General features: G+C 40.2%; 3 protein-coding genes across 3 annotated transcripts; 2 read left to right on the top strand and 1 right to left on the bottom strand.

Moving 5' to 3' along the window:
- Positions 1-112299: 112299 nt before the first annotated feature.
- LOC136863100 (neurogenic differentiation factor 4) lies at positions 112300-149866 on the top strand. The gene is made up of 4 exons (XM_067139435.2): positions 112300-112391; positions 133492-133684; positions 145849-146089; positions 149526-149866. Exons 2-4 carry the CDS (start codon positions 133515-133517, stop codon positions 149754-149756), a joined length of 642 nt encoding a protein of 213 aa, XP_066995536.2. The 5' UTR covers positions 112300-112391; positions 133492-133514; the 3' UTR covers positions 149757-149866.
- A 5187-nt stretch (positions 149867-155053) lies between these two features.
- Positions 155054-216604, top strand: LOC136863681 (uncharacterized). The gene is made up of 9 exons (XM_067140042.2): positions 155054-155144; positions 180997-181146; positions 192036-192149; positions 192250-192415; positions 204815-205020; positions 210920-211112; positions 211857-211980; positions 212503-212670; positions 216305-216604. Exons 1-9 carry the CDS (start codon positions 155054-155056, stop codon positions 216464-216466), a joined length of 1374 nt encoding a protein of 457 aa, XP_066996143.2. The 3' UTR covers positions 216467-216604.
- Positions 216605-269234: 52630 nt separating this feature from the next.
- On the bottom strand, positions 269235-980715 carry LOC136864437 (forkhead box protein P1). The gene is made up of 15 exons (XM_067141428.2): positions 980608-980715; positions 800891-801010; positions 502690-503187; positions 491236-491295; positions 484331-484622; positions 478695-478799; positions 470602-470776; positions 469090-469273; positions 463880-464096; positions 453582-453658; positions 444449-444550; positions 419044-419219; positions 384630-384705; positions 287977-288077; positions 269235-274615 (listed from the first exon to the last, which is right to left on the bottom strand). The coding sequence occupies exons 2-15, from the start codon at positions 800999-801001 to the stop codon at positions 274333-274335; spliced, it is 2457 nt and encodes an 818-aa protein (XP_066997529.2). The 5' UTR covers positions 801002-801010; positions 980608-980715; the 3' UTR covers positions 269235-274332.
- Positions 980716-1153433: the final 172718 nt, after the last annotated feature.

The raw sequence follows: 1153433 nt of genomic DNA, 5'->3' as shown, positions 1-1153433 counted from the left end.
TGGGTGGAAAGAGTGAAGAAGGTGTTAAATTCTTTTTATGTTTGTTATTTGTTAATAACGTTCCAACAGATTAACTGTTAAAATTTGTTTTACATCGCACCAACACAGATAGGTCTTATGGCGACGATGGTATAGGAGAGTGCTAGGAGTGGGAAGGTATCGGCTGTGTCCGTAGTTAGGTACAGCCCCGCATTTGCCTGGTGTAAAAATGGGAAACCACGGAAAACCATCTTCAGGGCTGCTTACATTGGTGTTCGAACCCGCTATCTCCCGGACGCAAGCTCACAGCTGCTCGGCCCTAACCGCATGGCCAACTCGCCCAGTATTCTTTTTATGAGGATACTTAAATATCAAATACTGAAGGTGTTGCAGACATGAACATTTGTATTTGGAATCTCCTTTAAAAATAAAGAAACATGTATTTTTTTGTTTTCAGAAAATTCAGTTGGGGGGGGGGGTAAATGAATTGAAAAATGTGTTGAATTCTTTGTATGAGGATACTCATCTCAAGAATGAAGGATGTTACAGATGTGAAAATTGGTATTTGAGAAATCTTTTAAAAATAAAGAAACATGGATTGTGTGTGGGGGTGGAATCAACTTAATGGGGAGTGTAAAAGGATTTGAGTTTTTTTTATTAGGATACAAATAAGAAGGGGACTTAATACAATACATCCTTAAGGGGTTTTGACTGGGGGGGGGGGGGTGAGGAATGATGACAAAAATATGCATTTATATAAAAACATTTGAATTACAAAGTTAAAATTTCAAATGATACCCTAGGTGTTATGTAACAGAAGGTTTGAAATAAATTTTACCCCTCTGAAAGTTAAATGGGGGTTATGATCTGAAAACAAATACATTCATTCCTTCCTCCTAAACAGTTTAACATATGAAGAAAAAAATTCCTAATAGCAGTGTATATTTTAAATCCTAGGGTTGAAATAGAAAATACTTTTAAGCGCTCCACCCCTAAAGTGTTAAATGAGGTTAGCTTCATAAACAAAATTATTCATCCCTCAAAAACCGCTTGACGTACAAAGTTGTAATTTTACAAGAGGGGTCTTTTTTTATTTCCTAGGTGTGAAGTATTGTATACTTCAAAATATTTCTCCCCTAAGGCTAGTTGACTCTCAGAAACAGAATATCCATTCTTCTGAATCCGTTTCAGGCACGAACTTAATTTATTTTTTCTCTCTGTCATGCCTGAAACAGATTCAGAAGAATGGATATTCTGTCCAAGATGTTAATAAATATTTAAAAACATTCACCCCTTTAAAAAAGTATTCATTTCTCCGTTACTGTTCGATGCCCAAAGTCAAAATTACACAGGTTGGTCATTTTTACATCCTAGATGTTAAATAAGATAGCATTTAAAACATTCAAATTCTTATGTATGGGGTGCGAATGACTCTTAGATCAGAAAATAAATATTTATTTCCCCAAAACCGTTTGACTTACGAATTAAGGGCGTATTTTACAGGCTCAGCTGACAGATAAATATAGGAAGAGAGAATAGCTGGAATGAGGGATAAGGACAAGCATGAAAACACCAAAGATCAGGAACAATCTCTACATCCTCATACACTGCCATTGTCATGTAGATAGTCTGTCTCAAATGGGAAGCATTTTGGTTTTGAGAGGATATTCAGAATTGTCCAACCAAGCAGTTGCAGTGTTGTCTTGTTATCCCACCGACTCAGTACTCTACCTTCTGCAAAAAATGTCTGTGCGTTAAATGTCGCTTCCACCAGACCAGATTAATTTTACTTTAAAAATTACCGCAAAGGAAATACATTTGACACAGACTAGAAATTCAAAGCCAGTAATAGCAAATAGATGTTTATTTTTTCTTGCACTTAAAAATATTTCAAGGTGCGATTATGGGTACAGGTAACATTTCTGTGAGAAAATGCTAAGTATACTTCCCCAAAGACTGAAAATGCCAGTGGGCTGATGACCTAGATGTTAGGCCCTTTTTAACAACAAGTATGATCAAGAAAATGCCAGTGGATAGAAGCTATGCACACTAATTTTGAAGTCCCTTGGCTTGTAATTATTTGATTCCAAGTTATTTCATGTTGTTTATAGAGGAAACTTTTTCTCATTTGCTCTCAGATGTTAATTGTGTTTCATAAATACTTGTTTTTTGCAGTGGTTCTGTAGAAATGCTGTGACAGTAATTTTAAATAGCATCTACTTTAATGGGGAGGAAATGCTGAATCCTGTGAAGAACATCCAGGTGTAAATTGAGAAAAGGCTCCTTACTGTTTGTTGTCAGCATTGCCAGAGCAAATTGATTCTTCATTTTGCAATAATCTTCATTTTCTACATATTTCATCTTCCTGAAAAGGAAGAAAATTCTTTCCCTTGGTTAAATATGGTGTAAAAGTAATACATATAATCCAGTCAGGCAGGAAGTACTGTTTGTAACTGTGCCTTCATCTTTGTTTATTTGTTGTTAGAAAGAAGTCCTGCTTATGAGTTACCTTCTCATAACTGGTTTAAGTTCTTCCCCTGTACCTTCCAGGTATGGCCTATGGGAATGAACCCAAAACAGAGAGAAAGGAAAAAAATGATGCTCGAACTTCACCTGTACTTCAGTTGAGTTTCATCCCAGTGAAATTATACTGTATATATTTCAGGAAATATGACAAGATAACCTGTTGCTTCCAGTTGAGAGAATGTTGTATGTAGCAATAAGTTATGTAAAATGTTATTTACAAAATTTTGTACATTATTTGTACACACACAAATATGTATATCTACTTAAAAATTGCTAGCATTTATATTAAACATTTTTATAAGAAATGTGTGTGCCTGTTTGTTTATTGTCAAATAAATATTTGTTATTCTATGTATGACTTTCCTTCCTAATACCTTTTTATATCTGGTATGAAAGTTGAGACAGTGGCATTAGTAGAGCCTACCTAGCAAGAATTGAAATATCATATACCCTCTTGTCTTATAATTCAATTGATTTTAATTAAATAAGCAAAATTCTAAGTATATAAGCTCTCCTAAGCCTTCATTGAGAGAAATTGTATTGATCTAACTAGATTTTGAATTTGACATGATAGCAGATGACCAAACAGGAAGACAAAACAATTTTCACTCTAGTGTACTAGTGTTGTTTTTTTCTTTTCCTGAGAGAGTAATTTTTAAAAAGTTTGCATACAAACATGCAAACATTGCTAATAAGTAATTGAAAAAAGTAAGTCTCCTCCCCTACCAACACTCTAGCTTTCACTATATAAAGTAAAAGATACCTAAACACTATAAAATGCAACCTTAAGGATCCTGTAACTTGTCAATATCAAAAGATACACATTAGAATGGAATCCTTTTTTAACACCAGATCGCCAACATAACCGAGTAGTTCCTTGTTGCCAACAACTCGTAAATATTACGCCCATTTGGAATGTTTGTGGAGATTTAAAGGAAATGTCTTTCTTTTCACTCAATATTTTTATTTGTTGTTTATGTGTTTATTTGCACATCTAAAATTAGCATAGTAGGAAATAAGTTTCCATCAATTTTTACAAAAGGTATATCAGTTTTGAAGCATGTGCTAAAACATGTATCCTACTAAGAAAATATTTGCTTCACTGGCTCTGTAGAAACAATAGTAAGCAATACAGTATAACTTATAACTATTTGAGTGTCACTTTAAGTGTTTAGACCACAAGAAATTAGTTTAAAATGATGCTGAAGAAGGCCAACACAAAGTTCACTATGCTTTCTACAAATGCCAACAACACATAAAGTTTACATAGCAGCTTACCTTTCAAAGATTACTTTGGCATGAAGAGCAGTACTGGAGAACTTTCACGCAGGAAGTCAAACTCAATACTTAGATGGTGACACATACATGGTGGGAAGGATCGCTTTGTCCTTTGGGTTAAGAGCAGTTATCTTTTTAGAGCGCTTATGTCACTTTTATGCCTTGTTGGTGTTTCAGCGTTAAAATAACGTATGCTAAAGGAGAGAAGTTCAAACACTTTTTCAGCATAGAGACACACTGTAAATATTGGCTTCACTTCTCATTTTCTGCATTTCTTCTTTGTGTTTCTCATTATCATTCACCTAGGAAGATGCTGACTCATTGGAGATTATAACATTTCTACAGATACAATCTTTATTGTCCTTGACAATTATTAGTTGATAGGGCCAATGTTTATTGAAGAGCTTATCCTTCATGGCTGTGCCTCATTGCACTTCAGCAGTTCATAGGTAACAGAGCAGACCTCTGTGCCAAGTCTTTGAAATTGAATGTACCCATACAGACCGACTATATTCAGTTGCTCTGGGCTGAGTAGCTCGGACTTCAAGAGTGCAAGTCAGCAGTTTAGATCCTGGCTCAGTCCAGTGGTATTTGAAGGTACTGAAATAAGCCAGCTGTATGTTGGTAGATTTCATGGCATATAAAAGAACTCCTGTGAGACTACAATACTAGGCTACACCTCTGCATTCAAAAGTAGCTAGTAGGATGTAAAGCCAATATCATCATCATCATTACTATTATTATATTAATTTTCATGGAAGTTGTTCATATGCGCAGTTAACCCAATCACATCACATGACGACCCTAGCTTGCAAAAGTTATTCACACTAGGCAAATGCCGGGGCTGTACTTTAATTAAGGCCACGGCCACTTCTTTCTCATTCGTAGCCCTTTCCTGTTACATCGTCGCCATGAGACCTCTCTGTGTTGGTGTGACGTGAAGCAAATAGCAAAAAAAAAGTTATTCATGGCATATGAATCCAATGACAAGCTGAGCTCGCGGCGATGCACTGCTGTATATCAATATGTGTAGTTCAGTTACTAACTCATAGATGCCACTTGCATGCATTCTGAGCTGAAGTTTAGACATGTGGCTTTGGTTATTTCCCACGTTCCAAGTTATCACACACTTCTGGAACAAGAGATAAAAGAATCTTTGTTCATATTATTTCGCTCACGTCATTGCAATCATGGCGTCAAGCAGATGTGTTGGTGTTGAAGATGGAATACGAAAGCTAACAGATAGTGTTTTAGAGAGTGATTATGAAGACAGTGATGTTTGTGATGACGAAATAGACCCCGGAGGTCTTAGTTCGAGTGATGCGTGTAGTAGTGCTGATGACACGGAAAGTTATACAAATGACGACGGTGGGCAAGTCTACGGCGAGACAACGTAACCTCCAGAGAGGCTGTAACCTCCAGAGAGGCTGTAGTTTTGTGTAGGCTGTGGATATGTCATTGAAGATCTACGTGCCTTTAACTCAATGTGTTTTTGTGGTGCCGACTTCACCGTGGCCCACATCCTCAGAGTGTGTGCCGTAGTGCGGGATTTAAATGTGTTTTCTCAGTGAACTGCTACGGTATTTAAATAGTATGGGAATGGGTTAATCATGGTGGTTTCTTAACATTAAGTAAGTCGCAAGTGAATGATGTTCATAATGAAGAGGAATTACAAAACAGTGACCCTGATTCTGACAAGATTGTAGCCAGCCCACAGACATTTTATAAGAAAAATTCAAAATCACTCAACAATCAATGTCAGAAAATGGTGTGTAATTTATATGACTATGTTTTGCAGCAGAAACTAGAAAATGGTTCATAAGTAAAGAAGCTACCTTTCTGATATTAAACTAGCCAACAGTGAGGAAAAAAAGTTATTTAGAGAGAGCCAGTTGCATCCAAAAAAGTAGGCCATAAGAGAACAGCAGTGGGAAAAACTGATAAGTGTTATTGTTAATGCCAACACTTCAAGAACTGTCATCATAGAATAGAATAGAACAAAATAAAATGGAGTACTTCCATCCCCTAGTTCCGGATTGCCCGAATCTAGGAAGTGAGCACTCTTTTATTGCAATTCATTCAAGTTTGATACATGCATTACATTTTTCTCTTATAATTATTTGACTATTACTACACTAAATATATTTTGTCCTAGCTGTTAACAAGCTATATTGTCTAGGACAACATGTATCTTTCCTTAGGTTATTTAATGCTTACTCTTGTGTCACAAGTCTTTTTGGAGTATCCTACCATTAACAACATACCTTACTTAATGGCTGGGTTATGAATAGAATATAATGACACGACAATACAACAATTTATATACCGTATTAACTACATTTGAAATTATTTTTAACCTACTGGTAATTCTACTGGTATTCTAGGATACACAGGCCTCTTATCCATCTTATCCTTATCCTTCATTACTCTCATTTGTATTTGTTTTGATGTTTTTAATTTCCTTTTACCATATACTTTTTAAAATGCAAAAAAGTTGCTATTCTTCGCAGTGTAATCCACTCTTTATTTAATATTTTAACAATTGTATAGAATTCTCTCTCTTTCTTTTTTTGTTTTATATTCACGTCCCAGATATTTTACTCTCAGTGCTTCGGTTGCCCTACGAACTGTTGATAGATGCGTTTCTTCCATTTCTTCTCCACAGAGTAGACACTGATTTTTGTTAGTTCTCTCTCTCTCTCTCTCTCTCTGATCCTTATTTTTATAAATTCCCATTAGCAAACTGTCATCATTTTACTACATCTAAAAAAATGTTTCCTAATTTCCTTAATAGGAAAATCTTCCTTATAGCATAGTGTAAGAAAACTTGGATTTGTTTTCCTGCCCTGAACAAAAGGCGAACCTTGTAGAACTGATTTTGGCAAGATAAGTGTATCAGGCAGTGGCGTATACTGAGGACTACCAAGGCTATCAGTTAAGCCCAAAACTCAAGTTTTTTTTTTTTTTTTTGCTAGGGGCTTTACGTCGCACCGACACAGATAGGTCTTATGGCGACGAAGGGACAGGAAAGGCCTAGGAGTTGGAAGGAAGCGGCCGTGGCCTTAATTAAGGTACAGCCCCAGCATTTGCCTGGTGTGAAAATGGGAAACCACGGAAAACCATTTTCAGGGCTGCCGATAGTGGGATTCGAACCTACTATCTCCCGGATGCAAGCTCACAGCCGCACGCCTCTACGCGCACGGCCATCTCGCCCGGTCAAAACTCAAGTGAGAATGATGGAGGTCTAAAGCACATCAAAATATAAGCATCTGACACATTGTTCCATTTACAAAACATGAAAGCAGTGAGAAAAAACATTGCACGTATTTCTGAGAGCAAGGCTTCGGACACTGACATTGCAGCCCAGGCTCTCGTCCCTTTCCCCTCGACTCACCTGACACGTCTCGTTGCTGTATATCAGATAGGAGTGGGTGTGCTAGGCTTCGGTCTGTCAGATCCCCACTGCTAACTATAAATCATGCGTTATTCATCATATATACTTCCTCACCTCATACTTCTGACTTAATTATATAGATAACACAGTGCTGGTATTTCACTCCCGTTTGCTACTACTTCCTTGTAGGAAGACACTGCAGGGCTGCTATTATAAGAGCAATATAGTTTTCTTTTTATTGGTAGATCTGCTAAAATGAAATGTAATCCTTCAGGTTTAGCGTTCTCCTTTGTTGGTTGGAATCGAACCCGTGATCATGGGTCGGACACCACCACTGATCTCCCGAGGAAGCTAATTAACCAGTTAACGATGGGTACAACTGCTGTAAAATTCAACATTTTTATTGAAATTTTATGGACACATTATCAGAATGAACAGTAACAGACTAACTAAAAGAATTCTCAACCTGACTCTTTCATCTAAAAACAAGAACAGCTGGCTTCATGAAATTAAAGCAGATCTCCAGGAAATCAACATCTCGGAAGACATTGTAAAGGACAGATGTAAATTCAGAACCAAAATCGACAATCACCAGTTTGAAGACAAACCCAAAACCAGAGCCACTAAGAAGAAGCTCAGCGAGAGGATGGAGAGATTTGGGGAGGAGAAGAAGGCCAACACATCAGCTAAGTTGGTTTAATCGAGCTCCTAAGTAGGAATTAACGATGTAAAAAAAGTAATGGTGCATGCCATCTGTATAGGCTTGGTGGTGACCTAATGAGGATAAAATGAATGGCGAAGACGTCATAAACACCCAGTCCCCAAGCCAGCGGATTTAACAGTATGAGGGTTTGATTCTGAAAATTGAACCACGGAAATCGGAACAAAGGCATGCATTCTGTCCATTTAGTCACAAAGCCGGACTTTAATTTGCTAAACCTTAGGCTACCATCTCCACTGATCAGGGGTTGAACATTGGCAGTAGCAGAGGCCAGGGCAGCCTTGACAACACAGTAGACTTCCCCATTGGCTATTGGCTGCAGCTCAAAATGTTGAAGGCTTCACGTTCACTGAACCAACCATCGTAAAGGGGTAACCTAAGTCTAGTGGTAGCCCACGTCTTGATCCCAGCATACGCCACTGGTATCAGGAAATGCAATGTGACGCAACATTAAGTATAAATGTTTGCAAGGCTTCATATGAATATGTAATACTTGAAGAAATGTCAACAGTTTGTGAGTATTGTTTAATTAATAATTATTACTCTTGATTTGTTGTGCCCAGCTAAAGAACACGTTTGAACTTATTTAGTATAATGTTTCCTTTCTTCCCAGTATATCTTCATTCATTCACTGAGTGCCTTTCTGCATTCTTATGTCCATCCTGTATATTTTCTTGTAGGTTTCTGTCCAAATTTATGTTTGCTTGCTAAGCATCTAAATTTTGTTCTGTCTTAAATGGTTTCCTCGGTAATACCAATTTCTTCTAGATCTTTATTTCCTCTAAACAATTGTTGTGGTTTATTTTAGACATTTCCTTGTCAGCGTATTGTTACCCATTCTGTGTAGGTGTCCGTAGAATTTTAATCAACATTTTTTAATTGTATCTGTGACTTGATAAATTTCCTGTTGTTTCTTTTTCATCCAAATGCTTTTTTCGTAATGTGGTCCTGCAATGTTTACGAGAATTTTCCTCTTGTTTTTCGATGTTTTTATCTGTGACCTGCCGCCAGTTATCAGGGTTTCGGATGCGCAGTGTCTCTGATTTGATGGTTGTGTTGTAGTGTTGCAGTTTTGCATCTTTTTAAATGTAATTATTCTGTTGTTTATGTTTCAGGTGGTTTTATAAGCTCTTTGCTGTTTAGCCACCCTTTCTTATGTGCTTCCTGATTTATCCCTGCTGGTTGAAGAATTAGATACCGGTACTTGAATGTTTGTACTTGGCGGATTTTTTCTAAATTTTGTCATTATTGGTTGATAGTAAAATCTTGATTTAGTTCCTTCCATATACCGGTAGTGTATCTTCTCAAATGAAATTTGAAGTCCAGTTTTGGCTGCTGTTTCATGAAGTTTTTCTATGAACTGGATTGCTTCTTGTCTGCTGTTGAAAAGAATTGCAAAATCTTCTGCAAAACCTGAGCAATCAAGGTGAATTTTTATTTTAAGAAGTCTGCCCGTGTTTATTCCTTTAGTTCCTTTTTTCTATTCCTCTAGTGTGTTGATCAGTGTCTATATATCTCTGGAGTCATACTTCGTCTTGAATTCATGCCGATTTTATTGCCACTTTAAACATCTATTATTATTATTATTATTATTATTATTATTATTATTATTATTATTATTATTATTGGTGGTGGTACACAGGGGATGGGGAAGGAAACGACAGAACCATAGGTCTGAACAAATAAATGACCGCATATGGGAAAAGAACAATATATTTTCTCACTCTTTCTTGTTATCTTTCTGTTCTTGTTTCTTTTCTCATTAACAAGAAACCGTAGGGGCAAAAGATCCACATGGGTTGACACCCCGAACAAATAGCATTTGTCTAATAATATCATTCCACGCCATCTCTCCACTGACACCTCGGAATATACCATTTAGTCGAGCATATCGTCTCTATATTCCCAAGTCTTCCCAGCCCTTACAGAAGTCTGAAATTCTCCTGGGTAACCTATTTTCCTCCATTTACCTCACGTGTCCCCATCACCAAAGCCGACTCATGGGTACAGCTTCATCTGTCAACTTTATTCCTAATATAGTCTTTATCTCGTCATTCTGCCATGGTTCCCACCTATTTGTAGCAGCAATTATTATCGCTACTTTCATGTCTGCTACTTCCAACTAATGAAAAAAGAATGAGAACCTAGTACTGTATTGCATTTAATATTTTATCCGACTTGATCTTATCAAAATATAATTCACCTCCCATGCAGATAGAAACCATATTGATACACACAACAAACATTATAACTATAGGTTTAATTGTTTCTGAAAGAAGTGTACCTGCGAGGAGATGATACTGCCCCCATTATTGCTGAGCTAAGCCCAGACAGTGAGCGAGAGATCCCGGGGTGGACCGTTCGTTCCTGGCTTTCCGTTTTTAGAGGCATTTAAGGGAAAAAGGGGTGACTACCAAGCAAGAAAATAAATTTTAAAAACAACACTCCTACATTTATTAACATAAGCATCAATAACACAAAATATCCTTGCTGGGATTTAATTACAATGATCTTTCATAATGTCTGGTCTTCCTGTAGCAATTAACAACCAATTAAACATCACCCTCGTCCTCCAGTTTTATGGTCATGTTCTGAAATAAAATTAACAAAAGATTAGGCCTTCACTGCCTTCAAAAATTAAAATATTTAAATGAAAGTATCCAGAGACTTCAATGAGAATTTACACAAAATTAGTAGGCAGCTATCTTGCTTATTATTCCACAATAAAATTAACTTAAGGTTTCATTAATTTATTGCAATCTCAACACGTGGTCATTGTCGAATTCTGATGAATTTCAATAACTAAAGTGTGTAATGTCCGTTAATAACACAAATAGAAATGCTGATGGAAAATCAAAATTAATTCCAAAATTGCAATTGTTTATTATTATTATTATTATTATTATTATTATTATTATTAATCTCCAATGTTAGATGTGTAGCATTTACTTTTATCATCACACGATCGTGTTTATAAATTAGTGTATCTCACTAAATAATTCTCACTGTAATTATAATACACATTTTCCTAATTAGTCATCCAATTAATTATTATTATTATTATCATTGCTCATTATCACCTAAATTCAGGCTAATTATGCCGTTTATGGACATTAGATTTGCTTGCATGACCTTTGAAGTTTCAAGTCAGTTCGAAAATATTTTGGAAATTTAATATAAATGCATTGAAAATTTTTTCTCATATCCACGTGTGAGTTAGTTAAAGATTAATTTATAAATCGCTTGCCTTGACTGGAAATGAACTCGACGATCTTTCATCTAAATCTTTGGTAAGTGCAAATTAAATCCTAGCCTGGTCTTACTCGACATTATTCTCAGCAAATTGTTCCTTAAGATATGCTAAACAAGTCATCATGGTGGCAAACAACGTTGAAAATAATCTATGCCGTTGCGATAAATGCACGACCAGATTAAATTACACTAAACAATCGAAAACATGGAAAATATTCATAATTACAACACACTCACACACCACATTCACACAAGGTAACACGTATTTTTATATACACAATATTTACAACGAATCCTGCCATTATAATTTAATTCATTATTTTTAGCATGGTCGCGTCAATAATATCCGGAGGATGAATTCGTGTCTTGAAATATTCTCATTCCAATAGTGGCTAGTGATCGAAATTCGTGGTATCAGCAACGGAGATCCATCTAAATTTCTGAAATCAATTTGAAGATCCTAATAGAATTCCATAATCATCACCATCACATGGGTTATAAGTCGCAAATGTAGCGTTCGTGAGCCTTAATCACATTATTATTACTCTCTATTCATGAAATGTATTCAGCGTGTGCTCCACTTATAATAAATCACATTGTGCTCCCAAAGACACAAGCAACAAGTCATTCACTAATAAATTATTCAATCAATATCCCGTAGGACTGCCTTATTCCAGGCGCATCATGAACTGAGCACATTAAATCTCACATATAAGGAATCTAAGATAATTTATAACCCACGACCGTTTAATTCCATTCTTAACCCGATCTTTACTTAAATTTATTATTATTTTAAGTAATTATTAGATCTATCAGCCCTCTTGAAATGTCGTGAAATTAGATGACTCGATCCTAAAGAATGCAAGTGAACTTGAAATGACACTAGATTCGACCCTATCTCACAAATTTTACACGTAACTCCACTCCAGATTATCTCCAATATCACAGGTAAACAAATGAGGTTTATCGCGTGGTCAGTGATTTTTAAATCTGTCTAAATCCTACGTATGAGAACTCATTCAAAGACAGACTACACAGCTAATCTAATAGATTTCAAATTTCAAGTCACACACTCGTAACTCAACTACCATGACACCTCAAGAAATGAAAATGAAATAACTCAATCTAAAACAAGAAGTAAAAAGCTACGATTTAGAGATGAAAGATCCTCTAGTTTTACAAAGATGAGAAAGAAAATAAACAGTTAAAATGGTAGGCTACTCAAGTTTAGCTGAGGTTCGATTCCAGGTTGAAGTACGTCATTCCGGCATTTTCCCGTCAGTCACCTTCTCCAACCAGAAGTGCCTTCCGTGTTTAGAAGATCATGGAGACACGGCAGTAGACGTCCCACGATGAAATTAGGTTGCACATTGCAGAGGAAGAATCCATCTTGATGTACACGGCGATTCACTGGGATGAATTTCGCCACGTTCCAGAAGTGTAAGCTGTAACTAATGCAACAGATATTAGAAAGTGTACACACACGCTGGAATACTTAATGTTAAATAAACTGAACTTGGATCACTAATGTTGAGGTTCACTCCATAAGATTTTATAGTAAAACTGCACTAATTTTAGCAGACCGGATGTCTGCTTGCACGGCTTAATTTCTCGCACGTGGTTCCGATGAAAGAGTAGCGTAGACCAGAATAGATTAGAGCAGAGCAGAGAGTGATTTATTGCGAACATGACGTTTTTTAGTCTTCGCTCGGGAGGTGTGCGCTTTTTAGAGACGATCATTGGTTCACGGGGTGTCTTGTAATTGGTCGTGACTGTTTCTAGAAGCTTGCCTGCTTGCAGCGCAGGTCGTCGTGCGCGTGGCTCGCTTGGGAACACTGGCTTGTAGCGCTGTTAACGGAGCGGTTGTTTACGGAGCGGAGGCTCCGGGCGCTTTCAATCGTTTGCCTCCGGAGAACCTCCGATTGAATTGCAAGCGCGTAGTTTGAACTGGGCACGGGAGAAATGAACGAGCATTTGTACAGGAATTTATAACTTGTCGCTATTAATGTGCAAAACTACGCCCCTCCGTTAATACTTCAGTTATTTGGCGATATTACAAATAGGCCTAGCATTCTTACGTACAGACATAATAATTATGTAACAGAACCTCCGATTGAATGACAAGCGCGTAGTGTGAACTTGATACGGGAGAAATGGAAGAGCATTTTCTCACGAATTTAAAACTTGTCGCTACTATTGTGCGAAACTAGGCCCCTCAGTTAATACCTTAACTATTTATCGATATTACACATAGCATTCTTACGTACAAACATAATTATGTATTTTCTTAAATATAAACATGTTATAATTTAGGCCTTGTCCGTGACTGTAAATTACTTCGTTATGAAATAATTAATACTATTATCATTGCATGCCGGGCTGAGTGGCTCGGACGTTTGAGGCATTGGCTTTCTGACCCCAACTTCGCAGGTTCGATTCTGGCTCAGTCCGGTGATATTTGAAGATGCTCAAATTCGTCTGCCTCGTGTTGGTAGATTTAATTACACGTAAAAGAACTCCTGCGTAACCAAATTCTGGCATCACGGCGTCCCCGAAAACCTTATAAGTAGTTAGTGGGACGTAAAGCCATTATTATTATTATTATTATTATTATTATTATTATTATTATTATTATTATTATTATTATTATTATTATTACTAGCTGATGTACCCGTGCTTCGCTACGGGATTCTCAGAAAGACTGACTTGGTGGTTTTCCTAACTGAATTCAACATAGGTCATTACAAAAACGTTAGTAGGAATGTAGCGATTGAAAGCAATGTTATCATATAAAATACTCGATCAAATGAAAAACCGCACACTTTCTCACTTTCAACGAACAGTACTACGGTGCCGATCTAAGAGTCCAAAGTTCCAGAACTGGAATAACCAGGTCGCAGACTGCCGTGACCACTCCTCTGTCATTATTTCGTTAAATATGCACACTACTCATTCCAATCAGTGGCTCAGAGTAGGGATTTTATAGCTCGAATACAATGATGAACCAGTGTGTTACGTACCAGATATATCAGAAAATGTATGAACCAGAGGAATGGCATGCTAAAGAAGAAAGTCATCTTACACCCCAGCTACTTCCCACCAATATACAGGCAGGCTGTTACAGTCGGTACGACCAAGCGAGTTGGCCGTGTGGTTAGGGGCGCGCAGCTGTGAGATTGCATCCGGGAGATAGTGGATTCGAACCCCATTGCCGGCAACCCTGAAGATGGTATTCGGGAGATGATGGGTTCGAGCCCCACTGTCGGCAGCCCTGACGAGGGTCTCCGTGGTTTCCCATTTTCACTCCAGGCAAATGCCGGGACTGTACCTTAATTAAAGCCACGGCCGCTTCCTTCCACTTCCTAGACCTTTCCTATCCCATCGTCGCATAAGACCTATCTGTGTCGGTGCGACGTAAAACAACTAGCAAAGAAAAAAAAACATTGAATGACAAGCGCGTAGTGTGAACTTCATACGGGAGGAATGAACGAGCATTTTCACAGGAATTTATGACGTCGCTGTTTTTGCACGAAACTACACTCCTTCTTTAACTTTTTTTAATGCTATTTGTTCGGGGCGTCGACCTATGAAGATCCTTTGCCCCTGTTTGCACCATATATGAGGAAACCTGCGTGTATTATGTAAATGGCGGTAGGGTAATGTGTTGAATGCGAGGAAAGGAACGTTAAGGATGACACGAACACCCAGTCCCCAGGCCAGGGATATTAATAATTTACAATTAAAAAACTGACCTGGCCGGGAATCGAACCCGTGGCCGCCGGGTGACATGCGGAGTCATTTGTGCCATGTTTCATAGCGCAGCATTTACAGATTTGAACCGCTTGAACTCCTCCCTGCGCTCGTAAATAATCATCCCTTACTTCTGCCACGTCTTTCACGTGTTTTACATATGTCCAGAAATTAAAAACGAATTCAAATTTAACTTGAAATTACTGTATTCTAGCGCCAATATAATGGGAATATTTCCATAATAATGATAATAATAATGAACGAACCACTGTGTAAGTTCTGCACAGGTAGGGCCTGTACTTTCCTGAGGAACAACTGAACCTATTAAGATATATTGTTTGTTGTATCTACAGGGTTTATACCTACAGGTATATGGGGTATGTATTATATGTCGATATAATTGCATTTTCTTGATAACAAATGAGAGGATGCATTAATTATTCTGAATGACTATACGTTCTTTGTTAAGGGGTATTGTATGGAATATCGGTGATATAGATCAATTTTTGTTTATGTAGGTAATGATTTTTATAGGGCGCCTACATTCATGAACCTAAGTTTGAAATTACAGCCCACTAAGTCCTTACACTCGGAGCTACTGTTGCGAATAGAGCTGGGAACGGAGCAGTTGCTCCTATGATTGCAATCGGTAGTGCGAGTGAGCGCTCCCTCCGGTATTCTCCGGTAGTAAACTGTTGCTGGGAAACCAATCGGTGCTTCGGCACGCGAGCGGAGGGCGAGCGGAGGACGGAGCAACAGTACAGAATGTGTGCCTCGCTTGCCGTTCCATCCGTGGTGCGCAACGGATGTGCTAGCGACATAGTAAATACTGCTTTATAAGTATGACGAAGGAGAATATAGGAAATATATACATTCTCATTTATCGTTCGTGTTTCATTTGTCGATTACTTTTGTAAAAATTTGCTTTACGTCATGCCGTCTTATGACGACGATGTGATAGGAACGGCTAAGGAGAGTAATTTCTAGGCGTGAAAATGGAAAACGACGTAAAACCATCTTCAGAACTGCCGACAGTGGGGTTCGAACCCACTTTCATCCGGAAGATAGCGGGATCGAATCCCACTGTCGGCAGCCTTGAAGATGGTTTTCTGTGGTTTCCCACTTCTCCTCCAGGAAAATGCCGGGATGGTACCTAACTGAAGGTCACGGCCGCTTCGTTCCCACTCCCAAACCTTCCCTATCCCATCGTCGCCATAAGACTTATCTGTGTCGGTGCGACATGAAACAAAACCCAAAGTCTCACGCTCCAGGACACTGTCCTTGAGGCGGTATAGGTGGGATCCCTCTCTGCGTCCGAGGGAACACCCAACCCTGGAGGGTAAATTGATGGAAGGATTATTATTATTATTATTAGTATTATTATTATTGTTGTACTCCCATAACCACTTCTGTGGTTTTCTGTGACGTTAAGGTGCCGACATTTTGTCCCACAGGAGTTCTTTCATGTGCCGGTACAGTAGCGGCGATTAGGGGGGCGAGAGGGGACAGTCGCCCCCTACTTTGTGGAGAAAACTTTGCATTTGTATTCCATTTTAGCTGGATGAAACAAGGTATTATAGGAATTATTAAAACAAGCAATTTGTACAAGCCCTGTTGTCTTATCAGCTAATTATTTGCTTTAATTAATAACGAAATTATTAGCGGAAATACGCAACAAAGTCGTTCACGCGGTTAACCGATTTGTATAGCGCCACAGCGAGTACTGTAGTGGAGACTTTGTATGTGCTGTGAAGAAGGGTACGCGTGTATTCGTTAGTCTGGCAGTCTATTTAGTGTCAGTTAGGTTTTTTTTTTTAGTTTGTAGTCAAATACTAAATGATTTTAATTATATAATCACGCCGTACGTCTATTTAATTGTAATATATGTGTAATATTGTTCCTCTCGTGAAAGTTTTATTGTATAGTATTGAATCAAAATCTCAAATAAATATTATCAACACAGGTAAGTTGGTAGGCTGAGAATCTTTACCTCTCTGTCGAAATTCCATTTAGTAGCTTTTTTTTTAGTTTTAATGTATAACGTATATACCCCCACCCCGCTATATCCCACAAACTGGGGTACTTTGTTGTCTTTACATTTTTCCCCCCTACTTCTAATTCCCAATCGCCGCTACTGCCGGTACACCTGACCACCTTCAGGTACCGCCGAGCAAAGTCGGAATTGAAACCGCAAGCTTGAGCTCAGAAGGCCAGCGCTCTACCGTCTGAACTACTCAGCCCGGTACAGCATATAACCAGTTTCAATCAGTTCGTACTCTTCAGTAAAAATTGAAATGGCGTATGACTTTTAGTGCCGAGTGTCTGAGGACAAGTTCGGCTCACTAGATGCAGGTCCTTTGATTTGACGTCTTTAGGCGATCTGCGCGTTGTGATGTGGATGAAATGATGATGAAGACGACACATACACCCAGTTCCAGCGCCAGCAAAATTAGCCAATTAAGGTCAAAATTCCCGAACCTGCCGGGAATCGAACCCGGGACCCCTGTGACCAAAGGCCAGCACGCTAACCATTTAGCCATGGAGCCGGATGTACTGTTCCGTAATAAATGAGCTACGAGTATAATTAATGTAAGAACATCGTATATAATACATGTTTACATGCAATGGAATATAATTACCACTTAAACTATTTTACTACCAGTATTAATAATATTGTTAACGCATTTGCAACAGTATAATATATGCCAATATTCAATCTACAGTATTCTATCCACCTGCACCTATTGCAAACTGAACGTCAGCAGATCAAAATCTGTTATTCATAACGTAACAAATAATGCGGCGATCTTGAAACGACTACATCATTTGAATGACAAACGTAGGGGAACACATGCATCTGTGGAAATAGTACTGAAATCTAAATTGTAATTCCTCCTAAGATCACCGTTGCAACATTGCCCACATCAAAGCATTTGAATTTTCCGCCAGTGAATTCAATCGGAGGACTACCGGAGGTCTCCGGAGGAGCGCTGTAATCGTATTATCCGATTCAATCAACAGGAGGTCCGCCTCCTCTTCACAGCGCTACTGGCTTGTCAAGTGATCTACCCTCACTCAGTCGAACACGGATCAATCCATTGTCCCTCGAACGACAGAAAAAACCAGTTTGGTGCTCACACACAGCTTTCCAAATGATGAATACAACTCCCGGTGAACAATAAAACTTTTAATGTCGGCTTGTCGTAAATAATCTTATGATAGCCAAATTTGAAGGGGGCAATACAATATGCGCTCTTTTTCCTGAGAGACTGTACAATTCCCGACGTAACATTTGAGCGTCCTCTAAAGCCTAGGCAGCATGTTTCGTTGCGTAACACAGTCCATGTGAACCACAGCAGAAAAGTGATATTTTCACAATTTCGCTTTACTTCTATACGGTCATTCGGTCAGACCGTTTCAGCCAGGGGCGTCTCGTGTTAAGGATCACACAAGCACGTGAACACCCTGGTAATCCCAAATCTCTTGAAATTTACACGATATTGTATGATGAGAATAAGATTTCTGTGCGTTGAGAATGTATTCACGAAGTTTTAAGTGCCGATTCACTTTCCGTTCCCATTTGCCACGCTTGCCCATCACAACCTCATTTTGAACTACAAACTTCGGTGTATTGCATAGCTAGAACTTGATGGGGCAACGCTGAGGGTATGGCGAATATGATCAGAGTTTACTGTGTGATCACGGCACTGCCTGCTCGATATGTATCCGATGGCTGCTTCATATCGAGCAGGCAGTGGATTCCGGACCGATGACCCAATTCCAATGCCTTCTCTAAAAGTTATTTTCAAAACCCAAACATGGCAGCACGTATCGCGTAATCCGTGGCAGTTCTTAATGCACAGAGCTGTTATTTGAGAGGTTAATTGAGTAACCGCATGGCGGTGTTCACAATCGCACGTGTAACATAGTATTGCTTAATGAACTATATAGGCGACACAATATAGGCTGAGCTCCTGTTAATGTATTGACCGACTGAGGAGCAACTTAGGCCTATACATAGGATTGTTTTTTATTTACTACCAGCTCTGTGTGAACACCCAAAATTTTTAAGCACACGACGCCACTGGTGTCAGTGGAAAGAATACATTGACATTTCAGCACTTAACATACATTTAATCTCTTTAGTGGTGATATATTTTTAAAATTATTTCTTATTTAACATATAAAACAGAGGCGGGCACAATTCGGCTCAATGAGCAGCGCTCCAGCTCAGGCACAAAAAAAGTGCAGAGTATGCGCGCTGACGGAAGTTAACCTTGTAGCTGCTTGCACAGCTTGCCGTTGCAACTGGGGAAGAGCCACGTAACAAAACATTGAAATTTTTGACTTTTTGTTGTGTCTAATGTCTCGTTCTATTTAGTTCATTAGATTATGATGCTAAGTAAATACGTTTTAATTATATTCCTTTCATTAGGTTGTGCGTAGGAAAAAAAATTACTTAGACATCTGATACCGGAACTAAATACTCCTTCGACTCCTACCTATAGTCCTCAAAATACAATACGCCAACATAAAAACTTGTTTAGAAGGATGGAAAATTCTTTCATAAGACTCATGAGTACTTGAAAATGTCTGAAATTGATCTTGAGTTGAAATGGATTTTCGCATTGACAATTTAGGAAAGTGGGATAACTCACTTTTCAACATCTGACGCTGGTGAAACTCCAACATTTGCTTTAAAACAATAATACTGTTTACAAAATGAATAATAAGTACCGTACTGTATGTTGCTTCCCTGCAACGTTAGATTGAGTTTATTCATGTGGGACGTTGGTGAGAAGTTAATCTCATTAATCCATTTAGGATCAGTGAATTTATGAACGGGACGCTCCTTCATTTCCATGAATAAAACAATTTCGTCCAACAAATCAGAAAAGCGTTTGAACATATTACCTCTACTGAGACATCGAACTTCACAAAAGTTAGCAATATCACCAAATTCACAATCAATATCCTTCAGTAGAGCTTTAAATCGTTTATGGTTCAGTCCATGACTCGTAATAAAATGAACTGTTCTCACTACTATTGTTATCACATTTGCCATGTTAACAACGGACTTAACATCGGCAGTCTAGATAAGTACGTAAGTTTTCATTATATTAATACTTGTATATATTTTTATTTTGGCATTACTGTGTCATGTTATCACTAAACTCTCTATCATTGACTAGTTTACGCTACGTAAACAATACCGTACATATATAAGATTGTTTTTAAAGTGATTTGATAGAATCTGAGGATTTTCTTGTATAACGAAACATGTCATTCTTTGTATGTTAGGGTGTTTTTTTTCAGGTATGTTTATAGTGTTATAATTTGCATTGTATGTGCTGTGTGTTTGACAGACTGAAAAGCCTTTGTTACATTTACAGTCCAATTGACCTCCTGTATCCAGGATATCTGCTATATCTTGCTGGAATCCTACAAGTTGGGCTTCAGTGGAATAACCTTTCCTAAACCCAAACTGCCTTCTATCAAACCAGTTATTAATTTCGCAAACATGTCTTATATACTCAGAAAGAATGCTTTCCCAGAGCTTACATACAATACATGTCAAACTGACTGGCCTGTTTCAGCTTTATGTCTATCACCCTTTCCTTTATATACAGGGGCTACTATAGCAACTCTCCATTCATTTGGTAAAGTTCCCTCATGCAAACAATAATCAAACAAGTACTTCAGATATGGTACTATATCCCAACCCATTGTCTTTAGTATATCCCCCGAAACCTTATCAATTCCAACTGCTTTTCTAGTTTTCAGCTTTTGTATCTTACTGTAAGTGTCCTTGTTATCATAGGTAAATTTTAATCCTTTTTTAGTATTAGTCACCTCCTCTATCTGGACATTATCCTTGTAACCAACAGTATGTACATACTGCTGACTGAATACTTTTGCCTTTTCAAGATCCTTGCATACACACTCCCTTTGTTCATTAATGATTCCTGGGATGTCCTTCTTGGAACCTGTTTTTGCCTTAAAGTACACATACATACTCTTCCATTTTTCACTAAAATTTGTATGGCCACCAATTAGGCTTGCCATCATGTTATCCTTAGCTGACTTCTTTGCTAGATTGAATGTCCTAGTAAATTCCTGCAATTTCTCCTTATTTCCACAGCCATTTCTAACTCTATTTCTTTCCAACCTGCACCTCCTTCTTAGGCTGTTTACTTCTCTGTTTACAATATAGTGGATCTATACCATTTCTTACCACCTTTAAAGGTACAAACCTGTTTTCACATTCCTCAACAATTGCTTTAAACCCATCCCAGAGTCTGTATACATTTTTATTTACCGTTTTCCACTGATCATAGTTACTTTTTAGAAACTGCCTCATGCCTGCTTTATCAGCCATATGGTACTGCCTAATAGTCCTAATTTTAATACCTTCCTTTCTTTCACATTTATTTTGAACTACGACAAAAACAGCTTCGTGATCGCTAATACCATCTATTACTTCGGTTTTTTTCTATAGAGCTCATCTGGTTTTACCAGCACCACATCTAGAATATTCTTCCCTCTGGTTGGTTCCATCACTTTGTAAATCAGGTACCCTTCCCATATTAACTTATTTGCCATTTGTTGGTCATGCTTCCTGTAGTAGTATAGCTGCACACTTGCATTCAGGAGATGATAGACTCGAAACTAGCCGTTCGTAGCCCTGAAGATGGTTCTCCATTATTTCCTATTTTAACACCAGGAAAATGATGGAGCTGTACCTCAATAAAGGCCACGGTCGATTCCTTCCCTGTCTTAGCCACAACCTCTCCCCATCGTCGCCATAAGACCTCTCTGAGTTGATGTGACGTGAAACAAACAGCAACAAAGTAAAAAAAAATAAGCAACCATTCAGAGCCGGCTTTATAACCATATTTTTAATGCAGCTTCTTTTCTCTCCATGAGGGAGGAAGTACATCAAAGGGCATGTCCCCTCTCAACCAGTTCGCGATCTAACTTACCTGGTTTAAATCACATTAAACGAGTGAATTTACTGTTTGAAGTAACCATTACGTTTACTAGACATGGGCTGCACACGTTTACAATACTAGCTCCACTACGCTATTCATTATAAGAGGTTAGTTCACTTTAAACACAATAACACATCCATTTATATTTGTAGGCAAGTGCTCTAAAGCCAAGGTTAATGTCAACTAAATTTATCGTATTATATTTTATGACGATATGGAGAAGTAAGGGGGAAATATTTGCAGTTCAGAAACTTATTGAGCCTCCTGTGGGTGGGGGAGGCAGACGAAGAATACACCCACGGTATCCCTTGCCTGTCGTAAGAGGCGACTAAAAGGGACGACCTAGGCGCGGACATGGATTACGGTTTGGTATAATGCGTTTTACCCCTGTGGATGGGAGGGGCTGAATACATTCACAGTTAATTCCTGTCTGTCGTAGAATGCGACTAAAAGGGTTGTGTGACCATGGTCCCCTCTTTATTTTGTATTTCTTTTGACGGTTAGTTGTAGACCGATTCAAAATTCTCGATGTGCGTGCTTCTCGGAGATGGGCCTCCTAGGTGTGCGATTACGCTCGAAAGCCCGCGCAGTGACCACCCAGGGATTGGCGGGTGGGAGCATCATGTACCCTTACAGTAGTATCCGCCTGACAACACAGGTCCCCGCACAGCCGAATGCCAGAAGGACATATTATTATTAATTGTTTTTTTTATTTTTTCTCTATATTAAGTGCTCTGTATTTGCTATGGGGTACATGCTATTGCGGGTGATTGGAGGAAGAGAGTCCTATTGCCCATTGCGTCAGTCATCCCGTATTAGACATCATCCAACATCGGACCCCGGGCAATACTGGCTACGACCAGGTGGGTATTGCCCTGGCTGCTTAGTTCGGCTACAGAGACCCCTGATCGGAGTGGATGGCATTCGGAGAGGATGATTTCGGTCATGGCGTCGAAACCGCTTCTGCCAGCCTCCTCGGGTAGTTCACTACCAAAGTCTTTAACACTTGATTCCCTAAGGGGGGCAACCCTTAGGGAACAAGCGCAGCGTATTAGTCTGGGTTCCACCTTCCCTAGGTTCCTGGTTGCTACCAGAACCGATTGGCAAGATTTCAAGCTGGTCAAATCGACTCTTTTCAGTCGACACATCGAATGTGTGTACGGTGAACTTGAGGATCTTAAGAAAATGCGCAATGGTGGTTTGCTTCTTAAGACGAGCACTGCACTCCAAGCGGATCGGTTGCTTAAGTGTGACCACTTTGGCGAAATCCCCGCCAAAGTGGAAGAGCACAAAACCTTGAATCTGGTTCGTGGAGTCATTTTCCACCGTGATCTCGTTCTGAACACTGACGATGAATTGATGGAAGACATGAAGCATCGTGGCGTGACGCACGTCCGGCGCATCACGCGCAAAGCCAATGGTGAAGACGTTGCCACGGATGCGTTCATAGTCTCCTTCAAACTGTCAGTGTTGCCAGAGAAAGTCAGAATAATAACCTATCGTTGCGATGTGAGGCCGTACATCCCGCCTCCTATGTGATACTATCAATGTCAGAGATTCGGACACATGGTATCTCGTTGTTCGAATCCATCTATGGGTGATACGTGTGGAAGAGAAACTCATGGTACGGTAGAGTGCACAACTCCATATGGGTGCGCTAACTGCCCTGGTATTCGTTCTCCTCGAGATGGGAACTGTCCGGTATACCTGAGTGAGAATAAGATCCAGGAGATTAAGGCCCTGGATAGTCTTTCCTACCAGGGAGCACGCAGTAAGTTTAATTCTCTGAATGCACCGGCCAAGACACTAGACTTCTCTCCCTGGTTCGTCATTTACAACTGGAACACCTTCCCAGAAGATCGCTGCGCCCAAGGCGGCAGTTGCTCCTCTGATCAACGCCGCAAACAGAAAGAGCTCGAAGGCGGGTTAATCCCAGCCTTCGACCACAAACAAGCCTGTGCCGGCTAAGAAACATACGCCAGCACAGCAGAGGAAGAAGACAAAGTCTCCTTCACTCACGAGGTCGGCGAAAGCCGCGCCTAAGCCGGCGGAGGCGGCATCGTCGACCAGGGCTGGGAAATTACCTCCCAGCCCGTCTAAACAAGAATCGACGGTGGAAAAGAAGAGCGCCCTTACAAGGCGTTCTTCCACCTCTCCTACGAATGGGGTCACACGCCCTCCACCCGGAGGGTCTGAGTCTGCACCAGCGAGTTATCCTCCCGGAAAATCTGCGCACTCCCCTCGTAGGAAGAAACCCGGCCCCCGGACTACGTCGAAGAAATTCAAGGCATGGAGCATTTATCTCCATCTTCGGATGGGATGTGAGTGTAGGTTAGGCAGCATCCCGCTGCTTTTAACCTAAACCTCAGAAGTCCACCCCCACACTATGGCACTGTTACAATGGAATTGTAACGGTTATGATAGGCATCTTGCTGAGCTGCGCCAGCTAATTAGCGAGTATTCGGCGAGTATAGTCTGTATTCAGGAAACAAATTTCAGACCAGGTCATCATGCGATCTTCAGAAATTTTCGACTATACTCGACAGAACGACATTATGCTGACCGGGCTTCCGGTGGCGTTCGCATATTTATCCGTACTGATACCTACAGTGAAGAGATTCCACTAAGAACCCCGCTGGAGGCTGTAGCAGTTCGCGTTCCGATGCCTGTCATAGCAACAGTGTGTAATGTTTATTTTCCACCAGGCCAACCTTTTAATATAAATGATGTCACTGATCTTATGGATCCGGTTCCACCTCCTTTCCTCTTATTGGGAGATTTCAACACCCATCATCCTATATGGAGCTCTGAAGCGCCTCGCCCCAGGGAAAGGGAGTTGAAAACATTAGTAAGAGAGCTGGATTTATGTATTTTTAACACAGGAGAACCAACTCATTTGGGTGTACGTTACGGCACATACTCTCGCATAGACGTCAGTCTATGCAGCCGAACGCTGGTTCCCCTGTTTCGGTGGATTACACACGATGATCTCGGTGACAGTGACCATTTTCTCATTGTTCTTACTTTGTTGAAACAGAAATTCGTCGAGGCCCCTCTTCGATGGATTCTTAAACATGCTGATTGGCCAAAGTTCACATCACTAGCTGTTTATAACCACGTGACCAGGCGGAGCGTAGAAGGCGATATCAATTACATAACACAAGTTATTCTTGCTGCTGCTGAGGAGTCTATTCCCTCTTTTTCAGGGACTCCTCGCCGAAAACTCGTTCCTTGGTGGAACGAAGCAATTGAGCAGCTATCAAAGAACGCCGTCGCGCTCATAAACGTTATCGTAGGCAGCCTACTGTGGCCAATTTGGTAACATTTAAAAAACTCCGCGCTAAGGCGTGAGTTCTTATTCGCCAAAGTAAGAAAGCTTCGTGGGAGAGATTTGTGTCATCTATGACGTCACATACTTCATCATCTGAAGTGTGGACTGAACTTCGACGTATTTCAGGTATCCAAGGATCATCTTCTGTACCGGGAATTTCCATTGCAGGCAGTATCGTCACTGAACAACTCTCGATTCCTAACCATCTAGCTAGTCATTTCGCAGGTGTGTCTGGCTCCGGGAATTACCATCGTGATTTCCTCGCTCTGATGCGGGACGCAGAACGTCATTACCTTAGTTTTGCCACTCAAGCTTCAGAGAACTATAACGTGCCCATTACGGAGTGGGAACTTCGCAGCGCCTTGGCGCTTTGCAAGGACACGTCTCCTGGGCCAGACAATGTCCATAACCAGATGTGGAAACACCTTAGTGAGGATAGTCTATTATACCTCCTTCGATTGTTCAAAAGAATCTGGATAGATGAGTTTCCGTTTCAGTGGCGAGAGGGCATATTCATTCCTGTCCTCAAGCCTGAAAAAATCCCAAGTATGCAGGAAGCTATAGACCTATTTGTCTTACTAATTGTTTGTGTAAGCTATTTGAGAGTATCGTAAATCGCCGACTTGTGTGGTGTCTGGGGAAACAAGGACTTTTGTCCGAGTACCAATGTGGTTTTCAAGCCGCTCGCTCGACCACTGACCACTTGGTACACCTGGAGAGTTCTATCCAGGATGCATTTCTCCGCAAACAGCATTTGGTGGCTGCTTTCTTTGACCTAGAAAAGGCCTACGACACAACATGGCGATATGGTATCCTTTCAGTTCTGCATCAATGGAGATTCTGAGGTAAATTGCTGGTATTTATTCCACATTTTTATCCCTCCGTCTATTCCGTGTCCAAGTTGTGAGGGCATATTCGCAATACCACAGGGATCGGTTCTTAGTGTCACTCTGTTCGCGATTGCCATAAACGGTATTGTCGCTGCTGCTGGTTCAGCAGGAATACCGTCGCTATATGTGGACGATTTTGCTCTGTGTTATAGCTCACCGGATATGGCAGCCACAGAGCGACAATTATGGCAACCTATAAGGGGAGCGGAACAGTGGACTTTAGAAAATGGCTTTCGGTTTTCAACCAGAAAGATCTCTGTTGAATACTTTTGCCGGAAGCGCACTCTTCATGCGGATCCTAAGCTTTCCTTAGGGAATGTTACTCTCCCTGTAGTTGACACTTACCAATTTCTTGGGCTCCTTTTCGATAGAAAATTTTCGTGGAAGCCACATGTACGGCAGTTAAAAGTGCAATGCACCAAGAAGTTGAATATCTTGAAGTTTCTAAGCAGCACTAATAGGAGGGCTGACCGCATGGTGCTCCCACGACTTTATAGGGCACACATGTTATCCAGGTTAGACTACGGCAGTGCAGCACATGGATCAGCAAGGCAAAACGTCCTTGCGAAACTGAAGGGCATCCACCACGGCGGGGTTAGGTTGGCGACGGGGGCTTTTTTTACAAGCCCCATTGCTAGCCTGCTCACTGATTCTGGTGTGCCGCCTTTACACCTGAGGTGCCAGCAAATGCTTCTGTTCTATGCTGCAAATTTTCGACAGATGCCACTTCACCAAAGCTATCCTTGCGTATTCTACAATGGAAACCGACAGCTGTACGATGCTTATCCTCGAGCAACGCGGCCGGTTGGAATACGCTTGGTGAGCAGTCACAGATTGTTTGATGTACCTTCGGTCCTCTGCCTTGTCAGACAACCAAGTGGGGTACCTGTTGTATGTCCTCCGCTCTCTTCGCTCAGCGCCAGCCAGCCGCACGCACGCAAGCGTGGATCATTCGAGACTCGACGCGCAGTCTTCAGTGCGCGTGTCTGTTACGTCGTGTGCAGTATATAAGGAACTCCCTGTCTGTCATTCATCAGGATTCTCTCCAGTGTCCTGCTCCAGAATACACTGAACGTCGAACACGGAGGCTACTCCTCTTAAAAATGTGTCTCGACCAGGTGGACGGAATTCTGGTTGTATGAGGTTTCACCTCAGGTCACTACTCCACTTTCCCGTTCCTTCATCCATGTCGAGCCCCGATGTTGTATGCCACACATCCCCAAGCTCACTCAAGCTCCGACACACACATTAGATTCTCTAATTTTGAACATAGCTTTCATTTAATACAAGCCTATGAACTCAGACACTTCAAGTTAGAAGGAACTCTCTTAGCTAATCTATGCTAGTGCAAATGATAGTTTTCAACTATCACGAACTATATCTTTCCCAAGAACTATCTTTTCAAGATAGCAGTGTGTGTAAATACATTCAGAGTATACATAGTGTATAGAAACAGATACTCTCTCAAGATTAATCATCTACTTTGCTTCAAGACAATTTTATGTTTTATTCCTGTACATACTGTAGAATTCTATGTGAAGCAAATAAATAAGTTGTGTTCTTGTAAACCTTATCTTGTTTACAACAGTACCTCCGTGGATAATACGACGACCTGAAATAATCCTGGATCTGCACACTGGCCCGAAGGAAAACACGGACACTTCCATTTATCGGAGGCTTTTCCTGTCCGTCGTTGGCCGGAATCCAGGTTCAGTCGTCGTTTACACGGATGGTTCGAGGGCAGAAACGAAGGTGGGCTGTGCGTTCGTTGTCGACAATGATAGGTTTCCTTTTGCTCTCCCGAAAACATGTAGGCTAGTGTGTACACAGCAGAGCTCTATGCTATCTGTGAAGCTATGCGGTACGCACTGTCCGATGAGTGCCGACACTTTCTTCTGTTTACTGACTCCTTGAGCTCGCTACAGTCTATTGATACCTGTTTCTCTCGGCACCCTCTGGTGCAGGGGATCCAGGACCTACCGGTCGGGTGTTTGGATGCCGGTACTCGAATCATGTTTATATGGCTCCCAAGCCACATGGGTGCAGAGGGAAACGAGTTAGCAGATAAGGCTGCCAAGGAGGCAGTAACACTACCCCCGTTGCCTTACAAGTTCCAGCAATTGATATTCGCTCTCAGCTGAGGCATTTGGTTATGTTCCACTGGGAGATGGAGTGGCAGCAAATAAGCTGAGAGCGATTAAAGGTATGACGAAGGTATGGAGCACTTCCCTTCGTGGAGGGAAGCAGTGGTATTATGTCGTATTTAGATCGGCCACGGTATAGTCACGCACTCCTATTTACTGAAAGGAGAACCCCCTCCGGTGTGTACTTGCGGCGATCATCTTACTGTGGTACTCATCCTTGCGGAGTGCGTGGACCTGGTCGATCTGCGTCGTAGACTTAAACTCCCGAGTACAATCTCCCTCATCCTGCGAGGTGACGAACAGTCAGCAGACCTCGTCATCCGTTTTATAACGGGTAGTGGTCTTTTTTTATCCTGTGTAGTATTATTTTTTGTCTTAGTGTATTTGTGTCAACTGCGCTTTGATCCTATTGACTCTATTTTACAGTAGTTCGTGTCTGGGTATTTTAATGTGTTACTTTAACTTCTAACTTGAATTATATACCAGGTGGCGCAAGAACGCCGCACTTTCTACTTACAAATGTCCCGCATGCACAAATGATGAATGGGATGTCTACCAACTGATTTTCACAGGGGCACTACTGTCAGCGGGTAGGTTACGTCAGAATATAAAGAGATAAGAACCAGCCTGTCGCTTGCAGCATGTTACTCAGAGTTACAAGTCTAATGCACCTCTTGCAATAGTTAAACATCGTTTTCCACCACATATTTCTAGGATGGTGTGTGGTACAGCCGCACTATATTTGCTGTCAGCATATCGGCAATGGATAGCGTGTTCAGCAGCGACAAATACACAGACATTATTTTAATATGGACAACCTGCTCGGAATGCACCCGAAGTTCCAAACAGACGTAGGCCATTGCCCCCTACACACGTATTTCACCGAACAGTATTACTTTTTGTTTCATACAAGCAACTCTATTATCGAGTGGAATGTCTACACGTGTATAAATTAATAAGCTATTACATTTCCTTTTCTCTATCTTTGGCGTGTTTACAAACAGTAGCGGTGATTCGAGGGTGGGGCGAGGAGGGGCTGTGGCACCCTCCCCCAACTTTTTGGAGTAAACATTACATGTTTTTCCACTTTAGCCAGCTGGAACTAGGAATTATTTTAAAAAAATGATATTTATACAAGCCTTGTTGTCTTATCTGCTATTTATTTCCTTTATTTTTTTATTATTAACATAATTATTGGTGGAAATACGCACAAAATGCCGTTCGTCGTGGCTAAACGATTTGTATAGCGCTACGACAGGTAGTGGAGACTTTGCATGTGCTGTGAGGAAAGGTAGTAGGGATACATATTTTTTGACAAGGTCGTGGACACTGAGTTATAATTCACCCGCTTGCCGGGGGCATCCATCAGTCTGGCACTCTCTTTTAGTGCCAATTAGTTTTTTAGTGTGTATTCAAATACTAAATGATTTTAATTGCATAATCATGCCGTACTTCTATTTAATTGCACCGGGCGAGCAGGCCGTGGGGTTAGGGGTGTGCAGCTGTGAGCTTGCACGCGGGAGATAGTGGTTTCGAATCCTACTGTCGGCAGGCCTGAAGATGGATTTCCGCGGTCTCCCATTTTCACACCAGGCAAGTGCTAGGGCCGTACATTAATTAAGGCCATGGCCTCTTCCTTTCCACGCGTAGCCCTTTCCTGTCTCATCGTCGCCATAAGTCCTATCTGTGTCGGTGCGACGGAAGGCCAATTCTTCTTCTTCTTAATCTGCTTACCCTCCAGGGTTGATTTTTCCTCGGACTCAGCGAGGGATCCCACCTCTACTGCCTCAAGGTCAGAGTCCTGTAGGGTGAGGCATTGGGTCGGTATACAACTGGGGAGGATGACCAGTACCTCGTCCAGGCTGCATCTCCTGCTATGCTGAACAGGTGCCTTGATGGGGGATGGGAAGTTTGGAAGGGTTAGACAACTAAGAGGGAAGAAAGCGGCCGTGGCCTTAAGTTAGGGACCATCCCGGCGTTCGCCTGGAAGAGAAGTGGGGAAACCACGGAAAACCATTTCGTGGAGGGCTGAGGTGGCAATCGAACCCACCTCTACCCAGTCGACCTCCCGAGGCTGGGTAGACCCCGTTCCAGCCCTCGAAACACTTTTCAAACATTGTGGCAGAGCCGGGAATCGAACCCTGGCCTCCGGAGGTGGCAGCTAATCACACTAACCACTACACCACAGAGGCGGACGTAAAGCCAATTGTAAAATAAATTCAATTGTAATTGTCATTTCAACGGGAGATAATACCAACGTTCCTTTCACTGGGCTAATTTATTTGTTTTATGTTATGTTATTTATTAAGTAAATCTATTTAACCTGCCCCGTGGTTTGTTTGTGAGACCTGGTGAAAATTTTAGTATAAAGCATTTAATCACAATCTCAAAAGCGTATTATTACAAATAAACCACGGGGCAGGTTAATTACATTTACGTAATAAATAACATAACACAAAACGAAAGAATTTAGTCCGGTGAAAGTAAAGTTGGTATTATCTCCCGTTGAAATTACAATTAAATATTTTTTTTTCAATTGACTTTACGTCGCAGCGACACAGATAGGACTTACGGCGACGATGAAACAGGAAAGGGCTAAGCGTGGAAAGGAAGAGGCCGTGGCCTTAATTAAGGTACAGCTCCAGCACTTGCCTGGTGTGAAAATGGGAGACCGCGGAAATCCATCTTCAGAGCTGCCGGCAGTGGGATTCGAAACCACTATCTCCCGGGTGCATGTTCACATTTGCGCGCTCCTAACCACACGGCTAGCTCGCCCGGTACAATTAAATAGAAGTACGGCACGATTATGCAATTAAAAATCATTTAGTATTTGAATACACACTAAGAAACTAATTAGCACTAAAAGAGAGTGCCTGACTGATGGATGCGCGCGGCAAGCGGGTGAATTATAACTCAGTGTCCACGACCTTGCCGAAAAAATATGTACCCCTACTACCCTTCCTCACAGCACATGCAAAGTCTCCACTACCTGTCGTAGCGCTATACAAATCGTTTAGCCGCGACGAGCGGCATTTTGTGCGTATTTCTGCCAATAATTTTAATAATTAAAAAATAAAGGAAATAATTAGCAGATAAGACAACAAGGCTTGTACAAATATCTTGTTTAAATAGTTCCTAGTTCCAGCTGGCTAAAGTGGAAAAACATGTAATGTTTACTCCAAAAAGTTGGGGGAGGGTGCCACTCTCCCTCCTCGCCCCACCCTCGAATCACCTCTACTGTTTGTAAACACGCCAAAGATGCAGAAAAGGAAATTTAATAGCTTATTAATTTATACACGTGTAGACATTCCATTCGATAATAGAGTTGCTTGTATGAAACAAAAAGTAATACTGTTCGGTGAAATACGTGTGTAGGGGGCAATGGCCTACGTCTGTTTGGAACTTCGGGTGCATTCCGAGCAGGTTGTCCATATTAAAATAATGTCTGTGTATTTGTCGCTGCTGAACTCGCTATCCATTGCCGATATGCTGACAGCAAATATAGTGCGGCTGTACCATACACCATCCTAGAAATATGTGGTGGAAAACGATGTTTACTATTGCAAAAGGTGTATTAGACTTGTAACTCTGAGTAACATGCTGCAAGCGACAGGCTGGTTCTTATCTCTTTATATTCTGACGTAACCTACCCGCTGACAGTAGTGCCCCTGTGAAAATCAGTTGGTAGACATCCCATTCATCATTTGGGCATGCGGGACATTTGTAAGTAGAAAGTGCGGCGTTCTTGCGCCACCTGGTATATATCCGTACTTCCAGGCAATGACTTATTCTATTGTCCCCTGTATTTTCTATAATTTTATTAGAAAATAAGGCATTGCGAATTAGATCCACTGATTGTTTTAATCTCATAATCATTTTTCATCACCATTTATTTTAAACTCTAGTCAGTGGAAACATTTCAAAATTTTAAAATTGTAATTATCATATCATGTCGTCCATCTCGTACCATTAGGGGCCGATGGCCTTAGATGTTACTCCCCTTTAACCCTTTATAGGGCAAAACCACGGGGAACAAAATATATGACTTATTTGATTAAATACCATGTCATTGGGGTCTACTGTTTAGGTTTTTACCAAAATCTGAGTCAATACATTGTTTGATTATGCGATATGGGGTGGTAAGTATTTTTACAGAGAGCATTTAGGATTTTTTTCCCACTTTGCTTATATGACTACTTTCCACTGTGTTTTGCAAATAATAGGTGCAAAATGCAGATGGAAAGCATGGAACAAGTAGTACATATAATTATAAATGCCACACTGGCTCTGAAAACTGCACTAGAAACATGGGATCATGGGGTCTGTGATGAAATTGTTGATAGCCTCTTCTGAGAGGCCTTTGTTCGTAAAAGATATTGCTGGAACAATATCACAGATATAGAACTAAAGCACATAGTTTTCCTTACAAACTATACGATTCAAAACAAGCCATTGTCTAAAATTAATTTCTAAGGACGTATAAGAATATCTTACAAAATAGCGTAAATATGCATTCAGGCAGGGTAGTGCCTAGGGGAGCGAGGGGAATTTTGTGATATATCCCCCCCAATATATGTCCTTGTGGGAAGCCGTGATGCCAGCCACTACATGAGGCAGTCTATTCTTACATCCGTAATTACCCTGAAAATGTGTTTATTATTATTATTATTATTATTATTATTATTATTATTATTATTATTATTATTATTATTATTATTATTATTATTATTATTATTATTATTATTATTATTATTATTATTTTCTGAACTCAGAGGAACTGAATGCTATACCGATGGACTAAATATATGTTTTTCCGAAATACACTTGAAGTATTGTTTGAATATACATCCATTTTTCATGATTTGGGAAGCTAATACATCTTGTGACTGAAAAAACGTACGTCCATTACATTACATTCTTGCTGCATGTTTTCATATTAGTGAATATAACATGTTGGCCAGAATATTATAGGAAAGGGCAAATGTAAAACATGTAACTAGAAGCTCTGAAGTTTAGTTTCCGATATTTATATTAGAATACTATTTGCACTGAAAATGAGTACATTATCAATATTCAAAACGGGCACACTATTTCGCCTTTCTTGGTACTTTATGTGTAGGCCAATGACAATTTGGATAAAATCTTTCAAAGTTAACCACAAAATATGCAATCTATGTCACAAAATAATAAAAAAATATTTAAAAATATATATTGTTGCCTTATATAAATCATGGAAATCCAGTATCTCGCTTAAAATGAGGTGTATTTTACGGTCAACACAATGCTTACACGAGTGAAGTTCAAGTGGCGCTCTCTGGTAAACATATGTACCACTTCCCGAAGTGGAACGATTCAAATAGCCGTGAAGCGCGAGTTTCGGAAAAGGTGGTAAATATTCTTACCAGAGAGCGTTACTAGACTAGAAAGCAGACAGTTACGGCTACTTAGGGTATTACCATTTGAACAGTTTCTATGGAAACCCAAGTGGTAAATATATTTACCAGCAACCTATAAAGGGTTAAACAACAAACATTATCATCATCATCATCATCATCATCATCATCATCATCATCATCATCATCATCATCATCATCATCATCATCATCATCATCATCAGAAACTTACTGAAGTAGGTGTTGCCAGTCCGTGTCCTTAGAATGAATGGTAAAGCTATTAAGAAATTGAGCAGCAGTAGAAATATGTTCGCTGCATTAATTTGAAAAGTAAATACCTTTGAATACATTTCTGAGCTGAAGAAAACTATTTTATACACAAACACACACCTTGCTCCCGCTGCCACCGAGCTCGATAGCTGCAGTCGCTTAAGTGCGGCCAGTATCCAGTATTCGGGAGATAGTAGGTTCGAATCCCACTGTCGGCAGCCCTGAAAATGGTTTTCCGTGGTTTCTCATTTTCACACCAGGCAAATGTTGGGGCTGTACCTTAATTAAGGCCACGGCCGCTTCCTTCCCACTCCTAACCCCTTTCTGTCCCATCGTCGCCATAAGACATATCTGTGTCGGTGCGACGTAAAGCAACTAGCAAAAAAAAAAAAAAAAAAAAAAAAAAAGCTCTCGCTATCAAACTTTTCAGTCACGCTACACTACCGTTAACCTTCTCCATCTTAGCTTGGATTACAGGATTGGAGTTTCAAATAATTTAGCGACCTCTAGCGCTTATTGTATGGGTCAGCCACTCACCTGCTGGGGTTTCAAACAGTTTTCTATATACAGTATCATGTATGGTAGAACTGTAAAGAGGTCACAATATTTAATATTTCTCTTAGTAATAATTCAGTGGTCCCAGATAAGGCTTCAATATTCTGCAATGAGGACAAGCTTCAGGTCTGATCAAAAGAATTTGTAACTGAGAAATTTTATTTTTTTCTCAAAACATGCAAATATTATTGAATAATTTCAAGTACAACTTGTTAATGAGTTGCAAGGATTCTCTATAGCGAGTTTCAATGATTACTGATTCTATGATTATTGTACAAGAGTTGAACACATCAATGGTAATAAACTGAAAGATTCAATCAGAGAGTCTCTTGGGAAGTACTGAGATAATCACGCAACACATTGAACATTATATTGTTCCGAATTTACCGTCCAAAATTAGTATCATTAATGCTCTATTAAAGGTACAAACAATGTTTGCAAGTCAGGTCGCTGAGTTGAGTATGTAATGAGTTCACTGGCTAAGTGACAACAGTTTTCTTTCAACTTTCTGGGACAACATAAATATGATCTGATTGTTCAAGGAAACGAATATCTTCTTCAAATTCTGTCAAAACGTTCTCCATTAGTATCCGTCGCTGTAGTTTAGGTAAGGTGTCGTTCAAGAATGGGAGCTTCTGGTATTTATTCTGCAGAATGGTCCAATTTTCACGATACTCCTGAAAGAGAAAGAAATAATTGTACCGTCAGCTAACTCGGATTTACATACTTTAACACGTAAGATTGCAGCACCATGTTGATGACTTAGTGTACTAAGAATGAAAAGCAGCATGCATTCTTCATTCAGTCTTTGGTTAACAACTTCAGCTTGATTAGCAGACTATGGCCTTTTTTAAGCATATTTTAATATTGAGTATATTCTAGGCGTCGTATAATTATGTCTGTGCGTTAACTGAAGTGAAAGTAAGCAATACTACTGAGAAAAATCTTTCTGTGTTTTTCTGTATTTGTGCATTTCAAACCTATGCAACGAACAATTAAATTCTCATATGAGAACATCTTTCGGAAAAATTCGTTGTATGTTAATGAACTGTTCCCTATTTCATGAATCCTTTTTATTTCTGGCATGTTCTTCAAAGTAATCATGTTAAATATGACTCACAAGTCAGAAATGTGTTTAAAAATTAGGGGAGCTAATTAAAGCGAGGCTTGAATTTCCCATTATGGCTTATGTTTTACGGTTAAAGAACCTACTTGCGTCAGTTTAATGTAGTGAATATATTTTCTATGGATCGGGAATTACTTTTTAAATTCATTTACCAGATCTTATGAGAAATGTATTAAACACGCCTGGTACTACTAGATTTGTGTGAGTTATCTACGAATGAATGCCAGTAAGCAATATTATTCATAGTGGGGAGCCGATGACCTAGATGTTAGGCCCCTTTAAACCACAAACATAATCATTATTCATAGTGAATTGCCACGTTTTACTAGTTATATCTAGATATGTTGTTGGAATGAAATACTCGTATAATGTATCGCTCTTAAAGCGTCAACTATTGAAGAAGTTTACCATGTGGAAAGAACTGAAGAAAGTAAGTTCTTATATTTCAAGCAGTACGGATATAGTAATATTAGGAAAATGCACTTACAATATCTCTTGTTAAGCACCTTTAAAACAATGCATTGATTTTGCAAACCTATTGAAGGACAGGCGTGGATCGTGAGATAGTGTCGTTGTGCCATGGCACTACCAATCTAATAAAGAATATGATATTTTCCCTCTTAAGAACAGTTTATATTCAATATACATTTCAAGGGAATGTATCCATATCTTATTCTGCCTTTATTAGAACGAGCGTGCAAATCAACATGCACTCTGAATTGTAGAGTCAGATCTCACGGGCACTGCTTCCGAACATAAGACACTGTACAAAAGACTGTTTGGCTTGAGTTTGTATGTATTTTTAAGTGCTGAGGGAATGCCAATGGTTGCGTGACTCAACGTTTCAATTTCATCCACTAGAGTACAGCGTGTAACAAGCACAAGCATGGGCAGACTAAGCAAAAGTCAAAACTGCTTTATATTTCAACAACTAGAGTACAGCATGTGGCAAGCACAACGTAGGGAACAACCTACGTTACCAATAAAGCGATTTTACCACTGTATCAGACGACTTTTAACGGCAAGATATTCTTCGTTCTCTCGTGTTTCTAAACAGTTTTTAAACTCACATTAGTATCAGAAAAATCATTCCCTATTTGTAATAGGAATTTTGCTATTAATTTTGTTCTCTTTCATTAATGTACAGTAAGTTGTAAACACAGTTACCTTATCCTACTAGAACTCAAACATACAATATCAAAATTGCTAATTTTTCTGGTGTTTACTTTATGCGTTTATGAATGGCGTCACTAAATTATTTGTATGTGTGTGTAATCATATAGGGTGCAGCGGACATCCCTGCCAAATTTCTATATGTGTGTAAAGTAGCCTTGAAGTGGAAGGTAAGGCATTTTGTAAATTTCAGTTCCGTGGCATCTGAAATTGTAACCAAGTGTTTGTACGACGCGTAAGTTAGCAAGCAAGTGTTACTTTCTGTACCGTTCTTATTAGTTAATTTGATGGTGTCATTCGAGGTTTGGGAACAAAAATACTTTTAGTGAGCAGGTCCTACATATTTGTTTCCTTCATCATTATTTTTTTTCTTAGAGGTTGTTAATTTGTTCAATAATTTTGTTAAAATTTGAGTTTTATGAAAATGCATATGGATTAAAGTAAGTACTTATATTACTTCTCACTTTATACATTCCTTTAATGTTATTTGCTTTACGTTCCACTAACCACTTTTACGGTTTTCAGAGATAAATTCCTTTCAATTGATACTTCATTAAAAGAACGGTCTTGTACAGTAGCACAGTTAAATAATGTGATTTCATGTAACTTATAGCATAGGTAAATATGCACTGTTTGTAATTGCAACTTCCAAACACTTGTTTACACATTTTGAATTTGCTGGCACAACGAACAGAACAATCACCAGCCATCACTGATAAAGGAGAAATGATTGAAATAGAATAATAGACAGGACCACTGTGTGAAATATAATACCCAATGATGAAACTTAGTTTCAGTAACGCTGTTACGTTCCTTAACCCTACTTCTAAAACAAGTTTTCCACTGATAATTTAGGAAATGACAAATTTCAAAAATGTAAGTTTATCTCTTAACAGAAAGACAATATAGAATCTGAGAATTGGGGAGCCAAGAAGAATCAATGATGCCCTTAAGTACGTTATGATAACTGTACAACTCTCTACCAGCGGCGTTTTAAGAGTTAACTACTACCGTACTACACCTACTACTAACTACTACTGATACCACTATGCTGGTATGGTGTTAACGTACCTTGATCATTCTCTCCTTTTCCTCTTTACTAATATATCGAAGTGGAAACTCAACAGCAATGGGAACAGCGGCTTGTTCCAGTGCTTTTTCTTCTTGCTTTCTCTCTGCTTGTATACAGTAGCGCGGGATTTTTCCATACCCCTGAAATAAACATTCACAATTAATTTTATAAATGACCAAATAAATATGTTTACTTCAAATTTTCATCGCCCAGCTTTTGTCCCAAGGTATGACTTTGACTCCTCTTATCGAACACCTCTCAAATTTACAAAGGAGACTTTGTATGGCTTAAATACACTCATGCTCAGAAATTAAGGATAATGCTGATACATGGTGAAACAACGCTATGGTGGGCGGTTTGCGGTTTTAAATAACCTCAGGGTATGACCATGTGGTGCATTTGACCTGCAGTCGTCGCACGGTGGCGCTGGCAGCAGTCCAAATACGCAGAGGTGTGTTGGTGCATGTCAGAGTACGGTGCAGCGAGTAAGTGTGCAGATGTTTTCAGACGTGCTAATGGTGATTGTGTGGTGAACATGGCTCAACGAACACATATTGATGACGTTATGAGGGGTAGAATAACAGGGCGACTGGAGGCTGGTCAAACACAGCAGGTTGTAGCACGGGCCCTCCGTGTTCCACAAAGTGTGATCTCAAGATTATGGCAACGATTCCAGCAGACAGAGAACGTGTCCAGACGCTACAATACGGGACGTCAGCAGTGTACAGCACCACAAGAAGACCGATATCTCACCATCAGTGCCCTCAGACGGCCACGGAGTACTGCAGGTAGCCTTGCTCGGGACCTTGCCACAGCCACTGGAACACTTGTCTCCAGACACACAGTCTACGGACGACTGAACAGACATGGTATATTCGCCCGGAGACCTGCAAGGTGCATTCCACTGACCCCTGTTCACAGGAGAACCTGTAAAGCCCGATGTCAAGAACATGGAACAGTGGTCCCAGGCTATGTTCACGGACGAGTCCAGGTACAGTCTGAACAGTAATTCTCGCCGGGTTCTCATCTTGCGTGAATCAGGAACCAGAAGTAGACTAAGAAGGGGGTGCAGGTTGGAATGAAATAGAGTTATAAATGGTTATGGAAGTAACGAGAAATTGAAGGAATTTACTAGGAAATTGAATCTAGCAAAGAAGTCAGCTAAGGATAACATGATGGCAAGCATAATTGGTGGTCATACAAATTTTAGTGAAAAATGGAAGGGTATGTATAGGTACTTTAAGGCAGAAACAGGTTCAAAGAAGGACATTCCAGGAATCATTAATGAGCAAGGGGAGTGTGTATGCGAGGACCTTCAAAAGGCAGAAGTATTCAGTCAGCAGTATGTAAAGATTGTTGGTTACAAGGATAATGTCCAGATAGGGGATGTGAGTAATACTAAAGAAGTATTAAAATTTACCTATGATAACAATGACATTTACAGTAAGATACAAAAGCTGAAAACTAGAAAAGCAGCTGGAATTGATAAGATTTCTGTGGATATACTAAAAGCAATGGGTTGGGATATAATACCATATCTGAAATACTTATTTGATTATTGTTTGGCTGAAGGGGCTATACCAAATGAATGGAGAGTTGCTATAGTACCCCCTGTATATAAAGGAAAGGGTGATAGACATAAAGCTGAACATTTCAGGCCAGTCACTTTGACATGCATTGCATGTAAGCTTTGGGAAAGCATTCTTTCTGATTATATTAGACATGTTTGCAAAATTAATAACTGGTTTGACAAAAGGCAGTTTGGGTTTAGGAAAGGTTATTCCACTGAAGCTCAGCTTGTAGGATTTCAGCAAGATATAGCAGATATCCTGGATTCAGGAGGCCAAATGGACTGTGTTGCGATTGACCTATCTGAGGCATTTGATAGGATAGATCATGGAAGACTACTGGCAAAAATGAGTGCTATTGGAATAGGAAAAAGAGTGACAATGGGTGACTATATTTCTAGAAAGTAGAAATCAGAGAATTAGAGTAGGCGAAGCTTTATCTGACCCTGTAATAATTAAGAGGGGAATTCCTCAAGGCAGTATTATTGGACCTATATGTTTTCTTATATATATCAATGGTATGTCTAAAGAAGTGGAATCAGAGATAAGGCTGTTTGCAGATGATGTTATTTTGTACAGAGTAATAAATAAGTTACAAGATTGTGAGCGGCTGCAGGGTGACCTCGATAGTGTTGTGTGGTGGACGGTGGGTAATGGTATGATGATAAACGGGGTTAAAAGTCAGGTTGTGAATTTCACAAACAGGAAGAGTCCTCTCAGTTTTAATTACTGTGTTGATGGGGTGAAGTTCCTTTTGGGGATCATTGTAAGTACCTAGGTGTTAATATAAGAAAAGACCTTCATTGGGGTAATCACATAAATATGATTGTAAATAAAGGGTACAGATCTCTGCACATGGTTATGAGGGTATTTAGGGGTAGTAGTAAGGATGTAAAGGAGAGGGCATATATAAGTCTCTGGTAAGACCCCAGGTAGAGTTTGGTTCTAGTGTATGGGACCCTCACCAGGATTACTTGATTCAAGAACTGGAAAAAATCCAAAGAAAAGCAGCGCGATTTGTTCTGGGTGATTTCCGACAAAAGAGTAGCGTTACAAAAATGTTGCAAAGTTTGGGCTGGGAAGACTTGGAAGAAAGGAGACGAGCAGCTCGATTAAGTGGTATGTTCCGAGCTGTCAGTAGAGATGGCGTAGGAGGACATCAGTAGACGATTAAGTTTGAATGGTGTCTTTAAAAGTAGGAAATATCATAATATGAAGAGAAAGTTGGAATTCAAGAGGACAAATTGGGGCAAATATTCGTTTATAGGAAGGGCAGTTAAGGATTGGAATAACTTACCAAGTTCAATAAATTTCCAATTTCTTTGCGATCATTTAATAAAAGGCTAGGAAAACAACAGATAGGGAATCTGCACCTGGGCGACTGCCCTAAATGAAGATCAGTAGTGATTGGACCATTTGTTAACAAGGAGATTCACACAGGGGTATATGAATATATTTTTTCTATCATTAAAGCAAAAGGAGGTAACAATGTAACCACAGATGCAACAAAATTTCGCAGAGTCATAAGAGGTGTAATGGTAAATCAATTGCTCTGTGCTTCTGATTATAGTAACTGTGAATCTGATGTTGCAAACTTTCTGTTGACTCAAGATGATGTGATGAAATGCAATTTTGAGCCTAATGTCACTAAGCAATGTGAGTTAAGTGATCAGATAAAATATTCTAACTATGATGTAATACAGGAAAATGCGGACCATTATATCATGGGCTGGGCATGTAGCAAGTTTCCCCATGCTGAGTGTAAGGATGTACTCTCGTCATCTTATGATAATGATTATACATTACTGCGCAAAATTTAAGGACAGAAGTAACTTTCGCATTGTGTCACTGCCAAGTAACATACCTCGATAAAACTTGAACCATCCATAGGAAGAACTACTACAGTATAGTACGGTAGGCAACTGAAAGGAATAAGCGATGATACGAGCAGAAATGACAATTTTATGCCAAGACAATAAATTACACGTAAGTCACTGCGACTCATGATGGTCCCGTGGACATCACAAAAGAAGAGACATAGTTCTTAAAAGAGTGTGTGATCATCACTGACAGTGGACAAGATTCGTAAGGAGTTCTTGTGTTTAGGCGTTCCATTCCTCCACGAGCGCGGTTGGTACCTGCTGGATGGTAGTTGGTGCATGTTTTCGTGCTGCAATACGTCTGCCCAACATGTCCCACACGTGCTCGATGGGATTTAAGTCGGGGGCACGGGCAGGCCGGTCCATTCGCCGAATATCCTCTTGTTCCAAGAGCTCCTCCACCTCCGCTGTTCGATGCGGTCGTGCATTTTCATTCATAAATATGAAGGCAGGGCCGAATGCACCCCTGAAAAGACGCACATGGGGAAGGAGTACTCTGTCACAATAACGTTGACCGGTGAATGTACCCCGTTCAAAGATTTGGAGGTCGGTACGCCCACGTAACATTATGCCTCCCCGCACCATAACACTTGGACCACCAAAATTATCATGTTAGACAATGTTCGCGGGTGCATTATGTGTTCCCAACTCTCACCAGGTACATCTACAGTAGAATCACTACTCAGAATCTGCTGTCATCTGAGAAGAGCACACGACCCCTCTCCTCGTCGGCCCAGACCTGATCCTCTTGGTACCATCGCAAACGGTGCCGCCGATGCATCGCGATGTGCAGGTGTCAACGGAACACAAAGAAATGGTCGTCGGGCAAACAGTTCACCTCAGTGCAGTCGCCGTGCCATTGTGGAGCATGAGATTGGGTGCCTTGCAGTCCTGTTAAATGTGGTTGCAATTGCACCCGCAGTTTCACGCGAGTCTCTTTTTGTCTGTTGCACAATGTAACGGTCATCTGCTGCTGTAGCTGACCGTGGTCGTCCCCCTCCTCTCCTTCGGGCAGCAGTGCCTGTCGTTTGGAATGCTCTCCATGCACGTGAAAGAATGCTGTGAGGAATACCAAACTCCTGAGCTACACTCGTCATACTTCGTCCTTCTTCCAGTTTCCCGATGATTCTTCCCCGTGTGAAGTCATCCAGATGTTATCTTCGGGCCATGTTGTAATGAATAACACCACCACAGTGCACCGTAACAGCTCGCTGATTGACTCAAACAGTCTAATCCCGTTGCTTCAAATGCCTAGTTTTGTGAGGCCAGACCAATTTGGCGCTATGATCGCGCTGACCTCACGCCAGGTTTCTATGCACGTGTGGTCACCTCTGGCAACATGTCACCGCACTTTCGTTCATTTAAACCGCTTAGTTGATATGTTATGTTGTTGTATCTATCTCGTCTTTAAGTTTTGAACAATGTAGCATGGGAAATTTGCACACAGAAATGAAGAAGAATGATAATTCTAAAATGATGTTTCCAAATATGTGCGGGAGAAAGTTGTCTGCCAAAATATCAGGAACGTTTGAAAATAGTTTTTTGTTGGAAAGCACACATGGAATTAGAAGCAAATTAACTGGCAGTTTTTTATCAATGAATGAATGTAGTGAAGGTATATGTCACAGCTGTATAAAATTACTGACTGACAAGTATTTCAAAGTCCTTAATAAGGCGTATGTGAATAGAACCAATGATTCGATAGAAAAAGGTAGTGCATGTGTGATTTGCTCTTGGTGTATTAACATATGGTGCTGAGACCTGGACACTCTCAAAATCTGATGAAAGACAGCTCGGTATATTTGAAAGAAGGATTGCGAGGCAAATTTTTGGGCCAGTGGAAGAAAATGGTGTCTGGAGAATAAGATATAATGATGAATTGTATAATTTATATAACGAACCAAACATTGCTAACTGCATAAAGATCGGAAGGTTGGAGTGGGCAGGACATGTGCTGCGTGCTAATGACAGAATGATACAGAAGATATTTAATGCAGTGCCGGAAGGAATCAGGAAAGTTGGCAGACCAAAGTTAAGGTGGGAAGAAGGGGTGAGAGAGGATGTAAAGATAATTGGAGGAGCTCTGCACTTAACAGGAAAGAATGGGGGAAAACTTATTCAGAAGTCCAAGGCCCACAAAGGGCTGTCGCGCCAGTGATGATGATGTTGATGATGATGATTTGCTCTTGGAGATGTTAGATCGAATATTTTAACTGAATAATACATTTGTTTCATTCTTCTCACTGGTTCTTTCAGATCAACATCTACCTTCTTCCTTCCCTACATTTTTAAAATACAGGTAATAGTTTCGTGTGGCTATTTCTAGCCGAGTGCAGCCCTTGTAAGGCAGACCATCCGATGAGGGTGGATGGCATCTGCCATGTGTAGGTAACTGCGTGTTATTGTGGGGGGGGGATAGTGTTATGTGTAGTGTGCGAGTTGCAGGGATGTTGGGGACAGCACGAACACCCAGCCCCCGGGCCTATGGAACTAACCAATGAAGGTTAAAATCCCCGACCCGTCCGAGAATCGAACTCGGGACCGTCTGAACCGAAGGACAGTACACTGACCATTCAGCCAACGAGTCGGACTATATTAGATTACAAGAACGACACAAACGTTCATTCAATTGATTAAAAAACTGCCAGTTAATATTCTTCTAATTCCATGTTTACTTTCCAACAAAAAGCTATTTTCAAACTTCCTGATATTTGGTTCGGTTTTCGAAGTAGAAATATGTACTGTTTATAATAGCTCGTTGTGTTAGTGTTCTCCTCGGGCCGCTGGATGGCAGCACTACGCGCTTTCGCCGCTACTCTTCGTGGTGAGGAGAATTTCCACTATGAGACAGTACTAGCGTGGGTAAAGATGTGTCGGTCGTGGCAGTGTGATACAACATGGACCACAGCGTCCTAATTTTATATATTTTGTACAGTGTCTTCTTCCTCTTAATCTGGTTACCCTCCAAGGTTCGTTTCTCCCTCGGACTCAGCGAGGGATCCCACCTCTACAGCCTCAAGGGCAGTGTTCTGGAGCTTGAGACTTTTGGTCGGGATACAACTGGGTAGGAGGACCAGTACATCGTCCAAGCGGGCTCACCTGCTGTGCTGAACAGGAGCCTTGTGGTGGGGATAGGAATATTGGAAGGGATAGACAAGGAAGAGGGAAGGAAGTGGCCGGGCCTTAAGTTAGGTACCATCCCGGTATTTGCCTGGAGGAGAAGTGGGAACCACGGAAAACCTCTTCGAGGATAGCTGAGGTGGGAATCGAACCCACGTCTACTCAGTTGACCTCCCGAGGCTGAGTGGACCCCGTTCCAGCCCTGATACCACTTTTCAAATTTCGTGGCAGAGCCGGGAATCGAACCCGGGCCTCCGGGGGTGGCAGCTAATCACGCTAACCAATACACCACAGAGGGACTTTGTAGAGTGTAATTAGTGTAATTAATAAATTAGTTGTCCGCCTCTGTGGTGTAGTAGTTAGTGTGATTAAGTGCCACCCCCGGAGGCACGGGTTCGATTCCCGGCTCTGCCACGAAAATTCGAAAAGTGGTACGAGGGCTGGAACGGGGTCCACTCAGCCTCGGGAGGTCAACTGAGTAGAGGGGGATTCGATTCCGTCCTCAACCATCCTCGAAGTGGTTTTTCATGGTTTCCCACTTCTCCTCCAGGCAAATGCCAGAATGGTTCCTAACTTAAGGCCACGGCCGCTTCCTTCCCTCTTCCTTGTCTATCCCTTACAATCTTCCCATCCCCCGACAAGTCCCCTGTTCAGCATAGCGGGTGAGGCCGCCTTGGCGAGATACTGGTCATCCTCCCCAGTTGTATCCCCGACCCAAAGTCTCACACTCCAGGACTCTGCCCTTGAGGCGGTAGGGGTGGGATCCCTCGCTGAGTCCGAGGGATAAACCAACCCTGGAGGGTAAACCGATTAAAGAAAGAAAGAAGAATAAATTATGTAGTTGTGAAATGTACAATCAATTGGCATTCCCTTTGCACTTAGGGCCTGTACTACGACAGCCAGATAAAAGTGCAGCTTAAATTTATGTGTCAGTTTGCACATTTATCTGGAAGTTCGATTGAAGTCGCTTACTGCGACTTTCGTTTATGTGCAATGAGGAAGAATGTTCTCGATGTTGGAGAGGCAGTTAACGTTATCTGGGACTTTGCTCCTATCGCGGACGCTAATTTAAGAATCAAGATGGCTACACATCAAGATAAATCTATATCTGCATGATGCTATACGAAAAATAAGTTATTATTGTGTAATCTATGTATATAGTGATAGTCCGCCTCTGTGGTGTAGTGGTTAGTGTGATTAGCTGCCACCCCCGGAGGCCCGGATTCGATTCCCGGCTCTGCCACGAAACTTGAAACGTGGTACGAGGGCTGGAACGGAGTCCACTCGGCCTCGAGAGGTCACTGAGTAAAGGTGGGTTCGATTCCCATCTCAGCCATCCTGGAAGTGGTTTTCCATGGTTTCCCACTTCTCCTCCAGGCAAATGCCAGGATGGTACCTAACTAAAGGCCACGGCCGCTTCCTTCCCTCTTCCGTGTCTGTCACTTCCAATCTTCCCATCCCTCCACAAGGCTCCTGTTCAGCATAGTAGGTGAGGCCGCCCGGGCGAGGTACTGGTCATCCTCCTCAGTTGTATCCCCGACCCAGAGTCTGAAGCACCAGGACACCGCCTTTAAGGTGGTAGAGGTGGGGTCTGATATTGTACTCTAGTAATGCAATTTCAAAAGTAATAGCGCTAAACAAACGGAAACTCCAGGGAACACGTATACAGTCGTAGTACAGGCCCTTAATGAAGTACCGTTTTGTGAATTATGGGAAGAGCTAGGCCTCGTGCGACATGTTTAATCAACTCGAATACGAGACCGAGCACAGCTATTCATGAATTTAGACTTTTATTGCTTAGTTTAGGTCAACGCCTAGCCACGAGAAAATGGGGGAACAGAATTTAATGAAAATCTGTATGCAAATTCTGGGAATAATGCACTACAGTCTAGCCTATAAATAATAATATTCACTTCGGGTAACATGGTACGGTACTGGTAGTTTAAGGCAAGGCCTATAAAGTAATTCTCAAATATCTGTTATTAGTGGCCCTATCGATAAATACTACATAATAAAAATTACACAGAATAAAATTTCCGATCATTTATGTCCTGTACACTTTTCCGAACCGACCATGATAAGAGAATTTAAGAATTCAGACTTTTGTTATTTAGTCCATACCAACGCCAAGCATCCCATAGTGTTAACTGGCGATAGTGGTGGTTTTTGTCGTGCTTGTCTTAAGGTGAAAAATTGCGTGGTCATCAGCCTATACTGACAAGGAAAACTGTGAAGATGATTATCAAAATTAGAAAGAAGTAGTAAAGGAACGATCGCTCGAAGAATAAGGCAAGAGGGAGTCGTGAGATGAGGAAAAAGGACTTCCTTCCCATTAGATGCTCTAATATCACAGAGTCGGAAGAAAACTAAATATGAAGGCCTACAATATCAAAAGCCCATAAAATGGATCGACAAATACATCACATTGACTACTGTTTGTCGTGATGTACTTTGTCTCTTCTGCTGCCACTCATCTCCGATAGATGCGTCCCGAGTAGAAGAGCCTGCCTGAATATTGTCGGGAAGTAGCTGGACAGTCAGATAACTTCCTTTTTAGCATGTCATTACTCTGGTTAATACATGCTCTGATAACGTGACACATTGGCTCATCGTAGTATTCCAGCTATTCGGTCCCTGCTGTGAGGCGCTAATACGAATGAGGAGTGTGCGCTCTTAATGGAAAACGGCAGAGCAGTGTTCACCACTGTCTGTAGTCGGGTCATCGCAGCTCTAGAACTTGGCACTGTTAGAACTCCAGCGTACTACTGTGAGTGAGAAGTTAAAAACTGTGCCGTTTTACATCTGATCGAGCATTTCATATGATAGCATTGATTTTAACAGCGACATTTCAGTCGGTTAATATTGTATTCTGACAAGAATACTGACGTCGTTGCAGTGACTTATGTCGAGTTCAGTTTAATATTTGTCTGTCTGTCCCAGCATCGCGAGAAAATGGAAGAGTGGATTTTAATAAAACTTGGTATTTAAGTTTAGAATAAAGTCTATTAGGATTTTAGCTATGAGTTGTCCAAAAATTTCACCAGGAGGGGATGTTTCAGAGGGGCCCTAAAGCATCTTCAGTCACTACTGAACTGCATTTAGGGCAGTCGTCCAGGTGGCTGAATCCCTATCTGTTGTTTTCCTAGCTTTTTCTTAAATGATTGCAAATAAATAGGAAATTTATTGAACATCTCCCTTGGTAAGTTATTCTAATCGCTAACTCCTCTTCCTACAAATGAATATTTGCCCCAGTTTGTCCTCTTGAATTCCAACTTTATCTTCATATTGTGATCTTTCCTAGTTTTAAAGATACCACTTATTCGTTTACTAATGTCATTCCACGCCATCTCTCTACTGACAGCTCAGAACGTACCACTTAGTCGAGCAGCTCTTCTCCTTTCTGCCAAGTCTTCCCAGCCCAAACTTTGCAACATTTTGATAACGCTACTCTTTTGTTGGACCGGGCGAGTTGGCCGCGCAGCTCTGAGCTCGCATCCGGGAGATAGTGGGTTCGAACCCCAATGTCGGCAGCCCTGAAGATGGTTTTTCGTGGTTTCCCATTTTCAAACCAGGCAAATGCTGGGGCTGTACCTTAATTACGGCCACGGCCACTTCCTTCCCATTGCTAGGCCTTTCCCGCCCCATCGTCACCATAAGAACTATCTGTGTCGGTGCGACGTAAAGCAAATAGCTTTCGTCGGAAAGCACTCAGTTTTATAATAAAATAGCTCATGGCGAATTTTTATTCTGTACCTTTTTCTGATAAAGTGAAAAATAGGGGAAATGTCAGTGACAGTCATGTGAGAATGAAAGTCCAAGAGCCGGTAAATAGCTCTAGAGACTGTAAAGAGAGTTGCTATGGAGATCGTTCCGGCGACGTTTTAAAGGCTTTGTACACGTGTCAGTATTTCTTTATTATTAAACCGGTATTTGGTTTTCTTTTATACCGGTAGGAAGAGATCGAACCAAGACCAGCAATAATGTAAATAAAATGAAACTGTAAAGGGCACAATTGGCAAGGAAGCGAGTTCGTCACGACAAGCCGCTGACAGAGGAGGCTTGCCTTCTTAGGTGCCTCAGAAGATGGGGAACAATAGGAGAGGTGGACAAAAATGTCATCGTACACATGCTAAGTGATTGTCTTATGCTACAGCTAGTGTAAAATATAGTCTATATCTATTGGATATCTAGCTTAATTTTTCTCACCGCAAACCATTAAATGATAACATCCTTTGAAATACAATCTGAAAAAACAGTCTATCAGGAAAACAAGAAACTGAAATAAAACAGCACAATGTTTCATCATCATACAAGAAAGAAAAATACGGGAAACAGAAGACCCCTTTTTCTACAGCATCTTTTACCTTGAGAGTGATTGAGAACTATGAGAATTACCGGAGAAATTTGCAAGGGGCTACAGTAGTTTACATAACTAGAACCCTTCAAAACTAAGTCAATAACAGTCTGGTACTAGAAATATTTTCAATGTATTCAGCAGTATCCGACGAAATGAATTATGGATACCGGCGTCACCAACAGTACTTTTTATCCTTTTCAATCTGATTTATAAATTTCAGTTTCTATTTTGCTACAGTTCCTACACGTGCCATAAAAAAACAACGTAATAAAATGGTTCATTTCTTACGCAGTGCATTTACTCACCTTTTTGAAAACATAGACTGGAACAAGACCAGAGGAATAAACTGGATGATGTTCTCCCCGTTTGGTGTCCACGAATTTTGGGGATGGCTGACGAGTTTTGGATCGTGCTGCCTTAAGTATGTTCCTAACTACAAAATTTTTCCCATTTTTCTTAGTGTCGACTATTGCACTCTTTGGTAATTTCTCCAGTTTACCTTCCTTTGCACTACTTTCCACTTCTAATACGTTCTTGGGACATGGACACCTAGTACCTTTGCCTTCCTTCCACTCTTCTTCCCAGATGCCTCCTCTCAAGTCAAAAGTATTTCTCTTCACTTTTTTCCCGGTATCTCGTCTTCCTTCGCCAAATAGTGGAATTGGAGGTTTGCTCCCAGATAGGCACCTTGGTTCATCTTGAAGAATAAAGCAATGAATACAAATAATATACAAGATATTCCATGTTAATTACTAGATGAAGAATGTATTCTATTGATAACACATTACGTAGGAAAGAACAAATAATTACCAGGGGAGACTGTTGCATCTGGAGAAGAGTGTACCTTGGAATGCATTTACGATTCATAGTAGCTATCCAAGTTTATGGGATATCGCGGAAATTTGGACAAGACCATGCTGTCAAACTTTTTGAACTGTGCAAACAGTTTTAAACTGGCCTTCGGTTCAGAGGGTCCCGGGTTCGATTTCCGGCCGGGTCTGGGACTGTAACCTTAATTGGTTAATTCCAATGGCACGGGGGCTGGGTGTATGTGTTGTCTTCATCACCATTTCATCCTCATCACGACGCGCAGGTCGCCTACGGGAGTCAAATAGAAAGACCTGCACCTGGCGAGCCGAACCCGTCCTGGGATATCCCGGCACTAAAAGTCATACGACATTTCATTTCAACAGTTTTAAATTGAAGTTCTGCTTGAGAACCCATGTGCCTTGATTGTTCAAAACTTATTAAACAAATATTAATCAAAGAAGCTAATCAGAACGTATAGTTGATGTAACGACGGCCATTCCAATGCAGCGTTTGAGGGCTAGGGATTCCTGTCGCTCCCCTGTGTCTGTTAACGTACAGTTGATGTAACGACGGCCATTCCAATGCAGCGTTTGAGGGCTAGGGATTCCTGTCGCTGCCCCGTGTCTGTTAACGTACAGTTGATGTAACGACGGCCATTCCAATGCAGCGTTTGAGGGCTAGGGATTCCTGTCGCTCCCCTGTGTCTGTTAACGTACAGTTGATGTAACGACGGCCATTCCAATGCAGCGTTTGAGGGCTAGGGATTCCTGTCGCTGCCCCGTGTCTGTTAACGTACAGTTGATGTAACGATGGCCATTCCAATGCAGCGTTTGAGGGCTAGGGATTCCTGTCGCTGCCCCGTGTCTGTTAACGTACAGTTGATGTAACGACGGCCATTCCAATGCAGCGTTTGAGGGCTAGGGATTCCTGTCGCTTCCCTGTGTCTGTTAACGTACAGTTGATGTAACGACGGCCATTCCAATGCAGCGTTTGAGGGCTAGGGATTCCTGTCGCTGCCCCGTGTCTGTTAACGTACAGTTGATGTAACGACGGCCATTCCAATGCAGCGTTTGAGGGCTAGGGATTCCTGTCGCTGCCCCGTGTCTGTGAAGTGCTGACCTCCCAACTACACTAGCTCGCTGTGGGAGTGGTGATGTAAGAACGCACGCGCTAGGTTGCTGACCTTGTGCTTTCAGCCGACATTACAGACCATTTGAGTGATTTAAATGCTTCTTTGTAAGGCAAAAATGTGTTGACTAATGTCAAATGAGACAGAATTCGTGCTTTTAAGATAGAACTTTCATTGTTCGAAAAACAATAAACAGGAAGATCTTGAAGAATTCTGATCTTTAAAACCATGCGACTTGACCGATTATAAGACTCAGAGTTACTGAGAAGCCTTTAAACAATTCGACAATGGTTTAGAACTATTAAAGAATTGTCGCCTGAATTAAATATTTTTATTACGTCCTTTTCCGTAAATTTTGAGCGGGCTGCAGTCACATTTCAAAGAGAACTGATAAGGCTTCAGTTTAAAACAATTTTGAAATATGAGTATTACAATATTCCAGGAGGTCTTTTTGCAATGGTTAAGAACTTGTAACAAAAATAGTGTCCACGTATCCACGAACTGGCATACAAATTAATTGATTTGTTTAGCAATAGGTTACATATCTTTGTGAACACATATTCTCAGTCATGAACCTGTATGAGAGCAAATATAAGTCAAATTTATCCCATGATGTATTGGAAGCAGAGTTTCGCATTCAACCTCCTCAAACAATTTTGCCTGATACCACTAAGTTGGTGAAATCAAAGAAATTTCAGATGTCCTAAATGCAGAATAAAATACGGTGTTATTTGGTTAGTTTTTAAAGGCTGAATTTTGTAATTCTTGAATTATTTCTATGACTCATAAAATGCGCCGTCCATACATCTCACTCACCTATTTCTCCTTCCCTCTCACTCGCCATCTCTCTCCTTCGGGGCTCGCTGTCAGGGCTCGGGGCTCGGGACCGCCCAGTTGGAATGGTGTGTCTTACGAGGAATCTGTCTATTGCGAAGTCGGGAACGCACCATATTGTCGACATCTTTGAAATAGCCAGCCAACGTCCAGTTTACATGTACATTACTAGCTGCTAATAGAAAAACCTTATCCACGGGGAACGATACAAGTTTTACACTCAGGTGGTGGAAAATCATATCTGCCTTTGAATAGGAAGGTGATTTATAAGCTATAGAAGATACGATTCACAAAGTGGACATGACTCTGACGTCAGTGATGAAGATCCTTCTTTTGCTATTATGTCGACGAGTTTCCCACAAGTGAAATCGACGTCAACGAAATAGATCAGGAACATTTTAAATCGCATAGTTTACGAGTAATGATGTATATTAAATTCAACTCGAGCAAAATAGCCAATCTTGGGATAGCTGAGAACTCTTCTCAGAGAACAGAAATCTTTGTTCAACGAGAAAGGAGTCATATTTCCCTACCAAATTCAACTATTTTTAGGGGTTAGTTATAAAACAGCTGTGAGGAGAAAGAGAAATGTATTGGAACAATCAGTGGCGAGAAGAAAGCTGAAAGACTGTTCTGTAATTTTAAATATCAACTATAAGAAGAAGACAGAACAAAAATAGCGCACTCTTTCTCATACTCCGTTTTGGGACGAATCGATGGTAGGAAATTGGTCAGAAACTTTTCTAATTGTCTTCGGTATGTTTCTTTCCTTTTTAGCCCTCATCCGCTCCTCTTAATTTCTTATATGTTCATTTTACTTTACAGCACATCCTTTACTACAGCCACATCTCAAAAGATACTTTCTTGGCCAGAGAGAAGGCGTTACCTTCTAGGTGGCCCGCTCCACCCCTTCAGGGTGGGGAATGAAAACTTTAGTAGATAGATAGATACTTCTTCTCATTTCTTGAGATCTATTTGGTCACCCTGAATTAAACCACGTAAAACATTCTTAAAATAATTTCATTAACATTAAGTTGATATTCCTCACCTTTAAAGATCCACTAAAATGCAACATTTCCTTTGCTTTTATCTCTTCTATTTTGACGTTCTTCCAGTACTGAAATTACAACAGTTGTTCCAATTTGATCATTCTCTCTCAACATGAATTTTTAGAATGCTCGGCTAATTAGTGTTAATCATGTCTTATTACTCTACTCACTCTTTTCCTGTGCACTTTCAATCATGTCCTGAAATTTCTCTTTACTTTTTGCAATTACTACTTGATCGTCAATACTTCCACAATAAAAAGCTTCTTCTGTCATTCTTAACCTACAATCATTAAACAATCTTTAAGACGAAAACACTCTGGAATCAACCACCCTTCTGTATTATTTTGTCACTTTAGTTTCCATCTTCTTAATTAGATACACACCCGTGATCGCAAACGGTCGTGGATGGTCGCTGTGCAGTCTACTATGGCCTCTCGTACGATACGGCATCTTGTCGAAATTATCTATGAAACTGCTCCCCGAAAACAGGCACAGGGGTTTGTACACCGTCCTCTATCCAACTCTCTGTTATATTACCATCGAGCTTCATGGAGTCCCATAATCATTCCACCGGGCGAGTTGGCCGTGCGCGTAGAGGCGTGCGGCTGTGAGCTTGTATCCGGGAGATAGTAGGTTCGAATCCCACTATCGGCAGCCCTGAAGATGGTTTTCCGTGGTTTCCCATTTTCACACCAGGCAAATGCTGGGGCTGTACCTTAATTAAGGCCACGGCCGCTTCCTTCCAACTCCTAGGCCTTTCCCATCCCATCGTCGCCATAAGACCTATCTGTGTCGGTGCGACGTAAAGCCTCTAGCAAAAAAAAAAAGCAGCATAATCATTCCTAGATGAGATGGCATTATTTGTACAAACGGTGCGCATCCACGTAGTTCTGGGAGCCTACAACGATTAAAATAGCTTCTAAGCACTGAAAACTACAGGCTTCTCATTCTGTATGTGCACAACTGGTTGAGAGGCGATACCAACAGTCATTTGAAACTACAAGATTGCTTGCTTGACTTATTTTTTCACAACTGTTGGTACACGACGGAGGATATTAGAAACCTTATTCTTCCACAGTGCCCTGGTCTCGATAAGATTATGCAGGCTGACCAAATTTTTGTTTTTTTGTTTAAAGGGGGGTATCGGCAATCTCTAAAAAAAGACATGTGACTCATGTACTGCAGTAATATAATTAAATTCACTAAAAATTACAATTCAACTCTGCCGTATGTATAAGATCCTTCCAATTCGTATTATATAAATCGAAACTCTAATAGCCTACATTAATACATACTTCTCGGAAGAATGTATTTCCTTAAGGATCTATTCCTTTCTCTGCACAGCTTCAGACTAAGATCTTCAGATGAGATATTAAAGGTTGTTTTTTTACTAGTAACGAAGCATTGACTGTTTCAACTTTTATTCTCGATTTTTCATCAGTCCAGATTGAATTCATTATGGAGAAAAGTCGTTCAACAGTAGAACCACTTCCTGAAAAATGCGTGACTAATGACACTATTTTAAGTAGATATTGGAATCTTATGGAATTGTCCGACTCGTTGTCTGAATGGTCAGCGTACTGGCCGTCGGTTCAGAGGGTCCCGGGTTCGATTCCCGGCCGGACCGAGGATTTTAATCGCTTCTGATTAATGCTTCTGGCTCGGAGACTGTCTGTATGTGTCCGTCCCAACACTCTCCTCATTATATTGAGACATCACACTACACTATCAACCACCACAGAAACACGCAATAGTGATTACATTCCTCCATAGAGGGTTGGCGTCAGGAAGGGCATCCGGCTGTAAAACAGGGCCAAATCCATATGTGCGACGCAATTCGCAGCCGCAACCCCACAGGTGTGGGAAAAAGTGGTAGCAAAAGAAAAAGAAGATTGGAATGTTATGGAATTATTTCTGAAATATTGAAATACCAGTTGGTTTGTTACAAAATTCCTCAGTCCTTGAACTACTAAGAATCATTCGTAGATGTGTTATCTCACCAAAACTTTTGATGTCAAGTATAAGACTACGGCGCTATCTTGAGGAAATTCTACGGCCATTTCAGTTTCATTCATCACTAGTAACTGTTTGAGGAGTAGACATTTACAGGGTCTCAGATCATCAATGTTCTTGCACCAAGCATTCAAATAGCAAACTGCTGAGTTGAAGAAATCGACGGATATCATCAAGAATTTACTCTTAATTATGATTCCTTCCTCTTGATCTTGGCTTAACATGGGCTTGCCTGCAGCAGACTCAAACCTCTCCTCTTTACAACTCTGACGTTTAATTCTAAGATCATTCATAATATGTCCTGATTCAGCTAAATTATGCTCGTCAACCTCCAACGTCTTTATACTGTCATGGAATATAATTATGTTCCTGTGGACAAATTGTAGCCACAGATCGGTGCATGGGTCTCAAAAAATTTTTCCGGTCACTGGGCAACTCTGCTCAGATAGGAAAATGTTTTAGAGCGGAGAAGCTCGTTAGTATTTTATCAATTGCAGGCACGAGAGTCAGCCACCTGACAGAAATATATCCTAGAATCTTAGAATAGTCCTGACCCTCAAAGCTGCAACATTCCTTTAGTCTACTCTCCACCGAAGTTGTCCCGCGAAGCCACATCTTGAAATTGTACACTGGGTCCGCAGCTTAGGCTGTAATTTGTAGCAACACCAGGCAAGGCCTTCCTCACCGCCGAGCAGAGATAGTCGCCAAGAAGACTTCCCTTAACTGAGCGAGCTGGCTCCTTCACACCAAGCAAATGCTATCCCGTCGTCGCCATAAGACCTGTCTGCGTCTTACTTTACTTCTACGCATAGGCGTTACATGCATTTTTTTCCTTCGGCAGAGCAGTAGGAAGAGATTTTCAAATGTTCAAAGTTAAGTGCCATAGACGTGAGGGAAATTTACCTAAATGCAACATATTGATTTTGATGGAAATCAGATTACAATTCTGAACGAGATATGTATTTAGAATCTGTTTGATATTGTTTATATTTAGGTCTACATTCAATAAAATATCTAGCGAGTGTGTTTTTATAGTTCACTGTTCTGACATGTTTCGGAGTTAAATTCTTGGAAAATTATGTATTTTCTTGCTTCAAAACATGTGGTGTTATATGACATACTGTACATAATGTTTATTATACTGCTGAATTATTTTCCGGACGCTTATTACAGTTGGTATTGTGTAGGAAACATTGGAGTCATTGTCCAGTATACAACAGTCTTCCCATTCATTTATTAAATACGCCCTCTTCTCATTAAAACGTTAGTACAACTCAGCCATATTTCAGCGGAAAAAAGGCGTAATTCGATACACTGATACTCTCTTTCTTTTCCATCATTCTTATATGAACATTACCGTTATTTTTGTAGTTGTTAGTATTTTAGGCTTTGATCACTTTTACAGTATTAATATGTAAAAATATGTTAATGTGGTCAAGTGTAAGAGAGTGCCAGGAGCCCTAAATTCATAAGGGAAAACTATGCACCTACATCGTAGCGATTTGAAAATTGTTGAACAGTTCGTGCAGTACAAGCCAAAACGAATTTAAGTCTTCTAATTTACAGCGTTATGCATATCAACATACAAGGTTTCCAAATGAATTATACAGCAGACTGGTAAGTTAGAACACTGACAATAAGCCACGCAATGAAAGTAATGAATTCTAAGGAGTGTTGATGTACAGTGGAACAAAATACAGAATGTTTCTATGATCGATAGTAAACTCATTTATTGCAAATGCTATTAATAATTACAATTCGATAGGAATGTTGTAGAGTGTTGTGTTGTGATGAACAACTTGCAAAGTGTATAAATCTAATGTGAGTTGTAGAGGTCTCAGTTCGTCTCAGAAGATTCTAAGTGATAAGGATTTCACATGATTTTTTAAAAAAAGCTCATGTTGATCCCCTTACAAATATTGTACAATGTGCCTTAAGGATCTGGCCCAGAGCAGTAAATGTAACTTACCGAACGGGTGGGGAATAAGCGTCTACTGTCGGATTTTTTATTATGGACGCTCAAGTTTAGCCTTTAATTAAAAACGAACCTATGTGTCTATTGCAAAGTGAGTTATAGGCCTACCAGTACTTTCATTGTTTAATTCTGCACTAAGGTGTATACGACACATTGTTTCTGAAGTTCATTAATTATGTTTTATTTACGGTTGTAGTAAATATATGGTTCATGGTGTGAGTTACTGTAGCCACGTCCTAGTTCGTGAACCGTGGGCAACGACTGAGTGGCCTAGTAAGTGATCCTGAGAATCGGAATACCAGTTGCTACGGAATGGGAGTGGGCATCTCGGACATATTGTGAGTCATGGCCCTCCTTGTGCTCAGGCGGCTAGGCCTATTCAATCCACCGTGGTCCCTAATTCGTTAGAGGAGAGATCCTTACTTGGACTATGTGTAAGTAGGGTAGCATACTGCTTCAGGAATTTACCGAACTCAGAACATTTTAAGAAAGCCTCGGACATATGGGAGTAAAGGAGTCCCACTCCCATTTGACAGGCGAACGACTCCTCGGAAACAACTTGGCAAACGAAAAGGAATTCGATGGGGAGCTATCTTTATTACTGTTGCTTATGGAAGAAAGAAAGTAGAACTGGCTGAATCAGAAAAGAGGATGCATCTGGATGTACTAGGAGAAAATGTTACTCGGGTAAGGGGAGATAATGAAGAAGAGATAGGAGATTATAAACTGTACTTGACGGCTGTTAAAAATGAAAGAACAGAGTGTGGAGTAGGGCTGTTCAGCAGGAATACTATTGCTGGCAACATAGTTTCTGTTAGGCATGTAAATGAGCGAATGATGTGAGTGGATTTGTCAGTAGGAGGAATTAGGACGAGAATTGTCTCAGTGTATTCACCATGTGACTGTGCAGATGAGGATGAAGTTGACAAGTTTTATGAGGCATTGAATTACATCGTCGTCAGGGTCAACAACAAGGATAGGATAGTGCTAATGGGCGATTTCAATGCCAGAGTTGGAAATAGAACTGAAGGATACAAAAGGGTGATTGTAAATGTGGGGAAGATATTGAAGCTAATAGGAATGGGAAGCGTTTGCTGGACTTCTGGGCTAGCAAGGGTTTAGCAGTTACGAATACATTCTTCAACCATAAGGCTATTCACCGCTACACATGGCAGGTTAGGGGTACCAGATCCATAATAGACTATATCTTAACTGTCTTCGAATTCAGGAAATCTGTTAGGAATATACGGGTTTTCCGGAATTTTTCGATGATACAGACCACCATCTAATCTGTAGTGAACCAAGTACCTCTAGGCCTAGGATAAAGCAAGTGAAATCTGTCTGTAAACTAATAAGGGAAGAAAATCTCCAGGACGAGGAAGTTAGACAGAAATCCATGGATATGATTAGTGAGAAGTTCGAACAGTGGACAGTAATTAGGTTCAGGATATAGAAAGAGACTGGGTGGTATAGAGTGATGCTGCAGTAAAAACAGAAAGAGAATGCCTAGGAACAACTGTGTGTAAAGACGGGAAAAAGCGAACATCATGGTGGAATGATTTAGTGAGAGCAGTTTGTAAACGTAAAAAGAAGGCTTATCAGAAATTGCTCCAAACAAGGTCTGATGAAGAAACAGAGCGAAACAAATAGTTGTTGAATCCAAAAACAAGTCGTGGGAAGATTTTTGCAATAACCAGGAAAGGCTAGGTCAGGCAGCAGGGAAACATTTCTGGTCAGTAATACAGAAAGGAAGGGAGGGTAAAAGGAAATGAACAGTGTTTTGGGTAATTCAGGTGAGCTCATAATAGATCCCAGGGAACCTCTGGACAGGTGGGGAGAATACTTTGAAAATCTTCTCAATGTAAAAGGAAATCTTCCTGGTTGTGTCGCGAACAACCGAATTCATGGGGTGGAGGAAAATGATGTTGGTGAAATTCCGATTGAGGATGTGGAAGAGGTGGTAAATAAACTCCATTGTCATAAATCAGCAGGAATAGATGAAATTAGACCTACAATGGTGAAGTATAGTGGGAAGGCAGGGATGAAGTGGCTTCATAGAGTAATAAGATTAGCATGGCGTTTTGGTAAGGTACCTTCAGATTGGACAAAAGCAGCAATTGCACCTATCTATAAGCAAGGGAACAGAATGGATTGCATCAACTATCGAGGTATCTCATTGGTTAGTATAACAGGCAAAGTATTCACTGGCATCTTGGAAGGGAGGGTGCGATCAGTAGTTGAGAGGAAGTTGGATGAAAGCCAGTGTAGTTTCAGACCACAGAGGGGCTGTCAGGATCAGATATTTAATATGCGTCAAGTAATTGAAAATGCTACGAGAGGAATCGACAGTTGTGTTTATGTTTCGTAGATCTAGAGAAAGCATATGACAGGGTACTGAGGGAAAAGATGTTCGCCATACTGGGGAACTATGGAATTAAGTGTAGATTATTAAAATCAATCAGAGGCATTTACAGTATGCTGACAATTGGGCTGCAGTGAGAGTTGATGGTGGAAAGAGTTCTTTGTTCAGGGTACTTACAGGGGGTTAGATAAGGCTGTAATCTTTCACCTTTGTTGTTCGTAGTTTACCTGGATCATCTGCTGAAAGGTATAAAGTGGCAGGGAGGGATTCTGTTAGGTGGAAAATATAGTAGGCAGTCTGGCCTATGCTGACGACTTGGTCTTAATGGCAGATTGTGCTGAAAGCCTGCAGTCTAATATCTTGGAACGTGAAAATATGTGCAATGAGTATGGTATGAAAATTAGCCTTTCGAAGGCTAAATTGATGTCAGCAGGAAAGAAATCCAAGAGAAATGAATGACAGATTGGTGATACGAAGCTGGAACAGGTAGATAATTTCAAGTATTTAGGATGTGTGTTCTCCCAGGTTGGCAATATAGTAAGAGAGATTGAGTCAAGGTGCAGTAAAGCTAATGCAGTAAGGTCGCAGTTGCGATCAACAGTATTCTGTAAGAAGGAAGTCAGCTCCCGGACGAAACTATATTTACATCGGTCTGTTTTCAGACCAAATTTGATTTACGGGAGTGAAAGCTGGGTGGATTCAGGTTATGTTATTCCTAAGTTAGAAGTAACAGACATGAATATAGCGAGAATAATTGCTGGTAAAACAGGTGGGAACCATGGCAGGAGTGTATTCGGAATGGGGAGATAAAGGCTAAGTTAGGCATGAACACGATGGATGAAGCTGTACGCATAAACCGGCTCTGGTGGTAGAGGCATGTGAGGCGAATGGAGGAGGATAGGTTACCTAGAAGAATTGTGGACTCTGTTATGGTGGGTAAGAGAAGTAGAGGGAGACCAAGACGACGATGATTAGACTCAGTTTCTAACGATTTAAAGATAAGAGGTATAGAACTAAATTAGGCCATAGAACTAGTTGCGCCGGGCTGAGTGGCTCAGACGGTTAAGGCGCTGACCTTCCAACCCCAACTTGGCGGGTTCGATCCTGGCTCAGTCCGGTGGTATTTGAAGGTGTTCAAATACGACAGCCCCGTGTCGGTAGATTTACTGGCTCGTAAAAGAACTCCCGCGGGACTAAATTCCGGCACCTCGGCGTCTCCGAAGACCTTAGAAAAGTAGTTGGTGGGTCGTAAAACAAATAACATTATTATTATTAGAACTAGTTGCAAATAGAGAATTGTGGCGACGTTTAGTAAATTCACAGAGGCTTGCAGACTGAACACTGAATGGTATAACGGTCTATAATGACGATGTATGTATGTATTTATGTAGTAAATATTGTCTGGGGTTTTGGCTTCTTCTCTAGGAAGTGCTCGCTTAGAAATATATGCAGGGAAAACTACTTGTCTGGTGGTAATGACATTTTTATATGTTATAACCACATGCATTTTAGTGGAATACTCATGTTGTACTTTTTAAACCACCCCAAGAAACGTTCTTATTATTTTTCTAAAGCATCTCTCAGCTCAGGATAAACACACAACAAGAAACTTGGTCTTGTCTTGAAGCACTCAGTCATGGCTATCAGAAACTACAACCACTATAATCATATAGTGCGATACTGAATTTATGAAGGGTAATATTGAAAGGATATGTTGTGTACGCCGGACCGTTTGATTAACAGCAGGTGGGGTGGTGAAAACGGGCGCAGTGTTGCCGCGTTCAGGAGTCATCACGAGCGCAACCAACACAGATTTTCGTTTTCTTTCAACCTTTAATTTTATTTCCTCTTACAAATTCCACTTTCCATCACCTTTTCTCATAAGGGCTTTGGACCCTCAATGGCAGGTTTAAAAATGTTTGGCTTCCTAATTTAGAAATATCACACAGTACGATTTTTACAAGGATTATACATTATTATTTATGCGTATTTACAGTATTTAATTGTTAATTTTCTTCGTCTGAAAAATCATTGTGTTCCGATGAATGGGTGCTGCTGTCATTCATGCTGATTATGACTGACTCGAAATAAGGGACATTTTCAGACAGTCCATCTTTCACCCAGTAGTGCTCTTCAATTTTCTTAACGTGTTTAGTACATTCAGGTGTCATGGAACGTACGGCTTCTGGACTTAAAGCGTTAAATGCCTCCATACCTCTACCATTTTTAATGTCTTTTCCATGCTTGTTTTTGCTATTTTCTCTACGTAAGCCCAAATGAGCTCGATTGGATTAAGCTCGCAATGGGTCACTGGTAACCAAACAAGCTGTACATTTGATTGAAATCGTTTAGTCAGTTGTTCCAGCTCCTTTACCGGTGTTTGAAAATAAGGTCTGGCAAGGACTATAAGCTCTGATTTAAATAATTTGTTATAATCGTCAACTCCAGGTGGTAGTGAAATATTCTTTGATGTTATCCAATTTAAACATTTCAGGTTTCAGCCATGATATGTTCGGGTTTTTATTTCAAGGATCGACCATCATATAATATGGAGCTTGATCTATAACGACAGCCGACCTTTGAGGCAATAAAATCAGGACTTTCGTGAGCCATTCTTCATAATGAGTCGAGTTCATCTCATTGTGGTAATCTTCACTTCCTTTCTTGCCAATAAAACAAAGTTCTGCTCCGTCAAGAAATGCTTCTTCACTTCCGATGTGTAAAATTGAATCCTTTATGCCATCCACAAATTTACTGAATGTACCCTTTGTACAGATTATAGTTGCCAACGTTGGTTTCTAAAGCATCAACCACGTTTTCTTGCCACCCATATTTCATCGTATGGTTCTCTCCGCACCAGGTCTCGTCCGTAAAGAAGTTCTTGTAGCCCTGTGCTCTTAAGTCTCTAATTCGTCTAAGGTAGGTATGACGGGATGCAGCAACTGTCACAGATTCCATTAGCACTGGTTTTCTGTTTAGTTCAGGTCACCTACGTGCGTCATATCAAAAGACCTGCACCTGGCGAGCCGAACATGTCCTCGGACACTCCCGGCACCAAAAGCCATGCGCCATTTCATTTCTGTTTAGTTGTTTGAATCAGAATCTCAAGCTTTTAACTACCTTCAAAAGCGTAGAAATTGACATATCAGGAAAATTCACCATATTTTCTAACAGTTTCATGCGGAGGCCGTTAATTGTGGGGAATACCTTCTTCATATAAAAATCATTGAGTTGAATTTTCGGAAGCCCAGGTCTCACACACTGCTTCTTTCTTGACCTGGATTGTATATTTCCATCATTCTCCTTAGAAGCGGTTTCTACTCTCTTCACTGACGACAGCGATAAACCAAGACAATCTGCCACAAATAGCACTCACAATCATTGCAGGTTCACCCTCTGATGCGGCGGTCTCGGCGACATCTTGAAGTGACGTGGCCAACATGCAGAACATAGGACAACTGAAAATAGTTTGCGGACAAACCAAGGTCACGGGCATTCCGTTTCACAACTGCCCGAGGCGAGAATACACGGCAACAATGTGCCCGATTTCTCCACCCCGTCTGCTGTTAATCGCACGGACCGGCGTACACAAAATCTCCCTAAAGTATTACTCTTCATAAATTCGGTACCACACTGTATGGTTACAGTGGTTGTAGTTTCTGATAACCATGACTGAGTGCTTCAAAACAAGCCCAAGTTCCTTGTTTATCCTAGGCTGAGAGAGAGTTGCTTTACAAAAATTATAATAACTTTTTTGGGGGTGGTTGAAAAAATTGTAACTTGAGTACCGGTATTACACAACAAATGCATGTGGCTATAACATATAAAAATTCCATTACCATTAGACAAGTAGTTTTCCCTGCGTATATTCATGAGGGAGCGCTTCCAATACAAGAAGCCAAAAACCCGGACAATATTTAATACAACCGCAAATTTTAAAAAAAATATTTAATTGACTTCAAAGACAGTGTGTCTTATATACCCTAAAGCAGAATTAAACAAGGAATATATTGGTATAACTCACTTTGCAATAGGTATATTGGTTCGTTTGTAATTAAAACCTAAACTCGAGTGTCAATAATAAAATAATCCGACAGGATCATCCTTATTGAGTTGAGGGCACTAGCGGCCCTCAGACATGTGACCAGTAGACTTCACAGGGTTGCCGTTCTTCCTGTATGCTGCGTGTTGGTAACCTAGAGCGTGGTACTGTCACACCGGTCACGCACGCGCGTAGAAAACTTATCAACTTCGATGAGTGGATAATTAAACTGAAAAAGAATAAAACTGCATGGGTTGAAAATGCTCTCCCTCTGCCTGTAAACAAGCGTTGTAGGCTAGAGTGTGATGATATTCAGGTTCACTTTCTGCAATTATTCAGCCTCATGCATCTTCAACATTTCTGTGCGAATAGGATTTAAAAATCTACAGCACATGAAAATACGCTCTTCAACGCAGTTCAAAAGGCATGAAACGCACTAAGCCGATCAATTACTGCTGTATAAGAAGCAATCACGCGGTACACTGTACGGAAGGTTATCGAAGACAAGCTGAGACCAAGACATCACTGGCGAGTTATATGGGTCAGGCAGCTATTGCAACATCCACCCGCCCAGACACGGTACAGGGAATAACCAGCAACTCGACTGATGCCGGTACCCTACTTATTGAAGAAAATAATACTTCCAATGAAAGGTCCAGAGTGAATTAATTTTCATAATCCGATTCAAATTGATTACTTTAGCATAACTCTCAGGCTGGACAGGCATGAATATATGTTTTGAATCCGTCGGAGTTACTTAACGACCTCATACGGGACCAGTATTTCTTTTTCACTGAAAGTAATCATATTTTAATCAGTAGTTGATGATGAACGTTAAAGAATTCTTCATTATCTTCTTAATGTGTTCGCACTTTATTCATGGTAAAAGGTGAATCATGAAGGGCTTCGGCATTAACCTTCGTCAGATGATGTGAAATTGTTGACTGTATCTTGCACCTATTCTGGAAATAAATAACCATTATTGATCGGTTACTGACTGAATGAGCAGAGTTGAGGCCTCTTGTTAAGAGGGTCCTGGGTTCGATTCCCGGTCGGGTCGGGGATTTTAATCGAGTCTGATTATTTCCTCTGATTCGGGCACTGGGTGTTTGAGTTTGTCCCTACACACTCCTCTTCATATTCCCACAATACACCACACTACCACGGAAACGCACATTAGTGAATACCTCCCTCCACATAAGGAAGGGCATTCGGCCATAAAACAAGACCAAATCCACATGTCCGACACAGTTCACACCCGCGACCCAGCGAGGAAGTGGGAAAAGGTTGCAGAAGAAGAATTTTGCTCGATTATTTAGTGCCACTGGTCTCATTAAATATTATTTTCTCGGTAGCTCCAGAATATCATGTGAGACTCGAAATTATTTGGATTTTCTTCATGCATCATGCATAATGTAGTATTTAACGTATCCTGCTCCTTGGTTGAATGGTCAACGTATTCGTCTTCGGTTCAGAGGCCTCCGGATTCGATTCCCGGCCGGGCCGGGGATTTTAATCTTAAATGATTAATTCCCTTGGCTCAGGGACTGTGTTCTTGTGATGTTCCCAATATCGCTGTAACTCATACACCACACACAACACTATATTCTACCACAATAACATGCCGCTGCCCATACATGGCAGATGCCGCCCACCCTCGTATCAGGGTTTGCCTTAAAATGGTTGCATGAGGCTATAATAGCCACACGAAATTATTATTATTATTATTATTATTATTATTATTATTATTATTATTATTTTACTATTTTTATTTAACGTAATATTATACACTGCAATACATGCTAATACAATATTCTTGACGTTTATTTTCAATTGAACTTGCTAATATAAAAAAATATTCTTTAAAACGTGGCAGATGAAAATGAATTATTAGTTTTGAACTCTGTTAAACTGTTAGAGATATAATGTAATAGCCCGATGCATTATGGAGATGAAAACTGCGGTTGTTATGACAATACACAGCTATTTTATGAATTGGTAGCAGATGGGATGATCTTGAATAAAATCAGGTTGTCAGTTGGATCATGTTATCTTCGCTAATCTTGTTGTTTCTATGGTTTATATTACAGCTCATGCTGTGTTATTCTGTCAGAGTTTTTTTGTTGGTTGATTACATGATTTTTTCGATAATGCATAAGCCTGTGTATAATTCTGGCCTGTCTGATAAGCATCATTTGTTTGCTTTTTATTTAAGATCTTTGTAACAGAAAAGGAGAAAGCGTCATTTTAAAATATAGCCCAAACATGAAGTACCTGAAGTAGTGATATATAATTGAATAAAATTGAGATTGTCTGTTTTGAATATAGAGACCTTAATTGCACTGCAGGACTCTTTGGTAGAATAAGGATTTCGAGGTGCTGGAAGTCAAGAGTCCATCACATAAATATGCTACTATCCTTTATAGCGATGTAAACTAATTTTACGATGCTTCACATGTGTCCAGCTCCTTTAAGCAAATCCAATGAATACGCTGCATAATGAGACCACTAGCTTCAGTAGTGAATCATGAACTTATAAGTACAATTACTGCCTTTGCTGGCGGGACCTAGTGTTTACACTGCACTAAGTCTTCTGGTATGAGCTAGAGCAATTTTGTTACTTTCATTGATCTGTCTCTGTCTTATCTTTGGCTTTGACAATATGAAAGTGACTGAGGTATGAGCGATGCTGGTAATGCCATTCCTTACGCAGCCAGTCCCTGCTATGACTGGTGTGAAACTGTTGCTCATAGGGTCGGTTGGTGCATGCATTTCAGTGGGCTTGGCAGACTGATATGTAATAGCAACTTCTGGCCCAGTGAGGAAAGCAACGGGAAACTACCTCACTCCTCATTTTCCTAGTACGCCTTTTCAGGGATGCCTAGGCCATCTATGACAGCTCATGGCAGAACAGTTGAGGATCCAACCAGCCTTCGGGCTGATGACTAAACATACATACAAGTACAATTAAGTTCTATTCACATAGAAGCTACGAATTTTCACGTTGTTGGCATTCGTCTCCTTGAGAGTTATAGGCGATTATTTGGATGCTGATTTTCTTAGTGTTTCAGATAGCATAAACTCATATTCTTATAAATTGACCATCTCAATTAATTTTAAGCAAACCACCCGGGGTGGGGTGGGGGTTCATTTCACGTACGTAGACAGGAAAGAAATTGTTTATGAAGGCACTTAGTGCCTACCTTTTGAGATCATCTTAAAGTTGAGATATTTTATAAATTATATGTTCTTTGTTATATATAATATCAATAAAACCTCATAGGTACCTCACACACTTCCTTAAGATTTTTCACGTAAAACGTTTTTGGAATAGCTATATCGTCACTCTTTAATGATCGCATCTTTCAAACTGGATAACATTCTTTGGCCACAAAACATGCACGAAGGACTTCGAGTGATAGAAAAATTAATTTTCTTTCCTAGTTAATCACACAATTAGGTACCGTACAGCAGAGTAGACTAGAGTATTTTTAATTCAATATTGACATGTGCTTCCCATATTCGTGATAACGATTTGTTATTGGTTATCGGTAACTTGATTGTCTCTCCCAGTTCTATAATGCTCATATTTCAAGAAAATATGATATTCTTTCTCAATCCAGTGAAACAGTATTTGTCGTCAGTATTACCAATACTCTTTACTCGCCCAAAACTTCACTCCGCAGACCACGACAGAATTATTAGATCTTGTAACATTGTGTTTATACCTTGCAGACCAAAGAAGAATTGGCTACACAAAGTCATTAATAGTTCATTAATAGTTCTTTCAGCCCGTCATCCCAGTCCTCGTCAGTGGAATGTTTAGCAATACACCTTTCAAACGTGCTCGCACACAAATACTACGAACATTTGGATGGATCATCTGTTAGTTGTGATCAAATATCACCTTTCACATGCCTGCTCTATCTCCTTCTCTTCCTTCCTCGTTGTCTCATCCATTTTCTTCCCCGTCTTCTACATCGCTCCCTTCTTTATCTTCCTCCATCCTAGACCTATATTGCAGATGATATTTCGTTATCTAGAACAAGATTGTACTTTAAAATTATTTTAATTACTACATTAAGTTTATTAGAATTAGATTACATGACTTTCACGCTTACTAATACTGATATTACCAACCTAGTTTGGTAGTTTTATGTGCAATACATTTATATTGGCAATATCTCTAGGTTATATTATTATTATTATTATTATTATTATTATTATTATTATTATTATTATTATTATACCGAGCAAGTGGCCATGCGGGTTTGCGTCGCGCAGCTGTGAGCTCGCATTGGAGAGATAGTGGGTTCGAGCCCCACTGTCGGCAGTCCTGAAGGTGGTTTTGCGTAGTTTCTCATTTTCACACCAGGCAAGTGCTGAAGCTGTATCTTAATTAAATCCACGGCCACTTCCTTCCACTCCTAACCCTTTCCTATCCCATCGTCGTCATAAGATCTATCTGTGTCGGAGCGACGTAAAGTAAATTGCAAAAACAAAACAAAAATATTGTTAATAATAATAATAATAATAATAATAATAATAATAATAATAATAATAATAATAGAAACATCTTGGACCCTATCAGAGTCAACGGTGAATACAGAAGATGGCATAACCACGATTTGTGCACACACGTAGAAAAGATAACCGGCTCAATCCGGGAAAGAAGGATAAGATACCTAGGAATGAGAGCCGCTTTAGGAAAATACTTCAGGCATGCCAAGGTTTTTCATGAAATACCGAAGTTGAAAGCAAGAAAGACGTGGGCTACGGAGAGAAAGGAACAACACTGAGCAAGAATATAGGAGTACTGCACAAAAGTTAAAGCCCGAGGAAGGTGAAAGTTGAAATGACGTGGTCCATAGTCTTCCGAAATGAGTGGATTATTATTATTATTATTATTATTATTATTATTATTATTATTATTATTATTATTATTATTATTATTATTATTATTATTATTATTATTATTGGAAATCAAGAAGTAATGATGAAATATACGGGAACATAGAACACATAACAGAAACAATGTGGAAGAGGCGATTGTTATTTTTTAGGACATTGATACAGAAATGGTTCATGTTTGTGGGTTACAGTAGTCACGTCCTAGTTCGTGAACCATGGGCAACGGCTGAATGGCCTAGTAAGTGGTCCTGAGAGTCGGGATACCAGTTGCTATGGAATGGGATTGGGCATCTCGGACATATTCTGAGTCGTGGTCCTCCTTGTGCTCAGGCGGCTAGGACTATACAATCCACCGGTGGTCCATAACCCGTTAGAGGAGAGATCCTCACTTGGACTATGTGCAAGTAGGGCAGCATCCTGCTTCATGAATCGACCGAGCTCAGAACTTTTTAAGCAAGCCTCGGACCTATGGGAGTAACGGAGTCCCACTCCCATTTGACAGGCGAGGGACTCCTTGGAAACAACTTGGCGAACGAAATGGAATTCGATGGGGAGCTGTCAATATTAATGGGGCTTATGGAAGAAAGAAAGTAGAACTGGCTGAGTCAGCAAAGAGGATGCATCTGGATGTGCTAGGAGTAAGTGCTATTCGGGTAAGGGGAGATAACGAGGAAGAGATAGGAGACTATTAAGTGTACTTGACGGGTGTTAGAAAGGGAAGGGCAGAGTCTGGGGTAGGGCTCTTTATCAGGAATACCATTGCACGGAACATAGTTTCTGTTAGGCACGTAAATGAGCGAATGATGTGGGTGGATTTGTCAGTTGGAGGAATTAGGACTAGAATTGTGTCCGTGTATTCACCATGTGAGGGTGCAGATGAGGATGAAGTTGACAAGTTTTATGAAGCATTGAGTGACATCGTAGTCAGGGTAAACAGCAAGGATAGAATAGTGCTAATGGCCGATTTCAATGCGAGAGTTGGGAATAGAACTGAAGGATACGAAAAGGTGATTGGTAAATGTGGGGAAGATATGGAAGCTAATGGGAATGGGAAGCGTTTGCTGGACTTCTGTGCTAGTATGGGTTTAGCTGTTACAAATACATTCTTCAAGCATAAGGCTATTCACCGCTACACGTGGGAGGCTAGGGGTACCAGATCCATAATAGACTATATCTTAACAGACTTCGAATTCAGGAAATCTGTTAGGAATGTACGAGTTTTCCGGGGATTTTTCGATGATACGGACCACTATCTGATCTGTAGTGAACTAAGTATCTCTAGGCCTAAGGTAGAGAAAGTGAAATCTGTCTGCAAACGAATAAGGGTAGAAAATCTCCAGGACGAGGAAATTAGACGGAAGTACATGGATATGATTAGCGAGAAGTTTCGAACAGTAGACATTAAGCAGGTTCAGGATATAGAAAGTGAATGGGTGGCATGTAGGGATGCTGTAGTAGAAACAGCCAGGGAATGCCTTGGAACATCTGTGTGTAAAGACGGGAAAAGGCGAACATCTTGGTGGAATGATGAAGTGAGAGCAGCTTGTAAACGTAAAAAGAAGGCTTCTAAGAAATGGCTCCAAACAAGGGCCGAGGCAGATAGGGAGTTGTATGTAGATGAAAGAAACAGAGCGAAACAAATAATTGTTGAATCCAAAAAGAAGTCATGGGAAGATTTTGGTAACAACCTGGAAAGGCTAGGTCAAGCAGCAGGGAAACCTTTCTGGACAGTAATAAAGAATCTTAGGAAGGGAGGGAAAAAGGACATGAACAGTGTTTTGAGTAATTCAGGTGAACTCATAATAGATCCCAGGGAATCACTGGAGAGGTGGAGGGAATATTTTGAACATCTTCTCAATGTAAAAGGAAATCATCCTGGTGGCGTTGTGAACAGCGAAGCTCAAGGGGAGGAGGAAAATGATGTTGGTGAAATTATGCTTGAGGAAGTGGAAAGGATGGTAAATAAACTCCATTGCCATAAAGCAGCAGGAATAGATGAAATTAGACCTGAAATGGTGAAGTATAGTGGGAAGGCAGGGATGAAATGGCTTCATAGAGTAGTAAAATTAGCGTGGAGTGTTGGTAAGGTACCTTCAGATTGGGCAAAAGCAGTAATTGCCCCTATCTATAAGCAAGGGAACAGGAAGGATTGCAACAACTATCGAGGTATCTCACTGATTAGTATACCAGGCAAAGTATTCACTGGCATCTTGGAAGGGAGGGTGCGATCAGTCGTTGAAAGGAAGTTGGATGAAAACCAGTGTGGTTTCAGACCACAGAGAGGCTGTCAGGATCAGATTTTCAGTATGCGCCAGGTAATTGAAAAATGCTACGAGAGGAATAGGCTGTTGTGTTTATGTTTCGTAGATCTAGAGAAAGCATATGACAGGGTACCGAGGGAAAAAATGTTCGCCATACTGGGGGACTATGGAATTAAAGGCAGATTATTAAAAGCAATCAAAGGCATTTATGTTGACAATTGGGCTTCAGTGAGAATTGATGGCAGAATGAGTTCTTGGTCCAGGGTACTTACAGGGGTTAGACAAGGCTGTAATCTTTCACCTTTGCTGTTTGTAGTTTACATGGATCATCTGCTGAAAGGTATAAAATGGCAGGGAGGGATTCAATTAGGTGGAAATGTAGTAAGCAGTCTGGCCTATGCTGACGACTTGGTCTTAATGGCAGATTGTGCCGAAAGCCTACAGTCTAATATCGTGGAACTTGAAAATAGGTGCAATGAGTATGGTATGAAAATTAGCCTCTCGAAGACTAAATTGATGTCAGTAGGTAAGAAATTCAACAGAATTGAATGTCAGATTGGTGATACAAAGCTAGAACAGGTCGATAATTTCAAGTATTTAGGTTGTGTGTTCTCCCAGGATGGTAATATAGTAAGTGAGATTGAATAAAGGTGCCGTAAAGCTAATGCAGTGAGCTCGCAGCTGCGATCGACCGTATTCTGTAAGAAGGAAGTCAGCTCCCAGACGAAACTATCTTTACATCGGTCTGTTTTCAGACCAACTTTGCTTTACGGGAGCGAAAGCTGGGTGGTCTCAGGATATCTTATTCATAAGTTAGAAGTAACAGACGTGAAAGTAGCAAGAATGATTGCTGGTACAAACAGGTGGGAACAATGGCAGGAGGGCACTCGGAATGAAGAAATAAAGGCTAATTTAGGAATGAACTCGATGGATGAAGCTGTACGCATAAACCGGCTTCGGTGGTGGGGTCATGTGAGGCGAATGGAGGAGGATAGGTTACCTAGGAGAATAATGGACTCTGCTATGGAGGGTAAGAGAAGTAGAGGTCGACCAAGACGACGATGGTTAGACTCGGTTTCTAACGATTTAAAGATAAGAGGTATAGAACTAAATGAGGCCACAACACTAGTTGCAAATCGAGGATTGTGGCGACGTTTAGTAAATTCACAGAGGCTTGCAGACTGAACGCTGAAAGACATAACAGTCTATAATGATAATGTATGTATGTATGTATGTATGTATGTATGTATTGATACAGAATGAATGACAACAGGTTAACCAAACAGATCTTCAAATATCTTTGGAACAAGAAGTCAACAACAACTTGGATTCATGAAGTCAAGAAATATTTGGAAAGAAACAACATAAGAGAAGAAGCAGCAACAGAGAGAGAGATTTTTAGAAATAAAGTGTTAAAAATGGAAGGATTCGAAAATCGGGAGGGAAGGAAAACAGACTCAATATTGTCCGAGGAGGGGATTAGGAGACAATCATAGTGAACACATGAAGGAGTATTGGAGGAAGAAGAAGGAATAACAAAATTGTCACGTCTTCCCTAGAAGATCCTAACGAATAATAATAATAATAATAATAATAATAATAATAATAATAATAATAATAATAATAATAATAATAATAATAGTTGTTGTTTTTTTCTTATTGGGCAAAGGCAAGTTATTATCAGTTAATAATGACATTGTATGTCCTTGTCTCTTGAATGCAATCATTTTGATTTGACGCCACGTCAATTCTGACTGTGGTGAACGCAAGTTATACCTTGTGCGAGTAATCACTTTCCAGCAGAAGAAAGAGAGTGTTTTGTTCGATGTTGTTATGTAGTTTCCTGGGTTGTAGTTTTGAATATTGTGTTGAATTGTATGAATAAAATTGTGATTGAATTGAAGTAAATTATTTGTTATTGTATTGAATCATTTGGCGACCTTGACAGGATTACAGGCAATTTCAACCTCAATATAAATTAGAAGAATGATGGCCGAACGACAAGTATTACACAGCGTGTTTACTCTCGAAGTGAATAAGCTTGACGAACTACTGAATCTTGCCAATTGTGACCACGTGGAAATTCGTAGCAGGTATGCTTCACTTGTGGAGAGATACGAGAAGTTAAGACGTATTGATGATGAAGTCTACAATGAACTGCTGCAAAGACAAAACCTAGGAGATATCCTGCTCGAAACAGAGATCGACAACTGCAGTGAGTACGAACTGAATTTTTTGAGGTTAGAGAAGAGGTGCAGGCCTTACAAGTTGTAGATCAAGCTGTTGCTGAAGTCAATAATAACTGTTCACATTCTTCCAATCACAGATTATTAAGACTACCAAAACTAGAGCTCAAAAGGTTTGATGGGAATGTGAAAGGTTGGATTGGGTTTTGGGTGCAATTTACTGAAATACAATTAAGATGGCAGCCTTAAAGATGAAGACAAATTTGTTTTATTAGATTCAGAGTATGGAACCTGGTTCACCTGCTCATAAACTGGTAGAAAATTTTCCTCCTTAAAAGGTAAACTATAAAAAGGCTATAGAATTGTTGAAGTCTAGGTGTGAGAAGGATGAGTTACTTATTGAATACTATGTTATGGAACTTTTATCCTTGGTGTTAAAAGAAAGACAATCCAGCAGATAGTGGGTTCGAATCCCACTGTCGGCAGCCCTGAAGATGGTTTTCCGTGCTTTCCCATTTTCACACCAGACAAATGCTGGAGCTGTACCTTAATTAAGGCCACGGCCGCTTCCTTCCAACTCTTAGGCCTTTCCTATCCCATCGTCGCCACAAGACCTATCTGTGTCGGTGTGACGAAAAGCCACTAGCAAAAAAAAAAAGGAAGACACTTTAAGAGCCATAGCACAACTGTATGACAGTCTGGAAGGACAGTTGAGAGTGCTTGATTCATCAGGAGTGACAAAGGAGAAATATGCGGCATTGTCATTTCCCCTTGTGAAGAGTGTCTTACCAGAGGTTATGTTTAAACCTTGGGGAAGGTACCGTGTATCGAAAGAAACGTCTACAGAGGTACCTGACTGTTGCTTGACAGAACTGTTAGCCGCCTTAAAGACTGAGGTTGAAGGGGAAGAATGACTTAAGCTAAGGCAAGGTTCTTTTGAAGCTAATGAGAGGGTAAATCAAGCCAAGCAAGACGATAAAATCAAAATTAAGAAGAGGGAAGTACCTTCGCCAGCTGCTTTAATTTCAGTAGAGGATGTTTCTGTTTGTAATGGAAACAGGAACAACAGAGATATAGCGTGCGTGTTTTGTAACAGAACCACACCTCCTTCTTAAGACTGTGCCGTACCTATTGATTGTTCTCTAGAAGAACGCCAAGGGACATTAAAGAAAAAGGGAGCTTGTTTCAGGTGTCTACGACAGGGTCATGTCAGTGCTAAGTGTAAGATGTTTGTGAAGTGTCCTTTTTGCAGAGGGGAACATTACGCTCTGATGTGTGTGAAGACAGCCTCAGGTGAACCTAAAGATGATTCAGTTTCAAATACAGTTAGCATGATAGCAGGTAGTAACGAAAGACAAGTGACCTATCTGCAGACTTTAGTTGCTAAGGTAGTTGTTGGTGGATCCGCGCACAGAGTGAGAGTTCTTTGTGACAGTGGATCGCAGAAAAGCTACATAAAGAAGTCTTGTGCTAGGAAATTAGAGTAGGAACAAACAGGAAAGGTAACCCTAAGTCAAGAATTATTTTTAGGTAGGAAAAGAGCACTTGTTTGCTTCGAGTCCTATCAAATAACTCTGTTGGGTATGAACGAGGAAAAGAGATGTGATGTTACAGTGTTAGGCTCTGATTGTATATGTGGTAGTGCTCCCCTAGTTGATGCTGACTTGTTCAATTTACTGAAAGGTAAGGGAGTTGGACTTACTGATGTTAGACAATGTGATGATAACAGTGCTAGTGACTTACAGGTATTGTCAGAAGCTTATGTCTGGGCTCAGATAATCACGCCAGACTTTGTACATGTATACAAGAATCTGGTAGCTGTAAGAACTTGTTTTGGATGGACACTTATGGGTGCTTCTAAGATCACCTCATCAAAAGCCTCGTTTTACACTCTACTTACATTGACTCAATCAACAAGAGTAGCGGGGAAATTGAAGCTATGGGTATAAAAGGTCCTGGTGAACAGATCTAAAAGGAAGAGAGGGAACAACAGGTCAAGATGTTCTTCGATAAGACTGTGAAGAGAGAAGAAGCATCTGGACGCTACATTGTTAAACTACCTTGGAATGACGGTTGTACTTCTGTGGAATCAAATCGCGAAGTTACTGAGAATCGATTGTTGAGCACTTCAAGAAAGTTACGAGGAATGCTGAAATTTCAGAATTATGACGGAGTCTTTCAAGAATGGGTAAACAAGGGGATCGTTGAAGGCGTTGCAAGAAAACTTTTGGATGGATCTACGCATTATCTGACTCACCGAGCCGTGCTGATAAACAGTGGCACTACAAAAATTAGGCCAGTGTTTGATGCTTCCAACACGGACAGAAATGGCAATTCCTTAAATAAGTGCCTCGAACCTGGATCAATCCTCTTTGACCTTGTTCGATCTGTACTCACCAATTTCCGATCCTACCCTATAGGTCTAATTGCTGATATAGAGAATTATAATATTCAGATTATAATTGATCCTGATGATAGAGATATGCTTCGTTTTCTTTGGTGGGATAAGAGAAAGGTCACCAATTGTAGACATTGCAGGGTGGTTTTGGTGCCTGTTCCAGTCGCTTCTTATTACTTTCAGTACTGAACCACCTTCTGGATGGTGTTCCAACTCATTTGAAAGAAGTAGCTAATAAAATGAAACATGCATTTTATGTGGACAATTGTCTTACTGGACTTTTTCAAAAGAAGAGATTGGGCTATTTATTTTAAAGGCTCAAGAGTTGATGTCCTCTACAGGTTTCAATTTGAGGTGATGGGTGAATTCCTCAGATTATAATGTTAGCAAAACTGAAAATGTCTCAGGACTTCGATGGTATTGTGACGCAGATGAATTTGGATGCAACTTCAACTCAACTACGAGTTTGGTAACCGGAAGAGTGGTACTCTCCAGCGTGCAGAAAATATTTGATCCGGTTGGATTTTCGGCCCCAGTAACCCTTATTCCCAAATTCTTTCTACAAAAGACGTGGCAAAGGAAGATAGGATGGGATGAGGTTTTAAGGTTTCACCAGGAGATATTTGTGAAGAATTCCATCGATGGAGCCAGCAGCTACAATACCTACATGACCGCCGGATACCTAGAAGAATTTTTCTGAATGACGACAGCTCGTTGCATGTATTTGTCGACGCCGGCAAAAAGGCGTTTGATTGTTGTATATTGCTGAGGATAGAAGATGAAAATGAAATCAAACTGAGCCTTCTGATGGCTAAATCTAGAGTGGCACCTCTCAAGGAACTAACACTATCTAGTCTTGAACTGACGGGTGCGCCTGCAGGATGTCTCGGTTGAGCCTGCGATGTTTACATCGAAATAATATAAGCACAGTTTTTGGGTCCGATTCAACAGCAGTCTTATCCTAGATAGAAATCAAAGGACATTGGTCTGTGTTCGTAGAGAATCTGGTAAAGGAGATTCACGAGTACAGTAAGGCTGATTCACGGAGGCACATTTCGGGCAGTCTCAACCCAGCAGACCTGCTGTCTAGAGAATATTCACCAGCATATTTTCGGAGATCGCGATGGTGGGAGGGCCTCTCTTGACTTGAAAGTAAAGAAGTTTGGGTCTCTAACCGTCCTGAACCAGTATTGAAAGAAGTCAACAGGGAAAGAAGGAAAACAATTGTAACTGCCAAGATCACTGTTGTGAAGACGATCTTATTGCAGCTAAGCTCACGATTCTCTGGATACACTAAAATCATTAGGACTATTGCCTGGATTTTGAGATTCAGACAATGTAATCACAGGAATTGTGTATGTACAGAAATAGGTATCGAAGGATTTCTCTATGCTGAAAAGAAGCTGTTCTTCCTTATCCAGAGTGAAACTCCTTATGACGAAGAAAGAAAGGAGCAAGTGAAGAATCATCAGGTGTTCACAGATAACGAAGGAATTCTTCGCATGAAATCAAGAGTTTTTGATTCTGACGACTCTCTAGAATATACCTATCCAATTGTACTTCCATCAAGACATGTAATGGTTGAAAGGATGATTGAACAATTTCATTACTTTCATAATCACGCTGGGACACACACGCTACTTCTTTCGTTGCTGCAACGGGTTTGGATTCTTAGAGGAAGAAGAACGGTGGAAGAAGTTGTTCGGAGATGTGTGATCTGTCGTCGTAACTCTGCTAAAGCTTTGAAAATACCTTTCTCTCCATTACCACAGGATCGTATCAAGGCATCGAGTATTTCCAGATCACTGGTACAGACCTAGCAGGCCTTGTATTTCTACGAGGTGCAGAAAAGGGATGAATTGTTGTTTTCACGTGTGCAGTTTATCGGGCTGTGCATCTGGAGTTGATCACTTCACTTAGTACGGCAGCTAATGTCCAAGATCTACGCAGATTTGTAGCAAGAAGAGGAAGAGTGAATACCATTTACTCTGACAATGGGACGAATTTCACAGGACATCTTTGAACCCTGTAACAATTGGATTGGACTGAAACAGAGAAGACATTCAGTTTATTGAAAATTACCTGGAAGCTGACCCTTCCCACGGCAGCCTGGTTGGGAAGATTCTGGGAAATTCTAATTCGGATTTTAAAGGATTTTCTACGTCGTAATCTGGGCAAAGCTTGTCTAAATTATGAACTCTTGTGTGCTATTGTGAGAATCTGATGAACAATCGACTTCTAACTTATGTTTCTGAAGAAGATGAACTGTGAGAATCTGAAGAGCAACCGACCTCTAACTTATGTTTCTGAAGAACATGAACTGAAGCCACTACGCCCCTCCATGTTCCTACAGAATCTAGAGGGTAATGATGTAACCAACTTTGACCAAGTTCAATCCTCCAGTTTGAACGACAGATGGCGTTATCTTCAAGCTGTTCGAGACAGCCTTAGAAATCGCTTAAAACAAGAATACTTGGGATTTCTCCGATCACGGAGCCAAAAGAAACGGGGATCCCTCCAGGTTGAATACATCGTATTGGTGGAGAGCGATGGCAAGAAACGAATCAACTGGTCGGAGCTCTTACCTGTAAGAGACAACGTGACTCGTCTGGTTAGGATTAAGACAGCAAGTAGTGTCTTGCTTCGTCCAGTACAACGGATTTATCCTCTAGAGATAAACTGTATTGAGAAGAAGGATTTTACTAATGCTTCACAACACCGACGAGGAGAGGCAACAGTCAACAAAGATATTCCCAGTAGTGACTCTGGAATGAAAAAAAAGAGTGGCTTCAAGACTCACTGTGGTTCTCCAGGTGAGGCAGTAATCAATGAATATGTTACCAGTAGTAACTCTGGAACTGGAAACAGGAGTGAATTCAAGACTCGATGAGGTAGACCTGTTCGACCACTCAAAGAACTAGATTTATAGTGGCTCACATCTATGAGTGCAGTGTAAGGCTATACTGTAATTTTCAGAATGTTCATTTCATTTTGTGGATGTGTTGCAAAACTGCCTTTTGCAAGATGGGAGAATGTGGAAGACGCAAGTTATACCTTGTGCGAGTAATCGATTTCCAGCAGAAGAAACACAGTGTTAGTTCTATGTTGTTTCGTGTGTTGTAGTTTTGAAGATGGTGTTGAGTTGTATGATAAAATTGCGATTGTGTTAACGTAAATGATTTGGTAATATATTGAAACACCGACGTTCCGTTCTTCCTGGCAAGTCGCTCAATTGTAATCTATGTTTAACTCAGTGTTCCTAGCAGCGAAACTGAGAACTGTGAGTCGAGAATTAGAATACTACAAGTCTGAATTTCGCATGGTGGTCAGCGAGTGTGTACACCAGAGTTTTTCGTATATCCCCGTATGGCGAGTTTTGGATATTCCCATCTTAAAAATTCCACGCTCTTTGTAACAATTACCAATTTATTTCCTTTTCATTTATAACTTCTCTTGTGTGGTATCCCGTGTTCCAATTCTGAGTTGCAAAGTATCTATAACAATCCTAGTTAAAAACTCCTAATTAATATAGCAGACTGTATGTAGGGCCTATTGCATATAGAAGCGTTAATTGTTTGACGTGTTCTGCCTATTAATGGTCTTAAGATGTACTTATTGCATATATTACAGCTAGTATCGTACTATGCTATATTTTTAACGGTAATTAATAAGTACAGTGGGCTATTTAAGTGAAGACATCTATGTTTCAGTGAAAATTAGGTTATGATTCTAAGACTAGAAAGCTGAAAATATGACCTCTGTCGGCCTCGAATCCGAACTGGTGTGTTAACCAACTTTGGCGGTCATATTTTTAGCTCTTGTATCCTAGAATCACGACCACTCTCTGATAAGCTCTGAATCTATTTCTAATTTTCAAGATAAATTAAACTATACTTACTTGATTTTGGACGACGGTAAACAACACCACAGTGCTTCTTCAGGAATTCATTTGGTTTCCGAAGTGTTACTTCGGGAACACCTAGTGATTTATGATCTTGTTTGCCTCTATCTTCTTCTTCCTTAAGCACAGCCTTCTTATGGACTGAAACATATCTGGAACAGTACAATTATTTGAAAAATGTGTAGAATAGATTACCATTCCCATAGTTGGCTTGTTGACTGAAATACTATTCCTATTGGTAGCTTGTAGATTGATGACCTGAAAGTGTGAGGGTGTGCAGTGTCACCAACGTCATTTACGAATGTGTGTACAAGGAAACTGATAACTTGTGTTATTGTGTCCTTTATAGTCGTGTCTGAGATTTAATAAGCTGATTGGATGCACGTGGTAGGGCAGCCAGTTCCAGTCCAACAATCTACTACCCTGTATATCAGTGTCTAGCTCCGGGTAGCTACCTAGCTCTTACATGGAAGTGGTAGTTTACATCCCGTGTAGCTGCCATCCAGTTTATCAGAAGATGGTTGAACAGGCCCTTCTTCCACATTATTTGACTGATTCCCAATTAACCTCACGTGACTTAACAAATCCATAGCAGACCATAAGAAGACCAATAAATTATTAGCAGAGCCTCAAATTGAACCTTTTTTTTCGGCTAGTAGGATATTACTGAAACAAATATACCAGAAAGTTTATGATGTTTCGTTGATGAGATATGTATAGTTTCAAATTGTTGAATAGTTTACGATACTGAGTAAATACTCCTACTCCTATTACTACTGTACTACTACTACTACTACTACTACTAATACACCAAACCAGACCTCATGCCACTACTGCCTTAACGGGCCTTGGCCTACCAAGCGACCGCTGCTCAGCCAGAAGTCCTGCAGATCATGAGGTGGTGCATGGTCAGTGCCACGAATCCTCTCGGTCGTTCTTGATTTTCTTGACCGGAATAATAATAATAATAAATCCACAGCAGACCATAAAAAGAAATCGAATGAAACCTAATTTTGAAGACTGCACAGACACCCAGTCACCGAGTCTGTGGAATTAACCAATGAAGTGAAAATCACCGACCGGGCCGGGAATCGAATTCCGGCCCTGTGGACCAAAACTGTTCGCCGTGGAAACGAATGATGATGATGATGATGATGATGATGATATCTAGACACCTTGAATGTTAGTTTCGACGTTTCGTTTTCACCAGTAGGTCGCGCCACACTATAAAATACGCAACTTGGTAAAATGCGCTTGTACACTTCCTCGTTTTGATTTCCGTACAATATTACGAGAGGGCAAAGTCCATTTCACGTAAAACGTCCGCATACTTCAGCGCTCAGAAATCCGGCTCGTTGGCTGAATGATCAGTGTACTGGCCTTCGGTTCAGAGGGTCCCGGGTTCGATTCCCGGCCGGGTCCGGGATTTTAACCTTCATTGGTTCTACCCGGTGGCTCGGGGGCTGGGGTTTGCTCTCTCCCCAACATCCCTGTAACTCACACACCATACATAACACTGTCCTCCACCACTATGACACGCAGTTACCTATACATGGCTGATGCCGCCCACCCTCATCGGAGGGTCTGCCTTCCAAGGGCTGCACCCGACTAGAAAGAGCCACACCAAATTAATTAAATTAAGCGCTCAGAAAAAGTTTTGCATATTACGATTTTATGCGGTATATATGTCACAGTATCTCAAACATATTTCCTGTGTACACTGTAGGCCAGTGTCTGAGACACACAGTGAGGCTCAACCCAGATCAAGTTCGATATTTTGTCCAAGAGGAGGCATTTCCCATGTCGGTCAGCTCAGCAGCATCACTTGTAAGTAGTGATGGATTGCGACTGGAATCGCGAAGACTGGATGCCAAATGCCTGGGGAATCGAGTACCCGATTCCGGAATCGATTCCGCGGAATTTGTAGCAGTTTACATACCTAACAGAAACTAACGTATGCTCCTTGCAACAGTATTCCATAAGCAACAATAATACTGATAGCTCCCCATCGAATGATGCAGATATGTAAACATGTACAGAACGAACGTGTTGTGTAATGTGAGTTCGTTTCACTATACAAGCCTTGCCTGCTCTCATTATAGTTATATACTCTAATAAGACTAATTTGATCAGAATATGTGATTCTCTGTTTAAAATTAATCCAATTATACGTATTGTCAATAAATCAAAAGTTGTACAAGGATGATGACATAATATAATACTACTTACATATATACATACATCATCATTATAAACCGCTATGCCGTTCAGCGTTCAGTCTGCAAGCCTCTGTGAATGTACTAAATGTCGCCACAATACTCTATTTGTAATTAGTGCCGTGGCTTCATTTATTTCTATACCTCTTATCTTTAATTCGTTCGAAAATGAGTCTAACCATCGTCATCTTGTTCTCCCTCTACTTATCTTACCCTCCATAACAGAGTCCATTATTCTCCTAGGTAACATATCCTCCTCCATTCGACACAAGACCTAATCACCGAAGTCGGTTTATGCGAACAGCTTCATCCATCGAATTTATTACTAACATAGCCTTCCTCGCCTCATTTCTAGTACCCTCCTGCAATTGTTCCCACCTATTTGTACCAGCAATCATTCTCGCTACTTTCATGTATGTTACTTATAACTTATGAATAAGACATCCTGACTCCATCCAGCTTCCGCTGCCGTAAAGCAAATTTGGTCTGAAAACAGACCGATGTAAAGATGGTTTCGTCCGGGAGCTGACTTCCTTCTTACACAATACTGTTGATCGCAACTTCGAGCTCACTGCAATAGCTTTACTGCACCTTGATTCAATCTCACTTACTATATTACCATCCTGGGAGAACGCACATCCTAAATACTTGAAATGATCTACCTGTTCCAGCTTTGTATCACCAATCTGATATTCAGTTCTGTTGAATTTCTTACCTACTGACATCATTTTAGTCTTCGAAAGGCTAATTTTCATACCATACTCATTGCACCTATTTTCAAGTTACAGCAAAATGTAAAACCTGCTTACTGTCCACTGTTCGGAACTTCTCACTAATTATTTTATTATTCTGCAGGCGTTCGGTATAATCTGCCATTAAGACCAAGTCGTCAGCATAGGCCAGGCTGCTTACTATATTTATGACATATCCCTCCCTGTCATTTTGTAACGTTCAGCAGATGATCTATGTAAACGACGAACAACAAAGGTGAAAGATTACAGTCTTATATATCCCCTGCAAGTACCCTTAACCAAGAACTACTTCTACCATCAATTCTCACTGCAGCCCAATTGTAAACATAAATGCCTTTCAGTGATTTAAATAATCTAACCTTGACCTTATAGTCTCCCAGTATGGTGAATATCTTTTCCCTCTGTACCCTGTCATATGCTTTCTTTATATCTACGAAAGATAAACACAACTGTCTATTCCTCTCGTAGCATTTTTCAATTACCTGGCGCATACTGAAAATCTGATCCTGAGAGCCCCTCTGTGGTCTGAAACCACACTGGTTTTCATCCAACTTCCTCTCAACCACTGGTCGCACCCTCCCTTCCAAGATGCCAGTGAATACTTTGCCTGGTATACTAATCAATGAGATACCTCGATAGTTGTTGCAATCCTTCCTGCCCCCTTTCTTATAGATAGGTGCAGTTACTGCTTTTGTACAATCTGAAGGTACCTTACGGACACTCCATGCTAATATTATTATTCTATGAAGCCATTTCATCCCTGCCTTCCAACTATACTTCACAATTTCAGGTCTAATTTAATCTATTCCTGCTGCTTTATGACAATGGAGTTTATTTACCATTCTTTCCACATCCTCAGGCGTAATTTCACCATAATTTTCCTCCTCTCCATGAACTCCATTTTTCGCTACACCACCATGAAGATTTATTTTTAGGTTGAGAAGATTTTCAAAATATTCTCTCCACCTGTCCAGAAATTCCCTGAAATCTATTATGAGTTCACCTGAATTACCCAAAACACTGTTCATTTCCATTTTCCATCCCTTCCTAAGATTCTTTATTACTGTCCAGAAAGTTTTCCTTGCAGCTTGACCTAGCCTTTCTAGGTTATTACCAAAATCTTCCCACGACTTGTTTTTGGATACAACAACTAATTGTTTCACTCTGTCTCTGCATCACCCCTTGTTTGGAGCCATTTGTGATAAGCTTTCTTTTTACGTTCACAAGCTGTTCTCATTTCATCATTCCACCATGATGTTCGCTTTTTCCGTCCGACTCGTTGGCTGAACGGTCAGCGTACTGGCCTTCGGTTCAGAGGGTCCCGGGTTCGATTCCCGGCCGGGTCGGCGATTTTAACCTTAATTGGTTAATTCCAACGGCACGGGGGCTGGGTGTATGCGTTGTCTTCATCATCATTTCATCCTCATCACGACGCGCAGGTCGCCTACGGGTGTCAAATAGAAAGACCTGCACCTGGCGAGCCGAACCTGTCCTGGGATATCCCGGCACTAAAAGCCATACGACATTTCATTTCATTTCATTTCATTTCGCTTTTTCCCATCTTTACACACAGTTCTTGCTAGGCATTCCCTTGCTGTTGCTACTACAGCATCCCTGTATTCCACCCATTCTGTTTCTATATCCTGAACCTGCTTACTGTCCACTGTTCGGAACTTCTCACCAATTACATCCGTGTTTTTCTGTCTAAATTCCTCGTCCTGGAAATTTTCTACACTTATTCGATTGCAGACAGATTTCCCTTTCTCTAGCCTAGGCCTAGATATACATAGTTCACTACAGATCAGATAGTGGTCTGTTTCATCGAAAAATCCCCGAAAAACCTGTACATTCCTAACAGATTTCCTGAATTCGTATTCGGTTAAGATATAGTCTATTATGGATCTCGTAACCCTAGCCTCCCATGTGTAGCGGTGAATAGCCTTATGCTTGAAGAATGTATTCATAATTGCTAAACCCACACTTGCACAGAAGTCCAGCAGACGTTTCTCTTTCCTTTCCGCTTCCTTATCTTCCCCACATTTACCAGTCATCCTTTAGTGTCCTTCGATATGGTGAATACACTGAGACAATTCTCGTCCTAATTCCTCCAACTGCCAAATCTACCCACATCATTCGCACGTTTACATACCTAACAGAAACTAATGTATGTTCCTTGCAACAGTATTCCTGATGAACAGCCCTACCCCACACTCTGCCTTCCCTTTTTAACAGACGTCAAGTACACTTTATAATCTCTTCCTCGTTATCCTCCCTTACCCGAATATCACTTACTTCTAGCACATTCAGATGCAACCTCTTTGCTGATTCAGCCAGTTCTACTTTCTTCCTTCCATCATCATCATCATCTGTTTACCCTCCAGGTTCGGTTTTTCCCTCGGACTCAGCGAGGGATCCCACCTCTACCGCCTCAAGGGCAGTGTCCTGGAGCTTCAGACTCTTGGTCGGGGGATACAACTGGGGAGAATGACCAGTACCTCGCCCAGGCGGCCTCACCTGCTATGTTGAACAGGGGCCTTGTGGAGGGATGGGAAGATTGGATGGGGCAGGCAAGGAAGAGGGAAGGAAGCGGCCGTGGCCTTAAGTTAGGTACCATCCCGGCATTTGCCTGGAGGGGAAGTGGGAAACCACGGAAAACCACTTCCAGGATGGTTGAGGTGGGAATCGAACCCACCTCTACTCAGTTGACCTCCCGAGACTGAGTGGACCCCGTTCCAGCCCTCGTACCACTTTTCAAATTTCGTGGCAGAGCCGGGAATCGAACCCGGACCTCCGGGGGTGGCAGCTAATCACGCTAACCACTACACCACAGAGGTTCTTCCTTCCATAAGCAACAATAATAATGATAGCTCCCCATCGAATTCCATTTCGATCGCCAAGTTGTTTTCAAGGAGTCCCTCGCCTGTCAAATGGGAGTGGGACTCCGTACTACTACTACAACTTCAGCAATATACAATTGTGGTAAAGAGACAACCTTAAGTAGTGTAAAGCAGTGATAAAAGCAAAAGTAGTAACTCTATCTTTCTCATAATACTTATAACTATTATGAAATGTTCAATGCAAATTAAGTGTAATGGAAAACAGGTACACTATAAAACAAGTTGTGTACTTACTAAAATTGTGACTTAATTCCACGGGCATTGTACGTATATACTAACGATATTTGAAAACTACATTAGAAGCAGAATACAGTATAAGCATAAATAGCAACGTCGATTACTACACCCAGTGTTGAAATGTGTAATGTTATTTCCAGACTACCAGGTTAAGTTGTTATTTCATTATTATGTGGTATAATTCATTCATAGCAACCAAAAAGGCATTTAATTTAAATGGATGTTATAACATACTATACTGTATACAAAGAAAATAGTAAAAATTGCACGTTCGAATTTGCCGCACTTATACACGGACGACTTCAGCACACTGTTGACGTCATCGTAGAACCGATTCCTCGCATGCGAGTGTGGCTTCGGAGTCGTAGGAACCAATTTTCGCGATTCCAGGCGTCATTCGCGCACGCCACTACTTGTAAAGTCCGTGTTGTATAAAGGGCACGTGTACGTCTGAGATAAACACGGCAAGAGTACCCATTTCTGCTACTGGCAGATTTCGAATTGTGACATTGCTGCAAAAAGGTTGGCGGCAAGTGAATGTCGTCGTTAGTGTTAGTGTGAGTGTGAGTCATAGTGATATCTCCAGAGGTTGGAGAAAGTTCAGAGAGACATACGCGGTTGATGATTAACAACGGACGGGACGTCTACCCAAACTAACTCGCAGGAAGAATCGGTATTTGTTGGTTTCAGGACGTCCTAAGCCGACTGTCACAGCCACCTCGTTCCGCCAGGATTTTCGGAAGTCCAGCGGAATGAATTTGTCAGAACAGACAGTGCGAAATCGGCTGCACTATGGAGGATTGATATTAAGAAGGCCTGAGCGAAAACCTCCTCTTAAACCATGCCGTGGGGCAGCTCGTGTGAGGTAGGTAACAACTCGTAGCCCATGGCATCAGGAGAAAAGGGAGCGTTCGCTCTTTCCTGATTTTCTTTTTTATTGCTTTTTTCCCGTCGCACCGACACAGATCGATCTTACGGCGACGATGATATAGAAAATGGCTAGAAGTGGGAAGGAAGCGACCGTGGCTTTAATTAAGATACAGCCCCAGCCTTGTGTGAAAATGGGAAACCTTAGAAAACCATTATCAGAGCTGCCGACAGTGGGGTTCGAACCCATTATCTCCCAAATGCAAGCTGATAGCTACGTGACTCAAACCACACAGCTACTTGCTCGGTGCTTTTTCTTTTTAGCCATGGCTTTTAGTGCCGTGAGTGTGCGAGGACGTGATCGGTTCTCCAGTTCTGTAGCTGCTTTTCCCAGTACACCTCATGTGGGTAAGCTACATTTACCGCTGTGTGAGGGTGTTGTCTATGGGTGTAGGCGTAGGAATGGGAAGGAGCATTCTAGTAGAGACGATCCTGTGAGAGACGGAGAAAGCCCTTCATTTTGGAGCGCCATCGTTAGCAAGTGAGCTTCGTCACATTTTGTTGTTGGAGCATGTTTGATCGACGTACTTTTCTCATTCCTATCTAGGATAACATGACTGGTCTGGTAAGGAGAGGCAACATATTCTAACCTGTAGTTGCAGGATTTGCTACCACTGTGCCCACCGAGCCGGGGTGGTCAATCAGTTCCCAGAGACGCATTGCATGCAGCGAATGGTGTGTCCGGTGGCATATTCTGCGGACACGAACTTTGTTGAACATGCATGGCATGAACTGAAGATAAAGAGTGCGGTTGATCACCGTCCTAATCCTACAGTAGACATTCAGCAAGTGATTGAAGCTGCTATCCAAGAGTGGGATAACCTGCTCTCAAAACCAGTTCAATTCTTGGTGCTGAGTAAGCCACGCCGTGTTCATGCATGCCTCAGGGTCGGAGATGGCTGTACACGGTAGCCTACTGGTCTGCCACACAATAACGATAATTTTGTGTTCAAAATCGCACATTGCCGTAGCAACTTTGTGTTTATGTTGCATTTCTGTTGAGTTTGCATAGCTGAGTGCATGCTGTTTTTATTTGTGCATATCCCTCGTAAGTAAATTACGTACATGAACATAGCAAAATAAAAGTTTTCTGTTTTGTCTGTATAATCATCTTCCTCCAGCGGCGTCAATCATTCACAGAATAGTTTATTAATGCGTGATTATGATCACGTTATCAACAGTCACGTAAAACTACAAGATAGCTTGCTTGCGTGGTTTATTACCAGGTATTTGAGAACAGAATCCTATTTTTCTTAACTCCCGATGCACAATCGTGGCTGGACAATTAATACCTCTGCGGAACTAACAAGCGAATATTTCCACCGTTGTCTGACAATTTTCGCGAACTACCTTCTTCAGCTCTCAGGGAACGCAGGGTAATATTACATGCAAGCCTATCCGGCTGCGGATTTTTTTTTTTTTGGTTGTGCCTTCACGTCGCCACTTCAAAATGTCTTTGCCCATAGCAGGCCTGGACTTGTCTGATTCGACTACATGTGTTGTTTCATTATTGAATACAGAACTCCGAGTTATTTGCACAACCTTAGGTTTAATCGTGGTATTAATTTTACGCCCCACTAACTACTTTTACGATTTTCGGAGACGTTGAGGTTCTGGAAAATTTCCCTCGAAGAAGTTCTGCCATCTGAATCCGTAAATCTTTGGTTCAATGTGTACAATAACCCAGCATTGTCAAAAACGATCACTGATGGCTATCGCTCTTTTTTTGCCACGAGTCTGTGCCTCGAACCAGAAGGTCGGTCATCCCGCCGTGCCAATGAGTGGAGGTTGACACTGCGTGAGTTTTGACTGTGTGCTTCAGCTTTCGTTCTTTATCTCGTTATCCTATGATCGTACGTATTGAATAAAACAACTTCGAAGAGAGTAAAGTTTTACATTCGGTTTCTCTGCTATGCTTTGTTGCTACTCACTGAACGTATTGTTGTTGTGTTATCTGCACTGTACGTTCATGTTTGCACTCAGTGTATAGCACACATGGTCATGGCCCTCTCAGAAACCTATCTTAACGAGACAATCTCAACACATACCTGTACACGGGGCCTATGACCAAAAATGTGTCCAGTACTTTCGTAAAATTTCTTTATACTAGATTTCTATCTATATATACCTTACCTTACCTATGGCGCGACAGCCCGTTTTCGGGTCATGGCCTCTCCAGTTGCTCTCCACCAAACTTGTCGATCTCGCGCAGCAGCTCTCCACTTCCGGATCTTGAGGATGTGTGCTGCGACCTGATGTACACCATCTTCCTATCTGTTACATGGCCTTCCCACAGGCCTTCCTCACCCAAATTCTCCTAAGAATACCTTCTTTGGGATTCGGTGTTCTTCTGTCCTAATTAGACGATCTGCCCATTTAAGTCTCTTAATTCGAATGGCATGCGACAGCGGTTTCTCACCATACAGGGAATATAGTTCATTCTTATATCTAATTCTCCATTCCCCTTGTAAGCATATGTGTCCATAAATTCTCATCAGGATTTTCCTTTCCTTGTCAACGGCTTTCTTTGGGAGGGTCCACGTATCACTTCCATACATCACTACACTACGAATGAGGGTTTTGTATAGCATAACTTTTAGGCTCTGGTTTATATCTCACCGAGCTCGATAGCTGCAGTCGCTTAAGTGCGGCCAGTATCCAGTAATCGGGAGGTAGTGGGTTCGAGTCCCATTGTCGGCAGCCTTGAAGATGGTTTTCCGTGGTTTCCCATTTTCACACCAGGAGAATGCCGGGGCTGTACCATAATTAAGGCCACGGCCGCTTCCTTCCAACTCTTAGGCCTTTCCTATCCCATCGTCGCCATAAGACCTATCTGTGTCAGTGCGACGTAAAGCAAATAGCAAAAAAAAAAAGAAGTTTATATCTCTACTTCTGAAAAGAGGTAGTACTTCGAAGTATGCTCTGTTGGCAGCTTGAATTCTTGTCTGTATTTCTACCATTTCCTCATTATTAATGGTTGGATGTACGCCAAGATATTTAAACTCATCCATCACCTCCACTTTGGATCCTTCAGGGACAAGTTGGTCATCTGTATACTTCCTTCTCCGAGCCTGCACCATTACCTTCGTCTTATGTTCATTAATCTTAAGTCCAGTCTCTTCGCCTTCTCTACTCAAGTCTTTAAATGATTCTTTAACTGTCCTTGTTGTTCTTCCCATCAAATTAATGTCATCAGCATATCCAACTAGTTGAGCTGATTTGTATACAAGTGTTCCCCTGGTGTCCACCCTTAACTTTCTAATCACTGATTCTAGTGCCAGGTTAAATATAATTAGCTGTCTATATATACATAAAACTATCAAGATACCCGTGCTCACAAATTGGAGAGTCCACTGTCAGATGAGCGTGTAAGATACGCCCTCAGTTCGTACGTCAAACCATTTTGGATATTTTCTGATCAAACACTCATTTGAACCTCATACGGAAGAATTTGAATGTTTTAAACCCTATCATATTTAACATCTAGGATGTAAAAGCGACCAACCTGTGTAATTTTGATTTTGTATGTCGAACAGGAATTGAGCTTTAAGGGGTGAATGTTTTTAAATATTTATTAACATCTAGGATATAGAAGACCACCCTTCATGAAAAAATGAAGTTCGCGTCTGAAACGGTTTCGGAAGAATGGATATTGTGTTTTTGAGAGTCAACCACTATCTAAAACCCTTAGAGGAGAAATATTTTGAAGTATATGATATTTCATACCTAAGACACGGAAGATCCTTCTCGTAAAATTACAACTTTGTACGTCTAACGGTTTTGAAGGGATGAATAATTTCGATTACGGAGCTAAACTCATTTAACACTTTAGGGGGTGGAACGTTAACAAATATTTCCTATTCGACACCTAGGATTTAAAATATATACCGCTATTTGGAATTTTGCCTTCGTACGTTAAACCGTTTCGGGGGAAGGAATGAATATGTTTGTTTTCGCATCTTAACCCCCATTGAACCCCGGTTAAATTTGTTTCAAACCTTCTGTTATTTATCATCTAGGATAACATTTGAAATTTTAACGTCATAATTCAAACGGTTTTATATAAATGCATATTTTTGTCACTATTCCTCACCCCCCGCCCCCAGTCAAAACTCCTTTAGGAGTGTATTGTTTCAAGTCCACTACTTATTTGTGTCCTCATAAAAAAGAATTCAACTCCCTTTACACCTCTTAAATTGATTCCACCCACCTCCCCGGCCACAAAATACGTGTGTCTTTATTTTTGATAAAGCAGATTCCAAATACCAATTCTCTCGTCCGTAACATCTTTCTTTTCGAGATATAAGTATCCTCAAGCAAATAATTCAACTCATTTTCAAATCATTTACCCCCCTTAATTGGATTTTTCGAAAACGTGTTTCTTTATTTTTAAAGGAGATTCCAAATGCAAATTTCCAAGTCTGTAACATCTTCAGTTTTTGAGATATAAGTATCCCCATAAAAAATTATTCAACCAATTTTTCAGTCCTTGTTTCACCCCCTAAAGTGAATTTTCCGAAAACAAAAAATATGTTTCCTTTATTTTTAAAGGAGATTCCAAGTATCAGTTTTCACGTCTGTAATATCTTCAGTTTTGGAGATACCAGTATCCTAATGAAATAAGTCAACGCCCTTTTTCATTCATTTTTCCTCAGCCCCACCCTAAGTGCTTTTACAAAACGAAAAAAGGCGTGTTACTTTATTTTTAAAATAGATTTAAAATACCAATTTTCACGTCTGCAGTACATGAAGTTTTGCGATATACTGTAAATATGCTCATTTAAAGAATTCACCCCCCCCCCCCTTTAACAGTTCCCCTTAGGTGGGTTTTCAGAAAACAAATTATGCGTGTTCCTTTAGATTTACGGGAGATTTCAAATAGCAATTTTAACGTCTGTAACTTGTTCCGTTTTTGAAATATAGTGTAGACATACTCATTTTGAGAATTCACCCCCTTTGTCACTCATCTTTACTCCCTAAGTACTTTAGATCTCCAAAAACAAAAATAAGTGTTTCTTTATTTTAAGGGAAGTTCCAGATACCAATTTTCATGACTGTTTCATATTCAGCTTTTGAGATATAAGTATCCTGATGAAAAGTATTCAACCATTTTCAACCTTTTTTCACCCTTCATAAGAGGATTTTCCGAAAACAAAAGTACGTGTTCCCTTATTTTTAAAGGAGATACTAAATACCAATTTTCACGTCTTTAAACCGTCAAGTTTTTGATATATATGCACTCATTTTAAAAATTCAACCCCCTTGTCATCCCTCTTAGCGACGGAATATCCAAAAATACTTCCTTAGCGAGCACCTACATTGTAATATAAATGTATCCTCAAAATTTCATTTCTTTATGTCCAGTCATCGCCGAGCCAAAACTACTGGACATAAAGAAATGAAATTTTGAGGATGCATTCATATTACAATGTAGGTGCTTGCTAAGGGAAGATTTTTGGACATCATTTCGCTAAGGGGGTGAAATGGGAGGTGCATTTTTAAAATGAGTATATCTATATCTCGAAAACTGAACAGTTTAAAGACGTGAGCATTGCTATTTGGAATCTCCTTTAAAAGTAAAGGAACAGGTACTTTTTGTTTTCGGAAAATCCTGTTAGGGGGTGTGTGAAAAAAGCTGATAAACGGGTTGAATGCCTTATATCTCAGAAACTGAAGATGTTACAGTCGTGAAAAATTGGAAAACCCCTTTTTTTTTGGACAATCTAGTTAAGGGGTGGTGAACAGGATTGACAAAGGGGGTGAACATTTAGAATGAGTATATCCGAAGAACATAGCATGTTACAAATGTGAAAATTGGTATTTGGAATCTCCTGTAAAAGTAAAGGAACACGCATAATTTAATTTCTGAAACTACAGTTATGGGGAAGTGTTAATGGAGGTAAATTTTTAAAATGAGCATATATACACTACTGTATATACAAAAAATCCTAACACGTTACAGACGTGAAAATTAGTATTTTTAATCTCTTTTAAAGATACAATAACACGTATTTGTTTGTTTAAAAAAACAATTCAGTGCAGTGGGGGGCGGGTAAGAAGGACTAAAAGAGGGGTTGAATTATTTTTATGTGTATACTTATATCTCACAAACTGAAGATGTTACAGACATAAAAATAAAGAAACACTTTTTAAAAAAAATCTACTTTAGGGGTGGTGAACAGGAATGACAAAGGGGGTGAATTTTTAAAATGAGTATATCTAGAAAACATAAGATGTTACAGACGTGAAAATTGGTATTTGGAATCTCCTGTGAAAGTAAAGGAACACGCATACTTTGGTTTTTGAAAATCCATTTAAAAAGAAGTGTTAAAGGGGTGCATTTTTAAAATGAGCATATATACATTACATGTCAAAAACTTAACACGTTACAGACGTGGAAAGTGGTACTTCTAATCTATTTTAAAAATAAAAGTAACCCGTATTTGTTTGTTTCTAAAAAAACACTTCAGTTGGGGGGGGGGTATAAAAAGGACTGAAAAAGTGGTTGAATTATTTTTATGTGGCTACTTAAATCTCAAAAACTGAAGATGTTACGGACAAGAAAATGGGTATTTGGAATCTCCTTTAAAAATAAACACGTATTTTTTGTTTTCGGAAAAATCCTCTTAAGGGGGTGAAAAAATATGAGAAAGTGGTTGAATACCTTTATGAGGATAGGTATATCTCTAAAACTGAAAATGTTACAGCCATGAACATTTTTAATTGGATTCTCCTTTAAAAATAAAGAAACACGTATTTGTTTTTGGAAAATCTGCTTGGGAAGGGGGGAGGTGAACAGGACTGTCAAAGTGTGTGAATTTTTTAAATGCGTTTATCTCAAACACATAACATGTTACAGACGTGAAAATTGGTATTTTAAATCTGTTTTAAATATAAAGTAACACATACTCTTTTGTTTACGGACAAATCAATTGGGGGTGGGGTAAAAAGCCTGAAAGGGGGTTTGAATTACTTTTATTCCGATATTGGTGTCTCGAAGTCTGAAGATATTACAGACGTGAAAATTGTTATTTGAAATCTCCTTTAAAAATAAAGAAACACGAATTTCTTTAGGTTTTCGTAAAATCCACTTAAAGGGGGTGTAAAAATGACTGGAAACGGGTTGAATTCTTTTGATGAAGATACTTACAGTATATCTCAAAAACTGAAGATGTTACAGATATGAACCTTTGTATTTGGAACCTTCCTTAAAAATAAAGAAACACGCATTCTTTTCTTTTCGGAAAATCCAATTAAGATAGGCAAATGAATTGAAAAATTAGTTCAATTCTTTGTATGAGGATACATATATCACAAAAATTAAGGATGTTACGGACGTGAAAATTTTTATTTGGAATCTCCTTTAAAAATAAAGGAACACACATTTTGTGTGTTGTGAAAGGAGTTGAATTATTTTTATGAGGATACAAATAAGAAGTGGATTTAAAACAGTACACCCCTAAGGGGTTTTGACAGGGGGATGAGGAATGATGACAAAAGTATACGTTTAAATGAAACCTTTTGAATTACGAAGTTGAAGTGTTAAATAACAGAAAGTTTGAAACAAATTTAACCCCTCAGAGAGTTAAATGAGGGTTAAGATCCGAAAATAAATATATTAATTCCTTCCTCTGAAATGGTTTAACCTACGAAGACAAAATTCCAAATAGCGGTATATATTTTAAATCGTAGGTGTTAAATAGGAAATATTTTTACACATTCCACCGCTAAAGCGTCAAATGAGGTTAGCTCCGTAAACTAAATTATTCATCCCTCCAAAACTGTTTGGCATACAAAGTTGTAATTTTACGAGAAGGGTCTTCTTTTATGTCCTAGGTGTAAAATACCGTATACTTGAAAACATTTCTCCCGTGAGAGGTTGAGATGGTAGTTGACTCTCAAAAACACAATATCCATTCTTCCGAAATCGCTTCGGACACGAACATAACATTTTTTATGAAGGGTTGTCTTTTATATCCTAGATATTAAGAAATATTTCAAGACATTCACTCCTTAAAAAAGTATTCATTCCTCCATTACTGTTCGACGTACAAAATCAAAATTTCACAGGTTGGTCGCTTTTACGTTCTAGATGTTCAATCAGATATGGTTTAAAACATTCAAATTCTTCCGTACGGGGCTCAAGTGAGTAGTAGATTATAAAATTAATAAGCATTCACCCAAAACGGTTTGATGTACGAACTGAGGACTATTTTACAGGCTCAGCTGACAGTGGACTCTTCAAAATGTAAAACTTTGAATAATAACTTTCATTTTAAAGCCGTAGCCAAGCACGGGTATCTTGTAAGTTGAAAATGTGATGCTAACGAATCATTTGAACACTAAGTCTGCATTTTTTCCACCCGTTATATCTCACTAACGATCACGTTTGCCACAATGCCTGTAATATTTACCAAAATCTCATACTGATTGCTGAGCCCTCTCAATATTTTCTTTGGACTTCGAGCCAAACATGTCCTTGGACACTTCTAGCACTAAGAGCCATTAGATAAATCAAATAATTAATCTAGTAGTAAATTACACTCCCACTCCCATTCTATTCATTAAGCCACTGATCAGGTGTTCATGGTTAACGTGCTGTAACGTGACTAAAAATCTCTACAACACAAGCCGCGCGATATTAAATCAAAGTATAATAGATTTCTACCTGAAGACGTCTTCTCGCTGGTTTTTAAATTTCAAGAAAAATTCCGTAAAATTAAAAATAATAGAGCAACACTTTTTTAAATCTTAAACTGAGAAGAAAGTGGTAGGCCTTATTGAGAGCTGCAACTAGTAAGTTGCAGTAACGTCAGTGTTGTTGTTCTTTAGTGTTAAAAAGTTGGTATCGCGATATATACAATATGTATATCCACTTGTGAAACTGAATTTAGTTCTTTCGCGAAGAGATATTGTGTCGCTGATTGCCTTTATTTTCAATAAACATATCTCACACGTCTAACAAGCTACTTTCTTCCTGACAAGTGTTATAAACGATTAAAAATCAAATCCACTCATTCCATGCTTCTCAACATAAATTGAGAAAAAATCAGAAACATCCATGAGTTCGCCAAAAAGCATTCTGCAAATCGAAAAAAAAATCCAAAGAAAAGCAGCTCGATTTGTTCTGAGTGATTTCCGACAAAAGAGTAGCGTTACAGAAATGTTGCAATGTTTGGGTTGGGAAGAATTGAGAGAAAGAAGAAGAGCTGCTCGACTAAGTGGTATGTTCCGAGCTGTCAGCGGAGAGATGGCGTGGAATGACATTAGTAGACGAATAAGTTTGAATGGCGTTTATAAAAGTAGGAAAGATCACAATATGAAGATAAAGTTGGAATTCAAGAGGACAAACTGGGGCAAATATTCATTTATAGGAAGAGGAGTTAGGGATTGGAATAACTTACCAAGGGAGATGTTCAATAAATTTCCAATTTCTTTGAAATCATTTCGGAAAAGGCTAGGAAAGCAACAGATAGGGAATCTGCCACCTGGGCGACTGTCCTAAATGCAGATGTATTGATTGATTGATTGATTGATTGATTGATTGATTGATTGATTGATTGATTGATTAATTGATTGATTGATTGATTGATTGATTGATTGATTGATTGATTGATTGATTGATTGATTGATTGATTGATTGATTGATTGATTGATTGATTGATTGATTGATATTGAAAGAGATTACATTTTATTTTTCTTTGACCTACAGAGTTCATGAGTGTTTGGCTAGTCAAAAGTAAAATATCTTAAATGTGATGAAGTAATGGAGACGTGAATAATTCCAGTGGCTTGCTTAAAGGATTCAGGACAACGTGGTCAGCAGAACGATGTACTTTATACTAGTGAACTCATTCTGATAAGACCTTGTTGCTACGGTATGCGGGTATTTGTAATGAACATGGGTTAGAATTAAACAGAACGTGACTATGGTCCATGTATGTTAGAAACCATAATGGCAGTAATCTGGTGTTAAAGTAGGAAGTCACTGTGTTTCGTAGGTTGCGGTACAGGCCCTACAAACAATTAAACATACCCTATGGCACTAGCACCCTAATAAGCCTTGGCCTACGAAGCAACCGTTGCTCAGCCCAAATGCCTCCAGATTACGAGGTAGTGCATATTCAGGGTAATGAATCCTATCGGCCTTAGTTCTTTGATTTCTAGACCGAGGTAGCTATTTCACCGTCAGATAGCTCCTTAATTGTTCTCCTGTATGCTGAGTGGACCTCGGTGAAAATCGAACCGGGGTCCTCTCGGTGAGAGACAGGCTAGCTACCGTAGACCACGGGGTCGGTACGGGCCCTACAGCTAGTTTTAAATTTACTGCAGAGTCAGGAATCCAAATCTTATTCATTTCTTTGTCTTGATAATGATAATCATCCGGCTCCTTTGTTGGTCAGCGTACTGACATTTCTTTGGTTCATAGGGCCTAGGTTCGACTCACGGCCGGGCCGGAAACTTGCTCTACGTTCCTAAACAAAACATAATTCACCATCAGTGAAGTAATATTCGTTTTTGTACACAGTGAAGTTTGACACTGGACACTGAATTTTCTTTAAAAAAATAGATTGTCCGTTATGTCTTACCTGACATTCCCAGTCTTGCCCTGACGTAAGGTGTCGTCCTAAACTACACGTTCCTGTTTATGTTGTTGTGTCTCGACCCTTCTACGGGTTACGTCACATTGAATCACCATGTATGTGAAATTGATCTGAGATGCAATTGAGGGGCTTCCCCTTTAAACAAAGCGCTGGATGCCAGTCTTGGTTCATTAAATGTATTTCAGCAACATTCGGGATATAATGAGCAGTTTATCTCAGAGTTCCTCCCTTATTTTCCAATAATAGTAATAATAATTTCGTGTGGCTATTTCTAGCCGAGTGCAGCCCTTGTAAGGCAGACCCTCCGATGAGGGTGGGCGGCATCTGCCATGTGCAGGTTAACTGCGTGTTATTGTAGTGGAGGATAGTGTTATGTGTGGTGTGTGAGTTGTAGGGATGTTGGGGACGGCACAAACACCAAGCCCCCGGGCCATTGGAATTAACCAATGTAGGTTAAAATCCCCGACCCGGCCGGGAATCGAACCCGTGACCCTCTGAGCAGAAGGCCAGTACGCTGACCATTCAGCCAACGAGTCGGACATTTTCCAGTTTCATTCTTATATCGCTCCTTAATTGTGACAATTCTAGGCTGTCGATAAGGATCTCGTACCTCAGCCTTTCATGACCTTACTAGATATAGCTTGAGAATAACTGAAGCAAGTAATATTATCTTCAACATCCACTTGAAGAGCTCAGCTGGTAGACAACCCACTGAACTGAAAAGCTATGTGAGGTTCATTTCAGTGTTCGAAACCTAAGCTCAGAAAAACAGTCATTCTAACTGGAGTTTCAATTAATTGCTCCTTATAGACGTCTGAATAGTATTTTGACCATAACCTCACGAACTGCACAAACACAAACTCTCCAGGATAAAACCCAAGACATTTCTATGTACGATAGCTAATTGATTATGTGAATATGACCGTCCCTTTTAATTATTAGACTATTATTATTTAAAGATTGCAAGGATGTATAAAAATATGAAACAACTTCACCGGCAGATAAGAATATTAAGTGCTTTGGAGGTGTAAACAATTGCAAAAACAAGATATAATCACCTACTACACATTTGTAAATATATTTTTATACAAGTTATAAATAAATAAATAAATAAATAAATAAATAAATAAATAAATAAATAAATAAATTATTATTATTATTATTATTATTATTATTATTATTATTATTATTATTATTATTATTATTATTATTATTATTATTAGTATTATTATTATTATTATTACTGCCGGCCCTACGATGTAGGGGTGGCGTGTCTGCCTCTTATATCCGGAGGCCCCGTGTTCGATTTCAGGCCAGGTAAGGGATTTTTACCAGCATCTGAGGGCTGGTTCGGAGTCCACTCAGCGACGTAAAGCAACTAGCACAAAAAAAAAGTCCACTCAGCCTAAGTGATTAAAATTCAGAAGCTATCTGACGATGAGAAGGCGACCCCGGTCTAGAAAGCCAAGAATAACGGCCGAGAGGATCCGTCGTGCTGACCACACGACACCTCGTAATCTGCAGGCCTTCGGGCTGAGCAGCGGTCGCTTGGTAGGCGATGGCCCTTCGGGACTGTTGCGCCATGGGGTTTGATTTGGTTTGGTTTTATATTATTATTATTATTATTATTATTATTATTATTATTATTATTATTATTATTATTATTATTATCAATGATGAAAGATATTTCTGTAGTAAAAGTGAGTGATCATATAGTCATTATCATCGTAAGAAGTACAATATTAATTAAATGAATAATTTCATATTTGTTCTATTTTCATGCGCTTTTCTTCAAGGACAGGAATAATTATAGCTCACGGAGGATTTCATTAAAACGTAGGCCTATAACAAATTAATGTATCCATTTACAGAACTTACCTCGGTGGTTTCGAACGCGTGGGTGGTGCTGATTCTACGATTCTACAAATATGTTCGTCGTGGTCGTATATATGCACAAGAGACATGTTCAATGAAACGTTAAGTAACCAGTAAGTTAGCTTTTAAAATGCAGGAAGAATTTTAAGAAATGTTTTTCAGTCACTGGATACGAAATGACTTTGTTTCTGCCAACGCCACAGACGTGCACTAAATCGATGGACGTTGTTTGGTTGTTGCTATGCAACATCTTTGAAGCACTCACTGGTCACAATCCCCTGTCTCGTTTAAGCCTACGATATATTCTTTTCTTTCAGGGAACAAAGTGGTGTGATAGCCAAGTGACATTATCACTGACTTTTGCTTATGTGCCCGAGGTTCGCATCCACATAATGATGAGAGATTTTTAAAAATAAATGTTACGTACGAGTGTTTCGGACTGTACCTTAAATCACAGATCCCGCGGCTGTGATCACCATCAACAGTCACGTAAAGCTAGCCTCTCTTGACAGCAACTTTTTCTGCTATATCCATAGCATCAGGCCGTAATTCCATGGACAATTTTAATTATATTACGGTCTCAGAAACAGTTCAAGCTTCAATCCTAACACGCATATGTTTCTGTTTGTCTTTTGTTAGTAGTTTGACGCCACACTAACACATGGAAGGTTTTCAGCGACCGCTCTCGTGTCCTGTTGAACAAGTACAAGTACAACAAGTAAATGATTAGTTAAATGGTATTAGCAGGGGTGGGTTTTTCGTCCACTCCTTTGTCGCTGGTAGGGGGCGGGGTTGAATTGGATCGTCTCTTTTATGGCTGTGTTGCCTTCGTCGTGTTGTATTTCTTCCCTAAATCCTCCCTCGCTTGGCTAAATCTGCAACATGGTAATAACATAATCTAGGACAAGGATGTAGGTAGTAAACAAGCATGTACATATATACAGGTGTTGTGGTGTGTGTGCGTAATGTTAGGAGGTGCGGTGTAGTGAGTTGGTGTCAGCTTAAGAGGGAGGGCGGTTTTGGGCCCCCGGCCTCCTAGCCCTGTGGCTGAACAGAATGTGTTTGGGTGTGGGGTATTTGGTGTATAGGTCGACGTCATAGCGTCCTATTCCACTGACTAGTGGGTTGACCTTACTACCCCATGACTTCGTGTACATTCGGAGTGTTTGTTTTCTTATATGTTGCCTTATCGAGCTGACTTTCGCAATTGCGCGTAGGTGGCGTATTGGTGTGTCATACGGGAGTCTAGCCGCTGCTCGAATGCATTTGTTTTGTATTAGTTCCAGCTTATCCAGGTTCGTCATAGCAGTGTAGCCCCAGGCGGGGGCTGCGTACGTTAGTATTGGCCTAATTAGGGCCTTGTACATGTTGATTGCTACTCTCTTGTTAATACTGGATCTTTTATTCAGTATGGGATAGAGCTGTGACAGTCGTGCGTGTGTTTTTCGCTGGATCTCTTTAATGTGATATAGCATGGTTAGTTTTCTATCTAGGACTACTCCTAGATATTTAACCTTGTCGTGCCATGCTATATCTTGATTAAATAGTTTGAGCGGTTTTATGTTGGCTGGCCTATGTGTGCGTCTGTTCTTCCTAGTGAACATCACAGCTTGGCATTTGTCAACGTTGACCTTGATACGCCATTTGGTTAGCCAGGGCTCGATGGTTCTTAGTGCTACTTGTAGTCTCTTTCGGGTGCATGCTAGCTGAGGGTGTTGTACTGTGATAGCAGTGTCATCCGGTGTCAGGCGGTGGAGAGGCGAGAAACGTTGCTCCTTTTATAGCGCTGGCTGACGTCACCGACGATCACGTCAGCGCACTGCAGTCTGCCTCGTGGTCTCTGGAAACATCTATGTTCGGCGAGCTGCGGAGCTTGTAGGCGCGGAGGACACACACAACATTTTCCAACGGGATAATGCACGCCCCATGCCACTGTTGTAACCCAACGTGCTCTACAAAGTGTTGACATGTTGCCTTGGTCTGCTTGATCCCCGATCTGTCCCCAAACGTGCACGTATGAGACATCATTGGACGACAACTCCAGCGTCATCCACAACCGGCATTACCCATCCCTTTATTAACCGACCAAGTGCAACAGGCATGGAACACCATCCCACAAGCTGGCATTCGGCACCTGTACGACACAATGCATGCCTGCATTCAACAGTCAGGTAATTACATCGGTTATTAATGGACCAACATGACACATTTGCGATGGCTTTTCTCGCGCGTAGTCTCGTACCTTTAATCAATTAAATATGCTACCTCGACAAATATATTGCCAAAAATTCCTTATTTTATGGTGTTTGGATATTTTTTCCCGCCAGTGTAATTGGCAAACGCTAGGAATTTGATTATGATTTGCATGATACAAATTCCTAAGTAACAACACATCTAGAATTCTGCATACCACATCCTTGCATGTCCTACATAGAATTTGCCAGGTTTGGTCTGTAAGCATCATTTTCTTTCTGCATATGCAGTTTTCTCCTGGCTCTTATTACCAACCTCCATTAGCACGAAACCTAATACCAAATTTGTCTGGTAGCATGTATGACATGGGGACAAGCACGGTACTTCCCTTAGTATTACTACTTCCCAACCATATCCTCTGTCTCTTTCTCTTCTCAGAATTAACAGCATACCGGAGGAGATGATACCTGTGTTGATCGCAGGAGAGCTGGTATATGGCTAACATGGTACATGCAGCTCACCTCCAATGGCGGTGTGCAGAGAAGAGCTGCACCACATCTGGACGATGACACGAGTTTGTGTGCCACCTTGGCTGAATTGAGGGTTCTGGGTTCGAGTCAGGTCAGGGATTTTAATCTTAAGTGATTAATTCCCTTGGTCCTGGGACTGGGTGTTCGTGATGTACACTACACACAACGCTATCCCACAATAACACGTAATTTTCTATACACGACAGACGCCACCCATCCTCGTCGGAGGGTCTTCCTTAGAAGAGCTGCACCACGCTAGAAATAGGCACACGAAATTATTATTATTATTATTATTATTATTATTATTATTATTATTATTATTATTATTATTATTACAGTATTATTATGAACAGCAGCCTCCGTGGCTCAGACGGCAGCGCGTCGGCCTCTCACCACTGGATACCGTGGTTCAAATCCCTGTCACTCCGTGTGATATTTGTGCTGGACAAAGCGGAGGCGGGACAGGTTTTTCTCCGGGTACTCCGGTTTTCCCTGTCATCTTTCACTCCAGCAACACTCTCCATTCTCATTTCATAGCATCTACCAGTCATTAATAAATCACTTTGGGAGTGGCGACCCCATCGTACTAATAGCCTATATCTGCTTCATTCATTCCATCCCTGACCCGGTCAATAACTGGAAAACAGGTTGTAGGTTTTCATTTTCATATTATGAACAGAAATCTTTTGGAAGTTCCAAATTATCATGTAAATCTGCAACAAGTATAAGCAAGTTGATTTACGTCGCACCGACACAGATAGGTCATAGTCTATGGCGACGATGGGACAGGAAAGGTCTAGAAGTAGGAAGGAAGCGGTCATGGTCTTATTTAAGTTACAGTCCCAGCATTTTCCATGTGTGAAAATGGTAAACCACGGAAAACCATCTTCAGGGCTGCCGACAGTGGGGTTCGAACTCACTATCTCCCAAATACTGGATACTGCCCGCACTTAAGCGACTGCAGCTATCGAGCTCGGTAGTACGTAAAACTCACTTAGTGATTATGGCCACTTAATACTGAGAATAAGAAAAGAAACAAAGAAAACAGAAAATGTTTTCCTTGCAAACTTTGGCGATAAGAAATCAGGGATTTCATTTAGACTGGCGTTCTGTGAAGAAGTTGTAATTGTAATTGTAATTTTCCTGCTTACTTTTGAAAAAGTAATTTGTAATTGCTACTGACAGGGACAGGTTTTTCTCCGGGTACTCTGGTTTCCCCTGTCATCTTTCATTCCAGCAACACTCTCCACTATCATTTCATCTGTCAGTCATTAATCATTGCCCTAAAGGAGTGCGCAGGCTTCGGCAGCCGGCACAATTCATATCCTCACCGCAAGTTGCGGGCTTCATTCATCCCATCCCTGACCCGGTCATTAACTGGAGAACAGGTTATAGGTTTTCAACTGAATAAAACACTTCTCAACTACAGTAACTGTAATTCACCCCAATTACTTTTTCCTTGTTCTTTCCCCATCAGTGTTTATAAGTAGGGTCAAGTTGTCAAATAATACCAGTTCGATACCATTTAGAGTAGTGAATGGTACAGAGAGATTTCTCTGCAGTACGGTACCTTTAGAGGAACACGATACCTCTGTTTCATATGTGCTACTCGCGTTATCTTCGAATTGTTGTGATACTCAATGAGAGCATCGATTTTTGATAAGACGCTTGATTCTTGTGGACGACATATGGTGGGCATAATCAGAGTGACACGCGCCTGTGTTGTGACATAGGGGAAGTCACAGGCAATGCTACACGATGTTATCTGTTGAGAGTTAGAAGAATAATGATGCTGAAGGTCCTGAATATGGCAAGTTCGGTCCTTTCAAACAAATGCGTGTAGACCTGACGGACTTCAAACTCACACGCAGAGTACACGCGAATTACAGCCGTCCTCAACAGTGCCCCTTAGGTTGTGATGAATACATTACCCAACCAGAATGTTGGGCGTTGAGTCCTTTGGATCTTTATAGTCTTCTTCTTTATCTTCGCCTTTTCCAAATTACTTAGTGTCGGCACTACACCTGACTGAAGCCGAGTTTCGCGACTAGATGCCTTTCCTGACACCAATATTATATGGAGCAATGTAGGGTGTTGTTTGTAATGAAAGGTCCCGAACCAGAAACATTAGTCAGAGATGGCTTAAGTCCCCATCCCGGCCAGAAATCGAACCCAGGGCTCTCTAAACCGAAGGGCATTACACAGACCATTCAGCCATGGAGCTGGAATGCGTCTCTGTAGTATGAGCTGATTTATGATCGATGTTACGCAAGATTTATGAAGAACATGACCTATCCAGGGCAGAATTTTCAACTGTTGCTAACGAGGGAGGAGTCGAAAATTATCGTGTCGAGACCCGCCGATCGTTTTAACATGTTCCTTTTCTCTGATATTGCAGGTGTGGCAATAATATTATCAGCTTTAAATATATATTCAAAATTAAAGGGTCAAAGCTTCCTGCAGGCTCCTACAACACAATAAATATTTTTGGCAACAGGTTACCGCCCATGCTGATCGTAGGCATTTTATAGTATATGAATGAGTTAGTATAGCAACAGATTGTGCTACAGTGTGCGCGTATCTTTCACCAACAATATATATTGTCCGTTTAGACCGCGTTTTTCACTGAGATCTGGTCCGCGTTGTAATTTGCGGAAGGGTATAATTAATAAATCGCCCTATGGCTGTCTTCAGAAATCCCTCCGCAGATTTGTCAATTTCTGTATCATCATACACATGGGATCGTGAGAAAGATGTAGGCCTTAATTCCGTACTCTTAATTCAGTGTTCTTTCCCTCGAATCGATCAATCCATGCATAAGATGCGCAGAAATAGTCCTTTATATGCGGAAGTCCTTGGGAAATCATTTCCAGAGCCCACAGTCGCAAGCTTTCATGACTAACATTTCTCTTTCGCTTTGCCTACTGAAAACGAGAATAAACCTTATCATATATATATAAAATACTTTTTCTTCCAATTCGATTTTCCGCCTGCTTCCTCCGTATGTAAGTAGACATTGCGATGTAACCAAACAAAAGTGTCCGCTGCTTCTTACCACCTACGTTAATTCAGAACTTCTCAGCTGTTTTCCTTACAAATATTGCTGATAATGGCCTGTTTAGCTTTCCTTTTCGGACTAGGAATATAGCTGGAACTTACTTAGGCTACATGGGGACAAACTTGTTGCATCACTAAATTTCGGGGATTCATGTTGGAGTCTCGAACTCTGTTCTTCATCATCGCTTGTGGTATATTCATAGTTTGTGTACATTATATATTTATGGATTTATCTTATATATTTATCCACATTTAGATTCCACATGGTGTAAGAAGACCGCATGTCAGAAATGAGCTTCTTCTTTCCACTGCAGTATCCCAAAATCGAAATTGTAATCCTTGATGTTACCCAAGCATTGCAGCGCGACTGGACATCCTTACGGGAGAGCCATGCGAATGCATTTTCATATAATTTCAATATATAAAAGAACTCATCAATTTCAAAGTGTTTCTCCACTAAGTACTGTAAAAGGGATGCATGAGTAACCACTTCTTAAGCTTATTTCTGAATATACGGAATGGTAGTACTTTCAGATCTGATGACTGTTTATTTAATATATTTAACTGAACAATAAAATGGCTTGTATCCCTCTTTTGCAGCCCACAACGAGATACATGGACTTGGCTAAATATCCTGATTTTATGTTTATGTACATTACTACTGGGATTGATTTTATCGGTTTCTGCTCATACCTTAACAAGTGTATTTGAAATGTACACTGTTCAAAATAAGGAATTTTCTCATTTCTTTATATGTTCATACCTCCATCATACGCATATGTACGCTAATTGATTTACGTCGCACCGACACAGATAGGTCTTATGGCGACGATGGGACAGGGAAGGGCTAGGAGTGGGAAGGAAGCGGCCGTGGCCTTAATTAAGGTACAGCCCCAGCATTTGCCTGGTGTGAAAATGGGAAACCACGGAAAACCATTTTCAGGGCTGCCGACAGTGGGGTTCGAACCTACTATCTCCCGAATACTGGATACTGGCCGCAATTAAGCGACTGCAGCTATCGAGCTCGGTCGCGCATATGTACACACTGAAATGTAAACATACACGCAATGAAAATAAACCTTCTTCCTTACTGCAATTAAGAACTGAAATGAAAAACATTATTTGGACATCGACGTCTTTGCTCATTCTGTCATAAACAAAGGGTTGCAAAATGAATACATGGTAATTAAGCGTCTTAATAAATAGTGTACCGGGCGGTACACCTCCACGCCGCGAATTCAAATATTGCGCCAGTTGAAATCCCTCTACAGGAGGAAGGCTGAACTTTAACAATCTGTATTAAATCAAAAGTTTCTCGGAAGATGTCTCTACTGTAAATTTTGAAGTGTTCTCAACTATGTCTGTTTCGATTTGTATTTGTTTGCTCTGTAGTAAGAAGTGTGAACATTCTGTTCTAGATGGCACTACTTAAGAACTACAATTGTGCACCCTAGTGCGAAGTGAAGGACTTTTTTTTTGAAGAAATTTGGTATTCATAAGTTTGTTCTTTGTTAAATTTCTTTCAGTCATTGTTTGGGTTGGCAGTATAACCCTTCTCTTTCCGCCAGTTTTGAATTTGACCAATGGTTAATTTCTGTGATTAATTTTCCTCCAATCATAGCTTTCTTCCTCAGGTTTCCATGTGTAATTCCTTGTCTACCAATAAAGTTGAAGGGGTGTGTCTTTTTCATTCTTGAAAGGTCTCGAATTTTCCACGAGGGTATAAAAACTGCTGATTTTTTGGTCTCGAGGCCACTTCAGTAACATCTTTCGCAGTGTGTGAACATATATAGCAGGGGGCGGGAAGCGCCTCTTTCTCCAAGCAGCGGTTCATCTACAAGGTAATGGCCTGTTAACATCTTTATGTCTTGCTAGCTCAGCAGTTTTAACCCGCGGGGGAAGGTTCGAATCCTTTTTAATGTAAACCTTACTGCATTCATGTAAATTAGCCGCAAGTTGGGATAGAGAGTGCTTAACCCTCTCGAACTCCCCTTCATTTTGAATTTGAGGTGACTATGTTTTCGTAACCATTTTTCTCTTCCTTCTTAAAGTCTTAAACTTATTTGCCAACTAGTCACCTCCCTAGTATGGGATTAGCCCCTGTATAACTGACCGAGTGCCACCTAGGTTTTAAGAAGTTTCATGTAGGAGTGCAAGCTACGCCTCCAGTCAATTTGTTTTTTGGGCCATTTAATTAACCCAGTGTTTGTTTTCTTCATGTGAAGGCCCTGTAGATTGGGTACAAGATACCCCTGTTTCACGGTATGCGTGCCTTAAGGGCAGTTAGGAATAAAGGTTGTTTTAGCCTTTGACAGGCTGGTAAAATTGAGAGCGGGTCTGCTCTTTTCATCTTAACATTGTAATTAGGAGCAAGTGCTCCTTGTACGTAGGGGTTTTCTGCCCTGTAACTATTGTGGTGGTGAGCTGAGAGCTCATAAATTAATCTTGGGACTCTGTAAATTCTTAAATTGTTAACTTGCTACTTGGTACCTGTTACATCTTTGTTATTTGTTGTCAGTTGTTGATTTTGAAAAGAAAATATAACCTTTGTTAATGTTTTAAATTTAATTTCGTAAGTTGAGACCTATTCCCGCCCGCACCTTCTTTCACCACTAACTACCACGGATAACTCCGTAACAAATAGTATTGCAACCCCTCGCATCTATAACAGCCTCACGTCTTCTCATGCTTCTGACAAGGCGTCCAGTTGAGGCAGACATCCTCACTTTTCCAAAAGGGCGTCTTCAAGGGCTTATTGTGTTTGGGGTGGTGAATTTCTTCTTCGGATGTGTTGTTCCAGTTGAGACTCGTTCGACTGGATACAAGTAAGGACTTAAGACTGGCCAGTCCATTCGTTGCACGTGTTGCTCTTGCTGGATTCCCCGAACGATGTTAGAATAACGCGTTCTAACATTATCATACCTAAATACCGCGTTTCTCCAAGTTGCCTAACGTGAGGAATTACATGTTGCAGTGTGATCCCGTCAATGTACAATCGAGAAGTTAAGGATCCATTGAGAATGATCAAGATATCGGTTTTCATGTCGCAAGTTACACCTATTCCCACCTTAACAGATCCACTTCCATAAGCAACGGTAGATTGTACAGCAGTCGAGTGTAATCGCTCCCCACGTCTCCTCAAGACTCGCGGACGACCATCTAGACAATATAACAAAAAGCGGGCTTCATCTGAGAACAGCACAAGACGCCAGGCAATAAATAAATAAATAAATAAATAAATAAATAAATAAATAAATAAATAAATAAATAAATAAATAAATAAATAAATAAATAAATAAATAAATAAATAAATAAATCAGTGTTCTCCCTAGAACCTTTTTAATGACCCAGCCGTTTTTACAGACCGCCCGGGTAACCTAACCTAGATATGTGCTAGTTACATAATATTAATACATATCTGAGGCATTAGGTGCTCCGAATTAAGACGTAACTACTGTAAAACAGTTCATTTGAACAATAAGCCTTTATTATTGTCAGCATAATTGCATCAGAGTTTAAACGTTTAGCTTGGCTGTCACTTAGTGTCGTGCGCGAGCGGTGTCGGGATTAGCGTGGAATCGCATGCAATCACTCGATTGCGTGGAATGTCACAAACTCATTAGCATTTACCCCTGTGGGTGGGTGCGGTAGAATACCGACGAGGTTTCCCCAGCCTGTCATAAGAGGTGACTGAAAAGGGCCCCAGGGGCTCTTAACTTGGGAGCGTGGATTGTCGACGACGGGGCCCTTAACTGAGTCCTAGTATTGCTTCTACTTATTTGTGCCAGGCTCCTCACTTTCATATATCCTATCCGACCTTCCTCGTTCAACTCTTGTTCTTTTCAGATCACAACGGTATTAGGTCACGAGGCCTAGGGAGTCTTTCACTTTCACGCCCTGTGTGGCCCTCGTCTTTCTTTGGCCGATACCTTCATTTTAGGAATAGCCGTACGCCTTCCATCTTGTTCACTCTGATTAATGTTAATAGAGTGTGGTCGCCTACTTGTACTTCCTTTTTAAACAATAACCACCACCACCACCACCACCACCACCACCACCACCACCACCACCACACTCCAAAGCAAACGAATGGTAAGCCCCAGAGTTACAAGATTATGAACGAGCAGTAGAACTCTAGAAGTTCAAAATACTCTGTTATGTCTTGTTCGTTATAACGCTAAAATAGTTCAATTTTGCAGTCAATATTTACCTCCCCGATATTATTGTTAATGCCGTGAAGGGAAAACATTGGAATTTTATCATATTCATTTTTTACGTATTCCCCGCCCGGCTACTCGCTTCTGCCATCCGGATGGCTAACATTTCTGGGGAGAACACTGTGAAATGAAAAACCACACCCTGTTTCCAGTCATTCGACCGGGTCAGGAATGGAATGAATGAAGCCCCCATCTAGCGGCGAAGATATGAAATGTGCCGGCTGGCGAAGCCTGTCGCACCCCTCTGGGGCAATGATAAATGGCTGACAGATGAAATAAAATGTTAATGGAGAGTGTTGCTGGAATGAAAAATGACAGGAAAAAATGGAGTGCCCGGAGAAAAACCTGTCCCACCTCCACTTTGTCCAGCACAAATCTCACATGGAGTGACAGGGATTTTAACGACGGTATCCAGCGGTGAGAGGCCGGAGCGCTGCCACCTGAGCCACGGAGGCTACGGGGAGAACACTGTACATAAATAAATAAATAAATAAATAAATAAATAAATAAATAAATAAATAAATAAATAAATAAATAAATAAATAAATAAATAAACAAATAAATAAATAAATAAATAAATCATCATTGATCTGAATTTAGGACTGTCACTCAGGTGGCAGTCTCACCGCTGGATACCGTGGTTCAAATCCCGGTCACTCCACGTGAGATTTGTGCTGGAAAAAGCGGAGGCGGGAGAGGTTTTTTTCTCCGGGTACTCCGGTTTTCCCTGTCATCTTTCATTCCAGTAACACTCTCCATTATCATTTCATAGCATTTATCACTCAGTAATAAATCACCTTGGGGAGTGGAGACCCCATTGTAATAACAGCCTATATATGTTTCATTCATTACATCCCTGACCCGGTCAATGACTGGAAAACAGGTTGTAGGTTATCATGTTATCACTCAGGTGGCAGATTCCCAATCAGTTGTTTATCTATTATTTTCTTAAATGATTTCAAAAAATTTGAAATTTATGAAATATTTCCCCTCATTAATTATTCCAGTCCTTATTTCTCTTAATATAAATGTTTGCCCCAATCTGTCCTTTTGAATTCCTATTTTATCTTCATATTATGATCTTCCCTACGTTCAAAAGCTCGACTCAGGATTATTTGACTACTAATGTCATTCCACACCATATTTCCATCAGAACATACCGCTTAGTCGAGCAGCTCGTCTCCTTGCTCCCAAGTCTTCCAAAGTTTGCAGCATTTTTGTGACACTAATCTTTTGTCGGAAATCACTGAGAACAAATCGTGCTGCTTTCCTTTGAGCCTTTTCCAGTTCTCGTATCAAACAATCCTGGTGTGGGTCCCGTACGCCGGAAACACACTCAAATTGGGCCCTTTACAAGAGACTTTTACGTCCTTGCCTTTACCACGGACACTTCCAAATATCCTGATGACAATGGAGCCTTACAGTGTACTTAAGAACATCTGAAGTCAATAGTAAATGTATTTTTTGTCAGCGTATATATTCACTGGAGTCTGACAGGGAGCTTAATAAAAAGTGCCCTGCAGTACACAGTCATAGACGAAATCGATACAATATGTAATGCCCTTTTCTGGATAAGTAATTCTTCAGAAATCTGGCTGAAGCTTCCCACAGTAGAATCCTATTTTGAAGAATACTATGAAAGAATGAAAAATAGGCACTTAAAAATATGTATTGGGAACTTTATCTCGGATAGCTCCAAAGAGATACACTGCCCCGTAATAGTACACTTGAAATAAAATCCGTATGAGAATTCTAGTTCAAGTTTCGATCCAAATGTATTCATAATTATTTCACTGGTTTATTATCATGATTTAATTGATTTTTATTTAAATGAAATACCATGACTGAGTCTTTTTATCATCTACCGGGAGCTAATTTGCAGAGAACCATTTAACTGACATGTTTCCCTGCTTAGTACACTGAGCTCTTCGATTATTTTGGCCTCATTTAACTTTCTTACAATTTTTTTACATCGCACAGACACAGATAGGTCTTATGGCGACGATGGGATAGGAAAGGACTAGGAGTGGCAAGGAAGCGACCGTAGCCTTAATTAAGGTACATCCCCAGCATTTGCCTGGTGTAAAAATGGGAAAATGGGAAACACCGGGCGAGTTGGCCGTGCGCGTAGAGGCGCGCGGCTGTGAGCTTGCATCCGGGAGATAGTAGGTTCGAATCCCACTATCGGCAGCCCTGAAGATGGTTTTCCGTGGTTTCCCATTTTCACACCAGGCAAATGCTGGGGCTGTACCTTAATTAAGGCCACGGCCGCTTCCTTCCAACTCCTAGGCCTTTCCTGTCCCATCGTCGCCATAAGACCTATCTGTGTCGGTGCGACGTAAAGCAAATAGCAAAAAAAATAATGGGAAACAACGGAAAATCTTCAGGGCTGCTGGCAGTGGGGATCGAACCCACTATCCAAACCAGGCAGCCACAATTTCGACGGCCTCATTTCAAAACGTAGTATCATCTACATATATAACTCAACAGATATGAGGCCCTATGCTATAACGTAAGTCATGTAATTGTACAAAATAGAAAAGGGCATAAGACAGAGCCTTGTGGAACTCCATGTTGGATGCAAAATCGATCGAACTCTTCCCCCTTCAGTCGCGTGCTTCCGATTACACAGGTAGGAAAATATAGTGTTAAGATATCCATTCTTAACACCATGGTTATTCAATTTTGAAAATAACACTGAAAAGGACAGGCAACCAATTCTTTGCTAAAATCCCCTGAGCAACTATCTTATTTTCTAAAGCTGCAAGAGGGATCCCATTGCTTCAACAGATTATTCACCTTCGCGATATCCAAATTCGTTCTTGCGCAGAAGGCGATTAGATTCTAGTTGTGTCTTAAAATCCCGTACTCTAGAATCTTACCAAATATAGGAATAACTGAAACTACGCGGTAACTACGGAGATCATTTATAAGACCCCTTTTGAAAACAGGAGATACATTAGCATATATTTGGATACAGGGGGAAAACCCCAGTCTATAAACAGTAATTAATACTACGAGTGAGAGTTTTGCAAATATATGGAATTAGTCTTGAGGATATTATTTGACATACCTTTACTACAAGAATGGTTAAAATTGCTCACTATACACTTACCGTCGTTTTCTGTCACTATGCGCCATATAGTGCCCTCCTCAGGGACAAACATTTTGATGAGGTAGCTCAATGCAGCCTTTTCGGTTGATGGAATATTGTCGCAATTAATTGTTACAGATTGAATAAAGTAGTTATTGAATTCACCGGTTGTAATCTCATCTTCGAGCCTGCTACACTAAACACTCCCATTGCTCTCTTTGTCAGTTACGAGGTGGTTGGTTACCATGCTGCTTTTCTTTTACAACCTGCATTTTCAATGTAACATTTTATCATAGAAGTATGAAAACCTGCAACCTGTTGCCCAGTCATTGACCGGGCCAGGGTTGGAATGAATGAAGCCCCCATCTTGCGGCGAGGATAGGAATTGTGCCGGCTGCCGAGGCCCGTCGTACTCCTCTGGGGGCAATGGTTAATGACTGACAGATGAAATGAAATGATAATGGAGAGTGTTGCTGGAATGAAAGATGCCAGGGAAAACCGGAGTACTCGGAGAAAAACCTGTCCCGCCGCCGCTTTGTCCAGCACAAATCTCACATGGAGTGAGTGGGATTTAAACCATAGAACCCAGCGGTGAGAGGCCAAGGGGCTGCCGCCTGAGCCACGGAAACTTTTATCCTAGAAGTAAACCCTATAATTACTGTTGTGAGACTTAAGTAAATTCGGCAGACTATTTACTTTCTTTGTCCTATGGCTCACATCATGATTAATATTTTCACAAATACATATTTAAGGCCAGGGCGATTATTATTATTATTATTATTATTATTATTATTATTATTATTATTATTATTATTATTATTATTATTATTATTTAAGATGTGCATGTATCGATGCCAAATAAGGATCTAAAACGTATTATAATATTTCTCAAATAATTTTACACAGTTACGATCGATTTTCTATCAGAAAGGAAGTTTGGAGAGGGGGCGGGAGGCCAATGCCTTTAGAGCAAATTCTGGCAAGGAATTTATGTGCATATATATGGTCGCATCACTGAAACAAACACAATTAACATGAAGTGCGTTAGTAAACAGCGTCTGCGATAAGGGTGACAGTGATGTGGAAGAAGAGGGAGTCCGTTCCAATCAGACACAGGTACTGGGAGTGACATTACAGTCCCTGCAGTCCGGTGAGTAATAAATTACTTACATTCATACAATTACTTACACTTTTGATATAGGAACCCTAAGATACCGAAATATAATTCTAACCTTTGATGTGGATTCGAACAATTTGTTTCATTCAAATATCTCAAATGTATACAGTATATTCTGGTGGATTAAGATTTTTAAAATATATAGGACTTCACTGTTGCGCTTTTCGTTCTAATTTTGGTAAGTACATGTAAAATGTGTTACATGTCACCAGACCTCCAAGGTCCCCGATCGAAGGACGACAATTCTTGTCGCTTTGCCATGACTAGCACGGAAGGTGTTTACACTCACTCTCGAGATGTTAGATCACACCTGGTACAAGTCTGAGCATTTCCAAGACGTCATGGTACAGTGGCGCCACCGACTATTAACTTTAAAAACTTCTATACCCTGACTTTTCCATGTCATTGTATGTTAATACGGTCTGATAATTTGTGTTATTATAATGCCAGAAGTGTAACTCCAATTTCTTGGCAGTGAGATTAGGAAATATGCTGTGGAACTTGAAATATCTACTGCTTTAGCAGTTATCTTAAGAAAACTCTGGTGATAGTCACACAAGGATTCAGGACTTGAGAGAAACTATTTCCAAAACGTACGTGAGGAGGCATTTAAAATCTGTACCCTCTTGGACACCTTTCATACTAGTGGTATTGCGTGAAAATTTGTTCTGATTTAATTTGATTTGTTTATTTAACATCAACAGAGTTATTACTTCTCCAATTACAGGTGATACAATAAATTGAAATAATAGCAATACTAACAGCACTTAACACTACTGATAATAATAACTAAGTAATGTATACATAAGTGCATGTGTCTGGAACGCGTACTGTAGAATACGAATATCGACTTTTCTATTGTGTAATAACTGTGTTTGATTATTTACTCTAACATTGTGAAGTATTTAAAATTGGTGTAAACTATGCAGTTGCGATAAAATAGTCTGGTTCTGCGGAACGTTAACAATACACAAGGTGGAGACTTGAGGAACCAACAAATGAGTTTTCTTGTTTCATATTTCTTGGAGAATTCTTTCAACTTTTATTTTCATTTAGATCTGGAGGGAGGTTTAACCATTTATCGTTCCACATGCTGTTGACACGTGTTTAGTTCGACTCATTGGCTGAATGGTCAGCGTTGAGGGTCCCGGGTTCGATTCCCGGCCGGGTCGGGGATTTTAATCGCCTCTGATTAATTCTTCTAGCTCGGGGACTGGGTATTTGTGTTTGTCCCAACACTTTCCTCTTCATATTCACACAACTCACTACACTACCAACCACCACAGAAACACGCAATAGTGATTACATCCCTCCATATAGGGTTGGCGTCAGGAAGGGAATCCGGCCGTAAAACAGAGCCAAATCCACATGTGCTATAAAGTTCGCATCCGCGACCCCACAGGTGTGGTAAAAGCGATCGACAAAGAAGAAGACTGTTGACACGTGTTGCTCAAGATGTCCTCACCCACACTTCCTGATGAAAATGAAAATACACAGCCTGTTTCCAGTCATTTGACCCAGTCAGAAATGAATGAAACCCCCATCTAGCGGAGAGGATAGGAACTGTGTCGGCTGCTGAAGCCTGTCGCGCTCCTCTGGGGCAATGATTAATGACTGACAGATGGAATGAAATGAAATGATAGTGGAGAGTGTTGCTGGAATGAAAGATGACAGGAAAAACTTGAGTGCCCGAAAAAAAAAAAAACATGTCGCGCCTCCGCTTTGCCCAGCATAATCCTCACGTGGAGTGACCGGGATTTGAACCACGGAATCCAGCTGTGAGACGCCGGTGTGCTGCCGCTTGAGCCAGGGAGGCTTCCAGCTTCCTGATCATTTTCATAAAAATTTACCAACGATCTGTATTTAGGGCTGTCACCCAGGTGACAGATTCCCTATCAATCGTTTACCTAGTCTTATTTAAGCAATGTCCGGCTCCATGGCTAAATGGTTAGCGTGCTGGTCTTTGGTCACGGGGGGTCCCTGGTTCGATTTCCGGCAGGGTCGGGAATTTTAACCATCATTGGTTAATTTCGCTGGCACGGGGGCTGGGTGTATGTGTTGTCTTCATCATCATTTCATCCTCATCACGACGCGCAGGTCGCCTACGGAAGTCAAATCAAAAGACCTGCACCTGGCGAGCCGAACATGTCCTCGGACACTCCCGGCACTAAAAGCCATACGCCATTTCATTTCATTTAAGCAATTTCAAAGAATTTGGAAGAAAATGAACGTATCCTTTGGCAAATCACTTCAATCCTTATTTCGACACTCACTGCCATGAAAACAGTAACGTCACTCCGATATTCAGCTCCAGAGTGTTTAAGATAAAGTAAAGCAAATTATATTTTTCACGACTTACTGATAACCGATTGATTTTACATCTCCGAGTGAGAAGGTTTTTGAATCTCTCTATAAGGGAACAGCTGGTTTTTGTTGTTGTTGTTGTTGTTGTTGTTGTTGTATTTGAAAAGACTAACGGTTCTATAACTAACTGACACGGCTTTGGAGGTTTAATCAAAATGATTTAGCTACATTAATATCAATGCGCTGCTAGAGGAAAGGAAAATATACAATTATGTTTTCCGATGTATGCAGTTCTCTCTGAATTATTATATTAAGTACATTCTGATGACAAACTCCCCAAGATAAAATGTTCTGGTAGTAAACAAGTCAGGAAATCATAAGAATGATTGCACGAATAGGTTTGAAATTTGAGAAGTGTGTCACTGATCAGAAAATCTGAAGTGGTGATAATTGTTAAAAGGTAAAACCAATGGAATTATATGACCCAGTCTGAAGGAGACGTGATTTTGCTAAAATTAGATATGGTTAGTAGTGTGAATGAAACAGCCTCCGTGGCTCAGGCGGCAGCGCGTTGGCCACTCACCGCTGGATACCTTGATTCAAATCACGGTCACACCATGTGAGATTTGTGCTGGAGAAAGCGGAGGCGGGACAGGTTTTTCTCCGGGTACTCCGGTTTTCTCTGTCATCTTTCATTCCAGCAACACTTTCCACTATCATTTCATTTCATCTGTCAGTCATTAATCATTGCCCCAGAGGAGTGCGACAGGCCTCGCCAGCCGGCACAATTCCTATCCTCGCCGCAAGTTGGGGGCTTCATTCATCCCATCCCTGACTCGGTCATTGACTGGACAACAGGTTGTAGGTTTTCAGTATGAAAGAAGTGGGTTGGTGGCAAGAATAGAATTCATTGTCAAGTGACTACAGAATTATTAACATGAAATAAAGTAGGATGAATGTAGCCTAAAACCAAATAACTCCACGGCGTAAGAGTCCCCAAGGGCCACGGCCTACCAAGCGATTGCTGCTCAGCCCGAAGACCTATGGATTACGAGGTGTCGTGTGGTCAGCACAACGAATCCTCTCGGCCGTTATTCTTGGCTTTCTAGACCGGAACCGCAATATCACCGTCGGATAGCTCCTCAATTGTAATAACGTAGGCTAAGTGGACCTCGTATCAGCCCTCCGATCCGGGTAAAAATCCCTGACCTGGCCGGGAATCGAACCCGGGGCGTAAGAGTAAGAGGTAGGCACGCTACTCCTACACAATGGGGCCGACTGACTGACTGACTGACTCACTGACTGACTGACTGATTCATCATCGCCGAGCCAAAACTACTAGACATAATGAAATGAAATTTTGGGGATACATTTATATTAATATGTATGTGCTCGCTAAGGGAGGATTTTTCGATATTCCGTCGCTGTGAGGTTTAAAAGGGGGGTGAATTTTTAAAATGAGTGCTATATCTCAAAACTTTTAAAGTTTACAGATGTAAAAATTGGCATTTAGAATCTCCTTTAAAATTTAAGAAACACATATTTTTTTTTGTTTTCGGAAAATCCCAATAGAAGGGGTGAAAAGGGGTGAAAAATGGGTTGAATGCATTTAATGAGGTTACTTATATTTCAGAAACTGAAGATATTACAGACCTGAAAATTGGTATTGGGGATCTCCTTTAAAAATAAAGAAACACGTATTTTTTTGTTTTCGGAAAATCCAATTAATGGGATGGTGAAAATGGTAGTGAATTTTTTAAATGAGTTGTATCTATATCTGAAAACTTTAAACGTTTACAGAAGTAAAAATTGGCTTTTAGAATCTCCTTTAAAAATAAAGAATACGTATTTTTTTGTCTTCCGAAACTCCCAATAGGAGGGATGAAAAGGGGTGAAAAAGTGGTTGAATGCCTTTAATGAGGCTAATTACATTTCAGAAACTGAAGATATTACACAGCTGAAAATTGGTATTTGAGATCTCCTTTAAAAATAAAGAAGCAAGTATTTTTTGGTTTTTTTTTTGGAAAATCCAATTAATGTGGGTTAAACAGGAGTGACAAATTGCGGTTAATTTTTAGAACGATAATATCTACAGTATATCTCAGAAACGTAAAATGTTACAGACGTAAAAACTGATATTTGGAACATCCTGTAAAACTGGAGACTCCACTTAAGGGGAACTGAAAAGGGGGTGAAAATTTAAAATGAAAATTTTACAGTATATCTCAAAAACGTAACGTTTCAGAAGTAAAAATTGGTATTTTTTATCTCTATTAAAATAAAGAAACGTGCATTTTTAGTTTTCGGAAAACTACTTGGGTGGAGGGGTAAAATTACTGTACTGAAAATGGTGTTGAATTCTTTTAATTAGGACACTGATATCTCAAAACTGAAGATGTTACAGACGTGAAATTTGGTATTTGGAATCTGCTTTAAAAGTAAAGAAACACGTATTCTCGAAAATTCCAATGAAGGGGGGGATTTGAAAGATTTGAAAAATTAATTGAACTAATTTTATGCGGATACTTACATCTAATAAAAACTAAAGTTGTTACAGACATGAAAATTGGTATTTGGATCTCCTTTAAAGACAAAGAAAAACGCGCTTTGTGGGGGGGGGGCAACATCTTGGGGGCCGGGAATGAAAGGGAGTTGAATTCTTTTCATGAGGACACATATCTCAAAAACTGAAGATGTCAGAGTCGTGATAATTGGTATTTAGAAGATACTTTACTATTAAATAGACAAGTATTTTTTGCTGGAAAATTCAGTTAAGGGGAGGGGACGTGTAAAAGGAAATGAAAAAAGTTAATTATGTTTATGGGTATATTTATATCCCAAAACTGAAGGTAACAGACGTGAACATTGGTATTTGGAATCTCCTTTAAACATAAAGAAACACGCCTTCTTCTTTTTCAGGGTGGAGGGAGGGGGGGGGGGGTAAATCAACTTAACGGTGGGGTGAAAAAGGAAGTGAGGCCAATTGATTTTACTGTTCATAATGTACTTACAAGGAGCCTCCATGGCTCAGGCGGCAGCGCGCCGGCCTCTCACCGCTGGGTTCCGTGGTTCAAATCCCGGTCACTCCATGTGAGATTTGTGCTGGACAAAGCGGAGGCGGGACAGGTTTTTCTCCGGGTACTCCGGTTTTCCCTGTCATCATTCATTCCAGCAACACTCTCCAATATCATTTCATTCCATTTGTCATTAATCAATCATTTCCCCAGAAGAGTGCGACAGGCTTCGCCAGCCGGCACGATTCCTATCGTCGCCGCTACATGGGGGCTTCATTCATTCCATTCCTGACCAGGTCGAATGACTGGAAACAGGCTGTGGATTTTCAATGTACTTATTCTGATCATAAACCAATCATTTTTAATCTTTCCTGGGTTCGCTTTAAAGAGCCATCTTTTCCCTTGGACCACTTTCTTAGATTACAGTAGATTCTCCTGGCATATAAATAAAAATTTAAACACATTTGAAATGAACGATAGGAATGAGATTTTCCTTGCAATTGTTCACCTCTATAGTAAGGTCAGTAATGCACGGACGTATGTCATTCGTATCACCAGAAATCCCGCGCACTTGCCTGCGCGCGACAATGGTGCTGGTCACATTGTCAGCAATGACAATGGCAACAGATGTAATTTACCGACAAGTAGCGGTCTTGCATCTTGCTGTGCGGTCCATAATAACATTAATATTAATAATAATAAAAATAACAATAATAACGATAATAGTAATAATAATAATAATAATAGGCCTAATAATGTTTTGGACCGTCGTCAAAATGTGCGGACCGCGCTGGAAACGTGTCTTGGACGGGTAATGACTACGAATGCAGTCCGGACGCGGAATCAGTACCGCCAAGGCACCCAAGAAGACACCTCGCTGGATCTCCTTAATGATTTGATCCATATTAAAAATGCTTATAGGAAAAGATGGCAAGGATTTAGGGACCCAACTCACCGGGTGGAATACTTGGACCTAGCCCGGGAAGTACGAAATCGATTTCTGGAAAGAAAGATTTGAAAATGGGAGGAACGTTGCCGTAATTTCTCAGAAAACGGGTCAGATTGCGAATTTTGGCGCATTCTCTCACAAAACGAGTTTGATCACGAATTTTGGGGGATTATATTTAAAGTGTTAAGCATTCAATTATAAATTTCAGTATAATACCGTAGCGAAGGACGGGTATCTTGCTAGTAGTACATATGTTTCAACAAGTGCAACGGCAAGCAAAATATAAGACATTTAAGACATTTATTTATTTATTTATTTATTTATTTATTTATTTATTTATTTATTTATTTATTTATTTATTTATTTATTTATTTATTTATTTATTTATTTATTCAAGATCAGCAACAGCATAACGCCGAATTACAAAGATCCTAGCTATGTACAATAGATATGAATCTAAAATAAAAGATATATAAACATTTACAAAAGATACAAATGTACACAGTAAAAACTGTACAATCATATATAATACATATTTACATAAACAACGACATTAACGAAGAAAAATACATTTACAGTAAATACAGGAGCAGAACAGGAAAGAACAAGAAGGAAAATTAAGTTATATGAGAAATATCATGACAGAAGGAAGGAAACGTTACGAAGATGTCTAGGTTGTTGTTGATAGATAATGTATTAAACATTGCTGGAATACGTACATAAAGGGACCTTTGGATGAGAGAAACCCGGGAGTAAGGAATATGGAATAGGGTCTTAATTCTGGTACTACGGGATGGGACATGGAGGGGCAATAAGGAAGCTAAATCTGGAGACCTAAATAGACCATTAGCTGCTTTGTAAAGCAGCTTTAAGTCGGCTACTTTCCTCCGAGTAGAAAGAGTCTTGGGTTTCAGTTTCCCAAGCACTTGGATAGTGCTTAGGTTGCGAGATGCAGTGACCCTGGCTCTGACGATAGCACAGGAAAAAGATTGTACACGGTCAAGGTGGCTGAGGTTTGAAGAAGCAGAAATGGACCAAACTGGAGAGGCGTATTCAACAATAGGTAAGACTAGCGAATGTACCCGTGCTTCGCTACGGTATTCTACATTCTATTCGAATATCGAAGTAAATAGTGTACATGCAGTAAATAAGATTGTTTTAAAATTGCATGTCTCTTAGCGTTATCCGAGAAAGAGCATGGGGAGGTCCCCGTACGTTGTTTCCAATGTAAAGTGTTTTTTTTTTTTTGCTAGGGGCTTTACGTCGCACCGACACAGATAGGTCTTTTGGCGACGATGGGATAGGAAAGGCCTAGGAGTTGGAAGGAAGCGGCCGTGGCCTTGATTAAGGTACAGCCCCAGCATTTGCCTGGTGTGAAAATGGGAAACCACGGAAAACCATTTTCAGGGCTGCCGATAGTGGGATTCGAACCTACTATCTCCCGGATGCAAGCTCACAGCCGCGCGCCTCTACGCGCACGGCCAACTCACCCGGTGTAAAGTGTTTGTTACGGAATTGTGATATAACGGCAGGCTCACTTGCCTACTGCCATTCACAATCGAGTTGAGAAGTTTATATTATAATTGCAGGCCCCATTGCCTACTACGCGGACAGAATCGATTTGGGGAGTTTTCGTTAAAATGGCAGCCCCTTTCCTACTTCCAGACAGATTACAGTTGAGGAGTTTCTATTATAATGGTAAGCAATTACCCTACTATCACTCGAAATTGAGTTGTGCAGTTATCATTATAATGCCAGGCCCATTTTCCTACTGCCAGCCAGCTTACTGCCAGTCACACCAAGTTGGTGAGTTTCCATCAATATAGCAGGCCACTATGCCTAATGCCAGTCACATTTTAGATGAGGACATTTGTTTCTAATTGCGGGCACCCTTGCCTACTGCCAAACACAATCGGGTAGGGGAGTTTTAAACAAAACTGCATGCTCACTTGCCTTCTTCAAGTCAAATCGAGAAGGGAACTATTCATTACAATTGTAGGCGTTCCTTACTAATGACAGTTACACAGGAGTTGGAGAAGGAACCCTTTCCTACTGCCAGTCATTGTCGGTGTGGGGAGTACTGATTACAATATCAGACCCACCCTTTCTCGATCGCTAAAAATCGACATCAGTGAATATATATAGATCGACATACAAAAGTATATGCGTGTTTACAATATTGAAGACCTTCATTTACAGATAAACTGCTACTAAACGTACGTCATATCGAGAAAAGATCATACCATAAGACACGCCGGATTTAGTGGCCTAAATGGCTGGTCCTATGATATGTCATCTATCCTTGGGTCAGATTGAGTTAGAAACGTGGAACAGGGTAAAGGTTTTGTAAGATTATCTCACATTACATTACTTTTCGGATAATTATGTGACAGCTACATACATAGCATTTGGCTCACATATGCCTACTGGGTGGGACAATTTTCGTGAAGAGTATGATGATTCTGTATTTCATATAAGTAATTGAAAGTATGAATTATGCATGTGAAAATTCCAAATTGACTTAACATCGATTAATAGAGAAAAATCAAACGTAAAAGGGATACAGATACGGCAAAAAGTCATAAGACCAAGGTTGTAGATCATTCCAAATTGAACGGAGATTGTGTAATCCGTTATGTGATAGGAATTTCCGAAGGTGTTCACCATCATTAAAATTGCCTGCATATTTCGATATTCTTCGGGGATAAAAAGTTAAAAATTTAATGATCTAGGTTGTTTTCCGTTCGTTACAGGCTAAAACGTATAATTTTGTCAAATTTCAATTATCTTCTTTTTCTTCTGGCAGATTATGCCGCAATCTGGATTTTGGGCGAGGCGGGTAAAAATTAGGACTTTCTGGAAACTAAACCAAAAATTATGGACATGGTCATTATTACCCCTTAAACGGAAAGCTGTACGAAAATACCGCCAAAATAGTCAGTGTAGAGGCACACAGTCGTTACGATTTCATTTATATAGTTAAGGAATCTGCTCCATGTAAACCACCTTTTGGGCTATGTCCGCTGGACTTAACCTGCAAAACTGACCATTCATGTTATCTCCCTTATTAATCCTCCTGACGAAAAAATGCACATGAAAAGAAAGGTTTAGAGGTGGAATTCCATCACGTTTGTTCGATTTCCAGTCAGGTTGGTCTTGTTCTGTATATACTGTGGAAGAGTAAAATCACCATTTGTGTTCCCTATAAACCGCCAGTCGATTCCGGAACATGAAATGTTATTTACGTGTAAAACCTACCTTTGGACAGGTGGATGCTAAATATAAATTTTGGTTCGAATGTCTTCAGTAGTTTTCAAGTTGTAAGGAATACGCTTTACACGCACCCGCTCGTGAGTCAAGTCCGATGGGACCTGTACAGAAAAACGGTCCGTTAATTATATCTCCCTTATTAATCCTCGTATCGAAATGATGCACATGAGAAAAAAGATTTAGAAATTAATTTCTACCAAGGTAGGTAGATTTCCATTAAGTTTGGTTGTGTATATTTTGTGGAAGTGCAAAATCACTGTTTCGGTTTCGTATAAACCCCTAGTCAGTTCAGGGATTTAGAAACAATATTTGCCCTAAAACCTATCAAGGACAGGTGTATTCTAAATATGAGTCTTGGTGGAAATACATCCAGTAGTTTGTAGCACTCGCGTACATACGGCGTAATTAAGGAAGAAAATAATGCAGTTAAGAAAGTTGAAAGTAATAGAAAATGGGTTATAACTGAGGACAGCCGGATAACGACAAATATGTAAATGCCAAGTGAATATATTGGAATATCAAATGCCTCTCAATAAATTATGCTAGTGCGAGTTATGGATATAATAAAGCGGTAACAGAGAAGAAATTTAGGTCCAGTGATTCTTAGGTAAACAAATAATAAGAAGATGACTAATGGTGTTATTACTTAATCTATTCGAGGGCGGTTATAACATCCAACGATATTCCGCCAATATCCCGCAGATGGGCCGATTGACGCCTCTCTTGCCACCTACCCAAGGAACAGCCAGGAATTTAAAAGCATGATGAGGAAAATGGCAATACGTTACTTCCCTACTGGCATGCAGTCAGAGACGTTGCCATGGTAACCTGTAGGTTCGTTGTCAGTCTGTCGGTCACTAAATGGAGAGCATGATACCAGCAGAAAATTGTAAATTTTTCCGTCATGTGTAGAGTAAAGCAAATTATGAACATAACGAAAGTTATTTATAATGCAGAGACGTTTCACGTACGGTAAACGAAGTTTACAGAAAATCAATAGTATAAGAGAAAATGGAGGAAAACCATCCTGGTTTTCCTATAAACACCCCGTGTATTCAATGATTTTAAAATGATATGCATATCGATACCTTCCCGGGATGAGTATACTCTAAATATGAAGTTTGGCTGATATCTATCCAGCCGTTTCGACGTGATGGTGGAAAAATCATTCTGGTTTTCCTATAAACCCCCCGTCTATTCAAAGATTTTAAAATGATATGCATATCGAAACCTTCCTCGGGATGAGTATACTCTACATATGAAGTTTGGCTGAGATCTATCCCGCCGTTTCGACGTGATGGTTGAAAAACCATTATGGTTTTCCTATAAATCCCCCGTCTATTCAAAGATTTTAAAATGATATGCATATCGAAACCTTCCGCGGGATGAGTATACTCTAAATATGAAGTTTGGTTGAGATCTATCCAGCCGTTTCGATGTGATGGTGGAAAAACCATTCTGGTTTTCCTATAACACCCCATGTATTCAAAGATTTTAAAATGATATGCATATAGAAACCTTCCCCGGGATGAGTATACCCTAAATATGAAGTTTGGTTGAGATCTATCCAGCCGTTTCGACGTGATTGTGGAACAGACAAACAGACAAACAGACAGACAAACAGACAAACAGACAAACAAACAGACACGAAACGTAAAAAACACCGATTCGGTCTTGAGTTGACCTAAAACGGATAAATATCAGAAAAATTGGCAAAACAAAAGAAATTACAGACAGCGGACCCCCTACAATTTTATTTATATAGACTAGCGAATGTACCCGTGCTTCGCTACGGTATTCTACATTGTATTCGAATATGGACGTAAATAGTGTACTTGCAGTAAGTAATATTGTTTTAAAATTGCATGTCTCTTAGCGTTATCCGAGAAAGAGCATGGGGAGGTCCCCGTACGTTGTTTCCAATGTAAAAAGTTTGTTATGTATTTGTGATATAACGGCAGGCTCACTTGTCTACTGCCATTCACAATCGAGTTGGGAAGTTTACATTATAATTGCAGGCCCCATTGCCAACTACGCGGACAGAATCGATTTGGGGAGTATCGTTAAAATGGCAGCCCCCTTTCCTACTTCCAGACAGATTACAGTTGAGGAGTTTTTATTATAATGGCAGGCAATTACCCTACTATCACTCGAAGTTGAGTTGTGCAGTTATCATTATAATGCCAGGTCCATTTTCCTACTTCCAGCTACCTTACTGCCAGTCACACCAAGTTGGTGAGTTTCCATCAAAATAGCGGGCCACTATGCCTAATGCCAGTCACATTTTAGATGAGGACATTGCTTTATAATGGCGGGCACCCTTGCCTACTGCCAAACACAATCGGGTAGGGGAGTTATAAACAAAACTGCATGCTCACTTGCCTTCTGCAAGTCAAATCGAGAAGGGAACTATTCATTACAATTGTAGGCCTTCCGTACTAATGGCAGTTACACATGAGTTGGAGAAGGAACCCTTTCCTACTGCCAGTCAAAGTCGGTGTGGGGAGTACTGATTACAATATCAGACCCACCCTTTCTCGATAGCTAAAAATCGACATCAGTGAATATATATAGATCGACATACGAAAGTATATGCGTGTTTACAATATTGAAGACCTTCATTTACAGATTAACTGCTACTAAACGTACGTCATATCGACAAAGGATTATACCATAAGACACGCCGGATTTAGTGGCCTAAATGGCTGGTCCTATGATATGTCATCTATTCTTGGGTCAGATTGAGTTAGAAACATGGAACAGGGTATAGGTTTGGTAAGATTATCTCACATTAAATTACCTTTCGGATAATTATGTGACAGCTACATACATAGCATTTGGCTCACATATGCCTACTGGGTGGGCCAATTTTCGTGAAGAGTATGATGATTCTGTATTTCATATATGTAACTGAAAGTATGAATTATGCATGTGAAAATTCCAAATTGACTTAACATCGATTAATAGAGAAAAATCAAACGTAAATGGGATACAGATACGGCAAAAGTCAAAAACCAAGGTTGTAGATCATTCCAAATTGAACGGAGATTGTGCAATCCGTTATGTGATAGGAATTTCCGAAGATCTGCACCATCATTAAAATTGCCTGCATATTTCGATATTCTTCGGGGATAAAAAGTGAAAAATGTAATGATCTGGGATGTATTCCGTTCGTTACAGGCGAAAACGTATAATTTTGTCAAATTTCAATTATCTTCTTTTTCTTCTGGCAGATTATGCCGCAATCTGGATTTTGGGCGAGGCGGATAAAAATTAGGACTTTCAGGAAACTAAACCAAAAACTATGGAGATGATCATTATTACCCCTTATAACGGAATGCTGTACGAAAATTTCGCCAAAATAGTCAGTGTAGAGGCACACAGTCGTTACGATTTGATTTATATAGATAAGGAATCTGCTCCATCTAAAACACCTTTTGGGCTATGTCCGCTGGACTTAACCTGCAAAAGTGACCATTTATGAAAAATGCACATGAAGAAAAAGGTTTAGAGGTGGAATTCCATCACGTTTGGTCGATTTCCAGTTAGGTTGGTCTTGTTCTGTATATATTGTGGAAGAGTAAAATCACCATTTCGGTTCCCTATAAACCGCCAGTCCATTCCGGAACATGAAATGTTATTTACGTTTAAAACCTACCTTTGGACAGGTGGATGCTAAATATAAATTTTGGTTCGAATGTCTTCAGTAGTTTTCAAGTTGTAAGGAATACGCTTTACACGCACCCGCTCGTGGGTTAAGTCCGATGGGACTTATACAGAAAAACGGTCCGTTAATGATATCTCCCTTATTAATCCTCGTATCGAAATGATGCACATGAGAAAAAAGGTTTATAAATTAATTTCTACCAAGACAGGTAGATTTAAATTAACGTTGGTTGTGTATATTTTGTGGAAGTGCAAAATTACTGTTTCGGTTTCGTATAAACCCCCAGTCAGTTCAGGGATTTTGAAACAATATTTTCCCTAAAACCTATCAAGGACAGGTGTATTCTAAATATGAGTCTTGGTGGAAATACATCCAGTAGTTTGTAGCACTCGCGTACATACGGAAGAAAATAATACAGTTAAGAAAGTTGAAAGTAGTAGAAAATGGATTATAACTGAGGACAGCAGGATAACGACAAATATGTAAATGCCAAGTTAACGTATTGGAAAATCAAATCCCCTCAATAAATTATGCTAGTGTGTGTTATGGATATAATAAAGCGGTAACAGAGGAGAAATTTAGATCCAGTGATTCCTAGGTAAACAAATAATAAGAAGATGACTAATGGTGTTATTACCTAATCTCTTCGAGGGCGGTTATAACATCCAACGATATTCCACCAATATCCCGCAGATAGGCCGATTGACGCCTCTCTTGCCTTCTACCCGAGGAACAACCACGAATTTAAAAGCATGATGAGGAAAATGGTAATACGTTACTTCCCTGCTGGCATGCAGTCAGAGACGTTGCCATGGTAACCTGTAGGTTCGTTGTCAGTCTGTCGGTCACTCAATGCAGAGCATGATACCAGCGGAAAATTGTAAATTAAGGTAAATTATGAACATAACGAAAGTTGTTTATAATGAAGAGACGTTTCACGTACGGTAAACTAAGTTTACATAAAATCAATAGCATAAGAGAAAATGGAGGAAAACCATTCTGTTTTCCTGTAAACCCCCCGTCTATTCAAATATTTTAAAATAATATGCATACAGAAACCTTCCCCGGGAGGAGTATACTCTAAATATGAAGTTTAGTTGAGATCTATCCAGCCGTTTCGAAATGATGGTGGAAAAACCATTCAGGTTTTCCTATAAACTCCCCGTCTATTCAAAGATTTTAAAATGATATGCATATCAAATCCTTCCGCGGGATGAGTGTACTCTAAATATGATGTTTGGTTGTGATCTATCAAGCCGTTTCGACGTGATGGTGGAGAAACCATTCTGGTTTTCCTATAAACCCCCCGTGTATTCAAAGATTTTAAAATGATATGCATATCGAAACCTTCCCTGGGATGAGTATACTCTAAATATGTAATTTGGTTGAGATCTATCCAGCCGTTTCGACGTGATGGTGGAAAAACCATTCTGGTTTTCCTATAAACCCCCCGTGTAATCAAAGATTTTAAAACAATATGCATATCGAAACCTTCCCCGGGATGAGTATACTCTAAATGTGAAGTTTGGTTGAGATCTATCCAGCCGTTTCGACGTGATGGTGGAACAGATAAACAGACAAACAGACAGACAGACAAACAGACAAACAGACAAACAAACGGACACGAAACGTAAAAACCACCGATTCGGTCTTGAGTTGACCTAAAACGGATAAATATCTGAAAAATTGGCAAAACAAAAGAAATTACAGACAGCGGACCCCCTACAATTTTATTTATATAGATACAGGAAACGTACAATGCTCTGAGTGCGTTTACATCTGTGCTGTCAGAAAACCTGTAAATTAAACCAAGGAGTGACATAGCACGTGAGGTAACCCTGTTTATGTGCGAGTCAAACAACAATTTACTGTCAAATTGCACTCCTAAGTCTTTTTGATTGTCAACAAGAGCAATCGGTTGGTTCAGTAGGTGATATTCTTGTAGAAGAGGGTATTTACGAAGTGTGAACGAAATGGTGGAACACTTGGCGGGATGAGGTTTAAGACGCCATGTAGTACACCAACCTGACAGTGAATCAAGTGCATTTTGCAATTGGATTTTATCTGTAGGAGAATCGATCTGCTTGAAGATTTTACAATCATCTGCAAAGAGAAGAATTTCACATGAATGGTGGGAAACAGTATCGATAAGGTCATCAATAAACATGGCAAAAAAAAGTGGACTTACGACACTGCCCTGTGGGACACCAGAGAGGGTGGTGGTGGGAGAAGAACTGCATCCATCAAGGACCACGCGCTGTAGTCTTTCGCTCAGAAAGCTATTAATTAGAGCTAGAAATCTCCCATGCACGTTAAACCGTACAGAAAGTTTGTGTGCAAGAAGCGTGTGATCCATGGTATCGAAGGCCTTCGCGATGTCGATATAGCATACATCAAGTTGAGAGCCCGCGTGGATGGCAGATGTGGCATGATGGAGGAGGATAGCCAAGTTAGTTATGCAGGAACTTCCAGGAAGGAAACCATGCTGCTGAGGGGATATATATGGAATTGTAAACGCAAGCAAATGCTGGTGGATGATCCTTTCACAAATGATTGATAAAACAGGTAATATAGAGACCGGGCGATAATTTGCGATATCCGACCTCTGTCCATCTTTAAGAACGGGTGTGATATAAGCAAGTTTCCAGAAGCTCGGAAAGTAGCCGACTGAGAAGCACCGATTGAATATCATGCTAATAGGGTATGAAAGAATTGCTGCTGCATTCTTAAGGAAGATAGGACTGAGACCATCAGGACCAGTGGGTTTATTTTCTGACAAAGACGAAAGTAGGGAGTACACTTCAGATTCAGTGGTAGAAATATTACTGAGGCTATGGGAAGTAACAGGTTTGATTTTAGGATTTTAGGAAAAGCATACTGAATTGAACAAGCAGAAGGAACACAATTTACTATTTTATTTCATTGCTCACACTTCTAATTCTTATATATTTTATCCAAATGTATAGTTCAAAATGATAATTATGTTTAATTTTCATTGATTCAGTGCCTGTAATACGCCGCTTCCTTGTCTATCCCTTCCAGTCTTCCCCCCCCCCCCCCACAAGGCCTCCATTCAGCATAGCAGGTGAGGCCGCCTTGGCGTGGTCCTGGACCTCTTCCCTAGTTGTATTCACCCGGACCAAAGTCTTACGCTCCAGGACACTGTCCTTGAGGTGATAGAGGTGGAATACTCCGCTGTGTTCGAGGGCAAAACCAACCCTGGAGGGTAAAACGATTAAGAAATTCAGAAAGAAAGAAAAAAAGAAAAACAGGACAAACGTAAATATTATGCCATTATTTTGTGGCTGTCTAATAATATTTCAAATGATTGCCCGTTGTTTCCTGCGATTGTCCTTCTCGCGAGCATAGTTCGCTCGTCAACATAGTTGCAAGCGCTCTCCGCTCGGGGGAAACCCGATCGAGTCCAGGACCTTGGAACGAATACGAGCAAGTGAAAACCATACATTGCAGTGCTCTAGTGAGCGAATTAATGAATATATTACCGACAAAAAGATATAAATGAACTCAGTGTCGACCACAATCATTTAGGTGTACTTCAACATACGATGTTAAGACTGAAATAACATATAATCCAGTAAATCAAAGGAGCTCAAGTAGTGGGTAATCGGAGCTTTTGAAACTAAAAATTACTGTTGCCATTGATGCTTTCACGGCCCGTACTTATAGACATGATACTGTATAGGCTTTTGGGCTTACGCCGTGTCAAGAAAATACGGCGGAATTCTTCACCTTTCGCAGAGAACTGTGCTCTGCGTCATCAGAAGAAAATATCGACTGTTCACAAGAAAGGCTTCTTAAACAATTACTTTTTGAAATTTAGACGATACAATAGAAGTGGAAATGGTACGTTCATTCATCACCAGATGGCTCCCCGGACGTGGCATAGCGCTAGCGTTCGAAGCGGAAGCTGACCGAACCATCAGAATCAGTCTAAGAGGGTCAGATAACATGTGTACGTAACATTGTGACATTGACAGGTGTATGACATTGACACAAGGCTGGAATAAAACATCTGGCGGTGAGGAACGTACGAATTTGGCAAACACCAAGACGAAATAACAATAGTGAAGGGACAAGGAAGGGAACTACCTACGTAAATCCTTAATGGCTGGCAACCAGGTATTAATTGATAGCCAGTGTCCCTGTGGAAATTGTTAGGATTTCTACGTACTTCAACAGCTTCCCGTATAATCCTGGACCTGTAGTGTCTACTGTAGGTAAGAACTCGAGCATCTTGGAACATGACATCATAACCCGACGATAGAGCGTGCTCAGCTATTGCTGATTGGTCTGGTTGGTTGAGACGAATATTACGTTCATGTTCCTTGATACGGGTACCAATGGACCGGCATGTTTGGCCGATGTATACCTTACCGCAACTACAGGGAATTTCGTATCCCCCAGGATGTAAACGTGGGGACAATTTGTCCTTGGTTTTACTCAGACTCTGAGCAATTTTAGTGGCGGTGCCAAACACAATATAAAAACTGTGTTCTATAGAAGAGATAGCGCAAGCCTGGACGGGTGTACATAACACGTTCATAACTACAGTACTCTGTACAACACATCCAGTTGTAACAGGCGGGACCAGAGCGCACGAAAAGCAAAATTCACTGAAGAAATCCTACTTATGGCCGTCGATTGAGCGAAATTTTGTGACAACCAGGGTGTGTATACTGTACAGCTTGGCGGTCGGGAAGAAGAGTTATTCAATAAGCTACTACTGAAAGTTGGAAATGGAACATTATAGAACTCTGGTGATAATATTACCATTCCTACATCACTAGCTTACATTGTCCAGCCGCAGGATAACTTAACTGACGGTGTTCTTCAAAAACGTTCACAATAGTCATGATGCTTGAAATATATGGCTTTGCGAGCGATCAATTTCGACTCCAAAACGTGAAGAGGTTGCAAAAATAAATGGGAAAACTTTGGCGAGAATTCCGGACGAAGAAAGAAAATACATGTCAGTTAACTCGGTCGTAAAGAACGCAGGAGCGGTGCGTGGTATTGTTGCAGGGTTGCACAACTCCCGATCATTTTTCACTTCATTTGTCGTCTTTTTTCTAATGTTTTAGTTTAATAAACCTAACATGAATTCAAAAATATGTTACAATAACCATCTTCGGTGGTTCGCTGTAATAACGTTTCATAACGGACCAACAAACGCTGCTGGCTTCTAATCAATCTCAGGGGGTTTACTTTTCTACGGCAACTCCCAAGTGGACAGCGCTAGGCAATGTAGCTCAGCAGGGACGAGCATCAGGTAGCATGCTCGCCAGTATCGGTCTCAGGGAGTTGCTGGAGACCAGCAAGTCCCCTGCCGAGAAATAGCTCCAAATGTCCCCGTTAGATTGCGCCACTTTGCGGAGATTACTTCATTCCTACTTTCTCTCCTCTCGCAAAAGGTAATTCGTTTCCATTTTTGAAATTTACAAATTTCATTTACGTTGCACCAACGCAGATAAGTTTTTCGGCGACGATGGGATAAGAAAGGGGTAGGAGTTGCAAGGAAGCGACCGTGGCTTTAATTAAGGCACAGCCACAGCATTTGCCTGGTGTAAAAATGGGAAACCGCGGAAAACCCGAATGCAAGCTTACAGCTACGCGACCCTAACCGCACGGCCAACTTGCTGGGTAATTTCTGTTCCACGCCATACCAGACCACCCACAATATTACCAACATCTTGCTTCCATGAAAAACAGGATGTTCAATTTTCAATTCAAGTGAGGCAAAAGTAACTGTGCCAGGCTGAGTGGCTCAGTCGATTGAGGCGCTGGCCTTCTGACCCCGACGTGGCAGTTTCGATCCTGACTCAGTCCAGTGGTATTTGAAGGTGCTCAAATACGTCAGCCTCGTGTCGGTAGATTTACTGGTATGTAAAGAATTCCGGCACCTCGGCGTCTCCGTAAACCGTAAAAAGTCGTTAGTGGGACGTAAAACCAATCACATTATTATTAACAGTAACTGTAGTTACAGTGTATATTTAGCCTCTTATTTCCTGGGTTGCAATTGCCAGATATATTGCAGGAATGTAGTTCATTACTTAACGATAATAGAGTTTTTGTTATTTCTGTAAGCTATAAAAATGTGACACTGAAAATTTTGGTGCAACACCCAGCTTCAGATACCACCAGCCGCTACTGAAAGAACGACAATATAGTTCGTCATCTAGTGGGGTTCCTCGATTCTCTTTCTGCATCTGACCTGGGAGCACATTAAACTACATTAAAAACAAGAGTACCGGTAATGCTTTCGAGGGACCTAAAAGCACCGGAATTGTGAACGGTACTCGCCTAAGAACAAGGACATTACAAAGGAATGTCATTGAGGCTGGTATCCTAACTGGTACTGGAAGGGGTGGATCTGTATTTTTCTTCGTTGCTTTCTCTCGAGTCAAATCTCCTGATTCATTTTTTTTATGAATGTACCAGGTGGTAGGAGACTCAAAATATGGTTTATACTGAGACTTTCCTGTAGGAGGATATGACTTCCACTAACAGAACGCTATTGTATTCCACATCTCCTACTACTCTCACGTCTAGGTAAACAGTTTACTTGCCAAGGAGGCTGTCCTTTTACACGCAAACCGTCATATGCATGATCTACTTTCTCTCAATTCGCGAATCATTGTTTTTCTCTATTTACCAGAAACACCTATGTGACCGATCTGTCGAAGACAGGTACAATAGTTAGTATACAGGGTCTCTCATATAAACTAAGACCGAACGCACGCTGTTTGTACTCTGCGCTACGGCAGCTGCATCAGCGGAACTTAAGTCGCGCGCGGCCGCCCTGCTTTAAGAGTGTATATAATCTTATATGACATCTTACCTTATAAAGATGCTGGAAGTGCCGTCCTTCCTGAGTTATACAGGCATTACATCTGGGAACCACATTCTAGCTGACGCAAGTGAGTTCTGCCACTGTAATGTTTCTGATTTCATTCTCAATGTTTTCTTCCAATTCCTCCAATGTGTGAGAATTTGTTCGATACAGTTTTTCTTTCATTTTACCCGACATGTAAAAATCACACATTTTTAGATCTGGAGAACGAGGGGGAAATAGATCAGCACTGATCACTTTGTCTGCAAACACTTCCGAGATTGTAAGAAGGGAATATTCTGCTGTATGAGTAGGGGTTGAATCTTATCGAAACAACGCACGCGTGTTTTCTTCTTCCGTTAACTGATGGAATAAAGGCCTCAAAATGTCATCTTATCACTTCTCTGCATTTATTGTCGTCTCGAAAAAATAGCCCAGTTATTCGTCTTACACTAACAGCACACCAAACACCAACCTTCCTGTCATAATGAGGAACTTGATAAACACCATTAGCATTTTCTGCACACCAATAGCGAGAGTTATTAAGATGACACCAGGCCTTAAAATAACTTTTACATACGAAAATACGGTGTTGCAATGATAACTGCCACATCATGTCAACAGCTGAGATTCAGACTTTCGACTGATGCTTGCCAGGTCGAATACGGGGAGGCTGCTTACAAGGTCAAGAACTAAGCACGCGCCTCCCGTACTATAGCTTACGTATCGGAGATTAAAAGCGCCTCTTCGACGGTCTTAGTTTATATGAGCGACCCTGCATACATAACAGACAAATGTTTTAATATGTTTTAATGTTTTAATATTTGAAAGATAAGGATAAGGTTGCCATATGTCAAGATTGAAACTTCAGAACTGATGATCATATTACAATTATTGATAGCTGTTCAGATCACAGTAACTCTAAATTAACCATAGATTAAGAAAAGGTAAGAACTAAAACGGGATGTTAATTACGGTTGAAGGCTCTGGCATTGAACGTAAGGTATTTTTCTTTCTAGTTTTCAGAAATTCCATTATCCTCATGCACTCTCATCAAGCTCTCACTTCAGGTAGTGAAATGGAGGATGACAAACTGAGTAAATCGTGTACACGGATGAGAGGGTACAAGATGAGGGCGCGCAGACATAAGGCTAACGCTCGAGAACGTCACCGTATGCATGGATTGAATGCTGCACTGGATCGACTGCGAAGGTATGTATCGATATGTTAAAACAAGAACCTTTCCTAGTTCACCGTACTTCTATTTAATTCGTAGAACTACGGTAGAAGTACTCCAGTGAGGAATAAAAATGAGTAGTGAAGTGTGCAACTTTACCATCACTGTCAGCCTCGTGGTGTGGAGATAGCGTCTGGGTCTCTGGACCCAGGAATCGTACCGGGGGCCTCCAAGAACGACAGCTAATAACGCTAACCGTTCCACTATGAAGGTGGACACTATACAAATATATATGGAATAATTTTGAAATCTGTCCTTTCTTGAAACTTATCGTTCAGCAGTATCAATCAATCAATCAATCAATCAATCAATCAATCAATCAATCAATCAATCAATCAATCAATCAATCAATCAATCAATCAATCAATCAATCAATTAATTAACACTGATCTGAAATTAGGGCAGTCGCCCATGTGGCAGATTCTCAATCAGTTGCCTACCTAGCTTTTCTTAATTAATTTCAAAGAATCTGGAAATTTATCGAACATCACCCTTGGAAATTATTCCAATTCCTAAGTCCTCTTCCTATAAACGAATATTTGCCTCAGTGTGTCCTCTTGAATTCCAACTTCATCTTCATATTGTGTTCTTTACTACTTTTGAAAACACCACTCAAAATTATTCGTGTACTAATATCATTGAACGCCATCTCCCCACTGACAGCTCGGGACATATCACCTGGTCAGTCAGCTCGTCTACCAAGTCTTCCAAACCTAAACTTTGCTACATTTTTTGTAACGCTACTCTTTTATCGGAAATCACCCAGAGCAAATGGAGCTGCTTTTCTTTGGATTTTTTGAGCTCTCGAATCAAGTAATCCTGGTGAAGATCCCATACACTGGAACCATACTCTAATTATTGTCTTACCAGAGACTTACATACGCTCTCTCCGTTACATCCTTGCTACAGCTAGAGCCCTGCGCGGATATACAAAATATTGTCCGCATCCATTCCGCATCCACACTTCCTTCATCCGCGTCCGAATCCGCATCCGCATCCACGAATGGTTATCCGCATCCGCAAATGGTTATCCGCGGATATTGTAAATATTTAGCTACAGTATACTACACCCAATGTATTGAAACGGGTAGATCTGTTAACATAATACAATAGGCCTGATGCCGGGCACCAGACCCCTACCGTCACAGGTTTATTAGGGATATTCTCTTGCGACGACTACCATTCCATTATTTGCAGGCAGTTAGGCTTGGATCAGATTTACGGCTTTATGGTCTCGAGGCTCTTTATTATATCAACATTTTCCCACGCCACTATCAAGGGTCGCCTAACCACAAGCAAAAATGACCGTATACCTGAGTGAAAATCAATAAACTTCGTTATTTATAAATTATCAGCAAAATTACCTGCTCTGTCATACAGTTTTCATCCGCCAAGACACTAACTTCGCGGATATCCGCGGATAAATCTGCGGATATCCTCATCCGTACAGGGCTCTAACTACAGTATAACCCCTAAATACCCTCATAACCATGGGGTACACATTATTTACAATCCCGTTTTTGCGATTACCTGAATGAAGTATTTCCTTATAAGTTATTAACACCTAAATACTTACAATAATTCCCATAAAGAATTTCCACCCTATCAACGCAATAAGTAAAACTGAGAGGGATTTTCCTCTTTGTGAAATTCACAACCTGACTTTTACGCCGTTTATCATCATATCATTGCCGGATGTTTATCTCACAACATTGTAGAAGTCCTTTTGGAGTCGCTCACAAACTTGTGACTTTCTTTTTCTCTATACATTATAGGCCTACAGTATGTCCCTTTAGGTTTCTGAATGGTGAGATTTGTCCTTGTCGGTCCTAATATCACATTATTAACAATAATAACTGAATAACTTAAAAGTAACATTTTAGAACTGGTATCACTAACGTTTCATTACTATTTTGTCGGGCTGAGTGGCTCAAACGGTTAAGGCGCTGGCTTTCTAAGCCCAAGTTGGCAGGTTCGATCCTGCCTCAGTCCAGTGGTATTTGAAGGCGCTCAAATATGTCAGCTCCTTGTCGGTAGATTCACCGGCACATAAAATAACTCCCGCGGGGAAAAAATTCCGGCCTCCGAAAACCGTGAAAGTAGTTAGTGGAACGTAAAGCCAGTAACATTATTGTTGCTGTTATTATTCATGACTATTTTCGATCTATTTTCTCTCATTATAACTCAAGTAATTTCAATGCCAGTACTGTTTCATACTTCATCTCTAAACACTGTGACAGTGAAGCCACTAGCATTAAAAGCCTTGGTCTGCCAAGACGTCTGCTGCATAATCAGATGGCTTGCAGCTATTGGAGTGTCGATTAACTTTCTTGACCGACTCCACTGCCTCTCGTACGGACGGCTCTTCAGTGGGTCTTTAAAACCTGAGTGAGACACGGCAGGGGCAGAGGGTCCACAAACACACACACACACACACACACACACACACACACACACACACACACAACACGGGGCTGGCAGTACACGTCACTATTCTTCTCTTTTCCTTTCCTCGATGGAGTGCGTCTACCGTAGTTGTGTGAATTAAATAGAACTAGTACAGCGACTAGGAGGGGTTCGGCCGTATTACTTAGCTTTCGTGTGAGGCAGAGCGAAGCGAAACCAATTTCAGATTTTAGTCCAGAATTTAAATCCTTGGGCGAACCTGGAATCGAACCCAGGGTCTCCAGTTAAGAAAATATCACGTAAGGGCACCCATTCTTTTCCTTTGAGGACATTGGTATCAATATGTTTATGGAAACATGTTAACATTTATATAAAAAATAGTCAAAAAGATGCTCTAATGAAGATTGTAGTAACGTTTTATAAGCGAACTATTTAACAATTGTGAGTTCAGAAGGTTTACCATAAATAATTTCCGAAAGTTACATCTTGTGGATAAGGTTGAAGAGTTTACTTGAACACAATATTCAAAATAAATTGCGCTATTGCTAGAAAAAAGTATTTCGAACACTCTGAAGGAACCACGATATGTCTGAGTTTCATAGTACACATTTGCAGTTCATAACTAATCTCGTGAATACCATTGCATTTCCATTGGTTCGGATACAGTTCTTTGCTTCTCTCCTTACTTCTTGCCTGTTTTCCTCTTCTTCTATAAACATTTATATATATATAAAATCACATGTACTGACTGACTGACTGACTGACTGACTGATTCATCATCGCCGAGCCAAAACTACTTGGTTCTGCCTCATGTCCCCGCTCAACGACTGCTCCAGAGCCTTTTTTTTTTTTGATTCGGGGGGCCCCCCGAAGCCCCCTCCCCCCGCGTGACCAACGACTCAATCTACATGGCCTCCGACATGCTATTATTTCTAAGAAGAAGAAAGAGATAGCAGGGAAGAGTGGGAAGTGATACAAGGAGTATCTGCCTGTTTCCATGTCAGACACGCTACCAGGCGATATTGTATTAGGTATATGGTGTTGAAGTTTGGTATTGAAGGGTCAGGGAAAAACCACATAGGCTGAAAGAAGAAAGAGCCTACATGTAAAACCTGACATCTTTTGATAGCACATGCAAGGATGTGGGCTGGAAAAAGACCAGAGGTTATGTTAGTTAGGAACAGGTAACATGCACAAGACATATACCAATTCCTCGCCATTCCATCGTCTGGGGATCAGTCCGTCTGGGCACTGCTGTGACTAGCACGGTCCTTGCCGGCTGCGGAGGCATGCGTCGAGTACCACTAGGGCCTGTTGCACGACTCCACCTCCTTGGGGTACCTCGTACCCAGTCTCCGATCCCGGAGAGTGAGGCCAAGCCCGCCGAGGCGAGGGCCTCCTGGAAGGGGGTGGGTCATGGCGCCGGGCCTCCTTCCTCTCTGCCCGCGCCATGGCCCGGTAGACAGGGCAACTGCGATGGGAGGCCGGGTGGCCCCCCGAGCAGTTGGCGCACACCGGCGCGTCTCTAAGTGCTGCGCAGGCCGTGTAGTGGTGATCACCACCACAACGGTTGCACCTCACCTCGAGCCCACAGCTGACCTGACGGTGGCCCCACCTCAGGCAGCGGAAACACTGCAAGAGCTGCTGAGGGGGACGTTTTACTCTCACCTGACTGCCGCTATCCGCTGAGGTCCTCTCCTGATTGGCTCCTCGGTTGACTGCTGTCCTGGGAGCAGTCCTGGGTTGCGGCTTGGCGGTCCTCTCCTGGTGAGCCAGCGACGCCTTCTGCTTCCTGGTGCGGCGTCGTCTTCTTCTTCTTCCCCCCGGGGGTTGCTTCTCGGCGGGGGGCGAGGCCTCGTCCTGGTGGCCCTCCTCCCGGCCTGGTGACCCCGGGGTAGCTGGTGGCTCCGCTGCGTCGCCGTCTTCTTCCTTCTCCTGGCTGGCGGCGGCGGCGGCGTCGGTCGGTCCCGGGGGTTGCTTCTCGGCGGGGGAAGAGGCCTCGTCCTGGTGGCCCTCCTCCCGGCCTGGTGACCCCAGGGTAGCTGATGGCTCCGCTGCGTCGCCGTCTTCTTCCTTCTCCTGGCTGGCGGCGGCGGCGGCGTCGGTCGGTGCTAACGCCTGAGTGCATTCTCTGTCCTGTGGGGCGCACATCGAGGTCTGCAGCTCGACAGACGTGCTGTCAGGCTGGGCCTGGACAGCAGCCTCAGAACGCCAGGGGGCGTCCTCCTCCACTGAAGTCGCACAGTTGCAGCGCCAGGGGGCGTCATGCCCACCTCCGTGATGGCGTCGCTGGTCGCCGGCTGGGTGGCCAGGACTAGGTCGGTATTAACCGCCCTATTCCTTAGCCTCCTCGGCGTCTCCCTGGTCTCCGTCGCGGCCCTGACTGCGCCGGTGTTCATCCCTGGCACGCCGTCCCTCCCTGGTAGACGGATGACCTGGAACAGAGTAGAAAGCTCCTTCTCTGCGTCGCGCATCCGCTCCTGGTCGTGATGCCTGATAATGAGGCCTCCTGGTAGGAAGCTCTCGATGGCCATGGTTGTCGAGATGATCCTGCCTCCTCGGCGAGGGCGCCGCATTCTGTCCAGGACGAGGCCCCGTTCAGAAGTTACAGGGCGCCCCGGCCTGTAGTATACGAGCAGCGCCTCGTACTCCGGATCGGTGTGGCTTTCGGAGAAGAAAAAGCCATCAGGGAGGTCGCACCCGTCCCTGTACGGCTCCGTCTCCACCTCGATATCCGGCTCCCCCTGCTGCGGCTCCGGCTCGGGTGCAGGCGACTCAAAGTTCTCCGCTGCCCAGCAGTAGTCCGACGATCGCCACACGTCCGTCTTCTTCATCCTGGTTCTCAGCTGCCTGGTTAGCACTTGAAAGTACTGAGCGCCTGGCTTGCTCCAGAGCCAACTCGCCCCTCGCTTTTATAGCCGCTTGGCGCGGTGCGTGTAGGGGGAGTTAGCACTGGCGCAACCGTGCCGGGACAAGAGGCTAGAACCGGGAGGTCTCCGTGAAGGGGATGGCCCCACCCATGCTTTATTCTAAATTTAATTACACAGTAGAGTGACTACAATTTAAATACACAAAAATTACAAAGGCAGCAAAGGAAATCAGAGACATGAGTAAAATGCAAATGTATACACAAATAGTTACTGAAACTTGTCCGGAGGCTTCTTTCGACGTGGACTGCGGCGGATCGGGACCCTGATCATCCTGCGCAGCTTCTTTACCGGGTGTAGGCGGTCGTCGTCCGTCGGTTGGGGCAGTGGGCTCCGAGCTCCCCGAGGGAGTGGAGAGCTGGAGACAGGCGTCGTAGTCACCACTACTGTTGAGCTGCTGCTCCTTGGCCTTTTCCCCGGCGTGTGCCGCGCCCTCTCCCTCTGGTAGCTGAGGGGCGGCTTTCTGTGATTTCGTCTCCGGTGGCCTGATCCACTTGGATAGCCGAGTTCCAGCCCCGTGATAGGGCAATATACAGAAGATTCGCCCTGTTGAATGCGTACTTCTCCTGGGCTGCGTCCAGAGAGTACCATGCTGAGAGGAACCACAAAGTTGTCGCCACGTCGTGGTGGTCTCTGCCCGCTGGGAGGGAGTGCAACATGCCCTCGAGTGTGGTGGGGATCTGATATACGCTCTGGTCGGACGGCGTTTCCAAGCCCTTGCTGTAGGTGGCAAGACGGAGGGCTCGAAAAGGCAAAGGCTGTTCGGGATCTTCCAGGTCCCCTCCAGTATCGTCGAGCTCCTGTTCGGCTTCTAAAAAATGGTCCGTGAGGGTGCGCATGTTCTGGACGAGTTGATTAACCACCAGTGTTAAGTCTTGGAGAGTAGGTGGACGTGGCTGCTCGGCTGGTTGTTGAAGTGGAGGCTGCTGAGGTTGCTGCTGAGGTGCTTCCGGTTGCTGTGCTAGTGGAGCCTGGTTACGATCGGCTGACATGGTGCGTCGTACAATTATAGGCGTGACGGTCGGTGGCACAGAAGCCTGACTCCGTGTAGTAGGAGGCTTGGCACGTTGAATTCGGCGTACTACTTGGTAGGATAATGTCGCCTGTCTGGAGTGGCGGCCGTTGGACATCCTCCGATGATCCGGCGGGGTGCGGTGTGGGCGTGGCCATTCCACTGTCCACCAACTAACCCGCCTAACGGAGGAAATCACCAAAAACTTTAATCATCGTCGACACACCGGAGTCTGTTTTCTAGATATTTCCCGTGCGTTTGATAAAGTTTGGCACGATGGACTCATCTACAAATTAAGGACATTAGGTTCCCCCCCCCTACGTTCTACGATTACTGACGAGCTACCTAGCTGACCGAAAATTTCAGGTCCAGGTCGGCGCTGCGCTGTCGAGCCCCCGCCCCATTGAGGCGGGAGTTCCGCAGGGCAGCGTGATCTCACCAGTGATTTTCAACCTTTTTATGACTGACATGCCCAAACCTACGCACGGGAAATTATACCTGTATGCTGACGGCACAGCAATCTCCTCTGTCTCGTGACAGACATCTAAAGTTAAAGATTATCTTCAAGACGCGCTCTCCACTCTAGAGCCCTGGCTCGAAAAGTGGAGAATCAAAATTAATGTAGACAAAAGCAGTGCTACACTCTTCACCAAACGCCGTCCCGACCCCCCACAGCCCCTGATGTTTTTTGGCGAAGTCATCAGGTGGACTAACAAAACCAAATACCTAGGTGTCACCCTAGACAGAGGACTTACTTTCGCAAACCACATTAAATCTATTGTAGCGCAAGCCAAAGAGCGCCTTTTTCAAATTATTCCTATGATAAAAGCCGATAATGGGCTTACACTAGAAAACCGGCTCCTGTTATATAAGTCGATGGTTAGGCCCATCTTAGAGTGTGCCAGCCCTATTTGGGGGGGGGGGGCGCAGCCAAGACACACCTGGAAGCAGTGCAGCGTGCCCTGCGCTCCTTATCAGGTGCCCAGTGGTTTGAGAGGAATATTGATCTGCATGATCGGTACCAACTAACCACCATCCACAGTAGGATCCATCATGCAGCCACCAAATTCTACAATAAACTCCATCTGAGCACCAACCCCCTCATCTCCAGTCTGGGAAATTATGACACCAAGGGACTGCGCTACCGCAGACCCAAGGACATCCTAAGCAGACCAACCTAGGGTCTTCGTTAACTCAGTCCCTCGGACCACACAATTGATGTAATCTAACACCATCCCACCCCTTTTTGGGGTACAGGTCACATCCTGACCAATTTGATCCCACACACAAACAGTCCACAAACTAACACAACAATGCAGTCATTAGTTAAAATTCATTAAGAAATAGCACTCAAGGCCTTTATAGGTCGATGGGCTAGAATCACTCATCGGTCCCCCGGGACTAATGAGAATGTGGCCACTAAGGGAGGATTTTTGGATATTCCGGCGCTGTTTTCAGAAAATCCCATTAAGGGGGGGGGTTGAAAAAAGGTGAAAAACGGGCTGAATACCTTTTATGATGATACTTATGTCTCAAAAACTGAAGATGTTACAGATATGAAAATTGGTATTTGGAATCCCCTTATAAATAAAGCAACACGCATTTTTGGAGGGAATCAACTTGCGGGGTGAAAAAGAAGTTGAATTCTTTATGAGGATGCATTTATCTAAAAAATTGAAGGTGTTACAGCCGTGATGATTGGTATTTGGAAGCTCCTTTAGAAACAAAGAAACACGTATTTTTTTGTTTTCGGAAAATTCAGTTAAGGGGAGAGGGTGAAAGGAATTGAAAAAATTGAATTTTTTATGGGGATAGACATATCTCAAAACCTGAACGTTGCATACGTGAAAATTGGAGTTTGGAATCGTCTTTCAAAGTAATGAAACACACAATATTATTTTGTTTTCGGAAAATCCATTTAACGAGGCAGTGATTAAATTGAAAATTAGATGAATTCATTATAATATACTTATATCTCAAAAACTAAAGATGTTAAAGACGTGAAAATTGGTATTTGGAATCTCCTATAAAATAAAGAAACAAATCTTTTGTTTTCATTAAATCCACTTTAGGGGAACTGAAAAAGTGGGAGAATTATTAATATGAGTATATCTTACAGTATATCTCAAAATCTTAACATGTTACAAACGTGAAAATTGGTATTTTTACTATTTGAAAAGTACAGAGAAATGTTTTATGTTTTCGCAAAAAACGCCTAAGTGGGGGGTAAAAAGGACTGAAAAGCGGTAGATTTCTTCTTATTACTATACTGATATCTCAAAAACTGAAGATGTTACGGGCGCGAAAATTGGTTACAGCTTTAAAAATAAAGAACACATATTCTTTTGTTTTCGGAGAATCGACTTAAGGGGAGCGGGCAGTGAAAATAAGTAAATGAGTTAAATTCTGTTCACGAGGTTACTTCTATCTCAACAACTGAAGATGTTACAGACGTGAAAGTTGGTATTTTGTATCACCTTTAAAAATAAAGAGCTGGCAGCCCTGAAAATGGTTTTACGTGGTTTCTTATTTTCACACCAGGCAAATGCTGCAGCTGTTCCTTCTGTTAAGGCCACGGCCACTTCCTTCCCACTCCCAGACCTTTCATAACCCATCGTCGCCATAAGACCTATCTGTGTCGGTGCGACGTAAGGCAAGTTGTAAAAAAACACGTATTTTCTGTTTTTGGAAAAATCCACTTAAGGGGCTGAAAAGAATTGAAAAAGCGGGTGAATATTTTTAAATGAGTAACAGTATATCTACAGTATATGTCAGAAACTTAACATGTTACAGACAAGAATGTTAGTATTTGGAAAATCCTTTAGAAATACAGGAACATGTACTTTTTTTTCGGATAAGGTGCTCAACGGGGTTAAAAGAAGTGGTAAAAAGGTATGAATTATTTTGTTTGAGGGTACTTATATCTCAAAAATGGAAGATATTACAAACATGAAAATTGGTATTTGGAATCTCCTTAATAATAAAGAAACCTGTATTTTTGTTTTTGGAAAATCTATTTAGGTAAAAATAAAGAAAAATATATTTTTTGTTTACGACTCTAGAGAAGACTGTTTCTCTTTCTATGTTGCATGGTCATCTTAGCCCCGAAAGGCAATACCACAAACGTGGTTTACAAAGAGTTTCTGGGGTAAATGAAACTCAATTTTTAGGTGAGTTTTTATACTTTAGGGATTTTGAGATAATGTCTTAGTACAGTACCGAGGAGCGATTACTATTATCAACTTACGAAATCCACGCGAGCGAAACCGCGGGTAACTGCTAGTTCAGTAATATGGACCCCAATTTAAGACGTTCGATCGCCTCGAATTTACAATGGTATATACTCATTTTAAAAGTGGAACGTTTGGATATCTCCAAGAGAAAATAAATTTAGCAGTGCGCACGAATTGACTGGGATTCTTGGTGTAGAACACTTCGTTGCTGAGCGCACATTGTGTATATCGGAGGTGCTTACGCGGGCGCACAGCACTGTGAGCGGGCGGGCAGGCAGATGATCAGCGTATGCTATTCAGACACAGTGACGTTGTGGTTACGTCACAGACCGTGAAGGATGAGCACTGCGGCGATACCAGAGTTTAAAATGGAGGCAGAAAGTAATGAAAGAGGGCAGAAATCCACATAATTTTCAATTTACGTTGTAAGAAGTAAGTTGTTTATGTTCATTGCAATTTGTGTATTTTGGCCGGATACAATAAAGAGTTCGATCAACAACGTCAAATATTTTTGTACTGTACGTAGTAAATTACAGTTTTCAATATTATAGTTTAAGAGGTGTGGCTATTTCTAGCCGAGTGCAGCCCTTGTAAGGCAGACCCTCCGACGAGGGTGGGCGTCATCTGACATGTGTAGGTAACTGCGTGTTATTGTGTGGTGTGTGAGTTGCAGGGATGTTGGGGACGGCACAAACACCCAGCCCCCGGGCCATTGGAATTAAGCAATGAAGATTAAAATCCGCGATTCGGCCGGGAATCGAACCCGGGACCCTCTGAACCGAAGTCCAGTTCGCTGACCATTCAGCCAACGAGTCGGACAGTTTAGGAGGTGCTTTAGAAACATGTATAATAAGCTGTGACTTGTGGTTGTTTGGGTTTAAACTATCGTATAAACCGGGAATAACATCAGTTAGGTTGTTTATTTGAAGGCGTATCTCTTTGATAGATGCCTTTACATTGTTGTTGTTGTTGTTGTTGTTGTTGTTGTTGTTGTTGTTGTTGTTGTTGTTGTTGTTGTTGTTGTTGTTGTACTTTAATCTTGGATAGTAAATATCTATGTCGACACTCGTGATGAAACTCTCTCGCCTTTTAGAGACTAGCTATTATGATCGAACGCCTGATTTTAAATACTAATTTCATAAATGCAGTGAACAGGGAAAGTCACATTACGCTACAACGCTGTGCAAAATCAAGCATTAAAGTTGTTGAATTATGTAAATATATTACGTTTTGCTGAATTAATAGCAGAAATTTTACTTTTTCAATGGAAATACTGTCATTCCCATCCAAGGAATTGTAAATAGTAGCTTGTACGCCTAAACCCTGTATCTTTGTAAATTGTAATACAAAAATTATAACGTGTCAGTTTTCTTCTAATGTATAAATATAAGAAAATGAAACTGACTGGTTATATCAAGCGCAGTATAAATTAAACCGGAATACGTTGAAAAGGTCGGTTTTCTTGCGATTATAGATGGGTTTTTTTAAAATACTGTACCCGAATCAACATTTCACTGAGTACTGGAGGAGAGCTTCGTAGTCACAATCGAACGTCACTGCTCCACTTCCCTGCCAAGTGTGTTCGCTCTCTCGCTCCACCATGACGTATGCATGCTATACACGTACCGTAAGCTACGTCAGGCCAACCCGGCCGCACTGGGCTAGCCTCAACGGGCGCCCAGCTGAGCACCTCTGGTGTACGCCAACACCATTCCATTCCCAAGAGGAACCTTGTAAAGTATTCCGTATTCCTTACGAGGTAATCCACATAAGTTACATCCACTCGGTACGTAGGACTTTGTCTTATCTCACTCTTGAAGAGTTTAAGTTGGGGTATATGTATGGTTAAACCGTGCGAGCTGCATAGCGTAGTTAGTTAGACACAACGTAGCAAGATCGAATTCAAGCACACCGGATGGGCATTTACGAGTATTTTAATGGAAGAAGCCGGCCCCGCAGTGTAGGTGCAGCGAGCCTGCCTCTTAACCGGAGACCTCAGGTTCGATTCCCGGCAAGGTCAGGGACTTTTACCTGGCCTGGATCTGAGGGCTGGATCGAGGTCCGCTCAGCCTACGTGATTACAGTTGAGGAGCTTTCTGACGGTGAGATGGCAGCCCCGATCTAGGAAACCAAGAACGACGGCCGAGAGGATTCGTAGTGCTGACCACATGACACCTCATAATCTGCAGGCCTTCGAGCTGAGCAGTGGTAGCATGGTAGGCCATAGCCCTGTTGGGCTGTTGTGCCATGGGGTTTGATTTGGTTTTTAATTGAGAGAAACCTGTAGCAACTGATTTATTGACACGTTAAAGGTCCACTTTTGAGGACAAAATTCTGGTACTCTGACGTCCTCTGAAATGGACCTGACTGAAGGGACATTAGACATAAGCATTATTATATGTAGTAAATATAGCACATAATAATTATTTATTGAGCTAATGTGAAGTTCATGGACATTATTAATTGAGTAGGGCAGTTGTAAATCTTATCGTCTGAGTACTTAGATATATTGGTTTTAGCTTTTGATTTGTTATTGATTGTCCCTTACATTCTACCCACAGATGTCTCCCAGTTCAACAAGGTCGAAGCAGTACACAGCAGAAACTCTCCAAAATCGAAACCTTACGCCTCGCTCGGAACTACATAATAGCCCTGAAGCAGATGCTAGTTGAAGGAGAAAACATGGAAGAACAGAGGCTAGTTCATATCTTAGCTCAGGGCCTTAGCCAGGCCACTGCAAATTTGTTAGCTGGATCTTTAGGTCTGGGACTCAGCATGATGTCAGCCTACAACCGCTATCACGTAAGTGCAGTTTAAAGCAGTCACAACTATGTTGATAAGATGAAAAGTAGCACTTATTCTCCTGATGAGTGATGTATGTGACCGGAATACCAAATAGGACTGACGTGTCGTGGGTAGGAAAAAATGGAAATGGCAAAGCCCATTACGGTCTGCAAGAGTAGAAAAGGGAATTTTTCAAACTTTAGAACATATCTGCGTAAAGACTATTAAGAACACAAATCAATACTGTATACACACGTACGTTTCTTCTTTTTCTTCTACTTCTTCTTGAATTCTCTAATACCTTCAAGCTATCTATTTCCTCCACTCAGATATACTCTCGCACAATCTCTCCATTTCTACCACTGTTTTCGCATATTTCTGTCCTGTTCTCTCAATCCTGTCATCCCGTGAAATGCGAGATCTTCCTCGTCCAGCTCTTCTTTCTACTCACATTTCAAAGACCTGCTTCGCTTTTCTTTCCTCTTCCATGCTCCTAACATGCACATACTTCTTCTGACGTTCCTCGACCATCACACTCATCGCTTTCGCTTGTCCAGTCTCTTCCCGCAAACCTAAATTTCGGACTCTATTTCTCCTTGTTTCTCCTATTTATCGCCGTAAAGACTTCATTTCAATTGCAGTAATCTTATTCAAATGTTTGTCTTGTACTTTCTGTACCACACAGTACAGCGTGATTTTGCTGTAGATCTGCATTTTAGTCTTGACGTTTATGCGTGTCTTCCCTATTGTAGTATTGTTCACCACTGAATTAGTTCTATATATCATCTCTCATTCTTTTTCAGTCACTACTTAGTATAGTACCTTCCTAGATTTTATAGACTTTCTACTTTCTAGTCTTCTATCATAGACTACATTAAGCTGTTCTTCCCTGTCTGTCCTGTTTTGGAACCCAAATTACTTTGATTCACGTACTTTATATGAGAAAATATCCGTTGAGTAGATTTACTGTGATACCAGAATCACATGCTAATATTTTCTGATGTAGAACAAGCAATGTTGACACATTTATACACGGAACTTTAACTTTATTCGTAATACTCCTGATGTTGTCTAGGTTAACAGTCTTTATGTAGGGAAGGCTATTTCAAATTATTTCCATAGTGTATAAGGTAATTTCGGAGAAGAAGACATTCTTTTAGTACCTTTCTTTAGAATTTGTTTTACGTCGCACCGACACAGATAGGTCTTATGGCGACGAATGGATGGGAAAGGGCTAGGATTGGAAAGGAATCGGCCATGGCCTTAATTAAGATAAAGCTGCAGCATTTGTCTAGTGTAAAAATGGGAAACCACGGAACACCATCTTCAGGGATGCCGACAGTAGGGTTTGAACTCACTATCTCCCGGATGCACCTGCGCGCCTCTAACCGCACGGCCAACTCACCCGGTCTTTAAGTACCGGTAGGAAATAAATGTTAATATAGATGCGGAGTAAACTGTTTCATTCTAATTTCTTGTTATCAGTTCAGAATATCTCTCAGGCCGAATATAGGTATCGGTATCAGTAATCTTCAATTTCAAAACGTCCACTGAGACACATTTCAATTAAGAGATACAACTTTATAAAACAAAGCGGGGTCACGCTCTCTTGAAAAATAAAGTGAGATTTTTTGGATCCATTTCAAGAATTGAACGCAATTGCCTTATACCTGGTGATTAATAAATTGTATTTTGCGAATGTATTCAGTCCAGGTGCTCATTGTAAAATAAGAAAGAAGATACAATGGAAGACTTAAGTTTAGTCAACGGTGTATTAACACTGCATTCTTACAGAGCCCCGCTGATTTCCTAGAAAATGTCTACTTGGAAATAGAAACTGATGACAGTGAAGATGAGTATAAGCAATCTTGCTAGAAATTTACATGAATAAGTAAGGATATATTGACATTTCTTTTTTCTCAGTATATATATTCCGTAAGTAAGTTGATGACAACCGAGAAGATGATATATATTTTGATCTATTAAGTCCAACTTTTGAAGGAAATACCCACACTTAGGTACAGCATAATCGAGGCAGAAGGTCCATTTCAGTTTCATAATGGTCAAGTTTCAAAACTGGATGGCACCTATGAAAAATTAGTCCAACTTCAGCCAGAAGTCTGCCTCTGAAATCTGCTTCTTATCACTCTCATTTCAAATTATGTTCAGTCATTGGTTGATATTATCTTTATTTACTACAATACCTATATCCTGTTGAATAAATTGAATTGCCTTAACAGCTGCGTAATTCACATTAGTTCTATTACAAATTATTGCAGTCCATCTTCTCGTCCATTGCAACATTTCACACTCAGTTGTCCAATGTATTGTTGTTCCCCTAAAAGATCTATATGTAGGTTTTCCATGACCAGTTAAATTCTACAGTATCTGTAGTTGATTATTAAATGTTCCTAGAGAAATTCGCTGCAAACTTTTTCAGCAAGTATTCATCTGATAAACTGTATTGCCGATCTCTCTGTAGCCTATTACCATACAGAGGGCATCCCTGCATTTAAATGAGAAGAAAGAAACGAGTAGGCATATTATGTTCTTTCTTAGACGAACTAGCGTTGGTCAGTGTAACGATTACCTTTCGGGTTGGTAGGCATGTGGCTGCGAATCACGTCATTGGTTATCCTTGAATTGGTCATATTCTGTGTAGTTCCCTGAGGAATATGGATCCTACCTACCCAATTTTAAGTCCAATTAATTCCAAATGGAATACTTGGATAAATAACATACAACATGTATACCCTGCGAATTCGCGAGACTGTAGATTCACAAGCTACAAGCCTCTAAATGAAATAATAATTTATTCTCATGTGTCAAATCTAGAAGAGCGTAATGAGTTGACAGGCTTCTCCTTAGAGAAGCCTTACCATATTACATTACATATTATAGCAATAATGGCAGGTACTGTAAGCTACATATGTGTCTGAATATGTCTTCGACCCTTCCTTTTTGTCGTACATTGGTGATTTTGCTGGGTGAAATAGTTGCCTAGTAAACAACTTAAACATAACTAATTTGTGAACCGACTTCACAAAAGGAGACATGAAGTATACCTTATAAACCTCGTACACCCCTTATTTGGGCGTAATACGAGCAGTGGGGGATGGCGAATTGTCACTAGCTTCTCCTTAAGACGGTCGTGGTTCGAATCCAGAACAGTTTAATTCAGGTTTTAGAAACGGAAAAACGTGTCCCAGTAATTCAAATTCTACTAAAAACTGCAGGTCCTATGGCTTGTGGCCGAAGGTTTGTAGTTACGTAAAAATACGAATTTGAAAAATTCACCTCATTTGGTATCACTGTTAAGTACATATTCCCAGTCAGTTCTGGTGTAAATACTTTATTGCTAATCTGAAGCATTATTACAGGCCTATGTAGCAATTTATCTGAATTTATTATTTACAACAATGTTAATAAACAAGTTACTTATACTTTCTTCCAGAATCCAATGCAAGTTTCAAACTGGACGTTTCCTGATACCAGAAACAAGCTGCTACCTCAGGACAGTGGGACGTACAATTCAGAGCCTACTAGTTCCATGTACCAAGGCTATCAGTTCTGGGAGGACAACGACAGCTCGTCAGCCAGCATCGTAACGTCTTCAACACAAGACATAGGGCCCTGTCACGACCACATCAGCACGTTTCACCACATTGGGAGCTGGGGGCTCTAAAATCAAATAGCGCAACTTTAATGACTAGTTTTAATGAGAGCATAGAGTCTGCTATACACTCATATAATCAGAGCTGGTACTAAATCTTTTGATGAGTGAGAGTGTGAGAGCTCCTGGAAATACAAATTAACGAACGTAAACAGATATCAGTGTTCAAACTTTATTTATTCCTTTCCAATGTGCCATATTTAATATTTTAATATTGCACGAGCAGGAAATTTCAGAACTGTCTACACAAGGACAAGAGCTACGTAACCGAGGCGGTAAGGGTGTCCTTAGTTCGCTCGGAAGTACGTGGGTTCGATTCCCTAACAGTAAGTCCAAAAATGTAGAAAAACGACAATTCGGGAAATGTTGGATTAGAATCCCGCCGTTGGCAGCCCCAAAGATGGGTTTCCGTGCTTTCCCATTTTCACACCAGGCAAATGCTGGGGCTGCAGCTTACTTTAATTAAGGCTATGACCACTTCCTTCCCATTCCTTTCGTCGCCGAATACTCGATGTGTTAGAGCGACGTTAAACCACTAGCAAGAAGGAAAACAACCCAAGATTTCCACTTCTGGAGTGGCACATGGCCCTGAGGTTCACTCAGCCTATACCAAACTTGAGTACCAGGTTAATTCCTGGGGGCAAATGTGGCCGGGCATAGAGCTAACCACTCTATCCCACTAAGTGCCGAGGTTACGAATAGTGGAAGCTTTACATTCCACTCCTCCAAGGGCTTTCATGGCTCTTAAGGAGGTGGCTTTGCTCTGCCTTGCTTTGCTTTGCTTTGATTTGATACACAATGATACTCCGTAGTGCTGAAGTTTCACTTTAAGTAGCCTGTACACACTGGTAGTATGAGTGGGACAAGGAGTATTTTGAGGGAAAATAAAATTGACCTTTCCTTCCAGTAAATGGTCGAAGAAAATTTTATGTACAAACTGTTTACTGTCATAGAACTCATCAGTGTAAACAAACAAAAGAGAGAATATGAAAAATAAAGATATCAGTTGAAGCTTCCAAACACACGTTAGTTCAGGCCTTTGAAGGGAAACTCTAAATTGTTGGTGTAACATAATAATCGATATAAATCTACTCAGTTAAAGTTGAGCATTTAGAATGTTTTGAACTTCCTATTTTCTTCACTAAAAAATCTGATCATAGCGCTGTTATCAGCTCTTTTAAATGTATATTGGAGGTATAAAGTCCGGTGAAGTTAAAATTCTGTTCTCTTCACGAGATGGATGATGACCCCTGGTTTAAACACTGTACGTTTTTTTCCCAAGGTTCTAGTTCATTACATGTTGTCTTGTAAAAAACCCACACATGAAACTAATATCAAATTTGAGGTGTCAATGTATTTCGATGAGGTGCTATCGAAACCACAAAATACACCTCATATGGCGGTGAAGGTCTAACAATTGTATGAGCCTTCTTGACGCCTTCTACAATGTGTAGTTTACAGTGTTCTTCAGATTTGTGTACGAGATCAGAGTCACGTTTTGAATCACAAAAATTGTGTCCTGAGATGAGAAATGTCGTTAGCCACCAGATACATATAAATTAGTTAAAGTATCCTAGGTATCACGTTTTGTTTTACAGTTAGGGTCGTATTTCCATTGCTTCTAGCTTCACTTTACACTATTGTACGTTACTTAACAAGTTTTTCACTACTTTGGAGAATTCTCTCACTCACGTTAATATCTAACGAAAAACAAATATTCACTACCGTGTACTAAACTGCAAAGCATTCAACACACGCAGCCATCTATAACTGCGAGTTGCAACTATGGCGTGCGTGGCATAGGGTATAGATCATTTAAAGATGCAAGGTGATCGTGGACATAGTGCCATTGTCATTATTTTGGCGATGCGTTTTAAGAGTAGAAGAAGATTGCGTCTGGATGCACATCATTAAAAACAGCACTGCAGTTAGCACGAAAGTAGACTTCGGAAGAAAAAGCTACATTTGACATATTTTGGCACTTTGCTCCGCCACTCTTCGCACTATATTCCAATACTGGCCATTAGACGAAGTGAAATTAAAATGATGCATTACATTAGCAAGGAACATTATTTACGGCCATTTCACCCAGAGAAAATTGCTACGATGGAATAATAATAATAATAATAATAATAATAATAATAATAATAATAATAATAATAATAATAATAATAATAATAATAATAATAATTAATAATAATAATAATAATAATAATAATAATAATAATAATAATAATAATAATAATAATAATAATAATAATAATAATAAATGAAAACCTACAACCTGTTTTCCAGTCAGTGACCGGGTCAGGGATGGACTGAATAGGATATGAATTGCGCTGGCTGCCGAAGCCTGTCGCACTCCTCTGGGGCAATGATTAATGAATGAAAGATGAAATGAAATGATATTGGAGAGTGTTGCTAGAATGAAATATGATAGGGAAAACCGGAGTGCCCGGAGGAAAACCTGTCCCGCCTCCACTTTGTCCAGCACAAATCTCACATGGAGTGACTGTGATTTGAACCACGGTATCCAGCGGTGAGAGGCCGGCGTGCTGCCGCCTGAGCCAGGGAGGCTCTAATAATAATAATAATAATAATAATAATAATAATAATAATAATAATAATAATAATAAAAACCTACAACCTGTTTTCCAGTCAGTGACCGGGTCAGGGATCCTGAATAGGATATGAATTGCGCTGGCTGCCGAAGCCTGTCGCACTCCTCTGGAGCAATGATTAATGAATGAAAGATGAAATGAAATTATTTTGGAAGAGTGTTGCTGGAATGAAAGATGACAGGGAAAACCGGAGTACCCGCAGAAAAACCTGCCCCGCCTCCGCTTTGTCCAGCACAAACCTCACATGGAGTGACCGGGATTTTAACCACCGAACCCAACGGTGAGGGGCCGAAGCGCTGCCGCCTGAGCCACGGAGGCTTCAATAATAATAATAATAATAATAATAATAATAATAATAAAGTGCCGGGTTGAGTAGCTCGGACAGTAGAGCGCTGGTCTTCTGAACCCAGCTTGGCAGGTTCGATCCTGGCCCAGTCCGGTGGTATTTGAAAGTACTCAAGTACGTCAGCCTCGTATCTCCAGATTTACTGGCACGTTAAAGAACTCCTACACCGGGCAAGTTGGCCGTGCGGTTAGGTCCGCGCAGCTGTGAGCTTGCATCCGGGAGATGGTGGGTTCGAACTCTACTGTAGGCAGCCCTGAAGATGGATTTCCGTGGTTTCCCCATTTTCACACCAGGCAAATGCTGGGGCTGTACCTTAATTAAGGCCACGTTCGCTTCCTTCCCACTCCTAGATCTTTCCTATCCCATCGTCGCCATAAAACCTATCTGTGTCGGTGCGACGTAAAACAATTGTAAAAAAAAGAACTCCTACGGGGCGAAATTCCGGCACCTTTGGTTCTCCTAAAATCAGGAATGGAATGAATGAAGCCCCCATCTAGCGGCGAGGATAGGAATTTTGCCGGCTGCCGAAGCCTGTCGCACTCCTCTGGGGCAATGATTAATGAATGAAAGATGAAATGAAATGATTTTGGAACGTGTTGCTGGAATGAAATATGATACGGAAAACCGGAGTACCCGGAGAAAAACCTGTCCCGCCTCCACTTTGTCCAGCACAAATCTCACATGGAGTGACCGTGATTTGAACCACGGTATCCAGCGGTGAGAGGCCGGCGTGCTGCCGCCTGAGCCAGGGAGGCTCTAATAATAATAATAATAATAATAATAATAATAATAATAATAATAATAATAATAATAATAATCAAGTGGCCTCAGCTACCGCCAGCAGTCATTTTAATTTGACGCCATCTAGACTACCTGCGCGTCAATTTCGACGTTCCATATTACTTTACCAGATGGCAGAGCAAGCCAGATCTTCTTAAGCAATTCAGCCTGAGTTTTCATTGAATTTGTTGGCCAAACGCCAAGTGTACTACCTGAGATCTTTATTATTATTATTATTATTATTATTATTATTATTATTATTATTATTATTATTATTATTATTATTATTATTATTAAACCAAGGTCCATCTGCGGTGAGATGCAGTGTTTACAGTACTCTATGTCTTCTCGTGTAGTAGTTTGTTACTTTCATTAACCTGTGTCTATCTCAATCTTGCCCCAACAATACGAAAGTGAAGTATGAGCTATACTAATACCATCATCTCTTATACAACCAGTTTCAGCGATAAAGGTACGAAAGTGTGGATTATAGAGTCCATTGGATCGGATGGAATTCGTATACAGCATCTTCTGACTTAATGAAGAAACCAGTGGAAAACTATATTTCAATCCTCATTTCCCTACTAGCCTATACCTCTTCACTCACACCTGATGACGAAACTGTCGAGGATCCAATTGGCCTACACACTGAAAGCTCATCATACATACATACATACATACATACATACATACATGCATACATACATACATACATACACATATCTCTTTTATAGATTGTTAAGCCTTTCAGCATTCAGTCTGAAAACCTGTGTGGATGAACTATGCGACTCCACAATTTCCTACTTGCAGCTATTTCTGTAGCCTCGTTCATTTCTACATCTCTTATCTTTCAATGATTGAGAATCAACTTTATTCATCATCGTCTCGGTCTCCTTGTGTTCCTCCATGTTCGAGTTCATTAATCTCCTATATATCTCATGTTCTCCATCCTTTCACATGACCCCACCATCGAAGTCGGTTTATACACACAGCTACATCCACTAAATTAATTTCTAACTTAAAACTTATCTCTTCATTTTGAGCATCCTCTTGCCATTCTTCCCACATCTTGGTACTAGCAATCATTCTTCGTACCTTCATATTATTATTATTATTATTATTATTATTATTATTATTATTATTATTATTATTATTATTATTATTATTATTATTATCACCATGAAAGATACGTGACGAGTTTCTCATCCGAGGAATAGCGGATATAGCCCCGGTCCTTTTCAAGCTATTTGGCATGAAGCTTCGTGCTGAATTTGTTGGACAAAATCTTGCTTAATATTTAAGAATGAGAAAAGATGGCTAGCGAAACGGATGCCGTTGCAGGAAGTTTGAAGACGTAGTAACGTAAGCCAAAGGAGAACTTAACCGTTAATATTATATCCTCGCGTATTGTTTAACAACATGAAATGTATCCTTGTCGAGGACACTCGAGCACATCTTTGTGCTGGGTACGGCTCGCGGAGCGTGGCAAAGGGGTAGAGTTTCCCTCGTGCAGGGTCTCCGATGTCTTAGTTGAAGAAGAGTGAAACAGTCACCGCAGCACCATGGCGATGTACGGACAGGCTATCAACAAGAGACAGAAGACCGCAGCTCGGGAAGTTCCACGAAATTTTGATGCCAATGAATTCTTTCCTGGTAAGATCATTATGTTTTTGTTTCCACTTCTGTTGCTGAAAGATTGTCATGAAGGAACGAACGTGACTGTATTAGAAGTCCAACAATACATTGATAAACTTGTCTACAAATGAGAAAAAGTATTGTTATTTTCCTTCAAGTTGTGCACAGTTTGACTACGATTCAGTCTGGAAATACAATAAATTCGTAAGAAAGATGGGAAAAGTCTATAAGTATCCTCACCATTCTTCAGTTCGGTGTAATGCATAGAAATTCAACTGACTGTCTTGTAGATTAATGCATGAAATTACCTTACGTTACACACCATTGCAATGCTTTGTTAATCGTTATGAATAAAATATATAATTCATTCAGGTCTTGGTAGTTTTATATAGGGATAGAGATATCAAAGTAAAATGGGGGCTGTAGGACAGAGATATGAACCTCAAAACGTGTCAATGTCTTATCGGGTAGGCCATTTTATCTCTGCTCTCTCCAGTATCCGAGTATATTACGAAGGGATCCAATAGTTAAACGAAGCTTCCTTTGATCTGAGTTTGTATTTATTTATTTATTTTTACTTTTAAACAAAATGTCTCCCGCCGCGAAACAAAACTGATGTTTCACGTAACTCTTGTCCGACTCGTTGGCTGAATGGTCAGCGTATTGGCCTTCGGTTCAGAGGGTCCCGGGTTCGATTCCCGGCTGGGTCGGGGATTTTAACCTAAATTGGTTAATTCCAATGGCCCGGGGGCTGGGTGTTTGTGCTGTCCTCAACATCCCTGCAACTCACACACCACATATAACACTATCCTCCACCACAATGACACGCAGTTTCCTACACATGGCAGATGCCGCCCACCCTCATCGGCGGGTCTGCCTTACAAGGGCTGCACCCGGCTAGAAATAGCCACACGAAATTAATTACGTAACTCTTGTGAACGTAAGCCATACGTTCAAGAGCTGAACCACAGAAACGTGATTTCTTATTTTTAAAGAGAAATTGCACACCAGTACAATGTTTTGATTACCATTGTGAATGAAACTTACAGTATTGCTTTTTCTGCTTGTAAAGGATAAATGATAAGTGATATCATATTAAACTTTCATCTGGGCGTGTATGTCACCAATATATGGTCTAAGTGTATTTTTCCATGGCATGGGAGTCCAACCGGATTCAACTGAAGAGCAATCTGAAACAGGCTGTGAAACCTACAGTATATTTACGACGGCGATAATCGCATAAAATCGAAAGGAGGAATAGCTTTGTTACTGGGACAGAACTCGCGAGATTGTATTAATATCTGTGTCATGGTTACATCTAACTTATTCTGTTTTGTTTGTTAAAGGTTGGAACATGTTATCTCCTTCCATTCTTTCAGATCTTTGAAACTGAGTTCTGTGATGTTTCGAAAGGTGATAGAGCGGAACTAACTAACACGTTGCGTGTCTGATTGGCGATTCATTATTTCTTGACTCTTGACGTGGTGTTGGAACAGAAAGTGAATGACTTATCAAATATGGTGAATGGGGTAAATAAACCCTGAAAACTTGTATCTTTGGCAATAGGCTGCTGATAGAATGAGGAAAGTGGCCTTCTCAGGCATTTTAAAACCCCTCTAGAAATGCTGGCAGCCTTATGTCAGCAGATAATTTAAGAAATATGCACCAATAGTTTCAAAGTGAGATAATTCATTGTATTTAACGTATGCTGCATGTTATATTGCCGGCCCCGTGGTGTAGGGGTAGCGTGCCTGCCTCTTACCCGGAGGACCCGGGCTAGTTTCCCGGCCAGGTCAGAGATTTTACTTGGATCTGAGGGCTGGTTCGAGGTCCACTCAGCTTACGTAATTAGAATTGAGGAGTTATCTGACGGTGAGATAGCGGTCCCGGTCTAGAAAACCAAGATTAACGGCCGAGAGGATTCGCCGTGCTGACCACACGACACCTCGTAATCTGCCGGCCTTTGGGCTGAGCAGCGGACGCTTGTAAGGTTAAGGCCCTTGGTGTTAGTGTATGTTATATTATAGTCCAGCCCTCTTGGCACCTAAAGATTCGCTTCATGTAAGAACCACCAAAAATATTTATTATTATTATTATTATTATTATTATTATTGCTAGTGTTTTCTTTTAGAATTTCCTTTAAGTCGCACAGACACAGATAGGTCTTATTGCGACTATGGGATAGGAAAGGAAGCGGCCGTGGCCTTAATTAAGGTACAGCCACGTGTGAAAATGGGAAACCACGGAAAACCATCTTCAAGCCTGCCGACAGTGGAGTTCGAACCCACTATCTCCCGGATGCAAGCTCACAGCCGCGCGCCCCTAACCGCTCGGCCAACTCGTCGGGTTCTAGTGGTTTAATATCGTACTCACTCAGATAGGCTTTTGACGGCAATGGGATAGGAAGGTGCTCATTTTCTTAATTAAGGTACATCCCCAGAATTGTTCAGGTGTGCAAATGAGGAAACCACGGAAAACCATATTCAGGGCTAACGATAGTGAGGTTTGAACCCAACACCTCCTGAATGCAAGCTTACAGTTACGCGGCCCAGCCAGCTTGCTCTGTGTTAATTTATTCAATGTTATCTTGAAATTGGCTTAGATTTCAAGAGACCCTGAAGTGTCGGATTTTTGAACCACAAGAATATTTTAACGTTTCGGAAACCAAACGCACGAAATTATTGCATTCAGACAACCTCAGGAAAAACACTGACCTCGGCCAGGGGAGAACCTGCTGAATATAAGAAATATTTTCCCAACCAAAGTATTCTATTTATTACACACGAATATAAGAGCATTTTGATTGTGCTGATTTTATCGAATATAAAGTAATGATAACTCCGTGACATCGACGTTTGGTTCCCACTGAACCAATGGAGGTTTGAATATTCGTCAATAAAAGTAAACATTCTATATAAAACGTTACATTACTGTGGTTTGGTTGTGGAGTACGCCATTGAACGAGTAGCTTGTGATCACAACATTTAAAGTAGCACGAGACTGTAACTTCGTATGTTTTCTTGTTCATTATAAGCACTGCTCATGAGAACAAACGCGATATATTCTAATATTGCTGGTATATAACGTTTCGTGCCCTCCATAATTCTTAATAAAAGATGACATACTAAAGATACAGATGTGTAAAATCATTTCTATCAGCACATCTCCTCTTTACAGTCCGGCTCCATGGCTAAATGGTTAGCTCGCTGGCCTTTGGCCACAGGGGTCCCGGGTTCGATTCCCGGCAGGGTCGGGAATTTTAACCTTAATTGGTTAATTTCGCTGACACGGGGGCTCGGTGTATGTGTCGTCTTCATCATCATATCATCTTCATCATGACGCACAGTTCGCCTACGGGAGTCAAATCAAAAGACCTGCATCTGGTGAGCCGAACTTGTCCTCGGACACTCCCGGCACTAAAAGCCCTACGCCATTTCATTTTTTCCTCTTCACATAGGACAATAAAGTATGCCGCACTAAGGACTTGAAATCATGTACTTGGTGTCCCTTTCCTGCAGTAACTTCTCATTGCTTTTGATTTGTTTTCACATCCGAAAGATGAAATTGAATGGTTTGATTTAACCACAACAATGGACTTCATCGCCGCCTGTGGTCTTTATCCAGGCATTTTCACATTGCATCAAAGAACAAACTGATAATGACACTTTATTTCATGCCTCTTTCTCATGCCTCTTTCTCATATTAATTGCAAATTAAAAGCATCGATACGGACACCGCAGTTGTACAAATATCCCACACACGATCCAAAAATGCAGTGAATAAATCCTAAATGTGGTAACACCAATAATATACAACCAAACAGACATTAGGCCTATTTCATTTGCACAAATGAAACTGAAAAGTCGTAATTACTAACATGGTGCCTTTTCTTTCATAAATAATGACTAGCGGATTCAACGAAAATGTATCAATGGTCTTGAATCCCTAAATTCCACAATTTCGAAGAACTTAATGAAAAAATAAAGAGAGAAAATACAGTGAACAATCACAATATCGGATTTCACTAATACGGAATTCACGATAATTCGGACTACATTTCATCAAGCAACAAAACACCACAATACTCTACCGGGCTTCGTGTTCGCACGAAGGTGGAAGGAGGAAATCAATGATAACTGTGATGATAATAATAAAGCAAATTTTAAACTGCCAAATTTAAGGGAAATTTTGCACCTTCCTATTCATTTTATTGACATTTATCTGGATTACCAAAAGTTTTACCTTACACTAAAAGAGAGTGATAGAAGTAATAAAGAAGAACAGTGCAGAAAGGAGTCTCAACTGACAATAAGTTTCCTCTTTAAGCCATTATCAACAGATGTTGGTGATAACAACACTACCATGGCTGCGACATCAGGCATGACACCTCTTTGGCTGCTGTGGGCCATAGCGATGTACTGTAGATTCAGATGACAGCAGCAAGTACCATTCTAAATGTAGCCCATTTTACCTTTGATTATCATAACTTTAACTTGTTAAATCTTACTGTATTGTGATAACATTAGTTTCTTTGTTTAGTATTTCAGACATTTTCAGACATTTTCAGATATTCAGATATTTTCTTGTAGAAAACGTTAGTCGTTTTCCCTCAAGTAGTCAACACGAAAAGATTTCATTTTCATGTAGCATGTGGAACGGCCATTTAAAGGTGTCCATGAGAAAAGCATTTTCCGCTGAGAAATGCCTGACCCTGTTCTTTGCTTACTATCATGTCAAAGCAGACTCTTACCGGGAATTGGACTTGTTTGAAATCAAAAGACAGATCTGAAGGTATCATTGGGACTTTCGGTATTAAAACTGTTTCTCTTGTGCCACAAACAGTTAAAATAGTAGCTTCTGCCAACCAGTTTTTCGAAGTTTTTCGAAGTTTTTCGCTACTAATTGCGGCTGGCGATTACATAACAATATATTGGGCACCCCCACTTTCAAAGTTAGCTTGTTTGGTGGCATACCGCAAGGAAGTAAAGATTTTTTTTTCTTTTGATAGTAGTTTAACGTCGCACTAACACATCAAAGGTTTTCGGCGGTAGCGGCGTGGCCTTAATTAAGATACAGCCCCACCATTTGCCTGGCGTGAAACTGGGAAACAACGGAAAACCATCCTCAGGTCTGCCGACGGTGGGATTCGAACCCACTAATGCAAGCTCACAGTAGCACGACCCTAACCGCATGGCTAACTTGCTCGGTGTAGAGAATTTAGAAATTATGCAGATTAAATGCACCCGCTTGACAATACCGGCTGGTTGAAGTTTGCTGAGCAGGGTATACTTACATCTCAAAGTCTGTTTGATGAAGTTTATTTTACGGTGAAAATATGGATGCAAATTAAAAAAATTAAATAAAATAAGCTACCAAATAAGTTTAATAATACTAAGTTATTTTAAAGAATCTGTTACCATTGGTCATGGGTGTTGCTGAACTCATAACCTCTCATATGAAACATTAATAAAAGCAACAACAAAACATAATTTGAACAAATAAACTACAACACTGCATTAATCTAGTAACACAATTCTACCTCCTGCTTGATGTTGTATTTTCTGGTTCTGGCAGCTTTGTTAAGCCTTTAATATGGTAAAGTGCTATGGCCTAAAGTGAACTTAATTAATGTATCTAATTATTCAAAAATTCACAAAGTCATCTTCTTCCCCAGGACAATAACCTCAATTTCATCATGCATAACGATCCACTCAAACACAACAAAGATTTAAAAATGATGATAGCACTTTCTAACTCATGAAATTTAAACGTAAGGAAAGAACATGGTGAAAAAATTTCTAAGCTCTTCCAAGCTTGACTTGATGCTGTTAAAATATTGGGATTATACATGTGTATTTCATAACTGTAGATGGCACAGAAGCATCTCGACGGCCTAGTCCTAATACGACGTATCTGACAATCCTCTTCCTATCCATTAATTTCCTTAAGACAGGTCACGCCTCCCAGCCACGTATGGATATGCAGTCCACCAGAACTATTTGTGTTGTGTTCACATTCCTATTGGAATGTAAATAAACTAGCGACAATATTGATAGAACGCAATATTTAATGAATTAACAAATGAAATTGCATTACAATCCTTCAATGCAGTCACCCGCAAAGTTTTTTGCCTTTAGCCAAAAGTCGGGAAGCCTTAGGGGATCGTTGGCAAGGCATCCTCTGTTGATGCCAGCGACGGAGAGCCTTACTGCGCGGAGTACAGATGCCACGTCAGGAAATCGGCGGCCTCGGAGAGGTTCCTTCAACTTCGGAAACAGGTCGAAGTTACAAGGACTCATGTCTGGTGAGTACGGAGGATGCTCCAAGACCTCCCAATGTCATCGTTGCAATAAGAGCTTGACATTGTTTGCGACATGACGACGTGAGATGTCATGCAACACGATAGGGTGATCGTCTCTCAATACACGTGGACGTTTGCGCAGCATAGCCGGACACAGATGTCGCTCCAAAAATCAGCAATGATAGTCACTGTTGATGATTTGTCCCTCAGGAACATCATGCGTAGGAATAATACCCTCGTAGACGTATGCCACAATCAACATAAGCTTCACCTGACTGGGTTAGACGTAATGAACCTGGGTGACGCCATTCATTCGACTGGCGCTTTAATTCAGGCTCGCAGGCTCGTGCCCATGTCTTATCAATGGCGACTGTTCGCTGCAGAAATGCGTCTCCTTCGTTGCGGCATCTGTCCAGGTGGATGCCGGCCGGTGCATACCGATGCCATTTCTGTACGTCGGTGAGTTGATATGGAACACAACGGGATGAAATTGTCCTCATGTTAAGACATTTCGTCAGTATGTGCCACACGGTTTCATGACTGACACCAGCCTCTACGGATAATTCCCGGACAGTCCATCGTTGGCCTATGGTAACGAGGCCACTCATGATGTCAATCTGATCTTGATGAATGGACGGCCGACCTGTGCGGTGCATATCCGCAGTCTCAATCAGACTCGCACGAAACGCAACCGCCCTATACGGTAATATATTCTCGCCACAGGCTTTACGTAATCCTCGATAACATTCTGATGTATTTTTGCCACGACCCAACTCGATTTTAATCCACGAACGCTGATCAACGTTTGAAAACCTGCTATAGAGTGGTGAAATCGACACTCTTCGCTTCAACGCCACACAGCAACGACACTCCCAACCCGTCGAATGCACGCTACACATCGACAACATCACCACCTGGCCGCTCCCACATCCTATTTACCCATACCCGATCTCCTGCGAGTGCCTGGACTACGTTGCCACTACTTTACTTACAGCCCTCGTATGTCTGCATTACGTATTTACGTACTCTTACAGAATCATGTATTCAAGGTTCAGTTTGCTTTGCACTTTAGCATAGGAAAGTGAGCACAACGAAAATTGTTCTGATGGACTGGATATTCATACATGGCTAGGATGCGTGGCTAGTCTTAAGGAAAGTAATGGATAGGATCAGCATTGTCACACACTTGTTATTAGAACTAGGCCGTCGAAATTGCACTGCTGTGCTTCGCCATTTGAAAATGAACCACTTAATTAATTCAGCATAAATGAATTACAACATTACACATTACACTATTAACACTAACCAATAGTAACATCCCTGAGACGGGCAATGGTAAGCGCACGGCAACCATATTCCTCTCCAAATGAAGCATATAATCACTAAATGTTCACTATTATTATTATTATTATTATTATTATTATTATTATTATTGCTATTTTGCTTTACATCGCACCGACACAGATAGGTCTTATGGCGACGGTGGGATAGGAAAGGCCTAGGAGTTGGAAGGAAGCGGCCGTGGCCTTAATTAAGGTACAGGCATTTGCCTGGTGTGAAGATGGGAAACCACGGAAAAACATCTTCAGGGCTGCTGACAGTAGGATTCGAACCCACTATCTCCCGGATTCAAGCTCACAGCTACGCGCTCCTAACCGCACGGCCAACTCGCCAGGTATTATTATTATTTTCTTGATTCGTTGTGCCCAACTGTGGAGCGCGTTTGAACTTATTTTGCACAATGTTTCTTCTTCTTTTCTTCCCAATATCTCTTCATTTTGTCACTGTGTTCCTTTCTGCGTGTCTCTGTCCAGCCTGTATTTTTTCTTGTTGGTTTCTCCGCAAATTTATATTTGTTTACTAACCTTCTAAATTTCATTCTATCTTGAATGGTTTCGTCCTCAATACCCATTTCTTGTAGATCTTCATGAATTTCTGCTAACCAATTGTTGCGGATTTTCAGGGTTAGAGCTAGATTTAGAATTTCCTTTGTCAGCCTGTTGTTATCCATTCTGTGTAGGTGTCCGTAGAATTTTAGTCGTCTCTTTCTGATGGTATCTGTGATTTTTTCTGTGAATTGAAAAATTTCATGTGGTTTCTTTTTCATCCAAATTCCATTATGAACTTTGGTCCTAGGATTTTTCTGAAAATTTTCCTCTCTTGTTTCTCAATGCTTTCCATTTGTGACCTGCCGCCAATGATCAGTGTTTCAGATACATAAAGTGCCTCTGGTTTGATGACTGTATTGTAGTATCGTAATTTTGCATTTGTTGATATATATCTTTTGTTGTATCTGTTCCATGTGATTTTGTAATCCCTTTGCAGTTTAGTAGTTCTTTCTTTGTTAACTTCCTGATTTAACCCTGCTGGCTGAATAATTTCACCTAGATACTTGAGTTTGTCTACTTGGGAAATTATTATTATTATTATTATTATTATTATTATTATTATTATTATTATTATTATTATTATTATTATACCATGAATAGTTATCAGCCTAGTTCAGATACCGCATATGATCATGTGACCGAACCTTGCCACTCATGCAATTAAGTAACCGACCTGTCCTGGTACTCAATATAAACTAAAATCGAGCAGATTAGTAATGTGACATATACATTCTGCCAACAACAAAAGGACGTAAATAACGTACTCACAACTAACACTTATTTTACTTACATGCATAACATACTGGAAAACCTCTCGATAACCTAACATGGCAAGTGGTTGAACCTGGCTCCGACAAAACATTATACTGACCTAATATTAAGCATAGTTAGAGACGTGTGCAGCTCACTGAGCAGAAATAAACTTTCAGTACAGCTCAAAATGACTTCCTAATCAAAAAACACCCGAAAGTTCATAGACTTTTTTTAAAATTACATGGGAAATGGCTGTCAAGATCTCACTGAGTTAAATACTGCATTAGGTTTGAATTCTGAACTGCATGACACATGAAATAGAACACAAGGATCTGGAGATATGCCAACAATTTTTATCCTAAATATTAAAAGTATTTAAAGGTAGGGCTATCTTATCATGGCAAACTGCTTTCACAAGAAAACTTGGGGCAATAATTAAGTCAGAGGGTGCAAAATGAGCTATTTCTTCACTGTCGACTACCATGTCTACAGAATAACAAACTTCAGCCTGGGCACTGTTCGTTTTTCGACGATATGTTGTTCTTTCTTTAAATAATAAAAGTGTTGTTAGATAGGTCGTGGATTTCAGGATACACGCTATCAATCAATTCTTGAATGTTGCTTACTAGGTTAAAACATATACATCGTGATTCAGAGTAATTTTTTTTTCAATCGTCGATAATTTTCCATTTCCGACTTTAATTAAAATATCAGCAAACAGACTATTATCTTCTGAAAATAAGAGTACTATCGTGTTCGTTTTGAGTGCCAATTTTGTTATCTCCGGCCAAATATAATATCTTTTGAAAGAATGGTTCACTCCATCACCTCTCGCTCCTCTCGTAATAACTGGTACGATTTGACGAAAATCAACCAAAGTGTTGTTGGACATTGTACACTGAACAATTTCGGTTTAAATCGGCAGTGCTACTTTCCCTTGAAATATACATAAGCTTGCATAATTGCTGTTAAGAGGAGGTCTAAATGTTGCATGTGCCGTTCTTCCCCCTTCCAAAAGAGTAGCTGAAATCCCATATAATGCGACGCAAAGAACCAGATTACCACCAGACCTAACTTTGGTGAGAAACAAATTTATCAATTATATTTTGCATGTGCCTCCAGGGGCATATAGGAAAAATATCTTACCTTCATTCTTTGTTGTGCTAGATATTACGGTGTCATAAGCTTTTATCTCATCGGGGTTCAGATGGTGCTATCTTGAGCAATGGTTTTCAGGACCCGAAAATCATGATTTGATATCTCCCTGAAGTGATCATTACTCTTCAGCGGTAAGTTATTGTTATCTGGTAAAGGAATGACAAGTTCTGTGATAGATTTGCTTGCAAGCGATTCTACTATTCTGTTCACTTCAGTCAGCCCTTTATCAAACATGTTTTGGTCATACTTTAATATTCTTCTAATGCTAATTGTCTCCATTTTCGTTTCAATATATCTTCTGACGTGTACTCTCGGTACTTATTCGAAAGATCCAATACATTGGGAACTTGGCAAGAAACAAACATGATGGGAAACAAACAACGCTTGCCGACTAAACATATTGCAGTTTCTGATAATGTGTCTTCCCAGTGAGAACCATCCTCTAGCATTCTCTTGACTCTGCATGCCGATTGAAATTGTCGTAAGTTCTTCCTTCCACAGTTCTTAAATATGGAAAACAAATAGACAAGAAGTAACATACTTAGAAGAAAACGTTGAAAATAACATTTGAAATACTGTATATACACAATAATTTTAATCGATTTGCGAAGCAGTATCGATATTATACGACTTATCTACGATAGCTCACTACATCTACAACTGACTGTCAACACAGCATTCCTACTAAACCACGATTGATCTGTGGACGCAGTATCAACAACACAGCTCCATAACAACTCACTGCCGATCAGCTACCGCGGTATAAAAACAGCTTAATTACGATAACAACACTAACTTCCCATCTGTCTACAACTCTTTTATATATGTACTGGCTAGGATTCTAGATAATTTTGCTTTCTTACAATATAGCATTACTACAAGATGCCCGAAAGATTCTGTAGCAACATCGAAATCTTGGCGACTACTAGTTCCAGAACTGTCTTGAAAGAAGTTCGTCACTATGACACATAACCTAAATATATATACAAACATATAGAATATTGTACATGTCCTTGGTACATGAAGACTCCAGAGCTCACTGACATTAAAAACACACTGGGGGTCATCCTGAGCAACTTGGGATACACGGGGTGTTATTTACAAGTGATAAGCGTAATGTAAACTTAACCTAACATCGCTTCAGTAATACACATATAACCAGAAGTATCCTGAATGACTGAATATATTAAGGATTATTTACAACCAATAAATTCAACCTAACCTATAATAGATGAGCTATATACACACTTTAAACCTATATACTAACCTAGCCTATAATACATGAAAAATAGTTTTCAGTCATACAAATAACATTACTTGCGTCAAACTGCGTGACTCAAACCACGCAGCCACTCGCTCGGTACGAATATCACTAGCATTATTTTTAGTGAAATAGATGAGTTGCTTATTTTCCTAAAGGGACCGCAAGGTCAATGGTTTTAGGTGCTCGTTCATATACACTGAACGATAAAATACTCTGCAATGCCTCCGAGCTGCAAATATATATTCTAGATTGATATTAATGAAACTGACTTGCAGACTGAATAAGAAAATAACCTGATCATAGCTTTTAAATATGTACTGATGGACACATTTAATAGATTTGACGAAACTACATAACTGAACGTTGATGCGCGCTTCAAATATTTTAAGGAGAACCGCATTTTAGGATACCATCCATCAGTTGTTTCTGAGAGTTGCAGTTTCTACGCCGCCAACAGATGGCAATCTGCTGTATTTGGGATGCTCATCATCACAAGTAGATGTGCAGTTCTAGAAATGTTTTGTATACATTTTAGTGAAAACTCCTTCACGCATGCAAGGTGTAGTAGCGATTAAAACACCACATGGGCCATGAATCGCGTGCACACAATATCATGAAATGTTGGATCTGTCTGTTTATTTTGTAACACTGGTGAAATAACACTATTTGTCTGGTCTGGCCTAATCTTATTATGCAACCATAGTAGAAGATGGGTGCGATGCAATCCAAGTTTCTGCCATTCGACAGTATACACGTGCCAGCGCGTTGGGCCAAATAGTTTCGCTTTATTAATTAAGAACATTAATTTTTGAATTTAAAAATGAAATATTCTGTCTTCTATGTCGTATCATTTTTGGTGATGTATTTTAGGGGAAATTTTCTTTAACTTCAGTCCATTTAGAATTACAGGTAAATGTAATAAACAAATCAGGTTTGCCGTATTCCCTGACATTAAGTCAGCGCATCTTGTTTTCTTCTATGGAGATAACTAGGCCCTCCTGTAAATGATAATGACAATTTGATTAACTGGCCAATATTTCCAATATGTTCATTTCCCCTCAAAGCACCTTGCAAACGGGTGAAATTTTCCGCTCGTAGTTTTGTCTTATTAATTTTGATGTTGGCTAAACGTTCCGATTTTATTTTGGCATACTGGTCTACCAAATACTGGCTTAGTACCATTCCAAATCCAAGTACTGCATTTAAAATAATGAGTCTTGTTATTATTCGGTAACGGTAATAATTCATGCCTGACACCGTTTTACGTAGCGGTTCCACAGTGATGGAGACATACTGAGAAATACTGATCGAATAACCGTCTTCGCCTCTTCATAATACAAAAGGTTATTGCTAATTATTATAAGATCTGTTAATTTTCGGAATTTTTTTTGAAGATTGTTATCTCAACTACACAATACTGTCTCCCTTGTGTCAAACTGTTGCCGAGCTATTTTGACAGCTGCTTTACTCGTAGCATTGCAGTATATCGGTCGTGATGTTTACCAACAGACATTTTTTTCAAGTTGATTTACGTCACACCGACACAGATAGGTCTCATGGTGACGAAAGGATAGGAAAGGGCTGGGGGTGGGAAGGAAGTGGCCGTGGCCTTAATTAAGGTACAACCTGGTGTGAAAATGGAAAACCACGGAAAACCATCTTCAGGCTTCCGACAGTGGGGTTCAAACCCACTATATCCCGAAGACAGGCATCTTATCGGCGAGAATAACAATATTTAAATCCGATGCGTTTTATGGGACACTGTCAATGGCAGTTTTGAAAGACAATGTAATTATTATGTACCAAGGAATTATCAAAGGCTTGTCGAGTGATGTTAAATAGTGTTGAGCCTTGTGTTTCAAGATCCGCAATGAAATAAATCTGTAGGAATTTGTGATCATTAAGGTCAAAAGAATACAGACTGCCGGCCAAATTGTATACTTGTCTTAAAGGATGTCGGCATAAAGCCACGTTCGATTACTTGTGTACTCATAAATGAGATCATTTAAAATGCGTTATTATAATGGCGTATGTGTTTCATAAATCCTTTACTGTTTGGATGATAACCTATAAGAAGCGAATGCAATGGTTCAGGAGGGAGAAGGATACTTTCTAGTTTAACTCTTCCCAGCAAGCAACATATAGGCAAAATTTGATTCGTCTTTACATTTACGATGGACTCAACATCTTCCCGGTATTGAAGTAATTTCTGCACTCCACAAATGGAGAATTACCACAAGAAGTTTAACATGTCATCATTGAACATCTTAATGATTTAGCGACTGGCTTCAAAAATTCCTTTCATCCATTAGTTTCTGAAAATTCGTTGAATTAGAAGCCCTTTCGAGTATAGTGTGGTACAATCAAAATCTTTGTCTGATGAGAAACAACTTGTTAGTGATACTTGTAATGGTTCATTTAAATTTTTTTCAAAGAATGTACACTTGATCAGCTTTGGATGAAAATATATTCTGAGTGTAAGAAAGGAAATGTAAAGGATTTAAAACACCCCTTTCCATTCTGCAGCACATAATTTTGTGACAAACATTTTCATTTTTTGTCTCCTGAAAAATAAACAAAGACATGGCCTCGAAGTTGAACCTGATTCATAGCTAAAAATAGCAAATATTGCACCAGCTGTGAAAAGAACTGCCCTAAACAAAAGGAGGTGCAATTTGTCACGAAACATCTAGATTCCGGCACATGCCGTACGTCGTATGCAAATAACACAAATAAAGGTCGCTAATTTAATTGTTCACGATATTGCTACGTACCTCTCAACTGCAACTTCAAGACGGAAGACAAAATTTAAACGTGAGGCGCCCGTGCCTTGCCTTAACAATACGAAGATGATCCGCAACTCTGAAGGAATTGGGAGCCACTGCTATATTTTATCCCTTATACTGTAGTAGCGTTAGGGAACTATTTCAGAAAACGTTTATGTAAATCGGGTTTTCACTCATTCGGGCCACGTCTCGTCTCCAATAGTCCGAAATAGTAAGAATTTACTGTAACACTAAACAAAGTTGTGATGGAATCCAAGAGAATGTGACAAGTATACGATTTAAATTCGAGCATTTATCGACTGTGCATACGTTATGTATGTATGTATGTATGTATGTATGTATGTATGTATGTATGTATGTATGTATGTATGTATGTATGTATGAAGAATTTTTTTACAAGCTGCCTTACGTCGCACCGACACAGATAGTTCTTATGGCGACGATGGGATAGGGAAGGGCTAGGAGTGGGAAGGAAGCGGCCGGTCCTTAATTAAGGTACAGCCCCAGCATTTGCCTGGTGTGAAAATGGGAAACCACTCAAAACCACTTTCAGGGCTACCGATAGTGGGGTTCGAACTCACTATCTCCCGGATGCAAGCTCACAGCTGCGCGCCCCTAACCGCATGGCGAACTGGCCCGGTCAGATTATTATTATTATTATTATTATTATTATTATTATTATTATTATTATTTATTATTATTACAAGAATATCGTGGATCACAGAGGTGAAAGAAGGTGCCGGGGTGAATGGGCAGACAAAGGGAATGACCAGAGCATAAGTTAAAGCACTAAATTTTGAAATTTTATTTCTTTCCTCTCTTTTCTCGTCAGTTCTGATAACAACAGCGGACTATACGCCCAAAAATCAGGTACAAGAACAAGAGGAAATTATCCACTGGATAATCTACAAGGGATGAGCAATATAGCTCTACACAGGTACAAGTTTATAAGAACATGTTTGCTCCACTAATTTACAGTCTAGGAGACTGAACTCCAAAAGTCATTGTAGTCCAGCCTCTCAGAGGCACAAGCTTCTTACTAGGTTATGTTTGACAAACTTCAAATAATGTACTTGCAGTCACTTCTGCTCAAGAGTTTGTTACACACTGGTCTATAAACCATTACAAATAAACAGGCGCAATGAGTGTCATTCTAAATGGCCTTAATGTAAAACGGAAAGGTTTAATATGATCGGTCATGAACAAAAGGCTAGGATGCGAAACACTTGCACTCCTTTTTGAAAAACTCCTAAAACCGTAAGTGGGCTTATGGTCCGAAGTTGCAGAGGCTAAGCCTATTCTACAGAGGGGGTGACTAAACGAGAAATATTAAATCCCCAAAGTGTCTTAACAATTTAGAGGTTTAGAAGTTTTAGTCACTTTATACCAAGTTGAATGGCACTCAACAGAGGGTGATCACTCTTTGTTCCCTTAGTTTACATATTTCCCAGCAGGGATTAGAACAAAGTTCTCAGACGTGCTGAAAATCTACATTTAAACGATAAATTAGGACTTTGCATAAAATAAAAGAAGTTTGAAACCTTCCCCTCAAACTACCTGCCGGAGCTATCACATATTAGGAAAACTGTGCCATTACCTTGCTTTCTGGGCGTTCCGAACGCCGATCTACGGCCCCTGCCTCCTTAATACACACCGCACACGATCAACCGGAGCGATGAAGATGACAGTACGGCCTTAAAGCGCCCAGCTTTTATAGCGCTTCGAGGGGTAAGTTTCCAGAACTCTTTACAGATAGGATGGATGGCTGTACACACCTCCAATTTTAATTGGCTAGAGGAAATATTCCAAAAATTACTGATTGGTTAATAACTAAAGAAGAAGGAAGCAGTAAGAGTGTTGACAACTTTGATACATGAAAAAACAATCTTCACAAACTAAGGTTATCCAACGTTAAAAAATTAACTTTCCCTTAAAAATTAATTATCCTTAATCCCGCCAGAGGGAGCCCATAAGCCGATGGTAGAGACATCTAATGGTTAAAAAACCAAGTTTCTTGCATTAAATTAGTTCAAGTTCCATGACACAGATGGCCTTATAGTAGGCGGGCAGTTTAACAGGACGGAGAAGGTGTACACCCGGTACAAACCTCCACCCCCTAAGGTTTTACCACGGTCTGAACAGTTTTGAAGTATTGAATCTTGGAACACAGAAATTTGAAATATATATACATAGGTTTGAAGATATCTTCTTCGTCGCCATAAGACCTATCTGTGTCGGTGCGACGTAAAGCCCCTAGCAAAAAAAATATCTTCATACAGAATAAGTTCTCATTGTTTCTTCAAGTAAGGTAATATTGATGGTGTTTACGAAGTATTAGAAGTCCGGTCAGTTGCGCCCAAGGGTGACGGTAAGAGCGGCCGCCACTGCCGATATCAGGATGGGGTCCCCTGGACCCCCAAGGTTCCCTGAGATACCATCCTTCCGTATATTGAGAGGAACAACCAAGGCGATGGTCACCAAGGACCAAGTAGCATTGTTCGGCCCGAGGATAGAGCGGGCGGTTGGAGTTCAGCTTCTGAGCTACTTCCAATGATAACAGTCCCCAAGTCGGCCGTATAGAAGGAGACTTGGCCGGAACAAGGCGGGCCCATACCCCGCGCCGGCATTCCTCGCCAGTTGACACGAAGTGTCCTCAGGTGGAAGAAGGGCACTGTAACGTCGAATTTTGGGGCCACAGTAACAAATTCATAGACAGTGTTACATGGGGTGCAAGGAAAGTTGGTGGTTTAGAGGACGACTGCACGAAGTTTCCGGCACAGGTTAGGAGGCAGGGGGCGGTAATGGCAGAATTGTGATGAATTTATTGAAGGGAAGATTTTCACAAAAGGATTTAAACAAACTTTACCTTAGGATATAACTTAAATACCTACAGCTTTTCACAACCCACGGAGGAAGAAGGCCTTATTGAAACTTGTTTACCAAAAACTTAAACTAATAAGATACTTAAGGAAAGAATAATTAAATCGGCAACGCCGTAACTTGGTGGCCTATAATGAAAATAAGTGTTCACACAGGTTTTACTTGAGACAGGGTTACTCACCGAGAGGATGACAGGAGTAACGAAATAAAGTATTATGCAAGGTCCATGAAATCTGGGGTCAAGCTTGCCTGCTGGAACAAAATTTGTAACCATGACCTCATCCCCAACTTTTAAATTGATGGGTTTCCGACCACGATCATACCTCATTTTTACTCTCTGATGAGAGGCTTCAAGAATACGTTTTGCTTTTCTCCACAGATGCCGGATATTCTCTGGATCTATTGTCTCTGGTAAAAGCTCATCAGTTGACCACAAATTGGACAAGGGAGTGTTGGGAACAAACTTAAACATGGGAGATGTGGGAGAAAACTTGTGTGACTCATGAAAGGCCGAGTTAAAGGCTAATGAAAACCCGTGTAAGGAAGTGTCCCAACAAGAATGATCTTCGTGGGGGAAAGCAATCAGTGTAGATCGGAGATTACGATTAACCCGCTCAGCTAGAGATGGCTGTGGGCGGATATTATGCAGACGTCGTGACATGTGAGATAGAGAGATCGAAACAGAACTTACGAAATAAATTAGAGGTGAACGCCTTAGCGTTATCATAAACAATATATTGACAGGGATCAAAACATGCAAAAATTATATTGAGACAAGAAATAGTGGACTGAGCAGTGGCAAGCATACAGTAGTCGGAAACAGCCAACAGAACAGTGTGAAACCATCCATACACACAAACCCCCCAAAACCCATGGTGCAACGACCCTGAAGGATCATGACCTACCAAGCGACCGCTGCTCAGCCCGAAGGCCTGCAGATTATGAGGAGTCGTGTGGTCAGCACGATGAACCCTCTCGGCCGTTATTATTGGCTTTCTAGACCGGGGCCGCCATCTCACCGTCAGAAGGCTTCTAAAGTGTAATCACGCAAGCTGAGTGGACCTCGAACCAGCCCTCAGGTCGAGGTAAAAATCCCTGATCAGGTCGAGAATCGAACCCGGGGTAAGAGGCAAGGACGCTACCCCTACACCGCGGGGCTGGCATCCACACACACACAATAATGATTGTATTACCATTCCCTTTAGATTGAGGGAAGGGTCTGACTTAATCTATATACAATCGATCCATAGGGCGAGATGCTTGGTCTACCTTAGTAGACAACGTGGATTACTAATCAAGCAAGACTTACATGCTTTAACCCATTTCCCTAATCTCGCCGTCCATGCTCTTCCAGATAAACGTTTCCCTTATCTTCTCTCTAGCTTTGAAGATGCCCAGATGTCCCCCATTGGGGTCTCATGGTGATACTTGAAAATCATAGGCACTAGAACAGCTGGAACCGCAATTTTCATCTTCTGATCGCGCCTCAAAGGGCAACACAGAACCCCATTCCTCAAAACATAAGGGACAACATGTTCCCCGGAAGAAAGGGTTTCCATAATAGGAGCCAGCACCGGATCATCACGTTGGTATTTTGCTATATCATGAAACAGCACAGGGGAATCAGTCAAAATTGCACTTATATTAGGAGGTATGGAAATAGAAGGTGAACGACTTTCTCCCGGGTCAACAGAATCAAAATCGCCAGAAAACATTCGGCTTACTCCATCGGTGACCCTATTCTCAGATCCCCGAATGTGCCGCACATCAAACTGAAACGCTGAAATTCGAATTGCCCAACGGAAGATTCGCCCAGTACAACGGGGCCCAGCCAAAACCCAGCTCAGAGCCTGATTGCCGGTCTCTAATTCAAATTTAAAATGCTCAAGGTAAAGACGGAATTTTTCTAAAGCAAATAGGATGGCCAGACCTTTTAACTCGTATAAAGAGTACTCGGCTTCTTGAGATGACAACGTTCTAGACGCATAGGCAATTGGCCGCCTACCGAGTTCAGATTCCTGAAGAAGAACCGCAGCGACCGCAGATGACGAGGCGTCTGTCTTTACAACAATCTTCTTGGAGAAATCAGGCATAGCCAAGACCGGGGCGTTACAGAGAGCTAATTTCAGATCCTCGAAGGCCCCATTCAAACCTGACACCATCCCTACGGAGGAGATTTATGAGTGCCGCTCTACTAGTGGAGTTGGGGATGAATTTTCTAAAGAAATATCATGAAATAGCATAGGGACATCAGTCAAAATTGCACATATACTAGGAGGTATGGTATTTCGTAAAGAAATTCACCACCCCGATGAATCTAGCAACCTCTTTAACATCTTTGGAAGGTTTGAAGTTACAGATTGCATGCGTTCTGGAATGATCGACTGAAACTCCATCAGAAAACAATATGCCCCAATAAGGACATAGATGGTTTAGCAAAATATATCTTTGACAACTTGACCGTCAATCCAGCTTTACGAAGGCGTTTTAGAGCTTCCTGAAGATGAGCTAAGTGTTCTTCAAAGGTCTCAGAGAAAGTAACATCATCTAGGTAATGGTATAGATATTCAAATTGAATATGAATGTCAGAGAAGACCCTACCTAGCAGCCTAGTCAAAACTGCCGCGCCCGTGGAGAGCACGAAAGGCACGCGGTTGTATTCATACAAATTCCAGTCGGTGGCGAAAGCAGTCGGATGTTTCGATTCTTCCGCCAGGGGTATCTGGGTATAGACTTCAAGATCTAAGATGGTGAAGAACTTAGCCTTACGAAACCAAGAAAAACATGAATGCAAGTTGGGAAGGGGTATTGCTTGAAGAACAATCATACGATTTAATGCCCTGTAATCAATTACTGGCCTGAAACCGCCTTGAGGTTTCGGCACCAGAAAAGAATGGGTGAAGAATACGCCGACTCGGAGGGTCGAATGATACCATCCCTCGGTATTTGGCCTATGATTTCCTTGAGGGCTTTCATATTAGGTGGAGATAGCCTGTATGGAGGAAATCTTCCCCGAACCGAACCCGTAACCTCGATCCTCTATTCAATTAAGTCAGTCATACCAAGATTTTCCGAAAACCGTCGAAAAATGACTGACATAATTTACGAATGCAATTAGACTGATCGTCAGGTAGATGGCTAAGGTGTAACGACATCTCACTCTGGGTAGGCGAAATCATAGAAGACGATACAGAATTACATTTTAAAAGAGGTATATGGAAATTACTCTCAAAATTGAACGAGCAGGATTTACTTTGAAGATCGAGCACGATACCGGAATGTGGCACGAAATCTACCCCTAATATCACAGGGCATGACAATGTTTTGCGACAAATAACTTAAACTTCCATGTAAATTTAGACATGCGAATTTTTGCCTGGAATATCCTAAAATTTCTAGAGGAGAAGAATGAACTGAAACACATTTTGCAGAAGAAGAAATATATTCAGGAAATTTACAACAAAACTTTGATTTGGAATACCATTTTTCCGAGGTAATAGAGCCAACTCTTCCTGAATCTAAAAGGGCCGTGACCGGTTCGTTATTTATTTCAATTTTGAGGAAGGGCACGAATCCTGGAGTATCGGAGGCAATTTTGAGGCATTCTTCATGACCTTCAAAAGATGTTTTAGAGGGTCTTCCCTCGTCAGAGAATACGATGCCAGAGTTAAATTGGGCTGAGCCTTGAGAAGCTGATAGTGGCGAGGACTCAGCCGGGCCACGCTAGTCATTTCTTATTGCCTTGGTTAACAGAGGTAGAACCAGTAGTAGAGCAAGAAGGTGTACTATGTGATGAGTTACAGTTTTTAGCGAGGTGCACGAATTACCCACATTTGAAACATCCTTGAGAAGACAACTGTCCATTTTAGGTCCAATAATTTTTAATAGAGAACACTTAATTCTCAGATGGTCCACCGAACCACAAGCATAACATTTGCGGGGAGACAAGATTCGGCGAGGTTGTGGCCGAGAAATATTAGAAGAAGGTGGTGGTTGCCGAGCGACTCACAGAGTACCTGCATATCTCAATCCTTCCGCGGACACGGACATAGCATCAAGTTAAACAAACGTTTGCGGACGGGAAGCAAAACATAAATATGATCTATAAGATGGCGACATCCCTTCAATGATAGTCTGTACTATTTGACATTCGGAATAATGCAAGGCAAAAACTCTGGTGTAAAATTTAATGTCCTGTACAAAGTCCACTAGATTTTCATCTAGCCTTTGGACTCGGAAGTAATATTTCTGGATCAGAGATGATAGAGCTCCCGCAGGAATGAAATTTGTCAAAAAATTAACATGAAAAGTTTCAGTTGAACTTCTTTCCGATAGGGCTTTGACAATCTTATCTGAGAAGACATCAGCAGAGTAGAGGTAAATAATCTGTAAGATTTGTAAGTGCGACAGAGCAAACACCAAAACATGGTCTTGGAATTCTACAAGAAATCTTAGGAAGGTTATGACGTCACTTGTTGAATTTGAGGACAATTTCGAAATTCCCTTAAGCAACATGGCTAAAGGGTGGGGTAAGCTGCCAAAGCCCGGTGATATGAGCGGAGGGGGCGCCGGAGGTTCAGGAGAGTCGAAAACTGCACTACAAATGAAAGAAAGGAGGAAGACGTGGATCACCAACGGGGTTTACAACTTGTTCGGATGTGGCAGAAGCTTGTTGTTGCTCAACTGATTCCCCACTATCAGATGACTTATTAAGGCCCTCTTCTGTATGGAAAATTAATGGGGCAGCATAGTCACTCTTCCCACTCGCAGACCCGGACAAAAATTGATTAACTTTATTAGATAGCTCGGAAATATTTTCAGCCAGGACGTTAGCCATACTAGAATGTTCATCACTGAGTTTCAGAGAAAATAGATCCCACATTCTATTGTAAAAGTGAAACAGCCTAGCTTGAACACGTTTAAGTTGGTTACCGGAGGGTTCACCTCCTTCAGAAAAGCTCAGAACAGAATCAAGTTCAGCAATGTCAGTGGTGATCGTGGATGAAGCGTCACCAGCTTCCTTCTCTCCATACACAGGAATACTAACTAGCAACTCCAAATAATCTTTGAGTCTAGATGCATCTGTTGCAACTGTGCGACCAGACTGGACCATTCTAATAGCTAGTTCATAAATGAGTTCTTCCTTGCGCAAATACCAAGGGGCAGGAGCCTCTCTAGGAACAGACATAATGAACGAAAATTTTCACAAAATTCAGAAAAATCGGAAAACAGAAAAATTTCTAGTGTTTAATTTCAAATTTTAAAGAAAGCCGTCAAAAGGGGCTTTGTCCAGGCCCATTCAACCACGCTCTGCTACCACTTATTACGGGAATATCGTGGATCACAGAGGTGTAAGAAGGTGCCGGGGTGAATGAGTGGGCAAGGAAATGGTCAGAGTATAAGTTAAAGCACTAAATTTTGAAATTTTATTTCTTTCTTCTCCGATCCACGCAATTTCGGTAATAATAATAGTAATATGTGCTCAATGTCCTGGTTTAGTTGATTTCTTCGACTATTTTTTGTAAGGAATTTATTAACTTGCACTCTTAAAGGTCACCCCTTTAAGGCAAGGTTTGGTCCATAATCTTGAGCACAGGAGGAGAGCATCTTATATGGCACTTAGCCATGCCGAAAACTGCTGCTTGTTAGCTTCCAGTGCACTATAATCCGGCTCGGTCACCAGGTACAGTAGCACGTTAAATCTATGACTCTTCAGTCATATTATTATTATTATTATTATTATTATTATTATTATTATTATTACGGGAATGTCATGGATCACAGAGGAAAAAAATACAATTTCAAAATTTAGTGCTTTAACTCATGCTCCGGTCATTTTCCTGTCCGCCCATTCACCCCGGCACCTTCTTTCACCTCTGTGATCCACGATATTCCCGTAACATGTGGTAGCAGAGCGTGGTTGAGTGGGCCTGGACAAAGCCCCTTTTGAAGGCTTTCTTTAAAATTTGAAATTGAACACTAGAAATGTTTATGTTTTCTGATTTTCCTGAATTTTGTGAAAATTTTCGTTCATTATGTTGGTGAAAAATTGGTTCCATTCGCTATAATGACCTGTCGATTTATGCTTATTGAATTGTTCGATTGTTCATTTTAGGTAGTGTGTGTGTCTTAATCTAGCGTCTAATATACTTGGAGACAAAACATGACGGTCTCACTTCCTGTAAGCATTCAATCACACCCTGCACCCTGCTGAGTTAACGAGTTCTAAGCAAATACAGTAGAGATAATGCGCGACACCGAGCGAGATATCGAGGGAGAGCTACTGGAGCTCACTCTAGCGGATAGACCTGAACAGTACTGATTCTCTCATAAGACCACGTGTATTTTTGTGTGAAGTTTTTGGTGTTATTTATGCGTTTTCAGTGAGTTGACATAAATAAATAGTAGTGTGTGTCATTCCTTGATATCTCCTCTCAACATGAGGGGAAAGATATGTACTGTGTTTGGCTGCAGTAATTATGAAGTAGAGAAAAATGGGCGGTCGTTCTGCAGATTCCCTCGTGACAAGAACATGTAAGTAATATTGTGTTTGCATATATATTCTTCCAGTGACAGAGATTTTTATAGTACTTCATAATCCTTTGACCTGCTCGACCCATATTTTAACTGGCATAAAAAGTAATACGCATATTTTATTGTATAGTGCAGCAGTTAACCTTCAATACCGAGGTGTTGTTGTAGGTGTGATCTGTGGGTTTTGAAATGTCACAGAAGCGATTTGGATAAGGTGTACAAGAAAGACCGGTCTAGAAAGCCAAGAATAACGGCCGAGAGGATTCGTCGTGCTGACCACACGACCCCTCGTAATCTGCAGGCCTTCGGGCTGAGCAGCGGTCGCTTGGTAGGCCAAGGCCCTTCAAGGGCTGTAGTGCCATGGGGTTTGGTTTGGTTTTGGTACAAGAAAGAAGGGACGTTACGCTTATATAAGAATTATAAGATCTGTTCAGATCATTTCCAGGCCAGCGACTTTAGAAATCCTCGACAATACAGCCAAGGGTATGTTACATTTTTGCTCTAATTGTACGTAAATATTCCTTAAAGCATTACTATCGACAACATTTTCATACTTTTGTTTCTTTATCCCTCTTCTCAGATTAAAGCCGGGATTTTATAGATTATCTTTCTGTTAGTAGGCTTCATGTTAGGAGGAAAATTGTCCAGCTATTAAATGTTAATTCGCCGGGCTGAGTGGCTCAGATGGTTAAGGCGCTGGCCTTCTGACCCCAACTTGGCAGGTTCGATCCTGGCTCAGTCCGGTGGTATTTGAAGGTGCTCAAATACGTCAGCCTCGTGTCGGTAGATTTATTGGTACGTAAAAGAACTCCTGTGGGACTAAATTCCGGCACCTCGGCGTCTCTGAAAACCGTAAAAGAGTAGTTAGTGGGACGTAAAACAAAAAACATTATTATTATTATTAAATGTTAATTCATTGCATCATATGTGTAAGGAATATCTTTCTGTTAGTAGGCTTCATGTTAAGAGGAAAATTGTCCAGCTATTAAATGTTAATTCATTGCATCATATGTGTAAGGAATGTGCCGATATTTTTATTGACAAGTGCCTTAATGTGATGATACAATGTTTTCAAATGAGAAAAAAGACAAATCCAACCGTATGAGTTCAGGCAGGAATGCTAAAACTAAAAAAGTAATGCATAAATGAAAGATCAAGCCATTTCACACCAGTCCATTTCACTTCTTGTTTATATGTCTAATTTCAGTCTTTGAATAATAACCTTTTAAATAATTCTTCATTCATTTATCCAGAATTGCTTTAGCAACTTCGAAGTTAATATCTCAATAACACTTTCTTTCTAGACGTAATTTATTTATCCATTTCCGTATATACATTTCCATTGATATTTGAATTTAGCGCGATTTGTTCAGGTCAAGTCACTAGGAGCGCCACCGTCGAATTGTCTCCCATTTTAGCAAGGCGAAATCCGTAAGTGTCGCATATTATCTGTACTGTATTTGTTCTAAGTGACCCTTGTTTGGTGTGGAGAGGTTGCCAAACCACTTTCTTTTACACTATCATCAGTTTTTACCCTTTCTTCGTGTCGAGTGCAGTATATGATTTGGCAACTCTGACTACAGTTGACGTAGTAAATTCTTTAAGCCGCTAATAGACACCGGGCTGCCGCTGGAGAGTAGTGGTGTGAGGCGAGGTCGTCATGTTTTGTCCCCAAGTATATACACACATAGACATGTGGGGCTGATGAGTATCATATGTCTTACTCATTCAGATAAAATATTAAAAGGAAACTAATAATTCTCAAGGTTATTACAGCCCTCAACACTGTATGTTTAATCAATAATTACAGGAATATTCGCACATAAAGTTCGGAGGAATATAATACATTCTAATAACAATTTAATTGCTAAACAAGGTAAAACCTCTGCACTTATCTGAGGAGAGCCTATGGCGCAATTCATATTTTAGGAACGTCCTCTGTTTTGTGCTACATGTAGTATTTATGGGTTTTTAGGTATAATGACACTGTGTACATCAAATTCGTGCATGTATATTTTGTTTAATAACCTGAATTGTTGTTATGTTTTTAGAATTCTGTGTAATTGTAATTAGAGCATTGTGACCCAGGACTTATAGATAAGAACTCACCGAACATTTTACTGGAATTAATGTAAAATACCCAGTATTCACCTAACTCTGGGCCGAGGTACTAAAATAATTTTCTTAATCCCATTTTTGGACGTGTCGTAACTCTGGTAAATAACATGCTAGAAGTATCGAAAAACACGGTGCTAATATATATATCAGGAGAATACTAATGGATACTTTGATATATCTGTTCCAGGAATTACGAAGGTTGAGTACAAGCCAGATGCTTCTCCAGAAGATACTCTCTGTTTCCGGTATTACAATTCTAACGAACGTATTCATGGAAGAGCAATAGAAGAATGGCTGCGTCCTGCAGTTTCCTTTTGGCACGCGTTTCGCTACTCAGGTAAATTCTTTCTACATGAATAAAACTCACAAAGAAGTAAAAAATATCATCAAATACAATGTACATCAAATTAATAACGGAAAACAATTAATATTACTTGGGGAAATTCATCATTTCTTTGTGTTAATGTTATTATTGTGTCCCATTACTGACAGCGATTTCTCACCATGTTACAACATTTTTCAAACAACTAGTGTGTCTGTCACAAAAGAAATAGACTATTTATTTGTAGATTAAAAGACCCCATGATAATGAAAACGCAATATTAATTATACGTAGGCTATAGTGAATAACTTTATACCAACCAGTGCAACAAGTTTACCGGTGGTCAATGGCATGAGGGTAGTAAATCAACTATGTGCTGGATCTTGACTAAATAATATATCGATGCGTTGAGTGGAAGTAGAGGTAAGGCTTTTTGCGGATGATGTTATTCTCTATAGAGTAATAAATAAGTTACAAGATTGTGAGCAACTGCAACGTGACCTCCAAAATGTTGTCAGATGGACAGCAGGCAATGGTATGTTGATAAACGGGGTTAAAAGTCAGGTTGTGAGATTCATAAATAGGAAAAGTCCTCTCAGTTTTAATTACTGCGTTGATGGGGTGAAAGTTCCTTTTGGGGATCATTGTAGGTATCTAGGTGTTAATATAAGGAAAGATCTTCATTGGGGTAATCACATAAATGGGATTGTAAATAAAGGGTACAGATCTCTGCACATGGTTATGGGGGTGTTTAGGGGTTGTAGTAAGGATGTAAAGGAGAGGGCATATATAAGTCTGTGGTAAGAGCCCAACTAGAGTATAGTTCCAGTGTATGGGACCCTCACCAGAATTACCTGATTCAAGAACTGGAAAAAATCCAATTAAAAGCAGCTCGATTTGTTCTGGGTGATTTCCGACAAAAGAGTAACGTTACAAAAATGTTGCAGAGTTTGGGCTGGGAAGAATTGAGAGAAAGAAGGAGAACTGCTCGACTAAGTGGTATGTTCCGAGCTGTCAGCGGAGAGATGGCGTGGAATGACATTAGTAGACAAATAAGTTTGAGTGGCGTTTATAAAAGTAGGAAAGATCACAATATGAAGATAAAGTTGGAATTCAAGAGGACAAACTAGGGCAAATATTCATTTATAGGAAGGGGAGTTAGGGATTGGAATAACTTACCAAGGGAGATGTTCAATAAATTTCCAGTTTCCTTGAAATCATTTAGGAAAAGGCTAGGAAAACAACAGATAAGGAATCTGCCAGCTGGGCGACTGCCCTAAATGCAGATCAGTATTGACTGATTTATATTGATAACTGAGGAGGAAACTAATTATTCATTGTCAGTACCATCACGAATCTTTCTTAACCAGACCGTATGTTTGTTTACTCCTTAGACCTGTTTCTTGATACGGGGTCGGGGATGAGGCCAACATCATGTTGAGGAGCCAATGAAGATAAAATGAATGATGGTGAATGAAACTGAGCAAAGAGTTGGAAGGAATCGGCTGTGGCCTACGGATGGGAACTCTCCCGGCATTTCCCTGAAAGTTAAAATGTGAAACCTCAGCAAACCATTCTCAGGGCAGCTGACGGTGGGTTTCGAAACCGAACGCAGAGCTCCGTAGCTGTAGTGCGTTAAGAAGCGCGGCCATTCCGCTCGGTTCTTACCCAGACAGTAAAACCTCAGTTATATCAATTATCCTTGTAATTGACTGGTTGAATACTTTTATTTCAGACGTGAGCAAATTTTATTCTGAAGCACTGACGCTGTGAATAATACCCTATTGAATTCCATGAATGTATCTTAAAACTCAATCTCTATCAGATACTGAACTACGGAAAGGGCTAAGAGGTACATCGTTAAGGCATACTGATAGTTCAGTCATATTAAATATATCGAGATTGTGACTGTGATCTCTTAGAAGCTTGCACGAAGGGTTACTCCTTTTCGAAGATTTTTCTTTCTACTGGGTGCCATAAAGACGGTAAATATGTGTAACAAATTGTTCCTGTACATAATACCGTAATACTTCGAGTATACATTATCCGTCTTTTGTTTGACTAGCCATTCACTGTGCCTCGTCCACTGGTCCACTGAAACTTTTTATAATTATTTTTTGTTAGTGGTTTAACGTCGCACTAACACATTCAGGACTTCGGTGACGAGGAAATGGGGAAAGACTAGGCGTGTATAGATAGTGGGCATGGCCTTGGTTAAGATAAGGGACATACCACGTAAAATCGGACAGAAAAAAATGGGTGTCTTTTTTGTTTTTAGCACTATCTTAGGAAAGTGGTGTACTTAGAGAGTGTTTCTACACAATATCAGCTTCTCTGCGAGTGAGTTGGCCGTGCGGTTAGGGCCGCGCAGCTGTGAACTTGCATTTTTAATTGTTATTTTTTATTTACCGGTACTTGGCCTGCCTTTTTATTTTCTAACCATTTAGCCATGGAGCCGGACAAGCATTCGGGAGATACTGGGTTCGAACTCCCCCACTGTCGGCAGTTCTGAAGATTGTTCCCCGTGGTTTCCCATTTGCACACCAGGAAAATGCTGGAGCTGTACCTTAATCATGGCCACGACCACTTCCTTCCCACTCCTAGCCCTTTCCTATTCCATCGTCGCCATTTGACATAGTCTATCTGTGTCGATGCGACGTAAAGCCAAGTGTAACTCACAAAAAAATGAAATGTCAGCAGTCCCCATTATATTAGATGTTGAATGCAGTATATTTTTCCGACAGTCAACTTTTTACTGGTATATTAAGAACATACTATTACAGATAGGACCTTCGTTTCTTTACAGTGGTAAAAGTACAGAAAACAATAATAACTGTCTTAATAATTTATTTATTTACGGACATATTCTGGAAATATATTTATTAAATTTTACCTATTTACCCACTTTAAATAAACATTTTGAAAGTTAACAAGGTTTCCTCTTCAAAGCGGGAGGCTGACTGCTTTTACAAAACTTTGGCGGTCTTCCCGTAATTGTATAATATTTATTTGTTCAATTTTTGAAAATCGCACCTTAACTTTAAGCGACCTAACCAAAGAGAATATAATAGGATAGAGATGAAAGTCAATAATAAATTTCGGTTCCGAGATAGATGGTCCCTTGTAGTTTCGGTGCGCAATCATAGATTGCGCCACAATGCTCTTTGTGTGCAATACCTTAGTATTATTATCAAGAGATAGCGCAGAGAAATGACGTCTGCCGTAGTGACGCACATCCGGTTATGTTCACTAGAACCCCTCCCTTCCTCCCTCCACCTTCTATCCTATTTCTCCTTCCTTCACCACACCCCCTCACCTACTATGACGATTATGATGCAGTTCTACTATTTCCATTCCCATTAGATTATAATTCATATATTTTTATTTTCAAGTACTTCGTATGTCTTAAATAATGATAATGATCTGATACCCCTAGTTCGTACGGCATACTATGTTACTGAGAGCATAACCTCACACAACAAAGTAACTTTACCTTGAAATGGGTGATTGATACATTATCACAAAGCTGATATTATGACAAATAATACATTCCTTCCAAAACAAAACAGCAGAGCATAGCATACGCAAGATATGGGTATCACATCAGTATCCAAGTACAAAATAAAAATAACAGAATTAAATGTATTGAGACAGGAAATATATATAAATACTTTAACATAACCATTCAGCTTCCAGCCCCTGAGGTGTATTTAAACAGGAAATACAGGATTTCAGGAGTACTGGCGAAGATATATTTCTAATAAACAAGCACAAGAAACAATGATTTACAGGACAGGCTTATGGGCACTTGGTATTCATACAACACAAACACTGTAATATCATGGGAACTATCGCTTAAAATCGATATTAATTCGAACAAGGTTAATTGATTGGACAAAGTCGGATTCAATGCAATCCAGCAATATTATCTCCACAATACTTGATGTTATACGACTGATTCCTTGTCAGAAGGGTCCACTGATTGATGTTAGACTTGAAATACTTCACTTCGAGGCAAACAACCTTTAAGTACAAAAATCGCTTTTTTCATGCCCACTTGCCTGCCATCTACAGAACCTTCCTACAACTATCTACACGTTGTGAATGACCTCAAATCAAATCAAAATCTCTTTATTTGCAAATGAGGTGTCTACCTCGGTGGCAAATGGTACACTAAAATACATTATTGTCAAGCACTAAATTTTAAATTACCAGGAGACGAAGAAAATTTTCCTAGAATACAATATTATACAATTTACGCTAATAATTTTTTCTATTAAACATACACATCATCCTTAAAAAAATTTATATTGTTTACAAAATTCTACTTATAATATCTTACAAACATAGTTAACTCATATACAGTACGGTATGTGAAATTACTTCTAATAATACTATACAACTGGTATAAGATTAAAATTAACATTGAATTTATTTACATATTTATATTTTACCCATTTTGGAACCTAAGTAGCATAACGACCTGCTGCGTCTTAACCAGAGCCCCTTTTGCCACCACTTTTCAGAGTTCCTGAAGGGCCTTCACAGCTACCGTAGCGGTCCCAGGGCCCTCGAAGTCCCCACTGTACTTCACCCCTACAGGCAGTCCCCTACTTGGGCTGTCCAAACACCTTAGACCAGGGGATGGAATTAATTTAATCACACACATTTATTATTTACAATATCCTGCACTGGTCGAATGCCCTCTAACATTTAATTTATTATCTCTGTTGTTGTTTATTCTCTTCTTGAATATCTGTACAGATTTTGGAAAAGGATCAAACACTACCCCTGGTAAACTGTTCCACTCCTTCACGCCCTTCCCAATGAAAGAAAATTTACCCCAATCGCTTCTGCTAAAATTCCTTCTAATTTTGTACTTGTGGTCAGTTCTACCAATATAATTATTTTCCAACCAAAGCCTCTCACGGATATCTCCCCATGCTTCTTCTCCTGTATAGGCTCTATATAATCCTATAAGTCTACTTTTCTCCCTTCTCTTACTTAAAGTTTCCCACCCAAGTTCCTTTAACATTTCTGATACACTACTCTTTCTCCTGAAATCCCCTGTTACAAACCTTGCTGCTTTCCTCTGCACACCATCTAGTTCTTTTATTAGGTATTCTTGGTGAGGATCCCAAACACTGTTTGCATATTCCAATAATGGACGAACCATACTTAAGTAACTTTTTTCTTTTAATTCTTTGTTGCATCCTTTAAGTAGCCTCATTATGACATGTAACGATCTGTATGCTTTCCCAACAACGTCATCAACATGACCCTTCCAGTGCAAATTACTTTCAAATCTCACACCTAAGTATTTGCACTTGCCATCTTTTGGGATAACTACCTCATCCAAAGTATATTCAAATTCAGTTTTAAAGCTCCTATTTGTAAATGTTGTAACAGTTGATTTGCCTCCATTAATCTTCATATTATTTTCTTCAACCCATTCCTGGATACTGTCAAGGTCCCTTTGTAATTCTGAACAATCCCCAATGTTATTTATTTCCCTATAAACAATTATATCATCTGCATACAATCTTATTTTCGATGTTATATTGTTCCCTAAGTCATTTGCGTATATTAAGAAAAGTAACGGACCGATTATACTACCCTGTGCAATTCCCTTCCAGACTTTCTCTTCCTGTGATATATTATTTCCTACTTTAACTTTCTGAACCCTTGAATTTAGAAATGTTCTTATCCAACGTATAACCCTTACGTCCAATCCTATTCCCTCCAATTTCTTTAATAATATTCCATGTTCCACTCTATCAAAGGCTTTGGAAAGATCTATGGCTATGCAATCTAACTGACCTCCTGAATCTAACTGATCTGATATGTCCTGCTGAAATCCCACCAGTTGTGCCTCGCAAGAAAATTTCTTTCTAAATCCGTACTGGCTCCTCATGAACCAATTTTTATCATCACATATCCCTCTGATGTACTTTGATATTAAACTCTCCAGTATTTTACAAACTATACTGGTCAGGCTGATTGGTCTGTAGTTCTCTGGTTTCCTTTTATCACCCTTTCCTTTATAAATTGGTATTATTATAGATTCCTTCCATTCCTTTGGTATCACACTATTATTTATGACATAGTCAAAGAGAAATTTTAAATAAGGCACTATATACCACCCCATTGTCTTTAATACCTCCCCAGTAATTTGATCACTTCCTGCTGCTTTTCCTTGCTGAAGCAGTTGGATTTCTCTGAAAATATCTTCATTTGTGAATGAGAAGCTTCTTGTTTCCCTCTGTGTCTCTCCCTCTCTATCTTCTGTTACGGTTTCCAAGTCCTGACAATCTTCTACTGAATCTTGGAATTCCCTACTAAAGAGGTTTGCTTTCTCAGTATCTGTTAAATAGTGTTCACCCCCTTCTCCCACCATTGTAGGAATTTGGATTCCTTTTCCTTTTTGATTCCTGATATATGAATACAGCTTTTTCCATTTCCCTTTGTGGTCATTACCCTCTTGAAGAATGCCATTCATATAATTCTCTTTTGCTTCTTTTTTCACTCTATTCAGTTCCCTCCAGTGCTATCTAAAAATTAGGACTGGTACTACCTGAAGCTAGCTACAGATTGGAACCATAAGCCCCCTAACACCTACTGCAACCGGCAGGAGATTGTAATCTCTGCTCACTTCACTTAAACACGGACTATTTTTCTACTTGCTTGTTGAATGGGCACTGTCAGTTGCTGGGTTATGCAGCCGTGTTAGATAGATCATTACATTACCCTCAGGGAAAGAGGGGCAGTATACCTGCTTGCGTCAACATGCCTATGCTCAGTTCGCAAGGCATCGTGTTGGGATGTGGTCAGGTATACGGTATGTTGCTTGTGAAGATTTGGGCAATGTTTTCCGTTTGGGCAGTACTACGTTGTCACCATAGCATGTCGCGTGCTAGTCACCAGCTGTTTACCTTTCTGTCCGGGCAAAAACTCCAGCTACTAACAATGCGTGCTTCTTGTAAGAACTTATTGGCACCACAGAAATTATTGTAATATACTAAACACAATTGATTCCTAGATACTCCAGACCTATTTAAGTGAGTGAACACAATTAATACAAAATATATATTACAATATTATTTATTAATATTTTATTGGCATAACATTCACGACCCCATAAATTTGACAACGCAGATTTATTCAACTGCTGAAATGGAAAGCATGGATGTATTCAGATACTTTTGCTCCGTTTTGGAATAATATAAAATAAATTTTTCAATTAACTAAATAATACTGTGAACAAGCCACGTAATTTGCATATCATTAAACGCCAATACTTTATGTGTGAAAATAAAACCCTCGTTAAGTTTTTCCTCCGTAAGGAAAACTGAAATATGAGCCTCGGAAATTACAAAAAATAATAGTATACGATAATTTTAAAGATTATTATGTGAGCGCTATTACAGTTAGGAAAAATGTCGATTTTTGGCGCTTTTCTACATCTATCTTACAATATTAAAAAGCCCGAAGTTCATATTTTAAAGATTTTTGTCCAACTTGATGTGGTATGTCCCATACAGTCCTATTATTTGCATGTTGTGAAAATGAGAAATCACAGAAAATAATCTCCAGGACGGCCAATGCTGGAGTTTGAACCCATCACCTTCCGAATACAAATACATGACTTACATGACCTGCACTTCGTTGTCATCTCACTTGGTGGATAATCTTCTTCCATTTTTTCCCAACATTTTTCCAGTTACCTTGGGTCGACACTTTGTATGGATTCAGCCTAGTTTTACGGTCAGAAGCCTTTCTGATGCCAACTCTATGTGGAGCGATATATTCACTATTACGTATTCGTGTGGTGGTTTGTCGTGTGATGTGTTGTATGTAATGAAGACGTGTATTAAGACGTATGTTAAGAATAACACAAACACTCAGCCCCCGAGCTGTAAGAATTAATCACACTCGTTTTGAGTCCCAACTCGGCCGGGAATCGAACCCAGGGCCCTCTGACCCGAAGACCAGTACGCTACCTGTTGAGCCAAGATTAGCAGACGGCTGAACTTAAGCCATTCGAATATGAAAATATCAATTTTTTGTGGTTGGCACACATTCTTGAGAATTTTGGTTCAGATTGTGATGTTTAGGAGACTGATGTGTACAAAGAAGGATCAGTGTCATCGATATTCGGTCCGTTAATATAGCAAATTTCTATTTTTTAAGTTTACTACTATGGATTACATGCTAAAAAGATGTTTTGTACTCTTACACTTCTAATTTTATTCTTAGAACGTTGTTGGCTACGTTGTCTACGGAGAAGAATCTTCAGCTCTTTATTTAAAAATGCTTTCTTATTCTCAGAACTTAAAATACATTAACTATGGCATTCGGGCAAAGGTACAAAAGTTCAATTTTACTCATTTTAAGTTTAATGTGGAGAGTAAGGGAGACCGATCTCTAGGGATCCTCCAGGTTTAAGTAGTCACCTGTACTTTTCTTGCCATGTGGTGCTGCCATCTGCGTGTAGAGTTTCATACTTCTTCCTCTCTGGCCTGCATTTACTTGACTATTTGCAGAAGTGATGGGGCGTGTTTAGAGACAAGATAAATATAAAATTCAATTTTGTTGAAGATTTTATATAAGATTAGCTTCCTTCTTCATTTCACGGTATTGTGCTCGTTTGGCAATAGGAAAATGAGACTCCTCGGGGGTTGACCGTACATATTACTATTACCTGACGGACGGGGTAAGGAAAATATTGGAATGGCATGTACTTATTTCGCAGGGTCGGTAGATGCAGAGTGGGTTGTTGTCCCATATGCTCTGTACTCTGAGGAAACCGAGCAGAGGAAAGTTGGCCACGGCTCTCCCGTGGCTCTACGCCTCTGCATTCGGGAGACGGGCCTGGGGCACAGTGCCGGACTTCAAGCCTGGTCCCACCCGTCGGCTGTCCTGAGAATGGTTTTCCGTGGTTTACCATTCCCTTGCACTAAGGCGAATGCCAGGACAGTTCGTAGTATAGGCCACGGCCGCCTACCCCCTCACCTCCTCCGCACATCTTCACCGTAACAAATCTCCCGGCCTGAGAGACGGCGTCACCATCTAAGAGGCCCGCCTCCCCCTTCAGGGGAGGAGTGAAAACGTTTAGTAGTTCTTTCGAACATGTTGTATAGAACTCTTTTGCTTACCAGGTGTATTCATAAGTCTTTTCCGGTTTCACTAAGAGATGGCGCCAACGAGCAGTGCGTAGGTATGAATTTGACACATACCTCAATTTGTTTGTCTGAAATTAACCTACCATCACACACAAGTTGAGTACGCCAAACGCTAGCGTCTGTGTTGTATCGTTCAGTGATCATGTCAACGTTTGTGCCTGAAAAAGTACATTTGCGGCACGCATTGTTGTTCTCATTTAATCAAAACAAAAGGGCTGAGAAAGTCATCGCTTGCTGGTAGAAACATATGGTGAACACGCTCCATCGATTAGAACATGTGAGACATAGTTTCGATAATTTAAACGTGTAAAACGAAATGTCGTATGGCTTTTAGTGCCGGGATATCCCAGGACGGGTTCGGCTCGCCAGGTAGAGGTCTTGACACCCGTAGGCGACCTGCGTGTCGTGATGAGGATGAAATGATGATGAAGACAACACATACACCCAGCCCCCTTGGCGTAGGAATTAACCAATTAAGGTTAAAATCCACGACCCAGCCGGGAATCGAACCAGGGACCCTCTGAACCGAAGGCCAGTACGCTGACCGTTCAGCCAACGAGTCGAACTTTAAACGTGGTGATTTCGATGTGGTGGGACCAGAGCGTTATTGTGTATTATGACCTCTTGAAGCCCGGCGAAACCGTTAATGCACGCCGCTATCGCCAACAAATTATTCATTTAAATCACGCATTGATCGAAAGACGACCGGAATGGGACAGAAGACATGGCAAAGTGATTTTGTTACACGGCAGTGCGCCGTCTCACCCAGCAAATTCAGTGAAAGACACTTTGAAATCGCTTGGATGGGACATCCTTCCGCACCCGCCGTACTCTCCCGACCGGGCGCCATCTGACTAACACCTCTTTGCATCAATGGGGCACGCGCTCGCAAAGGATCACTTCAGCAATTTCGAGGAAGTTGGAAAATGGCTCGACGAATAGTTTGTCGCAAAAGAAAAGCATTTTTTCTGGCATTTTATTCACAACTTACCTGAAAGATGGGCAAAGTGTGTAGAAGCAGAAGCCCAGTCCGGCCCCGCGGTGTAGGGGGCAACGCGTCCGCCTGTCACCCGGCGGCCCCGACTTCGATTCCCGGCCGGGTCAGGGGTTTTTAATTTAAATGATTAATATCCCTGTTTGTGTCGTCCTTAACGTTCCTTAACTTCCGCAATTTCCAAATACACGCAGGTTCATAACATATGGTGCAACTAGGGGCAAAAGATCTTTCTAGGTCGATGCCCCGAACAAATAGCATTTTTAAAAAAAGGAGAGGCCCAGGCAGAGTGATGCTCAGAGTAGATCAAGATGGAGATGAAAAAACAAAAAAGATTGGAATTGGAAGGGTCTACGTAAAGGATGCTGCATGCCACCATTAATCTTCAATGTATATCTGGTGAAGTTGATAGAAAAAGCCCTAGAGAAGCAAGAAATTAGTAGATTACGTTGTTAATATAAGAAGAAAAATATAAAATGTCTTAGGAAATCAATTAATAAGTACATCAAATGATATAAAATATAAAACATTGATTTCATACCTTCGGTGAAGTAAGATATTCTCTGTTTATTGAACGATTGCTTGTGCATTAATGCTGTGAGCAGTTTTTATGCAGTGAGCTGTTTTCTATTATATATAAAAATTCGTCTTTTAAAAATGTGAAAATATTGCTCCTTACTACATTTTTTACACATCCGTTGAAACTATACGTTCCCACATATTTATAGGAGCAGATCTGTGGGGCCAAGCAACACTTCAGCGTCCATGGGATGATGGAACAAATTCACTTGAAAATTACAAGCGGAGACTACGAGCAGCTTTTGAATTTTATTCGAAAATCGGTAAGTAGTAACTGAAATCCCCGTTCCAGACTAACTAGTGCACTGGTAGTAAAATGTAAGTTACATCCTCATGATTTTCTTCGGTGCACAATAATTACAGGTGTCAAGTACTGGACATTCTACGACCGTGACATTTCACCAGAGGGAGAAACTATGGAGGAAACTAATCATAATTTGGACGAAATTATTGACCTCATCTTGGAGCTTCAGCAGCGTACTGGCGTGAAACCACTGTGGGTGGCTGCAGACCTCCATTCCCACAGCAGGTAACAATTAGAACCCCTTGTATTTTCTCACAGACGAATTCTTACTAAGATGGAGACCACTGTAGCTCCTTATCTCGAAGTATGGCCCTATAACATTCTAAGAACCAAATACTGTATATACTGTAGGGCGAAATGGGATCGATAATAATAATGCTATTGCTTTTTTCGTTCCACTAGCTACTCTTGATAGTTTTTGGAGATGCCAAGCTGCCGAAATTTTTCCCCGCAAAAGTTCTTTTACGTGCCAGTAAATCTACTGACACAAGGTTGACATATCTGAGTACCTTCAAATACCACCGGACTGAGCCAGGATCGAACCTGCCAAGTTGGGGTCTGAGCCACTCAGCTCGGCACGGTGACATCATAAATCGAGAAGATATTAAATTATTTGTCTTAAATAGCTACTGTAGAAATAACATGGGAAGGAAATGATGATGTCAACATAAAGACACCTCTTCCCATTCGTTTTAAAGGAAAGTTGTCTGCATACGATGCAATATGAAGGAAGTTACGTACCTGTCCATACACAAGTTACCGTAGTTCATACTTAAGTATACTATTAGAATGGAGCACCTCCGATGAGTTTCGAACTCTGCCCGGTTATCGAAGCCTCACCTTCCCCTACTAGAAAGATTCACTAGCTGAGTCGGTATTGCATAAAGGTCTGACTAGTGCGTTCGATGGGGCTATAATTTTCTAATTATCTCTATCGTAGGGGAATATTAATTATGAGAGGAACACTATTTCATTACTAATGAGAAGAGAAACAATATCTGGTATAACACCTTTACTATACTAGTGAAACACATGTTATTCACATGGATATGCCATACAAACACATTACATATGATATTGAAGGTTATCTTGACGTTTACATGTTCGGTAGTCTTTCTCTACACTTCATTATACGTTCAATTATTCAAACTTAAGAGGCGTTCCCTCTTGAACTATTTACACTATCTCAGACTTAAAGAGGCGTTTCCTATCGAATTATTTCACTCTACACTTACACTTATCACTTTACACACATATTTAATCAGTATGGCCATACCCTACTGTAATTCTGTTTACCTGTTGAGAATTAATGTATTCAAATTATGTCAAGTTACGATATCCTATGGTCGGATGAACTGAAGTAGGGGTATATTACTTATGTGTGCATCCCCAAATCCTTGAAAGTCGTATCACAACACTTCCCTAGATTAATCATAACTGAATATGCAATATAATACACACGCTCGTTTCATTAGGATTTTTATCAATACCTCGCCCAGGCGGCCTCACCTGCTATGTTGAACAGGGGCCTTGCGGGGGGATGGGATTATTGGAAGGGAGTGACAAGGATAAGGGAAGGAAGCGCCCGTGGCCTTAAGTTGGGTACCACCCCGGCATTTGCTTGGAGGATAAGTGGGAACCACGGAAAACCACTTCCAGGATGGCTGAGGTGGGAATCGAACCCACCCCTACTCAGTTGACCTCCCGAGGCTGAGTGGACCCCGTTCCAGCCTTCGTACCACTTTTCAAATTTCGTGGCAGAACCGGGAATCGAACCCGGGCCTCCGGGGGTGGCAGCTAACGCTAACCACTACACCACAGTGGCGGACTCTGAAAATAATACGTGTTAAAATTTTGCAGGCGTGGAATACTAAACTAATGGTGCAGTAGTTTTCACACTTGTCAGCACCGGATTTCTTGGTGATAGTTATAACGCCGGGCTGAGTGGCTTAAACGGTTAAAGCGCTGGCCTTCTGACCCCAACGTAGCAGGTTCGATCCCGGCTCAATCCAGTGGTATTTGAAGGTGCTCAAATACGTCAGCCTCGTGTCGGTAGATTTACTGGCACGTAAAAGAACTCCCGCGGGACTAAATTCCGGCACCTCGGGGTCTCTGAAGACCGAATAAGTAGTTAGTGGGAAGTAAAGCAAATAACATTATTATTATTATTATTATTATTATTATTATTATTATTATTATTATTATTATTATTATTATTATTTTTATTATTATTATTATTATTATTATTATTATTATTATTATTATTATTATTATTATTGATAGTTATAACAACATTCTACCGGAAATCGAATGGCACTTCTCCTTTATTATACATCTTACACACTAAACAGAATAACCTCGCCAAGCTGATTTTTCCTGAGGCAGTCAGTAATTCAGATGGATTGTCATCAATTCCAAGTGCCTTCCTCCTATTTAAGTCACTCAAAACTCTGTCGAATTCTGACCACAAAGTTGGGTCTCCCATTTCATCAGCATCAAGAGACTCTACTAGTTCAAGAATCATTTCACCTTCGTCTTTAACTGTTACAACTGTTGGATATGTTCCTGCCGTGTTTCTGTCTTGTCTTCTTTCCCTAGACGTGGTTTTTCATCTGAGCTCTTAATATGTATACAACTAAGTGTTCCTATTCCCAAAGGATTCCTTGATTTTCCTCTAGGCAGCATGTACCTTTCCTAGGACCGTACAGCCTTCAACATCCTTGCACTTCTCTTTCAGCCATTCTTCCTTAACTGTGCTGCACTTACCGTATAAGTAAATAAGTTCAATACTTCCTCACTAATGAACAGGACAATAAGTAAAATGCAATAGTGTGTGGCATTTTAAAACGATCACCGGTTTTTATGGTCCTATTTGTTCGGGGCGTTGACCTACTTGCACCATATTGTACACGCCCCCTACCCAGAAAAGGCTCCGGTATGAGATCTACAGGGCGTTAACGGGTGGAAAATATAATAAAATAGGCGCTTATCTAACATTACCTTAATGGCATACTGGGTAGGAGAAACGGGGCATACTTAACTACAATAAGAACACATTCAAATTAAAGTTAAAATTAATACAAGCGGTTTATTAGACCTTGATGACGATGGGAATGATGCATCCATATTCACAAACGAATTACATTAATTATTAACAATTGTTATGGATTATTATCGACTTGTAGTCGTGTGTGATGGATCCGAGTATTGTTTATCGCAAAGCGATTTGCCGTGACGTGATACGAACGGAAACATTTACCATAAACACTGAGGCTATATGACATTATTGACAAATGAAATTAGCATTCATGCAACAAGTCTGAGCGATCCCTATACTAAAACACACAATTATTTCCCAACGAAATACCATTAAAGAAACTATACAAATGTGGAACAAGTACCCGGGTTTGAACCGACCCTCAGTTGAATGCAAATTCGCCGCGCCGATGGATTAGAACCATCGCCGACGCTAATTATAGTCACAACATGTTACATAAACAACATAGAGAATCACATATTATATACACTGAACACGCGAGGAACCCCATTCTTCATTTCAACTTTGTGGAATACTAATGCCGGCGTATGGAACTGAACTGACAACCCCTTGGGATGAAAGTAGGACACTGAAATCCCTAGCTAAATTATACTCAAATGAGTAACAACAGTAATCTAACAAATACTAGTACCAATCACCGTGTCATTTATTAGCGAATACTTCATTCTGGCGTGTTGTGTATTTCCCATTATTAGTCGATCCATACAGGGCTTCCTTTCTTAGCTCAGGTCCCCTTTCTACCGAGGCGGACTCACACAAAAAAGAACACTTTTGTTAGCAAGGTCAGACGTATCCACCCCCTACCGCGGCGGTCAATAGCCTTGGTTTTCACAGGCATAACAAGCCCTTTCCTTAACGAAATCGTCTCATCCCGAGGTACGTTCACAATAAACCGAGGTCTATTCCTCATTAAGCAAATTGCATCGACTTCCAATAAATCACTTCGATTCAACACATTTTTTTTTCATGACCCAATCATGGCTTCAAAACACGACACTGGTTTTTATGATACCAATATTCGTACGACTACTGTCACTACAATTTTTATTATTATTACTATTATTATTGCTGGATTCATCATTGCACTATCTTCTTACGTGATTTACCTGGTAATTAAATCATACTGAGCCATCCTACCGAAACTTCCTCGTAATTACGATGTAATTAAATAACCCAACGGCAATTAATTCATAATTGAACCTTGATCAACTTATCGTAATCGTAATCTTTATTTTTCTACCAGATCTACAACAATGAAGCCTTATTGATCCTTTAAGGAAGAAAAATAATAATGCCTAGCCTAGTCTGCTTAAGTTGCTGTACACATATCATAAAGCTCGTATAGTAAAAATAACTAACACCAAACAAAGAAAGAAAAGAAAAAAACAAAACAAAGTTACTCGAAATGATAATAATCAATTGTCAATAAGTCACTGTTGTCTTTTCATATATAAACCAAACCTCAAAAAATCTCAATATTGCTGTTAAGAACAGGGATAAAACGAAAACTGATAGTATTGAAAATAATAATAATCAAATGTCAATGCATCACTGATGTCTTTTCAGATATCAACGATCTCAATATTGCTATTAAGAAAAAGGGATAAAAACGAAAACTAATATAACTACTGCCATAAGGTAATTCCATCTATTTGACAATATGGCAATACTAGTAATGGGAAACTAAAACTGGCAACATATAACTGGGCAGAGTACAATGCTGTGTCGGGCTGAATCAGCACTTAGGCCACAGAGTATATCGCTTCCGGCCGGGATCTCATTCAGCGCATTCTCTCTTGAACACTGACCTTTCTTATATTCTACTTATGTTGCACACCTAACTACGTGTTACCTCCACTGTACTGCCTGAGTGCCATTTACTACACCTTAAGATTCTCTACTGGTAATCACACTTCAGCATCTAGTATTTCACTATATTTGTTACCTTTAAAGCCCAAGCAATTCGTCAACTAAGATGAAACCATATTGACTCACATATCACTAGGCTAACTAGAGCCCCAGCTCATATTCCAACCATCTCCATATATTCACTTTCTCCTTAGCACCTGTCCTAGTTACACACACTCTCTTCCTCATTCACTACACACTTCACCATCTGGTATCATGCCTCTTCAGACCCACTTGTCATTTAACCGCTCTTGTCATGGCTATGTATAACATGCACACACTCCACTATTCTCCAGTACGCAGCAATTTACTTCCAACTACAGATTACCTTTTTTGCTTCTTGTCACTATGCCTTCGTCTTCTCTGTTCTTTTTGCCCCATATCTCTCTTAGGCTCAAACTTCTCCCTTTCACTAGGGCACCTCTTGCTTCTTCTTCCTGACTCCCAGTCGTATTTTCGCTTCGTTTGCGTGCTCTTGTTACATCCTGCGTTTCTACTCCCACAATCGCTCCCTGTTTTCTTCTTTCTTCTTTCCCACTGGCCTCCGTTATGGACTCCTTCAATATTGCCCTGGTCTCCCTTATTTCCCTCCTCATCTCTGCTAATACCTCCCTGTTCGCTACTTCGAATGCTTCAGCTATCGCATCCATCCCTTTCTTTCTTTCTTGCTGCGAGCTTGGATCCGGTGCTATATTGTCCTTGGTTCTTTCTTTACCTCCATGTCCGTCTTCGTCCACTTTACTGTCTCTGGCCGTCTTACTTCCACACTTTTCCCCACTACCATTTCGTCTTTGCTGTCATTTTCCATCTCTCGTAATTTCTTCGCAGTCCACACTCTGGTCCATATACCGTTAGTCACAACTAATTTTTGACCCTTAATATAGGCTCTCAACCCTTGTAATTTAGCCCTGGCCAAATGTTTCTTCAGTGTGTTAATGTTCTTTACCCCTTCTCTACCAATGTCTTCTTTAATCCAAATTTTTGTGCTACGTATGTTGTCTGCACCTTTTAACACTGCTTCCGCCATCAAGGTGGAAAACAGCTTCAGTTTTATCGGTCTGTCGCCCCTTTTTTTGCCTATCCTTTCCACATCATCAATGTCAACTTCGCTAAAGTTAATTCTCATCATTTTCTGGATAATCTCCACTACTTTGTAGGTTGTCAGTACTTTATCTTCTGCTTTATCTTCCGGTACTCCATATATAAATAGGTGTTTCTTCCTCCGTTCTCGGTTACAGTCTTCAATTTCCGATCGCAGCTTCACCACCTCTCCTTCCATCTCCCTTATTCTTGTCTTGAGTGTTATAATCTCTCTCTCGTTGGATTCCACTTTGCTCATTATCTCGTCTGTTTTTCCCTGTATCCACCGTCGTATATGCTCAAATTCCTTCATTTGCTCCTTCATCATATTCTTAATCTGCTCAAACGGGCATACTTCTTCCACCACTTCTTTCACCACTTTTTTATGACCTCCACGTCTTCCCAGTTCATGTTGCCACTAGAAGTCGGGCCGGGGTTTACCTCTACACCTCCTATAGCTAGTAGTACCATAATCACCGCTGCCGCTAATATCATCTCGTCCATCATTCTTGCTTCCATTATACCTCCTTTAATTCTAGCTATCTCCTTTCCCCCTTTCCTCTGCCAACTCCCAATAGCTGCACGATATTGATCCACTCCAATCATCTTCCTCTTCCCACTCGAATTACTTTACCACACACCGTTCACATTTCACGCTGACTCTCCTGGCACCTCCACACAATACGTCCGTCACCGAACGCTGACTAGGTTAGACTGTGATCAACTTATGATTAACACATAATTAATTTCTGATTAAATCGTCACACGGTAATACAATAATGAGTTAAATATTCACACGCTAATCAGCTCAATCAAATACTTACACTGTAATTAACTGTAATTAACTTCTAATTAAATATCCACACAGTGCTTAACCCAATTAAATATTCACACGGTAATTAACTCAATCAAATATTCACACGATAATTCAATTAATTATTCACACGGTAATTAACTCAATTAAAATTGTAAGTAAATTATGATAAACTCGATCAAATAATCCAGCTTAAATTGTAACACTCCCTAGCTAAATATTTCAAAGGAGGGCTGGGGCATCAGTTCCATATTCATTTTTCGTGACTCCGGGACCTCACGTTGTATACTTATTATTTATCAGTCATGCATTTATTGATACAGGATCAACTACAGCCTAGCTTAAATTACCCTGAATTTACTAAAATACTAGTCTCCTGACGCCTTACTGAACACAAGTCTCCCAAAATAAACTAAGTAAATCTTCTACTGCATGCAAACCTATTAGATTATTGTCACGATTATCTAGAGATAAATCACTCAGACCTGTTATTAATTAAATAAAATAAGAAATATAAGCTACGTGCCCCATTTCGGCACTTCAACATTTAAATTAAGTTATCCTTAACATGATAGCGTCAGCTTATGATAAATAATTCCCGTCCCCTCTAATCAGGCCATATAATATGAAAAATACTCATCTCCATCACATGATGACACGTTGTCAGCTCGGGAAATCCATTTCAGGTTTTAGTGTTGACCTATTGGCACCAAAGCAATTACTGGTGACACCATTCTTCCTTCAGGATGGAAGTCCATAGTTCCTGGTTGATGAAGCCGCTGGCAGTAATCCTAGGCACACAACACGTCACTATTTATTTCAAATCTATTTAATTGCGTTCAGCGTGAACATGCGGCCACGATTTCGGATATTACTTCGTAATCCGCTGTTCAGTATCGGATTCCGGGTACCTCTCAGCCACTCTACCTTTGATACTGCTCGACACAGTAGTGCCGTACTAATAATAGTAATAATAATAATAATAATAATAATAATAATAATAATAATAATAATAATAATACGATTCGCGCTGGAAGTTCGCGACACGTCACAGTTTCAAAGTTTAATCACTGGCGTCATGTACACAAATCTATACAATCTTTATATGAATTACACTATTTCACTTGAAATTTAAGTTTAAAGTCACTTAAACAATGGATCAGTTGGGAGCTTAACTAAACATAGCTCCGCCCTCGGTAATCTGAGATTCCCGAATGACGCGCTTTCCTCTCGGCAGTGCTTTTTACAAGGAGGCAATTTCCCCTTCGCTAAATCTGCATACAGCCTATCCACGGCTCACTACAGGTTTAATAGTACGACTATCAGGTGACCAGTATTCACCTGATGTGATTGAGACATATCCGTACGATTATTCTTCGTAGGATCTCCTGTAATTAATTACTGTCCGGCTTCCCGTTCCACGCGAGGGTGAACTCCCGTGTCAAGGAGGCGTGATGACACTAAACAGATGGCCCCGTTACTTTTCCACACAGAAACAACACATTATTCTTTCTTCATCTGAAAGTTATGGAGTAAGAGGACATTAGACACTCTAAATAGATGTCCCAGTGACAGTTATCTCTTTTAAATCGGGAGACGACTCCAGAATTCGGATTTCATTAATTTTTACATCGTAGATAATTAAGTTGGCTAGTCTGAATTCAAGATGGTTTCCATATTTCGTTTCGAAAAAGTTTACTTCCCCTCATTCTCCTAGTCGTGGGGAAGGAATGTCTTCTCTCGAGTTACGTCATGGTGAATCCCCGATTGCAGCCCCGCCCGAGTCTAGGTGGGCGTGACATCTGCCGCGGGTTCCTGCTACGCAAAGGAAGATATTGCGCAATAGATCGCAAATAATGAAATCCCGTAGAATAAATTTAAAAGGCTCATTTTACCTGCCTAAATGATATGAATATTAATTAGTTTTGGTTTTATTCCCTCAAAGATCATTGAGTCTGTAATTTCAAAGAGCAGTATTGACCAGGGGTTCTTGGATCATGCCCCTGTCGGGTGCAATATGTTATGAAGCTGCGTGTATTTGGATATTGTGGAAGTGTAAAGTGTTGAACGTGAGGAAAGGAACGTTAAGGACGACACAAAAACCCAGTCCCCAAGCCAGGGTTATTAATCATTTACAAGTAAAAACCACAGACCCGGCCGGAAATCGAACTCGGGGCCACTGGGTGTCAGGCGGACGCGTTGCCCCCTACAGCGCGGGGCCGGACACGATCACCGGTACTTGGCAATTACTAAAATTAGTCATCTGAAAGAAATAATATCAACTGTGTTGATATTTCTTAAGAGTTCTAATTTGTGATCCGCGGCTGCCTAGCCGAGGTGGTAAGGACGTGCTCTTTTCACCCAGAAGCAGTTGAGTTCGATTCCCCAACAGGAAGTCGAAAACTTTGGAAACGAGATTTCATTTCTAGGGAGGTACATGGCCCTCATGTTCACTCAGCCTACAGTAAAAATGAGTACGAGTTTAATTCCCGGGGAATAACCACTCTGTGTCACTAGAACCGAGGTTACAGATAGCGTACACATTCCACGTCACACTACCAACCAATACAGAAACACGCAATAGGGTTGGCGTCAGGAAAGACACCCCGCAGTAAAACTGGATCAAATATTCCTGAAGTAGCTACACCAATATTGGTAAAATGGCCAGGAAGGAGAAGAAGAAAAGAAGCCAGTTGGAAATCTTGCAATCGAAGCGAAGCGGGCATGTGTGTATGTATGCGCGCGCGTGTGTAAGCAAAATGGGAATAGCGCTTGAACTCTATAGGGCGGTCATCGGCCGATGAAATAACCGCTTAAAATACCGGGTATGTGGAAGGAGAAATTTTATAATAACCTCGAAATGGTGTTAGAGATAGTGATTGCGGTGCTATTAGTGATAGCGTATGGCTTTTAGTGCCGGAAGTGTCCGAGGACAAGTTCGGCTCGCCAGATGCAGATCTTTTGATTTGACTCCCGTAGGCGACCTGCGCGTCGTGATGAAGATGAAATTATGATGAAGACGTCACATACACCCAGTCCCAGCGAAATTAACCAATTATGGTTAAAATTCCTGACCTTGCCGGGAATCGAACCCGGGACCCTTGTGACCAAAGGCCCGGCACGCCAACCATTTAGCCATAGAGTCGGACGCTATTAGTAATTGGAAGTTTGGAATTAATCCTGGGCTCCTGTGTTGGGAAGATAATGAAAAATTTAAGGATGTGGTAAACGAGATTAGCCAATCCGACATGACAAGAGAGTTGACAATGGATCAGAATAATGATATCCAGGACCTGAAAAATAGCCTGGAAGGTGAAATGGCAGGGATTGGAGCAGGCCTAGAAAAATACCAAGAGAAAATGGACTTGTTAAAGTGACATCAAATGGTGTTGGAACAGCTCACACGAGAACTAGGAAGACAGGCCCGAAAAACAGCATTTGAACAACATAACAGATGCCTCATCATATATGGCATTAAAGAGAAAAGGTTGAGACTAAACTATCGTTATTAAAATCTGTGTGGAAGTGATACCGGCAGGAGTGTGAGTGTACCGCACTGAATCTGATATCGATGACGTACAGAGAAAAGGAAGAATGCAAGGGAATAATGTTGCAACTGGTATCTGGTATGAAAGCTTACCAGATTCTACTTAACGCCAAGAATTTAAAGAGGATGGAGGTATGGATCAACAGAGACTGGATCTGAAGAGGGAAAGGAAATTAAAGTTCTTCGATTCCCCCTGGGCGAAGCCAAAAAGGAGGATCTCACAGCTTTCACAAGGGGCAAGAGGTTGGTCGTCATGGGGAATGGTTGGAGAAAAATTTGTATTAGCACAGTTGGAGGGAGACAGTGCAGTGTGACACCGTCACAAGCTGGAATGAGGATTACTGACGCGCAAGAAGCCGAAGTGCAGCACGTGCCTGTGGTTCTTCTGACAGCTACGTAGACCGAAGACACTGCTACAAGCGACGACGAGCAACCCGGAGTTTGGAAAGGAGGCTGGGACCAGTTTAACACCGGCACCACAATAACACGCAGTTTAATATATACGGTAGGTGCTGATCTCCCTAATTCGTGGGCCAGCCTTACAAGGCTGCACCAGACATGAATATTTCTTTATCTCACCCATTTTAATTTTACTAGATTTCTCGGAAAACCTTTATGTTAAAACTTCAAAACTTCTAAAGGTGTTACCTGAGGGTGGACTTTTATTTGAGATATTTATTCAAAAAAGTAGTCTACCTACTTCACTGTGTCATCTTTTACTAAATTGTTAATATTTTATTAAATCGTTTATTATATTAACATCTTTGTATCCTTTTGAACATAACGACCTGTTGGTTATCAACCCTTTACACGTTCAACCGCCCATGAATGCAGGAATATATCACAGGCACGACAAAACATTTGATTATTCTATGGTTAATTGCCTCCGAAAAATATTTAACTGTCTAACAAAATGTCCTTAAGAGAGAAAAATCGCAGATCAGGTTTTTAATACATAAGAACTGATCCCACAAAATGACTTGCTCCGAAAGGACGTGAGTTCGATTTCCCGTCAGAAAATCGAATAATTCGGAAACTAGGTTTCTAGTTCTGGAGAGCTACACTAGTCTGCGATTCACTCAGGCTACACTAGAAATGATACATGTTCCTCATCGCCTCCTTTTTCACATCTCTCTTATTCTTTCTGGGTTTCTTATTTATTGAAAGTAGCTCCTGTACTTTATAGTTCATCCATTCGTTGCGAGAAATGAATCATGCTGGCCCAAGGTTCTTTCCCTGATCTTCTTACTACTGCCATTTTTCTCTTATATCTGTCATTAATTCACCCTTGCCAATTCCATCATAACAAATTACTGTAGTATTTTCATACCCGGAAATAGTACAATTCTTCCCCTTTACGCTTCAAACTAAATTCTTTGGTTAAAGCATTTTGATTGAGCTTAACGGAGAAAATATCAACAAAGGAACTGGAAATTATACAGTCAAAGAAGTAAACGAATACTTTATCCAGGAAGGCAACCTAAAATTCTGAAATAGTCATCTACAAAAAAAGCACTGGGTAACAATTAAAATGACATTGATGGGGTAAGTATATTAATACAGATATTTAGATGACAGTTAAAGTGCTTAACGACGTCTGTCAGATAAAAACCAAGCATGGGCAAGATCATACCTACCAATTTTCAGGAAAGACAGAAAATCGAATGTTTGACACAAAAATTTGAAACAACTTAAGGTCTTGTCATATATATCGTATATCGTCGCTGCTGGTAATGTCTCCCAGCCACATATTGATATGCAGTCCGTCAGAATAATTATCGTCGAGTTCATTTTCCTATGCGCGTGTGTACAGAAAAATAAACCTTACTGTACCGCAGGAATGTGTGTTTGTATGACATATTTACCCGCTCTTAGAGTATAATTTATTGACGGTTAATTTTCCTTTACACTCTAGCACAGGAAAATTAACAAACGAAAATGTTCTGATGGGCTGCATATCAATATGTGGCTGGGAGGCGTGACCAGTCTTAAGGGAAATGACGGATAAGAAGGGCATTGTCAGATTCGCGGTTTTGGACCGTAGTGACGATATCTCATATAACTACAGCTAAGGTACAGAGAGAAACGGTGAGCTAACTTACTAACATCGGTATGATATAGCATTCTCTAATGGCCCATGCTGAATTGATACTTCTGTTATTTCGTCTCTTGTTATCATAATTCTTGGAACATAATTTATTGTTCCTCGTTTTTCAGATACATCAATGGAAGTCTTACTAGTCCAGATGCCCAGGTAGTGGTATTTGCAGCAGCTCAGTTGAAGAAGTCTCTTGAAATGGCCCATAAACTGGGAGCAGAATGCTTCTTGTTCCGGGATGTCCGGGAAGGCTATGGCACCATACTGAACACCGATGTTCCTCGTGAGATGCGTCACTATTCACGTCTCCTCAAAATGACTGCTGGTAACTGTACAATACTTCTGTCGCTTGAAGCATTACTTTAAAAGGAAACCATATGTCGCAATACATATTAATGTTCACCATTCATAGTCAATGTACATTGTTTTTAACAAGTAAGTTGTTCATATTTCACTTTGTCCAGGGACATTATGATAATCAATTTCATATTAGGAGTATGTGTAAACTGTTAACTTTAAGCTATTTTGGTATTTGTGTGTGTGTGCGTGAGTGGGCGTGATAGCTGACTGGCTTTGCCACCAGCTTATTGCCAAAGTTGCCAATGTTCGAAATGAAAAGCCACGTCACGTTCCTGTGGTTCGTATTACACGCAAACCTGTGTGTCCCGTGGCTTACGACTTAAGATATTTTTTTACAATTTGCTCCACGTCGCACCGACACAGATAGGTCTTACGGCGACCATGAGATAGGAAAGGACTAAGACTGGGAAGAAAGCGACCGTGAACTTTAGTAAGGTACAGCCGCAGCATTTGCCTTGTGTAAAATGGGAAACCACAGAAAGCTATCTTCAGGGCTGCCGACAGTGAGGGTTCAAACCTCATATCTCCCGAATGCAAGTTGAGAGCTACGTGACCGAAACCGTGCAGCCACTCTCTCAGTGATAATATTTAATTAAACATACTTATTTGCTATTTTGCTTTACGTCGCACCGACACATATAGGACTTATATTAAACATTCTAAGCTTGTACATTTTTGTTTACATGTGAATCTGTATTTAAGTTTGACTACGATTGGGAAAGTGAGCCCTTCAAATGAAATACTGTCTCCATTTTCCAAAATCTCGAAACTCCCAATTACCACATTTTACAAGAAGATGAAATTATAACTTTATTTCCATAATCAGCTGTTTTGAGAGAATTACGTTTTAACGTTTAAAATCTAACAGCATTCTAACAATGTTTTCTGTTGTTACTGTTTTTTTCTTCTTTATGCTACCGGTATTAGAAAATATTTCAAGCATAAAATATAAGATGTTTAATGGAATTTGTTTATTTTCTCAAACGAAGCACAAAAAATACTAGCAAAATATGGCGATGTCCATAAAATCTTCAGGAAACGTCATTTTTGTGCAAAAGAATAAAACACATTTAATAGGTCGATTAACAGAGTACGTGAATGGCAGAGTGAACATGATTAGTGGAAGCTCCACTGTGACAATGGAAAATATTTCATGCAAAAAATGTAAGAAGTACTATACAATTTCGAGAAAAATTCATAAGTTACCGACAAAAAGAGAAAAGATGATCTCAAGAAAAACTGCGTCTAAAAATCTCATCTCGGCATCTTTGTCCAAAAGAAAACATAGTTAAACATAAGTCTGTCAACATAATACCTGAATGGTAGAGTGATTAGTGCAAAGTACACTGAACAAGTCATGACCACGTGGATCATGCAGATGTGAGGGGAGATGGAAATATCTTAAGAATGAGGAATCCGTTCAAAAAATTGCTGGGTTTATGGGCTGCAAAATCTCTTTAAAAGCATCAAGTCATCGTATATTGCATTTGAAATAGGCATGTTATTGGAATATGCCCTTCCAGTAAGCTCGAATTCCCTTTGCCTGAAAATCAAAGATAGATTAGAGTTCATCTTCTTTTTATAGCGGGAACTGGAGCACTTAAAATAACATCCATTATATGTAGTACGATAAAAGACGTAAGTGCAGGATTTTGGCTCTGAAACTACAATTCCCTGTTATACATCGGGAATAAACACTTATTTTTTCACGTGCTTGCCTATTAATTGTGTTACTCGCAACACTTGAAAAGGATCTCTGTGTTGTATTTTTATCGTCTTATTAATGTAATCTCATCAGTGTATTTGAAAATTCGTAAAAACCATGCTGTAAGGGGGATAAAACAAATTTCATCTTAGATCGGTTAACAGGTTAGCTATTTTTAAAGCTTTGTACATTGATGTATCAGAGTCACTTTTGTAACCATTAAGATAAAAGCCATAATAAGCCTAACGCTGGGGCTGTACCTTAATTAAGTCCACGGCCGCTTCCTCCTCATTGCTGGGCCTTTCCTATCCAGTCGTCGCCATAAGACGTATCTGTGTCGGTGCGACGTAAAGCAAATTGTACAATACATAATAAGCCTAAAACAGTCATGAATTTATATTAATGCAATGAAAAAGTGTAGTGAAGTAAGATGGCGGCGGCCGAAATCTTCTGGCTTCAGCACTAACAGTCTGTTTACTATATGTCTGTGCATGAACTCCAAGGGGTTATGTAGTTCCTTCCAAATTTGAATACAGCGTTAAGGTATTCGGACCATCTTTCTGTGACTTCGTCCCTCACTGCTTTCGGACACTTCTAAGCTGACTCTCCACGTATCAGAGTACTTTTTGCACTGTGGGTCTAGGAGGGCACCCCTAGTTACTGAGCGGCTTTCATAAGGGAATAGCCTCTTGAAACTGTCATCTAAAATGAGCCGTGAAAACTCTAGTTCTAAAGCTAAGCAAGTCTGTTTCAATAGGTTGCTCTCAAAAACAAAAGCAAGCTTATAGTTTTACACGACTGTTGATAACGTGATCATAGCCACGGGACCTCCAGTTTTACATGAAATCCGAACCAGAGAGAGGTGACTTTTAAATTCAAGAATCCCATATGCATTGGCCGAGATTTGAACCACTGCAACCTTGTTGAAAATCCAGTGGCGATGTCACTCGGCTACCACACTCCCTAATGTTGTTCTTATTGCTTCATTTTAGTGACTTTCATATAGTGGGCAAGAGGTTGTTTCTATTTTTTTATACGTCGCACCGACTCGAAGAAGTCTTATGGCCACGATGGGATAAATCAAGGCTAGGATTGGTAAGGAAGCGACCGTGATCTCTTTGTATAAATAAATAAATAAATAAATAAATAAATAAATAAATAAATAAATAAATAAATAAATAAATAAATAAATAAATAAATAAATAAGCAATACACATTGAGTTGGCTGAGCAGTCCGCGTCACGTAGCTGTGAGCTTTCATTCGGGAGATAGGACTGTTTATTGGAAACCCTCCATCGGCAGCCCTGAAGATGCTTTTTCGTGGTTTTCCATGTTCACGCCATGCAAACGCTGTACCAGTACATTAATTAAGCCCACGCTCGCTTTCTTTTCAGTCCTAGCACTGTCCTATCCCATCAAGGCCATAAGACAATAATAATAATAATAATAATAATAATAATAATAATAATAATAATAATAATAATAATAATAATAATAATAATAATAATAATCACCATCATCATCTTTCTGGCCTTTTCCCATTCTCTTGGGTTCGGCACTTGGTATGGATTTAGCTTACTTTTACGGCCGGATGCCTTTCCTGACGCCAACTATATGTGGAGGGATATATTCAGTATCGCGTGTTTCTGTGGTGGGTTTTTGTGTGACGACCGTATACAAATAAAGATGTGTATTAAGACGAACACATACACCCAGCCATCGAGCTAGAGGAATTAATTAGACGTGGTTAAAATTCCCGAACCCGCCAGGAATCGAACCCGTGACACTCTGATCCAAAGACCACCACGCTGACCATTCTGCCAAGGAACCGGACAATGGTACTACTACAACCACCACCACTACTATTACCACTACTACTACTACTGCTACTACTAATAATAATAATCCCAGCAAGTGGCTGCGCGGTTTGGGTCACACCAGCTTATATTCGGGAGATAGTGGGTTCGAACCCCACTGCTGGCAGCCCTGGAAATGGTTTTCCATGATTTTCCGTGTTCATACCAGGCAAATGCTGGCTGGGGCTGTATCTTCATTAAGTCTATGGTCTCTTCCTTACAACTCCTATCCCTTCCCTATCCCATCGTCGCCATAAGACCTATCTGTGTAGGTGCGACGTAAAGCAAAGATAATAATAATAATAATAATAATAATAATAATAATAATAATAATAATAATAATACAATCACCACGTTCGTCGAAAGTAAACGGAAATGATGACGGACATTTTTCTACTGCTATACCTACTTCAGTGACAGCATCATTAATTTTCCATTAATGTAAGTGATTTGAATCTCCTTCAGAACATGTGATACTTTCGAAATTGTAAGTCATAACCCTGTTATTTGGAACATAAATATAGAGTGCGGGATTCATGGGTTATAATTAGAGCCCTGCACGGATATACAAAATAATATCCGTATCCGCACCGCATCTACACTTCCTTCATCCGCACCCGCATCCGCATCCGCAAATGGTTATTCACAGATATTATAAATATTTAACTACAGTATACTACACCCAAGATATTGAAACGGAGAGATCTGTTAACATAATCCAATGGGCTTTATACCTGGCACCAAAACCCCTACAGTTACAGATTTATGAGGGATTTTCTATTCCGACAACTACCGACGTATTGACCTTTGTTCCTTTCTTCCACTAATTGCGGGCTGAAACTAGTTAGGCTTGGGTCAGATTTACGGCTTTATGGTCTCAAGGTTCTATATATCATCATTTTCCCATTCCAATGTCAAGGGTCGCCTAACCAAAAGCAAAAGTAGGAGTTTACCTGAGTTAAAATCAATAAACATCATTATTTAGAAATGATCAGCAAAATTATCCGCACTGCCATCAGTGGCGGTGGGCTCTCAGGAGCACATGAGCACGTGAACACCCAGATGTAATGCATATTCACGCATTCATGGATACCGGCAATTCAAAATTGTTTACTTTTTTCGACCTGATTTGCAAATCGATCGAAAGCATTCGACTTATATCGAAGCTCTGTTACACTGAGAGCTGTTCGTTTCGACTGACAATGTCAGGGAGCACACTGGAGATTTTGCTACGAACCTTCTTTTTTTTGCTAGGGGCTTTACGTCGCACCGACACAGATAGGTCTTATGGCGACGATGGGATAGGAAAGGCCTAGGAGTTGGAAGGAAGCGGCCGTGGCCTTAATTAAGGTACAGCCCCAGCATTCGCCTGGTGTGAAAATGGGAAACCACGGAAAACCATCTTCAGGGCTGCCGATAGTGGGATTCGAACCTACTATCTCCCGGATGCAAGCTCACAGCCGCGCGCCTCTACGCGCACGGCCAACTCGCCCGGTGCTACGAACCTTAAGACTATACGCATGCGCATGGAGATGACGTCATGGTTTATGCACAGATATATCCTTAAGCGAAGAGCACGGTAAGGAATGTGCCTTTCCGTCTATAACCACCCTCAAACCAGAAATAGTATTACAGTTGACCACAAGGGCCCGCCACCTCCCCTGTTACTGTTGGCCACAGCTCCCAGAAGTTACTATTGCATTACATCGCCGGAATATTTCGCTAGTAGCTAATTCTGAACAGGTTTTCGTAATCACGGGATCAGAAAGCCAGAGCCTTAGCCAAAGCCTGAGTGACTCAGCCCGGCAGTCGTAATTTTACTTTCCTTGTACACTTACAGATTAGTCTCGGGAAAATGCATCCTCGGTTATAAGGGTTCTACCATATTACGAGTAGAGAAGCAACTGTACAGGGAACTTCTAGTGAAATGATTTAAGTAAGTGATTTTGTACTTATTTGCATTCTACTTTGGTATATTTCAGACGTGAACACAAATTTTGTTGTGAAACCCCTGAAAATTTGGTAACGAGCCGCCGCTGACTGCTATACAGTTTGCAACCGCCAAAACACTAACTTCGCGGATATCCGCATCCGTGCAGGACTCTAGTTATAATGGCAAGATTAATAGTCGCATTAAATATCAAGATTATATTCTTTAATTTGTTATTACAACAACAACGCTGACGACGACAGCAAACTCATTTTCGATATTACAACTTACTTCATAACACAAATTGTATTCAATGTACTTCACTGTTTGGTATGTGTGTGCACAACTCTAATAGAACTGTATGTGTTGTTAGATTACAAGGAGAGACTGGGATACCGCGGGCAACTCTTACTGGAGTGTCAACAGGACCGTCATAGCGAAGGATACTCCAGGGAGAGCTACCTCAAAGACGCGACAAGTATGATGTGTTTCCTCAAACATTATTCGCTCGATCGCCATTATAAACTCAGTGTCGTTCCTGGGAATCAATTCTTCTTGGCCACGGCGTAAGTATTGTCTTATTTAACAATTCATTCATTTTCAATTGAAATATTAAATTGTTACCACGTCAATGTTTGAACCCGAAGAACAATAATTAGGTGCCTCGTAAAATATTAGTGTAATCAGATTCTCTCTTGTGGAAATATTCCGACCTGTTCTCTAATTCGAATTTGAAGTAATCTTCTTCATTCTCTTAGTGAAGGTCTATATGAATCATAAACACGTTACATTCATCTTGATAGTGTACTTTCATTAAACGTTCAGACAGACATTTACTACAGCAAGCACAGGATAATCAAACGAAGTGGAAATGCAAGATTCTAATAAACACAAATGAGGTCAGCTTTTGATATAATGTTTCGATTCTGCATATGCGTTTAATTGCATCTAAACTGCTGTGATTTGTAGTAAACCTGTCAATACGTATTGATTTCTTGTATGTCTAGCGTGATGGACTGATTTGTTGTAAAACCTGGAAGCACAAATTGACTTGCTGTAAACCATCGAAGATGAATTGGCGAAGAATGCCTCAACATTTAACAAATAATTGCAATTTGTTGAGAATTAATAATTGTAATTCATGTACTATCAACATTTCTGAACTAAATACTATATGTGAAATAAAGCTTTCAAATGATAACGATATAAGAACCTTGTGAGATATTTAAATTCTATGCATGAATGCGATATTCACAAATAATGAATTAACTGCATGTTTTATATCTATCAATCTTGATTCACATTTTCAGGTATGGGATGTATGGTTCAATAGACGCCACTCGTGGAATGTGCACTTCGGTAGATATGAAGCAAGGAGCTTCATATCCGAGTCTATACAACACAACTCTCCTAATGAAGGCAGTCATTGAGCAGGTATTAAATTGACTGTGTGCTTTTCAACTAAGTAAGAGCTAACAAATAAGTGTGTACCTCCTGATACAAAAGCTGACTGGACTCTTGTACAGAAGAATAAATGTCAAATTTTATCCCATGCTATGACCCCTTCTAATAAAATATATCTTGTTTTACCCTCTGATATATTGTACATTCGTCCAATATACATACTTTGTGAATACACTTGTACTTTTCTAGTGTTTTAGAAAAGCGACAAGCAGCAATTACGACAATTTGTAGAGAATGTTAGGAATTAAACTCGTGCTAAAATATAGAAGTGTACTATTCTCTTCGAAAAGCATAAATAAAATCTCTGTGAAAATGTGTTCTTTCTTTTCGTTGTCCTTGTACTTTGGGACTTAGAGTTTTTAGTAAATTGCTTTTTGTGTCAGGAAGTGTACAAACGAAAACTGGTTTATCTTCCGTAGCATTCATTTCTCTAAAATCAGATCTAGTCTAGTTTAAGCTTATACTTACTAATGCAATGTTTTATTCTAACAGGGAGGTCTTCAACCAGGTGGTCTCAACATCGGTGTTCTTCCATGCAGAGAATCTGTTGATTTGAAAGATATGTTCACTATGTATGTTGGTTGCTTGGATTTATACGCAAGGGGCCTTCGTAACGCAGTTAAGATCACGGCAGAGAGTATCTTCACGAAAAACCTTCAGGTACTGTAATGTCGGTTTTTAAAATACCAAACAACATTTATTCATTTTAAAAGATAGCGATAAAGAACTTTAATACCTTTATGAAATATACTGTACTTTGTATGGAGTGGAGTGGCTACGCGTGTTAACGCGCTACGGCTATGGATCCAAACTATGCATTCGGGAAACGCATGGGTTCGAACCCTACCTTCGCTGTTTTCTGTTGTTTCCTATTTTCACTTCCAGGAAAATGCCGGGACAGTCCCAGTTCATAGGCCACAGCCGAATCCTTCCACCTCCTTACCCAATTTTGTTCACCATCATTCATTTCATTTTCATCACCCCCTCGACTGAGGTTGGCATCAGGAAGGGCATCCGGCAATATAAAAAGAGCATGCCATCAATCAGTCATCAACGATGTGAATTTACGGTTTTTGCCCAGATGGCAGCTTCCTTATCAATTGTTTACAGAGTATTTACTTAAGTGTTTTCAAAGAACTTGGAAAATTATCGAACATTTCCCTTCATAAATTATCCCAGTTTCTTATCCCTCGTCCTATAAATGATTATCTGTCTCAAATAGTCCCCCCCTGAATTCCAAATTTCCTACCCTTCCTATCGTCTACCTTCCTATTTTTCCTGCCTTTATATGCTCCACTCTACCCAATCTCTCAAGTGACAGCTCGGAACATACCACTTAGTCGAGCAGCTTGTCTCCTTACTCCGAAATCTTCCCAGCCCAAAGTTTGCAACATTTTCGTAGCTTACTCTTTTGTCGGAAATCACTCCCAACAAATCGTGCTGCTTTCCTTTGGAACATTTCCAGTTCTCGTTTCAAGTAATCCTGGTGTGGGTCCCATACACTGGAACCATACTCTGATCGGGGTCTTACCAGACACTTATATGCCTTCTCATTTACATCCTTACTAGTTACTACAGCCCTGAAATACCTCCACAACCATGTTAAGAGATCTGTAACCTTTCTCTGCAACCTCGTTAATGTGATGACCTTCATGATGATCAATCATTATATCAACACCGAGGTACTTACAGTGATTCCAATGAGGTACTATAACACCCCATCAACACAGTAATTATAACTGAGAAGAGTTTTCCTCTTGTGAAACTTACAACATGACTTTTCATTCCGTTTACCATCATACCATTGTCTTCTGTCCATCTCACAACATTGTCTAGGTCTTTTTGTATGCGCTCACAATCCTGTAAATTATTTACTTCTTTAAACTGTATAACATCATCCGCAAAAAGCCTTATCTCTGATTTAATATTGCTTACACATATAATTTATTATGTAAGAAACATAAAAGTCTAACAATACTTCCCTGTGGGACCTGACTTAATCATTACGCGATCAAATAATACTTCACTTACTCTAATTTTCTGGCGTCTGTTTTCTAGAAATTTAACCACCCAGTCAACCACTCTTTTGTATAGTCCAACAGCCTCCATTTTCGTCTGAACTGACTTCTATCAAACTAGTTAGTAATTTTGCATACTTGTCTAGTATAATCACAAATGTTTTCCCATAGCTTACAAACAACACTTGTCAAACCAACTGGCCTCTAATTATCTGTTTTATGTTCATCACCATTTCCTTTGTATACTGGGGCTACTAAAGCAGCACTCTATTCATTTGGCATCACTCCTTCTTGCAAATAGTATCAAATAGTTTAGATATCGCAGTATATATCAAGCTATTACCTTTAGTATATATATCCGCAGAGATCTTATCGATCCCAGTTGCTTTCCTAGCTTTCAAGTTTCGTATCATTTTGTATATGTCGTTATTTTCATAGGTAAAATCAGTAATTCTGCCTTCTCTATATGGGCATTATCCTTAAAACCAACTACCTTTCCATACTGCTAACTGAATACTTCTGCCTTCTGCGAGTCCTCACATATACACTCCCCTTGTTCATTAATGATCCCTGGAATGTCCTTCCTGGAACCTGTTTCTGTCTTAAAGGTGTCTATACATCACTCAGGTTACGCAGTGAGCTTGTCAACAAAAGTGCATTCCTGTTGTTGTGTAATTACTTGGTGATGTGGAACGGGTAGTATGGTAATGACTTGACTAAAATGACTGAATTACTAGAAATAGGCAGTTAATAGGCATAAAAATGCAACAATGTGTAATATATTTAAAACTAATTTTAAAAAAATGTAATTTCGTCACGAGTCAAATCACAACCATTTTCAAATTGTGTAGCGTGCGCCTACCTCGCACGAAGAAGATGAACGACAAGGTAAATTCAGAGGATTTTTTCCATTGTGAATATTATGTGGGTTTCGTCTTAATACAAATGCAACTAGATGTTATTTCTTTTCTCTTTTTTTCGTAGCCAAACAGCTCAAGCGAAGTAAGATCAACTAATCGAGTCTCTGTTGTGTCACAGGACAAAATGCATGGTACTCTTTGTTTTCCGTCCTTTTAGACCCATATCCCTGTTTCATTTTCGCTCCTTCTCTGATGGCGTAGTTTCACCATTTTTAAGTTAATTGCATTCTTCATTTCTTTCACCCACGTCTTTTCTAATTGCGGAAGTGAAAGGTAGCCTGTCAATGAGAATTATCGCTCGTCCAGGTACCCCACCTAACTGGCTGCCCGCTATGAGGAGGAGAGAGAGACTTTGTAAATAGACGGCAATTGGTGCTGCCTGCTCATTCATGGTTGGATAGAATTCTGTGTATTAATTTAGGCCAATCTAGAATTTAATTAGTGCGATAAAATAAACAGTGCTTAATCATAATAAGAGATTAGAGGATATACACTGCAAACATTCGTTAAAGAAGGCTATATGTTTCAATTGTTAAGCAATCGCCTACAGGGCTAGGGAAATTAATTTTAGTACTAGTCATAAAATAACTCGAAAATTGTTATTACAAATACTTAGAGAATGTTTAGGAATGGAGTTAGTCTTGCGTCGATTTTAAGCACTTCGACGGGAGTTTTAGTTCCAGGAATGCTTTTGTTTGGACAACTGCCTTACTGAGAATTTTTGGAATAGCCACAACATTTTTCGAATTTCCTTTCCTAAAAGGGAATGTGCCTTAGAATACATCGCTCCCCTTGACCGTATCAGCATGAGAGATTTTGGGCATTGGCTGCTCATTTCCATGAAAAACGTTTTTATAAACTGAGGTAAAATATCCATTTGTTGTACATCTATGTCTGTGAATGAACCTTTAGATGATGATGCTTGTTGTTTTAAGGGGCATAACATCGCAGGTTCATCGGCCCAATGAACCTTTAGATTACCGAGAGAGTGTATTGAAGCAGTGCGGATAGTGTAGCTACATTGTATAAGCATGCACTCTGTAAATGGTGAGTTCCAACTTCACCATTGGCTTCTTTGAAGATAGCATTCTGTGGTTTCCCATTTTAATACTTGATAAATGCCAGAGAACTAAATCTCTATCTCTGCATCATCAAAACATAATTGTGTCTACATGACGATAAACAACTACTCTTGGCTGCTTCCCAATAGTTACTTACGAATTTTATTGACAGTGCTCAGAGCTTATTGTAATTACACTTAAATGTTTTCACTCTACTTCTTTCAGGAATTCAAATACTGTAAACCTCTCCATAAGTTTTAAATGATGTCACACACTTGTGTAATTTTCTTTTCAGCAACGATACTTAAGTTTCCACACGGGGTTTGGTAGTCGACTGGCAAATGGGGAAGTGAACCTTGAAGACTGTGAGGACCAAGCTCGTAAGCATCATGGTGACTTCACTGCTTCTTCGGGACGCACTGAACACTGGGAAATGGCTTTCATGCGTTACATGTGAATTTAGATACAGGAATCTCATGTGTGGCGATATTCTATGAAATGGTGATGGTTGTTGGGAATGTAGATGTAACTAGAAATATTGTTTTATCATAAACCGTCCATCAATATGTATCATTATAAATGATCAATAAACCACTATTTTTATACCTTAATACAACGTAATCCTTCATCCCATTGACAATTTCCCAGTAGTATAGCTAGTGTGATGTTCAAGGTTATCGAAGCCTATTGGCCAAATTAGATTACGTTGCACCTGAAATAAAGGTCTTCAATCCTGGTATGAGGAGTGTGATGTAACTGTGATTCAAATTAGCTCTGACTTGAAATAAATAAATTTTTAAAAATGTCCTTAATTTGGGCTCCAAAATGGATTTCTCAAATGTAAGAATGAGCATGATTATTTTCTCTTCTCTCCCAGGGTGCGTACATGGAGCTGCGTACTGGTAGATCAGCTACGGGCCTTACCTAGTCCTCTGATAACAATTAGATGAGCGGAAACTGCACCTAGGTTCTCCGATAACTTCTCCACTAATTTAAAATGAACTATACGTATTCAATAAACATCAATAACGCTGGAAGATTCTCCATATACACAACACAATGGTCCTGTAGCAAAGTATTTGGGAAATACAGTGAGAAGTAAGTTACCATTTGTAACAATACAATGACATGAAAAATTACAATACACAACATATAGCGCCATTTCAATTGATTTGTGTATCACCTGAAATACCTTGTATCCTTAAATAATATACAATATATCTGAATATTTCATTTTTCCTTAACTCCGTGCTGCTCCGGTACCATAGTTGAAAAAATGCATCGTGGATGCGGTACCAACGAAATACATTTTAATGTCGTGTGTCCTCCGAAGAACCATCGGAATTAACCAATGAAGGTTAAAACCCCGACCCGTCTTGGAATCGAATCCGGGAACCTTGGGACCAAAGGCGGACACACTAAGGAGCCGAACACTGAAATAAATTTATTTCTCTTATTAGCACTGTATATATTGAACCTTTTAAGTCCTTACTAGGATACCTACCTTCCTTACCTATCAGCAAATCGGCATATCTTTCTCTTGGGTTCTTTGTCACTTGCTTAGGTAAGAGGTGGGTTTCAGTAACTTAAACTAATGCCCACAATGAGGGGAGTCGAGTCAACAGAAATGGATGTTTATTGACCATATGTGATGAAATCGAAGAAACTTGTGTTATTACACAACCTCTAATCAACGAACTCAGTCTTGTCCGAAAAAAAATATAATAACAATAACGATGATGAGAGAACTTAACTCAATTGCCTGAGGGGCATCCTTACTAGAAACCACCGTCTTAATTTAAGAGTGAAATAAAGAAAGTCTGGAGATCCCTAAGATCGGTTTCCATGTGAGACTGCTTGTACCACCATAATGATTCGTGATCATCCAGCCCCCGTAACACGAGCTCTGGACTCTTGGTATAATAAAGACAGTCCAGTCGGTATGTGCCACACAGTGGTTGTACGGCATGAACCCTTAATTAAATCGATGTGACCTGCGACTATGTCATGGACCGACATTTCACTTTGTGATTTACGTTAAAGTCATTGTGGATGATGAGCGCAAGAAAAATGATGCTATACTGGTAGATGATCCTAATCTACTGCAAGTCACTGAGGTTGATGACACCATGACAATTCAAACTTCTAAGCTGAAGGCTGAACACGAAAGTTACAGTATTTAATGACGAAAGTTTCTACATTAATAAATCCCCAGCACATCTGATGCTCAACAAATCAAAATCAAAATAACAACGACAACAAACGCTCACAACACTTGTGGCGGTAAAGTCCCTTGCCATCGGACATGTCCCCTTAATCTTTACGTTAATTAGTTGAAATTTCCCAGCAAATAAAACCTAAGATTTCCAGAATACATTTTCAAGTTAGTCACTTGGTTTTCAGCTAATTCTCAAAATACGGCTCCACTGAAGTTAATAAATCAATAAATGAAGTAATCTCATAATCCTAATTAACAACAAATTTTATCTATCCCGGACGAAATGGTTTATTTAAACTCCCTAACTGTTAATTACATTTTCGTTATCACTCGGATTTGTTTACCAAAAACATCCTTTGACGAAAAATATTGATCTGCTATTGTTTATACTCAAAGATTTCTTCAGCTGGAAAGTGAAATATTGTCGTAACTACCAGTACCATTCGTTTAATTCATGACGTCACTCAACAAGTTTGCATTATAACACTAATAATTATTAAGAAACTAGCATGGATAACCCTAACCTTAAATTTTACAATCTGCACAACTTTATACACAACTCAAAATAAAACCACGCTTGTCAATCGCTTATAACGCCTGCGGTTATCCCTTGGACTAAATTCCGTCACCTCCTTCGATATGATTTCAGGCCGATAAGACTCAAGTGTCGTAATGCACCTCACCCAACTCTAGGGTGGATGGACTACTGCACCCCCTATGCTCCACAAGCATGACCTTATATCACATGAACCGACATTTGTGCCTTGGAAACCAACAACAACAATACAATCATCCATCACGAACTCTATGGATTGACAGCTATCGTGGCGTTCAAATAAAATAATCGCAAAACTTTGGACAATCCTCAACAGCACGAAACAACATCACTACAGATTCTCAAATTTTGACATCCCTGAAAATGGTTATTTCCAACAAAACATACCATCGTATCATTTCCGTCGCTTCGATAATGAATCTCAAGTCTCTACTAAACGATTCTCTTATAAAATAATGAAAACTAATTCCAAACATTTACTCCAAATGACAAAATCTCAATACAGTGCCCTTCTAACATAAACTGGCTCGACCGCCCAACAGCTGGCTTACTACCGGGAACACGACTCTCTTCGCTATCTCTTAAAAAAACATACGTTATCTTGACCTGTATCAAATGAAAACCTCACCTCGCTGACAATATACTATCGTAAAGCGGGGTAACTTCGGCCATACAGGGTAACTTCGGCCACTGACGAATAGCAACACTTATTTTCTCCTGCCTCCTAAACTGAAAAAGATAAACCACTCGCAACAACTGAAATGCACGTACGATAGAATGCTCTATCAACACTCGGTAGTCCAAAGAACATTGGTGGGCTCATTTTTGAGTCAATCCATTTTTCTCGCAGCCCCGACTATTGTCTTGTCTGGTAACAGCAGAAAACAAACTGTTCTCTAGCCCCAGCATTCGATTCTCCATTCCAGTGGTTTATGGGGTCCAAATGTAAGTACGTCTGGTAACTGATCAACCTAATTTGATGCATTTTATTCAAATAGGTTCTTCAGGGAATAGTTTTGTGATGAAAGTTGTCCACTTCCGGGGTAACTTCGGCCATGCCAAGAACGTACAGGAAAACATTACGCGGCCGCGGGTTTTGTAATTACGAGCCTGTTTACTTCAATAATGCTTTAGAAGAGATTAATAAAGCCCAAATAACAATAAAAGGAGAAGTTTATCGCGACAGGAAGGAGAAAGACGATTCCTGTTTTCAATGATAAATAGACGGAAATCAGTCGACATGGACGAGGCGCAATTAAGAACTTGATTTACGACCCAGATATTTTCTAATTTAGAAGACAGTGTATTATGAGAACAGTCTATAAGATTGCTTCTTTTCCGATCCCCTTTTCCGTCCATACTATTGAGCTTTGTGATTTTCGTACTTTTTATTTATTATCTTTTGTACCATTACGAATAATTACGCAATGCAACACGTAGTTTGTAATATCATACAATGCTTGTATGCTTAGGCTAAATAAAATAGTTTCTTCTTTGTGAAAAAAGTGAATTTGATCACTATACTTCTGTTTCACCACAAATCATTTTAATTTGTTTGTTATTGTTGACACTGGGCTTTTTGCACGTTTTTAAAAAACAATCACAATGGCCGAAGTAACACTACATCGAAGAAAACTTCGTTTTAAGAGATATTTTTATGGCGGCCGAAGTTACCCCAAAACATGGGGTAACTCCGGCCACTCTTTCGATAATTATAATTCATTACTGAATAACAATTTGAATTATGTTCATATTTAGAAATGAAGAACAAACATGGCAGAACTTATATTCTATTTTTCAGAAAATTAGAGGGAATATTTCACATTTTAATTAAAAAAATATACGAGAAAGTGGCCGAAGTTACCCCGTTTTACGGTATGCGAAGAAATTTAATTTAAAACATCACTTGAAATAATCTAATCCATCACGATCCTACAGGTTTCGCGTGGAATCCTAAGTGTGGAATGGCCCAATTTCCATATCATGAAATTACACAAAATAAATCCTCAGGATCCCTACAATGAAAATCGCGGCACAAAGACACTTCAACACTACAGAATTTCAACAACTTGATCCAATCTCCTTCCCATTTTTGCAAGACTTGCACCACTTGCTACCACAACTTCTTTACACGATAATAATATGAAATATCTCTATTACGTGATCCACTATGTTGTTACATAAAATACTCTGTGACAAACTAACCATCTCTCCTCGCATATCTGAATTTGACAACACAATATTTCCGAAACCGAAACTCACAACTTACAAAAATTTAACCGTTATTTTCCTCTCATCAGTTCTACATAGATTTTAACTGATCTTTTGGAATAGCACGCCCCTTTCTCAAATCACACACCGGTCTCGCCTCGTAACCTTCCTTGACAAATTTACAGCGCCGAACACATGATGGTGTGCTAAACGCAACAGCTGACATTCTATTATTATCGCGCACTCGCTCTAAACGGTAAATCACGGATTACACTTACAGGAATTTCATCTTTACACTGAACATAATTTTATGATAAATTAATGCTTTAACTTTGGCAAACAACAAATATAGTAAATAAACGTACGGGAATGATACTTTGCTCTAGACATCATATTCGTTTTACAGCCATCAAATCTACTACTATACAACGTTTCACACGCTAGTTTCGCGACTTTCCGATTATCCAAGAAACATAAAAAATGATATCTTATCGTATACTTCTGACATTTTTACGAAATAAAAGGGTGACCAAAATGCGTCACAGATACACAAATAAAATAGTGACATCCTGAAATAAATCCAATGCACTTTATGAGAAGGTAGTCTACATACCTGTAGTCGTACATGGTCTCACATCTCAACAGGCCCATCAGCCTCTCTCATTCTTTGTCTAGCCATTTCGACAGATAGTGACTTTACAAAACATATCCTTCCCATCTTTATTTTGAGATCATTCACCTGAAAATTATGACATAAACCAAAAAATGCCCTTTACACGTACTCTTCCTCGCGAACCGAACACGTTCGTCAATTCATCGATCCGCACAAGCAATAAAGTAAAACAATGTTATTAGCTAATTTAACTCCAGGACTTCGGCATTATAATGTCAGTCTGTTGCCCTGATGTGATTATATATGACAGCCCCACAAGGGAGTACCGTTAATTTGACTGATAATCTCTCTCGACTTGGAGATAATGTTAAATAGCCACCTTTGGCCAAACTGCTTTCCTTTCTGGGGACTTATTTACTCTGCACAACCGATTTTTAATGTTAGTCTGAATGACGTGCGGTCGCCTCAAGTTCACGGAAAACAGTGCGAGATTGCAAATGGCGCGGCGTTCTTTTATAAAATTTTCTCCCACTGTCATGCCATCCGCCATTACCGCCAAAAGTTACATACACTTTTCTCACCCCACAGAAATGTAGTTATGGCGGATTACGACATAACACATAGTTGCATAGTTTAGTAGCAGTTTCGATGATAAGCATTAAAGGTTTCTTTTAACCAACTGAATCGTTAAATTAACTCATTAGCTAGGCACTATATTTGGTCGATGTAACAGAGAACAGGCGCGTCTTTCGACAATTATCCTTCTGGAGCTCTTTAGCAGTCTAAAGTCTTTACCACTAATAATCAAATTGTTTCACTTACGATTTCCTGACGATTACTGCGACAGTTTCGTCACCAATTCTTCCCTAAATGCACTTTTACTAAAAAATAGTTCCACCAAATTTCCTCGTATCCCTGCACATTCTACACGTGTGGGTGACGTAATTTCTGTAGCGTTAGAATGAGAATCACCACCTGTTCTCCATGTGCCGTCTCTGGACAGAGTTAAAAATGCAGCTAGGGCTCCTCATGACCTGTAATTTATATGGGGCATCATGTAATGAATTGAGGACTCTGGCTCCTTATGACTCAAAGGTCATTGGTTCAATATATATAAGAAAAAAATTCGTACGTTTAAAAGTTCACGGATGCAGTCATATACGGTTTTAATGAGGTCGAATACAGCCATTTCTCATAACTAGCAGCGTTAGGATCTCTGCTTGGCAAACTTGCTCGAATTATTCCTGTACTGAAAAGATGTGGAAAGAATAATCTTACGTTTACGCCTTAAAATGTAATCTCCTTTAGAGGTCAAAGTACTGTCGACAACGTTGATTTTCACCCCATGCAAAATTATATACCTATATTATTTATTCTAAGCCTACCGAATGCCAAGATCACTCATTTAGTATCACTTGCAGGTCTGTTAACAAAGGCGAACTTCACTGCGACTGAAGAACGACAGCGAACGAGTGGAGCAGTTGGGATTTGTTTACACTATCTATTTATAACAAATTTCTGGCGAAGACTTAAAAAGTCATGCATCCAACATTCCTTGTACTGTCAAGAACGTGAGTACAACTTTTGACCAAGTCAAGAAGTCGAAATTTCTTTTACAATTTGATTTACGTCGCACAGACACCGACAGGTCTTATGGCGACGATGAGATAGGAGAGGCCCAGGAGTGGGAAGGAAGCGGCCGTGGCCCTGATTAAGGTAGGCTACAGCCCCAGAATTTGCATGGCGTGAAAATGGGAAACCACTGAAAACCATCTTCAGGGCTGCCGACAGCGGGATTCGAACACACTATCACCCGGATGCAAGCTCACAGCTGCGTGGCCCTAACCGCACACATTATTTGCCCGGTATTAAGAAGTCGAAAAATGAATTTCGTACAGGTAGATCAGGAAGACTGCGAATTGTGCGACGTTCAGAAGCGTCGGTGTCGAGTCCGGTCCTCGCGTCTATGGCCTTCGTGACTGCCGAAAGGCACGAATTCCGATCCAAATGATTCGTATTTCCACTTCACGGTGGTCCGGCGATGATACATCGAATTGTACATGGAAACAGTGTTCCATGATGACTTCGCAAAGAAGTAACAGAACTAGGTATGACAAACTTTGCCACTCACAGGTAGTGTGTTTTCCTGCTTAATAATATTCATGCTAACCGAATAAAGAGGTAGAACATGATAAGATAAATGAATCGAATGAGAAGAAGAGGTAACTATCAGTTGGCAAATTGCTGTTGACGGGAAATCTCGTGTACAGAATGGTGAATCAACGGTATCTAAACGTTATGAAGAAGAAAACAGCAGTTGTAAAAGCAGCGAGGCGAGCTATTCGAAGAAATTACAATCCTCGGCTAGCCATCACCAAAGCTCCACGCGCAGCAAGAGGAAGAATTTCTCCTAGGAGTAAAGCAATGTTTGGCAAACTTGCTCGAATTATTCCTGTACTGAAAAGATGTGGACGCCTTCCAGCGCTGTTTGCAGGACTAGCAGCGTTAGGATCTCTTCTCGGTGGGGCCAGTACTCTAGCAAGAACTTTCAAGGCTGTAGAGGAGGCAAAATAACAGCTGAAAAGTGTAAACGTCATAAAGAGGCAATGAAAGCAATTGCAATGCGCGTTAAAGGTGTGCAGATTAAACTAGCGCCATACAAGAAGGGGTTCGGTATCTGCACGTCGCTTAAATACGTCTACTGAATACACTGCCACATCGAGCTCTAACCCACGAAGAAGTTGCTACGTTTGCCAAACAAGAGGAAATTTACGATTTTCGCGGTGTTTCTATGAGAGGTAGGCTATCAGCATACTCAATATAGACGACAGTCGTGAACCTGGAACTCATTAGGTTACCTACTTAAAACGTAAATATAAGGCATGGTATTTCGATAATTTGAAGAATTGCCCCCTGCCTCAGAGCTCATACGCTATTTCGTATCCATTGTTTACGATAAAAATAGTGTACAAGACTGAATACATGCATGTGCGGTCGATTATGTCTGACGTTCCTATATGAATCCCAGACTGCAAATAAAGAGCATCACTGTGCACGTCATGTCTGCAAGAACGTTCACCGTGCGCGGAAAAGGACCTGAAATAACTGTTTACTTTAATTCAACGATCGAAATAAATCATCAGAGTCATAGTCTTGGACTAATATCGTTTAAAAGTTACATCAAAATACACGTGAACGATCACTTATTCTGCTCTAACAAGTCTCAACCTATCAAAAAAAAGCCACTCTATCACGTGCTGTATGTGCACCTGTCAAATTCAAAACGTGCGGTTTCACTCCAAAACATATAGCCATTTTATACACTGTCAGACATCTAAAGCTCTTGTGAATGTACTCGTGGTTTTGACAGCTGTCAATATTCACAACACGCACTCACCGTTTCAGAACATATGTTCACATCGCCATCTTTGAACCGAACTGCGTTCCCTCAGCTTTCTAAGTCTGCGTTTATAGTGGAGCGGCAAGGAGTGAGAAGAGGAGAGTACTTAGTGTGCATAGTACAGCGGTGCTGTGCACAACTGCACAGATGAGAAGGGACTGTCCAATTTTATAATCAGAGTTTACTGAACCTAATCACAGCTTCTGTAGTGTTTTGTCAAGATGTCTCTGTCGAAGTATCGTAAATGGACATGTCTTGAAAGTAGTGAAAACCTACAACCTGTTTTCCAGTCATTGACCGGGTCAGGGATGTAATGAATGAATCATATATAGGCTATTATTACGATGGGGTCGCCACTCCCAAAGTGATAGATATTAATGACTGATAGATGGTACGAAATGAGAATGGAGAGTGTTGCTGGAATGAAAGATGACAGGGAAAACCGGAGTACCCGGAGAAAAACCTGTCCCGCCTCCGCTTTGTCCAGCACAAATCTCACGTGGAATGACCGGGATTTGAACCACGGTATCCAGCGGTGAGAGGCCGACGCGCTGCCGTCTGAGCCACGGAGGCTCTTCTTGAAAGTAGTAATGAGGCTAAATGTTATTATATATACCGGGCGAGTTGGCCGTGCGCGTAGAGGCGCGCGGCTGTGAGCTTGCATCCGGGAGATAGTAGGTTCGAATCCCACTATCGGCAGCCCTGAAGATGGTTTTCCGTGGTTTCCCATTTTCACACCAGGCAAATGCTGGGGCTGTACCTTAATTAAGGCCACGGCCGCTTCCTTCCAACTCCTAGGCCTTTCCTATCCCATCGTCGCCATAAGACCTATCTGTGTCGGTGCGACGTAAAGCCCCTAGCAAAAAAAATGTTATTATACTCTTATATTCAGACAGAAATCCAAGGCGACGGAATGTTCATCGTATTAATACGGTAGGCCAGAAAATGGGGAATTCAGTGATTTATTACAGAAATTGTTTTTCATTCAAATAAATTTCGGCAGCATTTTAGGATGTCTATTCCAACATTCGATTATATCTTGCAGTTTGTCTGTCAGAGATCCCTGTACTCTGCAACTCAGATGCCACCTGGTCCCAAAGCTTGTCCAAAATATGTCTGTTGTGGTGTTCCTTGTCCCTTTGGTCCCATAATGGCCGACGTATAAAAATTGCACTTAGTAATTGCTCAGATGTAAAATACATTTTAAGAAGTGAACAAACACACGTTGTCTACATTATACTCAAAGCTATACCCTGAGGAAGGAAACCGCGTATCCAACGAAAACGAAAATGACCGAGGGTTGCCGAACTTACCCGACAGCGCTGGTCACCGCTAAGTGAAGCAAATAATTTTCAGCTATTATAAACATCCTTCCTCGCAGCATTCCTCTCCTCTCCACTATAATTCTACATATGCTGTTACATTATTTTGATTCCCCTGCTCTCATGCTCTCCACTCTCCTCGCTCCTCGCCGCTCCAGTATACTCTGAGCACACATCTGTAAGTCATATAATAAAAACGCTAGAGTATTACAATAGGAGATAATTTAAACTTTAATTAAAGGTCTCACCACTCAAAAACAAATGTGCACGGCAACATATCGAGGAAAATATAACTAGTTATAGATCTGCACATTTAATAGCTACGAAAGAGAATTCGTGAAGAACTCTGTGCTTTCTGTAATGGAAGAAATGTGTTCTGAAGTGGGCGAAATATCAAAATCATTAGAGTGATTTTCATTGGCTTTGTGTAAGAGTAATGGCGTCCAGTTCTAGTTCTTCTAGTTTTTATTCGTGGCGATGACAAAGCGTGGGAAATAACTTAAGAGTTGGCATCCTTACGAGCATCCATGAAACTACAAGAGGTGAGGATTTCTTTCTCCAACTGAGTTTAACATAGGATCTCGGCTTGGAATGGGATAGATTGGCATCTATATTAAGACATGGAGCAAGGAATATGTTTGGTACAAAACCGGATTAATTGGAAGAATAAAAAACGAACTTACTCCTCAATAAATACTGTGTGGAAAAATATTGAATTTACAACATGTGATTAACATAGTGACATTTACAGCCAATTATATTCCTCACATGGCCGCAACTATCGGTAGTTCCAGTCCCTTCTAGACGAAATTGATTCTGAATATCATTATCAGCTGTTTCTAAAGGCAATGCCTTGTCTATGCAACTTTTGTTCTCTGTCCTTGGGTCCTCGTTTCATTTCATAGTACGGATCATAATGAAGATTCTGTGCCAGTCTTGAAGAATTTTTACTCCGTCGCCCTCGGCCTTTCTTCCCCGTGATTATCTCTTCCAGCATGTTGGTTAGAAAGGTATTATGTCACAAGATGTGGCCAGTGAATTTAGCTCTTCTTCTCTATGTAGTTAGAATCAGTTCTCTCTTCCCCTGAATTTCTTGTACGATGCTTTTATTTGCTCTCCTTCCAATCCATTTGACCCATAGCATTCTTCTCCAGACCTACATCTCAATCATTTAAGTCGTTTGGAATTCTGATCTCTGATTTTCCGAGAATAAAATCTATACAATAGCACACTCCATCCGAAAGACGTAACAAATTTGTTTCTAGTTCCAAAATCTAAACTTTCACTGATCAAAAGATTTCTCTTATTGCTATACATCTGATGTCAAACGCTATTCGCCTTCTGGTCTCTATGCTGCACCTGTTTCTTTCTACTGGTGATCAGACTTCCTAGATAAGGGAAACTTGTGACTTGTTCCACTACCTTGTCAGTAAGCTTGAAAATGGAGTAAATTTCTTGGCCTTCTTAAGAATAATGTTTTAGCGTGATTCTGACAATACTGAGGGCGACACATTCGGCATTTTGGAATATGAACATGGCGACGCACTGTATCATAGCGAGGTACGCTGGTTTAGTCGTGATAGTATTTTGTAACGCTCCTTGCAACTTCGTGAAGAAATAAGAACATTCTTCCCATTTGGTCAAAAACAATTTACCTAGCGAGATGGCTGTGCCGTTAGGGGCGCGCAGCTGTGACCTTGCAATCAGGAGATAATGGGTTCGAAGCCCACTGTCGGCAACCCTGAAGATGATTTTCCGCGGTTTCCCATTTTCACACCTGGCAAATGCTGAGGCTGAACCTTAATTAAGGTCACGGCCAATTCCTTTTCACTCCGAGTCCTTTCCTATCCTATCGTCGCAATAATACTTAATGTGCCGGTGCGACATAAAGCAGACTGTAAAATGCATGTAATACACTGCCAGAAATAAATGTCAACACCCTAGGTTTGAGGTCCATTTGAACGTAGGTACAAAAATTGTTTGCTGGAGGATTGTAATTAAACCGATGGATATTTCAAGAACGTCGGCCAACAGATGGTGTGGTACCATTCGTTTCGTTGCACCGCATACAGCCATGCACCAGACAGTATCGTGTGCACCTGGAAGGTTGAATATCGTTTACGTTTGTAGCAGTCAAGCTATAGCCATGTCTCGAAGACGGTTACGTGCCCCCGTTGCACAGTTACAACCGTGTGGATGGTATTCCATGGTGGGACTTCGTGAGACGAGATGGGCATATTGTTGGATTGATTAACACGTTGATCATGATGCATCCGTAGTGTGACGATGTTTTCAACTGTGGTCAGTTGCACAGGACCACGCTTGTAGACCAGATTCGGGACAGCCACGTAGTACAGATATGCATCAAGATCGGTGTATTGTTAGGGCATCACTGGCAGGCTTTAACAAACCCGCAGCAGAAATCCGAGCGAATGTTTCACCAGGTGTGTGGCACCATGATGCGGGGCATAAGAAGTCACAATTCCCTTTTAGCTTTGGTGTTTGTGAGGGAGCTGTGAAACAGTACCCACTACACCTAGGACATTGCTGGACCCGTCCTGTTGCCGTTCCTTCAACAAGAAGGTGTTTCAGAAGGATAATACTCGTCCACATATTTCCACTACTACACGACGTGCTCTTCGTAGTGTTCGACAACTGCCCTGGCCAGCACGATCCCCAGACCTCTCTCCATCATTTAACATGTCTGGGAAGATGGGACGACGTTTGACCCAGTCTGTACGGCCAGCTACTAAAAATGAGCAGTTGTGACAAGAGGCACAAGAGTCTTGGAACACTACACCACAGAATCATATTCGTCACCCGTACCGTTTTCTACATGCGATAATACAAACCTGAGTAGCTGCCCGAGTGATGTAGTGCTAAGCACCTTCAGTGCTGGGTGTCTACGTCTTGGTTTGGTCTGTATTATTGATCACGTACTGCCATAAAACTAACTTATATTACCTCTTGGCTGCATTATGAATGAAGTGGCATGCATAATCACGGTGTTGCAATTTGTTCCGCCATTGTATAAAGGAAGACATGAGGCAAATGACATTTTTAAACACAGGACGATGTATTTCATCCAATCAAGACGGCAACCTCAAATTGCTCAAATCAAAATTGAAATGTAAATCCCGTTGGAAAAGTATGTACGAGTGCAGATGTATTTACGAATTGTTAACACGTTAATATGCTGGAGAAAAACAAGTTAAATTACTGTAATAACTTAATAAGCGTGTTACTGCGTGATGTAGGTTGTTGGGATATGTGCTACATGAGGCATGACGAGAGGACACAACAAATACTGAAGAGTAATTATCCGAACAACCTATAGCACACACTAGCATATTCGGTAACTTACAATATTACATTATCTGTTTTCTTCACCAGCCTCTTAACAAGCTTTCAGTTCGTAAACACAAATGTGTAACTAATATTCTACAGCATGTTTTGAAAGAAGGTTTCAATTTTTAGAGATGATGTAGTACTGAACCGTATCACCTGTTCACGGTCCAGTAATCATCATATTTATTAATGACATAATAATTCTTCATCTTATTAGTTGTGGCATGGTAATTTTTCATCATCTTTTTAGCCTGAATATTTTAAATACAGCTCCAACTGGATCCCGAACTCCGCGTTTTAGGAGGAGTCATCCCCAGAGCCAGTACAGGACCGTTGGAGTATTCGTATAGACCCCAGCCGCAAACGAACGTTTAGTTCAAATTTATTTGAAGCCAGCCACTGAGAGAGAGAAAGCAGTTGTGGGAGTGCAACAGAAAACTTTTAATTTGTCACGTAGAGCTGAGTGTGCCATTTCCACGCAGACAAATACGAGCATTCCAGTTTGGGCAGATCGTCACTTGTTATAGATATTTCTACGTAAGCGCCAATCATTGCGGCAAGATCCAGGCAGATTTGATATTTATGTGTTCAAATTCAAATATCGTTGAAGAGCAACTGCCACTTCACGAAGAGCGGTTGGAGATAGTCCGGGGATTCACCGACCGTAACGGACAATGCCTACCCCTATAAAGCGAGCTCAGTCTTATTCATTCGTAATATTTTCTTGAGGGCTGTTGTCCATCCGTGATTGGCAGTGCGCCGTGCATAACGCTTGCTTTCAACTGTAAGACTGCATACCTTTGTCTAACTGGTGGAACTATGTAAACTTCAAATTGCTACAGAAAGTAATTACCGGTAGCTCATAGGAATTTGAATGTGATCATAAACAGTATATTCAGATGTAAATAGCAAATCCGAGCTCAGATTGTGTATTTGTATAATATAAAGATAATCGAGTTCACGGATATTTTGAGTGCGTGTCGCGCTAATAGTATGCCTTATGAACTTGTCTGTGACTGGTTTTTCAACCGTAATAGGCGCTGCTATTAACGAACTAAATTAAGAGTAGTGAGATCTGTCCATTGGTCTCGCCTAAGTCACAGCACCGCACGTGATTATGACAAGACAAATAACAAGAAGAGTGTTATGTCTGCAGCAACCAATTCCAGAAAACATTTGCTCAAGCAAGAAGCAGATGACTACGCAGATAGCAGTCCAGGGGATCGATTGCCGGTGTTCCAGGATCTACGTCCAAGCCAATATGATGGCTTAAGCCAACCACGAGTTCCAACTGGGAGCTAGAGGAGATGACGGGTGACAATCAGATGAGTTAATCTATATGTTTAAGCATGATATACAATAGAGACACGCGATGCCCTGTTCTTTTCATTGTAAGTAATTTTGTACATATTTTCATTAGCTATATGCCTTAATCGTAGTGATGTTCTCATTTTATTTAAAGTAGGCCTAATTCAACTTGGGGCTGACGACACGCGTGTGTTTTATATTTAGACTAGGTGATGTACCCGTGCTTCGCTACAGGATTCTCAGAAAGACTTTTTTTCCTTGCTATTGGCTTTACGTCGCACCGACACAGATATGTCTTATGGCGACAATGGGACAGGAACGAGCTAGGACTGGGAAGGAAGCGGCCGTGGCCTTAATTAAGGTACAGCCCCAGCATTTGCCCGGTGTGAAAATGGGAAAGCACAGAAAACCATCTTCAGGGCTGCCGACAGTGGGGTTCGAACCTACTATCTCCCGAATACTGGATACTGGCCGCACTTAAGCGACTGCAGCTATCGAGCTCGGACTCAGAAAGACTGACTTTGTGGTTTTCCTAACTGAAGTAAACAAAGGCCATTACAAAAAAAACATCAGTAGGGAAGTAGCGGTTAAAAGCAATATTATCATATAAAATACTCAATCAAATAAAAAACGCTTATTTTCTCACTTTAGACGAACAGTACTACGGTACCGATCTAACATTCCAAAGGTCCAGAGCTGGAATGGCCAGGCCGCAGACAGCCGTAAACACTCCTCTGCCATATTTCCCTTAAATATGCACACTGCTCATTCTAATCAGTGCCTCAGAGTAGGGATTGAACAGCTTGCATGCTATGATGAACCAGTGTGTAACGTACCAGTAGTATGAGAAAATTTATTAACCAGAGGAATGGCATGCCAAAGAAGAAAGTTATCTAACTCCCCATCTACTTCCCGCCAATATTCAAGCAGGCTGTTACACTCGGTACGACCGGGCGAGTTGGCCGTGTGGTTAGGGGCGCGCAGCTGTGAGCTTGCATCCAGTGGATTCGAACCCCACTGTCGGCAAACCTGAAGATGGTATACCGTGGTTTCCCATTTTCACACCAGGAAAATTCTGGGACTGTATCTTAATTAAGGCCAAGGCCGCTTCGTTCACAATCCTAGCCCTTTCCTATCCCATCGTCGCCATAAGACCTATCTGTGTCGGTGCGACGTAAGGTAAATTAAAAAACTCGGTGCAGAGCAGTAATATTATCTATCATGGATGAGTGGCGACAGAAGACACAAAGCCCACCACAACAAACAATGGTCAATGTAATGTTATTGTTGATCAATTTTAGGAGCTATATTGTGGGCCTTCACATTTAGTTTTCTTTCGACTCTGTGATATTATGGCGTTTTATAAAATTATTTATAGCGTAGACTGTAGTTCCTTATTCTCCGACTTCACATACTGATTTCATTAAGTTCTGTTTACCCATATTCTCGAGACTTGGCGCTTATATGGACATAGTAACAAAAATCCAAATTAATAAATATCTCTATACTCACTGTAACAGTGCATAAGATATAAATGATCGGAAATTTAAAACTGTATAACTTTAGTTATGTAGTATTTATCGATACGACCACTAATAATATAAGTATTTGAGAATTATATTTTAGGCCTTCCCCTAAACTTCCATTTCACTCAGCGTGAATAAAATTAGTTATGGCCTAGATTATAGCGACTTATTTCCCGAGTTTGCATACCGATTTTCATTAAGATAGGACCACTAATAACAATTATTTGAGAATTAAATTTTAGGCTTTCCCCTAAACTACCATTTTTTCAGTGTGATTACAATTATTTATGACCTGCATTGTAGCGACGTATCTTCCGTCTACAGATTTTCGTTAAGATACGACCACTAATAATATAAATATTTGAGAAGTAAATTTTAGGCCTCCCCCTAAACTACCATTTCACTCAGCGTGAATACAATTATTTATAGCATAGATTATAGCGACTTATTTCTCGACGTTACGTACCGATTTTCATTAAGACACAACCACTAATAACATAAATATTTGAGAATTAAATGTTTGGCATTCCCTAAACTACTATTTCACTCAGCGTGAAAAAATTATTTATGGCCTAGATTGTAGCGACTTATTCCCTGACCTTGCATACCGATTTTCATTAAATTATATTCAGCCGTTTTCTCGTGATGCGTGTACATACATACATATAGACAGAAATTACGGAAAATTAAAAAGTGCATTTCCTTGTTGCTGTGGACACGGCTGATACAGAAATACCATCCTTTTTTAAATTCTGAGCAATGTACAGACAAAAACTCTTATTATATATATAGATTTGATTAGAAGGTTTGTGCGAATTGTAGTTTAATGATTATGTGTTTGATTTATCTTCGTTTCGGGAGCACCTTTTGTTTGGTGCACTTTATAATGTAGGAAATTATATATCACAGGAAGAGACAGTTTGGAAGGGAATTGCACAGGGTAGTATAATCGGTCCGTTACTTTTCTTAATATACGCAAATGATTTAGGGAACAATATAACATCGAAAATAAGATTGTATGCAGATGACATAATTGTTTATAGGGAAATAAATAACATTGAGGATTGCTCAGAATTACAAAGGGACCTTGAGAGTATCCAAGAATGGGTTGAAGAAAATAATATGAAGATTAATGGAGGCAAATCAACTGTTACAACATTTACAAACAGGAGCTTTAAAACTGAATTTGAATATACTTTGGATGAGGTAGTTATCCCTAAAGACTGCAAGTGCAAATACTTAGGTGTGAGATTTGAAAGTAATTTGCACTGGAAGGGTCATGTTGATGACATTGTTGGGAAAGCATACAGATCGTTACATGTCATAATGAGGCTACTTAAAGGATGCAACAAAGAATTAAAAGAAAAAAGTTATTTAAGTATGGTTCGTCCATTATTGGAATATGCAAACAGTGTTTGGGATCCTCACCAAGAATACCTAATAAAAGAACTAGATGGTGTGCAGAGGAAAGCAGCAAGGTTTGTAACAGGGGATTTCAGGAGAAAGAGTAGTGTATCAGAAATGCTAAAGGAACTTGGTTGGGAACCTTTAAGTAAGAGAAGGGAGAAAACTAGACTTGTAGGATTATATAGAGCCTATACAGGAGAAGAAGCATGGAGAGATATCCGTGAGAGGCTTCAGTTGGAAAATAATTATATTGGTAGAACTGACCACAAGTACAAAATTAGAAGGAATTTTAGCAGAAGCGATTGGGGTAAATTTTCATTCATTGGGAAGGGCGTGAAGGAGTGGAACAGTTTACCAGGGGTAGTGTTTGATCCTTTTCCAAAATCTGTACAGATATTCAAGAAGAGAATAAACAACAAAAGAGAAAATAAATGAAATGTTAGAGGGCATTCGACCAGTGCAGGATATTGTAAATAAAAATGTGTGTGATTAAATTAATTCCATCCCCTGGTCTATGGAGTTTGGACAGCCCAAGTAGGGGACTGCCTGTAGGGGTGAAGTACAGTGGGGACTTCGAGGGCCCTGGGACCGCTACGGTAGCTGTGAAGGCCCTTCAGGAACTCTGAAAAGTGGTGGCAAAAGGGGCTCTGGTTAAGACGCAGCAGGTCGTTATGCTACTTATGTTCCAAAATGGGTAAAATATAAATATGTAAATAAATTCAATGTTAATTTTAATCTTATACCAGTTGTATATTATTATTAGAAGTAATTTCACATACTGTATATGAGTTGACTATGTTTGTAAGATATTATAAGTAGAATCTTGTAAACAATATAAATTTATTAAGGATGATGTATGTGTTTAATAGAACAAATTATTAGCGCAAATTGTATAATATTGTATTCTAGGAAAATTTTCTTCGTCTCTTGTTAATTTAAAATTTAGTGCTTGACAATAATGTATTTTAGTGTACAATTTGCCACCGAGGTAGACACCTCATTTGCAAATAAAGAGATTTTGATTTTTGATTTGATGTCATTGTCTTTATTTAATTACGAGGTAAAGTCACCTTTAGTGTTTATGCGGGAATTTGGGACAGGTTATCTGTAGTTAAGGCTAGGTTGTGCACGATGCATGCTATTTTCAGCTTGGGGCCATACCTGCAGTTATATAAAAAAAATTATATCGTTCTGATCAATGTCCTTTCAAATTAATAAAGCTACGGACCGAACCGTAGTCGTGATGAGATGAGAATTTAGATGGGACAGAGTATGAGGCCGGATTATGCCTATAAATTAGAGTATGATAGCTGATATAGATGAGATTTAGTCGCGAGACGACTGTATTGTGGGGCTGAGAATAAGCCGAGATAAGAACCTGCGTTACTCTAGATATGAGAAACCATTAGTGCCGATGTATTGATTTGTGTGATATATGGCTTGTTATTTCGCTCTTGGATGGCGATATTATTGACGCAGATGTTGAATGCAAGGAATGATCATTTAAGTTTTGTTTCCCTACCTGTTGTGCAGTTGAAACGTATTTGTGCGAGCCACTGGGGCAAATGTATTGTGTCAAGAGCAGGTACTCAAAGTGTCGGCGACCAGAAGGATCCCCGGGGTGCTTACGGAATTTCCCGTTATCATAGTAAGCTAGATTCGGTCGGCCCGTCTGCAGTGAAAGTTTGTTTATGTCCATTGCTCATTCACTGCATTCTCCGCTCAGCTGTAACCTTCGCCATTGACGTCCTAGGACTCGCGCACTTTTGGGGTGGACACGAGTGATGATGTCTTGTGAGTGCAGACAGGATATCAGGATGTGATACCAAGGGTATTTACATGTTTTTCTTTTTACAGGAGGTGTTCTCAGTGTGTTATATTTGTTTGTGTATATTTTTTCTTGTTTATTTGGTTGTCTTATTTTGCATATGTGTATGCGACGTTGTTTAAGTGTGTCACAGCATGCGCTGTGTTATGGTCGCAGGTTCTAACCTGTCCAATTGTATCCGGGCGGGCCCACTTAGTAGAATCAGTGCATTTTGGGGGATAGTGTGTCAGTTTCAAGACTGTGTGTGTTTTTTCATGTATGTGCTACCGGCCAGCTCGGGATTCACTTGTAAATATTTGGGCGAGACGCGAGTCTTTTTATTGTGTATCAATGCAATGTATAGATAACTCATGGCTGTATGCCACTCATAGATAGCTCATTTGATTAATTCCGCGAAACACGTATTGACCTTCGTTACTCACCACTTACAACTTTGTTTTGAAAGGGTTCGTGACCCTCATGACGACTCACTCCTGTGAAATCGAGATTTGTATTTTGTTTTGTAAATTTGTAAACTTGTTTTATAGTTTCGTTTTGTTATCGTATTCACTCATGCGCTTTATTCGGTAATTTTTGTTCCAACCTTTATTTCAGTGACTTCTCATTTACTAAAATATGTAGTCTTGAACCTGTCCTATTTTGTTTTAAGTTATTTCGAAATAGATTTTAACCCAGTTTTATTCAGACGATGCATGCAGCTTCTCCGCTGAGCTAGGGCAAAGGCATAAGGGCAGGGTAAGGTACAGTATGCATCAAAACAAAGAAATAAAAGTCTTACGAACATGAAGCCTAAAATGAATATCTTCTGAGAAATGTTTACCAACACCGTAAGAGCAGCATATCTTCTACTGTGAGCTCTTAGGCAAGAAATAAAATAATGAGAAAACAGAATGCAGCCGTTTATCGCCACATATTATTCTGCATGCCTTCGTTTGTGTTTGTATAGAGATGATGCTTAAGCTGACCGCAATACACAGAGTTCGTAACACATAACCAAATCCCATACAGCATTATACTGTACCAGTTGGGTATAGCAACTGTGTACTGTTTTTTGTTGTTCGTATACTTTAAAGCCAGAAACAATTAAACAAAGAAAAGACGCAACTGGTACAACAAATCAACAGATACGATTCAACAGACAGGCCTACCTACGAAAATAACTTATTCGACTGGTACGGTAGGCTACATTAATACTATTTTTAGGCCCTATAGAAAAAGTTTACGTGGTACAAACTCTTCATATTGCCGTCTGCTTAAGCGATCTCTTGATACTATCATAATCAAAGATAGCGACAAAAAGCTGCGTTCTGTTTCTTCATTTCTTTCGTGACAAAAGGTTGTAGAAGCCATACTGCTCTTACAGTGATGATAAATATTTGTTCATATCTCAAGAGATATTAATATTTCCAGTGTGGTTTCCTATTCTAATTGCGATTTCAGCAACCCAAAGATGTTTACTTGACTGAGCATGTCGAGAAACGTCTATTCTTTTACGTTGTAAATGGTGTTCGACTGACTGAAAAGTATTTTTACGTTTACTATATTGGTAAATTTGGCACTGAAAGACATGGTTTCTAACCATTAAGACCAAATAGCAATAACTTATTACTAACTTGTCTATAAATGTAAAGAAGGAAGAACATTATAGATCTGTTCTAAAATAAATTTAATTGTGTCGTAGAGCCCGCGATCCAGGTTGATTACTATTTGCTGTTTCAAGAGGATATAGGTCTATAACTGGGTAACCATCCGCGGTCTAGGGGTGGCGGAACCTGCTTTTTACCATGATTACCCTGGTTCGGTTCCTGGCCTGGTCAGGGATTTCACGTAGATCTGAGGGCTGGTTCGAAGTCCACTCAGCCTACCTGAGAACAAGTGGGGAGTTGTCTGTCGGTGAAATAGCGTCCCCGATTTAGAAAGCCAAGAATAACGTCGACATAATTCGTTGCGCTGATTACTCGTCACTTCGTAATCTGCAGGCCTTCGGAATAATCAGCGGTTACTTGGCAGACCAAGGATTGTAGTGTCAGGCTTTATTTGCTTATTTAATATTGACTTTCCACCTTTCCTAGTTTGACTGACATTTCTTCTACGAGGGTTTTGTTGATTCTAGATTAAGTTGCTAAAATTTGTCCCTGGAGTTTCGCACATTTCTATCAGGACCAGCAATTTTATGCTGTATTAGGTTTAAAATTCAAACAAGAATCGAGGTTGTGCAGGGAGAGTTGCATAAATAACAGGTGCAACAATACGTCATATCTAAGTAAATTTCGTAGCAAACCTGTTCGTGCGAGTAAGAGGATACTTGCTACTCGTTTTCATTCTAATCTACTGTACTACTGCATCCCTAATGACTATATATACATTCCCATTAATATTCATCACGAATAAAATACTCCTTTTTAAAGACCACAATGTTTGAATTTAATGTGTCAACAAGTAAGTAATCGAGCAGAATTATTTACGTCTCCTTCTATGAACTTTCCTGGACGAGTATGTATTAATGGTTTCCATTTCCTATTCCACTCGTTCAATAGTCTACATACTTCTGTAAGGAACACCTTTTGTCTAAAGTATGTTATTGTTGCTTCTTTTAAGGGAGTCGAAACATTATGTAAAGTTCCGTCTGGTAAACTATGTCGATATGATGTCTGCCTTGTAGTGTGAATTAGTAATTACCTGAGACTAGGGTTAGAAAGAATGAACTACAGTATTCACCTGGCATTAACATCCTCAGACCCATGACTAGATGAAGTTAAATTAATCATTTTATTTCCTTCATTAACACATAATGGGTTATATAACTCAGATGTAGCATTAGAGATTATTTTCATTCCACAAAACAGTTTATCATGTAACGCCTATCACTACCAGAATATTAACACTGAATGTTAATACGTAGAGATTTTTATTGATACAACTGAGAAATGAATGCAGCCATCAAGCAGGAACCAAAAAGCGCTGAAATATAAACCCGCTAGCAAGCTCTTGTATCTGTCCACCATTTAGATTTTACCAAATATTTCCATCCAGCATTGTCTTACTCTGATATAATCAGCCACTCTAGTGCATTTTATAGACTCAGGAGTTTACAAATGCGTTCTTATAGTCACATTTTGCGTAACATAACCAGCTTCTGACAAAATAGCTCAGAAGTAGAGATCCATATTTGTGTACTCCTGGTGAGTAGAGCGTAAAGGGAGATGTCACTGAAAACCATTCTAGGATAGCCGAGAGCTGAATTTTAATCCACTTCTCAACTCAATTGTACAGGGTCCGGCAATACGATCTGACGTTTTTAGACTCCTTGGATCTTTGGCTAAGAAAACCGCGCGCAGACGGGAAAGGAGGGGTTGAACTCCACCTCCATGCCATTTTGTATGTGATGGTGCTGTGGAATGCTACTCATCGGGCCAGTAGCGGCGATTGGGAATTAAAAGTGCGGGGGCAAAAAAAAAAAAAATATACAGACAACAAGTAGTACCCGAGTTTGAGGGATATAGTGGATGAGGTGGGGGGCGGGGTGCGGGGGTTATACATCAAAACTGAAGCCGGGCTGAGTGTCTCAGACGGTTGAGGCACTGGCCTTCTGACTTCAACTTGGCAGGTTTGATCCTGGCTCAGTCCGGTGGTATTTGAAGGTGCTCAAATACGTCAGCCTATTGTCGGTAGATTTACTGGCACGTAAAAGAACTCCTGCGGGACTAAATTACGCCACCTCGGCATCTCCGAAAACCGTAAGAGCAGTTAGTGGGACGTAAAGCCAATTACATTATTATAATTCGAAACTGAAGAAGAAACCTACAAAATGGTAAATTTCTTATGCTCTCTGAACGAATTTTGACAGAGAAGAAAAGGTTTACAGTTTACCAATTTAAGTACGGTAATAATATTTTTTTGAGATTTTGATTCAATCACCACCACCACCACCATCATCATCATCATCATCTGTTTACCCTCCAGGGTCAGCTTTTCCCTCGGACTCAGCGAGGGATCCCACCTCTACCGCCCCAAGGGCAGTGTCCTGGAGCTTCAGACTCTGGGTCGGGGATACCACTGGGGAGAATGACAAGTACCTCGCCCAGGTGGCCTCACTTGCTATGTTGAACAGGGGCCTAGTGGAGGGACGGGAAGATTTGAAGGGAGGGAAGTGGCCGTGGCCTTAAGTTAGGTACCATCCCGACATTCGCCTGGAGGAGAAGTGGGAAACCACGGAAAACCACTTCCAGGATGGCTAAGGTGGGAATCGAACCCACTTCTACTCAGTTGACCTCCCGAGGCTGAATGGACCCCGTTCCAGCCCTCGTACCACTTTTCAAATTTCGTCGCAAAGCCGGGAATCGAACCCGGGCCTCCGGGGATGGCAGCTAATCACGCTAACCACTACACCACAGAGGCGGACGATTTTATAAAATAAAAGTGATTTATTAATAAATGATAGATGCTATGAAATGAGAATGGAGAGTGTTGCTGGAATGAAAGATGACAGGGAAAACCGGAGTACCCGGAGAAAAACCTGTCCCGCCACCGCTTTGTCCAGCACAAATCTCACATGGAGTGACCGGGATTTGAACCACCGTATCGAGCGGTGAGAGGCCGACGCGCTGCCGTCTGAGCCACGGAGGCTCCTACGGCGAGATTATACAATTAAAAATAATTTAGTATTTCACTACACACTAAGAAACTAACAGACACTACAGAAAGTGCCAGACTGAATAATACGCGCGGGAAGCGGGTGAATTAGACCTCAATGTCCATGACCTTAGCAAAAAAAGTATACCCCTTCTTCCCTTCCTCACAGCACATGCAAAGCCTCCACTACTTGCCGTGGCGCTATACAAATCGGTTAGACGGGTCGAACGATATTTTTTGCGTATTTCCGCTAGTAATTTTGTTAATGATTAAAGAAAATAAAGGAAAGAATTACCTGATAAGACGTCCGGCTCCGTGGCTAAATGGTCAGCTTGCTGGCCTTTGGTCACAGGGGTCCCGGGTTCGATTCCCGGCAGGGTCGGGAATTTTAACCATCATTGGTTAATTCCGCTGGCACGGGGGTTGGGAGTATGTGTCATCTACATCATCATTTCATCCTTATCAAGACGCGCAGGTCGCCTACGGGAATTAAATCAAAAGACCTGCACCTGGCGAGCCGAACATGTCCTCGGACGCTCCAGGCACTAAAGGCCATACGCCATTTCATTTCATTTTCAGCTGATGAGACAATAGGGCTTGTACAAATTGCTTTGTTTAATAATTCCTATAATGTATAGTTTCAATCGGCTAAAATGGAATAAAAACATAACATTTTCTCCAAAAAGTGGGGGGGGGGCGCCTAATCGCCGCTACTGCATCGAGCATTTGCTGTGGAGACAATTGTTTATACCAGGTGATTGCTACGCAGCGAACATTCCGACATTTCGACGTGGGTCGACATGTTCGCAGCCGCAACACGATGTTACTGTCGGTTAACAATTTCAGAACAACTGTATCGGCATAAGGCCAAATCCCGAACAACGAATGATCTCAAGGAAGCAGTTCGTCAAGAAATTTGGCGATACCGGAAGATATGATAGAAGATATGGTACAGTACTTCAGAAGCAGGCTAGAGAAGTGCCTGAGAAACAATGGACATCATTTGGACGGTGTTATTCTCTAAACTTAATTTTTGTTCCAAGGGATTTCTTCCTGATCATTATTAAATGGCTACAATGTTTCTTTTCAATGAACGAATAAATATCAACATACCGTACATCTTATTTTTCAATTTCGAAAACCATCGGATCTTTTTGCCGGACCCCGTATTACCTGACGTTGAGTGCACTGCACTCCAGTTCCTTAAACATGCCTTAAATTACTGTCAGAGCAGGATTTTTTTTTCTTTCATTCCCACCCTGAAGGGGTGGGGCGGGCCACCTAGAGGGTTAAGCTGGAATTCTAACCCAGATCAGTTCAATCAATCACCGCTGATCTGCTTTTATGGCAGTCGTCCGGGAGGCACATTCCCTATCCTGGTTTACCTAGCTTTTTCTCAAATAATTTCGAAGAAGTCGAAATTTATCGAGCCTCCCCCTTCGTAAATTATTCCATTCCCTAACTCTTCTTCCTATAAATGAATAGCCTATTTGTCCGCTCGAATTCCAACTTTATCCTCATATTATCATCTTTCCTATTTTTAAAAGCACTACTAATGTCATTACACGCTATCTCTCCACCGACATCTCAGAACATCCCGCTTAGTCCAGCAGCTCGTCTATTTACTCCCAAGTCTTCCCAGCCCGATGTTTACAACATACTTGTAACCATAATCCTTTGTCGGAAATCACGTACAAGAAGTCCGACTCGTTGGCTGAATGGTCAGCGTACTGGCCTTCGGTTCAGAGGGTCCCGGATTCGATTCCCGGCCGGGTCGGGGATTTTAACCTTAATTGGTTAATTCCAATGGCTCGGGACTGGGTGTGTGTGGCGTACTCAACATTAGAAATCATCCTAGGTAGGGCTCTCATCTTCACAGTCATGCAGGTCGCCTAATAGGCCGTCTACTAGAAAAAGACCTGCACCAGGCCTCTCCGGAGGCCATACGCCATAAAACAAATCCACAAGAAATCGTACTGATTTATATTTGGATTCTTTTCCTGTTCTCGAATCAGGTAATGTTGGTGAGGTTACCATACACTGGAACCATACTCTAATTGTCGTCTTACCAGTGACTTATATGCACTCCCCATTACTTCCTTACTACAATTCTTAAATACCGGTACCCTAATAACCATATGAAGATATCTGTGATAATTATCTATACGTAATCCCGTTTATGTGATTACCCCGATGAAGACATTTCCTTATATTAACAACTAGGTACGGTACTTACAGTGAAACCCCATGAGGTACTTTAACCTCATCAACACAGTAATTTAAACTGATACGACCTTTTTACTTGGTTAAACTCACAACCTGACTTTTCACCCCATTTACCGTAATACCATACGCAACTGTCCAGCTCCATGGCTAAATGGTTAACGTGCTGGCCTTTAGTCACAGGGGTCCCGGGCTCGATTCCCGGGAGGGTCGGGAATTTTAACCATCATTGGTTAATTTCTCTTGCACGCCATACGCCATTTCATTTCACCTCGCAACTTCAATTAATATATTTTTCAGTCGCTCACAATCCTGTACCTTACTTGTTACTCTAAACAGTATAACATCATCTCTGATTTCAGTTCTTTACTCATATCAATTACATTTATAAGACAACATAAAAGACCAATAATACTGCCTTGAAGAACTCTAATTCTCTGAGTTCTATTTTCTAGAAATGTAGCCACCCATTCAATCGCCCTTTTGACTATGCCAGTAGCCTCCCATGATCTACCCTATCCAAAACCTTGGATGCCGGGCTGAGTAGCTCAGACGGTAGTCTGCCCAACTGGGCAGGTTCGATCCTGGCTCAGTTTGGTGATATTTGAAGGTGTTCAAATACGTCAGCCCCGTGTCTGTAGATTGACTGACACGTAAAAGAACTTCTGCGTGACAAAATTTCGGCACCTCGGCGTCTCTGAAAACCGCCGAAGTAGTTCGTGAGACGTACGATTCACTCGCTTGCCACGCGCAATCGTCAGTCCGGCTGTCTCTTTAGTGTCTGTTAGTTTCTTAGTGTGCAGTCAAATAATAAATTATATTTAATTGTATAATCGCGCCGTACTTCTATTTCATTGTAATATATGAGTAATTATTGTTCCTTTGGTGAAAGTTTAATTGTATAGTACTATTATTACCGCACTAAAGTTGGCATTTGATCACACCGGGCAAGTTGGCCCTGCAGTTGGGGGCGCCCAGCTGTGAGCTTGCATCCGGGAGATAGTGGGCAGCCCTGAAGATGGTTTTCCGTGCTTTCCCATTTTGACAACAGGCAAATGCTGGGGCTGTACCTTAATTAAGGCCACGGCCGCTTCCTTCCCACTCCTAGACCTTTCCTATCCCATCGTCGCCATAAGACTCATCTGTGTCGGTGCGACATAAAACAAATTGTAAAAAAAATGTGCTCAGAGAGCATTGAAGAACTCAGCACTTTGTAGTTTTTTCAATTTTGATGTTGTCCTTCTCTCCCCTCCCCGTCCTCCCCCCTATAGCTCTCATACCCGGGTACATTTTGTTCTATAGAAAATTTTGTGCGCCCCTCCCCCCCCCCTCACTCCAACTCCCAATCACCGCTACTGATCGCAAGCTATGTGGTTCCCTGCATAATGATTCCAACACACAGGCAGCATTATATTCTCGTAATTATTGTACTCAACCCTTTACCGTATTTTCCTTCAGTCGCTCCTTGCTCGACACCATGAGAGACGGGCTGAAACACGATTAGGTCGGAGTGGAAATTTACCTAGCGGTAACTGTGGTGGTATCCCAGCTTCATGCGAACGATTGTGAATGGATTTAATCAACACACTTGGTACGACAATACATGCAATATCTTCCTCGGCCATTGTGCGGTCCGTTGTAGCCGCTTGTATGATGTGATGGTCTTGAACAAAAATCAAAACGAAAGGTACTGAGGCAAAACTGACAATAAAGAATAAACTAAATGAACATTCAGAAACATAATTGTACAACCAACAGATCTGTTATAACGAATGTTATACGGGACCACCTGCAAAAATTAAACTCCATGGCGCAACAACCCCGAAGAGCCATGGCCTACCAAGCGATCGCAAACCTATGAATAACTAATACAAATAGAGCCCTGCGCGGATATACAAAATAATATCCGCATCCGATCCGCACATCCTACATCCGCCCCCGCATCCGCCCCCGCATCCGCCCCCGCATCCGCGGATATTGTAAATATTTAACTACAGTGCATTACACTCAAGGTATTGAAACTGACAAATCTATTAACATAATACAACAGGCCTGACAGCTGGCACCAGAATCCCCACAGTCGAGGGATTTTCTCGTGTGACAACTACCGACTTACTGACCTTTGTTCATTCCTTCCTTCCATTAATTGCGGGCAGGAGCCAGGTAGGCTCAGGTGAGATTTACGGCTTCATGGTCTCAATAGGCTCTTTATATATCACCATTCCCCCATACCACCGTCAAGGGTCACCTAATCACCAGGAAAAATAAGAGTATACCTGAGTGAAAATCAATAAAAGTTATTATTTAGAAATTATCAGCAAAATTATCCGCACTGCCATACAGTTTGTATCCGCCAAGACACTAACTTCGCGGATACACGCCGATATCCGCATCCGTGCAGGGCTCTGAATACAAATTCAATCACAGCATGAAGAAGTAATGCAATATAATGTCAATTTATGTAAACAACGGGATTAGCCATTATTGTAACATTTCAAAGAAAAATATTTAATGGGTCTTATAATCGCATCCGAGGTTAGAGTTGATGCCGTACTGGTAGGAACATCCAAATGTTGTCATCAACTCATGAATTACATCACAGGGAAATTAAATTAAAATTACCAACCTCCATTCCCTGACAGGCTTACAGAACGTATGGGCGTGGGGCGATCGGTCTCTGATAAGCCTTCCAAAAATAATATGAACTCATGCTCCGTATGTGTGAATGAGTCATGCACTCAATTGCTATTACTTAGGAAATGCATAGATTAATATATAGCATATAGCATATAGGAGACGAGCTGCTCGACTAAGTGGTATGTTCCGAGCTGTCAGTGGAGAGATGGCGTGGGAGGACATCAGTAGACGAATAAGTTTGGGTGGTGTCTTTAAAAGTAGGAAAGATCACAATATGAAGATAAAGTTGGAATTCAAGAGGACAAATTGGGGAAAATATTCGTTTATAGGAAGGGGAGTTAGGGATTGGAATAACTTACCAAGGGAGATGTTCAATAAATTTCCAATTTCTTTGCAATCATTTAAGAAAAGGCTAGGAAAACAACAGATAGGGAATATGCCACCTGGGCTACTGCCCAAAATGCAGATCAGTAGTGATTGATTGATTGATTGATTGATTGATTGATTGATTGATTGATTGATTGATTGATTGATTGATTGATTGATTGATTGATTGATTGATTGATCACGCGCCCACACAATAACGCAAAGCGCAATGCTAATGTTTACTTGCCTCGCCTAATTTATTAACTCTTAAATTAAAATCCACCAGAATTATATATTATTTTTCAAGGAGTCTGTGGGGCACCATAAAGGCCCGGGCCCGCCTGCATTCCAGGCCCTGCAGGCCCTAACGTTACGCCCCTGCTAAAAAGCGTCAAAAATTGGATTTTAAATTGTAAACTGAACATACCATTCACTATAAAACTGTTGATATCGATCATATTGTACTTGTCCTGTGCTTTAATGTAAGATTTTTTAATCTACTACAATCTCAATACCAGCATAATTCAGTTGTATCAGTGTTCTTTTAATGACAAGTCTTGTATGCACACGCGTATAAGCACCTTCATTGTGTTAACTTCATCATTTTGTAACTATACCCCAGGGCCTCTCAAACGCCCAAACTCTCACGCGTGCAGAGCGAGGTGCATAGGCTCTGTGCACTGTGCATCGGTACGCTTCGCCTCAACTCGGCTTGACTCGGATGGTGTAGTGTGCTGAGAGCGACGAAGCGTTTGGTGGTAGACGACGTGTTTATCAGTGAAATAGACAAGCGCACGACAACAACATAATAATGGAGCAACCTGTTTCGAAGAAAGCAAAGACTTCCGTAAGTCCATTTCAATCGAACTGGGAACTTTCGTATTTTTTTTTTGTTTGTTTGTCGTGACGATAACGCCAAATGCTTAATCTGTGGGACGATAATTACGTGCGTAAAATCATCTATTGAAAGACACTACAACAGACTACATTCGGAAAATTATTGTGAAATCATAGGAGACGTCAGAGAGAAAGAATTAAGGAAGTTGAAACAGCTTGAAGAAGAGCATTCTATATCCACAAATGAGTTTTGTTCCAGTAATGTAGCATTTTCATTTTGGTTACGGGTTCTGCATTTTTAAAATTATGTTTACATTCCTCTCAAACATGTATGTGTATTTCTAATTCACTTTTTTAATTTTTTTAATAACACTGGTAACCTTGTCCCATACAACTGTGCGTCTCCGCTCACCACACGTAAACATTTCGCAGTGGGGGAGAAACAGCAGTGAAGGTGAGGAACGCGGAGACAGGCCGAACGGGGAGACAGGTGTAGGGAGAGAGGAGTGGGGGGTCTGCACTCTGGTCAACCAAGCGAAGTCGTCTTTTGCACCGTGCACAGTGCATGCACCACGTGCATGCACCCTGAGAGGCCCTGCTATACCCTCCTCCATCGGCCGATCCTGGCTACGCTACTGGTTCAAATAAAAGTATAATTAAGGATTAAATGAAGACTGGAAATTCCAAAGGTCCATATAGGTAGTAAGTATTGCAGACAACAAAAGGCTCATGTTATATTTCATACGGTTATTCAAAAGTGGCGTTGGTGCTATATCGTACGGGTCTGGAATGTCTAAATGTGCAATATACAGCTGTTATAACTAAGTTATCATTTGTTATCCAAGACACCCTACCTCATGATCCTGTGTATTGTAATAAAGAAGCAGTGGAGAGAAAACGTGAAGCGACTGTAACAGAATCTCTCAGGACACAGCGTGTCTAGTTTAGCATACAAGACAAAAGGATACAAAATTCCTCTCAAGTTACAATAGAGCATCCAGGTAATATCAGGTTATTTGAGATTATGCATGCATACCGTTAAACAGCATGTACACAGCATTAACGTTTTAAATATCACTTCAACAAATTATGGTCTAAAGTGGTCAGAACTCTTTTGAAATCTGAAATTTGATGGTAATGTGTGATTTTGTGAAACACTTTGCTAAATATGTTGTTATTTATTTATTTATTTATTTATTGGATACCCTATTTTACACGAGTATATTAGGGTTACAGTTTTGATTGATTGATTGATTGATTGATTGATTGATTGATTGATTGATTGATTGATTGATTGATTGATTGATTGATTGATTGATTGATTGATTGATTGATTGATTGATTGATTGATTGATTGATTGATTGATTGATTATTCGTCCTTGACACAAAATTAGGGAACTAAATTATTGAATATGTTGTGAATGATAAGGAAATGTTTGTAGCAGTAGGATTTTCTAAACAGATGATATAATGGCTTTGAGGGTTCCGCGTGACAATTGTTTAGGGGACACTTAAGATCGATTCTTGTCCTTCCAAACATGGCACAGTTGAACAGTAAATTATGCACTGTTTGAGAAGATCCACAATAAAAATCCACAAATATTCATCTCCAATATTAATTTTAAAGCATTCAAAGTAGCACTTAAACATTCTATGGCCGGAGAGATTTATTTATTTATTTATTTATCGTATGGCATATATACATATATACAGAAACAAGAAAGCAAGTACATTATATTTTAATGTCCAAAGATGTTATCCATTCTAGAGACTCTGTATTGGCCTCTAGAAAATCAAACCAATCTCCAGGGTAGGCTCTTCTGCTACACTCCTTTACAATGTGTTCGATGGTTTGAAAAGGAGTACCACAGTCACACTCGGGGGATTGTACCTTTCCCCATGTATACAGGGACGCAGCACAGACACCATGACCACATCGAATCCTATTAAGGATGGTCCAAGTTCTTCTTGGGAGATCAGACCTCGAATTAGGTGGGAAGAAACGCCAGAGATGTTCACCTGTTTTTGAGATCCAATCTTCCTTCCATTGGGCATAGAGGTCGAAATTGTCTTCTGTGAGCTTCTGAGCGAACTTAACTGGCGGATGTCTAGATTTCAACCGGTTCCTCTTAAGGTCAGGAATATCGGAGTGGATGGGCAAGTCAGGGTTCTCATTTATCTTGGAGTATTCTCTCAACAGTGCTTGTGCTCTACGGAATGAAGGAGGCATGATGTTGCTCAAGACAGGAAGCCAGTGGGTAGGAGTTGATCTTATTACACCTGAAATAATCCTCATTGTGTTGTTGAGTTGAGTGTCCACAAGTTTCACATGGCAGCTGTTGATCCACACAGGAGCACAATATTCTGCCGCAGAGAAAACTAAACCAAGGGCAGAACATCTCAAGGTAGTTGCAGAAGCACCCCAGGTTGTACCACACAACTTCTGCAGAATGTTGTTACGACTCATAATCTTTGCTGCTGTATTTACTAGATGTTGCCTGAAGGAGAGTGTCCGATCTAATGTTATACCTAAGTACTTTGGGTAATTATTGTGTCTGAGGACCTGACCGTTAAAAGACACTTGGAGAGTACAGTTTGCCATTTTGTTATTTAGATGAAAGCAGGACACCTCAGTTTTGCTGGTATTTGGTTGGAGTCTCCATTTCCGAAAATAGTCACTAAGAATGGAAAGGTCATCAGTTAAAATGTTCTCCGTTTCTTTCAGGTTACTATGACTTGTACCTAAAGCTATATCATCAGCATAGCAAAATTTTCTAGATTTCGTTGGTGGCAAATCTGATATATACAGATTGAACAGGAGAGGAGCCAAGACTGATCCTTGAGACCACCATTGTTCAATCTTCTCAGCTTGCTAGTCCTATTCCCTAGAACAACCTGAAAGAGTCTATTATTCAGCATGTTTCCAATTAATTGTACCGTGGTTTTGCATGGTAATACCTGAAGAAGTTTATACAGCAGCCCTTCTCTCCAAACCGTGTCATAAGCAGCAGAAAGATCCAGAAAAACAGCAGAGGTTTTCAACTGTTGCTGAAATCCTGCTTCAATGCATGTTGTGAGTGCAAGGACTTGGTCACAACAGCTACGATTCTGCCTAAAACCAGCTTGGTCAATAGGAATATGTTGATTAATTACAATGCTAATTCTGTTGTATAGTAGTCTTTCAAGGAGTTTATAGCAACAACTGAGGAGAGCGATTGGTCTGTAGCTTTGTGGTATATCTTTTGGTTTGCCAGGTTTCAATATGGCAAGGATTTTAGTCATCTTAAACTCCTTAGGAAGAACACCTATCTGAAGTATGTGGGTAGAGAAGCACGTCAACCACCTTCTCGCATTCCGTCCCATATTTACGATAAATTCAGGATGTATTCCATCAAAACATGGTGCCTTACCAACTTTCATGTCCTTTAATGCTGTATCAACCTCATCAATAGCGAAGGCTTCAGAGTACTCGGAAGAGGTTGGAGAGGTACATTTAAGTATCCTTAGGTTCTTTTTCACCGTTTTTGTATGTTTTTTTATCTTTAGTAACCCTTGAAGTTAAAACTATATGGGAGGCTATTTTGTTTGGTGAGATAGTTGACTTCTCTCTACCTCCTGTTGAGCTTCCTCCAAGTTTTCTCAGTAGGCTCCAGGCTTCTCTACTGGAATGAGAGAAATCCAAGTTACTAACTGTTTCTGTCCATTTCTGTCTACGATTTTCATCCAGACTCCGCAATAGCTGCTCACCAGCCGTATGTGCACCTGTTTCAAGAAAATCTTTGTATAGGGCATCGCTCTGTTCACTCCATCCAGGAACGTATTCTTTCCTGTAGCCTCTTGGGATGTGCTTTTTGGCTACAGATTTCACAGGCCCTACAAATCTCTGATAATTATCGCTGGTTACCGGAATCCATCTGATGTATTTATCCAGCTCTTCAGAGAATTTCGTCCAGTTTGCCTTTTTAAAGTTCCAGCGTGGGCGTGGGAAAGATCTAATTAAGGGAAGAGAGATGCCCATCTCAAGGAAGATTGGTCTGTGTTGACTATTTGGGAAGTCCCCCAAAACTTCTCTCATCATGGGTAGAGGGTTGCCAACAGAGTCACATGTGACGAAACAGAGGTCTGGGTTGGACTCTCGCTTCCAAGCAGCAGATCTAAACGTGCCTTTGTCTTTTGCATCAAATATAAGATGTACATTTTGGTCTTCTGACCATTCTACTAAAGCTATGCCGCAATCATCGTTTCTTACATATTTCCAAGTTTCCTGATGGCTGTTAAAGTCGCCAGCATAGATAGTTGGATGACTTGCATCTGGAAGAGCTGGGGTTGGCCAGCAGATGGCTGGAGGTTTGTAGATATTTACGATGGTTACATCTTGCAGTTTTATTGTTACAGTATGAATATTATTAATTGTACTAGATGATATGAATTCAACCTGCTCCAAGTTGTTACGGGCATATGTAGCAATACCATATACATTGTCAAAGGTAGCACCAATAATACTATAACCATAAATCTTCCCTCTTTTGCTTACCTCATCTCCTGTAGCAGCATGTGTTTCTTGAATGAGTACCAGATCAATGTAATTATTACGACCGGAGAGAAACTGAGTGAGAATGAATTCGGGCACTAATTTTTAGCACTGGTGTCGGCTATATATGTCGGGGAAAAATGCTTCTCTTGTGACTAACCCCTTTGTACTTGATGTCCAGGGGTTGTCCTACTGACTTATTAGATATATTTTGATTTTTGGTTTTTCGTAGCTTGGAGGTGGTTTATTGTACGTACGGTAGGTAATTTACATATTGGATGAGGAGGCTGCTTTTGCGAGGATGTCTGCCTTTTAATTTCCGGGAGAACCGGTGTGTCCTCGAATCCAGGAAAGACAGACGTGGGGGGCTCTGCTGTGCTGTAGATCTTATTGTAGCAGCTATTGGGTTGACATTATGTTTGTAGTTGATTGTGTTCAATGCAGCCAGCGAGTCGCTTAGTATCCGAGCACTACTGAATATGTTACCGGTACCAGCTACTGCAGTTAGTTGCTGTTTGTACCCACAGAACACAGGGAGTTATGCACTCATATTTGTGACTGAACATTAAGTATTCTAATTCAATATCATGTTTGTTAAGGGCAAGTGATCTTGTAGCTTTACGTGAATGTTGATATGGGGATCAAGGCATGGGACCTCCAATTTTAAGTGGAATCTGAACCACAGGGATATGATATTTCATATGAATGCATTGGCCAGGTTTCGAATCGCTTTCGCCTTAGTGTAATCAGAATGATTATTGTACATTGTTTTCTTTTATATTTACTTAAATATTTATTTATTTATTTATTTATTTATTTATTTATTTATTTATTTATTTATTTATTTATTTATTTATTTATTTATTTATTTATTTATTTATTTATTTATTTATATCACCAAAGGTAAAATGATTAATCACATGGGCTTTGGTTTGCTCATTTCCAAATTCACATAATTTATTATTACGTAGCGTGCGTGTCCTATGAAATTATGTGAGTTGTAAAACACATTCACTAGTTTTGCAGATTGAGGAAATGAGACAATCTGCTGTATTCATGCATTGTGGAACAAATACATTTGTCTTGCGTTAATATCACAAAATGTTGATTTTTGCACTTCCAGTCTTCAGAGCACCTAGCTAATACGTAACAAAATGTCTGATTTTAAATATTTTATGGTTAAAGTATTAAGAAAATTGAGCTTCAGTATTGAAGATATACAACTTGCTATACAACACAGTAACATAAATTGTACAACATTTTTGAGTGCGTCAGATAATTTCCAGTCTTCAAAAATACGTTTTCAGCTAATTCTGTCTATGGAAATGACTGCATTTTGGAAAAAGGCATGCAATTATTATATGTCTGTACTTCGTGAACAAAATAAATATTAACACTAAGTTTCATTAAATGTTTTGGTATCGAGCACAGATATTCCGATATTATTTAACTTCTTTAATATGGGTTAATATGATTCATATAATCAAGGTCACCTTTCAAAGCAAAAAGTAAAATTCAAATTGTCATAAGCGAACGTCGTTAATATTTGGAAGTGTGTATGAAATGGATGATCCAACACCAAAAAGAACCGACTGAAATTAACGTGATTTCAAGAAAAACTGAGAACATTTTGGTGGATTCCTACAACTTATCCACTTACAAAACGAACCCACTGCATATCTGTAATTGTAGAAAAAGGATTTACGTACCTTTTATACACAACAGAACTTGTAGAGCATCTTGCTAATACCTAACAAAATATTTGATTTTAAATATTTTATGATTAACGTATTAATGAAATCGGACTTCAGTGTTTCACACTTACAACGTATTATACAATAACGGTACAGTACCGGTAACATAAATTGTACAACACTTTTGAGTTCGGTAGATAATGCGCATTAAAATCTCCATATTTAACACTATTGAAAGCGTTACATATTAGTGTTGTACTTCTACGAATGCAAAGGATAATACAAATGATTACTGATCAAACTAAGCAAAAATGAAACAATTCCTAGCATTACTGAGTAATGTTTGTAATATCACTGAACATTGTAAGATAAATGTTCTTCCATCACTGAACCTTAGGTTAATCAGCACTGGCACGTTCATCATTTCCTGCCTGTAATTTACTTCCCTCTGTTGGAGTACAAATACAGCATGGTTCTCCCTGACATAAGAAAGAGCTTTCATTTAGTGGCATTAATTCATTTTCTTAAAACCCCTATTTTTCTTTAACTGGAACTTAGATAACTCTGCAGAATATGAATTTCTATTACAAAGTATGCCATTTACAAGGAAATCTACAAGAAATAAAGGTTATACTTACTTAAAAATTCAAAGGAGTGGGAGGACTCTTAATTCAGGGTTATGACATCAAAAGTACAGATGGTATTAAAAAATAATTCTTTTATGTAATGAACCTATCTTCATTTATTGACCACTTTCATATTCTGGCATTATTCTCTGTCAGTGTCTCATAAGACTAGCATTCATGGAAGTTTACTTCGTTTTACCAGATTATTCCAGTGAAAAACTCCACAAACTCACAGCAGACTGTTAACTGCTATTGTCTATATTTCAGATATGCATATTCATGGCAGAAATAACAAGAACTAAGATTTCTTATAGAAACCATACTGAAACCAATATCTGCAACAACATAACTTATGTGGTAACCAGAAGTGAACATCTATAACTTGAAATACACATAATCCTTTTCTTCCTGCCTCAGACTTCATTACACTTTAGTTAATTTAGAAATGAATGAATGCTGTAAACTAAACTTAATCATTAGACTGCATGGCACTATGTCTTATAGGAACTTTACACTATGAAATAAAATTATACAACTTACTTTAACATCAAATAAATTACACATCCATTGTCAAGGGTAAACAGAAATGAAGACTAAAATACCTTACATTTCACGTAGAAATGTACGATTTATTTACATGAACCACAAAAATAAAATATTGATTCACCTAAGTGAAAAAGTCAAGTTTGAAATAAATCTTATATATTCAGTACTGGTATAGCTAAAAAAAAATTGACCACCTTTGCTTAAAATGTTCAATCCTCATGTTTGATCAGAATGATTTACCAGTTTTGACCAATCACATATTCACCACGATGGATAAAATATAAGGTCATGTATGATGATGAGGATTATGATTATAGTAAAATTGCAGTTACTGTACTAATTAGCAGTAAAACTGCATTCTTAAGAAAAATCATTAACCAGGATAGACTGATATGAACGGAAGATATTTAGTAATATAACAAAGGTAATAGCTCAGACTTAATTCAAACTAGAAGAGATTGCAATTTCTGATGCTCAATAACTATATGCCACTTGAATAAATTAGCCAGGAAAGCAAAGTTAACTGTACATACAGGGCAATGGGGAATTTTCCCTTCTTTCTCTTTTTTCTTGGATATAAACTAAAATTATAATCAGTAAATATTCAATTATAAGTAGAATAGGAATTAAACAGACATATAGTAGCAGTAATTAGCCTCAAAAATCCTGTTCTATGTGATTATAATAGTTGTAAAATACCTCATTAGCTAGTATTTAACTGTTAACCACTGTCAAAGAAAAGGGTTATGAGACATCCAGGAACTTATTGAGGTTAACCTTTACAGTAATAGGTAGAAATTGTAACTGGAAGTTAATAGGTACAGCAGTGCAGCTAAGAAGTGCACAAGGAAACCAGTATATACCCACACTGTATCAATGATTTCTGAAGCAAAGTAATCTATAAACCTTGTCTTGTATAAATGTTCTACTCAAGTTTCTCTGCGCTCATTCTGCAACAGTTATCTAAAGCCTATAGCAGATGTATTATTATTCGTGTAATTTTGTACAAGTTGCGTAAATACTCTGAACAAGCAACATCAAAATCTCATAACAATTTCACCAAAACGTTGTTAATGTTGCTTCTGTAAGGAGTTCAAATAAAGTGGTCAGAAAATGTTTATCGGTATTGTTATACCCTTAATGAAGAGATTGGGAGCATAAAACCATACCTTAATTACAATATTTTTTAAATGTTGTGGAGTAGGCACATTATTAATCATGTGAAAACTTAACATGTCATATCCACTCATGATAATCAACAAATCATCTATTCAGATGAAATTGACGAAGTTTTAATACTTCTCAGTTTAAAGAAATCAAATGTTTCAACCCAGTGTGCTAGTGGGCTCATCAGTTGGAATGGCACGCCTTCCTAAGATGATGAGCAATATACCATTGAGTTACTACTGCAAGTTCAGTGCTGTGGAAGTTTACTAGAGGAGGTAGAATATTCACTTGTAGATGTGCTTGTCTATATATTTGAAAAATCAAGTTCCCATGAGGAAACCAACATTTCTTTTTCAACAATTTCATAAAAAAACTAGGCAATTCTACAAGTCATTATGGTGTTTTCAGCCTGGGCTAAGATATGTAGTATAGTTTTATAACTAACAGGTTACCAACACTGGCAACAGTAGTCTACAATTAGAACTGTGCTGTTTATTATCTGAGTGATTTTAGATTTGATTGGAGCTCAGCTTTAAAGATTATACATTGGTTAAGAGAGATGAGAAATTGACTGACTCAGCACCATGAGGAAAACTGACAGGTTATTTGATATAATGGGTAGAAACCTTGAGAATTAAATATGAAGTAAATCCTCATTAAAATTTGTTGATACTATATACTGGAGATCTCAACTACCAACAGTTTCTTATAATTTCCAATAATTATTTTTTAAATTTTCTAGTAAGGAAGACAATTTTTGATCATTATCTTGATCCCATAAAAAAGAGTGATATCGTACTCATTATAACAATTATATAAAGGCATCTCTACATAATTGGTCCTGGCATTCAAGCAACAATAAACTTCTTATTTAACGATGATGTTTCAATGAACTGAAAATGTACTTTGAGCTTCAAGTGGATACCAGATTTGGTAGCAATGGACAATGGATCCCACAATATTTGTATACTTACTACATTAATGTCTGTTCCTGTCACCGAGCGAGTTGGCTGTGTGGTTAGGGGTGCGCAGCTGTGAGCTTGCATTCGAGAGATAATGGATTCAAACCCCACTGTCGGCAGCCCTGAAGATGGTTTTCTGCGGTTTCCCATTTTCACACCAGGCAAATGCTGGGTCTGTACCTTAATTAAGGCCATAGCTGCTTCCTTCCCAATCCTAGCACTTTCCTCTCCCATCATTGCCATAAGACCTACCTGTGTCAGTGCGACATAAAGCAAATTAAAAAAAAATCTGTACCTGTCTCTATATTTGAGATCCTATTTTCACAGATTACATCTTCAATATACTTATAATACATTATTTACACTGACTCTAAAGCACTTACCAATATCACCCTGAACTTCAGTCAATTTGTGACAATAAACTTCAACTGTGTGGCAAAAAGGAACTGAATGTTCTTTGACACTCTGCTTACACTGAGAAGCTATTCTATGAATTAAAATATATGATGAAGGTAATCAACTTGCAAGGAACATTAATTCTTTATGGGGCTAAAACCAAAACAAAGAATAATTTGCCACATTGTATTTACAGATTACATGCCATGCTACCATCTTAAATGCCCCAGGTTCAATTCTTGATTCTGTCAAAGAATTTTCCATTACCAAGGCGGTATTAAATGGAGCTGAATAATAAATGTTGAGAACAAATATTAAACAATTAGGGACACCCATTATGAAAACTAGGTGGTTGAATTTGTAAAGTTGGCCATGTGATAACTATTAGTGTCCATTAGAAGGCAGCTGTTCATCAGCAGTAGGGCTATCAACCTAGTTGAAGAGAAAAAGCAAGTGACGTATAAAATATCTACAGGTAAAGAACTTGGCGGAGGTATTGTACTGGCTGTCAGCAACAAATATAAGGCCTCACAGGTTGACATAGATGTTTCGGCTGAGCATGTATGTGTTAAACTTCTGAGAGAAAATCTTGATAGTATCTTTATTTGTGTGGTATACTTTCCGCCTAGTACTAAACTGGCTGCATATAATGAATTGTACGAAGGTATTGAAGCCAGTCCTATTTTAAATAGTAAACAGTTAGTAATATTAGGAGACTTTAATTTACCACAAATTATTGAAGAAAACGATATAACGTGTACATCCGTACGCATGAATAATTTCTTACAATTCATGGGATTAAGAAATGTTAACGGCGTTGTTAACAACAATGGCAGAATGCTTGACCTAGTATTGTCGAATATCACTCACATTACTGTCGACCAAAACTTTCATCCTCTCGTACCAGAGGACAAACACCATCCGGCCTTAAACATTACTTTTTGTTACCAAAAAAAGGGAGAAAAATGTAATGATGCGGGAAATAAAATTGTATACAATTATAACAAGGCAGATTTTGAATTGTTATACAGAGGACTTTCACACATAGATTGGAGCTTTCTGGAAAATTACACTGATGTTAACCAGGCACTAGATATATTTTATTCTAAATTTTATTCTGTTTTAAATGTCTGTGCTCCGGCAACCGTCAGGAAAAAGAAACGATACCCTTGTTGGTTTACGCAAGAGATAATAAGAAATATTGGGCGGAAAGCATACCATCACAGGAAAATGCGCGAAGGGCAGAAAAATCAGACTTCCCATTTCTTGAAATTCAAAGAATTGAGAAGAAGTGTTAAGAAAGATATAAGCATCGCGTATAAAGCCTATATCGGGCAGGTAGAGCACGAAATAGGCGTAGATACTAAGAACTTTTGGGCATTCGTTAAAAGTAAGCAAAGGAACCCCTATGTCAGTGTAATGAAATACAGTGGAAAAGAACTAATAAGCGATAAATCTGTTGCTGACAGTTTTGCAGGCTATTTCTCATCTGTATACTCAGAGAAACGGGTGCGGTATGATTTACCGAAATATGAGAATACGGAAATAGATCCATTGATGAATGTACTAAATGTTAGTGAAATTAGTACTACCGAAATTCAAAACGCAATACGCAAGATTAAACCTAAAAAAAGCCGCAGGCCCAGATCTAATCCCTCCGTATGTAATTAAAGGCTGTGGAGATATTTGATTACACCCTCTCTCAATTATTTTTAACATTTCGCTAAAAACTGGAACTTTTCCTACAAAGTGGAAGACAACGCGAGTTAGTCCGCTTCGCAAATCCGGGGATAGGTCAGTAACTAATAACTACAGACCGTTGCAATTTCTTCCGCATTAGCAAAAGTCTACGAACAAACCCTATATCGGCATCTGTTCGAACATGTAGAAATTATCATCAGTGACTCCCAACATGGCTTCAGACCGGGGAAATCGACAACGACAAATTTGTTGGAGTTCACTGATGAAGTGTCGGCAGCCATGGATACAGGAGGCCAAGTGGATGTAGTTTTCACAGATTTTAGAAAAGCATTCGATAAAGTTGATCACGATGTACTTTTAAATAAATTAGCTTATTATGGACTCTCTCACACCTTAATAAAATTATTTGCATCATATCTCTCTGATAGACAACAATTTGTGTCTTATAAAGGATTTGAATCTGAGTATTACAATACTCGATCTGGTGTCCCACAGGGCTCAAATCTTGGACCATTACTCTTCTTACTACTTATTAATGATCTTCCTAAATGCGTACAGTATTCAAACATATTGCTATTCGCAGACGATGTAAAAATTTTCAAAACCATTCGTTCACAGGCGGACTGTAGATTTCTTCAGAAAGACCTCAATAGCATATCACATTGGAGCGTTATTAACAAGTTAGATTTTAACATTAACAAGTGTCATGTAATGGTATTTTCCAGGAATAAAAATAAAATTAGTCACTCGTATAATATTTTGAATACTAATCTGTCATGAGTGAATTTTATCAAGGATCTTGGCGTGCATTTTGACGCTAAATTGACGTTCTCTCTGCACATAAACGAAGTAGTTGCAGATGCTTACAGAATATTAGGATTTATTAAGAGATGCACACGTGACTTCACAAATCCCGAGGCAATAAAGCTATTATACAACTCCTTTGTAAGAAGTCGGCTAGAATATGCACCAACCATTTGGAATCCCACTTTTAAACTATATGAAAACAAAGTTGAAATGGTGCAAAACAAATTTCTTAGATACCTTACGTACAAAATAACTAATAATTATCCTAAATTTGATTCGTATGATGACTTAATGAAACAACTTGGCTATAAGTCCTTAGCAAAAAGACGAGTAATTGCAGTTCTTCTATTTGTCTACAAATTATTTAACAATCTTATTGGTAGCTCTAACTTGCTTTCTCTGTTCAACTTGTCTGTCCCTAATCCATCTACACGCCCAAAATATGTTACTTTCTACTGCTCTAGATCAAGAACCCAACAACATAGTAATTCACCAGTGTTAAACTCAATGAAAATATTTAATAAATATAGCAATGAGTATAGAATAGATATATTTGCAACTACATACACATCCATAGTAAAACAATGTAAACAAATGGCTTAATTGTTTTCTGTTCTAAGTTAAAATCCCACTTTGCTGATTCTTATTGTTAACCTCATAACTTTAGTTAATATTCTAGTTTCTAGTTATACCATCTAGCTCATCATCATTATTATCTTCGATAACATCACTACCATCATGTATAATTACAGTACTAATGCAGCTTTAAAGCAGTTCGTAAATCATTTTAATTGTAATATTTTAAATACCTTGTTATAATATGTGCATATGTAACTGAATATTTGTAATACTATGTTACTGATGAAAAGTGTATTTTTTTATTTCATTTATGACATTATTTTACAAGGACTTTCATAAGAGGTATTACAATTTTAATTTAATATTTGTTTTTATCTAATGTAATAGTATATGTATATGTGTTTCACATCATTAGGTTTGTACCTGTCTGAAGCACAATAAATAAATAAATAAATAAATAAATAAATAAATAAATAAATAAATAAATAAATAAATAAATAAATAAATAAATAAATAAATAAATAAATAAATAAATAAATAAATAAATAAATAAATAAATAAATAAATAAATAAATAAATAAATAAATAAATAAATAAATAAATAAATAAATAAATAAATAAATAAATAAATAAATAAATAAATAAATAAATAAATAAATAAATAAATAAATAAATAAATAAATAAATAAATAAATAAATAAATAAATAAATAAATAAATAAATAAATAAATAAATAAATAAATAAATAAATAAATAAATAAATAAATAAATAAATAAATAAATAAATAAATAAATAAATAAATAAATAAATAAATAAATAAATAAATAAATAAATAAATAAATAAATAAATAAATAAATTTCTAGGGCTGTTTGAAATAAAACAGAAGGTAAATAAACACAAGGGGATACTCCTTCTAGCTCTTTAAATCTACCAACACTTTAACAACACATGGAATTACATTTTAAGAGCCCTTATTAGTGTCCTCCTCCATAGCGTAACGTTTAGTGTTATTAGCTGCTGTCCTCAGAGGCCCGGGTTCGATTCCTTGTACTGTCAGAAATTTAAAAATGACAGGAGGGCTGGTATGTGGTTTAAATGGTACAAGCAGCTCACCTCCATTGCGGGTGTGCCTGAAAATTGCTGCATCACTTCGGGACAAGGACACAAGTTTACCCCTATCAGAATTTGCTAGTTAGCAATTTAACGAGATATATGATGTTGATTTGATAATTTTCTATTCATTCTACTTAGGTAAGGGACATACTGTTGTCAGTTTTGTTTTATGCTTACTGATTTTGTAACACAACTTTTTCTTATAAATTTATTGAGCTATTGGAATGCAGGGTTTTGGTGAATTCTACCATTTGCCCATAGCTGGGATATTATTATAAAACTGACAATAACAATAAATCATTTTGTCATCAAAACTAAATGCAACAAATTTTTCTTTGTTCATATCCTTCATTTTCATTAAAATTTCTTGAATATTTGACACCTACTGAATATCACTTCTTTGTAGCACATGAGCACACTGTCATTTACCAATATCAATATACAGTGTGCACACATTTCAATCAGGCCTGGGTCTATAAATAATGACACATCATAATGCCATACCATCCATACTGGTGTGATACCGAGCTTTCTTGCTGGAAACAATCAATGAATTTGACTAATTTATGGGGATTGTTTGCATGTAGGATTGATAATATTCAAAGGACAAGTTCATGACAATTCTGTGAACACACTTTACATTCCAAAAAGAATTTGTCTTGTAAATAGTTTGACAGCATTTATTTTTCAAGTTATATTGTACCTTTCATTAAAGAGATTACAGCATGTTAGTGGTAGGTGTCACTATAGTACTGACCAAATTCCCCCCCCCCCCACACACACACACACAGAGCTTAGTAGGAGTGGTGCTCTAGTGTGAGTAAAATATTTTGATTCGATGCATGCAATATTTATATAATGTAAATGTTATGACAAGTTATTATCACAGTTTAATTCACCACTGAGCAAAGAGTATTTATTAATAATTGAGTCATATCCTTTAAAGAAGATACTGTACAAAAAATTGGCAAAACTTTCTTCAAATTTATTGGTTAAGAACAATTTGTATACAAAAGGTGGATTGTGTACAGTTAATTGCAAGGGAATTTATTTTCTCCTTTCTTTATACTATAATTTGGATATTTTATTCAAGTGTAATAAGGGATGGGTCATAGACAAAATATGGTTGTGTAAGTAAAGAAAGACCGAGCTCGATAGCTGCAGTCGCTTAAGTGCGGCCAGTATCCAGTATTCGGGAGATAATAGGTTCGAACCCCACTGTCGGCAACCTTGAAAATGGTTTTCCGTGGTTTCCCATTTTCACACCAGGCAAATGCTGGGGCTGTACCTTAATTAAGGCCACGGCCACTTCCTTCCCAGTCCTAGCCCTTTCCTGTCCCATCGTCGCCGTAAGACCTATCTGTCGGTGCGACGTAAAACAACTACAAAAAAAAAAAAAAAAGTAGAGAAAGATAAATAAAACAGGTTTCAAGTAAGCCCCATGAATGTTTCATACACCAAGCACAGGTATGTGGTATATGTGTGGTATATGACAAAGCTCATTATTAATACAACTTAAAATCATCAAACTTCTCCCTTACAGAGTATCAGTAGTGTACAAGCTAAATGTGATGGATCTTCTCCCCTGAGCTAAATTATGTTGTTGGATGCTATAAGCTCCGTAGATACTTCTCTTCAAATCATAAGTGACAAAGCTTGGTTTCATCTTAGTAGACACATACCGGTAAGGCCTAGATTAACAAAACATTTGCCATTGGGGTGATGACAATCCACAGGTAGTACACCAGGTGCCCAGTATTCTAGTTCTGCAAATCATACACCATAAACTCTTGCTGGGAAGCTATTGCATTTCAAAGATATTACTAGTAACAGAACTGTAGAGAAAATGTACCTTAATATGTTAAAAGCACTTCAAAATGATTGGTTAAAAATGATTTGTATATGAGAGGAGGACTGTGTACAGTTAATTGCAAGGGAATTTATTTTCTCCTTTCTTTACTATAATTTGGATATAAACAAACTATAACTTATAGTAAACTGTCATTTACAACACATTCAAATTGTAAATATACTCTACATTTATGTGATGAATAAAATGTTTAATAGAATCTTGCTTTATAATAAATAGGACCATGTTATGTATGAAGTTTCTTCCAGTGCATTTTATTCATTTTGACATTTTACAGACTATACACAACTAAATTTTCCTAAATATGATCTAAATATATTTCTCAATATTATGATCCTTCATCATATGTTTCAAATCTGATATTTGTTTCCCTTTGTGCACCACTGAGAGCTTTGCTCAAAAGAAGTAGCCTACTAGTTTTGTTTCTGAATAAATATTTTGCCTATCTACTGCCCATGCAGTTTCATTCCAAGGAAGCTTCTAAGCATGATTTTGAATATTGCAGGGAAAGACAGTCATTTTCTATATTCCTTATTTGTTTGCTTAGTTGAATTGTCTTCTATTCGCTCTTTGGGAAAATTTATAATTGTAAGATGGTACACATAGCTGAGGTACTTTCCCGTTGCTTTTTACCATAATGTTCATTTATTTCATCCACTAAGGCTGTTTGACATCACTGAATGTTCTAGCGGTCATAGCCAACATTATTCATAAACAGTAACTTTCTCACCAACAGGGGCCTTAGAGGGAATATTTATTACATTTCTGTTTACCTTCTCTCTGTTATTGATTATATCATAGGGAAGTCTTTATTCCACATATACCCTACATTTCCAGTTTATTTCCTAATTCTTCCCCTAAACATTGCATATATGATATATGACAGCTTTGTGGCTTTCTTCTTTCTCGTTTGGGGTCACATTTGAATGACATTCTTCTGCTCATAGTTACTCAACTACATAAGTTCACAGCTGCATCCCCAATATTCCCCATTTCTGAACACTACTGTTGTAAGATCTTCTTTTGCATCTTTTATGTAGCATTTCATCACTGTTAAGAACATCCAAAAGAATTTTCTATCATCACAAACTATATACATCAGTGTATTTCTACAATATTTTTGTACCGTTGTCAACCATGACATGTAAAGAAAAGGAATTAAAGTAATTAAACATTTTATCAATACTCTTCATTTTGACTGGATTTATGCAAGGAAGACTAGTGACCAACAATGTTTTTGTTTCTAACATGAAAAATCACTGCAGTATATTAAAGAAAGCCTTCAGTGATGTCTCATTTCATATCATGATATATTAATTCAAAAAGGTAAAATATGTAATTTAATCTGACAGTAAAATATGCAATTTAATCTGGCACTAAAATATGCTTCCCATGAGATACAGAATAATATACAAATGCTTTGCATGCATTTACAATAAAGTTTAGAGCCATAGATTCTTAGCCAAATTTCAAGTGCTGTGATATCTGTACAGATTATTTCTGACGATTGCTACTGAAAAGTTTATTACAGTTGTTGCAATCTGATCTTGAATTTGTTTTTCCAATTTATATATTTTCTTCCACTTTACAACTACTTTGAGAATTGTTCCTCTGGTTCCAAAGAATAGCCCTTATATGATGATTCCATCTATGTTACATGTTCTTTAAAAGAAGGGAATTGCTGGATCTATTGATCGTCTGGTTCAAAATTGTGACACTCAGTTTTGAATCATTTATATCATTCTCCTCCATTTTTCATACTCTCTCTCTCTGGTTGAGTAGTGTAATAAGTCATACTACTAATCAAAATCATAACTAGCTTTTTTTTTTAGATGTCTTACTTTTGAACCTGATGATCAATGTATATTTTTCTTTTCTCTGTTGACCTCCTCAGGTTGTGAAATAGAGTCCTCAAATCAAATAGTGGGATCTTTTATTTCAGCTGAACATTCATTGTGGTTAATGATGATTATGTTTATGCAATGATTGCTATCACCATTTGCTTCACAATGGACTTCCTCATAGACATCATAGATCATCATTGTGTAAATTGAAGTAATGACGTACCATATTCTAAATAAGAAGGGAGGCACTTCACCTACAATCTTGCTTCTACAAACACCATGAATCTCCCTAAGTTCCCTATTTTTGTCTGACACCCATAGGAGACAACTACACACTGAGTGAATTTTTTTTAACGGAGATCTTTATCTTGTAGCTGTTACATTTTTAAATGATCAACAGCAAAATATCCTCTCGTATATTCAGATAAGAAGAATATATTTCAGTAAATGTTCATGAAACTCTTCTTACTGTCTTATATTTTTTCAGTACTTCCATAATCGTAGCTACCAGTACCCTTACAGTTGTGAAAAGGACAAACTCACTGTTCTCAAATTTTTAATAATTAGTAAAAGTAGAGAAGGATGTCATACCTAAAGAATTAATCTGATATAGATATTACCGGTTGTACATGAATTATTCCATTCAAAATTCATCAACGTCTAATCTCATCATCAGGTAACATTACTCCACTGTATATCACCAGTCATCTAATAATAATCTATCTCTTTAACATTTCATTAATTTCCAAGTACTTTTGCATAAATTTGTAAATACAATAGCTCCTAGATGAATCAATATATATCATAGAAGTACCTCAATATTTCAAGCTTAGAGAGATTTTACTGCTGGATAATGCAGATATTTTCTCTACCCAGCAATTACAACAGTCAATGATATTCATTTTGTTATTTTTGGCCGTATAATTTTTCAAGCTACTCTTCTTGAATATTGGTCTAGGCTGCAGGGTTTTTCTTTGAGATATCTCAGCCCTAGGAAACACTTAAGATGTCACCTTCCTTTGGATTAGAATTTGAATAAGGGAGATGCTGGGAAAAGAAAGAGTAACGGTCTAAAAAACAGGATATTTATCCCATATAAATTTGAAAGTAAGACATCAGATTACTATACTATAATTCTGGTGTTGCTTTGACTTTTATAAATTTTTAAGAGTATACCTTGTAAATAAGAAGTCATTGCTCTTTTGTATAATCTCACTAAGACATATTTCTGTTACCTCCTTCATCTTCCACTTGTGTCATTTTTACTATGATATTAACTGGTAACCTATGTGTCATGACAAAAATTTCATCACAATACCTTTATTGTTTCCCAAACTTGAACAGAGAATGATGCATAACTAAACCAAAAATCAAAGAAAGCTTTCCTATCTCAGTTGCTGAATATCCTGTTTGCATGCCCTCATCCAAGTGTGTCTGTAATATCTGGTGTTATATGCACACACACACACACACACACACACACACACACACACACACACACACACACACACACATGCATTTTTTTGCAAAAGGAAATTGCTCACCATGAACGAATTATTCAAGTACTTACATCGAAGGTTACCGCACAATATCATCTTAGGCTGAATGCCCCCATTCATGTTTAATGGTGACTGCTTATGCAGAATTGCCACTAGGGGTTGTATATGTTGCTCCCTCATTCATAGGTGCAAAGCACCAAATAAGGCCTTAGTAGCAATCGGAGCATTGTGAGCAACAGAGCCAAATTGAGTGAACATGCAGCACGCCCCAACAATGTATTCAACAAGCCCTTGATCAGATGGATGAATTTAAGAAAGGCCATCATCTGACTAAGAGAGGCAGGTTGAATGTGTCATCACATTACTTGTCACTTGAACCATTCTGCCTACACTGTGCATCTGTGTTGTCACAGTAGGAACATGAAGGTATACACGCATGCATTCAGAAGGCTTGGATTGACCCCAGTCAGCCACCAGCAGGGAGGATGATTTCACTGTAGTGAAAGCGTTGCTCCACCTCATCCAGAGGCATGAAACAGCAGCTGGGGATATGTCTGCATCCACCAGCAACATATCTAAGCAGCTAGCTGAGCAGGACCTATTGTCATGGTGTCCCTTATGATGGCCACCGTTACATCCTGAGCATCGCCGAGCATGTTTGAACTTCTGCTAAAAATGGCAGCATAGTAGCTTGCGTATTGGTGATAAGTGGTGTTTAGTGACAGATCGCAGTAGATACAGACAACCACCAAATTTGATTCTGGAGATGTCCTGCCAGCATAGTGATCCATGCTTCATTGCAGAGGAGAACACTGCCCCAGCTAGTGATGTCATTGTGTGGGATGCCTTTCCCTATGATTCCTGCTCCATTGGGTGGTGACTGAAGCAAACATGACAGTGCAGCAATACATCAAGGAAATTCTTTGAACTTGTGTGCTTCCCTTCCTGGTGCAGCTCGACAACCCCAATTTCCAACAGGATAATGCCCGGCGTTGGACAATACGGCTACCTCTGGCCTGCCTTCATGATGTCAACATGCTTTCTTGACCACCAAGATCCCCAGACCTCTCACATATCAAGAATATTAGGGATCAGATTGGATGGAAACTTTGGCCAACGGAGGGTCACTTGCATCAACTGTGGCAGTTTCTTTGTCAGGAGTAGGCCTATATACGATGTATGTATACCTCTATGCTTGACTCTGTAACAGCCTGTCTCCAAGCTACAGGTGGACCACCACCATACTGACTGCATTCTGGAAGTGTTTATTACCCTGAAAAATATGCTTAATGTGGTTCAATATTGCAACTTTATTGCATGGCTTTGATTTTCAATTTTTTTACTGTAAAATATTGAATATAATTTTGAAATATGTTTGTTGCCTGGAACAGAAACAACACATTATCCTGGTAATTTTTCAAGGTGTGAGAATGTTGAAATTTATTTAACTCTAAGCTGACGAACATTATTTCTCCAAATATTGTATTTTGGACATATCTCCTTAGTTTCTACTTCAAGTACTTGCATCTTATCTACATAATTTGAAGTTTGGTTATTTGTAGAGCTATGTGTACTAAAGATACTTTTTGGTAAGTTAGTTGTAACTCTACCTAGACATATATTTCCTGGTTCTGTGGGAATTTGGAACATTCATTCTTTTTCATCCCTGAGAACTGTTATTGTAAGATTTTGCCTCAATACCCAAGCAGCAAATAAGTTTACCATTCTCACACCTTGAAAAATTACTGGGATAATGTGTTGTTTCTGTTCCAGCCAACATATTTCAAAATTAAATCTACAATTTTACAGTTGCATTCACTTTTCACAGGCATTGAAATTATATATTGTCAGAAACTAATATACGGGACAAATAACTTATATGTACAGTATCTAGCCTTTAAATGAAGCAAAATTATTTTGGCATGTGTACAACTGGTCAGTAGTACCTATTTTGCTTTAAACTTCCAAGGCTAATTACTGCTCCTGTCTTGCTTTCCATTTGTAACTGTGAATAATTCTTATATTAAACAAGATCCAGACCACTATATAAAAATAGATTTTACTGCAACATGTGAGGTTTAGGATTTCTCTAGGATGCATTACTGCATGGTTTGAATCACAAAAATTAATATGTAGACTACCCACATCACTTTATAAACTTCACAGTGATTAGGCATGAGAGCAAATATAATACATCTCATATACTGGGCTAATCATAAAGAAACCAAGATGATTGGTAATGTAGGAAGCCTATATTAAGAAAATTATACTGTGTTCATGAAGATTTGCCTTAAATTGAAACTTAATATTAGATGGCACCATTGCAGTTATGAGAATATTAAAACCTACTTGTAAATTTGAGAATTCAACAAGTTGTCCTGAATCTGAAGATTTTTTAGCTCAGCTATACGGAGTACAGTACTTGATGGCAGAGAGGATGCAAGAATTATATAAAATAACAGTTAGGAAGTAACAGTTCAGTATAGCTCAATCATTTCTATGCTGGAAATTCACTTCTAGAACATAATATTACTCATGACATAATAAAATTTTAAAAAATAAATGAAATTCAGTTTCTTCTTAAATATTCTTCAGCAAAATATTTTGTAATGCAGACTCTGTTATATGTTATCCAGAATTTGAATGCAGAAATCTTTCATTGCACATCCAAGAATATGTCTCAAATTTAAGTGAAGTAGAAAAGTAGTAATAATAAATCCAGAAGCATAAAGCACTCATCAGAGAATCAAAATGATTTCATTACTCACATACTTCCCATTAGGGTTTCTTTTAAAATCCCATCAGGATTAAGAGTTATTTTGCTTAAGAGTACCAGACTCTAGTTCGAATGGTCCCCCTTTCATTCCATAAATTTTCTGATCAGAAGACTGAATAACACAATAATTAAGTTTGTTTATTCAGAATGATCTTATTTGAAATTAAAACAAATGAAGCCTTGTCAAATTCATTTCAGAATTCTTATAAACCAACTCCCATTTATGAATTAATTTTTAAAAACTTCTCAAAATCTTAACCAACACTACATAGTACCACAGTACACATGTAATGATTTTCAAACCCATAAACTGACTTATGTGGGTAATAAAATATTCCGTAGAGTGTATTGCTATTGAAAGAATACACACAGTTAGATCAGAAAATCTAACATTATCAGTATTAAATAAAGAAACACATTCTTGGCCTTCCTAATGCAAATAAAAATGGATTCACTCATAAAGTCAAAGATGGCCAATGTCCAATTAATTAAACAATAATATGCAGATTATGCATTAAAAAATGAGAGATTTGAATGTTCAAAAGTTCTGATCATGTTACAGAAAATAATTTCTTATTATAAATGAAATATTTCTTCCCTAAGATGAGAGTATGAAGGAGGACAACTGAGACAACTTAATCACAGGTAATGCATGTTTTTAGACACAAAGTCACTGGTTTATTTTTAATATTGAAAAGAAATAACAAGAGGATGCAGGGTTTTACCAGCATTAGCACAAGTAAGAATACTGCTCCACTGATATATCAAGGAAGAATATTCTAAGTAATGATATAACAACATTGCTTATGTATATTCACATACAGTACGGTACTAACAGATTACTCACAAAACTTTCCTGGCACATTAAAACAATGAACATCATGACTGGGAGGAGTAAAAGTAAAACATTCATTAATTCAGAAAGGAAAATTGAATCAATAGAACAACTGGAATCATAAATGTGGAATTGTGGATATAAATTTTAACAACCTCCTAAAGCAAGAAACAACAGTACAAGCAATAAATGTTTCATACAATTTTGTTAGTGAGTGTGGAACAAAATTTTAACAATAAATAGTAAGTGGTATATAAACAAAACTCAAAATTATAACAATAAATAGTACATAGTAAGAAACTAAAACTCATCGTAATAATCTCTGTTCAGTGTGGTGAAGGATCTTATATCTACAGCAGATACAGTTTCTTTACTTACTGAGCTCATATTTTGTGAAAAGTAGGGCACTTGCTTTGCTTTTGTAGCAACTGATCGTTTAAACTGACAAGAGGTAACCAAATTTGCTTTTGATTAATTTTAAACACTACAGTTATACTTGGTCATTAGCCTCGTATATTTGTGTAGGCCTATAGCAGGTGGTGGAGTGTTATTGGGGGGGGGTTAGGTGTGTTGACTGGTGGAGTTCATTAAACCTGTCTGATAACTTCACTTAGGTAGGCCTACTGTTGAAATGACTTAAGAGGTGATTTACTTTGGGACTTAATGTAAGATAAGAAATCTCATAATTACAGATTATGTAAACTCCCAGCACTCTCATGCAATGGCTGCAGGGTGAAAAATACCAACAAAAATATACTCTTGATAGCAGCAAAGACTTACCATAGTATAAGAGCATATCTCTTAAACTTGCCTTCCCCATTCAAGTGTAGAGCATGGTTTGCATGTTCAGTTATGAAAGTAGGCCTAAATACTACTAACTTTCTAATTTAGGGAAAGTTATAAATAAACTGATTAACATTTTTGAAATGTTCAAACTGTACAAAGATACGATACACCGGTAGTAAAGCAGATCTTAGGTGCCCTTTTACACAAGCTTAGCAAAGAAAGAAAGAAAGAAAGAAAGAAAGAAAGTTTCTCTCATTGATTCTATAATACTGAATTGTGATCCATCATAAGCCTGAACATTTAGCAATTTGTCCTAATGTAAAACAGGGTGTCATCGAATACTGTTTTTAGATGTACATTTATGATTCCATACTGTAATTATAGAGAATTAATAATGGATGTTTCACTCCTTAAAAGCTCTGCTTAAGTTAAACAGAGTACCACAAAATAAAGAAATGTTGGTCATATTTTGAAAGGACTGAAGTTTGTTACTTTGTTGTAATATCCCACCACAGTATTTTCTTTCCAAACTATCATTTCTCTTTTCAGAACATTAATGTGTTTTTTCATAATTATAACCAGTGGTGTATACTGAGGAATACCAAGGTTATTGATGCAGCCCAAACCTCAATTTAGAATGATAGAAATCTAAATCACAGTATAAGTGTCTGACACATCGTTGCATTTACAAAACATGAAAGCAATGAGAAAAAACGTCACTTGTATTTCTGAGAGCAAGGCATCGGAGACTGATATCGCAGTCCAGGCACTGCACCCCCCTCTCTCCTCGACACATGTTGTGCAGTGTGCTGCCAAACGTCGGATAGGTGCGGGGACCGGTGGGGGGGAGAGGTTGGCAAGGCTTCGGTCCTTCAGATTGCCACTCGCCCTGCCACTGCTACAGAGGGAGAGAGCTCAATGACTCAAAGTTCTCCAGAAGACTCCAAAAAGACATGATTGACTCATGTACTATGATGTCACCTGTTTGCTGTTGCATGTACAAAACATATTACTGATTGTTTGTAGTTGAGAAAATTATTTGTGTATTTCAGTAGTATTACTGTTCTCGGAACAATTTTAGATTATTTGAAGTTAGAGTATATAACGTGACTGACCGTATGGCGTTATTGTAATATGGCTGAAACATATAAAAGAGCTACCGGTACTGGATAAACCATTCCCGCAACTGAACTATGCAGAAAAATTGCAGATAGTTAAAATGGTTAGCCTAGCCCACATCTTTCTCAGAATCAACCTCCTCATACTCTTAATTTCCCTGACTTGGGAAGGCTTGGTGGTGGCCCAATGAGGATGAAATGAATGGCAAATACGTCATGAATACTAAATCCCCAAATCAGGGGAATTAAGAGTACGAGGAGGTTGATCCCAAGAATTGAACCAGGGCCACCGGACCAAAGGCAAGCATTCTATCCATCTACCCACAAAGCCAAGCTTTAATTTGCTTAACACTAGGCTATCATTTCTACTGATTAGGTGTTGAGTATTGGCAGTGGCAGAGGCCAGGGCAGTAGCTTGTGAAATAGCCTTTACAATACAGTAAGCTACTCCGGTGGCTCAAAACGCTTAAGACTTGATGTTCACTAAATCAGCTGTCGAAAACGGGGGGGGGGGGGACTTAAGTGTATGGAGCCCATGTCTTAATCCCAGCATACGCCACTGATTATACCTTAAGAGTCCAACAGTAAGACCTGCATACCTAACACATATCAAGCTAATAATTTAATATTTACAAGAAAAGTAAACAAATAAAGCTTCATACTGATAATCATCAGATTGTGACTCACCCTACTAACAGATCAAAAATAAAATATACATTGCCAATATATACAGTACTATACTATCCTCAAAATAATAATCACCTTAACACAGTTAAGTTTAAAGGATATTTAGTACCACATTTTACTGAAAGTCCTCCCAGATTGGACATTTAGTTAATTGCCACAGGGTTAAAAATGTTATATTTACCGTTTTCAGTTATAATTCAAAGGAAAAATAACATCATACCTACGTGCATAAAAAGATGTATGCTGTTCCAAGTTATACAGAATGCTTCATTGTGTAATGTTTAGAAGTTGGAGAACTAAATCATTACTCAAGATTTTTCCTTACAACTAAGATAAATTTTCAGTTTTACAATGTACGAGTAATATGTATCTAAAAATATCAGTATACAGAATAACCGCATTAAAATTGACAGCATACCTTGGAATGCACTGTTCTTTACATGCATAAAAGAATTCACAATAAAACTTGTAAAAACCAGTTCTGCAAAATTCTCAAAAATTTCAAGCATGAGGATAACATGGGCCTAAAAAAATAATTGCCAAAGGCATTTCACAAGTACATATTTCTTTACACAGAAACTTCATGGTTTATTAAATAACAAAAAGAAGAGAAAGCTCTTATCTTTAATAGTTACAGTGATTGTGAATAAGCTCACCTTCATAGTATTTTAAGAAATATATTACTATGAACAAAAATAAACAGTATTACTGTATTTACTAAACTAGACATAAATAAGGAATCAGAATAAATAACAGAGAAATACCATTAATACTTTTCAAACATTTTCATGTACATCAACATAAAATCTTTACTAAAAGTTTACCTTAGTTTTACACAGAAAGATTCAGCCTAATATGATAGGGTTACTAGTCACAATCACAATTTCTGTGAGCTAACTTCGAGACATGATAGTGAGATTTTCTGGGTAAATACTTTGAAATAATGGCATTGATATTACAGCCTCAAAATAGTAACCTCCGGCAACAAATGAAACAGACTGAGCATGAGGATTGAATGAAACAGAAGCACCATTAAGAGGTGGACATTTTAAACACATTGCCATCTTTGCCTTTTCTCTTAGAAATTGGTCTTAGGGCCTTAAAGCAAATTAAGTAATTGTCTACTCAGAAAACAAGAAAAAGCCTGAGATGTATGCAGCCATCTTTTATGAGCAGTGATTTCTATTCACTACAACTTCAAAAGAAGCTGATCAGAGAAAAGTTCTATGAATTTCATTCTTGATATAAGTACCTAGGAGTACAGAACCCTTAATTTAGAGAGTGATGTAAATGTAATAATTGAACATATATTACACTTGCATAACAAGACTTAGATTAAATTTGAACTCAAATTTGTTTAACACAATAAAATTAATAATAGACTACAAAATCGGAACGTATGTGACAATTTTTTTTGAAACAGCATTCTGCACAAGAGGAGTTATTTAGTAAAACACACTAATTGTAATAGCACTTAATAGAATTCTGGAGCTACACAAAATGCTGTTAAAATAACAGGACACATTGCCTTACACACTGTAGCATTGTTTGTGGAAGTCACGGTCTTAACAGTCAATTTTCAAAATTTTAGTGTGGAGTTAGGTGTATAATGTTCTAAAAATTGAAGTTTATTTCTGGTTGAACATCAAGGGGGACAGAAGTGGTACAAAATATAACTAAGAGACACTGATATTCTGCAGAACTACAGACATCCAGACTAGGTGTACAAGGCGTTACATTTTTAAGGACAAGTATGCGAATAGACATACTTAGGTGTAGATTGCTAGCATTTGCTAGTGTTAGCTTTCAGTCGGGTGTATGTTCTCACAGTCAATTGCTCAACAGTATAGTTTATCTCTTTACAAATTGATACTATTAACAATACAAGATCTGACAGTGAACAAACGTACTATCTACCATTTATAAGCAACACTGTTATATTCATCTTAGAATCACGCATTCATGCTGTCTTCATCTTCAATTAATATTCAATATTTCTAGTTTCCATTTAATCACATTCAATTCGAACTTTCACTCACACAGCCTGCATTGCAGATAACTTTTTGCTGACTGTTGTACATTCAGCTCATTTCTGAAATATACAACAGTAAACATTCGAGTATGTATATATGTATAGTATGCACATATATATATATTTATATTTATCTGATCAAAGGTACGTAATCGTTGTTTGCAATGTTTTCCAGAAGGATATGGATTAACGTATGCACCATTTCATTCATAAAGTATTTTGATGTGAAAACAATCACCATCCTATACATCATTTCTGTTTCTTTGAAACATTAAACACTAGATATGGATAACACTCAACCTCAATGGCACTCGTCATACTATGCCTCAAGCACTTCTTCGGAGACATCTGGTACCATCGTTAGATCCTCTGCCATCTCATCTCCCTCTTCTGATTCAGGTCCTTGTTCCATAGGCATTCCAACTGTAGACCCAGTGACAAAATCTCGCTCCTCACCAAGTTCCTCAATTTCTTCTCCTTCTATTCCTTGTTCAATGATTTCTCGCTTTATCATGTGAACAAGACCTTCATTCTCAGCTGACGCTGAAGATGGTGGATGACTCTCTTGCTTAATATGCATTATGGAAGCTTCCAGGGATGGTCTGGAAAGAAATATAAAATTAGCAAGTAATTCTGTACTCTACTAATCTGTTTTCAAGTGTTTTTTTGCAACATTTCTTATTTTAACAATTTTCATTACTTAAGAGCATAAGAGAACATGAGAATGTAATTTGTGATTAACTAATGGGCCCATGATTCCTTAACACTATATGCATACTGATAAGACACATTTATCTATAATACCAATTGAAAGTAATTTCATTTGGACATATTATGCCATTTAAAAGCAGAGCAGTCATTTATACTGTTCATTAGTACACAAACTAAAAATGAATGAGATTTTTATGACCACTTGTAAAACATATGGTAGTATCACAAAAAGCAAACACAAATCTTCCATACAATATTGCATCAGCTACCATTGCAATATTAGAGTTGCTTCCAAGAAAATAAACTTGAAATTCCTTTGCTTACATTCCTGAAACCACACATTAAATATCATGGAAACACATATACTAGTACTCAGTCTAATTATTACAAAGGTTATATATATAAAACAGTCACAAAAATCTCTGAAGTAACACCAGTATGTATTGAAATTCTGTCGGTCAACATTTACGTATTTTCCAAAAGGGTAAATTCAAGCAGAATATAACTTTGGAACCTACCTTGTCTTATCCTGATATGACAAATCTATTATAAGGAATTATACTAAATTCACATCTAACATGAATATCATTATGCTTTTGTCATACCAGTTACAGTATCACTGCATATAATATTTTTTTAATTTTACTTGTTCTCACCTATTCCTTCAGGAGTTTTATTCATATACCGTAACTCAGAAATTTAATACTCAAATACTAAGTATTCTTTAAACTTGAAGCATGTCTAAGAAATCAGGCACATTTTACAAAAAGTAGCCTACGTACCAGTAACTTACCTATGTTATTTGTAAAACTGAAATACAAAGACACAACGTACTGTACATAAAATGAGAAACCTTTATCTACTAATGTTTCCTTGTCTACTCAGGACTCAGTAGCATTACGAACTTTCCATTCACCATCCATTAGGTTTTTCCATGCTTTTCTGCAACATGTTCGGGGAAGCAGGGTGAGACACATCTGACTCCACGAAGAGATTTGAGTTCATTCTTTTGTTTGGAATAATACTGTTTATGAATAGTCCCAAACTTTTTGATTTCCTAACTTCAGTGCTTTAGGACAATTTTTTGTCTTCTTGAAAGGAAATAAATCATGACTTTAAGATAATAACACATTGCAATATTAGGCCATTTTAGGTTACATTCTGGTTATGCTTTGACGTGTATAGCAAATTGCTTAACAAAAGCATATAAAAGCACTGTGTGAAATTTTAAAAAAATGAATGTCCTGAAAGACAAATTTTAAAGCATTATTTGTTTTTTGAAACAGGGTAAACCAAAAGAAAACCTTTATGTATATGGCATATATTGGGGGTATATTTGTGTAAATGTTTTGTCAGTGCATTCGTAGGATTATTACAAACAAAGGCCTTTCTCATAAAAATAATTTTAGGAATGACTTACAACATTTAAATGGCAGGTTGTCTCACTGCTATCTGATATTGGCTTTTTTAAGTAAGTGACTTGGTATTAGACAAATTATAGCACTGAAATGGGACCGAAAAACAAACAAATGGTATAGCAATTAAAAGTCAGTTTTATTTATATATATATTTATATTAACCATATTTATACTTGCATATTTATATAGACAATGATTAGTCTCTCATACAGTAAAATATTCTTTCATAATTTAAAAAATCATTCTTTAGAAAGATCACAAAACAGTGCTGAGTCAACTTGATTTATCAAGGCAACTGATGTACCTCAACTCAATCCGAGTCAATCGACAATTTCAGCAGTTGTGGAGAAAACGTGATGAACCAGGCAGTTTAGGGAAATGGGTGACTTAACTCATTGCAGTGGCTCAAATTATGGAGGGTATAGCTCTGGGAAAAACAGAAACGTTTGATCACAGAGTCCCGTTTAAACCTTTTAGAAATGTCGTGCAGGTAGCCGGGCTGAATGTTTTTCTTGTAGCCCTAGACTGTCAATTGATGACTAAATGAGGCAGGTTTGAAACCCTAGCATGCAGCATGATACCAAGGCTCACTAGTGGGTGCAGAATGTATCGACATGAGTTTGCCGAGGACAACATACATTATGTCAGTTGTGGTTTCATATCTGGAGGTCCCAGGTTCGATTTCCATCTCAACCACGGAGTTCAATCCTGGACTGAGCACTGGAACTAGATATAATTAGCCTTGAAAGTCTGAGGATATGTCTGATATGAGAGGTCAAGAAAGCCAATATTGATTAGGAAATCATTACGCTGACCACACGACACTTCGCTCTACAAGTCGTCTGGCTAGGAAGGTGGCTACTTGGAGCCACTGGCAGTGCCAATGCACTATGAGAGACTTTGTCTCATTATCAAATTTGATGCCTGCCTGGCCATCAGATCACATAGATGTATTTCAGGTTCCCTACGGGAGTCAAAATCTATGTAAGTCTTTCTTGTCGAGCTCAAACCCAAACATATCGTTGTATAGTCCTGCATGTGAACACGAAGCGGAGTGGCCACGTGTGTTAATGCACTACGGCTATGGAGCACCCAAAAACTCCTGTAAATGATAACGAAATATAATAAAGTTAGTCGTTAGCGAAGAGACCAAACCCCACTCCTATCTCCTTTTCCTTCACATCCTTTACCCACCTCCTTCCTTCATCACACCTCCCCAACCCGCCCGCATCTCTTGGCCAGAGAGAGGGTGTTACTCTCTAGGTAAGCATTTGATGATGATGATGAATTTTTTTCACATTCTTCGTCGACTGCAGTGACAGTTTATACCACTGCATAAGTCTTCACGTCCATCGACATCCGCTCACCAAACTCTAACATGACGATTTATGGTCGCTTTGGGGTTTCACCTCAGGACTGGTATTCTTAGTTCAGGGACACTAATTTCCTGCTCCCCGCTCACCAAGAGGAGAGTCTACGTTTCTGCCTTCTCCACCGAATATTGCAGACCAGCGAACTGGATAGTCATGTATCGTTACACCGTCACCACCACCAGCGAGGCCTGTACCACCACTACATAGACGACTTCTGTTGCATCAGCCACCCTCGACTACGCCACCGTAGCTTACCACGCCACCATCATGTCCTCCTTCGCTGATCCCAACTACCAGGCGAGATTTCTACCACAAGTTCCATCTCCAACGTGGTACACCAACAGCCGCAATATAAAAGGTCCGCCCCACCCACCCCTCCCGAAGATGCACAACCAACCCGACGCTTGGCAGTCAACATGCCAGATACTCGTCAGGACAATCTAGATCAATCTCCAAGTATTCCTACGAAAACTGCATCTAAACCTCCTCTTCCTCCCACCAGCGACTCCCTTCCAGTCTCAGGAGCCCACTCTCCTCTCAACAATTCACGCTCTCTTCAGACCCCACCTACTACCCACGTCCATCTCCTTGAAAATCCAACTCAGCAATTCCGATCCCCACGCAACACCCTTTTCACCCTCCTTAAGTTTAATATGCGCCGTGAAGAGATTGCAGACATACGGCCAACAACCAATGGCGTTATCATCAAATTGAATGGAGACCTTGCCGCCCAAAAACTCACTCTGTCCATTGGAGCAGGTCAACTTGGTTCCACCGCTCCCTTCAAGCTTCTGTCACAACCAGCGCTCAAGTCACCACCTCCGCCTCACAGACATAGCCTCTTCAGCTGTGTGGTTCGTGGTATATATCCAACTATCACCAAGCAGGAAATCGTCACCGAATTGAACTTCGAAGGTATTCCAGCTCGTAAAGCCTACCGAATCCGGAATGCAACAGGCCCAACGTACATGGTGAGAATTCTACTGCCTACCCCCGCAGATCTCGACAGGGTGCTGGCTTCAGGTGTGTCCATCTGCCGACGCCACTAAAATGTTGAATCTTCACGAGCACCGCAACCGCAATCTACTCACTGCGAAAGATGTCTGATACACACCTCACACACGACCAACAAGTGTCGAGCTCCGAACCCTAATTGTGGGCATTGTTCACAAGCACATCCAACGTACAAGTGCCCTAACACTGCGCAACCTCCTGTCTGCAATTCCTGTGGAGAAGCACATCCGACCTATGCCCGCAGATGTAAAGTTCGCTCTGCCCCTCCTTCTGATAACCCCGAACTCGTTGCACCTATTCGCACAGTCGATCCATCTACCAGTCCCAGCCGCTCTCTTTTCCCATCTCCTACCGTGGAGGATTTAATTCAATTCGTCACCATAGCCCTCTACATTATTCATCCGTACCCTTGTCCTCTCGTCCTGACACACCACAAACCAAACCCTCAATGTCCACTTTCAAACCTCATATTCCGGCCTAAATACTCACTTCCATTTCACTCCATTAGAAACACTTGTCTGAACCCTGTCCCTCATTCCGCCCCCACCTCTAACTCTTCTCTTCAGTGCACACTGCAGCATTCAGTCAGCAAATAGAACAATCATGGGGGAAGAATGCTCCAGCACCACATCAGCGACAAACTCCCATCGCTCTTCCAGTTCCAGAAGGATCATCGGTCAATTTTTTCCTACTTTGTATTATTTAATTATTTTATCCAGTCATGTAATTCTTTATTTTTACTTTATTCGGAGAACAGAATATAAATATTTTTCTGTAACAACACTCATTCTCCAGAGCTAAAAAGAAAGCAAGCACCCAAAAACTCCTGTAACTAATAACGAAATTAAATAAAGTTAGTCGTTAGCGAAGAGACCAAACCCCCTCCTATGTCATTTTTCTTCTCATCCTTTAGCCACCTCCTTCTCCATCACACCACCCCAACCCGCCTGCATTTCTTGGCCAGAGAGGGGCGTTACCCTCTAGGTGTCCCACCCCACCCCTTCAGGGTGGGGAATGAAAGCATTTGATGATGATGATGATGCCTCCACGGTATATACTAGCCATGCATCTTGGTGGGTGTGCTATTTACCAACTGATGAGCCCAACTTAGCACACTGGGGCAAAACGCTAGCAACCAGGAATGAGTTAGCTGGAAAATTTATAATGTCCAATAACGAACCATTTATATATATTGCTAGTGGCTTTACGTCGTGCCGACACAGATAGGTCTTATAGCAATGATGGGATAGGAAAGGCCTAGGAGTTGGAAGGAAGCGGCCGTGGTCTTAATTAAGGTACAGCCCCAGCATTTGCCTGGTGTGAAAATGGGAATCAACGGAAAACCATTTTCAGGGCTGTCGAACCCACTATCTCCTGGATGCAAGCTTAGATCTGTGTGCCTCTAACTGCACAGCCAACTCGCCCGGTACCACGTGCGTCACGATGATTTTTCATGTGTATGTGTAAAAAATTAATGTATAATATTATACAGTATATAGCATGTACCCTCCTACCCTCCTAACTAGCGGAAAGAGATAAACATATCAGCTCCTGGGGCAATGTGCAGGTTTTACTTTGGTGGCAGTGAACATTTTATGAGGTGTTTGCAAGCTGAGTATACATGCAAGTAAACTGAGGAGGGTATGACTTATCTTGCTGCTTAATGTCATACTAACAAAGGAAGGTATTCGTTGAAGCTGTCTCAATCAAGGTGCAACCCCAAACAAACTTGTAATTTTTCATGACCTTTGATATCATAATCACACCCACAGGACCTACGGTTTTGCATGGATTTCAACAGAAACGTCACTTTCAATTTCAAAAATTCTCCCATGCACTGGCTGGGATTCAAACCGTGGCCTTCTTGGTGGGAAACCAGTCACAATGCCACAGGCATTTGTCTGGTGTGAAAATGGTAAACAATGGAAAATCATCTTCAGTGCTGTCATCTCTCGAAAGAAAATTTACAATGTACCGCGTGGCCAGCGTATAATTAAATGCTGTTATTAAAATAGTATGGCTGCTACAGTTCAAAGAATCTTGGAGATAGTCACAGCATGTTTAAACAGCTGCTGATTGTCTAAATCAAGCATCAATCAATGCTTATCTATATAAATCCAAAGAAGAGTTTTGTGCATACTGAGAATTTTAAAAAGTGGTATGTGTGTGTCAATCATGTCCAGAATAAGACTGCAACTTTCCATCACACCTATCTCTTTTTATATATGTACACGCACTGTGAGAAAATTGTTAAACAGAATCCCCACTAACACTAGATTATCATTTTTAGAATTTTGATATACTGGTTGCATATACCGATTCTGAAGATTTTTGGGATACGTATATCAAACACAGGACAGAAATGAAGGTAGGTCTCCCTCAAACAATGCACAGGGTATGATAGGTAGACAAGAGGAAGGGGAAGGATGGTGACGACAGTGGGCTAATGTTTCAAGGGGAAGGAGACTAAGCGCTAAGAGAGTTCAGGACAAGTATCGGCACGAGTCACTGCTGAAAGAAAGGGGAGATGGGGAACAGGGAAGTGTTACAGAGGAGGAGGGAGGTAAGGTGAAAGTGAATAGTAGGAAAGGGAAACATAGAATATAGGAAGAAAGAGGTGAAAAAGTGTCATCAGACAGAGAGAAGGGAGGGGTAAGTAAGTACTGAAGATGTCAGGGAAAATAAGGGAGACCAGGAGGGGAAGGGATCTAATGAGGTTGGTGTATTCGAGGCTCTGATCATGGGGACTCCATTGTTAGGCATGTGGGGAATGTGTGTGGAGGAAAGGGAACCAGAATAGAGTGTTATTCAGGAATTAGATTAAGACAGATCTTGAGGAAAGTAGAAGTTACCAACTTGGTACCAACAACGTAAGGTAAGCAGGATTAAGTACCAACAGAGTTGGGGAGTATAAGATCTAGTTAAAGCAGAGTGGGAAAGGTATAAGGTAGCAAAGATTGTTATCAGGAGGATATTGCGTAGAATGGATAATGACTGGAGGACTATCAAGGATTTTAATGACACTATCGAGTGGATATGTCGAAAGTGGGAGTGAGACTTATACATCCAAATGGTTGGGTAAGAGATAGAGATCTGCGCTCAGCTGGTCATCACTTGAACCACACAGATACATGTAAGTTAGGAAGTGTGTTTAGTGAGCTTATAGTTAAGTACATTCAGGGAAAGGGGATGGACTAGGGAGCGGTGAGCTGGAAGTAAAGTAAGGATGACATAAGTTCTTAGTGTTAAACTGTAGATGTATTATAAGGAAAGGAGTGGAATTAAGAAATTGAATAGGCATATATTTACCAGATATTGCAATAGGCGTTGAATCATGGCTGAGAAGTGGTATTATGGATGAGGAAATTTTCTCCTGGAAATGGAGTGTTTGTTGTAGTAAAGACATGATAGAATCCAAAGAAGGGGGAGTAATCAAGCTGGTGAAAGAATAATTTGTAAGCTAGAAAAACATGAAATTCTAGCTAAAGATAACAGGCAACTTAAAATTTTTGGTATGTACACACCTGGAAGGGGTGATGCTGACGTGGCAATTATTTGATGAGATAATCAGCTGTGTGGAAAACAACATAGAGAAGAATGTGATTGTAGCGGGTAACCTCAATTTACCAAATGTTGACTGGGAAGGTAATACAAATGACAGAAAGCATGTCCAACAAATGTCATTTTCTGCGTGGAACTAGGCTTTAACCTGTGTTCTCCAATTAATGGGGATGGAGCGGGAAAAAAGCATTGGTAGGTTGTCATGGCAACCCCTGAATATGGCTGATCACATGCGACTGAACACAGAAGTGTGCGGGCGAGAGAAAAGAATAGAAGAGAGGGGAATTTTGAGTCCATCTTGCTGTTCTCCGAACACGTGCGCCAAGATATTACTAGCTTTCACCAGCAGTGTTCAGTGTACTGCCAGCTTCTTAACAGTGAAGGTGCCCCCTATGCGCAACAGCTCGGAAGCGACCACTGCTCAGCCTGAAGGCCTGCAGATTATGAAGTGTCGTGTGGTCAGAACGATGAATCCTCTCAGTCGTTATTTTTGGTTTCTAGACTGGGGCCGCCAACTCACTGTCAGATAGCTCCTGATTTATAATCACGTAGACTGAGTGGAACTCGAACCAGCCCTCAGATCCAGGTAAAAATCCCTGACCTGGCCGAGAATCGAACCCGTGGCCTCCGGGTAAGAGGAAAGCACGCTACCTGTACACCGAGGGGCTGGTAATAGTGAAGGTTACTTTGTGTCAGTATGTGTGTGTCTACATGCATAATAGTAGTTGTTTCATTTCTAATAGTTACTGTTATTCATACACAGTTTGCCTAAAGGTAGATGTGCGTGCGTGCGTGCGTGCGTGCGTGCGTGCGTGCGTGCGTGCATGCGTGCGTGCATGCGTGCATGCGTGCATGCGTGTGCGTGCGTGTGTGTGTGTGTAATAATATCATTATAGTTGTATGATTAGATTGTTTTGTATATATGCCTATATTTTAATTTTAATTCAATGGAGGAAAGTGACGAGAGAAAACGTTTTGGCAAAAGGATTCCAATACAGGGTCTAACGCAGGACGTTACTTGCTATGTCCGAGAGTTCTTTGAACGGGAAAAGGTAATAATGGTACTCTCATTTCTGTAAATAAAGTGCTACATAAACCTGTAACTGTAATTAGGGTAGGCAAAAAACTGTGCCGTAGTTAAAATAGGAAAAGTCAAGTGTGACTGAGAATTAGCCCAGCCAGGAACGCCAGGTTTAGGAACACCAGGAAAGAAATGCAGAATAGAGACTGGGCGAGTTGGCCATGTGTTTAGGGGCACACAGCTGTGAGCTTACATTTGGGAGATAGTGGGTTTGAACCCCACTGTCCGCAGCCCTGAAGATGGTTTTCCGTGGCTTCCCAGTTTCACACCAGGCAAATGATTGGGCGGTACCTTAATAAGGCCACGGCCGATTCCTTCCCACTCCTAGGCCATTCCTATCTCATCGTGACCATAAGACCTATCTGTGTTGGTGCAACGTAAAGCAATAATAATAATAATAATAATAATAATAATAATAATAATAATAGAACCGGGCCTCTGAGGGTAGCAGTTAATCACACTAACCACTACCCCACAGAGGCGGACATTGTATTTTTGAACTTTTTATTTGACATAGAACGAGCCGTGCTGAGCAACTGCCCTAAATGCAGGTCAGTAGCGATTGACAATTCTTTTTATCTTACCATTCGTCTCGATAATACGTATTTTGGTAACTACCAGTAATTGACACACTGGTTCATCATACTGTTCGAGCTATTCGATCCGTCATACGGAGGTGCTGATAGAAATGGGGAGTTTAAACACTGAGAGGAACAAAGCACCACTGTCTGTGGCCAGGTCATGGGAATATGTGCCTCTTTATATTTCTTGAACATTTCAAATGATAGCACATCAACATTTGGCCATGCTTTCACTCCAGCCCTGAATCAGAATGTTTTCTCCCTTTACTTTGACCACCTACATAGCCAACTGGACAGGGACAATAGGTAGATTTCTCATAAAACAAGAGAAAGCAGTTCCACCATCATTTGCTATAGGAGTATTCTGATATTTGAAATAATGTATAAAACTTTTTTAATTTCTTGGAATTTCCTCAGCAGTGAAGACTATTTGTTTTGTGTGTCCCCAAGTTCATTGTACCCTTGTATATTAATTCTTCTTCTTGCACTTCTCAAGTCAACATGAACACTCGTCGCCCCACAAAATCGAAAAATAGAAATACAATGCTAAATACAAAGCTTATTTATGATGCCCACATATTAACAGATTCCACTAGAAAAGTAATTTGGAGATTTAGTGATAAATTCCCCAGTATTAGGTCTCTTTTTCATCAAACTCTCTATGCCGCAAACAGTAAGTTTAGGAGTGAGCGGAGGAGTGTTACACTGGCAGAAAATGAAATCCCAACACCAAGAAAAAATTAGTTTAGAGGAATGCAATTTAGGCTAAGCAATTTTCTAGGTAACCTATTTACTTGATGAAAGTTTCCAGGCCACTGGTTCAAGCATACCCAAGAAGACATGTGACATGCTGGAAGATTAATAACTGCTGTAGTCGCCAACATTTTAAATGCAAGCATGCAAAAGTGCATGCACTGTCATCCAGGTGCCGTATGTCATTTTGTGGTATGCCTGTTGCACTTGGTCAGTCAAATCAGCAACTGGATGCTGGTATTGGGTGACGTTGAATTTGTCTTCCCATAATGCTCCATACGTGCTCAATGGGCCAAAGGTCCGGTGATCTCACTGGAAAAGGCAACTGATTGACACTCGGTAGAACACGTTGGGTGACAGTAGCATTATGAGGACGAGAGTTGGAAAACAACCCGCTTGAATACAGCCAATGAATGGCAACACAACCAGTTCAATCACCAGTCTGGCATGTAAATAAGCTGTCAGTATTCTCGTGATAACAATGAGAGCCCCCCTGCTGTCAAAGGAAATCGCTCCCTACACCATAACTCGTGGTGTAGGTCCAGTGTGTCTACACCGGAGACAACTTGGTTCCAAGCGCTAACCTGGCCTCCTTCTCACCAACCTACAACCAACACTGGCACCAAGACAGAAATGGCTCTCATCTGAGTACACAAGGTATCTCTACTCTGCCCTACAATTAGCTCTAGCGTGGCACTACTGAAGTTGAAGATGACAATGATTCCAAATTAGTGACATGAATGGTACAGGACATCTGGCTCAGAGCTGTCTCTCAAGTAATTGATTTGTTAAAGTTCGCTGTGTCACTCTAGTCCCAACATAAGCTCTAATGGCTGCTACAGATGCAGTTCAATCCACCACAGCCTTGTGGCAAATACGGCGATCTTCCCTCTCCTTAGTGCCCCGTGTCTTCTTGAGACAGTACCTTCTCGTGACCATTTTTATCCAACACCGATGCACTGTAGATACATCCCTGCCAAGTCTTTATGCAATATCACAGAAAGAACATTCACTTTCATGTAACCCTATTACACAGCCTCATTCAAACTCAGTAATCTGGTGATACCGCCTTCTTCATCTCCTAGTTTGTACCCCACTGTCGGCAGCCCTGAAGGGCTGTACCTTAATTAAGGCCACGGCTGCTTCCTTCCCATTCCTGGGCCTTTCCCATCCCACCGTCACCATAAGACCTATCTGTGTCAGTATGACATAAAACAAATTGTAAAAAAAAAAGTCTTCATCTCCTCAAAGGCATGTTTGACTCACACCTATCTCACAATGTTCACATCGGACGATGAGTAATGCTCACGAAGTGTACAGTGCTTATTTAAAGCAAACTTGCTTTGTTACAAGGTCATAGTGGTGCTATTAGCACCATTCTTCATTGCGTAGCATGCAAATTTGAATAGGCATCATCTTTCAGATGTGCGAACATGCCTCCCGAAATCCTTCATCAAGTACAACTTCTTCTTGGTGTTTCATTTTCTGCCAGTGTATTTCAGAACAAAAAGTGTACAAAAACTTTGTAAGACTTCCGAATTTTCTATGAAAGTCACTTACAAGTGTAAAAAAGACAAAACAGGATTTTCAGGAAAGTGTTTAAAATGTAATTTATGTAAATTAGTCTTTCATTACAGCCAAATTACGATTGAAAGGAGAAGTAAAATGAGTATGAATGAGGGAGTAGGGGGGAGATGTCTTACGAACTTGAAGAGGAAGACATTTGGAAGTGTAATGTCGCCATAAGGCTTATCTAGTTATCTGTGTCGGTGCGAGGTGAAGCAAATTGTAAAATAAAAAGGAAACATACATTCAGCCGATTATTCACTCTCCTATTTACATTATAACTGTAATTGAAGAAATTTTGGTACACCTGCACATACAATTACTAATACACAACTTTGTTTATTCATCATCATCATTTCTTCACTCCAGCAAGCCATGTACGGTTGTGTTCAAGCCTCCTCCAGTTTGTCCTGTCAGTCCACAAATGATGTTCATATTTGCAATGCCAGTTTACATCTCTGATTTCAACATCCTTGCAAATCTGCTTCTCCCAAACAACGCAAGGTCTTGCTCTTGGTCTCTTTCCAGGAACACTGCGGTCAATGTATGCTAGAGGAGTTTAATGGTAATCCATTCTTTTCATGTGACCATACCATAGCAATCTCTTCCCTTCAAGGCTCTCCAGCAACCTGTTTTCCCATCCAAGCTCTTGTTAGATATCCACATTCCTTATTTTATCCATTTTTGTTTCTTGTAGACAAGAACGGAGGAACTTCATTTCTGTTGCCTGAAGATGACTCTTTGTTGTTCCAGTAAGTATTGCTGCTTCCAGACCATATGTCAATATAGGTACCAGATATACTGTACTTTGTACAAGCTTATCTTGGAAATTAACGGGAATGTTTCATCCCAATGTATTTGACGTACAGTGTGATAGAATGTAGAAACTTTCTGTATTGTGTTGCTAATCTCCTGATGTATGATATTATCTGAGGACAGGACACTACATAAGTACTGGAAGTTGTCTACAATATCCATCTCCTTATCTCCAATTCTTAGATGAATAGTTGGAGAATTTCTACTCATCACCAAGCCAACTGTCTTGGTTTTGCTGACTTTAAGACCTAAGGTTGTAAAAGCTTCATGCCAACAACTTTGTTTATTAATATTTCGGTTTTTTATTTATTTATTTATTTATTTATTTATTTATTTATTTATTTATTTATTTATTTATTTATTTGTTTGTTTGTTTGTTTGTTTGTTTGTTTGTTTGTTTGTTGTATGTTTTGTTTTATTGAGTCATCTTTAATTGGAAAAATAACCTGTTTATGATAAATTTATCTATCTATCTATCTACCCATCTATCTATATTAGCAATCAACCACCTTGTGCACGTGTGCTCAACAAAAAATGTCATTTTAATTTTTTAATGTTTATGTTTGATGAAACGTAAAGGCTAAGTGTAAGGATAATTTTATGTCTATTTTATACGCCTCATTATAGCTCCATCATTGGTTTTTATGGTTTCGTTAAAACTGCATAACCTTCGGTGATGCTCTTTGTGGATCCAACTAGTGTACAGGCCGATAACTTGTCAGACGTTATATACTGATTGTATTGATCTTATATTTTACGACTACACTATGCTTTTACGATAAGAAAAAAGCATTATTTTCTTCTTTATTCACATGCATAATAAAGGTATATTCATTAATGCATAATCAGTGGAAAAGTATAGCCTATATCGTATACATTGGATTCGGTACAAGGAGAAGTCATTTACTTGAGAATCGTATTCAGTACTGGTGATTCCATTTAAACAGGTCTTTATGTATTATATCTTGGTGAATAAAAATCACAAATAGAACATAATGACATATAGTATTCAGTTTATGCTGTTAATAATGCCGATAGTAATAAACCATGCTAAATATGCCAACTATATTAACTTCATTTTCAGCTTACCTATGCTCAACTGACGGCGATGATATTTTATCAGGACTTGTAGCTGTGGATGTGCTCATAGAGCTGTTGTGGAATCCCATATTGCTGTCTCCAAGGGCAGCCTGGAAGCAAATCAGATTCTGAGTTCATTAAATAAGAAGTTCACTTCAGTTTCCATACATACAGTTTACATATCCTCTTAAAAGTAGAACCACTACAATCTAATACAAGTTTTATAGAAGAAAATTTATTTCTAGTACCCATTTACCCAAAGATACAAGAAAAAATAGTCTAGTAATTCAGCATCACAAGTTCAGTGAAAGATATGGATAACTTCCGAACGTGAAATATTAAAAATAATTCTGAAATTGGAGATCTGTAGATTTCCGTTCTAAATTAATTATTCTAATGGGAACTTCACAGTGTATTCCCTTAAACCTGTCAGTTCAATGACTTATAGTCATTTTCGTCACATATTTATTAAAAAGAGAGAACTCTTGTGGCGTAACTACAAAATGATATGATTTTTTCAAGTCATATCACTCTTGTGAGATCTAATGAACACAATTCCATATCTTAATCAATAAACTTTTTACAATGCTAGAATAGATAAGCAGATTTAATGAGTTATAATGCATGTCATCTCATCATGTCCCAGCCGGCACAACCATTTTCCACCACATAATACTAGTATGTATTCTTCCAAAGTTACTTTTCTTTATTTTTTGATGTGATTTGATGAATCTGATGATATTCACTTGCTTGGCCAAACATATCGTTTTATTTTTATTAATACATTTATTTCAACACCGATGTCTTAACATATAGTTTAAATCATAAATTCTGTTCAACTTTCAGAATAGCGTTCTTTTACTTTCCCACTGATATCTAAGATGTTAAAAGTACTAATGTGCAGTTATGTTGTACTGAAGTAAATACTCAAGTTTAATCATAATATCACTTTGTGTCTCATGAATGCAACAACAAAGTTAAAAAGGAAAATATAGGAAAGGTAGAAAAGAATCAAGGCTTAACAGCTTTGATGTGAATGAGTAGTTTCCCTCCCATACTTGGTATTTAAAGAATGAAAATTCAGTCGCCACCACTCATTTAAATAAAATATCTTGACATATATTGTTTGTAAGTTCAGGGAAAGCATTCATTCTGATTATGTTAGGCACGTTTGCTAAATTACAAACTGATTTGATAGACGGTTTAGGAAAGGTAATTCCATTGAAGCTAAGCTTGTAGGATTACAGCAAAATACAGCAGATATCTTAGATTCAAGAGGTCAAATGGACTCTATTGCTATTGACCTATCCAAGCCTTTAGATAGGGTAGATCATGAGAGATTACTGACAAAAATGAGGGCTATTTGACTAGACAAAAGAGTGGTTGAATGGGTGGCTAAATTTCTAGAAAATAGAACTCAGGGAATTAGAGGAGGTGAAATGTTATCTGAATCCATAAAGATTAAGTGGGGTCCTGGAGGACAATATTATTCTTATATATATAAATGATATTAAAGAACTGCAATCACAGAGAAGGCTATTTTTGGATGATGTTATTCTGTATAGAGTTGTCTAGTAATGAGTTGCAGGATTGTGAGCGGCTGCAGGGGAACCTAGACAATGTTTTGAGATGGACGACGGATAATTGTATGACGGTAAGTAGGATGAAATGTGAAGTTGTAAGTTTCAACCAGAAAGAAAAGTCCTCTCAGTTTTAATTACTGTGTTGATGGGATTATAGTACCTCATGGGGAACACTGTAAGTACCTAGGTGTTAATATAAGGAATGATCTTCATTGGTACTGAGCGATTTGGTCGTGCGCTTGGGGCTGCGCAGCTGTGAGCTTGCATTCGGGAGATAGTGAGTTTGAACCCCACTGTCGGCAGCCCAGAAGATGGTTTTCCATGGTTTTGCATTTTCACACCAGGCAAAATGCTGGGGTTGTATCTTAATTAAGGCTACAGCTGCTTCCTTCCCACTCCTAGCACCTTCTTACACCATCATCGCCATTAAGACCTATCTGTGTCGGTGGGTCATAATGCAACTTGTAAAAAGAAAGGAAATATCTTCATTGGTGTAATCATATTAACAAGGTTGTTAAGAAAGGCTAGAAATCTCTTCACATGGTTTTGAGAGTATTTATGGGTTGTAGTAAGGATGTAAAAGAGAGGGTGTATAAGTCTCTGGTAAGACCCCAGTCAGAGCATGGTTCCAGTGTATCGGACCTGCATCAGGACTACTTGATACGAGAACTGGAAAAAATTCACAGGAAAGGAGCATGATTTCTTCTGGGTGATTTCAGGCAAAGGAGTAGTGTTAAAAAGATGTTGAAAACTTTGGGCTGGGAAACCTTTGGAGTAGGGAGACGATATGCTGGACAATGTGGTCTGTTTCGAGCTGTCAGAGGAGAAGGCATGGAATGACATTAATAGACAAATGAGCTTGAGCGGGGCTTTTAAAAGTAGGAAGAAAATTAAGGCCGAAGAGTAAGGGATTGGCATACATTATCAAGGGAAATGTTCAATAAATTTCTAAGTTCTTTGAAAACGTTTAAGAAAAAGCTAGGTAAACAACTGACAGGGAATCTGCCACCTGGGCGTAGTCCTAAATCCCGATCATTGATGACTGATGATTGAGCGTAAAAAATAGGGCGTCTGCCTCTACCGCCTCAAGGGCAGTGTCCTGGAGCATGAGACTTTGGGTCGGGGATAAAACTGGGGAACTGGACCAGTACCTCGTCCAGGCGTCCTTACCTGCTATGCTGAACAGGGACCTTGTGGGTGGGAGGGGGGATGGAAAGATTGGAAGGGATAGACAAGGAAGAGGGAAAGGGAGCGGCCATGGCCTTAAATTAGGTACCATCTGGGCATTTGCCTGGAGGAGAAGAGGGAAACAATGGGAAACCACTTTGAGGGAGGCTGAGGCAGGAATTGAACCCCCTCTTTCATCCAGGAGATAGTAAGTTCAAACCCCACTGTCGGCACACCAGGAAAATTCTCGGGCTGTACCTTATTTAATGCCACAGCCGCTTCCTTCCCACTCTTAGGCCACTACTATCTCATCGTCGCCATAAGACCTATCTGTGTCGGTGCGATGTAAAGCAAAACAACAACAACAACAACAACAATAATAATAATAATAATAATAATAATAATAATAGTAATAATAATAATAATGATAATGATAATAATAAAAGAACCTGGCCTCCGGGGCTGGCAAGTTAATCACACTAACCACTACACCACAGAGGCGGACAATGTATTGTTTTGATCTTTTTATTTGACATAGAACGAGCTGTGCTCAGCGGCTCACATGGTTACGGCGCTGACTTTCTGAGCCTAAGTTGACAGGTTCAAACCTGGGACAGTCCGGTGGTAATTGAAGGTGCTCAAATATGTCAGCCCTGTGACAGTAGATTTCCGGTACATAAAAGAACTCCTGTGGGACAAAATTCCGGCACCTCGGCGTCTCCAAAAACCGTCAAAGGAGTTAGTGGTGGCAAGTAAAGCCATTAACATTAATAAAACATAGTTCATATTTCAGAGTTATCTCATTGCCTGTGAAAGTACAAATGTTTACAGTAAAATATTATTGTACCAAAAAGAAGGAAACTATATCTACTATAGATCCCTAAGATGTATGCTTCTCGTTGAATGGTCACTTATAATATGTAATATTCATCATCTGTACAGCAGATGCACAGAGAAAACAGCTAGAACGATAATAGACTTTGGGAGTAAACTATGGTAACAATAATGTTGTATGCCATCTTCCCACCTAATCTGGAAACTGAAGTTCCTTGCACCAAAAGGACTTTCTGTTCGTAAAAACTGCCCTCTTCAAGTTGTCCTCTATGACAACAGAACACTGCAACGATCTGATTAAGGAGAATTCCTTAGCTTATGTGGGAGCAGATTTTGACTTAGACCCTGTATTAGTGACCATGAATGGGAGATGCTACCCTTGTTCAAGTTTGACAGTGCAATATATCCAAGTGCTGGTAATAAATTAAATGGCAGTATGTAACAGCTTCCTACAAATAACAAAGACCTCATGAAGGTCAAAGTGGAATGTAGATATTAACCAATAATACAATATTTCACAAGGCTGTAACTCATGATCACCGAAGAGATGTCCCATAAATGGCTGAAGATGTAAATTTCCAATTAGTTAATAATAATTTGCTATACATCAATAAACATTCAGTAGATTTACTACTGCTCAGAGGTGTACCAACATTATACACTGACTCTTAGTGGCACAACTGGATATCAGCAACTTAGCAAGCATTGCAATAGATCCATCTATATGAATATGTTACGTACTTTCCCAATAAATCAAAATCTATTGCAAGTTTTTGCATGAACACAGTGAATAATACTGATATCTGTTACAAAAGGAAAGCAGACCAACTACCAGAAACTGGTTTGACTGTTGTGCAAATTTTTTTCTCTGACATGGCTTGTCAGAAGAAGTTCAAGGAATATTTTCCATGCAGTAATGTTCTTCCATGTAATGTCCATGTTCTAGGAAGCAATAACACCAAATATTCAAAGATTAAAAATCCACTTACATGTTATGAGTTCACGGTTCGAACTCTATTCTACATAGATATTTTTGAAATTTAAGCTTTAATTTACCTATACGTGGCAATTTCTCCTTTGAAATGTTAACACAATGGTTTATTAAGCCTGCATGCTGCCTGAATGTGAAATAAATCACAGCACAAAGGTTGTTCATTCACTTGTCCAATGTAATGAGCGTAATAATAGGTTCCGGAGCCTTCAATGATGTTCGCGTGCAACTAGGGTACTTGGATATAAAACTTGTAATAGAAAAGCTCTTATAACACCTGGTCAAAATGGAGATATTGCCTTCAATGCTGTCTGGAATGCCCTGACATTGGCACACAAGCCCTTGTACAGCAGACTAACATCAGTCAGTCATCTGTTATTACTTAACAATAAATTTCACCTGTTCCATTGGCAATTGCATAAGAGCTCCATGATCTAACTTCAACTTTCTGGGAGTATTTTGTCAATGAACATTCAACAAAGTGGTCAATGATTAACCCCTTTTATCAATAGTTTTCTTTTCAGTTGAATCACAATTTCACAACAGTGCTGCATAATTTACGATACAAATGGACCTTTGAGGACTACATGAAGAAAAATCTTGAGGAATGGGTAGGAATGTGTAAGTGTAATTGTATGTGTAAGTGTTCTGCACTAACCAATTGAGAAATATCTAATGGCCAACCGCTGTGAAATGCTGTATTCTATAGGCAGCATTCACAACGTTTGTGTCATGTGACCTTGACCGGTTAAAGAATATTCGCATTGGTTAGTGCAAATTTCTAAGGCATGAAGTAAAGCGAAATGTGAGAGTGTATTTCTGTATTTGTTTCATATAATATATACACTGATGAGCCAATGCATCACGACCACCCCGAACATTTAGAAGGAATACTTAGCACGCCTGGAGCAGGGAGAGTAACGTGTGACATGCTGATAGCATGGTTTGTATAGGGCAGGTCTACGGGCTTTCTATCAGTAATGTCTCTGGTGTCAGATTGGGAAAGCAACGGATCTCTCTGCGTTTGATAAAGGGCACATTAAGATGGCATGGTGCCTTGGTAGTAGCATCTGTGAAAATGTGCGGTTTGTTGGCTGCTCATGTGCCGCTGTTGTGAGCACGAATCTAAAGTGACGCAACGATGGACGATGCGTCGTCTAGCCCTGTGCCGACAGGGGCTCACTGATGCCAGAGACCAGCGAAGGCTGTCGCGCATTGTCCGGAACGACAGCGAGGACACAGTTCGAGAAATTGCCAATAGGTACAACGGTGATGACCTGGCCAATGTTACCCAACACATGGTTTATGGAACATGGCTGGGCATGGGGCTGCGGAGTCAATGACTCAGTCGTACCCTAATGCTGACTGCACTCCAACAAAAGCAGCGCACGAAATGAGCACAAAATTATCGCCATTGGACAGCGGATGATTGGAAAAAGGTCACCTAGTCCGACGAATCTAGATTCCTGGTTCATCACATCAACGGCCTAGCATGTAAACGCCAATTTCCACAGGAGGCTATGGCAGGTGTGGTTGCACGGGCGGGTGGAAAAAGGCTGATAGAGGAGGAGTGTTGGTCTGGACAATAATTTTATGGGACATTCTGGGGCCCTTCATCCAGTACACAAATCCCTAACAGGTATCAAGTATCTGGACATTATTGGGAACCAAGACTATCCATTAATTTTAACAGAGTTTCCAATGGGACAATGCACCATGTCGTACTGCCAGGATTGTGAGAGACTAGTTGAAGGTACATGCTTTAATGCCGTGGCCTCAAACAGCCCCAATATGAACCCCATTGAACATTTTTAGTTCGACTTCGAGAACCACCGCCCAGCAGTGTACGCCGAATGGAGGACCTGCTATTGCATTTGTGGTGCCAGATACTAGAGGACACTTTCCGCCACATCTTGAATCGACGCCTCAGCAAGTGGCAGCATTTCTGCTGTCAAAAGATGACCCTTTATTGTATTACGTAGGTGGTCATAATGCAAGCACTCATCGGGTTACATAACCTACTTCGAAAGTCTAAACGTGAACTTTCTCGTAGCATTGCCCAATTTTATAAAGGGTTGAGGTGTTCATGCACCAGTTGATATCCTATGCAACTCACAGGACATCAGGGATAACCGTTGGTGATTCGAATATTTGGCCAGATCTATGATCTTGCTGGTTACTCCTTGATCTATCAAACATACACTGGTTTTATGGTCTATTTGGCAGCCATGTAGTATGTACCATATCCACAGTAATGGACGTAACAATAAAGTACATCCTGGGATTTGTACCTATCTCTGTGTAGCGTGGGTTCATGATATTAATGGTGCACATTTTTGCCGCCTTAGCTAGTGCGAGGCCTGGCACATAGTAGTAAGTTCGTAGCCTATATGGCATCTGTTCATAGGCTTAATGTCCATGTCCTATCCTAACGTGAGTGTTATTCACAGCTGTGAACGTCTCATGCCTGCATTACAGTTTTTAGTCTTGAGTTACCATTGGCACTTAAGTCTTTGTTATACCAATGTAGTTGGTCCGTTATTGGACATTATAAATTTTCCAGCTAACGTATTCCTGGTTGCCAGCGTTTCGCCCCAGTGTGCTAAATTGGGCTCATCAGTTGGTAAATGGCACACCCACCAAGACGCATGGTTAATGCATACCGTGGAGGCCACTGCGTAGGCTACTTGAAGCCACCGGCAGTGCCAATGCACTATGAGAGACTTCGTCTCATTTCCAAAAATTGATGCCTGCCTGGTCATCAGATGACATAGATGTATTTCAGTTGCCCTACGGGAGTCAACATCTATGTAAGTATTTGTTGTCGAGCTCAAACCCAAACATATCGTTGTATAGTCCTGCATGTGAACACCAAGCGGAGTGGCCGCGTGTGTTAATGCACTACGGCTATGGAGCCAAGCTCTGCATTTGTGAGACGCATGGGTTCAAACCCCACCGCCAGCTGTCTTGAGAATAGTTTTTCCCAATTTTACTTCCAGTTAAATGCCGGGACAGTTCCATTTCATGGGCCACAGCCTCTTCCTTCCACCTCCTAACCTAATTTCCTTCACCATCAAACATGTCATTTTCATTAGCTCCTCAAACTGAGGTTGGCAGCAAGAAGGGCATCCGTCCATAAAAACATGCCATATACTGTAAGTTCATCTCACCTCATACCTGATCCCGTATCAAGAAACGGGACTAAGGGGTAAACAAATAGTCCTGTATACAAACAAGAAATTCCATTTTTAGGTAGTCTACGAACTACAGATTGCATATGAATAAATGTACATCCACTCATACTCAATAAATTTAGAAAAAATGATAATGTTGGATGCCCTTTAAAGGGGATGGTAAACCCCTGTGTATAAGCACACCAATTACTCACAAGACAAGCACAGAGATATGCCAAGTGCACATAGCACAAATGTGTTGGTATTACTGTAAACACAATTCTACCTTGTGATAACAGCTCAAATTTTGTTTCACATCTTTCACTATTTCAGAAGCACCTGTTCACCGCCAAGTAGTCGTCTGACACAAATTGACATTTGGTGCTTCTGGTTACAATTCAAATACTAGTAGTGTAGCATACAAAGAAATTGTACCTCTATTCATCCTCAATAACTTTAGAAACAATTGATAATTTTGGATGCCCTCGAAACTAGAATGCAAAGCCTCTCAAATTCCAAGCAGGCTAGAAAACAGACAATGTGGAAGATCCTCAGATGCTGAACCAAATCGCGTCGGCAATGATATAAGAATTCTAGGAATGGTTTTGTGATTTATGAAACTAGGTGTCCTTGTCATGGCTGTGGTAGGCTGGAAATATTAAGGTCTTTAACGTTTTTCTGAAGTATGACTGACGGTTGGAACATTTCCATAGTGATGATTTAATTTTCAGTGTGTGATACATTGTTCAACTTCATAAATACTGCATGTGCATTCAGAACATATCTCCTTAGCTGTGGTTACTAACAGATTCAGTACCATATTCATATAATAACAGTTTAGTAGTTACTTTCTGTGTTTGGAGAAACACACTGCTTATTTAAATGTTATTGTGGGAGCAACTGCTCATTGTTAATTGAAGACTTATTCTGATACAGGGGCGGATCCACGGGGGAGGGGGTATTTCCCAAATCATCAGATAAAAACCAAAAAATGTATAACAATTTTAAATTTATAAACATTTTAAAACATAAAAGTGATGGTTTTTTTTTTTTTTGCTAGTTGTTTTACGTCGCACCGACACAGATAGGTCTTACGGCGATGATGGGACAGGAAAGGGCTAGGAGTGGGAAGGAAGCGGCCGTGGCCTTAATTAAGGTACAGCCCCAGCATTTGCCTGGTGTGAAAATGGGAAACCACGGAAAACCATTTTCAGGGCTGCCGACAGTGGGATTCGAACCTACTATCTCCCGAATACTGGATACTGGCCGCACTTAAGCGACTGCAGCTATCGAGCTCGGTACATAAAAGTGAGCATCAGTGTCTAGGGTGATACGATGATATACATGTGATCAATGTGAACTTTAATGAATACAGGCCTACAATTTTCTTACTAGAGAACACAGATTGAGGTGTTATAAAATGAAATGACAATAGGTAGTCCTGTCGCCAGTTCAGCATGAATGGTGAGAGGTACACTCTTCTGTTAACAGCACCGACAAATTGAGAGTGAAACATAAATGTTCAAAGGCCCAATCCCTGGTGTCAAAGGTCAAAGTAATCTTATGATCGTGAACAGGCTTGAGTTCTCAAAAATATCTGTTGTGAGGCCCTCTTAATCCCTAAACATATTTCTAAAATGCCGCCCCTCTCATAACACAAAAAGCCCTAGCTCGTAGCATCTCCCTGCTCATCCTTCCCTTCCGATGGCCCTATGGTATTTCCTATTTCTAGTGAGGGAAAGCTTATTCCTAGTGTACTGAGTTCTTATCAAAGTGACCACAGGTTGCAGTACATGTGAGGTTATTTTTGCTACGTGTTTAACGTGGCACTAACAACTGAGCTTTCATCAACAATGGGACAGGAGAGGGACAGTACTGGGAAGGTAGTGACAATGGCCTTAATTAAGATATACGGTGTGAGTATGGGAAACGATTGAAAAGCATTTTAAGAGTGTTGACGGTGAGTCTTGAACCCATCTTCTCCTGAAAGCAGGAGCATGTGAGTTTTTCGAAATGGACAATCGTGTCTCTTTGCTTCGGATTTTACATAAAACTATTGGTACAGTGACTTACGATCACAAGATTTAGAATCATAAAACTGCAAGCTCACCTGCTTTCATTATTATTATTTCCATTATGATTTTATATTTTTTATCCTTTTACGCTCGAGATGCTAAATGGCTAATACGGTTCGAGATTTATTATGTAACTAGCAGTTACCTGCGGCTTCGCTCGCATGCATTTCCTAATTTGATAAAGGTAATTGTTCCTCGGTACTGTACTAAGACATTATCTAAAAACCTTAAGTATAAAAACTCACTGAAAAATTGAGTTTCATTTACCCCAGAAAGTCCTTGTAAACCACATTTGTGGTATTGCCTTTTGGGACTAAGATGCGACATAGAACTGTACATGTGATAAACAGTCTTCTCACAAGCCGAATTTTTAAAAGAGATTACAAATACTTATTTCCACGTCTGTAACATCTTCAGTTTGTACATATAAATATCCCCATAAAAAATAATTCAACCCCTTTATCAGTTCTTCCCCCACCCCGCCCCCACCTAAGTGGATTTCCAGAAAGCAAAAAAATATATGTTTCTTTATTTTTAAAGTAGATCTCAAACACCAATTTTCATGTCTGTAACATCTTCAGTTTTTGAGATGTACTTCGTAAGTATCCTCGAAAAAAGTATTTCAACTCTTTTTTCACTTCTTTTCATCCCTGCTAAATGTATTTTCCAAAAACATAAAGAAAATACTTTTTTGTATTTTTAAAGAACTTTCCAAAAACCAAGTTTCATGTCTGTAACATGTTATGTTTTTACATATTCTGTAGATTTACGGTACTCATTTTAAAAATTCACTCGTTTTTCAATTCTTTTCAGCCCCTTAAGTGGATTTTCCTAAAACAAAAGAATACGGTATGTGTTTCTTTACTTTGAAAGAAGATTCCAAATACAAATTTCTATAACATCTTCAGTTTTTCAGATATAATTATTCTCATAAAAAGAATTCAACTCCTTTTTTCACCCCCCCCCCCCCCCAAATATGTGTTTCTTTACTTTTAAAGGAGATTCTAAATACCAGTTTTCACATCTGCAACATCTTCTGTTTTTGAGATATAAGTATCCTCATAAAAAGAATTCAACTTCCTTTTCAGCACACCTCCACCCCATTAAGCTGATTTCCACATCAAAAAGTGTGCATTTCTGTATTTTTAAAGGAGATTCCAAATACCAATTTTCACAACAGTAACCTTTAGTTTTTGAGATATAAGAATCCCCATAAAAAGAATTCAAATAATTTTACTTCCTTTCACCCTCCCCCTTAAGTGAATTTTACGAAAAAAGTACGTGTTTCTTTATTTTTAAAGGAGATTCCAAATACCAATTTTCATGTCTGCAACATCTTTCGTTTCTGCAATATAAGTATCCTCATAGAAAGAATTCAACTAATGTTTCAATTCCTTCACTCCCCTTAAGCGGATTTTCCGAAAACATAAAGATACGCATTTCTTTAGTTTAAAGGGAGACTCCAAATACTAATTTTCACTTCTGTAACATCTTCAGTTTTTTGGATACCAGTATCCTAATAAAAATCATTCAACTCCCTTTTCAGTCCTTTTTATACCCCCTGAAAGTTTTTTACCAAAAACAAAAAATTAATGTTTATTTATTTTTTAAAGAGATTAAAAATACTAATTTTTATGTCTGTGACATGTTAAGTTTTTGAGATGTACCGTGTATATGCTTTTTTTTAATGCACCTCACCGGGCGAGTTGGCAGTGCGCGTAGAGGCGCGCGGCTGTGAGCTTGCATCCGGGAGATCGTGGGTTCGAATCCCACTGTCGGCAGCCCTGAAGATGGTTTTCCGTGGTTTCCCATTCTCACACCAGGTAAATGCTAGGGCTGTACCTTAATTAAGGCCACGGCTGTTTCCTTCCAACTCCTAGGCCTTTCCTATCCCATCGTCGACATAAGACCAATCTGTATCGGTGCGACGTAAAGCCCGTAGCAAAAGATAAAGAAATAAAAAAAATGCACCACCTTTTTCAGTTCCACTTAAGTGGATTCTTCTAAAACAAATTATCTATGTTTCTTTACTTTTATAGGAGATTCCAAATACCAATTTTCACGTCTTTAACATGTTAAATTTCTGAGATATACAAAGGGCACTAGGAAAGTTTTGCAATGCACTTCTCAATACGTTGAAACCAGTCACTGAACCAACTCTGCCACTTTTCTTCAGTTACATTTTCACACTCTTCATCCCATGCTGCCAGAAGCTCCTCGTCTGATGCAAAACGCCGCCCTTTCAGCTTCATCTTCACTTCTGGGAAGAGTGCGAAGTCACATGGGGCAAGATCAGGACTGTATGGAAGGTGATCAAGCACAGTCAACCCTGATCTGGCAAGAAAATCCATTGTTACATTAGCACGATGTGCTGGAGCATTGTCGTGATGCAAGAGCTGCTTGAGATCCTGGATGACCTGATGCAGACAAGTCTCACTGTACCACTTCGCAGTAACTGTCCTTTGTGTTTCTAGCACAACCCGAGTCAGGATGCCCCGTTTATTGAAGAATACTGCAATCATCCTTTTCTTCACTGTCCTTGACTTTCGCACAGTCACAGGAGTATCCTCATCTTCAAACAGCCACACCTTGTTCTGGGATTTTGTTGGGACATCGTAATAATAAAGCCAAGTTTCGTCACCTGTAACGATGATACTGACATTACGCGAAGTCCCATTTTCAAATTGTTTTAGCATTTTTCGGCGCCATTTCACTCGATGTGCCCTTTGTTCCTCTAAAAGTGAATGGGGCACCCAAAGGGAACAAACCTTTCTAACAAGGAGGTGGCCGTGTAGAACTGAATGAATAGCTGGTGCAACGATGTGGAGGGTCTCTTCTACCTGCTGATATGTCAACCGCCTCTCTTGCTGCAACATTTCCCTCACAGCTTCAATGTTTTCCTCAATCACTGATTCAGACGGTCGCCCAGAAGGGGGATCGTCTTCAGCCTCAAAATTCCCCCTATGGAACTCTTTGTACTAGCGGAAAATTGTTGTCCGATGTGGACAGCACAGGAGTCATTTCCTGCAGGCATTGGTCAACAGTTAATCCACGAGGAAAACTGTAGCGAATAATTGCGCGACATTCACCTTTAGACCACACTGACATCTTAACTTGCTTTCAGTCCCACTGCATGGTAACAAGTGGTGTGAAGGTCGCGCCTTGCTGTCTTCTAGACTAGTTTTCACCCCTCTTTTCATCCCTCACCATAACAGGGGTGTCCAGCCAACCGTTTTCGCGTATAGCAAAACTTTCCCAGTGCCCTTTGTACTGTAGATAAAGTCCTTTTTTTTATTCATCCCATTTGTCACTCCTGTTCATCCCACATTATTTGGATTTTCCAAAAGCAAGAAATACATGTTTCTTTATTTTTAAAGGAGATTCCAAACACCGATTGTCATATCTGTAACATCTTTAGCGTTTGAGATATAAGTATCCTCATAAAAGGTATTCATCCCCCTTAAGAGGAATATCCGGAAACACAGAGTTATATGTTTTCTGATTTTTAAAGGAAATTCCAAATACCAATTTTCACGGCTTTAAACTGTTACGTTTTTGATATACAGATACACTCGCTTTAAAAATTCACCCCCTCTTTTAACCCCCTTATCGATATAATATTCAGAAATCCGTCCTTAGTGAGCACCTGTAATATAAATGTATCCACAAAATTTCATTACTTTATGTCCTGTAGGTATCCCAACGAACGTCACTGAGGTGATGGTCGATTTTCCTTTGCCGTACACCAAGCTACAGTCACCTTTATAACACGTACTGTGTGATAAATGCACGACTTTTGCAAAAGCATGTATGCGACAGGTATTTACACAATACATCAAACTGCCATACGGTTATGTAAAATGTAAGTGCCAATTATAAGCTTTCGATTGGTTGTGAAATTATCGCTAAAAGCGATGGCATAGTGATAGAAAACGTGTGTGAGTTTGTGAAGCGGGACGTAGTTTTACACCAAGTAAGCTTTCTGATAAATTGGAGATAACAGTCACCGTGGCGAAGTGAAGTAACCACAGACGTCTTGATGCATGTTGCGTTGGTAGGTGGGTTTGAATCCCACGAGCGATATATATTTTTCGTCACATTTTAAACTTTGAGGATGAAATAAGGGGCCATTCGTGCCACATTCGACCAATAGCATGCATGATGAATGTGTAGTGGCCTGACACTTCGTGTAGCCTAGCAGTCCTGGTCATTCCCTCGCTATGTATTCAGCAGATGAGTATGTTGACATGCTCCTCACCTATGGCGAAGCAAGACAGAACGCACAGGAAGCACAGGGCCTCTACCAGGAAAGACTTCCACATAGACAACAACCAAACGCAAATACGTTTAGGTGGGTGGAGCGACGTTTGCGTATAACTTCGTCACTTTAGGGAGGCACCAGTTACGTCCGGTGAAACTGCTGAGATGGTTTTGGACACTTTCCGGGAGAATCCTCACACGAATACCCGGGCAGTAGCACAACAGGTCAACATCAGCCAGTCGTCTGTTGTAAGGATATTGCATTCCAGTTTTTTCATCCGTATCACCTGCAACTACATCAAGAACTCCACGGACGAGATTTCGAAACTCGTGTTGATTTCTGTGCGGTGATACTGACGCAAGTGGCAAATGATCCAGCGTTTTATCTCACATTTTATTTTTGGACGATACATGATTTCATAATACTGGCTCTGTGAATCGTCATAATATGCACTACTGGAATGTTGAACATCCCCACTGATTAAGGCAGGTAGCATTTCAGGCACGATGGAGAGTAAATGTCTGGTGTGGTATACTGGGTGTTCACCTAACTGGACCATATTTCTTTGAGGACCATTTGACACGCGCCCGGTACCTACAGTTTCTTCAAGACCAACTACCATTGCTGCTAGAAGATGTGCCCCTGGGTGAGCGTGTAACCACGTGGTATCAACACGACGGTGTTCCCCCTCACATGTCAGCAAATGTTCGCAGCTACCTGAATGTTACACATCCCGGTCGATGGATCACCTGGCCTGCCAGATCACCCGATTTGACGCCACTGGACTTCTTCCCATGGGGCTATTTGAAGGATGTAGTGCACGCTCAGCAGCCGGAAAATCCTGAAAGCCTTCGAAACCTTATTACAGAACCATGTGAATCCGTAACACCTACAATGCTACAAAGAGCCCGAATGGCAGTTCAACGGCGTGCTGAAACGTGCATTACTGCAGAAGGCCATCTATTCAAACACTAACAGGCAGTTGTTCAGTCAAGCAGATTCAAACCCCCAACCATTCTATCCTCGTCCAGCCCTGCTTTATAAAACATCCACATAAGCAGCCCTAATGGCCTAGAACAGTGCCAGAATAAATAAATAAATAAATAAATAAATAAATAAATAAAATATCCCACGACGTGAGGACATTCGGATACATTGGCTGTGTGGATGATTCTTGAAGTATAAAATCCGAATAAAATTTAAAGGCTCAAGGGAGATTCGAACTCACCTACCAAACACAGCGGTATTAACTGCACCGCACTTAACCAATAACACCACGGTTTCCAGAAAGACTACTAGATGGACTACTACTTCCGCTTCACAAATGCACACACATTTTCTATCAGTATGCCATCGCTTTTAGCGTTCATTTCATATCCTACTGAAAGCTCCTAATTGGCACGTACTTTTTCCATAACCATATGACAGTTTGATGCATTGTGTATATGCATGTCGCATACGGTACATGTTTTTGCAAAAGTAATGGTGCAGTGAGTAATTAAAGGCGATTGTTGCTTGGCATATGGCAAAGGAGAATAGACAATAACGACACAATCACGTCCGGTGGGATGCCTAACAGCACAAAACGTCAAGCGCGGCTGACTCACCTGGTATTCTACTAGCAAGATACTCATTTTCATAACCGTAGCACCTTCAGTTTTTGAGATATAAATATCCTCATAAAAGGTATTCAACCCCCTTTTCACATTTTTCTACCCCCCTTAAGAGGATTTTCCAAAAACAAAAAATATGTTTTTCCTATTTTTAGAGAAGATTCCAAATACCAATTTTCACGTCTTCAAACTGTTAAGTGTTTGAAATATAGATACACTCATTTTGAAAATTCACCCCCTTAGCGATGGAATATCCAAAAGTCCTCCCTTGGTGAGCACCTACATTGTCATATAAATAAAAACCAAACCCCATGGCACTACAGCCCTTGAAGGGCCTTGGCCTACCAAGCGACCGCTGCTCATCCCAAAGGCCTGCAGATTACTTTCATATAAATGCATCATCAATATTTTATTTCTTTATGTCCAGTAGTTTTGGCTTGGCGATGATGAGTCAGTCAGTCAGTCAGTCAGTCAGTCAGTCAGTCAGGACATGTTATTTTATATATATATAGACTAGCAATTACCCGCGGCTTCGCGGCTTCGTAATTTGATCAAAGTAATCGTTCCTCGGCATTGTACTAAGACATTATCTGAAAATTCCTAAAGTACAAAAACTCGCCCAAAAATTGAGTTTTAATTACCCCAGAAATTCTTTGTAAACCATGTTTGTGGTATTACCTTTCGGGGCTAAGACGACCATGCGACATAGAAATGTACATGTGAGAAACACTCTTCTCTCAAGTCGAAAACATAAATACTGTACAAGTTTACTTATTTTTAAAGGAGATTCCAAATACCTATTCCCACATCTGTAATATCTTCAGTTTATGAGATATACATAAGTGTCCCCATAAAAAGAATTCAACCGCATGATCAGTCCTTCCCCCACCCCTACATAAGTGTATTTTCCGAAAACAAAAAAATACTTGTTTCATTATTTTTGAAGGGGATTCCAAATACCAGTTTTCCTGTCTGTATGTCTGTAACACCTTCAGTTTTTGAAATAAATGTATATACATAAGAATAATTCAACTTCTTCTTCTTCTTCTTCTTCTTCTTCTTGACTTCTTTCCACCCCTCTCCCGCCTTAACACTTATCTAGTTACTAGTCGCGCACGGAGGTAACCTCTGGTGTGAAAAATGCGCGTCATTTTTGTCCTTTGAGAAGTTGTTTTGATATGTTCGTTTGCAGTATTCTTCGGTACAATTAAAAGAAACCGTTTTACAGTAAGTACTTGTAGGTTATTTTTACACAGTTTGTTTGATCTAAAAGCAGAATACTGTATACCTTAAATATGTTGAATGATCTTATGATATTAAATTCGTGAGTCGCCATTACCTACGACAAAATATGAAATAATATTTTTCTAAAATAAGTTCAGGAGAACAAAACAACAACATCATCGACCTCCAAAATCAAAAATTATGCACTAAAATATAAGGTAATTTACTTAATCGCTCACGGAGGAAACGACCAGGCATTGTCACTTGTCAAAACAATGATCCCACACTCGCACACAGGGTGCACGATCGCGCCGAAATGCTGACACGACGAGTTCAAATAAACAAGGAGAAAGGTATAGGGATGGGGAGACCCACAGTTCAACTGGGAAGTTCAGTACCGTACAAAATGTAATCGGCCCGGAGGAAATCTCCGTGAGCGACTAATTAAGGGATAAGTGGACTTTCCGAAAACAAAAAAAAAAAAAAAGTGTTTCTTTACTTTCAAGGGAAATTCAAAATGCTAACTTTCACGTCTGTAACAGCTTCATATTTCAAGATAAAGTATCCTCATAAATGTATTTCAACTCCTTATTTACTTTTTTCAACCCCACACCCCTTACGTCGATTTTCCGAAAAAAACAAATGCGTGTTTCTTTATTTTTAAAGGAGAATCCAAATACTAATTTTCACGTTTGTAACATCTTCGGTTTTTGAGATATAAGTATCTTCATAAAAGTAATTCAAATCCTTATTCCTTCCTACCTGTTAAGTTTATTCACCCCTCCCTAAAAGTGGGTGTTTCTTTATTTTTAAAGGAGATACCAAATAATAGTTTTCATGTCTTTAACATCTTTAGTTCTTGATATAATTATCCTCATACAAATAATTAAACTAATTTTTCAATTCATTCACCCCCTTTAAGTGGATTTTCCGAAGACAAAAGAACATAATTGTGTTTCTTCACTTTGAAAGAAGATTCCAAATACAAATGTTCATGCCTCTAACATCCTCAGTTTTTGATATATAAGTATCTTCATATAAAAACTCCGAATCCTTTTTCACCCCAGCCCGTTTACTTCATTCCCCCCTCCAAACAATGCGTGTTTCTTTATATTTAAAGGAGATTCCAAATAAAAATGTTTACGTGTGTAACCTTAAATTTTTGAGATGTAAGTTTCTCTATAAAAATATTAATATTCTTTCACCCTCCTCCCTTAAGAGAACTTTCCGAAAACCAAAAAAACTTGTTTCTTTATTTGTAAAGGAGCTTCCAAATGCCAATTATCACGACTGTAACATCTTCAGTTCTGAGATACATTAAAAGGAATTAAACTCTTTTTTCACCAACCCCGCCACCAAGTTGATTTCCCCCCAAAAATACGTGTTTTTTATTTGCAAAGGAGATTCCAAATAATAATTTTCACGTCAGTAACATCTTTAGTTTTTGAGATATAAGTATCCTCATACAAAGAATTCAAGTAATTTGTCAATAATTCACCCCCCTTAAGTGGATTTTCCAAAGACAAAAGATTACGTGTTTCTTTACTTTGAAAGAAAATTCCAAACACATATTTTCAGGTCTGCAACATCCTCAGTTTTTGAGATACAAGTATCACATCAAAAAATTCAACCCCTTTTTCACTCTATCCCCACCCGCTAAGTTGGTTTCCCCCACCCAAAAATGCGTGTTTCTTTATTTTTAAAGGAGATCCAAATACCAATTTCCAAGTCTGTAACCTTCAGTTTTGAGATATAAGTTTCTCCAAAAAAAAAAAAAAAAAAAGAATTCATGTTTTTACTTCCTTTCACACTCCCCACTCAAGTGAATTTTCCAAAAACAAACAGTGCCCGTTTCTTTAAAAGAGGTTCCAAATACCAATTATCACGACTGTAACATCTTCACGTTTTGAGATGTATGTATCCTCGTAAAAGGAATTCATCTCCGTTTCATCCCCCACTACCAACTTGATCCCCTCCGCCAAAAAAATGCGTGTTTATTTTTAAAGGAGATTCTAAATATCATTTTTCACGTTTGTAACATCTGTAATTTTTTGGTATATATAGATATATATACTTATTTTTAAAGGAGATTCCAAATACCTATAATCAAGCCTGCAACATGTTAAGTTTTTGAGATACACTGTAGATATGCTAATTTTAAATATTCGCCCCTTTTTCAGTTCCCCTTAAGTGGCTTTTCCGAAAAATTTATTTATGTTTCTTTATTTTTACAGGAAATTCCAAGTACCAGTTTTCAAATCTATAATGTGTTACGTGTCTGAGATAATTTGCAAACATAGTCCTTTTAAAAATTCACCCCGTTTGTCACTCCCGTTCACCCCCTATTCATCGGATTATCTAAAACACAAAAATACGTGTTTCTTTATTTTCAAAGGAGATTCCAAATACCAATTTTATTTTCATGTCTGTAACATCTTCAGCTTTTGAGATATAAGTCTCCTCATAAAAGGTGTTCAAACCCCTTCCCCCTTTTTAACCCCATTTAAAGTGATTTTCCAAAAATAAAAATTACGTGTTTGTTTATTTTTAAAGGAGATTTCAAATACCAATGTTTACGTCTGTAAACGTTTAAGTTTTTGTGACATAGATATCCTCATTTTAAAAATTCAATCCCCTTTTCACACCCTTAGCGACGTAATATCCAAAAATACTCCCTTAGTGAGCACCTACACCCTAATATAAATGTATCCCCAAAATTTCATTTCTTTATGTCCAGTAGTTTTGGCTCGGCAATGATGTATCGGTCGGTCGGTCGGTCGGTCAGTCAGTCAGTCAGTCAGTCAGGACATGTTATTTCATAATACATATAATTGCACTTCAATACGGAACAAAAATGAAATTTATAGCTTATAAAAAGCTATCGATTTACTATTTTCGAATTATTAATCAGTATGACCATTGTTTCCGACCACACTGTATATAACACATGATTTAGTAATATTTCAAATAATTGAAAAATTCCCTGCTTTTATATTTATACATTTTACTGTGTATTAATACGATGTCCACACACAAGTTATATCTGCAGAAATAAATACTTAAAGAGTACATTTTCAGCACACCATTTTTCATGCACATAATGCAGCAGCGATTCTCAACCCAGGGATATAATGCTAGGGTTTGCTGAAAGCTGAAAAATGTGTAGTAGCAATATGACGAAATTTATGGAAATTATACTTAAATCTCGAATAGAACTTTCTGAATATACAACTCTGTAGGCTGCAATAGGATTTGGCGAGTGATCTTTCGTATTCCCTATAGGATTTGGACGCCATATTACCAGCTGGGCTTAGGTAGGGTCTTAGCCTTTTTTTGTATGGCCGGAGTGACCTTCGTGCGGCCACATCATAGTCCCACTTAAAATCTCATCTGAACTCGCCGGGATTCGGTTTCAGAACACTCATACTGGAAACCGCCACCGTATTCCAGTAACCTTTTTAAACTACCACATTAATTTAAAATAGTATTCAAACTTACTTTAAATTCCATCATTAACTTCCAGTAATTAATTCACCCTTTTCAAAGTTGTTCTTTAAACATAAACCAGCAATATAATCCAATAGTAAAAACAGTTCTATCTATGTAGGCTATTTGAAGAAATTGTTTTTCAAGGAAATGTCAACCCTTCAGGGTGAACTGGCACAGTGGTAGTAAAATCTCGACTCCAAACGCGACTACAAATCTCGGCGACTTCGGGTGGAATTTTCACTAGGATGAGTGCGAGACGAACGAGAAGTTTTCTGTTCTTGAAACCTCAGACTAATCCTCAGTTGAGCCTAAGTACTTGGCAGATCCCACATGGCGTTAAAAAAATCAATGTCGAACCTTCTAATTTTATACATATATCCACGAAATTTCAAGGTTTATCAAGCCATCTAAGGGAGGGAAATGTGGTCAAGTTATGGTTACTTATCATTGTATTATTTATGTACAGATAACTTTCAATGGTAATATTTTGTTGAGCTCAGTGTTGTCACAGTCTCAGGATTTAAAAATAATTATGGAACATAACTTCAGCTATAGTTAAATTTGGACCATAATCTACAGCATGTTATGTCATTAACTGTTATCCCCTTTCTGTTTCTAAGTAGTTTGCAATTCTATAAACTGATTAATAAATAAAATTTACTTTACCTCCGTGTAGTTCTCACAGTGGATATTCTTGAAACATAAAACATAAATCATATGTAGTTCATAAGCTACATTAAAATCAATAGCTCAAGATATGTTGCTCTTTCTACAGCATTTTCCCACATCGTGAATAGTAAGTAGTGTTCATTAATTTATCTAGCCATATAATCATTGTCATAATTAACTTATTCATTGATTCATTCAATCACTCATTTACGTAATTATTCGCTTCATCAGCCAATTAATAAATCGTTCTCCTTTTCTCTGTATTCTGCCCAACGTATCTCAAAAACAATTCATGCAATATAATTTGTGATATCTTAATGAAAAGTCGCAGTGAGACTAATCAACATCGCAGGCAGAAACGATGTCTCGCAAACTCAGAAGAATGCTGAGAAGAGCATCATAATCTATAGTGTTAGTAAAGAAGTGTCAAAAGTATGCCAGAGTAGAAGCATTTACTAGAAACATTTCCTAAATTTTACACAAAAGACAAGAGTGGCTAATGATATTGCCATGGTGAAGGTTTTTACAATTTACTGGTTGGGGAAAAGAGTTTAAGGGGTGATCGTACAGATGCCGGCGTATCTGTAAGGACAACTACTGCATTAATGAGTTATTATACAGTTTCTTTGTCACATAGCAGTCTGGTTAGAATGCCTCTCTATGTACCTTTATCAAATATATATCATTCATGGCTACAGAAACGATGTATCTTAAAATCCTTATACATTCAGAATAATCTCACGTTTCTCAGATGCAAATCAAAACACCTGACTTGTCCGAAGTATCTCTTCATGAAGCTCATATCAAAATACCCAGACATATCCTCACACATACAAAAGTAATGTTCGCTGAAAAATTTGTTTCAGCCACACTGAAGTGTATACATAATACATAAGTGTATACATAAAATATGTGTACTCGTGTACAAAGTGTTTGGGAGATAAGAAAAAATAACCTTACGGAAGGTAGAGATGAATGTCCGTAGTTCGTAAAATATGACTTTTTTTAATATTGGGAATGGAAATTTAAGTAGGCGGCGAAGCTTTTGACTGCATCTGCCCCTTTGCTTATATGACCTGCCGAACCATGCTTCAGGCACTATGCGTGCGCTATGTGTAAGAAGCAATTCTAGTTACTTTCTATATCATTGCACTGCAGCTCCAGCTAGTATGCATGTGTAGGTTATATGAAAATTTTCTACATACAAGAAGTGAATATTTTCACACTGGCAAATATTGCAAGGTATTAATTTATGTCAGCAAAACTCTAAGTGTCCATCATTAAATACTACCTGACTTACAAACATCAAATTTTCAATTTCTTTTTTTAAATTTTTTAAATATGACATTATTTTGACACCATAAACTATGTACTCGGGGCCCTATCAATAACCAGCTGAAAAAATATTTGTACTTGTCTTTCACATAATCTGTATATACCTTTTCATAAATTTCAATCAATGTACATGAAGTCAGTCCTACATTCCTTTCGACTATCACCTCAAAGAATATTGTCTTCTTTCACAACACAAATCAGTACTTCCAGATCAACTGAATATTCTACAGCACCTACCAGTCCGTCAGATACAGAAGACATGCATGTACAGGAGTTAATTATATCACGCAAAATATAACCATTCCATACCAAATATTAAGTAATAAATTTTGTTAGAATAGCAAAATGAAAAGAGCTTCAAATCAAAAAGTATTCAAAGTGCCAAAAGAAGTGTCCCTCTGAACTAACCTAATTATATTAATACATTCTGTTTAGCATGTGTGAAAAATTGCTTCTCAATATCTACATACCCCCTTGCCCCCTACCCCCCCCCCCCCTGTCGTCGGTTTTAATCTCTGCAAACAATTTAATACTCATTTACTGATAGAGTAGGCCTATCTGCTGAATGTGCTATAATGTCTTCCAATTTCACATTCTGAATCTCCTATACAAAGTAAAATACATTCAGGAAGACCACATTATTATTCTTTCCAATGAGGGTTAAAGTAATAGAGTCATTTTAAAGAAAAGAGCCGGGTTCCAGTATTTAAAAATAAGTTCTGAAGTGTTATGAGAAGAGAAAACTCAGAATGGGTCAAAATACAGAGGCTAAAAACCAGGATCATCAATATTCGCACACACCATCCATCTATGAATACTATAATTACCAATGATTAACTAGTGTATCTGATTTAAGTATACGTGCTCGGCCGTCGATGTGATGAACGAAGAATATGGGTTCAACAAATCAGGCGACCTATCTCCCATCATTCACAGTCTAGTAGTGATGATTTTGTGCCCACGTGATGTGCTGCTCTTAGTGGAGTGCAGTCAGCATTGATGTACAACTGAGTCGTGGAATCGACAGTCCCATGAGCAGCAGTGTTCGATGAACCATGAGCTGGTAAACATTAGCCTGGTCATTACCATTGTACCAGGTGGCTAATTGTTGAACTGTGAGCCTGCGGTCGCTACGAACAATGCACGACAGCGCTAGATATTCCCGTGTCGTGGTGGTCATAATGCAATGGCTCATCAGTGTAAAAATGTAACAGTCCTCGGAATGATTTAGATATCCAGTTGTTCTTATTCATCCAAAAAGCAACTTCGTATCATATTTACAATTTATTGTTTTGCAACTGTAAGCATACACAAAGCTACTTAGAGGTTGTTCAGACATCCCTAGAGATGCCATGGACTAAAATTCACCACTATCTGAAGCTCTTCGCCCTACCCAAGCTGAATACATCCGGCAATGCAATTAAAGACCCTGGGTGCAGTAACGATTACCAGGATTTATATCAAAGAGTCCAGACGTTCTGTGCAATAAATTAGGAGACATTAAGGAAAAATGTGTAGATCTAATTTTATTTTCTGTATTATACGCGGTCTATGGTGCTCACAGTTCCCGTTAAAGTAAGATATCCAAACAACCGACCTTTAAATACTTCCATAGTGGTTTGACTGATAAAACCGTCCTTTTTCATCACAACTTCTAACTATACAGCCAATATCATACGATAATAATTTCAAGACACGATCATATCTAAGTAAGTCAGCAGAGTCCCAGATTTAGAATGAACACCAAAACTTCGGTCCTCTCTCTCTATTGGAAAAAACCAAATAAGTATTACGGCAAATGAATATTTAAAAATGATTCAAGAAGACATTTCATTTTGCAAATAACAGTAAATCCTGGTTTATATCAATTTCATGTGCAGATATACTATTCAGATATATTCGTATTTACATATTTACAGAAAGTGTAAAGCCAAAATAACATCTGAAACAGCAAGCCCCTCCTCAAAAATTAACAGAAAATTTTAAAGTCCTAAGAAATATTGAAAGAAAACAAAGAACGACCAGTATAACTTAGATATTCATTGGTCAAGAGTTAACTCTGCGAATAAACGCACAGTGGGATACGGTTATTACATGACTTAGAGGAGTACAGCAGCTTACAGAGTAGCCATTTTACCATCGAGGATCTCAGAAATTTATGCACAACTAGATCATGTGTTCATGTATGTTGTCCAGTTGTTCTATTGTATTTTCTCCTTGCTACGCCGTTCTTCAGAGAAAATATGATAAATCCCACCAAACATACCCATACATCAAAGTAACAATACATTCCAGGTATACCGCATTTTGGAATGTTCAGTTTTTCATAGTTCAGGAAGAGAAAACAATGCACGTAAACTATGTAAATTATTGTACATCAGAAACAACTCACTGGATTTCTCTGGCTATATCTAATTTAGTTGAGGCGTTAGTAGTATACATAGATCTTCAGCTCCTCTGGTTCTTAGTCAAGTGTGGCACATGACAAAAAACGTTAAGCGAAATGTGTAAGTACCTAGGTGTTAATAAAGAAATAATATTCATTGGGGTAATCATATTAACGAGGTTATTACATGGACATGGATCTGGAAACACTTTATTTCCATGTTAAAATTCATTCTCCACAACTGTACATCAATTAATCATCAATAATCTGCATTTACATTGAGGACTATCGTCCAAATGGCAGGTTTCCTATCAATTGTTTGCTAGCTTTTTCTTAAACTTTTCAAAGAGCTTGGAAATTTTTTGAACCTATCCCTTGATAATGTATTCCTATTCCTTACTCCTTGTCCTATAAATTAATATTTGCCCTAATTTTTCCTCTTGAATTCCAACTTGATCGTCATTTTCTTCCTACTTTTAAAAGCTCCGCTCAAGCTTATTCGTCTACTAATGTCATTCCACGCCATCTCTCCACTGACAAACCCAAACATACCACACAGTTGAGCTTCTCGTCTGCTTACTCCCAAGTCTTCCCAGGGCAAAGCATTCATTATTTTTGTAACATTACTCCTTTGTCAGAAATCTCTCAGAACAAATCGTGTTGCTTTCCTTTGGATCTTTTCCAGTTCTCATATCAAGTATTCCTGGTGTGGGTGCCATACACTGGAACCATACTATAATTGGAGTCTTACCAGAAACTTACTGTATAAGCCCTCTCTTTTACATTCTTATTACAAACACTAAGTACTCACATAAACATGTAAAGGGATCTGTAACCTTTTTTAACAACCTCGTTGATATGATTACCCCAATGAAGACCATTCCTGATATTAACACCTAGGTACTTACAGTGTTCCCAATTAGGTACTATCACAGTATTTAAAGCTTGGAGGACATTGGGTATGTCAGGATACTTCTGCTGTATATTTACTAATACAACTTTATTTAATGTAAGAACACGTAATTAATAGTACTGTATGTAATTTATTATTATCTGTAAATATGATGTACAAATCCGATGTAATATTATGCAACACAGATTAAGAGTCTAGAACAACGCACCTTTGTCCTGATGACACTCGAGTTTTACAGAATGTTCTATACATTTGTATATAGATTATTGGAGACTCGAGAAGATACGAGAAAGCATGTTTTGTCATACTTTTCTGGAAGCCTGGCCAGGCAAGGTACCGGTATATATAAGAACAGTCTTGGGTTGCTGAGGCGAGTTGTTGGTGAGAGTCGTTAGTCGAGTTAAGTATGTGAACTCATGTTGTGATTTTGCCGTTGAAGTGGTTATGTTGTGTTGTTACCACATCTGATCTTGTCAAGTGTTCTGTAGTTCGTTTCCGTAGGTGGTTGACATGCTAATGTGGCAGTCGATTGAGTTCAAGGTGGTGATTCTTTTGCATTGCAGCTATTAATGTGTAACTTATATAATTTGTAAATAAAACAGTGTACACAATTGACAGCATCTCGTGTGTGCGTCTTTGTGAATACGATAAGTGGCGACCGTGACAGGATGTGAGAATAATTTTCGGTAGTGAATAAGAGTGTACGTGGAAATCAGAATAAAATGAAAGTGATACTGGAAAATAAGTCTGTAAAACAAGTTCAAGGCGAACTCGGAAAGCGAAATATTCCGACGAATGGCAGTAAGAGATAATTGAAGACACGGCTACGGTAAGACCTCATTAAAAACATCCCGAAAGGTTTTTAATCGAGGTGGACGAACAACCCGACTCGTTATCGGAAAGTGAGTTAAATATGACCACAATGTGTTCCAACTGAGCATGGTACAGACATTCAATACCAAGATCTCCGAAGGTAATTCCACCATAACAGAACAAATTTCACAAGTTAATTCCGCATTGACGGGACAGATTTCCGACAACATTTCGAAAGTAAATGACAAAATTTCAGACGAAGTTTCTCAAGCTAATACAGTTTTAACCGGACAAATATCTCAAGTATACACGCAGGTTTACAAAGTAGAACAGTGCTTAGAATTCAAATCTTCAACCGCAGATGATAAAATTTCGCTGATCAATTCCCAAATTAGCGACGTCACCAACCAATTAACGCAGCAGATATCGGACATCAGATCGAAACTGGGGCAGGTTGAGCAGATCGATAGTAGGGTAAGCCAGCTGGAAGAGGACATCTCTAACCTCAAGGAGGAGGTGGAAATCCAGGCTTCCGACATCAAACAACAAGTTGAGGGGAAAATTTCTGCCGTCGAGGGAAATTTTGGAAGCCGTATCTCTTCCGTTGCGGGAAATTTTGGGAGCCGTATTTCCGCCATTGAAGGAACGTTAGGAAACCGGATTTCTGCCATCAAGGGAGATGTTCAGAATATGAGAGAGACCATCCTTCACGTGGTAGAAGATAGATTAATTCAAACAGGACCTATCACCACACTTTCAAACCTCTCAAACCTAACCGGCAATACAGGACACCTACACCGGAAGATGATTAAAGAGAGTCTTCCAGAATTCCACGGGAGGCTGGAAGAGAACCCGACTAGTTTCATCAAGGGATCAGTCAGTCTACTAGAAAGGACTAATCTACTTGAGGACATCTTCGTTCAACTCAACTCGTCATACCGCAGTTAAGGAGACAAGCCTTTATTTGGTGGAATAACTTGAAGAGCTTGAACTTAAACCGGACTGAGGGAATTCCTTGCTAGGTTTAATTCCGAAGGGGTGAGAAGCTGTGTGAAAAGAAAGCTACTGACAGAGGCAAAACCCACCGCCATGAGAGCTAGCGCATTCGTACTCCAGAAGTACCAGCTCTTCAAGCGGCTGCATCCTGCAGGAAACGAGAACAAGATCCTAACAGATATCGTAGAGCTACTAGACGACAAGATTAGACCCCTAGTGAAGGTATCGCAACCGAGGTCCTTTGATGATCTCCGTAGAATCATGGTCTAGTTGTAAGTAGAGCACAAGAGCACAATAGTAAAGCCACGGAAGAAATCATCTCAGTTAGGAAATGCTACCAGTGTGGAAGAACGGGATACGTAAAGAACAAATGCCTAAATTTGGCGTCGGAAAAACTAGGTCCGGCCGATTCTGGATTGAGGGGGGATGGGTCCGGGAACAGGAGATCGCCTCAAGACCCGAAAAACAAGCAACCCTGGACAAGGCAATCATACTCGACAGACAAGCAAGCCACTCATTCGTAAATGGGACTGTTGCCAGATCACTACCGTCTATGAAATGTTACCATCTCGGAAGGGAAGTGGGAGCAGCGGACGGGGTAACCTATTCCATCCAAGGACAGACTATCCTAACCGCTAAATGCATCGACCTGCCTATTGTAGTTAACGTTGCAGTGATTCGGAACCTAATACCTGACATTATATTAGGTCATGACATTTTTGTAGAATGCAAGGTGATACTATACTATGCAGCTCATGAAATATTTTTGATAAAAGACGGATGTCTGAGGGTCACCTGGCACGATGAAAACCTCCGGACTCGCAATGATGTGGAAGTCGACATAGACCTGGGAGATATCCAGTTAACGCATCTTCAACCAAATGAAGAAGAGGAGCTGAGACACGCCTAAAAGGACTTTCCAGAGGTCATCACCAATAACATGGGAGCACATAGTTTACCTAGGCACCCAGTGATGGTACCCGAAGCTAGGAGCACCAATGAAGAGAGGGAGTTCCAAAAAAAACACCAAGGCAAACCCAATGAACCTGTCCGTATGATCATACAGAAGGAACTTGATCTGGGAGTAATGAAGCAATGGCAAGAACAAGACAAGCCATGTAGAACCATGATGCAGTAGTTTAGGAGACAGAACACCGATAGTCGACTCGTCCCGAAGAAATTCAAGATGTGCTACAAGAACTTCAGGGTTGACGGAGGACTCTTAATGTACAGATCTCAACTCTCTGACATGCCTGCAGTAGTGGTGATCCCTAGAGTGCACACGACGTATATCCCCGAGAAGTTCTACGACAGAACTGAAGCCAGACATCCAGGAGGTGAAGATACTTATCAGTCTTTCCGACAAAGATTCTTCCGGGTCAACATGTGGAAAGGGATCTTTGACTATGTGAATGGGTGCTACATCTGCGCCTGCAGTAAGGCGAGCAACACGAAGGCAGATTCCAGTCAGCGAGGAAGACGGCCGCAACGCCCTTGGGAGGTCATAGCCCCAGACTTGATGGGTCCTTACCCTAGAACACCGAGGAGTAAACAGGACTCCTAGTAATCACCGACTTCTTCACAAGATGAACTGAAGCCATTCCGATAACAGAAGCCACATAAGTTTTGAGTTTCGTTATGGTCCGTATTGACAACAGATTACTATCAAAGGGTAGAGAAGGGTCCACCTATTCAATAACATAAGTTTGTATATTGTCTTACCAGCAATTACCCGCGGCTTCGCTCGCATGGATTTCGTAATTTGATCAAAGTAATCGTTCCTGGGCATTGTACTAAGACATTATCTGAAAATTCATAAGTATAAACATTCACCCAAAAATTGAGTTTTATTTACCCCAGAAATTCTTTGTAAACGATGTTTGTGGTATTATCTTTAGCGGCTAAGACGACCATGCGACATAGGACTGTAGCCTACATGTGAGAAATAGTCTTCTCTCAAGTCGAAAAAATAAATACATGTATCTTTATTTTTAAAGGAGATTCCAAATACCTATTCCCACATCTGTAACATATTCAGTTTTTGAGATATACTTAAGTATCCCCATAAAAATAATTCAACCCCTTGGTCAGACCTTCCCACGCCCCTTCCGAAAACAAAAATACATGTTTCTTTATTTTTAAAGGAGATTCCAAATACCAATTTTCACGTCTGTAACATCTTCAGATTTAAGATATAAGTATCCTCATAAAAAATAATTCAGCTATTTTACACTCTTTTCACCCCCGTTAAGTGCCTTCTCCGAAAACAAAAAGGTACATGTTCCTGTTTTTTTTGCTAGTGGCTTTACGTCGCACCGACACAGATAGGTCTTATGACGACGATGGGATAGGAAATTCCTAAAAGTTGGAAGGAAGCGGCCGTGGCCTTAATTAAGGTACAGACCCAGAATTTGCCTGGTGTAAAAATGGGAAACCACGGAAAACCATCCTCAGGGCTGCCGACAGTGGAATTCGAACCCACTATCTCCCGGATGCAAGTTCATAGCCGCGCGCCTCTAACCGCACGGCCAACTCGCCCGGTCCTGTATTTTTAATGGACTTTAGAAATACCAAGATTCTTGTCTCTAACAAGTTAATATTTTGACATATAATGTAGATATACCGGTACTCATTTTAAACATTCACCCGCTTTTCCAATTCCTTTCAGCCCCTTAACTAGATTTTCCGGAAACAAAAAACGAGTTTCATTATTTTTAAAGGAGATTCCAAATATCAGTTTTCATGCTTGTAACACCTTTAGATTTTTTTAGGTACATAGTATGTTCTTACAAATATTTCAAAGAATTTTTAATTTTATCAACCCTCACCCCAGTGAAGGGTTTTTCCGAAAATAAAACAATGCGTGCTTCCTTTTTTGAGAGGAGATTCCAAATGCCAACTTTCACGTCTGCAACAAGTTACGTTTTTAAGATATAATGTAGATATGCTACTTTAAAAAATTCACCCCCTTTTTCAGTTCCCCTTAAGTGGATTTTCCGCAATAAATTATGTTGCTTTACAGGAAATTCCAAATACCAGTTTTCAAGTCTGTAATACGTTACCTGTCTGAGATAATTTGCAATTATAGCCTTTTTACAAATTCACCCTTTTTCTCACTCCTGTTCACCTACTATTCATTGGATTATCCAAAAACACAAAAAATACGTTTTACTTTATTTTCAAAGGAGATTTCAAATACCAATTTTCAAGTCTGTAAAATCTTCAGTTTTTGAGATATAAGTCTCCTCATAAAGAGTGTTCAACCCTCTTTCACCCCCCCCCCCCCCCCCGCTTAATGGGATATTCCGAAAACAATGAAATTCGTGTTTCTTTATTTTTAATGGAGATTCCAAATACCAATTCTTACGTCTGTAAACTCGTAAGTTTTATAGATACAGATATCCTCATTTTTAAAATTCATCCTCCTTTTCAACCCCTTAGCGCGGGAATATAAAAGAATCCCCCTTTAGTGAGCACCTACACCCAAATATAAATGTATCCCCTAAATTTGATTTCTTTATGTAAAGTAGTTTTGGCAGGGCGATGATGAAGCAGTCAGTCAGTCAGTCAGTCAGTCAGTCAGTCAGTCAGTCAGGACAAGTTATTTTATATATATAGACTAGCAATTACCCGCCGCTTCACTCGCGTGGATTTCGTAATTTGATCAAAGTAATCGTTCCTCGCCATTGTACTAAAACATTATCTGAAAATTCCTAAAGTATAAAAACTCACCCAAAAATTGAGTTTCATTTACCCAAGAAATTCTTTGTAAATCTTGTTTGTGGTGTTACCTTTCGGGGCTAAGACGTCCATGCGACACAGAACTGTACATGAGAGAAACAGTCTTCTCTCAAGTCGAAAAAATACATACATGTTTCTTTATTTTTAAAGGAGATTCCAAATATCTAATCCCACATCTGTAACATCTTCAATTATTGAGATATACATAATTATCCCCATAAAAAAATCAACCATTTGATCAGTCCTTACATCACTCCCACCCCCATCTAAGTGTATTATCCGAAAAAAACAAAAATACGTGTTCCTTCATTTTTAAATGAGATTCCAAATACCAATTTTCACGCCTGTAACATCTTCAGTTTTTAAGATATACGTAACCTCATAAAAACAATTCAACTATTTTTCACTTTATTTCACCCCCTGTTAAGTGCTTTCTCCGGAAATAAAAAGGTATTTTAAAGGACTTTCCAAATACCAAGTTTCTTGTCTCTAACATGTTAAGTTTTTGACATATAATATATAGATATACCGGTACTCATTTAAAAAATTCACCCGCTTTTCCAATTCTTTACAGCCCCTTGATTGGATTTTCCGAAAACAGAAAAGTACGTGTTTAATTATTTTTAAAGGAGATTCCAAATACCAGTTTTTATGTCTGTACGTCTCTAATACCTTCAGTTTTTGAGATAAATGTACAGTCATGGGAATAATTCAACTTCTTCTTCTTCAATACTTTCAACCCCTCTCATGCCTTAAGTGGACTTTCCGAAAATAAAAAGATACGTGTTTCTTTATATTGAAAGGAAATTCAAGATGCCAACTTTCACGTCTGTAACAGCTTCAGTTTTTAAGATAAAGTATCTTCATAAACGTATTTCAACTCCTTATTTACTTATTTTCAACACCACACCAGTTACGTCGAAATCCGAAGAAAACAAATAATGCTTGTTTCTTTATTTTTAAAAGAGATTCCAAATACTAATTTTCACGTCTGTAATACCTTCATTTTTTGAGATATAAGTATCCTCATAAACGTAATTCAACACTTTTTTAACCCCTTCCCGCCCTTCCTACCGCCAACGGCCGTAGCCGTGTTGAAACACCCGTGAGATCTCTGAAGTTAAGCAACATTGGGCGTGGTCAGGAGTTGGATGGGTTGCCACGCGCTGTTGGTGGGGGTAAGGGAATGGAGGAGCGGAAAGGAACTGGCCACCCTACCGCACGAAACTCCGGCTAAGGAACACCTCTGCGGAGGTTCGGACCTGCCTTCGGGCAGAATAACCCTTACCTTACCTACCTTCCTACCCGTTAAGTTTACTCCCCCTGCCCCAAAAGTGCGTGTTTCTTTATTTTTAAAGAAGATTCCAAATACCAATTTTCACGTCTTTAAAATCTTTAGTTTTGACTTATAAGTATCTTCATACAAAGAATTCAACTAATTTTTCAACTCATTCACCCCCATTAGTTGGATTTTCCGAAGACAAAAGAGCACGTGTTTCTTTACTTTGAAAGAAGATTACAAATACAAATGTTCATGCCTCCGACATCTTCAGTTCCTAAGATATAAGTATCCTCATAAAAAGAATTCAAATTCCTTTTCAGCCCCGCCCGTTAAGTTGATCCCCCCGCCCGTTAAGTTGATCCCCCCTCCAAAAAATGCGTGATTTTATTTTTAAAGGAAATTCCAAATAATTTTCACGTGTGCAACATCTTTAGTTTTTGAGATATAAGTATCCTCATACAAAGTTCCCAACTGATTTTTCAATTCATCCACCCCCTTAAGTATATTTTCCACTGACAAAAGATTACGTTTTTCTTTACTTCGAAAGAAAATTCCAAATACAAATTTTCATGTGTGTAACATCTTTAGTTTTTGAGATATAAGTATCCTCATGAAGAGAATTCAACTCCTTTTTCACTCCAGCCCCGGCCGTTAAGGTGGTTTCACCCCACCCAAAAAATGCATGTTTCTTGCTTTTCAAGGAGATTCCAAATATCAATTTCCACGTCTGTACCCTTCAGTTTTGAGATATAATTTTCTCCAGAAAAGGAATTCAATATTTTCACTTCCTTTCACACTCCCCACTTAAGTGAATTTCCAAAAATAAGCAGTACCGGTTTCCTTAAAAGAGCTTTCAAATACGAATTATCACGACTGTAACATCTTCAGTTTTTGAGATATATGTATCCTCGTAAAAGGAATTCATCTCCGTTTTTATCCCCCCTTACCAAGTTGTTTCTCCCCGCCAAATGCATATTTTCTTTATTCTTAAAGGAGATTCCAAATATCAGTTTTCAAGTTTGTAACATCTTCAGATTTTTGGTATATATATTCATACAAATAATTCAACTAATTTTGAATTCTTTCACCCCACCCCACGTTAAGGGTTTTACCGAAAACAAAAGAATACGTGTTTCCTTATTTTTAAACGAGATTTCAAATACCAATTTTCACGTCTCCAAGATGTTAAGTTTGAGATATACTGTAAATATGCTTATTTTAAAATTTCACCCCCTTTTTAGTTTCCCTTAAGTGGATTTTCCGAAAAAAATAGTTATGTTTCTTTACAGGAAATTCCAAATACCAGTTTTCAAATCTGTAATATGCTACCTGCCTGAGATAATTTGCAGATATAGTCTTTTTAAAAATTCACCCCGCTTGTCACGCCTGTTCACCCCTTATTCATCCGATTTTCCAAAAAATACAAATATACGCGTTTCTTTATTTTCAAAGGAGATTCCAAATACCAATTTTCATGTCTGTAACATCTTCAGTGTTTGAGTTATAAGTCTCCTCATAAAAGGTGTTCAACCGCTTTTCCCCCATTTTTCAGCCCCCCTTAATGGGATTTTCCGAAAACAAAAATTACGTGGTTCTTTATTTTTAAAGGAGATTCCAAATACCAATGTTCATGTCTTTAAACTGTTTAGTTTTCGGGACACAGACACACTCATTTTAAAAATTCACCCCCTTTTCACCCCCTTAGCGACGGAATATCCAAAAAATCCTTCCTTAGTAAGCACCTGCATTGTAATATGAATGTATCCCCAAAATTTCATTTCTTTATGTCCAGTAGTTTTGGTTCGACGATGATGAATCTGTCAGTCAGTCAGTCAGGACAAGTTACTTTATATATTATAGATAAAACTGGGACTAGTTTTGACCCCATATATATTGCGTCATCTGCAGCCATGCTACGATTGGAAGACATATGCACACATATAACCAATAATAAATTAAACACTTCGGTATGGAAAAATTTACTATCTTAATTTAAAACATTGACGAAGTCCGAACAACACATCCAAACTTGAAACTAAATTAAACATCGTAACTGCTGTGGTTGATACCGAACTATGTCGTCACTCCTACAGCACTCAAATGTTCCCGAGTTGAACTGGGAGTTGGCATTATTGTGTATATAATTTGTAAATAAAACAGCGTACACAATTGACAGCATCTCGTGTGGGCGTATTTGTGAATACAATAATTTCAAACTATTGAGGGTCAAATTCTCCAGTTTCTTTGTAATTCTTGTGTGTGAAAGCTGGCTGATATGTTAGCGGTCTCGACCATGACTTCATTATCAAATGACATCACGCTCTACCACTGTAAGGAAGAATGACCCTTATTTTCGTCAATATAGGACCTATTAAATTGCTCTACATTAAGAACTTTGCAAGCACTGTCAGATGAAGAATTGATATATTGTAACCGTTCATCACAATGCCAAAAGCATGTTAGGATGTTTGCCGTTTTCTGTAACATTCTGCGACATATAATGTAATTAGCAGTTTACGTGCCAAGCCGGGATATGAGTTGCGATACGCAGGCCTGAAGGGAGCAGTTTTCTTCGCTGTATCGAGAAAAGGATAGCGTATTACCACGGAACCTTGAAATCGCGCTCTCACTCGGTGCGAGAGAGGAGAGATGACGCTACGCGTGGGAATATATGTTGTCAGAAAGTGGGGTGAATTAAGGTGTGTTAACCCCCAAGAAATAAAAATCCTTACTGATTCAACACCGCATTCATTGGTGCCAATTCACCATATTTAACTAGAAAGAAGGTAAAGAAGAACACCTTTGTCTGAGATAATATATGGAAATTTATGAGTCAGGTCTCATTCGAACCGACGTATTTAATGCAAATTGTTGATGCATATAAATGCAATACTTTATTGGTGGATCGGTAATGACGCATGTCATATAGTGGTGCGCAGACTGAAGCTGAGTGCTAAGATCTGGCAACGTGAGGAAAAAATGGGAGTACTTACGAGATGAACCATGACGCGTGAATTTATGAAAGGACGCGTTTGAGATTGTGAACGACCCGCTGATCAGGTGGATTTAAAATCGGATCAGTATAAAACAGGGGTCACGAGCTATAATTTGATTACTTTCACGTCGCTGAAAGATTCCGTTTACCGGAGGCAAATCTCGACTAGGGGCGTGGTTTACCACCTCTCCGACAACTCAGCCCAAACACTATAAATAAAACCCGGACCTAGATGCAGTATCCCATTGTATTGTGTGCAGCCGCAGTATTTACGTGTCAGTAATGAACTATGTATGAAGTGCTGTGTCGAGGAAAAACATATCAGGGCGGAATAAATATCGCGAAATAAGCCGTGTGGTACGAGATAAAGTACAGTAGTGATTAACAGAGGTGTTATTTCAGCATTTAATCCTTTAAATATTAGTGTCTTCAGTGTCGGCTTGTGATGCAATCATCAGAGAACGGGTTAACGCATCAGATTGTTTAGAAGTAGTGAGACAGCCGACTACATTCAGTAATTAATAGTGGCCGATTTAAAAGCAGTGAGTGACGCTCAGTAAAATTAAAAGAACGGTATTCGTGATAAGAAGAACGTTTGCATATTCCATGGACACTCGTGGTAACAATTAGTCAGACTGTGTGATTAAAGAGGAAATGAATAGTGATTTATACAAACTTACCACTAATTGGGTTAACCCATTTGAATTTATAAGTGGATCTAATCACCGGTAGGTTCTGTGAAAACACATAAACAGTGTTCATTAACTAATTTTCCCATTTTTGCCTGTATGTTCGTGAGTGATCGTCGAACCCCAGAATTGGAATCATGGAACGTCTAGAGATTCCAACAACAGAAGACCACAATTCGGGACATGGACGATATAAGGAGGAAGAGGAACCAAGGACTATTTAAGAGTGGAGCTGTCGTCATGAAGGTCTAAAATTCCAGATGTGCCATCGAGATGGCAGCAAACCACATGCAGTATTTGATAAGTACATTTTTTGAATATATTAAACCACGAGAGTTGCATGCTAGTATCAACTTTTATTTGTAAATACAAATGTTGTAATTAATAATATTAAATGTAGGGAACACTATACGCGTGTGACTGGGAAAGATTGGTTTATTCATTTAATTAGGATTTCTTATGTGATTGAAGGATAATCACTAATATTTGAGCGGGCTTATTTGCATGAATTAGTACATAGATCCCACAAATTTTTAGTGCGTGTGAAGCACATATTTTAAGGGAGAATGGCACTTCAGCTAAATTTATAATTTCTTCCTAATGTTACTAACTGGTAAGGATCTTCATAATAATTTGAATATACATTATGTGTTCGCTTCACAGGGTGATTCAGGTATTTTATAAATCCCATATAATAAATATATGATCATTGAAGGTGTTCAAGCCGAGGTGTAATAATTGAATAGATACGCGAGTGAAATAGAATTAGTTAAATGACTTGTGAGAATAGAGTCTTCTAAATAAATGAATAAAATGGATTCGAGATGCAGTAGCGTGACAATGGGGAATATGAAACTTGTGAAATGTTTGAGATGATGGAATGACAATGAATTAGAACAATGATGGCTGTTGCGATGTATTGAATTAGGCTGTATATGGCCGGAATAATAAGAATTGGCGGCCCTTAAATAAATTTGTACTTGGAAACTAGCCAAGATGAGAAGAAAGAAAAAGAAAGAAAGAAAGAAAGAGATAGAAAGTGTCTCTGTGGGCGCAAGATAGGACACTGGCCATTACCAGAGAAAGACAGATTTACGATGTAATGGTTTGTCTGGTCCGGGGAGGAACGAATCGTCTCCAAGAGTCTCAAACATTTGCCGTGGAAGCTTTTTTCCATTTACCACTGCAATATCAATCCCATGCTAATGATACATTATGAGTAGCGTTGATAATTTTACGATCCTGCGAAGGACGTGTTCCTCCCCATTTTTATGTATCAAATTAGCTCGTGATAAGAGTTTCAGATTTTTTACCTCGGAAGCTGGAGAACGTGGGTTCGACCCGCGTCAGAACGATGGATTTAACCTGATACTATATGGCTTGACTAGGCCATATGTTCAAGATGTATTGTTTGGTATAGGTTTAATATTTCTCTATGTGATGTATTTATGTATTTCATCATTCTCAAGTGTTTATGGTGATGGGTACAATACCAACGATGTGTTAATTCACTTTGAAAATAGCAGGGTCAGGTAAACCCAGGATACGAGTATGTGTTCAGTATAATATGTAATTGTTGTGGTCAAATAGACCATGTGTTTGATATACGGTGATGCAATCTCGTGCGTGAAAAAATGTATTAATAAGATGCATAAATTCCACAACCATGACGGCTAACTAATAACATGATTTAATGAGAGAGTGCCATCCTAACTTCTGGTCAGTCCATTCAAATAATAGATACCATCGAGTATAATTGCTTCGAGATAAATAAATTTGCGTACGTAAATTGTGTGTATAGTATTAGTGCGCGTTAATAAAGTGATTTAAAGTATGCCAAGCGATAACCACAACAGTGTACGAACTGACAAAGACGTTGAGGCATACTGTATACAAATGATTGCTTTACTATTGATTTTTTGTTTATGTGTAATAACATGGCATTATCTCATGTATTTATCGTGTGGTTCTATCAGTTTAATAAACATGTTTAGTAAATATTGGGAACAAAACTCTTCTCATTTAATAATATTAATGTATTCCTCTTACATTATAGAGAACCCTACTTTCGTTATATTTAATGTAGTGCCCATTTTTCTTTTACGAACATTCCATTATCCGTATGCTTCTGAGCTTTAGCTGTTGACGCAATGAAAGTAGGGAGGATGGGACTTCGAGCCCCGGGAAGTGATTTCCGAAGGTTCTCATCCAGTAATTCCATTTATATATTTGTTTGTGAAGCCGAATTGTGTAATTGTTTCCCTGATATGCCCGGGATGGGTACAATATTTTGCAGTAAAATATGTACAGATATCAAATTTTCATGTAAGAAATTAAGAACCTACTGAGACGATTTATGTTTCATTTAAAGACATACCGGTACTCTTTTAATGAAATAGCATACCATGCTTTCTCTTAATATCATTATGGGAAATGGGAGATAAATAATATGGGATAAAATTATGTATGAAAATAGAAGACAGAGACAATGTTTACATTTAAAAGACATGTAAATGAAGAATATTATTCACAATAAAAAGTAATAATAGGTGATTTGATTTAAATAAAAATAAGATATTCTCATAATATCACAGTAAAATGTCTTAAAGAAACAAAGAAGTGCATTTGTAAACAAAAAATGTAAATAAATAAAATGAACGCTTCTTGCACACGAAAATAATTGTACTCGTATTTGTATATTGCCGAAAATACATTACAAGTCCATACGTTATTCACAGGAGAAAACGTGCTAAGTTACGGGGTGTAAAAATGATGGAAAAAGGGGGTCGAATTATTTTTATTTGGATACTGGTATCTGCAAAAATGAAGATATTACAGACGTGAAAATTGGTTTTTGAATCTCCTTTAAAAATAAAGAAATTATTTTTTGTAGTAAGAACTGAAAAATGAGTTGAACTTTTTATGAGGATACTTATATCTCAAAAACTGAAGATGTTACAGAACTGAGAATTTGAATTTGGAATCTTCTTTACAAATAAATAAAAAGAAAGTGATGAAATTTTTGAAGATACTTATATATCAAACACTGAAGATGTTACAGACGAGAAAATTGGTATTTGGTATATCCTGTAAAAGTAAAGGAACACGCATAATTTGTTTTCTGAAAATCCACTTAAGGGGGTGAATTTTTAAAATGAGTATATCTCAAAAACGTAACATATTACAGACGTGAAAACTGGTATTTTTAATCTCCTTACAAATGAAGTATCACATATTTATTGTCCCAGAAGAAACACTAAGTGTTGGGGGTCGTAAAAAGGATTGAAAAGGGGGTTGAATTCTTTTTATGAAGATACTAATATTTCAAAACCCGATCATGTTACAGACATGAAAATTTGTATTTGGAATCTCCTTTTAAAATAAAGATACACGCATTTTTTGTTTTCAGAAAATCCAATTAAAGGGGGGATAAATGAATTGAAAATGAGTTGAATTCTTTGTTGGAGGATACTTATATCTCGGAAACGAAGGATGTTACGCACGAAAAGATTGGTATTTGGAATCTCCTTTAAAAATAAAGACTCGCGTATTTTGTGGCAGGGGAGCGAGTGTTATTGAATAATAACTTTCAGTGTAAAACCGTAGCGAAGCACGGGTATCTTGCTAGTTATTAATAATTATTATAATATATTTTATCCTCAACAACCAAAGTAAAAATAACCTTCTTTTATGTCCTGGGTGTAAAATATCGTATACTTCAAAATATTTCTCCCCTAAAGAGATTGTGGTTGACTCTCAAAGACACAATATACATTCTTTCGAAACCATTTCGGGCATGAACTTATTTTTTTTTATGAAGGGCGGTCTACTGTATCCTAGATGTTAACAAATATTTAAAAACATTCACCCCATAAAAAAGTATTCAATCCTCCATTACTGTTTGACATACAAGATCAAAATTTCATAGTTTGGTCGCTTTTACATACTAGATGTTAAATAAGATCGGGTTTTAAACATTCAAATTCTTCCATATTGGATTCAAATGAGTGTTAGATGAGAAAATAAATAATCACTTCCCCAAAACCGTTTTACGTACAAACTGAGGGCGTATTTTACAGGCTCGGCTGACAGTGGACTCTCCAAAATGTAAAACATTGGATAATAACTTTCAGTGTAAAACCGTAGCGAAGCACGGGTATCTTGCTAGTTATTAATAACTATTATAATATATTTTATCCTCAACAACCAAAGTAAAAATAACCTGACATTGAATAAATATGATCATCAGCGATGCAAGGGTGTTTGGAAAACCATTCCTATGGAGTTATTGTCATTGCTGATCAAACACTTAACACGTATTTGGGCAGGATTAAATCGTGCACATTTCTTCACAATTGAATTACAGTTAATTGTTTTCCTTGATGAGGAGAAGCCAGTATAACCAGAATTTTTAACCATAGAAACATCTTAATCAGTTTCCGAGTAAATGATGTTGGGAGTAACCTCTGAGTCCATAACATCACAGGCCACACCTCCTGGAAGACGAATACATGTTACGTTGCCTAGCTTACTTCCCCTTCATCCTTAGATTTGGCTAAAATCTACGCCCAAATTTACCTGTTTTCCTTTCCACCTGGAATTCTTGTGATCACGAGTGTACAAGACACAAGAGTGTTTCTAGACCCACGTCCATATAAGATATTTTCTTTTTCTACGTGTGATGAATGTGTCGTGGAAGTATGGTCTACCTTACTGTTACGTGCTGTAGCCTATAGCTTCTTGTTTGAAAGTAGAAACTTAAGTGTTATGACTACTTTAAGTCCTTTATAACAAAAATATCTGCAGGCAAAGGAAAATATCAGAATGATTAACATCCTCTGGGCCAATACACTCATTTTTCATCATCTATGTAGGGATTGCAGACATCCCGTTTTACCTGGACTTAGGAGTTTTGTCCCAGTATCAAAAGAAGGTGTAACTTGAACATAAAATGTATCGTTTTTCAGGAAAGGACACTCATCAATGGAGACAACCTTTTTGATGACTTCACCACAATGGAAGTGTCTGTAATGGAGGAAAAAATCAAAGAGTAGGAAAGAGCAACTAAACGTTACAGCAAAATGGCAAGGGACTTCTGAAGTGTTGTTAGCCTGCTCTAGCTAGCTTGGTTTAAAAGTTCTCATTCAAAGGATTTTCTCACAGATGAACTGTTTCTAGAATGAAGAGAAAAACAGACTTCCAAGTAGAGACTGTTCGCTTAGCAGGGGTTGGGTGGAGGTTTGGGCGATATATTTCCAAGAAAACTATTCTTACTAGTAGTTACAAGATGGCTCTCCTGTGGTGTAAATTTTTGTTTACTCGTGAAAACCGAATATGTCTGCAACAGTAACAGCCTATCACGATGGAAACAGGATTAGTGTTCTCTAGAAACACAAATGTTAAGTCTTCCACTAGAGAAATAACTAGAAATCAAGACCTCTGGAATGCTGCTTCTGCTTGTGAACACTTCACAGAACCGATCTTGTAGATATACATTATTCAGTCCTCAACTTCATTTTTGCTACAAACTTTCAGCAGAAACACCAATAACTTCCAATTATTTTTGCCTTAGGTAGGTGTTTACCTTATTCTCATGGCCTGATTTCATATTTATTTTATCTGAAGTTAATATCCATGGAGAAATGCTACATTAATGTCTTACATCTTTGAAATTACTCTGCAAATAACCTCAGCCTTTGTAGGTGGTCTTCACTTCCAATAAGTAACCAGGGGAACCTGACCCCTACAGAGCGCGTCCCCATGTGGCGGCTAGGGGTTCCCTACAGTACGTAGGGCTGGTTGAAATACCCAATACAACCCGCGGACCAACAGGTAGCCCAATTCCTGGAGGCTTTAAAATACTACGCTACCCTCTCTCCAGGGGTCATAAATACGGATGGCCCTTACCCTGGGTTATGGGTGAAAACCTCAACGGCATCTACGACGGAGAAGATGGACTACGGTACAGTGGAGATGGTGGAAGGGGCAAACCCGTAGCGTCTGTACTCCAGAGGAGCGGTTACAAAAGGCGTCTGACTCCATGTTAGGGGCGGCCTAATTTGAACCTGGCAGAAGGTAATAAAATGCCTTTGGGAGTGGCGAACCCATCATACAAACAGCCTAAAAATGAGTGTGAGTGAATTGTGGCCTCGGAAAATGTTAGGGCGTCACCCTGAAGTGACGCACAGTTCCTGGTGCTCTGGGGGAACTGTGAGAAGTGGGCTACAAGACATCACAAGAATCGGTATCATCAATGTCATGACTTTGAATGGCAAGGTAGAAGAACTGATAGAGTATATGGAGAAGAAAGACATAGCAATGATGGGAATGAGTGAGACAAAATGGAAGGGGAAAGGTCAAAAAGAATTGAAGAAAGGGTATAGATTATATTGGAGTGGAGGAAAGATGGCAAGAAATGGTGTTGGTGTTATATTCAGAGAAGACCTAACGCAATATGTGGACAAAAGTGACCAGATTAGTGACAGGATAATTAAAGTTAGACTTGAACTTGAGAGTGGAATCAAGGATTTTATACAGGTTTATGCACCCCAATCGGGGAATGCAAATGAATGTTTAGAAGAGTTTCTGGAAGAACTGGAAAGTTGTATTGAAGACAAAAAGCTTATAATAATGGGAGACATGAATGCACATGTTGGAACAAACACAGGGAAAAAAAGAGATAATTGGCCCCTATAGTTATGGGAACCTGGATGAAGAAGGAGATTTGGTAATAAGATTTTTGCAGAAGGAGTGGATTAATTGTTGGCAATACGTGGTTCAGAAAAAAGAACTCACAAAAAATAACTAGATACGGTTGGGGAGATAGAAAGACAATGATTGACCTTATTCTGGTGGAGAAGGAGATACGTAGACAACTGGAAGATGTGACAACAATGCCAAGAGCAGATTTCAAAGGAGACCATAAAGTGGTGGTAGGCAAATTAAGACTTGCTAAAATAATGTTAATAGAAAAAAGGGAAAGAAAAATGAAGGGATGGAATGTAAAAGATAAAGAAATAAGGGAAAAGTTTCAAGAGGATCTGAAGAAAGAATTCCCAGGGATGACGTGAACAGTGTGGAAGTGGAATGGACATGTTTCAGAAATGGTTTTGTAAAGTGTGCAGTAAACACCTGTGGAAGACTATCAGGGAGGAAAAAGGAAAAGGAGAGTCCTTGGTGGAACAGCCGGGTAAAGGAAGCAGTTAAAGGGAAACAAATGGCTTGGATGAAGTGGATAGGCAGCAATAGTACAGAGAATTGGCAGAAATATAAAGAAGCCAAACAGGTATGTAAGAATATAGTACAAGAAGAGAAACAGAAGAGCTAGGAAAGTTTCACAGAAACTTCACAGTAGGATATGAAGGGAAGTAAAAAGGTTTTGTAGGGAAGATACAAAATTTGTAAAAACTGAAACAGGGCAGATATTAATGCAAAGAGATGGGAAGAATACTTCTCAGAATTGCTAAATATTAAATACAGTGAACTGGTAAATGAGAAGGAGCAAGAAGAAACAATGGGGAAGAAGGTGATGCAATTTCCATTTGTTTGGACTGCTTAAAGAAGCTCCAGGAGGGCAACGATTTGAAGATGACGAGACTGTACGCAACTGGCTGGTGACACGACCCTGTTCTTTTTATGATGAGGGCATCAAAAAGCTGCCCATACGCTGGGACAAATGCATTTCCAAAGTAGGAAACTATGTGGAAAAATAAATTGTAATTTCTTTGTGTTTTTCAATAAATTAATTTAAATAAAAAATAAAATCCCGTTTATATTTGATCCCACCCTCATAATTGATCTTCCAATGCATAACTCATTCATTTTGGAATCAGTTCCATATAACTAACCAGCTTCTCGATTAACTTGATGAAATTTTCAATAAATGAGAGTTATCTCACTGCAAAACCGTCAGAAATTGCAGCCACTTTATAACCCCAATATCAATAACCTCTCTGATTGAGTTTGTAATAAAGGTACATTCACAGTCTAACTTGGCATCTAGTTGGTCTAGTAAAAGATACGGTTTTATATTCCTCTTCTTCTCCTTAATCATTTCACCTTCCAGGGTTGGTTTATCCCTTGGACTCAAGAGAGGAATCCCACCTCTACTGCCTCAAGGGCAGTGTCCTGGAGTGTGATACTTTGGGTCGGGGGATACAACTAAGGAGGAAGAACAGTACTTTCGCTCAGGTGGCCTCACCTGCTATGTTGAACAGGGACCTTGTGGGGGGATGGAAACATCAGAAGGCATAGACATGGAAGAGGGGAGGAAGTGGCCGTGGCCTTAAGCTGGGTATCATCCCGGCATTTGCCTGGAGGGGATGTAGGAAACCATGGAAAACTACTTTGAGTATGGCTGAGGTGGGAATCGAACTCCTCTCTACTCAGTTGACCTCCCGAGGCTGAGTGGACGCTGTTTCAGCCCTCGTACCGAGCGTCCAGGGGTGGCAGCTAATCACACTAACCACTACACCACAGAGGCGGACTATGGATTTGTATTATCAACTCAAACTTCAGATTCAAATCAAGTCCTTTGTATTCTCCTATGTTATAATAATAATAATAATAATAATAATAATAATAATAATAATAATAATAATAATAATAATAATAATAATGTTATTGGTTTTTACATCCTACTAACTGCTTTTACAGTTTTTGGAGATACCGAGGTGCCAGAATTTTGTCCTGCAGGAGTTCTTTTATGCGCCAGTAAATCTACCAACACGAGGCTGACCTACTTGAGCACCTTAAAGTACCACCAGACTGAGCCGGGATCGAACCCCTATTTAATAATACAAATCCTCTAATATCAAAATTGTTCTATCATAAATGTAGAGAGTGGCATATGAAACATTGATGACCTTGTACAGTACTAGGGATGTTGACCGCAGTCAGTTTAAGTCGATTGAGATACCGCGGCCTGGCAAATTCATTTTCTATAAAACACGCGCCTGACCCCAACAAATGTAATTGTAAATATACTTCCATTTCTAAAAAGTTCATATATTCTAATTATTAACAAGTATAATTTTTTAATTGGCTTGCAAGCAATATTTATGATGGTCATAAACACTGGTGAACCCTTTCCAGAATGTTAACAGATTACCGTGTCTGAAAATTCCCCGATCATTCAAAATTAAGTGGCTTAGTCACTGACATTTGCTACACAGATGTTATTTAGTTAGATTATACAGTTTAGAGACGACTTAGGTCTACGCTTTACAGCACTGTCACGAAAATTATTTTCCCAAGAATATTTCTATTATAAAACATTCATGTATTGTGCTTAACCAAACCCCATGGCACAACAGCCCCTAAGGGCCATGGCCTACCAAGTGACTGCTGCTCAGCCCACTCCAAAGGGCCATGGCCTACCAAGTGACTGCTGCTCGGTCCAAAGTCTTGCAGGTTACGAATGTGCCGTGTGGTCGCCACGACAAATCCTCTCGACCTATATTCTTGGCTTTCTAGACCAGGCCCACTATCTCTCCGTCAGATTACTCCTCAATCGTAATCACGTAGGCTGAACAGACCTCGAGCTAGCACATAGATCCAGGGGGAAAATCCAGGCCTGGCCAAGAATCGAGCCTAGGGCATCCAGGTATGAGGCAGGCCAGATACCCTACACTGCAGGGTTGCAATGTAACATGGTTAGAAAAGTTAAATGACAAATTCCAGAGAATATCTCGTGGCCTGGTAGTTGAGAATCACTGTGCTAGAGGATCAGTAACCTGGAATGGTCAGCATTGTATCGACTAAGGATAGGTAATATAACCAGAGCTCCAGAAATTATCTAGAGAGACTATGGAGCTGAATTTTTATTTATTGTGACTATTTAGCAGAAAACTGCAATAAGAAACAACAACTAATAATATAAGTGCACAATAATGAAATAAATCAAATATGTAGGTATTCATAATCTATAGCGGAGAGAGGGGCAAACGAGTCACCTTAAGGCAAAATATGTCATAATAACTGGAATAATTAGTTGAAATTAATCACAAATACAACAAACTTAGCTCAAGACCTTCTGAACCACATGTAGCAATCAAAAGAAGTAAATAAAACATAGGCATGCTTGAAATAATAAAATCAAACACATTAAGCACATGGACTCATTTGCTCCTACTAGTGGAACAAAGGTGTCCACTATTTATTATTGATCAGAATAATCCACTTCATTTTGGGGTTACATAAAACAAAACTAAAAATCTATAAAATTTTAAATAACAATATAAATACAGAGATTAATAAAAAGGTTCCTCCAGCCTATTATGTTATCGAACAGAAGGGTTATTCTTATAATCTCTCGTAAGAATTACCATGTCTTGTAGCTGACCCACTTGGTTCATTCGAAGATCACCCTGCCTTTGCAGCAGAGGCAGATCTGTATCACCCCCCAACTGTCAAATGAAAATAGAAACATTTTAACTTTACATAACTTTTTAAAAATAAAAGAGAGCATCAGTGTCTCTGGTGGTATGATAATATACAAGTGATCACTGTGAATTGTAATGAATGTACAATTTACTTACTACACGACAGAGAATGCGACATTACCAAATGAAATGACAATAGGTGGGCCTGTCACCGGTTCAGCACGAATGGCAAGAGTTACCCTCTTATGTTAACACTAGCACCTACAAATTGACCTAGAGGAGGAGGGAAGAGAGAGAGAGAGAGAGAGAGAGAGAGAGAGAGAGAGAGAGAGAGAAGTAAATATTCAAAGACCCAAATCCTGGTGTCAATTTAATTTTATGACGACAAATAGGCTTGAGTTTTAGAAAATATCTGTTGTGAGGCCCTCTTTATGCCTAAACAGATTTTCAAAAAACTGCCCTTCTCATAACACAAAAGGTCCTAGCTCGTAGCATCTCCCTGCTCACCCTTCCCTTTCGACAGTCCTATGGTATTTCTTGAGGGACAGCTTATTCCTAGAATGCTGACTTCTTACCAAAGTGACCACGGATTGCATGGCATGCAAGATTATTTTGCTTTGTGTTTAACGTTGCACTTATATCTGCAGTTTTTATCGACAGTGGGACAGGAGAGGGCCAGTACTGGGAAGGTAGTGACAATGGCCTCAATTAAGATATACAGTGTGAATATGGGAAACGATGGGAAAACCTTTTACAAGTGCTGACGATGAGCCTCAAACCCACTTTCTCTGAAAGCAGGAGCATGTGAGTTTTTGAAATGGACAATCGCATCTCTGGTCTGAATTTCACATAAAACTATTGGTCCTATGGCTTATGATCACAAGATTTAAAATCATGTAAAACTGCAAACTCATCTGCTTTCATTATTTGTTTCCATTATGATTTTAGATTTCTTATTTTCTTATGCTTGAGATGCCAAATGGCTAATACGGCTCAGATATAGTATAGAATATAGATTAAAATTTAAATAATTCTTCTTTCTGTAAATGCAAAAGTTTTACACGTGCTGTCAAAAATTGTTTAAACTATTTGAAAGAAACTAAAACATTTTCATATGTCATCATCAAATTGAAAGGAAATTCTTATTAATCTTTGAATATATTATTAGACTTGTAACAGAGGACAGGAATGAAGATAGGTCTCCCTCAGGTTACGGTATGTAAGCAAGAAGGGGAGGAAGGAAGGGGAGAATTTGTGGAAGACAGGTGGGCAAATGTCTTAAGGTCAAGGTAAACAAGCAATAAGAGTTTTCCTCAAGCAGTGGGCTCCGGAGAGGTATCGATGAGGAATTTGTATCAGTCACTGCAGGTAGATCAGCAGAGGAAAGATGGAGATCAGGGAAGTGTTGCAGAGGAGGAGCGGGGCAAGAGGAAAGAGAAATATAGAGTAGAGGATATAAAGAGGCGGGTGGAACAGGAGAATGAGAGGGAGAAAAGGGAGGAGGAAGTGGGTTCTGCAGGCGTCATGGAAGTTAAAGGAGATCACAAGAGGAGGAAATCAAATGAGAAAGGTGGGGTTGAGGCTCTGGGCATGAGTGACTCAATTGTCTGGCATGTAAGGAAAGTGTGTGGAGGAAAGGGAACAAGGGTAGAGTGTTATTAAGGAATCAGGTTAAGGCAGATGTTGAGGAAAACAGAAGTGAGGGAGGATAGTAAGAAGGTAGTAAATTTCCACATTGGTACAAAAAATGTAGGGCAAGCAGGAATAAATACTAACATAACTCAGGATGTGTGGGATCTCGTTACAGCAGCATGGAAGTAGTTTAAGGAAGCAGAGATCATTATCAGTGGGATAATATGTATGAGGGATACTGACTGGAGGGTAACTGGGGATTTAAATGAGAGTATGGAATGGATATGTGGGAAATTGGGAGTGAGATTTTTAGATTCTAATGGGTGGGTAGGAGATGGGGATCTGCGCTCGGATTGCCTTCACTGAACCGCAGAGGTACATATAAGTCAGCAAGTTTGTTTATGGAGGTACATTCAGGGAAATGAGATGGACTAAGAAGCAGTGATACCGAGCTCGATAGCTGCAGTCGCTTAAGTGCGGCCAGTGTCCAGTATTCGGGAGATAGTAGGTTCGAACCCCACTGTCGGCAGCCCTGAAAATGGTTTTCCGTGGTTTCCCATTTTCACACCAGGCAAATGCTGGGGCTGTACCTTAATTAAGGCCACGGCCGCTTCCTTCCCACTCCTAGCCCTCTCCTGTCCCATCGTTGCCATAAGACCTATCTCTGTCGGTGCGACGTAAAGCAACTAGCAAAAAAAAAAAAAAGAAGCAGTGATAAGGCTACAAGGATCTGAAAATCAAGTAGAGGTGACATAGAAATGTTAGTGTTGAACTGTAAAATTATTGTAAAGAAAGAGATAGATATAAGTAAGTTTTTTTTTTTTTTTTTTTTTTTTTTTTTTTTTTTTTTTTGCTAGTTGCTTTACGTCGCACCGACACAGATAGGTCTTATGGCGACGATGGGACAGGAAAGGGCTAGGAGTGGGAAGGAAGCGGCCGTGGCCTTAATTAAGGTACAGCCCCAGCATTTGCCTGGTGTGAAAATGGGAAACCACGGAAAACCATTGTCAGGGCTGCCGACAGTGGGGTTCAAACCTACTATCTCCCGAATACCGCATTTAAGCGACTGCAGCTATCGAGCTCGATAAAATTAAGTAATTTAATAGATATACTATATACTTACAATATGTTGTAATAGGAGTTAAATCATGGCAGAGAAATCATATAATGTATGAAGAAATGTTCTCACAGAACTGGAGTGTTTATCATATAGACAGGATAGGAATGGTAGGAGGGGGAACATTCATTCAGGTGAAAGAAGAATTTGTAAGCTAAGGAAAAGTTAAAGATGACAAACATGAAAGTCTAGGTATAAGGCTCAAATCAAAAGATAATAGACATCTTGATGTTTTTGGATGGTACAGACCTGGAAAGGGTGACTCATATGCTGATTCAGAATTATTTTATAATGTAATCAGCTATCTGGGAAACGATATGGAAAGGAACGCGATTGTAGCAGGTGATCTCTATTTACCAAATGTCACTTGGGAAGGTAATACAAATGACAGGAGGCATGACCAACAAATGGCAAATAAGAGAAGGAAATAAGAAATAAAATGTTTCTTTGTGTCTAAATTTACACTTACTATGTCATTTAGTAAACTCTTTAAAATAGAATAATTTTCAATTAATAAAATAAATAAAAACCTATTAAGTTAGTCGCTACACATTGAATTTAAAATATTTTCTGCTCTCTTCTGGAAATGTATTCCTTCCTTAAGTCTGCTATATTTCTGAGACCTTTCACATAAATCAGGAATTCCTCCTCTTAATCCCTCCAACCATGCGAACCATTTTAACCGTCAAATTCTTCAGTTTCAGCTGTTACCAAATTTATCCAAAAAATTAAAATAACATAACACTAGTCAGAACCAAACATGTCCTTGCGCCTTTATTTTAGGTGTAAATAAGGACTTAAATTCCAAGATCAAAGCTGATTTTTAATTTTAGTATATAGTGACTAATTTAGTAGGTTTTATTCATTTTTTCATTTGAAATTATTCTATTTTAAAGTCTTTACTAAATGACATAGTAAGTAAGTAAACAGTTGAAACGCAAAGAAATATTTCAACAATTTCAAGATTTATACATAATTGTTCTGTTGACAACTGTATCTGTACAAATATATCAAGTCCAAAGATTTAGTTTGATGTTTTGGCACCGCTGAAGAAGAGAGTATTTAGCTCTCGAAACATGTATGGTAATTAAGTATAACAAAATGATAAAGTATTGACAAGGCAGAAAAGTGTTTTATAGAAACTGAATATAAGACAATATCAAAAGGACTAACCAACATGGTTAAAATAATCAACAAAAAGGAATGTCGTAAAATTAGGGCTATTAGGCCTGATAAGATAGGCATGAGGGAGTTTTTAAAAAGTAATTATGATCATTGGAAAATGATAAATAAAAATGTAAACAGACTGTGGGATGGGTTTAAAGCTATTATTGAGGAATGTGAAAACAGGTATGGTGGTAAAGAATGGTAAAGTCCCACTACATTATTACAGAGAAGTAAAGAGACTAAGAAGGATGTGCAGGTTAGAAAGAAATAGAGTCAGAAATGGTAGTGGAAGTGAGAAAAAATTGAAGAAAATTATTAGGAAATTGAATCCAGCAAAGAAATCTGCTAAGGATAACATGATGGCAAGCATAATTGGCAGTCATACAAATTTTAGTAAAAAATGAAAGGCTATGTGTAGGTACTTTAAGACAGAAAAAAAGTTCCATGAAGGACTCTCCAGGAATCATTAATGAATAAGGGGACTGTGTATGTGAAGATCTTCAAAACACAGAAGTATTCAGTCAGCAGCATGTAAAGATTGTTGCTTACAAGAATAATGTCCAGATAGAAGAGGTGACTAATACTAACAAAATATTGAAATTTACCTACGATAACAAAGAACTTTACAACAAGATACAAAAGTTGAAAAATAGAAAAGCAGCTGGTATTGATAAGATTTCAGGGGATATACTAAAGACAATGTTTTGGGATATAGTACAATATCTGAAGAATTTATTTACTTATTGTTTGCATGAAGGAGCACTTAATGAATGGAGAGTTTCTATAGTACCCCTGCTTACACAGAAACGGGTGATAAACATAAAGCCAAAAATTATAAGCCAGTCAGTTCGTCAAATGTTGCATACAAGCTTTGGGAAAGCATTAATTATGATTATGTTAGAAATATTTGCAAAATTATTAACTGGTTCGATAGAAGGCAGTTTGGGTTTAGGAAAGCTGAACTTAAAGGATTCGAACAAGATACAGCAGATATATTATATTCATTAGGTCAAATGGACTGTATTGTGATATACCTATCTAACACATTCAAGAGGGTAGATCATGGGAGACTACTGGCAAAAATGAGTTTAACTGCACTAGACAAAAGAGTAACTGAATGGGTGGCATTATTTCTAGAAAAGAGAACTCAGAGAATTAGAGTAGGTAAAGCATTATCTGATCCTGTAATCATTAAGAGGCAGATTCCTCAAGGCAATATTATTGGACCTATATGTTTTCTTATATACAATATATATATATATATGGGCCTTTGCTGGCAAGATATAGTGTTTACAGTGCACTATGTCTTCTGGTTTGGGTTAGAATAAATTTGTTACTTTCACTGACCTGTCTCAGTCTCATCCTTGGCTTTGACAATATGAAAGTGACCAAGGTATGAGTGATGCTAGTAATATCATAGTAATACCATTCCTTATGCAGTCAGTCCCTGTTATGAATGGAGTGAAATTATCACTCATAAGGTCAGTTGGTGCATGCATTTCAGTGGGCTTGACAGACTGATATGTAATAGCAACTCTGGCTCAGTGAGGAGCGCAACGGGAAACTACCTCATTCCTCATTTCCCTAGTATGCCTCTTCAGTGACGCCTAGGCTATCTATGACAGCTGTTGGTGGAACTGTGGAGGATCAAACCAGCCTTCAGGCTGAATACTCAACATACACAACATACATACATACATACATATATATATGCTATGAATAAAGGAAATGGAATGAGAGATAAGGCTTTTTCTGGATGATGTTATACTGTATAGAGTAATAAATAAGTTACAAGACTGCAAGTAACTGCAAAAAGACCTCGACAATGTTGTGAGTGGACAGCAGGCAATAGTATGATGATAAACGGGGTTAAAAGTCAGGTTGTGAGTTTCACTAATAGGTAAAGTCCTCTCAGGTTTAATGATTGCGTTGATGGGGGTGAAAGATCCTTATGGGGATCACTGTAAGTACCTAGGTGTTAATATAAGGAAAGATCTATATTGGGGTGATAACATAAAGAGGATTGCAAATAAAGGTTACAGATCTCTGCACACGGTTATGAGGGTATTTAGGGATTGTAGTAAAGATGTAAAGAAGAGGGCATATAAGTTGCTGGTATGAACCCAACTAGAGTATGGTTCCAGTGTATGGGACCCTCACTAGGATAACATGATTCAAGAACTGGAAAATACCCAAAGAAAAGCAGCTCGATTTGTTCTGGGTGTTTTAAGACAAAAGAGTAGCATTATGAACATAAGTTTGGGCTGGAAAGACTTGGGAGAAAGGAGACGAGCTGCTCGACTAAGTGGCAGGTCCCGAGCTGTCAGTGGAGAGATGGCTGGAATGACATTAGTAGATGAATAAGTTTGAGTGGTATTTTTAAGAGTACGAAAGATCACAATATGAACATAAATTTGGAATTCAAGAGGAACAATTGGGGCAAATATTCATTATAGGAAGAGGAGTTAGAGATTGGGATAATTTACTAAGGGAAATGTTCAATAAATTTCCAAATTCTTTGCAATTATTTGAGAAAAGGCTAGGAAAACAACAGATAAGGATTCTGGCACTTGGGCGACTGCCTTAAATGCAGACCAATGATGATTGAGCTGGGTGACTATGCTGGCCAGTTTATATTTTAAGACTCACTAACATTAGCAATTCCGCTTGATAGTACTGAAGAAGTTCAACTAGGTTTACTATGTATCACCTAAGTAAGGTATTAATTAATTTAATTATGAGATGCGATTTGATTGTTCAAATTTTACTATTTATTTTCATTACACTCTTGTGGCCCCTTCGTGTCTAAAATGATAATATATTGGTATTTAACGCAGGTCCATGGTTCAACCCTGGTGACGGCATGTAAAATTTGTGCTGGATAAAGTGGAGATCAATCCATATATAGAAAGGAACATAACCCGGGCCAAGAACTTGCTGTATGCATGTAAAAGAGCTGTTGGGAAGACATGGGGCCTAAGACCATCAATGGTAATTTGGATATACACAATGATCATTACACCGTTGATGGCCTATGCTGCAATCATCTGATGGCAGAAAGTAAGTCAAGGAAAAGTCGGCAGTAGATTGGATAGCCTACAGAGAATGGCATGCATGGCCATAACTGGGGCTATGAGAACTACGCGACAAAAGCCTCGAATACTTTAGTAGACCTCCCATCACTATGCAATTTCATAAAAGGACAGGCTAAAATGAGTTCACATAGATTGGCACAATCAGAGTGCTGGAATGCACAAAGACCCAATCTAGGACACTGTAAAATTAACAGAGTAATAACACAGGAAGTTCTACACATGCCTTCTGATCATATGATACCAAAGTACAACTTTGAAAAACCGTTTGAGACCCAGATACCGGTAATAAAAAAAGAAGACTGGGATATCAGCAAATGGAATACTGAAAAAGAAGATATAGTGTGGTGGACTGATGGCTCAAAGACTGTGGATGGCACAGGAGGAGGGATCAACGGGGGAAGATCTGAGAGATCAATCCAGATGAGGCTGGGCAGACAAACTACAGTCTTTCAAGCTGAAATGATAGCTATCACAACATGTCTTGATGAAAATCCAAAAATGAACTATAGGAATAAGAAAATTTTCATTTTTATGGACAGCCAAGTGCACTAGAGGCAGTCCAGATAATATCCAGAATTGTCTGGTATTGCCACTCACTTCTCCTAAAGCTCTCAAAATACAACATATCAAAATAATATGGGTAACAGGGCATGCAGGTATAGAAGGAAATGAAAAGGCAGACAAACTGGCCAGGAAAGGGGCAGAAGCACATTTTGTAGGCCCAGAACCTGTATGCGGGATATCCTATGGACAAGTCCGATACTACATAGGAAAATAATAATAATAATAATGTTATTTGTTTTACGTCCCACTAACTACTTTTTAAGGTCTTCGGAGACGCCGAGGTGCCGGAATTTAGTCCCGCAGGAGTTCTTTTACGTGCCAGTAAATCTACCGACACGGGGCTGTCATATTTGAGCACCTTCAATTACCACCGGACTAAGCCAGGATCGAACCTGCCAAGTTGGGGTTAGAAGGCCAGCGCCTTAACCGTCTGAGCCACTCAGCCCGGCTACATAGGAAAATGAGTACAAAAGAAACAAATGGAAAACTGGAAAAATACTCCAGGATGCAAGCTTGCAAAGGAACTGATAAAAGGACCAAACAAAAAGCATACTAAAGAACTGTTGAAACTCAGCAGAGAAAATAGAAGATGGTTAGTAGGACTGTTGACAGGACACTGCCATATGAAAAAACACCTACACAGAATTGGAGTAATAAGAGACAACATATGTAGGAAATGTAATGAAGCAGAAGAATCAGCTGAACACATACTTTTCGAATATGAGGCGCTGGCTAGAATCAGACTCTCCACGTTAGGACTACCAGGTGAAGAGAGAGAAAAAAATCCAAGAAGACCCAATAAGAACAACCTGCAGCTTTGTGAAGGGAGCAGGTATATCCAGGTGGGAATGAAGGAAAATCATGGTAGCAAAAGATCTTAGAGGTTGACGCTAATTAGCAACTAATATTTAGAGGCCCCATGAAGAAAAGAAGAAGAAGAAGAAGTGGAGATCAGATGGGCTTTCACTGGAGTCTCCGGGTTTTTCCTTATTTTTTAAATTTTAGTGATGCTCTGTTTATTCATTAATAATCCCCTCGGAGGTGTATGACAAGCCAACGTAGGCGGCACGTTCCTCTTCCTCGATGTTAGTTGAGACCCCCTCACCCAACTCGGTACTTCATTAGATTAGTGGTAGAGTGTCCACCAGTCCACCACTGGATCCTAAGATCGTGGGTTCTAAACTGTCAGAAGTAATCGATTTATCGTCTTCTTCATTTTCTTCCTGGTATTCTTCCCATCTTAAGTGGGGTCTTCCTCCTTGCATTTCGCCCTCCATTTTGCCTGGACTTCAGCGTACGCACTGTCAACATCTGCGGGTCTTTTGTCTCCCATCAGACAGTCAATCCACCGCTTTACAGGTCGGCATTGAGGCCGTTGTCTGTCTGGGCTGAGCATAAGTGCTCGCTTCGTGATAGATTCTGTGTCAGCTCTGGCCAAGTGACCATACCACCTCAATTTTACCTCTCTCATTTTGTCGGAGATCGGGGCAACTGTAAGAGTGTTCCTGACCCCTTATTTCTTTGTGTGGTCTAATTGCATGTCTCCCAGCTTCCATCTAAGCATGCGCATCACTGTTACGTGCAGCAGGCAAATATTCTACCCCATACAGTATCACTGGGCAATGACTGTATGGTTTATCTTCGATTTGAGACACAGGGGAATCTTGCAGTCACAAAGGACATTGCCCATGATGTGGCACCACTTCAACCAGGCGGCTTTAACTCATGCTCGAGTGCCTACTAGTGTGTCACCGTCAGCTGTCATGCAGGAGCCAAGCTAACGAAACGCAGAAGTCTTCGGTAATGGAATGTCGTTTACCAATATTGTCCCATTTGCCCAGGTACTCTGTTTTGCAAGATTTAGCCACAATCCACATGTTTCCAGCCTTGTTTTCAATGTGGTAACCAATTTATTCAACCTCTTTCGTGGCTTGCTAGCCGGAATAATGTCATATGTATAGAGATTGTTCGACTGATGGGGTGTTTGTATGGCTGAGGTTACTGTGTTCATGCACAGGATGAAAGGAGAGGTGACAGGGTGGATACTTGATGAACACACACTCGAATGTCAGATGATGCTGTGATGACAGCTGCACAGCGGACAAAAGCGTATAGAGTTGAGGTAGACAAGCTGAACCAATAGACATATTATTTCTCTGGTACACCACGGGTACGGAACAAATACCAGATATGTGCATTGGGGACGAGGTCCACATACTGTACCTTTTCAAAATCTAAAAAGGCCATACGGACCGTAGTTTCCTTCCCTCTGTGCCTCTCTGCCAGCAACCAGATGGCATGGATAGCATCTCTTGTTCTTCAACAAAGCCACATTAGTTTGATGAGGCAGTACTGATGCATGCATCAATCATCCGCTCCAAGATTTTCATGGTGTGGCAGAGGAGAGGAGATGGATTGGGCAGTAGTTGTCACAAATAGTAACATTACCCTTACTTTCCAGATTGGCATGATGAAACTGGTCTTCCAGGTTGATGATATGTTATTGTCTTCAATGCATTAGTTGAAGAATTTTGCTAGGGACACGGTTCCACATTACCCATCTCATTCCAAACTTCAACAGGAATGTCATCAGGTCCAGTTGCTTTACTGTTTATCATTACTCAGATAGAAGTTGCAACCTCGGCAGGTGTGGTGGTTGGAACTACACTCAGCACTGGGTATTCTATTGCTATAGCTGAATGTGGTAATTCCTTGTTACAAATTACAATAAAGTGTTCACTCCAGTCTCTAAGTATATTGGCTGAGCTTCAAAGGGGCTGTCCATGTTTGTCCTTGATGTGAATGACAGATCAATATTTTCAGTGACATGATGATGAGATATGGTGATCCTATAGACAGCAATGGCACATCCAGATTAATGTAATTGATCACAGGAGTCATGAAATAATTGTCCTTTGCAGTTGCTACTGTTTGTTTGGTGACAGACTTGATTTCCCTATAGCGGGCCATATTGGTTGGCGATCTTCTTGGACTTCACTGCATGCTGGACCTCGTCATTCCACAACCAAACTTGTTTTTCCATGAAATGCTTTCCTGGTTTTATCAGTCCTACTATTTTATTCACACTCGATCAAATTTGTGCAGCAATCACACCCCATGTATCCTTCACAAGGCAGTCAGTAATCAGGTGAAGAAAAATGATGTCCATTAGCACTGTTGCTTTGACATGAAGCTTACACCATCTGTTGTGGTGACAGGTCAGATGGGTGGGTGAAGGTGAAGCTGAAATTTAAGAACCAGGAGTCTATGCTGGGGAGCAATGTTGTCTGATGTTTAAGTTTACAGTCCATTATTAGCATCGGATCCTTCCCCTTCGATATCTAGTAATCGATTTGTGATTTGCGAAGTCCATTGCTATATCCCTTTCAGACCGTGTACGCACAATTGTGCGGGTTCGTATTTTATTTATGTCTGAGCTTATTTGACATTTTCTTGGCGCTAGACCGGACTGCAGTGCTTGTGCGGGACACGTAGCATGTACTTCAGCTGTTTTTATTTAGTACTTGACCACCAGGGGGAAGGAAGAAGAGTTTAAAAATACAGTTCATTAGCAATATGGCGGGAAGCAGTAATGCCTAAAGTAAGTATTTATTTATTGCATTCATATTAATCTAGAAGCTTTACTGAATATCAGAATATAATCTATGAAGTGTGTAGATTGTGTAGCAAACAAAAATTGTGAACTTTCAACATCGTACGTAATACCATGAGGTTTTGAATGTTGATACGCACAAATGTGCGGGCTAGGTTTCCTTACAGCCAATGCATGCAGGAGTGCTGGGTGCTGTCGCAAAAAGGACTGAGAAAGAAATCTCGTACTCTACATGAGAAATGTAATGTATAAGATTTTAACTGTTTAAAATCGTTCCACACTGTAAAATAGAACATTTGATCATGTATATGTGCATATTCACATGTACTGAGATGAATTTTTTTAATTTTTTATTTTTTGCAAGTAGTGAATGAAGTCCTGACACGCACAATTGTGTGGGTTCTGTTTTTCAGCCGATAGTTCTTATTTTGTAAAATAAACTGTAAAAACATGTATTTGAGAGCATTTTAGTAAGTTTTTGACGTTTTGACACCTCCAGATTTCATTCAGGTCTGACGACAAGCTGCTGCTGCCAAAAGGGCAGTAATGTCAAAACTCCTCCTCAATGTAGAAAATGTAACGTTTACTTGTGTTTGAACGAAGATTTAATTGTTTAAAATTATTTCCCACTGGAAAATAGAACATTTGATCATGTACATATGTATATTCACATGCTTTGAGGTAATTTTTCTTTTTTGTAAGTAGTGAAGTAAGTCCTGACACGCACAATTGTGCGGGTGCTTTTTTTCAGATGTTAATTTTTATTTTGTAAAATAAACTAAAAATATATGTATTTAAGAGCATTTTAGTCAGTTTTTGACATACAAACAAAAATTCACACCGCCAGTTTTCTTTCAGGTCTGAAAGGGCTATGTGATAATGTGGGACTAGCTTTTATTGAAGAACATACTTACTTTTGCCAAATCGCATTTGAAAGCACATTCAAAAGCTTCGTTACATATGTCAAACAAAATTCCACCATGCACCCATTCAAAACCACCCTTTCAATAGCCAACATAGCTGTTGAGCTCTCCACCGATTAACAGATATTTGCTGGTGTCAAAAGAGTGGATGTATAACTCTAGTTCTGTTCAAAATCCATGTTGTTCCTCTAATGGGCATCCTCCAAGTGGTGGATAACATGAGAAGATGTGTACTATTGTTGACCCATTGATGACTTGAATGTCAATCAAGTGATCGTATATACAGTTTGCGTAGGCGATGTTATTTCATCATTTCTCGGAGACGGCAATTGCAACGCCATTTCGGCAGGATGCATTGCCATATATATGCTTCACCTATATCACAGGTTTTCACACCTTTCCATTTTGTCTACTGGATACAGGCAATGTCTACCCATTGTAGCTAGAATGGTTCTGCCAACTCGCAGCTGCATCCAGTCATTGTCCCACTGTTGATCATCACTAATTTGGTAATTTGGTCGCACTTCTTTAATTTGCTCCGGTCTTGGGCATGTAGCCCTCACACATTTCTCACACCGGTCGAGTGGCATTGGATTGCCAATGGCTACAAAATTAATTAAAAACTCAGCCATAGGTCACCCAATATGGTTTTGGTTCACTATTGCAATCAGAGTGTAAAGGGATGTCAAACTTTACACGCTGGCAGTCAAGATGGCATCACCACAATATGCCAGCACCTCGTGCCTGGGGCCTTTCTGTTATTATCAACTTTAAATTTGACACTAGGGCTACTAACTCTATTTGTGAATAAAGCATAATGATTGATTAATTAATTGATTTACTTTCTGGTGTCTAGAAGCATCTTCACTTTTAAAGTTTAAGGTAAATTAAATTTAGGGATTGCTCTGAATGCCTCCTCTGCCAAATATTCATACCCACTAGGGCTGACAGTCGAATCCCCTGCCCACCCTAACTGCTCCCTAGATCCACCTCTGCTTTGCAGGAATGCTTGCCGCCAGTCTTTTCCTGCCATCTTGCTGTTATGAATAAGTGCACATCTTAGTGAACTTGTTTACTGAAAGAATGTTAAATATTGGAAGGTTTAAACTAGTTTTCTCTTTAAGGATGGAGGAGTTGAGAAATAGTCTGATTTCTGTATAAAACTTTTATATAGATGTCACCGTTTGATCTAAGGAAGCTTCAGCTAATGTCAGATGTCCCCTTCAAAAGTGGAAATAATTTATTAAGGGAGAATGATTTATTTCATCAGTGAGTTGAAACATTATTTCGATCGCCAGGAGGGTGAGATTTTACACTCCCGTGCTAACGTGAACAAGCCGCCTGCGAACCGGTTTTCCCAACCTACCAAGAGAACGAGGAAGCAGGGTGAAATTCCTGTTAGGTGTCCTTCAGACACATGTGTGTGTGTGCCACGTGATCGGGCGGGCAGCGTGATTATAATCGATCAATAATTGCAAGGTCGTGTGACGTGAAACTAGGGCAGCCAATAAAAAAATGACAACCTTCACAGGAATGCAACAGATCCACCAATCAGATATAATCAAGAGGCACACCTCCGTCTTAAGACAGTGAATTTATGGTAATTCCAAAGGAAATTTTATAGAGGGTTTTTACTTCTAAACACTTGATTTGAGCGTTTCTCTGAATGCAGCTACGGTCGAGACTGGACGTCGTTTGCTTTACTGGGAGACTTTGCATTAGAGAAGGCACTGAGGACTGAATAAACTGCAATTCAGGCATTTGAAAAACGTCCCTACGATTTATTTATGACTGTCATAAGATAAGTGTCCATCTCCAAATTATTAAACATTGCGTGTGTATCCTGGACTATTGCTAAGACTTTTATTAGTTTCAGCTTTTCTACGAGAACTCAGAAGAAGGAAGGTCGTTGGTTCAAGCTCGCTTCAAGATGGCTATCCCTTTCCGAGATGAATCCTACTGTTTCCTGTGCACCTTCATCTCCTCCATGAGTCACTAATTATGTAAGGCGTCGGACATGGGCAAGACTTTGTTCGATGGAAGGTGATGTGACCACGTACTAGGTCATCAGCCAGAATCCAGTTAACACCAGCCACATGAGTATTCTTTAAGAATTCATCTTTCTATCTTTCTGTAAAATGTCTTTAAAACGTAGCCTTACCTTATTCATTTAGATTTTCTATTAGTTTAGCAGTAGTTTGACTTTTCATTCTTCTTTCCTCGGTGGGAGGTAGTTTGTGCTCTGGAATGAATGTGTATTCGGTTCTATTAGTTAGAGATAAGAGTGAATGTCATCGAGAGAGACCTCAACTGTCCTAAAAATTTAAGACGGCAGGAGAAAGAAAAGTAAATGACCTCCGCGTTAATCTTGAATGATTTTGAAATAGTTTGAAAATTAATTGAGACAGATTAGGACAGTGTTCTAGTGTTTTTCTAAGTGTCAAATTTCATTCTACGATTATACGACATTTCTGTGGACTTTAGTTCGTTTAGAGTCATCTGAATAATTTCGTACGATAACTTTGCAACTGTGATTAGGCAGGTCAATAAATATAATAATAATAATAATAATAATAATAATAATAATAATAATAATAATAATAATGAGTAAAAATAATTAAACCTAATTACGGGCTAAAATTTGAATAAGGTCATGGGTTTAATGTTGGGTTGTTCTTGGAAAGAATGATCGTGTGCTCACTTTATGTAAAGTAGGCCTGGAACATGGCATGCTCCGGACGGAGTAATGATGAATTATACGTATATTTTACTGTGCTATTAATTTGATTATGACTTGCAGATGGACATTATATATTGTGTGATAATTTATGCATCCATTAGAGTCATTTTTAGAAGAAATGTGTCACTGGACATGATTTCTTCGAGCTTGAGTGCAGATTAATCGAGAGCCACGATATAGTAGGAGAATAAGAATAAATGCCGCAACTCATGTACCGTAAGCGCGTATTCTAATATTTTGACCTGTGCTGTAGGTATTTTACTTGCTTATTTTGAATGATTTCTGTTTAAAGGATTCCCTTGAACATCGTTGTATAATTAATTTCTGCATAAAAGTGATAACCTCAACTCTATCTATCACGTTCTAGATCGATACCTGGAATATACATCATATTGTCATCTAGAGAATGATTTCCCTAATTTGGAATAAATCCAAAATTTAACATTAATGGGTTAGTGTTCGTGTAAATAATATTGTAATATTGTCGTGTACCTATGTGTGAATGTGTGATGTGTGATTTGATTATATTCTGTGTTTTGTGAATTTTCTTGAATGGTTTTATGATGATGTTCTCCACTGCGCGCGTCAAATTTTGACCGATTTACGTTATTTTCACGTGTCCGTGATTTGATGAATTATGAATCTTTAGAAGATTTTATTATAATTTAAGGTAGATTAGGATCTAATTCACTAAAATAAATTGAATAAGAGAAGGCACCGCCCGTGGATTGATGTCACGAGGCTGAATTTTTAGTTATTGTACAGTCACTTATTGCATAACAACGAGTAACGTTTAGGTTGATATCAGATCAAATAAGAATTAATTATGAGACGTTCAGTCACTTAATAATTATAAAAATGAATTGATTGATGAAGGGAAAGTCTAAGGAAGACTTATTAACCACAATTTCTTGAATTAAACATTTTTCAATAATTTTAATAAGGGAAAGAAAATGATCATTTTCTTATAGAATTAAGTGAGATCCAGAAGGAATATTTTAATTTAAGCAATTTGATTATCATTATTGGAGATAGTGATACCAGATAGTATTTTGATTTTCAATCCAGTTTATAGTAAATTAATGATCCCTATTATTATTATTACAGACAAGAACATTCGTTGAGCTTTAATTTGATCAAGATTCCTTATAGACGATAGCACGAGGAGAAGAGATTTTCAAGAATTAGTCCCAGATTTTGTAAATTTAATTGTTTATTGGAAGAGTGATAGTTTTTAATAAATGTATAAACCTATTTTAGTTTCTTTTCATTTGTCGCTAGTCCTTCATCTATTCCTGCCTTTAAAATTTTCTGCACAGCCGATAAGCGAACGGTCTACCTCTGAGACCCTCGCTCACCGGCGAGCTGAGCCCGGCATGATGGGGGCACAGAGAATGCCTTGATTAATAAAATTCTGGAAACTAATGTTGTTAGTGGTATAATATGTTTAATACCATCATTTATCATGGATAGACTCCCTGTTTTTATATCCTTCCAAGCATTTTACAAACCATCTTCAGTCCATGCCACTCCCCTGTCCATCTTCGTGATGTAATTTCTGAACACTATTAAACAAGAAGGTAAAGGAATGAATAAAATTGCCCAAGCATTATAATTCAGATATAAGTATATCATTTCAAAGTTTTAGTTAGTTCAGACATCAGTCCAGAGGAATGTTGAAGTGGACTCGCTTGCCCCACACAACAATTTCAGATAAATTAGCTCTTATCATAGAGACTATTCAGTGAATGTTGCTACCAAGCCACCGTAAGAGACCTAATATAATGTGTTAACGATATGCTGTCTTAAAATTAGCTCCACATTTTAATGAATCTTCCCGAAGAGTAATAAATAAATGGCATTTCTTAGAGAAAAAGACGAAAATAAACGGTGGTAACTAAGAAATATTTCCAAGCGGAACGTTTTATAACTAAACATGCACAACTCACAAGTCATGTTCACAACATGTAACCTTGCACAGGGTTCAAAATCCTACAGTTTTGAAAAATAGAACGGGTGGACTCATATGCCCCGAATGACTCGCTTGCCACAACCTCCCCTCCAGAGAATAAAACTTCCAGCACAGTAATAATTTATACTGTTTTATCCGACTGCTTGGCTGAATGTACAGCATTGAGGCCTTTGGTTCAGAAGACCCCGTGTTCGATCCCCAGCTGGGTCGGGGATTTTAATCGCGTTCGATTAATTCTTCTGGCTCGGGAACTGGTGTTTGTATTTATCTCAACACTATTCACACAACACAACACACAACATTACCAGCCAGGACAGAAACACACAATAGTGATTACATCCCTCCATGTAGGGTTGGCGTCATGAAGGGCATCAGGCTGTAAAATTGGGCAGAGTCCACATGCGTGATATAGTTCGCACCCACGACCCCACAGGTTTGGGAAGGTGGTTGAAGAAGAAGAAGAACTTATAATGTTTTATTTAAACACTTTGGGTGGCAGTCAACTATATTGGCTGTCGGATTTACCAGAATAACACAGTTACTTAAACGTAGTAATGAAGACAACTGAAGAACAATATTACAGCACAGTAGGTATATACAAAATCAATCAATCAATCAATCAATCAATCAATCAATCAATCAATCAATCAATCAATCAATCAATCAAATAACAAACAAATAATAACTACTGATCTGCATTTAGGACAGTCGTCCAGATGACAGATCCTTATAAGCTGTTTATCTAGTCTCTTCTTAAATAATTTCAAAGAAATTGGTAATTTTTTTTAATATCTCCCTTGGTAAATATCCCAAACCTCAACTTAATATTATTTTAAAATCATATTACAATAAAATAACTTATAACATTATTCAACTGATGGCTAATTTAAAGCCTACACTTCTTTACAACTCCTATAATAATTATACGTTCTATTCTAAAGCTTATCCCTTAAAATATTATACTCAATTAACAGTTAATCTCAACTCCTCTTTCCATAAACAATTATTTGTCGCAGGTTATTATCTTGAATATATTCTGACTTTATCTTCATATTGTGATCTTTCCTAACATAAAAATACCACTCAACCGTATTCTTCTACAAATGTCATTCCACACCATCACTCCACTGACAATCAATCAATCAATCAATCAATCAATCAATCAATCAATCAATCAATCAATCAATCAATCAATCAATCAATCAATCAATGCAGATAGAATAACATGAAAGTCAATTTTGTTTCACGACTTCGAACAGTCACCACTGATCTGCATTTAGGGCAGTCGCCCGGGTGGCAGATTACCTATCTGTTGTTTTCCTAGACTTTTCTTAAAAAATTCCAAAGAAATTGGTTATTTATTGATCATCTCCCTTGGTAAGTTATTCCTATCCCTAACTCCCCTTCCTGTAAATGAATATTTGCCCCAATTTGTCCTCTTGAATTCCAACGTTATCTTCATATTGTGATCTTTCCTACTTTTAAAGACACCACTTAAACTTATTCGTCTACTAATGTCATTCCACGCCATCTCTCCACTGACCATTTGGAACATACCACTCAGTCGAGCAGCTCGCCTTCTTTTTCCCAAGTCTTCCCAGCCCAAACATTCCAACATTTTTTCAAAGCTACTCTTTTATCGAAAATCACCCAGAACAAATCGAGCTGCTTTTCTTTGGACTGGTTCCAGTTCTTGAATCAAGTAATCCTGATGAGGGTCCCATACATTGGAACCATACTCTCGTTGGGGTCTTACCTGACACTTATATCCCCCCTCCTTTACATCCTTGCTGCGACCCCCAAATATCCTCATAACCATTTGCAGAAATCTGTACGCTTTATATACAATCTCATTTATGTGTAAAGAGTCAATTCTTAAAGCGTGTATTGAGAATGGGAAAATTAGCACCGACAAGGCTGGTTAATGAACTAGCTAAAGAATCCTTCTATGTAGAAGATCTGAGGTTACAATTATCACTGCCATCCACAAGAAGCTATACCGAGCATGTAGAATGAAGAACAACCAAGAGGAGAAAAATCGATTTAGATTTCTACACCAGAGATGCCATTCTCAACAGGAACTGGACCACAGAAAACCAAGAGCACAGACATGTTATAACACGACCTCCCATTCATGGCTTTCACCATAAGATTTGTGACACAAATCTTATCACGATCCTAATGAAAGTTGTGTGTGTATTCCGCGCAGTATTATGTGTGATAGATATCATATAACTGTGCGCCGAGCGATAAAAAAGTAGTTGGGTGACTATTGTAAAACCTAGTTTATAATCTAATGGCCCATTTGGGCGAACTTTTTCTCAACAATTTATGTGATTACCCCAATGAAGATCTTTCCTTATATTAACATCTAGGTAATTACAGTGATCACTTATAAGGATCATTCACCTCATCAGTGCAGTAATTAAAACTAAGAGGACATTTCATATTTGTGAAACACACAAGCTGAATTTTAACCCTGATTATCATCATACCATTGCCTGCTGTCCGTCTCATAACATTATCGAGGTCATTTTGAAGTTGCTCACAATATTGTAACTTTTTTATTACTGTAAACTGAATGACATCATCCACAAAAAGAATTGTCTCTGATTTCACTTCTTTACTCATCTATATATATAAAACTAGCAATTACCCGTGGCTTCGCTCGCGTGGATTGGATAATTTGATAAAAAGTAATTGTTCCTCGCCATTGTACTAAGACATTATCTGAAAATTCCTACAGTATAAAAACTCACCCAAAAATTGAGTTTCATTTACCCCAGAAATTCCTTGTAAACCATGTTTGGGGTATTACTTTTTGGGACTAAGACATCCATGCAACATAGAACTCTACATGTGAAAAACAGTCTTCTCTTAAGTTGAAAAAAAATACATGTTTCCTTATTTTTAAATTAGATTCCAAATATCTATTCCTACATTTGTAACATCTTCAGTTTTTGAGATATATATAAGTATCCCCATAAACAGAATTCAACCACTCGATCAGTTCTACCCCCATCCACACCCCCTATAAGTTTATTTTCAGAAAACACAAATACACGTTTCTTTATTTTTAAATGAGATTCCCAATACCAATTTTCCCGTCTTAACATCTTCAGTTTTTATAAAAAAGTAATTCAACTGCTTTCCACTTCTTTTCACCTCCAGTTAAGTGTCTCCTCCGAAAACAAAAAGACACATGTTTCTGTATTATTAAATGACTTTACAAATACAAAGTTTCATGTCTCTAACATGTTAACTTTTTGACATATAATGTAGATATAGGGGTACTCATTTTAAAAATTCACCCGCTTTCCCAATTCCTTTCAGCCCCTTAACTGGATTTTCCAAAAACAAAACAAATGCGTATTATTTATTTTGAAAGGAGATTCCGAATATGTACCAGTTTTCATGTCTGTACGTCTGTAACACCTTCAGTTTCTGAGATAAATGTATATTCATACAAATAATTCAACTTCTTCTTCACTTCTTTCCATCCATCTCCCGCCTTAAGTGGACTTCCAAAAAACAACAAAAAAAAACTGCTTCTTTATTTTGAAAGGAAATTGAAAATACCTACTTTCACGTCTGTAACAGCTTTAGTATTTAAGATAAAGTATCCTCATAAACATATTTCAACTCCTTATTTACTTATTTTCAACCCCACACCAATTAAATTGATTTTCCGAAAAAAACAAATGCGTGTTCCTTATATTTAAAGGAGATTCCAAATACAAATATTCATGCCAATAACATCTTCAGTTTTTGATATATAAGTATCCTCTTAAAAAAATTCAAATCCTTTTTCACCCCAGCCCATTAAGTTGATTCCCCCTCCAAAAAGTGCATGTTTCCTTCTTTTAAAGGAGATTCCAAACACCAATTTTCACGGGTATAACATCTTTAGTTTTTGAGATATAAGTATCCTCATACAAAGAATTCAAGTAATTTTTCAATTAATTCACCCTCCTTAAGTGGATTTTCCAAAGACAAAGGATTACGTGTTTCTTTAGTTTGAAAGTAAATTCCAAATACAAATGTTCATGTCTGTAACATCTTCAGTTTTTGAGATATAAGTATCCTCATGAAGAGAATTCAACTCATTTTTAATTCCACCCCCGCCCATTAAGTTTGTTTTACCCCACCCAATAAATGCGCGTTTCTTTATTTTTTAAGGTGATTCCAAATACCAATTTTGATGTCTGTAAATTTCACTTTTGAGATATAAGTTTCTCCTGAAAAAGAATTAATTTTTTCACTTCCTTTCACACTTCCCACTTAAGTGAATTTTCAAAAATAAACAGTATCCGTTTCTTTAAAAGAGCTTCCAAATACGAATTATCACGACTGTAACATCTTCAGTTTTTGAGATATACGGTATGTATTCTCGTAAAGGGATTTGATATCCGTTTTCATCCCCCCCCTACCAAGTTGATTTCCCCCAAAATGAGTGTTTCTTTATTTTTAAAGGAGATTCCAAATACCAGATTTCACGTTTGTAACATCTTTAGATTCTTTGGTATATATAGTGATACAAATAATTTAACTAATTTTAAAATTCTTTCACCCCCTCCCCCAATAAGTTTTTTCCAAAAACAAAAGAGTACATGTTTCTATACTTTTAAAGTGGATTCCAAATACCAATTTTCAAGTCTGCAACCCCCTTTTTTCCCTGTAGGTGGATTTTCCGAAAAAATATTTGTTTCTTTACTTTTACAGGAAATTCCAAATACCAGTTTTCAAATCAGTACTATGTTACGTGTCTGAGATAATTTGCAGATATAATCTTTTTTTAAATTCACCCCCGTTTGTCACTACTGTTCACCCCCTATTCATCGGATTGTCCAAAAGCACAAAAGTACATGTTTCATTATTTTCAAAGGAGATTCCAAATACCAATTATCATGCCTGTAATATCTTCAGTTTTTGAGATATAAGTCTCCTCATAAAAGGGGTTCAACCACTTTCCCCCCATTTTCCACCCCCTTTAATGGGAGTTTCCAAAAACAAAAAAATACGTGTTTATTTATTTTTAAGGGAGATTACAAATACCAATTTTTGTGTCTGCAAACTTTTAAGATTTTGAGATATTGATACCCTCATTTTAAAAATTCACCCCCTTAGCGACGGAATATCCAAAATTCCCCCATTATTTTGCACCTACACCCTAATATAAATGTATCCCCAGAATTTCATTTCTTCATTTCCATATCCTGACTGACTGACTGACTGACTGACTGACTGACTGACTGACTGACTGACTGACTGACTGACCGACTGACTGATTCATCATCGCCGAGCCAAAACTACTGGACATAAAGAAATGAAATTTTGGGGATACATTTATATTAGGGTGTAGGTGCTCACTAAGGGAGGATTTTTGGGTATTCTATCACTAAGGGGATGAAAGGGGGTGAATTTTTAAAATGAGGTTTTCTATATCTCAAAAACTTAAAAGTTTACAGACGTAAAAATTGGTATTTAGAATCTCCTTTAAAAATAAAAACACGTATTTTTTTGTTTTCGGAAAAACCCATTAAGGGAGGGGGTGAAAAAGGGGGGGAAAGGGGTTGAACACCTTTTATAAGGAGACTTATATCTCAAAAACTGAAGAGTTACAGGCATGAAAATTGTTATTTGGAATCTCCTTTGAATATAAAGTAACACGTATTTTTGTGTTATTGGATAATTCGATGAATAGGGCGTGAACACGAGTGACAAGCGGGGTGAATGTTTAAGAAGACACTACCTGCAAATTATCTCAGGTACGTAACATATTACAGATTTGTAAACTGACATTTGGAATTTTCTGTAAAAGTAAACAAACATAATTATCGTGTTTTGGAAAATCCTCTTAAAGGGAACTGAAAAAGGGGGTGAATTTTTAAAATTAGCACATCCACATTATATCTCAAAAACTTTATATGTTGCAGACGTGAAAAATGGTATTTGGAATCGCCTTTAAAAATAAGGAACCCCGTATTCTTTTGTTTTCGGGAAAACCCCTCAACGGGGCAGAGGGGGTGCAAGGATAGAAAAATTAGTTGAATTATTTTTATAAGAATATATATATATATATATACCAAATAAATCCAAATATGTTATAATATGGAAACTGGTATTTGGACTATCCTTTAAAAATAAAGAAACACGCATTTTGGGGGGAATCAACTTGATATGGAGGGATGAAAACGGAGATGAATTCCTTAGACGAGGGTACATACTTTGTGTATCTCAAAAACTGAAGATGTTTCAGTCGCGATAATTCGTACTTGGAAGCTCTTTTAAAGAAACGGGTGCTGTTTGTTTTTGGAAAATTCACTTAAGTGGGGCGTGAAAAAGGAAGTGAAATAAAATAATTGTTTTTCTGGAGAAACTTATAAGGCTACATACGTGGAAATTGGTATTTGGAATCTCCTATAAAAATAAAGAAAGACGGATTTTTATGGTGGGGGAAACCAACTTAACGGGCGGGTGAAAACTGGTATTTTGGATTTCCTGTAAAAGTAAAGAAACATAAAAATCCTTTTCGGAAAATCCAATTAAGGGGAACTGAAAAAGGGGGTGAATGATTAAAATTAGCATATCTACAGTATATCTCAAAAAACTTCACATGTTGCAAGCGTAAAAATTGGTATTTGGAATCTCCTTTGAAAACAAGGAAACGCGTATTCTTTTGTTTTCGGAAAAAAACACTTAGCAGGGAGGTGAGGGTGAAAGAATTGAAAACTTAGTTGAATTATTTGTATGAGAATTTATGTACCAAAGAATCTAAAGATGCTACAAACGTGAAAACTGGCATTTGGATTCTCATTTAAAAATAAAGAAACACGCATTTTGGGGGAATCAACTTGGTAGGTGGAGGGATGAGAACGTAAATTAATTCCTTTTACGAGTACACATATATCTCAAAAACTGAAGATGTTACAGTCGTGATAATTAGTATTTGGAAGCTCTTTTAAAGAAACGGGTACTGTTTGTTTATGGAAAATTCACTTGAGTGGGGATTGTGAAACGAAGGGAAAAAATCAATTTTTTTTTCTGGAGAAACTTATGTCTCAAAACTGAAGGTTACAGACGTGGAAATTGGTATTTGGAATCACCTTTAAAAATGATGAAGCACGCATTTTTGGTGTGGGGAAACCAACATAAAAGGCGGGGATGGTGTGGAAAAAGGATTTGAATTATTTTCATGAAGATACCTATATCTCAAAAACTGAAGATTTTACAAACATGAAAATTACATTTGGAATTTTCTTTCAAAGTAAAGAAATGTGTAATCGTTTGTCTTTGGAAAATCCACTTAAGGGGATTGAATGAATTGAAAAATTAGTTGAATTCTTTGTGTGAGGACACTTATATCTCAAAAGCTAAAGATGTTATAGATGTGAAAATTGGTACTTGGAATCTCCTTTAAAAATAAAGAAACACGCACTTTCGGGGAGGGGGGAATCAACGGGTAGGAAAGGCGTGTGTGTGAAAAAGGAGTTGAATTACTTTTATGAGGATACTTATATCTCAAAAACTGAAGATGTTACAGACGTGAAAATAATATTTGGAATCTCCTTTAAAAATAAAAACCACGCATTTGGTTGTTTTTTTAAAAGAAATTCGACGTAAGCGTTGTGGGGTTGAAAATAAGTAAATAAGGAATTGAAATATGTATATGAGGACACTTATCTTAAAAACTTAAGCTGTTACAGATGTGAAAGTTGATATTTTGAATTTTCTTTCAAATTAAAGAAACACGTACCATATAATGGGGTGAGAATGTGACAGCATTTGTAGTTTTTTAACAACATAATTCTCAAAATTAAAGCAAATGCACTAAAAATTTAATCGACGGAAGCTACACTGTCGTCATTTGACGTACGGGGTTCAATTTTGTATTTCCTTCACAAGGGAGTGATTGGGGGGGGGGCACTTTTTCTTGGCATATTCTCACCCCACAATATGGGGTGAGAATGTGACATGGCTTTCCTTCGCTTGAATTCCCTAGGAAACGGCCTGTGGCACATTCTCACACCGCTTTTCATGCAATCAGCAATTTAAAAGTGGTTTTAATAATGAAATAGCTTGTAATTTATCTTAATGTACCATTTCATTAATTGTTCATCTTCATGATCATCAACATTCATATCCTCTCGTCCATTCGTATCTTCATCGTCTGAATGATTTACCCACGAACCCAAACTGTCTTCATTTTCCGCATAAACTACTGTCTCTTCTTCAAATCAAATCAAAATCTCTTTATTTGCAAATGAGGTGTCTACCTCGGTGGCAAATGGTACACTAAAATACATTATTGTCAAGCACTAAATTTTAAATTAACAAGAGAAGAAAAAAACTTTTCTAGAATACAATAATATACAATTTATGCTAACAATTTTTTTCTATTAAACAAACAGATCATGCTTAATAAGTTTATATTGTTTACAAAATTCTACTTATAATATCTCCTATACTTACAAACATAGTCAACTCATATACAGTATGTGGAATCACTTCAAATAATACTATGCAACTGGTATAAGATTAAAATTTACATCGCATTTATTTACCTTTTTTTTTTTACCCATTTTGGAACCTAAGTGGCATAATGACCTGCTGCGTCTTAACCAGAGCCCGCTTTTGCCACCACTTTTCAGAATTCCTGAAGGGCCTTCACAGCTACCGTAGTGGTCCCAGGGCCCTCGAAGTCCCCACTGTACTTCACCCCTACAGGCAGTCCCCTACTTTGGCTGTCCAAACTCCATGGACCAGGGGATGGAATTAATTTTTTTTAACACACATTTTTTATTTACAATAGCCTGCACTGGTCGAATGCCCTCTAACATTTCATTTATTTTCCCTGTTGCTGTTTATTCTCTTCTTGAATACCTGTACAGATTTTGGAAAAGGATCAAACACTACCCCTGGTAAACTGTTCCACTACGTCACGCCCTTCCCAATGAATGAAAATTTACCCCAGTCGCTTCTGCCAAAATTCCTTCTAATTTTATACTTGTGGTCAGTTCTATCAATATAATTATTTTCCAACTGAAGCCTCTCACGGACTTCTCCCCATGCTTCTTCTCCTGTATAGGCTCTATATTATCCTATAAGTCTAGTTTTCTCTCTTCTGTTACTTAAAGTTTCCCACCCAAGGTCCTCTAACATTTCTGATACACTACTCTTTCTCCTGAAATCCCCTGTTACAAATCTTGCTGCTTTCCTCTGCACACTATCTATTTCTTTTATTAGGTATTCTTGGTGACGATCCCAAACACTGTTTGCATATTCCAATTATGGACAAACCATACTTAAGTAACTTTTTTCTTTTAATTCTTTGTTGCATCCTTTAAGTAGCCTCATTATGACATGTAACGATCTGCATGCTTTCCCAACGTCATCAACATGACCCTTCCAGTGAAAATTACTTTCAAATCTCACACCTAAGTATTTGCACTTGCCATCTTTTGGGATAACTACCTCATCCAAAGTATATTCAAATTCAGTTTTAAAGCTCCTGTTTGTAAATGTTGTAACAGTTGAGTTGCCTCCATTAACCTTCATATTATTTTCTTCAACCCACTGTTGGATACTTTCAAGGTCCTTTTGTAATTCTGACCAATCCTCAATGTTATTTATTTCCCTATAAACAATTATGTCATGTGCATACAATCTTATTTTTGATGTTATATTGTTCCCTATATCATTTGTGTATATTAATTAAAGTAACGGACCGATTATACTACCCTGTGTGATTCCCTTCCAAACTTTCTCTTCCTGTGATATATTATTTCCTACTTTGACTTTCTGAAACCTTGAATTTAGAAATGTTCTTATCCACGTATAACCCTTACGTCCAATCCTATTCCCTCCAATTTCTTTAATAATATTCCATGTTCCGCTCTATCAAAGGCTTTGGAAAGATCTATGGCTATGCAATCTAACTGGCCTCCTGAATCCAACTGATCTGGTATGTCCTGCTGAAATCCCACCAGTTGTGCCTCACAAGAAAATTTCTTTCTAAATCCATACTGGCTCCTCATGAACCAATTTTTATCATCACATATCCCTCTGATGTACTTTGCTATTAAACTCTCCAGTATTTTACAAACTATACTGGTCAGGCTGATTGGTCTGTAGTTCTCTGGTTTCCTTTTATCACCCTTTTCTTTATAAATTGGTATTATTATAGATTCCTTCCATTCTTTTGGTATTACACTATTATTTATAACATAGTCAAAGAGAAATTTTAAATAAGGCACTATGTACCACCCCATTGTCTTTAATACCTCCCCAGTAATTTGATCACTTCCTGCTGCTTTTCCTTGCTGAAGCAGTTGGATTTCTCTGAAAATATCTTCATTTGTGAATGAGAAGCTTCTTGTTTCCCTATGTGTCTCTCACTCTCTAACTTCTGTTACTGTTTCCAACTCCTGACAATCTTCTACTGAATCTCTGAATTCCCTACTAAATAGAGTTGCTTTCTCAGTATCTGTTGAATAGTGTTCACCCCCTTCTCCTACCATTGTAGGAATTTGGATTCCTTTTCCTTTTTGATTCCTAATATATGAATACATCTTTTTCCATTTCCCTTTGTGGTCATTACCCTCTTGAAGTATGCCATTCATATATTTCTCTTTTGCTTCCTTTTTCACTCTATTCAGTTCCCTCATTAGCTGTTTTCTAGTTTCTCTATTCTCCCTACCCTCTTTGATTCTCCTGTTTACTATTCTACATTTTCTTTTTAATTTCCTTATTTCTCTTGTATAATAAACAAGGTCTGAGGTCATTTTACCCTTCTTAACAGGTACAAATCTCTTCTCTCCTTCCCAAATGATTCCTTTAAATTTAGCTCAAAGTGTATCCACATTACTCCCTTCACTTATCCAACAACTGAATTGTGATTTAAGGTAAGTCCCAAATTCATCAACTATAGTTTCTCTGTATAATTTCTTGTCTTGTGTGACGCTCTTATTAAGCATTTTTGGTACAAGTCCTACATCCATTATTACAGCCTTATGGTCACCTATTCCTTCAATTACCTCAGTTTTATCAACAATTTCCCATGCTTTAACCAAGAATACATCTAGCAAGTTGTTGAGATGAGTTGGTTCTTGTACTACTTGTGTAAATCCTCCCTCCCAAATTAACTTTTTTGTCAGTTTCTGTTCATGGGCTTCACTTGCAGCTCCATTCCATTCAACTTCAGGCAAGTTTAGATCTCCCCCAATTATTACCATATCATTATTATTGTTTTTATGAGTATAATCTATTATTTTCTCAAATATTTCCATGTCTCTTTCCTCTCTTCCAGGCCTATATGTTCCTATAATTCCCACCTCCTCCATATTATCACAAACTAATTTTATCCCTAATATTTCATCCCTTTCATCGGTAAACCATTCATGTGAACAATAAGTTTCCTTCACCAGAATAAACACCCCCACCCCCCACCCTTTTTATCTCCTCGGTCTCTACGATAGACTGTATACCCTTCTGGAAATACTTCTCTATTACCCAGCCCTTCTCTCAACCATGATTCTACTCCTATCACCACATCAGTCTCATAAGATTCCATCAATGTACTGAATTTTATTTGTTTATTTACTACACTCTGACAGTTTACCAAGAGCAATCTCAGACCCCCTTCCTCCCTAAAACTTGACTCTTGTAATTGGGTAACATTTGACTCATGAGTTGAGAACGTCCCTAGAACCCAGATCTTTGTACATAGATCTTGATTTAAGGATCTGGGTTTTCTGGCAAGTTTCCCTGTATATGCCAGTTTAGTGGTATGGGTTTCCTTAAGTGCATATTAGTTTGCAAATCTCTGTTGATAATTGTAGCAATTTGTCTACAGAGAGTTGCTTTCCCATTACCATTCAGATGGAACCCATGCCTTGTGAACATTTGCCTGCCAAGACCTAAAGTATCTACTACACAGACATTTCTAAAACTCTTACTTAATCTCTTGATTTTTATATTTACATCATGTACAGCTTTGTTCACACACGAGTCTTCTATAAGGTCATACCTGGGTGGCACATTAACTACAATTACTTTTGAGTCAGGTAGTTTCGAAATCTTAGCTCTGAGGGTCGTAATTAGTTCCTCACCTTCATTTGCAGCAATGTCATTTGTACCACTCACAGTCACCACGTAGTTGTCCTTCTCTAACACAGGATCACAACTTGAAAGGACGTCTTCAGTTTTGGGACCTGAATTTATTAGTCCTAAAACCTCAGTTTCTGGATTATGCAGCTCATTCTTGATGCCTTCTGCCATATCCCGCCCTTGACTGTCTGGGTAGAGATTAATTTTTGGCGATCTTGACTTCCGGTTGGTTTTCTTCTTCTGTAGGTTACCACCACTGGATTTAAAATTACCGTATTCGGAAAACTTGATGTGTCTTCTTCTGGAACTTGTTGCTATGACTGAAATCTATTTTGGCACTGCAAAGAGTTTTTTCCCGGTTTTAAGTTGTACGTACAGTAGTTTCTCCCATATGTTTAACATTAGCCCTAAAATGGCTACGCGTCACTTCCGTCCATGGCGATCTTTCTTCTTCACTGTCTTCTTTATCTTCCAGTTTCTTTATGCTGTCCTTTAAGCTTTCATTTTCAAGTTTCAGAGCGCATAAGTCTTCTTGTAGCACTCCTAAAATCTTAAGCATAGATTCGTAAATCTCTCTTTCTTGTTCTACCTCACTATCAGTTTGTTTACACTCGGGACACAGCCACACACTTTCTTCAATATCAGACCTATTTACAATATTTGCACAACGAAAATGGTACCATTCATCACACTTACGACACAGAATCCCATTTTTAACTACTCTTCTGCATTTGCCACATTTTTCACTGCATCTTACACCATTATCCACCACGGATATCACAGACTCACACACAGTAGTCGCCATCTTGAATAATGACATGATACCGTATTTCTGATGATATTTCGTCTTCACAGGACAACACTGTGTGACCGCCTGACTTACTGGCAAGTTCTTCGTGCGTTTTTTTTCAAAACGTGTTCGCATGGATTTCATATTTCTCCGCAACTTGACGAATTGAAGCTTTTTTGGCCATCAATTTCATTCAGTGCTGCTTCTAACTGACCATCTGCCCAGTTTCTGTAATTTCGTTCACCAATATTCCTCTTATAAATCCGTCACATTAAACATAGCCTGTAATAAATTTGAAAGAAAAGCAATGTCACATTTTCACCCCACAATCTTCTCATCTTAGATCAAATCATTTGCATTTCATGAAAAAACTATGACAACAACATGTATGGAACTGAGATATGGCCTAAAAAGTCAAAGGATTCAAAATATCTATTTACCTTTTGCCTACAATTCACGGCGGAAGCGGCACATACATAACAGATAATGCAAATTTATAATAGAGCGGGAATGACGAGTAATATATAAACGAACTGCTCGCGACAAGATTAAAGAATAAATGCAGGAAGAACGTCATGGCTGCCAACCTTTGACTATAAACAAAGCATTAGTGCGGGCCTCATCCTCATATTTGACACCAGGTGGCACTGGGAGGGGCAGACACATGAAATGACGTCACTGTCATATTCTCACACCACCAGTCACATTCTCACCCCGTTTTACGGTATTTTTTTGTTTTTGGAAAGTCCACTTAATACGCGAGAGTGGAAAGAAGTCAAGAAGAAGAAGTTGAATTATTCTTATGAGTATACTGGTACATGTATCTCGAAAACTGAAGGGGTTATAGACGTACAGACATGAAAACTGGTACCGGTATATGGAATCTCCTTTAAAAATAATGAAAACTGTATTTTTTTCGGAAAATCCATTTAAGAGGCTGAAAAGAATTGGAAAAGCAGGTGAATTTTTCAAATGAGTACCGGTATATCTACATTATATGTCAAAAAGTTAACATGGTATGAGACAAGAAACTTGGTATTTGGAAAATCCTTAAAAAATACAGGAACATGTACATTTTTGTTTTCGGAGGAGGCACTTGACGGGGGGTGAAAAGAAGTGAAAAGTAGTTCAATTAATTTTTGAGGATACTTATACCTTAAAAACTGAAGATGTTACAGGCGTGAAAATTGGTATTTGGAATCTCCTTTAAAAATTCTGGAACATGTATTTTTGTTTTCGGAAATCCACATAGATGGGTGTGGGGTTGGGGAAGGACTAATCAAGGGGTTGAATAATTTTTATGGGGTTACTTATGTATATCTCAAAAACTGAAGATGTTACAGATGTGGGAATAGGTATTTGGAATCTCTTTTAAAAATTAAAAGAAACATGTATTTATTTTTTCGACTTGAGAGAAGACTGTTTTTCACATGTACAGTTCTATGTTGCATGGTCGTCTTAGCCCCATACGGTAATACCACAAACATGGTGCACAAAGAATTTCTGGGGTAAATTAAACTCAGTTTTGGGGTGAGTTTTTATACTTTAGGAATTTTCAGATAATGTCTTAGTACAATGCCGAGGAATGATTACTTTGATCAAATTTCGAAATCCACGCGAGCGAAGCCGCGGGCAATTGCTAGTCATCATATATATATATAAAGGAACATGTCCTGACTGACTGACTCATCATCGCCAAGCCAAAACTACTGGACATAAAGAAATGAAATTTTTAGGATAGATTCATACTAGGGTGTAGGTGCTCACCAAGGGAGGATTTTTGGATATTCCATCGTTAAGAGGGTGAAAAGGGGGGTGAATTTTTAAAATGAGGATATCTAAATCTCAAAAAATTAAAAGTTTCCAGACGTAAAAATTTGTATTTGGAATCTCCTTTATTAATTAAAAAACACGTTTTTTTTTAGAAAATCCCATAAAGGGGGGTGAAGAAAGGGGGAAAAGGGGTTGAACACCTTTTACGAGGAGATTTATATCTCAAAACTGAAGATGTTACACACATGAAAATTTGTATTTGGAATCTCCTTGAAAATTGGTATTTGGAGTCTCCTTGAAAATAAAGAAACACTATTTTTGTGTTTTTGGATAATCCGATGAACAGGGCGTGAACAGGAGTGACAAGCGGGGTGAATGTTTAAAAAACTATATCTGCAATTTATCTCAGACACGTAACATATTACAGATTTGAGAACTGGTATTTGGAATTTCTTCTAAAATTAAACAAGCACAGTATTTTTTTTGGAAAATCCACTTAAGGGGAACTGAAAAAGGGGGTGATTTTTTTAAATTAGCACATCTACAGTATATCTCAAAAACGTAACATGTTGCAGAGAGGGAGAGGTGGTGAAAGGATTAAAATATTCCTTGAATTTTTTTATCAGAATATATATACACACCAAAAACCTAAAGATATTATAACGTGTAAACTGGTATTTGGAATCTCACTTAAAAATTAAGAACACGCATTTTGAGGGGGATCAACTGGGCAAGGGGGGGATTAAAACGGAGATGAATTCGTTTTACGAGGATACATATATCTCAAAAACTGAAGATGTTACAGTCGTGATAATTCGTATTTGTAAGCTGTATTAAAGAAACGGGTACTGTCTGTTTATGGAAAATTCACTTGAGTGGGGAGTGAGAAAGGAAGTGAAAAAATTTGAATTCTTTTTCTGAAGAAATTTATATCTCAAAACTGAAGGCTACACATGTGGAAATTGGTATTTGGAATCTCCTTTAAAAATAAAGAAACTCGCTTTTTTTGGGGGGGGGGGATCAGCTTAACAGGCTGGGGTGATAAAGAGGATGAATTCTTTTTATGAAAATACTTATATCTCAAAACTGAAGATGTTAGAGGTATGAACATTTGTATTTGTAATCTTCTTTCAAAGTAAAGAAAGACGTGTTATTTTGTCTTCGGAAAATCCACTTAAGGGGGGTGAATGAATTGAAAAATGAGTTGAATTCTTTGTATGAGGATACCGATATCTCAAAAACTAAAGATGTTAAAGACGTGAAAATTGTATTTGGAATCTTTTTTAAAAATAAGGAAACATGCATTTTTTGGTGGGGGTCAACTTAATGGTCTGGGGTGAAAAAGGAATTGAATTACTTTAATGAGGATACTTGTATATCAAAAACCTGAAGATGTTACAGTCGTGAAAATTAGTGTTTGCCATCTCCTTTAAAAATAAAGAAACACGCAATTTTTTTTTTGATAAATCGACGTAAGGGGTGTGGAGTTGAAAATAAGTAAATAAGGAGATGAAATATGTTTAAGAGGATACTTTACATTAAAAACTGAAGCTGAAAGTTGGTATTTTGATTTTCCTTTCATAGTAAAGAAATATGTATTTTTTGTTTTCGGAAAGTCCACTTAAGGCGGGAGAGGGGTGGAAAGAAGTGAAGAAGAAGAAGAAGTTGAATATTCTTATGAGTATACATTCATCTCAAAAACTGAAGGTGTTACAGACATACAAACATGAAAACTTATACTTGGAATTTTCTTTAAAAATAATGAAACATGTTTTTTTTTTGGAAAATCCAGTTAAGGGGCTAAAAAGAATAGGAAAAGCAGGGGAATTTTTAAAATGAGTACCGGTATATCTGCACTATATGTCAAAAACATAACGTATTAAAGACAAGAAACTTGGTATTTGGAAAGTCCTTTAAAAATACAGGAATATGTACCTTTTTGTTTTCGGAGAAGGCATTTAACGAGGAGTGAAAAGAAGTGAAAAATAGTTGAATTATTTTTAATCAGGATGCTTATATCTTAAAAACTCAAGGTGTTACAGACGTGTAAATTGGTATTTGGAATCCCCTTTAAAAATAAAGAAACATGTATTTTTGTTTCCGGAAAATACACTTAGATGGGGTTGAGGGAAGGACTGATCAAGGGGTTGTTGAATTATTTTTATGGGGATACTCATGTATATCTGAAAAACTGAGTATGTTACAGATGTGGGAATAGGTATTAGGAATCTCCTTTAAAAATAAAGAAACATGTATTTATTTTTTGACTTGAGAGAAGACTGTTTCTTAGATGTATAGTTCTGTGTCGCATGGTTGTTTTAGCCCCAAAAGGTAATACCACAAACATGGTTTACAAAGAATTTCTGAGGTAAATGAAACTCAATTTTTGGACAAGTTTTTATACTTAAGGAATTTTCAGATAATGTCAAATGATCAAATTACGAAATTCACACGAGCGAAGCCACGGATAATTGCTAGTCTTATATAGTCAGAAAGAATGCTTTCCCAAAGCTTACATGCAATGCATGTCAAACTGACTGGGCAGTAGTTTTCAGTTTTATGTTTATCACCCTTCCCTTTATACACAGGGGCTACTATAGCAACTCTCCTTTATTTCGTGCAGCTCCTTCATGCAAACAAAAATCAACTAAGTACTTCAGATATGGTACTATATCCCAGCATATATTCAACATATCCCCCAAAATCTTACCAATACCAGCCGGTTTTCTAGTTATCAACATTTGTATCAAATTGTAAATGTCATTGTTACCGCAGGTAAATTTTAATACTTCTTTAGCGTTAGTCACCGCCTCTATCTGGACATTATCCTTGTAACCAACAATCTTTACATACTGCTCACTGAATACTTCTGCCTTTTGAAGATCCTCACATACACACTCCCCTTGTTCATTAATGGTTCCTGGAATGGCCTTCCTGGAACCTGTTTCTGCCTTAAAGTGCCTATACATACCCTTCCATTTCTCACTTTAATTTGTATGACCGCCAGTTATGCTTGCCATCATGTTATCCTTAGCTGACTTCTTTGCTAGATTCAATTTTCTAGTACGTATCAGCTTGTATCATACCCCTTAGTCGAAAAGCTTGTCTCCTTACTCCCAAGTTTTCCCAGCCCTTAGTTTGCAATAGTTTGTAACACTACTCCTTTGTTGAAAATCACCCAGAACAAATCATGCTGCTCTTCTTTGGATTGTTTCCTTTTCTCATATCAAGTAATCCTGGTGAATGTCCAGTACACTGAAATAAATGAACCATACTCTATTGTGGTCTGTTCAGTCCAGCAGAGAATGGGTGGTGTGTATTTGCTTTGCAACCAAACAACAGATTGCATGCTCCACTCATTTCTCGTGCATCTCACGTGCATCTCACTAGTCGGGCACCACCCGTGTAGTAAAGTTCTGTCCGGAAAAACAGGTTTGCAGTGATTCGCAATCCTTGTGGGTAACAGTGAGGAGTGTGTGGTGTTGCTGTCATTTTAATTAAACTGGGACTCAAGTAGTGCATTTTCACAATGAATTTGGTGCTCAATTTGTTGATAAAAACCTTCAGCTTGCATTCAGCAGAAGAGAAGTTAGAAATTAAAATTTTAGGATATCTCACATTAGTACTAAACATAAAGAAGACCATAAAAAGTAAAAGCAGAGAATTGTTATATAAGTTTGAGTTCATTTCGTCTGTTTGTGATAAACATAATTGGATTTGTGGCTGTGTAAATAATTAATTTACAGTTTTCCTTGCTTGTTGTTTGGCAGGGAAGATAAATGGGCCAAATTAGGAATGACAGTACAGCGGTACATTATTTTTTATTTGGTATTTTAAATTTTTATGTCTTCTACAACTGATCCTGTAGAGTGTTGTTTTTAATCACAATTTTATTGTAAAGAGAAACTTCCTTTAATTATTTTCAGAATTATACATTTGAAACAAACTTCAACCACCTACAAATTACAACATGGACTGCCACTGATAGAGGATGTAATTGAAACAAGGTACATCATTTGAACTGGTGGTGGAAGTTAGTATTCTAAGCAAGTATCTTCAAATATTTTACTCCTATCTTAATTAGTGTACAAGAAAATAAATTGTTAAACTTCAGTCAATTTTTTGAGAAGTCAATAGGTACTGGCTACTCTCCTCTACTAAACAGAACGTCAACAAAGCTGTGATTTCTCTAGGTCTCCCTCCCCTCCAAGGCTGCGCAGTATTCTTTGTCAATGTGTCTTTTGGTCAATGCACTGTGACCTACAGATGGATACGAGCTCTGAGAATATGCAAAATGGCTTTATAAAATCCTGAAATTTGTGATATGATTTAAATGTTTGGTGAGGATAGATGTAATAGAGCAAGGGTAGGACAACTGTATTGGGAACGACTTCCTACCCGAGGACACCCAAGTGATCGGGTTTTTGTCAACGTTCTTCAGAGACTTTGAGACAACGGACAACCACAGCCTATATTTGAGGGAAAGGGTAGTAAACTGCAACAACATGTATTAATGGCAGAGGAAGATAGTTTAGACTTGTCGGAAAAGGACCCGGGGAAAAGCAATAGAGAAATAGTTGGCGAGATCGGCGTGTCTCACAATGTTGGTCATCGAACACTTAGGGAACAGCTCTTGTATCCATACCATGTATAAAGTGTTTAGCACTGTAGAGAAACAGATTTTACCTCCAAGGAGCAATTCTGTTAGCGGTTTCTGAGTAAGAAATGGCAAGAGCCAGATTTCCTTACTGGAATATATATCACTGATGAATCTTGTTTAACAGAGATGGAGTTCAGGATTTTCATAACACTCATATCTGGAGTATAGAAAACCCCACCATGGTATCCATAAACACTTTCAAGAAGAATTGTAGGGGATATAATTATTGGTCCTTTTAAACTCCTTCCCTGTTTGACAGGAGAACACTATTGCAGTTACCAGAAGCTATGGATGAAATTCCTTTGAACATACATAGAGGTATGTGATTCTTACATGATAGTGCACTCCTTCATATATCTTGACCTGTATGCGAGTTTTTAGACAACCCATTTCTGGACCACAGGATTGATTGAAATGGGCTTGGGCAGTGGCCAGCTCAAAGTCCCAATTTAAAACACTCAGATTTTTATCTCTGGGGTCATACGATGCTATTAGTTTACAGAAGTGAGTGTACAAGACTGTGACAACCTCCAATGGCGTGTATCTGATGCAACAACCGCGATAAAAAATTACCCACGGACGTATAAATGTGTGCGAGCAAGTTGGCTTAGATATTTTCTTTTCTTTTATTTCCTCCCATAACTCTGGATGGACCAAGGGAGGTTAAAAAAATGTCCATGTTTTTCTAATATTCTTGGAATTTTCATGATATTGTAACCAAAGATCTGCAATCTCTGTTTTGTGTATTTAAATTAGTGTATTTTGTTATTTAGTTAGAAACATGCCCTGATGTGTCACAGAAAAACAAATATTCATCTCAGAATCGTAATGGACATAAAATAGCACCCCCCACCCCCGGACTTTAGAATGACCCACAATTTTATCAGGGTATTCAGTTATTTCAAGTATTGGCTTGACTCATTGTGTGTATAACATCCGGTACTGTTCATAGCAAATTTAGCAAATATGAGAATGGTTGGTATATCAACAATGCAGAGTTAGTACACATGCATATCTTGTATGTATTTGTAATTTTCCATACAAAATGAATGACATGCTTCCCCAGGGCATATTGTTATATACGGAAGTCATTCACTGTTGAATACATTAAGGCTAATTGTTTATGTACCTTAAAATACATTATATACAACAACAGCAAGTTTAAATCTTAAACAATTCCTTCCCTTATGTTCATCTATAGTGGACATTTTTTGACCCCTCCCCTCTCCTCTCAGCCCATGATGTTACAGATTCTGGCTTGATCCTGCAAGGGTTAATTCTCAGCATAGTGAGGGGCTAAATTTTATTTTATTTCTTACCTTAACCCTCAGCTGAATGAAGAGTTTCATTTTATTTTATTTCATCCCTTACCCTTTACGTAGTGAAGAGCATTCTATCTTTGTTTCTATCCATTCTCCATTAAACCCTGCATTCAATCTCATTAGGACCATGTGACGTTTATGTAGGACTGTGCTTGACGGACATGCATTACCATATATTTTCAAAAATACTTCCACCCTGGGGATGATTATTGAAATTAGTTTGTCTTTTAAAAAATCAATGAATGAATGTATGAATGAATGAATATGTCAATCAATCAATCAATCAATCAATCAATCAATCAACCAATCAATCAATCAATCAATCAAACAAACAAACAAACAAACAATGACTTCCACACTTACTAGATAGGCTTCACAGTCCTACTTGTCCAAACATCCCAATCATTTTTGTGATGTTGCAACAACAACAGCAGTGTTTTTATGCAGGGATTTTACAGGACAAGTGCCACTATTGTCTTATCAGTTGACTCCCTCCCCTTCCCACTCCTGCCAAGTAGCAAAGTCATATTTTCATTATACAACAACTTCACATCACTGAACTTTCCTGGATCCAACCCCCTCTAGACTTAGTTTGCCACTGCTACCTAAAGAGTTAATGAAAATCTAAAATAGTGACTTTTTAATATTTAATTTTAAATTAAAGATAGCTTACAATTCTTCCACATAGGTTGCTTGTATCCTCTATCACCTGTTATATGCACATACCTTATTTCAATTACATCATGTATATAAATTCCTTTATGATATTCCCAATAGTCTAAGCAGAATATGTTCGTCATTCCCAATGTATAAAAATAAAACTTCAGTTTAGCTGGTATATCTACCATAACTTTGCCAAAAGTTATCAATAGTGGATGATCTATATTAGATAAAATAATTCCATATTTCAAAGGTGCCAAGGGAAGAAACTCAAGTATCAACACTCAACATCTTTTGTATTCATGGAGATTACAATTCTGGCATTTGTAGTAAAAGGAGCCCACTCTCCTTTTTAAACAAAAGTAAGTCCTTTAACAGCATGCAATATAATTTACAGGAGAATTCAAACATAAAAATTGAATCTTTCAGCTCATATATGTGCCACAAGAAAACATAGACTGCTGTTGGTTAAAGTGCCAATTTTACGTGGATTTTTGAAGCCTTTCACCTTTAAATACCATAAGCTGAAGTAGAACGTGAACAAATTCAGGGAATTGCTTTGAGAATGTCTTGGAATTTTCCCTTCTACAAGAAAACAATGTCTCATTTTGAATAACTGTGGAAGTTCAGTTAATCATGACAAGGAGGATTGAATCCCAACTCAGTTGATTAATACTGAAGAGTAGGCCTACTTAGATAAAGGAAACTCAAATAACCAGATATAGTATATTGAAAAATTAAAGAACCCCATTCATGACAACATTTTGGCACTCGTGTGATGCTCAGATTTGTAGGGATATTAAGGACACATCAATAAATTACAAAGGAAATAGAACAGTAAAGTATGAAAAATAATAATAACGTACGGCCTCCAAAAAGCCCTGGTGCAGGTTTTATAAATTGACACCCATGGGTGACTTCCACATCTGTGAGGGATAAAATCTGTTGTTGAAGACTGCACCCACATCCACTCCCTGAGCCAATGAAGATTAAAATCTCTTACATGACTGGAAATTAAATGCAAGACCCCTTGGACCAAAAGCCAACATGCTAATCCATCAGCTATGCAGCCAGTATAGTAGGGCCTATACCTACAAGTTCTTTAAATGAAATAAGGTATTGGAGTTAAATACCAAGGCTGGGGACTGATAACAATCTGAACTGGAAAAAGCATCAAGCACAAACTTTTATTCTTCACCTTCTGTACGAATTCCGGAGAAAAGTTACCTTATCTCTGAAATATATTAAAGTAATATCTGCTACTCACTCACTCACTCACTCACTCACTACTAGTACTCAGATATTATTAGGTCTTGCTAAAATAAACTTATAGACATCTTAATAGCAATTCAGAATATAGCAGTCACAAACATGTATATCTTTCTGATAAAATCCTAGGGATTGATAACCTCATTGCTTTGCTCTTTAAGACGAGAATCACCACATTATTACCAGGAGTATGCATGAGTTTTTTCCATTTTTTGTGGTAAATAAAACATGTAATTTAATAGGGAAATTCGTTTTTTTGTTTATTCAAAATATTGGCCATCGGCTTCTACATACTTCATAATACCAATATAATTGGTCCGTTATTGGACATTATAAATTTTCCAGCTAACTCATTCTTGGTTGCCAGCGTTTCGCCCTCGTGTGCTAGGGTGGGCTCATCAGTTGGTACCTAGCACACCTACCAATACGCTGGCTAGTGCATACCATGGAGGCCACTGCGTAGGCTAACTGGAGCCACCGGCAGTGCCAATGCACTAAGAGACTTTGTCTCATCACTAAAAATTGATGCCTGCTTGGCCATCAGATGATATAGATGTTGATTCCCATAGGGAATCTGAAATATTTGTCCTGAATGAGTAAATTTATAATACCAATATAATTGGTCCGTTATTGGACATTATAAATTTTCAGCTAACTCATTCTTGGTTGCCAGCGTTTCGCCCTCGTGTGCTAGGGTGGGCTCATCAGTTGGTACCTAGCACACCTACCAATACGCTGGCTAGTGCATACCATGGAGGCCACTGCGTAGGCTAACTGGAGCCACCGGCAGTGCCAATGCACTAAGAGACTTTGTCTCATCACTAAAAATTGATGCCTGCTTGGCCATCAGATGATATAGATGTTGATTCCCATAGGGAATCTGAAATATTTGTCCTGAATGAGTAAATTTATAATACCGGACCAATTATATTGGTATTATAAATTTACTCATTCAGGACAAATATTTCAGATTCCCTATGGGAATCAACATCTATATCATCTGATGGCCAAGCAGGCATCAATTTTTAGTGATGAGACAAAGTCTCTTAGTGCATTGGCACTGCCGGTGGCTCCAGTTAGCCTACGCAGTGGCCTCCATGGTATGCACTAGCCAGCGTATTGGTAGGTGTGCTAGGTACCAACTGATGAGCCCACCCTAGCACACGAGGGCGAAACGCTGGCAACCAAGAATGAGTTAGCTGAAAATTTATAATGTCCAATAACGGACCAATTATATTGGTATTATAAATTTACTCATTCAGGACAAATATTTCAGATTCCCTATGGGAATCAACATCTATATCATCTGATGGCCAAGCAGGCATCAATTTTTAGTGATGAGACAAAGTCTCTTAGTGCATTGGCACTGCCGGTGGCTCCAGTTAGCCTACGCAGTGGCCTCCATGGTATGCACTAGCCAGCGTATTGGTAGGTGTGCTAGGTACCAACTGATGAGCCCACCCTAGCACACGAGGGCGAAACGCTGGCAACCAAGAATGAGTTAGCTGGAAAATTTATAATGTCCAATAACGGACCAATTATATTGGTATTATAAATTTACTCATTCAGGACAAATATTTCAGATTCCCTATGGGAATCAACATCTATATCATTCTACATACTTCACCCATCGTTTAGGTAAGTTATGAATATCATACCAGAAAAACTTTTTCAGAAAACCATTCATCGAGCTATTTTCCAACTTTCTCGAAATTGCTGAAGTGCTGCTCTGTGAGCAGATGGCGCCAGATCGGTGGAGTGTGATGGATGTGGAAGGATATCCCATCCAAGCTATTTCAAGGTGATTTCACTGGTTTTGCTGTGCGTGACAGCACATTATCGTGTAACAAAATCACTTTGCCATGTCTTCTGGCCCATTCTGGTTGTGTTTCGATCAATGCGTGATTTAAATGGATCATTTGTTGGCGATAGCATTGTGCATTAACGGTTTCGCTGGGCTTCAAGAGTTCATAATACACAATACCACTCTGGTCCCACCAGACACAAAGCACTGTCTTCTTGCCAAAGCAATTTGGCCTTGGTGTTGAAGAACCGACTTCGCCAGGTGACAGCCATGATTTTCTCTGCTTCCGCTTTTCAAAATAAATCCATTTTTCATCACCCGTAACAATTCAGTATAGAAATTATTTTCTTTCATAGCATTGAAGCAGCATTTCACAAGTGACTCCATGATTTTCCATTTGCCGTTCATTCAAATTGTGTGGGACCCATTTACAGAGTTTACTGATCTTCCCCATTGCTCGTAAACATCTGATGATTTGTTTCTTGTGACACAATTAATTCTTGTGCCAATTGCTGTTTGAGTTTAAGTTGAGTCATCATTCAGTAACGCCTGCAATTGCTTGTCTTCGAACTTTTGTGGTCTACCAGAGCGCGCACTGTCTTTCACATTGAAATTACCATGTTCAAGTTGTCAAAACCATTTTTCACATATTCTAATAAATGGGGCATGTTCACCATATATCTCTACCAGCAAACGATGACTTTCCACAGCCTTTTTCTTTTGATTAGATAAGAAAAACAATGCGTGCTGAAAATGTTATTTTTTTAGGCACAAACATCAACATGATCACTGAACGATACAACACAGATGCTAGTGTTTGGTGGACTCAACTTGTGTGTGTTGGTAGGTTAATGTCAGACGAACAAATTGACGTATGATTGTGTCAAATTCATACACTGCGTACTGTTTGCTGGCACCATCTCTTAGTGAAACCCGAAAAGACTTATGCATACACCCGGTATTCATCAATGGAACGTCTAACTAGAGATATTTGTTGTTGTTTGAGTCATCAGTCTATATACTGGTTTGATGCAGCCGTCCATGCCACCCTATCCTGTGCTAACCTTTTCATTTCTACGTAACAATTGCATCCTACATCTGCTCTAATCTGCTTGTCATATTCATACCTTGGTCTACCCCTACCGTTCTTACCACCTACACTTCCTTCAAAAACCAACTGAACAAGTCCTGGGTGTCTTAAGATATGTCCTATCATTCTATCTCTTCTTCTCGTCAAATTTAGCCAAATCGATCTCCTCTCGCCAATTCGATTCAGTATCTCTTCATTCGTGATTTGATCTATCCATCGCACCTTCAGCATTCTTCTGTAACACCACATTTCAAAAGCTTCTATTCTCTTCCTTTCTGAGTTAGTTATCGTCCGTGTTTCACTTCCATACAATGCCACGCTCCACATGAAAGTCTTCAAAAACATCTTTCTAATTCCTATATCAATGTTTAAAGTGAGCAAATTTCTTTCCTTAAGAAAGCTCTTCCTTGCTTTTGCTAATCTGCATTTTATGCCCTCCTTACTTCTGCCATCGTTAGTTATTTTACCACCCAAATAACAATATTCATCTACTTCCTTTAAGACTTCATTTCCTAATTTAATATTTCCTGCATCACCTGCCTTCATTCGACTGCACTCCATTACTTTTGTTTTGGACTTAGTTATTTTCATCTTGTACTCCTTACCCAAGACTTCGTCCATACCTTTCAGCAACTTCTCGAGATCTTCTGCAGTCTCAGATAAAATAACAATATCATCGGCAAATCTCAAGGTTTTGATTTCCTCTCCTTGGATTGTAATTCCCTTTCCATATTCCTCTTTGATTTCCTTTACTGCCTGTTCTATGTAAACATTGAAAAGGAGGGGGGGGGGGACAAACTGCAGCCTTGCCTCACTCCTTTCTGGATTGCTGCTTCTTTTTCAAAGCCCTCGATTCTTATCACTGCAGACTGATTTTTATACAGATTGTAGATAATCGTCGTTCTCGGTATCTGATCCCAATCACCTTCAGAATCTTAAATAGCTTGGTCCAATCAACATTATCGAATGCCTTTTCTAGATCTACAAACACCATGTATGTGGGCTTGTCCCTCTTGATTTGATCCTCTATGATCAGACATAAAGTCAGGATTGCTTCACGTGTTCCTACATTTCTTCTGAAGCCAAACTGATCTTCTCCCAACTCAGCTTCAACTTGTTTTTCCAACCCTCTGTAAATAATAAGTGTTAAAATTTTTCAGGCATGAGATACTAAACTAATGGTGCGGTAGTTTTCACACCTGTCAGCACCAGCTTTCTTCGGAATAGGTATAACATTCTGCCAAAAATCGGATGGGACTTCTCCTGTCTCATACATCTTACACACTAAATGCAATAACCTTGCCATGCTGGTTTCTCCTAAGGCAGTCAGTAATTCAGAGGGAATGTCATCAATTCCAGGTGCCTTGTTCCTATTTAGGTCGCTCACAGCTCTGTCAAAATTGGGTCTCCCATTTCATCAGCATCAACAGCCTCTTCTTGTTCCAGAACCAAATTATCTAACTTCTTCACCTTGATACAACTGTTGGATATGTTCCTACCATCTCTCTGCTTTGTCTTCTTTCTCTTTGTCTTTCCTCTTCAGCCAGTCTTCCTTAGCTACCTTGCACTTTCTATCCACTTCATTCTTTAATTGCCTGAATCCTTTTCTGCCCTCTTCATTTCTAGCATTCTTGTATTTTCATCTTTCATCAATCAGGTCTAGTATCTCCTGAGTTATCCACTGATTCTTAGTTGATCTTTTCTCCTTTCCTAACATTTCTTCAGCAGCCCTACTGACTTCATTTTTCATGACTGTCCACTCTTCCCCTATTGTGTTTCCTTCAGCCTTTTCATTTAGTCCTTGTGCAACATGTTCCTTGAAAGAATCCCTCACACTCTTTTCTTTCAACTTGTCTAGATCCCATCTCTTTGCATTCTTTCCTTTCTTCAATTTCTTCAGCTTCATATGGCATTTCATAACTAACAAGTTGTGGTCAGAGTCCACGTCTGCTCCTGGGAAAGTTTTGTAATCCAATACCTGGTTTCTAAATCTCTGCCTAATCATAATGAAGTCTATTTGATACCTTCCAGTGTCTCCAGGTCTCATCCATGTATAAAGCCGTCATTTGTGGTGTTTGAACCAAGTATTGGCAAGGACTAAATTATGATCAGTGCAGAATTCAACCAGCCGACTTCCTCTTTCGTTCCTTTGTCCCAATCCGAATTCTCCTACTGTATTACCTTCTCTTCCTTGGCCTACCACTGCATTCCAGTCTCCCATCACAATTAGGTTCTCGTCACCTTCTACATATTGTATTAAATCTCCTATTTGTTAAGAATGAAGCCATGTTTTCCAGTTTTGACTTAGTTAAATGTAACAAAGGCTTTTCAGTCTGTCAAACACACAGCAAATACAATGTAAATTATAACACTTACAGGTATGTTTATAGTGTTACAATTTATATTGTATTTGCTGTGTGTTTGACAGACTAAAAAGCCTTTGTTACATTAAATCTTCTATCCCTTCATATATTCTTTCGATTTCCTCATCATCCGCTGAGCTAGTAGGCATATAGACCTGCATGGTTTGGTGTCTATCTTAACGACTATAATTCTTTCACTATGCCGGTCGTAGTAGAGAGAGTAATATCACTTAATATGAATATAGAAATCAGATCATCCATGAATTTCTCAGGGATTGAATAAAACACAAAGCATAGATATAGGCCCTACTGTAATGGTTGCATGGCTGACTGGTTAGCATGCTGGCCTTTGGTCCAAGGGGTTATGGGTTTAATTCCCAGCCATATATGAGATTTTAACCTTCAAAAGTTCTGACAAACATTCATGTGTACCCTGCAATGCCATTGAATTGATCATGTCCAGCATTTTATCTTCAAAATGTAGCTAGAACATTTCTAAATTATATGCAATCCTACCACTAGATACATTCCTTGCTGATATAACAGCAAAATTACGTACCTTAACTTCACCAGTATGTCAAGAAGGAATACGTTGGATAGTATGTAAAAAAATGTTGGTGTATTTTTAAGCTACTATGTACCCCCTCTTGTTCTGTAGGACCACGTATTATTCTGTTGGAAAATGACTCGCGGAAATCCTGCCATGAGGAGCAACACAAGCGGCTGCAGCATGTCCTGCATTTATCACTGTGCTGTCAAAGTACCGTGCAACACTTCTAGGAGTGCCCGACTGTCGTATGTGATGGTCCCTCAGATAAGCACACCAGCAATGGGGATAGTGTGACATGCCATAGCATGAGGTGCTCACCATGAAGGTTCCAGACACAAACACGACCATCATCAGTGCACAAAGATAATCTGGATTAGTCATTAAAGATAAACCAGTTCCAATCTGTACAAGTGCAGGTTTGTTGTTCACAACACCACTGTAAATTGAGACAATGGTGGGTTGGTGTCAAAGGCAGGGCATGGCAAGTAATGGGCATCGTGAGACTAAATTTCCTTCAACCAAGCACCTATACTGCTGGCCCAAAAGTTTCCAAGCAAGCATTGAATTGTTAAAGAATGGACTGAGATTAAAAGAAAACAATATACCTATGCAAGGAATTGACAAATATATATCATAAAATAATGTTTCACAATAAAACTATGTTTACATTACATCAGAGCAAGAAATGGACAATATGTACACATTTATTCTCACAGATCACCAGAACACATCAAACTCTCTTCTCATCAAAGAAACCCTACTTTGCTGCAAGTACACTTTTAACTATTCTCGGCATTTTCAGAACAAGTTTTCCTAATACTGATGCAAGTATACTTTGTCAGGCATTCTGTAAGAGACCCACAGTTTTTCCGATGAAGAAGGACACTCCTTTCTGGACTTGCCGATCCAACTCCTCCCACAGCAGCAGTCCGGGGATTGGCAGGGGAGAGGGGCACCATTCTATTAAAAACAATTCCCCAAAGTTTCATTTGTGTTGCATATAATCCATGCAATAGGAAGGCATGTGCCTGGGGTCATTGATTTATTGGAGGACAAACCCACGTTGCTGTCCAGACAGAAGAGCATAATGAGATAGGATGGAATGGTAGCCATTTTTGTCCAGTGTTCCTTGAATTCGGTTCAGTCTACCAACTTCACTGAATGTGAAACAACCCCAAAACATCTCAGAGGCCCTCCATGTTTCACTGTAGATGTTATTCAGCAGGATGCATTTCTTCCGATGCTGAACGTCGAACATAAACTCATCCCCGTTGCACGAAAACCTCTGAAACTTGGTTACATTAATATATTCTCTCATTAAACAATCATTAAACATATTCGTGTGGGTACATATGTTTTGTCTGGAAACTTTTGGCCGGCAGTGTAGTAACATTTCAAGCAGGCACAGAGCCCTGTAATGATGGTGCTATATTTGCCTGATTGGCAGACACCATAACAGTTGATCTGCTCGTGCTTGTTGAAGGAACTGATGATCCACTATTCCAGTGGTCAGTCAAGGGCATCCTGAGCCCAGCTGCCATGTGTGTATGCCCTTATGCATCCATTGGTTCCAACATGCCCTAACAGTCTCATCAGAATGACTGAGAATTATTTAGCTTGTAAGCTCATATTTCTGCTGTGGATGTAGATAGATAACTCAAAATACCTCCTGCGAAGAAAATAGCTTTTCAGAGAGACTGAAATATACTACTCCAGAATCAATGAATTATTGTGAAATTTATTTTTTCCTCTATTTATAACCAACTAGCTTATGTACCCGTGCTTCACTACGGGATTCTCAGAAAGACTGACTTTGTGGTTTTCCTAACTGAAGTCAGTATAGATCATTACAAAAATGTCAGTAGGAATGTAGCAATTAAAAGCAATGTTATCATATAAAATATTCGATTAAATGAAAAATTGCACATTTTCTCACTTTTAACGAACAATACTATGGTTACAAGTACTACGGTGCCGATCTAACAGTCCAAAGTTCCAGAACTGGAATGACCAGGCCGCAGACAGCTGTGAACACTCCTCTGCCATTATTCTGTTAAATATGCACACCGCTCATTCCAATCAGTGCCTCAGAGTAGGGATTGAATAGCTCGACTGCTATGATGAACCAGTGTGTTACGTACCAGTAGTATTGGAAAATGTATGAAACAGAGGAATGGCATGCTAGAGAAGAAAGTTGCCTAACTCCCCAGCTACTTCATGCCAATATTTAGGCAGACTGTTACACTCGTACGACTGGGCGAGTTGGCCATGTGGTTAAGGGCGCGCAGCTGTGAGATTGCATCCGGGAGATAGTGGAGTCGAATCCCACTGTTGGTAGCCTTGAGGATGTTATTCCTTCATACTCATAGCCCTTTCCTATCCCATCATCGCCATAAGACCTAACTGTGTCAGTGCGACGTATTGCAAATTTTTAAAAAATACTCGGTACGCAGCGGTAATCCTATCTATCAGAGATGAGTGGCAACAGCAAGACAAAGCACATCACAACAAACAATGGTCAATGTAATGTTATTGTTGATCACTTTTATAAGCTTTCTATATTGTAAGCCTTCACATTTAGTTTTCTTTCGACTCTGTGATCTTAGGGCGTCTTATAAAATTATTTATAGCGTAGACTGTGGTTCCTTATTCTCCGACTTTACATACTGATTTTCATTAAATTCTGTCTACCCATTTTCTCGTGACTCGGCGTGATAAGGACTTAGTAACAAAAATCCAAATTCATGAATATCTCTGATCATAGCCAGTATGGTAACAATGTATAAGACATAAATGATCGGAAATATAATACTATATAGCGCCTTATTCCTCGACTTCCCCTAATGATTTTCGTTAAGATACGACCATTAATAACAAATATTTGAGAATTAAATTTTAGGCCTTCCCCTAAACTACCATTTCACTCAGCGTGAGTAAAATTATTTATGGCCTAGATTATAGTGACTTATTTCTCGACTTTGTATACCGATTTTCATTAAGACATGACCACTAATAACATAAATATTTGAGAATTAAATTTTAGGCCTTCCCCTAAACTACCATTTCAGTCAGCGTGAATAAAATTATTTATAGCCTAGATTGTAGCGACTTATTACCCGACTTTGTATACCGATTTTCATTAAATTCTCTTCAGGAGTTTTCTAGTGATGCGTGTACATACATACAGACAGACAGACAGACAGAAATTACGGAAAAGTAGAAAGGGCATTTCTTTGTTACTATGGGCACGACTGATACAAAAATACCATCCTTTTTAAATTCTGAGCAAAATACAGACAAAACTCTTATTTTATATATATAGATAGTACACTGGCTGCATCATTACAACCTCACTGTACTGTAATATCATTAAACTGAAATATCAGTACCTATTATGTATATTGTGTTCCTTGATAAATAACATCCTAAATTTTTATATATAATCTTCACTGTACTCTAATGGGAACTATTACAGTTTACATTACATAAACACACTATGTGAAAGTATCCCTCCAGAGAACAAACCAGATGTTTCACAGAAACTGAAATATACGAAACTATAATCAGTGAATGATTGTGAAATTTATTTTCCTCTTTAGTTTTGACCAATAGTATACTGGCTGTATACCAGTATTTCATCCTTAGAGCCTTATCATTGGATTATCAGTTCACTCTTCCATCTCCAGCCAGCATTTTATTTACTTAAATGAGAGTGCTGAACTACAATATCTTCAGTTCAAGTCAATACAATACACTTTAAACCACAAATAGATACTGAAGTCCAAAAATCCCCAGTACAACTAAGAAATTCACTGTTACATTTCATGTAATAATTTCAAACTTATAACATTATTTAACTTAACAATAGCCTTGGTACTGGTACAGTATCTCTATATGGGAGACTGTAAGTTTTCAAATCAAGAATTCAAGCACTTTTAGTGTTGATGCTTCGAGAGAAGTTACATTTTCACTATAGGCTTACACATTTGTGTACAAATTTTAGCCTACAGTACAGTACAGTACATACTTCATTCAATCTTCTTAATCAAAATTAGGTGCTAAATAAATATTTGATCCTCTCAGATCAATATGCTTGACAATTTTACTGTTTTGGAATGAGTAATCTGATCTTAAAATGGAAAGAGATTTTAATACCAAAATAATTTAGATCATTGTACGACAGAAGTGCAAAAGAGAAACAAAAGTGAAACTGAAATTAGAAGGTCAAGATCCTTAAAGATTTATTTTGTTTACAGTCATGTCTACTCCCATAGTTTATAAGAGAAATATTACATGTGCATGAACTGCAAACTAGTTGTAAATTTTTAAATGTATATCAGTTCTTAAAATTCAGAAATACTGACAAATGAAAAGTAAAAATGTCAATGGAAATATGTGTGAAAATAATAAAAATTCTGAAGAAAGAAAAAGCTATCCTAACCAACTATAAAAATTCTTAACATAAAACTAGTACACGGTTGCCATTTGTCAGAAAAGTTTGTAACTAAAGATATAAGGTTGTAATATTCAGTTTCATTAACTAGCATATCTTCAGTAAAAATAACATATTATTATAGTTTATAAGATGCACTGATAAATACTGATAACTTCAGCTCATAATCCACGATTTATTGTTATGTTGTTTTGTTTCTAAACATGTATTTTTGTAATGGTAATATATGATAGAATGTATGCACTTGAAAGACGTCACAACACAAATCATTAAAATTTCCATAAAAATATCATATGAATGGAGAAGAAGAATATAAGACTGACATAGAATATACCTAAATACAAATACAGTCTATAATATATAAAGGAAAGAAATGGAACAGTTACCTGCAAGCTGGCATTCAGTGCATCTCCATACAACGTTGGACTGTGGATCAAGGTGGGACTTTTAGACTGCACACCCCTAATAATTCAACAAAGATATTGTTATTTAAACATTTTGCTGTTAATCTGATATGGAATAACAACAGTATACAAGAAAACGTTCAAAGAACCATATGACTCTGAAAATGTAACAAGAGATAAAAAAGAGTATGAATATAAAAGAGAAATATAAAAGAGATAAAAAACATGTAAAATGTAGTATAAAAACATCAAGAGAAAAAAGAGAATGATGAAAAGTTAATTGTCACTCACCACAGTACTCAAACTCCATCCTACAAGAAATTTACGAGCGACCATAAAATATAAAAAGGGAATAATATTAAAAATACTCTTGTTTCAAAGCATATGATTCTAGTTTCCATATCACTGTTAACATGAAAAATTTTCCTAAGTTTGTGATAAGTTATATCACCAACTCAGTAAAATTAAGATCAGCAGCACTCTTAAATACATTTGAAACAAGAGTGACTGCATGTTTTCATGTGATCAACTACCTGTTTCTCGATGCTGGTTAGAGTTTATGAGCTCAAGATCTAACTACAGTGATAAAATATATAAAAAAAGAATATAAAAAGGTGATCACATGTAAAACATTAGCAGTCAATCAATACAATAAAAAAGAGATGAAGAAAATATGAAAAATGTAAGAAAATAGAAAGGTGAATATAAAAAGTATGTTGAAAAAAGAGAAAAAGGAAGAAAAAAACTATTATTGTATAATAGAAAGAAGGCTGTACATTATACCTCATTTCAGGAGGAACATGATCCATAAACCTGCAGGAAGAGGAGTCCAGACATGTGCTAAACTATATTACTGTTCAGAAGGGACTAGCTACCTACTCTCTCACAACACCTGCATGGCACAAACAAAAGCCACAGCTGAACACCCAGAGTGCGGGGAAACAGAGACTGAAATTAAAACAAGAGTAGTCATGGGTTCCGTGCAGGATGTCATGCTTAATACTTCATGGGACAATTTATTTAACTGATCTGTATTTTCATCTCAAAACATATGCTTCAGCTTCATCCTATGAGACCAATTTCATCATTAACGTTATGATGAATTTTAAAAATTAGAAAATTGCAAATAACTTCAAGTCAAGAAAGATCATTTTTAAAGCAACAGAATAGAAATTCATTTTTGGTGTAATTCTGATCTCAATCATTCTAAGCAATGGAGAACCACAGTTTGTATTGCTAGATTAAAGATTAAATGTGAATCATATATCAGGAGCATATCTGGGGGATAGGGACCCAGCATTATCTGAAATCTTTTATTCATATATTTAATTTATAATATCAAGAATTAGTGGCAGTTTGCATAAATGTACAAAACTAGAAGGTTTGCTTTCTGAAGCATCAATGCTTGAGGAGACAAAAGATGTACAACCCAGACAGTTTTCTAAACCCAGGTTGAAGCAAGAGGTACAAGAACCTAAAGCTGGATTGGCCCTTGCCACAAACAGAAAGAACTAATTGGAAATATAGAAATCTGAGCTAAAAGTTGTTATTATTTATAATGAATTTCTAGAATCTGTTGTTTTACTTAAAGGCGTATTAGCTGGGATTTAATTAATCAACTTACAGAAAGGGCAAATTATCAACTGCAGTCTTTTGCAATTTCAAATTTTAAGTTACAGTGTGCAATCAGAAATGTGTGCCACAGAGATGAAAATGCTGTGGTAGTCTGAGGACTGGGGCATTACTCTGACTGACTAACTGTGCGATGAGCATGCATAAGAAACGTTCCCGACTGAGAACTGAAGTACAGGCCCATCAAATTATGTGCTGTATGATCGCTGTATGATCATCCTGCACTGTCCAGCTCCATGGCTAAATGGTTAGTGAGCTGGCCTTTGGTCCAGGAGGTCCCAGGTTCAATTCCCGGTTGGGTCGGAGACTTTAAATTTACATTATTATTTCCCTTGGCTGGGGGACTGGGTGTTTGTTCTGTCCCCAACATTCCTGCAACTCACACACCACACATAACACTACCCTCCACCACAATAACACGCAGTTACCTACACACGGCAGATGCCACCCACACTCATCGGAGGGTCTGCCTTACAAGGGCTGCACTTGGCTAGAAATAGCCACACAAAAATTAATTAATTAATTAATTATTCATCCTGTTCTGAAAGCTCTTGCCATAGCAGAACCAAGGAGAGGCTGAGGATGCCAAAGAACAGTGTGGAGGCAAACACCGTGAGGAAGAAAGACATGGTGGTGACCTAAATACAGAAGCACAGAAGATCAGAAGAGCTGAGCCTGAGTGATGCTCAGAAGTGCCACTCTGTGGGCTCATTTATGGTGAAGGATGAGAGAGAAGAATAAGAACAAGTGATTATTAGGGTCTTATAACTTGTTAGGGTATCTATAGAGAGGATTCTATACCTACTTTGTTTATGATATCTATCAGATAACTGAATTTATACTGACACTACAAACTGTTCAAAAATACATTTGAATCCAGATGGAAAGATGCTTGTTAGACATCTAAAGAAATTACTTTAGAGCTGACTGCTGAAAAAGATGATCCCAAGTATTTATCGAGTTAAAGAACACATGCAAAATACCATATTTCTTTCAAATAACTGAGTTGTACTGAAAATATAGGGTTCCCAGTTCTCATATATACAATGTGTTGTCTTCAATAATTAACATCTCATCATTAACGGGAAATATAAACTACTCTACAACTGCATGTATTTATGTTGTATTTATGTTGTATTTATGTACTGAAATAACAGATGTTTCAAATTGTAGTTGGGGAATATAAGTACAGATTTACTGCTTATAGGACTTGCACTCCTTTCTAGTCTCAGAGATATGTCAGTTAGTAGAGAAAATGGTATCAGATAAGTTTACTGACAGTGCAAAGTCAAGGAAATTTAATTATATTCTCTAGTTCAAATTCAACTGATGTATGTTATTAATTAAATAAAATTAATTGCTTATTAAGTGTTAATTAGAATTATTAATGCTACAGTATCAACTCCTGCAATGCATGGACAATAATGCACTGCTAACTTAGATGTGAAGCATCCACAGTCTGTTAAATTACTATTAAGTTCTTTCCCTGGGTTGAAACATGTTGTTGATTTTATGACCCTTATATACAGGTTGCTGACTTTCCAAATACATTATAGTACTCTCTACCAAGGCAAATTATGTACCCCTACTTGATGCGAGATAATCCTTCTTCCCAGGCAGCTAAAATATACTATAAAGTTGGTCACTGTGCTTTGCTTAGATAGTATTTTCCCAGTGGGGGGCACCTTGAAACATCCTGAACACAGCTCTTGCTCGATGGTCAGCTGGGAGTTTCCAGTGCAGTTATGTAACTTCAGGGTTCATCCAGTATTTTTATGCTGTATATATTATTTGGTGGTTTCCAGTGCAGTTATGTAACTTCAGGGTTCATCCAGTATTTTTATGCTGTACATATTATTTGCACCTATTTACACAAATTACCCATCTGCAGGTCAGACCAGTGGGGGTGGAAGGGTGTAGTGGGTGGGTGGGTGTGGGTGTGTGGGTTATTTTTAAGTGAGCTCCAGAATCTTCATATATCAAGTTTGTATAATATTCTAGATGTTTGCAGATATCTTCACGTTATGTGCCATAATTACAAACTGGTTTCAAGACAATTCTAGAACAGGTGTACTCACCAAGGCCTTCCAATGTTATTTTAGAATCATCCAGGTATCTTGTTGTAATACTATGTTGTAAGAAATCAGAATTATCTAGAACCATAGCCAGTATATACATGAAGATTTGCTGGAGGAGAGTTTTGGAACTGTGTTGTCGATACTGCTATGGAAGATCAATTGTGGTTTATTATAGTGATGTGTTGACAGTAAGTGGATTGCTGCTGTTGTACTGATAATATGACTTTGGGTCTACTGCGTACTCTGTACACTACTGTGTACTTTGTATGTAATTAATTCAGTGAACGAGTTATAGTCCAGGCAGTCAATTTATGTAGTGAGGTGTCGTAAATCAGTTGTACTGCATCGTGGATAAATTATACATTATTATGTATATATTTCAAGTGTTATTGTATTTGTTTTGAATGAAAATATACTTATATAAGTGTAGTCAATGATAGTACGTCAGAATACGGCTATGTATTCAAAATGTTGGTTACTTGTACGTAAAGCACATAAAACAACAACATGGTTTGAGGCGATAGAGAAAGAACTTAATAGTCTTAAAAGTCTTAGTTATGAACAAAATATGATTTTATATTCAATAATTAGGTAACAATAATTTATAAGAAATGAACAACGTAATTAATTATAATGTGTAATAGCATCGGTCTGCCTCTGTGGTGTAGTTGTTAGTGTGATTAGCTAGCACCCCCAGAGGTCCGGGTTCAATTCCCGGCTTTGCCACGAAATTTGAAAAGTGGTGCGAGGGCTGGAACAGGGTCCACTCAGCCTCGGGAAGTCAAGTGAGTAGAGGTGAGTTCGATTCCCACCTCAGCCATCCTGGAAGTGGTTTTCCGTGGTTTCCCACTTCTCCTCCAGGCAAATGTCAGGATGGTACCTAACTTAAGGACACGGCCACTTCCTTCCCTCTTCCTTGTCTATCCCTTCCAATCTTCCCATCCCCCCACAAGGCCCCTGTTCAGCATAGCAGGTGAGGCCGCCTAGACGAGGCACTGGTCCTTCTCCCCAGTTGTATCTCCCAACCCAATGTCTCACGCTCCAGGACATTGCCCTTGAGGCGATAGAGGTGGGATCCCTCACTGAGTCTGAGGGAAAAACCAACCCTGGAGGGTAAACAGATCAAGAAGAAGAAGAATAGCATCCAAAGGAAGCTTTTTTTCATGAGTATGTCCAATTTGTACTATCAAACTTTTGTACATTTTAAATCTCAACTATTATGTACAGGTGCTAACTGCACATTATTAATCACAAAACAGTTTTACTGTCATTGTGTAATTCCATTATAATGATTTGTCAAGACCTAATACTTCGTACTGATGCCGTTATCTTGCGTAGTCATAGCCCCTCCCCTAAAAAAAAGAAACATGATGAATATGCCCCTATCATACATATGTATGATATGAATACTTGCAAAACAATGTTTTCATCTACTTAGAAAGATGGCATCTAAAATTTGCTACTTTAGTCAGAAGTGTATTTCTGCCCCATTCTAAACTTCTCATTAAAATAAATCATTTTTAAATTTATATACACCACATTAAATATGCACCTTAATTTTTATATAATGATCTTACAGCAAAACAATTTCAATCCACAGTTTTGAAGCTGAAGCATGCAATACCTACTGCCTTAAATTCATACCAAATACTAAATTTACCTACACTGTCCCCATTTAATTTCAGGTAAAGCCAGTTATTGGCTATATCTTCTGTATCTTCAAAAGAGCATACCTTACTGAATTCATACACACTCTAGCACTCATACACATACAGTGAGATACACACATTCACGCATGAAGTAGAGTTTGCTGCTTTGAAGCAGCTGCAAAAAATAAGTGATACCGGTATAGGGCCTATGTTAAATGGACTCATATAGAAATTAGGATACAAGACATGGTGGAATGAATTGGATGAATAAGTATAGCCTATTTAATGAGAGGAGCTTGATTAGCTTTTAGTTTGAATAAGTGTGCATAGGGTTAATTTTTCTTAATGTTGTTGAAATACTGAGTGTGTATTAAGTAAGCATTACTGCAAAACTCTAACAACTGCAGCTATAGCTCATTCCATGTTAAGAAAACAGTACGGCTCTTATGGACCGACAAGGAGTGAACACACCCCCTCTCAGACACCCATAATTCCTTGTGATTAAGGGATATTATACTGCACTTTGCAATGTATCATGAAAAATAGATAAAACGGATGAGGCATATTTGCTCATGAGTTATTAAAATAACTACACAACATTTTCTTTTTCATAAATACATTTGTAGGGTGGAAGCACAATGGTGGGAACAGCCATAGCTTCGTTGCCTTCATTCATTTTCCTTCTTCTGTTTGCTCTGGTACAAGCCTCGTGTAAGTCCCTCACCCTGTGAACCATCGGCAGCTCACTTCTGTAGTAAAATCGTCTGCAGTATTCATTTGTGCGTGCATGTTTTTAGGCTTTAAATCAGTAGATAATTGTCTTGTGTTGAGTGAGAGTTCTGCGATATGCCTACATGTGTGATTTTTCCTTTAACATTAATACTGTGATCTTTTGCAGTCATCTAGAGTATTTATGTGTTGCATCTGTTTTCTAGCCTTTATTGCCTTGAGAATTTTATTAAATGCATCCCTCATCCCTCGAGCCTAAAAATTATTTGTTTTTTTCCTCCCCAATTTGCCTTGCACTTCAAAGATGAGGTTTCTTATGTGCTGTAGTTTACCTCTGATTCTGTACAAAATTAAAATAGCCCCTGTAAACCCCCCATCCCCTATAGTTCAAAAAAATAACTTGTAGCTTAGTTACTTCCGCTTTTGGTCTTGAACTTAAATACTGAATTTCACAAATGTATGTGCCACCATTTTCCCGTAATGATGGTGTTGAGTAGAGCCGTTCGATATGGCAACCATGTTGTCATAAGAGCAATACTGTTTTCTTAACATGGAATAAGCTATAGTATACTGATTTTAATATAATACTCACAATATCCAAATACCGAGAATACCTTTGCATAAAATCATTGCCTTCATTACCATTTTATGACCAACAATTCTGTTACAATCTGAGTTCTGCTCTACTTTCATCTTTACCATCATTAGGCCTATTCTTGATTACAATTGTCAGTTAGATATCTTAAAATGGAATAATTGTCATCATCAATCCTGAACTTAAAAGTACATTTCTTGATCAAAATTATATTAATTCTATAGACACTGAAATATTATGATTTTATCTTATTCTGACTGAAATGATATGAAAGAATATCTTGCACCAATGCTCTTGCTACACCAAATAACTGCAGACTTTTAGAGCTTTATAATTAATAATCATAAGCTTTTGATGCTGGTTTTTGTAAAGAATTATAGGAGGCAATCAGCTTACCCTGCCTTGGTTTTGGAACTTCTTAGCACCAATTTTTAAGAAAGGAATAAAAATCTCCCGTTCTCTTTAAAGTTGAAATTATACCACAATCTTATAAATGAACCATTCACCATGCTATACATTAATAAGATGCAAGAATTCTGTATATAACTTTCTAGGTTCTAATGATAAGGATTAAGTATCTTGATGTACCTTTTAAATGAATAATCACCATCAGCACAATTGTCTTATAATCATAATTATTTTCAGACAGTCTTGACATCAGCATATTATTTTTTGTTTACTCTGATTACCACAAGGAAATACATCAATTGCAAAAGGCAAAAGAAACAATGGTCAACTTAGAAGCTTCTAATTTGGTATTTCATGCAAAGTAGCATACATAGTCTTGCCAAAAATTTTGTCAGAGTATTTTACTGTCTTAATATCACTTCAGATTATCATTACAGTTTTACAATACAAGCCACAAAGATTTTGAGCCTCTTAGTGGTCTTACAGAGTGTGTATGAATCCCCACTTGGGGAGTTCATGGAAATGTTATTACTAATATTATTCTTGCTCATTTTAAGGATTATAAATGAAACAGTTCCTCACATTTCTTTGGATAAATGGTATGTAACAGCCTGTATGCTTATGATAGTAGTGCTAGTATACTGATAAGCAATTGTTTTGGCTTAGAAGTGGGAAGCATGCCTTGAGATTAGAAATATAATATGTATGGCTAAAGCAAATGTGAAAAATCCTGAAGGAGAGGTGAAATCACGATTGCTATTATCAGCAGTGAAAATTAGACCTCAGACTTTAAGGGACATAACTTACCAAGAAATTGCTGCTCATCCCCAAGGCATGCAGATTACAAGGTATCATGTGGTCGGTACAACAAAACATCTCGGGTGTTATTCTTGGTTTCAATTGTCAATTATCATCACGTAGGTTGAATGGACCTCGAACCAGCCCTCAGATCCAGGTAAAAATCCCTAACCTGGCTGAGAATTGAACCAGGAGCCTCTAGGCCATCTGGGGCCAGATACACTCGATATGAATACTGAAATTCATCCTCAAGTACATCCACATCTTGTCATGGAGAACCTCTAGTATGAGCATCAAATTCAAGTGAGTGTTTGCCCAACAATATGTCCTATCTTAATGCTCTCAAACATGTGAGAAACATGTTTGACACATGGTTACCAGACATTATAAATTAAGGTGACATAGGCCAAGACAGTCCTGTGAGCAGATTATTATATCAAACACAACCAGCCTTGTTGAACAAATGAACATCATTTGGAACACAGTTTTTTACAGAACTGTGATCATGTAGTTCTGATATACACATAAATAGAGTCAAAATTTTTGTTGAGTCTGTGTGTTATCTTTCATTATATTGCAGGTACAACCAGCAATTTTGGCAGTAAATTATTAATCTAAGGAATTTGGCACAGGTTTAGAAAATACAGTAGGTAACAATTACATTGTAACTTTATAGTAGGCTTAAAGTCCAGCTCCATGGCTAAATGTTTAGTGTGCTGGCCTTTGGCCCAAGGGGCTCAGGGTTCGATTCCCAGATGGATTGGGAATTTTAACCTTCAAGGTTAATTCCAATGGTTTAGGGTTGGGTATGTGTGCCATTTTCATCATTAGAATTCATCACAAATAGGGCCTAATTTCCACATATGTGCAAGTCGCCTATCAGGCCTAAACTTGAAAGACCTGCACCAGGCCACTCTGGATGCCATATGCCATTAATGAATTAAGTAGATGAAAAGTACTTTTTAAAATACATAGATGTAAAAATATAATCTTTTAATCTGGAAGAAGTCCCTTCGATTAACTCTAACTGCACCTCACATTCTAGGAATCACATGCTGGTCAAAATGTGCTAGACAGAGATTTGCTGTAAAGTAATAACACTGAAAAATATGGAGAGCCAGTAGATTCCAAAAATAAATATAAAGGAGCCTAATGATTATTGGCCAACATTTCTCTGTTCCTCCACTGTAAATATGTTTTGCATATACTTGTTTCTTCTCTCCCCCATTTTGCCTCTTAGAGTGATGATTGCCAACATGATCCTTTGAAATGGTATTTGACATTTCACGTATGACTTGTTAGCTGAATGGTCAGCATACTGGCCTTTGGTTCAGAGGGTCCCGGGTTCGATTCCCGGCCAGGACGGGGATTTTAATCTTACTTTCAATGGCTCAGGGGCTAGGTGTGCGTGGCGTATTCAGCATTAGAAATCACACTAGGTAGGGCTCTCGTCTTCATAGACATGCAAGTTACGTATAATAGGCTGTCTATGAGAAAAAGACCTGCACTAGGCCTCTCCAGAGGCCATACGCCATTATTATTATTGATATTTCACCTTCTGAAACAGAGGATTACATTTTTTCTAAGCTTTTACTCTGCCTACATACTCTTTTAACTTTCCTTTTTCTATGGAATATTGAACTATAAATTCCAAACAAGTCATCCTTCTCATTCTGAGGAAAGATGCCTGTAGAAACTGTCAAATGTAGTATTATACCAATGTTTTTCTCTGTCAACATGCACCATATTATTTAGCAGTGGTACATTTATACTGTTTAGTTACACATGTGAGCATTTTCCGGAATAACTGAACACAGGTAAGTTGATACAGTGACAGCAGCTGAATGCCACTCACAGAGAGAGATCACTGCCATCAAAGATATTTTATTATTTATTTATCACCAGAAGAAATAAAATTCTAGATCACTTGGTGAAAATTATATTAGTCAGGTAAGTAAGATATTTCACTTTAAGCCATGGTAGATATTTTTAAACTTTCAGAAACATGCCAGTCATAATAAACAGTCATTTTCATTATAGCATTGATAAAATACCTTTGATGCCTACTTGCCAGCCAGGCTGAGTTGCTCAGATTGTAGAGCGCTGGCCTTCAGACTCCAAATTGGCGAGTTTGATTCTGACTCTCTCTGATGGTATTTGAAGGTGCTCAAATATGCCAGCCTCATGTCCATAGATTTACAAGAATATAAAAAATCCTGTGGAACAAAATTCTGGCATTTTGGCAAAAAACCATAAAAGCAGTTAATCGAATATGAAACAATAACATTACAAAATACTGCTTTCTTTCTTAATCCATTTACCGTCCAGAGTTGGCTTTTTCCTTGGACGTGGAGAGGGATCCCACCTCTACCACCTCAAGGACTGTGTCCTGGAGTGTGAGACTTTGGGTCATGGATACAAATGGGAAGGAGGACCAATATGTCACCCAGGAGGCCTCACATGCTATGCTGAACAGGGGTCTTGTGTCGGGGATGGGAAGATTGGAAAGGATAGAAAGTAAGGAAGAGGGAACAAAGCAGTCAGGAACAAAGCGGCCATGGCCTTAAGTTAGGTACCATCTCAACATCTGCCTGCAGGAGAAGTGGGAAACCACGGAGAACCAAGATTTGCAAAATTACTTACTGGTTTGACAGAAGATAGTTCAGGTTTAGGAAAGTTTATTCTAGAGAGGCTGAACTTGTAGGATTCCATCCAGCAAAGTATAGCAGATATTTCAGATTCAGGAAGTCAAATGAACTGCATTGCTATTGACCTATCCAAGGTTTTTGATAATTATTTATTATAGAGTGGTAAATAAGTTGCAGTATTTTGAGTGACTTTAAAAAGTCCTCAACAAAGTTGTGAGGTGGAGAGCAGACATTGGTATGGTGGTAAACGGGATGAAAAGTCAGACTCTAAGTTTCACCGACAGGAAAGGTCTTTCCAGTTTTAAATACTGTGTTGATGAAGTGAAAGTGTCTCATGCAGATCACTGTAAATACTTTTGTGTTATCATAAGAAATGATTCTTATTAGGGTAATCACATTAACAAGGTTACAAATAAAGGTTACAGATATCTCATATGTATATGATATTGTACAGGAGTAAGAGCTCAATAAGAGTATGATTCCAATGTGAGAGGCCCTTTTTATTTGAGAACTGGAAAAGATACAAAGGAAAGCAGCATGATTTGTTCTTGTTATTTCCAAGAAAAGAGTGAAGTTACAAAAAGGTTGCCAAGTATGAGCTAGGAAGATCTGGGAGCAAGGAGATGAGCAGCTTGTCTAAGCAGTAACGGTACCATATGTTTTGATGTGTCTGTGGAGATATTGCAGACAAAAAAGCTTCAATGGAGTCTTCAAAAGTAGGGAAGATCATAAAATGAAGATAACATTGGAATTTAAGAGGATGAATTGAAGCAAATATTAATTTACAGGAAGAGGAATTAAGGATTGGAATAATTTACCAAGGTAGATGTTCGACAGATTTCTGACTTCTTTAAAATCAATCAAATTAAGACTGGGTAAACAACAGATAGAGAATCCGCCATACGAACTAAATATTTTAAATCTGCACTTTCTTTTTGAATAACCCTGTTCATTGTTCTAGTGGTACTTTATGTTTTCTTTTTTTATATTTTCATACATTGTCAAGTTATCATTATTTGCCTCCTTGCTATTAGTGTTGATCTTAATGTTTTACTTGTGGTAGTAGTTAATTTTCAGTTAAAAGCTGCATTTTTGACACTTCCTGATTGAGTTGCTCAATTGATTTCAGAACAGTATAATAATTACATATTTACTGATGTTTGTCAGCATATTCATTAAAACTATCTTCCCTTTACTCATCGTTCTCACACCAGTATATGTATGCACTTTGGTCTGTAAAGTATGAATTCCACTGTTACAGCTCACAATATTACATTAGAAGAAAAGGAAATTATATACAATAGTTTGTGATATCATTCTGTATTTCTTTACGATAGAGTTGTATGAATATTCAGATATACTGAACATTTTCAATGAAGTACTAGCCCGTAAATATTATGCATGAGCTGAACCTGTGGTCACCCTCATTGATAATAGACAGTGGCAGTTCTAGGCTTAGCAGCCTGGCTGCCATGTCCCAACTTCCAAAATTAACAATATGTTTACATTGATAATGTTGATCTTAAAATCATAAACATAAATCCTACATGCTTTATGCTCTTTTTTTTTCCCACAACATAATCTACTTTAATATTAAACTGAAAACATTCACTGAAGATATCAGTTTATTTTGTAAGAAAGTTCACTGAAACTATTTCTACACCAGAGTTAAACTGGTCACCTTGAAAGAAATAGTTTTTATTTACCCACCATGAATATTTTAAGAACAATATATTTGTTGTGAATTCAACTGATAGAAATACGAGCAAATAAAACACAATTCCTTAAAAGAATTGATAATTTCCTTTTTTTTAATTTTTACACTTACAAGAAACATTGAGAGAATAATAGTAAATGTTTTATAATAAATTTACTCTCCACTCTTGAGTCTATGTTAACCATTCCTGAAATATTGGCCAATGTGGTTTACTTTGTGTAGTTTAGTAATGAAGGCAATGACATTTATGATTCCATGCTGTAGTTGTCAATCTATCATGCAATGCAGGAAATCTGATAGATCATTCTACTATTTACCAAAGATACAGATCAGTTAGAGCGTTATATCCACATGAGTTTCTTAACCCAGTCCTTGAAAGAAACCCATATCAATCAATACCTTCACAACAATTGTGGGATAGGGTAAGGCATATTGAACACATAATCAAGACTAGGTGGTGGCAGGTGGGGGAGTGATCTCAAGAAATGTGTGCATGTAGGAGACAGAAGTGGATGGTTAAAATCTTTTCAAAAATATACTATCCATCTTTGATGAAATAAATTACAAAATTTCTCAGTACAACACTTCATTTGTAACCCCCATAACATAAATAATCAACCGAGTTGTATTCTTTGTACACACTGGAAGACACCAAAGCACTGTTGAATTTCAATTATAAGATAGTAGCTCATGTGAAAATCATGAGCAATAATTTACTTGAATTAACCAAGAATCCAAGGTATAACTACAACAATAAATAGAATTTACTGTTCAAGGGAATAAGCGAAAGTGTGCAATAATTTGAGTTACGTTGATGGACCTAGGGCATGTCTCACATAAATAGTAGTACAAATTAAACTGAAATACATACATCTGCTGTTGTTTTCCTTTAGAGGCTTGAAATACCAGGGTTATCAGCCCTGAATGTATAATAACAGTCGAACTTTGATATTTCATAGTGCTTGTGGAGGCTGGAAACACTCTGAGTTATCGAATGTTCAAGGTACAGAATAACATGCATACTACTTCAGCACCATTATATTTTCTCTACATCCACAAGTTGGTGTTTTAAAACCAGCTTTATTGTGCCTTAACAGAGAACATTCCCATTTTGGATACTTACAATTTTGTATTGAAGAGAAGTCCATAATTTTCCTTGGCCGTTTTCTTTGTAACACTGTGCTCTCCACAAATTTCTCTTGCATATTGACAGCACCAAACATGTCCTCACAAACTGACAATGATCCGCAAAATAAAAATCTGGCCAGGCTTGACTTAGCGGGCCATAACTCCTAACTTACACTCCACCCTGTACTGTCAATAGCTTGATGAGTGTTGCAAAGTAGCCTATGGTATGCAGATACTCAGGGTTGTGATGTGCAGTACTGGTAAGTTGATATTGCATGCAGCTAGTCAAACAATACACTATGACTAAAATTTAGAGGTTGCTTATACTTATATAAAGAGACGACTTAAGTTAAGGTTTCTTCTAGAAGAAATCGTTTTTCATGTGGAAGTGATGTACGCTTAAACGTAATGTTCTGCATAATTTTGAGTTACAGAAACACATTTTACATCTGGGCTTTGAAATATTCTTTGAGGTATCAAAAAATGTTATTAATAGAACCTCAAGTTATACAGAAAATATAACACATGAAAAACTAAATAATTCCATTGGGAAACAAATATCCCTTCAAGGAATCAAAAATTTGAGTTTTAGAAGTTAGACTCTATCTCTATGATGGCAGCTTCTCTAATCACATTTCATAACATGTAGTGTAAAGACAAGAAATAAGCCTATGTGAAGAAGTCAAAATTATTCATGTAAGAACTAATAAATGTAATTTTCCTATTTCAGAGAAGAAGGGAAAAAGAAAGTCATCTAACAGCAACCAACACCGACAATAATAATTCATAGAATCCAAAGTAGTTATCTGAAGAAAGAGGAAATAAATTATATTTCTTAATGCTGTTTTCATTTTCAGACCTAAACGACTTTTCAAGATCACTAAAGAATATTACTAACTAGCAAGATACCCGTGCTTCGCTACGGTATTATACTGAAATTTATAATTGAATGCTTATTGTTTTAGATATATAATCCGCCGAAATTTGTGATCTGACTCGTTTTTGGCGAGAATCCACCAAAATTCCCGATCTGACTCGTTTTCTATTAGATTACGGCGTGTCTCCTCCCATTTTTCAATCTTCCTTTCCAGCAATCGATTTTGTACTTCCCGGGCTAGGCTCAGGTATTCCTCCCGGTCAGTTGGGTCCGTAAATCTTTGCCATCTTTTCCTATAATCATTTTTAATATGGATAAAATCCTTCAGAAGATACGGCGTGGTGTCATATTGGGTGCCTTGGCGGCACTGAACACGCGGCCGGACTGCATTCTTAGTCATTAGCTGTCCAGGAGCCGTTTCCAGCGCGTCAGCACATTTGACGACGGTCCGGAACATTATTATTATTATTATTATTATTATTATTATTATTATTATTATTTTTTTTTTTTTTTTTTTTTTGCTAGTTGTTTTACGTCGCACCGACTCAGATAGGTCTTATGGCGACGATGGGACAGGATAGGGCTAGGAGTGGGAAGGAATCGGCCGTGGCCTTAATTAAGGTACAGCCCCAGCATTTGCCTGGTGTGAAAATGGGAAACCACGGAAAACCATTTTCAGGGCTGCCGATAGTGGGGTTCGAACCTACTATCTCCCGAATACTGGATACTGGCCGCAATTAAGCGACTGCAGCTATCGAGCTCGGTATTATTATTATTATTATTATTATTATTACTATTATTATTATTATTATTATTATTAATATTATTATTATTATTATTACTATTATGTGTAGCTGGAATGGTTGATGACAGGGAAAACCGGAGTATCCGGAGAAAAACCTGTCCCGCCTCCGTTTTGTCCAGCACGAATGTCACATGGAGTGACCGGGATTTGAACCACGGAACCCAGCTGTGAGAGGCCGGCGCACTGCCGCCTGAGCCACGGAGGATCCTTATAAGTACATTACTAACAGTAAAATCAATTGGTCTCACCTCCTTCTACACCCCACCGCCGTTAAGTTTATTTACCGCACCCCCCCCCCCCCAAAAAATTAAAAGAAGGCTTGTTTCTTTATGTTTAAGTAATATTCCAAACACCAATGTTCACGTCTATTACCTTTAGTTTTGAGGTATAAGTATCCCCATAAAAGTAATTTACTTTTTTCATTTCATTTCACACTACTCCCCCCCCCCCCACCTAAGTGAACTTTCCCGCAAAAATACTTGTTTCTTTAATAGTAAAGGATCTTCTAAATACCAATTATCACGACTCTAAATTCCTCAGTTTTTTATTTATGTGTCCTCATGAAAGGAAATCGACTCCTTTACACTCCCGCCCTCCAAGATGGTTTCCCGCCCAAAACGCGTTTTTCTTTGTTTTTAAAGGAAATCCAAATACGAATTTTCACGTCTGTAACAACTTTAGTTTTTATTAGATGTATGTATTCTCATACAATTAAGCCAATTAATTTTTCAATTCTTTCATTCCCCCCCCCCCCCCCTTCTTCATTGGATTTTAAGAGAATACGTGTTTCATTACCTTTAAAGCAGATTGAAAATATCAAATTTCACGTCTGTAACATCTTCATTTTTGATATATCAGTAGCCTAAATAAAAGAATTCAACACCATTTTCAGTCACTTTTACCGCCCCCCCCCCCCCCTCCGCCAAAGTGATATTTCCGAAAACTAAAAATACACGTTTCTTTATGTTTAATAGAGATAAAAAATACCATTTTTCACTTCTGTAACATGTTAAGTTTTTTTTTTAGATATACTGTAAAAATTCTCATTTTAAAATTTCACCCCTTTTGAGTTCCCTTAAGTGGAGTTTCCAAAAACAAATCACCTATGTTTCTTTACATTTACAGGAGATTCCAAACACCCACTTTTTACGTCTGTAACATTTTACGTTTCCAAGATATTCTGTAGATATAGTCTTTCAAAAAATTCACCCCAATTTGTCACTCCTGTTTAACCGCCATTAATTGGATTTTCCAAAAACTAAAAAATACGTGTTTCTTTATTTTTAAAGGAGATCCCATATACAAATTTTCAGTTCTGTAATATCTTTCGTTTCTGACATATATGTATCCTCATTAAAGGCATTCAACCCATTTTCACCCTTTTACACCCCTCCTATTGGGATTTACAGGAAACAAAAAAAATACGTGTTCCTTTATTTTTAGAGGAGATTCCAACTACCAATTTTTACATCTGTAAATTTTAAAGTTTTAAGATGTAGACACACTCATTTTAAAAAATTCACCCCCCCTTTTCACCCCCCAATACTTGGATTTTCCAAAAACGAAAAAATACGTGTTTCTTTACTTTTAAAGTAGATTACAAATACCAATTTCAAGGTCTGTAATATCTTCAGGTTCTGAAATATAAGTAGCCTCGTTAAAGGCATTCAACCCATTATTCACCCTTTTACACCCTTCTTATTGGGATTTTCCGAAAACAAAAGAATACATGTTTCTTTATTTTTAAAGGAGATTCTAAATACCAATTTTTACATCTATAAACTTTAAATGTTTTGAGATATAGATACACAAATTTTTAAAAATCACCCCCTTTTCACCCCCCCCCCCCCAATTAATTGGATTTTCCAAAAACAAAAAATACGTGTTTCTTTTTAAAGGAGATCCCAAACACCAATTTTCATGTCTGTAATATCTTCAGGTTCTGAAATATAAGTAGACTCATGAAAGGCATTCGACCCCTTCTTCAACCTTTTCCACCCTTCCTATTAGGATTTTCCGAAAACAAAATATACGTGTTTCTTTATTTTTAAAGGAGATTCTAAATACCAATTTTCACATCTATAACGTTTAAAAGTTTTGAGATATAGATACACTCATTTTAAAATATTACCCCCTTTTCCCCCCTCCCTTAATTGGATTTTCCAGAAACAAAAAAATACGTGTTTCTTTATTTTTAAAGGAGATCCCAAACACCGATTTTCAGGTCTGTAATATCTTCAGTTTCTGAGATATAAGTAGCCTCATTAAAGGCATTCAACCCTTTTTCCACCCCTTTTCACTCCTCCTATTGCGATTTTCCGAAAACAAAAAAATACGTGTTTCTTTATTTTTAATGAAGATTCTAAATACCAGTTTTTACATCTGCAAACTTTAAAAGTTTGGAGATATAGATTCACTCATTTTAAAAATTCACCCCCTTTTCACCCTCCCATTAATTGGCTTTTGCAAAAACAAAAAAATACGTGTTCCTTTATTTTTAAAAGAGATCAAAAGTACCAATTTTCAGGTCTGTAATTTCTTCAGTTTCTGAGATATAAGTACCGGTATCCTGATTAAAGGCATTCAACCCCTTTTTCACCCCTTTTCACCGCTCCTATTGGGATTTTCTGAAATCTAAAAAATACGTGTTTCCTTATTTTCAAAGAAGATTCTAAATACCAATTTTTACATTTGTAAACTTTTAAAGTTTTGAGATATAGGTGCACTCATTTTAAAACTTCACCCCCCCTTTTCACCCCCTTGGCAACGGAATATCCAAAAATCCTCTCTTAGCGAGCACCTACATCTTAATATGAATGTATCCCCAAAATTTCATTTCATTATGTCCAGTAGTTTTGGCTCGGCGATGATGAATCAGTCAGTCAGTCAGGACAAGCTATTTTATATATATATAGATATTAGCTTGGACTTTTGTAAAGTTGACTAAATGGGATATTGAGAATGTTTACATTTGAATAAGCATGCTACAAATGATGGTGAACAGACATATGGGTCCATTATAGAATGTCCACTCTACAAAAATGCCCACACCTCATTGTCCAGCATGATATTGTCCATAATGTCCACAAGATAAAAATGAATACACAGCAACGCAATTCCAGTATGATACTCTGTTCAACGATACTGCTGCAATAATACACGATAATGAGATGCAAAGAGTAATTAAAACAGCATAAACCAAATTTTCAGTCATGGCTCAGGTTATAACAGCACAAGAGGGGGCAAAATTTCTCATGAAAGATAGTCATATGCACCATTTTCACTCAATGAATAAAATGAAGAGAGGTTTTACCATCTATGTCCTGAAAGACAAACATGCAGTGCTTGCTGCATGACAAATAATGACATTGAAAATATTGTCATCAGGGGACATCCCACACACGGTATAAATGTACCTGAAGTGCAGGTAAAAATGACCCTGAATATGATTAAAAATGCTGCTAGCCCACAATGCACCAATTAGAATAATTTGTGATATAATCCAGCCCGTTCAATGTGGAGAATTTGTTACTGATTTACTGGATAGAAATAATGTAATCAGAATGGTGAATAGACAGCAGAACCAGATGCAACCTCAAAATGTTCTGAGCTTTAGGAAATTGTAAATAGTTGCACCATATGAAGATACAATAATTGCATAATTATCTTTTCTGTGGTCAGTAACATTTTTCAGCTTTGCCAATCAGAATACGTGTTTATTGATGGAACTTATAAAGTGGTGCAACTTCAGTTTCTACAATTGTTCCCAATGCATAGGATAGTCAATAATAACATGTGGCTTTTTATCTATTGCCCTATGGCAAAAAAGTCACCTGAGTCCTACAACCGAGTGTATCCCAACCTTAAAATGCTTGCATAACAATGAAGTCAGCCATTGCTGACAGTAGCAATAGGTAGGACTATAAACTTTGAAATAGCTACATTATATTAGTGCTGCCAAGGAGCAGTTTCCTAATGTAAATATTAAAAGACGCTTGTTTCATTCCATCCGGTCTATCAAAATGAAGATAATAGGCTTAGGGCTTCATGAGGTGCACATCAGCATGGAAGAAAATCTTCTCAGACAGCATTGCAGAAACTATTAACTATGCTGTTAATTCCTCTTCAAGACATACAAGCCACGTTTGACATGCTGTATAAGGACATCCACGAGGATCTTCTCGAACTTGCAGATTACAAGAAACATGTAAGGCATGGACGAGTCGAAGGGAGACAAAGAGGTTTCGCTGATAGATTTTCACCAGAGGAGTTTATGAGTCAACACATCATGGCCACCACTGGACAAACACCATAGTTGAAGGGTTCCATTTGAGGTTCCAGAGTATAGTATTTTTTCCATCATGTTACTACTTGGGGATTTTTTTGACATTGCATGACCAGAGCAAAATGAAGCAGAAAATCAGAGACTGCAAATACATGTGAATGTGAAAGTTAGATGCCCTACATAAAAAATGAATAAGAGTGCAACAAATAGCACAGTTTTACCAGTAATATAATGACGAGGGAAATGTGAAACTATATCTTAGAACAATCCCATCTTTTCGTTTGGGTCATTAATCTTGTGATGCATCTCTCCCTGCCATCCTATCTTGTGCTAGAGTTTTCAGTTCTGCTTAGCTACAACACCCTACATCCTACATATACTCTACTCTAATCTGTTTGTCACATTCATACCTTGGTATACTCCTGTCATTTTTACAGCCTACACTTCCCTCAAAAACTAACTGAACAAGACCTGCGTGTCTTAAGATGTGCCCTATCATTCTCTCTCTCTTCTTCTGGTCAAATTTTACCAAATCGTTCTCCTCTCACCAATTTGATTCAGTATCTCTTCATTTGTGATTCGATCTACCCATTTCACCTTCAGCATTCTTCTGTAACACCACATTTCAAAAGCTTCTATTCTCTTTCTTTCTGAGCTAGTTATTGCCAATGATTCACTTCCATACAATGCCATACAACTCCATACAATTTTATACCAACTGAAAATAAATCCTTTGCCCACTGAAAGCTTGGTCTTGAGCACAAATAATGCCATTTTCTTAACTGGAATCGGATCATGTATATTCTGTGACTCCTCTCTTACTTGTACACATTTAGTACCAGTAACTATGTTCATTCAGTCACAACTGCTCTTAAAATAGTTCTATTTTTGAATAATTTAATGCTGATATTTATTTGGCCCCACAGATAGACGTTAATGCAAGGACGTCTAATAGATGTCTAACAGATTTACCATTACTGTGAGTGGATTTCTTATTGAAAGCGACTGTTTGTCAGACTGGTTTGAAACAAAGAGAGGAGTGCAGCAGGGCAGCTTATTGTCACCACTTCTATTTACTATTGTAATGGATGTAGTAATGAAATCTATTAAAAGGAAAGAACATGGAGATATCAAAGCCTTCACATTTGCAGATGATGTTGCAATATGGAGTGACTCAGAAGAGGAATTGGGAGAGAGAATGCAAAGCTGGAATGAGGAGTTTAAGAAATATGGTTTAAACATCAGCAAGACCAAAACGGTGGTAATGAAAGTGTACGGGGAAGGAGCAGAACCAATAGTCATGCTAAATGAAGCCCAACTCGACAGCGTTCCAGTTTTCAAATACTTGGGTAGCGTTATATCAAATGACAACCTAGCAAAACATGAGGTCAACAATCGAATCAATAAGGCAACACAATTTTACCACCACGTAAGACACCTGCTGTGGGATGAGCAAATACCCATGAAAACAAAAATGACATTGTACAAGTCCTATTATACACTAATTCTTACATACAGTCTCGAAACCACAACACTGACCAATAGAGATAATTCCAAACTTCAGGCAGCTGAAATGAAATTCCTATGCACTATGATCCAGAAAACCAGGAAAGACAAGATTAGGAATGAGAAAATTAGAGAAGAAGTAGGAATAGATGATTCTCTCCTCAATAAGAATCAGATACCACGACTGAAGTGGTTTGGTCACATGAAGAGGATGCCAGTAAACAGAACTGCAAGGAAGGAATTTGACAGAAAAGTAGAAGGAAGATGACCCGTGGGAAGACCACGAAGGAAATGGATAGATTTAGTTAAGAACGATGTACTGCAGAGAGGTCATAATTGGGACAAGTTGGTGGAGGAAGAATGGTACAAGGACAGGATGAGATGGAGGAGGCTCATATACCACACCCAGGAAACTGGAGATGGTTTAGGATGATGATGATGCGAGTGGATGTATAAATAGAGTTGACATTTTTGACATTGGACCTAATACCAATTGAACATTCTTGTAATGGACCTTCTGAGATGGACATTATGACCTGCAAGCCAAATTTGTTTATATCTTTTACAAATCAAATGTATGAGTATAATTCATACAAAACTAATGGAGAAGCTTGGCAGAAATTAGATGATAAACTGGAGTGGGAGTGGTATGTGATGAACAATATGAAGTAACCTTGATCATTACTGCAGTTTTATACATTGATAGTAATTCTGCACTATTTGTAGGGAAAAATTACTGGAGAATCATTCATCAACTTAGAAGAAATGCCAGTATTAAAAGCAGGATGACACTTTGAAGGAGAAACAATCTGAAGTTCTCATGTTCTTATATACTGACTCAGAAAAAGGTCTTACCTGAGAGAATTCTTTTGAAACTTTTTCACATATTTTTCCAAAACTATACAAATATTATGGCAATTTAAAACATTTAAATTAAGAAATATATGAATAAGTTGCCCTCCACTGACTGGGTTCTTAGAGATAAGTACCTCATTAAGTCCAACATTAAAATAATCTTCATCAGCATATGTGAAATGCCGAACATATAAAGTAATGATAAAAGAGTGTGAAAAGTTAATACTTTAAGGTTTTACTTCAGAGAACTTGGAAAAATGTCTTATTCTTTTGTGTCAAATTATCTGAAGTGTATCGTTACATGCAACTTTTTTGGGCACTCTCATTGTTACTGAAAACATGGTCTGTAATATTCCATTTCTTAAATAACTGTAGGTCCTACAGATCTTCATTAGCAAAGTGGTCTCTCTACAGAACTGTATTTTGTGCACAATTTTCTCCTTAAGAGATATTATACATCTTGATCAGCAACTCTGGGTATTTAGTACCGTACAAGGGCGCCCATACCCGGGGGCAAGGTGGGATTGCGCCCCCCCCCCCCCCCCCACTAGCTCTCAGGGAAAGGCAACAATCTAGTCTAGTCAGATGTTTTCCTTTCAAGAAAATGATTTAAAAGTCAGTATTACGTAGAAGCGGTAGTACCGTTCCCCCCAACAGGCAGGGAACACCGTGGGTTATTCTACCACAGAATACAAGTCGGCATTTATCTTCCAAAATATTAAAAATACTTCGTACCCCCAGGTCTGCCCCCCCCCCCCTCCCCTACAAACTGTCATATGGGCGCACTGATGTTACTGTAAGCATAAAGTCAGTCTGATAACACATGTGGATATGAAGTGTGTAATGGTAATTAACTGAAAGAGACTGTGACTCTGTGACCAATATTTTCCAGCATTCATACTGTATAGTGGTGAATTGGAAAATCATGGATAAAAGTTATATCATGGACCAAACTGGGATTTTAACCCACTTATGTTCTGAATTACATTATTCGAGGCTGTATTCACCCTATTTCAGTTCTCAAACTAGTCTAAATTAAATTTATTACAGAGTTAGGAATCAAAGCCAAGCAACTGGAAAAGAAGCTACATAGCTGTAGAGTGTAGTGTACTGGCATATTAACATATCTAAGTTTTCCACAGGGCAATTAGTGCAGAGCAGGGGTCGCTAAATTCTGCATGGTGAAGAGCTACTTCTCAGATTTGAAAATAGGTGGTGATCTACCAAGAATATTTCACAAAAACTAATTAAGATGAAATACATTTAATTTTCTTACAACACACAGCATAGGTAGTTTAGAAACACACAATAGTAGTTACATCCCTCCACATAGTGTTGGCATCAGGAAGGGCATCCAGCCATAAAACAGTGCCAAATCTACATGTGCAACACAGTTCGCACCCGCGACCCCACAGGTATGAGAAGAGCAGTAGAAGTAGATATAGGGTAGGTAGTTTTATTATAAATATAACAATGTAAATGTTAAACATTTAATTGAAATAATGTACAACCACAATCACATTGACACTGTTCTTCAGTGAAATGGATGACACTCATTTTCAGCTGCAATTTTCTTTTTACAGCCATTTGAATGCAACTGTCCAAATGCCCAGTTGTATGCCTAGTTCCGATTTTGTTCTTTATCACTTTCTTACATGAAAACGAAGCCTATCACATGAAAGTACAATAGAACAATGCCTTACTCTTAGTGCAACACAAATCAGAATAAGGTACTTTTCTTTGGACACAACTGGCCATATAAATCCTGAGTCTGAGGCAATGGACTTCAGTGACAAACCTTTGTTGAAATGCTAGAGTTCTATTTCTGTTGCAGAGCCATTATCTTGGAATTATTGATTATCACAGGCAAGAAATTCCTCAATGTCAATATTTAAAGAACATGAGGCAATGAACAGCACTCATCACTCCATTTTCTTAAAATCGTAGAGTAATTTCTCATACTGCACTCTCATGCTTGAATTTCAACATGGTTTCTTGCTGGAACAGTAATGCAATATACGGTACCTTGTTTTCACATGTTCTTTTTTTCAAATAAGGAAGTGTTTCCATGTTACCTCAGCTGAAATTCTTCACCCAAAATTCAAGTTTTTTTATTAGTTACAGCATCATCTGTTTGAAGTTCTTATCCTTACACTGGAGCTGGAAACTGAGTAGGCCTACATTTTTCTGTTTTGTCTAATAGGAATGCTAAATCATTCAGCCAGATGCTATCTTCAAGTTTCGAATAGGACTCACCATGCACTATGAGAAGCTTTACAACAACAAACAGCCAACGGTTCGTTGATATGCTGTTGAACTCATCGTCTACTCAGCTACCATACTTTATAGTAAAGCAGCAGGTCTGCATAATGGCATCTCCATTCATCAGTTAGTTTTTTGAACAAACAAGAAGGTTTGCCACAGTTTATTAAGGACTTATCGACCAAAATACATCAGTGGCATCCTTATCACACAAGATGAATCTCATCGTGAGTTTTGTATGTCAACGCTGCTAGATTATTATGGTTGATACATTTGTCCCTGGCCATGATCAGTGCAAACATGATGGATGGCTTAGAGCTCTTCTAGACAGACAGAAGTCAGCAGTCTCAGGCATAAATGCATCTTTTCAGTTAAACGGGTCAAGTTCATGGTAAGCAATAAACCAAATATTTTCTGAAAACCTAGGATTTTCTCAATATATGTAGAATATTAACCATTTTCCAGCACTGAATAGTAGGAGGTTTTATATATTCTGACTACATCGTATCCTCGGGCACCTTATTTAATTGAGAGTTGGTCTAGTTTTCTCATTAATTGTAAGTAACTGCCATTTGAGAAGCATTATATTCAAAAGGGTATCATGTCCATAACAGCTAATTATATAGAAAGAATGAATCAGCACTAAAATATTATTTGGACTTGTAATTAATTAATTTTCTTGAATCATGAATTTGATTTTTTTTAAACAAACTATTTGTGAAGAAATAATTTATTCACAAAAGTCTTGAGAAATATCTAAGTGTTTTGTATTTTGATATACTCCAACAGTGCATATATCCAAAGAAGCACAAGCAGGGAAGAATAGTCAGTAGTCACTTAATTATTTCATTTTTTAAATAATCCAAAACTGCAACCTTGAAATTTGTGAGACTATTTACTTAAGAGTCAGGTAACTGAAGAACGAAATATGATGTTATCTTAATATCAATTTCTTATGATTAAAAGTTTAAATTCTAAATCAATCAATTACAAATCATACTTATAACATTAGAAAGTGCATGAAAATTAATCAAATTATTTTTAGATCCTATAAAAGCGAAATTTTTGCCTTAAAATTTGTGCAATATTGTTAAATTAAGTTTTGGGGGTTCTTAGTGCTTTTAAGTTATATGCAGTCACCATCTTCAGAATATTTCTCTGATAAATTTGTGGTAGGTTCACTTAAAGTCCCTTAATGCTATAGGACTAAATATTGATAATGGCTGCTATTTTGAATTCACAAAGCTGCCCTTTAAACAACAAGTATCACCATCAAGAATGCCTTGAAATCCAGCAACTGATTCAAGAAGGTTGGCCACAGTTTATTAAGGACTTATTGACCAAAATATGCCAGTGTCATCCTTATCGCACATTTGTGCAACATTGTTAAATTAAATTTTTGAGGTATTCTACGTTTAAATTACACTTTTGCCAGTTTTCATGGTTATCAGTTGAATACAGCTAACAATTCTGAAGTTATTTCCTACTCTAACATATATACTTCTATCATAGAACAAGCTTTTTTCTTTTTTTCTTTTATGCTATTTGTTCGAGGCGTCGACCTATAGAGATCTTTTGCGCTTATAGAATAAGCTACTTTATTTTTGTTGATATTCCCATATTATTTCACATGCCTTTGAAGAGAGAAAATAATGGCTGAGGGAGGTACGTGTAGGGACTGTGGGTATAGTGGAAATTAAGGAAGATGAGGGGAGAGATAGCAAATTTGAGGGAGATAATTAGACTTGTAATGGAGGACAGGAATGAAGATAGGTCTCCCTTAATCAATGTACAGGATACAGTAGCTAGGCAAGAGGAGGATTACGAAGGTGCCAAACTTAGTGATAACTTAGATTAATTAAAGGTGCTTTACCAGAAATGCTTTTGTTATGTACAAGCAGGGGATGGAAGATCAGATTGGTTTGAAACCAAGAGAGGAGTCCAGCAGGGAAGTGCCTTGTCAGAACTCCTATTCATCATCATCATGGATCAGATCGTAAAATCCATAAAAGAACATTAAAAAGAGCCTAACACTCTAATATTTACAAATGGAGTTCCCATTTTGGAGAAACTAAAGCAGAAGAGCAAGAGAAACTAAATCTTTGGAGTGACAAGTTCAAAGAATATGGACTAAACATTAATAAAACAAAATGTATTGAAATTAATGTCAACAGGAAAGGCACAAATTCAAACATTTTTCTGGAGGGAACTCAGTGACAATCTGTGTCTCACTGCAATTATCTTGGAAGTATCATTTCAAAAGATAACACAATAAAGCAAAAAATACATAATAGAACTCTAAAAGCTTCTCAGTTTTATATTTAAGTGAAGAATCTTTGTGGGAAGAAAACATACCACAGAAAGCAAAAGTGACCCTGTTTTATTCCTACTTCATTCCAGTTCTCACCTTGAATGTACTTGAAGCATGTACCCTAAACAACAAGGCTAAGAGTAAAATCCATTCGAAAGAAATGAACTTGATCAGAACAATGAATCAAAAGATCAGGAAAGACAAGATTAGAAATGAAACAAACAGGAAGGAGGCTGGCATCAAAGTACCTCTTATCAAGCTTTTAGGAAGATGCAGGCTACATTGGTTTAGACATGTAATGGGGATCAAAAGAAGGAGAGCAGCAAGGAATTACTTTGATAGAGAAGTGAAAGGGAAAGATGCAGGCTACAATGGTTTAGACATGTAATGGGGATCAACAGAAGGAGAGCAGCAAGGAATTATTTTGATAGAGAAGTGAAAGGGAAAAGACCAATAGGAAGGCCAAGGAATCTATGGATATATACAGTGAAATTAGAGGTCAGTAAGAGGAATGTCAAGTGGGAGGACATAAAGGAACAGAAACTATATTCTGATAGGAAGAAGTGGCATGCGCTTGTACACCACACAGGGGAAACTGGAGCTCGAAATGATGATGTTGATGACGATAATGATGATGATGATGATGATGATGATGATGATGGGGAGGAGGAGGAGGACAAATTGGGGCAGATGTTCATTTATAAAATGAGGAGTAAGTGACTGTAATAATTTATCAAGTGAAATATCCAACAAATTTCCAAGTTCTTTGAAAACATTTAAGAAAACGCTAGCCAAACAACTGATAGGTAATCTGCCACCTGAACAACAATCCTAAATGTAGATCGTTGATGACTGATAATACATATGGCTGCCATCTTTAGTAATTATTTTAATGAATATATAATCCACATGACTACATATTGCTTTCTAGAAGTAACTACCACCTCCTTTCACAAAGTCAGCAAATTATGCTAAGGGAAATGCACAACAAGAGGATACATGTTTCTTCCACAGACTTCACTAGTTGGCACAATCAATGATATATTATAAATTATGTATAATGCATATAATGAGGAAGGAACAAATTAACACTAATGAATAATAGCATAGGACTCAATATTGTAACAGTGAAGGAATTATTTCCTCTGATCCTATGATGTTATAGTAGCAATTATATAGTTGTTCCCTCAATTTTATACTTTCTATATTATTTATGTATTTTATTGTCATATCCACAACACTTTCATTAGTTGTGGTGCAGATTTTTCTTTAAATGGTCAGGAATTTCACCTTTATGCCACATCATAAGCAAATAAGAAAACAAAGTTCTCATGATCTTACTAAGTTATACAGTAGCCTACACTGCAATGATACGGTAATAATTGGGGGAGATCTAAACTTGCCTGAAGTTGAATGGAATGGAGCTGCAAGTGAAGCCCATGAACAGAAACTGACAAATAAGTTAATTTGGGAGGGAGGATTTACACAAGTAGTACAAGAACCAACTCGTCTCAATAACTTGCTAGATGTATTCTTGGTTAAACCATGGGAAATTGTTGATAAAACTGAGGTAATTGAAGGAATAGGTGACCATAAGGCTGTAATAATGGATGTAGGACTCGTACCAAAAATGCTTAATAAGAGGGTCTCAAAAGACAAGAAATTATACAGAAAAACTAAAGTTGATGAATTTGGGACTTACCTTAAATCACAATTCAGTTGTTGGATAAGTGAAGGGAATAATGTGGATACACTTTGGGCTAAATTTAAAGGAATCATATGGGAAGGAGAGAAGAGATTTGTACCTGTTAAGAAGGGTAAAATGACCTCAGACCCTGTTTATTACACAAGGGAAATAAGAAAATTAAAAAGAAAATGTAGAATAGTAAACAGGAAAATCAAAGAAGGTAGGGAGAATAGAGAAACTAGAAAACAGCTAATGAGGGAACTGAATAGAGTGAAAAAGGAAGCAAAAGAGAAATATATGAATGGCATTCTTCAAGAGGGTAATGACCACAAAGGGAAATGGAAAAAGCTGTATTCATATATTAGGAATCAAAAAGGAAAAGGAATCCAAATTCCTACAATGGTGGGAGAAGGGGGTGAACACTATTTAACAGATACTGAGAAAGCAAACCTCTTTAGTAGGGAATTCCGAGATTCAGTAGGAGATTGTCAGGACTTGGAAACCGAAACAGAAGATAGAGAGGGAGAGACACAGAGGGAAACAAGAAGCTTCTCATTCACAAATGAAGATATTTTCAGAGAAATCCAACTGCTTCAGCAAGGAAAAGCAGCAGGAAGTGATCAAATTACTGGGGAGGTATTAAAAACAATGGGGTGGTATATAGTGCCTTATTTAAAATTTCTCTTTGACTATGTCATAAATAATAGTGTGATACCAAAGGAATGGAAGGAATCTATAATAATACCAATTTATAAAGGAAAGGGTGATAAAAGGAAACCAGAGAACTACAGACCAATCAGCCTGACCAGTATAGTTTGTAAAATACTGGAGAGTTTAATAGCAAAGTACATCAGAGGGATATGTGATGATAAAAATTGGTTCATGAGGAGCCAGTATGGATTTAGAAAGAAATTTTCTTGCGAGGCACAACTGGTGGGATTTCAGCAGGACATATCAGATCAGTTAGATTCAGGAGGCCAGTTAGATTGCATAGCCATAGATCTTTCCAAAGCCTTTGATAGAGTGGAACATGGAATATTATTAAAGAAATTGAAGGGAATAGGATTGGACGTAAGGGTTATACGTTGGATAAGAACATTTCTAAATTCAAGGGTTCAGAAAGTCAAAGTAGGAAATAATATATCACAGGAAGAGAAAGTATGGAAGGGAATTGCACAGGGTAGTATAATCGGTCCGTTACATTTCTTAATATACGCAAATGATCTAGGGAACAATATAACATCGAAAATAAGATTGTATGCAGATGACATAATTGTTTATAGGGAAATAAATAACATTGAGGATTGTTCAGAATTACAAAGGGACCTTGACAGTATCCAAGAATGGGTTGAAGAAAATAATATGAAGTTTAATGGAGGCAAATCAACTGTTACAACATTTACAAACAGGAGCTTTAAAACTGAATTTGAATATACTTTGGATGAGGTAGTTATCCCAAAAGATGGCAAGTGCAAATACTTAGGTGTGAGATTAGAAAGTAATTTGCATTGGAAGGGTCATGTTGATGACATTGTTGGGAAAGCATACAGATTGTTACATGTCATAATGAGGCTACTTAAAGGATGCAACAAAGAATTAAAAGAAAAAAGTTACTTAAGTATGGTTCGTCCATTATTGGAATATGCAAACAGTGTTTGGGATCCTCACCAAGAATACCTAATAAAAGAACTAGATGGTGTGCAGAGGAAAGCAGCAAGGTTTGTAACAGGGGATTTCAGGAGAAAGAGTAGTATCAGAAATGTTAAAGGAACTTGGGTGGGAAACTTTAAGTAAGAGAAGGGAGAAAACAAGACTTATAGGATTATATAGAGCCTATACAGGAGAAGAAGCATGGGGAGATATCCGTGAGAGGCTTCGGTTGGAAAATAATTATACTGGTAGAACTGACCACAAGTACAAAATTAGAAGGAATTTTAGCAGAAACGATTGGAGTAAATTTTCTTTCATTGGGAAGGGCGTGAAGGAGTGGAATAGTTTACCAGGGGTAGTGTTTGATCCTTTTCCAAAATCTGTACAGATATTCAAGAAGAGAATAAACAACAACAGAGATAATAAATTAAATGTTAGAGGGCATTCGACCAGTGCAGGATATTGTAAATAATAAATGTGTGTGATTAAATTAATTCCATCCCCTGGTCTAAGGAGTTTGGACAGCCCAAGTAGGGGACTGCCTGTAGGGGTGAAGTACAGTGGGGACTTCGAGGGCCCTGGGACCGCTACGGTAGCTGTGAAGGCCCTTCAGGAACTCTGAAAAGTGGTGGCAAAAGCGGGCTCTGGTTAAGACGCAGCAGGTCGTTATGCTACTTAGGTTCCAAAATGGGTAAAATATAAATATGTAAATAAATTCAATGTTAATTTTACTCTTATACCAGTTGTATAGTATTATTAGAAGTAATTTCACATAGCGTACTGTATATGAGTTGACTATGTTTGTAAGATATTATAAGTAGAATTTTGTAAACAATATAAATTTATTAAGGATGATGTGTGTGTTTAATAGAAAAAATTATTAGTGTAAATTGTATAATATTGTATTCTAGGAAAATTTTCTTTGTCTCCTGTTAATTTAAAATGTAGTGCTTGACAATAATGTATTTTAGTGTACCATTTGCCACCGAGGTAGACACCTCATTTGCAAATAAAGAGATTTTTGATTTTGATTTAGGTTTGATATGGAGAAATTTGCATATTTGTGTCCTGTCCTACTAAGTGGTTGGCAAATGCAGACTCTGGATTATATTTGAATAGTCTGTGAAATTTTGTCCTCTGCGGAATATGGGGCACTCAAAGCATTTAAGTTTGTAAACACTATGTAAGTTACAAATATGAGTACTTGTGAGTGAATGTGTAAGTGACTGACATCTCTTTGTTCTGGTCTTTAGGATATGTTACCCTTTTTTTTTTAAATGTAGAAAGCCATCAAGGGAAGTGTAGTTATAAACATTGACAACTGTCAGGTACTTTATGGTGTGTAATTCTTCCATTGTTATCCTCTATGGAGAGATGTATGTTGTCATGTCTGTGTAACATAAATTTTGATGTGGAGTGCTTGGGTTATGGTGGTGGTGGTTTGAAATCATTTGAAGTGTCTTTGTTTATTCTCTCTTCAAAAACCATGTCCTTTTCCATTTTGGTCTGTTTGAGGATATACAATTTGTCTGAGTCTACAGGTATTCCTGTCAGCCTAAATAGTGAAAAGAAATGCTAATTAAAGTAGGTAATGAGATAGAACTTCTCAGAAAATACAGTATACATACCATTATGATTATCACAGAAAAACATATGATCAATAGCAAGTGTTCCTTGAATGAAAAGTATCAAAGCAATGACATATGAATAAATAAAACTCAGTTTGTATAGTGCCTGCAATAGGTAGATTTTCCAAATATCTCAGTCCATCTACTTGTATACTTACTTCTATTTATCTTCAGTCCTTAGTGTTTTGGTACATTATGGTACTTCCACATTAACTTCATGCAAGTTTTAGTAACATATCAGATATCATTGTCTAGATTATAATACAGCCTAAGTGCAAATCTAGGCAGAAATTAATTCAGCTCTTTCAAGAGAAATCATTTGAGTGACTATGAAAATCAATTTTGAAAAAGATTTATGATAGAAATATTACCTACACAAGGAGATCTCCATTGTACTAGCCATAGTAGGCTTGCTATAAAGTTTCTATTATTATAGTTTTTACTTGCTCATTCCACCTCTGTAATTGTAATGTCTGATCCTTCTCTGTTACTTCTTCTATTCCTACTGCCTGGATACCTCCACAGGTCTGGTTCCTCCATTCCTGGAGAAATGAACTATTTCTCATTAAAAGTTTTCACATCCATCACCACAGAAGGCCAATATCCTACTTTATTTTTGTTTTGCTGAAAAGGACCAATTTCTCAATCACATGTTCACTTCCAGGATATAATTTCTGATGTATCGATATTTTAAATAGAGCATTTCTAAATTTAGGAAACTACTGCCAAGGAAATGAGCAGCATAAAATCAATAAAAGACAATGAAATCATGCCTAAGGTATGCAAGAACCAAAAAATGAATTAACTGCCTGAAAAACATGAAGAATTATGAAAGATGGCAGTCATGTAAAATTAAGAAGCACTGTTTGTCAAAGTCTTATACGGTAGTTGTTTTCATATAATGATCACAGGGATAAAATTAATTTTCCTTCCAGACACATTTTTCAGAAGAGGGGGCATTATTAGCTCAGTGACTTAGTTGCTGGTTTCCCATCCAGAAGGCTGAGGTTTGAATTTCAACTAATCCTGGGTTGAGATTTTCAACTCAAATTCATGTGGTGTCAGGAAGGGCATCCGGCCTTAAAACATCGGCCAAAACCAAACTGAGTCTTGGTGGCTCCAATGATCCCAGAAATAGCAGGGATAAGCTGAAGATAAGGTCACATTTCTCAGAATGTCCTATGATTTAAGAACATTATACCACTTCCCTATGAAATGATGGAATGGAAAAAGAAATTTAGTAATAGTTACAAATGTCTTCCAAAGCAAGAGAAGCAAATTAGAAGGCTCATAAACATTCTCCAGGTTATATAAGGACAGACTGAAAATCATGGCTTCAGATTGGAATCACCTCTTAAAAGAAATTAATTCTACTTTATGTTTAACTTTCTCTATGACAATTTCCCATGCCAACAACCAGTGCTATATGTTACTTAAAAATCAGGAAATTAGAAGAATTAAAGCACAAGATTAAGCTAATACAAGGTAAAAGGGAACGATTCTTAATAACGGGATTGATTCCAATTACTACTCATTATGATTATTTTGCCAACTCTGCAGCCATGTTGAAACACTCCATCCATGAGATCTATGGAGTTAAGTAACATTAGGTATGATCACTATTTGGATGGGTAGACCACAGAGAGGGAGCAGAGAGGAACTTGTCATAGTAACAACACAGTTACTTTCTTCTTTTCTTTTTAGACTCCCAATAAAAAATTTTAAAAAATTAACAAGCCACATTGGCAGACTCAAGAGTATACATCCGTACTGCACTCCAATTGCAGTCGAGAGGAGTTTCCCCAGCAAGGTTAAAACCCAAAACCACAACGAGACTGCTTACTGAAGATTTTTAACCACAAATCAATAATTTAAGGCAATAAAATACTACAAGAAAATTTTGATATGACCATGTGGTATTTAACGAGAAGAAGAAGAAGACAGCATAGTAATGCAAAAATGTTTTAAGAACTTTTTAAAATGTTATCCACTTTATATTTTAAACTTGTCTAATGTTTTTCTAGGTATAATTTTTATTCCAGGCTGAAGATGTCCTCAAAGAGGGACAAAAAATGTAGCTGACTAATTAAGAGGCTTTTATTGATAAGGCAAAAAAGAATAATTGTACCTAGGTATTGAAAAGTCAGAACTCCCTCAATTATAATCAAGTCCTGACAGTCGAAAAAAAATTTTAAAAGCCATCCGAATGCTGGTTGGCAGAGTAGAAGAGTGGGGGTATACAATTTCTAATCACTGGATTTGGGGCCAAAAACCTGGATTCAATTGGTAGTACGGTATTCATATGGAGTGAGGACATATGATGCTGCTGATGGTGATTCGTTCATCAGATGATTATTCATATTTTTAAGTATTCCACATGTTCCTAAGCTTCTGTCCTTCCAGAGAAATTCCCCTTTCAGCACTCGGACTGTATTATAATTAAGCAATGATATGCTATAGGATTGGGGTGATTGGGCACAGAATGATATATGGTAAAATCAGACTTATTCTTATCAGATATGGTATACTACATACAGTATTTGATCATCTTTCTAGATTGTTTCACGATTTACAACAACTTACCTTAAATCACCCCTTTAAAGGGAAGCTTAAAATATTTGAAGCATGATATCAGTTTATATTTCTTAATATCGAAAGGTCTCTAAAAAACTTTATAAACTCCGGTCAAAAAAATATTGATATGACAGTGACACGTTTGATTTGAAATACTTTCCATCTTCTGAACATGCCTTTACTTAAATGTTTTGTAATACATCTAAGTAAATATTAAATAAATATATGATGAATTGCATTATTATTCATAACCTCTATGCTATTTAATGTCATAAAAATGTCCAAAGGAATGTAATTTATCTGTGCAATACAATGTGCATTATCAAGTTAATCAGATGAGAAGTGTCTTGCTTCAAATTCCATGTTTAAAAGCATTTTGGGATAAAGTTAGTATGATGATCTATTGAGACATGCCCTAGGTAATACCGATATTGAAGTGTGAAACTCTAAAGTAACTGCACCCACTCCTGTCCTGAAAATGCCTGGCTCACAAACAGCAATCACTAAAGCAATGCTCTAACAGCAGTAGCAATGGCAGAGCCAGCAGCAAAGTTTCCAAAAAGTCAGTGCTTACTGTGCGGAGAGGTGGGGTGGAGTGGGTGATGGGGTGGGGTCATATTTCCGGGGACGACCACGAGAAAGATGGCGTCGCTTGACAAACTCTGCATCATCCACCATCCAGAAGGAGCCAAAGTCGTCTTCATAGCGCACAAAACACTTGTGCAGTGACAGATTGGTGCGGATCGCGTTCTGTATACACAGACCACCAAGAAAGAGAAAAGAGAGTAAAAGACAAAGTTAAAGAGAAAAAAAGTAGAGAAAATGGTAAAGTCTCACTTCTAGCTGCCTTCTTAGCAAGACATGTTCGATTTGAAATACCTTCCATCGCCTGTCCACCCTGCTCGCCTCACACAAAGTTGTTAGTTCCCATTAATGCTTCCTCATGCTGATTAGGCACACACAGAAACAAGCAAAAAAGAGAGAGAGAAAGAATGGAGAAAAACACATGAAAACACATATAAATGGAATAAGACAAGAATGGAAAAATAGTAGGAAAAAAATTAAATTCAAATCCAAATGTTTGCTAGAAGGAGCTAGAGACTAGAGTAGTCCGAGACCAACTTGCGTGTCTGCCTCAGCTCTGGTGTGACATACCCAGTGGTGCATCGCTGGGGTCGTCGCTTGTAAAATTCCACTTCATCCACTGTCCAAACGGCGCCTTTCACGTTCTCCACCCTCATGAAACATTTGTGGAGAGACAGGTTGTGTCGCACTGCATTCTATATAAAATAATACACATACAAGTAAGCAACGCAAACCAAAAAAAGAGGACAGAATAAAAAGGAAGACAACAAAAGCATTCAAAATTGAAGCCAAAATCAGTGCTGCCACTGTGTATTTCAAGTGCTCAACACTAGGCATTGATTTTAAAACAAAATTAAAGCTTACAGCATGCATAGGAAGTGATTCTACAACTTACTTAAAATCTACTAAAAATAAGCATTGCAGAGAAGAAAAATATATCCTGCATTCACACAGCCAAACTACACACTACATGAAATAATGAAGTATGCTATGTAAAACTACAAAAAGGAAATGTGAGAGTCAGTTTACACTCCATAAACCTTAGGATTATTTCATCCTCACTGCAGTGTAAGGCAGGAAATAAAAACATTTCTCTGGCAGTGTTGAGGGTGGAGTTGAAATGATTTTAAAGTCAATGAAAATATAACAAGTCACATGGGTAGTAAAACTGACAACGCTGCCATAATAATGCCATATATATATGCGATTCTTCTGAACAATAAAAATTACATCATTTGTTATGCAAACGCTTTCATTGTCATGCATATTTTCATACCATGGATAACAATGAAGAACTCCTTGAAAAATTTCCCTCTGTATGAGAACCTGCAAAATATTTCTTATCTTTGAAAGGAAGCAACCTGAAATCTAGAAATTGCTTCATAGACAAGCCTACATTATCATGAATATAGTAGGTACATACTGCTTTCAAATTATTAAAGCAACACAAGCTGTAACCCTTTCATTTTTCATTTAAAACTTGGTATAATTTATTGATAAGGATGAAGAAGAAAAACTGTTTAAGTTACAATTTTGTCATGCTCAGTTTATCAGTATAATGAGACATTATCTTTCATAACATCAAGCTGTTGTTGACACAACTGAGGGGCTTGAAACATCTTTCTTATCAACACCGCAGCATAAAGCCCACATAGATGAGCACTCTTTTATCCAGATTAAGTGATGGAGATCTTGTAGCAGGAGAATAACTCTGTGGTAGTTAAGCAGAACCCAGTATGTCAACAAAATAGAATTTCCAGTTTTAAAGCCAGTATGGTAGATTTTGGGACAAAGATTTTGATGGCAAAACCAGGTATGGATCAGTGGCAGAATCCAAATAAGTTGAACATATCACGTTCTGGCATCTTTTCACAACAGCCGAGCAATGGGAAGATTCTGATATGTCTGACTTATTGGGATATGAAAGATCCCAACCAGTCATGCTATTTGCTTTATGTCGCACCGACCCAGATAGGTCTTATGGCAACAATGGGATAGGAAAGGCCTAGGAATGGGAAGGAAGCGGCCGTGGCCTTAATTAAGGTACAGCCCCAGAATTTGCCTGGTGTGAAAATGGGAAACCACGGAAAACCATCTTCAGGGCTGCTGACAGTGGGATTCGAACCCATTATCTCCCGATTACTGGATACCGCCCACACTTAAGCTACTGCAGCTATCGAGCTCGGTCCAACCAGTCATAACCAGCAAATCACTGTTGAATATTATTTGAAATTAGATGAGATTATTAAATTGGTCCATAAAAACCTGTTCCAATCAAGTGAAGGACTAATGAAATTCAAAGTAGATTATTTAGTGGAAATGTTGAAATGTTCTTCTGTGCGAATTGCTTCACTTGAGGATCAAAGAGGTCAGAATAAACCTGTAAACAAGACGATAGAAGAGTGGAAGGCTATGTTGTAGCACACAGAGAAGTACCCCAATTATGAACGTCACTAGTTACAAAGTGACTTGCATAGAAAGTATCTGAGAAGCAACCTAAACATAAAAGCGCTGCATAATGAATACAAAACAGAAAATCAAAATGCTGGCTTGTATGAATTATCTTGAGAGGTACTTAAGTCACCAGGTTACTCATTAAAATAACTGCATGTTGATACAGGAAAGTTATTTGAAAATCAAGCAAAGCAATGATCTGAATGAAAAGAACCAGTTGACCATGGAATATAATCAACACAAGTAAAAGATAGATTTAGACTACAAATTAAAAGTTATTGACAAAAATAAGGCAAAAGGAAACCCAACCATATGTGTCTTAATATTTGACTTGCAGCATGTTTTGAACATCCCTCCACTGACGCCACTATGTCTTTTTATTAACGCCTACTTCCATCATACAACTTGACTATCTAGATGGAGGCACAATGCGGCTCAAAGTAATCAGACACAGAGGCTCTGAAGAGATTGCGTTCTATTGTTTTAGGAAGCTTGAAAACCAACCTGAGTGTTACCCATGTTGTAACCTAATTAGATATATGCAGGAGTCAAAATAGAAATACGGTATTAACTTGGCCTGCATCTCCTCACTATTTGTCAGCATGAGCCACCACATTGATCATGTGGATCAGAAATTTCTGTTGTGCAGAATGTGATGCAGGCCATGCTCACATTGAAAGAGGGAAAAAAAAAAAAGAAAAAAGCTGAAATCCCAATCAAGGTACTCTGAGACTGGTTCCAATTCATCTGAACTGTGAGGAGCAAAAGAGATATTTCAAGTTCATGAAATGAGTCAAAAAGATTTCAAATCTTTACAAAACTTGTTTGAGAACAACTGATATGAAGGACTACTGATATGGGGAGTAAGAAAATGAAGTGGCCAAAAATTAAATGCAACAGGTTTGAGAAAATTTCTGGGATAATACTGTCTCAACAAGGCAAACAGCCTATGCCCAAGCTGACAAAATGTTACGATGGGCCACTGCCCATCAATCCTCTTAAGAAGAAGGATCTACTAAGTCTTCTTACATTAATTCACAGGGAGTGCCACAATTTTTAAATAAATCTGGAAATGAGTGGCAGAGTATTAGAGGATACTGAGAATAATATATTGAAGCAACCAACTGATTTGTTCCCTGAACTTGCTGAATAAATATGAATAAAACTTGTTCCTTCTCTATATTACATTTACAAATGTATGCCACTTCAATTCAGAGGTTACTGAAATACAATTTGAATTTCAGCAATCTTGCAAACTGTTGAAAGTGTCTGCTGAAAACTCAAGTTCTTTGATATATTGGGTTCTGCCTTAGCACCACAGAACTAGTATACTGAAGGAACAGGTGTGAGACAATATTCTGCCATTTCCAATGTAAAATTCAGTTACTGTGTCATAATGAAAGAAAGTAAAGAGTATGATATTTGTGCATCCCAGGAGATATAGTATATAATAAATAACACTGAGCAAGTAAAATAGGTCTAATACCAGAAGATCCATGGTCATCCTCCAGCCATTCTACAACAGTGATGAGGGTGGTCAGGACAGACGTTGGTGGGACGTGAACCCATAACCTTCGGCTTTCTAACTCTAAAAGAATTCCTACAGAACAAAATTTCTGGAATCTTAGCTCTTTTGAAAATGCTAAAAGTAGTTCATGGGAAATAAAACCGATAATATTATTATTCTCTTCAAATTCCAAGATGAGGCAATCTTTGCAACTTCAACCATTATAAGTAGATCATCATTAATATGCCATTCTGCTAAGACTTCCACCTAATTGAATACCATTCTGAGATTGTATCCTTCACTGAATGATCCAAAGTACACTATGAACAGTATGGGTGAATGATCATAGTCTTGCCTGATCCCCATAATTCTCACTGCAATTCACCATTTACCGTTACCCATCACCAAGAACTATTACTGCCATAAATTTTCACTGCAGCCTGACTGCCAACAAAAATGCCTTCAATTGACTACATATTGTCTCTGATGCCATAATCTCCCAGTATGATTGATATTTCTTACATTAATACTCTAAAATAAACATTCTCTAAAGTTACAGATCATAAGCATCAGCCACCTTTTCTGCTTGTGACATTTATCATTTATTTGATGCATACCAAAAAAATATATTCCCAAAATCCATTTTTGGGTTCAAAACTGCATTGGTTCTCATTCACCTCAGCCATCATCAATGACCACCGTTTACTGCAATGGCTGCAAAAAAATTTCTGGAGTCAATGCTCTTGAAGTTTAGTTCTTAAAAAAACTGTGATTATTATCACCGCTTTGGAGGCCACACACCATCATCATCATCATCATCATCATCATCATCATCATCATCATCATCATCATCATCATCATCATCATCATCATCATCCACCATGAAACTTTCCTAGAACAGTAACCAAGAAATACCATAATGGTTATAATTATTTCTGTTCCTCTCCTTCAATATTCACATAATTACTGCATTCAACCAATGGATTTAGACCTCATAGATCAACTATAGACCTCATTTTTGCCACCAGAATTCTCTATGAGAAGTATTGGGAGAAAGGTAAAACACTCATTACTGTTTTTCTGGACATCGAGAAAGCATATGACCATGTACCACGCAGGAATATATGGGAATGGTTGAGACATAAGAAAGTGCCTGATGACATCATAGCACGAGTACAATGATTATATGATGAAACCAACTGTTGTGTCCAGGTCCAGGTTGGAAGGTCAGGTTGGTTTGAAACGAAGAGTGGAGTCCAGCAAGGAAGTTGTCTTTCACCACTTCTCTTCATAATCATAATGGCTGAAGTTTTAGAAGCGGTTAAGAGAAAGGATCCAACAACTAATGCCCTGGTTTTTGCTGATGATGTAATGGTATGGGGTGAGACATAAGTGGAAGTACAAACTAGACTAGATCTCTGGCCTGAAGCTTTTACAACCTTAGGTCTCGAAATCAGCAAAACGAAGACAGTTGGCTTGGTGATGAGTAGAAACTCTCCAACTGTTAACCTAAGAATTGGAGATGAGGAGATGGATATTGTAGACAAATTCCAGTATTTGGGTAGTGTTCTGTCATCAGACAATACCATACATCAAGAGATTAGTAACAGAATACAGAAAGTTTCCAAAATTCTATCATGCTGTACGTCAAATACTTTGGGATGAAACATTTCCGTTAGTTTCCAAGATCAGCTTGTACAAAATATATCTAGTACCTATATTGATTTATGGCCTGGAAGCAGCAACACTTACTGGACCAACAAAGAGTCGTCTTCAGGCAATAGAAATAAGTTCCCCCATTCTTGTCTACAAAATACAAAAATGGATAAAATAAGGAATGTGGATATCCGACAACAGCTTGGATTGGAAAGAAGCTTGCTGGAGACTCTAGAAGTGATGAGATTGCAATGGTACGGTCACATGAAAAGAATGAACCTTCACAGGACTCCTCGAACATACTTTGACCACAATGTTCCTGGGAAGAGACCAAGAGGAAGAACTCGTGATGTTTGGGAAAAATAGATAATGGAGGACTTTGAAATTAGAGATGTGAACTGGTGTCGCATATATGAGCAGCATCTGTGGATGGATAGAACAAACTGGAGGAGGCTCGTACACAACCGCACCCGGCTTGCTGGAGCGAAGAAATGATGATGATGATGATGATTCAACCAATAAGAAGAAGAACTTTAAGGTACCTTACCCAAATTTCATTCCAATCTGTACTTCTTTTGGAAGTCATTTCATTCCTGCTGTGCCCCCATATTTCACCATTTGTGGGCTAATTTAATCCACTACTGCTACCTAATGACACTGTTGTATATTTGCTCTTCTTCATATTTCCTGAATAGTAATTCTACCTCCATTTTTGTTCTCATCCTCTTGAATTCTGTCATTCAAAACTTTGCTACAAATGCTATCTTCAGAGCAAGAAGGTTTTCAAAATATACTAAAGGCCACCCACATGATCTCCTTTTGAAGTCTAGATTTATTTGTCTCACTCAAGTTCTTCATTCTCTGTTATGCTCATTATACATAGCACTGATTGTCAAAAGTCATTTTGTATAGCTCTTTTTCATATTTACATGCTGTTTTATCCATTCCATTTAATCACTATGTATGTTTCTGTATTTTTTTTTATCATTTTCATATCCTTTCATAGAGTGCCTATTTTGATTGGAGCAAAAGAGTGCATATTATCTATCCATGAGACTGGTGCTCTTCTCTGCCTTGGAACTGCTGTCTGATAAGGTCTTGTTCTAGTATGTCATCCTTATTTTCTTATTCAGAACCTTTTTTATCCTTAGCTCTCTACTAACCGATCTCACTTTCTATACTTCAAGTCAGACAGTATTCAGTTCACAGTAGATCAGTATCACCAAAGAATTACCTGAATACCCACACACATCTGACAGACATTCTGAATTCATAGTTAGTTATGATATTATCTTGCAATGATCTGATACTTCTTACAATGCATGTCATTAACATATTATGTCCTTTGTGACTGTCATATATAATTTTATTTTATTTTTTATCTAGGAGCAACAGGTTGCTTCAGATATTGGTTTAGCACTAAAACATGAGTGTAGAATATACAAAGGAATTACTGGCCAATTCACTAATTCTATTGTCTCTTCTAGTGATCATATTTAATTACATGGAATATCTTTTTCAGTTTTTTGGAAGGAACATTCCTTGAGTACTTGATTATACCAATGACTCTGCAATTGTGAGGCTTCAAGTTCTGTGGATCAAATGTGCCGGTCAAAAAAGCAAATCAAAATAAAGTTTGAAATACACTACTGGTAATTTCATGATGCTACACTAGGGAGGACAAATTCAATCTACTCAGCATGTGTAGAAGGCACAAAACATGGCATCCTGCCATAATGACATGGTTAGCAGTGCACCAAAGGGACCAGTAGTGCCATCTACTTTTCAGGTGCGCGGAGTACCTGAGCACTTAGTTTTAGTTTAAATGAATGGTAACAGAATTGGTGCACAATACGCATGTCCCTCTCTTCAGCACTTGATGGGCACTGCCCAAAACTATCCAGTATGTCAATTGCCTGGCAATGTTACAAGGAATATAATGAGGTTTGTATTCCAAAACTCACCATTGTATGAAAGTACAAGCTGTAATGAAATCATTAGGAAAAAAATACTGTCTGTTTTATTGATCTAATTTAATTCTAGGATGTTCCAATTAGCACACACATACATACGAAATGATATTCAACCATGAATGACCACACTCTGCTCTCTATTTACAAGTCTCTCACAGCAGGACTCCAGCTGGGCAGTCTTTACCTGGTATAGGCTATAATCCTTATCGACATGCTCCACCTTTCACTTTCGCTCTGCATGCTCAAGTTGTCTCAATCAACAGCTGCACGTAGACAGGTTTGAACGCACAACTGATGACCACCAAAACACATGACTCTTCTTTGGCTGAATTCCAGAAAAAGTCCACCACTCACACAATCAACACAGTCAATTCCTGTGGTCGCTCCTCACAATGAATTACTCAACCGTGACAGCTAATAACAGTGGTCACATAACAAGCAACAACTCAACAGGCAATACAAAATATATCAAGGATAAGTTAAATGTAAGCATCATAAACTTCTAGAAGTTTAGCATTTAGTGTGCTGTTTACGCTGTTACACATTATGTCACCATAGTCAAAGTCCTCATATTTAATGGAAAGGGACGAATACAGTACCTCGTAACCAATTATGGGAATGCAGGTTTTGTAGCAGAGAAGAAATATTTCATGATAAGGAAACTATTGGGAAGATATGAAGTATATTTGTCATTTAATTAATGACATAGAAGTGTTATATTTCAAATTATTTGAATTTCTGCAACATGATCATACTCACACCTAACCTAGTGCAAAAATAGCACAACAAAAATGAAAAGTCAAATACATTAGTATGAGACAAAAACATAGGCATGCTATTCATACTGGGAGGAACCAATTTCTTTTCTAATGAGCTGCCACTGGGGAACAGCATGAGAGGAAAAGAGAGAGAGTTTTTTGCTAATGATTTAACATCACACTAACACATCGAAGGTTTTCGACAATGCAAGTATAGGAAAAGGCTAGGAATGGGAAGGTAATGGCCATGGCCTTAATTAAGATGCAGACCCAATATTTACCTGGTGAGAAAATGGAAAAACATTGAAAACCATGGAAAACCATATTCAGGGCTGCTGATGGTAGGGATTCAACCCACCATTTCCGCAATGCAAGTTCACAGCTACACGACCCTAACTGCACAGCCAACTTATTCAGTGAGAGGGAGAGAGAGCAAATAGTACATAGCAAAAGTGTGCTTGCTTGACATTTATATGCACAGATGGTTTATATATCCCTTGTCAAAAATTATAACAGCCATGCAAGCAGATAACCAATTTTGATCATGGGAGAAGTATGCCAATAATGAGAGTGCAATTATTCCTCCAATATGTCGGTGCCCATGTTGAGTGGAATGACATCACAATGATTCAGATATGAATGTGATATAGTTATGTCAAGGAAGGACAGGCTCGCTAATGAGAAGGATGCCAATGGCCCCATCATGCTACCGAACTGAGTGTAGATTTCTTGTGTATGTGGCTATTATAAATCCTACAGCCACATTACAAATACTTACACAATAACCATCCTCAACACATAAAATTTGACAGCATCTGCTGAACTGGCATATTATTATCAAGGTACCCATTGTTTTTAATTACCTCTAGCTGAATACCACAGACTCAAAAGGCATGACATCATCTTTTCTACCAAATTTCTCCTCTATTTGTAGCACCATCAGTGGTGATATCCAGCCAGTTCCCTCCAGCTTTGCTGAACTGGTAATTAAACCTGTTACAAGTTGTTCATAGTTGGTAACTGAAACCAAAGTTCATATCTAAGTTTTGGCAGTAAGGACAATAGTCAACTGTTATGATTTGATTGCTCTGGGGTTGATAGAATATTGAACTATTTTTCCATAATGTTTACCACAGATTCCGAAGTCATCTATGTTACAGAACTGTTGTTAAATTGTTTGAAAATCACCACTGAGTGTCATGATGCTCACATCCATTTCAAGCAATACCATGGCACCAGACTGAATGAATTCAGCACTGTCCTTCATAACACTGGTCGGGAACATAGCAGTATGATATGGAGTGTCATTGGATTCCGGTACTAACTCGCACCAAGATGCATTATCAGTAGATTCACCAACTATCACTGCATCTCTGGGGTGTAGTTTTCCATTCTCTTCCACTAAGGCGAATGCTGGGACAGTTCCTAGTATAGGCCACAGTCACCAACCCTCTCACCTTCTTTGCACATCTCCTTCACCGTAGCACATCTCCCTAGCCTGAGAGATGGCGTTACCATCTCGGAGGCCCACCATCCTTTCAGGGATTGAATGAAAATGTTTTAGTAGTAGCAGCCTCTAGAATGTTGGAGCCACTTTTTGACACTTTTTTTGACACTTACATCCAAAGCCTGGGAATTAAACCACAACTACCTTGGTGAAAAGCTAGCGACAATGTCACTGCTGTAACACCCCTTTTCATGATCATATCCAAAGCACTTCATATAAAGTAGTGGTAAAGAAAGACATTGTGAGATACTCAGCATTCACTATAAAATCTGCAAAGCATATCAGTGTAGATCCAGGGAGTGTACCCATGTGTAAAATGTCATAAAATAGTTACCCTATTTGAAGGGTACATACTTTGTTGATTCTCATTATTATACTGTAACTTTAAGAATGTTAAACATGTTGCCAAATGAAAACTTGAACACAACACAGTAAGAAGTCTGGATTTTCACATGACTGTGAGCAAATGTGAGAAATTATATAGGCTAAAGTGTTACTGGTACTCTATATGATGATGTCATAGGAATGTGTTAATTTTTTTTTTTTTTTTTTTTGCTAGGGGCTTCACGTCGCACGGACACAGACAGGTCTTATGGTGACAATGGGATAGGAAAGGCTTAGGAGTTGGAAGGAATCGGCCGTGGCCCTAATTAAGGTACAGCCCCAGCATTTGCCTGGTGTGAAAATGGGAAACCACGGAAAACCATCTTCAGGGCTGCCGATAGTGGGATTCGAACCTACTATTTCCCGGATGCAAGCTCACAGCCGCACGCCTCTACGTGCACGGCCAACTCGCCCGATAATGTGTTAATTTATTGGAGTAAGTAGACTGATTCTTTATATTGTAATTTAATGAAGTGAAAACACAAAATTACAGGGTAGGTCAAATTATTTCAACTGATCAATATATAGGCCTATTTAAAAGTACCATGCAATCATGCAGCCAACAAAGCCACACTGTAGGAAATTAAGGAAAGGACAATACCACATGCACTAGCAATATATTTCTGTACAAATGAGTTTTCAAGAGTTCCATCCAATTTCTTCCTTTAAAAATATTGATTATTTAAGTCAGATTTTTTAATATAAAGAGAATAATGTTAAAGATTATGAGAAAAGTTCTGAGATTAACCTTGTATTATGCTGAGAAATTTAAAAAATATGTTAATTATCATATTGTATTTTAAGAATTCAAAAATGCAGTTCTTTGGGAAATAAGGAAGATATACAGTATTTTGGGCAGATTATTATTATTATTATTATTATTATTATTATTATTATTATTATTATTATTATTATTATTATTATTATTATTATTATTCAGCCATTGTTTTTCAGGCAAATACATTTTTAAGAAAGTGTCCATCACAGAGTGTAGACCTAATATGAAAATCCACAGCCTGTTTCCAGTCATTCGACCAGGTCAGGGATGAAATGACTGAAGTCCACCCTCCAGCGGCGAGGATAGGAATTGTGCGGGTACGGAAGCCTGTCACAGTCCCCTGGGGCAATGATTAATGACTGACAGTGAAATGACATTATATTGGAGAGTGTTGCTGGAATGAAAGACAACAAGAAAAACCAGAGTACCTGGAGAAAAACATGTACCGCCTCCGCTTTGTCTGGCACAAATCCCATATGGGGTGACCGGGATATGAACCATGGAACTCAGCGGTGAGAGGCCAACATGTTGCCGTCTGAGCCATGGAGGCTCTTAGACCTACTATATAAGAATATTCACGGCCTCTGGGTAACGATTAATGACTGACAGATGAAATGAAATTATATTAAAGAGTGTTGCTGAAATGAACGATGACAGGGAAAACCAAAGTACACAGAGAAAATCCTGTCCTGCCTGTGCTTTGTCTAGCACAAATCTTACATGGAGTGACTGGGACTTGAACCACGGAACCCAGCGGTGAGAGGCTGGCGCACTGGCCCCTGAGCCACGGAGGCTATATATAAGAATATTAAGGTTTTAAATAACAGATTATCATTAGTTATCAAAAAATTATTATGGATTATGAAGTCATCTATTAAGATATACGAAGAGTTTTGCTGAACCTACAAAATAATACAGTAAAACAATCCATGTATCAAACATACACAACATAAATATGAAAGGATTACAACAAATAATGTACCATACTGTAATATCCCTCTTGGAAAGAAGAATATTCTATAGTCCATATCTCTAAAAGGACAGACTACATCAGAAGCCAAAACAAATTAATAACAAAAAATCAGTCACAAATAGTAATGCAACATGCAAGCCACAGATCAACATTTAAAACTGACATGGATCCTTTCTAGATGACTGGGCCTATCTGGACAAATAACATAGTTTAAACAAAGATGACTTAAAATTATATGAAGAACAAATAACCAAGTGAAATAGCATCAGCAGGAGCTGCAATCAATCCCTTCTAGTTCTACAGAATTGCTGTGTCTGGAAAATACAATGTAATGAATTTAGACAGAATTCTTTATTTTGGTGAGGCTTAAAAGCAAACTAACCACTTATGTATATATCACTAGATGTCATCAAGAAGTCAGCTGTTGGTAAGTCAAAACAGTATGCTCTGGTAAGATGTATAAACACATACAGTATACAAACCAAAAGCAAACTATAACTTCGCACCTAGATAGGACAGAATAACTATAGCATATATGTATGTATACAATCTAAAGTTTGACCTATTTTCTCTCAAACAGAATATCAGCATCATATTGTACATAATATTAAAAACACATGTTCAATTAACCAAGTAGGCTACCCATAAGTAAACCTGTCATCTGGAATACAACAGCTTTCCTAAATATTATTTATGATACCTGTTTGAATATGTAGGTGTTATTCAAGCCAGTATTTTAATTTCCTATTGCACATCTCATATTCCTAATGGTATAATTCATAGTAATATTTTAAGTGTGTAGAAATAAAGTAATGTATAGTACTTTTTTTTTTACCCTATAAAATCTTATCATTACTTCCCAGCCATTTAAATAAAAATTGATTGGTTGACCAGCATTGTTTTTCGAGATAATTGAGTTAATATATATTCAGCTTTGTTCCATTTAGTCCTCGTAAAATTACCCCTGACAGAGAATTCTGCTGTCTGTTCAAGACAAGAGTGTACAGCCTACTATGGCCTTGACCTTAATATCAGACCACATCAGTAATGTTCCCAGAAAGATCATTCAGAAATCAAATTGTGCGACAAAAAGAAAGGAAAATTATAGTTTAAATGATGATTGGTACATCTCCAAAGCAGTACCATATTAAGAAATAATACAAAACAAGAGAAAGAAATTATTCATGACTTTCATTTTTGATTCAGGTTGGTCAGTAACTAAAATCAAAGGTATAAGCGTAAACTGAGGGTCAATATAATAATTTAAAACTTGTAATAACCAAGCGAGTGGCTACACAGTTTGGGTAGATGGTGGGTTCGAACTGCAGTGTCGGCAGTCCTGAAAGTGGTTTTCTGTGGTTTCCCATTGTCATACCAAGCTATATCTTAATTAAGGCCACGATTACTTTCTCCCCATTCCTAACCTTTTCCTATCCCATCATTGATGTAAGACGTATCTATAATGGTGCGAAGTAAAAAAATTATTTTAAAAAGTTTGATTTATATTATTATTTAAATTGTATTGTTGGAATATTTAAAAATCTCCTTTCAGAGCCATGGTCAAGTTAGCATTTCGTTAACCCTTCAGGTACCTATCCGAATGTGTATCAAACATGCTATAGTATCTCAGATACTCTTTGAGATAAAATATACTAATGAACTTAGTTATTACTACAAGTGAACCCTAGCAATTGGATATTTGATGACTTTAAAGATCATATAATGTACTCCCTCAAAGTAGTACTCCTTTAAATGGACAGAAAACCATATCTGTGAAGATAGAATGTTTCTTGATATTCTGAATATAAACTTTTTGATTTACATTATGAACCAGCAACTTGAAATTTGGATATCTGTTATCCTACTATGAAGGAAGGGAGATAAGGATTGTATTGAAAAATGTCTGTAAATAAATTTATTTTCCTCTAACATATTTAAATTTTGAAAAATCTTAGCACATGTGTTAAAAATAAATACCATAAAAGACTTAATTAAAAGGTAAGTTAGATTTGAAATATACACTATTTGTTAAAGTAAAATGTTGTACCAGTACTATACTACATACTGGTGCCCTATAAATGCCTACCTACTTAAGACATACCATAATTAATGTATTTAATTCCACACTGCAGGAGGATGTGATGTTCCCACAATTTACAGAAGCGAATACAAAACACATCACATCACTGTGATCATCATCATCATCATCATCATCACTTTTCCCAGAAATTCTTATTCATTTCCATCATTTCCTTCTAACAAAGCAGTAGTTTTCCCTCCTAATTGTCTAATATTGCAATCTGCCCGCCTGGTGGCCATGATCATTAAGCCATCAAGTCGAAGGGAGTGGTAATAAGGGAATGGGGAACTGGAAATCAAGTAGGGATGACAAAAAAATGTTAGTGCTCAACTGTAGAAGTATTGTAAAGAAAAGAATGGAAATAATTTAATAGATATATACTTACCAGATATTGTAATAGGAGTTGAATCATGGCTGAGAAATCATATAACGGATGCAAAAATGTTCTCACGGATCTGGAGTGTGTATCATAGAGATACGATAGGAATGGTAGGAGGGGTGGTATTCATTCAGGTGAAAGAAGAATTTGTAAGCTACAAAAAAGTTAGATGATAAACATGAAATTCTAGGTGTAAGGTTCATCTCTAAAGATAAAAGGCAACTTGACATCTTTGGAGTGTACAGACCGGGAAAGGGTAGCGCGGACGCTGATTCAGAATTGTTTGATAAGATAAACAGCTATGTGGGAAACGATAAGGAAGGGAACGTGATTGTAGCGGGTGAACTCAATTTACTAAATGTCAGTTGGGAAGGTAATGCGAACGACAGGAAGCGTGATCAACAAATGGCAAATAAGTTAATATGGGAAGCGCATCTGATTCAGAAAGTGATGGAACCAACTAGAGGGAAGAATATTCTGAATGTGGTGCTGATAAAACCAGATGAGCTCTATAGAGAAACCGAAGTAATAGATGGTATTAGTGATCACGAGGCTGTTTTTGTGGTAGTTAAAAATAAATGTGAAAGAAAGGAAGATATTAAAAATAGAACTATTAGGCAGTACCATATGGCTGATAAAACAGGCATGAGGTAGTTTTAAAAAAGTAACTATGAAAATGGTAAATAAAAATGTAAACAGACTCTGGGATGGGTTTAAAGCAATTGTTGAGGATTGTGAAATAGGTTTGTACATTTAAAGGTGGTAAGGAAAGGTAAAGATCCATATATTATAACAGAGAAGTAAAAAGACTAAGAAGGAGGTGCAGGAGGAGGTGGGAGGACATCAATAGATGAATAAGTTTGAGTGGTGTATTTAAAAGTAGGGAAGATTACAATATGAAGATAAAGTTGGAATTCAAGAGGACAAATTGGGGCAAATATTCATTTATAGGAAGAGGAGTTAGGGATTGGAATAACATACCAAGGGAGATGTTCAATAAATTTCCAATTTCTTTCCAATCATTTAAGAGAAGGCTAGGAAAACAACAGATAGGGAATCTGCCACCTGGGCGACTGCCCTAAATGCAGATCAGAATTGATTGATTGATTGATTGATTGATTGATTGATTGATTGATTGATTGATTGATTGATTGATTGATTGATTGATTGATTGATTGATTGATTGATTGATTGATTGATTGATTGATTGATTGATTGATTGATTGATTGATTGATTGATTGATTGATTGATTGATTGATTGATTGATTGATTGATTGATTGATTGATTGATTGATTGATTGATTGATTGATTGATTGATTGATTGATTGATTGATTGATTGATTGATTGATTGATTGATTGATTGATTGATTGATTGATTGATTGATTGATTGATTGATTGATTGATTGATTGATTGATTGATTGATTGATTGATTGATTGATTGATTGATTGATTGATTGATTGATTGATTGATTGATTGATTGATTGATTGATTGATTGATTGATTGATTGATTGATTGATTGATTGATTGATTGATTGATTGATTGATTGATTGATTGATTGATTGATTGATTGATTGATTGATTGATTGATTGATTGATTGATTGATTGATTGATTGATTGATTGATTGATTGAACACCATAGTTAGTTGGTTCGAGTCCCATTGGTCTAAAAAATTTCACCATCAGAATGTTGGCTGGCTGGGTAGGAGAGATGGTGCTATACAATTCCTAATCACTAGATTGCATGCCAAAAGCCTGGATTCAATTCCAAACCTCCCCACAGTGTTCATTTGGAGTGAGGGCATATGACGCTGTTGATAGTGATTCATCTGACGGATGGAGATGTAAAGCTTTGAGCAGATCCCTAAATATTATTCGACAGGATTACGCTACATGCCGACACTGGGTTTCACTCTCTCCCTACATCATTATCATCATCACAATCATTCAGATGTGCAGGTCACCCATGGACGTCAAATAGAAAGATCTGCACTAGGCAAGCTGAACATATCCTCAGACACTCCCGGCATTAAAAGCCATATGATATGTAAGTAATATTGCACTATCATAGATAGATTTTTGGCAATGCTAGCCTAGGTACAAACTATGATCTGTATCAATGTACAGCCTCATTTGCCTGGTGAAAAAATGGGAAATCACAGAAATCATCTTCAGTGCTGCTAACAATGGGGTTCAAACCAACCATCTCCTGAATACAACTTTACAGCTACAAAATTTGTACCATGTAAAGAACTTCCTAGGTGACCAAAAAAAAATTAAAACACTGGTATTATGTTATATTTCAAGCCTGTATGTTCAAGAGTTGTCACTACAAGCTGTAATGTAGCTCTGTAAACACAGTCAGAGGAATCAACGGGTAATGCATCATTGCCAGAAGAAGAACCTACAGCTTAGTTTTTACATTTATGATGTGAAAGTGGCATACATTCAAGTACTATTGCTCAAAGACCCCATATCAGTAAATTTTATGTTTTGAAGATTTGTTAGGTGGCTTGAATCTGGTCAAACTCAGATGGTCATATCGTATTTCCTGCCTATTTTATACAGTGTTAATTCTGATAGGTTACAAAAGCCAGTTGATTCTTCAATTATGGACATTCAGGAAGTACACTGGCTTAACACCGGACAATGCAGCTGTGAGGATGAAATTCTGATGGTTTAAAATTCACCAACACCAGCACAAGACAATGGTATCATACGACTGGAGACCTAGGAGGTGCTTTCCATTAACCAGCCCAAGAAATCACTGATGCCTGGTGCTGAGGACATTGAGTTTGACCCAAGAACAATGGTCCTGAGGAATGCTCGTTTAAGAGTCATAGTTTAGTCTGTGAAATAATTCCTGGCGTGTTGATATATTACAGCAATAGATACAGTCTGGCCATAAGAAGAGGACGATTAATGGATGTGGCAGTATAATGCTTGGTTCACGTGCAGGACTTCATAACAGGCTATACAGAAGTCATCCTCCAGAATTATGTCAGGTATTTCAGAAGAGTAAAACATGTTCAATTTCCTTCTATGGTTAAAATACATGGTGAATAGTTAGCTGGAAACTGAAGAGTATCATTGGACTGACTGTGCTGCTTACCTGTTCTTGACCTTATTGTGTTTGCTTAGGGCACAATCAGGAATCGAACTGGTGGACATCAAGTACCTCCATGAATCGTTGAGAAACAATGGGTGATTTAGGTGTACAAGTGAGGTTATTTAACTGCAGCAGAACAACATTTTTCTCAACACAAGAGCCCATATTAAAACAGACAGAGGTGGTCATCACTGGTCCACTACCTTGCCTGCAGTGTGTTGGATAGAGAGTGTAGAAGAAGGAGAAGAAGGAGTAAAAACCCGTACTACTAAATGTATTGCTGTCCAGGGTAGCCAAACATTGCACTGAATTTTTTACCATACCATCCTACTTCTGTGGAATGGTACTGGTTGTGTAGGACATCACATGGTCTGCATACACTAGATGAACAATTGGACAAATTTCTGAGTGTCGTTGGAAATGCTACGTTAAACTGATGCTCCTCATCAATGGAAATGCACTCATCCTCAAATTTTGCACATGAGTATATTTCAAGATAGTTCACACTCTTTGTTAATCATAGAAGTAACACGGTATTCCTTAAAACAGTGTTGAATCAACCTTGAATGTTTGAATCCCTAGTCAAGATTCTGTGCTGTAATTGCATCCAGATTCCCTCAAACCTCTTTGCATCTGATGATAGAATAATGCAAAACTGTAATTTATTGAGCCAGTATAGTTCCCAGAAGAAAAAAAAACAGTTGTACCATAGCACACTGAGTTATTCTCTCTAAGTGGATGGTTTAACTATTGTAAGGTGTACCACTTAAGAAAATGGAAATTTCCATATTGTGGGAAAACTTTCATATTAATATGATCATTCCCAGAACACCATTCTGTGGCACACTTTAATTGAAGTTGTTCTAATTTTCCACACTTTGGAGACTTCTAACAACCATTTTGCATAAGGTTAATCCCATTTGCTGATAAATCAAGTTTTCATGACGTCAAGGAGGAAATGAGATAGTATGCCCACAATAGATCTAACTTGTGAAAGGCAGAGTTTTTAAAAAATGCAAGAAATGAACATTGTCTAAGAGTACAAGCAAATGAAGACTAAGGTAAATAAAAAGTGCAGCAAGAGGGATGGTGAAAAGAGAAGTGTGAAGATACTGAAGATTGAACGGTGCCAGAAAGATTGGTGCCGTACACAGGAAATTCAAAGGTACTCTCAAAGAAATAAAAGTAGTTGCATGAATATTTAGAAACATAGATGGAAAACCTCTTCTACGAAAAGAAAACTAGACAGAAAAATGGCACGAGAATACTGAGCAAAACTAAATGTACTGGAAAGAGGAGAGTCTGTTACTGAAGGCGAGAAGGCAGGTACATGGCATCTGGGACTGATTATATACCTACAGAGTTATTGTCTGTATTGGAATTGTGATTCATATTATATTCATTTTTATATCAGTTTTAAGACATTGTCAATGTATTACCAAAGGTTTTATTGGTAAAACGCTAACATGTAGTATTGCAACAAGATGCAAAGACTTTTTATGTAATGGTTCAGTTATGTCCTTACTATATTTTTAATGGTTCTTATTTGTGACTGAAGATGTCTCGAAAGTGGGACGAAAAATATCTCATTAATATATTTTAATGTAGTCTTAACAATAAAGATGATTCGCTGTACTGTAGAGGTGGAACATTTGATGTAAGGAGAGGCCTGGTGCAAGTCTTTTTCTAGTAGACGGCCAATTAGGTGACCTGTATGTCTGTGAAGATGAGGGCCCTACCTAGGATGATTTCTAATGTTGAATACGCCACACACGCCCAGCCCCCGAGCCATTGGAATGAACCAATTAAGGTTAAAATCCCCGACCCGGCCAGGAATCGAACCCGGGACCCTCTGAACCGAAGGCCAGTATGCTGACCATTCAGCCAACAAGTCAGACGGTACCTAAGAATGCAAATGCTGACAAGTATGAACACTACTACACAATTAGTTTAGTATTTCACACATTTAAAACTATAAATTATTTTCAGAAGAATGGAAAGGCAAAGTGGAAGGAAGCTGGAAAAATATTAGTTTGGCATAGGAATATGGGATAATTTATCTAACCATTAAAATAATAGTGAAGTTGGTATCATTGTTTGCTAATTTTTATCATCACTTCCAGTATGTATAGGATGTCAGCACTCAGGCAATAGTGACCTTGCAGTATAATAATGAAAGTACAGAGAGGGAAGAAATAGAATCAAACAAGTAGTCCTAATTACAATTTTAAAAAATGGAAATCATAAAAGAACTTCTGAAATAACCCAGAAAGGCTATGCTGGAATGAGGCAACAGAGAAATTTTATAGGGTGTATTAACAACTCTTAGAACAGGAAAGTAAAGGGAAATTAATATAACCTTGAATAAATCAGGTGAACATATTATTTGATCCTAGGGAATCACTGGATAGAAGGAAGGAATATTTTTGAAAATCCAGTGAACATAGAAATAAATTCTTTGATTAAGTTTTGAACAACATAATTCCACAAAATTCAAATGATGATGTCTATGAAGTCACACTTGAAAAAGTGGGGAGAATGGTAAATAAACTGCCATATAGCAGTAGGACTGGACAAATTTTAACCCAAAGTAATGAAATATTGTAACAAAAAAAAAGGAAAGTGGCTTCAAGGAGTACCAGTAATTCAATTTGCATGAGGTTTGAGGACAGCAGTCCCAATATGGTGATTTTACCAATCCATAAGCAAGAGAACACAATGGATTGCCACAACTATCAAAGTATTTCTTTGATCTGTCTACCACATAAAGTACTTACACGTATTTTAGAGAGGGAGCAACCAATGATGGAGAATAATGTGATTGAAAATAAGTAAGGTTTCAGACCATAGAGGGGCTGTCAAGGTCAGATTTTAAGTAAGCACTAGATAATTGACGATTTTAGAGAAGGAATATGGTTTGTAGATCTACAGACGGAATATGAATGAACTGAGTTATTGTGGAATCAAAGTTAGGTTACTGCAGGAAAATGAGGCGTTTATGATGCCCAATCAGGCTTCAGGGAGTGTTGATGGTAGGGCCAGTTCCTGATTCAGTGTAGTTACAGAGGTGGGACAAAGCTGTATTCTTTTCCCCTTGAAGTTCATAATGTAAGTGGATCATTTACTAAAAGTTCTAAAATGGCAGAAGAAGATTCTGTTTGATGAAAATATGTAGGTGAACAGTTTGGCTTATGTTGATGACTTGATCTCAACTGCAGACTGTGTTGAAAACCTGTAATTTACTATCCTGAAATTTGGGAAGAATGTAGCGAATATGATATGAAAGTATGCATTTCCTACACTTAAGTGATGTCAATTGGACAGAAGCCAAAGAGGGCAGAATGTCAAATACAGTTTATGAAATTGGGCAGTCAAATTATTTCAAGTAGGTAATTAAGATGTGTTTTCTCCCAGTACAAAAGTTTACTAAGTGAAATTGAATGAAGCCCAAGGAAAGTGAGATCTAAGCTGTGATTAACTGTACACTGTAAGAGAAAGTGTGTTTGCTGATTAAATGGCTAAACTATTCTTACACGGCTCAGTTTCAGGTTAACATTGCTGTATGGGTTTGAAAACTGGGTAGATGTAGAAGATAATCTTTTTAACTGTCAGTTCCACCTCTTTCATAACTTCTCCTACAGTAATAGATGAATATCTTCCTCAGATTTATTACTAAATGCTATTACATTTAAATCATCGGAAGATGCAGAGTGGGTCTCAGCCCATAAGTGGCCACGGCTGGTCTGTAGTTCAAAAGCTCTGCACTCTGACCGGCCAACCAAGCAGAGGAGGGGTGGCCACGGCTCTACCGTATCTCTACATTTCCGCATTCGGGAGATGGGACACGGCTGGCCACAACCGTCGGCTGTCCTGAGAATGGTTTTCCGTGGTTTTACATTCTCCTGCACTAAGGCGAATGCCGAGACAGTTCCTAGTATAGGCCACGGTTACCAACCAACCTTCACCGAAATAAATCTCCCAGCCTGAGAGACAGCGCCACCGTCTAAGAGGCCTCCTCCCCCTTCAGGGAAGGAATGAAAACATTTTAGTAGTAGTACATTTAAAGAGTCATGATAATATTCCTCTCCTCTGTTTTATATTCCTGCCAGTGTTGTCAAAATTATTCCTTTTTTTTGTCCTTTACACATATTGTTTTACATTTTACTGTTGTTTATGATTATAATAGTTTCTTCCCACGGTTTAGATAATCTCTTATTTCCAGAATAAACAGTTCTCAGCTTTTCGTCAGCACCCTCTTTCTTACATTACCTCACTTCCTACATATACTCCTCATTATTTATAAAATAGTATTACGTGTTCATAATACAACTGCATTTAGCCATGCCAGGAACTACTGCTTATTTATGTCTTATGCTCTGTTATCCAGCTCTGTCACCAGGTATAGCAGCATGCTAGACTGCTCAGCCTGTCAGTTGGACAGTCTTTGGTGATACAGTGCTTCTTTTTGCTCTGAACAATCAACATATATTCCATTGTTGATTTGCACTATTGCTTTTACACTTTAAACCGTCTTGTCCTGCCGGCAATGCAAGACTTTCATGATAACTGTATTTGGCCCACTGATGTGCCCGCTGCTTGCCCCTCTGTCGTGTATCAACTATATTGACAAATACTAGCAACCCATTGTCCAAGAGCAATTGTATTTTGATTATACACATAGTTTTCTTCAAACAGAAAAATAATTTTCATTCAATTATAGCATCACAGGTCTTCAATTTAATTTGACAGGTTATGTTTTCAGAAACATCTTAGCACTCTTAATGAACTTCAATTCTCTTCTTTGGCTGATGAAAATATTTATATGGACTTAGAGGCTTGGCTCATACATTCTAATGTTAGGCCTTATCCTACACTTCCCAGATCAAGATTGAAGATCTGTTGAAATGGTCCCTCTGTAAATGTTGAAGCCTAAACACTGACCTGCCATTACATGTTCTCATTTATGTTCCTATCTGTCCATACGTGGATGTGGTTTGTCACTTTTGTTTTCCTTTCCATTATCGATATGTGGAAATAATTTATAGTGGACCTGTATTTAACAATGTTACCGATAGTTAATGGGTGGAAGGAAGAATGACGTACTGGTAGGTAATTACAAAAGATATAGTAAAGTTCAGAATTACTGTTAATGGCACTTGTTACCATGAAAAACAATCCAATAATGCAAAAATACTTCAGAATTATACTTTTCCACAGCTCAATAATGTATTGCTCTAAGATAGTGCAAATGTTCATGCATCTCTAGAACATTCTTAAAATTCAGAAGATGACTTTTCTATTGTACATGATCAGTCTGCACGTATACCCTATTAGCAGATCTGCAACAGGACAGAAGCAAACGGCTCACTAACACATTACACAGAATTAGAATACAATTACACCTGAGAGGGAATGACCAGGTAATCGCATAAAATACTCTCATGTGAATGGCTTGAATATGCTTTTCAGAATGGTAAATTTGGTAAAATATTGCAATTTAAAAAAAGGAAAGTTTAATGTAAATAATTCGTAATGATTTTAGAGATAACTTTTGATCTATTATGTGCATGTGATCTTTTTGATAAAAGTTTAACTGAATCTCATAAGAGAAATGGCTAAATACATATAGGTACAAAATCCAAAATTTATTGTAAACCTAACATGAATCAAATTAAAAAGGAGCACACTATTTTCCTTTCTACTAATTTATGATGGCTGCATTATTTTATTTTGCAAATATTGGGGGATAACTCATAGCAACTAACTTTTTCCTCACATTTGCCCGGTGCTACCATACAGTCTCATATGTCCTGGAAAGCATGACATCGCAGTACATGGACACAGCATGAGATGGCGGTGCACTGCACAGATATCACGCAGAGGGTGGAATACCAGCGTGTACACCAAACTGGTCATTTGCCAGGGTCACAATCCCAAAAAATGTCATAGAGAGCTTCTGAAATCTGTGGAGTAAAATGCTCTTCTGTACCAAACTGTTGCAAGACGGGTAGCAGCGTTTCAGCACGGACTTGAAACAAGCAGCAATGTACAACACTCCAGGAGACCTATTAGTGTCCAAACTGTTGAGTCACCTGCAGTAATTACCCAGTGCATGGACATGGACAGAAGATGGACACTACTTGAGTAACAAGCCAAAACAAGCATTGTAAAATAAACCATTCACAGAAATTTATGAGAAGATATACATGTAAAATTGCATCACGGTGGGTGCTATGTGCACTCACTGATGTGCAAAAGTGAACGCAATATGCCATAAGCTCTGACCACTTAGTACGCTACTGGTAGGAAAGTGAGAAAATGCTGGAGAGAATGGTGAGAACAGTGGCCGTGGATGAACTTTGGGCCAGAGCATATGAAACAGAGCTCAAACGCCCTTCTGCAGAATGGCGACATGCAGGATCACCATGAAGACAGAAGGTGCAGCAAAAACCTCCGACCGTGAAGCTGATGGTCACTGTAGCATACGGTATCAGAGGCGTGATTGCGTATCCACATGGAATGACGGTAACATATAGGTACTACAGAACCTTCTTTCAGGGACCGTTACATTGTGCCATTTGGGACAAACGCCTGGATCTTCTCAACAACATCATTCTTCTCCATGATAACACCACACTGCATGCAGGAGAGGCTGTACAGAGGTAACTTCAGCACTGGGGGTGTGGGAAGTACTGGAACACTTGCCATACTAACTGGACCTGTCTCCATGCGATTTTGACCTCATCCCTAAAGTGAAAGGACCATTGTGTGGGAGACTGTTTGGGACAATGGAGGACATTCCAAATGCTGTAAAACATGAGAGTGCAAAGTTCACACATGGTGAAGCATCTGGTATCAAAAATTTCCCACAACATTGGCAACGTGTTGTGGACAATCTAGGAGACTACTTCAATGGTTTACTATAAACGTTACTCTACCTGCTCTCTGAGAATAAACATTAGGTAGCACAAGGACTTCATGGCTGACAGTTTCGTTGCTTTATATCCTACACCTGGCAAATCTACTTGGCATTATTCATACACGCCTTACATTTCCCACTCTTATCTGCAGATTTCCATTCATCTGGTAGATCCCAAATTTGTGCAAAAAAAAAGTTTCCATGACTTTTACCCTAACACTCGTATTTCTTGCTATTCTCATCAGGAAATACTTTCCATAAATAAATCTTAGAATTGTTTATGCATGTCAGCAATACCATTGGAAAGAGGTTCAGACAGTTGGCAGAAGTACACAAAACATCTTCCTTTTCCAGTCACTCAGAGTAATTTAAGGAAAACATGTTCTTTCAATATCAATCAGAAAAATAAAGAAAATGTCAACTAGCATAGTTTTAAGCACAAGCCTATGTGTCAGAAAAAGACATTTCATATACCTTCAGTGATAAAGGGCAGTTTCAGTATGTACTGAAATAATGAGGCTGTAAAATTTGTATAATGTGATCTAATATGCATGAATGCCACTGATACATAAGATTTATAATAAAGAATGGTAACTTGCTACAGCATACCCTAAGATCTTACCTTCAAGAAATATTGCAAATTATTCTCCAGATCTTGCCTGATTTACATTTTAACAGTTGATTTTTCTAACAAACGCTTTTTCATTTCATAAAAATCTTTTGAATTGTAAATTCTTTTAAAGAGCAAAGGCTGAACATGAAATAGGAAGAAAAAAAGACAAATACATTATATACAATATCAGTCACATATTGTCATTTTTTCACAATTAAATACATAGGTAAGAACTTTGTTGGTGTCGATCATGTGATAGAAATAGCAGCATCTGTTTAGGATGCATAAACTACTGTACCTTCCACGTCGCTGCGTTACGCCGGAAGTAACAGAATGTATTTTGGAACCAGTTGTAAATTTCGTTTAGCGTCAGTTGTTTGTCGGGGGACTCGATGATGGACTGAAAAAAACGAGAAAAAAAGAGGAATTTATAATCGTAGTTAGTAGGAATAAGATAAGTACAGTAGTTTCAGATTTATAAGATTTCAATATATTAAGTAACAGTATTAAATAATAATTGATAGAAAACTTTGAATCCTCAAAATACACGTCACTGTACTAATGCATATATGATGAAACAAGATGATGTACCGGTACCTGATGATTGTAGTAGATACATGCTTCCATTCATACATCCATCCAATCATCCCTATTCATAAAGATTCATTTCTAAAAAGAACAGGAAATTATCTAACAATCCAAATAGGATAGACTGTTAAGTTCACACAATACCATGTTTATTTTGTTCCCATGATGCATGTTTACATTAATATGATTTATTCAAAAGAGTTCCTTTATGTTTTGATACAAAAACACTAACCCATTTCCATGAGCATAACTTCTGTTGATATTAACTAGAGGCATCCATTGATCCTGAAATGAGTCTTAAAGTGATTGCCTAGTTGCGGCTCATACACAGCTCTGCCTCATTCCTCACTGAGAAAGCTCACAGAAGCCCTCAAGCTCTCAAAGAATGCCCAGAGGTTTATCCCAATATTTCAGAAGACATTTGACAGTTAGACTTACTGAACTGTTCTTTGGTACTTCATTTCCCAATAATAATAATAATAATAATAATAATAATAATAATAATAATAATAATAATAATAATAATAATAATAATAATAATAATAATAATAATAATAATAATAATAATAATAATAATAATAATAATAATAATAATAATAATAATAATAATAATAATAATAATAATAATAATAATAATAATAATAATAATAATAATAATAATAATAATAATAATAATAATAATAATAATAATAATAATAATAATAATAATAATAATAATAATAATAATAATAATAATAATAATAATAATAATAATAATAATAATAATAATAATAATAATAATAATAATAATAATAATAATAATAATAATAATAATAATAATAATAATAATAATAATAATAATAATAATAATAATAATAATAATAATAATAATTGTACCAGGAGGTACACCCCAACGCTGCGCATTCAAATTCAGCACCTAAATGAACTCCTCTATTGGTGAAACAGTGAAACTGAAACTACACCAACTTAGAACTTTAATCAGATGTCACCAACTAAATATTGAGTAATTTTGTTATTGTACAATTTCCTATCCTGAGTGAATTTCTACTTGTTTTGTTTGACATTCATCAAGAAGTTTGGACATTCTTCCACAGATGACACTACTAAAAACTATGATCATGCACCTTGGTGCGAAGTGAAAGAACTTATGATTTAAAGAAGTTTTGTCTTTCTAGGTTTTTGTAACTGAATGATGTTCATTTATTTTTGGGTTGACAATTCTTCCTTTTATTTCCACCAGTTTTGAATCTAGCCAATCCCTAATTTTTGTAATTAATTTCCAACCAATCCCGTATTTCTTCTTCAACTTGTGTTTAACCAATAAAATCAAGAGGGCGTGTCGTGATTCATCTTGAATGATCTCGAACCTTCCCTGAGGGTTTATAAGCTGCGGCTTTTCTCACCTCTTGGCCAGTTTAACTAAGTGTATGTGTCAAAGCAGGAGGCGGGCAGCCTCTTTCATCGGTCAGCAGTACATCTACAAGGTAATGGCCATATAACATCTTTCTTTCTTGCTAACTCCGCAGTTTAACCCAAGGGAAAGGTCCGAATCGTTAACTATGTAACCTACTTTTCTAAAAATGTAACTTTCTGCCGGCTAATGTAAAAACTTAATAAAATCTTTAACTGTAAATCGGGGATAGAGAGTGAATTACCCTCTCGAGCTCCCCTTCATCTTGGTTTGAGGTGACTACATTTTTCTCTAACTGTTTTTCCTACTGTAATGTGTTAATGTAATTTCTATACGAGTCACCTCAGTATTTTGGGAATAGTCCCTGTTTCATCGGCCTAGAGCCCCTTAGTTTTTGTGTTCATATCTAGTAGTGCAAGTATACGCCTCCGTTCATTTTTGTTTGGGCCATTAATTTAACCTGTTATTCTTATTCCACGAAGGCCCAGTAGGTTGAGTATTTAATACCCCTGTAAAAGTAAGTTCAATTTTTTAAATGGTGGTTCGAGAGACCAGAGAGTGATGTAATGTTGCCTTGAGTAGGTAGTAAGAAATTGAGAGCCTGTTAGCTCTTTTTCAAATTTTGTGATTGTAACGAGTGCCTATGGAAGGCTAGATATTGTATTTTGGGACCAAGTGCTCCATGAATTAGGGGATTTCGGCCCTTGAATAAATTTGTGCTCTTTGTAAATTTGAGCTTGTAGCTCAGGAAATGTAAAGCTAGGGGCTTAAAGCCCAAAGTGTTAAGGTTCTGAATCTTGGAGTTTTCCCAATCTGGTTTAATGATTGCTACTTGTACCTGTAATATTGGCATGAAAAAATTGTTAAGTTTAAAGTTCTGAAAATATAACCTTCAGTTTAAGTTTTAAATTATATTCTTGACATTGTAGTTAGACCCATTCACCCCGGCACCTTCTTTCACCTCTGCGTTCCATGGGAAACCCCGTAAGAATAATAATAATAATAATAATAATAATAATAATAATAATAATAATAATAATAATAATAATAATAATAATAATAATAATAATAATAATAATAGAAGAAGAAGAAGAAGAAGAAGAAGAAGAAGAAGAAGAAGAAGAAGAAGAAGAAGAAGAAGAAGAAGAAGAAGAAGTTGCATGTTTAACTGGTTTTTGAATGCAAATCTGATTATACTGTACAAGTGAATTCTGAATGTCATATAAACACCTATTTTGTTCTTATTCCCACATTTGGTCACATTATGAGCATTCTTGGCAAAGGGGTCAAATGTTATAATATTTATAGCAGTAAGTAGGAAAAGGGAAAACCATGTTATTGAACCGTTTGCTTACACACAAGTAGGCATCATTTAACATTCTTTTAGATATACCAACCCAAAAAAACTGTAGTTTGTTTATTCATGATACGACTAAGGTAATATATTTCAAAGAGAGGATTTTCAAACAGAAGAAAAGAGTGCAAGCTTAGATATCAGTTAGAGATTCATTTGTTGTCTAGAGAGAAACTGAATGTCAAAATGTAGTGAAAAATATTCATGCCCAGTATTTGGGATATCATACAGCATCCAGTACCTATTTGCAGAAACTGTACATTACCTCGATGTACTATCAGCATTTTAACAGGATTCAACGGCTATAGAGTGAAGGTCACATAACAGTAAGGACCTAATTATTTCCTCCTGTTGCAGTAAGAAGTCATATCGCCACCTGCTTTACTTGTAGAATTCGGTTCTGAAAGGAATGTCGATTTTTCCGTATTGCACTCTTTATCTCTGGAGCTCTACCATCGGGTAAGGGGCTAAATTCCCTACAGTACGTGCCATGAAAATAGTCACCCTTTATTGGTTGATGGCTACTGTAGTGCTCAGTAGCTCAGTATATTAGGGTTGGGGCATAACTCACAGCAACTACACTGCCAGAAAAAAGAACATGCAACATCCTCAAGGAGAAGGTCATTTTATTCACAAGTGATGCGACAGGTAGTTCATCATTGCAGGAGTACATGATTACAATAATAATAATGTTATTGGCTTTACATCCCACTAACTATTTTTTTAATGGTTTTTGGAGATGCGGAGGTGCTGGAATTTAGTCCCGCAGGAGTTCTTTAACATGCCAGTAAATCTATCAACAAGAGGCTGTCACATTTGAGCACCTCCAAATACCACCGGACTGAGACAGGCTCAAACCTGCCAAGTTGGGGTCAGAAGGCCACAGCCTTAACCATCTGAGGCACTCAGCTCGCCTATATGATAACAAATTCAGACCAAATAAAACACAGGTCACAGTAAGGGGTGCCCAAACAGTCGCATCAATACACAGTGTACCCCCACCTGGCAGCAATGTAGGCATGTATTCATACATGCAAACAATCGTAAAGGTGCAGAATGGCATCCTGCAATAGATTGCCCCAAGTATATTGCACCTTTTGTGCAATTTGTCAATGGTTCTTGCAGGCTATGGAGAATGCGTATGTTCCCACTTCATCATGTCCCATACGTGTTCAATTGGATGCCGTTATGCATCACTAGACCAAGCGCCAAAAGTTGGTTGCGAGATAATCGCGTTTAAATTTGGTTCTATGTGTAAATTCGAGCGAACATAATTTTGCTAAATACGATATTACTGGTGTTGTAGGATAATAGATTGTACCTTCTCACCAAATTTCAACATTTTTATACTCGCACTGCATAGATTTTCTTGAAGAAATGGCGCTTAGTCTACTGATGCAATTTAAGGTCTTTCTCAAGTACGAAAAATGCATCACGATGCTACACCGATAACCCCTTACTGTTGAGTATCTACAGAGTAAAACTTCAAAAAACATGACGTGGCGGCAGCCATGATTAAAACCTTAATCTCCTACTGTCTGGAAAGGCCCGCTAAGTGCTTGATCCACTGCGAGCCGCGCCACAACTCCGGTACATTATTCAAGTTTTAGATGGAGAAATTCTAGATGGGAAGCTATTCTCTAAACTCGTTGCTATAACGACTTACTGATTTGAGGAATTTCAACTTATCTGAGTCAAATACATTGGTAAGACATGAGCCATTGTAGTCTGTACAATTTTTGAATGGATTTTCCTTCACGATAGGCCTATTAGGCCTATATTCTGAGAGTAGGCCTACAGTATTGACGTGATACTTTTAAGCCTGTGGGTAAGTTTTGTTCTGCTTGAAACAGAAAATGTGATTCCAGATATTTTCTCCCATAAATACACACAAATCACTGGACAGGTAATAAGATTGTTGCACTCTGTTCATTCAAACCTGAAATCAGGATCTCCATTAAATCCATGTACGTCATCCATGATGTCAGAATCTGCTTGAAGATTCTGGTAAAATTGTTTGGCATCTGCAGGTATTAGGTGCATCAGCAAACAAAAGTATCTTAGTTTGGCTTCAGAGATAGGTTTCCCCCTTTTGGCCACAGAGGTATTAATGCCTGGTGAAAGGGAACTCTACTTTTCCGTGATCATCCCTGTCTTGACTTATTAAGATTTACTTCCTGAGATTCACCATCAAATTCTAGAGAATGATTTTCAGACGCAACCTTCTTAGCAAGCTGCATTAATAGCATTGTCCTTCTCCTTACTTTTGGAACTTCGTCACTTGATAAACCACTCAATGTATCACCACGTAAAAATGTCAGCACTATCAAAAACGCGGGCTCCCTCGCTGTCAACCGTGCGCAATGTGAGGAATGTGGCGCTTGGTCTAATGATGCAAACAGGAACATCGCATAGTCTACTGATGCAATTTACATTTCTACTGATTCCCGCTTTGTCGCTTAGGTTTTCTGTTTACTAACAACTAACAGCCTCTTGTAATGCATTGGGGAATTTTTTATAAATAGTTCAAGCCTTCCTCTACAAGATGGGGCTAAAATCTCAATTTTCGTCAAATGGCGCTTAGTCTACTGATGCATAACAGCATCCAATTGGTGAGAGATCTGGTGATCTTGCTGGCCAGGGCAGTTTTTGTACACCCCATAGAGCACATGAAGCATGGGGTGGGACCCGGGTGTCGTGGGTGAATGTGCTCTGGAATAGGCCACTCACCAGATCTATGCCGTACACATATACGTCCATCGCTTGCATACAGACAGAACCTAATCTTGTCAATGAAGACAACAGAGCGCCATTCTCCTCTCCAGTCGACTCTTTCACAACACCAGAGTAGCCGTGCTTCATAGTGTCATGGTGTCAGTGGTAGACACCATCAAACCTCAGTTACTACTGCAGAAACTTCGACAACTAAATTTTAATAGAGTATCACGTAATTTTTTTCTTCTTACCTTGAAACATGTGACAGTTGGAAATGTGAGTTCAGGATGGCAAAGTAAGACCCTAGTATCATTGGGGGTTGGTCCTTGGATCACTGTTATTTATCAACCAGATTAATGATATATCAAAAGCTCTTAGATTCTCCAAATTGCAAGTGTATGCAGATGATGTAGAGATTTACTATGATTCAAAACTGAGTGATATAGATACTGCAATTATTAAAATAAATCCTGACCTACAACATCCTAGTAACTTCACAAATAAAAAGAGCTTATTAATAAACCCAAATAAAACTTGAGTTACTATTAACAGTACCAGTAAAAACCTACATTCCCTCAAGCAATGAGACATCTCACCATCAATTTTAAACAATGAAATCATACTGCAGTGACTAACTTATGAATTATTATGACTGAGATCCTAAATTGGATTCAGCAGGAGATCATCACATGTTATAAGGTACTGAAGGCTTATATCCATTGAAACAGTTCAGTAGTGTATTCTTGGTTTAACTTAAAGTAGAACTAATTCACTCATGGATACTACCTATATTTGACCATTGTGAAACTGCGTTGACTGAAATAACCTGCGACAGTAACAAGAAACTGGACCAGAACCTGAACAGCCATGTAAGATATATCTTTAATCTCTGATATGATGCTCATATATTACCTTCTTATAAGGAGCTGTCATGGGTTCGAGTACACCAGTGCTGTGAACTTCGCATGTTACCACATCTGCACAAAACACTTTCCACTAATACACTGACTGACAGAGCAAATGCAACACCAAGAAGGAGTGGTTCGAAAGGGATGAAAGTTGGGGAAAAAACAGAGACGGCACGGACGAATAATTGATGTTTATTTCAAACCGATATGCAGGTTACACAATGCGCACGGCATCGACTCAGTAGGATGTAGGACCACCGCGAGCGGCGATGCACGCAGAAACACGTCGAGGTACAGAGTCAATAAGAGTGCGGATGGTGTCCTGAGGGATGGTTCTCCATTCTCTGTCAACCATTTGCCACAGTTGGTCGTCCGTACGAGGCTGGGGCAGAGTTTGCAAATGGCGTCCAATGAGATCCCACACGTGTTCGATTGGTGAGAGATCCGGAGAGTACGCTGGCCACGGAAGCATCTGTACACCTCGTAGAGCCTGTTGGGAGATGCGAGCAGTGTGTGGGCGGGCATTATCCTGCTGAAACAGAGCATTGGGCAGCCCCTGAAGGTACGGGAATGCCACCGGCCGCAGCACATGCTGCACGTAGCGGTGGGCATTTAACGTGCCTTGAATACGCACTAGATGTGACGTGGAATCATGCGCAATAGCGCCCCAAACCATGATGCTGCGTTGTCTAGCGGTAGGGCGCTCCACAGTTACTGCCGGATTTGACCTTTCTCCACGCCGACGCCACACTCGTCTGCGGTGACTATCACTGACAGAACAGAAGCGTGACTCATCGGAGAACACGACGTTCCGCCATTCCCTCATCCAAGTTGCTCTAGCCCGGCACCATGCCAGGCGTGCACGTCTATGCTGTGGAGTCAATGGTAGTCTTCTGAGCGGACGCCGGGAGTGCAGGCCTCCTTCAACCAATCGACGGGAAATTGTTCTGGTCGATATTGGAACAGCCAGGGTGTCTTGCACATGCTGAAGAATGGCGGTTGACGTGGCGTGCGGGGCTGCCACCGCTTGGTGGCGGATGCGCCGATCCTCGCGTGCTGACGTCACTCGGGCTGCGCCTGGACCCCTCGCGCGTGCTACATGTCCCTGCGCCAACCATCTTCGCCACAGGCGCTGCACCGTGGACACATCCCTATGGGTATCGGCTGCGATTTGACGAAGCGACCAACCTGCCCTTCTCAGCCCGATCACCATACCCCTCGTAAAGTCATCTGTCTGCTGGAAATGCCTCCGTTGACGGCGGCCTGGCATTCTTAGCTATACACGTGTCCTGTGGCACACGACAACACGTTCTACAATGACTGTCGGCTGAGAAATCACGGTACGAAGTGGGCCATTCGCCAACGCCGTGTCCCATTTATCGTTCGCTACGTGCGCAGCACAGCGGCGCATTTCACATCATGAGCATACCTCAGTGACGTCAGTCTACCCTGCAATTGGCATAAAGTTCTGACCACTCCTTCTTGGTGTTGCATTTGCTCTGTCAGTCAGTGTACTTCCAACTACCTTTCTTCATCTTTTTCTTCCCTCTCATCCTATCATGACAACAATAAAAGATCTGGCTCTTCTCTTGCCATACCTGTAAACTGCACTGCTGTTTACACTTCATAATCTCTGCGTTCAGGTCATGGAATTCGCTACCTGTGAACATTAAGGACATTCCCTCTCATCGAAAATTTAAAGTTGCTTGCCGTGAGTATTTGCTGAGTTGATCCCGCTGACTTCCTGGATAATTGTTGAAGGAATGAATAAGATAACTGAATAGATTACTGTAGTCATACCATTTAAGTGTACTTTATTTTGTGTATTTTGAAATGAAGGAGTCTATTATTATTAATATTATTATAATTGTTATTGGTACGGTATTAATATTCTTTGTGTTATTTGTATTTGTAATGATAAGTTATATTGGTGTATACTCTTATAGTGGTTATGTGTAAGAGAAGGCCTTTGAGCCACCACCCATAAAAGCATTATCTATACATCTACAATTTTATGTACATATTTTGCACTTGATTTTACATAAAATCTGGGCCCTAGTCATGAGTCATATTTTGTCATTTTTAAGGTCATATTTGCTTGCATATTTGGATGATGTACCCTCACGATGATGATGATGATGATGATGATGATGATGATGATGATATGATTAGTCCCCATACAAACTGCTTCAAAGATATCTGTTCAGCAGCTCATATATTTTGTTACAAATTTACTGATATAAAACTATCACACTACAATACCATCTTCAATATCAGTGACTTTCAGCCAGTTGTCCTTGGGGTGATAGTTGTCAGATGACAGAGTTTAGCAGCTTAACATTTTACAATTAAAGTATTATTAATAAGCTTCTCAAGGATATCAGATAAACATGTACATTTCATAAAGCGTGGTATAATGATATCAATATAAAATTAATCTTATCCATACAATTACCTGGCGGATCAAGGAAGCATATGTGAATGGCGGCCGTACATCAGCATTTTTGTAGAATTCTCGATTTCTTTGTATTTCTGAAAAGTAATACAGCATTAGTATCACAACTTTTACATTCATGAAACTTTCCAGAAAGACAATATACTGCTTTTGAAACCATACAGAACATTTTCAAACACTTTACTATAACTTAATTTTTATTACGGTATCATAATGTTTCTGTACATAGTCTAAAGTTATAAAGTAAATGCAGGAGAGCTCCAAATAATAATAATAATAATAATAATAATAATAATAATAATAATAATAATAATAATAATAATAATAATAATAATAAATATAATAATATATAATATATTAATATATTAATATATATAATATAATATATTAATATATAATATATTAATATAATAATATATAATATATTATTATTATTATTATTATTATTATTATTATTATTATTATTATTATTATTATTATTATTATTATTATTATTATTATTATTATTATTATTATTATTATTTTAAAAAGAGATCTATATTTTGAATCAGTATTTCTTGATTACCTCAGGAATAACTGAAGACAAATTAATGCAATGCTAACTAATTAAAATACCATATCAAATTAGGATGCCTCAATATATGAAAATTAATATTTATAAACTTGGTGTAATAAAGATAACAGAACTAATAGCATTGGCTCCCAGTTAGAATTTTATATAAAAATTTTCAACAGAATTGTTTATGAACAAGTGGATTTTGTACAATACAGGAAATCTACCTTTGAATTCAAATTCTTGAAAAATTTATATTTAGTGGTCATCACTCATTGTACAATGAGTATGCATATACATGTAATAAAATATAAAGGTAAGTCTTACTGTTGGTGGATATTTTGAAATGATTTTAAAAATAGGAAAGTGACTTGCAGAAGTTCATAGAAAGAAAGAAACCACTGAATTACTGCATCTTAAGTTTTATACATTTCCAATTCTGCACTGAGCAATAGTTGACAGTGAAAAGAGGGATTTTAATTAAGGTCAACACCTTAGTTGCAGTACCAGTATGATGGTGAATATTTATTGATTTAATGTTGAAAGGACAATATAAATTGAAAACTAACACATTAATAAAATCATATTAAGCTGTGGAGTTCATAAATAATAATATGTACATCATATTCAAAACAGTTGAAAAAGTGATAAGCAGGTTAGAATTTAGAGTAAAGTACCAGTAGTCTACATGATATACACATCTTCTTTCTCTTTCATTTTTCTCACATTATGATTGGGTTTCAGGTATAATCTCTCTATCACACATGCATACACAAACACAAAACCCAAGGAACTGACCCAGTTTTATGGCTGAATGCCCTTACCAATGCCAACTTCATATGCAGTGATATAGATGTACTCTACTATCTTTTTCTCCCGTGCTAGTTAGTAGTGTGGTTTATTGTGTGTAAATGAACATATGTGTAGGATATTCCCAGACACCAGTCTGCAAGCCAAAGGATTTAATCAGGCGCAGCAAAAATTCCCATCCCTGCGAGCAATCGAACCTGGGACTCTATGAATCAAAGCCAGTCATGCTGACCAATCAGCTGAGATAACAGCAATTTTGCTAGATCTTTATCAAAATTTGGAAAACATCATAAAACAAGTCTTGAGGCTTTTGGATTCTCCCCAGTTCAGAAAGAGAATTCATATCAGTCATTCATTTTACAAATTAATGCTGCATATGTACATATTTTGTAATTAACTATATGCAACGTTGGTCAATGCTATGAAAGCATACGGTACTGTTATGTCATCTTTGTTAATAATAACTATAATCGTGCAGCACTTTTATTAACATACATCATATAAGAAAACAAGTGCTGAAATATTAATGGAGAGTTCCAAAGAAGTAACAGAACCATACAAGGGGCATGTGTTCACTTTCAATCCAAGGACCATCTTGAAGCTAGGAAGTTTGAGGTAACTTATTTCGAGGTAATTTTCAGACAAGAAACTCAATGTTACTGCGCAAATCTATGACATGTTATAGGAGATAACACATAGTTCTTTGAGTTATTCCTCTACTACAGTTCATTACAATGCATAATATAATGTCAAGTAAGTTAAATTATGAAAATCTACTAAAAAACCTTCAGAATTCAAGTATTTTTGTTTTTGCAGAATATGTCAGAAGGGTTGTTTTGTACAACTTCATAACTTTCAATTAAAAAGGATATATTATAAAACATCCAAAGCCAAAGTCAATTATTACATCAACATCACTTTTCACATTATTATTATTATTATTATTATTATTATTATTATTATTATTATTATTATTATTATTATTATTATTATTATTATTATTATTATTAAGTTTTTTCACACACTCTTCTAATTTTACTTACAGTATATTCCACATATCTTGGAATATTTTTGTCAGGAGGAGAATAAGAAGGGCAGTTTTCCATTTTAAAAATGGCAAGAATTTTTCTTGTACTCACAATGAAATATGTAGACTAAAGAAATCATGATCTGGTCAATGTAAATCAACACAGATATGAAGCATGATATCATACAGATCTTATATTCATTTCAACTTTTAAGTTTCTCTGAGTAATTCTGTTTAAAGTAAACTAAAATTTATATGTTTGTGTGAGGAAATTTGTATTTGCCAATGTGCCTGCTCAATCTAACTCTCTGTGGAATAACAATGATGACATATCATACAAAGGTTCCAACATCTGTATTAAGTAGAATGGGGCAAAAGTCCATGTGGGGCAAGAGCCTATGTTTAAGTTTTGAAAATATATTGCTGAAAATACAACACCTGATACTGCCATTTTGTGTATCTTGTTATGTTAGAGGACTGTAGAAGACATTGCTGGACTGTGCTGAATTCTGTTGGAAATATAAGGTAAATTTCCATTTTTGTTTCTTTGATAAAATATTTACATCTCTGTATTAAAGGATTTTGTGATAGAGATCATCAGTTTGGCATAATCACAATTCTACATACAAAATTGAAAAATTATGGATAGTTAATAATATTGATTAACTTAGGCCTGCCTTTAATAGCATTATTATTACACACTAACAGGTTGCATTGTTCTCTGTAAATGCATATGATCATTGCTTCACTATTGGGAGAGCTATTAAAGGATTCAAAGCCTGTGGCATATGGCCAATTGAACATGATGTACTTACAGAAGAGGATTTCCTGCCATTAAAGGTGACAAACATTCCGGAATATGAGGTCAATCAGGAATAAGTGGACGACATCAGTTTAACAACAACCATACAGTCTGAACTACTATGCTGCACGAAGGAATTATGCTCTATTTATGATTCCACAACTGAACCCATGATTAGTGGAAATGATCAACAGCCGTGTTGCTCGAAGGATGTAAATCCTGTAAGTGAACACTGTAGTCGACCAATACCTTCACTAAAGTCATCTACTTCACCGATAGAAATTCTTCCTCTTCCGAGGAGATCAGAGAAACAAAAGAGAATGTCTAAAGGGAAGAAATCTGAGATTTTATAAAAATAGTTTGCAAAAGGAGAAAGAAGAAAAGGAAATCCAGTCTACCCATCAAAAGTCCGTGAAACAGAATCTATTTCGAGTAAAGTATATACAGGGGAATTAAAAAACAAGTAAGTCTCTAGATGTCATGTGTTCAGTTTGTTAGGAACAGTATGAGGATCCTCCATACGAAGACTGGATTAAATGCAATAAATGTAAGGAATGGTGGCATGAAACATGCACAGTGTAGGAAGGTGATGGTCGATTTGTATGTGAAATGTGCAAAGTGCAGATTCTTATCCCATCCCAAAAGGACTTTTACCCCACATGTGGGGCAAGCATCCCATTTTACAACATTTATATTTTACTACTGTTGTAATCCAGGAAGTAATTTTTCCTTTTTATGTAATATTTTTAACAATGTCATAGTTAGCTCTCTCTTAGGAATTCTGTGACTGATCATATGAATTGAACACCCCTAGCCTGTTGCAAGCCCTCAATCCTTAAGTGTGTACACTTGCTCCACTTTACTTAACCTCTTCAGTTTTAATACTTCTTAACTGTTGAGATGAGTGATCCATTACACAGGGTTATTGGCTGTGACAAGAATAAGAGTGTTTTCTTTAAGAGTTTGAAACCTTAGTTCACTACATGTGAAAATTCAGATTTTTGGATATTTCCTAGAAGCAGGATTTCAGAGCACTGAAATTTTCCCAAGTTTGAGAAAACCACTCGTTGATCAAACATTGTTGGCAAGACAGTAAAAAAAAAAAAAAACACAATATAACTTTCTAATTAATAATTTAGAATTTTTGAAGACTTTGAGAATAAAATAGAAAGGTTAGGTATGGCAGTAGAAAAATAATTCTGGAAGTAATAAAGGATCTTTGAATAGAGGAAAAAGTGAACTGAACAGTATTCTGAGTAAGACAGGTGAATTCATAGCATTGGACAGAAAGAAAGAATATTTGAATATCTGTTCAATGGAAAAGAATATAAGAATAGAATAGTTTTACTAGATTAGGATTAACATAGGACTGTGCCCTAAGGTGAAGTACCGGTACTCAGATCACTTCTGCACTTATTACATACTAATGATCTCATACCTAATAAACAGAACAAACTCATCCTGTATGCTGATGATACCACTACAATAATAAGGGATAACAATTTAAGAAGCCTAGGAAATAAGAAAGAATACATATCGAATAACATAAAGAATTAGTTTGAGGCTAATGGGCTAAAATTAAATACCAGTACAGTGAAAACAGAATTAATACAATTTATGACACACACACTAGGCAAAAAATCTTTGTTACCGGTACAGTCACCAGAATACCTAAATGTTTTTAATGTTCAGAAAAGTATTTTAGGACTTAAATAAGCTCTCATTTTGCTTCCTGAAGGTACTGACACTACTTTTACTTTACTTCCATGAACTTCTGAACCACCTTTACCAGAATATTGAATACTATTGAAGCATGCATGTAAATCATAATTATAATACCAGAAATAAACAAATCATCACCATAATTCCCACTTATATTTACTTCATAAATGTCCTTATTATAAGGGTATCAAAGTTTGCAATAGATTATTAGGTATAATAGGAGAATTAAAGAACAAGGTAACATTTAGAAGAACTGTAATATTTAAAAAAAGGATACTTTTGGAGAACATATATTATTCCATAAATGTGTGTATGGAAGACAAATTAAACTACCGGTAATGCAGTTCTGCCACCAAACTTTTCATTATTCTTCCTCAGTCAAAAGATATACATTTACTATCATATTATATACCTACATATTTAAATACCTTTAGTATTTGTATCTTATATATTTAATTCATAAGTTGATGAATCACCAGTTTACCAGCCAGGCTGGCTACAAAAATGATTATGAAACAATAAAGAAGATAACTAAGGAATCTATAAACTAGATGAAAACAGTAATTGCATCTGCCTACAAGTAAAAGAATAGGAATGAGTGTAACAATGATCAAGGAATTCTTTTAACCACTATTCCAGATAACATGTACACAGTTATTGTAGAAAGAAAAATGTAATGATTTGGTGAGAATAAGACAAAATGAAAACAGTTGAGTTTTGAAGAACAGAGGGGTTGTCAGGGACTGATTTTCAGTACTATACCAGTATGCATCAAGTAATTGGGAAACGTTATGAGAGGAATAGGCAGGTATTCTTATGTTCTGTGATTTTAGAGAAGATATTTGACAATGTTACAAGGCTTGCAATGCAGGTATGATATGTGATTATTAGCAGCAATAAAAGGTAATGATGAGCTGTACTGAGAGAAGACAGTAGAATGAGTTCTTTGTTCCAGAAGTCACAAAGGGTGGGCTAGGGTGTAATCCTATACTCTTACAACTGTTAGTTGTCCACCTCTGTACCGTAACTGTTAGCGCTATTAGGGGCCAGGGTTTGATTCCCCATACTGCCATAGATTTAAAAATGGCAGGAGGGCTGGTATGTGGTTGAAATGGCACATGCAGCTCACCTCCTTTCAGGGTGTGCCTGAAAAGAGCTGCACTACCTTGGGATGGGGACAAGAGTTTACTTTCACTACTGTTAGATTATACAGATTATTTATCAAAAGGAATAAATTGCCTGGATGAGACTTACTTTGGTAGAATTCTTGTAAACAGTTTAGCTTACTTACATGAACTAGTTCTAAAGATGAACACTGTTGAAAACTTGTAAGTTAATATCTTCAAAATTAATGAGAATTTCACTGAGAATGGTAAACTAAAATTAACAGGGAAGGGATATTTGAGGATGACAAGTCAGAAATTCAACATTATAGACTACCAGGTATAGTAGGAGAATTAAAGCACAGGGTAACATTTTGTCAGATGACAAATTTAAATAAGTTTTAGTTCTGATCAAGTTCCCAAACATGCACAAGCTAATCTGACTAATATGTTTGGGTATATTAAAACATAAATTAAAGCAGAAAATTCAAACCATTCCCTCTAAACAATTTTCATTGACTTGATTATAAACAGTGTATTCAAGTCTCAACTTAGCATATATTTATGTTGCATTACACAGCACAATCAAATAGAATTTATCTCCCACAGTAAATATGGCATCAAGTTGTAAGGAAAGATACTATTTTATCAGAATTTATTGACTCTACTAACTAAAAGTAACATTTGAATTGCTTTTATGTTTGTTTGGCTAGTATCATCCCTTGCTTGCAAATCTACTGATAGCTGTTGTATCTACGTATAAGATATAAGATGCCTATCAGTCTGGTCAGTGGTATAGGCGACAAAGTAATAGCAATATAGAATGTTGAGTTTAAATAACTCCACCATACTCTTTACCATCAAATGGAGGAATATTGTGCACATATACACATATATTTCCTCAATTTGAAGATGAAAAGTTTCAACAGACAAGTGGGGCTTTTAACTTATCGCAAAATGAAAGATTGTTAATTTCGTGGCATTTAAAGTTGTGACTTCATTTGAGCTCATAAGAATCATGTTTCTAGATAAGAATGAGTACTAAATGTTTATACAAAATCTCAGTCCTCCCAGTCTTTAGATGGAGGTGATAAACATTTTTTCTAGACTGGACTATGCATGAGAGCTGTACACTTTAAATTTATAGGTATAGTAGAAGTATCATCAATGTATTCCTGATATAAATATGATTACAACTGCAATGGGTAGCACCTTCATTAGCCTCTTTCAAAGTACACTGGCGGACAATAAAAAGGGAGTGTAAAGAATGATGCATTGGCTGGTGAACCTTTATTGAAGTAGTGGTACAGATGAGAAATACACATGATCACAGAAACACAGCAACGAGAGAGTTACATTTACATATGGATTTGTGGTATGCAGTTTGGTCATCTTCAATAGTGTATCGCACCCCTCACACTCTGATGCATGCTATGAGACGGTCTGGCATGGAGTCTACCAGACACCAAATGTCATCCTGAGACAGGGAGACCCACAATTGTTGGATGGTGTTATCTGATACCTGGATGCTGTGACACGGCAGCTGGAGTTTCAACTTCTCCCATACATACTCAACTGGAGACAGGTCAGGAGAGTGGGAAGGCTATGGTAGTGTGCAGACATGAGAGAAGCAGTCCTGGGTGACCTGTGCATTTGTGTGGTTGGATATTATTCTGCTGACATAATGGACCAGGAATCCCAGACAGAAATTGAAGCAGGTGAGGAAGAAACATCTCATTCACATACCATAGAGCTGTCAATGTTCCATGTAAAACTACAAAAGCAGGCTGACTATGATGTCTGCTGTGAGGGAAGTGTGCTGCTCATCAGTGGGGTTAGAATTGTAGCATTCACCAAGGGACCTCCACACCCGGGCGCAATAATCATCAGTCTCCATAACGAAGCAGCACTCATCACTAAATACCACACATCACCAGTCTATGGTGTTCCATGTTGCTCTGGTGTGGCCCTATTGCAAAAGGAACGGCTGCTGTTCCAGTGTTAATGGCAGCAGATGTAATGAGTGCTGGGATTGCAGATTTGCCTCCACAAGGCAGCTGGAAATGATTCACAGATACACTGGCAGGTACTATGGACTGGACTGCTATACCATCCCTCCAAGCCACGCCACTAATTCGCCCATCCTCTAGATTAGTGGTCACCCTCATCCGTCCTGAGCTGATTCTCTGTCCTTCACATATCCACTGCTCCCAGCAGCATCAGAAAGTATGGTCCAAATGATCCACATGGTGGGCTACATGGCGATACAACCACCCAACGTTTTTCAGCCCGATTATGAGTCCGTCAGTTGCATAACGCAATGTCTGTGCATCTTCTCAATGTTCACCTCACACCGAATGCTTGGTTGGTATTGTTTGGTGTTTCTCGCCTTAAAGAGGTGTCAACTACACACCAATTTATAAAACTGCTGGTCGGTGTTTAAAGCACTACAAGCAAGTGTGCGGTCAAATGCAAATACACCAAAATAAAATACTGTGCATACCAGCACGCACTCTCACTAACTACTATGTTTCATAGCCATTGCTTGGTTTCTTTGTGATGCTCTATTTTCATTTTCCAGCAGTGTACTTTTTTTTTCCAGGTTTATTCTATTTCTGTCAGATCTACATACATATGTTTATATCAGTTCACATTTCATTAATTTATTTCATCCAGAGAGGAAATTTGATTAATTTATTCATATTCATGCAACTGATCACATAAAATATTTTATATAGGCCTACAGTGAACAATGACAAAAATAATGTAACAATTTCTACCTTTTCTTTACTTTTACATGAACCTCAGTGCTTTTAAAACACACTTTGCTGGGTATAGGGAGTAGTAAACACTGGATTTCTTATGAATTACACATCTGCTAGTTCAACTCATTTCAAATTTAATAGTTTTCTAATAAATGCTAAGTACACTCTTTGTATACATTATTGGTTCATATAAGAATCAAATCTTCTATCAGAAGGAGAAATTTTTAATAATAACTACCCAGATTAAATAGTAAAATTACACCAAATCAACCATTGATGCAGAAGAAATACAGGGTGGTGGTCAGAAAAACATGAAATGGATATATGAGTGTTAGAGGGTTGGTCATACCAATAAATAATTTGAAAAAAATAATTCAATATCTGGCACCGTTATCATTTTATCAGCTGCTAAAGTTAGCCTATCAGATCACTTTGCGGGTGAATTAGAATGGGCTTTGCGAGGCAGCGTTGCTAAATCTGCATGTAGCTTAAGACCGGCTTGAGAGCACCTACCGAAGAAAAGGATTTCGCCATGAGACTGATTTGAACACGGACATCTGAAATGACAGAATCGTGCCATAGCAAGCACGCTACTGTGACACTGGCTGAAACCCATGGTGTGTTCCTGTTTGATGCTGATTTTTCCACATGGCTCTCAAGCTGGTCATAAGCTACATGCATATTTATCAACATCGCCTTGCAAAGCCCATTTGAAATCACCCATGAAGCGATCAGATAAGCTAACTTCAGCAGCTGATAAAATGAAATATGCGCAAGATATCAAATTATTTTCTTCAAATTATTTATCAGTTTGACCAGCCCTCTAACACTCATTTATCTGGTTCATGTTGTTTCCGACCACCCAGTAGAATGGAATGACTCTGAATCTTATGTAAATGTGCTAAAAAAAATAAGGTGTGTTTCCCAAGATCTCCTTTTTCCAAAAAGAAAAGATGAGTGGAAATTACCTTGCTGCACGTCCAGCCCAGCCCTCTCCAGCATATAGGGCAGGCCTATAGTTATGATGGCAGCCAGGAGAAAAGAGGCACAGAAAGAAAGAAGAGAGGATGATATCAGAAAGCAATTCCAAACAAGATGACAATAGATGCCATGGCACACTACACACAGTCATTACCTTCAGAGATATCTAATGCTGCTCTGTCTGCCACTCTGCGCCTGAGAAGAAGTTCTTCAAATGTGCCTACAGGGAGAGGGAAGAGCTATTGATCCTTGGGTCCTTTCCCCATCAAGTCTTAACTAATGGCCATTAATACTGGTCTTTATATGTTCATTCATAATATATACTATAAGGCAGAGGAGCAATAGGAAGAAACGGGAGATATTCAAGTTAATTTTTTTTAGTCCATCATATTACTTGATCTCAATCAAATACAAAACAAAATTCTAAATGATATATGATGGATATACAATGCATTAGAAGTGCAATGCTAATGTTTTGAAATAATTATTCTTCATTAGTCAAAATATATCAAGTCCATGAAAAGTTGACACTCACCTCCTGATAAAGAGAGAGCAGATTTATCACTGATTCGCCTCCGTATAGGACCACCCATATTGGGAGTGGGAGGCTGCAGGACCGGTGACCTTACAGCTGACACCAAGGCAGACATAGAAACAGGAGCCACTTGACCTACACCTGATGCACCCAAGCCGGGTGTGGGTTGACTCAGTAGAACCGATGATAAACCTAGTTTCGTCTGGAAGAGATCAGACTGTTTCCCACATACATAAGTTATTAACATCTCAATCACCCATCTTTCTAACTGCAACAATATTAAAAGTTGAAGACTTCTATCTACACAATAATTTGCAAATATTCTGAGCACACAATTAGGATACAACCCCATTCTTTTTACTGAAATTCTTCATCATGTAAAAGGCAATAATAGTTCAATATTAATACACTGATACTACACATAAAAACTTGAATAATAAAAATTATTATTATTATTATTATTATTATTATTATTATTATTATTATTATTATTATTATTATTATTATTATTATTATTATTCCTCTCTAAAGAACAAGAGAAACTGGCAAATACATTTTGGTCCCAGTTTCAATGACGGTGAAATCCTGACATTCACCTCCCCGTGGTAGAGAGGGGGCAACGGTTTTGTATATATGTTATATACAGATGGCTAACGAATGCAGGGACTGAGTATCTCCCGGTACAAGGAGATCACCTTCTACAAAATGCCAACTGCCTCCTAGGAGGACAGATGAATGGTTAGAAGGAAAGGCACTCTCTTGCCCTTGGAGTGAGAAACTGCTCCAAAAGACAGAAGAGCCACTAGATGGCCAACGGCATAGGATGGGGAAGGGAATGGGAAACCACCCCATTAAAGACCTGAATGGGTATCCCAAGCATCGGCTGGTTGAGAACCTTGGGGTGTGTACCCATGTTGAGTAAGTGTACCTGCTAAAACTCAAGAAATATTTGGCTGACAGACCACCTGCTATACATTATAACGAGCAAATCCTATTCTAATAGAAGGGGTGAGGGCGAGTATCTGGTGCCTTAAAACTGGTACTACTCGGCTAAGGTATGGCAACCCTGACAGAAAAGTCTCTGGCCCTCCAGGTTGGGGGTTGAACATAGGGTTAACGCCCCTATTGCGTAAAAAATAAAAGGTTGTTACGAATATCTCGCATTTGCCTTGGATGAATAAGAATGGATATCAAAATATGATGACCCTGCAATGGAAATCAGCTTTATGAATAGGAACTTGGAATGTAAGAACCTTGTATAAACCTGGATCCTTCAAAATCCTTAGTCAACAGTTGGAGAAATACAGAGTGGGAATTACTGCAATTCAAGAGACTAGATTATTAGGTAATGGTATACAGAACATGGAGAAGTAAACACTTTTTAAGAGTGGTAAAGAAACTGGACCCCATGAATTTGGTACTGCATTTTGTGTCCAAAATTCACTAGTATCATCAGTGCTGTCCTTTGAACATGTGAATGAAGGACTATACTATTTGAGAATCCATTCTAAATGGTTTAACATATCACTGATGAACTGCCATGCCCCCAAAAACAATAAGGATGATCACATTAAAGACTCCTTTTATGAGGATTTGTTAGAACTGTGGAATAAATTATCCAAACATGATGTCAAAATGATTTTGGGTGATTTCAATGCAAATGTTGGAAAGGAAGTATTTTTTGTGCCAACGATACGAAGGGAAAGTCTGCATGACGAAAGCAATGATAATGCCATTAGACTAATCAATTTCACTACATCCACAAACACGAATGTGCGGAGTACCACCTTTCCACATAAACAAATACATAAGGAAACATGGTATTAGTGTGATGGTAAGACTGCCAATCACATAGATCACGTACAAATTGATAACAGACATAGAAGCTCCATAACTGATATCAGATCTTACAGAGGAGCTGAGAGAGGATCTGATCACAATATGATAATTGCTTCTGTTAAAATTAAATTGAAAACCTCTTGTAAGTCACAAACTGAGGAAAGATGCAAAGTTGACACTGAGAAACTGAAGCAGGAGGATGAAAGATTAAAGTATAATGTGGAAATTACAAACAGATTCGATATTCTGGGAAAAGATCCTATAGAAGACATTGATGAAACAAATGACAAAGTTTGTGAACAAATGAGGAATAACGCAAAACAAATCATGACAACAGTAGCAATGAAAGTGATACCAAACTGTGTTAGCAGGAAAAAGAAATGGTTCGTCATGCTGAGGAACTATACAGAGAGAAACAGAAAGGATGTAGTAAATTAATTCATAGAAAGAAAGTCTATCTGAGACAACAAATATAATAAATTCAAGGTGACTACAGAAACAAGATGTATGGAACTGTCAACACAATTAAAAAAGGATTTCAACCAAGATCGAGTGTTATGAGAGATAAGTCTGGAAATGTAATTGCTGATCAGGACAAATTATTGAATTACTGTAAGCAATACTTCGATTCCTTGCTGAATTGTGCTGATCCAGAAACCTGTATTGGTAAACCATCTAGTTTCCCATCAGAAGAACAAATACCAGAGCCATCATAACAAGAGGTATTACAAAGTACAGTATTATATGTTTTAAAAACAATAAAGCTTCAGATAGTGACAACTTTCCTGCTGAGCTTATTAAACATGGTGGAGAAAGGTTACATAAATCCATATATTATATCATTCTAAGGATATGGCACAATGAAATTATTCCAAAAGAATGGCAGGAATCACTTATTGTCTCTATTCATAAAGGAGGGGATAAGGAAGAACTTCAAAATTATCATGGCATATCTCTTGTAAACATGGCCTACAAAATTCTGTCTTTTATTCTTTTACAGCATTTAAAACCATTTGCTGCAAATGTTATTGGGGACTATCAGAACAGTTTTCGTAGTAACAAATCTACTACAGACAACATATTTGCAATTAAGACTATTAATGATAAGGTGTGAGAACACAAGGAGTCGGTTCATTATCTCCTTATAGATTTCTTCAAGGCATAGGATTCAATTCATAGAGAAGGGCTGTGGAACATCATGATGGAGTCTGGCTGTCCCATAAAATTAATGAACATGTGCAAACTGTGTATGGATGGTAATGTTAGCTGTGTTTTGCTCAAGGGCAGAAAATCAAGTTCCTTCCAAAATAAAACTGGTCTGAGACAAGGGGATGCACTATCTCCTCTTCTATTCAACATTGCACTGGAGAAGATTCTCTTGTACCTGCTGGCATCATACTGGGAAGACAACATAAAGTCCTTGCATATGCAGATGATATTGGCCGCAATAAATTAGAAATTAGGCAGTTATTTGTGGAACTAGAGGAAATGGCAGCAAAAATTGGCTTACGGGTAAATGATAAAAAGACACATTACATGGTAGTACAGAGACTGAATCATGAGGAGGTTGAGAGATTGCCTTTAAAGATTGGAAAATATATATTTAAAAGAGTAGAGGAGTTTAAATTCCTTGGGGTATTAATCGATGAGCAAAACCGAAGGCAACAGGAACACCAAGCTAGAATTAAGAATGCAAATAAGGCATTTTACTCTATGAGCTCTATATTAGGCTCCAATTTTTTAACAAGGAATGCAGAAATTATTATCTACAATACAATCATTCGACCAGTACTTCCGTATGGTTCCGAGACATGGAGTATAACGAAGAAAGAGCAGCAGCAGTTGCAAGTCTTTGAGAATAAAGTTTATAGAAAAATAGTTGGCCCATGGTTTGATCCTATGTCTCACAGCTGGCAGAAAAGATCTAATTATGAGATTTACACCCTCTCTCAACAACACACTATAATGGGTGTGATAGAATCCCACAGACTGCGCTGGGCTGGAGGTACTGAGGATGCAGGATATCAGAGCACCAGTAGATCTATACAAGGGATCTCTTAATGGGAAAAACCATCAGGAAGACCCCGAAGCACCTGGAAGAAGGAGATCAACATGGTATGCCGGACCCTCCAAATTGATAACTGGAAAGAGCAGGCTCAAGACTGAAAAGGATGGAAGAGGATTGTGAGATTGGCACGGGAACTTCACATCCCTCAGAAGCCTATGGAGTGAGTGAGTGAGTGATTATTATTATTATTATTATTATTATTATTATTATTATTATTATTATTATTATTATTATTATTATTATTATTATTATTATTATTATTATTATTATTATTATTATTATTTATTGCAATACACCCTCAGTAATTCCCATTTTAAATCACCCTTGTAAAATATCATAACGGTTCTTAGACAGTATTGGTACAAGGTCTAATATCAAATGACTGAAGATCACGTGAAGAAATCAGTATGATCAGAATCATGTTCCACTGTCAAATTGATTTCCCAGTATTTCACAGCTAATTATACCTGCTAAGATAACTTAGACAATTCCGGGTGTAGGTACAATATTGCTGAAAATCATTCTGGTAAAGATTTCCATCTCAGTTAAATGTGTCCTCAGACATAATATATATGAATATATTCCAGGCACTATTCTTACTAAGTTCCTCGCAAATCTTTATGAACCCAAAATTTTCTCTCTAACCAGGAAGTAACGAATTAAGTACGTTTATAGATATTTGTACAAATATTTCCTCAAAGTTCCTTCTTTTAAGTTCTATTAATGATAATGTTCCTATGAGGTTATAGTGATTATAAGGAATTTGTTACATATTTTTGTGTTAATGAATGTAATAAATAAAAGTCCCCTTGCTGCTGCTGTAAATGTTTAACAGCAGAATGCCTTTAGCAATATTCCAATCCAAACGAATGTCAATCAATGTTATAGTGGGTACAGGAATGAACATATTCTGAAGTAGACTACCACCTCATGTTAACAGACAGCCAGTTTACCTTTTCACAAGCAAATTATGAGAATAAGGACAATAGATGCACTGGTAAGGGAAATAATTACTGACACCTTTCTAGAAGTAGTGATAGATATTTCATGCTTTCAAGCTACTTATATGTGTATTTGAAATTATTTTTTAGATTTTCAAACATGACAAGATGTCAGAAAATAGTTCTCCAAATCAGTTCACTCAATACACATCAGAAGAGCAATGACATAAATAATTCAATAAATAATATAGAACCATGTATATACTGTATTAAATTACTGTATGTTACACACACTTAAGCCTTAATGCTACAGCCACACAATATGAAATAAATATGATGTCAATTAAAAAGATATATCTTACTGAGGGTTCAGACTTCGGAGTTTCTGGGGACGTCTGTTGCTTTGTCATGTGAAGGTGATGCATCATGGCTTGTAACCTATCTCGTTCCTTCTGTAACTGCAACTCCAACTGGGAAACAACCTGCATTTGCACTCGCGCTTGTGCTGTCGACCGATCGTCTAAGGTGTGCTCTGTGTTGAGGTGCCTAACAAAACGTTCTCATTATTACAGAAACTAATACATACTTATACAATTTCTTTACTATCTATCAGAAACATGGCATTTTAAGAACAGTGTACATATCTTAAACTTGAATTAAAATGCAATGTCAAAATCACTTTCATATACACTATGTGGACATTCACTAATTAAAAGCACAATACACTGCAATTAAAACGTTCATATCTGTGCAGTATATTTCTGAACACTCTCATATATAAATTGTACACTTCTTATAATTAAACTTGAATCATTACAAAAGACAAGAAATATAAAAATCATAATTATTATACACAGAACAAATTGCCCGAAGCTTGTTTCGGTAAGTGGAACATACAAAAATGAATATCTCACAAGCACAGAATTGAGGGGAAAAGGTGCTGAATGTATATCAGGGCTTTGTCGGTTCACACAGTTTTGAATTGTTGCTGAAGTTCATTAGTTATAGCTGCCCTATATGGCGTCAACTCAAATGACCTCCACAAGGCCTCTTCAGAGGCCACACGCCATTATTAGTTATAGCAGTGGGTGTTCTGTATTGTGCCATGACCCACAGTGCCCTCTCAGTAAGAGGCCTCAAGCCAAGTCCAAAAATTCATCTCAGAAATGGTTTTACACACTGGGAAAGCTTACTGGGTTTGAGCAGGACTGTAATTCAATCACACACAAATTTATTCCTCTAGGTGTTGGGACAGTATACAAGTATGCACGACTTATGCAGTCTGTCTCTGAAGTACCACCAAGCATGGATGTGAATGTCATGGTGTTGCAAGCTGAAATGGAATTTGTCAGGAATACCTATTCAGAAAGGGCCGATGACCTTAAATGTTAGGCCCCTTCAAACAAGAAGAAACCTATTCATAAACTTAACTATGAAACACTCATCAAAGACAACAACAGAGAAGCACATGTACATGAGAGTGGAGAAGCAGTTGCTGTGTTCATTGCGGATGCTTCTCTGGTAACTCATCTGAATGAACAGGAATGTGGATGTGAGTCTCATATCCAATATAGAAGGCAGGATCCTAGCTATATAACTTGCCTTTGCTGTCTCATTTTCCTTGTCCAGCTTGATTATGTTCTCTGCATAATGCCTCAGTAAATTACTATCCTAGATACTATTCATTAACATTTTAAACCATGTACCTTTATGTACAAGCCCTCGGATCGTACTCATAACTGGGAACCAACAGTTTCAGTATCTTTTTCTGTACACTACAATGCTGAGTAATCACTTCATACAAGGGATAACCAACAGAACAGGGTTCATGATCTTTGTATCACCATGTATACTTCATTTGGTTTTATGCTTACTTGAGGAATGCCTGGAAGTCATCACAAATTACTTCACAGCCTGGCCATTTACACACTCCATGACCATAAAGCGGATGCATCTTATCACCACAGCTGTCCATCATCTTGTCATCAGGCAGCCCTGTAACTCCGTTAAGGCTATCTCTCCGACATAAACCCATTGAGCTCAGTAATCCTGAAATGCAATACATATTATCATAGAACACACTAACTCCTCACATATATATCCCACCATCAATTCAGTCAAGTTAGTGAAGAAACAAATAGAGTGAGAGAGCAATATACTAAGGTAAGGCCATGAAAGATATTCATGCCATACACGCACACATTTTTGCAAGGGTCAGCTATGTTAATAGTATGCAATTTAGAGGGGCTATTAAGTTCAATTGTACATTTTATGCTAGAAGTTCACTTTAAGTGACATCAAACTTACCATTGTTCCATGATATTATGGCTATCAGTTTCAAATAATACAAGTAGGTAAGAAGATTTGACAGTTAACCCTTGACTTTTAAGCAGTTGATTAAATTTTAACCAAGCTTCTTATAGCAGAAATTATCCTACAAATTACTGTTCCTCTCATAGTAGGAGCTGGAGAAACTCTTGTTTTGGGTTTGAGTCCAAAACAGGAAATTTGGAATTTTTTTTTTTGCTAGTTTCGTTACGTCGCACCGACACAGATAGGTCTTATGGCGATGATGGGATAGGAAAGATCTAGAAGTGGGAAGGAAGCAGTTGTAGCCTTAATTAAGGTACAGCCCCAGCATTTACCTGGTGTGAAAATGGGAAACTACAGAAAACCTTCTTCAGGGCTGCCGACAGTGGGATTCGAACCCACTGTCTCCCAGATGCAAGCTCACAGTTGCGCGCCCCTAACCGCATGGCCAACTCGCCTGGTAATTTGGAAATAACTCTTGTACTTGTAGAGAGGCAAATGGCCCCAGGGTCCACTCAGCCTACTGCAGAAATGAATATCAGGTTAGTTCCCATGCAGAAAGGTAGCCAGGCATTGAGTTCACCACACTATCTCACTTAGTACTGAGGTTAAAAATAGTGAAAGCATTTTCCGTCCACTTCTCCATAGGTCTTCAAGACTTGTAGGCTACAGAGCAGCTTTGTGTTTTCTTACCTTCTGTACTTCTCCTCAGTAAACAAAGAATAGCATAAATTACTTTGTTCCAGGTGTCATTGTCTTTAGACTTTCACAATTTTCTAATTACAGCACTTAAAATGACAACAGTGAGACAATAATTGACAATATAACTGTCAAGTCACAAATAAACTAAGAACATTCTTTTTCCTCGGTGCAGCAAATATGGGTGGGTTTTGGCTTCCTTCAAAGGTCGTGTCCCATACGGTACTCTCTCTTCTTCACTTTTCTCCTGACTATCTCCGTTCCTTCATCCTGTTACACCCTTGTTCCATATCCTCATTGGTCTTTCTCCTTTTCCCTTTCTTTCTTTTTTATACCAATAATTTTTCCAAGCATTTCCTTTTCCAAATGAAATTTTACAAATCTTATGATGAATGGTAATGATTAGCACTATTAGCTGCCTTTCTCAGAGGATGTGATTTGATTCCCAATACTGCCAGAAATTTAAGACTGGCAGGAGGGCTAGTATGTGGTTAAAATGGTACATGCAGCTTACTTCCATTAGGGGTGTGCCTGGGAAGAGCTGCAGCACATCAGGATGAGGACATGAGTTTACATTGAAAGTGACATCTTACTAAGAAAAAGTATTCACAGCGAGTTCAGTCTGCTTATATAAAATATTACATGGGCATATTCTTGAGTTGATAGTTGACAATTATGAAAGTACCGTAATACAGGCAGCATACTTCAAATGAATCCACAGAACAATCAAGCAACAGATTATATTGCTCTATATTTCAATTATCCTGTATTAAAGTGGTCATTCTGAGTTTTTTGATGTCCCTTCAAGTGCCATAGAATTATAGAGAATGGAAAGCCTGAATTTTATCCAAAATATGTCCTTCTCTTCCTCAGAACATCCTGACTGATGAGCATATACACTCAAAACTGACACTCTGGTAAAACCCCAAATAGAGTATGGTTCCAGTGTATGGGACCCTCACCAGGATTACTTGATTCAAGAACTGGAAAAAAATCCAAAGAAAACCAGCCCGATTTGTTCTGAGTGATTTCCGACAAAAGAGTAGCGTTACAAAAATGTTGCAAAGTTTGGGCTGGGAAGACTTGGGAGAAAGAAGGCGAGCTGCTCAACTAAGTGGTATGTTCCAAGCTGTCTGTGGAGAGATGGCGTGGAATGACATTGGTAGACGAATAAGTCTGAGTGGTGTCTTCAAAAGTAGGAAAGATAAAGTTGGAATTCAAGAGGACAAATTGGGGCAAATATTCATTTATAGGAAGGGGAGTTAGGCATTGGAATAACTTTCCAATTTCTTTGAAATCATTTAAGAAAAGGGTACGGAAACATCAGATAGGGTATCTGTCACCTGGGTAACTGCCCTATATGCAGATCCGTAGTGAATGATTGATACGAGTTTTGGTAGTGTTATTATACTTCAGGTCAAGTTCTTAGACATAACCTGTCGCAACTATGAAAGCCTTGTTCCAAACATTACTGTTGATGTTAAAGAAACTAATAGTGAGTTCTCCCTTCACATTTCTCTTTCAAAATTTTGCCGCGAGAAGTTAGGATGCGGATTTATTTTTCATCAAGGTTGGCGCCGTGTTCCGAACCTGAATCTCGATATTCCGCTACAGGCGAAAGCGTGTCATGCACTTGGAGTGCGTCAACGGTCATAGCCAAGCGTCTGTTTTAGTACTTTCCTTGGTTAGAGTGAGTAGAAAGTTACAGATGACTGAAAGAAGTCGTTGTCATTGAACTTTCATGGAAGAATTTTGTATTACAGATGTAACTTATGTGTTATGGATGGGGAAATATTTAGGGTGACCAACCGTCCGGCATTTGCCGGACATGTCCTCCATTTTGCATGCTTGTCCTCTGTCCGGCAGACATTTATTATTTGCTATTAAATGTCTGGCTTTCTGCACGTTGTATTCTTAGTCATTCAGCTTCCTACTGTTTTCTCTGTTGCAAAGCTATTTTTGTTGCACTTCCTCTATCTCAGTCCATATTCTGGATACCCCTATCAGACTACGTCATTTACTCACTTAATAATAAATCATATCTCAAGTTAGAGCTGTCTGAAGGGCCTGTCACCAGAGTGGTGACACCGCCCGACGTGATCTGAACGTGCTCGGCCGGGGCCGGGGAATTCTCGGGGGGGATTCACCAGTCAAGTAATGCTGGCTGCGGTATTACGTAGTTTTGTTTTTGTGCTAGTTGGATTCGGACCTTCTGAGTGCGTGGAGTGTTCGTGATTTTATTATGAAATTTGAATAATATCAGTATGTCATCACTCAAAAGTGGCGAGGCACAAAAGAGGAAATGTAAGTTCTCAGAGAAACTGAAACAGAAGTATTATCGGCACACTTTATCTTGGTGCATTTACACCATAGTACTGAATCGGCCGACCTCGGCAATATTCGAGATACGTACTGGCAACCTTTGAAACACAAACTATAAATCGCTTAAGCATCGTTGTGTGACATCTGGCGTACAATTTACGTACTAGTACTGTTGTTGTTTACACAGCAAAGCCAAACTATAGAATTCATGCTAGGAACAGGATTCGCATCGAGAAATGTTATATAATGTTATATAATGTTATATAATGTGTATGTGACACAGTTGTTGGCTGAAGATAATAACAGTTTAGAAACTTCATATCGATCGATCATATTCTCGATTCAATTCAGATTTCATTTTCATTCAGTTGGCAGCACTACCGGAACCCTCCTTACTCCTCACCCCCGTACACAAATGCACCAAGATAAAGTGTGCCGATAATACCCGTGTTTTAGAGAGGCGAAATGTTATATTTGTGACTGTTATGTAACTGTTGGAAACAAAGGTGCAGGTGATCTCGAGAGACATATTGCTAGTCAAAAGCATAGAAAAACAATTAGATGCAGTTCTTTTAGCAGTAATATTGATTCATTTTCCCGATTAAACATTCCCCACTAGACAGGAAAGTTCGGGCAACAGAGGCAACATTTGTATATCACACTGTTTCTCACCATCAGTCGTATACGTCTATGGACTACATATCGAAGTTGGATAAAGTGCTTTTGCAGATTCTGAGATTGCTAACAAAATATAATGCGCTAGAACCAAAACTGAAGCTATCATAAATAATGTAATCACCCCTAATTCCACTGACATTATCGCTAAAACATTGAATAATAGTATTCCTTTATTCGGAGCGGGTAATGCTAGCAACCATGGGGCTTTGAAACTTTTTCTTATTGTTATACAATATTTCAACTATAAAGAAAATGGTATTCAAATTAAAGTCTTAGACTTCAAACATGTCCTAATGAAACTTCAGAGACAATATCCAATTATGTTTCCGAGACTTTAAAGAAGCATAATATTTCTGCTAAATGCGTTGCTTTTAGTGGAGACAATGCAAATGTAAATTTTGGAGCGGTTAATCGTAAAGAAGGCAAAAACTTCTTTTCAGCACTTAAAAGTAAATTAAATGAACATATAATCGGGGTTGGATGCCCAGCACATGTACTGCATAATTGTTTGCAACAAGGTGCTGATATACTGCCAGTTGATGTAGAGAGTATAATTTTAAAAGTCTTCAATTATTTCCTTATCTATACAATTCGCACTGAACAACTCAAAGAATTCTGCGAGTTTGTTGAAATAAATTATGAACAGCTTTTGTCTCACAGCCAGTGGCGGCTCGTGCTGAATAATGTTGGTGGTTCTGCTCTGTGACGCCCAGTCTATTGCAGTAAGTGTAATAGACAAATCTAAATCCGTATTGCATACGGAAAGTGTCAGCTGAGCTCGTGTGAATCCGTCCTCCCACCCCGCGGAAACGCTTTACTCCATGTCCTATCAGTGTGAAGTTCTCGAAAATGTACCAAAATAAATACAGGTAGACGATCATCTCAATTTGTAAGACCCCGATTTCGAGAGACATCAACAATATAAATAACTGACTTGTAAAAAAAAACATTAAAAAGTTACAAAAAATAAAGCCCCTCAAACATAGTCATGATTACTTGTAGGCCTAAGAACTCGCTCATTTGCTTAGTACGAGAGAGAATGTTTTCGGTCGTTGGATAGAATTTTGCTGAAGTCCTGGTCATTTACACCAAAGATAGAAAAATATACATACCCCCAATCATAAGGTACGTTGTTTGAAGACTTAAGATTGACAGTACCGGGCGAGTTGGCCGTGCGCGTAGAGGCGCGCGGCTGTGAGCTTGCATCCGGGAGATAGTAGGTTCGAATCCCACTATCGGCAGCCCTGAAAATGGTTTTCCGTGGTTTCCCATTTTCACACCAGGCAAATGCTGGGGCTGTACCTTAATTAAGGCCACGGCCGCTTTCTTTCAACTCCTAGGCCTTTCCTATCCCATCGTCGAAGTAAGACCTATCTGTGTCGGCGCGACGTAAAGCCCCTAGCAAAAAAAAAAAAAAAAGATTGACAGTAAATTGATTTTGTTATTTAATCACAACCATCCACTTTTATCACGCATTTATCCTGTATTTAAGCTATTTGGGCTTTCTTTCTACTGAACAGAAGCATCACAAATATACTGCATTATCTGAGAATGTTGACATGTAAGAATTTTAAACCATATCAATATCCACACAGTTTTATAAGTTCTCTATTTACACTGATGAGTACAATGGAGGGAGCTTTTCCCAAACAGATGAGATTTCAACATGCTCGCTCGCTGCAGCGATTCTCTCACGGACGGTGGCGCTGTCTAGTGTATTATTTACTAACTCTATGGTCATGGGAATAGGTCAGACGTACTGCAAGGCGTGCAGTTCATACAGAACCTTATGGGCGACCCTTAGCCACCTATCGGAAGAAAGCTGTAGTTAAGTGTGCTCTCCTAATGTTCTGTCGTTCACAGATCTAAACAGGGTTGCCAGATCACCAGCAGCTGTATGGGTATCGATCTTTGGCTCGATATAAACACTCAATATGAAGAATGGGATCGCTAATCGCTATATGTTACGGTATATCTTCCATTGTGGTGGTTCTGCAGCTCTGCAGATCGTATTATGGAGCCACGCCTGCTCACAGCAAAACGAGGTGGTTAAGTGTGTTTCCTGCAGTAGAAAGAATGCTAAAACTGTTTGCAGTTCTAAAGCCGTACTTTTTTTCTCAGCCTTCAAATTCTGTTCCTGCTATAATTAGGTCTTTTTTTGAAAACGAGTTTTCTGAGCTTTTTCTCTGGTTTGTTCATTCACTATGCAGATTTTTCACAACAAAATTTCATACATTGAAAAAGAAACGCTCTCTGTAGCAGAAGTTTGTGATATATTAGGTTCAACTCTGGCCACACTGAATGATAGGATGGAAGATAAATTCATATCTTTTAAAGTTAAAAAGTTTCTGAAATCCCTCACTGAAAATGGCTTCAAAAGAGACTGCATTGCATTTGTAGAACATGTTGTTGGTTTTCATGCAACGTGCATTCAATACCTGTTAATGTGGTGTAACCCTATGGTGGAAGAATTTAAGTGTTTCCAATGGATGAAGCTTCATAGTATGAAAGACATTAAGTTCGAAGATGTTCTTCCTTGTCTCGAGTATTTGCAATCTAAAGGTGTGTAGATAGACGATTCTAAACTTTTTGACCAATTTTGCAATGTTCAGAATTACACTAGGAGTTCCGAAATTGATAAACATACAACATTTGATAAGCAGTGGGTGTGAGTTTTTCAAATATAGCCCTGACATTGAAACATTTAGTGAGCTGCTTAAAATTTGTCAGTTTTATTTCGCTATTCCAGGTTGCAATGCAACCGTTGAAAGAGTGTTTTCCCTGATTAATACACAGTGGTCAGAAGAAAGAAACGGTATGCTGACCGAGTCGGTTAAGGGTATTATAATACTGAAGTACAACTTTAAAAACATGTCATGTGGAGAGTTTTACAATTATTTATTACACGAAAATAATTCATCTTTGCTGTCGAAAGTGGGTGCAGTCGATAAGTATCAGCATAAAATAGCTACAACTTCAGCATCTTCATCAACATAACAGTTATAAGGTATGTAATACTAAATTGTGTATGTAAATTAAAAAATTCCATTTGTCCTCCATTTTTAGAACATTTTTATGAAAAGTCCTCCTTTTATTAAGAGTCTGTCCTCCATTTGTAAATTTAGAGTTGGTCACCCTAGGAAATATGACGCGGAGGAAAGTTGTATTCTAGATAGATTCTAGTCATCAGAGTAACCATCTAGGCGTTAGAAGTGGATTTTTCGCACGATTCGCAGAAAAAGTAGCATCTCGCAGTGGATTTTCAGCAATTCCAGCCAACTGGAGATTAATATCCTTCCATTTGCACTTGATTAGCACAAGAAGAATTCACATTTTCGGTCGCAAATTGGCACCAGTGAGTAAATACAGGTGCAGGGGTATTTTGAAATATGTTCGACCAGGTCATACTGGTAAACAAAAAGGAAGAATTAAGTGCTCCTATAGAACTGGTGGCACTTAGGATCAAATGTGTATAGCTGCAGATTATATTTCTTCATTGTGCATAACATAGGAAGAATTTTTTGTAGGAATAACAAATACTGCAACTTACACGATGTAGGCATATTAATTACTTTTATAAACATAAATAGATGTGACAAAGCGAAGAATAATATTTTCTATTCCTAAAATAAGAGAATGGTGATTATTCATGTACATACCATTGACTAAATCAAAGGGAAAATTAAACTTGTAGATCCTGTTTCTACAAAAATGACACAGCTAAAGGAGGTTGAAAATTGCATGAAGTACACCTGGACATGAACAGGGCGACAGCCCTAAATGCAGATCAGTGGTAACTGATGAACAAGGTTAGTCGCCTGATAACAGATATACATTTACTAACATTATCACTTTCATGCTATGTTTCAGGTGGCAAGGGATTTACAGAAGGGTGAACTTTAGAGCAATTTACGACATACACACGGAATGTCTGTAATTTCTACTTCTTGGCACTCACCGTTAAGCCCTGGTATGCCTTTATGAATTGATGGGTTATGATGGGGATCGTGACCTTCGTTGATGGATTCTTTCCAAGGACTAGGAACATCTCCTCCAGCTAAACCTGAGAAGAATCACATCAAAACAAGCTAAATATAATATGTACCTGTATGGATTCTTCCAGCAGACAAATACGAGATAATAATTTTAACAAATTATATCAAAAGAATGCCTTAAATTTGTTATTCCAATACTATCATAAGATTTAATGTTTTTTCTGTCAATTACTATGAGGCTCATGGGAACTCCGCACTGTAGTGGGTGTCCGTCTTACACTTCCCAATATTCAGACTTTAAAACTTCATAGTTCAAATTTTCTTTCATTTTCTTTATTTATTTTACTTTTTACAAGCTCTGGGGGATGTTGGGCTCATCAATGAATAGATATACCTGCTGGAAAAATAATTTCCATAAGTTAGTGATACATTGTCTGGTTTGGTAATCACTAATGTATTAAACTCCACCCCTCCACAGATGATGGACTGTCATAGTAATTATAACATCTCACTTATTTATCTTCTTCTTGACTGTTGAAGTTCCAGTCCAAAGCTGGTTTTCAGGTTCATTGCATGTTGCAGCCCTGGCCAATGAGGCAAATGCTTTTTTCCTGACAGACACCCATGGAGTGCGGACTTCCAAGGAGACCCAACTGGTCGAGATCCTCTACTAGCTTCAGGTAAGTAGCCCTTCAATGGAGCTGAAAATATGCAGAATGAACAACTTGAAAAACGTACCTTTAACATATTTTTCCACTTCAAATGCCTCTTTGCCCAGAGCTGTGCATGTTTATTTCAATGAACTTTCTTATAAAGATGTTCTGCCACTTGAATTAGAACAATTTCAGTGCCATATCTGAGCATTTCTTCACTGGAGACCTCTTTTCTATACAGCATACAGTAAGCCAGTTAACATAATAACAAATTTTATTAAAGATGAAGCAAGTCCCTTGCATTTGAACTGCGAAACATTTTTGTTATGTTTTGTTCTGGAAGTGTGAATTTTGAGATTTTCCTGCAAGTTGCAACCATAAAATCAGACTTCCATTTTTCATTTATTACAGCATCTCTGTACCGTACCAACAAATGTAATAGTGTACTCTTCACCATATTTTATAATTAAGAAATTAATTAATTCATCATTCACCTCCAGGACCTCCTCTTTTTACATTGAGCAATGTAGAATATATACATCACACTCTGAAGTGATCAGTCTCAATGATTTTATATATTTTGTAAAATGGCATTACAAACTATTTAGTTGTGGGCCTCTGAAATTTTAATTTTTGGTACAAAATTATAATATTACAGTTGTGCTGTAGTATCCAAATACACCAATTAAAATATTTTGCTTTCGTATTCAGATCATCATCAAATAAGACTTCATTTATAATATAATTCTTATAACAATATAATGGATGTCAACAGAAGAATTCAAAATTTCATTTTTTTCTCCAAAATAAATTCTTGAAGTGAGTGAAAACATTGAAATAGTCACCATAACTGAAGGGCCCAACAAAAGCCATACTACTTCAGCATTAATTACTTATATGTCCTATGCAAGTGTTCATCTTCCTACTTTTCTCTTCAGAATTATTCTACCAGTTCAGTGGTTTATGTGTCTGGCTCCATAGCTAAATGGTTAGCGTGCTGGACTTTGGTCCAGAGCGTCCCGGGTTCGATTCCCGGCCGGGTCGGAGATTCTAACCTTAATTGGTTAATTCCAATGGCTCGGGGGCTGGGTGCATCTGGCGTATTCAGCATTAGAAATCATCCTAGGTATGGCCCTCATCTTCACAGACATGCAGGTCACCTAATAGGCTGTCTACAAGAAAAAGACCCGTACCAGGCCTCTCCAGAGGCCATACGCCATTATTAGTGGTTTATGTCGTTTTCATAAAATGTTTGCTGATCTTTTTGTAAGGACTTACTATCTGAGTTGTGAATATTTTTGCCGCAATTAAAACATTTGTTGGTTTAATTTACAACACTAAACATCTTAAAATTATACTTATTCTTTGATTTCTGACCATGACTTGAAAATATCACATTTTCTGTACTGTATTAAATTAGGACCTTTCAATTTTGAACGTTCACTTTCTTTTTTCCTTGTAGTATTAAAACATACGAAGACTGTTAATAAGCTTTATATCTACCAATGAAATATTCTTCTAATTTCATTGCAACTCAGTTAAGGAAGTCTAAATTTTGATATAACTATAAAAGTATTTTACAGCTCACATGAGGTTATGACTATAACACATTTGTAATACTTGATAATAGCCAATCGCTAGATAACTTGATATTCTTCGTGCTTTTCTTCTTGCCATATTCTCTGTAGTTATTTACCAACAACAGATGGTTACACTCCATTATCTTCATAGTATTTATAAACCAAATTCTCTAAAACACACAGAGATTTGCCAGTTCCAGAGAAGAGTTTAGAAATTCAGGTTGTTCAAAACTGAAGAAAGTATGAGCATTCTACACGCCAGGATTCTCCAGACTGTCTTAGAATTAGATCATACTTTATTATAAAGTTAGTTAAAGGAAATTCCAAGACTTACAGTCAGATTTTCTTCATCGCCAATTCCTATATGTAGACGCCAGTTACATTCTAGCTGAATCTTCAATATCCTAGACTTACAGTCAAATTTTCTTCGTCGCCAATTTCTATTTGTAGAGACGCTAGTTATATTCTAGCCGAATCTTCAATATATTTAATCATTAATAAGTATAAATCTCACCTATCAATAATTATTCCAAATTTTGTTGAGCAAAATATTTTATCTACTTTATTAGATGAATAATTAAGTAATGACTGGGATATTCCAACATCAATGGATAAATAAACATTAGTATTCACACCAACCAGGACAGTTGACGAAATAAAGTCCAAGCATACTTTTCATTCTGGGGCACTGCTTGTATAATATTGAACTTATCTTACATAATTTTTGGCTCTTGTATTCCTTCAGCATCCTCCATAATTTGAACCAGAATGCATCGTTGTGAATTATTAGCGACATCTGTGGACTCAGTAAAGGGTACATATTGATATACTTTCTGACTGCCAATATGATGTAAAATGTTTCATTTTGAAGGTCTTCACGGCCTGAATAATTGAATGAAGAACATGTACGAACCAACTGTGAGAAATAATGATGTGTTGTAATAGCAGGAATAATTTGTGACGAGCTTCCTTTTGCAGCTATATTCAATCATCTGTCTTGCTTATATTGATTTGCTTTACATTATTTAAAAGGCACTTGTTTAAAAATGTGTAGCCTCCGTGGCTCAGGCAGCAGCGCGCTGGCCTTTCAGCACTGGATACTGTGGTTCAAATCCCGATCACTCCATGTGAGATTTGTGCTGGACAAAGCGGAGGCGGGACAGGTTTTTCTCCGGGTACTCCAGTTTTCCCTGTCATCTTTCATTCCAGCAACACTCTCCACTATCATTTCATTTCATCTGTCAGTCAGCAATCATTGCCCCAGAGGAGTGCGACAAGCCTCGGCAGCCGGCACAATTCCTATCCTCGCTGCAAGTTGGGGGCTTCATTCATCCCATCCCTGACCCGGTCATTGACTGGAAAAAAGGTTGTAGGTTTTCATATTTTCATTGTTAAAAATGTATTATAGTGTCCAATACGAGGAATAATTCAACAAATATTCCTTGTATACATGAATTCTTCACACCAATAAGATAAGCCATGCAGTATTCCTCATTACACAAATGTTCAATGGCTAGTGACAAATTGATAAATATGTTATATATGCAATAATAATAATATGCTCGTAAAATGGCAGTTCTTCACACTAATTAAGTGTTAAATGAACTTGTACAAACTTTAGAAACGCAAATTGATTTATAATTTCATTCTGAATACCTTCTGTCCTGTTTAAGTTGATAGGTATTGGATACTCTTCTCTCAAAATCTCGTACATCTTCTCATTTCCTCCTCCATAATTATTCCATAACATAAATACACTATTAATTAGAAGATAACACTCAGCTTGAATTATTATAGTGAGTGAATTGCCTCAATTTAGTAAAAAAAGTGCATGTACTGCAAATAGTTGTAAATGAAGGAAATATTTCAATTATGTCACTGTTGTTGACAGGCAAATGTATGCTTGAATATAACAAATTTCCAATTCCTTTACCAGTTAGAACCTGGGAAAATCATAAAATTTCATCAGATTTCACTGAAAAATATGTGTATTTGAGGCACTTTTAGTCAACTTCATTTAAATTTTCTAATGATTTGGAAGTAATAACTGGAAATTCACATTCTTGAAACAGGTGTATTATGCTAATCTTCATATCCTCCTTGATAATGAATTGACTTGATAAATATTAAAACATGCATTTGAACACTCGTCTTTGAAGTCATTACAAGCCTTCGTTGATATATGTATAATGCATCAATTGTCATTCCATTTCAGACAATTGTTTAAAAAATGTATGTACCAGTTGACATGAATATTTGGGTTGATTTATTCTTGAGAAATGAGAAAGACTAATATTAATTTGAAACAATATTATAGAGTAATGAATCACATTTCCTGTGACTTATTATTACTATGCGTATTTGAGTAACAGTATTTATCCACTGTATTTAAACAGAAATCACAGCTGGTATCACTACACAGATAATAGTATGAGTCATTTTTTCTGTATATAAGTATTCTCCTTGGTATTGCACTTCTCAATTCGAGAAAAATCTAACTTTGCATCTAAACCCAATGATCATGATTATTACTGTTGTAGCACGGAACACATTAGGTAATAACTAAAAAGAAGTTTCTGTCATGTGATTCTATCCATTAAACACCCATGATCTTCTCATTTAGTTATATTCATTGTCTTCTTTCATGTATTTCTTCTGTTCCTTATATTTCTTATTGATGTCACTGATAATGCTGTGACCCTCCAAACTCAAGCGTCAAGCCTGGCTCAGTTCAATAACCTTAAGGGTATTGAAGTAAAACAGTTATGTGTCCATATATTTACAGACTCATTAAGAAACTATTTCAGAAATAACGTTTAATCCTCGTGAATATCTGAACACTGGAATCATTAATGAGACATTGCAACACTCATCAATCTTCTTGTTTCAGCATGCAGCAAAGGTGATCCCAAAAGTGTTGACATCTTAGCATAGGAAAATAAATCAGTGCTGAAGGTTTCTTCTTTATTTGGAAGCATAAACAAAGCCAAGACTATGTTTTAAAGGATAACTTTGCAATGCATAATGAAATTCACTAGAACATATTGAAAGTTATTTATTCTTGTAATACCGATAACTGAATGGTTGTGACTATTCTCACTTATGCTCCACACTGATACATTTATGTCATGACAATTATTATATTTCACCATTATTACATTCCATGAACATCACCTGCATTAAACTGTTGCAGGTAACAGCTATAAAAATTTACAGCACAATATGCTTGGTTAATCTTTGAACTTGAATCTCCTACCCCAGCATGGCCTCATTTTCAAGGATCGTGTGGAGGGGTAAAGAGAACTCTAAACCACTCATTCATTTGCCCACCATCCCGACCAGAGCTGGCATTGGCCTTGGTCCTACCTGCGCCTTGTGCCTGAGCTTGCGCCTGTGCTTGTGCCTGAGCTTGAGCCAAAACCATTGGCTGGATGCCAATACCCTGTTGAAGCAAATACTGCCTCTGAGTAATCTGCAGCTGCTGCATTAACTGTTGTTGCTGCAAGGCAAGCTGTTGTAAAGGACCAGATGCTTTCTTTTTGTCGCCTGACTGCAGCAGGTGCGTCTGCTGAATGAGATTGAGCTGCAGTTGTTCTTGAAGTTGTTGCATCGCTTGCTCTAACTGCTTTCTGCCTAATTCAGCCAACTGTTGCTGTTGCTGCAAAACAGAGGACAATAATAACACTCCTGGAAACATAATTATGAACATCGTGAATTTGAACTGCACTCATACATCAACAAGCAATATTACTTAATTGTGCTAACTTCATTCTCTCAATCATAAGTGTACCTTCAACAGATACATGCATGCTTGTAAATAAGGTACATAAAATTATAATTACATCTGAAGTATGGAAGAGCTGAGGTGAACAACGATCCTGTTGGTTTTCAATGTGTTTGATAACTGAGCATCATTATTTCAAAAGTATACCTCTAGCAGTTATGGGTCCAGGACCATATGTAAGGGTTTATATAATAAATCCTCCTGAACATAAGATAGGCAAGAGTCAAAGCAGGTCAAAATTGCCTGTTCTTCATCCTAATAAATGATATCCAACGTGTTGAGATCATTTACTAAGGTCCTCAGTTATTACTCATGGTTAAAAATCTACAATATGGAGAAGAATTCACACTACAAACCACAAAAGATTCAAATAAAGGCACGTATTTAGGTTGTGGAAGCAACTGCTGAGAGATACAGGAATGTTAGAATATTTTATTCTCAGGAGGATCTTGTATTCCTTCCACCATACAACCACCATTATCTCTGACAAGTAAAAATTTGTGAGTTTCAGAGAGGCAATAGGAGAAAATTTCATATATCTATATAACTATATCTAATCATTTTAAACTATATTCTATATCTGAAACTTGAAGTTTCTCAACCGGTCCTAGAAATGATAAAGACATGTGGATCATGACGAATAAAATGATTTCATATGGAGGCATTTCGGATGCTAGAAATGTATTGGGATCCATCAGTAGATGCACTGAGCATTTAAGAATACCTGTAGGTTAAAATTTCATGTTATCAGCAGGCTCACTTTAGAATTCAGTAAAAATAAGTTAGAAGGAAGGTAGTGGTAAAGAAAAAGAAAGTGGAGTAGTCTTCACTTCAACAAGCCTCTAACAATGTATTTGTGCGGTTGTCCACAGAATGAAATCTACAATGAAGAAATTAAGTCGCAAAAACGAGAGAATACTTTCACATAAATCCGTGTACATGAGTGCTTATGTGATGACACTGTACAATATTAATGTATGATGGAAAATTGCCAAATTGAGTAACTGATTCAACAGTGAGGATGTGAGAAATAGGCGAATACTGAAAGACAATGAAAATACGTAGTGCCCCAAGATTTTATAGAAAAGGGGAAAGAGGTTTATTAGGGCACACAGGATATGCAAACTTCGCACAGACATACACATCTACACAATAATATTTAATAGATATACCGTAAGTAATCGTGTTTCATACTAGTTTTGTTTTGGGTCTTTTGCTAGCAATTAAACTCGTCACACAATAACAGAGAGGATTTCGATGACGTTGGGTCAGGAAAGGGTTAGAATGGTGAATAAAGTGGCAATGGCATTAATTAAGGTAGTCTACAATTCCAGGATTTGTCTGGTGTAGAAATGTGAAACCACGGATATTTATATTCAGGGAATTCAACGATAGGGTTTGAACCCAAAATCCTCCAAATTAAAGTTTACAGCTACATGGCCCGTAGCGCGTTGCCAACTTTCTTAACACGTAGGCCCTATGTATGTATGTTAGTTGTCGATATGCAAATAGTTTGAATAATCAACATTCCTTCTACAAGGAGAGGTATTGTATGATATATTGATTTACTTCAAGATATTCATTGCAGCACAGAAGCTCTGGAGTAACATAAGGCCTGCACAACTTGCTTGAAGATTAATTCTTATTGGGAAAGGTAACAACATTTAAATATAACATATCAAGCACCAAACGTATCATCATAATTTTTCGCCATATTTATTTTATTTGAACAGTCTGAATGGATTCAACATGATTAGCGATAAAAGTACAAAACACCAACAGTTACTATGGGAGTAGTAATAAATAGCGTTAAAATTAATCTTTATATATAGGCCTAAGTCTAGAAATGGTCACTCAGAAATGTCGTTCCAACTTCACACTTAAACAGCATGATAAAAACATTCTCATTTATTGCTGTATGAAGGAATTATATCTATAATGGCTCACATTACATCATTTAAACTTGTGCTTACAAGGAAACGCCTGAGGTGAGAAATCGCTTCAAGTCAAACACCACTTTCTCAAGCTATAGAAACAATATTCTATTCTGGGTATGAACATTTGAAAAAAAAAGCGAGTAAGGATACTTCTGAAGTCGTGTGCGATATTAATTTTGCTCCACGAAAATGAATGGTGACGGAAAGAATGTCATCTTATCCTTCATCTACAGCTGCACTACTGAAAGAGAATTAGATTAAGAACTTGCAATGATAAAGTTTGGAGACTGTTAATATCTAAATAAGACATAAGTCAAGTTTTTAGGGCATAGTAATTTTAAAAAATTAATCTGAAAACTTTACAAAAATAAAGAGTAAAATTTAATTTAACTGTCTATATATCTAAAGATATCAAATTCAGAGATATACTGATTTTCAAATACAAGATATATTTGGAAAATAGGTTACCTAATCTACTTGAAGGGTAAGAAGGAAACAACATTATGTTAATAGCTCCTACAAATTCATAACATCATATTGCCCAAAATTTCTTAAAAATAAGCTTCAAATGTTGAAATAAAAAACGCAGCAAACCACTTTCTAAATCACAAAAACATGATATTAGTCAAGGTAAAGGGAAATGTAAAATGAAAATTGCTTTTAGATATGAATTTCAGCGATTATAAATTTCATTATCATCACAGCAATATGACTGCGCAAATTGTACCCTTATCGTATCCTAATATACACAAATATTTTTCAATGTTGTACAGTTGGGCTCTCCAAAAATTATTTGAGAAACGAATCCATTTATTAAAAACACATACGTATGTGAACTTCTAAGTAAGAGGAGAAAAACTCTGCATGAAATTACTAACACATTCAAAGTTCATATCCTTTACAAATTAGCAGAATTCAGTCACACATACTAATCACTGAACGGATGGCAGAAGGTATCCAGAAGGACTTAATGACACAAACTAGCAAAAGAGATGCCAGTTTTGAGTTTAATTAGAGAATTTTTATGTGGGTAAACTGTAAGCAACTATGAGAGCAATTACAATAAAAACTTAACAAATTCCTTAGAAACAATGACCAAGAAATTCTTTAACAAAGTGAATAAATATGGGTACGTAATTCGATGTCAACTGCGTACAGTGCACTCAATTTCAAATTAGTATGATACCCAAAATAGCCAGCAGACATTCCTCAAGAAGCACTCTGTTGATCCATGTCACTTATTTCCTATAATTGTATAATATTATATTCGGGTTTTGAAGCTCGATCCCTCCTTACTCCGAAAAGTTGTTGTTTCTCAGCAAAATAAAGATCGCAGGAAGAAAAGGGAAAATACTGAATATCTGCAATATTCGTGCAGCAAAAAAAAAAATCTTACATTATTGCATCAATGAAGTGCGTAATAGGCTGTTCGTACCCCGAAAACGATACCAAGCCTCTCATCTGCGACTGGTAAATGAAACAAGTCGGAATGCAAGAAATTTGTCTGCTATTTGACGACAGACTTCTGTTTGTTGTTGTCTCGTCATGGATTAATGTTGAGACATCTAGTGAAGAGTCCTATGTAATCTGTGCGTGTCTGAAGTTTTTCTGATCCTCTCTGTTACTGCGAAGTGCGTGTACTTATAATTACCGGGGAAAGAAGTGAGCCTTAAGCCTGTATTATGTATCACCCCAGAATTTGTGTTGAAGCATCGATGAATCTACCCGATTCACCACTTTCCTGCCACACTTAATACAATTCTAACCGTTTACAACAACTTCCATCCGTATCCGTAAATAACTTGTCTAACATAATAACAGTACCTTCCTCAGAATAAACAAAAATTACATCGCATTTTCTGTATCAGAAGACGCCCTTTTTAGTCCACTGTTTATTAGGTGCTGAGGACTAATTAGTTCACTTGAAGAGGAGTTCTCATTTACTACAAATTGCTTCGTAGTTAGAAATGGGGTAATCATGGGAAACCACTTGTACGATTTATGTTGGGTGTTCAGCCCGAAGGCTGGTTTGATCCTCCACAGCTATACCAACAGATGTCATAGATGGTCTAATCATCACTGAAGAGGCGTACTAGGGAAATGAGGAGTGAGGTAGTTTACCGTTATTTTCTTCACTTGTACGATGGCCTAGAATAAGATTTTGACCGATCAACTCGGCTGGTGCCTTTGCTGGCAGGACCTAGTGTTTACAGTGCACTATGTCTTCTGGTATGGGCTAGAGCAATTTTGTTACTTTCATTGATCTGTCTCAGCTTTATCCTTAGCTTTGACAAAATGAAAGTGACTGAGGTATGAGTAATGCTAGTAATGCCATTCCTTCTGCAGCCAGTCCCTGCTATGAATGGTGTGAAAATATTGCTCATAGGGCCAGTTGGTGCATGCATTTCAGTGGGCTTGGCAGACTGATGTGTAATAGCAACTTCTGGCTCGGTGAGGAAAGCAACGGGAAACTACCTCACTCCTCATTTCCCTAGTACGCCTCTTCAGTGATGTCTAGGCCATCTATGACAGCTGATGGCGGAACTGTTGAGGATCCAACCAGCCTTCGGGCTGAGGACTAAACATACATACATACATACAACTCGGCTGAGGCTGAGTGTACCCCTTTCCATTTCCTCAAATCCGTCTTAAATTTGTGGCAGAAACAAAAATTGAAATTGAACCAAGCGAACGGTAACTCACTATGTCAATACCAGAGCATGGTGGCACACGTTGATGTATTTCAAATTCCACATTAATATTTTATTTAATGTAATGTGAGACGGAAAGGGACTATCTGCCGCACGCTGCAGGGTATGTTAGTCCCGCATGTGTTGACATACTGTTAGTGAGCCTCGAAGCAAGGATCAGACTAGTTCCTCATACAGTCGACTTCATCACAGTTCTTTTAGTCCTAAACATACGTGATCTTCTTATTCTTCTACTGTCATTACTAATTACTACCACTAGTACTACTACTACTTCCTCCTCCACTTTTTTCGCACTGTAGTAAGGTTTCGGGTGCGAACTGTGTCCCACATGTAAACTTGGCCCTGTTTTACAACCAAATGTCCTTCCTGAGTCCAACTTCATGAGGAGGGATATATTCACTTCTGACGTTCATGCAGTGGTTCGGACCGGGAGAGTTGGCCGTGCGGTTAGGGGCGCAGAGCTGTGAGCTTTCATCCGGGAGATAGTGGGTTCGAACCCGACTGTCGGCAGCCCCGAAGATGGTTTTCTGTGGTGTTCCATTTTCACGCCAGGCAAATCCTGGGACTATACCTTAATTAAGGCCACGGCCGCTTCGTTCCCACTAATAGTCTGTTTCTATCACATCGTCGCCAAAAGACCTATCTGTGTCGATACGAAGTAAAAGCAGCTTGCAGTGGTTGGTAGTGTAGTGTGTCGTGTGTATATGAAGGGTGTATACTGAGGCATACAGAAACACCCAATTATAACCAGATGCGGCTACAAAATCGCGATCCGACAGGAAATCGAAACCGGGACCGTCTGAACCGATGGCCGCGATGCTGACCATTGAGCCCAGGGAACAGACAGTCCTAAAAATAAGTATAATACATATTATTCGCAAAACAAGATACTAATATCACACCAAAGAACTTCTCAAACCCCAGGTCCCATCAATTTCCTTCTTGTCTCAGAAGGCCATTCTTCATCATTGATGCAATAACGTTACATGAACTAAACAATATCTACTGGATGGCAGTGAAGATGATAATAATACGTAGATCTACTAAGGTGCATCCACGATGCATCAGATCAACCTATCTGTAACCTGATCGGCCTGTGAAAACAGAATGTTATGTCAAGTGCGCGTATCAAAAATGATACAATGATCGGATCGGGATTGTTCCACCCAGATTCGGTCTTTTACCGTCACATCAAAGGAAATATACGTGATACAGATATGGATAGTGTGGATAGCTTGCCCATACACTTGCATAGACTTCGTTCGGTTTGCAGTCAAAGTTTGTATGAAAACTTCTTTCGATTTCACTAAAATGGTTTCAGAATGGTCCAAAGAAAATTTTAATGCCGTTGTCATTCTTTGAAATGTACCTTCAAGATAAGGTTGATAGATATTAGGTTGTTATACGGATCGACTAACTTACTAGAATTGCAAATCTCGCAATAAACTTGAACCCTCATTACCGTGGGCTTCTCGGTTTAATTTAAAAAACACAAGAAATGAAAATGAGCAAGGAACAGCCAATTGGAGTTTGAGAAATATTGCCTCTGTATTCAACTGATACAAGTCTGCTTCATGGAAAATTAAAAATGATACACATGGCGTTGCCTGATACATGATACGGGTACATAATGGAAACCAGGCCTCGTATCACGTATCATCATATCAACGTATCATGTTACAGATGCGGTAATCGGTGATTAGTTACAAGTGTGGGCGCAACTTCACCTACTTACCTGTGACATGGGGAAAAAAATCTGTTTTCATATATGCACTTTTCATGCTTAATATGGAGACTGAAGTAACTGCATTATATACTCAGTTGAATCCATTAACTTACCACTGATTTCAATGTTAGGTAGCCAAACCGATCCACTGTGGCATGGTCACCCGCTGAGTCCTAGAGAAAATAAATAAGAGAGAAAATGTGTTCATTTTTCTGTGTTCATACATCTCAGGATAGCGGGAAGAAAGGAATGGGTTTGAGGTAGCGTTTGTCAATACAAAGCCTTCATTACTTCAAACAACATATATTTACTTGTCTAATCACAATTAAAGAGTAACTTTTGTATTGAGAATAGATACAGGAGGCAAAAAAAGAAGATATAACAAAATGCCTCTTTTATTGCTACTACCCTGTACTAACCGTACTGAGCAACTCACAACCGCGGGGTTAGCAGGAGAAGCTAATTTAACACAATTATTTTGACATGAAAACATCGTCACATACTCGTATGTACAGGTTTTTAGTTAGAAGTAACACTTTCTATGATATTTGGTAGTTTGTGAAAAATATAATCGCAGATATGAAACACAAAGGATCGGAATTTATATTTTGCACCACGTTTATAACGCACAGCTTTCCGATGCAACATTTATTGTGTAGGCTCAAAAATTTCGTTCGCTGGTATCTACTGGAGGTGTGCATTGTTCGAACGTAAGACGGGTAACCAAGACGGAGCAAGATGTGCCTGGCTTTATATGCAACCAACATCACGCATGAGTGGAGCAAGTATATCTAAAATGCCCGAATTTACTCAAGTTCGTTCGAAAGGGCGTGCTCGAAGCGAAATTTGCTGATTAGGGAGGATGACCTTGCTTGCTTTACTGACGTTGCAAGCAATGTGGTTCATCCAGAGATGAGCAAGTCCTTGTTTACAAAGAACAAAAGCCAGGAATTCGGAGGTATAAACAGATTATGGAATGGTTGAAATAACCATTAATTTTGAGTTCAACATGCCATGTGCATCATAGTACAGCGTTATGGATAAAATTCACAACAGTGGATATAAACTAATCAAGACAGATGAGCTCAGTTATGATGATTGGAAGAAGTTCCTGCTTGTGGTAACCGCAGATAGGGTATGTCTCCTGTGATACGTGCAGTGCAATGTTACCATATACACTGACTGACAGAGCAAATGCAACACCAAGAAGGAGTGGTCAGAACTTTATGCCAATTGCAGGGTAGACTGACGTCACTGAGGTATGCTCATGATGTGAAATGCGCCGCTGTGCTGCGCACGTAGCGAACGATAAATGGGACACGGCGTTGGCGAATGGCCTACTTCGTACCGTGATTTCTCAGCCGACAGTCATTGTAGAACGTGTTGTCGTGTGCCACAGGACACGTGTATAGCTAAGAATGCCAGACCGCCGTCAACGGAGGCATTTCCAGCAGACAGACGACTTTACGAGGGGTATGGTGATCGGGCTGAGAAGGGCAGGTTGGTCGCTTCGTCAAATCGCAGCCGATACCCATAGGGATGTGTCCACGATGCAGCGCCTGTGGCGAAGATGGTTGGCGCAGGGACATGTGGCACGTGCGAGGGGTCCAGGCGCAGCCCGAGTGACGTCAGCACGCGAGGATCGGCGCATCCGCCGCCAAGCGGTGGCAGCCCCGCACGCCACGTCAACCGCCATTCTTCAGCATGTGCAAGACACCCTGGCTGTTCCAATATCGACCAGAACAATTTCCCGTCGATTGGTTGAAGGAGGCCTGCACTCCCGGCGTCCGCTCAGAAGACTACCATTGACTCCACAGCATAGACGTGCACGCCTGGCATGGTGCCGGGCTAGAGCGACTTGGATGAGGGAATGGCGGAACGTCGTGTTCTCCGATGAGTCACGCTTCTGTTCTGTCAGTGATAGTCACCGCAGACGAGTGTGGCGTCGGCGTGGAGAAAGGTCAAATCCGGCAGTAACTGTGGAGCGCCCTACCGCTAGACAACGCGGCATCATGGTTTGGGGCGCTATTGCGTATGATTCCACGTCACCTCTAGTGCGTATTCAAGGCACGTTAAATGCCCACCGCTACGTGCAGCATGTGCTGCGGCCGGTGGCACTCCCGTACCTTCAGGGGCTGCCCAATGCTCTGTTTCAGCAGGATAATGCCCGCCCACACACTGCTCGCATCTCCCAACAGGCTCTACGAGGTGTACAGATGCTTCTGTGGCCAGCGTACTCTCCGGATCTCTCACCAATCGAACACGTGTGGGATCTCATTGGACGCCGTTTGCAAACTCTCCCCCAGCCTCGTACGGACGACCAACTGTGGCAAATGGTTGACGGAGAATGGAGAACCATCCCTCAGGACACCATCCGCACTCTTATTGACTCTGTACCTCGACGTGTTTCTGCGTGCATCGCCGCTCGCGGTGGTCCTACATCCTACTGAGTCGATGCCGTGCGCATTGTGTAACCTGCATATCGGTTTGAAATAAACATCAATTATTCATCCGTGCCGTCTCTGTTTTTTCCCCAACTTTCATCCCTTTCGAACCACTCCTCCTTGGTGTTGCATTGTCACTGTCAGTCAGTGTAAATCCGGTACAACCCATTATAGAAAAACACGTTTGCAACTTTAATTCTAGCCCTTCTCGCCAAGCATTGCCCGGCACCACAAAGCAAACCATAACTAGCGTGTGTCTTCATGTGTGCCAAAGATTTCCGACCATTGAACACTGTTGCCGGAGAAGGCTTTATGAACAACGGGTAGGACTGATTAATTTCGGTGTTAATTTTTGCAAAGTAGATATTGTTGATGTGTTTCCACATCCTTCCACCTTTAGTAGAAACCATGACGCAGGGAGGTGTGTACTTGTACCTGTGAGCGTGAAGGAACAAGTATCAAGGGGCAAGGTCGAACGAACATAGCTCGCTTCGCCTTTTAGAAGCAACTTCGGTCATGGTGATACTCGACAAAACTGAGCATAAAGTGTGTTTTGCATAACAATAGTGTCTAACAAGCTGCGCTACACAGCAGGCTAAGAATTGAGAGATTCTGAAGCTAAGTGTGCCTGATTCGAAGTTCTATTACATTCAGCAACCTCTTTGACGTAGTAGTCACCTCTCAAAGTTAAAATGTAGGTTGGTCGTAAGTTAAAGTCTACACAAGTTAAAGGTATCCACCATCAATCACTGATCAGCTTTGCTCAGGGTAAGTACTCAAAGACTAGGAAGATAGGTTGGTTTGAACACCACCTCATGCATACTTGAAATAGTTTCCCCGGTGCCTTGTTTTAACACCAGCCAAGCACTGTGATAGTAAGCTTGTTCAGAACACAGATACTTCCTTTCCACCCCTAGTCCAATAATCTCACTAGAATACCGCAGGATGAAAAGGTTGTCGGATATAGTTTATACACCCAGGAATTATACAGGACTGATGGCTACAATGTCTCAGGCTCTTTGAAGAAAATAATAATAATAATAATAAAAAACTTGTACCCTATATGATTATATGTAGTTAATGAAAAAGGAACCGTAGGTTGGATATTGTCGTTGTGCTTTGAAATACCGTTATGCGACAGTGTTGAAGGGAGAAATAATGACTCGCAGCACATGTATCGCTTAGAACGAAAATTCGTTGATACAGTTCATGCAATACTGAACCTTAGATGACCGAACCTTTCTGGTCAGAGTTCTAAATTGAAACAAGGGGGCTACCTAGCCGAGGTGGTAAAAGCGAGCTCGGTTCATCCGGAAGGACGTGGGTTCTATCCCCGCCAGGAAGTTGAAAGGTTAAAGAACGAGCTTTCCACTTCTGGGGCGGCACATGGCCCAGAGGTTCACTCAGTCTGCATGAGGCTTCATGACCTGTACGGGGATAGATTTGTTTTGATTCAAGTTACAAGCTCAAGAATATAATGAATGGAATATTGGAATATGCAATATTGCAGCCAATAACCTAACTACTGAACATAGACAGTGTCATTTTAACAATATAATTGGACTGATTTCATGCTGTCTCTGGATTTTTTTAAATTCTGCGTATGAAATGTTTGATAAGCTGTACAATTGTGGATAACATTAGTAACAGCAATTATTTTGACTTTCTTACCCACACACCTGTATAAAGAATAGTTCTAATTTATCTGAATTGTCTGTATAGTTGAGAATATGCGAGGATTTGCACTTCAGTAGATTATATATATTTACCAGCACAAATTCAACTAATAAGTTCATTTTTCAGCAGTCATGGACATTTCAAGGCAGTGCCAAGTGGCATTAAGGTAGGCTATCTGCCAAACACCTGCAATGTGTGCGTTGTACTGTAAAGCCGATAGTAGTACCAAGCTGCTTCCGGAACGGACCGTCATCACACGCATACAAGAACCAGAACAGCTTTGAATAATGGATCGAAGGTAAATGTGTTAAAATATATAGGACAAAAATTGTGCGTACTTATCTCGCTTTACGTAAAGAAACGTAATGAGCTCCGACTGTACATAAACAACGATAATAAATTTACTGAGGTATCCTACAAATCCCCCACAGCTATTCACTTTCCCTTTAATAATAAGGAATTCATTCTAAAATCTTTAACTAGGAAAGGTATATATATATATCTTTACAAAATGCGCTGTTTTTAAACACATTCGTCACAATCATTTAACTTTTCGAGCCATCCAAAGTTAGATATGTGATGAAACTTTTAGGGTTAAATGTTACATAAGTGAAACAAATTACGGTAAAAATTCGTTTTTAAATCGGGGAATTGATGCCCGCAGTAGTCTTTGAGCCTTTTCCAAAAAGTGCAAGAAGATTCAAGAAATGACTGCAATATCCAGTAAATGTTGTGTAAATTTCTATGTGGTGGAGTTGTACGTACAATGTAAACCGATTTAGAGAAAGCTTCCGATTCGGTGAGTGGCCGGGCTGTCATCTATAAGTTGAGGCAGGTTGCAATATAAACTCAGATGGTAAGAGCAATCGAAAACACACATTCGGAATTTAAGTTCTGTCAAAGGGGAAGGATGGGTAATAATGTGGGGAATATTTTTAGAACTGAGTATCAAAAGTCTTGTAAACTGTCCCTAATATTATTATTTTGAGAAAAGAACTTTTCCATGTCTAGAGAGCAAAGATATTCCAGGTCTGATCTTCGCGGGCGATGTACTTCTACCCACATTAACACCCACCAAGATTCAAAATGGTAGCATTGAGTTAGAAAATTGTTGTAAAGCGTGGAATCTAAAAATGAATTAACAATTGTATATAAAAGGGGAGTGACAAACTCTCACAGAGTAAATAGTGGTGATGGACAAGAAGTTGTTAAAGCAATTTAATACCTAGAGACGACAGTAACAATGGCAGATGGGTAAAGGGAGCAGATAAAGGGAAAAATATTGAGTAGGTTTTGGTTAGTATAACATGATTCGGTGGAAAGTGGCCAAATTTTGAACATAAAGTTCAGTAAAAACATATTTAATTCAGGAGTTAAAGGAAAGTTACTATATGATGCAGAAACTTGGGGAGTGGTTGGTGGAATTGTGGAGTTGGCTGTAGTCGTAAGTTAATTTGAAAAATAATAATTTTATTGCCAATCTGTACCGGAAATAGTGGAGTGAGAATGATGTGCGAAGGGATGAGTATACGAACAGATATTGTTTAACGAATAGTTGCGCAGCGGTATTTTTTGAGACTAAAAATAGAAGCAGGAGGGGAAATTATATGCATAGCACATCAGCACCGAACGAAACATCAAAATAAGGGCTGCCAGGTGTATGATGTTAACAAGAGCAATCGAAAATACACATTCGGAATATAAATTCTATCATAGGGTAAGATTGGGTAGTAGTGGGGGAAATATTGTCATAACTGAGTATCAAAAGTCTTGTAAACTGTCTCTAATGTTATTATTTATTAATTATAATGTCTAATCGAATGTAAGGACTAAAATATAAACACGAAGGGAAATGAGCGCGAGTATTTGGTGATTCGTGGGAGTATATAAGAATAAAACCACAAGACGAGAAATAAGGAAAATCAATGTACTTTTTATGCAGTAAAGACATGGAAGTGGCATACGTACTAAAAGACTGCAATAAAACAAGAAAAATCAGAGCAAGTTATATAGATGGGAAACAGACAGGTAAAGTTGAAAATGAATCTGAAATTAACAATCAAATTAAACATAAAATGGAGAAACTAGGAAGAACAGCAAAACTATGTAAGATTATAAGAAGAAAGTGGGAAGAGAAATATAAAGAACGTGAAAACAGAAAACATGGATTAAGCTAAGTAGCATGGATATGCATAAGGAAGTATCCTAGACTCTACGACTTAAAAGATTAAAGCCGGGCTGAGTGGCTCAGACGGTTAAGGCGCTGGCCTTCTAACCCCAATTTGGGAGGTTCGATCCTGGCTCAGTCCGGTTGTATTTGAAGGTGCTCAAATACGACAGCCCCGTGTCGGTAGATTTACTGGCACATAAAAGAACTCCTGCGGGACGAAATTCCGGCACCTCGGCGTCTCCGAAGACCTTGAAAAGTTGTTAGTGGGACGTAAAACAAATAACATGATTATTATTATTATTATTATTATTATTATTATTATTATTATTATTATTATTATTATTATTATTATTATTATTAAAAGATTAAGTTTGTCTCACTATTAAAAATACGCCCAAGAAGTATTTATAGGGTATAATATTAGTAAATCGTATTTTATTTTTTGTAATATTTTGTTAGTTAGAATATATTTCGTATTTTGCATTATAAAAATCAACTGCGTGTATTAGTTTTGCTTAAAATAAGCGAGTTCACTCTTACCAGTGATGGTTATCCGTGACTAGAAGAGAAGAGTATCCCATTCATTCTGTTTACAATTTTAAGCTAGTAGTAAATCATTGTACCGGTCAATCTACTTTAAATCACAGTGTGAAGGTTTTGGGAATTGCCTTGTAACTATGATTGCCTTGTAACTATTACACTAGACTATTAGTTATGAAATATTGTCAGTTATAGTTAGTAAACTTGCAGTGAATTTCTGAGTGAATGCTTTTTAATTATATTACTCTGCTTGTAAGGAAATATTTTAAGGTGATTTCAGTAAATGTCGCATAAATAATAATAATAATAATAATAATAATAATAATAATAATAATAATAATAATAATAATAATAATACTCGTCCTGTCAGGAAACATAGAGACAGCTGTGGAACAAATAAACATGGTGAAAGAGCAGGCAGAGAAAGCTGTCCTCCAAATTTCCTTCGAGAAAACAAAATACATAACCAATATCCAAACAGCACCTCAGCACCTAACAACAAAGTATGTTAAAACAGAAGAAGTGAACGATTTCAGATATCTTGGTGAGATAGTGCAGATAAAAACTAGTGAGAAAGAAGTTAACAACAGCAGGTGAGAGAAAAAGGCCGCAGATTTTCGTCGGATGCATATCCTTTACAAGAAAAAAGGCAATCTCGAGGAAAGCTAAACTCAGGCACTGTAACACAGTGATCAAACCCGAGTGTCTGTACGCAAGTGAGTGCCTCAGAATGACAGGAAAGGCTGGACTGAGAGAATCAGAGAAGTATGAGCGCAAGATCCTTCCCAAATTATGGGTCCTAGGATAACAGATGGACAGTACAGACTCCAAGGAAGAGACGAGCTGTACAGCGGTAATGAACGGCTGATGGAGTCAATAAGGAAACGACGATTGAAGTTCTACAGAGAGGATGGATGCAACCCGACTAACGAGGCAGATTTTTAATGTGTTGAACAACAGACCTAACGTCTGGGATAAATCGTTCAAGGAAGTAAGGAAGGACCTCAGCAGCATGGGAGGACATCTCTAATCGATCAAAATAGAGATCAGTGATCAACAACTTTAATGGCTTCCACGATGAGCAAAAGCAGAACAGCGGTTGGACTGAAGAGAGAATACAGGCGGCCAGAGAAAGAATGCAACGTTTTAGGGCTGCAAAAAGGCTTCCAGAAATGTCTTCTAGTTTCATGACGTGGTCTCTAATGGCGCAAATCAGAATAATAATAAAACTCGTCCCAAGTATGAGAACTTATCTTTGATTTTATTAAATTTATGTGCGGAGCACATTATTCACAAATATACCAGAATGTCACATGCTCGAAGACAGGGAGAGACAACATTTCTCCTTGGGGATATACTCACCCGTTCCACAGGGTGTAATCCAATACGTTCGGCGGGCAGCCTATATTGCTGTTACTCGGTGTTGGCCTCAGTGTTTCTCAACCACGAAACCGCGGCCCGTTACCGGACCGACGTATCAATTATACCGGGTCGCGAGATATTCTCCTGGAATTTGTTAATTTACTTTCTTTTAGCATTTTCCACGAATAAGTATTTTATAGTGGAAATATTTCATGAAAATAATTGTCGTCAGACTCACTACCTATCTAACTTAAACTAATCGCCAGATATTCTTGACATCGCCCTAATCCAAAATTCCTCACTCCCAATTTACACGAGATCTATAGCCGAAACTGACTCAAGTACTGTCCCGTAATTAAGTCATTTTCCGCTGAAACTTTCGAATAGAAGCCCCGTTCTGCCATACAAGGCTATGTCAATTGGGACCTCCACCAACCACAGCTCGATTATCATCTGCAGTCATATATGTCGCTAAAAACCAGAGTAGATATTGATACTGCTATTTAGAACTTCACCACCGCCATATGTACAGTACCTCACTTAAAGCAGTCACAGCATCCCAAAGGTGACAATAAACTACAATTATTCATTCCGTTTTTCGTCTCAAAATCATAAGACTCCCGAAGGCGAAACCTAAAATGTGGCGTAAGGCAGTCTGAGCGTCTACCTTGGCAATAACACAGATTAAACCAGCTCATGAGATTAATAAGCACAACTTTATGCAACCACCGTTTTACATCGTACCAGAATCCCGTCTCCCGATGATTTTACGCTCTGGAAGGTAACCAAACGAGAATTACATGAATCAAGCATTATTTCTTCTTTGAAAGTGGTTGACGAGCGACACCGAAGAATGTGATATTCTCGCAGATGTCTTTGAAGGTGCCTTCACACCAAATCCACCAATAAACCACGAGCACAACAGAATAGTCGAAGAAGTTCCAACATTCTACCCGGAAAGATTCAAATATCAAATTTACGTCACCGAGAGAAACCCAAAATCTGATAAAGAAACTGCCCATCAAGAAATCTGCTGGACGTTATCTCATCCCTAACATAAACACGAAGCACCTCATCCACAAAGCACACTCATTCCTTGCATCTATATTCAGTTCACTTCTTCATCTAGGGTACTTTCCCGATGCATGGAAACACGCAGATATAAACGCAATCCACAAAGCAGGAGAACCTTCATCATTACCGACGAACTACCGACCAATCAGTTTATTAACAACATTATTCAAATAATTTAGATTAGGTTAGCTAAATGTATGTAAAATTTAAAAAGTTTGGAAACGCATTTACGGGTAAATTTCTTGAGACCAGGTCTAGCTTGCCAAAGGTTGAGAACCGCTGATCTAAACTGGTGTGTTCATACCTGATTTAGAGATCAGAGTGCATTATCACGAGAATACTTCATGTACGGACAATACTTCATGACCGAGTTTACATTCATAGCTGCTAATTGCATCTTATTGTACAAGTTGCACTTCCATTTATAAGTCAAACGTAGTGTTTACTACTTTTAAAAATGCAAGCCACATCGTTTTGGTTATTAATCATATTTAAAGGCAACCTACAATCACAATGGCGAAAACAGGTATCCTTCCCGTTTTTTAATTAGAAATTATTCCCAAAAAAAGCACGTCATCTAATCAAGGCAAAATGCATTAGACTGTATTGAAGAGAATCATTAAACGTGAAAATGGAGTCATAAAGCTATATGGAAGAAGTAATCACTAATATCCAAAAAGTGTGATTTTGCTGTATCCTTTTATTATTCACAAATTAATTTAGGGAAAGAAATAATTCAGCATCGAAGCAGAGCCCAAGTGAGTAGGGGTATAGATCACATCGTCGGTATCGTCTGTCTGTCGTAAAATGTGGCGAAAAGGGATGGCAATTCAGAAACTCTGATCATAGGAGTGTGCGTTAGAGACCATGGTAGACCGAGCTGAGTTTTGCATAGCTTCGAATTACTTGTGTCAAGTGTCCGGCTGAATGGTCAGCGTAGTCGCGTTCAGTTCAGAGGGACGAAGGTTCGATTCCCGGCCGGGTCGGGGATTTTAACCTTAAATGGTTATTTCCCCTGGCTCGGGAACTGGGTATTTGTACGGTCCCAACATTCCTGCAATCACACAACACAATTCTCCACTATAAAAGGAGCACACAGTTCCTATACAAGGCAGACTTCGCCCGCCTTACAAGGGCTACGCCAGGCGAGCCGAAAATGTCCTTGGATACACTTGGCACTAAAAGTCATCCAATAAATACATACTTACATTAATCGTCCCTATATAACCTTCCTTGGTCATCTCTTGCTCTTTTCAGACCCCAGTGGTTAAGATTGCGAGGTCTAGGGAGTTTTCTTTTTCACGCCTATAGTGACCCTTCCCTTTTCCTCGCCGTTACCTTCATTCTTCGAAGCGTCCGGCATTTTCTCACGTATTTCCCTTCCAATTATTATTAAGAAGGGATAGTTGTACTTCACCTTAAAACAATAATCACCATCATTACTACCACCAGACAGAAACAAATGTGTAGCGAGGAAAGAAGAAACTCTGACAGAAAAGGAAAGAAAGGCGTCCAGGGCTGCAGTAAGAAATCCCATAGGTTATGCTTGTGAAATGCCTACGTCGTGATGAGCTGTTGTCAACCAATAATAACCAGTGGTACATCGAGCAGGGAATTTTGATGGAATGTTTAATGGAGGTCATAAAACTATGGTAGTGATTATCCCCCTCCTGCAAAAAACAAGAACATGCCACAGTGGCTAAGTGGACTCGAATGACGTCCAATGTATGGTGGAAACTACAAACTGTAACTTTCCTGTGCTACTTAAATATTTCTCCAGGAACTACGTGGAAAAGGGAATAGAATAATAAAGTATCAGGAGAAATTTTTCAACTTCCCCTTGTTGATGTTTCGCAAGTAGTAAGGAATTGCAACTATGTTAGACAAGCCTCTGAACTACTTCCTCCGGCCAGGTTTCCAGTGCATTCTAAACAGTTGGAAATGGGAAAAATCTTTAGTTATGGTTGGAACTTCTGTTGCACACTTAAAGTAGTGTTGCTTCATGTTGAAAACTAAGGAGTTAAAGTGAATCTATTGGCTCATTCATGGACTGTAATTCAAACTATCACCCTCTGCCTAGCTGCTGTTCTTTCCTCAGTCTTCTTATCACCTCTTCATTGCTTCATCTCCATTGTCGATAAATTAGCTTCCCATGTGCTCTAAAAGTCACTCCATATTCCCTATGTTGGTCGAGTCTGTCCTAGCTACAATATCCGTGAGGACATCGCATACGCAAGAAATTGTGCAAAAACTTGTAAGCACCTTTATATCCGCGTGAATAACACAAATGATCTTTATACCTGTTGGTGATGTTGCTGTTGTTGTTGTTGCTGCTGCTGTTGCTGCTGTTGTTGCAGAAAAAGCGAATGTTGCTGCATCAAAGACTGCAGCTGCGCAGGACTGAGAATCTGCTGTTGCAGTAGTTGCTGCATCTGATGGAGACCTGATGCTGGTGACAGCATCATCTGCTGCTGCTGTTGTTGCTGTTGCTGCTGCTGTTGCTGCTGCTGTTGCTGATGCTGTTGTTGTTGCTGCTGCTGATGCTGTTGTTGTTGCTGTTGTTGACTTTGTTGCGGTTGGGGTTGTGGTGTTTGTTGCTGAGGTGGTTGCTGAGGAGGTGGGATCGGAAGTGGGGGTTGTTGCGACGACGGGGGAGCTGGGAGAGACTGTGGTGGTGACCGACTACTACTAACGGGCACCTGGAGGTTCGGGCTCGACTTCCCATTGCCCAGTGGCTCAGCTTCCCTGTCGCGGTCTCGGTCCCGCTGCTGCTTCACCGCTTTGGTTATTGAAGACGCCTGGAAATAAGAAAAAATGAATTTCATTGACGATTAAAACTTGTTAATTACTTCTGCAAAAATAATTGCTTAACATTAAAGGGAATAGAATGTTTAGAGTTAGTACTGAGATATAGAATAGGGAATAAAACCGAAAGCTATATTGTAGAAAGGCATTCAATACTATAATTGCAATTACATTTTCTTTTCCATCAAGTGTACCCACTGAGATAATGTTCTCTGAAATGTTTATTTAAGATGGGGATGAAAGAAATGCGAACTCACTCAATCCCATAAATAACCGGGATCGATAGCTTCAGTCGCTTAAGTGCGGCCAGTATCCAGTATTCGGGAAATAGTGGGTTCAAACCCCACTGTCGGCAGCCCTGAAGATGGTTTTCCGTGGTTTCCCATTTTCACAACAGGAAAATGCTGGGGCTGTACCTTAATTAAGACCACGGACACTTCCTTCCATCCCTCTCCTGTCCCATCGTTGCCATAAGACCTATCTGTGTCTGTGCGACGTAAAGCAACTTGTAAAGGGCTCATAAATATAAAATGTATGCATACATCTATGTTAATAGTACTTAAAGCCGATCCGAATTTTGCAAGAACGTATTACAAGAAAGAAAGACAGACAACCTAACATGTTATTCAAATGGAAAGTCACTCCTCGGCACGGAAGTTACTTTTTGAATGTGTTTCTCAGCATGCAAAATCGCGGGGCGGGAGAATTTTACTCCCAGCCACGAATTTATATCAAAGGGTCCTACCCACTAAAATTGCCTTTTGGGGGGGATTCTTTCATAAAATAATGAAGAAAATGTAGAACACATATATTACTGAAATTAATGTTTATTACTGTGCATATTTTCATAAAAACATAAGCAATAATAGGCGCCGAGTTCGAAATGCCTACTGGTTACTAATATTTGTATTGAACTGTATAGTGACTAACGAAAAAAATATATAATTGCCTACAAGGAATAACTTTCCAAATTTTATCGTTCTTATTATAAGAACATAATTCCAAAAAAGAGTTAAAATTTACAATTTTGGGGGAGGGGTAATTTACTTACAGGGAAATTATATACCCCCTCCCCCGCCGGGTACTGCCTGAGATAAACACTAGTAGTTAAGTCCTATGATCCTCCTCCCCACCCCCACCCCCGAGACATTTCTTTCTGATTTCGCACCCTGATGTTGCTTAAGAGACACATTGTTACCTTAACACTCAACTTCCAAAGTACAATTACTTTCATATGGTCAGTCAACGCTACAAATCTAAGTGATTCAGTTTGACCTAAACAAGATTGATTATTGTAGGTCGTAGTCTTCAAGTTCAATAATAATGTTTTATTTAAAGTCTATTCTAATTGCTAATAGTCCTAGCAGACACTTGCGTGTCGTAATATGTCCCGCAGGAACTCCTTAACGTTTAGGATGCCAACTGTACGGAACTGACGCATTTGAACACCCTCCAGTGCCACCGACCTCAGATGGGATCGAACCAGCCCACTTTGAGAACAGACGACTAACCAAATGTGCTACTGATGCCGACTCAAAAAGTCCATACTTAAATGTCAGTATTCTAAAAATGTAACGTAGCGACAGTGAAGATTTTTTTAATTTTCCAGAATACTTAGCTCTCTCATTATACAACGTTTGTTACATGTTTGATTAGCAATGATATTTCATTCGAGAGGTCTGGAGAGGGAGAGTGAAACTACTTAAAAGTGTATATATAGCATTCAACTATCACACACGGCTTAGTCGTAATCGAATGTACTAGTTATAAGAGGAAAGGGGAAAAAATGAAATGAAATGGCGTGTGGCCTTTAGTGCCGGGAGTGTCCGAGGACAAGTTGGGCTCGCCAGATGCAGGTCTTTTGATTTGACCCCTGTAGGTGACTTGTCCGTCGTGATGAGGGTGAAATGAGGACGAAGACGACACATACTGTACATTCTGCCCTTGTGCCAGCGAAATTAACCAATTACGGTTAAAATTCCTGACTATGCCGGGAAACGAACTCGGACCCTTGTGACCAAAGGCCAGAACGCTAACCATTTAGCCATGGAGCCGGATGATGGAAGGAAAAATGAAGATACATAGCAACGTATTAAAAAAAATTGAAAAAGCAAAGTCATCTCCGTACAGGCCATGAAGGCCCTTGGAGGGGTGGAAGGTAAAGGCTTCAACTATCCTTAAGCTCGGCACTTGACGGGGTAGAGTGGTTGGCTCTATTCCAGGCCGCGTTTGCCCCCAGGAATTAACCTAGTACTCATTTTTGGTGTAGGATGAGTGAACCTCAGGGCCATGTGCACCTCTGTTAAAAATAAATAGATTCAAGAAATAAGTAGACTGTTATATAACATGTCAAGTAATCTCATACGTCTATTTTCTCGTATTTTCAAACTTTAGGAAATAATCTAATACGCAGGTAGGCTCCGCTCATGTAGGTGTCGCCTACACCACCGGCAGGAAGCACGTCGCCTTCAGCACCACTTGTTCCACAATAACCACGGATATGAGGTTAGAAACTCAACCAGGCTTGAATTTGGTTCCCCTCTTATGGCCATGCACGCACCTTCCGGTTAAACACTTGCATATTTGCAATACTGTCACTAGGGCGACTGTTCAGAATTCTTGAGTGAGCACCCAGCCTCCCCCACACCCTTTCTCCTCCCTTCCTCCGTAGAAGAACACGTCAATGCCACTTTTTTATGTAACCTAAATGATATTTATGCAAGACATCCTGCGTTTTCTAACTTCATCAGCCCCCTCCTTGTCTGTGTAAATCAAATCTATTACCGTAACGAAGTTTGCAATGTCTGCCTTGTGCACGTTCCTGTTTTTCTTACAGCGTCTCCTCTCTCTCCTTCCTCCGTTAGCTCTGTGTTGTTTCCAGAAAATGAGGTCAAACAAGCATTGATACTGTTACAAGGCTGTTTTGTTAGGCTTAATAATTTAGTATCAATTAGTGCAGCTTTGAATTATACAGTTCTTTAGCTTCTATTTGCCCCTTCTTCCCCATCCTGCCTTTTCGGCGGAAGACAACCTGACCTGTTAGTGGAAAACACAGACCAAACTCTCAGCAGCGTGGCACGCACACTTACTTAATGATATAAAAAAGAAGAAAACAAGAAAATTATAGCATATGCTTGAGCAAGAGAGATTACATATATTGAAACAAAACATGTCCGAATAGAGTTAAGAAAATAATCATCATTACCTGCACTGATAACTGGTTTAATGAGTTAGACTGCATCTATTGTAAAGCCCACGCTCGGTGAGTCCATTTCTACGGAGGACTGCGAAGTCGCAGTTCAAAGGTTCGATTCCAAGTCGCGACGACTTTCAGCGGAAATGACTAAGTGAAATATTTGCCCTACGTCTGTCAACACAATATTTAGTTGAGAAAAATAGTATCAAGAATCTTATCCTAAAACATTTATAATTATACTTCTACAACCTACAAACACAACAGCATTTGCTGTAATCATAGGATTGACACATTTATTGGACTGATTAGATTGTTTCTTAGCATAGCCAAGCGTGTTAAAACAGAGACTGTGAAGCCAAAGTTTAGAGTATGATAACTCTTTGATTTCTTTCTTCAATGTGTTCTCGTTTTTTGGCGGTTTAATAATAATATTCCTTCTACGTCCCATAGAATATTTTTGCGGTTTTCACCAGAAAGCTTATCCAAAGCTGAATGTATAACACTGTACATATAGCTTATAATGATACAGTACATTTTATGGCACATTTGTGTGGACTTTTGAAATGACAAGTCAATATAATTTGGAGTAATAAGGTTTCATGTCCTAAAACCAATTTCTCCGCCTTACCATTTACAATGCTCGTATTGGGAAGGAGTTTAGACAGTTAGTGCATATAACCTTGAAGTGTTTATATTCATATTCAGCACAGCTACCATTTCCGCCTAAAAAATCCGTGTATTTTCAGTCTATGATTTTTATTGTTTAGAGATTTTCGCGAATTTCCAGGTCAACAAGATAGCAGGAACTTCCCATATTTTAATTTTAAACAAGTCTTAAATGTACCAACATATTGCAACATTTCAACATATGTAAATAGAATTGGGCTTTCATAATATAATATGTTTGCCCTAAAGAATGGTACGTTATTCCTTTTATCGCACTACCTTAAAGATATCTAGATTCCCAGGTGTAAAATTTAAATTCAAGGAAAATCAGTGACAGCACTGAGTCTCGGTAGCAGACTGACTCACTGCCAGTATTCGTAATAACTTAAGAAGAATTTCATCCACACGAACTTATGAGCCACTTTAGTGACGTTAAGCAGACGAACTTAATTGACTTGGAATTTCACTTAAAGTAAAGGAAATATCATTCCATTCATAAAAACTCCGTAACTATGTAAATGGTTTTTTTTACATTTTTAAAATGTATACGAAGATCACGTACTGACTTGCTTCATCAATTCAGTGCTAGAATTTTATTAATAAAAACGCAATGACCTTCTTGTATTACAGTTGAATGAAGAGAAAATATGCTATTCAAACATAGAGTAAAGATTTAGATTTCATTCCGCATTCTCCTTGTTTAAAATTATAGAATCTTGATTTTTGTTGTGTAAACTTCTGTTAACCTGCGCTAATCCACCACTGTACACTTGTGAGGATTTGGTTGGATTTCAAGTAAGGTACTTTCACACTATGCTCACCAATAATCTGTTTTCTATAAAGAATGGCACGGGACAGCTAGCGGAAACAACCGGTACCCTAGATGGTTTCGTAGTAGGAGTGATGTAGCTGTAAGCTTGTATTTGGGAGAAGGTGCTTTCGAACCCCACCGTCGGCAACACTGAAGATTTTCCGTTGTTTCATATTTCCTCAATAGGAAAATGCTGGGCTATAACTTAATTAAGTCCTAAGAGTTTCCCACCCAATCGCCAACGTTTGTTATTGTGACGTTAAACCATTAGCACCCGGCCTGAGTGGCCCAGACGGCGGAGCGCTGATTTCTGAGTCCAAGCTGGCGGCTTTGATCCCGGCGTGTATTTCGCAGAACAGTCGTCAAGTTCAAAACTATCGCAATAATACTGAGAAAATAAACATTAAACCTAACATTTCAACACAGGAAAGCTTGACAATATCAGAGCATTAATTTGCAAAACTATTCTAGTGACACCGAGTAAGTGGCTACGCGGTTTCGGTCACTAAGTTGTCACCTCGCATTCGGGAGGTGGTAGATTCGAATCCCAATGTCGGCAGCCCCGAAATTTGTTTTCCGTGGTTACCCCATTTGCACACAACGCTGTATCTTAATTGAGGCCACGGTCGCTTCCTTCCCACTCCTAGCCCTTTCCTATCCCATCATCAGCGTAAGACCTATCTATGTCAGTGCAAGGTAAAACAAAATGTAATATATATTCTAGTGATCCCGGGGTGAGTATAGTAGTTCAGACGGTAAGGCGCTGGTTTTCTGAGCTCAAACTGGTGGGCTTCATTCCGGATGAGTCCAGTGATATTTGAAGCTTCTCAAATACGTCAGCCTTTTTTCAGTAGATTTAACGATACGTTAAATAACTCCTGCGGGACAAAATTCTAGCTCCTCGTCATCTCCGAAAACCGTAAAAGTAGTTAGTGGGACGTAAGACCATTATTATTATTATTATTATTATTATTATTATTATTATTATTATTATTATTAACGCTCAGATTTGTGTCATATATCCTCGATTTCTGTTTCTTAAAAGGCGTGTGTAGTCCATTTTGACGATCGTGTTCGACCCGAATGCGTGCTGTTGCATTATTTTGTCATCACAACTCTGAGGTCAAGAGCTGGACAAAATAAAAGGCTGTCGCTGTGGCTTACCTCGTTTAAGATTGGTTTGTGTATATATGTATAGCCATCACACATACGAATCTGAACATGAAAATGGCATAATTTTCTTAGTTGAAAGAATCAAATGTAAAACATAACAAATGTGTTATGAATTTGTTTTGTGTTTCTACCGAGTTTGTATATACCATGGTATATATCTGTAGATAACGTTAAAAGTTATAAAGTGGAGCTTGTCAGACTACTGGTATGTTTTGTTTACAATGTCGAAAGTAATGTCTAGAATACAGATTGTTACGATATGCTTAGTCTCTACATTAATTATACTGTATCCCTCACTGTGGGAAGCTACCACTTCAGGCCAAAGAAAAGGTCCCTTAGATGCAGTGAGACGTAGACCAGCAATCGGTTACTCATGCAGGAGCATACACAAGTCTCCGAATAAATACACCGCAGAAAGTTCAGTTTACATCACTGAGTGTGTGGCTGAGCCACGCAACTGAATCGTTAAATCTTCTTGATTTCGGTAGCAGTATTTGGGTGTACTCCTTCTAGTTGGCTTGCCATTGTCACCCTCAGACATTTACATATTTCAAATTCCATTACCTTAGACTTCATCACTAGCATGTTACGTCTCTGTTATGGAATACAAAATCTGCAGGGGCTCTTAGTTCCAAGGCATGCACAGTGTTGCCCTCAGCATATACTGGCCTATTTCCTTTTGTCCTTCTGCCGGTTAATCGACTATGAATAAACTACCTCCCTACCATTAGGTCCTAAGGGTAGATAGAATTTCCTCTTTCGTCAATGTTAAAACTGGCAAATTTATTTCCCTCATACCTCTGAAATTTCTGCAGCTACTACTTTTAATGTTTCAAAAATATTTAGGCTATGACTAGCTGCCGTACCCGTCGTTGACGTGTTAGTACTGTCATCTAGGGAGTTGAGTGGCAACAGTAGGGTGGAATACTCCTGTCCTCCATTTAAGGATAACTAGAAACTGAGGAGAGAATATTAGTTTATTGGCAATTAGGCATATACCAATTACAGGCGAAACTAACAAACAAACACAATTTAAAATAAATACACTACAGAGTACATACATATCAATGAACAGATATACTACTAACAAGATACGGTTAATATATTTTAAAAACCTACAAAAACTGAAGAAATATGAAGACAGAACCAGATAAAAGTAAAAAATATTATCGACCAAAACCATTTCTGACTAAGGTGTTCGTCGCTGGCTCTACACTGTTACATATTTTTGTGGCAGAATTTTGTGTTGAGTACATGCATGATTACGAAACCCCATATTTATTCGTACTTCTTCATACAAATGTGATACTTAAAAAAGTGGTAAATTTACGTATATTATTTTCAACTCAAATTTGGCCAATTCTTAGTTTCCAATTTTCCTATACAAATTCCGGGAGCTACATCCTACTTATGTACATGGTCTCTATATTCTCAACACTAGGATTTCCCTATTCTGGGGTCGCAGAAAACCTACCTGTGTTAGTATGATGCTGAACAACTAGCAAAAATGAACTTAGCGAAACAACAGAATGGTTGACGTGTCAGTGTGAATCTCGTCTAAGCATCTGCAATCGAGACGTTCGAAGACTTCTGTTCGTCTGTGGGATGGTTTGAGACATAATAGATGACGGAAATGAAAATTAGTTGTGTCGGCTTTGGCGTGAAGCCACCAATCTCCGCCACTTTGTATAAGAACATGTTTTTGTATAATGGAAGTTGTTCTCTCGTCCGTCCATTCGCCTGTGCTGTGAATTTAGACAGCAATAATGAAGTGGAGACGGGAGGCCCGCGCACTCCTAAGTTATGCATACACCGGTGCAGCCCACCTCGCTACGAAGACACAATGGACTTGTTAACGCAATTACTCTCCCCTCCATCTCACCCACCGGATCTAAGGAAAGCAGGACGTCAAGATTAAATTCATGTCCTGCCTGACGGCCGCCCAGATTAACTCATTTTTCAAGCACACATTAGAATCTTGGAGTGTTTGCAATTTGGATGGCAAGCTCGTTTCATCTTCTCTACCCATTACTTACATTTTAATGAATTTTTACATGTAAATAACATTACATCTGTTGTGCAGCCGACGGATAAGAGGTTGATAAAGAAAACTTTCTTATTCAATAGAAGGTTCATGAAAATTCAAACTGAAATTAGGAGAAGAGTGAAGTGAAACAATCCCAGGAAACAAGACGAACAGCGAAGACTAAACTACCACTCTAGGCATTAATTTGAACCGAATCTTCATAAACTCTAAGAATTGTATCCGATTTCAATCTCAACAAATATAATTTTTGAAATAAGTAGAAATCATGGGGCCAGGATGAAAGCCCTTTAACCCCCAAAACTGTACCATATGTATATATCTCTTTTTCTAGTTGCTTTACGTCGCACCGACACAGAGAGGTCTTATGGCGACGAAGAGAGAGGAAAGGGCTAGGAGTGGGAAGGAAGCGGCTGTGGCCTTAGTTAAGGTACAGCCCCAGCATTTGCCTGGTGTGAAAATGGGAAACCACGGAAAACCATTTTCAGGGCTGCCGACAGTGGGGTTCGAACCTACTATCTCCCGAATACTGGATACTGGCCGCACTTAAGCGACTGCAGCTATCGAGCTCGGTGTATATATCTTAACGTTAAGTATTTTTAGTATAGTGGCATTCACTAGGATGTTTTTCAACATTGATATAGACTGAGAATAAGCTATGTATCTGTAAACAGGTCGCTGAACCTCTTATTCTAATGAATACGACGTCCCCGCATATTTGCTGCCCGACAATAGCCTACACCTTGAAACATCTCATAAAACCGTTGGACATAGTATTTGCATTTAACATAGATATTCGAACTTGACACCAGAATGTCAGTGAATCTTGATAAACTCTTAGAATTGTATCACACCTCAGCAAATATAATTTTTGAAATATGTAGAAATCATGGCGCTAGGGAAAATGTCCTCTAACCCTCAAAACTGTACCATATGTATATATCTTAACCTTAAATAGTTTTAGAATAGTGGCATTCATGTTTATTTTAAGGCATTCTTGTTTAATTTTAATTTTAGTAGTATTTATTCTGTACAGTCGCTATTAAACAGGGTCTTCAACAGCTGAAAATGACCTATTTACAGGTCGAAACCGGTACTGTCCTTCTATGTCAATAATATTGACACCATATAAAATAAAGTATTGATTAGGTGGAGAACTCACCCTTCTTATTTGTGCGTTTGAACTATCAATACGGACTATGAAGCTAATAGATTATAATGTCGAATCTATCTTCTCAAAATTCAATAACGTTGACTAGTTTGAACTTTTCTCGAAGGCTTGGATAAAGTAAAGCCATTTCACTTTAATTTAATATGAAATTTGTATCCTTTATTTGTTACAATAAGTATTCTCTTGTTTGATATTCCGATAAAGGAGTATTAGGTTGAAGTTGTTTTGTAGTTTTCTTTTGCGGGATAGGATCATTTTTTACAAATTTTCAAAATGAATGGGTGATAATCTTTGTTATGTTAATGTAACTATTTACATTGATTTACAGTATGTCTGAGACAGACAGTTCAAGGATTCGCATCGTTGCTGCGCCTGCGAAAATAAGGTATGTGATAATATTTTTGGTGGAAATACTGACCTGCAGCACATATATTACGAAGAGCGAGTATTCCTTGACAATGTTCGCATAATATTGAACGTTAGGTACTGATATACTGATACTTTATTATTTTTCTCTAGATCTACAGTAACAATTACCCATTTGATCCGTTAAATGAGAAAAATAACAATGTCCAGCCTATGCCAATATTCACTCTTTCAAACTCCACATATTGTACATAAAAGGGAAAGAAAAATAATAATAATAATAATAATAATAATAATAATAATAATAAAAATAATAATAAGAATAATCAAACGTACCCCTTGGGCATGCCATGAAACTCCTCGGATACTCCGGAAACGTAACCCCCAAAGTGAGGGTTACCACGGCAGTCATCCTCGGCCCTTTCGTGCCAATTGAACGTTAGGTGAGAGAACCTTAGCGACCAAAGGCGCAACGAAGAGATAAAATACTTTATCACCATTTTCTAGAGACTAATGTGAGAAATACTCCTGGGAATTCTACAATGATTACAGCTGGCGAAATTCTCTGGGAGCTGGTATCAAACCACTCAATATATTTCTAGAACGGAAGAACTGAATATGTGACTGCTCTGAAGATTCCCTCTCTCTGGATTGATACAGTAACCGTTTTCATTAGGGCTGTCAACACATGAGATGATGTTGAACTATCTATTTTAGAGGCATATGCAGGGTACGGGCTCAATTACTAAGCGGGACCAAGTGAAACACGCCCGGGCCCCAATGCTTACTACACTGAGCGCGCATCAGCGACCTGTCTTAGCAGAGGGAAAAGAGGCAACCATACACCAACGTTCTCCGACAGGAGTAGGCAGTTGACGTGTATCGTTTGGCTGTGTAGATAGTGAGCAAATACGGCGGCGATTCGGAACCCGTAAAAAGAGTATCAGCGCGTTGGAATACAATTCTTGACTGCAGTAGGTTGTCAGACGTGTGAAATTCATTAATGAGTCTTATACACGAACGTGAGAAATGTGTGTCGAAGACGATAATGAACCATTTTGTATGCATGTTCCGGGTATGATGTCAAAAAACTACTGACCTTCACCTGTTATCTTGTGATTACAGTTTGTCATGGTTTCTCAAGAAATTTCTGCAGAGCGATCGCTCTCGCAACGGTGACGAACTGAAGGCTACTGTTCTAGGATAGTTTGAGCAGCAACCAAGATCCTTCTTCTCGGACAATATCTGGCGCTTGGTAAAGCATTGGGATGCGTGCCTGAATACACGAGTGACATTTTGTCCTAAAATGGCATTATATGTTTATTATTTATATATTACTAGCAGTTACCCGCGACTTTGCCCGCGTGGATTTCGTAATTTGATAATAGTAATCGTTCCTTCGGTACTGTACTAACGCATTATCTGAAAATCTCTGAAGTACAAAAGTTCACCGAAAAATTGAGTTTCATTTACCCCAGAAACTCTTTTCTAAATAACGTGTGTGGTATTGCCTTTTGGGGCTAAGACGACCAAGTGACATAGAACTGTACATGTGAGAAAAAGTCTCTTCTCAAGTCGGAAAAATCAAACATATTTCTTTATTTTTAAAGGAGATTAGATGTACCAATATTCACGTCTGTAATATCTCCAGTTTTTTGAGATATAAGCATCCTCATAAAAAGTTATTCAATTCTCAACCTTTTAAGGAAAACAAAAAATACGTGTTCCTGTATTCTCCGTGCGGTTAGGGGCGCGCAGCTGTGAGCTTGCATCCGGGAGATAGTGAGTTCGAACCCCACTGTCGGCGGCCTTGAAGATGGTTTTCCGTGGTTTCCCATTTTCACACAAGGCAAATACTGGAACTTTACCTTAATTAAGGCCACGGTCGCTTCCTTACCACTCTTATTCCTTTCTTGTCCCATCGTCGCCGTAAGACATATCTTATCGGAGCGACGTAAAGCAAATTGTAAAAAAGGGAAAAAAAGAATACGTGTTTCTTTACTTTGAAAGAAGATTCCAAATACAACTTTTCATGTTTGTAACAGCTTCAGTTTTTGAGATATATGTATCCTCATTAAAATAATTCAACTCATTTTTCACCACACCCCGTGGTTAAGGTGACTCCTTCACCCCTCAGAAAAGAAGGCATGTTTCTTTATATTTAAATGAGATTCCAAATAGGCCTACCAATTTTCACGTCTGTAACCTTCAGTTTATGAGACATAAGTATCCGCATAAAAAGAATTCACTTTTTCACTTCCTTTCACACTCCCCCACCCTGAATGAATTTTCTGAAAACAACAAAATACGTGTTTCTTTATTAATAAATGAGCTTCCAAATACCAATTATCACGACTGTAACATCTTTAATTTTTGAGATATAAGTGTCCTCTTAAAATGAATTCAACCCTTTTCACACACACACCCTCCCCTCTCCCCTGTTGATTTTCCAGCAAAATGCGTGTTTCTCTACTTTTAAAGAAGATTCCAAATACAAATGTTCACGTCTGTAACAACTTTATTTTTTAATAGATATAAGTATCCTCATAGGAGCCTCCGTGGCTCAGACGGCAGCGCGTCGGCCTCTCACCGCTGGATACCGTGGTTCAAATCCCGGTCACTCCATGTGAGATTTGTGCTGGACAATGCGAAGGCGGGACAGGTTTTTCTCCGGATACTCCGGTTTTCCCTGTCATCTTTCATTCCAGCAACACTCTCCATTCTCATTTCATAGCATTTATCAGTCATTAATAAATCACTTTGGGTGTGGCGACCCCATCCTACTAATAGCCTGTATCTGCTTCATTCATCACATCCCTAACCCGGTCAATGACTGGAAAACAGGTTGTAGGTCGTCGTTATAAGTATCCTCATACAAATAATTCAATTAATTTTTCAATTCTTTCACCCCAAGTGGTTTTTCCAAAAACAAAAATTACGTGTTTCTTTATTTTACATAGAGATTAAAAATGCCGATTTCCACTTCTGTAACATGTTAAGTTTTTGAGATAGTGTAGATATGACCATTTTAAAATTTCACCCCCTTTTTTGTTCCCTTTGAGCAGATTTTCCAAAAAAAATTCACCTATGTTTCTTTACTTTTCTAAATAAATTAATTAAATAAATAAATAAATAAATTAGCCCTGTGAATCCCCGAAGGGCTATGGTCTCTTGCAATGCAGGGACAGTGCTCAGTTTCACTCATCGGGTGAGCAGGACCTGAAGAGCATTATTATACTGGTTAATCTCTAGTTTGTTTCATGACGATAAGTAAACGAAAAGCATTTATCGTTTACTTTTATAGGAGATTCCAAATACCAGTTTTCACGTATGTAACATGTTACGTTCCTGAGATACCCTGTAGATATAGTATTTCTAAAAATTCACCCAATTTAACATTCCTTTTTACCCCCAATTAATTGGATTTTCCAAAAACAAAAATACGTGTTCCTTTATTTTTAAAGGAGATTCCAAATACCAATTTTCATATCTGTATCTATAATATCTTCAGTTTTTGAGATAAAAGTATTCTCATGAAAGGCACTCAACCCCTTTATCACCCCCTCTTAATGGAATTTTCCGAAAACAAAAAATACGTGGGTTTTTTCACTTTTAAAGGAGATCCTAAATACTACTTTTCACATCCGTAAACTTTTAAGTTTTCAAGATATAAATTCACTCATTTTAAAAATTCACCCCCTTTTTCACCCCCTTATGGACGGAATATCCAAAAATCCTCCCTTAGTGGGCACCTACATTGTAATATAAATGTATCCCCAAAATTTCATTTCTTTGTGTGATGGTGATGAATTAGTCAGTCAGTACATGTTATTTTATATATAGTCTGTAGATTGGTTTTATTAGTATACTTCGTAATTTCATTGCAGTAGTTTGTATTAAAATCTTGTCCAGGTATGGTTTTAGTTGATCACGCCTTGTACTTTGAATCCACTTGGTGATAGACCAGCTCGCGTTTTCAGGTACGTCGAGAAACGACTAAGAGTTTTGAAACTTAAATATGGTTTGAGCTCCTTTTCAGTCTTAGATGCCGGTGGCCCATGAGCGTGTCTTGTCCCGTGTTCAGTTAAATCAGAGATAAACTACGCGAATAGAATTTTTCAATTCTATGAACTTCCATGCAAACACCTGAAATACGTAATCTGGACTAGTAAAATGGTCAGCATGAATTCCTGAACAAACACAAGACAACAAAGTGAAAATCAGATATTAAAGTTACGATATAATGAAATATATTAACAATGACGTAATGAAATACATTAATTAAATCTGCCGTTACCCGGCACGTCTTGAACAATTTTATTCCAAACATTTAACTTGGTAATTGTTAGCAGTCGTAGAATTTTGTAGTTCAACGAATAAGCCATCGACTAACGAGCCGCGTAAGCCCCCGAAAATGTTTCTTGAAGAAGATACCGGTACAAATGGACCAGTCAGCTTTAGCTAGGAACAATCCTTCGAACAATGTTGCTGAAGAACTATAACATCCAGCATGAATGTCTGATTTTCAGTGGCGGTAAGAGCAATAATGTATCTGACCATATAATCTCTTCCTTAAGATTCCCACTTAAACCTTAATGCCAAATTATCTCTATTTTAAGTTATTTCTATCAGATACACTTCTGATAAGATGATTCTCAAATCAATATCACAGAAATATTTTGAAAACATCAACCAGTAAGTACGTCAAAGAAATTACTGGCTAACTCATCCCTTCGGTCTGGAGATATATTTCATATTTATGTTCTCTAGTCATTTTATATGAAACAAGCAGTTACCCGCGGCTTCGCTGGCGTGGATTTCGTAATTTGATAAAAGTAATCGTTCCTCCGTACCGTACTAACAAATTATGTGAAAATACCTAAAGTATAAAAACTCACCGAAAAATTGAGTTCCATTTACCCCAGAAACTCTTTGTAAGCAACGTTTCTAGTATTGCCTTTTGGGACTAAGGTAGCCAAGCGACATACAACATGTTAGAAAAAGTCTCCTCTCAAGTCGGAAAAAAGACATGTTTCTTTATTTTTAAAGGAGATTCCAAATACCGATTTTCATGTCTGTAACATCCTCGGTTTTTGAGATATAAGCATCCTCATAGAAATTATTAACTTTTTCACTTATTTTCACCCCCGTTAAGTGCCTTTTCCGAAAACAAAAAATGCGTGTTCCTGTATTTTTAAAGGACTTTCCAAATACCAAGTTTCATGTCTGTAACATGTTAAGTTTTTGACATATACTGTAGATATACCAGTACTCATTCTAAAAATTCACCCTGTTTCTCAACTATTTTCAGCCCCTTAAGTGGATTTTCCGAAAAGAACAAAATATGTGCTTCTTTATTTTTAAAGGAGATTCTAAATACCAACTTTCACGTTTGTAACATCGGTTTTGGGATATATGTATCCTCATTAAAAGAATTGAACATAATCTTCACTTCTTTCCACACCCTCCCCGTTAAGTCGACTTTCCGTAAACAAGAAATACGCGTTTCTCTATTTTTAAAGGAGATTCAAAATACCAACTTTCACGTCTGTAACATATTCCTTTTTTGAGATATAAGTATCCTCTTAAACAGAATTCAACTTCTTCTTTACTTATTTTCAGCCCCCCCCCCTAAGTCAATTTTCCAAAAACAAATCAATACTTGTTTATTTTTAAAGGAGATTTCAAATACGAATGTTAACGTCTGTGGCATCTTTAGCTTTTGAAATACAAGTATACTGATACAAATAATTCAATAAATTTTTCAATTTTTTTCACCCCTTAAGTGGATTTTTCGAAAACAAAAAAGACATGTTTCTTTACTTTTAAAGGGGATTCCAAATACCAATTTTCACGTCTGTAACATCTTTAATTTCTGAGATATAAGTATCCTCATACAAAGAATCCAATTAATTTTTCAATTCATTCACCCCTCCCCACTTAAATGGATTTTCCGAAAACAAAACAATACATGTCCTTTACTCTGAAAGAAGATTCAAAATTCAACTTTTCATGTTTGTAACATCTTCACTTTTTGATATATAAGTATCTTCATAAAATATTTCAACTCCTTTTTCACCGCTCGCCCGTTAAGTTGATCTCCCCTCCCGCTCCGTTGCGGGCATAAACAAAGGCGGCACTGCCACTGGTATCCTGTGCCTTCTCCGTAGAGAAGGCGCCGCATTCTGTTCAGGACTAGGCCCCGTTCAGAAGGTACAGGGCGCTCCGGCCTGTAGTAGACGAGCAGTGCCTCTTACTCCGGTTCCGTGTAGCCCTCCGAGAAGAAAAAGCCGTTAGGGGGGTCACACCCGTCCCTGTACGGCTCCGTCTCCACTTCGATCTCCGGTGCCTCCTGCTCCAGCTCCGGCTCTGGTGCCGGCGTCTCCGGCTCCGTATTGTCCTCCGGCGCTGGTGGCACTCGGCTGAAGAGACTTCGGACTAAGCGCCCGAACTCCATCGCACGTTCTTCGGGCGTCTTTGTCTTCATCTGGCTGCCCTCGCCGTTGTCCTCCTGAAATAAATCTGCTGAAAGAGGAGGCGAGCACTGAGAAGTGCTTCTGCTCAGACAAAAGCTCTTTCGAAAGTGTACCAACAAGTACAGCTGCCTGACTAGTTCTGGGAAGTACAGATCGCCTGGCGAGGAGAGATGAGTCAGCGGGAAGCACATACGTCCTCTCGCTTAGACTGTCAAGCTCGTCTTACCGCTTGAAGTGTAGCATCTCGTGTATGGGGAAAGCTTCCTTCTGAGTGATTCATTTAGTTAGGGAACAGATCGAAGTCACAGGGACTCACGTCCGGTACATAGGGCAGGTGTTCCAGGACCTCTCAGCCCCATCATGACAATGATCCCTACGGCAGACCAACCGGAGAAGTTTTAGGGTAAGCTTACATGTCGATGGAATTAGTGGGTATACTATTTCAATCACACGTGCACATAGATTTGTAGTTTACAATAATCCCACTGGTTTCCTTTCTTAAGTGTAAAGTCTTCCACATGAAATCAAGTACATCCTCAAGGAAAAGAGATAAAACAATTTCTCATTTTATAATCTTTTTTGTGGGACAGCCATACAAAGAGATATAACTCCTAGAACATTTCGAATTATATTTCCTAGCGAGCATTGTCCTGCATTGTCGTGCATTGAAGATCTGTAGAGGAATGGTGGTTCTACAATGATTGCTTTTGTATGCATGCAAACGTTGCCACTACTTTTCTTCCAGCCTTCGTATTATTATTATTATTATTATTATTATTATTATTATTATTATTATTATTATTATTATCATCATCATCATCATCATAAGTGTAACAAAGGACAACAAATATTGTTCTGCCTTAAACGAATGTCTCATACAGGTGTGTGCTCGTTATTTGATGTTACTTATTTAAGCTGTGCTTATCCCCTGGTGGAAGAAATTCGAGAGAGCTTCACTCTAGGAGTGATAGAGGATTGATATTCATAATATTCATCAAGGAAGGAGAGACAAACTATGCAAGAATCCTCCCGAGAATAGTTGAATTCTCTGGATCTCCAGCATATGAATATTAAGTTTACAAATCGTTCAGCTATCAGTCCCATTCAATAAAATTAAATGTATGCGTAAAATAAATGCGTCTTATGCCTGTGTTGCATATTAAACATCAACTTAAGGACAACTTCCCTCGGTCTGAGTAAAGAAAGTCTGCAACCCTTTACACTATGAGGAAAGATGGGGCGAGAGAGTGAAAAGCTTGAAAGCCGCTGTAGAGCGTCCTCTTTTAATATAGCCCTCCCTTGCTCAGGAGAAGTAATATCGAAATGACAGCAATGTTAAAACGATTACCTTGTTTAATATTCATTTGATCCGAAGTCTTGAATATTAAGGCTTTGGAAACCTCTCCGCAACCAAAAAAGTAATTTTGGAGCCCCCAATCCCCACTACCATCGCACAGTGTATCAAGTACGCCGTAATCCCTGACGTAAGCAGCCTGTACTACAAGACACAGTTCTTCCATTTCCTTTGTCACAATGCATCACGCTGGTACACCAACTATTTTACGATCCTGTTCCTGTTAGCCTATAAGTAGAGGCTGGTATTCTGCATATTTGCATCTTTTGTTCCTTAAGAGAGACACGTATGCATTAGAAGGTAACATTTTCACGCTATGTTAGACCAACTGGAGAAGTTTTAGGGTAGGCCTACATGTCTATGGAATGAATTAGTGGGTATTTCAATCATACGTACGTATAGATTTGTAGTTTACAATAGTCCCGCTGGTTTCTTTTTTTAAGTGTAAGGCCTTCCACATGAAATCAAGTACATCCTCAAGGGAAAGGGATAAAGCAGTTTCTCATTTTATAGCTTTGTTTAGTGGGACAGCCATACAAAGAGATATCACACCCAGAACATTTCGAATTATATTTCATTTTTAACTGTATCAAAAACAGTGAACGAACTTGAAATAGAAAATAATTCTTCTCCTTTTCTTGCCGCTTTAGCAGCATCCAAATAGGGTTGCGAGTGCAGACTGCACGGCACATTTGGATTTAGCCCTTCCTCACTCCATCCCTATGTGGACGGATGTATTCACTATTACGTGTTTCTTTGGTGGTTGGTAGTGTGGTGCATTGTGTTTATATGGAGAGGTGTGTATGCAGAGAAACACCCAGCACCCGAGTCAGAGGAATTTACCAGACGGCCAAAATCCTCGAAGGCTGACAATAATTATAAAGACGAAAAGAAGACATTATTCTCGTTACTACAACATCTCATTGGGTTAGACCTGACTGACTGCAATGGAACTTCGTAGGATGCTCAATTAGGACACCATAAACGTAATGCACGAACAGAACTTCAAGCTATACACTTTACTAACACGTACGGTATATGAATATTAGGGTTTTAATACTTCTGTAACGTTTATAGTGGAAGCTAGAGTATTATGCAGTATGACATCTTGGTCATCTATGTATAATCGTACGTGTTATTGACATGCACATTTATTAACTTAAACGGGAACTGTCAGGTTCCCGTTCATAATAACTCATTCTGTCATACCGTAGATAGCCTGTGTAACAACGGTACGTGGCCAGGTATATTCTGATGTTTAAATCGATCATCCTACCAAATTTTATAAAATCAATGCCTTCGATATTCCACGTTCCGTTTAAAACTGCAGCTAATTTTTAAACAAATTTTTAAGTATGTGTCCTAAATATTATTTCACAGTAGAATAACAATTACCATAATCTGATTTTCGGAACAAAGTGCTTTATGTAAAACTTTGTTCGACCATGCAATAATACGCTAAATACATGTGACGTAACAGTATAATGGCATATATTTAAGTACTGTAATTCATTAATGCTTTGTTGTTATTCCAACTATTGATTTATAACTTGATTAATATTGATATTAATTATTAATTATTAATTATCAATATTAATATTGATTAATATCGTAGGCATACATATAGTATACATAAAGTTTTCATTCTTTACCTTGAAGGGGTAAGGCTGGCCACTTGGAGGGTTACGCGCTCTCTCTGGTTAAGTGATGTGCGTTTGGTTACAGTGATGTGGGGATTATAGGAAGGTGGTTGAGAATGTAAGTCAATATAGAAGAAGGGCTCGTGATGTATAAATCGTAAGCTCTGTAGGATGAAGAACCGATCGTACGTGGAGCGGAAAAATCCTCAAGCCTTTGAAAGCAGGAATCAAAAATGGAAAGCGCGAATGTTGAAAGTGACCCTGATTTTGAATCACCGGAAAATGCGGCAGAAGCGCTGAATGTTACTAACAATTTACTGTCGCAGAAGTCAAAGAATATGTACAAAAATTTATATGCGGAGTTCATGGACTGGATAAATATTGGGTTAATTTCCTTTGTTTAATGTATCTTGCTTTGAGAATCCATGCAGGTTATCTGTTGAACTAGTCGGGAACACTCATGGTCATATATCATCCAGGCTATCTGTCGCAATTGTCGAATACTTTCGAGTGTGGATGAATCTGTATATTCTTCAAATGATATTCCACTACGCTGGATCATTTAGTAATTTACGATGAAACCATTAAAGGTGTTTCAAGAATCACAAATATTTTCCTCTGAGTAATGTACATCTTGTTACGAGGTATTTCTTGTAAAGATAAATGTAACCAAAGTACCTGTAGATGGTATATACATGGTGCTGCACTTAATGACACGAGCAGAGTAAGCTCCGGCTTAACAGCGGCTAGCCCGGCATTCTACATTCGGGAAGTAGAGGGGCTAGTCCCCACCATCGGTTCCCCTGAGAATGGTTTTCCGTGGTTTTTCATTCTCCTCACTAAGGCGAATACCCGGAGAGTTCCTTTAGGCCACGGCCACACCCTCCCCCTCTCCCTTCTCCGTATCACAAATCACCGCAACACATCTCAATGCCTGAGAGAGGGTGTTACCCTCTTTTTTCTTTTTTTTATTTTGCTAGCGGCTTTACGTCGCACCGACACAGATAGGTCTTATGGCGACGACGGGATAGGAAAGGCCTAGGAGTTGGAAGGAAGCGGCCGTGGCCTTAATTAAGGTACAGCCCCAGCATTTGCCTGGTGTGAAAATGGGAAACCACGGAAAACCATCTTCAGGGCTGCCGATAGTGGGATTCGGACCTACTATCTCCCGGATGCAAGCTCCCAGCCGCGCGCCTCTACGCGCACGGCCAACTCGCCCGGTAAGTGTTACCCTCTAGGAGACCCGCCGCACCCCACCAGAGTACGAGATGAAAGCTTAAACATAAATTAGAGGCACACCGAGCAGTGTAGCTTGAGAGAGAGAGCTGCATTCGGGAGGCGAGTGGGCTGACCCCACCGTAGGCTGCCTTCAAAATGGTTTTCTGTGGTTTCTCCTTCTCACTTTCAGAGAAATGCCGGGAGAATTCGTATTCTAGGTCACAGCCAATTCCTTATCACCTTCACCGCACCTCAAATCAACATCACACATCTCCTGGCCAGAGAGAGGGCATTACTCTCTAAAGTTACCCGTATTATTATTATTATTATTATTATTATTATTATTATTATTATTATTATTATTATTATTATTATTATTATTATTATTATTATTATTATTATTATTTGCTAGGGGCTTTACGTCGCACCGACACAGATAGGTCTTACGGCGACGATGAGACAGGAAAGGCCTAGGAGTTGGAAGGAAGCGGCCGTGGCCTTGATTAATGTACAGCCCCAGCATTTGCCTGATGTGAAAATGGGAAACCACGGAAAACCATCTTCAGGGCTGCCGACAGTGGGATTCGAACCCACTATCTCCCGGACGCAAGCTCACAGCATGACCAACTTTAACCTTAATTAAGGCCACAGCCTCTTCCTTCCCATTCCTAGGCCTTTCCTTTCCCATCGTTGCCAGAAGACCTATCTGTGTCGGTGCGACGTAAAGCAAAAAAAACATGAGAGGCAGTGGACTCGGTGAAGAAAACAAAGCAATATAGTTCAGGCTGTCGTCACACCGAAAACTTTCTTTTCAATCTGTATTACGTCGCACCAAGCATAGTGTTAATAAATAATATACTAGAGGTAGCAGCGGCACCACAGTCTGCAAGAGAATCACTGTAGCGAGTGGAGAATGTTGAAATGGCAGCTGTTTGGCAACAAGCTCGCTCCACTATACTCATCAATGTGAATAGGGGACTTTTAAAACTGGGTGGATATTGATATGGTTTAAAATTCTTACATGGAAAAAATATCAGAGACTACAGTATGGTTGTGATTCTTCTGCAGTAGAAAAAATAAAAGCCAGAAAAGCATAAACACAGGAGAAATGCGTGATAAAATGGACGGCGTTCAGTTGCGATCAAGTAACATAAAATCAATTTACTGTTCATTTTAAATCTTCAATCAACATACTTCAAGATTGGGGGTATGTAAATTTGACTGTCTTTTGTGTAAATGGGCAGCTTTTGCTAAACAGCGCGCTCGCTCAAATTCGAATGCGACTACAACGCCAGTGCTACCTCTAGTGTATACTTTACTAACTCTATGGCACCAACAAAGATATGTGTTCTGGCGAAGATGGGAGGAAAAGGCTAGGAGTGAGAAGGAAGCGGCCATAAAACTGGGCTTAATCCACATCTAGTCCAACCCCTGACAACTGAGAAAAGGCCACGAAACAAAAAAAAAAAATGTAGCTGCAATTATTCCTTAGGTTCGATTGCAGAATACAACTTTGATAATTATCTTGAATGTGTTTTCCATCAAGGATAGTGCACAAATCCCCATTGATTGAATACATTCCATTATAAGCAGTACAATAAATAAAATCTCTAGTTGTTAATTGTATATCAGCTAAAGGTGCTGATATCAGTGTGTACTTCATTACTAATACCAAGACTGAACGACTCGAATTATGAAGAAGGATAGAGCCAAGACTAAAATGGGTCACGATGTCTCGTCCTAACAATTTGTTTCCATACAGCTGGGAAGAAGGGGAAGACATCAGGGGGAAAAGCGAGGTCGTCGGAGCTTCTGGCGAGTGGCGAACATCAAAGAGTTCAGAACGTGACATTTTCTTCTAATAAATCGATAGATTATCGCTTTGATGTTCATTTTCAGTTTTCTGTGGTCCAAACCAAGCACAATTCTTTCGGCAGAGTTCGTGTTATCGAGTTCATTCCATCAGTTGATGATTCAGATTCTTATGTACTGTTGTATTTTCTCACACACACACAATCAATTCTTCGTCCTCTTCTAACCGCTTTTCCCACACCTGTGGGGTCGCGGGTACGAACTGAGTCGCACATGTGGATTTGTCCCTGTTTTACGGTCGGATGCCCTTCCTGACGCCAACCTTATATGGAAGGATGTAATCACTATTGCGTGTTTCTACGGTGCTTGGTAGTGCATTGTGTTGTCTGAATATGAAGAGGAAAGCTCACACACAATCAATAATAATACTAATAAATAATAATACTATTAATAATGATAATACAGTAATAAGACCGCCTCTGTTGTGTAGTGGTTAGTGTGATTAGCTGCCACCCCCGGGGACCCGGGTTCGATTCCTAGTTCTGCCACGAAATTTGAAACGTGCTACGAGGGCTGGAACGGGGTTCACTCAGCCTTGGGGGGGTCAACTGAGTAGAGGTGGGTTCCATTCCCACCTCAGCCATCCTCGAAGTGGTTTTCCGTGGTTTCCCACTTCTCCTCCAGGCAAATGCCAGGATGGTACCTAACTTAAGGCCACGGCCGCTTCCTTCCCTCTTTTTTGCCTGTCCCTTCCAATCTTCGCATCCCTTCACAAGGCCCCTGTTCAGCATAGCAGGTGAGGCTTCCTGGGCGAGGTACTGGTCATCCCCCAGTTGTATCCCCCGACTGCCCTTGAGGCGGTTGAGGTGGGATCCCTCGCATAGTCCGACGGAAAAGCCGACCATGGACTGTAAACATATTAAGACGGAAACAATAATAATAATAATAATAATCATAATAATAATAATAATAATAATAATAATAATAATAATAATAATATAGCTCCATAGCTGCAATGCGCACACCACACACAACACTATCCTCCACCACACAAGTACGCAGTTTCCCATACAGAGAAGACGCCGCCCAACTTCGTGAAAGCACACGACTACATCAAGCTAAGAATAGCCACACGAAATTAAAAGCTAATAATATTTTCAAAAGCAATGAATTAGTAAGATGTCAAATTTATACGGGTCATAAATATGAAGAAAATATTATATATGTACTATTGATATAAATATCGAGGTGTGATTTCATGGAGCTTGGTATAAACAATAAATACCCACTATAGAAGCATTTGATGATCAGCAGGCAAAACATACTTCAGCGTATCTCTCTACTCAGCTAGACTTCCTGGATTCGCTGTTAGGAGCCAGTAGAAACTGGGACGATGTATACAAAGTTGGTCGCACATTGTTCCATACCAGATTCTGCTGAGATTTTGTCTCAGGAATTGTAGACTGAGAAATGAGTATTGCTTAAAGCGACTAGAGAACATGTTCCCTCAGTTACCCCTGAGTTCACTGCCACCTTCACTTCAGTATTACCCCACCAGTAATTTCTTATCACTTCTGTGTATCTAAAGTGAATTAAATTTAGTAGAGTATATCTATTAAATCTCAAGAACAAGTGGTATGAATCTTACTTTTGTTGAGCAGGGAGGTCATTTTGGATGGGATAAATGCTCACATACTTCAATAGATATAACATTTTCATTCACATATAATATATATATATAAACCCTATTCTGTCATTCACAGTCATATTGAGGAAACGGGAATGTATCAAGAGCTGAAAGTGGTACCAGTTATACGTTGTAATGTCTTCTTTACAAGCAAAACAGAATGAACCTCTCACGGCTACGACTTTTATACTGTTTTAAAGAAAAATACGTTTTTATCAGCGAATTTATTGTCACACTAGCAAATGTACCCGTGCTTCGCTACAGTATTCTACCTTGTAAGAAATGAAGTCTTCCCACAACACATATATCCTTGGGAGGATCGAACAAATATGTAGGTTGGTGATCGAGAAAGGAAGGAATTACGTAGGAACAGAAGAGAGGTACAATAGAAGGTTGTCGGTAAGCTGCTTGCTCACACACAAATCATTCCTACAATGACTGAAAAAATTATATTTAATGAAAACTCTTTACTTGATTAAATTTGATCAAATGATTATGCTGATGGTGCTGTCGTCGTTTCAGCATTTTTTGATGATGAAAATAATAATAATAATAATAATAATAATAATAATAATAATAATAATAATAATAATAATAATAATAATGTCATGTGTAATACGTTATTTCAATTTCTCTCGGTCCTAAAAACGCAGGCACCCGCTATTTTTTCGTGCCAATAAATATAGGACTACTGACACAATATTTCGTATCTAGGCACTCCTGAACGCCGACCAACTGTAGTGGGATTCGACCCCACAACCTTGGGCATAGGAAGCAATAAATCATAGCTACGGTACTGTTATTATTATTATTATTATTATTATTATTATTATTATTATTATTGTCCAACTCCATGGTTAAATGGTTAGCGTGGTGGCCTTTGGTAACAGGGATCCTGGGTTCGATTCCCGGCAGGGTCGGGAATTTTAACCATAATTGGTTAATTCCTCTGGCACAGGGGCTGGGTGTATGTGTCGTCTTCATCATAATTTTATCCTCATCACGACGCGAAGGTCGTCTACGGGCGTTAAATCAAAAGACCTGCATCTGGCGAGCCGAATTTGTCCTCGGACGCTCCCTGCACTAAAAGCCATACGCCATTTCATTATTATTATTATTATTATTATTATTATTATTATTATTATTATTATTATTATTATTATTATTATTATCTGCCCCGTGGTGTTGGGGTAGCGTACCTGTCCGCTTCCGCTAACCGGATGCCTAGCGTTCGATTCCCAGCCTCTCCAAGAATTGTGATTCTGGACTTGGTGTTAGAAAAGGGTTCACTAAGTCTCGTGAAACCAACTGAGGAGCTGTGTGATACGAGAGTCAGAGGACTATGACGTGAAAGCCAAGCATTATGACTGAGGATGTTATCACGCTGACCTCATGGCACTCTATTTTCTGATGGCCATATGGGTGGGCAGCAGTCGTCTTGGCCGGGAAAGTGCTTAATGGGCTGTTCTGCCAAGGGTTTATGTGATGACGGGGTTGATGACGATGATGCCCATTATTATTTCATTTAACGGCTTACAATATCGACACTTTGTACTTGCAGTAAGTTGTATGTGACTGTGAAGTTCACTTGGTTTATTAAATTTTCGGTACAATACTTGTGAGTGAGAAGCCTGCTTTGGTGGTGATGATGATGATGATGATGATGATGATGTTGTTTGTTGTTTCAAGGGGCCCAACAGCTGGGTCATCGGCCCCTGAAGCCTGTTTTAAAGTGATGTCTGTAATAATGTGCATTACTATTAATAGTCGTCTATTGTTGTGGAATTGTGTCCCGACATTTGGAACAAAATATACTACCAACATTCTTCTGATGCGGCTGTTTTCATTTTTATTTATTTATTTATTTATTTATTTATTTATTTATTTATTTATTTATTTATTTATTTATTTATTTATTTATTTATTTATTTATTTATTTATTTATTTATTTATTTATTTATTTATTTATTTATTTATTTATTTATTTATTTATTTATTTATTTATTTATTTATTTATTTATTTATTTATTTATTTATTTATTTATTTATTTATTTATTTATTTATTTATTTATTTATTTATTTATTTATTTATTTATTTATTTATTTATTTATTTATTTATTTATTTATTTATTTATTTATTTATTTATTTATTTATTTATTTATTTATTTATTTATTTATTTATTTATTTATTTATTTATTTATTTATTTATTTATTTATTTATTTATTTATTTATTTATTTATTTATTTATTTATTTATTTATTTATTTATTTATTTATTTATTTATTTATTTATTTATTTATTTATTTATTTATTTATTTATTTATTTATTTATTTATTTATTTATTTATTTATTTATTTATTTATTTATTTATTTATTTATTTATTTATTTATTTATTGCCAACGGCCGTAGCCGTGTGGAAACACCGGATCCCCTGAGATCTCCGAAGTTAAGCAACACTGGGCGTGGTCAAGATTTGGATGGGTTGCCACGCGCTGTTGGTGGGGGTAAGGAAATGGAGGAGCGGAAAGGAACAGGCTACCCTACCGTACGTAAAATCCGGCTCAGACACATCTCTGGGGAGGTTCGGAACTGCCTTCGGGCAGAATACACCCTTACCTTTATTTATTTATTTATTTATTTATTTATTTATTTATTTATTTATTTATTTATTTATTTATCGTATGGTTTTGAGTCCCGGGAATATCCGACGACATGTTCGGCTCGCCTGGTGCAGCCCTCCAATCCAACGAGTGTGGACGGCATCTGTAGTGTTTGGGATCTGCTTGCGTTCTTTTTTGTATGTGTGTGGTGTGTGTGTGAGTTAGAGGAATTGTGGGGACAATAAAAACCCAGTCCCCGAGACAGGAGAAATTACCATTTCAGGTTAAAATCTCCGACCCGGCCTGCAATCGAACCCGGGGCCCTCTGAAACGAAGGCAACTACGCTGACCATTCAGTCAAGGAACCGGACGGTGCAACATGATGAAAATGTAATAAAACAAGGTCACCGAGTCCTGAGATCGAACCGCGGAATTTTAACACTCCGTTACCATCATGGAGTGTATCTCAAAACACTCGGCTATGGAGGAGGGTGGAGGTAGTTGGGCAACTGACGTGCGAAGTTATATTCACTGCCACAAACGTCGCGAACATGTTCGTTCGGGACACTGACTCATCCACCAGGAAGATGGTAAGAAATGAAATATTTAGGCAACCCTACAACTTGAAACGGAGCTTTGTGCGCTTCCCTGGAAGTGTAAGAGGCGTGACATTAAATTCACCCCTGGAAAATTACGCCCAACTCAATATGACATAAATGGTTTTAAATCAACAGCAAATTCCGATTACGAAATGAAACTTTCATTGATTTTTCTTCCCCCTTACGCATTAGCTACACACCTTCGTAGAAAGCGCGCTAAGACACGCTGCACACTAGGACTTGGATGCTATGCCACGAAAGAATAATGTGATCCTGAGCCATAACAAGGTTCGGCGCCTGCCCTAATACAGAGGTCCCCGAGCAAAAGCACGACCACAAGGATGGTGCACATCACCATACGGACTTCTTGGATGGGGATTTACCTACACTGCCAATAAAGGGATGCACTTAAATGTATTTATTCTTTTTACAACGAGTTTTAATTATAACACTTGCTAACGATAACGTTCGATTCACCCGGAAGACTGAAAAATTTAGAAACGAAATTTCCACTTCTGGAAAGGCACATGACCCTGGAGTTCACTCAGCATGCACAAAAATTGATTACCAGGCTAATTCCTCGGGACAGAGTCCATCAGTGTACAGCTGACCACTTTATCCTACTTAGTGTGTTGGTTACGGGCAGAAGCCTTTGCTTTCATTGCTCCAGAGGACTTCGTGGCTCCTTACGGAGATGACCAGGTTTGCCATAACAATCCCAAGTGCAAATAATCTAGTAGTAGTAGTAATAAGAATAAACAGGATGATGATGATAATAGTTATCTTGTTTAAATAATAATAAGATAAGAATAATAGAAATGCGTCATGCATTACGATCAAATTCGTAAGCCTGCATTAACATATCCCAATAGAAGTAAATTTCGCAGTTAAAAGAACACTACAATATGAACTACTAGAAGTTCCCGAAATATCTCCTTCAATTTAGTCGTAGAGGTAAATGAAGGGAAGGACGAAGTAAAAGAAAAAGAATTCAGGTATGGAGAGGGAACTGACGAACAGGAGGAGATGATTCATTCACGTTTTCCTAGCATTTCTACACAAGTAACTTTAAAAGTAGAATTGCTAGATATGCCTCTGACGCCCACTAATAGAAAATTCAGGATGTTAAGATGCACAAGACTGAGGGTCAACAAAGCCAACATTAAAAATGAGAATACGTTTACAATACGCTAATTTCATCGGGGCCGGGCTGAGTGGCTCAGACGGTTAAGGCGCTGGCCTTCTAACCCCAACTTGGCAGGTTCGATCCTGGCTCAGTCCGGTGGTATTTGAAGGTGCTCAAATACGACAGCCCCGTGTCGGTAGATTTACTGGCACGTAAAAGAACTCCTGCGGGACTAAATTCCGGCACCTCGGCGTCTCCGAAGACCTTAAAAAGTAGTTAGTGGGACGTAAAGCAAATAACATTAATTTCATCGGGGCTGAAAGAGATCCAGAGCCGATGAAGTAAGATCGGGCAGAGAAGCTGATAAATGGTGTCCAATAACAAATAGAAGCAATGATAGATTCATCTATGGCTCTGTGGTTACCACACATACCTGAGCCTCTAGGAGATGAATGCATTTGATGGGCCTGTCATTATTAATTTCTCTACTGAGTTCCTTTCTCATCCCAGCCTTAAAAGCTGAACAGAAAGGGGAGAATGTTTCTTCAGTTGGCGACGGTAAATGAAAGAACAATCTGAAACCTCAAAGACTAATTTTAAAATAACATAGTATAATTATTGCAAAACATTTCGTTAGCTCCCTTCACATTTCTTTACGAGACATACAAAAGAAGCATAATACTGCCTCGCTTTCTGCACTCCATCAGCTTCAGCAGACAACGTTCATTATTATTATTATTATTATTATATTATTATTATTATTATTATTATTATTATTATTAAAAATATGCAACAACTTCACCGGCAGATAAGCACATGAAGTGCTTTGTAGGTGTAAATAAGTCAAAGATAATGTATAATATCCTACTAAACATTTGCACATGTATTGTAGATAAGTTATAAATAAACAAAATAATTTATATTATTTATTTATTTATTTATTTATTTATTTATTTATTTATTTATTTATTTATTTAATTTTACGTCAGTTATTATCAATCTACAGAGAAATCAGAGTGCTGGATATTTGTAGTGAATAAGATTTTTAACGTACAACTAAATGATGACACAGCTAACCGATGGGGCCCGAATTCGATTCTGTAACCTGAATAACAAAATACCGCACTACATAACATTGAATAGAGCTGGAATTGGTTTCCATGGAAACCTCTTCGAAAATAAAGGATGGTAGGACTCATCTATGAAGAGTCAGGGATGGTCAGGGATTATATCTCCAGCTCCTCATAACAAGGATATTTCTTACACAAAATCGGGAATCAAACCCAAATAGCATTCAGCAGCGTTATACAGAACACGGGGTGACAGTGGCTGTTTAACCAATCAATCATTAACAATGAATGAAAATTTCACTAGTCAGTTGCTGAAGACGGTCTATCAAATTCGATCGAAAGCCTTCCAAAGAGATAATTTGTATAGGCTACAATCAAAAGCAAGCATGAAGTCGACATCATTCACTTGCTGAGGACGACTAATCAAAATAGGTTCAAAGTGCTCCACATGGGTATTTTTTACCATAAAATAGCAATAGTGAAATCGATACCATTACTTGTTAATTTGCTGATGACAGCCGATCAAAATAGGTTGAAAGCCCTAAGTGAGCAATAGTTAAGTTGACATCATTCATTGTTAATTTGCTGAAGATGATCTATCAAAAGCGGGTGGAAGCCCTCCAAAGAGATCATTTAATATCAAAAGCAGTAATGAAATCAATATTATTCATTGTTAATTGGCTGGAGACGACCTGTCAAAATCGGCTGAAAATCCTCGAAAGCGGTCATTGGTTTACCAGCAAAAAGAACTAAGGAAATCGATATCCTTCATCGTTAATTTACTAAGGACGACCTATCAAACATGTTGAATGCCCTCAATAGATAATCATTTACTATCAACCAGCAGGAATGAAGTAATTCTTGTCATTACTACGTAGTAAGGGACTTCATAAATTACTTCCAAACTCTTTAATCCTGTAAGGTTGTTTTTATGCAGTTATTTTTAATTCTGTGCCCTTGAGTTTCTTAACGAATGTTTGTTTATATGACCAATTGATAGAAATTCAATTAGCTATTGGAAATGTAATTGAAACAACTGCATTAGTGTGGTCTCGGTGGCCAGATGGTCAAGAGCAGACTGCCAGGCACCAAGTCACTGTAATCAAGGAGGTACATCTAGCATCTAAATGAAACTGGCAGTGTTGATAAAAGCACTCGTAGACCCACACTTGCGCCTCCCTTCTCGATAAGGTAACATGGCTTTGTCATTCCCGTGCCGGCAGAGCCAGGACAGGGCAGGAGAGAGAGAGGGTGGAGGGAGGAAGGATTCCGGGGAGCGGTAACGATTCCTCCGAAATTTGAATGCATGAAGACCAACTCAACTCAACAGCGGCAGGCCCTGATGGCGCGCCACCGAATAAAGGCCAAGGAATGGTTAAATCATTCTTGCATCCTCCACCGACAAGGGCGGCCGGGCGCGCTTTGTTTTCTCGTTAATTTTCCCCAAAATTGCGTTCCCGGCTCATACCTAGGCCATTGGTATTCACTGCGAACCGCGGGCAAAAACTTAAAAACTCGCCCTGGCGTTTCATCCCTTGTGGAAGAAAAGATCCCTTATAACATATTTCATATGCAGAAGGCTGGTTTGCTTGCCTGGAGCAATATTATTTCCATATTTTTCACATAATGCGCCTCTGTGTATGGCTTTTATTTCATGTGACATCATGGTAATGCATTTTAACGTCTTATCATTCATTGCGGCATCTCCACAACTCCATGCAAAGAACCCCACCCAAGTAAATATTTGTTCAAGATGGGCCATAGCTTGTGCACGGCCTGATGGACGACCGCGGCGCGGTGCGGGCTGCTCCAGTGTACCAGCCACTAGAGAAACAAACAACACCACCTAACTTCCCTCAGATGGCAGATTTCCGGAAATTATGGGCCATAAAGAAGCAAGGCTGTCTCGTATACAGCCACAAGCAATGAGGGGCCCTCTCGTCCACCTAACACATTGACTGTTAGTTAGCATGGAGTGGGGGTTTAGTTATTTCTCCTTCACAATGTTTGACCACGCAGAAAGCCTCCCCAAGCGATATGGATAAGGGTTCGAACACTCGTACATCTGCATTCAAGGCTAAGACGTTGTTACTGCTCTTAGATATCGAACTTGAGAGAATGTTAGAATTACATATTTAAAGTCATGAAATTCACAGGGAATAAAATACACACACAAGTAATCCAACTAGGCAGCAGACGTCTTGGCACCCAAGGCTCGTAACGAGCCGTGTGTCCCACAGGATTTGGTTTTGGTAATTCTTCTTAATTCTTAATACTTCTGGCTCGGGGACTGGGTGTTTGTGTCTGTCCTAACATTCTTCTCTTCATACTCAGACAACACACCAAACTACCAACCACCACAGAGACACGCAATAGTGATTACATCCCTCCATAGAGGGTTGGCGTCAGGAAGGTCATCTGGCCGTGAAACAGGGCCAAACCCACATGTGTGACGCACTTCGCACCCGCGACCCCACAGATATGGCAAAAGCGGTATAATAATAATAATAATAATAATAATAATAATAATAATAATAATAATAATACATAATTATTTAATTAATAAAAGTTCTGTGAGTACTAGGGTCAGTTTAGTTGTTTTTCTTTTTTTATCAATTTGTTTTACATTGCGCCGACACAGATAGATCTTACGGCGACAATGAGATAGGAAACGTCTGTGAGTGAGGAGGAAGCTACCATGGCCTTAATTCAGGTACAGCCCCAGCCTTTGCCTGGTGAGAAAATGGGAAACTATGGAAAACCATCTTCAGCACTGCCAACAATGCGGTTCGAACCCACTATCTCTCGAATGCAAACTGAGAGCAGTTTAGTTTCACAGAAAAAGGATAAAAACAAATAAGCCTATATCCAGTAGTTCTTTATTACTGATTTAATTCACCCTCAAACCAGGACATGTACGCCTATTCAAAAGCAAGCACCCTCGCTATTTATGGCAAAATTCGTCAGGATCACTTATGATGATAAATGTTTAAATGCAAACTATTAGCATATTAATACTAAATGTAAAATTTCAATGCTGCTATGACTAAATATAAACAGCTTTTAGTGTTTAAATAAAAGAAAAAGTGTCTGTATTTGAATTTGGAGCAAGGGCCGGTAAGGAAACAGCCACAGCCTATGCATATATCTTAACCGAGCGAGTTTACCCTGCGGTTAGGGTCACACAGCTGTGAGTCTGCATTCGGGAGATAGTGGGTTCAAACTCCACTGTCGGCAGCCCTGAAGATGGTTTTCTCTGATTTCCCGTTTTCACATCAGGCAAATGCTGGGGCTGCACCTTAATTAAGGCCACGACCGCTTCCTTCCCACTTCTAGATTCTATCCCATAGTCGCCAAAAGACCTATCTGTGTCGGTGCGACGTAAAGCCACTAGCAATAAACAAATGTTTGTTCCAAACAATATTAATGTTGTGACCGCAATCACGACTGAGTCTGGTGAAACCAACCTCAGCCCATCCCAGTTATCTCTGGGGTCGGACATCTTGACCCACTAAGAACTTGGGGCAAGCCACCTGTTAAGTCAGTTCTCTGATCACACCGCGAACTGAGTCTGATAAAGTATAGTCTAATGTATATTTAACCGAGTAGTCATTAGTGTCACTTTAGATCACAGAATGTTCCTACTTGGGATGGGTTACCTGTTTATTTATTTATAAATAATTCAATGAACTTGTTAGAGCCCCCGTGGCTCAGACGGCAGCGCGTCGGCCTCTCACCGCTGGATACCGTGGTTCAAATCCCGGTCGTTCCATGTGAGATTTGTGCTGGACAAAGCGGAGGCGGGACAGGTTTTTCTCCGGGTACTCCGGTTTTCCCTGTCATCTTTCATTCCAGCAACACTCTCCATTCTCATTTCATAGCATCTATCAGTCATTAATAAATCACTTTGGGAGTGGCGACCCCATCGTACTAATAGCCTATATCTGCTTCATTCATTCCATCCCTGACCCGGTCAATGACTGGAAAACAGGTTTTAGGTTTTCATTTTAATGAACTTGTTCGATATGCGAACATCATGTATAGGCCTACGTATAACTTGCCTTGTTGTAATGAACGGTGTGACTCCAAAATCCGCCAAAGTAGTTAGTGGAATGTAAAACCAATAACATTATTATAATAATGAATGAAATAATAAGTAATCGTAAGATCAATGCCATCTCAATCAATAGTTTTATGTATGCAGTTTTTGAAAAACAATTTCTACTGGGGTTTCATTCTTTAAAGATAGATTAATGACACAATGGCCTTCGATTAGCAATATATTGAATTGCCGAAGATTTTAAGTTTATTGAATTTGCTAAGTTTTTCAGATTCAAAATATTAAGATATTTTCACTATACGTTGAGCAAGAGCAATAAAGCTGTTGCCCGTAATTGTATTTATGAGCAAACATGTAAGGAAAGTAATCTTCAGCATAGAATTTCAAATAGACATGTTTTATAGTATTTGAGGAAACTGCATTTTCACTATCACCTTGAAACCTGGAAATGAAACGTCACCACATCTTTATCCATTGGTTATGTTTCATAAAACAATTGCGAGCTGTACTTGAAATTTAAAGAGTTCTCATGCTTAATAATGGAATACGTAATCATGTGTCAGTGGACAATTCAACGCAAACAATTGTTTAAACTGTCCGGCTCCTTGGATGAATGATCAGCGTAGTAGCCTTCGGTTCAGATGGCCCTTGGTTCGATTCCCGGCCGGGCCGGAGATTTAATGTTAATTTCCTTGGTTTCTAGGTTTTTTGGTGTCCCCAAACATCCCTGCAACTCATACACCACACGCACACAACGCTATACTCCTAAAAAGAAAACCGCAGTCTCCTATACATGGCAGATGGGGCCTACCCTCGACGGAGGGTTTGCCTTAAAAGGGTTGCACCTGGCTAGCAATAGCTACACGAAATCAGTAATAATAGTAGTAGTATTTGAAGTGTAAGAAGAAGTAAACAGGAAGTTGTCAGAGGCTTTAACATTGTTGATGACTCTATTATTACGGAAATGAACTACAAGAAATGTGAGAAGGTGTTTTAAACAATACCGGAATACAAATTATTTGTTACTAGGTTTACCATAGAGCGTGGATTCATTACCAAGGATATCTCCGTAATACACAACGTAACACGCAATAATTCTGGTTCTTCGGTATACAAAATCAACGTTTGCTCAACCAGTTTCTATGGCTAACACACTTTACTAAACAAATACGATGTTCTGCAGTCCGTAGCTCATGCTGTTCTAAAGCTGTCACTTACCGGGCAAAGCAAATTTCAGCGCTTATTTTGTTTTACTTGCCTCATGAAAGCAAACAAGTCATTAAATCTCTTTAGTGGATGAGACTTTCGAAGAGATTTTAATATTAAGATTATTTATATACATGTTAATAAGGTAAAATGCTAATGTATTGTTCATTTTACGCTCTGAGAAATAAAGCTCAGTGTGTTTTCTCCTCAGATATTGCCCACCCTCATTCCAAATACATCCTGGTATAACACTAGTTTCCAAGACGTGGTTATAGTCGCTACCGTCAATACCGTAACAGCACAAGTCATAAGCCAGTTAGTGGTCATATAAATACTGTATACGACACCGAAGACCAAGATATGCGAAGTCCATAAAACGAATTACCAACAACAGCAAGGCCGACAACGAAAAAAGGTACGTTTTCACGAAATGCTACACAGCTACGAACATTAAAACTCAGGCCTCTGTAGGGAAGTACCGACATTTGAGAGCTATAATGGCTGTCGTACACAATTGTTGATTCTAAAGTTGAATTATTGGGAGCAATTCAGAGTTAATTCTTCTGTAACAGTGGATAAGTATGTAAGATATTTTAATTAAATTGCGTATTACACAGAAAAATTAATGGTATATTTGGTTGCAAAACTAATCAAATGTAGGCCTATACATTTAAAATATAACTCTCAGGCAACAGGAGATAATTGTCCTCGTTTAGATACAGTGAAAAACTTCTGATCAGCATGTACCTCTTTCTGCGTTCAGTTCGCCAGCATCCAAAAACTTTAGGGTACGCGTTTTTCAGTTTTCATAATTTGCTTTTGCCCTTGAAATAATTGGTAGCCACACCATCATATAGAAAGGTGCTTTAGAAATTAAGGTAAAAGCGCTTGCATGAAGAAACTTCATTTTGCAGCCAGATATAAGGTTACATAGCAGCATCATTGTCACCAATCTTGTCCATGCACTTGTTCCAACGATTTACCAAGGCATCGATGCCGCCAAGGAAGAAATCTGCGTCCAGTCTCTGACACACGCCATGATGGCATGCTGAACGGCCGCGTTGTTGTTAAATCACTTACCCCAGGTGCTTCTTCAACAGTCCGACGAGATGTAAATCATTGGGTGCCAGATCGGGGCTGTAGGGAGGATAGACCAGATGGTTGATTTCCTCACCAGGGGAGCGATAGTGAATGCTGCCAGTTATTGTGACTCAATGGAGCATTTGCAGGTAAAAATTCGCAGAAAACTACCCGGGCTTCTCTCAACAGGCGTCGTGTTGCTGCACGACAACGCCCAACCACACGCAGCCAACAGCGCTTCCAGTGTGAGATACTGGACCATCCTCCCTACAGTCCCGACCTGTCACCCAGTGATTTCCATCTCTTCACACCGTTGAAGACGAACCTGGTTGGTAAGTGATTCAAGGGCGATACAACAGTTCTACATGACTTAGCTTTAGGGATTGGACGCAAATGTCTTTAATGTTCGCATCGATGCCTTAGTGTTCCATTGGAACAAATGGTTGGACAAGAATGGTGACTATGTTGAATAGTAATGCGTATCAGTGCCGTACTAGTGTGTAGGCCTATCCTCATATCTGCCTGTAAAACAAAGATTCTCCGTGCGAGCTTTCATAACATTTTTGCAGCTTCCTTGCACTTGTGTCATCTTTCATATCTTCTTATTGCTTGGTAATTTAATGATGATACCTCAGAAGAATACAAGGAATGAACAAATGTATAGGTAAGGATGATATACAAAATAACAAATAATAGATCTACAGTCCGTTGTTTAATGTAAGGGCTTGCGAGATTGTGATCAACAGCCTCATGTATTTAGCGAGAATGAGGTCTGTCTCATATGGATATATACAACACATTTTTGTTCTGAACAATAAATTTATGATATCTATTTAAAATTCTGTACGGAATTCTTTCTGTAAAATAATCACTGACAGGATATTTTCGGTAATAGAATAACAAATTGCCGATGTTTATAAGAAGATATCCGTAAATAACAATTAACAGTTCAGCATACTCAGCATCATGTAGGCATTCTGCCTCTAATCAGTTGTGTCTGAACTGTTCGTTCTTATGTCTGAGCAGATCATTTAATGACATATCGTCGCTCCTGTACCGAAACCGCGAATTCGACAACGATCTTCCTATCCATTATTTCCCTTAAGACTGGTCACGCCTCCCAGCCACATATTGATACAGGCTACAGTCCATCAGAACAATTTTCGTTGACTTCATTATCTTATGCGCACGTGTAAAGGAAAATGAATCTTAAACAACACATACTCTAGAAGCTGGTAAATATGTCATTCAACATACATTCCTACAGTACGGTACAGTAAGGTTCATTTTCCTTTACACATTCTCATAGGAAAATGAATTGAACGAAATTTGTTCTGATAGACTGCATATTAATACAGTATGTGGCTGGCAGGCGTAAGCAGTCTTAAGAGAAATAATGGACAGGAAGAGCATTGTCACATTCGCGGTTTTGGCATAGGACCGACGATATGACTTAACATACACGATGTCAATGAGGAAAGCCTAATACACAAAATATGAGCTACTTAACAACTGGTACGGTCGTTTGTTATATGGCAACTCATGTGCATTTATAATAGTACATTATGCAACAAGCCTATAATGGCAATAATTAAGACACGGATACGTTTATAAAACGAGCGAAGCGAGTTTTATAATTTCCATACGAGTGTCTTAATTAACATTATATGCGAGTTGCATACGACTGTTTATGCTCGACAATAATTATAACTCTATTTTTCAAATATTCATAAATTTCTGTCGAGATCCGGATCCCGTGAGATCTCCGAAGTTAAGCAACATTGGGCGTGGTCGGGAGTTGGATGGGTTGCCACGCGCTGTTGATGGGGGGTAAGGGAATGGAGGAGCGGGAAGGAACTGGCCACCCTACCGCACCTAAACTCCGGCTCAGGAACATCTCTGCGGAGGTTCGGACCTGCCTTTGGGCAGAGCAACCCTTACCTTACCTCTGTCGAGATGTCGTTTGGCAGTTGGGTTTACTAAACAGAGCGCAGAGCCCATGCGCTGGGTTGTTGATTTTCCGTGAATGGATCAGAGACCTTGACAATGCCATATGTTTTCACAACTTTGACAGAAGGTTCTCATAACCTAGCTTTATTTCAAATAAAAATTGTTTATAGTACAGTTAGTGAAGTGAATTTGCGAGTAAGTGCTGTGTGGTTGTGGAATATTGGAAGTAGAAGGAGCATTGATGTTAATATGTGTGTCCGACATGTTTGATTTTGGAAACAAGTGCGTAGCTAGTGCGTTGAGCGCAGATGCGATGCTATCCTTACCTAATATTGGTCAAACAGTTGTGTCAAAATGAAAATCTTATCTCTGATTAGTGGAGAACCTGTATAATAATGAAACTTGAACTGTAATAAGCCTCATTAAGTTCCAGTTTTCTAGCATATAATATTTATATTTCGGCATCGTCGAGCATAAAGTTACGTTCACTACCTAATAATAATAATAATAATAATAATAATAATAATAATAATAATCGGTGGAGTGATGGCCCTGTAGCATTGCCACTGGCATCATATCAAGGCGGCTGTTGTTCGAATCTTGGCCAATGCACGTGGGATTTTTGAAATGAAAAGGCACGTTGCTGTGGTTCGGAATTCGTAGACCTAACAATAATAATAATAAAAATGAAACACAGGGATTAAGTATAGCTAATAGAGCTTCACGTTTATTAGGTCACCCCTGTGAAGAGCTCGAACGCTGTCATTTCAACACCGGCCTCTGCATATATTTTCCGTGGCACTGCACAGCTGCAGGCTAAGGCATTTTATTGCTTGATTCGTAGATAAAAGATCTTACCATTTTTCTCTTTAAATTCTTTTTTCTGTTTGTCTGCTGGGCTGGAAGCAAGGAATTGAATGAAACATAAAACAACATGTTGAGAAGAGTGTGGATGGAAAAGAAGTCGGGAGTGGTGGTGATGGGGGCGGAGAGGAGACCAGAAAAGGGGGAAGGGCAAAAATTATAAGCGAAGGAACAAAAGTTGATTTGAATTATTCGAGGGAGAAGAGGAGAGAAAGAAGCGCAAATCTAACACTTCAGTAAATAGCAGAAGATTGACAGACAAAAAGAAAAGGACTCCTATTTTTCTTGCTTTTTAAACACGACTTTTTCACTGTCGAATCTCTTCACGGCACGTTGAAAATGAAAATCTAAATGTTATGTGCAATTTCTGAACTGGGTAGGACAAAGTACTTGGTTATGCACTGCTTAGCAACGAGCTTTGTCAGACTACTTTCAAATTCAGCATTTTAAGAAAAACTTTCTAAACTCTAAATTCACCGCATTAAAAGAACTCAAGAGGATAGAAACAACACTGCGATAAACTGATGCACATTCAGTACACACAACAGCCTAACACGACTTCTGGAAATTGTATATATTATACATCCTTCCGTTTACATAACTGACGATTGAACAGTGAAGAGGAGAAAAAGAATATTGAAAAGGTGCTTGTGACCGACTTACAAAATCAGACCTCTTCCCGTGAAATTTGGTACTTATAATTCATGCAATGAAATCATCGCTGGATCCTCTAATTAATGTTTATATTAATCTTCAGGAAAACATCATTGGTCTAATAGCTTCCATAAAAGCTAAACTAACTAACTAACCAACCCTATGGCACTACAGCCCTTGAAGGGCTTTGGCCTTCCAAACGACCGCTGGTCAGCCCGAAGGCCTGCAGATTACGATGTACCATGTGGTCAGCACGACGAATCCTCTCGGCCGTTATTCTTGGCTTTCTAGACCGGGGCCGCTATCTCACCGTCAGTTAGCTCCTCAATTATAATCACGTAGGCTAACGGGACCTCGAACCGACCCTCAGATCCAGGTAAAAATCCCTGACCTTGCCGAGAATTGAACCCGAAGCCTCCAGGTAAGAGGCAGGCACGCTTCCCCTACACCACGGGGCCGGCATTCCACAAAGGCTAGTTAATACAAATTATCAATGCTGGGGAAAATTTCGATGTGGTTTGAATGAAATGTGGGAAGCAAATCTATATTAACAATATTTATCTGCATCTGAAATAATGACGTAGCTGTTATATACATCCTGACATTGCTATTTTATGAACGTTACATGGTAAAATTTCATTTCATTTCATGACTCAGCTTCAAATTGAATAAGACTCGGTTAATTTAGATGTGAATATTTACGATGTGTGTCCGCCTCTGTGGTGTAGTTGTTAGAGCCACGGAAGCCCGGGTTCGATTCCCGGCTCTGCCACGAAATTTGAAAAGTGGTGCGAGGGCTGGAACGGGGTCCACTCAGCCTCGGGAGGTTAACTGAGTAGAGGTGGGTTCGATTCCCACCTCAGCCATCCTGGAAGTGGTTTTCCGTGGTTTCCTACTTCTCCTCCAGGCAAATGCCGGGATGGTACCTAACTTAAGGCCACGACCGCTTCCTTCCCTCTTCCTTCTCTATCCCTTCCAATCTTCCCATCCCCCGCAAGGCCCCTGTTCAGCATAGCAGGTGAGGCCTCCTGGGCGAGGTACTGGTCATCCTCCTCAGTTGTATCCCAGACCCAATGTCTCACGTTCCAGGACACTGCCCTTGAGGCGGTAGAGGTGGGATCCCTCGCTGGGTCCGAGGGAAAAACCAACCCTGGAGGGTAAGCAGATTAAGAAAGAAAGAGAGAAAGAATATTTACGATGTGCTACCCAGAATTTCGAGAATCCGCTCATAGTAACTTGAATAGGGCCTACATACGTTAAGGCCCAATTTTCACCATCAGTTTCACAGGAGCCACCCTGGGTTTGAATACAGCAATTCCAGCGATTTTTGGAAGCACTTCTGTGTTTGCGCCTGGCATCTTCATCCTGTCTTTACGGATAACTTCACACACTTTGCGATCATTTCGCGAGCTGTACATGATGATGGTTGCCTGGATGTTTGCCATCTTCCATAGATTCCTGACCTTTCCTGAAACGCTTAAACCACTCAAATATTCTTGCTTCGCTTAAATCTTGGTCACCAAGTGACTCCTTTGGCATTCTATGAGTTTCAGCCGCAATTTTATTGGCATGAAGCAAAATTCAATTCAGATTCTTTGCTCCATAACATCAGCCATTTCGATTTTCGTTAAAGCACAAAAACGCGGTGTAGAGAAAAACACCGAAACTCTGAAACAGGGCACTTACGGGGACGCCAGTTGGCACAACAAATGAAAACATGTAGCGTCTGAACTTGGTACCGCTACTTGTTCAGGCGGAATATTGAAATTCTCGGAAATTCTGGATACCACCGCGACACCAGCATATGAAAAGGCCAAGACTGGGGATGTAGCAGTCCTGGTCTTAATTAAGACACAGCACCTGCTTTTTCCAGATAGGAAAATGGATAAACCGTTAAATACTATCTTAAGTGTTGACGTCAATAAAGTTCGAACTCATCACCCGAATTCAGGCTTTCAGTTAAACTAGTGGTACCTGGTCGCCACCTCGTTCGGTGATCAAAGTTTAGGCGTACTGTTGACAATGGATAAATAACGTCACCTAATTGTACTGCTGTCTTGCGCTTTGACTAAAATACAGAAATATCACCGGAATTATTTCAATTGCCCACACAAGGTTCTGTTCGCCGCACATCTCCATTTATTTTTATTTTTTTATTATTTTTTATTCTTACTTTAGCCTTACCGAAGTGAAAAAGGACATATCGATCACCGATCCCTTGCATATACTTTGTAGTGCCTGATAACTTGAAGAGCATAAGCGTTTCATCTTTTTAAAACTTCCCAAATGACTACGAGAAAACTGAAAAAGGAAAATGTTATCACAACTATTGTTTTTAACGCTTCATTTAAAAGCTATTGACTAAGGGCTATTTTAATACTTTGCAATAAGCTGTGATACTGCGTTGCCTGAACTAATATGTTTCTGAAACAGACAGGTCTAAGGCTGGTGAAGGTCTTCATGGACTTTAAGGCCAGGGTCTCGTCGCAGTATTTTCCTAAAACTCATTTTCCTAAACCTCATTACGTAAAATAAATCATACAACGTGACTACTCTTGCGAAGACTATTTATAACATATTCCAGAGTTAAATAGTCGGTTGTCAATCAAGCAGAATGCTATTTGTAATATGTCCCACAGATGTTTGTCAGTCATGGAGAAGACTATTTCCAACAAGACCCACAGCTAACAAGACGGTTGTCAGTCAAGGAGGAGACTATTTTTAATATGAACCACAGCTAACGAGACAGTTGTTTGTCAAGGAGAAGACAATTTCTAACATGTTCTGCAGCTAACGAGACAGTTGTCTGTTAAGGAGGAGACTATTTGTAATATTTCGCACAGATGGTTGTCAGTCAAGGAGAAGACTATTTGTAAAATATCCCACAGCTAACGAGGCGGTTCTCAGTCAGGGAGAAGACTATTTCTAACTTGTCCCACAGCTACCTAGATGGCCGTCAGCCAGGTAGGAGACTAGATCGCCGTAGTTGGGTAGAGTGAAGGGAATGTCTTACGTTCCTCACAGCGTTAGCCAAGCGAAGGAATTGTCGTACGTGCCTCACAGTGCGTTAAGTCGTCGTTATGTAGAGTGAAGGGAACGTTTTTCGTGCCTCACAGCGAGCTAGATAGTCGCTAGGTAAAGTGAAGAGAATGTCTTGTGAGCTAGATAGTCGTTAGGTAAAGTGAAGAGAATGTCTTGTGAGCTAGATAGTCGTTAGGTAAAGTGAAAGGAGTTAGATCGTCATGAAGTTGAGTGATGGGAATGCCTTACTTGACTCACAGACAACTAGATCGTCACTAGCCACAGACAAAAATGAATGACAGTACACATGTCTCGCAGCAATTGCTAATAGTCAGGACAGTGGCAGAGGATGCGGTGATTCAATGGCGAGTCAGACATTTCGGGGCGCATCACTTTAAACTGAGTCCGACTCGTTGGCTGAATGGTCAGCGTACTGGCCTTCGGTTCAGAGGGTCCCGGGTTCGATTCCCGGCCGGGTCGGGGATTTTAACCTTCATTGGTTAATTCCAATGGCCCGGGGGCTGGGTGTTTGTGCTGTCCTCAACATCCCTGCAACTCACACACCACACATAACACTATCCTCCACCACAATAACACGCAGTTACCTACACATGGCAGATGCCGCCCACCCTCATCGGAGGGTCTGCCTTACAAGGGCTGCACTCGGCTAGAAATAGCCACACGAAATTATTACTTTAAACTGATATCTTTCCCGGACATAATTTATCAGGAAGAAAATATATTAACGGCACGTTTTCCATCCCTTATCTCCCTCCTGAATAAATCAATGGTGCACGGCGAGTCCAGTTGCTACGGTGTTGGTGTGTTTATCCCGGCGCGGTAGCCAGAGTGCGAGGGGAGAGGATAGCTCACAGGGGAAAGCTTCTCCAAGATTTGGTCATTACAAGTCAGCTCCTTCTCCCGAAATTGAGTTGGGATCAACTTAACATGCAGGTCGGGCCGGTGTAGGATACTAAACGGTTTATCATCACTCCATGCTTTAACACTTAGTGCGTAACGCAATTTGTATGAGAGGAGAGGGCGTGGTGCTATGGTAAACAGCAGGTGGCCAACACGCTGACGGGCATACCAAGTGGGGCGGGGCATCGCCATCTGTCACCAGCACGGGACACTCTTGTCTTCATCGCAAACATCTTGCAAGAAATACACCTGGTTAGCAACTTGGCGCAACTTAATGGTTTATTTCCTCGCAAGCCAAACTACATTCAGATGCCAATACAGAGCATTTGTTAGTTTGTTAGTTGGGAGGACTACAGCGGGTGGCCAAAGAGTTAGTATATTTTTAAAAGTTTTAAGCACTACTAGCCTGCCACGTGGTGTAGAGGTAGCACGCCAGCCTCTTACCAAAAACCCCCGACTCATCAAACTTTACAGCTTACTTGCGAGCTTATTTTACACCTAACAAGCAAAATATTGAAAAAGTAAGTTCCCACAATGTAACCGTAATTCAATTTCACCTATTGCAAAGTCCGGCTCCATGGCTAAATGGTTAGCGTGCTGGCCTTTGTTCCAGAGAGTCCCGGGTTCGATTCCCGGCTGGGTCGGGGATGTTAACCTTAATTGGTTAATTCCATTGGCTTGAGGGCTGTGTGTGTGTGACGTATTCAGCATTAGAAATCATCCTAGGTAGGGCCCTCACAGATATGCAGGTCGCCTAATAGGCCGTCTACGAGATAAAGACCCGCACCAGGCCTCTCTGGAGGACAAACGCCATTATTATTACCTATTGCGAATATTTTAGGCTTTTCCAGTCGTAAAATTACCACCCTGAAACTGCCCCAGTGTGGCATCGGGCTCATCAGTCGAATTGCCACATCTCTTCAAAACGCTGGCAGCTAATGTGCTGTTGAGACACCTCTATCAGCCTCCATTGAAGCACATGAAGTGATCATACACTAGGGGAGATATGCATGTTCGTTTGGTATAAAATTTCTGTCTTTGAATTTTATATAAAAATTTACTTGGCAGAGGGAACCGCAAATATTATATTTTCTTACACACCGTATCTATACAGGGTGTTAGGTGTATACGTGCAGATATTAAGCTAGTCGGCAAAGAAAAAGACATCTCACAATATATGCTATGTACTTTTTATCTTGTCCTATTAGTTTGCCCATAACTGAGCCAAATATTTCAGGACCTAATGTGTTTTGAACGGCTGTAGCAGGATATGCCGGTTACGTCATTCTGTCCACGCGTAGTGGAAGTACAGTAGCAGAGTCTAGGGCTTGTTGAACCTGTTTCTTATCGCAGGCCAACACATGTTGTTGTGCACTTCCCCTAAAGGCTTGGCAAGTAGCAGAGGATGACTCACGTGCCAGGCCACTTGCTGTACTCGAAAACCGGTCTAGGGTACTCTGTGTGAAATGTACACAGGATCCTTACAGTGACCTCGAAGATACGCACCAGCACATACGTGCGAATAAAGTATTGTGTAGTTGTGTGTGATTTATAAGACGTCAATGGCATTACTCAGTGATCCAACCTGACAAAATGAAAGGAAATAGTTAATAAGTAAATGAAAAATGAGCGCAACATTTCTGTGCTGTTATTGCGACAGTCTACGATGAATTTCTGACAATAAACAATGCGAGTTGTCTATGCTTATTCATAAACTTTTCAGGTCAATGAAAGAACGGTGGACACTGAAAGAAAAGGCTGTAAGTATTCAGTCATATTGTTATTAATGAGACAGATTTCAAAAACCGTAGTTGCAGCCATGCGTGAACATTGCTCGAAGGAACAATAGCTACTGTGGATTTCTTTTGCTAGATGCTTTACGTCGCACCGACACAAATAGGTCTTATGGCGACGATGGGACAGGAAAGGGCTAGGAGTGGGAAGGAAGCGGCCGTGGCCTTAATTAAGGTACAGCCCCAGCATTTGCTTGGTGTGAAAATGGGAAACCACGGAAAATCATCTTCACGGCCGCCGACAGTGGGGTTCGAACCTGCTATTTCCCGAATACTGGATACTGGCCGCAGTTAAGCAACTGCAGTTATCGAGCTCGGTCTACTATGGAATTGCCACCGGGCATTTCTAATAGAAGGCTTATTCTTCTTTTTCCTAATCTGTTTACCTTCCAGGGTTGGTTTTCCCTCGGACTCAGCGAGGGATCCCACCTCTACCCCTTAAGGACAGTGTCCTGGAGCGTGAGACATTGGGTCGGGGATACAACTGGGGAGAATGACCAGTACCTCGCCCAGGCGGCCTCACCTTCTATGCTGAACAGGGGTCTTGTGTAGGCCTTGCGGCGGAACGGGGAGATTGGAAGGGATAGACAAGGAAGAGGGAAGGAAGCGGCCGCGGCCTTAAGTTAGGTACCATCCCGGCATTTGCCTGGAGAAGTGCGAAACTACGGGAAACCACTTTCAGGATGGCTGAGGTGGGAATCGAACCACCTCTATCCATTTGACCTCCCGAGGCTTAGTGGACTCCGTTCCAGCCCTCGTACCACTTTTCAAATTTCGTGGCGGAGCTGGGAATGGAACACGGGCCTCCGGGGGTTGGCAGCTAATCACACTAACCACTATACCACAGAGGTGGACAGAAGGCTAATTACCGGGCAGTAAGTACCGATAGGTAATGTAACGGACCCGTTTAATTAAAACGTCCGTAATAATAATGTTACTACTACTACTACTACTAATATCTTTACGTTCCACTAACTAATTTTCACGGTTTTCGAAGACGCTGAAGTGCCAGAATTTTGTAAAGCAGTACGTTTTTAAATGCAAGTAAATCCACAGACACGAGACTGGCGTATTTTAGCACCTTCAAATACCACCGAACTGAGCCGCCATCGAACCTGCCAAGGTGGGATCAGAAGACCAGCGCTCTATCGTCCGAGCTACGCAGACCAGCATTGGGGCTTAGAGTAAGTTGATCGTGCGGTTAGGGGCGCGCAGCTGTAAGCTTGTATTCTGGTGATAGTGGGTTCGAACTCCACCGTCGGTAGCCGGGAAGATGGTTTTCCGTAGTTTCCCATTTTCACATCAGGGAAATGCTGGAACTGTACCTTTATTAGACTTCGAACGCTTCCTTCCCACTTGTATCCGTTTTCTCTCCCACTGTCGCCGTAAGACCTATTTGTGTCGGTGCGACGTAAAACAATTTGTAAGTACATGCTTCGGTAATTTCGGAGACATGTCTGCAATGATATTATTAATAATAATTCGGACATGTTAAAAGTTCACTATTTTCTTTAGTGTTTTCTGACAGATTACGAGCTACGAATTTGAGTGGGGCGATTAACTTTTATTTTCATAATAGTCAGTAATAATAGACTAACACAGTTTTTATAATAATATTGTTAGTGGCTTTTCGACGGATGCAAGCTAATCGCACGGCCAACTCGCCCAATAATAATAATAATAATAATAATAATAAATCTTCACGTGCCAATGGAGACGCGCGGTGTCGGAATTTTGCCCACTGGTATTCTTTAACGTGCCCGTAAATCTACCGATCAGAAGCGGTCGTATTTGAGCACCTTCAAATACCAGCGGACTGAGCCAGGATCGAGCCTGCTAAGTTCATGAAACCAGTGCTTGAACGTTTATTTTGATACGTTGAATAGGCACTGCAAAATCAGCAGTAAGCTAGAAGGTTCTCATTTACATTTAAACATGTTCTCTTCGGTTGGAAGCACGAAAGGAAGGTACGTTTAATTAATGCATGTTTATAACATATCCCTTACTGGTATGAAGTAAAACGTTCGATGTGTTTTGACATTTCAATTCCGATACTACTCACTTTGAAATTTTATCCCATGCATTCTTTCGTTGACGTAATAAACTTTATTTACGTACACGTCAACACGGGTTGTTTCTGCATACGGCGAGTTGGACTCCCAAAAGACCATGATATTGAAATCGCACTGTGGGAGAATATTCCACGTAAGCAGTTCGACAAAAGCACTAGACCTGTCACATGCTGGTTGTCTGCTGTTCTTAGCGACGGGGATGTCGCTGGACGGGTTCCCCACCCCTACATGAAACCGGTCTGTCTGACCTTGACCTGAATAACAGCTGTCAGAGATGCGAATTATCGTCCGTACTTTGCGTTTTAAGGGCCGATGACATTAAGACAGCAATCATCATCATCATCATCATCATCATCATCATCATCATCGTCGTCGTCGTCGTCGTCGTCGTCACGAATAAATATTCAATAAAATAATCGTTTTATATTCATCATTACTGAAATAGGAACTATAAGTTAACATTTAACGTAAGAAGATTGCCTAGAGTGTTTTGTTAATTTACAAAGGAAAGTTTAACATTTCTTTTAATGCAATCTGTATGTTTTGTTTTCTAAACTGTTGTACTGTAATGTTTAACATAGGTACATTATGTTGTTCACAGGCGTTTTCGTGTACGTTCGTAAATCCGTACTTTTCTATTCGAGATAGTCTTGTTACCGTCCACCTGGAATTACGGAGCCCGTACTGTATGTTAGTTCATTATTTTTCTACAACAGAGTGTTACGAATGCGACTGTAGTTCCCGCGACCACGCCACTCTTATGTCTGTGTCACTAATGTGCACTTTGTTCAGCTGTGTGCTGCTTGACTATGTGGCTCTCGTTACCTTCTTCTTCCTCTTCTTCTACTGCAGCCTTATGTCTTAACAGGTATACTGTATTCTACCGACATCATCTCAACACGCAGTAGCGTAATCTGCTGCGATTTACCGAGCTCGATAGCTGCAGTCGCTTAAGTCCGGCTCCATGGCTAAATGGTTAGCGTGCTGGCCTTTGGTCACAGGGGTACCGTGTTCGATTCCCGGGAGGGTCGGAAATTTAACCTTAATTGGTTAAATTTGCTGGCATGGGAACTGGGTGTATGTGCCATCTTCATCATAATTTCATCCTCATCAAGACGCGCAGGTCGCCTACGGGAGTCAAATCAAAAGACCTGCATCTGGCGAGCCGAACTTATCCTCGGACACTCCCGGCACTAAAAGCCATACGACATTTCACTTCAGTGTGGCCTGTATCCATTATTCGGGAGATAGTGGGTTCGAACCCCACTCTCGGCAGCCCAGAAGATGGTTTTCCGTGGTTTCCCATTCTCACATCAGACAAATGCTGGTGCTGTACCTTAATTAAGGCCACGGCCGCTTCCTTCCCTGTCCTAGCCTGTTCCAGTCCCATCGTCGCCATAAGGCCTATCTGTGTAGGTGCGACGTAAAGCCAATTGCTGCTGCGATTTGTTATTAGCACCATCATAGTAAAATGTAATATAGTTGTGGCGGAATCTTCTTAGATAAGTTCGACATCTGTGGATTGTGTATAATTTGATAACTCATCTGTACTCATGAAAGCGACCGTCGGCCTGGCGTTCAGGTTAATAGCTACATGTCTCTAACGTGTAACCTTGTTTATGTTTCTTATATTTGTTGATGTGTATGTTAGATGTTTAAACACAATACGAGATTACAGCTGACTCATCCCCACGAGCTTGACCTGGTTCTCGCTTTACGCATAGTAATCTGTAGTTAACTACTGCGACCGATGCTAACTCACGTGACATACATTTCATCTTGTTTCCTCTTAAACCACGCATATTTTACTATTTTCTTCCACGTATTTCAGCTTTTAATGACCTAATAATAATAATAATAATAATAATAATAATAATAATAATAATAATAATAATAACGTTAAGTGCTTTACGTCCCACTAACTACTTCTACGGTTTTCTGAGACGCTGAGGCGCCCGAATTTAGTCCCGCACAGTTCTTTTTATGTACCAGTAAATCTGCCGACACGAGGCTGACCTACAGTATTTGAGCACCTTCAAATACCACCGGACTGGGCCAGGTTCGAACCTGTAAAGTTGGAATCAAAAGGCCTGCACCTCAACCGTCTGAGCAACTCAGCCCGGAAGGAGGCACGAAATGTAGGTACGTTTAATTTATTTAGTTGTATAACATGTCCAATATTCCTTTGAAACTAAACGTTCGATGTGTTTCGGTAATTCAATTCCGATGCTACTCACTTGGGCATCCCATAACTGCTTTCGTTGGCGTAAGGACCTGCCATCTTTCTTGTACCTTTACGCAATGCACAACGGGGATCTATTGTATTTCACGTCCCGGCGCGCCTATACCAACCATTAATTATATCACACGCTCGTACAGGTCCCGCACGGATTCAGGTTTTCAGGTCATTTCCATACTCACTAGACCACGGGGCTGATGACCACACATATCCCATCCCTTAAAGGACATAACAGAAAATGAACCAGTATTAACGCTGAGAATTCGGAACATCCAGGGTCCGAAACCGATGACCAGGGTTGTCCGAAGCCCCTAAGACGGAAACTGAATACTGACAACTACGAAACCACTCTGGCGAGAATGTAACGTAACAAAGCATACGCTACTGTAGTAGCCACCTTCAGCTGTTATCGTAGCTCAGTTGCTCTTAAACATAAAACCAGTTTGACAAGTATGTTACGTAACATCTCGTGCACTGCATAGGAAGCGTTCACCTGTTGTACGTAAACATAAACAGAAACCAGTTTGGCACGCATGGCGCGTGACTCGCCTGTTCTCAAAGGGAAGCTATTCATTCACAAGAACAAGGCATACTACCTATTCTAAAAACATCGTATCTCTTTGCTCTCGAAAATAACTTCCGAGAATTTCTAAAAGTTTGATATATAGTGGTTCGTCACATCGTTCTCTATTGCTAGAAGAAATATCTGCAGGTATACACCTAACACCCTGTATAAGCAAAATATTGTCCATTGTCAATTCGTACAATTAATGGCAACCAAATTTCTCTCAATACTTTGTACATACTCTTATAGCCTTGTTCTCCCGGTTGAGTAGCTCAGACGGTAGGGCGTTGGCCTTCTGCACTAAAGTTGGCGGGTTCGATCCCGGCTCAGCCTGGTGGCATTTGAAGGTGCTCAAATACACCAGCCTCGTATCGGTAGATATACTGGCAAGTAAAAGAACTCGTGAGGAACAAATTTCCAGCTCCTCGGCGTCTTCCAAAACCGTAAAAATATTGTAGATAGTAGGACGTTAAAGTTCAATAACATTATTATTGGTGATAATGATGACTGTTGTTTAGAGGGGCGTAATATCTACAGCAGATCATCGCCCCAACATCATTATTATTATTATTATTATTATTATTATTATTATTATTATTATTATTATTATTATTTCTTTATCACATCTCGAATAAGCTGAGGTACTTCTGTTTTCTTTCTTTTTTTTTTTCCTTCCTCAATACCAAGTATTCCCAAACCTCTTTCTTTATGCCATGCGTTGTTCAAACTTCCCATTAACTGATATTTGGTTATACAAGTAGCGTCACTATTACTCTCTTACAAAATATTCTAAGGTCTGGACTCTTCCCTGTCTCGTCTAACGTTTTCACTCGAATTTTATGTCCGACTCGTTGGCTGAATGGTCAGCGTACTGGCCTTCGGTTCAGAGGGTCCCCGGTTCAATTCCCGGCCGGGTCGGGGATTTTAACCTTCATTGGTTAATTCCAGAGGCCCGGGGACTGGGTGTTTGTGCTGTCCCCAACATCCCTGCAATTCACACACCACACCTAACACTATCCTCCACCACAATAACACGCAGTTCCCTACACATGGCAGATGCCGCCCACCCTCATCGGAGGGTCTGCCTTACAAGGGCTGCACTCGGCTAGAAATAGCCACACGGAAAAAAAGAAAAAAACGTCGATTTTATTGAAAAAGATGAAGATCTGTGCTGCATGACACAATAACTTAAAATGTCAGTTGGGAAATTACCCAAGCATTCAATTTTGAGGATAATATACTTTCCTCACTGTACCTTGAGCAATGAAGTGAAATCATTTCATTTCCTGAAATCACACCAACACTTCTATTGTCACATAAAAACTTTTACAGAGCTTTGCCCAGAATGTCGAGCACGGCTTCGTTTTATTTTTAATTCCTCCCATACATTAAAAAGATAACTTAGGCTACATATTCTTGTAACTTCACAAACTTAATATTCTTAATTTTTGATTGATTGATTGATTGATTGATTGATTGATTGATTGATTGATTGATTGATTGATTGATTGATTTTTACAATTGGCTTTACGTCGCACCGGCACGGATAAGTCTTATGGCGTCGATGGGATAGGAAAGGGCTAGGAGTTTGAAGGAAGCGGCCGTGGTCTTAACTAGGGTGAAAATTGGTGTGAAAATGGGAAACCACGGAAAACCATCTTCAGGGATGCCGACAGTGGGGTTCGAACCCACTATCTCCCGAATGCAAGCTCACAGCGGCGCGCCTTTAACCGCACGACCAACTCACTCGGGATTGATTGATTGATTGATTGATTGATTGATTGATTGATTGATTGATTGATTGATTGATTGATTGATTGATTGATTGCGGGTACCAAATATTTTATAAGCTAAAACAGTTGAATAAGTGGTTCCATTTTCACTTCAAATGAATTCTAATTGTTCCCGTTGGTAATCGCAGCCAATAATGATATCTCGCCCACATTCAGGCTCTTGATTTTGAAAGTTTGTTTAAGAGCATATGCCTGGCTGAGGTTATGTCATGCTAGGGATACTTTCACAACTTAGTGAGTTAACACAAGGTACAATCAACTGAGTTATTGGTGTTAGGGAAACAGAACTGTTATTTTGTCAAACAGGCCACCATCTTCACCGTTTCATTTGTTACTGTAGGTGATAGTCAAAAGAGTGGATATACGTGTGGAAGACTTTGCTCGTACTGTACACATCGAATAGAGAGGATCGTCTGATCATGACAAACCCGAATAGTTTAATTTGGCCTTTAATACATAGCCCAGGAAAAACTGAAAGGAACTCTGAGGAAACAACTTAAATTATGATCCATCTATCATCGCCTTTCATTCTCATTGCGTATAATTTCGCTATTTTACGGCAATATTGGTTCAAAATGGTGAACAACTGAATAGTAATGGTATTAATTTAAACAAATATCAAGCCATGAGATAGAAATGATGTAATTCACAATTTGCTCAAAAGTGTCGTAGGTATTTAATTACAGAAGGTCAGTAAAGGAGACACCACCTCAGATGAACCATCTGTAAATGTTAGCGGTGAGTCTGAGGCAAATATTCTAACTACTACAGCATAAGAGACTGCAATATATCAGCATGCAGGTCCCTAGAGAAGCAATAAGCAGTCATGCTCTGTGGGACATGTGGTCTCTGATATTGCTGGAAGTCCTCAGGCTATTTGTCCTGTTCTCACAAACACGCAGACTACAGACAGACAGACAGAGGTAACGGACAATCTGAAGTCGGTTATCACTTATCCACCATATTACTTACCCTATTTTTAAAGGTAAGTTAAATATACATTACCTCGTCTCCTATTCTAGATTAGTATTATATGCCGATATTTCTAATTTATTATAACCAAGTGTCACACGACAAAGACTACACCGCTGTAAAGCAGTGACGAGTTTATATCACTAATATTTACTTAGTGCTGCGTGGCCAGATAGGTTTCATTGCTCCACACATCACTAGATTACACAAAGAGTTGTAGTTGTCGTGGTCTCAAGGTTAGCAAATGAGCTTCCCGTTCGGACAATCTGAAGTAGGTTATCACTTATCCACCATATTACTTACCCTATTTCTATAGGTAAGTTAAATATACATTACCTCGTCTCCATTTCTACATTAGTATTATATGCTGATATTTCTAATTTATTATAACGAAGTGCCACACGACGAGTTTATAGCACTAATATTTACTTAGTGCTGCGTGGTCAGACAGTTTCATTGCTCCACACATCACGAGATTACACAAAGAGATGTAGTTGTCGTGGTCTTGAGGTTAGCAAATGAGCTTCCCGTTTGGATTCAAAATCCAGCTCTGGAATGGGGAATGCATGCAACCTCTCGAGGTAAACCGAGAAGAGAACTGGATTTATCCTATCAGTGACTGTCTCTTCAACTCCACGTGAATGCAAGGATGGTATTTAACATCCAGTACATGAACGCTCCTGTCACATTCCCCTATGTTAAATTACGTACATAGGCCTACCTACACAAATAACAAGTACCACAGTGACACAAACTTCACACACATTAAGTAGGCCTGCACAGAAAGCCCCGAAATAAAGCAATAACAAGGTTTCACTTTAGTGTCTTAAGACCTGATCAACAATTTCATATTATTATTATTATTATTATTATTATTATTATTATTATTATTATTATTATTATTATTATTATTATTATTACTATTATTAGCCTATAGTAGCCTATAGCTTTAAAACATGTTGTTAAGAATGAATCACCGTCTGTCTTATCGCTCTAATTTATATCAGGATGAGCTAATAAGTACACACACACACAAAAACACACAGACATACACACACAACAACGTAGAATGATCACACTCACTGAAATGGCGAATGGCTTGTATTGCTAAGAGTGTCCGAGGACATGTTCGGCTCGCCAGGTGCAGGAATTTTTGATTTGACGCCCGTAGGCGACCTTCGCGTCGTGATGAGGATGAAGTGATGGTGAAGACGACACATACACCCAGCCCCCATGCCAGCGAAATTAATCAATCATCATTATCATCATCATCATCATCTGTTTACCCTCCAGGGTCGGCTTTTCCCTCGGACACAGCGAGGGATCCCACCTCTACCGCCTCAAGGGCAGTGTCCTGGAGCTTCAGACTCTTGGTCGGGGATACAACTGGGAGTATGACCAGTACCTCGCCCAGGTGGCCTCACCTGCTATGCTGAACAGGGGCCTTGTAGGGGGATGGGAAGATTGGAAGGGATAGGCAAGGATGAGGGAAGGAAGCGGCCGTGGCCTTAAGTTAGGTACCATCCCGGCATTCGCCTGGAGGAGAAGTGGGAAACCACGGAAGACCACTTCCAGGATGGCTGAGGTGGGAATCGAACCCGCCTCTACTCAGTTGACCTCCCGAGGCTGAGTGGACCCCGTTCCAGCCCTCGTACCACTTTTCAAATTTCGTGGCAGAGCCGGGAATCGAACCCGGACCTCCGGGGGTGGCAGCTAATCACGCTAACCACTACACCACAGAGGCGGACGAAATTAATCAATAATGGTTAAAATTTCCGCCAGAAATCGAACCCGGGAGCCCTGTGACCAAATGGCAGCACGCTATCCATTCAGCCATGGAGCCATCACACTCACTAATTGCTGCCTACTTACAAGTCTTTGTCCTCTTCACACAGCAGGTAACCCGGCTCACTGGTAATACCTGAGACGGCTATAATCCTTATTGACAGGCTCGCCTTACATTCACTTCGTCTCGTAAGTCCAGTCACCTCATACAACAGCTGCGTACAGACGGATATGTTTGAACACAGGGCTGCTGACCCCCACAACCCACGATGACAGTTCCTTGGCTCGACTCCAGATAAAACCCAGTAATACACACAGCCAAACACAGTGAACTACTTAACACTGACAACTAAACAGCAACAGCTCAACAGTGCTAGCCAGCAGCACAATACTCCTCACAATAACGTATGGACGACTCGACTCACACCAAATGCTCTCGACATGCAGACTCCAAGTCGACCTACAGTCCACGGTAGGACAAACACAGTATTCTGTACTCCGTACTCGAATTGACTGGTAGAACATCCACCACACTCTCGACACTCCAACACACTGACACACTTTTGCGGCTAGCCTCCTTTTTATAGCTCGGGTGATGAGCACTGGAATATTCGCGATGTGCCTAGAGACGAAACATTCTTGTTACACCTCCAAGAGAGCGCGCGGGGAAACCAGACGAAGAGAACAATACACGCAAAGGCCAGCCATGCCCTCAGGCTGGAAGCTCCCAGTTGACTCACTAGTTTTTTCCAGAAAATAACGAAGGGAGCTACGATAGAGCTCGTACGTAATAATATATATATAATGTTATTGATTTTACGTCCAACTAACTACTTTTACGGTTTTCGGAGACGCCGAGGTGCCAAAATTTTGCCCCGCTGGTGTTTTTTAAGTGCCGGTGAATCTATCGACACGGGGCTGACGTCTTTGATCACCTTCAAACATCGCCCGACTGAGCCAGGATCGAACCTGCCAACTTGGGCTCAGAAAGCCAGCGCCCTAACCACCTGAGCCACTGAGCCCGACAATATACAGTACACCGCGCGGTACAGCTGCCCCTATTTTTCCCAAACACATGCTGCCAGCTAGGAATTAAATGTCCTTTTGTCCTATCTTGTGCAAAATTTTACAGCAATATTATGTGCAGTTAGTCCGATATAGACCACCCCGCACAAGGCAAACACGGTACAAGAGGCAGTAAGTGAGGCCCATTTCAAAAAAACTGTACCATTTGATGTAGAATGGAGTCCAATACTCTAGTCATTTTTACGAAATGTCGCTGTACTGTACAAACCTGTGCCTTTAGCTGCCGGTAAAAAATTGCGCACCTGATTGGTTCAAGAGGCCATTTTCTTTTGACAGAAAAGGATGGTCACGGTCTCATAGAAAACGTGATAGGTTAGGACCAATTACAGACATGTCACTTCACCACCATTTTGTATAGTCTCATCACATCGAAATTGATAGAAACGAGTTTTCCACAGTATGCTATAATACATGGCACGCAAATGCTGTACAGCAGATGTGATAGCATACGCCATGTACTACCATTACAGCGTTCAATAAAGACTTAAAACTGGAGTCCAGCATCATGGATAAATGGTTAGCGTGCTGGCCTTTGGTCACAGGGGTCCCGGGTTCGATTCCCGGCAAGGTCAGGAATTTTAACCATAATTGGTAATATCCGCTGACACGGGGAATGGGTGTATGTGTCGTCTTCAACATCATTTCATCCACATCGCGACGAGCAGGTCGCCAAATCGAAAGACCTACATCTGCCGAGCCGAACTTGTCCTCGGACACTCCCGGCACCAAAAGCCGCACACCATTATTATAAAACTGGATCATAAGGCTGTAACACATCAGTAACGTTACGAAGCGAGAACTTTCGCTCTCGTCGTGAATACAGAGTTGTAAGAACCAAACATTCGAGCAACAAGTAGCTGCGCGGAATTAGGTACCGGTACGTTAGATGTACCGGGTCCGCCTCTGTGGTGTAGCGGTTAGTGTGATTAGCTGCCACCCCCGGAGGTCCGGTTTCGATTCCCGGCTCTGCCACGAAATTTGAAAAATGGTATGAGGGCTGGAACGGGGTCCACTCAGCCTAGGGAGATCAACTAAGTAGAGATGGTTTCGATTCCCACCTCAGCCATCCTGGAAGTGGTTTTCCGTGGTTTCCCACTTCTCCTCCAGGCAAATGCCGGGATGGTACCTAACTTAAGGCCACGGCCGCTTCCTTCCCACTTCCTTGTCTATCCCTTCCAATCTTCCCATCCCCCCACAAGGCCCCTGTTCAGCATAGCAGGTGAGGCCGCCTGGGCGAGGTACTGGTCATCTTCCCCAGTTGTATCCCCCGGCCCAGAGTCTGAAGCTCCAGGACACTGTCCTTGAGGCGGTAGAGGTGGGATCCGTCGCTGAGACCGAGGGAAAAACCGACCCTGGAGGGTAAACAAATTACGATACGATAGATGTACCTGGATAAGGTACCGGGAGCAGTGAGGATTCGAAACCTTATTCAGTTATGCCTTTTTAATTTTTATTTTGTACTCTTCTAGGCATCCGAACAGACATAATAATTATCGCCACGTAAGCACAGACTACGGAAAAAAACATTGTGAATACCACCTAAAATATAATGCTGAACTCATTTAACCAAGTAATAGGTACATACTCTACTCGTAGGGAATGATTGCAACTATCTGGACTTAAGAAAGACATGGTTCTTTAGCATACTGTGGTGTTTGCAATAAGGTAAACCTGTCTGCACATTCGAGCTCAGAACTTGTAACATACAAGATTAGTTTCGAAGCCATAGCGTGGATTATTTCATTAGTACAGATATATGAGACCTCGTCTTCGTCGCCTGGAGTGGCTACGTGGTACTAATCTCAGCCAACATGTGATTTTTCCGACGAATTCAGAGTTCGAATCTAGCCGCGAGCTTTTAATTTTAATTTTTATAGGCCTACACTTAAGGCATTCGTAGGTAAGGATTAACTTATTAAGGTTTAACTTCCTTAATCTCAAAAGTCACGTTTCACCTTTAGAAAGAAAGCATAGGCTACATCAGAAAGGAATAATATCATGCTCGACCTTTATACGAGAGGTCTTTCATGGACGTCTCTAAAGTGGACTCCTCAACACTTCCCAACATCTCCACCTCTTTTTGATCGGTCGGGTGACGCCACATCTCTACTTTAGCACCCCGCCGAACTAACAAAGCAAACAGGCTGACACTAAGCTGGAAGTTGGCATTCCCAACATGCCAAACTGCATTATCCACGATGTTGATCTCACCTATTCTGAAGAAGATCTCCCCCACTTCTTCCGCCTTAACTACATCCCAGTAACAAATGTATCTCGGGTACAGGACAACATTGTCCCAACAGTCGGGTCCTTCTACAACTACCCACAGAAGACGCCGCACAGCAATTGATCCACGACGGTGTGTACTTTCCACCTCCATGCATCGAGTGGAATCTTGTTCGCCGTACTTCGAAGACGCTTTTGAGCCGCTCGCTACAACAACGCCACCTCCACGGATTCCACTACCACAGACTTCGTCCTCTTCCTACACCACCCCTGTCACCACCACCACTACCACCACCACCCCCAACGCTAGTCCAAATCCGTTTTTATCCACCCCCACTCAGTTACTTTTCACCACCGCCTCCTACCTTAGACCTCCTCCGTCTACTACTTCACTTTTTAACATTTCATCCTTCTTTCATACGTTGCACTCCACCTTACCCCTTGCACCCCCGTTTAAACCTTCCCTTCTTTGCACCTCTGTTATGCATGCACTTGTCTTTGCATTTATCTGCTTTTATATATTTAATTATGTACCTATGTATAACAAAATTGTAATCAATCATGAAGTTCAGTAAAACTTAGCCCAATGGCCATAAATTCCCCTTCCATCTCCTTTATTTCTCACATTCTTTACCCAACTCCCTCTTCCCGCACAACTCCCCAACCCGCCCGCATCTCTTGGTCAGAGAGAGGGCATAACCCTCTAGGTGGCCCGCCCCACCCCTTCAGGGTGGGGAATGAAAGCATTTGATGATGATGATGGTGATCTTTATATGGCAAACGGCTACAAAGAATGAAGCGCACTGCAATTATTGTAAGCATTATGACACACACCCATTCAACCAAGCAACTGCGCACGTTCGACTCGAAGAACGACTGGACTTCATACGTAGGGCACATGCAACAGCACGTAGTAATCTTTACAGCAGAGTGCAGGCAGGTTCCTCCACATACGTTGCAGCAAGCATGAATGACTCGCCTCTACCGTACTCAAATATGCACTTACGAAGGAGGTGGTCATTTTTAACATTTCCTTCGTTAATTGAATGGCCATCCGCCTCTGTGGTGTAGTGGTTAGTGTGATTAGCTGCCACCCCCGGAGGCCCGGGTTCGATTCCCGGCTCTCCCACGAAATTTGAAAAGTGGTACGAGAGCTGGAACGGGGTCCACTCAGCCTTGGGGGGTCAACTGAGTAGAGGTGGGTTCGATTCCCACCTCAGCCATCCTGGAAGTGGTTTTTAGTGGTTTCCCACTTCTCCTCTAGGCGAATGCCGGGATGGTACCTAACTTAAGGTCACGGCCGCTTCCTTCCCTCTTCCTTGTCTATCCATTCCAATCTTCCCAACCCCCGCAAGCAGGTGAGGCCGCCTGCGCGAGGTACTGGTCCTCCTCCCAGTTGTATTCCCGACCCTGAGTCTGAAGCTCCAGGACACTGCCCTTGAGGCGGTAGAGGTGGGATCCCTCGCTGAGTCTGAGGGAAAAACCGACCATGGAGGGTAAAAGGATAAAGAAGAAAATCGAATGGCCATGCACAAGCTCATTGCACCTCTGTCGGTAATAGCTTTTTTTTTTTTTTTTTTTTTTTTTTACTGCAAACAGCTCTTTTAAGAGCTCCTTAGAAATGAACATAACAGAGTACTTGCAACATGAGAACTGATCAAGATTTAGATTTGTCTTCGACAACGCGACTCACACGAACATTTAACAACAAAATTTTAAAAAATCCTATATCGCACTCGAACCTCCGACTAACGAGCGCCGCTTTACTCCTCTACCTTCAAGCACGCTCGGCTATTACGACCTGTCGTTTGCCAGTGTTATGTCAACACTACTTCTAGTCATTCAACCATCACATTCTCTGTAGTCTACATGAGTTTCTTAACTTCTACCAACCAATTTTCACGATTCTTTACAATCATTCAGAATTTTATCGTTAATGCTGACTTAGTTGACACGAATAAACGAATTATAGAAAGCGTAGTAAGACCAGATATCGCTGTGAGTAGCCAAGGTCAATGTTTTTAGGTTAGTCTATAATCTGCGGGTTGCATAGAACTGAGTGAATAGGGGCAGCTGTACCACTTGTGTGTGTGTGTGTGTGTGTGTGTGTGTGTGCGCGCGTGTGCGCGTGTGTGCGTGCGTGCGTGTGTGTGTGTGTGTGTGTGTGTGTGTGTGTGTGTGTGTGTAAACAATGGTAATTACATTGGAAGTCCAGTGGAAGTCCAGTGGAGGTATTCGCCGAACTTTTCGCATTGCATTTTGATTTGAACCCCGAGATGTTATTAGTGTAGCTTAACAGGTTTATTAAAAGAATTTGACTATACCAGGCTGATGAGACGACCAGATTGATTAACAGGTTTACAATTATATTAATATGAATGTACTCTCACCAATATTTTTTTAACTTCTACCAACTGTTCTGATCATCTGATAGCGTACTTTTCGTCAGTATGTTTTATTCAATGAAATCTATAAATATTATCAGTACAGCAAAGTAAACCGACGGTTTACAGAAAATGAATTATTATTTGAGAATAACAGGTTAAAATGGAAAACATTTTTCCTCGTTATGCGTTCATCAGAACTGATTTAGATTGCCATATATGGGCAAATAGGCATAAGTGAGTATTCGGTTGAATCACTTGGGCATGAAATAAGGGGATACACAATTCTTATTTGCTAATTTGTATACCACTACGGAACCAATGCGCTTGGCAAGTGTTTAGTTTGTTCATTCGTCCATGCTCGTTAGTTAGTTAGTGTAGTTAGTTAGATTATTTTGTCAAATGACCTTGAGTTGTGTTCAAGGAGGATAACAGTTTCAGTTTTCACGGCCAGCGTAGCGATGAATACAGGTCAAATTTTCTGGGCTTACAATCCGTGGTCCAAATGGTCTGCTAACCTTCGAGCAGAGCAGGTCCTTGAAAATGTTGGTGGTAGTTTGGGTTGAAAACCAATAGTTAGAACCACGGCCTACAGGCCTGGAAAAATGTGTCAAATGACTGGCTCTTTATTTGCCTTTCAAAAAGGAAGTAGGTATTTCACCTTAGATATTTCTTTGCTTGAAGTGTTCTAGGTGTTAAATGTTGCGTTTGAAGTACCTTAGTTTTAATGGACCACCATTGCATGTTTAGGAACATCAAGCAACCGATTTAAATCAGCTTAAGATTTCTCTACGTCTCATTAAAAAATGGTCTCACAAAACTGAGGCTAAAACGTTTACTTTCAAAAGCAAAGATTTTAAAGCCTGATGCACGCTCTCTTTCGTTGAAATATGGTATTCACATTTATCAATATGGAGTGCAACAAGTGTTGCAGTGGAAGCACTCAACTATAAAAGTCTGTATAGGCTATTGGAAAACTGAATCCCAACGTGTGGAACGGATTCATAAAATGCATCTCGTTCTATTTTGTTATGGAATTCGTCCTCAACGGCATGATAGCATAATTACTTACTCCATCACATCGATAAGTATCGTATCACTTTAATCTCATTCCCCAGAAAATATTCATCATAGCATACGCTATAAGTCTGCCTCTGTGGTGTAGTGGTTAGTGTGATAAGCTGCTACCCCAGGAGACCCGGGTTCGATTCCCGGCTCTGCCATGAAAATTGAGAAGTGGTACAAGGGCTGGAACGGGGTCCACTCAGAATCTGGAGGTCAACTGAGTAGAGGTGGGTTCGATTCCCACCTCAGCTATCCTGGAAGTGGTTTTCCGTGGTTTCCCACTTCTCCTCCAGGCAAATGCCGGGATGGTACCTAACTTAAGGTCACGGCCGCTTACTTCCCTCTCCCTTGTCTATCCCTTCCAATCCCCCCCCCCCCGCGCAAGGCCCCTGTTCAGCATGGCAGGTGAGGTCGCCTGGGCGAGGTACAGGTCATCTTCCCCAGTTGTATCCCCGATCCAGAATCTGAACCTCCAGGACACTGCCCTTGAGACGGTAGAGGTGGGATCCCTCGCTGAGTCCGAGGGAAAAACCGACCCTAGAGGGTAAACAGATAAGGATACGCGCTAGAATCAAAATCGCAGTAAATATTCTTTCTAAGAAACTCAGTCCCGTCCATTGACTAACTGGGATTGAACAACGCGGGCCTTCTTCCAGATTGTTCCCAGACTTGGTGAAGGAAGAATATGGAAATTAATCGTTAGGGATAGCCAATGAAAATCTTCGAAGTCAATGATCTGAACACAACTTTGGATTCTCAGTTCTAACATGCACCGATGGACGTTAGGTTGTAATATTAGAATTTTATTCTATTTTTGGATAGTAAATAAGATTATTCTTCCGTTTTCTCCGGCTCCGTGGCTGAATGGTCAGCATACTGGCCTTCAGTTCACAGGGCTCCGTTTTCGGGTATGGTTAATTCTTCTGGTTCGCGGGTTGGGTGTTTGCATTTATACACATCTCTTCATCTATATACAACACAACACAGTACCAAGCACGTTATATTGATTACATCCCTCCACATGGGTTTGGCGTCAGGAAGGCCACACAGCCGTAAAACTGTGCCAAAACCACATGAAATGCCGACCCCCAGTAAATTGGGAAAAGTTTAGGAAGAAGAAGAAGAACAACTCAAATTTTCCATCTTCTCAACTACTAGTGTACTCTAGGAATCCACGAAGAATATTTTCTTCTTATACTATTTGCTTTACGTCACACCGCCACAGATAACGACGACGATGGGATAGGAAAGGGCTAGGAGTGGGAAGGAAGTGTCCGTGGTCTTAATTACGGTGCAGCCCCAGCATTTGCCTGATGTGAAAATGGGAAATAACGGAAACCCCTCTTCAGGGCTGCCGACAGTGGGGTTCGAACCAATTATCCCCCGAATGCAAGCTCACAGCTGCGCGCCCCTAACCGCACGGCCAACTCACTCGGTCCACGAAGAGTAAATTGTCAGTCAATATACATAATATCATAATTAATAATGTGGACTATTCATCCTACTTTTAATTTAGTTATATCTGAACTCAGTATTTTGATGTTTTACTTTATAAATGTGCATTTGGGCAAGGCAAATCTCAAGAGAATCTTTACAGCTTATAATACTGAACTCTATTTATGTAATGACCACTCCACTTCTACAGACTAATTCCTGATGGTATCTACCTGAAATTTGTGTTGTGAAATCGACAAACATCTGTGTAATGTAGTTGTTCCATTATGCTCCTCCGTAAACAGATTTCACTTCCCTAACGACTGGTCTCGACTGGTTTATTTCCGTGCATAGCAACCATTGTCATAAAAAAAACTCTGAAAACACATTCTATTAGTTGGGCTGAATGGCTCAGACTGTAGAGCGCTGGGGTTTCTGTGTCCATGGTGCTAGGATCGATCCCGGACAGTCTAGATTCTGAAATATGCCAGCCTTGTGTCTGTAGATTTACTGACACGTAAAATAACCCTTCGAAAGACAAACTCGGCTTCTCCGCAAACCGCAAAAGTAGTAATTGGGAAGTATCAATCAATCAATCAATCAATCAATCAATCAATCAATCAGACCAATAGCATAACACATTTGGTTGAAACCGTAAGTTTCGGCACTAATTATAGTTTGAAGTTTTTTTTGCAAGTTGTTTTACGTCGCACCGACACAGATAGGTCTTACGGCGACAATAGACAGGAAATGACTAGGAGTTGGAAGAAAGCGTCCGTGGCCTTAATTAAGGTGCAGCCCCAGCATTTGCCTGGTGTGAAAATGGTAAACCACGGAAAACCATCTTCAGGGCTGCCGACAGTGGGGTTCGAACCCACTATCTCCCGAATACTGGATACTGGACGCACTTAAGCGACTGCAGCTATCAAGCTCGGTAGTTTGAAGTTTGAACTGCTTCCTCAGCTTAGGGCTGCCTGACAGACAAAGCATACAAAAAAAAGTATTGTGAAGTTTTACATAAATTCACATAGAAATTGCATCGATCATTTAGATATAATGGATATAACGGATAATCGAATTGGTAATAAGTGTTACAACAGAAAAGGAGAACGAAGTAGATAACAGATTAGATGTCAATCCTGAGAACTATGTAGGCGGTGGCGTAGAATGGCGATGGATCCATCTATCACTGATCTGGCTACATATTGGGCTGATGCCGAGATTTAGGCAGACACTCACGAAAAAACCTGAAGTGAACCCACGAACTCCTATGAGCAACCCGATTTCTTCAATTTGATTCAGGTTATATTTCTATGTGTAATATGGCACAGTGGGCTCATAAATGGCCCTCTTCTCTTCGACAGCCGGTAAAGACTGTTCCGAGCCAACTTCAAAACGGACGGGTAGATCCACAATGCATCCTTTAATAGACTCAGGTTTAAATACCGCCTTATTATTATTATTATTATTATTATTATTATTATTATTATTATTATTATTATTATTATTATTATTTATTTATTTTCCACTAGTTGTAGTTACAATTTAGGGATGGTGAATGGAGAAAGGGCATAGCCCCACATACACAAAAGTGCCTCCATCACCACTTAAAATTATAATATACAAATATACAATTACATTCTACATGGTGTTATTATATACTAGCGGACAAAAGTAAAGGAACTATATAAATCTTAAGCTAACGAGGGCATCGTGTCTAAAGGAATTGTGAAACTGGCAAATTGGATGGGGAGAGATAAATTATTCACCTGAACATCATTTGTGCAATTATTTAAGAGTTAGTGGTTCATTGAAGGGCATGATAAATCCATGATCCATAAAGCTTACAAGCGAAATTTAGGAATCGTGTTGGTGAGTATATCTAGGGGCTTGGGGTTTCTTCCCGTCCTGATGGCACTGATTCGACTACAGGTTCTGCCAATATATAAGACAGGCTTGACAAAGTACACTCAGTTTCAAGTAAAACAGTTGGAAGGCCACGATCACTCCCTTCTTAGTCCTAGCCACAATTAATTGCAAACACATACACTAGTACCGGTACTACAGGTTACCAAGATTCTGTGAAAAATGATCAGGGTTGGTGTCGTAGAAGCCGACAAATTTGAGCACTCTAATGTTACATACCCTAGACGTCTGTTCAGTTCATTGTTATTTCAGTAAACAGCATGTAGGGTAGTGAGTTCAACCAAAACGTTCAGTCTATTCCCTCACTCCACATGATAAGCTTATTTCCAAAATGTACCAAATCCAAATATAAAGTTTTACAGGAGAACGAAAAAACGCTCAGTGTAAAATTATAACTGAAAATTCATTTTAATGCTTTTATTATGTTCAGTTAATGCATTGTTATACAAAGTATTTTTGTTAAAACTTTTGCTGTTTAAGAAATATCCAAGGAAATAGGATGGATTTGGTGCTTTTTGACACCGAAACTCTAAATACTTCCATCTGAAAGGCATACATTTCACTGAAGTAATCAGAAAACTGACTGTATTTAAATATGCAGTGATCAGAATTAAGTTAGACCTATGTACAGTGGAGGCACATATTAACTGGATAATAATAAATGAAATCATCGAACATAACAATGTAAATTAAAGAAAGTGTTCTGTTGCAGCTGGTCACGTGCCCTGGAAATGGCTCCTCACTGGCTGCATAGATACGTTAGGTTCTGGCCAATTCACCCCGTGGGATGCGGTACTTATTGGCAACAAACGTGATTTTCAACGTTCTGTTTGACATGGATTTGGCCTGTCTTGACAATTTCCCTTTCTTTCATATTATGGTGCTACGTACCAACGTAGGTGCGTAAAACAGCGCACAATTTTGTATTCCTTCAAGAACATTGTAATAAAACCAAACCAAACCCCATGGCGCAACAGGCCCGAAGGTCCATGGCCTACCAAGCGACCGCTGCTCAGCACGAAATCCTGCAGATTAGGTGTCTTGTGATCAGTACGACTGATCCTCTCGGCCGTTATTCTTTGCTTCCGAGACCGGGGCCGTCACTCGCCGTCACGTAGCTACTCAACTGTAATCACGTAGGCTGAGTGGACCTCGAGCCAACCCTCAGACCCCGGTAAAAATCCCTGACCTAGCTGGGAATCGAACCCAGGGCCTCCGGGTAAGAGGAAAGCATGGTACCCCTACACCGCGGGGCTGGCACATTGTTGTAAAACCCTACGATAATACAAGAAATTTTGCCCAAACATCGGTAAAAACGTCAACGTTGTCATATAGAAGTGTTATGTTACCAAATATTTGTGCATTTGGGTGCGTTTCTAAGACCCGAAGATCATAATGAGGTTCCCGTACCTTTTCTTCTCGTAGTTATGCAATTTCTTACCGTTGCAAAAAAAGTAATAATAAACATTTTAATTTCCATGTCGTTATATGAATATTTTCTGTCAAGAACACCGGGCGAGTTGGCCGTGCGGTTAGGGGTACGCGGCTGTGAGCTTGCATCCGGGAGATAGTGGGTTAGAGGCCCACTGGCGGGCATCCCTGAATATGGTTTTCCGTGGTTTCCCATTTTCACACTGGGCAAATGCTGGGGCTATACCTTAGGCCACGGCCGCTTCCTTCCAACTCCTAGTCTTGTCCCATCGTCGCCATGAGACCTATCTGTGTCGGTGAGACGTAAAGCCACTAGCTCTGTCAAGAATAAGAATATGAGATCGCTAAATTCTGTCCTTATGTCAGTGACACACGAAAACAAACATTGTTTGTAACCTGCCTGCCTGCCCCGATACTTCCTCTCCCACCAACTGCATGCTTGGAAATACTGAAACCTGTTTCCAAGGAGTGCCCAGAACTTTCTACCAGTAACCATTTTGTTTGGAAATAAGTATTGGAAATAATTAAGTTGTGTATGAAACTGTACATGTTAAACTATTAGTATTTCTTGTAATATTTTTTCCATGGGATTGCTTTTTGTACTCGAGTTGTAGTTGTTGGGTAGTGCGAACTTGACTTTATTATCACTTATAATGTTAAGCAAGTAATGAGGTCAACCTATAGTATTGTAAGCCGTAATGTTAAGCACTGGAAATACTTAAGTTGTGTGTGAATTTGTACATGATGATGCTGGATTTAGAATGTTAAACAAGTAGTAATTCTTGTTATATTTTCTTCGCATGGACTTACTTGTTGTACTCTTGTTGTTTGCTTGTTTGTTTGTTTGTTTGTTTGTTTGTTTGTTTGTTTGTTTGTTGGGTAATTATGTTAACTTTATTATTACATTACTGTAAGTGACCATTTCCACCGGAATATTTCCCATTTGCAATGTATTTGTTAAAATTAACAATAAGTTAATAGTAATAATAATATATCATTTTATTAGTGTACACCTCTAGTACGCATCTGACAAGAGAAGCTGAAAAGAGAGTTAACTTAATTTTTGTACCAAACAACGTCGAGGATACTAACTCTAGCATGGGTCTCTCAATTTTAAGCACCATCAAATGCCAACCGCCTCTGCTGGAAATCGATCCTGCTAAACCGTGCACCAAAGACAGGCACCTAATTAACTATGCCATACAACTGAGCTGTGAAAATAAGCTTATGGAATTCTAGTAATGGGTTGATAACCACTTTCATTTCCCTAATACACCTCTTCAGTGATGCCTAGGCCATCTATGACAGCTGATGGCGGAGCTGTTGAGGATCCAACCAGCCTTCGGGATGAGGACTAAGTATACATACAACCACTTTCAACGCCGATGTATTGTGACCATCTGTTAAAACTCAAATATTTTAGATAATTTATTGCTGATTTAATTGTATTACTCACAATTTTTAATTGAGGCCGACTCATTGGGTGAATGGTCAGCGTTGAGGCCTTCGGTTCAGAGGGTCCCGGATTCGATTCCCGGCCACGTCAGGGATTTTATTCACGTCTGATTAATTCTTCTGACCCGGGGACTGGGTGTTTGTGTTTATCCCAACACTTTCCTCTTCATATTCAAACAATACACTACACTACCAACCGCCACAGAAACACGCAATAGTGATTGCGTCCCTCCATATAGGATTGAACGTAAAACAGGGTCAAATCCACATGTGCGGCATAGATCGCACCCGTGATCCCACAGATGTGGAAAAGAGGTAGAAGAAGAAGAAGAAGAAGAAGAAGAAGAAGAAATACTCACAATTTTTCACTGAGGCTAATAAGCCCCTGTGCGTAGCACCTATACTAAGTACAATGCACATGATAAAAAAATAAGTCAAACACTCGAAATCTTAAATACAAGTCAATTTCGCACAAATGCATATTATGTTTAATGAACCAGAAGGAAACGAAATATAACAAAAATATTTTGAGCGAACAATATAATCTAAGCTTATAAAGTCATAAGTTACAAACGGTTATTCTCAGTGATTACAATAAATAAAATGTTCTTGGGTATTCTGTTTGTTGAAGAGAACTATGATCTATGGTGGTGATGATAATGATGATGGCTAGGAGTAGAGAACAATGAGAGATATTCGTTATAATATTCAGAACCGGTCCAGTCGCAGAGAATGCCTGTACAGGGGGTCAAAATATTTTCCACAGCATCCAATACCCTTTCTCCCTGAACACGAATACCAATAAGATGAATTCTCCTTATCAGAGAGAGAGAGAGAGAATGAGAGGAGATAAAATTGTTGATGGTTTCTCAAGAAATAAGGAAAGAAGTTGGGAACCTCAGCATAATTTAAGTGATGAAATGGCGCATGGCTTTTAGTGCCGGGAGTGCCCAAGGACAAGTTCGGCTCGCCAGATGCAGGTCTTTCATTTGACTCCCGTAGGCGACCTGCGCGTCGTGATGAGGATGAAATGGTGATGAAGACGACACATATACCCAGCCCCCGTGTCAGCAAAATTAACTAATTATGGTTAAAATTCCCTACCCCGCCGGGAATCGGACCCGGGACTCGTGTGAGCAAAGGCCAGCGCGCTAACCATTTAGCCATGGAGCCGGACATTTAAATGATGAAAGACCGGGCGAGTTGGCCGTGCGCGTAGAGGCGCGCGGCTGTGAGCTTGCATCCGGGAGATAGTAGGTTCGAATCCCACTATCGGCAGCCCTGAAGATGGTTTTCCGTGGTTTCCCATTTTCACACCAGGCAAATGCTGGGGCTGTACCTTAATTAAGGCCACGGCCGCTTCCTTCCAACTCCTAGGCCTTTCCTATCCCATCGTCGCCATAAGACCTATCTGTGTCGGTGCGACGTAAAGCCCCTAGAAAAAAAAATGATGAAAGAAGAGCTGTAAAGAATGTTGAAAGAAATATCTACCATCTGCTGACAAGCCAATGGAAGCAATTCACTTACAGACCAGCTTCATGTCATTTGTTTTCAGGGAACAGTGAAACTATTGTAACTGTCTTCAAGGATTTCATATTTCATTGGAGCCTCAAGCTAATTAACGTTCCCACAACTTAAGAAGAAATATATCAAGGATGAACATTAAAAACGCAAGAAATCATATCAAGTCCCATAAAAGTAATTGAAACAAATCACAATGTTCTTTTTCCAGCTGTGGAGAAGGTAGGACAGAATGACTTACTTTGACTTAATTCCTTAAACTCGTGTTGAGGATAGGGCCGAACAGGACAGTATGCTAGAGTGAAATCCACGCAATCGTAGCCTATGTGATCCGAGTGTAGCGTTGACAATGGAAGTCGATAAGAATGTTCACTTAATTTTTGTGACAAAGGCTATCGCGAATTTTTTTCCTTTTTTTTTTTTTTTTTTTTTTTTGCTATTTGCTTAACGTCGCACCGACACAGATAGGTCTTATGGCGAAGATGGGAGAGGGAAGGCCTAGGAATGGGAAGAAAGTGGCCGTGGCCTTAATTAAGTTACAGACCCAGCCTTTACCTGGTGTGAAAATGGGAAACCACGGGAAACCATCTTCAGGGCTACCGAAGCAGTGGGGTTTGAACCCACTACCTCTCGGATGCGAGCTCCCAGCTGCGCGCCCCTTACCGCACGGCTAACTCGCCCGCTACCGCGGATATCTACTCTGCCAACTAACTTCATATAAGAAATCTGTATAATAATGTTTGTTATGGTGTCTGGCCGGAGTGTTTCTCTAGAACAGTTTAAGGGTAGGTATTGGGAAAAGTGTCGTGCTACTTGAAATAAGGTACCATTTTTATATTACTCATATTAGGCTATAGTAAATTATACCGAGTAAAATACACTCAGGTTAACCGCCGAAATTAACTGTGATCTGAGATAGAAGTACCGGACCATCATGTTACATGTCTAAATAGATTAAATACAATGAAACATGCCTCACCGAAGGATGTCCAATGTCCAAATAAGTCATATTTTCAAAATATGTCAGTTTCATAAATAGACTGCGACTGTTCCTCACAACTTATATGGAGATATTGGTGGACAAATCTTTAAGAAAAGGAATGATTTCTTCCAAAGTATATTTCAGTTCATGCCGCCAAACACAAAAACAAAGATAATTTAAGGATGGGATTATATGTTATGTGGTCCTCTATGCTAGAATATGGAGAAAGTAAGTCTCATCGGGAAAGTAACTTCAAGTAAGATGACTTTTTAAGAAAAGGGAACGAACCCCCACGCTCTTCACATACAGCGTAAGACGTGTCTCCTTGTGAGAAAAAGGATGGGTAGATGTAAATCAGAAAGCAAGGGGAAAGATAGGAGGGAGGAAGGAAGGAAAGAAGGCTGGAAGCAGAAGGTAGAACAGGTCATAAACATTGCAAGCACGCTCACAGATTAGCCATTTATATTTGCCATTAAATTACTTGAACTTTCCCAATTCCTCTCTTCTTACCGCGCCATGTTGGTCTGCTGCAGTCATCCAGCGAATGCCAAGTATTCACAAGCGTCAAAACAACTGTAAGGTGATGTGCAAGTCGCGGCTACGTCATTGCTATTCCCTGCACAAAGGTTAATTACCTTAATTGGCTCATTGATGGAGGGTAGATGGCTCATTTTCGACAAAATTTCCTCTAAAGTAATTTAAAAGCATGTATGGAAGTGTGGAAACGTTCTTTGACGCTTTCGTAGGGCCACGGGAAGAAATTTGCATATCGTACACGAGTTTAAGGTTTCTCTGGAATAAAGATTCCCCTTTTCTTACTAGCAGTACACTTCAAAGAAAATAACTGTACGCAGAAGTGTTCACTTAATTTTGGTCTTAACTGAACAAATTACTCATTCGAATACAAGTAACCGACAACGTCACCATTTTCTGAGACATTTGTAGGATGAGTTCATTCATTTTTTTAATTTGGAAGTTTGGATTTAATAACCTGCCTGTTCTTCATTTCAAATTTTTCTTGGTGAGTGTAAGAAGAAGGGGCTGCCTGGCCGAGGCGGTAAAGGCGTGCTCGGTTCGCCCGGAAGGACGTGGGTTCGAATCCCCGTCAGGAAGTCGTAAAATTTAAGAAACGAGATTTCCACTTCCGGAGGTGCATATGGCCCTGAGATTTACTCAGCCTATACCAAAAATGAGTACCAGGTTAATTCCTGGGGGCAAAGGTGGCCGGGCGTAGAGCTAACCACTCTACCCATCACGTGCCGAGGTTAACCTTCCACTCCTCCAAGGGCCCTCATGGCCTGTACGGAGGTGACTTTGCTTTGCTTTGAGTGTAAGAAGAACGATTATGAAGCCACAGTTCCTAACCTCAAAGAAAAGTAAAGCATCAGTGGGAATATTCAGGTGAGGAGGCTGATTACTGATTCTAGGAGAACAATTCCGAAATTCCTGATAGATTCGTTCAAGATATGCACAAAATTAATTTATATTTAATAATAATAATTTGCTTTACGTCCCACTAACTACCTTTTTAAGGTTTTTGGAGATGCCGAGGTGCCATAATTTTGTCCCGCAGAAATTCTTTAACGTGCCAGTAAATCTACCGAAACGAGGCTGACGTATTTGAGCACCTTCAAATACCACTGGACTGAGTCAGGATCGAACCTGCCAAGGTGGGGTCAGAAAGCCAGCGCCTCAACCTTCTGAGCCACTCAGCCCAGCTAATTTAAATTTAATTTAATATTTAAGATTCTTGACACCACTTTGAAAGATTCAGTAGCGCTAATTAGAAGCAATTTGTGTTAATACAATATTATCTAAATTATTTTAAAACTTAGTGTACTGCATCTAACAGAAATTTGTTAAACTATGATACTACAGTGCTATAATTCGCCATTCGGGAACCTCTATTGACAGGAAGTCGAATATAGATTTCTCCACTCTTAGACACCACAAACACATAATTTCTAAAGGATGAAGTAGTAATAACTTAAATACAATTTTCATCCAGCGATAGCAAAGAAATACAAACAATACAGTAGCACATGTTTCCATAGGAAACTGTGTTTTTCTGAAACACGTCGTAAATGAAGGAACTTCTCAATATCGTGTAAATTTCTTGAATAGGGTCCTGTACGGAGTGAAACATGTCCGAAGCTACAAGAGAAAGGGGGATCTGCATTACAGGTACAAGTCTAGTTTCTGCTATAACTTGTAACGACATGTCTACTGTATGTTTATTAATATGAGTTTACTTAATGTAAGAACACGTAATTAATAGTATAATTTATTTTTACCTGTAAATATGATGTATAAATCCAATGTAATGTTGTGTAACACACAGTAATAATGCAGAACAACGCATCTTGCCACTTTGGAGTTAGAGAACATTCGATCCATTTATAAATAGGTTATTGGAGACTCTCGAAATTACAAGAAAATATGTTGTGTCATATTCTTCTAGAAGCCTGGCAAAGTAATTTACATAAAGAAGCAGTCTTGGGAGATGGAGTTAGAGTTGTTTAGCGAGACTTGTAGTCTAAGTCGTTAACCGAGTGTGTGAACCAATGTTGTGATTTTGTTGGGTTGGTGTTTTATTCAAGACGGCAGTTTATTAGTGTAGGCCTAAGGATCATGTGTGTATAATGTGTATATAATTTGTAAATAAAACTATACACAACTGACAGCATTTTGTGTGTGCGTCTTTGTGGTTACAACAAACTTAATGATACTGTCTTCTTTTTCTTCCTTTTATATCGCTTTTCTCATATTTTGATAGAATCGTGGGTGTGATCTGTGTAGCACAAGTGGATCTGCAATAGTTTTAAGGCCAGATGCCCTTCCTGACACAACCCTATGTAGAAAAATTATTGCAGGTTTCTGTGGTTGTTGGTAATGTGTTGTGTTGTGTTGTGTAGGAATTAAGACTACCCGCAGACGTGGCTACAATTGCTGACCAGGACTCTCTAAATCGAAGCACTCATTCGGCCAAGAAGCCGGGCCAAACTTTCTTCAGCTTATCTCAGTTATTTCTGGCATATCTTGGTTTTCACCAGGAGTTCAAGGCCGAAAGCCCTTCCTGACCTCAGGTAATTTTTCAGTTGAAAGTTCCAACTTGGAATAGACCGGGATTCGAAACTCAGCCGTGCGGATGGAAGGCCAGCAGTATGCTACTCAACTAACCACACTCCCGTAGTTTCACTATTTTATTTATCATAAGACTCTCTTAAATATACCAGCTAATAACTGTTGCCGTGGAGAGTAAAGGCTTTACTTGGAGCTTAGAAAGAATTCAGTCGTTTCTTCGAGGTGAAATAAGCAACGTTCACTCTTCTCAAATAGATTTTAAAATATATTATAATTTCTATGTTTAAATAAAGGTATCCACTACTTTTCCTTTCAGTTCCACAATGTGATGTGTCTGTAAGTGATGAACAAATTACGAATAGAGAGTGAGAGAGACTATCCGTTAGAGAAAGCGATTCTCACTTAACGTTAAATGCGTGTGTAATTTACATGTTGTTTTCCTTGTTCTTGTAGATTTGTTATGATTTGTTATTATTTTTAGGCTGCAGACAATGATATGCATTTGTCCGTTGTCGAACCGAAATTGTCACCGTTACAGAACAATCGACACGACAGATAAATAGAAGGATTTATTATTTAAAAAACAGTAGCTTTAGGTCGTTTAAAATATTGTAATCTTCCAAAACCCCATGTGACCGACGTGAAAAATGATGACAGAGTTTTCCATAACTTCCAGTAACAATAGTGGCCATCTTGATGCAAGACTTTACACACTGGTAAATTTTCTCGGCCAGTTCTGATCATCCTGTATAATATTTCTAACGAAAAGGAAAATCTAAAGTAAATCACCGTTATTGTAAAACATCAAGCACCAATTTGTCAACAATCGTAACGTGTACCACAGACGTACGCTGAATTAGTATAACATGTTATCATATTTCTTCTCACTCCAGTTTTTATATACCTAGTAAGACTCACGATGAGGTACTGAAATGCATTTGCTGGACAAAGTTATTAGTAGAGACCGGATGTTACGCAAAATGCCTATGATTTATTTTTACAGAAAACAACATAAAAAGACTGAAAGAACTAATTTCAGGGTCTTACGGCTGTATGCAGCAAAGATAATTTTGCTTGTATTTGCCTCTTTCATTATCAAATGCCTATAAATGCCCATTTGTCTCTTTAGCAGCTAAAATGTATTTTTTAAATTTTCGAAATTACCCAAGGTTCTTTTTTTCTGTCGCTACGACACGGATAGGTCTTATGACGTCGATGGGACAGGAAAGGGCTAGGAGTGGGAAGGAAGCGTCCATGGCCTTTATGAAGGTACAGCCCCAGCATTTGCCTGGTGTGGAAATCTTCAGGGCTGGCGTCTGTAGGTTCGAACCCACTATCACCAGAATGCAAGCACATAGCTGTGCGACCCTAACCGCACGGCCAACTCGCTCGATACCCTGAATATTGCTAACCGTCTCTGTAAGAATGTTGCTTCTTCCGGATGTACTGCGAAAAAGTTGCTGTTGAAGGTCGCCGTACGTAATGACTTGAGTTTCGTAGCCTCTAACTATTCTGCATTATCTTGTGCTTTCATATGCCTTGAGGATAGAAAGGAAACACCGGTAGATTCTCTGGATTTCATGGATGTTGTTATGAGGAATATACAAAAGTTTACAGGTGCTGAAGGCCAAATCACACAGAAAAAGTGGCAATGGGTTCTTGCAGATACCTGGCTCTTTCAGCAGTTGAAGTATATGGTAATATTTTTTCGAGGCGATAACAATGTTTCAACTTACAGGCAAAACATTAAATTGGAAAATATGAAAAAGCATGTTATTATTATGGGCAGTTAATAGCTATTCACTGTGACAAGCAAGGGTGATATCCATTGTGAAACAGTGCTTCATCGGAAGGTTTTTATTTTCTGTTCGGTCTCCTTACAAAAAAAAGTGAATTATTTTTCAAAAAATATGTTTTATAGCAGGGAGTACAGACAAATTTGACCAAACATTTACTGATGAATAAAAGAAGAATAGACAAAGTACATACAATGCCAAATCTTACTTGTTTGTAGCAAGTGTATAAGTTAAAATATAAATTACTAATTATTTCGCTTTAGAAATTATCTTACTCAATAAACAATGTAGCCTAATTATTATAGGAATTTCAAAATGATGCACGTATAAATAAATATGCGGGTGCAACGTAACCTCCCTTATAACGGAAAGGAACAGTTTTGTTCTGAGTTTTGCCATGAGTGATATTTTTACAATAGGCTATTTAGATATTTTCACCACAGAATTCATACAGTATAAAACGCCGAAAACAATAGACGAAATTGTATTCTTTTCTTCATTTTAAATTCATATTCCTTTTTTAGTTTTGTTCCTTGTTGCTACTTATCAATAGCAAAGTAAATTAATAGAAGTGATTGACGACTGGACTATGGGAGGTAGAGAAAGAGAGAGAGAGAGAGAGAGCTTATAATCTAGTTTTATCTGGATATTAATCTAGTGATTACAAGTCAAGGGATCACGGGACTTATTAATTTTCCGTGGAAAAGCTGAACCACAGGAAAGTCTTACGTCTGAGATCTTATAACATTTCAGCAGATACAACCATATTAATTTTCACAAGAGGAATGTAGCCTATATTAGCAGTGCGGTAAATGCGATGTTACGCACTTTAAGATATTCAATATGCGTAAAATGCTCTCAGAAAGAAGTTCAGGAAGTGTTTAAATATTTTGATCTAGGCTATATCCAATACTGCTATCCGTTGCATCAGAGTTTTAGAAATGCTTGGTTTCACAGATGTTACGGACTAAGCTCCAGTTTGCAAAACAATAGACTAAGTTAAATGCGCCACATTACGCTAGTAATTTTATTGCACAAAATATAGAAATAATAGGGCAATATATTGGCAGGTACAAGTTTTTGAGGACATTTCGTTTTAGCTGTGCCTAGGAATGCCCCAGTGCTGATCAAGCAAAGTGAACTAACGTACGAGAGAATATGGCGGGACGTGAAGTGCTCTCCGTTTTGTTTTACTCGTATCTTTAGATTACAGCAGCCAGTGTGATTTGTCATCGTCTAGAATGGGTGAGTACCAGCCTATTCATACTCGATACTGTATTTTGTAGTTTTATCTCTTTATGTAAAGATAGAAAGAAAACAACTGAGAACAAAGGAACGGTCAACACTTCAACACTTTGTAGTTCTCCTACTTATCAGTGATTTAAGGTTTCTTAGCAAATTCTCCTAAAGTCCATTTTTGAATTTTCATTAATTCTTACTCCTTTTTAATTCGAATGATACATATAACGTAGAAAAGAATAGTTTAGCTCAAGGCAGGGTGGCATGGATGGCTGCATTAAACCAGTCTATGTACTTATGTCTCAAACAACAACAACAACAACAACGACGACGACGATGACGTCGATGACATATAACCAGACATTTGGATATCTCATTTAGACGCAAAATAATAATTTTTTTGTAATCACAATAAAAGATGAATTCGCTGGCACTAAATGTCACCACTAAACCCCATGATGTTCGAAAAAATCAACAATATGCTTTAGACAATGTTTTGCGTTCTTTATTGACGTTGTTATGCAACGTAAAGTTTATCATTTACTCATGTCAGAGTTTATTTTCACCTCTCTATCGGTGTACTAGAAGGCCTATCCGAGAAGTGGTCATGACCCTTCACGGTAAACAATACGATATTATTTTAAAGAATGTAATACCCTTGTCGGTGTATCAAATTGTAATGAATCATTGCCTTAAAATATTTTCTGACGAGTTTTTATATATAAGGCTAACTACGGAGGTTACGGGGTGGTGTGCTGTGCGTTATTTAAACAGAAAGAAAGTGTCATCCCATAGCGAATGTTGCAACAAGAAAAACGCACCCGTAAGAAACAAATCTTCTCATTTCCCCTCGCAATATTTACAGTTTACGCTTGCAAACAAACTAAACCAATAACGCGGATGGATAGTAGCAAACGCTAAGCAGCATCATTTGGACATTTGAGATACGAACTTCGGTACTCAAAGCGTCCACACCGAGAGAGCTTTTCCAGGAGTCACCTTGCTACACTCAAGAATAACACTGGAATTATACCTTACTTCTGGGCACGGAACTACATACACAGGCACAGCACTAATGTAGTTAAAATTACATACACTTCTATAGACACAACGTTCAAGAACATTTCTTACAGTAGGAAGGAATAAAGGTTAATTTATTCGTATCCCCTACATGAGCGACAGCACCTTGCGAGATCAAAAAGTCGCCTATAGGAATTACTTCTCCAATATTGCCTCTTAGCTTTAAAAATTAGATCCTAAAATATCCCTTCAGAAGAAATCCACCCAGATCCTGCAGTGAGTACCAGGTGAGAAATTCTGAAAATGAATTCTAGAATGAAAATATGTACATGAATTTTATCTTTGAAGGACACATTTCTGTTGCGTCAAAAGAAATTACCTGTTATAGGCCTACATACGTTTCCCACGAAATATTTGCTACAAAATAATCAAGGAAACATGTTTATCAATATAAAATTTTCCCACTTTATCAGGTGGTCGGTATGTTGTTTGACAGATGCGCGCCTTCTTGTGTCGCATTGTAGTTCTACCTTCCGCCAACAGATGGCATGTAATGTTAACTTCAGTGTCGGGGAATCTCGCATGATGAAATAGCGCGTATCGATACCATTAGCAATAGCATATTCCACCACTGAACAGACACAATTGTTATATTTTAAAAAAGAAGGTGGCAATGGAATATCTAAAATAATTTTCTTACGTTTAATTCCTCTCAGTATCTTGGAAGAACTCTCCATTTCCATGTGAATCCCATTAACGTTTCGTAAAGAACTTTCACTCACATGTGACTCATATCAATGAGCAGCCTACAGAAGGTAATTCAGACAGGGTAGGAGAGGTAACTATTTATTAAACTAAGTGAATGTTTACATAATTCTACTATTTCCTAACTAGCCTACCAATAATGGAACTGATATTAAAAATTTCAAATATTACGGTTACCTAAAACTATAGTTAACATGATAAAACTGAGACATCAAACGAAATGTTAGTAACATTTTAAGTCATGTCAAATTTGTTTACTTATTGTTGTGAATATTTTACCTGCGTTGCAATGAAAATGGTGGAATCTTAATTGGAAGAAACATTAACATCAAAGTTAGCAAAGGCGTGTTATCTACAATGAATGACATTAATGATACCAGCAAATCGTCAGTTCGTAAACAGAGTGCATAATAGAGTAGGCCTAAATTCAATCAATGCAAATTAATATCGTAAAATCAGATATACATTCACTTCACTTAGCCTATATACATAACGTGAATGGTTGTTAAATTTTTACTGTGATACACAGTTCGTACTGATATCTGTCTGTATTTAAAAACACACCACGCTGTCAACATTTTAAATAACTGTTTTGGCAAATTTCATAGTTTCCTTCTCCACTGCTGTAGGCCTAATCTTTTAATTTCACTCCAACAGGCATTACACGTTTACTCGGCTACCTACAATATTCTATTACCTAGGGATCATCGTTTTTGCTATTTGTTTTACGACGCACCGATACAGATAGGTCTTACGACGACGAAGGGACAGGAAAGGCCTAAGAATGGGAAGGAAGCGGCCGTGGCCTTAATTAAGGTACAGCCCCAGCATTTGCCTGGTGTGAAAATGGGAAACCACGGAAAACCATCTTCAGGGTTGCCGACAGTGGGATTCGAACCCACTATCTCCCGGATGCAAGCTCACAGCTGCGCGCCCCTGACCTCACGGTCAACTCGCCCGGTACCTAGGGATCATCAAATTAAATTCAACCTCTCTGGGATTCCCCTGCCTGTGTTGTAAATAATATTCATTCCTTTGTGAATCTCCGCTTTCCTTTCCTAACTACTCCGAGCAGAGCAGCTTTGGCTAACAGTGGCCAGGGCTTTACCGTGGCTTTAAAGCCTTGCACTCGGAAGGCGGTGGACTGGTCCCACCATCGGCAGTCCTGAGAATGGTTTTCCGTGGATTTCCATTCTCCTCACCAAGGCGAATGCCGGTGACATTTCCTGTCATAGGCCACGACCGCTCCCCTCTCATGTTCTCCGCACCTCAACTCATCGCAACACATCTCCTGGCCTAAGAGGGGGCGTCAACCTCTATCAGGCCCGCCGTACCCTACCAGTGTACCGAATGAAAACATTCTAGTAGCAGTAATGACTGACTTTCACTTCCATAAAATAATATAGAACTTTAGCATGTAAGTTATATAAAGATCACCGATCAGTTTATTTAGATTCTTGTTTTACAAGACAGCCTACACTATATTAAAAAGAAACCATTAATAATTAATCACACAGAAGAACAGGTAGAATACCGAACATAATGGAAATGCCTACTTTGTGATATTTCGCAAGTCTCTGTATTGTTCCTTTTACATTGTTTGTCGTACAACAGTCATTTTACTGACACTAAAATTCAGTCTTCAACCTGTAAGGGACAAGCAACATAATCCGCAAAGGCCGAGTAATAATAATAATAATAATAATAATAATAATAATAATAATAATAATAATAATAATAATAATAATAATAATAATAATAAATACATTGTTATACTGTAAAATGTGGAAGCCGAAACGACTACAACTTCACTGCGCGCTGCCTATTTGACGTTAGCCAAAGAAGAGTGATTACAAGGGGCTTCACTTGGAGCTCCGAATATTCTACCTTGATACATTTTTCAACAATTCGGGGTGCTTAATTTCTCCATGAAGCAATAGAACACGCAGCACTAATAGCTGCTGCTGTACGCGGCCAAAGGCGGAGCTGCAGGTAGAGGGAGACAGGGAGGGCGCTACATCTCCTCGGCCAGTGATGTCTTGGGTATGGGGACCATTATTCATCGTAACCACTCAAATTTCCAATATCCATGACAGAAAAAAGGAAGTTGCCATAGTACGTGGCGCGGGGAATTGAGTTGACATATTTCCGTGGCTTAACACGAGAGCATATTTCAGCACAACTGTCCACAGCCCCAAGAGCTTGACAAATTTCTCATTTTACGAAGAAATAAAGCAGGTAGTGCGACTGCACTCCGGCTAGCTGGAGGCAAGCTAGGCGCCCACGGCTGTGCTGTGGCTGTGTAATTTAGTGCGCCCCATTCCCAGTAATGCCTATGACTGCTGAATTTCACACATGAAAGTCCATTTTACGACGGCACATTGAATAAAGGCGGACCATTTCTGGGCCGTCGCTGTATCCATCTCCCTGGAAATGGCAATAATAAGGCCTCTGATTTACGAGGGCTGCCGCCGAAAACTGTCGATACTAACGCCATCTGGTTCTGCCTCGGCGTGCGCTGGACAGGCGTCATTTGTTACTTTCTCAAGTTAGGGCCCCCCAAAACAAATCACACAGCTGACCGATCGAGCTGGGAGGGGACAATATTAAATAAAAGCTCTCTCTTTTACATAGCACCTAGCTTCGTACCTCCACCCCCTCCCCTCCATCCCTCCCTTGTCTCAATGCCAGGTGGGAGGGGCAAATTACATCTGTGGAAGGGCAGAGAGCGTGCTACATACGACACCTAAGGAACTGTGGGGTTGCAGTGCCCCGCAAATACGTATTGTATGTAACAAGAAATTCGCGACGAAGTCATAAGTGACGTAATACGAGCAGAAAGGGAAAGTTACTCAAACGAAGTAGTAGATAATGTAAAAGAGAGTAATAAGAAAGACGAGTGGAGACTCACCAAACCGATCAGCTGCTGTTCCTGCCGTGCCCGGTCCCCGGAGCTGTTATGCCACCCGCGCCGTCAATACAATAATGCAATATTTAGGCACACGGGCACAAGCAGGGATACACAACTTGGTGCCCATTGATTATTTCTTTTGAGCAGGAGAGAGCAGTTGGTTGGCGGATCGAGACCGGCGCTCTTCTTACACGCCCCCTCCCCCTCTTCCACCCTTCCTCTTCTCTCTTGCCCTCTCGCCCTCTAGCCCCCACTCTATGTTCTCGTACACTTGATCCCTGGCCAATCAGAGGACTTTGTGATTGACAGACAATACGCCAGCCAACCAACACACATTTTATCTAGTTGTGGCAAGACCAGTTATAACTATTGTTTATAGAGTAACGACCCTGTTTGGAGTGACACTGATGACAGAAGGACCAGAGCTGCTCAGATTTGGAGCGAACTCCAGGAGAAGAGAGTGGAGGAATAAATATTAAATGACACCAATAATTAAAATGGGCTATGCGAAAGGACATGCTATGTTTACGTTATCACTTGCAACCGTGTATCACAACAGGGCCCTTGTCCTAATTCTCTTTTCTTTTCACCGTATTCTTTTAAAAAACTTACCGGTACTGGAACAGTACATAAATAGATGAGATTAAACTTCTCATGTATTTACTCTTCATAAACACACTGGGCGAGTTGGCCATGCGGTTGGAGGAACTCAGCTGTGAGCTTGGATTCGGGAGATAGTGGGTTCGAAACCCCACTAGCGGCAGACCTGGAGATGGTTTTCCGTGGTTTACCATTTTCTCACCAGCCAAACGCTGGGAATGTACCTTAATTAAGGTCACGGGCACTTCCTTTTCACTCCTAGCTCTTTTCTATCCCCCGTTGGCATAAGACCAATCTATGTCGTTGCGAAGTAAAGCAGGTTTAAAATCTTCTTAAACAGCAGGGGCTGCCTGGCCGAGCCGCTAAAGGCGTGCTCAGCTCGCCCGGAAGGACGTGGGTTTGAATCCCCGTCAGAAAGTCGTAAAATTTAAGAAACGAGATCTCCACTTCCGGAGGTGCATACGACCCTGAGGTTCAGTCAGCCTACACCAAAAATGAGTACCAGGTTAATTCCTGGGGGCAAAGGCGGCCGGGCGTAGAGCTAACCACTCTACCCCATCACGTGCCGAGGTTAACAATGGTGGAAACCTTTACCTTCCACTCCTCCAAGGGCCTTCATGGCCTGTACGGAGGTGACTTTGCTTGCTTAAACAGCATTATTAGACACAAACGATATTCTGGTTACCACAAGCAAAATATCTTATTTCACTACGATTCGCAGTTAACTCTAGATTCAATTTCATGGAAATTTCACTAAACAAATAGCAATTGTTTTATTATTATTATTTTACAATTTGCTTTACGTCATACCGACACGGACGATCGATCGGACGGCGACGATCAGATAGGAGAAGGCGAGGAGTGGGAAGGAAGTGACCGTGACCTTAACTAAGGTGTGATAAATGGAAACCACGGAAAACAATCTTCAGAGCTTCCGACAGTGGGGTTTGAACCCAATATCTCCCGAATGCAAGCTGACAGCTACGTAACTCAAACCGCGCAGCCACTCGCTCGGTCAAGATCGAAAATTCATGGTTTAAAGGTACTGTGCCGGCTCTATCTCTATAATGTCAAATTAGTTACATTCAACGTTCCTCTTCTCCTAACCCATGGTAGATAGTGTTCTAAGACTTTCACAGTCGTTTTAGAGGTATATTTATTTTATGCCGAGCTTCTAAATTGTAAATTTATGTATCTGATTGAAATACGCAATAAAAAGTTTGTTAAAGAGACGCTAATTTTAAAAAAAAGGGAAAGATAAACATGTTTTTATTTTCCAGATGTTTTCAAGTTTAGTTTATGTACTGAACTGTAAATGTTACATAATCCTTGGTATTATAATTCCAGAGATAAAGTGTAATATGTTTTGAATGCTAATTTCAGAAAAGCAAGTTTAAATTTGAAGTTGTTACACTTGACAGCCCACTAAAAATGTATAAGGCCTACCTTCAAACCAACAAATCACCAGTCAGCAGCCATTTGCCTTCGACAGTGAAGATAACTTAAAGACTGTAACTTAGAATTCTCTAGCAACTGTTGCAAACCATAGCCCTCTACGTGCAACCATTCCAAAAAATATTTAATGACAGACATTTGGGAATCACTTTGGTATGAAGTAATCAGTGGAATGAACAGTGCATTAAACATTAAATAAGTTAGTTATATTTAAAAAAATTAAAATGAGATAGTTCAAAATCGATTCTTCTAATACAAGTAATGTCGTTTTAATCAGAAAATTTCAGACAATTTAACGACCTACTTTTCAAAGATCAGTTTTGCCTCGAAGACCAATTTACAACACAATGATCATAAGTAATGCGATTTCAACATTTTTACGCGGAATAATATATAGGCCTATATATATATTTATATATATATAGGCCCAATGAGCAAAGATCCCCTATGTATAATTTTCTTCTGAAACCTCACATTAATTGTATGGGTTTGGAATTCAAATCTAGCGTATTTAAAAGCTATCAGGCTTTGCAACATACGAGAAGGTATGCGAGAACATAGGACCTACACCGTTCCAGGAATTATCCGGAGATGTTTTTTCCTACAGAGAAATAATCTGTCGATAGCTTATTAGGAGTTAAAGAAAATGGAGAAATAGAATTTAGGAACGTAATTTTTAAAATGAACCTACAAATCCTATCGTATTCCCCTTTTATTTTCTTAATATTAACACCTTCCCTCCCCAACACACACACACACACACACACACACACACACACACACACAGAGAGAGAGAGAGAGAGAGAGTTCTGATTCACCCCGTGACTATATGAATGATACTTCCTCTATTCACTTCTCTTGGCAATATCTTGGAAATGAATTGGATAAGACTAGATGATCTCATCTGTCACGTTGTCGTGAGTACATTATAGGGATAAGAAATAACATGAGATCGACAGGTGTCATACACAAATGAGAGTGGGCACATTTTATTTCTAAAAAGCACTAACCCAGCCTTTGCATGAAGCTGAAATGGTGGACACAGAATATCATTTGCAGGATGGCTGGGGGTGGGATTCGAGGACAACTATTTTACAAATCTAAAGTGGCAAATATGGATAGCCCTTCAACGCAATGAACTATCCTGGTCATCCAAACATTAATATCAAATAAAATTTCCTAAACAATATTTTTTCAAATCGCCCTTTAAATAGGGTATTTCGGTATTAAAATACAAACATGCGAACTAATTGTCTCATACTATTTTCCACGAATAAAAATTGAAGTTATCAATCATAGCCGCCAATATTGAGCTACAAAAATACTAAATTATATCGAAATCTGTGCATCCCACCAACGGAAACACCTTGTTAGGGCTATTTGATGGACAGAAGCACAGGCTACATATATTCTTAGCACCCTAGGGCTAACAAGAGTTCCGTCATCTAACCTGTATTATAACTTCACTATAGTACGCGGTTTAGGATATTTTCAAAGGTTTTCCAATGGCAGACATTTGGGAATCACTTAGGTGCTGAAATAAACATTGAAATGAACAGTATGTTAAGGATTATTTTCTGTTACCATCATCTTCAATAACGTCCGCCTACTCAGCGTAACGGTTAGCGCTATTAGCTACCGTCCGCGGTGGCCCGGTTTCGATTCCTGGTGCTGCCAGAAATGTAAGAATGGCAGGAGGGCTGGTATGTGGTTAAAAAGGCACATGCAAGTCACCTCCATTGGAGCGTGCCTGAAGAAACTGCACCACCTCAGGACGAAGACCCGAGTTTATTTTATATCTTGAATAAGTCATTCTTTTTGCAATTGGCTTTACGTCGCACCGACACAGATAGGTCTTACGGCGACGATGGGACAAGAAGGGGCTAGGAGTGGGAAGGAAGCGACTGTGGCATTAATTAAGTTACAGACCCAGCATTTGCCTGTTGTGAAAATGGGAAACCACGGAAAACCATCCTCAGGGCTGCCGACAGTGGGGTTTGAACCCACTATCTCCCGAATACTGGATACTGTCCGCACTTAAGCGACTGCAGCTATCGAGCGCGGTGAATATCAGTCATTAAGCGATTCAGCTGACTTACAATTACCTTGTTCATCATGATCAATAACATTTTCTTTATGAAAACATGAGCAACCAAAATAATTCTGGCTGGTTAGTCCACTCTGGAAACAAGCAAGTCAATAAATAACATGGTCACCATTAAAAAAGAGCACTCCATTACAGATATTCACAAAACGATAGTTTAGCCTATTGTACTTGACTGGACAAATCAAACACATTTCGTGTTTGAAAATGTTATTTATACAAATATTATTTTGAATTATATAAATTACGTACAAATTCGAGAAGAATTAAGCTATATGATTACCATAATATTATAATATTCAAAATATGTCATAATACGTACACAAGTATAAATAGGGCTGTTCTAAAAACATTTTTCTATGTAGTGCCAGAGCACAAACATAACCATTTTTGAGAATTATTTAAAATAACTCTTAACCTCCACTAGAACAACAGCGCTTCAATGTGTTGTGCGAATTATTGGACTATTTGAGGTCACATTATGGCCATAGGAAGTCAACCCTTGGCCTACGGTAATTTTCACTCTTGAGTACTGACCGCTATCAGTAAACTGAATTTTTAGAGTGCTGGCCTTTGGTCCAAGGGGTCCCGGGATTCAATTCCCGGTCGGGCCGGGCATTTCAACTTTTATTGCGTAATTCCTATGGCTCGGGGGTTGGGTGTTAGTGACGTCTTCAGCATTAGATTTCATCATACGTAAGGCCCCATACTCACAGACGTACAGGTCGCCTGTACGGCGTCAACTCGAAAAACCTGCACCAGGCCTCTCCGGAGGCCACATGCCATTATTATTATTATTATTATTATTATTATTATTATTATTATTATTATTATTATTACTAACGTAAACTTGTTTCAGAGTTTGGCTGGGGTAGGGCGAGCGAATTAGTTAAATCCGCTTCACACTGTACATGTTACACAACATTTTCTTCGTGCTCACACGATGTTCAAATGATTCGCTTAGTGACGGAACGACAGGCTATCCTTGTTGTTGCTTGGAAAAATTAAGAATCAAGTTAGTCGTCACGTTCTATGGTCACTTAAAACAACGGTTTATATTCTATGGATTTAAACATTAACCGTGGTGGAACAAGTTTCCAGTTTCTTCCCCCTCCTTCCCACACGTAACTTACATGAAATAGAAAGCAAACTATCTTAAATACGGCGTGTAGGTTGTAACCGTACAACAGGGTTACAGATTCCATTCAGTATTTATTATTATTATTATTATTATTATTATTATTATTATTATTATTATTATTAACCCGATTCATTAGATTTTATATATTCTGTTTCTCATCACTTAGACTGTAATAATTAGGTATCACGTATATTATTGTATTTAATCATAGGTTAAGTGAAATTTGTTTGTAATTATTCTGTATTGTAGTAAGTGAGATTTGTTGGTTTCATATTGTCATGCTGTGACTTGTAACTCTGGCTGGATGAGCTGGCATAGTATTTTGCAATCGAGGCTATGTTTAACTGTGCAAGTAGATTTTCCGGTGACGCATTCAGCTTAGTCATTCTTAATCCGCTTGGGTACGCTTAGACAACACTTGACTGATGACATCAGTGCGTGGGCACGTAATTGCGACCAAGTGTCAGTATTCGCCAGCTACTGTATGTTGAAGTGGAAGGGATGGACAGTGAGTAGGGAGATGAGTCGTCATCGCGAGGTTATATAAGTCGAGGCGACGGTGGTGAGAGGTATTCAGATCATATCGTTCAGATCATATTGTGCAGATCATATGAAACAGTCAGAGGTATCAAATGGAAGAAGTGGTCTTAGTATGATGGTCAGAGCTAAGAGTTGTGTTTTCAAGAGGTCTTGTAATCATCGAGGAGGTCTACAAGTGGTGGTTGTATCCGAGCAGAGACGGGTACTATGCTGATAAAGAAACATCATCTTCTTGTGAGGATGGACTTCACAAGATGTTTCAATAATATTTTCCAATTACTTATAATATATTGAGTGGACGTAATTACATTGGAGCTCCCTACACGCGTACATGGTATGTAGGCCAACTCCTTGTTATATAAGAAGATAACAGCAGACGGCTCCCGACTTCAGCTCAGAGGTTTTCCCAAGAATTTCAAGTTCAACAGCGGTGTATGCCGACATCAGGTAATTAAAGCATCAGACATGTTATGCATTCATAACATGAAGAAGAATGTAATCAGCGGCGATATCACATCTCACTTCAAGTTCATGCCAATAGCTTTTTTTGTTTAGATTAAATTTTCCTTTTATTAGTACCGCAAATCTCACGATATATTTCTTTTGTTAAATTAAAAGACGTCAATGATTGTTCATTGTGACGTAAATTATAGTCATAAACTCAGTTTTATTTTAATTATAATAAGTGATTCCAGTTCCATGTATAATCCTCAATTGTGGAAATGCAACAGTAATTTAATATTTTCCTGATCCATATCCCTGTATATTGCCAGATATGTGAGTTTATCACCTCACGCCTTGAGATAATTGATATAAGAGGTATGCTCTACCGAATGTTGTTGTTTTTCTTAAAAAAGCAACTGGCGCTCAAACAAATGTTATTTATATTATGTGGAAGAGATGAAGGTATAAGAGTAGTGGTTGGAGTAGCTACAACGTGTCGCCAGCAACGTGGGACTCGAAAGGTTCAGAAAAAGTGTTTCTGAATGCCAATATACATGGATCAGTTCTTTTAATGAGTACGCACATGTTAAATTCACCGAGTAATGTTAGGAAGGTCATTTTGTTGAAGTTTGTATTTAAGGGGTAATGTCAAAGGAAGTGCAAGGGGAAATAGCTTTGAGATCGCGAAAAATTAGTAGGAAACCGAATATGGACAAGGATAGCAATATGCAGTCAGGTGATGAGGCTGAGGTTATTGTGTCCAAGGAAATCCAAGGTGGTAACATAAATAGCAAGTTGGTGACTAAGGTGGGACCTGCTGAAAGTCAGAAAATAGTAGAAACTGAGGAAAACACTGTCACGCAAGATCAAAGTAAAGGGGTGATTGACCTTGGTTTATTTAATTTGCTGATGTCCAAAATGACTGAGCAGAATAATATCATTAGTGAGAAAATTGAATCTCAGAATAATATTATTAGTGAGAAAATTGAATCTCAGAATAATATTATGAGTGAGAAAATTGAAGCGGTCATTAGTGAGAAAATTGAAGCTCAGGGTACTAGTATTAATAAGAAGATCGATGATGTTAGTAATAAGATAGATCATAAGGTGTTAGAAATAAGTAAGCAAATTAATAATTTAGAAAGTAAGGTAAATAGGGAGTGCAGTGACATCAGAGCTGAGATGGAATTGGGTCGGAGCAATCTCCATATTGAAATCGAGCAAGTTAGTGAGACATGCATCAAACAGATTGATGAATTAGGCGCCAAGATCGAGTCTAATAAAGGGGAAATGAATGAGTTAGTGGAAGAAAGGTTTGAAAAGATAACCAATACAGTGGGGCAAGAAACTAGGAAATGTATTAGTAGGGTAGAACTTGTGGAAAGAAAACTTGGAGAAGTAGGTGATCTAGGGAGTGAGCAGAAATCATTATCACAGAAGGTGAGAGAATCGGAAAAAAAGTTGGAGGAATTAAGAAAAATTCAAGAAAAGACTGAGGAAACAGTGGAAGAAAAATTTCTGAGTTGCCAGAGAGTACTCCAGCAAGAAGTGCGTGATAGTAAGAATGTACGTGAAATAATTGTAAATAATGGTTTAATCACTAGAGATCATGATTTACCTAAGTTTTCTGGGAAAGAATTTAACCCGATGGAATTTATGAGAGTAGTAGAGAAGAAATTTGCTGTTCAATTAAGAGACAATATTATTAGCTGGGAAACTGTATTGGAGATCTTATCTAATGCTTTCGTAGGAGAGACTAAGTCTTGGTTTCAGGTATATAGAAGCTCGAAGTCTAGTCTAACTGAATTTAAAAAAAAATTCATAGCTAAATTTTGGAGTGAAGGTGTTCAGAGTAGAGAGAGAGAGAGAGAGTAATGTTTGGCAGGTATAATTCTAACGAGGGTGTTAGAATGACTGAATACTTTTTGGCTCATGTTTTGGTGTGGAGAAATTTAGAATTTATTGGACCTGAGGCTGATGTAGTTAGACTTATGGCTAAGCACTATCCCGATAGAATAAGAGAAGCTGTTTGTATGCAAAAAGTGGAGACTATTAAGGTAATGGAGATTTTGTTGGAAAGTTTTGATGCTTTAGGTAGTAGCTTGAATAATAGTAGGACACTAAATAGGAATGTAGAAGGAAGGGTAACCAATCTAATAATCAGGACAGGTCTATGAATAATCGTAACTACAGAAGAGAATATCAGGAGAGACCTAATAATAATTTCCACAGGGAGAGAAATTATCAAAATAGTTCGGTAAATTTTAGGACTGGGAGGCGTGATTATGGTAATCAACCAGAAGCTGGGAGGCGGGAGAATACAGGCCATAATAATAATAATGAAGCTAGAGGAACTAGGCAACAGGGGAGGCCGACTGAGGTGTGTAACCAACACGTTGTAACCGAACCAAGTACTTTAAACGCGCAACGGACTGTATAAACAGGTCACTGAGACAGTCCGTAAATGGTGAGTTCACGTATAAGGTAGATAAGTATGTTAATGTCGACCAGCCTATAGTTGTAAGTGAACATGATTGTGACCTAAGTAGCAATAATTCAAATGTTTTAAGTGACGACTTAATCGTAGACAATAAATTTTATAAGTGTAATTTAAATTTAGATATAAGGCAAGATTTGTTAAGTGATCTTCTATTATGTAATGAGGATAATTTAAGTAGTGTTACTGTTACACCGACGATTGAACTGCTGATATGGGGCAGAAAATTTAAGATTTTGTTGGGCTCTGGTAGTGAGAAGTCATGTGTAAATTCCAAGCTGTATGAGGAAGTTTTGAGAGAGAAGTATGAGGTAGCGGAAATTCCAGTGAAGAATACGTTCATCGTAACAGCTGTTGGAAACAAGTCTCAAAGAGTGAATAAACAAATAGCTGTCCCCATTAGCATAAGTGGAGAATGTATTTTCCAACCATGCTTAGTTGTGCCTAATTTAGTTTATGCCGTTATTTTAGGTACCGACTGGTTAACGTGTCACAAGGCTAAATTAAATTTTGATCTGTGTAATGTCAATCTTATTTGGGGAAAGAGTAGCAGGGAAGTCAGTTTACCATATGATGTTTTGTCAGAAATTAGTGCGAATAAAGTGTGTTCTAGTATAGAAGGGCCTTGTGAAATTCCTAATATTAGGAAAAATATTGATGTCTGCCATGTGTCTATACAGAGAGATTCTAGAGATGAATTGTATGAGACAGTGGAGAAATGTTATTTAGCGGAGAGTCAGAGGGACGAATTGTGTGAATTATTGATATCACAGAGTGATGTTTTTAGTGACCGGCCTGGTAGAACACATCTTTACGAACACAAATTTAATGTTCTTGATAACTCAACTTCTGTAGGACCGAAATATCCCATTCCGTTAAAATACGCTAGCGCTGTTGAAGAGCAGATTGACATTATGCTATATTATAATAAAATTGAACCATCATGTAGTCCTAATTTGAATCCACTTATTATTATACCTAAGAAGGATAACACGGTCAGATTGTGCATGATAATTTTTGTAAGACTATATTGGATGAATTTGAACTTGGTGACAAGGTTTTACTCAGAGTGCCACTCCCGTCATCAGCAGAAGCTGGTCAATTTTCTAAGTTTTTCTTGTTATATCAGGGATACTTCACCGTAGTGAAACGGATTGGGAAATGTGCTTATTCATTAGAAGACAAGGAAGGAAATATCGTAGGCACATACAATATAAGAAATCTTAAGAAATATATCATGTGAGTTTGTTGATTAATTCTCATTACTATGTTAATTCACCATATTTTATGAAGCTGGCATTGCGAACAGGACTTCAGTGAAATTAGCGTGTGTTGTGATAATAAGTAAAGCACGGCAGTGCAATAAACTCCAGTGCTTGGAGAAAGTGTATATAATGAAATGTTTTCGAGAATTACTTTCGGACACTAAATGAACGTTTGAAACGACAGAAGTGAGAAAGAAATGTAATCTCTGTATGTAAATAATACTGTATAATCAAAGTGAAAATGATAATTGATCAATGTTTTATATGTGTAACAACGAACATCCAGATGGATGATACTATGTACCCAATTTGTAAAGGGCATTTTTATACATGTATATATTGGTGTACTCGATTTCATGTGATTAGGTATATATTTCATGAATCAATCGATTCAATTAATCGATTATTTCATGAGGGAGGCGTTCTGTAACCGTACAACAGGGTTACAGATTCCATTCAGTATTTATTATTATTATTATTATTATTATTATTATTATTATTATTATTATTATTATTAACCCGATTCATTAGATTTTATATATTCTGTTTCTCATCACTTAGACTGTAATAATTAGGTATCACGTATATTATTGTATTTAATCATAGGTTAAGTGAAATTTGTTTGTAATTATTCTGTATTGTAGTAAGTGAGATTTGTTGGTTTCATATTGTCATGCTGTGGCTTGTAACTCTGGCTGGATGAGCTGGCATAGTATTTTGCAATCGAGGCTATGTTTAACTGTGCAAGTAGATTTTCAGGTGACGCATTCAGCTTAGTCATTCTCAATCCGCTTGGGTACGCTTAGACAACACTTGACTGATGACATCAGTGCGTGGGCACGTGATTGCGACCAAGTGTCAGTATTCGCCAGCTACTGTATGTTGAAGTGGAAGGGATGGACAGTGAGTAGGGAGATGAGTCGTCATCGCGAGGTTATATAAGTCGAGGCGACGGTGGTGAGAGGTATTCAGATCATATCGTTCAGATCATATTGTGCAGATCATATGAAACAGTCAGAGGTATCAAATGGAAGAAGTGGTCTTAGTATGATGGTCAGAGCTAAGAGTTGTGTTTTCAAGAGGTCTTGTAATCATCGAGGAGGTCTACAAGTGGTGGTTGTATCCGAGCAGAGACGGGTACTATGCTGATAAAGAAACATCATCTTCTTGTGAGGATGGACTTCACAAGATGTTTCAATAATATTTTCCAATTACTTATAATATATTGAGTGGACGTAATTACATTGGAGCTCCCTACACGCGTACATGGTATGTAGGCCAACTCCTTGTTATATAAGAAGATAACAGCAGACGGCTCCCGACTTCAGCTCAGAGGTTTTCCCAAGAATTTCAAGTTCAACAGCGGTGTATGCCGACATCAGGTAATTAAAGCATCAGACATGTTATGCATTCATAACATGAAGAAGAATGTAATCAGCGGCGATATCACATCTCACTTCAAGTTCATGCCAATAGCTTTTTTTGTTTAGATTAAATTTTCCTTTTATTAGTACCGCAAATCTCACGATATATTTCTTTTGTTAAATTAAAAGACGTCAATGATTGTTCATTGTGACGTAAATTATAGTCATAAACTCAGTTTTATTTTAATTATAATAAGTGATTCCAGTTCCATGTATAATCCTCAATTGTGGAAATGCAACAGTAATTTAATATTTTCCTGATCCATATCCCTGTATATTGCCAGATATGTGAGTTTATCACCTCACGCCTTGAGATAATTGATATAAGAGGTATGCTCTACCGAATGTTGTTGTTTTTCTTAAAAAAGCAACTGGCGCTCAAACAAATGTTATTTATATTATGTGGAAGAGATGAAGGTATAAGAGTAGTGGTTGGAGTAGCTACAAGGTAGGTAATCGGGAAGTTTTGCCCAACAGGAAGTGACATCGTGACAACTTTCTGGATTTCAGAAATTTATTTTACTGTAGTCTAATACTGTTGGTCTCACAGTCCGGATCCTTGGCTGAATAGCCAAAGTACTGACTTTTGGTTCAGAGGATCGTGAGTTCAATTCCTGATGTGCCAGGGATTTGAACTATGTATGGTTAATTCCTTTGACTCGGGGGCTGAACATTTGTGTTCACCTCAATACACTTCTCTTCTACATACCTACAACACACCACACTACAAACCAACACGTGAACACAAAATAGTGAATACGTACATACCCACCCCCTCACCCCACGTAGGTTTGGCGCCAGGAGGGGCATATGAACATAAAAAAGGGCCAAACTCACATCAAGTTATAACCCCAATAAATTTGGGGAAGGCCAGGAATACTAATAATAAGAGGAAGAAGAAGAAGAAGAAGAAGAAGAAGAAGCTCTCGAGCTCACACTAGGAACATTTATATTCCTTGTTTGATTGAATTCAAATCCACCTTTCTCAAATATTACACTTAAATTGAATTCTTAAATTAAGTTAATATCTAAAATTAACAAACAAATTGACAGGTAGACACGGTTCAATTTTTTTTATACGGTCTCTGATGGACCAGTAAAGAAAATGAGCGTTCTTCATTCTTCTATTAGTGTGCATATGTGGGTGGACAGACCCTATAAATAGCAATGCATCTAACACATCGTACAGTTTTCGTGAAATGAAAGAAATGTAAGACAGTTTAAAGAAAAACTGGAACAGGAAGTGGTTAGGTGATGCTAAACGCTAAATTTCACAAATTACAAACCTGTACTCTGTAGACTATGTGTAAAGTAGAATCCAGGTAGTTTTTTTGCAGAGGTTTCAAAAGGTATTCTTTCGTCTGGGTTTCAGAACACAGAGAAAGAATGTTGGCACTATTTGTGATACAATGTGATACAATATACGTGACTGAAAGGGAAGAGGAAGGATATGAATTTAAGACCAAAAGTCGCCACCAATTTATCACAAATAGGCTCCTACGTGATTTCAAAGTGAACGTATAAAATAGAGCCCACTTACTTCGTCTTCACATCTACAGTTCTCAGCCTGGAAAGTCAATAATATTTGCTTCGATTTTCTCTTTTCAAATGCAATAATGATTCCAGTTCATAACAAGGACTATTTCAACAGGAGCACTGTTATGTTCCAGGGACAACGTCTGCTGCCTGTTGTTGTAATCAGCAGGCTGAGCAATATATTAATTTATTACTAAATTCACTGACGTGTTATCCATTAAGCTAGTGGCGTGGTGAATAGGTAGGCGATTATCTTTCTTGCTAGTAAACTACTGTATACATAGGCCTAACCCTTTCACTCCGTGGTTCAGATCTTGTTCAAAACACTATACACGGTGTCGATATTTCGAAGCACAAAGCTTCTTCATTACGTTGTACGTGACAAAGAAACAATAAAACCCGCGGCGCAATAGCCCATTAGAGCCTTGACCAGCCAAGATGACTGCTGCCCAGCTAGAATGACTGCAGACACTGGAGTGCCGCGTAGTCCGTATCATGACATCCTTGCGCGGCTTTCCTCAACCAGGTCCTCTGCCTCGCTCCTCAGTTGTTCCCACGAGATTGGGTGAACCCCATACCAACCCTCAGTCTATAATAAAAATGACTGCATTGACCGGGAATCGAACCCTGTGCTTCTGGGTAAGAAGCAGGTACGCTATTCCTACACTTCGGGGCTGGCTTTTACATTGAATACAGCATCTAAATTTCGAGGCTCAGAGCTTCTTCAGGAATAGTCTCCAGGTGCGTTTGAGAATAATTAATCCCAGAAAACTTACCCCCAAATATATTTCTCCACAGAATTTCTTGTGACACGTATCTATATTTCAGCGGTAGTATCTGCTTGAGCTTAGTACGTTCTTAGGAGTTCGGTTGTAGAGTCAACGAACAGTGTACCCTAACCTTAATGGTGAAAGTCATAGTCCACACCTAAGAAACCTAAGACCCTACATGATGGTCTAGCACAGGGATTATCTATTAATCTGTGATCGTTGGAAATAAAGCCAAGAATAACGGCCTAGACGATCCGTGTGCCGACCACACGACACCTCGTAATCTGCAGGCCCTTGGGCTGAGCAGCGTTTGCTTTAAAGGTCATTGCCCTTCGGGGCTGTTGTGCCATGGTGTTTGGTTTGGTTTAGTTCATTGCCACTATTCTCTGCAGCATGCAAACCAAACTACTACAAATTTCCATTTTTTGGTCCATGGTCTAACACAGCTATGCAGAGCGCATTGCATACTTACAGCCAGACGTTCACGAAGTTTTGGATCGTCCGGTAAATCAACTCAACTTCATTCACTCACAGAATGAAGTGCTTTTACAAAAGACAAGATATTTTAAAATTTAAGTGGTACGGGTTGAGACTTCGAGATAAATGTAGTGTAACTCGGAAGTGAAAGTGTTCGAATACCTTTAAATATGGTATATAAGTAGGCCTATACATCTTCATTTTTCTATGAACATATGACATTTTTCTCAATAATGCTGAAATAAAAACTGTCTTTTTACTGTCCAATGAATGCTTATAGCTTGTTTATTTAATATGCAGATTCTGATTTGCTATTGTCATATCGTCTCATTACGTTCCTTTTTGTGTTTTGCTTGGAATTGAAGATGTAAGATCACTGCTATGTAAGCTTCCCTTGATAGAGTCTGTTTTCTGCAGGAGGTTCAGCTAAATAAATCAACGCTATCGTTGTTAACTGATCAGGTTGATTATTTACAAATAAATGCACGATTTTAGCGTCCGTTTTGTAAAGAGCTAGGTGCTACTGAGGTGATCAAAAGAAATCTATGTGGTATTATCGATCAGGTACAACAAGTTGCAAAAATTGTTGCTCCTTAAGAAACCAAACATTAATTTAAAGCAGGCATGGATTAAAAGAAATGGTATACCAAACATATTTCTCCACAGAATTTCTTGTGACACGTATCTATATTTTAGCGATGGTATCTGCTTGAGCTTAGTACATTCTTAGGAGTTCGACTGTAGGGTCAACGAACAGTTAATGCTGAAACTCATAGTCCACACCTAAGAAACATGCTACGCTTCAACCACAACAAAAATGTTTCCTTTTCCTCCCTAAACTTACATCGAGACCTTACCAATGTCTCCGCACTGATTTCATCCATTTTCAGTATACGTGCAGGTCATGGCGAGAAGTTTCACCGGATCAAATTGCAAGGGGAAACTCCCATCCAAATGCGAGAAAATTGAATTTCAGTATATCTACAGTGCTTCACAAGATCAGCACGCGATACATTTCCACGCGGACCGTAACGAAAAAGCTCTCCGCTTCACAAGCTCGTGATCTACGGATCGATTCTCGCCTCCGATGTATTTTGATTCGTGGCCTTTTCTTACAGGTTCGAGGTATTTTTTGAATGCTTTGGTAACAATCCTATGCCAAAACATAAAATCTGCGTAGGCTTATTTCATAGTGATACCAAACTTGTAATCATCTGGTATAGCTGTGCCTACGTAGTTCTTGAAACAATGATCTTTAACAATAAGGTATTCATATTTTTAATGCATAATATCGTATTTCCCACAGAGTAGTAGATGGCATTAAGCATATTAGTAAAGTAATATTGTTAAACACATATTAATGTGTATATCTATAATTTACCTGTAATACAAATCAAGTGTCCGCCTCTGTGGTGTAGTGGTTAGCGTGATTAGCTGCCACCCCCGGAGGCCCGGGTTCGATTCCCGGCTCTGCTACGAAATTTGAAAAGTGGTATGAGGGCTGGAACGGGGTCCACTCAGCCTCGGGAGGTCAACTGAGTAGAGGTGGGTTCAATTCCCACCTCAGCCATCCTGGAAGTGGTTTTCCGTGGTTTCCCACTTCTCCTCCAGGCGAATGCCGGGATGGTACCTAAGTTAAGGCCACGGCCGCTTCCTTCCCTCTTCCTTGCCTATCCCTTCCAATCTTCCCATCCCTCCACAAGGCCCCTGTTCAGCATAGCAGGTGAGACCGCCTGGGCGAGGTACTGGTCATTCTCCCCAGTTGTATCCCCGACCAAGAGTCTGAAGCTCCAGGACACTGCCCTTGAGGCGGTAGAGGTGGGATCCCTCGCTGAGTCCGAGGGAAAAGCCGACCCTGGAGGGTAAACAGATGATGATGATGATGATGATGACAAATCAAGTGCAAACTAAATGTCTAAAAAATCCACGAAAACACTACGAAGGCGAGTTTCGATCCGTGGATCACGAGCTTCTGAAACGGAAAATGTACGCCTACTCGTTGCTCTGCGCATTCATTGTGGGAAAGTGCCGCGTGCTGGTAGGTATTATAAAGCACTCTCGAAAAATTCAAATTCCATTTTCCTGGAACTGGGTAGGAGTTGCTATTGGCTTTATATCGCACCGACACAGATAGGTCTTATGACGACGATGGGATAGGAAAGGACTAGGATTTGGAAGGAAGGCGCCGTGGCCGTAATTAGGTTTACAGCCCCAGCATTTGCATGCTGTGAAAATGGGAAACCAGGGTAAACCATCTTCAGGACTGCCGACAGTGGGATTCGAACCCACAATCTCCCGGATGCAAGCTCACAGCTGCGCGCCCCTAACTGCACGGCCAAATCGCCCGGTCTGGGTAGGGGTAGCGCGCCTTCAAGTTAAAACCGGTGAAAGGTCTCGCCATACCCTGCAGAAAGGAGATCAACTCAGTCGGAAAACGCTGGCAAGTTATCCTTGTTAGGTTGTAACCGTAAAAGGATCAATCATGAATAAATATAGGACGACACTGATAATGTATTCAGTGAATAATAATTTTTATATAGTAATTTTATAGCATAGAGCCTTCGTGGCTCAACCGGCAGCGCGCCGGCCTCTCATCTCTGGGTTCCGTGGTTCAAATCCCGGTCACTCCATGTGAGATTTGTGCTCGACAAAGCGGAGGCGGGACAGGTTTTTATCCGTGTACTCCAGTTTTCTCTGTCATCTTTCATTCCAGCAACAATCTCCAATATCATTTCATTTCATTTCATTTGTCAGTCATTAATCATTGCCCCAGAGGAGTGTGACAGGCTTCGACAGCCGGCATAATTCTTATCCTCGCCGCTAGATTGGGGCTTCATTCATTCCATTCCTGGCCCGGTCAAACGACTGGAAACAGGCTGTGGATTTTCATTTCAGTTTTATAGCATAAACGTATAGTATGTATAATATTATAAAGGTTTAAGTCTTTGCTTGTAGAACTCTTTGTAATGACTCAATGTGGATATAGCTCTTAGTGTCGTAACACGGAAAGTCTGTTGAAAAACAAATCAGACGGTTAGAATTTACTTAGACCTATATAATTCTGGCTTGCGACATTCTGCTGTATGATGAAGAAAAGTCCGGTAATAGGCTATAACCTGTAAGATACATAACAATCAACAGAAACAGTAGACTGTGATGATTCGTTTGTCTTTTCTCAGCCAGGAAGTAAACCTACTCAGTAAGACATCAAACAGTCGCCGTGTCGCACAAATGTAGCAGAGGTTGCTCGTAATGAAGGATAAACACATTATTGCCAAAGGAATATACTCCAGCATTCACCAATAACTGTACAAACGTGGAGAGTTTATTTCCCTGATTGGAAATAATTTCCATATATGCTACGTAAGTCTTTAAGGAAAAGGGCAATCCGTCCCCTCTTTTCAGTTGTAAGACTGCTTCTACTCTCCTACATTCACCTAACATGAACCAAATAATTGTCCAGCTCCATGGCTGAGTAGTCAGCATCTTGGATTTCAGTCTTCGAGGCCCCGGGTTCGATTCGCGGTCAGGTTGAGGGATTTTAATGCCAATCGGTTAATTGCCTTCGCTCGGGGACTGGTATTTATGCTGTCCCCAGCATCTATGCAATTCACACGCCGGACACAACACTATCCCCCACTACAATCTTGAGCAATTTTCCACATAGTAGATGCCAACCACCCTCGTCGGAGCGTCTGTCTTACAACGACTGCACCAGGCTAGCAATAGCAACACGAAATCACGATAACCAACCAAGACGATTCTTATGTACGGCTCCATCCATCATGTTCATTCGTAATTTAGTTTTTATCACTTTGTCCTCCTGCCTTTGTGCCCACACAATTATAACAATGAGTCTCCTGACATTCGTGGGTACTGACTTCCAGCTAATGAAAAAATAAACAGTGTCCTTCACTGTCCGTCTTCGAACAGAAAGGAAACTTAGTTTTATGGATGTTTCTTGCGAGTGATTTAAGGTCGCACTGACACCTCTCAGGTTTTCGGCGACAGAAAGATGGGAAAGGTCTATGATTGGGAAGGTAGCGGCCGTGGCTGGTTTATGAAAGCAATTCCTTCTAAAAATTTAAACAGGTTTTGCCTAGCCGAGGCAGTGAAGGGGCCGGGTGAAGACCTGACCATTTTATTCCACTTAGCACCGAGGGTACGAATAGTGGAAGCCTTTACTTTCTACTCCTCCACGGGTCTTTCCAGGCTAACAAAACATCACCGATCACAACTTCCAATGTACTACCTTATTATCTTTCCTGTGTCATGATTTGGTTTCTTTCATTATGTTTCCATCATGACAAGGAAACCTAAGGTCCTGCGAAGGGTTCAAATGCTCAACATTTACATTTCCTACCTGACAGTCAATTCTCAACCCGCCTGATGTCATAGTCTTGGTTACGCTTACTTTCATACTGTGCTCGCTGTGTTTGTTTTCTAACTCCAGGGTAGGAGACAGCAAGTTTTCGACACAGACTGCTGTTAATAACTTGGACATCAACACAATCCGAATTGTTTACTGGTTTCCAAGTTTCTTAATCTACCTTTCAGTTAATGGTGTATGTAAATTATACTTTATAACAATAATAAGACACCTTATTTATAAAGAGCCTTGGACCTGGCAAGACGACCATTGCAGATATTAGAGTGCCACGTGATCAGTGCGATAACATTCTAAGTCGTATTACTTGACTTTCTAGACCAGCTTTGTTGCCTCTCATATAAGACAGCTCCTACCGGGCGAGTTGGCCGTGCGGTTAGGAGCGCGCAGCTATGAGCTCGCATCCGGGAGATAGTGGGTTCGAACCCCACTGTCGGAAGCCCTGAAAATGGTTTTCCGTGGTTTCCCATTTTCACACCCGGCACAGGCAGGTCTTATGGCGACGATGGGACAGGAAAGAGCGAGGAGTGGGAAGGAAGCGGCCGTGGCCTTAATTAAGGCACAGCCCCAGCATTTGCCTGGTGTGAAAATGAGAAACCACGGAAAACCATCTTCAGGGCTGCCGACAGTGGGGTTCGAACCCACTATCTCCCGAATAGTGGATACTGGCCGCAATTAAGCGACTGCAGCTATCGAACTCGGTGCCTTGAAAATTAGACAGTAGTCAACTGTACAGTAAATTGTTTCAGTACCAGCACTAGGGTTACCATACTCTGAAAATCCGAAACTGCTGACACATTCCCCTCAACTCAATGTAATAACTTCCGTCATTAATATCACTCTTTAGCTACTGCGTTGTTAACATTAGGGTTAATTTTCTTTAGCAATATTACTACACAAATAGCCAAAAGCATACGAGTATATGTAAAATGTTTGAAATTAAATTTTCTAAAGCAAGTCCTTTCAAAGAATCGATGATACATCAACACTGGCATTGTGGCCTGGTATTGCATTACGGAATTGAGGCATCTTCACGATCTTTACATATTGTTCTTCACTTTTTCAACGTCTAATATAACCACACAATTTTTCTTAGCTTTCCCATAATAGGAAGCACAAATTTCTTCAAACTGGAAAACTGATAAATGGAAACTGGAAGTTTGATTGTAAATTCCACCGGCTTATAACCAGCATTTGCGCACTTCATTCTCGCGCGAAGTTACCAACACTTACTACAGAAAGAACACCGAACATCACTCTTTCATACGTAGGCCTACTAAACATGAAGAATGTGGACAAATTTGAGGATTTCCAAAAATGTATGCGGACGGGTATTTTTATTAAGGAAAAGCGACATGTCCGCACAAATGCTACCCAGCAGGCCTATAGTTTCATTCTGCCTTCACAGTACTGAGATCAATAGTAAATTGGCCCGTATAAATACAACAAACGCGCTTTTTAAGCCTGTTCAGGAGAAAATTTAAATTTTAAATACAGGAGTTAAGTAATTAATAAAAGTAATCCAGCTCCAGTTGAATGGTCCCGGGTTCGATTCCTGGCTCCGGGTCTGGGATTTTAAACACGTCTGGTTAATTCCTCTGACTTTGAGACTAGGTGTTTGTGTTTGTACCAACACACTTCCCTTCATACACACAGCACACCACATTATCAACCCTCACAGAATACTGAACATCCCTCCATATAAGCCTATGGATGGCGTCAGAAAGGGCAACCAGTTGTGAAACAGGGCCAAGTCCACGTATGCAACTCCACCAGAGCGAGGGAAAAGCAGACGAAGGAAAAGAAGCAGGAGGAGTTTATATTTATATTGATAGTGCCTATTTTGCCTTTTGGTTGCCTATTTAGGCCGATCAAAACAGAATTTGAATACCTAACTGTCCTCAGCTTAGTAATAAAACGAACAGAAGAGAGCAAGATGCATTAACCAGAAGTAGCTAGAATCCTTGAATTAGATGGGCACCAAAATACGGGACCTTTTGAAACCAATGCCACTATTCTGACCATTCATAGCCAAGGAGCCAGATAATAATAATAATAATAATAATAATAATAATAATAATAATAATAATAATAATAATAATAATAATAATAATAATAATAATCCACAGCCTGTTTTCAGTCATTCGACCGGGTCAGGAATGGAATGAATGAAGCCTCCATCTAGCGGCGAGGAGAGAAATTGTGCCGGACTGACAAATAAAATGAAATGATATGATATTACAGAATGTTTATGGAGTGGAAGATGACAGGGAAAACCGGAGTACCCGGAGAAAAACCTGTCCCGCCTCCGCTTTGTCCAGCACGAATCTCACATTGAGTGACCGGGATTTGTACCATGAAACCCAGCAGTGGGAGGCCGGCGCGCTGCCGCCTGAGCCACGGAGACTCTCAATAATAATAATAATAATAATAATAATAATAATAATAATAATAATAATAATACAATGAGACGCATTGACGAGACACGTCGTAACTTTAATGTATGTAAGTCTGTCATGGACCAACATGAGTGAATGAGTGAGAAATTCGCACTCACTTTTTTCCAAGTCGGGAGTTAAATACACAATCTCTTTTCGCTGCTCTCTTCAGCTGCAGGTGTGTCCTCGTTATTGGAAAAGCTGAAGCTGCTCTCTCTGCCTAACGCAGCACCTGCTAAGGCACGCGTATTTCCTCCCCCCATGCTTTATCGCCTGAAATCATTTCTTACTATCTTGGAGACCGAATATTCTTTGGCGACCAGGCCAACAAATAATCGACAAGGGTGTCAACCCGAGAATAAAAGCAATTTCGTTGATACCCATCTTTCCATCTTCCCACACCCACGAATTCTTCTCGTCTCTCGTCTCCTACTTCTCCTCTGCCCTGCCGTGTTTTCTCCAATACGGGACCTCATCCAGCCAACCATCTGCTCACAGAACTGATGTTTTAACTGCATAATCCCGCGCTTTCAGCAGCGGCTTCCCGTTTAGTAAAGGTGGCAGAGTATGGACGACATCCGTCAAGATTTATTACAAAAAATACAATGATGCGAGAGGGCGAATTGTAATACGAGCGTCTTTTTATTTGGAATGGTAAAGGGGAATGAGGAGGAGTAGAGGACACCAGCGGGGAGTGGGATGAGGAGAGGGGAGGGGATGTCGAAGACGACGCGAATCTGATTAACGAGCAAGCAGGCTGGACAACGCGTCTTGCCTCATTCTCCACTTTTTGCAGGCCTAAACAATTTGGTTGGGGTCGAGTAAGTAGCGCCCATTGCACCATTAGCTGCGATGGCCATTTGGCTTTGGGCCTTGCCCAGTCAGCAGTCTGCCCCCAGCCAACCGCCGGCTGGCCCCTGGGGGACGACAGGGGAGTGCCTATGCTTTCTTTGTCGAGTCGCGGGCGCGCCGCGTGAGGAAGGTGACGCACCTCCTTCTCTCAGACCCATTTTAGCCACGTGGGTGAGAAATAGCTGAAGCTAAGTATCAATTGCTACTGCTCCTAAGAGAAACGAACTGGACTAGGGATAGTTAAACGGCGTCCTTTAAGTTCTACCTAACAGCGGTGAATAGACGCACATTTTGGTCAACAATTTCCTACTCAGCCTTGGCTTATGGAAAAGGAGCTAAACATAGAAATACAGTTGTACAATAGAGATGATGAAAGAAAATTTGTTATATTCCTGTTCCTGTAACAAGTTACATTTTCACAATCCTGTCCCGTCCCGATACTTGGATGCATATTTGTATACAACGGTTAGATGATCGACTCCTACGGTCAAGGTTACAGGATCGAATCCCAGCACAGTCGGCTGGCAAATCACAGTTCTTAGGTGTAAGAGACCAGTTTAACTAGATTTATCGAGACGATAATTACCCCTTTTCAAGATAACATTTTTAACGTTTCAGTAGCTGATTTCATTTCCTTGTCTGAAAGTCGAGATGTTCAGAAACGAAACTGAGGGCACAAGGACCGTGGGATGCCCTAATAATAATAATAATAATAATAATAATAATAATAATAATAATAATAATAATAATAATGGTTGTGCGTGCCCGGATTCTGGGCTGACTGAATGGTCAGCGTAGCAACCTTCAGTTCAAAGTGTTACGGGTTCGATTTCCGACCGGGTCGAAGGTTTTAATCACATCTGATTAAGTCCTTGAGCTCGAGGAAAATGTTCTCCTTTGTTCTTAATTTTCATCTATTATGTCAAAAATCATTACTGAAGCACGTTATGTTAGTGAGAGGAGAGCAAGCGGTTCAAGTAGTACACTTAGCAGGATCGACTAAGGTTAACACGATATCAATATGGCAATTTATTTTTCTTTTTTGTTCCTCATTTCCTTGAAAATTGTCCTGATGCTTTATTCATCCTCTATGCAAGATTTAATTCAATTACCATTATGAACTCTTATGATTTATAAATGGATTCTTTGAAGGTAGGTTTGATTTGTATCCAGGTAATGAAACATACCACTACCGTACTAAAGGAGAAACAAAATCAAATTTAAAGTTTGCCAAAATAATATATGCCAATCCTTCAGGTTTTAGGACCGTTTTATTATCACTAATTACACTAACAGAGAATGAAAAAGGAACATGACATAGCCCTTGTCCAGGAAGACAGATATTTTATTCATATGCATTCCGAAAATCATTCACACGAGGACAAATTCGTGTGTACGGATTTTGCATCGTGCGTCGAAAGACCGCTTCAACATTCTGTACACTCTCCAGTGGCAATGTTAATCGCAACTCTCGTATGGAAAGGATGATAGAAGTAAAGAATGCCATTATATGAGAAACGTTCCATGCACATTCTGGCTGGTGGCACAGCTGAACAAGGCTTTTCACCAGTATCGATGACCGAGCCAGACGACTTCCAACCCAGTCCCTCCCACACTGGCTCGATTTGTGGAAGTCTGATGACCATGCTGATCGAATTGGCGAGGGGATTTGACACCATGGAGTGTTCATTAGTTTCAATGAGTGGAACGCGAGAGGGCATTATCATTTGGATTTGTTCATGTCCTTATTGTTGCATGAATAGCAGAAGTAAGGGTTGGACGATATTCTGGAAGTACGGTACTATTCAATGTTCTTTGTATAAACCCCATATAAGAAGGGACATCGAGGGCTTTCGGGTGTTAGCCCTGTGTATCGACGCTATATAAACTGCAAGACATACCACTCACCTGGCGTCATCAGCATCGAGGTAGAATTTACTCTTACCAGCTTCGTCATATTTTCCTCCAGTGGTATTTTCTCAACATCACTGGAGGCGGATTGTACAGCGGTGACGCGTGAATGGAAGTGTAGTCGCTGTGTGGTTCCCTATGGCTGCTTGTACGAAGCAACGGTCTTGATGTGCATCTATATGTTACTGCTGTTCGGAACCAGATGTGGTGATAAGTGCAACTTTCTCTGGCCTACGGCGCTAACATCAATACTACTAACACATCTCGTTCATCTTATCGCTCAGTTCTCTCATATGACCATCCAGCCTCACGAAGACTCATTAAATGGCCTCACTCAAAATTGCATGAACAGTGAGCGCTTAGATAGTCCTGCAATTCTAACAACATTGACCAAACATGTGAAACACAGTAAGGCGTTGAAAGGTAAAGACTGTTTCTTCTGCAGGTGAGCAACTGCAGATACACCTCAGATAGCCTGTCCAGGATAAATGAATCTTTTAAAGCGCTGTTCTTTCAATTACATGAAGCGCTTTCCTTTATTAGTGCCACGAACGAATATGATCTTCCTCATTCGCTTACTTCGAGGTATTCCTCATAAACTCTTTGTTAGTGCAAAATAAATTATTGAAATATACTCGTGTGGTACACAACTCGATGGAGAGGACTAATGAAGTCCTAATGAAGACTAATGATCACCTGTGCAAAGGTATGAGTCCAGACATACAGTAGTTGTCTTGTAAAATCTCCAACTAGTCAGTCACTCTTGATGCTCTATGAACTTAAATTACAAAATATTTATCACCCTCTGCATAATGCCTAGTGTCAAGCACGAGGTTGAATTCTAGAAGTAGAAGTGAAATAATATTTCATAATGTTTGCTTTATATGGCAGAGAACATCACATCCTTAGCGTGCCTTCCTCTCACTGTCTCTATATGTCTTGGCATTCTGAGTGACATCATGCAACCGTGAAAGGGGATCTAACATTACGAGAAGTATATATAGTGTTACATAATAACCTGTTTAGTATTCCGTAAGAACCTGTACTTTCCCCGAGAGGGGAGAGAATTGCTGTCGCGGTATCTTCTTCATCATTCTGGCAGGTAGCTGAAATAACGACTCTCTTGCCTAACGAATTCGTGCATTCTGATTCAGATTTTTCTTGTCGAGAAATTTAACTCTAGAAGGAATATGCGCGATCAATCATACCCTAGCTGTTTACTTCACTAATTCTTTCTCTTTTTACTCCCGAAATTTAGTTATACAAGGAACTACGTGGTGTAAGTTTTCTTCCTACGTCCAAAATATATACCCTTTAAATATTCATACCGTCAGAGAAAAATAAGCATTATTGAAGTACGAGAAATGAATACGAAAACGGCTTAACGCTAGAGGAAGGAAGGTACGCGATTCTGGCATCTCAGGTTTGATTTCTGGTGCTGTTACTGACTACCCTACTCTCCCTCTGTGGATCAGTAGTAGACTGTAGTCCCGGCCTCTGAATCCCCAATTCAATAACCCAGAGGTAGCTGGATTATTGAAGAGCAGAAAAATCTATTCGTAACTCCATGTCATATGATTTTGGCATGTAAAAGATCTCTGGTGATACAATTGGTGTTTCCTCGACAAAATTAATAAAAAGTCAGCCATAGATCGCTATAGATAGTTCCGGTTCCCATGCCATTGCTAGAGTAAAAAAGGAACAAAATATTGAAAAGCAGGCAGCTTAAATTGCGTCAAATCAAAATGCCCTCATATGGTATCTGAGTTATTATTATTATTATTATTATTATTATTATTATTATTATTATTATTATTATTATTTATTGACTACTACAGTGCTCTTGTCAAATGAATTCGTATATCAATATTTGATGTATTTTCCTCTGTTAAATGTAATTGAAATGTATGCAGTTTCACCATACTTCACTATTTGTGTTTCACTACTTTTCTCTTCTTTGGCTTTCGAACGTAGATTATACAAGGAATTAAATAATGAACTATATCTTCCTTTAAATATATGTACTGTAGAACCTGCCATTTAAATCTCATTGCTATTAGAAAATTGAGCAACATTGAACTACAACAAATAGTTCTACGTTCATCTTTACGATATAATTCGGGTGCTGTACAGTAGGGGGATACAAGGTTCGAACTTCAAGAGCAGAAAAGTCCATTCGCAACTCCATGTCGTACGATTTTGGCATGTAAATGATATCTGGTGATACAATTGGTGTTTCCTCGACAAAATTAATTAAAAGTCAGCTATAGATCGCTATAGATAGTTCTGAGTACAGGTATTCAGGTTTATAGTTAGCCGTTCGTTTCAAATAATTACCATATATAGAGATTACCTCAGCTAACCTTTCCATCACGACCCCTTTCATTGCACATTTTACGGTTTGCGAAAAAACTATGGCCTCTTCAGTTACCCAATACACATTGCAAACTTCTGTGTGGCATATTATATTGAAAAACTTGTCAGTTATTTAACATTGAATCTTACCCACCTCTGATGTGAATATACCACGGAAACCACATATTTGCTATTTGTTTCAAGTCTCACAAACTAATAAAATGGTATAGGAAATGGATAAGGCTGGGAATGTAGTGACTGGTCTTAATTAAAATAGAGCCCCGGCATTTGTCTTTTGCATGAATGGGAAATAGAAACAATATCTCGTCAGAACTAGAAATGGTGGGGTTGGAACCCAAACCAAGCTTAGAGATACACGAGCTGTACAGCGCAGTCGACTCATCCTTAAATCCTTAAATGCTATTACGTCGGTTGACGTTGACGTTTATTTTATTTTACTTTTTTTCTGGTTGCTTTACGTCGCACCGACACAGAGAGGTCTTATGGCGACGATGGTTGGCGTTTAAATCGTAAGATTGACAATGAATGCCACTCAGAACTATTGCGGGACAAAATTCCAGCCTCGGCGTCTTCGAAACCCGTAAAAGTAGTTAATGTAACATAAAATCAATATAATTATTATTATTATTATTATTATTATTATTATTATTATTATTATGCAAAGCAAGAAACAAAGCCAACTACGTACAGGACATTAAAGCCCATGAAGGAATATAGATAAAGTGGTTACCTCTATGACCGGTCACCTTTGACCCCAGGAAATAACCTGGGACCTTTACAATCTGCTTTATGACGCACCGGCACAGATAGGTCTTATGGCGACGATGGGATAGGAAAGGGCTAGGAGCGGAAATGAAGCGGCCGTGGCTTAATTAGGGTAGAGACCCAGCATTTACCTGGTGTGAAAATAGGAAACCACTAAAAACCATCTTCAGGGCTGCCGATAGTGAGGTTCGAACCCAGTATCTCCCGAATGTAAACTCGCGGCTGAGCGACCTAACCGCCCGGCCAATTCGCTGGGTAACCTGGGATTCATTTCTGGCGTAGGGAGAGTGATCATCATGGCCATATGCCTCTCGAGAGCGGACGATTCCGTTTCGATTTTCTGATTGCGAATCCAAACCATGTGTAACGAGCACGCCTTTACATCTTCGGGTAGGCAACCCCAATTACAGATAGTTGTATTATTAATTTAACGATAGATGTGGTTTTGTAATGGTTGAAACACTGTAAAGGAAACGTAAACAGGGGCAGATGAGGTGAGAATACATATCAGCCAATCATGTGACATGGTTTGAATTTTTTAAAAATAAAGAATATACAGGTCTTCAATATAATGCATTTGTTGTAGTTCGTATCTTTTACCGTCTTAAGAATAGCTTCGTTTTAAAGGATACAGTTTGAAAGAGTTCATCTGGCCGAGAGAATTCTGCTTACTCTTTACACAAAGGAAATTTCATATTTCCTTCATTTTCAGTAAAGCAGCTCCCTCTTTCAACCCAACCTCTATTCCCTTCCCCCAATGGCCGCAACTTCCTTCTCAGGATGGCAAGAGGACAAATGTTTAATGATATTTACTTAAGTTGTAGTCGAAGAGGGTTTCGCCGTGAGGTTTGGTAAAAGCGTTCGATCACACTCTGCCTTAAGTATTTCCTAGCAGCGATAATATTTCTAATGCGGAATTTACTGATTTGAGAAGTTGCTCTAAATAATCCCTTCTGTGTATCAGAACCTGCGATTGTGTCATCACATTTAAATGTAGGTGAAATTCTAATTCGGTTTCGAATAACGATACAATTTCAAACTATTTAGTGAATTAACTTCGTATCATCGTATCTTCACGTTATTGGATACTTATTTCAACCCTACTGCCACCTAATCGCAGCTGCTGGCATAGATCCCACAGTCCACATACTCGGATTTCTTCCTGAAATGTCAGTCTGCATAAAGCTACATTCGCATAGAGAAAATGTTTGGCATATTGAATCAAAAGAAATGAAAACCGATAACCAAGATGAACTAGGGTACTAATATTAATAATCAGAAGGTTCCAAATCTCGCCTTGGACAAATTAATATAAATATTAAACTTAGTGAGCTGAAGTGGAATGCCACTAACGTAATCGTTGTAATGCATAATTATTGCTCTATCATTGACTGGTCTGTTTCTCACCAAAACCGTTATCGTTCAAATTTCGGGCATGCAAATGGGATATGAAATGAAAAGTTACATCCCTGTGATTCAGATCCACGATAAACTGGATGGCTCGTAGCTATTGATCATGATATCAACAGTCACGAAACCTACAAACACGATTGCTTCCTTTCTTCATTGCTGTTTGACAATGTGGGCTGGAAATATTGTGATTGTTACTCACAAGCTTCTGTTATTAATGTTTTATTGCACAGATGGTCAATTATCCCCTGTATCGCTAAGTTTAGATAATGCCCCATAACTTTCATTGTTGTATGTCTGGCAGCAATGAGTACGATTGTGAATGTTAAGGTCTAATATAAGAATAGGGCCAACTCGATGATGGAGGGATAATGTCTTTACTTCTTATTCACAGGTTTGAGTTGAATGTCCGGCTTACCAAAGGATTTCAATCCTATTTCGAGTGTTAGAACTGGGTCCATCCAGCCATCTACGATCAAATGACAATATTGTTGATGTGAGAGGCAGTCACGAAAGTACACACTGCCAAAGACGTCATCACGCTTTGTGACACTCCCATGCCTACAAGTCGTCGGCAGGTCCATGCCTAAGGTAATATGGCTATGGGTTAAGTATTCGTTTAGATTCTCTTAAAGAGTACGTTATAGCAAATGAGCAACAGCACTGGATTCTCATTAAGTTAGCGTTGGTTCGAATTCCGACTAATGCATGTGGGAATTTTGACATGAAATTGCACGTACCTCTGATTCGGGTTTCATTTGAAACTGGAAGTCCAGTGGCTATGATCTAGATATTAACCATATCATAAAAATACAAGTTAGATATTTAAGCACGGTGCAACTTCCTAGTCTTTTCAGCTATGAAATTAAGCACATATTGTGTGTGAGAATGGGGTTCGTAGAACTGAAATTTTAAGAGAAAGAATTCGACTCACGCAACAAAGCCTTCAGTGTCCCGTTATAATACACGATTTACCACACTTTGCTCTACAGACTTAGTACCACTGATGGAGAAGATAACGTGAACTACGTTGCAATATCTAAGCGTTACTAACGGAAGACAAATACTAACTTATGAGAGTCATTGCGAGTCAGATCCCGCGGGTGTTCGAGGGTACGCTCTTGGAAAGAATATTGATGATAGCTGCACCATTTGCGAGGAGTTGTTGACTATACTGATACATGATCGTCATTAAATGAATGTGCAGAAAGAAGGCAGCTCGCCCACAGGGACAATGACTAGGGGATTTTCAAGGGGAAGGAAGACGCACGTATTATCAATAAAAATGCCGTTTCAACATCTAGTTCCTGTTTTCGTTCCAGGCTGGCAGTTTCGCAGTTTTAGATAGCAGTGTCCCACATCACTGTGATGAGTTAGTGCGTGGGAAGACGATGGCAGTATAGTGTAGCAGAGAAATCACAAGTTAAAACAAGAATTTACATGTTCATGTACATTCCTCAACTCTTCTTAGCAAATAGGTTTAGCTTGTTGGTAAATCATATGAGATAAGATTTGTTTAAACTAAGGTCTAGTGAACATGTTTACCACTCAGCTGTGTTCAGATTTCTTGCATTAATGATTATAGGCAGCAATACGACACATATGCATTATTATTATTAATATTATTATTATTATTGTCTGCCTCTGTGGTGTAGTGGTTAGTGTGATTAGCTGCCACCCCCGGAGGCCCAGGTTCGATTCCCGGCTCTGCCACGAAAATTGAAATGTGGTACGAGGGCTGGTACGGGGTGCACTCAGCCTAGTGAGGCCAACTGAGTAGAGGGTCGTTCGATTCCCTCCTCAGCCATCCTGGAAGAGGTTTTCCGTGGTTTCCCACTTCTCCTCCAGGCAAATGCCGGGATGGTACCTAACTTACGGCCACGGCCGCTTCCTTCCCACGTCCTTGTCTATTCCTTCCAATCTTTCCATCCCCCATAAGGCTCCTGTTCAGCATAGCAGCTGAGACCACCTGGGCGAGGTACTGGTCATCCTCCCCACTTGTAACCCCAGACCTAGAGTCTGAAGCTCCAGAACACTGCCCTTGAGGCGGTAGAGGTGGGATCCCTCGCTGAGTCCGAGGGAAAAGCCAACCCTCGAGGGTAAACAGATTAAAAAGATTATTATTATTATTATTATTATTATTATTATTATTATTATTATTATTATTATTATTATTAGACCGTTAGACACATCTTTCAAACCCCAAGGTGTAAAATAACGTTTCACTATAGAACTAAAAGTTCATCCCGAAATTTTAGCTCGAGATTGCGTTTTTAATACAGTCGTCCAGATCACTAGCGTGTTTGATTAGACTCATGGTTTCTAGTCTAAAGCTTGTGGAATCAAATGACAGCACAGTCTGGTGGTGTTTAGTACAATAATCATGTGCCTTATCCAAACCTGGACGCTGGCGACCTAGTCATTTCCCTCTGGTAAGCCAGGGGTCACTGTTCAGAATACCGAGCGTTTACTTGCAGTAGCGTGGCCGGTTCCTTTTCACTCGTCCTTTAGCCAACAGTACGTAAGCTACCCATTCATCTGGTGACCATGCCCAATGTTGCTTACTTTTGAGATCTCCTGGGATCCGGTGTTTCAACATGGCTATGCCATTTGCGGTAGCATTCAAGAGGGTAGAAATGCAAGACACTGGTGTCGATAGAAGTAGTGGTGTGTCAACGAATCCGTTTTCCTCGCATAAAAGTATCACTGCAGAGTTTTTAAAACCGATAAAAGTTAAAAGAATGGTGAAAACTAATTTCTTCAGCTAATCCGAGGGTCACTGTTGTCCGAAAAGTGTTTAACAATATTCCCGTTCAATTTATGGTTTTTGTGTAAATTAAGAACTGACCCAACGGATGAGTAGTATAGATACTTGTTTCCACTGCTACAAGATCATGTTCAAAACTTTCACCCAGCTGTAAATAAAGGAAGTTAATCGCCAGGCCACCACAGATGAGAAATTAAAAGGAACGAATTACTTTACCCCTAGTAACCACCAAATGTACAAAATCCTCTTTCGAGTTTCAGAGTAAATATCATGCTTGATAACTATGCATTTAGCAAGTAACAGATAGTCTATCATCCGTAAAAGAGAATTACTGTCCAAGCTTTTGGTGGAAGCAGTAAGAAGTCAGAAAGCTAAAAAAATTGCATGCTTTTTTTTAATCCGTTCTCTTCCGCCTACATCCCACCTGATCTGACAATCTCGCCCTTCAGAATAAAATAACTGTGAACCATTCAGTGCTGGAAACTAAAGGACAGAAAGGGAATATGGACACAGATTAACGGGTGTGGCTCTTTTTCATAGCGATATCGTAGTACAAAATTAAAGCTCATGCATGGACCCAGATTAAAATTTACAAGAATACTAAGTATACCGCGCTCATCTTGATAACTTCGAGGAACTGGTTGCCACAGCGAGTTGAGGGGTTATTTTAGTTTACTGCCTCATAAACCAAACTACGAAACTTGATACATATAACTGTAAGCCGCCTGACAGTGACGTCAAGAGTGGCCGAAACTCGCCGCTTACCTGCATGCCAACGTATGACGGAATCCCCTGGCAAACAGACGGACCCGCCAAACAGTCACGCAGCTACAGAAAGGTCTTCTAGCAACCCTGTGGTAGGAATCTGCCTGCACATCGAGCAGAGTAGCTTCGGCTAACAGTGGCCACGGCTTTACCGCGGTTTGACAGCTCTGCATTGGGAAGGCGGTGGGCTGATCCCAACGTCGGCTGTCCTGAGAGCGGTTTTCCGTTCTCCTCACTAAGGCGAATACCGGGATAGTTCCTTTTATAGGCCACGGATGCTCCCCTCCCACCTTCTTCGCACTTCAAATCACCGCAACACGTCTTCTGGTCTGAGAGAGGGCCCGCCGTACCCTATCAGAGTATGGAATGAAAACATTTTAGTAGTAGTACGCCTGCAACCGACTTCTAATACGACACATATCTGACACATCTTCCAGGATAAAACAACGTTTCGCTATAGAACTAAAATTCGTCCCGAAGGTTCGAAGGTTCCGGCGCTCATGGTACTGAATTTTATATCATTAAAACTGTAGCTATTCTGTACGTTGTTCCGATTCGTAACTTGCCTCCTTCTTTCACTGCAGAGAAATGCTCGGTTTGTACTGTAATTCTAGGACATATTAATCCTCTACACATATTATTCTATAGGTACATGTAATAACAGAATAATGCAGATGTTAGACAGTGGCTAGCTCAGAATTACATGAGTCTGGTGGCCAAAGACGTCTCAGGTCCCTAGCATGAATCGTACGTTTCTGAAACTTACCACAGAACGGTCTTAGATCCTAATGAAATAGCACCTTGCACTTTTTTCGGCACTAAACCGCATTTCTCGACAAGAAAACTGCATCTTGTCCTAGTCATATACACAGGATGTTTCAGACAACCTCTTTCTTCGTACTGCATTTGAAATATCAAAGTTAACAAAAGCACTCATTAAATAATGTTCTAAAACAAGAAATTCTCTTTTTCTGGAGACGGAGAAACGATTTTTCATACATAACCGAGAAAAAATGCACATCTCTTAATTATATTAAATGAAACATGCATAATTCCTGTGTATTGGTTGCAATGAGTTGGCTATTGTTAATGGTTTACGTGATTTTAATGTGTAAATATTCATCGAAACAGACTTTCAACGTATTAGGTCGTGTTACGTACATTTAGTACGTGTGGTAGAGCAATCGCGAGGTTATGTGTTTGGATCCCACTGGTGTCCGGTTGGCCATTTTTGTTCTGTACTTAACATCTCTTCTACATGTACTAATACGTAACACGACCGAATAGGTTGAAAGTCTGTTTCGATGACAATGCGGTCGTGAAAATTCATTATTCATTGTAAATATTCACTCTTACTACTGAAGGCATAATCCTACTACCTGCATGTGCACTTGTAATGAGAGGATGCTGTGGCCTCCTACCTATGTTAATTCATCACTTGACATTCACTTGGTACGATATGACATGCAGCTTGTATTCAATTTGTGAGACGTGTGCTTATATTTTTATGGTGTTACGCCTTTTTGAACTTTAAATAGAGGAAGCTGCATAATGTAACGTTTTGTTTACAGCGGAACTTGAGCAGTTTGATAAACCACAGTACCCTACCGTTACATGCGCAGTTAAACTCAGTAGGAAGAGCAGAATTTCAGAAATGGGTTTCTCATAGTTATAGAAGAAATAGAAAATTTAACACCATGGATCCGGAAAATCTTAATTCCTGAGTTATCACGCTGCCAAGTACGAAGTTAGAGTAAGTCAATATGTTTCACTGGAATTAAATCCGAAGCACTGGCATGTAATAAAATGTCCGAACTGAACGATGTTGGAGTAACACGCCGTGAGTGAATGACGGAGCTCCACTGACAACATTAGTACGTCACGAATGTTGGAGCGTGTTAAGAACTGAATGAGACGTATAGTTGAAATATGTATTGAAGCAGGAAGTGAACATTATGAACCTATAATTTAAAGAATATCGACAGATCACACCACAATAAAAGTTTTGGAATACATTTGTATCAAAACTGAAAGTTAGATGTCACAAATGTAACCTTTCCTGACCCATGTTGATGTAACATAATTGAGCTCGCATTCAGGAGATAGTGGGTTCAAACCCCACTGTAGGCAACCCTGAAGATGGTTTTCCGTGGTTTCCCATTTTCACAACAAACAAATGCTTGGGCTGTACCTTAAAAGTTCACGGCAGCTTCCTACACACTCCTAGGCCTTTCCTATCCAATCGTCGCCATAAGGACTATATGTGTCGATGCGACGTAAACAGCGTGTAAAAATATATATAATCTAGCCTGAGAATATAAGGAAGCAATGCTTGAAAATATGTCATGTGTATAATTGATATGCTATTGTCGGTGGTGACTGGCCACTCACCAACCCAGGACAACTGGGCTAAGTGGATTAAGGTGAGGGCGTTGACTTTGTGAGTCCATGATCCCAGCTCAGTCCGGTGAAATTTGAATGTGCTGAAATACATCAACCTCGTCTCGGAAGATTTACTGGCACGTAGAGCAAATCCAGTGGGACAAAATTCTGGAGTTTAAGCACCTTCTAGAACCGTAAATGTAGTTAGTGGGACGTAAAACTAATAATTAACTACCTAGGACGTGGCCCGACAAACCTGAATTACCGTGAATAGCAAAAGCTACGGCAACAAAGTCTACTCGAAGCCAGCGATTCTGCTACCCAAGGGGAAAAGTGTTTAAAGTAATGCCTAATCTCGGAATTTGAATTTAAAATCCTCACTGTCCGTACAAGTCCGTTAATCGAATCCCTTTCGACGGTCCACTCACGAAGAGCTCTCAGAACCATTGCTTGAGGTTGAATGCTTGTCTATATTTGGCTGACAAGTGATGGCTCCTGAGATGTCACTTCGATATTACCGACTACTCTAATGGGAATGGTTACACTGAACACTTTGAGATTACGAGTCAATTTGCTAGAACGCATGCACTTAAATCCTGAACTCTGTATCTGCTTGATAGGCAACCAGCAACACAGGCTCAAACTGTAAGTGGGACGGTCCTGTTTGTACTCGTCTTCAGTCCAGTTGATGAAAACTGTTATAATAATAATAATAATAATAATAATAATAATAATAATAATAATAATAATAATAATAATAATAATAATAATAATAATAAAGGTGTTCTTTCTATTGCAGGTAAATCTACCGACACGACACTGGCGTATTTGAGCACTTTCAAATACCACAGGAATGAGCCGGGATCGAACCCTGCATCTTGGTTTCAGAAAGCTAGAGTTTCTCCATCTCATCCACTGAGGACGGCCAATATAAAAGCATATAATGTGTTTTGGTACGACAGATCGAGAAATTGCAACGTTAAGGAAATTGAGGCTGAAATTCCGTAATGTCACAATTATCTTAATACATTTTCTGCTGGATTTCTTAACTTCAGAAAAATGTGATGATGGTATCTTATTTCCAGTCCTGGATCTACTTTCTTAGCCTCAGATGGAAATAATTACAGTTACACTGTTGTATATTCTGCAATAGCACTGTTCATCTGGCAGTTGATGTGTGAGACATTAAGTAAACGCAACTAACTACCGTATTCGTAACCTATAATCGGAATGGTTAAAAACATTTAATAGACTTACAGTATGATAGTAAGTCACAATTTAGAAACTGTAATTCCTCCAATATGCGGAAAATTCAGTAAATAGTAAAAATTCTTAGTTAATTTTGTCAGTTGGCACTTCATTTAGTCCATGGAAGTTGTCAAAACAATCGATAGGAATACATTAAAAATAAGATGGCAAACTTCATATAGGACGGTGTACACCGTGCCCTGTTTCAACAGAACTTAATGATTAGTTTGAGATTACACATTAAAATTAGCAGTGCCCACCGTTGAGACGGCCTGGTGTAATAACGCTAAACGGAGCATGTTATTCTGTGGAAAGGGTTGGGTCGAAGCCATTGTGAATTTCGGGCGGCACAGAATCAACAGCAGCTGATGAGTGTTCCACAAGCTAACTGCATGCTCCTCCGCTTCACTAGAATTATTTTTCCCTAGGAAAACAACAAGAGAGAGATTGCCCCGTGTAAGGCAGGCTCAACGCCGCTCTCATTCCCCCTCCAAACTTCCGGTCACTGTCTCCTTATTATTTGGGTTAAAGCATTCCTCCTCTTCATATCTCCCGGATGCTAAACAAACACCAGTTTTAATTGGAGTATCATTGTTTCTGAGAGCGGGCTGAGGGATCGCATGGGGCGCTGGGCGGGCCAGCTTTCTTCCCTCCCCTCCTACTCGCGTTTGGCGTTCTCCGGAGAAAACGTTCCTCCCTCAAGTTATTACTACATAGCAAGCAGATGAGGATTACAAAGTTCGACCAAATGAAAAATGAGATACAGTATTTTCTTACTAGACATACAGAGTGCAAACCTTTCTTTCCTCGGCTTGATTTTACCCTACATGGGGTAACAGAGCTGGAACCATGTGCAAATATTGGTCTTCCAGTGTAGTTGTACCGTGGCATATTTATCATAACGTTAGAGAAAGGAACGGAACGGGATGGAACAGAAAACATATCCAGCGCCAGTCGCACGTGAGTTGATTCTGTGCAAATGGTAAGAGCGAGAGTAAGGCAGGGAGTGAATAAGGAAGTCTGTTCTTGTTATAGGCTGCTGCAATGACCGTTGTAGACGATACACGTTCTCAGGGTAATCAGAAGAAAACCCACAAAACAGTGGATAAGACTAATGAGCTTTGCGTATAGGGAGAAACCGAGATACAATTGAAACGTGCCGATAAATCTAACCAAAAGAAAATTGACATTTTTGTCACTCTTTGTTAATAAAACATATTTCGAAATTAAAAGATTTTACAATAACGTTAATACATGAGAACAATTTTCTTTCATTCAAAAGGTCACTGAAATAAACATTAGTTGATGAGTATGCACATTTTTACAAAATGCCTATATTTCGTGGCAGTCATCCCAAATAGTTGTTCAAGTGTAAGTGCTTAAAAACTTTAAAATGCATAAATTTCATTCGTTCCTCTGAATCCTTGGTAAAAATAAGTATATACAGTGCGAGTCTCTGACGAGTTGCTGGTTAGTCCCTGTGCCGTGTCTGGGCTAGCGGATGGTGCAATAACCGCCTGACCCGTTTAGCTCGCCCAGTGATATCACGGTCTCAGATAGTGTTTCATATTTACTGCTTTATATTCAGTATCTGAAATGCCTCTCATGCATCAGTAATTTATTAGTTTAGCGCGTTACACGACTCCTGAATTTGGTGTTGAACAGCGTATTTTCGCGTGCTGTAGATTTTTAAATGCAACTTGCATCGAAATTTAGAAGATTCATTAAGACTGAGTTCCAGATAGTGAACTGGAGTATCATCACTTACTACAATGCTTGCCTATAGGCAGAGGGAGAGCATTTTCAACACTTACTGTAATGGGGTAAGTTTGATTGTTTTTTTTTACCTATTTTCCATTCTGATTATCCATTCATTGGAGTTCATGAGTTTCCTACGGACCTACAGGAATGGTATGACGGCGACCGCGCTTTCAATTACCGACAAGCGGCATGCAGGAAGGGCGGCAACCCTTGAGGGACTCGCCCTGTATTTGCCTTCAGCAGCAAACGCGTAATTAGGGATGATTGTTATTCAGATTTATCATAAAATAGACTTCGAGTATTTTTTTTTAATTCTGGGAATCTGAATAGGGGTAGTCTAAGTCTACGGTGAGAATTTTCAGGCAGTCCACCTGCTCACCTAAAAAGACAAACTAACAAACATGTCCAACAACTTATGAAAGACCACTACTGTTACCGCTACCGCTACTATTTGATGTCTTGGGAGAAGGTAGCGTTTTATTTAAATGATCATAAATTCCTTTAAATCGTGGTTTAAAAAATCTTGTTAGCCACTAATAAAAACATCTGTGAAGTATTATCAATTTCAAGAAGACGTTAGTTGTACATAGTCGAAATAGGTTTACGGTAAGGATAACTCACACAAAATATCTACCGGAAAAGTATAACAACGGCCATGAGATAATAAAATGTTCTGATATTCTTCCAAATAGCGGTTCTGAATTGATTTCATTAGCGTCTGTTATAACTAACGTGCTATACAGACGACAAGAAAATGGACATATAATGAGCCATATAGTGGATATTCAGATATAAATGTATGGGTATCTAGATGTTAAGTGTGTTTCATGTAACTACTTTATATTCAATAACTGAAATTCCAGAAAAAGGATTAAAATACAAATTTTTGAAAATAAAGTATAAATAAATTATATGCCATAACAAATAAAGTACAATTTATGGATGGCAAACAACTAAACCTCAAGATTCACGTGGGACAAAAAATCCCAAATGCAGTAATTCAAAATCATATCTGGGATCGTAAGTAAGTTGGTGGATGAACACACTCCACATTTTTTAAGTAGCCTAATTAATGTAAAGTTACCCATCAGGAAACAATGGCAATGAAAAAGTCAATTTGATGTCCTAAAATGGGAAAATGGATATAGGAAAATTTCGTTGACTACTACTGTGAGCATCGATCCAAAATCGTTCCTCTCGTCCAAAATACTTCGAACTACTTCTGAATGACCAACAAGACTCTTTAATTCTCATGGTATGGCCTCTTTCGAAATTATTGAAAAATATGTCTTCGTCTCCATGATCCAAGGCCAACTTCAAACATTATGTTAGAAAAATAAAGACACTACCAACACCTTTTTCTACTCGGCTCAGTTCAAGCTCTCATTGTTCTCCCCTACCACACTGATGTCTCCTAAGGCATTACATTGCAGTAAGACATTACAATGTTAATGATTACATAAACAGCCCTCTGATATTATCATGTCATCCTATGCCCGTTTTCAAGAGACAGTAAGTGTTCTCATCGATTTTCATGAGCATATATTTCCTTAACGCTGCCGTAGTTCTTGTCGTTAGAACTCACTGCATATTTCTTAACCCTCATATTACACACACTCATATAAATAGCAACAAAACCCTAAGAAAGACTTAGGTCTACCTAGGAAGAAATGAATTAATCAATGTTACTGGTTTTATGTCCTCTAACTGAAATGAAATGGCGTATGGCTTTTAGTGCCGGGTGTGTCCCAGGACATGTTCGGCTCGCCAGGTGCAGGTCTTTTGGTTTGACTCCCGTAGGCGACCTGCGCGTCGTGATGAGGATGAAATGATGATTAAGAGAACATATACACTCAGCCCCTGTGCCAGCGAATTTAACGAATGATGGCTAAAATTCCAGACCCTGCCGGGAATCGAACCCGGGACTCCCGTGACCAAAGGCCAGCACGCTAACCATATAGCCATGGAGCCGGACTGTCAACTAACTACTTTCATGGTATTCGGAGACGCTGATGTACGGGAATTTTGTTCCGCAGGAGTTCTTTTACGTGCAAGTAAATCTATTGAGTAAATCTTCAAATACCACCAGAGTGAGCCAGGATCGAATCTGCCAAGTTGAGGTCAGAAGGCCAGCGCTTTACCGCCAATCAATCAATACTGATCTGCATTTAGGGCAGTCGCCCAGGTGGCCGATTCCCTATCTGTTGTTTCCTAGCCTTTTCTGAAATGATTTCAAAGACATTGGAAATTTGTTGAACATCTCCCTTGGTAAGTTATTCCAATCCCTAACTCTCCTTCCTATAAAGGAATATTTGCCCCAATTTGACCTCTTGAATGCCTGAACTACTCAGCCTGGTTACCTAGAAACATTCTACAGAGAAATAAACTCGATCATCAATGGACACGCTCCTCATACTGGTATGTTTGATCACACTTCATGCGCAGTTTAGACGTATTCAAATAAATACTGTACTTTCAACAGTTTCTATCAAATCATCATCATCATCATCAGCATCATCATCATCTTATTCTTATTCTGCCGCTTTTGCCACACATGGGGGGTCACGGGTGGGAACTGTGTAGCACACATAGACTTGAACCTTTTTTACGGCCAGATGCCTTTCCTGACTCCAACCCTATGTAGAGGGATGTAATCACTATAGCATGTCTCTCTGGTGGTTGGTAGCATGGTGGGTTATGTGAATAAGAAGAGGACAGTGTTGGGACAAACACAAATACCCATTCCCCGAGCCAGAAGTATTAATAAGACGTGATTTAAATCTCCGACCCAGCCGGGAATCTAACCCAGAATCTCTGGACTGGAGGTCTCTACACTGACCATTCAGCCAAAGACTCGGACCCAACAAACTCTGTCAGTAAATTGAATTAATTAGAGGGAAAGCTTATACTGTATTGTGTTCCTAGCAAGAATCCCCAAGAACTGCAAGTTCTGATAAAATGACATAATACAATAGAAAAATCATTAAGATCATTTGCAACAAATTTAAGATTATTAACAGTGACTTACTTACTTCAAACATTGATATAGGAATTAGAAATATGTTTTTGAAGACTTTCGTGTGGAGCGTGGCATTGTATGGAAGTGAATCATGGACAATAACTAGCTCAGAACGAAAGAGAATAGAAACTTTTGAAATGTGGTGTTACAGAAAAATGCTGAAGGTGAGATGGACAGATCGAATCACAAATGAAGAGATACTGAATCGAATTGACGAGAGGAGATCGATTTGGCTAAATTTGACGAGAAGAAGAGATAGAATGATAGGGCACATCTTAAGACACCCACGACTTGTTCAGTTGGTTTTTGAAGGAAGTGTAGGTGGTAAGAACGGTAAGGGTAGACCAAGGTATGAATATGACAAGCAGATTAGAGCAGATGTAGGATACAGTAGTTACGTAGAAATGAAAAGGTTAGCACAGGATAGGGTGGCTTGGAGAGCTGCATTAAACCAGTCTGTGGACTGATGACTCAAACAACAACATGGACACATTACCCAGCTTCACCTAATGACGCTAAGGTACCTACAGTCAGCCTCACAGCAGCAAAGTTCCGAGTGTTGCTGCAAATTTCCTCTTCTTTTGTAGTGTGTTGGAAGGGCTATCTCTAAATATTTACAAACAACATTTTAGCTCCTATGGACGGCAGACGTAGGATATTTAAGCTTCAAGTATAGCATCTATGCATAGTGGCAAGAAAGGAAACCCGTCTAAATAGTTGTAAGACATTTTTTCGAATTCATCTTTCAATATGATGATGATGATAATAATAATAATAATAATAATAATAATAATAATAATAATAATAATAATAATAATAATAATAATAATAATAATAATGACTGGACTCAAGAGAGGCCTAGTGCAGGTCGAGTTCATACCCATGGACAGCCTCAGCTTCTGTGAGAATGGAGACCTACCCAGGATGAAAACTGATGTTGAAGATGGTACCCACTCCCCGAGCCAGAGGAATTAGCCAATGAAAGTTAAAATCCCAGACATAGCCGGGAATCTAACCGGGACACCTTGGACCAAAAGCCAGCAAGCTAATCAGTTGGTGTCTAAACGAAGTAATAACGAAAGTAAAATATTAAAGCAACCCTAAGCATAACTTATAAACCAGGTTAACACTTTCATTTTGGAACTGATCATATTAATCATTTTAGCATTTATTTTCCTAAGATGCTGTCCTCGTGAATTGGCTACGAGTAGGCCTACTTAGATTAACCATTTCTAACACATACATACATACATACATACATACATACATACATACATACATACATACATACATACATACATACATACATACATACATACATACATATATACATACATACATACATACATACATACATAGAGTACGTACAAGTATATGCTTCTTACTTGATATGGTAAAATTGTGAATGTAACTAGTGTCTCCCAAGTCTTCCCCTGCTTCTCTTACCGTCAGAGGTTGGGTCGATTCGTCTCTTCGGCAACCTGTCATCCTCTCCATTTGCCTTAGATGACCCCCACCACCGAAGTCGTTTCGTACGCTCTGATATCTAAGTCTGCGAAGCTTCTCAGGTAATATGCTTCTCTCGTGCTCCTTCTGAAGTACTACCGGTATTTATACTGTAGGTTTTACTTCCTTCTTACCTACTGCAATGCCTTACTTGATGAAAGATTTAAGAAACTCTGAAACCACAACCAGTCTGTGAACTAGTAGCGGCAATGTTTGTGGCATAATACAAAGCGTATTGTTCCTCTAAGTCTTATCATGTTAGCATTTCTTAGTGAATGTTACAGCTACACTCACTCACATAACCGCCCTGCAATATAAAGTCTCACGTTTCCATGACTCTAAATGTACACAGACCAATTCACCCACAAATTAAGCCTAAGCGATGAACATTCGGTAGCAAGCATTCTTCAATAATGCAATAATGCAATTCACTGTCTAGTACTGTATCTCAAACAGAACGGTAAACCCGCATTCATAAGAGAGCGTATAGTCCCTCAGAAACATAATGTTGAAAATCTGCAACATCCTTTTACATATCTAACAGTCTTTAAGCGTATTGGGTCAGAGTTAGAGGAACTAAAGCTATCAAGTTGGCAGTACGAGTTAATTCCTGCCCTGCCCGATAGATGTCAGAATAACTATCTCCATCATATCGACATTTAGTGGCATATATTTTTGTGTTTGCATATACGTAATCATGTCGTCATAATGCAGTTCGATATTTACTATTATCGAGTATGTTTATTTTTATTTCTTTAAGCACTACTATTAGCATTGAGAAAATTGGAATTGTTCTTCATTACCTGTCCCAAACGAAAAGCACTTAAACTAGCTTATTAGCTGCCGTTCTTCCAACTGTAACTTATACCTTCGTAGCTGATTGCGTTAACAAACGCCCTAGATTCGCTACTAGTACCGAGCGAATTGATTTCGCAGTTTGGATCACGTAGCTGTGAGCTTGCATTCGGAATGTAATGGGTTTAAACCCCACTCTCGGCAGCCCTGATGATGGTTTCTTTTCCGTGGCTTCCCATTTCACACTAGGCAACTGCTGGAGTAGTTCCTTAATTAAGGCCACAGTCGCTTTCTTTAATTTCCCATCTCTGTCCTACACCTATACCATAGGCACCATAAGATATTTCTGATTCGGTGTGACGTAATAATAATAATAATAATAATAATAATAATAATAATAATAATAATAATAATAATAATAATAATAATAATAATAATAATAATAGTTTTATATCTCGCTAACTATTTTGAGGTTTTCGGAGGTGCCGAAGTGTTGGAATTTTGTCCCACAAGACACGAGACGGACGAACTTCAACATCTTGAAATACCACCGGACTAATCCAGGATCGAACCTGCTAGTCCAGCTGAGAATATTAGTGTTCTACTGTCCGAGCTGCTCCGTCCGGCAAAGCGTACATTTCTCTCAGAAAATGTACATATTCCCGGGTGATATTTGGATAATCATTCCTTCCAATCACAAGACACTTAACTGAAACCTACGCCCAGAAAGGAGTAATTAAAAGGTACCACACGCCTCACAACACGGCTCGTTAACAGATGTATATACACACAAGTGCATGGAGCTGATGACTAAGAACGTAGAATATGAAGCGATATGCAAAAGTTAAATGAAAATTCACGATTCAATGACACGAGAATGATGTGAGTTCACAGGGCTAGTGCTGCAATCCTCTTCCCTAATCTTTCTTTCTTTCTTTCTTTCTTTCTTTCTTTCTTTCTTCATTTCAAATGTCCTTCCTTCCTTCCTCCCTTCCTTCCTTCGTTCCTTCCTACCTTCCTTCCTTCCTTCCATATCTTTCTTTTTCAACTTTCCTTCCTTTCTTGCTTCCTTCCAGATCTTTCTTTTTCAACTTTCCTTCCTTCCTTCCTTCCTTCCTTCCTTCCTTCCTTCCTTCCTTCCTTCCTTCCTTCCTTCTCTCCCTCTTTTATATATTTTGCTTACTTCTCCTTTCGGTAAAGTGAATCGTTCCACTACTAACATCGAAGTAATCGCAGTCAAAAGCCTACAAACTCCACGGAACTAGCTGCAGTAAAACGACAAGGGAGAATGATGAACGGACTTCGGTGTCAGCGAGGGTTGTAATACATTATAATGTCACGGAATAAAAAGGAAGACATTGTAAGATAATTTTATATGAAGAATATCTATGTAAATTGTACTACGGTACCCTTTGCTATGCAGACTACTGAGTGAATTAAACGAACTTCCGGGTATTACCTACTTCGACAAAGTAAGTCAAAACCTCATCACAGACAGGAATAATTCCTCCCTACAGTAACCAAGTGGCTCAACAGTCGCCAAAAAGTAACTCAACATTTTCATTCAATAACCTCAAAAAATTGTACCACACCAAACTACAGGATAACAGAGAGGCACTAAAATAGCACATAGAATCAATACTGAAAACTACCAATCAAGATCGTCACCTTATCAGAATAAAATATTGAAAAAATAAGAACTAATAGGTCTAAACTCTGCATTAGGGAGGCAAGTGGGTACGAGCCCCACCATCGGCTGTCCTGAAAATAGTTTTCTGTGATTTTACACGTTAAATTTCAGGTAAATGCCGAGACAGTTCCTTTGATAGGCCACAGCCGATTCCTTCCACCTCCTTAACCAATTGCATTCACAATCATTTTCTTACAAGTTGCTTTACGTCGCACCGACACAGATAGGTCTTATGGCGACGATGAGTCAGGAAAGGGCTAGGAGTGGGAAGGAAGCGGCCGTGGCCTTAATTAAGGTGTGAAAATGGGAAACCACAGAAAATCATCTTCAGGGCTGTCGACAGTAGGGTTCGAACCCACTATCTCCTGAATACTGGATACTGGCCGCACTTAAGCGACTGCAGCTATCGAGCTCGGTCATCATTTATTTAATCCTTATTATCTCCTCAACTGAGGAAGGACATTCGGCCGTAAAAATATGCCATAAAATATCATCTCAATCTTTATGAAGGAATTTGGAAGTTTGACGCTTTCAACCTAAGACTTTCACTTCCCAGTTTGTATACAACACATCAAGATAGGCTTACTATCAGACTATGTGGACTCAAGTGTCCTAATAGGTAAGATGTTAGCATTCTGTTCAAGAGAGGCTGCCTAGCCGAGGCGCTAAGGGCGTGTTAGGTTCACCCAGAAGGATGTGAGTTTGATTCCTGTGGGCAATTTGAAAAATTTAGAAACTAGATTTTCATTTCTGGAGTGGCACATGGTCCTGAGATTCACCGATGATGAGCACCAGGTTATGTCCTGGGGGGCAAAGCCGGCCAGTCACAGAGCTAACCACTACATCCCACTTGGTGCCGAGGTTACGGATAGTTGAAGCCTTTATCTTCCACTCCTCCAAGGGCTTTCATGGCCTGTAATTTCCTTTGCTTCTATTCAACTAGTTACAAAAATTAGTACACTCAAAATGGGAATCCTCAACACCCCAACGGATATCATGCCGGGAAGGGTACTGTGCCTTAACGAACTTAATTAGATACTATATTGATTGTCAGTTAGTGGACTTGATGTACACTGTGAGGAATCTTTTATGGTCGATTGAAATATACACCCCTCGATAACAGTGTATCGGAAAGGACTTCATGCATCTTAGATTAATAAAACAATGATATCTTCACATCCAGTGATAACGCACGACATTTTAACGCCAGAAAGTGGGGCCAAACCAAATCGTGTCATGTCATCGAGCAGCTTAGTCGTCAATTTGATTCTTACAAGTTTATTGCCAAGAACAGAACATTCCTGTTTCCTTGAGTTCCCCTCTGTTACGCTGCCCATAGTATCAGCTCTCCGCTCAAATGGAGTTCTTGTCTAAGTCCCCTGGGGACAAGCTAACTGGAAGGTAATTAGGATTAAGCGTATGCTGGCTAGCGACGGTCATTCCAAGAGCAGCCCTCCCCCCCCCCCCTTCCTTTCCCGCTCTGCTCCTCCTCGCCGCAAGTGCTAATTAAGTGCTTACGAAATGCGAGACGAAGAAGACCCGTTGCGGAGATTGCGGAAGGAATTAATTGGCTAGCACTTTAAACGAGGACAAGACAAGGTGAATTGAGCCCGGATATTAACGCCCCTAGCACATTCAGTAAACAACAATAGAACTAGTGTTAGCCTCCTTCGTTGTTGTCATATTGAGTGTACCTGTAATTCCTACGCAAGTGCAGTGTTAGCAATTAACAACCCATAGACGTCCAGTTTCTTTTAGGCACGAGGTTGGGGCAGAGAAGAACACTCCCGTATGCTACTCTTCTTCATCCAGCCTTGTGTTTGTGATGATACACGGAGGTCTGTGTTGTTTCAGCTTTTGTGGTTGGCACTGCTTGAAATTCGCTTATCTCCTTGTTATATCCTACATTTCCTTGGTTTCGTTTCATACAACCGCATGGTAAATGACATCACTAACTAATAAGTTACACAATTAAGACAGCACAATTGTTGACAGAAATAGATCACGGTTTCTTACAGTATCTGGCAGTTCGATGGAGCTAAGAGAGACGCACTGTATCTTATACGAGCTCAAATTCATGCTGAAATAGTTAGAGCCGTCTAGTGCTATCAACAATGTAACATCGTGAAAAAAGCTATTGTTATCTTAAAACGAAACCTACAAACATGAATCACTTCGCTCTTCTTTCTTCCTACGATCCTTCCTCACTACTTCGATTCATAATTTGAATAACTGCCGTAACACTGAGGAAACCAATATTAAAATTCCACATAGATGTTGTTGATTCAATTTAGAGGCCTGGGACATGTGGCCATCAACATCATGTTTCTCTGTGTACCTCTGCTTTATCGAGTTTTCATATAATATTATTATTAAGCGTGAACTGGTAACATGGTGCGAGAAGGTGAAAGAACAGGACGAAAGCTATGTAGCCAAAATAGTCTTCAGCTACCCGGGGTAGGAAGACGAGGAAGGCCTAGAAACAGCTGGACCCAACAGATGAGGTGACAAAAACAACAAAAACAACAACAATAACAACAACAACAACAACTCTACGAGTCCACTGATGTTAAAACACAAGTAGCTGCTAACAGCAAAGTTCCGCTAACCCTGAAGGATTTGCAAAAGCAGCTCCTCAACCAGGCGTCTTCAATGAAGTTACCTTTTTTCTTTTTTTTCTTTTTTTTTTTTTTACAATTTTGCTGTACGTCGCGTCGATACAGATATGTCTTATAGCGACGATGGTATAGGAAAGGGCTAGGAGTGGGAAGGAAGCGACTGTGGCCTTAATTAAGGTACAGCCCATACATTTGCCTCGTATGAATATGGGAAACCACAGAAAACGATCTTCAGAGCTGCCGACAGTGGGGTTCGGCCTACTATCTCCCGATCTAAGCTGACAGCTACGAAAACCAAACTGCGCAGACACACGCTCGGTCAATGAAGTACATCGATGATAAAGTGAGGAAGATTATTATTATTAATGCGGCATGAAATTAGAAATATCCCACATCCCACTAACTACTTTTACGTTCTTCGGAGACGCCAAAGTGCTGGAATTTCGTCCAGCAAGAGTTCATTTACATGCCACTAAATCTACCGAGAGTCAATTGGACTGAACCGGGATCCAACCTGGCAACTTGGGCTCAGAAAACCAGAGCTCTACTCTCAGAGCTACTCAGCCCGACTAAACCTAATTCTTTGAGCCGACTGGCTTATTGTACATTAAAATTGCAATAAAAATCATTTATAGTGAACCCTCGGTTTCACTTATACTGTAATGTACTTATAAACTATAACATTCAAGAAAGAACGTTATTGCAACAGCAAGGATACAGTATAGCCTATATCTTAGTAGACTTTCCTGTATGAACTTGACTACTAGAAGAAACGTGCTCTGTACCTGATACATTACTGGCAGCACGTTCCAGCGGCTGAGGTGACCCAACAGTGAAAGTTTATAGGATGTCAGAGCTGTTCTGAGATTTTAGAATGTATGAACAACGTGCAATCTGGGGTAAGTATAGCAGATATTCCAGAATAAGATTTGCAAAAAATTTAATGAACGCAGCAAACAGCGACCCGTAACCGACCGTTAGGCACTGTAATATTGATTGTTTATTATACTATCTAGGTAAGTAATAAATAGTCAACGAAACTGGTACCTTGCTTAGAGTTTTTACTGTTTCTGACACTATTCTAATCAAATAAGGTTAAAGGAGTGCAGTTTTAACGTCAATGAACTCCAGATATAGGCCTAATGAACCGGGTATCCGAGCCCGTAGAAGTTAACTTTAACCAAAGATGAGTGTATTGAGATTAGGGCCTATGCTAAAATATTGACGTCCAAATTTGGCAGTCTAGAACCATGTCATATTTATGAAAGGAAATTTACCAAAATCATTTTGATCACTAATAAAATAACCAGTTGTTACCATACTTTCCCGAATGAAGAGAGAAGTGACAGTCAACCTGCTCAATTCAGTTAATAGTATAAATTGATTAAAATGTTTTCCTAATGGCAATTATTGGCGTGCCTTCATTCTTATCTGTAAGTCACAAAAACTGATGGATAATATGTAACAAGAACGACATATTTCATGGCACTATCAGCATTCATTTCTTATTTAACATCAAAGCAAAGTGAACAAGCCATTTATGTTCTGTAGTGGCGTTTATAGCTCAAATAATCCTGGATAATCCAAGTCGTTCCTTTTACTGCGCTGAAATGAACCCAGAGTTTTCCATCTCGTGACTGGCCTGCATCGAGGAATAGAGTCAACTTCTAAACATGCTATGCAGACTAAACAACAGCTAAATTTAGCCCATTACTCAGCCTGCTAACTTGACCGACCGTGGCTTGAATGTGGTAATGATCGTGATTGTAATGAGGTCCGGCGATGATGACAAGTTCAACTGTTGGCAGAAGGCCACACCACGCCCTCCCCCGACACATAGCACCTCGCGCATGTCGACTGCTTAACGACAAAATTATCAAGCAAACGGCTTAGTACTTCTGCTTGCGAACTTCTCATTTTCTTCCTTTCTCTCGTGACAAGAGATAAGAAAAGCCTGATGGATGAAGACAACGCTTGTTTTTCAAGAGCTGCTCCCCACTAAGGGGGAATAGGGTGAGACGTCTCGGATAAAACCGAAACATTTTTCACGGCGTTGTAAGTCAGATTGAGGTTTTAAGAGCCTTCTACGGCGATGGGTTTGGTTCGGTGTTAGTTGTACGGAAGGTGGGGGTGTGAGGGATTGATCGCCAGAGAGCGGCTAGCTTCCCAATGTCCTGCAGTTTGTTTAGCTTGGCCTCACCTTCCACGTTTGAACTACAGTGTCTCGTTTAGTACAACGAAGTAATATTTCAATTGCTCTACGATTAATGAATACATAGGCTGGAAATATTTAAGAGAGTTCTGTCATAATCTCATGCATTCCACTGAGGTATAGCTGAACGCTTGCTCACCCTCCTACCTGCCCAGAGAGGTAATACGTCAATTACTTGTACCTCCCATTGGCGAAGAGAAGTAGGCCTAATATAATTCTTTTCTCAACGAAAATTTCCTGAGAAGGTGGACATCTTGTCTGAATCCTCTTGATTTTCTCGACGGTTGCAATGCCTTTTCTACCAGAACGGCTACCGCTCGAGAACATCGCTTTCTCTAAGCAATCATGATGGAACGACTACGTTTGAAATGCGTAGTACAGACATAGATGAAATCCTGAAAAAGTCTTACATATGTTTATGCTATCCATCTGTGTTGGAAACACGCCTCCCTGGAGTTCCTCTCCCAGTAAGCTATATTAGTACGCGTTCAAAACTACAAAATCAGAACGAGACAAGAAAATAAATTGAAGACATATTATACTTATACCCGTTTTATTTTTTGATGATATAAGTGAGTTGTTAAAGCAATCACCACGAAATACCTCTCTCAAATATTACCCAGTGATAGAGGGCCAGATCATTTTCAGTACAACGTGTGTGCTGGAACTTCCCTACTAGATTCCAGGAGAGTAAGCTTCACACCCAAATATATATTTATTTTATTTTTTCACGTATTCCTTTTTTGCTACTGTCAAGTTTAGCGGTGTTTTTGGTTAATCATTGGCCCTGATCCCAAAATACCAGGTTTGATTGAAATCACGTCTGGCGGTGGTGTGAAGGAGTAGCCTTACATACCGTACCACATATTACATGTTTTCAAACTAATATACTCCATATCCAATAACTGGAGAAATGATACAGAGACTGGATGATGAAACACACGGCTATATTTTTAAACTGATCACGGAAATATATGAAACCGGAGAAATTCCAGAAGATTTTAAAATGTCTCCCATAATCCCTATACCAACGAAACCTGGAACTCTAAAATGTGAAGAACATCGCACCTTGAGTCTGTTGTCGCACATGTCAAAAATATTGACAAGAATATTATATAACCGAATAAACCATAAAATTGAACCACATTTGGCTGAAGATCAGTTTGGATTTAGGCGGAATAGAGGCACACGAGAAGCTATTCTAACATTACGACAGGTTATAGACAAAATGCTAGACTTAAGGAAAACTTTGTTTATTGCATTCGTTGGATTTAGAAAAAGCTTTTGATAATGTGAACTGGAATATGTTAATGAAGATTATGACTAGTGTTGGTTTAGATTTTAGAGATAGACGAATAGTATACGAACTCTATAACAACCAAAGAGGCATCATAAACATAAATGGTGAAGTACGGGAAGCTTATATAAAGAAAGGAGTACGACAGGGATGTAATTTGTCACCAGTGCTGTTCAACCTGTATATTGAGAAAGGAATTGAAGAATGCAAAGAGGAAATGGAAGGGATAAAGATAAATGGAGTAGAAATCAAAATGATAAGATTTGCTGATGACATAGCTGTCGTAGAGGAGAACGAAGAGAAACTACAAAGTGCATTAATAAGAATGAATACGATATTGAGAGATAAGTATAACATGGAAATTAATACAAGAAAGACCGAAATTATGGTATGCAACCGCCAGCATATTGCAGTCGACATCAGAATTAGTGATATACCACTAAGGCAAGTAAATGCCTTTACCTCCTTAGGAAGTAAAATCACTCCAGATGGCAAAAGTTCAGTCGACATAAAGAGCAGAATTTCCCAAGCAAAAATTGCTTTTTACAAGAAAAGGATACTACTTACATCAAGGAATTTAAATGTGGAGACCAAGAAGAGTTTTATTAAGTGCTATGTATGGAGTGTGGCCTTGTATGGTTCAGAAACGTGGACTATTAGTGCACGTGATAAGAAACGTTTGGAAGCATTTGAGATGTGGTGCTGGAGGAGGATGGAAAAGATCTCATGGACAGAAAAACTCACCAATGAAGAAGTTCTTCGACGAATAAGTGAAAAGAGATCCTTTTTAGCAACAATAAGAAAAAGAAGAGACCAGTTAATTGGCCATCTCTATAGGCACAATGGATTCATAGTTAATGTCATAGAAGGAAAGATTCAAGGTAAAAGAGGAAGAGGAAGACCTAGACTGCAATATTCAAGACAGATCAGAGATGACGTAGGAACAGGCTCATATGTGGAAATGAAGAGATTAGCGGGTTACAGAGAAGAGTGGAGAAGAATTGCTGCCAACCAATCTTAGGATTGAGAATTAAGAAGAAGATCCAATCATGCTGTCTTTTTTTTTGGGGGGGGGTGAAAAACCTACCATAGAGGTAGTTGCCATGACTTAAGAGAATAACCTATAGCATTTGTTGAAACTCTTGTCTATGACTGACTTGGTAATGAATAAACACCCACTTAAAAAGAAAAGTGATGTAGCCTAATGTAAGAGCCGATCGACTTTACTGTCCTAAGGTAAGATCATCTGTACAACATCAATATTAGCGCATCTCTTTACAAAATGCCATAAATGGATAATCGGGAAACGTCAGAAGTTATAAGCTTTATTCTTAAGATAAACTCCCGAATTGATTATATACCGTATTACTAAAATTTCTGCTCTTCCAACGTAGCTATATCTGCAACATACAACTGGACAAAAGTCACTGCTTGAAATGTTTCAATGATTTAAGAATTGGAGTATTTCCGAAAATAGCCATTTTGTAATAATGGCATGCTATTAGAAGAGAGGCGATGGATAATGAGAGACACAATTGGAAAAGAGAACAAACTTCGCTGTCTTCAGAGTTTTAACTTTGGAACTTCGATACATACGTTTTTTCGTTTCAGAATAATTCACACTTGTGTAAGTTATTCGTCCATGCAGGTCACAGGAATGTTAATAAATGACAAACGTAGCAAGTGAGTAATTAAAGAGAGATAGCGCACCGGCCCATATCTGCAACAAGCAAATACGATGGACACTAATTAGGATTTTAATTAATTTCCAGGACTTTCCTCTCTTGCGTAATAAAATTATAAATCTGAAATCTAATTTCAGCACGCCAATGTTTTTGTATTGGTGGTTCCTAAAAGAGATATCTTTGGTCTCCGGAGAGGACAAGAAAAATATTCAGTGGGCTACAGTATACACTACAATGGTATACACATACATACATACATACATACATACATACATACATACATACATACATACATACATACATACATACATACATACATACATACATACATACATACATACATACATACATACATACATACATACATACATACATACATACATACATACATACATACATACATACATACATACATACATACATACATACATACATACATACATACATACATACATACATACATACATACATACATACATACATACATACATACATACATACATACATACATACATACATACATACATACATACATACATACATACATACATACATACATACATACATACATACATACATACATACATACATACATACATACATACATACATACATACATACATACATACATACATACATACATACATACATACATACATACATACATACATACATACATACATACATACATACATACATACATACATACATACATACATACATACATACATACATACATACATACATACATACATACATACATCTTCTACCGTTTAGTGTTCAGTCTGCAAGACACTGTGATTATTTTAAACGTCTCCATAATACTGTATTCGCAACTACTCCAGTGGAATCGTTTAGTTCCACTCTTATGATTCAACAAAAGAGGACCGAGTCTAACCACCGTCGCCTTGGTCTACCCTCTACGACCGAGGCAACCTTTTTCTCCTCCATTTGCGTCATGTTATGAATAAAACCCCGTCACTTTTATTACTGTCCGCCTCTGTATCGCAACGGTTAGTGTTATTAGCTGCCGTCCTCGGGGGCCTGGGTTCGATTCCCGGTACTGCCAGAAATTTAAAACTGGCATGAGGGCTGGTATGTGGTTGATATGGTACATGCAGCTCACCTCCAATGGGGATGTGCCTGAAAAGAGCTGCACCACCTCGGGGTGAGGACACGAATTTACTTACTTTTATTACTCTAATTTATATCAGGATGACTCAATAAATGTACACTCACCCACGCACACACATACACACAAAAGGCTCTTCAGCTATGAATGGCCACACTTACTAATTGCTGGCTGTTTACAAGTCTCTCTTCCTTACACACGCAAGGGATTTCCGGTCGGTTGGAATTACGTGGAGACGGCTATACTCCTTACGTTCACTTCTCCGAGTCTAGTCACCTCATACAGCAGCTGTGTGTAGATCACTGGACCTGAACACGGGGCTATGGGCTGCACACAGACGATGAGTATTCCTTGGTTCGACTGCAGACACAGTCCAGTAATTCACAGTCACATGCAGTGAACAAATGAACAGCACTAGCTCAACAGTATTCAACAGAAGGATGATACAAGAGCGTATATATATATTTTTTTTTTTGCTAGGGGTTTTACGTCGCGCCGACACAGATAGGTTTTATGGCGACGATGGGATAGGAAAGGCCTAGGAGTTGGAAGGAAGCGGCCGTGGCCTTAATTAAGGTACAGCCCCAGCATTTGCCTGGTGTGAAAATGGGAAACCACGGAAAACCATCTTCAGGGCTGCCGATAGTGGCTGCTATCTCCCGGATGCAAGCTCACAGCCGCGCGCCTCTACGCGCACGGCCAACTCGCCTGGTAGAGCGAATATTAACACAGGTCCATTTACCCTCACTCTCACGATAGCGGCTTCCCTCGCTGGTTCATGGCGATCCTCAGTCCACAGAAATACATAGTACTCTCACGTAGTACACAGTCTTCCGTTCCGCGCGTCGTCTGCAGTCCACGTACTCGCTTGACACCCCAGACACACCAACAACAGCTCCTCGTTCAGACCTTGGTGGGACACTAGCAACGGCCAACACCTCAGTCACCCTCAGCCCAGCCACCGAACCACAACACACTAACTCTCACACTGTCTCCACCACGGAGCCGAACTCCAACACTCACTGACTGTCCGCGGTTAGCATACCTTTTTATAGTTCGGGTGATGTGAACCAGAACATTCGCGAGGTGGCTAGAGGCGGAATATTCCCGCTGAATCACCAAGAAACTCACAGGTAAGCCAGCCGACGAGTCTAGTCATCTCATACAGCAGCTGTGTGTAGACCGCTGGACCTGAACACAGGGCTATGAGCTGCACACACACGCTGACAATTCCTTGGTTCGACTCCAGAGACAGTCGAGTAATTAGCACAGTCACATGCAATGAACAACTGAACAGCACCAACTCAACAGTATTCAACAGCAGTCGTCTACAGTCCAGGTACTCGCTTGACACACCGACACACCGAGTCGAACCACCGTCGCCTTGGTCTACCTTCTTCAGGGCTGCCGACAGTGGGGCTCGGCAGCCCTGAAGATGGTTTTCCGTGGTTTACCATTTTCACGCCAGGCAAATGCCGGGGCTATACCTTAATTAAGGCCACGGCCACTTCCTCCCAATTCCTAGGCCTCTCCTATCCCATCGTCACCGTAAGACATATCTGTGCCGTTGCGACGTAAAGCAAATAGCAAATAGGTCTACCTTCTACTTTATTTATCCTCTACGACCGAGGCAAACTTTTTCTCCTCCATTTTCGCCATGTCTTAACTATGCTGCAACTGATTCAGTTTAATTTATTATAATACCATCCTGGGAGAATATACATCCTAAATACTTGAAATGATCCACCTGTTCTAGTTTTATATACAGTCCACTTAGGCTTCTTCCCTATTGACATCACTTAAGCCTTGGAAAGGCTAATTTTCATATCATACTTGCTGTACGTCTACTCAAGCTACAAGATATTTGATTGCAGGCTTTCAGCACAGACTGCCATTTAGAACCAAGTCATTGGCATGTGCCAAACTACTTACTAGACTTCCGTCCAACTGAATACCTCCCTGCCATTTGAAACCTATCTGTAAATGAACTGTGTATAGGCTACTATTAACAACAAAGTTTAACTTTTTAAGTTGCAATAAAAGAGGTTGCGTATATTTTCAACTCATCCGTACAAGGAGGAGTAAAATTTATGCGAAGCCACTTTGCTACTACACATTGTGTCATTGTGTTATTACCACTAGCGACAGTAAGAAGAATTTCCTCTCGATACGACTACTTCCTTTAAATTATAATGTGTTCTTCTTTTTGTTATTGGTTTAACGTCGCACTAATACATCGAAGGTTTTCAGCGACGCAAGAATAGGAAACGGCTAGGATTGGTAAGGTAGCACCGGTGGACTTACTTAAGGCACAGCCCCAACACTTGTGTGGTGCAAAAATAGGAAACCAAGGAATCGATCCCAGCATCTTCCGAATGCAAGCTCACAACTACGCGACCCTAATCGCACGGCCAATTTGCTCGGTTATGTTAATTTGTCTTATATAGGGACCTTCAGATATCGTGGCCAATGGCTCGGTGTAGGCTTAATTAGAACGTGTGAATTCTGTCTGAAAAACCAACTGATCACCTCAGCTGTGTTCCGGCTTTTCAAGCCACTTTTAAATTCATGGTAGAACTGGAAATAGAACCCGGGGAAGAAGGATACGATGTCCTAGACCAAGGCAACTAACGTCTTTTACGCGTTACAGCATTTTGCAAGGTTACTATTCGGAAAGTCCGCCTCTGTGGTGTAGTGGTTAGTGTGATTAGCTGCTACCCCCCGGAGGCCCGGGTTCGATTCCCGGCTCTGATATGAAATTTGAAAAGTGGTGCGAGGGCTGGAACGGGGTTCACTCAGCCTCGGGAGGTCAATTGAGTAGAGGTGAGTTCGATTTCCACCTCAGCCATCCTGGAAGTGGTTTTCCGTGGTTTCCCACTTCTCCTCCAGGCAAATGCCGGGATGGTACCTAACTTAAGGCTACGGCCAATTCCTTCCCTTTCCTTGTCTACCCCTTCCACTCTTCCCATCCCCCGCAAGACCCCTGTTCGGTATAGCAGGTGAGGCCGCCTGGGCGAGGTACTGGTCATCCTCCCCAGTTGTATCCCCCGACTCAGAGTCTGAAGCTCCAGGACACTGCTCTTGAGGCGGTAGAGGTGGGATCCCTCGCTGAGTCCGAGGGAAAACCAACCCTGGAGGGTAAGCAGATTAAGAAAGAATTATTGCGAAAGTGATTAAAATTAAACTATTTTAATGTAGAATTAAAGATTCTAACATGTAATAATATACTGTACCTATTCATTAAAACACGGTTGTGTGACTTCCTGACGAATTTCATTCGGGTTGTAAAGTAAGTCCTAAGTATGTGTTACTGTAAACTACATCACACATTCACCTAATTGATATTCGTAAAATAAATGACATGTGGTAACAAGTGGAAAAATTAATCCGTTTGGGGCCAAGGAAGTGTCAGTCACCTTCCATATTTCCACATTTATCGAAACCATAAACTCATACTGAAGTGTCTCTTTCGATACTAATATTAAAGACAAGCTAACGCCTTCGATATAAAAAAGTAGGCTATAGGCCGCTAACTAATTGTAATAATGTTTGAAGCCAAATGTTCGGTCAAGAAAGCCAAACAATGTGGATTAGAATGCCGTCAAACTGCCCACGTGGTACTCCGGTATCTGGAATCAATTTGAATGGTTAGCGGCCGTCTTGGCAGGTCAAGCCCCTTACTGGAATGTGTGTGCTACAGATCTGTTTTATTTTTGAAGCCAAATGACACCATCATACCAACAATCACTTTTTCCTATATTACGAAAAAGATCAAGTGTGTTGGCGGTACCGTTCAGGTGGGGTAGCATTGAGTTTGCATTCGGAAGATAGGGTTCTAAACTCATGACCGCAGCCCTGAAATTGGTTTTCCATTGTTTACCATTTTTATTTACCAGGCAAATTAAGGACACGATCGCTTCCTACCCAGTCCTAGATCTGTCCTATCCCATAGTCGCCATAAGACCTGTTTGAGTCGGTGCAACTTAAGTTACGAGTAAGAAGGGCAACAGGAAATAGATCGCAAATCGCACGACATATGCACCTACCAACCTTACGTGTTCGCCCTGTACAGGAAAGGAGTGTTCCCTGCTTTGACTAGCGGCGTAACCGCAAAGTAAACACAGCCAGTGCCTGCGCCCCATATTCCCTCAGTCGTGTTTGCCCTGTTATAGTGTGCGGAGTGTAGCCTCGTGGTGAACGTAACAACATAATGGTACAGCGACGCCATTTGGACCCTATTTTGCAGGGTAGAATTCTCGGCCGCCTGGAAGCAGGCCAGACACAGGCCGAAGTTACCGTATCCTTGAATGTGCCACAAAGCGTCATTTCTAGGCTTTGGAGACGATTTCGAGACAGGAGATATTTTTTTTGCTAGTTGCTTTACGTTGCACCGACACAGATAGGTCTTATGGAGACGATGGGACAAGGAAGGACTAGGAGTAGGAAGGAAGCGGCCGTGGCCTTAATTAAGGTACAGCCCCAGCATTTGCCTAGTGTGAAAATGGGAAACCACGTCAGGGCTGCCGACAGTGGGATTTAAACCTACTCTCTCCCGAATACTGGATACTGGCCGCACTTAAGCGACTGCAGCTATCGAGCTCGGTACAGGAGATGTTAGTCGAAGGCCAGTACCAGGTCGACCAAGGGTAACCACCCCACAGCAGGACCGATATCTGGCCTTAATCGACCGACGAAATCGCAGTGCAGGTGCAAGGCAATTGTCGGCGGAGCTTGCAACCGTCTCAGGTGTTGCCGTTTCCCGGCTAACTTATACCGGAGGCTCAGAATAGCAGGGCTGTTTGCCCGACGTCCAGCGGTGTGCGTCCCGCTCACTCAGCACAGAGACGGCCCCGTTTACTGTGGAGCCGTCAACATTGCAACTGGACCATGAATGAATGAAGGCATGTGCTCTTCACAGATGAATCCCGCTTTAGTTTGCAGAACGATTCCCGTCGCACACTGGTCTGGAGAGAACTGGGTAGCCGATGCAACCACAGGAACATCGTGGAACGGGACCAGTATGGTGGTGGTGGCGTCAAGGCGTGGAGCGGCATCATGTTGAATGGCCGTACGGACCTGCACATGTTCATGGATGGTCCAAGGAACGCTAATAACACTCGGAGATACAGGGATCAGGTACTGAGACCACACGTTCGACTCTTCACAGGTGCGGTTGGTCCAGACTTCCTCTTAATGGACGATTATGCCCGTCCACACCGCGCTGCCCTGTTGTATGAATTTCTGACTGGGGAAGACATTCATCGCATGGACTGGCCAGCGAGGTCTGCGGATCTGAATCCTATAGAACATGCCTGGGATGCATTGGGGAGGCGAATTGCATCCAGTCAGCCTCCACCAAGGACCCTCCAAGACCTTCACATTGCCCTTTCGGAGGAATGGGATCGACTGCCACAAGAGCTCTTGGACCATCTGATAGAGAGCATGCTACGTCCTGCGAAGCATGTGTGGCTGTTAGGGGTAACCATACACCCTATTAACAGCATATTTTGTTGTGGAAGACAATGCCAAGTTTTGTTAGTTGTTCTCAAAGGTGTACCTTAGCTATCAGAACCTTTCTGACACTGTTTTTGGACAAGGTTTGTGACATATGCTGTGTGAGTCAGCTTCCATTTCTTCAGTAATCCGTCTGACATTCCTATCAGGCGGTATGGCCTCGTTTAGTGATTATTCTTAACTTTTGGACACTAGTGTAATTAGAATAATAAGTATTGTATGTGTATGTTCAGTCCTCAGCCCGAAGGCTGGTTGGATCCTCAACAGCTTCCCACTAGCTGCCATAGATTTCCTAGGCGTCACTGAAGAGGCATACTAGGGAAATGAGGAGTTAGGTAGTTTCCCGTTGCTTTCTTCACTGAGCCAGCCACTGCTATTTCATAACAGCCTGCCAAGCCCACTGAAATGCATGCACAAAGCGACCCTACGAGGAACATTTTCACACCATTCATAGCAGGGACTAGCTGCATAAGGAATGGCAGTACTGGCATCGCTCATACCTCAGTCACTTTCACATTGTCAAAGCCAAAGAGAAGACTGATACAGATCAATGAAAGTAACCTAATTACCCTAGCTCATACCAGAAGACAAGAGTGCACTGTAAACACGAGGTCTTGCTTGCAGAGGCAATAATATATATTACGGAAAAATAGTTATTGGTCATTATTATTCGATTGTTTTTACTGTGAAATAAATAAATAAACCGAGTAGTTTGGTTGTGGGGATCGAGGGGTGTAGCTGGTAGCTTGCACTCAACAGACTGGGGTTTCGTATCCCACCGTCAGCAGCTCTAGAAATGGCCTTCCGTGGTTCTGTCCTATCCCATCGTCGTCATAAGTCTTGTCTGTGTCGGTATGACATACAACAAATAGGAAAAGTGTACTTAAAATAAATATTTCGGTTAATAGAATATGGCACATTACGTTTAAATTGCAAGAGTGTTGGTTCGAGAGGGTATCTAAAAGGGCAAATCAACCTGATCATCAGCTATTCAGAGTACTGCACGAGGTGCTAAGCTCTTCTACTGAATCTCTGTTAAGATGAAACAGCATTGTATAGTACTCAACATCAGCGTTACCGGGCGAGTTGGCCGTGCGCGTAGAGGCGCGCGGCTGTGAGCTTGCATCCGGGAGATAGTAGGTTCGAATCCCACTATCGGCAGCCCTGAAAATGGTTTTCCGTGGTTTCCCATTTTCACACCAGGCAAATGCTGGGGCTGTACCTTAATTAAGGCCACGGCCACTTCCTTCCAACTCCTAGGCCTTTCCTATCCCATCGTCGCCATAAGACCTATCTGTGTCGGTGCGACGTAAAGCCCCTAGCAAAAAAAAAATCCATCAGCGTTGTGAAAAAGGGCCTCTGGCGGCTTACGCTCTCGTTTATCACAAGCCTGCACCCATGGCCCTTCGTGCTCAGAGCTCGAAAGTCAGTCTTCTCGCCGGCAGTTGCCGAGTTGCAACTACTGAAGCTTGCCGAGTTGCATCGAAGTCATTTCGAAGGGTATACGATTTGCACCGGATGTCTGTTTTAATCTACATATTGTTCCGTCGTTACATTACGCATACAAGTGAAGGTTTGACGTTATTTGCAAAAGAGCAGGAGTGCTTCTAGAGAAAGAGTCACATTCCGAACCCCCCTTGTTTTTTTGCTAGTTGCTTTACGTCGCACCGACACAGATAGGTCTTATGGCGACAATGGGACTGGAAAGGCCTAGGAGTGGGAAGGAAGCGGCCGTGGCCTTAATTAAGGTACAGCCCCAGCATTTGCCTGGTGTGAAAATGGGAAACCACGGAAAACCATTTTTAGGGCTGCCGACAGTGGGGTTCGAACCTACTATCTCCCGAATACTGGATACTGGCCGCACTTAAGCGGCTTCAGCTATCGAGCTCGGTCCCCTTGTTTTAACATGAGTCGTAAGCCCGCTGGTGAACAACACATGCACAGGCTTCTTCAGTCGGTTGTCATTCTCCGAAGTGGTACAATATGAGTGATGTGCGTTCTGATATGTTAATGATGTTACGTCAGAAGGGGCTTAAGGGGGAACGTTCATGAAATGGGCCCAAAATATCTATTTTCAATTTATATTTTATTTATTAGTAGAACTCGTTGACAATATGTTCCCAAAGTTTCAAAGATGAAATCGCATCCGAACTTCCTGAAAAATAATAATTAAATGTGTGACGCGACCTTACTGCCACGCCCACTTTTGAAGCATCACTTCAATATTAGCTCCGTGAAGAACGATTCCGTGGATCGCTTTCAAGCAAGCTTGCACGGGATACATCTAGAAGGCTGTGATACATACTCTTTGGTTTTATATATCATCTATGGCGGTGTTCTGCATCTTAGCAACAATACCAAACCAGCTGCTTTGTTTATGAAGAACCAATAAATTCCTGTTTTGCCTTCTGTTACTGACGGAGATGCGTTCGATTCTTTCATCATTCAATAATGCTATGGTCACAAAGAGTATATAGAAGACTGAATAAACTGATTTTGCAGAAGTTAGATAACGCAAGACATGTGAAACAAACCAGGAATGAGGTTAGGTCCGATGTAAGAACTGTATGGGATACATATATTCACATGGTGTCAACAGATGAACAACGCATTCGTAATCTGTGCCACATTAGCTGCAGTAAATATCTACAGGCTACAATCAGAGGCTTCCAAAATGTATCCTAGATATTGTCAATCCCATTTACAGGTTTGTGCCTGATCATGAACTTCTCAAAAAGTATGTTCTTGGCAAAACCCAAATCCAAATGAATCTCTAAATTGACTCGTAAGGAAACGCTGCCCTTAAACCACATTTTCATCAGCTACAGTTGTCAGAATTGCAACGTCTGATACAGTTCATGTACTGGTATTTAATGGCGGGAACTTAGTGAGTATGAAGGCATCAGAGAGAATGGGCTTTAAGGTAGGAGTTTTCACTCAAGACATCTTGAGAAAAAGATTTACAGTGCCTCTCTGCAGCTGAAAAGTCAGTTGAAGACTTGGTAAAGCAAAGAAGGCAGAAAACATGAAACCAGAAACCAACAGAGAAGTCTTGAAGGAAAGGAGGACACTCAGTACAGTTCTGAAGCATTGTAATAAACAGAATTGCAAGGAAAATGTAAGTTCGACTTTAAAGTTCATTTTCTCAGAATCACCATTTCCGTTATGAAGGTACACCTTTCTCAGAAACTGGAAAAGATAGAGCCATAAGTTTTGGCATCCCCATTGCTATGTGTATAACGAACATATACACAGGGCCAAATTTTAATATCATTCTTGCACTCCGAGATATAGAAGAAAAATATAGATTTTTATGGATATATTTTTCAGTTTACAAAATAATTAAACATAAAATTAATTAAATATCATTGTATTAAAAATGCTTCTGTGGAGTTGTTTATATACACATAGAGGTTACACTGTACAATTTTTCTGACAATTTGTTGAAAAGTGTATGAGAAAATGGTACCTTTGTTGATCACGGGGTCATAAAATGTATAAATTGCAAAACGCTTCAATTTAATTTTGCTTAAGTTATGAAAAATAGTTAAGAGATGCATTTATCCATTATTAACCTCTGTACTAAATTTCAGTTATGTACCTTACAAATTGTGGATTTGGTGAATGATTATATAAACACATGTATTTCATGCACGTCCCCACTTAAGTTATTAGTTTATAATAATCAGAAATTCTTCAAAAGTGATCTAACTAATTAGGAATAAAAGTGGAGGTGTGTGAGGAGAAAGTGTACCACAAAAACTACATGTAAATTCAACAAACGACGTGATACACATTGGAGTGATTCCTGTGTATAGGTTTTTAATGTAAATATTTTACTGAGAACGAGGTTACCTAATGAGAGAGGGACCACATGTGCAACTCGGTACGTTTAGGACTGAGAAATGTTTAGTCCCTTCTGCAATCCTTCAAACGCCGGTGCAACTCGGTATCAGCCCTCTCGCCACGCCAACTGCAAGTTGGAGTGAATATTTTTTGCTAGTGGCTTAACGTCACACCAACACAGATAGGTCTTTCTTTTTTCTTAGCTATTAGTTCTACGTCGCTCCGACACAGATAGGTCTTATGGCGACGATGGGATAGAAAAGGCCTAGGAATGGGAAGGAAGCGGCCGTGGCCTTAATTAAGGTACAGCCCTAGCATTTGCCTGGTGTGAAAATGGGAAACCGCGGAAAACCATCTTCAGGGCTACCGACAGTGGGTTTCGAACTCACTATCTCCCGGATGCAAAGATAGGCCTTATGTCGACGATGGGATAGGAAAGGCGTAGGAGTTGGAAGGTAGCGGCCGTGGCCTTAATTAAGATACACCCCCAGCATTTGCCTGGTGTGAAAATGGGAAACCACGGAAAGCCATCTTCAGGGCTGCCCCTAACTGCACGCACAACTCGCCCGGCAAAGAGTGAATAAATGTGAATAACGGTCCGGCCCCGTGGTGTAGGGGGCAACGCGTCCCTATGTCACCCGGAGGCCCCAGGTTCGATTCCCGGCTGGTCAGGTTTTTTTATTTTAAATGATTAATATCTCTGGCCTGGGAATTGGGTGTTTATGTCGGCTTTAACTTTCCTTTCCCCACATTGAACACTCTACACTTCATCCATTCCAATTACACGCAGTTTCATGTCGCATGGTGCAAGTAGGGGCAAAAGATCTCAATGGGTCGACGCCCCGAACAAATAGCATTTTTAAAAATGTGAATAATAGCCTACACACACTACAGAAAATAGTAATTGGTTTTTTATTATTGATGTAATAATAAATATATAAAATGTTATCCTTTGGCATTTACCTCGTTATCCTGTGATTGTATTTATTGAACAAAAAACATATGGAAAAGAGTAAACCGAGCAAGTGGCCGCGCAGTTTTGATCACGTAGCTATAAGCTTGCGTTCGGGAGATAGTGGGTTCGAACTCCAATATATATATATATATATATATATATATATATTATATACTGTATTAGTGTACTGTAAACCACACAAATAGAATTAGAAACGAATAATTAAAAACCCACGACTACTCCCCTTTCATAATATCTTACATGACAATGCGTTGAACATGAGCCTCATTAAAGCATAATTTCTGAAACAAGAAGAGTTACAAGGCAGACTGTGTTCCTTAGTCCACTCTTGCGCCGACTTCCGGAACGAGGTGTCGCCCTCGCCTTCCCCTAGCCGAGCCTAATGACGGGGCGGACCCTGAAATAGGTCACGGTCGTTCTCTACTCTCTTTCTCTTTATACATTATTATTTTAGGCAAGAGGAACAATCTACTTATTAATTACCTCCCGATACTGCTGTAGTGTAAGGCACAGACGGGGAATATGCTATACTACATTTACACATTGCTTCATTGTTAGGGACGGACAAGTGAAATATAATGTCAAGTGAATTATCTTCCGATATAGTTGTACTGTTAGGGATGGTCAAGAGGAATAACCAACGTATGTACTGCCTTCCAACAGCTGCATTGTTATGCACAGCCAAGTGAAACAAACAGCGTATGAATTGCTTCGCGATATAGCTGCGGTATTAGGCAAAGACAAGTGTAAAAAAAAAAACATAGTATTACCTCACGATACAGTTGTAGTGTTAGGCACTGGCAAGTGGAATAAAAGGCATTTGTATTACCTCCCGATAATTTACAGCTATGGTGTTCAATTAGGCGAATCATTCAGCCCTAAAGATTATGATAGTAACAACACACAGCATACGCGTTCAGTCTTCACCCATCCAATAGTCACAATAATAGTCTAGTCACAATAATCACAACTGGTCTTACTGAGATCCGTTGTGTCTGCCTTCATACAAAATCTAGCCAGGCTGAGTGGCTCGCAGAGGAATGCTGGCGTTACGAGCTTCAGTTGGCGGGTTCGATCCCGCCATCCCGGCTCTATCCGGTGGTATTTGAAGTTACTCAAATACGCTAGCCTCGTGTCGGTAGAGTTACCGGAACGTCTGTAATATCAAATTTCGACACCTGGGCGTAGTTTGTAGGAAATAATAATAATAATACATTATTATTATTATTATTATTATTATTATTATTATTATTATTATTATTATTATTATTATTATCCCTCTTCCTTATCCTTCTTCTTCCTTGCCTTTTCCCAATTATTTTGGGATCGGCACTAAATGTGAGTAGATGACCTTACTTAGGCCAATCGTATGTGGAGGGTTATATTCGCAATTGCTTGTCTCTGTGGTGGTTGTTAGTGCGATGTGTGTATATGAAGAGATGTGTGCGTTATGATGAACACAAACACCCACTCCTCGAGCCATAGGAATCAACTAGAATTGGCTAAAATTGCCGGCCACGAACCTACTACGTGGCGCGTCCCAGGTGGCGGATAGGGTGGTTCTAACCGCCTTGCCGGCGGACATGAGGGAAATAAAATAGGGTAATTCCGGGAGAGTTGCCGCACTTTTTATGTCTTTTGTTATATCTCGGTATATTTACTTTAAAAATTGTTGCAAATTCATCGAGCATAATATGAAAACATGTACATTTGATCAGGGATGAACAAAATATTGGCAATTGAAAGTAAATGGGAGAAAGGAGGGAACAAAGGAATTGTTGCATCTGCGGCGTCTCTCCCTGGATCCCGGTATAGATGCCGACTTTGCTCGGGAGAGATGCCGCAAGTAAAATAATTAATGACAAAATCAAATTTAAGCCAATTTCTTCAACTTTAATATAACCGAACACTAGAACGTACTACAAGACAATTATATCCACATAATATAATCATTCAATGGAAAAAAATCCATCTGATAATTTACAACATTAAATTAATCGTATTTTAATTTCGATTTACTATGAATGTGCATGTGCAATGGATTCTTCACTGTGTTATATAAAACCCCACGGCACTTAACACCCTTGAAAGGGCTCTGGCCTGCACAGCGACCGCTGCTCAGCCCGAAGGCCTGCAGATTACGAGGAGCCGTGTGGTCAGCACGACGCATCCTCCCGGCCGTTATTCTGGGCTTCCGAGACCGGGGCCGCCATGTCACCGTCAGATAGATTCTCAATTCCAATCAAGTAGGCTGAGTGGACATCGAACCAGCTCTCAGGTCGAGAGAAAGAACCCTGACTTGGTCGGGAATCGAACCTGGAGCCTCCGGGCGAGAGGCAGGCACGCTATCCCTAAACCACGGGACCCTCGTGTTATACCGGGTGGTACAGCTGCCCCTATTCACGCAGTTTTATGCAACCCGCAGATTATAGTCGAACCTAAAAATATTGACCTTGACTACTCACTACAATGTCTGCTCTTACAACGTTTTCCATAATTCGTTTATTCGTGTCAAGCAAATCAGCATTAATGATAAAATATCGATCGATGGTAAAGAATCGTGAAAATTAAGTGTCGCAGAAACGTCCTGTACAGAGAATATTATTGGTGAATGACTAGAAGTAGCAGCAACACAACGGCGCTAAACAGCAACCCGTGATACCCGAGCTTGCTAAAAGTTAGAGGAGAGTACCGGTGTTCGTTAGTAGGCGGTTCGAGTCCTGTGTACGACGAATATTTTTATTGCGTTGTTGATGTTCGTGAGAGTCGTGTTGTTGACGACAAATCTAAATCATTATCAGTTCTCATATTGCAGGTACTCAGCTATGTTTGTTTTTTAAGGAGCTCTTAAAAGAGCTATTTGCAATAAAGTGAGATTGTACCGACAGCGGTGCGATGGGCTTATGCATGGCCATTCGATTAATGAAGCAAATGTTCAAAATGACCACCTGCTTCGTTAATGCACATCTGAACACGGTGGAGGAGAGACATTCTTGCTTGCTGCAACATATGTGGTGGAATCTGCCTGCAGGCTTCCGTGATGAGCCGCCGTAAATGATTCGGGCTCTCAGGCTCCTGCTCATAAACTCTTTCCTTTAAATAACCCCAGAGGAAAAGGTCGAGTGGAGTAAGGTCAGGTAATCTAGCCGGCCATGTGACCGGACCCCCTCGTCCAATCCATCGTCCAGGATATGTCCTATGCAAGTGGTTCCGTACTGCCAACGACCAGTGTGGGGGAGCTCCATCCTGCTGGAACCACATCCGTAACCGTGTCATAAGGGGCACATCCTCCAATAAGAGTGGGAGGTACTCACGAAGAAACTCTAGATAGCGTCGTCCCGTGAGGTTTCCTTCGAAGAAATATGGTCCAATTATCTTGTCACCTAGTATCCCGCACCACACGTTGACGCCCCATTGTACCTGAAATCGAGCTCCCCTGATCCAGTGAGGATTTTCAACGCTAAAGTAATGGAAGTTGTGACGATTAACAGTTCCGTTGTTGTGAAATCTGGATTCATCACTAAAGAGAATGTCCATTAAGAAATTCGCATCAGCTTCAACTCTTTGTAATATCCATTGCGAAAATTCTATCCGTTTTGGAAAGTCATCTCCGTGAAGTTCCTGGTGCAGCTGTTGATGGAAAGGGTGGAATTTATGGCGGTCAATATTTGCAGTACAGATACATGACTTATGTTCAGTTCATTTCCTATGGCCCGTGAGCTTGTGTGCGGGTTGTATGCAATTGCATTTTGAACAGCTTCGTCGTTATTTCCAGACGTCACTGGAGCATCCCGAACGGGGGGTAATGTATGAAATGACCCCGTTGCACGCAACCGTCTTTCAACACGTCGAAATGTATCTGCAGTTGGCAGCCTTCGTCCAGGAAATCGTTCTTGATACAAGCGTCTGGCTTCCCGTGCATTTTGCCTTGCTTCTCCATAAAGTTGTACCATATTCACATAATCATCCCGTGAAAACATAATGTTTGCTTTCGTGCTAACCGTACAGTACGTGCTCACACGTTGCTGCTAGGATTACGATATGCTGTTTCATGTGCCCTACGTATGAACTGTAGACCGCTGTTAGCTGGTCTTCGAGTCGAACATGCGCAGTTGCTTGGTTGAATGGGTGGGTCAGAATGTTGACAATACGTGCACTGCGCTTCATTCCCTGTAGTCGTTTGCCATATGGAAGTCGCATGTTATTATTCCTTTCGTATGTATGCTTTCTTTGTAAAGGTGGCAAATTACTTTTGAGACTTATGAACGTTAAATATTTATTACGAATGGCCTTACAAGTATAATATAAAAATAAAATTGAAAAGCTCGTAACTAAATTCGAACTCTAAATGCCTGCTAACATATCGTATGCTCGCTGCGGTTAGTGCCATGTAGCCACTGCAGGCGACAAAGAATTGGTCTCGTAGCTCTGTACTAATGGAATTACCTAGGCTATCGCTTCGATACTGATCGTTGATGTTAAAAGTTCTGAACTCGAATGTGCAAACAGCACAGTGAACTAAAGAATCGCGCCTCTCTTACGCCCAGATAGTTGCAACCATTTTCTACGCGTTACTTGGTTGAATGAGTCCAGCGTTATGTTTCAGGTGGTATTCACAATCGGTGCGTATGTGGCGATATTTATGATACCTGTTTATTATAACTTCCGTAGAAGAATATCGGAGACTTCAGAAAGGTCTTCGTAAACGATGCCTAGGCGAATACGAAATGACATTAAAAAATGCATGACTCAAGAATGGTTGGAACCCTTCCTGCTTCAAGTAACCTATCGAGGTACGTCTTCCATACCTAATTCCGCGCAGCTATTTGCAACGTACAAGCGCCTTCCTTGTAACTCTGTATTCACGAGGAGAGCGGAAGTTCCCGCTTCGACAAGTTACTGATGAGTTACAGCCTTATGGTCCCGTTTTATGCCTTTTTTGATCGCTCTAACGGTAGTAATTACATGGCGTAAGCTATCACATCTGCTGTACAGCATTTGCGTGCCACAGATTATAAACTACAGTGCAAAACACGTTTCTATCAATTTCGATGTGATGAGACTGTACAAAATGGTGGTGCATTGACATGTCTGTTATTGGTCTTACCCTATCACGTTTTCTATGATACCACGACCGCCCTTTCTATCAAAAGAAAATGGCCTCTTGGACCAATCAGGTGCGCAATTCTCTACCGACAGCTATAGGCGTGTTTATGGTTTGTACAGTATAGTAACATTTCGTAAAAATTAGTAGAGTATTGGACACCGCTCTACATAAAATGGTACAGTGTTTTTGAGATGGACCTCACTTACTGCCTCTTGTACCATTTTTCCATTGTGCGGAGAAGTCTACATCGGGTTAACTGCACATAACATTGCTGTAAGGTGTTGCGCAAGATGGGACTAAGAGGCATTTACGTCCTAGCTGGTTGCATATATTCAGGAAAAAATAGGGGCAGCTGTACCACCCGGTATAATGGAAACATCAAAATCATAATGAATATAATTCTGTCCTGACACAGTAATTTGGAAACATGTCTAAGGCGGGATTCTTGAATCAAAAACTGATGTTTATCCTCTTACAAGTTTTTACAGATTGTTTCTTACAACTTTGTTCTCTAGCAATTTTGCTGCAACAGTCGTTATATGTAGAGCAAGATTCATCCAGTCACTGTTTGTAACTCAAACACTGGATACAGTAATCCTTTTTTGGATATCATTTTGACTTCAGTGACTATTGAAGTAGCTATACCTGCTGGACCCAGAGAGCCCTTTTCCAGATTTCGTGACTGCATTCTAAGTTTCAGTGTTCGTTCCGGAATTCTGTAGTATCATTCTGCCTCCCTGATCAGTATTTCCTTGGTTTTCAGTCTTTTAACAGCCTCTCTTAAATTTTCCTGTGTCCATTGAGGTCTTTTAACAGTGCCCTTACTTTTATACTGAGCAGGCATGTCGCAAATTTTTATTGCTGAAAATAATATAATTTTATATAATAAAATAATGTTACCGTCCGCCTCTGTGGTGTAGTGGTTAGCGTGATTAGCTGCCACCCCCGGAGGCTCGGGTTCGATTCCCAGCTCTGCCACGAAATTTGAAAAGTGGTACGAGGGCTGGAACGGGGTCCACTCAGCCTCGGGAGGTCAACTGAGTAGAGGTGGGTTCGATTCCCCCCTCAGCCATCCTGGAAGTGATTTTCCGTGGTTTCCCACTTCTTCTCCAGGCGAATGCCGGGATGGTACCTAACTTAAGGCCACGGCCGCTTCCTTCCCTCTTCCTTGCCTATCCCTTCCAATCTTCCCATCCCTCCACAAGGCCCCTGTTCAGCATAGCAGGTGAGGCCGCCTGGGCGAGGTACTGGTCATACTCCCCAGTTGTATCCCCCGACCAAGAGTCTGAAGCTCCAGGACACTGCCCTTGAGGCGGTAGAGGTGGGATCCCTCGCTAAGTCCGAGGGAAAAACCGAACCTGGAGGGTAAACAGATGATGATGATGATGAAATAATGTTACCAATGAAATTAATAAAAATAGATTATGTATATCAAGAATCGTGAGACGATAAAATATCGAGTAAAATACCGGCACACTCTGAATAGTATTGAATGTTTCCAGATCGCTTGTAGAATCTGATAGCAATGAGGCATCTCAGCCGGATTGCTGTGCGGCAACACTCCCAACTATCAGGGAGAGACGCCGCACCCTCCTGTTTTCATACCTCAAGGCTATCATGGCCCAAAATTAGCTTACTCTCAACTACAGTTATGTTTCTGACGTCTACTGTACTAAAAACGTCTGATTTAAGCATTTGAAGCCAACTTAATATACAATAAATTAACACACGCAAAAACTTTGTCAGGAGGAAACATGTACTCGCCTCATGATATCGGCTATAATTGGCGTAATATACGAGCAAATTTCGTCACACTCGCAGACAGTAGTTCTTCCTTAGAAACTGCCATCTAGCTGTAACGATGGGAACCTTTAGCTACAGTGTATGCGGCATCTCTACCGGGGCGGCATCTCTCCCGGATTTACCTTACCTCTCGCGGATCAAACACACAACCCCCTGTGGGTGGGGGCCGCAGACGAAGAATACACCCACGGTATCCCCTGCCTGTCGTAAGAGGCGAGTAAAAGGGGCGACCAAGGGATGATCGAATTAGAACCATGAGACTACTTGTAATTAGTACCACCACGCGGGGAGCACTATGGGTTGCTTTTACTTGCGCGTAGTAGGCCTACCACTGTGTTAGGTAAAAAATAGGTTTGTAGTTAGTAGTACAGATTGCGTTGCCGGCTTTTACAGTACCTGTGTCCGAGTCGTTGGCTGAATGGTCAGCGTACTGGCCTTCGGTTAAGAGGGTCCCGGGTTCGATTCCCGGCCGAGTCGGGGATTTTAAACTTAATTGGTTAATTCCAATCGTCCGGGGGTTGGGTATTTGTGCTGTCCCCAACATACCTGCAACTCACACGCCACACATCACATTATCCACCACCACAATAACACGCAGTTACCTGCACATGGCAGATGCCGCCCACCTTCATCGGAGGGTCTGCCATACAAGGGCTGCACTCGGCTAGAAATAGCCACACGAAATTATTGTTACCGTACCTGTGATTAGTACCACTATACTGTATGAGCGACACCATGGTTCTGGCTTGCCTATGATTAGTACCCACTATATGAGGAACACCACGGGATAGTGCGGGGTACCTGTGGTTAGTACATTATGTAATGAACACCATAGGTTTGCGTTGCCTGTAAATGGCGCCGCAATGTGCGAAACACCATAGGTCTGTATTACACGTGCGAATTTCATTACCCGTGAGCAGTACCATAATGTGCGGAATACCGCGAGTCTACGCTACTTTTGATAAGTACCGCAACATGACAAATACCATGGTTCTACTTTCCCTAAGTACCATTATGAGGGACGGATGACTTGGATTTTGGACCCCTTTAGACTACAAGCATCATAGATTCAGTATTGTGCTATAGAAGCAATCCCTTGGTTAGTAATACTATTGTTTTACGTCAGTTTCTGTGAATGTGAGGCATTGCGGGTCGGATCTACTGACTGTTTTGAATTCATATCCATCCATTCATTCTTCGTCCTCAAGTTTTGAATTCTGGTCAGTGGAGGAATTTGGACTTTTGATTTGTCATCACATTTCGTCTCATTTCGTACCATTAGGGGCCGATGCCCTAGATGTTAGGCCCCTTTAAACAATAAGCAACAAAATCGCCGGCTCAACCCAGAATCGAACTTAGGACCTTCTGAACCGAAGGCCACCACGGAAGCTATTGAACCAAGGAGCCAGACATTAACATTACTTTTTTCACAACGTTGTACCCAACTAAGAAGCGCGCTTGAACTTATTTAGCTTTCTTCTCTTTCTCTTTCTCACATGCGAAATTCAAACATTTGATATGAATTTTATCTTTCTTAAGCTTGCGAATATTAATAACTTTTACTTCTTTTTCCCAGGTTCGGACTTCTTTCTCTAGCACAAGATTGAACAAAAATAGAGATATGCCACCTTCATTTTTTCATCCTCTCGCTATGATTCTTCTTTCGTTCTTCCGTTCACGCAGTGTTGGTTCTCATCTTGGGTTTTTAAGCAAATTGATGTTTGTGCACCAACATTCCAAAGCTAGGCCCGTCCCATATACTGTAATTTCGTCTGTTGTGTTGATTACTTGAAGTCTTTTTCAATTTCGATTATCCAATTATTCTTGACACTATAGTCGAAGTTGTTACCTACAACAAGTGTTTAGAACATCGATTGTTGTGTTCAGAACACTAAATAAGTGATTAAAACATATCAAGACTAGAATCACATACTATAGTTGATGTCGTTACCTACAACAAGTGTTCAGAACACTAAATAAGTGATTAAAACATATTAATACATATTAAACATCCTTTTAGAAAGTCCTTCACTGTCCATTCTTTGAATATGCCCATAAAATTCCAATCTATTTTACTCAAAGTGTCCGATATTTTGTTTTAATTTTCATTATTGCGCACCGGCACATATAGGTCTTACGATGACGATGGGAGAGGGAAAGGACTAGGAGTGGGAAGGAAGCGACCGTGGCCTTAATTAAGGCACTAAACCAGCATTTCCCTGGTGTGAAAATGGGAAACCACGGAAAAACCATACTCAGGGCTGCCGACAGTGGGGATCGAATCCACTACCTCCCGAATGACCGTATTGAGGCCAATCATATGTGGAGGGATCTATTCGCAATTGCTTGTCTCTGTGGTGGTTGGTAGTACGATGTGTGTATATGAAGAGATGTGTGACCCAAACCGCGCAGCCACCTGTTCGGTGATATTTTCTCCTTTTCATCCACACTTCTTCTATGCATGTTGAGCCAAAGATTTTTCCTAAAGAATTTCTCGTTTTTGTAAATATTTAGTTTGTGCCCTGCCTCCAATGATCAGGTTTCTGATGCGTATAATGCTTGAGGCTTAATTACCGTGTTTAAGTGTTTTAATTGAGCGTTTCGAGATTTAGATCTTTTATTGTACTTTTTCCACGTGTTTCTATAGGCTTTTTGTAGTTTAGAAATTCTCTCTTTGCTTCACGATTTAATCCGGATGGTTGGGTGGTTTCCCTAAATATTTGAAATTATTTACCCGAGGGATTTTGCCAAACTGAGTTACCAGAGGTTGTTTGTCTAAGTATCGAGGAGATCCCTCCATGTATCGTGTTTTCTCATATGAGATTTAGGTCCAGTTTTAGATGCAATTGCATGAAATGTTTATAGGGACTGAATTGCTTCTTGCATATGTTTGGATAGAATCACTAGATCGCATGCGAAAGTCAAACACTTGATATGAATTTTATCTTTGTTTAGCTTGCGGATATTAATACATTTTATTTCCTTTTCCCAGGTTCGGACTTCTTTCTCTAGCACAAGATTGAACAAAAATGGAGATAAGCCTCTTCTTGTCTGAAGCTTATCTTAATATCCAAGGTCCAAAAATTTCACATAAAAACATAAATTTCGAGGTGGCGGCAATCAGTGTCTGTCTGATCAAATATCTTGTCTTTTTTAACAACTCTAATTTCTTTCAGCACACCAAAAAGTATTTGTATTTCTAAGGAATGATTTGCTTTTTTAAATCTACGAAAACTGTCACACTCTGTCTAGTTTTGCGTATTTATAAGATGATTTTGAGATTTAAAATGTGTTCTACGCATGACCTTCCTATTCTGAAACCTGCCTGATATTCACCTATCAGGTGGTTTGTTTGCTTCTCAAGTCTTGTGAGTGCTTTTGCGAAAATTTTGTACGAAACTTGTAACAGTGATATTCCTCTATAGTTACTGACATCAAACTTTTCCCCTTTCTTATGTAAAGTGTGTTTTAGTACACATTTCCAGTCGTCAGGAACTTTTTCTGTAATCCAGATATCTTCAATAATGGGTTGAATATGCTGATCTAGGTTGTCACCACTTATTGTCCACATTTCTTCTCGTGATATTTAGCACCTCTTAGTTCACTGGTTATTTGTTTAACTTCTTCTAATGTGGGTAGTTCTGCGCCCGCATTAGGTTGAATTTTCTCCAAAGTAAGGCGCTGGTGAAGGGGCTCACAACTGAATAGATCTTTATAATAATTTGACAAAAGTGTGCAATTTTCCTTGTTACCTGTTTCAACGGTCCCATGTGGACGTTTGAAACAAAGAGCAGGTGGCTTGTAATTTGATACTTCTTCTCTAAAGGTTTTGTAAACGTTCCGTGTATAATTGTTCTTGAAATACTGTTCAATTCACATTATTATTATTATTATTATTATTATTATTATTATTATTATTATTATTATTATTATTATTATTAAACTGATCCAGAGACAGCGCTCCTACAGGACATTTCCAACGCCGTATTATAATTTAGGTACTGTTTTCCTAGGAAGAAATAATATTCGTTTAAGAAACATTCTTCTCTTCCGTCATTAAAGCATCCTATAAGTTTCCTTCGACTTAAGACGAATTTTGCGATAATTTAAAAATTCTATCGGTATGGAACTAGGCTAGCTTGGAGTTATCAACATTTTTCTACCGTTCCTCTTTGATTCAACGCACGTAATAGACGCGAAAATCAAGCTAACTTGCACTCGTACTGTTGATATTATGATCACAACCATGGGATTTCCAGTTTTGCGTGAAATCCAAATCACAAAGTAGTAATTATTGGGACGTTATAACAAATATAACATTATTATTATTATTATTATTATTATTATTATTATTATTATTATTATTATTATTATTATTATTCACAAAGTGTGGCTTTCCAGTTAAAAAATTATGTGTTGACCGAGATTCAAACAACGGCCCACTTCGTTATAAGCTAATGGCAATGGCAACTGTATATCATTCTCCCAGTAATAAATGCATTAATGTAGGCCGCGTACGTAATACGTTTTATTTTCGTATGTTCCTGCTCACTCAATTTGTTCGTCATCCTCTGCGACCATGAGTTAACCAATCAGTACTAGTTCAACAATTTCCCTAAGTGTGGCGTTACCGTATTCTCATTAGCGGTATTGAATACCTCATCGTGCGAGTGAGAGAGAATATAGTGTAAATGTGGGACAGAGAGAAAGAAAAAAAGGCAGCAAGATTCTCAATTCTGAAACTGCACCGAGCTCAGTGTCTTCATCCTGTCTCGCTCATAGACTGAAATGTCAGCGTAGTGACATTGGTTTATAGGGCTCCATGTCCCAATTCCAGGCCAGGCCGGGGATTTGAAGCTTGTTTGGTTAATTCCTTTAGCTCGGAGGATGGGTGTATATGATCGTCTTCATACACATCTCCATTTGCATACATCACAGAACAACACAGAAACAACCGAGCGAGTTGGCCGTGCGGTTAGGGTCACTTAGCTGTGAGCTTGCATTCGGGAGATGGTGGGTTCGAAACCCACCATCGGCAGTCCCAAGGACGGTTTCCCGTGGTTTCGAATTTTCACACCAGGCAAATGCTAGGGCTGTAAGGCCACGGCCACTACCTTTCCAGTAGGGTTGGGCACTATGTCCCTGTTTCGGCACACTGTGCCGGCGCACAGTTATATTCCGGTGTTCCAGAACACCGAGTGTCAATTGTTCCGAAACATTCTCAAGCGAGCCGGAGACACTGACTCGCTGTCCTGTCAGAAGCGCCACTAGCTGAACTGTGCAGCGGGCGCACGGGACGCGGGACTGTAACTGCGCAGTGTAGAGAGAACTTCGGGAGGCAACATTACATGCTCCGCTCCAGTGGGAATATGCCTGTACGGAACGTGCTGTGTGGTGTGTGCCTGTGTGTAGTTATGGCCATGGTCCAGCATAAAGCTGCAGGGAACGTGAACGAACAATCGGAACACTGAAATTCGCGCCCAATAATCACGTTTAAAGGCTGCTTTTAGGTTAAGATTTTTCCGGTCAATATAAAATACGCATAACACGGTTACAATGGCAGGGCAGGTGTTTAAAAGTAAGTAATTCAAGAATATTTTCACCAGTTGAATGTATTGGCCTGTACTGTGAGTAATTAGTGCCAGGATAAAACTTCACGGCACGCGAGAAAACAGTCGGAACTCTGAATGAAATACTCACCCAAAAATCATGTCTAAATTTTCTTTTTAGGATAAGAATGTTTTCATTCATTCTGAAATACACCTGTCATAGTTAAAAGTAATTAGTAATTAAAAGTATACTCGCACAGTTGAAGAAACATTCGTCAGTGCTCTATTCACGTACACAATATACAATCGGAACACGAAAATAAAAACTGTGGGATGTTTAAGTTTGAAATGTCTTGTCATTGTGCCGGTTGAAGGTCCCTTTGCAGACAAAATAGAACATAAATTACATTTCACTCTGTCCGGTTTTCTTCTAGTAAAAGTCCTGAACAGGACTCCGATGCGACATTATGCAAAGTTTACCGTCTTTCGTACGGTTTAATTTCTTTCGTGCTGTTATGCTCTTTGCACTTCGAATTCCTTCCCTCTCAACTTCCATTTACCTTCTTTAATATTTCGAAAATTTCCCTCAACACTTTCTCGGGGATTGACGTTAAAAATTAATTTGGACTTCAAGGAAACATTTAAGGCCAAGAAAAATATAGGTCATCGCTTTGGAATTAAAGATATAACTGATGAATACATTGTTATACTTTCGTGCTGTTATGCTCTCTGCACTTCGAATTCCTTCCTTCTCAAATTCCATGTACTTCCTTTAATATCTCGAAAGTTTCCCTCAACACTTTCTCGGGGATTGATGTTAAACATTAATTTGGACTTTAGGGAAACTTTTAAGCCAAAGAAATATATAGGTCATCGCTTTGGAATTAAAGATATAACTGGATGAATACATTGTTATACTTTCGTGCTCTCTGCACTTCGAATTCCTTCCCTCTCAACTTCCATTTACTTTCTTTAATATTTCGAAAATTTCCCTCAACACTTTCTCGGGGATTGTAGTTAAAAATAATTTGGACTTTAAGGAAACTTTTAAGCCCAAGAAAAATATAGGTCGTCGATTTGAAATTAAAAATATAACTGGATGAAAACATTGATGTACTTTCGTGCTGTTATGCTCTCTGCACTTCGAATTCCTTCCCTCTCAACTTCCATTTACTTCCTTTAATATCTCGAAAATTTCCCTCAACAATTTCTCGGGGATTGATGTTAAAAATTAATTTGGACTTTAAGGAAACTTTTAAGCCCAAGAAAAATATATGTCATCGCTTTTTATTTAAAGATATAACTGGATGAAAAAATGTTGACACTCCAGCACAGGGCTGCACACAACCGGTATCGACAGACAGACACAGCCAAGGCCAACTAATCTATCTAGTGCGGCGTTGACACAGCACGTTCGGTTCAGGCACATTCCAGCTGAAGCGGAGCATGTCATGTTGCCTCTCGAAGTTCTCTCTAGGACGCAGTTACAGTCCTGTGTCCCGTGTCCCGGCACTCTGTACCGAAACACTCCGCCTCAAGCTCCTTATTTTGCGGAGCAAGTGAAGGTTCCGGTCTGCCAAACCCTACTTTCCAGTCCCAGCCCTTTCCCATCCTTGCGTCGCTAAAAATATTGGATGTGTTAGTGCGACGTTAAAACACACACACACACACACACACACACACACACACACACGCACACACAGAGACAGAAAGTCGCAAAAGTGAATACATCCCTCCACATAGGGTTGGTGTCAGGAAGGGCATCCGACGCTTCCATATATTATCTCCGCGGTGAGGAAGGATATATTTAATACTTGACGACAAAATAAGTATTGTTCGAAGGAACTAGTCTATAAAAGTGTAAATTATTATTAGTCTAATTAACTTATTGGTATTAGAAACAACTTGGTTTTCCTAATCCATCGACTGTGTCGTCTCAAATCTCACGAGTCTCAAAATTCACGAGTCTCGAAACTCAAGAATTCGAGGAAGAGGATTAGTAAGAGTAAGTTTCTCTACCTGGGCCATTCTCAAAACCCACGAGCAGGGGCAGTTCTTCTTTGAATGGATAAATGTCCACCCTATAAGTGATGGGATAATGGAATAATTTTAATAATCGAATAAATAATAAATTGAAATAATCGAATGAGTTTCAAATATCATTCAGTTATATCGCATAGAATAATCGGATGCATCATGAATATTTTGTTTCGGTTTAAGTGTGTCGGGTAGACAATCTATTGAAATAAGCGAATAGATGAACTCTTACGAAAAATAGAAATACGCATTTTTCAAATGAATCTCCAACTGTGTAAACTAAACGAGTGAATTAACTGTCTTTACCTTTAATAACTGTAAATAAAATCCCTTATTCAAGTAAACGCCGCCTTCTGGCCGCATAGACTAATGGAACTAAGCCCCAGTACTACCAATTGACAGTTTCTTTTAACTAGTAGCGGGCAATATACAGTACCTACTTTAGTTATATGTCGTCCGGCTACATGCATAAATGGTTAGCATGCTGGCCTTTGGTCCAAGGGGTCCAGCGGGTCCCAGGTTCGATTTCCGGTCGGGTCGGAGATTTTAACTTTCATTAGTTAATTCCTATGGCTCGAGGACTGGGTGCTCGTGCCGTCTTCAGCATTAGACTTCATCTTAGGTAGGGCCTCATCCACACAGACGTGCAGGTCACCCATACGGCGACAACTCTAAAGACCTGCACCAGACCTCCCCGGAGGCCACGCGTCAGTCTCTTTCATTCACCAATCATTACTTTTCCCCTGTGGGTTGGGGTGGCAGAATAACATCCAGTGTCCCCTGCCTGTCGTAAGAGGCGACTAAAGAGGGAAGCGTGAGTCATCGCGCACCTCATCCCTCCCACGGTCATCGCAGGCACCTGCTGTCCGGAATCATGTATTTTGAGACTCGTTAGAATGTTTACTTTAGCTACCGGTTTGTAGTCGTGAGTTTTGATACTATTTGTAACTAATTTTAGCCCGTGAGTTTTGAGACTCGTGAGTTTTAAGACGTAACCCCATCGACGAAGGATATGAATTTTGTTATCTATATGAGATAGGCTTACAGTTAATGCCTAGACTAATCATGAAATGCTGTTTATCTACATGTAACAAACGAATAAAATTGCGAATACTACGAAAGATAACGGGATGCGCCTCTGAAAATGCTGAGATAGGAAGTCAATTATACCTATTTCGAGCAAGGTCAACGGTGATATTCGAACCCACTGCTCTCTCGAGTCCAAAGATAGTGGGCATTAAAGACAGTGAACAAACGCTATGAGCTCTTCTAGAAGAAATGTGATGGGAAATTCTCCATGGAAGTTGATTCCTAGAGTCTTGCTGATTTACTTCTTTCTTTCAAGTTATGTTGTTGGCTCATGAAAGGAATATGGGACATATTTGTTCATCAGTCTTGTGTACTAATAAGGGTGGAGGCTACCTAAAAATGTTATTGTAGGTTTGTCAGAGAGAGTGTAGCACTAAGTATTTGACCCTGGAATTGAAATACGTAAGTGCCTATAACATGAGATAAGGCACTTTCTCAATATATTTCCTGTCGTGAGTGTGAAGGAACCACACCAGATATAGCCTAATTAAGAGCTGAATACGAACCACGCATATTCCAACGGCGTAGTTTTCCAGTCCTTTCAAAGGACATATTTCCACTCCGACACACAAGGAATATTGAAAAAAATAGACCTTGAAGAAATTGACAGACACTACACAACCATCAAAATGAATGTCACGTGTTCCAGAATACAAAATAGAGATCAATCATATTAATATTCTAAACCATTTAATGGAATAAAATTGATTTTTCTCTCAGCCTCCGCCTTCAAGTAGGGTCTACGTATAGGATAGTTAAATTAGACTTAATGTTTACGTTATAGTTCTATTTTAAAACAGACAGATGAGCTAATAAAGATCTCTTGAAATTCGTATTTATATATTTCATTTGAAGATTAGCGCATGTGTATGAGAGCATGCATGGTATGGACGAGATAAGCGTTCCAATAATTACAAATGTGGGTGATCAACATGTATTTCAAACTCAAGGGAAATATTAAATATTAGGTTTTAATTTCCGAGTTTTCCCATGGTCAAATAGAAACTGTGAACAATACTGATAGAGCTACTCCATTCTCGTTTCGGACGATACTAATGTTGAACAAATACCAACACTACAACATATCTACCACTCCCATATATAACCAGCTCGGGCTGCCACATGCTAATTTTGTCCTCAAGGAAAGCAGAAAATATGGCAATGGAATACATTACTTGGAGTATTTTTGCCGTTATATATCATGAGATTGCTTGTGAGTACCACTGGATAATTTAAACTCATGGAACGGTGGTACGACTATGATGTCAGGAAAATGACGGGTGAATGATCTTTAGTTTGTCCGCGTGTCGACTACCGAATGCTGTTCACAGCTGTGGACACGAAGGAAACGTCCTCTAAGTGTTCTAGAAGCAGTGGAGTCCGCTCAAAGTAAGGCTGTAGTGCAGGAAAAATGTTGACTTTAAAGAGAATAGCATCCGTTACATATATGAGTACACTGAGATGCATAACATAATCTTAAGTAACTGATTATTTGTTGAACAGTGTTCCTTATATGTTTCTCATTCAGATTTGGGTCGTCTCATAAAAGTGAGTGCGTGATATTAGTTTGTATTTTACTACTCAGTAAACAAAACCTGTTATTTATTTGTTTATTTATTTATTTATTTATTTATTTATTTATTTATTTATTTATTTATTTATTTATTTATTTATTTATTTATTTAAGGACGAACATATTGAAATATCACCGTCCGACTATGTGAGGCGGATATGTTTCGAATGGAACGATTGATAATCGGCAGTATCACTTCCCTAGGTATTTGATGTCCTGTGGTCGAAGGATTTAGGCTCGAATCCCTACGGCGTTCACATTTTTAACTTTTTCGCTTTGGAAATGGCCACTTTACAAGAAGCTACCCACGATGGTCATTCCTAAAATTCCTGATTTATTTCATAAGGAAGATTAGTAGCGGCATATAATTTATGTGATGTATTTCATTCAGTTCTGTATTATTAAATTTTTTGGTAATAAAAAATATCCGGCATGAAGTTAAATAGAAACCCCCTCTAACATCGGTTTTGGCCAGCCAAATGTTTTCCATGTTTTTCTGAATATTGCTACGGGTGCTTCCTTCTTCTGCGTGTTCACATTCATGTGCAAACACCAACGAATCAGGAGTTATCAGACAGAGTTCACTCACATAATTCGGCCCTTGCATGAAGCCACAACAGCTACAGTGCTGTCATTTTGGTTCGCACTTGGCAAGAGGAATATTAACACGTTATTTCTCTGTTATGTAGGCCTACATCACCTTCAAGAAATTTAACTAGAATTCACGAAGACATTTCCCTTAATTTGATCGCCATTGGGGTTATCAGTCCAACACAGATTTGATGCAACTAGAGACCTCTTCTTCTCTAAGTGATATACTGTGTAGTGTATGCTTTCTATGCGGGAACGAATTCCATTGCAGTTGGACAGAATTCTGAAGTGCTTAACAGTGAGAAACCTGTGTTAATACATTTGCTAGTACGATAAAGGGCAAAATTAAGCGCCCCAGCTTCTCTTAAAATGTACACTGGATGCACGTTAACTCATAAGTTATTATTATTATTATTATTATTATTATTATTATTATTATTATTATTATTATTATTATTATTATTACTGTAATAAAAGGTGAGTTCTCCGATGATCTTTTGTTCTTTTTCAGACCGACTCTGCTGTACGGGAGTGACAGTTGGGTGGATTCAGGAGACCCTAGTCTTAATTTAGAAGTGGCAGACATGAAGGCAGTGATAATGCTGCGGCAAACAAGTGGGAAAATTGCAGGAATGTACTCGGAATGAAGAGGTAACGTTTTAGTTTGGAATAAACTCGAAGTATGAAGCTGTGTGCATAAACTGACTTCGGTGGTGGAGGCATGTGAGAAGGATGCAGGAGGATAGGTTACACAGAAGAATTACGGACTCGATCATAGCGAGTAAGAGAAACGGAGGGAGAAATAAGGCGGCGAAAAGAGGTTTGGAACTAAATGAGACCACAGAGATAATTGCAAATACGGTATTTTGGAGACAGTTAATTCACAGAGATTTGTACACAGAAAGGTGAAATGTATTATAGTATATAATGAAGATGTACGTACGTATATTATTATTATTATTATTATTATTATTATTATTATTATTATTATTTTGTTTTGGGTTTAACGCCGCACTGACACTTTCAAGATTGTTCACCCGCTATAAGATAGGAGAGAATGAGGATGGGGGACGAAGCGGCCTTGGTGTTAAGGTATCTGGTGTGAAAATCGCAAACCATGGAAAGCCATATTCAAGGCTGCCGACGGTGGAATTCGAGCCCGCAATCTCCCAAATGCTATCTTACAGCTACACGGTACTTACCGCGCAACCAATTCACTCGATTATTATTATTATTATTATTATTATTATTATTATTATTATTATTATTATTATTATTATTATTATTATTATTATTATTATTATTATTACAGTTGTCCTAAACCGAGCCTAATTGGAGTGGGTGGGAGAGCAATAACGTAACTACCGTCGCTCACATTCTCCCTTTATAATGTTTTAATTGCGCTGAGGTGTAACCGTCTATAGTTTAACGACGTGGCGTGCAAAATTCTGCAACGCTGGAGTACCGCGCTATGACTTGGCTCGTCGTGTCATTCCTTGTACTGCTGTGTCTATGAACACGAATTGCTTTTCACTGAATTGAGTTTTAAGTACTTTATTAACACCTTGTTAATGTTTAGAACACGGCTATAAAATCAATTACATCCCAGAAGGTAGTAAAATTACCATTGATGATGTCAAACAGGATATAAAAATGTAGGTAGCAGTACTGAGTGGCTCAGACGGTTAAGACGCTGGACCTCTGACTCCAACTTGGCAGGTTCGATCCTGACTCAGTCCGGTGGTATTTGAAGGAGTTTAAATACTCGTGCGTCAGCCTCGTGTCGGTAGGTTTACTGGCAGGTAAAAGAACTAGTGAAACTAGGTAGGCCTAAGTCAAAATTTGCGACTTTCTGTCTTTCATGGGATTTTATACCCGAGTCCATAACCGATCCTTCAATACTGGAATGAAACAAATCGTGGTTCTCCATATGCTACGAACTATTCAGTAATCAATATAAGCTTCATCTAAGAAAACAACGTGAAGCAACAATTCCAGGTTTCACAGATAATACCTCAGCGACTTACACATTCATCCGAGTACTCTTGGACATTCACACGACTGACACTGATATTTTCCTTATTTTTCACTTAAAAAAAAAGAAAGTATTTTGTCATGAGCAGTGTTCCTGTTAAGAGATACCCTGAATTTTAGGTTTCAGGCTCCCTCTGGAGCCCCCCTTCTGGTGAGTTTATTTCTGAACAACATATAAAACCGAGTGAGTTTGCCGTGCGGATTGGGTCGCATAGCCGTGAGCTTACATTCGGGAGATGATGGATTCGAATCAAACCGTCGGCAGCCCTGAAGATAGTTTTCCGTGGTTTCCCATGTTCACACCAGGCAAATGCTGGTGGTGTACCTTAATTAAGGCTACGCCCACTACGGCCGAAAACTTTGATGTGTTAGAGCGTCGTAAAACCACCAGCTTATCCTAAACTAAAATACCAGTTTTCATGAAAATGACTTTATCCGTTTTCCCGTATTGCTGAAACAGACCAAAAATTGAAATCGAACCCGTCATAAGCCACTATTTGTCCTATCCGGGTGAGACCCAGGGAAATTCTAGGATGGGTTAGTACACATAGCTAAAGAAACAACATTAATTTCTGATACTTTTCATCCCTAAGAACTTGAAATTAATTCCATGTGACTTTTTATGAAACCTGTGGTTACCGATTCCTTTTAACGGAAATAAAAAGAACAAAAACATTTTTAAAAACTCAAATACATATACATGGTGGCCGAGATTGACCGAGCAAACTCACCAAGGTGTGAAAGCTTGCATAGAAATAAGTATACATAATTAAGATAGGAATGAATACACTATCGCCAAATATGTCACCTCAGTTAAATTGGACACGTGGACGTTTTGGCGGTTAAGTCATTTGAAACATAAGCATTTTGTACAACATTCCAGGTACTTGCGGCAAGGTATATATTGGCCAAAAATGTCGGTCCATTGGTCCTCGTATCAAGGAACACGAATGAAACATCCGTCTCAACCAGCCAGACAAGTCAGCAATAGTTGAGCACGCTCTATCAACGGGTCATGATGTCGTGCTCCAAGATGTTCGAGCTCTTGCCCTCACTAAACACTACAGGTCTAGGAATATACGGGAAGCTGTGGAAATACGTAAAAATCCGAACAATTTCAACAGGGACACTGGTTATCAATTCAGTAACAGGTGGTTGCCAGCCATTAACGATTTACGTTAGTCGGTCTCTTCCCTGTCCTTTCACTATTATTATTTCGTTTCAATTGTTTCCAAATTCGTGCTCTCCTCCTCACCTGATGTTCCTCTCTAGACGATGAGCTATATGTCATACTCTCGTAACCTGTGTACACCTGTTACTGTATTATTCTTATCTCTTGACACTCTCATGCTTCAAACGCGCAGGTCGCCTACGGGTGTCAGATAAAAAGACCTGCATCTGGCGAGCCGAACTTGTCCTCTACACTCCCGGCACTAAAAGCCATACGCCATTTCCATTTCATTTCAACCTCGTTATAGTACGTCTTTCATTCCATCCCCCTTCCCCCACCCCCACCCACCGACTCGCTCACTTTTCTCGTTGTTTTTTGTTTTTCTGCTACACACTTTTCTTTCCATCTTCTGCTCTATTCTGTTCTTCTATCCTGTCAGTCTTTCGTTGCACTTTATTTTATCCTTTTATTTTATTTTTATTGTTGGTATTTATTTCTTCTACATTCGCAACGCACATGTGATCATGTGATGGAACAAGAACAACTTTTATTACTTTTTTATTTAAAAAAATGATATTGTTCGTGGTGTCGACCTCTGTAGATCATTTGCCACTACTTCACCATATGATATGAATCTGCGTGTAAATGGAATTGCGGAAGTGTAGAGTATTGAATGTGAGGAAAGGAACATTAAGGATGACACAAACACCCAGTTCCCAGGCCAGAGATATTAATCATTTACAATTAAAAGCCCCTGACCCGGCCGGAAATCGAACCCGGGGTCGCCGGGTGACAGGCGGACGCGTTGCCCCGTAAACCGCGGGGCCGGACAAGAACATCTTAATTGGAGCTAAGATGGTATCGCCATCTCCCAATTGGAATGCTAGCGCACAGTGAGTCATCTGGGAACGAACGAGACCACCACTTACAACAGACCAACGGTAAAACATTATTACTGTTGGGAGATTAGAAGAATGCACATGCCCGGTGAGGCACGGGGCGAAGGGATTTTCACCAGCAGAGCCAGTGACGCAATGGTTACCATAGAAACTCCGCTACTATCCAGGCGACTTTATATTATCTTCTACTTGCAGCGCTTCGCTCTTGTCAGTTGTAATCCAGCGAACTGCAAAGTGAGAGTCAATGTTTTCGTGTAGCAGATAAGAGCAGATAAGAGCCGATCTGTTTGGGCAGAACAGGAAGTTCGGGCGTGCAGGCCACATTCCTCATTCTTGCATTCTTCTCATCTCTACACAGTACTGTAACTTCAAACCTTCGTTATTGGAGAAGCCTTCCTCGTGAACAGACGAGATTTTCTTCTGAAACGTGGAGCGTGCGCCTCTGTAGTGTAATGGTTAGTGTGATTAGCTGCCACCTCCGGAGGCCCGGGTTCGATTTCCGGCTCTGCCACGAAATTCGAAAAGTGGTACGAGGGTTGAAACGGGGTCTACTGAGCCTTGGGAGGTCAACTGAGTAGAGGTGGGTTCGCTTCCCACGTCCGCCATCCTGGAAGTGGTTTTCCGTGGTTTCCCACTTCTCCTCCAGGCAAATAACGGGATGGTACCTAACTTAAGACCACGGCCGCTCCCTTCCCTCTTCCTTGTCTATCCCTTAATCTTACCATCCCCCCCCCCAAAGCCCCTGTTCAGCATAGCAGGTGAGGCCGCCTGGGCGAGGCACTGGTCATCCTGCCCAGTTGTATCCCCGATCCAGAGTCTGAAGCTCCAAGACACTGGCCTTGAGGCGGTAGAGGTGGGATTCCTCGCTGAATCTGAAGGAAAAACCGACCCTGGAGGGTAAACAGATAAAGAAGAAGACGCGCAGTGAAGTGTTTTCTTGACACAGCAAAAGTCCAAAAGCTTATTATCATGTCTACAATTACGGATCATAAAAACATCAGTCTAAATATTGGAGTAAGTAAACTGCCAGAACGTCGATCCCCTTATAAGTGCTTTGGTCCTCCAGAGTGTCTTAAGACCAATAATAATAATAATAATAATAATAATAATAATAATAATAATAATAATAATAATAATCCACCAATGTGGTGTAGTAGTTAGTGTGACTTGAGGCGCGGCTTCGATTCCCAGCTCTGCCACGAAATTTGAAAAGTGGTAAGAGGGCTGGAACGGGGTCCACTCAGTCTCGGAATGTCAACTGAGTAGAGAGGAGTTAGATTCCCTTCTCAACCATCCTCGAAGTGGTTTTTCCTTGTTTCCAACTTCACCCGCAGGCAAATGCCGGGATGATACCGAACTTTAGGCCAAAGACGCATCCTTCCCTATCCCTTGCCTGTCTCTTCCAAACCTTATATCCCCCTGTTCAGCATAGAATGTGAGGCCGCCTAGGCGTGATACTGGTCCTCCATTCCGGTTGTATCCCCCGACCCAAAATCTCACGCTCCAGGACACTGCCCTTGAGGCGGTGGAGGAGGGATCCCTCGCTATATCCGAGGGAAAGCCAACCCTGGAGGGTAAACGATTAAGAAAGAAAGAAATAATAATAATAATAATAATAATAATAATAATAATAATAATAATAATAATAATAATAATAATAATAATAATAATAACTGTATTCGAAAGACCAACAATAATAATAGTACTCCACTCTACGACCGTATACGAGGGCGCTCACCTAATCCCTGACCTACGCCATCATAGAGACTGTTGTGTTGTGCTGTGTATGTCCGCCCACACAGCCTGCATGAATACAAATGGCACGCTGCTCGCAGCTACCTGCACAGCAGAGCTTGTGGAACAACTCCGTCATTGCACGGTTCTAGCGGTAAATAGTCGGTGGTACAATGGAGTACAGAGGGGCATATATGGTTACATACAAAGAAACATTTGTGCAAAGGTCATGAGTTGTCATTCTACTAGTATTGCTAATGTTCCCTTTCCCAATTAATTCAGTGAAATTGTCGTTACATATTATTATTAATAATAATAATTTTATTTGTCTTACGCCCCACTAACAACTTTTAGGCCTACGGTTTTCGGAGACGCCGAAGTACCAGAATTGTGTCCCACAGGAGTTCCTGTCCGTGCCAATAAATATACCTACACGAGGCTGACGTATTTGAGTATCATCAAATACCACAGGACTGAGACAGGATCGAACCTGCCAAGTTGGGGTCAGAAGACCAGCGCTTCAACCACCTGAGCCACTCAGCCCGAGCATATTATTATTATTATTATTATTATTATTATTTGTAGTCTCTTGAGTATTTAAAATCACTGAAATCACTCTCCAATCCATTAGTATCCTGGGAACTTACGCATCGTATCTTTTCATTCCAAACTCATAAACATAGATACGTGATTAGTAAAATAAACACCCTGCCTGGGCGAGTTGGCCGTGCGGTCAGGGGCACGCGGCTGTCAACTTGCATCCGCGAAATAGTGGGTTCGAATCCCACTGTTGTTAGCCCTGAAGATGGTTTTCCGTGGTTTCCCATTCTCGCACCAGCCAAATGCTGGGGCTGTACCTTAATTAAGGCCACCGTCGCTTCCTTCCAACTCCTAGGCCTTTCCTATCCCATCGTCGCCATAAGACCTATCTGTGTCGGTGCGACGTAAAGCAACTAGCAAAAAAAAAATATACCTGCATACAATTTGACATTAATGGTATTTTCAGTTTATGGAGCGGGACAGAGTGGTTCAAACGGAAGAGCTCTGGCTTTCTGGCCTGATACCCCCCCCCCCCAAGTTGACGAGTTTGTTCTCCGCTTGTCAGTCTGGTCGTATTTGAAAGTGCTCAAATAGATCTACTTCAACCACGCGTCGGTAGAGTTATTGGCACCTAAAACAGCTCCTGGGGGTAAATGTTGGAGAACCTCGGCGTACTACTACTACTACTACTACTACTAAACGTTTTCATTCCTTCCCTGAAAGGGGAGGCGGGCCTCCTAGACGGTGACGCCGTCTCTCAGGCCGGGAGATTTGTTACGGTGAAGGAGATGTGTAGAGAAGGTGATGGGGTGGGCGGCCGTGGCCTATACTACGAACTGTCCCGGCATTCGCCTTAGTGCAGGAGAATAGAAAACCACGGAAAGCCATTCTCAGGACAGCCGACGGGTGGGGCCAGGCGTGAAGTCCGGCACTGTGCCCCAGGCCCGTCTCCCGAATGCAGAGGCGCAGAGCCACGGTAGAGCCGTGGCCAACTTTCCTTTACTCGGTTGGCCGGTCAGAGTACAGAGCTGTTGGACCACGGGCAAGCCGTGGCCTCTTAAGGGACGAAACCCAAGGGCCGAAACCCACTCTGCATCCACCGACAACCTCGGCGTCTCTGAAAACCGTAAATGTAATTTCCTGGGACGTAAAACCATCATCATTATCATCACTTATTGAACTAACGAGTTAGCTCGGAAAGCCAAACGGCCTTTATTCATTACAGAGTATTTATTTGCAGCAGAAAGAAAATACAATTTCATTATCAGAGAGATGTTTCCGTTCCTATTCTCTTGAAACTGTGGACATAAGAGGAAGTTCGTAAACAGATAAACAAAACTATGTAATGTAAACATGCGTACCTTATTCTATACGTTATACCAGTACGTTCGAGTGTTGGCCTGTGCTTTGGGCGCGACTGTACACGAGGGCGCTCACCTGATCCCTGACCTACACCACCATAGGGACTGTTGTGTTGTGCTGTGTATGCCCGCCCACACAGCCTGCATGAATACAAATCGCACGCTGCTCGCAGCTACCTGCACAGCAGAGTTTACGGAACAAGTGCAGTATTGTTCACACTCCAGTTCGCAATATAAGCTCACAGTCAGACAGGAGAAGGCTATCAATTTACGGCAGCAATTCACTAAAACCACAATAGCCTAATAATAATAATAATAATAATAATAATAATAATAATAATAATAATAATAATAGTAATAATTCAGTTCTAATTCTTCATCTCAATTTATTCGTCTTAACTTATTTGCACAATCTCAGTTATCAAAGTTATTAGGTCTACATTTTCATTTGATACAGTTTACATCTCTTAAGCGCCATTGTGCTAGTCAGCAGATGATTGTAATGATAAGATAATAAATATATTTTATCACGAATGACTAGGTATTCATATATAGTTATAACACAAAAAGGCATCCATATTTTTAGTGGGCCGATGACCTTAGGTATTAGGCCCCTTTAAACAACAAGCATTATCATCATATTTTTAGTGTTTACTTATCTAACACCTTTTGATATTGAAAAGTATCAATTTAAGGTACTGAATAGACTATTGCTATGTCCCTTATATATTTCTTATATTAATAAACTATTGGGTGATTTTTACAATCTTGTTTTTGGATTTCGATTTCAAAGGATATTTGGCAAATTGTTTCGAATTCTTTGCACTAGTATTTCTATGTTCTCTCTCCTAATTAATTCAGTGACATTTTCGTTACATAATAAAACTCAGCATTGCTTGTTCTGTAGGCTAACTCTGTCGATAAACTTATCTGCATGTATCCTTAAAATTATTTCAATTGTGCATTTGATATATCAACATTTCATTATCATTCGCAATTCTCTTCAACGAAAACAATATATTCACATTCCATTTCTCCCTTATCTGTAGCCTTGTTTCTTGAGAAATAATAATAATAATAATAATAATAATAATAATAATAATAATAATAATAATAATACCTGGCGAGTTGGCCGTGCGCGTAGAGGCGCGCGGCTGTGAGCTTGCATCCGGGAGATAGTAGGTTCGAATCCTACTATCGGCAGCCCTGAAGATGGTTTTCCGTGGTTTCCCATTTTCACACCAGGCAAATGCTGGGGCTGTACCTTAGTTAAGGCCACGGCCGCTTCCTTCCAACTCCTAGGCCTTTCCTATCCCATCGTCGCCATAAGACCTATCTGTGTCGGTGCGACGTAAAGCCCCTAGCAAAAAAAATAAATAAATAAATAAATAAATAAATAAATAAATAAAAATATCTATCCCTTAGCCCCGTTTCTTGATACGGGGTCGGGGATGTAGTGAGATGAATTTGACGTGTTTTACGGCCGATGCCCTTCCTGACGCCAATCTCAGTTGAGGAGCTAACGAAGATGAAATGACTGGTGGAGAATGAAATTGGGTAAGGAGGTGGAAGAAATCGCCTGTGGCCTACGAACAGGAACTGTCCCGGGCATTTGCCTGAAAGTCAAAATGGGAAACCACAGAAGACCATTCTCAGGGCAGCCGACGCCGGGGCTCGAGCGCACGCGTCTCCCGAATGCAGAGCTTGGCTCCATAACCGCAGCGCGTTAATACGTGCGGCCATTCCTCTCGGATATACAATAATAATAATAATAATAATAATAATAATAATAATAATAATAATAATAATATTTGTCTAACCCTTGTCCCGTTTCTCTACGGGGTCTAGTATGAACTGAGATTAATCGTCGTTGCGAGTTTTTACGACCGGATGCCCTGTCTGACGTAAACCTCATCAAAGGAGTTAATGATATGAAATGAATAATAATAATAATAATAATAATAATAATAATAATAATAATAATAATAATAATAATATGATCCATGGCACAAATTAACCTAGGCTATTGAGGCCCTTGGCCTGCTAAGGCAACCACTGCTAAGCTAGATGGCCTGCAGTTGTTAGAGTTTTCATGTGGTCCGTGTAACGTCCTCAGCCGTATTGCTTGGCTTCCGTAATGAGGTACGTTACACCCCTTATCAGACAGCACCTCAGGTGGTCTCACAACGATGAGTGAACTTCGAACATTTCATCTTGTGAATTTCAACTGTCGACTGGTGTTTATAACTTTCACCTTCCATTGTCGGTTTTTAATAAAATATTCCGCTGGGAATCTTCTCCTGTAATAGATCATGAATCAAACAGTTCCAGCCGCACACAAGTGACCGATTTGAGCCAGGAAGCGGGCACTCAAGAGTTAGGGAGTGAAAATTGTTGTGATTCGAAAGTGCTTGAGTGTCCAAACCTAATCTCTGCCAGCTCACCGTGGAAGTCGTTCAGTCAAGCATAACCTTCAAGTGATGTCCTGCATTAATAAGCATGCTCGGTAAGACACGCACTACGATAGGACTGGCGAGCCGAATTTGTATTTCTAAGACCAACACACCGAACTTTAGTGGTTCGATCTCAGGCAACGGCGGCATTCGACTCTGTCCTGATAAAAAAAGTACATGTTTCCATTTTCCTTTCTGAATGTTCACTCCAGGATAATGATGAAATGGTACCTTACTTCGATTCCCAATCCCAAACACAAATAACTGCAGTTACAGATTTCACTGGACACAACAGAACAACAGTATATGCAAACAGGGTCGATAATCGAATTTATACCTAGTCAGTTAAACCCGTCAAACTGGGATCGGAAGGCCAGCGCTTCTACCGTCTGTGTAACTCACGTCAGCCTAGTCTATTAGGTTTAAAACAATCACTGCTTAACCGTGGTTGCTTTTGATCTTGTTACTACGAACTAGGCAGGCTTAAACCCCAAATAGTTCCCACGGATGAATTTCGTAGTTATAATTTACTTGGAGTTGGGTACCTGGAATTATCCGGTGCTAGCAATATAGCACAAGGACGAGTTGAAATTTAGGTCACGTGATTTTGACACGTGATTTTAGTGCTCAATTATCTCTCTAAGTCTGCTAGTAAGAGGAATTGATGTAGAGGATGAATTGCATTGGACTGAGCCTGGACCACAATTGAGCCATCTCTCATCATCCTTTTTTTTTATAATTTGCTTTACGTCGCACCGACACCGATAAGTTTTATGGCGACGATGGGATAGGAAAGGCCTAGGAGTAGGAAGGAATCGGCCGTTGCTCCAACATTTTCCTGGTGTGAAAAAAGGGAAACCACGGAAAACCATCTTCAGGGCTGCCGACAGTGGGGTCCGAACCCATTATCTTCCGGATGCAAGCTTACAGCTGCGTGCCCCTAACCGCACATCCAACTCGCCCGGTCTCATCATACCAGTGTGTGTGTGTGTATGTGTGTGTGTGTGTGTGATGTGATTAGATTCTTGTCCACAGATACTCTTTGTTAAGCGTCTGTAGTTCATGGGAAGTAATGTATGTCACCACAGTGAAGTGTTGGTGAACACGCTTTAAGACAAGTCGTGATATCTGCAAAGACTATCCGAGACCGTAGCGAAACTATCGGTAAAACGCAGTGGAGCTTCCTGCCACCTGGACTTTCCGTCGTATGCCTTTTACGAGGGTCATCCAATAAATAAGTTTCCCTATTTATTTTCTCTGCAAGCCACATGTTTTAAAATTAAGTATGTCCTGTAGGAACTTTCACTGGGGTATGGTGGCTGCGCATGACCTTCAACAGCACGTGCTTGCTCCGCGTCCGAGAGTACGGCGCCTGCTGACATGGAGCTACCATTTGAAAGCGTCTCTGCTTGTAAACTCCGTTCTGTTGTTCGCTTTTTTCATGGCGAAAAATGAAACGGCTATCAATATTAATCATTATTGAGTGTGGTTTTTTTTTTTGCTAGGGGCTTAACGTCGCACCGACACAAATAGGTCTTATGGCGACGATACTGAGTGTGTGTTTATGGTGAAGGATGCATGAGCATCCAAATGGTTCGCCGCTGGCGTTCATGGTTCCTGGAAGGACGGCAAGATGTGCATGATGGCGTGCGCAGCGGCAGGCCCATTACCCCTACAGGAAGTCCAGCCAATGTTGCAGTTCGGAATGTGGTGGACGGAGATCAGCGCGTCAGCGTTGATGTGATAATGAATCAACTGCCTTCTGGTATGGAATTGGACGCTCCTCTATTGCGACGATCTTGTCAGATGTCTTGCAATATCGAAAATCTGTGCAAGCTGGGTCCCAAGCAACCACGGATCGAAGCGGTCCGACTTTTCCTGCAAATGCTTCAAAGAGAGGGAGATCAACTGTTTTCGCGCATTGTCACTGGAGATGAAAGCTGGGTGCATTATTCAACTCCAGAAACAAAACGATAAAGCATGGAAGAAACGTGGCGAACGTGCACCCAAAAAAATGAAGACCTCTGTCTCTGCGGCCCAAATTATGGCTACTGTCTTTTGGGACAGTAATGGTGTTCTACTAGTTGATTACCTGCCACGACGCACTACGGTCACAACTGAGAAGGACTACACGATCATTATGAAGCTCAGAGCTGCAATCAAACGAAAACCTCCTGGTTTTATGTTTCGTAAAATGTTGCTCTTTCACGACAACACACGCCCCCATTCAGCTCAAAAGATCGAGGATTTGCTGCATAACTTCAAATGAACCCTTTTCCCCCATCCACCTTATTTCCCGGATCTTGCCCCCGAGTGATTTCCATCTCTTTCCACAACTCACGTTGCATCTTGGAGGCAAGTGGTTTACGACCAATGAAGAGGTGGAAGCGGAGGTGAACCGCTGGCTACGGAGACAGGACACTACCTGGTATGACAAAGGTATCAAAAATATGCTGCCAAGATACCAAACGTGTTTGGACAGAAATGGTGACTATGTGGAGAAGTAGTGTACGAGTTTTAAATTGAAAATAAAATATTTCACAAGTATGAATAGCCCCCTTGTATTTTTTGTAAAATAGGGAAACATCTTTATCGGATGGCCCCCGTGCATTTTCCGTTTGGTTACGAAAACAACTGAGTGGTCAGAAATTTTCGTTGACTGGAGACGTATAGAAAGCTGTTAGATTACTGAATCAAGAAGCATCCCAGGGAAATTTATATGTTTGTGTAAACAATGTAACACAAACATCCATGGACTTCAGTGATATTATGAGGGCGAATCTAAAAGTTAGTTACACTTCCAAGTTATGGCCATTTATGAAACTTTTTTTTTGCTAGGGGCTTTACGTCGCACCGACACAGATAGGTCTTATGGCGACGATGGGATAGGAAAGGCCTGGGAGTTGGAAGGAAGCGGCCGTGGCCTTAATTAAGGTACAGCCCCAGCATTTGCCTGGTGTGAAAATGGGAAACCACGGAAAACCATTTTCAGGGCTGCCGATAGTGGGATTCGAACCTACTATCTCCCGGATGCAAGCTCACAGCCGCGCGCCTCTACGCGCTCGGCCAACTCGCCCGGTCATTTATGAAACCACCTACACATAGGCAACACGGCTATGACAACATGCAATGTAAGTTCAATTTTACACATAGTCCCCAAGAGACTGTAAACACTTCTCAGAACGGTCGACCAACTTTCCGATTCCAGATGCGTAGAAATCACCTCCAGCGCTATGTAACCACCTGGAGACAGCTGCTTTCACCTCCCCATCGTTTCGGAATCGTCGTCCAATGACATCCTTTTTCAGCTTACCGATACACATGATAATCACATGGCGCTAAGTCTGGACTGTATGGGGGATGTTGCCATACCTCCCACCTGAATCGCTGTAGCAGTTCGGACGTTTGGCGGGCCGTGTGAGGTGCTGCGTTATCGTGCAACAAAATCACACCGGCGCTCAATTTTCCCCGCCGCTTTTCTCTAATTGCCTTACGCAACTGGTTAAACGTTTGACAATACGAAGCCTAGTTGATTGTGCATTTCAGCATAACTTCCACGCGCACCACACCCTCCATGTCAAAGAACACTGTCGCCATTTTCTTTCCTGCTGAAAGTTGGACCTTAGCCTCCTTTCGTGGTGGTGATGAGGTGTGCACCCATTCCATCGATGTTCTCTTTGTTTCGGGGGTGAACTGGTGGTCCCACGTTTCATTCCCTGTGATGATTCGCCGCAGAAACTCGTTGCCCTACATAGAATACCTTTGCAAAGATGCCAGTGACGGTTGGAAACGTTGTCCCTTGTGAACATCGGTGAGCAGACGTGGGACCCATCTTTGATATAGTTCACGAAATCCGAGGTGCTGGTGAACAATGGAGAATGCCGTACGAAATGTTCAGCATGCTGGTAATTCGCTGCAGTGTTATGCGCCGATTCTCATAAGTGATCCCATCCGCACGGTCAATATTTGCAACGATTCTGGACGTTGAGTGTCTGTCTTCACAATATTCGTCCATGAGATCCGTGCGTCGGGCGTCAAACTGCTTACATCACTTTACAATAACTGGGCGAGAAATTGCACGCTCAACATATACAGCAGTGATTTCACGATGAATGTCCGTGCAATTGAGCCGTTGAGCCGTTTAGCCCATAAAAATCTGATCGTTGCCCCCACCTCAAATTTGGAGTGAACATTCTGTTGACGCGCCCTTGAACTTAGCCCACTCTGCACACAAAACACGGCGGGATACCATCCAACCTTCCTATCGGACGTATCAGCAGTTACCGTAGCTTGCTCTGCATTGGTCACGGTCACGACACAGAGCGTGCTCTCGCGGCGAGCTAGTGAAACTTACTTTTTGATTCGTATCGTATCGTAATGTGTTTACCCTCCCCCACCCCCGGGTCGGTTTTTCCCTCGGACTCAGCGAGGGATTCCACCTCTACCGCCTCAAGGGCAGTGTCCTGGAGCTTCAGACCCTTGGTCGGGGATACAACTGGGGAGAATGACCAGTACCTCGCCCAGGCGGCCTCACCTGCTATGCTGAACAGGGGTCTTGTGGTAGGATGGGAAGATTGGAATGGGCAGGCAAGGAAGAGGGAAGGAAGCGGCCGTGGCCTGAAGTTAGGTACCATCCCGGCATTTGCCTGAAGGAGAAGTGGGAAACCACGGAAAATCACTTCCAGGATGGCTGAGGTGGGAATAGAACCCACCTCTACTCATTTGACCTCCCGAGGCTGAGTGGACCCCGTTCCAGCCCTCGTACCACTTTTCAAATTTCGTGGCAGAGCCGGGAATCGAACCCGGACCTCCGGGGGTGGCAGCTAATCACGCTAACCACTACACCACGGAGGCGGACACTTTTTGATTCGACCTCGTAAAAACAAGGATTCGAGGCTATTATCATTCACTAGATCAGAGGTTCTTAAACTATTATGATATTGTACCTCTCACTTATCGCTAAAAGTTCAATGCACCCCCACGAAAAGATCCCTAAATGATAGGTTTAAAAAATATGAGTACCGAGCTAATTACTAAGGCATTTTAATTTATTATAAACCATTATTTTAAATACACATCGTAAATAGGACGAGAATGTGAAATTAAAAGATTTTTGATAACACATAACAAGAAATTGTAAAGTTTGTATCTGTATCAAGTATAAAACAATGATAATAAACATACGATAACCTGTTTGTATGAAAGTTTCACAAAACGCTAGATTTTAGCCTCAATATCCAATTAATAAATAAGGATGAAACTTGCTTGTTGTTTAGAAGGGCCTAACATCTAGGTCATCGGCCCTAAGGATGAAACATTTTCGATCTTCATTCTGGAATTCAGAGATTGCGAACCATCAAAATTTCAATGGGATGGGTGTACCTGCATGGCGTGACATACTGTAGTTTTCTGAGGTGTCGTATTCCAGGTGAAACTCTCAAGGGAAGCGTAGCTCCATATAGAGTGTGATTCAGCAGCCCCTTCCAATATCGTTTGCTGCAGCCCAACTAACGTGCACATGGTTATAGGGGTGCTATTTTCCTGTAGGCGTACTGTATGGTACTAATGTTCAGTGAGCACATTTTGCACACGATTCTGAGCCCTAGTGCAACGTTATATCATCCATTCGCGAAACATAACACATTGAAATCATGTAGCAACGTCCTTTTACCATGTAACTACGTTAATATGTCGTGCCTCGTGACCGGGTGTAACGAAGAGGGGAATCAATGCATAATATTAGCTAACATATAGTATTTAATGTCTTAAACACCGAACCGGATGGCGTACGTACGCTGTACGCTGCTCTCGTCGTACTACCAGCGTGCTTCCAGCAGTGTAGCGTAGCGGGTGTGGTTAGGCGTTCGCCTAGCAATCGACGGAATATGCCAGCAGCGGTTTGAATCGTGTACCGTTCAAATATTTTTGTATCGGTATGACGCTGTTATTCATCTTGTGCCCTACGCATACTCTGCTGGTTAGGGCCTGAATGTACTGTAATCTCTGCTGTCAGTAGCCATGTTTTCCACAGAGGAATGCGTTGACATGCTCCTCATATATGGGGAGCAAGACAAAAAGCGTGCGAGGTACTACTTCTGTACCAGGAACGGTATCCCGACAGGCGACACCCGGCTGCTACGACATTCCGCCGTGTTGAAAAACGCCTCAGGACAACGGGCGTGATTTCCAACCAGCCATCAGTCCGCCATAGGTCCGTTATATCGGGTGAAACAGAACAGGCTGTTCTGGAAGCAGCTCGTAATAATCCACACATCAGTACAAGGGCGATTGCACGTCAGGTGAACACCAGCCAGCCGCCCATCTGGCGAATACTGCATGAACTTAAATTTCACCCATACCGTCTTGAGCTACACCAAGAGCTCCATGGGCAGGATTTCGAAGCTCGAATGGAGTTTTGTCGGTGGCTGGACAATGATGCAGCATTCGTATCGCATATCTTGTTCTCGGAAGAATCGTGTTTCCACAATAATGGGAACGTCAATCGCCACAACATGCACTATTGGAGTCCGGACAATCCACACTGGGTGCGACAGGCGACCCATCAAGTACGATGGGGAGTGAATGTTTGGTGTGGAATCTTGAGGGATCGCCTCATTGGACCTTATTTCTTTGAGGGCCATTGGACGGGCCCACGCTACATGCAGGAACCCCCACTGCTGCTGGAGGATGTGTCCTTGCACGATCGTTTGACGATGTGGTTGCAATAGGATGGAGCTCCACCACATTCGACTGTGCCTGCTCGTAACCATCTGGACGACGAACTGGCAGGGAAATTGATAGGGCGAGGAGGCCCTGCTTCATGGCCCGCCAGATCACCGGATTTAATGCCGTTGAACGTCTCCATGCGGGGATATTTGAAGAACGTCGTTTACACTCAAGCGCCAGGGAACCCCGGCCAGCTCCGACAACTCATCACGGACGCCAGTCGAGCAATTACACCTGGAGTGCTTTAGCGCGCAAGACGATTTATTGGACACCGGGCCCGAGTGTGCATAAACCAAAACGGTCATCACATCGAGCATTTGCTGAGAAAAAACAGTGTCAGGGAAGTTGTGTTCCTATTATTTCCGGTCTGTATGTTTCCGGCCTGCTAACTAATCGGCCATTCTTAGGGTCACAAACACATTCATTCACACATAATTTGCATGAAAGCGGATATTGTATTTACATTGCGTACGGTACGTATTAAAGAAATATTTCAAAAATTCGAGATCTTCTCCCCGGACTCGACCCTCCCATCTCCCATGCAAGCCCGCTCCACTATGCCTTTACCAAATACACTACGGTCCCGTATGGCACACTGGGAAGCTTATAGCAAGTTTTAGGTTTACTGCGGTCACAATATCAATTTAGTGTTTCGCCGGCGTGTCAGGCTCATATGTTCTACAAGGCACACGCAGGACTTCCAGTGTTTAATACGAGTATAACATTATGGCGTCCTGTCATGGTGAGGCGGTAAATACCAAGATATCCGGTTGTGTTTTCTGAGCATACCAGCAGGGCAGATGTTTTCAGGACTGAATGAATATTGTAGGTTGCATAAAACTAAATTGGAGCGGCGATTGAATCATACTGTATGCACATTTAACTTTCTTCTTATTTATATCCATATTTCAATTTTTATTCATTTATTCCCTGAAGGCTGCTGGCGTACCACACTAAAATTCTCGGGCGTAGCATAGGGGTACGCGTACCACAGTTTGAGAAACACTGCACTAGATCTTATATTATTCGTTCGTCGGTTATGCGGAGAATCCATGCTGCTCGATTGCCGTCAGCCGACAAATTGTGCAGCCTATCCAAATGAATAACAGTATAAGAGGCGGGGAATCGAACCACTAATATCCTCGTTACAGACACAGCCCATTAAGAGCCTTGGCCTGCAAGAAAACTGCTGCCGTCAACCAAGTTGCTGCGCGGTTTGTATTATGTAGCTATCAGCTACCTGCTTAGCCGTACCACTTACCTTTTCGACCGAATCCGCTCTCACATCAGACAGGGCCTCAGTTGATAAACACATTTCCAGCCCTTTCCTCAGAATTCAAAGCTTTGAGTGATCCAGAAATGGAACCGGCAGGCCTCCAAATAAGAGGCAGACATTCTATCCCTGAACCGCGGGGCCGGCTTACTGAGATTATGAAGTACATTTTCTTCCTTCTCATTCATAATCTCCCAGCATGAGTGATGCAGGCCTAACTAGTACTACACTCTGCAGGTATCGGATAATGTTTATTCCACGAATTAGGAATCTTCAAAACAGGTAGTTGCTATCTTCTTAATTTTTCAGCCACGTTGCCAATATTGTTGTTGTTTGAGTCATCAGTCCATAAACTGGCATGATGCAGCTCTCCATGCCACCATATCTTGGGCTAAACTTTTCATTTCCACATAACTATTACATCCTACAACTGCTCAAATCTGTTTGTCATATTCGTATCATGGTCAACCCCTAACGTTCTTACCACCTACACTTCCCTCAAAAACCAACTGAACAAGTCCTGGGTGTCTTAAGATGTGCCCTATCATTCTACCTCTCCTTCTCGTCAAATTTAGCCAAATCGATCTCCTCTCACCAATTCGATTCAGTATCTCTTCATTCGTGATTCTATCTACCCATCTCACCTCCAGCATTCTTCTGTAACGCCACATTTCAAAAGCTTCTATTCTCTTTTTTTTTCTGACCTAGTTATCGCCCATGTTTTGCTTCCATGCAACGCCACACTCCAGACGAAAGTTTTCAAAAACATCTTTCTAATTCCTATATCAATGTTCGAGGTGAACAAATTTCTTTCCTTAAGAAAGGCCTTTCTTGCTTGTGCTAGTCTGCATTTTATGTCCTCATTACTTCTACCATCATTAGTTATCTTACTACCCAAGTAACAATATTCATTTACTTCCTTTACGACTTCACTTCCTAATCTAATATTTCCTGCATCACCTAATATTGTTCGACCGCAGTCCAATACTTTTCTTTTGGACTTATTTATTTTCATCTCGTATTCCTTCTCCAAGACTCTGTCCATACCATTCAGCAATTTCTCCAGATTTTTATCATAGTCAGATAAAATAACAATATCATTGGCAAATCTCAGGGTTTTGATTTCCTCCCTTTGGACTTTGATTCCCTTTCCAAATTCCTCTTTGATTTCCTTTAACACCTGTTCTATGTAAACATTGAAAAGGAGAGGGCAAAAACTGCAGCCTTGCCTCACTACTTTCTGGATTGCTGCCTTTTATTCAAAGCCCTCGATTCTTATCACTGCAGACTGATTTTTGTATAGATTGTAGATAATTCTCCTTTCACGGTATCTGATCCCGATCACCTTCAGAATCTCAAAATCTTAAACAGCTTGGTCCAATCAACATTATAGAATACCTTTTCTAGATCTACGAAAGCTGTCTTTCTTATTTCTGTCTTCTAAAATCACACGTAAAGTAAGGATTGCTTCTTGTGTTCCCAAACTTCTTCTGAAGCCAAACTGATCTTCTCGCAACTCAGTTTCTACTTGTCTTTTCATTTTCTGTAAATAATACGTGTTAAAATTTTGCAGGCGTGAGATACTAAACTAATGATGCGGTAGTTTTCACACTTGTCAGCACCGGCTATCTTGGGAATAGGTATAACAATATTCTGCCGACAATCGGATGGCACTTCTCCTGTCTCATACATCTTGCACACTAAACGGAATAACCTCTCCATGCTGGTTTCTCCTAAGGCAATCAGTAATTCTGAGGATATGTCATCAATTCCCGGTGCCTTGTTCCTACTTATGTCTCTCGAGCTCTGTCGAATTCTGACCTCAAAATTGGGTCTCCCATGTTATCAGCATCAACAGCCTCTTTTTGTTCCCTAACACTATCATCTACTTCTTTACCTTCATACAATTGTTAGCTATATTCCTGCCATCATTCTGACTTGTTTCTTTCCTTAGAAGTGGTTTTTCATCTGAACTTTTAATATTCATACACCTAGTTTTCCTTTCTCCGAATGTTTCCTTGATTTTCCTGTATGCAGCATCTACCTATCCTAGGACCATACAACCTTCAACATCCTTGAACTTTTCTTTCAGCCATTCTTCCTTAGCTGTCCTGCATTTTCTATCTACTTCATTCTTTATTTGCTTGTATTCTTTTCTGCCTTCCTCATATTTTGCATTCTTGTACTTCCGTCGTTCGTCAGTCAGGTCTAGTATCTCTTGAGTTTTCCATTATTTCTTATTTGATCTTTGTTTTCCTCCTAAATTTTCTTCAGCAGCCTTACTGATGTCATTCTTCACGACTGTCGATTCTTCCTCTACTGTGTTTCCTTCAGCCTTTTTATTTAGTCCTTGTGTTAAATGTTCCTTGAAACAATCCCTCCCACTCTTTTCTTTCAACTTGTCCACATCCCATCTCCTTGCATTATTTCCCTTGTTCAATTTCTTCAATTTCAGATAGCATTTCATGACCAACAGGTTGTGGTTAGAGTCCACATCTGCTCCTGGGAAAGTCTTGCAATCCAACACCTGGCTTCTGAATCTCTGCCTAATCATACTGAAGACTATTTGATACATTCCAGTGTCTCCAGGTCTCGTGCATGCAAACGGCAGTCATTTGTGGTGTTTGAACCAAGTGTTAGCAAGGACTAAATTATGATCGGGGCAGATTTCAATCAGCCACCTTACTCTTTCATTCCTTTGTCCCAATCTGAATTCTCCTACTATGTTACCTTTTCTTCCTTGGCCTACCACTGCATTCTAGTCTCCCATGATTATTAGATTCTCGTCACCTTTTACATATTGTATTAAATCGTCTATCTCTTCGTATGTTCTTTCAATTTCTTCATCTGCGCTGAACTAGTAGGCGTATAGTCCTGCACTATTGTGGTGGGCATTTGCTTGGTGTCTATCTTGACAACAATAATCCTTTCACTATGCTGGTCGTAGTAGCTTACCTGCTGCTCTATTTTCTTATTCATTATTAAACCAACTCCTGCATTTCCCCTGTTTGATTTTGTGTTGATAATTCTGTAGTCGCCTGACCAAAATTCCTGTTCTTCCTGCCAACGTACTTCACTTATACCATCTAACTTTAGTCTATCCATCTCCCTTTTCAGATTCTCTAACCAACCACAAGATTCAAACTTCTAACATTCCACGCTCCGACTCGCAGAATGTCAGTATCCATCTTCCTGATGATTGTACCCTCTCGTGTATTCCCCATCCGGAGATCCGAATGGGGGACTATTTTATCTCCGGAATATTTTATCCGAGAGGAAGCCACCATCAGTACATCATTTATACAGCGAGCGCTGCATGGAGTTAGTTACGACTGTAGTTTCACCGTTGCTTTTAGCCGTGTAGCAGTATCAACATAACTAAGCCATGTTAAGTAATACAACCTGTGACAATAAAGTTCGATTAATAGTCCTGTACTATCAACATAGATGAAAAATGCACGATAGTGACCTTACCCTCCTTCAAAATAGTCTCCTCCCCTAACTATGCACTGCTGAGATCGACGATACATGTCCTGGAAACTTTGCAAGAAGGCTTCCTTTGGGATGGTGTTCAAAAGCCTCGTCACGTTTGGTTGGATGTCAGGAATATGGTCAAATTTCTTTCCTTTCAAAGCAAGTTTGATGCGTGACTTTTCGACTCTGACCTTTTTCCGACGAGGCGATCCCGGAAAACGCCATTCCATGCTTTGCCGTTTCTTTTCAGGGTCGTACCTGAGACACCAGTTTTCATCCTTAGTGACAATACAGTTCAAGAAATTTGGTGTCGCATCCGCCGTTCCGAAAAATCCTGTGAAGCCTCTAAACGTGCCTGCTTCTGATCGTCAGTCAAGTGATTTGGTACAGGACGAGAACACGTTTTCCTCTTCCCTAACTTCTGGGTAACGATTTGTTGCACGGAGTCACGATTAATATGCAGTTCATCCGCTATCATGCGTACAGTTAATCGCCGATCGTTCGTGATTAATGTCCTCACCTTCTCAATGTTTTCGTCACTGACGGCAGTCGCCGGTCTTCTGCTACGGGGGTTGTCAGAAACACTTTCCCGGCCTCCTCTAAAAGGGGTGAACCACTCGTACACACAGTTCAAGGACAGTGCTTGATCTTCATAAACACATACCAGCATCGCATGCGTTTCTTTCGGTGTCTTGCCAAGCTTAAAACAAAACTGTACATTGAACTTTTGGTCGTTCATGTTCCTGTTCGCAGTTCCCGCACTAAACACGCAGTGTGTCTAACAGGTCTTACATGGCACACACACGATGCTCAACTGAACAACGTTGGGATCAGGTGGTCAAAACCTGCTGCTACGCAGGTGCAGCGTTATGTGTCGCCAGTGTTGCCAGATCGACCATTGTGACTTCATTCACCGAACTTTGTTATCACAGGTTGTATTACAAGCCAATCATCTAGACTGCCGAACTTGCAATTTCCGAAAGGCTGCTACCCCCTTTCGATGAACCATTCGTTAATCTGGTCTCTCTCGACAAATACCCATCCGATATGGTTGCACCTACGGCTCAGCTACCTACTTCATTGGGACACGCAAGCCTTCCCACCGCGCCAGAGAAATATCTATACGCACTTACGTGCTGTAGACAGGACTCCCTTATGTTACATTCCGCTGCTCGTGTCGTCTTTTGTTTCTTTATTGAGATCCAGGCCTAGAAACGACGAATGGGAGTGCTATGTCTGTGAATTCCCATTATCTTTGTCCATATGACTAGCGCGAGCAGTTCAAACAGCAAAATAGCATGATCCCTGGACCAATAAATATATTACTATTTTGTTGAAAGAAAAATAGCATGATTCCTGGACCAATAACTATATCACTTAATGAATGAGTAAGGGCACAAAACGAATGAGCAACATGAAGAAAACGACACCTAATTAATTTAAACAACTTCAGTGAGCAAAGACATCAAACACGAAAGTTTTAGACAAACAAAACACACATGGAAACGCTGCGACGTAGCAGAAAAAGTAGTTGCAATGTAGTAAAGAATGTATCCATAGTATTCTCTACAAGTAAAATATTTCTTACTATTTCTTAATTTACCGCAGATTTTACACTTTATTTGAGTAAAAGCAATTATTATCTTCCATTTGGTACAAAAATTACAGTGAAATTTCGTGGGCACGATTCGTTCATGTAACCCCGAGGATCGTTTGCTAGTAATGAGAAATATGTACAATCCATTTTTATACGGGATTATTTTAGACCAGATCTGACAAACTTAATGAATTCTGGACTCGCTGATTTTACATAGAACAGATGAGAATGGAATAGAAGAGGAAAGAAATTAAAATAAAATAACATATAAAAGAGAGGTAGTCATTAAATCATTGATGAGATGTGAGCAACTGCAGGTTGTTATCATTAAACCTGCGACCACAAGTTGGTCTAATCGTCATACTTAGAAAGACATTCGCTTTACACCATATAACCGATCCTTGGCTTACCCAACTATAAAATGCTTGCAGTAATCAAAAGCAAGCAAGCAAGCAATCAGGCAAACAGGCAAGCAGCAGTTTCGTAGTTTTACGTGATTGTTGACATCATGATCAGAACAATATGTCCTCCTCTTTTACGTGGAAGTAGAACCATGGGGGCGTGACCCTTCATTTCAAAAACTCATTTGCACTAGCCGGGATTGAAATCACGGCCGCCTTGATGAGAACGGCCACATGGGTACCATAGTGCGGGAAATCTCTCGCTCATGATTGGACAGACACGCCTGAACGAGCTTGAACATATCGCCCCCACTATGGCAAACTAGCGAAAGTGACGAACTAGCGAACCTGTAGTTCTAAAGTTTCGGTCTAGATTTTATTATTTATATAATGTTTATCCTCTGACAAAGTCTCACATATGCAACTCGTTCTGTATGGCTAACACATGAAACCAATCATTAAATATAAAAATTGATTTGACATGAGTAATCACAACTTCTTTCAGCTCTTGTAATTTTTTGACAATTTGCACATTCGTTAGTTTGCCAGAGGGGGAACGATATGGAGATGGACTGGGGGAAGAGAAAGACTACATATAGGCCTCCGTCGAGTGGGCGCGATTCAGGGAACAATTAACAGTTTACTTTTGAAGAATGTACGAACACTTATACAACTCTTGTGCTAGTGTACTGATCTAGTATATGGTCTTCTATGTATCTCATGGCAACTTTTGGTAATCTATGGCCTGTTTTCAAGTCATAGACCAACAGCATGCATTTGTGCAAGCGAAGGTGTCTCTAAACCCAAGTGTTAGTGTCATTGCTTAAAGAGGTGCAGTGTAATAGTTGTATAACGTTTTGATGGCAAGAGCCAGCAATTTGTGTTGATGCAAAAAAGTGAATAGAAAAAAATATATATATCGTCGTTGCCGGGACTAAACCTCCTATATGATAATATTTTTGGAGATATACTGACCCGCAGCACATACGTTATGAAGAGCGAGAATGCCTTGACAATATTCACAAAATATTACACCTTAGATGACAGAACCTTACCAGCCAAATTTCTAGGCTAAAATATTTCACATAGGAAGTTTTGTCCCAGCAGCGACGATATGCATTGTAACTACCAGTCATCGGGCTCACTAGAAATGGTAGCGCATTCCTCGCTGTCGTTTACCGCTACCTTTTGTTCTAGAATTATTCAGTGTACATAGAGAGTCTTCCAGCAGTCGTTAAGTGTATATTTTTGTGTATTGATTAAATGCTCATGCATTGATACAAATCAGAATATAGGTTGTTCTTTTAGAAGCAGTGGAAAAGTTATTGGAGAACCTAGGTGTAGTTCCTACCTGTTCATTTTTTTCATAGGGTTAGGTAAGGCCCGAAGCAGATATACCAGTACGCAGTTTTATGTACACGCCCTGGGAGATAGAATAATCTTTCTGTATCAAAATTCGAGGGATCCATTTAGGTGAATTCTACCACCCAAATTCTGGACATTTCAGTTATTAATTCCATTTGTTTTATGTTTAATATAGGTCTATGCAATTATATTAAGAATGTAATTAACGCCAACCGAGAGGCGAGTATTTTATTTTATCTATATTACAACACACACACACTAATACAGACACAACAGCCGCAAAGATCATAAGAATATGTTTACACACAATCCAAGTTCAACAGATTGTTGGCCAAAACCTCCTGAGTCCCTAAATAAAGAGACAAAAATTGAATCTCAAACTCCTTGTTACTCGTATTTCGAGCTCTGTGAATATATGTGTATTTTCTCTTATTATATTTGCTATGACTTTTTGCGTTTACCGAGCAAGTGGCTATGCTGTTTGTGTGACGCAGCTATCAGCCTGCATTCGGGAGATAGTGGGTTCGAACCCTACTGTCGGCAGTCCTGAAGATAGCCTTCCATGGTTTCCTATTTTCACACCAGGCTGTACCTTAATTAAGGACACTGTCGCTTACTTCCCGTTCCGAGCCCTCTCCTATACCATTGTCACCATAAGACCTCTCTGTGTTGATGCGACACTAAGGAAATTGCAAGAAATGTTTCAGTTTCTTGGGGTTGAGGTGTTCTTAGTTTTTTGTTTTTTGTAGATATTGCTACTAGTCATATTTGGCCTAAGGTGAATTCAAATTAATTTGAACCAGACTCAGAAATAAATGAATGACCAAAGTCACGGTCAACCTAGCAGGCATCTTTAATTTATATGATGTGGGGTAGCGAATTAATTCCTAATTCCGTTCAACCAGTAATGAAAGGTTACCCTTCCAGCCGGGCTACTTTGAAAGGCCCTACATGATCCGTTTACCTCCTGGGCTATTATAGTACAAACCATGAAATGTTTTCTTTGTTTCTTTAAGTTATATCCTAAAGAAATTATGGTCCGCAGTCTTACAGTGCGTACAAGTGATTTCTGACGGACAAAATTGGTTAGAATGGTGAGTGTGTGTCCTACTGATTGGAGCTAGTACTATGTAGACAACGGGCTTAAGAAAAGTACCATCCCAACCTGGAATCGAAAAACAAAATTAGGGACAATTATTTCAAGTATGACCAATAGGAGAATTCGAAACCACCTGTCTCCTTTGCCAAGAATTAATGCTGGTGTATTGACTCGGACTCAGAAATGAATGAATGACTGAATGCATGAATGAATGAATGAATGAATGAATGAATTCATGGACCACAAAGCAGGCATCTTATGCTGCCACGAGGTTGAGATTGAAATATTTTAATATGTCACAAATGTGTGTTTCAAGTCCCTTTCGCTGCTGATGGTCTAAGAGACGTTGGTGTGCCGGTATTTTTCCCTAAAAGGATTACTGAGCGTGGCAGCTAAACTAATACAAGATTTGAGGCCAGTTTTGTGTCGAACCTACTCCACTACCCAGCCGGTTATTTAGGCCTACAATTAAAATCTTTATACCATCTCCATGCATATGGTACATGCACACCTACGTATTTAAAAAAAATCTTTTCTCATTTGTGTCCGGACAAGGTAGTAAGGAGGCGGGTTAGTTACTCAGTTTACACTGCTTCGACGTACAGTACAAGGAATTGATCCAGTAGTAATAGATGGATCTTGTTTCTGCACGAGAAGTTGTCTTGATACAAACGAATAATTATCTGTATGTAACCATCAGTCCGTGGCGTAACTACCATACCTTCACCTTAGCCAGATGAGGCGGGTAAGCATCAATAGCTTCCTACCCTTTCTCTTTCCCTTCCAGTCAATCCTCGTTCGCGGCTTTGTTTATTTTCCCGTGTGTTTTAGCTCTGCTCTAAGCTCTTCCACCCCTGCCCCACCCTCCTTCCATGGCGGGCAACAGCCCCCGGGCCTCCCGCTTGTTTAACTAGCCTTTTAATTAGAAACGCTTAAAAATTTAACGCATGAAATACATCCGCTTTCTCAACCTCCACACAGAGAAAGCGAGAGCTAGGGCCGACAAGATGCACAAACACGGCCTGTCATTTCCGTTTGTTTCACATCAAAACATTCAACCTTACTCGCTATCTTGTCGTTCTCTGCCTGCCCGCCTGGCCGCTATTGGAAAATGCAAGCTGTGACTTTTGGAACGAATTGCAGTACATGGCAAGCCAGTGTTAGCAGTACAAAGCCACTCGCAACTGTGTTTCGAGAGAGAAGAGAGAGACGGCGATAGATGGACAGACGGACGGCCACTTGGAAAACAAACTGTCCTTCTGTTTGCCCACTTGGAAGGCTAAAACACCTCAGAGCTCAGAATGTCCGTGAAACGATCTGTGTGATCTCAACTGTTCTTACCATCTTTCCAGGAAAGGTTTTAATGCTGACTTGACATGTAGTGATGTGTACGGTATTTGGAGTTCATTTTGTAAAGAGCCTCTGAGTTGGCAAGTTGGCAGAAGACAGGATATGAATAACACTGATAATTAATTCACCCAGTATCCGTTGGCAATGGGTACTCACCTCGAATGAAACAACAACAACAACAATAATAATAATAATAATAATAATAATAATAATAATAATAATAATAATAATAATAATTTTACGTTTCACTAACTAATTTTACGGTTTTCAGAGATGCTAAGGTGATGGAAATTTGTTCAACAGGAGTTGATAGGAGTTGGCATATTTGATCACCTTCAAATAGCAGCGGACCGAATTGGGAGCGAACCCGTCAACTTGGGCTCAGGAGACTAGCCCATCTACCGTGTGATTATTCTGTTTTTCACATGAAAGCAACAGATCAAGGATGAAACATTAAAAAAAGCAGATAAGGAATTCAGCGTGTGTGTGTCCAGATCTTGTTACGTTTCTCTACAGGGTCGGGATTGAAGTGAGATGAACCTCCGTAGCGAATTTTACAACCGGATGCCCTTCCTAAGGTAAAACATCATCAGATAAATTAATGAGATGTCATCTTTCCTCCAGCCCTAGGCTTGTGTAGTGTGTGGAGGTCTACATCGAACCAACCTGATCCACACAAGCCTGCCTATACTTGTGTTCTCTGTGATGCAATACAATGGATCTTTTTAAAACTTCACTCCGTCTCCCAGAAATATGACAGATTAGAACAACATCTGTCTTCACTATTCTTAAGTATTTCCTCCGGCCAACTAATATTGTACTAAATACGATTGGACCCGCACTCACAACTTATTTTGTCTAAGTTTGAATCCATGTCCATTTTTAACAGTTTTCATTGTACTTGTCGATTTTTTTTTTTTAATATTGAAGCTATGGCATTTTAACATAACACTCCCATTGCATTTGTTGACTGAATTTTATCTCGGATTTTTATGTCTCACTCTTTTTGTTGTATTTCTTCTTCGTTATTTTGCTGATGATGACCTCTAAGCCAGGTCGAAACATGTCCAAAGTATTTTTAAAAACTATGTAACTTTTAAACAGACCATTTAATAAATTGCAGAAATGTATTGAATAGGTGGACCTAATATAGTTGAATTCTTTTAGAATTTCATCTCAGATATCACTGAGATGGGCAAATATATAAACCACAGACGTTTTCTTTTTTACTCCTGACTGTTCTTTTTAATTTACGCAGGCTGATACGGACACTACAACTACACAGACTAACTTCGCATACACTAAATACAAGGAACTGTTGACCACGATGTTACAAACGCCTCTGGTGAAGCAACAACAACAAAACTAACTTGGTTAAGTATATAAGTATACAAAAATTTCAAGTTTAACGGAGCTGTAGATCGTGTGACCAACTGCCATGGAACCCACGTATACAATATAATGTACATACAATCCGAGTCCCAGGTAATTGATTTTCCGTTTCGAAACTCTCATGTGCATTGATTAGGAGTCGAACCTCGCCCACCTGCATGAGAAGAGTGATTGATTTATCACTCGTTGTAATTTGTATCCTTTTTACCTCTGTGCTGCTATTAATTAAATGTATACCGGTCACGTTTGCCGTGCGGTTAGGGCTGCGCAGCTGTGAGCTTGCATCCGGGAGATTAGTGGGTTTCCGATTTTCACACCAGGCAAATGCTGGAGCTGTACCTTAATTAAGGAAACGGCTGCTTCCTTCCAACTCGTAGGCCTTTCCTATCTCATCGTCGCCATAAGACCTACCTGTGTCGGTGTGACGTAAAGCAAATTGTAAAAAAATAAATTTTAAAATGTATGATTGTGAATATGGTCTGAGACGAAGTAAACAACTATTCCAGTATTTGCCAAGAGTTAAGCTGAGATTAGTGTCGTATCCTAAACTGGATAATGGGTACCTTCTTTCAGTTACTGGGTTCTGAAATAGTGTTCTCCCGCGGGGAGAAGCTAACGCCAGCGTGATTACACGCAGTTCTGAAGACATCGTGTTAGAGTGTGGTCAGGCGTACTGTAAATACTCAGGCTATGTTTTCCGTTTGAGCAGGATCAGCATGACTATAGTGCGGCGTGCTCGTCACGAGTTGTTTACCTTTCCACATGGCCGAAGATCCCAGAAACTAACATTAGTCAGTGCCTCCAGCTAGGCCAGGGGTCAGTGATCTGGGATCCTCAGCCCAACTTTACTAGGAGTAGTGTGACTAGCTACCTTTCCGCTCCTACTCTAGGACGTGGCTTACCTGTCCAAGTGGTTCAGAGGTCCTCGGGTTCGATTCCCGGCCGGGTTGGAGATTTTAACCTTAAATGATTAATTCCCTTGGCTCGGGGTCTAGGTATTTGTACTGTCCCGAACATCCCCGCAACTCACACACACACAACGCTATTCTTCACTACAGTAACACGCAGTTTCCTATACTCGGCAGACGCCACCTAACCTCTTCGAAGGTTCTGCCTTACAAGGGTTGCACCAGCCACACGAAATTATTAATATTATTATTATAATAAGAAAACGTTGTTTATAACAGAACTCATTTGACAATTTCTGAAGTGCAAGGAGGTGAGGTGCACTAATGTCACTAGAAATGTAGAAAATATAACTAAAATTGAAATAAATTTCGGTGGCAGCTGTTTCATAGGTAACGATATTTCAGTTTCGCATTCACTCGTTCCTGGTTCCTTTGGACCGCGTTTTGCTTTGCTTATTTAGGATTACCATTGGGACCTTCTTTTGCTAGTGGTTTTACGTCGCACCGACACAGATAGGTCTTATGGCGACGATGAGATAGGGAAGGCCTAGGAGTTGGAAGGAAGCGGCCGTGGCCTTAATTAAGGCACAGCCCCAGCATTTGCCTGGTGTGAAATTGGGAAACCACGGAAAACCGTCTTTAGGGCTGCCAACAGTGGGATTGGAACCCACTATCTTCCGGATGCAAGCTCACAGCCGCGCGCCTCTAACCGCACGGCCAACTCGCCCGGTACCCTTGAGACTAAATCTAGGCTATGCTTTCCTCTTGAGCAAGACTAAGCTCTCATGCAATATGATGCAATGTATTTATGGATATGTCGAACTGAAACATGCGAGGAAAAAAGTCCGGGACTCTAAACGTCTTTCCCTAAAGTTTTAGTAACTTCTGATTACATCACTTACTGTTATGCGTATGGTGGGTGTATAACATTACTGTTATTGTGCCGAGCTTGTAATGTCAATTATGACTCCAAAGCTTTAACCAAAATATCATCCGAGCATTATTTTCAAGAGTGAATGTGGTAAAACAGGAGAGGAGCAACACTCAAGAAGAGTCACCAAAATTGGCTTGATTCCTTAATTTCTAAATTATATAATTAGAACCGATACTCTGAAAAGTTGCAATGGATTCAGATTTAGAATGGCTTCCATCACGTTAACTTAGAAATGAACTCCCCTCTATTCAGGATCCAAAAACAAACCAAACCAAACCAAACTCCATAGTGCAACAGCCCCGATGAGCCATGGCCTACCAAGCGACAAGCGACCGCTGCTCAGCCCGAAGGCCTGAAGATTAAGAGGTGTCGTTTGGTCAGCACAACGAATCCTCTCGGCCGTTATTCTTGGCTTCCTAGACCAGCGCCGTCATCTCACCGTCAGATAGCTCCTCAATTGCAATCACGTAGGCTGAGTGGACCTCGAACCAACCCTCAGGTCCAGGGAATAATCCCTGACCTGGCCGGAAATCAAACCCGAGCCCTCCGGGTAAGGGGCAGGCACGCTATCCCTACACCCTCTCTTCAGGAACATCGGCAGTATTTTGAAGTGAGCAAGCAGAGATGTTAAGTAAAATGTCCAATGAGGTGGCGGACTATAGGTAATTTCTACTTAATGAGTAATTAATGTTGTCCTGGGAGAGAATTTCAACCCATGACTTTCTCTCCACAGTAGCAAGGGAGGAAGCTTTTGTTATTCTGACTTAGTCGATGAATAATCGTAAAACCTCAACAGCGTGAAGACTAATTTACCAGGACATGAGCATGTCGACAAAGGCACAAATTATCTGGTCATGGGAGTGCTGACACGGCATAGGCTATCACGAGAAGGAATGTGTCGTCAGAATGTCAGACTTGAGCTACCGCAAGAGAACCATCCTTTCACTGGTCGACACTAAGCTGAATCATTATAAAATGAGATAAATTAGAATTTACCCTTCAACGCTAGGCACTGGTTAGTTAGTGTGTCTTTCCCCATTATAATAATGGAGTTCGGGGTATTACGAACTAGTTATTTTTAATAATAAATGATTTATATGTGTGGTACGCCGAAGGAAGATCCCTTCGCAATGTAGTCATGTTATTTTGATGAATTCCCAGAAGAAGAGAAGTCACTGCTAATGATACTGCCTCTATTAAGCAGACCCTACACGGTCAGTAATACTGATCAGTAATACTGAGTCAATAATACTGACAGTACGCATCAATATTGTAGCGACCTTACACGATCATTATTACTGTCAATATTTTGGTCAGTACCAGTGCACTAGCTTACCATTGCGGTATTCTCACTTTACAAATAAAGTCAATGACCATCACTACGGAATGAGATTTATAACAGGCAATTGTGTTATTCTATCAAAATGGATCGTAAAAGACGGGCATTTTGTAGCTATCATATTAGTACTCCACGAAACGCAGTTTAAACGTAAACGATGGTTTAAAGATTGGCTTAGGAAAAGAGAAGAGTATTCTCATATGAAGTGTTGAGGGAAACACAATATACCGAAGCAGAAGATTATCAGAACTATCTCCGAATGCGTGAGGGCACTTTTGCGAAATTACTACGAATGGTAGAGCGTTTTGTAATAAGATAAAATACAAACATGCGGTGCTGTTTATCGGTGGCAGAGAGATTAGCGGTGTCAGTGAGGTATCTTGCAACTGGTATAAATGTTGAAGATTTTAAGTTTTCCTCTATAATGTCACCAGTTTCCATCAGCACAGCAGTTGTGGAAACATGTAAAGTATTGTGTTACGTTTATTCTGACAGCGTTTCATATAGTTCGATAAACTTTTGCAATAGGCCTACTCGACGGTTCCACAAGCACCTCTACTTAGCCTTGCTGAGAAACGCATTTGTCGTCCACCGCTGCTCCGTTGATACTGACAGAAATAATGACAAGCGCACTCACACGGTCAGTATAACTGTCAGTATCCCCACCACTCTACAGTACTGACGCTCGCAGATCAGGAAATCCGGATCTGCTTCAGTACTGGCCTTCATTCCATCATTCCAGTCCACACGCGATCAGTATTACTGTCCGTATTTTTCGGTACTGACAGTTTTATTGACAGTGTAGGGTCTGCTTTACGAACTAGGAAAGACATGGCCATCAGACCCACGGACTAGCCGAGTGTGAATATCGTCTGATGGTGGTTTACGTTTTTAAATTATTTACGGACAGCGATTCCAAACCCAATGAAAATAAAACTAACAATGGCCGCTATCAGCGTGAAAATTACAGACCCAAACCGTCAGAAGGGAAGAGGAAGAAAGCCAGTATCCATTTTTCAGGATACGGACGGTGATGTGCGAGGCTTCGTGCAACTGGGGGAGCGGTTGACACACCTATGGACTACGAGTGGGAAGTTGATTATGTGCTTGGACGCTGTGGTGTTCTTTACAAGCCAGGGTGTGTTAGTGGGTATATCGATGCAATAAATCTACGTGTGCATTTATGAAAGAATCCTATCGGGCAGATGGCTAAGGATAACGGGGGATTCGATTAGGCTCAACCTCTTAGAGACGTCATCAGGACGTTAAACCCTACGATTATCATCAAGCATAGAATCATTTCAGATCACTACGCGATGTGATTAGTATTTGGACGTATAACTGCATGCGGTTATTTCAACAAAGAACCCGATAATGTACCATAAGTAAACTGTGCTTGGTATTTCTTCTTCCCAGTGAGGGTGTTATAGCCAAATTACACTGTCACTGGCTTCTCACCAAGAGGGCAACGGTTCGAAACCCCGCTACTTCATGTGAGATTATTGAAATAAAATTCGCGTTCTCGTGGCTAGAAATCCGTGTGAAACTGGGGGGTGGAGGGGGAGTGGGGAGGGGGGAGGGGGGAGGGGGGAGGGGGTCTGTAGCTATAATCACGATGTCAACTCTTACGTAAAACTACAAGCTTATTTCTTTATAGCTCTCACCAACTCCTTATTTGATGATGGAATGAAGGTGACAAAGATGATGATGATAATTATAACTGAAAAAAATGGCAATAACAGGAAGCGAAGAACATTGCAAATATTGCACATCAGTTGTAATGAATCCGTGACCATATGCCATTGTTGGGATTTGAGATTTCAGAAGATTTTGTTGTGAATAACGATGTGCATACCTGACTGGTGTGAAAACGTACGCCCTATGTACCAATTTAACGTTGACACGTTGTTTTACCATTTTTCTGTCAATAAGAGTTGACATATTCCTTTCCTAACGATGAGTTAAATATAATTCACAAACTTAATACATTTATTCCCTCATAATCTTCCCCCTTCTTTTTGTTTTACATTTGAGTAATGTATTTCTGACGGCTTATTAACGTTTCTTCATACAACATATTCCTTTCGTCTGTCAGCACTCCTTATACAATGCTTTCGATCCTGCTGCTGCACTAGATTCCCCATCCATATTCGTTCAGATTATTTTTTCAAGTTTCCTGCACCCAACTAAAGCAGTCCTTAACATGTATCTTACTGGAGGAGTACGCAAGGGGCTGAGATCAGGTATTCTTGTGTCTAATAATAAGAAATATGTATATTTCTAAGAAAATTGTTTCTGTTTTTTATATTCCTGAGATTCTTGTAGCCTAAAATATTAAAAAATCGAATGATATGCTTTATTACTTCTTATATGATTTATATTTTAACTTTATTGGAATTGGTATTTGTATTTTAATTTTAAGTTTAATGTTTAATTTGATATTTTAATATTATAAAATGTAGTTAGTATATTCATAAACTTGTATTGTGTTATAAGTAGACGCTACATAAAGGGGCTTTTCAGCCTCAGTGGCATGTATATCATCATTATCAATAAATTCAATTCAAATTCAATTCAATTCAACGGCTTAACACCACGCTATATACACCTACATATATAAAAAATTTCGTGTCAGATAGGCCTTCCGATGAGGCGTCAGCTGTTTATGGGAAATTCCATTAGTGTGGTGAAGAATAGTGTTGTGTGTGGTATGCGAGTTGTAGGAATGTTGTAAACTAGGAAATGATGAAAAATGAACATCATGGCTGCCGTCAGGGCTCAAACCCTACATCCATCGGATGCAAGCATACAGTTACACAACCCACACTGCACGGAACGGTACAATACTAAATTTGGTCACTATTTGACTATTCTACAGTTTAGCACTTAGTTGAGAAAAGGTGGTCATCACGTCATTTTACAGGGATATAGCTTACATTTACCGTAATGATAGTGGTATATCACGAATTAAAGTTATTTCTGGTAGGTAAACAAGATTCAGTTCATATTGCCTTCTAGAAGGAAATGCCAATTAAATAGTGGAATATTCACAAGAAGAAAGAAGAGACAGTTCTTTGTAGCGGAGTGTACTCGCAGATTCAGATTGTCCCGCCACGCGCGCGTTGCTGAGCAATCACGTCAAGATTAGAAGAGACAATAAGGTGGCCGTTCCTAATGAACCAGGACTCACGAGTGATTGCACAAAGTCTCCCGAGTTTCTTCAAAGGGGCTTGGTAATTCGGCAATGCTTTACGAAAGAAGTCCAGGCGGAAAAAATACCGACGAAGAACATATCAGTAATATAGTTGAATACAGCCAGTAATGCTCGACAGGAAAGTGATCTTACTTACTATGCATTTCTTAATTGCTGATGAAAATAGTATTACAAACGCATGATGAAATGTAACGATGAGAAAATAAAGTAATAATTATACCCAGTCCCCTCAAAGAAGAATTTCCGGATGGGAACGTAATATCCCTCATAGTTAATCTTTGGGTCACGTGATGTTTCTCATCTTTGCTCTTGTAAGAGAGTACGGGTGGACTCCGTAGCTTTGTGCCACCGTTGTTGGCTTCCCACGAAGACGGGTATTGTCAGCTGACTACGAGGCAGACATTTTACATTACGTTCCTGTCGTTTAGGTTTCATGTTGATCACAAGACGAACAATCACGCAAATGCTCCAAGGGAGAATTATTCCATATCCTCGAGTGAATATTGACAGATTACTAAAATGGACTGAAAGTTAATTTCCTCAACCAGTCAACTATTCCCTTTCGTAGTGACTTTTACTCACACTGCACCGTAATATAACAAGGAAGGTGCGTCAGTAGGAGATCCGAGGGTCGAGTCTTGGTTCTAACAGTAGCTATCCTGAATGTGTCTTTCCAGAATTGAGCTATATGTATATACATTCCTGGAAAATGCTAGGGTAGAACCCTCCATGGGAGTAATCTCCCAAATAATTAGTACAGTAATATACAGGGTGGTCGGAAACAACGTGAACAGGGTATATGAGCGTTAGAGGGTTGGAAATTCTAACAAATCATTTGAAAAATTGAAATTCGATATCTCTTGCCATTGTCATTTTATCAGTTGCTGAAGTTAGTCTTCGCGGGCGAATTCAAACAGGCTTCTCAAGGCGATGTTGCTAAACCTGCACGTGGCTTAAGGCCAGCTTAGGAGTACCAATCGAAGAAAAAATTCGCCGGGGAAGGGATTTGAACACGGACCTCTGAGCTAACAGTATGGCCCCATAGCAAGTATACTACGGTGACACCGACTGAAACCCACGGTGTATTTGTGTTTGATGGCTGATTTTTCGGCATTGGTAGCTCCTAGCCAACGGCCTAGCCGTGTGAGATCTCGTGAGATCTCCAAAGTTAAGCAACATTGGGCGTGGTCAAGATTTGGATGGGTTGCCACGCGCTGTTGGTGGAGGTAAGGGAATGGAGGAGCGGAAAGTAACTGGCCACCCTACCGTACGTAAAACTCCGGCTCAGACACACCTCTGCGGAGGTTCGGACCTGCCTTCGAGCAGAAAACACCGTTGCCTTGCCTTGGTAGCTCCTAGGCGATCGGTCATTTACAGAAATGTTCATTGTTCAGCCATGTGGACTCGCCTTGCAACGCAGACTTCTTCGATTGGTGCTCTCAAGCCGGTCGTAAACCACGTCCAGATTCAGCAATACCTCCTCGCAAAGCCCAGTTGAATTCGCCCTTGAAGCAATGTGACTGGCTAACTTCAGCAAATGACAACGGCGCGAGATATCGAATCATTTCTTTCAAATAGCAATGACCAAAACTCTAACGCGCATGTATCCGGTTCACGTTATTTCCGACCACCCTGTACATGGCCACAGATACCACAACAACACAGGTTAACAGAGAGTTTCTACATACAATGTTGTACGGGGCTAGGACACCAAGAATTTTCAGTCGTATTGTAGGATTTGAAACAATAAAACGCAGTCAACAACAAGGATTACATTTTAACAGCTGAAACCAATCCAATTAACAGCAAAACAAGTCTAGGAGCAAATCACAATAATCATCATCATCATCTGTTTACCCTCCAGGTTCGGTTTTTCCCTCGGACTTAGCGAGGGATCCCACCTTTACCGCATCAAGGGCAGTGTCCTGGAGCTTCAGACTCTTGGTCGGGGGATACAACTGGGGAGTATGACCAGTACCTCGCCCAGGCGGCCTCACTTGCTATGCTGAACAGGGGGCCTTGTGGAGGGATGGGAAGATTGGAAGGGATAGGCAAGGAAGAGGGAAGGAAGCGGCCGTGGCCTTAAGTTAGGTACCATCCCGGCATTCGCCTGGAGGAGAAGTGGGAAACCACGGAAAACCACTTCCAGGATGGCTGAGGTGGGAATCGAACCCACCTCTACTCAGTTGACCTCCCGAGGCTGAGTGGACCCCGTTCCAGCCCTCGTACCACTTTTCAAATTTCGTGGCAGAGCCGGGAATCGAACCCGGGGGTGGCAGCTAATCACGCTAACCACTACACCACAGAGGCGGCAAATCACAATGATATATAGTATAATTATACGTAGGTCGAGTCATAAGTCATGGCAACTTTTTTTTTTTTTGCAAACAGGAGACAACACGGAAAATCTAAGATATGAATTTGGAAACGTACGGCATGTACTTGCGTATGATGCCACTAGATGGTGTATGTAAACAACAGTGTGGGTCTAAGCATGCCCCCAAGTTCAGTGTGTAAGTGAGAGCGTCACAAAATGGAAGTCAACAAGCAGGAACAACGATCGTATATTAAAAGAGCAGTTCTCCGCGGCAGAAATGCACGCCAATGCCATGCAGAGCTGCGGGAGGCATTATGTATGCATGCCATGCCCTATAGAACAGTGGCGAGGTGGGTGGAGACGTTCAAACGGGGTAGAGCATCAACTGCCGATTTGCCTCGCCCAGGCCGTAGAGTGCTCATGGACAAAGATGTACGCATAGCCGAAGCCTTGGATGATTATTTCGAAGGTCTGTAACCAGCGGAGACCCGTCCTTTGTACGTAGTCTTGTGTATTTGCTGTCTATACCACAATAAAACAATCTTTACCAATCGCCTGTGTTCTTTCACTTTCCTACTAGAATCTCCTGAAGTCAGAATTTGTCTTCAGGCATTATGCGTAAGTACATTTCCTATATTTCCAAATGCATATCTTAGATTTTCCGTGTTGTCTCCTGTTCGCGAGAAAAAAAAATCGTTGCCATGACTTATGACTCGACCCTCGTATATTGCGTGGAGCCAACTTCTATTATTCTTATCCATACACATCCACCCTGTCACACGCCAAACTTCACGCTGATATATAACTATCTACACAACTTAACTCACCTTAAAACCTAATATAATCTATTGTAAGATAATATACCTACTGCGAGAGTAACAAACAATTACTAGCGTTATGATTCAATATGTTCTTCAAGAATGTCTCCACACCTGATCGTCGTAAGTTTACCATATCGAAAGAGGTCGCTTTTTAATTGCAGGAAGTGAACTGGTGTGATAAGTGCAGTGAATCATTCTTTATTCGCTGCACATGGTGCAGATTACAAATCTGAATTCTGACGATGATCACGTTGTGAAATCTAAGTCCATATTTTTTTGCTAGTCGCTTTACGTCGCACCGACACAGATAGGTCTTGTGGCGACGATGGGATGGGAAAGGCCTAGGGGATGGAAGGAAGCGGCCGTGGCCTTAATTAAGTTACAGCCCCAGCGTTTGCTGGTGTGAAAATGGGAAACCACGGAAAACCATCTTCAGGGCTGCCGACAGTGGGATTCGAACCCACTATCTCCCGGATGCAAGCTCACAGCCGCGCGCTTTTAACCACGCGGCCAACTCGCCCGGTAATCCAAGTCCAATCTCCACGGATATTCGAGATAGATACTTATCGCAAAATGTACGCTTTCCATCGTAAACGAAGTACTTCATTAACAGTTAATATTGCACATACGAACTAGATTTGTTATGCTTTCAACTATATCAACAACCAGCAGTTCCCGGCTCCTCCCACGTTGAAGTCAGACTAAAGTAGATTTCAACACTATTGGTGAGAAAAGTGAACGATCCAATAAAAACTTACCCCCTCATCACCCTCTTTGTCAAATGTCATCTCTCCCTCCGACGTTTTTAGCAATGGATGTGTCCAAGGCCGTGGCCAGAAAACATTACTTCTTTCGGGATCTGCACTTTTAACAGATGAAACACAATATTCTCTCCCAGACTACATTTCCTCTGGTTTCTTCCTCGTTTCCGTTCATTGCCCCTGCCTTGTGCCACAAACTTTCTCTCACAGAGTGAAAACGTTTAACGATATTCACCCTTGAGTATCTAGCTGTACAGAACCCAATGTACGAAAACTCAGGACCGCATGGTCGAAATTCTCCTTTACCACGGTAAAAGGGACATTTTCTGGCAAACAGAGTTACGAACAAAAATACACATGGATACTGTTGCAGGAAATTTAATTTTAAATCCTATATGTATGCTCCTTCTATAATAAGACTAGCAGTTTACCCGTTAGTTTGGCTTTAATCGGTAAAACATGCGCCAAGGCACAGAAAAAACATTCTTCCAGGAAAATTGTTAGAGTCAGGAAGAAAATGCATAGGCCTATGAAAGATTTTTGGAGAAAACTAAATTCTAAGTACACTTCGTGAGCTCCATATTCTAATAGAACAAAGAGTTCAGGCAGCGTACTCATAGAGTCCCAGGCACACAAGTTTTCCGATTTATTTTATTTTTTAAACTGTCTGCTACCCATATAATCGCCAGCTATTCCCTGTGCCATGTCTGCACGAGTGGATAATGCAACAGACGCCTGACTCATACAGCTCACCAAGTGATGTGACGATTTCGACTAGTCTGCGATAAGCTTCCGTAAAGCGTACGGCGTGATTGCTTCTTCTGTAGCAGTAACTGATAGGTATAGTGCGTTTCATGGCTTCTGAATTAAGTGTTAGACAGCGAATTTTCGTGTGCTGTAGATTTTAAAATGCAATTCGCACTGAAATGTTGAAGATGCATGAGGCTGAATTGTAGGGAGTGGTAAGGATATCACACGCTAGCCTAAAACGCTTGTTTAAAGGCAGAGGGAGAGCATTTTCAACCCTTACTGCAATGGGGTAAGTTTTATTGTTTTTCAATCTGATTATCCACTTGTCGAAATTGATGTGTATTCTACGGGTGTACGGGAACAGTATGATGGTGACCGCGCTGTCTTTTATCAACACGCGTCATGCAGGAAGGACGGCAACCCTGTGAGGTCTACTGTTTCGCTAGTGCCCTCAACACAATAACGATGATCCTAGATACGTATTTCCTACTCCTTAGCTGATGATGGACATTCACTGCTTGGAGCTAGATCCTTAAGACAGACACAATGGACAATAATTGGAAAGGAATAAACATGAGCTTTTCCTGTAAGAATGACGTGAAATATTTATCACTACAATGCATTTTGCTTTGTATTTTTTTATCATGATGTCGGCAGTCTTGAAGATGGTTTGCCGTTGTTTCCCACTTTCACACTAGCAAATGCTTGGGGCTGTACCTTAATCAAGGCTACGGTCACTTCCTTCCCACACCTAGCCCTTTCCTATTCCATCGTCTCTGTAAGACCTATCTGTGTCTGTGCGACGTAAGGCAAAATGTTAAAACAAAGTATAGGCTATATTATGAAGCTGAAAAGTAGTTTCTTTCAATTCCTGCATATTTTATTGACAAAGGGTCAGTAAAAATAACTATAAAGTGTATATGTAGAGATAGTTGATGGTGAATGGACGATTCGAAGATGTTTTGCGGAATATTTATGAAAACGAATATTATACGTCTAATGGGATTATAAAGGTATTTCTTTCCACTAGACGATCAACTCAGACGTGAGAAATAGACAGTTTGAGAAATAATATAAAAATTACTCGCGTATGGAATAGATACTGTGTTGGATATTTTTACGATCCCCCGCAGAAAGTTTGATTGGGATTTCTTACTATACCCATTATATTAACCAAACGATATTACTTCCATGTATTACTGTCTCTTCAGAATTCCTCGAATCGTTGGGGATATTTCAGTTCTTCACATTATTCTATGCAAATGAAATGTTTAACTTGCCAGAAAGATGGAACCAAAACCATGGCCCAGAAGGTCATTAAGGCCCTTGGACTACCAAGAGGACTGCCACTCAGCCAAATTGTCTACATGTACTGGAGTATCGGGTGATCAGTGTGAAGAAGTCATTCTCAGATGTTTTGCTTGACTTCCGTGACCGAGACTGTTGCTTCTCCTATCTGTTGGTCTCACGAGAATAAGTGAACCCCGTTCCAGCCCTCAGGCCAGAATTATAATCCTTGGGCTCAGTAGGAATTGAACTCGGTTGTTCCGGGTATGGGGCACGTACGCTACCCCTACACCACGGGGCTTGCTGTAAAAGGAGGGCACTTTGATATAAAGACAGGTATTTTCTTTTTACGAGAAAGATTTGTTTCACTGACACTTTCAATATAATCCAACATTTGAACATTATGGCATTTCTTGAGAATGAAATAGCCCAGCATCATTTTCTTTTTCATAATTTGATTTTACGACGCACCGACACACTTATGGCGAGGAATGGGAAGAAAGCGGCTGTGTGCTTAATTTAAGTGCAGCCCCAGCATTTGCCTGGTGTGAAAATTGGAAACTACTGAAAACCATTTTCAGCGCTGCCGACAGTGGGGTTCGGACCCACTATATCCCGAATGCAAGCTTAGAGCCATTTCCCCTAACCGCATAACCGCACGGTCAACTCGCGCGGTCATCATTTTCTTAACTTGTAATCTGCTTTAGCAGTCATCAAGTCAGTTTCTGGGGATTACTTCTTAATGAAATTTAAGACGTATGCTAATAATGAGATCGATGTATTCCAGTTACGGATTTCCTATCTGATAAACCTACACCTCAGCCGTAGTCCTACGTCACCACAGCCTAGAGTAGATTGAACTTGTCGTATTGACGGGTTACTACTAGTATAACAGAGGCAGTGAAGTGGCAAAATGCCTCAGCTAAATATAGTGAGTCAATGTAATGTTATAAGTTTTACAGACTCAGAACATTGTTGGGCATCACATTTTGTTTTCTTCGAGCTCGGTGATATTAGAGCAACCACTTCCCTTATGATTCCTTTTTCTCCTCATTCTTGGAGCGGCCACGTTTTCCTTCTCACTTCGATAGCCATCTTCATCATTTTCCCGATCAATAGTGGCTAATGACCGAGCGGATTTCCAGCTTATTTAAACAGTCACAACTATCGCCGTCATTATTCGCCATGATGACTGAACAATAGAGGCTATCCCCGTCGGCAATACTCGCCGTTGTTATATTTGCAAATGAAGTCTTAAATTCGCGAATATCTCCATTATTAGAGCTCATGAGGTAATAATACTTTCAAAAATATTTTTTTGCTAGTTGCTTTACGTCGCACCGACACAGATAGTCCTTATGGCAACGATGGGACAGGAAAGGGCTAGGAGTGGGAAGGAAGCGGTCGTGGCCTTAATTAAGGTACAGCCCCAGCATTTGCCTGGTGTGAAAATGGGAAACCACGGAAAACCATTTTCAGGGCCAGTATCCAGTATTCGGGAAATAGTGGGTTCGAACCCATTGTCGGCAGCCCTGAAGATGGTTTTCGGTGGTTTCCCATTTTCACACCAGGCAAATGCTGGGGCTGTACCTTAATTAAGGCCACGGCCTCTTCCTTCCCACTCCAAGCCCGTCCCTGTCCCATTGTTGCCGTAAGACCTATCTGTGTCGGTGCGACGTAAAGCAAATTGTAAAAAAACAAGCAGCATCATAATCATTAAAACTGTGCAAGACGTAAATGATCGAGAATTATATTATCTATAACGTTTTTATGTAGTATTTATCGATAGGACCACTAATAACATAGATGAGAGTTTGAGTTAGACATAAAACAAGTATATTGTGTTTTCTACATAAGTTATAGACCAGTTAGCGATGCCAAACATTAGTAATTATATGTTTTATACATTTATTTATAAAGACATGTATTTAGTCATCTCACCCCGAGCATCGGGGGTAAGATGGCAGTTATATCTGGATGAGATTCGACTACTAGTTTTATGTCATTCAGGGGACAAATCGTATAAATACAATTCATAAAGCATATTTATTATTATTATTATTATCAAAAAATAAACACATAAAATCTCATTGTAACTACATGAAATCAGCTGTATGAATGACTCTTGTATCAGAGTTCTTTAGCACAATTATTGCACATGTTTTCTGAATCTGTACAGGTTTCATGTAACCATTTATCACAAACGATGCACCGAATCCAGTCTACCTGTGGTCCATTTTTGTCATAATAATTGAGGGCACACTCAGCGCAAAAGTCACTGTCATTCTCTGACCTGCTTAGTCTAACACATTGACTGGTCTCACTTTTCTCTCGTCGAGCTCTTGCATCATCTATTCGATGTTGTTCTGTGAGAACTGCAGCTGATTTCTTGCTGCGCTTAGGTAACGGATCCAAGATAGGTATAGGAGAAATTGCTTCAAAGGATGTTCCTGGCTTTGTCTCATTTGCAATTGCTGATTCCGCTGGATCTTCAAGTTAGTTGTTGTCTTTCTCTGAGGGAGGAGCACATCCTCTGCTATCTAAATAATCTCTTTCATTCCTGTCACGGTTTGATGTCCTGATATATGTTCTTGGGATGTTCCTAGGAAAAGAAAATGTTATATCTAAAGAATCGAAATCGACATCTTATCCCGGAGAAAAAGTGGAATCTCTAGCGAGGGCCGGGGTGAGATGCCACTTTCCGCAACGTGCGCATTATGGCAGCTTCGGATCAAGTCAATTTAACAACCTACATTGCAAAGTAACCACCATGCCCAACACATCATAATATTTGCATATCCTACTTATTATATAGGCTGATAAGCACTTTGAAACAACTGTGCGTTATTAAAAAGGCATCGCCTTAAGTTCTTACCTTTAATTTCTTGATAACAGAGCGGGAGAACAGTTCACACAGTGTTATACGCACTGGACTCAACGACCAACTGAGGCCAAGAAGCGCGAGACAAGTTGGTGTTGCAATCTGGTGGTACCCGACGAAACTACGAAGCTAGAGGCGTCTCCCTCCGATCCACCCTATTCGAGAATTACATTTTAGGCTTTCCCCTAAACTACCATTTCACTCGCCGTGAATAAAATTATTTATGTCCTAAATTGTAGTGCTTTATTCCCCGAGCATACATAACAATTATCATTAAATTCTGTTGAACCATTTTCTCGTGATGCACATACATACAGACAGACAGACATACGGAGATGACGGGAAATTAGGAAATGTATTTCCTCCTTACTGCGAACACGACCGATACAGAAATACCATTATTTTTTTAAATTCTGAGCAATGTACAAACAAAAATTTATTTTAGATATCTTCTCCGTTTTGTCATCTTTTTTATATTGCAGTCTAGACTATAAATATTTTAAATCTTGGCATTGACTGAATGAAATAACAGTACCTACAGTACATAGGAGTCTGCAACAATTATATACTTAACTAATGATATGTCACTGGTCAACAACAACTTCTTCTTCTTCTTGCGTTCCGGCCTTCTAAGGACCACGTTACAATTTCAATTCTTCCTCCGTAGTTGTTCTTTCCTTTTCTTCCAGTATTCTTTCATTGTTTCACTGTGCTTCTTTTTCCTGTCTTCAGTCCACTTTGTGCCTGTTTTCTTTTCCTTCCTCCCTTGAAATCCTTCCATTTGTAAGACTTTCTTCCTAAAAATGTTTCTTTCCAATAATTCTTCTTCTCGTAGGCTATGTTGTTTCTTTCCAGTTCTTTCTTGACTTCTTGAATCCAGGTGGTGGTTGATTTCTTTTTCCCAAAGGTACTTGAAGATTCGTTTAGTTAGTCTATTGTCATCCATTCTATAAATGTGTCCAAGAAATAGCAATCTCCTTTTTTTTTTATTGTTTCTGATATGTTTTCTATGTTCTGGTCAACTATTAATATGCATATAAAATCAATTTAGGCGCGATTCCATTACTTCAGTAAAGGATAAATGGAGGCCTACATGTACTTCCCAAACATGGCATCAAGTATACACTGCTTTTCACGTTCCGCACGATAGGCCTACCTACTGTCATAATTCTGTTCTATATACATTCCTTTAGACTAGGGAATGTGATTGTTTTTAATGAAAAGCATCCTTCCTGGCACATTGAACAACTGTGCTATGTAGTGCTTTGACGATTAAAAAAGAAGGCAAGCTTACCATGTGATATTAATAAGAATCAATTTGATCGATGTTGTGTACTCCAGTTTTAATAATATTCTTCGAGAGTATGCCAATTAACTAGAATAGGTGATGGGTTAGAGGCCTGTTTAGCCCCTCTACCCTTCCCCGCACTCGGTGGTTGTAAAGAAAGCCGTACGGTCGCAGTGGATGTTGAGCTTGATTCAATTGTTTTGCTAGCAGCTCGCTCGCTAAAAGGTATTACCTTAATCGGGCTTTTTTACTTGCGTCGGCTTGTCAGCATTAATTTATATATCACGGACGTATACGACAACAACGGAAGCATCAGTATCACAGCCGTGTTATTTTAATGTGTATTCTCGCTACCAAAAGACGGATACAGACCTGTGTCAGTCTTTAACACAAGAACATACTCAACATGACAGTGTTAGCCTACCAAATGCTATCTAAAGTACAGTAACAGATAATTTAAATTACAAATGTAAATATATCACAAGCAAATTGGGAGTCTCTGATTGATTGATTGATTGATTGATTGATTGATTGATTGATTGATTGATTGATTGATTGATTGATTGATTTAAACCGTAAAAGCTTTAGGACTGTCCTTGTAGATGCCAATAGTTCATTTCCATTTAGGCCTATAGCTTTTTGCTAGTTGCTTTACGTCGCACCGACACAGATAGGTCTTATGGCGACGATGTGACAGGGAAGGGCTAGGAGTGGGAAGGAAGCGGCCGTGGCCTTAATTAAGGTACAGCCCCAGCATTTGCCTGGTGTGAAAATGGGAAACCACGGAAAACCATTTTCAGGGCTGCCGACAGTGGGGTTCGAACCTACTATCTTCCGAATACTGGATACTGGCCGCACTTAAGCGACTGCAGCTATCGAGCTCGGTCATTTCCACTTATAAAAGGAATCCCAAGGGATATCTGAACTTCCTCAAAAAGGGAGTTAGTAAGTTCTTGGGTTGCTGGGCTGAGTAAGTCAGAAGGTAGAGCACTGTCCATTTGACCTCAAATTGGAGGGTTTGATCCCGGCTCAGTTCGGTAATATTTGAAGGTGCTCAAAAGCGCCAGATTTGTGCCGGTAGATTCACCAGCACGTACAAGAACTCATGCGGGACAAAAATTCCGGCATCTCGGTGATTCCGAAACACGTAGAATTAGTTAGTGTGACGTAACACTATTATTGTTATTAAGAAGTAGAAGAAGATTGCATGTTAACATTTACGCCGTATTGACGTAATTTTAAATGTTCTTGAATTACGGAGGAACAATATCTTGTGCCAGTTGTCTGTCTATTCTAGTTTTTACTGCATTACTAAAAGGATTCCTTACTTATCTCCAGCTTTTCTTATGAGTTGAGGTACACGCATGCCCAGAAATGGTGTTCCGGTATAAACAAAGCATGGCGTCCACCCACCTCCTCGCTTAACGCATTGCTGCAGGTAGACAGCCCGCTACAAGACTGTTGTGATTGAAATGGGCGCAGTAGTGGATGTATAGCAATACACACACTGTGCCTTCAGCACTACCCGTTCACTCCCTTCTTCTTCTTTTTGGTACTGGAGTGGCCTTCAACACTACCTCTTTACTCCCTCCGCTCCTTTTCAGTACTGGAGTGGGGCAGTGTTGACGGTTTATGTCGGGACACCATTTCTGTGCATGCGTGTATACTAGGTGTTTGCACTTGGTGTAATGTGCTGATCCTGTGTTGCTTGACTCCAAGCTATGAGAAATGCGGTCTACCGGTCGAATGAGGAATTCCACTTACTAGTATTACTGTAAGAGAAATGTAAGTAGGTTATATTTTTCTGCGAAAGAAACAACTATTCCTTAAAATTCACCATGTTAAGCGACTGTATTTATTTCACAAACGCTATTATCTACGCACAAAAAATGGAGACATATTGAAGACAGTGAATTCTGGAGACATACTGAAGACAGTGAATTTACCCTATTCTCATAATACTGTAGAAACAAAAACGTAAGGTTGCCCGGTTTTTTGGCTAAATGTAGGGACTTTCAGTACAGAGGATTCTCGGTTCGAATCCCGGCTGGGCCGGGGATCTCAGTTACGTCTCGTTAATTCCTCTGGCACGGTGACTGAGGGTTTGATTTTGTCTTAATACACACTACTACTGATCACCATAGAGACAGGTTATAGTGAATAGATTCATCTACATAGAGCTGGCGTCAGGACAGATATCCAGCCGTAAAATTGAGACAAATCCATATGTACAACACAGATCGCACCTGTGGACTCAGCAAGGAGTTAGTAAATCGCCTACGTAATTTAATTTAAGCAGTTTTATAAGTGTAAATAATGGCGACAATATCGTAATTTGTCTTGGCATTGAATTTTTACCCGACTCATTAATGCAATATTTTTTTCGGTGTATGATCAACAAAGCAATGGCCCAACCATGTCACCTGTATCATTCGTGTTTCAGTATTCTTGACTTAGCGGTATTATTTCACCACTACTAATATATGAAACCTCAAGTCACAGTCGTTAGAAGAATTGTATTTTATCTGTTTGCCGTCGAACTCGTTCATACAGAATTTTAGCGATGATGGAAAAAGAACCGCTAGGACTGGGAAGGAAGTGCTCATAGATTAAATTAAGACACAGCCCCGGCATTTGCTTGATGTGAAAATAGGAGCCCACGATTAACTATTGTCAGAGTTGCCGACAGTTGTGTTGGAATCCACCATCTTCCGATTACAAGCTAACAGCTACACGATCCGTGTCGCGAAGCCAACTCAGTCGGTTTAAAAGCTATTATTCTTCTTCTAAGATAACGTGTATAATACAAAATTCGAAGTAAGAAACATTACACTGAAATTATTTCACTGCCTCTAGTTGCCTTCAATTTAGATGATAATCTCAGGTTGCACGAGTCCTCCATCCAGCACCTCAAGTATTTGTTGATGTGTTGCTCTTTCTTCAAAGCCGGGCTGAGTGGTTCAGAAAGTTAAGGCGCTAACTTTCTGAGCCCATGTTGACAGGTTCGATCCTGACTCAGTAACGTGGTTTTTGAATGTGCTCAAATAAGTCAGCCCCGTGTCGGTAGGTTACTGCCACGTTAAACAACTTCTGCGAGACAAAATCCCGGCACCTCGGCGTCTCCGAAAACCGTAAAAGTAGTTATTGGGACGTAGAACAGTAACATTATTATTATTATTATTATTATTATTATTATTATTATTATTATTATTATTATTATTATTATTATTATTATTATTATTATTATTATTTTACCATATTTCTTCAGGTACAAAGCTTAAGACATATTGATCGCCGGATCCGTAATAACTGTTTGTAAATTTTTGAATGACAATGTGAGTCAATGTGGTGTCTGTACTGGTGTGATTATTCGTAATTACCTGAGAAGGAATTGGGGAAGAAGTGACCGTAGCCTATATCGCTATGTCACGATGTTATCGGACAAACACTAACCCGCAGTACATGCTGTAATGATTAAGAACGAGAATTATTTGTTCTGTTAGGTCATCAGCCCAGAGGCTGGTTGGATCCTCAAATAGCACTACCAAAGGTTATGCGGTTATAAGGAAACCGCAAAAACCAATGGCAGCACCAAAATGAGGCGTACTAGGCAAGACGAGGAGTGAGGTAGTTTGTCATTGCTTTCCTCACTGGGTCAGAAAGTGCTATTGCAGCACGACTGACCCTATGAGCAACACCTTTCATAACACTCAGATTCACTAGTCGTGCTCGGAATGCCATTACTCAGTACCACCCATACCCCAGCAGCTTCCATATTGTCACAGCCATGGATGAGACTGGGACTTCGGTGAAAGCTACACTTTACTCTGGCCTGTGCCAAGAGATGAATACAAAAGTACTGTATCCATCAAGAAATGGCAGCAGGCAAAATTATTTGTTAAGAACCACATAATACTGAACTTCAGATGACAGCTTTTCCAGCCAGAGTTATAAAATATTTCACTCGGCGGTTTTTATAGGCAAAATGCGAGCATTCACCTGAAGGTGAAGTGAGAAACCACGGAAAGTCACTTCTTGGTTAATCAAAAGTGGAATTTTCACTCACTGAACATTTGAACTTGCCGGGCGAGTTGGCCGTGCGTTAGGCGCGCGCAGTTGTGAGCTTGCATGCGGGAGATAGTGAGTTCGAACCCCACTGTCGGCAGGCCTGTAGATGCTTCTCCGTAGGTTTCTCATTTTAGCACCAGGCAAATGCTGGGGCTGTACCTTAATTAAGCCCACGGCCGCTTCCTTCCCACTCCTAGGCCTTTCCTATCCCATCGTCGCCATAAGACTATCTGTGTCGGTGCGACGTAAAGCAAATAGCAGAATAAAAGAAAATATTGCTCTTCATAATATGGTAGACCAACTCAAGTCTGCAGGAGATGCGTTAGCTACGTGTATCTCCAATATTTTCCCAAATATATTTACGTTGCTAAAGAATTGAGCCGTAAAACCTGTGTCAACATACAGAAACGAACGAGCTGCTATATTTTATTTATTTTTTGTTTTACGTCGCACCGACACAGATATGTCTTATGGCGACGATGGGAGAGGAAAGGCCTAGGAAGTGGAAGGAAGCGGCCGTGGCCTGAATTAAGGTACAGCCCCAGCATTTGCCTGGTGTGAAAATGGGAAACCACGGAAAACCATCTTCAGGGCTGCCGACAGTGGGGCTCGAATCCACTATCTCCCGATTACTGGATACTGGCCGCATTTAAGCGACTGCAGCTATCGAGCTCGGTGAAACGAACGAGCCTTTTCTGCATTACGGCATCTAAAAACATACCTGCGTAATTCCACAATTGGCTTTACGTCGCACCGACACAGATAGGTTTCATGACGTCGATAGGATAGGAAAGTACTAGGAGTGGGAAGGAAGCGACCGTGGTCTTAATGAATGTACACTGTACAGCCCCAGCATTTGCCTGGTGTAAAATGAAGTGGCGTGTGGCCTCCGGAGAGGCCTGGTGCAGGTGTTATGATTTGACGCCCGTAGGCGACCTCCGCGTCGTGATGAGGATGAAATGAAGATGAGGACGGCACATACATACCCAGTCCCCGTGCCAGGGGAATTAACCAAGTACGATTAAAATTCCCGACCTTGCCGGGAATCGAACCCGGGACCTCTCTGACCAAAGGCCATTATTCTAACCATTTACCCATGGAGCCGGACTTGCACAGTGTGAAAATGGGAAACCACGGAGAACCATTTTCAGAGCTGCCAACAGTGGGGTTCGAACCCACTACCTTCCGAATGCAAGCTGATAGCTATGTGTCCCAAACCTCACAGTCACTTGTTCGGTCTGCGTAATTCCACTGGAAATACAAGGTTAAATGAATTGGCACTCCTGAATATTTATGAATCACTCCAAATTGAGAAGCATTGTTGAATGAACTAATAAAGAAGAGCCGCCGTTTGGACATTGCATTGTGATTGCCCATGTTTAGTGACGAAAGTATGTACATGCACATAGTGTAAAGGTGTATATAGCCTACTTCTACATATAGTGTATTAGTTACATGTTGTAAATAGGTATATTCACCACAATAACAGACTAAGGTGGAATGGACTACCATGTAAGAAATCTTCATAAAGTATGAATTCAATATTTTCTTAATCATCCGGAGTAAATTTCACATTTTAATTAATTCAATTAATTTATTTTTAATGCAGTCATTAGTATGCTCCAGACATAGTAGTAGTAGTAGTAGTAGTAGTAGTAAACTTTTAGTAGTGGTAGTAGTAATAGGAGGAGGAGGAGGAGGAAACAATTAAAATATCGGTAAATTGCATTTGAATAACCAGTCTTAAAAATTAACCCCCACTCAACAAAATTTTGTGTACGGCACTGTCTGACATAGTCTCCTGAAAAGTAATAATAATAATAATAATAACGATAATATATTGTTGGCTTTACGTCCCATGAACGACTTTTACGGATTCCGGAGACGCCGAGTGCAGGAATTTAGTCCCGCAGGGGTTCTTTTACGTGCCAGTAAATTTACCAACACGAGGCTGACGTATTTGAGCACCTTCAAATACCATCGGTCTGAGCCACGATCGAACCTGCTAAGTTGGTGTCAGAAGGCCAGCGCCTCAACCGTCTGAGCCACTCAGCCCGGCTCCTGAAAGTACCAGATTCTTTTAGCGCGGGTGCTTGTCAGATGAGATGTGAATTTTCTTTTTTAAATAGACCAACAAATCTCCTTTCTCTGACAATAATTGACAATATCAACAACAACAACAACTACTACAACAAATGTCATCTTGCTCCTTCGAGCTGTTCTACAAGGAGAAAAGGAACTGCATTATGACATTCTCATTAGCTTTCCAGTCGATAGCATTAAGCCCACTTCATCCTTCCTTGCTCTTCCTCTTCAAGAGCAATCAACAAACAATTGCAGGATTACAGAAATAACTTTGTTTCTTATTAGTTTCTCCCACTAACTATTTTAATGGTTTGCGGAGCCACTCAGGTGCGGGAATCTTACCGTACAGGAGATGCTTTACATGCCGGTAAATCTACCAACTTGAGGCTGACGTATTTGATCATCTTCGAATGCAACCGGACTGAGCCGGGATCGAACCCTCCAACTTTAGCTCAGGAAGTGCTGTACCTTCTGAGCCACTTAGTCCTACTACAGAATCAATAACAGGACACCCAGAAGTGATAACATCTCAATGTCAAAACTACGAGGTGATGAGTACATAATATATAGCCATCGCTTTGACTTATTGATCATGATATAAACACCAAGTTATTATTATTATTATTATTATTATTATTATTATTATTATTATTATTATTATTTTCCTTCTTCTTATTTCTTAATCTGTTTACCCTCCAGGGTTGGCTTTTCCCTCGGACTCAGCGAGGGATCCCACCTCTACCGCCTCAAGGGCAGTGTCCTGGAGCGTGAGACTTTCGGTCAGCGGGATACTACTGGGGAGGAGGACCAGTACCTCATCCAGGCTGCTTCACCTGTTATGCTGAACAGGGGCCTTATAGGGGGATGAGATGATTGGAAGGTATAGACAAGGGAGAGGGAAGGAAGCGGCCGTGGCCTAAGTTGGGTACCATCCCGGCATTTGCCGGGAGGAGAAGTGGGAAACCACGGAAAACCATTTCGAGGATGGCTGAGGTGGGAGTCGAACCCTACTCAGTTGACCTTCCGAGTCTGAGTGGACCCCGCTCCAGCCCTCGTACCACTTTTCAAATTTCGTGGCATAGCTGGGAATCGAACCCGGGCCTCCGGGGGTGGCAGCTAATCACGCTAAGCACTACACCACAGAGGCGGACTTTATTATTATTATTATTATTATTATTATTATTATTATTATTATTATTGTTGTTGTTGTTGTTGTTGTTGTTGTTGTTGTTGTTGTTGTTGTTGTTGTTGTTGTTGTTGTTGTTGTTGTTGTTGTTGTTGTTGTTGTTGTTGTAAGAACTAGGTAACACTGAACGTTTTGGCTTTATAACAAACCATGCTCCCACATTGTGTCTCGCCGGTCACGACCATAACTTTCAAAATTGCAGCCCCGAAGTAAGCATGTGGAATGAAAATGTCTCAACTCGGGATGAGAACAGAAATATTAAGCCCCAAGAAATGTGGACACAAAACATGGCAGGCCAAAATAACCAATGCAATTCATCATAACGCTAACAAATGAAATATTCCTTCTAATACCGAATCACAATATTTAAGAAAAATGGGAATACAGGAGAGGAAATTCAATGTGAACAAAAAATTACGTCATCTTCACTCCTCTAGCTTCTAAATAATATATATATATATATATTAGCAGTGTAAATAATTAGCACGGAACAGAGTTGAATTCTCCCACTTGTCAGTCGTAGCTGCGATGATAGATTGCAGCCTTCCCTGTAAGTTTTTACCCAAAATCACAAAAGAACTCTTTGGTTCCCCTTAATGCGGCTTTATTAACTACTTTAGCGTATAGCAACTTTTTAGAAACTTCTTTCCACCCTCCTGCCCCTTCTACTTTTCTTGGCCAACTTTTTAGATTGACTGCTCACGGTTTTAAACTTTAGAAGCGTGCATATTAATTCCCTGTAATTATTGGTTTCAGACTAATGTGCAATGTATGCATTTTTATCCCGTTTCAAGGGGGAATACATTTTATGGTTCAGAGGAAGCGTATAAGAGATTAGTTTTGTTGACTTGGTAATTTTTCTCCCGCGCGAGTTCTTAGAGATAACGACGGAAGTATTTTGATTCCAAGGTATGCCATTAGTCTCAGCTAGCTATCTAATCAGTGGTGAATCCTCTCTTAAAATGAAGGGATTTACGAATATCTTAATGCCCTTCTAAAAAAATACCACGTCAGCAGAAAGATGGTTTTAAGGTGGCAGGATTATTTCTTCATTCTATTGGAAAGTGCTCTTTTATAACTGGATGCACTAGTCAAGGTTCATCTATCGTTAACGCTTTTGACAGAGGGAGAGAATCAAAGACACGGTCTACACAATACGTGTAAAACTAACAATATTTATAGTTAAAGGGACAAAACAATGTAATGATCAGTCATGGAACTACTGATATATTCAATTTAACAGAATGTAAGATAGTCAATTTAAGAGAATCTTAAGCGAACATTAAGGCTATATGAAGGGATATTACGTCGCTTTATAATAACAATAATCTATCTAATCTGATTCCAGTCATGTGCTGAATCAGGTTGTAAAGTCCCAACAGGCACCGATGTACAGGATTGTGCCGACCGGTAGGACCTTTCGTACATATTCGGGTTCATGATACCGGAGATCCAGCACAAAGCCTTTCCCACCACCATTTCTTCAAGAATATTTCCATATGCATTGCAAGACTGATATGTCGGTCTGATGAAGCCTATTGGGGATGAAGGCGAATGCCAGTATTTATAAATATTTTCTCAGACTGCAACATCCTGATTGATAGGCGTCACCAAAATCTCAATATATACCTGAGATATACAGATGTTGAAAAGAAGTTGATTTTTGTTAATTAGAAACTGGACATAAGACACACTTCTTTAAACTATTCCATACAGTTCTCTATTTTCCTCGAGGTACACTGCGAGTTATCCCCGATGCAGCGAAGCACACGAAAATATTAATGCAAGTTACTCGTCTTCGTTACGGCAACATTAATATACATTAAACCAATACAATTTTATTAGTAGGAATGACTGGATGAGTATTGCTGTCAGTTGTCAGAATCGTTGGCTGAACGGTCAGCGTACTGGCTTTTGGTTCAGAGGGTCCCGGGTTCGATTCCCGGCCGGGTCGGGGATTTCAGTCTCAATTGGTTAATTCCGATGACACGGGGGCTGGGTGTATGGGTTGTCTTCATCATCATTTCATCCTCATTACGACGCGCAGGTCGTCTACGGGAGTCAAATAGAAAGACCTGCACCTGGCGAGCCGAACCCGTCCTGGGATATCCCGGCACTAAAAGCCATACGACATTTCATTTCTTTTTTTTTTTTTCTGTCAATTAGGCGCTCGTCTCCTGTGCTCAAGATTGTGAGATCAAATCCCAGCAAAAGTCGGTTGACATTTTAAGACTTCTGAAATTTGAGACGCGTGTCAGAATAAATTTTCAGAACAAACTACCGGCACGAAAGGCAGTAGTTGAAGGCAACCTGAACACTAAGTAGAACAGGCCTACGCAAAAATTTAGTCATTTAGATTACTAATACTGCACTTATTAGTTTTACGTCACACTAACTACCTTTACGCTTTTCAGAAATGCTGATGTGCCGGGTTATGTCCCACACGAATTCCTTTACGTGCCTGTAAATCTACAGTTAAAATTTTGACGTATTTGAGCATCTTCAAATACAACCGGACTAAGACGGCATCGAACTCACGCACTTGAGATCAGAAGCCAACACTCTAGCGTCTGAGATGCTCAGTCTGCAGCCATCTTGGTGAGAAGACAGTGACTCGGGTATATCACTCAACTATCATGTCCCCGAAAGACTCTGATAGGGTTACCGGTGTGAGTTGTGTCGTACGTGTGGACTTAACCCAGTTTTACTACGAGATACCTTTCCTGACGCCGACCCAAAGTGGGGAGATGTATTCACTATTGAGTTTTTCTGTGTTAGCTGATTCGTACACAAATCACACTTCCCGAGCCAAACGTCGGAAATCGAACCCAGGACCTCTTAACGGAAGGACGCTAAGCTGGCCAATCATCCAAGGTGATAAGAAAAATATAATCTTCAATAAATACACCGGCCGCAGCAGATTTAGAAGTTCGCTCAGTAGCTTCTAGCCCGGCTATTTGATTGAAGACTCTTTCAAGGGACAATGAAAGATCATCAGAAAAAGTCATGGTCACAGATAAAAGACACCACGAGTAATCCAGATCTGTATGAGTTTTGTAGAACCCCAGTGCACACAATAATGGTTAACAAATTATTGGAAAATTACAAACTAATAAATTCTTTTGTACCAAAACGAAATGAAGAATTTCTGAACGTAATAAAAGCCATGGGACGTAAAACACATAGTCTACAAGAAATTCGCTCTGCTGAAGTGTTGTGCGCGCTTAGATTAAGCCAAAAAAATACTATTGTCTATTGTTTGTTGATTGTTACATTGTTATACAGGGATTAGGACGATCGCAACTATCCACCCTATGTACTCTTAACGCATGTGTTACAGGTTTGTCCATGACAGGGGTGTAACTGTAATCATGTATGTCTATGGCAGAGATAGGCGCTTTGAGGCTTGAGTTATGATTTTACAGTATTCTAGAACATCCTTGACATAAGTATGGTGGGAGACAAGATCATAGTTAACAAACTTCGTCGTTACGAGGGAAGGAATCACTCTATTGTGATCCCCTGAATCTTGAATCTTTTATAACGTGTATCTGAGATATCAAGCAAAGTCATTTTGTCAATTTGTACCAATAGTCTTCGAAATTATTCTGCCTCCTCCCAAGAAAGCACTCCGATCTTGGGAAACAGTCACCTCCTCTCCAACAGCACAAACATTCACCAATCCAAATGCTCATAACGCACAATGTTGCTTAATTACGGACACCCTACGGGATTAGGCCGTTAGCTGTTTAGCGTTACCTCTCCACTTGTTAATTAAGTCTTACTCCTTTAACAGGCTCTGGGCTTTGATGTCCAGTTTATCAAGTTTATAATCGACTTTCTCGTGGGTTTTGCTTTTCGTAATGAAATTAGTTCCCTATTCGCCGCCCTCTGTGAGGTCTCTCTCGGGCATGCCCGCTTCTCCGACACGACAGACATCGTTCATTGCTTCACGTCCCTCATTCATGCCGCTCCACATAAAGTGCAGGGCTCAAATCCATTACACATAAATACACGTACGTGCCCATCAGGACACTTCAGCGTGTCAACGTGCAGGACACAGGGACAAGCATCAGTTATTGACTCCAGAGAAAGACAGGTTCGACTATGACCTTCAGCGATCTTTGGAATAACTATCTGTTTTTCGCATTTTATATTTACTGTAATAACTTGGGTTAACTTCAGTAAACACATGATAAATCAACGAAATATTTCTGGCTGGGTGATCAGTTTAAAACAGATGGTGAAGGGGTAAAGAGTCAGGCGCTTTGCCTGAATGCTCAGCGTACTGGCCTTCTGTTCAGAGTGCCCCGGGTTCGATTTCCGGCGGGGCAGTGATTTTTAACAGTGTATGGTTAATTCCTACGGTTTGGGGGCTGGATGTTTGTGTCTGTCACAACACATTCCTCTTCATATTCACACAACACACCATACTACCAACCACCACAGAAACACTGTAATGTTATGTAAATACCAATGATAATAATAATTCACCATAATAATTGCCCCACGCTTGGGCGTAAATTGTAATCTAATTCAAAATATATGAATAAATAACTGAATAATTTAATAACATATTTAAAATAAATTAAATTAACAAAAATAATTAATCGAAATGCCCGTAGTATGGGCGCCAGAGTTCACCAGAATGGTTCTCTCGAATTTTGATAGAGCATGATAATTCTGTCTCTCCCAGGGCGTGTACATATTGCAGAGTACTGGTACATCTGCTTCAGACCTTACCTAACCTTCTGAAAACGACTAAATAGGTTCGAACTGCACCTAGGTTCATCAATAACTACACTGATTCTAAAATAATTAACTATATTCTGAACAATATCCATGCATGAGCACCTCATCAACACATCAAAATATGCATTAAATACACTCAAAAAAATACCGCTGGAAGACACCATATTTACAACAACAGCTACAACAAAAACAGTGGGAAACCAAAAGCGAGGACCAAGCTACCATTTGTAGTTCGTCCGTTGAAAGTTCATTACAAAGCATATATATATGTGGATGAATGCCCTTCACTGTCTCTGTGTATCAACACAACTTGCATATTCTCATAATTGGCACTTCTCATATCACACAGATACTGTACCTTTATAATACTATGCTCACTGACCCTAACACTTAGTTTAAAAATACATTCACTTGAACAACACATGTTTGCTGTTCCAGGACATAAATTATGGAAAGTCTGAAATAGCACTCCATACCTCTCACCAACATATAATACCAAGCCGCCACAAGCGATGCAATACCAAGTGCCTAAGCACTCCACAGTTGTAGGTTATTAACACACTTCACAAACATAATAAGACCACGTTCCACAAAAGTTACATCTCCTCTCTTCTGCTGTTTGAAATCAAGTCCAGTCCAGCATCCTTCTCGCCCCGTTTGATCACATGCCTATATAGACCTCAGCTTCCCCTTTCTCTCACATGATAGGTAGAGATTGATCCTGGCCATCCAATCACGAGTAGATACTCTTGTCAAGACCACGCCCTGAAACTCTTCCGTGTCACAAGACAATAACAAGGCTACCTCATCGGACTCTGGGATGTCTGCATGACAATAAAAACATCAACGGACTCTGGAGTGTTCCATATGACTCATACGTACTTTCCAAGTTGAAAATAACATTGTTTTCCCATACGTTTATACGAAACAAATTACTCATATCACATATGGAGACCTTCCAGTTTAAAATATTAATAACAAAATATACAACTGAAATACCGATAATGATAATAATAATATTAGGAATAATGACAATAATATCTCTCACTTGTGAATACAGTGCAAGGGTGTACTATCACAACACACAATGCTGGAATCATCCTAGGAAGGATATCCGGCCGTAAAACAAGGCCAAATCCACATGTGCGACACAGTTCGCACCCGTGAACCCACCCGAGTGGAAAACGCAGAAGAAGAGGGAAGGCATATAAACAACTAAACGTAACAATGTAAGATTCACAATGGTTGGACTCAACCCAGGCACCTTATTGTCCACAAACGTTATACTGTAGGCTAATATGAATTACTGGTAAAGAGATACTACCGTCTAAGCTCACAAGAGCGTCTTTATGGAAATATAAGTATTGTATTGTACACAGACTGTACTTGTACCAGCCTCTCTAATTATACTAGCGTCCAATTAGAGTTGGATTAAGAATGGTTTAAGATTGAAACTGTGGGTACTGAGGCGAGAAATTTTAAACTTAGCTGGACTGCTGGATCTCCCGAAGCTTGGGTCTGAATTCGTTTATGCTCCAGGTGCATTTACCTTGGCGCATTACTGTAAGTATGTCTTCTGTAATCACGCCTCACACCTCCTAAAATTTAGGACATCGAGTGAAAGTCCCCTCTTCTTCTTTCTTCTTATTCTTCTTCTTCTTCTTATTATTATTATTAAACTATAAACGTAATATACGTATCATACGTTATTTACATAAATCTGGCAATGTCCATTCCTCAAGAACAGAAAATATGTCACATTTGTCAAGTTACTTCCGATTACAGGAAATAACCTACTTTTCAGAAGTGATAGCTTTTATGCTCCATCATAGTCTCATAGAGTTAATCGAGCCGACCAGCTAAACCTCTTCTGTCCGTTACTGCAGCAGAAGTCAAGAAAATATTAAAATTCAGGAGAGACCAGGAAACACATTTTTAAAAACTTTAACAATTTGTTCAATTTGATGTACTAATGTGCCTTCTTTAGTCTGCTTTGCAATTTTTCTGAAAAGAATGCTCCGACAAGTAGTTACTGTCCAGGCAGTTTAACAAGTAAATACAGATTAGGCATAAATTAATGAGCATACAAACAGACTGATATATACGTAAACAGGAAATAAAACCACTTACTGAGATACAAATCATCTACTCTCTCGAAGACGATCTCCTCCAGTTGTAAAACGACTTTCCAGGAGTTACGCCGGTGTCAATATGTCAACCTTCCAAATACGTGCACAGAAGTAGTGACATGCACTGTCTGGACTGACGACAAATATGGGATGTTTTCTTCTTCTTCCTGGTCTTTTCCCAACTACATGCGGTCAGTGCTAATGTGCATTAAGCTCCGTTTTACGGCCAGATGCGTTTTCTGACGCCAACCCTATATAGAGGGGTGTATCTGTAGTGGACGAACACAAACACCAAGCCTCCAAGCCAGAGGAATTAACCGAACACGGTTAAAATCCATAGCCCGTCCAGGAATCGAACCCTATAAACCGAAGGTTAGGTTTGTACGATGACCATTCAGCCAAACAGCCGGACGAATATTGTGATACAGTACTGGAATCTAAAAAGAATAATACCCTCTATTTCCTCACAGGTACGAGGTAAAGAACTTCTAAATCTGTGTCACTGGTCATAAAGGGAGATGTTCGCCTCATTGGCTTAAGTCTAAGGAAGCCTGTGTTCAATTCTTGGCCGGACAGTGAGATTTCAATCATGCATAGTTGATTACATTGGCTCGGGGAGAGGGTTTTTGTACTGTCACTACACTTCTGTTCAGCTCACACACGACATGTTACACGTTCATCCACCGTAACTATAATCCAAGGCACGTAAAATTGGTCTGTACAAAGCAAGGACAGCACCCCTAAGACCCATCACTGCTGCCAACTTCAAAATTTGCTAATGAAAATTGCGAATCATTACCAAAACGGCAGTATTTTAATGCCATCCTCGAGATCTAGGGATAGCGAGCCTGTCTCTTATCCGAAGGCCGTGGGTTCGATTTCCCATCAGGTCAGAGGTTTTCACCTAGAGTTGAAGGATGATTCGAGGTACCGTCAGTCTACTTGATAACATTTGAGGGACTATCTAACGGTGAAATAGCGTCTCTGGTCTAGAGAGCTAAGAATAACGGCCGAGAGAATTTGCTGTGCTGACCACGCATAACATCGTAATCTCAGGCCTTCGGGCTGAGCAATGAGTGCTTGGTAGGCAAGGTCAACCAGGGCTGTAAGATCATAGGTTTTTTGTTTGTTTGTTTGTTGCATAATCTCAATGGAAGTATGAATATTGGAGATTCGCTTTGTGTTCGTAAGTACATTATTCCTAAAACTTAAGATGCAATCAACCAGCCAAGCATTACTGCACCCTTTTAAATACTAGGCTATCGGGTGCAATACAAACATGAACATTTGTAGTTTTACGTGACTATTTACGTTATGACTAAAGCCACGACTGTCCATTTTAACATGGAATCCGAACCACATAGACGCGACCTTTGATGAAAAATTTCACCTTGGATTGGTCAGGATAAAAGTTATTAAATGTATTATTCGTACAATCACTCAGAAAAAGAATGAGCACGTGGTATTGTGCAAGTTCATCGTAGGTTCACTTTTCTGTGCGTATCCATAGGGTTTGTATTTATATGAGAGGAGAATTATATTTTCCAATAAATTAAATCCGAGAAACATACAATACCATGCACTCATCCGCTATTCTACTTACGTGGTATTAATCTAATGGCCTGACAATCCTAAAGAAAATAATATATTAATTAATTTAACTCAGAAATGAACCATTAGTATCTTAACACGACAATGTGAATGTTGGTAATAGTTCAATTCCTTGCAGATCACAAAAATGTCACCAAGATGCTAGTTGAAGCGTAACTGCAAGATATGTCGATAAGCAGGAAACCTTCACTGTAGGGTGGCAAGGCAGAATGCTATCCAACAATAGCTGTATTAGTAATGGGGAAGAAATCATAAGGTTTCTGTCTTTGAAACTAACATTTGGTGACTCCGACTGTACGGGAAATACACCATACGGCAGACGCCACCCACTCTACAAAGAAAGCCTGCACCTAAGCTACAATAGCCGCACGAAATCTGTATAAAATAACATGTCCTGACTGACTGACAGACTGACTGACTGATTCATCATCGCCGAGCCAAAGCTACTGGACATAAAGAAATATTATATTTTAGGAATACATATACAGTATATTACAGTGTAGGTGCTCACTAAGGGAGGATTTTTGGATATTCCGTCGCTAAGGGGGTGAGAAGGGGGTGAATTTTTAAAATCAGTATATCTATATTTCAAAAACTGAACAGGTTAAAGACGTGAAAATTAGTATTTGGAATCTCCTTTAAAAATAAAGAAACACTTTTTCTTTTTGGAAAATCCACTTAAATGGGTAAAAATAAGTGGAAAATGGTTGCATCCTTTTTATGAGGGTACTCACATCTCAAAAACTGAAGATGTTACAAACGTGAAAATTGGTGCATGGAATCTCCGTTAAAAATAAAGAAACATGTATTTTCTTCGGAAAATCCATTTAAGGGGTGTGAAAAGGACCGAAAAATGGGTTGAATTCTTTGTGTATGAGGATAATTATATCTCAAAAACTGAAGATGTTACAGTCGTGAAAATTGGTATTTGGAATTTCCTTTAGAATAAAGAAATACGCATTTTTAATTTTCGGAAAATACACTTAAGGGGGTGAAGAGGACCGAAAAAGTGTTTGGATTATTTTTACGAGGATACTTATATCTCAAAACCTAAAGATATTACAGACGTGAAGATTGGTATTTGGAATCTCCTTTAAAAATAAATAAACACGCTTTTTTTTAAAAAATCCTCTTAAGGGGGCGGAAAGAATTGAAAAATTGGGAAGATTTTTAAAAAGAGTACAGGCCTATCCATAGGATATCGGCACTTAACGTGTACCAGACGTAAAAATGTGTTCTTGTTATCTCCTTTAAAAATAAAGAAACATGTATTTTTGTTTTCGGAAAGTTCTTTTAAGGGCCGGAAGGACGGACGGTTGAAAAAATGAGTTGAATTCTTTTTATGAGAATAGTTATATCTCAAAAGCCGGGCTGAGTGGCTCAGACGGTTGAGGCGCTGGCCGTCTGACCCCAACTTGGCAGGTTCGATCCTGGTTCAGTCCGGTGGTATTTGAAAGTGCTCAAATACGTCAGCGTCGTGTCGGTAGATTTACTGGCACGTAAAAACTCCTGCGGGACTAAATTCCAGCACCTCGGCGTCTCCGAAAACCGTAAAAGTAGTTAGGCGGATATAAAGCAAATAACATCATTATATCTCAAAAACTGACAATGCTACAGAAGTGAAAACTGGTATTTGAAATTTCCTTTGAAGATAAATAAACACTTATTTTTGTTTACGGGAAGTCCACTTAATGGGAGAGGGGGCTGAAAAGAAGTGAAGGAGTTTAATTATTTTTATGAGGATACATTTATCTAAAAAACCTGAAGATATTACAGACATGAAAATCGGCACATGGAATCTCCTTTAAAAGTAAAAAACACGTATTGTTTTCTGAAAATCCAATTAACGGGGTGGGGTGGAAAAGAAGTGAAGACGGAGTTGAATTATTTTTATGAATATACCTCAAAACACTGGAGATGTTACAGGCGGGAAAATGGGTATTTGAAATCTCCTTTAAGAATAAACACCTTTTTTGTTTTCGGTAAATCTACTTGAGGGGGTGAAAAGGATTGAAAACGGGCGAATGTTTAAAATGAATATATCTACGTAAATCTCAAAAACTTAACACGTTACACACGCGAAAATTGGTATTTGGAATGTCCTTTCATATTACAGGAACATGTAGGCCTATTTTTGTCCTTTTGGGAACGGAGTGAAAAAGGAGTTGAATTATTTTATAAGGATACTTAGGCCTATATCTCAAAAACTGAAGATGTAACAGATGTGAAAATAGGTATTTGGAATCTCGATTAAAAATTAAGAAACACGTTTTGTTTTTCGACATAAGAGAGGACTATTTCTCACATGCATGTCACATATTCCAGAGTTAGCTGTGCCAGTAGCCTGGTCATCTTAGTCCCAAAAGGCAATACCACAGACGTGGTTTACAGAGAGGTTCTGGGGTAAATGGAACTAAATTTTTCGGTGAGTTTTTATACTTACGGGATTTTCAGATAATGTCTTAGTGCGGTACATAGGAATTATTAGTTTTATCAAATTACGAAATCCACGCGAGCGAAGCTGAGGGTAACAGCTAGTTATTAATATTGACGAAGACGTCATTTCAGTTGAGTATCCGTCACATACAGAGTGCCAAGCATATCGTCTACACCTAGCGAAACGCTTCAACATACAGAGTGCCAAGCATATCGTCTACACCTAGCGAAACGCTTCAACATACAGAGTGCCAAGCATATCGTCTACACCTAGCGAAACGCTTCAACATACAGAGTGCCAAGCATATCGTAATCACCTAGCGAAACGCTTCAACATACAGAGTGCCAAGCATATCGTCTACACCTAGCGAAACGCTTCAACATACAGAGTGCCAAGCATATCGTCTACACCTAGCGAAACGCTTCAACATACAGAGTGCCAAGCATATCGTCTACACCTAGCGAAACGCTTCAACATACAGAGTGCCAAGCATATCGTCTACACCTAGCGAAACGCTTCAAACACAATTCATTATACAAGGTGAGTCTCTCCTCTATCGCAAAAAGTAAGGGGGTGATTCAAGAGGTAAGAAGAAAAAAACGAATATGTAGGCTATAGTCCAATTCACTGCTGTTTTGTACCGCAATTGTATGCTGCTAAGACGATAATCACGCATCCATGCCTGCTTCTGATGACACTAGAGTAACTGTCAGTTCTCAGTAACACTCATAACATACTCAATGTAAATGTTGATATGAACAATGAGTGTGTATGAGACCTTCTCCTACTGCAATCTGTTGGCGGACTGTTAAGGAGGGCGCCTCGTGTAACAAGGTCTACGCTGAGCAGGACGAGAAACAACGGTTGCTCGACGTGACTTCCGTCGGCACGCTAGAGGTTAATTAATTTCGTGTGGCTATTTCTAGCCGAGTGCAGCCCTTGTAAGGCAGACCCTCCGATGAGGGTGGGCGGCATCTGCCATTTGTAGGTAACTGCGTGTTAATGTGGTGGAGGATAGTGTTATGTGTGGTGTGTGAGTTGCAGGGATGTTGGGGACAGCACAAACACCCAGCCCCCGGACCATTGGAATTAACCAATTAAGGTTAAAATCCCCGACCCGGCCGGGAATCGAACCCGAGACCCTCTGAACCGAAGGCCAGTACGCTGACCATTCGGACAACGAGTCGGACACGCTAGAGGTAACGCAACACGACGCGCGTTCTAATCTGAATGGCTAGGAATACATACAAAATCATAGGTACCATAGTAACACACGTTATAGGGCGTGACAGCCGAGCAACACTGTCACTGCCTCCTCACGAAGGCGACAGCAGTTCGAAATTCAACTAATTCATGTGGTAGTTTTAATACTGATTGTACCGGACTGAGTGGCTCAGATGGCTGAGCCGCTGGCCTTCTGACCCCATTTTGGCAGGTTCGGTCCTGGCTCAGTCAGATGGTATTTGAAGGTGCTCAAATACGCCAGCCTCGTGTCGATAGATTTAAAGGAAGGAAAAGAACTCCTGCGGGACGAAATTCCGGTACCTCAGTGTCTCCGAAAACCGCCAAAATGCAGTTAATAGGACGTAATCACATTATTATTATTATTATTATTATTATTATTATTATTATTATTATTATTATTATTATTATTATTATTATTATTATTATTATTATTAATACTGATGTCCGGCCCCGCGGTGTAGGGGGCAACGCGTCCGCCTGTCACCCGGCCGCCCCGGGTTCGATTCCCGGCCGGGTCAGGGTTTTTTAATTGTAATGATTAATATCCCTGGCCTGGGGACTGGGTATTTGTGACGTCTTTAATCTTCCTTTCCTCACACACAACAGTCCACGCTACCGCCATTCCAATTACACGCAGGTTCATACAATATGGTGCCAGTAGGGGCAAAAGATCCATATGGGTTGACGCCCCGAACAAACAGCATTTTATTCAAAAAAAAGTATATTGATTGTCTTGTTCCTGAAAGTCCTATGCCTGTGATCACGACATTAACAGTCATACAGAACTTACCTGTAGATTAAGATTAATTGCTTAAACCAGAACATACATAAATGGAAGAGGCTGATTCCTACTAGATGTGAAGTACCAAATGGTAATAGCGTAGTTGTGACAGTACTCTTCATCAGTGTATTTTAAGAATTAGGCATCTTTACTTCCTTGAACTTTTTCCTTCAGGAGCTGTTTGGGAAATTCATTTTTCTAAACTTCGTATATACAACACAAGAATCATTTTTGGCAACATGTATTTCTGTTTGTAACACGGGCATTATCTTCATGACGCTTCATGCTTCGAAAACATCCAGGGCTAAAAGTAGTTTCCGTAAGGTACGCATTAGTAAAATTATAAATAAGCCGCCTGGATCAACCACGATGCAAATGTACACACCGCGAAAGAAATAAACAAAACCCTGCTTTAAAGCGAAGATGTTAACACAGTGTCTTTCGTGAAGATGACTCGCCGCTCTGCAGCTAAACAAACAAGATTGAACGCGCTAGTAAGTTGGAATTGTGGTTTATCCGACGAAGTTCAACTACAGTTATCTTGAGCAACACCTCTGCTGAGATACATACATACATACATTATAGACTGTTATGCAATGAACGTGCAATCTGCAAGCCTCTGTGAATTAACTATGCGTTTCCACAATCCTCTATATACAATTAGTTCTGGGGCCTCACTTAATTCCACACCTCATATCATCAAATCATCAAAAACCGAGTCTAACCACCGTTCTCTTGGTCTCGTATTAGGCCTGTTACCCTCCATGGTCGAGTCCATTTTCCTCTTTGGTAACCTATCCTCCTCTATCCGCCTCTCATCACCCAACCACCAGAGCCGACTTCTACTGTACATAGCCTGCATGAGTGGTATTCAAACTGTGGTACGCGTAACATTAGGGGTACGTGGGATCGTCTCAAGGGGTACACAAAATTATCGTAGCTCTTAAATGATTCTTTTGATCATCATCATCATCATCTGTTTACCCTCCAGGTTCGGTTTTTCCCTCGGACTGAGCGAGAGATCCCACCTCTACCGCCTCAAGGGCAGTGTCCTGGAGCTTCAGACTCTTGGTCGGGGGATACAACTGGGGAGTATGACCAGGACCTCGCCCAGGCGGCCTCACCTGCTATGCTGAACAGGGGCCTTGCGGTGGGATGGGAAGATTGGAAGGGATAGGCAAGGAAGAGGGAAGGAAGCGGCCGTGGCCTTAAGGTAGGTACCATCCCGGCATTCGCCTGGAGGAGAAGTGGGAAACCACGGAAAACCACTTCCAGGATGGCTGAGGTGGGAATCGAACCCACCTCTACTCAGTTGATCTCCCGAGGCTGAGTGGACCCCGTTCCAGCCCTCGTACCACTTTTCAAATTTCGTGGCAGAGCCGGGAATCGAACCCGGGCCTCCGGGGGTGGCAGCTAATCACGCTAACCACTACACCACAGAGGCGGACGATTCTTTTGAGCCGTTCAATAAATTCTTGTTTTGATTAAGTGTTTTTGTCTACCACTACAAAGAGTATCTTTCCGAACTATTCATTCTAACATACTGTATGTGTCAGTTTATAGCCTCCCATTGACTAGGTATATAGAAATTCTTACTTATGCTGCTTTGCTCATTTTCAATGTTTTATTTCGAAATCCACTCATGAACTCAATTTTGTTTCAGTAGAAGTGTGTATAGTAGAATAGTAATGTTGCATGGAAGCCTCGTAATTCCACTCACGAGAAACCCATGTTCCTCTATCTGCTTTGTGGAGGCTTGCCGCTTTGCCTGAGAAGGGAACAGAAGACCAGAGTGGTCGAATAATTGAGCTGCCATTAAACACTGAAAATGGTACGGATATTGCTCACCGCTCAGTTCTACACTTCTTCTACAAACTTTACTCAGAAGGAGTTATAAGTTTTCCTCATCCCATCGACGATATTTAGGCCTAGGCCTATATACAACACATTATTGTCATTATTGGGGAACAAGATGGTATAGTGGCTTAGTTGCTTGCTGTCATCCCGGCGACCTTGGCTTGATTCCTGGTGTTGCTGGGGTGGGATATTTAGTTGAAAATCCCGTGGTGTCGGAAAGGGCATGCGACCTTAAATCCCCAGTCACAACTCTTTTCTCGCCTCAGAGCGTGTAGGGACGCTGAGCAAGCGGGATAAGGTGCGGATGATGATGATGATGATGTGACCATGATGATGATTGCAGTTAATATTATTGGGCATCCAGCAACAATCATTTGTTGTTTCTGGTATAATCGCAATATATTCGTACTTCGGGGTAAAAGGTAAAAATCTTGGATTTTGGGAGTACATCAACCAAAAATTTTGATTACCTCTGGCCTACACCCATCGAGTTCATTCCTAATTCAGTCTTTATCTTCTCATTTCAAGCACCCTTCTGCCATTGTTCCCATCTGTTTTTATCTGCAATCATTCTTACTCTTTTCAAGTATATTACTTCCAACTTAAGAAGAAGATATCCTGAGTCATCCGGTTTTCGCTCTCGTACAGTGAAGTCGGTGCGAAAATAGACCGATGTAAAGATAGTTCAACAGTTCCAACAAAGTACGATTTAAATTTCAAGCACTTGTAATCTATATATATAAAATAACTTGTACTGACTGACTGACTGACTGACTGACTGACTGACTGACTGACTGACTGACTGACTGACTGACTGACTGACTGACTGACTGACTGACTGACTGACTGACTGACTGACTGATTCATCATCGCCGAGCCAAAACTACTGGACATAAAGAGATGAAATTTTGGGGATATATTCATATTAAGACGTAGGTGCCCGCTAAGAGAGGATTTTTGGATATTCCTTCGCTAAGGGGGTGAAAACGGGGGTGAAATTTTAAAATGAGTTGCTCTATATCTCAAAACTTTAAAAGTTTACAGATGTAAAAATTGGTATTTAGAATCTTCTTTAAAAATAAGGAAACACGTATTTTTTGTTTTCAGAAAATCCCAATAGGAGGGGTGAAAAAGGGTGAAAATGGGGAAAAATGGGTTGAATGCCTTTAATCAGGATACCGGTACCTATATCTCAGAAACTGAAGATATTACAGACCTGAAAATTGGTACTTTTGATCTCTTTTAAAAATAAAGAAACACGTAATTTTTTGTTTTTGGAAAATCCAATTAATGGGAGGGTGAAAAGGGGGTGAATTTTTAAAATGAAGGAATCTATATCTCCAAACTTTTAAAGTTTGCAGATGTAAAAATTGGTATTTAGAACCTTCATTAAAAATAAAGGAACACGTATTTTTTTGTTTGCGGAAAATCGCAATAGGAGGAGTGAAAAGGGGCTAAAAAGTGGTTGAATGCCTTTAATGAGGCTACTTATATATCAGAAACTGAAGATATTACAGACCTGAAAATTGGGGTTTGGGATCTCCGTTAAAAATAAAGAAACACGTATTTTTTTTGTTTCTGGAAAATCCAATTTAGGGGGGGTGTGAAAAGGGAGTAATATTTTAAAATGAGTGTATCTATCTCAAAATTTTTAAAGGTTATATATGTGAAAATTGATATAGAATCTCCTTTAAAAATAAATAAACACACGTATTTTTTCGTTTTTGGAATATCCAAATATTGGGGGGGGGGTAAAAAGGGGGGAGGGTAAATTTTTTAAAAATGAGTGTGTATACATCTTAAAACTTTAAAATTTACAGATGTAAAAATTGGTAGTTAGAATCTCCTCTAAAAATAAAGGAAAACGTATTTTTTGTTTCCTGTAAATCCCAATAAAAGGGTGAAAAATGGGTTCAATGCCTTGAATGAGGATACATATATCTCAGAAACGAAAGATATTACAGAACTGAAAATTTGTATATGGGATCTCCTTTAAAAATAAAGAAACACGTATTTTTTAGTTTTGGAAAATCCAATTAATGGCGGTTAAACAGGAGTGACAAATTGGGTGAATTTTTGAAAGACTATATCTACAGAATATCTTGGAAACGTAAAATGTTACAGACGTAAAAAGTGGGTGTTTGTATCTCCTGTAAATCTAAAGAAACATAGGTGATTTGTGTTTGGAAACTCCACTTAAGGGGAACTCAAAAGGGGTGAAATTTTAAAATGAGAATTTTTACAGTTTATCTCAAAAAACTTAACATGTTACAGAAGTGAAAAATGGTATTTTTTATCTCTATTAAACATAAAGAAACGTGTATTTTTAGCTTTCGGAAATACCACTTGGGTGGAGGGGGGGGGGTAAAAGTGACTGAAAATGGTGTTGAATTCTTTTAATTAGGCTACTGATATCTCAAAAATGAAGATGTTACAGACGTGAAATTTGATATTTGCAATCTGCTTTAAAAATAAAGAAACACGTATTCTCGGAAAATCCAATGGGGGGGGGGGGGGTGAAAGAATTGAAAAATTAATTAAATTAATTGAATGAGAATACATACATCTAATAAAAACTAAAGTTGTTACAGACGTGAAAATTCGTATTTGGATCTCCTTTAAAAACAAAGAAAAACGCGTTTTGGGGGGAAACCATCTTGGAGGGCGGGAGTGTAAAGGAGTTGAATTCCTTTCATGAGGATACATAAATCAAAAACTGAAGAAGTTAGAGTCGTGATAATTGGTATTTAGAAGATCCTTTACTATTAAAGAAACAAGTATTTTTTGCGGGAAAATTCACTTAGGGGGGAGGGGAGTAGTGTGAAATGAAGTGAAAAAAGTAAATTATTTTTATGGGGATACTTATATCTCAAAACTGAAGGTAATAGACGTGAACATTGGTGTTTGAAATCTTCTTTAAACATAAGAAACAAGCCTTCTTTTAATTTTTTTTTTGGGGGGGGGGCGTGCCGGTAAATAAACTTAACGGCGGTGGGGTGTAGAAGGAGGTGAGACCAATTGATTTTACTGTTCTTAATGTACTTATAAGGATCCTCGGCAGCGCGCCGGCCTCTCACAGCTGGGTTCCGTGGTTCAAATCCCATTCACTCCATGTGACATTCGTGCTGGACAAAACGGAGGCGGGACAGGTTTTTCTCCGGATACTCCGGTTTTCCTGTCATCATCCATTCCAGCAACACATAATAATAATAATAATAATAATAATAATAATAATAATAATAATAATAATAATAATAATAATGTTCCGGACCGTCGTCAAATGTGCGGACCGCGCTGGAAACGGCTCCTGGACGGGTAATGACTAAGAATGCAGTCCGGCCGCGGGTTCAGTGCCTTCTAGGCACCCAATATGACACCACGCCGGATCTCCTGAAGGATTTTATCCATATTAAGAATGATTATAGAAAAAGATGGCAAAGATTTACGGACCCAACTGACCGGGAGGAATACCTGAGCCTAGCCCGGGAAGAACGAAATCGATTGCTGGAAAAGAAGATTGAAAAATGGGAGGAAACATGCCGTAATCTAATAGAAAACTAGTCAGATCGGGAATTTTGGTGGGTTCTCGCAGAAAACGAGTCAGACCGCGAATTTCGGCGGATTATATATCTAAAACAATAAGCATTCAATTATAAATTTCAGTATAATACCGTAGCGAAGCACGGGTATCTTGCTAGTATAACATAAAGAAAATGGTGGATGGGTGAGACAAAATTACAAGTTGTCAAAAAATAGAGTACCGGGCGAGTTGGCCGTGCGGTTAGGGGCGCGCAGCTGTGAACTTGCATCCGGGAGATAGTGGGTTCGAATCCCAATGTCGGAAGCCCGGAAGATGGTTTCCGTGGTTTCCCATTTTCACACCAGGCAAATGCTGGGGCTAATTAAGGCCACGGTCGCTTCCTTCCAACTCCTAGGCCTTTTCTATCCCATCGCCGCCATAAGACCTATCTGTGTCGGTGCGACGAAAAGCCACTAGCAAAAAAAAATAGAGTAGGCCTATTTGGGCATGATATTAAATGGAAAATGGTCAGAACAAAAATGAAAAGAGCAAAGCTAAAGGGTATGCGTGTACTGTCAGCTGTTAATAGTTTGGATAAAAAGATGCCCAACACCGATTACATATTGTATAAAAAAAATTTTAATGCACTAGTTAAATATAGGGTATTGTACGGTGTCGTCCCGTTTGCGATCCGTCCCATTTGCGATCACTCGGGTAGAATGTAAGACTAATTTATTTTTGACGTGTTTAGCATTGTTCCATTTGCGTTCACTCGTATGAGTGAGAACATAATGACTTACAAACACTCAGGTTGCTGTGAGGGAGTTCCCTACTGAAGGACTGGAACAGGTAGACAGGCCTCAAGAACTGGCGAAAACTACGTACTAGGATTCTTGAGTCTGATGCGTTAATACGGTGACAGACAGAGACTAAACAGGACTCAAAAGTACATTTTATTTACGGTTACCAGATTGTTGTGGGTGCTAAGACGGTCAAATTAGTTTTAAAAAGCAGGACAAAAGGAGGGCGTATTAAAACCGTTATATTTTTTTTTACTTTTTTCAAATTCAAAACAAAGAGTTTTGCTATAACACCCTGCTTCCTCGACAGTGCTGCCCTTCTTGAAGCTGTTGATTCGAGACGAAGACAGACAAGCTGTGATCAAACTGTTCAAATATTCAAACTGACACGTTAAGTAAACAACTGATCAAAATATAATTAGCTTACTTTCATCTACCTGTATGTATGTGTACCACTTACTCCCGTTTCTTGATACGGAATCGGGGATGAGATGCATTTATACGGCATGTTTTTACGGCCGATGCCCTTCCAGATACCAACCTCAGTTGAGGAGATAATGAAGATGAAATGCATTATGATGAATGAAATTGGCTGTGGCCTATGAATAGAAACTGTCCTGGCATTTGCCTTGAAGTGAAAATATGAAACCAGAGAAAAACATTCTCAGGACAGCCGACGGTGAGGTTCGAGTCCACGCGTCTCCAGAATGCAGAGCTTGGCTCCATAGCAGTAGCGCTTGAACATGCGCGCCTACTCAGTCTACTTTCACCTTTGTAAACGAAATGATAATGTTGTCTGTACTTTCGGATTAGATGTACAACATCTCAAAACTTAATCTTAAGAAAATGTTTAGATTAAAATAATTCACCTTACACAATATCTCTGGAGGAGGGTTCAGCATATTGATATGACTAAACGATACATGAAAAATGAAGAAGTCAGACTGTGCACGAAAATGTGAAGCTCTTGCTTTTCTCAAGCCTGAAAAATGTTGAAAAAGGCTGACAATATATCCACGGACAAGCACTAATGGCTGCAATATCCTGAAGTGCCAACTGAATTATGGAACTGCTACCGGCGACGTCATAGGACGAATAATTCAGTAGAAGGATGGAATCATAAATTGAGCAGTCGGACTGGAAGACCAACCCCAGAATGCCAACCACCTCATCAAGTACCGGTACTTAACATTTAAAGCTAAAAAATCGAATCATAAGTTTCTGAGCACCTCGGCACGGGTGTAGATTGGGTAGCTCTACGTCCTGCCGCCTTTTCCTGAAGAATTAATCTGGTACTCATTTTTGGTGTAGGCCAAGTGAACCTCAGGGCCATGTGCACCCCCTGAAGAGGAAATTCGTTTCTTAATTTTTTACCACCTCACGGGAAATCGAACCCACGTCCTTCCGGGTGAACCGAGCACGACTTTATCTCCTCGGCCAGGAGAAAATTCTCTTCGTCAGACATTTTTATGATTTCCTTACGAAGAACAACCTCCTCGGAACTTTTTGGCTCTTTTTTACTCCTTGAGCATGGCTTCCGTTTCGGTACAGCGTACTCTTTAAATTGTAGAACTGCGGCGTCCTTGTAACGAATTCATAACTCCTGTTTAGTAAAGGCTGATTCTCTTCGTCAAATACCTGAGGAACTGGCGCACTGCTGTCCCCATGGGATCACTTCTTCGCCCGAAATATAGGTTCCTTTACGTCCAAGTTCGCCCTATCAGGAACGCACCGACGATCGATCATGCTCACTACTGTATCGTTTTGACACACTAGTCTTAAGAATGGTCAACATCGAGGCCTTCGATTCAGAAGGTCCCGGGTCCGATTCCCGGCCAGGTCGGGGATTTTAATCGCGTGTGATTAATTCTTGCGGCTCGGGGACTGGGTGTCTGTGTATGTCCCAACACTTTAATCTTCATATTCAGACAATGCACTACACTACCAACCACCACAGAAACACGCGATAGTGATTACGTCCCTCCATATAGGTCTCCGAGTCGTGTTGTTGCCTACAGGGAAACCACTGGCCTGCCCCTTCCGAATTTCCCGGTCATTGCTCTCTGGGGATCGTGGATTGAATCTGCTGCTATGTTCTGTGAGAATTTTGAGACAAATAGAAAGTCTGTGCTTTCTTTGGATCCAGCCGACGCAGGTGCAATTTCCAAGGCACAGCAACTTCTGTTACCGGAAAAAATACATAATTTGCAGACAGAACTATGTTGTGTACATAGTTACAAGTACCTGACTGCAGTTATTAAACGATTAGAAGAACAAGGTCTGGAAAAGGAAAAAACAATGGGATATTTTTACTTCCGTGAGGGAGCAGTTAGAAGGCTTTGCCAAAGACAAACTTGAGTCTAGTCTTCAGAAGATTCCAGACATTGAGGAATTCGCCACATCTGTAGAGTTGCCATTCCGAGTGAATACAAGGTTTGCCCCACTGGTTTCTGTCGATGTCGAAAGAAGCTTTAGCATCTACTGTAACGGTTCAAATTCCATTACAAACATTCCTCTGTATTATTATTATTATTATTATTATTATTATTATTATTATTATTATTATTATTATTGTATCTCTCCGGCTCCATGACTAAATGGTTAGCGTGTTGGCTTTTGGTCACAGGGGTGCCGGGTTCGATTCCAGGCAGGGTCGGGTATTTTAACAATAATTTGTTAATTTCGCTGGCACGGGGGCTGGGTGTATGTGTCGCCTTCATCATCATTTCATCCTCATCACGACGCGCAGGCCAGTTACGAACGTCAACTCAAAAGACCTGCACCTGGCGAGCCGAACTTGTCTTCGGACACTCCCGGCACTGAAAGCCATACGCCATTTCATATTCATTATTTTATCTGTATTATTATTATTATATTATTTTATCCTATTATTATTATTATTATTATTATTATTAGATTAAATTCTATAATCTGATTTCGCTATGTATTAATTAATTATCGCTTGCTTCATTGTATTTCATTTATTATATATATATATATGTGTGTGTGTGTGTGTGTGTGTGTGTGTGTGTGTGTGTGTGTGTGTGTGTGTGTGTGTGTGTGTGTGTGTGTGTGTGTGTGTGCATTAAGATATTGTAGAGTAAGATTTGCTGCCTAATATCAGATATGGATTTATTTTGTGAAATAATTTTAAGACACTGCATTACGTGGTGCAATACTGTTACAGTAACTGTCGAGTCACCGCTCTGTCAATCTATGCATTTAGAAGTACCTATGAGATAATTTAGGGAGTTCCTAATTTGCCTGAGGCTATTTCAACACAATCTGTAACACTTGGGAGCTTGGTGGGAGTCATATCATGGACTGTTTTAACGATTTTTTTCGTGTGGCTATTTCTAGCCGAGTGCAGCCCTTGTAAGGCAGACCTTCCGATGAGGGTGGGCGGCATCTGCCATATGTAGGTAATTGCGTGTTATTGTGGTGGAGGATAGTGTTGTGTGTGGTGTGTGAGTCGCAGGGATGTTGGAGACATCACAAACACCCAGCCCCCAAGCCACTGGAATTAACCAACGAAGGTTAAATTCCCCGACCCGGCCGGGAATCGAACCCGGGACCCTATGAAGCGAAGGCCAGTACGCTGACCATTCAGCCAACGAGTCGGACGTTTTAACGATGACGTGGGTGTTATAACATGTGACAACTAGTTTCTATATAAGGAGCAGTATCCTATAGCGATTAGTCAGACAGATGGTGAACAGTGAGATAGTCAGATGGATTGAGTCTTGGTCGATGGATAGTCATATGGAGAGTGAGGCCACAGTTGGTCAGTGAGTCAGTTGGAGGTAGAGCAGTGACATGGATACGTAGATGTCAGTGACCAGATGGATTATATGTTCGGAGTATGTGTTCGGTCACTTTCTTATGTCAGTTCGGTGACAGCCGAATATTGAGTCGTCGTAATGCAGACTAACAGTTATCAGTGAATTACTTGTAAAGTTGATTGTGAAGTGTGATTATATTTTCAAGCCATGCTATATGTCGTTTGTGAAACTAAAAGGATACTTCACCAAATTAGGTTTGAGATACCTACACCTGTTACCAACAAAAAGGAATACGTCATAATAACACTCAAAGTGTTCAAGGTACTGTTATGTGAAACAGTGAGGGATAAATTTATTGTACAGCTTCTAAATGTCCGGTCAAGAGGATTTCAAATTTAATGCCTAGAGTTTTTCTCAGTTGTAACTTCAGAATTTTATATTATCATTAAAATTATCGCAGCAAGTCTCATCAGTTAAATGCAACATTTAAAGAATATATTTTTCTTTAGTAACAAATACAACTAATTGTGTTATTTCAATGGTAGATCAGATAACCTCAAATTTTAGTTGGGAAACTAAACGGCAATGTCCTTTTCCCAGAACCTATATGTTATGCTGTCAAAGTAAGCTTATTACCTCACACCCTAGAGATATTAAAGATTCTCATTCTATTATCGTTACATTTGTTTGTTGCTGGCGCCCGTCAACAATTGTGTGTGTAAGAAATCATGTAAGTGCTAAGTGAGACTACATAGTCTAACGAATGAGTATTTTATTTCATTAATACTTTAATTCTGTTTAATTCTAATTAATGAGCAAGCGCACTACAAAAACATTCTATCTCCTAACAGAAACAGACTTACTTTTAAAAATGTAGAAATGCTTAATGTCTTGAAGTACACTGGCTTCATGTTTTCTTCCTTCTTTTCATGAGTGATAATTTGAGGTGCTTGTTTGTCCGACTCGTTGGGTAAATGGTCAGCGTACTGGCCTTCGGTTCAGAGTGTCCCTGGTTCAATTCCTGGCCTGGTCGGGATTTTAATCGCTTCTGATTAATTCTTCTGGCTCGGGGACTGGGTATTTGTGTCCGTCCCAACACTCTCCTCTTCATATTCAGACAACCACCACAGAAACACGCAATAATGATTACATCCCTCCAGATAGGGTTGACGTCAGGAAGGGCATCCAGTCGTAAAGCATGGCCAAATCCACATGTGCGACGCAGTTCGCACCCGCGACCACACAGGTGTGGGAAAAGTGGTAGGAAATGAAGAAGTATTTGATGTACTTGTTTGTAATTCAATAAACTAGAATAGAGGAAGGATAAATCGTTGAATTAGTTGAATAACCCAGCACCTCTTTGTCCCTTTTTTTTACCTTATTTCACCACAGTTTCCCTTCCTTTTTTCATCTGAAATTTGCACCTAAAAACCCTAACCCTGGTGATAAGCTTCCGTTCAGCGTGCAACGTGAATTGTTTCTTTTACAGCGTCAATTGATCGGTTTAGTGTATTTCATGGCATTTGAATTATGTATTCAATAGCGTATTTTCGTGTTGTGTAGATTTTTAAATACAATTCCCACCGAAATGTTGAAGATTCATTTGGCTGAATTGGAGAGAGTATACCGGGATAATATCACACACTACATTGCTTGTCTACAGTCTGAGGGAGAGCGTTATCAGCACTTACTCTAGTGGGGTAAGATATTTTCTATTTGTTTTTCAATCTAATTATCCACTCATCGAAGTTGATTGGTTTTCTACGGGTGTACATGGACGGTGTGACGGCAACCACGCTCTCGTTTACCGACATGCGGCATGCAGGAAGGACGGCAACTCTTTCGGGACTCGCCGTGTGATGATGATGATGATAATAATAATAATAATAATAATAATAATAATAATAATAATAATAAGGGGGAAGAAGAATGGTTTTATGTCCCACTAACTATTTTTGCGTTTTTCCGAGACACCGGGGTGCCGGAAATTTTGATCCGCCACGGTTCCTTTATGTAGCGATATATCTACTGAAACGAGACTGGCTTATCTGAGTACCTCCAAATATCACTGAACCGAACCGGGATCGAATCCGCTACCTTTAGTTCTACCTTCTGAGTCGTTCAGCCCGGCAGAGAAAGGAAGAAAATAGATGAAATGCATAGGGAAGGAAAATGAAACGATGAGAAGGAAAAAGGAGGAATGAAGAAGAAAGGAATGCGTGTGTACTGCTGAGCCTGATATCCACAGAGATTATAAGAAATATACAGTATCTGGTTGTCAAGATGTTAGTGTAACAGAGAATGTCTCCTTCTGCTGGCACCATCTGCTCTTCTCTCTTCTCGTTTCCCCTTTTGCTCTTGATATGAGACTGACTTCATGTGTCTTCTCTTTAAATCCAGTGTTTGCAGAAGAGGCCATTCAAACAGGAGGAAGAGATTTCTTCTCGGCCAATGTTGGCTCTCGCAGGCAGCTGCAGGTGACTGATCCTCCCCGTCGCTCCCTCGCGCTCAGCATCATTACACATTTCAATAAACACGTTTGTGTGTGTGTGTGTGTGTGTGTGTGTGTGTGTGTGTGTGTGTGTGTGTGTGTGCGAGGATATGGAAAGAGCCTCTCACACTGGCCTGTTTATATTATGGCGTCACAGAGATAATAGTTGTTTATTCTGCAGATGGATGCTTCAGAATCCAAACATACGGAGTGGGCAGTCTGCTGGCCACGTTTTAGCTTTGTATTCCGCTTTTAGAGAGTAATTTTCTTTTCCCGGTATCGATCTCTGCAGTTTACTGCAAGTCCACCATCCAGCTATCTGAAGTGGCATGGCGTTGCTACCACAGATGATCCTCCCTCGACTTTCATTAGCAACTTCGTTTACGTGATAAGGACTGTATACAGAGCGGGAACCGACTGAAGCACGCAATTTCTTCAGCGTGCTGGGATAAAACCGCTTTCCATGCATCGTACTTATATGTTGTAGAATGGGGTTCTGGATTCATTGTGCGCAGCATAAAAAGTAAACCTTACACTGTATGATACAGTACTATCCTATGTACTTGTTGTCTGACTCAAGGTGTTTTCAATGGCCTCAGATTAATACTTTCCACTATCTTATCTGCCGGCCCCGAGTTCGATTCCCGGCCAGGTCAGGGATTTTTCTCTCGACCTGAGGGCTGGTTCGAGGTCCACTCAGCCTACGTGATTAGAATTGAGGAGCTATCCGACGGTGAGATGGCGGCCCCGGTCTCGAAAGCCCAGAATAACAGCCGAGAGGATGCGTCGTGCTGACCACACGACCCCTCGTAATCTGCAGGCCTTCGGGCTGAGCAGCGGTCGCTGGGCAGGTCAAGGCCTTTTCAAGGGCGTTTAAGTGCCGTGGGGTTTGGTTTTTTTGGTTACTATCTTATCTACCTGCATCCCATCCCCTACACACAGAGATTCATAATATATTATTCAATATTCAATGATTTCTCTTCAGTTCCGTTTAACTTTACGTCGTTTTGAGAGGCGAGTGTTGTAATTCCCGGTATATGGAACACTATACAGTCTCGTAATCACTTAAGATTATTTTGTTAGTTACTTAAAAAATCACCGGGCTGAGTGGCTCAGGCGGTTAAGTCACTGGCTTTCTGAACTGAAGTCGGCAGGTTCGATCCTGGCTTAGTCCGGTGGTTTTGTTGAAAGTGCTCAAATACGTCAGCCTCGTGTCTGTAGATTTACCGGCAAGTAAAAGAACTTCCGCGGGACAAAATTCCGGCACCTCGTCGTCTCAGAAAACGGTAACAGTAGTTAATGGGAAGTAAAACCAATATTATTAGGCTACTAAAAATTGCTCCCGTTAGTTCTCCCACTGATTTATTTATAGCTTACAAGTAGCAGGGGACCTCTAGAGATCAGCATGTTTAAGTAAAATTGTTATCGATTAGTAATCGCCGATACCTTATGCCATGGTACAAATACTTTATCGTAAATTCAACTTCGCAGCATCATCACATTGTAGGCTCTAAACGATATGACTCATGAGTAATTGTTTTGGTTACGACCTCACATTTTCCTGAGCGCTAAGAAGAAGGAAGAAGGGTTTTTTTTCTTTTTGCTATTTGCTTTACGTCGCACCGACACAGATATATCTTATGGCGACGATGAGATAGGAAAGGCCTAGGAATTGGAAGGAAGTGGCCGTGGCCTTAATTAAGGTACAGCCCCGGCATTTGCCCGGTGTGAAAATGGTAAACCACGGAAAACCATTTTCAGTTTTCAGGGCTGTCGACAATGGAGCTCGAACCCACTATCTCCCGATTACTGGATACTGGTCGCACTTAAGCGACTGCAGCTATCGAGCTCGGTGAAGAAGGAATTTAGGATAAAGGCCACAAATAAGCAGAAGAAGAAGAAAGACGAGGACGCGACTTTTCACTTCCAAAACCTCACAGGCATTCGTTGGGACTCGAATAGTGGTCGCCTTGGTCAGTCTGTCATCACACGTCTCTAAATAAATAAATTAATTTTGTTCTTCATCATTTTGATGGCAGTAATTGGTAGTTCACCATATTCTTAGAAATGGGTGATGATGTCGCAAGATCATTCTGATCGAATTAAGTAGAACAGTTAGGATATGGTAGAACATAGTAGAACACGACCCACGGTCACAGTTACACATAGTAAAACATGATAGAATATGACCCTTTGTCACAGTTACACATTGTATGTTTGTTGTTCGGGAGCTCGTCCCGCTTAGCCATGTTGCCCCTTGATCTTTCAGGTCAAATTCGGATGATTAAGAGATCAGCGAAAACACAACCACGGGAGCTCCTAGATGGCTGTAAGTTCCTCGGTAGATGACCGCACCGCCCCTGCCACATAAGTACTCCCGCTACGAGGGGAAATAAAGGGGAGAGATGCTGGAATAATTTCCATGGCTTTGAAGAGTTCAGGGAGAAGAAGCAAAAAGAGTAAGAAGTGGCAGTACTTATGTCATTGATTTGAAGATACTTTTCCATCGATGAAGAGCAAATGAACAAATATTATTAATGCGCATTAAATGAAGATAAATAAATAGTTTAAGGTAAGGAGGTCGTTGCTAGACTGTTGACCTAATTATACGCTTGTCTTACGAAAAACTCTTCCTATACGACATTTCGTCCATTTCTCATTAGTTCAATAGAATTCTTCGTCCAATATCAACTTGTCGAATATACAATTTCGTCCAAGCCAACATGTATACATTCAACAGTGAAATTTTAAGGATTACAAGTTACAAATATGAAGGATTGCAAGTTACTGCAGAAACTGAATGGCAGAGGTCTCCTTGTTGTGCGAACCGATTAATACTAGTTACTTTATCGAGCGAGATGGTTACGTGGGGTAGGTCATGTAGCAGAAATTTTGCATCTGGTGCTGTATCTCAATTAACACCACGATCGCTTCATACTCATTCCTAGTCCTGTGCTCTCCCATCGTCGTCATGAAATCTCTCTTGTGCCGGTGCGACGTAAAACAGATCTTGTTGCAATGGACAAAATGACTGAATTTGAAGAATCTGACGAAATAGTAGCGGAAAATAGGACGGGATCAAAAATCTCACTGGACGAGAAAAGGCGAGCAAATTGTGAAGAGAAAAAAGACAGTTAAAATTAAGTCTGTTAAAATATTAGTTGCGAGAAACATACAATATCATGCGCCCATTCTCTTTTTCAAGTGAGTTTATATATTTCCATTACCTTATTACGAGTTAATTACTCTATCTACGACTGCTACTACTACTAAAATGTTTTCATTCCTCCCCTGAAGAGGGAGGCGGGCCTCTTAGACGGTGATGCAGTCTCTCAGGCCGGGAGATTTTTTACGGTGGAGGAGATGCTCGTGGAAGGTGAGGGCGTTGGCGGCCGTGGCCTATACTAGGAACTGTCCCGGCATTCGCCTCAGTACAGGAGAATTGAAAACCATGGAAAACCATTCTCAGGACAGGCGACGGTTAATGCCAGCCGTGAGGTCCAGCCTTTTCCCGTCTCCCGAATACAGAGGCGTAGTTACTCCATCTTCTATGCCCACATGAAGTTCATTTCGCGCCTGCATTCTTAATGGTAGATGCGTGTAAAGAATATCATACTTCTTGTCGTCCCGCACACGACATTCATATCATTCACGGGTCAACCTTGTTGGACCTAGCTTAAAGAGTGAAACTTAGAATTTTAAAATTTAAGATTAAAAAAATACAACGGTATTAAATAAATTATAAATTTTCGGGAGGAACCAAACTGAAGGAGATGAATGCGACGTTCTCTCTTCACGCACCACTCAACAAAGTTCCAGGTGTACTTTTTTACTACCTGTTTTACGTCGCACCGCCACAGATAGGTATCTTGGGAATGCTGGTATAGGAAAGAGCTAGGGTGGGAAGGAAGCGTCTGTGGCCTAAATTAAAGTACAGCCCCACCATTTTCCTGGTGTGAAAATGGGAAACCACGGTAAAACATCTTCAGGGCTGCCGACAGCGGGCTTCGAACCCATAATCTCCCGAATACAAGCACACAGCTGCGCGCCCGTGACCGCACGGCCAACTCGCTCAGTATCATATTTGTAAATGACAAGGTAAATTAAACAAATACAATCTCACAACAAGTTCAACCATTCATACACACATATTCTCCATAAAGAGCTACTACGTAAGAACCTGTCTACATTCGCGAGCAGGCTGAGACTAGCAGAATTAGATGCAGAGGCTAATATCCAGTAGTTGGATCCTGGTTAGTGTGACTTTCGACAGTTGTCCTCAACGTGGATCTTTTCCTGGATATTCATACTCAATTCAGATAAATGTTGAGTACCTTATTGCAAGTCGTGGAATACTCGTCTGAAAGTTTCACCAAAATTCCACTTCCACATACTATTTCAAACATTCCAGTAATGCAGATAATAAATAAGATGTCTCAAATTCGTAACAAAAGCAACTACAACTACTAAATCAACTTGGTTTTAAGAGAACTTGTTCAAAGTGAATCTATGGTGACTGTGTCTATTCCATTGTCTTCACTAGAGTAGACATCTGCTGTTAGTGTGTTGTTGTTGATGTTATTGTTGTTGTTTTTGCTGTTGTTAGGTAGGCCTAAATTTGGAGCTAGGGACAGGGAATCAATACTTGCAACAGGTCGCAGTAAATGGGATATAATTTTCACCAAGGTCAATATACATTTATCAGTATAGCTAAATAAAGGAAAATAATCTGGATAAAATTTGATTTTACAATAGCAGGGTTATTGGTACCAGATTTGTTAAGGGGAGACTAAGGTTGAAGTTTTGCGCTGTTCAAAGTTGCAACAACAGAATCATTATCCACTGTTCGAAACCAATGAAGCCATTTTATACGAAATTTACTATTTCACAAAAAATGTAAGTAGTGTATGCTGCAACGTTTGTAATGAGGATACTTAAATCTTCACCACATTTTAGATTCTGCTGAAAATTTTGCTTCAGGTGATGACCTTTATTTCATGAGCCGTGCATTTAAACGGCGTGATCTGCACTAAACTGGTATTTGAAAGAGTTCGTTGATGGCAATTAAAAACAGAAATAATAGTTGCCGTTAGCTGCAGAGGACGGGGCATAGATCAATTGACCCCTTTGTAGCCATTTACTTTAGGGTCTATTCAACCGAAAAGCGTCCGTGGCTCAGGCAGCAGCGCGTCGGCCTCTCACCGCTGGGTGCCATGGTTCAAATCCTGGTCACTTCATGTGAGATTTGTGCTGGACAAAGCGGAGGCGAGACAGGTTTTTCTCCGGATACTCCGGTTTTCCCTGTCATCTTTAATTCCAGAAACAATCTCCTATATCATTTCATTTTATCTGTCAGACATTAATCATTGTCCCAGAGGAGTGCGACAGGCTTCGGCAGCCAGCAGAATGCCTATCCTCGCCGCTAGATGGGCGCTTCATTCATTCCATTCCTGACCCGGTCAAATGACTGGTAACAGGCTGTGGATTTTCATTTCCTATTCAACCAACAAGGAAGGTTTGATGTGATCAATTACTGGCCAGTAGAGCGCATTGGTGGACTCAGGAGAAAAGTAGTTCGAATTCTGCCATCAGTCACCTTGAATTGAATCGCCCTAAAATCCTATTTCACTTCTAGACAAATTATACGATGGTGACTTTCTCTCGAATTTCTGAACAGTTCCATATACCAGCAAGGACATCACAATAACACAGTTTATCAGGTCGTGATCCATTAAGACCTTACCTTACGGAATGTAAGGAAAATATTCAGCAGTCTCTTCTCAGCCTTCCATTGGCGGAGGGTGGGGGGGGAGTGGATTCTCTGAAAAGTGCTATAAATTTGAGCTAAACTGTTAAGAGTCTTGGTATAGCTGCTTGCTGAGGTTTCAGCAGGTGATTAAGGTTGTGGAGGTGGAAACGTGGCCTGCAGTTTGAGTTAGAACCTGCTTGTGTGAACCGGGCTGAGCAGCTCAGACGGTAGAAGCTTGTTCAGCGTATCCGCTCCTTATTTTATTTTATTTTATTTTATTTTATTTTATTTTATTTTATTTTTAAATTTCCATATCGAGTATCCTCACGAGAACGAGAAAATCCCTTTTTCGTTCACCTGTATATTTTACATCATATCTAAGGCCGGAAGTCAAACATAGGATCACCGAGACTGTAGGCCATGAACTGCTAGATCACATGATTCTACTGCTGCTGCTAAATGATTGACGTTTAACTGTTACTCATAAAAAGTTGTTAAGGAAATCTGCCTGGAGAGCTAAACAATGTAATATATACTGAGAGGCCAATGAGCAGGGAATAGGAATATACGCTGGCAGAAAACGAAATCCCAATACCAAGAAGACATTTCTTTAGAGGAATGCGATTTATACTAAACAATTGTCTAGGTAACATACTTATTTGATTAAAGTTTCCAAGTCACAGGTTCAAGTATGCGCGAGAAGACATGTGACATGGTAGTACATTAATAACCACTGTAGTAGCAGCGATTTTGAATGGAAGGGTGTAAACGTGCATGCATTGTGTCATACAGGTGCCGTATGTCATTATGTGGGATGAACTTCCACGCCTGTTGCACTTGGTCAGTCAAATCAGCAACGGTTAATGCTGGTATTGGACGACGTTGGATTTGTCGTCGCATTATGTCCCATGCGTGTTCAATGGGCGAAAAGTCTTGTGATCTCGCAGGCCAGGGCAACTGATCGGCACTCTGTAGAACACGTTGGGTGACAGCAGCGGTAGGAGAATGAGCGTTATGATGTTGAAAACAAAAAGATACTGCGAGTGAATGGCAGCACAACCGGTTCAGCCACCAGTCTGACATACAGATCTGCCATAAAGGTTCTTGGGATAACGACGAGGGTGCTCCCCAGTGTGCCGACGCCGCAGACAGCAGCTTGGTTCCACGTAATCATCTGGCCTCCTTCTTTTCAACCTACGGCCATCACTGGCACAAAGACAGAAAAGACTCCCATCTGAGAACACAAAAGATCTTCACTCCGCCCTCCAATCAGCTCTAGCTTGACACCACTGAAGTCGCAGATGCCAGTGATTTGGAGTTAGTGGCTTGAACGCTGCAGAATATCTGACTTGGAGCTGCCCCTCAAGTAATCGATTTGTTACTTTTCGCTGTGCCCCTCTGGTGCCAACTGAAGCTCTAATGGCTGCTTCAGATACAGTATGATCCACCACAGCCATGCGGCGATTCCCCTGTGTGGTCGGACGTCGGTCTTCTTGAGAAAGTGCCTTCCGGTGATTATTGTTGCCAACACTGATGGACTGTAGATACATCCCTACCAAGACTTTCTGCAATATTCGGAAAGAACATCCACCTTCTCGTAGCTCTATTATACGGCCTCGTTCCAACTCAGTAAGCTGCTGATACTGCCTTCTTCGTCTCCGTAAAGGCATGTTTGACTAACATCTACCTCACAACGTAAACATCGGACGGTGACTAACGCTTTCGAAGTGTACAAGGCGTAATTATATCAAACTTGCATTACAAGTTAATACTGGCGCTACCGGTACCACTCTTCGCCGACGAGCACGCAAATATGAATAGGCGTCATCTTTCAGATGTGCAAACACGCCTCCCGAATTTCGTTTATCTAGCACAACTCCTATTTGGTGTTTGGATTTAATTTTCCACCAGCGTAGATGAGGAAGAAAAGCTGTTTTTCTGTGATACCTTACTTAAAGGAGCAAAGCATTGTCTGCGCAGTCGCACTACACAAAATTCAACAGAAAATTCTTAAAAACAATCTATAGTATTACTCTGTACCGAATTCCGGATCCTGAACAAAATAAATAAAACAAATTTAATGTAACATGAAAAAAAATGACATGGAAGGATCTGGAGTTCGAAGTAATAATAACAACAACAGTAATAGAGTAGCAGGTTGGGCCTCCCGCAAGGACAGCCCAATCAGGGAATGGCACCCCTGCCCTCAGTAGCCCAAGGTCACTCTGGCCCGAAGGGTAGCACCTGGAAAGGGCTGGGTAGGCAGGATTCCTTGGCCGTAGAGAAGACATGTCCAGGAGGAGGAAAACCCTGAAACGGGACCATCCATCCTTGCAGCGTCTGACCCGTAGCGGGCGGTTGCAAACAGCATCTGTACCCCATGTTAGAGGTGGATGAAATATCAGACTGGCTGTAGGTATAAAAGGCACACCCATCCATGATGGAGACACCAAGTACAACGAGAGCGTGGGAGAAAAGGTCGCACCGAGAAAGTGGCCGTGCGGTTAGGTTCGCGGAGCTGTGAGCTTGCAATCGGGAGGCAGTGGGTTCGAACCCCACTGTCGGCACCTCTGAATATACCGTTTATGTCCGTTTTCCATTTTCACGTCGGGTAAATGCTGGGTGTGTACCTCAATTAAGGCCACGGCCGCTTCCTTACAGACGAGCCATCGGTAGTCAAGATATTTCTTTTTTGCTAGTTGCTTTACGTCGCACCGACACAGATAGGTCTTATGGCGACGATGGGATAGGAAAGGCCTATCAGTTGGAAGGAAACGGCCGTGGTCTTAATTAAGGTACAGCCCCAGCATTTGCCTGGTGTGAAAATGGGAAACCACGGAAAACCATCTTCAGGGCTGCCGACAGTGGGGCTCGAACCCACGATCTCCCGGATGCAAGTTCACAGCCGCGCGCCTCTACGCGCACCACCAACTCACCCGGTAGTCGAGATCTTAACAGGCCTGCACTGACCGGGCAAAACCCCGAAAAATCTACAGCCGACGCGAGTTTGAGCAGTCTCTCAACAACTCAACATACTGCACCAGCTACACGTGTTTTAACTGCAGATGAGCACTTGACTACATTCTAGTGAAGACAGAGGGAACTCATTAAGTGGACAATTGAAATAAATGAAGACGCAATTCGCTGCTTCTATCAGTCTGCAAATGTGGAAGAAGGGAGAAAAGGTCGCAGGAAAATATTTCATCTGTTGTTCCCCATCTTACAGTAGAAACATTATGACAGAACAAAACTTGGTCGACTGGAAAAGAGCAATCATCGCTAACAATCTCCCAAGTACTGCACTGACTGCTATCGAGAAAGACTCAGTCAAAGTGTTATGCAGAGAAAAGGATAACGATAAACCCCAAATAACGAACCTGTACTTCATGAAAGTAAAACAAGATTGCAGACACCTCAAAAGTTCCAAAAACTAGCACGCAATTTTCACACTGAATGGATTGAACTCAGACATCTACTCCCCAAGCTCCCAGTAAATAAACAACTAAGGGAACTCGTTGAATACATACTACCTCAGGACATCGAAGGATCCCAATCCCTTCAAGAGCTCCACTGTGCCCTCTACTGCCCTGGTATTGCAGTAGTTAGATGCTTGGGACTAAGACACGGCCTCAGAAGACTCAACCCAGCGGGGTTCTTGATAATGATTCTCCATGGACAAGAAGAAGAAAGGTAAATCAGGGCAAACTTAAAACTCTTTCAGTTCAGGAGGAACAACAACTGATCAAAGAAACTGCTAAAAGACGTCAAGAAAATAATTCGACCACTCAAAATACGGGAGCTCACCCACGACAAATTGACAGACTTCCTCGACCTTAATATCTAGCGATGGAAATTACTTTCTAGCTGCGAAAACGTAGAGAAAGTACGAGGAGGCGGCAGGAAAACAGGATCTTCCACACCCATGAGAAAACATTAAGAAAACATCTCTGCTGACAAAATGTAAAGGAACAGAAGGTCAAGTTCCAAGTAAACAGTAGTTTAAACATTCTTGTCAGACATCTGCAACGATCCTGAAAGCTATCAAAGGGAGGTTTCTTTGGTGGACAATGAGAAACGGAGATCTCAGACAGACAATGTTATGCCAAGTGTGAGGACGTCCGAGGACTTGAAAAAGTTCCTCAGAAACTAGCGAACTTGAAATCACCAGTTCCAGATGGAGTACATAGTCCTCACAAGCGCACATCAAGTCGTATGGAGCTATCTAGAACATCTACTTGAGAGCCAAGAAGATGCATCAGACTTCTTAACAAAATGTATCACCTACTTGCTGCCTAAGGACGAAGATACCAGTAATCCTCCAAGTACCCCTTCCTGCTCACTCCCTTCAAGATATTTAGATCCATAACTTACTGGCCGCCAAAATTTACAGTCACTGCCTAAGTGCTGGAATCGTAACAGAACAAAAAGAATGCTACAGGAATTCCGAAGGGTGCAAAGCAACTTATAATTGACAGTGTGGTAGTTTCTCAAGCCAACAACAAAATGAAAAATCTCCACATATCCCATAATGACCATAAAAAGGCCTTCGATTCAGTGCCACATGGATACCTCGTGGAAGTCCTCAGAATGTACAAAGTATATCCAGCAATTGTTAACTACCTAGAGTCAGCAATGGGGAAATGGACAACAGGACTTCGACTAGGCCAGCACTTCTAAACTAGGTAAATCAACATCAAGAGAGGAATATTCCAAGGTGACTTCCTCAGTCCTTTGTGGTATTGTCTAAATCTTAACCAATTGAGCCGAACACTCAACAGCAAGGGCTATGGCTACAACATGGAAACATCTGAAACGAACCATAGATCAAGTCACCTCCTCTACATGATGACCATAAGCTATATGCTGTTAGCAATGAACAATTGACGCAGTTTCTGGCCTTAACAAAGAGATTCTCTGAAGATATACGCATGGAGTTCGGAATGGAGCTATGTTTCATCTGAAAACAAGGAAAACTTATGACTACTGATGGATTTCAGATCTCTGAATAGGGAGTAATGCAAGATCGTGAACCACGAGAAGTTTATAAGCACTTGGGGTTCCATCAAATTAAAGGGATCAGTCACTCAACCATCCAAGAAAGACTAAATACTGCTTTCCTTGGGACAGCCACAGCTGTTTCAAAATCGTTCCTAAGTGCAGGAGACAAAGTAAAAGCAATTAACTCTTTCGCAATCTCTGTTCTCCTCAACTCATTTGGTGTCATTAAATGATCTGAAAAAAATTAGTGGACTTGGAGAGACAATTGAAGACACAATGCTTCATCCTAATTCTGTAATTGAGCGAATGTAATTGCCACATCTAAATGGAGGAAGAGGAATACTCAACCTCAGGAAGATATACCACGAACAGACAGGAAACTTACGAAGGTACATCCATTCAAATCAAGATCAAAATCTATTTGCAGCACTCGGTTGTGGTGATGATAAGTATACTCCACACAATCTCAAAAGCATTTGCCAACACAGAACAACTGCAGCATACCTGGAAGCAGAAAGAACTCCATGGTTCATATCCTCACCATCTAAATCAACCATCTGCTGACAGACTAAAATCCGCTCCCTGGCTAATGCACGGTTACATTCACGGAGAAACAGCAGGGTTGTAAATAGCAATCCAGGATAGAGTCATCAACACCCATAAATGTCGCAAATATATATCTTAAAGGAACAAGTGAACGACAGATGCAGGAGATACGGAGAAACAGCTGGGACTGTGGAGCATATTCTGGGTGCATATAAGGCCATGGCAGGTAAAGAATGTACTCATCGGCATGATGAAGTAGCGGAAATAGTGCATCAAGAGGTGAGACTCATGTTGGGACTTATATAGGACAAAATCTCATATTGTTAGTACATACCATTTGGTGTGCTCGACAATAAAAGGTTCAAGCTGTACTGGAAACGATATTTACAGGCAGACAGGACCATAAGATCAAACAGGCCGGATATTGCCCTTATTGACAAACAACTCAGGAAAACTGATCTTCTGGATGTGACGGCCCTTCAGCTCATAATGTCCACCAGTCGTACGTCCAAAAGATTGAAAAGTATACGAACCCAACAGAAGTTCAAAAACTGTGGGAAATAGACCTAGCAACAGTGAGACCTTTAGTCATTTCCGCTTCAGGACTTGTGCACAATAAGCTGCAACAACACCTGCAGGATCTGGACATTGCCTATACACTTTCGCAAATGCAGAACTACTGCCATATGACAAGAACATTTCTATCACAACAGTAGATGTCAACAGAAATTGGCAAAAGTCCATCTCCTGATCGGTGAACCGTCATGGTGAGTGAAATTTGTATAATAATAATAATAATAATAATAATAATAATAATAATAATAATAATAATAATAATAATAATAATAATAATAAATAAATAAATAAATACATACATATCGTTCCCATTGCATTTTACACTGAAGAGTACGCCATGGTATATTCAGACAGTAATAAATGTCAATGCGGTTAAACAAAATATATCCGACGTTACATTGTTATTTATTTATTTATTTATTTATTTATTTATTTATTTATTTATTTATTTATTTATTTATTTATTTATTTTGGATTTTTCAGAAACCCAAAAGGACGTTGAATGCTCGTCAAGGTAGGAAATGATTGATGTTTGTTGTTTAAAGGGGCCTAACATCGAGGTCATCGGCCCCAGGGTAGGACATAAGACAGGCAACATACCAAAGAAGAGAAAAGAAAAAATAAATAAGAAGGAGTCTTCTGAAGGAAATTGAATGGATAACATACACACACAAGCCTACGGAGTAGAATGTAACAAAACAAAAACAAAAAAGGACATAATTCAGCATTACGTCATCATCAGTGTGGAGGAAGAAGAGTCCAATGTGGGGTGACCTCATCACAATATCGACAAGTTTAGTTTTGTTTGTCCTTCAGGTCTTTAGATAGGCGCGGCTCTTTCTTTCTACGTGTTTCTTTAAAAGATTACAGCAATACTTGATATTATTTCAGTTTTAGAGGCTTGTACTTAGTACGTGTGTGTCTTCATATAAATTCGGGACAGGACGCAAGAATACGGCTGTAAGGTGTTTCTTAGTTACTATCTCAATATTAATCAAATTTGCGATCGCTGATATCTTCCCTGTTCTCCACAAAATGTTGAGAGCATCATGCTCCAGCCTTCATACACTAGAAGCGTTTACATCCTGCATGGCTGAACCGGGAACTGAATCCCGACCAATCAGGTGGGAACCTACTATGTAAACACCTAGACCATGGCGGCACCCTTTCAAAGAACATAAGAATAAGAGAATGAAGCACGAATCTATTTTACAACTCATTCCCTGATATCAGAGTCAATACAGGAGTATTAACGAAATAAAATAATCAATGAATGTGATCTGTCAATTAGTACGCGATGTCTATCCGAGAAAAATACTTGTATGATGGCCGTAAATTGGGGACAATTCTTCACTCGGATGTGTGTGGACATCAAACGTCAAGAGTTTGGACAACAGTGGTTCACACGTTCTTGAGGCAGTCAAAGAAGTTTGTCAATAAGCGTTAAGAGGGCTTAGCCTGCGTGCCCGTGTGTTATTTTTGGGACTATTTACAGACTCTGCCGGCTATTTGTTTAGTTATTGTTTAAAGTTGTATGTTCGTGGTAAGAGGCCAATGGTGTGGGGAAGAGCGATGGATCACCGTGAGAACTTTCATTCCTTACACTTCAACGTAACTGAGCGAGGGAAAAAGTTTGAGTTGAAAGCACGAACATTTCCCAACATAGTATTGTAGCGAGAGGGAAAGTACTTTATAACACCCTAAGAGTGATAATTGATTATATTTACTTGTACGTAGTGTGAAGTATCTGCGATGTGGTTTTTGAAGTTTCATTTTAGTTTTTTTCATGGGAAGAACGAGTACTTTATGATAACAATGTTATTGGTTCTACGTCCCATTAACCACTTTTACGATTTTCAGACACGCTGAGGTGCCACAATTTTTTCTTACAGGATTCCTTTTACGCGGCCAACCCGTGTTGAAACACCGGATCCCTTGAGATCTCCGAAGTTAAGCAACATTGGGCATGGTCAAGATTTGGATGGGTTGCTGTTGGCAAAGTAATCTCCGTACAGGCCACGAAGACCCTTGGAGAGGTGGAAGGTAAAGGCTTCCACATCCGTAAACTCGGCACTTGATGGGGTAGAGTGGTAAACTCTACGCCCGGCCGCCTTTGCCCTCAGGAATTAACCTGGTACTCATTTTTGGTGTAGGCTGAGTGAACCTCAGGGCCACATGCACCTCCGGAAATGGAAATCTTGTTTCTTAAATTTTACGACTTCTTGACGGGGATTCGAACCCACGTCCTTCCGGGCGAACCGAGCACGCCTTTACCGCCTCGGCCAGGCAGCAAGGGGTAGAACTAATGTGTTACTTTCACTGAGTTGTCTCAGTCTCATGCTTGACTACTTTTTTTTTTTGCTAGGGGCTTTACATCGCGCTGACACAGATAGGTCTTATGGCGACGATGGGATAGGAAAGGCCTAGGAGTTGGAAGGAAGCGGCCGTGGCCTTAATTAAGGTACAGCCCCAGCATTTGCCTGGTGTGAAAATGGGAAACCACGGAAAACCATTTTCAGGGCTGCCGATAGTGGGATTCGAATCTACTATCTCCCGGATGCAAGCTCACAGCCGCGCGCCTCTACGCGCACGGCCAACTCGCCCGGTATGCTTGACCTCGACTATATGAAAATGACGGAGGTATGAGAGCGATCCTAGTCTAGCAATGCCGTTTGTTACACAGCCAGTCCCTGTTGTGAACGGTGTGAAAATTTTTTCATACGGTTGGTAGGTACGTACATTTCAATTGGCTTGGCAGGCTGATATGTGCTTGCTTAGTGTAGAAAGGAACGGCAAACTACCTCACTTCTCACTTCTCTTGTACACACCCATACAGTGACGCCAGTAAATCTACCGACACGACGCTGGGGTATACGTATATCGTCAAATGCAATGCAAGCATGTGACAACTGATGGTGGAGCTGTTAAGGATCCAACCAGCCTTCGGACTGAGTACTCAACATACATAAGTATATCAGCCAGTTTTGGAGCGCTCGTGTATGAAGATGATTCCATGAACGACTCGAAAATGAAAGCAGAGACCTCTTAGTAAACCACCCTTTAAAAATTATTTTCCAAATATTTACATCAGTGCCATAAAGAAGCTAAGAAAACGTAATAATCTTAAAAACTGAGGAAATCATTGTGTCAAGTGACGTATAAATGTATAATAATATTTTATGTTTAACGTCGTTCCACATACTATCGAGAGCTAAAGTTGGCGGGTTCAATCCTGGCTCAGTCTGGGTTATTTGCATGTGTTCAAATACGCAAGTCACGCGTCGGAAGATTTATTGGCACGTAAAAGAACTCCAATGGTACAAAATTCTGGCATCCTGGCGTCACCAAAAACCGTAATTTTTTTTTTTTTTTTTTTTTTTTTGTTATTTGCTTTACGTCGCACCGATACAGCTAGGTCTTATGGCGACGAAGGGGCGAGAAAGGCCTAGAAATGGGAAGGAAGCGGCCCTGGCCTTAATTAAGATACAGCCCCAGCACTTGCCTGGTGTGAAAATGAGAAACCACGGAAAACCATCTTCAGGGCTGCTGACAGTGCCCGGATGCGAGCTCACAGCTGCGCGCCCCAAACCGCACGGCCAACTCGCTCGGTAATGAAAGTAGTTAGGGGGACATCAAACCAATAACAACGACCTTACTATACTGCTATTCATTTTCAGATACATCTATGGCAGTATAAATGCCAAACTGACTGCCATTGTAATGGCGACCTTGAGAACAGGAAGCGAGTGCCGAGCCAACTTCGCTACCTAGCCCGCCCATCAGTTTCGTATGCTAGTCTCTGTTATATGTCCCTCTGTGGATTAGTGGTAGAATGTCGGCCCCCGGATCCCCAGATCACAGGTTCAAACCCGTGAGAAGTAGTCGGATTGTTGAAGAGTGGAAGGAAATTCATTCTGCACTGCATGTTGCAGGACGTTGTTAAAGCTCTCTGGTTACACATAATTTTGTCTCCTCGACATTTACTATAACTTAGCCATAAATCACCCGACAGAGATTCTCTTCTCTCTGATGGAAAAAATAGAAAGTGGAAATTAAAACGTCATCTTCCTCTTCTTTATCAGTTTACCCTCCAGGGTCGGGTTTTCCCTCGATCTCAGCGAGGGATCTCACCTCTACCGCCTGAAGGGCAGTGTCATGGAGCTTCAGTCTCTGGGTCGGGGATACAACTGGGGAGGATGACCAGTACCTCGCCCAGGCGGCCTCAACTGCTATGCTGAACAGGGACCTTGCGGGGGGATAGAAAGATTGGAAGGGATAGACAAGGAATATGGAACGAAGCAGCCATGGCCTTAAGTTAGGTACCATCCCGGCATTTGCTGGAGGAGAAGTGGGAAACCACGGAAAACCACTTCCAGGATGGCTGAGGCGTGAATCGATCCAACCTCTACTCAGCTGACCTCCCGAGGCTGAGTGGACCCCGTTCCAGCCCTCGTACTTTTCAAATTTCGTGGCAGAGCCCGGAATCGAATCCGGGCCTCCGGGGGCGGCAGCTAATCACACTAACCACTACACCACAGAGGCGGACCGAACTTGACACGTACGCAGCCTAAATGGCGTCAAGTCAAAATGCCTTCACTCGGTAGCTATGGCCGTATTATTGTTGTTGTTGTTGTTGTTGTTGTTGTTGTTGTTGTTGTTTGTCTGTCGTAGTCGTAGTAGGAATGGCAAAGGTGCCCGGGGACTACCAATAAAATTTTCTTGCATCGAGTGCTGAAGAAACTGATGAAAACCCTCATTACGAAAAGCGGAGAATCTGGCTTCCAACTGTCGGTTTCTACCGACTTACCAGTCAAACACAGCAGTGTGTGACGTGAGTTGAAAAGTTTGGTGAAGGTGATACCCACGACAATTCTGAGAATACTATACCACTTGCGCAATCCCACGCAGCAGGTGTTGTTTGGGAGAGTAGGTGTTAGTGGAGCCCGTCAAACCTTATATGACTCTTCAGGTTCCATTACAGACAGTTTACACACGAAACTGATCGCCTTTAATGCTTGTAAAGCAATCTATCACTCGACAGATTCTTGAATATCGACTCACAGGTGTGGTGAAATAGGTACAGTACAAGCTTGACTAAGGAGAAATGAGAAGTGAGAATGTCTGAATCAAAAGCTGTCACTATGAGACATCCAATTTTCCTCATATTTTCACTACAGGAAAACACTGGGATGATTAGACATTCTGTCCTCGGCAACTTCCTCCATTTTGGAACATCAGAATAATATAACATAATTTCGTGTGGCTATTTCTAGCCGAGTGCAGCCCTTGTAAGGCAGACCCTCCGATGAGGGTGGGCGGCATCTACCATTTGTAGGTTACTGCGTGTTATTGTGGTGGAGGATAGTGTTATGTGCGGCGTGTGAGTTGCAAGGATGTTGGGGACAGCACAAACACCCAGCCCCCGAGCCACTGGAATTAACCAAAGAAGGTTAAAGTCCCCGACACGGCCGGGAATCGAACACGGGACCCTCTGAACCGAAGGCCAGTACGCTGACCATTCAGCCAAGGAGTCGAACATCACAATAATTACAGTGTTACACTTACTACCAGAGAAGGAGTAAAAATTAAAAATGCGGCTATTCAATGACAAGTGCATAGTAAGCATATGTGGATGACGATAATAATAATAATAATAATAATAATAATAATAATAATAATAATAATAATAATAATAATAATTTCGTGTTGCTATTCCTAACTTACTGCAGCTCTTGTTAGGCAGACTTTCCAACGAGGGTGGGCGGCATCTGCCATGTATGGGAACTGAGTGTCTTTGTAGTGGAGTATAGTGTTGTGTGTGGTGTGTGAGTTGGAGGAATGTTGAAGACAGTACAAACACCCAGTTCCCAAGCCAGGGGAAATAACCATTTAAGTTAAAATCTCCGACCCGGCTGGCAATCGAAGCTGGAGCCCTCTGAACCGAAGGCGACTACGCTCAGCATGCAGCAAGGAGCCGGACATGTGGATGGTGATCGCAATGTGTATATCTTCACATAGTAACAGGGATATCTTCAGTTCAGTGCCACCGTGTTCTAGTGTAGTTCCTCTGTCTATAATCGTACCTTACATGTTCAATCAAACTTTCTTCGGAGGGGCATGACGGCCGAGTGGTTCAGTCACCGGCTCCCACGAAGGAGGCCGCGTATCCCAGGTCTACCCTAACGTATTTCGGGCTTTGGTTGGGGCTTCAAAGTAAGATACGAGTACCTTGTGGCTTTCTCAGGTAAATATTTCAGCTCTGGGTCCACCAAAATTCGAACATCGGGTGCCCAGGGGGAATTTTTTTTACAACTTGCTTTACGTCGCACCGACACAGATAAGTCTTATGGCGACGATGGGATAGGAAAGGGCTAGGAGTGTGAAGCAAACGACAGTAGTCTTAATTAAGGTTCAACCCCAGCATTTGCTTGGTATGAAAAGAGAAAACCATGGCAAACCACCTTCATGGCTGCCGACTGTGGAGTTCGAACCCACTATCACCCGAATGCAAGCTGCTAGTCCAGGAGGAAAGCCAGCTACTGAGGTAATCACGTTTCTTAGGTCAAACTTTCAATACTGGCTAGATTGTTAATTATCCATTGCTTCTTCCAGAATGTATGTATGTATGTATGTATGTATGTATGTATGTATGTATGTATGTATGTATGTATGTATGTATGTATGTATGTATGTATGTATGTATGTATGTACAGTGGTGGTCAAAATAATAGAGCCACCTGGCAAAGGTTTGGAATAAAGTGCAAATTTATTACTAGACATGTTTGTACTATGATGGAAACAATATTTTACGTTGTACAGGAACCATTACAACAGAGTCACATTGTACCACAGTCAGTTATATAGATAACATAAAACAAACTAATCAATAATATTCAAAAGAATACCAGACCACAGGGTCAGAAGAATAGAGCCAATTGACACAAATATTTTGTACTTGATCTCAGTCTTATGAAATTTACAGGAACAGTCGTTTTTGCATAGGAGTGCATTAGTACTTCGTAGGAAAACCCTTATTTTTGAGGATTGCCCTGCACCTCTTACCCATAGAGTCGACTAAACGCCTGCATTTGTCCCTGCTGATCGCATACCAGGCTCTCTGGATTTCTTTCCAAAGTTGATCTAAAGATGTAGCTTTTGAGCGGTCAGTTCTCTTGTCTACGATCTCCCATACGTTCTCAATGGGTGATGCGTCAGGGGATTGAGGTGGACACTCTAATACTTCGATATGGTGATCTTGAAAAAACTGCCTTATGATCCTTGCAGCATGCTTTGGATCGTTATCGTGCTGAAATTTCCATTTCAGCAGCATTTCCTCTTCAGCATAAGGCAGCATCACATTTACCAAGATGTCTTTGTACATTTCTGCGTTCATTATGCCGTTGATATGGTGTACTGGACCAATTCCGTACCATGAAAAACATCCCCATACCGTAACACTTCCGCCACCGTATTTCACAGTTCTTAAAGTGTACTTGGGATTAAATTTCTGGTTTGGTAGGCGGCGCACATAGACTTTTCCGTCTGAGGCAAACTTATTATACTTGGATTCATCGGACCAAAGGATGTTCCTCCACCAAATATTAGGTTTTTGTTCATTTCTCCGGGCGAAGGCCAACCTTTTCCGAACATTAGCTTTTGAAACATTTGGCTTCTGTCTCGCAATGCGCCCATTCAATTTTGCGGATATCAGTCGTCATTGAATCGTTCAGGTTGATGGTTGAACATCATTTTTGTCGCTAAACAAAATGACTTTCAGTCGTGGTGTTGACAAAAATGGGTCTTTCTTTACTTCCCTAGTGATGAGTCTGTCTACGCGAGGAGAAGTTACAAGAGGTCGCCCCCTGTTCTCCCCCTGCGGCTTTGTTTGTTTTGCCAGTCTAATGGCGTTCTGGATTCGTTTCCGCGAAACGTGTAAATCTTTGGCTATTTGATTCATGGACATCCCACTTTTGAACATCCGGAACATTACTATACGCTCATCTCCACTCGTATGCTTTGCTCTGCCCATCTAGAAGAATGTAAACAAAACCAAACGTCAATTTACATACAAAATAATATTGAGTGGAGGTTTGTTGACAAATAATATCGCTAGCCCCCAAAACAACTGCAAGACATCAATTTGAACGGGAGTTCTGTAAAACGGCTCTATTATTTTGACCCATAAGATTCTTACCTTTATGCCTCTTTTCGCACGTCTAGCTCAAACGCTTCCTTTCGCACGACTACAGATAGCAGCGACGTCTTCCCTGATGTTGTCTAAAAGGGACTGACAACACGGCACTCGTGGAGATTTTCCGAACTAATAGATATCCTAGTTCTTAATCCCGTCAATAGAGGTGGCTCTATTATTGTGACCGCCGCTGTATGTATGTATGTATGTATGTATGTATGTATGTATGTATGTATGTATGTATAAGATGGGTAGTAGAACTGTTGACAGGACACTGCCATCTGAAAAAACACCTACATAGAATTGGAGTAATAAGAGACAACATATGTAGGAAATGCAATGAAGCAGAGGAATCAGCTGAACACACATTGTAGGCTACATTTCGAACGTGAGGCGCTGGGTAGAATCGGACTCTCCACTCTAGGACTACCAGGTGAAGAGAGAGAAAAAATCCAAGAAGACCCAGTAAGAACAACCTGCAGCTTTGTGAAGGGAGCAGGTATATCTAGGTGGGAATGAAGGAAAAACATGGTAGCAAAAGATCTTACAGGTCGACGCTAATTAAGAACTAATATTCAGAGTCCCCGTGAAGAAAAGAAGATGAAGATGTATGTATGTATGTATGTATGTATGTATGTATGTATGTATGTATGTATGTATGTATGTATGTATGTATGTATGTATGTATGTATGTATGTATGTATGTATGTATGTATGTATGTATGTATGTATGTATGTATGTATGTATGTATGTATTATCCGCACACTTTATCTTGGTGCATTTACACCCTAGTGCTGAATCGGTCGACCTCGGCGATCTTCGAGATTCGTACTGGCAACCTCTGAAACACAAACTATGAATCGCTTAAGCATCGTTGTGCGACATTTGGCGTACACTTTACGTACTAGTACTGTTGTTTTTTACACAACAAAGCCAAAGTATAGAATTCATGCTAGGAACAAGATTCGCATCGAGAAATGTCTTATAATGTTATATAATGTGTATGTGACATAGTTGTTGGCTTAAGATAATAACGGTTTAGAAATTTCATATCGATCGATCATATTCTCGATTCAATTCAGATTTCATTTTCATTCAGTTGGCAGCACCAGGCAGCACTATCGATACTGGGACAGCTCCCTCCTTACTCCTCACCCCCGTACACAAATGCACCAAGATAAAGTGTGCGGATAATACGTATGTATGTATGTATGTATGTATGTATGTATGTATGTATGTATGTATGTATGTATGTATGTATGTATCTATATATGTATGTATGTATGTATGTATGTATCTATCTATCTATCTATCTATCTATCTATCTATCTATCTATCTATCTATCTATCTTGAGTACTCTGACCGAAGGCCGGTTGGATCCTCAACAGCTCAGCCATTAGGTGGGCTATCATAGATTATCTAGGCGTCACTGAAGAGGTGTACAAGTTTAATGAGGAGTTTAGTTTCCCGTTCTTCCAGTGTGGACCGCGTCAACTGGTTGACACTGCCTAACATTTCATCCATTCTATGGTGTGACATTTAGATAATAGCACCGGCCACGTAAACCTACGAATGCAGATTATAGACGATAAATGTGTTTCAGCATTGAGTCTGCGAGCGGCTGTAATTGAACTAGGAGTATTCATAGAACTCTATACGATACCAACTATTCTTATGCCTGTAACTTCGAGATCATTATTTTAAATGTGCTTCTCTCACTCGTTTCATCCGATTCCTTTTAGTTCTGTATATACGAGTAACCCGCCCTTTTCCAAAAAAACATAGGGCTATATTTCGTTTTATATCTCACACACTAAAATAATAATGACTGTATGGCCTCGACTGCATTTTGATTTGATCCCATGTAGACTACTTGTGCGTCACATTCTACGTTCTCATTTACTCTACTAGATTGCAGAGCAAATCGAATCTCTCTTGGACGATATATCCGAGTTTTGATTAATTTTATCGGTAAACAACAAATGTATCACCTGAGATCTTTTACATGCCGATATCGTACGACATGGAGTGTCGAGTGGACTTTATTTCCGCCTTTCAAAAATCCGACTACCTCTGCTGGGTTTGGGAGCTGCAGGCCGACACTCTACCAATGCTCCTCAGAGGGAGCTTCTCACACACTGATGGGGGTACAAAAGTATTTTAATTTGGAGCTTCTGTTGATTCGTTCCATGCGTGAAAATCCATAAACACGAATAAGGTATGACACAGTTGTCTGTCCACTTGTCCATCCTGTAGAACTTGCCGGGTGGTGAAATGGAGAGAACTGTGAACACAGTTATCAAGTTTGGCATGAGCTTAGTGCTAAGAACAAGGACGTTCTTGAGGATTGCTCTTTGGAGTTCCGTTAAATATCCTTGGGGATGCTGGCGATGTCTGTTGGCTCTTGAAAACATCGCAGCAAACTATATCTAAATTTAGCTTTCTTGCTGTCCTCACCGGCTATTAAACAACTGTAGGTCAGCTTGATACAGTGTGCGCTGAAATAGACCGATTGACATCGCTGGACCTTATGGGATTCAATCTATCTTCAACTACTATAAGATATGCCGGATAGCCGAATGTTCGTCCTGAAGTGTAAACTCACGGTTTTGACAGTTGAAATTGTAATCCAAGTTACGGGGCCATCAAATTCACATGGAATCTTAACCACGGGGACGTGAATTTAAATGTGAAAATCTCGCATACGTCGACTGGATTTGAACCTCGGACACCTTAATGAGAATGCGAACATGCTAGTGAACCTACTGACATACGACATTCTGAAAATAAACCGACGGTGCTAGGATTTGATCCCAAAATCTTAAGCACAGGTGATATGACGAACTTTGTTACCCAGCCTAACAGCTAATGATAATTTTCATTGTATAATAGTGCGAGCGTTATTCATCCAGTAGGTAAAGGAAACATCAGTCCGCTGCTTGAGTCTATTGCTGTGGTCTAGTAGTTTTTCGTTCGGTTAGCCTGGGTTCGATTCCAGGCCTTACCACCAGTACAAGTCTGGTACAACAGACTCCAACAGAGACAGAGCAAGTGGCTATGCTCTTTGGGCCACGTAGCTGTCAGCTTGCATTCGGGAGATACTGGGTTCGAACCCCACTGTCGGCAGCCCCGAAGATGGTTTTCTGTGGTTTCCCATTTGCACACCAGGTAAATGCTGGGGTGGTACCTTACTTACGGCCGCGGTCGCTTCCTTCCCAGTCCTAGCCCTTTCCTCTCCTATCGTCGTCATAACACCTGTCTGTTTAGGCGTGACATTAAAAAAATACTCTAAGAGAGTACAAACAGCTTCAGGTAACATATCTAAGAAGGTGAGGTGGTTAAAATTTCCCACTGTTCCTACTAGAAATAGATTTCTAACGTTTCCGCATTTCAGTTCTAGGTGAAAGCTTAAATTTTATTTATCGCGAAGGCCAGGCCACTTCTTTACCAACTGCACATTAAATCAACAACTGACATGCACATTAGCACAGAAACGAAAATCACACAGGTTATAATTCTTCATAAGTATTAAGTACATTGGGTTGTTAATTGAAGTAGAATGAAACAACGACGGCGACTTCAACTCTCTTTTATAAATTTATTTCTTTATCAGATCATATACAACTGTACAATATAGGCATACTATATTATGATATAGGATACGTCAATAGTATAACATTAAATACGAACAAAGTAATTTATACATAATAAAGTACATATCGACATTTCAAAGTAAATTATAATACAAGTACAACTATGTACAGTTTACACCTTTATCTTTATTATTCTAGATGGAATTATTAAGGTAATCTCAGGTATTCAGTTATTGGTTCATATTAGTGCCCAATATTGTAACTGAGGACTAGACTTACCGTCTTACTAACAAAAAGTCCTTATGCAGTTGTTTAACACTTGTATATTTATACAGTGAATAAACCCTGTATAAGCGTTGTATATTTTCCTCACTAATAAACGTGGTATACGCATTGTATTACTATACAGCACGTATACACTCGTTCCAAGGCGTAGGAATCGCTTCCTGCAGTTCACTGACGTATTTCGCACGTTCACCGCCTTTATGATCGCTTCTGCGTGTTATCTACAAGCAAAACTTTCCGGAAAGTCGCGCAGTAGCACAGCATATCGAAAAGGCAGTGGCAACACAAAGTGAGACAGCTGGAAATTGGCTTATATTGATATCAACATTTCTTCAGCTTGCTTGTGTAATGAACGCCAAAAAAGAAATGGAAAACTTAAGAAAAAAATTAAAAGCTCCTAACTGGGATAGCACGACAAACGTAAGCAATATTGTAATTGAATCGGCGAGTTGAAAAGAGTACACATTCCAAAATCCTTACTTTTCAGGAGAAAGGAAAAACTGTTGTGTAGCTGAAAGAAAGGTTTGATCAAAAAAGTTTCTATTAGGCATTTATACATCATATTTTTGCGTATTCAACTACAAAGTATGGAAATCATATTACGTACGGTTTTCAAGTTATACCATTTTTTATGTCGAGGAATATGTCCTTTTTTATACTCAAATTTGAGAAAGATATTTGTAGAGGCAGATAATGTATAATAAACTCGCAATTTCAAAAGTCTATTAAGCAGTAACACATTATTACACAAAAAAAGCCCAACCATCATTTATTTTATAGTTATTCATTGTCATTCCGTATCTTTAAAGTGTTTTACTTTATGAAGATGTCTAGCCCCCATAACCTCTGAATGGTGTATGTCTTCTATGTTTAAAATATCGTGAAGATCATCAACGTTATCGTCCATTCTTTCAATGTGTGTTCAATGTTAAATGGATAAGTCGAATATTTCACCACGACTATATTATTGTAGACAATGAATACCACGAAAATAAACTGCTCACTCGTTTCTTATTCCGCTACTCGCCGCTACACAACGCTCATACAAGGGTCCTGGTCTGTGTAAGCAATTCAGTGAATAACTATAACAGATGTATACACAGGAGGCTTATACACGGTGTATTAGTAACGAATTTCACATAAACGGTGTATAAACCTTGTATAAAAGTTATACACCGCTTATTAGTAAGACGGTTAGAATATTCCAAATCTGGAATTCCATCACGCTAGAGAACTTATTTTATTGATATTATTTCTATTTAGAGATGTATACTGTACTTATAAAACGTATGTGTATATTGTATTGCACAGCTATGCTCCATTTTTATCTCACTGATGCACCAATTAAATTTAATAAGATTATCGTGAAGAACCCACTAGAGTGGAAGTGGGTATATCATCTTGTCACTCAATCAGCATGCACTGCAGTGTTTCCTTCTACACCTAGGATTCTTCTTCTGAGATTTAAGACTATGTTTTTGTTATTATTATCATTAATATTTTGTAGTTCATGTGGAAAACCAATTAAAACTATTCTCAGAACGGCCAAAAGGATTCTTAAACTATTTCCTTTCTGACTTATGTTACGTGGATCTAAAAATATACCGTTCATGTATTTTAAACCAGTCTTAAGTTCGCGGCTGAGCAGGAATCGAACTGAGACCGACAAGGTACGAAATTACTGTGCGTATTACTACAGCACAGGTAATGAAAACCTGCTGTAACTGCACCATTTTAAAATAATTCGCACCGGTTAAACCAGTTCAGGATATAACGCAAGATGCAATTTAGCAGCTGTCAGATACGTAAGGTAGTGATCCTGGTCAAGAAAACTGACATCAATAATGAGAAAGTTCGACAATACTGTCTCAAGGAGCGATCCTATTGTATTGAGGCCTGGAAGAGAAAAATGTGTTTAAATAACTGAGTTTATAAAATCCAGTGGGATATCAGCGCGATTATTTTGTTTATATGGTAATTTAGGTTTAAGATGGAAGAGGGCTAACGTGATAATCAGTAAGCAAGTCTCCTTTATAAGGGTTACGATTTCCAGGAAATAAAGATTGTGAATACAATAGCTAGCGCCGAAGTTTCCTTCTGCTTGGTGTATTATGATGACATTGGTCCATCCGTGCGCGTGGGGAAAAATGAGTAAATTAGGGTTGCCACTGGTCGAACCAAGTCCTCAGCGAGCCGAGGCGAGGAGACTGGAGAAGAGTGAAGCGGAGTGAGCACGACCACAGTCTGGGGTGTGCCTGCTATGCCAGCCAGAATAAACACATGGCTGTTTTCTTTGTTCCGCTAAACTAAACAACCAACCAGGAATCTAAACAGCGACCAAGTCCCAAATTCAATTTGGTCCCCTGCCGCATAGAACAAGGAGAACAACACACAAGCTCTTGCATAAACAAAGAAAATTGGATACATTTTTCGACTCCATGGAAACAAAAGCGAGTGAGTGGCCAGTGCGAGCAGTGAGTGGCACGTTTCATTTGGCCTGCAGCACGAGCCAGCTTAAGAAAATTACCCTAAGAATAGACTACATTATTGACTTTTTCCGCGTCACACCTCCCTTTACTGGGTTACGAACAAACCGTCAGAGAGGGATCTCTCTAGGAATGCTGAGGAACCACGTGAGCATTTAAAGCAGTGGATCAATGAGGAGGGATATTCTTCCGTTACTCACAATGGGGTCTGTAACTTCAAGAGAAATCTGTCCTCTAACAGCTAGATCGAAATCTTCGTGGTAAGTGCGTGCGAAGTGTAAATTAGCAATGTTCCACAGTCTGTCTCAAAAGTAAACAATTCCACATAACTAGCAGCCAATATTCCGTAGAATCGAAGATTCCAGAAATGTAAATTAAGTAATAGACGAGTGGAGCATGAAGTCATCTACATAATTAATATATATCTGAAGTGCTCTGCAGCGTGTATGGAAGACAGGGATTGGTAGGTTACAGGTTACTTGATCTTGAGATAACGAGCACGGTAGATTGATAATTATAACGGAAGTAAAACACTCATCAGATTAGTAATAATAATAATAATAATAATAATAATAATAATAATAATAATAATAATAATAGTAGTAGTATGGCCACAGCTACCACGTGTAGGCATTTGAGGCTGCCAGCGTGTCAATTTCTACTTTTTTTACTACAAGATGACCAAGAGTGACTGAATGGGTTGCTATATTTCTAGAAAATAGATCTCGGAGAATTAGAGTAGGCGAAGCTTTATCTGATCCTGTAATAATTAAGAAGGGAATTCCTCAAGGCAGTATTATTGGACCTTTATGTTTTCTTACCTTTGTAAATGATATGAGTAAAGAAGTTGAATCAGAGGTAAGGCTCCTTGCGGATGATGTTATTCTGTATAGAGCAATAAATAACTTACAAGATTGTGAGCAACTGCAACGTGACCTCGATAATGTTGTGAGATGGACAGGAAGTCAATGGTATGTTGATAAACGGGGTTAAAAGTCAGGTTGTGAGTTTCATAAATAGGAAAAGTCCTCTCAGTTTTAATAACTGCGTTAATAGGGGTGAAAGTTCCTTTAGGGGATCATTGTAAGTATCTAGGTGTTAATACAAGGAAATATCATGATTGGGGTAATCACATAAATGGGAATGTAAATAAAGGGTACAGATCTCTGCACATGGTTACGAGGGTGTTTAGGGGTTGTAGTAAGGATGTAAAGGAGAAGGCATATACGTCCCTCGTAAGACCCGACTAGAGTATGGTTTCAGTGTATGGGACCCTCACCAGAATTACCTGATTCAAGAACTGGAAAAAATCCAAATAAAAGCAGCTCGATTTGTTCTGGGTGATTTCTAACAAAAGAGTAGCGTTAAAAAATTGTTGCAAAGTTTGGGCTGGGAAGACTTGGAAGAAAGAAGACGAGCTGCTCGACTAAGTGGTATGTTCCGAGCTGTCAGCGGAGAGATGGCGTGGAATGACATCAGTAGACGAATACGTTTGAGTGGTGTCTTTAAACGTAGGAAAGATTACAATATGAAGATAGGGTTGGAACTCAAGAGGACAAATTGGGGCAAATATTCATTTATAGGAAGGGGAGTTAGGGATTGGAAGAACATACCAAGGGAGATGTTCAATAAATTTACGAATTCTTTGCAATCATTTAAGAAAAGGCTAAGAAAACAACATATAGGGAATCTGCCACCTGGGCGACTGCCCTAAATGCAGATCAGTATTGATTTAATGATGCTGATTTCACTACATTCCACAGAAATCAGATATTCCTAGGGTGTAATTTTTCCCCAGCTTATCCCATTTATTTCTATGATCGCTGGAGCCACCCAGGCTCATTTCAGTTTTGGTCGGGGGTTTAAGACCGGATGCCCTTCCTGAAGCCACATGATTTTGGAGAAGAAAATCTCAACCCAGGAATGACCAGGATTCGATCCTCGGCTTTCCGGGTGAGAAGCCAGCAGCTAAGCCACTGAACTTATCAAGTTATCACACCTCTCCAGAGTTATCGAGTAAACATAAACTGAACCCCCAGAGGTATTTTACAAGCTAACATCGAATTACAATGAGGATCGAATTGACTTTATTTCCGTTCATGAAATATTCGACTTTCGCTGCCGAGATAGTAACCACAATTTTGGGATCCGGACATCGGCGTTCTGTCCGCCTCTGTGGTGTAGTGGTTAGTGTGATTAGCTGCCACCCCCGGAAGTCCGGGTTCGTTTCCCGGCTCTGCCACGAAATTTGAAAAGTGGTACGAGGGCTGGAACGGGGTCCACTCAGCCTCGGGAAGTCAGCTGAGTAGAGGTGGGTTCGATTCCCACCTCAGCCATCCTGGAAGTGGTTTTCAGTGGTTTCCCACTTCTCCTCCAGGCAAATGCCGGGATGGTACCTAACTTAAGGCCACGGCCGCTTCCTTCCCTCTTCCTTGTCTATTCCTTCCAATCTTTCCATATCCCCCCTCAAGGCCCCTGTTCAGCATAGCAGGTGAGGCCACCTGGGCAAGGTACTGGTCATCCTCCCCAGTTGTATCCCCCGACCCAGAGTCTGAAGCTCCAGGACACTGCCCTTTAGGCGGTAGAGGTGGGATCCCTCGCGGAGTCCGAGGGAAAAACCGACCCTGGAGGGTAAACAGATAACGAACGAACGAACATCGGCGTTCTATCACTGAACCACAGAGGAAGCTACTGGATTAGTAGAGTTACTGTAACTCACTGAGAAAAAGTAATAATAATAATAATAATAATAATAATAATAATAATAATAATAATAACAATAATAATGGCTTTACATCCCACTACCCACTTTTCGGTTTTCGGAGACGCCGAGGTGTCGGAATTTTGTTTCGCAGGAGTTCTTTTACGTGCAAGTAAATCTACCGACATGAGGCTGATGTATTTGAGCACCTTCAAATACAAGCGGACTGGGCCAGGATTGGACCTGTCAAGTTGGGGTCAGAAGGCCAGCCCCTCAATTGTCTGAGCCACTCAGTCCGGCCTAAGAAAAAGTAGAAGCGATTAAACATTTAGTGTAGGTTCCTATTGTTTCATTTTAGAGGTGTGGGATGTCATCGTCAGTAGTGCTAATGGATTCGTGTCTGGTAAGCTGCATTATCGTGATATCATCTTCTGAATGTAAATATCTAGTTTTGAAACCTAGTGATGGAAGGAGAAGCGTCCGCGGCTGCCAGAGATATACTATCTAGGAATTCGCCTAGATTTAAGATGGACACATCACTGTAAACAATTTCAAGAATGGTCGATGGAAGAATTCGAGATTACCATTTTTCCGAGCCCACGAGTAGGCTATTTACGTCACTGACCGAGGAATCCTTCTCGGTAATAGGACAGGATAAAATTAGTTTTGTACACCGGAAAGACGGGCGCAAAATATTTTGCATCAAGAAGCAACTAAAAGGAAGGGTAAACATTTCGGAACATCTGGAAAGAGATTTATGAAAATTGCATAAGAACGCAATGATTCGATTAAAGTAATGCTTGGAAATCGAGACTCGAAGGGACAGAAGGAGAATGGGAGATTTTCTGTCGCAAATTTCTTCTGACAAGTAACTGAATGAATCGGAAAGTTTACAAATAGTAAAGAAGTTCGTAATTCTCTCGACGACAGCAAGTTCAAACCACAAATAAGAGTAGTGCGGGTTGACATATTACCAGGAATCACTAAATATTGCTAACTAAGGTGTTTGCTCCTTTACAGATTGGCAACGATTCCGATCATTATTACCATTGTTACACAGACTATTTTATGCCCTTTCATGGATGTTCAAAAGTAGGCGATTCTATCACTGGGCACTAAACAGAAGAATATCAAGTCACCACCCATACTAAAGAACATACGGAATAAAACAGGACAAACTGGCTTCTTCACGGAACTGCATCGCCATGTGGAGACACATGTTGTTACGGAGTAATAAGAAAAATATGTCTTCAGGAGAATGATGTTAATATCGTGGTATTTCGATTATTGCAAGTGAATAAAAGCTGAATTTCAAAGTGAAACCCCTGAATTACTGTAAACACAGAAGATCATGATTCGATAAAATGCGTAAGTAAAACGAGGTAAGACATTCGTTCCCCATTTGGTTTGCTGAGTGGATATTTGAAACAAGAAATTCTGCTTCAATCTTTTGTAATTATTTTCTCCTATATACAGGACTGATTAACTGCCATAACTTAAAATCGTGACAGAAAGAGATGCTTGTCAAAGTATATGTGCTATTCGAGCAGAACAGGAATAAAGAGCTCCTAGCGGCTTGTGCCATTAAATAATGTATTAACACATTAATTCTTTTCCATGTCTGGATTATTTAAGAAGTTGTTATACCACTTATTTTTTCATTTCACATATTACTTGATCAGATTATAAGATGATTATTTCTGAAACTATACTAGAATACACGTGGTATATCCACATTTGCACCTAACATGGAGAATTTCATGGATCAAAAGAACGTGTAATTCAAATTTTCATCCAATTTATGCCTATTTTAGCACTTTGTTAAGTCAGACTAACAAAACATTGTGTTTTCCAAGTTAAGGTACCCATAAGTCCCACGTATTTACATATATCAAACATAGGCCCTAATGAGTAACACTTATTTTGATGTATATTAAAGCTATAGGCCTATATACATGTTGTAATCAAGAATATCGATAGCACATTACGTATCAGCAGTTGTGTTATTCAAAAAGAATATGCAATGAATTCTGCTCTAGTAAGATCAGAAAATAAACTACGATAAATATTCGTTTGTAAATCGAGGAACTGTTGCGCATTGTCTACAGCAGTCTTAAAGCCTTTTCCACACAATGTAAGATGCTCCAAGGAAAGGCTCCAATATCCTGTACGTTGTGTGTAAAATTCAATGTACTCTAAATTTTAGTGTTAAAGTATAGGAAACATTTAAATTATCTGTAATTGTTACGTGATTGCGTTGTAAGTGTTATACCACACTAACTTACTTGCAATGCAATATTGTCAGTTTTATTCTGGAAATTCTGACTTACTGCATTGTAATTCTGTTGCGCTACGTATAAGGTAATATTTTAAGTAATTTTCACTAAACTTCGCATGAATGTATATGCGACTGCTTTTAATTATTATGTTACACTACTCGTAGGTAATTTGTATTGTTATATTCTGTTCCTTGTTTTAATGCATTTCTGTTTTCTATTCTTGTTCTTTCGATTTCACGAAGTTTTAAAAATATTATGTCTTGTGATAGTTCGTTTACTTGTAATTGTTTGTTGTATTTTTATGTAACGTAAATTCTGTTCTAATTTATTTTATTTTATTGCTATGCCTATACCGTGGTAATTAGGCACTGCCACCGGGATATCCTACAACTCGAACTTACATGATAACAACAAAAATATACTACTACCACTAATAAATAAATAAATAAATAAATAAATAAGTAAATAAATAAATAAATAAATAATGTTGCCAAGTGTGGTGGTGTGTTGCTTTAACTGCGCCATTCATGAAGAAAGCTGTCGACGCCCAGTGCGTAGGTAGTTGTTGGATAATCTACTTCCAGATTTGTTTGAGAAGCAGAACGTCGAATCGTTACCAGTCTGAGAAGGAGCGAGCACCTTAGTTTGCAACATTTAGTGATCCCTGGTAAGATGTCAGCCCACGCTACTCTTATTTGTGGTTGGAACTCGCTGTCGTCAAGAAAATTACGAACTTCTTTACTATTTGTAAACTTTGCGGTTCATTCAGTTGCTTGTCAGAAGCAATTTGCAGTAGAAAATTTGCCTAGAACTGAAATGGACACATTACTGTAAAATTTTCAAATGTCAAATTTGAACATTTACGAAGTGTTTTCCAATTGCTATAACTTAAAAATCTCTTACGACCCATAATCTTACATGACTAGCTTAAAACTGATGTAAACTAAATTATGAATTGAAAACTAAGATATCAGTTGAAGAGTCTGGTTCCACCAAGGTGTAACGCACAAATTTAAGTCTTCAAGTTCTTGCCTTTAATTTATTATTCATACTTCATGTGAGCTTCCTTTGAATAATGGCAGCTAGAGATATTTCTCTCAGATAACTAATTAAATTTCAGATTTGTTTACTAACATTAACATTTCCCTAAATTCTGAACATTTGCCATATGCGCTTGTGGAATTTGGTCACTTAATTGCAAGCTACATAATAACAAAATGACTCTCAGATGTACAACTGATTTTCCTCTAACTTGAGAACGTCACCTGAGACGAACGTTTATTGTTGATATCATTGTGATATTTATAGCAGAAGGGCATTGCGATCACCATCCCTATACACAAGATGGCGACCAGTGCTTAGTAGCGTGCGTTTCAGTCTCCAGGTTTATCGGTGATTTGAAGGTGTAAGATCGGCATTTACGTGTGGAACTTTCAATTAAATGATAAGTAAAACCACCGTGCTACGAATAGCCAGTTCTAATTGTGTTACAAGTAATTAACAACATAATATTTCTTGTAAACAGCCATGCCTGTGGACAGCCCTGTGAAGCGCGCCTTACAGGAAGCTCTGCGAGACAAGGAAACACTCGCCACGCTAGCCAACATCATACAAGACCAGGTAGCCAGGGCCATTATAGAGCAGCTTAAAGCTACGATAGATTTTAATACAAAAGTAATCGAGAAGACGAGGGAAGCGCTCGAGGACAGAGACAATATCAGACCTCAGGGAACAGCTCGAAACTAAGACCAATGTTCTCGAGCAATATCAGCGGCGGCAATCACGGTGTGTGTTCGGGGTGCGGGAATCGAGTGGCGAGGACACGGACAAAATTGTCATCACGCTAGCTGACAATATTGGAGTACATTTAACGCACGAGGACATAGACAGAAGTCACTGGGTAGATAAGATGAGTACAGATAAGCCGCGTCCAATAATAGTGAAGTTCGTGTCGTATCGCAACAGGAACCAACTGTTCAAATCTAAAAAGAAACTGAAAGGGACGGGCAAAACAATCAGGGAAGACCTTCCGTCAATCAGGATGAAACTGTTGCAAGAAGCGATAACTAGATTTTTTGTGTCCAATTGTTGGACAATAGACGGTACAATTGTTGTGAAACATAATGCTGTAAAATATCGTGTGTCAAGCTGAGCGGAATTGGACTGGATTAAATAAACCGACAGACCGAAACTAACATAGCATTACACAATTTACAGTTCTAACTTAGACATTAGACTTAAGAGTATTGCTATAATTAATATTGCAACTATTACTTTTAGATTATATCTTCATTAGATTTACATATAATAACTATGCAAGATAGCGTACAGGTTGGCAACTCAAAGCGAGAGTGCTGCACAAGCTTCTATTTTCGGCAAGGTTACTGGTGGTCAGCTGAGCGGAATCTCTGCTCCCATACCTACCCAGCCCCTATACTAATCCCCTTACAAGAGCTTTTAACAACTTCCCAAATTCCTTACATGTAGTACATGCTAACGTTCAAAGTCTAATTCCTCACTTCCACGAACTCCGTAACATAATTGCTAATGTCAACCCTCACGTCGTGATGAACGGGGAAACCTGGATGAAACCTTGGTTGTCAGAATCCCTCGTCCACCTCGAAAATTATGATCCGAAATGATCGCACAGGTAAAGCCGGCGGCGGAGTAGCTATGTATTTTAGGAACGACCTAACATATAAAATACCGGGCGAGTTGGCCGTGCGCGTAGAGGCGCGCGGCTGTGAGCTTGCATCCGGGAGATAGTAGGTTCGAATCCCACTATCGGCAGCCCTGAAAATGGTTTTCCGTGGTTTCCCATTTTCACACCAGGCAAATGCTGGGGCTGTACCTTAATTAAGGCCACGGCCGCTTCCTTCCAACTCCTAGGCCTTTCCTATCCCATCGTCGCCATAAGACCTATCTGTGTCGGTGCGACGTAAAGCCCCTAGCAAAAGAAAAAACATATAAAATAATTTACAAAACAATTAGTGAATACTGCGCAAGGAAATTGAGGCTCCAGGTGAAAAGTGCTTACTGAGTGTAATGTATCGCCCACCAAAGATTTGATACATCACCGACCTTGAGGACATCCTACTGAACCTCCGTACGAGCATGTTTTATCACTAGGTGACCTCACTACTGACATTCTTAACGACAAAATGACTGAGAATGAGCAACTAATAAATATATTTAAATCTTGTAACATGACGATTTTGCCACTTAACGCAACACATCGCATAGCCACGTCACTATACATTACTGGACTTAATTGTGACAACACTGACAGGGTAGTGACCCAAGGGCAAATTTCTCCTTGTGAACTATCCAATCACGACTTAATTTACTTAAATGCCCCAAGTACAGACCTAAATTAATTACATTCCGAGGCCTAAAATTTATAAATGACGAAGCCCTGTTAGAAGATGCTGCAAGCATACCTTGGAATAATGTCCACATTTTAGATAATATAGATGATAAAGTGGAGTTCATAAACAAACAACTGCTAGCTCTTCTCAATAAACACGCGCCAAAACGCACTGCTAGCATAACACGCTCTGCGGCTCCATGGATGACTCAGGAAATAAGAGACTTAATGACAGAGAGAGACAAAGCTTTCAGAAAATCTAAAACTAGCCAAGTACCAAACGATTTTGACCTGTACAAGGCCCTTCGTAACAGGACCACACAGGCCGTAGGAATGCTAAAATAAGACACTCACAGAACATTTTGCTTACCCAGAACAGGAAAACAATCTGGTGAACCGTTAAAAAATGGGCATAGGTGTAAACAAAATACTTAGGTACTGCTGACATTAGACTACCGCTGGATGATTTAAACCAATACTACTACAAGACCCGTTAACATTGACTAGACATCAAAAGAACAGACGATTAACAAAATTCTACACAGTGACAATATTAACAATGGAGGAGACCAGTTATATTTTTCTCTCAATTGCACGATCAATAAAGACAACTGCGACAGGATGTGATGAGCTTGTTCCACAGTTACTGTTAAAAACTATAGGCGTTATCCTACAAAATCGAATCCACATCACTAATACCTCACTGATAACCCGCATATTCCCTTCCCTTTGGAAATGTGCAACTGTTCGCCCACTCCCAAAGACCAACAATCCCGTGGAACTCAAAGACTTTCGATCCATTTGCATTTTACCATTTCTGTCCAAAATTTTGGAGAAAATAGTTCACAGACAAATAACCGCATATTTAAATAACAATATACTTCTTGACAAATACCATTTCGGTTTTAGAAGCAATCATAGCACAACTACTGCACTACTTAAAACTACTAACGACATAGGAGTAGGTATGGATAAGGGAATGTATATATTATTCCTCAAATGACTGAGGTTGCCAAACCGACAAAGAATATCATACAATACAAATTATGTACAGAGTACAGTGTTAAAAACAATCATTCTATTGATAATGTACAGAAAACGAAGAAGCAGCAGATAAATTACTTTAATTGATGTAGTGGATGGAGCGTATAGGTGATGCCTCAAGATTGCTATCGAGGCTTTCAATATTTGTATGCAGTGCCGGATTAAGGTGTTTGGGGCCCTGGGCTCTTTAAAAATGGGGGCCACTTATTCGTAACATCACATAAGACTAGCATACTGAAGTCGTTATATAACTATTTCCACTTAAATTGATGAATAGGGAAGTGTTGAAATAGACTACAATTTTTCGCTATTTTTATGTTAATATTTTATAATGCCAAAACATATTTTACATTTGTCTCATCATCACCATCAAATGGGCATACAAAACAGAACTTACTACGACCTCATTCCCATTATCTTATTGTCATTACATGAATTTAAAATCTAAAATCAGAGGTGAACTGGAAGTTCTTTTCCTGATGCAAAGGTATATATAGTATAGCATGCACATTCCAGCGTGCTTCCCCTGTCCCCTCCCGCTCACTTCCTAGACCTCTTCCCCCCTCCCCTCTGCCTGTACTCGCAAGCTGCCAGATTTAAATTTTCGTCAACAATAACCTTTACAATAATTACACTGCGTAAGTAGCGAGGATTCGTGTCTCCAGACGGTAATTGATTCTAGCAGTGATGAAATACTAACGCGGACAGCTGATAAGAAGGAAGGAAGGAAGGAAGGAAGGAAGGAAGGAAGGAAGGAATGAAGAGTGCGTGTTCGATATTTTGCAAGCGTAAATATTCATATATATATGTACGGAGGTGGAGCAGCAAGCCTTTTTATACAATTTTAGGTTTGGCCAAGGGCCGGGGCTCCTTGGCACGCGGGACCCGGGGCTGCAGCCCCTTTAGCTCCCCCGTTAATCCGGCCCTGTTTGTATGCCCCAGCTCACGATGGTCTCATTCGTTACACCAATGCGTCGTAAGTAGGTGATCAGCAGGTTAAGAATGGTGCCCTGAGTATATCATCTTTTTTCCCTTCATCGACGTCTGTTGTGCATCCGCATCAACTCTGACAGTCGGGTAGATAATGAAACCTTTTTTATTCCCGGGTTTGAAGGCGATCATGTCGATACGTCTTGTCCCACCGTCAACTGCGAGGCCATGGACCTCTTCGTGTATTACGTACCCTTTACTACATAGCGTATCGGACAAAAAAGACCGGATGTGTTGGTGTCTGGTGTTCCGTAGGCATTCGCCGAATGAGCAAGATCCTAAGACGTGTGCCAAAGTTTCAATTTCACCGCATCGTCTGCAGTGGTTACCGTCTTTGGATCTGCCTGGTATGGCGCGTACAGGAGCTACATTCACTGTCATTTTGTGAGCATCTTTCCATTCGGTGCTTGTGAGTCTTTCCTGTTTTCTTATCCACTTGTTGGCTGGAGTAAACACTTGATATAGGCATACGCCTTCGCCTTTCTGTTTTTTATATTTTATATTCCTGGTCCCTGAGAGATCTCCTGAGTTTCATGGTGTCGAACCGGCCGTCACGTGTCTGCAATTTGGCAACATTTTCGGTGAGACACTCGATGTTAAGAGTGGACGAGCAATGGGCGGTTTCAACTTCGAGGTTTCTCGTTGCTTCAATGATCGTATTGCAAGCACAGCGGAAGACGTTACGGCTATTCATCTGTTGTAGAGCTGCATCCCAACTTGCACGAAAAATACCCAGACTTTTAACCGCTTTGGCAGAATAGAACATTTCATCTGGTGTGTCAGCTGGAAGTGATAAAATCTCCTTGAGAGTAATCTTGATCATTTTGCCGGCATCATCTAAAATTCGTTGGGGAAGTTTTTCCAGTGGAGTGGAAAGGAATTGACGCATATCAATGTGGGACACAAAGATGAATTTAAGATGTTAAATTTTTGATCAGGATGTAGCCAAGGAGAAGTTGCCACGGCGTTTAGTTTCTCTTGCAGTAATGTAATTGATTGCTTAGGATCAAATACAATAGCATCAACGAAGTTAACTCTCAGGTATTTAATGCATTCAGATCCGAAAATGCACCGTATAGTTGTTCCGTTTGCTATGCATAGGTTTCCACTGCTGATTTTTTCTTTATTGTTGTCAATAGCTATTGATTTGTTTGCGTTTACTTTCAACCCTAATACCTGAAATCACTCACTTGCTATGTTAGTGATTTCAAGAGCTGATTGTTTGCTTTTTCCAATTATTACAGTATCATCAGCAAAGTCCAAACTTGTCGTTGGAGTTAACCCATCACCCATAGTGTATCCATATTCATTAGATACATTGTTTCCGCTGAGTTCTCTAAATATGTGGACAGAACTGATATTGTATAAGATAGGTGACAATGGGGTTAGTGTTCTAACTCTTCTAGACCTTAGCAAGGCCTTCTACTGCGTTGACACGGACATACTGATGGCAAAATTATGTGCTCTTAAATTCTCACAAAGCGCACTATCCTGTATGTATTCCTATCTCTCTGATCGCCGGCAGCGTGTATCAGCTGGTAAAAATTTATCTTCATGGCAATCTATAGAGACTGGAATACAACAGGGGTCAGTGCTAGCGCCACTCCTATACTCGATCTTCCTTTCAGGACTTACACAAGTAATTAAACATTGTCAATAACATGTGTACGCAGACGACTTACATATATATACACATGTACATCCTCGTGACTTGCCGACTGCAATAAATAATATGAATGACGACCTAAAAAAGTATGTAAGTGGACCTATGACCATGCACTAAATATCAATGCCCAAAAATCACAGTGTATTCTATTAGGTGCCCAAAAATCTCACACACATTTCACAGACGTTCATACTCACTCAGTAACATTAAGAGGCACTCAGTTACAATTCAAAGATACACTTAAATAGTTAGGGAATATAATGGAAAAACTTTATATTGAACGATCATGTAATAGGTATATGTCAGCGAGTGTTTTATTCCTTACATTCCATTAAGAAAATCAGAGATTTACTCCCCAAGAATGTCAGAAAACTGCTTATCCAAAGTATGGCAATGCCAATATTCGACTACTGTGACGTAGTATACAGTAACCTGAACGCCTCACTTTCCATGAAGTTCCAAAAGCACATAACGCATGTGTTCAATTTATTTTTGATATGCCAAGGTTTAACCATATTTCTCCCGCATTTGATAGACTTCCACTCCGCTTAAAAGAGCGACGAAATTCACACACCGTTTCTCTGTTACATCGTATACTGAACCTTCACACTCCTGAATATTTTGCCACACAAGTCCATTACCTATCATCACCTTCTACGTAGTATTCCTACCAGATCATCATCCACCTCAGTACTAAGCATTCCCATTCACAGCTCAACTGGCTACAGTAGATGATTTGTAGTCGCCGCCAGTCGAATTTGGAATTCCCTACCTGCTGAAATTAGGAGTGTGTCAAACCACCTCCGCTTTAAGAATCTCTGTCAAACTTGGCTAATAAATAATACTCATAACATACGTAGGATTGGATCATAGCTAAGTTATTAGGTTAATTAAAACATTTAATTGGTACCTTAAGACATTAAATTGTAAATAATATGGTCGGACAAAATAGCAGGCTTCATAGCCTGAGTCCCGCCATATGAAACAAGACAATAAGAAATAAAATAAATATATACAATATTTAGCCGGACTGAGTGGCTCAGACGGTTAAGGCGCTGGCCTTCTGACCCCAACTTGGCAGGTTCGATCCTGGCTCAGTCCGGTGGTATTTGAAGGTGCTCAAATACGTCAGCCTCGTTTCGGTAGCTTTACTGGCACGTAAAAGAACTCTTGCGGTACTAAATTCCGGCACATCGGCGTCTCCGAAAATCGTAAAAGTATTTAGTGGGACGTTAAGCCAATAACATTATTTTTTGCTAGTGGCTTTACATCGCACCGACACAGATAGGTCTTTTGGCGACGATGGGATAGTAAGGGCCTAGGAGTTGGAAGGAAGCGGCAGTGGTCTTAATTAAGGTACAGCCCCAGCATTTGCCTGGTGTGAAAATGGGAAACCACGGGAAACCATCTTCAGGGCTGCCGACAGTGGGATTCGAACCCCTATCTCCCGGATGCAAGCTCACAGCCACGCGCCTCTAACCGCACGGCCAACTCGCCCGGTAATAACATTATTATTATTATTATTATTATTATTATTATTATTATTATTATTATTATTATTATTATTATTATTATTATTTGTATTACAATTATTAGAGTGTTTACTGCGTGTGAAATTTAAATCTTTAGTGATGACGTACGTTCCTTACGTTAGATGCGCATGTGTACCTCTGGACCACATTCCAGGGATAATGAGTGTATGTGTGGGGGGGGGGGAGGAGATATGATGGATGAAGTCAGGATAACTGTCGGAAGATTCCATAGTCGAGGATCGAACCACTCAATGCTGGTTCTCTGGTATACCTTTTTCCGAGAATGCCTCTGAAAACAGATACAAAAAAAACCATGACTCATATAAGCCAATAATGAGATGGTATACGTCGTGTCACAAACACTATAAAGTCCAGATTAACAGGGGCAGTGAATTTCAGATGACTATTTACAGAAGTGTTAAATATAATCCTGCCAGTGTAGTTCACTGTTCGCCCTCTTGGAATGTCCTCGCACTTTCATTAAAGCTATTACATCTTCACATTTTTCGTACAATTTCCTGTGCAGTGATTGAGACTGGCACAGGCTGTAGCCTGCATTAGCCTCCCACCCCTGGCCGCCCTCCCCCCTTCCCCCACCTCCGCTCTACGCCAACCCAAGTTTGCAGAAGAATATGACAAATAACGGCGTAGTAGCGTCGGTGGAGAAGGGATGAGGGGGAGGTCACCTAATTCACATCAAATTATCTTTAAAAGCACTTTTTAATTCCGACATCAGAGTAGTGCGTCATTCCACCTGGCATTTGTCACCCTCTAATTAAAGGCGAAGAAAAGTGCTGAAAACAAAAGATGAAAAATTGGCTTCATTTCTAATTATAGTAGCGAGCAAATATCTTCATTTCCAAAAGTTCATCGAAGACATCTATCATTAATGAAACTCTTGAAACTTAATATGACTGGGAAGAATAACTCGCGGGGAAAAAAGAAGAAAGTATGTTGGCCGATGTTTGCCGCCAAACCCCCGGACTAACTTTATTGTTAGGGTAACAAACGTCATACAGAAAAATACAAGGATTATCTCTTTGCATTTTTTATATAGGAACCATCTGGCTCCCCGAACTCTTTCAATTAAGAGGAGGCAGAGGGTGGTGGAAGGAGGTGGAAAAAAGGGAAAGCTATGAAAGGGGAGGTGAGTTGATTGGAAAGGACAGCCTATGCGCTCCCCTCCCTCTAAGCCGTACTAACTAAAGATCTGCATGATCTCAGCGAAAGCGAAGGGTGGAAGCAATGAAGGAGAGAGAGAGAGAAAGATAGAGAGAGGCAATTCGGTCGTGTAGCACACTGCGTAAATTATGTACAAGAAACACGACTAGCAAGCAAGGAGCAAGTAGTGGTAGTAGTAGTAAGAGTCGTAGTAGCAGAAGAAGAAGAAGCCGCGGGCTCACCGTGGTTGTTCTCTCTATGGCATGGCGTGCACCGTCCCATTCCGTTCCGTCCTGTTCCGCCGTGCCAGTGTCGGCCCGCGGCTCTAATCACGGCGCATGGGGTTTGCATTATTGAGTGCCCCCGTGTCGGCTGTCACAGACTCCTGTCTGCAGGCGAAACTCACATCCTCGTCAACCAACTTTCTTAGCTCAATTAGACTACAACGAGCACACGCTGTCTGCCTAACTTACCGAACAGGACTCGCTCGGCCCCTTCTTTACACGGCACCATCTGTCGTTAAATTTAATAATAATAATAATAATAATAATAATAATAATAATAATAATAATAATAATAATAATAATAATAATAATAATAATAATAATAATGATGATGAATAAATAACTTTCTTCATTTTATTCCAGGTATTTCTAGGGACACTGAAACTATTCTGGCCTGGGGTTGAAGGACGGATGCCCTTCCTGTGGCATGTGATCTTTCAGGTGAAAATTCTAAATTTGGATCCACCATGATGAGAGCCTCGGCCATCCAGGTGGAAATGAATCACCTAAGTCACTACGCTATTCACTCCCCACAATAATAATAATAATAATAATAATAATAATAATAATAATAATAATAATAATAATAGTAATAATAATAATACCTTTCTTCACCGAGATCGATAGCTGCAGTCGCTTAAGTGTGGCCAATATCGAGTAGGCTAGTCGGGAGATAGTGGACTCGAGCCCCACTGTCGGCAACCATGAAGATGGTTTTTCGTGGTTTCCCATTTTCACACCATGCAAATGCTGGGGCTGTGCCTTAATTAAAACCACGGCCACCCTCCCACTCCTAGAACTTTCCTGTCTCATCGTCGCCTTAAGACCTACCACTGTCGTTGTGATGTTAAGCAACTTGTAAAACTTTCTTCAGTTTATCCCAGGTATTTCTGAGATCAATGGAACCACCTTGGCCTGGGGTTGAAGGACGGGTGCTTTTCCTGTTACATGTGACTTTTCAGGTGGAAATTTCAACCCTGGATCCACTGGGGCTAAAATCTCGACCGTCCATGTGAAAACACATACGGTAAACTAAGTTACTCCGATTATCACGCTCCGCAATAATAAAAATATGCCGTGATGAGTGGTTAAGGCAGTAGAGCAATGGCTTTTTGAGTCCAAGCTCGCGGGTTCAGATCATTCCGGTGGTAGTTGACGTTGTTCAAATACGCCATCTTTGGTAGATTTATCAGCACTTAAAGGAACAGTGGGAGCAAAATTCTAGGCCATCGACGTCTTCGAAAACCGTAAAAGAAGTTCGTGGGTCGTAAAACAAATAATATTCAATAATAATAAACAAGTCGACCTTACGTTACGGAATCAAATACAGGTACATTCGATCGGCATTTAATGGTACTGATATATGACAAGCTTGTTTTATTAAAATAATAATATAGGCCTATTTGTTATTATTAGAGGTTGGCTGCGTAGTGGAAATAATTCAGGGCTCACCTTCCAACTCAAGGGATCGAATCACGATTCTGTTGGATGGCATTTAGACTAATAACAACAGTGCCTAAATGCGAGAAACCTGTGTCGGCAGATTTAGTGACATATTAAAGAACCATATTCAAGAGCAAAACTCCGGAACTCTGGAGTCAGTTAGCAAAGAGACAAAGTTAAACACGTCTCATTGAACTATTATTATTATTATTATTATTATTATTATTATTATTATTATTATTATTATTATGTCCGACTCGTTGGCTGAATGGTCAGCGTACTGGCCTTCGGTTCAGAGGGTCCCGGGTTCGATTCCCGGCCGGGTCGGGGATTTTAACCTTAATTGGTTAATTCCAATGGCCCGGGGGCTGGGTGTTTGTGCTGTCCCCAACATCCCTGCAACTCACACACCACACATAACACTATCCTCCACCACAATAACACGCAGTTACCTACAAATGGCAGATGCCGCCCACCCTCATCGGAGGGTCTGCCTTACAAGGGCTGCACTCGGCTAGAAATAGCCACACGAAATTATTATTATTATTATTATTATTATTATTATTATTATTATTATTATTATTATTATTATTATTATTATTATTGACTGTGTAGCTTTATTGAACAGTAATGATTAAATAACTTGTGCTTCCGCACAAGATGAAAGCAGGCATACCAACTTTATCAGTTCAACAAATTCAGCAATATGGTAATTCAAAATACTGTGTTATGAAAAGCGATTTTAGGTCCAGCTCTTTAGCTGAATGGTAAGAGTACTAGTTCTCAGTTCAGAGGGCCCCGGGTTCGATTACCGGCCGGCTCGGGATTTTAACTCCATGTGATAAATTCCTCTTCGTCCTAATACATTTACATACAGCACATCACACTACACACCACCACAGAAACACGCAACAGTGAATACATCCCTCCACATATGGTTCGCACCAGGAAGGGCATTCGGCCGTAAAACTGGGCAAAATCCCATAAGTACCGAAATTTATGTATTATACGCTTACAGCTGATAGGTTACCTGCCTTACCGATAGGTCATCGAGGTTCTTGTCGATAGATGTAGGCTAAAAGAATTCCAGTGAAATAAAATTTCACAATCCACATTTCTCAAGATCGTTAATAAGTGATTACATATTAAACCATCTCTATATTTGAAATACTAGGCTGATTTTTGTTACAGCGAGTTTGAGAGAACTACTGAACCGATTGACATCGTAAAGCATTCTGACGAAAGCTCTTGGCCAGTATATTTCAGAGTGTCTTTAAGAGCATAATCATTTCTTACCTTATATCCTTATAATATATTATTAATCTGATTGGCCAAAGCGCTCGCTAGTACTTCAAGGCCACCCGGTGTTCCACTGCTGGCCATGTGGGTGAAGGGAATTCTAAAGGGCGCACACGCATGCGCCGTCTGACGTCTCCTCGCTGTGGTCTACATAACTGAGCGGGGTTTTCTCGATAGGTTTTCACGTACAGTACAGTTTTCGGATTCGCTTAGCTGATTGGTGACAGTCCGAATGACAGCTGAAATCGTGCACATCATATCTAGAGCGCGACGTGTAAATACATGCCGTTATCACTTAGTTAGTTATATTATTTGAAAGGATCAACTACTTCCCAGACAATCTGGGCTGCCAAAAAGCCAAAGTTTCACGCAAAACAAAATTATGTAAAAAGTAAAACTGTAAATTAAACACACAACAATAACCCTGAATCAACAAAATATTTTGTAAGAATCGAGTGAGTAGCAGAGCGGTTTTAGTCACGTAGCTGTCAGCTTGCATTCGGGAGAGAGAGTGGGTTCTAGTCTCACTATCGGCAGCTCTGAAGGTGGTTTTCCTTGGTCCTATTTTCGAACCAGGAAAATTCTTGGTACTGTACCTTAATTAATACGGTCGCTTCCTGCCCACTGCCAGCCGTTTCCTATCCTGTCGTCGTCGTAGACCTATCTGTGTCGGTGCGACATAAAACAAATTGTAATAGAAGAAAGGTTCGTAAAATATCATTCATCGTCACTATAAAGGCATCTACAAAAATTCACTTCATACATAATTAACAGGTAACAGCCTACACATCGTAAAGAAAACGTTCCAATAAGTACCCAGGCAGCACATAGAGCAATTTTATATCAAGACAAGTTATCTGACCTATTTATAATGAATGCAGCGGAGCAGCAAGGGTCCTCTAGTTATTTTTATTACGTTATTGTGTTTTACGTTCCACTAACAATTTTTACGGTTTTCAGAGACTCCGAGGTGCGGCAATTTTGTCCTGTAGGAGTTCTTTAGCATGCTGGTAAGCCTAAATCTACCGAAACAAGGCTGATGTATTTCGGCACCTTCAAATACCACCGGAATGAATCAGGATCAAACCCGCCAGACTGGACTTAGAAGTGCAGCGCTCTACCATCAGAGTTCCACAGACCGGCACTATTATTATTATTATTATGTCCGGCTCCATAGCTAAATGGTTAGCGTGCTGGCCTTTGGTCACAGGGGTCTCGGGTTCGATTCCCGGCAGGGTCGGGAATTTTAACCATCATTGGTTAATTTCACTGGCACTGGGGCTGGGTGTATGTGTCGTCTTCATCATCATTTCATCCTCATCACGACGCGCAGGTCACCTACGGGTGTCAAATCGAAAGACCTGCACCTGGCGAGCCGAACATGTCCTTGGACACTCCCTGCACTAAAAGCCATACGCCATTTCATTTTCATTATTATTATTATTATTATTATTATTATTATTATTATTAAGCCAACCCCGCGGTGTATAGGTAGCATGCCTACCTCTTACCTGGAGGGCCGGGTTCGATTACCGGTCATGTCAGGAATTTGAGGCGTACCTAGACTTGAGGATATGTTCAAGTTCCATTCAGGTATGTGATTATAATTGGGGAGGCACCTGACTGTGAGATGGTGACCCCGGTCTAGAATAAAAAGAATAACGGCTGAGAGGATTCGTCGCACTGACCATGCGCCACCTCGTAACTTGTAGATCTTCGGGCTGAGTAGCGGTCGCTTGGTAGACCAAGGCCCATCAGGGCTGTGTGGCTATGGTGTTTGTTTTTGTATTATTATTATTTTACAAGTTGCTCAACGTCGCACCGACATAGCTAAGACTCATGGCGACGATGGGACAGGAAAAGGTTAGGAGTGGGGAGGAAACGGCCGTGGCCTTTAATTAAGGTGTGAAAATGGGAAACGACAGAAAACCATCTTCAGGGGGCTGCCGATAGTGGGGTTCAAACCCACTATTTCCCTAATACTGGACACTGGGTGCACTTAAGCGACTGCAGCTGTCAGGCTGCGTATTATTATTATTATTATTATTATTATTATTATTATTAGACTATTATTATTATTATTATTCTTTCGAATGGGCCAACAGAGGACCACGTGCCAATTTCAATTCCTTCTTCTTTGTTCTTTCCTTTTCTTCCAGTACGCTTTCATCTGTTCACTATGTTTCTTCTTCTTCTTCCTCTTCTTCTTCTTCTTCTTATTATTATTATTATTTAGACGTTGTTATGTTCGTCCGACTCTTTGGCTGAATCGTCAGCGTTGAGACCTTCGGTTCAGAGGGTCCTGGGTTCGGTTCCCGGCCGGGTCGGAGATTTTCATCGCGTCTGATTAATTCTTCTGGCTCGGGGACTTGGTTTTAGTGTTTTTCCCAACACTCTCCTCTTCATATTCAGACAATATACCAACCACCACAGAAACATGCAACAGTAAATAGGCTACATCCCTCCACAGAGGTTTGGCGCTATGATGGGCATCCAGACGTAAAACAGAGCCAAGTCCACATGTGTGATACAGTTCGCACCCGCGACACCACAGGTGTGGGAAAAGCGGTAGAAGAAGAATAAGAAGAAGTTATGTTCATAAATTAGCAGTCCATGTACTTAATAAATGTCAGTTCGTGAATAGTGAATAATAAACTAACAGTCTATACACTTAATACATAACAGTTCGTGAACAGCGGAAAATAAATGAGCGGTCCGTATACAGTGCGTGAACAGCGTGCAATGATGTAAGTGTTCCGTGGCTTCCCATTTTTACACAAGGTAATTGCTGAGGCTGTACCTTAATTAAGGCCACAGCCGATTCCTTCCCACTCTAAGGCCTTTCCTATCCCATCGTTGCCATAAGACCTCTCTGTGTCGGTGCGACGTAAATCAAATTGTAGAACAAATTTTTAAAAAATGTAACTGTCCGTGTAATATATCAGTTTATGAGCAGCAGTCAATGAACTAGCGATCCATATATATATATAAAATAAGAGTGTTGTCTGTACATTGCTCAGAATTTGAAAATAATTGTATTTCTGTATCGAACATGTCCACAGTAACAAGAAAATGCAGTTTTTACTTTTCCGTAATTTCTGTCTGTCTGTCTGTCTGTCTATCTGTATGTATGTACACGCATCACGAGAAAACGGCTGAAGAGAATTTAATAAAAATCGGTATGTAAAGTCGGGGGGTGAGCCGCTACAATCTAGGTTATAGATCATTTTATTCACGCTGAGTGAAATGGTAGTTTAGGAGAAGGCCTAAAATTCAATTCTCAAATATTTATGTTATTAGTGGTCATATCGATAAATACTACATAACTAAAGTTATATAGAATTAAATTTCTGATCATTTACGTCTTATGCATTTTTACCGTACCGGCTATGATAACATAGATATTCATGAATTTGGATTTTTGTTGCTAAGTCCATATCAACGCCGAGCCCCGACAAAACTGGTAAACATAATTCAATGAAAATCGGTATATAGAGTCGGGGAATAAGAAACTACAGTTTAAGCTATAAACAATGTTATTCACCCTGGGTGAAATGGTAGTTTAGGGGAAGGAACCTAAAATTTTATTTTTAAATACGTATGTTCTTGGTCCTATGGAAAAGTACTGCATAACAAAAGTTATAGAGAATACAATTTCCGATCGTTTATGTTTTATTCAGTTTTAGCGTACCGACTATGATAAGAGTGGTATTTCAGAACCGGAAGACAACTAATAATGTGAAGGCCTACAATATCGAAAAAGCATTACGTTAATCAACAATAACATTACACTGACCGTTGTTTGTTGTAATGTTCTTTGTCTCTTATGCTGACATTCAACTCCGATAGATGGGATTACTGTTGCGTACCGAGTATAACAGCCTAACTGAATATTGACGGGAAATAGCTGAGGAGTTAGATAACTTTCTTCTTTAGCATACCATTCCTCTGGTTCATACATTTTTTGATACTGCTGGTACGTAACACACTGGTTCATCATAGTATGCCAGCTATTCGATACCTACTCTGACGCGCTGTTTTGAATGACCAGTGTGCGCACTTAAGTCAGAGGCTCAGTTAGTAGTAGTAGTGGTATGAACTAGTCTAGAATTTCAATTTAGGCCTATTCCAAATTATAGTACCACAATTCACTAAATAACTCAAAATTCCACCCTGAAAAGAGCAATTTCTTAAGAAATGCTTCTTCCTTTTCACTTTTATTAAATCTATATTAATTTTATTCCAAATTAGCAGCGAAGATGTGGTTTCTTCTCTGGCTTGGAGGTAAAATTGCCTCCACGTCAGATAGTTCTTTCCCCCGCCAGTGTAGTAATTTGAGATTTTCCGACTCATCGAGCACTCCCAGGAAACAGATAAGTAAACGGGCATAGTTTTTTCCCTGGGACTATCCACTATTTGAAACCCCCCTCCCGCCCCCCCCGCCCCCCCCCCCCCGCCGAGAAAAGGACAAAGATTGTTCACGGATCACGGATGTCTGCGTCTTGGTCATTCCAGCTCTGTAGCTTTGGACTGTTAGTTCGGCAGCATAGTACTGTTCGTTAAAAGTGAGAAAATGTGTGGTTTCTCATTTGATCGAGTATTTCATATGAAAGCATTGCTTTTAATCGCACCATTCCTACTGACGTCACTGCAATGACCCATGTTCATTTCAGTTGGGAAAAACACTAAAAGAGTCTTTCTGAGAATCTATAAAGGCAGGCAGAGAGTGAGTGTCTGTCATTATAATGAAAACTCCCCAACCTGATCGTGACTGACGGTAGGCAAGCCGGCCTACCATTACAATGAAAATTCCCTAACCCAGACGTTATATGAGAAAAGACGTTGGTGACTTCCCCGTCGTGTTTCTAGGACAACGTTAAGAGTTATGTAAGTTAATACAATCTTGCTCACGTTTACACTACCTAACCTAGAATTCTGTATGAAATTTAGAATTCCGTAGCGAAGCACGGGTACATCAGCTAGTATATATATATATAAAATAAGAGTTTTGTCTGTACATTGCTCATCAGAATTTTAGAAAAATGGTATTTCTGTATCAGTCGTGTCCACAGTAACAAGGACATGCACTTTTTAATTTTCCGTAATGTCTGTCTGTCTGTCTGTCTGTCTGTCTGTCTGTCTGTCTGTCTGTCTGTCTGTCTGTCTGTCTGTCTGTCTGTCTGTCTGTCTGTCTGTCTGTCTGTCTGTCTGTCTGTCTGTACACGCATCACGAGGAAAGGGCTGAAGAGAATTTAATGATAATCGGTATATAAAGTCGGGGAATAAGTCGCTATAATCTAGGCCATAAATAATTTTATTCACGCTGAGTGAAATGGTAGTTTAGGGGAAGGCCTAAAATTTAATTCTCAAATATGTATATTATTAGTGGTCCTATCTTAATGAAAATCGGTACGCAAAGTCATGGAATAAATCGCTATAATCTAGGCCATAAATAATTTTATTCACGCTGAGTGAAATGGTACTTTAGGGGAAGGCCGAAAATTTAATTCTCAAATATTTGTGTTATTAGTGGTCGTATCGATAAATACTACATACCGAAAGTTATATAGCATTACTTTTCCGATCATTTATATCTTACACATTGTTACCGTACCGGCTAAGACCACAGAGATATTCATGAATTTGGAATTTTTTTACAAGGCCGTTTCACCGCCAAGTCACTAGAAAATGGCAAACAGAATTTAATTAAAATCGGTATGTAAAGTCGAAGAATAAGGAACTACAGTCTTCGCTGTAAGTAACGTTATAAGACACCCTAATATCACAGAGTCGAAAGAAAACTAAATGTGAAAGCTCATAAAATTGATCAACAATAACATTACATTGACCACTGTTTGTTGTGATGTGCGTTGTGTCTTCTGTTGCCACTCATATATGATAGATAGGATTACTGCTGTGTACCCAGTATTTTAAAAAATGCTTCACGTTACACCGACACAGATAGGTCTTATGGCGACGATTGGGATAGGAAAGGGCTAGGAGTTGAAGGATGCAGCCTTGGCCTTAATTAAGGTAGGCCCTACATAACAGCATTTGCCTGGTGTGAAAATGGGAAACCAAGGAATACCATCTTCACGGCTGCCGACAGTGTGGTTCGAATCCACTATCTCCCGGATGCAAGCTCACAGCTGCGCACCCCTAACCACACGGCCAACTCGCCCGGGCGTACCGAGTGTAACAGCCTGCTTGAATATTGGCGGGAAGTAGCTGGGGAGTTAGATAACTTTCTTCTTTATGTATCATTCCTCTGATTCATACATTTTCTGATACTACTGGTACGTAACATACTGGTTCATCCTGGTCATTCCAGCTCTGAAAATCTTGGACTGTTACATCAGCATCGTGGTACTGTTCGTTAAAAGTGAGAAAATGTGAGGTTTTAAATTTGATCAAGTATTGTATGAGACAACATTGCTTTTAATCGCTTCATTCCTACTTATGTTTTTGTAATTGTGTGTCTTGACTTCACTTAGGAAAACCACAGAGTCAGTCTTTCTGAGACTCCCGTAGCGAAGCACGGATACATCAGCTAGTACTTAATAAATATCAGCTCGTGAACAACAGCACAACTTGCGCTCATACACGCAACATATAAAACAGTTCCTGAGTAGAATAACATTAGTTAGGCCTATTTGTACACTTCAAGAATATATGTTCACGGAAGTCAGATAGAATAATTTTTATATATCTAACGAATATCAATGCATGGAGAGATGATAATAAAATTAACTGACCATGTCCTCATTACACCTGCGAAAATCTGTCGTCTAAGATTCAAATCTTGCGAACAATTTCAAAGAATTATTGTCGCTCTTGATGATATACAGCCTATGTAGTGCGGGTCAGTATTAACCGCACATTGTCACATAGCGGTCCGGCTCGTTGGCCGAATGGTCAGCGTACTGGCCTTCGGTTCAGAGGGTCCCGGTTCGATTCCCGGCCGGGTCGGGGATTTTAACCTTAGTTGGTTAATTCCAATGGCTCGGGGGCTGGGTGTGTGTGGCGTATTCAACATTACAAACCATCCTAGGTAGGACCCTCATCTTCACAGACATGCAGGTCGCCTAATAGGCCGTCTACAAGGCTATACGCCATTATTATTATTATTATTATTATTATCATTATCGCATAGCAGTTTTCGCAGGCGCAACGACGAGATAATAATCTTCCCGAATATCGGTTCGGGTAGTGTTAGCTATCACGATACTACTGTTATCCTTGTCACTATTACCCTGAGAAGAAGAGCTTATGACCTTTTCTACATGCCACTGAGACGAGTGCGGACTGTTTCGTCTTTAAGGAAGGTAAATGGCATCACCTGACCACAAGATAGAACATGATTATTGATACGTAAACCTCATTATTGAAATTTTTCCTGTCAGAGCGTTAGTTCAGTATTCGGAAATAGCTCGCAAGAGAGTAAAATTAATTCCACGTCAACCCGTAGGTCTTGTGGCTTATGATCACAATAACAGTCATCTAAAACTCCAAACTTCCTTCGTTTTAATGTATATGATAGGTTAAATAATAATAATAATAATAATAATAATAATAATAATAATAATAATAATAATAATAATAATAATAATAGGCCGAACAACAACAATTGTAACTAATTATATAAACTCTGTAATCCTACTTCCACAGCACTGTGAATACTGAACCGACCCCTTTACTGTCGGATGTAGCCTAACACGAGTGGATATGAGAGTGGAAGTTGGATGATCCAACAGCGATTTTCCAAGGTTAACTCAAGGCTATACTTTTACGGCTTGCCTGAAAAATACCAGGATAACACAGAAATCTCGAGGCAGTTTTCCCTATTCAGCCAAAGGAATTTCTATCACACATATTGTCAACACATGTTGTGAAATAGGTTTCACACACACACACACACACACACACACACACACACACACACACAAGGAACAATAAAACTGAAAGTATGCCACAGTTATAATCATTACAATGTTAGCCGTAGCATCCATTCACGATCTGTAAATCGGATGTTGGTATTCTCTAAACTCTGAAGGAAGGGTGGCAAGAGAATAAACGACTTTAGTTAACAAAGTTCCTTATCCAGTATTAGTTTGAATAACAATGCTATGTGCTTATGGACTATCTTAAGCAGACGTCAGTCTGCCGGGCTGAGTGGCTCAGACGGTTAAGGCGCTGGCCTTCTGACCAAACTTGGCAGGTTCGATCCTGGCTCAGCCCGGTGGTATTTGAAGGTGCTCAAATACGCCAGCCTCGTGTCGGTAAATTTACTGGCACGTAAAAGAACTCCTGCGGGACTAAATTCCGGCACCTCGGCGTCTCCGAAAACCGTAAAAGAGTAGTTAGTGGGACGTAAAACAAATAACATTATTATTATTAAGAGACGTCAGAGGCTGAAAAGGTGCCGTGGAAAGAGTTGTTTAACACACAAGTAAATTTACTGACACGGGTTTCCAATTTAACCTTTGAATGTCCACCGACAGCGCCTGGATTCGGCCATGAAGCCTTGAAAACTGAAAGTGATCTTCTAAACAACTGCGCTAAGGGCTGGTTGCATTGTATGCGTAAGATAATGCTATCTACGTTCTTTGTCCGACTCGTTGGCTGAATGGTCAGCGTACTGGCCTTCGGTTCAGAGGGTCCCGGGTTCGATTCCCGGCCGGGTCGGGGATTTTAACCTTCATTGGTTAATTCCAATGGCCCGGGGGCTGGGTGTTTGTGCTGTCCCCAACATCCCTGCAACTCACACACCACACGTAACACTATCCTCCACCACAATAATACGCAGTTACCTACACATGGCAGATGCCGCCCACCCTCATCGGAGGGTCTGCCTTACAAGGGCTGCACTCGGCTAGAAATAGCCACACGAAATTAAAAAAAATCTACGTTCTTTTAAGCTTGAACAAACCTTCACTGCAGAGTTTCTCTGACCCCCGTGTTGTGTGTGGCCATTCGTCCTGGTTCGCACAATTTAAGACGCAATGAGAGCTGTGGTGGCATTGTTTTCCGATTCGAAATAGAGAGTCCACGATATCGTATTAGAATTCTCTCATTCTGACTAAAATATGAAATGTTGGTCTATGTTTTACTGCAAATGCGCATGGGCGTGAGATTGAATGCAAGATGGAACTGAGAGAAAACAAGTTAACTTCAATTTTACTGACTTCTTTGAATATGCAAGATAATCCGAATGCCGGTGCCGCCTGGGGGTTTACTATGCAGATAGGGAACACGTGAGAACTGATATCAATGTCGTTTTTAACATTCCTCTTTTTACGTATTTTAAGAATAAACTTTAACACCGTATGGGTCTATAACTAGTAATTGTCCTATATTAACTGTTTCATGTAACCTTATTTCAATGCCATGCATGACATATCAATCTGTTACAAACAGTATCTTCAATATCTAGCTCATTAAAACAGGGTTTCAAAGGAAAATGATAACTAGGCGAGGACGAGAAATTGAGAAGAAAGCAGTCATGGTCAATGAGGAAGGCACCATTCTATCATTTGGTTGAATATGAAATGAAAAGACGTGTGAAATATTTTATGAATCACATCTATCTATCTTTCAAGCCTACGGATAATGGCAACCGTGATAAGGGCCTAAAAGCTCTTAACTAAGCCGGTTCTGAAGAATTATTTAAAAAACAATTTGAAAATTTGAAATTAAATTTCGAGGATTTTTTTGAAGTATGAGAACCCTCTCCACTTACATATTAAAAATAGGATAACACGATTTGTTCGGAGAGCGCTAATAATGGTAGTACCTATCGTCTTGAAGGAAGTAATGTTCTTCACGCTGTGAACAGGAAATGAGGTATTCGAATAACAGTAAGATGAAGTATGTAATTTTAATACGCAGTAGAATGTGAATGCAAACTCCTCGAAGTCTATATTATGAAGTCATCAGCACCAGATATGAAAGGGCTTGGTACGAGAGCGGCGCAGCCACCTTTAAATCCCTTGCATGCTTTTGAACACCGCAACATTTTAAGCATCCCACACCTTCACCATTCTGTACTTGACTCATGAGATCGATGGCCTAGTTTAGTAGTACCTTCGGTGGGATTAGTAATCGCGACCGTCACGATTATTGCCACGCCAGCACCCTGCGAGACTCTCCGCGAGCAAATGGAAAGGTTACAGGCATCATAACGCCAGTTTGTCTGTAGTTGAATCACTGTAGAATCGGCATCGAAACGATCGATTTACGCTGTGAGTGTGCATAACTAAAACCCGCCTTCTACCTATAAGGCTTATACTTTGCAGCACGAAGCTATTTTCCTGCTCAAATGAAGGGAGATGGCTGGTTCTGTGAAACGTAATCACATCTTCTAAGTGGCAATAAGGGAAATCACTTCCTGAATACTTGATGAATATACATAAAATATAAGAAATGTACATTAATTTAGTTTCATTACATTTTTTAACGTAATGTACGTTAACCTACTTGGGAATTCGAAAGACGAGGTTAAAAATTATATACTTCCTACGTAAAGAATGATTAATATGGCTTTGCATTTCTGACCGAACAGCAGTGTTGTTTCTAAACTGGTTCACCTCGAGTGATGCTATTCATTTAGAGCTGAAAATGACTTTGGCACTTGAATGTACAATATCCAGTTTCATCCTGGCATTGTTATATTAAATAGTTTCTGAAAATTTTCCCTTATATATATTTGTGAAAATAAATGGATATGGTTCAGATTTCAATGGAAAATGGATTAGAACAGCGATTAATAATAATAATAATAATAATAATAATAATAATAATAATAATAATAATAATAATAATAATAGTGGTAGGATTGTTTGTGTAGATTAGTTGTATAAATTAGCGCAGACGCGTGGTCTCCAACAAGACGAGACTGAAGGCTCAATACAGTAGCTACCTTACATGAAGCATCACCTTGTGGCATGACAGGGGAATGTAACACAGTCGCTAATGGGCTTACACGATCCCATGCTCTGAGTTGACTCAAGCCTTGAAGGCTACACCAATTGCGTTTACATGAAATTATAACTAGAGTTCTTGGATGATACCCGCCTAAATATTAACTTCTTCATTCCAGGGGTTATTACTACTGTGAAAAGAGACGTTAAGGATTATAGCCTACATAAAACAGAAAAATGTGAGAGATTTAATGATTATATAAAGACTGGTTCAAGAAATGACAACATGAATACGATAACACGGAACTGGTACAGCACTAAATTATTTTAAAACAACAGAACCAATTCAGAACCAAAAGTCAAGTTCAAATGAATACTGGCCTCAATTTGAATTCGCTATAGAATGAGTTAAAGGGTAATACAGACCACAGTTAACAACCAATCGAAATTATGGTGACAATGTATGTGAATAGCAGACAGCCATGCATCTCCTAAAGTGTATTTTTGACACAGCGGAACGAAACATTTCCTCCGTATCACGTCCGGAGTAGGGAAGAATTCCAAATTTGGCTCTTATAGTTTGAAGGTAAAATTTTCGTCCTCTTAAACTTCATCAAGGTAAACATAAATGATATTAAAGATGTAACTTATATAGCTGAATTTACTAGCCTCAACATTAACTACATCAAGATTAATTTACATTGTTGCTGGTGGTTCAACAGACTTCATTCTGTGTAAGGCACTATTTGATTAAATCCTGTTAATCTTATTCCTACAACACTTGCAGTATTTACACTACCGTGTTCATTTATTTTCATTTTTATATGATTATTAGGCTATATTTTAATTATTATTATTATTATTATTATTATTATTATTATTATTATTATTATTATTATTATTATTATTATTATTATTAGTGTGAAGCTCTTCGTAATATGTCATCCTAGATTACCAACACGTGAGAGAGAGGGGCAGAGAAGGAGATAAAGTGTGAGTGGCGGAGAAATTCACTTCAAACGTATAAGTTGTTCAAACGTAAATGATTTTTGGACTTATTACGCGACTGTATTCAGACATAAGAAACAGTAAGTCACCTATAGTACTACGTGGAACCCGAACTACTGAGGCGTGACTTTCCATCTAGAAAAATCTCATCTCTATCCGACGGCGATTAGAACCACGACCGCCTTGATGAGAGCCTAGCGACAAAATCACTCAGATATCGACTGCTTTCTTGAACGAATACTAAAGATGATGCTTTAGTGTCATTTAAGTCTTCGTAAAGAAAGCAAGTCTTAGATGCATACACCATGAGGAATGAGCATGCATCGTTACGAGTAAATTATATAGTCTGTGTGTGAATTACATTACGAATTAATCTTACCACATTAATAGTTTGACTGACGACACGTACATTCATTCAAAAAATGAGCGCATGTTACTGTATAAAGTTCCCCGCAGGTACAATTTTCTAACAAACAACCGAAATTACAGATATGCCGTAATATTTGTTGTGTGTGTCCATAGGGTTGGTATCCGCACGAGAGACGAATTATATTATGACAGTAATTAAAATAATTCTGGTAAAATTAATGCGAGGAACATAAAATACGATGCGCTCAATCTTTCTTTGAGCGACTATGCATCTGAGTTTAAAACAGCTCCTATGTCATGTATGAGTTTATTATTATTATTCAAATCATATTTTTTTTAAATTCCAAGTTTTTATTATTTTACTGTAATGTGGTTAAGTGCAAGACGAGACCATGAGTCCTAACTTCGCCACTATTAAAGAAATGTATATAAATAAATAAATAAATAAATAAATAAATAAATAAATAAATAAATAAATAAATAAATAAATAAATAAATAAATAAATAAATAAATGTTTTGTTAGAATGCATGGAGTTTCAGGATTAAAATTTGAGGAAAATTCCTAGCATAAAATATAATTATTTACTGATAGATAACCTAAAGTTAAAAGTAATACAAAGACATTTTATTCCCCAATATATCCGGGCATTATCAAGGGTATTTTTAACGGATATTTTCCCTCCCCACTTTCCTTCATGACTCCTATCAAGGCTATTATAATCATTTCTTTACGGCTTTGCTCTTAGAATTTTAGTACACAAACAGTATATAAAAAATGACAGACCAATGGGCTGAAATAATAAACTGTATATTGATTGAATAAAGTAGCTTTCCGATACATTTACAGGATAAGTTAGGCTACATTCTTCATTAACAAGTTCAGATTATATCTATAATTTTCCAAAGCTTTCTTGTAAGAATGTTTGCTAAGAGACATATGATGGATATACGTGCAATTAACTACGACAAACAATCTTAGTGTATCAATACAATCTATGAGAAGCAGGACGATTCTCCTTCTCAAAATTTAGAACTACATCAGTGACAAAACTCGGCCGATCACCATGATAAAAGGTGCGGCTTTTTACAAACCTGCACTCCCGACCAGGCACTGAAGAACAAAATGCTTCTAACTGAAGCAACAGCACAATAACGACCGGAAGAATAACTGCTATTGGGAAGTAACAAATTTAGGAGAAATGTTGCCCTGGATAAACTTAACAGGAGAGATCAGAAAACAGTTCAAGAATATTCTTCTTTGATATTTATAAACTTACAGGCTATCCATTGGAGAAAGAAACCTCAAACTCAATTGGACCATTTCGAGTGATACGGATGGCATAGCTTTTGTGTTACTAGTTACACGTTGTAAATCTAGAGGAATTTCACATGTAAACTTTTCACAATACTAATGTTAAACTTACCTGCTCTTGGTCATCATATTCTAAATTTCCATTGGGCGTTGTAGCTGCTGAAGGTCGTTGGGAGGTCGATAGATTAATGGCGCCGTCTCCGTCAGTCTCATGGTCCATCATACCCTCATCCTGAAAACAGAGCGGGGGTTAATATGGTAATAAAATCAGGAGGACTTGATGTAATTTTAATAATGAAATATTTTCCAAGTCTTATTCAAAATCTCACTAAGGACAGGACGTTGGATTTATCACTTCAGTCCTCAGACATCATTTTGACACAATGAATATTTCCATAAAGTGACAGAAGGGTGCTGGGGACCTCCAGTATCATATGCTGAACTGTATAAACATCCTCCTTTGTCTGGATTTAGTCCTGAGATTTCATACAAGATATGCTTCCCAGAAATAAGAGATACTGTATTTATTTATGACTGAATATTTAATCATAGATTCTGAACACTCTTTGGCATTGATAGCTTAGAAAAAATATCCCAGATTTCTTCTAGGAACAGAAACGTTAACAAAGGTCATCAAGTGACCTGAAATTAAAGAACTCAAATTAGTCTCCATTCTGATACAGAACGTGTCGACATTCAACTGGTTTTAAGATAATATATCCATGTAAATTACCCATTTTCGCGTGGATGGGCCTGTGTGTATGTGCGCAATCCCTACTATCGTAAGACCAAATATTTCGAAGAATTGTATTAGTTGTTATCGTGGTTTCATGTGTCATAGGAAATTGTAATTCAGCCTGTGGTAACATCTACCTGATAAACCCTATGATATACTGTACATAAATAACTTCAAATGCACTTTAGTATGTTCAAACTTAAAGTCACCAACACTAATAATATTTACTGAAATCCTCCGTATAATCGCGGTAGCTAGCACGGCTCGAAACTATGACTAATACCACATATTCATAAAATACTAAAATACCTCAAAATTCTTAGCGTTTCTGTGGCGTTTACTCGAAGTACGTTTTAACGAGGAACTCGTGACATATTCTATAACGAAGATAACATCTCAACCTTTTCCTGCAGTGCCAACGTCAATAGCACAGTCGATTAGTTGTTGCTTTTTTGTTCCCAAAATAGCGGATTCGATTTCAGCTGAAATCGGCGAATTGTGAGAGAGTTTACGTGTGACAATTCTGTGTTTATTGCTTCCAGCACGTTTTAGAACCCTAGCGGAACAAAATTCCGGCACCCTATTGTGTTTAAAAGTATATAGCAATTCAAGGGACGTTAAACAAGTAACATTGTTATTACTATCATCAACCAGCAGTTACAATGGTAAACCATAGAAATATATTTTAAACATAGTTTACAGTTAGATTCGAACCCACCTGTCTCGTATGTCCATAAAATTTCACTTGCACTGTATTCCGAAATATCCTGGTCAGTTTTACGATATCACAAGCAGTCTGAACATTTCTATTGACAATAAGAAATATTAGATGAACCAAAACTATGCGCTGATTCCTGATCCATTTGTATACATAATTTAATGTACATATCTGAACTAGTAATGGCAAGGGTGGTGTTTACACAACAGAGTACATGAGTGTGAATTTACTCTACAACACACAGGAAAAAAGCGGCTTGAATTTCAACGGCTCATTGCATTTAATAAATAGGACTGGTCCCTCATATTCAATACGGGAAGTGGAGGGGTCGTTTAATCGTTTTGATCCTAGTCTTTCATTCTGGTGGGTGTCAATGTTTTCCAGGAGATATTTTCACTTGCAGATGCACGTGGTACCAAGAGAGACATCAGATTTTCAATCTTTTAGTCAGACTAAAGATCCTCCGCGAAAAGCAAAGATATTTTCTACAAAAGTTACACGGAACAAGAAGAAAACTGAAGGGAACAATGACTTGAACTGAAAGTGTATAAATGTGTACGTTTTGATAAAAACTCATCTAAGGGATTCGTTTTGTTGAAAATGCGGCGTACAATCGTCTACGTTTAGGTCTATTGCCCGTTATTATTAGGATAGGCGTCCGGCTCCATGGCTGAGTGGTCAGCGTCTTAGCCCTCAGTCCAAGGGGCCCGGGTACGGTTCCCACCCGTTTCGATAGATTTTAATCTCTAACGGTTAATTCCTTTCGCTCCGCGAGTGGGTGTTTGTGCTATCCCCAGCATCCATGCAAAACGCAAAACAAACACACACACCCAACGCTATCCCCCAGCACACGAACATACAGTTTCCTGTACACTGCAGATGCCGTCCACCAGCGTCGGGAGGTCTGCGTTATGAGGGCTGCACCAAGCTAACAATAATTACACGAAATGATTATATTATTATTATTATTATTATTATTATTATTATTATTATTATTATTATTATTATTATTATTATTAAGATACGCAGCCAAAAGTTGTACACTTCTGTGGCATAATTCAATTTCTACATAGGCCTAATAATAATAATAATAATAATAATAATAATAATAATAATAATAATAATAATAATAATAATATGTTGTATGATGATGTTTATGTTCCAGGAATACACAAGAACATAGTACATTTTATCAGTACTGTAAATGTAAAACTGCCATGTATCAATATAAGGAAATAAAATAATGATAACCGATTTCAGTGACGCAATCAGTGTGTCTTCGTTCCACGGTTTCCATGATGACAAGTTCGATCCCAGCTGAGATAGGTGCCATTTGATGGTGTTTGAATCGGATAATTCCCAGGCGTTGACTTCCGGTACGTCAAGGATTTTCTATGGACAAATCGTGGATTCGATCCCAGTTCATTCCGGTAGCATTTTGAACGTGCACAAACACGCCATCCTTGTGTTGGTAGATTGACCGACACCGGAATCAAATTCCGAAAACCTGGCCCATAGGTGTTTCCGAAAATTGCAAAAGTAGTGAATGAGACGTATTACTAAAATATATAACATTACATGACTTCTGCACTGCAGTTAAAAGTTTGCACTGTTCACATCGTTGTTTATTTTTAACGTCCTATCAATGAATATGGTTTGTAATAGATTCCGAGGTGTCGGAAGTTTGCCCCACGGGAGTTCTTTAATGTGCTGGAAGTCACTGATACGGTTGTGTCGCCTAAAATGCCACCGACCTCAGTCAGAATCGGACCCACGATCATGACAACAGAAGGACAAAGACTAATCGACTGCGCCAGATCTGAATATTGTAACTGAGTGTCTACAGTAGCGTACACATTCGAGATAACGAAAATAAATAAAACAGAACGGGACTAAAATTGTGAAAATCTAAATAAAAAGGAATTTATTTCCACAGAAAGGACATGAAAATTTGAAGTGATATTTATGGCACCTACGGTACATGAAGAATGAATATTAAAACTATAAGCGTTATTAGCTTATTGACCGAAAACCGAAAAATACCTCCCTTCTGTTCCTTTTACAGTGAATAAAGCATTTATTTCCAAACGCAATTTTCAATTACATAAAAATATTAATGGAAAGCAGTAAAAATACACTGAGTGGCCAAACGTCTCGGGAAGGCGTATCCCATTACAAAATGTGCCGCGTGTGACCCCTGAGGGTTGCGACTAGCTGCGGCGTAGCTGAAAAGTCTGTCTCAGACACCATTGTCGAGAAGATGGCAACACGTCGCGAGTTAACCGACTTTGAACGTGGGATGATAATCGGCGCACGGCGCATGGGTCATAGCACTGGGGAGATTACACACGAATTCGGGTTTCCGAGGTCAACAGTGTCGAGGGTGGATCTTCAATACCGCAGAGAGAATTTTGCCACCCGCATAAACCGCCGCATGGGAAAACCACAGGTGTTTGACGAACGGACATCACGTCGCCTCCGCAGAACCATACTGGGAGCTCGACGGACTACTGTGAGTCAGATCGCTGCCCAGTTGAATGCTGGAAGTCAGGAACCCATTTCTACCAGGACTGCAAGGAGGCAACTGCACCGCATAGGTTTCACCAGCCGACGACCATCTCGTGTCCCTTGCTGACACCTCGAAACAGAGCTCAACGAAGTGCATGGGCCCGCGAACATCGACAATGGACCATGGAACAGTGGCGTCGTGTGGTATGCTCCGATGAATCAAGGTTCCAGTTGTATCGAGCTGATGGGCGCGTGAGAGTGTGGTGTATGCCCTATGAATCTATGGATCCTGCGTATCAATAAGGTTGTGTCCAGCAGGGAGGTGGCTCAGTTCAGATCTGGACCACGTTCTCATGGTCGCAAAACGGCCTCATTGTCCGGCTGCAGGGAAGGCTGACAGGTGCACTTTATGTGGACAATCTTACAGACAATCTGCATTCCTTTCTGGCCCTAGACTATCCTGATGGAGATGCCATGTTTCAACAGGACAATGCGCCATGTCACCGCTCTGTGGTGGCACGCAGGTGGTTGGAGGAGCACTGCAGTCCAGTTACGACCATGGATTGGCCCTCCAGATCCCCCCATCTTAATACAATCGAGCATTTATGGGATGCTGTCGTTGCTGTTGTCCGCTCCATCAACCCCGCACCAACTACACAAGAGCAACTGTGGATAGCAGTGGGTCCGGATCCCTCCAGAACGATTCCAACACCTTGTAGAGTCGATGCCTCACCGTATTGCTGCCGTTTTGAGGGCTCCCGGAGGAGCAACTCGTGATTAACATCACATTCAATGTCTTCCCATTACTTTTGGCCACTCAGTGTATATAGAAGTAATATTTTTCAATGAAAAAAGTAAGGTTTGTACAGATATATGGTCATATTTAAAATGAAAGGGCGAATCTGGCAACACGTAGTAGGTAATTACGCAGGTAGTTCTTCACTGTTTATTGCTGGGTTGTTTTCAAAGATAGTACGCAACGTGCAAGGCTCCGTAAGAAGATGTAAGTATATCATGTGTTCTTACAATATTGCTCTAAGGCTTGCTGGATATATCTTGAGACGAAACGTCGAACGAGGAGAAAATTTCCACTACGAGTATAAGCTAAAGCTGTGTAAACACAAGCTGTAAAGCTATCTGAACATTTAGTAAATAGGTGGCGCGCGCATACATAACGCGCCCACTCTGGGTTTCCCGGAAATGTGAATGACTGTACGACGACAACCTTCACGGAATGCATTCACAACGAGCACATGCGCGGGGATTCACAGCAAGAGGCCTCCTTGCCATCGATTTCACAACAAAATTATTTCGCCACTCAAGCAGACTAGGACAATGCAATGGCATTTTTTTTAAAGGCAGCGTATAAGCGAATTAGCATTCAGTGAACCAGTATTGAGTTGAGTGTAATTCCATTTTCACAGTTCATTACACCCCTGATGTATTTCTAAGAGATTGTAAATCTGAGACTGATGGACTAAAGCAGTCGTTTCCCGTTGTTTGATGTATTTTTCCTCCGGCACGATAATATTTTACAAAACTGTCAACCTGTGTTTGTTAGCCACGCTAGTGCTGGTCAATGCTAGACGGATGGTTATATAGGATGTTTCAGAAAGAATAGTAAAGATCTCAGGAGGCAATAGTATGGACTATTTCAAGTTCAAAAGGCTACATAAGCATGTGTCCAATGTGCAGAGAGAGAGAGAGAGAGAGAGAGAGTGTGTGTGTGTGTAATTAGAATTACAGTTGTTTGTTTGGTTCTAATTAGAACAATCTTACAAAAATTGATGCTCAAATATTACACAATGTGTAACAGTTCAACAGAAATGACTTATCACAGCACCCCACGTTCTTAGGAACAATTCACGGTACATGTTCAGGAATTCCACCACCGACTTCAATACAATGTTCAGGTCCTTTGTCAATAGTACATGTAGCTCGTCGGAGGTCGTCCTGTCACTTTTCATGAGGACAGAACTATGCATAATATGAGCGACCAATTCGGCCTTTGTGTTTACGCTTCTCAGTAGACTTCGCATTTCATCCAATCTCCAAGGGACATCAGTTTGTGCAACAATAAATGCACCAATAAGTCATTTGTGTGTCTTTAATAATTTTTGTAAGGTTGTTCGTATGCGTGCCATACAAATGGCACTAAATTCAAACACATTACAAATTGAACACGTGTTTTTAAGACCTTCTTTACTCTGCCTCTCGAAACATTAACTATTCGTCCTGAAACATCCTTGATAGATATACAAATAGTGAAATGTATAGTTAGTCATTTGGTTTTCTCCGATACTGAACTCATCTGCTGATATAATACAATTGACTTCATAACTCTGTGTCATTAACGACCAGAGAGCCAAAGTTTTTGATTTCATGATCCGTGAATTTTAACAACAAACCTAATAGTTATGTTTCTCTTACTATTTTCCACACGCACACAAGGTAAACGTCCGGATTGTACTTTACTTCATATCCCAGGTCACTACTCCCCAGGCTGCCAACCATGAAATTCCAACCCTATACATAAAGCAACATTCTGTCTCAATCATGAAGTGGAATTGTTTGATGTATTGCACCGTGCCACTGATTCATTCCTGTTGTCTTGAACCTGTTTTTTTTTTTTTTTTTGCTATTTTGCTTTACGTCGCACCGACACAGATATTTCTTATGGCGACGATGGGATAGGAAAGGCCTAGGAATGGGAAGGAAGCGACCGTGGCCTTAATTAAGGTACAGCCCCAGCATTTGCCTGGTGTGAAAATGGGAAACCACGGAAAACCATCTTCAGGGCTGCCGACAGTGGGGCTCGAACCCACTATCTCCCGATTACTGTTGTCTTGAACCAGTTAGAGCAGGGAACTATAACAGAGTCTAACACAAAGTTTCCATGCACATAAATATACGGATATGACGAACAAAGATTTCCGATGTACCGTACATAACAACTGTCTGTCAAGTCATCGACCTGAAGACTGGTTGGATCCTCAAATAGCGCCACCGAAGGTTATGCAGTTATACGGAAACCGCAAAAACTGATGACGGTGCCGTAATGAGGCGTACTAGGCAAGATAAGGAGTGAGGTAGGTTGCCATTGATTTCCTCACTGCCTGTATGAGCAGTACCTTTCGAAACATCCAGAAGCACTAGCCGTGTTCTGAATATCATTCATTACTCAGCACGACCCACACCCTAGTAGCTTCAATACCGTCACAGCCAGAAATGAGACTTCAGTAAAAGCTACATTTTATTCTGGCCTGTGCCAAGGGACAGATGCAAAAATACTGCATACATCAAGAAATAGCCACAGTATAGCCACAACTATGATATTACATTTCAAAATTGGTCCGTGACAAATTCGAAAGACACGCTGCATCATCTTGTGTTATTTCTTTATAACGATATTACGCCATGTCAGACGGGCATGGCGGGTTTACAAGCAGTACAAGCCGACATCTTAGCCTGTATTGACATATAATTTAGACATCTGGGTGGACTCAAACCACTGGCGGACAAAGCAGTCTAAAATAAATATAGCTGCGTATATTGTACTTAACTAAAGTCTGAAATTCGCACAGTCAAGCCCCGATAATTAGCGCCAGTGCAATCGGTCGTGCACCGTGCCACTGATTCTTTCCTGTTGTCTTGAACCAACTAGAGCAGGGAACGCAACCGCCTGCACTGAGAGAGACACCGTTTTGTAAAGCATCTGTCACTACTCTTAGTCTAAAATATTGATTGTCGGAACAGGTAACCACCAATTTCGTCATCCAATATAGGCTACACATTATAACAGATTTGACTCACAAAATATAAAAATCCTTGTTGACGACTGATTCAGTAATGAATATTCCTAGTTTTGATAGGACTCTATCCAGAAAATGACAGCCTACATTTCAACAACCGACTGATATTTGTGTTCGAAATTATATTAATTGCATCACACATGCTTTTCTAGTTAGTATTTAGTTGGTGGCCCTTGTCCTACAAAGTATAAAACTGAACGCAACATGAAATGAAGGAGAACAATTCAGCAAATTTACAGTTCTACCTAGAGTACAATCTAACTTCGTATTTTAGACCATTATTCTGTAAAATGTACGAGCTTCATAATATGTATATTGGTAGACTACTTGTGAAATAGTTATACAGAACAACGAATGGAATGGTATTCCTGTATTACGTGCGATGCACCATGCGAGGATCTGCTGGAAAAAATGAGGAAGAAATCTCAAAGTAAAGATACTTAGGATAGATTAACAGAGTTTCCAGTGGTCAGGATTTGAACTCTGGATCTTTTGAGTCTAACGTTCTTTACAGTTTGAGTTATATCTAAGTAAGGAGCTTATTCAAGGGTGAAAAGCCAGGCTGAGTGGCTCAGATGAACGAGGCGCCTTCTGTCCCCAACTTGGCAGGTTCGATCCTGGCTCAGTCCGGTGGTATTTGACGGCACTCTCCTACAGTTGTGCAGAACCTTTGGATTGAGCTCATAGCCACTGCACTGATTAGCCGCCCCGTGGTCTACGGGTAGAGCGTTTGCTTCTTACCCGGAGGCCCCGGATACAATTCCTGGTCGAATTAGGTACTTTACCTGGACCTGCGTGCAGGCTCGAGCACTCAGCCTGCATGAGAACAACTGAGGAGCTTTCTGAAGGTAAGATAGCGACCCTGATCTAGACGGCTAGACGGCCAAGAATATCAGCCGAGAGGATTCATCGCGCAGACCACGCGTCATCTCGTAATCTGCAGACCCTCAATTGCCTGATAGAACTGAAGATTTTTCAAAATACGAGAATTAGTATTATTGTTATTATTGTTATTTCCGGCTCCATGGCTAAATGGTTAGCGTGCTGGTCTTTGGTCCAAGGGGTCCCGGGTTCGATTCCCGGTCAGGTCGGGGGATTTTTATCTTAATTGGTTAATTCCGATGGCTCGGGGGCTGGGTGCGTGTGACGTCTTCATTTTTGGAATCATCGTAGGTAGAGCCCCATCCTCATAGACGCGCAGGTCGCCTATACGGCATCAATTCGACCTGCAACAGGCCTCTTCGGAGGCCACACGTCATTACAGTATTATTATTATCATTATTATTAGTATTACTATTATTATTTGTGGATATTACAGGCTGGTAACGCCTTTTTAAAGCAGACCCTCCGTCGAGCATGTTGAGGATGTCTGGTGTCTATCGGTCTATTGAGTATGCGATTTGTTTTACGTCGCACCGACTCAGATCTTCTCGTGACGATGGAATAGACCAGGGCTAGGACTGTGAAGGAAGCGACCGTGTCCTTAATTAAGGTATAGTCCTAGCATTTTCCTGGTGTGAATATTTGAAACCACGGAAAACCACCTTCAGAGCTGCCAACAGTGAGGTTCGAACCCAGTCTCTCCCGAATGCAAGCTCACAGCTTCGTGTCAATCCACGCAACAAGCTCGCCCGGTACTGTGATTTATGGGAAGCTGAGTGTAATTATGTTGGATGACCAGTACCTCGCCCAGGCGGCCTCACCTGCTATGCTGAACAGGGGCCTGGAGGGGGGATGGGAAGTTTGGAAGGGATAGACAAGGAAGAGGGAAGGAATCAGCCGTGGCCTTAAGTTAGGTACCATCCCGGCATTTGCCTGGAGGAGAAGTGGGAAACCACGGAAAACCACTTCCAGGATGGCTGAGATGAGAACCGAACCCACCTCTACTCAGTTGACCTCCCGAGGCTGAGTGGACCCCGTTCCAGCCCTCGTACCACTTTTCAAATTTCGTGGCAGAGCCGGGAATCGAATCCGGGCCTCCGGGGGTGGCATTTCAGCATTTTCTTGAAACCAATGAAGTTAGAGGGTGGGAATACCAACCTTTAAAAGACCACATGCAGGATTACTTCGTTCAGCCCCAAGAATCGAAACAAGGAAAAACTATAATTTACGCTTTGTCGCACATACACAATTTCAACTAGGCTAGCGGGTGAAATTACAGTATTTTATACTTTCTGGTGACCATACCATCAGTAATAAGTTAGTTTCGAAATTCCGTTGAAGTTTCAAGGCGATTTCACTTGGAGTTGCCGAGTGAAACATAGGCCCTACATTCTGCGTAGTTTGGCTGAACATGGGGAACTACATTCAAGTTTTTCAATATTAGCGATGGGAAATATCGTACTCGGCGTTATAAATGTGTTATTCTTTCATTTCCATTAATAAATTCTACTATCTGCAGAGCAAGGGAAAGGGAGAAACGGAGGTAATTAAACATCATATATCTTTAGCATGGAATACAAATTTGGATGCTGGTATTTTTTTTTGCTTTCTTAGTAAACAATGTAAGAATTTATGCAAATAATTGTTTTTTAATCCGGTATATTGTTAGAATTATCGGAAATCCTTTCGCTAAGTCTCCAGGGAAATACCAAAATAATTTGACATATTGCCGGCAGTGCTCGCAAGCATAAATCCAAGGTAGCTTAACGCCACACATCAGCTGGTTTATATTTTACTTACTGGATTAATGGAAAATTTGAGCTCATTTTTAAGCATCCCAGCAGAAAGTATTTAATTGTACAACATTTTCAAAACCTTTAAATTAAGCGACGACCTAGGACAAGGTTTATGTTACAATGAATGTTCGCGACATGTCAGACATTAGTCTATCGACTAGAAGCACTTCATCTTGGAGACCTGCTGCGGATGTGAAAAGTGGAACTTTATGATACTGTTGTTACTTACCACGCTCAACACTACCAACATAAAAACATTCCATCAGAAACCATTTTCAATTCAAGTAGGACAGTTACATAGATACTTATGTCCGACTCGTTGGCTGAACGATCAGCGTACTGGCCTTCGGTTCAGAGGGTCCCGGGTTCGATTCCCGGCCGGGTCGGGGATTTTAACCTTAATTGGTTAATTCCAATGGCACGGGGGCTGGGTGTATGTGCTGTCTTCATCATCATTTCATCCTCATCACGTCAAATAGAAAGACCTGCACCTGGCGAGCCGAACCCGTCCTGGGATATCCCGGCACTAAAAGCCATACGACATTTCATTTCATAGATACTTATCGGATGGCTACACTGCGTAATGTGGGGAGTTAGTACACCCATCGACCAATTCCTTACTGATATCGATTCATTCATGGATGGCGTCGGCTGCTGGAATGTTGGGCTTTGAGCTTAGCATAATGTGTTCATCTTAATATTATAAAAGGAAAAATAAAACTGAACACAGTATGAAAAAAAAAATGTAAGTTACACAGGCGAAGATGTTGCCGTATTTGTTTCGAAATACTGGCTGATCTGTCAAAATCTCACTTTCTGGCCTTGTAAAGTAAATAATAATGATTTATTCTTGATGGTGGTCTATTTTCTTTTTGTTTGTTTTACGTTGCACCAATACAGACAGGTCTTATGGCGAAGATGGGACAGGACAGGGCTTGCACTGGGAAGGAAGCGACCGTGGTCTTAGTTAATACAGAACCCCAGCATGTGCCTGGTGTGGAAATGAGAAACCACGGAGAAGGCTGCCAAAAGTCAGGTTCGGACCCACTATCTCCCGAATGCAACCTCACATTTACATGATTCGAACTGCGTAGCCAACTCGATCGTTTCCTGTTAATGGTATAATGTAGCACCAACATATAGGTGTACAGGTTTTCTACGACGCTGAGATGGTATATGGCTAGCGCTGGAAAGGAAGCTACAGTGACCTTAATTAAGATATAGTCCCAGGATGTACACGGTGTGAAAATGGGCAACCACAGAAAACAATGTCAAGGGCTGTTACCGATGGAGTTCAAATCCATCACCTTTCGAGCGCTAACTTTCAGCTATACGACACATAACGCGCAGCCAGCTCGCTCCGTGTGTTCAAGGCATAGCCTATGGGTGATTACGAGTAACCTATGAATTAATGAGCGCCTAGGGGTATACTACCTTCACTTACTAGTAATAACGCTGAAGATGGATATTAATAAATGATAGAAAATAGCGTCAATATTCTTACTGGCAGTGCCGAAATTACCACGAAAGAAAATGAAAGAAATAATACTCATAGGGATAAATTAAGAGCCCCAAACTTGGCTACTGTGTTTGAGAACATATATATGAGATCCGCAGCGAGGTACAACAAAGTCTGCGGACTTTTTCCCAAAGACTTTAATATTACTTATCTAGACTCACAGAGCGCGCTGATGATAAGCGGAATATTGAACACTTTCGCGCATCGCCATGTTGCGGGCGCTTCAGCTTCGAATGCATGGCTAGCACGTGGTAATGTTTACAGACCCTTGCATGTTTTCGATTTGAATCAAGCCTGTAAGTGGATCTGGTTTGGTATTATATGTGACGAAGTGATAATATATTGTCAAATATTTTCAAGGAATGTGGGAATTGACACATTACGTTAGTTAAATTGATTAGGCCTAAAGTTAGGCATTACCTGTGGAATGGAAAGATATTCACGAGGGTGAATTCGGGTGCAGCCTTCATTTGTACAGACTGCTATCAGAAGGGATCTGGTATTTCTTTTCACATGTGAGTAGAAATTGAACTGTTAAAAAATAACTTGCATTTACCATAATCGAGAACTGAACAGGTTATAGGGTGGTTGATTCAGAGAACGCATGGACATGAAATTTAGAATATTTAGGCTTCTTTTTCTTTTTTGCCTTTTTCTAATTCATCGGGGATAATTGTTTAGAACTAAAAAGCTGTTCTGAAAAAGACTACATATTTTTCATACAAACTGTGTAGCGGTATTACAAACTTGATAAACCTGGGCCTAGACTCTGTAAGATATGATTGATACAACTTGATAAAACCTTCTAATATTAGGGTAAGGTATTGCTTCAAATTATCAATTATCTGAAAAATGATTTATTAGTATCGTATGTCTTAATTTCTCCAATTTTTCCCACTTGATTTATAATAAAAGAATACAATTGTTAATACGCTATTCCAGAAAAATCTGACAATATAAAGTCTAAACAAAGCTCATTACAATTTTGTCAATCCTAGTCTGTATTAGAAAACGTTAATCAAATTAACTTTTCACTATGCTATTTAATCTTTTTTGTTTGCAAGTGCTTTACTTTCAATTTCATTTTATTTTTTTCTGGTGTAAATCATGGTGCTCATATTAGAGATAAATTAGAATGCACTTTAAATTTTTATGTGCTCAGATAACGTTAACTTAGAATGAGTTTGTAAAAGCAGTAATATTTAAGAAAATAATATTATGAGGAGGGTTTTACATCTTAAATGATAACATTCTTAATTGAGCCTAATAGGACGAGTTGGCCGTGCGTTTAGGACCGCGCAGCTGTGAGCTTGCATCCGGGATATAGTGGGTTGGAACCCCACTGTCGGCAGCCCTGAATATAGTTTTCCGTGGTTTCCCATTTTCACACCAGGCAAATGCTGGGGCTGTACTTTTAATTAAGGCCACGGGCTCTTCCTTCCCATTCCTAGGCCTTTCCGATCCCATCGTCACCATAAGACCTATCTGTGCCGGTGCGACGTAAAGCAAATAGTAAAAAATAAAACTTAAGCCTAAACCACGCAGAGAAACTCAAACTAACCCTAGCCATTAATTTCATTTTAAGAAATACACAATAGAAGGCTAGCATCAGTGTAACGAATGTCAGGCAGCATTTACTTAATCCAAATAATACAAACATGGTAGTTTAACTTCTACTCATCCAATTACGTTATTTTATATCCAATCCAAACCAAACCAAACCCCATGGCACAACAGACCCGAAAGGCCATGGCCTACCAAGCGACCGCTGCTCAGCTTGAAGGCCTGCAGATTACGAGGTGTCATGTGGTCAGCACGGCGAATCCTCTCGTCCGTTATGTCACCGTCAGATAGCTTCGCAATTGTAATCACGTATGCTAAGTGGACCTCGAACTAGCACTCAGATCCAGGTACAAATCTCTGACCTGGCCGGGAATTGAACCCGGAGCCTCCGTGTAAGAAGTAGACACTCTACCCTACACCGCAGAGCCGGCATTTCATATTCAGAAAATGAAAAAAAAAACATGTAGGCTATCTGATTGTTTTAGAAAGATTTCTATAGTCATGTACTTTTTAAACAGTCTGTTCAGATAATTGAGTGAAATTTGCTGTAATGACTTATCTGAGAGGAATCATAAGCTATGTACCTCTCACAGAAATATTTTATTTCACCGGTTTCCTTTTTTGTTGATATTGAAGATTATTGTTATCGGTACAGGAGTTTGTGAATATTTAATTTATGTGTTCTCCAGTCTGCTGAGAGACAGGTAATTTTTATCTCATGACATGCAATCATACTTACGTTGTAGACCGCTTTTTGAACATGTCTTCATATTTTCAATAAAGCTAAATAATTGTTGATCCTAGGTTTCTCAAGAGACAGATTACCACGTGATTCTTGTCCTTTGAGTCTGGCCTTCCATACGTACAATGTTCAAACACATCACTTACAAAAATGACCCTTATATTAAAGTGAGCGACATGTTCATTTTCGAGGTACCGCTAGTGTATTTTTCACATTCTTATTCAGTCTGCAAAAGGTTTCTTCTTTTAGATGCGCCACCTATAGGCTATCCAAAGGATTTGTGTAGATTGTTCAGTTTTATACAGAAGTATATTTTAATATTAACCACAGTCTTGATATTATGTATATTTATTGCGTGTGTACACGGTAGTTGGTGTAGGCTGTCATTAATTGTATAAGGCGAATGTTTCAATGTGTGCGAAATGTAAGTTAAAGCATGAATTCCATACGATCTCCGCGTCAAGCTGAGGAGCGCCCGCAACATGGCGGTACGCGCATGGACAGGTCTTCCCCAGCCATACGCTTCTGCGCAGCCAGCGGTGTGGGGCCTTGCTTTTTCCCACACTATCTTCAATCACGATGCCCCCTGAAAAATGTTCTCTATATCTATCCTACGTTGCCGGCTCCTTCACTGAATGACCGGCTTGGTCATCTGTCATTATGCCGTAGCCTGAATTACAGTCATTTCTAACCAGTCATTTACGTCGTTCACATCTACGTCCGAGCATCCGGGAATGCGTGCAAATGTGTCAAGGAAACCAGAAGAGTCCAAGGTTTCCCATTCTGAATTCCAGGCAAATGGCGGGACGGTACCTTTGATAGGCCGTGGCCGAATTAGTTTCAGTTCCCGTCCTTAACTATCCTTGACGGAAAAGGCATTCAAGAAGAGTCGGCCCCGTAAAAGAAATACTGTATAAGTAAAAATCTTTATTATTTTCGATCCGGATAAACCGGAGATCCGGATTAATGAGGGCCGGATAAACGAGGTTCTTGTGTACTTCCATCCCCTAGATCCGCATCGCCTGAAACTGGGGAGAGAGCATTCGTTTATTGCAGTTCATTAAATTCGATATAAGCATTACATTTTCCTCTTACAATTATTTCACTATTACTACACTACGCCCTAAATATAACTTATTTTGTCCTAGATGTTAACAATGCTATATAGTCTAGGGCAACATGCATATTCCCCTGCCTTATCTTATTTAGTACTTACTTTTTTGTCACAAATCTTATGGATTATCCTACCATTACAAAATATATGATGACTGAATTGAATGAGTGGATGACTGCATGAATTGGTAAATGGATGGTTTTATTGTTGAATTGTGGTCGTGGATGAATGAATGAATAATAATCTTCTCACCTTGTCACGGATAGCCACTAACCGGGGAGAGAGCATTCAGTGATAATTGATTGATTGATTGATTGATTGATTGATTGATTGATTGATTGATTGATTGATTGATTGATTGATTGATTGATTGATTGAATGCGTGCATGCCATAATGGACTGAATTGAGCACTCCATTATGAATGAGATCCTGACTGCCTAAATGATTGAATGACTGAGTGCATGAATGAATGGACTGGATTCCAAGCCCTCTCTCCCAGTCACGGGTAGCCATCAACTGCGGAGAGAGTTTCATGCATTATAGGTTGATGAATGGATGCTTCCCAGATTGAATGTCATGCCAGAGTAAGTGGATAAGCACTATTTTCTCCCAATCACGGAAAGCCAAACAGGTGACGAAAGCATTCTTTCAAGCGGATAAAACTGCATTTGAATATGAGTAAACCACCAATGTAGTTCACAGTGAATAAGCACTGTATGGCCTTACTTGTAGTTAACTGCAGAGCATTTCATCCTTATTTGGTACAGTTCATGAGGGAGACAAGAGGGACACAACTTTCTACTTGCACTGACGAGGTAAAGGCTCATACATATGTATAGGTTCTAATCTCGGGAATTATACACCTTCATATAACATTCCGCGTATGTGTGCCACAAATGATGCCAATGGTAGAATGGTAATAAGAATCACAATGGATAATGCGAGTTTATACCATGCCACATACAGATCTGATATCCCAAGTCTCGTATGTCTGTTTCAGAGAGACAGCATTAATATATTTTATCACTTTGGCACAGAAGGAGGAAAATGTCCCATCCAATTTCATATAATGGACTCTCGATACAATTCAGATATTCGTTATCATCACTGACTATCCTGTTCAACAGCACGTGACTCACGATAGAAATAAGAAAGTGGGGATTAGAGTTGCCAGGTTTTTGAAACGCCAATAAAGGACAGGTCATGTCGACACGACATAAAGACATTTGTTCATGAAAACACTGATATATATAACGTACTGTACTATAATTACAAGGGTTATGAATTTCATGTTGTTGGTCCGTACTGAACTGAGAATAATATATGAATAGTAACACAGTAAGGTTTCCACCTATTCAGTACTAATATGTATTTACAATGTTATAAATTACATGGAACTAGTTTCGACCCGCCTAGGGGTCATCATCAGCCATATTAAAGCATACATAAGTATTTTGTCGACTCCTAAAAACATGTTATTTTTAACTGTAATAATCGTATGGATTTTATAATTTATAAAGTAAAGTTTGGTAATGAGATGAGAAATGTTAGTATGGTACAGGTGAGTAGTAAATAATAATATATATACAAACAAGTTTGGAACAAAGTACTAGTGGGGTGCTTAGAGTTGTAAAATATAACCTCGTGGATGTCAGTAGTCCTCGTACTAAAGAAACAATGTAAAATAACACATATAAACATATATACAAGTATGTACAAAGTCTGGAGAGTAAAGAGTGGTACTCTTTTAATGTCGAGTTGGCTTGACACTGATCACTTAAGCGGAGAAATTAGGTATTTGGTGTATTAAAGCTGTGTTGGTCAGTTGCGTTGTTGATTGTTGGACGTGATGTTGTTTTTGAATTTCTGGTTGAGAAGAAGGTGGAAACTGCGCGTGGATATATTGATTCTCAGTTCTTAGCGGAAACCAAATTGGACCTGTTTAAATGGAGAAAGTCAGTAAAAACAAAAAATGGAGATAGGAAAAGGTTAACATAAAGTGAAAGGACGCTTACCTCGCGCTGCGGTGTGTGTAGTGTAGCTGATGGTGTGCGATTGGTGGCGGGGAGAGAAGTGTGGGCAGAGAGGAGGGCAGGCGCGTGCGGGTTAGGAGGGGGTTAGGAAGAGTGGGGGTGGCTTGGGGTGAGGTGGGGGTGGGGAGCTTTTTAAGGCGGGGCTGAAGGATGCGGGAAAAAGGGTAATTGTCTCGGAAAAGTACCTTTGATTAGATTTAGGATTGAGTTTTGGTTGGCTGCATTATTGTTTCTGAGGAAAGTGATGAATAGATCGAAGAGTATGTTGGGTTTCTCTGAGATTTCATTGAGATTGTGACTGGCGTTGAAGTATTGGTCTAGGTGTATGTGGTAATTTTCCATTATGTTGAGTAAAGGGCCCTTGTTTGCTAATTCGAGGATGTCCATGTCCTGTTCGATATTGGTGAAATTATGGTTATAATCATGCATGTGTTGGCCGATGGCTGAAAACCTGTTGTATTTTATTGCATTAGTGTGTTCGTGGTATCTGGTATTGAAGTTTCTACCGGTTTGTCCGATGTAGGATTTTTGACAGGAGTTGCATTTGATCCTGTAAACTCCTGATTTTACAAAACTGCTGGTCTTGTTGATGTGTGAAGTATTGTGTAAGACGTTCGTGTTCTTATTGTTGGTTTTGAAGGCTATTTTAACGCCTTGTTTCTTGAAGATATTGGTTAACTTGTAGATATCATTGTTGAACGTGAAGGTGGAAAATGTTAGAGGTTTAGTCACTTCTTTTTTGAGGGTAGTTTTAGGGCGATGTTTGTGTTTATTGATTATCCTTTCTATAAAATGATTGCTGAAGCCGTTGTATTTTGCAATTCCGCGAATTGTGTTAAGTTCGTTCTTTAGATCTTTCTTGGACATAGGTATGCTGAAGGCTCGGTGAACTAGGTTGTTGTATGTGGCTCGTTTGTGGGACTGGGGGTGCACTGAATCTTGGCGAATGGTGGAGGCTGTTTGAGTAGGTTTTCTGAATATTTTATAACTGAAAGAATCTGAGTTTCTAGTGATAGTTAAATCTAGGAAGTTGATTTTTTGATTTGATTCGGATTCTAGTGTGAATTTGATATGAGAATCAATAGTGTTGAGTTTTAAGAGGGTGGTGGAGGCATTAATTGATTGCTCATTCATGATTACGAAGACATCGTCAACATATCTGGCCCAAAAGAGAATGTTTCCAAATTCATTGTCAATTTTGGTGTGTTCGAGGAAGTCCAGGTATATTTCTGCCAAGATGCCTGAGGCCGGTGACCCCATTGCCAAACCATCTTGTTGATATATAACATTGTCGAAAGTGAAGAAGTTGTTGTTGATGATTAGTTTTAATACTGTGATAAAGTCTTGTGTCTCTAGTTTGCTTAAGTGGCTGTTTTTGTTTAAATTGCTTTTAATTATTGGGATTAATTTTGATACTTGTATGTTTGGGTACATGTTTACAATATCGAAAGAGTGGATGGAGTAATCCGGTTGCAAATTGAAATTGTTAAGTTTTTCTACTAGCTCTGATGTGTTTTTAATGGACTTTTTGGATAAAAATTGATAATTTTTTCTTAGGAAGCGTTGGATGAATTGTGATAATTTGTATAAGGGGCTTGGTCTATAGTTGATAATTGGGCGGATGGGAACTCCAGCTTTGTGTATCTTGGGGAGAGCTTTAGCAGTGGGGAGTCCTGGGTTCATATGTATGAGTTTGGATTTTTCCTGTTCAGTGAATAAAAATGAAGTGTTTTTAAGAGTTTGTTTAAGTAGTCTTTGAATTTTTTGGGTGGGGTCCTTTTTGATTATAGAAAATGAGCTGTCTGTGAAAAAGTTTTTTGTTTTTTCAATATATGCTTTTTTATCCATGATAACTGTTGCATTGCCTTTGTCAGCTTTGGTTACGATGAGTTCGTTGTCTTTGATTTTCTTTTTGAGGGCGTATATGCGTTTTTGTTCAGCTATTTTGTCTCTATTATTGAGCTTATTTGCGGGGTTGGTTAGGTTGGAGAGGATATTGTTCAGTTTCCTTTTAACATCGGTTCTAACCTCATTTTGCGTATCTTCCGGCATTTTGCTAATGGCTAACTCCGATTCTGTGATCATAGTAGCGGCTATGTTGAGGCTGTTCAAATTGGGCCAGTTGTGTTTCGGTCCTTTGGATAAAGTTGAGTGTTCAATATCACTTAAGGGCGTGTTTGATAGATTTACGACCGCTGGATGAAGCTGCGAACAATCGAACGTGTTTCTGTTGGAGTTTCTAGTTTGAAGGTTATGTAGTTGGGAGTTTTTTAACCTGTTGAGTTTATTCTCCAAGTTTGACTGTTTTCTGGCTAGTTCGTGGAATAATTTGTTCTCTACTTGTTGGTAGAAAAGTGTCCATTGTGCGTTTGAAAGTAGTTTAGTCGCTGCGAGGTGAGCGTCATATAATTTCTGATTCAAAAAAGATTTCTTTCTGTGCAAGAATTTAATTTCGTCTCTTAACCATATTTTGTTGGTTTTGTTTTGAGTTTTGACGGTTTGAGGTGAAATCCGATGTTTCTTTTTATTGCTTCTTAGAAAATTAGGTGTCAAGTTAAGTGATATACATTGTTTTAGGAAGTCGACGTCTTTGCGTAGTTTGGCTATCTTTAATTTTAGGCCTAGATATTGAAAGGCTTTCTGTTTTGCCTGGTAGGCTACATCATCAAGGGTTATGAATTTCATGTTGTTGGTCCGTACTGAACTGAGAATAATATATGAATAGTAACACAGTAAGGTTTCCACCTATTCAGTACTAATATGTATTTACAATGTTATAAATTACATGGAACTAGTTTCGACCCGCCTAGGGGTCATCATCAGCCATATTAAAGCATACATAAGTATTTTGTCGACTCCTAAAAACATGTTATTTTTAACTGTAATAATCGTATGGATTTTATAATTTATAAAGTAAAGTTTGGTAATGAGATGAGAAATGTTAGTATGGTACAGGTGAGTAGTAAATAATAATATATATACAAACAAGTTTGGAACAAAGTACTAGTGGGGTGCTTAGAGTTGTAAAATATAACCTCGTGGATGTCAGTAGTCCTCGTACTAAAGAAACAATGTAAAATAACACATATAAACATATATACAAGTATGTACAAAGTCTGGAGAGTAAAGAGTGGTACTCTTTTAATGTCGAGTTGGCTTGACACTGATCACTTAAGCGGAGAAATTAGGTATTTGGTGTATTAAAGCTGTGTTGGTCAGTTGCGTTGTTGATTGTTGGACGTGATGTTGTTTTTGAATTTCTGGTTGAGAAGAAGGTGGAAACTGCGCGTGGATATATTGATTCTCAGTTCTTAGCGGAAACAAATTGGACCTGTTTAAATGGAGAAAGTCAGTAAAAACAAAAAATGGAGATAGGAAAAGGTTAACATAAAGTGAAAGGACGCTTACCTCGCGCTGCGGTGTGTGTAGTGTAGCTGATGGTGTGCGATTGGTGGCGGGGAGAGAAGTGTGGGCAGAGAGGAGGGCAGGCGCGTGCGGGTTAGGAGGGGGTTAGGAAGAGTGGGGGTGGCTTGGGGTGAGGTGGGGGTGGGGAGCTTTTTAAGGCGGGGCTGAAGGATGCGGGAAAAAGGGTAATTGTCTCGGAAAAGTACCTTTGATTAGATTTAGGATTGAGTTTTGGTTGGCTGCATTATTGTTTCTGAGGAAAGTGATGAATAGATCGAAGAGTATGTTGGGTTTCTCTGAGATTTCATTGAGATTGTGACTGGCGTTGAAGTATTGGTCTAGGTGTATGTGGTAATTTTCCATTATGTTGAGTAAAGGGCCCTTGTTTGCTAATTCGAGGATGTCCATGTCCTGTTCGATATTGGTGAAATTATGGTTATAATCATGCATGTGTTGGCCGATGGCTGAAAACCTGTTGTATTTTATTGCATTAGTGTGTTCGTGGTATCTGGTATTGAAGTTTCTACCGGTTTGTCCGATGTAGGATTTTTGACAGGAGTTGCATTTGATCCTGTAAACTCCTGATTTTACAAAACTGCTGGTCTTGTTGATGTGTGAAGTATTGTGTAAGACGTTCGTGTTCTTATTGTTGGTTTTGAAGGCTATTTTAACGCCTTGTTTCTTGAAGATATTGGTTAACTTGTAGATATCATTGTTGAACGTGAAGGTGGAAAATGTTAGAGGTTTAGTCACTTCTTTTTTGAGGGTAGTTTTAGGGCGATGTTTGTGTTTATTGATTATCCTTTCTATAAAATGATTGCTGAAGCCGTTGTATTTTGCAATTCCGCGAATTGTGTTAAGTTCGTTCTTTAGATCTTTCTTGGACATAGGTATGCTGAAGGCTCGGTGAACTAGGTTGTTGTATGTGGCTCGTTTGTGGGACTGGGGGTGCACTGAATCTTGGCGAATGGTGGAGGCTGTTTGAGTAGGTTTTCTGAATATTTTATAACTGAAAGAATCTGAGTTTCTAGTGATAGTTAAATCTAGGAAGTTGATTTTTTGATTTGATTCGGATTCTAGTGTGAATTTGATATGAGAATCAATAGTGTTGAGTTTTAAGAGGGTGGTGGAGGCATTAATTGATTGCTCATTCATGATTACGAAGACATCGTCAACATATCTGGCCCAAAAGAGAATGTTTCCAAATTCATTGTCAATTTTGGTGTGTTCGAGGAAGTCCAGGTATATTTCTGCCAAGATGCCTGAGGCCGGTGACCCCATTGCCAAACCATCTTGTTGATATATAACATTGTCGAAAGTGAAGAAGTTGTTGTTGATGATTAGTTTTAATACTGTGATAAAGTCTTGTGTCTCTAGTTTGCTTAAGTGGCTGTTTTTGTTTAAATTGCTTTTAATTATTGGGATTAATTTTGATACTTGTATGTTTGGGTACATGTTCGATTGTTCGCAGCTTCATCCAGCGGTCGTAAATCTATCAAACACGCCCTTAAGTGATATTGAACACTCAACTTTATCCAAAGGACCGAAACACAACTGGCCCAATTTGAACAGCCTCAACATAGCCGCTACTATGATCACAGAATCGGAGTTAGCCATTAGCAAAATGCCGGAAGATACGCAAAATGAGGTTAGAACCGATGTTAAAAGGAAACTGAACAATATCCTCTCCAACCTAACCAACCCCGCAAATAAGCTCAATAATAGAGACAAAATAGCTGAACAAAAACGCATATACGCCCTCAAAAAGAAAATCAAAGACAACGAACTCATCGTAACCAAAGCTGACAAAGGCAATGCAACAGTTATCATGGATAAAAAAGCATATATTGAAAAAACAAAAAACTTTTTCACAGACAGCTCATTTTCTATAATCAAAAAGGACCCCACCCAAAAAATTCAAAGACTACTTAAACAAACTCTTAAAAACACTTCATTTTTATTCACTGAACAGGAAAAATCCAAACTCATACATATGAACCCAGGACTCCCCACTGCTAAAGCTCTCCCCAAGATACACAAAGCTGGAGTTCCCATCCGCCCAATTATCAACTATAGACCAAGCCCCTTATACAAATTATCACAATTCATCCAACGCTTCCTAAGAAAAAATTATCAATTTTTATCCAAAAAGTCCATTAAAAACACATCAGAGCTAGTAGAAAAACTTAACAATTTCAATTTGCAACCGGATTACTCCATCCACTCTTTCGATATTGTAAACATGTACCCAAACATACAAGTATCAAAATTAATCCCAATAATTAAAAGCAATTTAAACAAAAACAGCCACTTAAGCAAACTAGAGACACAAGACTTTATCACAGTATTAAAACTAATCATCAACAACAACTTCTTCACTTTCGACAATGTTATATATCAACAAGATGGTTTGGCAATGGGGTCACCGGCCTCAGGCATCTTGGCAGAAATATACCTGGACTTCCTCGAACACACCAAAATTGACAATGAATTTGGAAACATTCTCTTTTGGGCCAGATATGTTGACGATGTCTTCGTAATCATGAATGAGCAATCAATTAATGCCTCCACCACCCTCTTAAAACTCAACACTATTGATTCTCATATCAAATTCACACTAGAATCCGAATCAAATCAAAAAATCAACTTCCTAGATTTAACTATCACTAGAAACTCAGATTCTTTCAGTTATAAAATATTCAGAAAACCTACTCAAACAGCCTCCACCATTCGCCAAGATTCAGTGCACCCCCAGTCCCACAAACGAGCCACATACAACAACCTAGTTCACCGAGCCTTCAGCATACCTATGTCCAAGAAAGATCTAAAGAACGAACTTAACACAATTCGCGGAATTGCAAAATACAACGGCTTCAGCAATCATTTTATAGAAAGGATAATCAATAAACACAAACATCGCCCTAAAACTACCCTCAAAAAAGAAGTGACTAAACCTCTAACATTTTCCACCTTCACGTTCAACAATGATATCTACAAGTTAACCAATATCTTCAAGAAACAAGGCGTTAAAATAGCCTTCAAAACCAACAATAAGAACACGAACGTCTTACACAATACTTCACACATCAACAAGACCAGCAGTTTTGTAAAATCAGGAGTTTACAGGATCAAATGCAACTCCTGTCAAAAATCCTACATCGGACAAACCGGTAGAAACTTCAATACCAGATACCACGAACACACTAATGCAATAAAATACAACAGGTTTTCAGCCATCGGCCAACACATGCATGATTATAACCATAATTTCACCAATATCGAACAGGACATGGACATCCTCGAATTAGCAAACAAGGGCCCTTTACTCAACATAATGGAAAATTACCACATACACCTAGACCAATACTTCAACGCCAGTCACAATCTCAATGAAATCTCAGAGAAACCCAACATACTCTTCGATCTATTCATCACTTTCCTCAGAAACAATAATGCAGCCAACCAAAACTCAATCCTAAATCTAATCAAAGGTACTTTTCCGAGACAATTACCCTTTTTCCCGCATCCTTCAGCCCCGCCTTAAAAAGCTCCCCACCCCCACCTCACCCCAAGCCACCCCCACTCTTCCTAACCCCCTCCTAACCCGCACGCGCCTGCCCTCCTCTCTGCCCACACTTCTCTCCCCGCCACCAATCGCACACCATCAGCTACACTACACACACCGCAGCGCGAGGTAAGCGTCCTTTCACTTTATGTTAACCTTTTCCTATCTCCATTTTTTGTTTTTACTGACTTTCTCCATTTAAACAGGTCCAATTTGGTTTCCGCTAAGAACTGAGAATCAATATATCCACGCGCAGTTTCCACCTTCTTCTCAACCAGAAATTCAAAAACAACATCACGTCCAACAATCAACAACGCAACTGACCAACACAGCTTTAATACACCAAATACCTAATTTCTCCGCTTAAGTGATCAGTGTCAAGCCAACTCGACATTAAAAGAGTACCACTCTTTACTCTCCAGACTTTGTACATACTTGTATATATGTTTATATGTGTTATTTTACATTGTTTCTTTAGTACGAGGACTACTGACATCCACGAGGTTATATTTTACAACTCTAAGCACCCCACTAGTACTTTGTTCCAAACTTGTTTGTATATATATTATTATTTACTACTCACCTGTACCATACTAACATTTCTCATCTCATTACCAAACTTTACTTTATAAATTATAAAATCCATACGATTATTACAGTTAAAAATAACATGTTTTTAGGAGTCGACAAAATACTTATGTATGCTTTAATATGGCTGATGATGACCCCTAGGCGGGTCGAAACTAGTTCCATGTAATTTATAACATTGTAAATACATATTAGTACTGAATAGGTGGAAACCTTACTGTGTTACTATTCATATATTATTCTCAGTTCAGTACGGACCAACAACATGAAATTCATAACCCTTGATGATGTAGCCTACCAGGCAAAACAGAAAGCCTTTCAATATCTAGGCCTAAAATTAAAGATAGCCAAACTACGCAAAGACGTCGACTTCCTAAAACAATGTATATCACTTAACTTGACACCTAATTTTCTAAGAAGCAATAAAAAGAAACATCGGATTTCACCTCAAACCGTCAAAACTCAAAACAAAACCAACAAAATATGGTTAAGAGACGAAATTAAATTCTTGCACAGAAAGAAATCTTTTTTGAATCAGAAATTATATGACGCTCACCTCGCAGCGACTAAACTACTTTCAAACGCACAATGGACACTTTTCTACCAACAAGTAGAGAACAAATTATTCCACGAACTAGCCAGAAAACAGTCAAACTTGGAGAATAAACTCAACAGGTTAAAAAACTCCCAACTACATAACCTTCAAACTAGAAACTCCAACAGAAACACGTTCGATTGTTCGCAGCTTCATCCAGCGGTCGTAAATCTATCAAACACGCCCTTAAGTGATATTGAACACTCAACTTTATCCAAAGGACCGAAACACAACTGGCCCAATTTGAACAGCCTCAACATAGCCGCTACTATGATCACAGAATCGGAGTTAGCCATTAGCAAAATGCCGGAAGATACGCAAAATGAGGTTAGAACCGATGTTAAAAGGAAACTGAACAATATCCTCTCCAACCTAACCAACCCCGCAAATAAGCTCAATAATAGAGACAAAATAGCTGAACAAAAACGCATATACGCCCTCAAAAAGAAAATCAAAGACAACGAACTCATCGTAACCAAAGCTGACAAAGGCAATGCAACAGTTATCATGGATAAAAAAGCATATATTGAAAAAACAAAAAACTTTTTCACAGACAGCTCATTTTCTATAATCAAAAAGGACCCCACCCAAAAAATTCAAAGACTACTTAAACAAACTCTTAAAAACACTTCATTTTTATTCACTGAACAGGAAAAATCCAAACTCATACATATGAACCCAGGACTCCCCACTGCTAAAGCTCTCCCCAAGATACACAAAGCTGGAGTTCCCATCCGCCCAATTATCAACTATAGACCAAGCCCCTTATACAAATTATCACAATTCATCCAACGCTTCCTAAGAAAAAATTATCAATTTTTATCCAAAAAGTCCATTAAAAACACATCAGAGCTAGTAGAAAAACTTAACAATTTCAATTTGCAACCGGATTACTCCATCCACTCTTTCGATATTGTAAACATGTACCCAAACATACAAGTATCAAAATTAATCCCAATAATTAAAAGCAATTTAAACAAAAACAGCCACTTAAGCAAACTAGAGACACAAGACTTTATCACAGTATTAAAACTAATCATCAACAACAACTTCTTCACTTTCGACAATGTTATATATCAACAAGATGGTTTGGCAATGGGGTCACCGGCCTCAGGCATCTTGGCAGAAATATACCTGGACTTCCTCGAACACACCAAAATTGACAATGAATTTGGAAACATTCTCTTTTGGGCCAGATATGTTGACGATGTCTTCGTAATCATGAATGAGCAATCAATTAATGCCTCCACCACCCTCTTAAAACTCAACACTATTGATTCTCATATCAAATTCACACTAGAATCCGAATCAAATCAAAAAATCAACTTCCTAGATTTAACTATCACTAGAAACTCAGATTCTTTCAGTTATAAAATATTCAGAAAACCTACTCAAACAGCCTCCACCATTCGCCAAGATTCAGTGCACCCCCAGTCCCACAAACGAGCCACATACAACAACCTAGTTCACCGAGCCTTCAGCATACCTATGTCCAAGAAAGATCTAAAGAACGAACTTAACACAATTCGCGGAATTGCAAAATACAACGGCTTCAGCAATCATTTTATAGAAAGGATAATCAATAAACACAAACATCGCCCTAAAACTACCCTCAAAAAAGAAGTGACTAAACCTCTAACATTTTCCACCTTCACGTTCAACAATGATATCTACAAGTTAACCAATATCTTCAAGAAACAAGGCGTTAAAATAGCCTTCAAAACCAACAATAAGAACACGAACGTCTTACACAATACTTCACACATCAACAAGACCAGCAGTTTTGTAAAATCAGGAGTTTACAGGATCAAATGCAACTCCTGTCAAAAATCCTACATCGGACAAACCGGTAGAAACTTCAATACCAGATACCACGAACACACTAATGCAATAAAATACAACAGGTTTTCAGCCATCGGCCAACACATGCATGATTATAACCATAATTTCACCAATATCGAACAGGACATGGACATCCTCGAATTAGCAAACAAGGGCCCTTTACTCAACATAATGGAAAATTACCACATACACCTAGACCAATACTTCAACGCCAGTCACAATCTCAATGAAATCTCAGAGAAACCCAACATACTCTTCGATCTATTCATCACTTTCCTCAGAAACAATAATGCAGCCAACCAAAACTCAATCCTAAATCTAATCAAAGGTACTTTTCCGAGACAATTACCCTTTTTCCCGCATCCTTCAGCCCCGCCTTAAAAAGCTCCCCACCCCCACCTCACCCCAAGCCACCCCCACTCTTCCTAACCCCCTCCTAACCCGCACGCGCCTGCCCTCCTCTCTGCCCACACTTCTCTCCCCGCCACCAATCGCACACCATCAGCTACACTACACACACCGCAGCGCGAGGTAAGCGTCCTTTCACTTTATGTTAACCTTTTCCTATCTCCATTTTTTGTTTTTACTGACTTTCTCCATTTAAACAGGTCCAATTTGGTTTCCGCTAAGAACTGAGAATCAATATATCCACGCGCAGTTTCCACCTTCTTCTCAACCAGAAATTCAAAAACAACATCACGTCCAACAATCAACAACGCAACTGACCAACACAGCTTTAATACACCAAATACCTAATTTCTCCGCTTAAGTGATCAGTGTCAAGCCAACTCGACATTAAAAGAGTACCACTCTTTACTCTCCAGACTTTGTACATACTTGTATATATGTTTATATGTGTTATTTTACATTGTTTCTTTAGTACGAGGACTACTGACATCCACGAGGTTATATTTTACAACTCTAAGCACCCCACTAGTACTTTGTTCCAAACTTGTTTGTATATATATTATTATTTACTACTCACCTGTACCATACTAACATTTCTCATCTCATTACCAAACTTTACTTTATAAATTATAAAATCCATACGATTATTACAGTTAAAAATAACATGTTTTTAGGAGTCGACAAAATACTTATGTATGCTTTAATATGGCTGATGATGACCCCTAGGCGGGTCGAAACTAGTTCCATGTAATTTATAACATTGTAAATACATATTAGTACTGAATAGGTGGAAACCTTACTGTGTTACTATTCATATATTATTCTCAGTTCAGTACGGACCAACAACATGAAATTCATAACCCTTGATGATGTAGCCTACCAGGCAAAACAGAAAGCCTTTCAATATCTAGGCCTAAAATTAAAGATAGCCAAACTACGCAAAGACGTCGACTTCCTAAAACAATGTATATCACTTAACTTGACACCTAATTTTCTAAGAAGCAATAAAAAGAAACATCGGATTTCACCTCAAACCGTCAAAACTCAAAACAAAACCAACAAAATATGGTTAAGAGACGAAATTAAATTCTTGCACAGAAAGAAATCTTTTTTGAATCAGAAATTATATGACGCTCACCTCGCAGCGACTAAACTACTTTCAAACGCACAATGGACACTTTTCTACCAACAAGTAGAGAACAAATTATTCCACGAACTAGCCAGAAAACAGTCAAACTTGGAGAATAAACTCAACAGGTTAAAAAACTCCCAACTACATAACCTTCAAACTAGAAACTCCAACAGAAACACGTTCGATTGTTCGCAGCTTCATCCAGCGGTCGTAAATCTATCAAACACGCCCTTAAGTGATATTGAACACTCAACTTTATCCAAAGGACCGAAACACAACTGGCCCAATTTGAACAGCCTCAACATAGCCGCTACTATGATCACAGAATCGGAGTTAGCCATTAGCAAAATGCCGGAAGATACGCAAAATGAGGTTAGAACCGATGTTAAAAGGAAACTGAACAATATCCTCTCCAACCTAACCAACCCCGCAAATAAGCTCAATAATAGAGACAAAATAGCTGAACAAAAACGCATATACGCCCTCAAAAAGAAAATCAAAGACAACGAACTCATCGTAACCAAAGCTGACAAAGGCAATGCAACAGTTATCATGGATAAAAAAGCATATATTGAAAAAACAAAAAACTTTTTCACAGACAGCTCATTTTCTATAATCAAAAAGGACCCCACCCAAAAAATTCAAAGACTACTTAAACAAACTCTTAAAAACACTTCATTTTTATTCACTGAACAGGAAAAATCCAAACTCATACATATGAACCCAGGACTCCCCACTGCTAAAGCTCTCCCCAAGATACACAAAGCTGGAGTTCCCATCCGCCCAATTATCAACTATAGACCAAGCCCCTTATACAAATTATCACAATTCATCCAACGCTTCCTAAGAAAAAATTATCAATTTTTATCCAAAAAGTCCATTAAAAACACATCAGAGCTAGTAGAAAAACTTAACAATTTCAATTTGCAACCGGATTACTCCATCCACTCTTTCGATATTGTAAACATGTACCCAAACATACAAGTATCAAAATTAATCCCAATAATTAAAAGCAATTTAAACAAAAACAGCCACTTAAGCAAACTAGAGACACAAGACTTTATCACAGTATTAAAACTAATCATCAACAACAACTTCTTCACTTTCGACAATGTTATATATCAACAAGATGGTTTGGCAATGGGGTCACCGGCCTCAGGCATCTTGGCAGAAATATACCTGGACTTCCTCGAACACACCAAAATTGACAATGAATTTGGAAACATTCTCTTTTGGGCCAGATATGTTGACGATGTCTTCGTAATCATGAATGAGCAATCAATTAATGCCTCCACCACCCTCTTAAAACTCAACACTATTGATTCTCATATCAAATTCACACTAGAATCCGAATCAAATCAAAAAATCAACTTCCTAGATTTAACTATCACTAGAAACTCAGATTCTTTCAGTTATAAAATATTCAGAAAACCTACTCAAACAGCCTCCACCATTCGCCAAGATTCAGTGCACCCCCAGTCCCACAAACGAGCCACATACAACAACCTAGTTCACCGAGCCTTCAGCATACCTATGTCCAAGAAAGATCTAAAGAACGAACTTAACACAATTCGCGGAATTGCAAAATACAACGGCTTCAGCAATCATTTTATAGAAAGGATAATCAATAAACACAAACATCGCCCTAAAACTACCCTCAAAAAAGAAGTGACTAAACCTCTAACATTTTCCACCTTCACGTTCAACAATGATATCTACAAGTTAACCAATATCTTCAAGAAACAAGGCGTTAAAATAGCCTTCAAAACCAACAATAAGAACACGAACGTCTTACACAATACTTCACACATCAACAAGACCAGCAGTTTTGTAAAATCAGGAGTTTACAGGATCAAATGCAACTCCTGTCAAAAATCCTACATCGGACAAACCGGTAGAAACTTCAATACCAGATACCACGAACACACTAATGCAATAAAATACAACAGGTTTTCAGCCATCGGCCAACACATGCATGATTATAACCATAATTTCACCAATATCGAACAGGACATGGACATCCTCGAATTAGCAAACAAGGGCCCTTTACTCAACATAATGGAAAATTACCACATACACCTAGACCAATACTTCAACGCCAGTCACAATCTCAATGAAATCTCAGAGAAACCCAACATACTCTTCGATCTATTCATCACTTTCCTCAGAAACAATAATGCAGCCAACCAAAACTCAATCCTAAATCTAATCAAAGGTACTTTTCCGAGACAATTACCCTTTTTCCCGCATCCTTCAGCCCCGCCTTAAAAAGCTCCCCACCCCCACCTCACCCCAAGCCACCCCCACTCTTCCTAACCCCCTCCTAACCCGCACGCGCCTGCCCTCCTCTCTGCCCACACTTCTCTCCCCGCCACCAATCGCACACCATCAGCTACACTACACACACCGCAGCGCGAGGTAAGCGTCCTTTCACTTTATGTTAACCTTTTCCTATCTCCATTTTTTGTTTTTACTGACTTTCTCCATTTAAACAGGTCCAATTTGGTTTCCGCTAAGAACTGAGAATCAATATATCCACGCGCAGTTTCCACCTTCTTCTCAACCAGAAATTCAAAAACAACATCACGTCCAACAATCAACAACGCAACTGACCAACACAGCTTTAATACACCAAATACCTAATTTCTCCGCTTAAGTGATCAGTGTCAAGCCAACTCGACATTAAAAGAGTACCACTCTTTACTCTCCAGACTTTGTACATACTTGTATATATGTTTATATGTGTTATTTTACATTGTTTCTTTAGTACGAGGACTACTGACATCCACGAGGTTATATTTTACAACTCTAAGCACCCCACTAGTACTTTGTTCCAAACTTGTTTGTATATATATTATTATTTACTACTCACCTGTACCATACTAACATTTCTCATCTCATTACCAAACTTTACTTTATAAATTATAAAATCCATACGATTATTACAGTTAAAAATAACATGTTTTTAGGAGTCGACAAAATACTTATGTATGCTTTAATATGGCTGATGATGACCCCTAGGCGGGTCGAAACTAGTTCCATGTAATTTATAACATTGTAAATACATATTAGTACTGAATAGGTGGAAACCTTACTGTGTTACTATTCATATACTATAATTACAATGAAGGCACAACATTAATTGCAGTGTTTTGCTGTTTCATTTTCTACATTAAAAAACCGTATTTGTCTTCATCTTTAGCCTTTTGCAATAATGCCGAATCTTCCTTAATAGCACATTATAACAGCACTAGATTTTTCTTTTTAGAATTTGCTTTACGTTGCACCGTCACAGTTAGGTCTTATGGCGACGATGGGATAGGAAAGCACTAGGAGGGAGAAGGAAACGGCCGTAGCCTTAATTAAGGTACACCCCAAGCATATGCCTGGTATGAAAATGGGAAACCACGGAAAACCATATTCAGGGCTGCCGACAGTGGGGTTCGAACCCACTATTTCCCGGATGCAAGCTCACAGCTAACCGCACGTCCAACTCGCTCGTGAACAGCACCAGTATGAACTCTCTTACTCTCACTCCACTACACAACACAAACTGCCAGCATTTGAAAATGAAAGAATGCCGGGTTTCAAACCAATGCCTCGCTCTTGCGAGTTCCGCGCTTGGGCTCGGCGCAGTCGGTTCGCTCGCCTACTACTGCATTTTTCCATCATAGTGCAGAATGGCTAGATGAATAATGAACTGAAATGCAGGATCGGTAAATGCAACTGTAAATAGATAATTTTAACAGGAGTGAGTTGTTTCAATATAGGAGAAAAGGGCGTGCGGTATGCTGGTAAAAAGGGACCGTACTTCAGACCTTCAAATACGGGAAATCCCATATAACACGGGGCACCTGGCAACCCTAGTGGGGATAGTATAAACACTGTTCGGAGTATGAGGTTAAGGTAGCCGAGTTCGTTCAAAATATTCTAAAAAATTCATTAATTTACCCAGAATCACTCATTTAGTATTTACTCCCTTTGTTATTTCACTAATGGGAGTAACTGAACCCTTTACATTACTGCCCAGTGTGGTTAATGTTCGCGGACCCAGGTGACAGTTGGTTTGAATCCCAGACAAATCTGGAATAGATTGTCTCGTTTCCCCATTTCATGCAAAACAAACCTGAAGATTTACGTGACTATTAACGTGACCCTTCGTTTCAAAAATCACACTTGCAATTGTTGGAATTCGAGCCATGGCAACCAGTGACGATGTCAATTCCCATTTCAGCTCTAGAAAATGCTAAGATGATACTTTAGCATGGCTTTTCTTTTCCAATTATAGTCCCAATTAATTACGAATTTGCCAAAATAAACCTTTAAATGAACACCATGCCGTAGGTTGGAGTGGCAGTTTCGTCGCAAGTTTCTCACCAACGCGACTGTGACTCGTTTCTCAGCAAATTAATAATATTATACTTAAAATTGTCTGGCTCCTTAACTGAATGGCCGGCCGCGCGGTGTAGGGGTAGCGTGCCCTGCCACTTACCCAGAGGCTCCAGGTTCGATTGCCGGTCAGGTCAGGGATTTTTACCTGGATCTGAGGGCTGGTTCGAGGTCCGCTCAGCCGACGTGTTTACAGTTGAGGAGCTATCTGACGGTGCGATAGCGGTCTCGGTCTAGAAAGCCAAGAATAATGACCGAGAGGATTCGTCATGCTGACCACATGACACCTCGTAATCTGATGGCACTCGGGCTTAGCAGTGGTCGCTTGGTAGCACATGGCCCCTTGGGGCTGTTGCGCCATGGGATTTAAATTTTTCTTAGCTGAATAGCCAGCGTAAGTGTTCTTCGGTGCAGAAGGCCCCGGGCTCAATTCGCGAACGGGCAGGAGATTTTAACTACGTATTGTTAATTCGTCTGGCCCAGAGCCAGAGTCGTATCAAAACAACACAACACATCACCAACTACCACAGAAACACACGATAACGATTACATCCCTCTGTACAGGGTTGGCGTCAGGAAGGCCATCCGGCCGTAAATTTGAGCCAAATTATCACGAATTTCTGACTGCAAGAAATTGGGGAGACGACCCGGAAGGAAAAAAAATTAAAGTACTTAAAATTAAAAATTCGTCGGACTCATTGGCTGAATGGCCAGCGTTGAGACCTCCGGTTTAGAGAGCATCGAGTTCGATTTCCGTCCAGTTCAGGGGTCTCAATCGCATCTGCTTAATTCTTCTGACTCAGGGACTGGGTGTCTGTGTTTGTTCCAGCAGATCCCTCTCCATATACACAGAACACAACATATCAACAGTCATGACAGAAGCACGCAATAGTAAGTAGGCTACATCCTTTCACATAGGATTGGCATCAGGAAGGACATTCACCGAAAAACTGGGCCAAGTCCACCTGATACCCCACCAGGGTGTGGGGAAAGCAGCAGAAGTATAAGAAGAAGAAAATTAGGCATTCACGCCTCCGTGGTTCAGAATCTCTATAAATGATAGTTTCTGCCGCTTATGACAAGATTTAAAATCGCGTAAAACCGCTGGCGTTTATATTTTTAGAATACATGCCAATGGTAAAGCTACTGAGCTAATGAATACAATCTTGCAAACCGCGGAAATGAAAACAACAGTAGTTTGGAAATGACCTTCCAGTGTCCTTAAGAGTTTTAAATGACAGGTGTCTGCAATACGTAGTAACTTTATATGTCCTAATGTTCCATTGTCATGTCATATTTGCATTAACCAGCGTTGCTGCCCTGTTCAGTTGTCGTTATTTCCTGGTAAGTTCCCAGTTTCTGCACGTTGGACAGGGAAGGTGTCAAAAGGAACAGCCAAACGAACACAAAGTACATCTCGCCGGGCAAATTAGTGAAGTTTTTAGAAATTCATGAACAACTCCACCACCTTAATCTCATGCTCTTAAAAATGTCTGCATTATCCTCTCTTTCTTCTATCATTATGAGTCTCGTGCAAAACAGAATGTGTTAGTAATAAAAGAGAGTTCCACCTCCGTTGATCAGAGCTGGCCGACTCAAAATTTGAATGGGTTCGATCCTAGCTGAGATCATCAATTTTAGAAGGGCGGACACAAACATTAGCACTCCGCGTTGTAAATGTTGGTGCGCTAAGAACCTCTTGTGGTATAGGCCTACTCTATGTCCATTCAGCAAAATTTAACTCTGCTTTAAGAACAGTCCACCAGTGCCCCGCTTGGTTGCTAAAGCGTTATCTACTAAACCATGCGCTCGCTTGTCGTTTCCCTAACCTTTAGTTGATATTAGGCACTAGAAATTTTGACTAAGCCGAATTTCTTGAGAATGGCTGGTTATCTGACTCAATGGCTTTCGGACATTCAAATTTAAAGGGTCACCTTCACTTAAAATAAGTATGAAAAAGATCAGACAACCGTTTACCTGCAGGACTTGTGAGCTACCGGTATTATTATTATTATTATTATTATTATTATTATTATTATTATTATTATTATATTACCTCGAAGGTATCTAACAACTCCTTTCTCCTTGCCTCGTATCATTAGTCTTTTAATCCTTCATATTAGTTTACTTTCCTAGGAAGAGCAGTCGTTTAGCGTTGGAAACCTCCTTGGAGAGCAAAGTCAGCTGTTCAGTCTGACCATACTGAATAACAAAATTATGGCCAGACAAAGGTTTGACGTAAAGATGCTTCGTTTCTCTCCATTCTCACCCAGAGTTTCCTGGCCACAATTTCTGCCCCGTTCTTCTCTGCCTTACTGAGCAAGGGAAGCACATAACGGTGAAATACGCTTAGAATATAATATTGTAGACAAAACTGCTCATTTGATCCCTTTTGATTTGGTGTGTGTGGCAAGCGGCCTGCCCACAGCCAGAAGCAGGAGAAGACGATCGGCGTGGCCAGCGCTCCCCCACCCCTGCTGCCACATTGCCAGACTAACGCCTGTGTTCATTTATCCCGAGCGCTAAAGGAAAAGGCAAGGGAATAAAGCAGGATAATAGGGCGGCTTTATCTGCCCGTGAATGTGGTCGGTTGCTTGTCGTCGCGATTCCAGCCGAGCCGCGGAAGTGAGGAGGGAGGGAAAGGGGCAGGGGGGACATAGACATCATCACAGAGAAAGAAGGCAAGCTATGCCACAGTAGTGGACCACGGCCGAAAGCTCCACTCTAATCCATTCCCAAAACTGCAGAGCAAGCAAGTAAGCAAGCAAGCAAGCAAGCAAGCTGGCAGGCAAGAGCACCTCTCGGACAGTTTTTGCCTTGGTGAACAAAAGACCGGATGGTGGATTTAGGTGATGGAAGAGCAAGTCTTCTCCCACAGCTCCCTTCCTTCTTCCTTCCTGTGATCAATGCGTCTCCTCAAAGTCGTGGTCACCTGCTGGGGTACACCGATTTTATTAGAAGAAACACAGACTATTTGAGCAAAATGTGAGGAAAGTTAATTCGTTCATGAATGGACCGACTGGATTTACTCCTTAGCCGTTGTGAAATGAAATGGCATAATATGGCTTTTAGTGTCGGGAGTGTCCGAAGACATGTTAAGCTCGCCAGGTGCACATCTTTTGATTTGACGCTCGTAGGCGACCTGCGCGTCTTCGTGATGATGAAATGATGATGATGACGATACATACAGCCAGCCTCCGCGCCAACGGAATTAATTAAGGATGTTTAAAATTCGCGATCCTGCCGGGAATCGAACCCGGGACACCTGTGACCAAAGGCCAGCACGCTATTTAGCCATGAAGTCGGACTTAGCTGTACTGACTTACTCGAATTTATTGTTGTGGTTTGCATCATCAGTCCATGGACTGGTTTGATGCAACTCTCCATGTCACCCTATCATGTGCTAAAATTTTCATTTTTACATTAACTACATACATCCTACGTCTGCTCCAAATTGACTTGTCATTTTCATACTTTGGCCCACCCCTACTATTCTTACCGTCTACAATTCCCTCAAAAAACAACAACTGAACACGTCTTGGGTGTCTTAAGATGTGTCCTATCTCTTCTTCTCGTCAAATTCAGCCAAATGGATTCAGTATCTCTTCATTCGTGATTCGATCTACCAGTCTTACCACACATTTCAAACGCTTCTATTCTCTTTCTTTCTGAGCTAGTTATCGTCCATGTTTCACTTCCCCACAATGCCACACTCCATACCAAAACCTTCAAAAAATCTTTCTAATTCCAACGTACTTCACTTATACCAACTACGTCTAACTTTAGTCTAACCAGATCCCTTTTCAGATTATTACAAGGCCATATCAGACCATCATCTAGACTCGTTGGCTGAACGGTCAGCGTACTGGCCTTCGGTTCAGAGGGTCCCGGGTTCGATTCCCGGCCGGGTCGGTGATTTTAACCTTAATTGGTTAATTCCTACGCCACGGGGGCTGGGTGTATGTGTTGTCTTCATCATCATTTCATCCTCATCAAGACGCGCAGGTCGCCTACGGAAGTCAAATAGAAAGACCTGCACCTGGCGAGCCGAACCCGTCCTGGGATATCCCGGCACTAAAAGCCATACGACATTTCATTTCATCTAGACTGCCACCCTTGCACCTTCCGAAATGCTGCTACCCTCTTTCGACGAACCATTCGTTAGTCTGGTCTCTCGAAGATACCTATCCGATATGGTTGCACCTGCGGCTCGGCTATCTGCTTCATTGTGACTCACAAGCTTCCCCACTACGGCAAGGTCACATGGTTCACGGGGGAGGACTCGAATTTATTACCTACATCCTTTTCAAATCTAAGAGTATAAATGTCCATAATGTCCATAATGGTGAGTTCTAATTCTGTGGTCCATAAAGTGGTTGCCAGAGGTTTCTCATTTCAAATTTTGGATAATAGTGGGAGGTAGCCTACTTAGCTCACAGGTCATAGTTGCTTTTGTGCATAAATTAAAGATACACCATTTAAGATGTTACAATAACAAAGGTAATCACACAAGTTTCATTTATATTAATGCACCGAGTGAGTTTGCCGTCCGGTTAGGGTCGCGCAGCTGTGAGCTTGCTTTCGGGAGATATTGAATTCGAATCATACTGTTGGTAACTCTGCAGATGGTTTTCCGTGTTTTCCATGTTTCACATTTCGGAGCGACATAAAAAAATTGCAATATATAGACTATATATTCCATATATATTCCATGTGAGATTTGTGCTGGACAAAGCGGAGGCGAGACAGGTTTTTCTCCTGGTACTCCGGTGTTCCTGTCATATTTCATTCCAGCAAAATTCTCCAATATCATTTCATTTCATCTGTCATATATATATATATATACTAATGCACGGGTTTGATTGCCAGAATTCTTTAATGATAGAGAAATGTTGAACTTACAGACTGTATAGTTGTATGCAAATGTTTGAATGTGCGGAAGCTGTATCTCATATAATTGCAGTAGGCAGAAACTCCGTGAATGAATATGCTAAGAACGGTTAAACACTGACCCTCTAACAATCTGCTGTCCGTTTCTTTTAGAACAGCTGTCCTGATTCATCCTGGTTCTATAGTTTTGGTAGAATACAGAAATTAGGTAGTAAATGTTATAATTTATGGTAACATTGGCACTATTGCTTAGAAAAGGAACTTAGACGTAGTCCTATATGGGATAAAAGGTAGAAACTGACCATACTTTTTCGTCATTACAGTTACACTCCAATTCAGAACCAGTCCACTGTTTGATACTGTACCCCAGTAGAGTTCATAGTTTTATATAACTTAGTGAATGTTTTCAATAGGACTTCTGTGTTTATTTGATCAAACTAATTGGTTATAGTTAAGTAGCCTCCGTGGCTTAGGCTGAAGCGCGCCAGCCTGTCACCGCTGGGTTCCGTGATTCAAATCCTGGTCACTCCATGTGAGATTTGTGCTGGACAAAGCGGAGGCGAGACAGGTTTTTCTCCTGGTACTCCGGGGTTCCCTGTCATATTTCATTCCAGAAAAATTCTCCACTATCATTTCATGTCATCTGTCAGTCATTAATCATTGTCCCAAAGAACTGCGACAGGCTTCGGTAACCGGCACAATTATTATCCTCGCCGCTAGATGGGGCTTCATTCCTTCCATTTCTGACCCAGTCGAATGACTGGAAACAGGCTGTGGATTTTCAGATGGTTATAATTAAAGTTAATTTCACATGCACACATAGCATTTATTAACTTTCATATTATTATTAATGGTCGTCCGGATTCTTGGCTGAATGGTCAGTGTTGTGGCCTTCGGTCCATAGGGTTCCGGGTTCAATTCCCGGGCCAGCCGATTATTTAAGTCGTGCTTGATTAATTCCTTATAGTGTTAATATGACTGGTGAACGAGGATGCATGCTGAAGAACTGTACTTGAGCACTAACGTTCTGTAGGCTAAGTGATTGTTTATGTACGCTCACTCAGCTTCTAGAAATTCAGCGGCTTCCGGTTTCTAGAAATTTGAAGTATAAATCGATCTGAAACGTCCACAATGCAATCATTGTAATCAGTAGACGGGATGACCTAATGTGCAAACAACAAACTGGTTATGAAGGTTGAGTCCTACCCTACCAGTTCTACTATGAAAAATGCCGTAGTCGAAGCGCTCATTTGGTTTTGTACGGCATGCTACGGTAGATTCACAACTTTGCTTTCATTTCTTGGATTTAGTTTTGGCGTTTTATGGTGTTTCACTTTCTCCGTGATTATACTTGATACTTAGACCGCAATGTAGTAGGTTCCCTGATGAATTACGAAGTTCCACCGTTCTATAACGTGTTTTCATGAAAGGGCTTCTCTTTACGATTGAAATCTGAAGAAGAAACGGAACGTGTCAGTAGCAAGCGTTGAATCATTCACTTCGAAGTTCAATAATAATAATAATAATAATAATAATAATAATAATAATAATAATAATAATAATAATAATAATAATAATAATAATAATAATGTAATTTGCTTTACGTCCCACCAATTACTTTTACGGTTTTCGGAGACGCCGATTTGCAGGAAATTAGTCCCGCAGGAGTTCTTTTACGTGTCAGTAAATCTACCGACACGAGGCTGACGTAGGCCTATTTGAGCACCTTCAAATACCACCGGACTGAGCCAGGATCGAACCTGCCAAGGTCCGGTCAGAAGGCCAGCGCCTCAACCGTCTGAGCCACTCAGCCCTGCAGTTCGAAGTTCGAGTCTTGCTTAAGGGCGAGCTCTACTAGCACCTACCGTAGAAAAATATTACCTCTCATCGATGTAGGCCTACCTATTGAAATGCTAATACAGAAAAAATAGGTATATTTCGAGAGTTAACCTCTGCATACACAACGGATGTGATTTAGAGTGAATTATATGCAACTATTTTCATGTCAAATTATTAGTATTTCAGAAATAATATATATTTGATTCCGCCTCTGCGGTGTATTGGTTAGTGTGATTAGCTGCCAAGCCGGAGGCCGGGTTCGATTCCCGGCCCTGCGACGAGATTTGAAAAGTGGTACGAGGGCTGGAACGGGGTCCACTCAGCCTCGGGAGGTCAAATGAGTAGAGGAGGGATCGACTCCCTCCTCATCCATCCTCGAAGTGGTCTTCCGTGATTTCCCACTTCTCCTCCAGGCAAATGCCGGGAGGGTACCTAACTTAAGGCCACGGCCGCTTACTTTCCCGTTCCTTGGCCATCCCTTCCAATCTTCCCAACCCCACAAGGCCCCTGTTTAGCATAGCAAGTAAGGTCGCCTGGGCGAGGGACTGTTTCTCCTCTCCAGTTGTATCCTCCGACCAAATGTCTCACGATCCAGGATATTGCCCTTGAGGCGGTAAAGGTGGGATCCCTCGCTGAGTCCGGGAGAAGAACCAACCCTGGAGGGTAAACGGATTTAAAATATATATATATGTGTGAGAAAATGATTCCCTTCCAATAATATAAGGAAGTAGTTCATCTAGCGGGAGCGTATACACCATTTTGCACAGCCATAAATACACGTTGACCGGGCGAGTTGGCCGTGCGCGTAGAGGCGCGCGGCTATGAGCTTGCATCCGGGAGATAGTAGGTTCGAATCCCACTATCGGCAGCCCTGAAAATGGTTTTCCGTGGTTTCCCATTTTCACACCAGGCAAATGCTGGGGCTGTACCTTAATTAAGGCCACGGCCGCTTCCTTCCAACTCCTAGGCCTTTCCTATCCCATCGTCGCCATAAGACCTATCTGTGTCGGCGCGACGTAAAGCCCCTAGCAAAAAAAAAAAAAACACGTTGCGACAATTTAACACGCTACTATTCTACGAGAATTTAGGGACATGGAGCAACATTCCTCACATTAGAAGAAATTCACAGAGTATTTTTTAATTGCTCCACTGAAGCTAACGTGATCAGATTTTCCAGAATGAGATGGGACGATATCTTATTATTCCTGCTTTACGTTTGCTTTACAGTCCTAACAAAAACGAGCCCTCTGAGGCTTGACGGCATCAATGTATAACAACACATTGTGAGAGGTAGCAAGGGATGGGACGACAAAAAGAATGAAAAACCTTGTTATTATCTGTAACGCTGTCGCTGCTGGAAGCACAAAAAGTCTACAACGAATTTATAAAATACAAGACTTTTAACTGACTTGTCTGAACTTCAGGGAATTCCTCCATAATCGCTGTGGAGTAAACCGATACGCTTTCTCATCTTTCACCTCATGGGGAATACAACCGCGAGTGCAGAGTGGGTTAATTCAGTTGAACTTCAACCCGAAGTCCCCATTTGGACCCTTGAGAGTAGTTGATACGATCATACATTCGTACGCAAGCTAGAGTCGTCCGAGAAATTCCTGGTGTTCTCTTAGGTTGAAATGGAATTAATATTACACGTTTAAAACATTATTTAAAGTAACTGCCCTACATTATTATCTTTGAATATACTTAATTTTTCCGACACAATGTAAAACTCCGTCGGGATGTCAAAACGTCGTCCAAACGTTGTAAAAATTCAGAAAAATTTCTCGCTTACAGATGTCTGTAGATACTGAAACAAGTAGATTCGAATGGTAGGCCTACAACGATCAGTGAATACGGATTGGTGTGCTAGAAAATCTCAGCCACTCGCGTGAAACTTTTTAATAGTGACCAACCATAAGTGGTGGAACTTGCTAGTTCTTGACGCTATTTTATGTTTTGATGTAGTTATTCCAATTCCAGGTGGCTGCAGTAGGCCTGAACTCAAATGTCTCACAGTACGTGAGTAACTCACAGGAAAAGGAAAACGATACAGAAGTTTACCTGGATTGTCTTGCACCAGATTACAAGTGTGTTCCTTGTACATAGAGGATGGCCAAATGTTGTACCAACAAAGGTCATTTAAATACATTTTAAAAAAAAAACAGATTACAAGTAGGGGATGACACCTTCGCGTCCACTTCCCGTGAGGATTTCGGATGTTTGGAATGAGATTACACCCCCAAGAATTCCAGAAATTGATCAAACGCATGTGGAAACGTCTGAAAATATGTTTAAAACATAAAAAGGCCCCATTGACTACCGAGACACAATCACTGTGTTAAGAGTGAAATTTTAATTTTGGTTAACATGACTTCAATGATTTTAATCGGTTTCTTCATTTTTTGTTAATGTGTCCATCAGAATTAAAGACACTGAAGAAATGTCGGAACTGATGGTATTATTGTTAGGGTCATCAGTCTATAGACTGGTTTGATACAGCTCTCCATCCCACCCTACCACGTGCTAACATTTTCATTTCTACGTAACTATTACATCATACATCCAATCTATTTGCCATATTCATACCTTGATGTACTTCTACCGTTTTTGCCGCCTACACTTCTCTCAAAGTCCAAATGAACAAGTCCTGGATGTCTTAAGATGTGTTCTATCCTTCTGTATCTTCTTATCGCCAAATTTTGCAAAATCATTCTCCTCTCACGAATTCAATTTGCTACTACTTCATTCGTATTTCTATATATCTATATCACCTTCAGCATTCTTCCGTAACACCACATTTCAAAATCTTCCATTCTCTTTCTTTTTGAGCTAGCTGTCGTCAATGTTTCACTTCTATACAATGCCACTCGCCAGATGAAAATCTTCAAGAACATCTAATTCCTATATCAATGTTCAAAAGAGCAAATTTCTTTCCTTAGGAAGGCCTTACTTGGTTGTGCTAGTCTGAATGTTATGTCCTCCTTAATTCTGCTATCATTAGTAGATTCTACTACACCAATGAACATATTCATCTACTTCCTTTAAGATTTCATTTTCTAATATAATATTTCCTGCATCACCCGAGTTCGTTCGACTGCCCTCCATTACTTTTTATTTTCGATTTGTTTATTTTCGTCTTCTACTCCTTCTCCAAGACTGTGTCCATACCATTCAGCAATTTCTCTAGATTTTCTATAGTCTATCAGAAAAATTTACGTTGTGTTCGTTTTCCTATGCGTATGTATAAAGTACCGCACTGTAGGAATATATGTTTGTATGACGTATTTACGTAGTCCTAGAGAATGAAGTTGCCTGCTGCCATTCCTTGATGGATACAGTACTTTTGTATCCATCTCTTGCCACAGGCCAGAGTAAAGTGTAGTTTTCACCGAAGTCCCAGTCTCATCCATGGCTATGACAATATGGAAGCTGCTGGGGTATGGGTGGTGCTGAGTAATGGCATTCAGAGCACGACTAGTGCATCTGAGTGTTATGAAAGGTGTTGCTCATAGGGTCAGTCGTGCTGCAATAGCACTTTCTGACCCAGTGAGGAAAGCAATGGCAAACTACCTCACTCCTCGTCTTGCCTAGTACGCCTCATTTTGGTGCTGCCATTGGTTTTTGCGGTTTCCTTATAACCGCATAACCTTTGGTGGTGCTATTTGAGGATCCAACCAGCCTCTGGGCTGATGACCCAACAGACAGACATTCTGCAGACTAAGATAAAATAACAATATAATCGGCAAATCTCAGAGTTTAGATTTTCTTTCCTTGGATTGTAATTCCTTTCCCAAATTTCTTTTTGATTTCCTTTACTGCATATTCTATGTAAACACTGAAACGGATTGAGGACAAACTGTCAGAATTATTATACTGTATTAAATAAGTTCAATAAAAGTACTTTTACATGTGTGATTTAATGAAAATTTGATTTTATGTACAAAATGATTTCGAAAATTTTAGCTACTTTATATTAATCAGGAATAGAAGTAATTAAATGTGCCCTTAGTCTGAAAAACGTTACAAATATTCAGTGTTATTATATAATATGGCTAGACGTAATGTAAACAATTTTCTTTATGTCCCACCGACGCAGAAAGGTCTTATGGTGACTATGGGATAAGTAAGGGCTAGGGGTGGGAAGGAGGCAACCGTGGCCATAAGTAATGTAAAGCCCTGACATTTACCTGGTATGAGAATGGGGAAACCACGAGGGTTGCCGACAGTGGCGTTCGAACCCAGTATCACCTGAATGCAAGCTGATAGCTACGTGACCCAAACTGCACAGCCACCTGCTCGGCCGTAATGTAAACAATCGTTATTTTATCAACATTCTCCATATCCTTTTCAAATGTTATTTCTAAATTTGAACACAGCTTTTCGACTACATTTCACAGAATAACAGTCCTTCTTTTCGAAAATGAAGACTTTTGTCCATCCTGATTGAAACTTAATAATAAATCTCAGTTTCTACAGCTCACAGCGGAACTTCACTCAGAGACGCAGTCAAATGTCACCTTGTGAGTTGTTACGACATACATGTGTTTTCAAACAGTTCGACTGCCTAAGGAATACTCTGTCGATGGCCAGTCATGAACGCTCAATAATATAATACATCAGTTACCTATTTGGTGGCGTATTCTGTTTCACTAAAGAGCCTCCGTGGCTCAGGCGGCAGTGCACCAGGCTCTCACCACTGGGTCCCGTGGTTTAAATCTCAGTCATCCATGCGAGATTTGTGCGGGACAAACCGGAGGCGAGACAGGATTTTGTCCGGATATTCCGGTCTTCCCTGACATCTTTCATTCCAGCAACACCCTCCAATAGAATTTCATTTCATGTCAGTCATAAATCATTGCCACCGGGCGAGTTGGCCGTGCGCGTAGAGGCGCGCGGCTGTGAGCTTGCATCCGGGAGATAGTAGGTTCGAATCCCACTATCGGCAGCCCTGAAGATGGTTTTCCGTGGTTTCCCATTTTCACACCAGGCAAATGCTGGGGCTGTACCTTAATTAAGGCCACGGCCGCTTCCTTCCAACTCCTAGGCCTTTCCTATCCCATCGTCGCCATAAGACCTATCTGTGTCGGTGCGACGTAAAGCCCCTAGCAAAAAAAAAAAAATAAATAAATCATTGCCCCAGAGGAATGCGACAGGCTTCGGAAACCGGCACAAATCCCACCCTCACCGCTTGATGGGGACTTCATCCATTCCATTCCTGGCCCGATCGAATGAGTGGAAACAAGCTGTGGATTTTTTCTGTTTCATTAGGTTCTTCTCGGGACAGCGGGTCCAATCCACGTTGGTGGCGGCAGCATTTGAAGGTGTTTAAATGTGGCCATTTCATGTGGTTGGCTGCCGTTAAGCGGATCCTACGGGGCCACATTCCGAGAGCCAGGTGTCTGTTAACATCTGTAACAATACTGAACAGATGTTAAATATATAACATTATTATAATTATTTTCCGCCTCCTTGGCTGAATGGTCAGCATCCTGGCTTTGATTCAGAGATCCCCGGGTTCAACTCTCGGCCAGGCCGAGGATTTTAACTAGGCACAGTCAATTCCAATGGCTTGGGGACTGGGCATTTGTGTTCGTCTAAATACACTTCTCTTCGTCTGCATGCGACACACCATACATCTAAACACCACAATAACACGCAATAGCGAATATTTCCCTCTCCGTAGGATTGTCGTCGGTAAGGGCATCTAGACCGTAAAACTTGGCAAAATACAAACCCAGTGCCGAACCCAATAAACAATGGTAAACCCCAGGAAGAAGAATACAATTATAATTATTAAAATGCATCTTGTCTGCCTTTGTGGTGTAGTGGTTAGTGTGATTAGGTGCCACCCCCAGAGGCCCGGGTTCGATTCCCGTCTCTGCCACGAAGTTTGAAAAGTGGTACGAGGGCTGGAACGGGGTCCACTCAGCCCCGTGAGGTCAACTGAGTAGAGGAGGTTTCGATTCCCTCCTCAGCCATCCTCGAAGTGGTTTTACGTATTTTCCCACTTCTCCTCCAGGCAAATGCCGGGACACTGTCCTTGAGGCGGGAGAGGTAGGATCCCTCGCTGAGTCCGAGGGAAAAACCGTCCCTGGAGGGTAAACAGGTTAAGAAGAAGAAGAAGAAGAAGAAGAAGAAGAAGAAGAAGAAGAAAATGCATCTTAGAACATCCATCACTAGTGTAGTGATCTTTACACATTTCAATCATGTAGCGGCGAACAGGTCCAAGTGGTATAATTTACCAACTATATTTTCATATACATCCATATAATCACCGAACACGCTGGCTACATGATTTGGGCCACGGAGCTGTCACCTTTCATTCGAGAGATAGTGGGTTCAAACCCCACTGTCGACAACCCTGAAAATGGATTAGCATAGTTCCCGTTTTTTACTTAAAAATGCTGGGGCTGTAGACTACCTTAAGTAGGGCAACAGTTGCTTCGTTCCCAGTCCTAGCCTTTTCCTATCCCATCATCGCCATAAAACCTTAGACGTAAAACATATAGCAAATAATGTTATTATTCTTTCTTTCTTAATCTGTTTACCCTCCAGGGTTGATTTTTCCCTCGGACGCAGCGAGGGATCCCACCTCTATCGCCTCAAGGGCAGTGTCCTGGAGCGTGAGACAGGGGATACAACTGGGGAGGATGACCAGTACCTCTCACCGGCGGCCTCATCTCCTATGCTGAACAGGGGCCTTGGTGGGGGATGGGAATATTGGAAGGAATAGACAAGGAAGAGGGAAGGAAGCGGCCGTGGCCTTAAGTTATGTACCATCCCGGCATTTGCCTGGAGGAGAAGTGGGAAACCACGGAAAACCACTTCCAGGATGGCTGAGGTGGGAATCGAACCCACCTTTACTCAGTTGACCACCCGAGGCTGAGTGGACCCCGTTCCAGCCCTCGTAACACTTTTCAAATTTCGTGGCAGAGCCGGGAATCGAACCCGGGCCTATGCTCGGCCACGTATCCTAGATTGTGTCGGGTTCCGAAAGGATGAAACACGAGTACCGAGCCATCGTTCGCTAACGAAAACGTGCTCTCGCCCGAGAATATGATATTCGACCAATCACGTATCATGTTGTGCTAAGCAAACTCAAGGTGGTACACCATCTGATCATCAACGAGATATTGTTTCTTAGCAGTGTTGGCTACTGAATGCATGATTCGAAGCAGTGTATCGATTCATTCAAGTGTCCGAGTGAATCGATTCACAGGAACGGCGAGCTCATGGCACACGATTCAGCTTACTCCCAGCGGACAGTGCTGAGTGGCACACTCCCTGGACGTTCACGGGGAGCCGAACTTCCGCTGCAGCGAGACAGTTAATCATGGTAATCGGAAGAAGCGTGAACGAGCGCGGCTCAGTGAGACAGGATACACACGGCTCCTTATCGGCTCACTGGACACTGGCGGAGGTCCGAGCTTCCGCTGCGGCGAGACATACAGTGAGCCATGGCAAACCGAAAGAATCGTGAACGAACACGGCTCAGTGAGACTCAAGATACACACGGCTCCTTATCGGCTCACTGGACACTGGCGGAGAGCTGAGCTTCGGCTGCAGCGAGACATACAGTGAGTCATGGTACACTGAAAGAAGCATATGCTATAATGGACGCTCGAGCTCAGCTCATCTGAAAATAATACCCATTTGCATTCACTGTCCTCTTCTTACAGGGAGGTTTAAATAATAGATGGATTTATTTGCAGTGTTAAAAAGGTGGTCGAAACATAATTCTGAAGTAGCTAGTAAGTAGGTAGGCTATTAGGTTATACTATTTAATAGTTTAATGAATCTTAGTATTATAACTTAGTGACATTTGACAATTAAACTCGACTCTAGCCTGCCCTATGACTATGAGTCATGCTCATGACCACTCAAAAGTACCTGTTTTATATTGGGAAGAACGGCTCAGTATTCTCTCAGTTCATATGTCACATCGTTGCACAAGACTTCAATCATATGTTGTGGACAGACGCAATAACTTAACCAACAGTATGTTGAATCAGAAAACCAGTGGGCTACTGTACATCTCGGGTAGCCTATACAAAATATGACGATTTAAAAAATCCTCAGCGGATAGAAAAGTACATATTTTCAAAAATGACTGAGCGAGTTGTCGTGCGGTTAGTATCGCGCAGCTATGCGTTTGTATTCGGGGGATGGTGGGTTCGAATCCCGCCATCGGCAGCCGTTAAGACGGTTTTCCGTAGTTTCCCCATTTTCACACCAGGGAATGCTGGGACTGTACCTTAATTCAGGCCATGGCTGCTACCTTCCTAATCCTAACCTTTCCCACCCTGCGTCGCCGGAAACCTTCGATGTATTAGAGTGACTAGCATTTTTTCTAAGAAAGGAGTTCATAGTATGAAGGTCAGATGGCAGCTGCGAGCACTGAATGCTGTTGCTGCTGTCTTACCAGCACATACTACACAGATGCAGTAGGAGCGGTGACTAATGTGCCGTGAATCGGATCACTGTATCGACTCAGTAACGTGAAAGGAATCAAATAAATCGATTCAGTAAAATGAATCGAATGTACCATCACTATTTCTTAGCCGATCGCCGGGAAAGTATTCCTGCCTCATTCAGGCGTCTCAAGGCAGTCTTTGAGCTGCCGAGAAAATGTGGCCTGACGTAGCTGCACGACATTTATGAACGAGGTCCAATGGGACTGAGCAATCAAACGATCGTCCTGTTTCCAGTTCGAGACTCACCACGTATCCGAGCTAGCACGTCGACTTACGTCTCCCGATTATCGAAAATATCTTATCCAACGCATTACCATACTCTGCAGGGTGCCGTAGCGTCATCGAGCCTCTGTTGAGGTTAGATTTCCTTGTTCAACGAGAGTAACTACCCACTCGTGGATGTGAGGCCCTTGTTGTGCCACAGCTGCCGGTAGAATGACCTACATGTGTGTGTAATAATCGTGGTGGGGGAATCCTGCAATCTGATTGGTTTGTCCGCTCTTACTGCCGGCGTAGTGAACAAACGAAACACCGAGCGAGCTGGCCGTGCTGTGAGCTGGCAGTCGGGAGATAGTGAGTTCGAACCCAAAGTCGGTAGGCCTGAATATGGTTTTCCGTGGTTTCCCATTTTCACACCAGGCAAATTCTGGGGCTGTACCTTAATTAAGGCCACGGCCGATTCCTTACCACTCCTACCTCTTTCCTATCCCATCGTCATCATAAGACCTATCTGTGTCGGTGCGACGTAAAGCAAGTTGTTAAAAACTGCCTTCTTACTCCTAGCCCTTTCCTATCCCATCGCCGCCACAAAAAGTATCTGCGTCGGTGCAACGTAAAGCAAATTGTAAAAAATAAATAAAAAGACATTCCAAGTGGATCCGAACCAGCCACCTTCCCACTGTGAACCTGGAGTCGTATCCGCAAGGCTTCGGTTTTTCACGAACAGCCACGCATAACACACCTACTAGTCTGCCAGCTACGTTCCACCTCGCTCGTATTTAAGGCCGTTTACAGAAAGCAGAGCTATCGATTTTCTTCCCAAACTCATAGATACTCCAGATATGACGGCAATTTCTATATGAGTTATGTTTCATTGCCCCTGAGCATCGAACTAGGAACCACAACATCATTGTTGAATGTGACAATGCCCATCACGGTACGGTTGGACTTAAGCGCGCTCACTTCCTGTGTTGACAAGCGTACATAACAACATGTTTTACGTAAACAAAATATAGGTTCGCTCTAAACATGTATTTATCTTGGTTGTTTTGTACTCTTACAGTAGTCTTAAACTTGCGGATATTACAAATTCAGCGCTGTGAGTCTTTTGTAAATCGGACAAGTACTAGTCGAGAAAATGGAACGTATTCAAACGTGCTTCATTTGTTAGTCGTGGATCGCTCTGTGCGACTGAATCACAAACCAGGCGGCCAAACAAAGCTCTACGTATGAAGCATGATCTCTTGCATAAGAGTTCCGTCAACTTCTTATTTTACAAGTAGCCCTTTCCTATCCCATCGTCGCCATAAGACCTATCTGTGTCGGTCCGACGTAAAGCCAAGTGTAAAAAAGACATGTTCTGTTCCATGAACTGCACATATCGTTGTTCCGACATTTATTAACCTTCAGCAATGCATATAAGGAAATTTGTGTGAAGTGCGTGGACTGTCTCTTACCTCCCCACACCCCCAGTCCAAACTCCCTGCCATTTGAAGCCCTTCCTGTCGACCCTTTCCCTTACTTTCGTCGCCGATGAATAATCGCGATTTTAAGAAAATAGATGCTTGTGCTGTGAACGCCCAGGGCTTATAAATGAAGCTATTTGGTGATCTAGTGTTTGCCCAAGCAGTCTTGGCAAACAGAAACCCTACTGACCGGCCGATAGCACTCACACCGAACATGCCTCCCCTCTCCACACCTAGTGAGCCTTTGTCAACACTGGCGCTAAGTTTACTTGTATTTTTAGCCCTTCAAAGTGAACTCGAGCTTTTAAGTTCAACCCACTAAATGTCTAATTTACTGTTTTCTCTCCTTGCTTTCATTCGCTTAAATAGGGCAGTGTTTCCAACGATGACATTTATAAAGGTTCTACATGAATAATAATAATAATAATAATAATAATAATAATAATAATAATAATAATAATAATAATAATAATAATAATAATAATAACTTTTATTTATTTATTTATTTATTTATTTATTTATTTATTTATTTATTTATTTATTTATTTATTTATTTATTTATTTATTTATTTATCCGTTTACGCACCACAGTTGGTTTTCCCTCGGACTCAGCGAGGGATCCCGCCTCTACCGCCTCAAGGGCAGTGTCCTGGAGCGTGAGACTTTGGATTGGGGGATACAGCTCGAAAGGTGGATCAGTACCTCGCCCATGCGGCCTCACCTGCTATGCTGAATAGGGGCCTTGTGGGGGGATGGGAAGACTGGAAGGGATAGACAAGGAAGAGGGAAGTAAGCGGCCGTGACCTAAGTTAGGTACCATCCGGGCATTTGCCTGGAGAGATGTGGGAAACCACGGAAAACCATTTCGAGGATGGCTGAGGTGGAAATCGAACCCTACTCAGTTGACCTCCCGAGTCTGAGTGGAACCTGTTCCAGCCCTCGTACCACTTTTCAAATTTCGTGGCAGAGCCGGGAATCGGACCCGGGCCTCCGGAGATGGCAGCTAATCATACTAACCACTACATCACAAAAGCTGACTTCCTCTGCTCCTTCTTCTTCTTCTTCTTATAACTATTTAAATTATTCTTCTATGTGACGAATGACATGTCAAGCCATATATTCAGCTACTTTTCTGATAAATAATAATGGCCTGGTGCAGGTCTTTCGAGGTGATTCCCTATAGGCGACCTGCGCGTCTAAGAGGATAGGGCCCTGCCTATGATGAAATTATTATAATAATGAAGACGGCACACACACTCAGCCCCCGAGCCATCGGAATTAACCAATTAAGGGAATCAAGCGGGACAACGTGAACCAAAGGTCAGAATGCCACGAAGCCGAGCACTTTTCTAATCAACATACATCAATAAAGAAATTGAACTTTTATTTCCAGAGTCCGGTTCCTTGTCTGAATGATCAGCACAACGATCTTCGGTTCAGTGGGCCCCAGTTTCTCGTAGCTGGGTCGCGGATTTTAGCCATGTTTGAGTAATTCCTCTGGCTCAGAGACAAGAGAACCAACCACTAGAGAAGCACGCAATAGTGAATACATCCTTCCCCATTGCCTACGGCCGACGTCGGGAAGAGATTCTAGCCGTAAAACTTGGCCAAATGAACATTAAGTGCAACCAACATAAATTAGGAAAAAGGCAAAGAAGAATAAGAAGAAGAAGAAGAAGAAGAAGAAGGAGAAGAAGAAGAAATTCTTGTTGCTGCATCAGTTAAAGAATCTGAAAAATTTGATAATAATAATATTTTAATGTTTGTTAAATTACACTAAATTTTAAGAATTTCGCCCAGCAGAAGTTTCTTAACGTGCGGAAAGCCAGAGACCCGTCGTTGTTGCATTTAAACACCCTCAAATACAACAGACCTCAACCGGGATCGAACCTGCTATCTTGGGAAAGAAGACCAACTACTGACCGTCTGTGGCACAGGGTCAACAGTTTTTGCTAGTTGCTTTACGTCGCACCGACACAGATGGGTCTTATGGCGACGATGGGACAGGGAAGGGCTAGGAGTGGGAAGGAAGCGGCCGTGACCTTAATTAAGGTACAGCCCCACCATTTGCCTGATGTGAAAATGGGAAACCACGGAAAACCATTTTCAGGGCTGCCGACAGTGGGGTTCGAACCTACTATCTCCCGAATACTGGATACTGGCCGCACTTAAGCGACTGCAGCTATCGAGCTCGGTGAGGGTCAACAGTAGTCATCTTTCTGATGACTCCTAAACGAATACTGTAGAGTAAGTGGCTCACCTTAAAATGCAGGTTACGGCTTCCTCCATCCTCTGTGACAACTATCTAATAACATGCAAAAATTCAATTTATTACAGTAGGCCTATTATTCGCTAGGTCCTCAGACCAGAGGCTGGTGGTATCCTCAAAAAGCACCACATAGGCTATGTGATTATAAAGGACCGCTAAACACCTGAAAGAGTGACATGATGGGGGATATTAAACAAGACCAGAGAGGTAGTTCAATATTATTTTTCCCTCTGAGCCATAAAGTGCCATGACAGCACAACTGACCCTATGAATAACACCTTTCGCAGCATTCATTGACGTTAGCCGAGCCCGGAATGTCATTACTCAACATCACCCATATCCCAGAAGCTTCAAATCTATCACAACCGTGTGGTGTGTGTGAAAACTATATTTTGCTCCTGTCAGGGTAAATATTAAGTAGCCTAAAAAAGGTACTAGCCTCTCAAGAGATGGTAACAGCTAGTTCCGGATAGTATATTTCTTTTATTAGTATCGAATTACTAATTCGGGTAACCAATTGCAAACAAACAAACTCCATGGCGCAACAGTCCCGAAGGACCTTAGCCTACCAAGCGACCACTGCTCAGCCCGAAGGCCTGCAGATTATGAGGTGTCGTGTGGTCATCACCACGAATCCTCTCGGCCGTTAGTCTTGGCTTTCTAGAACGGTGCCGCCATCTCATCGTCAGATAGCTCCTCAACTGTAATCACGTAGGCTGAGTGGACCTCGAACCAGCCCTCAGATAAAGGTAAAAATCTCTGACCTGGCCGGGAATCGAACCCTGGGCCTCCGTGTATGAGGCAGGCAAGCTACCCCTACACCGGCGTAACCAATACCAGTGAGTCATCGAGAATCTGGTTACTGTTGGAATGTTAACTTTTTTTCTAAGAACTTTTAAATACCGTAATTATATGTAGGGTACTAAACCGTTTCTTCCTTTTTTCCATTTGCATAACATCACTTTGTCCGCCTCTGTGGTGTAGTGGTTAGCGTGATGGGCTACCACCCCCGGAGGTTCGGGTTCGATTCCCGGCTCTGCCACGAAATTTGAAAAAAAGTGATACGAGGGCTGGAACGGGGTCCACTCAGCCTCGGGAGGTCAACTGAGTAGAGGTGGGTTCGATTCCCCCCTCAGCCCTCCTGGAAGTGGTTTTCCGTTGTTTCCCACTTCTCCTCCAGGCAAATGCCGGGATGGTACCTAACTTAAGGCCACGGCCGCTTCCTTCCCTCTTCCTTGCCTGTCCCATCCAATCATCCCATCCCTCCACAAGGCCCCTGTTCATCATAGCAGGTGAGGCCACCTGGGCGAGGTACTGGTCATTCTCCCCAGTTGTATCCCCGACCCAAAGTCTGAATCTCCAGGACACTGCCCTTGATGCGGTAGATGTGGGATCCCTCGCTGAGTCCGAGGGAAAAACCGACCCTGGAAGGTAAACATATTACGAACGAACGATAACATCACTTTAAGTAAAATACGTACCGAGACCATGTTCGCTTCCTTCCCAGTCGTAGCTTTTTCGTATTCCACCGTCGCCGCAAGGCCTATCTGTACCGGTGCGACGTAAAATTAACAGTAAAAAAAGAACTAAAATAGGTTTTTGGCGATGATGTTATAGGAAAGGACTATCATTGAGAATATACTGGCCATGGCCTTAATCTTCAGAGCTGCTGGCGTGGGTTACGAACCCACCATCTTCCGCATTAAGCTTACAGCTACACCACCTGTATGGCTATGTGAGATTACTAGTTTCCTTACTGTATTCTCAAATGTACCATACGCATCAATTGTTATTCTTCCTCCTAGCCTTTCTCCCAATTACTTAGGGGCAACACTACATAAATTAAGACAAGTTTTGCGGCCGGGTGCCTTTCCTGACGTCGTCGCTACTTATTCAAATACTCAGTCCCCAAAGCTACAGCAGTTAACAAGAGGTGGCTACAATTCGCGGCCCGGCCGGGAATCGAACGCGGGGCCCTGTAAATCGAATGCCACTACGCTGACCATTCAGATAAGAATCCGGACATTCATTCGAATTAACTGTAAAAATAATAAAGATGAACACCTTTGTTGACAAGAGATTAAGTCAAGTTTCACAACAGGTCTTGGATATTGCAACGCACGGACACACGAGGTTCGAATGTTGGTCCTGACATCGGTTTCTCTGAGTCGGTTTCTTCTCGGGTTTTTCACACACCCTCCAGAAAAATACAGGTGTTAGAGTACGGTACCTCAAGTCCTAAAGAACCATATTTCAAAATAGCTACTCGCACCATACGAACTCCACGGCAAAGTATTTAAGACGGTTTGATGGCGGTTGTGTTAAGTGTTTTAAGGAGAAAAATCCGTGTTAATTTTATCCCCTAATTTGATTACATACACTCATATGTATACGGAGATAATAACCACGATTTACCAATAATAATAATAATAATAACAACAATAATGCACCTACGCTGAGGTTCTGATCTCCATACTGAGCTATATGATGCAGGAAGCTTGGCGTGAACCTTCAATTTATCACTGAACCTTAATGGTTCGCTGAGCCTTGAGTCCATCAGACTTCGAAAATTCCTGGCTGCTCCAGTGAAAAATGGAGGAAGCAATGTAGCGTTACTTCTTCTTCTCCTCTATTAACAATATGCCGCGCGGAAGGCACACTGAGGCATGCAAGGTATTACCTTCACAATATCAAATGGATTTGTAATGCACGGCTACCAAAAACAAGCTAGCAACGAGTAAACGATGCATAGGCCTGTCTTACACTGAGCAAGATTCTGCATGTAGCCTAACTTGCTGTTTAATAACTTATGTAAGGATTTAAATTTATGATTTACTTCCTTTTTTTCAATTCTTCGTAGCTAGGCCTATATTTGTACGAATTTCTCAAAAGGCACGGTAGTTATCGTGCATCCACAGTTTCTTTTTTTTTTTTTTTTTGGTAGTTGCTTTACGTCGCACCGACACAGATGGGTCTTATGGCGACGATGGGACAGGAAGGGCTAGGAGTGGGAAGGAAGCGGCCGTGGCCTTAATTAAGGTACAGCCCAAGCATTTGCCTGGTGTGAAAATGGGAACCACGGAAAACCATTTTCAGGGCTGCCGACAGTGGGGTTCGAACCTACTAACCTATCTCCCGAATACTGGATACTGGCCGCACTTAAGCGACTGCAGCTATCGAGCTCGGTCCACAGTTTCTAATAAAAACATATTAATATTGTTCGAAGAGCGATTTAGGTGTTTTTTTTAATGCTATATATTCGGGGCGTCGACCATGTTGATCTTTTGCCCCTACTGGCACCATATTGTATGAAACTGCGTGTAATTGGAATAGCGGTAATGTGGAATGTTGTGTGTGAGGAAAGGAAGATTAAGGACGTCACAAACACCCAGTCCGCTCACCAGGGATATTAATCACTACAATTAAAAACCGAGGAACCGGCCGAGAATCGAACCCGCGCCCGCCGGGTGACAGGCGTACGCGTTGCCCCCTTCACCGCGGGGCCGGACGCGCTTTAAGTTACTAATCACCATTGCATCTTGGTTTTATGCTTGTGAAAAGGGACAAACACTCTGAAACCCTTGACATTCTATGAAAATCTTTGTTTCACTTCCTCAGAACAAAACCACAACAAATGTGGGTAATAATGACATTTTTTTTTACATTCACAGTAATGTGTTAGAATAATGTAGGCCCGGCTAACTACTGTAGGAGCAACTTTGTACAACCTTCTGCTACACTCAAGCATAAGTTCACGATTTGTATGCATTCAATAATATAAACCTTCTGTCAATATTAGAACAGCCTTGGTTCTTCTATACCCGGCGGCACCGGGTTCGATTCCCGGCAAGGTCAGGGATTTTTACACTCATGTTCATAAGACCAGAACACTTTGAAAGACTAGAGATAGGAAGTAGATATTCACAGGACATGTTCATTAGTATGTTCTTCAGAAACGATTAGCATTTCAGTCACCTAGATTCAACGTGTATCCTGTTGCCTACTAGGCACTGGGTCATCCATGGGCACTGATAACTTGTTCCATGCGTGATGGCATCAACGCGTATAAGGCGCGAAAGGCGTCCTGGGTTTTAGCCATTCATGCTGCATTCACGTGGTTCCACAGTTAAACTTTGGTGGTTGGCATTGGGTCACAGCGCCGCACCCATCGTTTCACCATATCCCACACATTTTCGATTGGCGACAAGTCCGTTGATCGGGCGGGCCAGAGCAACAGTCTGGTATCCTGTGACAGCAAGAAGGCACGTGTTCGTGGTAGCGCATTGTCCTGCTGAAATATGGCGTCTGGGGTTGCGTGCAAGAAAGGGTATGGTAACGAGTCGCATGATGTCATTCACATAGGACAAACTGGTCACAGTGCCCTGGACACGCACCAACTATGATTCGTGGTTATACCCATTAGCACCCCACACCATAAGGCCTTGAGTTGGCGCTGTATGTCTTGTGCGAATGCAGTCAATGTGATGCCTAACCCCCTGTGGTGTCGTCCTGATTGCGAACAGTCCAGATTGCGAACAATTGGGTACCTGAAGAGGATGATTTGGGTTTGACACACATTAATGAGTCCAGGTTGCGAACAAGTGGGAAATACCAAGTTGCCCAACCCGCTTGACTAAATATATTGACTTGGATATGAACAAAATTCTAATTTGACGGGCTGCAGAAAAATTAATCCTCAGTTGGTACACCAAGTTCTGGTACACACAATTGGAATACTGGGTAATACACAAGAAAAGTTAAAAGCATGTAAGAAAAAACCCACTTGTTTCCAAATGAACTGACTATTTCACTTCTTATGTATTATTTTAATAATAACAATAATAATAATGAATATTCTAAAGGCTAATGCCTTGTCGATGCAACCACTCACTTCTTTCAATGGCATAATAATAATAATAATAATAATAATAATAATAATAATAATAATAATAATAATACCTGGCGAGTTGGCCGTGCGGTTAGGGGCGCGCGACTGTGAGCTTGCATCCGGGAGATAGTGGGTTCGAATTCTACAGTCGGCAGCCCTGAAGATGGTTTTCCATGGTTTCCCATTTCACACCAGGCAAATGCTGGGGCTGTATCTTAATTAAGACCACGGCCGCTCCCTTCCAACTCCTAGGCCTTTCCTATCCTATCGTCGCCATAAGACCTAACTGTGTCGGTGCGACGTAAAGCCACTAGCAAAAAAGAGAATACCATAATAATAATAATAATAATAATAATAATAATAATAACCTATTAATAATAATACTCTCACTAATCCACCAGAAGCAACTACCCCTCTAGTTATCTTATACAATAAAAGAGACAATCTTCTAAATGGTAAGATTACCTCAAACTAAATTATTAAACATTTTCAATAAGAAAAATATTTTTGCTTGCTTGTTGTTTTAAGGGGCCTAACATCGAAGGTCATCGGCCCAAAAATATTTTTAAAAATATGGTTAGGTTATCTAAAACATCCCCATGAACCAGTTACTGTTAATATTACTAGAACAAAAATTACATATGAGACTGTTTTGAAAATTGTATCTGTTTTGTGTATCTCACCGCAACACACAAATCTCTTGTTCGCTATCTGGACATGGTATATTTTGTTGTTCGGAATCTGGACGCTTTTTTGCCTTGTTCGCAATCAAGAGACAGCCCCCCGCCCTGTCTGCGGCGAACCAAAATGTGGCCGTCATTTTAAAATAAACAGAACCTGGATTCGTCCGAAAACACTATCTTCTGCCATTCCTGTCCCCAGTGACGTCTTTCCGTACACCAGTGCAGTCTAACATGTTTATGCACATTAGTCAAAGGTAGGCGGAGGAGTGAACGACGCGCCCGCCGGTAACCCAGACCGTAATAAACGGCGACGAACTGTCACTCCTGATAGTGTACAATGTGTTACACTGTTCCACTGTTGCGTCAGAGCTGAGGAGGACGCAGATCTGTCATGCAATGCCACTCGGTTGAGGTGTCGATCTTCTCGGAGGTTGATCTAGGTGGTGGGAGAAGACCCATCTCGTCGTGCTCTACGGCCCTCTGTGAACCATTCTGTACGCACCCGTTGAACTGCCGACACACTTCATCCCACACGAGCAGCAATTTCCCGGATGGATGCATCACGTTCTCTTAGGCCAATAATGCGCCCTCTTTCAAACTCACTCATTTGACGGTACGGTTCTCACATAGGCCTACGTCTGCGAGACATCCTGCACGTCTGCTCATATCACACTGATCCATTACCTTCTGTTTATAGCGACAACGAGAGCCGCCGGCACATTTTACGAGACGGTGGTGGTGCGCCGATGTATTGATGTGGACTTCGAACCTGAAGGCTGATATGGTGCAAATGCTAATCATTTCTTCAGAACATACTAATGCACATGTCCTGTGAATATGAACTTCCGATCTCTAGTCTTTCAAGGTGTCCTGGTTTTTATGAACATGAGTGTTCTTGGATTTGAGGGCTGGTTCAAGGGCCACTCAGCCTATGATTACAGTTGAGAATAATGTTATTCGCTTTACGTCCCACTAACTACTTTTTAAGGTCTTCGGAGACGCCGAGGTGCCGGAATTTAGTCCCGCAGGAGTTCTTTAACGTGCCAGTAAATCTACCGACACGGGGCTGTCGTATTTGAGCACCTGCAAATACCACCGGACTGAGTCAGGATCGAACCTTCCAAGTTGGGGTTAGAAGGCCAGCGCCTTAACCGTCTGAGCCACTCAGCCCGGCGATTACAGTTGAGGAACTACCTGACGGCGTGATAGAGGCCCCGGTGTAGAAAGCCACGAATAACGTCCGAGAGGATTCGTCGTGCCGACCACATGAGATCTCGTAATATGCAAGCCTTCGGGCTGAGCAGTAGTTGGTAGACCATGCCCCTTCTGGGCTATTGCGCCATGGAGTTTGGTTTAGTTCTTGGTTCTTCTAAGGCAGTGAAGAAAGGGACTTCGCGGAACGAGAAGATTTTTCTTTTAGACAGTTTGATGTATTTAATTTTGCACAAACACAAAGGAATATAATACCCCTGCATCAATATTATTACAAGAAATTAATATATTAATAAGTTATTTTGAATTACTGTGTAATATTCCACCAACTTTATCTATCCATTCAACAGCGAGTGAGTTTACTGCAAGGCACGTGTCGAGAAGGTGTAAGCGTGCATGCGGGAGATGGTGGGTTCGAGCCCCGCTGTCGATAGGAAGATATTTTACCGTGTTTTCCCATGTTCACACAAAGAAAGTCTAGGGCCGGACCTTAATTAAGGCTACGGTTGCTTCCTTCCCAGTTCTAGGCCCTTCCTATTCCATCGTCGCCAAAACTTTTTTTGAGTTAATGCAAAGTTAAACCATTTATTGAATGTAAATGCGTGAAATACCCAGTATACTAGAATAAATAACCGGAGACTACAAGATTAGCACGTACTACCAGCGGCCCACGTATCACTTGATGACTAATGTGTTAGTGTAAAGAACGGAACAAACCAATCCTCGACAATCAGTAGCTGCTTTGTGCAACCTTACTTTCTCTTTGTACTTGCTCTGCCCGTTAATAATGCATGACGAAATGTAAACAATACAGAGATGTGTCACACGTGTCCACTGACCGGGCAGCTTAACGTTAACGATAGTATGAATTTCATATACCATAATACTGTATTAGTATCTACAATAGACTTCCTCTAGTCCGGCCACCTCGGGACCGGATCCGAGGTCGGGCTAACGAAAGGCGGGACTAATCGATAATATGGTATAAATACCGATATTTAGCTTAAGTGAAATACAGTACATAAAGAAGGAAACAATTATAAGGCAAATAGTATCAATGTTTCCATACCACGTGTATTCACCCGAAATGATATCTCCATACACTACTGAAGTTTCACTCCCGATGAGAGATGAACACTCGTGGTGGAAAATTAAATGCAGAAAAACGTATCACAAAAACTCAGAATTTAATTTGTAAAGGTACACTAACACTTCGTATAAACATCACAGATTACCGTAAACAAAAGGAACTCACATTACAGTATAGTACTGCATCATAACTCGGCAGAACTAAAAAATAAAAGAAATAGGTTCTTTTTCTGTTTGTTTGTGTTAATTGTTTTTTTAGAAACAACATCACACCACTACTTTATAAATACATCAAATATTGTTGCTTCTGTCTGCTGCTCGATGTAATACGCTGCCAATTGTAAAGTTGTATTTTCTTCAGTGTGACTCATTTTTCCCTCTTCATTCCAGGACAGGTGTCGGTCGAACTAACCGAAGCCGAACTAGAAGTAGTTCCAGGTGGCTGTTTGGTCTGTAACTGATCTAAAGCCAAATATTTTTTTTAAAAAAAATACTAGAAGTAGTCTACTGTACCTCTTTTCTGAGTTAATGAATTCGTCCTATATTATTTCACTAGTATAGCAATACTTCTTACCGGGCGAGTTGACCGTGTAGTTTGAGACGCGCGGCTGTGAGCTTGCATCCGGGGGATAGTGGGTTCGAACCCCACTGTCGGCAGCCCTGAAGATGGTTTTCTGTGGTTTCCCTTTTTCACACCAGGCAAATGCTGCGGTTGTACCTTAATGAAGGCCACGGTCGCTTCATCCCCACTCCTTTCCTATCCTATCCACGCCGTAAGACCTGAGAAAAAATCATTCTTCTTCTTCTTGTACCGCTGTTCCCACACTCTTGTGGGCTCGCTGGTGCGAAATGTGTCACACGTGTAGATCTGACGCTGTTTTATGGACGGATGCCCTTCCTGACACCAACCCTACGTAGATGAATATACGTATTCACTATAGTGCATGTTTATGTTGTGAAGTGTTGCATGAATACGAAGAAGGATGTATTGGGACAAACACAAACACCCAGTCTCCGAGTCAGAAAAATTAACCGGACGAATAAAATCCCCGACCCGACCGGGAATTGAATTGCAGTCCTCTTAATTTCATTTGACAAATCAGAGAATATATCGATGAATATGATGCATATAGAACTGACCACAAATATGGATTTTATACTCTTTTTAAGTTATTAAACATAGAATGGAAGGAACCACGCAGAGCAGCATAAGTGGGCTATGTAATGTTATCAGAGGAAAGCGGAAAGTAAATATAACAATAAGGAAGGTGATGACCGAGAAGGTTAGCTGCAGGACGGCAACTAATCCAACAATTACAATTCCGTTAATTTTTCTTTGATGACGATGATTCAACGGACAGTTTATACCACAAAAAGGAAACATGTCAGTACGATAACACAGGCCTGGCAACGCCTTCATTTTTCCATTTACTGCAGATCGGTACCTAATCCGCGACTGGCGCTAGGTGGCTAGTTATCGAACTACGCTCCGATGTTTGTAGTTGAACTTAACCTCGTTGTGTTATCTTTTGTAGCAGTGTTTTCTGTAATATTACTGTGACTTCTTATTGTGATTTAATACAATGATTAGTTCTTGAGCACGAGGGACAGTTCAAAAAGGAAGTGAATCATGAATCAAGAAATTGACAGAAGGAATGCGATTTAAAAAGCTAACTTTTCAGGGAAAGAGCACATTAACTTGGCATGGAAAACCGTACCAGCTAAAAACACCAGACTCAATTGACTGCAGGTAAACACTTTCTTTTCATTTGGAATACTTTTACTTTTCTAAATTAGGCCTATCTCCTGTAGGCCGTAATACTTGCCTTAAAATATCACAATTCTTCAAAGTAATATACGTCTAATTTAACTTATATTAACCTAAACTAACCTAACTTGCACTTATAGGTCACTCGTTCATTTACGTTTAGTTTTGACTAATTCTTCTTTGTTGGGTTTAGCTGCAAAAAAGAATTGTCTGAACGTTTGCATGAAGGAAGACATGACTGATAGATATTCCAAACTTCACAACATGCGAACAAAAACAGAACAAGGCGTATATATCTAGCCTGTGATGGAAGTTTGTCCAAGAGAAAGAGAAAGGTCAGAGTCATGTATAACGAAGCCCAGATCCTTCAACGTGAATCATATCACATAGGCCTACTGCATGATGGCATACGAATTAATGTTTGTAAAAAATAATTTATGAAAACGTACGAATATACTTCAAAGTAGTGTTATCGCCTCTCACAGATTGTACAAATCAATTAAAATCCCTAAGGATAAGAGAGGCTAAAACATATCTGGTAACGCTATATTTTACTCGCTTGAGAGCCCATATCGAAAGTTTTCCAAAGAAAAGTGAACGCTATACTTGTAAAGAAAGTATGTATCTTCCAGCTAACCTTAATGTACAAATCATGCCTGAAATATTTATGAAAAATAACACGATTTTCTTATCACAAACCTAAGAAGCGAGAAGGGGATTTCTTTCAAATTTTATCTGGCAGTAGTTCAAGGAAAATTGTTCACTTGGTTTTGGCCAAGCTGTAAGGCATGCCTGCGCAACATGTGAGGAGCTCAGTTTAAAAATTAAAAGCCCCGTCATCAATGAGAATGCGAAGTGATTGGCTGTCGCCGAACTTCCTGTGCATAAGCTCAAATGCAAACAGAAATACGCATTACTTAAGGAAATCACTGCCGAATGTGTGAAGGAGCAGGTTTTCAGATCTGAACTTCGCCTACGCTGCTTGAGATTTAGATTGAAAGCAACCTATGCTATCTGAATCTTCCTACTTATGATAGTAGGCTACATCTTTAATGTTCCTGAAAGTTAGTAAAACCAAGCAAGGAAACTTGGCCCGTAGTCACGAGCCTGACATCTTATAATGGTTTTACGTCCCACTAACAACTTTTATGGTTTTCGGACACGCCGATATGCCCGAATTTTGCACCTCAAGAGTTATTTTACGTGCTAGTGAATCTACCGACACGAGGCTGAGCCGGGATAGAACCTGCGAACTTGAGCTCAGAGCTCTATCGAGTGAGCTACTCCAACAAAAAAAAATATGGCGCAACAGCCCCGAGTGGCTGTGGCCTACCAAGCGACCGCTGCTCAGCCTGAAGGCCTGTAGATTACGAGGTGTCGTGTGGTCAGCTCGACCGTTATTCTTGGCTTTCGAGTGAGCTACTCAGTTCAACTGAATGTTTATAAAACATGAGTGTGTATAGTATGAAGTCTGAATTCTCAGCTTAGATTACGGAAGTAATAAAATATAATGAACTGGCTACTCATAATGGAAACTGTATTGGTCTGATGAGCCGTAGTTTCAATATTCATTTGAATTACTTATTCTGGTAATAAATGTGAAGATGAGTAGATAGCTTTTGCCTTGTGAATATTTATAATCCGCCTCTGAGGTGTAGTGGTTAGTGTGATTAGCTACCACCCCCAGAGGCCCGGGTTCGATTCCCGGCTCTGCCACGAAATTCGAAAAGTGGTACGAGGACTGGAACGGGGTCAACTCAGCCTCGGAACATCAAATGAGTAGAGATGGGTTCGATTCCCACCTCTGCTATCCTCGAAGTGGTTTTCCGTGGTTTCCCACTTCTCTTCCAGGCAAGTGCCGGGATGATACCTAACTTACGGCCACGGCCGCTTCCTTCCCTTTTCCTTATCTATCCCTTCCAAACTTTGCATAACCCCTAAAAGGCCCCTGTTCAGCATAACAGGTGAGGCCGCCTGGGCGAGGTATTGGTCCTCCTCAGTTGTATCCCCGACTCAATGTCTCACGCTCCAGGGCACTGCCCTTGAGGCGGTGGAGGTGGTATTCCTCGCTGAGTCCGAGGGAAAAGCCAGTTCCAACCTCAGCCAATGCATGAGGGATTTTGGAAATGAAAAGCCATGTCCTGTGATTCGGATACCACATTATACTGGAATTCCCGTGGCTATGATTATGTTATCAACAGTCACGTACAACTAATTTCTTTTTACATGTTTCTTTACGTCGCACCGACAAAAATAGGTTTTATGGCGACGATGGGATAGGAAAAATCTAGGAGTTGGAAGGAAACAGCCGTAACCTTAATTAAGGTACAACCTAAGCATTTGCCTGGAGTGAAAATGAGAAATCACAGGAAATCATCTTCAGGGGTGCCGACATGAAGCTATAATGCACCTCCTTTTCATTTGGTACATGCCATACATTTCAGAATACGTGTGTTATTTCTAGTTCTGAACGCTTTTACCAAAAGGGAGAATCACAAAATCACTTGATCAATGCTTGCAAATTGCAATACCAAATTTCAAAGAATGTAAAATGTGTGCTCTAAGTTTTGGGCATCAAGACAGCGATATGAACCAGTGAACTGTTGCTTCCTGACTAGGCATGTCTCCACCTGTGCTGCATTAGTTGTTATTTATCAGATAGCGTTGTCGAATTCTCTCTCCCATAATTGAAATGCAGGTTCGCTCGGAGGAAACAACGTATGCACCAACCAATTCCGAGTGGATCTCTAAACACCCGGCCAGAGACGGAAAGTTTAAACACAACAGAAACTTCTGCTCAACATTGGAGCCCATATAATTGAAACAAACCACGACTCTCCGGTGAACTTCGATGCCCCAGTAACTAAAGTTAGTTAGTTAGTTAGTCTGGCACTGTACCAATTTACCTGATAGCTCCGAGCAATCAGATTACCATGTATAAATAAGAAAAATGCCAATATATCTTAACTCACAGAATTATTTAACATACAGTAGATATCCTCCTTAGCCTAGTGATTAGGCCTATCAGTAGTGGATTACTAGCTGTGAAACCCCTGGACTGATACCCGGGTAGGCCTATATGAAGAATTTAACATTCTTCATGTGTTCCGGTATGAGGGTGTAAGACTTTGTAAGACTACGGGCAAATCTGCCTCTTCCCCGGAGGTAAGGGTTCCATTCCCGGCCAAGTCAGGGATTTTTACCTGGATCAAAGGCTGGTTCGTGGTCCGCTCAATGTACGTAGAAATAATTGAGGAGCTATCTGAATATTAGATAGTGGCTCAACTCTAGAAAGCCCAAAATAACAGCCGAAAGGATTTGTCACGCAAACCACGAATCACACCGTAATCTGCAGGCCTCCGGACTGAGCAACGGTAGCTTGATCATAGTCTTTGTTTGTTTGGACAAGACCTAATTATCATGTTAATAATGATATTGGTTTTACATGCCATTAACTACGTTTATGGTTTTCGGAGACGCCGGGGTGTCGGAATGTTGTCCCGGAGGAGTTATTTTACGTGCCAATAAATCTACCGACACGCGGCTGATGTATTTCAGCACCTTCAAATACCAACAGATTGAGCCAGGATCAAATCTACAAAGTTGGGCTCAGAAGACCAGCGCTCTACTGTCCGAATTACTCAGCCTGGTTCCTAATTATCGTACCGAACTTAAACTCCGGCCCATTACACGTTAACACACTCCAACCGGATACAATAGAGCTTTTTCAAAACGACGAGTAGATTCGCTCAAACTCATTTACACGTAATTGGTTCCGTTCAGTTCAGTGAGTGTTTGGAAGGACCCGAACTCAAAAAGCCGCTCAACGTCACTAAACAAATGAGTCTATGAGTCCATGCAGTCTGATCACAACGAACAGAAACGAGTCTGGCTGGACAATTCGGGCAGCTGGCGAACTCGTCTAAGTTCGACTTACTCACGGTTTTTTTTTTGCTATTTGTTTTACTTCGCACCGACACAGATAGGTCTTATGACGACGATGGGATAGGAAAGGCCTAGGAATGGGAAGGAAGCGGCCGTGGCCTTAATTAAGGTACAGCCCCAACATTTGCCTGGTGTGAAAACGGGAAACCACGGAAAACCATCATCAGGGCTGCCGACAGTGGGATTCTAACCCACTATCTCCCGGATGCAAGCTCACAGCTGCGCGCCCCTAACCGCACGGCCAGCTCGCCCGGTCTTACTCAGTGGTACACTGATGTCACATGCAATGGTTCTCTGCATATCTGTCTCGTACACGGATGCACAGAAATGGTGGAAAGACATAAACCGTCAACACTGCCCCATTCCAGTACTGAAAAGGAGAGGAGAGGAGGGGAGGAAGTGAAGGGTTGATGAAGACTACTCCAGTACCGAAATGGTGGGGAAGGGAGTGAACGGGTAGTGCTGAAGTCACAATGTGTGTATTGCTATACATCCACTACTGTGCCCATTTCAATCACAACAGTCTTGTAGCGGGCTGTCTACCTGCAGCAATGCGCTAAGTGAGGAGGTGGGAGGATGCACTGCTTTGTTCATATCGGAACACCATTTCTGTGCATTCGTATACAGCCACTGCATATAACACTGGTAGCGCACATGCGTGAAGCAGAAACATGGCAACAACTCGCAGTTTGATCACCCAGCGAGTGATTGAACAATTGAGTGGTCTGGTGTACCGAACTTGTTATCGAGTTTCGAGTTTAGGTTGATTCACGCTGCTCATTCATTGCTCAGATACCGCCCATTTCGACTGAGCAGCAATGAGTCTGGTTCGAGTTTGTCCAGACTCTTTCGCTAGTGAGTCCTCCTCTTTTCGTTCTAGCAGCAGTTCGTTCTCGGACCGAACGCGCTGGGTAGTAGAAGTGGAGACGGAGTAAGCACCAGATTCGCTCATTACAGGATTCTGTAATGCACTATCAAACATTATCTGTCAACTCACACACACATCCCAACCAACGAAGTCGATAACTAAATACGGTATGTCCCTGTTCCCTAAAATATATATGCTACATTATTTATCTAGAAATACAGCAGATGTCTGGCGAGATATCTAGATGCGTTGGTGATAACCACATAAAGATCATAACTGATACGGAAAGTAAAATGTTCTCTTTATGACAGTGTAGCCAAAATACCGGATTAAAACACTTTGATTTCTGTTTAAATAGCTTGCGTTTATGTAAAATACGAAAACAGACACACAAACTGCCGTATTATTAGATAAAAAGTCCCCCTCATCACCACTCTAGCAACGTCGTAACTCTAATTATAATTAGGGCCTAAATGTGATTTTCGAATTAAACAAAGCGGATAATGTGACGCTGCACAGAGCTAACGTATTAAACAATAATACCAAATAGGTTTATTAGGCTTATTGCTGTAATGTTAACTTCCTTATTGTTAGTGTAAGTCGAGGTAAATGTTCACAGATTAATCTGGATATAAAAGAATTCCAGAAAATGAAATTTCGGCATCCACGCTTCAAAAGATCATCAATACGTTAGGGAATATTATTATCATTGTTGCTGGCCTTTTTCCCAACTTATTAGTGTCAACACTGCATGGGGATTTGGAGCCACTTCTTTTTTTGGCTCGGATGCCCCTCCACGTGCAAGCCCTATGTGGAAGGATGTAGCTTATTCGCTATTTCTAGGAGTGGTGATTTTTCGCTATAGCGATATCCGACGAAATGTTCATGAAAGCTTATAAATTTGGATGTTCGTTTTTCACAACCATTAAATGATTTTATTTCGTTTTGAAAACAAGGTAAAATGTGAAATTTACTCACAATGCGAAATTTATAGATAGCCTACTTATTAAAATGCGACATAAATGTGAAATTTACGATTTAAAATAATTAAAGTTTATGTACGACTTTTTCCTTCTAGAAACTGAAACCGAAGGGTTTGTGCACCCTGGGACTCCCTCCTAATGATTTTGGCTCAAATACGTAGAATTTGCCCAAGCACCTTTGCAATTTAGGTAGGCCTACAGTAGGCTATTTGGGGAGCCACTAAGATTGTAGATGCTTAATGTTATTTCAGCTCATTCTTCTTCTTCCTCTACCAATTTTTGCCACACTCTGTTAGGGTAGCAGGTGCGAAGTGTGTCGTACATGTGGACTTGGCCCTGTTTTACGGTTGGATGCCGTTTCTGACGGCAGACCTACCGGGAGGAATATATTCACTATTGCGTGTTTCTGTCGTGGCTGGCGGTGTAGTGTTGAGTGCGTGTGAAGGCGAGTGTTTTAGGACAAACACCCAGTCCCCGAGTCTGAAGAACTAGTCTGACTCGATTAAAAAACCCGACCCGACCAGTGCCCTCTGATCCACACGCCACTACGCTGTCCATTCAGCCAAGGGGCCAGACCATTATTATTATTATTATTATTATTATTATTATTATTATTATTATTATTATTATTATTATTATTATTATTTTCTATCATCGATCGTAGCCAGCCGTGGACCACGTGAAGTAACATCATGATTTTCTTCCTCTCCTTGTCTTCCTGTCTTTCCAGTATTTCTTCATTTTTTCACTGTTCCTCCTTTCCTCCGTCTAGACGAATTTCCTTTGCTTCTTCTCTTACTCCTGAAACTCCCAAACTCCTTATCCTTTATCAGAATATGGCTCTATGAGATTTTAAAATACAGATAATCAGTCGCTTAACCTGGCGTCAAAGCAAGTTCCACCCTAGTGTAGGATTATAGTAGGCCTTACCTGGCCAGGTCTGTTAGACGTCTCTGTGAACATGACAAGATGATCATGGAATAGGTCTAAACTGGAGTGAAAATATCCGCGAAAAATGGAGACATCTGAACAAGATATAGGCCTACTCCACTTTCCGTGAATGAATGTCATATGTACAGACTTGAATTAATAATGTAGAAAGCAGCAATGATAGATTGAAAATCCTAAAATCTATAATAATACTAATACTAATAATAATAATAATAATAATAATAATAATAATAATAATAATAATAAAAAAGAAGAAGAAGTCTCTACTTGTCGTCAAAGTGGAAAAATGCAAAGCTGCTCTTGTGAAACAGGGGGTGAGGTGAGCCGGAATTACAAGCAGCCTTGCGGTAGTTTAAGCGAGATACGAGTCCCGCTATCGCAATTAGACCTAGTCATTGTGCATCTTCGGCAGACAGGCAAGCCAGCCCATTCGACAGCTTTTACACAACCAGACTTCGTTCCAATCTAATTACAGAGGGAATCCTAATCGCATACTTCTTCCAGCAATCAAGAATCCTTAATCCATCGCGTGGGGTGTATGTGTCTTGTTTGGATCTTAGTCCCACACTCCAAGAACTTTTCGCTTTCTTTCCCCCTTACATCTTAAAGCTAAATGGGATTTCTTTCGAGAATAATTGCCTCCTTCAAATGGTAAATCCTTACTTTTACTTCGATCACGAGTGAGTAATCTATGAATTTAACAACAGTTAGTGGTAGGTTGACAGCAGTATTTGCACAGCCGGGTGTCATACAATTCCCCATGCCACCACATTCGTTGCTAGGTTCGATTTGTTCAATTGGTACAGCTTAGATCACCCAAGCGCCTTTAGCAAGCCATTCATCAGCATAGAAGGTGAGGGAGTGCGGTGAAGGAGTGCGAAGGGTGGTGGGGGATGAGGTGGCTGGCGAGAGGGCGGGCGAGATGGGCGTGGGCTCACTGAAAAGACTGCATCAAGTTGACGGAAGGGAGTGAAGCTCCAATTATCACGACTCGTCAAACAGGAACAGCGACTCTATCGGGCAGGGCCCGCGTTATTGCGTGATGTGCAGGCATGCAGAGGTTTCGGCCCAGCCCGTCCTCACATAGCTGTCTGTACCAATGCGAAAGGTGTAAGCACACAGAAAGAAAATGGAGAAAAAAGAAAGAATGAAGAAATGAAAGAGAGACGGAGAGAAAGAAAGTTTAAAAAAAGAGCTAAGGAAATGTAAATTTTCAGTGGTGTGGAAAGAAGTCGGCCCAGGCAAGAGTCTATTGGTTGGCGAGGAGGTTGACTTTTAGAGAAGAGGGAGGACGTACGGAGATCGTGACGGAGTAAAAGGAAATTATTTCTTCGTTTTTATTTCTCCTTTTTATAACAAAGGCACGTGGAAAAGCTGTGATCGACTTCTATGGAAATCCGATCGCTCAATCGTGGGCGACAACAGCGAGGAATTTCCTACTGGGGTTGGATGTCTTACCAAATGTATTCGTCTTCATAAAATAACAGAAACACTAGCCTGTTGTAATTAACATTCCTCCCAATACAATAGGAAAATGGAAATAGGCCTACGACATTCCTCCTCTTCTCACGGTTACAGTACCCAGCTGCCTTTAACTTTGCTTTTGGTGTCGGCTTATTGTAAGTACAAGGGTATATCGTGGTCATCATTACATCATTAGGCCTACTCCATCTGTGAGTTTTAGTCGATATACTAGTGATTGCGATATATTCCCCATTGAGTGTAATAATAATAATAATAGTAATAATAATAATAATAATAATAATAATAATAATAATAATAATAATAATAATAATAATACAGGTTTTGCGTCCCACTAACTACTAAATTATCCGTCTGGAAAGCCAAGAATAACGGCCGAGGAGATTCGTCGTGCTGACCACACGACAGCTCATAATCCGCTGGTCTTCGGGCTGAGCAACGGTCGCTTGGCAGGCCATGACCTTTCGAGGCTGTTGCGCCATGGGGTTTGGGACTACTAAGTTACTGTGGTTATAAGAGACAACGAGGTACCGTAATGTTGTCCCTCAGGAGTTCATTTACTTGCTGGTAAATCTATTGACGTGAGGCTGGCGTATTTAAGCACTTTCAAATATCGCCAGACTGAGCCGTGATAGAACCCGCCATATTGGGCTCAGAAAGCCAGCGCTAAACCATCTGAGCCACTCAACCTAGTTCTACTGTGTGGAGACCTATTCATGTTCAGACTGCAGCGAGCGCTGATGGAAAAACGGGAAGGACAGCAAACAGAAAAATTAGACAACTGATAACATAAACATGAAAAGTACTATCTCGTGGAATCTGACAACTTACAAAGTGCCTAAATTAGTGCAGAGATATATCTGTCCTCTCTTGTTTTAAAACTGATAGCAGAAATTTATAACTATTACATCTATTCTGTTCTGCAAGAAATGAATAAAGGTAGGTTACAATCAAGGCACTCTCCAAAAGAAGGTAGACCTATAATTTTCACCACGAACACGTCGATGTACAGCGGAACTTCGAATTTTGTGAAAAGTCTGTCTACTTAGAATTCAAAAAAGAATCTGTATAAGCTCTCATGTGTGTCATTTATAAGAGTATACACGGTTGCGGATATAGTCTACAACTGGATAGAGAAATACGGTATTGCAAAGGATATCCTGAGGCTGTAGGAGAATAGAAAAAATAAGTTATATAAAACCTTGAAACTATGAAGAAACAACTACCACGTTACTAAAGAAAAGGACTGTAAAAAGCATAGTTTGAAATGAAATGCGTTAAAATAGATTTAACAAGTGGAAGTCCAGGATTGATATTAATTTTGCTTTGTCCTTTTAAACGAACTTTACCATCACCAAACCTAAGTTCATAGTATGCAGACAGCTGAAGATAGAGATATATTTACTGTACAGATGTTACTGCACTTAGGAATTTACCTAGGGTAGGTGAACTATTCTTTCTCCTCTCTCACTTGATGGCACCGTCATTCTCGTTTAATAGTTTAAGTACCACGTCTAGTCTTCTATACAATGTCTATTACTAGAAATCAATAAAATGCCTACCTGAGAATAAAGAACACCCATTAGAATATCTCCAAAGTATTATTTTCTTATTGTCTAATTATTCACGAATCTCTGTGGTAAAAGTTAACTGACATAGATAAGAAACATTGTTGAGAGCCTTCTTTTCTGCGAATTTACATGACTAGATGTTCTTTTCGTAGCTTTGTCATAATGTCACCCAACCTCATAATATGGCTTGACCGAGCTCGATAGTTGCAGTCGCTTAAGAGCGGCCAGTATTCAGTATTCAGGAGATAGTGGGTTCGAACCCCACTGTCGGCAGCCCTGAAGATGGTTTTCCGTGGTTTCCCATTTTTACGCCAGGCAAATGCTGGAGCTGTGCCTTAATTAAGGCCACGGCCGCTTCCTTCCTATTCCTAGGCCTTTCCTATCCCATCGTTGCCATAAGACCTATCTGTGTCAGTGCGGCGTAAAACGAATAGCAAAAAAAAAAAAAAAAAAAAATGGCTTGATACATCTATAGCGGGTCTTAGTGAATCTACCCGAGGTCGAAATCATGCTTGTGACCTTCGTGATAGGATCGAGTCTGTGACCTCCAATATAGTCTAACTTATAAGACAGGTAGGCCCTACATCAGAAGGCACTCATAAATAGCATTCCGAAAGTAATTACGAAATCTTTCTATAGTCTATCGCTATAAGTTACAGTACATAGTAACTACATTTAAGGAAATGACGCGGAGAGATTGTTGTGCGATGTCTGTCTGTAAGGTCATCAGCCCAGAGGCTGGTTGGATCCTCAAATAGCATCACCAAAGGCTATGCAGTTAAAGGGAAACCACAAAAACCAATGGCGGTACCAAAATGAGGCGTACTAGGCAAGATGAGGAGTGAGGTAGTTTGCCATTGCTTTCCTCACTGGACCAGACAGTGCTATTGTAGCACAACTAACCCTATGAGCAACACCTTTCATGACACTCTGACACACTGGTTGTGCTCTGAATGTCATTAATCAGCACCACCCATACCCCAGCAGCTTCCATATTGTCACAGCCATGGATGAGACTGGAACTTCAGTGGAAGCTACACTTTACTCTGGCCTGTGCCAAGAGATGGATACAAAAGTACTGTATCCATCAAGAAATGACAGCAGGCAGTGCGGAGAAATAATCTAGGCAACGGAAAAAAAAGAATCATACTGGACAGTCAATTCATGTATCTTACCGAGCTCGATAGCTGCAGTCGCTTAAGTGCGGCCAGTGTTCAGTATTCGGGAGATAGTGGGTTCGAACCCCAGTGTCGGCAGCCCTGAAGATGGTTTTCCGTGGTTTCCCATTTTCACACGGCCGCTTTCTTCCCATTCCTAGCCCCTTCCTGTCCCATCGTCGCCATAAGACCTATCTGTGTCAGTGTGACGTAAAGCAACTTACATGTCTCTTAGTAGCTCAATCGATGTCATATCAACGGCATCACCTGGTCCTAAATATGAAAACATGATCATTGTTTGAACTTCAGAACTGTGGCAGAAACTGCAAGTGAACTTCCTCCCACAAATCGTTGCTCAGCTTATATCTTAAGGGTCAGTAACATCTACCCTGTTTTCAGACTGGAGGTATGTTTTCACTAACTTATAGTATAACACAATTCATTATTTTATTACCTTTTGGCACTGAAAATACGTGGACTAGAAAAACATAATCATTTTTATAATAACAATGCACAACGTTATGTTAGGCCTGTAAGATACAGTAAATTATTATGAAAACCTACAACCTGTTTTCCAATCATTGACCGGGTCAGGGATGGAATGAATGAAGCCCCCATCTTGCAGCGAGGATAGGAATTGTGCCGGCTGCCGAGGCCTGTTTCTCTCCTCTGGGGGCAATGATTAATGACTGATAGATGAAATGAAACGATAATGGAGAGTGTTGCTGGAATGAAAGATGACAGGGAAAACCGGAGTACCCGGAGAAAAACCTGTCCCGCCTCCGCTTTGTCCAGCACAAATCTCACGAACCACGGAACCCAGCAGTGAGAGGCCGACGCACTGCCGCCTGAGCCACGGAGGCTCAGTAAATTATTATATCATAGATCATGTCGCACTGCCGAGTGAGTTGTCTAAGCGGTTTGGGCCACGCAGTTGTCGGCTTGCAGTTGGGAGATAGTGGGCTCGAACTCCACAGTCGGCAGTCTGAAGAAGGTTTTTTTGTGGTTTCACCGTAATTGCTGCCACGGTCGCATTATTCCCAGTCCTAACCCTTTCCTATCCCACCGTTGCTATTAAAACCTGTCTATGCCGGTGCGACAAAACAAATAGCTAAATAAATATGCCCCACTTTCACTAAATAGCAGTTCATCAACATCAAGAATCAGAATTTAATAATTGGGTATGAGGACACTAATCAACAATGTACCCTCCCAGGTAACATCATATTCAATGATAGTTTGGTGAATTTATTAAATGATAAAAACTAAGTCCGCCTCTGTGGTGTAGTGGTTAGCGTGATTAGCTGCCACCCCCGGAGGCCCGGGTTCGATTCCCGGCTCTGCCACGAAATTTGAAAAGTGGTACGAGGGCTGGAACGGGGTCCACTCAGCCTCGGGAGGTCAACTGAGTAGAGGTGGGTTCGATTCCCACCTCAGCCATCCTGGAAGTGGTTTTCCGTGGTTTCCCATTTCTCCTCCAGGCGAATGCCGGGATGGTACCTAACTTAAGGCCACGGCCGCTTCCTTCCCTCTTCCTTGCCTACCCCTTCCAATCTTCCCATCCCTCCACGAGGCCCCTGTTCAGCATAGCAGGTGAGGCCGCCTGGGCGAGTAACTGGTCATACTCCCCAGTTGTATCCCCCGACCCAAAGTCTGAAGCTCCAGGACACTGCCCTTGAGGCGGTAGAGGTGGGATCCCTCGCTCAGTCCGAGGGAAAAACCGAACCTGGAGGGTAAACAAATGATGATGATGATGATAAAAACTTAGCCTTCATTTACACTTTACACCATGAACAGGGAATAAAATTAGTGCGGGTAAGCTCGTTTGCTCACAGTGATGGATTCCTCCCATAATAAAAGCAAAGGAAACATGACTGTCAAACCAGTGAGGTGGGTTATAGAAGTAGCCTAACTTACAAAATGCATATTGTTATGAATAAATCACCATTTGTTTCATTACTCTAATTTATTTCAGGATGACCTGATAAATGCACACACTCACATATTAAACACAAACAATTCTAACCAGTTATGAATGGCCACACTAATTATCAGTCTATTTACAAATCTCTCTTCTGTAAACACACCCGGGAGTCCCGGCCGGTTGTAATTATATACCTGGGGACCGTTATGATCCTTACTTTTACTTTCCCAAAGTCCAGTCACCTCATACAGCCGCTGTGCGTAGACAGCTGGATTTGAACACAGTGTCACTGGCTATACAACACCCGACGATTGTTCGTTGGTTCGATTCAAAGTATAGAACAGTACTTCACACAGTCCCACGCAGTGAAACCCTAAACAGCACAACAGTATTCAACAGTAGGACGATACTCACAACAGCGAACATTGACACAGGTCCATTTATCCTCGCACTCACGATAGCGCGTTTCCTTGCTGGCTCACGGCGATCTTCAGTCCACAGAGTTACTTCCGTTCTGTCCCCTCCAGTTACACACTCAGTGGTCTCTCCGACACCACAACAACAGCTCCTCGTTCAGACCTCGGTGGGACATCGGCAACAGTCAACACCTCTGTCGCCCTCAGCCCAGCCACCGAACACCAACTCACTGAGTGTCACACTGACTTCCCCACCGAGTACAACTCTGACCCCAACACTGACTGACTCTCCGCGGCTAGCATCCCTTTTTATAGCTAGCATGATTTGATCCAGAAATTTCACGATGTCACTACAGGCAGAACATTCCCGTTGAATCTCCAAGGAACTCACAAGTAAGCCGACCGCCGAGAACAATACACGGAAAAGCCGGCCCCACCCCACAGGGCGGCTGGGAGATTCCAGGTCTGAGTCACCAGCCCCTTCCTGGAATTACCGAAAAGAGCTACCACGGGGCTGGCACGTAACATATTTAACTAGAGTTTCATATCGTGGATACTTGAGTTGATGGTATATATACTTGTGAAACTGCATTATTGTTAAGTATTCTATGTAAAATAATTTTAAAGTTTTCACCATACTAAACAAAATGTGATACAATTTTGAATTGCTTAATGCAATAACTATATCTGAATTTGAATGAAAGGTTACCTGGGAGTGCACCTTACCAACTCAAGTCGGATTTCCGATGTTGCAAAATTGTACTTTGATGAAAGTAGAACATTAATTATAGTGTAATATAACATAACATGGTATGTTGTTATTATCATCATGATGGCGCCTTGCTAGTCCACACATATTCAATACGTCTGTAAGATTGCGGTCAAGTTATTTCTCATCTAGGTGCTCCGAAACCATCTGTCATTTGCAGCTGAAATGTTATATAGAACATTTGAATAAACTGTACTTCTTTTCCACAAAACCTCATCTTGATATCTAAGAGGTGTCGATTGGGAAATGCTCCTTGTTAGGGATAATATTTTCCTGTAAATAGAGGTGGTTCAATATTGTCTGCCTTTCAGTTTTCACATATTTCTGCACTGAAAACACTTTAAAATCTGTATTAAAATAGTCTGAAGTCTGTGGTTTCGTAAGAAGGTGTGAATACACGTATAATCAAGCTACCATCAGAAATGTCGGGCTTGCATTTAACTTTTTGGTCGTAGTTATTCAGAGTATTGTCTTTATGAAATAGCCTACGACAAATTGGAGCAGATAATCATTTCTAAGAAGAGGAATTCGATATTGGGTTGGAATGATTGAAATTATTTACCGAAGATGATGTTCGATACATTTTGAACTTCTTTGAAATCATTTAAGAAAAACTAGGTAAACAACTACTAAGGAATCTGCCACCTGGGCGATAGCCCTAAATGCGGATCAGTGGTGATCAGCAATGAATGTTAAAATCTTCAACAAGAATACCTAACGCTAGTTTTGGGCCAAAAGCTTACATCGGGAGTAGTATAGGATCACACAATTTCCTACTTTCACAATGCTAAATGTAGGTTCTCAATATTTTCTGTGCTTTCGAGCGACTGTTAAACGGAGAACGGAGAAGTTCACTTGCTGGTCGGGAATCAAATAGTGGTGACGTGAGACACATTTCCTATTCACCAGGAATAAATATCGAATTATAGTGGCAAGCAGAAACACTGAACACCGCTCAAGATTCCTTTACTAATCAATGGAGACACGAACATGCTGTTAGAGTAGAAATACTGAAATCCTCTCAAGGAAGATTTCCAAACAATAGGTCACGGCCCGTACAAGTAACGATTCCCTTGGTCTGCGCTAAGTAACATAAATTTACTTATGTTTAATGCCTATTGAATAGTTCTATAAGGTTTGATATTTCCTTATTCCTTAAAAATAAATTCTAACTTCATCACACACATTCTAATTTTAAATTATACTTCAAATAAGACAGGTCACTACAACGAATTTTCCAATAATAATAATAATAATAATAATAATAATAATAATAATAATAATAATAATAATAATAATAATAATAATGTTAGTTTTACGTCCCGCTAACTATTTTTACGGTTTTCTGAGAGGCCAAGGTGCCAGAATTTTGTCCCAAAGGAGTTCTTTTACGTGCCAATAAATCTACCGATACGCGCCTGGCGCATATGTACAACTTCAAATAACACAGGGCTGAGCCGGGATCGAACCCGCCAACTTGAGATTAATTTTCTCTTTGCAACCGATCAGAGTAGCTTAGAAAGTTAAAGTGCTGACCAGTGTAGCGAATAGCGATAGACTTTAGAAACAGGTGGATTCTAATTCTATTGTTAGTAATTCTTGGAGTCGTTTCCCCATTTCAACACTAGGAAATGCTGGAGAAGTGAATCTTCCGAGGTTACCGCAACATCCTGGCCTTCAAATAATATCGAGTAGGTCTACTTAAATGCGAGGGTCACGCGCGGGTACACTTACTGTCCGCCTTTCTTGAATGAGTGGTGATATGCAAGCAGTTAGTCCGGGCCCACATGAGAGTTGGCTATACGTGCGCCGAACGCACGTCTTTTCGATGGACGTTGGGAATCTGGTTAGAAGAACGTTGTTTTACATGCGTTTGCCAGATATGACGTCATATAGTTTGTTTATCTTACTTCTTCGTAGTGAATTATTCAGAAAAAGAATCGTTCAAGAAGATGCAAACTCAGTTAAGAGTCGACGATTTGGCCAATTCTCACACTAAGCCTATATCCCTCTCAGAGAAAAGACAGTGATACAATATTTAATTTATTCTTTATGACTGCAGCCTCCTTTGGTGAATTTCTCTCTCATATAAAGAACTCTGTAATGCGTAAAAATACAAATATGAAATTATGGAATCGCACCAGAGGAGTTATTAGCAATATCATTAAGGTAAATATTTTTTCGTAATACAATGTCTTTACACTCTGTAGCCTATATTTATTTATATCATTCATTGTCATTTGATTCAAAACCCACATTAGCACACGTAAATAATATTAAGTCTGGTTTTGTTCTTTAAGGTACCTACCGGTCTCAAAACTTCCTTTTCCTTATTTATTTATTTATTTATTTATTTATTTATTTATTTATTTATTGCGCCTATTTACTGCCTGTAACAGAGCAGAGCTCCAATTACAACAGACTTATAACTACAAAAATTGTATGCTCTCAAATACAAATCATTTTCAAAGTAAACACAAAATCCGAAAAAGAAATAAATTTAATAAACCTCTATGAAATGCGAAACTGTCACAATTTATAAAAACATGGTTACAATTATAACAATACATTGAAAATTAGTTATTGAAATATACAATGCCGTATAGGTACTAAAGTGAATATATAACAATATAAGGATAAACATGAATAAATTAAAAATAAAAAATAAAATGAAATAATTAAGATGGTTTACATTATTGAAATATACCTAAATAACACCAATGCAATCCAGTAGATTCTTTAACGGTAAAGCAAAGTCTATGGCCTTTCCAGGTGATGTTAACCTATTATAAGTCTTACACATTCTTACTAAAGGCGAGTTTTGGTGTGCCAGTGTGCGTGAACGTGTACACTACAATGGTTGACGCACACGCAGATTGGACACTTTGGCGTAGAAATGTCAACTGCGGTTATTTTCCCGTACCTAAGGACTTGAATTCTGAGTCCGTCCGTCCGTCCGTCAAAGAAATTCTGACCCTGGCTACAGTAGCCTCATGAAATAATTATTTAACTTATTATTTAACGTAATAAGTACATTTACTGATTCGTTGATGAATTCGTTTTCAGGACAAAAATCCAGGATTCCGATTTCTCTTGAAATCGTTAATACTTTAAATAATGTTAACAATTATAATAATAATATAATGCTGTTAGAAAAGACACTTAATAAGAATGCGCTGTTGATATTCAAAACTATAAATTAATTCTAATTTGAATGATCCAACGACTGCTGGATAGTTCAGATTATAGGATACTAGGGAAGGGATCCCAAAAGCAGCATGACCCAAAAAGGTATTCCAGCTTGAAATATAGTATTTTTTTGGGAAAAGGCTAAGCATGTTTCAAAGGAAAGGAGAACAGGAAAAAAAAATACTACATCATAATGTAACAATAAAGCTGTGTATTCTGTTCAGCTTCTTACTACGTTGCCTGGCGGTGCGCCAACCTATGCTAGAGGGATCAGCCGCATCTAACCAAAGAGAATAAATAATATTGTTCGAATTTTGAACATAATAGGCCAGCGAGCTTCATGTATGCTATGTATGAGGACACCTATCCAGTAATTAAGGCAACCGTTAATTATTAGTTTAGTCTTCATGTCCAGGGAGATGTTTTTAATTTCCTTGACCCTTCCTTTGGTAGAAGAAATATTTTAGTGAAATCTGGTCTCCTGTAGGGACAAAATATACGCATTATCCCAAAAGAAAAAATAAGTTATTTTTTCTTGTTTCTCTTGGTAGTTATTACATACGCATAAAGGACACTGAAATGTATGACAGCCTCTTTCCTGTATGTTTACGTCTAGGCCTATATGTTGTACAGAAGATAAATACAAGTCTAAATGTCATGCCCATCCTTGACGGGTTAGTGTTTGTATAATTGCAGCAGTAGTTCTAATTACATCTAGCGGAGATGAGTCAACTAAGGATAGTCCGTCAGTGTAATGTCATTGTTGAAACGTTTTAGGGATTTAAATCATTGCATTTTATTTTCTTGGGGTTTTCTCCCCTTATACCTCAATCTTCAATTGATTGTCCGCGTATTTATTCTCATTTAGATAGTCATCTTCACTATCTTAGTGATCAATAGTAACTAAGATAGTAACTAGCTTATTATAACAATCACAGCAATCACCACCACTTTCACCATATGATGACTGAACAATATACCCCCGTCGGTGATGTTTGCGGTGATGGACTTCGCAATAAAAACTGAAATTCATCAATATCTCCATTATGATAAATCGAACGTAAAAATGTATAAGATTTATTTTATTTCAGAATCTTTCTGCAGCATTTATAGGTTTCCATGATGACAAAGAGTATAGAATACATATATTGAAGAAAAACGTTTGATAGATCACTAAGTGCGTTACTATGCCATTAAATAAGCAGTGCTCTTTAGATAAACTATACTTCATAAGTATGGATTGATCATTCGATTTACTACAGTTTTTCTATTTAGGCAACATCTGTTTAGATAGAATTCATATTTCCGCAGATATTTCAAATTATATGAAACATGAAATAATCACAAATATCTCCTTTATTTTTTCTCATAGCCTATGGCAAAGAACACACGAAACATAAAATAACGCAAATTATATTTTTGCATAACATTTATTAGCCTATGGAGAGTTTATCGAAGCAGCTGATATTAACAGAGCAACTGGACATTTCTTGTATGGGTCCCGCTTAATATTACTACGCCACTGTGTACCAGTTAACTAATATATAGCCTAAAATGGTAAACGGGACGGAAAGTCAGGTTGTTTCACCAAGAGGAATCACATTAACTAAGTTGTAAACAAAGGGCACATATCTCTTCATATGGTTCTGAGGGTGTGAAAAGGGTTGTAGTAAGGATGTAAAGGAGAGGGTGTGAAATCTGTGGTAAGACCTTAATTAGAGCATGGTTCCGGTGTATGGGACCCGCAACAGAATTACTTGATACTATAACTGGAAAAGATCCAAAGGAAAGCAGCACAATTTATTCTGAGTGATTTCCGACGAGCAGTGTTTCGAGAATCTTGCAAACGCTGAACTGGGAAGACTTGGGAGTAAGGAGACGAGCTGCTCGACTAAGCGCTATGTTCCGAGCTGTCAGTGGAGAGTTGTCTTGGAACGATATTAGTAGACGAATATGCTTGAGTGAAGCTTTTAAAGGTAGGAAAGGTAAAGCTGGAATTCAAGGGAGCAAATTTAGACAAATATTCATTTATATCTTTATAAGAAGAGGAATTTAGGAATTGGAATAATGTTCGATATAGCCTATTTCTAAGTTCTTTGAAAATATTTAGGAAGGTACTAGGTAAACAATTGATAGGGAATCTACTAAGTTGGCGACAGCTCTAAATGCATAATAATAATAATAATAATAATAATAATAATAATAATAATAATAATAATAATAATAATAATAATAATAATAATAATAATAATCCAAACCCCCATGGCACTACAGCTCTTGAAGGGGCTTAGCCTACCAAGCGACCGCTGCTCAGCCCGAAAGCCTGCAGATTACGAGGTGTCGTGTGGTCAGCACGACGAATCCTCTCGGCCGTTATTCTTGGTTTCCGAGACCAAGAATAATAATAATAATAGTCTAATAATAATAATAATAATAATAATAATAATAATAATAATAATAATAATAATAATGGCGTATGGCCTCCGGAAAGGCCTGGTGCGGGTCTTTTTTCTCGCAGACGGCCTATTATGCGGCCTGCATGTCTGTGAAGATGAGGGCCCTACCTAGGATGATTTCTAATGCTGAATACGTCACACACACCCAGCCCCCGAGCCCTTGGAATTAATCAATTAAGGTTAAAATCTCCGACTCGGCAGGGAATCGAACCCGCGACCCTCTGGACCAAAGGCCAGCATGCTAACCTTTTAGACATGGAGCCGGATAATGCAGGTAAATGATGATCGATGATTGAACTTTCTCCACATATTCCTGAATTTAAGCAGTTTCAAGAAATTCTGTCAAGCCGGTTCCCCGTGTTGCTCAGTCAAACATATAGACAGATACACAAAAAATTGAACTGAACCCACTTTTGACTTATATCGTACATAGATAATCCGAGATAAAAATGTAGTATGAGGTAAAAATCTGAAGTGTAAGCCTACGGACAAAATTGTAATATTTTATTCATATAGATCAATATAACAATATCGATATATTAATAATAATAATAATTTCGTGTGCCTATTTCTAGCCGAGTGCAGCCCTTGTAAGGCAGACCCTCCGATGAGGGTGGGCGGCATCTGCCATGTGTAGATAACTGCATGTTACTGTGGTGGAGGATAGTGTTGTGTGTGGTGTGTGAGTTGCAGGGATGTCGGGGACAGTACAAACACCCAGCCCCCGAACCACTGGAATTAACCAAAGAAGGTTAAAATTCCCCACCCGGCCGAGAATCGAACCCGGGACCCTCTGAACCGAAGGCCAGTAGGCTGACCATTCCGCCAACGAGTCGGACAGCAATATAGATCATATAGATCCTATAGCATTAAACACTCAAATAAAACGAAAAGGTCAGAATTGTCTTACGTAGTCTGTATTCATTCAGGCTTGCATGCAGATGTTCATTTCATTTTCTACTTTTAATACGTCCTAACAAATGGTATTATGTTACCATAAGCAGAACCGGACAAGTACGTGAACAGGTACAAGACATTTGAAAAGACTTGGATTCAGACGAAATATTAGAAATAACTCATAGCCATGCACATTATAATGGACACTGTGTTAGAATGGAAAGAGATTCCCATTGATATTAATAACAGCAAATGGTGGACTTAGTGCACTCTCTGGACAGTAAACGTACAACTCACATTCAAACAACTCAAAATATTTCCTAGATAAATCAAGACAATACAATAAAACCCAATAAATCCCAATCAGTCCTAATGTGGTTTTATTAGGCCATTCAATTTAGAATTACTTCCCACTGATTTCAGCAAGTGTAAAATGAACGAGGTCGTTGTTTTCAGGAATCAACAATGAAATCAGAAAGTCTTGCGAACTCGATACGCAGAGTAGCACAGTTAGTAAGGCGCTCTCCTCATGTACTGAGGGATACATAATCGAATTCCAGTGCAGTCGGTTTGCATTTATCAAGCTTAAATGATAGGGTTACCTCTCAACTGATTAACTAGCTCATTAAAGATCCTGTTTTCAGTGCAAAATTAAGACGTCGGCTTATATTCGATTCGTCAAGGAAATAAACCATCAGTTAGAATGCGGTTTACCGGGCGAGTTGGCCGTGCGTGTAGAGGCGCGCGGCTGTGAGCTTGCATCCGGGAGATAGTAGGTTCGAATCCCACTATCGGCAGCCCTGAAGATGGTTTTCCGTGGTTTCCCATTTTCACGCCAGGCAAATGCTGGGGCTGTACCTTAATTAAGGCCACGGCCGCTTCCTTCCAACTCCTAGGCCTTTCCTATCCCATCGTCGCCATAAGACCTATCTGTGTCGGTGCGACGTAAAGCCCGTAGCAAAAAAAAAAAAAAGAATGCGGTTCAGGTATTAAGAGATTCCCTAGACATTGAGAGTGTTTATGTCACACACAGTCACCACACATCTGACAAGTATACGGATTAAGAAAGGTAACTATGATGGGTGTCCTGGGAATGGAATTATGGCGTGATCCCGGTACTTCCTGGCAGTAAGAGTAAGAGCTATATTCAAGATAGCCATCGAAAAGTTATCTTGACCTAGGGCCGACCAATTTCCATTCTCTCATAGTGTGATTAAATCGCTCGTGTTTCAACAATAGGTCTATTAGTACTTGGGGGGCAAAAATATTAATCTGTACACAATACTGCACCCGCCATACGATATTGCATTTCATTTTTTGGGTTACGCCAGGAATTCCAGTGGCCTTTCATCATAGCTGACGTAAGCAGACCCATCATTGGAACTGACTTTCTTTCACATTTTTAATCTACTGGTCGACAGCCAACGCCAACGGTTAGTCGATGGCAATACTTTAATTGCATAACTTACCAACACAGTGTAGGAGAGGTTAGAGCTACAGAGCATGGAAACCCATACCAGCCCATTTTAAATGAATTTCCAGATCTGACACGCCCCAATATAGTAAAAAGTAAAGCCATCTCCGTACAGGCCATGAAAGCCCTTGGAGGGGTGAAAGGTAAAGGCTTCCACTATCCGTAACCTCGGTACTTGATGGGGTAGTGTGGTAGCTCTACGCCCGGCCACCTTTGCTCCCAGGAATTAACCTGGTACTCATTTTTGGTGTAAGCTGAGTGAACCTCAGGGCCATGTGCACCGCCCCAATATAGTAAACAGGAAAATTATAAACCACAACATAGAGCATCACATCGAGACTAAAGGTCCCACCGTAATTCTTTTTCTTCTTCTTGACATTCGTCATTGTATTTGTCCAATACTTTTTGTGAACGAAGTAATGACCGTGTTGGGCAAATGAGTGCTAGTTGCCTCCAATATGCCGCTTCAATGGAGTTCAGATCCTCTCACAATTCTATAATATTCACCAGGTAAATGCCAAGGTTGTATCTTAACTAAGACTATGACTGCCTTTCCTCACCTAGTTCTTTTTTTTATTACATCGTCGCTGAAAAGGTATGTAGGTTAGTGCGACGTAAAACACTTGCCATCAGAGAATTTCCGGAACAACAGTTTTGAGCTAAGTTGGAAATAATCGTTGAAATTTTTATTTAGTCTACTATCCGTAAATTCGTTATAGGCCTACCTAGCAACACGAGCATCCTCACTACAGACGCACTCGAGCGGAAATTCCCATTATAAATTCCTAGGGCTTGTACAGTAGAGGGGACTAGTAGATTTTGGAAAAGAACCCATGTTTCGGTGATACTGGTAGGCCTACAACAATTGCATATTTGGTGTTTAAATTTTTTGTTCTTCTGGGTGAAGGAGAGATTGTAATTTGATTAGTTTTCACTGAGTTAATTACATTTCTGGCAAACCAACATTGACTAATTCTTTAAGTGTGTCCAACGTCAAGGGACGTCCGGTTTCTTGGCTGAATTGTCAGAATCTTGTCTGAATTTCGGATCAGAGTGCTCTGGGTTCGATTTCGAATTGGATGGGAGATCATAACCTTAAATGGTAAATTCCCTTGGCTCTGGGACTGAATGCTTGGCCGTCTCTAACTTCTTTGCAACTCACATTCAACGCTATCCTCCAACGCAATGACACGCATTTTCCCACACAATGCAGAAGACGGCCACCCTCGTCGGAGGGTCTGCCTTACAAAGGCCGCACCCGGTTAGCAATAGACATACGAAATTATTGCTATTGTATTTCACGGGAAAATAATGAAATCCATTCGAGAAACTTATCTTCGTAAAAATAAAACATTCACTAATTTGGTAACAATGTCCAATGTCAATGTAAAAATAAAGAAGCCTATTAATTTTGTCACATTAACAATTTGTCTGCGTAAACTTAACAACTGGTTTTACTCTTCTTCACGATACGGGCCATGCGGAAGGCGATATAGCTGTCAACGAAGTTGCCAGAAAATACGATGTAGGCCTACTGAGGGCAACAATACAAATACGTTTACTTGTAGGTATTACGGGTCTATCACTGGAAGAGAAACAAGAACCAGTCCTCCGTGTGTTCAGAGTAGATGAATTATTTCTTTAGCATTAGGCCTATTCCAAGAGACCCTTGTGTACAGTCTTTTCAAGATATTGAAATAAATTGTGTTTCACAGAGATTTAGTAAATAACAATAGATTAAGCGAGTTAGTCGTGGGATTGGGGTCGTGTAGCTGTGAGCTTGCATTCGAGAGGTGGTGGGATCTAATCCCACCGTCTGCAGCTCTGAAGATGGTTTTCCGTGGTTTCCCATTTTCACACCCGGTAAATGCTGTGGCCGCGGTCCCTACAGTCACAATCCTAGCCGTTTCCCATCATCACGTCGCCGAAAACTTCAGTGTGTTAATGCGACGTTAAACCCTTAGGAAAAAGGAGAGAATTCTGGCGAAAATATATTATTATTATTTTATAAGGAGGCACGGAAAATTGATTTGCATCACCCAGAGTCGACTTCATTTCATCGAACTAAGAAACTCAAGAAGGAGACCGTAAATTATTTTTTAACAACTTGGAGAGAACTGTTTTTAAATGTCTCATTTCAAGATGTAATATTTCAATTAATGTGTTCTTCGCGTGTTTTATTTTATTAACTGACGACAAATAATAATAATAATAATAATAATAATAATAATAATAATAATAATAATAATAATAATAATAATAATAATAATAATAATAATAATAATAATCTTCAAATTATCCTCCTTCTGATTTCAAAGCACCAAAAATTGCTCTTTCGTTTGATTAATCGAAAATGGTGTTCTTCAAATTTAATTCTTGTTATCAACAATCGTACAAATGAATTCTACGACATATTATTTTATTATCTAAAGTCATATAAACCATGCCATGCGTCAGAATGTTTCCTCCTTTGATGGCATTGGAAACTAACAATGAACCGTTTTCATTTGGTGTATCAGTGAAATATTCGATAATAGTTTTGAGGGTTCCTCATATGAACATTCGAGGGGGGTCTTAATCAGGCTCAAGTCCATACTCTATGGCTCCAGAGGAAAGCAAACCACTTCTAAAAGCATGAAGTTCAACACGTAGGCCTATTATCATAATTTACTCAGATGTGTATTTTGTTCAATGAATACAATGCAGTAGCTTTTATGGGAGCCGGCGACGCGGGGTAGGGGAAGCGTGCCTGCCTCTTACCCGGAGGCCCCGGGTTCGATTCCCGGCCAGGTCAGGCATGTTTACCTGGATCTAAGGGCTGGTTCTAGGTCCACTCAGCCTGCGTGATTACAACTGAGGAGCTATCTGACGGTGAAATAGCGGCCCCGGTCTAGAAAGCCAAGAATAACGGCGGAGAGGAATCATCATGCTGACCACACGACACCTCGTAATCTGTAGGCCTTCAGGCTGAGCAGCGGTCGCTTGGTAGGCCAAGGCCCTTCGGGACAGTTGCGCCATGGGGTTTGGGTTGGTTTGGTTTAGCTTTCATGGGAACTGAAAGCTAAAGAGCCTTCATCGGCTCTATGAAGGAAATCAATATCCTTCATAGAGCCGATGACGCTATTTCTAATTTTCAAATAAGTTAGCCTGTTTAGTTCATAGGCCCTATATAATAATTAGGACTTCTGCATCTAATGTAGTAAAATACAGGTGTTTATATTTAAATTTCCTTGAAATAGATACAAATATTTGTACTTCGGAAGATTTTATAAAGGATTTCAGGTTTGTAATAAATGGCTCGTTCGAGGACAGAATTGCATGAGAAAAGTTCACCCGGCGGGCTGATTAGTTCAGATGGTAGTGTACCGGCTCTCTGTGTCCAAGCTGGCGAGTTTGGTCCCGGCTCAGATAGGCTATTCCAGTGTTTTGTCGGTGGATTTAACGGCACGTAAAACAACTCCTGGGGTGAACATTTCTGCAACTCGACATTTCTGAAAACCTTAAAACTAATACGCCTAATATTATTAAAGTAAAAAAGCTATCACTTATTCTTTAAGCTGGTTTAGTGTGGAATATTCTCTTAAATTTGTGAGCGGCCTTGGGTTTTGATTTCATATATTTTAAAAACCCGCGAATGACCCATATAATGGCTCCTCAAAGATGAACTACATTAAAAATAAGAGAGCTCATTGAGAAGTTAAGAGAAGAGTAACGGAGCATTTCACGCAAGGACGTGATAGCCCAGTGGCAGAGTCACTGATTTCTCTCCAAGGTGGCCGCTTTTCGAATCTTTGCCAATACAAATGGGATTTTTGAAATGAAAAGTCACGTTCGTGGCATGGGAGCCCATATGGCAGTTTCTAGAGGGGGGGGGGCAGACCTGGGGGTACATAGTAATTTTAATATTTTTGAAGATAAATGGCGACTTCTACTCTGCGGTAGAATAACACACGGTATCCCCTGCCTGTTGTTGGGGGACGGTACTACCGCTTTTACGTAATACTGACTTTTAAGTCATTTTCTTGAAAGGAAAACATATGACTACACTAGAGTTTACCTTTTCCCTGAGAGCTAGAGGGGGGCCGCGGCCCCACCTTGCACCGGGTATGGGCGCCCTTGGTTCGTGGTTCGGATTCTGGAGGTCCCGACGCTATGATCACGACACTAACAGTCACGTAAAACTACAAGCTTTGTTGTTTTTGTATTTCACTGTTACACCTAGCAAAATATAAATAACATAAACGGACTAACTCTGCGTCGCTCTTTAAGACTGAGAAACCTGAGTGTATGGAAATACGCGGTTTGAATTCTCCAAAGCCGAGAGTAGTCTAACTAATCTGACGGTGTGATTTTTCAAAGATATTACAGTATTTATTGCAGACAAATGTTTGGATGGACCTTACTTGATGTTCCTGCATACCCAGAGCAAACATCCTACACAAGCAGCACAGGGGTCATAGAAATCTCATTATCTACTGTATTTATTTTGACTGTGTTCATAGAAAAGGTGAAAAATTCAATTTTTAGGAAAGATTAATCCAAAATTTATCTTGGGTTTTGCGACTGGTTGATACCTCCTGTTTCCACTTAACTACGATTCTGATAACTGCTCCCATTTTATGGCGGCAACCTGGAGCTCAGCTGTCGGCCGTCTTTCAGGTGAGTCTAACTGTTAACACAGAAGTTTCTAGAACATCTCGCCGAGTGCCTGAGTACGCATTTCAGGAATAACGTTATTCTCCGTGATGAGCCCGCGATTGTCAGGACTCTACTGTAGTACAGTAATATGACGACTGTCGGATACATCAAGCCTGTGCTTTGAGCTACAGACTAAGATATATTTTTATCATGTCTGCAGAAGTTAAGAATAATTTGTCCGAGACGTTCAATCCCACTGCCTACGAAATTAAAATATAGCCCAAATACGGCAATTGATAACGTTGGTAACTTCTCATGCCTGCAAATTCGTATTTGCTGTTCATTCGAAGTTGTGACACTTGCTCGGAGAGACACTTGCACGGAGATGGAATGATTTTGACATTTGCACGGAACGCCAAACATACTTGGAAATTCCTAGGCATGGGTAGGGCCTATGTCAAACAGTGACACTTGCACAGAGGCCCAAGAAGAGTTCGAAAGCAGAAGCAGGAGAGGGGAATACGCAAGCGATAGATAGATAGACAGACAGACAGACAGACAGACAGACAGACAGACAGACAGACAGACAGACAGACAGACAGACAGATAGATAGATAGATAGATAGATAGATAGATAGATAGATAGATAGATAGATAGATGGATGGATAGATAGATAGATACCTTTAGATTTCATTGCTACAGTTGGTAGGCTTACCTAGTGAGAACTAGTGTTCCGTGTGGAACTGGTGATAATTGTTCTACAGCTATGGAGTAGGTTACACCAAGACGACCAAGGAGAAGCCTTTGCTGATTTACAACGGACATCAGTTGGCCTACATTGTGGACTATACCAACAAAGATCAACTGACTTATTACCGCGTAAATTTCAAGGAAAGTAAATGTAAAGGAATAATAATAATAATAATAATAATAATAATAATAATAATAATAATATTAATAATCATCGTTTACGTCCCACCAGCTGCTTTTACGGTTTTCGGGAACACCGAGGTGCCGGCATTTTGTCCCGCAGGAGTTCTTTTAAGTGCCAGTAAATCTACCGACTCACTTCTGACTTACTAAGTAGGCCTACTGTTAGACAGAGTGAAGGGTTCCGTTCAGGTGTTCTAACCCCGTTCTTTCACTCACCTTCCTCGAGGAAAGCGAGCTATCGTGGAGAGTCAACGCAGATATTCACACAAGTAAGGAATGGGATGGGTTTACTGTATTTCATATCATACAGCCGACTGCGGCTCTCATTTTATGCAGACAACGAAAAGATGAGATAGGTGCACAGTACTAACTTATAAGAGGAATGTGCTAGATGTAGGGAAAAGGAACGAGAAAGTTATCGAAGATTTTGCTACCGTACAGAAAGAGTATCAGAACACCTGCACACAGAAATGTCACCCAGAGCTATCGACGGAGGTATTCGAGCCTGAACCTCATTAGAAAGCGACTTTCCCAAACAATGGCTTGCTTTGTCGGTTGATTTAATGCTTGTCAATTGAGTTCATACGAGTGCGATTCTGAGAGACTGAATTGAAAAAACGTAGGCCTATAGGCCTATACGTAGGTAAATGCTGTTATTAAGAGAACGTACAGAAAGATGAGTTTGAGAACAATCATCATGTTTGAAAGTGTAGGACTCAAAGCACACTCCAGATCAATCTTTTCTGTCCAACGCTAGTTTACACGCTAGTTTTGTGGTCATAAGAATGATAGCCTAAGTAACTCGTAGTAGCCTATATCAGAATTCGGTAGTCGGTGTTGATGATGACGATGATGCTTGCTGTTTAAAGGCCCTAACATCTAATTCATCGGCCCAAGGTAGCCGGTGTTATTCTGTTGTTTCATATATCGGAAACACCACTAACTTGACGCGTGCCCTCGGAAACTACAAGCAGATGTTCCGATAATTAAGACCATCCGTTTATTCTGATACCTAGCAAAAGGATGTAGGTGAATGGACAGACCTTGTAAGATTAATCTTGGAAAATTATCACCAAACACACTACAATGGTTCATTTAACTATCTACATTAACTTTATAGACTGATATCCGTGGATATTTTTCTCGCCTGGTTTCGAATTCATGATCCTAGAAACCTAGATTCTCCACTTTACGCCTGACCCAACTAGGCAGCTATAGCTTAATGAAGGGATTGTGATAATTGTAGGCCTGTTAATTAAGAGATTAGAATTCCAGTTCATTCTAATTTGAAACGGAGAGCGAATACGAGTTATGAACTAGCCTATGATGGCGATTTTAAAGACAAGAAGACCTTTCTGGATATGAGAGATATACCTAATGAAAATAAACCTAAAATGAACATTGACATTTTAAGCGGTTTGGAATGACAGTTGTAAGAATTACAAATAGTACAGCCCATCCACTAATTAAATGTGTCCTCAGATAACTCAGAATAACGACGGTTCAATTCTCCAACTCCAAATAGAAATTTAGAAAAGAGGCTTCCACTTCTGAAGGAGCCCATGATTCTGGGGTTCACTCAGCTTACAACATAAATTAGTACATATTGATTTCTTGAGGGAGGTTCGAATCCCACTGTCGGCAGCCCTGAAGATGGTTTTCCGTGGTTTCCCTATTTTCACACCAGGCAAATGCTGGGGCTGTACCTTAATTAAGGCCACGGCCGCTTCCTTCCCACTCCTAGGCCTTTCCTATCCCATCATCGCCGTAACACCCATCTGTGTCGGTGCGACGTAAAGCAAATAGCAAAAATAGATTCCTGGAGGCAAACGAGGCCGGGCATAGGGCTAACGACCCTATCCCATTTAGTGCTGAGGCCGAGGATAGAGGAAGGCGTTACCTTCCACTTATCGAAACGCCCTCATGGTCATGACCCACACGAAGACAGGTTTGTACAGGGTGTACAAGGAAATATGTGCGCCACTTCGGCAACTAGGCGTAGGTCTTACGACAATCGAGGTGTCGTTGCAACACTACGTTTCCAGGTAGCCTATAGGTATTCTTGCAGGCTAGATGCCAGTTCCGACACTATATTTTTAGATGTAAATCTTCTGGAAACCTTAGGTGTTAACTGTGACATCCGATCTGTAGGTAGGTCTTCTGGTAACCTAGAAGGCGATTGTGACTTTCCTCTTCGAGGTATAGGCCTAGTTCTCCTTACTAACTTACCTAAACGACGATTGTAACCGAGCATTTCGAAGCATAGGCCTAGGCCTTTTACATACCCAGCTGTCGATTGTGAGCTTCCGTGTCCTGATGTTGGTCTTACGGTAAACTAGATGTTAACTACCACATTCTGTGTCTAGGTGTAGGTATTCTGCTAATGTAGGTATTAAAAATGGCAATGTGTTTATTTTGTCACTTTGCAAGTTCAGAATGGGACGTGTATTTTGCCGTACTGAGTGGTTCATCATTCCACCTAGGTACACTAACACATATTTAAACAATTTAGGATATTTTTATTAATGACTGATAACGTATTTAAAATATACGTTCTAAAAAGGAAAATGTAGACTAACCTTTATGAAGAATCGCGAATAATGTAAAACTGAAGATAGATTTTGAAAACAAAGTAGGCCTACGCAATAGGCCTATTACTGGTTTTGGTCCCACTACCTACTTTTAGGCCTACGGTATTCGGAGAGGCCTAGATGTTGGAAATTTGTCTCGCAGGAGTTCCTTTAGGTACCGGTTAATCTGCCGACATGAGGTTAGCGTATTTGAGCACATTCAAATACCACCGCACGGACTGGTGATTGAACCCGTCAAGTTAAGCTCAGAAGGCCAGTGTTCTACCGTCTGAGCCACTCAGTCCGGTACATTTTAATATAAAAGAACGGGGAAAGATAAGAGACGTGAGAGATTCATCGCAGAAGGTCGAGAAATCTGTGAAGCCCTTAGAAAGTTTGACTGAACTGTGATTCTAAGATGATGGTGTTGAGGTTGATAACGAACAAGGATAGCAGGAAGCACAATGGATTAAACCGCTAATACATTTTTAATTCATCTCACACGGCCAACAGTTGTACACAGCCAAACCACCTCCACTATTAGATGACAATTTGTACACATCTTTTCGTGTTAAGTTATTATTACCACAGCGATGACCTGTCTGTGAACGTTAGTTAATACGACGGTGTCCTATACGCGAGTGGTGATGTGGCCGTACTCGTAAGTACAAATGAGAAAAGCTGTAAGCTACAATCCCATTCGCCACCATCCTCGAAATGTGGTGTCTTCCTCACTTCAATTCCAGGCGAACGCAATGATGGTTTCTATTATTCCCTCTAGAACTGTGGCGGCTTCCTCACTTCAATTACAGGCGAATGCCATGATGGTTCTTAATACACACACACACACACACACACACACACACACACACACACACACACACACACACACACACACACACACACACACACACACACACACACACACACACATAGCCTACATATTATCTGCGCACTTTTTAGCGATAGATTTACACCCTACTGCTGAATCGGTCGACTTCGGTTATCTTCGAGATTCGTATTGGCAACCTTTGTAACATAAACTAAGAATCGCTTATGATCGCTGTGCGACATCTGGCGTACACTTTAAGTACTCGTACTGTTGTTGTTTACACAGCAAAGCCAAACTATAGAATTCATGCTAGGAACACGTTTCCATCTGGAAATGATATAGAGTATTATATATTGTGAGTGTGACACAATTGTTGGCGTAAGATAATAAAGGTTTAGAAAATTCATATCGATCGATCATATTATCGATTCAATTCATATTTCATTTCCATTCAGTTGGCAGTAGGCCTACTACCGGAACTGGCAGTGCTCCCTTCTTACTCCTCAACCGAGTACAAAAATCTATCACTAAAAAGTGCGCGTACAATACATTCATACATCATTATAGACCATTATGCCTTTCAGCGTTCAGTCTGCAAGCCTCTGTGAATTTACTAAACATCGCCACAATCCTCTATTTGCAACTAGTGATGCGGCCTCATTTAGTTCTATATCTCTTATCTTTAAATCGTTAGAAACTGAGTCTGACCATCGTCGTCCTGGTATCCCTCTACTTCTCTTACCCTCCATAACAGAGTCCATTAATCTCCTAAGTAATCTATCCTCCTCCAGTCGACTCACGTGACCCCATAACCGAAGCTGGTTTATCCGTACAGCTTCATCCATCGAGTTCCTTCCTAGGTCCCCATTCCGAGTACCCTCTTGCCATTGTTCCCACCTGTTTGTACCAACAATCATTATAGCTACTTTCATGTCTGTTACTTCTAACTTATGAATAAGATATCCTGAGTCCACCCAGCTTTCGCTCCCGTTCTTAATATCTATACAATTTCCAGTGACTTTACTTTTTAAGGATTCATTTCAAACTGGACTCCAGGTGGTAGGTAGCCACATGAAAATAACGTGTTATAAGAATGTAGTTAATATGCCTACTGTCAAGAAACATGTGAGTGGCTTACCAGTGAGAACTATCACCATAGAACTACCACCAGTGAGAACCAGCGAGTCAAAGATGAATGGTTTAGTTCCGGGCCAAGGTGACGTTCGGTGGTCATCCTGAGTATTACTTTCCTTTAAACGCTTCTCTTACACTTATAATAATATAACTTATTTCACCTCCCTAGGTATTATATATCCCCAACGTAGCCGCAAATTAATTTCCTTAACACTCATTCCTACGATATATCTTCAATGACCTGTCTGTGAACGTTAATACGACGGTCCGTACTCGTAAGTACATATGAGAAAAAGCTACAATCCCATTCGCCACCATCCTATAATTGTGGTGTCTTCCTCTCTTCAACTCCAGGCAATCACGCTACGTACTGTAATCATACGGGGAAGGTGACCAATGTACCAAGGATGTAACAGCAGTAACTATTAATTTAGATAATACTGACCAATCAAGGAATGTTCGGTGTGTCAGCCTAATAGGTGGTCCATGGCGATCATATTCGTCGAACTTAGTTTAAATGACCAACGACGATTAACGTTATACCGTACTTAATAGTTTCAAAGTGCGATTAAATCAATTCTCTGCTTTCGTTTGAGCTTCCGTGCAGTGCTGAGCTTAAGTTAAATGATATAAGCACGAACCATAGCTGAAATGCAATGAAGTTCCCAACGTCTACGTCTCATTATAAATGGCTAGAGACAGAAGAATCTGTCTCCCAGGAATCACAGACGCGGCCGCCTTGTCTCAAGCAATGAAGTAACGACTCGATAAATAAAGCAGGCCACTGAAGTAAGGTATTCGTTTATACCGTAAGATTTACTAAAAGCTAATTTGGCTCCGTGTTACTGTGATATATAGTGAGGACATCCCCTGGAAAGGCAGGGGCAAGCCGTTCCAACTCTTCAAGACGGAGAGGAGAAAACGCCCGTGGATCTTAGCGAGGGATTTTTTTGGTCACTTTTGGGCGGATGAATCTGACAGGCCATGGTACGTTACAGAAGGGGGAGGGGGTTAACAGGGGTACGGGTCGGGTGGGGGGACGAAGCTCAAGGCGGGTGGGCGTGTCGAATGGATTGCGCATCCGTACCTGGTTGGCCCGACGGAGAGCACTACTTCCGTCGTCACGGCACCACGCCTACCGCCCACAACCCTCCCTCCCAGTGTCCCTCGCCCCACCAGCTCACCTGAGGGCGCGGCCCACCGCTCGCTCTCCCAATCACTCAGTGATTGAATGACCGATTGATTGATTGCTTGATTGATTAATTGACTGATTGATTGATTGATAGATTAGCCTTTGTTATCTAATGAATTTTACTTACACTAATAATTAGTTCAGATCTTCACTAATTCTAGTTCATAAGATTCTAGTTTAATAGAATAGGAATCAGATTATTATTATTATTATTATTATTATTATTATTATTATTATTATTATTATTATTATTATTATTATTATTATTTGCGACGTACTTTGATATCAAATTGCTACCAGCGTAACAATCTAAACAAGAGATAATATTACCGTACTTGCTTCGTCTGGATGAGATGATTACTTGGTTAAGTGCAAGTGAAGGATAACGAACTCCACAGTTTGATATTGTGATTTAGGTCTACCCATTATTTCTAAAGCTATGCATACTAAGCTGCAGACCACACGAGGGTCAACGAACCAAAGCAGTTGTATCCTAAACTACCAGGACTGTCAATGACAAAGAGTGCGACTTGTTTCATGATAATACCACAGCGGTAGCTTGGCTCAAATCGTGGGACAGACATTCCAAATCTAGACCCCAGTTAATACAGGTAGCTTACACAACGAGTAACTTAAGTGGCTGCGCGGTTTGGTCACGTAGCTATCCTTCGGGGGATACTGGGTTCGAACCATTATGTCGGTAGTTCTGAAGAAGGTTTTCAGCGGTTTCCCATTTTCCCATCAGGCAAATGCTGGGACTGTACCTTAATTCGATCCACGGCCGCTTCTTTCCCATTCCTATCCCATCGTCGCTATAAGATCTATCAGTGTCGGTGCGATGTAACGCAACTTGTAACTAATAATAGCCTAATAATAATAATAATAATAATAATAATAGTCTATTTGTTTAATATTCCTTCCATTGCTATGGATTTTAAGAGATTTCAGGGTGCCGAAAGTGTTTCTTAACGTGCCAGAAGTAGACGACATAAAGATTTAGCATTTAGAAACCACCCCCAAATGCCACTGAGCTCAGTCGGTATCGAACACGCTATCTTAACAGAAGGACAACGACTAATCGACTACGCCATTCAAGTCGGTTTACTCAAGTACAGAGAGGTTATTAAACTGGGCTATGGTTCGACTCCCGTTAATGAAAAAAATCACCTTCAGAATGCTGGCCAACTGGGTAGGTGAGGTGGACAGGCTACACTTTATAATCACCAGATTGTGTGCCATAAACTTCTGTTCAATTCGAAACGTCTCCGCTCTTTTCATATGCAACGAGGGCATATGACGCTGTTGATGGTGACTTATCTGTCGGGTGGAGACGTTAAGCTTTGAACAGACCTCTTTTTTTTTTCTACAGGAGTAGGCTATGTGCCGACACCAGACTTCACCCTGTCCGTGCCTAATTATCATCATCATCATGAAAACACACATAGCCTACACTCTCCGAAACAAGTTTCTTTACAGTCCGATCTCGAACTCAGACTGAACCTAAAATAGTATTTGAAGGACAGTTCGTAATTTATTTAGATGATTGACAATAGTTAGACTAATATTTTATCGAATGAGGATTTTTTGGATCTTTAGGTTCGTGTTCTTGCGTACGAATCTAACCCAATAGTGTGCAAGACTGTAAGTCTTACATTTTAGGTAGGCCTATAAACTTAGTAGGTTAATTAAGTTATTGGGTGGCATCTGGACTTGAAATACTAAGATAGGTCTATACTGGTATTTTCCCGGAGTGACCGCGGAAATTCACGCTCAAAGTGGCTAAGGGATATATGCCATGGCGTGGGTTCAAACTTCGGCTTTGGTTTCCCAGAATTAACTTATGAAGAGTGTGTATCCGATTTCACTATAGTCTAGACCTAAAGGAGATTACCTAATCAAATGAAGTATTCAAGACAGACCACGCATTCGAAGTAGAAAAGCAAACTTGGAACGTGACCCTGAACCTAATATCAGCCTAAGTCAGAAGTATAAATCGTCAAGTGGAACCCGAACCACTGAATCGTAATTTTCCACACTGAAAATCTCCCTTACAATGACCGAAATTCGAACCGAACCCGCCATAGTGGGAGGACTACGGACTAAAGTGAACTGAAATAGGTGTGCCTTTCATCAAAATATGCTGTTATATCAATGTATCGTTAGAGGTCTGCATATGACCGCTTTTACTGCAGTTAGAAATGCTTTCTTATTATAATGTAGGCCTATAGGATGATACGCCTACATTCAGAACTCGTACAGTAATAACAATAGTGATGTTTTTCAACTAACTGTTATCAAATTCAGAGAAGTAATCCCCCACCGAGCATATAAAGTAGGCTAAATTCTTTTCAGCCTCATAGTTCAGTAGAGCTTCCCTCCATCCGGACTACCCCCTCTACCTCTTATCTCCTCATCTCTGTTTGCGCGGTGCTAATTACGCCTACAGAGGTGTCTGTCTGGACATGGAGAACAAAATCAATAGATCACAGGGCCTAAATGTGAGAAAACGAAACTTGCGAGAGTACAACAGAATGACTACTTTCATCTGCCGGGAAATCCAAATAAGACATCATTAGCAATAAACGGCGTTTAGAAAGTGGTAAAGCAATCGGTGTAAACAAGAGGAAGACGTATGTCACCACTTGGATCGGTAGCTCTCGAATGGTCGGCTAGAAGATGAGCCACCGGGCGAGTTGACCGTGCGGTTCGAGTCGTGCAGCTGTGAGATTCCATCCGGGAGATAGTGGGTTCGAATCCCACTGTCGGCAGCCCTGAAGATGGTTTTCCGTGGTTTCCCATTATCACACCAGGCAAATGCTGAGGCTGTACCTTAATGAAGGCCACGGCGGCTTCCTTCCCACTGCTAGGCCTTCCCTATCCCATCGTCGTCATAAGAACTACCTGTGTCGGTGCGACGTAAAGCAAATAGGAAAAAAAACATGAGCCGGCCGGGCTGAGTGGCTCAGATGGTTGAGGCGCTGGCCTTCTGAACCCAACTTGGCAGGTTCGATCCTGGTTCAGTCCGGTGGTAACTGAAATGCGTCAGCATCGTGTCGGTAGATTTATTGGCACGTAAATGAACTCCTGCGGGACTAAATTCCGGCACCTAAGCGTCTCCTAAACCGTAAAAAGTAGTTAGTGGGACGTAAAGCAAATAACATTAGGCCTATTATTTATTAAGATGAGCAGAAAGGAACTGGCCAGCCTACCGCAAGAACACTCCGGCTCAGAATGCCAGATCAGTTGTCTCTGGCTTGGTTGAAGGCAACGACAAAGTTGCTAACGTTGATGATAAGGTACTTCATTATTATTATTATTATTATTATTATTATTATTATTATTATTATTATTATTATTATTATTATTACCGAGCAAGATGGACGTGCGTTTAGGGGCGTGCGGCTGTGAGCTTGCATTCGGGAGATAGTGGGTTCGAAACCCACTGTCCACAGCTCTGAAGATGGTTTTCCGTGGTTTCCCCATTTTCAACCCAGACAAATGCTGGGGCTGTGCCTTAATTAAAGCCTCGACCACTTCCTTCCCACTCCTAGCCCTTCCCTATCCCATCGTCGCCATAAAATCTACCTGTGGCGATGCGACGTAAAGCAACTTGTAAATATTATTACCAGACCGAGTAGTTCAGACAGTAGAGTATGAGCTCAAATTGGCGTGTTCAATCCCGGCTCAGTCCGGTGGTATTTGAAGGTGCTCAAATACGTCAGCCTCGAGTCGCTAGATTTACTGGCACGTAAAGGAACTCCTGCGGGACTAAATTCCGGCACCTCGGCGTCTCCGGAAGCCGTAACAAAGTAGTTCATGGAACTAAACATCAATAGAATTATTATGGAACCCATGACACTCAAATTGGGAACCAAGTTAATAGACCTCTAGCACCCTGTCCCCATCCCTTTCGCCTCAGTTACATGATAAACAAATTACCGAACGAATTGGCCGTGCGGTTATGGTCGTGTGGCTGTAAGCTTGCATTCAGGAGATGGTGGGTTTGAATCCGACCGTTGGCAGCCCTGAAATTAGTTTTCCGTGATTTCCCATCTTCACACCAGGCAAATGCTGCGGCTGTTACCTCAATTAAGGTGACGGATGCTACCTTCCCAAACCCAGCATTTTCTCATCCTTGCGTCGCGGAAAACCTTCCATGTGTTAGTGCGACGTTCAAAACAACACCGGAGTGAGCCAGGATTGAAACTGCGAAGTTGGCTTCAGAAAACAAGCGCCTCGACTGTCTGAGGCACTCAGCCCGGCCTCCGGATTCCAATTCCGACACTTGAAGGCGTACCAAATTGAAACAGGGTGGTCCGACGACTTAACATAGGCATACAGAGCGTTTCAAAAAAGCCTGCAGGGGTGAGTAGAGGACAATGAAGCAAGGAGAAATTTTCTAAGAAACAAATTTCGGGAAACTAACCGTTTCCGAGATATGATACAATGACCTTTGCAACTTTTAAAATGTTGTTCATGCTCTATGTTCCAGGGCCCGGGCACCAGGCTCCACATTGTAAGTCAGCGGTGTCTTGCATTTGTTGCGGAATTTGAAGTAGTTTTCATGACAAGTGTAAAGGTTCTCTAGAAAATGGATGTTGGCAACCCAATCGTTAGAAAACATGTAGAGTCACTGTAGTCTAACTGTCCTGTTCACATCCCCACTATTTGTAGTTGTAATTTTCAATCAGTCTGTATATGCTGTAACAAAGTAGGGCCTACATAAAACTCTTTCTAGTATAGCCGTCAGTGTTCAATTGGAGGTGGGTTATTTGAATCGAGTTCTTTGCCTAGCTGTTTGATGTCGAACTGCTTCTTCCACTATCGCTTTTCCCATACATGTGCGGCGCGGGTGCGAGCTGTGTCACACATGTGGATTTCGCTCTGTTTTACGGCCAGATGCCCTTCCTGATGCCAACCCCATCTGGAGTTATGTAATCACTATTGCGTGTTCCTGTAATGGTTGGTAGTGTGGTGTGTTGCCTGAATATGAATATGAGCAACTGCAAAATGACCTCGATAATGTTGTGAGATGGACAGTAGGCAATGATATGTTGATAAACGGGGTTAAAAGTAGGTTGTGAGTTTCACATATAGGAAAAGTCCTCTCAGTTTTAATTACTGCGTTGATGGGGTGAAAGTTCCTTTTGTGGATCATTGTAAGTATCTAGGTGTTGATATAAGGAAAGATCTTCATTGGAGTAATCACACAAATGGGATTGTAAATAAAGGATACAGATCTCTCCACATGGTTAAGAGGGTGTTTAGGGGTTATAGTAAGGATGTAAAGGAGAGGGCTTATACGTCTCTGGTAAGATCCCAACTAGAGTATGGTACCAGTGTATGGGACCCTCACCAGGATTACTTGATTCAAGAACTGGCAAAAATCCAAAGAAAAGCAGCTCGATTTGTTCTGGGTGATTTCCGACAAAAGAGTAGCGTTACAAAAATGTTGCAAAGTTTGGGCTGGGAAGAACTGGGAGAAAAGAGACGAGCTGCTCGACTGAGTGGTATGTTCCGAGCTGTCAGCGGAGAAATGGCGTGGAATGACATTGTCTGTCTGTTAGGTCATCAGCCCAGAGGCTGGTTGGATCCTCAAATAGCACCACCAAAGGCTATGCAGTTATAGGAAAACCACAAAAACCAATGGCAGTACCTAAATGAGGCATACTAGGCAAGACGGGGAGTGAGGTAGTTTGCCATTGCTTTCCTCACTGGGCCAGGCAGTGCTATTGTAGCACGATTGACCCTATGAGCAACACCTTTCATAACAAGCAGACGCACTGGTTGTGCTCTGAATGCCATTACTTAGCACGACCCACACCCCAGCAGCTTCCATATTGTCACAGCCATGGGTGAGACTGGGACTTCAGTGGAAGCTACACTTTGCTCTGGCCTGTGCCAAGAGATGGATACAAAAGTACTGTATCCATCAAGAAATGACAGCAGGCAGGGAATGACATTAGTAGACGAATAAGTGTGAGTGACGTCTTTAAAAGTAGGAGAGATCACAATATGAAGATAAAGTTGGAATACAAGAGGACAAATTGGGGCAAATGTTCATTTGTAGGAAGGGGAGTTAGGGATTGGAATAACTTACCAAGGGAGGTGTTCAATAAATTTCCAGTGCCATTGAAATAATTTAAGAAAAGGCTAGGAAAACAACAGATAGGGAATCTGCCACCTGGGCGACTGCCCTAAATGTAGATCAGTATTGACTGATTGATTGATTGATTGATTTATTGATTGATTGATTGATTGATTGAGATTATTGGGACAAAGAAAGAAACCCAGTCCCCGAGCCACAATAATTAATCAGACTGGAGGCCTCAACGTGACCTTCAGCCAAGGAGTCGGACTGTTTGATGTCGAACTAATACGAAATAATTCTAGATTTCAGTGACGTTGGGATAGGAATGGGCTACAATTAGTAAACTTCTATGTTACTTGTTTAACGTCGCACTAACACATAAAAGGTTTTGGGAGACGGAAGGATGAAAAGGGGCTAGGAATGGGAAGGTAGTGGCCGTGGCCTTAATTAAGGTACAGCCTGGTGTGAAAATGGGAAACCCACGGAGAGACGTCTTCAGGGCTGCCGACTGTAGGATTCGAATCCACTACCTTCCGAATGTAAGCTCACAAATGCGTGACCCTAACCGCACGCCTAACTCACTCAGTCAAATAGGAAGGAAGGGGGCGTGGCTAAAATTAGAATTCAACCCTTCAGGGCTACCGACAGTGAGGTTCGAATCCACTGTCTCCCAAATGAAAGCTATCGGCTACAAGACCTTTACCATGTGCTTAATTCGCTCGGTAAATAATGGCACTTCTAGACAGCCACTACAGTTACCTGCTAGGACGATACCTTACCTTGAACATAGGCCTACGCATCGAACAAGAATCTTCATTGCACTGAGTACTGAAAAATGAGACGAATAACCATATTAGACTTGAAAGACAGGTGGATTCAAACCTCACTGTCAATCATCCTTGAAATGCGTTTCTGGGGAAGTACCTTTTCAAAGCCACTGATATTTACTGCCTCAGTAATTGCAAATGCAAATCTCACAACATGAAACACGATAACACACTTCATGTGACAGAATTCACGCACGCGGTTAGCACCCTGTCAAGCTGGATGATGGGTCGAACTGCTCGTAATACAGAAAGCACTGTTCACTAAATGCAAGCCACTGTAATCGAATTAAAACCCCCCGATCTTTAGCCACACATCGAAGAGATAACAAACCACAATAAATATATTTTAATTCTTCAAGATTTACTCTAAAATGTTCGGCTTCACCTTCTGACTACGGGCGGGCCCACTGTTTTGTTATCTCCAACAAGCAATGTCCTGGTTCAAACACATATGCGCGAGATTCAATTGGAGAAAGTAATCATCCATTGTCCAGGCAGCTCCAACATTTATGATGAAACGGGCGGTACATGGGAAGAGTTAATGTTGTTTCATTTAAGGGCATAGATATTGTGCAAAGAGAAATGTGATACTGGTGCCTGGGCCTCTGTGCTACGTTGACATATAAAACGACAGAAAACCGATCATGGGAAGTTGGCACACTTGTTTTAAAGATCCATTAGTCTACCTGACACAAACAAGTGATCGAGCGAAACATTACGTCCCCGAGTAGACTACAGTATGCACCCATCGAAAGAAGAAATTACAATTTCATTGAGATATCTTAGCTAGATTATAGTCTACACGGAGGTTTATCTGCCCTTCTAGAATGAGTTTAAATCATGTTTGCTAAAAAAGGTCATAAACGCTGCTAGTCTTTCCTATCTTAACGCAAGAACGCAAGTTTATTGGAAAAGTGTGTGTTGAAAAAATGTGTATTAAAAAGTAAGATAAATATTTACAAGGTGCACAAAGTGTGATGCTGATTTCCTGACATAAAAACTGAGCGGACTTGTGTACGGAAGAATCTCCATACTTTATATCTAATGTAAGTCTACACCTTAGCCCTGTTTCCTTATACGAGGTTTGGGATGAGGTGAGATGAATTTATATGACAAGTATTTTAAGGCCGGATGCCCTCCCCCCCTCCTGATGCCAACCTCAGTTGAGGTGTTAATGAAGATGGAATGAATGATGATGAATGGCATTGCGTAAAGAAGTGGAAGAAATTAGCTGTGGCCTATGTACAGGACCTGTCCCGGCATTTGTCTGGAAGTGAAAGTGGGAAACTATAAAAAAATATTCTCAGGACAGCCGACGGTGGGTTTCGAACCCACGCGTCTCCCGAATGCAGAGCTTGGTTCTATAGCCGTAGCTATACTTTGTATCCCAAATCCCGCCCCAAAAAGTATTTCTTGTCTTACAGTAGGCTACTTTTTGAATAGCCTATTTGTTCAATAGTCTAGTCAACCCACTTTGCCAAAAGATATGTGCAGTTCTATCTGGCCTAATTTAGGAAAGAGAAATCAGCGTCCAGGACAACTTGTAACGGCGGGTAAAAGGTAAACTCATTCTAAAACCATAAGAAGTGTAGCCTTTCACTGGTAAAATGTTGATTGACCCCTGAGTATTAACTAGCTAAGAGGCCCCTACTGGCACCATATTGTATGAACCTGCATGTACATGGAATGGCCGTAGTGTGGAATGTTGTGTGTCGTCACAAACACCCAGTCCCCAGGCCAGGGATATTAATCATTACAATTAAAAACCCATGACCCGGCCGGAAATCGAACCCGGGGCCACCGGGTGACAGGCGGACGCGTTGACTCCTGCACCGCAGGGCCGGGCAAGCTCTGTGGTTACATGGCCCTTCCTTTCGACCGTGCTTGTAGCCTACTCGGGACTTAGAATCGCCAGTCCATTATATTTCGTGTCAGGAAGTGTTGTCCGTATAAGTAGAGTTCACCAAGATCAGCACCTTCCTAGGAAAGAGCTATGATCTTCTGTGAATGAGAAAACTTATAATGAAAATGTAATATCTATTGCAAAGGATTTGGACCACGTGAGATGTGCTTCACTACTAAGCAGGATTTCGTGTTATTCAAACATATTTATATGTCCAGGGAAGGTGAAAATGTTAGTTTAAAATCTCCACCGAAAGTGTTAATGTCTCATGTATGGTTATGGACAGGCTAGGAAATACAAAGCCGTGTGCAGTACGGAAGTGTGTCTGTAAAGCGCAGTGCCAGATAACACGTCGTACGTAGTTGAAAACAAACGTGAAAATCCCACTTGGATGTTTTAGTAATGAGGAGTAACAACACAGTAACGTAATGAAGAAGGCATGAGGGTAGGAAATAGTTCAGATGGGAGATTCATGTAACGTTGAATACTGTAGCAGTTGTGGAACTACGCAGCGAGTCCTGCAGGTAACTTCGCGTGAAATATGATTTTTATTTCTCACACCAATTCTCGACACTGAACATGAGTCTTACTTTAAAATTACTGTAAGTATTCCATAAACGAAACTGTGCCGACACCGTGGTCAAGGGATAGTGAGCCTGCCACTTACCCACAATTCCCGAGTTAGATTCCCGGCCAGGTCAGGGATTTTTACCTGGATCTGAAAGCTGGTTCGAGGCCCGCTCAGCGTACGTGAGAACAGTTGACGAGCTATCTCTGACGGTGAGACGGCGGCCCGGTCTAGAATGCCTACAATAACGACCGAGAGGATTCGTCGCGCAACTACGAAAATTAGGCCTAAGGTTCGTAATTGAAATAAACTTTCAGCTTATTAGGTCGTGTCAAATGCGTATAGAACATGAAGCTACGTTAATTACAGAACAATAACGGCCAACTGGACAATAGTGGCAACTGAACTCAAAGCCTTTCAATTTGGCGTCACATGCTCTTCTGATTGAGCTACGAAGGCCTTGGTCATTTTTCTTCTGTTAGCAGGGATCCGACTAGAAATCGGAAGGTTGTGGGTTCGGTTCATACCATGTCCAGTTGACTATTTATACCGTGTAGGCTATTTAACATCTCTTCAGCACGTAAACCTACTATGTATTCAATACCACCTATTAAGCTGAAATTCTTTTTCAAGTACTGCATAATACGGACGGGAAAGCTAAATGTTCAAGGCTCGTAACTGTTCTGTGTGATTGAATTCAAACGACAAGATTGCTCATTGTCCAGAAGAGTTTCTCTGGATGCCAGGTCGTCTGACTTTTTAAGTAAATCCATATTAGCGAACATTAAACATGAATATGCGACCCTTAAAAGCGGTTTGGACAAATTCGAACCGACAATGAAAGCCTAGATATTTGTTGAACTTTCCTTTTCAGTTTCAGTTATGAATCGCATCGTATCCCAAATTTGATCAACCAAAGATTATATCGTGGGTTTACAGGCAAAAACACATTAAGTGTATTTAGAGTCTTCCCAATGTGATTTACTTACGCTCTATTCACTGGTGATATATTAAATCGTAGGACCTACTAGGTAATTTCAGTTACTGAATTTTATCAGCGAGCGGCTGCGTGGTTTGGTCACGTAGCTGTCAGCTTGCATTCGGGAGATAGTTGGTTCGAACCCCATTGTCGTCAACTTTGAAGATGATTTTCTGTGGTTTCCCATTTTCATACCAGGCAAATGCCGGGTCAAATTATGATTTCAACGTTTTAATAATGACAGAGGCACCAAAGATGAAGTTTAAATTAAATTAAAACCTGTCAGAGGTAGGTTATGTGTCTCTATCAAACTGGATTTATTCGTTTCAAATAACGTCTCACATCATACATTCAGAAAATAATTATTGCATCTACGGTTCATATTGTTTAAATATTGACTCCCATGGCATTCGGCACGAGTTTCAGAGCTAAGTTTCAAGATCGGAGTGCATGTCTCTGCTCTGTACGCAAAGAGTTACGCATCTATTCACCACTATTCACGACCAAAGGCAAGCAAAGAGGTGTCACAGACAAATGTGCGTGGAGCTGATATACTCAGTTTCTAAATATAACGTCTGAAATTGTAAGTACAATTACTAACATTTAGGTCCACGGCTAGAGAACCTACTCCGAAGTTCGAAAGAAAATAAGATATCATCCTTATAATATTCCTGGAGATAATGTGGATACTTGTGGAGAAGACCAAGCTCCAGATATCCACCTTAGCTTGTCATGGATTGAGATCGAAACATCCAACTTTATCCAAGTGGTAATTTCGTCATTCTACCGATCAGATAATAGGCCTATGCAAAATTCGCTATCGCTTTATAATATCATTTCCAAAATAGCATTAAGGGTATCATAGCGAAATAAAGAATATGATATGAAAGACTGAAACTATTCGCCCTCGCAGTCCAGTTTCTTATATATCTCCGGAGGGCGAGGCGTACTGACACGAGAAGCACACTTGATTCTGTTATGATCTTCCCATGTTGATCACTTGACCGTACGAGTTTCGTGAAGCTTGAGTTAGAGATTCAACAGTAGATAAACTCCAGATATTCAACGTAAGCCATTGCAATGGTTATTCATCGTTGTTGAGAATTACTACCGGTAAGTAATGAAAATCCTTAGTCTGTTTCCAGTCATTTGACCGGGTCAGGAATGAAATGAATGAATGAAGCCCCCATCTAGCGGCGAGGATAGGAATTGTGCCAGCTGCCGAAGCCAGTCGCACTCCTCTGGGGCAGTGATTAATTACTGAAAGATGAAATTAAATGATATTGGAGAGTGTTGCTGGAATGAAAGATGACAAGGAAAACCGGAGTACCTGGAGAAAAACCTGTCCTGTACAAATTTCACATGGAGTGAGCGAGATTTGAACTACGGAACCCAGTGGTGAAAGGCCGGCGCGCTGTCGCCTGAGCCACGGAGGCTGTGCTACCGGTAAGTAGTAATACTGTAAAATGATTGCATGTGGTAATGAGGGCTATATTTGAGGTCATACTACTACTGTAAGTTATCGAATGATAACAAGAAAGGAAACATCCAAGCGTAACTCCATATGTAAACACAAGTCTGTACTTCTAGCGCCACCTGATAAACGTCCAAACGGTGGAAAGTTAGTGTATGTTTGTGTACAAAATACCTTCGTCAAAGCTTATGTGTGAAAGCGGCGTATTCTAGAAAACTTTTCTCAGCTTACTTTATAAAACACATTTAATATACTCAGTTCAGGTTAGTGTTACTGCGGTACCTAAGTTCTTGCATGTCTCCATGAAATTCGTGCATATATTTCAGAAAATGTAAGAAATTGATTGTACAGGCCCATTGCTATACTAGGGAACATCTTAAAACGTAGGTTATAAACAGAAAAAAATCAAGATTCTTGCTGTTTACTCAGTCATTTCTCCGACTTCATCTACTTCAATAACCTTTAATTCGATTTTACGTATGAGAGATTAATTATCTTCACAGCCTTCATCAACTCTTCCCACTCACTAATGTCTTGTCTGTGCTATTATTCACCACAGGAGTTCCAACAACTTCATCCATTACGAGTTTCTGGGGTGACGACATTAGAAAGACTGCTAGACTGTACAATATTAGAGCAGTAAATCAACAGTTCTGCAAGAATTTTCGAATTTGTAGTTCACTTAACTCCCCTTCCAGACCATTCACTCTTACCTCAAGAGCAGTGTCTTGGAGCGTGAGACATTGGGTCGGGGGACACAACTGGGGAGAATGACCAGTACCTCGCCCAGGCGGCCTCACCTGCTATGCTGAACAGGGGCCTTGGTGGGGGATGGGAAGATTGGAAAGGACAGGCAAGGAAGAGGGAAGGAAGCGGCTGTGGCCTTAAGTTAGGTACCATCCCGGCATTTGCCTGGAGGAGAAGTGGGAAACCAGGGAAAACCACTTCCAGGATGGCTGAGGAGGGAATCGAACCCACCTCTACTCAGTTGACCTCCGGAGGCTGAGTAGACCCCGTTCCAGCCCTCGTACCACTTTTCAAATTTCGTGGCAGAGCCGGGTATCGAACCCGGGCCTCCGGGGGTGGCAGCTAATCACACTAACTACTACACCACAGAGGCGGATGTATGTACCTATTACTTGGATAAATGAGTTCAGCATTATGTTTCAGGTGGTATTCACAATGAATTTGTCCGTAGTCGGTGCTTAAGTGGCGATAATTATTATGTCTGTTTATTATAACTTCCTTAGAAGTATACCTGAGATTGAAGAAAAATCAAGTCTTCGAAATGAAAATTTAAAAAGGCAAGACTCAATCAGGTTTCGAACCCTCAGTGCTCCATATAGCTTATCCATGCACATCTAACATGCCTAATTCCGCGCAATTACTTCCTGCTTGAACGTCTATCTTTTACAACTCTGTATTCACGAGGAGAGCGAAAGTTCTCGCTTCGTAAAGTTACTGATGTGTTACAGGTTTATGGTCCAGTTTTATGACTTTATTGAACGCTGAAATGATAGTAATTACATGGCGTAAGCTATTATATCTGCTGTACAGTATTTGCATGTCATGGATTATGAAATACTGTGAAAAACACGTTTGTATCAATTTCGATGTGATGAGACTATATAAAATGGCGGTGAACTGATCAGCTATGCTAAAATTTGATCTCACACCTAGGATACAAGAAATGAGGGCCTGACCAAGAGGTAAATTTATATTCATACAAATCATCACTGGTGAACTGACATGTCTGTAATTGGTCCTAACCTATCACGTTTCCTGTGACAAGGTGACCACCTTTTTCTGTCAAAAGAAAATAGCCTCTTGAACCAATAAGATGCGCAATTTTCCACCGACAGCTAAAGGAGTGGCTATGGTTTGTACAGTACAGTAACATTTCTTAAAAAATGACTGGAGTATTGCACTCAACTCCACATAAAATGGTAGGCCTACAAGTGTTTTTGAGATGGGCCTCACTCACTGCCTCTTGTATTGTACGCGCACTTTTTAGTGATAGATATTTGTACTCGGGTGAGGAGTAAGGAGGGAGCACAGCCGGTTCCGGCAATACTGCCAACTGAATGGAAATGAAATATGAATTGAATCGATGTGATCGATCGATATGAATTATCTAAACCTTTATTATCTTACGCCAACAACTGTGTCACACACACAATATATAAGAAGTTACAATATAACATTTCTCGATGCGAAACGTGTTCCTAGCATGAATTCTATAGTTTGGCTTTGCTGTGTAAACAACAACAGTACGCCAGATGTCGCACAGCGATCATAAGCGATTCTTAGTTTGTGTTTCAAAGGTTGCCAATACGAATCTCGAAGATAACCGAAGTCGACCGATTCAGCACTAGCGTATAAATCTATCGCTAAAAAGTGCGCAGATAATACCGTTTTTGCATTGTGCGGGAAAGTCTATATTGGACTAACTGCACATAAAATTGCTGTAAGATGTTGCGCAAGATAGGACTAAAAGATATTTCATTCCTAGCTGGTTGCATATGTTTGGGAAAAATAGGGGCAGCTGTACCACCCGGTATATAATATACAGTATTATTATAAAATATTAACATCAATAAGCAACATATAAGTTTGCTGCGCAGTTCGGGTCAAGTAGCTCTGAGCTTGTATTCGGGTGATGGCATGTTCGAACCCGGCGGTCAGAGTCCTGAAAATGGTTTTCTATGGTTTCCCATTTTCACACCAGGTGAATGCTGGTGCTGTACCTTAACTAAGGCCTCGGTCGCTTCCTTTCCGACCGAAGCCATCTACTGTACTATCCCATCGTCGCCATAATGCCTGTCCGAGTTGGTGCGACAAATAACTAATAGCCTAGTAAAAGAAAACAACACATCAACAAGTGTTTACTGAGAAGGGAACTGCGTACGAACTCATAACACAACTGTACGGAAAAGACCACTGGATTCTGGATTTGGGGACGTGAGATCCGAGGGTTATAGTCACTGGCTTCTCACCAAGGCATCTTCGGTTTGAATCCCGGCCAATGTACGTGAGGTTATTGAAGTGAAAAATCACATTCCTGTGTTTCGTATATATGAAACTGAAGGGCCCGTGGCTATAATCGTGATATCAACACTCACGTAAAACTACAACCTTGCCTTTTTGGACTTCTAAATTCCTAAGTGTTTGACTGAAACTATTTCTGAAGTGCAAAACATTTAGTGTATGGCGGTCAAGAACAAAAAAAATTAAATTAACATAAAATAAAAATAAAATCCGAATAAAAAAGAATCAAATCAAACTGAATCAAACTGCATCTTTATTCTCAGTAATATTACAATGGCCTGAGCCTGCCTTTGTAAAACTAGAATTTTCAAATTTCACTTCCGAGAGCTTCTTATTTTAAAGGATCGAAAAATATACTTGTCGAAATAGGGATTAAGATGATGGTGATGATGACGAGATAATAATAATAATAATAATAATAATAATAATAATAATAATACGCTTGCCGGGCGAATTGGCTACACGGTACAATTTGTAATAAGGAGATGGTGAGTTCGAACCCCACCGTCGACAGTCCCGAAAACGGATTTCCGAAGCTGTTCCATTTTCACACCAGGCAGATGTCAGGACCAAACTTTAAAAGTAAAGTCACTGCCCCTTTCTTCTCTGTCTTAGCTCCTCCCTATACCAGCATCGCCGAAAGCCTGAATGAGTTAGTGTGACGTTAAATCACTAGTAAAAAGAAGAAATATATTTAGATATAGTTGATTTAATTGCTAGCAGTCTTTTACAATCTGCTTTACGTCGCACCGACATAAATAGGTCTCATGGCGACAATGAATGGGAAGAAAGCGGCCGTAGCCTTAATTAAGATACAGCCCCAGCATTTCCCTTGTGTGAAAATGGGAAATCACGGAAAACCATATTCAGTGTTGCCGACAGTGGAGTTCGAACCCACTATCTCCCGAATGCAAGCTCACAGCTGCGGGCCCCTAACCGCACGACCACTTGCTCGATGCTAGCAGTTTTAAGCCCAGCTCCTTCGCTGATTGGTTTGCGGTAGTAGTCTTCGGCTCAGCGGGGCCAGGGTTCAATTATCGGCAAGGTCGGGAATTTTAGCCGCGTCTGGATAATTCCTCTAGCTCAAGGTCTGGGTGATTGTGTTTGCCTTAATACACACATTGTCATTGTTGAAACACCGGATCCCGTGAGATCTCCGAAGTTAAGCAACATTGGGCGTGGTCAAAATTTGGATGGGTTGCCACGCGCTGTTGGTGGGGCTAAGGGAACGCAGGAGCGGAAAGGAACTGGCCACCCTACCTTACGTAAACTCCGGCTCAGGCACACCTCTGTGGAGGTTCGGACCTGCCTTCGGGCAGAATACACCATTACCTTACCTTCATATACATGCAAAACACCACATTAGCAACTACTGGCGTACGAGAAACACGCTATAGGCCCTAGTGAATACATCCCTCCACATAGGGTTAGAGTCAGGGAAGGCACCCGGCCGTAATACCGGGCTTAATCCACACTGGTAACGACCCCCAGAAATTGAAGGTTAGGTGGAATAAGAATATGAATAGTTGCTTTGAAAAGTGTTTTTAAATTCCCGACGTCGATACGGGTATTGAAAAACCACCTTTAATGCTGACCGAATGTTCCTGTAAGCCTAACCCTCAGCGGCGAGAAGAGTGCCTAACAAGCTGCACGTCACAATCAGCTATGTAGAAAGGAACGGGTCTCACAAGAGCTGAAATAGATACTGTATATTTCACACAACAGACAATTACACAGAGAATGAAAGTTTGCCGGAGGTAGACTAGTACAGTGACACATGTAACATGAAACCGTCACTAGGAGGAGAATGAAATGCGAAGGATAATTATTCTGTATGCATTCATTAAGCGCCAGAGGACATCTACCTCAAGTTCAAGTAGAATCATATCAGTTGCTGAAATACAACATAGAAACATCAGAGGAGTTCAGTAACACATGAATGTTTTCCATTTCTCGCTGGAGTAAAATAGCTCAGTGGCTCAGACGGTTGAGACGCTGACCTTCTGATTCCAACTTGGCAGGTTCGATTCTGGATCAGTCCGGTGGTATTTGAAGGTGTCCAAGTACGTCAGCCTCGTGTCGGTAGATTTACTGGCACGGCATGATTCCGGCAAGTCGGCGTCTCCGAAAACCGTCGAAAAGTAGTTAGTGGGACGTAAAAACCAGTAACATCATAACTAGAGTAGAATATTGAAATTCTGATAACAATCAGAGCTAAGAAACATCCAAAGCAGTAACATTCGGTGCAATTTGTCTCATTTGAGTAGCTACAAACAACCCTTACATGAAAACACAGTTGATGACACACGGGGATCACTAAATACTTACTGTTATACTCGACACTTAACATGAGCTAGCTTCGCGCAGCTGTGAGCTTGCAACCGGGGCATAGTGGGTTCGAGCCCCACTGTCGGCAGGCCTGAAGATGGTTTTCCGTGGTTTCCCATTTTCACACCAGGCAAATGCTGGGGCTGTACCTTAATTAAGGCCACGGCCGCTTCTTTCCAATTCCTAGCCCTTTCGTATCCCATCGTCGCCATAAGACCTATCTGTGTCGGTGCGACGTAAAGTAAATTGAAAAAATGGATGTCTACTATCTTTAAAATATTTATTAGAAATTTTAATGTGATAGGCCTACACCGGTTTCAGGAAGCAATGATAATGATAACAGAACCCTTCTCAAGAAATGCAAAACATAAAACACATACAACGTTACAGCTGAGAGAGTAAGGTTGAGCTGGCGTATATTCATAGTTTGTTGTCATTCTTAAAATGAACATATATGACTACAGGCCTACTGTACTGTATATTGCTTAAAGTGATTATGTAACCTATGAGCTGCAATCGACATCCATGATGCATCGACCAATAGCTGATGTGGGATACTAGAGAGACCCGAACGTAGATAGGCCTGCCAAATCCGTTACAGACGACGTAGGCCCCTGGCGGAGGTTGAAGGTAATGGTTTCTACTTACTGTAATGGATTCTTAAACTCGGTATTATCGTAAGTGGATAAGAGTGGTTACATCTATGTCCCACCGTATTTATCCCAAGAATCGGCCTGGTAGTCATCTCTGTTAGAAGCTGACTGAACTCAAGGGACAGAACTAGAAATATTCTTTCTAAACTTTCCGATGTCGTGACGAGCAATTGAACTTACTATTACGGTTTTCAGGTGCCGGAATTTTGTCCCGCAGGAAGTGTCTTAGGGGCCTGAATGGGCACCTTCAAATAGACTACCACCGGAATGAGCCGGAATCGAACCCACCAACGTGAGTTCAGAAGGCCAGCGCTCTATCATGTGAGCTACTCAGCCCAGCTAACCCACATACACCCGGGTAAAAGAAAAGCGCGCATTTACCATCTCGGCTAGGCCGTCCACCCCATTTAACATGATAGGCTTAAAATTATTATTATTAGTAGTATTAATAGTAGCTTTTTCCAATTTGCTTTACGTGGCACTAGGTCTTATGGCGACGATGGGGTAGGAAAGGGCTAGGATTGGGAAGGAAGCGACCAGACCTTAAAGTACTTCTTCTTCTTTATCCGTTTACCCTCCAGAGTCGGTTTTTCCTTCGGACTCAGCGAGGGATCCCACCTCTACCGCCACAAGGGCAGTGTCATGGAGCTTCAGACCCTGGGTCTGAGGATACAACTGGGGAGGATGAGCAGTACCTCGCCCAGGCGGCCTCACCTGCTATGTTGCGGGGGATGGGAATATTGGAAGGGATAGACAAGGATGAGGGAAGGAAGCGGCCGTGGCCTTAAGTTAGGCACCATCCCGGCATTTGCCTGGAGGAGAAGTGGGAAACCACGAAAAACCACTTCCAGGATGGCTGAGGTGGGAATCGAACCCACCTCTACTCAGTTGACCTCCCGAGACTGAGTGGACCCCGTTCCAGCCCTCGTACCACTCTTTAAATTTCGTGGCAGAGCCGGGAATCGAACCCGGGCCTCTAGGGTTTGGCAGCTAATCACGCTAACCACTACACCACAGAGGCAAACTAATTAAAGTACAACGCCGGCATTTTCCTGGTGTGAAAATGGGAAACTGCGGAAAACCATGGTTAGAGCTACCGACAGTGGAGTTCGAACCCACTATATCCCGAATACAAGCTGATTGTTGCGTGACCCAGACCGCGCGGCCTCTTGCTCGGTGGTGGTATTAGTAGTAATGCTAACGACGTAGCCATGTTGAAATACCGAAATTCAGCAACATTGTGTGAGGTCAGCACTTGGATGTGTTGCTGCGTGCTGTTGATTAAAGAAGGAGCGGAAAACAAATGACCACCCTACCGAGAGTAAACTTCGGCTCAGGATGCTTGTTCAGTAAACCTTGGCCTAGGCAGTAGCATAACGTCTGTAATGCAGGCGGGCCCGGAAGTTAACGCGGCCCGCAGATTTCCCCCACATAAATATTTAAATTACTTAATGAATGAATTAATTAATTCAATGACACTCCGGACGGGAAATGCGACGTCATGATATACTTTTTTTGCAGATTGGGCCGAAAAAGGTCGTCTTTACAGTTCATAACTGGATGAATAGTCAGGTGGTTGTATCAAGCAGCAGTTAATATTGTGTTGAGTCTAATACAGCCATCTCTCGTTAACACGAGTGGAACGCTATCTCTAAAACAACTGCGTCAATTTATTATAATGGCAGCCATAAAAATTTGTACCAAAACATCATAGTTTAATTAGAAAATCACGTGTTCTTCATTTAGTTAACCTGCATATTTTTGTTCACTATTTCTCTTTTGACATAACTTTATTCGACAGTAATGGATTGAATCAAAATTTTAAAGGCAGTACACGTCAATGTAGTAATGGCCAGTCAGTTTTGAACGTGCCCTTCTTACGATTAGATAATGCCAGTTGTATATTGTGTGATGTGATATTTTCAAACCTTTTGAAGAGTTTAAAATAATTCACATATAATTTGCGACTGAGAGTAACTGAACGATGAAATTATTTAAAGTTAAGTACGAACATCTGAGTGGTGCACAAAAACAAGAAGCAAGAGTAAGGAAACGCCACGAAAAAATTAATGAAAATTACACTTCTTCTTCTTATTTTTGCTACCGCTTTTTCCCACACCTGTGGGGTCGCGGGTGCGAACTGCGTCACACATATGTGGATTTGGCCCTGTTTTACGGCCAGATGCTCTTCCTGACGCAACCCTATATGGAGGGATGTAATCACTATTGTGTGTTTCCGGTGATGGTTGGTAGTGTGGTATGTATGAATATGTTGAGGAGAGTGCTGGGACGTACATATACACCCAGTCCCCGAGCCAGAAGAATGAATCAGAAGCGATTAAAATACCCGACCCGCCGGGAATCGAACCCAGGACCCCCTGACCCGAGGGCCAGTACGCTGACCATGCAGCCAACGAGTCGGACTAATAAAATAAGTACATTTATGCTACTTAATATTTAAATGTTATTTGGTAGTCTTACAGTAAGTATTTTTCGTATAGTCAATACAAACGGATTAATGATGATGCTTGTTGTTTAAAGTGGCATAACATCTAGGTCATCGGCCCCTAATGGTACGAAATGTAATGACAAATTAAAAGTCCAAAATCCTCCACTAACCAGAATTCAAAACGTGAGGACGAAGAATGAATGGATGGATATGAATTTCAAACAATCAGGGGATCCGACCCGCAATGCCTCACATTCACAAAAACTGACGTAAAACAATAGTATTACTCACCAAGGGACTGCTTCTATAGCCCAATAATGAATCGATGATGTGTGTAGTCTAAAGGGGTCCAAAATCTAAGTCATCCTCCCCTCATAATGGTACTTATCGCTAGGAAAGTAGAACCATGGTATTTGTCATGTTGCAGTGCTAATCAAAAGTAGCGTAGACTCGCGGTATTCAACACATTATGGTAGTACTCACAGGTAATTAAATTCGCAAATGTAATACAGACCTATGGTGTTTCGCACATTGCAGCGCCATTTACAGACAACGCAAATCACATACGTGTACTAACCACAGGGACTGGCACAATCCCTTAGTGTTCCTCATACAGTGGGTACTAATCATAGGCAAGCCAGAACTACAGTGTCGCCCATATAGTGGTACTAATCACAGGTACTGTAAAAGCCGGCAAAGCACTCTGTTGCTACTAATCACAAACCTATTTTGTACCTAACATAGTGGCAGTAGTTCTCCGCGTGGTGGTACTAATTACAAGTAGTCTAATGGTTCCAATTCGATCATCCCTTTGTCGCCCCTTTTAGTCGCCTCTTACGACAGGCAGGGGGTATCGTGGGTGTATTCTTCGTCTGCGGCCCCCACCCACAGGAGGTTGTGTGTTTGGTCCGCGAGAGATATTTTATTTCCCTCAAGTCCGCCGGCAAGCCGGTTAGGACCCCCTGTCCGCCACCTGGGAGTATCACCTTTCCCCCTGCTACGCCAGCATAGTAGGTTCATGGTATATTAAACGGATATAGATTGCATTTAAGTAATTCTTATATCTGCTGCAGTTAAATGTATGTATTAATGGGTGAGTATACGGACAGATAGTGTTAAAAGAATAATTAAATATTGGTTGAGGCTGAAGACGGGGGCAGGAGGTGAAATTCTAAGGGTAGCATACCAGCAGCAAATCAAACATCAAAATGAGGGTTACTGGGTGAATGGGGTGAAGAAACTACTGAACGACATACGAATGGGGTACCATTGGAAAAGCTATTTATCAAGGGATGATATGGGATTGTGTAAGAAGGTGGTCCAAAGCGTAAAAGACATTGAAAAACAAAGCATACTGACAGAATATTATAGCAACAGAACACTTGCTGAATTTTTTAAGTAAGAATATGGCAGTAAGGACTGAAATGTTAATAGAAAGGGAAATGACCGGGATAACTTGGTGGCTAATAGAAGTATATAATAATAAATCAAAAAGACAATAACATGAGGAAAATCGATGCATTTTATGCAATAAAGATAAGGAAGTGACACACCTATTAAAAGACTGCAAGGAAACAAGAAAGTTCAGAGAGAACAGCAAAACTATGTAATATAAGAGAAATGTGTGTGTGTGTGTGTGTGTGTGTGTGTGTGTGTGTGTGTGTGTGTGTGTGTGTGTGTGTGTGTGTGTGTGGAGGGCGGGGGAGGGAATTTGAAGAGGATGAGAACAGAGAAAATGCATGTACAATAGCTAATAGGAAGGATATGCATGTGGACGTATCCTAAACTCTGTGACGTAGTTAAGGTCTAGGAAGTATCTCAAAACATAAGTTTATATAATCATGAATTAATGATACGTCCAAGTACTAGTTATGGGAAATACTTACTGTGTATTAGTAAGTATACTCTAATATTTATAAAATATTTTTCTTAGTTGGACTATCTTATAATATTGTGTAGGCTATTGTAAATAACTTAACTGCATGTATTACTTATGGTTACAGTAAATTCCCCCCAGTAAATTACAGTAAATTTCCCGAGTTGGTGGTCATCCGTGATTGAGAGAGAAGAGTATTCCATTCCACCACGTTCGCCTCCTGTGCTTAAGGTTCCAGTATGGTATTCTAGCTCAATCGGCTGATATTTAAGTATGCTTAAATGCGAGAGACCCGCGTCTGTAGATGTACTGCCCAGTTAAGCAACACTTCTTCTTCTCCTTCTTTATCTGTTTACTCTCCAGGGTCGGTTTTTCCCTTGGAATCAGCGAGGGATCCCACCTCTACCGCCTCAAAGGCAGTGTCCTGGAGCTTCATACTCTGGGTCGGGGGATACAACTGGGGAGGATGACCAGTACCTCTTCCAGGCGGCCTCACCTGCTATGATGAACAGGGGCCTTGCCAGGGGAATGGGAAGATTGGAAAGTATATACAAGGAAGAGGAAGGAAGCGGCCGTGACCTTAAGTTAGGTACAATCCCGGCATTTGCCTGGAGGAGACGTGGGAAGCCACGGAAGACCACTTTCAGGATGGCAGAGGTAGGAATCGAATCCACCTCAACTTAGTTGACCTCTCGAGGCTGAGCGGACCCCGTTCCAGCCCTCGTACTACTTCTCAAATTTCGAATCGAATCCGGGCCTCCGGTGGTGGCAGCTATTCGAACTAATCACTACACCACAAAGGCGGCAAGCAACTCTTCATTAGGGCAAAATTCACGTGATGAGTGAGCCAATGTCTCTCTCTCTCTTTGTGTGTGTGTGTGTGTGTGTGTGTGTGTGTGTGTGTGTGTGTGTGTGTGTGTGTGTGTGTGTGTGTGTGTGTGTGTGTGTGTAGAACGAGGAGGAGATGGCAGGAAAGGGCAGCATTATCAACGTAATGTTACGCTTAGAAATGTCGCTGTCAGCGCTGAAATTCAAACCCGTGACTTCTCCTAACTACAACTCCCGGTTGAACTGAAAAATATTCAGCCTTTGTCACGCGTATGTGCATAAAGTATTGATTTTCAGTGTCATCTGAGTGTATTAGTAGTACAGAACAGGGTAGTTCCTGCGATCGAATGGTTTAGAATTAGAGACCATATATCACTGGCTAGTCCAGAGATGTTATAGTTTGTTATTTACTTCAATAAGGCAAGCTTGAAGTTTTACGTGACTACTTGTTATGATAATAGCCATGAGAACTCCAATTTTACCTGGAAACCGAACCACATAATTTGACTTTCCATTTCAAATATTCCACAATAATTGATCGTAATTCAGACTGTTCCCAATATACACGTTGAAAGATCCTGCTGCAAAGAGCAAAAACCGGCTGAGACGACACCCGAAGATAGCAATGGCATTCTTACAGGAAATTGTCCCAATGGTCGAGCGATATATCCTTAGCAGTACGTAAATTTCGCCAATGGTTGAGCGATAGACCCTTAGCAGTATGTAAATTGCGACAGTGGTCAGGCGATAGACTCCTAACGGTATGTAAATTGCGCCAGGGGTCGTTTGAGGCTAGTTTGCGGTTTCATACTAGCTACTGGTAAGGGTCAGTTAAGCCACTGAACATTTACAGTTTGAATCTTCCTGCAGTATAGGTTTTTAAAGTCTTTAACATAGATCAGATTTCACTTAGTTCATATTTTGTCATTCTCGAGGAGAATTTGCCAAAAGGGTGGCGACCAAATAGATATTCTCTCCCTGTTGTTTTCGCTTGAGCCATACCCGCTGTACTTGCTCGCCTGGTCAGCGAGTGAGCTAAAATAAAATTATATGTTTGCTATCAATGTTTGAATATGTTTCGCCGAGCATGATGCCTGACACGCTTAAGGTCGAGGGAAACGGATAACAACCAGAGTTGTCATCTGGCACAATTTACAATTTTCGGGGAGTATAGAAGCTGAGCTTTCTACATGCCTTTGACCGCTGGCACAGTTCGCTTTCAGCCATCCATGCAGCCACTCACCGTTAAACCTAGATGATGTGGATTATATTTATCTTCCTTGAACCAAGTTGTTAATTGAATGGCTTACCTTATAAAATGCTACTTAATTGGAGCTACTCTTGGACAACATACGAGGCGAGCCACGATCAGCCAAGTGGTTTTCCATTCACTCGGTCGAGCTCTGAAATACGGTGGATTAGCTTATATGTAGGTTAGAAATTTCCCCTGAAAAATCACGCGAGATATAGCTCTAAAGCCCCCCCAAAAACCAAAGTGAGCCGGAGTGGCACCAGTTACCCTATTACATTACTTTGATTAACTGAAGAATGTTTAATTTCTTGGATGAATTGCGTTGCAACAACGGGACAAACAATTTGAAATTTCGAACAACTCATTTTAACGTTTGGTAGATTTCGTGACACGTTCGTAATATTAAAAACAAATCTTCCTGAGCGGTCAGCATCTACGAGATTGGCCTCCTAAGTGCGATATTAGGGATGCAATATAACCACAAGTCATTGGATTTATTGGTGGTGTAAGTAACGTATGCCGGCCCCGTGGTGTAGGGGTAGCGTGCCTGCCTCTTAACCGGAGGCCCCGGGTTCTATTCCCGGCCAGCTCAGGGATTTTTACCTGGACCTGAGGGCTGGTTCGAGGTCCACTCAGCCTGCGTGATTAGAATTGAGGAGCTATCTGACGGTGAGATAGAGGCCCCGGTCTTGAAAGCCAAGAGGATTCGTCGTGCTGATCACACGGCACTTCGTAATCTGCAGGCCTTCGGGCTGAGCAGCGGTCGCTTCGTAGGCCAAGGCACTTAAGGGCTGTAGTGCCATGGGGTTTGGTTTGTTTTGGTTTGGTAAGTAACGTACATTTGTATTAGTAGCCTTACCAGAATGTAATAGAATTTCTGTGGGATACTTTTTCAGTCTCCTGTGTTATTTATTACTGTAGACAATTGTTCGCATATGATGATGATTATTATTATTATCATCATCATCATTATTATTATTATTATTATTATTATTATTATTATTATTATTATTATTATTATTATTATTGTCTTTCTTCTTATACTAACACCACTTTTCACACACCCTGTACGGGTCACAGGTGTGATCTGTGTTCAACAGGACGATCTGGCCAACTTTTACGGCCGGATGCCCTTTCTGATGCCAACATAATACAGATGGACGTATTCAATATTGCATGTTTCTGTGTTGACCGGCAATGTGGTGTGTTGTGTCTAATAAGAGGCTAAACCCTGTCACTGAGCGAGAGGAATTAACAGGCGCGGATGGAATCCCCGACCCTGTCAGGAATCGAACGCGGGACTCTGTACCGAAGACCTCAATGCTAACCATTCAGCCACTGAACCACGGTATTATTATTATTATTATTATTATTATTATTATTATTATTATTATTATTATTATTATTATTATCAACATCATCATCTGGTTACCCTCCAGGTTCGGCTTTTCCCTCGGACTCAGCGAGGGATCCCACCTCTACCGCCTCAAGGGCAGTGTCCTGGAGCTTCAGACTCTTGGTCGGGGGATACAACTGGGGAGAATGACCAGTACCTCGCCCAAGCGGCCTCACCTGCTATGCTGAACAGGGGCCTTGTGTAGGGATGGGAAGATTGGAAGGGATAGGCAAGGAAGAGGGAAGGAAGCGGCCGTGGCCTTAATCAATCAATCAATCAATCAATACTGATCTGCATTTAGGGCAGTCGCCCAGGTGGCAGATTCCCTACCTGTTGCTTTCCTAGCCTTATCCGAAATGATTTCAAAGAAATTGGAAATTTATTGAACATCTCCCTTGGTAAGTTATTCCAGTCCCTAACTTCCCTTCCTATAAATGAATATTTGCCCCAGTTTGTCCTCTTGAATTCCAACTTTATCTTCATATTGTGATCTTTCCTACTTTTATAGACGCCATTCAAACCTATTCGTCTACTAATGTCATTCCACGCCATCTCTCCGCTGACAGCTCGGAACATACCACTTAGTCGAGCAGCTCTTCTTCTTTCTCTCAATTCTTCCCAACCCAAACATTGCAACATTTTTGTAACGCTACTCTTTTGTCGGAAATCACCCAGAACCAATCGAGCTGCTTTTCTTTGGATTTTTTCCAGTTCTTGAATCAGGTAATCCTGATGAGGGTCCCATACACTGGAACCATACTCTAGTTGGGGTCTTACCAGAGACTTATATGCACTCTCCTTTACATCCTTACAACAACCCCTAAACACCCTCATAACCATGTGCAGAGATCGGTACTCTTTATTTACAATCCCATTTATGTGATTACCCCAGCGAAGATCTTTCCTTATATTAACACCTAGATACTTACAATGATCCCCAAAAGGAACTTTCACCCCATCAACGCAGTAATTAAAACTGAGAGGACTTTTCCTATTTGTGAAACTCACAACCTGACTTTTAGCCTCGTTTATCAACATACCATTGCCTGCTGTCCATTTCACAATATTTTCGAGGTCACGTTGCAGTTGCTGACAATCTTGTAACTTATTTATCACTCTATAGAGAATAACATCATCCGCAAAAGGCCTTACCTCCGATTCCACTCCTTTACTCATATCATTTATATATATAAGAAAACATAAAGGTCCGATAACACTGCCCTGAGGAACTCCCCTCTCAACTATTACAGGGTCAGACAAAGCTTCACCTACTCTAACTCTCTGAGATCTATTTTCTAGAAATATAGCAACCCATTCAGTCACTCTTTTGTCTAGTCCAATTGCACTCATTTTTGCCAGTAGTCTCCCATGATCCACCCTATCAAATGCTTTAGACATGTCAATCGCGATACAGTCCATTTGACCTCCAGAATCCAAGATATCTGCTATATCTTGCTGGAATCCTACAAGTTGAGCTTCAGTGGAATAACCTTTCCTAAAACCGAATTGCCTTCTATCGAACCAGTTATTAATTTCACAAACATGTCTAATATAATCAGAAAGAATGCCTTCCCAAAGCTTACATACAATGCATGTCAAACTTACTGGCCTGTAATTTTCAGCTTTATGTCTATCACCCTTTCCTTTACACACAGGAGCTACTATAGCAACTCTCCATTCATCTGGTATAGCTCCTTCGGTCAAACAATAATCAAATAAGTACTTCAGATATGGTACTATATCCCAACCCATTGTCTTTAGTATATCCCCAGAAATCTGATCAATTCCAGCCGCTTTTCTAGTTTTCAACTTTTGTATCTTATTGTAAATGTCATTGTTATCATATGTACATTTTATTACTTCTTTGGCCTTAGTCTCTTCCTCTATCTCGACATTATCCTTGTAACCAACAATCTTTACATACTGCTGACTGAATACTTCTGCCTTTTGAAGATCCTCACATACACACTCCCCTTGTTCATTAATTATTCCTGGAATGTCCTTCTTGGAACCTGTTTCTGCCTTAAAATACCTATACATACCCTTCCATTTTTCACTAAAATTTGTATGACTGCCAATTATGCTTGCCATCATGTTATCCTTAGCTGCCTTCTTTGCTAGATTCAATTTTCTAGTAAGTTCCTTCAATTTCTCCTTACTTCCACAGCCATTTCTAACTCTATTTCTTTCCAGTCTGCACCTCCTTCTTAGTCTCTTTATTTCTCTATTATAATAAGGTGGGTCTTTACCATTCCTTACCACCCTTAAAGGTACAAACCTGTTTTCGCATTCCTCAACAATTTCTTTAAACCCATCCCAGAGTCTGTTTACATTTTTATTTACCGTTTTCCACCGATCATAGTTACTTTTTAGAAACTGCCTCATACCTGCTTTATCAGCCATATGGTACTGCCTAACAGTCCTACTTTTAAGACCTTCCTTTCTATCACATTTATTTTTAACTACCACAAAAACAGCTTCATGATCACTAATACCATCTATTACTTCAGTTTCCCTATAGAGCTCATCTGGTTTTATCAGCACCACATCCAAAATATTTTTCCCTCTGGTTGGTTCCATCACTTTCTGAATCAGCTGTCCTTCCCATATTAACTTATTTGCCATTTGTTGGTCATGCTTCCTGTCGTTCGCATTTCCTTCCCAATTGACATCTGGCAAATTCAGATCTCCCGCTACAATCACATTTCTTTCCATGTCATTTCCCTTAAGTTAGGTACCATCCCGGCATTCGCCTGGAGGAGAAGTGGGAAACCACGGAAAACCACTTCGAGGATGGCTGAGGTGGGAATCGAACCCACCTCTACTCAGTTGACCTCCCGAGGCTGAGTGGACCCCGTTCCAGCCCTCGTACCACTTTTCAAATTTCGTGGCAGAGCCGGGAATCGAACCCGGACCTCCGGGGGTGGCAGCTAATCACGCTAACCACTACACCACAGAGGCGGACATTATTATTATTATTATTATTATTATTATTATTATTATTATTATTATTATTATTATTATTATTATTATTATTATTATTATACTGTACTTCTGACAATAAAATTTGAGTTCTAACGTTGCTCGAAGCTAGTCAGTACGTATTTAACTTTCTTACAAATAGATCTTGTTTTCTGTCAATTAGGTTTACAATTCCAATAGAAGTCTTATCAATTATCTCATACTACTACTACTACTACTACTACTACTACTACTACTACTACTACTACTACTAATAATAATAATAATAATAATAATAATAATAATAATAATAATAATAATAATAATAATAATAATAATAATAATAATAATGACTGCTGTCTGATAAAATGTCTCCCTATAGACAGTCCTATCAACAAGCTTTGCAGTGAAAGAAAGCGAGAAAGAAAGGCAGCAAGAGTATAGCAACGTCGACCGTTGTACACAAAGAGAACACATCTGCCTCAAGCTAACAACTTCTTCACACAATACACGGCCCGCAGCCAAACTTGTTTGTGGTACTGAGGCGGACGAATTTTTAACTAAAATGCTAGCGGGGTAGTTTTCATTCAACTGACTGTCACACGTCTCGTCATTGTATAGTCTTGGAGGCGAGGTGCCTCAGGCCACTGGCTGACATCTGATACCATTCTGACGAAATGACCTCCCACTAGCGTAGGCCTAGGCCTACAGCCCTCAAACAATTCACCTCTTCTGTTCGCGTTATCTCGGCTTGGCCAATGTAAACTATGTAGTCAATTATTAGATTATATTGAGGTGTGGACGTTAGCACATCAGCGGTCGTGCATTTCCGCAGAGTTTATTAAGAATAACGAAACTCAAAATGATTCACGAACAAAAATTAATTTGCTTTCTCCATCAGGTCTGAGGATCCTTTCACAAGTAGCGCGTGTGTGTGTGTATGTGTGTGTGTGTGTGTGTGTGTGTGTGTGTGAAAGAGAGAGAAGGAGAGAACTGTCATGTTCAACAGGGCTAATCATAACGAACCGATCAGAAAAATAACTGAGAGCATTTAAACACAGAATATCGTGGCCAGTCTCATTGGATTTAAGAAGAACTCGGGTTCGGTTCACATTGTCCGTCATCCTTGAAAAGGTTTTCCGTGATTTTTCATTTGACTCCTGGTAATTAATGGGGCTGAGTCTTTCTCATTGACCAAGACCACTCCATTCCCAGTTCCTTGAACTTAAGACACTCACAAACTTCCTTTTTTTATTTTTCTAGGTTTTTTTACAATTTGCTTTAGGGGCCTACGTCGCACCGACACAGATAGGTCGTATAGCGACGATGGTATCGGAAGGGGCTAGGAGTGGGAAGGAATCGGTCGTGGCCTTAATTAAGGTACAGCCTCCAGCATTTACCTGGTGTGAAAATGGTAAACCCCGGAAAACTTTGTTCAGGGCTGCCGACAGTGGGGTTCGAACTGCTAGGCGTTTAACGTCGCAATGGCACAGACAGATTCTCGGGAACGATGGGATAGGAATGGACTAGGACTGGAAAGGAAGCAGCCGTTGCCTTAATAAAGGCACAGTCCCAGTATTTGCCTGTTGTGAAAATGGGAAACCTCGGAAAAATCTTCAGAGATGCTGATGGTAGGGTTCGAATCCACTATCTTCCGAAGACAAGCTTACAGCTACGCTGCGCGTACCATGCAGACAAAAAAAAACCACACACACACACACGCGCGCGCGCGCGCGCGCGCGCGCGAATTGAGACCAGACCAATACAGAGTGTTAGGCAGATTTAACACATTCACACGTAAGTATACAAGTCTGACAACCATGACAGTTACTTCCTCCTTATGAAAAATGATTCATTCATAGATCGTCACTGCCAACTCTCAACTGCCCGAGCGTCGCCCAATTGGGACAGTTGCTTTCCATGTAAAGTCAAATTACCAGTACAGTACGTATAGCTCAGTAAAGCTGGTAGACGATATTGGTGAACACTAATTTCAAAAGCATTATTTGGTCTGCAAAATCTGCTTTTACCTGAATGGTTTATTTAGAAGTCGTAATTTTCAGTGTTATTGCACTTTTCAAAAAAATCCTCCGTGGCTCAGACGGCAGAGCGTCGGCCTCTCACTACTGGATACCGTAGTTCAAATCCCGGTTCCTCCATGTGAGATTTGTGCTGGGCAAAGCGGAGGTGGGACAGGTTTTTCTCCGGGTACTCCAGTTTTCCCTGTCATCTTTCATTCCAGCAACACTCTCCATTCTAATTTCATAAAATCTATCAGTCAATAAATCACTTTGGGAGTGGCGACCCCATTGTACTAATAGCCTATATATGGTTCATTCCTTACATCCCTGATCCGGTCAAAGGCTAGAAAACAGGTTGTACGTTTTCATTGCACTTTTCAAGAACTCAACATGTGTTGAACTTCCGAAGCAATTTCGGGCGAGAGAAAAATGTAAGGAATGTGAAAATTATACATAGATAGATAGATAGATAGATAGATAGATAGATAGATAGATAGATAGATAGATAGATAGATAGATAGACAGATAGAAACAAAACATACAAAATTGATAATATCGATATAACTCACAAAAATCAAATGAAGGGCATAAAAGAGTCTGAGAGAAAGAAGGAAGTAACTGGCACTTAATAGCAAACATCTGGGAGAAAAAAAACAAATAATCGGTGACATACAGCATATTCTTTCGTTAAAGTGGATATTGAACTTATTCTTCTTTTTCCTGGCCTTTTCCCAGTTTGCTAAGGTGGACACGTGCTGTGGATTTAGTCCAGTTTTACAACCGGGTGTCCTTCCTGACGCCAATCCCAGGTGAAGGGATGTATTCATTATTTGTTTCTTTGGTGGTTGATATATTATATTGTTTTATTTTATTTTTATAATTTGCTTTACGTCGCACTGACACAGATAGTTCTTATGGCGACGATAGGACTAGGAGCGGGAAGGAAGCGACCGTGGCCTTAATTAAGGTACCAGGTGTATGCATAAGTATTTTCCGGTTTCACTAAGAGATCCAGCGAACAGTACGCAGCGTATGAATTTGATACATACAGTACGTCAGTTTGTTCGTCTTACATTAACCTACCAACACACAGAAGCTGAGTCCGCCAAGTACTAGCGTCTTTGTTGTGTCGTTCAGTGATCATGTCGACGTTTGTCCTGAAAAATAACGTTTGCGGCACGCATTGCTTTTCTTATTTAATCAAAAGAAAAAGGCTATGTAAAGTCATCGTTTGCAAGTAGAAACATATGGTGAACACGCTCCATTGATTAGAACTTGTGAGACACGGTTTCGACTATTTAAACGTGGTAATGTCAATGTGAAAGACAGTGCGCGCTCTGGATGATGACCCAACTCACACTCAACAGCAATTGGCACAAGCATTAAATGTGTCACAAGAAACAATCAGGGGACGTTTACAATCAATTGGGAAGATCAATAAACTCGGTAAAACCGAGCTCGACAGCTGCAGTCGCTTAAGTGCGGCCAGTATCCAGTATTCGGGAGATAGTAGGTTCGAACCCCACTGTCGGCAGTCCTGAAGATGGTTTTCCGTAGTTTTCCATTTTCACACCAGGCAAATGCTGGGGCTGTACCTTAATTAAGGCCACGGCCGCTTCCTTCCCACTCCTAGCCCTTTCCTTTCCCATCGTCGCCATAAGACCTATCTGTGTCGATGCGACGTAAAGCAATTAGCAAAAAAAAAAAAAAAAAAAAAAAAAAAACCTCGGTAAATGGGTCCCACAAGATTTCAATGAACGGCAAATGGAAAATCGCAAAGTTAGCTGCTTCAACGGCACGAAAGAGAATCATTTCTGTACCGAATTGTGACGGGTAACGAAAAATGGATTCATTTTGAAAACCTGAAGCGGAGAAAATCGTGGCTGTCACCTTCAACACCAATTCCAAATCGCTTCGGCAAGGAGACCATGCTTTGTGTCTGGTGGGACCAGAGCGGTATTGTAAATTATGAACTCTTGAAGCCCGGTGAAACTGTTAATGCACGCCGCTATCGCCAACAAATTATTAATTTAAATCACGCATTGATCGAAAGACGACCGGAATGGGACAGAAGACATGGCACAGTAATTTTGTTACACGACAATGCGCCGTCTCACGCAGTAAAACCAGTGAAAGACAAATCATTTGGATGGGACATCCTTCCGCACCCGCCGTACTACCCCGACCTTGCGCCAACTATCACCTCTTCGCATCAATGGGGCTCGAGCTCACAGAGCAGCACTTCAGAAATTTTGAGAAAGTTGGAAAACGGCTCGACGAATGGTTTGCCGCAAAGGACAAGCAGTTTTTCTGGCATGGTATTCATAACTTACCTGAAAGATGGGTGAAGTGTGTAGAAGCCGATGGCCAATATTTTGAATAAACAACAAATTAATTTCACTTGAAATGTACGTGGTTTATTTACCATAGAAACCGGAAAAAACTTATGCATACACCTGATACAGCCCCAGCATTTGTCTGGCGTGAAAATGGGAAACCACGGAAAATCATCTTCAGGGCTGCCGACAGTGGGATTCGAACCCATTATTTCCCGAATGCAAGCTGATAGCTACGTGCCCCAAACAACTTGGCCACTCGTTCGGTGAGTTTCATATAGTAGTGTGTTTTGCGTACAGGAGGAGGTATGTATTAAGATGAACACAAGCATCCAGTTCCCGAGCTAGAGACATTAACTACACGCAGTTGAAATCCCCAGCTAGGCTTGAAATAGAACCTGGATCCCGCTGAACCGAAGGCCAGTACACTGACCATTCAGTTGAGGAGTCGGAAAAAGGGAAAATTGAGCACCTGCTTCCCAAAATTAATTTGGAAGCTTCCCACGTGTGATCAAAAACACTTAAAATGAATTATCAATGAAGACAACAACTTTCTCTTTAACATGTCTGTCTGTCTGTTAGGTCATCAGCCCAGAGGCTGGTTGGATCCTCAAATAGCACCACCAAAGGTTATGCGGTTATCACGAAACCGCAAAAACCAATGGCAGCACCAAAATGAGGCGTACTAGGCAAGACGAGGAGTGAGGTAGTTTGCCATTGCTTTTCTCACTGGGTCAGAAAGTGCTATTGCAGCACGACTGACCCTATGAGCAACACCTTTCATAACACTCAGATGCACTAGTCGTGCTCTGAATGCCATTACTCAGCACCACCCATACCCCAGCAGCTTCCATATTGTCACAGCCATGGATGAACTGGGACTTCGGTGAAAGCTACACTTTACTCTGGCCTGTGCCAAGAGATGGATACAAAAGTACTGTATCCATCAAGAAATGGCAGCAGGCGACTCTTTAACATATCCTTCTGTTTATACCTAGAAAGTATTCTGTCATACAAGGCTCAAAGAGCGCTTCCTCGCGCGAATTCGAGTTTGGTGTAATATAAGACTAGCTCGATTTTCATTAATAGAGCTTGAAATTAAGGCATGTTTCATTGTACATTACAGCCACTCCCTTAGTCGGCTGCATCCCAAACGGCTCCCATCTCCCCACTCGGCTCCGATGTATAGTGTAAGGTTTTATAACACCTCAGACGGCTCCCTTCCGGTACCAACGCAAATTCCTTCTCATTCTGGTAGAGCTGAGAATGCCAACAGGAAGGCGGTAGGTACCGTTAAAATGTGTTGAGGGTTTGGGTTTGGGGAAAACTGGAGCCGTCTGAGATGTGACAATTAATGACCAGTAGCTGAGCAGATAACAGAGCCTCAGTCAACAGGAAGAGCGGGATTCTAGTTCGATTCATACCCTATCACGATATAAGACCACTTTTAAGTGTAGGGAACGGACTACATTCAGCTTATCGAGGACAAATGAAAAGGTAATTTAATCTGATAAATTAGTCGCTCTGGTCAATGAAACCGAAACAGGTAGATCACATAAGCTAGCTGTCTTTTTCTATTTCAGCTGCTCTATTTCTGTTCCCAAGATAACAGATTTGATTATTCTGGGTGAGATCATTGGCATACGACGATGTTTAGGCTTATTGCGGCAACACTGTGCTGCTGTTTTCTGACACGTTAAACATCTCCGACGAGACGAAATTCGACTCTATGGTGTCTATTATGACTGCTGACTGTCAGAATGGCCACTAAACAAATAATAATAATAATAATAATAATAATAATAATAATAATAATAATAATAATAATAATAATAATAATAATAATAATATGTTAACTTCATTTAATTGCTTCAGATTACAAAAAATACTCCGTAGTGTCAGAGTTTCGTCCTGAGAAGGATTGTTTATCTGGCCATTAAATCTACAGGCACGGATGTCTAACATTTAACGCTTAAATGCCAACGGGCTGCACCGGGACTCGATCCCGCAACATCTCTTTTATTTAGAGACCACACACCAGAGCAATATAGAGTGTTAGGAAGATTTAAGGCGTACGTAAGTAAGAAGGTCTATACAAGGCTGACCACCATAGTGTTTATATCGTCGTTGTGTTTCGTAATAACGCTGTGACAAAGTTGAGGGGAGAAATACTGACCCGCAGCACATGTATCACAACGAAAATTCGTTGATATAGTTCAACAATACTGAACCTTAGATGACAGAACCTTTCTGGTCAGAGTTCTACGCTGAAACATTAACACACAGCGGTTTTTCTAGGCGGAACGACAATATCCTCCCCCATGAGAAGTGATTCATTTATAGATCGTCCCTTCCTTTTCAACTCTCAACTGCCCAAGCGTCGCACAATTGGAGCGTGTCACGTGGTCGGCGTGGTGACTTCTACTGACTGGTTTTCTTGACAGGATCTGCTGCCTTTCATACCATGCAGCTCCTCGGTTGAAATCACGAGGATAAGTGAACCCCGTTCCAGCCCATAATCCAGAATTGAAACCCTTAGACTAGCCGGAAATTCAACCGGAAATCTATGGGTAAGATGCAGACACGTGATCTCTCTTTCAGTCCAGAAAATTACAATTATGATAATGAATTAGCGGCTGTGTTGTCCGGATCCATGGCTAAATGGTTACCCGTACGTTCTGGCCTTTGGTCCGGAGGGATCCGAGTTCGATTCCCGACCGGGTCGGGGATTTTAACTTCCACTGGTTAATTCTGATGGCTCGGGGGCTGCTGTGTGTGCCATCTTCATCATTGAAATTCATCACAGGTAGAGCCTCGTTCTCACAGATACGCAGGTCGCCTGTACGGCGTCAGCTCGAAAGACCTGCACCAGGTCTCTTCGGAGGCCACAGGCCAATATTATTATCAGTGGTTGTGTTAACGCGCTAGAGCTATGGAACCCATCTCTGCATTCGGGAGACGAGTGGGTTTGAACCCCTCCGTTAGTTTTCCTGAGAATGGTTTTCCGTGGTTTTTGATTTCACTTCCAGGCAAATGCTGGGACAGTTCCTATTCATAGGGCACAGCAGATTCCTTCTACTTCCTTAACCTATTTCGTTCAATACATCTTCGACAGCTCTTCAACTGAGGTTCGTGACAGAAATAATATCCGACCAAAAATCACACCATATAATTTCATCTTCCTAATCGGCACATTTCAATAATTTGGTGATAGGTGGGACGTTAACCCCCCGACCAGACGCATGGCTGGGATAATGTTGAGAATAACTTACTACTCGGACGTTTTTTGATCCACCTCATCCCCGACCCCGTATCAAGAAACCGGACTACTCGGTAGACATACGTATTACATACATACAGTACATGCATTTAAAAAAATGTTTGGGGCGTTTTTTGCCCGTACATGAATCATATGATATCAACCTGCGTGTAATTGGGTTTGCGGAAGTGTAGAGTGTTGAATGTGAGGAAAGGAACGTCACGGACGACACAAACACCCAGTCCCCAGGAATGGGATATTAATAATTTACAATTAATAGCCCCTGACCCGGCCGGGAATCGAACCCGCGGCCGCCGGGTGACAGGCAGACGCGTTGCCCCCTACACCGTGGGGACGGACAACATACCTGCATACATAATGAATTAGCGCTTCTTCGGGGGAAAGGTGGGTTAGAGGTTGGTCTTCCACCACTGCGACCTCGGTCTAATCTTGGTAACTGCATGCGAAATGTGCGCTAAACAGAGCGCAGCTTTCCTCAAACAAAAAGTTAGGTTCATTCTGCCTCTTTCAGTTCAGTAGTTCTTCATTGCCTTCGCCGAGACAGATCTTCCTAATCGGCACATTTCAATAATTTGGTGATAGGTGGGACGTCAACCCCCCGACCAGACGCATGGCTGGGATAATGTTGAGAATATTACTCGGACGTTTTTAGATCAAGGCGTTAATATTTTGATTGGGAGGAACGGGACTCGATTCTCGGTAGCGTAAGGAAAATTTAACTTGCACTCGACGTTCATACATTCAATAATTAACGGGCAAATGAGCCATGAAAGCGAGTATCAAAATAATTTCCCTCATTTGTGGATTTCTTGTGAGCGTAAAAGTTCCTTGAGACGTGGTGTACATCACCATTGCCATCATCTCTAGTAGAAAATGTCTAGACAGTTTAGAGTATTAACTTATATATTCCCCATTGGTCACAGAGTTTCAATGACGCCCCGGCCTCACTTGGATATAGGCTTATCATTTCTAAAGAATTGGAAAGAGGAAGCAGTGATGAGGCATACCCTTTACCTTCCTTAATGTTTGAAAAAAAAAAGGGCGAAAGAAGTAAGGGAACACATTAGGAGTTCCCTCCAAAGTTGCCAGAATATGAATTACAGATTCGAGTCAGGCAGTGACCAGTAGGTTTGCTATGGATATATATGCGAAGAGCGGCCAAGACTTCGGGCTAGAATGCGTTACGCCGAACACTTTTCTGCAACATAGGGGCTAACAGATACCTTTTTTTTTGTGTGTGTTTTAACGTCATTTTAACTCATAGAAGATTTGCAACTGACTTTATGTCGCACTTACACAGGTAGGTCTTATGGCGACGATGGGATAGGGAAGGGCTAGTAGTAGTAAGGAAGCGGCCGTGGCCTTAATTAAAATACATCCCTAGCATTTCATTGGTATGAAAATGAGAAACCACGGAAAACCATCCACTATCTCCCGAATGCAAGCTCTCAGCCGCGCGCCCCTAACCGCACGGCCAACTCGCTCGGTGATAGAAGATACATGGCGACGCAAGGATGACAAAGGGCTAGGATATGGAATGTATCGGTCATGGCGTTAAAGAAGGTACAGCCTTGGTATTTACCTGATGTGTAACTGGGGCATCCCAGAAAATCGTCTTCAGGGCTTCCGACGGTGGGATGCGAACCCACCATCTCCCGAATGCAAACTCACGGTTAGAGAAATCAAACTGCGAGTTCAGTTCGCTTGGTACATAATAGAAGGCAGGCTGTGTAGTACACACATACAGTACAATACAGTAGTTCGCAAAATATTTACGATGACTAAGAACCGTCGTTTAATATTGCTGACAACACGTGTGAGTCCTTTTGATATTATTATTATTATTATTATTATTATTATTATTATTATTATTATTATTATTATTATTATTATTATTATTATTTGCTTTACGTCGCACCGGCAGAGATAGGTCTTATGGCGACGATGGGATAGGAAAGGCCTAGGAGTGGGAAGGAAGCGGCCGTGGCCTTAAATGGGGCACAGCCCCACTGAACACCATCTTCAGTGCTACCGACAATGGGGTTCGAACCCACTATTTCCCGGATGCAAGCTCACAGCTGCGCGCCCCTAACCGCACGGCCAACTCGCCCGGTCCTTTTGACATATTAGTGCATTACTTTACTTCATTAATAATTTAACGCATATTACTGGTTCTGCATCTCACGGACACCCCATGGCAAAAGTGGAAGCCCTGTGTAAGCTTACGCGGAAGGACATGTGAGGGAAGGCTCAGATAACCAAGCCAGATGGTTACTGAACTAAAGAGCCCATTGTCATTACTGATTACCTCTTATGAAATGCAAACTTATTTTGATATTGCTTTTATTTTTGTTGGTTCAGAAATGTCTAGGTACATCTGAGCCATCTCTCTGTTTCCTGCGTACATGATCACCTGACTTATTATAAGTGATAGGGAGAGTACATGAAAAAAATCAGTTGGGCTGAGTTACAGTTACCTGATAAATATTTTACTCAATTACAATTACTAATTACTTTTTCAACAACTAATCAGCAAAATTACTATTACTTTAGAGTACGCTAGTTTTAAGGAAATTACGAACGTTTTTTTTTCCGCATGGGGCTGTAACAATAACCGGGCGGAATGGCCGCGCATGTTAATGCGCTACGTCTATGGAGCCAAGCTCTACATTCGGGAGACGTGTGGGTTCGAACCCCATCGTCGGCTTTCTTGAGAATGGATTTCTGTGGTTTCCCATATTCACTTCCAAGCGAATGCCGGGACAGTTCCAATCCATAGGCCATAGCCGATTCTTTCCACCTACGCAACCAATTTTATTCACAATCGTTAATTCCATCTTCATTTGCTCCTTAACATAGGTTGACGTCGGGAAGGGTATCCAGCCGTAAAACATGTCATATATCTTAAATTCATTTCATCACATCCCCGATCCCGTACCAAAAAAGGGGACTAACACGTAGACATACATACAATGAGGCTGTAACAATACCAAGATTTTCGAGGAAAATATATTATTTATATTGTGTTTTTTTAGCATAGAGACGTTAAGTGGCTATCATCACTAGGTGAGACAATATGGCTTGGAACGTTTCAAATGATATGTTACCATCCTTTTGTTTTTAGTTAATGACTTGTAGCGTTTCAAATAATTTACCACTTACTTTACAAATAGTCCGGCTCCATGGCTAAGTGGTTAGCGTACTGGCCTTTCGCCACAGGGGTTCCGGGTTCAATTCCCGGCAGGGTCGGGAAATTTAACCATAATTGGTTAATTCCCCTGGCACGGGGAGAGAGTGTATGTGCCGTCTTCATCATCATTTCAGCCTCATCACGACGCGCAGGTCACCTACGGCGTCAAATCAAAAGAGCTGCACCAGGCTTCTCCGGAGACCACACGGCATTCCATTTTAATTTACAAATAAAATTATTGGTTCTTAAGATTCTCATCGCTAAGCCTCAACTTCTTGTGGGGGGAATACATCTTTGCATTTGCTGAAAATACGTCCTACAGGAGCACTTGAATGAACACCTGTCTTTAATTTTAAGAACATTGTTGATATAAGTTTGATGTACTTGGAAGCACTGGAGAGGTAAGCAAGTACCTCATCCACAACTGGTGAAGCTACTGGTTCTGCTGTAATAGAGCTGAAAAGTTATCTTCATCATGATTTTCTTTCGTTTCTGCTTCCGTCTGATGTATATACGTTACCAGAAGGTAACGATTACTAGAATGTTACTTCAAGAAGTAAATTACAATTAAAAACTACTTTTTTGTAAAAAAGTAACCATTACAAGTAAAAATTACTAAGAATGTAATCATTACAAGTTAAACAATTATTTTTACCCAATTATTTCCGAGATCTGGTTATTATCTATGTTGGAAGTACCCCGTGGGACTGTAACTAACCCCTGAATGGAGATTTATGATCTGGAAACAATCACATAATTTTACCAGACAAGGTTGATTTGAAATGCAGGATGAGCAACGGAAGGTGCTGAAATTCGGTACGAACCATTCGATATTTACTACCTGGTATACTTCCGACCTTAGGACGTATGTTCATAGGCACGTTTTGTGTTCTTATGGTTTACTATCCACATCCCGATAACATCTCACATTTTTGGGAGCACGATATAGGCCTGTTTAGATAGCCTAAATAATTATGTCCTGTTTTGCATGGGTTGGGAGCCAAGTTTGTGAAAGGTAGCCCGGACGGTATCTAGCCGGGGAGGAGATTAGGAAATTTGGATAAAATCCTATATTTGAGCTGCTGCTGAAATTTGCATGGCCCAGATTCGAACAATAAACCTTGATCTCATATTGCAATCACAAGGCATGAGTAGACACGCACATCTATGGAGGTCTGTCACTGTGAAAGAAACTCTGACCATCTGAATACTAAGATGTTCCGAGTCATTTACTGAATTGTTAGGAGACACACAAGAGAGGGGAAGAGTAGAAAGTGATGCATTTAATGCCCGCTATAACCGCCGAAACACTAGAAATCTTGCAGTACTGTGGATTCTGGTCACGTTTGTGGACTCTATACTCTTCTTGTGAGGAGTTGGGTTGCTGTCTAACAAGCCAATCCTCCTAACATTGCAAGTGTGTCGGGGGAAGGGGTCGCGTTGTTTGTTTTCCTGATGCGCGGGCGGGAAGTAATTAGCTACACATCAAGTGACATAATAAATTAGTCGGTTACCATGGCAACGAGAAAGACACTGGACGGGACGGGACGGAGGGGACCACCTCATTGAATGCGCCAGATAAAAGAAAACCCCAAGTCGGTCTTCTACTCGGATGCCCTCGCTTGCCACCGTGGTATGTTCTCCTGCTTGTCTTCATTGTTCTCGAGGCCACAGCAAACTGGCCACTTTGTCAGTGGGGCCAAAAAATTTACGAAGATAATAATAATAATAATAATAATAATAATAATAATAATAATAATAATAATAATAATAATAATAATAATATATTTACAGTACAGTTACATATTTACGGCAACTATCCAACAATGCAGCATACAGAATTGAAAATCTAGTATGGTGGCGAAGTTTCCAACAGTACAAGAGTGATGATTTGTATGAATATAAATTTACCTCTTGGTCAGGCCCTCATTTCTTGTATCCTAGGTGTGAGATCAAATTTTAGCATAGCTGATCGACATTTATAATCTGTGTCAAATGGGAAGCTGAAAGCTGCTTCCGTTGCGGTCGTTTTATGAAACAAAATATTTTGGCCTGGTGTAAGTGATATTGAAAGCAGATAATTTTTCCGCCCAGCACAGTGCATTCAGTGGGTGACATGACGCGACAACTTAGCAGCCGCTTGGATGGATAATTCTGAGTGGCCTCTTGAGGCCAAAAGTCTTCCCATTTGACATAGACTATGGGTATATTTAATAGCGATAAATTCATAGCAGAAGATTTAATGGCACGTTAAAAAAAAACCATTGAGATCAAAATGCCGGGACCTTGGCATCTCTTCAGTGCGTTGCTAGCTACGGGGTTACTAAAAGTAAAACGCTATACTTTTTCTACTTGTGTATAAACACTGGTCTCAACAGCAGTGCGAGTTAACGCAAGCAATAATGAAGTTTGACGTTTTTTAAATTTAATTTCAGGAACTTAGGGCATCGTTGTCAATAGAAACTTGTACTCACTGTGCGTGTGAAACATGTGTAACTATTATCTGCGCACCTTTTCTGGATAGATTTACACCCTAGTGCTGAATTGGTCGACCTCGGCCATCTTCGAGATTCGTACTGGCAACCTTTGAAACACAAACTATGAATCGCTTATGCGTCGCTGTGCGACAGCTGGCGTACCCTTTACGTACTAGTACTGTTGTTACCGGGCGAGTTGGCCGTGCGCGTAGAGGCGCGCGGCTGTGAGCTTGCATCCGGGAGATAGTAGGTTCGAATCCCACTATCGGCAGCCCTGAAAATGGTTTTCCGTGGTTTCCCATTTTCACACCAGGCAAATGCTGGGGCTGTACCTTAATTAAGGCCACGGCCGCTTCCTTCCAACTCCTAAGCCTTTCCTATCCCATCGTCGCCATAAGACCTATCTGTGTCGGTGCGACGTAAAGCTCCTAGCAAAAGAAAGTACTGTTGTTATTTACGCAGCAAAGCCAAACTATAGAATTCACTCTAGGAATAAGATTCGCATCGAGAAATGTTATATAACGTTATATAATGTGTGTGACACAGTTGTTGGCTTAAGATAACAAAGGTTTAGCAAAATTCATATCGATCAATCATATTATCGATTCAATTCTGATTTCATTTCCATTCAGTTGGTAGTACTACTGGAACCGGATTTGCTCCCTCCTTACTCCTCAAACCCGTACACAAATCTATCGAAAAAAAGTTCGCAGATAATACTTATGTTACTGAGATAACTATTCTCCTGGGTACCTGAGGCAAATTTTTTGGAAAGAAATTAACGGTATCTTGAGAATAGTACAATCTCAGTATCTTCATTCAGTTAAAACTAGTAAATCACATAATATTCTTTCACTTGATACAAAGATTGTATCAGTGGCATCAGCTCATCTGTCTCCAGCGTCCATGGGTTTTAGCTGCAGTACGTATACTATCCAGACGGAGGTGAAATACGCGGAGATCAGGAGTGCTCCGAATACGATCCATTACGATTTACGACAGTCATTCTGAGCGTAGTTTCTTCGCTTCTCCTTCCTGGTCCTGTTTGCAGTTTATTGGGTCGGCACTTGATATATATTTGGCCTAGTTTTACGGCCAGATGTTTTTTCTGAAGCCAACCCTATGCGTAGGATTCTTACAATTGGCTTTACGTTGCACCGACACATATAGCCCTAAGTCTTATTGCGACGATGGGATAGGAAATGCCTAGGAGGGGGAAGGAAGCAGCCGTGGCCTTAAGTGAGGTACAGCCCCAGTATTTTCCTGGTTTGAAAATGAGACACCACGGAAAACCATCTTCACCGCTGCTGACAGTTGGGTTTCGAACTATTTATATCCGTGAAGTATAAACATATAATTTTATTTCATTTGTAGCTCATGCCACATTGAAAGTATGAAGAGCGCGCTTTAATAACAAATAGGTTACACTTATATAATTATATCTTCGTCGAGTAGCATTGTTTGCAGTTAGAATTATTTCGTCGCAAAATGTAAAGAAGATTACGGCACATTCAGTATAGTCTGTTCACGAGAACATTGATTCTAAAGCAAGCTTGGAGTTTTTTTTTTTGCTAGGGGCTTTACGTCGCACCGACACAGATAGGTCTTATGGCGACGATGGGATAGGAAAGGCCTAGGAGTTGGAAGGAAGCGGCCGTGGCCTTAATTAAGGTACAGCCCCAGCATTTGCCTGGTGTGATGCTTGGAGTTTTATCTGAGTTGATATTGTAACTATAGCCCAGTAAGAGGGACGTGACTTTTAATATTTTTAATCCACGTGCGTTGACTGGGATTCGAACCGCACCGGCCTTAATGACAAGCAAGTCACTCAGCTATCACAACCCTACCCCGACCCCAGCTCTGTTCCGCCATGAGAAAATTAACTGAATATAGGTCAAGAAGAATGGTCTTCAAAAGTCCGGCTCCTTGGCTGAATATTCAGCGCAGTGGAACACAGGGCCCCTGGTTCGATTCCCGGTCGGTCCACGGTTTTTAACTGCGTATAGTTAATCCCTATGGCTCGGGATCTTAGTACACATCTCCATCTACAGACAACACACCACACTACTAACCACCACAGAAACACGCAACAGCAAATGCATCCATATACATAGGATTGGCGTCAGGAAGGGCATCCAGCAGGGCCGTAAAACTGCGCCAAATACACAGTAAGTGCTGACCCCAAGACAGTGGAGAAAGGCTTAGAAGAAGATGAAAAAAATACTAAGAAGAACGTACATTTCCTTTGTGGTTTTATGTTCTCGAGGTATGGTTATTCGTTTAATTAATGGCATGTGGCTGGTGCATGTCTTTCAAGTTGACACCTTATAGGCGACCTGCTTGTCTCTGAGGATTAGGCCCTAGCTTTGATGAATTTTAAGATGAAGACGACACACACACCCAGCCCCCGAGTCATAGGAATTAACCAATGAAGGTTGAAATCCCCGATCCGACCGGGAATAGAAGCCGGGACCCCTTTGACCAAAGATCTCGCTAACCATTTAGCCATTGAGCCTGTAACCGTACAACAGGGTTACAGACTCCATTCTGTATTTATTATTATTATTATTTATTATTATTATTATTATTATCATTATTAACCCGACTCATTAGATTTTATATATTCTGTTTCTCATCATTTAGACTGTAATAATTAGGTATCGCGTATATTATTGTATTTAATCATAGGTTAAGTGAATATGTTTGTAATTATTCTGTATTGTAGTAAGTGAGATTTGTTGGTTTCATATTGTCATGCTGTGGCGTGTAACTTTGGCTAGATGAGCTGGCATAGTATTTTGCAATCGAGGCTATGTTTAACTGGGAATGTTGTGTACAAGGAGATTTCCCGGTGACGCATTCGGTACAGTCATTCTCGGACCGCTTGGGTACGCTTAGACGACACATGACTGATGACATCAGTGCGTGGACACGTGATTGCGACCAAGTGTCAGTATTCGCCAGCTACTGTATGTGGAAGTGGAAGGGATGAACAGTGAGTGGGGAGATGAGTCGTCATCGCGAGGTTACATAAAGTCAAGGCGACGGTGGGGAGAGGTATTCTGTTCTTACTCAGTTCATAAGCAGTTGATATCGTGCAGATCATATGTTAGTCAGAGGTATCAAATGGAAGAAGTGGTCTTAGTGTGATGGTAAGAGCTAAGAGTTGTGTTTTCAAGAGGTCCGGTAATAATCGAGGAGGTCTACAAGTGGTGCTTGTATCCGAGCAGAGACGGGTACTATGCTGATAAAGAAACATCATCTTCTTGTGAGGATGGACTTCACAAGATGTCTCAATAATATTTTCCAATTATTTAAAATATATTGAGTGGACGTAATTACATTGGAGCTCCCTACACGCGTACATGGTATGTAGGCCAACTCCTTGTTATATAAGAAGATTACAACAGACGGCTCCCGACTTCAGCTCACAGGTTTTCCCAAGAATTTCAAGTTCAACAGCGGTGTATGCAGACAACAGGTAATTAAAGCATCAGACATGTTATGCATTCATAACATGAAGAAGAGTGTAATCAGCGGCGATATCACATCTCACTTCAAGTTCATGCCAATAGTTTTTTTTGTTTAGATTAAATTTTCCTTTTCTTTGTACCGCAAATCTCACGATATATTTCTTTTGTTAAATTAAAAGACGTAAATGATTGTTCATTGTGACGTAAATTTAGTCATAAACTCAGTTTTATTTTTAATTATAATAAGTGATTCCAGTTCCATGTACAATCCTCAATTGTGGAAATGCAACAGTAATTTAATATTGTCCTGATCCATATCCCTGTATATTGCCAGATATGTGAGTTTATCACCTCACGCCTTGAGATAATTGATATAAGAGGTATGCTCTACCGAATTTTGTTGTTTTTCTTAAAAAAGCAACTGGCGCTCAAACAAATGTTATGTATATTGTGTGAAGGAGATGTAAGTATAAGAGTAGTGGTTGGAGTAGCCACAAGCCGGACGAGGTATGGTAGAACTAATCCAGTAAGCTGCACGCTGTGGTTAAGTGTAAGAGAGGGCCACCTCACGACGACGACGACAGCAGTCTCTGATGACGACAACGACGACGCCCCCCTGATTAAAGGTGGTATTACCTTTAGAAAATTATACAGGCATTTTTATATGTGTAATAGCTTTCAAGGAAAAAGTGAACACTTCTAAATGCCATATTACGAAAACGGTTGGTTCAACGTATTTTTTTGTGTCAACATAGGCAAAATAATAGCTAATAAAGAACATTTTAAAGTGCATATGTGGTCACGATTGTCGCTTCATTTATTCAAGATTATTCACTTCACCAAACGCTTGACATAAGATGATTTAATATCTATTTACGTTCACTGTATTACTAAGGGCTGCCTAGCCGAGGCGGTAAAGGCGTGCTTGGTTCACCCGGAAGGACGTGGGTTCGAATCCCTGTCAGCAAGTCGTAAAATTTAAAAAACGAGATTTCCACTTCCGGAGGTACACATGGCCCTGAGGTTCACTCAGCCTACACCAAAAATGAGTACCAGGTTAATTCCTGGGGCGAAGGCGGCTGGGCGTAGTACTAACCACCCTACCCCATCAAGCGCCGAGGTTACGGATAGTGGGAGCCTTTACCTTCCACCCCTCCAAGGGCCTCCTTGACTCAGTGTATTACTGAGACAATCGAGCGAAGAACACTTCATTTTCATATTCGCTTTTTCAGAAACAGACCATTAAATTCAGCCACACCGAGCTCGATAGCTGCAGTCACTTAAGTGCGGCCAGTATCCAGTATTCGGGAGATAGTAGGCTCGAACCCCACTGTCGGCAGCCCTGAAAATGGTTTTCCGTGGTTTCCCATTTTCACGCCAGGCAAATGCTGGGGCTGTACCTTAATTAAAGCCACGGCTGCTTCCTTCCCACTCCTAGCCCTTTCCTGTCCCATCGTCGCCGTAAGACCTATCTGTGTCGGTGCGACGTAAAACAACTAGCAAAAAAAAAAAACAGCCACAGAGGAAATGACCAGAAGTGTGTAAAATCCTGGGAAGGAATCAAACCCGGGACCCTTGTTAACCTATGGCTGCAACGCTGACCATTCAGCCAAAGAGCCTGTTAAAACTTCCGTCTATAAATGTATAAAGGAAGAGTAATATCTAAACATTTTATTTGCTGCAATAATAATAATAATAATAATAATAATAATAATAATAATAATAGGATGCCTATTTCTTGGCCCAGGTCTTGTAAGGCAAACCCTCCGATTATGGACAACTGCGTGTTAATGCAGTGGAGGATATTGTTGTGCGTAGTGTAGGCTACTGAATGAGATGTAGGTATGTTGGGGACAGCACAGGTACCCAGTCCCCTAGCCAAGCCAAGCGAACTAACCATTCAAGATTAAAATACCTCGGCTCGATCAGGAATCCAACTCGAGGCCCAAGGATCGAAGACTAAGATGCTGTCTACTTGGAACCGGACAATCTGTTGCCAATGTATCGAGTTTAATCTATAAATATCCACATGTTTAAGACAGTATATTGAAGGTGCATTTATCTAAAAAAATAAAAGAAGAGGTTTGATTTGAAATAGCCTACAGAGAGAAAGTCCTGAAGAGGAGTTATGGCAAATATTGTTCAATACTAGATATCCTGAAATCGCTACAGGTGTCAGTGAACGAAGACGGTATCCTTGATCCAGTATGACTGCTTATATACAGTTGTAAAGGAGAAGGACTTAACTTTAAAACACAATAAAAGGAAACATGTAAGCACAAGAAATTGTAATTTCTAATACGATCGTTTTCGTATCCCGAAAGGAATCGCGTGTGAAATGTTATTGTGTCATTTAAATGGTATAAAATTCTACTCAATGTGGAGCCCAAGTAAGCTGTGAGAAGCAGTGTACGAGAGCCAGCCATTCTTATAACGCCGCAGCCATTCAAGATAATTGTTAGTATTGTTGAGGTTCCCTTCTTCAGCCTGAATGCAAATGCTTGGCAATTTAGATGTCCTGCGTTCAAGTTTCTTGTTTGTTTGCTCGCTTCAGCTTGGCACCCACACGGAAAGACCAGCAATTACCGCTTGCACAACGCCAAATTTTATGCTCCTTCTAGGGGACGTGTAGGTTAGGAAGGGAAAAAGTAACCTCGACCCCTAACCCAGTCTGCGGATATGGACGAGTGTAAATCAGCAAGTTACCCGTTTTTCTTACTAGTCATGTTGGTTAGGTTAGCTAAGGCACAGAAAAAAAAAAGAAGCATCTACAGCTCAGCAGACTTCCGATGCCTACGTTTCTGTTTTCCCCACAGAATTCTTGGAAAAATAAAACCACGAGGAAAGGATATTTAAACAAACACAATTATGAGAATTAACGGTTAAACTACTGGCGGTACATTGTTTAATAAGAAATATGAAGCTAGGAAAACACTACCATTACTTATACAGCTACAGTACTGTCTATTTTTATCAGCCTTCCGAAGCCAACATCGCAGGTCTAATCCCGGCTGGTGTCAGTAGAATATAACGGGGCTCACATGCGAGAGCCAGATAGTCTTAAAAAATGCCATATGTAGTAGGCTACGTAGACTCTTGTACATACAGTAATACTAAGCCTACTAGATTTCTCAAGCTGATAACGGGGACGCCTCTCACAATGCCACGCGACGTACTGATATAACCAATATACTTTATACTTTATATCTTTTCTTTTACCGGGCGAGTTGGCCGTGCGGTTAGGGTCGCGAAGCTGTGAACTTGCATCCGGGAGATAGTGGGTTCGAACGCCACGGTCGGCAGCCCTGAAGATGGTTTTCCGTGGTTTCCCATTTTCACACCAGGCAAATGCTGGGGGCTATACCTTAATTACGGCCATGGTCGCTTCCTTCCCACTCCTAGCCCTTTCCTATCCCATCGTCGCCATAAGACTTACTTGTGTCGGTACGACGTAAAGCAAATTCTTAAAAAAGTCTTCTTTTCTTTTACTGTTTTCTAAACATACATTTTCTTAGTCTGTTTACGCGTCTTTGGTTAACTGATTAGTTATTTGTCATTTTCTAATCATGTTTTTACAACTTGGGTCAAAATACTTCAAATTATTTTTCTAATGTATTTTCCATTATTATAATTAAGAGCTTTTCTTCTTTGTGAATTTTTATGTGTGTTAAGCTTTCTCGGAAAATACAACCTGTTAATCACGGAAGCAGTACATAAATTAATGCATTTTAGTATTATTATTCCGAAATCTAACAATTTTCTCATAACAATAATAATGGCCTGGAGCCTCCGGAGAGTCTTTCGAGCTGACGTCTTATCGGTGACCTGGACGCTGAGAATGGGGCCCTAGCGATGAAATTCAATGCTGAAAACATCCCCGAGGCATCAGAATTAACGAATGAAAGTTCAAACCCCCGACCTGACCGGGGACCGAAACCGGGACCCCTTTAATCAAAGGCCAACACGCTAACCATTTGTCCCCGGAGCCGGACTAAAGTAAACTCATGTCCTCGACCTGAGGTGGTGCAGCTCTTTACAGGTACACCCCGAATGGGCATGGGCATGTACCATTTTAACCACATACCAGCCCTCTTGCCATTCCTAAATCTCTGGCAGTACCGTGAATCGAACCCGGGCCTCCGAGGACGGCAGCTAACAACGTTAACCGTTGCGGTACGGAGACGGGCAATTTTCTCATTAATATGACACACTACTTTTGTGATCAATATCGTTATTATATTACAAAAGTATTTCAATCATTGAGAAATAATCTTCACTTCTATAGACTATTCTTTTCAGATACTGCTTGCTTTAAAAGGAGTTTATCATACATTCCCATGCAGGATTTATTCACCCTGTAACATATCGTTACAGTTATTATGTTGACAATTAAGCTAAAAATAATAACAGAAATAAACATTCGGGACATGTACCAGTCCCAGCGGTATCTTGTGGAGACGTGGGGAAACTCCATCGGACAAACATTCAGGACGAATGGTAGACTTGATAATAACTACGTTAAAGTACATTGAGCAAGTGGCTATGCCGTTTGGGTCACGAAACTGGCAAGTTTCATTCGGGAGATAGTGGTTTCAAACCCCACTGTCAACAGCCCCGAAGATGGTTTTCCGTGATTTCCTATTTTCGCATCATACAGAGCTGAGGCTCTAGATTAATTAAGGCCAAGCTCGCTTCTTTCCTAATCCTAGCCCTATGAGAATCCATCATCACCGTAAAACTATGCGGTTCGGGGCGACGTGAAAAAATATCAAAAATGAAGACATACAGTAGCAAGGAAGTTCCACTAAGACTCTATTATGAATTATATAACTTATATTACATATCCTTCAGAACAAAACTCCACCTCCAGAGTGTGACCATCAGCGCTATCAGCTACCGCCCTCGGAGACCCAGGTTCTATTCCAAGACATGTCAGAGATTTAAGTTTGTCGAGAATGGTGGTATGTATGTGGTCGAAAATGTACACGCGACTCATCTCCTTTGGCTGTGTGTCGAAAAACGGATACATCACAGGACACAATTTTAATCCAGGACCACGGAGCCCCAGGTTCGATTCACGGCTGTGTCATGGGATTTTAACCACAAAAAGGTGAATTCCCTTGGCTCGGGGACTGGGTTTTTGTGTTGTCCACAACATTTCTGCAACTCTCGCATCACACACAACACTATTCTCCATCACAATAACACGCAGTTTCCCACAAACGTACTCAGCAGAGGCCACGGCTCTCATCGAAAGATCTGCCTTAGAAGAACTGCCTCCGGCTGTAAGAAGAAAAATCCAAACCCCATTGCATTACAGCCCTGATGAGTTTTGGGCTACCAAACGACCACTGCTCATCCGGAAGACGTGCAGATTACGAGGTGACGCGTGGCCAGCACAACGAATGCTCCCAACCGTTATTCTTAGCTTTCTAGATCGAGGCATCTATCTCACCGTCGTATAGGCCATCAATTTTTCTCACGTACACCTGGATCGCGTGGACCTCGAGCCAGCCCTCAGACCCAAGAATAAATTCCTGACCTGGCCGGGAATTGCACGTGTACTTATTTAAATAATAATAATAATAATAATAATAATAATAATAATAATAATAATAATAATAATAATAATAATAATAACACTGATTTAACGTCCCACTAACTATTTTTTACGGATTTCACATACGCCGATGGGCCGGGATTTTATCCCGCCGGATATATTTTTACGTGCCGGTAAGTCTACTGACAAGAGGCCAACGTATTTGTGCACCTTCAAATACCACCGGACTGAGCGGGAATTGAACCCACCAACTTGATTTCAGGAGGCCAGCGCTCTACCGCCTGAGCTACCCAGCCCGGCTTTAAAATTGAAAAGGTGGATCTGGAATACAGAGAGGACCCCTAAAGTGGAGTTATGGTAAATATGCCGTGGCAATGGTTGTCCCTACTAAGGATTTCTAAGACAATCGAGTTCAAATTCAACCGTCAACTCTCCTTCAAGTGGTTTTGAGTGGTTTATCCTTTCGATTGATGGAAAATACCTTTCTCTCTGGCTACATTAATGATGGTGAATTTGATAGTTCCAATATAGTACATAGCAAATGAACAGGGTGAGTGCCTATGACGTTTCTATCGGTATACAATAATTATTCTTAGTCAGGCAGTATCTTATTATTTCCCCAAGGGGCTAGACGATGTGAAGCGCCTAGTTTGTAGTGCGATGTTGCCTTGGAATTCCTGCGTGCAAAAATCTCTCTTACCGAGCTCGATAGCTGCAGTCACTAAAGTGCGGCCAGTATCCAGTATTCGGGAGATAGGAGGTTCGAATCCCACTGTCAGCAGCCCTGAAAATGGTTTTCCGTCCTTTCCCATTTTCACACCAGGCAAATTCTTGGGCTGTACCTTAATTAAGGCCACGGCCGCTTCCTTCCCACTCCTAGCCCTTTCCTGTCCCATCGTCGCCATAAACCTATCTGTGTCGGTGCGACGTAAAGCAACTAGCAAAAAAAAAGTCTCTTTTTGCAAGTACGAGTAACTCTTGTTTACTAACTAATCCGAATAATACAAAGGTTGAGAAGGTGCACTGTCCACTTTGATCTGCCGATGTGCGACATTATAGTAACGTTTTTGTAAGGACAAGTGACTTTCCCGAAAAGCACTGGTAAGGCTACTATTGTACTATTATAGTTCCAATAATTGATAGCTTAATGTTATTTTAGAGAGTGTCGTGGTTATCATCCGTATGTATTAGTATAGGTCTATATACAGAGAACAATATTAATGTGAGTTTTTTCCTGGAGTGTGAAACTGTGATTGTTTAGGAATGCATTTGGAATAATAGTTTAGGGATATAAAATACTGTTCTACCATGTCCATAAAATAAGTGAGAGAAAACTCCGGAAGGAATACCATGGCCAGGACACTCACCAAATATCGAATCTCATAACGTTGGCTGCCTACTAGTATTCTCATTGTGAGTCCAGATGAGGAAAGGGAACACCAACGATAAATAAATAAATAAATAAATAAATAAATAAATAAATAAATAAATAAATAAATAAATAAATAAATAAATAAATAAATAAATAAATAAATAATGTCATTAGCTTTTTACGTCCCCATAACTATTTTTACGGTTTTAGAAGGCATCGAGGTACCGAAATTACGTCCCGCAGGAGTTCTTTTACGTGCTATTAAATTTACCGACACGAGGCTGACGTATTTAAGCACAATCAAATACCATAGGACTGAGCCAGGATCGAACCTGCCAAGTTGGGATCAGAAGGCTAGTGCTTCAACCGCCTCAGCCACTCAGCCCGGTAGTAAATAAATAAATAAATAAATAAATAAATAAATAAATAAATAAATAAATAAATAAAAGTACATTGTCTACATAAATGTTTGTTTCACAATCATAGGCTGGTTGGCGGACCTTGTTAGGCAGAAACCTCGTGCATGGTGAGCGTTGTCTGCCACGTGAGGTACTGCGTATAAGTGTATTGTAGGAAGGCAGAATGTGTTGTGAGTGAGTTGGAGGCACAGTAAGTGCAGAGACAGTAAAATCATCCAGTCTTCGAACCAACAGATTCCCTCAGACCGCCCGGGAATCGAACTCGGGAACCCTCAGACTACGAGCATCTCGGTACCATTCAGCATGGAGCTTGATGTGTAGGCAATATACAGAAGTAAATTCTTTCCCTGATTTTCTACATTTCTTTCTGTTCATTCCTTTTCTTTTTCTTTTCCTCCCTCTTTCATCCCCTCTCCATCATTTCAAATACTGATCAATTAACTCATATTGGCGGCAATGGCTTCACAATAATGGTTCTCTAACACACATCTCAGTCAATAGGTAATAATCGAAGTCACCGCGACACAAGGAGAACGAGGGGAACAATAGGGTTGGTTCTTGGTAATAAGACATCTGCGGAACATCACTTAGGCATAGCCTCATGCATTCAGTGGGAGAGCGGAATGATTCTCATGTGATTGAAATACGAGACGGAAGCCAATGGGCTCCGGCAAGGGCTGCAAAGACGTTACAGAGTGCAGAGGGGAGAGACGCTGCCTGCTGTTCACTGGCCAAACATCGGACAGCTGCCAAACGGAAAGGAAATCCGTTTGGTGCTTCGCTTATTTCTCATCATTACTGATCGAGCTGAATTTCACACAATAAGTTAAAGAGCAATGTTATTATATTAGGAAGGTACAACGTTCGATGATCCTAGGTTAGAATTTCAGGAGCAATACTACCCATTCTTGGTCTACTGACCCCCTGTCGTGTATGTTTGTGCAAGGCTATACAGACCAACACTAAGTTGAGGTACCATTTCTAGATCAGGGCACGCAGTCCGGCTGATGATAACAATGAACCTTTTCGCGTCTTTTTGTATTTCTTCGTGTGGAAGAGGAGCCAAATAGCTCCCTACATGAGAACTTTGTTTCCAAAAGGTACCAAATACAAAAAATTCAAAACTGCGATGATGATGGAAAACATTCGTTGGTAGGAAGATCCATAATATGAAAGAAAAAGAAACAGTCAAAATGGCCCAAATCCATGTCAAACGGGGCGTAGAAAATCACGTTACCGAGCTCGATAGCTGCAGTCGCTTAAGTGCGGTCAGTATCCAGTAATCGGGAGATAGTGGGTTCGAGCCTCACTGTCGACAGCCCTGAACACGGTTTTCCGTGGTTTCCCATTTTCACACCAGGCAAATGCCGGGGCTGTACCTTAATTAAGGCCACGACCAATTCCTTCCACTTCCTAGGCCTTTCCTATCCCATCGTCGCCATAAGACATATGTGTGTCGGTGCGACGTAAAGCAAGTAGCAAAAAAAAAAATCACGTTTGATTCCAATAGGTACCAAATCACACGATGTGAATTGGCCAGAACATAACATACACATGCAGCCAATGAGGAGCCATTTCCGGGGCAAGTGACCAGTAGCGACATAATGCTTTGTATAACTTACAGTGTTGCGTTCGATGATTTAATTTATCTGTGCCTTCCCTATAAATAAGTAATTTTGATCACTGCATATTTAAAAACAGTCAGTTTTCTGATGATTGCAGTGAAATTTGCGCCTTTCAGATGGAAGTGTTTGAGTTTCAGTGTCAAAAAGTAACAAATCCAGTTTTTCCTGAACATTTCTTAAACCACAAAAGTCTTAATACTTTGCATAACAATGTATTTATTCTACATTAACATAAAAAAGTGATACAATGAATTTTCAGTTGATATTTTACACTATAAGCGTCCTGTAAATTTTATTTTTGGATTCGGTACTTTTTTGAAATAAGCTTCTCACATAACTTAGTACCAAGTGAGCTGACTGCGCGGTTGCAATCAGAAGGTTGGATCGATCCGCACTATCGGCCTGAAGATGTTTCCTGTTGTCTCCCACCAATAAAACGTCACGGGTGTACCTTAATTAAGGCCATGGTCGCTTCCTTCCCATTTCTACACCTTTCATATCATATCGTCGGCAAAACACCTTTCTGACTTGGTACGACGTTAAACCACTATAAAAAAAATAGAAAATACCTTTTCATCTCTTCTAGAATATTTCCGGTGTCGTGAGCCTCTCTGTCTGAAGTTTTAGGTCCGATATACTTCTCATAGCCAAATGATGCTCCTATCAAAGATTCCGAACCGAAGTAAGCAAGTCTTGACCCGTGATACTCGGATTAAGACACCGGCGATTATGAATCAATAATATATGTTGCCAAGTGAAAGACAATGCATATATACATTGCCTGGCAAAATAACTTGAAGCGCCCAGAGGAGGAGAAGGAAGCGAAATAAAACTTCACGTGTTGAAAGGGTATGTGATGTTATTTCAGTGTCGAGTCAAATTTACAAAGAACTGGTAGTACGAGCCCACTTATCAGTATGACGTTGCACCCTCTCTGGCCTGGATGTATGCATGCACTGATTCGGTTGGGAAGTGTGTCATAAAGTCTCTGCATCCTATACTGAGGTAAGCTGGCCCACAACTGTTGTAACTGGTCCTTGATATCCTTGATACTGGCACTGGGACAACGTTGACGTCCGAGCTGGTCCCACACATGTTCTCTCAGAGACTGATGTAGGGATCTTGCTGGCCACAGGAGTACCTCAACATCACGCAGACAGTTTATAGACACACGTGCCGAGTGTGGACGAAGATTTTCCTGTTGAAGAATGGCACCACGATACTGTCGCATGAGAGGTAATACATGAGGACGCACGATGTCCGTGACGTACCGCTGTGTCGTCAGAGTTCCCTCAATCACTACCAGTCGTGACCTGAAGTCATATTCGACGACTCCCCACACCAGGACGTCAGGAGTAACACCGCTGTGCCTCTCCAAAACATTGGAAACCTCTCCCCAGGTCGCCACCATACTCGCAGACGATGGTCATCCGGAGTAATGCAGGACCGCGGTTCATCGCTGAACACAATGCGACGTCATTCATCAGCAGTCCACGCTTCCCGGTCACGGCACCGCTCCAAACACAGCCGTTTGTGTTGTGTTAACGGTAGCATACGCATGGGACGGTGATTTCCTAGTCCGGCTGCCGCTAGTCTCCGACCAATGATGTGGGTCACATTCCCATGCAGTCCAACATCGGGTCACATTCACATCTGAATGCCCCAAAAATCTGGACACTGCACGATTCGACCAGCCGGCCAAATAAAGTCCCACAATGAGGCCCCTTTCAAACTCTGCCAGGTGCTGATAACACTGTGTCACACGAGTACGCGGCATCTTCGTGTCCTGCACAGTGATCACTCAATATCTGACGCTGTTCACGCCCCCTTATGTACCCTACCAGGCCTCGTAACAACACTAAACACGAACAACACTAATGCACTCTGGTGACCGTTCTACCTGTCACAGAGAATTGCAACTCTAATCATTTACAGATACTCGAAAAAGTAACCGTACACGTGAAAATGCTGACTGTTTAAACATTCATGGCGTATCTAGATAAATATATTGATATGCACGGTCACTGTATGGATTAATGTAGAACGAGACGTAATGTCTGAACGTCCTTTGCCCCATTTCATTGCATCAAGAGATCTACATCGTTGATTGTACCGTTCAGTTTGACATTACGCACCTCGTAAAAGTATTCGTACACCACGAAACAGTTCCTTGTAGTCACATGCAGGGCCCTTCCCAGGCCCGTGTACATGCAGTGGCACGCGAGTACTGCAGTGCGTGTACAACCGCTGTGTACGCCAGCAGTTGACGCAAGGTCCAAACAAGCGCAATGAGGCGAAAAGGGCACGAAGCAACATAAGAAGAAGTGAAAATAAATATCAAGCTTCACAATGAAACGAAGTCCCTGTCTGAGATTTCACGAATAATCATTCGACCTCAGTCGACAGTTCATTCCATCATTGACAGATATTGTGTGACTAAAAGTGAAAGGAACAGGCCCAGAAGCGATTGTCCCCAACTACTGTCTCAGAGGGACAGGGCGTTTATTGTTCGAACTGTGAAAAAGGATCCGAAAATTTGAGCCCCTCAGATTGCTGCCGAGTTGGATAAGCGTGGTGTTAAGGTATGTACGGATACTGTGTGAAATACATTATAAACAGCATGGTATAATGGTCGAGAGTCAAGGGGAATTTTCTGTTAGTGCAAGGAACCGCAAGAAACGCATAGAGCTCCCGTTAAAACATGTGGATAGGATGGACGAATTTTGGAAGCGTGAGATTTTCACCGATGAAAGTAAATAAAACGTATTTAGTTCCGTTGGGAGAAGATTATTGTGGCGAAAACCGAACACAGAACTGGACCCCGGAAATCTCACTCCCGCAGTCAAACATGGAGGGTGCTCCGTTCTTGTCTGGGGGGCCATGAGTGCTACCAATGTTGGAAATTTGTGTTTTATAGATACAACCATCGATCACAAATGATACATAAATATTCTGAAAACACATCTTATTCCCAGTGGTAGGAAACTTGGTTTGGAAAATAATTTCATGTTCATGCAGGACAATGATTCAAAACACATCGCTCATAATACAAAGATGTGGATAGTTTACAATGTGCCAAAGCATCTTCCTACACCCCTTCAGTCTCCCGACATCAATCCGATAGAGCAAGTAGGGAGATATTAGACAGAAAATTACGATCTAGGATAACCTCCAAATGATCTCCAAACTGCCATACTGGAAGAATGGAACGACACTGCGTCATCGGTTACCGAGAACTTAGTTGCTTCCATCCCACGACGACTGCAGGCAATAATAAAGGCAGAGGGGAACCCGACAAAGTATTGAAAAGTGAACAAACGTCTCGGACTGGACATGGTGTACGAATACCTTTTCCGTGTGTAATTCTTTAGAGGGAATGCGGTTGTCTTTTTGTTTCAAACATGCCTTCATAAGCAATTATTGATGGTAATAAATAACTAATTTCCAAACTATGCCATCCGTATTTTATTTATATTACCTTTTGATATTTGCCCTTAAATCTAAGCTCAGGTACGTCCCGTACGAATACTTTGTCGAGTATCTGTATATACCCGCGGATTGTGTGTACGTGTACGAAGTTATATTGACATCCGACCATTTCTACTGGGTGTATCAATTTTTTTGTTAGACAGCGTATATAACTTTTCTGGCTTTTGAAATGTATGGTTTTGCCGGGCTGAGTGGCTCAGATGGTTGAGGCGCTGGCCTTCTGGCCCCAACTTGGTAGGTTCAATCCTGGCTCAGTCCGGTGGTATTTGAAGCTGCTCAAATATGTCAGCTTCGTGTCGGTAGATTTACTGACACGTAAAAGAACTCCTGCGGGACTAAATTCCGGCATCTCGGCGTCACCGAAAACCGTAAGAGTAGTTAGTGGGACGCAAAGAAAATAACATTATTGTTTTGAAATGTATGATTTTGATCATTACTGAATTACTTGGCCTACCTATCGTTAAATGAACTGAAGTACTTTGAGAGGAGAATCTATCGAGTTACTCGTATATATAGGAACTGCCTAGCTGAGGCAGTAAAGGCGTGCTTGGCCTACCTGGCAGGTATGAGTTCGATTCCTTGTCAGCAACCAAAACATTTTTAAAACGAGTTTGTGACAGGAACGAGTACGAAGTTAAATCCCGAGGTCAATTGTGACCACACATAGAGCTAATCACGCGATTCTACTTACGCCGAGGTTACGAATAATGACCGGGCGAGTTGGCCGTGCGGTTAGGGGCGCGCAGCTGTGATATAGCATCCGGGAGATAGTGGGTTCGAACCCACTGTCGGCAGCCCTGAAGATGATTTTCCGTGATTTCCCATTTTCACACTAGGCAAATGCTAGGGCTGTACTTTAAATCAGGCCACGGCCACTTCCTTCTCACTCCTAGGCCTTTTCTGTCCCATCGTCGCCGTAAGACCTATCTGTGTCGGTGCGACATAAAACAAACTGTTATTCTACGAATAATGAAACATTCTATCCTCCGCTCCTCCACTGGCCTCCGTGGCCCATACCGGGTACGATACTGGGTAAGATAAAATACTCCTTCAAAAAATAATTGTGACTTTTCGAAATCTTCGAAACCATAGTTGGGGATTATTATTATTATTATTATTATTATTATTATTATTATTATTATTATTATTATTATTATTATTATTATTGTTGTTATTGCCGCCGAGAGAGGTGGTCGTGTGGTGAGGGTCCCTTAGATGTGAGCTTGCATTCGGGAGATGGTGAGTTCGAGTCCCATCGTCGGCAGCTCTGAAGATGGTTTTCCATGGTTTCTCAGGCAAATGCTGTACCTTAAGGTCACGGCTGCTACCTTCCAATTCCTAGCTCTTTCCCATGCTTGCATCGCCGAAAGCCTTCGATGTGTCAGTGCGACGTTAAACCACTAGCAAAAAATAAATAGTCAAATAAAATACAGCCAGCCCCATGGTGCAGCTGTAGCAAGCCTTCCTCTTACCTGGAGGCCACGGGTTCGATTCCAGCCAGTCCAATTATTTTGATACTGGACTGAGGGATGGAACGGGTTTCACTCAGCCTCATGAGACCAGATGAGGAGCTGTTGATACGTGAGGTAGCGCTCTCGGTCATCACGCTGAACACTTCAACTTCAATATCCGCAGGCCATTTGACTTGGCAGCAGTTGTCATAGAATGCCAACGCCCTTAATATCTGTGTGGACCAGGGGTTATATTATTATTATTATTATTATTATTATTATTATTATTATTATTATTATTATTATAATTATTATTATTATTATTATTATTATTATTATTATTATTATTATTATTATTACACCATTCACAGTGTTTCATAATATTACAGTACCATTATTATTATGTACCTGTCCGACTCCTTGGCTGATTGGTCGGCGTTGAGGCCTTCGGTTCAGAGGGCACCGGGTTCGATTCCTGGCCGGGTCGGGGATTTTAATCGCGTCAGTTTAATTCTTCTGGCTCGGGGACTGGGTATTTGTGTTTGTCCCAACACTTTCCTCTTCATATTCACACAACACATTACACTACCAACCACCACAAAAAACAAGCAATAGTGATTACATCCCTGCACATAAGGTTGGCGTCACGAAGGACATCCGGCCATAAACAGGCCTAAATCCACTTCTGCGACGCAGTTCGCACCCGCGACCCCACAGGTGTGGGAAAAGTGGCAGAAGAAAAGAAGAAGAATTATTATTATGTACCTCTTCGGTATAAGATAAAAGGAAGGGGCAAAACAAACAAAAAAACACGCACACATAAAAAAAGCCTTGTATCACTCTTTTGTGTCATTTAACTGTGTTGCTTACTTGGCAGAACTATGCAGAACGGAAAGACAACCCTCACGATGTTTGTAAATATACAACTGAACATATCCCCAATCCACAAGTGGAGAACCGTTCTCAATTGGGAGGCAGTATTTCAATTGAAGTTGTAGCACTAGTGTGGAAGCATTAGAGGTGTGTTCTAAGTAGTGTTGTGAGCGTCTAGGACGGCACGACGTGCGATGCCCACTTGTGAACGTGTATTCACAATCACATTATGTCACGAAGAATGTTCAACAAGGGCAGTTGCTCGACGCGTGGGCCATAATCAAAGTGATGTGGTTCGAACAAGGAAGCAGTACAGGGAGACAGGAACTGTTGATGACTTGCCTCGTTCAGATCATCCCAGGGCTACGACTGCAGTCGATGACAGTTACCTTCGAATTTCAACCCTGAAAGCAATGTCATCATGCTCAACAGCTGAACAATGACCTTCGGGTAGCCACAGGCCTCCGCGTTTCAAATCAAAGGGTGAGAAACATGTTGCACGAGGCACAAATTCACTTTCGACGCCAATGGCGAGCCCAGCTCTCAAACCATGGGCGCGGTACAGATAGGCCCCACATTATGCTGAAAGGTCTCTTCAGAATTGGCATAAAGCCCTTGATTGATGATTGATGTTTGATTGATGTTTGTTGTTTAAAGGGGCCTAACATCGAGGTCATCGTCCCCTAATGGTACGAAATGAGACGAAATGAGATGAAAATTAAAAGTCCAAAATCTTCCACCGACCAGAATTCAAAGCGTGAGGACGAATGGATGGATTGATATGAAGTTAAAACGATCAGTGGATCCGACTCACAGTGCCTCACATGCACAGAAGCTGGCACAAAACAATAGTAGTACGGACCAAGGGACTGCTTCTAAAGCACGATGCTGAATCGATTAGAAGATGCTCGTTCTCGAAACGGGTCCAAAATCCAGGTCATCGGCCTTCATAATGGTATTTATCGCTAGAAAAGTAGAACCATGGTATTTCCCATGTTGCGGTACTAATTAAGAGTAGCGCAGACTCGCGGTATTCCATACATTATGGTACGACTCACAGGTAATGGAATTCTCACATGTATTACAGACCTAATGTGTTTCGCATATTGCGGCGCCCTTGACAGGCAACGCAAACCTATGGTGTTCATCACCTAAGTGTACTAACCACAGGGAGTCGTATTATCCCGTGGTGTTCCTCATAGAGTGGGTACTAATCATAGGCAAGCCAGAACCATGAGTTCCTTCATCCCATGGCGTCGCTCATATAGTGCTACTAATCACAGGTACTGTAAAAGCCGTCGTGCCCACGTTTGCTACTAATCACAAACCTATCTGGTACCCAACACAGTGGTACTACGCGCAAGTAAAGTCGACCCATGGTGTTCCCGCGTGGTGGTACTAATCACAAATAGTTACATGGTTCTAATTTGATCATCCCTTGGTCGCCCCTTTTAGTCGCCTCTTACGACAGGCAGAGGATACCGTGGGTATATTCTTCGTCTGCGTCCCCCACCCACAGGGGGAGATAAACAGAAAAAAGAAGAGAAAAGTAGTGATCCGCCACTTCGAAAAATGAAATGACGGACAAAGAAAGGTAAGGGCCACGAAGGGCGTGAAAATGAAAGACTCCCTAGGCCTCGAATCCTCTATACCGTCGGGGTCGGAAAAGAACAAGAGTTGACCAAGGGAGGTCGGACAGGATAGACGAAAGTGAGAAGCCTCCGCTTTGTCCAGCACAAATCTCACATGGAGTGACCGGGATTTGAACCACGGTATCCAGCGGTGAGAGGCCGACGCGCTGCCGTCTGAGCCACGGAGGCTCCTACTGTTCAAATATGCTCCAGTGAAATGTAAAGGCAGGAGGGTATTTACATTAATTAAATATAGCATGATATAATTAAAGAGTGCATTTGGTAGCAAATTCAAAAGTTGCCTGTTCCAGTATACTTTGTGTGCCTTTAAATATAAGTATAGGGACAAAAGATCCACATGGGTCGACGCCCCGAAAAAATAGCATTTTTAAAAACAAATAAATATAAGTATAGTAAAACTTCGGTCTTGTTTTGAAAATTTGCACGTTCAAAATAAAAGCATGTGCATATTTCAGGTTATTGAAATTTCATTTCTACTGCTCATTCGTAAATTTTACGTACACCGGGTGTCTCACCTACGAATCGTCAGGGGCCTTTTCTCCAGTGTACTAGAAGATATTTTCGATTTCATTTTTGTAATTTGTAGGTAGAGTTAGCCCAAACAAAAACTGCTTATCCTGTACGTCATGCGACGTTCGGTGTCAATGGAAAACCTCATTTAGGTTCTCACTGCAAACTAAATGTTGTTTGAAGAGTAATTATGTGTACCCAATCGATAGAGCAGCCTCAAATTAATCGAACACGATATTCCGTTCAACCCTCCAGGGTTGGTTTTCCCCCCGGACTTAGCAAGGGATGCCGCCTCTACCGCCTCAAGGGCAGTGTCCTGGAGTGTGGTACATTTGTTCGGGGATATAACTGGGCAGAAGGACCAATACCTCGCCCAGGCGGCCTCACCTGCTATGCTGAACAGGGTCCTCGTAGGGATGGGAAGATTGGAATGAAGAGGGAAGGAAGCGGCCGTGGCCTTAAGTTAGGTACCATCCCGGCATTTGTCTGGAGAAGAAGTGGGAAAACACGGAAAACTGCTTCGATAATAGATGCGGTGGGAATCGAACCCCCTCTAATCAGTTGACGTGACGAAGCTGAGTGGACCCCTTTCCAGTCATCATACCACTTTTTCAAATCGAACCTGGGCCTCCGGGAGTGGCAGCTGATCATAATAACCACTATAATAATAATGGCGTATGGCCTCTGGAGAGGCCTGGTGCAGGTTCTTTTCTAGTAGACGGCCTATTAGGCGACCTGCATGTCTTTGAGGATGAGGGCCCTACCTAGGATGATTTCTAATGTTGAATACGCCACACACCCCAGCCCCCGAGCCATCGGAATTAACCAATTAAGGTTAAAATCCCCGACCCGGGCGGGAATCGAACCCGGGACCCTCTGAACGGAAGGCCAGTACGCTGACCATTCAGGCAACGAGTCGGACATAATAACCACTACACCATACGGACCTACCCTTTACATATTACACATAATTATATATATTTTTTTTACTATTGATTTTTTGCACCGACACAGGTATGTCTTATGGCGACGATATTACGATTCTTCTTCTTCTTATTATTATTATTATTAGCGGATCTCTAGTTGAGGCTGTAAGAGCGTTCTCTATTCATCCGAAATGACGTGGGATCGATTCACCGCCAGGAAGTCGAAAAATTAAAGAAATGAGACGTCCACTTCCCGAGCTACACAGGCTGTGAGGTTAAGTCAGCCTATACCAAAATTGGGGACCAGGTAAATTCCTGGGGACAAAGGCTCACGGGCGTAGAGCTAACCACTTTACCGCATGTGCCGAGGTTACGGAGCGTGGAAGCGTTTTTCTTCCAACCCTCCAAGGTCTTCATGGCTTGTAGGGAGATGACTACTGCTTTTTATTTTACGAAGTGCTGTACGGATACGAGGTAATGCTTTGGTGATCGCACTGTAGTAGCAGGGTGCCTAATGATGGCAATAGTAATGAATGTGCCAGGAAAGAGGAGCACGATTGAACTCGTGAGAGCGGGTCCACTCTTCAACACGGGCAGTCGATAGCTAATATGTCGTGCAATGGCATAGGTCAGGGTTGGACGGACGGTAAGGGGCGTGTGTGTGTGTGTGATGCAGTGGGGGATCCCAACAACCCTCACATCCCCTGTGTGCAGTGACGGGTGGGTATCGTATTACGTCACCCACTACGATAAACTTTAAAAACATGACACGGCGTGAGCCGCAGTATTGTAGCAGCCCGACCACGCGTGATCGACGTCACATTTATTGAGTTTTGCTCCAAGTCTTTCAATGAAGCTCCTACAAAGGTAAATCGCTCCTGAAGGACGTGGAGCCATGGCACATTATCAACCTATTTGTACCCAAATAACATTTTTTTAAACCTTAGTTTTTTCAATACTAGCCTATCCCTGACCATCGGAAAACACGTGAAAAAGGTTAGATTGACTTGATATTTGAATAAACATTTAGATATATCCATTTGTATCCAACACGCCATTAGTGGAATATTTGCTATAGTAACACAGGAAAAATAATGTTTATTTTAAATGATTAATAAACCCTTTTATTTTGGTTATCTTCAGGAGTATTAAATAATTTAGCACGAAAGGTTAAATTTATTCGTGCACAGTTCGATGACTGTAGTAATTTATATCGAATGCACAAACATATATTTATTGTCACGTAATACATTGTCTAACAAGGAACATTCGTGAATTGTCTAACGGACTTTGGTATAACACTGAATAAAATGCGAAGTTGAGCTAAAAGTAGAGTTTACTGTATTTAATTTATTTGCTCTAGGGGTAATTATACATGCTGCTTTCGGGAGCTGGTGGGTTAGAAATCGGCATGCCTGAAGATCGTTTCCTGTCTTCCCATTTTCACACCTGGGAAATACTTGGGCTGTACCTTAATTAAGGCCACGACCGCTTCCTTCCCGCTCCTAGCCCTTTCCTCTCCCATTGTCGCCATTAGACCTACCTGTGTCGGTGCGACGTAAAGCAAATTTAAAAAAATTATACATGTTTATGAATCTTGATAAACAAATTTTGTAAACATAAACGTATACAGTCATGATAAATTACAATATCATCATCATCATCATCATCTGTTTACCCTCCAGGTTCGGTTTTTCCCTCGGACTCAGCGAGGGATACCACCTCTACCGCCTCAAAGGCAGTGTCCTGGAGCTTCAGACCCTTGGTCGGGGGATACAACTGGGGAGAATGACCAGTACCTCGCCCAGGCGGCCTCACCTGCTATGCTGAACAGGGGCCTTGCGGGGGATGGGGAAGATTGGAAGGGATAGACAAGGAAGAGGGAAGGAAGCGGCCGTGGCCTTAAGTTAGGTACCATCCCGGCATTTGCCTGGAGGAGAAGTGGGAAACCACGGAAAACCACTTCCAGGATGGCTGAGGTGGGAATCGAACCCACCTCTACTCAGTTGACCTCCCGAGGCTGAGTGGACCCCGTTCCAGCCCTCGTACCACTTTTCAAATTTCGTGGCAGAGCCGGAAATCGAACCCGGACCTCCGGGGGTGGCAGCTAATCACGCTAACCACTACACCACAGAGGCGGACATAAATTACAATAATCGATGAAAATAAAGAACTATTGGACAAGGAGGAAAGCTCAACAAACGTTGATTCCGCGTGATCTTACGTGACCCATTCGCGAAGCAGAAGAAGAAGAAGAAGACAGTGATGAGAACAGTAGTTTTATTATTAATTTATTGTACAGTTGTTACGTAATTCGAATCTTCAGTCCATTTAATATTTCGAACTTCATCAAATATAACACATTTAACTCTCATTCAGCTCTCTTTCAGACGAATTTAATCATGTTATTAAAGTAAAACTCGACTTGTTTAAACTCCCAGTTGACAGGATGAATCATCCACCCAGTGTGCCTATTGTCGTACAAATATGCTTATAAGATTTCTTTAAGTGTCACAAACATGTAAAACTACTGCTACGTGACGCTAAAATGAAAAACTTACAACAAGGACCGCTTACAGCTGAAATTTCTCTCTTATTTAGCATTATCTATATATATAAAATAGCTTGTCCTCACTGACTGACTGACTGACTGACTGATTCATCATCGCCGAGCCAAAACTACTAGACATAAAGAAATGAAATTTTGGGCATAGATTCATATTAAGATGTAGGTGCTCGCTAAGAAAGGATTTTTGGATATTCCTTCGCTAAGGGGGTGAAAAGGGGGTTGGAATTTTAAAATGAGTGTATCTATATCTCTAAACTTTGAAAGTTTACAGATGTAAAAATTGGTATTTAGAATCTCCTTAAAAAATAAGGAAATACGTATTTTTTTGTTTTCAGAAAATCCCAATAGGAGGGGTGAAAACGGTAAAAAAGGGGGTTGGATGCCTTTAATCAGAATACCGGTACTTATATCTCAGAAACTGAAGATATTACAGACCTGAAAATTGGTACTTTTGATCTCTTTTAAAAATAAAGAAACACGTATTTTTTTGTTTTTGAAAAAATCCAATTAATGGGAGGATGAAAAGGGGGGTGAATTTTTAAAAACAGTGCATCTATATCTCAAAACTTTTAAAGTTTACAGATGAAAAAATAGGTATTTAGAATCTTCATTAAAAATAAAGAAACGCGTATTTTTTTGTTTTCGGAAAATCCCAATAGGAGGGGTGAAAAGGGGTGAAAATTAATTGAATGCCTTTAATGAGGATACTTATATCTCAGAAAATGAAGATATTACAGACCTGAAAATTGGTACCTTTGATCTCTTTTAAAAATAAAGAAACACGTATTTTTTTGTTTTTGGAAAATCCAAATAATGGGGGTGAAAAGGGGGGATGAATTTTTTAAATGAGTGTATCTATATCTCAAAACTTTTAAAGTTTACAGATGTAAAAATAGGTATTTAGAATCTTCATTAAAAATAAAGAAACCCTTTTTTTTTGTTTTCGGAAAATCCCGATAGGAAGGGTGGAAAAGGGTGAAAAAGAGGTTGAATGCTTTTAACGAGGCTACTAATATTTCAGAACCTGAAGATATTACAGACCTGAAAATTGGTATTGGGGATCCACTTTAAAAATATGGAAACACGTATATTTTCGTTTTTGAAAAATCCGGATTATGGGGGGTGAAAAGGTGGGTGAATTTTTAAAATGATTGTGTCTATATCTTAAAACTTTAAAAGTTTACAGATGTATAAATTGGTATTTAGAATCTCCTTTAAAAGTAAAGGAATAAGTATTTTTTCGTTTTCTGTAAATCCCAATGGGAGGGGTGTAAAAGGGTGAATAGTGGGTTGAATGCCTATAATGAGGATACATATATCTCAGAAACTGAATATATTACAGAACTAAAAATTTGTATATGGGATCTCCTTTAAAAATAAAGAAACGCGTATTCTCGGAAAATCCAATGAAGAGGGGGGGGGGGAAAGAATTCTAAAATTAATTGACTTAATTGTATGAGAATTCATACATCTAATAAAAACTAAATTTGTTTCGGACGTGAAAATTGGTATTTTGATCTCCTTTAAAAACAAAGAAATACGCGTTTTGTGGGGGGAAACCATCTTGGGGGGCGGGAGTGGAAAGGAGTTGAATTCCTTTCATGAGGACACATAAATCAAAAACTGAAGAAGTTAGAGTCGTGATAATTGCTATTTAGAAGATCCTTTACTATTAAAGAAACAAGTATTTTTTGCCGGAAAATTCACTTAGGGGGGGGGGGGGGAGAAGTGTGAAAGGAAGTAAAAAAGCGAATTATTTTTATGGGGATACTTATATCTCAAAACTCAAGGTAATAGACGTGAACATTGGGGTTTGGAATCTCCTTTAAACATAAAGAAACACTCCTTTTAATTTTTTTTGGGGGGGCGGGGGGTAAATAAACTTAACGGCGGTGGGGTGTAAAAGGAGGTGAGACCAATTGATTTTGCTGTTCATAATGTTGCTCAGGCGGCAGCGCGCCGGCCTCTCACAGCTGGGTTCCGTGGTTCAAATCCCGGTCACTCCATGTGACATTCGTGCTGGACAAAACGGAGGCGGGACAGGTTTTTCTCCGGATACTTCGCTTTTTCCTGTCATCATTCATTCCAACAACACTGTCCAATATTTCATTTCATTTGTCATTCATCGATCATTGCCCCAGAGGAGTGCTTCCGCAGCCGGCACAATTCCTACTGTCGCCGCTAGATGGGGCTTTATTCATTCCATTCCTGACCCTGTCGAATGACTGGAAACAGGCTGTATATTTTCGATGTACTTATTCTGATCATAAACCGATCTTTTTAATCTTTCCTGGGTTCGTTTTCAACAGCCAACTTTTCCTTCGGAGAACGTTCTTATATTACAGTAGATTCTCCTGGCATATGAATAAAAATTTAAACACATTTGAAATAAACGATAGGAATGAGATTGACCGTCCAATTGTTCACCTCTATAATAAGGTCAATAATGCACGGAAGTATGTCATTCGTATCGCCAGAAATCCCGCACACTTGCCTACGCGCGACATTGGTGCTGGTCACATTCTCAACAATAACAATGGCAGCAGATGTAATTTACCGCCAAGTAGCGGTCTTGTATCTTTTGTGGGGTCCAGAACATCTCTAATAATAATAATAATAATAATAATAATAATAATAATAATAATAATAATAATAATAATAATAATAATAATAATAATAATAATAATGTTCTGGACCGTCGTCAAATGTGCGGACCGCGGTGGAAACGGGTCCTGGACGGGTAATGACTAAGAATGCAGTCTGGCCGCGGGTTCAGTACCGCCAAGGCACCCAAGACGACACCACGCCGGATCTCCTGAAGGATTTGTTCCATATTAAAAATGCTTATAAGAAAAGATGGCAAAGATTTAGGGACCCTACTGACAGGGTGGAATACCTGGACCTAGCCTGGGAAGTAAGAAATCGATTGCTGGAAATAAAGATTGAAAAATGGGAGGAAACTTGCCATAATCTATTAGAAAACGAGTCAGATCGCGAATTTTGGCGGATTCTCGAAGAAAACGATTCAGATCGCGAATTTCGGCTGATTATATATCTAAAACAACAGTCAATTATAAATTTCAGTATAATACCGTAGCGAAGCACGGGTATCTTGCTAGTACTAATATATGTTAAGCAATTAGCGAATGCTTCTTGTAAGTAGCACAACAAGAATAAACATTATGTGAAATTAATGATTAGTTTGAGAGAAGGCAGTTCGGTTACAGGAAATATTATTCCTATGAGGCTCACTTGTAGGACTCCAGCAAGATATAACAGATATTTTAGATTAAGGAGGTCAAATGGACTCTTTCGCTATTGACATATCGTAGGCTTTTGATAGAGTAAATAATGGAAGATTATTGACAGACAATTCCGGCTATTGGGATAGACGAAAAAACGACTGAATGGGTGCCTCAATTTCTGCAACATAGAACTCGGAGAAATAGAGTGGGTGAAGCATGATCTAATCTTGTGGTGATTAAGAGGGGTTCCCGCAAGGCAATGTTATTGGACCTGTGTGTTTTCTTATACAGAGTGGTAGGGGTATACGTGCAGATATTTGGCTAGTCGGTACAGAAAAATACATCTGAGAATATGTGCTATGCACGTTTTACCTTGTCCTATTAGTTTCCCTGCAAACGAGGCAAATATTTCATTACCTAATGTGTTTTGAATGGCCGTAATAGGAAACACCGTCTATGTCACACCGCCTTCGTGGCGTGGAGTTACGTGTTGAACTACAGTAGCAGAGTATAGGGGTTGCGGAATCTGTTTGCTATCGCAGGCCTATTCATGTAGCTGAGCTCTTCCCCTAGCCGCTTGGAAATTAGGGGAAGCAGAACGCACGTACGAGACGACGATTTGCTGTGCTCGAGAACCTGTCCAGGGTACTCTGTAAGAAGAAGATTAAATTCATCCGAGGTATCCACTCTTGTACCTTCTCATGTTGCCGTCGAGTGCTTTTTGTACTCGTTTACAAACAGTACGTGACGTCGATTATTCGTACCGGCACCTACATGGGAATAAAGTGTGCAGTTGTATGTGATTTATAAGACATCAACGACATTCCTCAGTGATCCAAGCTGACAAAAATGAAGGGAATTAGTTAATGAGATAGTGAACAGTGGGTGCACCCTTTCATTGCTGCTACTGTGTCAGTTTCCACTGAATTTCTGACAATAGACCATGCGAGTTGTCCATGCTATTATCATAATATATTCAGGTCAATGAACGAACGGTGGACACAGAAAGGAAAAGGCTATCCGGAGATTCAGTCAACTTGTTATTGAGGACACAAATTTCAAAGACCGTAGTTCGATCCCAGCTTTTGAAAATTGCTCTAAGGATAAAGAGATACTATAAAAGTGCCACCGGGTATTTGTGATAGGTAAAATGATTACTGTAAGCTTGAGCCATTTAATTAGAAAAAAAGTGAAGTCATCTCCGTACAGGCCATGAAGGCCCCTGGAGGGGTGGAAGGTAAAGGTTTCCACCATCCGTAACCTCGGCACTTGTTGGGGTAGAGTGGTTGGCTCTACGCTCGGCCGTCTTTGCCCCCAGGAATTAATCTGGTACGCACGTTTGATGTAGGCTTAGTAAACCTCGGGGCCATGTGCACCTCCGGAAGTGGAAATCTCGTTTCTTAAATTTTACGACTTCCTGACGGGGAATCGAACCCACGTGCTTCCGGGTGAACCAAGCACGCCTTTACCGCCTCGGCCAGGCATCGCCTATTTAATTAGAGCTTCCGTAATAATAATAATAATAATAATAATAATAATAATAAATAATGGTTTTACGTACTACTAACAAATTCTAAGGTTTTAGTAGACACTGATGTGCCAGAATTTTTCCCGCAGGAGTTCTTTCACATGATAGTAAATCTACAGACGAGGCTGATGTATTTGAGCACCTTCAAATACTACCGGACTGAGCCGGGTTCGACCCTGCCAAGTTGGGATCAGAATTCCAGCGCTCTATAGTCCGAGCTACTCATCCCGGCATTAAAGCTTCCGTTTCATCATATTTAGGACGTCATACAACTGTTGAGATTCATAGTTACAAATGCTGAAAGATGTTTTCTAGTCAGAGCATTACAGTACTGACGTGTAGTAAATTATTATTATTATTATTATTATTATTATTATTATTATTATTATTATTATTATTATTATTATTATTATTATTATTATTACTTCCCTCCATTGATTCATTCCAAAATGTATTCTTGTTGTTTACTTTAATTGTGCTCTTCTTTAACATCAACACACTGTTAACTGCGTATACCAATCAGATGAGGAAATGAAGAAACGCAACTGTTACACAAGCAATCCGAGTGACGTTACACTCAGTGGTGACGCGTGAACAAATGAATACTGCACTGGACGTAGGCCCCACTACCTGCCCCACATTCACCGCAGGCACGTTGTCGCTGGCTGTCCCTCAGTTGTCTCGGTTGTAGGACAGTTATAGGATTAACATCACCGTAGCCATGTCCGGCTCCATGGCTAAATGGTTAGCGTGCTGGCCTTTGGCCACAGGAGTCCCGGGTTCGATTCCCGGCGGGGTCGGGAATTTTAACCATAATTGGTTAACTTCGCTGACACGGGGGCTGGGTGTATGTGTCGTATTCATAATCATTTCATCCTCATCACGACGCGCAGGTCACCTACGGGTGTCAAATCAAAAGACCTGCATCTGGCGAGCCGAACCTGTCCTCGGACACACCGGCACTAAAAGCCATACGCCATTCCATTACCGTAGCCATAAAGGAAACATTTACTTGTTTTGAATTAGCTGATATTCACCTCGTTTAAGGAGCAGCTGTAGAATCTGCACATGCGGCGAGGGAGCTGTTAAGACGACGATTTCAAAACCGCCATACTCCTAATATCCGAACGTTCGTCACTATACACCAAAGGTTCCGGGACACAGGTTCGCTTTCTCCCCGGATCGAGGGTCGTGGACCCCATCGTGATCTTGTTTTTAATGTTAATGTTATTTGTTTTCACGGTTTTCGGATACGCCGAGGTGCCGTAATTTAGTCCCGCAGGAGTTCTTTTACGTGCCAGTAAATCTATCGACACGAGGCTGCCTTATTTGAGCACCTTTAAATACCACCGGACTGAGCCAGGATTGAACCTGCCAGTTGGGGTCAGAAGGCCAGCACCTCAATCGTCTGAGCCACTCAGCACGACTCGTGATCCTGCGGAACATAGGTGGGAAGAAGCAATTTTACGACTTGTCGAAGACATACCGACTATAAACACAGGCAGCTTGGCAAGGCAAATACGTACATCTAACAGGACTGTTCAGCGTACATTGCGTGAACAGGTATTGTACCCATACCACTATTAGTGAGTTCAGCATCTCCAAGAAGCGGATTGCCTAACAAGAAACTGAATTCTGTGCCAGGTTCTTGCAGAAATGTGAACGAAATGCACATTTTCCGACTACGTGTTGGTTACAGATGCCGTATCCCTTACCCGAGAGGGTATTATTGAGTAATGCTATTTGCTTTACGTCGCACCGACACAGATATGTCTTATGGCGACGATGGGATAGGAAAGGCTTAGGAATGCGAAGGAAGCGACCGTGGCCTTAATTAAGCTACAGCCCCAGCATTTGCCAGGTGTGAAAATGGGAAACCACGGAAAACCATGGCTGCCGACAGTGGGGTTGGAACCCACTATCTACCGGATGCAAGCTCACATCTGCGCGCCCCTAACCACACGGCTAACTCGCCCGGTGAGGGTAGTATTAATTTTCACAATGCCCAAACATGGGCAGAAGAAATCCGTCATGCCATTTACCAAGGTCATTTCTAGCACCGAATTTCTATAAATCCTTGGACCGAAATTTTGGGAGGTCAGCTTCTTCGATTATTGGAGCTGTCTGCACGACTAACTGGCTCTAGTTACTTCCATTTTCTGCAGTCATCTCTGCCAGAGTTTCTGGACGACGTTCCACTACAAATACGTCAGCGGATGTGGTTCATGCACGATGAAGCACCACCTCATATCAGTAAGAACGTTCGTCGATTTCTAGATCGCCATTTTGCGAATCGGTGGGTTGGTCAGTATGGTCTCATCAGCTGCCCATCGAGGCCCCCGATTTAAATCCACCAGACTTTTATTTTTGTGGCCACCTCAAAGACTTGCTGTACCAAGTTGAAATTGCCGATGAAGCAACTCTACGACAACGTATCTGGGATACCGTCGCAACTGGGAGAGCCGACGTGAAGGTGTGGAGGCGGTGTCACCGAATGGAAGCTTGCCTTCGAGCTAACGGACGGCATTTCCTATGAAGGAATGTAACAGTAACTTAGGACGTTCAAGTAGATGTTCCATTAATTTCGGTGATTTGTCCAGAGTTTTAAGATTATATATTCAGACTTCTTGGCAGTTCACTATTTTCTTTTTAGTATATTCTGACAGATTAAGAGCTAAAAAATTTGAGTGTGTCGATTATCTTTTTAATAACAGTAATAAAGTAATAATAATATTTCTGTCCGACTCGTTGGCTGAACGGTCAGCGTACTGGCCTTCGGTTCAGAGGGTCCCGGGTTCGATTCCCGGCCGGGTCGGGGATTTTAACCTTAATTGGTTAATTCCAATGGCACGGGGGCTGGGTGTACGTGCTGTCTTCATCATCACTTCATCCTCATCACGACGCGCAGGTCACCTACGGGTGTCGAATAGAAAGACCTGCACCTGGCGAGCCGAACTTGTCTTTGGACACTCCCGGCACTAAAAGCCATACGCCATTTCATTTCAATAATATTTCTTTACGTACCACTGACTTCTTTTACGGTTTCTGGAGACGCAAGGTGTCGGAATGTTGTCCCGTAGGTGTTCTTTAACGTGCCAGTAAATCTACCGATAGGAAACTGTCGTATTAGAGCCCCTTAAAATACCACCGGACTGAGCCAGGAACAAGACTGTCAAGTTGGTACCAGAAAGCCAGTGCTTTAACCGTCTGAGCCACTCAGCACGGCAACTGTTATTTTTACACATGTAATAAACATTTCAAATGCAGCAGTACATTATAATGCTTTATTTTACCATTACACGTCTTCTTTTCGTTTGGAAGTACGAACTGTAGGTACGTATTATTTGTTTATTTTTATAACATGTCCATTATTCGTTTGAAACAAAACGTTCGATGTGCTTCGCTAATTCAATTCCGTTACTAATTTGGACATCCTATCCCATGCATTCTTTCGTTGATGAAAGGACCTCTATTTACGTACACGGCATCACGAGTTGGCCTTGTTCCTTCCAGCATTACGCGCTGCAAAAGGGGGTTCGTAGCATATTTCATGTACTGGAGCGCCTATCCCATCCTTACGCTCGAATAATTATAATACCACACGCTCGTACAGACCCCGATTTTAACATACACAGATTGTGAGGCTATTTCCACAGTCACTAGATCATCGGGCTGAAGACCACAAATGTTCCAATCCTCTAAAGGACGTAACAAGCAAAATAACCCGTATTAACACCGGCTATTTGGTACACCTCCGGTACCCAAGATCGATAACCAAGGGTGTCTGAAGCCTCTAAAACGGGAACAAAATACTAACAACATATCAACAAACACAAACCAGTCTGGCGAGAATGCTACGTAACAAAGCGTGCCCAGGTAGCCTTCGGCTGTTATCGTAGAACAGCTGCCCTGATCATAAACAAAACCAGTCTGGCGGGAATATTACGTAACATGGCGTGCCCTAGTAGCCGCAGCCTGCAGCTGCAGCTGCTATGGTAGCACAGATGCCCTGAACATCAGTTAGGCAAGAATGGTGACTAGCATGGCTGTTATCGAAGCAAAGCTATCCATTCACAACTTCAAGGCGTGTTACCTACTTCAAAAATATCGTATACCTTTGCTCATGAAAGTAACTTCCAAAGATTACGAAAAGGTTGATATATAGTCGTCCTTCACATTGTTCTCCATTGCTACAAGATATATCTGAACTGATAACCCTAACACCTTACATATAAATGATATGAGTTAGGAATTGGAATCACATACAAGACTTTCTAAGGTTGACGTTATAACCCATGGAGTAATAAATAAGTTGCACGATTGTGAGCAACTGCAAGAAGGCATCGAGAAAGTTGTGACATGGACAACAGACAGTGGCATAGTGGCATAATGGTTGTGAGATGGTCAGCAGATAATGGCATAATGATGAACAGGGTGAAAAGTCAGGAGTAAGTTCCACAAAGAGAAGTAGTTTTCTCAGTTTTAATTACTGTATTGATGGGATGGCAATAACTCATTGGGATCACTGTAAGTACCTAAGTGTAAGCAAAGGCAAGGCCTTCATTGGGATAATCGCTTAAACGGGATTGTAAATAAAGGTTACACTTCTCATCATATGATTATGACGGTATTTAGGGATTGTAGTAAGGATGTAAAATATAGGGCATATAAGTTACTGGTAAGACCCCTATTAGAGTATCGTTCAAGTGTATGGGACCTCACCAGGATTACCTAATAAGATAAATGGAAAAGATTCAAAGTAAAGCAGCACGATTTGTTCGGGGTGATTCCAGACAAAAGAGTAGTGTTATGAAAATGTTGCAAACATTGGGCTGGGAAGACTTGGAAGTACTGAGACGATCAGCTCGACTAAGCGGAATGTTTCGAGCTTTCAATGGAGAATGGCTTGAAATAACATTACTAGACGAACAAGCTTCAGTGAACTTTTCAAAAGTAGAAACAATCATAAAATAAAATAAATTCAGAGTTCAAGAGGAAAAATTGGGCCAAAAACTCGTTTATAGCAAGAGGAATTAGGGACTGGCATAATTTATCCAGAGAAATGTTTGATGAATTTTCCAACTTCTTTGAAATCATTTAAGAAAGGACAAGGTAAACAAGTGAAAGGGAAATGTCACCTGGACGACAACCATAAATGCAGACCAATGGTATCTGATTTTAAAAATGTATCTTACAACAACATTTACTTTCCTGTGGATGTCATTGTTTATTCTCCACGGAATCCAGTCGCGTGCCGCTTGATGGAAATGGGTTTTATACCAATGAAAATCTGTGCGAGGTGTTAGGGAGGTACACGAACTTAACGTCACCATAATCGATTATTTGACAATTTTAATTCTCAGTGGTTAATTCGAATGTTCCAATATTGGAATGGAGGAGCGAGATTGGAGAGGGACACGCTCTCACTACGGTCTAGTTTGAACCATCAGTGGACCAACAGAATAGATGGGAGTGAATATTATGTAACTTGATTTGAAACTAACTTTTAGCTGTATAGTAACATGTCATGGCGAGAAAATAACAGGGACAGCTACAAAAAAAAAGACATCAATGTGCGTAAGGGTAACTGTTGCATGTGGGACTACAAATGGGGGATAAGTAAACGAACCTAAGATTTGAAATATTGTTCCACACCAGAATTTCTCTTAAATGAGCGGAGAAAATTAATACAGGCCATTATAACTTACGAAGTCACCAAGAATGAGGAGAGAGGAACTCATTTACAACCCGATATTCGCATAGTGTGCGTCTGAGCGTGCCCCTAATATCTGGTAAATATCCGACTGGTTGGCTTAATGGTCAGCGTAATGACCTTCATTTCAGATGGTCCCGATTTCGATTCCCGGACGTGTCGGGGATTTTAACTTTCATTGGTTAATTTCAGTGTCTCGGGGGCTGGGTGTTTGTGCTGTCCCCAACATCCCTGCATCTCACACACCACACATAACACTACTCTCCACCACAATAACACACAGTCAACTACACATGACAGATACCGCCCACCCTATTCGAAGGGTCTGCCTTACAAGGGCTGCACTCAGGTAGAAATAGCCATACGAAATTAAATTATAACTGGTAAAAGCACCTCTGGAATAGCTGGGGCGTGTAAGGTATGGAATTGAGGTAACGGTAGTTTATAATAACTTTAAGATGAAATACAAGAGCCTAAGTTTACAAACCCAGTACTCCTGGCATTTAACACACTGCCTGACCAACAAAGTTTAGCACCCAGAAGGAGTGGTCCAATATTATCCCATTTCAACATACATTCATACCAATGTATGTGAGTAAATGATTAGATTTACAAGGATCTGTAATGTGTAGAACGCCCAAAAGTGTGCATTCGTGATGGCACCATTCTGTTGTTGATAAGTCAACTGCTGTGGGTTAGACAGTTAAGCAAGACGTGCAGAGAGGACTACGCAGAGTAGGAAGCACCCGCGATGCCTCGCAGATGCGTTAGACAGCCCATCCACCAATTGACGGCATTTGACAGAGGCCGCATTGTGGGACTGCATGAGGCTGATTGGTCGTATCGTGCAATTGCCAGGGTTGTGGGCAATTCAGACGTCACTGTGGCCCGATGTTGGACTTAATGGGTACATGAGGGCACCCAGTCACATCGTGCAGGTTCGGGTCGACCAAGAAACACCACCCCGAGGGAGGACCGTCGTATGGTGCGCCAAACATTGCGGGAACCCACAACTTCGGCACCCGCCATCCGCGAGCACGTACTGTACAACATTCTATGAGTTCCCGCACAGTGTCTTGACGGCTCACATCCGCCGGATTGATATCCTACCGCCCCATGCGTCGGTTGCCATTGACACCAGAACACCAACGCCTGCGTTTGGAGTGGTTCCTTGCCCGGGAGGCATGTACAGAGGACGACTGGCGACGCATCATGTTCAGTGATGAGTCTCGCTTCTCCACAACCTCCGACGACCATCGAGTGCGGGTTTGGCGGCTTCGAGGGCAGAGGGCGGATCCTGCCCATATCGTGAAAAGACACACAGGCGTAATCCCCGGCATCTTGGTGTGGGGAGCCATAGGATATGCATTCATGTCTCCTCTAATAGTGCTTCGGCAGACTTTGACGGCACAACGATACGTCGCAGAAATTCTGCGTCTGCACGTCCTACGTCTTATGGCACAGCACCCTGTGAGAGTATTCCAACAAGATAATTAATGCACGTCCACACACAACACGTGTATCTATGGACTGCCTAGGGAATGTTGAGGTCCTCCCGTGGAGGGCAAGATCCCCGGACCTCTCCATCACTGAACACGTGTGGGATGACACAGGAAGGGGACTCTGTCCAAGTACCAACCTGCGGGATATGGATAGACAGCTGCAAAAACTATGGACGAACTTGCCCCAGGAGAGGATCCAAAGGCTATTTGATACCATTTCGAACCGCGTAAGGGCATGCATTGCGGCCGAAGGGTGGGCGAGGGACACCCTACCGACCTAGCGCCAACATTCCACCTATAACTGCCAACGGCCTTGTCTCTTTCATCCCATATTGTAATCAGTTCAATAAAGGCACATGGTCTGATGATGATGGTGCTTGTTGTTTAAAGGGACCTAACATCTACAGTAAGGACATCGGCCCAGGAACAAGGCCTTTCAGCATATGTAGTGTCATTCACTTTCATTCTGGAAGCTTAACTTTTTTGTCAGGCAGTGTATTTTATTGGACTTATAATTAAAATCCAATTCACCTCCCATATATATACAAACCCTGTGGATACCCACAACGAAACAAAGGTCAAACTGTTTCTGACAAAAATGTACGTGCAAGGAACTTATATAATATCTTTGCTCATTTTATTTGGATTCCTACTGTCTGTAGTTGAACAGTGCGTCAGTGTACATTGGCGCGGCAGCATTTCCTTGGACAACTAGGCAAGAGTATTTCGCCCTGTGATCATGTGATGAAGACACATGGTGCACAAGCGGCGTGGCTGCCTTGAAATCTCTATGGAGTGTGTTGTGCGGACAAGTTCAGGAAATATCAAAACAATCCTGTTAGCGACGCGTTAAGCGGATATGTCATTATGTATATGCATGTGTAAATAAACTAGTATATGTACAGTTAAATACCTTTCATCTTTGTACGTTTATGAACCTGCATGTGGTTCCTAGCACCATATGCTCCCAGGGACCAGTCCGAAAGAGGTTGGAACACCTGGAAACCACTAACATTTAAAATAATTAAATATTATTTTGCCAATTGCAGTACTTATTAAGCTGCAATAAGAATACGCTTAGTTATGAATATTCTAGTAAGAGATACATAGTAGGGTTGGGTACTATGTCCCTGTTTCGGCACTCTGTGCTGGTGCATAGTTATATTCCGCTGCTCTGGAACACGGAGCGTCAGTTGTTCCGAAACATTCTCAAACGAGACCGAGACAGTGCTTCGATGTCCCGTCACCACTATGCACTGCACTTCACCTACTAGCTGACTGTCGATACTGGCAGTCTGCCGCCATGTGCTGGAATGTTCCGTGTTCCGTCGTATCCACTTTGTTCTGTGAGTTCCGTTGCACCGGCAACTGGCCTTCGGTACATGCGGATAACGTAATGCGTTCTGTTTTGTAAGAGTGTTTTCATTGAAGCCTAGTAATATATACCGTACGAAAGACGGTAAACTTTGAATAATGTCGCACCGGAGTCCTGTTTACGGCATATTTACTAGAATAAAACCTGACAGAGTGACATGCAATTTATGGTCTTCTATTTTGTCTGCAAAGGGATCTTCAACCGGCACAATGACGAGACATTTGAAACTTAAACATCTTATAATTTTCGTGTTCTGCTTGTACAGGCCTAGTTTTATTTTTAATCTCCTGTTCCGCTTGTATATAGTGTTTAATTCTTATCTTCGGTTTTGCTTTTATGGGTTATTTTTTATTTTCGTGTTGCGCTTGTATATTGTGTACGTAAGTAGAGTACTGACGAATGTTTCTTCAAATGTGCGAGTATATTTTTCATTGGTGAAAATAACATTGTGACATTTGTAAACACATCTACTGCCAGTGTAATTGTGACAGGTGTATTTCAGAATGAATGAAAATATTCTTATCCTAAAAACAAAATTTAGACATCATTTTCTGGGTGCCTATTTTAGAGTTCCGACTGCTTTTACACGTGCCGTGAAGTTTTATTCTGGCCCTAAATACTCACAATGTAGGCTGATACATTCAACTGGTGAAAATATACTTGGGCTAGTTAATTTTAAACATCTGTACTGAAATTGTAACAGTGTTATGTGTATTTCATATTGACAGAAAAACCTTCACCTAAAAGCAGTCGTTAAACGTTATTATTGGGCGCGAAATTTTGTGTTCCGACTGTTCCTTCACGTTCCGTAAAGTTTTACGCTGACCGTAACTATACACAGCACGTCCGGTACAGCAGCACATTCCTGTTGAAGCGGAGCATGTCATGTTGCCTCACGAAGTACTCTCTACTGCGCAGTTACAGTCCCGTGTCCCGTGTGCCGGAACACTGTACCGAAACATTCCACCTCAAGCTCCTAATGATCCGGAACAACTGACGGTTCCGGTCTGCGCAACCCTAATACATAGTACTAGAGTTAATGACGTAGTATATTTCTACAACGTCCGTAAGTCTGGTAGAGAATCGTGCAACAGTTATTTTTCATAGCACTTATGACGTAACATGAACGTAATTCTATGCAGACCGGGCGGGTTGGCCGTGTGATTAGGGGCGCGCAGCTGTGAACTTTCATCCCGGAGACAGTGGGTTCGAACCCCACTGTAGGCAGTCCTGAAGATGGTTTTCCGTGGTTTCCCATTTTCACACCAGGCAAATGCTGGGGCTGAACCTTCATTTCCTTCCCAGTTCTAGCCCTTTCCTATCCCATCGTCGCCATAAGACTTATCTGTGTCTGCGACGTAAAGCAAATAGCAAAAAAAGTCTATGTAGCGCACAGCAGAACAAAACCCAAAATAAAATACGTCTACATGAGACGTTAACTCAGTTCTGACAATTAAACACTCGTCTGAATGCCGAAAGAAGCGAACTGTAGAAAATAAGTTGGGATTAGCTTGGATTACTGCAGGTGACCATGTCAACAAAGAAAATTAAAACAAAAGGGCGGTATTTAATTCCGATCTGTAATCATACAGGCGTTCCTCCATATGTTCCGAATAAATGCTGGGAAAGATCATCACAAGCAGAAATTTTGAAGCAGTAAAATCGAAACGGGGCGTTTAAAGATCAAAAGGCTTTTGGAGAATTTTATTTGAATAATAATAATAATAATAATAATAATAATAATAATAATAATAATAATAATAATAGTCTGCTTAATAACCGCTGTCATTTGACCGCCAAATCTTAATGCTTTTGAAAGGCAAGGAAGGGAGGAAGAAAGGACTAACGCAAGTCATCACTATCCACTCTTATTAACTCAGAAAGCAGAGGAGACCAGTGCTGCTGGTTTAGACATTTCTTCGCTTAAAATTCCTTAAATACCGTTTTTTCGAGATTAAGCATTTTATATTGACACATTTAGAACAGGAAAATCTATGACTAGCCAGTTTTATAATAGGTATGCCACCGAAGAGGTGGCTGAACCATTAAATATAAAAATACTTAATTCCCTCGAGACTCATTAACCAGAAAAAACAGATACATATAATCGTATATTAAAAGAATAAAAATGTCCTTTATGTCAGCATGTTCCTAGAGAAAGAAATGGAATTAAGAAAGTCAGAAGCCAAGGATTCATTACACGCCTGTTGGGCACAGGAGTATATAAGTGACAATGTTGCAGTTTCAAATTCGGAGAGCAAATAGAGACAAATGAGATAATATAGTAACATTCAAAATGGAAATATATGGAGGGGACACTGAAACGGTACAAGAACAGTTTCAGCAAATTGATAGGACCAAATTGCTCGCTTGTAAGGACACGCAATAAATTGAAACATTTTGCAGAGGCTTTCAAAATACTTTAGCTAATCGTATTATTTTGTGTTACCCTGTAATGAATAAAACTAAAGAGACACGAACATACACTAATGTTCATAAAAAACAGAATACCTTGAAAGACTAGAGATAGGAAGTTCATATTCACAGAATATGTTCATTAGTATGTGTGCAGAAACGATTAACATTTCATTTACCTAGGTTCAGCATGTGTCCTATTACCTAGTAGGCACTGGGTCCTCCATGGGCACTGATAACTTGTTTCATGCCTGATGGCATCGGCGCGTATAAGGCACGAATGGCGTCCTTGGGTATAGCCGTCCATGTTGCATCCACCTAGTGCCCCAGTTCATCTGTGGTGGTTGGCATTGTGTCACAGCGCCGCACCCGTCGTTTCACCATATTACACACGTTTTCGATTGGCGACAAGTTCGGTGATCGGGCAGGCCAGGGCAACAGTCTGACATCCTGTGACAACAAGAAGGCACATGTTCGTGCAGCAACATGTGGTCGCGCATTGTCCTGCTGAAATATGTCGTGCAGAAAGGGTATGACAACGGGTCGCAGGATGTCATTCACGTAGGTCAAACTGGTCACAGTGTCCTGGACAGGCACCAATTGTGGTTTGTGGTTATACCCAATAGCGCCCCACACCACAAGGCCTTGAGTTGGCGCTGTATGTCTTGTGCTAATGCAGTCAATGTGATGCCTATCCCCCTGTCTGCAGCGAACCAAAATGCGGCCATCATTTTCAAACAAACAGAACCTAGATTCGTCCGAAGACACTATCGGCTGCCATTCCTGTTCCCAGTGACGACGTTCCATACACCACTGCTGTCTAGCATGTTTATGCAGGTTAGTTAAAGGTAGGCGGAGAAGTGGACGACGCGCCGGTAACCAACAGCGTAGCAAACAGCGACGGACTGCCACTCCTGATAGTGTACGAATTGTTACACTGTTCCACAGAGCCGAGAAGGACGCAGATCTATCGTGCAATGCCATTCGGATGAGGTATCGATCTTCTCGGGGCTGGTCTAGGTGGTGCGAGAAAACCATCTCGTCGTATTCTACGGCCTTCTGTGAACCATTCTGTACACACCCGTTGCACTGCCGACACACTTCGTTCCACACGAGCAGAAATTTCCGGATGGATGCATCACGTTCTCTCATGCAATAATGCGCCCTCTTTCAAACTCACTCATTTGACGGTACGGTTCTCGCATATATCTGCGAGGCATTCTGCACGTCTGCTCAAGTCACACTGATCCATTACCTTCGGTTTATAGCGACAACGAGAGCCTCAGGCTCGGTTTACCAGTCGGTGGTGGTGCGCCGATATATGGATGTGGACGTTGAACCCGATGGCCGACATAGTTCTAATGCTAATACTTTCTTCAGAACATACTGATGAACATGTCCTGTGAATATGAACTTGCTATCCTTAGTCTTTCAAGGTGTTCTTTTTTTTTTTTTTGCTAGGGGCTTTACGTCGCACCGACACAGATAGGTCTTATGGCGACGATGGGATAGGAAAGGCCTAGGAATTGGAAGGAAGCGGCCGTGGCCTTAATTAAGGTACAGCCCCAGCATTTGCCTGGTGTGAAAATGGGAAACCACGGAAAACCATCTTCAGGGCTGCCGATAGTGGGATTCGAACCTACTATCTCCCGGATGCAAGCTCACAGCCGCGCGCCTCTACGCGCACGGCCAACTCGCCCGGTGTTCTGGTTTTTATGAACATGAGTATATCATAGGGATTAAGAGAAATGAGGACAGTTCATATACTGTATTTGTAGGAAATACAGCGAGACATTTCTGTTATGACGTTTAAGAGAAATCGCTACACTTCCCACATTTGTTGCAAATATGGCTGGATTTCTCTGTTACTAAGCAAGCTTTTTTTTGGTCGCCTGTACGATGGTGAAACAGCAATCAGATTCCGAGCAACAATACTGCTTTCTAACGAGTAACTACAGTTTATGTAGTGCTTATAATTCTAAATGAGTGCAATAACTACAAAAACTCTCCCAAAATAAAGTAATTTCAAGATTTGTACAGACTACTAATTTGGAGCCAAAAATTGTATTTTAATCGATTTTCTCTTTTTATACTGACGATTTCGACCTGATGCAGTTCCACGTTGTTGTTGTTGTTGTTGTTGTTGCTGCTGCTGCTGTTTATTATTTGAATTATTATCTGAATCATTCGTCAGTGATACATTTGGAAGCTCTCCATTCACATATCGTTGTATGTATTTTGTGAGGGTAATCTACATACTATAGGTTTGAGATAAACCATTCCTAGTTTAGCATAGCATTGCTCAGGGCAGAGCCATGTTAGCCTATATGTAAGTTGACACCAAAGAGAGAAAGAACATGCGAAACAAGGACAGGCAAAATATGGGGAGAGTCGTGAATCTGTGGATCTTTCTGCCTGCCTCTGGCTTAGTGAATAGAGTGCAGACCGTGCAGTGACAGTCATCAAGCTCATTTGCAAAAGGTCTTCTCTTGCGTTGCGTAACAATGACGTAAAATATCGATTGTGTCAATATTTCATCTTGTTACGAAACTCCATCCGTTGATTCCAAACGTCCATTCTAAGTCAGGCAAACAGTGTCTTAGTTTGATCAGTTACCAAGAAACCTTTCTCTCTCTTAACCCTCGGTATTGTCATGATGGATACTTACGTTAGTTCTCCCGTGACTGGCGCGGAGAGTAGGTTGCCAGGGCGCTGTGTGGCTAGGAAAGTGCGCCTTACCCCACGAGCCGCTTTCAAAAGGATTCTCGCCAAGATGTCCCTGAAACAGCCACGAAATGAGATTACTATTCCAGCTAGTGTTCTAATCGTTCAGAACTTAGTACTAAGTACTAAGAATGACTGCTACAGGCTACATTTTATTCATATTTTCGGTCACTAATTCAGGCATATCAACCGCCAGCACAGTTAGGCGAGTGACAAGAATTTTACTTAATACGTTATTATTACTGTTAAATCTTGTGAACACACAATTTTCTCTTTGACAAGCCGCCATTGTGTTAATAGATTACGTGAATCTTCTGAACGGTAGTTATGAAGATGAAGACTGCTCTTATTCGGGGTCAAACATCGAGGTCACTGGCCCCTGACTGAATGTAACTCGATGTTGCGGCATTTACTGTCAAACCTTACATGGTAAGGGGAAATATCTGACAAATTCTGCGTTTTTATTTTTTATTGGGTTTCTAGATGAAGGCAAGACATATGCTTTATGCCTGAATTCAGCGATGTGATGATTGAAAAATCCATGTAGTTCAGCTTTAAAACTCTGTTCTCTCATTAACTAAGAAGTAAGTTAAAGAATGTTAAGAGTTGGTAACACATTTCTAGAATTTTATTTAGTTTATTATAAGTATAGTATGTGAAACAGGTTTATGCCAATCACATCGTGCTAGTGTCAAAGCCTATCCCTGTAACTTCTCAGGGTGTTACTAGGTTCCTTGTACATTCAATAATCCATCTATAAATTACATTCCTAGAATTCTTAACAAACGACTGAGAAAAAGTTAATGCATGCTAATTGGATATTAGCGTGTCTGAGTTAATATTCGTACACAACTGAATCCGAATAAGGGTTTGAGAATTCTGTAAAATATCCAACGTGAAGTGAACAATGTTTAAGTAACATACAGTATATATTACAACACACACGAAATTATATCCTTCATGTACGGACACGAAATAAATCCTTACAACAATAAAATGAAATGGCGTATGGCTTTTAGTGCCGGGAGAGTCCGAGGATATGTTCGGCTCGCCAGGCGCAGGTCTTTTCATTTAACTAGCGTAGGCGACCTGCGTGTCGTGATGAGAATGAAATTATGATGAGGACGACACATACTCCTAGCCCCCGTGCCAGCGGAATTAACCAATGATGGTTACAATTCCCGACCCTGCCGGGAATCGAACCCAGGTCCCCTGTGACCAAAGTCCAGCACGTTAACCATTTAGCAATGAAGCCGGATGATACAACAATAAAGTGCAATAACTTGAGTTTTAAGAAATAGCGATCAGGTTCGGAGGCTGTTATACCGGAAAAATGAAGGTACAGGTCAAGGTGAAAGTCATCATGTAATAATGAGTAGTAGAAGAGGCAACAGGATGAAAAAAGCATTCAAATCAATACGATATGTAAAGCACCCTCCAATGGCACCGACCGCAGGCATGATTGTACTCGCTATCTCGGGATCAGCAGGTCAATGATTAACCGACTTTGCCACTGAGGTCGGCCGACGAGTGAGAAGATGTAATATACTGAATGCATGACACACTTGGTAGTCGATTTCCAAGAAAGTCTCATAAGACGGGATTAGGCATAGAGAGTAATGCTAGTTTTCTTTATGAAATGACCAGGGATCGTAAAATAAAAATAAAAGAAACGATTAAGACGGAAACCGAGGCCACTCTGTAGAAAATCTACATTGTCTTGGGTCATATGCAAATTAGGACCGATACAAAAAACACTTTAACTACATATTTCCGTTTGGCCGTGCTTCCCGACAAACATGACTTTTCAGACGAAAATCCTCCGTCACTCTCTTCGGAATTCGAAGCGCTGTCGCCTGTGTGAGAGAGCAGCTGTTCCCCTGCTAAGCCTAACAATATTACAGAAAATATTCTCATGAACTATTGTGCTAACATAAATTGTTCCGCATTTAGCGCGTCCACTACTACTGTGCTGACATCTGTTGGTGGAGATTGCTGCTCTCTGTTACAAGTGACAAAATACTACAGGCGCGCACGTCACCGTGCAGAAGGAAGTGGCACAAAAAGGAACTAAATAACATTGTCGGAAAATGAAATGAAATGGCGTATGGCTTTTAGTGCCGGGAGTGTCCAAGGAGATATTCGGCTCGCCAGGTGCAGGTCTTTCGATTTGACTCCCGTAGGTGACCTGCGCGTCGTAATGAGGATGAAATGATGATGAAGACAACACATACACCCAGCCCCCGTGCCAGCGAAATTAACCAATGATGGTTAAAATTCCCGACCCTGCCGGGAATCGAACCCGGGACCCCTGTGACCAAAGGCCAGCACGCTAACCATTTAGCCATGGAGCCGGTCACATTCTCGGGAATTAGCGAGTAACGTCGTAATACACTGACTGACAGAGCAAATGCAACACCAAGAAGGAGTGGTCAGAACTTTATGCCAATTGCAGGGTAGACTGACGTCACTGAGGTATGCTCATGATGTGAAATGCGCCGCTGTGCTGCGCACGTAGCGAACGATAAATGGGACACGGCGTTGGCGAATGGCCCAATTCGTACCGTGATTTCTCAGCCGACAGTCATTGTAGAACGTGTTGTCGTGTGCCACAGGACACGTGTATAGCTAAGAATACCAGGCCGCCGTCAACGGAGGCATTTCCAGCAGACAGACGACTTTACGAGGGGTATGGTGATCGGGCTGAGAAGGGCAGGTTGGTCGCTTCGTCAAATCGCAGCCGATACCCATAGGGATGTGTCCACGGTGCAGCGCCTGTGGCGAAGATGGTTGGCGCAGGGACATGTGGCACGTACGAGGGGTCCAGGCGCAGCCCGAGTGACGTCAGCACGCGAGGATCGGCGCATCCGCCGCCAAGCGGTGGCAGCCCCGCACGCCACGTCAACCGCCATTCTTCAGCATGTGCAAGACACCCTGGCTGTTCCAATATCGACCAGAACAATTTCCCGTCGATTGGTTGAAGGAGGCCTGCACTCCCGGCGTCCGCTCAGAAGACTACCATTGACTCCACAGCATAGACGTGCACGCCTGGCATGGTGCCGGGCTAGAGCGACTTGGATGAGGGAATGGCGGAACGTCGTGTTCTCCGATGAGTCACGCTTCTGTTCTGTCAGTGATAGTCACCGCAGACGAGTGTGGCGTCGGCGTGGAGAAAGGTCAAATCCGGCAGTAACTGTGGAGCGCCCTACCGCTAGACAACGCGGCATCATGGTTTGGGGCGCTATTGCGTATGATTCCACGTCACCTCTAGTGCGTATTCAAGGCACGTTAAATGCCCACCGCTACGTGCAGCATGTGCTGCGGCCGGTGGCACTCCCGTACCTTCAGGGGCTGCCCAATGCTCTGTTTCAGCAGGATAATGCCCGCCCACACACTGCTCGCATCTCCCAACAGGCTCTACGAGGTGTACAGATGCTTCCGTGGCCAGCGTACTCTCCGGATCTCTCACCAATCGAACACGTGTGGGATCTCATTGGACGCCGTTTGCAAACTCTGCCCCAGCCTCGTACGGACGACCAACTGTGGCAAATGGTTGACAGAGAATGGAGAACCATCCCTCAGGACACCATCCGCACTCTTATTGACTCTGTACCTCGACGTGTTTCTGCGTGCATCGCCGCTCGCGGTGGTCCTACATCCTACTGAGTCGATGCCGTGCGCATTGTGTAACCTGCATATCGGTTTGAAATAAACATCAATTATTCTTCCGTGCCGACTCTGTTTTTTCCCCAACTTTCATCCCTTTCGAACCACTCCTCCTTGGTGTTGCATTTGCTCTGTCAGTCAGTGTACATGAAAAGAAACTAAAGCAAGTCCGCCTGTGTGGTGTAGTGGTTAGTGTGATTAGCTGCCACACCCGGAGGCCCGGGTTCGATTCACGGCTCTGCCACGAAATTTTAAAAGTGGTACGAGGGCTGGAACGGAGTCCACTCAGCCCCGGGAGTTCACCTGAGTAGAGGTGGGTTCGTTCCCACCTCAGCCATCCTGGAAGTGGTTTTCCGTCGTTTGCCACTCCTCCTCCAGGCAAATGCCGGGATGGTACCTAACTTAAGGCCACGGCCACTTCCTTCCCTCTTCCTTGTCTATCCCTTCCAATTTTTCCGTCTCCCCGCAAGGCTCCTGTTCAGCATAGCAGGTGAGGCCGCCTGGGCGAGGTACTTGTCATCCTCCCCAGTTGTATCCCCCGACCCAGAGTCTGAAGCTGCAGGACACTGCCCTTGAGGCGGAGGAGGTGGGATCCCCCGCTGAGTCTGAAGGAAAAACCGACCCTGGAGGGTAAACAGGTAAAGAAGAAGAAGAGGAAGAAGAAAAACTGAAGCAAATCAAGTGGCCAAAGGTGACATCGAGATAAATTGATGAATTCATGAGAAAAGGAAAACCTCTTTATTACTGGCCCTGTAAATTGAGAGGCTTGCAGTAGAGCGCTGAATTCCATATACGAAAGGATTCAAGTCCCATCATCTACCAGCTTTGATTACCCATGGTTTCCAACTTCTGCAGAGATAGTGGTTTTGTTTTAATACAAGTTGCTTTAAGTAGCACCGACACAAATAGGTCTTATGGCGACGATGGGATATTAAAGGGCTGTAATTGGGAAGGAAGCGGCCGTGGCCTTAAATTAAGGTACAGCCTCAGCCTTTGCCTGGCGTGAAAATGGGAAACAACGGAAAACCATCTTCAGGGCTGCTAACAGTGGCGTTCGAACCCACTGTCTCCCGAATGAAAGCTAACAGCTACGTGACCCAAACCACACACCCCTCAGCATCTTGTTCCAGGATTCAACGCGACGTGACGGTGGGTTGATGCATGTATCAATGCTAATGGACAGGGGGGCATTTTGAATATTTCACGTAAGCAAGAGTTTCATGTAGTATGCTGGTATGTTGTGTTCCTTTGTGTCTCCCATGATTAATTTACTACGTAGAGTTGTAGAAAATGAGTTCTTGTACGGATATAAAGCGTTTCCGGACCCATGTCCATATAACATATTTTCTTCGTTTACATGTGGGGAATTTGTACTCAAAGTTTGGCCTTACCTTGCAGTTACATCCTGCATACAGTAGACCCACCACAACACGACTTATCCGATGTTACACAGCCGGGTTGAGTGACTAGTTGGCAGATTCGATCACGACTCAATCCGGTGGTATTGGAAGGTATACACCGGCCTTGTTTCGACATATTTACCGGCACCTGAAAGAACTCCCACAAGACATTTCCGACACCTCGGCGCCACCGAAAACCGTAAAAGAGAAGTTATTGGAACGTAAATAATTAACATTATTATTATTAAACTTGATACCACTGAGGTAAGACCTATATCACGCGTAATTCAATAAACATGCTGTTTCTTCAGTAAATTCTGACAAGTTTTGCCCCTCTTGAATACTGTTAAGGTTCGGATAGGATCTTTGACAGGCAATTTACAATACGAATACGTCAACATGAATGGCATCAAGGGCTACGGACTTTCTCGTCCTCGCTCACCTCCCTCAGCCAGAATCGAACTCGCAGCCTTTAGGTACAAAATGGTACGTGATAACCACTCGATCACTAGCATGCGATGAATTCTTTAAAGGAAATGGAACAAAAGAAACATAGGCCTATCCAATAGACCTTCACATCTTAAAAAAAAAAAAAAACATAATGCGTATCATAGTTCCACTTGTTCAAGTACGTTGAGACTCCTAATGATATGAAGATGCCTTCTTGGTTTATTGGACTTGGAGAAACCACAATGTTGCATGCAGGAGGGCGGCATCCGTGATTTTATTTAAGTTACTGAGCAAGCATTCAAGTCTCGTCTATGTTTGGATTTGGGCTGGATACGGAAAATTAATCACTATAGCCTGGTTTATACATCAACGATTGAAACAAATAATCACATTCCAATGGAAAAGGAAAGGTCAAGATGTATACATCGGCCAGGAAAGTTCATTGCTCTTAACTGAGAACAGAGGATTATGTATCGACATATTTGGCAATAGAAGGTTTCTAACACCACTTTAGACCATTCAGGTATTATTTTCTACTAGAACTTGAGGTAAATAAACCTGTGCAAGAGTAATATTCTTTGACGATGATTTCGTTTTAGTAATCACAATATTTCATGTCATACACAAATGTTGTTTCAAGTTTCGTCTTACAAATGAGATATTTCACACTGACCACACCCGCGTCCTCTTCTGCACAAATCTCAGTAACTGAAACATAACACAACGGTGGGCCGGACAATCCCTCTTGAAAATAGTATTCACCACCACAACAGCATACAACACACATAGTAAATAAAACATGATCCGTTATGTAGGATATTTGAAGTGGCGTTAAATTATTCTTGCCGGGCTGAGTGGCTCAGACGGTTAAGGCGCTGGCCTTCTAACCCCAACTTGGCAGGTTCGATCCTGGCTCAGTCCGGTGGTATTTGAAGGTGCTCAAATACGACAGCCCCGTGTCGGTAGATTTACTGGCACGTAAAAGAACTCCTGCGGGACTAAATTCCGGCACCTCGGCGTCTCCGAAGACCTTAAAAAGTAGTTAGTGGGACGTAAAACAAATAACATTATTATTAAATTATTCTTATTCTTCTTATTATTATTCTTATTCTTATTATCATCATTTTACGTCCCAATAACTAAGATGTCGACGGGCTGGCATTTTATCCCACACGAGTTCCTATACGTGCCAGTAAATCTACCGACACTAGGCTGATGATTTTGAGCTCCTTCAAATACCACCAGGCTGAGCCAGGATCGAACCTGCCAAGTTGGGGTTAGAAGGACAGTGCCTCAACTGTGTGAGTCACTCAGCCCGGCATTATTATTATTATTATTATTATTATTATTATTATTATTATTATTATTATTATTATTATTATTATTATTATTATTATTATTATTATTATTATTATTATTATTATTATTATTATTATTATTATTATTCAACAGTTGCGGCAAATAAACTTGATGCCATGCACAGCGTTGCCAGAGAAGCAGGCTCGTATAATACCAGCATAATGAAAATGAACCTACCCTAGAAAACGAAGCATCAACAGCAATAAATGCTCGGGAGATGGTGGCTTCGAATCCCACCGTCGGCAGCCCTAAATATGGTTTTCTGTGATTTTCCATTTTCAACAGGAAAATGCTGGGACTGTACATTAATTAAGGCTATGGTCGCTTCCTTCCCAATCCTAGCGTCGCCGAAAACCTCCAGTTTGTTAGTGCGACCATAAACCACTAAGAAAAAGCGACCGGGCGAGTTGGCCGTGCGGTTAGGAGCGCGCGGCGGTAAGCTTGCATCCGGGAGATAGTGGGTTCGAATCCCACTGTCGGCAGCCCTGAGGATGGTTTTCCGTGGTTTCCCATTTTCACACCTGGCAAATGCTGGGGCTGTACCTTAATTAAGGCCACGGCCGCTTCCTTCCAATTCCTAGGCATTTCCTTTCCCATCGTCGCCATAAGACCTATCTGTGTCGGTGCGACGAAAAGCCACTAGCAAAAACGAAAAACAAACTGTGTACCGTATAACAGCATATTTGCACCATGATGAGAGGTTGATAGTAGTGGTTAGATTCTTTTGTCAGACCTTTAAGTAATTTTCGTAAAGTTTAAGGAATATATGACTTCTTCTTCTTCTTCTTCTTTTTCTTCTTCTTCTTCTTCTTCTTATTCCACCAATTTTCCAACACTTGTGCGGTCGCGGATGTGAACTGAGGCGCACGCGTGTATTTGGCTCTGTTTTACGGCCGGATGTCTTAAGGAATACATGACTGTCATGGAAAAATAAATCATCGGTAAAACAGTCTCAAGTAATTTCCCTAAAGTTAAGGAATTTACGCTGTTATGAAGAAAAAAATACAATCCTCAGGGAAACAGTCATCTTTTACTAGAGAGCGGATAGCGGACACATCTCGTAGTCTCCACATGATATGAAGGACATTGCGTTTATGTATACAACCCTCCTAACTTTCTCTTTCAGTTCAGCCTGGAGCACAGTATATTGGTAGTTATTCAAACAAAGTAGCCTACACAAAGTATGCAATACTACTGGAAATCCCCTATCCTCATAAGACAAGGACAATACCCCGATTCGTTCTCCCGTTAAGTGTTAGTTAGACTGACGACTATTACTGTATTTTCGTGGAGGGAGACTATCCACTAAATGACAAACACAACTGTCACAAAGAGTTCATGTCATCTAACAACAAATATAACTGTGTTGGGAGCGAGGGCTTCCGCCCCTGACTCCTTAGAATACGTTAAGTCTCCTGTCTTCGTATACGAAAGCAAACGTCAACGCTCAACGATAGGACAGAGAAGCCAACTTCATTATTTTGATAACTGACCATTAAGACTTTTGTGGATAAGGTGAATATGGTTTATCACTCACTCCAGGATAATGCTGGGATAATATCTAGATTCAATTTAATCAACAGAAACATTCTTTTCCTAGTGGTACCGTCGTACTAACACATGGAAAGTCTTCGGAGACGCAAGGACGCAAGGATGGGAAAAGACTTTTTTTGCTAGTGGCTTTACGTCGCATCGACACAGATAGGTCTTATGGCGACGATGCGATAGGAAAGGCCTAGGAGTTGGAAGGAAGCAGGCGTGGCCTTAATTAAGGTATAGCCCCAGCATTTGACTGGTGTAAAAATGGGAAACCACGGAAAACCATCTTCAGGGATGCCGACAGTGGTATTCCAACCCACTCTCTCCCGGATGCAAGCTCACAGCCGCGCGCCTCTAACCGCATGGCCAACTCGCCCGGTAGGGGAAAAGACTAGGAATGGGAAGGATGTGGCAATGGCCTTAATAAAGATAGTCAGTCTGTTAGGTCCTCAGCCTGAAGGCTCGTTGGATCCTCATATAGCACCACCAAATGACATGCAGTTATTAGGAAAGCACAATACTCCGACGGCGGTGCCAAAATGATGCGTATTAGGCAAGATGAGGAATGAAGTAGTTCGTCATTGGAACATAAAGTGCTATTGCAGCATGACCGGCCCTATGGGTAGCATCTCCCATAACATCCAGACGCACTAGTCGTGCCCGAATGTTGTTACACGCAGCTTCCATACTGACACAGCTGTAACTGAAACTGGGACTTTTTGCTCTAGACTGTGCCAAGCAACAGATGCAAAAATACTGCATCCATCAAGAAATAGCATGAGGCAGAATAAAGGCAGAGCCGGGCTGAGCGGCTCAGAGGGTTGAGGAACTGGCCTTCTGACCCCAACTTGGGGGGTTCGATCCTGGCTCAGTCCAGTGGTATTTTGAAGGTGCTCAAATATTTCAGCCTCGTGTCGGTAGATTTACTAGCACGTAAACTAATTCCTGCGGGACAAAATTCCAGCAACTCGGCGTCTCCGAAAACCGTCAAAAGTTGTTAGTGGGACGTAAACAAATACAATGATTAAAGTCAGAGCCTTGTAACTTCGATTACAATGTAGACAGGGAAATTGGAATGAAGGGCCTGTGACCAAGGAACAGCCAAAAATTGCAGCATTTGCTTGAAAGTGAATATGGGAAGAAGAGGAAAACCATTTCAAATATGGTAGAAGTATATAATTAGATTAGAACCAATCTCACCGAGCGAGCTAGTTGTGCAGTACAGGTCGCGGAACTGTAAGCGTCATCATCGGCAGCCATGAAGATATTTTTCAATATTTTCCACTTTCACACCAGGCAAATACTGCGACTATACCTTAGTTAACGCCGCGGGACTACCTTCCCAGTCCTAACCGAAGGCAAAAGGAGCAACCTCTTTTGAGCATCGAGTCGGACTGAATAGCTCAGACAGCACAGACCAGGTCGAACGATTCGATCCCGGCTCAGTCCTGTGGTTTTTGAATGTTCTAAAATACGCCAGCCTCGTGACGGTAGACTTTTTGCTACGTAGCTAAACGAAGAAACTCCTGCGGGAGGAAATTCCAGCAGCGCGCCTCCTTGAACATCGTAAAAGTAGTTAGTGTGACGTAAAATCAATAACAGTAGCAGTAGTAGTATTTTAAATATCCAAGTATCCAAAATGGGGTAAATTTAAGCGCACCAGTATACCGTGGTTGACAGTCAAGGAAACTAGATCCAGACATCTTCAAGAAGGGATGCATTCTACTGTTTGTGGTGAAGTGTCCGTTTGTTGTGCTCCGTACTCGATTAGTGCGTTTCCGACGTTTCACCATCTTCTCAGTTGACTTTGTTAGGATAAAAGTCAATGTAAAGAGGATTACATTGTACTTAACTATTCTTTAAAAGTCTAAGTTAACCTGGTAATAGCTCCTGGAAAAATGGACAAAAGACTTCCATTACTCGTGACCTCGCAAAGAACTGCTCCATCGCTGACTGGTCAGCGGCTTGGCCTTAGCGACTCTGGTTCGATTCCAGGCCAATTTGAGGGACTTACATCTCAAACGGTTAATTCCATCGGCTCGGGGACAGTGTTCGTGCTGTCCTCAACATTCATGAAACTCCCACTCAACACCAATGCTCCACCATAATAACACCTTGTTTCACAGATACGACAGACGTCATCTACCCTCTTGGAGAATCTGCCTTACAAGGGCTAGCAATTATTATTATTATTATTATTATTATTATTATTATTATTATTATTATTATTATTATTATTATTCTACCGCTTATCCACACACCTTTAGTGTCGCAAGTGCGACAGTGTCGCTCATATGGATTTGGCCATGTTTTACGGATGAATGCCCTTCCTGACGCCAACCCTATGTGGAAGGACGTAATCATCAGTGCATGTTTCTGTGCTGGTTGGTTGTGTAGTGTGTTGTCTGATTATGAAGAGGAATGTGTTGGGACAAACACAAACACCCAGGCCCCGAGCAACAAGAATTAATCAGACGTGATTACAATTCCCGACCCGGCCCTGAATCGAACCCGGGACCCTCTGAACCGAAAGCCACAACGCCGACCATTCAGCCAAAGAATCGGACAGACAAGGGCTAGCAATAACCTCACGAATTATAACCTCGAAAGTATGTGGGATAAAGTGATGTCCGGTCGCCTCTGTCACCATATTCTTGTGTTAGGTTGAGCGAACTAACTATTTACAGACTCAGGTACCTTCTGCAGTCATTTTGATTTTACGGAATTTAGGATGCCCGTATGTCCGTTTAGACATTCCAATTTACCAACGTCAATGTTACTAGAATGAGTCTCTCATACGTGGAAATAACGTTCCTAAATTTTCCGACTTTCTGATCGGGAATCGAATCCTCCCAGATGACTCCAGCGTGGCTTCAAGCACATCAGGCAGTTATTTTAATTGTTGTAATATGTGTAACCAGTTGCGCTCGAGAGAATTGAAACGTAACGAAGTTGCGCTCGGACCATTTCGTTGTCAACACGTCAGTAGCACTCGGACCATTTCGTTGTCAACACGTCAGTAGCACTCGGACCATTTCGTTGTCAACACGTCAGTAGCACTCGGACCATTTCGTTGTTAACGCATCAGTAGCACTCGGACCATTTCGTTGTCAACACGTCAGTAGCACTCGGACCATTTCGTTGTCAACACGTCAGTAGCACTCGGACCATTTCGTTGTCAACACATCAGTAGCACTCGGACCATTTCGTTGTTAACGCATCAGTAGCACTCGGACCATTTCGTTGTCAACACGTCAGCAGCGATCGGACCATTCCGTTGTTAACAAGTCAGTAGCACTCAGACAATTTCGTTGTCAACACGTCAATAGCACTCGGACCATGTCGTTGTCATTTCGTTGTCAACACTTTGATTTGACAAGCGAGCGCGTTCCGATCAGGTATGATTTTATCTTGAGCGAACTGTTGAACTTTTGTTTTAATGGCTCATATCGTTACGATTTGAAATGATTAATAACGTAGTAGAAGCCACTTAAACTAGTCTACTTCTGTTGGAAGATGATATAAATCGGACTTCAATTACTGCATGCCATAACATGGTCGTTAATAAGTTCAAAGAGACTCCAACCTGAAATATACACCGGGAGATTTCACCGAAGTAGCTGCGGTACTTAACGTGACGGTGAAAGAATCAGCAGTCGTTAGGCGAGGGTGTGCTCATTACCTGGTCCACAGTTATCAGTGTGTTGTTCACACTTCCTGGCGATAAATTTTACTTGTACTTGACGTATTAAGTTTTGGGAGGATTGGTAAGGTTAGCAGTGGCTTACTTCCGGGCAATCAAGCCGTGTGCGGGATGCTAGGACCTACATTAATGAGGTAACCACTGCTCTGAGCAGGGAAACAATAGAGCTTGGTTCCAAAGGGAGTAAAAACGTTTGTGTTGCAGGGATGCAGAACATATTCTTGCCACTTTCGAATATACAATTCGGTATGGTTTTAAATAAATAAAACAAAAATAATTGAATCATAATTTATGAGAAAAAAATACGCTAGTTTTGGGGATTTGTAATAAATGGGTATGTTACTAGCGTGATTCAGGATAGCCGTCACAAGTGAGCAAAGTAGGGACCGCAATGTGAAGCACAAAGAATCACCATCGTGTGCTAGGATGGGAGCTATTTTGACTTCCTGGTCTCTCCATGATACTTGTCTTAGCGCGCACGGCATAGGATATATGAAAGCGCTTAAATATTCTGCCCGGACTTGACCTACCGAACCCCGGCCGACAGCGCTATCGGAGCAGGGCCGGATTTAACGATGTGCCTCTCCGCGTTTGTTAGACTTCCCACCCCTCTTCGATCTCAACAAATCATTTTTTTTTTAGAGCTTCGATGCTAAAACTAAAATACACTACTTGCTACATTTATGTAGATTCCATTAATATAATACTTTGTCATTTGAGGATAATAATTACCAATTTTGAGACAACACCAAGAAACTAAACACATCTTCATTGGACTGGAAGATATGTGGTTCGAATTCCGAAGACGGTACGACTATACTGAGTACAGTTTTCTCAGGGGCTTACCCCAATTCAAAGCAAAACGTAGAAAGATGGTTTAAAAATCTTCTCCATCAGAGACCAAGAATTGAAAGTGAAGACTCTCACTATTCGAAACCTCTGCACGGAATGGGATAGTGCGGCCACAACTGCCCCAGGAGTTAAGCTGGTACTCAATTCTACTGCAGACTGAATGAACCTCGGGGTCGTATCTCTCTCTAAAAGTGGATGTCACGTTTAAGAATATCTCTCCCTTCCGATGGGGAATCTAACCTAAGTACATGTTCGTGAACCAGGCGTGTCTCTTTATCGTCTCGCCTTAGCTGATCGCACTCTCCCCTCCTCTCGGCCACAAGCACACTCCAGGAAGAAATCATAAGTATGTTATTTATTTAACGTGTCTTCAATTCCTGTATATTTTGAACAGAAGCCAGGGTGTCGTAATTTTGTCTCGCAGTGGTTCTTTATCGGAAACCATCGACACGAAACTTTATATTATGTGTTCTGCGAAATGCTTTTTGCGAATTTTATTTATTTGTACTTCCTACAATGATAGGCTGCCTAAATCTGACAAAGTATACCATAACGCCTGAATATTTAATCTATATTTTACCATGGAGAGTTTTCTGGAGTTAATCCTTCGCGTATGCCGTGGTGAACTGAGCGTTTTCCTAGCGTAGCCTAAATGAGGTTTGGAAAGTGACTATCGTCCAAACCATATTAGTTAACCGAAATGACCGAAGCAAGCCGCGTTATATCCACAGATATATATAGGCCTATAGGTATTAGTTTTACCTCACACTGACACAGGTAGACCGGGCGAGTTGGCCGTGCGGTTAGGGGCGCGGAGCTGTGAGCTTGCATCCGGGAGACAGTGGGTTCGAACCCCACTGTCGGCAGTCCTCAAGATGGTTTTCCATGGTTTCCCATTTTCATACCAGATAAATGCTAGGGCTGTACCTTAATTAAGGTCATGGCCGCTTCCTGCCAACTCCTAGGCCTTTCCCATGCCTTCGTCGCCATTAGACCTATCTGACCGAGCTCGATAGCTGCAGTCGCTTAAGTGCGGCCAGTATCCAGTAATCGGGAGATAGTGGGTTCGAGCCTCACTGTCGGCAGCCCTGAAGATGGTTTTCCGTGGTTTCCCATTTTCACACCAGGCAAATGCCGGAGCTGTACCTTAATTAAGGCCACGGCCGCTTCCTTCCACTTACTAGGCCTTTACTATCCCATCGTCGCCATAAGACATATCTGTGTCGGTGCGACGTTATACAAATAGAAAAAAAAAGACCTATCTGTGTCGGTGCGACGCAAAACAAATTTAAAAAGACACAGGTAGGTCTTACGGCGACGATAGGATACGACAGGGCTATGACTGTGAAAGAAGTGACCGTGGCCGTAATTAGTGTACAGCCCCAGCAGTGAAAATGGTAAACCACGAAAAAACATATTTAGGGCAGCAGACAGCGCGGTTCGAAATCACTATCTCCCGAATGAAAGGTGACAGCTACGTGACCAGTCATTTCGTTACGTTGGCCGCTGGATACAATGAAAGTTCGTTGCATTCTTATAAGGATATTCTGTAAATTAGGTGTCATTCTCTTATGGCGACACTGGACAGACTGAGCTCATTTGCACTAGGATGATGGCGTAAGATTTCAGGGTATGGGAGCAGTAAACATGAAAAACTCTCAGATTACACAAGTGTTTATGTACAATTTTTTACAATATTTCTTGTAAAATAGTTAGTTTCCTTCAGTTACAACAAAGTTCGGTAATTTGCATAATTCAATGTATTTGTTAACTCCTCTTCCATAATGTGCGGATCGAATTGAATAATGTCAGATTTCTGTAAAGTCCAATTCTGAAATGATTTCATTTTCCATGGTTACCGGGTGCATGCATAATGAAAGAAAACTTTACTTACACTGTTTCGTGATTACTTGCGTAGTTTGGTTACGATCAGTTTTCTTGTTTGTCTTATAAAATTTCCTTCAGTGAACACAATACGCTGTGTAACGATACTCCTCATGTAATTCACGCTGGCGCTGTAGTTCAACCACTCGCCTCCCAACCCGAGTGACTCGTGTTCAAAACCCGGTGACTTTGGCTGGGATTTTTCTGCTAGGAGCAGTGCATGATGAGAGGAAGTCTCAGCCGAGCCTGAATAATTCACCGATTTCACACAAAAATAAGGTGACGATGAAAAAAAGTGAAGTTTCAGACAGGCTATATTTATAGAACTGAAATTCAGGACTGTTTTTTCAGTTAACCTTGAACTATCTTCTTTTATTTCTTGCCTTTCAGCATTACTTAGCACACAGTAACACAAAATTATGGTCGTCTTGCTTTCCACCTGCTTCTCTTACTATCTATAGACTATCCTTCTTTTTCTTCCTGGCCTTAGCCCCACTTGATTGGCGTCGGCACTTAATGTGGATTTATCCCAATTTTACGGACGGCGCCCTTCTTGGTGCCAACCCAATGCTGAGAGAGGTATCCGCTAGTACGTGTTTCTGTGTTGGTCGGTTGTGTGGTGTGTTATATGCGGATGAAGAGACGCGTATTAAGGGAAACGTAAGAACACAGTCTCCGAGCAAGAGGAACTAATCAGATGCAGTTATAATTTCCGTCTCGGCGGGAATCGAACCCGGGAAACTCTGAACCGAATGCCAGAACGCTGACCTTTCAGCCTAGGCGCTGGAGTCTCTGTCTCTTACCCTTTATGGTATATTAGACTCGCGTTGTCGTCCTGACGTGGTGCAGCTCTTTTTAGGCACACCCCTAATGGAGGTGAGATACATGTACCATTTTAACCATATACCAGATTCTCAAATCACTGGCAGAACCGAGAGTCGAACACGGGCCTCCGAGGACGGCAGCTAATAGCGCTAATCGTTACGCTACGCAGGTGGACACCTTCTATGGTGAGTTTATTCTTCTTCTGGGTACCGGTAACCTCTTCAGCCCATATAACCCCACCACCTAAGCCTAATAATATGGACAAGTTCATCTAACGAGTTCACTGTTAACTATCTCCTCACTACGAGTGACCTCCTGGCATTATTCCTATCTGTTTTTACCAACAGTCAATCTTGCTACTTTCATGTTCGTTACTTTCAAATTACGAATAACATATCCGGAGTTCACCCAGATTTCACTATCGTACTGCAAACTCGAACTCAAAACAAAGCACTTTAAGGATAATTTCGCCTGGGAGCTCACTCGAGATCTCTGTATTAGCTTTGCTACGCCTCGTTTCGGTTTCATTTACAATTCTACAAGCCTGGGAGAATACACATCTTAAGTACGAGGAATGATCTACCTGTTTCATTTTCGCTTTTTCCTGCTCTTTTGTTTCGTTCAAAGGTATAAAGTGACAGGGAGGGATTTAGTTGGCCTATCCCGACGGCTTGGTCTTAATAGCAGACTATATTGAAATCCTGTAATCTAATTCTTTCCAAGACTAAAGTGATGTCAGTAGGGAATAAACCTAAGAGAACTGAATACAGAATTACAGTAGAACAGGTAGATGTTTTCACGTATTTAGGACGTGTATTCTCGAGGATGGTAATATAGTAAGTGAGACTGAATCAAGGTACAGCAAGACTAATGCAGTGAGCTCCCAGTTGCGATCAACAGTATTCTGTAAGAAAGAAGTCAATTCCCGGCGAAAATATCTTTATTTACACCGGTCTGTTTTAGGAACATCTTTGCTGTGCGGAAGTGACAGCTGGTGGACTGAGGATATCATATTCGTCAGTTAGAATTAACAGGTAGGCCTAATAGATATGAAGGTAACGAGAATGCTCGCTGGCAGGTGGGAACAATAGTCGGGGGTACTCGGAATAAGGAGATAAAAGATTGAACGCGATTGATGAAGCTGCACGTATAAACCCGCTTCGATGGTGGTTAGGGTTAGCTGAGGTAAATATGGAACAGCAAAATCTTGGGGTAAAAACGAGACATCATCATAGCTCCTTACGAGTAAATTATCTGTAAGCTCGATCAGCGACAATATATTATTTCGAGTTCATTGAATGGCAGAGAATGACAACATGACCAAAAATGACCATAGTATGAGCAGCAAAAGTAATGAAAAACCAACACTTATTTTCAGCATAAACATTTTTGCTTTCTGATTAGAAATATTTGTAATTTTAGAAGAAACTGTTGTAGATACAATTAATTTATTTTAATCCAAATTTAATGAGAGCATTGCAGATATGACCTGTATAGCTATGTATTTGCAGGACCAATATCAATATTAAACAAGAAATTAATCTTTTCATATTCGAGGCAATTGTGGGACATTTATTGGGGCAATTCGGGGTAGTGATGGGATATTCGATACATTTCACTGCATCGATTCATCTGACTCCGTTCACGTTATTGAATCGATAAAGTGATCCGAATCACAGCACATTAGAGTCACCGTTCCTATTCCACCTGTGTAGTGTGTACTGATAAGACAGCAGCAACAGCATTCAATGCTTGCTGCTGCCAGCTGATCTTCTTTCTATGAACCGCTTTCCTATGTTTTTTTTTTTAGAATTGGCTTTACGTCGCACCGACACAGAACTGCTTTCCTATGTTTTTTTTAGAATTGGCTTTACGTCGCACCGACACAGATAGGTTTTATGGCGACGATGGGAGAGGAAAGGCCTAGGAGTCGAAAGGAAGCGACCGTGGCCTTAATTAAGGTACAGCCCCAGAATTTGCCTGGTGTGAAAATGGGAAACCACGGAAAACCATCTTCAGGGCTGCCGACAGTAGGACTCGAACCCACTATCTCCCGTATGCAAGCTCATAGCTGCGCGCCACTAACCGCACTGCCATCTGCCTTTCAGATTCAGGTTTCTCCTGCAGCCACCTCTTCACATCACATCAAGTTTTGATATTACAAAGCCTTTCCCCAAGTGATAACTCCATTAAATAAATATATAGAATCAGATGAAAAAAATATCTATACACACTGTACCGGGCGGTACACCTCTACTCTGTTTATTTAAAAGTTGCGCCAGTTGAAACTCCTCTTCTGGAGGAAGTCTGAACTTTATCTACACTATTAATCTACTAATTTCTCAGAAGATGTCACTACCTGGAAATTTTTGAGTTTGTGAACTGTGTCATTTTTGATGTGTTTTTGTTTCGCTTGAAGTAAGAAGTGTGAACTTTCTCTTCTAGAGGACACTACTGAAGATCAACAATAGTGCGACCTAGTGCGGAGTCAAAGAACTATTTTGTTGGAGAAATTTTTATTTCAAGAGTTTGCTCTTTGTTAAATTTCTTTCTGTCATTGTTTAAGTTGGCTGTATACCCCTTTTTTTCCCCTTATTTTGGATCTAGCCAATCCCGAATTTCTTTAATTAATTTTCCACCAATAATGTGTTTCTTCTTCCTCTATGTAGGGGTTTCTTTTCCCTAGCCAATAAAAACTTTGAGGGAGGGTGTTTTATTTCCCCTAACGCCTAGAATCTTCCGCGAGAGGATATAAACTGCTGATTTTGGGGTCTCCGGGCCACTTCTGTTCCATCTTTCAGTGTATTAAGTACATAGCAGGAGGCGGGAAGCGCCTCTTTCTTCTTCAGCCGTTCAACACCAGGTAATGGCCTATTAATAACTTCTTTTCTTGCTAGGTCGGCAGTTTAACACTCGCGGCGGGTTCGAAGCATTTCCATCATGTAACCTTTTCCTAAAATGTAATTACTCTTTTCATCTTTTTCTTGTAAAGCTACATATTGGGATAGAGAGTGCTAACCCTCTCGAGCTCCCACTCACATTTGTTTTGAGGTGAACTTATTTTCTCAAACTATTCTTCGTTTATGTAATGTAAAGTGTTCTTCTCTAAGTCACCTCTGTAGTATGGGATTAGCCCTTGCGTTAGCGGCCCAGAGCCAGATTAGGTTTTAAAAAACAAAGTGTATTAGGAGTGCAAGATCGCCTCCTCTCAAATTGTTATTTTAGAGGTCATGTAATCAACCTTCTTTTCATGTAATAGACCTCTGTAGGTTGGGTATTTTACCCCTGTGAATACGTCCTTAGAGGACAGCTTGAAGGTAGAGTTTGGTGTGGCCTTTGAGAGGCTTAAATTTTAAGAGCGGATCGCTCTTTTGAAAATGGAGTGTCATATGCCTCGTGGAGGCTTTTCTGTGTAATTCGGAGCCAGGGGCTCCTAGGGATGAATGGGGTTTTCTGCCCCTCTGTTAAAACTTGTGTTTGTGGTAAAACTGAGCTGATCGCTGAAGTCAGGGCGTGAAGCCCAAAACCTGTAAATATTGTAACTCCCCTTGTTTTGCTACATTGTACCTGCCATGTCTGTTATTGCCTTGTTTTTGAAAAGAAAATATAACCTTGTTAAATTTTAAATTAATTTTACATGCACTATAATTTCGTAGCTTGAAACCCATTCACACCCGCACCTTCTTTTACGCATAACTACCGCTAAAACACGGTAACAAGTGGTAGCAGAGCGTGGTTGAATGGGTCTCAATTTAGCCCCTTTTGACGGCTAAACATTGCTTTGATTCGAACTCTAACAATTGTCTCAGTTGCTGGAATTTTTTGAGTTTTTCAGAATTGTTCTGTCATCATGCCCGGCCCTCGCGATGTTCTCCTCCTTAACTATTTGCGCAAAGAGGAGTTGATATACGAGTTAACTATCAGAAATGTGCAATCTGGAGGCACGGTTGCAATCGACACCAACAAGCTTAGAGAGTCCCTTGATTTGCCCATTTCCATCCCCAATTTGGGAGAGAAAGAAATTGATGACTCTCTTTCCACGATCGTCGAGAATATTACTGGGCTAGCATCTGTAGTCAGCTTTTTTGATGAAAACGATCCGTCTCCTAATCAAATTAAGCGTGTGCAAGGCAGGCTGTATCACTTTGCAAATAGAGTTAATGATCTGTTGTCTCTAAAGGTGAATGACGTTCAGAGGAAGGACGCTAATACGCTCCTTGAAACTATTTCTGAATTGTCTAATAAGGTCACTCAATTGCTAACCGGCGAAGTTCCTCCCAAAACTGATCAACCCGCCACAGTGAACGTAGGTAGTGATGAAGAGCCTCCTCAGGGTGAAGTCAATAGGATAACCGTTGCTGCTCAAACTATCTCTGCCCCATCGAACAACGAATCTGAACGCCGTGCGTCATTGGGTAACATCCGCTCGGAATTAACTTCTTTGCCATTGAAACCTTTAACGACTATGTCACCTGGGTTCAGTAGCTTGCCTCATCCATTGGCAATGTTGCTTAGAGGTATCTCTAAGTTTTCCGTCAACACCACCAGTGATGTAATTTCATTTTTAAGATTTCTAGTGGAATTTCAGGATCATGCTCTTGTTTTTTCTCTTTCGCCATGTCAAATTTTGCAAATTATCTATCCGTATGCTATTGGTATTCTCTCTGATAAAATCGTAAGAGCCATTGCCGAGCAATCATCTATTGAGGATTTCCATGCCCATTTGCTAGCTAACTTCATCCCGGCTAGGGCCAGGTCCTCCCTGATTCAGAAGTACTATTACCGTGTACAGCGCTTGGATGAAAACTTGGCTGATTTCATACAAGATATCAAATTCTACACTAGGGTGTTTGCTCTGCACTTTCCTGAAGATCAGATTGTGCAGGCTATTGTAGAAGGTATTTCGCCATCCTACAGGTCATATTTGTGTTTCGCGGCGTGTCCGCAAACCTTTTCTGAACTTGAAGCATTGGCCGTCTCAGCGGAAGGAGTTAGATACGCCGATTCTTTGCGTGTCGCGAAAGAACCCCCGCCTTCCTTTAGTAACACTCGGCCTCCACCTCGCCGACCAGTCAATCCCCGTAAATGTTATGCTTGCGGGTCGCCTGACCATCTGCGCAACAAGTGTCCACTGATCAAGCCAAGTGGGACTAGGAATGGAGCTGGTTCATCACAAGGCTGCTTTAAATGTGGGGCTTTCTCACATATCGCCAAGAATTGCCCAAACTCAAATAGCACCCCCTCCTGCTCAACTTCTGGGGCAAATTCCACCTATGCCAATAATAAAAAGTGACTAGCGGCTTCGGCTGAGTCGACTAATCCTGCTTTCCAAGGCTCAGCCCCGGGCAAAAAGGTCGAGAATTCAGGGAATGAGCAATCTTCAAATTCTTTTTTTGAATGCCCCAGAGAGTGTCTTAGGATTGCGGCGGATACCCCCGCACCTGTTCCTTTTCTTAAGATTGAGTTAAATAACGAGCCTATAACAGCTCTCTTAGATTCAGGCAGCGTTTGTTCCATTATTTCGGCTGATTGGTATTCTAAATTGAAATCTGTTTGTAAACTCCCTGACTATGACTCATCTCCTGTTAAATATGTTTCGGCTAATTCATCTCCATTAGAAATTCTAGGTTCCTTACATGTCAAAATTCGTGTTTTTAAATTTACATGGAAAATCAAATTGTTTGTGGCCAAGCATTTGTCTTGCCCCATCATACTGGGAGCGGACTTCATGTCTCACACTGGTCTGGTGCTCGATCTTCAGAGTAAGTCGTGCACATTCAAATTTGCCTCTAATTGTAAAATCCCTCTATTAAAGTGTAATTCTGCATCATGTTCATCTATTTCGCCTACCCAGGATGAGATGTTGTTAGACCTTAGACATCTACCTGAGGAGCAGGCTGATAGTATTCGCAAATTGTGTCAGTCGTTTCCCGAGGTGTTCTCTGATACTCTTGGTGTTACTGACCTTATTGAATACAAAATTGAGGTCACGGATTCGATTCCTGTTCGCTTTCCACCGTATAGGCTATCTCCACCTAAAATGAAGGCTCTGAAAGAAATCATCGATCAGATGTTGAAGGACGGTATTATTAGGCCCTCTAAGTCAGCGTATTCTTCGCCTATTTTTCTAGTCCCGAAACCCCAAGGAGGCTTCAGGCCTGTCATTGATTACAGGGCTCTCAATCGGAAGGTGGTGTTGCAATCTGTGCCCCTTCCCGACCTTCATTCTTGTTTTTCATGGTTTCGTAAGGCCAAGTTCTTCACCATCTTGGACTTAAATCAGGCCTATAATCAAATTCCCCTTGCCGAAGAGTCTAAACATCTTACAGCGTTTGCCACGGACTGGAATTTATATGAATACAACCGCGTGCCTTTCGGGCTCCCTACGGGAGCAGCTGTACTCACTAGGCTGCTAGATAGGGTCTTTTCCGACATCAAATTTGAGTACTTATATCACTACTTAGATGATGTCGTCGTATTTTCAGAGACCTTTGAAGAACATCTAGATCATTTGCGAGAAGTTCTCAATCGCCTTCGTAAGGCTGGGTTAACTGTTAAGTTGTCCAAGGTTGCCTTTGCTAAGCCCTCTATGTCATTCCTAGGGCATATTGTGTCACCTGATGGTGTAGCAGTCGATCATTCTAGAACACAGGCCATCCGTGATTTTAAACCTCCCAAGGACATTAAAGGTATCGCCAGGTTCATCGGTATGGTGAATTTCTTCAGGAAGTTCATTCCTAATTTTGCTAATAGAGCGGCGCCCTTAAACCTTCTACGTAGGAAAGGCATCAAATTTGAGTGGGGACCTTCTCAACAAGCCGCTTTTGAAGACCTTAAATTAGCTCTCTGTAATGCCCCTGTACTTGCTATGCCTGATTTCTCGAAGAAATTCATCGTCCAAACCGACGCGTCGTCGTCGGCGGTAGCTGCAGTCCTTCTTCAAGAGACTGAACGAGGGAGGCGACCCATCGCCTATGCGTCTAGGACATTGTCAGCTCAAGAAGCAAAGTACTCCATATATGAGCTTGAAGGTTTGGCAGTCTTATTCGCCTTAGAAAAGTTCCGTCTCTATCTGGAACACGTCAAATTCGATCTGGAGACAGATAATCAAGCCTTAAGCTGGGTCTTAGGTAGGCCGCGTCGTACAGGTCGTATAGCCCGTTGGGCCATCCGTATTTCTGCCTTCCAATTCGATGTACGGCATATCAGAGGTACTGACAATGTTGTGGCTGATGGACTCAGCCGTATGTTTTCTAACGACGTCGAGACCCAGGAACCGGCCGACAGTTCATCACCTCCCGAGTCCATACTATCTGAGGTTAATGCCATCTTAACAGATGCTCCCATGCTCTTTAGGGATATTGAGAAATACCAACGTGAAGATCCGACGCTGGGTCCGATAATGGAAACCCTTTCTTCTGGGGAACAGGTCGTCCCTTATGTTCTGAGGAATGGTGTTTTATGTTGCCCATCGAGGCATGATAAGATGATGAAGGTTGTCGTTCCAGCGGTTCTTGTGCCTATGATCTTCAAATACTATCATGAGACCCCATTGGGGGGGCACCTGGGTATCTTTAAAACTCGTGAAAAGATTCGTGAAATGTTCATCTGGAAAGGTATGGACGGTGAAATCCGTGAACTTGTAAAAGCTTGTAAATCTTGTTTGCTCAGTAAACCCACCATGTCCACCAAGGTAGGCCTTTTGTCTTCGCATCAAGCGTCGCGCCCCATGGAACGTCTGTATATCGATTATGTAGGACCCTTCCCCCAGTCAAAGGGTAACGCTAACAAGTTCATCTTTGTGTGCGTAGATGGTTTTACCAGATTTTCTTGGTTATTTCCGACTAAGCTGGCTACCGCTCAGTCTACCATTACCTGCTTAAATTCTATTTTTGCTTCTTTTGGTCCGTGCCAATACATTGTATCTGATAATGCTAAAGCTTTTACATCAAATCTGTTTCGTAAATTCTGTTTTGACTTATCAATCTCTCATGTAACTACTTCTGCTTATTACCCTCAACCATCTCTGGCTGAACGGGTTAACCGTAATCTCAGGTCCGCACTTATTGCCTATCATCATGAAGATCATTCTAGGTGGGACACGTCCCTGCATTGGTTAGCTTTTGCTTTGAATTCGGCGGTTCATGAATCTCACAAATTTACTCCAGCTTCTTTGATGTTTAAGTTCGTTCCCAACACGCCGCTCTCTAACCTCTGGTCTCTGAATGACATTCTGCCCGAGACAATAGATCCGGACAACATTAAAGATCTTTGGAAGAAGGCTAAAGCTAATCTTAAAGTATCTCATGAAAAGGTTAGGGAAAGGTATGATCGTGGACGGAGACCCACCACCTTGAAGGTAGGTGACCAGGTTATGGTCAAAAATTTTGTTCCCGCGGGCAAGCTTGCCCCCAGATTTCATGGGCCTTGTATCATTCTCGATTTTCTTACGCCGGTTACCTTATTGCTAAGTAATCCAGCCACCGAGAGGATATTTAGAGTTCACCTGTCCCAGGTGAAACCGGTGTAATTTCTGTGTTAACTTGCTTCATATTATTTTGAAAGGATATGAAGGTTATATTTTTTTTTGAGTTTCACTTTAAGGCATTCTGCCCCTTCTGTAATATTTTGGTTTTAGATGTAAGCCTTGTGTAAAACCTGCCCCGACCCGTTAAACTGCCATCCTGTTCTTGCCACGGCCATTACCACGCTCCCGTCTCCTGCTCCACCTTACACTGTGGCTTCATAATAGTAAATGCCATGGATATCTACACGCCGCTGGCCCCTCAACCTCTCCACAAGCCTGTACCCTCAAAGAAAATGATTGTCCAACACAATTCTGCCGCCTAGCTTTAATGTTTCAGCGCCCCCGCAGCCGCGCAGCGCCGTGCAGCGACTGGGGAGGGGGATGGGCCCCCTCCTCTCCAGCGAGGACGACATGTGCACGGCGAGCCGGAGCTCTCCTCCCGGCCAAGGCTGATGTGCGGCGCACGACCTGCTACATGCCCGCAGCCTGTATCTGTTCACCGCGGGCGCGGCGTACTTCAACACCTCTGCTCCCCTCATAGTGCGGGCGAGCGGTATCTCAGGGTACTTGAGGGGTCCGAGCGGCCTCCGTTGGACGCAAGCTGCAACGGCCGGTCCGGCCATTCGACTCAATCTACATCAACTACATGGACAGTCACCATAAGCAATAACTACACTTGGGAATTCAACAACAATATTTGGTGGACATTGCCAAATTTTTCATCACCTTCAAGTATTAAAAGTTTATCATCAGAAATTCAACTTCTACAAACAGAAAGACTTTACTTCACCTGCAACAACAAATTGTGAAACTGAATCACACAACATTCTGAAAATCTTGTAATCTATTTTCATATTCACTTTATAACTTGGAACTTGTTTCAAACTGATTTCATGTGTCACCCCTGGAGGAACTTTTGGGGGGGGGAGGTCTGTACCGGGCGGTACACCTCTACTCTGTTTATTTAAAAGTTGCGCCAGTTGAAACTCCTCTTCTGGAGGAAGTCTGAACTTTATCTACACTATTAATCTACTAATTTCTCAGAAGATGTCACTACCTGGAAATTTTTGAGTTTGTGAACTGTGTCATTTTTGATGTGTTTTTGTTTCGCTTGAAGTAAGAAGTGTGAACTTTCTCTTCTAGAGGACACTACTGAAGATCAACAATAGTGCGACCTAGTGCGGAGTCAAAGAACTATTTTGTTGGAGAAATTTTTATTTCAAGAGTTTGCTCTTTGTTAAATTTCTTTCTGTCATTGTTTAAGTTGGCTGTATACCCCTTTTTTTCCCCTTATTTTGGATCTAGCCAATCCCGAATTTCTTTAATTAATTTTCCACCAATAATGTGTTTCTTCTTCCTCTATGTAGGGGTTTCTTTTCCCTAGCCAATAAAAACTTTGAGGGAGGGTGTTTTATTTCCCCTAACGCCTAGAATCTTCCGCGAGAGGATATAAACTGCTGATTTTGGGGTCTCCGGGCCACTTCTGTTCCATCTTTCAGTGTATTAAGTACATAGCAGGAGGCGGGAAGCGCCTCTTTCTTCTTCAGCCGTTCAACACCAGGTAATGGCCTATTAATAACTTCTTTTCTTGCTAGGTCGGCAGTTTAACACTCGCGGCGGGTTCGAAGCATTTCCATCATGTAACCTTTTCCTAAAATGTAATTACTCTTTTCATCTTTTTCTTGTAAAGCTACATATTGGGATAGAGAGTGCTAACCCTCTCGAGCTCCCACTCACATTTGTTTTGAGGTGAACTTATTTTCTCAAACTATTCTTCGTTTATGTAATGTAAAGTGTTCTTCTCTAAGTCACCTCTGTAGTATGGGATTAGCCCTTGCGTTAGCGGCCCAGAGCCAGATTAGGTTTTAAAAAACAAAGTGTATTAGGAGTGCAAGATCGCCTCCTCTCAAATTGTTATTTTAGAGGTCATGTAATCAACCTTCTTTTCATGTAATAGACCTCTGTAGGTTGGGTATTTTACCCCTGTGAATACGTCCTTAGAGGACAGCTTGAAGGTAGAGTTTGGTGTGGCCTTTGAGAGGCTTAAATTTTAAGAGCGGATCGCTCTTTTGAAAATGGAGTGTCATATGCCTCGTGGAGGCTTTTCTGTGTAATTCGGAGCCAGGGGCTCCTAGGGATGAATAGGGTTTTCTGCCCCTCTGTTAAAACTTGTGTTTGTGGTAAAACTGAGCTGATCGCTGAAGTCAGGGCGTGAAGCCCAAAACCTGTAAATATTGTAACTCCCCTTGTTTTGCTACATTGTACCTGCCATGTCTGTTATTGCCTTGTTTTTGAAAAGAAAATATAACCTTGTTAAATTTTAAATTAATTTTACATGCACTATAATTTCGTAGCTTGAAACCCATTCACACCCGCACCTTCTTTTACGCATAACTACCGCTAAAACACGGTAACACACACAATCATCAATCATCTGCATTTAGAGTTGTCGCCGAGATGGGAGATTCCCTGTCAATTATTTGCATAGCCTTTTCTTAAATTATTTCAAAGAACATGGAAATTTCATTATATTCACTGTAAAATGAAATGAAATGGTGTATGGCTTTTAGTGCCGGGAGTGTTCGAGGACACGTTCGGCTCGCCAGGTGCAGGTCTTTTGATTTGAAGCCCGTAGGCGACCTGCACGTCGTGATGAGGATGAAATGATGATGAAGACGACACATACACCCAGTCCCCGTGCCAGCGAAATTAACCAATGATGGTTAAAATTCCCGACCCTGCCGGGAATTGAATCCGGGACCACTGTGACCAAAGGCCAACACGCTAACCATTTAGCCATGGAGCCGGACTATATTCACGGTATTTACATAATACAAAACAAATAAGTTAAACAATGAAATACAGAAAAACATAAGTACTTGTGCAATACTATACTGTTATAAGTTATTATAGTACAAAACTTACGTAGTTAATAATAATAATAATAATAATAATAATAATAATAATAATAAACTAACAGACTCAAATTTTATACATTCACTTGTGGTTTTCCACGGTTCTCGGGAAGTAACAACTGCACTGAATATACAGAATTAGATGTATAAATGTTTGTATTTCCAATAACTAGCTTACATATTAATATAAGAAAAATAAGTTAAAATAAAATGCATGCAAAATATCTATCTGGTATATCAATACCTCCTGATACTAAGACACAGTACAAAAATTACGTAAATAATAATAATAATAATAATAATAATAATAATAATAATAATAATAATAATAATAATAATAATAATAATAATAATAATAATAATAATGTCCGCCTCTGTGGTGTAGAGGTTGGTGTGATTAGCTGCCACCCCGGGAAGCCCGGGTTATATTCCCGGCTATGCCACGAAATTTGAAAAGTGGTACGAGGGCTGGAACGGGGTCCACTCAGCCTCGGGAGGTCAACTGAGTAGAGGTGGGTTCGATTCCCACCTCAGCCATCCTGGAAGTGGTTTTCCGTAGTTTCCCACTTCTCCAGGCAAATGCCGGGATTGTACCAAACTCAAGGCCACGGCCGCTTCCTCTTCCCGCTTCCTTGTCTATCCCTTCCAGTCTTCCCATCCCCCCGCAAGGCCCCTGTTCAGCATAGAAGGTGAGGCCGCCTGGGCGAGGCACATGGTTCATCCTCCCCAGATGTATCTGCCAACCCAGAGTCTGAAGCTCCAGAACACTGCCCATGAGGCGGTAGAGGTGGGATCCCTCGCTGAGTCCGAGGGAAAATCCAACCCTGGAGGGTAAACAGATTAAGAAATAATAATAGTAATAATAATAATAATAATAATAATAATAATAATAATAATAATGATAATAATAATAATAATAATCGACACGACTCAAATTTTCTACACAGACTCCATTAAATGTAGAGAATTAGATGTAAAAATATCTGTATTTACAATAAGTAGCCTACAGAAAATTGTAAAACCATCTTAATGCCTGTTGACAGTAGGATTCGAGCCCACCATCCCCAGAATGCAAGCTCATAGGTACGCAACCCTGAACGCATGGCCAAACCGCTCGGTCATCTTTGAAAATATATCTTTTTGTATCAGCAGAGGTCTTTTTTAAAAATCGCCATAGTTTGTATAGGCTACCCGCGATGTACACAGAAGCCCTCAGGTTTTCTGATTCAACATCTTTTATTTAAGCTAGTACGTCAGTCGGCTCACTTACTCTCTCTCCACGTACACCGGTGATCTTAACATTTGATTATAGACGTCTTATGTAATTATGCAAATTACGAACAGAGAGAATACTGAGCGGTTCTTCCCAATATAAAACAGACAATCTGGAATTGTCATGAGCATGACTCATAGTAATAGGGTAGGCTGCGAGTGGTCATGAGCGTGACTCACAGTCATAGGGTAGGCTAGAGAGTTGAGCTGAATTAATTGTCGAATGTCATGTAAGGTATAATACTGATTCATTAAACTAACAAATAGAATAACATAATAGCCTACCTATTTACTAGCTTGACAGCCTTATTGACACTGCAAATAAATCCATCTACTATTTAAACCTGCCTGTACGAAGAGCACAGTGAATGCAAGTGGGTGGTTGTTGTTGCTTGAGTCATCAGTCCATAGACTGGTTTGATCCAGCTTCCATGCCACCCTATCCTGTGCTAACCTTTTCATTTCTACGTAACTATTGCATCAAACATCTACTCTAATCTGCTTGTCATATTCATACCTTGGTCTACCCCTACCGTTCTTACCACTTACAGTTCCTTCAAAAACCATCTGAACAAGTCCTGGGTGTCTTAACATGAGTCCTATCATTCTATCTCTTTTTCTCGTCAAATTTAGCCAAATCGATCTCCTCTCGCCAATTCGACTCAGTATCTCTTCATTCATGATTCGATCTATCCACCTCACCTTCAGCATTCTTCTGTAACACCACATTTCAAAAGCTTCTATTCTCTTTCTTTCTGAGTTATTTATCGTCCATGTTTCACTTCCATACAATGCCACGCTCCACACGAAAGTTTTCACAAACATCTTTCTAATTCCTATATCAATGTTTGAATTGAGCAAACTTCTTTTCTTAAGAAAGCTCTTCCTTGCTTGTGCTAATCTGCATTTTATGTCCTCCTTACTTCTGCCATCGTTAGTTATTTTACTACCCAAGTAACAATATTCATCTACTTCCTTTACGACTTCATTTCCTAATTTAATATTTCCTGCATCACCTCCCTTCGTTCGACTGCTCTCCATTACTTTTGTTTGGGACTTATTTATTTTCATCGTGTACTCCTTACCCAAGATTTCGTCCATACCATTCAGCAGCTTCTCAAGATCTTCCGCAGTCTCAGATAAAATAACAATATCATCGGCAAATCTCAAGGTTTTGATTTTCTCTCCTTGGATTGTGATTCCCTTTCCAAATCCCTCTTTGATTTCCTTTACTGCCTGCTCTATGTAAACAGTGAAAAGGAAGGACGAGAAACTGCAGCCTTGCCTCCCTCCTTCCTGGATTGTTTCTTCTTTTTCAAAGCCCTCTATTCTTACCACTGCAGACTGATTTTTATACAGATTGTAGATAATTCTTCGTTTTCGGTATTTGAACCAAATCACCTTCAGAATCTTAAATAGCTTGGTCCAATGAACCTTATCGAGTGCCTTTTCTAGATATACGAATGCCATGTACGTGGGCTTGTCCTTCTTGATTCGATCCTCTAAGTTCAGACGTCAAGTGAGGATTGCTTCACGTGTTCCTACATTTCTTCTGAAGCCAAATTGATCATCTCCAATTCAGCTTCAACTTGTTTTTCCATTCTTCTGTAAATAATACGTGTTAAAATTTAGCAGGCATGAGATACTACAGTAATGGTGCGGTAGGTTTCACGCATGTCAGCACCGGCTTTCTTGGGAACAAGTATAACAACATTCTGTCGAAAATCGGATGGAACTTCTATTGTCTCATACATCTTACACACTAAGTGGCATAACCTTGCCATGCTGGTTTCTCCTAAGGCAGTCAGTAATTCAGAGGAAATGTCATCAATTCCAGGTGGCTTGTTCCTATTTAGGTCGCTCACAGCTCTGTCAAACTCTGACCTCTAAATTGGGTCACCCATTTTATTAGCATCAACAGCCTCTTCTTGTTCCAGAACCAAATTATCTACATCTTTGCCATGATACAACTGCTGGATATGTTCCTGCCATCTTTCTGCTTTGTCTTCTTTCCCTAGGAGTGGCTTTCCATCTGAGCTTTTAATATTCATACACCTAGATTTCCTTTCTACAAAAGTTTCCTTGATTTTCCTGTATGCAGCATCTACCTTTCCTAAGACCATACAATCTTCGACATCCTTGCACTTCTCCTTCAGCCAGTCTTCCTTAGCTACCTTGCGCTTTCTATCCAGTTCATTCTTTAATCGCCTGTATTCTTGTATATTCGTCGTTCATCAATCAGGTCTATTATCTCCTGAGTTATACACTGATTCTTAGTTGATCTTTTCTTCCTTCCTAACATTTCTTCGGCAGCCCTACTGACTTCATTTTTCATGACTATCCACTCTTCCTCTATTGCGTTTCCTTCAGCCTTTTCATTTAGTCCTTGTGCAACATGCTCCTTGAAACAATCCCTCACACCCTTTTCGTTCAACTTGTCTAGGTCCCATCTTTTAGCATTCTTTCCTTTCTTCAATTTCTTCAGTTTCAGATGGCATTTCATGACCAACAAGAGTCCACGTCTGTTCCTTTGCTTGGTAAATAGTTCTAAGACTCCGAATAAAGCCAGGGATATCACAGCTAAACACAAGTTCGTCTTCATGAACAAAAAACTGCCGGAATTCTTCCTCCCGATTTCTGTAACAAAATGAATTTGTTCCAGGAAGTAAAAAAATTCTCTCTTTTAATCTTGATCTTAAAAGTTCGCTCTTTCCTTTAGTGAGGATTAGGTCACGCACCAAATCATTTAACTCACACGATTATAAAGACGAGGAGTTTTATCCTCAACATCCGAACAAAGTTATCATCATAACCATCCTCCGCACTTGAAGATGACGAAGACACACTCTCTGGTAACTGTATGGGTGGTTTTGGGACGGGAATATCGGTTCCATGTGGTACGGGGTTATGGCAGATGGAAGGCAGGGATACACAATGTGCTTTTTGTTTTTCGTATTGAAACCGAACATTTTACATAAACAAAAAAAATCTGTCAAAATGCCTTCTTTGTTCCCGCCAAGCCATTGGGATTCCGAATAGCATTGACGGCAACAACCCATTGTACCAATGCCGAAGTTTTTCCACACAGGTTTTACACACCATATGGGGTGCGAAATTCTTTTCCTGATCACCTAACTTCATGTTAAAATATACCAAGTACAGGCTTTTTATATATGGCGTAATATTTCGCTTCTGCCCTTTAATTGTATACTGGCCACATATATAACAAAAAGAGCTGGGATTGTTTACACATTTTCGTCTCCAAACATCACACCACTCTCCATTTTAACACAAACTAACTCACTTATTCACTCAATCGACTTCAAGTGCATGTTGTAACTTTTAGACAAAGGCGCGACACACGTTCTCAGATTCTCCTCTCAGACTACGGAGAAACGCGATCCTGGGGTTTTGACCTTGTCTGATATTCCGCATGCGCGAACTGCAACTGTTCTAATTGTTCTTCCGGTGTTCCTGTATGATTACATACTCCCCTCCAAAACAGAGCACATACAATATTTTCTCTCAGAAATGTCCATACCTGCATTCCAAACAACCATTCCAAACCTCATTTACAACAACGAAGCTCCATTAGCATAAACATGAGACGGACTTGTGACAAATCTGTACGTGATACGAAACAACTGTCCGACTCGTTGGCTGAACGGTCAGCGTACTGGCTTTCGGTTTTAACCTTATTTGGTTAATTCCAACGGCACGGGGCTGGGTATATGTGTTGTCTTCATCATCATTTCATCCTCATCACGACGAGCAGGTCGCCTACAGGGGTCAAATAGAAAGACCTGCACCTGGCGAGCCGGACCCGTCCTGGGATATCCCGGCACTAAAAGCCATACGACATTTCATTTTTTACGAAACAACTGGTATTATTTTGTATATAAGGACACTATATGTAAAGTATAGAATATTCATTCTTAATACAATTACTTTTGCCGGAAAGTCTTCGCAGGCCGGTGACTGAATCTCAGAGGTCGTCGGAAGACTTCGGTAATAATCTGGAAATGAATGGTCAACCAGCAGGAAGACCTTTCTGGACACAAATGAAAAATCTTAGAAAGGGAAGGAAAAAAGGATATTAATGGTGTTTTGGATACATCAGGTGAATATAATATAGATCCCAGGGATCACTGGAGAGCTGGAATTAATATTTAGAAAATCTTCTCCACGTAAAAGGAAATCTTCCTAGTGACGTCGCGAACAACCGAACTCATAGGGAATAGGGCAATGCTGTTGGTGAAATTACTCTTACTCTTGAGAAAGTGGAAAGGATGGTAAATAAACTCCACTGAGATAAAGCGGCAGAAATCTATGAAATCGATGAAATTAGACCTGAAGTGGTGAAATATAGTGGGAAGGCATTTGGTGAAATGCGTTTATAGAATAATTAGAATACGATGGATGAAGTGTTAGCAAGGTACCTTCTGATTGGACAAAAGCTGTAACTGCACCTATCTATAAGCAAAGGAAATGGAAGGATTGCAACAACTATCGAGGTACCTCATTGATCAATATATCAGGCAAGGTGTTCACTGGCATCTTGGAAGGGAGAGTGCGATCAGTGGTTGAGCATAAGTTGGATAAAAACCAGTGTGGTTTCAGAGCACAGATGGGCTGTCAGAATCAGATTTTCAGTATACGCGAAGTAACTGAAAAATACTATGCGAGGAATAGACATTTAGTTACGTTCATGTTTTGTAGATCTATAGAAGGCATATGACAGCGCACCGAGGGAAGGTATGTTTACCATACTGGGGGACTATGGGATTAAGGGTAGATTATTAAAAGCAATCAAAGGTATTTATGTTGACAACTGGGCTGCAATGAAAATGAGTTCTTGGTTGAAGTTACTTACAGGGGTTAGACAAGGTTCATAGTCTACTTGGACCATCTACTGAAAGGTAAAAGTGGCGGGGTTGGATTCAGTTGACCTATACCGACGACGTCGTCTCAATGGAGGACTGATCTGAGTGCCTACAAAATCTTGAAACTTTAAAAAAAGGCGCAATGAGTATGGTATGAAAATTACCCTTTTCAAGACTAAACTGATGTCAGTAAGTAAGAAATCCAAGAGGACTGAATGTCAGATTGGGGATCCAAATCTGGAACAGGTATATATTTTCAAGTATTTAGGATGTGTATTCTCCTAGGATGGTAATATAGTTAGCTGGAATCAAGCTGCAGTAAAGCTAATGCAGTGAACTCGCAGTTGCGATAAACAGTATTCCATAAGAAGGAAGTCAGCTCCTGGAGGAAACTATCTTTACATCGACCTGTTTTCAGACCAAATTCGCTTTAGGGAAGAGAAAGCTGAGTAGACTCAGGATACCTTATTCATAAGTTACAAGGAACAGGCATTTAATTATCGAGTATAATTGCTGGGACAAGCAGGTTGGAACAATGGCAGGAGATTACTCGGAATTAGCAGATGAATTGAGAATGAACTCGATGAATGAAGGTGTACGCATAAACGGGCTTCGGTGGTGGGTTCCTGTGAGGCGAATTCAGGATGATAAGTTACCTAGGAGAATAATGAATTCTGGGCTCTGTAATGGAGAGTAAGAGAAGTAGAGGGAGACTAAGTCGACGATAGTTCGACTCAGTTTCTAACGGTTTAAAGATACGAGGTATAGAACTAAACGCGGCCACAGAACTACTGTAGTTACAAACAGAGGATTGTGGCGGCGGTTATTAAATTCCCGGAAGTTTGCAGACTGAACGCTGAAAGGCATAACAGTCTATGAAAATGACAATCCACAGCCTGTTTCCAGTAATTCGACCGGGTAAGGAATGAAATGAAACGAAATCTAGCGGCGAGGATAGGAAATGTGCCGGCTGCCGAAGCCTGTCGCACTCCTCTGGGGCAATGATAAATTACTGACAGATGAAATGAAATGTTAATGGAGAGTGTTGCTGGAATGAAAGATGACATGGACAACCGGAGTACCTGGAAAAAAACCTGTCCTGGCTCCGCTTTGTCAAGCACAAATCTCACATGGAGTGACCGGGATTTGAACCACGGTATCCAACGGTGAGAGGCCAGCGCGCTGCAGCCTGAGCTGCGGAGGCTACGCATAACAGTCTATAAAGAAGATTTATGTATGTATTTTCTAAAACTCTTGTCGTTTACAGTTACAGTATTGGATGGGACTAATATTTGCGGAGTGATTGGACGTCTATGAAAAATGTAAAATTGCGACTATCTCCCTCGAACGGTAAAAGAGCATCAAACATAATAGATCGGAAACTATATTTAGAAGAAATATTACTATATATAGTGTTTCGATATAGCCAAAATTAACGGAGAAATTTGACATTCCCTGGTGTTCTTTTTTTCTTTTTTGCTAGTGTTTTAAAGTCCCACCGACTTCATAAGGTCATTCAGCGACGTTAGGACATGAACAGATTAAGACTGGGAAGGAAGCGTCCTTGGCATTAATTAGGATACAGCCCCCGCATTTCACTGGTGAAAATTGGAAACCAGTCCGCCTCTGTGGTGTAGTGGTTAGCGTGATTAGCTGCCACCCCCGGAGGCCCGGGTTCGATTCCCGGCTCTGCCACGAAATTTGAAAAGTGGTATGAGGGCTGGAACTGGGTCCACTCAGCCTCGGGAGGTCAACTGAGTAGAGGTGGGTTCGATTCCCACCTCAGCCATCCTGGAAGTGGTTTTCCGTGGTTTCCCACTTCTCCTCCAGGCGAATGCCGGGATGGTACCTAACATAAGGCCACGGCCGCTTCCTTCCCTCTTCCTTGCCTATCCCTTCCAATCTTCCCATCCCTCCACAAGGCCTCTGTTCAGCATAGCAGGTGAGGCTGGCTGGGCGAGGTACTGGTCATTCTCCACAGTTGTATCCCCGACCAAGAGTCTGAAGCTCCAGGACACTGCCCTTGAGGCGGTAGAGGTGCGATCCCTCGCTGTGTCCGAGGGAAAAGCCGACCCTGGAGGGTAAACAGATGATGATGATGATGATGATGATGATGATGAAAATTGGAAACCAGTGGAAACCATCTTCAGGACTGTCGATGGAGTGGTGATATTTCTCGTTTATGCCCCCTTAACATTGACAAGCAACTGTTTACAAATCAAATAACATATAGCCTAGTGCACAACGCGGTTACACTTGAGGCCGGGCTGAGTAGCTCAGATGGTAGAGCGCTGACCTTCTGAGTTCAGTTTGGCGGGTTTTATCTCGGCTGAGTCTGGCGGTATTTGATGGTGTCGGTAGATTTAACAAGACTTAAAAGAACTTCTGCAGGATAAATATCCGGCACGTCGCCATCTCTGAAAACCGTGAAAGTAATTCATTGATCGTGAAACTAATAACATTCCTTCTCCTGAACTTTACTACCAACTTTTGAGAAATTCCGTTAAATTGTTTTCCCGTGATGTACAAACAAACATACAAACGAAAACTTTAACCGAAACTTCTTTATAACTGTTCCGAGATAAAAGCAAAGTAGGAGGCAAACATTTGAGGTGTTTTCTGTTTAGAGGAGGAGGCACTTTTTTTTTACCATTTCGCCTTTGAGCACTTTGTTTGACAGGAATAACTATAATGAAACGCCACAATCGCTATACTGTAATGGTTTTTTTTGAGGTAGAAGAAGCGTTCGTTCGTTCATTCGTAATCTGTTTACCCTCCAGGGTCGGTTTTTCCCTCGGACTCAGCGAGGGATCCCACCTCTGCCGCCTTCAAGGACAGTGTCCTGGAGCTTCAGACACTGGGTAGGGGGATACAACTGGAGAGGATGACCAGTACCTCGCCCAGGCGGCCTCATCGGCTATGCTGTACAGGAGCCTTGTGGGAGGACGGGAAGACTGGAAGGGATAGACAGGGAAGAGGGAAGGAAGTGGCCGTGGCCTTAAGTTAGGTACCATCCCGGTATTTGCCTGGAGGAGAAGTGGGAAACCACGGAAAACCACTTCCAGGATGGCTGAGGAGGGAATCGAACACTCCTCTACTCAGTTGACCTCCCGAGGCTGAGTGAACCCCGTTCCAGCCCTCGTACCACTTTTCAAATTTCGTGGCAGAGCCGGGAATCGAACCCGGGCCTCTGGGGGTGGCAGCTAATCACACTAACCACTACACCACAGAGGCGCACTGTAGAAGAAGCACTGAAGATAACACAGGTTAAAGATTTTTCACATATTTGGTTACTGTTCATCTTGAGACGAATTCTGTTCTTTTCTTTTCTGTTCTGTTCTGTTCTTTAAAGAGGCCCAACATCTAGGTCATCGGCTCTCTCTCTATATATATATTATTTTCTATGCGTGATTTTTTATTTTCTATTTTTTGCTAGTGGTAAAATATCTCCACTGACCGTGGCATTAATCAAGCTACGGTTGCCTGATATGCAAATGGGTAACAATAGAAAACCATCTTCAGCGTTGTTGACAGTTGCTTACAGTTGCATGGAGGGGCTGCCTGGCCGAGGCGGTAAAGCAGTGTTCGGTTCGCCCGGAAAGACGTGGGTTCGAATCCCCGGCAGAAAGTCGTAAAATTTAAGAAACGAGATTTCCACTTCCGGAGGTGCATATGGCCTGAGGTTCACTCAACCTACACCAAAAATGAGTACCAGGTTAATTCCTTTGGGCAAAGGCACCCGGGTGTAGAGCTAACCACTCTACCCCCAATACGTGCCGCGGTTAACAATGGTGGAAGCCTTTACCTTCCACTCCTCCAAGGGCCTTCATGGCCTGTACGGAGGTGTCTTTGTCTTTACATTTGCATGACGCGCATCATATAACCAACTCATTTGGTAGACAGAGCGAAAGACGCGGCTGATGGTTATGGAATCTACGGCGACATCAAGTAACACCATTTTCATAAACTTACTTCAAGCCATACAGCATATTCCCATCCCGAGCCTGCATTGTAAGACGCACTACAGATTTGGTTTAAAAATAACAGTGTTCTGAGGATGTGGATTTCGTGAAAATTCAAAATCGGAAACAAATAAGCAATGTTGTAGTTTTACACGACTACTTATACCTTCAGTTTAATCTGGAACCCCAATAGCAGAGACGTGATTTTTCTTTTCAAAAGTCCCACGTGCATGGTCTGGGATTAGAATCACGGCCTGCTTGGCGAGAATTCAGCGAAGATCTCCCTCAACTACGACTCCCCAGAGCCTTTAAATCTTTGGGACGATGACCTCCTTATCTGGACCGCTTAAACCAACAATCATAGTCATAATAATAATAATTTTCTTATTTTTCTATATTTCTAATTTTCTTAATTTTCTTACTGGTTCGAGCATCATGTGCATGGGTTATATAGGCATTATAGAGGCACTGCATATGTTTATCAAGGACTTACATTTTTTAAAGTTCTTATTCTTATCTCAGGTATTTCTAGGGGCGTTGGAGCAACCTAGATTCATATTGGTTCTAGCCAGGAGTTCAAGGCCGGATGCCATTCCTAACGCCACATGAGCTTTTGAGACCAAACTTTGAACCCTAGGCCGACCGGGATTCTATCCGCAGCCTTCTAGATGGGAAGGCTGCAGCTAAGAATTACCAAGGATTCAAATTGAATTTTTAAATCAATGGTTTTCCGTGGTTTTCCATTTTCACACCAGGCAAATGCTGGGGCTGTACCTTAATTAAGGCCACGGCCGCTTCCCTTCAACTCCTAGGCCTTTCCTATCCCATCGTCGCCATAAGACCTATCCGTGTCGGTGCGACGTAAAGCCCCTAGCAAAAAAAAAAAAAGAAATTTAAATCAACAGCTCATCTTAAGTTCGAATCTGAGCGTGAACGTTAAATCACCTAGCAGATTGGGTGAGTAGAATATATGTGCATGATTACGTGTGTTGTAGATGAGTTGCAGCTGTACACACAACTTTTGTGTGGGATTCGGTCCGATGGTCAGAGATTTTCAATACAGTTTTGCATTAGTATTCTTTTCGAGGACGGAGCGAGTTGGCTGTGTGGTTCGAGTTTCGTAACTGTGAGCTTACTTTCGGGAGATGGTGGGTTGGAATCCCACAGTCGGCACCCCTGTTGGGGGTTTTCCGTGGTTTGTCATTTTTACACCAGACACATTCTAGGCATGTCACTTTATTAAGGCCACGGCCGCTTCCATCTCAATCCTAGCCCTTTCCCATCCATGCATCGTCGAAATCCTTCCATGTGTTAGTGTGACGTTAAAATACTAGCGTAGGTATACTGTATTTATTCTGGAAAAACTGAGAAAAACCACCGAGATGTAATGTTTCCTTTGATCGAACCATTCTCCTTTGCCTCCATAATTCTGGTAAGAATCTTAGTTCGCACGACTACATAGGAAGATAATTACATAACTTCGGAATTCTAATTTGCACTTGGAAGAAAAGAGGACTTGTAGATTTTCTTTAATGCCTGCATGGACCCTGACACCTACAATATAGTGTAGGTTTAATTTTTATTTGATAATGCAAACTAAGAATCACCTTATACAGAAAGAAAATTAATGGGAAATTACGCCTTTGCTAGCGAGATCTAGTGTTTACAGTATGGGCTGGTATGGGCTAGAACAAATTTTTTAACTTTCATTGTCCTGTCTCAGTCTAATCCTTGGCTTTGACGATATGAAAGTGAGTGAGGTATGACCGATGCTAGTAATACCATTCCATATGCAGCCAATCACTGTTATGGTTGGTATGAATATATCGCTTATAGGGTTGGTTGATGCGTGCATTTCTTTTTTTTTTCTTACAATTGGCTTTACGTCGCACCGACACAGATAGGTCTTATGGCGACGATGGGATAGGAAAAGACCAGGAGTTGGAAAAAGCGGCCGTGGCCTTAATTAAGGTACAGCCCCAGCATTTGCCTGGTGTGAAAATGGGAAATCACGGAAAACTATCTTCAGGGCTGCCGACAGTCGGGTTCGAACCCACTACCTCCCGGATGCAAGTTCACAGCTGCACGCCATTAAACGCACGGCCAACCTGCCCCGGGCGTGCATTTCAGTAGGTTTGGTATACTGATATGTAATAGCAACCTCTGGCTCGGCGAGGAAAGCAACGGGAAACTACCTCGCTCCTCGTTTCCCCAGTGTACCTCTTCAGTGACGCCTGGGCCATCTTTAACTGTTACTGGCGGGGCTGTTGTGGATGAAACCAGCCTTCGGGCTGAATACCCAACATCTTACGGCGAGAATATCATACTTCACTTCCTTTAACAAGAACTGTTTTTCGGTGAAGCAATTGTTCAAGCCTAGGGCATTGCAACCATTTGTGGTCTGAATCCTTGACGGTGAGAGAGTTTCGCTCTTTATTCCGAGAAAAAAAAAAAAAAAAAACAGACCGAGAATGAGTGAGAGATAGCTGGCGCGCTGTGGCAACCGCGCGTAGATGGGCCAGTTCGCAGACGATGTTTATTTACTCGCGTCTCGCAGAGGGGAAGGAGGGGGCGCAGGCCTGTAGCCGTGGGGGAACCGGGCCGGGGGCTGTCGACAAACAACAAACACCCTGTGACGTAATACCAAACACTGACGTCACTCCGTCCCCTACCCTCTGTTTAGTTTGGTTCCTGTTGCTCCAAATATATCCGAAAGGTAAGGTCCTGTTAAAAAGCTCTCTATCGGAAGTTCTTAGAAGAATACTAGGAATTAAACACAAAAGTGTTACAACAGTTTTTGAGCGATTCTTCATCCTTATCATCAGCACACAGAAATACATCGTCAGGCTAGACCTCAGGATAGTTTCAAATGTGGACTCTTAATGATACTTCGTTTCATAAGTGCCCAGAATGACTATCAGTCTCAAAATTTGTCCTCACCACTAAAGAGGGGAGAGGAGTTACGAAGTTACCCCTTTGTCTACGAAATAAGGAAATGGCTCTTCAAATGGAGACAATGCAACTTATGACTAAACCAAGCAAAGCACGCAAACTTGTAGTTTTACGTGGTTGATAGCCTTAGGTTATGATTATCATCCAAGGGAAATTCAGTTCACAAGGGCACGATTATTCATCTCAAAAATCCCACCCAGGATTCGACCAACGACCGAGTTTGAGAGAAACTGGTGACTTCGTCGCTGAGTTATCACGATCCACTTTCTAACTGTCCAAAACCTCTAAAAATATGTGCGATCTCTGATAGTGGAGCTGTTGCTGCTGCTAGTGGCAAATAATAATAATAATAATAATAATAATAATAATAATAATAATGTCCGGCTCCTTGGCTGAACAGTCAGCGTCGAGGCCTTCAGTTCAGAATGTCCTGAGTTCGATTTCCGGCTGAGTCGGAAATATTTTTACAGCATCCGGTTAATTCTTCTGACTCGGAGACTGTATGTCCAAATACACTTCTCTTCATATACACACAACACATCACACTGCCAACCACCACAGAAACATGCAATAATGAATACATCCCTCACATAGGCTTGGCGATAGGAACGGCATCCAGCCGTAAAACTAGGCTAAATCCGCATGTGTCCCTTTATTCACCTCCAAGATCCCATCAAAATGTGGTGATAATTTTTTTCTTTTTGCTATTTGCTTTACGTCGCACCGACACAGATAGGTCTTATAGTGACGATGGGAGAGGAAAGGCCCAGGAATGGGAAGGAAGCGGCCGTGGCCTTATTTAAGGCCTGGCCCCAGAATTTGCCTTGTGTGAAAATGGGAAACAACGGAAAACCATCTTCAGGGCTGCCGACAGTGGGGTTCGAATCCACTATCTTCCGGATGCAAACTCACAGCTGCGCACCCCTAACCGCACGGCCAACTCGCCCAATAATAATAATAATAATAATAATAATAATAATAATAATAATAATAATAATAATAATAGGAGCTTTACATCCTTTCAGCCACTAAACCAAAGCCCATGGCGCAATAACCTCGAAGGGCCATGGCCTACCAAGCGACCACTGCTCAGCCCGAAGGGCTGCATATTACGAGTTCTCGTGTGGTCAGCACAACGGATCCTGTCGGCCGTTATTCTTGGCTTTCTAGACCTGGGCCGCCATCTCACCGTCAGATAGCTCCTCAATTGTTATCGCGTAGGCTGAGTGGACCTCGAACCAGCCTTCAGATGCAGGTAAAAATCCCTAACTTGGCCGGGAATCGAACCCAGAGCATCCGGCTAAGAGGCAGCCACGCTACCCCTATACCGCGGCGTTCAGCCACTAACGTGCCATTAAATCTATAATCACGGATCTCTCTGAAATGCTATCCGACTGTGCCGGTATTCGATCCCGCAACCTTAAGCAAGGAGGAGAGCCTTTATCCAGTTATACTGCCCAGATTATCAAAACTATTAATATCATGCCTTCGTCACACAATTGGCGATCAAAAGAGATAAGTTCAACTGTCCTTCCTGTAAAATAAGTTGAAAAGATTAACATTCTGGACTTACTTGGACAGTTGTCTCTAGGAATGAAGTAGACAGTAAATATACTTGGAACTTGGAATCCTTTCGATTTCTAGGCTGGTATGATAACCGTCTGCCCACGTGTTCGTAATTTTGTAGAATAAATCTTCACCTGATAGGTAGGGCTATCTACAAACCTTCGGTTCGTGTACCCAAGATAAATTACTTTCAGTTCATTCCTAAATTCCGCTTAAATAGGAACTGTCTTTGAAAGTTGGTTTTAATATTCCCACAGACAACTGCCATTCATTACAGTAAATCAACTATCTTTGGAGCCCAATGAATTAGGGTAGTGTTAGCTACGTTAGTGTGTGGTCACATTTCTTATCATATCGTGCAAATTCCCAGTACCCTATAATTCCTTTGCACCTGAAAATCAGAACCCTTAGCTGCAATCGGGATCGAATCTGGGATAACCAGGGTGAAAACCAACATCTTTAGCAGGTGAACCATGGTGACCATTAAAATCAAGCAGCTACACACATAATAATGAGAATTTCCCCATGTGTTATCCACTCCAGGTTAATACTCCAATTTCTTGTCTCTCTCTCTCTCTCTCTCTCTGTGTCTCCTTTCTTTTTCTAAAGCCTTTAAGAATCAGCTACAAGACTCGGAACGAGAATACGGACCTTACGCTTAAACGAAACTCCAACTCAGAATAATCGAGGTTCCATTTCAACTCGGGGACCCTGCACAAATGGGCAACGAGAGCAAAGAACAAAATAATAATAATAATAATAATAATAATAATAATAATAATAATAATAATAATAATAATAATAATAATAATAATAATAACTAGCCGAAACGTGTCAAGACATGACGGTCAATGGGGTAAATATTTAGTGAAGGATTTCCATACATGAGACATTATTTGTATGCCTACAATTACTTTTTCGGAGTATTGCATCTTTAAAGACGTCAAAATTTCTCACTCTTGACATTGCAACGTACCTATGCCATGACTGAAATCTGGCTGAGGTAAATTGAAACCTGCACGTTCCAGTGTTAATCGTGATACAAAATGCCAAGTGAATTGGAAACTGGTGCCACTGAAAAGAAATTGGAAGTGTTTTTTATCTGGTGGAGTTAAATAATGTCGAGGGATTATAGCTCTCTGCCTATTTTGAATGTACTGTACAGTGTATTGAGCTCCTGGTTTGCTATGAGCACAATGTCGGCCAAATCAGAATTGAAAATTGGAACATTAGCAGTTTGCTCGTAGTAAAGTTACGATCCTTCGGGTTTCCATGACAGTATATTATAACACGGAGGATCGACTCACTTTCCTAACTGCCGGAGTGGAGAAAGTTCACAGCCTTAGTGTTAAAATTACGACACGGAGTAAAGGACTTTTTCATTTCTCCGACAACACTTGAAGCTAGCAAATGTAGGGAGAGCTACAAAGAGACAGTAACATTTCGCTGAATAGCTTCTTCTTGACTAGGCGTCAGAGTTGCCAACTGCTTTTGGCATAGTCCCGCTAGATGGCTCTTAAAAACCCGCAAATTTTTTCCAAATCCCTCTAAAATTCCAAGCTATTTTTGTGCCTTATCCTGTAAGTACCATCCCCTTCCCTTATTGGTCCTGAAATTCACCTTAGTATTTTTCGTTCCTTGAGCTCTAGCTTGTATATTTATTGGAAGTAGGGCGTGGTTGAATACAAACTGTAGATACTGAATGAGACGACTACCAATATATCACAGTTTACATTCATTTTCAAATTACACAACAAAAGGAGAGAAAAGTTATAGGCATGTGAACTAAATAGACTTACCAAGATGCCATTGAAGTATAATATATTAACTCCTCAGCCTCGATGCATGGCAGCACACAGGTCTCTTAAAATTTGAAACTGGTATGGTTATTAATGCAGGCTTATAGATTAGAAAATACACAGCATAGAAGAATTCACCAGGCATATCCAACAACCAGTCCTTAAACTTCGGGTCCGATAACCACTCCTTTAGAAAACACTGTACCGGGCGAGTTTGCCGTGCGTGTAGAGGCGCGCGGCTGTGAGCTTGCATCCGGGAGATAGTAGGTTCGAATCCCACTATCGGCAGCCCTGAAGATGGTTTTCCGTGGTTTCCCATTTTCACACCAGGCAAATGCTGGGGCTGTACCTTAATTAAGGCCACGGCCGCTTCCTTCCAACTCCAAGGCCTTTCCTATCCCATCGTCGCCATAAGACTTATCTGTGTCGGTGCGACGTAAAGCCCCTAGCAAAAAAAAAAAACACTGTTGTTAACTCGGTGTTGGCATGTTCTTTGAACAGTGCGTACGCTATGTAATACTGCACTTACACTGCAACTGATTAGAACTTGGATAGCTTGTCAGCTCTCACGGTAACCTGAATTGTTACTGAAGTGTGATGTATTATCGTGTCTGGTGGGTGGTTCCACCAGGTGGGGAACAGCATGCAAAATCGGCAATCATTCCACACTTCAGGACGCCTTGACATTGTCGACTTCGCTGCCTGGAGGGTAAGCCCGCTTCGCACTGGGTGACTGGAATCGGCGACTGAAATCAGCTATCAGCCAACCGTGCTTGTGAAACATTGTTTTAATCGGAGCTCGTCACACTGGCTACTCAGTGGCCGAGCTAAAGAAAGAAGCCCGGCGAACGACCTTGCAGTAGCTGACTCCCGCTACCGTTTACCGAGGCAGATTCCGCAACCCTGGCTCGCGACAGCTGGTGAACCATTGTTTTGTACTGGAGTCTTCACACTAGGCGACTGTGTAGCCCAGCTACTCGCCCTCTTTGCGGTCCATTCGTAACACCCTTCAGTGTTATTGTGCATTTCAAGTTCTTTCTCGTTACGTATTCCGTTTCCGAATAACTGCACTAAATAAATACATTACATTCAGTATGAATTTAATTATACAAACTGAACAACGTCCATCTGGAACTTAAACTGTGATGAACGCAGTAATAAAGTTGAAAAGAGAAATGCATGGTCTGAAGTAATGACGCACTTTTTCAGCGGCTTTAAAGAAAGAACATCCCAGGAAAGAAACGCGCTTTGTAATTAAAGTATTGCAAATACAAGTGATCACTTTTATTAAATGTTCAATATAATTAACGTTTTGTCGTCCGACTCGTTCGGCTGTAAGCTCAGCACAGCGTACTTCGGTCCAGCGGGTCCTGGGATCGATTCCCGGTCGAGTTGATCTTTTTTACAACTTGCTTTAGGTAGCACCGACGCAGATACGTCTTATGGCGGCGAGGGTATAGGGAAAGGAAGGAAGCGACTGTGTCCTTAATTAAGGTGCAGCCCCAACATTTGCTTGATTTGAAAATGGAAAACCACGAAAAACAATCTTCAGGGCTGCCAACAGTGGAGTTCGAACCCACTATCTCACCAACGCATTATGATACATACGTGGCTCAAACCGCGCGACCATTTGCTCGGTCAGCGATTTTAATGCCACTGCCTAGGGGACTGGGTGCTTTTGTTCGTCTATACACACACGACACTACACACCACACTACCAACCACCACAGTAAACGCAATAGTGAATACATCGCTCCGTAAAAATGGGTCAGATTCACATAAGGTGCCGACCTCAATTGATTGGAAAAGGCCAGGCAGAATAAGCAGATAATGGAGATTTTCCCAATACAAGGACATGCAGGCATTTTTTTATTATTAAGTTGTTGAAAACAATGTGTAAGGCATCTTAATGCGAGCGTTCTTGATTTTACTTTAAAAATGAGGATTGAAGGGAAACAAACAATGATATTCAAAATGCGACTGTGTGTACGAATAGCTCTACAGTACCGCCCTCTCAGCAGTCTGCAGAGAAAAATTAAGTATCTAAAAAAAAACTTGGTGCCATCATCATATAAATCATTGGATAGTGTCCGACTCGTTGGCTGAACGGTCAGCGTACTGGCCTTCCGTTCAGGGGGTCCCGGGTTCGATTCCCGGCCGGGTCGGGGATTTTAACCTTAATTGGTTAATTCCAGTGGCACGGGGGCTGGGTGTATGTGTTGTCTTCATCATCATTTCATCCTCATCACGACGCGCAGGTCGCCTACGGGAGTCAAATAGAAAGACCTGCACCTGGCGAGCCGAACCCGTCCTGGGATATCCCGGCACTAAAAGCCATACGACATTTCATTTCATTTCATTTCATTGGATAGTTTATAGAAAAATTCCTTTTTGTAAACGATCTTTCAAGATAGAATGTGAATGAAACCTACGCTTCTCTCCTTCTTTCTTTTCGACAATAAGAAGAGCAGCAAGAGACACACTCCTCTGCCTGAAAACTCACTATGAAAACTGGCACTAGGGGGCTAAGTAGCGAGGTCGGCTACCGCTCGGCGACACGGAAATCACCTGAGCTACTCTGTAGCCGATTCCGGTCGCCGATTCCTGCCGGCCGGCGGCATACTGTACGCTGAAAAATGGGAAGTGCTATCATCACCTATCAACATGTCACTGAGACGCAGCGGCTCCGCTCTCATCTGAAGTACAGCCGCCAGGAGCCAGACAGACGATTATACCGGAATGATTCCAATTTCCTATTTTCAGCAATATAAGAAATACAGCCATGATGCATCAGTATGCAGATTTTTTATATTTATTAGTATTAAAATACAAAGTCTCGCTTAGAATATATATATATTGAGCCCAATTGGCTCATATCATTGTCTTTAAAAATATTAGAAATTAAAAAAATGGCATATGAGGGAATAGCCGCAGTTACATTATAGGCCGGATGTGTGGCGCCATTTCGCTTGCCCAGGTTTAAAGATAGTTCCACGTGTCAAGGTCATCTTATGATGAAATGGAAAGCATTGGAATATTCCATGAGGTGTGATGACCAAAGTCACCAGATTTAAGTTGGCAACATTTTCAGGCAGCGAATCGCAGCAGAGCAGGTTTTGGAATGATGGGGGTAAATTAAAGATGGGTGCCGCATAAATGACTTCTAAAATAATTAAATCCACCAGGGGATAAGGTGAAAACAAGATTAAACCATTTTGAGAACAATAATTAAAGACGGCGTATTTGCAACAATTTATTGGAATAAATAATCGCAGGCATATGTGACGGGATGTTACATCATTGTTGATGGGGTTCCCCGAGCTCACTATCCAAGATCCAGCGTGCATGAAGGAGACGCGTGCCGCTGAGAAGAGGCACTCTGCTACGGAAATTTGAACGTGTCGGACGTACGTGTATGTGGTTCACGAGAACCCTAATCTAGAGCATTTCCTATCAAATAACTAGCTGTCGAAGATACTACGGGTCCGATAGACTTTGCATTTAACTCAATAATGACCGAAATTTTGAAAATTCAAGAAGGTGAATTTTTACAACATTAACTGGAAAATTAGGATCGGAGCGAGATCAAACAAGGACGCATCGCAGTGCCACGTGTAAACTCGCGGAAAGCAGAGACAAAGTGTATATTACAATTGTGAATAAGTGTATGTGCTAGAATAATTTAACTATATCTGTGTTTTTTTTTTATGTATTTTAGTGTAGTAAGAAGTGATGAGCGTGTGATTTCATGAAAGCAACAAGAGTGAAGACCATGGTTGTGGAGAATGGTATGGGTTCAGGTTCTCAGGCCGTTAGCATGATGGCTTAAGTACATCATGGGGCCGACCTGAAACCATGAGGCCGTGGAGCTGAGTATGGAGCGTCGCCGAGTCGATAAGTACCCTGATTCATTATCTAGCATGTGCATGATTAGCTGTTAACTGTAAATAAATTAATGCATGATTATTCGTTTATTTTCCTTTTTAAGTACTGTAGCAAGGATAGTTAGGTTTTTTAAGGTTTATTTTATGCTGATGCCTAGGGGGGTGTACATATTGTGATATTAGCGTGTGTTAAAATATGGTCTTCGCGAGTGTGAAAATAATGTGTGTAAATAATGATCTTCCATTACGGGTGTGAAACATGGGTTTTTTTTGTTTTCTTCTCAGTGCGTGATCTTCTAGCAAATATTAGCGTGTGCGTGTGTGAATATTTAATGATGTAGGAGGTATCAGTAAGGATTAGTTAGAGGGAATAGATAGATTAACCTGGCATGTCGCATGAAAGTTCATCAAGAAAATTTCCATGGCCAAAGTTTCGAACCTTGATCTTTCCGGCACATTACAGTGGGATTTTTGAAATAGATGTCATCAGTAAGTAATAGGTAGTGCTAACCAGTGAATTAAAATTTTGTGCTGTAGGAAATAATGTGTAATTCTATTAATTTATCCGGAATATAGCTAGCTAGTATTGAAGCAGGGACCTCTAAGACACAGATTGCCAACCGCAGGGTCGAACCAATGATATTGTACAACGCCACAGATGTAAAATACCGGCATAGTGATATATGTGTTCCCGAGAATGTTGAATGAAAAAGGTAGTACAAATATACGTGAAAGATGGAACAAAATGAGATGTATTGAGAGTGTCATATATAATTAGTTACTGTTCGCACCGAGAGTAAGAATACGCAGATATTGTGGAGGAAACATATGGCTTCATTTAGAGCGGAGAGAGAGAGAATATTAAGTGGGTGCGGACAAATTAGAATGCCGTGTCAATGAAACGAGTCGGGTGTGAGATAAGGCAGCAGACCGGGACGGCGTGTTGTGTATTAGAGAAGCTATGGTAGCTGTAGTAGGGTCTTATAAGTAAAATATATTACAGTCATTTGTTAGACAATTCTGTTTTGTAGAACTTAGGACAGCACAATAAAATTGATTAATAACAGATATATTTCGTGACAGTTTATTGCGGCAAGCATAATGATAGGTCACTGTAATGATGCCATGTTGAGGGTCGGAGTTCGATGCCCGGCCGAGCCAGTGTATAATGATTTTCCCTGTGACTATATGATTGAAATTATGTTGTGTTTGTTTATGTTATATGTTCTTCAATATGTGGGCAATGCAAATTTTGATTTTGCAGTTGCAATATTTCTTGTGATGTTGAATTCAGTTCACGATGGTTGTTTATACTTGCGGCAATGAGGTTTATCCCATTGTCTGTAGAATCAGTGTAGGTTAAGATGTATTTAACATTATAGTATAGGGTTTCTTGCTACAGGGTAGGCATATGTTTTGTGTATGATAAAACAGCTAATTAAGCATATGTGAGATATTTATCATTTTAATGAATCGGTAAATTAATTTAATTTATTTATGTCAGGGTTACTTTTCGATTTCGTGCGTGCGTTCCATATTATCAGCATTATATGAGGGGAGGATGGTACTGAGAAAGAATAAGTTAAATAGTTTCGGACTCAAATTAGGGACTATTTTTATATAAAATTTGTGATGAATAATTTTATGATATATAAAATTTTGGATTGAATTACCAAATCTAACAAACGTGATTGGATAAATTTATGATTTTCAAGGTAACAATTATACCGACATTGATAACTGCGAATTTGTAAATTATAATGAATTTAATGGATTTAATTAATTAAAAGATGAGTTGTGAATTACACGGCGGATGTTGCTTAATGAATTTACACAGCCTCATACATTTCATTTTGAAGAGTGTATTTAAATAAATAATTTGGTGTTTAGTAAATGGTAACTACAAGGTTTATAATATGGTGAGGAAATAATTTAAAGGTATGGAGAGCAAATACGAATTTGTTATTCAAAGAATGAACGGAAGAAGTTTGGTTGTATTAACATTTTAAAAAAAAGGTACTTTGACAAATTAACAAAGGTCATGATGATAGATTATTATAATATTTTATTATTGAAAATTTTGAAATATGGTGGTACCAAAATATGAGTGGAATGGAATTGGAAATGCATTTTTGAAGTACTGAAGTAGAGTTGATGAATAAGATAAAGGGAATTGTAATAAAGATGAAGTAATGTGTTTAGAAGGATTTGAAATCTATGAGTCATGAGGTTGATATTTTATAGTCGAGGGTGATAGAGGTTGTGAACGATATTTGGTCCGAAGAGTTTATTGTTTGTATAGAAGTATATTTGCTTTGCCAAAGTTTAGCCTTTTCAATAAATTTTGCATTCGTAAATGTTCTCATTAGGATTTTTATTTAATTATTTTATTTCTTCTCTTTTATCCTTCCCGCTTGATTAATTTTAAGGTTAGTTTATAATATCTGAAGATATCTCTGAGGGTAGTACCCAGTCAGCGACCCTGGGATGTCTCGAGCCGGCGCCACATTTCAAGGCAGGAAGGGTAGAGGGTTGAATATATATATATATATATATATATATATATATATGGCTGTAGTACTATACCATTAAATAACATCGTATTTCATTGTAATTGTATTTCCGGCTAGATTCCAGCTATTGGGTATTCAAAAGTTAGAGCCCGCCATAAAACCCGCTAGACGCAATCATTGATTTTCGCCCGCTAACTTAACATTAAACACCTCAAAATCTAGCGGTAGAACCGCTGAATTGGCAACACTGCAAAGCGACTCTCTGTAACACAATACAGACCGGACCAGTTGACCAGGAAGAGGTCCGACTGCACGTGCGTGCTTTTCCCTTCCATCTCCCCTCACGTATGCCTCAGCACTCACACAACCCAGGGGCCTTGAAGTACTGGCGAGCGCTTTGACCAATCAGAATGATAAATTTTTCATTAAAAGTTTAAAAATATACGACAAGAAATGCTTATCTCTGTGGTGTAGTGGTTAGTGTGATTAGCTGCCACGCCCGGAGGCCCGGGTTCGATTCCCGGCTCTGCCACAAAATTTGAAAAGTGGTACGAGGGCTGGAACGGAGTCCACTCAGCCTTGGCAGGTCAACTGAGTAGAGGTAGGTTCGATTTCCACCTCAGCCATCCTGGAAGTGGTTTTCCGTGGTTTCCCACTTCTCCTCCAGGCAAATGCCGGGATGGTACCTAACTTAAGGCCACGGCCACTTCCTTCCCTCTTCCTTGTCTATTCCTTCCAATCATCCCATCCCCCACCAAGGCCCCTGTTCAGCATAGCAGGTGAGGCTGCCTGGGCGATGTACTGGTCATCCTCCCCAGTTGTATCCCCCAACCGAATGTCTCACGCTCCAGGACACTGCCCTTGAGGCGGTAGAGGTAGGATCCCTCGCTTAGTCCGAGGGAAAAGCCAACCCTGGAGGGTAAGCAGATTAAGAAAGAAAGAAAGAAAGAAAGAAAGAAAGAAAGAAAGAAATGCTTGCAGATTAAAAAAGAAAGAAAGAAAGAAAGAAAGAAAGAAAGAAAGAAATGCTTATGCTCATAAGGACACTGTACATATCCACAGGCCAAGAGCTTTCGCCACAATGCTTTACGATGTCAATTGATTCAGCCATTCTATCAAACTCGCGGGCATAAAAAGCAGTCAACGTTCTTATGTCGTCCCATGCAAAAGTAGGAGTCAATTACTTTTTGCTGCTCGGAAATAACATAATCTAAAACCATGAGAAAATATGGTAGTACGTCATCTGGAGGTATTACATCCTGACTGACGAAGAGATGACCGTGCGGTTAGGAGCGCGCAGCTGTGAGCTCGCATCCGGGAGATAGTGGGTTCGAATCCCACTGTCGGCAGCCCTGAAGATGGTTTTCCGTGGTTTCCCATTTTCACACCAGGCAAATGCTTGGGCTGTACCTTAATTAAGGCCACGGCCGCGTCCTTCCCATTCGTAGGCCTTTCCTGTCCCATCGTCGCCATAAGACCTATCTGTGTCGGTGCGACGTAAAGCAACTAGCAAACAAAAAAAGAAAATATTGTATGCCAATGTCACTTAAGCCATCCATAATATACAGATAATATTAATAATAATAACAATAGAATTGGTTTTTCGCTCCAGTAATTAGTTTTACAGTGAATTTTGCTCCGCAGGTGATTTTTGACATGCAGGTAAATCTACCGGCACGAGACTGGCGAATTTGAGCACTTCCAATTACCAACGGGCAGAGATGAGATTGAACCCATCAAACTGAGCTCAGAAAGCCAGTACACTACCGTCTGAGCCATTCAATCCAGCAAAAAAAAAAAAAGAAAGAAATATCGAAGTGGCAACGAAGGGAATAACTTCGGTTTTCGGCTGCGTACTGCTGGCTGAGATTAACGATCGAACCACAGTGCAGTTGGTGACATTTCAGAGCATTTCAAGGCAATACGCCTGCGCCTCTAGGTCTACTGACACATTAAATAAGATATTTTTTGGACCAAATTTCAACATTCTAGCTTCTCTCAAAACGATAGTTAATGGAAGGGCGGTAGACACGTCTTAAAACATAAATCTTAGTTTCTTCCTGATTCAGCATACAAAGAACAACTGGAAATCTGTTTGCTATTGTCTCCTGCTGCTGCAGATGTGGACTGTACTAGACCACACAAGCCGCTGATAGCCAACTGACGTAAACAACAACAGAGTGAGCGAACAGAGCGACGGCACGCGCCGTAGGCAGGGAGACGGCAATTGAGCTGGCTGTGGGGAAATTTTTGATAGCCATGAAATACTCTGGTTACATCCTGCAACGTACTAAGGCACTGGGGTCAATGGATAGGAGTGAAATCTGTGTGATTGTGGTTTCCTTGTTAATATCAGGATTCGCATGGAATTATCAGTTTTCCTAAGTGACAACTGTACAGATAAAGCACAAAAATATACTTTCTCTTCCTATCCAATAATCAATGTCCAGACCTATTTTATTGATGGAGAAAGACCTATAGTTCCAGAGGACCAACACACACACACACACACACACACACACACACACACACACACACACACACACACACACACACACACACACACACACACACACACACACACACACACACGCACACGCACACACACACCCCGTGGCGATATCAAATTAATAATAATACATCTATCCCTTACTCCCGTTTCTTGATACAAGGACGGGGATGAGGTGAGATGAACTTGTATGGCATGTTTTACGGCCGGGTGCCCTTCCTGACGCCAACCTCAACTGAGGAGCTAATGAAGATGTAATGAATGAGGGTGAATGAATTTGGGTAAACGCGGCCACTCCGCTCGGTGATAGTACTACTACTACTACTACTACTACTACTACTACTACTACTACTAATAATAATAATAATAATAATAATAATAATAATTAATAATAATAGCAATGGCATGCCGGTTGTATAAAATCAGCATACCTGCTTGTTACCCGGAGTCCCCAAATTTGAATCCCGGCCAATCCAGGGATTTCAGTTCTCAACTGAGGGCTGGGACGGTGTTCACTTTACTTCGTATTTCAACCGAATAGCTGCTGTTACGAGAGGCAGCAGACTAGGTCGCAGAACTGAAGTGATGCGGCTGTGAATGTTATTACGTTGACCATGTTAACTTCAGTATCTGCAGGCCATGTGGTTGGGCAACAATCATTTTGACAGGCCAGGGGACTGAATGGATTGTATGTGCCACAGATTTGAAATAATAATGTTACTGGTATAAGGGGTTTGGTGACGCTAAGATGCCCCGGGAATTCGTGCAGCGGGATTCTATTACGTTCAGATAAATCTACTACTACTACTACTACTACTACTACTAATAATAATAATAATGTTATTGGCTTTACGTGCCACTAACTGCTTTTACAGTCTTCGGAGACGCAGAGGTACCGGAATTTAGTCCTGCGGGGGTTCTTTTACATGCCAGTAAATCTACCGACATGAGACTGAGTCAGGATCGAACCTGCCATGTTGTGGTCAGAAAGCTAGCGCCTCAAACGTCTGAGCCACTCAGACCGGCGATAACTCTCGTATCAGAACACCTTCAAATACCACAAGGCTGAGTCGGGATCAAACCCACGACCAGGGAGTCAGAAAGCCCGCGCTCTACCCTCTGAATCATTCAGTCTGAAAAATAACAAAACAATAATTGTGGAATATTACGGGAATGAGTATGTCCAGAGTAACCAGAGAATACTTGTCAAAACTCTTCCGCTTTGAGGACCACAAATATCTGAATCCGGAATCCAGGGACGCGAATTAGAACAGCGGAGGAACATTCGGTTCTCAGGTTTACTTTATTATAACGCAACCTGAGCTGGTTACTTTGTTTTCCTGAAAAAAAACCTCTCTCTCTCTTCATTAAATATCGCCCAGATCCATTTCGCGCCTTATTTCGGCTTTGGGAGGATATCAATGTGGAAACAATAGCCTACTATTTCCAATGGGGCGACTAAGGGGTGACGCGTGTGTTGGATACTGTTCAGCAACAGGGGCGATTTAGGTTCTGTTGACGGCTGGTAATGGAGAAAAGTGCAAATCCGACCCCGTGAGGGATCTGTTTGTGTGTCTGGGGATACAGGAACTCGCTCCCGCCCGAAAGTTGAGGACATGCATGAGTCACGCCACGGTACATTTCTTTTTTCTTACAATTTAATTTACGTTACACTGACACAGATATGTCTTATGGGGACGATGGGATGGAAAGGAAGCGACCGTGGCATTAATTAAGTTAGAGCCCTAGCTTTTGCCTGGGGTGAAAACAGGAAACCACGGAAAACACATCAAGGGTTACCGCCAGTCTGGATCGAACCCACTACTTCCCGAATGCAAGCTGATAGCTACGTGAACCAAAACGCGCAGCCAATTGCTTGGGGGTACAGTATACAGCAGCTATTTCGAATGAAAGAGAATATGGTATCAACAGAGGAATGAACCCTGTGGTGACTGAACGTACCATATCGCTCCGTGAACGTGTTAAACATATTTATATATTATCAGTGCTTCAAATTCAAATTCAAATGCTTCTAGTGGACGGAAATGAAAGGTGGACGTTTGCAGGGGTGAACTGTGTCATGGCCTACCAAGCGACCGCTGCTCAGCCCGAAGGCCCGCAGATTATGACGTGTCGTGTGGTCAGTACGACGAATTCTCTAGGCCGTTTTTCTTGGCTTCCTAGACCGTGGCCGCCATCTCACGGTCAGACAACTCCTCAACTGTAATTACGTAGGCTGAATGGACCTCGAATCAGCCCTCAGATCTAGGTAAAAATCCCTGACCTGGCCGGGAATCAAACCCGGGGCCTCGGGTAAGAGGCAAGCACGTTACCCCTAAACCGCGGGGACGGCTATCCAACGCAACACGTTGCCAGAAACAGTCTGCAATAAACAAGCTGATTTTCGTAACGGCCCCTTTCCGTGCTTGCAAGAGACTAGTGTTGGGAGAACCTCCGAAATTTCGGAAGAACTTCTGATTTTTAAAAACATTCCAGAAAATTCGAAATTAGATGGAAATCTTCCAAGTTTTTCCGTCCTCACTTTATAGACACAAGCTACAGTAAGAGGAATAATACCGAGCTCGATAGCTGCCGTCGCTTAAGTGCGGCCAGTATCCAGCATTCGAGAGATAGTGGATTCGAACCCCACTGTCGGCAGTCCTGAAGATGGCTTTCCGTGGTATCCCATTTTCACACCAGGCAAATGCTGGGGCTGTACCCTAATTAAGTCAACGGCCGCTTCCTCCCATTCCTAGCCTTTCCTGTCCCTTCGTCGCCATAAGACCTAACTGTGTCGGTGCGACGTAAAGCAACTTGCAAAAAGAAGAAGAAGAAGAAAAAAAGAGGAATAATCATTTTACACGGCTGCACATGTCCGACTCGTTAGCTGAACGGTCAGCGTACTGGCCTTCGGTTCGGAGGGTCCCGGGTTCGATTCCCGGCCGGGTCGGGAATTTTAACCGTAATTGGTTAATTCCTACGGCACGGGGGCTGGGTGTGTGTGTTGTCTTCATCATCATTTCATCCTCATTACGACGCGCAGGTCGCCTACGGGCATCAAATAGAAAGACCTGCACCTGGCGAGCCGAACCCTTCCTAGGATATCCCGGCACTAAAAGCCACACGACATTTCATTACGGCTGCACATCAGTAGAGCATTAGGTGTTTAACTTTCCTTTTCATCTATTATTACTTTCAAGAGAAGTTGGGGAGCGAGAATACGTCCTTAAATGTGCGAGTGGTACTGGTTTCTCGCATACAACCATTTTAATGACAGCCGACCGACCCGCGACCTACTACATAACAATTATTCTGTGTGGGAAACCGTACATTTATACGAAATTGTTGCACACGTTAATCACACTGACGTGTACCCATTACGGCATGTTGTAAGATTCTTTCTTTTTTTTTTTTTTTACAATTGGCTTTACGGCTCACCGACACAGATAGGTCTTATGGCGACGATGGGACCGGAAAGGCCTATGAGTGGGAAGGAAGTGGCCGTAGCCTTAATTACGGTACAGCCTAGTGTGAAAATTGGAAACCAGGTAAAACCATCTTCAGGGTTGCCGACAGTGGGGTTCGAACCTAATATCTCCCGGATGCAAGCTCACAGCTGCGCGTCCCTTACCGCACGGCCAACTCGCCCGGTGTGGTAGGATTCAAGCAACCTGTTACTTATTATCCCACAGATTATTACATCAACAAAGAGCTGTCCTCATAACTATGTTTACTTCACACAATTCCGGTCAGTATCTGAGATTGTCTATCTCTAAGATCCCTAATACTCCCTTCCCAAAGCCCTGACCAACTTCAAAAGGCCTATGTTTCATTATTACTTTCCAGCTCACTTGTCAGAATAATACCTTTGTCAAATGTCGTTACAGCAGAGGGATCTTTGAGATATTTAAGGCTATTTACTGCACATTCATCCAATGCAAATCGTCCTTGTGCTCTTACTGACAAATTTCAGCACGTAAATTGCACAAAAGAAAGCTTCATAATTATACATGTCTTTTTTTTACTGTTTGCTTTACGTCGCACCGACACAGATAGGTCTTATGGAGACGAAATTATACATTTAAAGCCGATATCAATATCAGTCCTATCCAGCTTCTTTCGCCACGGTTGTACTATTTCAGTGTCTGGCAGTGCTGGCCAGAGAAATAACTCTAAAATGCCGTCACAGTGTGCCGTAAGTGAATTATAGGTAACTTAGGTGTCGTTCTTTCAGTATTTTCTAAACAAATACACTTGCCAGATGTTTTCACAAAATTCAGTGCATGAAGATCGTACTGTAACTTACTTATTCATTATTGTCGTCTCGTGTCAAGATCTTTGGACTACTTTGAAATGTAAATATGAGGTAAGGAATTGATAAGAAATCTGCCCTAAATGCAAATCATTGATGAATGATTGATTCATTGTCTAAAACCTCATATTATTGTGTATGTGGAATGTTTTCAGAACACGTAATATTGTATAGTAGTCCATATAGTAGTATCAGACGGTCCACCTGACCGAGGCAGTAAAGGCGTGTTTGGTTCATCCAGAAGGATGTGGGTTCGATTCCCCATCATGAAGTCGAAAAAATTAAGAAACGAGACTTCCACTTCCGGAGGTGTACTCCGGAGGTTTACTCAACCTACACTTAAAATGAGTACCAGGTTAATTCCTGGGGGCAAAGAGCTAAGAACTGAACTCCACCAAGTGCCGAGGTTATGGCAGTAGAAGCCTTTACCTTCCACCCCTCCAAGGACCTTCAAGGCCGGTACGAAGGTGACTTTGCTTTTTTTTTTTGTGGTGCTAGTATCTGAGTAATTATATGGAACTGAATTAAAATACATGTCGAATGACTACATGCTATTTGTTTTACATCGTACCGACTCAGTCAGGTCTCATTGGTGACGATGGGATAGGACTGGAAATAAAGTGACTGTGGCCTTAATTAAGGCACAGCCCAAGCATTTGACTGGTGTGATAATGGGAAGCCATGGAAGACCATCAGGGCATTCGAACCCATCATCTCCCGAATGCAAATTCACAGCTATGTGGTCCAAACCGCGTAGACACTCGCTCGTTACCCTACTTTTTCTTGACAAATTATGATTAATCGTGTCCCTGTATATTCACAGGTTTTTCCTGTTACTGTAGGCTTGAAGATAAAATCAGCTTTAAAGTAGAAAATCAGTTTTATAAACTCCCCCTCACTTTTTATTGAAGAAAATATTCGAGGATAAGCAAGGAAAGAAGGAAAAACAGTTGCATGATAATTATGTTCTTGAACTTTTCAAATTCATATGATTAAGATGTCCCTCTCATTTTCAGAACACGGGAATAATACTGTAAACTTGAACATAGAGCAGGAAATGTATACGCCTACATACACGAATTGAGCAAAGCAAAGCAAAGCAAAGCAAAGACACCTCCGTACAGGCCATGAAGGCCCTTGGAGGGGTGGAAGGTAAAGGCTTCCACCATTGTTAACCTCGGCACGTGATGGGGTAGAGTGATTAGCTCTACGCCCGGCCGCCTTTGCACCATGAAATTAACCTGGCACTCATTTTTGGTGTAGGCTGAATGAACCTCAGGGCCATATGCACCTCCGGTAGTGGAAATCTCGTTTCTTAAATTTTACGACTTCCTGACGAAGTCACGCCCTTCCGGGCGAACCGAGCACGCCTTTACCGCCTCGGCCAGCCAGCCCCTCATACACGAATTGAGGAGAATGTATTCTTATTTCCTCAGTGAGCTTGAAAACCGATTTCATTACGAATATGAATATTAATTTCATCTGGAAATATGAAGAAGACTACTTTTAAGTAGGGGCCGATGACCTCGATGTTAGGCCTCTTTAAACCACAAGCATCATCATCATCATCATCATCACTTTTTTTTAAGTGTTTTGAACCATGTAGCCAGGTAAGATAATCTCCAATATTGCTGCTTGCATTGAAATACAGCAGTCTGTTTTGGTAATGTTTGGTGATTTTTAACATGTAACTAGTCAAGTTGTCTGCCTCTGTGGTGTAGTGATAAGCCTGATTAGAGGCCTCCCCCGGAGGCCCGGGTTCGATTCCCGCCTCTGCCACGAAATTTGAAAAGTGGTGCGAAGGCTGAAACGGGGTCCACTCAGCCTCGGGAGATCAAATGAGTAGAGGTGGGTTCGATTCCCACCTCAGCCATCCTGGAAGTGGTTTTCCTTGGTTTCCCACTTCTCCTCCAGGCAAATGCCTAGATGGTACCTCACTTAACGCCACGGCCGCTTCCTGCCCTCTTCCTTGTCTGTCCCATTCAATATTACCATCCGCCCACAAGGGCCCTGTTCAACATAGCGGGTGAGGCCGCCTGGACGAGGTACTGGTCCTCCTTACAAGTTGTATCCCCCGATCCAAAGTCACACGCTCCAGCTAGTTGCTTTACGTCGCACCGACACAGATAGGTCTTATGGCGACGATGGGACAGGAAAGGGCTAGGAGTGGGAAGGAAGCGGCCGTGGCCTTAATTAAGGTACAGCCCCAGCATTTGCCTGGTATGAAATTGGGAAACCACGGAAAACCATTTTCAGGGCTGCCGACAGCGGGGTTCGAACCTACTATCTCCCGAATACTGGATACTGGCCGCACTTAAGCGACTGCAGCTATCGAGCTCGGTCACACGCTCCAGGATACTGCTCTTGAGGCGGTAGAGGTGGTAGCCCTCACTGAGTCCTAGGGAAAAACCGACCTCGGAGGGTAAAGAGATTAAGAAAGAAAGAAAGAAAGAAAAAAAGAAAGAAAGATAATGTTATTTACTTAACGTCCCACTAACTACTTTTACGGTTTTGGAGACGCCGAGGTGCCGGGATTTTGTCCCGCAGGAGTTCTTTTACGTGCCAGTAAATCTACCGACACGAGGCTGACGTATATGAGCACCTTCAAATACCAGCGGTCTGAGCCAGGATCGAAGCTGCTAAGTTGGGGTCAGAAGGCCAGCGCCTCCACCGCCTGAGCCACTCAGCCCGACAAGAAAGAAAGAACTAGACAAGTTGGCAGAAAGTTGAGTCTTACTTAGGGCAACTATATTTGCTTTTTAGGGCCCAAACTTACATGACTCCAAGTAGTCTACAAATAAAGGAAGTATCTTCGAGTCCCTACTACTGGAGATTTTGATATGATTCTTCACAGAATTTATTGTCCGGCTCGTTGGCTAAACTGTTAGCGCGGTAGCCTTGGGTCCAAGGGGCCCCGGGTTTGATTCTCGGTAGGGGCCAGGAATTTTAAATTTCATTAGTTAATTCCTATGGCTCGGGGACTGGGTTTTTGTGTCGTATTTAGAATCAGAATTCATCTTACGTAAGGCCCAAACCTCATAGACGCGCAGGTCGCCTGTACGATGTCAACTCGAATGACCTGCACCTGGCCTCTAAGGAGGCCACATGCCATTATTATTTACTAGCAGTTACCCGCGGCTTCGCTCGCGTGGATTTCGTAATTTGACAAAAGTAATCGTTCCTCGGCACTGCACAAAGACATTATTTGAATATCCCTAAAGTATAAAAACTCACCGAAAAACAGAGTTTCATTTACCACAGAAACTCTTTCTAAACCACGTTTGTGGTATTGCCTTTTGGGAAAAAGATGACCATGCGACATAGAACTGTACATGTGAGAAACAGTCTTCTTTCAAGTCGAAACATTATCGTGTTTCTTTATTTTAAAAGTTTTTAGTTATAAGCAGAAAGAATAAAAATAATTCAACCCCTTTATCAGTCCTTCTCCTACCCCCACCTAAGTGGATTTTCCGAAAACAAAAATATACATGTTCCTTTATTTTTAAAGGAGATTCCAAATAAAAATTTTCAGGTCTGTAACATAGTTTTTGAGATATGGGCCTATGTATCCTCATAAAAATAATTCAACTAATTTTTCACTTCTTTTCACCCCCGTTAAGTGCCTTTTCCTTTAAAAATCATGTTCCTGTATTTTTAAAGGACTTTCCAAATACCAAGTTTCATGTCTGCAACATCTTTAATTTTTTATATAAGTATGATCATACAAATAATTGAACTACATTTTCAATTCTTTCAACCCTGGATTATCCCGAAACAAAATAATTCGTGTTTCTTTATTTTTAAAATAGATTCCAAATACCAATTTTTCACTCCCGATAAGTGCCTTTTCCGTTAAAAACATGTTCCTGTATTTTTAAAGGACTTTCCAAATACCAATTTTTTTATCTGCAACATCTTTAACTTTTTTATATAAGTATGATCATACAAATAATTGAAATAATTGAATTCTTTCAATTCTTTCAACCCTGCATTATCCGGAAACAAAAGAATACGTGTTTCTTTATTTTTAAAAGAGGTTCCAAATACCAATTTTCACGTATCCAACATCTTTAGTTTTTGAGATATAAGTATCCTCATACCAAGAATTCAACTAATGTTTCAATTCTTTCACTCCCCCCCTTAAGTACATTTTAGGAAAATAAAAACACGTATTTCTTTATTTTTAAAGGAGACTGCAAATACCAATTTTCACGGCTGTAACATCTTCGGTGTTTGAGATATCAGTATCCTAATAAAAAGAATTCAACCCCCTTTTCAGTCCTTCTAAACTTCCCACCTCAAGTGTTTTTTTCCGAAAACAAAAAATACATGTCTCGTTATTTTTAAAAGAGATTAAAACTACCAGTTGTCACATCTGTAACATGTTAAGTTATATATACTGTATATATGTTCATTTTTAAAAATTCACCCCCTTTTTCAGTTCCCCTTAAGTGGATTTTCCGAAAACAAATTAACTATATATCTTTATTTTTAAAAGAGATTCCAAATACCTATTTCCACGTCTGTAATATCTTCAGTTTTCAGATATAAATATCCCCATAAAAAGAATTCAAACCAATTATTATTCCTTCCCCCACCCCTACCTAAGTGGATTTTTCGAAAAAAATATATGTTTATTTTTAAAGGAGATTCCAAATACAGATTGGCACGTCTGTAACATCCTCTGTTTTTGAGATATAAGTAAACCAAAACCAAACCCCACGGCACTTAACGCCCTGCGACAGCTGCTCAGCCCGAAGGCCTGCAGATTATGAGGGGTCGTGTGGTCAGCACGACGCATCCTCTCGGCCTTTATTCTGGGCTTTCGAGACCGGGGCCGCCATCTCACCGTCAGATAGTTCCTCAATTCTAATCACGTAGGCTGAGTGGACCTCTAACCAGCCCTCAGGTCGTGAGAAAAATCCCTGACCTGGCCGGGAATCGAACCCGGGGACTCCGGGCGAGAGGCAGGCACGCTACCCCTACACCACGGGGTCGGCATTGAGTACCCTTACAAAAATATTCAACTCTTTTTTCACTCTTTTCACTCCCAGGCTAATGACCTAGATCTTAGGCCCCTTTAACCAACAAGCACAAGCCTTTCACTCCCGTTAAGTGCCTTTTCCGAGAAACAAAAATAAAACATGTTCCTGTATTTTTAACAACTTTAAAAATACCAGTTTCACGTCTGTAACATGTTAAGTTTTTGACATATACCGGTACTCATTTTAACAATTCGCCAGCTTTTTCAATTCTTTCACCCCTTGAAGTGAATTTTCCGAAAACAAAATAATACACATTTCTTTATTTCTAAGGGGATTACAAATACCAATTTTCACACCTGCAACATCTTTAGTTTTCGATTTATAGTCATACAAATAATTCAACTAATTTTTCAATTCTTTCAACCCCCCTCCCCACGCTTAATTGGATTTTCCGAAAACAAAGCAATACGTATTTCTTTATTTTTAAAGGAGTCTCCAAATAGCAAATTTTCACCTCTGTAACATCTTAAGATTTTCAGATGTCACTATCGTAATGGAAAGATTTCAACTTCCCTTTCTGTCCTTTTTTACTCCTCACCCCTAAGTTTTTCGGAAACAAAAAACTTGTTTCTTTATTTTGAAAATAGATTAATTATGCCAATTTTCACGTCTGTAACATGTTAAGTTTATGAGATGTTCTGTAGATATTCTCATTTTAAAAATTCACCCCGTTTTTCAGTTCCCCTTAAGTAGATTGTCCGAAAATAAATTATCTATGTTTCTTTACTTTTTCAGGATATTTCAAATACCAGTTTTAAAGTCTGTAAGATTTTACTTTTCTGAGATATATTGTAGATATAGTCTTTTTTTAAATTCACCCATTTTGTCACTCCTGTTCACCCCCCCCCCCCATTAAGTGTATTATCCAAAAACAATAAATATATCTTTCCTTATTTTTAAAGGAGATTCCAAAGACCAATTTTCATGTCTGTAACATCTTTAGCTTTTGAGATATGTGTCCCAACAGCTGTTGACATAGCTGTGGAGGATCAAACCAGCCTTTGGGCTGAATACCCAACATACATACAAGTATCCTCATAAAAGGTTTTCAACCACTTCTTCGCATTTTTCACCCCCGTTAATGGGATTTTTTGAAAACAAAAATGCGTGTTTTTTATTTTTAAAGTAGATTATAAATACCAATTTTTACGTCTGTAAACTTTTAAGTTTTGAGATACAGATATACTCACTTACGCAATTCACCCCCCTTTTCATCACCTTAGCGACGGAATATCCCAATATCCACCCTTAGTGAACACCTACATTCTAATATAAATGTATCCCCAAAATTTCATTTCTATATGCCCAATAGTTTTGGCTCGGCGATGATGAGTCAGTCAGTCAGTCAGTCAGTCAGTCAGTCAGTCAGTCATTCAGGACATGCAATTTTATGTGTATATATAATAGAATTTTTTGATAAAACTCTGAGAATTGTGATTTTGTCCGGTTCCTTGGCAGAATGGTTAGCCCTGTGGCCCGCAGTTCAGATGGCCCTGGGTTTGATTCCCGGCCGGGTCGGGGATTTTAGCTGCATTTGATTAATTCCGCTAGTGATACGGAAGGGTGTTTGTGATAGTCTTCCTTTACTTACAGCACATCGCGTTACCAACCACCAGAGAAACATGCAGTACTGAATACATCCCTGGACATAGGATTGGCTTAGGAAAAGCATCCAACCGTAAATCTGGACTTAATCGACATTAGTGTCGACTGCAGATAAGTGGGAAAAAGGTAACGGAAGAAGAAGAATAAATAATTATGGTTTGACTCTGTTTTGTCGAGATAAGAGTCAACAAGAATTGCGACTACGCGGAGAGACTGCGGCTTGTGAGCGTTCTGAATGCTGAGTAAAGAGTATTCGTCCTGAATATAATTTCCAGGAACTCTCTATGCTATGTTCATCAAGTATCATATCAGCTTAGTCTTACTGTTCCTTTTTCAACACTGTCTCTTTGCAGTGGTTGCTAGGGCACGCACGTGGAAATAATTGAGGAGCCATAGTAACCAAGATAAAACTTAGGCGTATCCACTGTTCTTTTAAGACTAAGAAGGCACAACTCCTTTCCTTTCCTTCCGGGTTGAGTGACTCAGATGGTAGAATTGCTGGACGTCTGAGCCAACACTGACGGGTTCAACTCAAGCTCAGACAGGTGGTGTTTGAAGGTCGATAGATTTACTGACACTTTAAGAAAACTCCTGCAGGACGAAATTCCGGCACCTCGCTGTCATAGAAAACCATAGAGGAACGCAAAACTTTATTATTATTATTATTATTATTATTATTATTATTATTATTATTATTATTATTATTATTATCATCATTATTATTGCATAAATTTGGGGGAAAATTGGGATTGATGAGGCTGTACGCATGAACTGGCTTTGGTGGTGGAGTTACGTCTGGCGAATAGAGGGGTATAGTTTACCTAGGAGAATAATGGACTCGGTCATGGAGGGTAAGAGAAGGAGAGGGAGACCAAGATGACGATGGTTAGACTCAGTTTGTTACGATTTAAAAATAAGAGGTATATAATTAAACGAGGCCACTGAGTTAGTTACAAATAGAGGATTGTGGTGGAGTTTAGTAAAAATCACAGAAGTTTGCAGTCTGAACGCTGAAAGGCATAGCAGTCTAAAAGATGTGTGTATGCTATTATTATTATTATTATTATTATTATTATTATTATTATTATTATTATTATTATTATTATTATTATTTCCTTTCGCCAAGCTGAATGGCTCAGGCGGTGGAAGCACTGGCCTTCTCAAGCCTAGAAGGAGGTTTGGATTTCAGCTCAGTCCGATGGTATTTGAAGGCGATCATTAATTACCGCCAAATCAAAGATAATAACTCCTGCGGAAGAAAATTTCTGACCTCGGTGCCTCAGAAGACAGTAAAAGCGGTTAGTGAGACGCTAAACCACTAATTTTAATAATATTTCCATTCCTGCTGTCTATGTTTGCCACGTTGGTAGTAGTGTGCAGCATCATTTGTTTCAGTCTGACGTAATTCCAGAAAATTTTAGTGTAATTTTTCAAGCATTTATTAAGTAAATTTAGCTGCAAGCTAAAGAGATTGTGCTTATGAAATTGGAAAGATAATGATCGAATTTTGTCAGATTTCCTTTTCATGCTGGTTTGTGAAATATATTATTAAAGCTTCAAGTAATATAACTCTTCTGTCATAACGTCTCAGGCATAAGCACTTTTACAGTTCCTTTGGTGTATTTGAAGCTAGCTGTTCTGGTTTAATTACGTTCATTTGATTTACTTCGAAGCAAAATAAAAAAACACTCTACTTTGCTATAGAATTTATCAGTAAAATTCCGATATGACTAACATAATAGTTTTGTTTTGTCATCATGCCTTTTGTATCCATTCCATTTTGCATGACCAGTAACCCCACCTGACACTAAAATGATCGTATTTTGAATTATTTAGCTCTTCCGTGATTGAATTACATACCTTCGAAAAATGGAATACGGACACAAAACTTTCTTGACCACTTACAGATTAGAGTGTTTCAGTGCAGGGTCACAGTGATTCTCGGCAGCTACACTGGGTGTGCTTTTACATAGGTATTTTTCAAATTCACATCAGAAATTTAACAAGACAATACTTTACTTCACGTTCTTAGGCAGTAATCTCGCCTCAAGAAGAAATTCTTTACTATAGTATTATTATTATTATTATTATTATTATTATTATTATTGCTAGGGGCTTTACGTCGCACCGACACAGATAGGTCTTATGGCGACGATGGGATGGGAAAGGCCTAGGAGTTGGAAGGAAGCGGCCGTGGCCTTAATTAAGGTACAGCCCCAGCATTTGCCTGGTGTGAAAATGGGCTGCCGATAGTGGGATTCGAACCTACTATCTCCCGGATGCAAGCTCACAGCCGCGCGCCTCTACGCGCACGGCCAACTCGCCCGGTTATTATTATTATTATTATTATTATTATTATTATTATTATTATTATTATTATTATTATTATTATTATTATTATTATTATTTGCTAGTTCTATAATGTTCCACTAACACACTGAAAGTTTTCGGCCAGAATAGGGAAACTATCGAGCGTGGTTTTAGTTAAGGTACAGTCCCAACATTTGCCTGGTGTGAAAATTTGAAGCCACGGGAAACCCTCTTCAGGGCTGCTGACAGTGGGATTCGAACCCACTATCTCCCGGATGCAAGCTCCCACGGCCAACACGCCCGGTATTCAAATCTTTCGGATTATTATTATTATTATTATTATTATTATTATTATTATTATTATTATTATTATTAGCAGTTTATGTAAAGCAAGCAGACTTGTAGTTTAATGGGACTGTTGATAACTTATCGTAGTCATAGGCACGGGTTTCCACTTTTACATGGATTCTGAACCACAAGGACGTGAATTCTTATCTCAAAATTTCCGCATGCACTGGCCGGAATTCGAACCGCAGTGGCTGATGATAAGCCAGTCACAGTGCCACTCGGCTTCACACTAGTGGTTTGACGTCGAACTAACATGTAGCCTAGATATTTTCGACGACAGCAAGATAGAAAAGGACTGGTACGAGACCGGTCGTTGTTTTAATTATGGTATAGCCGCAGCATTTTCTTGGTGTGAAAATGAGAAACTACTGAAAACCATCTTCAGGACTACCGACGGTGGGATTCAAACCCTCCATTTCTCGAATGCAAGCTTATTATTACACGACGCGTGCTGTATAGTCAACTCGTTCGCTAAGCAAATTATTACTTACACACATTAATAAGCATAGTCCGGTTCCTTGGCTGAACTGTCAGCGTTGTGGCCTTCGATTCAAAGGGCCCCGGGTTAGATTCCCGGCCGGACTGGGGATTCTAACCACGTTTGGTTAATATCTGAATGTTAGTGTTCGTCTTAAACGCATCTCCACCTACACATAACGTCTCATACTGCTAACCTCACAGAAACATACAACAGTGAATATATCCCACCGAGCTCGATAGCTGCAGTCGCTTAAGTGCGACCAGTATCCAGTAATCGGGAGATAGTGGGCTCGAGCCCCACTGTGTCGGTGCGACGTAAAGCAAAAAAAAAAGGAATATATCCCTCTACATAGGGTTTGCGTCAAGATGGCCATCTTTCTGTGAAACAGGGTTTAATTCATATTAGAGAGCTGCCACCAGATAACTGGAAAAAGGCCAGGACACATTAATGCCATAATAATAATAACAATAATAATGATGCTATGTTCCACTAACTACTTTAAAATTTTTTGGAGCCGCCAAGGTGCCGGCATTTTCTCCACAGGAGTCAGAAGGCCTGCGCTCTATCATCTGAGCTATACTTGGGGAGAAAACATGACGATCTCAGTTCCTGGAAGCGAGCGGGAAGCCAGCAGTCAATCACACCCTGCATCCTGCTGAGTTACGAGTTCTAAGTGATCCTTGTTTGGTGTGGAGAGGTTGCCAACCACTTTCTTCCACACTCTCTTCAGCTTTTACCCTTTCTTCGTGTCGAGACGATTTGGCAGCTCCGGCTACAGTATAAGTAGTAAATCCTCTAAGCGGCCAATAAACACCGGACTGCCGCTAGAGAGTATGGGTGTGAGGCAAGGTCGTCACGTTTTTCCCCAAGTATACTCAGCTCGGCACGCATTAATACACATAACTAGGATTCACATGTGCAAGTCTATGCAGCTGATGAATGAGATGACCACAACCTCAGATTCATTTAAGAGGCTTTCTTTAGGAGCTGAGATTTCTCCTTAGTGAAAACTGCTCTGGAAGAAGTAGGTGTCGGACATGTTTTTTCCTGGAATTCTTGTCACTCATTCCGTAATCATCCATTAGACATCGACACGGAGAATACGAAATCAAGCATGTCCCTACGTCCTGGTACTAGGAAGAACTGTATCTCCAGATATGGCAGGACATTTTTTTTGAAGTAGAGGGAATTTAGAGGAGTAGGAACATGTTAAGATCCTGTTACTTAAACCAACAACCATTTTCTCACAGTACAGGACATTTGTACACCTCATGGTCAACTCATGACGCTGATACATTATTGATATTAGAATCGCAGCTTTTATAACTCCTTAAGTCCCGCTGAAAAGCGTAAGTTTATTCAAATGATTCCATTGTTAAATATTTACTTGGGTTAATATACACAATTCTAGAGTTATGTTTCAAGTTAGCTGCCGTCGTAGTAGCATAATGATTAACGGGCTGAGCAGCTCAGACGGTAGAGTACTGCCTTATGAGTTCAAGTTGGTGGGTTCGATTCCGGTTCAACCCAATGGTATTTGAAGTTGCTCTAATACGCCAGCCTCCAGACAGTAGATTTAGTGACACGTAAGAGGATTTCTGCGGGACAAAATTCCTGCACCTGACACTACAGCGAAACAGGCTGCAATAAGGCCTCATATGGACACATTTCATTGAACTGTAGATTTTAATGCCCTAAGCACCTAAATTAATCAACGCAACCAGTGTTTCTAGCGTCCTCATAAAAGAATGGGATGAAAGTTGGAAGAAGGGTGAGCGTGAGGGGTAAGCAGGGTCGCTGGCTCGATAGTCCAGTAGCGAGTGCTTGGAAAGGTCTCGGACCCCGAAATGCCAAACCACAGCTCAAAGTTCATCTCGAAACAACAACAGAGATGGGGGAAGAAAAAGAGCATTACCTACATGGCAGTGTCAACGTCCAGGGGCCTTCTTAAACCGCTTGCCTGCCTTAAGCCGACTTGAGAAAGATAGACACGTGCTCCATGTTGGGAGGTTAACCGAGATCGCAATCTTCACCTCAGAAACGGCCAGTATGGCTCAGAAAATGTCAGCTACTGCTATATGACTCTACTGTCTTCATCTTCGATCCACCAAAGGGTGAATGTGTGACGTAAGATACAGCGAAAGGGTGAGGGGTGGGGTTTTCAGCTATTTCTGTTATGACACTGATGAACAGGGGGGGGGGGTGCAGAGGTCTTTATCGTTTCTACAATTTCAACCAAAAGTCGACTATTCTGAACACATTGTACGTGACAGCCAGGGTTGGGTTGTACAATTGTATGAGCAAAATATTTTTGCATGACACGTAGAAAATTTAAAACGAAAAGACAAAAAATAGTCCGCTTCTGTGGTGTAGTAGTTAGTGTGATTAGCTGCCACCGCCGGAGGCCCGGGTTCGATTCCCGGCTCAGCCACGAAATTTGAAAAGTGGTATGAGGGCTGGAACGAGGTCCACTCAACCTCGGGAGGGCAATTGAGTACAGGGGGATTCGATTCCCTCCTCAACCATCCTCGAAGTGGTTATCCGTGGTTTCCCACTTCTCCTCCAGGCAAATGCCGGGATGGTACCTAACTTAAGGCCATGGCCGCTTCCTTCTCACTTCCTTGCCTATCTCTTCCAAACCTCCCATCCCCCACAAGGCCCCTTTTGAGAATAGCAGGTGAGGCCGCCTGGGCGAGGTACTGGTCCTTTTCCCCAGTTGTATCCATTGACCCAAAGTCTCACGCTCCAGGACAACTGCCCTTGAGGCAGTAGACGTGGGATCCCTCGCAGAGTCTGAGGGAAAAACCAACCCTGGAGGGTAAACAGATGATGAAAAAAACAAAGAAAGACAAAAAAATAAACCGAGCGAGTCGGTCTTGCGGTTCGAGGCACGCGTCTGTGAGTTTGCATTCGGGAGATAGTGGGTTCGAACCGCGCTGTTGGCAGCCCTAAAGATGGTTTTCCGTGGTTTCCCTGCCTCACACAAGGCAAATTTTGGGGCTGTAATTGAATTAGGGCAATGGCCGCTTCCGTCCTACTCCTTACCCTTCCCTATCCCATCTTCGCTGTAAGACCTACCTGTGTCGGTGTGACGTAAAGCAAATGAAAAAAAATCTCATGTTACTTATCAGAACTTGTTTCCTATCTTCACATCCACACTTAAAAATACATATTCCATGATAATGTGGAAGGTACACTTTAAAATATCATATTCAGCGAAGAAACTCAGAAGTAAATATTTCTTACTGGGCTGAGTGGCTCAGACGGTAAAGCGCTGGTTTTGTGAGTCCGGTTCAATCCCAGCTCAGTCCGGTGGTATTTGACGAAGCTCAAATACGGCAGCCTCGTGTCGGTAGATTTAATGGCACGTAAAATTCGGAAAGAAATTCTGGCATCTAAGCGACTCCGAAAACAGCAAAAATAGTTAGTGAGATGTAAAGCCTATAACAGTAATAAATATTTCGTCTGTTATCTCACAAAAAATCAAAATAAGGAGTTTTCAAGTATTGTTTTAAAGTTACTCAGCATACAATCATCTTGAGGCCAACCTAAAAAGCTTTCTACTATCTTTCGTCCATAATAGTCTAATACAAGAAAATATCTCGGTTTTTTATGGTTTCGTGGAAAGTGGTCACCTCTATCACACTCCAGTTGTGTCCAAATAAGATATGAATTCTTCAGTCTCTCACTTTAGGAATTGTTAAGAATTATCTCTTAGGGGCTGCCTGGCCGAGGCGGTAAAGGTGTGCTCGTTTCGTCCGGAAGGACGTGGGTTCGAATCCCCGTCAGGAAGTCATAAAATTTAAGAATCAATATTTCTACTTCCGGAGGTGTATATGGCCCCGAGGTTCACTGAGCCTACACCAAAAATGAATACCAGGTTATTTCCTGGGGGCAAAGGCGGCCATCACGTTCCGAGGTTAACAATGGTGGAAGCCACTCCTCCAAAGGCCTTCATGGCCTGTACGGAGATGACTTTGCTTTGCTAAGAATTATCTCTTACTGAAAGTAAAGGTATTGGATAAATGGAATATAACTTAATTCCTAGTCCTGGTAGGGCTACACCTCGTCAACTTAGCTTGGTGCACGAATGAGTTCATAAGGTAAATTACCTACCTACAGATTACAGATTTCCTATGGAGGAAAGAAAAGTGATCCGAGATGCAGTGCTTATCCAAAAGTTGGTCATTTGTCATTTCACCAGAACATTATGAGGATTTAACCTTTACCGTAGGCCTACTGAAAATTCGATCTCAAACGTTTGCTCCTTGGGAAATTGTTTGAAATTAATTGTTAATTTTAAGTGTTCATTTTTACAAGTATTTTACAGTGTTCTATGTGTTATATTCATGTCCGACAGACTGAAAAGCTTATAAGACCGGCAATCCGCAACGATTTACATTAGAGCTCTCGATTTAAACGAACACCATTACATTGTGCTGAGCATGGACCAGGCCATACCACAGTAACTTGCTCATACACCTGTTTATAGAATAATAATAATAATAATAATAATAATAATAATAATAATAATAATAATAATAATAATAATAATAATATACGGTACGTTTATTGTTCGTTCAAGTGATGTCAGCTTTAAGAGTCGCCGAAGTGCCAGTATAGCCTAATACGCCTACCTGTCGGGGACGTTGTTAAAAGAGGAGGCGGGAGTCTGACCAACTGCCAGAAAAAGAACAGAATGTGGAATCAAGAGTGTGAATTCAGGGTCTTAATCACACTGAACCCTCCCAGTGACATCATCTTTCTGAATGAACATTCCCGATTTTTTGTAGCTACTTTACGTTGCACCGACACAGATAGGAAAGGCCTATGAGTTAGAGGTTCAGTCCCAGCATTTGCCTGGTGTGAAAATGGGAAACCACGGAAAACCATCTTCAGGGCTGCCAACAGTGGGATTCGAACCCACTATCTCCCGGATGCAAGCTCCCACGGCCAACACGCCCGGTATTCCTGATATTCAGGAGATGGCTTTCCCCTTCAGCTCTTGACTAAGAGCGGATGGTGACCATCCCGTACGTTCTAGGTAATTCTGTCCCAATCTTCAGTCAGTTACAAGTATGTACACCAGAATGAGAAAGCCATAGGACAAATCTCTCTCTCAGAATATATTGCAATTCACGAACACAATTTGCAAAACGGGAAATAAAAAACTGGGTTTTACATCCCCGAACAATTCTCAGACTGAGACTGGGTACTCCATTGATCCTTACAGGCCATACGTGAAACACTAATTACAAAATAAAGAAATATTTCCTTCTTTTTGTAGTAGTGCTTTAATGTGACGAAAATGAAAATGAAATGAAAAAATACAACCTGTTTTGCAGTCTTTGACCGGGTCAGGGATGTAATGAATGAAACATATATAGGCTGTTATTACAATGGGGTCGCCACTCCCAAGGTGATTTATTAATGAGTGATAAATGCTATGAAATGATAATGGAGAGTGTTGCTGGAATGAAAGATGACAGGGAAAACCGGAGTACCCGGAGAAAAACCTGTCCCGCCTCCGCTTTGTCCAGCACAAATCTCACATGGAGTGACCGGGATTTGAACCACAGTATCCAGCGGTGAGAGGCCGACGCGCTGCCGTCTGAGCCACGAAGGCTCTAATGTAACGAAAAATTTCTAATTTAAACACTAGCATTGACTCAAATGAGCTCTTAATTCCGTTAATAAAATAAAATAAAATAAAATAAAATATGATTCTTCAAGTGTACTATGAGAGCATACGAGGAGATCTAATTAAGTAGAACTCAAGATTCAAACATTATTTTCTCAGTCTCATCAGAGAGTAGGCGGTATTGAAGTTTCCTCATGAACGCACAAAGTTACAAGCAACAAGTTTCCTCAGACTTACTCATTCTTAAGAAATATCTCTGGGAGGAGGCAAGCAACCTTCAAATTGTTGATCGTTCATCAACAGCCACTCACTCGAGGAGAGAAGACTTGATGGCGTGCAATACTGTCAGCTTGAGCCTTCATCAGCTGATATAAATCGTCAACTTCCCGATCACGGAAATGGTGCTCTGTCCACTGGTAAGGGAGAACTCGCCCACCCACGACAAGAGTACATTGACACTTTGCAATTAGAGGGTTCTACGAATTAAGGACATCCGATCGAAGTGTTCAACGGACGTCATCTAATTCGGAACGTTGCGTAACTCACTAGGGTGGCCAAACCAACAGATGTCGAGAATCATGTCCCAAATAGTCAAGAAACAGGATCAGGCTGCTGGATACCTTCGCTATTTTAGCCAGGTTGAGCAGCTCAGACGGTAGAAAGCGAGCCTACTACGTAAATTGGTGGGTTCGATCCTGGCTGAGTCCGGTAATACTATATTTGAAGATGCTCAAGTACGACAGCCTTGTGTCAGTATATTTACTGGCACGTAAAATAACTTCTACAGGACAACATTTCGGCACTTCAGCGATTCTGAAATTCGTAAAAGTTGTTAGTGGAGCATAAAACCAGTAGCATTATTATCTTTACTACTTTGGTTTGTTGGGTGACTCGTTGGATTACAACATCGAGTTTGTAAGCATCTTCTCCTCTTATATAACGAACGACTTGTAGACTACATACATATCTGTATACGGCATACTAGTGCTCATATTACATCGATCCTTAAAAGCTTAACAGCTTTGCCTACCTATTTTTCTTAATTTAAGTAATAATTTGGTCAATGTTCTTCTGGGTACAAAGTGTGTCTAGAATGTGTCTGATAATCTGTTTTTGTTATGTCTGTACAAAGGATCGTCAACATTGCCGTTATTAATTAGGATCTGGGATTTGGAAATGACCGAAGATGGCCGAGAAATATTGCATAACAGATGTTACATTCAGCGTCCGATTCCTTGGCTGAATGGTCAGCGCTGAGGCCTTCGGTTCAGTGGGTTTCGGGTTCGATGCCCAGTCCGGTCGGAGATTTTAATCGTGTGTGATTAATTTTTCTGGCTCGGGGACTGGGATTTGTGTTTTCCCAACACTATCCTCTTCATATTTACATAGACAACACACTACCAAACACCACAGAAACACACAATAGTGATTAAATCCCTCTACATACGGTTTGAGTCAGGAAGGACATCCGGCCGAAAAACAGGGACAATCCCACATGTGTGGCACAGTTCGCACCCGCGATCCCACAGGTGTAGGAAATGCAGTGGAAGAAGAAGAGGACGACGCAACAATCAGTGTCACATATTCGATCCTTGGGTCTCTGAACGTTTAATAGCCCAAGAAGTTCTTCGGACCAGTCTTCCATAGTGCAGGAAAGAGAGGTAAAATTATCATTTTCTTCTCTCCTTTAAATTAAAACACATCTCATAAAATTGATGATGATGATAGTGGTATTGACGATAGCAGGATAAGTGCTATGGAACTTCATATATCGCAACACTCACTCACCACTCGCAAACTCACTCACTCAGAGCACGTGAAAATAACGTACAAGGAGAAGGAATACCTGTCAGGTTTTGGACCTGCGATCTATGCACGGTATAGTTCATGAGTCACATCAAAGAACATGGTCCAGACGTTTTATCACTAAATAATCAGACGGATAGTTTAACGAAGGAATATATTAAGTTCAATGAAATGAAATGAAATGTCGTATGGCTTTCAGTGCCGGGATATCCCAGGAAGGGTTCGGCTCGCCAGGTGCAGGTCCTTTTATTTGACACCCGTAGGCGACCTGCGCGTCGTGATGAGGATGAAATGATGATGAAGACAACACATACACCCAGCCCCCCGTGCCATTGGAATTAACCAATTAAGGTTAAAATCCCCGACCCGGCCGGGAATCGAACCCGGGACCCTCTGAACCGAAGACCAGTACGCTGACCGTTCAGTCAACGAGTCGGACATTAAGTTCAATAATACCCTATAAATAGCATATTTTTAATACTTCATTATTAACCTAATAATGTCCGACTCCATGACTGCGTGGTCTGTGTCTTGGCCGTCGGGTTCGATTCCGGGCTGGATCGTGGAATTTAAATCGTAAACAGTTAATTCTCATGGTTCGGGGACAAAGACTCTGCGCTATCCTCAGCATTCCTGCAACTCATACACTAACACAACACTATCATCTACGAAAATAACATGCAGCTTCCCATATACGGCAGACGCCACCCACCCTCCTAGGAGGGTCTGCCTTATACAAGGGTTGAATCAGGCAGGAACAGCCATGCGAAATTATAAACTAATTATGCCAAATAATGAGTTTTGAGCAACATTTTGTATCAAACCAAATCAAACCCCTTGGCGCAAGAGCCCCGAAGGGCCATGGCCTACCAATCGACCGCAACTCAGCCCGAATACCTGCGGATTACGAGGTGTCGTGTGGTCAGCACGACGAATCCCCTCGGCCGTTATTCTTGGCTTTCTAGACCGGGGCCGCCATCTCACCGTCAGATAGCTCCTGAATTGTAATCACGTAGGCTGAGTGGACCTCGAAACAGAACTCAGATGCAGGTAAAAATCCGTGACTTGGCCGGGAATCGAAACTGGGGCCTCCGGGTAAGAAGCAGGCACGCTACCCCTACACCGCGGCGCCGGATCATTTTGTACCGTTGTACCGGTTTGGTATAATAATAATAATAATAATAATAATAATAATAATAATAATAATAATAATAATAATAATAATAATAATAATAATAATAATAATAATAATAATAATAATATTATCATTGGCTTTACGTCCCACTAACTACTTTTTCAGTTTTCGGAGACGCCGATGTGCCGGAATTTAGTGCCGCAGGAGTGAATTTACGTGCCAGTAAATCTACCGACATGAGGCTGACGTATCTGAGCACCTTCGAATACCGCCGGACTGAGCCAGGTTCGAAGCTGACCGGTTGGGGTCCAGAAGGCCAGCGCCTTAACCGTTTGAGCCACTCAGCCCGGCTAAGTAACCAGAAATGCAGTAGCTAAAAGCACCATATTTGGTTTCGTAATTAACATCTTTTGCTCATTAATATTCCTGGGACCAGCTGGAAAGTAATATTAAATGTATTGTGATGTATAATTATGTTCTTCCGGGGTTTTTCTACATATATTGGGGTGGCAATTCACGTAGATTTGGTCCATTTTCATGGTTGGGTGCCCTTCCTGACGCCACCTACCACACTTTAGGGATGTATTCACTATTCTTTTTCTTGTGGTGGTTGGCAGTGTGAAAAGAGACACGCAGTAAAACGAACACGAACATCCTGTCACCGAGACAGAGGAATTAACCATACTTAGTCAAAATTCCAAGCTCAACCAGGATATGAATTCAGTGCACTCTGAATTGTAATACTCTTCGGTTCAACGGGGCCCGGGTTTGATTCCCGGCCAGGTCGAGTATGTTAGCCGCATCTGGCTTGAGGGCTGGGTGCTTGTGCTCGTCTAAATACACGTTGTCATTCACATACAACATATCACACTATCAACCATCACAGCGGAATGTGCAATAGTGAATATAACTCTCCACCATAGGATAGGTTTCAGGAAAGACATCTGGCCGTAAAATTGAGCTTAATCCACACACCACCTTGAGAATACTTCATCCATTTTTATAACAAAGCAAATCTAGGCACAGTGCCTTTCTTAGCGTTTCCGAGTATCGCTTTCCAATTGATAACTATACGCCATTCATCAAATAAAAAATAAAGGATGCCAGTAAGTTTTCGCATAGTCCGACTCATTGGCTGATTGGACAGCGTTGAGGCCTTCGATTCAGAATGTCCCGGGTTCGATTTTGATCGCGTTTGGGCTCGGGGACTGGGTGTTTCTGTTAGTCCCAACACTTTCCTCTTCATATGCAGACAATACACCACGCTACCAACCACCACAGAAACACGCAATAGTGATTACATCCCTCTATAAAGGGTTGGCGTCAGGAAGGGCATGCATCCGCAAAACAGGGCCATATCCACATGTTCGACAAAGTTTTGACTCGCGACAACACAGATGTGGTAAAAAGACGTAGAAGAAGAAGAAATCATGAGTATTGGCACACTAGGAAATGCACAGGTCTGATGAGCAATGTGACACCACACCCTAAATTAAAGCAACACGAACTGGGAACACGAGAAACAAGGAAAACACAATCGACTCAAACATTTTTGTGAGTTCAGCTGCGAACCTGATCAGCAGAACACGAAAATGTTTTTGAAAAAAAAAAGGATCAAACTTTTCGTCTGGACTTCCAAAGCACCAGAGCAGAACACTTTAATGTAAATAAGTGGGCGGAGACAAGCGCGCCATGGCAGACAATTGGCCTGAATATCCTGCATGGTCCGAGGGAAGTGATGATGGACGCTGAAGAATTTTTTCAGCACAACTGATGTTCTTATTGGGAACCACGTATTTTAAATGAATAGCAAATGTTAAGTACTAGCCGAACCGCAAAAAAGATATGGAATAACAAGTATGCAGTGCAACAGTAAAATTACAGAATGCTGTTTGCTGTATCACAGACACACACGTCCTCGTAATGTACACTTAAATGTTCTTCTTTCAATATCTAACGCAAATAAGCAGTAATAATGAAATGGTTACAATTTGTATGTTTCCTTTAGTGAAAGTTGTCCCTTTCTCATTCCGCCGAAGTGATGTGTATGGCTTCCTCCGGCATTCTGCAGGTCTCTGACATGCTATGACATGCTTGCAATCAGTATATTCACACTATCTTGAGGAAGAAGGTCTCATTTCATCCGGGAACTCTAAAGAGCTCTGGGAGTGTCTGTGGTGTTTATGGACTATCAAAAACAGCCGCTTTCAAACTATCCAATACATGCTCAATGCAGTTCATGTCCGATGAATTAGCTGACCAATTCACAGGGTTAATGCCCGTCTCTCTCGTGAAGGTCCTCACTGATCAACCTCGATAAGGGTGAGCATTTCCTTCGACGGAACTGAATGCAGCACCATTATTCACCCTATGGGGTTCGAGTCCTTGGCTGAATGCTGCGCGTTTAGGCCTTTGGTTCAAAAGGTCCAGGGGTTGATTCCCGGCAGAGTCGGGGATTTTAATCACGTGTGTTTAATTCTTCTGGCTCAGGGAATGGCTGTTTGTGTTCATTCCAACACTCTCCTCTTCATATTCGGATGACACACCCCTCCACCAACCACCACAGAAACACGCAATAGTTAGTACATCCCTTCACATAGGGTTGGCAACAGGAAGGGCATCCGGCCGTAAATCAGGGTCAAGTCGAGATGTTCGACACAGTTCGCACCCGCGATCCCACAAGGTGTGGGGAAAGCGATACAAAAAGGAGATTCGTCCCTAAATGGTTGTGCAAATGGTCGAAGAATTTCATCGGTACACCTCTGGGCTGTTAACGACCCTCGAATTGATACAAAGGTGTACGAAGGCCATGCATAATCCAAGCCCAGACCGTAAAACCACCACCTCGAATTGAATACACCTTTTGAACATGATGGCACTTCCGTCCTTTAGGTCTCCAAACACTTTGTCGTCATGTATCTGGCCTGTGTTACATCCGTGTTTCATCTCCAAAAATGACATTACATCACTCATTCAACCCCTAATTAAGATAGTGGATTGCACCATATTCTCCTCTCAACACGATGGCGATTTACGAGTGGAATACGTCGAATCGGTTGAAATGACCTTAACTGGACACTATGCAGCAGACTGCGTACGGTTGGTGGAGATACACGGACCTCGACTCTCCCCAAGAAGTCATCACGTAACTGTTGAGCAATCGAAGTTGGTTTCCTCTGCGCTGTTAAAAGGATATACTGTAGTGATCTTGACGTGGCGTTGACACCATCGTCGACCTTGGCTCGGTGTGTCAGTCACATCATTGGACTAACGGTACATTTAACAAGTTTCTAACACTGCACTTTGGGTAACTCCTACGATGCGTGATACTGCTGCTTGTGTATGTTCACCCTGAATCAATGCCACCATTCTGGCTCCGTCAAACTGGAAAATACGCATTGTACATTAAACGTAAAAAAACATAATCTCGTACTGCAGTGAATACACTACTTCCAGATGTCTTCACCTGAAATGGCAATTTATAATTTAATTACTTATGGGTATACAGTGCTCTCTGCCACTCACAGCAGTACTACACACGCCCTATCACATAACGTATCTGATCCCACAATATTCCAACACAGACCTCGCTAAAGCGGATTGAAAAACCTCGCTGTACGTGGACATATTTTCGCAGCAGCATCTCCAGTGTTTTTTTGATTGGCCGGGTGGCTTCACATCTCTAATAACAATTCCCGCCGACCTGAATCAGCATATAGGCAGACTCCTAGTTGGAAGTTAGCCTTCCCGATACCTAAACCATGACTACCACCACTACCAGCACAACGACTTCGGGCCTCATCTTTTCCTCTCACCCTATGACGACTATTACGTCTTCCCATCCTTCACCACTTATGTCTACGTCTCTATCCGTGCCACAAACTTTTTCTCAGATCTGTGTACCACCTCCTCGCTTTCTGCGCCGCCGTTCACCACCTGTTTCTTCGTCTGCGCAGCCACCAACTACGACACCGTCAACTCCAGCCGAATCAGCACTGGCCGCCCGTCAACCAACATCACAGCCATCACCACCAAATACCAACACAGTCTTCAGTTGCGTCGTTCGCGGCGTCGACCCACTCACCTCCGTAACAGAAGTCCAACGTCAGCTACGCTTTCACGCCATACCAGTTCGGAGAGCGTTTTGCATCTTCAACTCCACCGGCTCAACATACTTAGTACGCCTACAGCTACCCACTGCAGCGGCCGTCGACCATCTCATCGCCACTGGTGTCCCCAACTACGGTCGTCTCCATAACGTCGAACCCTCTCGTTCCCCTCCACAACCTAGACATCCCGTCACCACACCACGTCACCGCACCCGGCCTGATCATCCTCCTTTTCAACCACCCCACAACGTCCGTCCACCTTCTCCCCCAATTAATACCTCCTTCCCAACGCCGCCAACACTCGAACATCTCCGACACCTCACAACTATACTATATCACATCGCCTCCACACTTCACCACCTCACCCTTCCCCGCAACTTCCATTTAAGCACTCCCGTGTAAACGTCCATTTCTTCCCATCTCCATAGTCAAGAGACACCATCTTCACTTCTCAATAAATATTCACATGGCTTTACCCATCCACTTCCTTCAGTCAAATCGTACTGCTCTCTTCACATCTCCCGGTCCGAGAGAGAGTGAGCGTCACTCACTAGGGGGCCCGCCCCGACCTTCGTACGGTGAATGAAAATAAGTTAACAACAACAACAACAATATTCCAAACTTTCTTTGATGTGTATAGATTTTCAACAAATCTCGGAACCAGAATCAAATTCCTCACGTTTGCTAATTGAATTGGCTTCATGTTGGTTGATCACGAAGTGTTCATCAGTTTAATATACTCATTTTTAAACTACCTGCTTGATAAGTTAGTAATACATTTAACTTCAGATACGAACATTCTGGGCCATGTTCTGTGATGGGACTGAGAGTACCGTACGTAGATCGCAGGTCTTAAGGCTGACACTGGTACGAAGAGGAACGTCCTAGGCCTTTCCTATCCCATCGTCGCCATAAGACATCTGTGTCGGTGCGACGTAAAGCAACTAGCAAAAGAAAAAGGTCATTCCGTGTACGCAACGATACATATAACAGAATGCACAACAATCTCCCTCCCTTTCTGCGAATAGAGTATAAGCTCGACAGTTTGACTCACCATGGTGTAGTTTGCGACCAGCATCAAAGGTCTTCACGTGACTGTGAAAGTTCAGATCATTAACTACAGTTTTATATGGAATCCGAACCACAGCGACACAACTATTAATTTTAAAAATTCCACTTACATTAACTGGTATTATATTCACTGCTGTCTTGGTAAGAACCCGCTGACGATGTCATACAACTGTAACCTCCGCTTCCCCTCTTTAAATGTATACTCAAGAACTTTAGTATCTCGTGGCCAGAAATATAATTTCAGGCAAGAAATCAGTACAGCGCTCAGAACCGCCCAGTACCTGCTTACTCGTTCTCTCTCATTGGACACATCCATTAGACACGTAACACATGCACACATATGAAGAGTGAAGGGGAGGTGGAGAGAGTGAAGTACGGGATATCTAGCATGAACGAAACACGCGGAGGGGAAGGTACTTGCTCCAGGCCTGCCCGCGCGTCCCCCCACCTGGATTGACAACGATGAGAGAGGGGAATGAGGGGAGCCCTTGAAGGCAAAAGACGTACTGTGTATATCAACTCACTGAGGGTCAAATTCTCCAGTTTCTTTGTAAATCTTGTGTGCGAAGGCTGGCTGAAATGATAGCGGTCTCGACCATAACTTCATTATCATCGTGCTAAACCACAGTAAGAATGAATGACCCATATTTTCGTCAATACTGACCCTATTATATTAAATTACTTTAATACCCATGCGGACACTGTCAAAAGAAGAATTACTACAATTTGCACTAAAATATACACGGATATCAAACTTGAACGCAAGAAATTAAGATGAAGGAAGGTAGCTGTTTCATATGAAGATTTAGGGCCTACCCTTTTACTGAAATATTAGTTCTTTAGTATAATTATGGGAAATTGGATAGAAATTAAATGGGATAAAATGACGTATAAAAATAAAAGACAGAGGTGGAGAGTACGGGATATCTAGCATGAATGAAACACGCGGAGGGGAAGGTACTTGCTCCCTGCCGGCCCGCAACAAACTGGTAGGTAATCATAAAAATAAGATATTTTCATAATATCACAGTAATATGTCTTAAAAGAAACAAAGGAGTACATTTTGTAAGAAAAATGTAAATAAATAAAATGAACGCTTCCTGCACACGAAAATAATTGTATTTGTTTAATCTGAAACAGTGCACTAGTTTTCCATAAAAATAATAATGCTCTAGCAATTCAAATGAGTGGAGGAAACTAATTAGGAAAAAACGTAATGATTCTTCATTACATTGTTAATAGCAAGGGTGTTTGGAAAACCGTTCCTATGGAGTTATTGTCAGTGCTGATCAAACAATTAAATGCCACATGTACTGGGGCGGGATTACATCGTGCACATGTTTTCACAAGTAAATTAGAGTTAATTCATTGTTTTCCTTGATAAGGAGAAGCCAATATAGCTAGAATATTTAACGATAGAAATATCTTGATCAGTTCCCGAGAAAATGGTGTTGGGAGTGACTCTGAGTGCGTAACGGGGCAGGCCACACCTCCTGGATGACGAACATATGTGACGTTGCCTTGGTTACTTCACCTTCATCCTCAGGGTGGGCCAAAATTTTCGCCCAAACGTTACCTGTTTCCTTTTCCACCCGGAATTATTTTGATCGTGATTGTACCATATAGGCCTAAGCCTGCGCCAGACTCTAGTTCCGAACTACATTTACTTTCATTTGATTGCCTTGCTCGTAAAGAGAAACTCAATTTAAGAAATAAGACATTCATCTGAAATTGAAACCCTCGTTCAAAGCTTTTGAGGACAATTTGAAATCACTTGAAACTTAATCTGACGACGAGAGTTAAATATTTAGTGGACGGAAAACTGGACAAACATCTGTATATTGGTTTCTAATCACGCCAGTCTTGATTACCGTATCGGAACTGTCCGATGCAATCTGATATGGATTAGAAAAGGAGATGTGTATCAAAAGATATATCTTTATTCCTCGTTTGGTTACTAACTTACCATACTCTTCATCTTTCAATTCCCTCACGCATCAATGAATGTTAAAATTCTTCCTGTTGTACAGGCTATTGAGAAGGTCTTTCTAATTCTCTTTTTTTTTCATATAAAGATACGTGTGAATCATGCACAGTGGGTTTCGTTCAAAGTTCGGAGTTCAAACCTCAAATGTCCCTCTTCTTCCGGTTTTTAATTTGGTCAATGCATTACTTAAAGACTGCAATTCTTTTACATTGGCTCATTGTCTTCAACGAGACCGAGTAGTGGCGAGCAGGTTTATGGAATGGTTAGTTTTCAAAGGTGGGCGAAGGGAAGGGGAAGGATAGATACCAAGAATACTGCTCAACATGATTTTTGACAAGTGCATCGGCCGATTTCGCTGATAGGAGGGCACCGGGAGAGGGCTGGATACTGCTGACCTCCTTGAGTGTCTTGTTGTTGGATTAAGATCATTTTCGGTGAGTGGGTATGAAGTTTCCTAGAGATTTACCGTGTTCACTCCAGGAAAATTGTGCTTAGTTACTGGTCTCGAAGCAGTTTTCCTAATTCTAGACCTGATTAATTAAAAATGAACTCTAACTCCCCAGATTCCTATGTATCTATTAGCTTGACCATGATGGCCACCAATGGTCCGTATTCACCGTATAACAAATTGAGACCCATGAAGGGCGGTGGGACTATGAAGGTCATAATTGTGCAAAATCACAATAACATCCGATAATTGACAACTAGCTCAATTTTAGTACCATATACTAACTTTTCTACAGGACTTTGGACATAAGACGAATTATATTCATGTTTGAACTTTGAATGTTGTTATTGTACTGTTGTTTTCATCCAGTATTTTGTTAGGACATACAATAGTTTTAAATAAGGACTTTTTACATGCATGTGATTTTAATCTGTTAGCTGAAGAAGAGAATTTTCATTCTCAAACTATGCATTTATATATATTTATGTATTTGATGGTTTAATATATATGCTAGATTTTGGATTGTATTGACAAGGTGGACCTTGACATAATTAATAACAGATTCCTCAGTGTTTACAGTGCACCGTGTCTTCTGGTACAGGCTAGAACACGTTTGTCATTTTCATCGACTTGTCTATCTTTCCCTTTGACAGTATGAAAATTACTGAGATATGAGTGATGCTAGTAACCCATTCCTTATGCAGCCATTTCCTGTGATGAATGGTGTTAAAGCATGGCTCGTAGGGACATTTTTTTTACGTAGATTTAACTGGGCCCGATGGATTGATATATAATAGAATCTTCTGGTTCACCCAGGAAAACAACAGGAAACTCACTCCTCATTTCTCGAGTACGTCTCCACAATGAACCATGGGGAACGGCTGATGGGGGCACTATTGAGACTCCAACTAGCCTTCAGTCTGAGGACGCATCATACAACTGGATTACCTATATTATCACCACAAGTCAATCAGGCTCAATTCAGACATATTTTAATTACATACATGAAATGAATAATAGGGATGAAACTATGGGAGAGATATGGGTAGCTCTCCCTTTCATCTAAACCTTCGAAATAATCCCCTAGTATGTCTATGTTTCAAGAAAACAAGTACGTACAAAAATTGCAAGTTAATTCTTGGTGTCGAACATACATACATTTATGAAGAAGATATTCAGCAATATTTGAAAATATATTCATAGTTCACAACGGACAGAAATCTACTTGAAGAAGGCTCCGTTCAGTGCAAATTTTTCTCTTTAAAGCATGCAAAAAAATTCATTTACATGCTCTACGATACGTGGAATGGACTGTTACAAACGAAATCTCGTCCTACGAAATTTAGCAGCGCAGAATAGCAACACTGCATTGCCCATAAACTGGGATTAAATCACATATTGCACCCGATGTCTTGATTACCACCAAACTGCTACATCATTTCCAATACAGTTGAAGTTATATTTGCAATCATTTCACAGTTCTTGTGTCAATTATCTTAATATGGGTAATTTCATCAGGATGTTGTTCTTCCTTAGGTACATCATTTCTCTCTCAGTTCTGTAAACTCGAGCTATGAAACACGAAGGAAACTCAAAATAAGATTTAAAATAATACGAAATTTTTCACTAGGGGCTGCTTAGCCGAGGATGTGGAGAAGCACTTTATTCACCTGGAAGGATATGGGATCAAATTTCATTAAATAAGTCCAGAAAATGAGAAAGACACTTTAATTTATGAAAAGGCACGTAGCCCTACATTTCATTCAGATTTTAATTGAAAATAACATGTATATTTCTGAAGGCACTTAGTAATGAGCTTGCGAAAATTAAAAGATTTCGCTTGTTCACATCCATGGAACATCATGGTCTGTATCAGAGAACGCTCTCTAAATTATTCGTGAAACGGGATTTCCTCAGGAAGGTTGTAATATATTGTACGAGAAAATTTTTATTTCTAGCATTTCTACTCCCATTTGTACTCAGGACTCGGATATAAAGGCTACAAAATGGGCATTAAATTTTTTCAATAAATACAAAAAATGGTTAATATTTTCTCAAACTCCCAAGAATTTTGCAAGAGTCTTTGAAGACATTTCTTTCAGTTGAAACCCATACCTGAAAATATACTATAAGAAAAACAACAAGCAATTAATTTTTGGAGATATTTGTAAATATAACATATCCCACTTCAGTAGGGTCAAGGAGCGTTGTACTAACATTTCATACAAGTCAGTTAGTTCAAGTTAGCATGTTAAAGTAGGCATCTCGTTGTGACAAGGGAAAATCCTTGCTGATGTTTTATGCAGCTCACCTTAAGTAAGTTATGTTTCTGGATATGGATTCTTAACCAAAACTCTATGAACTTAAAACTCTCCAAAGATGCTAGGAGTCCATTGCATCTTGCTATTTAATCATGCAGAACTTTTAGTGCAAACACCAAATGGAGAGGATGTTGAAAAGAATATCTACCTCATAACGCTCACCTTATCAGGGAACCTGCCAGAAAAGTTGAGGACTAAAATCTTTTTCACCAAGAATGGACTTCTCTAAACCAACTTAGAGCAAGTCAAGGAGATATGGTTTTATGATGGAAAAATGGGGATTCAAAAATAGTGACTCCTGAGTCTGTAGTGCAAAAGAACGAACGATGACACACTGTGGAGAACCACTCACGTGGAAATGGTTTCGGGATTCTTCACACTGTGACATCTAATGCACAAATCTGGTTACTCGTTCTTTAACTGTGCATTTGTTGTTTATATTTACTTCGTATATGTACTTTTTAAACCATATAATAGCAATAATAATACCGAGCGAGTTGGCCGTGTGGTTAGGGTCGCGCAGCTCAGAGCTTCCATTCGGGAGATAGTGGGTTCGAACCCCACCGCCAGCAGCCCTGAAATTTTTTTCCGTGGTTTCCCATTTTCACACCAGGCAAATGTAGGCTACCTTAATTAATCCCACGGCCACTACCTTCCCAGTCGCCGAAAACTTTCGATGCGTTACAGTGACGTTAAACGAGTAGCAGTAATAGAATAATCATAATAATAAGAATACGAACAATAATAAGAACAAAGAAGATTAAGACAATTTCTATGAACCAGGAGAAGAAGAAAAAGAGGTAAAATCCATAATTGTCTGGGAAAGAAATGAAGTAGGAAAGTTGTACGGAAATAAGAAGTCCGTGTAGTGAGTCTTGGATAACGTACAAGATGTTGCTAGGCGATCAGCATCCGAGCTCCCCAAGATGGCAAAAAGAAAGGGAAGGCTGAAGAGAGAAATGGACAATATTGTACAAGTACAGAAAGCTCCATCAAAGTTTTGTCTGGCAAGCTCGTTTACCGTGTCACTCCTGCTCCTGAGTTTATATACCTCTTCCCTTGTTTTCCTTCCTTCCTTCTCATTCCCAGTCAGAGTGCAGGACGCATGCACGGAAGTCTAGGTCTGCTGCTCAGAATGTCAAGTTGAAAAGTTCGGACTGGCCAAACAGGGAGAGGGGTTGGGGGTGGGGTGGAAAGGCACTGCTTGATGAACGCATTCATCCGGGGTGACAGGGTGTCGGCCATCTTGTTTACAATTCCCACTTCTTTTCTCTCAACGCCCACCTCATCACTTTTTTGTCTCGTAAATTGTGGTCGTCGTCGCTTTCGATAGCCCTCTTTGAAAATATACTTGTTCCTTTCCTAAAGGGAATTCTCTCTTCCTGGCAATCCATCCAGATATATTAACGTTAGTAGGGTGATGGGCGCACTCCGCAAGAGCAAGCAAAGGGAAAAGAAAGGAAGGGATTCATTAGGCGACAAGCTGGTAGCATGCAGCTTTCCACACTTTTACATTATATTATATATTAGAGGAAAGGAGTGTATAAGTCCAGGTAAGTGATTGATAATGACTTACGGCTCTAATCTCGAAATGTATAGCTACAGATTAGCTTCAGACTACTCAAGTAATGTAGGGAAAAATTAAAATTAAAATACCTTAAATCTGTTATGAGTTACTGTATCCTAAATTCAAACGAGAAGGAAATATAGAAAAATACGAACTGTATTTCTTGAAAGACAGGTGTTCTATTGCATTTCAGTGTATGACTTCCTTGTATAATTATAAAAAATCCGTTATATTAAATATTTAATCAAAGTACATCTGATTGCTCGTGGCTTTCGGTAATAATCAACATACATTTACTGTATATTTATTAGTTTTATAGGCTATAGACCTATGAAAAAGGAAATCAAAGAGAAATGAGGAAAAGGAATCACAGTTCAAGGAGTAGAAATAACAACTCTTAAGATTTGCGGATTATATTTGATCTAAGTTCGCAGAGGGTCTGGACAAGTTGCAAATGTAACAGAAGGGAAAAAAATGGAATACAGGTAGGGAATATCTGATGAGGACATTCTTAAAGGAGGTAGACAGGTGCTAATATAACCAATGATAGCAGAACTAAGGACGTACAAACTGGACTACACCAAGCAAGACATTATTTCTTACATAAATAATCTTGCCTATCTCAAACATACAGTATTAGAAATGTTTCTAAAACTACCGTGTGGAGCGTGGCACTGCGTGGATGAGAATCAAGGACAATAATTAGAGCAAAAAACTGAGAATCTGGTGTTAATGATGAAAGTGAAGTAGGTAGATCAGAACACAAATGCCGACATACGGAATCCATCTGGTGAGAGGAGACCGATTTGGCGAAATTTGTCGAGATGAAGACTAGCTTCTCACTAAGATGGCCGTGGTTCGAATCCAGGCAAGTGCACGTGAAATTAAAGTCACGTCCCTGTTGTTCGGATTCAACGTAAAAGTGAAAGTATCGTGGTACAATCACGATATCAACAGTCATGTAAAACAAACACTTGCTTGCTTTAGAAGACTTGTAGTCTGCCCGCAATAAATGAAGATTCATCTGCTGCTGGCGTATTTGTCAGAAGTGTGGATGATAAATTTCCAATGTTATTGTAATTTTAGGTGGCAGATTATTCTCATTTGTACTACAAGGTTTTCCGTACAAAACCTGACTGCGCACGCGCGGCTGAGCCAAAGCCGCACGACTGACTGACTTCCCCCACACCCGTAGCCCGCCTGGTTGTCTCGCTCGCTTCCTGTCGTTCACTTCCCACGCTGTAGTCAGTAGTAAGCGTTCGTTTGCGAAGATTGGAAGACAGTTACATTTAGAGCAAATCATTTTTGTGTGTAAATGTTATTATAAATACAAATCGGCCCGTCGCGTTCGTGCGGAAGACTTATAGTGTTAACGGAAAGAAAATTAGGGGAAATTGGAGCAAAATTTCAACGTTCGTGTTAAGGACATTTCCAGCATTTGCTGTGAGATAAGTGTTAAGTTTCTTATACCGTATAATCGGATTTACAGATTTAAGAAGGCTCAGCCGCGTGCAAGCGGTCAGGTTTTATACGGAAAAATCTGTAGATTTGCCAGGGGATTAATAAATGAAGTGGAAAGACCCACTGGGAACAGAATAAATACTAATAACTACACAACATGGACCAAACTCTGGTACAAATACGTACATAAATTAAATAACGTGTTTCTTACGTGCCAAATATACAGTGACGTGATCAAGATGGCAGATCTATATATTGGCCTCAGTTCTATTTTCGGCTCTGTCAAAAATAATTGAAATCCTAGCATAATGTTGGATCGAGGAGCTTAGAGAAGTAGGTTGAATCACATTCTCGGCAGTAGGCCTACTAGAAGAGGTTTTCTGAGTTATCTCATTTTAAGTGCAGAAATATGCAGCGTAGTATGAGATAAATGGTCAAGGACAGCTTGTCGCCAGTCCTAGGCTTGATTACATATACACATTGTAATACAGATATCACAAAGTTATCTGGGAGACATAGCACGTTCCAAGTATACAAAGTTGTTCACTAATGTGTCTAAGCAACCAAGTTTGTAGCTTTATATGACTGTTGAAATTGTGTTCATTGCCACGGGACCTCCAGTTTCAGTCCATGTGGAATCCGAACCACCAAGACGTGAATCTCACGTGCATTGTCTGGGATATGTCCCTCAGTCACCTTGGTGAGAAACCGTAACGCCTCCCCTAATATGTTCAAAGAGTCTATAAAGAAGCAGAACAACAGCTCTATGGACGTTTATATCTAAAAATATTTTTGCAGCGTATGTTGGCTTCTTGTTTCGAAGGACAGATTGTATAGTACGTAGGCCTACATAAAAAAATATGCATAAATAACAAATAATCCTAAGACAAGTGCTGAAAATGCGACCAATCTCGGGATTCGAAACCGCATCGTCTTTCCTTTAACCGGGAGAATTAGTATAACTTACTGAGCTAGAATGATCAAGACCAGAAATATTTTTTTTTCATACACAGTAGTATTGACTGGCTTGTTTGACATTTGCGGACCAGGACTGAATTACTGTGAAACCTCTTCACGATACCCTGAATTCTCACCGTCGGCTAATGACAGAAATAGACTATATTTCTGAAACTTAGAAATGGATTCAAAGATAATAATAATAATAATAATAATAATAATAATAATAATAATAATAATAATAATAGGCCTATTGGTTTTGCATCCCAATAACTAATTTCACAGTTTCCAGAGACAGCAAGTTCCCTGAATTTTGTCCCGCAGGAGTTCTTTTACGTGCCAGTATATCTATACTAGCGTGTTTCAGTATCATCATACACCACCAGACTGAGCCAGGATCGAACCCGTCAACTTTGGCTCGAAAGGTTAGTGGTGCCAGCTGGGTGGATAAAATTTCTCTCCGCCGTAAGATAGCACTCAAAATGTAGTTAAAGCGACGTAAAACAAATAACATTATTAAAAAAGATAGCACTCTGCTGTAATTCCCGGACTTTCAGGTGTATTTTACAATATTTATATGACTCAGATGGCGCAGTCTTGTATCTGAAGGCGATCACATAGGCTAACTTCGCGTTGTAAATAAACACCCATGGGACAAAATTCTGGTATCTGGCGTCTTCAAAAACCGTGAAAGCAGTTAGTGGGACGTAAAACCAATAGTAATTCGAAAAAAGAAAAAGCATTTATGAAATTCACGATGAGCTTGATCGGTAGGACATGCATAGTTAGCAAACTTAGCAATAGAGAAAATAGGTGTTATTTAAACATTATAAAAGTATCACGTTATTTAACACAGAGCAATCTCTTAGTAGTCTTACGATGCGCCAAGGGAGAGTTGCGCTCTGCTGAGCCACACTATGTTGGGCATTTTGATAAGCACCTTGGCTCGCGTTTATTATTGCTGGGAAAGGTAGCGTTTTGGATGTAATGGGAATTAGCTCAGAATTCCTATGAATATGGAATAGATACATATCAATTAAGTTTGAGAAGTCAATATTTAGAGCCGTAGTTGGGTTGGAATTTGGCTGTCTTGCTTAGGACGAAGGTTGTTGGGAAATTACAGTCTGATGTAAATTAAAGCCGTGTTGGCATGGAATATCCTGCGAAGATATAAAGCACATATGTCATTTGCTATAAATTAAGAATAATGACTTACAATCCATATACAGTAGTATCTACCTCTGAGTTAGTACTTCCAGTGAGCGGATATGAAGATTATACCTCTGGGACATGAGATAATCCAATGGCATCATAATTGGCTTCTCACCAAGGCGGCCGTGGTTTGAATCCCGGCTAACGCATGTGAGAGTTTTGAAACGTTACGCCACTGTACTTCAGATTCCTCGTAAAACTTAACGAGGTCCTTTGACTGCGACCATGCTATGAACAGTCACGTAAAATTACAAGCTTGCTTGCTTTTTCTTTAGACATTCTTAAATTCAAATCTGGGTAGTGAAAATATGTATCTTAAATTTAAACTAGTAAGTTTGATATACAGCCCCATTATACATTTTTGAAACTAGTTCGGAACACTTTCCTGAACGAAGTAAACATAATTCCTAAGTAAATTTGACTGTGTCTTCAGATGGCTCCATTTCTAACAGCTTTATCTCAGATAGTTTCCCTCGTGTGAAAATAGGAAGCCACTGAAAATTATCCTTAGGGGTGCCGACGGTGGGATTCAAACCTATCATCTTCTGAATGCAACCTTACAGCTGCATGACCTGAACCATGTTGCCAGTTCGCTCGCAAGGTACTAGAAATACTACTACTACCACCTGAACGTAAGCGCCAACCTAAGAACATTTTTATCTTGAATGATCATTACAAATGTATCTATGTTCAATGTATTACTACGAACATACTAAATTACTTGTAGATATATCAGTTTATTTATAGGCCTATATTTAATGTAACTTACACATTTTCAGAAATTGACTCTTTCTCAACCCAAAATGTTAGAGGAGAAAATAATAAACGGAACGGATCAGGTATAGTGTGTTCAGGAACAATGGGTATGCCCTCCAGAAGCACATATTGAATACCACGGTTTTTGTTTATTAACTGCTGTGCAGAGCCGTCGAAACATTCCACAGGGTGAAGAAATGAGTGCATTAGAGTATATCATGGCGCGGAACTCCGAAGACGATTCATCTACTGTAGTTTTAGACGAAGACACGGATATGAATCCAAACGTCCTCGTGGATCATGAGAGACCATCGAATTCTATTTGTTTAGTTCAGATGAACGAACTTCTGATGGCTACCGTTTCGTTTGAAAGAACTATTTCAACGTCGTGAACACATGCGCATTAATTATTCATTCAGTCAATAAGATAGCTGCTCCTCGATTCTGTAGCATAACACTAAGCAAACGCAACGCATCAGATATATGATGTTCAGGAACAATGGGTATGCCCTCCAGAAGCACATATTGAAAACAAGCCCATGGGGGAGAATTTTTTTTTACAAGTTGCTTTACATCGCACCGACATACAGTAGATAGGTCGTATGGGGACGATGGGATAGGAAATGAATAGGAGTGTAAAGGAAGCAGCCGTGGTCTTAATTATGGTGTGAAAACGGGCAACCACGGGAAACCATCTTCAGGGCTGGTGACAGTGGCGTTCGAACCCACTATCTCCCGAATGCAAGCTCACAGAGGAGACGTTATGAATTCAGTTGAAAGCAGTTTCTAACATACTGTAACTTCCTCATATATATATCAACGTTTTCATTGGCTGCTTTGGCCTATAATCATTATCATCGGAGATATAATTCCTTTTTTCATTCAGAATTTGGAGAGCAACACCGATGGTAAGCAAGAAGTCCAGCTTGTTCTCTCAAATCTATCACACTGCATCGTGTGGTGAATACCTCATATGACTGCAAATGATTACTACGCAGTAGATGTAGCTGTCTTAGTAGCTACGAGGTGGTGTATAGGTCCCACATATGTCGAGGTGTTAAGGAACTTCGGTAGAATAGTGCATTTGGTCATCAGCTGCCCTACCAGTTCTCCTTTTCAATTTTCTAGAATAAAAAAAAAACATCGAAACTTACGGATAGGTCACCGATGTTCTTAACTTCTGAGTTTATGTAATAAACATTACAGTAGAAGTTATTTATGGAAGTATGTTTTGGTGCTTGAATTAGAATAGGCAATCACAAGTGGAGCGTCGTCATCAGATATCTTTATGAAACCACTTCTTGATATTAACATAAAATGCTTTGCAGCAAATTTGTGGTTACACTTCAAAACTACTTCAAAATGTTTAGTCATTGCCCTTCTGAACTCACATGTTAAATAATATCTTTATTAAATCTACTATATGCCATTTTCTAAACTTAGAAATATTAACTGATTTCATAGAGTGAGTAATTTTAATAATTATTGGTAAATATGACTTTTGAAGGGTAAAATGGTAATCGCTGGAGGGTATTTCTCACCACTGAGACAAATTTCAATCTTCGACAAAGTTTTCACAATTAGCAGTCTTATTTCTATTATTATTGCTGTAAATATCTGTTTCTTGAAATAGTGAGAAAAAGGGCTCTCCTAAATATCTGACCAGAAACTAAAAGGAGGATAAAATAAATAACAGCAATCCTCTTCAATTCTCTTTTTACAATATTTTAATCAAAACTTCGTTTTATTTCCATTTCTGTTCTGAGTATATTTCTAGCTATACAGTACTTAACAACCACAAGAGAGCACATTACAGTGCTGAGATCACACAATTTGTAATTATGGATGGGTTTTATATTTTATTGAAATTTTACCTTATAACATAAGGGGAATACTTCATGGCTCAGCTGCTAAGGCGACAACGTTACATGACCCTACAAGATAAACTGTTATTCCAACATTGGATTGGAGTGAGTCCGTGGAATTCGAGGGGGAATCACATTCCCGGTGCCGCCGGATGTCACCATAGTCATGATCTAACCACCCAGCTTTGGAATCCCACTAGTATTATGAAAGATTTATCTCTCTATATATAATAGCCATACCTAAACATGGGCTATAGTTGCTATTTCATGTAAGGGACTCGGGACGTTACGAACAAAAGCCTCGTGAACTTACTGAGTGTGAAATCATACTGATAACCTGTGTTTATGCCCATGTGTGTTCATGTAATTGATTGGAACTAGGATTGAGAAGAAAGCACCCGTTACTATCTCAGTATTCGCCAAGGATTGAACTGGGAAACCTCGGAAAACTAGTTCTTACGCGACCAAGAGTGGAGTTTAAACCAATTTAACATATACGTTGTGTTTGCATGGTGTATTCTCGTATATCCGTGGCTTAGGGCACTCTTTTCATTCATTTAATCTTATTTCAAATTTGTACCAACCGGAACAATTTGGTGGGAAGTTGCTATGCTAGTTCCTAGATTATGGTGTAACCTAGAGACTTTTGACATTCTAAAACGATGAAGTCATCTAGGATAATGTTGTATCACATAAAAGAAAGAACCTGGCAACAACATTTTCTAAAATGAAATTAAACAAACAAACAAACAAACAAACAAATAAATGAGACTACCACTTCGAGGCAGCAAAGGCGTGCTTGGTTCGTCATGATGGAGGTGGGTTCGATTCCCCGTCAGGAGATTGAAAACTGTAGATGAGAAACTTCCATATCTGGAGAGGCAACTGGTCATGTGGTTCATTCGACCAACACTATAAACGAGTACCAGGTTAATTTCTAGGAGTAAATGTGGTCGGGCCGGCCGGCTGACAGGATTCGTCGTGCTGACCACATGACACCTCGTAATATGCAGGCCTTCGGGCTGAGCAGCGGTCGCTTGGTAGGCCATGCCCCTTCAGGGCTGTTGCGCTATGGGGTTGGTTTGGTCTTAAATGTGGTCGGGGATGAAATCAACTACTCTATCCCTCTTACGAGGGATAAACTTGACTTCGAACGCTCTGAACCGCACAAAAACATGCTTATAATGTAGATCGTTCCTCACAAAACTGTGGTCTGTGACTTCTCCATGCAAAACTCAGCAGTTCCTTGCTAGCCCCATTAGAGAGTGGCATGTTGTATCTACACTGCCAGGTATAGCTGCAATACGAGTGCGTCTTTCGAGTGTTCGGTTGCGGGTTACAGCGTAAACTGTGTACATTGGCACCAGGAGGGGATTAATCCCATGAATTATGTCAAAATATTTGAGACAAAGTTGCGACGTGCTGAATATGGAGACGCAATCGGAGTCGATGATACGGAGTTCGCGAATACATTATATAACATAATAATGCAGAAATATAATGGAGATGACACGTTACGGCGGATATATATACTGATTTTGAAGGAGAGGAAGAGGCTGCACCTCAAGGTGGCGGTTCAAGCAGTACAAGACTTTCATTTCCAGAGCAATAAGAACCGTCAAGTCAAAGTGAGTACGAACTATCTCCACCCGAAACGTCAAGACCTAGTGAGTGAGAAGATACTGATGACAGAAAACTGTAGACCGTTTATGAAGACCAGTACAATCGTAGCATCAACTTCTACACCAAACTAATGAAGCGCTATAAGTGCATCAGACGTAAATCTAATTGCAGGTTAATTTTAAATTATGTAACTAGGAAGCAACGAGACGGAGCTTGCTTCAAAGGAAACAATCTATTACTATTACTAACATTCAAAGAGCACGTAATGTCGCAATTTGATTAATCAAGGAAGTATAGATCTACAATTCACTATTGGCATCTGCAAATGTAGGTACAAGAAGCATCTAAAATGGCTGGTCTGAACAATTTAGAAGCTTCTATTGCTTTTATGGATAATCTTAAGGCTGAATAAGAAATTTCATCCTGGGATATTACTACATTCGTCACACGTAAGGACACAGAAGAAGATAACAGTATACATCGGAAGGCACAAGAGCTTGTGTAGGAAGCGAAGAGATTTATAACGGAGAGGATTGTGGACAAAGTCATGTTTGGAACTGTGACCAAAGTTAATTTTTGTGAAATATCTTCAATGTCAGCACTGTTTCACAGGAGAGAAAACTGCAGCTTGTGTGTTGCACTGTGCACATAGCTCTCTAAACAAACCTATACAATTGATGAGGCTTTATCAACGAGTAGTAGATTAGCTAACAAGCTGTATATCTCTCTACAAGAGATACAATGCACTTTAGGCATAAATGTTTCAAAGAAACTTGAAGTGTCCATGCAACATTCATATGGAGGGAAGCAAAAGTGAAATATTGACGAAAGAGCATATGAAATACTTTTTAACTTCAGTCCTTGGTGAACAAGTAGGCCTAAGTGAAAAGAGCCCTTGTGCTATTTCATTACTGGTCAGGTCATTCATATCGTACCTTTTTAGATGCGAGTTTTCCAAACAGAGATATTATACTTAAGATATAGTCACCGAAAACAACAAAATATTACCAACATTTTGATGTGCACTTCTTCCGGCAATATAAGCTTTATATGAGAAGGATCGCTTATTTTGTAAGATTGCAATAGTAAAAAACACAAGTAATGTTGTATGATCGCCATTTCATCATTCCAATTCAGTCCGTGATATACAATCAGTTTTCTGCACCATAACAAGCCTATGTTGCATTATGCATGGCAAAAGGCAGGTTATGACAATTACATACCCGTATTGTCGTTTTTAAATGTAATTAGTGTCTTTTGTCTTGGTCTTCTTGAGTGCGAAAGAGATGTCGAATGTAAAAATGTGATTTTAGTGGGATGTGCAAATTGTTCTCTTCCGTTCTGTTTTCACCACTTCATTTAAATTCCACATCTTCGCTCTGAAGACTATAACAGCATTATCAGCTCGGTGGAACATATGTGTTGTACGTTATATGTGTTGTTACTTTAAGCAATGGGTTTGTGACACTGTTGATGGAAAATGTACAGTATACTCACGGCATTGAATTATGCGTGGTTTTCCTAATATTATATTGCGGTACCCAACTTCCTCCCTTAGGACCTGAATAAATGATTATTCATATGTCTCTTGCGAGGGAATGCACTGTTTTGCATGGGAATAATTCAGACCGCTGTTACTTGATGAACGATCTACAGTACATTCTAAGCAAGTTTTCGTGGGGTTCAAAGCGTTCGAGGTCAAGGGATTCCCTTGTTAATGGCGACTTTATGAACAGTGGAGGTCTTTACATCCCACACCTACAAGCGACGTCATTTCTTGTGTGGAGATGACTCTGCTTTAATTTTAAATAAATAAATAAATAAATAAATAAATAAATAAATAAATAAATAAAATGCTATGTCACTGTTACCTTGAAAATAAGAATGTAGTTTATATTCACTGCTAACCAACTTCCATTTCACCAGATTAGTACCTCAGCCCAGTCCATTCGTATTTCAAGCATGGATAATTCAGTAACAATCATCTTTCGACACTGTGATAGCCAGACCTCCTTAGCTCTTTCTTACCTTGATAGACGGTAAATTCCTTTTTAGTCTCAAATTACTCCTCTCGTTTCCCTTGTTGATGTTCTTTCTTTAAATCTCATCGTTTTTTAGCGAACCTTGTTGATATTCACTTGGTATTGCATTCTACCCTAAGCTTTAGTCCCTTCTCACATTTTCAATCTGTTCCCCTATAAATATCGCCCTAACAATACCTCATTCGTATTCTGTCGAGGAGTTTCAGTGCTCTTGTTGATGCTTCATTTGGTGTTGGTAAGCTATTCTTAGGATTTCGTCCTCTCCCTCACGTTTAGACTTATCCACAACTTCATAGCCTGCACGTACGATGAGGTGACTTGGTAGTCGTGGTAGTGGTCTGACTTAAAAAAATATAATATAATATAATATAATATAATATAATATAATATAATATAATATAATATAATATAATATAATATAATATAATATAATATAATATAATATAATATAATATAATATAATATATTTATCTTCATCGATCACAGCACACTTCAAAAAGTATTTCAGTTGTTACGTCGTGTGAGTACATGAAGTAGGAAAGATTCGGCTAAATCCACAGTACAGCTTTTTTAAGATTTGTTTTTACGCCCCACTAACTACTACTTTTCCGGTTTTTGGAGATACCGAGATGCCGGAATTTAGTCCCGCAGGAGTTCTCTTACGTGCCAGTAAATCGACTGAGACGAGGCTGACGTGTTTGAGCACTTTCAAATACCACCGGACTGAGCCAGGATCGAACCTGCCAAGTTGGGGTCAGAAGGCCAGCGTCTCAACCGTCTGAGCCTCTCAGCCCGGCCACGGTAAAGCTAATTCTGCACTAACTGAAATACAGAATGAGGCAAAACAAAGAGTGAGTACTGAACTAACAAACATCCTATGAACATCAAGATACGTCATTTTAACATACAAGGTGATAATGGCAACGCGTATCTAACTGCAGCGGTACATAATGAGTTCAAAATGTGCCCCCTCACATCTCATGCATCGTCCATAACAGTTCTGTAGATTGTCATGTAAGTTGATGAACAGAGGTTGCTGCAGGGAAACAAAAATGACTGCATCTCCTCCGGTAATTCGGGATATTCTGAATGACTGTTTTTAGGTCAGATGACCCACTTAGGAACGTTACCGAATTACAAAAGAAGATAGTTACTTTTGGTGTCTTTGCTGCGTCCTGTGTTCATCAATATGTTCGACAATCTACTGGACCTTTATGAACAATGCGTGAGATGAGAGAGTCAACAATTTGAATACATTCTGTACCGACACAGTTCGCGTGTTGCCGTCATGAACATGCAACATGTTCAGAGCACATTTGATATTTCGGTACTGTTTGTTTTGCCGTATACTGTATAACATTATAGCGGTTATACCCCAGCGTGAAAAGAAGGTCTGATCGAACCCGCCAAGTTGGGGTCCGAAGGCCAGCTAATATACGGGACGCCATATAACCTGCTTGTACTCTGATAGTAAAGTACAGTAGATCTCTTTGGTGGTAGTATCAAGCAAATTCGCTACTTATCTTGCATACTGTGGTTGGAAGACGGGCTTCTTTAAGGCACTTCTACAATAATTACTTTTCTTTCTTTCTTAATCCGTTTACCCTCCAGGGTTGGTTTTTTCCTCGGACTCAGCGAGGGATTCCACCTCCATCACCTCAAGGGCAGTGTCTTACAGCTTTGGGTCGGGGATATACAATTGTCAGGAGGATCAGTACCTCGCACAGGCGGCCTCATCTGCTATGCTGAACAGGGGCATTGTGATCGGAATGGATAAAAAGTGAAAAGGGAAGGAAGCGTCCATGGGCTTAAGTGAGGTACCATCCCGGCATTTGCTTGGTTGAGAAGTGAGAAACCACGGAAAATCACCTCGGCACTTCGAGGATGGCTGAGGTGGGAATCGAATTCCGCTCAACTCAGATGACCTCCTGAGGCTGAGTGGACCCCGTTTCAGCCCTCGTACCACATTTCAAATTTCGTGGCAGAGCCAGGAATCGAACCCGGGCCCGAGTCCGAGGGAAAAACCAACCCTGGAGGGTAAACGGGTTAAGAAAGAAAGAAAAGTAATTACTGTAGAAGTTAAGTTACTTAAGTTACGGATTGTAACTTAAGTCCTCCAGGGTGGATTTTTGTCACAGTTGGAGAGCTTCAGTATGGTGTATGTCCTCCACGAGCATTTATCACAGCTTGGCACCTACGTGTCATGCTCCGTAAAAGTCGACGGAGGTCACGTTGCGGTATCAGGTCTCATTCTTGAATTCTTCAATCACACTAACCACTGCACCACAGAGGCGGACAATTACTACTTTCAAGTAGTATTATTTGCAGTCTTATTGGCAACTAATTCACGGACTACCACGGTACTACTCGACTACTGCGGATTTAAACAAGTATCCCCCCTTCACTACAAAGAAATGTTATGTAGGCCACCACACAGAGCAAAAATGACTAACCGGAAAGTTGTGTTAGCCAAAAGAACAGAAATGGCATGTACTCGGCCGGCCTCGCGGTGTAGGACTGGCTAGCCTGCCTCTTTCCCGGGGGCGTACGCGTTCATTTTCTGAACACACACGGAAATGTCCAAATAGGGGTGAAAACAAACTGATAACAGTCCTCCAGGGTGGATTTTTGTCACAGTTGGAGAGCTTCAGTATGGTGTATGTCCTCCACGAGCATTTATCACAGCTTGGCACCTACGTGTCATGCTCCGTAAAAGTCGACGGAGGTCACGTTGCGGTATCAGGTCCCATTCTTCAATGAGAACCTGTTCGAGGTCTTGGACAGCCTGTGGTGGAACAGGACGCCCACGAACACTTCTGTATAGCCTATCCCACATATGGGATTAAGGTCGGGATTCACTGCTGGCCATTCCATCTCTTGAATGTCCAGTTCTCGCAAGACAGCTCTAGTGATGCGCGCTACATGAGCCCTGACATTGTCGTGCAGGAGTACGAATTCAGGGTCAACACCGTATGCAGCAACCAACACATGCTGTAGCAGTATCTGATTATTGTATCCCGCAGCGGTAAGATTACCACGGACGACGACAAGATCCGTACGGCCATCAATACTGATGCCACTCCACATCATCACAGAACCTTGTCCGAATCGGTCGCCTTCCTGGGTAACATTTGGCATGCACTGCTCATCACGGCGTCTCCATATATGTTGAAGTCCATCACGCTGTGCCAGGGGAAATCTGGACTCGTCTGTGAACAACACAGGTCTCCATTGGCGAAGTTGCCAGTTGACGTGGGTACGGGCAAACAGAAGGCGAGCTGCGCGATGTTGCTGCGTTAAATGGGGCACTCGAACAGGACCTCTGGGTCGTAAGGACACTCCTCTTAACCTGTCCCTTATTGTCTGGTCAGACACCGTGACTCCAGTGACCCTCTTGAGGTCTTGTTGCAGTTCTCTGGCAGTTGCTGAACGAAGCCGCAACGCACAGTTGGTCATATATCGGTCATCCTGTGGGGTTGTCATGCGTCCACGACCTTGTCCAACCCTCCTTGTGAACTGGCCTGTCTCACTGTAGCGATTCTACAAGCATTGAATAACTGACGGAGAGACATTGAGATCCACAGCAACACGACGAAAAGTCCATCCTTCCTGGATGTTTCATGGGATGTGCTGGTTTACGTACAACGTGTTCAAATGACCGCAGTAGTCTGTGTACCTCACACCGACACACGGACGCACCGTTATTCACTTTGTTTTGAGGGGTCACCTGACAGTTTAATGCGTGGCTACGCCTACAGATGGAGTAAAACTTCGATTTGACATACAAGCATTGCAAATTCAGCACCGTGATTGTTTTGAAAATCGGACAAGTACTTCTGGAGAAAATGTAATTTATTCAAACGTGCTTTATTTACCATTTACCATTTGGGGACTGCCCTGTTCGATTCGCGCTGCGTATGAAACACGAGCAAGCTGCTGACATGCCGAGTTGCTTCATCATCTTCTGACAGATACAGTAGCTGTTGTCTGTACTGTGCTTATACAGTAAATACGCTATGATAAAACTAGACATGTTTGCGAAATTAATAACTGGTTTGATGGAAGGCAGTTTGGGTTTAGGAAAGGTTATTTCACTGAAGCTCAATTTATAGGATTCCAGCAAGATATAGCACGTATCCTGGATTCAGGAGGTCAAATGGATTGTATCGCAATTGACCTGTCTAAGGCTTTTGATAGAGTGGATCATGGGAGGCTACTGGAAAAAATGAGTGCAATAGGATTCGACAAAAGAGTGACTGAATGGATGACTATATTTCTAGAAAAGAGGTCTCAGAATTATAGTAGGCAAAGCTTTATCTGACCCTGTAATAATTAAGAGCGGAATTCCTAGAGGCAGTATTATTGGACCTTTATGTTTTCTTATATATATATCACTATGTGCAAAGAAGTGGAATCAGAGATAAGGCTTTTTCCGGATGATGTTATTCTGTATAGAGTAATAATTAAGTTACAAGATGGTGAGCAACTGCAAAATGACCTCTATAATGTTGTGAGATGGAGAGTACGCGATGGTATGATTATAAACGGGGTTAAAAGTCAGGTTGTGAGTTTCACAAGGAAAGTCCTCTCAGTTTTAATTGCTGTTCTGATGGGGTGAAAGTTTCTTATGGGAATGGTTGTAGGCCTAATTACGTAGGTGATAATTAGGGCCCGGATTTTTAGGTTTTAAACTATTTTATTCCTTGCTAGCTAACTGCAGTATTTTAACTTACTTATCCATTTCATTACCTTTGGAGTAAATTACTCGAATCTTATAAAACCTAAAAATAACTAAATAAGACGTTAAAACATAAAAAAAAACTAAATGGGCTATTCAAGACAGTATTACGTTATTTTGAAATAGAAGTACCAAATATTAAGGAAATGGAATGATTTTTTAAAAATAAACATTATGTACGACTTTTTGAAATGACTTCGTGGTTTGGAACTGGAAGTGGTTTGTAAGTATAACTAGTGAGAGCGAAAAAACGTGATACGATACTATTCCACTAGGGTACAGCACAAAACAAGAGACAACCTCCTGGCGTTCTTGTATCTAGCAGGTACAAGCCCGCCTAACTTGCCAGCTTCAGTGCATCTCTCATTGTGTACGGTCGACTACCGCCAGCCGTCCGACTCGTTGGCTGAACGGTCAGCGTACTGGCCTTCGGTTCAGAGGGTCCCGGGTTCGATTCCCGGCCGGGTCGGGGGTTTTAACCTTAATTGGTTGATTCCAATGGCCTGTGGGCTGGGTGTATGTGTTGTCTTCATCATCATTTCATCCTCATCACGACGCGCAGGTCGCCTATAGGAGTCAAATTAAAAGACCTGCACCTGGCGAGCCGAACCCGTCCTGGGATATCCCGGCACTAAAAGCCATACGAAATTTCATTTCGTACCGACAGCTATGGCTGTTTAGCTCTATACACACTATTATGCGACAGACTAAAATTAAATTTCCCTATAAATCAAGTTATTATTGAAGGCAGTTTAAGAAGCTCACGCATCTCAGAAGTAGCGATGCCTAAACGCAAGTCATCATTTGCTTTACGTCGCACCGACGCAGATATGTCTTATGGCGACGATGGGATAGGAAAGGCCTAGTAATGGGAAGGAAGCGGCCGTGGCCTTAATTAAGGTACAGCCCCAGCATTTGCCTGGTGTGAAAATGGGAAACCACGGAAAACTATCTTCAGGGCTGCCGACAGTGGGGTTCGAACCTACTATCTCCCGATTACTGGATACTGGCCGCACTTAAGCGACTGCAAAAAAAAAAGTTTGAATGAATAGTATAACTTTAGTAATGATTTAAATGATCATTAAAACTATTTCAGGAGGATAAAAAACTTAAAAAAACTATTTTAAGCTATTAAAAATCTAAAACGTGGTTTTTAAGAACCTAAAAATCCGGGCCCTAGTGATAATATAAGGAAAGATCTTCATTGGGGTAATCACATAAATGGGATTCTAAATAAAGAGTACAGAACTCTGCGCATCGTTATGAGGGTGTATAGATGTTGTAGTAAGGATGTAAACGAGAGGGCATGTAAGTATCTGGTAAGACCCCAACTAGAGTATGGTTCCAGAGTATGGGACCCTCACCAGGATTACTTGATTCAAGAACTGAAAACAAAAAACAAAGAAAAGCAGCTCGATTTGTTCTGAGTGATTTCCAACAAAAGAGTAACGTTAAAAAAATGTTGCAAAATTTGGGCTGGGAAGACTTGGGAGAAAGGAGATGGGCTGGTCGACTAAGCGGTATGTTCCGAGCTGTCAGTGGAGAGATGGCGTGGAATGACATTAGTAGACGAATAAGTTTGTATGGTGTCTTTAAAAGTAGGAAAGATCACAATATGAAGGGAAAGTTGGAATTCAAGAGGAAAACTTGGGACAAATATTCGTTTATAGGTAGGGGAGTTAGGGATTGGAATAACTTACCAAGGGAGATGTTCAATAAATTTCCAGTTTCTTTGCAATCATTTAAAAAAAGGCTAGGAAAGCAACAGATAGGGAATCTGCCACCTGGGCGACTGCCCTAAATGCAGATCAGTAGTGATTGATTGATTGATTGATTGATTGATTGATTGATTGATTGATTGATTGATTGATTGATTGATTGGATTGAATAAATTCCCAGAGGTGAGAGATCCGGTGATCGCGCTGGCCATGGGACAGGACGTCCCCTTCCAATTCAACGATGAAGGTATGTATTGTCCCGGTGCTCGTGGACATCATCATCGAATTGGGCTGGTGCACTGCCGTGTTGCATCCATATCGTTTCCCGGACAACAAGGGGTACAATCTTCACCAACTGTGACAGCACATGCCGCAGGAACGCCAGGTGACGTGGACCAGTCCAACGGGGAGGCTGCAAATATGGTCCTAGTATGTGAACATGGACAATGCCCACCCATTAGTTGACAGAGATTGTTTCTGGTGGCCACCGATATGGGTGGCGTGGGGATTGTACTCACTACAGACATGGCTGTTGCGACTGTTGAAAACACCATCACGGGTGAATGAGGCTGATCCGTGAACAATACAAACTGTACAAAGTTCGGCACTACAGCACTGCAGTAATAATTTCTTGTGGCTATTTCTAGCCGAGTGCAGTCCTTGCAAAGCAGACCCTCCGATGAGGGTGGGTGGCATCTGCCATGTGTAGGTAACTGCGTGTTATTGTGGAGGATAGTGTTATGCGTAGTGTCTGAGTTGCAGAGATCTTGGGGACAGCACAAACACCCAGTCCCCGAGCCACTGGAATTAACCAATGAAGGTTAAAATCCCCGACCCGGCCGTGAATCGAACCCGGGACCGTCTGAACCGAAGGCCAGTAGGCTGACCATTCAGCCAATGAGTCGGACAGCACTGCGGTGAACAATCCATTGACAGAAGTGAACGCGGGGCTCAAAATCAGTTGGTCCCAGTGCTTGCACACGTTCTTTATAAGGATTTAATACCTGTTCCGCCAGAATTCTCCGCACCGTATCCTTCGAAGTGTGTGTTTCACGGGCAAGATGACGGGTTCTTATCGCTGGGTGGTGGGCCACACGATCCATCACCATCTCCTCAAAGTCTGGTGTTCGGACATGTCTTTGGCGGGAACCTTGGCCGGCTCTCTGTAGCGTGGTCGACCCCGTATCTCATAAGTTGGTATCCACGGAGAACTTCTTCCAATTAGGATCACCCTGTTGGGAAAGCGTTCTCTGTACATTCGTGCTGCTTTAAGGGCACTACATCCTGCCGCACCGTACATGAAACGCATGTCTGCCAGCTCTCGTGACGAGTAACGTTCATCTTTGACTACGCGTCATGCACTGTGCACAGTAACACACCTCACAACTGACACAGCGCAAGTTGTCTGCTGCAATGGACAACTGACACCAGGGATAGTGGTGTGCGCCGTTGCGATGGATGCGGTCGTCACATGACACACGTGCTATGAGCTATGTTGTGTACTGTACATCTGTTTGGTGGTGAGGGGTGTACGCTGTTTATCCCACGCTGCCTGTTTCAGTGTACACAGACACCCGGGATCTTTGCGAGAGTGCGGCAGAATTGCTTGCGCTGTTGCAATACATACATTGAAACTGGCGTTCATCACTTTGAAGAATTACTATGAGCTACGTTATTATGCGGTATACGCTGTGTATGTCCATAACACAATAAATATGCATTTACGACCATTCTTTCCCTTTCTCAATATAACGGGTCATTTCAATTATACCCGGAAAGTTTGAGACACTCTGTATAGCGAGTAACGAGCTGTCAGAAGTAGGTGAAGCAACTCTGTGTGTCAACACCTAGTTCATGTTTCGTATGTAGCGCGAATCGAACAGGGCAGTCCGCAGATGGCAAATGAAGCACGTTTGAATACACAACATTTTCTCGAGAAGTAGGCCTATTTGTCTGATTTTCAAAATAATCACGGTGCTGAATTTGTAAAGTTTCTAGGTTAAAGGCTATGTGTAGGAAACTGTGTAGCTACATTTAAGAAAACAAAGTTAGTACCATTATCTCAAAAAATACTGACGTCATGAAAAGGTAGTGTACGTATGATCATGAGCCCTTTGGTACCATTACTGAAAGTGAAAACAGAATGTCAATACCTTTAGCTGTTCACGAGTTATTTGAAGTGGCCTACTTAGTGAATAACTCCGTATATTTCTTCGCCAGTGGCTTTACGTCGCACCGACACAGATAGGTCTTATGGTGACGATGGGAGAGGAAAGACCTAGGAGATGGAAGGAAGCGGCCGTGGCCTTAATTAAGGTACAGCCCCAGCATTTGCCTGGTGTAAAAATGGGAAACCACAGAAAACCATCATCAGGACTGCCGACAGTCGGACTCGAACCCAATATATCCCCATGTATATTACCACAGGGTCTTCGAAGCGAACCGCATAGTGTGACTTCGTGATGTAAGCTGCGATGATTATTGTTAGTATATTTGTCCTTCAAAATGTTTATGTGAAAGCCGTGATATCTTACACGGGCCAGTTAAGTCTACTGTCTGACTGGACGCTCTGCGTCGTGTTTCATGTCTTCTGAAGAAGGTACATTCAAAGTGAGCATGGAATTCCTATGATTGTGTAGCTTGCATGCCTGATTTGGATACCATAGTCTGGATTTGTTTACAGGAAGCCCAAGTCATGAGATCATGACGCTGAGGCTGGATCTTCGAAACTGTACACCATTCAGTGTTAAATTGTTTTCCTTATGTGTTAATATTGGAAGTGAATCTTCTAGTTGAGTAGAATGCGTGTGATTTGCATGTCCGTTTTATCTATTGTGTGTTTCATATCTTTGCGCCGCCTGTTGACGAGTTCGTATTTATTTGTGCGCATTTCATTTGCCTGCTTTAGTGAGCTTCTGCTTTCTTATGACAGTGTTGTGTTGTGTTGTATTGTGTCTAGACTTTGTTACTGTTGTCACACCATCGACTGTCACGGCGTTGCTTTGTTTATGTTAGGGATTGCATCTCTTTCTGATATAATAGGTAGTTTATATTCATTTTGTGCCGTAGTGGACGATATTTCTTTAGCTAGCAAAGAGGAGTTGCGTAAAGTGACAGACTTATACCCCTAAACTCAATCCGCTGAAGAAAACGATAAATAAAAGAACAAATAAATAATTGTAATGATGATGATGGTGATGATGATATTGATGCTTGTTGTTTAAAGGGACCTACCATATAGGTCATCTGCCCATAAATAACTGTAATATCCCATCTAATGTTTGGGGTCAGGCGATTTCCAGAATGATGCTGCGGAAGTCAATTCTGAGCTTGTTGTTAGATCTTTTCAGCAATGCATTAATAATTCAGGTGAAATGTTTTATTGAAGCTTGTTATGCTAAATGTCGATTGGTTGTGGAATGCGGCAGCCATTGCGTTTGTTTATAGTCTGTCAACAATGTATAGAAGTAGAGTCCCATTTTTGGACATACGGAATTAATCGCGTGAAGATAACCAGGAATTCCTTTGTGGTATTGTTGTCAACCTAAGTGTCCGCCCACATTTTATTGTTCTTAAACGGACTATGAATAAGTGCTCTTGTGACCACGCGTGTTAGTACGCTCACTGTGTCATTATTTATACCATCGTCATTATGCCTTCGCCCCTGCTTAATATTTGTCTTATTGCATGAGATGCCCTAACAACTCTGGCCTTCTACTTCTATCCATATTATTCACAACTGATCCCGCCTAACGCTGCGGGAGAGTGAAGATGAACTCTCGGAGGGACTGAAGGTGAGAGAAGAATGTTCACTGAATAGCCGAGGTAGAACTGAATGCACATACCTACGAAAGATGCAGTATACATGTATCCATCACCTGCTGCTATTTCTTGATTGCTGCAGTATTTTTGCACAGTCCAGAGCAAAATGTAGCTTGCACGAAGTTTCGGTGACAGAATGGAAGCTGCAGGGGTATGGACGGTGCTGAGTAATGACTAATGACATTCGGAGCACGACTTGGGTGTCTGGATGTTGTGAAAGGTGTTACCCATTTAGCTGGTCGTGCTGCTATAACTTAACACTTTCTGGTCCACTGAGGAAAGCAATGGAAAATTACATCACTCTTCGTCAAGCCTTGTATGCCTCATTATGGCATCGCTATCGGGTTTTGCGGTTTCGATATAACCGCAGAACCATTGGGGTGGTTCTATTTGAGAATCTCACCATCCATCTCACCATCCACCATGCTCAAGACGCAACAGTCAGCCAGTCAGCCAGCCAGCCAGCCAGCCAGCCAGCCAGCCAGCCAGCCAGACAGACAGACAGACAGACAGACAGACAGACAGACAGACAGACAGACAGACAGACAGACAGACAGACAGACAGACAGACAGACAGACAGACAGACAGACAGACAGACTGCATATGCATGATTATAGGTATGCCGTGCTCCTTGGCTGCGTTGTCACGTAGTAGTCTTCGTTTCGTAGGGACCCGGCTTCGATTCCAGGATATATTACACAAATAACCACCACAGAAACACGCAATAGTGAACACATCTCTTCACATAGTATTCCGCCAGGAAGGGCATCCGGTCATAAAACTGGGCTTAATCGATGTTAGTGTCGTTCCCAGCTAACTGGGAAAAGAATCAGGAAAGAAAAATAAATAAATAATAAATAATAAATAAATAAATATGTGTGATTGTTCGTCCGAGAAACATATGAAAATGGCAGGACATACTTTTATGAAACAGCTTCTAGTTTACAATAAAATTGCGTTACCATAGATGAACACTGCGATGTTCAAAGAGTAAGGGAGCTAAAAGGAGGGTTTAAATGCTTTCATGCTCATGTTATGGAAACGGTCAACTTTACTTAGAAGTGTTTCAAACAAAACTTACTTAAAATTTAATTTTGAACATTTTATGACATAACAGATTTTTTGTTGGAGCCAATTCAAAAGGCGATATTTACTAGTTCCAATGTATATTGTCAAATCCATCAACGACAGCTTTGTAAAAATTTTATTAATCATCAAGTGTGTGCGTTTTTTACTATCTACTTATATTATGGGTGTTTCTTTCTATTGGATTTACGTCGCACCAACACAGACAGGTCTTCTGGAGACGATGGGATAGGACAGGGCTACGACAGCGAAAGAACTGACCATGGCCTTAATTAAGATACAGGCGTGAAAACGGGAAACCACGGTAAAACCATGTTCAGGGCTGCCGACAGTGGAATTGGAACCCAATTATCTCCGTAATAGAAGCTGACAGCTAGGCCTACGTGTCCCAAACTGAATAGCTAAATCACACTGTGGTGACAGTGGTAATAGTGATTGTTTTTGTAAGATATATAACCACGTGATAATCTGCCCCTTTTAATCAGGTAGATAACGAATATTTATATGTACCAATTACATATTCCATTAATAGTCATGGAAGATGACAGTTTATAAATGCCCGGTCAGGTCTTTTTATTAAGTAGTTCAGTTCACGATTTTATTATTATTATTATTATTATTATTATTATTATTATTATTACATTTGCCTTTATTCGTAGTGACGGATACGTCGTATCGACAGCTGTATGCTGCTGACCTGCTGACAGGGATAGCAAGGGTGGTGTGCTATGCTGGTGAAAAGAGAACAGAAAATTCAGATGTGACGATAAGTAACAAGAGGTATTCTCGTTTAATATTCGGAAGATCAATACTGCTACGTGGAGGTTTCTGTATCCTTCAAATCGTAGAAGGAAAGGTTGGCGTAAGCAGAAGATAAATCTAATACAAGAGTCCATAGTTGGTTTAAATCGGTTTAGTAGTCCGGCTCTATGGCTAAATGGTTAGCGTGCTGGACTTTGGTCATAGGGGTCCCGGGTTCGATTCTCAGCAGGGTAGGGAATTTTAACCATCATTGGTTAATTTCGCCGGGACGGGACTGGGTGTATGTGTCTTCATCATAATTTCATCCTCATCACAACGCGCAGGTCACCTACGGGAGTCAAATCAAAAGACCTGCACCTGGCGAGCCGAACATGTCCTCGGACACTCCCGGCACTAAAAGCCATACGCCATTTATTTCGGTTTAGTAGTTTTCTCGTGTCATCAATTAGTACCACATCATAGTAGGAAAATATATGGAGGATAAGAGTATTTATATGTGTAATTCTCATGTTTTTTGGTGGTATATATTGGTGATATTTTACTGGGTGGATGAAAGGGCGTGTACACTTCTCTACAGGCAATGGCAATGTGCTCTCCTTAGTTAAGACTCGAATTTATAATTGAACTGTGGTTTTTGTCCGGCTCCATGGCTAAATGGTTAGCATTCTGGTCTTTGCTCCGAAGAGTCTCGGGCTCGATTCCCGGATGGATCTGCGATTTTAACCTTGATTTATTAATTACTCTGGCTCGGGGCTGGCTGTTTATGTCGTCTTCATTCATTAGAATTCATCGTAAATAGGGCCCCATTCTCACTGACGCTCAGGTCGCCTACAGGCCGTCAACTCGAAAAACATCTGCACCAGGCCTCTACAGAGTCCATACGTCATTATTACATAGATTTCGTACCTAGATTTTATACGGATGTTTAGTTCTTTAGCTAATATGAACTTCTGCAAACCGTAACAACTTTAACGTAGCAATTATCAGTGATCTGTTGTTTTCTGAAATGATTTTCGCGTCGGTTTCTGTAGTCACGTGCTATTTTATGAACAAAGAGGAACGGCTGAGTGGTCGAGAGAAAGTATTCTGAAGACAAGGAATACCAGTTGTTAGGGAATAGGAGCGGGCATCTCAGTCACATTCCGAGCCCCGGGCTTTCTTTCGCTCAGGCAGGTACACTATTACTGCTCAATCCACTGAAGTTCCCTAAACCGAATATTTAGACATAAAAGCTCACTGGAACTATATGTAAATAATACCAGTAGCCTGCATGCTCAATATGTATGTAGCAAACCTCAAGGCTATGGGAATGATGGAGGTCTCATTTCTGTTCGTTACAATTATTTACGACTATTATGAAATGGAATGTCGTATGGCTTTTTAGTGCCGGGATATCCCAGAACGGGTTCGGCTCGCTAGGTGCAGGTCTTCCTATTTGACTCCCGTAGGCGACCTGCGCGTCATGACGAGGATGAAATGATGATGAAAACAACACATACACCCAGCCCCCGTGCCACTGGAATTAACCAATTAAGGTTAAAATCCCCGACCCGGCCGGGAATCGAACCCGGGAACCTCTGAACCGAAGGCCAGTACGCTGACCGTTCAACCAATGAGTCGGACTACGACTCTTATGACACGACTTGACAAAAATCGGATAGATTGCTATTAGTATCGATGGTACTTATAGAAAGCTGGTTGATTCAGCAAATAGGCTGGGACTGGGTGTAAACTCACGATCATTAGAATTTCGGGTGGAAAGGGAATCAGGTAACGTTTGGACGTAGTTTTCGGCCAACCCTGAGCATGGGGAAGAGACAAGCGGGCAACGTCATATGTGTACGTCGTTCATGAGGTGTGACTTGTGATATAATGCATTCACAATTAACTCTAATATCATTGTGAAAAAATGTGCATGAATCAGTCTCACACTACTAGCCTACATATGGCATTCACTGATAATAACTCCATCGGAACGGATTTTCAAACACCCTTGCGTCTCTGAAGATCATAAGTATTTTATGGCAGGTTATTTTTACTTTGGTTGTTGATAATAATAATAATAATAATAATAATAATAATAATAATAATAATAATAATAATAATAATAATAATAATAATAATAATATCGTCCCTGTTTAGCCAAAACGGCGAATGTGACAATGCTCTTCCTATCCAGTATTTCCCTTAAGACGGGTCACGCCTTCCAGCCACATATTGATATGCGGTCCATCAGAACAATTTCCGTTGAGTTCATTTTCCTATGCGCGTGTGTAAAGGAAAATGAACCTTACTGTACCATACTGTACCATACTGAAGGAATGTACGTTTGCATGACATTTACCCACTCCTAGAGTGTGATGTATTTAAGGTTCATTTTCCTTTACACACGCGCATAGGAAAATGAACTCAACGAAAATTGTTCCGATGGACCGCATATCAATATATGGCTAGAAGGCGTGACCAGTCTTAAGGGAAATAATGGATAGGAAGAGCATTGTCACATTCGCCGTTTTGGCAGAACAGGGACGATACTATTATTATTATTATTATTATTATTATTGTTATTATTATTATTATTAGAGGAGGCCATTTCGGAAATTACTGCAACAGTTATTTTAAAATTCAACGGCGTTAAAATGGTGGAAAAATAGGGATAAGAAGCGAATTTTTTTTTATCATATAGCAGTTCATGTAAAGAAAGGAAAATAAAAGATTGCTCTACTTTACACGTTTCTGCCTGCGAAGAACTTTCGGACCGAGCAAGTGGCTGTGCGGTTTGGATCCCGCAGCTATCAGCTTGCATTCGGGAGGGAGTGGGTTCGAACCCCACTGTCGGCAGCCGTGAAGATGGTATTCCGTGGTTTCCCATTTTCAATCCAGACAAATTCTAGTGTTGTACCTCCCCACTCCTTGTCATTTCCTATTCCATCGTCACCATACGATCTATCTGTATTAGTGCGATGTAAAGCATATTGTTAAAAAGAACTTCCGGACCTGTAATGTATTTGCGGCAATATAGCAATAGAACACAGCACCAAACCCTCGACTCATTTGAACATTAATCGTAATCATTCTCGCATAAATATGGATATCTCATGGAATTCAGTGTTTTCAAACTGCTAAAATATCGTAGTTGCATACAGACGTTTAAATGCTTCAGTAGTCGGCGACTATTGTAAGTTTTCAGTGCTTTTACTCTACAATCTGATGCCAACCATCACAATCTGTACGCAAGGGGAAAGGGGTGTGGGAAGACACGGACACGACCGACCGTATGAAAAGTGCATGAATACGGCCTAACTTCGCAGCGGATAGAAATAACACTACCTCCTCTATTAACAGAATGGGAAATAGGGCCAAGTCATGTAATATGGTCTATCTTGTAAAACGGCCAGAAAGTTTGATATCTGCTGTATCTGCTGACCCCCTCCCCCCCCCCCCCCCGCTTGACGATTGAAACGGCAGAGGGCTGTAAAAGCGTCGCCGTATTTATGTTACGTTTGTTGAGGTACGTGTTAGAAATCTCCATCTGTTTTAGGGATTTTTATAAGATAATATATCACAGCCCGTGTTGAAAGATAAATATTACGGCACGATTTTCCCTTTTAGAGCGTTGGGAACATAATTTATTACGTCACTACCATGGACACTACGTAGACACTGGACTGTGCCCTCTGCCTTCTATACCAAAGAAACAGAATACACGCAGAAGTCTTGTCGCGTTGATTGTTAGAGATTGACTTCTCCACAACACATTATAGGAAAAAGCAAGCAAAATTAAACCCCGTCTGAAAACAGAAACATGCATTGTGGTATAATGCTTTTGTGTGTGAAAAGTGTTCATAAGCAACATATTTATTGGTGGCGATATTACAAAACGGTCCTCTAAAACGGCCAAGTGTGTCCTGTTCCACACTTGTGTTCGATTCTTCATGATTCTCCTCTCTAACCAATGAAAGACTGTGTAAGCCGGTACTGGGCGGTTCTGAGGGCTGTACAGATTTCCTTGCCAAAAATGGATATTCCTGGCCACTAAATACTAATGAACGTGAGTATACCAGAAATCACAATATTTGCGCAAAGGAGAAAAGAAAAGAGATGAAGGATTACAAGGTGTGAAAAGGGGAAAGATTGAATGCGGAATGGGACTGTTCATCAGAGAAAACACAACTATTAGGCATGAGAATGAATGAGTGCTGGTAGTAGATGTACTACTAATACTAATGTGTTTTCATTCCTCCCCTGAAGGGGGAGGCGGGTCTCTTGGACGGTGACGCCGTCTCTCAGGCCGAGAGATTTGTTACGGTGAAAGAGATGCTCGGAGAAGGTGAGGGGGTTGGCGGCCGTGGCCTATACTAGGAACTGCCCAAGCATTCGCCTTAGTGCAGGAGAATGGAAAACCACGGAAAACCATCCTCAGGACAGCCGACGGTTGGCACGAGCCGTGAGGTCCAGCCCTGTCCCGTCTCCCGAATGCAGAGGCGTAGGGCCACAGTAAAGCCGTGGTCACCCCTCCTCTGCTCGGTTGGCCGGTCAGAGTGCAGAGCTGTTAGACCACGGACCAGCCGTGGCCATTTATCAGCCGAGAACAGAATGGGTGATGTCAGTGCAAGTACTGGAAACAAAACAAGCAAGCAAACTTGTAGTTATACGTAGCTATTGCGATGGAATATTGTGTAAAACAGTAAAAGAAGACATTTTCAGCAGTGTCAAAAAATGCTGAAGATAGGGAAGATTACAAACAAAAAGGAAATAGAACAAAAGAAATAATTAATTGTCGATTCCAAAAAGAAATTATGGGTAGGACATTGGAAATAATGTCAAGGGGTAGGGAAACATTCCTGGGTTGTAGTAGAGAATCTTAAAAAGACAGGGGTAAAGAAATTTAGCAGCGCTATGGATATGTTACGTAAACTCACTGTAAATCCTAGAGAAGCACTATGGAGATGGAACGATTATTTTGAAGACCTACTCAATGGTAAGAGGTAATCTTGTTTCGAATCACAGAATTCCCTTGGTTGAGATCTGTGAATGTAATAGAATCACCCCTGAGGAAATGGAGAGATTGGTAAACAAAGAGAAGTGCCACAAACAGCAAGTGTGCGTGAAATTTGAGGAGAGAAACACGTTTAGTGGCGAGGCAAGTATAAAATGGCTTCAAAGAGTGATAGGTTCAGCAAAGGATATCCTCTTTTTCTTTGCTATTTGCTTTACGTCGCACCGATACAGATATGTCTTATGGCGACGATGGGATAGGAATGGCCTAGGAATGGGAAGGAAGCGGCCGTGGCCTTAATTAAGGTACAACCCCAGCATTTGCCTGGTGTGAAAATGGGAAACCACGGAAAACCATCTTCAGGGCTGCCGACAGTGGGGTTCGAACCCACTATCTCCCGATTACTGGATACTGGCCGCACTTAAGCGACTGCAGCTATCGAGCTCGGTAAGGATATCCTCTGGTCCGTTGAGACATAACTTAAGACGATTAAATATCAGGTAACGAATTCTAAATGGGTGCAGATAAACCATATCAAGTAGACCTACTTAAGGTAAGTATCATTCTAGGATGCTAGTGACGTGATAGACATAATTAAAGTAGTGAGTTCCCAGTTTCGACCAACAGTAGGACTCGTTTGAAAGAAGGATGTGAGTTAACAGAAAACTTCTTTATGACATTCTGATTTCAGGGTGAGTTTGCTCTACAGACTTATGGACTGGTTCGATGGAGGGATCGAGGCATATAGAAGAGGACAGGTAAACTAGGAGATTAATGGTCTCGGACATGAAAGAGAATTTAATGATATCAAGAGACCAGGAAGCAAATCAGGCCACGGTGTTGGTTTCAAATAGAAGAACAAGAAGATGCTTACGTCATTCACAAAGGATCGCAGACAGAAAATGATAGGCATAACAGTATTTAATGAAAATTTATGCATCTCCTTCTTCCTGGCCTTTTCAAAATTACCTCGAGTGCGAATTTTGTATGGGAACTGGCAGGTTGATTTTTTTTATTGCTGGTGGCTTACCTTCGCACAGACACATCGAAATGTTTTCGGCGACGCAAGGATAGGATAAGGCTAGCTTGGAAAGGTAGCAGCCATGGCCTTAATTAAGGTACAGCCCCAGCATTTGCCTAGTGTGAAGATTGAAAACAACGGGAAACTCTCTTCGGGGCTGCAGACGGCTCACATCCACGCGAACCTAACCGCACAGCGAACTCACTTGATTTTACCAGGTTTCGCGAGTGGATGACCTTCCTGACGCTAACCTTATGTGGAGGGATATATTCACTATTGCGTGTTTCTGAGCTGGTCTGTAGAATGATATGTTGTATGTAAATTGTACCGGGAGATACACTTCAACCCCGCACATTTAAAAGAAGCGCCTTAACGAACGCTATCTATCAGACGAATCTTGAAACAGCTAATGCATAAAGATGTCACTACGGAATAACTGAGTAATATGTTATTTTAAAGTTTCCTAAACTGATTGGATTTATTTGTTTGGTTTTGGTCTATATCAAGAAGTTTGAACTTTTCTCCATAGATGTCTCTACAAAAAGCTGAGGTCATGCACTCCGGTGCAAGGTGGAAGAATGAGTGATATAAAGAAGTTTTATGTTTATAGGTTTTCTCAACTAAATTCACTTTCATTTATTTTGGTACTTCAAGGTTTGCAAATCTTCCTTCTCATCCCGCCAGCTTTTGAATCTGGCCACTAACAAATTTTCTGTATTTACTTTTCAGCCAATAATAGGCTTCTTGTAGGTTTTTGGTTTAACCAATAAAATGAGAGGGTGTGTCCGGATTTAGTCCAGAGCCCTCTCGAACCCTCCTGTCGGGTATATAAGCTGCGGCTTTTTCAAGCTACCTTGTCGTATTGATCGTCGAATATCTGAGTGGGTGTGCTAAGACAGGAGGCGAGGTGCCTCATCCTTCGGCAGACAGAACATCAACCCAGGTAATGGCCACCAGTTTTACATCTCTGTAGCTATCTCGGCAAACTTACCCGAGGGGAAGGTTCTAATTTCTAACTATGTAACCATCCGTTTCCTAAAAATGTAAACTACTCCTTGCTAATGTAAAATTTCAAAAAGACTTAAACTGTAAATTCGGGGATAGAGACTGCGTTACCCTCTCGAGTTCCCCTTCAATTTGTCTTGAGGTGACTACGATTTTGAAACTGTTTTTCTTCCTGTATAGCATTAATTACCTTCTCTTTCGAGTCACTTCAGTAGTGTGGGATTAGCCTCTACAACATCGGGCCACAAGCCCAAGTAGGGTTTTAAAACTTGGTTTTCAAGCAGCGCAAGTGTACGCCTCCATACATTTTGAGTTTGGGCCAGTAATATTAATCTGTTCTTCTTTGGAGCAAAGTGCTCTTGAACTGTATTTTGGGAGATAAGTCTCCTGATCTAACCAAACGCAACATTTGCGAAGTTGTAAACTTGTAAATTGGAGCTGGAAGCTCAAAACTTGTCATTTTCAACCCTTCAGTTTCTGTTCTTGTTTGCTATTTTGTACCTGACATTTTGTTGTGTTTGAGATCTGAAAAGAAATATAATCTTTAATTTAAAGTTTTAAATTAATCTTTAACCTTCTTCCACCTATCTGCGTTCCACGGATAACCCCGGAACATAAATGAAAATATGCATCAGGACGAACACAAACACCCAGATACCGAGCTAGAGGAATTAACCAGATGGTATCAAAATTCCCTGTCCGGATGGGAGTCGAACCCGAGGCCCTCTGAACCAAAGGCCACCACGCTGAGCGTTCACCCAAGGAGCCGGACAAAATGAATGTATATAATGTATAATCCTAAAATTTGCTATTTTTTACAGGGTAAATAGATTTGTAAACGAGTACGGTGTATTTAAATCATTGTTTTCCACATGTGAAAACTATCCTCCACGTTCTTTAAATTTCACTAACTTTGATAAAGTGTAGGTTGTACATAGTTATATTAAAACTGAAAAACTGTTGATAATGGTTGAAAGATGACTATGTATGATTAAGGCACACACGAAGAGCTCAACAGCAGTGCAAAACATTTCTATATGGATCCGCTAGTAAACATGGGATTGAATTACGCTTCCGCGCTGCGTGGTGGAGTAACCCGACACCAGGCACGTGAGGCCCATGATCTGTTCGATATTTCAGGGGTAATTGGTTTCAAGAAATGAATTCTGGAGAAGTAACAATAAGTAACACCTTACCAGCAGCGAAGAACCAAGTGGACCACCGCATATGAGTAATTACTTTTCTTGAAGAGATTCCTGTGACATGCAAGGAGAAATGCGGCAGTTCCTCTTGAGGAAACTTATAGGAAAAAGAATGTAGAATTTGCGCAGTAAAACCTGATACCATTTGTGTACTTATGCACATTTAATTTAAAAACAGTGTAATTTAAAGGGAACTAGACATTTCACCTAAGATTCCTCACAATAAACGGAAACAGCACCAGTAAACTCGAATCAACATGAACTTCATGCCTTTTCCAATAACAGTTTTCCAGGGATAGAGTTCATATTATCTAGAAATGTAACGAAATATTTATATTATTTAGCCAAGTGTCAAGGATCGAAGATTAAATGATACATCCTGATACTGAGTGGACATTGTGTCCAACGACTTTCAGCGGTTTCAATTTCTATATAAATCTTTGAACCGATAATTTTAATTATAATCATTTGGCGATAAAAACGATGGCAAAAAGTTTGTACCACTTCTTCACCTCCAAGCCAACCAAGTTCTATACAGACGAATTCTTCTATCGGAAAGGTGAATCAAGCTCTAGGAGTAAATGAAATATTTAAAAATATATATTTCTTAAATTTATGAACTTCGATTCCTTCACACAGAAGAAAAGATCAAGAGCTTCCATTCACTCATTTTTACCTGGCACAAAAACAGGAATTCTGAAGCTCTGTAATTAAATTTAAAAATAATAAAATATTTGGGCGAACTAGATCAACATTTTTGTACGTAGTTACTTGTTGTCTATGTCGGAAACTGGCCTTGAGCTTCCTCATCAGCCGCAGATCATTGTTGTTAAAATTGTTCCACTAACGGTAAGCTGCTCTGTGTGGATATCACACTGTTTATAACGAGCCAGCTCATTCCTGCCTGCCGGAGGTAAACAGATTAGCCTAAACTAAGAGATACTGAAGATACTGAAGGAACTAACGGAACTGACTATGAGTAAGTTAAGAGTAGTCGTGCAGTGACTACTTCAACATACTATCAATATTCGTGAATTAGCACTGCCTCCGATATGATATTTTAGCTACTTGCTTGGGGCCATCGTGCTTCACCGAATCACTACATATTACTAGTTGATAAAGTTTAAGTGGACCTAGACCTACTAAATGTTTAACTACTTTGAAGTGGATCCCTCCCAGGTAAATAAATTGATTATCATAAAATTTGGAACAGTTATCGTACAATTTATTTACTTGTGTTACACATTCTATTGATCTACAATAAACCGTGTTTTGATAGATCAAGGAATGTTAATGCGCTGATGAAAAACTATCAGATTACGAGAAATATTTGGGTACCGTACACATTTCACGGAACACATATATTTTATGAATCAGCGCCAAATTTGAGACTGTTTATTGTATCAGATGCATATAATTTAATCATAACACATTTATTGGTTTAGAAACATTAGAAAACTTCACAAAAATGTTCTGTATCCATATTATTGTAAGTCATTCGCAAATACTGCATTTATAATGTAATGAAATATTTTCCAGTATATCATTTTAGAACAGGAAAGAGACAATGCTAATCTATACGTTCCGGGAAAATATTATTTTTCTTTATTATGAACACTTTGGGGGATAAATGTACGTTAATTTGTGAAATATCACTTTTTTCAGGAAAGCAAAAGGAAAATTTATGAGAGGATTCATTTACCATTTCGTAGTTGACTTTATATACTCGTGGGTTTTATTGACCTTTCCTCCGATCATCGTCGTTCTCTTTCTTCTTTTCTTGAGCTTTCCTCTGGATATGGGCTCCATAGTGATGGTATCACTGCCTCCTTGATCCTCCAAGATATCCCATTGTCACAATAACACCTATCTGTGTCGATGCTAAGTAAAAAAATCCTCCTAGTGTCGATTATGAGTGGTGCACTCATTATATCACAGGCACAGTTTCTGACTTATTTCTCAAACACACTTTCCTGTTCCTTACCCAACCATTAAAATATATGATTGCATCGACTGACCCTATTTGTGAAGTATCTCTAGGCCTACCTACAATGACAGTTTTTTAGGAGGTAGGTTGAAATCTTTACGTCCTGTCCAACGCTACGTGTCCTTTCTGACATAAGGAAGGCCTCGCCAATATTGCTCATGCATGACTTTCGACGATTCTTTCCATAATTTTGCAAGGAGAAAAGCTATCATTTTACGAGTAAAATCGGTAGATAAGTGGAAAGTCACATTAGGTATTGACATTGACTTTAGCGGTGCAGTTGGTTAGTCGCTCGCCTGATATTCCGGAGATAGTGGGTTCGATTCCGGCTTAGATCAGTGTCATCCAGAGCAGGCCTGCCTAGACTTAGCGCGAGTTCCCTTGAGGTAACCTGACAGCATATGCAGAACCTTAGTGAGAACAATGTTGCAGAACGCAATTTGCGCAAGTCTCATTTACCAGTAGTTGACTTCATTACAACCTGGGTTTTATTCATCTTTCCTCTGATCATCCTTGTTCTCTTTCTTTCCTTGAGCTCTATTCTGGATCTGGGTTCTATAGTCATGGCATCACTGCCTCGTTGAGTCCATGAAACCAGCCAGTCGCACACATTGGCAGAGTTTACCGTCTGTGAGAGGGGCTCACAACCTCGGTTTGATGAGCTTTAAAGCTGAAAGCCGAAAGGAGACTTTCACAAATGTAAGTAGAACTGCACATGCAGAGCACATTGACCACTTTCTTATGGAGTATTGGATACACTTGTTGGGGGAATTTACAGCAAAACTCCTGCAAAGTACGAACGCTTTTGAACCTGTCTTTCAGCTTGGTATTGCACTGTAGTTCTACGAGCTCTACGAGTCCCGCAAAGGTTTCGCCCTTCCTGTATGCTGCGTGTCGTTCGCGGTCGCCGTCACACCATTCCAGTACGCCCCTAGAAAAACCATCAACTTTGATGAAAGGAAAATCAGATCGAAAACAAAGAAATAATAATAATAATAATAATAATAATAATAATAATAATAATAATAATAATAATAATAATAATAATAATAATAATAATAATCTTAATTCTTAATTTCGTGTGGCTATTTCTAGCCGAGTGCAGCCCTTGTAAGGCAGACCCTCCGATGAGGGTGAGCGGCATCTGCCATATGTAGGTAACTGCGCATTATTGTGGTGGAGGATAGTGTTATGTGTGGTGTGCGAGTTTCAGGGATGTTGGGGACAGCGCAAACGCCCAGCTCCCGGGCCATTGGAATTAACCAATTAAGGTTAAATTCCCCGACCCGGTCGGGAATCGAACCCGGGACCTTCTGAACAGAAGGCCAGTACGCTAACCATTCAGCCAACGAGTCGGACATAATAATAATAATAATAATAATAATAATAATAATAATAATAATAATAATAATAATAATAATGTTACTGTTTTCACGTCGCACTAACTACTTTTGACGGTTTTTGGAGACACCGAGGTGCTGGAATTTTATCCCGCAGGAGTTTTTCACGTGCCAGTAAATCTAATGACATGAGGCTGAAGTATTTGAGCACCTTCAAATATCACTGGACTGAGCCAGGATCGAGTATGCCAAATTGGGGTCAGAAGGTCAGCGCTTCAACCGTCTGAGCCACTCAGCCCAGCAACTGATAGAAAAGAAATAACACTTACCCCGTTGACTGTTTAAAATATTCTCTCTCACCTTGCAGACAAGCGTTCTAGCATGTGATTATATTCCAGTTCACTCCCTGCTAATTAACCTCACGAATTAAAAAAGTTATTGCTATAAAAAGTAATCACGCTGTACGGAAGCATATAACAGACAAGCCGAGACCGTAACATCACTGAACAATCTATGGTATACTGTATGTGTCAGGGGACTACTGCATCAAACACTCGGCCAGACACGGAACAAGAAATAACCGGACCGGCAACTCATCATCACTGTACAAGGTGTGCGGAAATTCTTGATCTGACACATAAAAAGTTTCAACAAATATATCAGGAGTGGCCTTGAGCTTTGCAGTCACTGAACTATGCGGGAAATTCCTCTTTTAAACGTTGAAATACTATGTTTTCGATTATAATGGCGTTCCAGCGAATGTTCCTTTGAATTTAAAATAACAAGAACACATAAGAGACATTTAGTGTTCCCACTACGTGGAATGTAGAAATAAGTCATCTCCTATTCCTGTTTGACGATCGACGACAGTCTGCTTTTCTGTTTCTTTCCAGGACTCGCCATATTTGAAATGAACGAACGATACACGTTTCACCCTAACGCAAGCTCTGAGTATATGTGAGGTAACGAAGGGCGAGTTATACTAACCCGTGCAACTCTTCCGCGCTCGTGCACTGTCTGGCGCCGAGAGCGCTCTTTGAACAGCTCTGATCTCGGGCTATTTAAATGCGGTAGCGTGCTGGCGTTTGGTCCACTGGGTCCCGGGTTCAATTCCCGGCCGGGTCGGGGATTTAAACCTTCATTGGTTAATTCCGATGGATCAGGGCCTGGGTGTGTGTGTTGCCTTAAGCATTAGAAAACATCCTAGGTAGGTCCCCATCCTCAAAGACGCGCAGGTCGCCTATACGGCATCAAATCGAAGGAGCTGCACCAGACCTCTCTTGAGGCCACACGCCGAAAAATTAAGCATATTAAAGAACTTCTCTGGGATGAAATTTCGAAACCTCGGCGTCTCTTTCGAACGTTAACAGTTAGAATAGACTATTATTATTATTATTATTATTATTATTATTATTATTATTATTATTATTATTATTATTCGCGCGAATCGAAAATGATAGGTTACGCAAGAGAATAATTAACTTAGCCATTAAGTGTAAGGAAGTAGAGGTATACTAAGGCAACGATGATTTAATGATATGCGGTGTGGAACTACTCGGGACCACAGCGGTAGTTGCATGTAGAGGATTGTGGAGGTACTTAGTTTAGTCACAGGGGATTAAAGAATGAAAGCTAGAAGGCATGGCAGTATAGGCTGTAATGAAGAACTGAATTGATTCTTGGTTTTAACGAAGGGCACATCCGAATAGATTCCATGGTGCGGTACCACTATATTTTCCTTCCCATTTTTCACCAACATACGACTGTCTAGGTGTTGCAAGTATGGTTAAAATGTATCTTTTCTCTTGAGTATCATTATTAAAATGCAAATTTGTAACTGTCATGTAAGATAAAGATAAGCATTAAACTACTCAGGTGGCATAAACATGTTGCAATTATATTTTTAAAGATTCATAGCGTGTAATACTGCAGTTTGTCAGGTTTTTCGTTTCTTGTTTTGTGAATTTCTCTTTATTAGGTAGACTTCACTCCGCCTTCAAATCTTCTATCAAGTGGAATATGGTTGGAGATGAGCAGTACAACTAGGTGTTAAATTTCGAGTGGAGGCCTTCACCGTCGTCCTTAACTCAGTTTTCGAGTAAATAATCAAAACACTCATCCAGCAGTTGATTTAAAGGTTTGCGAACCGTGAGGTCTTTAACGAACAGTCCTTTCCCTTGATCAAGTCGCAATAGAGAAAGATCGAATAAACTTTTCATCAACCTAATTCTGATGGTCATATGACATTCAGGTAGAGATCCAACGCGTAAAGGCAATGCGGGAATCAGTTCTTATTCCACTTAATCCGCAAAGGGCGGAACTCGGAAACACCGCCACCTAAGCCCTAGTTTCTCACCTTTGTATGTATTTTAAGTATTGACTTAGGGTCTGCTGGAATTTCTTATAACACGTACCTTACGGTAGCGCTCTTTCACGATCCGATCAGCCTCTGTGCAGGTGACTCAACGAAGAACAGGCAAACAACTCGTGATTATGACAAGATGAGTCCATGATGACCACAAACATCGTTCATTCCAAATATGTTGTTCATATTGTTTCTATGCTTTCATCTCCATTTTGTTATTGTGTGAGTAGTTATCTGATAACCTGTATTGTGATGGCTCATCTGGTATATGTAATTGGGTGTTAAGATTGAAAACATCTCCAGCATTGAAGGATGCGGCCATCGCATTCTTAACAAACTTAGGTTTCAAATCCTGTTGCAATACAGTAACTTCCTCTAAAGTAATGAAATGAAATGGCGTATGGCTTTTAGTGCCGGGAGTGTCCGAAGACATGTTCGGCTCGCCAGGTGCAGGTCTTTTGATTTGACTCCCGTAGGCGACCTGTGCGTCGTGATGAGGTGAAATGATGATGAGGACAACACATACACCCAGCCCCAGTGCCAGCGAAAGCAACCAATGATGGTTAAAATTCCCGACCCTGCCGGGAATCGAACTCGGGACCCCTGTGACCAAAGGCCACCACGCTAACCATTTAGCCAAGGAGCCGGAACCTCTAAAGTAATAATAGCAGTTTACAGATATTTACCTACAGTTTAGACTACTTATTTCGAATTTCCGTGACAAAAGAATAGGCCTATGCTAAATTAATCGATACAATGCACTGCATAAAAATTGATAACCGAAATTGTAAAATGGAGTTGCTAGAAACGAATCTATCGGTCGCTTCCACTCTCTCTTTTCTTTCAATTTGCTTTATGTCGCACCGACACAGACAGATGATATGGCAACGATGGGATGGGAAAGAGCTAGGATAGGGAAGGAAGCTGCCATGACCTTAATTAAGGTACAACCTCAGCATTTGCCTGGCGTGAAAACGGGAAAGCACGGTTAACCATATTCAGGGCTGCCGACAGTACGGTTTGAACCCAATCTCCCGAATGCAAGCTGACAGCTACGTGACCCATACCGCATTGCCACTCACTCGGTCGGCTATTCTCAAATTTCTTCCAAGATTTCTGAGTAGAACCGTGTTACGTGTGGAAGACTACCCCCCCAAAAAAAAGAAAAAAAGAAAAATGGTGTATGGCTTTTAGTGCTGGGAGTGTCCGAGGACATGTTCGGCTCGCTTCCACTCTCTCTTTTTTTTTCAATTTGCTTTACGTCGCACCGACACAGACAGATGATATGGCAACGACGGGATGGGAAAGGGCTAGGATAGGGAAGGAAGCGGCCATGACCTTAATTAAGGTACAACCCCAGCATTTGCCTGGCGTGAAAACGGGAAAGCATTGATTTGACTCCCGTAGGCGACCTGCACGTCGTAATGAAGATGAAATGATGATGAAGACGACACATACACCCAGCCCCCGTGCCCCTGTGGCAGAGAAATCAACCAGTGATGGTTAAAATTCCCGACCCTACCGAGAATGAAACCCGGGACCCCTGTGACCAAAGGCCAGTACGCTAACAATTTAGTCATGGAGCCGGACTTAAATATGCTAGAAAACAAAGATATGGAGTTACCGCATTTAAATAGCCCAAGATCAGGAAGACTACCTAGAGACTTATGATGAAAGCTGTTGTAAAAATAGCCGAATCGTAGGTTTTTCACATTTAATGCATCACTACTCTACAATAAAGACGGGAAACCGGAGACCACTCACTAAGTCCTACGATGGAAATATGCATTGATCCGAGTAAATTACGAGTGAAAATTAAGGAAGAAATATTGATAGACATGTTGGTAGTAACACATTTTCTTACAAATATTCCACTAATTCCTTTAACATACATAATTTACCCTATTTAATGTGTCTCTGGCTCACCACGTATTGTCCTCCTAAGTCTTACCAATTAGAATCAGATCCACAAAGTATCCTAAACCTCTCTGCTTCTCCATTTGAGAAAAAAGAGTCGTTTATCTCCAGTGAATTCCTGCAATAATAATAATAATAATAATAATAATAATAATAATAATAATAATAATAATAATAAATATTTAATGCTGTATAGCCTTCGAAAAGGCCTAGTGCAGGTCTTTCAAGTTGACACCCATGGACGACCTGCACGTCTGTGAGGAGAGACGGCATAAACATCCAGTTCCCAGCTAGAGGAAACAGCCAATCGAGTTGTAAGTCCTCGACCCGGCCGACCCGGTCGAAAATCGGACCTGGGTCTCCGTGGACCAAAGGCCAGAATGATAATCAGTTAGCCACCGAGGCCACCTGTGTATCAGTATCGATTGACGTTCCCGATTATTCTGCCGTCTAGTAGCAAAGACCTCGGCGCATTCAGAGTGGGTCTCGGCCCACAAGTGGTTTCGGCTCTACCGTGGCTCTACCCCTCTGTATTCGGGAGACGGAGAGGGGCTGGTCCCCAACATGGGCTGCCCTGAGACTGGTTTTCCGTGGGTTTCCATTCTCCTGCACTAAGGCGAATGCTGGGGGAGTTCCTAGCATAGGCCACGGCCGCCAACATCTCACCTTCTCTGCACATCTCTTTCTCTGGTACAAATATTCTGGCCAGAGAGAAGGCGTCGCTGTCTAGGAGGTCCGCCTACCCCTTCAGGGGAGAAATTAAAACATTTAGTAGTAGTAGTAGTAGTAGTAGCAAAGAGGAACTCTATTGGACTTATCGAGCAAGTTTGCAGTGCGGTTAGGGTCGCGTAGATGTGAGCTTGCATTCGTGAGTTGGAGGGTTCGAATTCCACCGTCGGCAGCCCTGAAGATGATTTTCCGTGGTTTCCCATTTTCATACCAGGCAATTTCTGGGGCTGTGCCCTAATCTTGGCCACGCCGCTTTCTTCCAGTCCTTGCTCTTTCCTGTCTTTGCGTCGCTGAAAACCTTCAATGTGTTAGTGCAACGTTAAACCTCTAGAAAGATATACATTTTACGGTTGTTAAGTTAATATTGTAAAGTGGACGGAGAGAGGATCTCTAGTTTAACAGCAATTATGAATTTCAGTGTCAAGATTTTCCTCTGTTCTGCAAACATCAGCTACCTCGCCCAGGATGGAGCCCTTGAACTTGGGGTCTCGAAAGCCGTACTGCTCCGGAGATCTCAGGCCAGCACTGACTGCGGCTGTAATGAGTATATCTTTCCCATGGTTGTTATACACTCGCCAATCGCATTCTCAAACATAAGCAATTACTGTTACGCTCACATACTACAAACACCACAGTAACACATGTCAACAGTAGTACATGAAAAATACTGTACCTCTGGACTCCTACAATGTACCAATAAACAAAATAGCGAACATAGGTTACCGAAAAATTACTAGAATGGGTCAATTACGAAGATGTATAATACAAAGCGAGTAAGCCGTGCGGTTAGCGGCAGGCAGCTGTGTCCTTGCATTCAGAAGATAGTAGGTTCGAACCTCACTGTCGGCAGCTCTAAAGATGGTTTTCCATTTTCACACCAGGCAATTGCTGGGGCTTTACATTACTTAAGGTCACATTCACTTCCTTCCCACTTCTAGCCCTTTCCTCTCCCATCTTCGCCATAAGAACTAGGCCTATCTGTGTCCGTGTGACGTAAAAAAGCAAATAGTAAAATTAAAAAAAAAGATGTCTGATAATAATTTGACTATTTTAAAAGAGTAATCGGCTGAAGTTACTACTATCGGTACATAAGATATGAACAAATCGTTTATAACCGATTAACATAGTGACAATTTGCTGGAATAATGTTGAGTTGATGCTGTTGGGGCTGTACTTACTCGGGTAGAGAGACCTTCAGGTAAATTTCAGCAATGATCACTTACTTCATTAGTTTCAGAAAAGTTATAAAGAATGGTTAAAATATTTATTGATGACCAGTAGAATGAGGATATAAGATTGTACACATGGTATGATTTTCATTCGTGACTCCAGTTATCCTGTCATCTGTGATTTATCATACGTGTTCTTGTGAATAATTGAGTCCACGTTACATGTTTGGTTATATAGCCCGGGCGAGTTGGCCGTGTGCGTAGAGGCGCGCGGCTGTGAGCTTGCATCCGGGAGATAGTAGGTTCGAATCCCACTATCGGCAGCCCTGAAAATGGTTTTCCGTGGTTTCCCATCTTCACACCAGGCAAATGCTGGGGCTGTACCTTAATTCAGGCCACGGCCGCTTCCTTCCAACTCCTCGGCATTTCCTATCCCATCGTCGCCATAAGACCTATCTGTGTCGGTGCGACGTAAAGCCCCTAGCAAAAAAAAAAAGGTTATATAGCCTATTTGAAGATTCATGCGTATTTATCGTCAGGAACAGAACTTATTCGTATTCAGTCAGATGATTTGAACTTCTTAGGTGGGAATTATCTTTAGCAACACAATACTTTCAATTGAATAAACTGAACAATTCGTACATGTACAATATAATTTGATATAATATTTGGATAAAAGCTGCCAGCCACTAAGTCGATAGTTTCTTGAAATGAGCGACTAGTTAGTCGATGATACAATGAACGATGTAATCTTTAGCAGTATGAGAAAAGAAAGCTACCAATAATTTACGTATGATTGGTGTGAGCTTCTACTTGTTATTAATTTAAATTCAGGGTATGATCTAAATAAAACAGGAAATGACCTAAGTTGCAGATGGACTACTAGTTACTAGTTACTAATAAAAAGCCTCGTTTACCTGAATCATCCCCTATCCGCGTGGTAGTCCGAGAAGGCGAAGAAGACACTAACGCATGACACGCACAACACGCAGCACACTTCTCTCCTAACTGCTGCATCCCTTACTATAGACAGAACAAACAAATACCAAGCAAGCAAGCAAGCTCCGCTCCAAGGTCGGCTTTCCCGAGTGCTCGTTCGCCTCAGCAGACTAGACCTTGCTTACTTAGGACTAGGTAGCTATGGGTTTCATTGGTTAGCAGTTCTACAAGTTTTGGCAATGAACCACAGAGGAAACGACAAACCTCCCCTTTCTCACGCAGCACGGACGAGGGAGGATATAATAATTCTCAGATACATCGGCTCGCCCGCCCGTTCCTTAACATGGGACAAATTATAAATAACGCAGCTAAAAAAATGTAGTTCGTTTGCCTTACCTACTCAGTTCCTTCTTCCTCCCCCGCAGTTCTGATCAACGTTATTCTGTAAGAAACAATTGTGCTCTCACACGAAATTAACTCTACATCGGTCTGTTTTCAGACTACTTGACAGCTGCGTGGCGTGGCTCACGTAGCTGTAAGCTTGCATTCGAGAGATGGTCGGTTCGAACCCAACCATCGGCAACCCTGAGGGTGTTTTTCTGTACCTTCCCATTTTCACACTGGGAAATCCATTCATTAAGGGCACGGCAACTTTACTCCCAGTCGTAGCCCTCTCCTGGCCCACATTGCCGACATTAAAATCCTGCCTTTGAAATAAATGACTTCGATGTACGGGAGTGAAAGCTGAGTTAACTCAAGATATCTTATTCATAAGCTGTAAATAACAGAAATGAAAGTAACGAGAATGATTGCCAGTGCAATCAGGTGGGAACAATGGTAGGGGTTCTCGAAATTAGGAGAAAAAGGCTTAGTTCTGAACGGAATCGATGAATGAAGCTAATAAAGGAGAACATGTTAAATAGGAGAATAATGGTTCCGACCATGGAGGGCAAGAGAAGCAGAAGGAGGCCGAGGCGTTGATGGTGACTAGTTTTCAACAATTTATAGATAAGAGGTGTGGAATTGAACTAAACGCGGCCATACAACTAGTTGCAAACAGACAACAATGAAGGCGTATAGTTAATTCACAGAGGGTTACAGACTGAACGCTGCGAGGCAAAACAGTCTATAATGAAGATGTATGTATGTATGTATGTATGTATGTATGTATGTATGTATGTATGTATGTATGTATGTATGTATGTATGTATGTAAGTATGTATGTATGTATGTATGTATGTATGTATGTACATGCATAACATATCACGCGCTAGAGGCGCGACGGACTAATGACTGATGCATTGTTGAAACAAACAAACAAACAAACATGCTGCCAACAGTCAGAATATACTGTGTGTCCCAAGATATTAAATCAATTTCCATTTTAATATTACTCATTCCTTTAGATGAATGTTAAGAAAATCTGGGTTGAACGTTTTCGGTCTCATCATAATTTGAAATCCGCAAAATGGATTGGAAATTGAACAGAATGGTAGTGAACTTACCATAAGTTTAATGAATTTTGCTCCAGCAAGTGGCTGCGCGGTTTGGGTCACGTAGCTATCAGCTTCCATTTTTGGGAAATAGTGGGTTCGAACCCCACTGCCGGCAGCCCTGAAGATGATTTTCCGTAGTTTCCCATTTTCACACCAATCAAATGCTGGGGCTGTACCTTAATTAAGGCCACGGCCCCATTCCTAGCACTTTGCTATCCCATAGTCGCCATAAGAACTTTAGGCCTCTGTGTCGGTGCAACATAAAACAGCTTGAAAAAAATATGTTTTGCAATCTGCTTTATGTCGCACCGAAACATATAGATCTTATGGCGACGAAAATAATAATAATAATAATAATAATAATAATAATAATAATAATAATTTGCATCCAGCAAGTACCGTAATAGCCCTGCCAAGCAAGACACGAATTCTAAAGGTGGCGCCTGACTTGCAACGTAACACGAGCATTCACTAGACAGTACCGTAGAATCTTGTTTGTTCGGCTCCCTTTAGTCCAGAATCAAGGTTCGTCCATCTCAAATTTAGCCAAAATGTTAATCAATTTTATGTTATGCAAACAATTTACTTTTTTTTTTTTACAATTTGTTTTATGTCCCACCGACACTAATAGGCCTTATGGCGACGATGGGATAGGAAAGGTCTAGGAGTGGGAAGGAAACGGTCGTGGCTTTAATTAAGGTACAGCCCCACCAGTTTCCTGGTGTGAAAATGGGAAACCGCGGAAAACCATCTTCAGGGCTGCCGACAGTGGAGCCCGAACCCACTGTCTTCCGGATGCAAGCTCACGGCAACATTTTACTCATTCGTTATGCAGAAGAAATAATTTAACATCCATTACGGTACAGTAATTTATTTCCCAAACTATAATATGAGAGTACCGCTTTAGCTTAAATGAAATAGCGCACTGGTTTAGTAAGGTACTGCGTATAGTATTATGAGTGGAGTCAAAACAGGTCAGCGGAGTTACAGTACTGCATTTGTTTCCTTTGTGAAAAAATGAAATGTCGTATGGCTTTTAGTGCCGGGATATCCCAGGACGGGTTCGGCTCGCCAGGTGCAGGTCTTTCTATTTGACTCCTGTAGGCGACCTGCGCGACGTGATGAGGATGAAATGATGATGAAGACAACACATACATCCAGCCCCCGTGCCATTGGAATTAACCAATTAGGGTTAAAATCCCCGACCCGGCCGGGAATCGAACGCGGGACCCTCTGAACCGAAGGCCAGTACGCTGACCGTTCAGCCAACGAGTCGGACTAGCTATTATTAGACTACTGTACAGATAAATTGTAAATTCCAAAAATACATTGTATAATGGTATTTCCCCCTTTTTTTCGATAATCCGGATTTTCGTTAGCTCGGATCACCTCCGGTGTCATTTAGTCCAGACAATCGAGGTTCTATCCCTTTCAGCCCTGTCTACAAATGACACATTCCCAAACTTAGCCCAATAGCGTCGTATTTAAAAATATATAAAGCATTTACCTTGAGACCACATGGTCAGTTTTTAACGCCAATGTTTACTAGCCGCTGCTGTTTCCTGGAGACAGGCAGACAAACGAAAAAAACCAGTTGAATGATGTAGCGCGGAACCCGCACAATCGTTGTAGTCCACTTCGAAGCACAGAAGTGACTTAGTTTAGCAGTTAAAAAAATAAAATCTACTCGCACAAACGTGCGATCTGGGGCTGAAAGAGCTACTGTACATTGTAACGAGTGGTGAACGGAGCGGCTCGATGCGAACGTGCATCCTCCACTTGGCTGTCGGTTTTTCCGTGGACTCCCTTCAGTTTAACACAAAGACTTTAATATTACTTATCGTTTAACATTACAACGTAACCAAGGCGCGTTGAGATCCTAGCTTGTATGGGACGGTCGTCTTCCCACCGCTCGGAAGGTAATTTTTTTAAATATTAGTTTTGTGTCGTACTGACGCAGACATGTCTTATGTTGATGATAGAAAAGGACAGGGCTACAACTGCGAAGGAAGTAGCCATGATCACAATTAAGGTGCAGCCCCAGCATTTGCCTGGTGTGAAAATGCGAAACCACGCAAAAAACACCTTCAGGGTTTCTGACAGTGATGCTCGAACCCACCATCTCCGGAATGTAAAGTCACAGATACGTGACCCGAACAGCGCAGCCAAGTCATTCTGTCGTTGGGAAGAGAATTCGTGTTGTGACGTTTTGAATACAAGGAGAGGAACTAAGACAAGGTACATTTACTAATAGAATGTCATAGGAATAAATCTATTCTGTCGGACCCTCATGATCCGCAACTTTATTATAGGCCTAAACTTTTTTATAAAGAAATGTATAATTGTTAGGTTCTGAAAAGAAAGGTATAATTCTGTTACTATATGTTTTATTTTTTCAGGTAGTTAATAAACTTATTTATTCAAAATTAATTTCGGCAGACTGAAGGAGTTATAAATTAACTGAGTTGAAACTGAAAAGAGATGGCTTCAGATATCACAAAAAAATAAGGGAACATCATGCCCATCACGATCTAGGTAGAGAATTAGAAACCACAGAAGAGAAATGAACGAAAAGTGACCAGTTTACTCGCTTCACTTAGACGAGAAAGGGGAGAAATGACAAAAACCAATGGCACAGGAAAATGTAAGAATGACTTGTTTCCAACCATACATCGGATACGGTTGGCATAACCTGACAGATACATTTCGGTACCTACATTAGGTGTATGCTTTATATAAGGACATCTCAAACTCTCACTGGCTTGCGGTGAGCCTTTCGACATGTGGAGCACTGGATTCAAGTAACAAATTCGAATTCTTTCTGAAGTATACATCATACACCATAATCACGTAAGGTATTTAATATATCAGTTGAGAATGAACCTATGAGTAGCACATTTTATAACATACAAGACATGCTTTGAATGTTATTACTTCAAGAGCTTCCATTTTGTCGCAGCCATAAATAAGGCTGATACTCTTCCAAGAACCAGTTGCAAAAACAGTGCAACAATCAAGGAATGGCAACAGACGGACTATCAAGAAATTTGACTAAGTGAATCTGTTTCCTCACAGACCGTTAACAGATGCACCTCTTCCAATGTTTCTCCTCACATTAGACAACGATTCTCGTCATTTCTCCCGTTGACCTTTCTTCTTGTAGATACCCATTAACAGACACACCATACTTCTTATTTTTCTATTTGTAAGTATTTATTTATTGTCATCTTGCCAATTTCGTAGATTTTTTTTTTTTTTACTAGCTGCTTTTACGTCGCATCGACACAGATACTGTAGGTCTTATGGCGACGATAGGACAAGGAAGGTTTAGGAGTGGGAAGGAAGCGGCCGTGGCCTTAATTGAGGTACATCCCCAGCATTTGCCTGGTGTAAAAATGGGAAACCACGGAAAACCATCTTCAGGGCTGCCGACAGTGGGGTTCGAACCCACTATCTCCCGAAAACTGGATACTGGCCGCACTTAAGCGACTGCAGCTATCGAGCTTGGTTCGCAGATTTCTAGTTATGTTCTTTTGGTCTTACATTCTACCATTATCATCTCTTTCTCAATATTATTCACTCTAGTAGTCACTTTCTTACTCAGCACCTTTTCTCCATTATGAATCGTTTTATCGCAGCGGTCTCCCACCCTTATTCTGTCTAGCATCCTTTTCAACTTGTTTCCCAGTAGACCTAATCTTCACGTAAATGTTCCATCTGGTGTTCGTAAGCTAAATTCAGTATTTCCCTCTTTAATCTTAGCAAGTATTTTATTAGCTTGTTACCCATACCAGTTTGTATGCTTACATTTTCGCATATAATTTTAACTCCACTATTAGCTGAAGTACTTTTGAATTCAAACCAGAATTCACTTACCCAGCCTTTAGCTGTGTTATTCATTTGGCTAAGATTATGGAAGAGTTAAAAAAAAACAACTCCCGAGCTGATGACCAAAATTATCACTGGCTTCCAAATCCCCCTCCCCCCCCCCTTGCAAATGGCAAAACAGCCCTTACGGGCATTGGCCTACCAAGCAACCGCTGCTCAGCCAAATGCCTGCAGACTGGTGGTCAGCGTGACGAATACTTTCGGCCGTTATTCTTGGCATTCTAGACCGGGGTCGCTATCTCACCGTCAATTAGCTCCTCAATTGTTCTCAGGTAGGCTGAGTGGACCTCAAACCAGTCCTCAGATCCAGGTAAGAATCATTAATCTGGCCCGGGAGTCTGATAATAATAATAATAATGTTATTTGTTTTACGTCCCACTAACTACTCTTTTACGGTTTTCGGAGACGCCGAGGTGCCGGAATTTAGTCCCGCAGTAGTTCTTTTACGTGCCAGTAAATCTACCGACACGAGGCTGACGTATTTGAGCACCTTCAAATACCACCGGACTGAGCCAGGATCGAACCTGCCAAGTTGGGGTCAGAAGGCCAGCGCCTTAAGCCCGGAAGTCTATCTCGGGTCCTTCGCGTAAGAAGTAGACTCGCTACCCCTAGACCGTTGAACCGTCACGCTTCTAAAAATAATTAAACAAGGAAAGAACACCTCTTCCAATGTATCTTCTCACATAAGACAACAAGACATGTGTGGAGGACTAACGATATCAAGATGAAACTTTTTTCCTGAAGGCGTGAACATTAGATAGGCCTATGTGTAATGGGTGCACGAGGCCTTCCCGCACGGATAGCAAACAGCCGATTTACACGCTGATCATTTCGGTTCAGGTTCTTGAGTAAGTGCCCGCCTTCCTTGTCGTCACACAAAGTGAAACCTACGTTAGAATGAAGGTCGTGTCCTTCACCCTCACTCAACACTTCACAAACGATCCAAGTTGAAGGTGTTAGGCAAAGGAAAGTTACAATGCTCCCAGCAAAAAGAAATGGTAACAAGTTCAAAGAGTTCTTCCTTATGATTTACTTCTACATCCTCTTAAAACTCAGAAACAGGGATCGATCTATTTACTGCGGTGGTAGACGTTGATGGTGGTATGACAGTAAGGCACAATGTGAACACAATCGTACACTACGAAAGGGCACCTATTTTGACATCTTGTTCAACGACCAATGGTTGAGTGTCAGTCTCTGGATTCAAAGATCATGGATTCAAATTCTCCGGAGGGATTCGGAGTTTTGAAGAGCGAAAGAAAGTTCACTCGGAACTCCGTCTTACGATGTCGGCAATAATAATAATAATAATAATAATAATAATAATAATAATAATAGCATTGGATTTACGTCCCACTAACCACTTTCACTATCTTCGGAGATAACGAAAGGTCGAAATTTTGTCTGATAGGGGTACTTTCACGTGCTGGTAAATCTACCGATATGAGGTTGGAGTAATTGTACATCTTCAAATACCACCCAAGTTGAAGGGTTCGATTGACCAATCGACTGGGTTAGTACTCGATCCCACAATGTTAGACGTAGGAGACGAGCACTTAATTAACTATGCTATGAATCCGGTCCATTGTACAAGAGATGAACGCCTATGGCTAGTAAATATGACTTTCTAATGCTCTTATCTCCTGCACTAGGGGATAACAAAATGTGCAGCCTTTTCTTCTGCGTGTCTTACTGGGCACTAGGGCAGAAGCAGCTCTTTATCATACCTCAAAATAAACTGTCCCACAACTGACCGCTTATTGCGTTTCCAACTAACTAATATGTTGAAATACTGGATGCCACTTTTCTTATAAACTTTGATTTAGAAGACATGCCTTACAACGAAGAATTATTTACAAAATAATAGAATGAAAACACAAGAAGACGTTCGTAATTCATTTAATGATATCCTCCAGTCTAAAGTAAGAAGAGTCTTTGAATTCATAACTACTCGATTCGTGGAGCTCCTTATTTACTTCACCTTCAGGAGAGAGGGCATCTGGTTGCAATGAAATAATCCTCTCAAAGCTCCGAATACACTTCATAATAAGAAAGGATGGAAGATATGAGTGGTTTAAAAACTTTTGGCGGTAATTCTTACCGAGTGCAGTAAATCCTGGGCGTATTTACCGATCTCAGCAGCAAGTCAGCCAACCCTGAAATCGCATCCACCCTCTCCCTTCACTTCTTCTCGAAGAAACTTGCTCAGCCTTCGTCTTCTACAGAAAATGGTAATCCAATTATGGTCGGGAGAGAATTAAAAACCTGACTGTAATTACCTATGTTCCTCCGACCAGAGGCGCTAAAAGCAAAACCGTTGGATGTCAAGGTAACTCTACTCATCTTGGTGACATCTTTGTAATGTTGAGCACAGGAAATATATCGAAACTCCTATTCAAAGAGTTTTATAATTATGGTAATGAAAATATACTTAGTAAAAGAACGCGCGATGAATCGAGAACCAATTGTTTGATCCTCAAGAAATCGACACATGAAGCTTCAGTGCCATTTGCTGGCATTTTTTCGAGTACTATAAATATTCTTATTAAACGAAGGGAAAAAGCAAGTCAGTTAATTGATTTACAGCGATTTGGAATTTTGTGTCCAATGTATAAATCAGCTAACTTTCAGCGCTCGTAAGAAAAACCGGCTAACCATCTTCGTGACATGCATCCTCATGGAAACTAGAATCTCCCAGGAATATCCTCGCTTCATTGAGCACAGGGATGGGATGGGAGTCATCTGTGCTGACAACTAAGAAAAAGGGCCTCCAGAGACCCACTCTGCAGAGAAGGAATTTCTATTCCCAGGAAGAATATACTGTATGACGGCAATATCACTTACTCTCGTGTCGATATTGTGACAGAAATATTAGTAGCAACTTGCGGCTTTGTAAGGTAAGTAACGGAAATCAACCTCAGTCCCCATTTCCCTCGTAAGTTTCTTCAGCGACGCCTAGACCAGCTGTGACAGCCGATGGCAGAGCTGTTGAGGATCCTACCGGCCTTCAGGCTGAGTACGATACATACTGTCCCCGTCCTAGTTTTACGTAGAAACGAGCGAACATCGGTTTCGAGTGTCTACAAACGGAGTGCTTTGGACAGGTTAAACTTGAGTTAGTCTCTAGTGGCGAGGTCATAGAACACATGTGCTTTCCCGGCTTTTTTTTTTCGCTGAGTATTTTATAAATGGAAATCACTGCACCATGAAAGAAGAAACCGCTTGTATGCGTGTTTTCCATATTTATTTATTAGCGAGGAAATTACATTATTTTTAGATTGTTCTGTGTGATATCTTTGTAGCCAATGACAAGCGACTTCTGTTTGGTATGTCACTCGTGTGGGCAGCTCCTCAATTGGAAGTCGCTTGCGAACGATTTCACTCTTTCTTTACCTTGCTGTGCTAGCGAGAAGAAGTAGGTTAAGTAGCCGCTCTGCTTCTAAATTTCGATCCACGGCTAATGGAACAAAGACTGATGTTCTTTCTTTAGTTTTCAGGTAATCAAGGAGAACTTTGCCTTGCATTTTGGAGACACCGTGTTGATATGAACTTCCAACGTTGGACTCGTGGTGGAATGACAAATTGTGCCTGCATCTGTGAAATACGAATGTCTGGCTAAGATGACGCGGTGCTCTAGCCTGATGATGGAACCCCAAGAAATATCGGAGGAGAACACGAATTAAACCAGGACACCTACCATAAGTAGAAGTGAAACTTATTTGTGGGGAAATGCCTTCCACCTTTTAACTATACCTCCCTTTCATTTATTCTAGCTTGTAGTTTATTAGAATATTCTAGATCGATCGTAGATTTCTCTCTCTCTCTCTCTCTCTCTCTCTATTTTCACCTTTCGTTACTGGTTTAATGTATACTTTGGTTATTTTTCATCATGTGTATTGTGCGTAATCGTGTCCAACACCATTCCAGTCTTCAGGAATGAATATTTTCTTCATTCAATGTTGAGAGAATAATAATAATAATTTTGTGATCTAATAATCTCATGCCCTTCCGCTACATTAATGCGATTTACGAGAGTGTTGAAGCCATGTTGTATTCAAATGAATGTTTGCACGTTTAAGATCGTTAAGTAGACACGTTTTTCTTTGTGTCAGCTACGAGGCACAGAACAGGGGCTGCCTGGCCGAGACGGTAAAGGTGTACTAGTTTCACCCGGAAGGACGTGGGTTCTTCAGGAAGTCAAAAATTTAAGAAACGAGATTTCCACTTTCCGAGGTGCACATGGTCCTGCGGTTCACTCAGCCTACACCAAAAATGATTACCAGGTTAGTTCGTGGGAGCAAAGGCGGCCGCATGTAGAGCTAACCCCTCTACCCCACCAAGTGCCGAGGTTACGTATAGTGGAAGCCTTTACCTTCCACCCCTCCAACGGCCTTCATGGCCTGTACGGAAATGACTGTGCTTTTTACGAGGCACAGATCATCGTACATTTTCCATTACTAGGAAAACATGGCAAATGCATGTGATAATAATAGTAATAATAATAATAATAATAATAATAATAATAATAATAATAATAATAATAATAATAATAATAATAATAATATGGAATGATTTAGTGTTATCTTCAAGCAGAGATAATTATGTGAAGTAATAATAATGGAGGACCGTCCGACTCGTTGGCTGAATGGTCAGCGTACTCGTCTTCGGTTCAGAGGGTCCCGGGTTCGATTCCCGGCCGAGTCGGGGATTTTAATCGCTTCTGATTAATTCTTCTGGCTCGGAGACTGGGTGTTTGTGTCCGTCCCAACATTCTCCTCTTCATATTCACACAACACACTACACTACCAACCCCCGCAGAAACACGCAATAGTGATTACATCCCTCGATATAGGGTTGGCGTCAGAAAGAGTATCCGGCCGTAAAACAGGGCCAAGTCCACATGTTCGACGCAGTTCGCACCCGCGACCCCACAGGTGTGGGAAAAGCGGTAGGAAAAGAATAATAATAATAATAATAATAATAATAATAATAATGGAGGACCATTAAGTATTAGGACGTGCTCACGCTTGAGTCTGTTTAAAGTACAGGCATTCGCGGTGTTGGAATTTTACAGTTAGGCCGTCGAGCATTATTTGCGACTGTGTGAAGGAAGTCAGGTACTTATTTCGTATTCCATTCTTTTTTTTATGATATTTCACGCCATGTTCAATAGTTAGAAATATCACTCACATGCATGTTCTTTTGATCTCACCATTCATTCATTTATAAGACTTATTTCATTGTATTTCCTAAGATATTTTTATGATTAGTTCAAATGATTAGTTCAAATAAGTGACAGACCTGACATATCAGTCACGAATAAAGGTAGGAACATACGGGATTAATTAGAGACCATATTTTGGACTCATCGACTCCGACATAACCTGCCATGATGTTATTCCCCTGAATAATAATTGTAGAAAAATATGTGTAAATGATGACGGAAATTAACGGGATCTTTAGTGCCTGAATTTGTAGTGAGTTGTGTCTCTTCGTGCATGTCTTTTTTCCGGCACATCATTGTTATGTGACGTTTTGTTTGTCAGCGTGTTATTTTCCGCAATGACTATTGTGTTTACTGTATTTTGTGCATTGATGTGTTGATTCCATCCAGCGTTATGATTTTTGATCCTCACTAATAGAGAGATGATTTAAATGCATCGTTAATACTTTAAATTAGCTTTGGATTAAATTTAAAGACGCGTAAGGTAAGATCATTAATAATTCTGTTAGAACGCTTTCAACAATGTGTCTTGCTAATTGCAATTGAAGCTAATGTTCAAATACTTTCAACAACTTGATTCGAGAATGAAAATTGAAGTCTGTGTTGAAGGTAAAGTGCATATAATTTGTAATTAAGCCATTATGCATTTGTAAAGAGTTAAGCAAGATTGCACTTGTAAAGAATTAAGCAGAATATTATAATACTAGTGGATAACTCGAGTGATCACTTGGTAACGAGTTAACTTAATTGTAAAATATGGATTGTGAAGAACTTATTCAGTAAATGAGTAATATGAAATATAAGTGATTTAAAAAACGTTTGACCATGTGAAATGAAGTTCACTCACTAGATCAGGGACATTATTTCAGAGTAATCTTTCTAGCTCAACCGATTTTGTGCATTTTTAATTCAAGTTGATCGAGATATCATTTTTCTTTCCCGAGCTGGAGTTGTTAATAAAGTTGAGCGTTTTGTTGATTATTTCAAGGATTGTTGTTTCTTGAAAATTCTTTCCCATTCTTTTACTCATCCATAAGCACAGGGGTGTTCCATCCCTGGTGGTGTCTCGTGCGATTTCCTGGCTAACGGGCACAATAAATAAATAAATAAATAAATAAATAAATAAATAAATAAATAAATAAATAAATAAATAAATAAATAAATAAATAAATAAATAAATAAATAAATAAATAAATAAATAAATAAATAAATAAATAAATAAATAAATAAATAAATAAATAAATAAATAAATAAATAAATAAATAAATAAATAAATAAATAAATAAATAAATAAATAAATAAATAAATAAATAAATAAATAAATAAATAAATAAATAAATAAATAAATAAATAAATAAATAAATAAATAAATAAATAAATAAATAAATAAATAAATAAATAAATAAATAAATAAATAAATAAATAAATAAATAAATAAATAAATAAATAAATAAATAAATAAATAAATAAATAAATAAATAAATAAATAAATAAATAAATAAATAAATAAATAAATAAATAAATAAATAAATAAATAAATAAATAAATAAATAAATAAATAAATAAATAAATAAATAAATAAATAAATAAATAAATAAATAAATAAATAAATAAATAAATAAATAAATAAATAAATAAATAAATAAATAAATAAATAAATAAATAAATAAATAAATAAATAAATAAATAAATAAATAAATAAATAAATAAATAAATAAATAAATAAATAAATAAATAAATAAATAAATAAATAAATAAATAAATAAATAAATAAATAAATAAATAAATAAATAAATAAATAAATAAATAAATAAATAAATAAATAAATAAATAAATAAATAAATAAATAAATAAATAAATAAATAAATAAATAAATAAATAAATAAATAAATAAATAAATAAATAAATAAATAAATAAATAAATAAATAAATAAATAAATAAATAAATAAATAAATAAATAAATAAATAAATAAATAAATAAATAAATAAATAAATAAATAAATAAATAAATAAATAATACATACATACATACATACATACATACATACATACATACATACATACATGGTTACCTCTATTTTCTTTTACGTTTCATTACCGCAATCTTTGACAAGTTTTATTATTAAATTTCGGACACACTTTCAATACCTGACTAAAAGTTTCTAGACCTGCAGCATTCGCCTAGTAAAACAACAACAACAACAACAACAACAACGACAACGACTGTGACGATAACGACGACAACGACGACATCAGCAACAACAACAATATTAAATACAAACGGAGAACAAGGAAATACAATTTCAAAGACTGGATCGTAGGATAAACTTCTGTAGTATTTCTGTGACTTGTATGCTAGGAGCATAGGAACAATGGTGTAGTGCGAAAGAGTTTGCCGTTATGAAAAACGATGGTTTTCACTATTCTTCTAAAACCATAAAATGAATCATCATTTGTGTAACATGAATACTCTGGAATGTGATTGTCCACCGGCGGAAAATGAAACCCCAACACCAAGAAGGAACTGGGCTACATTCCCTAACATGTAAGTTTACACACTAAGGGTACAACCTTACTCTTTCTCCCTTGATAATATTGAAGGTGTTTATTTATAGTTATTTGCTAACGGTTGGGTTCGATTCAGTGTCGCAGGTAGTTTGGGCACACGACTGTGAGCTTGCGTCCGGGAGATAGTGGGTTCGAATCATCCCACTGTCGGCAGCCCTGAAGACGGTTTTCCGTGGTTTCCCATTTTCACACCAGGCAAAATGTTGGGGCTGTACCTTAATTAAGGCCAAGGCCGCTTCCTTCCAACTCCTAGGCCTATCCTATCCCATCGTCACCATAAGACCTATCTGTGTGGGTGCGACGTAAAGCCCCAAGCAAAAAACGAAATCTTGCAGGTTGGCACTATGTATTCATGATTTTTACGTGACTTACGAGATTAAACGTATTGTCACTGCAGTATTATGGAAATCACTAGTGTTACATTTGCGGGTATAAGTAAAACACGTTTCCTTTTTCTGTAAGATTGTACATATGTTTGGGTAGTACCAGGTAAGTAGAATTGTGGCATGTTCGAATAATGCATTTAATAACGTAGTTGTTGTTGAATGACGAAAGCAGAGTTGGCCGTGCGGTTAGGAGCGTGCAGCTGTGAGCTCGCATCCGGGAGATAGTGGGTTCGAACCCCTCTGTTGGCAGCCCTGAAGATGGTTTTCCATGGTTTACCATTTTTACACCAGGCAAAAACCTTAATTAAGGCCACGGCCGCTTCCTTCCCATTCCTAGGCCTTTCCTGTCCCATCGTTACCATCGTCACGGCCCACTACGGTTTGGGTCACATAGCTATCAGCTTGCATTCGGGAGATAGTGGGTTGGAATCCCACTGGCAGCCCTGTAGATGGGTTTCAACGATTTCCCATTTTCACACCAGGTAAATACTAAGGCTGATCCTTAATTACGGCGACAGCCACTTCCTTTCCAATTCTAGTCTTTTCCTCTCCCACCGTCACCAAGAAACTTGAGCTGGAGCGACGTTAAACCACTAGCAAATATATTATATCAGCAGTATCCTGAACATGTTTATAAATCTTGTGGTTCCGGGATACACCATTCTTTTAAGCAAGAATAGCAAGACTGTAATTCTGTGCTTATGGCTGTGCTTAATTATATATAACACCAAATAGAAATCAAGTCAAATTTTGTAGACAAAACCTTCCACTTCTTTCAATCATTTATTGCTTGAAGCAGTCTTTTATTTTACCCTGGAGTTGGTGGTTGGTACAATGGAAATTTAAATAATGCCATGTTTATTGATATCGATTATGAGTAATGAAGCGAGTTTGTAAATGTGAAATATTTACTGTCTGCCCTAAAGAAAAGCATAGTTACCAAGGTTTATTAAAGTAGATAATATTTGCATGTAAAATTATATTCCTCGCAGTAGAATGAATGCAATGAGTTGTTATTTTTAAGTAAATAAAGTCAGAGTGTAACCTAAGCGAAATATAAAACAAATTTCAATCCTTACGAGATTATTAAAAAACAAACATATTGAAAGCCTTGTTTGATAAAGATTATTTAACACGTGTCACTAAATAGGATGAGTGATTCATGGACGTGAATTCAAGAAATTTAGGAACGAAGATAAAGGCTTCCACCACCAGTAACCTCGGCAACGAGTAGGATAGAGTGGTTAGCTCTATCTGGCCACCTTTACCACCCCCCCCCCCCCAGGAATTAGCTCGGTACTCGCTTCTGATGGTGGTTGAGTGAATCTTAGATTCATGTGCTTCTTCAGAAGTGGATATCATATTTCTAAATATTTCGATTTGGTAACGAGGAATTGAACTCACGGCCTTCCGAGAGAAGCGAGCACGCATCCATCGCCTCCGTTAGGTGTCCATTGTAATTCTTTAGTCTAGAGTTGAAACTTATAGGAACCTTTACTTCACCTCTTCCAGGGACGTCCATAGCCGTCCCGAAGATGACTTCACCTCATTGCATCTATAGTTTGCCAATTATTTATTGTTGTTATCTCTTGAAATTACATGCGACAACGTGGTTACTAACCTCTTTGCTCATTAAGACAATAATTTCCGCTATATGTGTGAATATCTTCAGGTGTTATTCATGTTATAATGAGTCCGACTATTTGGCTGAATGATCAGCGTTGAGGCCTTCGGTTCAAAGGGTTCCTGGTTCGATTCCCGGCCGGGTCGGGGATTTTAATCGCCTCTGATTAATTCTTTTGGTTTGGGGACTGCGTATTTGTGTTTGCCACAACATTTTCCTCTTCATATTCAGACAACACACTACACTACGAACCACCACAGGTACACGCAATAGTGATTACATCCCTCCATATAGGGTTGCCGTCAGGAAGGGCATCTGACCGTAAAACAAGACCAAATCTACATGTGCGACACAGTTCGCACCCGCGACAATACAGGTGTGGGAAAAGCGGTACGAAAAAAAGAATTATTCATGTTATAATGAGATCTGTAGGTTGTACCCCGTCGCGTGCATATCCTTAGGTTCGCAGGCTCTCTTCCCATGCTAGTCCAGAAGGCATGTCGCACAAGACGCGTCTCAGGGCTATAGTAATTCATTCCGGTTGATGGATATGCCTCCTAACTGCGAACGTTATTTTAAAGACTCTAATTAGGGATTAGTTAACTTTTAACATTATGATAATAATAATAATGTTATTTGCTTTACGTCCCACTAACTACGTTTAGGGTTTTTGGAGACGCTGAGGTGCCGGAATTTAGTCCCGCAGGAGTCCTTTTACGTGCCAGTAAATCTACCGACACGAGGCTGACGTATTTGAGCCAGGATCGAACCTGCCAAGTTGGGGTCAGAAAGCCAGCGCCTCAACCGTCTGAGCCACTCAGCCCGGCTCTAAGATTATGAAAACTAGATTTGAACAAAGGCATATGCCTGGATAAACATTTATTTAATAATTATACAAAATATCCCGAAAAAATATACATATTAATTTTCAATATCAATAACGAATGTGGAAGAATGACTGCCGTTTATATATCATTTCCAGATTCAATTATCATCTTGTTGTTCTTAACTTTTCCTCATTTTACGCCATAAAAATATCACGTAATTCAACAAATAACAACCGAAATAAAATAATCCGCCAGTACTAAAATTAAGCATCATTCCAATCAACAATACTAAATTCAGTCCACAATAAAATAAATTTCAATTTGGTATCGTCAAATTATTTCAGGTGATTGAAGTCCCTTTTGCTTATGTTTAAAATATGTGAAAAGTAAGAAATAATCATAATAGTTACAAATACATTGAATAATTAAATAACTTTCCATTACACGAGGAAAGAAATTGGCGAATAAATATATCATGCGACGATGATAAAAAATGAGAAAGGAACAACAACAAATAATACATTACACTCACATCACATATGACAGAGAGCCAACAACAACAACTACTACTTTCAGTCACATTTACCACAACCCACTACTTAAAATGTCAGCTGTAACTCAAAGAAGGAAGGACTTAACTATGTTGATATCAAAATAATTAAATTTATCATGAAATAATTAGGCCTAACCTTAGATCCAGCGTCATCAAGAATGTCAGTCTGAATATGTATTACTCTCTCATAATCTCGTATATGTTTAACGTTTAACACCATTGAAACATACCGTCGATTTCATTTTAATATAATCATATACTATGTTTGACCACTCATGACTATCATTCGTGTTTTAACCTTTCTTATATCAAAGGTCTTACTACGGAAATATTATTATTGAATTAACATATCTGAGCCAAAGTATATGCCCTGTTTACATATTTATTAACATCTGAGAAGTTTAGGATAAATCATTCCTTCATATTTCGTAGCATGATTATTATGCTAAATATATATTCCTTCATGTATTTACTCTACAACGCATTTAATCTTCAAATTATTCCCCTATAGCAATCTTCCCTGCAGTTGTATACCATCCTGAAGGTAAATAAAGTCATATTCTCTCCACTTATTCGCATAAAAATGTAATGGTTCTTAGGGCAAATAAAGACATTAACATTCTGTCAGATATCTCTTTCTGAATTCAATTGAATTATATTAACACCGATATTCCCTGGCAATATAATTCACAGAATGTCACTGAGCAATAACATATTACTATTGACTACTCAAATAAAATGGTAACTAACCTGATAAAGGCAAACCACAGTATATATTCGACATGCCGATGATTTTGAGTAAAGATCTATCCCAATAAAATATTCGCAGATGTTTTCCTCAGTTGGATTTTTATGTTATCTTGACCCATTTAAACTAGCGGAAGGAAACTACATTCTAGTAACTGAATTATACATGCAAAGAAAAGTAGCCTAATGGTGATTCCACTCATCCGACATAAGCTGAATTCCTTTCATGACATCAAATGAAGATTTCACATTATTCCCGGTATTCTCATAACTCCTTCTATTTTACTCGGTCATGGTGTCCTTTATATGACTTGCTTGAGAATTAATATCCATTAGTACAGTAATTATAACAGAATCTGTTTCCTGAAACTCAAAAAATGACAATTAAAATAATTTGATCAGTCACATACAGTAAATATTATCCAATACTGTAATATTTAATATCATCCGACTCATTGCATGAATGGTCAGTGTTGAGGCCTTCGGTTAGGTGGTCCCCGGGTTCGATTCCCGACCGAGTCGGATTAATTCTTCTGGCCCGGGGACTGGGTGTTTGTATTTGTCCCAACAACTTTCCTCTTCATATTTGCACAACCACCAGAGAAACACGCAATAGTGATTACATCCCTGCATATAGGGTTGGCGTCAGGAAGGGCATCCGGCCGTAAAACAGTGCCAAATCTACATGAGTGACACAGTTCGCACCCGCGACCCCATTGGTGTGGGAAAAGTGGTAGAAAAAGGAGAAGAAGACTGTAAAATTGAATATCGTTTCCGAACATTTAAATCGTTATTCGTAGATTATATATTTTGTTTTCTTTAAACCTGATCTAATATGAGCCGGTATTAACCTTTATATTCTTATTTCTTAAATCAATTATCTCAATCTGTGACACCAACCTCCTCCATGTGCTTATACAATCTTTCTTTTTTATACAATAGAATAATCAATAATCAATTTACATTTTCATTATGTCTAACAGGGTAGCAATGTTATCGGACCAGACTTACAAGAAAATGAAAGGTTTCAAGGTATATATGAGTTTGAAGACTGAGAACTAAAAGTAAGATACCATATATGTATTTTCCTAGACTGATTGTGAAAATAAATGAAGAATAACAGTCAGGGTTGGAATGTGAACTGTGGATCTCCGAAAATGTTAGCTTCCCCATAATCATCTGATCCCGCCAGTAAGTGAAATACAGTACGTGTAACATAGGGACAAAGTTATACTAACATGAACTTGATATTTTGCCTGAGAGACTGAAGCGCATCTTAATTTGTTCATTAAGTAACTTTTTAAATTATTTTCTAGTGGCTTAACGTCGTCCAAACACAGAAAGATTTAGGGGTAGAAGTGGGAAGGTAGTGGCCATGAACTTACTTCAGGCACAGCCCTTTGGCTTGTGTGAAAACGGGAAACCATCTTCAGGACCGCCGAAGGTGGAATTCCAACTGCCGAAGGTGGAATTCGAACTATCTTCCAAATGCAAGGTTACTCTTAAACGACCCGTACTGTGCAGCCATCTCCTTCATTTCTAATGAAATAATGAAAACATGAAAGAGGTCTACTACTAAAATCTAGTAAGAATGTAGTTTTACGTGAATGCTGATATTGTGTTCGTAGCCACGCCGGCTCCAATTTTACATGGAATCTAACCCGCAAGGACATGGCCTTTTAGTTTAAAAATCCGGGAATCAAAACACGGCTCCCACGTCCACTCCTCATAAAAAGTAGTACACTACGCATTTAATTATAATGATCTTTCCATTAATACATTTCTATTTTGCAAAACTCAGATGATTGTGATTGTGACTTCTAGGAAAGGTAATGCTGTTCACGGTGCAAAATCTAAGGAAAGTATATCAGCAGCAAGTGTGTTCAGTCGGACCTGAAAATTATATTTTTCCATTCAGGATTATTTCAAGGCCGAAGGACAATTCTGTCGTCAGATCCAAATCAATTTTACCCCATATTAAGAGATAACAATTTTTTAAGAATAACATTTGAGTAATTTCGTACTGATTACATTTGTGAAATAAGTTCCAACTGTGTATGGATATTATAAAGATAGTGTGAACGTAGCAGTGCCAACATTACATGAAGTCAGAGACAAATTGACATGGTAGGATTAGATTACTAATTCAAAATTCAGAGATGGTCCTAACAGTAAATAACTTGGCCAATAGGCCAAGTTACCGCGGACCAAGCGGAAAATTATACAAAAACAATGGGTATGTTGAGACGACCACAAAGTGCACCACAACAACTGAGATTGTAACGTTCACCAAGCCCATTCCTTTCACAGAAATAATGAAAAAATAACATCAGATGTCTTTCCTGGCATAGAATTTCAATGAATAAGTTTTTCTTTTTATCAACCACCGTATAATTCACGTGATAAATTAAAGGCTACATAATTTCAGCAGAGGATTGCTAATCCACTATTAGAGCACTTAAGATCACACAAATCAAACTGAAGGGTGTTACGTTTCCTTCTTATATTTCTAGAGAATAGATCTTAGAGAATTAGAGTAGGCGAAGCTTTATCTGACCCGGTAACAATTAAGAGGGGAATTCCTCAAGCCAGTATTATTGGACCTTTATGTTTCCTTATATATATAAATGATATGAGTAAAGAAGTGGAATCAGAGGTAAGACTTTTTGCGGATGTTATTCTCTATAGAGTAATACATAACTTACAAGATTGTGAGCAACTGCAACATGACCTCGATAATGTTGTGAGATGGACAGCAGGTAATGGTATGATGATAAACGGGGTTACAAGTCAGGTTGTGAGTTTCACAAATAGGAAAAGTCCTCTCAGTTTTAATAACTGCGTTGATGAGGTGAAAGTTCCTTTTGGGGATCATTGTAAGTATCTAGGTGTTAATATACACCTAGGAAAACAACAGATAGGGAATCTTCCACCTGGGCGACTGCCCTAAATGCAGATCAGCATTGATTGATTGATTGATTGATTGACTGATTGATCACGGCAGTTATTAGCGTAAGAAATTACAGGCATTCTACGAAAATTAAAGTTACCTCTGAATAAATGAAAACTTTTTTTGTTACTTGTTTAACGTCGCGCTAATACATCGAAAGTTTTCGGAGACGGAAAGATAGAAAAGGGCTAGGATTGGGAAAGTAGCGGCCGTGGCCACTTAATTAAGGTATAATGCCAGTATTTGCCTTGTATTAAAATGGGAATCCATGGAAAGCCATCTTCATGAAAACTTCTGTTTCAATACTATAGTTTTGATTATGGGATATTATTTTCTTGTTACAGTACTTATAATGTGTAACCTTATCAGTGGATTATAAGTTATATAGTTTCTTCCGGATTTAAACTGCCTTATGGGAATGTTACAATACATCCCATCGTTTCGCCCCAAATATAATTGCAGTATGGTATCATGTGATCCTCTTTCACTAAGTGTTGATTTTGGTGAAGTGTCTCACGCAGGTGTAAGCGAAAGCAGACAAGCATTTAGTTTCTCGTGACTGTTGATATTGTGATGATAGCCACGAGACTTCAGTTTTACGCGGAATTCTAACCACAGTGATGCAAATATTTATTCAGAAATTCCTCTTGCATTGGCCGCAATAAGAACCGCAGTTTCCTTCCTGAGAAGTCAGTGACAGTGTCACAAGGCAATCAGAGCACTCTTCTACCTACCCTACCACGATAAAACAAGTTTTTTTTTAAATACAAGAAAGAGCACTAAAATTTTTCTTTATGTCTGTCTGTCCTGTTTGTAAAGTTATTAGCATGCAAGCTGGTTGAATCCTGGAAGAGTAGGCCCTACTACCGTAGGTTATATGGTATTACGGAAAGTACGAAAACCTATGGAAATGTTATAATGAAGTATAGGTACTGTTCAAGAAGAAGCGAGACAGTTTGCAGTGGTTTCCCTCATTGAGCCAGAACGGGCTGAGTTATACTGTCATTGCACCCAGATGCACTAGTTATCTCCTTTGAATGCCATTAGTCAGCATCATTCATACCTAAGCAACTTTCATACTTTCACAGCCAAGAAAAGGACAGACTTCAGGGAATGCTATATTTTGCTGTGGTATTTGCCAAGAGAACAAAAAAATAAATGCATAACAAACCCATGGAAAAGAGCCAATTAGGGATGTTAACCTACCAAGACGGCTGCTGTCCACCCAGATGATCTGCAGATATTGGAGTATCACGTGGTCAGCGTAACGAAATTCTTAGCTGTATTGCTTGGCTGTCGCGACAAGGTCCGCTGGCTCTCGTATCAACAGCTCCTCAGTTTATTCTCGTGAGGCTAAGTGAAGCTTGATCCAGCAATCAGTCCTGAATTAAAATCCCTGAACTGGTCAGAAACCAAACTCGGGGCCTCCGCGTAAGATACAGGCACACTACCCTTACACCAAAGGGTAAGTTCAAGAGACATATGCAAAATTACAGTTTCTGTGCGTGAATACCACCAGACATAACTAAAATCTTATCATCAAGATATCAAATGGAATGATATGGAGAGTAACGAAATTAAGCTGTTATCGTACTTTTTTTTCTAGTTGCTTTACGTCGCACCGACACAGATATGTCTTACGGCGACGATCGGATAGGAAAGGCCTAGGAATTGGAAGGAAGCGGCCATGGCCTTAATTAAGGTACAGCCCCGGCATTTGACTGGTGTGAAAATGGGAAACCATGGAAAGCCATCTTCAGAGCTGCCGACAGTGGGGCTCGAACCCACTATCTCCCGATTACTGGATACTGGCCGCAATTAAGCGACTGCAGCTATCGAGCTCGGTTGTTATCGTACTAGACTAAAGCCTGCATTTGATGGTACTGTGCAAGATGTGAAGACATTAGATATTCAGCTTAGTATACACAAGTAACATTAACTCGAACTGATTCTGTCACTGATATTCTCCTTCTTGAATTTTGCTTATCAATTTACGTATTTAAACTGACAACTTGCTTAATTTTTAACATTGCACATTTTTACAGGTAACGGGTGATAATTCAGACCAGTACAACAACATTGTAGCGACTGACATATGAAATATTTTTTCCATAATGTTTTTTTTTCTTTCTGCTAGGTGAGCAATTGATAAAAGTACGGCATACGTATTAAAAATAGAGCCATTCTCTCAATTCTTGGAAAGAGTGGAATACATGTTGGTGATGTATGTCAGCACTCAGCAACCAGGGTATAGATACATGTATCAATTATTGGATACTTTTAATTTATTGCGTGTTTCCAACGGTAATTCCATTTGTGAAGATATCAATTTCCGGATCGTAAAAAAGGCGAATTCAGTGTGCAGGGTAGTAAATATTGGAAACACGCCGTTCTTACCTTCAGCTCAGCGTTATGCACCAGTATGCTTGAATATCAACGTAACTGACATCCTTATGATATTGTGGAACCTGGCTGAATGGTCAGCGCTGAAGTCTTCGGTTCGGAGGGTCCCGGGTTCGATTCCCGGTCGGGTCGGGGATTTTCATCGCGTCTGATTAATTCTTCTGGCTCGGGGACTAGATGTTTGTGCTTGTCCCAACACGTTACTCTTCAAATTCACCGCAGAAACACGCAATAGTGATTACATCCCTCCATATAGGGTTGGCGTCAGGAAGGACATCCGGCCGTAAAACCGGACCAAACCCACATGTGCTACACAGTTCGCACCCACGACGTCATACATGTGGGAAAAGTGGTATAATAATAATAATAAGAAGAAGAAGAAGAAGATTGTGGAAGATCTTTCGTAAAAGGTAATCTTTTGTGATTCATTTACTAGGTGAAAATATTAGCTTTACTGTTTCTATTACATTTTTGTTTGTTCTTGTTTTACTTCAGGTTTCTTCTATATATTAAATAATGTCTAATCTAACGCTGAATTAAATAAATAAATAAATAAATAAATAAATAAATAAATAAATAAATAAATAAAAATACATATTTGTGACTGGTATGCATTCTTTTGCTATTCGTTTTACGTCGCACAGACTCCAGCAGGTCTTATGGTGACCATCGGATGGGACAGGGCTAGGACTAGAAAGGGAAGCAAACCCAGCATTTGCCTGGTGTGAAAATGGGAAAACACGGAAAATCTTTAGGGATGCCGGTAGGGGGGCTCGAACACACCATTTCCTGAATGCAAACTAAAAGCTACACGGTCGAATTACGCAACCAACTCGATCGGTGAAATACATATTTACTGCATCAGTCTTCATTTTTTAACGTTATGAACACCGCGATTTAGTTTTTCTTTTAGAATACGTTCAATTAACCTTCCAGGCCATATGAAGTAGGTTTGAGTACAATGTCTTAGGATATATTATGCATCCAAAGGCGTTGGAATTGTCAGAAAAGAGAATTAAGTATCTGAAGAGAGAAGATTCGAGACTCATTCCCGAAATTTAAATTCTCCGGAATTCGGGAGATAGTGGATTCGAACCCCACTGTCGGCAGCCCTGATGATGGTTTTCCGTGGTTTCCCATTTTCACACCAGGTAAATCCTGGGGCTGTACCTTAATTAAGGCCACGGCCGCTTCCTTCTTCCTTCCCACTCCTAGCCCTTTCCTCTCCCATCGTCGCCATAAGACCTATCTGTGTCGGTACGACGTAAAGCAACTTGCAAAGAAAAAATATTCTCCGGAAACAAGCGTCTTACATTTAATCACTTAATTGGCTAGGCAGTTCATTAGGCAGTTGCCTCTGTGAGCAAGTTTGTGGGACTCAATCCTGGCGAAATTCGTGGGTATTAAGAGAACTTGAATGTGAGTGGATTAACATGTTAGAGAACAAAATTCCGGCAGTCCACGTCCCTAAATAACGATAAAACCTTAATCATCCCGAAATATCGATTGATTCTGCTGGGATTTAATCATCCAACCTTGGGCTTAACTGTTGAGTGTCAAACCATATATCTACCTTCATCTCACTGGTCTCAAAAAGTGCTGAAGAAAATGCGCTATGGAACATATCATATCATATCATATCATATCATATCATATCATATCATATCATATCATATCATATCATATCATATCATATCATATCATATCATATCATATCATATCATATCATATCATATCATATCATACCATATCATATCATAACCATCCCGAGCTCGTATGGAAAACCTTGTAAATGACGGACGCAGTTCCGATTCAAACTCATCTATCACTCGAGTCCACAAATGTTGACACTCTGCTCCATTCTATTCTGGTCAGCGAAGCAGTTTCATGAGTACTGGAATTAATTTATTCAATTTAACCGAAAAGTGAAGAATGAAATTAACGAATATTTAATTTCATTAATTTTAATTCTCTTGTGGTCCGTGTAGTACTGCCGTAGAAATATTCGGTCTGTTTCATGACAGACAATGGATGAGTGAAGTGCTGGTCTAGAAATTCTACAACAGCTAGTATGATCTGCATAATTTCCACTAACCAGCCTCCCACACACAGAAGCTAATTTCCATCTGGAGGTTGCATAAAACCCATATGAAGGTGGCATTTGTGAAACACGCACTACGGAAATTGTCGTTCACAGACCAACTGTTTAATGAGGATGTAGTTGTGCGTTCACTAATCTCAAAATAATGGGGTGAATCTAGAGTTAACATTGGTTTCGTCTTTGAAATCAGGAATGATTGGTACCTGGAGCTGTATGTAAAAATATTAAGATCTAATATTATGTCACAGCCTAAATAGTTAATGTAGTTAGCCAAAATTAACTGATCAAAGTAGTTTTGGCATGATGAAAAGGGGACTTGATAGCAGAGAGAGATTGCCGTTGGATTCTCATGAAGGCGGCCGTGGTCCAAATTCCGACTAATGTACGTGGGAATTTCCTTGTGGTTGGGATTCAACGTCAAAACTGCATTCCTGGTTGCTTTTACTGACACCTGTAGAGGAAACAGCCATAATCAACACTTGGGCAAAGTGAATCAAGTGATGACACATGTAATTTTGAGCGAAACGTTGATATAATCCACTACAATCCTCATAAAGCAGTTCTTATCCAGAAAACCAAGTTCTAAACCCCCTTCAGGGGTGGATTGAAAACGTTTTTGGTACCGGTAGTAGTAGTTGTATAATGTAAAGTAACTTTTATGGTGGTATGGTCAAATTCAAAATACACGTCCCATGACTTATCATCACATTCCAGCATATATTTAACTCAAATACAGGTCGTATATTTCTGAATCAGACGTATTTTCCATTTAATGTCCGATTCCATGGCTAAATGGTTAGCATGCTGGCCTTTGGTCAAGGGAGATCTGGGTTCGATTCCCGGCTGGGTGGGAATTTTAACCATCATTGGTTAATTCCGCTGGCACGGGGGCTGGATGTATGTGTCGTCTGCATCATAATTTCATCCTCATCATGAACGCAGGTCGCCTGCGGGTGTCAAATCAAAAGACCTGCACCTGGTGAGCCAAACATGTCCTCCAACACTCCCGGCACTAAAAGCCATACGCCATTTCAATTTTGTCCATTTAATACCAAAACTCATATCATACACGTTCTTCTGCACGCATCAAATTAGTGACACCTCCCTCACAATTTCATGGCCGGGCTGAGTGGCTCAGACGGTTAAGGCGCTGGCCTTCTAACCCCAACTTGGCAGGTTCGATCCTGGCTCAGTCCGGTGGTATTTGAAGGTGCTCAAATACGACAGCCCCGTGTCGGTAGATTTACTGGCACGTTAAAGAACTCCTGCGGGACTAAATTCCGGCACCTCGGCGTCTCCGAAGACCATAAAAAGTAGTTAGTGGGACGTAAAGCAAATAACATTATTATTATTATTACAATTTCATGAATATTAAGCACGTTTGTGGATCATTTTTCGCAAGCTATTTGACGTCGCACTAATATAGATCGGTTTTCGACAACGTTAGGACAGGAAATGACTAGGACTGTGCAGGTAATTGTTGTGGTCTTAATTAAAGTCCAGTGGCAGAATTTGCCTGGTGTGAAAATGTGAATCTATGGAAAATTCTCTTCATGGTTGCCGATGGTAAGTTTGAGTGTACCATCTCCCGAATAAACTTTCTGCTATTCTAATAAAGTTCTTTTGATGTATGTTAGTGAATAGAATGGTCCAATATAATAACATAGCTTGCACTGCCTGCGCAGCTCGCTTGGTCAACATTTTGATTAAGTCCCGTAGTAGGCCTACCTTACAGGTAATGGCAGAGCTATGAAGTTTTCTTAGTGCTTTTTACTTATATCCTTCCTGTACCTTGGGTACTGTTGCAATTCCTTGTAACTTGAAATAGAAATAGCAAATTTGATAGCAATCCTAAGCACAACTGCATCAAAGGGAAAATGCTTTATTTTACAATTTCTAACTTGTCTAAAACTGTACTTTGAAAAGCATTCGAGACTAAATATTCGTTTGGTCTTCTTTCTTTAAGAATAAGATATTCTTCTTCGTACTTGTAATACATAGTGCAATAAGAGGTTATTGTTTGCCTACCTTTTCGTTCCATTTCTTGATACGGGGTCACGGATGAGGTGGGATAAATTTTATGTATGCAAGCTGCTTTACGTCGCACTGACACAGATAGGTCTTATAGCGACGTTGGGATAGGAAGGGACTAGGAATAGGAAGAAAGCAGCTGTGGCCTGAATTAATGTACAGCATTTGCCTGGTGTGAAACTGGGAAACCACTGAAAACCATCTTCAGGCCTGCCGACAGTGGGGTTCGATCCCACCATCTCCCGAATGCTAGATACTGGCCGCACTTAAGCGACTGCAGCTATCGAACTCGGTGGGATGAATTGTATATGCCATATTTTTACGTCCGGATGCCGTTCATTAGGCCAGTCACAGTTGACGAGTTAATGAAGAATGGTGATGAATGAAATTGGGTAAGGATGAGGAAGGGATCAGCTTTGGCCTATGAATGGGAACTCTCACGGCATTTGCCTTGAAGGGAAAGTAGGGAACCACTGAAAACTATTCTCAGGACAGCCGACGGTAGGGTTCGAGTCCACGCGTCTCCCGAATGCAGAGCTAGGCTACATAGCCATAACGCGCTACTCATTTCGACAAAATGAAAGGTTGTATATTCTGCTATAATTTTGATCCATTTGCAAGTTTGCTCTCAAGATTAGTGCGCAGCACTCTGAAGATTATACCCTCCATTCACAACAATATTATGAAGTTTTATTGTTAGATGTTAAATCGCCACTTTTATAACATACCTGATACATACAGGAACAGATAGAAATTAAAGTGGTTTGTATATCCAGTTGTATCCAGCTAACTAACATTGAAGGACAGCACATACTTATGATACGATAAACAGTTAATTTCAGTATAATTTTGACTAGAGAAGCCTGAATTATTCTGCATCTTTTTCATAGGAATTCACTTACTGTACTTGTGTTAATTTTTAAATTCAAATTATTTCCTAATACAAGGAAAAAATGTCAATTGTCTTAACAGGATATGTTTAGGCCTATTCTGGTTGCTTTCTTCGAACTTCAGAATTTAATTTCACTGTAATCCTTAACGTGTTACAGAGGAACGTTGAGGCTTTTATAAGTGATATTCTTTATTATTTTTCATAAAACTAAATATACTACTGTCTAAGAGCAAAAAATTACACAGCTACGCATGAGCAATCCCAAAGCTTTATTATATCCTCTGTTACGTAAACAGTCACAATAACTTTTGATGAGTTTTTTACTACTGCATTTCTTTACGTCGCACCGACACAGATAGGTCTTATGACGATGATGGGATAGGAGTGAGAAGGAAGCGACCGTGGCTTTAATTAGGTTACATTTACTTAGTGTGAAAATGGGAAACCACGGAGAACCATCTTCAGGGCTGCCGATAGTGGGTTTCGAACCGACTATCTTCCGAATGCAAGCTCATAGCTGCGTGATCCAAACCGCACGGCCAACTCGTTCGGAACTTTTGATGAGTATGAATGGTAGAATTTGTTTCAAATTTATTTAATAAAGTATAAATCTTGCTGCAATCAAATAATGTTGTTCACATAATTTAGTAAATACAAACATTTTCTAAAATGTAGTTTATTTACTAATGGAAACGCACTTTATTAAATGCATTTACAGTACTAATAGCTGCCACACCGAGCGAGTTGGCTGTGCGGTTAGGGGCGCGAGGCTGTGAGCTTGTATCCGGGAGGTAGTGGGTTCGAATCCCATTGTCGGCAGCCCTGAAGATGGTTTTCCGTGGTTTACCATTTTCACACCAGGCAAACGCTGGGACTGTACCTTAATTAAGGCCACGGCCGTTTCCTCCCAGCTCCTAGACCTTTCCTATCACATCGTCACCTTAAGACCTATCTGTGTCGGTGCGACGTAAAGGCACTAGAAAAAAATAGCTGTCATAGTTACGAATCAGATCTTCTGTATTACTGTGACTATGATAGAAATATGCGCCAGTCTTTTTACGCTGGCCATCAACCATTATTCCTCGTTTTACATGTAGATAAATGGGTTTCATTAATAAGGAATCATTCAAGAACTTCATTTCTCGAAACCTGAACACTGTGTATATACTGTACATTATGTGTACATTCTGTATATTGTAGTCAACATTCACGTCAATGTTCTTGAGACTTAGTGCCACATCGTATGAAGCGAACTCCTCTTTCCTCTTGTCTGAAATAATTCTTCATATTTTACATGACCGATAAATCTTACTAATTATTTTGAGATGCTTCGATGATCGATGCGATACTACAGAATAACAGTACATTTTTCCGTTCCATCATCCTTTTGTCTTTTTCGTCCTTGCCATTGGTTTATACCAGGGAGCAGAGATATCCTTGGTGATCAGCTCCGTGTACTTGTACTGTAAATGTAGATCTGTGTGGTACCAGTGCCAATGGGTCATCTACTGCGGTTTATTTAACTGATATCATTTGGGTCCAGGATTGGGTTTAATGTACCTGGACATAACACATTGCATCAGTCGTGGTATTTTCTGGCTACATGGCTAAATGGTTAGCGTGCTGGCCTATGGTCACAGAGGTCCCGGGTTCGATTCCCGGCAGGGTCGGGAATATTAATCATAATTGGTTAATTCCCCTGGCACGGGGACTGGGTGTATGTGTTGTCTTCATCATCATTTCATCCTCATCACGACGCGCAGGTCGCCTACGGGAGTCAAATCAATAGACCTGTACGTGGCGAGCCGAAGTCCTCAGACACATCCCGGCACTAAAAGCCATACTCCATTTCATTTCAGTCGTTGTATTACAGTGTTTTCCTGAAGGAATATAGAAATAATGTAGTGCAAAAGTCGCAATCAAGATAGTTGTAGTCAGTTTCGGGATATCAATTTCCAATATTCAAATGATGTAGGTTTGTTGTAGAAAGAAAGTCTATGCCCACAGATACGCTTGGAGGTCCCTCAGTTGCGAACGTTAACATCAATAACGATCACTATCTTCTTACCGTTATTCCCACACAGTGCCCGAATCCACTTGTCGGCACATCCGTATCATTTAGAACGATCCAAGGCATCTTCTGGGATGGAGATAATATATTCCATGTCCACCTTAATGCGATTCATCCATCGGTTTTTTTCCTTTTTTTTTTTTTTTTTTTTTTTTTTTGGACCACGCAGTGGGTGGCCTTCAGGTTCCAGACGCATAGCTGTCCTCGCTACTGAGCTCACTCACTTTTCTGCGAACACCAATGACGATAGCCCTGCAATAATTGTTTTCATATAAAAGGTAGAGTATACGTTTAAAACAGAGCCGCCGGGCTGAGTGGCTCAGACGGTTAAGACACTGGCCTTCTAACCCCAACTTGGCAGGTTCGATCCTGGCTCAGTCCGGTGGTATTTGAAGGTGCTTAAATACGACAGCCTCGTGTCGGTAGATTTACCGGCACGTAAAATAACTCCTGCGGGACTAAATTCTGGCACCTCGGCGTCTCCGAAGACCGTAAAAGTAGTTAGTGGGATGTAAAGCAAATTGCATTATTATTATTAAAACAGAGCAAGCTTTCAGTTTAAAATGGAAGTGGAGGATAACTTCCTTCCTTCCTTCCTTCCTTCCTTCCTTCCTTCCTTCCATCCATCCATCCTAGCAAAATTTGTTTACAAAAGCAAAATGTTGTAGTTTTACTTGCAACGGGATCTCAAGTTTTACTTGGAGTCCAAACCGCAGGGACGTAATTAACGCGCCTCATTATATTCTTTTTTTAGGGAAATTCATCAGGTAAGGTCTGGAAGACTTGCAGCTAAGCATTGTTAATATTGTTTTGATCATATGGAAAAATAGATCATTTTTGGATAAGTAGGCTACTGCGTAAGAATATAAGTGAAATCCTTACGTTTGGCCGTGAGATTATGGTCACCGAACTGTGAGACTACATTCGGGAGATACTGTGTTCCAACCCCGCTGCCAGCAGCCCTGAAGATGTTTTTCCCTGGTTTCCCATTTTCACACTAGACACACTGTGCCTTAATTAAGGCCACGGTCATTTCCTTCCCACTGCTAGCCCTCTGTTATCCCATCGTCGCTAGAAGACCTATCTATGCCGGTGCGACGTAAAGCAAACTGTAACCGAGCGTGTTGGCCCTGCGATTAAGGGCGCACAGCTGTGAGCTTGCATACGGGAGATAGTGCGATCGAACCCCAATGTAGGCAGCCCTATTGTTAAACTGGGAAAACACGGAAAACCATCCCATAGTTCCACACATATACTGATATCGGCGGAGTTTATTCTTCACCTAATGAACATCATTAACATATATTTCTTCTTTTTGCTATTTGTTTTACGACGCACTGACACAGACAGGTCTCATGGTGACGTTGGGATATGGTAGGGTTAGGACTGTGAAGGAAGTTTTGCTTTTGCTAGTTACTTTACGTCGCACCGACACAGATAGGTCTTATGGCGACGATTGTGAAGGAAGTGACCGTGGCCTCAATTAAGGTACAGCCGTAGCGCTTGCCTGGTGCAAAAATGGGAACTACGGAAAACCATCTTCAGGATTGCCGGTAGCGTGGGTTCAAACCCACTATCTCCCGAATGCAAGCTAGCAGCTTCGTGGTCCAAACCGAGTAGGTAACTTGTTCGTTAAACACGTAATTCGCAACTAAGGTAGGTAAAGGTGCTTGTTCTATTGGCTGGCTGAAAGTTATTGAGTTTACGAAAGGAATGTTATTGTAATAATTAGACAATAACGGATGCTATGTACGTGTGTTAAGCTGGGTGAATCCCGTTTATCCCTGTATAAGTAAAGGCGGCTGTTGACCAAGAGACGACGACGCGCTAAGGGTGTGGAGTGCATGTTTAATGAAAGATCCTAGGTAACGAGTCCCTCTCACATACTCGCTACAAGAAAGCACACGACTTGGAAAAAAGCCTACTCTCTTCGTCTTAATATGACATCGGAACAGCACGGCTGACTCTTAAATTGCCTACTCAACGCCACCCCTGTGCGCTCCCCACATCAAAGCGACTCGGAGTAATGTATTCCACAATTTCGTGGCGAGGAAATAAAAACGCTTTTGATAAGGAGATCGTCCGCCCTACATCGAGAGACTAGCTCAGCTGGAACTGTCGCATGGAAGGTTCACCTGGGCTTGTGAATAGGATTTAACATACTTAACATAGTTCCAAAAGAGTCAAAATCTACAGCTTAACCATTTTAAAATGACAGATTCGACCAATATTACAAAATCACCCACTCTTTCTTACGATTTCGTGGTGTTTATCAGGATTCTACGAAGTCTATCTGATACAAATCATACAATCGCAGGCCTCGCATCACAAGTCTGAATGAGGAATTTACCGCATTTAAAAAATCCAGCTACCTCTTCTGGATTTGAACCGTAACGTCATTCTTCAGATTCAGTAGCTGACACTCTGCCACTAATCCACAGAAGGACTCCCATCCGAATAGAATGCCTACGATCGAAGGGTTCTGTCGCAATACACTAGTCTAATATAAAGGTCTTCCGAGATTTCTATGGGATTCTAATGTATGAAACGTCTAGAACAATAGTCTCCACTAAGGGGCTCTAGAATTCAGATATGACTGGAGAATAGGGAACTTTCAAAAATTAGTGTCTGCGTAGTACCTTTCCCGTTGGTTATTAGTTTGACGTCGCACTAACTAATTTTAACGGTTTTTGAGACAATGAAGGACCAAATGTTCTGTCAAGCAGGATTCCATTAACGAGCTGTAAAATATAACTACACGAGTCAGGCTTATTTGAGCAACGTCAGATATGACATGAAGTGAGCCGGGATCGAACCCACTACCTTCGGCTCATATGAGCCAGTCAACCCGGCTTTCCCGTTAGTATGTAAGTTCTATCACTGTACTAAATTGCCCTAGATTTTAGCCCTAATCAAAGTACGAAAAGTGTGTTCCCCGGTAGCTTATAGGGTCCCCGATTGTAATTGTAATAATATTCTCATAAAAGCCTCCCGAACGGACGAGTCCAATAGCATACGGCCACATAGACTCACTACATCATTGGAGAATAAAAAGAGTTTCCACAAAAATGGTTGGATTGCAGTATGTGGTTCATCGAGTGTACTACAAGGTGTAAGGCTCCAGCTCTGAAGAGAGTTAGATGAAACTCTCCTCCAATAACCTACGTTACAGGATCCTAGAATTGACAAAATGAAATTCGAACTCACCTACGCAATACATTCATGCAGTTCGCCGTTCTCTCCGTTGATAGGTTCTTGAGGTGAGACATCCGTGCCAGGTGTAAGAAGGTAGATCAGGCATGGTAGTTACATTCAAGCGGCCTCAGTTAGGCTCTCTCAAGGAAATTCCAAGAAATAGAGTTTGCTGAAAACAAAACATTTCGTGCCTCAGATTTTAGATAGTGCTTGCTATGTAGCAAAGGCAGAGTGTGGGGTAGGTCCGTTCATCAGGGATACTATTACAAGCAACACAGTTTCTGTTAGGCACGTAAGTGAGAGAATGATGTGGTTAGATTTAGCAGTTGGAGGAATTAGGACGAGAATTGTCCCAGTCTACTCACCATACGAGAGTGCAGATGAGGACGAACTTGACAAGTTTTATGAAACATTGATTGACATCATAGTCAGGTTCAACATCAAGGATACGATAGTGGTAATGGGCGATTTCGATGCGAGAGTTGGAAGTAGAACAGAAGGATATGAGAAGGTAATGGGTAAATGTGGGGAAGATATGGAAGCTAATGGGGACGGGAAGCGTTTACTGGACTTCTGGTATATTGATGGAATTAGCAGTTACGAATACATTCTTAAAGCATAAGGCTACCCATTGCTACACGTGGGAGGGTAGAGGTACCAGATCCGTAATATACTATAATATAACGGACATTGAATTAACGAAATCTGTCAGGAATATGTGGGTATTCCGGGTATTGTTTGATGATGCAGGCTACCATCTGATGTGTAGTTAAATAAGTTTCTATAGGCCTACGATAGAGAAAGTGAACTCTGTCTGCAGATGAATAAGGACAGAAAATCTCTAGGACGGGGAAACAAGACAGAAGTGAAAAGATCCAAACAATAGACAGTACGTAGGTTCAGGATACTGAAGGAGAATGGGTGGCGAACAGGGATGTTGTAGTAGAAACAGCAACAAGGGAATTCTTAGGAACAATTGTGTGTACAATGGGAAAAGACGCACATCCTGGTGGAATTATGAAGTGAGAGGACAGATTGCAAACGTAAAAAGAATGCGTATCAGATATGGCTTCAAACAAGGATTGATGCATAGAATAAATTGTACGTAGATGAAAGGAACAGAGCGAAACAAATAATTGTTGAATCCAAGAAGAAGTTTTGGGAAGATTTCGGTAATAGCCTGGAGAGGCTAGGTCAAGCGGCAAGGAAATATTTCTGGGCAGTAATAAAGACTCTTACAAAGGGAGAGAATAAGGAAATGAATAGTGATTTGGGAAAATAAGGTGAACTCATAGTAGATTCCAGAGAATCACTGGGCAGGTGGAAGGAATACTTTGACAATTTTCTCAACGCAAAAAGAAATCTGTCTGTTGACGTCGCGAACAACCTATTTTATTGGCAGGACAGTATTGTTAGTGAAATGATGCTTGAAGTAGTTGAAGTATGGTATATACTCGTAAAATCCATTGTCATAAAGCAACAGAAATAGAAGAAATTTGACCTCAAATGGTGAAATATAGTGGGAAGGCAAGAATGAAATGGCTTCATAGAGTAATAAGATTAGCATGGAATGTTAGTAAGGTACCTTCTGATTGGACGAAAGCGGTAATTAGGTTAAACCTGTTTATAACCTAGGGGAAAGGAAGAACTGCAACTATTTTCCAGGTATTTCATTGATCAGTATATAAGGCAATGTGTTCAGTGACATTTTGGACAGGGTGGTGCGATCAGTGGTTGAGAGTAAGTTGAATGCAAACCAGTGTGCTTTCAGACCATAGAGGGACTGCCATGATCAGATTTTCAGTATGTGCCAGGTGACTGAAAGATGATACGAGAGGAATAGAATGTAATGTTCATGTTGCGTAGATCTGGAGACGGGATATGGCAGAGTACCGAGGGAAATGATGTTTGATCTACTGGGGGATTATGGGAATAAGAGTAGATATTATTAAAAGCAATCAAAGTCATATATTTCGACAATTGTGCTGCAGTGAGAATTTATGGTAATATGAGTTCTTTGTTCAAGGTGCTTACAGGGGTTAGACAAGGCTGTAATCTTTCAATTTTGTTATTCACAGTTTACATGGATCATCTACTGAAATGTACAAAAATTGGCAGGGAGGGATTCAGCCACGTGTAAATGTAGTAAGCAGTTTGGCATATGCCGACGACTTGGTCTTAATTGTTGTCTGTGCTTAAAGCCTGTAATCTAATACTTTGGAATTTGGAAAATAGATGCGATGAAAGTCTTTCCAAAAATAAAGTGATGACAGTAAGGGATTTTAATGTCAGGCTAGGAATACAAAACTGGAGCAGGTACATCATTTCAAGTATTTAGGATATGTATTCTCACAGGATGGTAGTATATTAAGTGAGATTGAATCATTTTGTAGCAACGCTAACGCAGTGAGCTCATATTTGTAATCAACAGTATTCCGTAAGAAAGAAGTCAGCTCCCGGACGAAACTATCTTTACATCGGTCTGTTTTCAGACCAACTTTAGGGGCCGATGACCTAGCTGTTAGGACCCTTTAAAAAACAAACATCACCATCATGAGACCAACTTTGCTTGACGGGAGTGAAAGGTGGGTGGACTCAGAATACCATATTCATAAGCTACAAGTAACAGAGCCGGGCTGAGTGGCTCAGACGGTTGTGGAGCTGGCCTTCTGTCCCCAACTTGGCAATTTCGATCCTGGCTCAGTCCGGTGGTATTTGAAGGTGCTCAAATACGTCAGTCTTGTGTCGGTAGATTTGCAGGCACGTAAAAGAAATCCTGCGGGACTAAATTCCGGCACCTCAGCGTCTCCGAAAACCGTCAAATGTAGTTAGTGGGACGTAAAGCAAATAACATTATAAAAGGAGTAACAGACATGAAATTAGCGAGAATAATAGCTGGTATGAAGAGGTTGGAACAATGGCAGGAGGGTACACGGAATGAGGAGGTGAAGGTTAAGTTAGGAATGAACTCGATTGATGAAGGTGTAAGGTAGAGTGGTGTAATTTCGATATAAGTACTATTCCGATCAAGCATAGGAAACCCGCTGTATTTAATTCGTCAATGTTAGTACCACTTACGTGTGACCGGCTGTGGGAAGAGAGAAGCAGCTCCATTGTAAATGTGAAAAATAATACATCTGTTTATATCAGTTTGCAGGAAACTGCCGTTTTTACATTGCAAGGTGAGAGTTGCTTCATTGTATTTCACGTTGTTACAAGTTTGAAGCTGTCGTAGCTATTCTCTAGGACCTTTTCGTGAAGTGTGAAGTACTATTTATAATAACACTATTTCTCTACAAACCTCAAGACCGGATTATGATACTTCAAGCACTACCTCTCGTATTTCACTGTAAATATTTGATGGATCCGTTGTTGAAGTACAGTCGGTACATTTTCGATCAGATGGAATGGTACAATTTCGATCATAGACATTTGCATTTTTGTCACTGCAGATGGCGCACAGAAGATCAGAGAATAAGGTTTATATGAAATGGTCAATTATGCACCTTCATTGACCTTCAGTCAGTTGGTTATCGGAGAAAGAATACCCTTGCCTGAAATTTCTGAGACTAATTCAAACCCAAAGAAACTCATCATCCTGTCACCGAATGTAATGAATGATTGCCATTCACTACTAATTCAACATCAGATAATTCAACCATTATGGAAAATGCTTCAACGTTACAAACTGTGTCACCCGACGAATCTATGAAAAATATCTTACCATCACCTGAAAAGAAATCCACGCCAAAAATGTGACAGGTAATATCTTCAAATCATTTAGTATCAGGTCATATTATTAAGTTCTAAAAATCTCTTTTTTAAAAATGGCAATAGCGCAAACATAAATCAAAAGATAACCGGCATGCAAACCACAACAAATCTTCAAGATGATACATCTCAACGAGAGCATTCGAAGGACAACCAGTGTCGATTTTGTCATTTGTATTATAACTATGAGAATTACGTGATAAAAGGATCATGGATTCAGTGCCAAGACTGCAATGTATAGTATCATGAAATGCGTGTTGGGATAAAGGAAAGATATATTTTGTGTATAGAAAGTGTGATCCAAATTGTACCTTACTTGATCAGAGTTGTATCAACAGCGGTACAACTGTGATCAAAGACAGGCTCTTCTGTTTCGTACAATTTTTACAACGAGGGTTTATTTAAATAATGTGTACCATTGTTTAAGTTGGCTACTTCATTGTCAATGTAAAAGAATGTTGATAGTACCGCATACGAAGAGTGAGTGGTTGATTAAATTTTGATCGAAAATGTAGCACCTTACCCTACGCAGTAAGTGGTTTCGGTGGTGGGGTTATGTGAGGCGAAAGGAGGTATGTTACCTAGGTTAATAATGGACTCTGTCATGTAGAAGTAACGGGTGACTAAGACGATGATCATTAGACCCAGTTTTTAATTATTTAAGGATAGGAGGGATGGAAGTAAACGGTGTAAGAGAGCTAGTGACAAATATAGGAATGTGGAAGCGTTTAGTAATTTAGCTGCTGCTGGCTTGCAGACTGAACGCTGGAAGGCATAACAGTCTATAATGAAGATGTATGTATGTATGTATGTATATATGTATGTATGTATGTATGTATGTATGTATGTATGTATGTATGTATGTATGTATGTAAAGATTTCTCACAAACACAATATCAAGGGAAGATATTTAGTTCTGTACATTCCATGCTCCCCTACAACACAGTGTTGAACCCTTGATTCCCAGTCCAAAGGTAGCCCATACAGAAATTTCCGTGAAACCTGCCTTAATTCAATCCTGAAGTTACATCAAAATGTGTGCAATGATTCTTGGGTAATAGTGTACTAGACAAGTATGAATTAGGTTTCTGCTTCAGCACCGTTCATTTTCTATCGCTCTGAAACGCAAAAAAAAAAAAGAATCGTAAAGAAAAGACGTCAAGTAGGCAGGCAGACTGACTGATAATGCTCTTTTAATCACAGAGAATTCTCTCAACATCGGCAATTATCAACAGGCTAGAACAGATAATATTTTCGGGAGCGTAGAGCACCGTAGAGGAGTCGATCACTCACTATTATATTATATAATAAAAAATACCGCACGTAAGTTGTTTTGCAGCACGAGAGGACACTCTCTGCAACATTTGGCACAAGCCAGTTGCAATAATATGGGCGAATCATGCACTATTCACATCCAGTGTTCTAGAGATGTCACATAATTTACATCTGCAGCGTTTCAGTATGCAAATTTCAGACAAAATTCTCCTCCCCCCCCCCCCCCAGTTTTTTTGTTTTGTTTGCTTCTGTCGTGCTCTGAAGTTACATACATATATCGCACCTTATGATCATAGCTTAAGGGTTAGTATAAGAACTCGGAAGGAACTGAATTTAAACAAATAAAAACAGTGTTTATAATCGGTTATTTCTTAGTTTTGTCTCCTCCTGCTGACAACTTAAGACACAGAAGCTCTACAGTTGACGATATCGTTTTTGATGATCTTCCACGTTGTCATCAACAAAGTTAAATCCGTGGAAATGTGAATGATTCTTCACTTTCAACGCCACACTTCCGTGTGAATATATTAGGCCCTCGGAGCAGCAGGCTCTGTTTGGGATTTCGCTGGGGTTAAAGGCCAGATAACCATCCTGTTGTGACGCGTTTTTCCTTTCACCCTAAGTTGCCAGTGTTCGAACTCGGGGGAATCAGGCTGTGAGCCGAGTAGCTAGTGGGGCGATGAAAAGATCATCATCATATTCTAGCCATTTCTTGGGCCAATCTAACAATCATGGCTCATTTAGTTTAAAAGAAAAGCAAGTTTTTAGTTTTACGTGACTTTTGATAACGTGATCGTGGCCAAGGGATCTACAGTTTTACGTGGAATCAGAAATACAGTGATATAAATGTTTAATTTAAAAAGTCATCCATACATTGATCGAGATTCAAACGGCAACCGCCTTCCTGGGTCGCCAGTGACTATGCTGAACTCTTTTTGTTGATCTTCAGTCATTTACCTCAGCTGCGTCGAAGGCATGCATTCGTACATTCTTGTAGTCTCATGGCGTTAACGGGCTATTCTGTCACTTGCGATCGACGGGGAACAAGAAAGGCTTAGCTACATTAAATAAAAGGCAAGAGTAACGGGCATACTGACTCAAATTTATTGTTCATAGGAAAATGAAAAGTAAATACTGAACGACGAAATGAAGAAATTTATAAAACAAAATTTTCAACCAATTAAAATAATTACTTAATTAACAATTTACTTCAGACATCTACATGGCTTCCTCATGATACCTGTATTCACTGCCTGATGGGCTGCTTGGATCGAAAACAATAATTTGAAAACGATAACGACAAACAAAGACCTGAAAGTCATAAAATTAGGCTTCCATATGTAACCGTGGCTTTATTCCACTTGATTCTTGAGAGTTTAATTCTTGTAAACCCAGCTTCAGACTTTCGTTAAAATTAAAGTTATTAACCAACGTAATATCATTGCAGGGTACCTTGCAATTCGCAACATGGACTCTTAATTGAATCGGATTGACCTCCACTTCTATTTCGACCGATCACTAATTGCTTACTCACATTTAAAAAGAGGTTAACTGTGCTTATGGCAAAACATAACACTCCAAAGTTTCAGACAAATGATTGAAGATCACAACTTGTGTCATAAACTGACATAATGAAAATATCAAGTACTGAGAATGATCAAATACGCACAACATAGTATGTTCCAAGAACAAAAAACTAGTTATTTAAATTATATGTAGTTATTCTTGAATGAAGATACTCATTAACTTTCCGGTTACTTCTAACTTTAACACTTAAACTCACTCAAATGATAGCATACGATTTCAGCGTTATGAAAATACGGCATTGAACAGATGCCCGAAACGGACACTGGACTACAAATAAAGCATCACTTAAACATCGAAGATGGTTTTCATCGAACATCGAAAATGGTTATCATTGAACATCGATGCCTATTAACAGTGAACATAAAAAATTGTTGGTTTTGTTTTGTTTTGTTTGCATGAGACAGCACAATGGTCTATGATGACATGGTGTGAAAGAAATGTCCATGATTACTATCTTATCGTGTTAACGTTCTGTGACGTTGAGGAAATCACAACTCAAAAACTATAAATCTACATAACTTGTAGGTGTAGGGTAAACCTACCTAACTTCGTGATATTAAGGACTGTAAGTAATATATAAGAACAAATACTCGATCTATGAATTTTATATTTTACAGGCTGAGTACCTATACATTATTCTACAAACACATGATAAAGAACGTTCAAAAAATGCAAAACCGTTGGAGTTCTAACATGTAATGAGCGAAGTAGGCATGCTACCTAATTTCGTGATAGCATACCTAATTCCGTGACACAGTATACCTAACTTCGTGATAATGTACTTAACTCCGTGATAACTTTTCTGAGCATTGTTACATTACTGTCAGCCTGTGGTAAATGGTACAGGTTATCTGTTTTCTCGATTTTATAGAAATGAAATACTTATTACGGCAGCCGGGTCGATGCATACTCAGCTAATTGCTACAAGTAGAGTACAAGGTCTCCTCTCTTATAATCCCAAACCGAGCGCACAGTGTTTGTACTCTGCACCACAGACATATAGATTTAGATTGGCAATGAGCAGCAAGATTGTGAAGCCGGAAGCGTGCGGCCGCCGCCATCTTATGTCCCTACACTATCCCGATGCATTAATGTAAAATAATAACGGAAATGGGAATACTGGACAGGAGATAATTAAAATAACTAAAAGCACATCGAAAAAATAACAATAATACTGATTAATCAGACCAATTAGGTCCATTATTTTGCTGTTAAAAAAGGAAACATTGTATATCAATTTACAAATGCTTAAAAATAGCCATCCTCTTAAGACCGATCTATGCTCAGATCTGATTCCATTCAACTCTCTTACAGCATGATTCACACGCATTTTCAAGAACAGTGATGAAATTATGCTAATAATGCGATAAACATACGTGTCCATTGGGTTTAGACCTAAAACATGTCAACCTAACCTTGCAAACAAATTTCTTTCATATAAATGAGCTGTGGCTTCATTAAGTATGTTTCCTTTCATGACTGAGCTTTAACTATTACATGAATTCTCTCTACGATACATCTCAGTAAGTTTTCACACACGAGCAACATCTGTCGTAGGAACATAGAGATTACCCCTACGGTATTCTTCAAAGAAATGAATGGATAAGAATTTTCCTTTTGTACAACTGCTTCCTTACAAGTATCATATTGTAGAGAATTGGCTAACATCTTTACCACAAATCCTGAAAAATACTCAGTAATATTGTATGATATTAAACCTAAAACCTATCGATTTATGAAAACTTATTAATCCTTCCACACTAATTTTGACAGTAATTTTGACATCCGTACAATATAGGTCCTTCCTTAAAGAACAGAAGAGACAAAGACCACTATTATTTAATTACTAATATAACCAAAACAAAAACTCAACCTATAACCAAGTGCTACAGTAACATTATTATTATTATTATTATTATTATTATTATTATTATTATTATTATTATTATTATTATTATTATTATTATTATTATTAATGGCTGACTCGGCCTAAGCAAGGAGTCCCCCTCTTGATTATGTAACTATACAGATATTTACAATATATTATTATTATTATTATTATTATTATTATTATTATTATTATTATTACTTCTTCCTTAATCCGTTTACCCTCCAGGGTTGGTTATTCCGTCGGACTCAGCGAGGGATTCCACCTATCCCGCCACAAGGGCAGTGTCCTGGAGCGTAACACTTTTAGTCGGGGGACTCGCTTGCTTATTGTTTTAAGGGGCCTAACATCGAAGGTCATCGGCCCCAAGTCGGAGGACTCAACTGGGAAGGAGGACCAGTACCTCGCCCAGGCAGCCTCACCTGCTATGCTGAACAAGGGCCTTGTAGGGGGATGGGAGGATTGGAAGGGATAGACAAGGAAAAGGAAGTAAGCGGCCATGGCCTTAAGTTAAGGACCATCCCGGCATTTGCCTGGAGGAGAAGTGGGAAACCACGGAAAACCACTTCGAGGATGGCTGAGGTGGGAATCGAACCCCCTCTACTCAACTGACCACCTCAGGCTGAGCGGACCCCGTTCAAGCCCTCGTACAACTTTTCAAATTTCGTGGCAGAGCCGGGAATCGAACCCTGGCCTCTGGGGTGGCAGCTAATTACACTAACCACTACACCACACAGAGGCGGATATTATTATTATTATTATTATTATTATTATTATTATTATTATTATTATTATTATTATTATTATTATTCCATCACTAGGGGGCTAACGCCAACAAATATACAACGGAAGGAAGTTATCTCTGTCTCCCACATAATTACGATAGGCATCTTTAATAGCAAATTTAATAGCAGTAATAACTAATCAACAAGACAGTGTACATGAACACATGTAATGAAACTCCTGTTCCTTCGTTCGTCTTTCTTCGTGAACAGCAAAAACCACATCCAAACATTACGCATGTATTCACTATTCTACCACACAGTAGTTTGCCGAAAATAAAAGTTAAATGTGCATAAAAACAACATAAACCAAAACTGAGCGTAACACAGTAATATACATGTTTACAGTGGATCTGTAGTGACGTAAGATGGCGGCGGTCGCAAGTTCCGGTTTCACTAGCACCAATACTACGAGATACAGCGCTGCCAGTCTATTTACTATATGTCTGCGCTCCGTGCTACAGCAGCTGCCTCAGCCCAAATTACGTCGCGCGCGACCGCCCTGTTTTAAGCGTGTATACAGTCTTATATCAAATCTTACCTTATAAAAAATGCTGGAAGTGACATCCTTTATAATGAGGAACTTAATAAACACTGTTAGGATTTCCTGCACACCAACAGCGAGTTTTATGACTGTTCACGTGACCATTAAGATGAAACCGGGCCTCATCCGAAAAGCTGTATACTATATCGAGTAAATTATAATTCAGTGATGCAAGACACCACTCACAATATCTCACACTTGAGGCTGGATCAGCAGGTTTTAAACAGTGGGCCCGTGTAAACCTGTACAGTTTGATGTATGACAGCCTTGTAGCTCTGTGTGCAGAAGAAACCGAAACCCCTACTTGTTGTGCTACTTTTGTGAGTGGTTTATTCGGTGACCGTTCAAGATTCACACCAATGTCATTTAGATTTTCCTCTGTTAAAACTGTTCGTGTTCGCGCATGTTTGTTATTCAGCAATGAGCCAGTAGTTTCAAATGTATTTACAATTACGTGAATCTGTGCTCATGAAGGTGATATTTCACCAGGAAATTGCTGAACAAATGCATCACGTACCTATCGAACTGACTCGTACTTAAAATAACGTTTACATACTAAAATGCAGTTTTGCAATGATAACTGTCTCATCATGTTCAGACTGGCTATTTATGCTATGTCGAACACGTGAACGCTCCTTGCAAGATCAAGAACTATGCACGCGCCTCCCGTACAGCTGCTTAGGTCTCGGAGAGTAGAAACACCACTGGACGGTCTGGTTTTATAAGAGAGACCCTTTACTGGCGTCCAGATCCGAGAATCAAGGATTCAAAAGGATGAGGAATAGTCCATTCGGCATTCCTTGTCTTACGATGTCGGAATGTACAGTAAGTGATCTCTGGTGACACATTTGGTGATTACCCAACAAAACTCAGCAATATCTCGCCTAATAGAGTTCTGACATCTTTGCTATAGTATATGGTAGAGTGGAATGGAAATTTCAGGCAGCCTAAATGGCGTAAATTCAATATATTACACCTTCTTCTTCCATCGCTTTTCCTACAACCTGGTGGGGTCACGGGTAGGCCCTGTTTATCGGCCGGAAAATCTTCCGGACGCCAACCCTATGTGAAGGGATGTATTCACTGCTGTGTATTTCTGCGGTGGTGGTGATGGTGGTGGTGGTGGTTGTGGTGATGATTATTGTTTTAAGAGGAAGTACAACTGGTCACCCATCCTCTGTGTTTCTGTATGACTGTAGTATTGTGGTGTGTTCTATGTAGATGAAAAGGAGTGCATTGGGATTACACCAATGAAGCTCTTTCCTTATGGTAACACTTAGGTATTTAAAGTTAAACCTCGGCTGGTTACAGACGTCTAATTTTTAATGACATCACGAGAAAATGGCTTAATAATATTTCTAGAAACCCGGTATTTAATTTTTTTTTTGCTACTTTGCTTTACGTCGCACCGACACAGATATGTCTTATGGCGACGATGGCCTAGGAATTGGAAGGAAGCGGCCGTGGCCTTAATTAAGGTACAGCCCCGGCATTTGCCTGGTGTGAAAATGGGAAACCACGGAAAACCATCTTCCGGGCTGCCGACAGTGGGGCTCGAACCCACTATCTCCCGATTACTGGTATTTAAGTTTAATAGTAGCCGGTATGTGCACTAGGTTATATACATTAGGCCCTATTTGATAAATTTACAGTGCCATGTCAATATTAAGCGGTTGGGGTCAAAACAGAAAATATCCAATTTATCTGTTAATATTAACTGTACCGTAGTTAAAAACTGCATAATAAGAGGGTTGTTTAAAAGAATGTAATTTCGGATCTTTTATGTTTCATGCTGTTTTTTAACCATACGAGAAATATTAACGGTGAAATTCTGTTTTTTATCTAAAAAGTGTACATAAAATAGAAAATCATATTCTTAATCCTTTATATCTAGCACGTTTGTACCGTGCGAGCTATAGTCTAATATGGACATATTCACGAATTAAATGACCAGTTAGAATACGTGCCCTTTCTGTACTGCCATTCATCTCCGCTGGATGGCATTACTATCATAACAAAACCTGGTCCGCAATAGCTAGTTTTCTTCTTCCTAGCCTTTTCACCAATTTACTGGGGTCGGCACTTGATGTGATTTGGCCTTTGGCGCTAATCGTACATGGAGGGATTTATCCGCTGTTGCATATTTCTGAGGCTGTCGGTAGTGTGATTTGTTTTGTGTGAATGAAGAGGAGTGTATTACGACGAACACGAAGACCCAGTCTCCGAGCCAGAGGAATAATCATACAGGGTTAAAATCTCGGGTCCGGCCGGGAATCGAACCAAGGGCCCCCTGAACCAAAAGCTAGTACCCTGGCCATTCATTCAAGGAGCCGGATGGGTACACAACAGCTAGTACGAAATAATAAATAAAAATTTTGTAACTCGTTGGGAGTAACAAGACAAGAAAAACTGGCTCCACATAGATACCCCTATTTTAAATTCCGGGGATCAAACAGAGAGATGAAAAAACTATTTTAATGGAGCTACATTATTCTACATCAGTGATCCATGTGGATTAATTCAAATAATGCGCCATACGAAGCGAAACTGAACATGCTTAGGATGAAGCTGGTAGCAGTGTAGCAGTTTATTGGTAAAGACAGC

Source organism: Anabrus simplex, chromosome 2 (genome assembly GCF_040414725.1).
Source record: "Anabrus simplex isolate iqAnaSimp1 chromosome 2, ASM4041472v1, whole genome shotgun sequence".
Lineage (NCBI taxonomy): Eukaryota > Metazoa > Arthropoda > Insecta > Orthoptera > Tettigoniidae > Anabrus > Anabrus simplex.
This window is presented reverse-complemented; position numbering and strand designations above follow the sequence as displayed.

Excerpts from the sequence above, each read along its gene's own strand:
- LOC136863681 (XM_067140042.2), top strand. The coding sequence starts at position 155,054 with ATGGCGATGTACGGACAGGCTATCAACAAGAGACAGAAGACCGCAGCT. Across the intron at positions 192,150-192,249 it reads TGAATTTTATTCGAAAATCG|GTGTCAAGTACTGGACATTC; the intron begins GTAAGTAGTAAC and ends CAATAATTACAG. Across the intron at positions 211,113-211,856 it reads CAATTCTTCTTGGCCACGGC|GTATGGGATGTATGGTTCAA; the intron begins GTAAGTATTGTC and ends TCACATTTTCAG.
- LOC136863100 (XM_067139435.2), top strand. The coding sequence starts at position 133,515 with ATGCACTCTCATCAAGCTCTCACTTCAGGTAGTGAAATGGAGGATGAC. Across the intron at positions 133,685-145,848 it reads GCACTGGATCGACTGCGAAG|ATGTCTCCCAGTTCAACAAG; the intron begins GTATGTATCGAT and ends TTCTACCCACAG. Across the intron at positions 146,090-149,525 it reads CAGCCTACAACCGCTATCAC|AATCCAATGCAAGTTTCAAA; the intron begins GTAAGTGCAGTT and ends ACTTTCTTCCAG.
- LOC136864437 (XM_067141428.2), bottom strand. The coding sequence starts at position 801,001 with ATGATGGACCATGAGACTGACGGAGACGGCGCCATTAATCTATCGACC. Across the intron at positions 478,800-484,330 it reads AGCTCAGGCACAAGGCGCAG|GTTTAGCTGGAGGAGATGTT; the intron begins GTAGGACCAAGG and ends GATTCTTCTCAG. Across the intron at positions 384,706-419,043 it reads CCACCCCACCTCTCCGCACA|GGGTGTGCAGTCTAAAAGTC; the intron begins GTAAGCACTGAC and ends TTGAATTATTAG.